The sequence below is a fragment of the Lactuca serriola genome, chromosome 3 (genome assembly GCF_051521515.1).
Source record: "Lactuca serriola cultivar US96UC23 chromosome 3, Lser_US96UC23_V15, whole genome shotgun sequence".
In the NCBI taxonomy this organism is placed as follows: Eukaryota; Viridiplantae; Streptophyta; class Magnoliopsida; order Asterales; family Asteraceae; genus Lactuca; species Lactuca serriola.
The window spans coordinates 271,260,241-272,413,673 of record NC_136410.1 but is presented as its reverse complement, the minus strand read 5'-3'; the positions used below and the strand labels follow the sequence as shown (position 1 = coordinate 272,413,673).

The following is a 1,153,433-nucleotide window of genomic DNA, read 5'->3' as shown; positions in this document are numbered from 1 at the left end:
GTTTATCATAGTTCGATGGAGCGTGTGTGGTTTACCGACACATCGAATAGGTGATCGTTACAATGAAGGCACCATGTGAATTTGCATGGTAATTCACACCCGCTTTGTGATCCTCTGTGTCCCAGTCACAAACAAGAAGGGCATATCGAGATTTAAACATGCCATTGAAAATTTTCAATGAATCTCATTTAAACCTAGGAATTCTCAAATTCATTTAGAACTTAAAGTTAGGTTTTCATGGTGGAGAATTAGTGAATCGTCATTCACTTACCTTCAAATTGTTTGCATGTTAGATTACGGTATCCCTTTTCTAATATGTAAATATTGTTGTTGGATCCTAGTCCTAATTTTCTTATTGGGTGATAATTAGGGATTCATATTCTAATCTATCTTTGTCCTTTCTATTTGTAGATGTCGAACGCAAACAACGTTGCTGCTGGTTCATTCACATTGATGAGCCTTTGTCAAAAGGTCACCTTCGATGGAACGAACTTTAGCGAATGGATAAGATACATTCGCACTATTGCTCACTATGAGGATAAGGAGTATGTCCTCGATGAGAAGCTCGACAAAATCAACCCTGAAATTGCTACTCCGGCTGAAATGACCGCTTTTGAAACTCACGAGCGTGATGCAACGAAGGTTCATTGCGTCATGATAGCCACTATGAACTCCGAATTCCAAAAGTCCTATGAGGACATGTACCCGTATGAGATGCACCAATACTTATTGGAGAGATACCACCAAAACGCGAGACAAGAGTGTTATGAGATTTTCACTAACATGATTTCCGCTAAGATGGGTCATGGAGAGTCTCTTACCGTGCACCTGCAAAAGATGCAAAGGTATGTCGACCGTCTTCGCAAGTTGAATGTTGACTTTGGGGAAGACTTGGCGATCGACATGGTGCTTCAATCTTTGCCTCCAAGATACAATCAATTTAGGATGACCTACCACATGAATAAAGAGGAGGTCACCCTAAGCAAACTCCAAGGTCTCTTGAGGGTTGCTGAGAGCAACTTCAAGGACAAGTCTGTTGCACCAACTCCCAATCCACCCGCTGCTCCTGTTTTGGCTATTGGACAAGGAAAGGGACAGAAGAGGAAGGCTTTGTCTAAGAACTATCGCAAGGTTAAAGCCCGAGATGGTGCCTCTTCTAGTGGGACCAAAGTTGATCATGCTAAGCCCTGCCCTAACCCAAAGGAGGCAGAGTGCCACCACTGCCACAAAATAGGACATTGGAAGTGAAGCTGACCAGAGTACCTGCAAGCCATCAAGGAAGGAAAGATCAAGCCGTCTTTCGCAGGTATATACACAATTAAATCTAACGATTCATCTCATGCTATTTCTTGGGTTCTTGATACCGGTTGTGGTTACTACATTTGTTCTAATGTGTAGGGACTAAGAAGAAATAGGGATGTGGAGGCTGGAAGAATTAATCTAATCATGGGGAACAGAAGATTGTCACCTGTGACCAAGATTGGAGTGTATTCTTTAGTGCTTAGGAATGGTTTAAGTTTAGATTTGAACAATTGTTGCTATTCGCCAGAAATAGCTAGAAACATCATTTCATTTCATGGTTTGTTTAGACAAGGTTTTAGATTTTCTTTTAATAATGAGAATGGTTCTATTTTGGCTTATCTAAATGGTGTCTTTTATTTTGAAGCAATACCGTGTAATGGAATTTATGAAACTGTTATGATTGTTGATAACTTAGGAAATGATGTTTTGAACATAGATTCTTCCAATAGTATGGATAGAGCATCCTTGTGGCATTGTCGTCTTGGACATGTCAACAAGAAACGCATAGCCCAACTCCAAAAGGATGGAGTGTTGGAGTCATTCGACCTTAGGGAAGATGACACATGCGAATCTTGTTTACTTGGAAAGATGACCAAGTCACCCTTCACAAGTACGTGTGAAAGGGGCGAGGGTCTATTGGACCTAATACATAACGATGTATGTGGACCGTTTAGATCAACCACGAAGGATGGGAACCGCTTCTACGTGACTTTTACCGAAGACTATAGTAGATATGGGTATATCTATTTAATCAAGCAAAAGTCAGAAACTTTTGAAAAGTTCAAAGAGTTCAAGAATGAAGTGGAGAATCAATTGGGCAGGAAAATCAAGATGCTTCGATCCGATCGAGAAGGAGAGTACCTAAGTCTTGAATTCCACGATTATCTCAAGGAGTGTGGAATAGTTTCACAATTGACACCACCTAGGACACCACAATTGAATGGTGTGGCAGAAAGGCGTAACCGAACCTTGTTGGACATGGTTCGCTCTATGATGAGTCGTGCTTCACTACCAATCTCTTTTTGGGGGTATGCCTTAGAGACTGCCGCCCATATCCTTAACCGAGTCCCTACTAAGAAGGTTGCCAAAACACCTCACGAGATGTGGACAGGGAAAGCTCCCTCGTTAGCACATATCAAGGTTTGGGGTTGCGAGGCTTTCGTAAGACGAGATACTCACGACAAGCTCGAACCTCGTAGTGAGCGATGTATTTTCATCAGCTACCCACAGAAATCCTTTGGATATCTCTTCTATAGACCGAAGGACAATGTTGTCTTTGTTGCGAGGAGAGGAGTTTTCCGAGAGCGAGAACTCATAGGCCAAGGAGACAGTGGGAGGCAAATCGAGCTTGAAGAGATTCAAGAGTCGATAGATGAAGGAACCTCTATCACTGGCACTCAACCCGAGGAGGAAACTTAGGTTGAACCAATTGATGAGTCCTTACCTCTTAGACGTTCTGAAAGAGTTAGAGTTCAACCCCAGTTTTATGGTTTTCATATCACTACCGAAGGGGACACATATATTCGTGATGGTACACTAATAAACCTTGATGAACCTAATAGCTATAAGGAAGCCATGGCAGGCCCGGAGTCTGCGAAATGGAAAGAGGCAATGGATAGCGAGATCCAATCCATGTATGATAACCAAGTTTGGAATTTGGTTGATAATGTACCCGGACGTAAGACCGTTGGGTGCAAATGGATCTTCAAGAAGAAGATCGGCGTGGATGGAAACGTACACACATATAAAGCGTGATTGGTCGCGAAGGGCTTTACTCAAACTCCCGGAGTTGACTATGACGAGACCTTCTCACCAGTTGCGAAGATAAAATCTATTAGAGTGATGCTAGCGATTGCCGTATTTCATGATTATGAGATTTGGCAAATGGATGTCAAGACCGCTTTCCTTAACGGAAAGTTGGCTGAGGATGTTTACATGGATCAGCCAGAGGGGTTTGTGGATCCAAAGCATCCGAACAGAGTGTGTAAGCTTGAGAAGTCTATTTATGGACTTAAGCAAGCATCTCGTAGATGGAATCTTTGTTTCGATGAGAAAGTCAAAGAGTTTGGATTTGTACGAAGCGAAGATGAATCGTATGTATATGTTAAAGCCAGTGGGAGCATAGTTAGCTTTCTCGTTTTGTATGTCGATGACATACTACTCATAGGAAACGACATCTTGACTCTGCAGGAGGTTAAGTCCTGGCTCGGGAAGTGCTTCGCTATGAAGGACCTCGGAGAGGCTTCTTATATTTTAGGAATAAGGATAGTAAGAGAGAGAAGTAAGAGACTAATAGGACTTAGTCAGAACACTTACTTAGAGAAGGTACTGAAACGTTTTAGTATGGAAAACTCAAAGAAGGGAGAATTACTGATACAAAGTAATGCCAAGTTGAGTAAGACTCAAAGTCCGAGTACCAAAGCTGAAGTAGCAGAAATGAGCCGAGTACCATATGCTTCCGCAGTTGGCTCAATCATGTATGCTATGACTTGTACTCGCCCTGATGTAGCCTTTGCTTTGAGCATGGTTAGCAGATATCAAGGGAATCCTGGCAGAGCTCATTGGGTTGCGGTTACGAATATCCTTAAGTACCTTTGGAGGACGAAGGAATGGTTCTTAGTCCTCGGAGGGAGTGATGACATGAAGGTGCGAGGGTATAGTGACGCCAACTTTCAGACCGACAGGGACAACTACCGTTTGCAGTCGGGCTGGGTCTTTACCCTGAATGGAGGAGCAGTGACTTGGAAAAGTTCCAAGCAGGAAACCGTAGTTGATTCAACGTGCGAATCAGAGTACATTGCAGCGAGCGAAGCGTCGAAGGAGGCAATATGGTTGAAGAACTCCATCGGTGATCTTGGAGTTGTACCTGCCATAAAGGAGCCCATGGAGATTTTCTGTGATAATGAAGGAGCGGTTGCCTTGACCAAGGAACCAAGGGACCATGGTAGATCTCGACATATCGACATAAAATATCACTTTATTAGACATCGTGTAGAAGAAGGACAACTCGTAGTGAAAAGGATATCATCGGAAGATAACCCAGTAGATCCGCTTACGAAGGGACTGAGTAGGGTTAAGCACTTGCAGCATGCTAGGAGTATTGGGCTGAAGGATGATATTAGCATAGATTAGATAGTAGTAGAAACATGTAATAGATAAATGTAATTAACATTTGATGATTAAATAAAAGGAGTATTATTTATGAGTAATGTTACTGTCTTATGTTAATTGTTTAACTATTGTTTCATTTTGCATGTTTTGACTTCCAGAATAATTGAATTTATTAAGAATAATCGAATTATTCAAATTTTCCACAATCATTCATATGTTGGAAGTAGATATGAATGAAGATTGTCGTGAATTGGTGCGTAGATTGTCTAAATGGTATTAGACATAGCAAACGATTGTTGCGACGTTCACGAGTGCTTATGAACTAGTTTTGAGCATTGGAACAAACCCGCGCTTGCTAGAATCACCTTATGGAATATGATATATAAAAGGGTGATCGCAAGACGATAATATCATATAGTCTTAAAACCTAGATATATGGTTTGTTATTTGTTAATTGATTGTACATTGATAATGCGAAAACGCATTGGTAACTCGATGTTATAAAACGCATTGTTGTGTATAGTTGATTAATAAATAAGTAAATGCATATAAGTCGAAGTTTATCTGTTACTTTTATCCTAAGACGGTAAAAGCGATATCTCGGCCGCTTGATGATTTGATTTGACTTATGTGCCGGGCCCAGTCAGAACTGAATTGATGTGTTCGATTAAGTTCTAAGTCGAATAAATCGGAGATCGAGAAACCAAAATGCTAGACTAAATATTCCATAGAATTGTCTGCATGATATCTAACAGAGGACTGTACGATCCCTTATCTAAAGGACAAGATTGATTAGATCAAAGTTTGACAGCGTCTTTGAGAGCTACGATTGCGAATCGAATTGTACTTGTGCATATAGTTACTAGACTTATCCAAGTGGGAGACTGTTGGAATAGTGTCTAAGGCTGCAACTATATTAGGCAAGTATTTGACCCGATTATGCATGGTCCTTTTGGGTTGCCTTCACCATAGCAACTTGACAGGATGATTTATTATGAGAGAATAAATACTATTGATATGTTATGAGAATAATATAATGAATAATAATATTGTTATTTGATTAATATAAGTCATGAATTAATTAGTATTAATTTGGTGACTTAAAGAGATTAATTAAATAAGAGGGTATAAACTGTCAATTGTTTGATAGTTATACTTTGGGCTGTAAATGCTTCTTGGATAGAGGTTGGACGAATTCTAGGGCTTGGGATAGCCTCAAATTCGTCCAAGGCTTATCTTTGGAAAGGATTTGGATTGCTTTAAGGAAAGATTATCCAACTAGGGTTTAAGGGTGAAACCCTAGGAGCCTTACAAGTATAGATAGACCCCTAGGGCAAGGGAAATCAACACCTCTGCTAAAGCAAAGAAACCCTGGCCAATTTCTAATCCCTCTCCTCTCTCTCAAATCATCCTCCTTGCTAGTTGGTGTTTGTAAGCCATTAGAGGAGTGACAATTCTGACTCTAGAGCTCCAAGACAACAAGATCAAAACAAGATATTCAAAGGCAAACTTCTAGATTTGATTTTATATAGTTCTTATACCTAATTAGTCATTAGAAGTCTTGAATTCAAAGCATGTTTAATTAGAGAAACCTAGATCCAAGCATTAGGGTTTGCATGTGCACATAGGAATGTTCATATGGCCAAATCCCATCATATACTATATACATGTTATATTTATATATTAATATACACCATGGTGTTTAAAATAAAAAAAAATAAAAAATCATTTAATATTTGATATAAGAAGGGTTTTGCTAAAGATATTGTCATATTATGAGGTCGATGGAACATGGAGAACCCGAACATGCCCAAGATCATGCTGTTTGGACAAAACGGATGATGATCTCATTATGTCTAGTTTTTTGATGAATTTGTTGTAAGGTAGAACATATTAATTGTATTACCATAAACAAGAATGACTATTTTCTTCAACGGATGAATTTCGCGAAGAGGATTGTGAAGCTAACTTATTCAACTCCCATGTTAGCCACCCTGATACTCAACTTCAACATTGGAATGACACCTTGGCATATAGAGGATCATGAGCGAAGGTTGTTGCGTAAAAGACACAATATACAGAAGTTAGATTGCCGTGGAGCATCCCTAGTGACGGATCTAGGAATTTTGTCGATTAGGGGCATCCTTGTTAAACATTTATATATTTAAAACATTTCAGCCAAACTAACACTAAAAAAAATTCTTCCAAAAATTCATTGGGGAATATGCCCCCATTGCTAAAGCACTAGATCCACCTATGGGCATCCTTTTAATCACAATTAAAATAAGTAATCAAGCAAGTAGTTAAAGAGATATGCGGTTGTAAACCATTGTCTAATGTACCACAAACATGGAGAAAAACGTGTATCAAGGCAAAGAAGTGGCTCTCATGTGGATCATGCATAAACAAACATATATGTTGAAGTGTATATGTCAAATCAAACCAAGTACTAAAGGGCCTTTGGCCTAGCGGTAAGGAGTATAACACCCAGTTTCCAGAACGGATCGATTTAGGGCATCAAGGAGTCAAAGTAATGGCTTTGGGTAAAACTGAGTGTCATGGCGTAAGCATAAGGAGGTCACGACATGACAAGTGAATAAATGAAACACGGATCCAGTTGAGATCACGACGTGACACTTAGGGTGTCACAACGTGAGAGTGATTGCAGCCCAAGCCCCTCCATGAATTTTTAGGGTTATATCCATATTTAAGAACCTTATCTCTTGATATAGGGTATCTTCTTCAGCCTCCACTCCATTCAAATGAAACTCTAGCCCCCTCTATGAGTTTTTGAGATTTTGATGATTGTATTGGTGTCTTGAAGAAGAAGGGGTCATCCTTGGAGCATAGATCTAGCTTGCAAGCTTTATTATCATCTTCTAGCAACCACTATAGACTTTTGTGAGTATTCAAGCTTCATGCTTTTTGGTTTCTTGTTGATAGATCTAGAGTTTTATGCATTATGGTCCATGGTTAGATGAGTTAGATTGTTGGGATTCCATAAAGTTGGCAACTTTATGGGTCCTTGGAGTCTATTGAAGATTATATGTGGTAGATCTCAAGTTTGGATGATGTTTAAGCTCATGCTTGAGGTTTTGACCTCCTTTTGTTCATAAATGACCTAATTTGAGCTCAAGTCTTGCATTGAACATGCAAGACCTTAACGCGTCGATTTTTATGGCTTTTAGAGTGTAAGGAAGCTTTATGGAGGAGTTGGATTAGTGGCTTAATGGATTAAGGGCTTAACTCATCAAGTTGTCATTCAGATAGTTCTCCTAACATGAGACGATGTCTGTCACGTCGTGAGGATTGAAGGACCATGACTATTTTGTATTTTAGCTGGTCACGATGTGACCAAGAGAGTGTCATGTCGTGAGGAGCAGTTGACCTATTGACCGTTGACTTTTTGACCTGTTTGAATTTGAGCCAAACTTGAAGGAATTTGGTCGTTGATTAAAATTCTGCTATGTTTTGGTAATAGAAGTTCAGTTGGAGCAAGTAGTGTAGAAAAAGGATCTTGTCACAGTGTTTTTGGGTTCTTCGATTTAGGTGAGTTTTCCTCATTATACCCGTGGGTCGAAGGCATCAATGTTAGCCCACTAGATTTGGTTATATATATATATATATATATATATATATATATATATATATATATATATATATATCCTTGTGTATATGATGTTGTTATGTTGTAATGATCTGCTAGATGTATGTAAATCCTTGTGTGCTAGGATGTAGAAGCAGTAGTATGTTAGTTAGAGTACCAGTAGGCTGGTTATCGTCTATTGGGATACCTTAGGGGTTGTATGTAGTCACGTAGGATAGACTATGAACTCTTGATCTAGGCTTTCTTTCCTGTTACTTGTTTGGTTGTGGCTCTAGAGTAGGATCATCTGTTCGGGTTTCTATTTCACCTCTGGATACATATGGCTATCATTCCCTGGAGATTTTTCCTGTAGCAAAGCAGTGTGTTGTGAAGGGCCTAGTAGGTGGTAGTGAAATGTTCGACACATGTAGATTGATAGTTGCATGTACTTATGTACCTACTTGATTTTGTGTTTGTTTATATGTCGACATATTGTGGTAGGTGAGGTTGAGGCGGTCCTATTGTGTGTTGTAGGCCAAGAGACCAGGTGCGGGCCGGCTGTAAGCCGTAGGCATAGAGGCTCCGGAAGAGCGGTTAGGTTGAGGCGGTAGGCCAACATATCCCAGGTAATCCAGTCCAATGATATTGGACCCAATATGCATGCTTGTATATGTTCTGTTGTGTACGGTATATTGGGGGAAACTCACTAAGCTTTATGCTTACCTAGTTTTTTATGTTTTTCAGGTTCCATTGGCGATTGTGAAGGCGAAGGCGTGACTGTACACACTCATCAGCAACATTGAGGATTCCACGTTTATTATATTACTCTGATTTTTCAACAAATGTAATTTGCAAAAAATGGTTTTCTTGACATGGATTTTGTAACATGTGGGATTTTACCTTATTAAAAATGAAAATTTTTTGTTGTGAAAACTGGACATTACAAGGAGTGATCCTCTCATTTGGAAGGTCATTGGTTAGAGTCTCATTTGAGTTTTATGTGGTAGTTAGGAGTATATTAGTTTCCCATTTAAAAAAATCAAGCGAAGTAAATGTTAGGTACTTAAAGGTGCCAACCAAACTATGTTAGAGGCTGATATCAACACCTTAGAACTAGTTCCGTCCACATTGCACCAAGTGTACATGGATATATGACAGTCTTTTTGTTAAGCATGTTGACATGCTCCATAATATCTACCATGTATTTTTGTTAGTTAAAAACAATTTGGATTTGTCACCAGAGGCGAAAACGATAATGAAAAAAAAAGATAATTAAGATTTCCTAAGCATGTCTGGAGAACACACCACTAACACATGTAATAATATATTGTGAAACAAATAACCATTTTTCAGTGCGGACGACGTCATCAACATAAAGAATTAGATAGACCATATATGTAACATCCCAAAAATTATAAGGTAAAAAATTCATTTTTTTTAATTCAACCATAAACACAATATATGTTTTTCAATCATTTAAAAACATATCAAAGTAAAAACAGTTATCAGAGTACAATCCCAAAATCACAAAGTGCAGAAACATGGGTGGATGCGGTGTGATCAAGTCGGGCCCTTCTTTCTCGATCTGCAAGTACCTGAAACATAAACTGAAAACTATAAGCACAAAGCTTAGTGAGCTCCCGCAAAATACCCCATACCATACATACATAACAACCAAAAACATATTGGGTCTATTTCACCCCCTTCTGTATCTTTCAAACGATATTGGTTTTATTTCACCCCCTTCAATATTTTTCAACCGGAACTGGGTCTATTTCACCCATTCAGTATCTTTCAACCAGTAATGGGTCTATTTTACCCCCTTCGGTATATTTCAACTGGTACTGGGTCTATTTCACCCCCTTTGGTATTTTTGAACCGATATTGGGTCTATTTCACCCCTACAACTAACATATAATCATAACAATAAGAGTCACAGAGACAACAAGCACAAACAAGCATAACAGGAAATTATCACAAAGACAACTATCAGCCTCTAAACATAATTTGGTGGGCTGACATTAGTGCCTTTGACCTATGAGTATAGTGAAGGAAACTCACCTTAGTCTGCTGACAATCCAACTGATGCTCGAGCTACTGGACCGGAGAATCCCCGCGCTAACCAATCAAATATAATCATGATTCATGGGAATATTATTCTCTAAGATCGATAAATTCAATCAGATATCAATGAACGATAATAAGTAATAAATAATGATAAACACCAAGATGAATCAAACGATTGTCGAATGATTAATATGCTCCACCTCAGAAGAATTCAACGTGAATTGCTACTGTAGAGGTGTGCTAGGGTTACAATACAAGATCTGTCAAATAATAATGAAGAAGCGCAATCCATATAATGCATGCATGCACTATATATATACTAAACCCTAAAATAAAACACGGGTGGACAGGCCCAGACCGAGTATACTAATGGACCGAAATGCTAAGCCCAATGACGCAATCTCTTAGACTCAACAATCTCCCCCTTTGCGTCAATTGGGGCGAGAGATCAAGTTGGTTTAGCAAGAGTGCTTTTCATCACCGTCTTGAATAACATCGGTATGATTGCAAGAATAGTTTGGCGAAACGAAATGTACGATCGAAGCATATAAGTAAAGTTCTTCTTGTCACTTTCACTATTCAGCTTGCACCTGTATATGATATCAATAATATGCTCCAAACATGTAATGAAGAATAGGTGTTTATCGTCGAGAGTAAACACAAATTTTTGACCTTCGGCTCTACTGAACATGATGATGTTATACTTTGAATCAATTTTGCCCATCTGCATTCTATTCGTATCACTAGTCTTCCTAATCGGTTTGACAGTTGGCTTCTTCCTCAAAACACTTGCAATCTCTTGATCCATCTTTGCAACCTCCATGATGTAAGAGGCTAACATTCTCTTGATATGAGTAATAATCGGCTCATACTGTTGTTGCTCAGTCAACAAAATGTTGTTGATAATGATCCAATCAAGTGGATTCAGATTCGGTAGATCAGCTAATGAGATCATATGGACCGAACTGTTTGATCCTCGGGTCACTTTGAATTTGACATTTATAAACGAACCCGCAGGAGTCGGTTTCAACACCTTAACTGAAGTAATCTTTTGAGCGCTCCACGTTAGGAATTGAGGTTGAGAGAATTCAAGATAGTAATTGATTAGTTCTCGATCAACCTTCAGATCAGGAGAAGGAACATTGATAGTTGAATCAAAACAGTGAAATACAAAGGCCCTTCGGGTGATAGGCATGTCAAACTGAGAATCCCTTGTATTCTCACAGTAAAAAGAAACAACTGGTTCAAGCCAATGAGTGCTAGGGGACTCAATCACTTCCTTGATCAATTTCTCCAATGACCATAGTGGAAAGAGAGCTTGTCTACAAACCAAAGTGTCATGAGCATCTTTCTCTATTTTCTCCCTTTCTTCTTCAGTTTCTTCTTCATCATCACTCTGACCCATGATACCCTTCTCTTTGTCCTTCACACTAAGACCCGAAGCTTCATGACCCTTCAGTTTAGTGGTGACATTCAGAATTGTAGAAGTTTGTTTGGGAGGGTTTTTCAAATCTTCTCCCCTTGTTGCGGAGTAACAATTGGCTTTGTAACACCTTTAATTTGGCTCAAAATTTCAAGAGCAGGAAGTAGCTTCTCAATCAAGTGGTTTCGAACCGAGAGAGTTAGAACTGAATCATGGGCATTAACCAGATTGAAGAGAATGGCAAAGACATCAGAAACACAACATTTGATGACAACTCGCTCCTGTTGGGTTTTGAGCATTCTAACACTCCTAAGTGTACATGAAACCCTAAATACCTTGGATCTATGTTTTCTCTATTATATATGCAAATATGAACTTTCCAAGGTATTACCCTATCTAGCATAGAATACTTGATACTTGGGTAATCAAATGGATAGAATACATACCTTTGTTTGATGTAGCTTGTCTTCATGAAGCTTGAGTGCCTAGTGCCCCAAGTGTGACACCTCAAATGGTTCACACAACACCAAATGCACATGGAATGACTTGAGAGAAATGAAACACTCCTTGAAATTGTCTAGCCCTCATAAACACACTAGTGCATGATTTCTTGAGCCATGGGATTCTTTTATATGGTGGCTATTAGGGTTACACTATGTAACTCATAACTTTACCCATTCCTTATGCTCCATGGATTTTAACCTCCATGGAGTATCCATGGGTCACCCCATGGACTTAGTCCAACATAAGGAATCTTGGATCACAAGCCCACATATATAAGAATGAATGATTTACACAATCAACCCATATATTTAATTAGTCTCCTTTTGATCACTTAATTAACTCCAAATTAATTCTTGATCAATACTAATTAAACAACCTTATTAATATATTAGAACTTATAATATATTAATAAACCTTAAGTGTTATTTCTCTCATTATAGTCTATCCATATGCATGATGCCATGTAACCCAAATGGACCATGCCAGGTCGGGTCAAGTCTTACCGATTATAGTTATGGACTTAGACATTAATCCAACAGTCTCCCACTTGGATAAGTCTAAAACTATTATTGCGTATGACTTCAAGAACCAACTGGAAATCGTAGCTCTCAAAAGCTTCTGTCGAACTTTGACCTTGCCGATGATTTCTGACCTTTGTCAATGACTTGTCCATTAGATAAGGGATCATATATTCCTCCATTCTATATATCATATGGATTGAGACATGGATTAAAATTATTCTCTCTGTCCATTTGTTGTTTCCCGATTTCCAATTCATGATGACTGACTGATTGAACAGATCAAATCAGTCCTGGCTTGGCCAAGCACTCACATGTATCATCATTAAATCATCGAGGGGCCCACAAATATCGCTTTTATCCCGAAGGTAAAAGGAATGGATAAACTTTGACTCATATGGCTTGTTCTACTACTTGTTGAATCATACACAACAACACGCTTTATAACATCGAGTTACCGAATGCGTTTTCGTGCAATCAATGTACAACCAACTCATAGTAACAACTCATATCTCTAGGTTTGAAGAATATAAGATATTATCGTCTCATGATCACTCGTGATAAAATCCATGAAGTGATTCCAATGAGCGCGGGTTGAATCCAATACTCAGAACTTTTGAGCACTCATGAGTGTTGTAGCCCTTTGTCCAACATCTTAGACCTCTACAAGCCAATCCATGACAGTCTTAATTCATATCTACTTCCAACATATGATTGACTGTGGATGGTTTGAACAACTTAGTCATTCTGGAAGAATAACCTAGTTTATTTTGGAAGTCAAAACATGCAAAATGAAACACAAGAATAATTGAATCGAATATGGTATCAAAACCTATGAACATAAATAAAACACCTTTTATTTTCACCATATGATTACACATTATTCATTGTATACTGTTTCAGCTATAAACTTTATTCTTGAATTTAAAACAATAGTTAGTTGTCCCATGCTCCAAACATGTACACTATGTTTTCTAAACACTAGTCATGCCATACACCAAGTATACATACTATGTTTGTCTATGATCTTTACTTTGTGAAATAGATCAATTGAACATAACTCCAATGATCCTCTTTTCACAGTCCCAAATCCTTACTGCAAATGCAAGAATTGCAAATTCATGCCATTTACTGAAATCTGTTAGATTCTAAACTTATATGCATAGATCCTCTTGTAACGATTATGCATAAAGTCGCAAAGACTTGACAACAAACATTACAGAGCATTCAAAAGGAGATAAACTCCTTGGAAACATCCTTCTTGCATTAAGTTTCCTAATCTTACACAGATTGAATAATTTCTAACTTTGAAACATTTCCAGATTCCATTTTGACTATCACTTCTGAACAAGAGTTATGTCCATATGGTCCTTCTAGAATTATCACTATAGTTCCAACTGTCCTTGAGCAACCAATCTTTGGTAAACCTTAGATTGTCCTTGACAATTGTTTAATCCTTTTAGTCATATCCAATTCTAGACCTTTTCCCTTCTTAATGCCCCAGGCATTTGGAAAATTTTAGAAAGGATGAATATAGCACATGCAATCGATCCAATATCCGAAGAATATGGGACACGATTCATGATGTCTCACATAAAGACTAAGCCAGTCTTTTGCTATAATATTTCTATTTGCCAAGTTCTCATAATTTCAGATTATGAAAAGGGATGCATGTCACACCCCGAAAACCGAGGGCGGAAACATTTCCGGGGCGGACTCCACGTTGATTATCATAACCAAAGTACATAGTAAGCTCAGTAAACACAAAACATTACATTACATAGAATCATTTACATTTTTTTGAAAGTAAAGTTATAAAAGTGTTATATACATATATCATATAAACAAAAGCAGAGACGAGTCTTCTAACGCTCCGTCTTCTCCAAAAGATGGCGGTGTACCTGTCTAATACTGACCTGAGAATACAAGCAGTTTGAAAATTAGCATAAAGCTGGTGAGTTCATAAGCGGTTTAGTTTTGAAAAGAATGAGTTCCCTTTTTGGTTTTCTGAAAAAGTTGTGAATCAAGAAAAATCCCATATTTTCTTATGTAAAAATAGTTTAGTTGTTGTTTATTACCAATTCGATTACGAGTTGTTATGTTATCCCAGGAAAATCCCATATTTTCCTAATAGTTTAGTTATCTATTCGATACTTAATTCGTTTTACGAGTTGTTATGTTATCCCAGGAAAATACCATATTTTCCTACTATTTTAGTTATTTATTCGATACTTAATTCGTTTACGAGTTGTTATGTTATCCCAGGAAAATCCCATATTTTCCTAAGTGTTGTGGTTAGTTCTTAGTTTAGATTTCGATGTACTAGTAACTACCATACTTATAGTATTAGTTAAGTATTCTGATATCTTAGTTATCCTACATTCGAATGTCGATTATCTGCTATATTTAGTTATATTTTTGATTATTTGGATTCACTAAGAAACGTACATTAACAGTATTTTTGATGTTCTGATGATTTCCAAAAGAGTACATTAGACGTATTTCCGAAACTCTGTCGACATCCAAAGGCGTATGTTTTCGAAACTCAGTTAATGTCCAGAGGCGTACATTCGTATTCGTATTCGTTCTATCCTAACGGTACTTTCGTATTCGTATTCGTTCTATCCTAAAGGTACTTTCATATTCGTATTCGTTCTAGCCTATTCGTTTCGTAATCGTTCTATTCCTAGTTGTACTTTCGTATTTTATTAGTATTAATCTTAGTTTATGATTAGTATGATTTCTTTGCAATATATAATGTGCAACATAGTTTATAACACTTTTTAAAGAAATCTACATTTAGTCTGACAGTTTACTCTGCAATTCGAACGATTTATTAGTACGATATTCGGTATTAAAAACATACATAATATGAAACATTTGAACTGAAAATAATAAGTTTAAGTACAAGATTTCCTTGTACTTTTGCTTGTATTCCCCCTAAAAACATTTGAAAAACACGGAAAAAGGGTAGGGGTATGAACTCACCAGTTGAGGAATGCGTCGGTTTGGATCCTAAACGTCAGTTCTGGGTTTGCAAACGCACATGATTCCTATGTATTATGAAAAGATACACATATGTATCTAATTAGGACTTTAACCACTAATTTGTTGAGGACATACACTTCTAGATGCTAAAACACTTCATTACAAGTGTTTGGAGGGACCCAGGTGGCTTTTAAGGACACATAAGGCTTGGATATGGAGTTTACTCTTCAAGAGTAAACTCTTAGGAGAGTTTTTGGCCCTATAGAACCACTCCCCATGAGTTTACAGTCGTAAACTCATGGTGGGTTGTTCTAGGGTGCAAAATGGCTTTGAATCAATTGAGGGGAAATTCTAGGGTTAGTTTCAATGCATGGGAAAGTGGTTTGGACAATTTAGGGACCATTTGAGGAGTTTATGACCGTAAACTCTTATATACATATTTAAAATGTGTCTTGGTGGTCCTTAATTAATCACATGTGATTTCAAGCCATTTTACAAGCCTTGGGTGGAATTAAAGGTATCATTTGGCCATGCTTTAGGAGTTTACGGCCCAGTAACCCATATTTGGAGGGTTTACGGCCGTGAACTCCTTAAGGAGTTGTTTTCATCAAGTTTTAGGCTCCTAATTCGTTTGTGGTTGCTTCTAGATTTTAGTCCAAGGCTATTGGTGTGTTTAAGTGGCATTTAAACACTTGGAAATGAGTTTACTCTCCATGATAATGAGTTTATGGCCTAAGCATGTTCTTGGGCAGTAAACTCATGTTTACTCCTCTAATGTTGAGTTTAAGGTGTTCTAAGTCCAATCCCATAAGTCTATAAGTCATATCTAAGCCTCAAAGGTGTTTTGGAAGGGTTTTAAGGCACAAAAACCCACTTTATGTGTGTTTACGGCCCAAGCATGTTCTAGGGCCGTAAACACATGAACATGGTCCTAAATCATAGATAAATCACGAATTTGAAGGCTAAGGATGCTAATCTATGAGTTGGGGGAGTTACCTTGATGATTTGGAGCCTTAATTTGGTGTTTTTGGACTTAATACTTTGGTTTGAGGAGAGAGGTTAGAGAGAGAGAGAGAGAGTAGTGAGAGAGAGTAAAAGCTTCAGATGGAAGCTTAATCCACTTTATATAGGTTCCAAGATTGGGACACGGTAGAATTCTACCCAATACCGACGTTAAACGGGGCTTTTGGTCGCACCCGATTAAGTTGTCGTAACCCGGCGGGATCGAAATTAGAAATTTTCAAACTAATAATTTGGGTCAATTTCATGAGTTCCTAAGGGGTTTGGACACTCATTATATTATAATAAACATATAATTTTAAATAACTTAGCCCAAAAACGAAATCGGAACGAATCGTTAAAGACGAGTTTTACGGACGAAATGGGTTTCGGCGATGGACAAATTCGGGTTGTCACATTATCCCTCCGTTAGAGGGAATTTCGTCCCGAACTTCAAAGATTACGATAAAGATCATGAAATGAAAAGAGATGTGGATGAATCTACTGCTTCGGTTCTTCACGCTCCTAAGTGGGATCGGGTCTCCGCTTGACATTCCAGCGAACCCTCACTATCGGGATGCGGCTTTGTTTCGTACGTTTGATCTCTCAATCCATGATCTCAATTGGTTCTTCCATTGGGTTTCAGTCTTTTGTTGATTTCGGTCTCATCAAAGGAAGTACTAGGGTTTCGTTGGGCAGGCGTTTCTAAAGATTCGAGACGAGGAAGACAGGATGGATACTACTAAGTCCTTAAGATAGTCGAAGTTTGTAGTTAACGGTTCCGATTTTGGCGGGGATTTCGAAAAGTCCGATGCATCATAGGTGAAGTTTTCTGCGCTTCCCAAAGCATATCATGCTTTTTCTGGGATAAGACCTTCAACAGGACATAAGCTCCAACAAGAAGGTACATCTTTATGTGGCAGAGTAGCTAAGGGTTTGATGATTCTAAAGGAAATTTCTAGGTGGGTCTGCGATAATAGCCGACGGGACCCAAGAATTGATGGGTTTCTATGGGTATCTTCGGTGCCGACTAAGTCTCTATCGTCTTGATTTTTGGAAGGGTCTACAGGTATGAATGCTTTGCTTACTACATGACCAGGAAAGTGGTTTGACCGAAGGGCACCACTACTAACTCGTAGTGACCATATCGAGTCTTGCCCGCTGTCTTGAACTCATCATCCACACTGAGGTTTGGCTACGAGGTTGTTCCAGGGATTAGGTCGATGCGAGACTTGACTAGATGTTCAGAAGGAGTTCTCAGGAAATCATCAGGAAGGACATCAGGGAAAGAGTTGCAGACTTCCCGTTTCCTGATGATCACATGGACGAGGAATGCATGGCACTACTTTCGGGGAAACTTTTTAAGCCTTGATGCACAAAGTGATGCGAAGGTTGGATTTAGGTTTGATGCCGAAGATCATGAGGATTGGGTTAGTGGAAAGATTTAGACGAATGACCTTTTCGAAACCAAGATTAACAACATGAATGAGACTCTGTCATTCCATGCCAATGATCGCATCAAAGATTTTCATGAAAAGTTTTCCATTTAATCGAATGGAAAAGAATAATTGTCTGGATTAAGGATACAACTTATGGGTATGACGTTAGCGTTCTCTTTCTCACTGGTTAGCCATCTTGGCGGTACATGTTTCGGTTATTAACGAAGGATTAAGTTTAGAAAGGTGTTTGAATGGATAGTTAGCAAATTTCTTTCAGCACTAGAATCGGAAAAGATCACAGGCATAAGATTCATCGAGGAGGAATATACCTGTGGCAACGGTGGGGTCGGTGGCTGTGTCATTTTATCCTATAGCTAGAACTCTGCCGGTGTTGCCAGATGTTGCTACCTTAGGGTAGTTTCGCTTGTAATGTCCGACTTCTCCACAACTGTAGCAGGCCTGACCGATACCCGCTCCGAAAGCTTGACTAGTTGATTGGGTTGGTGCTCTGTAACTTCGCGCGAGGTGGCCTTCCTAACCACAGTTTTTACAAAGTTTTGCATGATAAGGACCAGGGATACGATGGTGGTAACTGCACCTATTGCACCACGGAAGGATACCAGCATATCCGGTGATATGTGCTTGGGCTGAGGAACCAATAACAGAAACAGCAGCAGGGGTAGTGGCAGCGTGGACTGCCAATATCAGCTATTTCTTTGAGGACTCCGGGGAAGACTGACTCTTCTTCTTCTTCTTCCAAAACTTTCTTTTCTCACCACTCTTCTCTGTCGGCTCAAGAGTGGTGGCTGCTTCTTCTGGGTCATCGCTATGGTCAATCAAGGTTTGCGCTAGGCATTTGGCGCTGTCATAGGTATTCGGCTTCGCAGCTAAAACATTCCCTTTGGTTGGCTGGGTCAATCCCCAGATGAACCTCTCAACCTTCTTACTCTCCGGGGTAACCATTCCCGGACAGAGTAATGCCAGGTCATCGAATCTGGATGTGTAGGCGGCGATATCGGAACCCTTCATCTTCACGTTCCAGAGTTCATTTTCCAACTTCTGTATTTCACCCCGAGGGAAGTATTCTGCGAACAGAAGTTCCTTCATAACTTCCCAACCCATAACATTTGGTACAGGTAAAGTTAAGGATTTGACTCGGCCGTTCCACCAAGTCAGAGCTTTATCGGTGAACGTGCAGACGACAAATTTCACCTTATCAGATTCTGAACAGGCACAGATCTCGAAGATAGATTCGATTTTCTCTAACCACCGAGTTAGAGCAATGACACCCCCTGTGCCATCGAAGAATGTGGGTTTTTCATTCATAAAGTCCTTATAGGAACACTCCTTTTGGTGTCCCTGATTACCTTCCTGGTTTTGGGGCTGGGGACCACCTCCTGAACCACCGGGATTTATGTGAGACAGGGCGGCTGCCACTGTGGCAGCAACAACTGCCTGGAACGCGACAGGATCAAATTGAGGAGGAGGTGGTGGTGACGGAGGGTTGTTATAGTTCTTTGAGCTGGGTCTTTTCCTAGGAGGCATCTTTGATATAGAATAGCCAAGAAAGAGAGGATCGTAAGTCCTCTGAATTGAACCAAGAGATATGATACAAGGAATATCTCATTAAAACAGACATAAAATTCTATTAAGCGATAAAGCAGGAAAAAGTTATCAAAGCAGATAAACTATCGCTAAAGGAATGATTGAGGAGCAACACTGGAATGAGGATCTCTATAACGGATTTGGCTCGAGAAATACTCCCATAGTATTTCATGATTCGATCTGGTGACGACTAGTTGTTTGGGTATTGGGTAAGTTTTAGGCATGCTGCATACCACAGTTACTCCCAAGCACATGTTGGCCGTGTCTCGAATGAATATAGTTGGCCAGGCTATATTGATCCTAGACACGACTATATAACTGCCCAGGTTTAACCGCAGCGTACAACACCCATTTACTTATGTTTTGTTATACTTGTAGTTACAGATTTTGACGGTTGGATATACTTGTATACTTTTGAAAATACTTTTATTTTAAGGTATAATTTTAGTTCAAAGCACTTAGGCCCCTTAGTGTTTATTGTCTTATACCATGTAAGCTTTGGTATACTAGTTCACTATAAACAAGGGCTCTGATACCAATCTGTCACACCCCGAAAACCGAGGGCGGAAACATTTCCGGGGCGGACTCCACGTTGATTATCATAACCAAAGTACATAGTAAGCTCAGTAAACACAAAACATTACATTACATAGAATCATTTACATTTTTTTGAAAGTAAAGTTATAAAAGTGTTATATACATATATCATATAAACAAAAGCAGAGACGAGTCTTCTAACGCTCCGTCTTCTCCAAAAGATGGCGGTGTACCTGTCTAATACTGACCTGAGAATACAAGCAGTTTGAAAATTAGCATAAAGCTGGTGAGTTCATAAGCGGTTTAGTTTTGAAAAGAATGAGTTCCCTTTTTGGTTTTCTGAAAAAGTTGTGAATCAAGAAAAATCCCATATTTTCTTATGTAAAAATAGTTTAGTTGTTGTTTATTACCAATTCGATTACGAGTTGTTATGTTATCCCAGGAAAATCCCATATTTTCCTAATAGTTTAGTTATCTATTCGATACTTAATTCGTTTTACGAGTTGTTATGTTATCCCAGGAAAATACCATATTTTCCTACTATTTTAGTTATTTATTCGATACTTAATTCGTTTACGAGTTGTTATGTTATCCCAGGAAAATCCCATATTTTCCTAAGTGTTGTGGTTAGTTCTTAGTTTAGATTTCGATGTACTAGTAACTACCATACTTATAGTATTAGTTAAGTATTCTGATATCTTAGTTATCCTACATTCGAATGTCGATTATCTGCTATATTTAGTTATATTTTTGATTATTTGGATTCACTAAGAAACGTACATTAACAGTATTTTTGATGTTCTGATGATTTCCAAAAGAGTACATTAGACGTATTTCCGAAACTCTGTCGACATCCAAAGGCGTATGTTTTCGAAACTCAGTTAATGTCCAGAGGCGTACATTCGTATTCGTATTCGTTCTATCCTAACGGTACTTTCGTATTCGTATTCGTTCTATCCTAAAGGTACTTTCATATTCGTATTCGTTCTAGCCTATTCGTTTCGTAATCGTTCTATTCCTAGTTGTACTTTCGTATTTTATTAGTATTAATCTTAGTTTATGATTAGTATGATTTCTTTGCAATATATAATGTGCAACATAGTTTATAACACTTTTTAAAGAAATCTACATTTAGTCTGACAGTTTACTCTGCAATTCGAACGATTTATTAGTACGATATTCGGTATTAAAAACATACATAATATGAAACATTTGAACTGAAAATAATAAGTTTAAGTACAAGATTTCCTTGTACTTTTGCTTGTATTCCCCCTAAAAACATTTGAAAAACACGGAAAAAGGGTAGGGGTATGAACTCACCAGTTGAGGAATGCGTCGGTTTGGATCCTAAACGTCAGTTCTGGGTTTGCAAACGCACATGATTCCTATGTATTATGAAAAGATACACATATGTATCTAATTAGGACTTTAACCACTAATTTGTTGAGGACATACACTTCTAGATGCTAAAACACTTCATTACAAGTGTTTGGAGGGACCCAGGTGGCTTTTAAGGACACATAAGGCTTGGATATGGAGTTTACTCTTCAAGAGTAAACTCTTAGGAGAGTTTTTGGCCCTATAGAACCACTCCCCATGAGTTTACAGTCGTAAACTCATGGTGGGTTGTTCTAGGGTGCAAAATGGCTTTGAATCAATTGAGGGGAAATTCTAGGGTTAGTTTCAATGCATGGGAAAGTGGTTTGGACAATTTAGGGACCATTTGAGGAGTTTATGACCGTAAACTCTTATATACATATTTAAAATGTGTCTTGGTGGTCCTTAATTAATCACATGTGATTTCAAGCCATTTTACAAGCCTTGGGTGGAATTAAAGGTATCATTTGGCCATGCTTTAGGAGTTTACGGCCCAGTAACCCATATTTGGAGGGTTTACGGCCGTGAACTCCTTAAGGAGTTGTTTTCATCAAGTTTTAGGCTCCTAATTCGTTTGTGGTTGCTTCTAGATTTTAGTCCAAGGCTATTGGTGTGTTTAAGTGGCATTTAAACACTTGGAAATGAGTTTACTCTCCATGATAATGAGTTTATGGCCTAAGCATGTTCTTGGGCAGTAAACTCATGTTTACTCCTCTAATGTTGAGTTTAAGGTGTTCTAAGTCCAATCCCATAAGTCTATAAGTCATATCTAAGCCTCAAAGGTGTTTTGGAAGGGTTTTAAGGCACAAAAACCCACTTTATGTGTGTTTACGGCCCAAGCATGTTCTAGGGCCGTAAACACATGAACATGGTCCTAAATCATAGATAAATCACGAATTTGAAGGCTAAGGATGCTAATCTATGAGTTGGGGGAGTTACCTTGATGATTTGGAGCCTTAATTTGGTGTTTTTGGACTTAATACTTTGGTTTGAGGAGAGAGGTTAGAGAGAGAGAGAGAGAGTAGTGAGAGAGAGTAAAAGCTTCAGATGGAAGCTTAATCCACTTTATATAGGTTCCAAGATTGGGACACGGTAGAATTCTACCCAATACCGACGTTAAACGGGGCTTTTGGTCGCACCCGATTAAGTTGTCGTAACCCGGCGGGATCGAAATTAGAAATTTTCAAACTAATAATTTGGGTCAATTTCATGAGTTCCTAAGGGGTTTGGACACTCATTATATTATAATAAACATATAATTTTAAATAACTTAGCCCAAAAACGAAATCGGAACGAATCGTTAAAGACGAGTTTTACGGACGAAATGGGTTTCGGCGATGGACAAATTCGGGTTGTCACATTATCCCTCCGTTAGAGGGAATTTCGTCCCGAACTTCAAAGATTACGATAAAGATCATGAAATGAAAAGAGATGTGGATGAATCTACTGCTTCGGTTCTTCACGCTCCTAAGTGGGATCGGGTCTCCGCTTGACATTCCAGCGAACCCTCACTATCGGGATGCGGCTTTGTTTCGTACGTTTGATCTCTCAATCCATGATCTCAATTGGTTCTTCCATTGGGTTTCAGTCTTTTGTTGATTTCGGTCTCATCAAAGGAAGTACTAGGGTTTCGTTGGGCAGGCGTTTCTAAAGATTCGAGACGAGGAAGACAGGATGGATACTACTAAGTCCTTAAGATAGTCGAAGTTTGTAGTTAACGGTTCCGATTTTGGCGGGGATTTCGAAAAGTCCGATGCATCATAGGTGAAGTTTTCTGCGCTTCCCAAAGCATATCATGCTTTTTCTGGGATAAGACCTTCAACAGGACATAAGCTCCAACAAGAAGGTACATCTTTATGTGGCAGAGTAGCTAAGGGTTTGATGATTCTAAAGGAAATTTCTAGGTGGGTCTGCGATAATAGCCGACGGGACCCAAGAATTGATGGGTTTCTATGGGTATCTTCGGTGCCGACTAAGTCTCTATCGTCTTGATTTTTGGAAGGGTCTACAGGTATGAATGCTTTGCTTACTACATGACCAGGAAAGTGGTTTGACCGAAGGGCACCACTACTAACTCGTAGTGACCATATCGAGTCTTGCCCGCTGTCTTGAACTCATCATCCACACTGAGGTTTGGCTACGAGGTTGTTCCAGGGATTAGGTCGATGCGAGACTTGACTAGATGTTCAGAAGGAGTTCTCAGGAAATCATCAGGAAGGACATCAGGGAAAGAGTTGCAGACTTCCCGTTTCCTGATGATCACATGGACGAGGAATGCATGGCACTACTTTCGGGGAAACTTTTTAAGCCTTGATGCACAAAGTGATGCGAAGGTTGGATTTAGGTTTGATGCCGAAGATCATGAGGATTGGGTTAGTGGAAAGATTTAGACGAATGACCTTTTCGAAACCAAGATTAACAACATGAATGAGACTCTGTCATTCCATGCCAATGATCGCATCAAAGATTTTCATGAAAAGTTTTCCATTTAATCGAATGGAAAAGAATAATTGTCTGGATTAAGGATACAACTTATGGGTATGACGTTAGCGTTCTCTTTCTCACTGGTTAGCCATCTTGGCGGTACATGTTTCGGTTATTAACGAAGGATTAAGTTTAGAAAGGTGTTTGAATGGATAGTTAGCAAATTTCTTTCAGCACTAGAATCGGAAAAGATCACAGGCATAAGATTCATCGAGGAGGAATATACCTGTGGCAACGGTGGGGTCGGTGGCTGTGTCATTTTATCCTATAGCTAGAACTCTGCCGGTGTTGCCAGATGTTGCTACCTTAGGGTAGTTTCGCTTGTAATGTCCGACTTCTCCACAACTGTAGCAGGCCTGACCGATACCCGCTCCGAAAGCTTGACTAGTTGATTGGGTTGGTGCTCTGTAACTTCGCGCGAGGTGGCCTTCCTAACCACAGTTTTTACAAAGTTTTGCATGATAAGGACCAGGGATACGATGGTGGTAACTGCACCTATTGCACCACGGAAGGATACCAGCATATCCGGTGATATGTGCTTGGGCTGAGGAACCAATAACAGAAACAGCAGCAGGGGTAGTGGCAGCGTGGACTGCCAATATCAGCTATTTCTTTGAGGACTCCGGGGAAGACTGACTCTTCTTCTTCTTCTTCCAAAACTTTCTTTTCTCACCACTCTTCTCTGTCGGCTCAAGAGTGGTGGCTGCTTCTTCTGGGTCATCGCTATGGTCAATCAAGGTTTGCGCTAGGCATTTGGCGCTGTCATAGGTATTCGGCTTCGCAGCTAAAACATTCCCTTTGGTTGGCTGGGTCAATCCCCAGATGAACCTCTCAACCTTCTTACTCTCCGGGGTAACCATTCCCGGACAGAGTAATGCCAGGTCATCGAATCTGGATGTGTAGGCGGCGATATCGGAACCCTTCATCTTCACGTTCCAGAGTTCATTTTCCAACTTCTGTATTTCACCCCGAGGGAAGTATTCTGCGAACAGAAGTTCCTTCATAACTTCCCAACCCATAACATTTGGTACAGGTAAAGTTAAGGATTTGACTCGGCCGTTCCACCAAGTCAGAGCTTTATCGGTGAACGTGCAGACGACAAATTTCACCTTATCAGATTCTGAACAGGCACAGATCTCGAAGATAGATTCGATTTTCTCTAACCACCGAGTTAGAGCAATGACACCCCCTGTGCCATCGAAGAATGTGGGTTTTTCATTCATAAAGTCCTTATAGGAACACTCCTTTTGGTGTCCCTGATTACCTTCCTGGTTTTGGGGCTGGGGACCACCTCCTGAACCACCGGGATTTATGTGAGACAGGGCGGCTGCCACTGTGGCAGCAACAACTGCCTGGAACGCGACAGGATCAAATTGAGGAGGAGGTGGTGGTGACGGAGGGTTGTTATAGTTCTTTGAGCTGGGTCTTTTCCTAGGAGGCATCTTTGATATAGAATAGCCAAGAAAGAGAGGATCGTAAGTCCTCTGAATTGAACCAAGAGATATGATACAAGGAATATCTCATTAAAACAGACATAAAATTCTATTAAGCGATAAAGCAGGAAAAAGTTATCAAAGCAGATAAACTATCGCTAAAGGAATGATTGAGGAGCAACACTGGAATGAGGATCTCTATAACGGATTTGGCTCGAGAAATACTCCCATAGTATTTCATGATTCGATCTGGTGACGACTAGTTGTTTGGGTATTGGGTAAGTTTTAGGCATGCTGCATACCACAGTTACTCCCAAGCACATGTTGGCCGTGTCTCGAATGAATATAGTTGGCCAGGCTATATTGATCCTAGACACGACTATATAACTGCCCAGGTTTAACCGCAGCGTACAACACCCATTTACTTATGTTTTGTTATACTTGTAGTTACAGATTTTGACGGTTGGATATACTTGTATACTTTTGAAAATACTTTTATTTTAAGGTATAATTTTAGTTCAAAGCACTTAGGCCCCTTAGTGTTTATTGTCTTATACCATGTAAGCTTTGGTATACTAGTTCACTATAAACAAGGGCTCTGATACCAATCTGTCACACCCCGAAAACCGAGGGCGGAAACATTTCCGGGGCGGACTCCACGTTGATTATCATAACCAAAGTACATAGTAAGCTCAGTAAACACAAAACATTACATTACATAGAATCATTTACATTTTTTTGAAAGTAAAGTTATAAAAGTGTTATATACATATATCATATAAACAAAAGCAGAGACGAGTCTTCTAACGCTCCGTCTTCTCCAAAAGATGGCGGTGTACCTGTCTAATACTGACCTGAGAATACAAGCAGTTTGAAAATTAGCATAAAGCTGGTGAGTTCATAAGCGGTTTAGTTTTGAAAAGAATGAGTTCCCTTTTTGGTTTTCTGAAAAAGTTGTGAATCAAGAAAAATCCCATATTTTCTTATGTAAAAATAGTTTAGTTGTTGTTTATTACCAATTCGATTACGAGTTGTTATGTTATCCCAGGAAAATCCCATATTTTCCTAATAGTTTAGTTATCTATTCGATACTTAATTCGTTTTACGAGTTGTTATGTTATCCCAGGAAAATACCATATTTTCCTACTATTTTAGTTATTTATTCGATACTTAATTCGTTTACGAGTTGTTATGTTATCCCAGGAAAATCCCATATTTTCCTAAGTGTTGTGGTTAGTTCTTAGTTTAGATTTCGATGTACTAGTAACTACCATACTTATAGTATTAGTTAAGTATTCTGATATCTTAGTTATCCTACATTCGAATGTCGATTATCTGCTATATTTAGTTATATTTTTGATTATTTGGATTCACTAAGAAACGTACATTAACAGTATTTTTGATGTTCTGATGATTTCCAAAAGAGTACATTAGACGTATTTCCGAAACTCTGTCGACATCCAAAGGCGTATGTTTTCGAAACTCAGTTAATGTCCAGAGGCGTACATTCGTATTCGTATTCGTTCTATCCTAACGGTACTTTCGTATTCGTATTCGTTCTATCCTAAAGGTACTTTCATATTCGTATTCGTTCTAGCCTATTCGTTTCGTAATCGTTCTATTCCTAGTTGTACTTTCGTATTTTATTAGTATTAATCTTAGTTTATGATTAGTATGATTTCTTTGCAATATATAATGTGCAACATAGTTTATAACACTTTTTAAAGAAATCTACATTTAGTCTGACAGTTTACTCTGCAATTCGAACGATTTATTAGTACGATATTCGGTATTAAAAACATACATAATATGAAACATTTGAACTGAAAATAATAAGTTTAAGTACAAGATTTCCTTGTACTTTTGCTTGTATTCCCCCTAAAAACATTTGAAAAACACGGAAAAAGGGTAGGGGTATGAACTCACCAGTTGAGGAATGCGTCGGTTTGGATCCTAAACGTCAGTTCTGGGTTTGCAAACGCACATGATTCCTATGTATTATGAAAAGATACACATATGTATCTAATTAGGACTTTAACCACTAATTTGTTGAGGACATACACTTCTAGATGCTAAAACACTTCATTACAAGTGTTTGGAGGGACCCGGGTGGCTTTTAAGGACACATAAGGCTTGGATATGGAGTTTACTCTTCAAGAGTAAACTCTTAGGAGAGTTTTTGGCCCTATAGAACCACTCCCCATGAGTTTACAGTCGTAAACTCATGGTGGGTTGTTCTAGGGTGCAAAATGGCTTTGAATCAATTGAGGGGAAATTCAAGGGTTAGTTTCAATGCATGGGAAAGTGGTTTGGACAATTTAGGGACCATTTGAGGAGTTTACGACCGTAAACTCTTATATACATATTTAAAATGTGTCTTGGTGGTCCTTAATTAATCACATGTGATTTCAAGCCATTTTACAAGCCTTGGGTGGAATTAAAGGTATCATTTGGCCATGCTTTAGGAGTTTACGGCCCAGTAACCCATATTTGGAGGGTTTACGGCTGTGAACTCCTTAAGGAGTTGTTTTCATCAAGTTTTAGGCTCCTAATTCGTTTGTGGTTGCTTCTAGATTTTAATCCAAGGCTATTGGTGTGTTTAAGTGGCATTTAAACACTTGGAAATGAGTTTACTCTCCATGATAATGAGTTTATGGCCTAAGCATGTTCTTGGGCAGTAAACTCATGTTTACTCCTCTAATGTTGAGTTTAAGGTGTTCTAAGTCCAATCCCATAAGTCTATAAGTCATATCTAAGCCTCAAAGGTGTTTTGGAAGGGTTTTAAGGCACAAAAACCCACTTTATGTGTGTTTACGGCCCAAGCATGTTCTAGGGCCATAAACACATGAACATGGTCCTAAATCATAGATAAATCACGAATTTGAAGGCTAAGGATGCTAATCTATGAGTTGGGGGAGTTACCTTAATGATTTGGAGCCTTAATTTGGTGTTTTTGGACTTAATACTTTGGTTTGAGGAGAGAGGTTAGAGAGAGAGAGAGAGAGAGTAGTGAGAGAGAGTAAAAGCTTCAGATGGAAGCTTAATCCACTTTATATAGGTTCCAAGATTGGGACACGGTAGAATTCTACCCAATACCGACGTTAAACGGGGCTTTTGGTCGCACCCGATTAAGTTGTCGTAACCCGGCGGGATCGAAATTAGAAATTTTCAAACTAATAATTTGGGTCAATTTCACGAGTTCCTAAGGGGTTTGGACACTCATTATATTATAATAAACATATAATTTTAAATAACTTAGCCCAAAAACGAAATCGGAACGAATCGTTAAAGACGGGTTTTACGGACGAAATGGGTTTCGGCGATGGACAACTTCGGGTTGTCACATTATCCCTCCGTTAGAGGGAATTTCGTCCCGAACTTCAAAGATTATGATAAAGATCATGAAATGAAAAGAGATGTGGATGAATCTACTGCTTCGGTTCTTCACGCTCCTAAGTGGGATCGGGTCTCCGCTTGACATTCCAGCGAACCCTCACTATCGGGATGCGGCTTTGTTTCGTACGTTTGATCTCTCAATCCATGATCTCAATTGGTTCTTCCATTGGGTTTCAGTCTTTTGTTGATTTCGGTCTCATCAAAGGAAGTACTAGGGTTTCGTTGGGCAGGCGTTTCTAAAGATTCGAGACGAGGAAGACATGATGGATACTACTAAGTCCTTAAGATAGTCGAAGTTTGTAGTTAACGGTTCCGATTTTGGCGGGGATTTCGAAAAGTCCGATGCATCATAGGTGAAGTTTTCTGCGCTTCCCAAAGCATATCATGCTTTTTCTGGGATAAGACCTTCAACAGGACATAAGCTCCAACAAGAAGGTACATCTTTATGTGGCAGAGTAGCTAAGGGTTTGATGATTCTAAAGGAAATTTCTAGGTGGGTCTGCGATAATAGCCGACGAGACCCAAGAATTGACGGGTTTCTATGGGTATCTTCAGTGTCGACTAAGTCTCTATCGTCTTGATTTTTGGAAGGGTCTACAGGTATGAATGCTTTGCTTACTACATGACCAGGAAAGTGGTTTGACCGAAGGGCACCACTACTAACTCGTAGTGACCATATCGAGTCTTGCCCGCTGTCTTGAACTCATCATCCACACTGAGGTTTGGCTACGAGGTTGTTCCAGGGATTAGGTCGATGCGAGACTTGACTAGATGTTCAGAAGGAGTTCTCAGGAAATCATCAGGAAGGACATCAGGGAAAGAGTTGCAGACTTCCCGTTTCCTGATGATCACATGGACGAGGAATGCATGGCACTACTTTTGGGGAAACTTTTTAAGCCTTGATGCACAAAGTGATGCGAAGGTTGGATTTAGGTTTGATGCCGAAGATCATGAGTATTGGGTCAGTGGAAAGATTTAGACGAATGACCTTTTCGAAACCAAGATTAACAGCGTGAATGAGACTCTGTCATTCCATGCCAATGATCGCATCAAAGATTTTCATGAAAAGTTTTCCATTTAATCGAATGGAAAAGAATAATTGTCCGGATTAAGGATACAACTTATGGGTATGACGTTAGCGTTCTCTTTCTCACTGGTTAGCCATCTTGGCGGTACATGTTTCGGTTATTAACGAAGGATTAAGTTTAGAAAGGTGTTTGAATGGATAGTTAGCAAATTTCTTTCAGCACTAGAATCAGAAAAGATCACAGGCATAAGATTCATCGAGGAGGAATATACCTGTGGCAACGGTGGGGTCGGTGGCTGCGTCATTTTATCCTATAGCTAGAACTCTGCCGGTGTTGCCAGATGTTGCTACCTTAGGGTAGTTTCGCTTGTAATGTCCGACTTCTCCACAACTGTAGCAGGCCTGACCGATACCCGCTCCGAAAGCTTGACTAGTTGATTGGGTTGGTGCTCTGTAACTTCGCGCGAGGTGGCCTTCCTAACCACAGTTTTTACAAAGTTTTGCATGACAAGGACCAGGGATACGATGGTGGTAAGTGCACCTATTGCACCACGGAAGGATACCAGCATATCCGGTGATATGTGCTTGGGCTGAGGAACCAATAACAGAAACAACAGCAGGGGTAGTGGCAGCGTGGACTGCCAATATCAGCTATTTCTTTGAGGACTCCGGGGAAGACTGACTCTTCTTCTTCTTCTTCCAAAACTTTCTTTTCTCACCACTCTTCTCTGTCGGCTCAAGAGTGGTGGCTGCTTCTTCTGGGTCATCGCTATGGTCAATCAAGGTTTGCGCTAGGCATTTGGCGCTGTCATAGGTATCCGGCTTCGCAGCTAAAACATTCCCTTTGGTTGGCTGGGTCAATCCCCAGATGAACCTCTCAACCTTCTTACTCTCCGGGGTAACCATTCCCGGACAGAGTAATGCCAGGTCATCGAATCTGGATGTGTAGGCGGCGATATCGGAACCCTTCATCTTCACGTTCCAGAGTTCATTTTCCAACTTCTGTATTTCACCCCGAGGGCAGTATTCTGCGAACAGAAGTTCCTTCATAACTTCCCAACCCATAACATTTGGTATAGGTAAAGTTAAGGATTTGACTCGGCCGTTCCATCAAGTCAGAGCTTTATCGGTGAACGTGCAGACGACAAATTTCACCTTATCAGATTCTGAACAGGCACAGATCTCGAAGATAGATTCGATTTTCTCTAACCACCGAGTTAGAGCAATGACACCCCCTGTGCCATCGAAGAATGTGGGTTTTTCATTCATAAAGTCCTTATAGGAACACTCCTTTTGGTGTCCCTGATTACCTTCCTGGTTTTGGGGCTGGGGACCACCTCCTGAACCACCGGGATTTATGTGAGACAGGGCGGCTGCCACTGTGGCAGCAACAACTGCCTGGAACGCGACAGGATCAAATTGAGGAGGAGGTGGTGGTGACGGAGGGTTGTTATAGTTCTTTGAGCTGGGTCTTTTCCTAGGAGGCATCTTTGATATAGAATAGCCAAGAAAGAGAGGATCGTAAGTCCTCTGAATTGAACCAAGAGATATGATACAAGGAATATCTCATTAAAACAGACATAAAATTCTATTAAGCGATAAAGCAGGAAAAAGTTATCAAAGCAGATAAACTATCGCTAAAGGAATGATTGAGGAGCAACACTGGAATGAGGATCTCTATAACGGATTTGGCTCGAGAAATACTCCCATAGTATTTCATGATTCGATCTGGTGACGACTAGTTGTTTGGGTATTGGGTAAGTTTTAGGCATGCTGCATACCACAGTTACTCCCAAGCACATGTTGGCCGTGTCTCGAATGAATATAGTTGGCCAGGCTATATTGATCCTAGACACGACTATATAACTGCCCAGGTTTAACCGCAGCGTACAACACCCATTTACTTATGTTTTGTTATACTTGTAGTTACAGATTTTGACGGTTGGATATACTTGTATACTTTTGAAAATACTTTTATTTTAAGGTATAATTTTAGTTCAAAGCACTTAGGCCCCTTAGTGTTTATTGTCTTATACCATGTAAGCTTTGGTATACTAGTTCACTATAAACAAGGGCTCTGATACCAATCTGTCACACCCCGAAAACCGAGGGCGGAAACATTTCCGGGGCGGACTCCACGTTGATTATCATAACCAAAGTACATAGTAAGCTCAGTAAACACAAAACATTACATTACATAGAATCATTTACATTTTTTTGAAAGTAAAGTTATAAAAGTGTTATATACATATATCATATAAACAAAAGCAGAGACGAGTCTTCTAACGCTCCGTCTTCTCCAAAAGATGGCGGTGTACCTGTCTAATACTGACCTGAGAATACAAGCAGTTTGAAAATTAGCATAAAGCTGGTGAGTTCATAAGCGGTTTAGTTTTGAAAAGAATGAGTTCCCTTTTTGGTTTTCTGAAAAAGTTGTGAATCAAGAAAAATCCCATATTTTCTTATGTAAAAATAGTTTAGTTGTTGTTTATTACCAATTCGATTACGAGTTGTTATGTTATCCCAGGAAAATCCCATATTTTCCTAATAGTTTAGTTATCTATTCGATACTTAATTCGTTTTACGAGTTGTTATGTTATCCCAGGAAAATACCATATTTTCCTACTATTTTAGTTATTTATTCGATACTTAATTCGTTTACGAGATGTTATGTTATCCCAGGAAAATCCCATATTTTCCTAAGTGTTGTGGTTAGTTCTTAGTTTAGATTTCGATGTACTAGTAACTACCATACTTATAGTATTAGTTAAGTATTTTGATATCTTAGTTATCCTACATTCGAATGTCGATTATCTGCTATATTTAGTTATATTTTCGATTATTTGGATTCACTAAGAAACGTACATTAATAGTATTTTTGATGTTCTGATGATTTCCAAAAGAGTACATTAGACGTATTTCCGAAACTCTGTCGACATCCAAAGGCGTACGTTTTCGAAACTCAGTTAATGTCCAGAGGCGTACATTCGTATTCGTATTCGTTCTATCCTAACGGTACTTTCGTATTCGTATTCGTTCTATCCTAAAGGTACTTTCGTATTCGTATTCGCTCTAGCCTATTCGTTTCGTAATCGTTCTATTCCTAGTTGTACTTTCGTATTTTATTAGTATTAATCTTAGTTTATGATTAGTATGATTTCTTTGCAATATATAATGTGCAACATAGTTTATAACACTTTTTAAAGAAATCTACATTTAGTCTGACAGTTTACTCTGCAATTCGAACGATTTATTAGTACGATATTCGGTATTAAAAACATACATAATATGAAACATTTGAACTGAAAATAATAAGTTTAAGTACAAGATTTCCTTGTACTTTTGCTTGTATTCCCCCTAAAAACATTTGAAAAACACGGAAAAAGGGTAGGGGTATGAACTCACCAGTTGAGGAATGCGTCGGTTTGGATCCTAAACGTCAGTTCTGGGTTTGCAAACGCACATGATTCCTATGTATTATGAAAAGATACACATATGTATCTAATTAGGACTTTAACCACTAATTTGTTGAGGACATACACTTCTAGATGCTAAAACACTTCATTACAAGTGTTTGGAGGGACCCGGGTGGCTTTTAAGGACACATAAGGCTTGGATATGGAGTTTACTCTTCAAGAGTAAACTCTTAGGAGAGTTTTTGGCCCTATAGAACCACTCCCCATGAGTTTACAGTCGTAAACTCATGGTGGGTTGTTCTAGGGTGCAAAATGGCTTTGAATCAATTGAGGGGAAATTCAAGGGTTAGTTTCAATGCATGGGAAAGTGGTTTGGACAATTTAGGGACCATTTGAGGAGTTTACGACCGTAAACTCTTATATACACATTTAAAATGTGTCTTGGTGGTCCTTAATTAATCACATGTGATTTCAAGCCATTTTACAAGCCTTGGGTGGAATTAAAGGTATCATTTGGCCATGCTTTAGGAGTTTACGGCCCAGTAACCCATATTTGGAGGGTTTACGGCCGTGAACTCCTTAAGGAGTTGTTTTCATCAAGTTTTAGGCTCCTAATTCGTTTGTGGTTGCTTCTAGATTTTAGTCCAAGGCTATTGGTGTGTTTAAGTGGCATTTAAACACTTGGAAATGAGTTTACTCTCCATGATAATGAGTTTATGGCCTAAGCATGTTCTTGGGCAGTAAACTCATGTTTACTCCTCTAATGTTGAGTTTAAGGTGTTCTAAGTCCAATCCCATAAGTCTATAAGTCATATCTAAGCCTCAAAGGTGTTTTGGAAGGGTTTTAAGGCACAAAAACCCACTTTATGTGTGTTTACGGCCCAAGCATGTTCTAGGGCCGTAAACACATGAACATGGTCCTAAATCATAGATAAATCACGAATTTGAAGGCTAAGGATGCTAATCTATGAGTTGGGGGAGTTACCTTGATGATTTGGAGCCTTAATTTGGTGTTTTTGGACTTAATACTTTGGTTTGAGGAGAGAGGTTAGAGAGAGAGAGAGAGAGAGTAGTGAGAGAGAGTAAAAGCTTCAGATGGAAGCTTAATCCACTTTATATAGGTTCCAAGATTGGGACACGGTAGAATTCTACCCAATACCGACGTTAAACGGGGCTTTTGGTCGCACCCGATTAAGTTGTCGTAACCCGGTGGGATCGAAATTAGAAATTTTCAAACTAATAATTTGGGTCAATTTCATGAGTTCCTAAGGGGTTTGGACACTCATTATATTATAATAAACATATAATTTTAAATAACTTAGCCCAAAAACGAAATCGGAACGAATCGTTAAAGACGAGTTTTACGGACGAAATGGGTTTCGGCGATGGACAACTTCGGGTTGTCACATTATCCCTCCGTTAGAGGGAATTTCGTCCCGAACTTCAAAGATTACGATAAAGATCATGAAATGAAAAGAGATGTGGATGAATCTACTGCTTCGGTTCTTCACGCTCCTAAGTGGGATCGGGTCTCCGCTTGACATTCCAGCGAACCCTCACTATCGGGATGCGGCTTTGTTTCGTACGTTTGATCTCTCAATCCATGATCTCAATTGGTTCTTCCATTGGGTTTCAGTCTTTTGTTGATTTCGGTCTCATCAAAGGAAGTACTAGGGTTTCGTTGGGCAGGCGTTTCTAAAGATTCGAGACGAGGAAGACAGGATGGATACTACTAAGTCCTTAAGATAGTCGAAGTTTGTAGTTAACGGTTCCGATTTTGGCGGGGATTTCGAAAAGTCCGATGCATCATAGGTGAAGTTTTCTGCGCTTCCCAAAGCATATCATGCTTTTTCTGGGATAAGACCTTCAACAGGACATAAGCTCCAACAAGAAGGTACATCTTTATGTGGCAGAGTAGCTAAGGGTTTGATGATTCTAAAGGAAATTTCTAGGTGGGTCTGCGATAATAGCCGACGGGACCCAAGAATTGATGGGTTTCTATGGGTATCTTCGGTGCCGACTAAGTCTCTATCGTCTTGATTTTTGGAAGGGTCTACAGGTATGAATGCTTTGCTTACTACATGACCAGGAAAGTGGTTTGACCGAAGGGCACCACTACTAACTCGTAGTGACCATATCGAGTCTTGCCCGCTGTCTTGAACTCATCATCCACACTGAGGTTTGGCTACGAGGTTGTTCCAGGGATTAGGTCGATGCGAGACTTGACTAGATGTTCAGAAGGAGTTCTCAGGAAATCATCAGGAAGGACATCAGGGAAAGAGTTGCAGACTTCCCGTTTCCTGATGATCACATGGACGAGGAATGCATGGCACTACTTTCGGGGAAACTTTTTAAGCCTTGATGCACAAAGTGATGCGAAGGTTGGATTTAGGTTTGATGCCGAAGATCATGAGGATTGGGTTAGTGGAAAGATTTAGACGAATGACCTTTTCGAAACCAAGATTAACAACATGAATGAGACTCTGTCATTCCATGCCAATGATCGCATCAAAGATTTTCATGAAAAGTTTTCCATTTAATCGAATGGAAAAGAATAATTGTCTGGATTAAGGATACAACTTATGGGTATGACGTTAGCGTTCTCTTTCTCACTGGTTAGCCATCTTGGCGGTACATGTTTCGGTTATTAACGAAGGATTAAGTTTAGAAAGGTGTTTGAATGGATAGTTAGCAAATTTCTTTCAGCACTAGAATCGGAAAAGATCACAGGCATAAGATTCATCGAGGAGGAATATACCTGTGGCAACGGTGGGGTCGGTGGCTGCGTCATTTTATCCTATAGCTAGAACTCTGCCGGTGTTGCCAGATGTTGCTACCTTAGGGTAGTTTCGCTTGTAATGTCCGACTTCTCCACAACTGTAGCAGGCCTGACCGATACCCGCTCCGAAAGCTTGACTAGTTGATTGGGTTGGTGCTCTGTAACTTCGCGCGAGGTGGCCTTCCTAACCACAGTTTTTACAAAGTTTTGCATGATAAGGACCAGGGATACGATGGTGGTAACTGCACCTATTGCACCACGGAAGGATACCAGCATATCCGGTGATATGTGCTTGGGCTGAGGAACCAATAACAGAAACAGCAGCAGGGGTAGTGGCAGCGTGGACTGCCAATATCAGCTATTTCTTTGAGGACTCCGGGGAAGACTGACTCTTCTTCTTCTTCTTCCAAAACTTTCTTTTCTCACCACTCTTCTCTGTCGGCTCAAGAGTGGTGGCTGCTTCTTCTGGGTCATCGCTATGGTCAATCAAGGTTTGCGCTAGGCATTTGGCGCTGTCATAGGTATTCGGCTTCGCAGCTAAAACATTCCCTTTGGTTGGCTGGGTCAATCCCCAGATGAACCTCTCAACCTTCTTACTCTCCGGGGTAACCATTCCCGGACAGAGTAATGCCAGGTCATCGAATCTGGATGTGTAGGCGGCGATATCGGAACCCTTCATCTTCACGTTCCAGAGTTCATTTTCCAACTTCTGTATTTCACCCCGAGGGAAGTATTCTGCGAACAGAAGTTCCTTCATAACTTCCCAACCCATAACATTTGGTACAGGTAAAGTTAAGGATTTGACTCGGCCGTTCCACCAAGTCAGAGCTTTATCGGTGAACGTGCAGACGACAAATTTCACCTTATCAGATTCTGAACAGGCACAGATCTCGAAGATAGATTCGATTTTCTCTAACCACCGAGTTAGAGCAATGACACCCCCTGTGCCATCGAAGAATGTGGGTTTTTCATTCATAAAGTCCTTATAGGAACACTCCTTTTGGTGTCCCTGATTACCTTCCTGGTTTTGGGGCTGGGGACCACCTCCTGAACCACCGGGATTTATGTGAGACAGGGCGGCTGCCACTGTGGCAGCAACAACTGCCTGGAACGCGACAGGATCAAATTGAGGAGGAGGTGGTGGTGACGGAGGGTTGTTATAGTTCTTTGAGCTGGGTCTTTTCCTAGGAGGCATCTTTGATATAGAATAGCCAAGAAAGAGAGGATCGTAAGTCCTCTGAATTGAACCAAGAGATATGATACAAGGAATATCTCATTAAAACAGACATAAAATTCTATTAAGCGATAAAGCAGGAAAAAGTTATCAAAGCAGATAAACTATCGCTAAAGGAATGATTGAGGAGCAACACTGGAATGAGGATCTCTATAACGGATTTGGCTCGAGAAATACTCCCATAGTATTTCATGATTCGATCTGGTGACGACTAGTTGTTTGGGTATTGGGTAAGTTTTAGGCATGCTGCATACCACAGTTACTCCCAAGCACATGTTGGCCGTGTCTCGAATGAATATAGTTGGCCAGGCTATATTGATCCTAGACACGACTATATAACTGCCCAGGTTTAACCGCAGCGTACAACACCCATTTACTTATGTTTTGTTATACTTGTAGTTACAGATTTTGACGGTTGGATATACTTGTATACTTTTGAAAATACTTTTATTTTAAGGTATAATTTTAGTTCAAAGCACTTAGGCCCCTTAGTGTTTATTGTCTTATACCATGTAAGCTTTGGTATACTAGTTCACTATAAACAAGGGCTCTGATACCAATCTGTCACACCCCGAAAACCGAGGGCGGAAACATTTCCGGGGCGGACTCCACGTTGATTATCATAACCAAAGTACATAGTAAGCTCAGTAAACACAAAACATTACATTACATAGAATCATTTACATTTTTTTGAAAGTAAAGTTATAAAAGTGTTATATACATATATCATATAAACAAAAGCAGAGACGAGTCTTCTAACGCTCCGTCTTCTCCAAAAGATGGCGGTGTACCTGTCTAATACTGACCTGAGAATACAAGCAGTTTGAAAATTAGCATAAAGCTGGTGAGTTCATAAGCGGTTTAGTTTTGAAAAGAATGAGTTCCCTTTTTGGTTTTCTGAAAAAGTTGTGAATCAAGAAAAATCCCATATTTTCTTATGTAAAAATAGTTTAGTTGTTGTTTATTACCAATTCGATTACGAGTTGTTATGTTATCCCAGGAAAATCCCATATTTTCCTAATAGTTTAGTTATCTATTCGATACTTAATTCGTTTTACGAGTTGTTATGTTATCCCAGGAAAATACCATATTTTCCTACTATTTTAGTTATTTATTCGATACTTAATTCGTTTACGAGTTGTTATGTTATCCCAAGAAAATCCCATATTTTCCTAAGTGTTGTGGTTAGTTCTTAGTTTAGATTTCGATGTACTAGTAATTACCATACTTATAGTATTAGTTAAGTATTCTGATATCTTAGTTATCCTACATTCGAATGTCGATTATCTGCTATATTTAGTTATATTTTCGATTATTTGGATTCACTAAGAAACGTACATTAACAGTATTTTTGATGTTCTGATGATTTCCAAAAGAGTACATTAGACGTATTCCGAAACTCTGTCGACATCCAAAGGCGTATGTTTTCGAAACTCAGTTAATGTCCAGAGGCGTACATTCGTATTCATATTCGTTCTATCCTAACGGTACTTTCGTATTCGTATTCGTTCTATCCTAAAGGTACTTTTGTATTCGTATTCGTTCTAGCCTATTCGTTTCGTAATCGTTCTATTCCTAGTTGTACTTTCGTATTTTATTAGTATTAATATTAGTTTATGATTAGTATGATTTCTTTGCAATATATAATGTGCAACATAGTTTATAACACTTTTTAAAGAAATCTACATTTAGTCTGATAGTTTACTCTGCAATTCGAACGATTTATTAGTACGATATTCGGTATTAAAAACATACATAATATGAAACGTTTGAACTGAAAATAATAAGTTTAAGTACAAGATTTCCTTGTACTTTTGCTTGTATTCCCCCCTAAAAACATTTGAAAAACACAGAAAAAGGGTAGGGGTATGAACTCACCAGTTGAGGAACGCGTCGGTTTGGATCCTAAATGTCAGTTCTGGGTTTGCAAACGCACATGATTCCTATGTATTATGAAAAGATACACATTTGTATCTAAGTAGGACTTTAACCACTAATTTGTTGAGGACACACACTTCTAGATGCTAAAACACTTCATTACAAGTGTTTGGAGGGACCCGGGTGGCTTTTAAGGACACATAAGGCTTGGATATGGAGTTTACTCTTCAAGAGTAAACTCTTAGGAGAATTTTTGGCCCTATAGAACCACTCCCCATGAGTTTACAGTCGTAAACTCATGGTGGGTTGTTCTAGGGTGCAAAATGGCTTTGAATCAATTGAGGGGAAATTCTAGGGTTAGTTTCAATGCATGGGAAAGTGGTTTGGACAATTTAGGGACCATTTGAGGAGTTTACGGCAGTAAACTATGAGTTTACGGCTGTAAACTCTTATATACATATTTAAAATGTGTCTTGGTGGTCCTTAATTAATCATATGTGATTTCAAGCCATTTTACAAGCCTTGGGTGGAATTAAAGGTATCATTTGGCCATGTTTTAGGAGTTTACGGCCCAGGAACCCATATTTGCAGGGTTTACGGCCGTGAACTCCTTAGGGAGTTGTTTTCATCAAGTTTTAGGCTCCTAATTTGTTTTTGGTTGCTTCTAGATTTTAGTCCAAGGCTATTGGTGTGTTTAAGTGGCATTTAAACACTTGGAAATGAGTTTACTCTCCATGATATTGAGTTTACGGCCCAAGCATGTTCTTGGGCAGTAAACTCATGTTTACTCCTCTAATGTTGAGTTTAAGGTGTTCTAAGTCAAATCCCATAAGTCTATAAGTCATATCTAAGCCTCAAAGGTGTTTTAGAAGGGTTTTAAGGCACAAAAACCCACTTTATGTGTGTTTACGGCCCAAGCATGTTCTAGGGACGTAAAAACATGAACATGGTCCTAAATCATAGATAAATCACGAATTTGAAGGCTAAGAATGCTAATCTATGAGTTGGGGGAGTTACCTTGATGATTTGGAGCCTTAATTTGGTGTTTTTGGACCTAATACTTTGGTTTGAGGAGAGAGGTTAGAGAGAGATTAGTGAGAGAGATTAAAAGCTTCAAATGGAATCTTAATCCACTTTATATAGGTTCCAAGATCGGGACACGGTGGAATTCTACCCGATACCGACGTTAAACGGGGCTTTTGGTCGCACCCGATTAATTTGTCGTAACCCGGCGGGATTGAAATTAGAAATTTTCAAATTAATAATTTGGGCCAATTTCATGAGTTCCTAAGGGGTTTGTACACTCATTAGATTATAATAAACATATAAGTTTAAATATCTTAGCCCAAAAACGAAATCGGAACGAATCGTTAAAGACGGGTTTTACGGACGAAATGGGTTTCGGCGATGGACAACTTCGGATTGTCACAATGCCGTAATCATAATCGAATTTGAGAACGCAAATAATGAACCCTTATATAGAATTTCCTAATGTTGAGCCATTCCAACATGATTCCAACATGAAATTCATATATATTCTTGACTAAATTTGATTAAAATCTCAATCTAAGCTTTTAGAATTGAAATGAAGTATAGTTTCCTCTCCCTTAATTATAGCAAAACAACTTTTTCCAATTGAGACCTTTTGTTTTCTGTAATTAACATTGCTAACTTGCAATACTTATCATAATTATCATGCTCCCACTAACATGATGATTATTAGCATAATACTTATGCTCCCACTAGCTTTGACATGTACTCAGAAAATCAGATGGACTTCTAGAAATCAGTACTTTATTGACTTTTTTTTTTACCAAAGTTCAGATTTCTGATACTAGATTGCTTTGATAAAACTTTATCAATATCATACACCTTATCTTAGATATCTCACAGGTGTGTCTAAACAATTTTAAGAACTATGAAAAGGGATGCCGTAATCATAGTCTTGATTGTTTAGACCTTTGCCACTTCACACAAGTCCATGTTAGTGTGCCAGTTAACCACACATGCTCTACTAACGACTTTGAGAATGCAAATATCACAATTTCTATCTAGCTAAAATCTACTTAGTGAAAGTGTTTCCTCACCATCATTTTCATGAATCGAAGAGAAACCTTATGACACTTAGATTTTATGGTGTATGTGTTCCTATCCATGTGAATTTGTCATAACCATAATCACAAGACAAGGTTAGTGGCAAATCCAAACACATATGGACTGAACTTGTTCAATCTTAATTTCTTGCCATCTGGCAGCTCAAGGGCCTGCCATTGCTTCCAAGTTGCTGTGCAACCAATTGAGAACTCTAAGAACTCATATGTAAAGCCAACTATAATTGGCATGGGCACAGAATATGTCAACATGATAGGTTATAAACCTCAAGTTGTGTGCTAGTGAAGAACTTCAGGTTTTACTCTTGATTAGCTCTTGAGACTTTCAAGACCTTTAAGACTCCCACTGTCCTCTTGACATATAAGACTTTCTTGTCAGATATTCAAGAGATAGTGTGGATTCTAATCAAGACAAACACTTCACACAATTGGCCTTAGTTGGTTTTTGTTTTATCCAAAACATCACAACTTACCAATTTTAAATGTACAAGACTAGAAAACTTTTACTCTTACATTTGACAAGTGTTTTAAACCTTCTTTAAGACATGTCACTCAAGTTACATTCTTAGAGTATAACTCTAAGAATTGTTTTTTGGAACGAAGTATGAATCATCTTCTTGATTTAACCACTTCAACAATTCATAAATCCTCTTCTTAACTATTAGAATCCACTTAGAGGATGAATTATGATAAGGTCTCTTAATCATTAAGATGATCACAAAAAACTGATACTAAAGTACTCCCCCATCTTGCCAGATTTGAGAAACTTTTATCCTTTTGCCTAATTTGATTCTTCTTATTTGCTCTGCCATATATTGGATCCTTTCCAATGTTTCAGAACTTATACTTAAGCTTGTAAGAATAACCATATTTACTAATCTATATTAAATTATGACGAATAGTCTTATCGATCTTTGGTGGTGGACTTAACCAGTGCACAAGAATGTGTACTCATTCCCTTAGTCCTTTACTTGACTCACACATCCATGTGAACAAGTAGTTAGTCTTAATTTTCCAATGCTTGAAAGTTCTCATTCATTATGCTATACAACTTGCATGATTCCAAGTTTCTATCCAACTGAAACTTGGGTGATGAGAATCTTTCCTTATTTGGTAAATTTAGACACTACCACAAATGAAAGAATCAAATTCACTTTCCAATATTGCTATCAGTAGAATCTTATAAGCAACAACTTTTCACAAACGCCATTGTAAGGATACATAAAATAAATAAAATCAAAAATTTGCTTTTATTTTAAAACTTTGCGGAAAAACTTATCCTTACAATCCATATGAAAACTTTTTGTTATCTACTCCTAAGAAATATCTCATAACTCCTAAGAAGTAGCTCAAGAATCTGATCTTAAAACTATGCGATAGAAATCCATCTACGCGATCAGATTCAACATATTCTTTCTTTAACCTCCTTCACTTTTCTTTGATTCTTAAAACATCACCATGTGACCCAATCACATCATGTATCAAGAATCTCAGAATAGAAACTTAGCAGAGTTAGATAGTGGACTTTACCTGAAGTATAGTCAAACTTATTAACTTTAACATCCTTAGGTAAATTTGGCAGTTTCGTAATCAATGCCCTTTCCTTTGGCAATAGATACCTATGGACCATTGATAATGGTACATGGGACTATCACAAACTTAGCCTCTTTCTTTACCATTTGGTCAACCGAGTTGACTATGGCCGATACCTTTCCATTGGGAAGAGAGAGCTTTACTGGATATCCAATGTCATCGTTGTCAATGTCCATAAAGTCTTGGAAGTCGATCTTAGCAAATAAATAAGATCATTAAGGGTCTTTTCATAGTCTGTTTCATAGGAGTCCCAAAGGAACTCACTATGTGACTTAGAAAGTGATTGAGCCACCAACTTTCTCAAGACCTTGACACCCAACTCTCCCGTCTTGCCAATATGTGACTACATCTCCAAGATGTGATCACACATAGACCTTTGCTTGCCAATAGGGCTTGAGTAACCTTAAATTTTTCAGGAACTTGTGGGTTAGGGAGAATAATTGGAGGAAGTGAAAGAAGTATGATTTCCATGGGACATCATCTTCATTTAGGAAAGCTTGTTTCAAGAGATTTGGAAATGATCATAAATGTCTAAACTAGACATCTTTTTTGGGAGATATTCAAGATAGTTGATTTAAAGTCCTTAATATAACACCCAATATGAAATATTAAGGCTAGGACCCAACACAATACTTTTATAACTTAGAAGAGGGATGCCGTAATGCAAGCTATAAAATATTTGAAGGTAGGTGAATGACGATTCACCAATTTCCACCATGGAAAACAAAATATATTATTAGGTTTTAATTGGTTTTTGAAACTCCTAGATCTTTGAGATTCATTGAACTGTTCAAAGGCATGTTTCAATCTCGAGTGTGCCCTTCAGGTTTTGTGACTGGGATGCCGAGGATCACAAAACAAGGTGTGAAGTAACCATGCAAATATACTTGGTACCCTTAATATTTACCCCTTAATGGATGTGCCGGTTAACCACACATGCTCCACCGATACTATGATAAATATTAAGTTACCCTTTACCTACCTAGTTAAGTCCAGGTTAGTGTGCCGGTTAACCACACACGCTCCATTAATGATTTAAGCAAAGTGCAAAGTGTAATTTCATGGATTAGCACCTTATTCACATTTTCCTAAGTAACTAAGATTGGGTATTTATAAAAGGTTTAGTTACTTAGTATTTATCATTAATACTTTTAATGAAGGGAGAATTCTAGTCCTTGTCCTACCCGTTCGGTTAACGACCCTCCACCGGTCAAGGAAGCGGTGGGTGAGAGTGGACACCCATTAAACTACTATTTTATAGGCAGTAACCTTATACCCCCTTATAGACTGGCTTCGTAAATGAGGCCTACTAACGGTAAGACTGACTTGCTCTTATACATATATATATATATATATATATATATATATATATATATATATATATATATATATATTAACTTATAATATTATAAAGTATAAGGGTTGAATTTTAACTTTTAAAATTCTAAGGGCTAACTTGGAATTAAAGTATTCATAAGTGAAAACTTTTCAAATTCCAAAACTTGAGGGCAAGTTTTGAAACTATTCAAAACTAATTAATTCCATAACCTATGTGTTTAAAGTAGTTTTAATTAAAAACTCTTCAAGTTCCATAACTTGAGGACAAGTTATGGAAGACTTTAAACTAATAAAAGAATGTAACTTTTCTTTATTTTATAACTTATGGAATTAATTAAGGTTACACGTTTTATTACTTAATGAAGTGACTCTTGAAACTCCATAACTTGAGGACAAGATTCTTCATTTTTGTAACCATTGCCAACTTTTATGAGTTCTATGAAACTTAAATGTGACCTTTCATGTAACTTGAGGACAAGTTACACAAAAACATTTTAGAATCATCTCTTAGATTAAAATGGATTGAAAACACATAATCAATTAACTTATCTATTAATCTAAGCAACTCATATGAACAAAGATAATTCACAACAAACTTTTTCATGTAATTAGCATAACTCTTAAACTAATACAAAACATAAATCTATCGACAATTATCTTTGAAATTGGATTAGCATGAACATTACCACATCAAAAACAAGTTTATAAGTCCAAAAACAGCTTATGGTAATGTTCCTAGTCCAATTCCAACCAAAAAACACGAAGACAAGCTGTCAGGGGCCAAAACTCATCGAGTTCTATAGAGAACTCGTCGATTTCATGCATTAAACAATGAACTTGTCGAGTTTATTGAAGAAACACATCGAGTTTTCTGTCTAGACAACTTCTTGGCTTCGAAAAATGTATTTGCATCAAGTATAAGAGAAAGCACGCCTAGGCTCTGATACCACTGTTGGGTTTTGAGCATTATAACACTCCTAAGTGTACATGCAACCCTAAATACCTTGGATCTATGTTTTCTCTATTATATATGCAAATATGAACTTTCCAAGGTATTACCCTATCTAGCCTACAATACTTGATAGTTGGGTAATCAAATGGATAAAATACATACCTTTGTTTGATGTAGCTTGTCTTCATGAAGCTTGAGTGCCTAGTGCCCCAAGTGTGACACCTCAAATGGTTCACACAACACCAACTGCACATGGAATGACTTGAGAGAAATGAAACACTCCTTGAAATCGTCTAGCCCTCATACACACACTAGTGCACGATTTCTTGAGCCATGGGATTCTTTTATATGGTGGCTATTAGGGTTACACTTTGTAACTCATAACTTTACCCATTCCTTATGCTCCATGGATTTTAACCTCCATGGAGTATCCATGGGTCACCCCATGGACTTAGTCCAACATAAGGAATCTTGGATCACAAGCCCACACATATAAGAATGAATGATTTACACAATCAACCCATATATTTAATTAGTCGCCTTCTGATCACTTAATTAATTCCAAATTAATTCTTGATCAATACTAATTAAATAACCTTATTAATATATTAGAACTTATAATATATTAGTAAACTTTAAGTGTTATTTCTCTCAATATAGTCTATCCAAATGCATGATGGCATGCAACCTAAATGGACCATGCCGGGTCGGGTCAAGTCTTACCAATTATAGTTATGGACTTAGACGTTAATCCAACAGCTCCGTCTTTAGAGAATCAATTTCCTTATTTGCCTGATTGAGCTGAACAGACTGAACTTTAAGAAAAGTGGTTTTGCGAGCAAGTTCATTCATAATTTTGTTCTCCATGGCAAGGTCAGCATGAAGTTTGTCAAGGCGAGAGGAGATAGAGGATAAAAGAGTGGTTTTATCAGCTTGAAGACTGGTTCGCACCGAATCAAATTTATCTTTCTCAGCCTGAACTGAGTTGGACAGTGACTCAATAGCAGTGTTAACTTTGTTGGTGTTAGACTCTGCAGCTTCTTTAAGCGAGTCCAGAAGAAGCTTGACATCAGAAAAGGAAAGTGGCTACGTGTTCAGAAGCTTTCTTACAAGACAAAGATGAGGCATCCACAACCTTGGTTGCCTTCTGTATAGACTCATCATGCTGCTTGAGGGTTGTTTTAGTTAAGGCGCGAACAACAGTGTCTGAGTAAGCAGATGTGGAGGAAGAGGAAGATGAAGTGAGCAGCTTGTCAAGTTTTTCATTGAGATCTCTTAAGTATCGCTTTGTAAGGGGAGCATCATCATCATCCTCACTTTGAACTCGATAGGGGCTATAGTAATAAGATTCGAATTCAAGTTCCTCTCCACAAAGAACTAGGAAAGAGTCCGAGGAAGGAGATATGGAAATAGGTTTGGAAGTGATAGGGGTTTCGGTTTCTGAGGTAGGTGCCCCCGTGTAACATTCGAATTTCCAGGTATTATATTTTATCATTTACTTTTGAGCAAAATAGAGGGACTCGACGAGCTGAGTCATAGAATCGTCGAGTAGGACCGCGATTGCTGACTGGATTAATGAACGGACTCGACGATTCAGGAAGGGTGGACTCGACAAGTCCGCGCTGTGGATTGAAACCCTAATTCTCGGGGTCTTTGCCCTATTTAAAGGCCTTTATGGCCTCCATTTGCGGCTACCGGTTCTGAGAGAGAAACCCTAGAGAGCTTGAGTGAGCTGTGAGAGAGATTGAGCTATTTTGATCATTTTTGGTGTGATTTTGCAAAGGAGAAAGTGTTTCCAGCAAGGGGAGGTCAAGAGGATTGCATTTCAGTGGGTTTTCAGCTTGGATCTTCAATTTTGAGGTAGCTATTCGATCCTATCCTTCTGTTTTGCTTAAGGGCATTGAATTTAGGGTTTTGTATACCCTTTTATGGCTTGTTTAGTTGAGTATAGTGTCCCATTGAGTGCTAATCTTTAGATCTGGACCTTTTAAGGTCCAGAGACCCTAAACCATTCTGCATTTTGTGGTTCTATGGAGGAAATGGACATAGGTTGCCATGTTAGAAGGGATTTCACCAAAATAAGCCTTGGGAGTAATGCATGTGTAGCAAGATTCGACCTTTATGTGGTTATTGGTCATAGGGGAGCTAGATCTAGAGATTAGTGAAGCAGCTTTGACCTCAAGAGGTCAGATGAGTGTTGTCATGGGAGCAACTCGCCGAGTTCATAAGTGGACTCGACGAGTCGAGTCAGGTTGCCCCGCGATTCGCGACCTGTGATAACCCATTGAGTGTAGGGTTGACTCAACGAGTGAGGATCAGGGGCGAAGAGGAAATGCATGTATTCGCTGAGTCACACGAGTGCACTCAATGAGTCTGGTCAAAGTTTGATCGTTGACTTTTGTTGACTTTTAGGGTTTGGTCAATGTTAGGGTCTTTGAGCCATGATAGGGGTAAAATGGTCTTTTACCCTTCTGAGAGTACTAAGAGAGGGATTAGTCTAGCCTTGAGGGTTGTATTGATTAGATTGCTTATTCCATGTGATTAGGCGGGGGCTAGACCAGATTTTACCGAGTTCGAGATTTACCGAGTTACCCGAGGTGAGTCTTGTCACTATACTTTACCTAGAGTTATATGATAAAGTATCTTGTCTGCTATTCATGTGATTGTGATAGACTGCATTATTTCTATGTGATTCATGCCGTGTATGTTCTAGAGTTTACAGAGTTAGAACCGGAAGGTTCACCGCGTTAGGACCAAAGAGTTCACAAAGTTAGGACCGGAGGGTCCATAGAGTTATGGCCTCGAGTGGCTAATATGTGTTATATGTGAAATTTTGGGGAACTCACTAAGCATTTATGCTTACAGTGTTGTGTTATGTGTTTCAGGTACCAGTGAGGATCGCGGGAAGGGGCCGGCATGATCAGTACACACATGAGGAGTTTTTATACATTATGATCTTTGGGTTGTGTTTCTATGGATAAATATGTGATACTATGATATTTTTATAATATTTATGAATGAAAGTATGTTTTTAAAATGTGAAAAATTGTTTGAAAATTTTCGGTGTTACAAGTTGGTATCAGAGCCTTGGTTTGAGGGATTCGGATGCACCGTCGAGCGTATTTGAACTCAAACTGAGGATTTGAGGAATTTTTCTAAATAAAACAAAATTTTTCTAAAAGAGTAAAAGGTTTTGAAAACAGCAGAGCAGAGCAGTGTGTACGATCAACCAGCACCCAAACAGTGATTTCCCAAAATACCCTTATATTATGTGTTATGAGATATGAGATGATATGTTATGCATGCTAGAGTAGGCTAGGTATTCTTATTAGGACTAGAGTGGCTTGATTTGTGATGCCTTAGCCTAGGGGTTTTGCTGCTAGGAGATGCTTGAGAGTGAGTAGATAGCAGCGAGGAGCTTATAAGGGATCTGCTAGAAAGTTGACTATGCATAGTGAGAATAGAGTACTTGGGATTTGGGATCCTAGGATGAGGACTTGAGGTGAATACTGATACGGTGTGGATGGTAGTATTGGGCCCGTACTACCGAAGACACAGGATCAGTACGCAACCCAAGTAAGAATCCTTAGGGTACCAGGGATCGAGTAGGAATGGGATATTAAGTGTGTGTATTTCAGAGAGACATCAAGGTTGGGACACGCCACACACCTGAGAGCAGTCGTGTTAGTGATGAGGAGATCCACAGGCTAATTCATGAGGAGGTGGCTGCTGCCATCTGAGCCGAGATACTAGAGATGTTTGGGTCTATCAAGACCACCCTGATTGAGACTTTTAACAAGCATTATGCTGCTCTTACTGATGCTGCTGTTGCTGCATCCACCGCAGCCATCGCTGCTACGAGGCCGTAGGGGGGTGATTCGTTGCAGTACCGAGAGTTCAGCAACAGGAAGCCACCAGAGTTTGATGGGACGCAGGATCTGATCACTGCGATGAGATGGATTTATGATATTGAGGGATGCTTCTATACGTGTTCTTGCCCGGAGCATCTGAGAGTTCGGTGCGCTCTGAACCAGCTTCGCTTGGGAGCGAAGGACTGGTGGAAGTTTGTGATAACGCACTACTCTTCTGCAGAGCTTGCCGCGGTGACCTGGGAGAGGTTCACTGCTATGTTTCATGATGAGTATGTTCCCCCGAGGGAAAGGGAACGTTTGGCCTAGGAGTTCTTGACCCTTAAGTAGGGTACCGAGTATGTTACAGTGATTACCAGGATGTTCCATGAGAGGGCGATGTTCTGCCCTAAGCACGTGTCTTCCGAGCAGGAACGCATTAGTCGGTATTTGAGCATTTTTAGAAAAGACATCCGCGAGTTCGTGACGAACTCGTCGTACCGGACATTTGCCGAGCTCCAAGAAAATGCCCGAAAGAGGGAGATTGAGCTCGAGACTCAGGCCAAGGAGGAGGCGGAGTCTCAAGGGAGGGATCTACGACCAGCACAGTCCCAGCCAGCAGCCAACCGGGCCAAGCACGCCGATTCGAGATCAGGGAACCAGAAGAGCTGCACTTGTTGCAAGTGCAAAAAGAGTCATGAGGGGGTTTGCAGAGGAGGGTCTTGCTACAAGTGTGGCAAGGAGGGGAACATGGCCAAGGATTGCCCCAAGGGGTTTGCAGTCTATTTTCACTGCAACCAGACCGGACACCGGAAGGCTGAGTGTCCGTAGTTGCGGGGGTCAGCCCAGGGAGCATCATCGGGATCTGCCCCTGCTGCCGTTCGAGCAGTAGAGAGTCGGCTAGTGAAGACCAAGGTGCCAAAGGCTCGCGAGAGAGCCTTCCAGTTGACAATGGAGGAGGTCCGCGCAACGCCATATGTTGTGGCTGGTATGTATTCTTTCATCTATTTATTTTGAGTTGTGGTGTTATGCTTATATTATGATACTACCTAGGTACATTTTTTGTGAGTTTTGTACTTGCTTTGGTGTTATTTGACTCGGGTATGAGTCGGTCTTTTGTATCGTTAGCCTTTAGTCAGCACATCAGTATCTGTCGAGAGACATTGATTCAAACTTTGCGAGTTTCCATAGCTGACGAGAGAGCGGTGTATGCCACTGATGTGATTCGAGGATGTGTACTCGAGATCTTCGGCGTTGAGTTCCCGATTGACTTGGTCCGATTGCGATGGGAGATGTCTGTGTCATCGTGGGCATGGACTGGTTGAGCAGGTTTGGAGTGGTTATCGACTGCTAGCGACAGTTGGTGACCATACAAGACCCTAGTGGGGGAGTTCTTACGGTTTATGGCGAGGGTACCCGTTCTGGGTCAACATTTTGTTCGGCCACTAGAGCGAGGCAGAGCCTACAACAGGGCTGTAGTGAGTTTGTGGTTTATGTGGTGGATACGAGAGTAGATGCAAAGAGACCGAGGTCGGTCGATGAGGTCCCGATAGTGCATGAGTTCCCGGATGTTTTCCCCAAGGAGTTGCCGGGCGTGCCTCCCGAGAGGCAGGTAGAGTTCCGTATCGATTTGGTTCCGGGGGCAGTGCCTATCGCTAAGGCGCCCTATCGCCTTGCGCCACCAGAGATGCAAGAGTTATCCTCACAGTTGCTGGAGCTGTTGGGGAAGGGGTTTATTCGGCCAAGTAGCTCACCGTGGGGAGCGCCGATCCTTTTTGTCAAGAAAAAGGATGCTTCATATCGGACATTGATTACCGGGAGTTGAACAAGCTGACGATCAAGAACTGTTACCCCTTACCGAGGATCGACGATTTGTTCGATTAGTTGCAGGGAATTTGTTGGTTCTCCAAGATAGATCTGAGGTCTGGATATCATCAGATGAGAGTGTGTGATGAGGATATCCAGAAGACAACATTCAGGACTCGTTATGGGCATTATGAGTTCGTGGTGATGCCTTTCGGACTCACCAATGCACCGGCGGCGTTCATGGATCGCATGAAAAGAGTATGCAGGCCGATGATGGATCGTTCAGTGATCGTGTTCATCGATGATATATTGGTGTATTTGAGATCCAGAGAGCAGCATGAGGAGCATTTGAGGGAGATCCTCAGAGTTCTGAGATCGGAGAGGCTTTATGCCAAATTCTCCAAGTGTGATTTCTGGTTACGAGAGGTCCAGTTCTTAGGATACCTCGTCAACCAGAATGGGATATTGGTTGATCCGGCCAAGATTGAGGCGGTGATGAGTTGGGAGGTGCCGAGATCCCCTTCAGAGATCAGGAGTTTTCTGGGGTTGGCTGGCTATTATCATAGATTTATCAGAGATTTCTCCAAGATTGTTGTTCCTCTCACCAGGTTGACCTGAAAGGGCGTGGCATTCAATTGGGGCCCAGAGCAGCAGGCCTCATTAGAGACACTTCACTAGACATTATGCGAAGCCCCAGTATTAGCCCTTCCGGAGGGGATGGAGGATTTTGTGGTGTATTGTGACGCGTCGATATCAGGATTTGCTGCGGTGCTGATGCAGAGAGGCCATGTGATAGCATACGCATCGAGGCAGTTGAAGCCTCATGAGACGAGATATCCCACCCACGATATGGAGTTGGGGGCTGTGGTGTTCGCCCTCAAGATCTGGCGTCACTATTTGTATGGGGTCCGGTGTACCATATACACAGATAACAAGAGCTTGAAGTATCTGATGGATCAGCCCAACCTAAATATGCGCCAGAGGAGATGGTTGGATGTGGTAAAGGATTATGAGTGTGAGATCCTATACCACTTGGGCAAGGCTAATGTTGTAGCCGATGCCCTGAGTCACAGGGCGGAGAGTGCCCCGATACGAGATGTTTGTTTGAGATTGACAGTGATGACTCTGCTGTTGTACACCATTCGGGAGGCCCAGGTAGAGGCCATGAGACCGGAGAGCCGCAAAAGATAGCGGGTGATCAGGCAAATATCTGAGTTCGTTGTCGATAGTCGTGGGCTTATGACCTTTCAGGGTCGGATTTGGGTGCCGTTTGGAGGCGGGGCATGTACCATTCTCATGGAGGAGGCGCATAGATCGAGGTTCTCGATCCATCCAGGGGCCACTAAGATGTATTTGGCCCTGAAGAGGGTGTATTGGTGGCCTTGTATGAAGAGAGATGTCGCGTGGTTTGTAGAAAGGTGCTTGACCTGCCGCAGGGTGATGGCCGAGCACCAGCGTCCGCATGGAAAGTTGCAGCCACTTGTGGTTCCCGAGTGGAAGTGGGAACATATTTCCATGGATTTTATCACCAAATTGCCGAGGACTGTGAGGGGTGTCGATGCAGTTTGGGTGATTGTTGACATGATGATGAAGAGCACTCACTTTCTTGCTATCAGTGAGTGCTCTTCTGCTGAGAGGTTGTCATAGTTGTATGTGAGAGAGGTGGTATCAAGGCATGGAGTATCGGTCTCGATCGTGTCAGATCGAGATGTGCGTTTCACTTCCAGATTCTGGATGGAATTTCATGAGGAGTTGGGTATGAGGCTGCATTTTAGTACTGCATACCACCCACAGACGGACGGATAGAGTGAGCGGACGATTCAGACGCTCAAAGACATGTTGCGAGCATGTGTGTTGGACTTCGGAGGGAGTTGGGACACGTATTTTCCATTGGCTGAGTTTTCTTATAACAACATCCACCATTCAAGTATCGGCATGCCTACCTTTGAGTTGTTGTCCGGGAGGAGGTGTCGAAGTCCCATATGCTGGGGAGAGGTCGGGCAGCGAGTGATGGGCAGCACATAGTTAGTGCTTCAGACGACGGAGCAGATACAGCAGGTCAAACAGAGGTTGTTGACAGCTTAGAGTCACCAGAAGAGTTATGCGGATAGGCGACGATCCGAGCTTGAGTTCCAGGTGGGGGATTTCGTACTCCTTAAGGTATCTCCTTGGAAATGAGTGATCCGATTCAAGAAGAGGGGCAAGTTGGGGCCCCGGTACATCGGTCTGTTTAGGGTGACTGCGAGGGTAGGTAGGGTAGCATATCGTCTGGAGCTACCTGCGGAGCTGAGTCAAATCCATGATACCTTCCACGTGTCTCAGCTGAGGAAGTGTATAGCCGACGAGACGGCGGTGGTACCGTTGGAGGACATTTAGGTGGATCCCTGCCTGAATTATGTTGAGAGGCCAGTTGCGATTGTAGATCGGAAGATCAAGGTTCTAAGGAGCAAGGAGGTACCCCTGGTATAGGTCCAGTGGCAACATCGGAGAGGGTCCGAGCTGACTTGCGAGCCGAAGTTGGAGATGTGTGAGCAGCATCCAGAGTTGTTTGTAGAGTAAGACTTCGAGGGCGAAGTCTGATTCTAGTGGGGGGAGAATTGTAACATCCGGATTTCCAGGTATTATATTTTAATATTTATTTTTTAGTAAAAGAGAGGGACTTGACGAGTTGAGTCGTAGACTTGTCGATTAGGACCGCGATTGCTGACTGGATTAATGAACGGACTCGACGAGTCGGGAAGGGTGGACTCGACGAGTCCGCGCTGTGGATTGAAACCGTAATTCTCGGGGTATGGGCCCTATTTAAAGGCATATATGGCCTCCATTTGCGGCTACCAGTCCTGAGAGAGAAACCCTAGAGAGCTTGACCGAGTTGTGAGAGAGATTGAGCTATTTTGATCATTTTGGTGTGATTTTGCAAAGGAGAAAGTGTTTCCAGCAAGGGGAGGTCAAGAGGATTGCATTTCAGTGGGTTTTCAGCTTGGATCTTCAATTTTAGGGTAGCTATTCGATCCTATCCTTCTGTTTTGCTTAAGGGCATTGAATTTAGGGTTTTCTATACCCTTTTATGGCTTGTTTAGTTGAGTATAGTGTCCCATTGATTGCCAAACTTTAGATCTGGACCTTTTGAGGTCCAGAGACCCTGAACCATTCTGCCTTTTGTGGTTATAGGGAGGAAATGGACATAGGTTGCCATGTTAAAAGGGATTTCACCAAAATAAGCCTTAGGAGCAATGCATGTGTAGCAAGATTCGACCTTTATGTGGTTATTGGTCATGGGGGAGCTAGATCTAGAGATTAGTGAAGCAGATATGACCTCAGGAGGTCAGATAAGTGTTGTCATGGGAGCAACTCGCTGAGTTCATAAGTGGACTCGACGAGTCGAGTCGGGTTGCCCCGCGATTCACGACCTCTGATAACCCGATGAGTGTAGGGTTGACTCAACGAGTAAGGACCAGGGGTGAAGAGGAAATGCATGTACTCGCCGAGTCACACGAGTGCACTCGACGAGTCTGGTCAAAGTTTGATCGTTGACTTTTGTTGACTTTTAGGGTTTGGTCAATGTTAGGCTCTTTGAGCCATGAGAGGGGTAAAATGGTCTTTTACCCTTCTAAGAGTACTAAGAGAGGGATTAGTCTAGCCTTGAGGGTTGTATTGATTAGATTGCTTATTCCATGTGACTAGGCGGGGGCTAGACCATACTTTACCGAGTTCGAGATTTACCGAGTTACCCGATGTGAGTCTTCTCACTATACTCTACCTAGAGTGGTAATTAGAGTTATATGACAGAGTGTCTTGTATGCTATTCATGTGATTGTGATACACTGCATTATTTCTATGTGAGTCATGCCGTGTATGTTCCAGAGTTTACAGAGTTAGAACCGGAAGGTTCACAGAGTTAGAACCGGAAGGTTCACCGAGTTAGGACCAGAGAGTGCACAGAGTTAGGACCGGAGGGTCCACAGAGTTATGGCCTCGAGTGGCTAATATGTGTTATATGTGGTATTTTGGGGAACTCACTAATCATTTATGCTTATAGTGTTGTGTTTTGTGTTTCAGGTACTAGTGAGGATCGCGGGAAGGCGCCGGCATGATCAGTACACACATGAGGAGTTTTTATACATTATGATCTTGGGGTTGTATTTCTATGGATAGATATGTGATACAATGATATTTTTATAATATTCATGAATGAAAGTATGTTTTGAAAATGTGAAAAATTGTTTGAAAAATTTCGGTGTTACACCCCGTATCAGATACGTTGACACGAACCACAGGTTCGTGTATGTTGGTTGTTGTGGAAGTTGTTTGAGTGAAGATTAGTGGAGGGAGAGGTGCAGTAGAGGTTCGTTGAGAAGTAGTAGGTGGTGGAAGTGGTGCAATGGAAATAGGAAATGTAGTATGAGATGGAGAAGCAGGAGCAGTTGGAATTGAGTCATTAAGTTGTACCTTGGGAGAGGGAGAACGTGGAGGCGTGTTTCCTCTTGGTGATCCTTCAAGGTGAACATCTTCACCTTCGTCTGATTTGTCTTGATTGTGATCAGAAGGAATGAAATTTGAATCACTAGGTGTAGCTCCCTTTAGTTTCCTTGCCATCTTCTTCACCTTTCGCTTCTTTGGAGCAGAAGGAGCTACTTGTTCGACCTTACGCTTTTTGGGCGTAGAAGCTTTGGAAGATTGACCTTCTTTATCCAGATTCTTTTGATCAGACCTCTTCCCATGTTTTGCTGGTTTATCAACTGCATCCAGAGCGCTTTTCATCTCAAGAATTAATTGTCTCGGTCCTGAAGAAGGAAGTTTTGTGTATTACCTGATAACCTTGCTTTCGGCAGAAAGACACCGATACAACAATTCGGGAATGGAACCAACAAACGCGAATTTGGTTGGATCTTAGACAATGATCTTGGTAGTGTCGAATAAAAAACCGTAAATTTTTGAATAAATTTTTCATTTTTAAAATCATATAATTCTTATAACACATTTCACAAAAATCTCATTTGTTTAATTTTATAAAACACAACTCCATAATTGTTTGATTAATAATCCGGGATCCTCAAAACATAACTTTTTATCTGTTGTGTACAATCAAGCCGGTGCAGTCCCGTGATCCTAAGAAAAACTGAAACACATAACACATAACATGGTAAACACGAAGCTTACTGAGTTCCCCAAAATACCATGCACAATAATTAGCCACTCGAGGCTATATCTCTGTAAGACCCTCCGGTCAATGTGTCTCAGTGGGACCCTCCAGTCCCATAGCTTGTTGGACCCTCCGGTCCGGTTTAAGTGAGAACCTTTCGGTCTCACTACTCGTTGGACCCTCTGGTCCGGTCTAAGTGAGGATCCTCCGGTCTCGTACTCTGATGGACCCTCCGCTCCTAACTCTTATGGCTCTGAGTAATATACAACATAATCACAAAGAAATAATGTAGGATATCACAATACACAATATAAACACATAAGACATCTTAGTCACACAAAATACCACTCATGGTAAGTATAATGAGAAGACTCACCTCACAAGCAAGCTAGTGACAGTCGCGTACGCGGAAATCTTGAACTAGACTACGCCTAAGACATAGGGTAAACATCTTTAATTAATACTCTATTCATACTTAAATACACAAAAGGCTATTCTCACTCTCTCTGTCTAACTCTTGAAGTGGATAAAATACCATTTTACCCCTCCATGGTCTCCATTACTCATGGTTAACCCAACCCTATAGTCAACCAAAGTCAACTCAAGTCAATAGTCCATGCTTTGACCTGACTCACCGAGTGCACCCTTGTCGCTCCTTGAGTCCACTCATTTCTTCAGAAGTCTCATGAAATCACAACTCAGCTCGGCGATTTGACCCCCAACTCACCGAGTTATCGCATGGTTCATCACTTCGGGACAAACCCTAACCAACTCGTTGAGTCGGCTCATCGACTCGGTGAGTCCATCCAAACTCATTTCTCATTCAAACGATTTCCAGGCAGAAAACCTTCCCAAATTCCAGATCCAGCCTCCCAAGGCTCGAATATCACGTAAAGCTTCGATCTTTACATATATGTATGGCATAATAGCTCCATAACATCAACTACATGCTCTCACAAGGGTTGGACACACAAGATCTCATTTATAACCCAATAAAGTTCTGGTCCTAGGGTTCATAAGACCTCCCACATTCCAGATCTGGGGTTTTAACCTCAAACCATGTTTCATTTAACTCATAGGTACAAAAGAATGGGAGAAAAGCCCTAAAGCTCCCAAAAATAAGATTAAGCACAAGGAATGGACAAGATGAGAATTTTGTACCTCCACACAGCAGCTAATGCACTAAAAACCACCGATCTACAGCCTTTCTTTGATCCAAATAATGTAGCTCTTCATCCTCCTTCATAGAAGCGCACCAAGATTGCCCACAATGATCACACACTCACTTCACAAGGGATAGAACGGTTTTAGGGTTTCTCTCAGGCTCTCCAAGGTGAGTGTATGCGGAAATAAGGGCCTAAAGCCCCTTAAATAGGTCACAAACCTGAAGATTTATGGTTTCTCTGCCCAACACCTACTCTGCGATTCAGCTCTCCGATTCGTCGAGTCCATTCATTAAATCCTCGCGAGCAACTCGACTCGACTCAGCGAGTCGGACTCACGGCTCGTCGAGTCACTCTCTAAATCTCGAGGTTAAGAATTCATTAATATATATCTGAAAATCCAGATGTTACAATTCTCCCTCACTTGAATTTGATTTCTCCCTCGAAATCTCACCTCAAATCAAATAGATCAAACCCAAAACCCGAAGCGCACTATCGAAAAGACCTCACACCACTCATATATTTTTCGTCATGGACACCTGACTCCAAATAGGAACTCCTAAATACAAAAAAGGTCAATCTCCTCTTTCACCATGATACTCTCTCTGACTCCCTGAAATTTGGGTACTCTAGTGGCATGCCTCACTCCTAGACGACCCTCTCAAGATATCACCATGTTATTTGCTCAACAATATCCTCTGACTTCTTACATTCATGAACCTTCGCTCCCTCCCATATATCCCTTTCAACACAGAGCACCCGGTCAACTCTCGACCCCACAGTTGAACCTCCAAAGGTTACCCATAACATGCCCCAAAATGTCTCACCGACTTCCCTCTCTCAACAACTATCTCAGACCATTGTGACACACAAGTCAAGAAGTTCGCTTTACCCAAAGCAAATACTTCAATCCCAACTGAACTCGTCTCACCCTCGACCTCTGTCTTCTACTACTCAATAACTCCATGCGTCTCGAGGTCCTTCCCATACAAACGAACTGACCCACACAGGCAGAAGACATCAGATGACACACAATACCCCTCAGAAAGGAACCCTCTTCTATGTTGGGCCGTGGAACAAGAGTTAGCAAATGTATTATAGTGTCAACTTGCACTCACACCCATCCAAAAATAAGCATCACTACTTCTGACAGCAACCGCCATGAAAAAACTCCTTTCCTTGCTACAATTCACATTCTTAAATAATCTCGCTTGATATCGATTAGCCGACGGGCTCCCACTGGAATCATAGATACTTGCTACACCACATGCCATGTCTTAACTCAAAACTCAAAATAACCCAAAATCTAGGACATCATACTCTGATACCTCAGTACACCATCAGAGAACCCCACGATGTCTTGCCTCTACCACTGATCTCATACTCACGGCATCTTACTCAGATACCACATTGCCTTCTCGGAATCTCGATACCGATCTTCCTCTCGCACCACTTGTAACCTCGGTATACTCCATCTCCCAATTTGAAACACAGGGGCATCGTCAATGGCTCAGAACATGTTGACGAAAACCTCATGCTTCACCCTCTACTGATCACCACCCATACGAAACTACTCATACCAACTGTAAATTTGGTTGACAATTCAACCTATTCCCCCTATTAGACTATCGATCACAATCTATAGCTATACCTGTAAATTCCTACTATTACACCCTTAATTCAGCGACCCAGCCGCACTCGAACTCAACATTCACAGCCCGCAAAAAAATCCCTAGCCACAATAATTTTTGCGACCAACGACCACCTACCGTGGATCCCCATGACCATTTCTCTAACCACACTTGAACGGATCACTGATCCCCTCACTAGAATGCCTAGTTCTCCCCCACTTAGGGTTCGAACCATCACCAATTAGCATACCCACAATCTACTCCGTAGACTACTTCACTAGGCATATTACACTTGACTCTTGAATCGGACTACATAATCACTCAAGGCCCCTCCCGGAGGAACCAAGCAATCTCCAAATATCCTGTCCCTGACCAAAATCCCAGAATTCTCCCCACGTGACTACGTCTAATCATCTCGAAGCCTCAGACCGGCACACCACTGGGTACCCCACGGTTCCGAATTAGTTCCGACTCTCGGTCCGAAAATAATTCACTATCATCCACTTCAACTTTGACTCCTCGACCAGCTTCCCCATTTGGGAATAATCATGAAGGTAATAGACCTCACTCTTGAATCGTACTACATAATCATTCAAGGCCCCTCCCGGAGGAACCAAGCAATCTCCAAATATCCTTTCCCTGACCAAGATCCCATAATTCTCCCTACATGACTGCGTCTAATCATCTCGAAGCCTCAGACCGGCACACCACTGGGTACCCCACGGTTCCGAATTAGTTCCGACTCTGGGTCCTAAAATAATTCACTATCACCCACTTCAACTTTGACTCCTCGACTAGCTTCCCTTGCAACCCCACAAGATCTACCTCCAACTCTGAACCGGAAGCTTAAATATCCCTCTGCTTCTCACAGAAAATAGCACAACTCTGGTCACAGAAAGTGACGTCTGCTATCGGCCGACTGCTCAGCTCAGACCGTAATCCTCCATAAAGCACCACCACTACTCATCCCCGAGTCTTGTGAATCCAAATGACCTCTCATAAAATATTCTCGGAAACCAACTCGATTTCCCCCACAAGGTACGCTCCATTGAAACTCGTCCAACATGGCCCTCTGGCCCCACACTCTATCACATCTGATCCCAGTCCAATCAATCTCAACAGGATAACTGGTAAAACCAGAAGCACCATCCGCCACGAATCATGGTACTCGAACCATGCTATCTCCTCTCAATCTGCTACGAATCATGGTACTCGAACCATGTGATCACCTCCCAATCAGTTACTTAGAACCTCTAGAATTCTCCTTGTATCGAGTATGGGTCCTCTACTTTCAGTAGTACGGGCCCATACTACCTGACACATCTACCCATACTTTCCACACAGATCATCGATATTTCCTAAATAGCTGCTCCACCTCCTTAATCACCAATCTCATCATATCTAGTCGCTCCCTGCGAATACTCTCCTCAATCAACATACTCATCTGACAAAGGTCACTCTCTAGGCTCTTCCTAGGTTCTCACACTTCTCTACCATCAGCTGCTGAAGAACTCCTTATGATGCCAGCCGTCTACCTCCTAAATATCGTCATATTCACTTAGTAGCTGACTCTCATCATCAAGAGTTCCACAAAGCACAAAGCAAACAACATTCGGGCATCGAATAATCTCCACCAGCACGTAAAACCACTCTAAGATACAACTCCACTTGCTCTACTTAGACTCAAAGGTGTCACCAAACTCAAGCAACTCTACGCCACGCGAGTATCTAACTACTCTCTCAGTGGGCTCCTCCAATGATCGTCTAGGCATCTCTCCTAGATTACTCTGCTACTTAGAACTTTCTCTAAAGGATTCCTGCTAGATACTCTTACACCGTGCATACTCAAAGCACATCACAAATAACAACTCCTAGGCTAAGGCCTCACAAATCAGGCAACTCTAGACCTAACATATGAAATACCTTGCTTATCTTCTAGCATGCATCACAAATATCTCAATAATAACTCATAACACAAATAAATAAGGGTATTTTGGGAAATCACCATTCGGACTCTGGCTGATTGTACACATTGGTCTTTCTCGTTTTTCTCTTAGGAACTCTTGCTCGTTTTAGAAAAACATTTCTTTTGAAAAATCTCCTCAAATCCTCAGTTTGAGTCCAGACTTCCCTGAAGTTGCGTCTAAATCCCTCAAACCAAGGATCTGATACCAACTTATAACACCGTAGATTTTCGAATAAATTTTTCATTTTTAAAATCATATAATTCTCATAACACATTTCACAAAAATCTCATTTGTTTAATTTTATAAAACACAACTCCATAATTGTTTGATTAATAATCCAGGATCCTCAAAACATAGCTTTTTCTCTATTGTGTACAATCAAGCCGGTGCCTTCCCCAGATCCTGAGAAAACCTGAAACACATAACACATAACACGGTAAGCACGAAGCTTAGTGAGTTCCCTAAAATAGCATGCACAAATAATTAGCCACTCGAGGCTATAACTCTGTAAGACCCTCCGGTCAATGTGTCTCAGTGGGACCCTACAGTCCCACAGCTCGTTGGACCCTCTGGTCCGGTCTAAGTGAGAACCTTCCGGTCACACTACTCGTTGGACCCTCCGGTCCGGTCTAAGTGAGGACCCTCCAGTCTCGTACTCTGATGGACCCTCCGCTCCTAACTCTTATGGCTCTGAGAAATACACAACATAAACACAAGGAAATAATGCAGGATATCACAATACACAATATAAACACATAAGACATCTCAGTCACACAAAATACCACTCATGGTAAGTATAGTGAGAAGACTCACCTCACAAGCAAGTTAGTGACAGTCGCATATACGGAAATCTTGAACTAGACTCCGCCTAACACATAGGGTAAACATCTTTAATTAATACTCTATTCATACTTAAATACACAAAAGGCTATTCTCTCTCTCTATCTAACTCTTGAAGTAGATAAAATACCATTTTACCCCTCCATGGTCTCCATTACTCATGGTTAACCCAACCCTATAGTCAGCCAAAGTCAACTCAAGTCAACAGTCCATTCTTTGACCCGACTCACCGAGTGCACCCTTGTGACTCGTCGAGTCCACTCATTTCCTCAGAAGTCTCATGAAAGCACAACTTAGCTCGACGATTTGACCTCCAACTCGCCGAGTTATCGCATGGTTCAGCTCTTCGAGACAAATCCTAACCAACTCGTCGAGTCGGATCATCGACTCGGTGAGTCCATCCAAACTCATTTCTCATTCAAACGATTTCCAGGTAGAAAACCTTCCCAAACTACAGATCCAGCCTCCTAAGGCTCGAATGTCACGTAAAGCTTCAATCTTTACGTTTATGTATGGCATAATAGCTCCATAACATCAACTACATTCTCTCAAAAGGGTTGGATACCCAAGATCTCACCTCTAACCCAATAAAGATGAGGTCTTAGGGCTCACAAGACCTTCCACACTCTAGAATAGGAGAAAAGCCCTAAAGCTCCCAAAAATGAGATCAAGCACAAAGAATGGACAAGATGAGAATTTTGTACCTCCACACTGTTGGGTTTTGAGCATTCTAACACTCCTAAGTGTACATGCAACCCTAAATACCTTGGATCTAGGTATTCTCTATTATACATGCAAATAAGAACTTCCAAGGTATTATCCTAATCTAGCATACAAAACAATGAGTGTAACAAGATAGAATACATACCTCTTTGATGTAGAAAGTCTTCATGAAGCTTGAGTGCCTAGCCCTAATAGTGTGGAAGCCTCAAATGGAATCACAATTCACCAAAACACTTAGAATAACTTGAGAGAATTCTACACTTCATGAAATCGGCTAGCCCTTTTACTTCACACACTAGTGGCCGATTTTGGTCAAGAATAAGATGCTTATATAGTTAGGGTTACACCATGTAAACCCTAATTGACATGGCCTTTCATTTCCATGATCCATGGGTACAAATACACCATGGAGCATCCATGGACCATCCTATGGGTTTTAGCCCAACTTAATTATCCATGGAGCATTAGCCCACTATACAAGTATGGATGATTTACACAATCAACCCATATATTTAATTAGTCTTCTTTTGATCACTTAATTAATCCTAGATTAATTCTTGATCAATACTAATTAAATAATCTTATTATTCTTATTATTAATATACTAGAACTTATAATATACTAATAACCATAAGTGTCTTATTTCTCTCATTATAGTCTATCCAAGTGCATGATGCCATGCAACCCAAATGGACCATGCCGGGTCGGGTCAAGTCTTACCAATTATAGTTATGGACTTAGACATTAATCCAACAGTCTCCCACTTGGATAAGTCTAAAACTATTATTGCGTATGACTTCAGGAACCAACTGGCAATCGTAGCTCTCAAAAGCTTCTGTCGAACTCTGACCTTGTAGATGAACTCTGACCTTTGTCAATGACTTGTCCATTAGATAAGGGATCATATATTCCTCCATTCTAGATATCATATGGACTGAGACATGGATTATAATCATTCTCTTTGTCCATTTGTTGTTTCCCGATTTCTAATTTATGACGACTGACTAATTGAACAAATCAAACCAGTCCTGGCCCTACCGAGCACTTCCATTTGTCATCATCAAATCATTGAGGGCCCACATATATCGCTTTTATCCCAAAGGTAAAAGGAATGGATAAACTTTGACTCATATGGCTTGTTCTACTACTTGTTGAATCATACACAAAGGCACGTTTTATAGCACCGAGTTACCAAATGCGTTTTCGTGCAATCAATGTACAACCAACTCATAGTAACAACTCATATCTCTAGGTTTGAAGAATATAAGATATTATCGTCTCATGATCACTCGTGATAAAATCCATGAAGTGATTCCAATGAGCGCGGGTTGAATCCAATACTCAGAACTTATGAGCACTCATGAGTGTTGTAGCCCTTTGTCCAACACCTTAGACCTCTACAAGCCAACCCATGACAGTCTTAATTCATATCTACTTCCAACATATGACCGACTGTGGATGGTTTGAATAACTTAGTCATTCCGAAAGAATAACCTAGTTTATTCGGGAAGTTAAAACATGCAAAGTGAAACACAATAATAATTGAATCCAATATGGTATCAAAACCTATGAACATAAATAAAACACCTTTTATTTATCACCATATGATTACACATTATTCATTGTATATTGTTTCAGCTATCAACTTTATTCTTGAATTTAAAACAATAGTTGTCCCATGCTCCAAGCATGTACACTATGTTTTCTAAACACTAGTCATGCCATACACCAAATATGCATACTATGTTTGTCTATGATCTTTACTCTGTGAACTAGATCCATTGAACATAACTTCAATGATTCTCTTTTCACACTCCCAAATCCTTACTGCAAATACACGAATTCCAAATTCATGTCATTTACTGAAATCTGTTAGATTCTAAACTTATATGCATTGATCCTCTTGTAATGATTATGCACAAAGTCAGAAAGACTTGACAACAATCATTACAGAGTATTCCAAAGGAGATCAGCTCCTTGGAAACATCCTTCTTGCATTAAGTTTCCTAATCTTAAACAGATTGAAAATTCTAACTTTGAAACATTTCCAGATTCCATTTTTGACTATCACTTATGAACAAGAGTTGCCTCCTTACAGATTATGTCAATATGGTCCTTCCAGAATTATCACTATACTTCCAACTGTCCTTAAGAAACCAATCTTTGGAAAACCTTAGATTGTCCTCGACAATTGTTTAATCCTTTTAGTCATATCCAGTTCTAAACCTTTTCCCTTCTTAATGCCCCAGGCATTTGGAAAATTTTAGAAAGGATGAATATAGCACATGTAATCGATCCTATATCCGAAGCATATGGGACACGATTCATGATGTCTCACATATAGACTAAACCAGTCTTTTGCTATAACATTTCCATTTCAATTTGCCAAGTTCTCATAATTCAGATTATGAAAAGGGATGCCGTAATCATAATAGAATTTTAGAACGCAAATAATGGACCCATATACATACTTTCCTTATGTTGAGCCATTCCAACATGAAATTCATATATATATATATATATATATATATATATATATATATATATATATATATATATATATATATATATCCTTGACTAAATGATTAAAACCTCACGATCTAAGCTTATAGATTTGAGATGAAGTATAATTTCCTCTCCCTTAATTATAGCAAAAAACCTCTTTTCCAATTGAAACTTTGTTTTCTATAATTAACATTGCTAGCTTGCAATACTTATCATAATTATCATGCTCCCACTAACATGATGATTATTGGCATAACACTTATGCTCCCACTAGCTTTGACATGTACTCAGAAAACAGCTGACTAAAGTTCAGATTTCTGATACTAGATTGTTTTGATAAGACTTTATCAAAATCATACACCTTCCCTTAGATAGCACACTTGTGTGTCTAAACAATTATGAAGAGGGATGCCCTAATCATAATGGTTAGACCTTTTTGCCACTTCTCACAAGTCCATGTTAGTGTGCCGGTAAACCACACATGCTCCACTAACGACTTTGAGAATGCAAATATCACAATTACTATCTAGATAAAATCTACTTAGTGAAAGAGTTTCCTCACCATCATTTTCATGAATCGGAGAGAAACCTTATGACACTTAGATTTATATGGTGTATGAGTTCCTACCCATATGAATTTGTCAAAACCATAATCACAAGACAAAGATAATGACAAATCCAAAACCATATGGATTGAACTCACTCTTAACTTCTTGCCACCTGGCAGCTCAAGGGCCTGCCATTGCTTCCAAGTTGTTGTGCAACACATTGAGAACTCTAAGAACTCATATGCAAAGCCAACTTTAACTGGAATGGGTACATAATATGTCAAAACGATAGGTTATAAACCTCAAGTCGTGCTAGTGAAGAACTTCAGGTTTTATTCTTGATTAGTTCTTGAGACTTTTAAGACTCCCACTGTCCTCTTGACCTATAAGACTCCCTTGTCAAACATCCAAGAGATAGTGTGGATTCTTATCAAGACAAACACTTCACACAATTGGCCTAAGTTGGTCTTTGTTTTATCCAAAACATCACAACTTACCAATTTCAAATGTACAAGAGTACAAAACTTTTACTCTTACATTTGACAAGTGTTTTAAACCTTCTTTGAGACATGTCACTCAAATTACAATCTTGGAGTATGACTCTAAGACTTGTATTGGAACGAAGTATGACTCATCTTCTTGATTTAACCACTTCTATAATTCAAGTTCCTCTTCTTAGTCATAAGAATGCACTAAGATTTTCCTTAGAGAACTAATTTTGATATGGTTTCTTAATCATTAAGATGATCACAAAACTGATACTAAAGTACTCTCCCATCTTTTCAGATTTGAGAAACTTTTATCCTTCTGCCTAATTTGATTCTTCTTATTCGCTCTGCCATACATTGGAACCTTTTCCAATGTCTCAGAGTTACACTTAAGCTTGTAAGTATAATCATATTTACTGAGCTTTAGTAAACTATGACGAATAGTCTTATCAATCTTTTGTGGTGGACTTAATCAGTGCATAAGGCTATGTACTCGATCCCTTAGTCCATTACTTGACTCACACATCCATGTGAATAAGTAATTAGTCTTAATTTTTCCAATACTTGAAAGTTCTCATTCATCATGCTTTTCATCTTCCATGATTCCAAGTTCCGGTCCACTTGAAACTTGGGTGATGAGAATCTTTCCTTATTTGGTAAATTTAGACATTACCACAAATGAAAGAATCAATTTCATATTTCCACTCTTGCTATTAATGGAATCATATAAGCAACAATTTTTCCTCAAATGACATTGTAAGGATATTTTAAAATAAATAAAATCAAAAATTTTTCTTTTATTTTAAAACTTTGCGGAAAAACTTATCCTTACAATCCATATGAGAACTTGTTGTTATCTATTCCTAATCAATATCTCATAACTCCTAAGAAGTATCTCAAGAATCCGATCTTCAAACTATGCGATAGAAATCCATCTACGCGATCAGATTTAGCATATTCTTTCTTTAAGTTCCTTTACTTTTCTTTGATTCTTAAAACATCACCATGTGACCTAGTCACATCATGTATCAAGAATCTCAGAATAGAAACTTAACAGAGTTAGATAGTGGACTTCACCTGAAGTAGAGTCAAACTTATTGACTTTAACAACCTAAGGTAAATTTGGCAGCTTCGCAACCAATGCCCCTTTCTTTGGCAATATAAACATATGGACCCTTTGATAATGGTACATGGTACTATCACAAACTTAGTTTTTCTCTTTACCATTTGGTCAACCGAGTTGACTATGGCCAATCCCTTTCCATTGGGAAGAGAATGTTTTTCTGGATTTCCTGTGTCATTATTGTCAATGTCCATCAAGTTTTAAGGAAGTTGATCTTAAGAAATAGATAAGATCATTAAGGGTCTTGTCATAGTCTGTTTCATTGGTGTCCCAAAGGAACTCACTATGTGACTTAGAAAGTGATTGAACCACCAACTTTCTCAAGATTTTGACACCCAACTCTCCCGGCTTGTCAATATGTGACTACATCTCCAAGATGTGATCACACCTAGACCTTGCCTTGCCAATAGGGATTGAGTAACCTTAAACTTTTTTCAAGAACTTGTGGGTTAGGGAGAATAATTGGAGGAGGTGAATGAAGTACGATTTCGATAGGACATCATCTTCATTTAGGAAAGCTTGTTTTAAGAGATTTGGGAAGATCATATATGTCTAAACGAGACATCTTTTGGGAGATATTCAAGATAGTTGATTTTAAAGTCCTTAATATGACACCCAATATGAAATATTAAGGCTAGGACCCAACAAACTATTTTATAACTTAGAAGAGGGATGCCGTAATGCAAGCTATAAAATATTTGAAGGTAGGTGAATGACGATTCACCAATTTCCACCATGGAAAACAAAATATATTATTAGGTTTTAATTGGTTTTTGAAACTCCTAGATCTTTGAGATTCATTGAACTGTTCAAAGGCATGTTTCAATCTCGAGTGTGCCCTTCAGGTTTTGTGACTGGGATGCCGAGGATCACAAAACAAGGTGTGAAGTAACCATGCAAATTACTTGGTACCCTTAAGTGTTTACCCCTTAATCGATGTGCTGGTTAACCACACACGCTCCATTGATACTATGATAAACATTAAGTTACCCTTTGCCTACTTTGTTAAACACGCATTAGTGTGCCGGTTAACCACACACGCTCCAGTAACCGACTTAAACAAAGTGCAAAGTGTAATTTCATGGATTAGCACCTTATTCACATTTTTCCTAAGTAACTAAGATTGGGTATTATTAAGAGTTTAGTTACTTAGTATTTATCATTAATACTTTTAATGAAGGGATATATATAGTCCTGTCAAACCCGTTCGGCTAACGACCCTCCACCTGTCAAGCAAGCGGTGGGTGAGAGTGGACACCCATTAAGTTGCCATTTTATAGGCAACAACCTTATACCCACCTTATAGACCGGCTTCGTGAATGAGGCGTACTAGCGGTAAGACTGACTTTACTCTTATATATATTATTAACTTATAATATTATAAAGTATAAGGGTTGAATTTTAACTCTTTAAAATTCTAAGGGCTAACTTGGAATTAAAGTATTCATAAGTGAAAACTTTACAAATTCCAAAACTTGAGGGCAAGTTTTGAAACTATTCAAAACTAATTAATTCCATAACTTATGTGTTTAAAGTAGTTTTAATCCAAAAACTCTTCAAGTTCCATAACTTGAGGACAAGTTATGGAAGACTTTAAACTAATAAAAGAATTAACTTTTCTTTATTTTATAACTTATGAAATTAATTAAGGTTACACTTTATTTATTTATTTATTAATGAAGTGACTCTTGAACCTCCATAACTTAAGGACAAGACTCTTCATCTTTTGTAACCATTGCCAACTTTTATGAGTTTTATGAAACTTAAATGTGACTTTTCATACGACTTGAGGACAAGTTACAAAAACACATTTTAGAATCAACTCTTAGATTAATTTGGATTGAAAACAACAATTTCACATAACTTCTATTAATCTAAGCAACTCATATACACAAGATAATTCAAATCAAACTTTTCCATGTAATTAGAGTAACACTTTAAAATAATACAAAACATGAATCTATTTGGCAATTATCTTTAAAATTGGATTAGCATTAACATTACCACATCAAAAACAAGTTTATAAGTCCAAAACATCTTTGGGTAATGTTCCTAGTCCAATTCCAGCCAAAAAAGTCGAGTTTATGCTGTCTGGGGTTCCAACTCGTCGAGTGCATGAACCAACTTGGTGAGTTGGATCGAATTCATCACTTTTTAGGCATGGACTCGCCGAGTCTGATGATCAGACAGCAAGAAATTCGATTTTTTAAGCAGTTTTGCAAGTATAACAAGAAAACAAGCCTAGGCTCTGATACCATTGTTGGGTTTTGAGCATTCTAACACTCCTAAGTGTACATGCAACACTAAATACCTTGGATCTATGTATTCTCTATTATACATGCAAATAAGAACTTCCAAGGTACTATCCTAATCTAGCATACAAAACAATGAGTGTAACAAGATAGAATACATACCTCTTTGATGTAGAAAGTCTTCATGAAGCTTGAGTGCCTAGCCCCAATAGTGTGGAAGCCTCAAATGGAATCACAATTCACCAAAACACTTAGAATAACTTGAGAGAATTCTACACTTCATGAAATCGGCTAGCCCTTTTACTTCACACACTAGTGGCCAATCTTGGTCAAGAATAAGATGCTTATATAGTTAGGGTTACACCATGTAAACCCTAATTGACATGGCCTTTCATTTCCATGATCCATGGGTACAAATACACCATGGAGCATCCATGGACCATCCTATGGGTTTTAGCCCAACTTAATTATCCATGGAGCATTAGCCCACTATACAAGTATGGATGATTTACACAATCAACCCATATATTTAATTAGTCTTCTTTTGATCACTTAATTAATCCTAGATTAATTCTTGATCAATACTAATTAAATAATCTTATTATTCTTATTATTAATATACTAGAACTTATAATATACTAATAACCATAAGTGTCTTATTTCTCTCATTATAGTCTATCCAAGTGCATGATGCCATGCAACCCAAATGGACCATGCCGGGTCGGGTCAAGTCTTACCAATTATAGTTATGGACTTAGACATTAATCCAACACACACAACAACTAATGCACTCAAAACCACCGATCTACAGCCTTTCTTTGATCCAAATCACATAGCTCTTCATCCTCCTTCATAGAAGCGCACCAAGATTGCCCACAATGATCACACACTTACGTCACAAGGGATAGAAAGGTTTTAGGGTTTCTATAACGACGTAAATTTTCAAAATAATTTTTCATTTTTAAAACATTCATTCATTCATAAAATAATATCAAACACATTGTATCAAATGTTATTGTCACAAAACATCTTCCCAGAATCTCTACAAAGACTCCAATGCGTGTGTGTACGAATCATACCGGCGCCTTCCTGCGCTCATCACTAGTACCTGAAACACATAACACAACAACTGTAAGCATAAATGCTTAGTGAGTTCCCCAAAATACTGATGGGTTTTGGCCATATGAACATTCCTATGTGCACATGCAAACCCTAATGCTTGGATCTAGGTTTCTCTAATGAAACATGCTTTGAATCCAAGACTTCTAATGACTAATTAGGTATAAGAACTATATAAAATCAGATCTAGAAGTTTACCTTTGAATCTCTTGTTTTGATCTTGTTGTCTTGGAGCTCTAGAGTCACAATCGTCACTCCTCTAATGACTTACAAACACCAACTAGCAAGGAGGATGATTTGAGAGAGAGGAGAGGGATTAGAAATCGGCCAGGGTTTCTTTGCTTTAGCAGAGGTGCCGATTTCCCTTGCCCTAGGGGTCTATTTATACTTGTAAGGCTCCTAGGGTTTCACCCTTAAACCCTAGTTGGATAATCTTTCCTTAAAGCAATCCAAATCCTTTCCAAAGATAAGCCTTGGACGAATTTGAGGCTATCCCAAGCCCTAGAATTCGTCCAACCTCTATCCAAGAAGGATTTACAGCCCAAAGTGTAACTATCAAACAATTGACAGTTTATACCCTCTTATTTAATTAATCTCTTTAAGTCACCAAATTAATACTAATTAATTCATGACTTATATTAATCAAATAACAATATTATTATTCATTATATTATTCTCATAATATATCAATAATATTTATTCTCTCATAATAAATCATCATGTCAAGTTGCTATGGTGAAGGCAACCCAAAAGGACCATGATAATCGGGTCAAATACTTGCCTAATATAGTTGCAGCCTTAGACATTATTCCAACAAATACCACATACAACACATACGCCACTCGAGGCTATAATACAACCCTCCGGTCGATGTGTCTCAGCGGGACCCTCCAGTCCCGTCGCTCGTTGGACCCTTTGGTCCGGTCATAGCTTGTTAGACCCTCCGGTCTGGTATATATCATCATACAACATACAAATATCACATAGCACATAATCACATACATAACACATAAGACCCTCTGGTCATCGTATAGTACCACTCTAGGTAACGTATAGTGAGAAGACTCACCTCGATGTCTCGGTAAGTATCTGACTCAAAAGAAATGTGATCTAGCCTCCGCCTAATTACATAAAGTAAATACTCCCATAAATACAACTGTACTCAACCCTAAAAGTCAACAATATCAACGGTCAAACTTTGACCCGACACGGCAAGTGCACTAGGGCGACTCGGCGAGTCTACTCGTGTCCACTGAATCTCTTAGAACCTCTCTTGGCACGTCGAGTACTTCCCTGGACTCAATGAGTTCTACCTGGCATGAATCGCGGGGCCACCCCAAATCAACTCGCCGAGTCTCAAGAACAACTCGGCGAGTTCCAACTTGAACTCAGACCCCAGACTCTCCCTGACTCACCGAGTCATTCCCCCAACTCGGCAAGTCCACTCACTGAGTGATTAACGGGCAACCTTCATACTACTCGCCGAGTCTGTTCTTCGGACTCGGCGAGTTCTTGCCATGCACAAACTCAAAACAACTTCTGAGGTCAGATCTGTTCCATACAATCATAGATCTGGCCTCTCCAAGCATGATAAACACGTAAAGTTCGGACCTTGGCACTCATATAACATCTAAATGGTCCAAAATGGTGATTTAGCCCCAAAAATGACATTCCTAGCCCATGGCTCCCAAAAGGACTCATAAAGCTCCAAGGGTTAAGGCCTCTAGACCTCTTTGGGTCCAGATCCAGAACACAAACTCGAGAAGGGACCAAATGCTCTACTTAATCCACCTCTAAAAGGGTTAGAAAACCCTAACACAAAGGATCAACATCAAAACTGAAGAAGGTCCGAGAATAATACCTCAATACAATCTCTATGAGCTCAAAAACCACCAAAATCGCACCTCCTTCAGCCTCCTCTTGCCTTGAACACTTCCTTCTTGCAAAATCACCCACAAAAGTTCAAGATTGGCCTCACCTTCCTTACGAACGCTCTAAATCTCTTTAGGGTTTCTCTCTGGGGGTTGGTGGCCGCAAATGACGGCCATAAGGCCCTTTAGATAGGTCTCAAACCCTGGAAATTAGGGTTTCATTAAACAGCGTGGACTCGCCGAGTCCACTTGAGAACTCGCCGAGTCCAGCTGTAAACTCGCATACGAATCTGCGACCATCCTCGGTGAGTTTAGACGCCAACTCGTCGAGTCCCCCCACATTATCCAAAAATAAAAGAACAAAATACAATACCTGGGAACCCGGATGTTACAATTCTCCCCCACTAGAATCAGACTTCGCCCTCGAAGTCTCACTCTGAAAACAAATCTGGATGCTGCTCCCGCATCTCACACTCTGGTTCCCAAGTTAACTCTGACCCTTTTCGATGCTGCCACTGGACCTGCACCAGAGGCACTTCCTTGTTCCTCAAAACCTTGATCTTCCGATCCCTGATCTCCACTGGTCTCTCAGCATAATTCAGGCTCGCATCCACCTGAATATCTTCTAATGGTACCACTGCCGACTCGTCGGCTATACACTTTGCGACTGCAACATGTGGAAAGTGTCATGAATCTGACCCAAGTCTGCTGGCAACTCCAAACGATAGGCTGCCCTGCCTACCCTCGCGATCACCCAGAAAGGACCAATATATCGGGGCCCCAACTTGCCCCTCTTCCCGAATCGAATCACTCCTTTCGAAGGAGAGACCTTCAGGAGCACGAAGTCGCCGACCTGAAACTCGAGCTCCGACCGACGTCTGTCCGCATAACTCTTTTGACGACTCTGAGCGGTCAACAACCTCTGTCTGACCTGCTGGATCTGCTCTGTCATCTGAAGCACAATCTCAGTGCTGCCCATCACACGCTGCCCTACTTCTCCCCAGCAAATAGGCGTTCGACAACTCCTCCCATACAACAGCTCAAAGGGCGGCATGCAAATGCTCGAATGATGGCTGTTGTTATATGAAAACCCCGCCAAGGTCAAATACATGTCCCAACTCCCGCCAAAATCCAACACACATGCCCGGAGCATGTCCTCGAGCGTCTGAATCGTCCGCTCACTCTGCCTGTCAGTCTGTGGGTGGTATGCGGTACTAAAATGCAGTTTCGTACCCAATTCCTCATGAAACTTCTTCTAGAATCTGGAAGTGAAACGTATATCTCGATCTGAGACAATCAGGATCGACATTCTATGCCGCGATACTACCTCTCTCACGTACATCTCCACCAACTTCTCCGCGGAAGAACTCTCACTGATGGCCAGGAAGTGAGCACTCTTCGTCAACCTGAACACAATCACCCAAATTGCATCAACACCCCTCACGGTCCTTGGCAATTTGGTGATGAAATCCATGTTAATCTGTTCTCATTTCCATTCGGGAATCTCTAATGGCTGCAGCTTACCATGTGGACGCTGGTGCTCGACCTTCACCCTGCGACAGGTCAAGCACCTCTCTACAAACCATGCGACATCCCTCTTCATACAGGGCCACCAATAATCCTTTTTCAAGTCTAAATACATCTTAGTGGCCCCGGGATGTATCGAGAATTTCGATCGATGGGCCTCCTCCATCAAAATGGTACGCATGCCGCCCACGGGCGGTACCCAAATCCGACCCTGAAATGTCATAAGCCCCCGGCTATCGGTAACTAATTCCGATACCAGTCTGACAACTCGCTCTCTCTTCTGGCTTTTTGGCTTCACAACCTCAGCCTGGGCCCCAAAAATAGCATCCAACACCGGGGTCATCACTGACAATCTCAAACAGACATCTCGTATTGGGGCGCCCTCCGCCCTACGGCTCAAAGCATCGGCTACCACATTAGCCTTGCCCGGGTGGTACATGATCTCATAATCATAACCCTTGACCACGTCCAACCACCTCCTCTGGCGCATATTCAGGTTGGGCTGATCCATCAAATACTTCAAGCTCTTATGGTCCGTGTATATCGTACACCGAACCCCATACAGATAATGTCGCCAGATCTTGAGAGTGAACACTACCGCTCCCAGCTCCAAATCATGAATGAGATATCTCGACTCATGAGGCTTAAGCTACCTCGATGCATATGCAATCACATGCCCCCTCTGCATAAGCACCGCTCCCAATCCGGATATCGATGCATCACAATAAACCACAAAATCTTCCATCCCTTCCGGAAGAGCTAACACTGGTGCTTCGCATAATTTCTGGCGAAGTGTCCCGAACGAGGTCTGCTGCTCCGGACCCCAAGAAAACGCAACACCCTTCCGGGTCAACCTGGTGAGTGGTACGACGATCTTGGAGAAATCCTTCAAAGATCTCCGATAATAGCCGGCCAAACCCAGAAAACTCCTGATCTCGGTGGGTGACCTCGGCACCTCCCACCTCATGACCACCTCAATCTTGGCCGGATCGTCCAATATCCCATTCTGGTTAACAAGGTGTCCCAGAAACTCAACCTCTCGTAGCCAGAACTCACATTTGGAGAACTTGGCATAAAGCCTCTCCGATCTCAGAACTCCGAGGATCTCCCTCAAATGCTTCTCATGCTACTCTCTAGATCTTGAATACACCAATATGTCGTTAATGAACACGATCACTGAGCGATCCAACATCGGTATGCAGACCCTGTTTACGAGATCCATGAATACCGCCGGTGCGTTGGTGAGTCCGAAAGGCATCACCACGAACTCGTAATGGCCATAACGAGTCCGAAATGCTGTCTTCTGGATGTCCCCCTCCCGCAACCTCACCTGATGATACCTATACCTCAAATCGATCTTGGAGAACCAAGATGCTCCCTGAAACTGATCAAACAAATCATCGATCCTCGGTAATGGGTAACGGTTCTTGACCGTTAGCTTATTCAGCTCACGATAATCAATGCACATCTGAAGCGAACCATCCTTCTTCTTGACAAAAAGAATAGGCACTCCCCATGGCGAACTGCTCGGCCTGATAAACCCCTTTCCCAGTAGCTCCTGAAGCTGCGAGAATAACTCCTGCATCTCCGAAGGCACAAGGCGATAAGGCGCCTTAGCGATAGGTGCAGCTCCCAGAACCAACTCAATACCAAACTCTACCTGCCTCTCCGGAGGCACACCCGACAATTCCTCTGGAAACACATCCGGGAACTCGCGCACTATCGGAACCTCCTCAACCGACTTCGGTCTCTCTGAAACAACCCTCGCATCCATCACATATGCCACAAATCCTCTACATCCCCGCTATAGACTCTGTCTCGCTCTGGCGGCCGAACAAAATGTTAACCCCGCACGTGTACCCTCACCGTGCACTGTAAGAACTCCCCCACTAGGGTCTCGAATCGTCACCAACTAATGCTCACAGTCTATCACAACTCCATATCGGCTCAACCAATCCATACCCACTATAACACACACGTCCCCCATCGTGATCAGAACCAGATCTATCGGAAACTCCACACCGAAGATCTCAAGGACACATCCTCGAATCACATCAGAAGCATACACTGCTCGCTCATCAGCTATGGAAACTCGCAAAGGCCGATCCAACGCCTCTCGACGGATACTAATATGCTGACTAAATGCTATGGAAACAAACGACCGACTCGCACCCGAGTCAAATAATACCAACGCAGGCACAAAACTCACAAGAAAAGTACCTACGCATATCATCATATATGTTGGATTAGTGTCTAAGTCCATAACTATTTTGGTATGTACTTGACACGATGGGGCATGTTCCTTTTGGGTTGCCTTCACCAAAGCAACTTGATAGGATGAATTATGGAGAGAAAGGATTAAATATGATTTATTAATATATTATGAGAATAATATATTAAAGGAGAAATCATATTGTTTAATTAATATTAGTCAAGAATTAATAAGAATTAATTTTGTGGCTAAAAGACATTGATTAAACTTAAGGGACTAAAACTGTCAATTGTATGATAGTTGAATATTGAGCTAATGGACTCCATATTAAAGGGGTTGACGAATTCTATGGGGAAACCCATTAGAAATCGTCCTAGGCATTTAAGGAAGGAGCTCATGGGTTGCTTAGGGCCTAAGCATCCAAATTAGGGTTTCCTTGTTAGATAACCATAATAGCCTCTCTATTTAAAGGACCTCAAAAACGTGGGGAACTAATTGATTAGGTTTTGCACACGTTTTTGGGCAGCCTCCTTCTCTTCTCTTCTTCATCCTCTTGCTCTTGGTGTTTGTGAACCATTAGAGGAGCGACATTTGTGACTCTAAGATTTCTAAATTCAATACAAGAAGGATTTGAGATTGTTATTGTTACATAACAATCAAGGTATGATCTAAACCCTAATTTATATGTTATATTGATCATCATATGCTAGATCTAGGGTTTATAGTTATGGATGAATTGCATGTACAATAGAGAAACCTAGACCCAAGCATTAGGGTTTGTATGAGCACATCGGATGTTCTTATGGCTAAAACCCATCAGTGGTATCAGAGCCTTGATTGGTTTCTATTGTATTGATGCCTTGTATGTTTGTTCAGGTTGCAAAATCATTTTGTGGCCCATCTGCCTGATGAACTCGGCGAGTACCACAGTGTACTCGGCGAGTAGGCCTCATCTCGGCGAGTCCAGTGTGGTACTCGGCGAGTTCGAGCGTCAGATGGAGCTATTTTCGGGATTTCTTGCTGTTTTACTCATGGGTACTTGCCTTATCTGTTTTAGATCATTAAAATCCGATTTTATACATATTTATGAGTATATCCTTGATTAAACAAAAGATAATTACCAATTGATTAGATAATAACTTCCTTATATGATTAAAGTTGGATTATTTGTATTAACTGGGTAACTTATTTTGCAAGAAATTGAAATTAGGTCAAATATAGATAATGATGAAATTAATTGTTTAATTTATATTATTTGTTATTTGATCCTTGTGTTATGAAAAGTTTCAATTTCCCCCCTTTAGGTTTTATAGTTTAAATTGGAACTCAAAAGTTTTGTTTTGAAATTTAAATAGTTGAAACCCTAATGTTTTGAAAAGGTTTCAAAACTTGCCCTCAAGTTTTGGAATTTAAATTTTGATTAAAAGTTTAATTTTGATGTACATTTAAATTCTAAACCCTAATGTTTTGAAATGTTTCAAAACTTGCCCTCAAGTTTTGGAATTTAAAAGTTGATTAAAAGTATAATTTAGGAATGCTAAATTCTAAAACCCTAGTATTGTTTTGAAAAGTTCATATCACACCCTTATGGTTTTATTAATTAATTAAGGTGTATAATTAAAAGAGGTTTAAGAAATCCATAAAGTTTTGGTTTACAATTTAATTGAATTAAAAGTATAATTGTTAAATTTGACCACCTAGTATTTTAAAATGTAAAATACACCCTATACTATACATAACATTAAAAGTCTAACATTTTATATATGTATGAGTAAAAGTCAGTCTTACCGTTAGTAGGCCTCATTCACGAAGCTGGTCTATAAAAGGTGTTTAAGGAAATTGCCTATAAAATGGCGATTGAATGGGTATCCACTCTTACCCACCGCACTCTTGACTAGTGGAGGGTCGGTAGCCGAACGGGTAGGATGGGACAGAAACCTTCCATTATAAGTATAATCAAGTACAAAAGTAACTAAATGTTTTACAAATTCCCAATCTTAGTTACTTTAGGCAAAAGTGAATTGATGCAATTCCATGAAATTACACTTTGTACACTTGCGAAGACGTTAGTGGAGCGTGTGTGGTTTACCGGCACACTAAATGGTTCTAAGCAAAGGTAGCAAAGGGTGACTCAATGTTTGTCATAGTTCGGTGGAGCGTGTGTGGTTTACCGGCACATCGAATAGGTGACTGTAACATGTGGGGGCACCATGTAAGTTTGCATGGTTATTCACACCCGCTTTGTGATCCTCGGCATCCTAGTCACAAACTAGAGGGGCATATCAAGATTTAAACATGCCATTGAAATGTTCAATGAATCTCAAAGGATCTAGGAGTTTTCATAGATTTAAAACATAAATTTCTTTTTCGTTCATGGTGGAAATTAGTGAATCGTCATTCACTTACCTTCAAATATATTGCAACTAGATTACGACATCCCTTTTCTAGGTTGTAGCGTATTGTGTTGGGTCCTAGCCTTAATATCTCATTTGGGTGATTTATTAAGGACTCAATCAATCAACTAACTTGAATTTGTTTTCTCCCGTTTTGTAGATGTCAATGTACGACAACTATGGTCTTCCCAAATCCCGTGGAACAAGCATTCCACATGAAGATGATATTCCACGATTCGATCGAGGAACAATAAATCATGCTTCACTTCCTCCACCTCCTCCAATTATTCTCCCTAACCCATAAGATCGAAGAATTGAAAGGTTCAATGTCACTAAAGCCCTATTGGAAATGAAACATGAAGATGGTAAACCCGTGTGTGCCCACGTTCTAGGAATGAAATCACACATCGAGAGGTTGATAATGTTGGGTGCGTGATTCCCTGATAAGTTGGCTGTGAAATGGGTTTTGCAGTCACTCCCTGAATCATATAATGAGTTCAAAAGAAAGTATTATATGATGGATCATGACAATAACCTCATTGACCTAACTTACATGCTCATTGCTGCTGAATCAGAAATGATTTGGCAAAACAATGGAACATATTTGTTGGGAAAGTCAACCAACCATGCTTCCGAGGACGTTCTAGGAGAACCGACCTGCGTTTGCTTCCAAGAGAAAGGGCGTTGGATACAAGTCTGCCCTAAGAGCTTGAAGAGTCCAGAAGATGGGAGAGTCAAAGAGTATGGTTGTGCTTTAGGTAAAATCCACTATCTAACTCCATTAAGTTCCTATTCGTTGATTCTTAATACATAATGTGATGAGATTACATTTGAATGTTTTGCAAGATCAATGAAAAGAGAGGAAGCTTGATGGAAAAGCAAGATGAGTCTAATCACGAAGAAATGGATCTCGATCGCATGGATTTGAAGATTAGATTTTGAGCTTAGAAAGTTATGATATAGTTGTTAGAAAATTTTCCTTTTGACTACATAGTTTTCAGTTGATTCTACATTGTAAGGACAAATGTTTTCCGTTGCTTTTATGAATAAAATAAATTTTGTTTTGACTCATTTATTTATTTCCTTGAAATGAAATCGTTATAAAAAATTGATGTTTGCATATTTCTACAATGAATGGATGCGATTCTTATTTATGTTAATAGTGGAAATGTCAAGAATTTACCAAATAGGGAGAGTTTCTCATCACCCAAGTTTCAGTTGGACAGAAATTTGGAATCACGCAACTTGGTCGCATGACGAATGAGAAATTTCATATTTGGAAATTAGACTAATTCGTTGACAAAATGTCAAGTGAAGGACTAGGAGATCGAGTACACAAAGTTGCGTGTTGATCAAGTGCACCACAAGAGTAACACAGATATTCGTCATGGTTTACTAAAGGTTTAGTAAATATGATTATACTTATAAGAATAAGTGTAATTATGAATTGATTGAAAGATTTTAAATCAATAACAGAACGAATAAAAGAATCAAGTAGGCAGAAAGATAAAAGTTTCTCTATTCTAAGGGAGAGTACCTTTTATGTTTTATGATATGTCTTAATGATTAAGAACCATATCTCAATTGATCCTCTAAGAAAATCTTAGTACAATTGTATGTCTGAGAAGAGGAATTAAGAATTGAAGAAATGGTTAAATCAAGAAGTCAATCATGCTTCGTTCCAAAAACAAGTCTTAGAGTTAAGATTGCGACATTGAGTGACAAGTCTTAAGAAGGTTTATAACATTCATCAAATGTAGAATGTGGAAAAATGTTTTCTTATTCTCACACATTTGAAATTGGTAAGTTGTGATGTCTTGAATAAGACAAAGACCAACTAGGACCAATTTTATGAAGTGTTTTGTCTTGATAAAAGCTGCACTAACTCTTGAATATTTGGAGAATCATATATGTCAAGGAGTCAGTGGGAGTCTTAATGGTCTTGAAATGTAACAACTGGTAAAAATAGGAACGATCGTACAATGCTATGTTTTGATTATTAAGCAATGTGAGTAATTCATCAAGGATGGGTGAAGGAATTTAACCTCTTTTATTTAAATAAGTTACTGTGAAATATAAAACAAGTAGCTATTGATAAATTTCGTTATGATGTATGGCTACGAACCATCACCGGTTTGTGAAATTAGCATATAACATCATTTGAACGCAACAAAATTAATTTTTGTATCAACATGTATCTAGTTGATAATTAAGTTAGGTTCTATGTAAAACGTATGCTTAATAGTTGTGTAGGATCTAAATTCGACAAATATACGAACCAAAGTGACAAAACGTGTTTAGCGATATGGTGAATCGGTTAAATGTCACGAAATTATACATTGGTCAATAAATTTTATATTTAAATAAATTAAAATATAAAATGAATTATTATAAGGTATAATTAGAATATATTTAAGTGGTTTTGAATAAAAAGAATAAAACATAAACATTAAAGTTCAAATACATAAAAACTACATTGTTATTTTATACTAAGTATACATGTATGTATTTGTACATATGTATTATTATCTAGTGAATGACTAGTTATGGGTCATTACCTAAAGTGATTTCATGTAAGGAATATGATTTCTAAATCAATTAAGATAAGAGAATTGGTGGAGATAAGTGCCAACTTAACTAATAAGTGCTTAATCACTTAAGACATTTTACTAAGAATGCTTCTTAATCCCTCTTCTAATTTTCAAGATTAAGACCTTCCCTCTCCTTACCTAGAACTCCTAACTAACTAAATATCTAGTAGTTAGTTAGTTAACTAACTCTATCTCTAAGAAACCACCCAAGCAAGTGGCTAGACAAGATCACATCACTTAAACTCACATCCCATCACAAGCTAGTCTAGGTTTTGTCCCCTTATCCTCTTCCACTCTTTCCTCCTTCATATCCACGAAATTTACTCTTCATTTTACCCTGATTTGACCAGCCAATACTCCATGGAATTACTCTCAACCTTCATCTCATTTTCAAGAACAAGAACTTCCTTCCAAAGCCATCAAAACCATGAACAAAAGGGTTGCTGTCCCTTTTGTGTTTCAGCCACTATTTCACCCATCTACACCTTCCTTTTTGCTTGATATTTTACCTCAAAATACCCCTGGAAGTTACTTGTTATTATACTCAAAATTATTGATTCAAAACAGTGAGTAAACTACCCTTTTTCTTGCTCTTTTGCTGTGAAATTTTCGTGACAGCAACATAGCCAAAAGAGTGGCTGTTTTGGAGCATCAAACCAACAACCAAAAGTTCATCTTCAACCTTCCATTCTTCAAGTATTCATATAAGGTGAGTTCATACCCCTAAATTTTCATGTTTTATTCAAGTTTTAAGGGGGGGGGGGGGGAATACAAGTTAGAACACTAAACATAACTTAAATTTATATGATAGCTTTCTACAGAAAAGTTAAGTCCTGTTCACGGACTGTTTTGACCATCTTAACTTAATATCATTCAAAACTGTATAATATGCAAATAGTTCAAGTTTATACCTTTCTAATGAATACTCGCACACGTTCATACGATTTTTCTACAATTTATGGCGATTTTTATAAAACTGCCTGTCATTTCAGAAGTGATTTCGGACCAGTCTATGAAGATGTTCATTTTCACACTAGTTTGAGACCACTAAAAATCATAATAAAAATTGAGAACAAAGTAGACTCATTTTATAAACTCTCAGTGGTGACGGATTCAGTTTTTGACTTACGATGATTTTTCTATGAGTTTTCTAAAAACAGGGACAGTAAAGGGTAAAACTGTCAAAAGTGGTTTATAGATTTATTAACACCTTCTAACATTTTTAACCAATGTTTATACATTAAGGAAGTTAAAACACAATCATTTAAATATTTTTAATTACCATTTTTACAAAAGTGATAAGTACAAAAAGGTTTTTAGTATCAAACTTAAGGATTATTTCATGCAAAGTTTCTAATAAAAACGTAAGAATATGAACAACAATTACGAAACATACCAAATCATCTTTTAAAACTTATACATATATATAACCATATACATATATATGTTTTGTTTACAAACTTGTCTTCTACATCAAAAATTTCACTTTATTCGTTTTTATCAAATGAATCACTTGTGATTTACTACTACTATGTGAAAACTCTTGTCATACTTTGCATGCACTAGATTTATACAAAGTATTTAGAAATTCCAAAGTATCCTTCGTTGTTAAACCGTTTTAATGCATTTTAAAAACTTATGATTTATGCATTGTCAAAACATTGTGAGAAAGGATGATCTTTGCATACAAAACTATTACTTTAATACAGACTTAGTTGAGAATTCATGAGACATGTACATCTTCAAACACTGCCTTTTTGATAAAAGGTATCGCTACAAGTCCTGTCTATAACCAGAGTCTCCCGTTCGGAGAACGTGTCAAATGTGTATAGATCTATACAGGAAGTCATGATCCCGCGCCCTGACTGTTAGCTACAGTCCGTCTTTTGGGGTGACAGTTGTCATAACGCTACGACGCCTGAAGAACGTCGCTACAGGCATATTATGTTTAGTTTGGTTATAAAACTCATCGGATATACAATTATTATGGTATTATGCTTTTATGAACGAGTAGCTATTAAAACTATTCTTCATCTAACAAGTGCGATCTTCGTATAGCTTTATTATATAAAACTATGCCACAACTTTTAAGCACGTCGGTTGCTTGCGATTTTCGGTCTTAGAGACTGCCAGTTATGTTAGGAAAATAAGGGTTTTTCCTGCATCTAAAACAAACAACTAATAGGAAAATAAGGGATTTTCTTGGTGCAACTATTTACAACTTATAACACGAACATTCATATGCATTTCCTACTTTTATAAGAAAATAAGGGTTTTTCTTGGAAAGCACAACAAATCATATCTCAACTATTAGGGAAAATATGGATTTTCTGGATCTAATACATTCATTTTCAACCCAATGAATCATAACTCTTTTCATTTGAAAATACCGCGTTTTCTGGAAAACATACATGAACTTTCGAATGATGTACATTTTCTCAAAACACTACTTATGAACTCACCAACTTAATTATTGACACTTTTTCTTTGAAATAACTTGTATTCTCAGGGAACCGCTAAGCAGGTTTGGAAATCAACTTTTGAGGATTAACGTGCTGACGTTAATTACTTCTTTTGAAAGATGTTTATGTATTTATCTTTTGAACATGTAACGAATACAATTATGTAAACATTTTGGAAACCTTAATATGTATGGTGGTGTGTACTTTCCTTTCTATGAACTGTTATGATACTGAATATGACGTCCTCCGCCCCCGAACATTTCCGCCGTTCTGGTTTGGGGGTGTGACATGAAAGGTTTCAAGAACAAATCAAGAATAAACCTTATCGATCATCACTAGCACACGAGTAGACGTTTACAACCTATCGTGTTGACATTACCTTGTTTCTGTGCCGTTCCAATTGAGTTAATTATGCCTGTGAGCCTATGAGTTCTCATTTGAATGCATAAAAGGCAAGGACCTTGATCAATTGAAAGTACATTGATAGGAAAGGGTGAGCTGCTTAACTACTTGGAAGACATGGTGGGCAGCCGTGTTACCATAAGGCAAGAAATCAAGATTGAGAAGGTTCGGTCCATATGAGTTTGGATTTGTCGCAAGCTTTGGTTTTGAAAAATTCACATGGATAGGAACACATACACCATTAAAATCTAAGTGTCATAAGATTCCCTCCTTCATGAAAATGACTGTGAGGAAATGCTTTCACTAAGGAAGATTTTAAGAAGATAGTGATTGTGAAAATTGTATTATTGAATTCGATTATGGTTACGGGAACTTTCCATGATTCGAATTATGAGATTTGGCAATTAGTCTAAATTGTTTAAGACACACATATAAACTATCTAAGGCAAAGGTGTATAAGTTTAAGAAGCCTTGATAAAAGATTATCAAAGCATTGGGTATTAGAAATATGAACTTAAAGAAATTCAATAGGCATTGTTTTACTAAAAGTTAAGCTGTTTCTGAATACATGTCAAAGCTAGTGGGAGCATAAGTGTTATGTTTGTAATAATCATCATGATAGTGGGAGCATAAATGTTATGCTTGTATGATTATTAAGGCAAGTATTGCAAGTTAGCAATATTAATTATAGAAAACAAGAGTTATACTTTGCAAAGTCGCAATGGTTGAAAAGTTGTTTTGCTATAATTAAGGGAAAGAATATTATGCTTCGTTTCAAATCTAAAGGCTTAGGTTGTGGAATGTTAATAAACTTAGTCAAGGATACATAGCGTGCTCTTAAATTTCGATTATGATTACGACATTCCTCTTCATAGTTCGAATTATAAGAACGTAGCACATAAAATATTATGGCAGAAGATTGATAAAGTATCAAATCTTTATAGAAGACATTATGCGTCGTGTCCCATACGCTTCGGGTATAGGATCAATTTCAAATGCTATAATATTTGACCATTCTAAAATTTTCCAAATGTCTAGTGCATTTAGAAGGAAACGGACAAGAATCGGCTTTGACTAAGATAATTAAACAACTATCAGAGGACGATTCAAAGCTCGTTGAGGATTGGTTGCTTGTGAGTAGTTGGAAGTATAGGATTGGATGGACCATATCGACATTATTATGAATAGATAAGATTCTATTAAGAATGAGTTGTCATATGGAAATTATGGAAACGTTTCCATATTGGGAATTGGATATTGAGAATCAATGTCTAGATTAGAAACTTTTATGCAAAAGGATGTTCAAAGGAATGTACTTTGAGTGAGAGACATCATATCTAAGGAATTGTCTTGTAAAAATCTCCGATAGAGGAATTTGTAATTTCATTGGCAATAGTCATTGTGACTTTACTACAGTGACATTACGAAAGGATCATTGCATAAAATGTTAGAATCTAACATATTCCATAAGTGGCAAGAATTTGATATTATTTCAGTTATGAAAAACGATTAGGAGTTGTGAAATGAGTATGATTGGAAATGTGTTCATTTGATCTATTTCACAAAGTAAGAACCATAGGTAAACATTTTGTGCATGCTAAGAGCATGGGACAAGTGTAGTAATAATTCAAGTAAGAAGTTGATCACCCGAAACGAAAAATAATGAGTAATCGATATGGTGATAAATAAAAGGTGTTTTATTTATACTCAAAGGTTTGAGGCCATATGGGATTAGTATTATTCATGTGTTTCACTTTGCATGTTTTGACTTCCTGAATAATTTAATTGGTTGAGAACAGTCAAATTATTCAAACGGGCCACAGTCGTTCATATGTTGGAAGTAGATATGAATGAAAACTGTCGTGAATTGGTGTGTGGATTGTCTAAAGAGCATTAGACATAAGCAAATGTTTGCTGCAACGTTCATGAGTTCTTATGAATATGATTTGAGCATTAGATTAAACCCACACTCACTTGGATCACTTCATGGATTTTATCACGAGTGATTGGTGAGATGATAACATCTTATATTTTTGAAACCGAGATGTGTGAGTTGTATCTTGCGAGTCGGTTGCATATTGATAATATGTAAACGCACCAATAACTTGATGTCATAAAACATATTGTTGTGTGTGATTCGGTAAGTGAGTGCAAGCGAGCATTGAGTCAAAGTTTATCCGTTCCTTTTATCCAAAGTAGGATGAAAGCGATATCTTTGGGCCCCTCGATGATTTAGTGATGGCACCTAAGTGCTTGGCCAAGCCAGGACTAAATTGATGTGTTCAATTGTAGTCTGTTGTCAGTCATCATAAATCGGAAGTCGGGAAATAGTATAGAGAGAATGATTAAGTTCATGTCTCATATCTATACGATATCTAGAATGGAGGAATATATGGTCCCTTATCTAAAGGACACGCGTATCTGATAAGATCAGAGTTGACAGCGGCTTTGGAAAGCTACGATTGCAGATCAGGATCTGAAGTCATAAGCAGAATAGTTATTAGACTTATCCAAGTGGGATACTGTTGGATTAGTGTCTAAATCCATAACTATTTTGGTATGTACTTGACCCGATGGTGCATGGTCCTTTTAGGTTGCCTTCACCAAAGCAACTTGATAGGATGAATTATGGAGAGAAAGGATTAAATATGATTTATTAATATATTATGAGAATAATATATTAAAGGAGAAATCATATTGTTTAATTAATATTAGTCAAGAATTAATAAGAATTACGTTTGTGGCTGAAAGACATTGATTAAACTTAAGGGAATAGAACTGTCAATTGTATGATAGTTTGAATATTGAGCTAATGGACTCCATATTAAAGGGGTGGACGAATTCTATGGGGAAACCCATTAGAAATCGTCCTAGGCCTTTAAGGAAGGAGCCCATGGGTTGCTTAGGGCCTAAGAATCCAAATTAGGGTTTCCTTGTTAGATAACCATAATAGCCTCTCTATTTAAAGGACCCTTATGGCTCAAGAACGTGGGGAACTAATTGATTAGGGTTTACACATGTTTTTGGGCAGCCTCCTTCTCTTCTCTTCTTCATCCTCTTGCTCTTGGTGTTTGTGAACCATTAGAGGAGTGACATTTGTGACTGTAAGCTTTCTAAAGTCAATACAAGAAGGATTTGAGATTGTTATTGCTACATAACAATCAAGGTATGATCTAAACCCTAATTTATATGTTATATTGATCATCATATGCTAGATCTAGTGTTTATAGTCTTGGATAAATTGCATGTACAATAGAGAAACCTAGATCCAAGCATTAGGGTTTGTATGAGCACATAGGATGTTCTTATGGCTAAAACCCATCAATATAAGCATAAAAGCTCAACTCAAATAAAAGATGAAAAGAGAGTACATACCTGTCACAACATCTGGCGCCGCGTGGACCTCCTCCGCGGTCAACTGAAATGCTCTGCCACGAGCCTTCGGGGCCTCGACCTTCACCGGCCAAACCTCGGTAGTCCTAGCAGCAGGGGCAGATCCCTGTGCTGATCCCTGAAGAAGCTATGGGCAGTCGGCCTTCCAATGGCTGGTCTGGTTGCAATGAAAGAAAACCGAGAATCCCTTGGGGTAATCCCTCGCGATATGCCCTTCCTTCCCACACTTGTATCATACCCCTGCCATGCACGACCCTTCGTGACTCTTATCGCTTCCCACAAGTGCGGCCCTTCGCGCCTCCAGATCTCGAATCAGCGGGTCTAGCCCGCTTGGCTGCCGGCTGAGACTAATCCGGCCGTCGATCCGCCCTTCGTGACTCGGCCTCCTCCCTGGCCTGAGTCTCCAACTCAATCTCCCTATTCCGGGCATTTGCCTGGAGCTCGGAAAATGTCTGGTAAGTCGAGTTCGCCACGAACTCCCTAATATCTCTCCTCAACACGCTCAGATAACGGCTCATATGAGCCTGCTCAGATGACACCTGCTCAGGGCAAAAGATCTCCCTCTCATGAAACTTCCTGGTGATCACTGCCACGGAATCAGTACCCTGCTTGAGGGTCAAGAGCTCCTAAATCAACTGTTCCCTCTCCACCAGGGGAACATACTCCTCTCTGAACATAGCAGTGAACCTCTCCCAGGTCACCTCGGAGATCTCAACCAAAGTGAAGTTCACCGTCACGAACTTCCACCAATCCTTCGCTCCCAGGCGGAGCTGGTTCAAGGCGAACCGAACCCTCAAGTGCTCTGGACAAGAACACGTATAGAAGCATCCATCAATGTCAGAGATCCACCTCATAGTGGCAATCGGGTCCTGCGTCCCGTCGAACTATGGTGGCTTCATGTTGCTGAACTCCCTGAACAACAATGAGTCACCTCCATGAGGTCTGGCAGTAGCAACAGCAGCAGTAGCTGCAGCTGCAGCAGCCTCAGTCAGCACGGCGTACCGCTCATCAAAGGTCTCAATCAATATGGTCTTGATGTCCCCAAATATCTCGGGAATCTCAGCTCGGATGGCAGCATCAACCTCCTCATGAATCAATCGACGGATCTCCTCGTCGCTGACACCACTGCTCTCAGGTGTGTGTCGAGTCCCAACCATGATGCCTCTGAAATACAACAAAAATTATCAGAGACTCGATCGAGCGTACACATACTCGATGACGCAACCCTACTTGTCCTCCGTTGTCCAAAAGATTCTTACTTGGAATGCCCACTGATCCGGTGCCTTCAATAGTACGGGCCCAATACTACTGACCACACCGCGTCAGTATTCACTCCAAGTCCTCCTCCTTGGATCTTGGATTACAAGTACTCTACTCCCATGAGCTCCTAACTGCTATCTACTTGCTCTCAAAGCATCTCAGCAGCAGAAATCTCCTAGGCTAAGGCATCACAAATCAGGCCACTCTAGTCCTAATATGTATACCTAGCCTACCCTAGCATGAATAACATAACATATCTCATAACACATAATGTAAGGGTACTTTTGGGGATTCACCGTTCGGGCACTGGCTGATCGTACACATGACTCTACTCTATTTGTCTCAAAACTCTTTTTACTCTTTTCAAAAATTTTACTTCATTAGCAAAAAAAATTCTCAAATCCTCAGTTAGAGTTCAGATATGCCCGAAGATGCATCCGAATCCCTCAAACCAAGGCTCTGATACCAACTTGTAACGATGTAAATTTTCAAAATAATTTTTCACTTTTAAAACATTCATTCATTCATAAAATAATATCAAACACATTGTATCAAATGTTATTGTAACAAAACATCTTCCCAGAATCTCTACAAAGACTCCAATGCTTGTGTGTACGAATCATACCGGCGCCTTCCCGCTGTAACTCCGTGAATTTCAAAATATTTTTTCGCAAATTATAAAAACATTTCTCATTCAATTTTCATAAAGCATTAAGTTTAAATTCCAATTCACATCATACAAAATCCCAAGATCACATATATATCAAAAATCCCATGCGTGTGTACAGATCAAGCCGGCGCCTTCCCACGGTCATCGCTAGTACCTGAAACAACAACACTAACAATGTAAGCACAAATCTTAGTGAGTTCCCCAAAATACCACATAAACATATATTAGCCACTCGAGGCTATAACTCTATGGGTCCGTGCACCCAAGCTCTGGGAACCCTCAGGTTCTAACTCTGGGAACCTTCCGGTTCCAACTCTATAAACATGCACAACATAAATCACATAGACATCATGCAATACAACACATAGCATACACATAACATACACATACTCTGACACATAACTCTGATCACCTACTCAAGGTAAAGTATAGTGAGAAGACTCACCTCGTGTATCTCGATAACTCGCGAATCCCGGAAATCACTCGTGCTCGATCCTCCGAGCTATAATCCTCCTATAACATCAGATGTCTCTAATTAACACTTTTACCACTAAGGTTGACTACCCCTATCAAGTCAACACTGGTCAACTCTGGTCAACGGTCAACGGTCAACTTTGACCGGACTCGGCGAGTGCACTAGGGTGACTCGGCGAGTCTATATGTATTCATCAACTCTCTAGGATTCCCTTTTTGACACGTCGAGTACACCCCTGACTCGACGGGTTCCACCTGGCATGAATCGCGGGGCCACCACGACTCAACTCGCCGAGTCTTAAGAACAACTCGGCGAGTCCCAGCTCGACTCAGTCCACCTGTTAACCCTCGCTAACTCTCCCTGACTCACTGAGTCAACTCATAACTCGGTTGGACCACTCACTGGGTGGTCAAGGACAATCTTCATGCTACTCGCCGAGTCTGCTCTTCAGACTCGGCGAGTCCATGCCATGCATCTACTCAAACTAGCTTCTGAGGTCAGATCCGCACCATCCACTCATAGATCTAGTCCTCCTAAGCTTATTTACCACGTAAAGTCTATATCTTGGTGCTCATAACACACCTACAAGGCTCTTTTTGGAGAAATAACCTCTAAAATGGCAACCCTAGCCTCTAACCCAAAAGAGAGGGCATAAAGCATGACATTAGGGACTCTCTAGACCTGCTAAGGTCCAAATCTAAGCACCATATCCCCATGGGACCTCTCACACTTCCAATACAAAGCAAATAAGGCATGAAGAAACCCTAGATTTGACCAGATCAACAAAAATACAGAAATAAGCTCTGAATGATACCTTAAGAAGCCTCCTCTGATGAACTGAAAGAAGATCCAAGCTCCCCAACTCCTCTAGCTTGACTTTCCTCTTCCTTTCTTGCAAAAACACACAAATTTGGTGAACAATAGCCTCTTATCTCACTCACACGAATCCCTCAGCTGCTTTGGTGCTCTCAAGATAAAGGTAGCCACAATGAAGGGCCATAAGGTCCTTTAAATAGGGCTTAGGACCGGGAATTTAGGGTTTCATTAAACAACGAGGACTCGCCGAGTCCATTCCTTGGACTCGTCGAGTCGGGGCGCGAACCCGTGTCCTGAACCGCGATCCTACTCGGCGAGTTTGAGCTCCAACTCGCCGAGTCCCCTAACAAAACTCCAAAAATATAAGCATAAAAGATACCTGGAGATCCGGGCTGTTACACCCGCGCTCATCACTAGTACCTGAAACACATAACACAACAACTGTAAGCATAAATGCTTAATGAGTTCCCCAAAATACCACATACAACACATACGCCACTCATGGCTATAATACGACCCTCCGGTTGATGTGTCTCAGCGGGACCCTCCAGTCCCGTAGCTCATTGGACCCTTTGGTCCTGTCATAGGTCGTTGGACCCTCAGGTCCGATCTATATCATCATACAACATACAAACATCACATAGCACATAATCACATACATAACACATAAGACCCTCTGGTCATCGCATAGTACCACTCTAGGTAACGTATAGTGAGAAGACTCACCTCGATGTCTCGGTAAGTATCTGACTCGGAAGAAATGTGATCTAGCCTCTGCCTAATTACATAAAGTAAATACTCCCATAAATACAACTGTACTCAACCCTAAAAGTCAACAAGGTCAACAATTAAACTTTGACCCGACTCGGCGAGTGCACTAGGGCGACTCGGCGAGTCTACTCGTGTCCGTTGACTCTTTTAGACCCTCTCTTGGCACGTTGAGTACTTCCCTGGACTCGACGAGTTCCACCTGGCATGAATCGCGAGGCCACCCTGACTTAACTCGCCGAGTCTCAAGAACAAGTCGGCAAGTTCCAACTATTAAGATGGACCAAGCAGATAACTCTTAACTCAATGTGAGAAGAGTAAGGTAGCTCATGACTTGAGTTATTTTATCAGCCTAATTGGGAAGAAAGGATTTGTATATATCGAATCAGTAAGGCTTCACTCAAAGTCTTGGAAGCTTCGGTCGACATGCAACAACATGCTTCTAGGGACACTTAACTAGTATATAGATAAGGAGTGTTATTCCTGTCCCAGTCTCCGTCACATAAGTGCATCTGTGATATTGAAGTATAAAAAGAAAATATTTTTGGTTTTTTACGAATTTTTTGAAAAAGAAATAAAAACGGAAAATAAAATATTGTTGAGTTCTATGAATTTTCTGAAAATCAAATAAAAACAGAAAAGAAAATATTTTTGAGTTTTGGAAATTAATTGAAAACATAAAATAGAGTAAGCAAAAGATATACATAGTATACAAATGATATGTAAGTTCCAAACCATAAGATGAAACAATCGCTCGCTTTGAAAAATTATGAGGGGCGAAATAGACCGAGCCTTCGGTTCATTTTGGTTCCTGAAAAATTAGGAGCCGAAATACACCGAGCGTTCGGTTCATTTCGGTTCCCGAAAAATTAGGAGCCGAAATAGACCGATAGTTCGGCTCATTTCGGTTGTTAGAGAATTTCAAGAAAGCGAAAGAGAAAGTTATACTTAATGAAACGAGTGTGGTTTTGGAACTGACTTAGCTTCCATTATTCCTAAGCCTTGTAATATTTTATTAAATGATGATTCAGGCAAGGCCTTAGTAAAGATGTCAGCCCATTGATCAGAGGACCGAACAAAGTGAATTTCAACATTCCCATCTTCTACGTGATCCTTGTGTTGGGTTTTGAGCATTCTAACACTCCTATGTTGTACATGCAACCCTATAAACCTTGGATCTACGTTTTCTCTATTATACATGCAAATATTAAATATTCCAAGGTTCCATCCTAACTAGCATATTATGAAGCACCTATACTACAAAGTTCTAGTTAGACGACATACCTTATGATGTAGCTTGATGTCTTCAAGCTTTAAGAGCTTAGCCCCAATAGTGTGAAAGCCTCAAATGGAATCACAAATCACCAACACACCTTGGAAGAACTTGAGAGAATATGTATGCACACTAAAATCGGCCCACTTTTATGTCCGCACACATTAGTGCCATTTCTTGTGCCAAAGGCCTCTTTATATAGTATGGAGGATTAGGGTTACATTCATGTAAACCCTAATACCCATGACCTTTCATTTCATAGGATCCATGGGTTAAAACTCCATGGACTATCTATGATAGCTTAGCCCAACCTAAATGAACTTGGCCCATTCCATATATATATATATATATATATATATATATATATATATATATATATATATATATATATATATATATATATATATATATATATATATATATATATATAAGAGTCCATATTTAATTAGTTCCTTCTCATCACTTAATTGATTCTATATTAATTCTCGATCAATACTAACTAAATAATATGATTCCATATTAATATATTAGAACTTATAATATATTAATATAAATCATGAATATACCATTCTCAAAAGACTAACCATATAAATTGTGTCGGTGAAGTGCAACCCAAATGGACCATACCGAGTCGGGTCAAGTACATACCAAATATAGTTATGGACTTAGACATTTATCTAGCAGTCTCCCACTTGGATAAGTCTAAAACAGTTATTGAGTATGACTTCAAAACCTAACTGGCAATCGTAGCTCTTAAAGCCGCTATTGAACTATGACCTTTGTCAATGACTTGTCCATTAGATAAGGGATCATATATTCCTCCATTCTAGATATCATATGGACTGAGACATGGGTTATAATCATTCTCTCTGTCCATTTGTTGTTTCTCGATTTCCGATTTATGACGACCTACTAATTGAACAAATCACTTTAGTCCTGGCATGGCCAAGCACTCACATGTATCATCACTAAATCATCGAGGGGCCCACATATATAGCTTTTATCCTGAAGGTAAAAGGAATGGATAAACTTCGACTCATATGGCTTGTTCTATTACTTGTTGAATCATACATAAAGGCACGTTTTATAACATCGAGTTACCGAATGCTTTTTCGTGCAATCAATGTACAACCAACTGATAGTAACAAATCATATCTCTAGGTTTGAAGAATATAAGATATTATCGTCTCATGACCACTCGTGATAAAATCCATGAAGTGATTCAAATGAGCGCGGGTTGAATCTAATACTCAAAACTTATGAGCACTCATGAGTGTTGTAACACAACTTTGTCCACCAACTTAGACCTCTACAAGCCAACCCATGACATTCTTGATTCATATCTACTTCCAACGTATGACCGACAGTGGATGGTTTGAATAACTTAGTCATTTGGGAAGGATGACCTGGTTTATTATGGAAGTCAAAACATGCAAAATGAAACACAACAATAATTGAATCTGATATGGTATCAAAACCTATGAATATAAATAAAACATTTTTTATTTATCACCATACCGATTACTCATTATTCATTGTTTCGGTTTTATCAACTTTATACTTGAATTAAAAACACTAGTTGTCCCATGCTCCAAGCATGTAAACTATGTTTTTCTAAACAATAGCTTTGCCATACACTAAGTATGCACTCTATGTTTGTCTATGATCCTTACTTTGTGAAATAAACCAATTGAACATAATTTTAATGATTCTAATTTCACACTCCCAAATCCTTATCGAAAATGTAAGAATTTCAAATTCCTATCATTTATCGAAATTTGTTAGATTTTAAACTTATATGCATAGATCCTCTTGTAATGACTTTGTACAAAGTCACAAAGACTTGTTAAAAGACATTACAGAGTATTCCAATGAAGATCAATTCCATGGGAAACATCCTTGTTGCATTAAGTTTTCTAATGTTACACAAATTGAATAACTTCTACATATAGAATCATTTCCATATTCCCATTTTGACTATCACTTCTGAACAAGAGTTGCCTCTTTTCAGAATATGTCAATATGCTCCTTCCAAAAATAAAAAATATACTTCCAACTATCCCTGAGCAACCAATCTTTGGTAAACCTTAGATTGTCCTCGACAATTTCTTAATCATTTTAGTCATATCCAATTCTAGACCTATTCCCCTCTTATTGCCCCAGGCATTTGGAAAATTTAGAAATGTTAAATATTATAGTACATGTAATTGATCTTGTACCCAAAGTAAATGGGACACGATTCATGATGTTTCACATAAAGACATGGTTCTAGCCCAGTTTTTTTCCATAATAATTTTTTGTTTGCCATATTCTCAAAATTTGACTATGAAAAAGGATGTCGTAATCATAATCGAATTTTGAGAACCCAATATATAGAATTTTCTTAAGTTGAACCAATGCAACATGAAATTCATATATATATATATATATATATATATATATATATATATATATATATATATATATATATATTCTTGACTAAAGGTGATTAAAACCTCAATATAAGCTCTTTAGAATGATTATAAACTCAATCTAATCTTTTTAGAATTGAAATGAAGTATAATTTCCTCTCCCTTAATTATAGCAAAATAACTTTTCAACCCCTGCAATCTCACGAATTATAACTTTTGTTTTCTATAATTAACATTGCTAACTTGCAATACTTATCATAATTATCATTCTCCCACTAACATGATGATTATTAGCATAACACTTATGCTTCCACTAGCTTTGACATGTATCCAGAAAACAGCTGGACCTCTAGAAGTCAATACTTTATTGACATTCTTACCAAAGTTCATATTTCTGATACTAGATTGCTTTGATAAGACTTTATAAAAATCATACACCTTATTTTAGATATCTCACAGGTGTGTCTAAACAATTCCAGAACTATGAAAAGGATGCCATAATCATAGTCTCAATTGTTTAGACTTTTTTCCATTTCTCATAAGTCAATGTTAGTGTGCCAGTTAACCACGCACGCTCCATTAACAACTTTGAGAACTGCAAATATCACAATTTCTATATACTTAAAATCTACTTAGTGAAAATATTTCCTCACCATCATTTTCATGAATCAGAGAGAAATCTTATGACACTTAGTTTTGTTAGTGTATGTGTTCTTATCTATGTGAATTTGTCAAACCATAATCACAAGATTAGGTTAGTGACAAATCCTAACTCATATGGATTGAACTTGTGCAATCTTCACTTCTTGCCACCTGGCAGCTCAAGGGCCTTCCATTGCTTCCAAGTAGTTATGTAAACAATTGAGAACATGTTGAACTCAAATATATAGAGCCAACTTAACTAGTATAGGCACAGAAATGTCAACACGATAGGTTATAAACCTCTAGTTGTGTGCTAGAAATGAAATACAAGTTTTATTCTTGATTACTTCCTGAACCCCTTTCATGATCTTTTAGACTCCCACTGTCTCCTTGACCAATAAGACTTTCTTGCCAAATATTCAAGAGATAGTGTGGATTCTAATCAAGACAGACACTTAACACAATTGGCCTTAGTTGGTCTTTGTTTTATCCAAAACATCACAAATTACCAATTTCAAATGTACAAGAGTAGAAAACTTTTACTATTATATTTGACAAGTGTTTTAAACCTTCTTTAAGACATGTCACTCAAGTTACAATCTTAGAGTATAACTCTAAGAATTGTTTTTGGAACGGAGTATGAATCATCTTCTTGATTTAACCACTTCAACAATTCATAACTCCTCTTCTTAACTATTAGAATCCACTTAGAGGATGAATTGTGATAAGCTCTCAAAATCATTAAGATGATCTTAAAACATGATACTAAAGTACTCTCCCATCTTTTCAGATTTGAGAAAAATTTATCCTTCTGCCTAATTTAATTCTTCTTATTCGTTCTGTCATGCATTGAAACTTTTCCAATGTCTCAGAATTACACTTAAGCTTGTAAGTATAACCATATTTACTGAACTTTAGTAAATCATGACGAATAGTCTTAACGATCATTTGTGATGGGCTTGATCAGTGCACAAGAGTGTGTACTTGATCCCTTAGTCGTTTACTTGACTCACACATCCATGTGAACAAGTAATTAGTCTTAATTTTCCAATGCTTGAAAGTTCTCATTCATCATACTATACAACTTGCATGATTCCAAGTTTCGGTCCAATTGAAACTTGGGTGATGAGAAACTTTCCTTATTTGGTAAATTTAGACAGTACCACAAATGAAAGAATGAAAACCATTTTCCTATATTATTAGCAATGGAATCATATAAACAACAATTTTTCACAAATGCCATTGTAAGGATACTTAAAATAAATAAAATCAAAAATTTCCTTTTATTTTAAAACTTTGCGGAAATAGTTATCCTTACAATCCATAGGAAAACCTTTTTGTTATCTATTCCTAAGCAATGTGTCATAACTCCTAAGTAACAACTTAAAAATTCTGATGCGATCGAGATCCATCTTCGCGATCAGAAGCAGCATATACTTCCTTTAAGCTTTCTCTCTTTTCTTTGATTCTTATAACATCACCATGTGACTCAGTCACATAATGTAATAAGTATCTCCAAATAGGAGCTTAACAGAGTTAGACAATGGACTTTACCTGAAGCAGAGTCAAACTTATTGACTTTAACATCCTTAGGTAAATTTTGCAGCTTCGCAAACAGTGCCCCTTACTTTGGAAATTTTAACAAATGGGCCCTTTGGTAATGGTATATGGGACTGTCACAGACTTAGTTTTTCTCTTTACCATTTCGTCAACCGAGTTGACTATGGCCGATCCCTTTCCATTGGGAAGAGAATGCTTTTTCTGGATTTCCATTTTTATCATTGTCAATGTCCATAAAGTTTTGGGAAGTCGATCTTCTAATCAAATTTTCTTTACTAGCCATCCAAATCATTGCTAATTCAGCAGTACCAAGAAAATTGAAAAGATCATTTAGGGTCTTGTCAAAGTCTATTTCATAGGAGTCCCAATGGAACTCAGTATGTGACTTAGAAAGTGATTGAACCACCAACTTTCTCAAGACTTTGACACCAACTCTCCCGGCTTGTCAATATGTGACTTCATCTCCAAGATGCGACCACACATTGACCTTTCTTGCCAATAGGGCTTGAGTGACCTTGAACTTGTGGGTAAAGGAGAATAATTGGAGGAGGTGGAGGAGGTGAAGTATCAAGAGACTTAGGAAGATCATAGATGTCTTAACCAGACATATTTTTGGGAGATATTCAAGATAGTTGATTTAAAGTCCTTAATATAACACCCAATATGAAATATTAAGGCTAGGACCCAACACGATATTTTATAACTTGGAAGAGGGATGCCATAATCTAAGCTATAAAATATTTGAAGGTAGGTGAATGACGATTCACCAGTTTCCACCATGAAAAACGAAATAAATTATTTAGGTTTTACATGGATTTGAAACTCCTAGATCTTTTGAGATTCATTGAACTGTTCAATGGCATGTTTCAATCTCGAGTGTGCCCTTCAGGTTTTGTGACTGGGATGCCGAGGATCACAAAACAAGGTGTGAAGTAACCATGCAAATATACTTGGTACCCTTAATATTTACCCCTCAATCGATGTGCTGGTTAACCACACACGCTCCACTAACAGCTTAAACAAAGTGCAAAGTGTAATTTTATGGATTAACACCTTATTCACATTTTCCTAAGTAACTAAGATTGGGAATTTATAAGTGTTTAGCTCCTTATTATATATCATTATACTTATAATGAAGGGAGACCTATAGTCCTTGTCCTACCAGTTCGGCTAACGACCCTCCACCAGTCAAGGAAGCGGTGGGTGAGAGTGGACACCCATTAAACTGCTATTTTATAGGCAGTAACCTTATACCCCCCTTATAGACCGGCTTCATGAATGATGCCTACTAATGGTAAGACGACTTGCTCTTATACACATATATAAATATTATTAACTTATAATATTATAAAGTATAAGGGTTGAATTTTAACTTTTAAAATTCTAAGGGCTAAACTTGAAACTAAAGTATTCATGGGAAAACTTTACAAATTCCAAAACTTGAGGGTAAGTTTTGAAACTATTCAAAACTCTTGGATTTTCATAACTTATGAATTTAATTAAAGCTTTAAAATTTTTAATGAAGAGACTCTTGGACATCCATAACTTGAGGAGAAGTTATAGAGCCATAAAAACTATTTATAAGAAAAGACTCTTCATTTTTTTTGTACCCTAAGGCATTTTACTGAGTTTTACGATTCATAAATGTGACTTTTCATATAACTTGAGGACAAGTTACAAAAACACATTTGATGAACAACTTTTAGATTAATTTGGATTGAAAACAACTAACACATATTTTTCATTAATCTAAAATAACTCATAAGACAAGGTAACGCAAAAAAAACTTTTGGTAATCCGTAACTTGAGGACAAATTATGGACTCCATTAAAATACATTTAGATCAAGAATTAACTAACAAACACTTTTACATAATTCCTATGATCTACCAAAACTCATAAGCATGAACAATCCATATCAACAATTTCAAGAATTACATCAACATTAATAAAACTTGAAATTTTGATTTTAACCTTGAAATTGGTTTACTATAATGATTACCACTTTAAAAACAAGTTTTATAAGTCCAAAACAGCTTAAGGTAATGATTCTAGACCAATTTCTGCTTTAAAACTCGGGGATATGCTGTCAGGGGGTCTAACTCGTCGAGTGCATCAACCAACTCGACGAGTTGGATGAGTTTGCACTTGGACTCGTCGAGTCCCCTACCCAGACAACATAAATATTTGATTTTTCAACAATTTAAGCAAGTATAATAAGAAAACAAGCCTAGGCTTTGAGACCACTATTGGGTTTTGAGCAGACTAACACTTCTATGGTGTACATGCAACCCTATAAACCTTGGATCTATGTTTTCTCTATTATACATGCAAATATTAAATATTCCAAGGTTTCATCCTAACTAGCATATTATGAAGCACCTATACTACAAAGTTCTAGTTAGACGACATACATTATGATGTAGCTTGATGTCTTCAAGCTTTAAGAGCTTAGCCCCAATAGTGTGGAAGCCTCAAATGGAATCACAAATCACCACACACCTTGGAAGAACTTGAGAGAATATGTATGCACACTAAAATTGGCCCACACTTATGTCCTCACACACTAGTGCCATTTCTTGTGCCAAAGGCATCTTTATATAGTATTGAGGATTAGGGTTACATTCATGTAAACCCTAATACCCATGGCCTTTCATTTCATAGGATCCATGGGTTAAAACCCCATGGACTATCCATGATAGCTTAGCCCAACCTAAGCCCATTCCATATATATATATATATATATATATATATATATATATATATATATATATATATATATATATATATATATATATATATATATAAGAGTCCATATTTAATTAGTTCCTTTTGATCACTTAATTGATTCTAAATTAATTCTTGATCAATACTAACTAAATAATATGATTCTATATTAATATATTAGAACTTATAATGTATTAATATAAATCATAAATATACTATTCTCAAAAGACTAACCATATAAATTGTGTCTGTGAAGTGGAACCCAAATGGACCATGCCGAGTCGGGTCAAGTACATACCAAATATAGATATGGAATTAGACATTAATCCAACACCTTGATGAAGTGATATCTCAATCCTATGTGTTTTGTCTTGGAATGCTGCACTGGATTATGACAGATCCTGATGGCGCTTTTAGAGTTGTAATAAAGAGGAATCTTCTTCATATTCAGGCCATAATCTCTTATTTGGCTTTGGATCCAAATGACATGGGAAGTGCAAGACGCTGCAACAATGTATTCAGCTTCATCTATAGAGAGTGAAACACATGTTTGTTTCTTGGACTGCCAGTTGACGAGTTTACCATCTAGGAATTGACATCCTCCTGTAGTGCTCTTTCGGTCCAAACCGCATCCTCCAAGATCAGCATGAGAGAATGCTTGAACGAAAAATCCTGATTTAGCAGGATAGCACAGACCGAGAGAAGAGGTTCACTTCAAATATATAAAGATGTTCTTAATAGCCACCATTTGAGGTTCATGTGGATTAGCTTGGAACCTGGAACAGTAACAAACAGAAAACATAATGTCTGGTCTACTAGCTGTTAGATACACCAGAGATCCTATCATTTCGTTCCAAATGCCATAGGAACCTTCACTTTGGAATGTCCCATCATGCCAAACTTAGATAGTAGGGTCTTCGTGTATGCCTCGTAATTGATAAATATGCCTTTGGGTCCCTTTCTAATATTCAAGCCAAGGAAAAAGTTAATTCGACCCATTAAGCTCATCTCCAACTTAGTCTCCATCAACTTCCTGAATTCAGTTGTTAGGCTGGGATTCGTGGAACCGAAGATGATGTCATCGACATAAATTTTGACTATCATTAAGTGGTCACCCTATTTCTTGAGAAAGCAGGTTGGGTCAACCAAACCTTGTTTAAACTTGGACATTTTTAGAAATCGAGTAAGGGTTTCATACCAAGCTCTAGGAGCTTGCTTTAAACCATAGACAACTTTATCCAGAATATATCAGTGATCAAGATACATTTCGTTCATGAAACCTGGTGGTTGCTCAACATATACAGTCTCCTCTAGTTTTCCATTCAGGAAGGCGCACTTGACATCCATTTGAAACACTTCAAAGTTTTTATGTGTAGCCTATGCCAGAAAGATTCGCACTGATTCTAACCTTGCAACAGGAGAAAAGGTTTCTTCATAGTCTATACCTTCTTCCTAACAATATCCCTTCACAACCAACCTTGCTTTATTACAGATCACATTCCCTTCTTTGTCCATTTTGTTTCTAAGAACCCATTTTAAGCCAACTACATATGCATTCTTTGGTGTGGGGATTAATCTCCAAACTCGATTTCGTTCAAACTCATGAAGTTCGTCTTGCATTGCCTGTACCCAATCTTAGTGATCAAGTGCAATATTAACTGTTTTCGGTTGTATTTTCGAGACGAACGAGTTAAACATACAAAATTCTACTTGAGAGAACAGAGCAGTTTGCTTTGCTTTTATTTGAGACCGAGTAAGAACTCCATTAGATGATTCACTAATTACTTGAGTTTTTGGATGATCTCTTGTCCATTTTATGAGAGGAGGGTAGTTTGGATCATACGCAGGATCCAAATTCGGCATTGATTTCCTCTTCCAATTCTGATTGAAAATCTGAATCATCATTCATATTATGATTCTCCCCCTCAAATGATGAGACAGTTTCAACATCAGGTTCAGAATGCTCCCCCTTGAATAGAACTTCATGGGTATTTACTGGTGAAGGAATTTCTTCCTAGAAAGACGAATCAGGGTTATCTGATGTGGATGAACCCTCACCCTGGAATATAGAACTTTCTTTTGGAGGTTCGCTTAGACCTGGCTGTTCGGTTGGTCGTTGACGTTCGCTTTCCATTTCTTTTGCTGCTTCATCGATAATTTTCTTAAATTTGGCGATCTTGTTGTCAGCTACCTTTGTCTCAGAATTAATTGCTCTCTCTGGTTCATCAAACAACAACATGTATTCTTCAAATAAATTAGAAATTGGGACCGAGACTTGACCTGATGCTAGGAAGATTTCCTCTGTTGGTCCTTTACTTGATTAAAGTTTCTTCACGTAATCATCATCAAAGGTTACATAAAAGGTTTCTTCAATTTTCTTTGAACGCTTATTTAGAACCATATATGATTTTGAAGTTAGCGAGTAACCAATAAAAATCCATTCATCTGCCTTTACATCGAACTTTTTTTGGTTCCCTTTGGAGTTGAAAATAAAGCACCTTGAACCGAACACATGTAAGAACTTGAAATTTGCCTTCATACAAAGAGCGGTTTCGCATTTAAATTATGTCGTTCTGTTGTGGAGCGTAGGGAGCTGAGAAGTTGTGAGACACTCCCTTATCAAAAAGAAATTCTTCGAACTCTTGATTTTTGAATTCCAACCCGTTTTCACTACGGACATTTCTAACCATCTTTCGCAGTTGAAGTTCTACTTGCTTTATAAATGCTTTGATCTTTAGAGTCGCCTCTGATTTCTGTTTGAGAAAGAAAACCCAAGTAAAACGTGAAAAGTCATCAACAATTACTAAAATGTACTTACTACCACCGATGCTTTCGATTGTTGAAGGACCACACAAGTCAATGTGTAGAAGTTCAAGTGGTTCAATGATCTTTGTGTTAACACATGTGGGATGACTCTTTCGGCTTTGCTTTCCTATTTCACATGCAACGCATAAGTGTTCTTTATCAAATTTGAGAATTGGAAGTCCTCGTACATGATCACTGATACCCAAATTATTGATATCCTTAAAGTTGAGATGTGAGAGCCTTCGGTGCCAAAGCCAGCTTTCGTCAGAGTGTGCTTTTGAGAAAGGGCATACAACTGGCTTTCCTCGAATTGGGTTAAGATTTCGAGGATACATCTCTCCTTTTCGCTTGGACTTCAACAGGATAGTCTTCGTCTTCTTTTCAACAATCTCAGAGCCTTCATCATCGAATGAAACTTTCAAGCCAGTTCCCATGACCAGTTGAGAGACGCTGATAAGACTGTGATGTAATCCCTCTACATATGCTACCTTCCAGATTGAGAATTCACCGTTTGTGATCATTCCGTAGCCTTTGATCGTGCCATATGAATTATTCCCGTATTTGACACATCTGCCATCCTTAAGGGAACGAAAATCCCTTAGCTCTTCCCTCCTTCCTATCATGTGACATGAGCAGCCACTATCAATGTATCATTCGTCGTCGAACTGATCGTCACTAATAACCAACAAAAATTAAACAAATGTAGGAACCCAAAGTTTCTTGGGTCCTCGTGAGCCTTTTACAGGACAAGGAATTGCAACAAAAAGATCAACCATGTATGTTCTTTTTATTAATGTGGTTTCATCCTTTCTTTTGATGGTAAAAACCTTGATTTTATTGTTTTCTTGTTTTGGTTTATTTGAAGTTGACTTTTTATTTTTGTTTTGATTCTCATTTGAACTTGTATTTAGATTCCTAGGGTTAGCTAACGTCTTCTTGGTATGAACTTCAGGGTGCGAGACTAGCTTTCCCTTTCCTTTGATATCCTTGACTGGGTTCAGCTTCGGTTGTTGATGGACTTTCGGACCGAAGTTGGTCTTTCGGTTCTTATTACTGCTTGATTCAACACCAAAACTGTTTCTTCGGTTTGTTTGGCTGCAAGACTAACAGTGAGTACATGGACCTTTGTTTGTCTGAGTGCTTACTTTCGCCTGTGGATTCGATACCTTGTGAATATGATTAGCATTTTGAGAATTCCAAAACTGCTTTCTTTCTTTGAGATTCTTCTGGTACCGTCTGTTCCTTTGACATGTTTGCTCAACAAGTTGTTTTTGAGATTTGTGAATTTTTGCCTTTGGTTTCAGTTCATCTTCACGAGCTTGGCTTGGAGATGATTCTCTAGATGCCTTTTCTAGTTCACCTTGAATTTCTTTAGTACCGCTTGTACTTGGCTTATCAAAGCTTGAAGGCTTGTTGAGAGGTTCAGCCACGTATCTACCCTTGACTCTCCATGAGGTTTTCTCCGACAAACCTATTGTTTCGTGTGCATTGTCATTGGGAGTTGACCAGAAAAAATTATCACACCCATCAGCGTTGTCTTCATCTACCAAAGAAGTTAGCTCAACTGTTTGCTTCTTAATAACTCCAGTGGTGGCATATACTTGATTCGATACTATTTGCACCTTTTAATATACCACTCCCTTTTCTTTAAGGACATTGGACTTGTCCTTGCACATATGAGAAAATGCAACTGAGTTTTCAGATATGAGAGGTTTTGCCGATTTAGGTTCGCTTTTGAGGAATTCAGAGCAGTCAACCTCATCGCGTTCATAAATTTCACTCATATCACTATCCTCATCAAATTCAGAAGTATTTTCCACATTCATCTTATTTTCTGAACTTAATTTGATACTCAATGAGTCAAGTTTTTGCATGGTTTCGGTCTTTATTTTCAATTTGTCATTTTCGTCCAATAAATTCCTAAGCATGTCCTTATGGTCTTTGGACTAATAAAGGACTCAAATTTGTCCAAACCAATTCTGTAAGCATCTAAAACCTCATCTGATGATACAATAGATGCACAATTGTAGCAATCTACATCAACTTCATCCTCCTTAAATTCAAGAAAGGGAAAAATCATTTTGTGAACCTTTTTGCCAATGTCACAATTCAAATCTAACTGAGTAATATTAGTGTAAAAACGTTTAGCAATTAAACAAAAAATTCCCTTGTTTCAAAAACTTCAAATTGTCACGTTGTAAATATATCAACTCATCTCTCGTTCTAACTAAATCTAACTCCGTCTTCTCGATCCACATCCTTCGCTCCTCACTCTTGCATGTCACCCTGCTAAGTTGATCGGTTAAGTTAGCATTTGTGAGGCGTGTTTGCATTAGACTTCCACTTAAACTAGAAAATTTGAATTTTAATTCATTTAATTCTTTTTCATAGTTTGTTACAGGTATTTTAAGTGATTCGAGAATGGATTGTACCTTCTTGATCAACCGATCGCAGTCGTTGATGCTTTCACTCACATGTTTGGCAGCAAAACACTTATCTTCCTTCTGATTCGTGTCATCATTCTCTCCTTCGGTTGTATTGCCTCTCATTTGTGACACTCCAGTTTTCACCATCAAGCATCTCCCAGCAAACTCAGTACTCTCTTCTTTTGCCACAAATGCCTTGCCATGCGTGGGTTTACGTACCTATTCATCTTCAGAGTCTGTAGACCAGACCTCCATGCCACCGAACTCATCATCAACAATGTTCTCTTGTACAATCAAAACATTCATAGAATTGTTAGTGGCTTTCTTCTTCTTTATCTCCTCCAGCTTGCGCACATGGTATGCTTCATCATCTTAACCCTCCTTCTTCTCCGATAGCTTTCTTAACATGAAATCTTTGGCAAAGTGGTTTTTGCCATCGCAGAAGTTGCAATCGTATCCGAAGTCTCTTACCAGTTTGCTCTCCTTTTTCTCTTCTTCTTTCTGAGGATTATTTTTGATCTCCTCTTTCACTTTCTCTGAGCTGTAGCTTCCCTGCCAGTTTCGGTTCTTGGCAAGAGGGAACTTTTTGCGAGAAAATTGCTTTGGGATGGAAATCATCATTGCCTACTCTTCGTTTGTCAGATCACATTCTGAAAATTCTAACTATTTTTCATCTTCTGCCATATTCTTCTCCTTAGAAAGAGGGGCCAAGTATCCCATACTAGACACCGCTTTGGATTCCTTTGTCACAAAACTTTCATGAGACTTGAGAATACCCACCATGTTTTCCAATGAATAGGTTTTAAACTGCTCGTGAGCCTTCACAGTTGATGCCATAGCCATACATTCGGGTCTTAAACCATTCAGAAATGTAACCTTCTGTTTGATCACTTCTCTTTCAATACCATGCTTGATCATCTTGCTCAAAAGATGGTTGAAACGATCGAATGCTTAAATGATTTTTTCATATGGCTTTTGTTCAAAAGCACCAAACTCAGAGAGCAATAGAGTTTGGATAGAGTATTCTAGGTCCTCATCAGTGGAATACAACTCTTTGAGTCTATCCCAGATCTCTTTTGCTATGGTGCATGGGCTTACTAGACGAAAAGTATTGGACTGCAAAGCAAATCTAATCATTCTCATGGCTTTAACATTACATAACAACTTTTCTTTTTTGTCTTGAGGAATCTTCTCCACGTCAGTTAAGAGTTTGTTGTACTCCTTTTGAGTCTTAATGGTTCTATTTGTTCCAGAATGAACAAAAGGACCCAATGTTATAGCTTCCCAAATAAGATAATCGTTGTCTTCAGAACCAACAACGTAGTCTTCAAAGTGATGCGTACAAACTTCATAATATTGAGTGTATAGAATCGGGATAATAATTGTGGATCCAATTCTATTGGAGACATTGATCGGATTGGTTTGTGAATCTTCGAGAGACATTATGACCTTTTTCCGATATCTGCTAAGAATCAGACTTGTAAAGATTGAATTAGGGTTTTATCAAAAGCAAGAAACAACGTCAATGAAGAGATGACGACTCCTACAGATTTGATAAAAGCGGAAACCCTAAAATTATTCTTCCAACATAAGAGATGCGCAAATTTTACACAGTCTCCTGCTCTGATACCAATTGATGGGAATATTATTCTCTAGGATCGATAGATTTAATCAGATATGAATGAAATGATAATAAGTAATAAATAATGTTAAACACCAAGATGAATCAAACGAGTGTCGAATGATTACTATGCTTCGCCTCAGAAGAATTCAACGTGAATTGCTACTGTAGAGGTGTGCTAGGGTTAGAATACAAGATCTATCAAATAATAATGAAGAAGTGCAATCCATATAATGCATGCATGCACTATATATATATATATATATATATATATATATATATATATATATATATATATATATACACACACACACTAAACCCTAAAACAAAAAATGGCTGGACAGGCCCAGACCGAGTATACTAATGGACCAAAATGCTTAGCCTAATGACGCATTTCTTAGACTCAATAATGATCAATAATTAGGTCATAACCATAATCAGGACTTAATTCACTAATCTCAGCTCCTAGGGTAAAAGACTATTTTATCCTTCCCTTCAATTGGCCCAAATACCAAGGCCCAAACTCAATGGCACTAAAAGCCCAATAACCGGCCCAAGTCCAAAACACACCCAAGTCCCATTACAGACCCAATTCCATAAAGGCCCAACCAAAAGCCCAAAATTTCAACTATCCATCCTCACATCGTGACCAGTCTTTGGCTACATCGTGATATCTCACTCGATTTGATTCCAACTCATCCCGACTCAACTCAGTCAACTCAGACATAAAAAGTCATCGAAGCTGACCTCATGTTGTGAGAGCCTACTCCCACGTCGTGAGCTCCAAGAAGCTAACCAGAAATGGGGTCATGAAACCCTCACTTCGTGAGCTTTATGTCTCATGTCATGAGATCCGTTTGAAACCAAAAGTCAAACTTTTAAGTCGTTAATCCATTAATCCTTGAACTTTAACTTTCCATAAGGTCTTATAAATCCATAATGCACTAGAAAGTCAATGTTTTTTTGACGTGTGTGTAAAATACTTGTCTAGATCTCATTTGGGTCCAAAGTTGATGAAAAGACATCTAAATTTCATGCAAGACTCTAAAAATCAACCATTCCCTAGATCTAAACTGCATATTACTCTTAATACCCTAATAACACATAAAGTTTCCAACTTTATGGTTTGCATTCATCAAACTTGCATAATCAAGAGGAAAAGTGGGACAAAACATAAATATAGCCTCATAGAATATTAAAAGAGCAATCTTTGATACTTACAATCATCCAGAGACAATGTAAGTTGATGATGATGAAGACTCCTTGCAAGCCTCAACTAAAGATCACCTTCTTCTTCTTCTTTTCTCATTCTTCCAAACCAAGAAAAGCTCCAAAATGACCAAAGATCAAGTAAGGATGAAGACTGGGGTTTTTCTGAGGTGAAAGAGGCTTTGGGGCTAATAAGAAACACTAAGATGAGTTTAGAGATGCTTAAATATGAATAAAACCCAAAAATGATCATGGGATAGGGTTGCACCTGCTCTCATGTCGTGAGCTCCATGTCTCACGTTGTGAGACCAGTCCCGAACAAAAGTTTTCATGCAACCCATCTCATGTCATGAGCCTCCAATCACGTTGTAAGGCTTCTTGTCTTCCATAACCCAACCTTTTGACTCCTTGAAACCCTAATTTTATTCATCTTAGAAAAAGGGTGTTACAACTCTCCCCAACTTAAATTAGATTTTGTCCTCGAAATCACTCCTTACTACCTTCCAAAAATGCTATCCCTCTTGGGAAATACTCCTACAACCTCGATACGGAATGATAAGTCGACTCGAACATACAACTATTTGATTAGGTGTCTAAACCCATAACTATAATTGGTATGTACTTGACTCGAGAGTAGCGTGGTCCATTTGGGTTGCCTTCACCAGAGTAATTTGATAGGATGGACTTTTGAGAAGAGGTTATTTGTGATTTATTAATATACGGGGAATGATTAAATAAATCAATGATTCTTATAGTGTGGGCCAATGATCCATGGTTATTAGGATGGGCTAAACTAATACGATAGTCCATGGAGGTTTAACCCATGGCTCCTAAGTAATATGAAGGGTCATGTGAATTAAGGTTTACATGGATGTAACCCTAGACTTTGCCACACTATAAAAGGAACCCATAGTCACCAAAATCGGCCCCATGCATTCTAAGAAGAGTGATAAACGATTTTGTGTTCTAAGTAGCCTCTCTCTCAATTCCTCCATTTTTCATGGTGTTTGTGAACCATTTGAGGTGCTAAGTTCTTAAAGGCCAAAACTACAAGCTACAACAAAGAGGTAATTATATAAATCGATTTTAATGTTGATTGTATGCTAATTGTAGGCTTAATGATTTGGAAACAATATTGCATCTATAATTAGAGAAATCATAGTTCCAAAGCATTTAGGATTGTATGTGCACCATAGGATGTTGTAGTATACATAAACCCAATAGTGGTATCAGAGCCTAGGATTGTTTTCTATTATATTTGATACTGGCTTATTTTTTGAAAGCTGAAAAACTGTTTTGACAGCACCTAATCGACGAGTACATGATTGGACTCGACGAGTACGTTGTTTTTTTGCCTAGAACTCGATGAGTCCATAGTTGGGCTCAACGAGTTGGATGATCAGCCAGCAGTTTTTTGGGATTTTTGGCATGGATTGGATTGGGATCACTACCAAAAACTTTTTTGCATCATAAAATTTGTTTTTTCTGATATGATAGTGATTATCCTCATCCAATCAAAAGATAATTGTCAAAATTTCAAGATTTGTATTAGTTTGTATGATAAGCTAATTTATTTTAAATTATTAATATGAATTGTCTTGACTTATGAGTTTGCCTAGATCATAGATAAATTATATGATAATTTTTTATTTGTTAAAATATTGATCTAAATGTTCTTTAAAGTCCTCCATAATTTGTCCTCAAGTTATGGAACATGAAAAGGTTTTCCATAAAAACCAAATTAAACTCATTAGTTATGAAAATCAAAGGTTTTTCAAGAGTTACAAAACTTGCCCTCAAGTTTCGGTGTTTGAAAAGTCTCAAATTAAGAAACTATTGTAACTAAAAGGTGTAACTCTTGCGTCCATAAATTAAAAAAATTCATTAAATAGATTTTAATTTTGAATTTTTATATTTAGAACCTTGAAGTATTTGAGTAGTTGAAATTGCACCTTATGGACTTTATTAAATTAATTAAAGTGTTTAACTAAAAGAGAATTAATAATTCCATAATGACATGGTTTAAGTTTAATTAAAACTAAGAGTATAGTTTAATTAATAGATTAAACCATCTAGTATTTTAAAAGTTTAAAATACACCCTTATAATATCATAATATTAAAAGTTTAATTATTATATATATATATATATATATATATATATATATATATATATATATATATATATATATATATATAAGACAAGTCAGTCTTACCGTTAGTAGGCCTCATTCACGAAGCCACACCCACCACTTCCTTGATTGGTGGAGGGTCATTAGCTGAACGGGTAAGATAGGACATTCTCATTAAATGTATAATGAATATTTTAAGTAACTAAATGTCTTACATTCCCAATCTTAGTTACTTTAGGAAAATGTGAATTTGATTTTAATCCATGAAATTGCAGTTTGCACCTTGCCAAGTCATTAGTGGAGTGTGTGTGGTTAACCAACACACTAACTTGGACTAACAAGGGTGGAAAAGGGTATCTTGATGTTTGTCATTGATCAATGGAGCGTGTGTGGTTAACTGGCACATTGATTAGGTGATAAATGACATCGAGAGTACCAAGCTAATTTGCATGGTTATTCACGCCTTGTTAGTGATACTTGGTATCCCAGTCACAAACTTGAAGGGCATAATCGAGATTAAACATGCCATTGAAAAGTTCAATGAATCTCAAAAGATCTAGGAATTTCAACTCATTTAAAACCTAAAATTCATTTTGGTTTTTCATGGTGGAAATTGGTAAATCGTCATTTACCTACCTTCAAATATGCTGCAATGGGATTACGAGATCCCTCTTCCGAATTATAAAGTATTGTGTTGGGTCCTAGCCTTAATATTTTATTTGGGTGTTATACTAAGGACTTAAATCAACTAAAATTGAATTTCTCCCTTGTAGATGTCTAGTTCTAACAACTATGGTCTTTTTGAATCTTATGGAAAAAGCTTTCCTCATGAAGATGATGTCCCACGATTGAATAAGAAATGATTTGGCGTACTGGTAAAGCAAATTTGATTGGAAGATCTACTCCCCAAACTTACATGGACATTGAAAATGGTATCATCGGGAGTCCAGACAAGCTTTCTCTTCCCAATGGAAAGGGGTCAACCATAGTCAAGTCATTTTACCAAATGGTAAAGAGAAAGACTAAGTCTAAGATAATCATGTTTACCATTTCCAAAGAGTCCATATGTTTCTATTGCCAAGAGAAGGGGCACTGGTTGCGAAGCTGCCATATTTACCTGAAAGATCGCAAAGATGGTAAAGTCAAAAATTTTGACTCTACTTCAGGTAAAATCCACTATCTAACTCTATTAAGTTCCTATTTGGAGATTCTTAATACATGATGTAATGTAATTACATTTCGATGATTTGTAGAATCAAAGAAAAGAAAGGAAACTTAAAGGAAGAGTAAGCTGATTCTGATCGTGAAGAGATGGATTTCGATCGCATGGTTCGATGATCAGAATTTTAAGCTGCTGCTTAAGAGTTATGATAGATTGCTTAGGAATAGATAACATCATACTTTTCATATGTATTTGCATTGTAAGGAAAAGTTTTCCACAGTTTTATGAATAAAAGAAAAAATTTGATTTTTATCTTGATCTGAGTTTCCTTACAATGGAATTTGTGAAAATTGTTGCTTATATGTTTCCACTGATAGCAATATTGGAAAATGGATTTGACTTTTTCGTTTGTGGTAGTGTCATAATTTACCAAAGAAGGAAAGATTCTCATCACCCAAGGTTTAGTTGGATAGAAACTGGGAATCATGCAACCTGTATTGTGTGATGAATGAGAACTTCATCTTTGGGAAATTAAGACTAATTCCTTGTTCACATGTATATGTGAGTCAAGTGAAGGACTAGGAGATTAGGTGCACTCGGTTGCACGTTAATCGGGTCCACCACAAAGAACGGTAAGACTATTCGTTATGATTTACTAAAGTTCAGTAAATATGGTTATACTTAAAAGATTAAGTATAATTCTGAACCATTAGAAAAGTTTCAATGTATGGCAGAACAAATAAGAAGAATCAAAATAGGCAGAAAGATAAAGTTTCTCCAATCTGAAAATAAGGGAGAGTACTCAACAGTGATATCGTGTTTTATGATCATCTTAGTGATTATGAAAACCATATCACAATTGATCCTCTAAGTACACTTATATGGCTAAGAAGAGGAATCGGTAATTGTTGAAATGGTTAAATCAAAAGGTGAATCATACTTCATTCCGAAATCAAGTCTTAGAGTCATACTCCAAGATTGTAGCTTGAGTGACATAATCTTAAGAAAGGTTTATAATCCTTATCAATTATAGAGTAAAATGTTTCTTACTCTTGTACATTTGAAATTGGTAAGTTGTGATGTTTTGGATAAAACAAAGACCAACTAAGACCTATTGTGTGAAGTGTTTTTCTTGATAAAAAACCACACTAACTCTTGAATATTTGTTTGTCAAGAATGTTTCTTGACAAAGTGAATCTTATATGTCAAGAGGTCAGTGGGAGTCTTAAAGATCTTGAAAAGGTTCAAGAACTAATCAAGAGTAAACCTATTGTTAATCACTAGCACACGACTTGAGGTTTATAACCTATCATGTTGACATATTCTTGTTTCTGTGGGCATTCCAATTAAAGTTGACTATGCATGTGAGTTCTGTGAGTTCTCAATTGTCCTGCTAGGTGGCAAGATATTAAGTTTGAACAAGTTCACTCCATATGAGTTTGGATTTGTCACTAACCTTGTCTTGTGATTATGGTTATGACAAATTCACATGGATAGGAACACATACACCATAAAAATCTAAGTGTCATAAGGTTTATCTCCAATTCATGAAAATGATTGTGAAGAAACGCTTTCACTAAGTAGATTTTAAGGAGATAGCAATTGTGTTATTTGCATTCTCAAATTCGATTATGATTACGACATCCCTCTTCATAGTTTGAATTGTAAGAAATGGAAAAAGGTCTAAACATTTCAGACTTATGACTATAAGTTCTACAATTATTTAGACATACATGTGAGCGATCTAAGGAATGGTGTATGAGTTTGAGAAGCCTAGATAAATTCTTATTGAAGCATCTCGTATCAGAAATATAAACTTTGGTAAGAAAGTCAATAAGTATTGATTTCTAGAAGTCCAGGTGATTTCTGGGTACATGTCAAAGCTAGTGGGAGCATAAGTGTTATGCTAATAGGAATGTAATTATTATGCTAGCGGGAGCACAATTATTACATTAAGTGTTGCAATTTAGCAATGTTAATTATAGAAAACAAAAGTTTCAATTCACAAAGTTGCAGGATTTGAAAAGTTATTTTGCTATAATTAAGGTAGAGGAATTCATACTTCATTTCAAATCTAAAAGCTTAGATTGAGATTTTAATCAAATTTAGTCAAGGATATATATGAGTGTTATGTTGGAAAGATTTAACATAAGGAAATTCTATATATGGAAATGTTATAGCAAGAGACTAGTATAGTATCATGTCTTTCTGTGAGACATTATGAATAGTATTCCATATGCTTCAAATATAGGATCGATTACATCTGCCATGATATTAATCTGTTCAAATTTTCAAAATACTTAGGGCATTAAGAGGGAAAAGGGACTAGAACGAGATATGACTAAAATGGTTAAGCAATTGCCGAGGACAATATGAGGTTTACCAAAGATTGGTTGCTTATGGACAGTTGGAAGTATATTGTAAATTTTGGAAAGGACCATATTGACATACTCAGAGAAGTGGTAACTCTTGTTCAGGAGTGTTAGTCGAAATGAGAATATGGAAATGTTTCCATAAGTGGAAGCTATTCTTTAAATCTGTGTAAGATTAGGAAACTTAATGCAAGAAGGATGTTCAAAGGAATGTACTTTGAATGTGAAACTTCGTTTCCATGGATTTTCTCTCCATTGGAATATTTTGTAATGTCTTTTGTGAAGTCTTTGTGACCTTTGTGCATTGACATTAGAAAAGGATTATTGCATTTAAGTTTCGAATCTAACAGATTATAGTAAATGGAAAGAACTTGGTATTCTTACACTTACTATAAGGATTTGGATTGAGAAATGAGTATCATTAGAAATGGTTACAATTGATCTATCTCACAAAGAAAGGACCATAGGAAAACATAGTGTGCATGCTTGGTGCATGGCATAACTGTTGTTTTGATTAAGCATTAATCTGATTAATCGAAACATTATACAATGAATAATGTGTAATTAATATGGTGATTAAATAAAAGGTGTTTAATTTATATTCATAAGTTTTGAGACCATATTGGATTCGATTATTCTTGTGTTTCACTTTGCATGTTTTGACTTCCCGAATAACTAGGTTATTCGAACTATCCACAGTCGATCATACTTTGGAAGTAGGTATTGGGGAAAGAATTGATGGGTTTTGAGCATTCTAACACTCCTATGGTGTACATGCAACCCTAGAAACCTTGGATCTGTGTTTGACTAAGATACATGCAAATAATTAATTTTACAAGGTTCTTAGACTATCTAGCATGGCATGGGGAACTTGAATCAAATAAACCTAGTAGAATTACTTACCTTGTTGTTGTAGTTGATTTCTTGGAGTTTTAGAGCCAAGTACCAATAGTGTGGATGCCTCAAATGGAAATCACAAATCACCAAAAACTTTGGAACTTTGAGAGAATAGTAATCACCTTCTTGAAATCGGCCCTCTTATTATACTCACCACAACTAGTGTGATTTCAAGAACCAAAGGCTCCTTTATATAGTGTGGTGGATTAGGGTTACATCCATGTAAACCCTAATACCCATGTCTTTTCATTTCCATGAGATCCATGGGTTAAAGCTCCATGGAGTATCCATGGACTTTCCATGCAAGTCTAGCCCATTCCAAATAAGCATTATCCCACACTATATAAATACAAGAGCCCATATTTAATTAGTCATACTTTTGATCTCTAAATTAATTATAGATCAATACTAATTAAACAATATGATTTTATATTAATATATTAGAACTTATAATATATTAATATATCATAACTTATACTATTCTCAAAGGATTATCCATAATTGTTCGGGTGAAGTGCAACCCAAATGGACCATGCCGGGTCGGGTTAAGTACATACCAAATATAGTTATGGACTTAAACACTATATCCAACAGTCTCCCACTTGGATAAGTCAAATAACTATAGTTGCAAGTATGACTTCAGGAACGGATCAACAATCATAGCACTTTAAACTCTGTTGAACTGTGAAGCGCCATTTTAGATAAGTGATCATATAGTCTTCTATTCTAGATATCAACCGGACAAATACATGGAACATGGTCTTGCTTATTGTCCAACATTTGTTTCCCAATTTCCGATTTTTTGTTTGACATAGAACTTAACTGAACACATCAGTTTAGTTCTGACCGGTCCCGATACATGGATCAAAACAAAATCATCGAGGGGCCCAGATATCGCTTCTAATCCTAGAAGGAACAGATAAACTTCGAATCATATGTTTGCTCTACTAATTGTTGAATCACACACAAAAGCACGGTTTATAACATCAGGTTACCAATGCGTTTTTGTTCAATCGATGCATAACCAAGTCATAGGCAACAAATCATATCTCTAGGTTTGAAGCCTTATATGATATTATCGTCTCACGATCACTCGAGATGAATTCCATGAAGTGATACAAGTGAGCGTGGGTTGAGTCCAATACTCAGAACTTATGAGCACTCATGAGTGTTGTAGCCTCGCATTGTGTAACATATCAGACCTCTACAAGCCAACCCATGACAATCCTGATTCATATCTACTTCCAACATATGACCGACTATGGAGAGTTTGAATAATATGATATAAACCATAACATAATTATTCTGGAAGTCAAAACATGCAAAAAGAAATAATAGTAAACGATTGACAAGAGATAGCAACACTTTACTCATAAATAACAACTTTTATTTATAATCAAATGACAATTAGATTTTACAAATTTCAAGATTATCTAACTACTAAAACTAATATCATCCTTCAGCCCTATGCTCCGAGCATGCTGGAGATTCTTAGCCCGAGTCAGTCCCTTCGTGAGGGGATCTGCTGGGTTCTCATCCGATGATACCCTCTTTGCCACGAGGATTCCTTCTTCTATTCGATGTCTGATGAAGTGATATTTTATGTCAATGTGTCTGGATCTCCCATGATCTCTTGGTTCCTTGGCTAAGGCAACCGCAGTATTGCTGTCACAGAAAATCTCCATTGGCTCCTTTATAGCTGGTACAACTCCAAGGTCTCCGATGAAGTTCTTTAGCCATATAGCCTTCTTTGCTGCCTCGCTTGTTGCTATATACTCTGATTCACACGTGGAATCTGGCACTGTCTCCTGCTTGGAACTTTCCAAGTAATTGCCCCTCCGTTTAGGGTAAAGACCCAGCCCGACTGAGAGCAGAAATTATCCCTGTCAGTCTGAAAGCTAGCATCACTATACCCTACAATTCTCAAGTCATCACTCCCACCAAGGGTATGGACCCAGTCCTAAGTCCTTCGAAGGTACTTGAGAATATTCTTTACCGTAGTCCAGTGTGCCTTGCCAGGGTTCCCCTGATACCTGCTAACCATGCTCAAAGCAAAGGCTGCATCAGGTCGAGTACACGTCATAACATACATGATCGATCCTACAGCTGAAGCATAAGGTATTCGACTCATTTTTGCTATCTCAGCCTCTGTACTTGGACTCTGAGTTTTACTCAGTTTGGCATTACACTGGATAGGTAACTCACCTTTCTTGGAGTTATACATGTTGAACCTTTTCAACACTTTGTCCACATTGGTGCTTTGACTAAGTCCAATTAGTCTTTTACTCCTGTTTCTCAAAATCCTTATCCCAACGATATAGGCAGCTTCTCCAAGGTCCTTCATAGCGAAACAATTCCCAAGCCAGGACTTTACTTCCTGCAGGGTTGGGATGTCATTTCCTATGAGTAGTATGTCATCCACATATACTACCAAAAAGCTCACTATATTCCCACTAGCCTTCATATAGACACAAGATTCATCTTCACTCCTTGGAAAGCCAAATTCTTTGACTTTCTCATCGAAGCAAAGATTCCATCAGCGAGGTGCCTATTTCAATCCATAAATGGATTTCTCGAGTTTACACACTCTGTTGGGGTACTCTGAACTGAAAAAACCCTCTGGCTGAACCATGTAAACATCTTCAGCCAACTTTCCATTAAATAAAGCGGTTTTAACATCCATTTGCCATATTTCATAGTCATGAAATGCAACAATGGCTAACAGAACCCTAATAGACTTAATCTTGACCACTGGTGAAAAGGTCTCATCATAATCAACTCCAGGAGTTTGAGAATAACCCTTTGCAACTAGTCGTGCCTTATAAGTGTGTACATTACCATCCAAGTCGGTCTTCTTCTTGAAGATCTACTTGCACTCAACTATCTTACGATCAGGTACATTGTCAACCAAGTTCCAAACTTGATTGTCATACATGGACTGTATCTCGCTATCCATAGCCTCTTTCCATTTAGCAGCCTCAGGGACTGCCATGGCTTCCGTGTAGCTGTTAGATTCATCCAGATTTACCAGTATGTTATCACTGATAAGTGTTTCACCTTTTATAGTAATATGGAAACCATAATAATGCTCAGGTGCATTCCTAACTGTGGTGGAACGACTCAGAGGTATAGATTCTTCAGTCGGCTCAACAGGAGTTTCCTCAGGGTTTGAGATTCCTTCACCGCTTGACTCTTGAATTTCCTCAAGGTCAATATTCCTCCCACTGTCTCCTTGGCTTATGAAGTCTCTCTCTCTCTCTCTCTCTCATGAATCCTCTTCTTGCTACAAAGACCACATTTTCACTGGTTCTGTAGAAGATGTAACCAAAGGATTTATGTGGGTAGCCGATGAAAATACACCTTTCGCTTCGGGGTTCGAGCTTATCCTGAGTCTCACGTCTCACGAAAGCCTCGCAACCCCAAATCTTGATGTGGTCTAGATTGGGAACCTTTCCAGTCCACACCTCGAGAGGTGTTTTGGCAACCTTCTTTGTAGGGACTAGGTTAAGGATATGGGCAGCAGTCTCTAAGGCATACCCCCAAAATGAGATTGGTAGCGAAACTCGACTCATCATGGAACGAACCATGTCCAACAAGGTCCGATTACGCCTCTCAGCTACATCATTCAACTGTGGTGTCCTAGGAGGTGTCAGTTTTGAGACAATCCTACATTCCGTAAGATAGTCAAGGAACTCATTACTAAGATACTTACCACCACGATCGGATCGAAGCATCTTAATGTTCCTGCCCAACTAATTCTCCACTTCTTGCTTAAACTCTTTGAATTTCTCAAAGGTTTCTGACTTATTCTTGATTAAGTAGACATATCCATATCTACTAAAATCATCAGTAAAAGTCACATAGAAGCGATTAACATCTCTTGTGGCAGTTCTGAAGGGTCCACACACATCCGTGTGTATGAGATCCAACAAACCTTCACCCCTAGCACAAGTGCCAGTAAAAGGTGACTTTATCATTTTACCAAGAAAACAAGATTCACAACTATCATCTGACTTTAGGTCAAATGACTCCAAGACTCCATCCTTTTGGAGTTGGCCTACACGTTTCTTGCTTACGTGTCCAAGACGACAATGCCATAAAGATGCTTTATCTAAGCTGGTGGAAGAGTGAATACACAATACATTATTTCCTAGATTATCTACAATAGATACAGTTTCATACTCACCATCACAAGGTAATGCTTTAAAATAAAGAACATTATTGAAGAAAGCATCAAAACTACCATTATTATTATCAAAATAAAAGGTAAAACCTTGTTTATACAATGCATGAAAGGAAATAACATTTCTTGCCATTTCTGGCGAATAATAACATTTATTATAATCTAATGTAAACCCACTATTTAGCACTAAGGAATAAACTTTTATCTTGGTGATAGGGGACGCTTTCTTGTTTCCCATGATAAAGTTTATCTTTCCCTACTCCACATTCTTACTTCTTCTTAGTCCTTACAAATCACAACATATGTGAGTACGACAACCTGTATCAAGGACCCAAGACTTAGAATGAGGTGAGTTATTAGACAATATAGTGTATATACCTGCATGGTTGGGTTTTACTTTCCCATCCTTCAAATCTTGCTGGTACTTTGGGTAGTTTCGCTTCGAGTGCGACTTTTCATGGAAATAGAAGCATTCAGCCTCATTAGGGTTAGCAAAAGGATTGACAAAACCTTTTTTGTTTTTGCTTGAAGAGGAGCCTTCAAGGGTCGTATCCTTGGAGTAGGAGTAGGAGTAGTAACAACTGACTTACCCTTTAGACCACTTTCGGCGGTCTTCAAGAGTCCTTGAAGTTTGCTGAGGGTGACTTCTTCCTTGGTCATGTGATATGCCATGCGGAATTGATCATAACACGATAGTAAGGACTGCAAAATGATGTCTATTGCTAACTCCTCAGGGAAGTTCACATCCAGCCTCAGTAAACGGTCCATATACCTTTGCATTTTCTGCATGTAGCCCATGATGGGTTCACCATCCTTCATTCGGGTTGTTATCATGGATGAGATTATTTCATATCGGTCTTGACGAGCAGTTTGATGGTAGCGGTCCATCAAGTCCTGGTGCATCTCAAAAGGATAATAGTCCTCATAGGACTTTTGGAGCTCGCCTGTCATGGTGGCCATCATGATGCATGCCACTTTTGTAGCATCTTTTTCATGTACCTCATATTTAGCAAGATCTTCAGGAGTAGCAGTTGGCTCGGGTACCTTCAGCTCCTTGTCGAGAACATATTCTTTGTTCTCATACCGAGTGACCATCATGATGTTTCTGATCCAATCAGTAAAGTTAGATCCATCAAAGATGACTCTCCCATAAAGATTCATGAGAGAGAAAGAGCTAGTAGGGTTTGAGCCAGAAGCATTGTTATTGGAAGACATCTAAAAAGAAGAGGGAATAGATTAGATTAGATTTAGATATATTCCTTAACAAAACACCCAAATGTAGTATTAAGGATAGGACACAACACAATATGTTATAACTTAGAAGAGGGATGTCGTAGTCTAAGATATAAGATATTTGAAGGTAGGTGAATGACGATTCACCAATTTCCACCATGAAAACAAAATATTTAATTAGGTTTTAATTGGTTTAGAAACTCCTAGATTCTTTGAGATTCATTGAAATTTCTTCAATGACATGTTTCAATCTCGAGTGTGCCCTTCAAGTTTTGTGACTGGGATGCCGAGGATCACAAAACAAGGTGTGAAGTAACCATGCAAATTACTTAGTACCCTTAATGTATTACCCCTCAATCGATGTGTCGGTTAACCATACACGCTCCATTGATACTATGATAAACATTAAGTCACCCTTTACCTACCTTGTTAAGTTCAAGTTAGTGTGCCGGTTAACCACACACATTCCACTAACTACTTAAACAAAGTGTAAAGTGTAATTTCATGGATTAGCACCTTATTCACATTTTCCTAAAATAACTAAGATTGGGAATTTAATAAGGTTTAGTTACTTTAGTATTATCATTATACTTTTAATGAGAATTTATAAGTCCTTGTCCTACCCGTTCGGCTAACGACCCTCCACCGATCAAGGAAGCAGTGGGTGAGAGTGGACACCCATTAAGTTGCCATTTTATAGGAAACAACCTTATACCCCCTTATAGACCAGCTTCGTGAATGAGGCGTAGTAGCGGTAAGACGACTTGATGTTATACATACATACATACATACATACATACATACATACATATATATATATATATATATATATATATATATATATATATATATATATATATATATATTATTAACGTATAATATTATAAATTATAAGGGTTGAATTTTAACTTTTAAAATTCTAAGGGTAGGAACTAAAGTTTTAATCATGACTTTATTTGTTCCAAAACTTGAGGGCAAGTTTTGTAAACTTTCAAAACTTCTCATTTTTTATAACTTATGAATTTAATTGAGTATTAAAATGAAGACTCTTCATTTTTTCTAACTCTTGTGTTCTTTTAATGGTTTTATTAAAGTTTGACCTTTGGATTTCCATGACTTGAGGAAAAGTTATGGACTCCATTAAAACACATAATGATCAAGAATTAAACTACCAAGTAGGTTACAAACAGTTCTAATGATCATCTAATCTTCATAAGTTCAAGAACATGAATATGAACATTCCAAGAATCATAAATTACTCATGAAACTTGTAATGTTTGATAATAGCCATTGTAAATGGATTAGCATAAACATTACACCTTCTAAAACAAGTTTTATAACACCAAAACAGTTTAGGGTAATGTTTCTAGTCCATTTCCAGCAGTAAAACATGAGAACTTGCATTCTGCAAACTAAACTGGTCGAGTTCCCTAAGGAACTCGTCGACTTCATGTGTTAACTCGTCAACTCGGCGAGTTTTTGGCCAGAACTCGTCGAGTTTTGCAATCTGTACAGTTTTAGTTTTTGAAAAACCAACTTTTGCATCAGGTATCATACAAACAAGCCTAGGCTCTGATACCACTGATGGGTTTTGAGCATTCTAACACTCCTATGGTGTACTGCAACCTTGGAAACCTTGGATCTGTGTTTGACTAAGATACATGCAAATCATTATTTTTCCATGGTTCTTATCCTATCTAGTATGGCATAGGGAACTTGAATCAAATAAAGCTAGTAGAATTACTTATCTTGTAGTTGTAGTTGATTGCTTAGAGTTTTAGAGCCTAGCACTAATAGCATGGATGCCTAAAATGGAAATCACAAATTACCACAAACTTTGGAACTTTGAGAGAATAGTAATCACCTTCTTGAAATTGGCCCTCTTATTATACTCACCACAACTAGTGTGATTTCAAGAACCAAAGCCTCCTTTATATAGTGTGGTGGATTAGGGTTACATCCATGTAAACCCTAATACATATTTCTTTTCATTTCCATGAGATCCATGGATTAAAGCTCCATGGAGTATCCATGGACTTTCCATGCAAGCCTAGCCCATCCAAATAAGCATTATCCCACACTATATAAATACAAGAGCCCATATTTAATTAGTCATAATTTTGATCTCTAAATTAATTATAGATCAATACTAATTAAACAATATGATTTTATATTAATATATTAGAACTTATAATATATTAATAAATCATAACTTCTACTATTCTCAAAAGACTATCCATAATTGTTCGGGTGAAGTGCAACCCAAATGGACCATGCCGGGTCGGGTTATGTACTTACTAAATATAGTTATGGACTTAGACACTATATCCAACAAGACTATCATGAATCTGACTATAGATTGTCTAGGTGTTTTAGACCTAGCACAAGTTTGCTGCAGTGTTGATGACTTCTCCTGGAATAAGATTCGAATATTGGATTAAACCCAAACTCGTCTGAATCGCTTCATGGATTTTATCACGAGTGATTGTGATACGATAATATCTTATATTCTTAAAACAGAGACATGTGATTTGTAGCTTACAAATTGGTTGCACATTGATGATGCGTAAATGCACTAGCAACTTGGTGTTATAAAACGCATTGTGGTGTGTGATTTGATGAGTAAATATAACAAGCATATGAGTCAAAGTTTATCCATTCCTTATACCCTTAGAGGGATAAAAGCAATATCTATGGGCCCCTCGATGATTTAGTGATGACAAACCTAAGTGCTTGGCTAAGCCTGGACTGATTTGATTTGTTCAATTAGTCGGTCGTCATAAATCAGATATCGGGAAACAACAGATGGATAGAGAGAATGATTATAATCCATGTCTCAGTCCATATGATATCTTGTATAATGGAGGAATATATGATCCCCTATCTAATGGACGCATCACTGACTATTTCAGAGTTCGATAGCGACTTTTAAGAGTTACGATTGCTAGTCGGGATTTTGGTGTCGTACTTGCAATAATAGTTATTAGACTTATCTAAGTGGGAGACTGTTGGATTAGGTGTCTAAGCCCATAACTATAAGCGGTATGTACTTGACCCGAGAGTAGCATGGTCCATTTGGGTTGCCTTCACCAAAGCAATTTGATAGGATGAAATTTTGAGAAGAGATTATTTGTGATTTATCAATATATTATAAGTTCTAATATGTTAATATGAAATCATATTATTTGATTAGTATTGATCAATAATTAATTTGGAATTAATTTAGTGATCAAAAGAGACTAATTAAATATACGGGAACTGATTAATTAAACCAATGGTTCTTATAGTGTGGGCCAATGATCCATGGTTTTTTAGGATGGGCTAAACCAATATGATAGTCCATAGATAGTCCATGGAGGTTTAACCCATGGAGCCTAAGTAATATGAAAGGTCATGTGAATTAGGGTTTGCATGGATGTAACCCTGGACTTTGCCACACTATAAAAGGAACCCATAGTCACCAAAATCGGCCCCATGCATTCTAAGAAGAGTGGTAAATGATTTTGTGTGGTAAGTAGCCTCTCTCTTAAGTCCTCCTTTGTTCATGGTGTTTGTGAACCATTTTAGACATCACATTTGCAGTGCTAAATTCTTAAAGGCCAAAACTACAAGCTTCAACAAAGATGTAATTCTATAACTTGATTTTAATGTTGATTATGTCAATTGTATGCTAGTTGTAGGCTTAATGCTTTGGAAACAATATTCCATGTATAATTAGAGAAAACATAGATCCAAAGCATTTAGGGTTATATGTACACCATAGGATGTTGTAGTATACATAAAACCAACAACAACTACCTTCCAAACTATAACTGAACCCATCCTTAGCGTGGATCTCAAATCCTAACGATGGACAGGTCCTTGCCCCACTTATCTTTGACCATTCAGAATAACCATCACTACTCTGCCCTAAAACCAAAATCTCAAAACCTTGTCTGACTCCTATACATACAATCCAAATTGAACCACTTCCAATTCGACTCCACTTCGTATTCCAAAATGAGAATAAACTCTTCTAACCCCGGATTATCATCTTGACCCATAATTTCATTGCCTCTAAAACCCTTCACTTGATAACAATGCGAATCCTTGCATGAGTCTCTAGCTCTAGTAGTATCTCTGGCTAACCTTGTTGTCCCATGTTTATAATTCAGATGCAACCGAGACCTCCCTTGTCTCGTACTTACCTACCAATTAATCGATGCACCAAAATTCATACTAGTTGTTGAGGCTGATAGCCTCACACAGTCGCACCATGCGACTCTTGAATGAGTGTCTATCTGGCAAGAGCTGCCCTAGCTCGCCTGCCATAATGGCTCTAACAGCCCTCCTAATCCAACCAAAGATAACATAACCAACCATTCATCCTTCAATTGATCTCAAGGGTGACTTCCAACGCAAGTCTCAACCCCCTTGCATCAACCGGTGATATAACTCCCACCCCAAAATCTAAAGAATTACACTTTTGTTCTAGGGTGACCTTTCACTTAATTAAAATATAAAATCCTCCACCTACAGCAGAGGATGATAGACTCACACCTGGTCCCTCCACAAGACTCCAACTAAGAGTCCAACTAATAAGGGCTACTCAAGATTAACCACCACATGGATGCCAACCAATGACCCTAGAGTCATCTCACTCTAAATGCAATCCGATACCTTGATCAAGTCGGTCCTACCAGATCTCACACACATTACACAATTAAACGGGCCCCTTATTGCCTCAGACCCATCAATCTTCATACTACTCAACGAGTGGTCCTCCATCAATACTATCCGCCTCGACCCAGGAATGTGTTAATCTTTCCTTAGTCCAATTGACCACTCAAACCATGGCCTGTCTCATACTGGTGAATGCTACGATCCTGTCACATACTAACAACATTTCCACAACTGCCTATCAATCTGGTGAATGCTACGGTTACCCTCTTGTCTTACAACACTTCCACACTGTCATGGACCCATTCATGGTCTTACTGTCTAGCTACTATACCAACCATATGTTAGGTTTTGAGCAATCTAACACTCATAAGGTGTTCATGCAACCCTAAAACCTTGGATCTATGTTTTACTATGAATACATGCAACTTTGATTTTTCCAAGGTTCATAACCTATCTAGCATGGCATGGGGAACATTAAACATAATTGCTAGATGAATTACATACCTTTCAATTCTGAGTTGTTTCCTTGGAGTTTGAGAGCCTAGCACCAATAATGTGGATGCCTCAAATGGAAATCACAAATCACCACAAACTTGGAAAACCTTATCAGAGTGTATGCTAGCTTATAGAATTCGGCCACCACCTTTTTACACATACAACTAGTGCCAATTCAAGCATCACAAGCTCCTTTATATAGTATGGAGGATTAGGGTTACATCCATGTAAACCCTAATACCCATGACTCTTCCTTTCCAAGGATCCATGGGTTAAAAGCTCCATGGACTCCCATGCATGCCAAGCCCATTCCAAATGAGTATTAGTCCACACTTATATAAATACAAGAGCCCATATTTAATTAAAAACCTTTTTTGATCACCAAATTTATTCTAAATTAATTTATGATCAATACTAATTAAATAATATGATTTCATATTAATATATTATAACTTTGTTGAACTATGAAGTGCCATTTTAGATAAGTGATCATATAATCCTTCGTTCTGGATATCAGCCGGACAAATACATGGAACAATGTCTTACTAATTGTCCAGCAGTTTGTTTCTCAATTTCCCGATTTGTTTGACATAGAACTTAATTGAACACATCAACTTAGTTCTGACCGAGCCCGGTACATGGGTCAACACAAAATCATCGAGGGTCCCAGATATCACTTATAATCCAAGAAGGAACATATAAACTTTGACTCATATGCTTGTTCTACTACTTGTTGAATTATATACAAAGGCACTTTTTATAACATCGAGTTACCAATGCGTTTACGTACAATCAATGTGTAACCAACTCATAGGCAACAAGTCATATCTCTAGGTTTGAAAACGTATATTATATTACCGTCTCACGATCACTCGAGATAAATTCCATGAAGGGATGCCAGTGAGCGTGGGTTTATTCCAATACTCATAACTTATGAGCACTCATGAATGTTGTAGCAACCATTGTTATGGCTAAACACCTTTAGTCATCTACAAGCCCAATTCATGACAGTCTTAATTCATACCTACTTTCAACGTATGATCGACTGTGGAAGTTTGAATAAAGTAATTCCTTCTGGAAGTTAAAACATGCAAAGCTGAAACAATAGTAAATAATTGACAAAGACAGTAACACCTTACTCATAAATAAATACACCTTTTATTCATCATCAACTGTCGATTACATTTTACAAGTTTTAGAAATAGCTATCTAATCCGTAAAGTAATATCATCCTTCAGCCCTATGCGTCTTGCATGCTGTAAGTGCCTGACCCTCGTTAGTCCCTTCGTAAGGGGATCTGCAGGATTCTCTTCTGATGATACCCTCTTTGCCACGAGGAGTCCATCTTCTATCTTGTGTCTTATGAAGTGATGTTTTCTGTCAATGTGTCTGGATCTGCCATGATCTCTCGGTTCCTTGGCTAAGGCAACCGCACTATTGCTGTCACATAAAATATCCATAGGCTCCTTAATAGCTGGTACAACTCGTAGGTCTCCGATGAATCTCTTTAGTCATATCGCCTCATTTTCCGCTTCACTCGCTGCTATGTCCTCTGATTTACAAGTCGAATCAGCTACCGTCTCTTGCTTGTAACTCTTCCAAGTGATTGCCCCTCTATTTAGGATAAAGACCCAGCCCGACTGAGTGCGGAAGTTATCCCTATCAGTCTGGAAACTAGCATCACTATACCCTATGTCACACCCCAAACTAGAACGACGAAAACATTCGAGGGCGGATGACTTCATGTAGTATCGAAACAATTTAATAAATAGTAAAGAAAGCAAACACAACCATCATATATATAATTTAAAAGTTACATTGTTGTAAGATACTTGTTTCAAAAAGAAATTCCAATATGATGAAAAAATGAGTTTAAAACTGACGCCTTAGCATCAATTCTCCAAAAGCTGAAATTTACCTGTATTACTGAATCCCTGAGAAATATAAGTAGATTTGAAAGAGTAGATCATCATTTAAGCTGGTGAGTTCATAAGTATTTTAATGTCCATGTTTGTATAAATTCGAATGAAATTGTTTGTAGATGTTTGAAAACTCCTAGAAAATCCCATATTTCCTACTAGTATAAAATTAGTCTTCTATAAAACCCGACTGTTTTGGATGTTGTTTCTAAAATTCCAATATTTTTCCATAAGTGTATGGTAATTTAAAACTTCCAAATACGATAATGCAATGGTGTTTTTCATGCCTAGAATAGTAGAGTTATGTATGTATAGAATCGCTAAAGCATTTGATAACCCCGTAAATCAACGTGTTTTTAATACTTCATGTGAGTTCTACAACCATGCTATTGACCCAGACTACCTGTAACAACATTCTTCAGGCGTTGGAGTGTTATTACGTTTGTCACCCCAGACCTGCTGGTCTAACTGTAGCTAACAGTTTAGGTGCGGGATTGTCAATCCCGTATAGATCTATAAACAAGTATCATGCTCTCCCTACAAGAGATTACGGTATATAATATAGGACTTTAACTGCATACTCAAAAGTACGTGAAGCTGAACGTGAAGGGTCATACAAATGGTTTGGTCTAGGCTTAGCATGTGATTTGTTTTGGTTTATGTCTGTAATTGCACTTTTTGTTAGTTTGTGTTTTGTGGTGTTTACGACCGTAAACACGTTTATGGCCGTAAACGTGTTTATGGAAGCAAACTATGTTTGCGGTCTTTTCTAGTATAAATAGTCTACGAGTTTGTCTTTTGGGGGGTTTAATGCTCTACAGTTTACGGCTGGTCTTTTAGTTGTATCTGACGATTCAAGTGTTTAATCGTATGCAAGCTCAATTCATTCATCTTAGTTGTGTTATTCTTGTCTTATGATTGTTTGATTATCAGTGATAGATCCAGATTTGGACCTAACAATTAGTATCAAAGCACTTGCTCGAACATGGCTACTCTTGCGGCACTATTGAACAAACTTTATTCATCAAGCATGTGGGTGATGATCAGATACTGGTTCAGATCTATGTTGACGACATCATCTTCGGGTCCACATGCCCAAAGCTTTCCAAAGAATTTGAAGGCGTGATGAAGAAGTGATTTGAGATGAGTTCTCTAGGTGAAATGACCATGTTTCTGGGGCTTCAGGTCAATCAGAATTCAACCGGAATCCTGCTCCACCAAGCAAAGTATGTTGACGATATTCTTGAGAAGTTTGGATTTACAGACGCGAAGCCTGCATCGACTCCCATAGCTGAAGGACCCCTGCTGACTCCAGATACTGATGGTGAAACCGTAGATCAAACTCACTACAGATCGATGATTGGTTCCTTGATCTATCTCACTGCAAGTCGTCCTGACATCATGTTTGCAGTGTGTAAATGTGCTCGCTATCAGGCTAATCCTAAACTTACACATCTTATTGCTGTCAAAAGGATTTTTCGGTATATCAAAGGCAGTCCAAAACTGGGTCTTTGGTATCCGAAAATTTCTTAATTTGATTTATATGCTTTTGCTGACAGTAATTACGGAGGCTGTGAGCTTAACAGGAAATCCACATCAGGAGGGTGTCAGTTCCTTGGTGATAGACTGGTGTTGTGGCAATGCAAGAAACAACATACAATATCTAATTCTACAGCAGAAGCGGAATATGTTGCTACATCGGCGTGATGCTCTCAAGTTATCTGGATCCAACATTAGCTGTTGGATTACAGTTTGAATTATCAAGAAACCCCAATTCATTGTGATAATGAGGCCGCTATACAAATAACTAAAAATCATGTCCAACATTCCAAAACCAAGCACATTGACATCAAAATTCATTTCATCAGAGATTGTTATGAGCGCTTGCTCATCCGGCTAGAACAAGTTCCCACTGCTAATAATGTGGTGGATCTGTTCACTAAGCCGTTTAACAAATCTCGATTCGATGTGCTTGTGGGATTTTTGAAAATGATTCGTTTTGAGGATTAATTTTTGTTTTAGGATAGTTTAAATTTGCGCATTTACTTTCGTTTCTTTCGTATGCACAAATTTAGGCGGAGAAATAAAAGCAAAACAAAAATTAGAAAATCTAGAAAATCCAAAAACATTAGAAAATCAGAAAATCCAAAAATATGTTGGTTATGAAATGTGGTTGAGGGAGATGTTTTGGGAAGTGATATGATCATGTGATAACAGGCAACCTGAGTGTGCGTAACGTACCCGAAGTTGAAGGGTCTATGCTCTGGTTTGATGCGTCTGTAGGCACGAAATTTTTTGAATGGACATGACTAGGCAGAGTTGAACTTAGGAAATTTATAGACTTGACAAATCTTGACCTAGTTAGATCCGTTCATCCTAACAATACGACGCTAGGATAGGTTGAGCAGGGAGATATATATATATATGGGAATCTACTCGTCACATTAATTGAACCCGTACTTGGAACCGTGGTTTAACTTTTCCTCGATGTGCGGATTCTGTCCTTAATTCCGGTTGGATGGGGCGACTGGTAAATTCCGATAAATTAGGTCTGTAGAATATCATTTTCTTTCTTTCCGACTGTTAGTCATATGTTGTCTCCTTTGCGTGACTTCCAATCCGACCTGGTACACAACATATGCAACTCTATTTATCTGCATGTTATATATGTGAAATACTTCTTATCTATTAGCCATATGTTGTCTCCTTTGCGTGACTTCTAATCCGACCTGGTACACAGCATATGCAACCTTCTTCTTCTCAACCCCTCTGAAGTAATAAGTAATAGAATTCTGAATCTATCCTCTCTCTGAATGGTTGTCTGCTCACCCAGTGTAAGGAGTACTCTGGAAGTTCTTGATGGCTGGGGCATATCAGGAAGCGGGAAACACGTTCTAGTACACTTAAAAATTGAACACATACAGATTGTCTATGGATCTCGCTGCTCAATTTAGGTGGACAACAATATCCCTGGTCGTCGTCAGATGAATGGTCCTTAAGATATAGTATCTAAGAAATTAGGATCAAATATAATTTTTAGGAACTTAAGTTCACCTTGTTTTGTAACAAATAGTATGTCCTAAATCTATCACAATTTTTCGTGTTTAAGTGGACCACAATACTGACGATCGACCAGACAAAGATGTGAATATGAAAGGTACCAACAAGTGGATAAAGATTGTCTAACAACTTTGATCCCAGTATAACAAGATGAAGTCAAAAGTTTACTTACGCGTATTATTTAGTTAAAATTTCTTTTATTTTATTCTTGAGGTTATTTTCATTTTTTTTTAATTTTTATTTTTATTAATTGAAGACAATTTTTAAAATTTTTTGAAATTAGGATATTTTTTTGTTAATTTTAATTTTATTTTTTTACTTTTATTTTAATAATCCTCAAAAAGTTTTATTTTTGAAATTCTGTTTGGAAATTGGACTGACAATCTAACAGTGTATGCGGTTTGAAAAGTCAAAGGAGTATAAATGTGGGAGTTTACTGCGGTAAGCTCTCTTTACCGCTTCCTTCATCCAAAAGCCGTAAACTGTCCCACTTTCTCTCTAACCTTCGAAACTCAGGTGCGAGTTTTCTCAAAACCGTTAAGTCCATGTTAAAGGTATGTCAATTCCGATCCTGAACTTGTAATTTCTTGTTCGAATCGACTTAGAATGATAAGAAAAATTTGTGTTTGAAGTCTATCGGATTTTACGGTGTTCGAATGTTCATACGCCGTAAACTTTTATACTGTAAATTCATAGACCGTAAACTGGTTTGGCTTCATAGACCGCAAACCCGTTTTGACCTTTGCGACAGTAAACGGTCCTTTGGTCTTACGACCATAAAGTAGATTTTACCTTTCGACCGTAAAATGTCCCTTGGTCACACGACCGTAAACTCGGTTTGGCCATACGGCCGTAAACCCTGTTTACAGTCCGTTGACCCAGTTTGACCGTAAACCAGTTTTTGACCTTTCGACCGTAAAACCTGTTTACGGTCCGTTGACCTAGTTTGACCGTAAACTATGTTTTCTTACTTGGCTTGTTTAGTGCAGATAATGGCATATCTTAAGACAGCTGAGATGTACAACCTTGCAATTGTGTTGGATGATCCACCAGCAGCTCACAGAGAATTCATGTCTATGATGTACCGTCTTCGATCACAGTGAATCCTGTCATTTATGAAAGTCGTATTCAAGAGTTCTGGAAAACAACCAAGGTGACCGAGAAGAATAAAGAAATGATCATTGAAGCTGTTGTGCAAAACTGCAAAATTAGAGTCTCGGAGCAATATATCAGAGACACATTGATGATCCTTGATGATTCTGATTATCTAACTGAAGTTGATGCTGAGGAAATTCCAAAAATTCTTGAAAAGATGGGATATGAGGGTTTTTATCCTCCTACCGTGAAAAAGCTCTTGCCTCCTTACTGGCGCTTCTTGGCTCACGTGTTCATTAGTTGCGTGTCAGGATGGAGATCAGGAGCAGATGAGATCTCAATCAGAAACACAGGAGCGATTGTATCTTTGGCATCCGACAATAGATTTAACTTTTCAAAGTATATCTTTGATGAGTTTTTAGTAAACATTGGTGCCATGACTCGGGGAAACAGAGACGCTTTTTTGATGTATCCCCGATTCATTCAAGCTTTCATTGATGATCAATTTCCGGACATGGTCAAGTCTGGTGAAAAGATGGATACAAAGTCCTTAGGTCCTCACACCGTTGGTCTTATAAAACAAAACCGAAAGGGCAAAGTGATGTTTCAAGGTCTACATCCCTTGGTAAAGTTCGGACAGTTTGAAGAGATCAATGAGTCTTCCGAATCCCATGGAACTTCAGAGAAGAGTCAATCTGAGCCGACTTCGTCAGAGAGGGTGTCTTCTGAATTTATAATAACTATTTCCGATCATGAAGATGACGAGGATCCTGCTCCAAAGACTCAATTTGATGATGAACTCGAATTGCAATCTGTTTTGGTTCAGAGTGACTACAATGAGGAATGGAGAAAAGATGACAAAGAAGATGAGAATGTTGATTTATCGGGATTTGATCGAGATGATATTTCATAGAACTTTGGTGGAAATGACGACTTTCTGTCTGAGTTGAACCTCGACAACTTGCTTGATGATGTCAATGAAGTGGTTCCAGTGACCACTGAGACAAGGATTGAAGAAGATGTTTTTGTAGTCTCTCCTCCTGCTTCAAATCCAGCGGCAGAAATAGTAATTCCTACGGTGACAGTGTCAGGGATTCCTCCCCTTGACACTGGCCTACCTACATCATTGCCAATGGAAGAAGATCTTACCACCTCTCAAGCCACTCCTCCTCCTAACAAATGTCGTAGACTTGTATTAAGGTTAGCAACTCAGAGTACAACGACACAAAGTGCTACAGCTCCACCAACAATCACACCAGCTATTGTCTCAACCGAACCCATCAGTGAGGGCCCCAGTAATGTAATTGAAGCTAGTGGTCCCTCGTTTCAAGCAGATCCCTCATCTCCTAGACCAAACGAAAATGATGCCTCAGTCAAGCCAGCTCATCTATTAGCTGAAGATCAGTTTTCGACACCACCTTCTCGTCGAAAGGGAATCTTCATCGAAGATGACAATACAAGAATTGACTCTCCCTCTCTCCATGGACTTCAAAGCCAGCTCGACGCCATCAAGCAGAAAAATGTAGAACTTGATCAAAGAAATATTGAGCTAGTTATAAAGGTTGCAGATCTCCAATCTGAGAATACCGAGCTCGATATTCAAATGCCCTAACTAAATGAAGAAAATACTCTAAAAAAAAAGCAAATCGCAGATCTTCAGACACAATATGTGATGGGTTTTGGTATTAAGAACATCCTATGTGCTCATACAAAACCTAATGCTTGGATCTAGGTTTCTCTATTGTACATGCAAGTTATCCAAGACAATAAACCTTAATTCTAGCATTCAAGTAATCATATTAACATAAGAATAGGTTTAAGATGTTACCTTGATTGTTATGTAGTAATAACAATCCCAAATCTCCTTGTATTGACTTTAGAAAGCTTAGAGTCACAAATGTCACTCCTCTAATGGTTCACAAACACCATAAGCAAGAGGATGAAGAGGAGAGAGGATGGAGGCTGCCCAAAACGTGTTCTAACCCTAGAAGAATGATTCCCCACGTTTTTGGGTCATAAGGGTCTTATATACAGTGAGGCTATTAGGGTTATCTAACAAGGAAACCCTAACTTGGATGCTTAAGCCCTAAGCAACCCATGGACTCCTTTAATTAGGGCCTTGGACGATTTCCTTATGGGCTTCCCCATAGAATTCGTCCACTCCTTAATTTAAGACAATCCATAGCCCAAATTGCAATTATCTTATAATTATAATTCTAGTCCCTTAAGTTTAATTAATCTCTTTTAGTCACAAAACTAATTACCAATTAATTATTGACTAATATTAATTAAACAATATGATTTCTCCTTTAATATATTATTCTCATAATATATTAATAAATCATATTTAATCCTTTCTCTCCATAATTCATCCTATCAAGTTGCTTTGGTGAAGGCAACCCAAAAGGACCATGCACCATTGGGTCAAGTACATACCAAAATAGTTATGGACTTAGACACTAATCCAACAGTCTCCCACTTGGATCAGTCTAATAACTATATGCGTTTGACTTCAGATCCTGATCTGCAATCGTAGCTTTCCAAAGCCGCTGTCAACTCTGATCCTATCAGATACGCGTGTCCTTAGATAAGGGATCATATATTCGTCCATTCTAGATATCATATGAGATATGATTTCAAATCATTCTCTTTGTACTATATCTCGATTTCCGATTTATGACGACTGACTAATTGAACAAATCAAATTAGCCCTAACCCGGCCGAGCATTTACGTTTGTCATCACAAAATCATCGAGGGGCCCAAAGATATCGCTTTTATCCTACTTCGAATAAAAGGAACGGATAAACTTTGATACAATGCTTGCTTGCACTTACTCACCGAATCACACACAACAATATGTTTTATAACACCAAGTTACTAGTGCGTTTACATATTATCAATGTGCAACCGATTTGCAAGATACAACTCACACATCTCGGTTTGAAGAATATAAGATGTTTTCGTCTCACCAATCACTCGTGATATAATTCATGGAGTGATCCAAGTGAGCGTGGGTTTGATCCAATGCTCAAATCATATTCATAAGCACTCATGAACATTGCAGCAAACCTTTGCTATGTCTAATACGCTCTAGACAATCTACAAACCAATTCATGACAGTCTTCATTCATACTTACTTCCATAGTATGACTAACTGTGGTCCGTTTTGAATAATTCGATTATTCTTAATAAACTCAATTATTCAGGAAGTCAAAACATGCAAATGTGAAACACAAGAATAATACTAATCCCATATGGCCTCAAACCTTTGAGTATAAATAAAACACCTTTTATTTATCACCATATCGATTACTCATTATTTGTCGTTTCGGGTAATCAACTTCTTACTTGAATAATTATACTTGTCCCATGATCCTAGCATGCACACAATGTTTACCTATGGTTCTTACTTTGTGAAATAGACCAAATTGAGCACATTTCCAATCATTCTCATTTCACAACTCCAAATCCTTTTTCATAAGTGAAAGAATATCAAATTCTTACTACTTATAGAAGATGCTAGATTCTAACATTTTATGCAATTGTCCTTTCGTAAATTCACTGCACCAAAGTCACAAAGACTATTGCCAATGATATTACAAAGTCCTCTATCGGAGATTGTTACAAGACAATTCCTTAGATATGATGTCTCTCACTCAAAGTACATTCCTTTGAACATCCTTTTGCATAAACGTTTCTAATCTAGACATAGATTTTCAATATTCAATTCCCAATATGGACATGTTTCCATATTTTCCGTATGACAACTCATTCTTAATACAATCTCATATACTCATAATAATGTCGATATGATCCATCCAATATGGAAACATTTCCATATTTTCCAATACCATACTTCCAACTACTCACAAGCGACCAATCCTCGGCAAACTTTGGATTGTCCTTTGATAGTTGTTTAATTATTTTAGTCAAAATCAATTCTTGTCCTTTTTCCCTCTAAATGCGCTAGACATTTGGAAAATTTTAGAATGGTCAAATATTATAGCATTTGCAATCGATCCTATACCCGAATCGCATGGGACACGATGCATAATGTCTTACATAAAGATTTGATACTTTATCAATCTTCCGCCATAATATTTCATTTGCTATGTTCTCAAACTACGAATTATGAAGAGGAATGCCGTAATCATAATCGAAATTTTAAGAACACACTATGTACCTTTGACTAAATTTATTAACATTTCTCAACCTAAGCCTTTAGATTTGAAATGAAGCATAATATTCTCTCCTTTAATTATAGCAAAACAACTTTACAACCCTTATGACTTTGCAAGGTATAACTCTTGTTTTCTATGATTAATATTGCCAATTTGCAATACGTGCCTTAATAATTATACAATCATAACATTTATGCTCCCACTATCATGATGATTATTATAAAAACATAACACTTATGCTCCCACTAGCTTTGACATGCATTCAGAAACAACCTAACTTTCAGAAAAACAATATTTATTGAATTTCTTAAGTTCATGTTTCCAATACCTAATGCTTTGATAATCTTTTATCAAGGCTTATTGAACTTATACACCTTTGCCTTAGATAGTTCATATGTGTGTGTAAACAATTGCCAAACCTCACAATTCAAATTATGGAAGGGATACCGTAACCATAATCGAATTCGATAATGCAATTTTACAATCACTATCTTCTTAAAATCTTTCTTAGTGAAAGCATTTCCACACAATCATTTTCATGAAGGAGGAAATCTTATGCAACTTAGATTTAAACGGTGTATTTGTTCCTATCCATGTGAATTTATCAAAACCAAAAGTTTACAACAACTTCAAACTCATATGGATCGAACTTTCTTAATCTCGATTTCTTGTCTTATGGTAGCACAGATGCCCACCATGTCTTCCAAGTAGTTAAGCAGCTCACCTTTTCTTATCAATGTACTTTCCATTGATCAAGGTCCTTGCCTTTTATGCGTTCAAATGAGAACTCATAGGACTCACATGCATAATTAACTCGATTGGATTGGCACAGAAACAAAATAATGTCAACACGATAGGTTGTAAACCTCAACTCGTGTGCTAGTGATGATCAATAAGGTTTATTTGATTTGTTCTTGAAACCTTTCAAGACTATTAAGAATCCCACTTACTCCTTGACATATAAGATTCTCTTGTCAATAACCATTTCTTGACAAACAAATATTCAAGAGTTAGTGTAGCTTTTATCAAAACTATTCATAAATTGGTCCTAATTGGTCTTTGTATTATCCAAGACATCACAACTTTCCACATTTGATGAATGTTATAAACCTTCTTAATACCTTTCCACTCAATGTCACAATCTTAACTCTAAGACTTGTTTTGGAACGAAGCATGATTGACTTCTTGATTTAACCATTTCTTCAATCCTTGATTCCTCTTCTTAAACATACAATTGTACTAAGACTCACTTAGAGGATCAATTGAGATATGGTTCTTAATCATTAAGTCCTATCATAAAGCATAAAAGCTACTCTCCATTCTTCTTAGAATGGAGAAACTTTTATCTTTCTGCCTACTTGATTCTTCTTATTCGTTTTGCTATTGATTTAAACATTTTCAATCAATTCATAATTACACTTAATCTTGTCAGTATAATCATATTTACTAAACCTTTAGTAAATCATGACGAATATCATTGTTACTTTTATGGTGGACTTGATCAACAGGCAACTTTGTGTGCTCGATCTCCTAGTCCTTCACTTGACACTTTGTCAATGAATTAGTCTAATTTCCAAATATGAAATTTCTCATTCATCGTGTAACCAAGTTGCATGATTCCAAGTTTCTGTCCAATTGAAACTTGGGCGATGAGAAACTCTCCCTATTTGGTAAACCCTCGACTTTCCATTAATAACATAATAAGAAGCAAATCTATTATTGCTAATAATAGAAACATTCAAACATCAATTTTTCATATAGGCCATTGCAAGGATAAATAAATAATATAAAAATCAAAATTTATTTTATTGCGGAAAAATTTTGTCCTTACAATGCAATTCATTGAAAAACTATGCTAATACATCTTTCTTAGCAATCTAATTCTAACTCTAAGTAGTAGCTCAAGAATCTAATCTTCGAGAAATGCGATCGAAATCCATTCCTTCACGGTTAGATTCTGCTCACTTCTTCCCTTAAGCTTCCTTTTTTTTCTTCGATCCTACAAAACATCAATTGTAATCTTATCACATTATGTGTTAAGAATCTAGAATAGAAGTTTAAAAGAGTTAGTTAATGGATTTTACCTATATTAGAGCCATACGTTTCAACTCTCCCATCTCTTAGATCTCTTAGGTAAATGGGACAGCTTCGTCTCCAATGCCCTTTCTCTTGGCAATAAAAGCAGATTGACTCTCTTGGAACAGGACATGGAACTACTTCAGACATTGCCTTTCTCTTATGATCAAACCTTTCAATCATAGCATGTCTTTCGTTTCCATTGTCTATATCCATAGAGGTCTTGAAGGCAGATTCACCATTCAACTTTTCTTTTCTATTGCGCCAAACCATTACTGATTCAACATCAATAAGCATATAGGTGAGATCTATAAGGGTCACGTCGCGGTTCATCATATAGTACTCTCTTACGAACTCACTATATGAGTTAGAAAGTGACTGAAGAACCCAATCAATAGCCATTTCCTCACAGACAACGGATCCCAACATTCTTAACCTATCAATGTGTGACTTCATCCCTAGGACGTGTGCACACACCGGCTTTCCTTCTTTATGTTTACTTGCCAAAAGGGCTTGAGTGATCTTGAACTTTTCAAGCCTTTGAACTTATGGGTTAGGGAGAATAATTTGAGGAGGAGGAGTAAGTGAAGTATGATCTCTTGTTCCTCGATCGAATCGTGGAATATCATCTTCATGTGGAATGATTGTTCCACGGGATTTGAGAAGACCATAGTTGTCAAACTTTGACATCTACAAAATGGGAGAAAACGAATTCAAGTTAGTTGATTGATTGATTCGTTAGTAAATCATCCAAATGAGATACTAAGGCTAGGACCCAACACAATATTCTACAACTCGAGAGAGGGATGCCGTAACCCAAATTGCAGAACATTTGAAGGTAAGTGAATGACGATTCACTAATTTCCACCATGAAAAACGAAAAAGAAATTTTATGTTTTAAATCTATGAAAACTCCTAGATCCTTTGAGATTCATTGAACTTTCAATGGCATGTTTAAATCTCGATATGCCCCTCTTGTTTGTGACTGGGATGTCGAGGATCACAAAGCGGGTGTGAATAACCATGCAAACTTACATGGTGCCCTCACATGTTACAGTCACCTATTCGATGTGCCGGTAAACCACACACGCTCCACCGAACTATGACAAACATTGAGTCACCCTTTTCTACCTTTGCTTAGAACCATTTAGTGTGCTGGTAAACCACACACGCTCCACTAACGTCTTTGCAAGGGCACAAAGTGTAATTTCATGGAATTGCATCAATTCATTTTTGCCTAAGTAACTAAGATTGAGAATTTTATGAAAACATTTAGTTACTTTAATAATTCATTATACTTATAACGGAAGGTTTCGTCCTATCCTACCCATTCGGCTAACGACCCTCCACTAGTCAAGAGTGCGGTGGGTAAGAGTGGATACCCATTCAATCGCCATTTTATAGGCAATTTCCTTAAACACCCCTTATAGACCATCTTCGTGAATGAGGCCTACTAACGGTAAGACTGACTTTTACTCATACATATATATAATGTTAGACTTTTAATGTTATATATATAGTATAGGGTATATTTTACACTTTTAAAATACTAGGTGGTTTAATTTAAAGTTATACTTTTAATTCAATTAAATTGTAAACCTAAACTCTTATGGATTTATTAAACCTTTTTTAATTATACACCTTAATTAATTAATAAAACCATAAGGGTGTGATTTGAATCTTTTCAAAACATGACTAGGGTTTTAGAATTTAACATTCCTAAATTAAACTTTTAATCAACTTTTAAATTCCAAAACTTGAGGGAAAGCTTTGAAACATTTCAAAACATTAGGGTTTAGAATTTAAATGTACATCAAAATTAAACTATTAATTCAAAATTTAAATTCCAAAACTTGAGGGCATGTTTTGAAACCTTTTTCAAAACATTAGGGTTTCAACTATTAAAATTTCAAAACAACAAAACTTTTGGGTTCAAATTTAAACTATAAAACCTAAAGGGGAAAATATGAAACTTTTCATAACAACAAGGATCAAATAACAAATTATCTTAATTAACATTTAATCAAATAATTATCCATATTTGATTGATTTAATGATTTCTCGCAAAACAATTTACCAATTTAATCAAAATAATCAATCAATTATCACATAAGGAAACGAATATTTTATTAATTGATAAATATCTTCAATTAGATCAAGAAAATAGTCAAATATATCATAAAATTGGATTTATATTGATCTAATATCATAAGGCAACTATCCTTATGCAAAAACAGCAAGAAATCCCGGTTGTAGATTGTTTTGAAGTGGATCCAGAACAGGCCTCCAGAGCTGCAAAGGCAAAAGGTACTAAAAGAAAGAAAGTCGCTGATAAGTCAACTGACAAGAACAAATGGTTATTTAAAAGAAGTGTGGATCATAAATCTCCTTGGGATAGGCCTCACATAACTTTCATTGACCTGAGCACTCAAACTTTTAGAGACGTATATGGTGATAGGTCAGGAATTATATCGTGGGGATTTCATGATACGTTGGATATGTTTATGGTACGAAGGAAGAGTGGGAATAAAGAATTTTCCAAGGATGCTCATGATTTCCACTCCTTTACCAAGGTTGATCTTATTGAGCTATCTAAATCTCCCTTCTCAAATCCGTCAAAGAATCCCAAGGCTAGCCAATTCAAATATTTCTTGGAAGATCAAGTGGCCAAGGGTTTTCCATCAATTAAAACTGCGGAGTCTTTTGTTGCGGTTCACAAGCACGTTTTGGATCACGAAACCAGGGAGCCTATTCGGGCAGGATGTGGCCTGCCATTGCTCAAGTCAAACACATCCCTGCTCCTCAAAATTGTCCTGATGGATCTCCACACTTTATGCTTTATTGGGTGTATGATGAAACATCAGATGCTGCTGTTGTCAAGCTCAAAGAAGATTGCATTCGCTTGTATGACAAAAAGGATCTACTCCAGTTTGGTGAGCGGAACATTCATCAGCTTGCAAATCATCAGATTATTGCTGCTGATGAGTTATTTGAACCTGCTTCAAAGGAATATACAAGGATGGTGGCTACGATTATCGACAAGAGAATATGGAATGGAGCTATGGGGAGATCCGATGTGCTGGTTGTTGACAAAGACTATATCCAAGCCAGCTCCAAACCAAGGGTGAGATTGAAGGGTCATACAAATGGTTTGGGCTAGGCTTAGCATGTGATTTGTTTTGGTTTATGTATGTAATTCCACTTTTTGTTAGTTTTTGTTTTGTGGTGTTTACGACCGTAAACATCTTTATGGTCGTAAACGTGTTTACGGCAGCAAACTATGTTTGCAGTCTTGTCTAGTATAAATAGTCTACGAGTTTTTCTTTCAGGGGGTTCGATGCTCTAGAGTTTACGGCTGATCTTTGAGTTGTGTTTGACGATTCAAGTGTTTAATCATATGCAAGCTCAATTCATTCATCTTATTTTTGTTATTCTTGTCTTATGATTGTTTGATTATCAGTGATAGATCCAGATTCGGACCTAACAGAACGTCTCACAAAACTTAGTATCAAATAGATTTACATATGAAAAACTCATTTGTTCTTGTATATGAAAGTATTTCTTTGATATAGTACTTATAGTATGTAAAACCTTTTGAATATCTAGTAAACTATACCTATTATAGTTTTTCTCAAATGTATGATTCTTTGTATGATAACTCTAGTGCAGTATCAGCTTGGTATGTAAGTATAACATTTATAATAACCCTATTGAGCATTTATTTACCAAAATATAAATGAAGTGTTTGTTATTCGTATAACAACATGTTTATATTCTTGAAGGGCAAGATGTTATTGAATAGGTGTTGCATGCGAACATTTTCATATGATAGTTAAGAATCACATATGATTTCTTATGTAAAGATAAGTGTAGTAAAAGCTTATTGTTTTCCACACGAGAGCAACCATGTGTTTACTTCTATTTCCCCCCTTTGAAAGCGTATAAAAGCATTTATAAAGTGTTTGAAAACATAATTATAGGGGTATGAACTCACTTGATAGATAGAAGTAGGTGAAACGATAATTGAGCAGAACTTCGACTAGGGAAAGTTGAATTTCTCAGGATTCTCGGGAATCTCGGGTGTCTCGGGAGTGAAAAACCATCCTTCAGAACTTGGGTATGAAGACCGGGGCTTCGGGATGGCTTCGGGAGGTTTAAATGCAAAGCTTCGGCACGAGGGAGAGAATAAATGAACAATGAAAGTCAACACCTTCGACTGCTATTTATAGCCCCAAATTGGGCGCCACGTCATGGTACACCTCACCACATCGTGGTGAGGGATTCTATCCTCTTCCGTTGACGAGACGTTTTCGGACGCACCTGGCACCCATCAGTCACAATAGCACGTCGTGGGCTTTTTCACCACGTCGTGGTAGGCCTGACAACCTCGGATTTCGTGTCTCGAAGTTGTAAAATGCATAATTTCCGCGTACGAGCTCCGATTTCGACGTTCTATATATACATGCGAAGGTGAGAATATACTCTACAACTCTCGTTTATACTTCGTCGGCTAATTTTGAATTTAATTTTTATTATTTATTTTTAATAGGCCGGGACACGAAAAGTCCGTTAAAAATCCATAACTTCTTCATGTGATGTCCGTTGTCGTCAGACTCTATATCGTTGTGCTACTATTGTTGACATCTTCGATTCTCATTTAGGTTATATCGGCTAAAAATCTCTCGATCACTATTTCGAGTATTTTAGCTGTCTGCTGCTATATCCGAAACTTGGAAAAATCATAACTTCCTCATACGAAGTCAGGTTTGGATGTTATTTTTATGTATGTTCACGGTTTAATGATATCTACGACTTTCATTTAGATAATTAAGGTTAAAAAGTATTTTATTAAAACATCGCGTTTTACGTTTAATCGTATTGACGGTTTTGCTGTGAATCTTAGGTTGGTCATAACTTCTTTGTTATAACTCGGATTTTAGTGTTCTTTATATTTCTGAAAACCTTGACATGATAACTATCATTTTAGGCAACCCAATAGAGACTTTTGAACATTTTATTTTTTACGCTAATTCCATTATATCAAAAGAGATTACAATTCTTGACTTTTTAGGTCATTACATTGATTCGAAATATCGGGTTGTCACATCATCCCCCGGTTAGAGGGAATTTCGTCCCGGAATTAAATATAAAGTTAACATTTGTGGATTAGGGAAAAAAAGATATGGGTACTTTTGTTTCATCTGATCTTCGTGTTCCCAAGTATAAAGAGGTCCCCGCTTTGCATTCCAGCGGACCTTCACAATAGGTATGCGACTTTGTTTTGTTCTTTTAATTTCCCTATCCATGATCTCAATTGGTTCCTCTACAAAGTGAAGACTCTCATTAATTTCAATTTAATCTAGAGGGACGACTAGGGTCTCATTGGACAAACATTTCTTCAAGTTTGACACATGAAAGGTAGGATGTACGTTATTGAGTTCCTGCGGCAGTCGAAGTTTGTATGCTATCGGGCTGATCCTTGCAAGGATCTTGAATGGTCCGATATATCTTGGGTTTAGTTTCCCACATTTTCCGAAACGTATTAACCCCTTCCAGGGCGAGACCTTCAATAGCACTTGGTCCCCAACCTGAAATTCTAAGGGCTTTCGTCTTTTGTCTGCATAACTCTTTTGTCTATCTCTTGAAGCCTTTAGTCGTTCCCGAATTTGTACAATCTTCTCAGTCGTTTCTCTTACAATTTCCGGGCCTGTGAGAGCGTTGTCGGGTACTTGTCCCTTAGCTAGTTGCGTGTCACCCACTTCAGCCCAGCATAGTGGTGATCTGCACTTCCGGCCATAGAGGGCTTCAAATGGAGCAACTTTAATGCTGGAGTGATAGCTATTGTTGTATGAAAATTTGACTAGTGGTAAACAGGTATCCCATGCTTTACTAAAATCGATTACACAAGCTCTTAGCATATCTTCCAAAGTCTGTATTGTCCTCTCACTTTGACCATCGGTTTGTGGATGGTAAGCGGTACTCAACTCTAGTTTCGTTCCAAGAGATTTTTCTAGCGACTGCCAGATTCACGAGGTGAGCCTACTATCTCTGTCAGAGATAATGGATATTGCCACACCATGTAGTCATACAATCTCTCGGATGTATGTTCGAGCTAGCTTCTCCATGTTGTCAGTTTCCTTTATGGGTAGGAAGTGTGCGGATTTTGTTAATCTATCTACGATTACCCAGATGGTGTCTAGCCCACCTGCTATTTTGGGTAATCTGGTTATGAAGTCCATGGTTATCCGTTCCCACTTCCACTTGGGTATTTCGGGTTGTTGTAGTAATCCCGATGGCTTTTGGTACTCTACCTTGACTTCGGCGCAAGTCAGACACTTGCCCACATAGGTAGCGATCTCTGCTTTCATGTTTGGCCAACAATACAGTTTGTTGAGGTCCAGATACATCTTGTCCGAACCTGGATGCACGGAGTATCGAGTCTTATGAGCGTCATTCATGACCACGTCTCTGAATCCACCAAACTTTGGTGTCCAGATCTGACCCAAGAAGTAATGAACTTTGTCATCCTTGATTTCAAAATTCTTATCCATTCCCCTCAAGGCTTCACCCGTCACATTCTCTGCTTTCAAAGCTTCCTTCTGAGCTTCCTTGATTTGCGTGGACATGTGTTAAAGGATCGTCATGGTTAAGGATTTCACTCGGCGGCCCGAGTATTCCTTTCGACTAAGAGCATCAGCTACCACATTCGCTTTTCCTAGATGATAACGAATTTCACATTCGTAGTCATTCAACAGCTCAACCCATCGTATTTGCCTCATGTTAAGTTCCTTTTGAGTGAGGATGTGTTGAAGGCTCTTATGATCAGTAGAGATTGTGCATTTCGTGCCATAGAGATAGTGTCTCCAAATCATTAAGGCAAAAATGACTACTCCCAGTTCGAGGTCATGTGTAGTGTAGTTGAATTCGTGCGTCTTGAGTTGTCTCGAGGCGTAGGCGATGACCTTTCCTCGTTGCATCAGAACACATCCAAGACCTTGATTAGATGCATCACAAAAGACCATGAAGTCTTCTGTTCCTTCTGGTAAGGACAATATAGGTGCGCTGCATAGGGCTTGCTTCAGTGTTTGGAATGCAGCGTCTTGTCTTTCTTCACAATTGAAAATTACACCCTTTTGTGTCAGGGTGGTAAGTGGCTTAGCAATCTTCGAGAAGTTCTGTATAAACCTTCGATAGTAGACAGCAAGGCCCAAGAATTGTCAGATTTCCGTTGGGGTTTGGGGAGCTGACCTGTTCTTGATTGCCTTGATTTTGGAGGGGTCTACGTGTATCCCGTCATTGCTAACCACGTGACCTAGGAAATCTACTTTCCGAATCCAAAGTTCTTACTTTGAGAATTTTGCGTATAGCTTTTCTTTTCTTAGAGTTTCCAAGATTTGTCGGAGGTGCTGACCATGTTCCTCTTTACTCTTTGATAGATGAGTATATCGTCTATGAACACGATCACAAATTTGTCCAGGAATGAACGACACACTCGATTCATTAAGTCTATGAGCATTGTCGGTGCATTTGTTAATCCAAAGGGCATCACTACAAACTCGTAGTGACCATAACGAGTTCGAAAGGCTGTTTTGGGGACATCTCCTTCCAAGACTCCTAGCTGATGATACCCAGATCTCAAATCGATCTTCGAGAAATAACTCGCTCTTTGGAGTTGGTCGAACAAATCATCGATGCGTGGTAAGGGATATCGGTTCTTGATAGTGAGCTTGTTTAGTTCCCAGTAATCGATGCACATGCGGAAAGATCCATTCTTTTTCTTTACGAACAGGACTGACGCTCCCCAAGGTGAGAAGCTCAGTCTGATGAATCCTTTGTTGAGTAGTTCGTTTAATTGGCTAGATAATTCCTACATCTCAGCTGGCACTAAACGATACGACGACTTAGCTACCGGGGTAGCTACGTGAATTAAATTGATCCTGAACTCGACTTGTCGTTCTGGTGGGACACCTGGAAGATCATCAAGGAAGACATCAGGAAAATCGCAGACTTCTGGAATGTCTTTGAGGTCTTTCGCTTCTTTTTCCTTATCTACTACGTTGGCCAAGAAGGCATGGTACTCCTTATGCAAGTATTTCTGAGCTTTGATGCAAGAGATGATCTGCAAATTGCTATCGGGCTTGTCACCATAAATGAAAAGAGTTTCGCCGTTTGGCAGATTTAGGAGAACGACCCTTTCGTGACAAAGTATATCGGCATGGTGTAGGCTTAACCAATCCATACCGATGATGATATCAAAGCTCTTTATTGTGATCGTCATTAGATCGATTTGGAATAAATGTTCGTTTAGAGTCGGTGTGCATCCTATGTACATATCGTTCGTGCTTTCTGTTCTATTGTTTGCCATTTCTACTGTAAATATCTTATTGAGTGATTGAGGGTTCTATTTTAGTACATGCTTGAATTTATGACTCACGAAACTCCTCTCCGCACCATAGTCAAAGAGTATGCATGCATAAGCGTTATTGAGGAGAAACGTACCCGTAACCACAGTGGGCTCAGCTATTGCTTCGTTCTGCCCTACTGTCAGCACTCTTCCTATGCCGCCAACATTCCTTGTCTTAGGGCAATCCCTCTTGTATTGTCCATCCTCACCATACCCATAACATGCCTAGCCTACACTGACTCCAGGGACTTGAGTGATTGGTTCTGCCGGTGCCTTACAGAAAATGGGGAGTGTGCCCCTTCTTGTTGCAGTTGTTGCAGTGCATCTCCTGACAATTTCCGTTGTAATGGAAATTGCATTTGCTGCACTTTGGTAGGTTCCCAGCGTGTTGCTTCGCTGGTGCAGAGGTGACCGGAGCAGCAGTGGGGGTAGTAGCGGCATGGACTGCCACTATTTGTAGCTTTTTGGAAGGTTCCTGTGAAGACTAACCCTTCCTCTTGTTCCAAAACTTCTTCTTGCTGTTGTTGTTGATACTGATGTTGCTGTTGTTGTTTCCTATGGTTTTCTCCAGGACAGCAGTTGCAAAGCCTTGACAGATTCCATGGTCAACGAGAGCTTGTGTCAACTGTTTGGAGCTATCGATAGTGACTGGTTTGGAAGCTAGTACACTTCCTCGAATCTAGGCTGATAGTCCCCAGATGTATCTTTTGATCTTCTTGCTCTCTAGAGCAACCATCCATGGGCAAAGGATTGCCAAGTCACTAAACCTATTGGTATAGGTTGTGATGTCCGAGACTACCATAGTAAGGCCCCAAAGCTCCTGCTCTAGCTTTTATACCTCGCCCCTTGGACAATACTCTTGCATTAACATTTTCTTTAGACTCTCCCAGCCCATAGATTTTGCCACTATCAGAGTTAGTGACTTGACGTGTCCATTCCACCATGTCAGGGCTCTCTCGGAGAATGTACAAGCAGCAAATTTTACCTTGCTCACTTCCAGACATGCACAGATCTCGAAAACCGCTTCTGTTTTCTCTATCCATTGTGATAGAGCCATTATCCCTTTGGATCCGTTAAAAGTCATGGGCTTGCTATTAGTGAAGTCCTTGAAGGTGCAATCCCCTGAACGACCTTGACATCAGCCATTCGTAGAGCTGTTTACTCCTCCTCCAGACCCATTATTACTCATCTGTGTAATTGCTGCTGTCACTGCAGCTATTACAGCAGCTATCAGAGCGGCATTTTCCGTCGATGGAGGGGGTGGTGGTGGAGGTGCTGTGTTGTTGAAACGGCGTGTAGATCTACGGGGCAGCATCGTGCAGTTGATAGAGAGAATAACAATAGTTTTTTAATGATTGGAAGTTGTGTGTTAATAAATTTGTTATCAATTTATAAATTCGACTGGTCTACTCAATGTTTAGAGCTCGACTCATAATAAAAGTTTGCATAGTGATAGATAACCTTATGAATCTGAGTGGTAGCCAAAGAATTTACACACAAAGGAAATTCTTCATATATATTAAACATGTGCTGAGTTACATTTGAAGTTAGGAAAATTTTGACCCTTCTAAGGATTTCTGATACAGAAGTTACAGAAAAGTAATACTTTTATCCGAGTTCCTATTCTATAACAAAATTTTGGGATTTGACAAGTACTACTTGCAACGTAGGTTGCACTTGGAGCTCGACACCGTGTCTGATTGCTTCGCTTCCACAAGACACGTATCGAAGGCGGCTTACTGTTCCCTTATCTCAGAGAGGGCTGCAATCAGTTGTGCTTGGAATGTGTCGGTTCAGAGTTGGGCATTTTCATGTGCCCTGTTCAGTCGATGGATGTTAGAAGTGTGAACATGTACTTCCACGTTGACTTCACGAATCCGGTCAACTTGAACCCCAGATTGATAGGACTGGTTGGCTAGTTTGCCCACCATGACTGGGAGTGCTCGGTCGGCTGAACCTCCGTCCCTGATGTCGTAGAAGTCCCGACACATACCGTAGGGAGGACGTAAACCTTGTTGTTGGCTCCAATGGTAAAGGTGACTTCCCCAAACGGGAGTTGGTCCCTGAAAGTTTGTCCTAACAGCAGGCGGTTGAGCGGCTGGAGGGTCGATTACTACTAGTTCTAAGTCTGTCCCAGAGTCATACCCTTCCTCCAACTCGATTGGTTCTTCGTCCTCTTCGGGGTCCTCCTCTACCCATCCCCCATTGCCCTGATTCGGGTAGTAGGGATCCCCTGGTGGGTGGAATCTGGCCATTGTGTCTGTGCGAGAATAGAGGTATGAGAATTGTCTTCTAGTTAATATACGTAAATCTAAACACGTAAGTTAAACTATTGTATTTACCAAATACTCCCATAGTTTTTAAATTTGTATGTTTGATACTAATGTCATTTTTGGTAAGTTTTGACTTGTTTCTCACTACGACCATTCCTCGACATACCTTAGTTCGATCACCGCTAAATATAATTGATCAGGCTATATTTATCCCAAATCCGACTACATATTCCGAGGCTTAGTCGTAGTGTCCAACTTATCTTAATACTTCTTGTATAGTTCTAACTATGAAAATAAATCATTGTATGCATGTATTTGTACTTTCACGACCCAAATATTTTAAGTTAAATGAAAAGCGGCTTAGGTGTAAAAATGTTTTGTCAGAGAGTTTTAGTCCCTTATGCATTTATAGTTTGTATATTTTACGTGGTTCGATATACTTAGTTCACTATAAACAATGCTCTGATACTAATCTGTCACACCCGCAAACTAGAACGGTGGAAACGTTCGAGGACGGATGACTTCATGTAGTATCAAAACAATTGAATACATAGTAAAGAAATCAAACACAACCATCATATATATAATTTAAAAGTTACATTGTTGTAAGATACTTTTTTCAAAAAGAAATTATAATATGATGACAAAATGAGTTTAAAACTGACGGCTTAGCATCACTTCTCCAAAAGCTGATGTTTACCTGTATTACTGAATCCCTGAGAAATACAAGTAGATTTGAAAGAGTAGATCATCATTTACGCTGGTGAGTTCCTAACTATTTAATGTCCATGTTTGTTTAAATTTGAATGAAATTGTTTGTAGATGTTTGAAAACTCCTAGAAAATCCCATATTTCCCACTAGTATAAAAGTAGTCTGCTACAAGACCCGACTGTTTTGGATGTTGTTTATAAAATTCCAATATTTTTCCATAAGTGTATGGTAATTTAAAAGTTCCAAATATGATAATCCAATGGTGTTTTTCATGCCTAGAGTAGTAGACTTACGTATGTATAGAATCGCTAAAGCATTTGATAACCCCGTAAATCAACGTGTTTTTAATACTCCATGTGAGTTCTACAACCATGCTATTGATCCAGACTGCCTGTAAAAACGTTCTTCAGGCGTTGGAGTGTTATGACGTTTGCCACCCCATACCTGTCGGTCTAACTATAGCTAACAGTTTAGGTGCGGGATTGTCAATCCCGTATAGATCTATACACAACTATCACGCTCTCCCTACAAGACATTATTGTATATAATACATGAATTTAACTGCATACTCAAAAGTACGTGAAGCTGAACGTCTCACAAAACTTAGTATCAAATAGATTTACGTATGAAAAGCTCATTTGTTCTTGTATATGAAAGTATTTCTTTGATATAGTACTTATAGTATGTAAAACCTCTTGAATATCTAGTAAACTATACTTATTATAGTTTTTCTCAAATGTATGACTTTTTGTATGATAACTCTAATGCAGTATCAGCTTGGTATGTAAGTATAACATTTATAATAACCCTATTAAGCATTTATTTACCAAAATATAAATGAAGTGTTTGATATTCTTATAACAACATGTTTGTATTCTTGAAGGACAAAATGTTATTGAATAGGTGTTGCATGCGAACATTTTCATATGATAGTTAAGAATCACATATGATTTGTTATGTAAAGATAAGTGTAGTAAAAGCTTATTGTTTTCCACAGGAGATCAACTGTGTGTTTATTTGTATTTCCCCCCTTTGAAAGCGTATAAAAGCATTTACAAAGTGTTTGAAAACGTAATTGTAGGGGTATGAACTCACTTGATAGATAGAAGAAGGTGAAACGATAACTGAGCAGAACTTCGACTAGGGAAAGTTGAATTTATCGGGATTCTCAGGAATCTAGGGTGTCTCGGGAGTGAAAAACCTTCCTTCGGAACTTGGGTATGAAGACCAGGGCTTCAGGATGGCTTCGGGGGTTTTAAGCGCAGAGCTTCGGCACAAGGGAGAGAAGAAATGAGCAATGAAACTCAACACCTTCGGCTGCTATTTATAGCCCCAAATTGGGTGCCAGGTCGTGGTACACCTCACCACGTCGTGTTGAGGGATTCTATCCTCTTCCATTGACGAGACGTTTGATGATGCACCTGGCACCCATCAGTCACAATACCATGTCGTGGGCTTTTTCACCACGTCGTGGTAGGCCTGACAACCTCGGATTTCGGTTCTCGAACTTGTAAAATGTATAACTTTCGCATATGAGCTCCGATTTCGACGTTCTTTATATGCACGCAAAGGTGAGAATACACTCTACAACTCTCGTTTATACTTCGTCGGCTAATTTTGAATTTAATTTTTATTATTTATTTTTAACATGTCGGGACACGATAAGTCCGTTAAAAATCCATAACTTCTTCATGTGATGTCCGTTCTCGTCAGACTTTATACCGTTGTGCTACTATTGTTGACATCTTCGATTCTAATTTAGGTTATATTGGCTAAAAATCTCTCGATCTCTATTTCAAGTATTTTAGTTGTCTGCTGCTATTTCCGAAACTTGGAAAAATCATAACTTCCTCATACGAAGTCAGATTTGGATGTTCTTTTTATGTATGTTTACGGTTTAATGATATCTACGACTTTCATTTAGATAATTTAGGTTAAAAATTATTTTATTAAAACTTCACGTTTTACGTTTAATTGTATTGACGGTTTTGCTGTTAATCTTAGGTTGGTCATAACTTCTTTGTTATAACTCGGATTTTAGTGTTCTTTATATTCCTGAAAGCCTTTACATGATAACTATCATTTTAGGCAACCCAATTGAGACTTTTGAACATTTTATTTTTACCTCTAATTCCATTATATCAAAAGAGATTACAATTCTTGACTTTTTAGGTCATTACATTGATTCGAAATATTGGGTTGTCACACCCTACTACTCTCAAGTCATCACTCCCAACAAGGGTAAGAATCCAATCCTTAGTCCTTCGTAGGTACTTGAGAATATTCTTTACCGCAGTCCAATGAGCCTTTCCAAGGTTCCCCTGATATCTACTGAGCATGCTCAAAGCAAAGGCCACATCAGGGCGGGTACAAGTCATAACATACATGATCGTGCCAACAGCAGAAGCATATGGCAATCGGCTCATCTCAACTATCTCATCCTCTGTACTCAGACTCTGAGTCTTGCTCAGTTTGGCATTGCTTTGGATCGGTATTTCTACTTTCTTGGAATTATGCATGCTGAACCGTTTCAACACCTTATCCAAGTAGGTACTCTAACTAAGTCCAATTAGTCTTTTCCTCATGTCTCTTAGTATCCTTATCCCTAGGATATAGGCAACCTCTCTAAGTTCCTTCATAGCAAAACACTTCCAAAGCCAGGACTTCACTTTCCGTAAAGTTGGGATGTCACTTGCTATGAGCAATATGTCATCCACATACATCACCAAGAAGCTAACTATACTCCCACTAACTCTGACATAAACACAAGACTCATCTTCTCTTCTTGAAAAACCAAACTCTTTGACTTTCTCATCGAAACAAAGATTCCATCTGCAAGTGCTTGTTTCAATCCATAGATGGATTTCTTAAGCTTACACACTCTATTCGGGTGCTATGTACTAACAAAACCCTCTGGCTGACTCATGTAAACATCCTCAACCAACTTCCCGTTATGGAAAGCGGTTTTGACATCCATTTTCCATATTTCGTAGTCATGAAAGGCAACAATGGCTAACATAACCCTAATAGATTTAATCTTTGCTACTGGTGAAAAGGTCTCATCATAATCAACTCCTGGAGTTTGAGAAAAACCCTTTGCAACCAGTCGCGACCCAACTGTCATACAACCTGGTACATTGTCAACTAAGTTCCAAACTTGATAGTTATATATGGACTTTATCTCGTTGTCCATAGCCTCTTTCCATTTAGCAGCCTTAGGGCCTTCTATGACTTCCGTGTAGCTGTTAGGTTCATCCAGATTTACCAATGTACTATCACTGATAAGTGTGTCACCTTCCGTAGTAATATGGAAACCATAATAATGCTCGGGTGTATTCCTGAATCTCATGGAGTGCCTCAGAGGTATAGACTCGTCATTCGGATCAACATGAGTTTCCTCCTCAGGTTGATTGCTAGGATTTGAGGTTCCTTCACCACTTGAATCTTGAAGTTCTTCAAGGTCAATTTGCCTCCCAGTGTTTCCTTGGCTCATGAATTCTCTTTCATGAAAGACTCCTCTCCTTGCAACAAAGAACATATTCTCACTGGGTCTATAGAAGAGGTAACCAAAGGATTTATTTGGGTAGCCGATGAAAATGCACCTCTCACTTCGAGGTTCGAGCTTATCGTGAGTCTTGCGTCTCACAAAAGCCTCGCAACCCCAAATCTTGATGTTGTCCAAGTTGGGAACTTTCCAGTGCACATCTCATGAGGTGTGTTGGCAACCTTCTTTGTAGGGACCAGATTAAGGATATCGGCGACAGTCTCTAAGGCATACCCCCAGAAAGAGATTGGTAGTGAAGCTCGACTCATCATAGAGCGAACCATGTCCAACAAAGTCCGATTACGCCTCTCAGCCCCACCATTCAGCTGTGGTGTCCTAGGAGGCGTTAATGGTGGTACAATCCCACACTATTTAAGGTAGTCAAGGAACTCTGTGCTAAGATACTCACCACCTCGATCGAATCGAAGCATCTTAATGTTCCTGCCCAATTGATTTTCTACTTCCTGTTTAAACTCTTTAAACCTACCAAAAGTTTCTGACTTATGTTTGATTAAGTAAACATAACCATATCTACTATAATCATCAGTAAAAGACATGTAATAGCGAATAGCATCCCTTGTGGCGGTTTTGAAGGGTCCACATACATCGGTATGTATAAGGTCCAACAAACCCTCACCCCTTTCACAAGAACCAGTGAAGGGTGATTTTGTCATTTTTCCAAGAAAACACGATTCACAACTATCATCTGACTTTAGGTCAAATGACTCCAAGACTCCATCCTTTTGAAGTTGGCCTATGCGTTTCTTGTTTACATGTCCAAGACGACAATGCCACAATGATGCTTTATCCAAGCTAGTAGAAGAATCAACACACAACACATTATTTCCTTGGTTATCTACAACCGACACAGTTTCATACACACCATCACAAGGTAATGCTTTAAAATAAAGAACATTATTAAAGAAAGCATTAATACTATCAATTTCATTATCAAAAGAAAAGGTAAACCCTTGTTTGTACAAACTATGAAAGGAAATAATATTCCTCGCCATTTCAGACGAGTAAACACATTTATTCAAATCTAACTTTAACCCACTATCTAGAAACAAATTATAAACTCCAATCTTTGTAACAGGTGTAACCTTCTTGTTCCCCATGAATAAGTTTATCTTTCCTTGCTCCACATCCTCACTTCATCTTAGGCTCTGCAAGTCACAACAAATGTGAATAACCACAACCTGTATCAAGAACCCAAGAATTAGAATATGGTGAGTTATTAGACAATATAGTGTAATACCTGCATTAGATGGTTTCACCTTGCCATCCTTGACATCCTGCAAGTACTTTGGATAGTTTCGCTTCCAGTGCCCCTTATTCTGGCAATAGAAGCATTCAACATCCATAGGGATGTCAGAAGGAGTAGCAGAACCACCTTTGATTCCACTTGATGAGGAGCCATCAAGAGACTTTCCCTTGGTACCTTTCAAACGGGTGTTCCTCTTCTTCCCTTTGCCTTGGTCGATAGCCAAAGCAGGGGTAGCTGTAGGAGTAGGAGTAGTAACAACCGACTTACCTCTAAGACCACTTTCGGCGGTCATCAGAAGTCCTTGAAGCTTGCTGAGTATGACTTCCTCCTTGTTCATGTGGTATGTCATGCGGAATTGATCATAACACAAAGGTAAGGAGTGCAAAATGATGTCAATTTCCAACTCCTCAGGGAAGTTCACATTTAATTTCTGCAAACGGTCTACATACCTTTGCATTTTCTACATGTGGCCCGTGATGGGTCCACCATCCTTCATTTGGGTTGTTATCATGGAGGTGATGATTTCATATCGCTCTTGACGAGCACTTTGATGGTAGCGGTCCATCAAATCCTGGTGCATCTCAAAAGGATAGTAGTCCTCGTAGGACTTTTGGAGCTCGACTGTCGTAGTGGCCAACACAATGCATGCCACTTTTGTAGCATCCCTTTCATGTGCCTCATATGCAGCGACCTCCTCTAGAGTTGCATTCGACTCAAGATCCTTAAGCTCCTTGTCGAGGACATATTCCTTGTCCTCGTAACGAGTGACCATCCTGATGTTCCAAATCCAATCCATAAAGTTGAAACCATCGAAGATGACTCTCCCACGAAGGTTCATGAGAGAGAATGAGCTAGTAGGGTTAGAACCCGAAGCATTGTTGGAAGATATCTGAAAAGAAGAAAGACAAGTTTTATTTGATATATAGAGTCCTTAATAAGACATCCAAATGTAATATTAAGGCTAGAACCCAACACAATATATTATAACTTAGAAGAGGGATGCCGTAATCTAAGCTATAACATATTTGAAGGTAGGTGAATGACAATTCACCAATTTCCACAATGAAAATGAAATGAATTATTAGGTTTTATTCGTTTGAAATTCCTAGATTCTTTTGAGATTCATTGAACTTTTCAATGGCATGTTTCAATCTCTAGTGTGCCCTTCAAGTTTTGTGAATGGGATGCCGAGGAACACAAAATAAGGTGTGAATAACCATACAAGTTCACTTGGTACCCTTAATATTATCACCTAATCGATGTGCCAGTTAACCACACACGCTCCACCGATCTATGATAAACATTAACTCACCCTTTCTTGTCCTTACTAGTCCAAGTTAGTGTGCCGGTTAACTACACACTCTCCACCAACGACTTGGTAAGGTACAAAGTGTGAATTTCATGGGTTAGCACCATTTTCACATTTTTCTAAAGTAACTGAGATTGGGAATTACTAAAACATTTACTTACTTTATAATAATCATTATACTTTTAATGAGAGTTAAAGTCATTGTCCTACCCGTTCGGCTAACGACACTCCACCGATCAAGGAAGCGGTGGGTGAGAGTGGACACCCATTAAGCTGCCAATTTATAGGCAGCAACCTTATACCCCCCTTATAGACCGACTTCGTGAATGAGGCCTACTAACGGTAAAACGACTTGATCTTATACATATATATAAATATTAACCATTAATCTTATAATAGTATAATGGTTGAATTTTAACTTTTAAAATCCTAAGTGTTGGAATTTAAAGTGTGTGTGTCTTTACAAATTCCAAAACTTGAGGGCAAGTTTTGAAACTCTTCAAAACTTTTCATTTCATAACTTATGAGTTAAGGGTTCATAAAAGTGAAGACTCTTCACTTTTTTGTAACTTATGTGTTTAAATATTCATTAAAAGAGGTGACCTTTGGAAATGCATAACTTGAGGACAAATTATGGATTCCATTAAACCACATAAATGATCAAGAATTAATCATTAAACAATTCAACAAGTAATTCCTATGATCTAACAATAACTCATAAGAACATGAATATCCATATCAAAATTTCAAGAACATATGAACACATAAAAACATGGAATTTTGATATTAGCCATTGTAAATGGATTAGAACAACCATTACACCATCTAAAACATGTTTTAAAACATCAAAAAACTTTAGGGTAATGTTTCTAGTCCATTTCCAGCAGCAAAAGTCGAAAAATTGCATTCTGTACTCCCTCCTACTCGTCGTGTGCACGAACCTACTCGACGATTAGGATGAGTTTGTGCTTGGACTCATCGAGTCCCCCATGGACTCGGCGAGTCCACTGCCTAGAGAACTCAATTTTGCGACTTTTCAACAGTTTGCATCAAGTTTTCAAGAAAACAATCATAGGCTCAGATACCACTCTTGGGTTTTGAGCAATCTAACACTCCTAAGGTGTTCATGCAACCCTAAAACCTTGGATCTATGTTTTACTATGAATACATGCAACTTTGATTTTTCCAAGGTTCATAACCTATCTAGCATGGCATGGGGAATATTAAACATAATGGCTAAATGAATTACATACCTTTTAATTGTGAGTTGATTCCTTGGAGTTTGAGAGCCTAGAACCAATAATGTGGATGCCTCAAATGGAAATCACAAATCACCACAAACTTGGAAAAACCTTATGAGAGTGTATGCTAGCTTATAGAAATCGGCCACCACCTTTTTACACACATAACTAGTACCAATTCAAGCATCACAAGCTCCTTTATATAGTATGGAGGATTAGGGTTACATCCATGTAAACCCTAATACCCATGACTCTCCCTTTCCAAGGATCCATGGGTTAAAAGCTCCATGGACTATCCATGGACTCCCATGCATGCCAAGCCCATTCCAAATGAGTATTAGCTCACACTTATATAAATACAAGAGCCCATATTTAATTAATAACCTTTTTTGATCACCAAATTAATTCTAAATTAATTTATGATCAATAATAATTAAATAATATGATTTCATATTAATATATTATAACTTATAATATATTAACAAATCATAAACATACAATTCTCAAAGGTTTAACCACTAATAGTTCGGGTGAAGTGCAACCCAAATGGACTATGTCGGGTCGGGTCAAGTATATACCAAATAAAGTTATGGATATAGACACCTTATCCAACACCATAATCATCATGAGTCGAACACACATCTGAATATAACCCAATCAGGTTTTTGGGTTACGCTTTGAACCCCAAAGCCTAAATTAGACAAGAACATGTATAGAGGCTCTAATACAACCCTTAACCTGGATCCAACCACATATTCAACATGCGTTACTACTGATGCACAATGAAACTTGAGTATCCATTCTTGTGCAACCTTTACACCAAACGATTCTACTTCACTTTTATTCGAGTGCGCTCTACCTATCACTAAAAGTTCATGGATATCCAGTCAATCTCTCAACCTTACGATTAAAACTTTTCAACAATCCGAGCTTGCAATAACTAGCATTCCATTACTATCCGACCATAGCGATCACACACACCCCAAAACTAGATGAATACTTCCCGAAATCTCAACGAGCTCAATAATCCCAAGTACTTCCCATAATAGAACTCCAAATACATAAGCCAATTCATTACGTGGCATAGAACTATAACCCTTGACCGGAACAGACGGATCATCAATTCAACAACTCACCTGCCGAAGGATTGCTGTACTCAAAGTTCGCTAATAGACATCGTTCGATTTCTACTGACAATCCAAATGGCTGAAGTAACCCATGCGAACAACACTTTCCCATTACTTAAGAGTAATACATTACCACTGATTAATCCCTACTGATAGTAGTAGTCGGCAACCTGAACTTTACAATAGCTAGCTTTCCTTGACCAGCTAAGCCTATCGCTTATACATTCCAAGACTGGGTGATCATTCCCAATACATCAACGAATCTAAAAATCCTTAATCGCTTTCCGTTGAATTCACTACAAGTCCATGGAGATTGATTGGTTGATGAGGAACATCATATCAATATCGAAAAATTACTCAACCCGCTTGACCACTTACTTGCACTTAAAGCAATTCTCATGCAAGCTGCAATTGAACTCGCTTCGAAGGTGTGAACTTGAAACTACTGATCTTACACTCATGACTGAACGAATTCCTTACTATCTCGAAACCATGAACACCCTTACACATCCTACATTCAACCCAACTTTTCTACCTTGTGGATTCCTTAAATTCTCGCTGATGCCACTAAAGATCTGACTGGCTGCTAATGCCCTAAGCAGAATACTCAAGCCTCTTCTAAACATGGCCCACGATATGGAAAATGGCACATTAAGATTTTAAAGATCATCGTGAAGAAAACTCAATTTATAGGTGGAGACTTAGATATACCACACATAGCATATCATACATGAACATATAATCATAAACACATTTCATAAGAGCATGAAGGAAGAGATTACAACACATACCTGCGATGGAACTCGGCTCCCCTTGGTCTGGGACTGCAATGCTTGGCTCCTCACCACATGAATGTCCAACTTACCCTCGCGACCACCAGTAATCCTCAGAGGATAATTGGAGCAGGTGCACTCACTGCTCCACTCCACCTCTCAACATCGGACAGTCAACCTTCTTATGGCCCACCTGGTTATGGTGAAAGCACATCAAAACTGATTCTCGAGGGCAATCCCTACTGATTTGACCCATCTGTCTACAATTGAAACATCCCCTCTCTATTTCCCGACAACCTCCCACATGGGTCCTTCCACACTTGGGACAACGGCCCTGGCCCTGCTGGCCTCCCAAGCACGAATCCTGAGTCATGGGCCTCTTTTCTTGGCCCACTGCTGTCTGAATTTGTTATGGCTTCCTCTTCCCGAGGTGCTCCAAATCAATGTCTTTCTCCCAGACTATAGCAATCATATCATTCAGGTTCTCGCACCCTGACAAACTCACAAACTCCCTGATGTCATCCCTCGGCATATGATGATACCTTACCTTCTTCATCTCCTCGTCCGCTTCGTACTATGAAACCAATAAGGTCCTCTCTCGGAACATGGAAATGATCTCTGCCATAGTCTCAGTCATTTTGCAAAGGTCCTGAAACTCCCTCGCCAACTGTTTCACCTCAATAGATGGTGAAAACTCTATCCTAAACCGGTTGACAACTCATCCCTAGTTATCGTTTCCATGGCTGCGCCTCTCAAAGTGAAGTCTACCTTCTCCCACCAATCTCGAGCTCTATCTTCCAAAAGACAAGAAGAAAATATGACATTTGACCCCTCGGGGCAGAAACTCCTTCGGAAAGCATTCGCCCTATCCGTTACCCATCTTCTACTAGAAATGGGTTCCTTCTCCCCAAAGAACTCGGGATCCCCAAAATCACAAAACTCACGGAGGAAAGAGCATGAGCTCCTACAATAGCCATAATCTCATTGCGGAATGTGCCCAGACGCTCATCCAAAATCTCCATAATCCATTCATCAACCTTTTTAAAGATCATAGGAGTCTGCTCCAGCATACCATGGGTGTTCTCCGACACTTGACCCAAATCAGAACCTAAAGATCCTCAATGTGTGCTCGTAACCATTCTGAAAAGCAACCATACACAGGATCCAAACATACCCAAATAACCCTCATCCCACCGGCTTCCTAGATTCTCCATGACTCTACTCGAGTAGAGTATGGATCATGTGTTTTTAGTAGTACGAACCCAATACTACCTTCTACACCTAACCATACTTTCCTCAAGAATTATCCCAGACCCTCCAAGTCACCTTCTCAAACTGATACTCCAAATACCTGTTAAATGGCGCAACCAACTCACTACAGCACATCCTAGGCTCTCCTAGGTTCCCGACCTTACCCTGCCATCAGCTGCTGAAGAACTCCCAATAATGTCAACTAATTGCTTCATGAATACAATTACATGCAACAAAGCTTAGATAATCCTTCAAGTAAAGGACTCATTCCTACAACGGTTAGACTCAGATGAGAGCTACACAGTAGAGTCAAATCCATCACCCCTGAGATTATTTAACATTTGTAACATCTAACTTAACGTATTCAACTAATAGTTAACTCACTTCACTAAGAGTTACACAAACAACAAAGAAAGCAACATTCGACGAATAACACCTCAAACCACAAGCCAACTAGAGGACATGTGAAGCACACTTACTACCAATAAATATTTTGAATCTAATACATAATTAAATTCCTCTTATGCTACAAGGCATCACATATCAGGCCAATCCATACAATCATTTGAAATCCATACTAGCATGAAACTCAAAAGATCAACCAATCATGCATATAAAGGCATATTTCCTAGCATAAAAATCCTAGGCAGATCCCTAGCCATAATCTAGCATTCCATTCTCATATCATATAACATAACAAACGTCAAACATAAAACATATATGGGTATTTTGGGAAATACTTACTTGAGCTCGGTTGATTGCACATATCGCACCCCTTTTTCTTAGAAAATATTTTTTGAAAACCATTTTCTTTTAAAAAGATTTTAGAAATAATCAGCTTGAGTTCATACACACCCAAGAGTATGTCATAATTCCTCAAACCAAGGCTTCGATACCAACTTGTAACCTCCCAAAAATTATAAGGTAAAAATTCATTTTTTTAATTCAACCTTAAAAACCATTTATCTTTTTCAATAAATCAAAAGCTTATCAAAGTAAAAAGAGTTATCAGAGTACAATCCAAAATCACAAAGTGTGGAAACATGGTGGATGCAGTGCGATCAAGACGGGTACTTCCCTTTCAAGTTGGAAGTATCTGAAACATAAACTGAAAACTGTAAGCACAAAGTTTAGTGACCTCCCCAAAAATACCCCATACCATACATACATAATAGCCAAAACCATACTGGGTCTATTTCATCCCCTTCGATATCTTTCAACCGGTACTGGGTCTATTTCACCCCCTTCGATATCTTTCAATCGGTATTGGGTCTATTTCACCCTGTCGGTATCTTTCAACTGGTATTGGGTCTATTTCACCCCCTTTGGAATCTTTCAATCTGTATCGGGTCTATTTCACCCCTACAGCTAGCATATAATCATAACAGTAAGAATCATAGAGACAACAAGAACATACAAGCATAACGGGAAACTGTCACAAAGACAACTATCAACCTCTAAACATAATTCGGTGGCCCAAAGTTAAACTTACCTCAATCTGTTGACAATCCAACAAATACTCTAGCTATTGGACCAAAGAATCAGTGCGCTAACGAATCAAATACAATTATGATCAATAATTAGGTCATAACCATAATCGCGACTTAATTCACTAATCCCGACTCCTTAGGTAAAAGACTGTTTTACCCTTCCCCTCAACTAGCCCAAAGACTATGGCCCAAACTCAATGGCACTAAAAGCCTAATAATCAACTCAAATCTAAAATATACCCAAGGCCTATTATAGACCCAATTCTATATAGGCACAACCAAAATCCTAAAATGTCAACTATCCATCTTCACATCGTGACCAATCCTTCGTCATGTCGTGAGATCTCACTCGATCTGCTTCCAACTCATCCCGACACAACTCAGTCAACTCGGACATGAAAAGTCACTGTAGTTGAACTCAGGTCGTCGGAGCCTCCTCCCACGTCGTGAGATCCAAGAAGCTAACTAGAAACGAGGTCATTCAACCCTTACGTCTTGAGCTCCATGTCTCGCATCGTGAGACCAGTCTGAAACCGAAAGTTAAAATTTTAATTCCTTAATCCATTAAGACTTGAACTCTAACTTCCAAGAAGGTCTTATAACTCCATAATGCACTGGAAAGTCGATGCTTTTATGACATAAACATCCAATACATGTCTAGATCTCATTTGGGTCTAAAGTTGAAGAAAAGACATCCTACTTTCATGAAAGGCTCCAAAACTCAACCTTTTCCCTAGATCTAAACTCCATATTATTCTTAAGACCCTAATAACACATAAAGTTGCCAAATTATGGTTTCCATTGATCAAACTTGCACAATCAAGAGGAAAAGTGGTACAAAATATAGATCTAGCCTCACAGAACAATAAAGGAGGAATCTTTGATACTTATAATGATCCATAAACAATGTAAGTTGATGATGATGAAGATTCCTTGCAAGCCTCAACTAAAGATCACCTTCTTCTTCTTATTTTCTCCTTCTTCCAAACCTAGAAAAGCTCCAAAATGACCAAAGATCAAGCAAGGATGAAGACTAGGGTTTTTCTGAGGTGAAAGAGGGTTTAGGGCTGATAAGAAACCCTAAAATGATCATGGGATTAGGCTGCATCAGTTCTCATCTTCTGGGCTCCATGTCTCACGTTGTGAGACCACTCCCATACAAAAGTTTTCATGGAACCAATCTCACTTTGTGAGCCTCCAATCTCATGTCGTGATGCTTCTTTTCTTCCAAAATCCAACATTTTAACTCCTCGAAACCCTAGTTCGATTCATCCTGGAAAACGGGTGTTACAATATACCGCCTATATCCAACAAAAGTAAGGAATTTGATATACCATGTTGAAAAATGATTCTAGTAATAAATTACAAAAAATGTTGAAACTAAATCCAAGAGGCAAGTTTAAGTTCATAGAGGGATTGATGAACATATCCCATGCGGTTAGGAAAGCATATGTCATGGAAACCGAATGATTGACACATAAATATAGTTTTGAAAGGTGGACATACAAAAATTCATTCCTCATTTAAATTAATGGGTCCGACTAATGTTGGAATTCTGGGATACTAAGGACAACGTGAATGGTGACCACATTGACATCCATGTTAAATGTTTTATCGCAATCAGTTCCTTATCATCGACTCTTTCTGTTGGCAGTTATATGTGCTTTATAACGAGCGAAAGAGTCATCGACAATTATTTTATGTTTAAACAACCACTTTAACCTTAAAATATTCACCCATGGGGTCTAGAGAAAGGGATGAAATATCCATATTGAGAAGTGTATTTAACTCACCATTCATGTATTGAAGCATGTTCATATTTTGTAAATCCTATTAATACAATTGTGACCTGGGAAATGGTGGATGTGTGTAAATTAAGGTGATAGACAAGCTTGAAAATGTTATATTTGGAATGAATCATCATATTGTTGGTGTGGGATAAGCCATAGATCTATTGGAAACATTTAGTAGGTTTGGAGAGCTTATCCCATAAAGTATGGAGCCATATTGTCTTAGGCCAAAGTCAATTAGGTCGTGGGTACTAAGCGTAACAACCCCTAATTTTAATTTCATGATGTTATAATATTGAGTATAAATATTAAAGCATATGAATATGTACTTATATATAAAGGCATATGAGAATAAAGAAATAAGGATAAGATATGATTAATGAAAATTCATGATTTTAAATGTTAAACCAAAATTAAAGTGTAACTTTAACATTACATGTTGAAAGATTGATCATGAGTAAACATGAACCATAATACAAGAAGATGTAACATATTGTAAAGAACATTGAGAAAAATGGAGATATTATGAATTGATAATACAAGAATGAAAATAAGTGATAAAAGTTGTTCATAATTATTATATAAGTGGTGTAAGTATCATAAAATCTTAATGTTTACCCAATGTGAGGTTAAATTAATATTATGCAATGAAGAAGGGCAAGAGATGGAATATTAAGGTATGAGCCTTTATCATATTTCATGGATAAGAAATATGAGAATTATATGTAATATACAAATTATATGTAAAATATATATGTACAAAACTGTAACATCCCAAATTTTTATTTTTAAATAAAGGTAAACATGGAAATCCCATTTTCAAAAGAGTAATAGACAACCATTTTTTTATTTTGAAAAATCGAAATAAAAACCCAAGGTTGTAAGATAGTAAAATAAAAATAAGTGGAAGTCTCCATTGATGCGATGCAACAAGGTCATGCCTTTCCCTTTGTTGCCAAAAGCACCTAAATCATTTAAACTTAAACAAGTAAGCACAAATCTTAGTGAGTTCCCCAAGATATCACATACCCAATTTGAATGTTATGGTCCCCTATAGTCTTACACTCACTTTTATTGCTACAATTTTCGTGTAGTCTTTTCTGCAATGGTCCCCCATAGTCTTTCATATAAATGATATGGTCCCCCATAGTCTTTCATGCAAGTGCTATGGTCCCCCCTTAGTCTTTCATACAAGTGATATGGTCACTCATAGTCTTTCGCACAGAAGGTCACAAAGACAATCTATCGTAACCTAATTTCACACCCCAAAACCAAGAACGGCGGAAACGTTCTGGGGCGGAGGACGTCATGTAAAGTATCACAACACAGTAAGAGTAAACAAGCATACAACATCATCCATTACATTAAATAGATAATTTTAATACAAGCGGGTTCTAAACAGTTATAGACACCAAAAATAATGTAAATCAAAATAATAAGATGAGTCTTGGATGCGCTCTATCTTCTCAAAAGCTGGCCTCAGTACCATTCTACTGTCGACCTGAGAATACAAGTTATTTTGAAAGAGTTTATCAGCATTAAGCTGGTGAGTTCATAAGTATTTTAGTGCCGGTGTTTGTTATCAAAACGTTTGAACAATGTCTCAAGTGTAAGTTTGTAAAATGTATGTAAATGTTTGTAAGTGTTTGTAAAAGTTTGAATCTCTCAGAAAAACCTATATTTTCTATTAAAGTAGCCTTCTACCAAGGCTTAACTGTTTTGTATGTTCGTTTGTTGTAAAAGTGTGTAATTTCCCAAGTGTAACTATCATTAACAAAATATAGTTTGTACATTAATGTTTAAGTGACATAATCACTAAATATATGTAATGGGTAAATTATTGTAGTACTATAGTGTTGTATTATAGGAACTACTGCTGTACTAACTACCTTAAACCGGATTTATATTAAGGTATGATGTGATTTATTGTACCATACTATCGAATGGATAAACAACGACAAATGTAGGTCGTAAAAAGAAATGATGTTTGGTACCCGCAGATCTGCAGGTCCAGCTGTAGCTAGCAGCAAGGTGTAGGATAGTCAATCCAGTATAGATGTATACGCAAACTCACGCTCTCCCTTCAAGAGACTCTGGCTACAACTCGGGCCATGACATTTAAGTCATGCTCTGATTCATATCAAAATAATTAACGTATTCTTGTATATGTAAAGTAATGAACTGTTCTAGTATAGTTGTATATGTTCTTTCTCTAGTATAGTTGTATATGTTCTCCTTCTAGTATAGCTGTATATGTTCTCTATCTAGTATAGTTATATGTGTTCTTTCTCTAGTATAGTTGTATATGTTCTCCTTCTAGTATAGTTGTATACGTTCTCTATCTAGTATAGTTGTATATGTTCTCCTTCTAGTATAGTTGTATATGTTCTCTATCTAGTATAGTTTTATGTGTTCTTTCTCTAGTATAGTTGTGTATGTTCTCCTTCTAGTATAGTTGTATATGTTCTCTATCTAGTATAGTTGTATATGTTCTTTCTCTAGTATAGTTGTATATGTACTCATAGTAATGTAATGTATATGTTCTCATAGTAATAAGTATTGACTCATAAATGAACTGACTCATTGATCTAGCAATAGTATAAGTATGATTCTGTGCTACCCCGATGGTAGCCTATTAATGATGTAACTAGTACGCATGAATATGGAAGCAGTTTTATGTCTATATATGTACACATGATATATAATTAATATTTAAACGACCTTCGGACGAGTACCCGATATCCTATCAGACCAAATCCAAATCGAGGAAAAGGAAACAAGGTGTATAGCCTTCCTAAATCTTATAAACATTACTTATAAAAATATACATATACGGGCATGCAATTTATAATAAGTGTAAAAAAGTTTAAGTAAAAGTATTTGATGCGTAAGAGAGTTTGTAAAACAGTTTGAAGTGAAATAGTTTGAAGTAAAATAGTTTGATAAACAGTGTAAACAATATTAAAATCATTGGTTTTATAGTTATTAATTACATGTGATTGATGTAATAACTATAAATATTCAACTTGTACCCCCCATAAAAGCATTTAAAATATTTAAAAGTATTTCAAAGGTTAATTAAAGGGATATGAACTCACCTGTAGTGAGTGGTTCTGATGACAATGTTGGATTAGATGCTAGGTGTCAAGTGGTGACTTGAGTACACACGCAAATCTTATTCAGCATATATTGTACATATATGATTATAATAAGTATTATGAACGACTAATTAATGTATTAGGACCACCTTAGGGACTAGCAAACACTTATAATGAAATGTTACAATCACATATGATTGTATGAGGGTTTATAAGGCTATACAAGAAAGTGTATGGCTAAAATACACACTATATGTGTGTGTGCGGCCTAGTGTGCTGCCAACACATGTGTGCGGCCATGTGTGTGGCCAGGTGTGCTGCCAGATGGTGTGTGCTGCCAGAAACATGGTGTTCTTGTTATTCTTGGTGTTCTTGGTACCTTTAATGAAGATCTTCAAAGAGAATGAATGATACTTGAGAGGATTTCGAGTTCTATGCTTGAAGAAGTGAAAGAAGTGTTCAAAAATGACTAAGTATGGTATATATAGGTGGAGTGTGCAGTTGGGAAGAGTGTGAGGCCGCAAACACAAGTTTGTGGCCGCACACTCCATGTGTGGGAGTGTTTGGCCCGGTTTTGATTCCTACACTTCGAGTTAACCCTTTTTAACACTCCTACCTTGATTATATCACATTTAGAATTCTTCATTAGGCTCTAAAGGGTACTACCATATAGTAATATAAGTCTAATATTGGAAAGAACTGAAGAGTGTACGCGAGAAATTTTCGGGTTGTCACATTATCCCCCCGTTAGAGAGAATTTCGTCCCGAAATTTGAGTTTAAGCTACTAGGTTATTACAAGTAACTAAGTAAAAAGATGAGGATATTTCAGTTTCATCTGATCCTCTCGCTCCCATGTAAATTCCGGTCCTCGCTTGGTGTTCCAGCGAACTTTCACAATCGGGACGTGGCTTTGTTTCGTCTGTTTGACTTCACGGTCCATGACTTCTACGGGTTCTTCCACGAAGTTGAGGCTCTCGTTGATCTCGATCTCATCGAGGGGAATTACAAAGTTTCGTTGGATAGACACTTTTTCCAGTTGGAAACGTGGAAGGTAGAATGTACGTTACGAAGTTTGTTCAGTAGATTGAGTTTGTAAGCTACTGGGCCAATTCTTGCGAGAATCTCGAAAGGCCCAATGTACCTTGGATTTAGCTTTCCACGCTTTCCGAAGCGTATTAAGCCCTTCCAGGGTGAGACCTTCAATAAAACACGGTCGCCCACCTGGAATTCCAACGGTTTTCTAGGTTTATCGGAATAGCTTTTCTGTCGGTCTCTGGAGGCTTTCTATCGTTCACGGATCTGAACGATCTTCTCCGTCGTTTCCCGAATGATTTCCGGGCCTGTGAGAGCATTGTCAGAAGTTTGCCCCTTAGCCTACTGGGTGTCACCCACTTCAGCCCAACACAGAGGGGATCTGCATTTCCGGCCGTAAAGGGTTTCAAATGGGGCAGCCTTGATGCTCGTTTGATAACTGTTATTGTAGGAAAATTCGACAAGAGGTAAGTGAGTATCCCATGCCTTTCCAAAGTCAATTACACAGGCTCTCAGCATATCTTCCAGTGTTGGAATGGTCCTCTCACTTTGCCCGTCGGTCTGAGGGTGGTAGGCTGTGCTCATGTCTAGCCTTGTTCCCAGGGAATGTTGCAACGAATACACCCCAAAACCAAGAACGGCGGAAACGTTCTGGGGCGGAGGACGTCATGTAAAGTATCACAACACAGTAAGAGTAAACAAGCATACAGCATCATCCATTGCATTAAATATATAATTTTAATACAAGCGGGTTCTAAACAGTTATAGACACCAAAAATAATGTAAATCAAAATAATAAGATGAGTCTTGGATGCGCTCTATCTTCTCAAAAGCTGGCCTCAGTACCTGTCTACTGTCGACCTGAGAATACAAGTTATTTTGAAAGAGTTTATCAGCATTAAGCTGGTGAGTTCATAAGTATTTTAGTGCCGGTGTTTGTTATCAAAACGTTTGAACAATGTCTCAAGTGTAAGTTTGTAAAATGTATGTAAATGTTTGTAAGTGTTTGTAAAAGTTTGAATCTCTCAGAAAAACCTATATTTTCTATTAAAGTAGCCTTCTACCAAGGCTTAACTGTTTTGTATGTTCGTTTGTTGTAAAAGTGTGTAATTTCCCAAGTGTAACTATCATTAACAAAATATAGTTTGTACATTAATGTTTAAGTGACATAATCACTAAATATATGTAATGGGTAAATTATTGTAGTACTATAGTGTTGTATTATAGGAACTACTGCTGTACTAACTACCTTAAACCGGATTTATATTAAGGTATGATGTGATTTATTGTATCATACTATCGAATGGATAAACAACGACAAATGTAGGTCGTAAAAAGAAATGACGTTTGGTACCCGCAGACCTGCAGGTCCAGCTGTAGCTAGCAGTAAGGTGTAGGATAGTCAATCCAGTATAGATCTATACGCAAACTCACGCTCTCCCTTCAAGAGACTCTGGCTACAACTCAGGCCATGACATTTAAGTCATGCTCCGATTCATATCAAAATAATTAACGTATTCTTGTATATGTAAAGTAATGAACTGTTCTAGTATAGTTGTATATGTTCTCCTTCTAGTATAGCTGTATATGTTCTCTATCTAGTATAGTTGTATGTGTTCTTTCTCTAGTATAGTTGTATATGTTATCCTTCTAGTATAGTTGTATATGTTCTCTATCTAGTATAGTTGTATATGTTCTCCTTCTAGTATAGTTGTATATGTTCTTTATCTAGTATAGTTGTATGTGCTCTTTCTCTAGTATAGTTGTATATGTTCTCCTTCTAGTATAGTTGTATATGTTCTCTATCTAGTATAGTTGTATATGTTCTTTCTCTAGTATAGTTGTATATGTACTCAAAGTAATATAATGTATATGTTCTCATAGTAATAAGTATCGACTCATAAATGAACTGACTCATTGATCTAGCAATAATATAAGTATGATTCTGTGCTACCCCGATGGTAGCCTATTAATTATGTAACTAGTACGCATGAATATGGAAGCAGTTTTATGTCTATATATGTACACATGATATATATATAATTAATATTTAAACGACCTTCGGACGAGTACCCGATATCCTATCAGACCAAATCCAAATCGAGGAAAAGGAAACAAGGTGGATAGCCTTCCTAAGTCTTTTAAACATTACTTATATAACTATACATATACAGGCATGCAATTTATAATAAGTGTAACAAAGTTTAAGTAAAAGTATTTGATACGTAAAAGAGTTTGTAAAACAATTTGAAGAAAAATAGTTTGAAGTAAAATAGTTTGATAAACAGTGTGAACAGTATTAAAATCATTGGTTTTATAGTTATTAATCACATGTGATTGATGTAATAACTATAAATATTCAACTTGTACCCCCCCCCCTAAAAAAAGCATTTAAAACATTTAAAAGTATTTCAAAGGTTAATTAAAGGGGTATGAACTCACCTGTAGTGAGTGGTTCTGATGATAATGTTGGATTAGATGCTATGTGTCAAGTGGTGACTTGAGTACACACACGAATCCTATTTAGCATATATTGTACATATATGATTATAATTAGTATTATGAACGACTAATTAATGTATTGGGACCACCTTAGGGACTAGCAAACACATATAATGAAGTGTTATAATCACATATGATTGTATGAGGGTTTATAAGGCTATAAAAGAAAGTGTATGGCAAAAATACACACTATATGTGTGTGTGCGGCCAAGTATGCGGCCTAGTGTGCTGCCAGCACATGTATGCGGCCATGTGTGCGGCCAGGTGTGCTGCCAGATGGTGTGTGCTGCCAGAAACATGGTGTTCTTGGTGTTCTTGGTACCTTTTATGAAGATCTTCAAAGAGAATGGATGATACTTGAGAGGATTTCGAGTTCGATGCTTGAAGAAGTGAAATAAGTGTTCAAAAATGACTTAGTATGGTATATATAGGTGGAGTGTGCGGTTGGGAAGAGTGTGAGGCCGCAAACACAAGTGTGTGGCCGCACACTCCATGTGTTGGAGTGTTTGGCCCGGTTTTGATTCCTACACTTCGAGTTAACCCTTTTTACCACTCCTACCTTGATTATATCACATTTAGAACGCTTCATTAGGCTCTAAAGGGTACTACCATATAGTAATATAAGTCTAATATTGGAAAGAATTGAAGAGTGTACGCGAGAAATTTTCGGGTTGTCACATCATCCCCCCGTTAGAAGGAATTTTGTCCTGAAATTTGAGTTTAAGCTACTAGGTTATTACAAGTAACTAAGTAAAAAGATGAGGATATTTCAGTTTCATCTGATCCTCTCGCTCCCATGTAAATTCCGGTCCTCACTTGGCGTTCCTGCGAACCTTCACAATTGGGATGCGGCTTTGTTTCGTCTGTTTGACTTCATGGTCCATGACTTCTACGGGTTCTTCCACGAAGTTGAGGCTCTCGTTGATCTCGATCTCGTCGAGTGGAATTACAAGAGTTTCATCAGATAGACACTTTTTCAAGTTGGAAACATAGAAGGTAAAATGTACGTTACGAAGTTCGTTCGGTAGATTGAGTTTGTAAGCTACTAGGCCAATTCTTATGAGAATCTCGAAAGGCCCAATGTACCTTGGATTTAGCTTTCCACACTTTCCGAAGCGTATTAAGCCCTTCCAGGGTGAGACCTTCAATAAAACACGGTCGCCCACCTGGAATTCCAACGGTTTTCTAGGTTTATCGGCGTAGCTTTTCTGTCGGTCTCTGGAGGCTTTCAATCGTTCACGGATCTGAACGATCTTCTCCATCGTTTCCCGATTGATTTACGGGCCTATGAGAGCATTGTCAGAAGTTTGCCCCTTAGCTAACTGGGTGTCACCCATTTCAGCCCAGCACAGAGAGGATCTGCATTTCCGGCCGTAGAGGGCTTCAAATGGGGCAGCCTTGATGCTCGTGTGATAACTGTTATTGTAGGAAAATTCGAGAAGAGGTAAGTGAGTATCACATGCCTTTCCAAAGTCAATTACACAGGCTCTCAGCATATATTCCAGTGTTTGAATGGTCCTCTCACTTTGCCCGTCGGTCTGAGGGTGGTAGGCTATGCTCATGTCTAGCCTTGTTCCCAGGGAATGTTGCAACGATTGCCAGAATCTTGAGGTGAACCTACTATCTCTATTGGAGATAATGGATATACGAACACCATGCAGTCGCACGATTTACCTAATGTATGTTCTCGTAAGTTTCTCCATCTTATCAGTTTCCTTGATAGGCAGGAAGTGTGCAGACTTGGTCAATCTATCGACGATGACCCATATGGTATCAAGTCCACCCGTTGTCTTGGGCAACTTGGTTATGAAATCGATAGTGATCCGCTCCCACTTCCATTCTGGGATCTCTAGCTGTTGCAGTAAACTAGAGGGTTTCTGGTACTCGACCTGGACCTTTGTGCAAGTAAGGCATTTACTTACGAAGGTAGCAATCTCTGCTTTCATATTAGGCCACCAGTATAGCTTTTTAAGATCCAAATACATCTTATCCGAACCTGGGTGGACAGAATATCGAATGTTGTGCGCCTCGGTCATGACCAAGTCTCGGAAACCACCGTGTTTTGGGGTCCAGATCCGGTCCATGAAATATAGGGCTCCGTCACCCTTGGCTTCTAAGTTCTTATCCATTCCTCTGAGGGATTCACTCGCCACATGTTCAGGTTTCATAGCTTCAAGTTGGGCCGCCTGAATTTGTTTAGACAAGTGCGAATGGATAGTCATTGTCAATGACTTGACTCTTCGACCAGAATATTCCTTCCGACTTAGCGCGTCTGCTACCACATTGGCTTTACCCGGATGATAACGAATGTCGCACTCGTAGTCATTGAGTAGCTCGACCCACCGTCGTTGACGCATGTTGAGCTCCTTCTGATCGAATATGTGTTGTAAACTATTGTGGTAAGTAAAAATGGTGCTTTTTGTGCCATACAAGTAATGTCTCCAGATCTTCAGGGCAAACACAACTGCCCCTAGCTCAAGATCATGTGTGGTGTAGTTGACTTCGTGTGTCTTCAACTGTCTCGAGGTGTAGGCGATGACCTTACCCCGTTGCATCAGGACACAACCGAGCCCTTGGTTTGATGCATCGCAATAGACCACAAACTCTTCTATCCCTTCGGGTAGGGATAGTATTGGTGCGGTGCACAAGGCTCGCTTGAGAGTTTGGAACGCTCTCTCCTGTTTCTCTTCCCAGTCAAAGGCCACGCCTTTCTGGGTCAGTGTTGTAAGAGGTTTCGCAATACTGGAGAAGTTCTGTATGAATCTGCGGTAGTAGCCAGCAAGGCCTAGAAATTGACGAATTTCTGTAGGCGTCTTTGGTGCTGACCAGTTCTCAATAGCCTTAATTTTGGATGGATCCACGTGGATTCCCTCTTCGCTTACCACATGTCCTAAGAATTCGACTCTTCGGATCCAAAATTCAAACTTCGAGAACTTCGCATAGAGTTTCTCCGTTCGTAAAGTTCTTAAAACTTATCGTAGGTGATTGCCATGCTCTTCCTTACTCCGGGAGTAGATCAGAATGTCGTCGATGAAAACAATTACGATCTGATTCAAGTAAGGTCGGCATACACGATTCATCAGATCCATGAAAACTGCGGGCGCATTGGTCAGTCCGAATGGCATCACCATGAACTCGTAGTGTCCATAACGATTCCGGAAGGCTGTCTTTGGAACATCCTCCTCTAGCACCTGTAACTGGTGATATCCAGATCTCCGATCAATTTTGGAAAAATAATTCACCCCTTGGAGTTGGTCGAATAAATCGTAGATGTGAGGCAGAGGGTAACGATTCTTGACCATTAGTTTGTTTAGTTCTCTGTAGTCGATACACATACGGAATGATCCATCTTTCTTCTTAACGAACAAGACCGGTTCTCCCCATGGTGAGAAACTTGGTCTTATAAAGCCCTTGCTAAGTAGTTCATTAAGTTGACCAGATAGTTCCTGCATCTCTGCTGGTGCTAATCGGTAGGGCGACTTAGCTACTGGGGTAGCTCGTGGGACTAAGTCGATTCTGAACTCGACCTGTCGTTGCGGAGGTAATCCTGGTAGCTCTTCTGGGAAGATGTCGGGAAAGTCGCTCACTACTGGAATGCTCTTTAGTTCCTTCGTTTCGAGGCTCGTATCGACGACGTGAGCAAGGAATGCATGTTATTCTTTACGCAGATACTTCTGTGCTTGAATACTTGATATAATACGAAGACTCGCACCGGGTTTGTTGCCGTAGACGATAAGAGTTTCGTTAGACGGAAGGTTTAGACGGACTGATTTTTCGTAGCACATGATGTCGGCGCGATGAAGACTTAACCAATCCATGCCAATGATAACATTGAAACTTTTTATTGAGACCGGCATAAGGTCGATTGGGAATGAATGGTTATCTAGAGTTAGGATACAACCTAAGTATATGTTATTCGTACTTTCAGTTTTTCCATTTGCCATTTCTACTGTGAATTGTTCCTTAAGTGTGTGTGGTTGTTGCTTAAGCATGCGAGCAAATTTATGGTTCACGAAGCTTCGCTCCGCTCCACTATCGAATAGAATGCATGCATAGGAGTTATCTAGGAGGAACGTACCAGTCACCACTGTCGGGTTAGCAACTGCTTCCCCATGGCCTATTGCTAGTACCCTCCCTGCTCCTCCAGCATTCTTCGCTTTGGGGCAGTCCCTCTTATTGTGGCCTGCTTCGCCACATCCATAGCAGGTCGGGCTCGCGCCAGAGCCGGGGACTTGGGTGATTCGCCTCGCCGGGGATTTACAGAAACGGACGGTGTGTCCTTTTCTGTTGCAGTTAGAGCAGTGCATTTCACGACAAGGGCCGTTGTGGTGGAAGTTGCATTTGTTGCACTTAGGCAAACTTCCATCATACTGCCTCACTGGAGCAGTAGCAGCAGCAGGAGTTATTGCGGCATGCACAACCACAACTTGCTGCTTTTTGGCAGCTCGCTGTTTCTTCTTGTCTTCCCAGAACTTCCGCTTAGTGTTAGCGGGTTTGGAGGGTTCCGGGATGGCTAGGGTGGTTGTTGTTGCAGGGGTTTTGACTCCATGGTCAATGAGTCGCTGTGCCAGTCGCTTGGCACTGTCGAAGGTAGCGGGGTTTGATGATAGGACACTCCCCTGGTACAGAGGCACTAGCCCCCACACGTACCTTTTGATCTTTTTCCCTTCAGTGGGAACCACATTGGGGCAGAGGGCCACCAGTTCGCTGAATCTGGCAGTATAAGCGACTACGTTGGTGCCCTTCATGGTTAGGCTCCAAAGCTCTTGCTCCAATTTTTGGATTTCGCCCCTCGGGAAATATTCCTCAATCATGAGGTCCTTCATGGTTTCCCAGCCCATATCATTCGCCACTACGAGAGTCAGCGCTTTAACGTGGCCGTTCCACCACGTCAAGGCCTTTCCTTCAAAGGTGCATGCGGCATATTTGACTTTGCTCGCAGCAGGGCATGAACAGATTTCGAAGACTGATTCAGTCTTCTCGAACCATTGCGAGAGGGCAATGACTCCGCCAGTGCCATGGAAGGACATCGGCTTACAGTTGGTGAAATCCTTATAGGAGCACCCTCTCGCGCGCACATGGATTTCAGCATGAGTAGATTCAACAGGGGTTCCACCTTGGCTGTTGTTAGTTGAGTGATATTGAGCCATGGCAATTGCCACTGCCGCAACTACTGCAGCATTCAGAGCCGCAGTATCGATGACCGGAGGAGGAGGTGGTGGAGGTGCAGGGTTACGTCTTGTTGACTTACGAGGAGGCATCTTTCAGCTATAAGTTTATAAAGACAGATACAATGGTAAGAATCAATTGTAAGCAAGTTGAGAGTGACACATGGACTAAATAGCCATAGTCCAACAGTTGAATGAGTGTACGAATTGAATTCACAATAGGGACGAATAGTAGGAAAAACGCAAGTGTAAAGATTTTCTCACAGGTTAGTTAGCTGTCAATATTACTGGTATTATTGATGTAATGTGTTCAGGGAAAAATTGACCTAACAGTAGGTCTTACATCATACCATACGGAAATGTTTGACAGTTACTAGATTCCTAGTTAGCGTACTGAAAGTTAGGAATATTTTACAGACAAGCGTTACTAAAAGCCCAAATACTAAAGGCTATTCCTTAAAAGACAAAGATGTACTAGACATCTTCTAACGCCGACGGGAATTCCTAAGGCGAATCCTCATATCTGCCAATTGACGAACCACTTCTCGGAGGTGTCGTTCGTGAGCTCTTTGGCGAACTCGAAGTTCTGCGACTTCGGTGGTCAATTGATGTCGCAGTGCGTCATCGGTTCTCCTCGTCCCTTCGATTTCTTCTTCCAAATGTCGAATGCGGACGGTATTAATGCCTGAGTTGGCATCAATTTCCATGACTCGGTCGATGGCTGCTCGACCTTGTTCGACGTTTCGAGCAATTCTACAGACCATGACGGGCAGAGCTCTATCCGCAGAACCACCTTCACTAATGTTGTAAAAGCTTCGGTCTCCAAAGTAAGGTAAGGGTTGACCCTGTTCGTCGCTCCAGCGATTCAAGTTGTTTACCCATAAGGGTGTGGGACCTGGAAAAGCTGGTTGGGGATTGTTGTTTGGGGCTTGACCTACAAGCGGTAGGTTGTTGACTTTAGGCTCGGAGTCGGATCCATCAAAAAAGCCTTCTGCAAGGTGATCATCCAAAGGGATTGGATGCTCGTCTTCAGGCTCTTTTTCGATCCACCCTGCATTACCTTCATTTAGAAAGTACGGGTCGCCGTGATGGAATCCAGCCATTTAAATCTACGCGAGAAGAGATGTATAAGAATATAGTATATATGTAGCTAGAAGTAGTACAAAATACACCCATAGTATTTTAAGTTTAGGTTCTACTGATCTTCTTGTGGTATTGTTGGTAAGTTTTTAGACTTGTTAACATATCACTGATGGGTTTTAACCATAAGAACTTTCCTATGTGCGCATGCAAAATCCTAATGCTTGGATCTAGGATTTCTAATTAAACATGCTTTGAATCCAAGACTTCTAATGACTAATTAGGTTTAAGAACAATACAAAAACAGATCTAGAATCATACCTTTGAATCTATTGTTTGATCTTGTTGTCTTGGAGCTCTAGAGTCACAATTGTAACTCCTCTAATGGCTTACAAACACCAAATAGCAACGAGGATGATTTGAGAGAGAGGAGAGGGGAGGAAATTCGGCCAAGGATTCTTTATTCTCAATGAAGTGTCGATTTCCCTTTGCCATAGGGTCTATTTATACTTGTAGACTCCTTAAGGGTTACAACTTAAACCCTAGTTGGATAATCTTCTCTTAAATCAATCCATATCCTTTCCTTAGATAACCTTGGACGATTTTAAGCTATCCTTAGCTTCTAGAATTCGTCCATCCTTTATCCAATAAGGATTTACAGTCTAAATTTTAACTATCAAACAATTGACAGTTTATACCCTTTTATTTAATTAATCTCTTTAAGTCACCAAATTAATACCAATTAATTTATGACTTATATTAATCAAATAATAATACTATTATTCCTTATATTATTCTCATAATATATTAATAATATTTATTCTCTCTTAATAAATCATCCTATCAAGTTGCTATGGTGAAGGCAACCCAAAAGGACCATGTACAATCTGGTCAAATACTTGCCTAATATAGTTGCAGCCTTAGACACTATTCCAACAGTCTCCCACTTGGATAAGTCTAGTAACTATATACACAAGTACAATTCGATTTGCAATCATAGCTCTCAACGAAGCTGTCAAACTCTGATCTAATCAATTTTGTCCTTTAGATAAGGGATCGTACAGTCCTGTTAGATATCATGTTGACAATTCTATGGAATGATTAGTCAAGCATTTAGGTTTCTCGATCTCTGATTTTTTTGACATAGAACTTAATCGAACACATCAATTCAGTTCTGACCGGGCCCGACACATAAGTCAAATCAAATCATCGAGCAGCCGAGATATCGCTTTTACCTACTTAGGATAAAAGTTACAGATAAACTTCGACTTATATGCATTTACTTATTCATTAACCAACTATACACAACAATGCGTTTTATAACACCGAGTTACTGATGCGTTTTCGCATTATCAATGTACAATCAATTAAAAAATAACAAACCATATATCTAGGTTTTAAGACTATATGATATTATCGTCTTGCGATCACCCTTTTACATCATATTCCATAAGGTGATTCCAGCAAGCGCGGGTTTGTTCCAATGCTCAAAACCAGTTCATAAGCACTCATGAACGTCGCAACAATCTTTTGCTATCTCTAATACCATTTAGACAATCTATGCACCAATTCACGACAATCTTCATTCATATCTACTTCCAACATATGAACGATTGTGGACAATTTAAATAATTCGATTATACTTAATAAACTCAATTATTCTGGAAGTCAAAACATGCAAAATGAAATAATAGTTAAAAAATCAACATAAGATAGTAACATTACTCATAAATAAAACTCCTTTATTTAATCATCAAATGTTAATTACATTTACCTATTATACATTCCTACTACTATCTAATCTATGCTAATATCATCCTTTAGTTCAATACTCCTAGCATGCTGCAAATGCTTAACCCTGCTCAGTCCCTTCGTAAGTGGATCTGTTGGGTTATCTTCTCATGATATCCTCTTCACTATGAGTTGTCCTTCTTCTACATGATGTCTAATAAAGTGATATTTTCTGACGATATGTCTTGATCTACCATGATCCCTTGGTTCCTTGGTCAAGGCAACCGCTCCTTCATTATCACAAAAAATCTCCATGGGCTCCTTTATGGCAGCTACAACTCCAAGATCACCGATGAAGTTCTTCAGCCATATTGCCTCCTTCGACGCTTTGCTCGCTGCAATGTACTCTAATTCGCACGTTGAATCAGCTACGGTTTCCTGCTTAGAACTTTTCCAAGTCACTGCTCCTCCATTCAGGGTAAAGACCCAGCCCGACTGCGAACGTTAGTTGTCCCTGTCGGTCTGAAAACTGGCGTCACTATACCCTCGCACCTTCAAGTCATTACTCCCTCCGAGGAATAAGAACCATTCCTTCGTCCTCCGAAAGTACTTAAGGATATTCTTCACCGCAATCCAATGGGCTCTATCAGGGTTCCTTTGATATCTACTAACCATGCTCAAAGCAAAGGCTACAACAGGGCGAGTACAAGTCATAGCGTACATGATTGAGCCAACTGCGGAAGCGTATGGTACTCGGCTCATTTCTGCTATTCCAGCTTCGGTACTCGAACTTTGAGTCTTACTCAATTTGGCATACTTTGTATCGGTAATTCTCCCTTCTTAGAGTTTTCCATACTAAAACGTTTTAGTACTTTATCTAAGTAAGTGTTCTGACTAAGTCCTATTAGTCTCTTACTTCTTTCTCTTAGTATCCTTATTCCCAAAATGTAAGAAGCCTTTCCAAGGTCCTTCATAGCGAAGCACTTCCCGAGCCAGGACTTAACCTCCTGCAGAGTCGGGATGTCGTTTCCTATGAGCAATATGACATCAACATATAGAACGAGGAAGCTAACTATACTCCCACTGGATTTGACATATACACAAGATTCATCTTCGCTTCGTACAAATCCAAACTCTTTGACTTTCTCATCGAAGCAAAGATTCCATCTGCGAGACGCTTGCTTAAGTCCATAAATGGACTTCTCAAGCTTACACACTCTATTCAGATGCTTCGGATCCACAAACCCCTCTGGTTGAGCCATCTAAACATCCTCAGCCAACTTTCCGTTAAGGAAAGCGGTCTCGACATCCATTTGCCAAATCTCATAATCATGAAATGCGGCAATCGCTAGCATCACTCTAATAGATTTTATCTTCGCAACTAGTGAGAAGGTCTCATCATAGTCAACTCCGGGAGTTTGAGTAAAGCCCTTCGTGACCAATCGCACTTTATATGTGTGTACGTTTCCATCCATGTCGGTCTTCTTCTTGAAGATCCATTTGCACCCAACGGTCTTACGTCCGGGCACATTATCAACCAAATTCCAAAGTTGGTTATCATACATGGATTGGATCTCGCTATCCATTGCCTCTTTCCACTTTTCAGACTTCGGGCCTGCCATGGCTCCCTTATAGCTATTAGGTTCATCAAGATTTATTAGTGTACCATCACTAATATACGTGTCCCCTTCGGTAGTAATATGAAAACCATAAAACTGGGGTTGAAATCTAACTCTATCGGAACGTCTAAGAGGTAAGGATTCGTCAATCGGTTCAACCAGAGTTTCCTCCTCGGGTTGAGTGCCAGCGGTAGAGGTTCGTTCATCTATCGACTCTTGAATCTCTTCAAGTTCGATTTGCCTCCCACTGTCTCCTTGGCTTATGAGTTCTCGCTCTCGGAAAACTCCTCTCCTCGCAACGAAGACAACATTGTCCTTTGGTCTATAGAAGAGATATCCAAAGGATTTCTGCGGGTAGCCGATGAAAATACATCGCTCACTACGAGGTTCAAGCTTGTCATGAGTATCTCGTCTTACGAAAGCCTCGCAACCCCAAACCTTCATATGTGCTAACGAGGGAGCTTTCCCTGTCCACATCTCGTGAGGTGTTTTGGCAACCTTCTTAGTAGGGACTCGGTTAAGGATATGGGCAGCAGTCTCTAAGGCATACCCCCAAACGGAGATTGATAGTGAAGCACGACTCATCATAGAGCGAACCATATCCAATAAGGTTCGATTACGCCTTTCTGCCATACCATTAAATTGTGGTGTCCTAGGTGGCATCAATTGTGAAACTATTCCCCACTCTTTGAGATAATCGTCGAATTCAAGACTTAGGTACTCTCCTCCTCGATCGGATCGAAGCATCTTGATTTCCCTGCCCAATTGATTCTCCACTTCATTCTTGAATTCTTTGAACTTTTCAAAAGTTTCTGAATTTTGCTTGATTAAATAGATATACCCATATCTACTATAATCATCGGTAAAAGTCACATAGAAGTGGTTCCCATCCTTCGTGGTTGATCTAAACGGTCCACATACATCGGTATGTATTAGGTCCAATAGACCCTCACCCCTTTCGCAAGTACTTGTGAAGGGTGACTTGGTCATCTTTCCAAGTAAATAAGAATCGCACGTGTCATCTTCCCTAAGGTCGAATGACTCCAGCACTCCATCCTTTTGGAGTTGGGCTATGCGTTTCTTGTTGACATGTCCAAGACGACAGTGCCACAAGGATGCTCGATCCATACTTTTGGAAGAATCTATGTTTAAGACATCATTTCCTAAGTTATCAACAATCATAACAGTTTCATATATTCAATTACATGGTATAGCTTCAAAATAAAAGACACCATTTAGATAAGCTAAAATAGAACCATTCTCATTATTAAAGGAAAATCTAAAACCTTGTCTAAACAAACCATGAAATGAAATGATGTTTCTAGCCATTTCTGGTGAATATCAACAATTGTTCAAATCTAAACATAAATTATTCCTAAGCACTAAAGAATACACTCCAATCTTGGTCACAGGCGACAATCTTCTGTTCCCCATGATTAGATTGATCCTTCCTTGCTCCACATCCCTACTTCTTCTTAGTCCCTGCACATTAGAACAAATGTGATAACCACAACCGGTATCAAGAACTCAATAAATAGCATGATTAGAATCGTTAGATTTGATTGTGTATATACCTGCGAAAGATGGCTTGATATTTCCTTCTTTGATAGCTTGCAGGTACTCTGGGCAGCTTCTCTTCCAATGTCCTATCTTATGGCAGTGGTGGCACTCTGCCTCCTTTGGGTTAGGGCATGGCTTAGTAGGATCAACTTTGGTCCCACTAGAAGAGGCACCATCTCGGGCTTTAACCTTGCGATAGTTCTTAGACGAGGCCTTCCTCTTCTTTCCCTTTCCTTGACCAATAGCCAAGACAGGAGCAGCAGGCGGATTAGGAGTTGGTGCAACAGACTTGTCTTTGAAGTTGCTCTCAGCGACCCTCAAGAGACCTTGGAGTTTGCTTAGGGTGACCTCCTCTTTGTTCATGTGGTAGGTCATCCTAAATAGATTGTAGCTCGGAGGCAAAGAGTGAAGCACCATGTCGATCGCCAAATCTTCCCCAAAGTCAACGTTTAACTTGCAAAGGCGGTCGACATACCTTTGCATCTTTTGCAGGTGCACGGTAAGAGATTCTCCATGACCCATCTTAGCGGAAATCATGTTAGTGAAAATCTCATAATGCTCTTGTCTTGCGTTTTGGTGGTATCTCTCCAATAAGTCTTGATGCATCTCGTATGGGTACATGTCCTCATAGGACTTTTGGAATTCGGAGTTCATGGTGGCTATCATGATGCAATGTACCTTCGTTGCATCACGCTCATGAGTTTCAAAAGTGGTCATTTCAGCCGGAGTAGCGATTTCGGGGGTTGATTTTCTCGAGCTTCTCATCGAGGACATACTCCTTATCCTCATAGCGAGCAATGGTACGAATGTGTCTTATCCATTCGCTAAAGTTCGTCCCATCGAAAGTAACCTTTTGACAAAGGCTCATCAATGTGAAAGAACTAGCAACAGCGTTGTTTGCGTTCGACATCTACAAATAGAAAGGACAAAGATAGATTAGATTATGAATCCCTAATTATCACCCAATAAGAAAATTAGGGCTAGGATCCAACAACAATATTTGCATATTAGAAAAGGGATGCCGTAATCTAACATGCAAATAATATGAAGGTAAGTGAATGACGATTCACTAATTCACCACCATAAAAAAAACTAACTATAAGATCTAAATGTATTGAGAATTCCTAGGTTCGGATGAGATTCATTGAAACAATTCAATGGCATGTTTAAATCTTGATATGCCCCTCTTGTTTGTGACTGGGATACCGAGGATCACAAAGCGGGTGTGAATTACCATGCAAATTCACATGGTCCCTTCATCGTAACGATCACCTATTCAATGTGCCGGTAAACCACACACGCTCCATCAAACTATGATAAACAATGAATCACCCTTTTCCACCATTGCTTAGAACCAATTAGTGTGCCGGTAAACCACACACGCTCCACTAACTTCTTAGCAAGGGTGCAAAGTGTAATTTCATGGGATTGCATCAATTCACTTTTCCTAAAGTAACTAAGATTGGGAAATTTTAAAATATGTGTAGTTAGTTTGTATTTCCAATTATACTTTTAATGAGAGGATGAGGTTGCCCTATCCTACCCGTTCGGCTAACAACCCTCCACCGATCAAGCAAGCGGTGGGTGTGAGTGTACACCCATTAAGCGCCATTTTATAGGTCGCAACCTTATACCCACCTTATAGATCGGCTTCGTGAATGAGGCCTACTAACGGTAAGACTAGCATTTTAGTTATACATACATATATATATATATATATATATATATATATATATATATATATATATATATATATATTAATCTTGTAACATTATATTAGTATAGGGTAGTATTTTTAAACTTTTATAAATCTAGGGGTTGAAATTTAAATTGTCTAAATTAAAAATTTTAATCACAAAACATAAATTTCAAAACTTGAGGACAAGTTTTAAACATTTAAAACATGGAGGATCAAATAACAAATAATTCTAATTAACAATTAATTTCCTAATTATCTATATTTGATTTATTCAAGATTTCTTGCAAGATAATTACCAATTTAATCAAAATAATTAATTAATTATCATATAAGGAAATTAAATATTTTATTAGTTGATAAATATCTTTAATTAGATCAAGATTATAGTCATATATATCAAAAAATCGGATTACGGTTGATCTAATATGATTAAGGTAAGTTTCCATAAGATAATCATGAAGAAATCCCGAATCTGGCCATTCCTGACGCTTGGACTCGCCGAGTGCACCAAGGGACTCGCTGAGTCAGGCCAACTCGCCGAGTCCACTATGGAACTCGCCGAGTCCATGACTCAGAAACACAAAAATCGAATTTTGCAGTTAAGTTTCAAACAAACAAGCAACAATTTAATAGAAACCAAGCTAGGCTCTGATACCACTGATGGGTTTTAGCCATAAGAACTTTCCTATGTGCGCATGCAAAAACCTAATGCGTGGATCTAGGATTTCTAATTAAACATGCTTTGAATCCAAGACTTCTAATGACTAATTAGGTTTAAGAACAATACAAAAACAGATCTAGAATCATACCTTTGAATCTCTTGTTTGATCTTGTTGTCTTGGAGCTCTAGAGTCACAATTGTAACTCCTCTAATGGCATACAAACACCAAATAGCAAGGAGGATGATTTGAGAGAGAGGAGAGGGGAGGAAATTCGGCCAGGGATTCTTTATTCTCAATGAAGTGCCGATTTCCCTTTGCCATAGGGTCTATTTATACTTGTAGACTCCTTAAGGGTTACAACTTAAACCCTAGTTGGATAATCTTCTCTTAAAGCAATCCATATCCTTTCCTTAGATAACCTTGGACGATTTTAAGCTATCCTTAGCTTCTAGAATTCATCCATCCTCTATCCAATAAGGATTTACAGTCTAAAGTTTAACTATCAAACAATTGACAGTTTATACCCTCTTATTTAATTAATCTCTTTAAGTCACCAAATTAATACCAATTAATTTATGACTTATATTAATCAAATAATAATATTATTATTCCTTATATTATTCTCATAATATATTAATAATATTTATTCTCTCTTAATAAATCATCCTATCAAGTTGCTATGGTGAAGGCAACCCAAAAGGACCATGCACAATCGGGTCAAATACTTGCCTAATATAGTTGCAGCCTTAGACACTATTCCAACAATCATAACCATTCTAGGGCATATGCTAATCACTCCTCGGACCAGCATAGTTGATCAGGCTATGCCATTCCCAGAACTGACCATACATCCCCAAGCTCACTTGTGATATTTAACAATCGTAATACTTTTGTTCTTGTCATTGTGACACTGATTTTAGTATGAATGCAGACTAGTATACTTAATTAAATATTTTAATATTTAAGGTATAGACTCTTGGTCAGAGTGCTTTAATCCCAAATGGGTTTATAGTTAGTATATCTTTTATGGGTTTATATACTCAATTCACTATAAACAATGTTCTGATACCAATCTGTCACACCTCAAAACCAGGAACGGCGGAAAAGTTTTGGGGCGGAGGACGTCATGTAAAGTATCACAACACAGTAAGAGTAAACAAGCATACAACATCATCCATTGCATTAAATATATAATTTTATTACAAGCGGGTTCTAAACAGTTATAGACACCAAAAATAATGTAAATCAAAATAATAAGATGAGTCTTGGATGTGCTCCATCTTCTCAAAAGCTGGCCTCGGTACCTGTCTACCGTCGACCTAAGAATACAAATTATTTTGAAAGAGTTTATCAGCATTAAGCTGGTGAGTTCATAAGTATTTTAGTGTCGGTGTTTGTTATCAAAACGTTTGAACAATGTCTCAAGTGTAAGTTTGTAAAATGTATGTAAATGTTTGTAAGTGTTTGTAAAAGTTTGAATCTCTCATAAAAACCTATATTTTCTATTAACGTAGCCTTCTACCAAGGCTTAACTGTTTTGTATGTTCGTTTGTTGTAAAAGTGTGTAATTTCCTAAGTGTAACTATCATTAACAAAATATAGTTTGTACATTAATGTTTAAGTGACATAATCATTAAATATATGTAATGGGTAAATTATTGTAGTACTGTAGTGTTGTATTATAGGAACTACTGCTGTACTAACTACCTTAAACCGAATTTATATTAAGGTATCATGTGATTTATTGTACCATACTATCGATTGGATAAACAACGACAAATGTAGGTCGTAAAAAGAAATGACGTTTGGCACCCGCAGACCTGTAGGTCCGGCTGTAGCTAGCAGCAAGGTGTAGGATACTCAATCCAGTATAGATCTATACGCAAACTCATGCTCTCCCTTCAAGAGACTCTGGCTACAACTCGGGCCATGACATTTAAGTCATGCTCCGATTCATATCACAATAATTAACGTATTCTTGTATATGTAATGTAATGAACTGTTCTAGTATAGTAGTATATGTTCTTTCTCTAGTATAGTTGTATATGTTCTCCTTCTAGTATAGTTGTATATGTTCTCTATCTAGTATAGTTGTATGTGTTCTTTCTCTAGTATAGTTGTATATGTTCTCCTTCTAGTATAGTTGTATATGTTCTCTATCTAGTATAGTTGTATATGTTCTCCTTCTAGTATAGTTGTATATGTTCTCTATCTAGTATAGTTTTATGTGTTCTTTCTCTAGTATAGTTGTGTATGTTCTCCTTCTAGTATAGTTGTATATGTTCTCTATCTAGTATAGTTGTATATGTTCTTTCTCTAGTATAGTTGTATATGTACTTATAGTAATGTAATGTATATGTTCTCATAGTAATAAGTATTGACTCATAAATGAACTGACTCATTGATCTAGCAATAGTATAAGTATGATTCTGTGCTACCCCGATGGTAGCCTATTAATGATGTAACTAGTACGCATGAATATGGAAGCAGTTTTATGTCTATATATGTACACATGATATATAATTAATATTTAAACGACCTTCGGACGAGTACCCGATATCCTATCAGACCACATCCAAATCGAGGAAAAGGAAACAAGGTGGATAGCCTTCCTAAGTCTTTTAAACATTACTTATATAACTATACATATACGGGCATGCAATTTATAATAAGTGTAACAAAGTTTAAGTAAAAGTATTTGATACGTAAAAGAGTTTGTAAAACAGTTTGAAGTAAAATAGTTTGATAAACAGTGTGAACAGTATTAAAATCATTGGTTTCATAGTTATTAATCACATGTGATTGATGTAATAACTATAAATATTCAACTTGTACCCCCCCCCCCCCCATAAAAGCATCTAAAACATTTAAAAGTATTTCAAAGGTTAATTAAGGGGGTATTAACTCACATGTAGTGAGTGGTTCTTATGACAATGTTGGATTAGATGCTAGGTGTCAAGTGGTGACTTGAGTACACACGCGACTCCTATTTAGTGTATATTGTACATATATGATTATAATTAGTATTATGAATGACTAATTAATTTAGTGGGACCACCTTAGGGACTAGCAAACACTTATAATGAAGTGTTACAATCACATATGATTATATGAGGGTTTATAAGGCTATACAAGAAAGTGTATGGCCAAAATACACACTATATGTGTTTGTGCGGCCAGGTGTGCGGCCTAGTGTGCTGCCAGCACATGTGTGCGGCCATGTGTGCGGCCAGGTGTGCTGCCAAATGGTGTTGCTGCCAGAAACATGGTGTTCTTGGTGTTCTTGGTACCTTTTATGAAGATCTTCAAAGAGAATGGATGATACTTGAGAGGATTTCGAGTTCTATGCTTGAAGAAGTGAAAGAAGTGTTCAAAAATGACTAATTATGGTATATATAGGTGGAGTGTGCGGTTGGGAAGAGTGTGAGGCCGCAAACACAAGTGTGTGGCTGCACACTCAAGTGTGTGGACGCACACTCCATGTGTTGGAGTGTTTGGCCCGGTTTTGATTCCTACACTTCAAGTTAACCCTTTTTAACACTCCTACCTTGATTATATCACATTTAGAACGCTTCATTAGGCTCTAAAGGGTACTACCATATAGTAATATAAGTCTAATATTGGAAAGAATTGAAGAGTGTACACGAGAAATTTTCGGGTTGTCACACCTAACACCTAGTGTCCTACATAGTATAGTGAGAAAACTCACATAATGTTAACAATTGTAAACCATAACTCTCATAAAAATAATCAACTACATGAACCCATACAATCCAACATAGGTCCAACCTCAGTATAAAGCTCAAACCCAATAAGCTTGACCTAAAAGTCAAAGTGGTTAAAAATTAATGGTCAACAATGAACGCATCATGACCCTCTCCTTGGTCGCGTCGCAAACACTATAAGACAAAACAATCACGATTTTCCATTATAACTCACATCGCAACACCTTAGAGGTCGTGTCACGCTTCTCGATGATTTAGCTAACTTTTTTCCAAGGTCGTAATCCCTTAACACTAAAGCCCTAACTTTCCAGAATACATAAAAATATGATCATAATGGATAAAGTTTGCAACTTTATCCACTTGCATGACTCCAAACAACATTAAAATGAAAGCAAAATGGTACCAAACCCATGAATGATTCAAAAGAAAAGGTAAGGACCACTTTAACTCATCACAATGGGTCTAAAAGACCAAAAAATCCAACCTTTAAACCTAGCGTAGTCCAAAATCCATCAAAATACCATTAAAGGAACCAAAGAATTCCAAATCCTAGATCTACAAACAAAGGAGCATAAACTTTGGAGCTGGAACAATTACAAAGTCTAGAGCAAGGAAAGAAGGTTGATACTTGAGTAGATCTTGAACTCTTGCACATACAACCTACTTCATCTTATTGTTCAAAAAATGAACACCAAAAACTCAAAGGATGCTCAAACGGGGGGTAGGGTTTCGATGCAGAGAGTGCGAAATGAAAAGATGAGAAAACCCTAAACATCTCAATCCTTAAATATGGCTCAACGCTAGAGACCTAGGGTTTTAGGTTATGATCACTTCACGCTGCAACCAACATAAGGTTGTGTCGCTACTTAATGACGTAGCTCATGTTGTGAACATCAAGTAGTCATGTTGTGGCCCACTAAGACCCCCAAATCTGAATTAACTTAAAGATGATTAAGAGATAACCTACATACCAAAAACCAAGTGCTACAACTCTCCACACTTGAATCAGATTTTGTCCTAGAAATCTGCCTCAATAAAAAAATAAAGATATTTCTTGCTCATCTCTAGTTAGGGATCCCAAATCCATTCGGAACCTTTCTGGTGCTGCCACTGCACCTTTATCAACCCTATAACCTTGTTGCGCAAGGTCTTCTTCTCTCTTTCCAATACGACAATTGGTCCTCAATATATTTCTGACGCTCATCAATCTGAATTTCATTCTAAGGTATACCACTGACGTCTCATCCATAATGCACATCCTCGATTGAGAGATATGGAAAGTGTTATGGATCTGAATAAGATCCTCGAGCGGCTCCAATCAGTAAGATACTTTGCCCACCTGAGAAATAATATTGGATGGACCAATAAACATATGGCCCAAATTGCCCCTCTTTTGGAACTGGATGATGCCTTTCCATAGTGAAACCTTCAGAAAAATCGTTTCTCCCACCTAAAACTCTAACTCAGAATGACGTCAATCTGCAGAACTCTTTTTTGTCTATGTCTTGTCTACAAACTCGCACGAACCAGTCGAATATGCTAGGAATTCTTGAACACGATATCAATGCTATGCTCCCCATAACTCTCAGACCAAACTCTCCTAACAAATAAGATTCTGAAACTTCCTCACATAAAGCATATTGAAGGGAGGTATACCAATGATAGAGTGGAAACTATTGTATGAAAATATGTGACATCCCCAAAATCTCGACAAGAAAAGACCGATTTTCATTTATGTTTTTAAAATATTTTCAGAGTAAATCCTTTTGATATGAAAGAGTTGCGGAATTTGTTCCCAAAAACAAAACATGATAAAACAATGTTTACCAAAGCATTTCATAAAAGAAATATATTTTTCATTATATAATCAAAACTCGGGGTGTCATGTTCTGATACATACCAATAAGCATAAACGATAACATTACAAGTCATTCAACAAATATATACATATACAGACTTGTAAACAAAACAACTGATGGTTCATCCATCTTATGCCCTCGCGCCACTTCCTGTAATATATATAAAACTGAGTGGGTCAGGCTTCGGAGCCTGGTGAGCATATAGGGTTTTCAACCCACAATAAATAATCATATTTAATTTTCACCAACCAAAAATAACCCAATTACCCATTCCCGTTATTCTCACTTTATGTCCCTAAGACAACTAACATAAGGGACCTAGTCTAAGAATATTTCATCGGGGCGACAACACATGCTTCGGGGGTACCTCAGCAATATAAGTCAAATAAGGCAACCATGAGGGGGATGGAATACAGCGAATGAACACCCAAGTTCATTAACACCTACAGGTGGCGAACCTGCTAATGTTTCCACAAGACTGTCTAGAATAGCCCGTGGTCGTCATCTAAACTCCGCTAGATGACTAAATCCAACAACAACGAGGCCTCTCATCTGTTTATTACACACCAACTATCTACCCATGTTCTACCCAACATATTAGTACATAAAAATATACATTTTTATACATAGATAAAAACCTGTATAGCATGCTTTGATCAACACATATTTCACATAACACATGAGGCACACACACACATAACACATATTTCATATAGAATAACTCAAATCTATGAGATAGAAGAGAGTGAATATACATTCACACATATAACAACAAAATATATACACATAGCACGTATTTTATATATAATACTTTATAATAATGTGTTGGAAGAAGGTAACTACACACTCACTTGATCAGAAGATGATCAGACAGCACTACAACTTGCAGAAGTAGTAAATCTGAGCAGATCTGGAAGATCTTCACAAAAATCGAACTTCTCGCGGGCAGAGCTTCGGCTCAGGAATCGCACTTCTCAGGATCTTCGGGATCTCGGGACTTGCCTCGGGGCTCGAGAATAATACCGGGGCTCCGGGGTATTTCTGGGATGCAAATCGATGCAAAACGGGAGAGAGAAGAGAGAAAATGAACAAAAGAATCGGCTGCCTTCGGATCCTATTTATAGGAGGCCGGAGCCTCGGAGTACGCGGGGCGTATGCCAGTACGCGGGGCATACTAGTCTGAATTCGTCACTGCATTCGTCATCCGAAGTCCTCGAGTGCGAGTGTCGACATCTTCGGTGTACACGGGGCGTACACGAGTACGCGGGGCGTACTTCGGATGAGTCCGATGACTCGTCCTCGGATAATACCGGATTTTTCAATTAAATTTAAATACAAAATATTTAATAAACTTCGGAAATTCATATCTTCTTCATACAACTCCGTTTTCGACGTTCTTTATATCCACGCGAAGGTGAGACTACGCTCTACAACTTTTGTTTAGACTCCGTCGGCTAATTTTAAATTTATTTTTATTATTTATTTTTAATAGGCCGGGACAGAAAAACTTCGTTATAAATTCATAACTTCTTCGTTTGACGTCCGTTCTCGCCTAACTTTTTATCGCTTCGATACCAACAATGAGATCTTCAATTCTCGTTTAGATTGCTTCGGCTAAAAACCGCTCGATCTCAAATCGAGTATTTCAGGCTGCATACTGCTAAGCCGAAACTTCGATAAATCATAACTTCCTCATACGAAGTCAGATTTGGGCGTTCTATATATATTCGGAAACCTCGTTTCAACTACTACAACATTAACCAAAGATATCAAGTTTATTTTACACTTAAATTTTGACGCTTATTTTTATTCTTAATTAATCAAACCACATAATTAAGCAATTAAGCACAAAACACATAATACTCAAATAATACCATCTTATTATTTTCAAAATGGGTTATAAAGGTTAACCTAGACTATTACATTGCTAAAAATGGCAAGCCCGGAAACACAGGTGTTACAATTCTCTCCAACTTAGAATGATTCCGTCCCCGGAATCACACATCAACAAACAAATGCGGATAGCGACTCAACATGTCACTCTCCGTCTCCCAAGTGAGATTCGGCCCATTCGTGTGTTTCCATCGGACAAGCACTAAACCAACCATTTTGCGTCGCAACTTCTTAGTCTTTCGGTCAACAATTGCCTTTGGTTCTTCAATCAACCTTTTGTTCTCATCCATTCTCAATTCAGAAATTGGAATTATGTCGGGAACTTCTCCCGTGAACTTCCTCAAATAACACACATGAGAAGTGTTGTGAATTCCATTCAGTTCTTCTGGCAATTCGAGCTTGTAAGCTTGGTTCCCAATCCTCTGAAGAACTTTAAACGGTCCAATAAACCTTGGACTCAACTTTCCCCTTTTACCAAATCTTATAAGTCCCTTCCACGGCGAGACTTTAAGCAAAACCGAATCTCCAATTTCAAAAGTCATCGGTCTTCGCTTCTTGTCAGCATAGCTCTTTTGACGATCTTGAGCTGCTAACATTCTTTCCCTAATTATTTTCAACTTTTCAGCAGTTTGATGAACCATCTCCGGTCTCATAAACTGCTTTTCCCCAGCCTCAAGCTAACAAGACGGCGTACGACACTTCTGTCCATACAAAGCTTGATAAGGTCCCATCTTAATGCTCGAGTGGAAACTATTATTGTAGGAAAATTCTACCAAAGGTAAATGGTCATCCCAGTTACCTAGGAATTCCAAGGTACATGCTCTCAGCATATCTTCAAGTGTTTGTATTGTTCTTTCACTTTGACCATCAGTCTGCGGATGGTAAGCTGTACTTAAACATAACTTGGTACCCATTTCCTCTTGTAGACTTTTCCAAAACCTTGAGGTGAAACGACTATCACGATCTGATACAATCGTTAACGGAACACCGTGAAGCCTCACAATTTCCCTCACGTAAGAATTTGCAAGCTTTTCCATAGACCATTTCTCCTTGGCTGCTATGAAATGCGCACTCTTAGTGAATCGATCAACGACCACCCAAATCATGTCGTGACCATTCTTTGTTCTGGGCAGTTTAGTGACAAAATCCATAGCAATGTCTTCCCACTTACCCATAGGCACAGGAAATGGTTCTACACTCCCGTACGGTTTCTGATGTTGTGTCTTGACTCTCGCACAAGTCACACACTCGGCCACATACTTTGCAACATCAAGCTTCGTCGTCAGCCACCAGTAGTAGGGTTTCAGGTCCCTATACATTTTAGTGCTACCAGGATGAATCGAGTACATGGTCTTGTGAGCTTCTTCCATTAGAAGATCTCTGACTCCTCCTGTCTTAGGTATCCAAATCCGATCTTGGAACACCTTCAGTCCATGACTGTTTACACCGAACACCAACGTTTTGCCCAAACGTTCCTCCTTTCGGTTATTCTTTTCAGAAGCTTCGCTTTGAGCTTTCTTTATACTTTCCAAAATAGTCGAGACAACTTCAATTCTCAACGCTCTTGGCCTTTTCCTTTCAAGATTGACTTTCCGACTGAGAGCATCAGCAACAACATTAGCTTTACCGGGATGGTAAAGTATCTCGCAGTCGTAGTCTTTGAGTAATTCTAGCCAGCGTCGTTGCCTCATATTCAATTCCTTCTGATTAAAGAGATATTGGAGACTCTTATGATCAGTAAAAAGTTTGCACTTCGTGCCATAGAGGTAATGCCTCCATATTTTCAGAGCGAAAACTACCGCTGCCAACTCCAAATCATGAGACGGGTAATTCTTTTCATGCTCTTTCAACTGTCGAGACGGATATGCTATCACCTTTTCTCTTTGGGTCAAATCACAACCCAATCCAACCCCAGACGCATCGCTATAAACAGTGAAGTTTTCAACTCCATCGGGTAAAGAAAGTATCGCTGCATCGCATAGCTTCTTCTTTAGCTTCTCGAATGCTTCTTTATGCTTATCACTCCAAGCATAAGTAGCTCCTTTGTGGGTCAAAGCTGTCAATGGAGTAGCGATCGAAGAAAAACCTTTGATAAACCTTCGTTAATATCCGGCTAATCCTAAAAAGCTTCGAACCTCCGTGGGACTTTTCGGTTGTTCCTACTTCATCACAGCTTCAATCTTTGCTGGATCAACCATTATCCCTTCTTGGTTGGCCACGTGACCCAAGAATTGGACTTCACGAATCCAAAAATCACATTTGGAGAAGTTTGCATACAGCTTCTCCTGCTTCAAAACTTCTAACACTTCTCGCAAGTGTCTGCCATGCTCCTCCTGGCTTTTCGAGTAAATCAGAATGTCTTCTATGAACACTATCACGGATTTATCAAGGAACGGATTACAAACCCTATTCATTAAATCCATAAATGCTGCCGGAGCATTGGTTAGTCCAAACGACATAACCAAGAACTCGTAGTGTCCATATCTAGTTCTGAATGCAGTTTTCTCGATATCTTGCTCTCTTGCTTTTAGCTGATGATATCCTGACCTAAGATCGATCTTCGAGAAATAGCTCGAGCCTTGCAATTGATCAAACAGGTCATCAATCCTTGGCAACGGATATCTATTCTTTATTGTTGCCTTGTTCAGCTCTCTATAATCGATGCACATTCTCATACTTCCATCTTTCTTCTTCACGAATAACATCGGAGCTCCCCAGGGCGATGAACTAGGTCTAATGAAACCTTTGTCCAATAACTCCTGAAGTTGCATCATCAGCTCCTTCATCTCCGTCGGTGCTAATCGGTAAGGTGCTTTTGCTATTGGCGTGGTTCCTGGTAACAAGTCTATTATGAACTCTACTTGTCTATCAGGTGGTAATCCATGAAGATCTTCGGGAAACACTTCCGGATAATCACACACCACTGGAATAATCTGCATCACCTTCTTTTCCTTCTTAGCATCGATCATGAATGCTAAATATGATGTACATCCCTTGGTCAAACACTTTCTGGCTTTCATTAGAGAAATGATTCCAGAATTCACTCTGCGTTTGTCCCCATACACCATAAACGAATCTTTCCCAGGCGGGTTTACTTTAACTATCTTCTTCTTGCACAAAATTTCGGCATCATTGGCGCTAAGACAATCCATTCCCAAAATGATGTCGAAACCATTAAGCTCGATAGGCAATAATTCCTCGTGAAACTTATTCCCATTCAGATCAATTATGATGTTTTTCATACGATGGCTAACAGGTACAAACTTGCCACTAGCAACTTCGACTAATAAAGCATTATCTGGTCTATCAACAGGCAAATCTAGCTTTCTACCAAACTCATGCGAAATAAAGGAGTAGTTGGCTCCAGAATCAAACAAAATTTGAGCAGGTAATTCGTTAACGAGAAAGGTACCTAAAGCGACATCAGCTTCATCTTTAGCAGCCTCAAGTGTCATCTGGAAGGCTCTCTCCTTCGGCTTTGGTGGAATGTTGGGCTTAGCTGCCTCCTTTTTCTTTGGACAGTCTTTCAAAATATGCCCCTCTTCATTACAACCAAAACACATCCTTTTGTTGTTCGGACATTCATTGGCAAAATGTCCAACCTTTCCACACTTGTATCAGGTTACATCCTCGCTACATTTCCCAAAGTGCTTCTTCTTACACTTATCACACCACTTCGCTTGGCCTCCTTTTCCTCCACCAAACTTTTTCGAATCAGATTTCGAAAATTTGCCCTTCTTACTGGAACCAGACGTTCCCTCAAACTTTCTCTTCTCACCAACCTCAACCTTGCCAGTGGTTCTTCCCTTTATCATGTTCTCAACAGACTTGGCAGCCCAGATAGCTGCCTCTAGAGTATGTGCCTGACGTACTGGCACCTCATACTCCCATGGGAGTCCCTTCACATACCGGTCCACCTTTGTCAACTCGTCTGGGACGATGCACAAGGCAAACTCCATCTTATCGGTGAAGCTATTGGTGTATTCATCAACTGACATGCTGCCTTTCGTCAATTTCAGGAACTTGTTCTCCAACTCCAACAAATTTTGAGCCGAGCAGAACTTCCGCTTGAACTGCACCAAGAACTCTGCCCATGTCAATTGCAGTGGCTCATTAGGGCTCAACGTCTTCCCTAGAGTGTTCCACCAACGAACGGCTCCTCCTCGGAACTGACGCACTGCATAGATAGTCTGCAACTTGCCTCTGCAGCCACACGTCATCAAGGCTAACTCCATTTCGGAGATCCAATCCATAACTCCAATCGGATCCTCCTTTCCATTGAAGGTCGATGGTTTGCAAGTTAGAAAATCCTTGTACTTGCATCCCATTCCATCATTCCTTCCATCATGGTTGTTTTGCCTAACTATCGGTGGGTTGGCTTGACCAACAGACCCACTGAAGTTTCCACCTTCCGAGTGCCCTTCATTTAATTCAGGCTCCTCCACACGAATTGATAGTTCTTCACGATTATGTTGAAGCAACCGTCTAGTTTCATCCATCTGACGATCCAACATCGTCTGAATCATCATTTGCACACCAGCCATGGTTATTGGCTCAGGTGCTGCTGCTACGACAGGTACTTGTTCAATCACTGGTGGTTGATTCCTGTTTTCGTCAGCATTTCCAACTCCACTTCTTGTTCTCACCATTTTGATCTACACATCGAATAAGGTGTAATTAGATCCTCAATCACGATAGATATTCAAATCATTCTTATCACTCCGAAACGTTTACATGCTAGTTCTAATATCGTAGACGTACGCTTAGAATCCTACACACATAAGGTTTCTAGATCCGGTCGGCAACAGACCATAGATCCGAACAAATAATATCATATATGGCAACATATAACATTTAGCACATAAAAGCATTTTAGGCAACTTTCCTAAAATAAACTAGTGCTCCTGTCTAAAACACAACAGACACACATCTCAAAATTCCACTTAGCATTCTAAGTTTAAGTCTAGAAATCCTACAAATTCCTAGTTCGCTTAAACTAATGCTCTGATACCAACTGTGACATCCCCAAAATCTCGGCCAGAAAAGACCGATTTTCATTTATGCTTTTAAAATATTTTCAGAGTAAATCCTTTTGATTTGAAAGAGTTGCGGAATTTGTTCCCAAAAACAAAACATGATAAAACAATGTTTACCAAAGCATTTCATAAAAGAAATATATTTTTCATTATAGAATCAAAACTCGGGGTGTCATGTTCCGATACAGACCAATAAGCATAAACGATAACATTACAAGTCATTCAACAAATATATACATATACAGACTTGTAAACAAAACAACTGATGGTTCATCCATCTTATGCCCTCACGCCACTTCCTGTAATACAAATAAAACTTAGTGGGTCAGGCTTGGGAGCCTGGTGAGCATATAGGGTTTTCAACCCACAATAAATAATCATATTTAATTTTCACCAACCAACAATAACCCAATTACCCATTCTCGTTATTCTCACTTTATGTCCCTAAGACAACTAACATAAGGGACCTAGTCTAAGAATATTTCATCGGGGCGACAACACATGCTTCGGGGGTACCTCAGCAATATAAGTCAAATAAGGCAACCATGAGGGGGATGGAGTATAGCGAATGAACACCCAAGTTCATTAACACCTACAGGTGGTGAACCTGCTAATGTTTCCACAAGACTGTCTAGAATAGCTCGTGGTCGTCATCTAAACTCCACTAGTTGACTAAATCAAACAACAACGAGGCCTCTCATCTGTTTATTACACACCAACTATCTACCCATGTTCTACCCAACATATTAGTAGATAAAAATATACATTTTTATACATAGATAAAAACTTGTATAGCTTGATTTGATCAACACATATTTCACATAACAGATGAGGCACACACACACATAACACATATTTCATAGAGAATAACTCAGATCTATGAGATACAAGAGAGTGAATATACATTCACACATATAACAACAAAATATATACACATAGCATGTATTTTATATATAATACTTTATAATAATGTGTTGGAAGAAGGTAACTACACACTCACTTGATCAGGAGATGATCAGATAGCACTACGACTTGCAGAAGTAGTAAATCTCAGCAGATCTGGAAGATCTTCACAAAAATCGAACTTCTCGCGGGCAGAGCTTCGGCTCGGGAACCGCACTTCTCGGGATCTTCGGGATCTTGGGACTTGCCTCGGGGCTCGAGAATAATACCGGGGATTCGGGGTATTTCTGGCACGCAAATCGATGCAAAACGGGAGAGAGAAGAGAGAAAATGAACAAAAGAATCGGCTGCCTTCGGATCCTATTTATAGGAGGCTGGAGCCTCGGAGTACGCGGGGCGTACGCCAGTACGCGGGACATACTGTTCCGAATTCGTCACTGCGTTCGTCATCCGAAGTCCTCGAGTGCGAGTGTCGACATCTTCGGTGTACGCAGGGCGTACACGAGTACGCGGGGCATACTTCGGATGAGTCCGATGACTCGTCCTCGGATAATACTGGATTTTTCAATTAAATTTAAATACAAAATATTTAATAAACTTTGGAAATTCATATCTTCTTCATACGAACTCCGTTTTCGACGTTCTTTATATCCACGCGAAAGTGAGACTACGCTCTACAACTTTTGTTTAGACTCCGTCGGCAAATTTTAAATTTATTTTTAATAGGCCGGGACAGAAAAACTTCGTTATAAATTCATAACTTCTTCGTTTGACGTCCGTTCTCGCCTAACTTTTTATCGCTTCGATACCAACAATGAGATCTTCAATTCTCGTTTAGATTGTTTCGGCTAAAAACCGCTCGATCTCAAATCGAGTATTTCAGGCTGCATACCGCTAAGCCGAAACTTCGATAAATCATAACTTCCTCATACGAAGTCAGATTTGGGCGTTCTATATATATTCGGAAACCTCGTTTCAACTACTACAACATTAACCAAAGATATCAAGTTTATTTTACACTTAAATTTTGACGCTTATTTTTATTCTTAAATAATCAAACCACATAATTAAGCAATTAAGCACAAAACACATAATACTCAAATAATACAATCTTATTATTTTCAAAACGGGTTACAAAGGTTAACCTAGACTATTACATTGCTAAAAATGGCAAGCCCAGAAACACAGACGTTACAAAATCCTTCCAAAGGAAGATAAGAATCTCAACTCCTACCGAAGTCGATAAAACATGCCATCAGCATGTCCTCGTGAGTCTAAATCATCCTCTCACTCTGCCCATCATTGTAAGGATAATATTGTTGGATAAGGTGTCTAAGTCCATAACTTATTTGGTATATACTTGACCCGACCCGACATGGTCCATTTGTGTTGCACTTCACCCGAACTATTTATATGGATAATATTTATGAAAATAGTATGTTTATGATTTATTAATATATTATAAGTTATAATATAATAATATGAAATCATATTATTTAATTTGTATTGATCTTAAATTAATTATGAATTAATTTAGTGATAAAAAAGATGGCTAATTTAAACATGGGCTATTATATTTATATAGTGTGGGCTAACACTCGTTATGGAAGTGGGCTAAGCTTAAATGGGAGTCCATGGATGGTCCATGGAGCTTCTAACCCATGGATCCTTGGAAGAGGAAAAGACACGGGTTATTAGGGTTTATCCTAATCATCTACACTATATAAAAAGGCTCACGATGCTTGGAATCAGACTAGGTGTGTGTGCGTAAGAGTGGTCGATTCCTAGAAGCAAATACATACTCTCTCATAAAGTTTTGCAAGTTTGTGGTGATTTGTGATTTCCATTTGAGGCATTCATATTATTGGTGTTTGGCTCTCAAACTCCAAAGGAATCAACTCACAATCAAAGGTATGTAATTCTTCTTGTTCATTTATGGCTAAAGTAACCCATGCCATGCTAGATAGGTTATGAACCTTGGAAAATTATTTTGCATATATTATAGTCAAACATAGATCTAAGGTTTCTAGGGTTGCATGAACACCTTAGGAGTGTTAGTTTGCTCAAAACTCGATAGTGGTATGAGAGCTTAGGTTTGTTTGTTTGATACTTGATGCAAAATAGTAAAAAAAGTTGATTTTCTTGGTGTCTGCATGATGAATTCGCCGAGTCCATGGGGGGACTCGCCGAGTCCATGACTAAATTCATCCTACTCGTCGAGTAGGTTCGTGCACTCGACAAGTAGAAACCTCGGAATGCAGATTTTTGACTTTTGCTGCTGGAAATAGACTAGAAACATTACCCTAAACTGTTTTGGTGATTTACAACTTATTTTAGATGTTGTGATGTTTATGCTAATCCATCTACAATGGCTTAAATAAAAATTCCACGCTTTGTATGTGTTCATATGATTATTGAAATTTTGATATTCATGTTCATGTTCTTATGAGTTTAGAAGATGATAGGAATTACTTGCTAAATTGTTTATTGATAATTCTTGATCATTTATGTGTTTTAATGTAGTCCATAATTTGCCCTCAAGTTATGGATTTCCAAAGGTCACTTTCTTTTATGCACATTTACAACACATAAGTTACGTGAAAATGAAGTGTCTTCATTTTTATGAAGCTTTAATTCATATGTTATGAAATGAAAAGTTTTGAATAGTTTCAAAACTTATCCTCAAGTTTTGGAATTTGTAACGTTGCACACACTTTAATAAACTTTAATTCCAACCCTTAGAGTTTTAAAGGTTAAAATTCAACCCTTGTACTATTATAACATTAATGGTTAATTATTATTATTATTATTATTATTATTATATATATGTATATATATATATATATATATATATATATATATATATATATATATATATGTATAAGATTAAGTCGTTTTACCGTTAGTAAGCCTCATTCACGAAGTCAGTCTATAAGGGGGGTATAAGGTTGCTGCCTACAAAATGGCAGCTTAACGGGTGTCCATTCTCACCCACTGCTTCTTTGATCGGTGGAGGATCGTTAGCCAAACGGGTAGAAGAATGACTTTAAATTCTCATTAAAAGTATGATGAACATTATAAAGTAACTAAACCTTTTATAAATTCCCAATCTTAGTTACTTTAGGAAAATGTGAATATGGTGCTAACCCATGAAATTCACACTTTGTACCTTACCAAATCGTTGGTGGAGCGTGTGTTGGTTACCGGTACACTAATTTGGACTAGTAAGGATAACAAAGGGTAACTTAATGTTTGTCATAGATCAGTGGAGCGTGTGTGGGTAACCGGAACATCGATTAGGTGATAATATTAGGGGTGCCATGTGAGTTTGCATGGTTATTCACACATTGTTTTATGATCCTCGGCATCCCAGTCATAAAACTTGAAGGGCACAATTAAGATTGAAACATGCCATTGAAAAGTTCAATGAATCTCAAAAGAATCTAGGAATTTCTTGAACCAATTAAACCTAATATCTTATTTCGTTTTCATGGTGGAAATTGGTGAATCGTCATTCACCTACCTTCAAATATGTTATAGCTTAGATTACAACATCCCTCTTCTAAGTTATAACATATTGTGTTGGGTCCTAGCCTTAATATTACATTTGGGTGTCTTATTAAGGACTCTATATGTCTAATCTAAACTTGTGCTTCTTCTTTTAAGATGCCTTCTAACAACAATGCTTCGGGCTCTAACTCTACCGGCTCCTTCTCTCTCTCATGAACTTTGTGGGAGAGTCATCTTTGATGGTTCAAACTTTAATGATTAGATAAGAAACATCAGGTTGGTCACACACGATGAGGACAAGGAATATGTCCTCGACAAGGAGCTCAAGGAACTTGATGAGTCCACTGCTACTCCTCAGGAGATCGCAGACTTTAGGGCTCATGAGAGAGATGCCACCAAGGTGGCATGTATCATGATGGCCACTATGACAGTTGAAGTCCAGAAGTCCTATGAGGACTTCTACCCTTTTGAGATGCACCAGGATTTGATGGACCGCTACCATCAAAGTGCTCGTCAAGAGCGGTAGGATATTATCACCTCCATGATAACAACTAGAATGAAGGATGGCGAACCCATCACGGCCCAAATGCAGATGCAAAGATTTATGGACCGTCTGCTGAAACTGAATGTGAACTTCCCCGAGGAGTTGGCAAATGACATCACTTTGTACTCCTTACATCTTTGTTATGACCAATTCAGAATAACCTACCACATGAACAAGGAGGAGGTCACACTCAGCAAGCTTCAGGGAGTCTTGAAGACCGCCGAAAGTGGTCTTAAAGGTAAGTCATTTGTTTCTACTCCTACTCCGGCAACAACCCCTGTTTTGGCTATAGGGAAGGGAAAAGGAAAAAATAGGAAGACCCCTTCGAAGGGTACCAAGGGAAAGTCTCGTGAAGGCTCCTCATCTGGAACCAAAAGTGGTTCTATCACTCCTTCTGCCATCCCTAAGGATGCTGAATGCTACTACTGTCAGAATAAGGGGAACTGGAAGCGAAACTGCCCTAAATACTTTTAGGATCTCAATGATGGGAAAGTGAAACCCAACCATGCAGGTATTTACACAATATTGTCTAAAAAGTCACCATATTCTAACTCTTGGGTGCTTGATACAGGATGTGGTATTCACATATGTTTTTATTTACAGGGCCTAAGACGAAGTGAGGATGTGGAGCAAGGGAAGATAAACCTGATTATGGGAAATAGGAAGGCTTCACTTGTTTCCAAGATTGGAGTTTATACCTTGATGCTAAGTAGTGGGTTAAAGTTAGATTTGAATAAATGTGTGTACTCGTCTGAAATGGCGAGAAATATTATTTCTTTTCATGGTTTGTACAAACAAGGTTTTACATTTTCGTTTGATAATGAATATGGTGGTATTAATGCTTTCTTTAATAATGTTCTTTATTTTAAAGCATTACCTTGTGATGGTGTGTATGAAACTGTGTCGGTTGTAGATAACCTAGGAAATAATGTGTTGTGTACTGATTCGTCTACTAGATTGGATAAGGCATCATTTTGGCATTGTCGTCTTGGACATGTAAACAACAAACGCATAGGCCAACTCCAAAAGGATGGAGTCCTTGAGTCATTTAACCTAAAGTTGGATGATAATTGTGAATCTTGTTTGCTTGGAAAAATGACAAAATCACCCTTCACTGGTACTTGTGCAAGGGGTGAGGGTTTGTTGGACCTTATACATACTGATGTATGTGGACCATTTAAAATTGCCACAAGGGATGCTAACCGCTATTATGCGACTTTTACTGATGATTACAGTAGATATGGTTATCTATACTTAATCAAGCATAAGTCAGAGACCTTTCAAAAGTTTAAAGAGTTTAAACAGGAAGTGGAGACTCAATTGGGCAGGAACATTAAGATGCTACGATCCGATCGAGGTGGTGGGTATCTTAGTACAGAGTTCCTTGACTATCTTAAGGAGTGTTGGATTGTCTCACAATTGACACCTCCCAGGACACCACAACTGAATGGTGTAGCTGAGAGGCGTAATCGGACCTTGTTGGTCATGGTTCATTCCATGATGAGTCGAGTTCTGTTACCAATCTATTTATTGGGGTATGCCTTAGAGATTGTCGCCCATATCCTTAATCTAGTCCCTACAAATAAGTTTACCAAAACACCTTACGAGATGTGGACTGGGAAAGTTCCCAATCTAGATCACATCACGATTTGGGGTTGCGAGGCTTTTGTGAGACGTGAGAATCAGAATAAGCTCGAACCTCGAAGTGAGAGGTGTATTTTCATCGGCTACGCACAAAATTCTTTTGGTTAGCTCTTCTACAGACCCAGTGAGAATGTGGTCTTTATGGCAAGAAGAGGAGTCTTTCGAGAGAGAGAATTTATAAGCCAAGGAAACAGTGGGAGGCAAATTGACCTTGAAGAAATTCAAGAGTCAAGTGGTGAAGGAACCTCAGACACTAGCAATCAACCTGAGGAGGAAACTGATGGGTTTGAGCCATAAGAACATTCCTATGTGCACATACAAACCCTAATGCTTGGATCTAGGTTTCTCTAGTTGATCATGCAATGTATCCAAGACTTTGATCAATAGATATAGTATAATAACACAAGAAAACAGATCTAAAAGATTACCTTAAGTATCTTGCTTGAATCTTCTTTTCCTTGGAGCTTAGAGTCACAATTGTCACTCCTCTAATGGCTTACAAACACCAACTTAGCAATAGGATGACTAGAGAGAGAGAGGAGAGGGGAGGAAGTCGGCCAGGGTTTCTTCAAAAGCAAGAGTGCCAAATTCCTTGACACCATGGGTCTATTTATACTAGTGAGGCTCCTAGGGTTTCACCCTTAAACCCTAATTGGATAACTTAGGCCCTAAGCAATCCAATCTCCCTAATGATAAGCCTTGGACGAATTGTAGGTCTATCCAAAGCCCCAAAACCGTCCACCCCTTATCCATAAGGGATTATAGCCCAAAGTACAACTATCATACAATTGACAGTTTATGCCCTTTTATTTAATTAATCTCTTTAAGTCACCAAATTAATTCCTAATTAATTTATGACTTATATTAATCAAATAAAAATATTATTATTCCTTATATTATTCTCATAATATATATTAATAATATTTCCTCTCTCATTATAAATCATCCTGTCAAGCTGCTATGGTGAAGGCAACCTAAAAGGACCTTGCACAATCGGGTTAAATACTTGCCAAATATAGTTGCAGCCTTAGACACTATTCCAACAGTCTCCCACTTGGATAAGTCTAGTAACTATATACACAAGCATAACCCGATCAGCTATCGTAGCTCTCAAAGACGCTATCAAACTCTGATCTTATCAGTCCTGTCCTTTAGATAAGGGATCATACAGTCTTCTGTAAATATCATGCGGACAATTCTTATGGAATTAATTGTCCAACAGTTGGTTTCTCGATCTCAGATTTATTCGACATAGAACTTAATCGAACACATCAATTTAGTTCTGACCGGGCCTGGCACATAAGTCAAATCAAATCATCGAGTGGCCAAGATATCGCTTTTACCCTCTTAGGATAAAAGTAACATATAAACTTCGACTTATATGCATTTACTTATTCATTAATCAACTATACACAACAATGCGTTTTATAACATCAAGTTACTGATGCGGTTTCGCATTATCAATGTACAACCAATTAACAAATGACAAACCATATATCTAGGTTTTAAGACCATATGATATTATCGTCTTGTGATCACCCTTTTTATCACATTCCATAAGGTGATTCCAGCAAGCGCGGGTTTGTTCCAATGCTCAAAACTAGTTCATAAGCACTAATGAACGTTGTAGCAAACTTTTGCTATGTCTAATACCATTTAGACAATCTACACACCAATTCATGTCAATCTTCATTCATACCTACTTCCAACATGTGAACGATTGTGGATTGTTTGAATAATTCGATTGTTCTTAATAAACTCAATTATTCTGGAAGTCAAAACATGCAAAGTGAAACAATAGCTAAACAATTAACATAAGACAGTAACATTACTTATAAATAATACTTCTTTATTTAATCATCAAATGTTAATTACATTTATCTATTACACGTTTCTAATACAATCTAATCTAAATTAATATCATCCTTCAGCCCAATACTCCTAGCATGCTGCAAGTGCTTAACCCTGCTCAGTCCCTTCGTAAGCGGATCTGCTGGGTTAACTTCTGATGATATCCTCTTAACCACGAGTTGTCCTTCTTTTACTCGATGTCTAATAAAGTGATATTTTCTGTCGATATGTCGAGATCTACCATGATCCCTCGGTTCCTTGGTCAAGGCAACCGCTCCTTCATTATCACAGAAAATTTCCATAGGCTCCTTTATGGCAGGTACAACTCCAAGATCACCGATGAACTTCTTCAACCATATTGCCTCCATCGACGCTTCGCTCGCTGCAATGTACTCTGATTCGCACGTTGAATTAGCTACGGTTTCCTGTTTGGAACTTTTCCAAGTTACTGCTCCTCCATTCAGGGTAAAGACCCCGCCCGACTGCGAACGGTAGTTGTCCCTGTCGGTCTGAAAACTGGCGTCACTATACCCTCGCACCTTCAAGTCATCACTCCCTCCGAGGACTAAAAACCATTCCTACGTCCTCCGAAGGTACTTAAGGATATTCTTGACCGCAATCCAATGGTCTCTGCCAGGGTTCCCTTGATATCTACTAACTATGCTCAAAGCAAAGGCTACATTAGGGCGAGTACAAGTCATAGCATACATGATTGAGCCAACTGCGGAAGCGTATGGTACTCGGCTCATTTCCGCTATTTCAGCTTTGGTACTCGGACTTTAGGTCTTACTCAACTTGGCATTACTTTGTATCGGTAATTCTCCCTTCTTCGAATTTTCCATACTAAAACGTTTTAATACTTTATCTAAGTAAGTGTTCTGACTAAGTCCTATTAGTCTCTTACTTCGTTCACTCACTATCCTTATTCCCAAAATATAGGAAGCCTCTCCGAAGTCCTTCATAGAGAAGCACTTACCGAGCCAGGACTTAACCTCCTGCAGTGTCGGGACGTCGTTTCCTATGAGTAGTATGTCATCGACATACAGAACGAGGAAGCTTACTATACTCCCACTAGCTTTGACATATACACATGATTCATCTTCGCTTCGTAAAAATCCAAACTCTTTGACTTTCTCATCGAAGCAAAGATTCCATCTATGAGAGGCTTGCTTAAGTCCATAAATGGACTTCTCAAGCTTACACACTCTATTTGGATGCTTCAGATCAACAAAACCCTCTGGCTGAGCCATGTAAACATCCTCAACCAACTTCCCATTAAGGAAAGCGGTCTTGACATCCATTTGCCAGATCACATAATCATGAAATGCGGCAATTGATAGCATCACTCTACTAGACTTTATCTTCGCAACTGGTGAGAAGGTCTCATTATAGTCAACTCCGGGAATTTGAGTAAAGCCCTTCACAACTAATCGCGCCTTATATGTGTGTACGTTTCCATCCACGTCGGTCTTCTTCTTGAAGATCCATTTGCACCCAACGGTCTTACGTCCGGGCACATTATCAACCAAATTCCAAACTTGGTTGTCATACATGGATTGGATCTCGCTGTCCATTGCCTCCTTCCATTTTCCAGACTCTGGGCCTGCCATGGCTTCCTTAAAGCTATTAGGTTCATCTAGATTTATTAGTGTACCATCACTAATATACGTTTCCCCTTCGGTAGTAATATGAAAACCATAAAACTGGGGTTGAACTCTAACTCTTTCAGAACGTCTAAGACGTAAGGACTCGTCAATCGGTTCAACCAGAGTTTCCTCCTCGGGTTGAGCGCCAGCGGTAGAGGTTCCTTCATCAATCGATTCTTGAATCTCTTCCAGCTCGATTTGCCTCTCACTGTCTCCTTGGCTTATGAGTTCTCATTTTCTGAAAACTCCTCTCCTTGCAACGAATACAACATTTTCCTTCGGTCTATAGAAGAGATATCCAAAGGATTTCTGCGGGTAGCCGATGAAAATACATCGCTCACTACGAGGTTCAAGCTTGTCGTGAGTATCTCGTCTTACGAAAGCCTCGCAACCCCAAACCTTGATATGTGCTAACGAGGGACCTTTCCCTGTCCACATCTCGTGAGGTGTTTTGGCAACCTTCTTAGTAGGGACTCGGTTAAGGATATGGGTGGCATTCTCTAAGGCATACCCCCAGAATGAGATAGGTAGTGAAGCACGACTCATCATAGAGCGGACCATGTCTAAAAAGGTTTGATTACACCTTTCTGCCACACCATTCAACTGCGGTGTCCTAGGTGGCGTCAATTGTGAAACTATTCCACACTCTTTGAGATAGTCGTGGAATTCAAGACTTAGGTACTCTCCTCCTCGATCGGATCGAAGCATCTTGATTTTCCTGCCCAATTGATTCTCCACTTCATTCTTGAACTCTTTGAACTTTTCAAACGTTTCTGACTTTTGCTTGATTAAGTAGATATACCCATATCTACTATAGTCATTGGTAAAAGTCACATAGAAGCGGTTCCCAACCTTCGTGGTTGATCTAAAGGGTCCACATACATCGGTATGTATGAGGTCAAATAAACCCTCACCCCTTTCACATGTGCTAGTGAACGGTGACTTGGTCATCTTTCCAAGTAAACAAGACTCGCATGTGTCACCTTCCCTAAGGTCGAATGACTCCAAAACTCCATCCTTTTGGAGTTGGGCTACACGCTTCTTATTGACATGTCCAAGACGACAATGCCACAAGGATGCTTTATCCATACTATTGGAAGAATCCATGCACAAAACATCATTTCCTAGGTTATCTACAATCATAACAGTTTCATAAATTCCATTACATGGGATTGCTTCAAAATAGAAGACACCATTTAGATAAGCATAAATTGAACCATTCTCATTATTAAAAGAAAATCTAAATCCTTGTCTAAACAAACCATGAAACGAAATGATGTTTCTTGCCATTTCTGGCGAGTAGCAACAATTATTCAAAACTAAACATAATCCATTACTAAGCACTAAAGAATACACTCCAATATTGGTCACAGGCGACGATCTTCTGTTCCCCATGATTAGATTTATTCTTCTACGCTCCACATCCCTATTTCTTCTTAGTCCCTGCAATTCAGAACAAATGTGGTAACCACACCCGGTATCTAGGACCCAAGAAATAGCATGAGATGAATCATTAGATTTGATTGTGTATATACCTGCGAAAGACGGCTTTATCCTTCCTTCTCTGATGGCTTGCAGGTATTTTGGGCAGCTTCTCTTCCAATGCCCTATTTTGTGGCAATGGTGGCACTCTGCCTCCTCTAGGTTAGGGTTGGGCTTAGCAGGATCAACTTTGGTCCCACTAGAAGAGGAACCATCTCGGGACTTTCCCTTCGGTAGCTCTTAGACAGAGCCTTCCTCTTCTTACCCCTTCCTTGCCCTATTGCCAAAACAGGAGTAGCGGGTGGATTGGGAGTTGATGCAACAGACTTGTCCTTGAGATTGCTCTCAGCAACCCTTAGGAGACCTTGGAGCTTACTTAGGGTGACCTCTTCCTTGTTCATGTGGTAGGTCATCCTAAATTGATTGTAACACCGAGGAAAGGAGTGAAGCACCATGTTGATTGCCAAATCTTCCCCAAAGTCGACATTCAACTTGCGAAGATGATCGACATACCTTTGCATCTTTTGCAGGTGGACGGTTAGAGATTCTCCATGTCCCATTTTAGCGGAGATCATGTTAGTGAAGATCTCGTAACGTTCCTGCCTCGCGTTTTGATGGTATCTCTCCAACAAGTCTTGGTGCATTTCGTACGGATACATGTCCTCATAGAACTTTTGGAATTCGGCGTTCATTGTGGCATCACGTTCATGAGTCTCAAAAGCAGTGAATCTTCTCGAGCTTCTCATCAAGGATATACTCCTTGTCCTCGTAGCGAGGAATCGTGCAAATGTATCTTATCCATTCGCTAAAGTTTGTTCCATCGAAAGTCACCTTTTGGCAAAGGCTCATCAATGTGAATGAACTAGCAGCAACGTTGTTTGCGTTCGACATCTACGCATGACATTTTTATCCATTCAAGATTACATTATTGTGGACAGCTAGAAAGCTTCTAATAATGAAGAAAAAGCATTATTATTTTGAGTGGCGGGGGCCATTTGACACGTGAAGCATCTTTCTTTAAGATGATGACAATTTGTCATCTTCAGAGGGGGTCCCTCATTTGTCTCCGAATCTTTGCTTTCACAAAAGTGACAAAGATGTTCAATCAATGATGCAACTATTGGAGACTCACATAATCTCCCCAATATGCACGAACTCTTGACTCTTCTACGAGAAAAAAACATTTATTCAAGTTTCGACTGCAAATCAGGTTTCTGGCAAGTTCTACTTGATGAAGAATCGCAGCTTCTCACTGCTTGTATCGTCTGATCATGATAGAATCTGTCCAGACAGATATAAACAACAAAAGCTTAAAACAATAAGCAAAGATTGTTGTAGCATTCTCTCTTATTTCAAAAACTTTGATATTGGAAAGAAAAATTATACTAAGAAAAATTTACACTTTACAGACATTGTAAAGTGTTTTATTATATATGGCATTACAAATTTACACTGTAAATTTATTCCCTTCTTTGTTAAACATAAATTCCTCATTCCGTACACACCCACACACCCAAACTGGTATCAGAGGCTATAGAAAGGACAAAGATAGATTAGAATTTGAATCCCTAACTATCACCCAATAAGAAAAATTAGGGCTAGGATCCAACAACAATATTTACATGTTAGAAAAGGGATGTCGTAATCCAACATGCAAACAATTTGAAGGTAAGTGAATGACGATTCACTAATTCTCCACCATGAAAACATAACCTTAAGTTCTAAATGTATTGAGAATTCCTAGGTTTCGATTAGATTCATTGAACATTTCAATGGCATGTTTAAATCTCGATATGCCCCTCTCATTTGTGACTGGGATACCGAGGATCACAAAGTGGGTGTGAATTACCATGAAAATCTACACGGCGCCTTCATTGTAACAATCACCTATTCGATGTGTTGGTAAACCACACACGCTCCACCGAACTATGATAAACAACGAATCACCCTTTGCCACCTTTGCTTAGAATCAATTAGTGTGCCGGTAAACCACACACGCTCCACTAACTTCTTAGCAAGGGTGCAAAGTGTAATTTCATGTGATCGCATCAATTCACTTTTCCTAAAGTAACTAGGATTGGGAATTTTAAAAAAAAAAATTGTAGTTACTTTGTATTTCAATATTATAATTTTAATGAGGATATGAGGTTGCCCTATCCTACCCGTTCGGCTAACGACCCTCCACCGATCAAGCAAGCGGTGGGTATGAGTGTATACCCATTAAGCGCCATTTTATAGGCCGCAACCTTATGCCCACCTTATAGACCGGCTTCGTGAATGAGGCCTACTAACGGTAAGATTAGCATTTTAATTATATATATATATATATATATATATATATATATATATATATATATATATATATATATATATATATATATATATATATTAATCTTGTAATATTATATTAGTATAGGGTTGAATTTTAAACTTATAAAATTCTAGGGTTTGAAATTTAAGTTGTCTAAATTAAACTTTTAATCACACAACTTCAATTTCAAAAGTTGAGGACAAGTTTTAAACTTTTCAAAACATAAGGGATCAAATAACAAATAATTCAAATAAACCATTTAATCTCATAATTATCTTTATTTGATTTATTTAAATGTTTCTTGCAAAACAATTTACCAATTTAATTAAAATAATCAATCAATTATCACATAAGGAAATTATTATTTAATTAATTGATAAATATCTTTAATTAGGTCAAGAATATACTCAAATATATTTTAAAATCGGATTTATATTGACCCATTAAGATAAAGGCAAGTTTCCATAAGATAACAGCAAGAAATCCCGAAACTAGCTCTTTCTGACGCTCGAACTCGCCGAGTACCACAATGGACTCGCCGAGTTGAGGCCTACTCGCCGAGTCCACTATGGAAGTCGCCGAGTTCATCAGGAAGAAGGACAAAATTCGAATTTTGCAATCAACAATCAAGCAACCAATACATCAATTCATTAGAAACAAATCAAGGCTCTGATACCACTGATGGGTTTTAGCCATAAGAACATTCCTATGTGCACATACAAACCCTAATGCTTGGATCTAGGTTTCTCTACTTGAACATGAAATGTATCCAAGACTTTGATCAATAGATCTAGTATAATAACACAAGAAAACAGATCTAAAAGATTACCTTAAGTATCTTGCTTGAATCTTCTTGTCCTTGGAGCTTAGAGTCACAATTGTCACTCCTCTAATGGCTTACAAACACCAACTTAGCAAGAGGATGATTAGAGAGAGAGAGGAGAGGGGAGGAAGTCAGCCAGGGTTTCTTCAAAAGCAAGAGTGCCGATTTCCTTGACCCCATGGGTCTATTTATACTAGTGAGGCTCCTAGCGTTTCACCCTTAAACCCTAATTAGATAACTTAGGCCCTAAGCAATCCACTCTCTCTAATGATAAGCCTTGGACGAATTCTGGGTCTATCCAAAGCCCCAAAACCATCCACCCCTTATCCATAAGGGATTATGGCCCAAAGTACAACTATCATACAATTGACAGTTTATGCCCTTTTATTTAATTAATCTCTTTAAGTCACCAAATTAATTCCTAATTAATTTATGACTTATATTAATCAAATAACAATACTATTATTCCTTATATTATTCTCATAATATATATTAATAATATTTCTTCTCTCATTATAAATCATCCTGTCAAGTTGCTATGGTGAAGGCAACCCAAAGGGACGATGCACAATCGGGTCAAATACTTGCCAAATATAATTGCAGCCTTAGACACTATTCCAACAGAAACTCCTGTTGAGCCAGTTGACGAGTCTGTGCCTCCAAGGCGTTCCACAAGGGCGATGAACACGTCTGATTTCTATTATGGATTCCATATTACTACGGAAGGTGATACATTTATCAGTGATAGTACACTGGTAATTTTGAATGAATCTAACAGTTTTAAAGAAGCCATTGCAGGCCCAGAGTCTGCTAAATGGAAGGAGGCCATGGACAGCAAGATACAGTCCATTTATGACAATCAAGTTTGGAACTTGGTTGACAATGTATCAGGCCGTAAGATAGTCGGGTGCAAATGGATCTGCAAGAAGAAGACCGACATGGATGCAAAGGTGCACACTTACAAAGCATGACTGGTTACAAAAGGTTTTACTCAAACTCAGGGTATTGATTATGATGAAACCTTCTCACCAGTGGCGAAGATTAAGTCCATCAGGATCATGTTGGCCATTGCTGCATTTCATGATTATGAAATATGGCAAATGGATGTCAAAACCACTTTCCTTAATGGGAAGCTGGTTGAGGATGTTTACATGGTTCAGCCATCGGGTTTTTCCAGTCCAGAATATCCTAATAGGGTGTGCAAGCTTGAGAGATCTATTTATGGATTGAAACAAGCATCTCGCAGCTGAAATCTTTGTTTTGATGAAAAGGTCAAAGAGTTTGGCTTCTCGAGAAGTGAAGATGAGCCCTGCGTGTATGTCAGAGCTAGTGGGAGTATAGTCAGCGTTTTGGTAATGTATGTGGATGACATACTACTCATAGGAAATGACGTCCCATCTTTGCAGGAAGTGAAGTCCTGGCTTAGGAAGTGCTTTTCTATGTAGGACCTTGGGGAGGCTGCTTATAGCCTAGGGATAAGGATATTAAGAGAAATGAGTAAAAGACTAATTGGACTTAGTCAGAGTACTTACTTGGACAAAGTGTTGAAAAGGTTCAACATGCAGAATTCCAAGAAAGGAGATTTACCGATCCAAAGCAATGCCAAACTAAGTAAGACTTAGAGTCTGAGTACAGAGGAAGGGATAGCAGAGATGAGTCAAGTACCATATGCTTCCGTTGTTGGCTCAATCATGTATGCTATGACTTGTACTCTCCCTGATGTGGCTTTTGCTTTGAGCATGGTCAGTAGATATCATGGGAATCCTGGAAAGGCTCATTGGATTGCAGTAAAGAATATTCTCAAGTACCTACAAAGGACTAAGGATTGGATCCTTACCCTTGGTGGGAGTGATGACTTGAGGGTAATGGGATATAGTGATGCTAGCTTTCAGACTGACAGGGATAACTTCCACTCTCAGTTAGCCTGGGTCTTTACCCTAAATGGAGGGGCAATCACTTGGAAGAGTTCCAAACAGGAGACGGTAGCTTATTCGACTTGTGAATCAGAGTCCATAGTAGCAAGTGAAGCGGCAAAAGAGGCGATATGGCTGAAGAACTTCATCGGAGATCTTGGAGTTGTACCAGCTATTAGGGAGCCTATGGAGATTTTCTGTGACAGCAATAGTGCGGTTGCCTTAGCCAAGGAACCAAGAGATCATGGAAGATCCCGACACATTGACAAAAACTATCACTTCATAAGACACAAGATAGAAGAAGGACTCCTCGTGGAAAAGAGGGTATTGACAGAGAAGAACCATGTGGATCCCCTTACAAAGGGACTGACGAGGGTTAAACATTTGCAGCATGCGAGGCGCATCGGGCTGAGGGACGATATTAGTTTTACAGATTAAATAATTATTTCTGAAACTTGTAAAATGTAATCGGCGTTTGATGATAAATAAAAGTTGTGATTTATTTATGAGTAAGGTGTTGCTATCATTGTCAATTATTTACTATTGTTTAAGTGTTGCAAGTTTTGACTTCCAGAATAATAAATTTATTCGAACTTTCCACAGTCGGTCATACGTCGGAAGTAGGTATGAGACAAGATTGTCATGAATTGGGATTGTAGATGGCTAAAGGTGTTTGGACATGGCAATGGTTGCTACAACATTCATGAGTGCTCAAAAGTTATGAGTATTGGAATAAACCCATACTCACTTGCATCAGTTCATGGAATTTATCTCGAGTGATCGTGAGACGGTAATATCATGTAAGTCTTCAAACCTAGAGATATGAGTTGTTGCCTATGAGTCAGTTGTGCATTGATTGAATGAAAACGCATCATTAACTTGATGTTATAAAACGTGCCTTTGTGTATGATTCAACAAGTAGTAGAACAAGCATATGAGTCGAAGTTTATCTGTTACTTCTAGAAATAGAAGCGATATCTGGGCCCCTCGATGATTTTGTTTTGACCCACATACTAGGCACGGTCAGAATTGAATTGATGTGTTCGATTATGTTCTTTGTCAAACAAATCGGAAATCGGGAAACAAACCGCTGGATAATAAGTAAGACATTGTTCCATGTATTCATCCGACTGATATCATGAGAGCAGAGGATTACATGATCACTTATCTAAAATAGCGCTTGATAGTTCAACAGATTTTTCGAGAGCTACGATTGCCGGTTCGTTCCTAAAGTAATATAAGCAAATACAGTTATCAGACTTATCCAAGTGGGAGTCTGTTGGATAAGGTGTCTAAGTCCATAACTTATTTGGTATATACTTGACCCGACCCAGCATGGTCCATTTAGGTTGCACTTCACCCGAACTATTTATATGGATAACATTTATGAAAATAGTATATTTATGATTTATTAATATATTATAAGTTATAATATATTAATAGGAAATCATATTATTTAATTAGTATTGATCTTAAATTAATTATGAATTAATTTAGTGATAAAAAAGGTGGCTAATTAAACATGGGCTATTATATTTATATAGTGTGGGCTAACACTCATTATGGAAGTGGGCTAAGCTTAAATAGGAGTCCATGGATAGTCCATGGAGCTTCTAACCCATGGATCCTTGGAAGAGGAAAAGACACGGGTTATTAGGGTTTATCCTAATCATCTACACTATATAAAAAGGCTCACGATGCTTGGAATCGGACTAGGTGTGTGTGCGTAAGAGTGGTCGATTCGTAGAAGCAAATACATACTCTCTCATAAAGTTTTGCAAGTTTGCGGTGTTTTGTGATTTCCATTTGAGGCATTCACATTATTGGTGCTTGGCTCTCAAACTCCAAAGGAATCAACTCACAATCAAAGGTATGTAATTCTTCTTGTTCTTTTATGGTTAAAAGTACCTCATACCATGCTAGATAGGTTATGAACCTTGGAAAATTATTTTGCTTGTATTATAGTCAAACATAGATCCAAGGTTTCTAGGGTTGCATGAACACCTTAGGAGTGTTAGTTTGCTCAAAACCCAACAAATATGTGGTAATGAAATGGAGTCACATGCCTAGATCCTCATGAAACCACTTCCAACACTTGGAAGTAAACCTCACATCTGTGTGTGAAACTACTAAAGCTAGCTTACTATGACAAGTATCTAATTCCCAAACATAGATACCAATCACATTCTCAGTTGAGGAACTCTCTTGTATGGAAATAAAATAAGCACTCTTGGCTAATGCATCCACGATGACCCAATTAACATCCGAACCACAAGAAGTCTTTGGTAGTTTGGTAATATATTCCATGGTGATTTTCTCCCACTCCCATAGTTGGATATCGAAAAGCTATAATTTTCCATGTGCCATCTGATGCTCAACTTTAACATTCTGATATATCAAACATCTATCAATGTATCAGGACTTGTCCTTCTTCATACAATGTCACTAATAATCATGCTTCAAATCCCTATACACCTTTGTCGCCCGTAGGTGAATCAAAAACATGGATTTATGGGCCTTCTCCATCAATGTTTAATAGATACCACATAAGTACAGAACCCACACTCTGCCATGCATAGTCAACAACCCACATATGTGAACGTCGAATGCTGAAACCTGACCAATAATCCTCTTAATCTTCTGTTTTCCTCCTTGATTACCTTAGTATGTGCTCCCTTAATCATTTCAATCAATGGAGTAACAACGATCATCCTCAAACACAAATCGTGAGTTGGTGCAATACCTGTCTTTTTGTTGGATTAGGTGTCTAAGGTCCTAACTAAATTGGTATAATCTTGAAGAATAAAAGTGAAGTCCTTTTTGGGTTGCCCTCATAACCAAGAAATGGCTTCGATTGCTCAAATGAGAGAGATAAAATGACTTGTTAATATATTATGTGATTAATATATTAATTAGAAATTGTTCATAAAATATTTTTCAATTTATTATATGAATAATAAATTAATTAAAATAGATGGAATTAGTTAATTATTACTCAGAATTAGTCTGGAATTAATCCGAGATTAACTGGAATTAGTTATATTTGCAAGGGGTGAATTGTAATTGTTCAATAGTTGAACAAAAGAGGTAATTCTAAAATAGTCCATGGCATGGACGGTTTTAGGAGCCTTCTTAGGGTTTCCAGAAGTCTCCTAGTTACTGATATGGAAAAGATTTGAATTGTGATTAAATCTATTATTGAATTATTCAAATTTGGCTTTGTCTGCAAGCCACCTAGAATATAAATAGGACCATTGGGGCATTTAATTTTGGGGCTCTCTCTGCTAAAAGGGTGGAGAATAAAATTCTTCTCATCTCTCCCATCTCTCCTCTCAATCTTAGGGTTTCTTGTGTTGTGGGTGTGAAATGTTAGAGGTTCGCATACTATTTAAGCTAGTGATAGATGCCATTTTATGGATATTTTAGGGTAGTTTTTATTAGCATTTAACATCATATTTTACACATTTGCATATCATTAGTTTAAATAATGTTCAACTAATGTCATTCATTAGAATTCTCGAACTACTCATATTCTTATGTTTTTTTTTTCAGATAATTCGAGTGTAGCAATATTTTGGGAGAAGCTTTAGATGCGTTTAATGGAGCATTGGAGTTAATTGGAGCTTGGAACTTATGAAGGATTTTGAGGAATGCTTGGTGTTGGGCTTATATTGTTGCGTCATGGGCTCGGTCCTTAGCTTAGTTTTGGTATCCGGTTTGGGCCTGTCAAACCGTGAGTATTTTACTCTAGGGTTTTAGTATTTAAGGTGCATGTATGCATCCTTTGTTAGTAATGCTTTTATTTATTTTCTCATAAAGTGTTGTAAACCCTAGCTCGCCTCTACAGTGGAAGTTCTTCACCGAGCTCTGCTGAGGCGTGACTATATTTCAATCATAAGCTTTGCATTGATTCCATACTGTGTTCATAATCTTATTGTGTTTGAATTGTTTGTTCTTCATCTATTTACCTGTGAAAGATCTAAACTATCTGAGATTTATTCTCATCAATTCTCATCACTTGGAAGTTGTTTAATGGAGCATCGAATTCATCCTACGAAGATAGATTGTAACATTCTAAAGCCTAAAGGATGTTGCTGGCAGCTTTGACCCCTTGTCAGTATTTTGATCATAACTCATGACTCGTAACTCCGATTGATGAGATTCAAAATGTTTCGGAAACTAAACACAATCTGCGATCGAATTTGTTGGTCGAGGTTTTGTAGGGTTGAAAAATGACGAGGGGAAGAAAAATCACAGAAAATGTGATATCATTTCCCCTTTCTGAGATCGCATTACCACTTCGAAGCCTCAAAAATGTCAGAAATAACATCGTACTTCATTAAACGACGATTTGGGAAAATTTAGGCAAAAATGGGATCGTATTTTCCTGTTTCGTGATCGGATTTTTTCTTTTTCTTTCTCCAAAAGTTACATGCTTGCATATAAATATGAGTCTCCTGATCAGATTGGAAGGGCAGTTGATTCCTGAAGCTCCTAACGGAGAAAAAGACGATTTCTGAGACAATTTCTCTTCGGATTCATCAATTTCCGAAGATCTGAAAGCCAAGGATCATCTCCTACATTTAGTTACCAAGATCAATCAGTTAGTTTCTCTTTTTGCTAGTTTTTATCAGATTTTAGTCATGTCTGGCTAAAACCCTAGTTTTTGGTTTTGCAAAAGACTAGTACTTTTCATGTGATCAGTTATCATATTTGGTTTTTATTGTGTTCTTCTATATAGTTGTTTCAGTTTTGAGATTAATGAATGTTTGCAATATGCTAAAATTTAGGTCTAAATCTGTAAACAGCTGTTTCATCGTGAACCTCTTTGTAGCTTGACCTGTTGAGCTTTAAAGCATATATTTTTTATAAATATACAATGTCATTACAATTACAATAAGATATAAAAGGGTATCTTACTTCCCGTTGTGGAAAATCTCAAACGAATCACAAACACAAACTATAACCCTAGTCAATACGTCTGAAAAGCTGAAAATTCGTATTAAGTGTTCTTATGTGAAACAAATACTCTAGCCTCGTACTACATGTTCACCTGAGTCCGAAAATATAAAGAACGTCCAAAACAGAGTTCGTATGCAAAATATTCGACTGTTTTAAGAAACCTGACCGTTATAACATTGATTTTACCTAATTGCCTAAACCATTTCGATATGTTGAGGCACTTGTACACCTTAGATGGAAATTCCTATAGCGTTTTTGGACTTAGGTTATGGTCTAATATTTTATTTCATTCTCGAAATATTTTTAGTAAAAATATTTACAAAAATCGAAAAATCAGACGTTCCAGGTCAATTACATAAAAATCTGTAAACACGATTTTCCGAAATTCTACAGCTCGAAAAATTAATCCGTTCAAGTTTTTGAAAACCTTAAATTTTAAATCTATCATTCGCCGCCTTTGGAAAAATGATTAGAAGTAAGGATTTGAGCTTAAGAAGTTAAAATGCTATATAAAACTATTCACAAGGTAAACATACTTGACTTTGTACATTAAGCTAGCTTGTAGGACCACGTATTGACCATGTTACACGTACAAACGTATTGACCATGTTACACGTATAAGACTTTCAAGCACTCCAACGTTTTTCCTCTTTCTATCACACTCTCACAAAACTCACAAAAGCATCATATGCCCATACTCATTTTGATCTTCTTCATACAAGTCAACCCCTACATATCCATCCAAACCCAAACTATCACTCTATTATGGGAATGAAAGACAAAAAGATCTTTTACCTGGACCAAGAAAATCATGCAAAATTGATGAGAAAAAAGAGAGACCCATCACTCATCGATCATCCTTCCCAACAATTCAAACATCTCATATTTTTACTCTATTTAATGGCTAGTGCGGTTTACAAATCATAAGATCATCAAAGATAAACATTCAAAACACTCCCATTCCCTTTTACTATTCTTTTTTGTTTGTTATCACCAAAAAATACATCCACCGGAGGTGTTGTTCCTCCATTTTTCGGCGAGCAGGAAGAAGCTACACCACCACTCTCCACCTTCGTTTCCTTTTTCCTGTCGAGCAAAGCTGCCACCTTCCCTCGTCATTTTCACTCGTTTCTTACTCCACCACTGAAGAGAACCATCACAACCGACGGTAGCCTCCCCCTCCGTCTTCTCCTGTCATGACTCACCACCACCAAACACCACGACGTCGCTGCTGCCTTCCCCTTATTAATCGTCGAGTGTCACCGAACAGAAAAGAGGATGCATCGGAGCCACCTACTTCCATCGCAGCTACGCCATCACGAACCCGTTGCCACCTGTGTTGCTGTTGATGTGAAGCTTCCGACCAACCACTACCTCCACCTGCTGCGTGTGGGTATTGTTTTTTTTTTTTTTGAACTGCGAACGGTAAAGAGTAGGAAGACGACTTTCCATTCTTTTTCCAAACTTTTATTCCAAATTAATTATTTCAACCCTTACTTGAAAATTGTTTGCAAATTTAATCCAATCTTTACAAACCTTGAATGAAATAAAATCAAAAGTCCCCTCCCTTGGAAATTGTTGATAAACATAGTCCTAATCCTCAAAATTGATTACCATTTAATCAAAATCAATCCTTTTAATATATTTTTACCAAACAACCTCGATTTAGGATTGTTCCTAGTTCGTGTTCTCGTGGTGCTTACCGGCTCAAATCCTACTCTTAGCTAACTCGAAATCACGCTACAAAACCGAGTGCTTACAACCCATTTTTTAATGTTTTTATTATTTTAGGGAAGAATACATATGAAAACGTATATCAAATATGAAAAATGCATGCTAAAGTCATATCTAATTAAAATTGATATTTTGTCAAAATAATACATCATAACTAGTTTTATCATGACATACATATGATATAGTGGGTTAATAGATGTTACAAATAGAAAAGATAACTTATCATTTTACTATATGATATCGTGATTTTATGTAACGAAATAGCATATCATAAATTATGTCATAAAAGTATTATAATTTCATGGGATAATGCATGTATTCTCAGGAGATCACTGAACCAACTTTTAGCAGAAGGATTTTTCATAGATTTTGGATAACCTAGTTTGCTCTAGCTTTTGTTATTTCAGCGTATTTATTAAGGAAACTCACGTACTTACTTAATATTATTATATGTACGAACCATGTGCTCAAAATCTAAGTGGAATATGACTATAGTGTTGTTATTGTTGTACTTGTGATGTATATTCAATTTGTTTGTGATCCATGAACTAAGTCGCATAGTCCGACATGGTCCGTCGTCTTGGGCGGGGTGTGACAAATTGGTATCAGAGCTAAATTGCATATTGAGAACTTGTATCCTCGAAAGAGGAATACAAATATAGTTGCAGGCTCATAATAAAAGTATTATTAATATTTACACTACTTCTCGACTATTAACGAGAGAGGTAACTAGTTTGAAGTATCGCTTGAGTTGCTGGATTTCAGAAAGTCTATATGCCAAAATGGTCCTGCCCTCTGGTGCTTCCTGTCTAGCCCTGATGCTTACCTGATAGTCTTCGAGTACAAAAAAAAACTAATAATACTACAAACCTCACAAACAATATATGTACGAGTTATATATATACTCTGACCCGCGATGAGAACACTTAATAAAATTCTAACATACCTTCAACTAAACCTACCAACTCAACCCTTCAGGTCAAACTCCTTAACTAAGGTTAGTACCGTACATAACCTATACTACAACTAAACCTGGAATGCGTACCTATGCTATTTATAGTTGGGTCGATGCACAACCAACCTTGAGAGTTTTAGAGATTGAAGGATGTTCTCAAGACTCTCTACAGATACCGAGTACCCTCATTAGAATCTTCATATCAACTCCAAAACAACGCATATATTTTAAAAATATGTAAAAATATGAGATAACGTTCAGATTTTCCAAGTTTGACTAAATCCGAAGAACAAAAAACATCAATAGCTACGCTTCCATCGTAGAAGAGAAACCCTTAGTTCCCAATCGATCATTTAGTAGTCTCCGAACTTCCTTCTCTATGATTTGAAATCGGTAGGATTTCAATTCTCTATCATTTGGGAAATTTGCAGGATTTTAGAAATCGGTCGCTCTCTTTATAATTTGGAAATCTATAAGATTAAACAAATTATATTAATATACAACTCAAACATGCTTGTGTATAACAACAAAATAACTTAACATGTCCATTTTGAACATATTAGGATGATGGACCCATGAAAGAGTCTGCGAGTTCGTCCACCGCCAACTCCCCGAGTCACGCCAAGAGTTTCACCAAGAGTAACCCCAACTCCAGAAGGAACTCCAGATGAAACCCCACCAATTGTCAATACCTTAAACCCACCATTTCAAATAGATCCCACTTTAATGTAGACCCTGCTTGCACAAGGGATTGCCATAACCTTAGCTGCAAATGAGGTTGCCCATAACGAAAACTCTGAAAACAGTAGAAATGGTGGCGACACTCTAGGTATTAACCAAAACAATTTTAGACCTTGTTTATATAAGGATTTCATGGGCTACAAACCTCGATTCTTATTCGGCATAGATGCAGTAGTTGCTCTATCCCGATGGATATCAAAGATGGAGGGATTATTTCGCATCAGTGCTTGCACTAAGGACTGCCGACTCAAGTATGCTACCTGCACATTGATGGATTATGCCCTGACTTGGTGGAATAATCATGCCAAGTCCATTGGAATCGATGAAGCTTATAACATGGGCTGGGAACCACTGATTAAAATGATGATCAATGAGTATTTCCCTCGATGGGTAGTACAAGCTCTAGAGCAGGAGCTCCGGAATCTCACCCTGAAAAGATCGGAGGTGGCTTCCTACACCTCTCGATTTAACGACCTTGCAAATCTCTACCCAGGATTGGCGACCCCGGAGGATAAGAAGACCAAAAGGTACATTTGGGGATTGGCTTTGCCATCTCAAGGTCTGGTTACTGCATCTAAGCCCTCCACATTTAATAGTGCTAAACAATTGGCCTATCAATTGACTGACCGGTATATCCGTTAGGGTACCATGACCCCACCAACAAAAAGAACGAGGATAGGAGTACAAAAAGGAAGTTCCATGGGAAGTCAAAGGAGAACTTCAGACATTGCAAACGAAACCCATAAAATGTGGTTGTGTATGCCGCAATCAAAAACACTCCCACCCAATCCAAACACTATTTTCGAACTCTACCCCACTGTACCAAATGCAACTTCCACTATGTTGGAAATTTCTTCTTAACATCCTTACTCCTATATATAATATTTATATACTTTTTTATGAGTTGATTGAGTAACTCGACGAGTTGGATGCCCCAACTCGTCGAGTAGAGACGAATTTGGCCATGTGGGTTTCGTGACCAACTTGACGAGTCGAAGGGACCAACTCGACGAGTTGGCGCTGTGAGACTAAACCCTAATTCATCGGGGTTGGGTTCTATTTAAAGGAAATTAAGCCCTCATTTTTGCCTCACCAGCCACCATACTCCCCTATGTGAAACCCTTATCGTCTATATTGATCTAAGAGAGAAAGAGAGCTAATCTTTGGGCATTTTAGAGCACTATTGGAAGAGAAGAGAAGAGTATCAAAGCAAAGAATGAGAAAGGACTTTCCACGGTCTTTAGGAGTTCTTGAAGTTTGATGAGTGTGACCTCTTCCTTATTCATGTGATATGTCATGCGGAATTGATCATAACACGAGGGTAAGGAGTGCAAAATGATATCTATTGCAAGCTCCTCGGGGAAGTTCACATTAAGTTTCAGCAGACGGTCCACAAATCTTTGCATTTCTGCATGTGGCCCGTGATGGGTTCACCATCCTTCATTCGGGTTGTTATCATGGAGGAGATGTCATCCGGGGCGGAGGATGTCATGTAAATTATCACAACCAATGTACATAGTAAGCGTAGTAAACCCGGCCATTACATTACATAGAAGTATTTACATTTGTTTGAAAGTAAAGTTATACATGATTATAGATATATACATCCAAAATGAACAAATGTAAAGACGCGACTGCTAAAATGCTCTGTCTTCTCCAAAAGATCGCGGGGTACCTGTGTAATGTGAACCTGAGAATACAAGCAGTTTTGAAAATATCAGCATAAAGCTGCTAAGTTCATAAGCGGTTTGTTTCTGGTAAAAGAACAACTTTCCTTTGGTTTTCTGAAAGAGTTGTTATCCAAGAAAATCCCATATTTTCTTATAAGAAAAGTCTAGTTATCCTTTGGTTACACAGCCTGGTTAAGAAAGTCAAGTTATCCCAGGAAAAACCCTTATTTTCCTTAAAAGTTGGTTGGTTATCCATGTACGAATATCGAATATCTACTATACTTAACAAGGATTTTATTTTTGAATCTCTAATTTCGCTCAGAGGAGTATATATTAATAGACATATTTTCGAAACTCTGGTTTTACTCAGAGGAGGATATTAGACGAAATTTTGAAGCTTTGGTGACACTCAAAGACGTACATTAGCTGTATTTTCGAAGTTCTAGTGCCATGCAAAGGTGTATTTGAGACGTATTTTTGAAGCTCTGATGACACTCAAAGACGTACATTAGCTGTATTTTCGAAGTTTTAGTGCCATCCAAAGGCATATTTTAGACTTATTTTTCGAAGCTTTGATGAAACTCAAAGACGTACATTAGCTGTATTTTCAAAGTTCTGGTGCCATCCAAAGTCGTATAGTATTAGTAATAATCCTATTTTATGATTAGCATGAATCCTTCGTAAATTATAAAATATAACATAAATTATCACATTCTATAATGAGATCTACAATTAGTCTGAAAGCTAACTCTGCAAGTTAAACGGTTGGTCAATACGGTTTCAGTGTTAAAAGCATACGTAATATGAAACATTTCAAATGAAATAATAAATTTGAGTACAAGGTTTCCTTGTAGTTTTGCTTGTATTCCCCCTGAAAACATTGAAAAACATGGAAAAAGGTGTAGGGGTATGACTCACCAGTCGAGAAATGTGCCGATTAGGATGCTAAGTGTCAGTTAAGGGCTTGAACACACGCGAGGTTCCTATGTAATATGAAGAGATACATAATTGTATCTAATTAGACATTGAACTACTAATTAAGTAGGAATATACACTCCGAGGCGCGAAAACACTTCAATTCAAGTGTTAGGAGTGGTCCGGGTTGCATCTAAGGAGGTTAAAGGCCTAGATATGGAGTTTGCTCTTCAAGAGTAAACTCCTAAAGGAGATTACAGCCCATAGACCATATCCCCATGAGTTTACAGCCGTAAACTCATGGGTGGATTGTTCTTGGATGCTTAATGGCCTTACAACACTTGTGGAATTAGGCTAGGCTCAGTTCTAAGGCATTGGAAGGGATTTAACCATCAAATGGATCATTATGGGGAGTTTACGGCAGTAAACATAGAGTTTACGGCAGTAAAATCTTACTTACCCTTTTCTTTTGTGTTTTGGTGGTCCTAGGTTAAGCATAAGTGGTTCTAGTCCAAAGTACAAGTCATAGAAGGAAGTTAGGGCACCATTTGACCACTTTAGAGGAGTTTATGGCCCAGGAACCATTCCTTGGGGGGTTTACGACCATAATCTCCTAAGGGGGTGGTTTCTTTCATGTTTAAGGTCCCTAACACAATGGTGGTTGATTCTAGACATTATTCCAAGGCATAGGAGGTGTTTAAGGGGCATTTTAACACCTTAAATGGTGTTTACGGTCCTTGAAGAGGTGTTTACAATCCAAGCATGCTCTTGGGCCGTAAACTCATGTTTACTCCCCAAATGTTAAGATTTTGGGGATCCAAGTCCATTCATGAACGCCCCTAAGTCATAACTAAGCTCCGGAAATGGTTTGGAAGGGTTTTGGGGCTCCAAAACCCCATTTAAGGGTGTTTACGGTTTGGGATTGTTCCTGGACTGTAAACACATGTTCTTGGTCCTTTTGGATGATTTAGACATAGATTTGAAAGCTAAACATGCTAAACTATAAGCTAGGATAGATCACTTACCAAATTGGAGCTTGAAAAGGATGGTTTTGGATCAAAACTTGGATTTGTAGAGAGAGAGTAGTGAGAGGAAGTGAAAAAGCTTCAAATGAGATCCTCTCAACTTTATATATGGTTTGAGTTTGAGACCCGGTGGAAATCTACCCGATACTAACGTTAAACGAGGCTTTTGGTCGTACTCGATTTAGTTGTCGTAACTCGATGTGGTCGAAACTAAAAATTCTCCAATTAAAAATTACGATGTTTTAACGTGTTTTTAAATGGGTTTGGACACTCATGAGATCAAAATAGAGGTCTCAATTTAATTAACTTAACCAAAAAGTTAACGGCAAAATTGGAATACAAACTGTTTTTATTATCGGAAACGGGTTACAGTGACTGAAAAATTATTGGATTGTCACAGGAGATGATTTATGTTGGATTAATGTGTAAGTCCATAACTGTAATTGGTAAGACTTGACCCGACCCGGCATGGTCCATTTGGGTTCCATGGCATCATGCACTTGGATAGAATAAATGAGAGGAATAAGACACTTATGGTTATTAATATATTATAAGTTCTAGTATATTAATAATAAGAATAATGATATTTAATTAGTATTTATCAAGAATTAATTTAGAATTAATTATGTGATCAAAAGAAGACTAATTAAATATATGGGTTGATTGGGCAAATCATCCATAACTTATATAGTAGGCCAAAGGTCCATGGATATTAAGTTGAGTTAAAACCCATAGGATGCTCCATGGAGGTTACATAACCCATGGGTCATGGAAATGCAAGGTCATGACAATTAGGGTTTACATGGTGTAACCCTAATTGTAACACACTATATAAGCATCATATTATTCACCAAAATCGGCCACTAGTGTGTGTAATAGAAGGGCTAGCGGATTTCATGAAGTGTAGATTTCTCTCAAGTTATTCCAAGTGTATTTGGTGTTGTGTGAACCATTTGAGGTATCACACTTGAGGCACTAGGCACTCAAGCTTCATGAAGACATTCTACATCAAAGAGGTATGTATTCTATCTTGTTATATTCATTATTTTGTATGCTAGAATAGGATAATACCTTGGATGTTCATAATTGCATGTATAATAGAGAAAACATAGATCCAAGGTATTTAGGGTTTCATGTACACTTAGGAGTGTTAGAATGCTCAAAACCTAACAGTGGTATCAGAGCCTATGCTTGTTTTCAATTATACTTGATGCAAATTGCTGAAAAACTCGATTTTCTGGCTTTCTGGGCACTGGACTCGCCGAGTCCACTGATGAACTCGCCAAGTCCATGAGTAAAGTCATCCTACACATCGAGTAGGTTCATGCACTCGACGAGTAGGAGCCCCAGACAGCATATTTTCGAGGTTTTTGATTTGGTAATGTTCATGCTAATCCAATTTCAAAGATAATTGTCAATAGATTCATGTTTTGAATTAGTTTAGTGATTAGGCTAATTACATGAAAAAGTTTGATTTGAATTATCTTGTTCTTATGAGTTGCTTAGATTAATAGAAAGTTATGTGAAATTATTGTTTTCAATCCAAATTAATCTAAGAGTTGATTCTGAAATGTGTTTTTGTAACTTGTCCTCAAGTTATATGAAAAATCACATTTAAGTTTCATAAGACTCATAAAAGTTGGCAATGGTTACAAAAATGAAGAGTCTTGTCCTTAAGTTATGGAGGTTCAAGAGTCACTTCATTAAGTAATAAAATATGTAACCTTAATTAATTCCATAAGTTACAAAATAAAGAAAAAGTTACATTCTTTAATAATTTAAAGTCTTCCATAACTTGTCCTCAGTTATGGAACTTGAAGAGTTTTTTTTTAATGAAAACTACTTTAAACTCATAAGTTATGGAATTAATTAGTTTTGAATAGTTTCAAAACTTGCCCTCCAGTTTTTAAATTTGTAAAGTTTTCTCTTATGAATACTTTAATTCCAAGTTAGCCCTTAGAATTTTAAAAGTTAAAATTCAACCCATATACTTTATAATATTATAAGTTAATAATATTTATATATATGTATAAGAGCAAGTCAGTCTTACCGTTAGTAGGCCTCATTCACGAAGCCGGTCTATAAGGGGGGTATAAGATTACTGCCTATAAAATGGTAGTTTAATGGGTGTCCACTCTCACCCACCGCTTCCTTGACTGGTGGAGGGTCGTTAGCCGAACGGGTAGGACAAGGACTATAATTCACCCTTCATTAAAAGTATTAATGATAAATACTAAGTAACTAAACCTTTTATAAATACTCAATCTTAGTTACTTAGGAAAATGTGAATAAGGTGCTAATCCATGAAATTACACTTTGCACTTTGTTTAAGTCGGTTAGTGGAGCGTCTGTGGTTAACCGACACACTAACTCGTATTTAACAAGGTAGGCAAAGGGTAACTTAATGTTTATCATAGTATCGATGGAGCGTGTGTGGTTAACCGACACATCGATTGATGGGTAAACACTTAAGGGTACCCAGTAATTTGCAAGGTTACTTCACACCTTGTTTTGTGATCCTCGGCATCCCAGTCACAAAACCTGAAGGGCACACTCGAGATTGAAACATGCCATTGAACAGTTCAATGAATCTCAAAGATCTAGGAGTTTCAAATCTAATTAAAACCTAATAATACATTTCGTTTATCTTGGTGGAAATTAGTGAATCGTCATTCACCTACCTTCAAATATTTTATAGCTTGGATTACGTCATCCCTCTTCTAAGTTATAAAATAGTTTGTTGGGTCCTAACCTTCATATTTTATATTGGGTGTCATATTAAGGACTTTAGATCAACTATCTTGAATATCTCCCAAAAAGATGTATGGTTTAGACATTTATGATCTTCCCAAATCTCTTGAAACAAGTTTTCCTAAAAAGAAGATGATGTCCCATGGAAATCATACTTCTTTCACCTCCTCTAATTGTTCTCCCTAACCCACAAGTTCAAGGTCACTCAAGCCATATTGGCAAGGCAAGGTCTAGGTGTGATCACATCTTGGAGATGTAGTCACATATTGACAAGCCGGGAGAGTTGGGTGTCAAAGTCTTGAGAAAGTTGGTGGTTCAATCACTTTCTAAGTCACATAGTGAGCTCCTTTGGGACTCCTATGAAACAGACTAAGACAAGACGCTTAATGATCTTGTCCATTTTCTAAGATCAACTTCATAAAACTTTATGGACATTAGCAATGATGACATTGGATATCCAGTAAAGCTCTCTATTCCCAATGGAAAAGGATTGGCCATAGTCAATTTAGTTGACCAAATGGTAAAGAGAAATGCTAAGTCTGTGATAGTCCCATGTACCATTATCAAAGAGTCCATATGTTTATATTGCCAAAGGAAGGGGTATTAGTTGCGAAGCTGCCAATTTTACCTAAGGATGGTAAAGTCAATAAGTTTGACTTTATTTCAGGTAAAATCCACTATCTAACTCTGCTAAGTTTCTATTCTGAGATTCTTGATACATGATGTGACTAGGTCACATGTTGATGTTTTAAGAATCAAAGAAAAAGTAAAGAAACTTAAAGAAAGAATATGTTGAATCTGATCGCGTAGATGGATTTCTATCGCATAGTTTGAAGATTGGATTCTTGAGCTACTTCTTAGGAGTTATGAGATATTGCTTAGGAATAGATAACAAGTTTTCATATGGATTGTAAGGATAGTTTTTCCGCAATGTTTTAAAATAAAAGGAAAAATGATGATTTTATTTATTTTAAAATATCCTTACAATGGCATTTGAGGAAAAATTGTTGCTTATATGATTCCATTAATAGCAAGAGTGGAAATATGAAATTGATTCTTTCATTTGTGGTAATGTCTAAATTTACCAAATAAGGAATGATTCTCATCACCCAAGTTTCAATTGGACCAGAACTTGGAATCATGCAAGTTGTATAGCATGATGAATGAGAACTTTAAAGTATTGGAAAATTAAGACTAATTACTTGTTCACATGGATGTGTGAGTAAAGTAATGGACTAAGGGATCGAGTACACATTCTTGTACACTGATTAAGTCCACCACAAAAGATCGATAAGACTATTCGTCATAGTTTACTAAAGCTCAATAAATATGATTATACTTACAAGCTTAAGTGTAATTTTGAGACATTGGAAAAGGTTCCAATGTAAGGCAGAGCGAATAAGAAGAATCAACTTAGGCAGAAAGATAAAAGTTTCTCAAATCTTAAAAGATGGGAGAGTACTTCAGTATCAGTTTTTGTGATCATCTTAATGATTAAGAAACCATAGCACAATTAGTTCACTAAGGAATTCTTAGTGCATTCTTATGACTAAGAGAGGGATCTTGAATTGCTAAAATGGTTAAATCAAGAAGATGAGTCATACTTCATTCCAATATAGGTCTTAGAGTCATACTCCAAGATTGTAATTTGAGTGACATGTCTTAAAGAAGATTTAAAACACTTGTCAAATGTAAGAATAAAAGTTTTCTACTCTTGTAAATTTGAAATTGGTAAGTTGTGATGTTTTGGGTAAAACAAAGACCAACTTAGGCCAATTGTGTGAAGTGTTTGTCTTGATTAGAATCCACACTATCTCTTGAATATCTGACAAGAAAGTCTTATATGTCAAGAGGACAGTGGGAGTATTAAAGGTCTTGAAAGTCTCAAGAACTAATCAAGAATAAAACCTGAAGTTCTTCACTAGCACACGAATTAAGGTTTATAACCTATCGTGTTGACATATTCTGTGCTCATTCCAATTAAATTTGGCTTTGCATATGAGTTCTTAGAGTTCTCAATTGGTTGCATAACAACTCGGAAACAATGGAAGGCCCTTGAGCTGCCAGATGGCAAGAAATTAGAGTGAGTTCAGTCCATATGAGTTTGGATTTGTCATTATCCTTGTCTTGTGACTATGGTTTTGACAATTCACATGGATAAGAACACATACACCATTAAATCTAAGTGCCATAAGGTTTCTCTCTGATTCATGAAAATGATGGTGAGGAAACACTTTCACTAAGTAGATTTTAGCTAGATAGCAATTGTGATATTTGCATTCTCAAAGTCGTTAGTGGAGCGTGTTTGGTTTACCGGCACACTAACATGGACTTGTGAGAAGTGGCAAAAAGGTCTAACCGTTATGATTACGGCATCCCTCTTCATAATTTTTTAGACACACCTATGAGCTATCTAAGGGAAGGTGTATGATCTTGATAAAGTTTTATCAAAACAATCTAATATCAGAAATCTGAACTTTGGTTAGAAAGTCAGCTGATTTCTGAGTACATGTCAAAGCTAGTGGGAGCATAAGTGCTATGCTAATAATCATCATGTTAGTGGGAGCATGATAATTATGATAAGTATTCCAAGTTAGCAATGTTAATTATAGTAAACAAAAGGTTTCAATTGGGAAAAAGTTGTTTTGCTATAATTAAGGGAGAGGAAATTATACTTCATCTCAAATCTAAACGCTTAGATTGAGGTTTTAATCATTTAGTCAATGATATATATATATATATATATATATATATATATATATATATATATATATATATATATGAATTTCATGTTGGAATGGCTCAACATAAGGAAATTCTATATATGGATCCATTATTTGCGTTCTAAAATTCGATTATGATTACGACATCCCTTTTCATAATCTGAATTACGAGAACTTGGCAAATTGAAATGGAAATAGTATAGCAAAAGGCTGGTTTAGTCTTTATGTGGACATCATGAATCGTGTCCCGTATGCTTTGGATATAGGATCGATTACATGTGCTATATTCATCTGTTCTAAAAATTTTCAAATGCCTGGGGCATTAAGAAGGGAAAAGGACTAGAATTGGATGTTACTAAAAGGATTAAACAATTGTCGAGGAAAATCTAAGGTTTACCAAAGATTGGTTGCTCAAGGACAGTTGGAAGTATAGTGATAATTCTGGAAGGACCATATTGACATAATCTGTAAGGAGGCAACTCTTGTTCAGAAGTGATAGTCAAAATGGAATCTGAAAATGTTTCAAAGTTAGAAATTATTCAATCTGTGTAAGATTAGGAAACTTAATGCAAGAAGGATGTTTCCAAAGAGCTGACCTCCTTTGGAATGCTCTGTAATGGTTGTTGTCAAGTCTTTCTGACTTTGTGCATAATTGTTACAAGAGGATCAATGCATATAAGTTTAGAATCTAACAGATTTCAGTAAATGGCATGAATTTGGAATTCTTGCATTTGTAGTAAGGGATTGGGAATGTGAAATGAGGATCATTGGAGTTATGTTCAATTGATCTAATTCACAAAATAAAGATCATAGACAAACATAGTATGCATACTTGGTGTATGGCATGACTAGTGTTTAGAAAATATAGTGTACATGCTTGGAGCATGTGACAACTATTGTTTTAAATTCAAGAATAAAGTTGATAGCTGAAACAGTATACAATGAATAATGTGTAATCATATGGTGATAAATAAAAGGTGTTTTATTTATGTTCATAAGTTCTGAGACCATATTAGATTCCATTATTATTGTGTTTCATTTTGCATGTTTTGACTTCCAGAATAAACTAGGTCATTGTTCTAGATGACTAAGTTATTCAAACCATCCACAGTCAGTCATATGTTGGAAGTAGATATGAATCAAGACTGTCATGGGTTGGGCTTGTAGAGGTCTAAGATGTCGGACAAAGGGCTACAACACTCATGAGTGCTCATAAGTTATGAGTATTGGATTCAACCCGCGCTCATTGGAATCACTTCATGGATTTTATCACGAGTGATCATGAGATGATAATATCTTATATTCTTCAAACCTACATATATGAGTTGTTACTATGAGTTGATAGTACATTGATTGCACGAAAACGCATTGGTAACTCGGTGTTATAAAACGTTCCTTTGTGTATGATTCAACAAGTAGTAGAACAATCCATATGAGTCGAAGTTTATCCATTCCATTTACCTTCGAGATAAAAGCGATATATGTGGGCCCCTCGATGATTTGATGATGACAAATGGAAGTGCTCGGCCGGGCCAGGACTGAGTTGATTTGTTCAATTAGTCAGTCGTCATAAATCGGAAACCGGGAAACAACAAATGGAGAGAAAGAATGATTTATAATCCATGTCTCAGTCCATATGATATCGAGAATGCAGGAATATATGATCCCTTATCTAATGGACAAGTCATCGACAAAGGTCAGAGTTCATCTACAAGGTCAGAGTTCGACAGAAGCTTTTGAGAGCTATAATTGCCAGTCGGTTCTTGAAGTCATACGCAATAATAGTTTTAGACTTATCCAAGTGGGAGACTGTTGGATTAGTGTCTAAGTCCATAACTGTAATTCTTAAGACTTGACCCGACCCGGCATGGTCCATTTGGGTTGCATGGCATCATGCACTTTGATAGAGTAAATGAAAGGAATAAGACACTTATGGTTATTAATATATTATAAGTTCTAGTATATTAATAATAAGAATAATAATATTTAATTAGTATTGATCAAGAATTAATTTAGAATTAATTATGTGATCAAAAGAAGACTAATTAAATATATGGGTTGATTGGGCAAATCATCCATAACTTATATAGTGGGCCAAAGCTCAATGGATATCAAGTTGGGTTAAAACCCATAGGATGCTCCATGGATGCTCCATGGAGGTTACATAACCCATCGGTCATGGAAATGAAAGGTCATGACAATTAGGGTTTACATGGTGTAACCCTAATTGTAACACAATATATAAGCATCATATTATTCACCAAAATCGGCCACTAGTGTGTGTAATAGAAGGGCTAGCGGATTTCATGAAGTGTAGATTTCTCTCAAGTTATTCCAAGTGTATTTGGTGTTGTGTGAACCATTTGAGGTGTCACACTTGAGGCACTAGGCACTATAGCTTCATGAAGACATTCTACATCAAAGAGGTATATATTCTATCTTGTTATATTCAGTGTTTTGTATGCTAGGATAGGATAATACCTTGGATGTTCATAATTGCATGTATAATAGAGAAAATATAGATCCAAAGTATTTAGGGTTGCATGTACACTTAGGAGTGTTAGAATGCTCAAAACCCAACAATTTCATACCTCTCTTGTCGGGCACTTTCATGGTATCTTTCCATCAAGTCTTGGTGCATTTCAAAAGGGTAGAGGTCATCATAGGAATTTTGGAGTTCTGCTGTCATGGTGGCCATCATGATGCATGCCACTTTGGTGGCATCCCTTTCATGTGCCCGTAAGTCAGCGATCTCCTAGGGAGTTGCAGTGGTCTCATCAATCTTAATAAGCTCCTTATCAAGGACATATTCCTTGTCCTCGTAGCGGGTAATCATCCTGATGTTTCTGATCCATTCATTGTAGTTGGATCCATCAAAAATGACTTTCCCACACAAGTTCATAAGGGTAAAGGTGCCATTAGGATTAGAGCCAGAAGCAACATTGTTTGAAGACATCTAAGCAAGAAGAAAGACAAGATTTGTTTAGATATAAATATAGTCCTCAATAAAACACTCAAATGTGATATTAAGGCTAGGACCCAATCACAATATATTATACTTAGAAGAGGTATGCAGTAATCTAAATAATAACATATTTGAAAGGTAGGTGATTGACGATTTACCAATTTCCACCAAAAACGAAATATTAATATATTAAGTTTTTAATTTGGTTCTTAGAAATTCCTAGATTCTTTTGAGATTTAATGAACTTTTCAAAGGCATGTTTCAATCTCAAGTGTGCCCTCCATGTTTTGTGACTGGGATACCGAGGATCACAAAATGAGGTGTGAAGTAACCATGTAAATCACTTGGTACCCTCAATGTTTATTACTCAATCGATGTGTCGGTTAACCACACGCGCTCCACCGAGCTATAATAAACTTTAAGTCACCCTTTACCTACGTTGTTAAGTCCAAGTTAGTGTGCCAGTTAACAACGCACGCTCCACTAACGACTTAAACAAAGTGTAAAGTGTAATTTCATGGATCATCACCTTATTCACATTTTCCTAAAGTAACTAAGATTGGGAATTTTAATAAAACATTTAGTTACTTTATAATATTCATAATAGTATTAATGAGAATTTATAATTCCTTGTCCTACCCGTTCGGATAACGATCCTCCACCGATCAAGGAAGCGGTGGGTGAGAGTGTACACCCATTAAGTTGCCATTTTATAGGCAACAACCTTATACCCCCCTTATAGACTGGCTTCATGAATGAGGCGTACTAGCGGTAAGACGACTTGATCTTATACATATATATTATTAACTTATACTATTATAAAGTACTAGATTATGACCCGCATAAAACGCGAAAAACATATAAAAATATACATATAAAGGTATAAAAAAAATTGACACTATAAAAGAAATAAAGTAACAAAAACAGACTTAGCATTATTGGTAACATTGAAATGTCTGAAAAAATAAAAAAAACAATGGAACACCTAAATATTTATAATCATTGAATGATCTTTTTGTAGACATAACTTTTTGTTTTATTAGTTGGATGACCTTTCTCGTCATATATGCGTAACTTCAATCATTTTTCACTTGTGAGGCGAGAAGCACAAAACATATAACTGGCAGTGAGTGAAGACGGACATACGCAACTATAATCCAGCATTTGATAATTATTGTCATTGACTTTTGTTAATGGCCATAACAAAATAAACAACTATAGGGAATTGCCTCCGCTAAAAATAGAATGAGATTCTTTTATTAGACGGATTTAACTTCCTACAAGGTTATAAGTAGTCTCATTGAAAATCTAGCATATATGATTCAGGCTTCAATGATGTGTCTTCCAATCCTAACAATATGTAATCTAGTACCATTGCATAATCTTTTGGTTTGGTCGATATTACAAAGTAGCATGACTGGAACACCTATTTTTAGTGTAAGTTTATGGTTAGAAATTCTAGATGCCTTAAAACCATTCAACACAACTGAAGAGTAGATTGATTCCTCAAAAAAATCTGGTAACTCTATCTCAAATAAAAAATTTGAACTAATATATGTTTTCCCTTCATCTTTCATGAATCCTAAAATGCAATCATTGGTAGCATCAAATTCTTCATTTGTAGGTACCAAAATAGCTTTATCCTGAAAATATGATGGATCATTAAGATGGTTTTCAAATGATGGATAAATGGTGGATAAAATTAAATGAATATGGTTGCCTATAGAGCGAACAACAACGTCTTCTGGAAATTCAACTTCACCTTCACCATCATTAGGGCCACCAATATTACCTTCACTAATTTTAAGAATCCACTCATCAAATGCTTTTGTCTCATCCAAATCATTAGTTAGACAACCAAACTAAAGCCTCATGTTTACGGTTAAACGTAAAACTTTACGTTCACGCCATAATTCAATAGGGGACGCTAAACAATTTATGATATACCTAAATAATCAAATGCATATCAACTCGATAACATTAATTGAAAATGTTCAAGGTTTAATGTTAGAAGTTTTATGTAAAATTTAGGAATTGATTTTAGATTTACTACAATTCAAAGTTCATTGCCTGTTTTGGATGATTACTCAAATTACAATGATAATCTCAGTGGGGGTTACTAATATGGTTGATGGTCTGATCTTGGTCGATGTGATGTGTTCGTCTCAATCATGAAATCAATGTGGATAGTCCGCAAACCATGTGTTTAGTAACACCTAAGTGAAGCATTTTAACACATTTAGAACAACATAAATCATTTACCTTGCATGAGATAGTTAGGTAGGGCTAATCAACTATTACAGGAAGACGTTATTATAGTAAATTAAGAACATTAGGTTCTGAATATGCAATGTTGTTTTGTATGTTGATCACATTCTTTCAGGTAAAAAAATCCTTCAAAGGTTTCCTGGTAATGATCATTAGAAAGTACAAAACATGTCAAATAACATTTTAGCATTATTAAATAAGTTATTTCATATACTATTTTGAGAGCATCTAAATGGTGTGTAAACTACTAAAATTAGGTTAGTCAAAACTGAGGTTTTTTTTTTTGTTCAAGTTGTTATATCAGGATTTTATCCTTTTCCAAAAAATTTCTCTACATATGTTTATCAAGGTAGGCATTCAAGAAATCTACCTACAGTTAAAGAATTCTAAAAAAGTTATTTTTTAAAAGTACGGTGCTATTAATGAATTTTTTTGCAAAGTTCAACGCTATTAATGAAATTCGCTTCCAGAACACTGTCCTACAAATGAGCTTCAATGTAGGAAAATTTGAAATGTTTCAATATCATCTAAAAATAATCCAAAATAATATTTTTTTTTAAAGTACAATGTCGTTATTGAACTTTTTTTTTGCAAATTTCGATACTAAAAACAAATTTTCGCTAGAGAGTTGTCATATTAATGATCTACTAATTAACATTTAAATTTATATATTACATAAATGGTTCACTTGTGAACAAAAGTACATAAATGATCCATATTTGAAATGTTTTTTTACATAAATGGTCTATACGCGAAAGAAAATGAAAATACATTTTCCATTAACAAAATGTTTTCAAAAAAATCCTATTAATGAACTCTAATGTGCATAAAAAATAAAGCTTTTCTAGATTAACCAAAAAGAATACGAAAAAGTCCTTTTTTGAAACTACGATGCTATTAATGAAATTTTTTGGAAAGTTTAATGCTATTAATGAATATTTTTTTCCAAAAAATAATCCTATAAATGATCTTTAATATATAAAAAGTCATTTTTTTCTAGATTAGCCAAAAAGAATACGAAAAAGTCATTTTTTTAAGAGTACGATGTATGGAATTTTTTTTTCTTTCAAAGTTCAATACTAAAAGCAATTTTTTTTTCAGAAAATGTCCTAATATAAGGTTAAAAGAGCATATTGTAAAATACTTATCGATCTACATGAGCAAAAATTAAGCATTTCCGTCAATACCCAATAAGGCATATAAATCATGCCTAATTTTGTAATGAATTCCAACGCCCCACAATATGGAATCCTCTCAGTGGCAACATTCTAGAACTCAGACCACATTAGATAATCAATATGAAGAGAAGCTGCAATAAAAAATAATAATTTTCACCATCTTATACAAATATTATAGATTATTGGGGTGTTAGATAGCGTAATAACTTGCCAACAAAAAAATACCAACACCTTGTAGATATCACCTGTACAACATTTAATAAAAATACAAAAAACGTTATAAAAAATAAACTATACTTATGATATCTCTTCTAAGGTACATATGATTATTGAAAATAATTCCAACAAAAAGCTTCAATATTTAAGTGGCTCTAAATACAACTACACTGCAGTTTCAGGGCCCTTGACTTTACCCCACTCCCAAGCAGAAACGATCCTTCAAATAATCTAAAAAACCTGAAAGATTAAAACATACACATAAAAAGATGAAAATGATAAAATGAACTTTCAAATATAACAACAATATTTTATAGACAATACTACAAACAAGTTAGAAACATGCAAATAGAGATGAAAGAACATCATAATTAGATTAACATCATACACTCATTTAGTCTTATCTTTCTTCTTCCCTTATAGGAGTTTATAAAACATTTTCTATTGTATGATGGAAGTCTGAATTACTTTTTTGAGAAATGTGAGGTTGCAAAGAATGGAACAACAAAGAAATTGAAAGGATAGGTGATCGAAAAAGCAAGATAATAGAATAAGTAATTCCATTCCCAAAACATGTTTGTGAGGCATGGAATGGAACATAATGAAAATTTCATACGATTTTTATGTTATATATTGAAATTTAAATTATAAAAATAATCTTTCACATATTTTTTTTTACTTATTATTATGTAATTAAAAATAATTTATATTGCAAGTTTTATACTAATATCTTCTCCTATTGCTGAGAAAACATTGATACTCATAATTTTCCCAACCCTATTTTCAAGAGCGTACGGTGTACCCATTTATCCTTGAGAAATTAAACTCAATAAAAAGATTCAAACCAGTTAAACGAATGAATAAGGTTGTGAAAGGTTCTTACTATGCTCCTCAGCATGCCCAGACAACACAAGTTATAAAAAAAACATGCTAATTAACCAAAATTAATCAATCCCCAACATTTTCCAATAAGATTTATCGATCTAATCTATTTATATGGTATACTAAAACTTTGTCTTTTCTTTGCTATTGAGTCTAAAAGATGTTTTTTTTATAATATTAAAAAAGGATAGGTGAATACCTTATTTCTGAGAGCCCAATTTGTATCTTTAAAAGATGTGTTTTAAATAAATCAAAACACATATCACCATTAGGTTTTGATGAGTTGTGGAATATATGGATCACTCACTGGTATAAGGGTTTAAATTCCATCTCCAAATCCAGGAAGGGATCGAATGGCTAAATGCATATATAAAAATGTAAAAATAAAAAAGAAAATCGACATATACAAATTCACTACCTAGTGGACATATCTTTCAAATCGAAATGATGGATGAGAGGTAGCGATGTTGTCGTGTCCATCCTTTTGCTCTCCAGATATCTATAACTTAAAAAATCAAAATCAACAATACAAATCATAAGAACAAAAATAGAAGCAGATTTAGAAAATGTAACCATTATGGATTTACACTTAAATCGAAAGGTTTTATAGATTGGAACTTCATAGTTGAAACAGAATAAAAGAAACGTAATCTAAAACGTACCCAAAATTAATCTAAACTATGATCAAATTAAAGTAGAATCCAAAGAAATTTATCGCTATATCATTCCTCCTTCTTTCATGATGATCGAACACAAGACTGATCTACACAGATCAAATCCCACATATATTTTATTTCTTCTTTCCCTCATTTTCTTTCCCACTACAAAACTTAGGTTAGATAAATTATGTAAAGAAAAAAAGGAGAGATGGTAGGGGTATTGGTAATGAGGGATGGGGCAAGACATTTTTTCATTTAATTTTTGGTGAGATTTAATTGTAATTAATAAAATTCCTATTTTAATTAATTTTATTTTTGGTGAGATTTAATTGTCATTAAAGGAATTCCTAATTTAATTCATTTTATTTTTGGTGAGATTTAATTGTCATTAATAGACTTCCTAATTTAAAATGTAGTATACGTTTTTTAAAATTTGTAGACAAAAATAAAGAGGTTGACAAAGATGATGTCAGCAAATAATCCAATGGTGGAAAATATAGGATTGAAATGAAATCAGTGGCCCTGATTTCTTCAATTTAGAATTAAAGGTTTTCTTTTAATAATATTTACAGATAAGGGTTGAATTTTTACTTTTAAAATTCTAAGGGTTGGAACTAAAGTTTTAATCATGACTTTGCTTGTTCCAAAACTTGAGGGCAAGTTTTGTAAACTTTCAAAACTTTCAAAACTTTTAAAAATGAAGACTCTTCATTTTTATAACCGTTGTGTTCTTTTAATGGATTTTATTGAAGTCTGACCTTTAGTTTTCCATAACTTGAGGACAAGTTATGGACTCCATTAAAACACCTAATGACCATGAATTAAACTACCAAGTAGGTTACAAACAATTCCTATGATCATCTAATCTTCATAAGTTCAAGAACATGAATATGAACATTTCAAGAATCATAAATTACTCTTAAAACTTGTAGTTTTTGATAATTGCCATTGTAAATGGATTAGCATAAACATTAAACCATCTAAAACAGGTTTTAAACCACCAAAACAGTTTAGGGTAATGTTTCTAGTCCATTTCCAGCAACAAAAGTCGGAAATTTGTTGTCAGGACCTGCTACTCGTCGAGTGCATGAACCTACTCGATGAGTAGGATGTTTTTTCACTTGGACTCGTCGAGCCGCCCCATGGACTCGGCGAGTCCACTGTTCAGACAGCAAGCAGTTTCGATTTTTTAACACATTTTGCACAAAAAACAAACAAACAAGCCTAGGCGAGTCCACTGATGGGTTTTGAGCATTCTAACACTTCCTAAGTGTACATGCAAGCCTAATAAACCTTGGATCTATGTTTGTCTAAGATTCATGCAAAGTTGATTTCCAAGGTTGATGATCCTATCTAGCATACATGGGGAACATTTTAACTTAAATGTAAGAAAGAATAACATACCTTGTTCTTGATTTCGATTCCTTGAAACCTTGTGAGCCTAGCACCCCAACTTTGATGCCTCAAGTGCTTCACAAAACACCAAATACAATGGAGTAAACTTGGAGAGAAAGTATAACACTCAAAAATCGGCCAAGCCCTCAAGTATGCATGTGTAGCCGATTTTGGGAGAAACATGAGCTTTATATAGTGTGTTGCATTAGGGTTACACCATGTAAACCCTAATGTAACATGACTCTTCATTTCATGATCCATGGATTAACTCCATGGAGCATCCATGGAGCATCCTATGGGTGGAACCCAACTTGATAATCAATGGAGCCTCTTAGCCCACTATATAAGTTATGGATGATTTACATAATCAACCCATATATTTAATTAGTTATCTTTTGATCACTTAATTAATTCTGAATTAATTCTTGATCAAACTAATTAAATAATATTATTAATATATTAGAACTTATAATATATTAATAAACCATAAGTGTTATTTCTCTCATTTAGTTTATCCAATGCATGGTGCCATGCAACCCAAATGGACCATGTCGGGTCAGGTCAAGTACATACCAGAAATAGTTATGGACTTAGACACCTTATCCAATGCATACAACCTACTTCATCTTATTGTTCCAAACAAGAACACCAAAAAACGAGTGCTTACAACCCATTTTTTAATGTTTTTATTATTTTAGGGGAGAATACATATGAAAACATATATCAAATATGAAAAATGCATGCTAAAGTCATATCTAGTTAAAATCGATATTTTGTCAAAATAATATATCATAACTAGTTTTATCATGACATACATATGATATAGTGGGTTAATACATGTTACAACTAGAAAAGATAACTTATCATTTTACTATATGATGTCCTGATTTTATGTAACGAAATACCATATCATAAATTATATGTCATAAAAATATTATAATTTCATGGGATGATGCATGTATTCTCAGGAGATCACTGAACCAACTATTAGCAGAAGGATTTTTCATAGATTTTGGATAACCTAGTTTGCTCTAGTTTTTGTTATTTCAGCCTATTTATTAAGGAAACTCATGTACTTAATATTATTATCTGTAAGAACCATATGTTCAAAATCTAAGTGGAATTTAACTATAGTGTTGTTATTGTAGTACTTGTGATGTATATTCAATTTGCTTGTGATCCATAAACTAAGTCGCATAGTCCGACATGGTCCGTCGTCTTGGGCGGGGGGTGACAGATTGGTATCAGAGCTAAATTGCATATAGTGAACATGTATCCTCGAAAGAGGAATACAAATATAGTTGCAGGCTCATAATAAAATTATTATTAATAATTACACTTCTTATCGACTACTAATGAGAGAGGTAACTAGTTTGAAGTATCACTTGAGTTGGTGGATTTCAGAAAGTCTATACGCTAAAATGGTCATGCCCTCTGGTGCTTCCTCTTTGGCCCTGATGCTTACCTGATAGTCTTCGAGTACAAAACAAAAACTAATAATACTACAAAGCTCACCAACAATATATGTACGAGTTATATATATATATATATATATATATATATATATATATATATATATATATATATATATATATATATATACTCTGACCCGCGATGAGAACACTTAATAAAATTCTAACATACCTTCAACTAAACCTACCAACTCAACCCTTAAGGTCAAACTCCTTGACTAAGGTTAGTACCGTACATAACCTATACTACAAATAAACCTAGAAACCGCACCTATGCTATTTATAGTTGGGCTGATGCACAACCAACCTTGAGAGTTTTAGAGATTGAAGGATGTTCTCAAGACTCTCTGCAGAAACCTAGTACCCTCACTAGAATCCTTATATCAACTCCAAAAGAACGCATATATTTTAAAAATATTTAAAAATATGAGATAACGTTTAGATTTTCCAAGTTTGACTAAATCCGAAGAACAAAAAAGCACCAATAGCTGCGCTACCATCGTAGAAGATGAACCCATAGTACCCAATCGATCATTTAGTAGTCTCCGAACTTCCTTCTCTATGATTTGAAATCAGTAGGATTTCAATTCTCTATCATTTGGGATATTTGCAGGATTTTAGAAATCGGTCGCTCTCTTTATAATTTGGAAATCTATAAGATTAAACAAATTATATTAATATACAACTCATACATGCTTGTGTATAACTACAAAATAAATTAACATGTCCATTTTGAATATATTAGGATGATGGACCCATGAAAGAGTCTGCTTGTTCGTCCACCGCCAACCTCCCGAGTCACTCCAAGAATTTCACCAAGAGTAACCCCAACTCCAGATGAAACCCCACCAATTGTTAATACCTCAAACTCACTATTTCAAATAGACCCCACTCTAATGCAGACCCTGCTTGCACAAGGGATTGTCACAACCTTAGATGCAAATGAGGCTGCCCGAAACGAAAACTCTGAAAACAATAGACATGGTGGCGACACTCTAGGTATTAACCAAAACAATTTTAGACCTTGTTTATAGAAGGATTTCATGGGCTAGAAACCTCGATCCTTCTTCGGCATAGATGGAGCAGTTGCTCTATCCCAATGGATACAAAAGATGGAGGCAATATTTCGCATTAGTGCTTGCACTAAGGACTGCCGACTCAAGTATGCTACCTGCACATTGATGGATTCTGCCCTGACGTGGTGGAATAATCATGCCAAGTCCATTGGAATCGATGATGCTTATGACATGGGCTGGGAACCACTAAAAGAAATAATGATCAATGAGTATTGCCCTCAATGGCAAGTACAAGATCTAGAACAGGAGCTCTGGAATCTAACCCTGGAAAAGATCGGAGGTGGCTTCCTACACCTCTCGATTTAACGACCTTGCAAATCTCTGCCCAGGAATGGTGACCCCGGAGGATAAGAAGATGAAAAGGTACATCTGGGGATTGGCTTTTCCAGCTCAAGGTCTGGCTACTGCATCTAAGCCCTCCACATTTGATAGTGCTAAACAACTGGCCTATCAATTGACTGAGCGGTATATCCGTTAGGGTACCATGACCCCACAAACAAAAAGAACTAGGATGGGAATACAAAAAGAAGTTCCATGGGAAGTCAAAGGAGAACTTCAAACATCGCAAACAAAACCCATAAAATGTGGCTGTGTATGCCGCAATAAAAAACACTCCCACCCCATTCAAACACTATTTTCGAACTCTACCCCACTGTACCAAATGCAACTTCCACCATGTTGGAAATTGCTTCGTAACATCCTTACTCCTATGTATAATATACATATATATATATATATATATATATATATATATATATATATATATATATATATATATATATATATATGAGTTGGTTGAGTAACTCGACGAGTTGGATGCCCCAACTCGGCGAGTAGAGACGAATTTGGCCATGTGGGTTTTACGACCAAATTGACAAGTTGGCGCTGTGAGAGGAAACCCTAATTCATCGGGGTTGGGTCCTATTTAAAGGAACCTAATCCCTCATTTCCGCCTCACCAGCCACCTTACGCCCCTGTGTGAAACCCTTATCGTCTATATTGATCTAAGAGAGAGAGAGGGAGAGAGAGAGAGAGAGAGAGAGAGCTAATCTTTGTGCATTTTAGAGCACTATTGGAAGAGAAGAGAAGAGTATCAAAGAAAAGAATGAGAATAGAGTATTGGATCCAGTGTTTATCCACCCTTAGATTCTATAGGAAGGTTAAATTCACCACCTTGCTCATCATATTGATTAGATCTCGTTTCTAGGAAGCTTTTAGGGATTTTTCCATATTTCCTTGAGATTTTGAGTGATTTAAGTTTGCTAAGAGAGTGAGACTACATATATGGACCTTGAGAAGTCCCTTAAGCCTAAGATCCAAGCTTTATCAAGCTAGAGGAAAGCATTTATGCTTAGGACTCATAAATGGAACTTATTTTTGGTATTTCAATCCCTAAGTGCCATGTAATGACGTAAAGCTTGAAGATTTATGTGGTATCTCAGTCTTGGGAGGCTAGATCTAGAGTTTGTGGTTGTAGCTCTGCCTTAAAACGCTTGAATAAGAAAAGTTACTTAAAGGACTTGCCGAGTTGCTGAGGCAACTTGTAGAGTCGGCTAGGGTTTTCCTCGACGAGTCTGGACATGACTAACTCGATGAGTTGATCACACAACTCGGCGAGTTAAATTGGGTTTTCACAACATTTATGAAGGAACAAGAGAACTCGACAAGTCACATAGATGCACTCGACGAGTCGGGTCAACATGGACTGTTGACTCGAGTGTTGACTTCAGTTGACTTTAGGGTTTGGTGAAGACAGGGATTGTAGAGACCATGGAGGGTCAGAATGGTGTTTCACCCATTCCAAGAGATTAGAGAGAGAAAATAACTTGGTTTATTTGGATTTTTGTTAGGCGAAGACATGATCGATGATTCGTGTATAAGGTTTATTTGCTTGCTAACGAGGTAAGTCTTCTCACTATACTTAACTTAAGTGGTAATTTTGTGTGACCGAAGGGCCTTGTGTGCTTATATTGAGTATTGTGATATCCTGTGTTATGTCCTTGTGATTTATGTTGTGTATTATGCTGAGATCTACAGAGTTAGGACCAGAGGGTCCACCCGAATTGTGGGACCGAAGGGTTTCACTAAGACACATCAACTAGAGGGTCTTATTGAGATATAGCTATGAGAGGCTAATGAGTTATGTGTGGTATTTTGGGGAACTGACTAAGCTTCGTGCTTACCATTTTATGTGTTATGTGTTTCAGGTACTTCTCAGCATCACGGGAAGGCGTCGGCTTGATTGTGCTTTTCTAAGTCTTAATAGTTTTCGGTTCATGTTGTGTGTGAGGTTAAGTGTGTTCACGGCCCGAAGCCCCGCAATTCTCGAAAAGCCAACCTCTCTCCAGTCGAAGTACTGCCCGAGTAAAGCCTCGTTTTCGTCAAATCATCACTCTTACCAAGTGTGTTCATACCCCTATTTTACATATCTTTTCTATATTTTTAGTTGGGGAAGGCAAGTAAACATGTGAATAAATCATGTTAAAAATATCAATCTTTTGCTATATTTTATTGTTGTTGGTATAACTTTTATCTGAAAATATTAGCATGCAAAACATCTCATGATACCACTTTACCCTCTGGGGATAAAATAATGTGTATATATATATATATATATATATATATATATATATATATATATATATATATATATATATATATATATATATATATATATATATGTTTATATAAAATTTATTTTATGCCTTTATAAACATCATAAAAAGGGTAACCATTTCGGACATAACTACATTCATTTCCAAAATACGTAATCTTGTTGGGAATTTGTGAGTCATTCGTCTTCCTAGTACATATCAAGCTATACAAGAAAGTCTTGTTTTATAACCTGAGTCTCTGTCAGGAGAACGTGATAAGTGTGTATAGATCTATACAGGACTGATGATCCCGCACCCTGGTTGTTTGCTACAGCCCGACCGACAGGTTAAGGGTGACAAATGTCATAACATTTGTACGCCTGACGAACGTCGCTATAGGCAAGCCCATCTTAGTACAGTTATGAAAACTCACATGATAGACGACTCTTATGGTATTAAGTCTTTCATAAAAAGTAATAATACAATTACTTTTACGTGAAAATGCAAATCTTTAGATAGTTTTATTTACTAATAAAACTATATTTTATTAAGCTAAGTATGGCATATTTACTTACAAATTACGGTCTTGGAGTATTAAGACTACTTCTCAATTTTTAGGAAAATATAGGATTTTCTAGGTTCAATACATCCATTTTATACTACAACAAATCATAACTAGTTTTATAGAAAATATCGGATTTTCTAGAAACAAACATGAACTTACGAATGGCATGCATTTATTCAAATAACTACTTATGAACTCACCAACTTTGTTGTTGACACTTTTTCTTTAAAATAACTTGTATTCTTAGGAAATCGCTAAATCAGGTTGTCAACTACTTTTGAAGATTGATGCTTATAAAATCTTTTGAACATCACATTGTAATTGACTTTTGAAACATGTAATACTTACAATCATGTAAACTTTTCAATTATGTATATGATGGTTGTGTGTACTTTATTTACTATTAAATTATTATGATACTATACATGATGTCCTCCGCCCTGAATATTTCTGCCGTTCAGGTTTGGAAGTGTGACAGATTGGTATCACTACTCGAAAAACAACCTTTTACGATGCACAATGCATGTCGTAAAACGCTCAGACGACGCGCAAATGCGTGTCACGGTAGGCCCTGTCATAACGAAAGACGACACGCTTTTGCGCATCGTAACCTTACTACGCGCATTTACGACACACGTTTAGGACGCGCAATGCATGTCAAGGAAGACCCTGTCATAAAGAAAATGACACACATTCACATGTCATAAAACGATGCACATTTACAACTTGCATTGCGTATCATTAACGCCCATGTCATAAAGAAAGACGACACACATTTTTGCATGTCATAAACTTTAAATGTTTTAATATATATATATATATATATATATATATATATATATATATATATATATATATATATTGTAAATTTACTAATTTTCAAATTACATCACATTTAATGTCTCATAATATAAAATAAAAATTCATACGCAAAAAATAAAATAATTTGCACAAATTATAATATGTCATACAAATAATCATTCAAATGTTAAACAAAAATAATATATTGCTAACATGGATTATACATTCCTATAAAACTAACAGGTGACCTTGATCTAGATCGATGGCGACGATTAGATTTTAGATACACAACATGATTACTAACCTAAGACCTTGTGCAACAAGTGCATCCCATGCCCTATTTCCAACAACGACCACACATTTCAGTGTTTGAAGGGCTAGTATACTTCCTCCTTGCCATCCAATAGCTTTCATTAACAATGGAACCACCTATAATTTATTAAAAAAAATAAGGTCAAAACTGAAAAGTAAGTATGCCCTTGCTAAACATAAAACCTAACATACCTCCATCCCTAAGCGCCAGATGAAGAAAGAAACCCATTGTTTCAACATACAAGAAGCATACCATAAATATAATGATACTCTCTACTAAAAAATAAAGATACGGATGGGAAATTTTTTTACTTGTCTATGCAATGCATACCATAAAAATAACGTCTATTTACCTGCAGCTACTTGTTTTTGTGGAACAGATGATGTGATGTTTGATGTTAAATCCCCAAACGGATTCTCTAAAGTCGATGTTGACGTGTCCCAGAGCTTTCCCAAATCAAAAGGAGATGAACAAAAATGCTTTGTTTGCCAATTCAAGGGAAGTGAATCGTCAGTTTGCTACTGTGTTGGAAAAGAATAATCCACTACGGTCACCAAATCATAATCATCACAAGTTGAAATATCCATATCCTCATAATAAAAGTCTTCAACTTGATGTTGAGTAGATGAAAACTTGGAAACTGGTGTAACAGTTTCATCAGAGTCAACCACAGTAAAACCAACATCAGCATTGCTTGTTTGATGAGATTTAGAAGCCGCACTTTCCGCATCAGTAAATGCTGGCTGTGTAGAATAATGCATAAGAAAATTCAGGAGAAAAATGTTAAATAAAGGAAGGGAAATGCTATTACAACTTCACTTGACATAATCAGAAAAGAAAAGCATATTACTCCTGGTATTGGATGCATGTAAACTCTTTAGATATATCCATCTCAATGTAATGGATTTCAAGTAACATCTCAATGGAATGGATTTCCAGTTACATACATTCTTGATGGTTGGAATGCAAACAGGGTTTCTAAATTTTGGATCAAAAGGTAGATTATGATGAGAAACCTCAATGCATGCTAAACTATCTGTTGAAGAAAAAAAAAAGCTAAAGGGAATGGATTTAATGTTTAAACCAAGTACAAATCCTACATATCATGAGTATGTATAAGTTTTGAAATGCGTGTTTTGGGTCTTTGAGAAGTGACACTTACCTCACAGTAAACAACAACATCATCATGTAGGGAAACCATAGGGTTGTGCTCAAAATCCTCCACTATTCTGTACTCGTCGATGTCTATCATCTCATCTTTTGCACACTCATCAAAGTTGTCATGAGAACGTGTCATTGCAGCTTTGAATTTACTTGATTCTACATTCTCCATTGGTGATTGCTTCTCATTAGATTTATGATCTACTATTGATGAAGTAGAATTACATTCCTGTCTCAAAAATCCATCCAACTTTCTGTTCTTGGAGAGCAGAGTCTCCTCCACCAATGGATTTAGATCCAAGTCCAAATCGATATTCATCGTCTCTGTACTTGTACACGCATCAAAATCCTCATGAGAACGTATCATTGCAGACTTCAACTGGATTGACTGCTGCTTACTGGTTTTATGATCTTTTAATGAAGCAGAATCCATATTCATTGAGAGATTGCCCAACAGTTCTCTAATCCTGGAAAGCAGACTCCTAACTTTATTTGAATCACATCCATCCATTTCATCAAACTTCAGTTGCTTAGGTTTAACAGGAATACAACACTTAGAAGATTGATTTAAGGCTAAACCATCTGATTCCCTAGGGCACATGTGACAGGATCCAACATCTTTTTAGAATTTACTTCAAAGTCTGAAATTTTTGACTTCAAAGCTTGCATCTTCAATAGTTTCTTTGATTGCTTTTACCTGAAAACATGAACATCATTATACTTTTGCTAAAAAATGTCTTTGTTCTCTAAAATATGACAAGAAACACAAAAGAGGTAACCATGGGATCTTACATCAACAAGTTCTGGAACTACACCCTGGCCTTGAAGTGGTGACACATCATTGGGATCCAAAAGTAAAGACTCATTGGATGATGAGCATGATGCATATTCTATTCCACTTATTTTGAATGTAATAGGTTTAATCCCTTAATTGACACTATGGACTGATATACTATCAACTGCAACAGCATCAGAGGGATTCAGAAGTGGTGTCTTCAAATCATCATCCTTCCCATTGACTTCCATTCCTGCAACCAACTCCACAACCCATTACTAGAATATAAATAAATGATCAAGTAGACTTTAAAAACTAACCCAAAATAACTATCAATTGCATCTCCAGAAAGAAGTAAAGAAGCCACAATGCTTTTACAAATGCTTTCTTCATGTGGTCTGATATAATCAGCAAAGCTCTTCAAAAGGTAAGTCAGGAAAGTGATAGTCTGCAAGAACATGATAGGGTATAAATATATAATCTTCAAATATGATTTAAAACTTAAAAGGAAGATAAAAGAATGATCTTGATCAAAATTACCTTCACTTGATCCCCTTTTAGCTTAGAGAAGTGGGTCTTCAAATGAGGTGGAACCTTGTCATGAACCGGGACTGAGATAGCAGCAACCATCAAAGGCAACAACTGAGGCATATTAGTCTGGAAAAGCCGACTATACAATTGAAACAGAAGCATAACCACCAAAGGACCTCCCCATAACTGCTTTAAATGAAGAGACAACATGCTTCTCAGTTTCTCCCAATTATGAATATAGTGTCACATCACATATGTGAAACTAATAATACTAATCATAATTCATTAAGATACACTTTCCAGTCAAAGTAGGGTGCTAAGCTATAAACAAACGAATGGAAGTCTGACATTTGTATTGTAAAAAAATAAAAATAAAAAGGTACCTGGATTCTTGAGGGACTTCTAACTTCAAAGTTTACAGATGCAATGGAGGTGAAAGCAGCAAAATGGGTGGAGAATGTGTTGGAATTATCAATGGTAAGGGTGGTCGTAGAGATTTTTTGACAAATCTAGTCAACCTTCAACAATGGAGTTGTGCCCACTTCCAAAAATGGTAATAGCTCAAAAAATGCAGTGTACCTGTTAATTGTTATGTTACCACACAAACATAAAATGTTTTAGAACACAACAAGGGCAGAATGGGAAAATTAAGAAATTATGACGAGAAGTCTGAGAAGCTCGATAGCAGATCTCGAGTTCTCTTTACCTTATCATCATCTACCGCCATTTTTCTCTTTCTCTCTAGTCCCTCTTAACTCTTAACTCGGTTTCTTCTCCTAAACAATACTCAATTTGATATCTTCTTCGTAGTGTAAAGTGTAAACACTTCTTCAACCTTGGCTGATGACCTGTGCTTCTTGCTAGGTCTCCCACTTGTATCAGCTGTGAGCAAACACATAAATAGTTAGATTAGTAGGATTAGTTATCGCATTCATGAACACAATCTTTTGTGTTTTGATTGCGATCCTTGATTATATGTTGATCGTATATTAGGGTTTTTTCCTAAATTAAATCCAAATATACCGTGCTCCATGACCGGTTCTTAGATTTATCACCCGAAATAGCAATTTGTGTTTGATTTGTAGAAGATGAAGATCTTTTCAGGTAGTATAGGATCGGGCGGTGGGCAACCGGGACACAGCACAGAGCACACGTCTCTAGGTCCCAAAACATACCTTTGGCGAATTAGATCTTATTGACGGACCATGGGAAAGCAAGAAGTTGGAGATGTGGAGAACAACGGTCGGCGAAGCAAGTCTACGACTGTGTTTGAAAAAGCCCTAGATAATGGTCCCTACAATGGTGGGGTTTTCAACTTTTGGAATTCCTTTTCCCGCTGCTACTAAACATGAAGTTGCTAGATGATGATGCGTATTTCATTAAAAAAAATATAAAGTGACATGATTTCACGATAAGCTTTTTAAGATAGGTGCCCTTCGCCTTTTTTTTTACACTAATTTTAGGGCACGCAAAAATGTGTGTCCTAAATCCATCACATTTTGGATGAACTGGCATTATTTTTAGGGCACATACTTTTGCGTATCATAAAACAGCCCGTGTCATGGTTTGCGCGTCATTAAAGGGTATTTTTCTAGTAGTGTATCAGAGCATTGTTTATAGTGAACTAATTGTTGGATAAGGTGTCTAAGTTCATAACTATTTCTGGTATGTACTTGACCTGACCCGACATGGTCCATTTGGGTTGCATAGCACCATGCAATTGGATAAACTAAATGAGAGAAATAACACATATGGTTTATTAATATATTATAAGTTCTAATATATTAATAATATTATTTAATTAGTTTTGATCAAGAATTAATTAGGTGATCAAAAGGATAACTAATTAAATATATGGGTAGATTATGTAAATTTTCCATATCTTATAGTGGGCTAAAAGGATCCATGGATTATCAAGTTGGGTTCCACCCATAGGATGCTCCATGGAGTTAACCCATGGATTGAGAAATGAAGAGTCATGTTACATTAGGGTTTTACCAAATGCAACACACTATATAAAGACCATGTCTCTCCCCAAAATCGGCTACACTAGTGAAACAAGAGGGCTTGGCCAATTTTGAGTGTGTTAGAGTATTCTCTCAAGTTTATACTTTGCATTTGGTGTTGTGTGAAGCATTTGAGGCATCACACTTGAGGTGCTAGGCTCACAAGGTTTCAAGGAACACTTTCATCAACAAGGTATGTTGTTCTATCTTTTATAAAAAGAAAATATGTTCCCCATGTATGCTAGATAGGTTCGTAACCTTGGAAAAACAACTTTGCATGATTATTAGACAAACATAGATCCAAAGTTATTAGGGTTGCATGTACACTTAGGAAGTGTTAGAATGCTCAAAACCCATCAGTGGTATCAGAGCCTAGGCTTGCTTGTTTGACTTTTGTGCAAACTGCTTGAAAAATTGAGTTTTCTGCTTTCTGCCCGTATGAACTCGCCGAGTCCATGGGGGCACTCGACGAGTCCATGACCAAATGCAAGCTACTCGTCGAGTCAGTTCATGCACTCGACGAGTAGAGGCTGCAGTTTCCAGAATTTCGATCTTTGTTGCTGGAAATGGACTAGGAACATTACCCTAAACTGTTTTGTTGTTTTAAAACTTGTTTTAGTTGGTGTAATGTTCATGTTAATCCATTTAAAATGACAAATTATCAAAATTACAAGTTTTAAGTGTAATTTTTGATTCATGAAAGTGTTCATATTCATGTTCTTGATCTTATGATGTTTAGAGGATCATAGGAATTGTTTGTAACCTTCTTGGTAGTTTAATTCTTGATCATAATGTGTTTTAATGGAGTCCATAACTTGTCCTCAAGTTATGGAAAACTAAGAGTCACTTTGTTTAAAAACCATTAAAAGAACACATGGGTTATAAAAATGAAGAGTCTTCATTTTTAATACTCTAATTAACTCATAAGTTACAAGAAATGAAAAGTTTTGAAAGTTTACAAAACTTGCCCTCAAGTTTTGGAACAAGTAAAGTCTTGATTAAAACTTTAATTCCAACCCTTAGAATTTTAAAAGTTAAAATTCAACCCTTATACTTATAATATTATAAGTTAATAATAATATATGTATGTATAAGATCAAAGTCGTCTTACCGCTAGTACGCCTCATTCACGAAGCCGGTCTATAAGGTGGGTATAAGGTTGTTTTCTATAAAATGGCAACTTAATGGATGTCCACTCTCACCCACTGCTTGCTTGACTGGTGGAGGGTCGTTAGCCGAACAGGTAAGACAAGGACTTATAAATTCTCATCAAAAGTATGATGAATATTATAAATTAACTAAATGTTTTATTAAATTCCCAATCTTAGTTACTTTAGGGAAAATGTGAATAAGGTGCTAATCCATGAAATTACACTTTACACTTTGTCTAAGTCGTTAGTGGAGCGTGTGTGGTTAACCGGCACACTAAGTTGGACTTAACAAGGAAGGTAAAGGGTGACTTAATATTTATCATAGTATCGATGGAGCGTGTGTCGTTAACCGGCACATCGATTGGGGGGTAAACTTTAAGAGTACCAAGTGATTTGCATGGTTACTTCACACCTCATTTTGTGATCCTCGACATCCCAGTCACAAAACTTGGAGGGCACACTCGAGATTGAAACATGCCTTTGAAAAGTTCATTGAATCTCAAAAGAATCTAGGAGTTTCTAAAAACCAAATTAAATATTTTTTAATATTTCGACTTTGGTGGAAATTGGTGAATCGTCATTCACCTACCTTTCAAATATGTTATTACTTAGATTACGGCATACCTCTTCTAAGTATAATATATTGTGATTTGGTCCTAGCCTTAATACTACATTTGGGTGTTTTATTAAGGACTATCTCTATATCTAAACTAAATCCCTTCTTTCTTCTCTTTTCAGATGTCTACAAACACCGCTGCTTCTGGCTCTAATCCTAGTGGCTCCTTTTCTCTTATGAACTTGTATGGGAAAGTCACTTTTGATGGATCCAACTTTAATGAATGGATCAGAAACATCAGAATGATTACTCACTACAAGGACAAGGAATATGTCCTAGATAAGGAGCTTAAGGAGATTGATGGGACAGTTGCTACTCCTCTAGAGATCGCTGATTTTAGGGCACATGAAAGAGATGCTACCAAAGTGGCAAGCATCATGATGGCCACCATGACCGCGGATCTCCAAAAATCCTATGAAGATTTCTACCCCTATGAGATGCACCAAGACTTGATGGAATGATACCATCAAAGTGCCCGTCAAGAGAGGTATGAAATGATCTCCTCCATGATAACAACTCGCATGAAGGATGGTGAACCCATCACGGGCCACATGCAGAAAATGCAAAGATTTGTGGACCGTTTGCTGAAGCTTAATGTGAACTTCCCCGAGGAGCTTGCAATAGATATCATTTTGCACTCCTTACCTTCATGTTATGATCAATTCTGCATGACATACCACATGAATAAGGAAGAGGTCACTCTTAGCAAACTTCAAGGACCCTTAAAGAACGCGAAAAGTGGTCTTAAGGGTTTGGCGGTTGTTACTACTCCTACTCCTACCAACTCCGCCCCTGTCTTGGCAATCGGGAAAGGACGAGAGAAGAAGAGAAAGAGTTCTTCGAAGGGTACCAAGGTTAGGACCCTTGATGGCTCTTCTTCAAGTGGAACCAAGAAAGGTTTCATCACTCCTTCTTCTGACCCAAAAGAGGCTGAATGCTTCTATTGCCATGAAAAGGCACATTGGAAGCGAAACTGCCTAAAGTACCAGCAAGATGTGAAGGATGGGAATGTTAAACCCAACCATGCAGGTATTTACACTATCTTATCTAATAACTCACCCCATTCTAACTCATGGGTCCTTGATACCAGTTGTGGTATTCATATTTGTTGTGACTTGCAGGGACTAAGAAGAAGTGAGAATGTGGAGCAAGGAAGAATAAACATAATCATGGGGAGTAGGAAAGTTACACATGTCACCAAGATTGGAGTTTATACTTTATCGCTAAGTAATGGGTTTAATTTAGATTTGAATAAGTGTTGTTACTCGTCAGAAATGGCAAGAAATATTATTTCCTTTCATGCATTGTATAAACAAGGTTTTACCTTTTCATTTAATAATGAATTTGGTTCTATTGATGCTTTCTTTAATAATGTTCTTTATTTTAAAGCATTACCTTATGATGGTGTGTATGAAGGTGTGTCTGTTGTAGATAACTTATGAACTAATGTGATGTGTATTGATTCTATTAATAATAATAACATGGATAAAGCATCATTATGGCATTGTCGTCTTGGACATATAAGCAAGAAACGCATAGGCCAACTCCAAAAGGATGGAGTCTTGGAGTCATTTGACCTAAAGTTAGATGATAGTTGCGAATCATGCTTACTTGGAAAAATGACAAAGTCACCCTTCATAGGTTCTTGTGAGAGGGGTGAAGGTTTGTTGGACCTTGTACACACGGATGTGTGTGGACCATTCAAACATGCCACAAGGGATGCTAATCGTTATTATTTGACTTTTACTGATGATTACAGTAGATATGGATATGTCTACTTAATCAAGCATAAATTAGAGACTTTCTAAAGGTTTAAGGAATTTAAACAGGAAGTCGAGAATCAATTGGGCAGGAACATTAAGATGCTTCGATCCGATTGAGATGGTGAGTATCTTAGTTCAGAGTTCCTCGACTATCTTAGGGAATGTGGGATTGTCTCACAATTGACACCTCCCAAGACACCGTAGTTGAATGGTGTAGCTGAGAGGCATAATCGAACCTTGTTGGATATGGTTTGTTCCATGAAGAGTCGAGTTTCGCTACCAATCTCATTTTGGGGGTATGCCTTAGAGACTGCCGCCCATATCCTTAATCTAGTCCCTACAAAGAAAGTTGCCAAAACTCCTCACGATATGTGGACTGGTAAAGTACCCAAACTAGACCACATCAAGATTTGGGGTTGTGAAGCTTTCGTGAGACGTGAAACTCATGATAAGCTTGAACCCCGAAGCGAGAGGTGTATTTTCATCGGCTACCCACAAAGATCCTTTGGGTACCTCTTCTACAGACCTAGTGATAATGTGGTCTTTGTAGCAAGAAGAGCAGTCTTTCGTGAAAGAGAATTCATAAGCCAAGGAGACAGTGGGAGGCAAATTGACCTTGAAGAACTTCAAGAGTCAAGTGGTGAAGGAACTTCAAACCCTAGCCCTCAACTTGAGGAAGAAACTCCTGTTGAGCCAATCGACGAGTCTGTACCTCTGAAGCGTTCCACGAGAGTTAGGAATGCACCTGAGCATTACTATGGTTTTCATATTACTGCGGAAGCTGAGACACTTATTAGTGATGAGACACTAGTAGGTCTGGATGAACCTAACAGTTACGCGGAAGCCATGGCAGGCCCCTAGTATGCGAAATGGAAAGAGGCTATGGATAGCGAGATACAATCCATGTATGACAATCAAGTTTGGAACTTGGTTGAGAATGTACCAGGTCGTAAGACTGTAGGGTGCAAATGGATCTTCAAGAAGAAGACCGACATGGATGGTAATGTACACACTTATAAGGCTCGACTGGTTTCAAATGGTTTCTCTCAAACTTCTGGAGTGGATTATGATGAGACCTTTTCTCCAGTAGCCAAGATTAAGTCTATTAGGGTTATGTTAGCCATAGCTGCATTTCATGACTATGAAATTTGGCAAATGGATGTCAAAACAGCTTTCCTTAATGGAAAGCTAACTGAAGATGTTTACATGAGTCGGCCAGAAGGTTTTGTCAGCAATGAGTACCCTAATAGAGTGTGTAAGCTTGAGAAATCCATTTATGGATTAAAGCAAGCACCTCGCCGATGGGATCTTTTCTTTGATGAAAAGGTCAAGGAATTTGGCTTTTCTAGGAGTGAAGATGAATCTTGTGTATATGTCAAGGCTAGTGGGAGTATAGTTAGCTTTTTGGTATTGTATGTGGATGACATACTACTCATAGGAAATGACATCCCAACTCTGCAGGAAGTTAAATCCTGGCTTGGGAAGTGTTTCTCTATGAAGGACCTAGGAGAAGCTGCCTATATTCTAGGGATAAGGATTTTGAGAAACCGAAGAAAAAGACTAATTGGACTTAGTCAAAGTACATACTTCGACAAAGTGTTGAAGAGATCCAGCATGCAGAACTCCAAGAAAGGAGAGTTACCTATCCAGAGTAACGCCAGACTGAGTAAGACACAAAGCCCTAGTACTAAGGCTGAGATAGCAGAAATGAGTCGAGTACCTTATGCTTCGGCAGTAGGCTCAAACATGTATGCTATGACTTGTACTCGACCTGACGTAGCCTTTGCCTTGAGCATGGTTAGCTGGTATCAGGGGAACCCTGGCAAGGCTCACTGGACTACGGTAAAGAATATCCTCAAGTACCTACGGAGGACTAAGGACTGGGTCCTTACCCTCGGTGGGAGTGATGACTTGAGAGTTGTAGGGTATTGTGATGTTGGTTTCCAGACTGATAGGGATAATTTCCGCTCTCAGTCGGGCTGGGTCTTTACCCTAAACGGAGGAGCAATCACTTGGAAGAGTTCCAAGCAAGAGACAGTGGCTGATTCCACTTGTGAATCAGAGTATATAGCAGCAAGCGAGGCAGCAAAGGAGGCTATATGGCTGAAGAACTTCATTGGAGACCTTGGAGTTGTACCAGCTATAAAGGATCCCATGGAAATTTTCTGTGATAGTGAAAGTGTTGTTACCTTAGCCAAGGAACCAAGGGATCATAGGAGATCCAGACACATCGACAGAAAATATCATTTTATCAGACATTGCATAGAAGAAGGAATCCTAGTGGCAAAGAGGGTATCATCAGATGAGAACCCAGCAGATCCCCTCACGAAGGGACTGAGTAGGGTTAAGCATCTCCAGCATGCTCGGAGCATAGGGCTGAAGGATGATATTAGTTTTAGTAGTTAGATAATGTCGAAATTTGTAAAGTGTAATTGACATTTGATGATGAATAAAACTTGTGTTTATTTATGAGTAAAGTGTTACTATCTTTTGTCAATCGTTTACTATAATTTATTTTGCATGTTTTGACTTCCAGAATAGTATGTTGTGATTTTACATATTATTCAAATTTTCCACAGTCAGTCATATGTTGGAAGTAGATATGAAGTAAGACTGTCATGATTGGTTGCAGAGGTCTAAGGTGTTGGACATGGCTATAGCAATCATGATTGCTCACAAGTTCTGAGTATTGGAATCAACCCACGCTCACTGGAATCACTTCATGGAATTTTATCTCGAGTGATCGTGAGACGGTAATATCATATAAGTCTTCAAACATAGAGATATGATTTGTTACTTACAAGTTGTTTATACATTGATTGTTCCAAAAACGCATTGGTAACTCGATGTTATAAAACGTGCTTTTGTGTATAATTCAATGAGTGGTAGAACAAACATATGAGTCGAAGTTTATCTGTTCCTTCTTGGATTAGAAGCTGATATCTAGGCCCCTCGATGATTTTGTTTTGACCTATGTACCTGTCCCGGTCAGAACCTAATTGATGTGTTCAATTTAGTTCGTTGTCAAACAAATCGGAAATCGGGAAACAAACTGCTGGACAATAAGTAAGACATTGTTCCATGTAATTGTCCGACTGATATCTAGAATAGAGGATTATATGATCACTTATCTTAAATGGTGTCACACCCCCGAACCAGACGACGGAAACGTCCGGGGGCTGTTGTGACTCAATTGAATACCATCACAATGAATATACATGAAACATAACATCATTCATCACCAAGCATTTGAATATTACAACTGATAGTGTTTACATCCATTACATTGTTCCAAAATATTACATGGCCAAAAATAAATTGTTCGTTGCTAATTAAACTACCGCAAAACATCATAGAGTACAATTCTTCCTTCACTTTATCTGTTACCTGAGAATATAAGTATTTTGAAAAATGTCAACATATGAAATGTTGGTGAGTTCATAAGTAATGTTTGAAATCCAATGTGTTGTATTGTTTTGAAAACCACCAGAAAATCCGATATTTTCTGAAAATAGTATAGTATAAAAGGTGTGAAGATCCGTAAGTATGCTTGTTGGTTTCAATAAATGTATGGGTACGATTTGTAAAACTCGTTATGTAGTTCGTAGGTGTAATAGTTGAAAACCCTAGGAAAACCCGATGTTTTCCTATCACTTTGCTTTAATTAGTTTATGTATTGTTATTTCGTTACGATAGGGTATTCGTTGAGCTCTGGAGACGTTGGATTAATAGTGGATTGTAAATTGTTGTAATGTACATTAATGAAAACGACCAGTTGACAACCGTACAAACGATCCCTTAGGCGTCGCTTGCACTTATTCACATAACCCAACCCCCGGACTCATGTAGCCCCACGACCGAGGAGAAAAGAAGGTGCGAAGCCCCCGGTATTTCCCTACGTCGTTCAAGGCTATAGAGAATGCGAAGGGCCCTTAGCCCAACTCGCAATAGTGAATTCTCGACTTTGCTAGCAGTACCGAAGGACCATTGGGGACCAGTAGCACGTTTGCCATTGAAAGTCCTTTTACACGGAATTAAGTCGTATTAGACCCAACTACATGTAAGTAAATTTCCTTCGGGCCTAAAGATCATGTCATTGGGCTAGCTAGGCCCAACAAGCATGATTTGAAACTTTTGGGCCCAAGGACGGAGTGTCGACATCTAGTGTATTTCTAGGAGTGTATTGAGTTCCCGAGATTTCCATGTGTGTATTGGAGTATCGTCGCGTTAGCAGTTTTGGATTTGTTATTGATTCGAGACCAAATCAATTCGTTTGATAACGATTTTTGGTATTGTAGGTGTATTGTAATTTGCCGATAGTCGAGGTACTAGCATTTCATCATGTCAGGTTCATTGCTTAAGACATTAATCTTTTACATTTTTCAGACCCTTCTTTTTGGATGAATTTACACTTTTGGACCCTTATATAAAATAATTTATATTTTAGTCCCTAAGCCATTTTTCTTGACACTTTAGTATCAAAACTTATAGAAAAAGTATTTTTCAGCTCAAAGCTTTTTGAAAAAAACAGTTTTAGTCCCTCAAAATGAAACTTTTTCGGCTGGAACCTTCATTTTCGCAAATTTTACACTTTTGGCCCAAAATAAAGAATTTTTGCATTTTTGGTCCCTTTTAAATGTGAAAAGCATTTTTAACCTTTGAAATGGACATGGGACATTAGTAGTCCCCTGTTTTACAGGAAAACGCATTTTCAGCCCCTCAACTTTGAAATTTTCGCATATTGGGCCTTATTGGGCCGAAAAGTTCTCTTTTAGCCCATTAAGTTTAGAAATTTACATTTTAAACATTCTAAAGTGTATATTTCTGGAAAATTCCTTTATGAAACTGTTTTGACACACCTTAACCTCCAGAATTTGTAATTTGACATTTTGAGCCCTTAAACTTCATATTTTTAGCATTTTAAGTAAAAAAATGTGATTTTTAGCCCAAAATGTTCATCTAAACCATCTTGGTTATTTTTCTAGTAATGACTTATGTATAATGTTATGTTTTAGCACCTGATTCATGCATCATAATACAAATCTCTATTTTTAGGTCCTTTTGACTAGTTTCAACACCATAGACACACAAAAGTATGTAAATAAACATAGAAATCATACAAGGCATACACATAGTGATAGATATACACATTTGCTTGTATTCTCCCCCCACAAAACTTATAAAAACCGAAAATAAGGGGGTATGAAGCTCACCTTGAGTTGTTTCGGTTTTGAAGAGAGAAAAGAGGAAATTTTCGATCCTAGCAAGTCTCCTTGGTAGATCTCGAGTTTAGTGACTTCTAAGGTGCATGATCACAAGTTGGAATAGATTTAGAAGGGATTTTTTTTTTGATGAAATGAAGTAGCTAGATCATGGATTAGTCATCAACTTACCTTAGATGATGAGTTTGTGGGAAAAACCTCCTTGAGAAGCTCTTGATTCTCGAAATTTTTGAAGAAGGAGGGAGGAGATGTTCTTCAAGGTTTAGAGAGAGTGGAATAGATCTTTGTGAGTGTGTGTGTTGTGTAATCGGCCGAGAGCAAGAAGAGAGAGGAGAGAAGTGAGGCTCTTGAATTGATTTGCATGAAAACATGAGATGGTGCATGGGAATCCTATGGACAATTACGAGGTGGCATAGGAAAGTCAACTCTTCCTCTTGGGCTTGCCTTGGGCCGAGAATGGAGAGAAAAAGATGAGGATTGGGCCTTGTATGCTTAAGCCCATTCCATGGTTATGTTAAGTGATGTTTGGCCCCAATTAATTATAAATGTGATTTTTATGACCTATTAAGGGTAAATTAGGTAAATTATGGCCCAATATAGTTCATTTACATAATTTATTTCTTTCTAGGCCCAATATGGCCCAAAATGTTGAATTAAATGGAATGGGATCCAATTAGAGCCTATTTAAAGGTTCTAATCCCATAATAGACAAATTGGAAGCTTATTGGGCCATTGAGTCCAATAAGGAAGTCCTAGTCCAAAATAGACCTAACAAGAACTTCTAGGGTTTCCAATTGCTTGTTGACTATTTGTAGCACTTGTATGATGTACTTGTTTGAAAATTAGATGTCATAGAGTAAGCATCATACATGCTCTTTGAGCTTTTGATTTTTTTTCATTTATCTTGAGTTTAGAGATTACATGACACAAAATTTCTAGTTGTGACATCATCCCCCCGTTAGAGGGAATTTCGTCCCGAAATTCTGTTTGAAAGCTAGATTTGAGAATGCTAGAATAGGTGAGGGTACTTTTGCTTCATTTGGTCTTCGCGCTCCCATGTGAATTCTGGCCCATGCTTCGCGTTCCACCGTACCTTCACGATCGGGATGCGAATTTGCTTAGTACGCTTCACCTCCCTGTCCATGATTTCAACCGGTTCCTCCACGAACAGGAGATTCTCGTTGATTTCGATTTCGTCACGGGGAATGACGAGTGTTTCATCCGATAGACACTTCTTTAGATTAGAGACATGGAACACAGGGTGAATACTGTTTAGCTTTGCGGGTAGCTGCAGCTTATACGCCACTGGACCTATTCGGGCGACGATCTCGAAAGGTCCAATGTATCGTGGGTTCAGTTTTCCTCGTTTTCTGAAACGTATAACCCCTTTCTAGGGTGAGACTTTCAACAGTACTCGATCACCGACCTGAAACTCTAAGGGCTTTCGTCGTCTATCGGCGTAGCTCTTTTGTCGGTCGCGCGATGCTTGTAATCGAGCCCTGATTTGGACGATCTTTTCCGTGGTTTCGCGAATGATCTCCGGTCCTGTTAGTGCTTTGCTCGACGTATGTGTTCTCGCTAGTTGGGTATCACCCACCTCAGTCCAACATAACGGCGATCTACACTTACGTCCGTACAGTGCTTCGAAAGGAGCCACCTTGATGCTCGAATGATAACTATTGTTGTATGAGAATTCGATTAAAGGTAAGTGGGTATCCCAAGATTTCCCAAAGTCTATCACGCATGCGCGGAGCATGTCTTCGAGCGTTTGGATGGTTCGTTCGCTTTGACCATCTGTTTGCGGATGATAAGCGGTGCTCATGTTGAGATGAGTTCCCATTGCCTTATGGAGCGATTGCAAAAAACGTGAAGTGAACCTACTGTCCGTATCCGAGATAATAGATATTGGCACTCCATGGAGTCTCACGATTTCTCGAACGTATAAACACGTCAATCTCTCCATCTTGTAGGATTCTTTGATTGGCAGGAAATGGGCAGATTTCGTCAGTCGGTCGATTATTACCCATATGGTGTCTAGTCCATCCGACATTTTGGGTAGCTTGGTCACAAAGTCCATAGAAATCCCCTCCCATTTCCACTCAGGAATTATCGGTTGCTGTAATAACCCTGAGGGCTTCTGGTATTCCACCTTTACCTTGGCACATGTAAGGCACTTACTAACATAGGTAGCAATTTCTGCCTTCATGTTAGGCCACCAATAGTGTTGTTTAATATCCAAATACATCTTGTCTGAACCAGGATGAATGGAGTATCGCGTCTTGTGGGCTTCCTTCATAACTACCTCCCTAAATCCTCCGATTTTAGGGACCCAAATACGATTCATGAAGTAGTATACTCCATCCTCCTTTGCCTCTAGGTTCTTCTCCATCCCGCGCAATGCTTCGCTTGCCCTGTTTTCCGCTTTCATGGCCTCCGACTGGGCTACCGCAATTTGAGTTGCTAAGTGAGATTGGATGGTTATAGAGAGAGTTTTATTACAACGATTTGAGTACTCCTTCCGACTTAATGCATCGGCTACCACGTTGGCCTTGCTCGGGTGGTACTTGATTTCACATTCGTAATCGTTTAATAATTCAACCCATCTTCGTTGCCTCATGTTCAACTCTTTCTGGTTCAAGATATGCTGGAGACTTTTGTGGTCCATGAAGATGGTGCACTTTGTGCCGTACAGGTAGTGCCTCCAAATTTTTAGGGCGAAGACCACGGCTCCCAATTCCAGGTCATGGGTCGTATAATTTACTTCGTGCGTCTTTAGTTGGCGAGATGCGTAAGCTATCACCCTTCCACGCTGCATGAGAACGCAACCTAAGACCTGATTTGACGCGTCACAGTAGACCACGAAATCTTCCATTCCCTCCGGTAGCGATAGTACCGGGGCGCTACAGAGAGCTTGTTTCAGGGTTCAGAATGCGGCTTCTTGTTTGTCCGTCCATTTGAATGGTACGCCCTTTTGTGTAAGCGAGGCAAGTGGCTTGGCGATCTTAGAGAAGTTTTGAATGAATCCCTTGTCCAAGAGTTCGCTGAGTTGGCTGGACAATTCCTGCATTTCAGCAGGAGCTAGCCGATAGGGTGATTTAGCAAGAGGAGTTACTCTTGGAACGAGGTCAATTCGAAACTCCACTAGTCTCTCCGGGGGTACTCCTGGAAGATCCTCAAGAAACACGTCTGGAAATTCACATGCTATGGGAATGTCTTGAACGTTAACCTCTTCCTTGGTTTTATCCACTATGTGAGCCAGGAACGCCAAATTGTCCTTTCGTAGATGTTTTTGTGCCTTGATGCACGAGACGAGGCGAAGGTTCATGCTAGGTTTGTCTCCATAAATTACTAGGGTTTCATGATTAGGGAGGCGAAGGCGAATGGCCTTCTCGTGACACATAATTTCAGCATGGTGGGAGCTTAACCAGTCCATGCCAATAATCACATCGAAACTCCTAATTGACACGGGCATTAAGTCTATCCGAAAGACGTGTTGATTTAGGGTTAGGGTACATCCGATGTAGATTTCCCCGGTGGATTCGGTTTTCCCATTGGCCATTTCCACCGTAAAGGTTTCATTGAGCTTCTGGGGTGGTTGTTTTAATAAATGCTTAAACTTATTACTTACGAAGCTTCGTTCCGCTCCGGTGTCAAACAGGATGTAGGTGTGGTTTAGGAGAAACGTACCGGTCACAACTGCGGGGTCCTGAACCGCCTCTCCTTGACCCATGGTCAGCATCCTTCCTGTTCCTCCGTTCCCGGGATTGTTGTTGTTAGGGCAGTCTCGGCGGAAGTGCCCAGTCCTCCCACACCCGAAGCAGGTGTGGCTAGGCCCTGCATTATTGCCGCCGGTATTGATGTTGTTGTTGTTGCGATGGTTGTTGTTGTTGTTGTTTCCTTGTTGTTGGTTCTAGGGAGGGTAAGCCCTACAGTTCCTCGACGTGTGTCCTTTTCGATTACAACTAGTGCACTGTAACTCCCTGCATTCTCCATTGTGATGGAAACCGCACTTGTTGCATTTGGGAAAGTTACCGGAATAAGGTCTGGAAGCATTTGAAGCCGCTGAGGCTGGAGCATGTGGTGTGGCTGGAACCGGTGCAGTGGCAGCATTAACCGCCACTGTTTGCTGCTTTTTAGAGGTCTCGGGGCCCTGACGTCCCTTCCTCTTGTTGTTCTTCCCTTTCTTGCCATCACCTTCCTTCTTGCCCTCAATCTCCGCTGGCTTCTCACCCTTTTTGTTGTTATGGTCATACAACTTCTTCGCCAATCTCTTCGCACCGTCGAATGTTTCCGGGTTTGCAGCTATCACGTTTCCTTGGATTGGTGATGTTAGTCCCCAAATGAATCACTCAATCTTCTTTCCTTCCGAAGTGATCATACCTGGGCACAACAGGGATAGTTCGCTAAATCTCGATATGTAGGCATCGATATTCGCATTCTGCACAGTGAGGTTCCACAGCTCTTGCTCCATTTTCTGAATCTCACCTCGTGGGCAGTATTCAGCCATCAGCATTTCTTTCATCTCCGCCCACGGCATAGAGTTGGCTACAGGAAGTGTCATGGCTTCCACATGTCCGTTCCACCAGGTGAGTGCTTGATCGACAAAAGTGCAGGCCGCGAACTTCACTTTCATCTGCTCAAGACAATCGCATATCTCGAATACCGATTCCACCTTCTCGATCCATCGCTTCAGAGTGATCACTCCTCCAGTGCCGTTAAAAGTTCGTGGTTTGGCGTTCGTGAAGTCCTTGTAGGTACATGTTTTGGTGGGTCCTTGATTCATCCCGTTGTTCGAACTCCCGGACCCTAGCCCGTTGCCTCCTCCATTGTTCCCTCAGCGAAGTTGTGCCATAGTTGCGGTGACCGCAGCAGACACGACCGCCTGGAATGCAGTGGAGTCAACTTCGGGTGGGATTGGTCCAGGGTTTCCGCGAGTAGTTCGGCGAGGCATCTTTCTGTCATGAAACGGAAAGATGTTGAGTGTTTGGGGTTTCTGGAAGGTTGTGACCCTACTGACTAGGTGTAATGTACGTACTAAAACATTCCTACCATTCAACATACAATCATAGATTCTCAACACATAGCAATTTGTACTATCATAACAAAGCACGTAAAAGTTTACTAATATTATCCGCATTTGATATATGAAAAATATTTGCTCGTAAGAGCATACATGAGTGACACTAGTTCGACAGCATAACGGCTCTATGAGTAGTGTAGTCACTTAAACATAGAGTCGGAGGTACATAGCATAGTTCCTAACGACCTACTAAGATAAGTCTATCCCTAACCACGACAATTTGCGTCCTACGTAGTGGCGGGGTCATATGCCGAAGTGTTGTGCCAGTAACTGAGCCATCTCCGTCATGTCTCCAATAACTTCATCCCTCTCATGCTCAGCTCGCACTGCCCGGGCCTCCATGGCGTACAACTGTTGTCGCAGTGCGGCGATCTCAGCTTCGGGAGAACGGTTCTCCCTTGGGGGGTTCATTGGTGGAGCGGGGTGGTCTGGTTGCTCCTCATCCACACACGACGTGATGTGATCCTTGTCCCGGTCTTGCTCTTCCTCGACATCATCGTCGGTATCTCCAAACTCGTAGTCGGTGTCTATGTATTTGTCATGTTCGACGTCGTGTGCTTCCTCCGGATTCCCTTCTGGTTCATCCTCTAACCATCCGTTATTCCCCTGATTAGGGAAATAAGGGTCTCCAGGGTGATAAAACCAGCCATGCTGTCTGCGCGAGTATGTAAATATGCTAACATTATTCCTAGGATGCTACCACTATTGTACAGACTAAGCAAGCGTTCTCTTTTTGGTGATAAAGGGGTATAGTTTTAGGTTCCCTAGCTATCCCGATCTCATCAGAACGTGTGTTAGTCATACCTTGGGGAGAATGTAGTTGATCAGGCTACATCCACTCCTTGGTACCACTAAGAACAGTCTTGATTTAACCGAGATACTAGCATTATTTTGTTTGGTTCGACGATAGGTTCCTTGTTCCTAATGCAAGCAAAGGTGTTTTATCATTGTATTTTACTTGTTTTGTTCAGAGTTATGTTAGTCCCTCTTTTGGTTTATAGTTGCATATCAATGGATGGTTAGATATGCTAGTTCACTATAAACAGAGCTCTGATACCAACCTGTCAAACCTGTCACACCCCCGAACCAGACGGCGGAAACGTCCGGGGGCTGTTGTGACTCAATTGAATACCATCACAATGAATATACATGAAACATAACATCATTCATCACTAAGCATTTGAATATTACAACTGATAGTGTTTACATCCATTACATTGTTCCAAAATATTACATGCCCAAAAATAAATTGTTCGTTGCTAATTAAACTACCGCAAAACATCATAGAGTACAATTCTTCCTTCACTTTATCTGTTACCTGAGAATACAAGTATTTTGAAAACCGTCAACATATGAAATGTTGGTGAGTTCATAAGTAATGTTTGAAATCCAATGTGTTGTATTGTTTTGAAAACCACCAGAAAATCCGATATTTTCTGAAAATAGTATAGTATAAAAGGTGTGAAGATCCGTAAGTATGCTTGTTGGTTTCTATAAATGTATGGGTACGATTTGTAAAACTCGTTATGTAGTTCGTAGGTGTAATAGTTGAAAACCCTAGGAAAACCCGACGTTTTCCTATCACTTTGCTTTAATTAGTTTATGTATTGTTATTTCGTTACGATAGGGTATTCGTTGAGCTCCGGAGACGTTGGATTAATAGTGGATTGTGAATTGTTGTAACGTACATTAATGAAAACGACCAGTTGACAACCGTACAAACGATCCCTTAGGCGTCGCTTGTACTTATTCACATAACCCAACCCCCCGGACTCATGTAGCCCCACGACCGAGGGGAAAAGAAGGTGTGAAGCCCCCGGTATTTCCCTACATCGTTCAAGGCTATAGAGAATGCGAAGGGCCCTTAGCCCAACTCGTAATAGTGAATTCTCGACTTTGCTAGCAGTACCGAAGGACCATTGGGGACCAGCAACACGTTTTCCATTGAAAGTCCTTTTACACGGAATTAAGTCGTATTAGACCCAACTATATGTAAGTAAATTTCCTTCGGTCCTAAAGATCATGTCATTGGGCTAGCTAGGCCCGACAAGCATGATTTGAAACTTTTGGGCCCAAGGACGGAGTGTCGATGTCTAGTGTATTTCCACGAGTGTATTGAATTCCCGAGATTTCCATGTGTGTATTGGAGTATCGTCGCGTTAGTAGTTTCGGATTTGTTATTGATTCGAGACCAAATCAATTCGTTTGATAACGATTTTTGGTATTGTAGGTGTATTGTAATTTGCCGATAGTCGAGGTACTAGCATTCCATCGTGTCGGGTTCATTGCTTAAGACATTAATCTTTTACATTTTTCAGACCCTTGTTTTTGGATGAATTTACACTTTTGGACCCTTATATAAAATAATTTATATTTTAGTCCCTAAGCCATTTTTCTTGACACTTTAGTATCAAAACTTATAGAAAAAGTATTTTTCAGCTCAAAGCTTTTTGAAAAAAACAGTTTTAGTCCCTCAAAATGAAACCTTTTCGGCTGGAACCTTCATTTTCGCAAATTTTACACTTTGGCCCAAAATAGAGAATTTTTGCATTTTTGGTCCCTTTTAAATGTGAAAAGCATTTTTAACCTTTGAAATGGACTTGGGACATTAGTAGTCCCCTGTTTTAATGGAAACACATTTTCAGCCCCTCAACTTTGAAATTTTCGCATATTGGGCCTTATTGGGCCGAAAAGTTCTCTTTTAGCCCATTAAGTTTAGAAATTTACATTTTAAACATTCTAAAGTTTATATTTCTGGAAAATTCCTTTATGAAACTATTTTGACACACCTTAACCTCGAGAATTTGTGTTTTGACATTTTGAGCCCTTAAACTTCATATTTTTAGCATTTTAAGTCAAAAAAATGTGATTTTTAGCCCAAAATGTTCATCTAAACCATCTTGGTTATTTTTCTAGTAATGACTTATGTATAATGTTATGTTTTAGCACCTGATTCATGCATCATAATACAATTCTCGATTTTTAGGTCCTTTTGACTAGTTTCAACACCATAGACACACAAAAGTATGTAAATAAACATAGAAATCATACAAGGCATACACATAATGATAGATCTACACATTTGCTTGTATTCTCCCCCCACAAAACTTATAAAAACCGAAAATAAGGGGGTATGAAGCTCACCTTAAGTTGTTGTTTCGGTTTTGAAGAGAGAAAAGAGGAAATTTTCGATCCTAGCAAGTCTCCTTGGTAGATCTCGAGTTTAGTGACTTCTAAGGTGCATGATCACAAGTTGGAATAGATTTAGAAGGGATTTTTTTTTGATGAAATGAAGTATCTAGATCATGGATTAGTCATCAACTTACCTTAGATGATGAGTTTGTGGGAAAAACCTCCTTGAGAAGCTCTTGATTTTCGAAATTTTTGAAGAAGGAGGGAGGAGATGTTCTTCAAGGTTTAGAGAGAGTGGAATAGATCTTTGTGAGTGTGTGTGTTGTGTAATCGGCCGAGAGCAAGAAGAGAGAGGAGAGAAGTGAGGCTCTTGAATTGATTTGCATGAAAACATGAGATGGTGCATGGGAATCCTATGGACAATTATGAGGTGGCATAGGAAAGTCAACTCTTCCTCTTGGGCTTGCCTTGGGCCGAGAATGGAGAGAAAAAGATGAGGATTGGGCCTTGTATGCTTAAGCCCATTCCATGGTTATGTTAAGTGATGTTTGGCCCCAATTAATTATAAATGTGATTTTTATGACCTATTAAGTCTAAATTAGGTTAATTATGGCCCAATATAGTTCATTTACATAATTTATTTCTTTCTAGGCCCAATATGGCCCAAAATGTTGAATTAAATGGAATTGGATCCAATTAGAGCCCATTTAAAGGTTCTAATCCCATAATAGTCAAAATGGAAGCTTATTGGGCCATTGAGTCCAATAAGGAAGTCCTAGTCCAAAATAGACCTAACAAGAACTTCTAGGGTTTCCAATTGCTTGTTGACTATTTGTAGCACTTGTATGATGTACTTGTTTGAAAATTAGATGTCATAGAGTAAGCATCATACATGCTCTTTGAGCTTTTGATTTTTTTCATTTATCTTGAGTTTAGAGATTACATGACACAAAATTTCTAGTTGTGACAAATGGCGTATCAAAATCCTCTCAGTTCCGAGAGACCTTGAAAGAGCTACGATTGCCAATCGGTTCCTAAAGTACTACAGTTATAGTTATTAGACTTATCCAAGTGGGAGACTGTTGGATAAGGTGTCTACGTCCATAACTATTTCTAGTATGTACTTGACCCGACCCGGCATGGTCAATTTGGGTTGCATGGCACCATGCAATTAGATAAACTAAATGAGAGAAATAACACATATGGTTTATTAATATATTATAAGTTCTAATAAATTAATAATACTATTTAATTAGTTTTGATCAAGAATTAATTTAGAATTAATTAAGTGATCAAAAGGACAACTAATTAAATATATGGGTAGATTATGTAAATCTTCCATATCTTATATAGTGGGCTAAAAGGCACCATGGATTATCAAGTTGGGTTCCACCTATAGGATGCTCCATGGAGTTAACCCATGGATTGAGAAATGAAGAGTCATGTTACATTAGGGTTTTACCTAATGCAACATACTATATAAAGACCATGTCTCTCCCCAAAATCGGCTACATTAGTGAAACAAGAGGGCTTGGCCGATTTTGAGTGTGTTAGAGTATTCTCTCAAGTTTATAATTTGCATTTGGTGTTGTGTGAAGCATTTGAGGCATCACACTTGAGGTGCTAGGCTCAAAAGGTTTCAAGGAACACTTTCTTCAACAAGGTATGTAGTTCTATCTTTTATACAAAGAAAAATTGTTCCCCATGTATGCTAGATAGGTTCATAACCTTAGAATAACAACTTTGCATGATTATTAGACAAACGTAGATCCAAGGTTATTAGGGTTGCATGTACACTTAGGAAGTATTAGAATGCTCAAAACCCATCACTAATTAGATCAAACTATTAATGATATACAACTATAAATACAACTGGGAAAAAACACTCTGATTAATAGTCATACATTTTAAACGAAAATTTTATAAAAGTATACATGCAAACATTTAGTAACAGGAAGAGTGTCGTAATGAAAACAATGTAGAAGTATAATAGATGAGTTGTGCACTGCAAGTATGCCTTGGAATATGAAATCGAGACTGGGATGAATATAGCCTGGTCAACTATATTTATTCAGGAGTCGACTAGCATATGCCAAGAAATAGTTGCAACGGACAACAAGGCTAGAACTTACCAAACTTATAAACTTTAGAATCAAATATAAAAATTTTAAATACTATAGGAGTATTTTATAAATGCAATAGTTCAACTACGATGTTTAATTGTTATATGCTTTAGTTTTTCATGAAATTCTCATATCCCTATTCTCGTATAGACACAATGGCTAGATTTCATTTACCAGGGGACCCTTACTTCCCGAACCAAGGTAATGGGGGATGGATAGAAGATGATCTGGAAGAGGATCCAGAAGAAATTATGGACGAAGAGGAAGATGAAGAGGAACCAATGGAGGAAAAAGAAAATGAAGAGTCAGAGGGTACCGAAACAGATCCTGAAGTATACAGTCCCCCACCAGCCATCCCACCTCCTGCAATCAGGAGAGGTTTTCAAGGATCGATGCTAGTTTTGGCTAATCTCATACATCACTGGAGCCGACAACAAGGTGTGCCCCCTCCATATGGGATGTGCCGAGACTATTACAATGTTAGCAACAAAAGTTCAACCGACAGGGCTCTCCCTGTCATAGTTCATCGCGTTGATCGTCATACAGATCAGGCAAGGGTTTCGATGAACCGGATCCTTGAAGTCAATTCAACGGCACAAATCAACAAGACAGACACTCTTCACTTGGACGAACTACATGATGAAACCTAAACCCACACCAAGGCGCTACAAGGCCAAATGAGTGCATCCCTCACTGAAATGAGAGAGTTGGGAGAGAATCAAACTAACTTGGAAAGGTAGTTGATGGGAACCAAACACCAAGCAGCAGAGTCTAGTACTCGGGGCAGTATGCGTCGCAAGTAGTACTTGCACTACTTCCAAATTTTGTTATAGACTAGGACTTCGGCTAAATATCTTACTTTCATTAACTTTGTGTACTATAGACCTTTAGAAAGGTCCAATTTTCCCAACATCATGATCTATCGAACATATATATATATATATATATATATATATATATATATATATATATATATATATATATATATATATATATATATATATATATATGTAAATATTAAAGTATTTGCTTTGTACTACATTTCATTATGTACCACTCGAAATTCATAAGTTTATCATTTATATAAATTCTTATTATGAATTGAATACCAATCACGTTTTGAAGTCGAATCTTAATACATGAAGAATAGTTAACTTATCAACACTCGACTTTCAATCATTAAAGCCTTGTTGTCTTTCGTTGTTAATTCTTTTGCAGAAAGATGCCTCCTCATAGATCTGGTAGACGCGCCAACAATGCAACACCGACACCACTAGAGATGGAAAAAAAAAACGTACCCGATGGGTACCCGAAACCCTAACCCGAGTTGACTGGGTAAATCCCCGAGTTGACCAGGGATGGGGATGGTTCTACCTGTCGGGTACCTATACCCTTACCCGAAACCGGCCCAGATGGGTACCCGATATATATATATATATATATATATATATATATATATATATATATATATATATATATATATATATATATATATATATATATATATATAGTATTACACTATTACTTATGTTTTTATTTTTAATAATGCATAAGCAAATTTTCAGTAGACAAAGTAAGGTTTTTTAACAATCAAACGTATAGTTTTAGGAAGAATTTTTATATATTTTTTTGCAAAAAATGATTTTATTTGTAACCTTGAATGTTATTGTTCGTGTTTGAAGACATTCAGTGATTATAGTGTTTTATATTAGTTCTGTTAGTTTTTGTTTTGTTGGTTAATATATAATTATGAGTTATTTTTCATAAAAGTTCAAAACTTTGTAATGGGGAAAAATCCCTGATTACCCATTGGGGATCCCCGATACCCATTGGGGATGGGGATGGGGATGGGGATAGATTTTTAATCCCGAATGGGGATGGGTTCGGGTATGGGGATGGGGATGAGGATTCGGGTATGGGGATGGGGAACACGAAACCTAGTATACCCGTACCCATTTCCATCCCTAGACACCACCGCCACCACCTCCACAATATGACCCCATGATGGTACAAGCTGCTATAAATGCAGCAGTAGCAGCTGCTTTGACACATATAAACACTAATGGTGCTGGTGGAGCAGGAAGCAGTACTAACCACTTAAACCAAGGAACTAGTCAGGGTCATCCAAGAGAATGCACATACAAGGACTTTACAAATACAAAACCAAAAAATTTTAACGGGATCGGAGGAGTCATTTCACTTTTGCAGTGGTTCGAGAAGATCGAAATAGTCTTTGAAATCTGCTTATGTCCAAAAATAAATAAAGTCAAGTTCGCGGATTGTACTTTCTCCGATCGAGCCCTCACCTGGTGGAAGGGCCGTGTAAAGGCCTTATCTCTCCCAGTTGCTAATGTCGTGAGTTGGGAGGATCAAAAAATCTTAATGCTGGAGGAGTACTGCCCAAGGGGCGAAATGTAGAAGTTAGAGCAGGAGTTATGGAACCTGAAGATGACTGGATCAGATCTAGCCGCTTACACGGCCAAGTTTAGTAATTTGGCACCATTGTGCCCAGGTATGGTGAACCCGGAACCGAAGAAGGTAGAGAGGTACATATGGGGATTGTCACCCCAGATCCAAGGGCAAGTCCTAGCTTCTAACCCGATCACGTTTGACAGCACGAAGCGCTTGGCTCAACGACTGGTTGACCATGGGGTTCACCAGGGCACAAATACAACAGCTCCTAATCAATCAAAGGAGATTGAGAACCAAAGGAAACCCTGAAACAAAAGGAAGGGGCAAAACACACAAGATAACCCAAAAAGACAACAAATAGTGACAGCCCACGCTGTTACTATCCCAACCACCCCAGCACCAACAAAGTCGTATTTCGGAAACCTACCAAAGTGCAATAAATGCAATTATCATCATCACACACCCTGCCGTGAAATTGATTGCATGAGGTGAAATAACAGGGACGTATTGTCCGTTTTTGCAAGGAACAGATCCAACCGATCGCTCCAGCCACAAATGTCAGAGTGGGCCGCACTTGTTATGAATGTGGTGAAGTGGGGCACTTCAGGAGGGACCGCCCGAAGGCAAACAATAGGAATGTTGGTGGAGGAGGCATAGTTTTCACAATGGGACACGAGGAAGCCATTGTAGATCCCACAGTGGTTACGGGTACGTTTCTCCTCGATAACTCTTATGCATACATTCTATTTGATAGTGGAGCGGAGAGGAGTTTTGTGAGTCACAAGTTTAAAAATCTGCTCAAACAAACACCTCAACCATTAAATGAAACATTCATAGTAGAAATCGCTAACGGAAAAACAGAAGGCGCTAAAGATATATACCTAAACTGTACCCTCGCACTAAAAACAATTCTTTTTCAATCAACCTGATGCCGGTTTCAATAAAAAGTTTCGACGTTATCATAGGCATGGATTGGTTGAGTTCTTATCGTGCGGGCATTTTACGTTACGAAAAGGTCGTTCGCCTTAATCTGCCATATGGCGAAGCCCTCGTTATTTATGGCGATAAACCCAATACAAATCTTCGTATCATTTCTTGCGTCAAAGTTCAAAAATATTTGCGCAAGGAATGCCATGCATTCTTGGCACACGTGGTGGATGTAAAGCGAGAAGTAGAAGACATCAGGAGCGTTCCTGATGTCTATAATTTTCTCGACATATTTCCCGATGATCTTCCAGGAGTACCACCTAAAAGGCAAGTTGAATTCAGAATTCACTTAATTCCTGGAGCCACCCCCGTAGCCAAGGCACTGTATCGTTTAGCCCCTACAGAGATGCAAAAATTATCCAGTCAACTAAATGAACTACTCCGCAAAGGATTTATCAGGCCAAGCTTTTCACCTTAGGGAGCACCAGTCCTGTTCATGAAGAATAAAGATCGATCGTTCAAATTGTGCATCGACTATCGTGAGCTAAACAAACTCACCATAAAGAACCGATACCCTTTGCCACGAATAGACGATCTGTTCGATTAACTCCAAGAAGCAAATTACTTCTCAAAAATCGACCTAAGATCCGGATATCATCAACTAAGATTCCTGGAAAGTGATGTTCCTAAAACGACATTCCTGACTAGATATTGTCACTATGAATTTGTAGTGATGCCTTTCGGACTAACTGATGCACCCACCGTTTTCATGAACTTAATGAACTGGGTATGTCGTTCTTTCCTGCAAAAAATTGTGATCGTGTTCATAGATGATATACTCATCTACTCAAGGAGTAAAGAAGAACATGGTCAGCATCTTAGACAAGTCTTGGAGACACTACGAGCAGAAAAGCTATACGTGAAGTTCTCAAAGTGCGAGTTTTAGATCAGGAAAGTAGATTTCCTAGGTCATGTGGTTAGCGAAGAAGTGATTCACGTGGACCCTTCCAAAATCAAAGTAATCAAAAATTGGTCAGCACCGAAGACGCCAACAAAAATTCGCCAATTTTTAGGCCTTGCTAGCTATTACCGCAGATTCATACAAAAGTTTTCCAGTATCGCCAAACCCTTAATACCCTGAATCAAAAGGGCATAACCTTCAACTGGGGAGAAAAACAAGATGCTGCATTTCAAACTCTAAAGCAAGCCCTGTGCAGCGCACCCATTTTGTCTCTTCCAGAAGGGACAAAAGACTTTGTAGTATATTGTGATGCGTCCAATCAAGGGCTGGGTTGTGTGCTGATGCAACGAGGGAAGGTTATTGCTTACGCTTCACGACAATTAAAAACCGACGAGGAAAACTAAACTGCCCACGACCAGGATCTTGGAACTGTAGTCTTCGCTCTAAAAATTTGGAGGCACTACCTATACGTTACAAAATGCACCATCTTCACAGACCACAAGAGCCTTCAGCATATATTCGATCAGAAGGAGCTAAATATGAGGAATCGTCGATGGGTAGAACTACTCAATGACTACGAATGAGAAATTAATTATCATCCCTTAAAGGCCAATGTAGTGGCAGATACCCTCGGACGAAAGGAGTTTGTTATCTCATGAATCGAATATGGACACCGAAATTTGGTGGATTCAGAGAAGTGGTTATGAATGAAGCACACAAGACTCGATACTCCATACATCCAAGATCAGATAAGATGTATCTGGATCTCAAACAACTCTATTAGTGGCCAAACATGAAAGCAGAAATTGCGACCTACGTGAGCAAATGCCTAACTTGTGGCAAGATCAAAGAAGAATATCAAAAAACCTCAGGTCTATTGCAACAGCCTGAAATACCTGAGTGGAAGTGGGAACAGATTACCATGGATTTCATAACCACACTACCCAAGACACAAGGTGGTCACGATACCATATGGGTGATCGTTGACATACTAACCAAGTCTACCCACTTCTTGCCAATCAAGGAGACTGATAAAATGGAGAAACTGACAAGAACTTACATCTGGGAAATCGTGTGACTTCATGGAGTGTCGATATCTATTATCTCAGACAGGGATAGTTGCTTCACTTCACAGTTCTGGCAATCACTACAGAAATCCTTGGGAACTAGGCTAGACATGAGTACAGCCTACCACCCACAAACTGACGGACAGAGTGAGAGAACTATTCAAACCCTAGAAGACATGTTGCAGGCTTGTGTAATAGACTTTCATAAGGCATGGGACACCTGATGAGATTTGTAATCGAGTTTAAGATCAATTCAAGTATGAACTCAGAAAGAAGAAAAACGATGAACACAAGAGTAATTATAATATTTGTTCAGCTCATATTATGCTTTTGAATTTACAGAGTACAATGAATAATCTGTAAAGACTGAGTGAAAAGTTCTTCTACTCACTTAGTACAGACCCCTATTTATAGGAGAACAAAAGCATAAAAATACTAAGGACTAGACATTAAGACTACTCTTTATAATGCCTTAGTACAAATAGCATTACATCCGAAGACCCTTCTTACGTAGACAAAATAAACTTCTTAACAATCTAGCTGACACTTCGACTATTACAACATTTAAGCCCTAACAATCTCCCCCTTTGGAGTAAAGTTCGAAGTCCTCAAGACGTAAGTGATTGAACAGCATACATCAGCACTCTTCGGATTTCCATGTACCAAGAGATAACTTTCTTTATCTCTTTCTTGTCTCCTTCCGAGTTCTTCTTGCAATGATTCATACGAACAATTAAGTTCATATATTGTGAATTTGTGTATCTCTCCACTTCGGAAGTTTGAAATAAGAACATTTTAGCTCTTCCAGCTTTGTCTTTTCCTGCAAAAACAATCCCCAATGGCTTTAAACATATTTCACCGTCTTCGTACTTTTTCAACTCATTCTGCTTCTTCGAAGGTGCCATTGGTGCAGTTATGTCGAAACCTTTAACAGTAGCAAGTTCGACATCAGTTTGAGCTAAGCACTCAAAATAATTCTCCAAAAATATTTTTATGTGTCTACACCCAAGACTGAAAACATCTGGTTCTGTTTCTTGGAGATAAGAAAATGACTTGTCTTTAAGCATCAAGGCAACGTTGATGAGATCATAAGTGTTCATCAAAGGAAAGTCTGCCACAGTAAATTCTTGTAACTTTCCACTTGCTCTTGCCACAATGTACTTCAGATTTTGAAACTTCCCTTCGAAAATGACATCCCTTTTTATAGATATCACCTTCTTGATCTTCTCCAAGAACCATACTTCTTCTTGAGCCTTTGCTAATACATCATGAAATCTTATCTTCATCTTCTTTCCCTCTTCAATATCCATTGTTTTTGTTTCAGCCTTGAACTGTGGCATAACGAACATCATTTCATTGATTGGAAAATCAAGTTGACCAAAATCTATGTTCGTCACCACAAAGCTCTTCTTCGGAATCTTTTCAAAAGAATACATGTGATCAAACTTCCCCCTGGATTCTATTGTTTCGTAATTGAATACTTTCGAAGGATCACCCTTATCAACATTCGACTCATCCAAAGCTCTTTGTCTCATTATACTTTGAACATGCCTCATTCTCTCAACCTCAGCTGCCACCTCAACTTTCTTCTCTTTATTAGACTTCTCAACCATAACTCCTTTTCCCTTGTCTTTAACATTTGAAGGAGCTATATTCTTTGACGAAGAGACATCGCTCTGTTTCTCAATTACAATACCTATTGACATATGTTTTGAAATTGGAACTGTTGTAGTCACAGTCAAAATGACTGGGGCAGCTGAAACAACAGTTGGCTTTACAACCACTTTCGAAGGATACACTTTTCCTACTACCTTCGTATCCTCAGTTGTCTTCACATGTTCCCCAGCCTTTGTATGACCAACCTTTTCTCCCCCTTGCACCCCTGTGATAGCAGGTGGGGCATCTGATACGTTTGGTAAAAGGCTTGAAATTCGAAGTAATGGAGCAAGGTGTTTGTGTAAGATGGCTTCGAAATGTGTAAAGTTCTGAGAAAGAAATTCTTGAGAAACAATTGGACAGGTAGATTTCGAAGACAGGTCTTGGAGTTCTTTCAACAATTTGACCAACTCTCCAAAATTTTGTTCTACTTTGGCAGAAAGAGAGATCATCTGAGGATTCATCTGCTCAAAAAATTTTAACACACTGAACAACCGCATCACAAATAATGTCGATCTTCTGATGTGCTGATTCATACCCTTGCTGAATATTCAGAACCTCCTTCGTCATGTCTTCACGAAGTTCGCGAATTTGCATGTTAACATCTTCATGTACCTTCTTAACTTCTTGTACAAAGAGCACATGACGCTCCTTCATAACAATGTTCAAATCCTTCACCTCCTTCATAAAATTAGACTTCAGGGAATTGATTCGATTCTCTGTAGAACTATCAATCTGATCAGTCTTCTTAAGAACTCATCTTTCAGAATCACGAATTAATCCAGATGCCTTCGAAATAACACTGCCTTCCATTTCCTTCATTATGGAATCAACTACCATGATGGTAACTCCAGCACTTCCCACATCTGCTTGAGATTGCAAGATAGAATTCAATTTCGAATTCAAAATCTTGAACTGCTTCATGGTCATCAGCATATGATCAGGAAAATCTTCTTCGGCTTTATCAAAAGGAAGCGCTTCGAACGTTCCTCCAAAGCCTTCGTTATCAGTTTCATCATCAATAGCCATGGTATCAGCAATAGGTGAGGATGGATTGGGTGGATCAGTTGATTGAGTTGAGAAGATAGTGGTAAATGGTTGATCCATAATAGATTGAAATGTTGGAGAATCAGTTGTGGATGTAACCTGAGGTAAAGAAGTTGGTTCAATAAGCTTCACATCAGCAGGCTTCGATATATCAATAGTCTGACTGATATCTACTTCTTTAGGAATTTCATCTTCGGGTGTCTCAGGAACTTGATCTACTTCTTCGATTCGTTGGGTTTTCTTCAAAAATTTTGCCATATCTTCAGCCCTTCGTTTCTTAGAAGATGGAGACACCGGAGCTGGAATTTCTCTAACTGTGACCCCTTGATGTGTAACCTGTGTTTTCTTCACCAACTGAGATTTTCTCTTGATTTTGATACGTCGAAAAGCACCCGTCTTCGAAGGAATCGTTTCTTTTGATGGAGACGCTTCGATTACTGGTGTATCAACCACTGAGGTTAAAATTGGAGACACCTCTTCGACAGTACCAGATGTAGCTATTGGCTCTTGATCCTTTGGTTCTGCTTTCACCCCTTTTTCTGAAGACCCACCCTCTGTCTTCTTCGATTTCTTAGACTTCTTCTTCTCTTCGTGTTGTAACATACCAGTAACGACAGTTGTGTCAATAGATTGCAAATATGACACCAAAACACTATTCGTTGGATCCACCTTCTTAACCATTGCATCCGGAATGCAAGCTATTGTTGTAAAGATAGCCAGATCATCATGCACCTCCTTCGGACTACCATACATGTGAAACACCGCTTTTTCTTCGTATTCCGGAACTTCGATTTTCTCCTTCTGATAAACATATTGTACTCTCAGACTCCAATAACGAGCACAAGAAATCCCCTGCTTAGCACTCGTCTTCGAAATGCTAGTTAAGAACTCTGTCCATAATTGTTCAGAGTAATCTACTTGCAGATCGTAATACAATCTAGTTACCATTGCATACACCTCCATCCTTCCTTTATCAAGACCCACAGTTCTTCCAGTAAGACATCGAAGGAAGATGCCAAACAAAAAATTCAATATTGTAGGTAAATCCCGACTTCTTGAAATCACTGATACGCGTCAAAGGAGGTTGATGGCCCATCTCGTTGAACATGAACACCACTTGAGAAGAAGAAAGTTCATCATAAGGACCAGAATTTGGAATTCCCAAAATCTAGCAAAAATAAACGCTTGGAGACCCTAATTCTCGTATCATTCACCATTGTGAATTCCACACAACCTGTCTCCTTGTTGTATGATGCAGTAGAACCCGCCTTTGATAGCCAAGACATCGGAGCAACAAAGGAATCAAACATTGCTTTAGACAGAACTGAATTCTGTAAAGCAACCACAAGCATTTGAAGTTCCTCCGGATACTTTGACAAATCCGATTCTACTTGGTAGTTGGAACCCTGGATCTTTAGAATCGGAACGCTAATTATTTCGCCTGTGGTTGGTGATGAAGTAGTCGCCATTGTTGATGATTAGAGCAAAGAACGTTTGAAGAAGATTAATTGCAAAGAGAATTTTGTGTTACAGAAGGTTTGATCGCATAAAGTGTTATTGAGTTCTGATTTGCCCTTTTATATGTAACCCTAGAATTTTGAACTTGAAGCGGGATACAATAAATGCTTGCTGACATGGCACCTTGAAATACGAAATGTACTCATCAAAAAGTAACAATCGTAACTGTCAACACGCCTTTCACGCTTATCATACACCATGCGTCACCAAGAGACAAGACTGTTTGATATTCCCCATGAGAATTGTAACCGTCGGATGCCTTCGGAATAGAGGTCAGGCTCTTTCACTTTGAGGTTTAGAAAGCGAAGTCATATGCTAGAATTTTAAAATCATCAGTTTAAGTTGGTTTTACTCAAACCTCAAGGATTTCGTGTGTGATGTGTTCCAAAAGAAATTAGTTGAGAAACAAAGAAATTTTTTTTTGGAAAACTTGTGATGTCAAAAATTTATTTTGACACAAAAACAGTTTAATCCCCGGCAAAGATATCTTCGAAAATTATCAAGAGAGATAATTGACAGCTTGCTAGGTTTCCCGTGAATTACAATCGATAACTTGTAGAGAAGTTTCGAAGGGTTTCTTTTATAAGGCAAATGGGTGGCTTCGAAAATTTCGTTACATGTCAACCTTAACATAAGGTGATAAATTGTAAACAAATTTAGTTGTATAACCAATGTAGTCAGTGACAACTTGGTTGCGAATGATATTCAAAGTAACTAGAAGTTTGAAAATATACTCACACAGAAATCATATTCATAAAAAAAATTTATGCCTGATCTTGTTGGGAACAAACATCGTAGTTTTCGAATGTTTGATTAAGATCACTCAAAAGAAATGAATATGCTTTTGAGTATAAAAGGTACTGAAACAAATGCTTCGTAAGATCTGGAACATGGTTCCTCGTCAATTCCTTAAGGTTGATGATATTTTGGGTTTCACTTCCATCACGGACTCATGATGTTAGATCATAAACACAGACTTGTGATTTGTCTAGGTTTTGATTGGTTTGATCAAAGACCTCAAGGACAAATCGCTTCGAAAATTTGGAATGTAAGAATTGTTTGGTATAAAAAGATTGGATAAGAATCGAAGTGTACCTTTATTATAATGGACAAAACAGAAAACTCTTAACTCATTTGAGAAGAGTAAGGTAGCTCTTGTTGATTTATGCAAATACAAGCCTTGTTGGGAAGAAATTTTCATGACATAATTTCATCAAGGCTTTCATTTCCCATACATAGAATCATACGAGGCTTGAGACAACATGCAGCAACATGCTTTTAGGGACATCCTAACTAATCCAAAGTGTATCGAGATCATACCTTTCCATAGAAACCAAACACATGAATCCTTCGTATTTGAAACTTGACAAAACTCACAATACACAAGTTAAAACCAAAGAGAACAAAAAATATTTTTGGTACTTTTGAAATTTTTCAAAAAAAAAAATTATAAGCAAACCGAAACAAAATCTTTTTGGATTTTTAATTTTTCAATAAAAGAAAATATTTTTGATTTTTCAGGTTTTTCAAAAAAAAAAATTAAACAAACTAAAAATCTGACCTTAGTTGAAATATGTACAAATACGAAGCATTCGAACCGTTGACTTGAACAGTAATCTCTGATTATGTATTTCAACAAGGAATAAATCTTCCGAATGCGAAGCGTTCAAAGCGTTGACCATGAACAGTAACCTCTGAACACTGAATCACCCTTTCCGTTCGTACACCAAATGATTCAGACCCATCATTCTTCGCTTTTATCACATAGAAGTGAATTTCCATTAATCATACCCAATCCTTCTAAGATACGAAGAAATGATTTTTCATCCAATGCCTTTGTAAAAATATCTGCCAATTGTTCTGTTGTTTTCACAAAATGAACTTCAATATTTCCATCTTCAACATGATCTTTGATGAAATGATATCGAAGAGCAATGTGCTTAGTCTTCGAATGCTGCACAGGATTATGAAAAATTCTTATTGCACTTTGTGAATCACAATATAAAGGAATCTTTTTCATATTAATTGCATAATCTCTTAATTGACTTTGAATCTAAATTATTTGTGATGTACACGCAACTGCAGTAACATATTCAGCTTCAGCGGTAGATATTGAAACACATGTTTGCTTCTTCGATTGCCAACTGACCAACTTTCCATCTAGTAATTAACACCCACCAGTTGTGCTTTTACGATCAAGACTGCATCCTCCAAGATCCGCATCCGAATAAGCTTGTACAAAGAAACCTGTTTTCGAAGGATACCATAAACCTAACGAAGTAGTTCCTTTCAAATATCGAAAAATATTCTTCACTGCTGTTAGATGTGGTTCACGTGGATTCAATTGATACCTTGCACAATTACAAACAGAAAACATAATATCAGGTCTACTTGTAGTTAAATACAATAAAGACCCAATCATGCTTCGATACAGAGTGATATCAACAACAGATTTATCTAACGAAGGAGTTAGCTTTATGCCCGTTGCCATTGGTATTCGTAACCTTGTGCTATTCGTCATTCCAAACATTTCTAACAAATTCTTCGTATATTTCTCCTGATTAATGAAGATGCCTTCCCTGTTTTGACGAATATTCAAACCCAAAAAGTTATTAATTTTGCCCATCATACTCATTTCAAATTTGCTTTTCATCAGGTCTTCGAATTCTTTAGATAAAGCAGGGTCAGTTGAGCCAAAAATTATATCATCAACATAAATTTGAAGAAGCATCAGATGATTTCCAATTTTCTTTCGAAATAAAGTGGGATCAACTGATCCTTGTTTAAATTTAGATTGTTTCAAAAATGATGTTAGACTAGCATACCATGCTCTTGGTGCTTGTTTTAACCCATATACAGCTTTATCTAAAATATAAACATGATCAGGATGTTCTGTGTTTATAAAACCTGGTGGTTGTTCAACATATACCGTTTCTTCGAGTTCTCCATTTAAGAATGCACATTTTACATCCATTTGATAGACATTGAAATCTTTATGAGCTGCAAAAGCCAGAAAAATACGAACAGCCTCGAGTCTTGCGACAGGGGCAAATGTTTCTTCGTAATCAATTCCTTCTTGTTGAGAATATCCTTTAACAACAAGTCTAGCCTTATTTCGAATAATGTTTCCATCTTTGTCAGTTTTGTTTTTATAAATCCATTTGAGTCCAACAATTGACACATCAACACGTTTTGGAATTAATCTCCAAACCTTGTTTCTTTCGAATTCAGACAATTCAGCTTGCATAGCAACAACCCAATCAGAGTGTTCCATTGCAACCTTAACTGTCTTTGGTTCGATTTTGGAAATAAAAACATTAAACATGCATAACTCTTGATGATTATTCAATACCTCATTTCGTGCATGAAGTTGTGCCCTTGTCATTATACCTGCTTGTGGATCACCAAGAATTTGATTTTTTGGATGATTTCTTGTCCATTTATCCAATGGTGGATAATTAGGATCAAAATCCAAAGGTGCATCTTCGAACATAACATCTGTTTCTGATCCATTTAGGGAAATTGAATCTTCAGCATCATCAAAATGTTCTTCTTCAAGAATTGGATCCTTCTCAATTATGGGCTCCCCCTCGATGATTGACTCCGTTTCGATATTTTGCTCTGGTTCAATGATCGGCTCTTCTTCAATAATTGGCTCCCCCTCAATATTAACATTTGTTGAGATGTTATCACTTTCACTATAACGCTCCCCCTCAACAAAACTATTTGAATCCAAGTGCTCCCCCTCCACTGGATCATCAGATTGTTCATTTGTGTTTAGATTCAAAATCAAAATTGAATCATTGTCATGCTTCGAATTTTCTGATGTTTGATTATCGGTTGCATTTCTTTCTGCATCAATTGCTTGATCTGAAATACCAAAAATCAATTCATAATTAACATCATCCATTTCAATTGAATCATCTATATTTGAAGAATTTTGCAAAATAGGATAATTCGCAAATTGATGATTAGACTTTTTAATGTAATGATCATCAAATGTCAAATTAAAAGTTTCTTCCACTTTGCGAGTTTGCTTATTTAACACTCTATAAGCAACGGAATTGTGTGAATATCCCAAGAAAATTCCTTCATCAGCTTTTGTTTGAAACTTCGAAAGATTATCCATAAGATTCATTATGAAGCACCTTTCATAAGGAGTAACATTAAACCGTCTATGAATGAATGATCGATTTTGAGTAAAACAAGCAGTTGAAACAGCTTCAGCCCAAAGATATTGAGGTAAATTCGAATAAGCCAACATTGTTCTTGCAGTTTCGCATAATGATCGTTTTCTTCTCTCAACTACACCATTTTGTTGTGGTGTATAAGGAGATGAAAAATTATGCGAAATTCCTTTCTCCACCAAAAATGAATCAAAAAGACGATTTTTGAATTCGGTTCCATGATCACTTTTAATTTTTCGAACTGACTTCTTCAATGAAACCTCCATTTTCTTGATAAAATCAATCATCATTTGTGAAACTTCGGATTTTAACCTGAGAAAATAAACCCACGTAAATCTTGAAAAATCATCTACAATTACTAAAATGTACCTTTTCTTGTTAAGAGTAGCAACTGTTGAAGGACCACATAAATCAATATGCAAGAGTTCGAGAGGTTCAACAATCTTTGAATCTGTTGTGATAGGATGACCTTGTTTGTGTTGTTTTCCTACTTCACAAGCTACACACAAACTGTCATTATCATATTTAAGAATGGGTAAACCTCTTACCAAATCTTGTCCGACAAGTTTGTTGATGTTTCGAAAATTGAGATGTGATAACCTCCTGTGCCATAACCAGCTAATATCAGCAGCAGCCTTCGAAAGTAAACACACAGCAGGTTTGCCTACAATAGGAACAATATCCAATGTAAACATATCACCTTTTCGTTTGGACTTAAGTAAAACTTCCTTTGTCTCAACATTCGAAATGACACTGCCTTCTTCATTAAAAAGAACTTGATTTCCAGTGCCCACAACAAGTTGTGAAACACTTATCAAATTGTGTTGTAAACCTTCAACAAATGCAACTCGGTTGACAGTGAAATTTCCATTCGTTATCTTTCCATAACCCTTGAGTTTGCATTTGTGATTATTGTCAAACTTAACCACTCCTCCATTTTCTAGGCTTCGAAAATCACGCAAGTTTTCCTTCTTACCAGTCATGTGACGTGAGCATCCACTATCAATATTCCACTTGTTATCATATTGCTCGTCACAAAGTACCTGCGATTATTGAAAAAATTTAGGTACCCAAGCCATGTTGGGTCCATTCATATTAGGTTTGTTTTTCAATTGTAAACTACAACCATTAACCCAATCACAAACTTTTGTTTTGAAACTGTCAATAAATTTAACATTTTCATTCGAAGGGTCAGATATATGAGTTTTTATTATTTTCAAATTTTCACTAATTATACCCTTCGCATTTTGAGTTTGTGATTCTTCCCTTTTTGCTTTTGTGACCGGCTGCCAAACTTTAACTGAAATATTTGACTCTTTGGATGACGAACTACAATTCGTTGAAGGATTAGCATACTTGTCATACGCCTCATGTATCTGTTCTTTCAAAAACTTACTTGATTGATATATTTTTCCTTTTCCTTCCAACCAATGATCAATATTTCTTTTCGTTGTTATTCCCTTCGCATATGAGACTTTGTCAGCTTGTTTCTTCAAAGGATTATAACATTTTGCTGAACTTGGAACATAATCCACTTTTGGTTTTGAAATATATGATTCATGATAAGATGTATTCATTTGTGATTTTGAAATCTGTGTTCCAACCTTTTTCTGAAAATTTTTCCTTGGTAGTGTTGTTTTTGTTCCATTTGAAACTTTTGTTTTAATATTTGAAAATGAATCATTTTTCTTTTCAAAATTTTGAGACTTTGATTTTTCTCTAAAAACTTTTCTTCCTCTTGAAAAATTTGTTGATATCATATTTAATGATTCAATAGTTTGCCAAAAAATTGTTTTTCTCGCTTGACGTTTCGAAATATTATTTTCCTTTAAAAAATTTTCAACTTGAGCTTTAAATTCTTTTGAATTTAATTTTATTTCTTTGTTGACTGTTTTAACATCTATTTTAACACCTTCGTGCTTTGTAAACACATTTTCAGTTGGGTTAACTTTCTTCTTTTCAACTTTCGACTTTACAACCCACACTCTTTTTGGTTTTTGATGTTGAAATTTATATGAATTCTTTGTAAGATTGTTTTCAACTGTGCTTTGATTCGAAAAGAAACCTTCATTTGAAGTTTGCATATTGTCTTCCTCAACCATCTTTTTGAATTCAGGCTTTATATTTTCAACATTACCTGTTGTTACGAAGACTTGATTTGGGAACACAATATCATCAGTGCATTTGAAGATTGGATAAACAACAGTATTCGATTCAAGATAATGAGCACCTTTTTCACTAATTCTAAAATTCTTGTGTATCCAAATAAACTTGATCAACCACCACTCGAGGAATTTCAATTTGTTTCGACCTTTGAATTGGCTTCGAATTTGTGTTTTCTTCCTCATTATCACTATCATCAGTTTGACTATCATGTATTTCCACAAACTCCATATCACAAACTTTCGAAGTTGAGGGTTCATCAGTGTCAATTTTTAAGAATAAATCTTCACATTTTTCTTTCCGTTTAAAATAATTTGCTACATTTATCACAGACAATTGAGAACAATCTACATCCTCTAAATCACTAATTTCACTAATATTATCAGAATTATCTTCAATATCAGCAAAATTAGTTTCATAATTACATGTAGAATTCTCAGTCTTTTTCAAAATTCAAAGTTGTTCTGATTTAGATAAGGTCTCATTTACAATTTTTACTAAACCATTAGCATCAAGATAGTCTTCGACTTTAGCAATTCCAAATCTAAACCTATCATCTGAATTTTGTTAAAATCAGAAATTTCTTTTTCACAATCATATGAAATACTATCTACCTTGGCTCTATCATAAGCTAAAAATGGTAGTAATTTTCTATGTTGTTCCTTACTTATTTCACTCGAATGATGTAACACAGTTAATTTTCCATTCAATCTTTTTGCAGAATTACAAAAAATATTTCTTTGTGCTAACAACAAGTTTATTTCCTTTGCTAAAATCTCCCTATCCTCCATAATATTCGAAACTTGCAATTCTAAGTAATCAATCCTAGTGACTTTTGAATCCAATTTTTTTCTTGTCTCTAGTAATTGATCACTTAACTTTTTCGCTTCATTGCTAGCAGACACAACAATTGAATCAAAGTAAGTAACAGTTTCATCAAAAGATACTAACTCAGAATTATATGCAGAAACTGGAATGTTAAAAGATTCAAGAATGTTTCATACCTTGGTAGTCATGGGCGACCTGTCAGTAGACTTCGAAACGAAGCATTGCCCACACACTTCGTAAGTCTGTTCTTCATCTGAATCCGCTTCCATCTTTGCATACATAGCTCCATGTGATGGATTTTTCATCTCTTCATCATCTGAACCCGAAGACCATATTTGATATGTGCCATCCGATTCAGTTTCTCCATGAGCCACTAATGACAAATTCTTTGCTTTCGACTTTACTTCCTCCAGTTTCTCAGTGTAATAAGCTTCACCCTTTGTTTTATTTTTCTTTTCCTCCTTCTTCCTCAACAAGCAATCTACTGCCAAGTGATTTGCTCCATAGCAATAATGGCAATTAATCCCTGTATCACCTTTCAACATCATCTTCATTTGCTCCGTTTCACTCTTCGAATCAGTCTTCACTTCTTTCTTCTTCTCATCCACTTTATTTTTGTTCTCAAAACTACCCTTCGAATCTGATGACTTTATCTTTGGATTAAAAGGTTTCTTGAAAAAATTCTTTACTCGATTGTTTGAGTAAAATGCGACAGACTCATCATCAGAATTCATCAGAAAACCTTCTTCTTCATCAGACTTCGATTTTTCATTCTCTCTTTCTGAAACCTTCGAAATAAGTGCCAATGGTCCACCAAGACTTGCTATCGCTTCCTCATCTATTTCATTAACTTCATTTTCATGAGATTTTAATTAATTGTATAAGTCATTCAAAGTCGAAGTATCAAAACTCTGTTGATTTTTCACCATCATACTCACACTTCTCCACTCCTTTCGAAGTCCCATTACAAATATCAAATTGTACTCCATTGATGACCTTATTATACTATAACGGTTACAACGATAGATTAGCTCGTTGAACCGATCATAGTATGCTTCAATAGACTCATTTTCTTTTTGTTTGAAATCTTTGAGTTCCACCAGGCGTTGTTTCACAGATGTGATCTTCGTCTTTTCACTTCCTCGAAATTTGTCTTTGAGATTGTTCCAGATTTCTTTAGTTGTTGTGCATGTTCTGACATAATTGTACACAACAGGAGGCAACGCACCTCTTAATTCCCTCATGCATTTCTTCTCCAATTGTTTTAAACGATTGGTTTGATTATCGACTTCCGAACTGCTTGAAGACATACAGATTGGCTGAACTTGTGCAGGTTGATTGATTTCTCCTGAGATGCATTTCCATAATTCTTCATCCAATCCGTTCAAGTAATCTTCCATCCGATCTGCCCACTGATCATAATATTCTGGAATAAGCATCGGAATTTTTGTGGATGATCCAAGCAAATGAGAAAATGATGTCATCGAATTCAGATTGAATGACGCCATTGTTGTACGGACAAAAGCTTCAAGATGATACAAAAACTTTGAGAATATTGAAATCAAATTGTATATTTCAAATCAGAATCACACAAAGAACACTCGATTTACAAATATTTTTGCAGAATCAAATCCTAGATTGAGATCAAGAAGAATTTTTCACACTCAAAAACAACGGAAACTTTTTGAATCAAACAGTAGATTCAAAAATCTTTTTGAACGTATGAAAATCAGATCACAGAAAGGATTCCTGCTCTGATACCAATTGATGAGATTTGTAATCGAGTTTAAGATCAATTCAAGTATGAATTCAGAAAGAAGAAAAACGATGAACATGAGAGTAAATATAATATTTGTTCAGCTTATATTATGCTTTTGAATTTACAGAGTACAATGAATAATCTGTAAAGACCGAGTGAAAAGTTCTTCTACTCACTTAGTACAGACCCCTATTTATAGGAGAACAAAAGCATAACAATACTAAGGACTAGACATTAAGACTACTCTTTATAATGCCTTAGTACAAATAACATTACATCTGAAGACCCTTATTACGTAGACAAAATAAACTTCGTAACAATCTAACTGACACTTCGACTATTACAACATTTAAGCCCTAACAACACCCACATACCATTAGTTTAATTCCCATATAACAACAACTATCACACTAGCATCAAGACTGCTCCATTTGAAGCCCTCTATGGCTGCAAGTGCAAATCACCTCTGTGCTGGGCGACAGTGGGTGACACACATTTGGCAAGAGGTCTAGTCCCTGATAGCACTCTCACTAGCCCGAAAATTATTAAGGAAACGACCGAGAAGATTGTTCAAATCCATGAATGAATGAAACCCTCAAGAGATAGACAAAAGAGCTACGCCACAAGAGGCAAAAACCCTTGGAATTTCAGATTGATGATCATGTCCTACTAAAGGTCTCACCCGGGAAGGGCATGATATGCTTTGGAAAGCAAGGAAAACTAAATCCAAGGTACATCGGACCCTTTGAAGTTATTTCAAGGATTGGTCCAGGAACTTATAGACTCCAACTACTACTCGAACTTAACAATGTACATCCTGTGTTTCACATGTCTAATCTGAAAAAGTGTCTATCTGATGAAACTCTTGTAATTCCACTCGAGGAGATCGAATTGAACGAAAATCTTAACTTTGTGGAAGAACCCGTCGAAATCATGGATATGGAAGTCAAACGAAAAAAGCAAAGTTGTATACTAACAGTGAAGGTTCGCTGGAATGCCAAGCGGGGACCGAAATTCACTTGGGAGCGAGAAGACCAGATGCAATAGAAGTATCCACATCTCTTCCCTAGTCCATAAATACATATTATAGAAATAATTTCGGGACAAAATTCCCTCTAATGGGGGGATGATGTAACAACCCAATATTTTCAAGTCAATATAATGATCTAAAGTCGAGTATTGTAACCTATTTTTAAGATAATAAGAATAGTGTAAAAAATGAAACGTTAAAAAAATCTCAATTGGAATGTATTAAGTGATAGATATCGTAACAAGGTTTTCAAAAACATAAAGAACACAAAAATCCGAGTTATAACGAAGAAGTTTTGACCAATCAAAGATCCGCAATAAAACCGGTAAAACATTGGTAAGCGTCAAAAGCGAAATTTCAATAAAATACTTTTTAGCCTTAGATATCTAAATGGAAGTCACAGATAACGTTCAAACATAAACAATCATAAAAAGAACATCCAAATCTGACTTCGTATTAGGAAGTTATGATTTTTCTAAGTTTCGAAATAGCAGTAGACAACTAAAAATTCGAAATAAAGATCGAGTGATTTTTAGCCGACAAAAACTAAACTAGAATCGAAGATCTCGACAATAATAGTGCAATGGTAAAAAGACAGATGAAAATGGACGTCGGATGAAGAAGTTATTAAGTTTTAATGGACTTTTCCAATCCACGCCTGTTAAAAATATAATAATAAAAATAAATTCAAAATTAGCCGACGAAGTCTAAACAAAAGTTATAGAGTATATTCTCATATATGCGTTGATAAAAAGAACGTCATAAACGGAGCTCGTATGCGAAAGTTATGGATTTTTAAAGATCTGGGCACAGACTTCGAGGCTAGTCCGAAGGGAACGCCCTGCATTCCTAAGGAACACCTTACGTTTGCAATGCAGGGCCTCAGATTGACCACATCGCCCCCTAGTCACATCACCCGTCGCGTACGAAGCCCGGTATCCGATGGATTATCACGCATGACCGAACACATTGCATACGAGGTGAGCGCCCTACGTTCGAGGTTTAGTCCAACCTTATAAAAAGGATGCGAGGCTTACAGGTTTAGGTTGCAAATTCACAACCTCACTCCTATATTTACATGATTTTAAGCCATCAAGACTACCTCGACGCCCTGGTTACGATCGAGGTGCAGCACCTCGCAAGTGAGTTTTAGGACCTTCGCTAGACTATTGAGACTGTGGTGAAGATCACCGCCATGTTCTGGGAGAGGGCTCTTTTGGTTCTGCAGTATGTTGCAGATGACGAGATGAAGAATACGAGATATCATAACATGTTGAGGGATGAAATCAGGGAGTTTGTAAGCTATTCAGGATGCAAGACCCTAAATGATATGATTGAGGGCTTTAGACGAAGCACAAGCCAGAGCTGGTGCAGACTGTCTTGGGTCAGTGTAAGAGGCCCAAGACTTCCGACTCGCATTCTAGGGGCGAGCAGGGTCGGGGTCATTGCGTTAAGTGCAACAAGTCGCACGGTATGGCATATCATTTAGTGGGTTCAGTTTGTCTTAAATGTGGTCAAAATGGTTCATATGGGTAGGGACTGTCCCCGGGGTGCTCATATTTTCTTTCATTGCAATCAGAACGGCCTTATAAAGGTCGATTGTTCGAGATTTTCTGGAGGGGCAGTGGTGGTGCCTGCACTATCCACCTTGAGGATTAATAATGGACGTCAGGGCAAGGCAGGGACACCTGTGGTTAAGAGAAGGGCATTTTAGCTTACTACTAATGAGGCTCGAGAACCATCGCATGTGGTTACCGGTATGTAATTTTATTATATCTTTATTGTTTTCTTTATTTATGCTTATATTGTATCTGATGAAATATAGGGACTTTCTTAGTCAATGGTATGACTATTCATGTTTTGTTTGATTCTGGTGTTACCTAATCCTTTATATCTCTTGCACTTAGCAAGAAGTTTAGCGATGCTCCTAAGATTTTGGATTATTCTTTAGAGGTCGAGATTGCTGATGATAGTTACATGAATGCTTCGAGGATTCACGGTGGATGTGTTTTGAACCTGTTCACAGAGAGGTACTTTATTGATTTGGTGTTGTTTCCTATGTAAGGGTCGAAGATTATTATCGGGATGTACTCCTTCGGCCCTAATGGGGCCATGATTGACTGTGAGCACCAGCTAGTGAGAGTTCGAACCCTAAGAGGGGGAGAACTAGTAATTCATGATGAGGGAGCTTCGAACAGGACGACTCTCTATTCAGCTGAAAGGTCCAAGATATATCTTCAACAGGTTTGTTCTGGGTTTCTGACTTATGTGGCGGATACTCGGGTTGAGAGCACAACGGTGTTGAGTAGGGTGCCTATTATTTGGGATTTCCCCGTTGTGTTTCCCGAGGATTTTCCAGGAGTGCCTCCAAAGAGGCAGGTTCAGTTTAGGATTGATCAGATTCCTAGTGCAGCCCCAATAGCCAAGGCACCGTAGCACTTGGCACCACCGAAGTCAACGGTGAAGAACCGTTACCCACTTCCGATGATCGATGATTTATTTGACCAGCTTCAGGTTGCATCTTGGTTTTCCAATATTAATTTGCGATCAGGTTACCATTAGATGAGGGTTAAAGACGAGGATGTGCAGAAGATGGAATTTAGATCTAGCTATGGTCATTACGAGTTAACGGTGATGCTGTTTGGGCTCACCAATAAGCCAACAACGTTCATAGATCTCATGAATCAAGTATACAATCCAATGCTGGATTGGTCGGTGATCTTGTTTATTGATGATATTCTGGTCTACTGCAAGACCAAGGAGCAACACGAGGATCATTTTTGAAATGTATTGGAGACCCTGAGGAGGGAGAGGCTATATGCCAAGTTCTCCAAATCCATGTTTTGGTTGTGAGAGGTGTAGTTCCTGGGGCACATCGTCAAAAAGAAGGGTATATTGGTGGATCCAGCCAAGATCGAGGCCGTGATGTGATGAGAGGTTCCGACAACCCCATCTGAAATTCGGAGCTTCCTAGGCCTTGTAAGATATTATCGGAGATTTATTCAAGATTTATCCAAGATTGTTGTATCATTTACCCACTTCACAAAGAAGAATGTTACTTTTCGGTAGGAGCATGGTCAATAGTCGGCTTTTAAGACACTAAGACAGAGATTGTGCGAGGCCCCGATTCTCACGTTTTCCAAGGGTATGGATGATTTTGTGGTTTATTGTGATGCCTCTATACCGGGTTTGGGATTCGTTCTTATGCATAGGAGTCGTGTGATTTCTTATTCTTCGAGGCAGTTGAAGCCTCATGATGTGAATTACCGTACGCATGATTTAGAGTTGGGGGACGTGGTTTTTTCCATCAAAATTCGGAGGCATTATCTGTATGGGGTTAGGTGTACTATCTACACCGACTACAAGAGCTTGAGGTACCTGATGGAGCAGCCGAATTTGAAAGATAGCGGAGATGGTTGGATGTAGTAAAGGATTATGATTGCGAGATCCTATACCACCCTGGGAAGGCCAATGTAGTGGTCGATGCCTTGATTCACAAGGCAGTGAGTACACCTATAGTGTACTAATGCCTAAGGACGGTTATCATTTCCCCTTTGTTGGATTTACTCAAGAAGGCTTGGGTGGAGGGTTTAAAAAAAGGATAATTGGAAGGTAAACTGAATCAAGGGGCTAATTCCTTTATTCTTTAGAGATAGCCAACATTTGTTGACTCGGTGTGGTAGATTTTGGGTTCCGACTACGAGGCAAACAGTTCTAGAAGAGGCTCATAAGTCAAAGTTTTCGATCCATCCGGGGGCCACAAAGATGTGTATGGATTTGAAGTTGATTTATTGGTGGCCTGATATATAGAGGGAAGTAGCATGGTTTGTAGAGCGTTGTCTGACTTGCCGGAAAATCAAGGCCGAACATCAGTGACCCCATGAAAAGATGCAGCAGTTACCCATTCCCATGTGGAAGTGGGAAGATATCACCATAGATTTTATCACAACGCTACCAAGGACGACATGTGGACTTGATACTATTTGGGTCATTGTTGAGAGATTGGACAAGAGCGCACATTTTATTCCTATTGTCAAGAGTATATCTGCGGAGAAGTTGGTTGACATTTACATTCGGGAGAGGGTGGTTCAGAATGGGCTGCCCGTATCGGTGGTTTCAACCAGAGATGTTCGTTTCACCTCCAGGTTTTGGAGGAAGTTTCACGAGGAGTTGGGTACTCAGCTAGATTTTTGTATAACATACCACCCCAGACCGATGGAAAGGGTGAGCGGACGATTTAGACGCTTGAAGATATGCTCCGGGCATGGGTGTTAGATTTTGGAGGGAGTTGGGATACTTACCTTCCTACGGCCGAGTTCTCTTAAAACAAAATTTATCATGCCGATATTGATCCACCACCCTTCGAGATGTTGTATGGGAGGAGGTGCAGGAGTCCAGTTTGTTGGGTCGAGGTTGGGCATCGGGTCATGGTAAGTACTGAAGTGGTGCTCAAGACCACTGAGTTAATTAAGCAGATGTGTGAAAGGTTTCAATTTGCACAAAGTCGGCAGAAGAATTATGCATATCAGCGACGTTTGGATCTCGAATTTCAAGTGGGGGACTTGGTGCTTGTAAAGGTGTCACCATGGAAAGGTGTCATCCGATTTAGGAAGAAGGCCAAAGTAGGCTCCCGATTTATTAGTCCATTCAGGATTTTCGCCCGAGTAAGTAAGGTTGCATATTGGTTGGATTCCCAATGAGCTCAATCAGATCCACAACACTTTCCATGTCTTGCAGTACTGGAAGTGTGTAACTGATGATTCGGTGGCGATTTCTTTGGATGATATTCAGGTCAAAGAGCGTCTGAATTATGTGGAGAGGCCGGTTGCGATTCTCAACATAAAGACCAAGACTCTGTGTAATAACAAAGTGAACCTGGTGAAGGTGAAATGTCAGACTAGAAGTGCTCGAAGTGGACATGGGAGCCTGAGGTTGAGATGAAGTAGAACTACCTAGACTTGTTTGTAGCGGCAGAATTCGAAGGACAAAGTCTGACTCAACTGGTGGAGGTTTGTAACACCAGTGTTCCAAATATTTTTCATTTGTGTTATGTTCTTTAAAGAGTTTTCAAAATGGTCCCTATGTTGGGCGTACAAGATGTGTACGTCGGGCGTAGGCAGTTAAATGATTGAACCAAGATTTGGAGTACGTTTGGTGTACGCATGGATATGATGGGCGTACTCATGCAAAGGGAAAACCCTAATTTTTAGTGTTTGGACCCTATTTAAAGAACATTATGAACTTAGACCCTCCCTTACCCTCAGCCTCCAGCTTCTAAATGACCTTCCTTGCAAACCCTAACCTCCTTTGGTGAGATTTTGAACTTTTTGAATGTTGTGTGTCCATTTTTGAACGAATGAGATTTTCACAGTGCTCTAAGAAGATCCAAAACATTGTAGATATGAGATTATCACATCTTTAGCAACCTCCAGAAGGTATTAAGTTCTAGACTTGATGCATATTTCCTTAGATCTAGCTACATAGTAAAATTTGTTCATTATTGGTCCCATAGGCTTGGATCTTGGGAGTTTGAGCATTGTGGCTCATAAAAATGGGATCTTGATCTTTCCTAATCATGCATGATTGATCAAGTAAGCTTTTTGGTCATGAATAAGACTTATGGTTGAATTTTGGACCCCTTGTAGCCATTTAAAGGCATCAAGGTTATAAATTTATGGTTTTAGATTTTTGTTAAGGTTAGATTTTAAGTTTGGACATTAAGTCTTAAGGTATTAATATCTTATCAGAGAATTTAGACGTTTGAAGGGTATGTTGGGCGTAACCCTGGGTACGCTCGACGTACTAGGTTTTTCCCTCGTAAACCTTCCAAGTAGAGATTATATGATGGGCATAATAAGTAGCATGTGGGGTGTACTACCAAAAAACCCACCTGGGCCATTGTTTGGGCTTTGAGTTGTTAGGGATTTTGGACCATGTATTTTGGGTCATGCTTGGAAAAGGAAAAATGGTCTTTTTTTCCTTGCTAAAATAAATATGGGTTGGACCAGTAATTATGGGTTAAACCCTCATTTTAGTTATAATTATTTGTGGTTTTTCCTTAGTGTGAGGAGACGTGATAGTAGCATCCCGAGTGTATGATTCGGTTATCTTCAGTTCGAGGTGAGTCTTTTGATTGTGCTTGTGGGTCGAAGGAACCAATTTCGACCGACTAAGTTACTATATTCTAGTTATTATGTGACTCTTACATGTTTGTATGATTTTGGTTGAAATAGACCCAAAGGCTGGGCCCATGAGTATATAATGGGTTGAAAGAAACCCTATAATTAGGCCTATATTTGTGTATTGGGCTGGAATATGCCCCAGGGCTAGGCCTAGTTGTTTGTTTGGCATGTCGTACTTTGGAGAAACTCACTAAGCCTTATGCTTACAGTATATTTTTATGGTTTCAGGTACTTCCGGTTCAAAAGGGAAGGGTCCGACATGATGGAACAACATCCTCCCCTCATTATTTCCACACTTTTGATATTTGTACTCTGGTATTTTGATTCTTTGCTTGGTGTTTGTCTTTGAGATATTTGGTGAATGAAACTATTGTTTTTTTTAAATGAAAAATTTTATCATAATTTTGGGATGTTACAAACAACTAGTGTTGTTTGTGATGTCTCACTCAAGATGTGATGTTGTAGCTTAGAATCACTAAGAGCATATGGTGGAATATGTATCTCAAGTTTGTTTATGCCAGAGACATTGGCAGTTCATGCAATGTTTGTAAAAAAAATTGTGTGTGTATGTGGCTAAAATATCAGGTTTTTTTAAGCAAGAGAAGCTTCACCCAGAGTGAAGAGTAGACTCTAAGTTGGGTATGCGGTGTCCAGGAATACAACCTCTGTGTGTTGACAGGATTTCCTATAACTAGCACAATACAAATCTTTTATCTTGTATTTGATAATTAGAATTTTTGATCTCAAAATTATTTTGTAAATACAAGTATTCATATATATATATATATATATATATATATATATATATATATATATATATATATATATATATATATATATATATATATATATACCCTAATTATGGTTACTTGAAAACAAGATATTTGGGTAGAGTAACAACTAAGTACGGTGCATATACCTAAATTTGACCAGCATAACTTCTAGGTACTATGTTATCCTAGGGATTTGGCCATTATAACATCTAGGTATTATCTCTTCCTAGACTATCGAGAATCATATCTCTTAGGTATAATATCATAGCTTATAATTAAGCATAGTATCTATAGCTATATTATCCTAAGGCTTTAAGCTGTATAAGTGATTTATAACCATAAATATATATTTTGTTAAAAACATTTGTTACACCTAAACTTCTCACATTTTCCCAGATGATGAAGTCCATGATTACTACAAAAGGGGAATCTTCACAAATATTCCCTTGGTGAAGTGGGTGATCTCTTCTGAGGCTTCCTTCCCTTTTTTTCCTTCCACAAGGTTCTACTACACTTTCCCTTGACGATTCCTTGCCACTCGTTCTTAAGCTCTTTGGACTTCTTATTACTCCTTCTTTGGTTCTGGGGCACATGATCCTTGATACTTAATGCTAAATATTTAGCTTCCTCATAGGTATTTTGGTTGGTGTGACTGCACTTCGACTCTGATATAGGGAGCTAACCCTTAGATATATTCAATGATCTTCTAGATCTCTGACTTTACCAATTCAGGGAATATTGAATATGGTGACTAGGTACTCAAATCATACCATATAAAAAACCAAGCCTGACTCTTTGGTACTGAGATGATTAAATTCCTTCTCAACTCGTGCCATGTCTCTGCCAGAATGGGATTCCTTAACCATATGCTTCTTCAACTCTTCTAGGAAGTTGTATAGGCTTAGTCTACTCCTAAAGCCTTGACCTAGATACTCCACCGGAGGAGAGATCTTCCCATGAAAATGAAACTTGTGAACTTGACTCTATGTTCACTAGCACACTTGCTCTATATTTCTTTCACCCAATAGATCACACTATCTACTCCCCTGTCTCCATATAATGATCTCGTCTTACTTTTGAGAAACTCCTGATAGAATCTTGCTAGTTGATTACCTTCATTATTGTTTCCCTTATCCTTTTTAACTCTGAGATTTCTTAATGCGTTAGAGACTTGATGCTTAATCATAGTCTGAATGGTGTTAGGTTCAATCAAGGTTAACATAGTGTAGTTGTCGTCCTAAAACAACTGCAAGAGGGTTATTTGTTATTCCTAAGGGGTTAACACTACTTTTCTATTTGTAGGATGCTACAGTTTCTCTCTTAGCAACTTCTATTCTTAACGCTTTCGTATGTAAAGACTTTTTAGGTATCTTTTGTCAATTCTTTTCTTATTATGACGTCGTTTCTCTCTTAAAGACCTACTCCCTCCGTCCCAAATTAATTGTCCAGTTTTGACTATCGCAATCTTTTCTATTCAACTTTGACCTGAAATATTTTTATTTGTTTTATATATTACTTGATGAAACTTATAACAATGAAAAGACATTTAAAATACAATCCATTCATATATTTCCTATCAAGTATTTGTTGGATGTTGAGCACTATAACACTCCTATGGTGCACATGCAACCCTAAATGTTTTGGATCTATGTTTTCTCTAATTATACATGCATATTTTTGATTTTCTAAAGCATTATCCTAACTAGCATACAAATTGTTAAATGAACAATACAACTAGTTAGATGACTTACCTTTTAGAAGGACTTGTAGTTCTTGACCTTTGAAATCTTGAGCACCTCAAGTATGATGCCTCTAATGGTTCACAAAGAACAATATGCAAGAAGAGGCTTGAGAGAATAGGTTACTTAGCACAAAATCAACTTCACTCTCTTAGAATGAATAGGGCAACGATTTTGGCACTATGGGGGTTTATTTGTAGTCTAGCAAATGTTAGGGTTACACTTTGTAAACCCTAATGCTCCATGACCTTCCACATTCTTATGCTCCATAGGTTTAACCTCCATGGACTATCCTTGGATTATCTCACTAGTTTAGCCCATCTAAATAATCATGGATCATTGGCCCACACTATAAGAATCATTGATTTATATAATCAATCCCCATATATTTAATTAGTCTCTTTTGACCATAAAATTAATTCCAAATTAATTCTTGATCAATACTAATTAAATAATATGATTTCATATTAATATATTATACATATAATATATTAATAAATCATAAATTACCTTATTCTCAAGAGTCCATGCTAACAAATTGCACTGGTGAAGGCAACCCAAAAGGACCATGCTACAATTGGGTCAAGTACATCCCATTTATAGTTATGGGCTTAGACACAAAAATCCAACAGTCTCCCACTTGGATAAATCTAATAACTATAACTGTCAATGCAACTTCAGGATCCGTGTTAGCAATCGTAAGCTTTCAAAAGTCGCTTTCGAACTCTGATCTAGTCAGTGACGCGTCCTTCATATAAGGGATTATATATTCCTCTGTTCTCAAGATATCTATGCACAAACACATGGAACATATTCATACTTATTGTCATGCAATTTGTTTCCTGATTTCCGATTCGTCTGACATAAAACATAATTGAACACATTAATTAAGTTCTGACCGGGCCCGACACATAGTCGAAACAGAATCATTGAGGGGCCCAAGATATCTTTTTTAATTCTCTTAGGATAAAAGGAATAGATAAACTTCGACATTATATACATGTACTAACTACCCATTAAGTCATGCACAATGATACATTTTATAACATCAAGTTACTGATGCATTTTCGTATCATCAATGTACAACCAACTCGTAGTCAACTACTCATATATCTTAGTTTAAAGATTATATGATATTATCGTCTCACAATTACTCGTGATAAATTCTATGAAGTAATTCAGTTGAGCGCAGGTTTAATCCAATACTCAAATCTTATTTCAGGAGCACTCATGAATGGTGTAGCAAACTTTTGCTATGTCTAACACCTTAGACAATCTACAAGCCAACTCATGACATTCTTCTTTCATACTTACTTCCAACGTATGATCGACTGTGGATCGTTTGAATAATCTTATTATTCGGGAAGTCAAGACATGCAAAGTGAAACACAAGAATAATACTAATTCTATATGGCCCTAAAACTTTTGAATGTAAATAAAACACCTTTTATTTATCACCATATTGTTTACACATTATTCATTGTATATTGTTTCGATTTATCAACTAATACTTGAATTAAAACAATAGTTATCCCATGCTCCAAGCGTGCACACTATGTTTACCTACGGTCCTTACTTTGTAAAATATATCAATTGTAAACATTTCCAACGATACTCATTTTACAATTCTAAATCCTTATCATAAGTGTAAGAATACCAAATTCTTGCCACTTACTATAATTTTTAGATTCCAAACTTATATGTAGTGATCCTTTTGTAATGACCATGTACACAAGTCACAGAGACTTTGTCAATTACAAAACTTTCCATTGGATATTGTTGCAAGAGAATTCCATGGATCCGAAGTTTCTTATTCAAAACACATTCCTTTGAACACCCTTCTTGCATAAAAGTTTCTACCTTTATTATAGATTCTTGATATCTAACTCCCATTATGGAAACATTTCCATATTCTCCACATGACAACTCATTGTTAATAGAATCCTATCTATTTATAATAATGTCAATATGGTTAATCCATTAGTATACTTCCAACTATCCATAACCAAGCAATCTTTGGCGAACCTTGGATTGTTTGTAGCAGTTGTTTCATAACTTTAGTCATATCCACTTCTAGTCCTTTTTCCCTCTTATTGCCCTAGGCATTTGGAAAATTAGAACACATGAATATCATAGCATATGCAATCGATCCTATACCCAAAGCATATGGGATACAATTAATAATGTCTTACATAAATACATGATACTTGGACAATCTTTTGCTATAGTATTTCCATATTTAGAATTTCCAATGTTGAAGCATTTAAACATGGTATTCATATAAATTCTTGACTAAATTTGACTAAAATCTCAATCTAAACTTTTATAATTGAAATGAAGTTGAAGTTCCTCTCCCTTAATTATAGCAAAACAAGTTTTCAACCTTGCAACTTTGCGAATTGGAAACTTTGTTTTCTACAATTAACATTGCTAACTTGCAACACTTACCACAATAATTATGCTCCCACTAGCATAACAATTATTTTGTTACTTGCATAACATTTATGCTCCCACTAGCTGTGACATAAATCCATAAATCAGTTGGACTTCTAGAAATTAATACTTTATTTACTTCCTTTCCAAATTTTAGATTTCTAACGCGAGATGCTTCGATAAGCCTTTATCTAAGCTCACACACCTCTTATTAGAAAGCTCATATGTGTGTCTAAACAATTTTAGAACTTACAGCAATATGTCTCAAATGTTTAGACCTTTTTCCTTTTCCCACAATTCGAACTATGAAGAGGGATGCCGTAATCATAATCGAATTTGAGAATGCAAATATCACAATTGTTAACTCATTAAAATCTACTTAGTGAAAGAGTTTCATCATACTCATTTTCATGAATTGGATAGAAACCTTAAGACACTTAGATTTTTTATGATGTATGTGTTCGTATCCATGTGAATTTTGTCATAACCACAATCTTAAGACAAGGTTAGTGAAAAAGCCAAACTCATATGGACTGAACCTATCTAATCTTAATTCCTTGCCACTCGGTAGCACCAGGGCCTACCATGTCTTCCAAGTTATTGAGTAGCTCATCCTCATTAATCAATGAACTTTCACTGACCAAGGTATTTTCCATATGCAAACAATTGAGAACTCTTAGAACTCACATGCATTGTCAACTTTAACTAGAACGGGCACAAAAAACAAAGAATATGTCAACATGATAGGTTACAAACCTCAAGTCGTGTGCTAGTGATTAACAACAGGTTTACTCTTGATTAGTCCTTAAAACTTTTAAAGATCTTTAAGACTGCCACTGACCTCTTGACATATAAGTTTCTCTCAGTCAAGAAACATTAATTGACAAACAAATATTCAAGAGTCAGTGCGGTTTCTTATCAAGACAAACAGTATTGACAACCGGTCTTAGTTGACCTTTGTTTTATCCAAAACATTTTAACTTACCAATTTCAAATGTACAAGAGTAAGAAACATTTTACTCCACATTTTTTGATATGTCACTCAATATACAATCTTGGAGGATGACTCTAAGATTTGATTTTGGAGCGAAGTATGATTCATCTTAATTGATTTAACCATTTCAGAAATTCCTGATTCCTCTTCGTAGCCAAACAAATGCACTAAGGAGTCCTTAGAGGATCAAATTGTGATATGGTTTTTATAATCATTAAGATGATCACAAAACACGATACTCAAGTACTCTCCCATCTTTTCAGATTGGAGAAACTTTTGTCTTTCTGCCGACTTTGATTCTTCTTATTTGTTATGCTATACATTGAGACCTTTTAAATGAATTAGAATTATACTTAATCTTGTAAGCATAGCCATATTTACTAACTTTAGTAAACCATAACAGTCTTATCATTCTTTGTGGTGAACCTAACCAATGCACAACCAACTATACCCGATCCCCTAGTCCTTCACTTAACTCACCTATGTATGTGTGACAACCGCCAAAATTCGAGTTAGGTCTAGAATTGATAAACTTAGTTTCATGTATAGGCATGACACATACTATACTTAGTAACTAAAATCTAAGGTATAACCTACTAAAACTTGGAAACAAGTAGAATCGAAGGATAATGTACTTGGATTTGACATTGGTATGTGAATTCTACAACTACTTAACTGTAATGACTATCCATATTTGGGTCATTCCTTGAATTGAACACCTTTTCATGAATCATATACACACATCATGTATTTGACCTAGTAGTAGAAATTAGGTCTGAGTCTCATTGGAACTTAAGTCAAAATTGAAACCTAGGACTAGTATACTTGATTCCTCAATTTCACTTGAATTTCGAAACCACTACATAGAATGCCACTAAACCGATAAAATAAGTTACACACATTATTTATAACTATAAAATCGTTATAATACCATAAGATAAATTGAAGTCTCAAAGATTCTATTGATTTTGATATCCAAAGATTTACAAACTCTCACAAACCCTAAATGCCCTAAAAACCTAAATTTATGAAATTTAACCTTTAAAATTCTATAAAAATAGTTATGAACCTTATAATGTGATCTTATAATAATTAAAATTATGAAAATCCATTCAAGGGAAATAAAATTTAACTCATTAACATTTACCCTTAATTTATAAATCAAAAATCAAGGTTTTATGAATAAAAACTTGATTTTAGTGCACATTTTATATAAAAATTGAGATAATTTTATGAAAGAATTTAAATGTCATAAAAGAAAATGAATGAGAAACGGGACTTACACCTGAAAAATCGGTTGGCCCCTATCTCCTCATTTCACTCTCATTCACCAACACACACACAAATCTCTTCTTTCTCTCTCTAGAAAACTTCTCTCCTTCTTCTGTATATAAAATAGAAAGTTAGATGCAGAATCTATGTGAGAGATTTTTCCAGTTGATAATTCATGAGTATACATGCATCTCTGTATTTTTGTGGCCAATTTTGGTGGAGGGAAGCCCCAAAGAGATGACGAGAAGGATGGGGTCTCCAGACAGATGAAATGTTTCTTTTCTCTCTTTTCTTCTCTTTAAAACCCCCATTCGTTCTCTTCCTTTCACCTACGAAAATTTATAGAAAGAACCACCATTTTGCATAAAGATAACCATCATCCGTAAGGACTCATCAAGGTAAAAACACCTAACTAAATCATGCATGCAAGTTTCTACTATTTTCTTAAAATTTTATGTGCATATTACTTCAAAAAAATGACTTCTACTTCTTCAACTTCTTCAAACTTGTTTTCTTTTGGTTAAAATTGCTTTTATAACATCATGGATTTTTTTTTACATCATGCATGTAGAAAAGCATGGTTGCATGTTCATGATCTTAGCACAAAAATAGCTTTTCAAGTTAAGAACATAAAACTCATTTTTAAGAGTTCTTGAGAAACAAGATTTTCATATTTTAATGCGTGTATGTAAGTTACGATTTTTAAATATAATTGATCTCTGGAAACATGACCATAACATGCATGGCTCATGATTTCATAAAATATTTTAAAAGATTTACTCAAAGAAATGATGAAAACTCACTTTTCTAACCAATCATCATGCATGCAATCTGCCATATTTCTTTAGCTGACTTTAAACTGTCATATCTCACTGATTTCTTAACCAAAATTCGAGATTATTTTTCTGAAATATAATATTGTGAGTTATCTTTCAAACCCATCTGACCTTAGTGGAAAATTCAAATATTTCGATTATTAGCAATTTTTACAAAACTGTTGCTCAAACAACACCTTTTTGTGAATACTAGTTTTGTATTGCATGTTCAAAGGTCTTATTCCTCACTAAAAATCTAGGAAAAATTAATTTCAGAAGTTAACATCATTTATTAAGAGAGACAAAAAGATCTTGGTTCAAAATTGTAACAACGTAAATTTTCAAACAAATTTTTCATTTCAAAATAAGTTATTTTCATTCAAAACAAGGCATAAACATTTCAATTGTCATGTTAACTTTACAAGTCATCTAAATCCCAAGATCACAAAACATCCTTCAGTGTGTACAGATCACGCCGGCGCCTTTCCACGGTCCTCGCTAGTACCTGAAACACATACATAACAACTGTAAGCATAAATGCTTAGTGAGTTCCCCAATATACAACTTACGCACATACGCCTTTCCAGGCCCTGACCTTTCGGTCCATGTGTATCAGGGGACTTCCGTCCCTGCTAGGTAAACCTTCCGGTCCTACCCACGCCGACCTTCCGGTCCATAACACAACGCCTTCCGACCCATAACATATTCGCCTTCCGGCCCATAACATAATGCCTTCCGGCCCATATCAAATATATCATACATAGCACATAAAACACACATAACACATATCATATCCGACCTTTCGGTCACACAGTTAAACCCTTCCGGGTACAGTATAGTGAGAAGACTCACCTCGTGAATGTCGAAAGCTAGCAAATCCCGAAGTCACTCGTACTCGATCCGCCGAGCTATAATCTTCCTATAATATCATACATCTCTTATTAACACTTTTATCTTCTAATTTTGACTATCTCTAAGAGGTCAAACATAGGTCAACTCTGGTCAACGGTCAACGGTCAACCTGACCTGACTCGGCGAGTGCTAGGGCGACTCGGCGAGTCTAGACGTCCTCACCAGTTCTCTAAGATTCCATTTCTACTCGTCGAGTATCCTCCTTGACTCGACGAGTTTCTACTGGAAGAATCGCGGGGCCACCCCGACTCAACTCGCCGAGTCTGAAGAACAGCTCGACGAGTCCCAGTTAATCTTCAAGCTACTCGCCGAGTCTGTTCATCGGACTCGGCGAGTCCATGCCATGCAACCGCTCAAACTGCTTTCTAAGGTCAGAACTGCTCCGACCCTTCCTAGGTATGGCCTTCCTGGACTCATTCATCACGTAAGGTCCCCATTTCGGTGCTCATAATACACCCCATGATTCATAATTTACATTTTGACCTAAGGCATAAGGATTCCAATCCAAAACCTCCATTGATTCCCGAAATGCTCAGGCATGGGACATTCTGGACCTCCAAAGGTCCCAATACAGAGTTCCAATCGTTTGGGGGACTAATGCAATACTCAATCTAGCCACAAAAGGGTTCAATAAACCCTAAATCCATATACACATCAACATAGAGGAATGTAACTCGAAATATTACCTGAATAACGTGCTCTCTGTGTCCCCAATCTACAGAACGTGGCTTCCCTTATTGTTCCCTCAACCAAAGCTTCTTCTTCCTTGCAAAACAACACCTCCAAAATCGACAATGGTCTTCAACCTTGCTCCAGGCACTCACAATCGACTTAGGGTTTCTCTCAGAGGACTAGGGTGGACAATGACGGCCATAAAGTCCCTCATATACGTCCCAAACCTGAATGGTTAGGGTTTTCGCTAAACAGCGCAGACTCGTCGAGTCCATATCCGGACTCGTCGAGTCCAGTCGCGAACCCGCGACCAGATCCGTGATCCGACTCGGCGAGTCTAGGCTCCAACTCGCCGAGTCCCCTCTTAAAACACCCAAAACATAAATATAACAATACCTGAAATTCCGGGCTGTTACAACTCTCCCCCACTAGGACTAGACTTCGCCCTCGAAGTCTCACTCTGAAAATAGTTCTGGATGCTGCTCCCGCATCTCACGCTCCGGCTCCCAAGTCATTTCCGATCCCTTCCAGTGTTGCCACTGAACCAACACCAGAGGCACCTCTTTGTTCCTCAAAACCTTGATCTTCCGATCCCTGATGGCCACTGGTCTCTCGGCATAATTCAGGCTTGCATCCACCTGAATATCCTCTAATGGAACCACTGCCGACTCATCGGCTATGCCCTTCCTCAATTGCAACACATGAAAAGTGTCGTGGATCTGCCCCAACTCAGCTGGCAACTCCAAACGATAGGCTACCCGGCCTATCCTTGCAATTACACGAAATGGCCCAATATACCGGGGTCCCAACTTGCCCCTCTTCCTGAATCGAATCACTCCTTTCCAAGGAGAGACCTTCAGGAGAACGAAGTCGCCGACTTGAAACTCAAGCTCGGATCGGCGTCTGTCTGCATAACTCTTCTGTCGGCTCTGGGCGGTCAATAACCTCTGTCTAACCTGTTGAATCTGCTCTGTATTCTGAAGCACGATCTCAGTACTGCCCATCACTCTCTGTCCTACCTCTCCCCAGCAAATGGGGGTCCGACACCTCCTACCATACAACAGCTCAAAGGGTGGCATACCAATGCTCGAATGATGACTGTTGTTGTAGGAAAACTCTGCCAAGGGTAAATACGCATCCCAGCTACCCCCGAAATCTAACACACACGCTCGAAGCATGTCCTCCAGCGTCTGAATCGTTCGCTCGCTCTGACCGTCCGTCTTGGGATGGTATGCGGTACTAAAATGCAATTTAGTACCCAACTCCTCATGGAATTTCTTCCAGAATCTGGAAGTGAAGCGCACATCACGGTCTGAAACAATCGAGATCGGCACCCCATGCCGAGATACCACTTCTCTCACATATATCTCCGCCAACTTCTCCGCTGAAGAACTCTCATTGATGGCAAGGAAGTGTGCACTCTTCGTCAGCCTATCCACAATCACCCAAATTGCATCGACTCCTCTGACATTCCTCGGCAATTTGGTGATGAAATCCATAGTGATCTGTTCCCACTTCCACTCGGGAACCTCCAATGGCTGCAACTTGCCATGCGGTCTCTGGTGCTCGGCCTTAACTCTACGGCAGGTCAAGCACCTCTCAACGAACCATGCGACGTCCCTCTTCATACAGGGCCACCAATACTCTTTCCTCAAATCCAAATACATCTTCGTAGCCCCGGGATGGATCGAGAATTTCGATCGATGAGCCTCTTCCATCAAGATAGAACGCGTACCACCCACGAACGGTACCCAAATCCGACCCTGAAACGTCATAAGCCCTCGTCCATCCGTAACGAACTCTGAAACCAAACCAACGACCCGCTCTTTCTTCTGCATCTCTGGTCGCACAGCCTCGGCCTGTGCCCCACGAATAGCATCCAATACTGGAGCTATCACAGTCAATCTCGAACATACATCTCGTAGTGGAGTGCTCTCCGCCTTGTGGCTCAATGCATCGGCTACTACATTAGCCTTGCCTGGGTGATACAGGATCTCACAATCATAATCCTTGACCACATCCAACCACCTCCTCTGACGCATATTTAGGTTGGGCTGATCCATCAAATACTTCAAGCTCTTATGGTCCGTGTATATCGTACATCGGACCCCATATAGGTAGTGACGCCAAATCTTGAGAGCGAACACTACTGCCCCCAACTCTAAATCATGCGTGGGATATCTCGCCTCATGAGGCTTCAGCTGCCTCGACGCATAAGCTATCACATGACCCCTCTGCATCAACACTGCACCCAACCCCGAAATCGATGCATCGCAATATACTACAAAATCCTCCATCCCTTCCGGGAGAGCTAATACCGGGGCTTCGCACAACCTTTGGCGAAGTGTCTCAAAGTAGGTCTGCTGCTCGGGTCCCCAAGAGAATGCAACACCCTTCCGGGTCAATCTGGTGAGCGGCACTGCGATCTTGGAGAAATCCTTAATAAATCTCCGATAATACCCTGCCAACCCAAGGAAGCTCCGGATCTTAGAAGGTGACTTCGGCACCTACCAACTAATCACCGCCTCAACTTTGGCCGGATCGACCAATATCCCTTCCTGATTAACAACATGTCCTAGGAATTGGACCTCCCGCAACCAGAAGTCACACTTGGAGAACTTTGCATAAAGCTTCTCCGATCTCAAAACCTCAAGGACCTCCCTCAAATGCTCCTCGTGCAGCTCTCTAGATCTTGAATACACTAGAATATCATCGATAAATACAATCACTGACCGATCCAACATCGGCCTGCATACTCTGTTCATGAGATCCATGAACACAGCCGGGGCATTGGTGAGCCCGAAAGGCATCACCACAAACTCATAATGCCCATATCGCGTCCTAAACGCTGTCTTCTGGACGTCCTCATCCCGCACTCTCACCTGATGGTACCCTAACCTCAGATCGATCTTGGAAAACCAAGATGCTCCCTGCAACTGATCGAATAAATCATCGATCCTCGGTAACGGGTAACGGTTCTTGACCGTCAACTTGTTCAACTCCCGGTAATCAATGCACATCCGGTGTGAACCATCCTTCTTCTTGACGAACAGAATAGGTGCTCCTCACGGCGAACTGCTCGGCCGAATGAATCCCTTCCCCAGCAACTCCTGAAGCTGCGAGGACAACTCTTGCATCTCTGGAGGTGCAAGACGATAAGGCACCTTAGCAATAGGTGCGGCCCCCAGAACCAGATCGATACCAAACTCTACTTGCCTCACAGGAGGTACTCCCGGCAGCTCCTCGGGAAAAACATCTGGAAACTCACGCACCACTGGGACCTCCTCAACTGATCTCGATCTCTCGGAAGCCTCCCGCGTATCCATCACATACACCACAAAACCCTTATAGCCCTGCTGTAGGCACTGCCTCTCCCTAGCGGCCGAACAAAAAGCTGATCCCGAACGGGTACCCTCGCCGTACACCGAAAGAACTCCCCCACTAGGGTCTCGTATAGTCACCAGCTGACGCTCACAGTCGATGACGGCGCCGAATCGGCTCAACCAGTCCATGCCCACAATGACACAGACATCACCCATCGCAATAGGAATCAGGTCAATCAGAAACTCGACCCCGAAAATCTCTAGCACACATCCCCGGAGAACCTCCGTGGCACAAATCACTCTCTCGTCAGCTATAGAAACTCTCAGAGGCCGACTCAACGGCTCACGACTAACGCTGATATGCTGACTAAAAGCTACAGATACAAAGGACCTACTCGCACGCGAGTCAAATAACACTAAAGCAGGCACAGAGTTCACAAGGAAAGTACCTACGCATAACATAACATAAGCACAACATCTCGACATCAAAATAATTACATGAAATAAAGCATACCTGCCACAACATCGGGCGCAGCACGGACCTCCTCCGCAGTCAGCTGAAAGGCCCTCCCACGAGCCCTCGGGGCCTCGGCCTTCACCGGTCGAGTCGCGGTAGCCCCGGCAGTAGGTGCAGATCCCTGAAGAAGGTGAGGGCACTCGGCCTTCCGATGGCCTGTCTGGTTGCAATGAAAGCAAACCGTAAACCCCTTGGGACACTCCCTAGCAATGTGCCCCTCCTTGCCACACTTGTAGCAAGCACCAGATCGACATGCCCCATCATGACCCTTGCCGCACTTTCCGCAAGTGCGGCCCTTCGGACCTCCCGTCCTCGAATCGGCGGACTTAGTCCGCTTGGCTGCCGGCTGAGACTGAGCCGGCCGCCGGTCCACCCGCTGAGACTCGGCCTCCTCCCTGGCCTGGGTCTCCAACTCAATCTCGCGCTTCCTGGCATTCGCCTGAAGCTCAGCAAAGGTATGATAGGTGGAGTTTGACACAAAATCCCGGATATCCCTCCTCAAAACACCCAAGTACCGGCTCATCCGAGCCTGCTCTGTGGACACCAGTTCGGGGCAGAACATCGCCCTCTCATGAAACTTCCGCGTGATCACCGCAACCGAATCAGTACCCTGCTTGAGGGTCAAGAACTCCTGAACCAATCGTTCCCTCTCCACCGGGGGAACGTACTCGTCCCTGAACATAGAGGTAAACCCCTCCCATGTCACTGCTGAAATCTCTGCCAACGTGAAGTTCGCCGTCACGAACTTCCACCAATCCTTCGCTCCCAGACGGAGTTGGTTCAAGGCGAACTGTACCCTCAGATGCTCCGGACATGTACAAATGTAGAAGCACCCCTCAATATCAGCGATCCACCTCATCGCAGCAATCGGATCCTGCGTCCCATCAAACTCAGGTGGCTTCGTGTTGCTGAATTCCCGAAACAACAACGAGTCACCCCCTTGTGGCCTGGCAGCGGCCACGGCTGCGGTAGCTGCAGCGGCTGCAGCCTCGGTCAATGCGGCGTACCGCTCATCGAAAGTCTCCATCAAAGTGGTCTTAATAGACCCAAACATCTCCAGAATCTCAGTCCGGATCGCTGCAGCCACCTCCTCATGAATCATCTGACGAATATCCTCCTCACTCGCACCGCTCGAACTAGCTCCGTGGCGTGGTCTAACCATGATGTCTCTGAAATACGACATAAAACTATCAGAGACTCTATCGAGTATAATCGCACTCGATAACGCAACCCTACTCAGTCTCCGATATCCAGGGATTCTTACTTGGGCCTCCCACTGACCCGGTGTCTTCGGTAGTACGGGCCCAATACTACCGACCACACCGCATCAGCATTCATCCCAAATCTTCCTCCCCAAACACCGGATAGTGAGTACTCTACTTTTGATATGCACTATCTATCTGTACGCTATCAAAGCATCTCATATCAGCAAACTTCCCTAGACTAAGGCATCACAAATCAGGCCACTCTAGTCCTATCATGAATACCTAGTCTTCTAGCATGCATAACAGTTCACATTATATCTTATCTCTTAACATAACATTGTAAGGTATTTTGGGGATCTTTACCGTTCGGGCGCTGGCTGATCGTACACACTGCTTCTTTCTTGCTTACCATAAAATCATTTATAAAAGTTTATGCCTTTATTTTTAAAAGTGTTCCTCAAATCCTCGGTTTGAGTTCAGTTACGCCCGAAGGTGCACCCGAATCCCTCAAACCTGGCTCTGATACCAATTGTAACAACGTAAATTTTCAAACAAATTTTTCATTTCAAAATAAGTTATTTTCATTCAAAACAAGGCATAAACATTTCAATTGTCATGTTAAGTTTACAAGTCATCTAAATCCCAAGATCACAAAACATCCTTCAGTGTGTACAGATCACGCCGGCGCCTTTCCACGGTCCTCGCTAGTACCTGAAACACATACATAACAACTGTAAGCATAAATGCTTAGTGAGTTCCCCAATATACAACTTACGCACATACGCCTTTCCAGGCCCTGACCTTCTGGTCCATGTGTCTCAGGGGACTTTCGTCCCTGCTGGGTAAACCTTCCGGTCCTACCCACGCCGACCTTCCGGTCCATAACACAACGCCTTCCGACCCATAACATATTCGCCTTCCGGCCCATAACATAATGCCTTCCGGCCCATATCAAATATATCATACATAGCACATAAAACACACATAACACATATCATATCCGACCTTCCGGTCACACAGTCAAACCCTTCCGGGTACAGTATAGTGAGAAGACTCACCTCGTGAATGTCGAAAGCTAGCAAATCCCGAAGTCACTCGTACTCGATCCGCCGAGCTATAATCTTCCTATAATATCATACATCTCTTATTAACACTTTTATCTTCTAAGTTTGACTATCTCTAAGAGGTCAAACATAGGTCAACTCTGGTCAACGGTCAACGGTCAACCTGACCTGACTCGGCGAGTGCTAGGGCGACTCGGCGAGTCTAGACGTCCTCACCAGTTCTCTAAGATTCCCTTTCTACTCGTCGAGTATCCTCCTTGACTCGACGAGTTTCTCCTGGAAGAATCGCGGGGCCACCCCGACTCAACTCGCCGAGTCTGAAGAACAGCTCGACGAGTCCCAGTTAATCTTCAAGCTACTCGCCGAGTCTGTTCATCGGACTCGGCGAGTCCATGCCATGCAACCGCTCAAACTGCTTTCTAAGGTCAGAACTGCTCCGACCCTTCCTAGGTCTGGCCTTCCTGGACTCATTCATCACGTAAGGTCCCCATTTCGGTGCTCATAATACACCCCATGATTCATAATTTACATTTTGACCTAAGGCATAAGGATTCCAATCCAAAACCTCCATTGATTCCCGAAATGCTCAGGCATGGGACATTCTGGACCTCCAAAGGTCCCAATACAGAGTTCCAATCGTTTGGGGGGACTAATGCAATACTCAATCTAGCCACAAAAAGGTTCAATAAACCCTAAATCCATATACACATCAACATAGAGGAATGTAACTCGAAATATTACCTGAATAACATGCTCTTTGTGTCCCCAATCTACAGAACGTGGCTTCCCTTATTGTTCCCTCAACCAAAGCTTCTTCTTCCTTGCAAAACAACACCTCCAAAATCAACAATGGTCTTCAACCTTGCTCCAGGCACTCACAATCGACTTAGGATTTCTCTCAGAGGACTAGGGTGGACAATGACGGCCATAAAGTCCCTCATATACGTCCCAAACCTGAACGGTTAGGGTTTTCGCTAAACAGCGCAGACTCGCCGAGTCCATATCCAGACTCGTCGAGTCCAGTCGCGAACCCGCGACCAGATCCGCGATCCGACTCGGCGAGTCTAGGCTCCAACTCGCCGAGTCCCCTCTTAAAACACCCAAAACATAAATATAACAATACCTGAAATTCCGAGCTGTTACAAAAATTCTTTGGAACATGTTGCAAAAATTGTCAAAGTAACATCAATAATCTTTACCAAAATCACAAGAACCAAGTTTTCTCTATAAATTATTGAGCCTTTAGGCATGTTTTTCGACATCAAAAATAAGAAAACGATTTTTCATTGTTATTAAATTGCATGAAGATGCATTCTGGAAATTTTCAGCTCAATATATATTTTCTTTAATTTTACATGAAAATAATAAGAAAATAGAGTGTTAAAGCATATAAAATACTTACACAAGTACATAAATTCTAGAAAACTCATGAGTGACCTATATTGTAAAACAACATCCCCCATCAAGTTTGAGAAATTTGTATTCCAATTTACTGTTAGTTTTTATTTTATTGATATTAAGCACAAATAAATAAACAAGTCGGGTTCCAAATTATAAAAAGATATTTATTATATTTCGAAGCTTCTATATATTATATAAGCATCACAGAAAAATTTGATGAATTTTTCATACCCTTTTACTATTTTTCCAAGATTTAATGTATATTAAAAGAATTAAATACGTGAAAAATAGTTAAACTTATCCAAAATTCACAAAACCTTACACGAAAATATTTTATTACATTATAACCATAAATAAAAAATTTGGAGATTTATCTTAACTATTTACTGTGTATTTCTATTTTCTTGGTACTAAACACACTTAAATTCTAAAAATAGGGATCTGCTGTTCAAAAATGACTTTCAATAGTTTTCTCAGATTATGTTCCCTGTATATGAAGCTTACAAAAAGTTTGGTAATTTTCCTTAATTGTTTACTAAATATTCACGAATTAATTCTTATTTAAGTGAATAAAACAAAGAAAATATCTAAACTATTTGGAAACCAACTTTTATATATGTATTAAAACTAGTACAAAAAGTTTGGGAAACTTTTGAAACTGTTTTATATTTATCTCTATTTTGATAGAATAAATACACAAAAATCAGAAAAATCGAGTGAAACTATTTGAAAATATATTTTATTATATTTTCCTAGATTATGTAATCTGTAAGACAGTTACACAAAAATTATAATAATTTTACATGATAATTTACTATTTTTCCATGATTTCTTGAATATTTAAGGAATTAAAATGGTGAGAAATAGTTAGACAAATCACAAATTCAAGAAAATTTATCTTAACATCTTTGACTTCATTTGTAACTGAAATACAAAGTTTGGGAAAGTTTAGAACTAAACTCAATCAGTTTTTGAATATTTAATCATTAGAACACCTCTTAAAATGTTAAATAATAACATTTCAATAATGGGAATTTTCCACTTAAATTGTTATATAAAAATTGATTCATAGAAATCTAAATTGCACAGAAAAATGTTTGTAGCTTATCAATATTAAATTTTGACACAATATTGGCATAATTCTATTGTAGTACTAAGTATACTAGTGTTAGATTTCGATTAGAGACTCACTAGTGTATACACTTATTGTAACAATCGGTAGTGGTACAAGTGGAATGTAGTTCAAGGCACCATTTGCATCATATCAATGCATTGTGAGTATTCATGCATTCCCCTATTTTCGGTTTTTACGTTTTGGGGTGGAAAAGCATGTCTGAAAAACTATTTATTGTTCGTTGTATTTAAATTGATTTGTATCAAACTTGATTGCTATATTTTGCTAGGTATGTCTATGCAACACGAAACATGAGGCCTTATCGTCTTAAGTCCCTTCCCTTACACTTTACTCCAACCATTAACTCTTTGAGCCAATGGTCATTATGGATAGCGCTATATGACACCATATTAATCTATGGAACGATAAACATAGATCTTCATAGGGCATCAGTCATAGGCTTGGTTGTGAACTCATTGTTTGCTCATATACATATGAAACTAGCTCACTTATTATACCAACAAACTTTTATTATTAGAAACTTATTTACTTGTCTTAGCAACGAACTTGGTTCCTCATTATAGCAATGAAACTTGTCTACTCGTTTTAGTAACGAAGTTGCTTTCCCATGAGAATATGAACGTTGCATCTCATTTGGGAAAGAAACTTTATTACTCGCTTTAGCAAGGAACTTCTATTCATGAAAACTTAAATGCTTATTTTAGCAATGAACATTTGTTTATGGAAACTGTTATCAATATTCTGATTATCATGCTTTCAAACTATATTATGTTATAAACTTGTGAGTACTCACCAACTATTTTTATAGTTGACGCTCATTTTACATGCTTTTTCAGGAATCATCTAGTAAGAGGCACGTAGAGACACTTTACTTTTAGGAGCATTCTCATGTGTTGTATTTCAGTGCACATTGTATTTTTTTTTTAAATTTGTTTAAACACGTTGTAAATTTGTAATGACTTTTAATACTATGGTTGGTGTTGTCTTTTAACTTTTTCTATGAAACCCTTTGTATAGCCATGCCCTGTATTTCCTATTTTGCTCGGTGTGACAGTATGTGAACAAGGAATTAGTCCTAATTTCCCAAAGATGAAGGTTCTCATTCATCATACAATAAAATTTGCATGATTCCAAGTTTCTGTCCAATTGAAACTTGGGTGATGAGAATCTTTCCTTATTTGGTAAATTTAGACACCACAACAAACGAAATAATCACATCCACATTGCTAAAAATACAAACATCAATTTTCACCTATGCCATTGCAAGGAAATATAAAATAAGATAAAAAAAATTCTTTATTTATATAATTATGAAAAAACTTTTCCTTTCAATGCAATTACAAATGAAAACTATGTTATTACAAATTTCTAAGCAATGTATCATAACTCTTAAGCAGCAACTCAAAAAATCCGATCATCGAACCATGCAATCGAAATCCATCTCTTCGCGATCATACTTTGCATGCTTTTCCTTTAAGCTTCCCGCGATCCTACAAGACATCAAAATGTAATCTTATCGCATCATGTATTAAGAATCTACCAATAGGAACTAAAAAGAGTTAAATAGTGGACTTACCTGAAGCAGAGTCAAACTTTTTGACCTCACCATTCTTATGATCCTTCAGGTAGACACGGCAGCTTCTCAACCAATGCCCCTTCTCTTGGCAATAGAAACATATGGACTCTTTGTGAATGGTACACGGGACAATACCAAACTTAGCCTTTTCCTTTCCTTTGGAAAGAGAAATCTTTTCTGTACTTCTAATGTTTCCATTGTCAATATCTATGGAAGTTTGTGAAGGATATCTTCCAATCAAATTTACATTACCAGTGAGCCAAATCATTGCTGATTCAGCAGCAATTAGCAAATATGTAAGATCGATAAGGGACATGTCGCGGTCTGTCATATAGTAGTCTTTAACAAACTGACTATACAACTCGGGAAGTGACCGAACAACCAAGTCAACAACCAACTTCCTTGAGACATCGAATCCTAACATTCCCAACCTGTCATTGTGTGACTTCATCGCCAAAACATGTGCACACACAGATCTTCCATTTTCATGTTTGCTAGCCAAAAGGGCTTGAGTGACCTTGAACTTTTCATGTCTTTGAACTTGTGGGTTAGGGAGAATAATTAGAGGAGGTGGAGGAAGTGAAGTATGATATTATGGAATATCATCTTCATATGGAAAGCCTTTTCCAATAGATTCGGGAAGACCATAGTTTTCTGACCTAGACATCTATAAAGGGAGAAATTCAAGTTAGTTGATTGACGTCCTTAATATAACACCCAAAATGAAATATTAGGGCTAGGACCCAACACAATATTTTACAATTGGGAAGAGGGATGTCGTAATCCAATTGTAAAATATTTGATGGTAGGTAAATGACGATTTACCAATTTCCACCATGAAAAACGAAATAGATTTTTAAGTTTTAATTGGATTAAAATTCCTAGATCCTTTAAGATTCATTGAAATTTTCAATGGCATGTTTAAATTTCGATTGTGCCCTTCAAGTTTGTGACTGGGATGCCGAGGATCACAAACAAGGTGTGAATAACCATGCAATTTAACTTGGTACACCAATGTTACAAATCACCTAATCAATGTGTCGGTTAACCACACATGCTCCATTGATCTATGATTAACATCAAGCTACCCTTTGCCACACATTGTCAGCCCCAGATTAGTGTGTTGGTTAACCACACACGCTCTACTAAAGACTTAACAAGGTGCGAAGTGGAATTTCATGGATTAGCATCATTTTCACATTTTCCTAAACTAACTAAAATTGGGAATTTAATAAAAGTTTAGTTACTTTATTTATTTTTATCATTATACTTTTAATGAGGGAGAATTAATGTCTTATCCTACCCGTTCGACTAACGAACCTCCACCAGTCAAGGAAGCGATTAGTGAGAGTGGACACCCATTAAACCATCATTTTATAGGCAGTAACCTTATATCCCCCCCCCCCTTATAGACCAGCTTCGTGAATGCGGCCTACTAACGATAAGACTTTCTTGTCTTATATATATATATATATATATATATATATATATATATATATATATATATATATATATATACATACATACATACATACATACATATATATACATATATATATATATATATATATATATATATATATATATATATATATATATACATACACACACACACACATATATATATATATATATTATTAAACTTTTAATATAATAATAGTATAAGAGTTGAATTTTAAGTTTTTTAAACTCTAGGGTTTGGAATTAAAGTTTCATTAGTGAGACTTTACAAATTCCAAAACTTGAGGGAATGTTTTGAAACTTTTCAAAAATCTTCAATTCTATAACTTATGAGTTAATGTTGGTTTTATGAAAAGACTCTTGCTTTTTCATAACTTGAGGACAACTTATGGAGTTCATTAAAACATTTATGAAAAGACTTTTCATGTTCCATAACTTGAGGAAACGTTATGGAACCCATTAAAGAACATTTAGATCAATTTTAACAAGAAAAATTATCATATAATATTCTATTGATCTAATCTAACTCATATAGCAAGGCAATTCATATCAAATAATACAAATAATGAACCTATTATCTTAATATTTGAAAATTGTCCTTTCATTTCCATAACTTATGAGTTGAATGTCATTTTCATGTATGAGACTTTTCATTTTACATAACTTGAGGACAAGTTATGGAGTCCACTAAAGACCTTTAGATCATTATTTTAATTAACATGATAATCAAATAATTCATCCATAATCAAGTTAAACTCTTAAGAACAAGATAATTCATATTAACAATCTTCAAGAAATTAGCCTAATCATATAAACTAATATTGTCACACCCCGAAACCGAAGGCGGAGACGTTTTGGGGCGGAGGTGACGTCATGTTAAGTATCACAACCAATGTACATAGTATGCGTGGTAAACACAACCATTACATTACATAGAAGTATTTACATTTGTTTGAAAACCAAGTTATACATGTTTATAGATATATACAACCAAAATGAACACAAGTTAAGACGTGACTTCTAGACGCTCCGTCTTCTCCAAAAAATCGCGAGGTACCTGTCTAATGCGGACCTGAGAATACAAGCAGTTTGAAAATCAACATAAAGCTGGTGAGTTCATAAGCGGTTTGTTTTCTGAAAATTAACAAGTTTCCTTAGGTTTTCTAAAAAAAGTTGTTATCCAAGAAAATCCCATATTTTCTTATAGGAAAAGTCTAGTTATCCAATGTTATTCAGTCTGGTTAAGAATAGTTAAGTTATCCCAGGAAAAACCCTTACTTTCCTAAAAGTTGGTTACCAGTCCGGAATGAAATGTACAAGTATCTACCATACTTGAAGTGTTAAGAGAAGTATTTTGAAAGCCTGGTTATCCTTGTAAAGTGCATTAGTTTTATCACGTATATAAAACTAATAAATAGGAAGTAAGCCAATTACTAGGCTCATTATTACTAACAAGTAAATCTCTGTTATCTAAATTGCAAGTTCCATAACCATACGACAGACTAGATATGGCAATAAGAAGTCCAATATCATTTTATGACTTTTGTCACCCTTGGACCTTTCGGTCCGACTATAGCTAGCAGCCAAGTGCAGGGTAGTCAACCCCGTATAGATCTATTCAATTAAGTCACGTTCTCCCTCCAGGAGATTCTGGTTACATGGGCGATCCTCCAATCGCGTATATCTGTGGAGTGTTTCAGAGGACGTGTCTCCAATTTTTAAGAATAACAAATTTACAAGTAATAATGCGGAAAATCCTGTTACAAAAAGGTGGTCCTCCACTCGTGTATCTCTGTGGAGTGTTACCGAGGACGAATCAAAAGTACTAAGCTAATGATTTTAACAGTAATGACATGGAAAATCATTTGTGAAATATAAAATATGACATTTTATAATGAGTTTCACAAGCAGGTTGAAAACTAACTCTACAAGTTATACAGTTGGTTAATACGGATTTCAGTGTTAAAAGCATACGAAATATGAAACATTTCAAATGAAAATATAAGTTTGAGTACAAGATATTCTTGTACTTTTGCTTGTATTCCCCCCTGAAATCATTGAAAACACGGAAAAATGTGTAGGGGTATGAACTCACCAGACGAGAAATGTGTCGGCTAGGATGCTAAATGTCAGTTCGGGGCTTGATTACACGCGAGGTTCCTATGTAATATGAAGAGATACATAATTGTATCTAATTAGGCTTCGAACTACTAATTAGATAAGAATATACACTCTAAGGCACGAAAACACTTCATTTCAAGTGTTACGAGTGATCCGGGTAGCATCTAAGGGGGTGTATGGCCTAAATATGGAGTTTTTTCTTCAAGAGTAAACTCCTAATGGAGATTACGGCCCATAGACCATATCCCCATGAGTTTACGGTCGTAAACTCATGGGTGGGGAGTTCTTGGGTGCTTAATGGCCTTATAACACTTGAGGGATGATGCTAGGTTTAGTTCAAAGGCAAGGGAAGGGGTTTAACCATCAAAGGGACCACTTTAAGGAGTTTATAGTTGTAAACTAGGATTTTACGGCTGTGAACTCTCACATAATTATTCCTTTTGTGTTTTGATGGTCCTAGGTTAAGCATAAGTGGTTCTAGTCCAAAGTACAAGCCATGGAAGGAAATTAGGGCACCATTTGACCACCTTATAGGAGTTTACGGCCCAAGAATCATTCCTTGGGGGGTGTACGGTCGTAATCTCCTAAGGGGATGGTTTCTTTCAAGTTTAAGGCCCTTTACACATTAGTGGATGGTTCTAGACATTATTCCAAGGCTTAAGAGGTGTTTAAGGGGCATTTTAACACCTTAAAAGGTGTTTACGGCCTAAGAAAGGGTGTTTACGGTCCAAGCATGTTCTTGGGCCGTAAACTCATGGTTACCCCTCAAATGTTAAGGTTTTGGTGTTCTAGGTCCAAACTTATAAGCCCCTAAGTCATATCTAAGCTCCAGAAGTGATCTGGAAGGGTTTTGAGGCTTCAAAACCCCATTTATGTGTGTTTACGGTTTGGGGCTGTTCCAGGGCCGTAAACACATGTTCTTGGTCCTTTTTCATGAATTAAACACGAATTTGAAAATTGAACAAGCTAATCTATAAGCTAGGATGGAATTGTTACCAAATTGGAGCTTAAAAGGGGTGATTTTGGATCAAAGATTGGATTTATAAAGAGAGAGTAGTGAGAGAGAGTGAAAAATCTTCAAATGAAGCCCACTCAACTTTATATATGGTTTGAGTTTGAGGCTCAGTGGAAATCTACCCGATACTGACGTTAAACGAGGCTTACGGTCGTACTCGATTAGTTGTCGTAACTCGACGTGGTCATAACTAAAGTTTTCCCATTTGAGTACTGAAGGCGGTTTTTACGCGTTGTTAATGGGTTTCAACACTCCCGAGGTCATAATGAAAGTCTGAAATTAAATAATCTAATTCAAGATGTAAACGGAACAAATCGATAAAGACGAGTTTTATTGACAATTACGGGTTATAGCGATGGAATAAACGTCGGGTTGTCACAAATACCAATATTTAAATTACGAAAATTATCTTTCAATTGGATAACTATGATCATTACCATATCAAAAACAGATCTCATGGTTCAAAAAACAGTTTGGGGTAATGATCATAATCCAATTCTGGCCAAAAACTCGAAATTCTTCACACATGAGAACCAACTCGACGAGTGCATCAACTGGACTCTTCGAGTTGGTCTATTACTGGGTGGACTCGGTGAGTTCGCCATTCACAAGGCAGAAAATCGATTTTTCCAACTTTGAAAACCAATAAGCATCAAGTATAATAGAAAACAATCCTAGGCTCTGATACCACTGTTGGGTTTTGAGCACTATAACACTCTTATGGTGCACATACAACCCTAAATGATTTGGATCTATGTTTTCTCTAATTATACATGCATATTTTCAATTTTTCCAAAGCATTGTCCAAACTAGCATAAAAATTGTCAAATGAACAATACAGTTAGTTAGATAACATACCTTTTAGAAGGACTTGTAGTTCTTGACCTTTGAAAGCTTGACCACCTCAAGTATGATGTTTTTAATGGTTCACAAACACCAATATGCAAGAGGAGGCTTAAGAGAATAGGTTACTTCGCACAAAATCAACTTCATTCTCTTAGAATGAATAGGGAAATGATTTAGGCACTAGGGGGGTTTATTTATAGTGTAGCAAATGCTAGGGTTACACTTTGTAAACCCTAATGCTCCATGACCTTCCACATTCTTATGCTCCACCGGTTTAACCTCCATGGATTATCTCATTGGTTTAGCCCATCTGAATAATCATGGATCATTGGCCCACACTATAATAATCATTTATTTACATAACCAATCCTTATATATTTAATTAGTCTCTTTTGACCATAAAATTAATTTTGATCAATACTAATTAAATAATATGATTTCATATTAATATATTATACATTTAATATACTAAAAAATCATAAATAACCTTATTCTCAAAATTCAATCCTGTCAAATTGCGATGGTGAAGGCAACCCAAAAGGATCATGCTACAATCGGGTCAAGTACATCCTAGTTATAGTTATGGGCTTAGACACCGAATCCAACAATATTATCCATCAAAAACAAAAATATTTAACATCAAAGTTGAAGAGCAAAGACTTAAAAAGTCAAATGTGGACAATTAATTTGGAATGCAGGTATAATTTATTGATTGTCGCAATGTTATCATTGCTTTCTTAGAAACCTATTTATTGATTATAGCATGCCACTGTTGCTTCCCTAGCAGCCTATTTATTGATTATAACATGCTATTGTTCCTTCCCTAGCAACCTATTTACTGATTATAGCATGCTACTGTCGCTTCCCTAGAAACCTATTTACTAATTATAACATGCTACTAATGCTTCCTTAGCAACCTATTTATTATTGATTATAGTATGCTATTGTTGCTTCCCTGGCAACCAATTTACGAATTAATTTTTCCTACTAATTCAAGGAAAATCCTTCTTCCTTATCCTGAATCTTTTAATTAAGTTAAACTTCCAAAGGATTTTAGTATCGAGGGTATCTAAAGGTTTTTGGAGATGAAAAAGTGTTAATGTTTGAAATCTTGAATATACGTGCCTGGCATACGATATGCACATCGCGCAGTTGCAGATCAGCATTAAAGTCACATTTTGGCTTCATTAGAACTTTTCCCCAAACATTACTTCAGTTCTTTTCTGGTTTGTCACGACTGGGTCCCACACGCACGATGCACACTTCGTGCACCTACCTTCATTCTTCGATTTCTTCATCTCGTTTGATCACTCTACTCCCAAGTAACCTCTATGCCTATTTCTAACTTAAATTTTGGGCTAAATTTAGAGTTTTTAGGGTTTTAGGAGGTTTTTATGAATCGATGAATTTGTTTTAGTTTTTGTGAAATAGAGGATCCCTAAAGTATCATATACTACCGATTTTACTTCTTATATTCTCAATTTTGGGTCTAAATCGTCTATTCATTCTCATTTCGAGTTTTTAGATTTTCAAAATTGTTTTAACTAAATTCGTAATTTGGTTATGTTTAGACGAAATGGGATACCTATTCGTGTTCTATAGAATTATTCGAACAGCCCTATATGGTTTTTAGGTTGAAAATTGGATTATTCAGCAGGTTGCCATGCCTGTTGTTCTTCATGTTCTTGAGGCGCGTCGTACAGATGCATGTGCGCCGCATGCACTCACACGAAGTGCGCATCAGGCACGTCTAGTCCATTTCAACACCTAATGCAGTTTTTATCTCTTTTAACTTATTACTAACTATTTTTTGGCCTATTCTTCTGCAGGTATGGCTAGACGAGGTCGACAAGGTGCAGGTCAGTTACCTCTGAACTGTCCTTTGAATCCTTTCCTAGAGTTCCCTGTGATCTTCTTGATCGGAGCTCTTTCATTTCTCTCCTTACTGCTCTTATGTCCAAGAATATCAATACTCCCCAGGCTCTTTCCTAGAGGGTGGCAGAAGATTATGGGCTAACGGCTACACTAGCGTCATTCCTTACCCATGTATTGTGGGATGATAGCGGTCTTGAGCTTTTGGTTTGCAATGGATGACGGCAGGTAGTCAGGATTCAAGAGGTGGTCTGTAAGGAGCTGTGTTGGGAGTTCTTTCCGACGTGATTGGCGGATCAACCTGTGTTTCCATTTCGCAAGGGAGGCATATCCGGCTCCTATAGCATGATTGAGCTGGGGAGGCGTCTATGGATTTACACTACTGAGGAGACTCTAAGCCCTCATTTTTATGCTTATCTTAACAGTTGTATTAATGCTCCACCACTGGAGTACATCTACGTGCAAGTTTGGGCCCATGCTCTAGGGACTTATGTATTTAGGACGGACAACGAGAGCGCCTTCAATTCTCCTATTTATCGGTTGTTCTACCGATTGATCGCTTCTACCATTTGTCACAGATAGGAGTGTGACAAGGTTCCCTCATGTGATTGTTTCTATATGTTTTGCCTCACTCAGACAGATGTTTCCTTCATCTTCCTTTTGCTATTTCTCTCTACTTATCTAGTATAGCTCTAGGGTCTACACCTTCAAAAAGCTTAGTGGGGGTCATTCGGTTACTAGGTTGGCCATATCTTATGAGGTTGACACTAGTGGGATGGTTCCTATGCCTATGTGGGAGCTTACTACTACCGCTCTTGGGAAGATGCGCGTTTTGGTTCGAGAGGTGGGGCAGCCGTGGACGATTCTGGAGGACGATATCATGGAGCCAGAGGACATCCCTGATCCTGCCTTCATGATGTGTCAAAGGCCTAGGTACACGGATCATGACCAAACGGAGCTAAATTTACATGACGTGATGCAGTATCTGATTGCTGTATAGGAGGAGCGTCGTTGGATTATGGCTTTGATCTTTATGATGATGCAGCATCTGGGGATGGGCCATCCACCTTTTCCTAGGGCGGGTCCTTCTGTTCCACCCCCTTCTCAGCCACAAGGTGTGTGTCATGATGGTTCCGATCCTTCAGGCACGGTTCCAACCAGCAAGGACTAGGTTGAGGTTTTTGGGTTTGATACTTACAATGTATTTATATACACTTTATGTCTGCTAGTTGTATTTTCATATATGATTTTTGTTTTATTGTTTATCTATCCCGATTCAGTCGATATATTGGTTTAGTTAAGTCTAAACATAGTTGATTAGGATACGTTTAGGAGTGACTTAACCTTTACATACTGAGTCATATTGGATATTTGTTTGATGTATGATTTGTATACGCTATTCAATATTTGGTGATTATTATTGTTTTGTACTTCTAGACTATGTATGGTTCAGCCAGTTAGGAAAAGACGGTGGGTAGGACCATTTTTGCATATAGATCTTATGAAATCCAGGTACCCAAGTCGATAGTTTGAGCCTAGACACCTCTCTACTACGTCATCTATCAGCAGGGTAATTAATAATAATACTGTTATTTATAGGTTTGAGGACAAACCTAATCGGAGTATATGTCTAAAGCTATTGTCGTAATTCCTGAACAAATACCAATTTGCTATAGCAACAAGCTATGATACCAATCATTCACACCCTCCCCGACTGATAATCATAATTGTTTATCTAAATGAAAATCTACAAGTCTTCATGCTGATACTCCTTTTATGACTTGATCTCTACTCCTTCCTAGGAACACATGCAATTTTGAAAACGTTAACTTGATGTTGGTGAGTTCATAGGTTTTGACATAAAAGGTATAATAAACTTTGTTGAAAACTTTTTGGAATTTTTTATGATTCTTAGTTTCCTATTTTCCTATATTTTAGTATATCACCTCCTAAATTTCTATCTTTAAGGATATTTTGTTAACCCTAATTTATTATCGTTACAGGATATCTAACGATCCTATCTTAACATCTTTTATGGTATCTATCGATCCTACCTGTTGAATTTCTAGGATATCTAACTATCATATCTTATTATCATTTAGGATATCTAACGATCTTGTCTTTTGAACATCTTGGATATCTAATGATCCTAACTTTTTATCTTTTAGGATATCTATCTAATCCTAAAGTATTTTATCTACCATTCTAAGGCGTCCATAATGGTAGTCTAAAGTCTAAGGTGATCTAATGTATTACCATGAGCCCCCATAATCGAAATTGTTTGACTAATAATTTTTCCCTGCCACAACGCTTCACCGGACGTTGGATATTGAATAACAGAAAAACTATCTTGCCGACATTGTAGCTAGCAATCGCATCTGGGGTTGTCATACGACATATAGATCTATACATATCTTCCTAGCTCTTGCAAGATTAACGATTATAGGATCGGGGAATACCAAATTTAATCAAGGCCTTTGGATGAATATAACAACTCACTAACGCATTTACCTTAGGTATTTATCTTTTATCTTTTATCTTAATCCTTCCTAGCGATTTCCTATGACTATCACAATAAAATCTTTTATCTTATATTTGATAATTATAGCTTTTGATCTCATAATTACTTTGTGTGTGTGTGTGTGTGTGTGTGTATATATATATATATATATATATATATATATATATTTATACCTTAATTATGGTTATATGAAAACATGATATTTTGGAAAAGTAACAACTTAGTACGGTGCATATTCCTAAATTTGACCATCATAACTACTAGATACTATGTTATTCTAGGGATTTGGCCATTATAACATCTAGGTATTATCTCTTCCTAGACTATCAGACATCATATCTCTTAGGTATAATATCTTAGCTTTAAACTAGGCATAGTATCTATAGCTACACTATCATAAGGCTTCAAGCTTTGTAAATGATTTATAACCATAAAAAAAAAAATATATATATATATATATATATATATATATATATATATATATATATATATATATTGATAAAAACCATTTGATAAGCATGTATTTATTGGATTAGGTGTCTAAGTCCATAACTATAATTGCTATGTGCTTGACCCGAGAGTTGCGTGGTCCATTTGGGTTGCCTTAAGCAGGACAATTTGATGGATTTTTTAGAAGAGCTTATTATGATGTGTTAATATATTATAATTGATAATACATTAATAATCATATAATTTAATTATTATTGATCAAGAATTAATTTTGTGATCAAAAGATACTAATTAGATATATGGGGATTGACTTGGTAAATCAATAATTCTTATAGTGTGGGCCAATTGTTATGGGATAAACCAATATGGTGGTCCATGGATAGTTCATTGAGGTTTAACCCATGCATCCTAAGGAAATGAAAGGTCATGGGCATTAGGTTTTTTCATGGATGAAATCCTAGACCTTGTCACACTATAAAAAGGACCCATAGTCACCAAAATCGGCACCTATGCATTCTAAGGAGGAGATAACCGATTTTGTGTGACAAGGAGCTTCTCTCAAAAAGTCATCTTTTGTTCATGGTGTTTGTGAAACATTTGAGGTGCAACACTTGGGGCACTAAGTTCTTAAAGACCAAATTCTTTCAAGCAACACCAAATACATCAAGACTTCAAGCCACATAAAAGGTATGTTACTTTATCTAGTATCTTGTATTGTTTATGACAAATTGCATGCTAGTTATAGGTTTAATGCCTTGGAAACAATTTGCATGTATAATTAGTGAAAACATAGATCCAAGGGATTTAGGGTTGAATGTTCTAGTATACTGAAACCCATCAGTGGTATCAGAGCCAAGGCTTGTTTTCATCTTATACTTGCTGAAATGGCTGAAAAATCGAAGTTTTTTGCTGTCTGGACAGGGGACTCGACAAGTCTATTGAGGGACTCCAAGAGTCCATGTACAAAATCATCCAAGTCATCAAGTTTGTTCTTGCACTCGACGATTTGGACCCCCTGACAACATATTTTCGAGTTTTTTAGCTGGAATTGGACTAGGAACATTACCCTAAGCTGTTTTTTAACTTATAAACCTGTTTTTCATGTGGTAATGTTCACGCTACTCCAATTTCAAAGATAATTGTCATAATTTCAAGATATGTATTAGTTTTATGTTCATGCTAATTTCTTGAAGATTGATTATTTGAATCATCTTATTCTTAAGTGTTAGTTTAGATTAATAAAAAAATTATGTGATAATTTGTTTTCAATCCAAATTGATCTAAAAGTTGTTCATAAAATGTGTTTTTGTAACTTGTCCTCAAGTTGTATGAAAAGTCTCATTTATGATTTTTAAAACTCATAAGATTTCCATAAGTTATAAAAAATGAAGAGTCTCATTTTTTTAATGCTTTAAAGTCTTCCATAATTTGTCCTCAAGTTATGGAACTTGAAAAGTTTTTCATTTAAACTACTTTAAACACATAAGTTATGGAATTAAAAAGTTTTTTGAATTGTTCAAAACATGCCCTCAAATTTTAGAATTTGTAAAGCTTCCCCTCATGAACACTTTAATTCCAAGTTAATCAGTTAGAATTTTAAAAAGTTAAAATTCAACCCTTATACTATTGTAATATTAATAGTTAATAGTTATATATGTATAAAACAAAGACAGTCTTACCGTTAGTAGGCCTCATTCACGAAGTCGGTCTATAAGGGGGGTACAAGGTTACTGCCTATAAAATGGTAGTTTAATGGGTGTCCACTCTCACCCACCGCTTCTTTGACTGGTGGAGGGTCGTTAACCGAATGGTAGGGCAGGACTCTAATTCTCCTTTCACATAGCAGCAAGCGAGACAGCAAAGGAGCCAATATGGCTAAAGAACTTCATTGGAGACCTTGGAGTTGTACCCGCTATTAAGGAGCCTATGTAGATTTTCTGTGACAACGAGGGTGTTGTTGCCTAAGCGAAGGAACCAAGGGATCACGGGAGATCCTGGAACATCGACAGAAAATACCATTTCATTAGACATCGCATAGAAGAAGGAATCCTCTTGGTGAAGAGGGTATCATCAGATGAGAACCCAGCAGATCCCCTCACGAATGGACTATGTAGGGTTAAGCATTTGCAGCATGCGAGGCGCATCAGGCTGAAGGATGATATTAATTTTATGATTAGATAGCTATCTATGAAACTTGTAAAATGTAAATTGACATTTGATGATTGAGTAAAAGTTGTTGTTTATTTATAAGTAAGGTGTTCCTATCCTATGTCAGTTACTTAGTATTGTTTAAATTTTGCATGTTTTGACTTCCAGAATAATTTCTTTATTCAAACTCTCCGCAATCAGTCATATGTTGGAAGTAGATATGAATCAAGACTGTCATAAATTGGTTTTGTAGATGTCTAAGGTGCTAGACATAGAAAATGGTTGCTACAGCATTCATGAGTACTTATACGTTCTGAGTATTGGATTCAACCCACGCTCACTTGTATCACTTATTGGAATTTATCTCGATTGATTGTGAGACGGTAACATCATATAAGTCTTTAAACCTAGAGATATGAGGTGTTGAGTATGAGTTGGTTATACATTGATTATACGAAAACACATTGGTAACTCAATGTTATAAAACGTTCCTTTGTGTATTGTTCAGCAAGTAGTAGAACAAGCATATGAGTCGAAGTTTATCTGTTCCTTCTAGTTCTTGGAGGATTAGAAGCGTATCAGGGCCCCTCGATGATTTTGTTTTAACCTATGTATCGGGCCCGGCCAGAAACAAATTGATGTGTTCGGTTTAGTTCTATGTCAAATAAATCGGAAATCGGGAAACAAACTGCTAGACAATAAGTACAACATTGTTCCATGTATTTGTCCGGATGATATCTATAACATAGGATTATATGATCACTTATCTTAAATGGCGCATCATCATCTCAGTTCCTCGAGACTTTGAAAGAGCAACGATTGTTGATTGGTTCCTAAAGTCATACTTGTAGCGACAATTATTACACTTATCCAAGTGGGAGACTGTTGGATTAGATGTCTAAGCCCATAACTATTTATGGTATGTACTTGACCCAATTGCTATGGTCCATTTGGGTTACATCTTCATCTCAACTGTTGGATAGACAAAATGAGAAAAGGACCCTTCTAATATATTAATATGAAATCATATTATTTAATTAGTATTAACCAAGAATTAATTTGGAATAAATTTTGTGATCAAAAAGAGACTAAGGGGTCGGTTGATAGTTGTTAACTCAGTTAAGCTAACTGAGTTAGAAGTTGACTGAGTTAGATGTTCTGCTTGAGTTAACTTCTGACTGAAATATGTTGTTTGATTTTCCATGTGATTGACTATGCAAAATGACTACATTACCCTCAAACAACATTTTTTATAATAATTATGTTATGATTTACCATTTAATTTACAACATTACATTTTTTACTCGGCACATAAATATATAAAAAAAAACAGTTTAGATAATTAATTGATCTAAAACAGTATTAAATCATTACTATATATATGAAAACCACAAAATTTACAAGTAACATTTTATAATCATGTTTTCAGTTCCTTTATATTGATCCTTCGTGTCATTGTTTTTAGTGATATTTAGGATCCCTATTAAAAAATTCAAGTAATAATAACACCAACTATACCCAAGAAACACAATTTATAACATCAAGTTCTCAAGATTTATATGATTACAACCCACTGAATTGTAAAAGATAATGCTATAAAGATTCTCATTTGTTTGTTTGTATGTATGTAATTACAATTGATAAGCAATAACACATGCTAACAACGATTACTTCCTCCATTAAGAACATTTTAACATCAATTTCAAATACAACTCATGGCACCGACTATCTAATGCTATTTCTTGTATATCTGTCAAAACAAAATATGAATTACAAGATTAAAGATCCTATTGATTCTAACGGGTATGATTCTTTCACAGTTAGAAAAGATGAAGGAAAGCAACTTTGATGTAAAAAAATTCAATTTCAACACCTGTGACTATTTTGATGATGCTCGGGTAGGAAATTGCCATTGAAAACAAATGAATGAAACCAAATCAGAAGTAAAAAATGATTGAAAGTTGTGGAGAAAGAAAAGAACGATTTCAGCATAGTATAGAAAAAGAAAAAACATCTCACCTGAAAGAAGGAAGAAGAAGATGGAGGCAGAGTTGTGTGTCTTCTATTCACTGGTCTTGTGTTGATATGGGTAGGGAAAAACGGGAATCTTGGAATTTGTTCCCAGTCCTTGGAATTTTAGTTCTGGACTGAGTCCTCACTTATTGACCGAGTCCAAGATTTTTAATGTATAACAAACATGCTAAATGACATTTTTGGACTGAGTCAATATTTGGATTCCATCAGAAGCAACATCAAATAGGCCCTAATTAAATATATAGGGATTGATATGTAAATCATTCATTCGTATATAGTGGGCTTATGGTGCATGATTCACTAGATTGGGCTAGGACCCATTAGGTGCTCCTTGGATACTCCATGGAGGTTAAAACCCATGGATCATGGGGGAAATGAAAAGCCATGCACGTTAGCGTTTACATGGAGTAACCCTACATGTGGCACACTATATAAGAAGCTCCATAGCTAGCAAAATCGGCACTAATGCTAGAACAGGAGGGCTAGCCGATTTTTGCGATCACAGTGTTCTTCTCTCAAGTTATTCCAAGAGTTGTGGTGTTGTGTGAAACATTTGAGGCATCACACTTGAGGTTCTAGGTTCACAAAGTGTTAAGGAATCCAAGCAACTACAAAGGTATGTCATTCTAATAGTTTTTATATTACAAGTACCCCACGTCATGCTAGTTAGGATGCAAAACTTGGGAAATTCTTATTTGCGTGAATATTAGAGAAAACATAGATCCAAGGTTTATAGGGTTGCATCTACACTATAAGAGTGTTAGAATGCATAAAACCCTTCAGTGGTATGAGAGCCTAGGTTTGTTTTCTTGATACTTGATGCAAATTGTTGAAGAAACTCAAAAAATTTGCATTCTGTTGAGTGAACTCGCCGAGTCCATGGGGGGACTCGACGAGTCCATGCATCTATTCATCCTACTCCTCGAGTAGGTTCACGCACTCGACGAGTAAGAGGCCCAGAGTGCAGTTTTTCGAGTTTTGCTACTGGAAATGGACTAGAAACATTACCCTGAACTGTTTTGGACTTATAAAACCTGCTTTTTGATGGTGTAATGTCTATGCTAATCCATTGTCAATGGTTATTATCAAATTTTCAAGTTTGATATGTTTTTATATGATTCTTGAAATTGTTGATATGAATGTTCATTCTTATAAGTTTTAAAAGATCATATGAATTATTTGGAAATTGTTTGTTAATGGAATTCTTGATCTAAATGGCATTGATGGAGTCCATAATTTTTCCTCAAGTTATGGATTACCAAAAGTCAATTTCTTTAAAAGTTATTAAAGAACCAAAGGTTACATAAAATGAAGAGTCTTCATTTTAATAAACCGTTAAACTCATAAGTTATGAATATGAAGGGTTTTGAATAGTTACAAAACTTGCCCTCAAGTTTTGGAATTTGTAAAGTCACTTTAGATAACTTTAGTTCCATACCCTAGATTTTTAAAAGTTAAAATTGAATCCTTATACATTATAATATTATAAGTTAATTATACATATATATATATATATATATATATATATATTATATATATATGTGTGTGTGTGTGTGTGTGTGTGTGTAAGAGCAAGTCAGTTTTACCGTTAGTAGCCCTCATTCACGAAGCCGGTCTATAAGGGGGGGGGGGGTATAAGGTTGTTGCCTATAAAATGGTTGCTTAATGGGTGTCCACTCTCACCCACCGCTTCCTTCACCGGTAGAGGGTCGTTAGCCGAACGGGTAGGACAAGGACTATAATCCTCAATAAAAGTATAATGAAAAACATAAAGTAACTAAACCTTTTATAAATTCTCAGTCTAAGTTACTTTAGGAAAATGTGAAATTGGTGCTAACCCATGAAATTACACTTTATACCTTACCAAGTCATTGGTGGAGAATGTGTGGGTAACCATCACACTAACATGGACTAGTAAGAGTGGCAAAGGGTGACTTAATATTTATCATAGATCGGTCGAGTGCGTGTAGGTAACCGGCACATTAATTAGGTGATAAACATTAAGGGCACTAAGTAAATTTGCATGGTTATTCACACCTTGTTTGTGATCCTCGGCATCCCAGTCACAAACCTGGGAGGGCACACTCGAGATTTAAACATGCCATTGAAAATTTCAATGTATCTCAAAAGAATCTAGGAGTTTCAATCCAATTAAAACCTAATAACTCATTTCGTTTTTATGGTGGAAATTGGTGGATCGTCATTCACGTACCTTCAAATATTTTATAGCTTAGATTAAGGCATCCCTCTTCCAAGTTCTAAAGTATTATGTTGTGTCCTAGCCTTAATATTACATTTGGGTGTCTTATTAAGGATTATATATCTAATCTAAACTTTTCCTTCTTCTTTCCAGATGTCTTCCAACAATGTTGCTTCTGGCTCAAACCCTACCGGCTCCTTTCTAATCAACCTTTGTGAGAGAGTCATCTTTGATGGTTCAACCTTTATGATTGGATCAAGAACATCAGGATGGTTACACGTTACGAGGTCAAGGAACATGTCCTCGACAATGAGCTAAAGGAAATTGATGAGTCTACTGCTACTCTAGAGGAGATCGTTGACTTTAGGGAACAAGAGAGAGATGCTACCAAGATGGCATGCATCAATGTCGCCATAATGAAAGTTGATCTCCAGAAGTCCTATGAGTACTTTTACCATTTTGAGATGCACATGGACCAAATGAACCGCTACAATCAGAGTGCTCATCAAGAAAGCTATGAAATCATCTCTTCCATGATAACAACCCGAATGAAGGATGGTGAACCCATCATGGGCCACATGCAGAAAATGCAAAGGTATGTGGACCGTTTACTGAAGCTGAATGTGAACTTCCCTGAGGAGTTGGCTATTGATATAATACTGCACTCCTTACCTTCTTGTTATGATCAATTCTAAATGACCTGTGAGATGAACAAAGAGGAGGTCACACTCAGCAAACTTCAAGGGCTTTAGAAAACTGCTGAAACTGGTCTTAAGGGCAAATCGGTTGTTACTACTCTGATTCCTACCGCCGCCCCTGTTCTGGCAATTGGGAAAAGTAAACGGAAGAAGAGGAAGACCCCTTCGAAGGGTACCAAGGTAAAGTCTCTTGATGGATCCTCTTCAAGTGGAACCAAAGGTGGTTCTATCACTTCTTCTTCCAACCCTAAAGAAGCTCAATACTTCTATTGTCAGGAAAAAGGGCACTGGAAACAAAACTGCCCCAAGTACCTGCAAGATGTTAAAGATGGGAAGGTCAAACCTACCCATGTAGGTATTTATACTATATTGTCTAATAACTCATCACATTCTACTTCTTGGGTTCTTGATACAAGTTGTGGTATTCATATATGTTCTGATTTGTAGGGCCTAAGACGAAGTGAGGATGTGGAGCAAGGAACGATAAACTTGATCATGGGGAATAGGAAAGCTTAACCTATTACCAAGATTGGAGTTTATTCTTTGTTTCTAGATAGTGGGTTAGTGTTAGATTTGAATAAGTGTTGTTACTCGTCTAAAATGGAGAGAAATATTATTTCCTTTCATGGTTTGTACAAACAAGGATTTACCTGTTCATTTGATAATGAAGTTGGTGGTATTAATGCCTTTTATAATAATGTTCTTTATTTTAAAGCATTACCTTGTAATGGTGTATATGAAACTGTGTCGGTTGTAGACAACTTAGGAAATAATGTATTAAATATGAATTCTTCCACTAGTTTGGAGAAAGCATCCATGTGGCATTGTCGTCTTGGACATGTCAATAAGAAGCGCATAGGCCAACTCCAGAAGGTTGGAGTTTTGGAGTCATTTGACTTAAAGTCGGATGATAGTTGCAAGTCTTGTTTACTTGGAAAAATGACAAAGTCACCCTTCACGGGTTCTTGTGCTAGGAGTGAAGGTTTGTTAGACCTCATACACACAGATGTGTGTGGACCCTTTAGAACTTCCACTAGGGATGCTAACCGCTTTTATGTGACTTTTACAGATGATTATAGTAGATATGGTTATGTCTACTTAATCAAGCATATGTCAGAAACTTTTGAAAAGTTCAAAGAGTTCGAATAGGAAGTGGAGAATCAGCTAGGAAGGAACATTAAGATGCTCCGATCTGATCGAGGAGGAGAGTATCTTAATACAAAGTTCCTTGACTATCTTAAGGAATGTGGAATTGTTTCACAATTGATACCTCCCAGAACACTACAGCTTAATGGTGTGGCCAAGAGGCACAGTCGAACCTTATTGGACATGGTTTGTTCCATGATGAGTCGATCTTCGTTACCAGTCTCATTCTGGGGTATTCCTTAGAGACTGGTGCCCATATCCTAAATCTAGTCCCTACCAAGAAGGTTGCCAAAACACCTTAGGAGATGTGGACTAAGAAAGTTCACAATTTGGACCACATCAAAATTTGGGGTTGCGAGGCTTTCATGACATGTGAGACTTAGGACAAGCTCGAACCTCAAAGTGAGCGATGTATTTTCATCGGCTACCCACACAATTCTTTTGGTTACCTCTTGTACAGACCCAGTGAGAATGTGGTTTTTGTGGCAAGAAAAAGGGTCTTTTGTGAGAGAGAATTTATAAGCCAAGGAAACAGTGGGAGGCAAATTGATCTTGAAGAAATTCAAGAGTCAAGCGGTGAAGGAACCTCAAACCCTAGAAATCAACCTGAGGAGGAAACTCCTGTTGATGAGTCCATACCACTAAGGCGTTCTGTAAGAGTTAAGAATCCGCCTGAGCATTACTATGGTTTTCATATTACTGCAGAAGGTGATGAATTTCTCAGTGATAGGAAACTGGTAAATCTGGATGAGCCTAACAACTTTAAGGAAGCCATGGCAGGCCCTGAGTTCACCAAATGGAAATAGGCCATGGACAACGAGATTCAGTCCATGTATGACAATCAAGTTTGGAACTTGGTTGACAATGTACCAGGTCGTAAGATGGTCGGGTGCAAATGGATCTTCAAGAAGAAGACTGAAATTGATGGAAATGTACACATTTATAAAGCGCGACTAGTTGCGAAGGTCATTACTCAAACTCCGGGAGTTGACTATGATGAGACCTTCTCACCAGTAGCAAAGATTAAGTTTATTAGGGTTTTGCTAGCCATAGCTTCATTTCATGATTATGAAATATGGCAAATTGATGTCAAAACTACTTTCCTTAATGGAAAGTTGGCTGAGAATGGTTACATGAATCAGTCAGAGGGTTTTGTCGATGCAAAGCACCCTAATAGAGTGTGTAAGCTTGAGAAATTTGTATATGGATTGAAACAAGCATCTAGCAGATGGAATCTTTGTTTCGATGAGAAAGTCAAAGAGTTTGGTTTTTCGAGGAGCGAAGATGAGTCATGTGTATATGTTATGGCTATTGGGGGTATAGTTAACTTTTTGGTATTGTATGTGGATGACATACTACTCATAGGAAATGACATCCCAACCTTGTAGGAAGTTAAATCCTGGCTTGGGAAGTTTTTTTCTATGAACGACTTTGGAGAAGCTGCCTATATCCTAGGATAAGGATATTGAGAGAAAGGAGTAAAAGACTAATTGGACTTAGTCAAAGTACCTACTTGGATATGGTGCTGAAAAGGTTCAGTATGCAGAATTCCAGGAAAGGTGACTTACCGATCCATACTAACGCCAAACTGAGTAAGACTCAGAGCCCGAGTACAGAGGCTGAGATAGCCAAGATGAGTCAAGTGTCATATGCTTTCGTTTTAGGCTTGATCATGTATGCAATGACTTGTACACGCCCTGATGTGGCCTTTGCTTTCAGCATGGTCTGCAGATATCAAGGGAATCCTGGCAAGGCTCATTGTACTGCGGTGAAAAATATTCTTAAGTACCTACGAAGGACTAGGGATTGGGTCCTTACTCTTGGTGGGAGTGATCACTTGAGAGTAGTGGGGTAAAGTGATGTTGGCTTCCAGACTGATAGGGATAATTTCCGCAATCAGTCGAGTTGGGTCTTTACCCTAAATGGAGGAGCGATTACTTGGAAAAGTTCCAAGCAGGAAATAGTGGTTGATTCAACTTGCAAATCAGAGTACATAGCAGCAAGCAGGACAACAAAGGAGGCTTTATGGCTAAAGAACTTCATTGGAGACCTTGGAGTTGTACCAGCGATTGAGGAGCCTATGGAGATTTTCTCTCACAACGAGGGTGTTGTTGCCTTAGCGAAGGAACCAAGGGATCATGGGAGATCCTGGAACATCGATAGAAAATACCATTTCATTAGACATCGGATAGAAGAAGGAATCCTCGTGGTGAAGAGAGTATCATCAGATGAGAACCCAGCAGATCCCCTCACGAAGGGACTGTGTAGGGTTAAGCATTTGCAGCATGCGACGCGCATCAGGCTAAAGGATGATATTAGTTTTACAGATTAGATAGTTATCTTTGAAACTTGTAAAATGTAAATTGACATTTGATGATTGAATAAAAGTTGTTGTTTATTTATAAGTAAGGTGTTCCTATCTTGTGTCAGTTACTTACTAATGTTTCAATTTTGCATGTCTTGACTTCCAGAATAATTTCTTTATTCAAACTCTCCACAATAAGTCATATGTTGGAAGTAGATATGAATCAAGATTGTCATGAATTGGGTTTGTAGATGTCTAAGGTGCTAGACATAGCAAATGGTTGCTACAACATTTATGACTACGCATAAGTTCTGAGTATTGGATTCAACCCACGCTCACTTGTATCACTTCATGGAATTTATCTCGAGTGATATGAGTTGGTTATACATTGATTGTACGAAAACACATTGATAACTCGATGTTATAAAACGTGCCTTTGTGTATGATTCAACAAGTAGTAGAACAAGAATATGAGTCAAAGTTTATCTGTTCATTCTAGTTCTAGGAGGATTAGAAGCGTATATGGGCCCCTCGATGATTTCGTTTTGACCTATGTATCAGGCCCGGTCAGAACCAAATTGATGTGTTCAGTTTAGTTCTATGTCAAACAAATCGGAAATCGGGAAACAAACTACTAGACAATAAGTACGACATTGTTCCATGTATTTTTCCGGCTGATATCTAGAACATAGGATTATATGATCACTTATCTTAAATGGAGCATCATCATCTCAATTCCTCGAGACTTTGAAAGAGCAACGATTGTTGATTGGTTCCTGAAGTCAAACTTTCAGCTACACTTATTAGACTTATCCAGGTGGGAGACTATTGGATTAGGTGTCTAAGCCCATAAGTATTTCTGGTATGTAATTGACCCATTTGGTATGGTCCATTTGGTATGTAACTGAGTTAGAAGTTGAATGGGTTAGAAGTTCTGATTGAGTTAACTTCTGACTGAAATTTGTTGTTTGATTCTGCATGTGATTGACTATGCAAAATGACTAGATTACCCTCAAACAACAATTTTTATAATAATTATGTTATGATTTACCATTTAATTTACAACATTACATTTTTTACTCGGCACATAAATATATAAAAAAACAATTTAGATGATTAATTGATCTAAAACAGTATTAAATCATTACTACATATATGAAAACCAAAATATTTACAAGTAACATTTTATAATCATGTTTTCAGTTCCTTTATATTGATCCTTCATGTCATTGTTTTTTAGTGATATTTAGGATCACTGTTACAAAATTCAAGTAATAATAACACCAACTATACACAAGAAACACAATTTATAACATCAAGTTCTCAAAATTTATATGATTACAACCCACTGAATTGTAAAAGAGAATGCTATAAAGATTCTCATTTGTTTGTTCATATGTATGCAGTTTCAATTGATAAGCAATAACACATGCTAACAATGATTACTTCCTCCGTTAAGAACATTTTAACATCAATTTCAAATACAACTCATGGTACCGACCATCTAATGCTACTTCTTGTATATCTGTCAAAACAAAATATGAATTACAAGATTAAAGATCCTACTGATTCTAACAGGTATGATTCTTTCACAATTAAAAATGATGAAGGAAAGCAACTCTAATGTAAAAAAATTCAATTTCAACACCTGTGACTATTTTGATGATCCTCGGGTAGCAAATTGACATTGAAAAAAATGATTGAAAGCAAATCAGAAGTAAAAAATGATTGAAAGTTGTGGAGAAAGAAAAGAACGGTTTCAAAATAGTATGGAAAAAAGAAAAAACATCACACCTGAAAGAAGGAAGAAGAAGATGGAGGTGGAGCTGTGTGTCTACTATTCATTGGTCTTGTGTTGAGATGGGTAGGGAAAACGGGAATCTTGGAATTTGTTCCCAGTCCTTGGCATTTTAGTTGTGGACCGAGTTAGGAAAAATCAATGGATCGAGTCCTAACTTTTTGACCGAGTCCAAGATTTTTAATGTATAACAAACATGCTAAATGACATTTTTGGACTGAGTCAATATTTGGATTCGATCAGAAGCTACATAAAATAGGCCTTAATTAAATATATGGGGATTGATATGTAAATCATTCATTCTTATATAGTGGGCTTATGGTTCATGATTCACTAGATTGGGCTAGGACCCATTGGGTGCTCCATGGATTCTCCATGGAGGTTATAACCCATGGATCATGGGGGAAATGAAAAGCCATGCACATTAGGGTTTACATGGAGTAACCCTAGATGTGGCACACTATATAAGAAGCTCCATAGCTAGCAAAATCGGCACTAATGCAAGACAAGGAGGGCTAGACGATTTTAGCGATCAAAGTGTTCTTCTCTCAAGTTATTCCAAGAGTTGTGGTGTTGTGTGAAACATTTGAGGCATCACACTTGAGGTGCTAGGCTCACAAAGTCTTAAGGAATCCAAGCAACTACAAAGGTATGTCATTCTAATAGTTTTTACATTACAAGTACCCCATGCCATTCTAGTTAGGATGCAAACCTTGGAAAATTCTTATTTGCATGAATATTAGAGAAAACATAGATCCAAGGTTTTAAGGGTTCCGTGTACACCATAGGAGTGTTAGAATGTTTAAAACCCTTCAATTATCAACACCCCGTCAAAGCGGAAACATGTAGGGTGACAGGCTAAGGTCTTATAAAACAAGGTAAATAGGATTACTAACCATAATCATTGAACATTTATATGTTTGCATCATATTCGAAACAATATTACATCTTAGATCCATACTTCATAGTCTAGTACATAACAAGAGCAATAAATATAAATCATTATGGCGTCTTAAACTGGCTCACTGACCTTTTCCTGAAAAGCATGCAAAAATGAGGTTCAACTATAAAATAGTTAGTGAGTTAATAGGTTTATAAAGGTACATCATTTCAGTAAGAAAATATAGATTTGTTCAACAAAAGTTCCAAATCAAAATGAGTGTTGAATACCAAAGCACTCCATTAACAACCAAGACTAATGACCGTTCTTTCCCCATTCCATCATGTCCATGGTTCCCATGATGTCTGTTCACGGAAATAAGCACTCACGGTTCTGGGTGAGTGGGGGCTGTCTACCCCAAATAGCGTTATCCATAAGCCCGTCGGCTCGAAATATGAGTTAATAAGTTGTAATTTGGTTCTGGGGACTTAACATACAAAGTTCATAACAAGTTCATATCACAGGGTTCATATCAAAAATTCATAGCATAAAGTTCATAGAACAAGTTCAATAACAACATCGTTCCCAGTTCAATGAGTTCATAAAACGTACCTCAATAAGTTCATAAAACAAGGATCATCAAGTTCACAAAATAGAGTTCAACAAGTTCATCAAACGAAGTTTCACAAGTTCATAAAATAGTACGGATAGATCATAAAACAATAGCATGCTTTCCACCCCAGAACATTAAAACAATAAAAATGGGGGCTTGTGAATACTTACTAAGGAGAGTTTGCGGTTTGAGCTTTGAAGTTCGGTGTTGTGGAGATCGATTTCTACTAGTGCCTTACGGAACAAGTAGTTTCTAGTGAGATACGACTCCAACTAGTGGTGCCGCAAAGTGCCCAAAGTTTGTTCGGTTCAATATTGGTATTGTTGAATTCATAGTGCCTTGTGTTCAAAACTCCATAAAGGCATTAAAATGAACTCCGAAAATTGTAAATATTTATATTTTGGTTCTAACAGAAGTTATGAGTGTCTTTAAATTTTTAAAGGAATTTTTGAAGGTCAGTTGTTATTTATTTGCAATATAAGTCTAAATAAAAAAGAAAATTCATAATAAATAACAAACAGTTGCAAAAATTGCTAAATTAATTTCTATAGATTCTCATAAAGTTCCCAAACCTGACAAAAATATTATTTTATGCTCATGAGTCCTAAGACTCGGCTTTATAAATGCATGCTCTAATTCAATGAAAATTTTGAATAAACTACCAAACTATGGGCAAATTGTATGAATATTTTTGTGGCATCCATACTTCGTACAAAAATATGTTCTATAATTTTTTAGATTTTTATCTCATCTGTAGGTATTTATTTTGAATTTTTGGCCAATAAATCCTTATTTTTGTAGAAAAATAAAGAACTTGTTCTACCACTTGGGGTTTTACATAACATCCCTTGAAACCATGAGCTTACATAAAATAATTTGGCTAAAAAATATTTTGGAGCTAAATGGGGGTATTAAACCCCAACAAGTTTAGAAATGTAGCACTAACTAGTGCATGAGTTCCAAATGTAACTAGAAGTTCAACAATTTTTGTACAAAATTATATAACATTTTTGTTCATAAAATTTTAGGTCTTCTGAGATCAATGTGTCAAGTTCCTAAATAATTTTCTCTAAATTTTTTGTGGGGTTTAAGGCCTTTGATCATGTAATGAAATACTAGTGATCACAGAAAAAGTTCTTTTTACGCAACTGTTTTGTAAAAATCGTCAAAAATCGAATTCGTAATGTTTTATAGTGAGACCACTTGGGTTCGAAATTTAAATCAGAAAAAGAATATCGTCATTTGGTCAAGAAATGAGATAGACATGGCTGTTCAAAGCCTAACAATTGTTTCTGACAGAATGCATGTTATTTTTGATTGATTAAACTGCCCATTTGGGTCATATGTTCAAAAGAACAAGATGCATAACCTTTATGGTCGAAAATGAATAACCATAAACTAGTGTTTACAAAAGAAAAATGACTTTTATGTGCAAGAATCAAATCCATAGATTTAGGTTTATCTAAGACCCCAAAAATGAGTGTTTCGTTCTTGTTCTAAAGAACTCCTTGGAACCGAATCTTGCACTAGGATTTGCACCAAAATTCCAATTTCTATCACATACATGGAGTGAATACACATCCAATATGTCCTAGAAATTTTTTTGTCATATGAAAATACAAAAGTGAAGATGAAGAAGAAGAAGAAGAAGAAGATGTAGAACTCGATTTTGAAGTCATAAGAACATGCATGCTTCTTTTGACTCTTAGCATAGGTTTGATCATGAAGTTTCACCTTTTCTAACACATGCAATGTGCTTTTGGTGAAAATATACAAACACTAAGATGAAGGAAAAGATTCTAGCCATGGAAGGGGCACATAATCCGAAAATGGAGAGAAAATAAGTCGAACCTAGTACCAAAATGTAAATAATGAAGGAGATAGTGAAATCTCTTACCTTGACTTTGATTTTGAACTTCAAAAGCCTCAAAAATGATCATAATATGGCTTAGAATTTCGTGTATGTGGCTGAAGTTGAGGTACTTTTGAGAGAGAAATGATTGTAGGAAGAAGAGAGAAATGGTAGAGTGTTTTTAAAGAGAAGAGGGAAAGAAAGTGAGGTTCTATCTCTCTGGATAGGGTATTTCTATCGTCATCTCTTTGGGGATATACTTCATTAAAATCGGCCACAAAACTTCAGAAATGTTGTTTAACATATGAAAAATGATCTGGAAAAATATCTCCCATAGAAAATGTTTCTAAGATCAGTTTTTCTCTCTCACATTGACATGCAAAATCTAACCTTGGGATTTTGCATAAAGGAGCAATAATGAGTGAGAGAGAGAGGACGAGTGTAGAGGTTGTGTATGGCCGAATTTTTTGGGAGGAGAAAGCGTTACTATGAGGCTTTTCTTGGTAAGGGTACCCTCTTAAAGCCTTCCCTTAAGTTTTATAAAAATTTAGTTGTATCTTCTATAAAAACTCTAAGTATTTTCATGAACTTCCAAGAGTTTATTTCTTGGTTTTTATTGAACTATTTGTTTTTAGAAATAAATTTATAAAACTTGAATCATCTTGAATTAAGTTATAAAAATGATAACTTATGATTTGATTTTTATAAAATCAAATTTTTGTATTTTAAATAATTGAAATAAAGGTACATAACATATGAATGTAGGATTAGACAATCATTGGACTATATTTTTGGCTCATAATTCAAATTATGATATGTGGATTTTATTTCCAACTTGTCATTAAATCAAATCGTGATTTAAATAAATTGAGTTTGATAAGTACTTAAACTAGTTAAGCACGTCATATATTTCCGATTAATAAATTAGGGTATTTAACTTACCCTTGAGTTGTGATCTATTGAACATGGTTTCATGTTTAGTTTTGTGATTGAACTTTGACACTTTACAACCTAGTAGCAGTATTCACAAATCAATTTGACTACTTATGTAAGGTCAAACCTTGAAATATGATGATGTTTGAAATAAATCTTTCAGCATCAGCGCATATCTCAGCATCAGCATCAACATTTCAATAGCTCAGTGTATTTAGATTTATTCAGTGCATTGTAACAGATTTTGTATTTATCTTGTTTCCATAGTTAGCGTAAATTAGTAAGCTGGCATATCCCTGATTTATAGGGATTGTCCAGAATAGTAGTATATAATCTTTTGTATCAGTTTGTAATAGGTCACGCCTTTCACAAACCCTAATAGCCGCTTTGTGCACACGATAATCTCTTTGTGAGATTATATTTCTTAGTGAAAGTTTTTCTTTGTGAATTCTTATTGTTCTTATTTACTGTCATTGTTTGCTAAACTGATTGATCTAAGGTCTTTTCAATTGGTATAAGAGCAGGTTTCTTTTATCAAACAAATGGCTTCATCTTCTTCTTCGTCAAACTCATCAAATCATCCTTCCGCTAAAATTCCTCCTTTTGATGAAACAAATTTTGCTATGTGGAAAATAAAGGCTATATATGCTTTAGAGTCAGTAGATGAAGACATGTTGGACATCGTCGAAAAGGGTCCATACATCCCGATGTATCAGCCTCTGAAAAACAACGTTCCTGATGGTTCTATGAAGAAAACGCCTATAGAAAACTGGACGGCAGATGACAAAAGAAAAAATGGTCTAGATGTGCGTGCTCGTGCTGCAATCAGCTACGCTCTGCCATACAATATTTTTGGGCTGGTTCAAAATTCCATCTCAGCAAAAGAGATGATGGATACTCTGACTGTATCTTTTGAAGGCACTGAAGAAGTCCTACTCAAATAAATGATCTTAACATAAGGTATGAACACTTTTTTGCAAAGAAAGGTGAAACTTTGACTCAAACCTTTAACAGGTTCAATACTCTTGTTAATGATCTGCAGTGATTAGATCAGTTGAAGCATAGAACTGTTCTAGTGCAGAAGTTTTTGGATTCTCTGGGTGCAGGTTGGGAGAACCATGTTGATGTGCTGAAAAATAGTGAGAAGATCAACACTATGGACTTGAAAAGTCTCTATGGAAACCTTCGATACTATGAGGAATCCAAGCTTCAGAGAAAGGAGCTGATGAAGGATTCTCAGCGTGAATCATCTGTAGCTTTGTTCTCAAACAAAAAACTAGTGTCAGATTCAGACACTGAAAGCCATTCAGACACTGATTCCTCTAAAACTGACACTGATGATCTTGAAAAGGTTGTGGCTAGTGCAGCTTTGATTGTAAAGACTTTTGAGAAATCAGGCCGAAACTTCTCAAACTTTCAAAAGAAGATGGGTGGAAAGTTTTCAAAAAGATCAGAAGTTGATAAAAAGCTTGGTACTGATAAGAAAGGGAAAGCTCAGTGCTTTAACTGTGGGAGCACTGATCATTTTGCAAAAGAATGTAAACAAAGAACCCAAGGCTCGGATGAATACTGGAAGCAGAAGTACAACAAGCTGATTGAGAAACTGAAAGCAGAGAACTTGGAACATAAAGTTCTTGTTGCTGAAGAAGAAAAATGGAAGACTGATGAGGAGTCATCAGATGATGAAGTCAAGTGTCTGATGGTAAAGATAGAAGACACTGATGTTTCTGAAAAAGGCACAAGTACATTTGATGATGATATGTCTGATGCAGTTGAAAATTCCAGGAAGCACAACACTGACTCTCCTTCAATGTATCAGGTTAAAAACTTTGTTTCGTATTCAATGAATAAAAAATCAAAATGTTTGAGAAGTTTGTCAGTAACTCTTTTATTAATCAAACAATAAGGGATTTGCAAAATCAACTTGATATTCTTAAAACTGAGATATCCATGAAAAATAACATTATTGATTCCACTCAGGAAAATCTTAGAATCACTAGTTTGTCAAACTCATCTTTGTCTGCTGAAATTGATAATGTTAAAGATCTTTTGATCAAAGAACAAACTGTGCTACAAACTTGGGCAAAATCTCACAAAAATGCTAATTATATTATTTGCTCAAATTCCACATTCATGTGAGAAAATTCTTGGGGGTAATTTTGCAGAAGCTGAAAAGGTTTTTAAATTACAAGAAAAAGAATCTGAATTTTATTCCATGAATGAGATGAAAAACAATTTCAAAAACAAGTTTGTCAGTAACTCTTTTATTAATCAGAGTCTAATTGATGAATACTGTGTTACTAACTCTAGTGGTGTCAGTGAGTGCAATGTTGAAATTACCGGAATTGATCCAACCTCTTACCCTGCACATCTTGTAAAACCAACTCCTCTCACTGAGAATATTATTGCCTTCCCTATCTAAAATGGAGTGTTTCACGCTGTTCATGAACAACTTAAGCATTTTCCTGATTGCAATGCATTTGTGAATAAGTCCAAATCAGACACTGATGATAGCTCATCATCTATCACAGATCATAATCTGTCTGACACTGAATTCAGTTGTGATTCAATGATAAACAAAAGGACACAAAGCTCTCTCGGTGAATCTTACAAGTCGAAATGTGTTAAGTCCAAAAAAATGCTCACCAAGAAGAACTTTGGTACTAGAGTTTGTTACAGATGTGGTGATACCTCTCATAAGATCAGCGGATGTTCATTTGATAAATTATCTTTAAGAGTTGATAATATTAAAGTTAGAAATGAAAAATGGACTCTTAAGTCAAATTCTTTAAACTGTCTTCCTAAGGAGTGTTATAACCTATTATCAAATAACTTTGTGAATGACCCATCCTCGAATGGGTCAGTGTGTTCTAACTAGTTTCTTAGCACTGCAGGGTCAGGAGCATCTTTGGTACTTAGATAGTGGTTGCTCAAGACATATAACAGGATCCAAGTCTCTCCTGGAAGACTATGTCAAGAAAACTGGTCCTGCAGTAACTTACGGAGACAATGGAAAGGGGTTCACTAAAGGATATGGAAATATCAAGTGCAATAACATAGTTTTTCAAAATGTTTCATATGTAAAGGGTCTCAAACACAATCTTATCTCCATCAGCCAATTGTGTGATGCTGACTATGAAGTTCACTTTACAAAGAAGGAAGGAAGAGTTGTCAACACTGACAAGAACATCATACTTTCAGCAAGTAGAAAGATGATATATATGTTCTTGATATGTTCTCAAGTGACAAGGCGCTGATGCAATGCTTCTTTACAAAGTCTCAAACCAATCTCAGCTGGATTTGGCACAAAAGGTTTTCTCATCTGAACTTCAAGAATCTATCCAAAATATCCAATCAAGATCTTGTTAGAGGTCTCCCAAAATTCAGCGTTGTTAAAGACAAGATGTGCTCAGCTTGTGAACAAGGAAAACAAACCAAGTCATCTTTCAAACCCAAGTCATGTTCCAGTATATCTGTTCCTCTTCATTTACTTCACATGGACTTGTTTGGACCTATTCCTGTCCGTTCTCTAGGTGGAAACAAGTATACTCTAGTAGTTGTGGATGATTTCACTCGATTTACATGGGTGGTTTTCCTGAAGAAGAAGAGTCATGTTGCACAAGAAATTATCTCAATGATTCATAAAAATGAGACACTGACAGGTCTCAAAGTTAAGCAGCTAAGAAGTGATCATGGCACTGAGTTCCGGAATTCAAGTCTTGAAGAATTTTGTGATCATAAAGGCATTGGGAAAACTTCTCAGCTCCTCGCACTCCTCAACAAAATGGAGTTGCTGAACGAAGAAATAGAACAATGATTGAGGTAGGAAGGACCTTAATGATTCATGTTGGTCTTCCTATGTCGTTTTGGGCTGAAGCTGTTAATACAGCGTGCTTTACTCAAAATCGATCTTTAATTCACAGGATTCACAAGAAGACACCATATGAAATGCTGAAAGGTCGAAAGCCAGACGTATCCTTTTTTCACGTGTTCGGATGTATCTATTATATTCTTAATCAGCGTGACCCAAGATCAAAATTTGAACCCAATGCTGACAAAGGTATTTTTGTTGGGTACTCATCTATTTCAAAGGCTTTTCGTGTTTTTCATATGAACAAGCAATGCATTGAAGAATCCATTCATGTGAAGTTTGATGAGGAATCATATACTGATGAAAAAGTCACTCATTCTTCCTCTATTTTTCAAGAGCTTCTCTCTTGCCCGTATGATGAAGTTCCTCATGCTGAAGATGAAGCTACTATTTCTAATTCTATCGTTTCAGTTCCAAGTTCCTTGAATCCAGATACTGCAACCAGATCATCAAATAATTCGTCAGGTACTGATGAAACCCTTGAAGCTGAAGATTCTCCTGCAACTGATAACTCGTCAGTGTCAAATTCATTGGAATCAGCATCAGTTTCTGAACATCGATATCACCCTGTTGATCAAATTATTGGGAGTATTCATGATGGTGTCCGAACCAGATCTCGTGTATCTAATAATTTTTGCATGTATGTTAATTTCGTTTCAATGATCTTACCTGACAAGATACACTCAGCTCTTCAAGATGCTGACTGGATTAAAGCCATGCAAGAAGAACTGAATGAGTTTGAAAGGCACAAGGTTTGGACTCTTGTTCCAAGACCATCAAGAAAGACCATCATCGGAACTCGCTGGGTCTATCGCAACAAGGTTGATAAAGATGGAATCATTACTCGCAACAAGGCAAGGCTTGTCGCTCAAGGGTTTACTCAAATTGAATCCATGGACTACGGGGAAACCTTTGCTCCAGTTGCTTGCATTGAAGCAATCAGACTGTTTCTCGCATACGCATCCTACATGAATTTCATTGTTTACCAGATGAATGTGAAAAGAGCATTTCTTCATGGTATGTTAGAAGAAGAAGTATTCCTCAATAAGCCCCCAGGCTTTGTTGACAAAGATCACCCGGATTATGTGTACCGATTAGACAAAGTTGTTTATGGTCTGAAGCAAGCACCCAGGGCTTGGTATGAGACACTGACATCGTATCTTCTTGAAAATGGATACATCAGAGGAGCAATCGACAATACTCTCTTCATCAAAAACAAAGGCGCAGACATGATTCTTATTCAAATCTATGTCGATGACATCATTTTTGGTTCTCCAAATGAGAAACTGAGCAAGGAATTTGCAGAGATCATGTCTCAAAGGTTTGAAATGAGCATGATGGGGAAGATGACATTTTTCTTAGGTCTTGAAGTTCAGCAACAAAGATCAGGTATTTCTATTTGCCAAAGTAAATATATTTCTGACCTGCTTGTTAAGTATTCTTTCAGTGACTGCAAACCAGCCTCTACTCCAGTGTCCAAGACTGATAAGATGCACGCTGATCTAACTGGCACTGATGTCAATCACTCTCTGTATCGAGGAATGATTGGATCTCTTCTGTATCTCACGGCAAGTCATCCTGATATCATGTTTGGAACCATTCTCTGTGCTCGATTTCAAGCTAATCCCAAGGAATCTCATCTCATGGCCGTCAAACGTATTTTTCGATACTTGAAAGTGACTCAGAACTTAGCACTGTGGTATCCTCGCGACTCAACATTTGAACTTTTTGAATACACTGATTCAGACTATGCAGGATGCAACTTAGACAAAAAGAGTACATCAGGTGGATGTCATTTCTTTGGAAATCGTCTCATCAGCTGGTCTACCAAGAAGCAAACATCAGTAGCCATCTCGACTGCAGAAGCTGAGTATGTTGCAGCTGGGAGATGTTGTGCTCAGCTCTTATGGATTCAAAATCAGCTTCTACACTATGGAATCAAGTTCTCAAAGACTCCCATATATTATGATAACACCAGTGCCATTCAAATCACACAAAACCCTGTTCAACACTCAAAGACGAAGCATATCGAAATCAGACATCACTTCATCAGAGATAATGTTGAGAAGGGCAAGGTTGTTCTTGAACATGTCAATACTTCAGAACAACTAGCTGATATCTTCACCAAGGCACTGGATTCTCAAACAACTGCTTACATTATTGGAGAACTTGGAATGATTACTTTGTAATTAATTTTGCTAATGCTTGGTATTGTCTTATAAGCTGATGCACATTTTGCTGATGATGACATGCTGGTGATATTTGCATACTGAGTACTTGGTTTGATCTCCTATCTTTCTCTCTTCTTCAACTCTTCTAAACTAAAGTTAAATCATTCACTGTATTAAACCATATACTGATAACAACTTGAAACACTTTGCCGATGGTTAGATCAAAACACCAAGATCTATCACACGCAACTATCTCTTCTTACCAATCTTACACTGATTCCGTGATTCAGTGTGACAAAACACACGCTGATGAGAATCCAACAATCTTTGCCGATGGTTAGATCAAAACACCAAGATCAATCACACGCAACTATCTCTTCTTACCAATCTTACACTGATTCCGTGATTCAGTGTGACAAAACACACGCAGATGAGAATTTCACAATCTTTGCCGATGGTTAGACCAAAACACCAAGGTTTATCACACGCAACAATCCTCTCTTTACCTTCTTCTCATTCAGTGTCTAATGATTCAGTAAGATAAACCACTCACTGATAAAAACACAACACTCTGTGCCGATGGTTAGATAATACAACTAGTATCTATCACACGCACCAATCTCCTTGCTAGCCTTAATCAAGCAAGTTGTACTTTGAATTGACGGAGAACCATCCTCAGCATGTAATTTTTGTGACACTGATCCCAGCGCTTCCACAGACACTGATTGACGTTTCATCTTCAGTCCAACGGCTCTTTTTACCCAACGGCTATTTTTCTGATTTGACAGGTTGTTACAATACGCAGTTATTTTTGAAGAAGATAATCATTTCCTTTTTAAAATCCCGTTTAGTTCCATATTTAAACCTCTTTCCACCCCTATTTCAAACTTTCCATCCACAATTTAAATTTCCTTCGCTTATATTCAAAACCCTAGAACCCTAAAACTCTTTAATGGCGGCATCTCTATTCACTTTCTCCTCTACTTCACGAAGGGTAATCCCTGCCCCAAACCCTCCTCCTCTTCCATTATAAATCAAAGCCATCAACGTTGTTTTCAACCCTGATATTCCAGATGTTCATCGAGGTCTTGGACTCGATGATTTCGTTGATTTCTTAGCCTCCTGCCGCCTCCGATACGCCATCAGTGACATTCCATCAGAGTTCTTCCCTAAACAAGCTTGTGAGTTCTACTACACCGCAACAGTCAATGATGAAAACAATGTCATCACCGGGACTATTGGCCGTGGAAGACACTCAGTCTTTATTACCGCTGAACTCCTCAGTGCTGCACTCAGGTTACCAATCTTTGAACCCTTCTCTGAACTTCCTCCTATTGAACGTTGTCGACGTCTATTCGATCAACTGGGATATGATCACTCAAAGGCTGGTGCTCGATCAGCTCTTGTTCTGCGCCAATGTATGACCCCAGGACGGAAATTCTTCACCGGTGCTCTGTGCAAATGTGTGGGTCATAAGTCTCGAAGTCGTGATCAACTGAGCACTTATGAGCAACAAGTCGTCTGCTCACTTCTTCTCAATAAAAGGCTTGATTATGGGGCTTTATTCTTTGATCAACTTGTTCAACTTCTTCGTGAAAATGTACGCGTTGATCATGTTCCCTTCCCACGCTGGATTGCTCTTGTGCTCGATAAATTTTTTGTTGCAGATTACTTCTCACACCCTGGAAATCCCATCCAATGCCCTCGTATGTCAATTCGAATGTATCAAGATGATCCGTTGGATACTGACATCGGCATCTCTGATAGGATGAGAGAATGGATTGCAAATCCATACACTGTTCCTTCACTCACCGCTAATACTGATGAAGGAGTTGATGGTAACCATGCAGATCATGCCGGTCAAGAGGCTGAACCGCATGATGGTGGTCATTTCTCCCCTCAACTTTCTCATCATACGGTCTCTGTCACTGAGAAAGTTCACTCAGCTCAAGAGGAACCACTGATTCAGGGGGAGCAACCATTTCAGGGGGAGCACCCATCTCAGGGGGAGCATCCCTCCATGGGGGAGAATCTACCCAAGGGGGACCAACTTTCTTAAGGGATGCAGCCACACTCACAAACAGCTCCAGGTACTTCATTCCTTCAAATTTCGGCCTCATCATTTAATGAACTTCTGACACTGACTCGGGACATGAGTCAACGTCTTCTACGCATTGAGGCTGATGTTCATCAGCTAAAGGAAGTCCTCTTGCATACTCCTTCCTCTAGCCCCCAGAATGATGATGCTCAAAAAGGGGGAGATACTGATACTGATGATATTACTGATACTGATGATCCAAAAGAGAGAGAGACTGAATATGTTGACAACACCTTAGTTCAGACTGAGTCACCAAAGCCGATGCCGATGCACGAGTCTAACTCTGCGGAGCCTAATAGTCCAGCAGATACTGAAAAGCTTGTTGAAGATAGTGAGCATGATGATGAACAAGATGATGAATGTCAAATACTAGATATGAACTTCATTGATCCCTTTATTCCAGTCCAAGAAGAAGATTCAGATGATCTTGATAATGAATCTCAAAGGCCAGACATGAAATTCATTGATCCCATTATTCTGGTCCAAGGAGAAGATTCAGACGTTGCTAGTGAAGATACTCACCCGCTATCTCACAAGCGCAAGGCAGCAGATACTGACTTGGCTCCTTCACACACTGATACTTCTCTATCCTGCAAGAAACCCAAGTCCATAGTCAGTATATCCAATTTGGCGGCTGAATGGAACATGTCTCCTGATCAAGTTAAACGAATTCTTGATGAAGCCAATCAAGCTCAGCTTCTAAAGAATATTGCTCAAGCTAATGAATCTCTCATTCAGCATAAACTTCAGGTCAAAGGATCTTTTGAAGCTCAGATGCAGAAATTCTTAGAATATCAGTCCAAATCTCAATCTTCTCATCCTCCTCCTAGCAGCAGTAAGTCTAAGACTGATAGTGTTCTAGACAGGATTGATCGAAAAAGGTTTGAAGATGTTCTTATACGACGAGTGTGTAGTGATAAAATCATCAAAGTTAAAGCTTCCAAACCACGCAATGAGAAAATTCTTACGTTGCTGATCACTCGTCAAGGTCCACAACATCCATACACTGAAGTTGTCAAGAGGGATGAGCTGATCAAATATGGATATTCTGAATGGATGGAATTACTCGAATTAGCATCCAAGCAAACCTCAGCTCACTCCTCTGAACTAACTGATGGGTTTTGAGCATTCTAACACTTCCTAAGTGTACATGCAACCCTAATAACCTTGGATCTATGTTTGTCTAATTATCATGCTAAGTTGAATTCCAAGGTTATATTCCTATCTAGCATACATGGGGAACAATTTTAACTTGAATAATAGATAGAATAACTTACCTTGTTGTTGCGTGTGTTCCTTGAAACCTTGTGAGCCTAGCACCCCAAATGTGATGCCTCAAATGCTTCACACAACACCAAATGCTCTTGGAAAAACTTATGAGAGAACACACACTTCTTGAAATCGGCCAAGCCCTCTTGTTTTCTTAGTGTATATTGTGTAGCTAATTTTGTGGAGAATGGGACTCTTATATAGTGTTGACACATCTAGGGTTACACCATGTAAACCCTAATGTGTCATGACTCTTCATTTCCATGACCCATGGGTTTGTAACTCCCATGGAGCATCCATGGAGCATCCTATGGGTAGAACCCAACTTGATAATCCATGGAGCCTCTTAGCCCACTATACAAGATATGGATGATTTACATAATCAACCCATATATTTAATTAGTTCTCTTTTGACCACTTAATTAATTCTAAATTAATTATTGATCAAACTAATCAAATAATATTATTAATATATTAGAACCTATAATATATTAATAATCTCCAAGTGTTATTTCTCTCATTTAGTCTATCCAATTGCATGGTGCCATGCAACCCAAATGGACCATGCCGGGTCGGGTCAAGTACATACCAGGAATAGTTATGGACTTAGACACCTTATCCAACAGTCTCCCACTTGGATAAGTCTAATAACTATTACTGCAAGTATGACTTCAAGAACCGATCGGCAATCGTAGCTCTTTTCAAGGTTTCTCGGAACTGAGAAGATGATGGTACGCCATTTAAGATAAGTGATCATATAATCCTCTGTTCTAGATATCAGCCGGACAAATACATGGAACATTGTCTTGCTTATTGTCCAGCATTTGTTTCCCGATTTCCGATTTGTTTGACATAGAACTTAATTGAACACATCAACTTAGTTCTGACCGGGCCCGATACAGGGGTCAAAACAAAATCATCGAGGGGCCCAGATATCAGCTTCTAATCCAAGAAGGAACAGATAAACTTCGACTCATATGTTTGTTCTACCACTCATTGAATTACACACAAGAGTACGATTTATAACATCGAGTTACCAATGCGTTTTCGTACAATCAATGCATAACCAACTTGTAAGTAACAAATCATATCTCTAGGTTTGAAGACTTATACGATATTACCGTCTCACGATCACTCGAGATAGAATTCCATGAAGTGATTCCAGTGAGCGTGGGTTGAGTCCAATGCTCAGAACTTATGAGCACTCATGATTGTTGTAGCCTTGTCCAAGACCTCTACAACCAAACATGACAGTCTTGATTCATACCTACTTCCGACATATGACTGACTGTGGAGGTTTGAATAATATGTTATACCAAACAAAATTATTCTGGAAGTCAAAACATGCAAAAGAAATATAGTAAACGATCGACAAGAGATAGCAACACCTTACTCATAAATAAAACATTTTTATTCATCATCAAATGTCAATTACACTTTACAAATTTCGAGCTTATCTAACTACTAAAACTAATATCATCCTTCAGCCCTATGCTTCGAGCATGCTGAAGATGCTTAACCCGAGTCAGTCCCTTTGTGAGGGGATCTGCCGGATTCTCATCTGATGATACCCTCTTTGCCACGAGGAGTCCTTCTTCGATCCGATGTCTGATGAAATGGTATTTTCTGTCGATGTGTCTGGATCTCCCGTGATCCCTTGGTTCCTTGGCTAAGGCAACAACACTTTCACTATCACAGAAAATTTCCATTGGCTCTTTAATAGCTGGTACAACTCCAAGGTCTCCAATGAAGTTCTTCAGCCATATCGCCTCCTTTGCTGCCTCGCTAGCTGCAATATACTCTAATTCACAAGTAGAATCTGCCACTGTCTCTTGCTTGGAACTCTTCCAAGAAATTGCTCCTCCGTTTAGGGAAAAGACCCAGCCCGACTGAGAGCGAAAATTATCCCTATCAGTTTGGAAGCTAGCATCACTATACCCTACTACTCTCAAGTCATCACTCCCACCGAGGGTAAGGACCCAGTCCTTAGTCCTCCGTAGGTACTTGAGGATATTCTTTACCACAGTCCAGTGTGCCTTGCCAGGGTTCGCCTGATACCTGCTAACCATGCTCAGGGCAAAGGCTACATCGGGTCGAGTACACGTCATAACATACATGATCGATCCTACAGCGAAGCATAAGGTGTTCGACTGATTTCTGCTATCTCAGCCTCAGTGCTAGGGCTTTGTGTCTTACTCAATATGGTGTTACTCTGGATGGGCAACTCTCCTTTCTTGGAGTCCTGCATGCGGAATCTCTTCAGCACCTTATCCAAGTAGGTACTCTGACTAAGTCCAATTAGTCTTTTACTCCGATCTCTCAAGATCCTTATCCCTAAAATATAGGCAGCTTCACCAAGGTCCTTCATAGCGAAACACTTCCCAAGCCAGGACTTTACTTCCTGCAGGGTTGGAATATCGTTTCCTATGAGTAGTATGTCATCCACATACAATACCAAAAAGCAAACTATACTCCCACTAGCCTTGACATACACACAAGACTCATCTTCACTCCTAGTAAAGCCAAATTCCTTGACCTTCTCATCAAAGCAAAGATTCCATCTGCGAGGTGCTTGCTTTAATCCATAGATGGATTTCTCAAGCTTACACACTCTATTAGGGTACTTGCTGCTGACAAAACCTTCTGGCTGACTCATGTAAACATCTTCAGCCAACTTTCCATTAAGGAAAGCGGTTTTGACATCCATCTGCCATATTTCATAGTCATGAAATGCAGCTATGGCTAACAGAACCCGAATAGACTTAATCTTGGCTACCGGAGAAAAGGTCTAATCATAATCCACTCCAGGAATTTGAGAGAAGCCCTTTGCAACCAGTCTAGCCTTATAAGTGTGTACTTTACCATCCATGTCGGTTTTCTTCTTGGAGACCCATTTGCACCCTACTGTCTTACGACCTGGTACATTTTCAACCAAGTTCCAAACTTGATTGTCATACATGGATTGTATCTCGCTATCCATAGCCTCTTTCCATTTAGCAAACTCGGGGCCTGCCATGGCTTCCTCGTAGCTGTTAGGGTCATCTTGACTTACTAGTGTCCCATCACTAATAAGTGTCTCACCTTCTGCAGTAATATGGAATCCATAGTAATGCCCAAGTGCACTCCTAACTCTCGTGGAACGCCTCAGAGGTACAGATTTGTCAATTGGCTCAACAGGAGTTTCCTCCTCAAGTTGAGGGCTAGAGTTTGAAGTACCTTCACCACTTGATTCTTGAATTTCTTCAAGATCAATTTGCCTCCCACTGTCTCCTTGGCTTATAAACTCTCTTTCTCGAAAGACTCCTCTTCTTGCTACAAAGACCACATTGTCACTAGGCCTGCCATGGCTTCCTCGTAGCTGTTAGGGTCATCTTGACTTACTAGTGTCCCATCACTAATAAGTGTCTCACCTTCTGCAGTAATATGGAATCCATAGTAATGCTCAGGTGCACTCCTAACTCTCGTGGAACGCCTCAGAGGTACAGATTTGTCAATTGGCTCAACAGGAGTTTCCTCCTCAAGTTGAGGGCTAGAGTTTGAAGTTCCTTCACCACTTGATTCTTGAATTTCTTCAAGATCAATTTGCCTCCCACTGTCTCCTTGGCTTATAAACTCTCTTTCTCGAAAGACTCCTCTTCTTGCTACAAAGACCACATTGTCACTAGGTCTGTAGAAGAGGTAACCAAAGGATTGCTGTGGGTAACCGATGAAAATACACCTCTCGCTTCGAGGTTCGAGCTTATCATGAGTCTCGCGTCTCACGAAAGCCTCGCAACCCCAAATCTTGATGTGGTCTAGTTTAGGTACTTTACCACTCCACATCTCGTGAGGAGTTTTGGCAACTTTCTTTGTAGGGACTAGATTAAGAATATGGGCGGCAGTCTCTAAGGCATACCCCCAGAATGAGATTGGTAGCGAAGCTCGACTCATCATGGAACGAACCATATCTAACAAGGTTCGATTACGCCTCTCAGCCACACCATTCAACTGTGGTGTCCTGGGAGGTGTCAATTGTGAGACAATCCCACATTCCCTAAGATAGTCGAGGAACTCTGAACTAAGATACTCACCTCCTCGATCGGATCGAAGCATCTTAATGTTCCTGCCCAATTGATTCTCGACTTCCTGTTTAAATTCCTTAAACCTTTCGAAAGTCTCTGACTTATGCTTCATCAAGTAGACATATCCATATCTACTGTAATCATCAGTAAAAGTCAAATAATAACGATTAGCATCCCTTGTGGCATGTTTGAATGGTCCACACACATCCGTGCGTATAAGGTCCAACAAACCTTCACCCCTTTCACACGAGCCTGTGAAGGGTGACTTTGTCATTTGTCCAAGTAAGCATGATTCGCAACTATCATCTGACTTAAGGTCAAATGACTCCAAGACTCCATCCTTTTGGAGTTGGCCTATGTGTTTCTTGCTTATATGTCCAAGGCGACAATGCCATAATGATGCTTTATCCAAGTTATTATTAGTAGTAGAATCAATACACAAAACATTATTTCCTAAGTTATCTACAACAGACACAGCTTCATACACACCATCACAAGGTAATGCTTTAAAATAAAGAACATTATTAAAGAAAGCATCAATAGAACCAACGTCATTATTAAACGAAAAGGTAAACCCTTGTTTGTACAAAGCATGAAAGGAAATAATATTTCTTGCCATTCCTGGCGAGTAACAACATTTATTCAAATCTAAACTAAACCCACTACTTAGCGATAAAGTAAAAACTCCAATCTTGGTGACAGGTGAAGCTTTCCTATTCCCCGTGATCAAGTTTATTCTTCCTTGCTCCACATCCTCACTTCTTCTTAGTCCCTGCAAGTCACAACAAATATGAATACCACAACTGGTATCAAGGACCCAAGAATTAGAATGGGGTGAGTTATTAGAAATGTAAATACCTGCATGGATGGGTTTAACTTTCCCATCCTTCACATCCTGCTGGTACTTTGGGCAGTTCCGCTTCCAATGAGCCTTTTCATGGCAATAGAAGCATTCAACCTCTTTTGGGTCAGAAGAAGGAGTAATGAAACCTTTCTTGGTTCCACTTGAAGAAGAGCCATCAAGGGTCCGAGCCTTGGTACCCTTCGAAGGTCTCTTTCTCTTCCTCCCTCGACTTTTCCCGATTGCCAAAACCGGAGTTGAGTTTGGAGTAGGAGTGATAGCAACCGACTTCCCTTTAAGACCTGTTTCTGCGGTCTTGAGAAGTCCCTGAAGTTTGCTGAGGGTGACTTCTTCCTTGTTCATGTGATATGTCATGCGGAATTGATCATAGCACGATGGTAAGGAGTGCAAAATGATATCTATTGCAAGATCCTCAGGGAAGTTCACATTAAGCTTCAGCAAACGATCCACATACCTTTGCATTTTCTGCATGTGGCTCGTGACGGATTCCCCGTCCTTCATCATGGTTGTTATCATGGAGCAGATGATTTCATACCTTTCTTGTCTTGCACTTTGATGGTATCTTTCCATCAAATCTTGGTGCATTTCAAAAGGGTAGAAATCCTCATAAGACTTTTGGAGTTCCGCTGTCATCGTGGCCATCATGATGCAAGCCACTTTCGTAGCATCCCTTTCATGTGCCCGAAAGTCAGCGATCTCCTGAGGAGTTGCAGTGGTCTCATCAATCTCCTTAAGCTCCTTGTCAAGGACATATTCTTTGTCCTCATAGCGGGTAATCATTCTGATGTTTCTGATCCACTCATTGAAGTTGGATCCATCAAGGGTGACTTTCCCACACAAGTTCATAAGGGTAAAGGAGCCATTAGGATTAGAGCCAGAAGCATTGTTGAAAGACATCTGAAGAGAAGAGAACAAGATTAGTTTAGATATAAGAGAGTCCTTAATAAAACACCCAAATGTAATATTAAGGCTAGGATCCAATCACAATATAATATAACTTAGAAGAGGTATGTCGTAATCTAAGCTATATCATATTTGAAAGGTAGGTGAATGACGATTCACCAATTTCCACCACGAAAACCGCAATATTTAAGTATTAGGTTTTTGAATGGTTCTTAGAAATTCCTAGATTCTTTGAGATTTAATGAACTTTTCAAAGGCATGTTTCACTCTCGAGTGTGCCCTCCAAGTTTTGTGACTGGGATACCGAGGATCACAAAACGAGGTGTGAAGTAACCATGCAAATCACTTGGTACCCTTAAAGTTTATCACTCAATCGATGTGCCGGTAAACCACACACGCTCCATCGATACTATAATAAACCCTAAGTCACCCTTTACCTACCTTGTTATGTCCAAGTTAGTGTGCCGGTTAACCACACACGCTCCACCAACGACTTAATCAAAGTGTAAAGTGTAATTTCATGGAATAGCACCTTATTCACATTTTTCCTAAAGTAACTAAGATTGGGAATTTAATAAAACATTTTGTTACTTTATAATATTCATCATACTTTGAATGAGAATTTGTAAGTCCTTGTCTTACCCGTTCGGCTAACAACCCTCCACTGATCAAGCAAGCGGTGGGTGAGAGTGGACACCCATTAAGTCACCATTTTATAGGCAACAACCTTATACCCACCTTATAGACCGGCTTCGTGAATGAGGCGTACTAGCGGTAAGACGACTTTGTTCTTATACATATATATATAATTATTAAATCATAATAATATAAGTATAAGGGTTGAATTTTAACTTTTAAAATTCTAAGGGTTGGAACTAAAGTTTTAACTTAACTTTACTTGTTCCAAAACTTGAGGGCAAGTTTTGTAAACTTTCAAAACTTTTCATTTCTTGTAAGTTATGAGTTTAATAGAGTAATAAAATGAGGACCTTTCATTTTTCCTAACTCTTGTGTTATTTTAATGGTTTTTAATCCAAGAGACTTTTGGTTTTCCATAACTTGAGGACAAGTTATGGACTCCATTAAAACACATTATGATCAAGAATTAAACTACCACATAGGTTACAAATAATTCCTATGATCATCTAAACATCATAAGAACAAGAATATGAATATGAACATGAACACCTTCAAGAATCAAAATCACATTTAATCTTTGTAATTTTGATAACTAGTTGTTGTAAATGAGTTAGAAAAGACATTACACCTTCTAAAACAAGTTTTCAAGTACCAAAACAATTTAGGGTAATGTTTCTAATCCATTTCCAGCAACTGAAGTCGAAATTCTGCACTCTGTCGACCCTACTCACCGAGTGCATAAACCTACTCGCCGAGTAGGTTGAAGATACAAGTGAACTCGACGAGTCCTCCCCATGGACTCGCCGAGTCCATCAGTCAGACAGCAAGATTTTCGACTTTCTTCAACTTTTAAGCACAAATAACAAACAAACAAGCCTAGGCTCTGATACCACTGATGGGTTTTGAGCATTCTAACACTTCCTAAGTGTACATGCAACCCTAATAACTTTGGATCTATGTTTGTCTAATTATCATGCTAAGTTGAATTCCAAGGTTATATTCCTATCTAGCATACATGGGGAACAATTTTAACTTGAATAATAGATAGAATAACTTACCTTGTTGTTGCTTGTGTTCCTTGAAACCTTGTGAGCCTAGCACCCCAAATGTGATGCCTCAAATGCTTCACACAACACCAAATGCTCTTGGAAAAACTTATGAGAGAACACACACTTCTTGAAATCGGCCAAGCCCTCTTGTTTTCTTAGTGTATATTGTGTAGCCAATTTTGTGGAGAATGGGACTCTTATATAGTGTTGACACATCTAGGGTTACACCATGTAAACCCTAATGTTTCATGACTCTTCATTTCCATGACCCATGGGTTTGTAACTCCCATGAAGCATCCATGGAGCATCCTATCGGTAGAACCCAACTTGATAATCCATGGAGCCTCTTAGCCCACTATACAAGATATGGATGATTTACATAATCAACCCATATATTTAATTAGTTCTCTTTTGACCACTTAATTAATTCTAAATTAATTATTGATCAAACTAATCAAATAATATTATTAATATATTAGAACTTATAATATATTAATAATCTCCAAGTGTTATTTCTCTCATTTAGTCTATCCAATTGCATGGTGCCATGCAACCCAAATGGACCATGCCGGGTCGGGTCAAGTACATACCAGAAATAGTTATGGACTTAGACACCTTATCCAATACCAACATGTGCTCTTCATCTGCTGATCAAGAAAGTTCAGCGTTTGGACCTTGTTCCTAAAGAACGACCACAGCATCAAGGCCAAACTTCATCTGTTCCTAGAATTCGAAGAACCAAATTTCAAGTTGATAGTCAAGATGTGTTGGATCTAAACTTTGGTGCTGGTGGAATAAACAACTCTCTTCCTATCGGTGTTGACCCAGTTCAACATAAATTTATCTCAGTTCCTGAACACGGGATGTTCTATCTCGAAAAAAACAGAAAAATGTGTTTTCAGCGAACTGCTGAGATTCCAAGGGCTCCAACCACTCATCTCGTTGGCTTAAGGCAAATGTGCATGAGTCATCAAGATCTCTCCGGAGAATTTCACATCCTTATTGCTATGGAGCTGCTGAATAGAAGACAGGAGTTGCTGGATAGTCCTTACTGGCCAGTAAAAATAGAAGCTGAAGCTGAGCATGAAGAGTTCTTGTCCAGAGGTGTTCTAATTTAGTTGGTTTTGAACATCATCATATTGGGGGAGATTGTAAGGTCAAACCTTGAAATATGATGATGTTTGAAATAAATCTTTCAGCATCAGCGCATATCTCAGCATCAGCATCAGCATTTTAATAGCTCAGTGTATTTAGATTTATTCAGTGCATTGTAACAGATTTTGTATTTATCTTGTTTCCATAGTTAGCGTAAATTAGTAAGTTGGCATATCCCTGATTTATAGGGATTGTCCAGAATAGTAGTATATAATCTTTTGTATCAGTTTGTAATAGGTCACACCTTTCACAAACCCTAATAGCCGCTTTGTGCACACGATAATCTCTTTGTGAGATTATCTTTCTTAGTGAAAGTTTTTCTTTGTGAATTCTTATTGTTCTTATTTACTATCATTGTTTGATAAATTGATTGATCTAAGGTCTTTTCAACTTAGTAAAATCCATGTTAAACTACTTGTTCAGAGGGATCAAATAATTCGCGATCTAGCTCAACTTGTTATTTCTAAATCCATGTTATGTGCACGCATAGAAATCACAAGGTTCAAGATGAGTCCTAACCAGAGTTTTGAAGGTTGACATAGTTATGGATTTTGACAGGAGTTGGGATACTTATCTTTTGTTGGTCGAGTTCTCATACAACAACAACTATCACGCTAGTATTGACTGACCTCCCTTGAAGATGCTTTATGGGAGTAAATTCCAGACCCCAATTTGTTGAGGTGAGCTCGGACATCAGGTTATGGTGAGTATGGAGGTTGTACTCAAGACCACCAACTTGATTCAGTAGGTGTGTGGTAGGCTTCAGACCTTGAGTTTCAGGTATGGGATTTGGTACTCCTGAAGGTGTCATCTAGTTCAGGAAGCGGGGCAAGTTGGGCCCCAGGTTCATTGGTCCTTTCAGGATTGTCGCCCAGGTGGGCAAGGTCGCATACTGGTTGGATCTACCAACCAAGATTAGTCAAACTAACAGTACGTTCCATGTCTCTCATTTGTGGAAGTGTTTACCTGATGATTCCGCAGTAGTTCTATTGGATGATATTAAGGTTGACGAGCGCATTAACTACATGGAGAGAACAGTTGCTATTCTTGACAAGAAGACGATAACCTTGCACAACAAGGTGGTTGAATTGGTTAAGGTGTGATGGCAGCACCCAAAGGGTTAAAAATGGACATGGGAACCCAAGGAGGAGACGATAGAGCATTACCCCGAGTTATTTGTTGTAGTTGATATCGAGGAAAAAGTCTGATTCAAGTGGGGGAGAGTTGTAACATCCAAAATTTAAGGTATTCATTTTAATTTAAATTAATTAAGTTTTGGGTTGCCATGACGTGTTGCAAGCGCCACCACAACGTTGCATATGGAGAATGTTTGCGGACTTTAATTAGGTCGCCACGCGCGTGGTAGTATTCTGGCACGACTTAGCGACCGTCTGAGTACAAAAGCCCTAATTTATGGGCCTTGATCCCTATTTAAGGAATATGTGAGTTAGGGTTTGCTCACCCTCAGCCTCCAACACTGTATTTTCAAACTCTAATACCTTCTAGCCTCCTTGATCCCATTTTTGAAGAATCTTGTGGTGTTTTTGGCCTTTTGAAGGAGAAGAATGTTGTTTCGGTGTGTTGGTTCACCTTGCAAGCATCACCTTCATCTTCTATCATATCTCATGGACCTTTATAATTGTTCAAGACTCAATTTATATATTGTTAGGTTGATGGATCTCTAGATTTTTCCCATGATGTTCATGTCTTGGTGGGTTAGGGTGGTGAAATCTCATAAAGTTTGCAACTTTATGAATCTCTAGGAGATTTGGAGTGTTTTATGCCTTGGATCTTAAATAAGAATGGGTTTTAGAGTCATGCATGAAGTATTGGCATAAAACCCTTATTTTAACCTAATATGAAGGTAAGACAAGCATTGGACATGCATGCCTATAAAGCACCAACTTGTTATGTTAGTTTTAGTGTTATATGCTCTTCTGGAGGAAATGGACTTAGGACTTCAAGGAATAAGTGCTTAATGGTTGAGTACATGTAATATTTTGCCTTTTGGAACCTAGGGTTTGAGGACTTAATCTCTTGAGTTGTTTTAATGGATAAAGTTGGAAACTTTATCCATATAGACCATTGTATGGACCATATATGAGCTTTGAATATCTTGGTGTCAAAGGAAGAAGCTTAATCAATTAAGTTGTTCGAAACCCAGTTCCCATGGCATGGCATTCAGTCACCATAGCGTGGCAACTGGGATGGATCGGTTGTTTTGTGTTTATTCTACCACAGCATGGCCATAGGAGGCCACGACGTGGAGATTGGTTAAGTCCACTTGGACTTGTCTGATTTGGATGCTAATTAGTTTTAGACCGGTGGGACACAACGTGGCTAAAGGATGGCCATGATGTGGAGGTCGACTGATCTTGACTTTGACTTTGAACATTGACTTCTTGGGTTGACTTTTGACTTGTGGACCTTTTAATCAAATTTTTAGTTCTACGAAGGAAAATCTAAGTGTTTTCCTAGTGTGCTTATTTAGGTGGCGTTTAGCACCTATGCCGAAAGGTGAGAGCTTCTTGACTGTTGAGTTATGTTATGAGGCAACTCTTATCACTATACATGTGGTTTGAAGACACCAATATCGGCCCACTGGATTGTGTTATGTAGGATGCTATCTTTAATTGTGACTCTTGCATGTGTATGTATGTTTTTTATGGCTTCAGCCCGATTATATAGGATGTGCCCTATAATATGGGTTGGGCCCGATTATATGGGTTGGGCCCGATTATTTGAGGGAAACTCACTTAGCTTTGTGCTTACGGTTTGTGTTTGATGTTTAAGGTACTTTCGATTCCAAAGGGAAGAGCTCAGCATGATCGCATTGCACACCCTGGAGTTTTGTTCTACACTATAGTTTGATTTATCATTGATATTGGAGGATACATTATCACACTTTAATTATATTTTATATATAATGAATGAATGTCGGTTTTTCGTTATTTGAAAATGAAATTTTTACCTTGGCCTTTTTGGATGTTACAAGTATTATTCATAATAGAGATGTATAAATTTGAATATTACCCCCTCATGAAATACTAATTATTATATTGTGTCCTCTCAATTAATTTGAATTAATAATAGACAACTAAACTTAAAGAATTTTACATTTACCCCTTATACATATGTTAGAACAATATCTATTATATGTATATGTAAGTCCCTAATCTGCCTGTGTATCAATCAAATTCGTTTGAAGGTGCGGAATCCCAATCAAACGGTTGATGTAAAATAAAATAGAAGAGAAGAAGAAGAAGAATAATATGAATCTTTGTATGTATTGATATGAATGAAGATCCGGATACAAACGATTCACACACACATAAAAGCTCCTGTTTCTCTCTGGCCGTAAACTCTCTAGGGTTCATCTTTCTCTACTCCTCACCCTAACACCTCTATTTATACTTGTAGAACATGGGCCGGAAACAAATGGGCCGTAAATGAGTTTACGGCCGTAAGGTGTTTACGGCCGTAAACTAAACCATAAATTCCACAAATATTACAGAAAAAATACAACTGCCCAGAAAAGTAAAGTATAAACCATATTTTGACCCAACAATCTCCCCCTTGGTTTATAGCTTTCTTTTCTTAATTGACCCAACAAGCTCCCCCTAAAAAGTAGCTGGCTCTTCTTGTCAATCTTCAATGAGATCTTGCCTTCAGCTTTAACCTTCGATTTCTTCACAGCATCAGGATGAACATATGAATCTTCAATGAATGACTTCATCTTGAGCAGTTGGGCTTTTCTTCAGAGTTTGGCTTTGAACGCACGTCGGGTGAGGAGGCTTGACATACTGATTCTTGAAAGATGATACTTTCAGCTTGAGAATCTTCAGTGAGAACTTCAAAGATAAATAATTTTCTGGATCACTTCAGCAGGTACAAAGATGGCAGCAGACTGATTGAGGAGGCTTCAATGCAATCCGTCACATAATCTTCAATTTCAGCTTAACCTTGCTTCTAGGGTTGAAAGGTTGAATGTTGAAAGAATAATCTTCATTTCTTGCTCCTTCGAATGTGAATTCTTCAATGCTCACGGACGAGGCTTTGGCTCAAAATCTTCAACACAAACTCCATGAGTCTTATCTATACTTGAAATCACTATTCAAGACAAAACAAAACTAAAAGAAAACTTAGCACACAAATTAAAATAGAAACAAAAATATTTTTTGGATTTTTTTTTGATTTTTCTGAACAAGAAATAAAACATAAATAACACTATTTTTGGATTTTTAATTTTTCTGATTTTTCTTTGTTTTTGAATTTTTTTTTGAATTTTTTTTCCTTATTTTTAATTTTTTTTAATTCTCCCCTAATATTTAAATTAGAAGAAACTATGACAAATTTAACAAAAATAAAAATGATATCTAACTTTAAGAATGATTTGGGATCAAAGTTTTTAGACAGCCTTAATCCACTTGTCAGTACCTTTCATATTCACATCTTTGTCTGGTCGATCGTCGGTATTGTTATCCACTTAAACACGAAAAATTAGGACAAATTTAGGACATACTATTTGTTACAAGATAGGGTGAACTTAAATTCCTAAAATTTATATCTGATCCTAATTCCTTAGATACTATATCTTAATGACCATTCATCTGACGACGACCAGGGATATTGTTGTCCACCTAAATTAAGTAGCGAGATCTACAGACAATCTGTATGAGTTCAATTTTAAGTGTACTGGAACGTGTTTCCCGCTTCCTGATATGCCCCATCCATCAAGAACTTCCATAGTACTCCTTACACCGGGTGAACAGACAACCATTCAGAGACAGAAGAGATTCAGAATTCTATTGCTAACTACTTCAGAGGGGTTGAGAAGAAGAAGGTTGCATATGCTGTATACCAGGTCGGATTAGAAGTCGCACAAAGGAGACAACATATGGCTAACAGATAAGAAGTATTTCACACATATATATAGCCTGCAAAGAAATAAAGTTGCATATGTTGTCTACCAGGTCGTCTTGGAAGTCACGCAAAGGAGACAACATACAACTAACAGACGGAAAGAAAGAAAATGATATTCTACAGACCTAATTTATCGGAATTTACCAGTCGCCCCATGCAACCGGAATTAAGGACAGAATCCGCACATCGAGCAAAATTTGAACCACAGTTCTAAGTACGGTTTCATTTAATGTGACGAGTAGATTCCCATATATATCTCCCTGCTGTAACGTCCAAAATTTCAAAACAATTAAAACTTTTCAAAACCACTCATTTTAATAACGTTGTTACAAAAGGTTTTCAATACATTATTTAACAGAGTATTTTTCCCAGCTTCATATCATAAAACATCAACGCGAGGAACGGTACGATCATGCCTTTGCCTTGCCACAGACTCTTGAGAACCTGAAACATAAAACCACAACTGTAAGCTCGAAAGCTTAGTGAGATACCCCCAAAATACCAACCACATATACGCCCTTCCAGGCCACGACCTTCCGGTCCATGTGTCTCAGGGGACTTCCGTCCCTGCTGGGTAAACCTTCCGGTCCTACCCACGCCGACCTTCCGGTCCATAACACAACATATTGTCTTCCGGCCCATAACATATTGCCTTCCGGCCCATAGCATAAAATACATACATAACATAACAAATCATAGAACGACCCTACATATCGGGTCACACCCAGATCTAGCAATCATAGCACATAATCATATAGCAGTCCACAGACAACAATCGATCAACAGATCACATATCATGGCATTACTCTAAACAAGATACCGGTCTAGCCGGTCACTAGCATAACATTACCCTACGAATCAGTCAACATACTAAATGCATACATACGCCTTTCCAGGCCATGACCGTCCGGTCCACATAGCAATGCCTTCCGGCCCATATCATGTAATGACAACTACCCGGATTTTCATCCGATAAAAGGGTCGGCCTTGGTGCCATGAACCCTAGCGATATAGTGAGGATAACTCACCTCGAAACTGCCGACTGAACAGATAGCTCAAGCTGCTCCGATCACTGATACGATCTCCACCTCTGGACAGCCACCAATGCACTGAACTCAAACAATAAACAATAATTACCAAAATACCCCTGGAACCACTGGTCAATCCTTGGTCAAAGACAAGGTCAAAGTCAGCCCCTGACTGACCCTACTCGCCGAGTCAGCCCTCTGACTCGCCGAGTCCCCATACTCAGGACTTCACTCAACCCGCGATCTAACTCGCCGAGTCACCCTGAGACTCGCCGAGTCCAACAACTCTGAGTCCACTCGCCCGCAACTCACCGAGTCATCCCTTGACTCACCGATTCCCGACTCAACCAGAGAATATCGGGACTCTTCGACAAGACTCGCCGAGTCTAAGAACAGACTCGTCGAGTCTATGGTTATCTTCAACCTACTCGCCGAGTTGTTCATACAACTCGCCGAGTTCCAAGCCATCTTCATCCGACTCGCCGAGTTGTTCTTCCAACTCGTCGAGTACCACCGATCTGAACCCTTTCAGAAGCATTCCAGACCCTCCAATTGATCCAAAACATAGATTTAGTCTCTTACAATTCGTCCATCACGTAAAGTGGCAATCTTTACGGGAATCCATAGAGATCTAGGCCATATTCACTCATAACTAGGGTTTGGGACTTGCAAGCTTCACTAATCATTCCAATTACATTCATAGAAAAGATCCACAACCCCAAAATGAAGAAATAACATACAATCAGACCAAGAACGAGATATTACCTCCAATGGACGCCTTCAACTGCCATGAAATTGATTCCAAGCAAAGCCCCTTGCCCCAAGCCTTCAATTCCCACAAAATTCCTTCAATGATTGCTTCTCCAGGCTTCAATCCACTCAACAATGGAGCTCCTCTGCGATTTAGGGTTTCTAGAACTCAAGAGGGAAGTAAAGAGGTTGGGGAAGGAACATGATGTTCCTCATATACCACTCAATCCCGAGAGTTAGGGTTTTCTCCACCCAGCGCCTACTCGCCGAGTCTATCTCATCGACTCGCCGAGTCGGCTACTTAACACGCGGTCAAGCCGCGACTCTACTCACCGAGTCCAGCCATGGACTCGCCGAGTCAGTCTTTCCCAATTAACACTTTTGACCCTTCAACTCTACCCTCGCTATTTCGGGATGTTACAATTCTCCCCCACTTATATTAGGCTTCGCCCTCGAAGCCTATAGCAGCTCAACTCCAGGGATACTCCCGCAATGCTCCACCTGGCCTCAACCAGACCAGGTCACACAAGGCATACCCAAACAAACTCGAATACACTTTCCTTCCCTCACGGTGTCCTGACCACTGTCTCAAATAGGGCACCGGATTCACCCTCTAATATCTTCGATTAACCCCTAAGAATTACCCATAATGCAACACTGCTCCAAATCACAACCATCACTCGACTCATAAAGGCTAGAAGACCATGAACCATCGGATCCCCGATCCGAATCTCACTCTACCCATTCCGTGATGACGGAAAAACTCATTCTCTATATCATAGCAACTCTCACGAGTTCTCCTCTTGCAACTGCACACACAAGCTGAACCAGCTCTAACACTTTCAGGTTGGGAAACCTGCTACACTGATACTATCCTCAAACATCTCCCAGGATGAACCACTAATATCCACCCCATACCCTGATCAGAATCACACTGAGAGTTCAAGATTCTCTCTCTCCCTGCATCCCTTCTGAGCCTCTTGGCTCTACACTTGCGGATATCCCTTCGCGACCTCAACAGACGTTCCAAACCGGATGAGTTCCTACTTCGCTCTCACTTTCGTGAATCTTGCACTCCCCTTCGGAGTTACACACCTTTCCCTTTTCCTTTTTCCAAGGAACTCACTTGGCCATGATGCCACCCCAACCCGTGCCACGGTGCTCGCCCAAGCGACACCACCCTTTTTGCGTAACCGCCATTCACATACTCTGGCTCTCATTGCAGGGGCTCTCAATACCATGCACTCTCTCCACTCAATAAAATCACTACCTCAACTAAACAAGATTACTAACCTGGGGCCAGACCTTCCAATGTAATCACACTGCAACATCCGAAACCTCAAACTGATCCAACGATACCATCAGAGTCCCCAGCATGACTGGACCGACTCTCATAACACACACTAGCCACTCGAGGCTATATCTCTGTGGGTCCGCACACCCAACTCTGTGAACCCTCAGGTTCTAACTCTGGGAACCTTCCAGTTCCAACTCTAGAAACATGCACAACGTAAATCCCGTGGGATTAATGCAGTACAACCCATCATGTACATCAAGCATACAAATACTCTGATCGCATAACCCCGGTTACCTACTCAAACTTGATCCCGGCCTACTCCCAGGCCTCCACAATCAAATGCCCTAGGTCTGTATCCCGCCCCGCATACCCGACACTCGCTCTTTTCAGCCTATACTCTGAGCTGACAAAACACTGCTGAGTCCCAACAGCTAAGCACCCTCACATACTCATCGATCTCCCGGAGAATTCTCCAATTCTCCCCCACTTAAAGCACTGACTAACAGCCACCGATCGCCATTAACGACCTTCCAGAATAATCCCGCACAAAGAGAACACTTACACACTGACTGCTTCCCCCAAGCATAAGCAACCCTCAGCAAAACACATCTCCTCCCTGATCAATTCACTCAAAAGAATCCGGTCTTTCAATTATCCACTCCACGACTGCAGATGCTACCCGACATCCAAACCAGTGCCGCATCTCCACTATCAACTCTCACGAATGATAACCAACGGAGTTCCAAACAATAACCCATAACCAAACCCACAACCTGCAAAAGGATGAATACCGCATCGAAAACCGCACAAGGATATCGGCACCAAAACACCAAACTATAACCATACCAAACCATCAGGGAACAATGAATGCCCAAGCGAAACCTGAAACACCAATCCATAACCATTCCAAACCCGCGAAACAACGAATACCGCGTCGAAATCCACGCAAGATACCAGCACAAACAATACACCACAATCAACGCAAGATAATCAAGACATCCAGAAAGCATCACATCCGTAGCTGCCTCCGGCACTGTTCCGTCTCTCTCTGCCGCAAGCTGATAAGCACGACCATGAGCCCTTGGGGCTCCGCTCCATCCTGTCCTCCTCCTGAACTCCTCAAGATGGCCGGTGCTAGAGCATGCACCGATCCTGCAGAAAGCTGTGGACAGTTGACCCTCAAATGTCCAACCTGCCGACAATGATAACAAATCCTCAAATCCCGAACCGGCACTGACTGCCGACAATCCCGCGAATAGTGCCCCTCCTTTCCGCACTTGCGGCATGCACCACCGGACCCGCAACTCCGGTGTGACCCCTCCCACACTTCCCACAAGTGTGGCCGCTCCGATCCCCCACTCTAGCATCAATGGTACTAGACCGTTTCGGCGCTAGCTGCGACTGCATCGGAGCCTGCCTCAGCTCACGCAACTGCAACTCAACCTCTAACTCACGCCGCATGGCGGCCTCCTGCAACACCAACAAGGTCTCGCACCTCTGCGCAGACACGAACTGTCTGATATCCCCCTTGAGCATACTCAGATATCGGGACATCTGAGCCGGCTCCGAAGCGAACTCAGGGCAAACATCTCCCTCTCAATAAACATCCTGGTGATCTCAGTCACCGACTCCGAATCCTGCTTCAGCTCAAGGAACTCCCGAGCCAATCTCTCCCTCTCATCTCGCGGAACATAGCGAGTACTGAACATCTCTCTGAACTGATCCCGTGAAACCGCAGTCCTCTGCGCACCGGAATATGACTCCGTGGTCAATCTCCACCAATCCTTCGCCCCGAGCCCCAATAGGTCCAGAGCCCACCTCACCCTCTGATCAGCAGGGCATAAACTCGTGAAGAAACACCCCTCCACGTCTGATAACCATCTCATGGCGACAATTGGGTCCTGAACTCCATCAAATGTGGGAGGCTTCGTATAATAGAAGTCCCGATACTGAAAACTCCGACTAGCTCCTCCCCTTGCCGCTGCTACAGCCGCTGTAGCCACCGCGGCAGCCGTCTCTGCGAGAGCCGCATATCGCTCATCAAAATACTCAATCATGGCGGTCTTGATCGACCCAAACAATTCCGGCAACTCAGCCCGGAACAATGCAGCAACCCCATCACGCAGGATCTTGCGAATCCTCGCATCCAACTCGCTCGGGCTCGTCTGATCGGTAACCTCAGACGGCACCGATCCGCCCGGAACTCGCTCTCTAGCTCCCGATCCTGATCTGGATCCACTATCATCATGCCTCGAAATCTCCATACTGAAGACACCATACCAATCTCAGACACTTTCCACAATCCTGGGATCCAACTCTCGCAACCCAACCCCTAGAGATCATGGTTTCCCTGATACGCGTATGGGTCCTGTGCTTTCAGTAGTACGGGCCCATACTACCTTCCACACCTACCCATATTTGTATGAAGTACTACCACAATACACTAGAGCACATGCATAACAACTATCAACCCTCACCACTAGAGGAACACTGAGAATATCCCATAAGGGACCCTAGGCTACAGGCATCACAAATCAGGCAACATTATCATGAATTCCTGAAGATCCCTAGCCTAACTCTAGCATGCTGTTCTATCAAGCTCAATAAAACAATTATCATGTATGGTAAATTTGGGGTTACTTACTGGCTCCGGCTGATCGTACCTCCGCGTCCTCCTTTTACTAGATTTGTAAACCATTTTAATTTCTCTTTTTAAAATCCTCCTCGATTTGAGACTGGAGTCACACGAATGTTTCCCCAATTCACTCAAACCAAGGCTCTGATACCAACTTGTAACGTCCAAAATTTCAAAACAATTAAAACTTTTCAAAACCACTCATTTTAATAACGTTGTTACAAAAGGTTTTCAATACATTATTTAACAGAGTATTTTTCCCAGGTTCATATCATAAAACATCAACGCGAGGAACGGTATGATCACGCCTTTGCCTTGCCACAGACTCTTGAGAACCTGAAACATAAAACCACAACTGTAAGCCCGAAAGCTTAGTGAGATACCCCCAAAATAACAACCACATATACGCCCTTCCAGGCCACGACCTTCCGGTCCATGTGTCTCAGGGGACTTCCGTCCCTGCTGGGTAAACCTTCCGGTCCTACCCACGCCGACCTTCCGGTCCATAACACAACATATTGCCTTCCGGCCCATAACATATTGCCTTCCGGCCAATAACATATTGCCTTCCGGCCCATAGCATAAAATACATACATAACATAACAAATCATAGAACGACCCTACATATCGGGTCACACCCAGATCTAGCAATCATAGCACATAATCATATAGCAGTCCACAGACAACAATCGATCAACAGATCACATATCATGGCATTACTCTAAACAAGATACCGGTCTAGCCGGTTACTAGCATAACATTACCCTACGAATCAGTCAACATACTAAATGCATACATACGCCTTTCCAGGCCATGACCTTCCGGTCCACATAGCAATGCCTTCCGGCCCATATCATGTAATGACAACTACCCGGATTTTCATCCGATAAAAGGGTCGGCCTTGGTGCCATGAACCCTAGCGATATAGTGAGGATAACTCACCTCGAAACTGCCGACTGAACAGATAGCTCAAGCTGCTCCGATCACTGATACGACCTCCACCTCTGGACAGCCACCAATGCACTGAACTCAAACAATAAACAATAATTACCAAAATACCCCTGGAACCACTGGTCAATCCTTGGTCAAAGACAAGGTCAAAGTCAACCCCTGACTGACCCTACTCGCCGAGTCAGCCCTCTGACTCGCCGAGTCCCCATACTCAGGACTTCACTCAACCCGCGATCTAACTCGCCGAGTCACCCCGAGACTCGCCGAGTCCAACAACTCTGAGTCCAATCGCCCTCAACTCACCGAGTCATCCCTTGACTCACCGATTCTCGACTCAACCAGAGAATATCGGGACTCTTCGACAAGACTCGCCGAGTCTAAGAACAGACTCGTCGAGTCTATGGTTATCTTCAACCTACTCGCTGAGTTGTTCATACAACTCGCCGAGTTCCAAGCCATCTTCATCCGACTCGCCGAGTTGTTCCTCCAACTCGTCGAGTACCACCGATCTGAACCCTTTCAGAAGCATTCCAGACCCTCCAATTGATCCAAAACATAGATTTAGTCTCCTACAATTCGTCCATCACGTAAAGTGGCAATCTTTACGGGAATCCATAGAGATCTAGGCCATATTCACTCATAACTAGGGTTTGGGACTTGCAAGCTTCACTAATCATTCCAATTACATTCATAGACAAGATCCACAACCCCAAAATGAAGAAATAACATACAATCAGACCAAGAACGAGATATTACCTCCAATGGACGCCTTCAACTGCCATGAAATTGATTCCAAACAAAGCCCCTTGCCCCAAGCCTTCAATTCCCACAAAATTCCTTCAATGATTGCTTCTCCAGGCTTCAATCCACTCAACAATGGAGCTCCTCTGCGATTTAGGGTTTCTAGAACTCAAGAGGGAAGTAAAGAGGCTGGGGAAGGAACATGATGTTCCTCATATACCACTCAATCCCGAGAGTTAGGGTTTTCTCCACCCAGCGCCTACTCGCAGAGTCTATCTCATCGACTCGCCGAGTCGGCTACTTAACACGCGGTCAAGCCGCGACTCTACTCGCCGAGTCCAGCCATGGACTCGCCGATTCACTCTTTCCCAATTAACACTTTTGGCCCTTCAACTCTACCCTCGCTATTTCGGGATGTTACACCTGCTCAACCTATCCGAGCGTCGTATTATCAGGCTGAACGTATCTAACTAGGTCAAGATTTGTCAAGTCTATAAATTTCCTAAGTTCAACTCTGCCTAGTCAAGTCCATTTAAATTTTTTCGTGCCTACCAACGCATCAAACCAGAGCATAGACCCTTCAACTTCGGGTACGTTACGCAGACTCAGGTTGCCTGTTATTACTTGATAATATCACTTCCCAAAACATCTCCCTCAAACACATTTCATAACCAATATATTTTTTTTATTTTCTGATTTTCTGATGTTTTTGGATTTTTTGAAAATTTTCTAATTTTTGTTTTATTTTTATTTCTCCTCCTAAATATGTGCATATGAGAGAAACGAAAGTAAATGCACAAATTTAAACTATCCTAAAACAAAAATCAGTCTTTAAATCGAATCAACTTAAGAAAAAAAAACTCAGGAGTATAGAGAAGAAAACGCAAACCGTAATTCACCGATTGAATCTGCATTCAGAAGGTCTGAGAACAGCAAGCATAATCTCATAACAGATCCGAAAATTCTTCATATCATTAAGCACTAACCCCATTTGTGATCTCTTCCTTTCTTCCTTTCCCGCAACGAACACATACTCTCAAATAATGTTTTGAGTGTTGTACAGTTAAGAGATGTCCCCAATCATATGCCAGGAGCAGCCACTACCAACACACCGAAGTCTGATGATATGCCTCTATAGCTGCTCCAGCACAGAGCGGGATCAGTTGGTCTTTGGAACCCAGTCCATTTGAAAACTAGGTCGACCTTTGTCATCAACACACAATACTTTCTCCCATGACATGTCCTGTTTATCACAAACAGAAGATGAAGAAATATTAGAGTCATTAGTTGATTTGGGAGATTGAACCTCTGGAACCCATTTGTAGTTGGGTTTAACCCATTTCTTTTTCGATCTGATGGGTGGCTCAGTGCTTGCTTTTGATCTTGATGTCGGCCGTTGAGATGACTTTGACCTAACCGGTCGGCTGACATTTCCTTCTTGCCTTTCGGATTCAGATTCTTGGCCTTTGGAGTTTGATTCTTGGCCTTGGGAGATGAATTCTTGGCCTTCATGGCATTCCAGACGGCATTGTCTGACCGTGACCTTGAGGGGTTTCTTTTTAAGTATCTCCCTCTTGGCGCGTTTTTCCATCCTTGTGCGTAGTAAGGAACGTATGCACGATTAGGACAATTTCTGGCAATGTGTCCAGGTGTTCCACAGTGAAAACAAGTCTTTTTCTTCACTGTGAAGTTATTTCTTCCTGCCCCTGGTGGCGTATCCTTGCCTTGTCTCTTGTTGTTCCCATATGCACACTTACAACAGGCACTTTGTTGCGCTGGAATTGGAGGCCTATATTTCTCAACGACAGGTTTGTTAGAAGCAGCCGAGTTCGAAGCAACAGATTTAGAGTTCAAGGAGTCATTGGTTTGTTTAGAAGAACTCTCCTTGTTCTCATCCTCTGCGACTTACCTGCACATGTAACAGAAGCATCAGTATTTTCAACATTAATAACTCCTCCTGACACAAATCCAGCTGGTTTTCCGTATTAAAGATGTGCCTCCCTGTCAATTTCTTCTTGTTTCATAGGGATGGATGTGTAGTTATGATTGTAAGGAGGAGGTACACTATCATACCCTAGACCCTTGTTTTGATTCCTTTTAAACTGCATGCGTTGGTCTATCATATTTGCAACCACCTCACTTGAGAAATCATATTTTCTAACATCAAGTTTGGCGGTTTCAAACTTTCCTTTCAAAGATTCAACTTCAGCCACTAGCTCGGCATTTAGTTTGACTACATGATCATAGTTTTCACATTTGTTACTGTAGTCTTCCTGAAGTTTCCTAAAGTCCTTGGTTTTTGCTTCCAACTCAGCCTTCAGGGGTTTCTGTCCTTTCCTGAGTTGATATCCTTCATATCTCAGGTCCTCAACTTCTCTTTTAAATAAATCAATTTGATCCCGAAGAAATTTAATCGTATCTTCACATGATTGAGAACATGAAACTTCACATGAATGAGGACATGACACTTCATTGACCAGAAGGTTTACAGAACTCTTTAAAGTGTCAAGCTCTACAATTACTTCAGCAATACTAAGACGATTGAGATCTTTTGTCTTCTTGATGACAGCTACATTCATATCCCACGATTTTGGAAGTGAATTCAATAGCCTTCTGTTTATCTCAGATTTGGTCAAAAAGATCCCAGCAATATTCATTTCAGTAGTGAGTGTGGTAAATCGCTGCAACTGAGCTTCGAGGGTTTCTCCAGGGATATAATCGAACATGTTGAAATTTTGTCTTAACATACCTTGATGACTCTTTGTCATGTTTTCAAGTCCCTCGTGAACTTCAAAAACTATTAAAAGCAAAACTAGAACTTAAAGAAAATGCCCTTTGACTGTAAACCTCAAAAGTCAACCTTAAAAGTCAAATTTAAAAAGTCAAACTCAAAAGTCAAACTTAAAAGTCAAACCGAAAAGCTAAATTTGAAATTTTAAAAGTAAAATTAGAAAGTCAAAGTTTAAAGTCAAAGGTCAAACTTTAAAGTCAAAGTCAAAATTTTAAGTAAAAAGTCAAAAATAAAAGTCATAAATTAAAAATTAAAATTTTTGGTTGAAAAAGATATTAAAAAAAAGAAAGAAATTGATTTTTGGGGTTAAAAGTATCAAATTTCGAAACTAGGGTGCGACTGGAAGTGTTTAAGTCTAAAATTTCGGAAGGAAATCACAAGTTCTTGGTTAGCCGAGATGGTAAGGCGCTTTTAACTGTGAACTAGAAGTCCCGGGTTCGATTCCCGGCAACCCCCAAATCCGCTACTATTTTTGATGCGGCGCAAATGCGAGGCGAGGGATCCGATGTGCTGCAAAGACGAGGTCTGAACTCGTGCGAGCCGTAAACCACCGAGGACCGCAAGCCGACGCTGTAAACTCCCAACAGAGCCGCAAACTCCGGGCCGCAAGCTCGAAAACCCTAGCCACAAACACGAACTCCGCCGCCGGCCGTAAACTCCGGTCATGAACTGTTTCCGGCAATAAGCTCCGGCCGAAAACCCTTCAACGATTACGTGAAAAACAACGATTTTTCGACTTTGAAGCTCCAAAACTCGATCAAAAACACTTTTTTTATGAAAAACACGAAGAACAAACCCCCCCTTATTTTTGCGAGATCTATCCAAAAACGCAAAAATATTTCGAAAATAAGATCAAATAATGCTCCAAAATAGAGTTTACGGCCCAAGAACTCGGTGTTTACGGCCGTAAGCTTGGACCGGAAACACCAATTATTCAGATTCCAGACGAAACAATAAATCCTTTTGAATGATACAACCAGGCTCTGATACCAATTGTAAGTCCCTAATTTGCCTGTGTATCAGTCAGATCCATTTGATGGTGCGGAATCCCAATCAAACGGATGATGTCAGATCAAAAAGAAATGGGTTAAACCCAACTACAAATGGGTTCCAAAGGTTCAATCTCCCAAATCAACTAATGACTCTAATATTTCTTCATCTTCTGTTATAATCATGTACCCCCTCCTTTCAATCATTCATATGTGTCCAAGCCTTTGTCCAAAGAAGAGATTGCCAATGAATCATTTATGGTTTATGGCAAGCCTTCCGGTTTTATTTCGGGAGGATTTATTAATGTTGAAAGTACGAACATTTCTACTTCTCCTGCAGATCAATCCTTGAATCAGTCAAAGCACGAAGTTGAAGGATGTGTTTCTGAAAATAAAATCGAGTCTAAACCTGAAGTTTTCATTTTAAATAAAGAAAATTCTTTTTCAAATGTTTTAAGTGACAATATTTCTTGTGGTGTTTTTAATTCTTCTGATACAGTAGCTGTTACTTCTGATACTGTTTTGAGTGCTTCTAATATGTCTGATAAATTTTTGAACAATTTGGTTGACAATTTGAATGTTTGTAATAAAAATGTTGAGACACCACTAGTTTCACAACCCTCCACGAGTATAGCACCCTCACTTACCTCACAACCTAATAATGTTGCATGTTTTTGTGAGACAAGAAAGGGTGTTTGTAGGGAAAACGAATCTGATAAATGCAGCACAAGTTCTAACAATAACAAGCAGATTTGTTTTAATTGTGGTACTAGTGGTCATATTGCTAGAAATTGTCTTAACCGAATGTTTGTGAGTCATAATCTTCCAAGAGGGGAGAACGAGTTCAGAGGAAGGTCTTTAAATAGAAATTCCTCTAGAAGTCGCTCTCGAAATGATGATTGGGCAAATGAATGAAATAGAAAAAGGGATATTTTTCACAGACATAAAAAGGTTTTTAATCACCTTGTCCCGAGCAGTCTGCCAAAAAGGAGCATAGCCATGCCAAGGTCAAGCTCATCCCAAAGCAGTAGTGGATCTTCAACCAACTTTGGTAGAAGTCACACATGCTTTAAGCAGATTGTTAAGCATAAAATGACAAAGTTAACTGAGTTTTTAAGAAAACCTAATTATAAATGGAGGCCCAAACCTGCTCCCAATACATCATCTGTGTCCTCAGAGAAGCTTAACTGCAATAAATCTGAAAAGGCAACGGGATCACCCAGGAAGACCATGACCTGGGTGCCCAAATCTAATTAAACCCGCACATTTTGTAGGGACAGTTGCGGGGAAATGTCGTCAGACCCTGGTTTGTCGACAGTGGTTGTTCCCGGCATATGACGGGAGATATCACCCAACTGCACAGCATTCAATCATTTAATGGGGGGGTATGTCTCCTTTGCGGGTGGAGATGGAGGGAAAATCACTCAAAGGGGAACCGAGTCAAATGGAGTTCTAAGTTTCGAAAACGTGAATTTCGCTCCCGAGTTGAAACACAGTCTGTTAAGCGTTTCTCATATTTGTGACAAGGGCTATTCTACGCATTTCACTGACAAGGAATGCATGGTCTTAAAGCCAGGCTTTGTCATCCCTGACGAATGGATTCTCGTAAGATCAAAAAGGGATGGGAACGCCTATATTATTGATATGAATAGCAATCTCCCCGAACAAGTTACTTGTCTATTCTCCAAGATCTCCGAGCAAACTGCAATATTGTGGCATCGAAGATTAGGTCATGCTAGCGCCAAGAATCTAAATTGTCTTGCGAAAAATGAGATGGTCTGTGGATTACCCGTCAAGGACTTTATTACGTTTGAAAAATGTGTGTCGTGTGCTCAAGGCAAGCACCATCGAAAGCCGCACTTGCAAAAACAGGTTAACTAAATCAGTCAGCTTCTTCAATTACTTCACATGGATTTGTTTGGTCCAGTGAACGTGCTAAGCATCAACAGAAGTTCTTACTATTTAGTTGTGATTGATGAACTAGAAGGAGTTTACGGCCAGAGAGAATAAGGAGTGTATGTGGGTGAATCTTTGTATATGGAGCTTTAATTCACATCAATACATACAAGGTTCATATTTTTCTTCTTCTCATTCTCTTCTATTTGATCTGAAATAATCCGTTTGATTGGGATTCCGCACCATCAAACAGATTTGATTGATACACAGGCAAATTAGGGACTTACAGTATAATAAAGTTACAACATGTGATCTCACATGTTTAATTATTGACATTGTCAGTCTTACCATGACTAGACTCACCAACTCTAATACTAGTTTAAGGAGGTCTCTATTTTGAGAGTGGAATTACCGAAAGGGTTTGATAGGATAACCGTCAAGTAAAAAATATTAACACTAAAACTATAAAACAAAAACATGTTTTATTAATAGAATGTGAATCTTATGTTATCCATGAAAATTACACATTCTACTTATATTCTATTGATGGAGCTCATGTGGATAACCAGCACATCAATCTAGAGTATAGTAGAGAATGATGTGGAACTCACGAATATCAAGGGTAACTTGAGTCAGGGACCATGCGATTTTGCATGGTTAATTCACAATCTGTTTAACTAAAAGTGAATCTTATGTTATCCATAAAAGTTACACATTCTATTTATAAATTGTTGATGGAGCTCGTGTGGTTAACTGACACGTCAATTTAAGAGTATAAGTAGAGAATGATGTGGAAGTCACGAATCTCAAGCGTAACTTGAGTCGGGGATCACACAATTTTGTATGGATGATTCACCATCTGTTAAGTGATCCACGACGACCCTATCATTGAATTTGTGATGAACATAATCCGAGGTTAACATCCTATTGATAGTTAATGAATCTCAAAGATCTAGTAATTACTTAGTGATCGGAATTGGTAAAGGGCTTTACCTACCTAAATAATTTTATGGTGTGTTTATGGCGACCCTTTACACATCATGAAGCCAAATATGGATCCAAACCTTCTTAAATAGTTTTATTTAGGGTGATTATTTTTTAAGGATAAGTAAAACAACTATAATGGAAATTGATATTAAATGATGTCTATAACCTTGTCCACTAAAATCTACTGCTATAAAACCTTTGAAAGGATTTTCTATTATATGATCAATCTTGTCCAAATTCGTAGTTTGGGAATAGTTCTCATAAACGAAAGGAAAGATCATGCCTTTGATAAATATGTTCGTGAGGTTCCTCCAACCAATGCATTCTAATATATTAGAAATAGCAGTTATCAGGTTTACATTGTTAACTGACATATTGAAGCCGAATTGAATTTCATTGAGTTAGGAGTTGAATATGTTTAGTCGACTAGCTAACATGTACATATGATTAATTCACTTTGATTTTTATATGAACAAGTTGGAATGTCCATGAAGGAGTTGTGTAGTAACTTGAGGTTTCCTTTTGGAACTAACGCGATCTAATCAAAGAAACTCAAACTTCGAGTACTACCATATATTTACTATCGTGAATAGAAGTTTCAAGAAGAAGAAAGCCAATTGCCCATAGGTTAAAAGTTTATTAGCGTTGGTATACCTAATCTAGTCCTGAATGCCAAGGATAAATGAAGGCTTATTCTGAGACATGTTATGATAGTCATTCGTTTCCCTAAGAAGAAAGAACTAAGAAAGCATACATGCATAATATATATCAAAAGTGAAAGGACTGAAACATAGAGAAGTTAACTTGATCATGGATTACAAGCCCATGATACTATCCATAGGATCAAAAGAAAACTAGCTCTTCTATGTTTGGTGTTTAGTCAGATATATGAATTACTAATACCATTCTAAATCATTTCGAATCCTTTGAGTATTTTACTAAGCATTAATTACTGAAATTTGCAAGAACGTGTAGTGACTAAAATGAAGTAAGAAGTATGAAACTCATAGAAGATAATTTGATTGTGAACACCAAGCTCTTGATACTATTAATTGGATCAAAATATAACTCTTTTCCCAAATGTTTAGTCTATGGTCTAATAACTCAAAATTTGTATACAATGTTTGATGAGATCGTTCTAACTTATTTAAATGTAGAAAATTCTAACATGTTAAAGGAAATTCATGAAACCTACGAAAACAAATATAGTATCAATAGTTCAAAGTTGATTTGAATATTTAAATAAGATGTTTTATTATGGTGGAAATATCTGTTGAAATAGGTTACCTAATGTATCATTCAGATTAACCACAATACATACTAATTCAAATACATTCAAAAGGTTTGGGTGAAATGTATTAGTGGAATCATAGTATTGGATGCATAAATGAGAAGTGCATTACCAAGTATCCACTTGGATCGGATTTTGGATATCATTTGGTCGCAAGTCTTATGATAAATTTAAGTCTTACTTATCTAGGTAAATGGTGAATACATCACTAGGTGGTGAGAATATATGTTGGAATTGGTTGCACTAACAAACTTTTCAGATTAAACACGATACATAGTAAGACGAACTTTGTATTAACATGAGTCTGGAACCTTTTATGTTTTAGAGCTCTCCTAAAGAGATGTTAAACAGGGCAATATTATGAGACACTCATAATGAGCATCTCAGTCAAAAATTTCATTGATCAAGCAAGGATTTGTGAAAGAGACTCACAGGCTATCTCTACCTATAACACTGCCACAAGGAATGTTAGTTAGATTGAGAAGCAAATCGTTAATTGATTTTGTAATAGATGAGTCACATTTTGTTTACTAACAATTCATGGACTGTACCATGAATAGTGTTATGAGAAGTAATTTGTTCTTGTACCAACTAATGAGGTTGATGAAACACTTTATGATATGTGAAGTGGGATTCACTCCTTACTTCCAGATATGGAAGTCTACTACTATAAGGCTTACTCTTGTCATTAGGCGCTCGACAATCGAGGACTTAGAACAGAGATGTGTTATTTCATTTGACTTCCAACAAGCATTTTGGATATTTATTTAACAAACCTTTTGAGAACAAAGTGTATGTTACTCGAAAGGTAGTCTTCCAAGAGAGAGATTTGGTGTCCAAAAGGGCTAGAGAGAGTCATACTGATCTTGATAAGATACACCAGTCAAACAATGAAGAACCTAAAGTTAGCCCTAGCATTTAATTTGAGATTGAAGGAGCTATTGAGGAAAATGACATGCTGTAAGGTCGAAAATATATTGTAATGTGTCGAAGTCTGTGTAATGCTTATTTTGTTAGTTTCATTATGTATTTACTAAGGCACCTTTTAGTCGAAGCCGAATGCTAGCCTTAGTATTTTGTGTACTTTCAGTCCTCCAATAAATAGGAGTTGAACTCAGATTTTAGATAGTAGATTTTTCCATAATTCACTATCTGTTTTGTACTTTTTGTTCATTGAAAGTAATATGAGCTGAAACCACATTCTATTTAGATCTTGTGTTCTTTACTTGTTTACTCTGATTTTGATTCCTATACTCGATTATTCACTTCTACACATGCCTCCGCCTCTTCCTTATAGATTTGATAGATAACGTCAGACACCTAATTATATAAGAGTTTATATTACTAAGGTATATGATTCACTAGTAGATAACAACCAGAGTGTGCCAGCTATCAGAAGCTCTTGTAGAACCTAAAGGATACAACATGGAAGCAGGACACAGAGAGTGAGATTCAGTCCATGTATTTTGAAACTTGTTAGATCAAGCACTTAGATTTAACCATTTGGTGTAAGTGGATCTTCAAGAAGAGACAAGAATGGATAGGAACAGACATATAATCATAACCAACATAGATTGTGAAGGATGTGTATGCTCTAGAAGTTTATTTATGGGGTGAAACGAGCATCTCTTAATTGGAATCCTTATTTCAATGAGAAAGTTCAAAGATTTTGAATTTCGAGAAATGAAGATGAGCTATACATATGTCAAAGGTAGTTGGAGTAATTGGAATCTTTGTTTCGATGAGAAACTTCAATGAGTTTGAATTTTTAGAAACATACACAGGCTATATATATATATATATATATATATATATATATATATATATATATATATACACACACACACACACACAATTGGGAGCCTTGGTTTTACCCTTGTGTAGTACATAAATGGTTTACGAATCTTAGGAAATTATGTTCTAACTTAGAAAGTGTAAAAGCTTGACTTTGTGTGGGAATTGTGTGCGATGATACACATGGGAGATACAACACAAGTATAGAATATAAGGAACTATGGAGATAGATCTAAGTGATTCACTGGATTAAGTAAAATCACATGGAATCTTAAGGAAACTCGACATGCATAACTCAACAAAGAGTTCGGGCTTAATAAAATATGGCATGACATTGAGCGATAATAATGTCCTAGTTCTACTATTGAGCAAAAGGAAATGAATCGTGTCCCACATGGTTATGGTATGGGATCGATCATATATGACATGACATGTACCAGATCAAATGACTCGTAAGCCTTGTGCATGACAAGTCGGATTAGATCAATTTGGCAAGAATCAACGAATCAATATCAATAACATTCCTAAGTATCCTAGGAGGACAAAGGAAATGATCTTGTTGGTATGGAATAGATCAATGTAAAATTTACACTTATGCAAAATTCCACCCTGATAAAGACAATTTCATTCGCAGTCAGAGTCCATGCCTTTTGTAACATCCCATTTAAAATAGGATAATTAAATAATAAACTCAGAACTCCGAGAAGTAATTTTATTATTATTTTATGTTATTATAGTCCAAAACCAAATAATAATAAGTGGGGTGTTGGTTTCGGGAAGCCAAATCACGATATCTGAATCTTCGGGGGTTAAAATGTAATTTCAGGAGTTATTTTAAAAAGGGATGAAGAAGTTAGGGTGTGTTTGGTAAGTACTGTACTTGAATTGTAATGAATTATGAAAGATGGGGGTTATTTGATAAGTTTTGAGATTCAATTTGAAAGAAGAAGGATAAGGAGGGACTAGAAGTGGCGATAGGGACAATGTTTGAGATGGGACGGGTGCGTATAAATGCCTTACGCATGCACCTCCTAACCCTAACCCTAAGTTAAGTTTCCAACCGCCGCCTCATGCCACCGAATTCTCGAAGCTGAACCACCACCCCTCTTCATAGACATTTTCCGACCAGCGAAGCGACTTGCTGTTGCTATGACTTGCGTCGCTGCCTTCTCTCTCCGTCCTTAGTTGTTGTGTTCAAACCACGATCACCACCACTATGCCGCTACTGGAGATGTCGGGTGCAGCTCGCATGACCGTTGGATATTGTTTCCCGTCTCGTGATGCTGCGTTCCAGCCAACTGCCGCCGCTCACCATCGTTGTTAAGGGTGGGTGTGTGCGCTTCATACATGTATCGCAAGCATAAGGGTGTTTTTGGGTTGCTGATTTCGATATGGACGCTTGATGGATAGAAAGACCCAAAGACAAACCACCATGGCCGCCGGGCATGGTGGTTGCCACCGCTAGCAAAGTTGTTACCGTTGCTGCCACCTCCTTGTGTCACCCTCGCCTCCGTGAGCCACCAGGTGGGTGGTAGGCCCCTTTGAACAAATCTGAGTCGTGTGTGTGTGTGTGTTCTAGAGTGTAGGAGTTCATTGGAGGTGCTGGGTTGGTCAAAAAAGTCACCAACACCACCGTGAGGTGGTGGCTGCCACCGTGAGGTGTGAGCGTGTTATTCGGATTAGACTGTAAATTTTAATCGGCATAATAATAAAAATAGAAAAACTTGTAACCACCACCAACTGCCGTGTTGGGTGGCGGTGTGCCTTGTTGTGTTTTCGACTCGTTTGGGATGCTTGGACAAAATGGGCATAAAGAAACCCTAGTGGGCCCAAAGAAACCCTAATGGGCCCAATGGAGCCGTAATTGACTTAAAAGCCCAACCATGTGACTAATGGGCTAGTATTGAGTTGGGCAACCCTAATTAGGGTTAGGAAAACCGTAATGGCATAAAACCCTAATTTTTGGAATATCGGGACCCGCGCTTGAATTAACTACTAAACTTAAAATGTTAAATAATAATCATTGCAAATTAACCTAAGATGATATTGGACTTTATGGATTAAGTCCTTAATGGGTTAGGAAAACTTAACCCTAATCATCATTTCTTGTGGAAAACCCTAATTTCACTTGGGCCTTGAATTGGACCTTTTTATTGGGCTTTAGAGATTGGGCTACTGATAGACTATCCAAGATCTAGAAAATGAACTAAAATAATTAGATGGGCTTTAAGGTAAGGCCCATGTGAGGGACTTGGGCCCAATTTGGAAATTTAGGCCATAAGTGGGCCATAATTGGGCCCTTACGGTTATGTGATATTGGGCCATGGAAATATCAAGAGTTTGGACTAGAATAAATAGATGGGCCTTAAGGAAAGACCATGTAGAGGTCTGGGCCCAATTTGGAAAATTAGGCCATATGTTGGGCTCTGGCCCATTACTTGACTTTTGGGCTTTTAGAGTGTGAGTTGGACCTTGGGCTTGAAACCAATTATTAATTGGGTATTGTTTGATGTTGACAGTTCGCGAAGCTGTCAACCAGCAGCTAGAGTTCTATCTGCGGGACTACAGCAGTGCTAGATGAGGTATCCTCGTTATATCAATAGGGTATAAAGCACCAATGTCGACCCTTTTTGGATTTGTATCCGGGTTATTGTATGTTATGCTTATTGATTTACATCCTGGTAATTAGGATGGTTGCCATGTTAGGTATCTGTTAGATCCGTATGATTATCTGTACATCCTGGTTATAGGATGGTTGCTATGTGTCCTGCTATCGGATGTTGCCATGTTAGGAATCTGTTAGATTTGTATGTTATCTGTGCTTGCTAGTTATCATCTATGGAGTGCCCTTAGGGACTGTTAGTGGTCACGTACGATAGCTTGAGATATCTTGGTCTAGGGTCTCCTGCCTATTCCTTGTTTGGTTGTGTCTCTAGAGTAGGACCGTCTGTTCTGGTGGCTATCTCACCTCTGCTTACTTATGGTTATGCATTCCATGGGGGTTAGCTGGTAGCGGGATTGTATGTGCTATGATTAGTGATCTGTTAGATCGGTTTGATTGTGATATATGATAGCGTATGATATGTATGTGCACATGTTTGTTGGTTTGGGGAAATGGTTTGAGGCAGGTCCTACTTCGTGCTGTAGGCCAAGATACCCAGGGTGGTCCGGATAGACCACAGGTCCAGAAGGGCATCTTGGTCAGACCGAAGGCCCGCCAAGCAGTCCGGATAGGCTGTAGGCCCTACGAGGCTCTCCAGATGTGTCGAAGGCTCGGAGAGCAGTCCAGATATGTTGAAGGCCTACGAGGCGGTCCAGTCAGGATGAAGGCTCATTATTCATGTTGTTTGTTTGTATGTTATATGATGTGGATATATTGGTATGGCGTTGGTATGTTGGGGGTAACTCACTAAGCCTTCGAGCTTACATTTATCGATTATTGTTTCAGGTATTCTGATGATCGCAGGAAGATGAAGGTGTGATCGTGCACCTCCTTACATTTTCCTGATTGATTATGGGGATACTCTGATGTTTAAATTATTTTGAAAGTAAACTATAATAACTTAATGGTTTTAAAAGTTTAAAAAGTTTAAAATTCGCTTGAATTTTTTGGGTGTTACAAGTTAGTACCAAAGCCTTGGTATGAGTGAATTGGAGGAACACTCGTGTGAAGCCAGTCTCAAATAAAGGAAAGATTTTCAAAACGATTTCTAAATGGTTTTCAAAATAAGTAAAGGAGGATGCAAAGTGTACGATCAGCCTGAGCCAGTAAGTAGACCCCAAAATACCATACGGTTATTTGATATTGTGATATGTTAGAACAGCATTCTAGTACTAGGCTAGGAATCTTCAAGAACTGCATGATATAATTTTCTAATTACATGATGCCTGCTTGCCTAGGGTTTTCCTTATATGAGATTGACATCATTATTGTAGTTGCTTAGTGTATGCATCACGGTTATACATAATTAAGATCTTCTAGCCTAAGAATGTTTGGTTTGACCTTATGTTCTGTTCTTGTCTGATTGGGGGCTTAGGTTAGGATTAGATATTTGAAAGTCTATAGGGTCCAGCGTTATGTATGGCTAGCATACACAAGTGCTTCAGGGTTGGTGGAAGTTTCATGGGTGGGTCGTGAGAAGCTAGGAAGCCAGTTATGAGATAGTTTAGCATTCCTCTAGCAGTGAGGATTGAGAACTCGCTATGTTTTATATATTTTTAGGGAGTTGTCGTGATACTTGAGACTAATATGGGTAGGTGTGGAAGGTAGTATGGGTCTGTACTACTGAAAGCACATGACCCATACGCATAGCAAGGAAGTCACAACCCCTAGGGTTGGGTTGGGAGTTGGCCCCCTATCATTATATGGATTATCAGAGATCTTTCTGGTGTCTTACCAGAATAGTGGATACGTGACGACTTGAGACCAGATCCGGGTCAGGATCGGGCGCTGCCAGCCAGGACAGGCCAGTATTGACAGAGGATCGTGTTCGGGAGATCATCTGGGAGAGGGTGATCGAGATTGTTCAGGGACAAATTCCTGAGATGATTGGGTCTATCAAGATCGCCATGGTTGATTATTTCGACGAGCACTATGCAGCCATTGTTGAGACGGCTGTCGCAGCAGCTATAGCAGCTGTAACGACGGCAGGGAAAGGAGATGGTAAAGCTTTCTAGTATCGGGATTTGTTACGGGACGTATTCTGATGAGCAGAGAGCTGCAGCTACTTTGGATTAGGGAGATGTTTCATACTCGTTACTTTCCGCAAGTTGAGTAGCAGAGGTTGGCTTAAGAGTTTCTGGATTTGAGGCTTCGGGGGTTTGTTCGAGGCCGAGATTCGAGTTGTAGGAACTCCGGAAGAGGTGTGATGATTATGATCAACTGGAACTATAATGTTTAAATGAGGGATTGAGATGTCGTTTTCTAGGGCAAGCATTATGCTCTTTCAGCTTTTCGAGCTCGAAGGAGTGAGCAAGCTTGCGACCCCAAGATTAGGTTGTATTCCAGCTCGGGGTCAGTTAGTTGCAGGGATTGGCGACAGTATCTCAGTGCTGGCAAACGTGGGTGGTCGATGTGGCATAATTATCTTGGGAGTTCCGGTTCTCCATGAATCTCTTACATCGGACAGTAAGGATTGATTATGTGAACTATTGCATTTTTGGTATTTGAGACTATGTCTTGGGAGTAGTTTGTAGCCCGGTATAGGGAATGGGCTGCTTCAGCTACTGCAGTTCAGCTGTGGATGACTGAGCTAGTGAGTGAGTCAGGGTGTGAGACCCTAAATGACACGATTACTAGAGCCCAAGAGCAGGAGATTTGTTTAGATCACCTTTGGAAGAGGGGTATTATGTGGGAGGTCTGCGGACAGGGTCCCACAGGATGGTTACTTGGTATTGTCAGGATTCAGTGGTTTTAGTAACCGTTTTGATTGGCGGATGAGGGCGCCAAGGGAAGAAGCTCGTTGCGGATATTAGTTCGAGCACCTATCTTTAGTTCTTCAAGATTTGAGTGTTGGACCATTCAAGCATTAGAGACTGTCGATATAACTGGGATTCAGGAAGTGTTCAACTAGTTCTTAGAAGTGTGTGATCACTGGGGATTGACTGGTAATGGAGCACTGGTTGGAAATAGTTGGTTTTCATCGGATCGATCATTGGAAAGAGAAGAAGATTGGGAATTCTCCAACTTTCATGTATTTGAAAGCTTAGTTGAATCTAAGTGGCGGAGAATTATCCTGGGATTCAGAAGCAGAAGCGGTTTTGAAAATGGGATAAGTTTCGCATCGCTGTCAGGAAAGAAGACAACCCAAGTGGCTATTTGGTTTGAGGGTTATGTAAGTTGGGAGTTCAGTAAAACTCCCCAGCATGTGAATTGCGTCTTCTCGATGCTTGATAGTAGAATCTGGGGAAATCAGGTTGGGATTCTATTCATGAATTGAGTTTAGTTCGGGTGTATGGTCAATTGTGTGCTCGACTTTGCGGGTCTTTGGATGGACAGGTTGAGGGTAAGGTATTGGGTTGTGGTTTTGATAGGGCGAAAGTGTTGTATGACTGTGGGGGTACCCGTAGCATTCATGGATTCTTGCAGATTATTTGGTCAAGGTGGACTATTTCGCAAGATTGTAGGTAAACCACAACATGATTGGAATCAGGTAACGGTAGATCGTTGGGGACCAGGCATGATGTAAGACTACAGTAATTTTGTAGCGTTCACTTTTTGTATTTGAGTTGATGGTGACAGGTTTCCAGACTATTATGATCGGATGGACTAAAGGTTGATGGAGCCATGAGTGGCGATACAGCTAGGGCAGTTATTGCTGGTCGAAGTATCCTTCAGGAATCGCATGGAGCGACTGTGAGGTTGCTCGTTGGTTCAACAACCGGGCAGGATTTTAGTATCCCGGATATGTTGGACCAGAGAAGTCTTAGTGGATTTTGAAAGCAATCAGAAGGCAACTTACTGTCTCGGAGAGTTATGTGTTTAGGGCACTACTAACGAATTGGGTTTCAAGTGTATAAGAAGTATCTGGATGTTGGAACCACCAATTATCAAAATTTGAATAGTTAGTTGATAGATAAGTGGACTGGGTTCAACAATAATGATTATGTATGAGCGGCCTGTCTGTAACGACCAAAATTTCAAAACAATTAAAACTTTTCAAAACCACCCATTTTAATAACATGGTTACAAAAAGGTTTTCAATACATTATTTAACAGAGTATGTTTCCCAGGTTCAAATCATAAAACGCCAATGCGGGGAACGGTACGATCACGCCTTTGCCTTGCCACAGACTCCTGAGAACCTGAAAACATAAAACCACAACTGTAAGCCCAAAAGCTTAGTGAGATACCCCCAAAAATACCAACCACAAATACGCCCTTCCAGGCCACGACCTTCCGGTCCAAAACATATCGCCTTCCGGCCCATAACATATTGCCTACCGGCCCATAACACATCGCCTTCCAGCCCATAACATAACAGCATACATAACATAACAGAACATAGAACAACCATGCATACCGGTCACATTCCAGACCAAGCAACCATACACATAACATATAACCATATAACAGTTCGCAGTCAACAATTTATCAGCAGATCACATAACATATCATTACCCTAACCAAGATACCGACCTAACCGGTCACTAGCATAACATCACCCTAAGAATCAGTCAACATATTAACTACACACATACGCCTTTCCAGGCCATGACCTTCCGGTCCACATCGCAATGCCTTCCGGTCCACAACATGTAATGCCTTCCGGCCCATAACGTAATATCATAGCAACAAACACTGCTTGGATTTCCATCCGATAAAGGATCGGCCTTGGTGCCGTAAACCCTGTCGATATAGTGAGGATAACTCACCTCGAAACTGCCAACTGAACAGATAACTCAAGCTTCTCCGATCACTGATACGATTTCCACCTCTGGACAGCCACCAATGCACTGAACTCAAACAATAACCAACAATTACCAAAATACCCATGGAAACCACTGGTCAACCCTTGGTCAAAGACAAGGTCAAAGTCAACCCCTGACTGACCCTACTCGCCGAGTCAATCCAATGACTCGCCGAGTTCCCATACTCAGAACTCTACTCAATCCGCGACCTAACTCGACGAGTCACCCCGAGACTCGCCGAGTTCCCATACTCAGAACTCCACTCAATCCGCGACCTAACTCGCCGAGTCACCCCGAGACTCGCCGAGTCCCACAACTTCTGGGTCCTCTCGCACACAACTCACCAAGTCAACCCTTGGCTCACCGATTCTCGACTCAACTGGAGAACATCGAAACTCTTCGACAAGACTCGCCGAGTCCAAGAAGAGACTCGCCGAGTCTATGGCTATCTTCAACCTACTCGCCGAGTTGTTCATACAACTCGCCGAGTTCTAGGCCATCTTCATCCAACTCGTCGAGTTGTTCTTCCAACTCGCCGAGTCCCAGCTCGTCTTCAAGCAACTCGTCGAGTACACCCATGTGCCTCGCCGAGTACTACCGGTTTGAATCCATACAGAAGCACTCCAAGCCATGCAATTGATCCAAAACATAGATCTAGCTTCCTACAACCCCTTCATCACGTAAAGTGGCAAACTTTACGTGAATCCAACTAGATCTAGGCTTTTTGCACTATGGTTTAGGGTTTGGGACATAAAAGCTTCACTAAACACTCCAACACAGGGACTTTCATGCTCTCTAATTCTTCTCTACTCCAGATCTGAGGTAGCAACCTCAGATCTAACCTCTAGACTTCCAATTGCATCCATAGGCAAAATCCCACAAACCCCAAAATGAAGAAACAACATACAATCAGTCCAAGAACGAGATATTACCTCCAATGGACGCCTCAACTATAGTGTAATTCGAATCCAAGCAAAGCCCCTTACTCCAAGCCCTCAATCTCCCAAATTCCTCCAATAATTACTTCCCCAAGCTCCAATCCACTCAACAATGGTGCCTCTCCATGATTTAGGGTTTTCTGGGGCTCAAGGGGTGATAAAGAGGCTGGGAGGAAAACATAATGTTCTTTATATAGGGCTCAACCCCGGGAATTAGGGTTTTCTCCACTCAGCGCCTACTCGCCGAGTCCATCTTACTGACTCGCCGAGTTGGCTACTTAACACGCGACCCAGTCACGACTCTACTCGCCAAGTCCACCCATGGACTCGCCGAGTCACTCTTTCCCAATTTACTCTTTAGCCCTTCTACTCTGCTCTTGATATTTCGGGATGTTACAATTCTCCCCCACTTAAATTAGGCTTCGCCCTCGAAGCCTACAGCAGCTCAACTCCAAGGATACTCCCACAATGCTCCACCGGGCCTTAACCGGACCAGGTCCCTCAAGGCATACTTATCGAAACTCGAACACACTTTCCTCTCCTTCACGGTGTCCTAACCATCGTCTCGAACCAGGCACCGACTGTACCCCTAATTATCATTCTCAATAACCGAGAATTACCCAAGATGCAATTCTGCTCCAATGGGCCCAATTGAGCCCTAATTAACTTAAAAGCCCAACCATGTGACTAATGGGCTAGTATTGGGTTGGGAAACCCTAATTAGGGTTTGGAAAACCCTAATGCCATTAAACCCTAATTTTGGGAATATCGGGACTCGTACTTGAATTAACTACTAAACTTAAAATGTTAATTAAAAATCATTGAAAATTAACCGACGATAATATTGGGCCTTAAGGAAAGACCATTTAGAGTTCTAGGCCTAATTTGGAAAATTAGGCCACATGTTGGGTTTTGGGCTTTTGGAGTGTGAGTTGGACCTTGGGCTTGGAACCAATTATTAATTGGGTATTCTTTGATTTTGACAGTTCGTGAAGCTATCAACCAGCAGCTGGAGTTTTATCTGCAGGACTACAGCAGTTCCAGGTGAGTTATCCTCGTTATATCAACAGGATCTAAGGCACCAATGTCGGCCCTTTTTGGATTTGTATCCGGGTTATAGTATGTTACGCTTATTGATTTACATCCTGGTAATTAGGATGGTTGCCATGTTAGGGATCCGTTAGATCTGTATGATTATTTGTACATCCTGGTTATAGGATGGTTGCTATGTGTCCTGCTATAGGATGTTGCCATGTTAGGGATCTGTTAGATATGTATGTTATCTATGCTTGCTGGTTATCATCTACGGAGTGCCCTTAGGGACTGTCGGTGGTCATGTAGGATAGCCTGAGAACTCTTGGTTTGGGCTCTCTTGTTTGTTCCTTGTTTGGTTGTGGCTCTAGAGTAGGACCATCTGTTCGGGTGGCTATCTCACCTCTTCTTACTTATGGTTATGCATTCCATGGGGGTTATCTAGTAGCGGGATTGTATGTGGTATGATTAGAGATCTGTTAGATCGGTTTGACTGTGAGATATGATAGCTTATGATATGTATGTGCACATGTTTATTGGTTTGGGGAAATGGGTTGAGGCAGGTCATGTTTCGTGTTGTATGCCAAGATACCCAGGGCGGTCTGGATCGACCATAGGTCCAGAAGGGCATGTTGGTATGGCGTTGGTATTTTGAGGGTAAATCACTAAGTCTTCGAGCTTACATTTATCGATTATTGTTCCAGGTATTCTGATGATTGCGGGAAGGCGAAGGTGTGATCTAGCACCACCTTACATTTTCATGATTGATTATGGGGATACTCTGATGTTTAAATTATTTTGAAAGTAAACTATAATAACTTAATGGTTTTAAATGTTTTAATATTTTTTAAATTGGCTTGAATTTTATGGGTGTTATACTTTTAGAGTATATGGTTGAATTGTAAAGAAATGAATGTGACTAAAAGAGATTCATAGTGACATCATTGTTAAAATTCAATTGTTGATGATCCTTCCGAAGGTTCTTGTGACTATAAGGGTGAACTTACCTCGAGTATGGATCCCAAGTCACATAAGCTCACAAGATACATATTCAACAAGTACCAATACATTTGATAGTGAGTCAAATGTAAATACATCATAGTTAATAAGTCATATCGGAAGGTAATCTTGACAATCCAATACCTAAGACAATGTCACTGACCAAGTTTGACAGTCAAGAAAAGTAAAAAGGCATTAGATTTGCAAATGATTTGGCTTGAACACTTGTAGTCTAGTTTGTTTTAAACTTGAGAACTTAAAGCAATATAAGTATTGATTTAATTTGGCGATTATTATGTGGAGATCTTAATATATGATGGAGACCAGTCATTTCAATTATCTTATTAATATGTTATCATTTTGCATGTTTGGAACCCACTTTTCGAGTATTAATTTACTCAAACGTCCACAATTGTTCATACTCTTGGAAGTAAGTAGTAATTTAAGACTATAATGAGTATTAGTGGATTGTCTATATTGATTAGACATAGCATAGATATTGTTCTAACACTCATGAGTACTTAATATAAATTTAAGTATTAGAACAATGCGCGCTTAGATATTACTTCATGGATATAGTCACGAGTAATTCTAAGACGATAATATCATCTATTCTTCAAACCAAGATGCATATGGGGTTTTGATCTATAATTCAATTACGCATTGGTCTACTCCAACGCTATCTGTAACTAGTAGTACTAAAGGGTATGTCCATATGTGACATGACAAAGTAGAAAAAAACTATGTAGTCAAAGTTTATTTGTTCCTTCTGCCTTAACAAGAGAAGCGATATATATGGGTCCCTCCTTGATTTGGTGCTAACATCTATAGAGCTTATTCGGTCTCTGACTCAAATTGATGTGTTCATTTTATTAGTCAGATGCAATCGTCACACATCTATATCGGGAAACATAATATTGAATTCTAAAATTGACCATTATCCATGTCTAGATTTCATATAGATATCTACAACGAATGAATAGTTGATCACTTATCTAAGAGATGAATGTTGATTAGATCAGAGTTTGATAATTGCATTGGATGGCTAACTCTCATTTGATTATTGGAGAAGTATTAGACCTCGTATAGTTGATGACTTGTCTAAATGGGAGACTGTTGGAAAGAGTATCCAAGGTCATTAACTAATGATAATATTCTAATAACAATCGGGTCCTTTTGGGTTGCCCTCAAGACACAAATTTTGTATTATAAATAAAGGAGAAATTGTTTAATTAGTTATATGGTTAATAATTAATTAGAGACTAATTGGAAAATACATTTTCGAAATTAATCAACAATTTAATTAATTAAAGGGTGAATATTGATTAATCAATAGTTGATTAATCATGATTGCTCTAGAACTCTTATGTGATTAGGGTTTGGATGAAATCCCTCTTGGATAAGAGAGAATTTCATTTTTGGCATACCATCCTACATGGGATGGAGTACTAAACCTAGGAAGGGATCCAAGGCTAAATTGGGCCATAGGGATTTCATTGTTTCTTGCACCTTGGTTTGAAGTTTCACCAACCCTTATTCTTCTCCCCTATAAGGATGATTTCTAACCCTCTTAGGGTTTGTGAAATAGAAACTTCTCCCAGTTATTTTTATTCCACTCTTTGGTGTCATTAGGTATGATACCATTAGAGGGATTCTGGTTCGAGTCCCCTCATGCAAGCAACGTCGTGGAGAAAAAGATCTCAAGCATGGAGATCAATGGCTACATAAAAGGTATGTTTTTCTTACTTATGTTTCATATTTCATAGGATAGCTGTAATTAGTATGAAACCTAAATCTTAGGGTGCATGTACACTTTGGTATATCATAGATTTATTATTCTACTACCTAGTTTAAATGTATTTGATGTACAAAAGAGGTTCGATAGGATATAATCACATTAAAAGTCTAATTTAAAAGTACTAGAACCTTCTATAAAATCTCACTCTAGTTACTTTAGGAAAAATATGAAATTGTATGCTAATCCATGAAAATGTACATCATTTATTTGTGAGTCGTTAATGGAGCGTGCGTGGTTAACCGGCCCACTAATGGGGGACAAAAAAGATGTAATGATGTCACAAATAGAGTTGATGGTTGTTGATGGAGTGTGTGTGGTTAACCAGCACGTCAATGTCAGATCATTAATGAGAATGAGGTTGACACACGAGTTTGCATGGTTATTCACATCTTGTTTGTGATCCTCAGCATCCCGGTCACAAAACGAAGAGCATAATTTGATATTAAACATATTGTCACACCCCAAAACCGTAACGGCGGAAACGTTCTGGGGTGGATGACGTCATGTCAAGTATCACAACATATGCAGTATAGTAATCAAAGTACAACAACCATTGCATTAATAGTAATAGTTTTACATAGTTTACATTTCATAGAACGTCGAAGTAATTACAAGTAATAATATTGGTGCAGCTTGGTACAAAACTGTCTTCACCAAAAGCTCCTGGGATGTACCTGTCTATTGCTGACCTGAGAATATAAGTTATTTTGAAAGCGAGTATCAGCACTTTTATAAATGCTGGTGAGTTCATAAGTATTTAGTGTCATTTGCGTAAGTAAGCATTTTATTCAAAATAACTTTATAACAGTAGTAATTTAGAATCAACGGTGTATTAGAGTTCTTTCCAGAAAATCCTATATTTTCTAATCAAAAGTTGTCTTCTACCAAGACTCGACAGAGTTAAGTTGTAAAAAGGTAAATTTTCCCTTAAACACTATCATTACCCAAAATACGGTATTTGATTTTAAAGAAAGTAGGAGAATATTAGGGAAAATAACATATGCCTCAGCAGAGAATACTGTTGACTAAGGCAAAAGAAATCATAGACTCCAGGAGAGTATCGAATGAATGACATGCCTGGCTCAGGCTAACAAAAGGAGTTACAGACCCCAAACGGTATCAAATGAATGATACGTCTAGCAAGGTCTAAAACAGAGAGACATAGACCCCAGACAGTATCAAATGAATGATACGTCTAGCAAGGTCTAAAACAAAGAGTGTTCTTAAGGGTGTTGTTTTAGAAATACAGTGTTAATTCTCGTTACCTTAAGGCCATGAATTATAAGGTAACCCCGAGATACTCGTAACCATACTGATAGACACTAGAGAACCTGACGCCCTGCAAGCATCGGAAAGAATGTGACATTTGTCACCCCTTGGCTTGGTAGGTCGTGGACTGTACCTAGCAGTCAGGGTGTGGGGGTGTCAATCCCGTATAGATCTATACACACAATGCCCGCTCTCCCTACAGGAGACTCTGGTTACCAACTTGACAACGGAGAAGGCCGTGTTCTGAAGATGCATCTCGTATGGTGAATTCTGATGTAAATACTAGACTAACGATAGAGACTCACAAATAAACTGACCGATGTAAACCTTCATGTCTATACATGTATACATGATATATAATTAATGATTAAACGACCTTCGGACGGATATCCGATCCCACCAGACCACATCCAAACGAGCAAAAATGAAATAGGGCGAGCTAGCCTTCCTAAGTCCTTTAAGCATTATTTATATAACTATACAAGTACAGGCATGCATTTAACAACGTTGAAGCATTTAACTAAGTAGAAGCGTTAACAAAGTAGAAGCGTTTCTCGGAGTAGAAGCGTTAATAAAGTATAAGTGTTTACGAAGTAGTAGCATTAACAAAGTAGGAGCGTTTACGAAGTAGTAGTATTAATAAAGTAGGAGCGTTTCTTGAAGTAGAAGCGTTAATAAAGTAGAAGTGTTTACGAAGTAGTAGCATTAACAAAGCAGGAGCGTTTACGAAGTAGTAGTATTAATAAAGTAGGAGCGTTTCTCGAAGTAGAAGCGTTAACAAAGTAGAAGCGTTTACGAAGTAGTAGCATTAACAAAGTAGGAGCATTTATGAAGTAGAAGTGTTAATAAGTGGAAGCGTATCACGAAGTAAAATCGTTAACAAAGTAGTAGTATTTAACTAAGTATGAGCATTTAAAGAAGTAGAGGCATAACAAAGTAGTAGTATCTAACAAAGTAGAAGTATAAAAACATGGAAGAAATCCTTGATGAAAACTTTGGAAGCCTTTATACGTAAGAAAATCATGATTTGGTATTCTTTTGTAAAATAAGTTTGAAAACCTTTAGAAACCCTCGAAAATCATTCATAAATAAGTTTTTATTATAACTTTGATAAAATAATATAAGTAAAGATTTGAACAAGTAAATATGTTTTGGAAAACCATTTACAGTATCATACTTGGCAAAACAGTTAACAGTGTAGTAAATCCTTGTGCATGCGGGTTATCAATCACATGTGATTGATATGATAACTGGCATGTTTTAACTTGTATTCCCCCCCCCCCATAAAAGCATGTAAAAACATTTAAAAGATTAATTCAGGGGTATGAACTCACCTATTGTAAGTGGATCCGACGGAGGTGCCGGTTGGGTGCTCGGTGTCAAGTAAAGACTTGAACACACTTAGTGACCTATTAACATATGATGCCACATATTTACATACAATTAGTAAATATAATACTAATTAAACACGTATACACATCCTAAAATGCGGAAAACACTTTGGTCAAGTACTAGGAGTGTCACGGGTAACATCTAAGGGCGTGCATGGCCTAGATAGGGAGTCTACTCTTCAAGAGTAAACTCTTTATAGAGTTTACGGCCCTAAGACCTTATCCCCATGATTTTACGGCCGTAAACTCATGGATGGTGTGTTATTTGATGCATTAAGGTCTTATAACACTTGTGGAACTAGGCTAGGTTCAATAATAGGGCTTATGAAGGGTTTAAGGCCTCAAAATGGACCATTTGATGAGTTTACGGTCCATGGCCACTCCTTGAGGAGTTTACGGCCATAAACACATGAGTTTACGGTCGTAAACTGATGTTATCCCATTCATTTTGTTGTTTGGTGGTTCTAACTCAAGCATGTAAGGTTCTAGTGACTTTTATGAGCATAGAAAGGTGTTTAGGGCACTTAAACACCTTGGAAAGGTGTTTACGGTCTAAGGAGATGTTCTTGGGGAGTTTACTACCTTATACACATGATTTTACGGTAGTAAAATCATTTTGTCCATGAATCCTATGTATTGGTGCATCAAATGAAGGATTACAAGGCTTTAGGCACTCGTGGAAGCTTTTGGAGGTGTTTGAGGGGTAGTTTAACACCTTAAAAGGTGTTTATGGTCCATGAATATGGGTTTACGGTCTAAGGATGTTCTGAGACCGTAAACTCATGTTTACTCCCCTTTTTTTACGATTTTGGTGTTCTAAGTCCTTTCGTGTAAGCCTCTAAGTCATTGCTAAGCATTAGAAGTGGTTTGGAAGGGTTTTTGAGCACTAAACTCCATTTATGAGTGTTTACGGTCCATGAAGGTGTTCTTGGACCGTAAACTCATATTTTTTAGGGTTTTGGGTGTTTAAGCCACGAATTTGTAAGCTAGAAGAGTTAAACAACAAGCTAGGGAGGTTAACACACCGGGTTGGAGCTCGAAGGGGCAATTTTTGACCAAAACCCGTTTTGTAGAGAGAGAAAGTAGAGAGAGAGAGAGAGAGAGTCTAAGGTGGGAAAAAGGTGGGAATGAAACCCACTCAACCCTTATATAGGGTGGAGTTTATGGCCTGGTTGGGGTTCACCTGACACCAACCGCGAATGGGTTTTTCACGTCTACCGTTAAACACGGCAACATTTTAAAATTATACCACCTTAATTTTGGTTCGCTTGATGAATATTATTTAAAATATTCCAACGGGTTTAAATCCGGTCAAAAATATTTTCGGGATAAATTTGGCTAATTTTTGGACGTAATTAATTTCGACGTTAATTTCGACGTTAAAACTAACGGAAATTTTTGGGTTGTCACATCATCCCCCTGTTAGAGGGAATTTCGTCCTGAAATTCTGGTTTAGGCAAGGATGTAGGTATGAACGATCGAGTAGAGGTATGAGGGCCCTTCCTATTCGATTGGTCCTCGCACTCCCAAGTGAACTCTGACCTTCGCTTGGCGTTCTAACAAACTTCACCTACGGGATGCGGACTTTGATTCGTGCAGTTAGCGATTCCTACAGGTTCGTCTACGAAGTTAGGATTCCCAATCGTTTCTATCAAGATGAGTGGGATATCAAGAGTGACGTCGGGCAAACACTTATCAAGTCTAAGAAGTGGATTGATCTGGGGTGAAACCGGTGGAATATCCGAAAGTAGTAGTGGTCTGATGAGGGTTGGACCAATCTCCGTAAAGGATCGCGGATGGTCCTAAGCTCTCGGAAGGGTAGAGCTTTTCAGTACTTAGAACATAGTGTACTTCTATGGCAAGATCATCACTGGCGTGATCCCCATTCCGAAGTTCTAAACGTTCTCTCATACCGGGAGTGTAGTCCTTCTGGTTGGTTCTTAGAAAGCTCGGGTTGTCCTTGGATTCGTGTTTCTACTATTTGGCTTTCATAGGTTTTCTGGATCATCGGGTGGATTGCGTGCCTACGGGTATCTATTTGCTGTAGAGTGGCTATCTCAATCTTGTGCAAAATGAACCTGCACTAACGATTCTTGATATGTTTCTAATGGAAACTCTCAGGGTAGGGGAGATAGGGTTTCACTAGATGAGTGCTTAGAAAGTTTTTAAACTTTACATCATCGTCTAGTTGGCGCCTTCACGGCATGATTCCTATCAGGAAAGGATCATGCTCTGACTTGCCTTGCTGTTTCACTAATAGCAGGCTCTGCTCAGGGCTAACTCAATCCTTTAGAGAATTTATGAAGTGTTGGACTATCTCGGGAGGTGGTTCTACTATTTCTACGCGAGATAGTGTTCGTGGAAGACCTAGTAGTCCAATGAATCTCTAAGACATGCCCTATTCTCTAAGACGTTGGTTTATTTCAGTTGCAGAAAGCGCGTGCTCTTGTACAACCCACTGACTAACACCTAGACTGGTGTCTAGTCCATAATCTCTTTGGGATCTAGGTTATAAGGCTTAGCACAACCTACTTTCGCACTTAAATCAAGTATTCTTGGCTGCAGAGGTTATCTTGTAGTTCTCGGCATTCTAGTGTTCACTTCGGAGAATGTAGTATATCGTCTACAGGGCGACGGTGACTCCCTCCATGTAAGAAGGCGGAGTGTCCTAGGCACTACTCGTCGGTAATAGGGAGGACGAAGTGCCTGAGTAGTGCGAACATATTCTGTAATTACTCTTCCAAAGGTTCTGAGTTTTCTCGATCTAGGTCGAATCTAGTGAGTATAGGGTATCCGTCACTCGGAACATTCAATCTCTTCATCCACTCTTATCAAGGGTTAACGTATCGCAGCTTCTGGATTTTCGGGATACCCGCTTAGATGCTTAATTCGGGGGATTAAGCGTGAGTGGATGGTCGTAGTCAATGTCTTTGACTCTTATGAGTCAGATTTCTTTACCAACCGAGGGTGTTAGCTACTATGTTGGCTTCACCGGGATGACAACAAATTTCGGATTTGCGGTCATTATAGTAGCTCAACCTGTTGTGGTTCTCTTGATTCTAGCTCCTATTCTATGGAATACGATGAAGGGTTTTACTATGCGGTTCGTGGTAGAGCTCATACTGGGCTTAACTGCTAATGCTCTGTGTATGCAAGCCGTATATAATTGAGGTCGGCGGGATGTTCAGTTGTGCAACTCCACCTCAGACCCACAACCCAACGAGGAACAGGGAATAGGGACGAAGCACACATCTTAAATCTTTTTTATCTCAATTATATACCACCCTTATGCATATACTTAGTTATAGTAGTCAGTCCTATGAGTTCTATTCTCTTGATTCACGAACCTGATTGTGAGGTGCGAAGGGTCTTTCTGGGGATCTACAGTCTATGCTTCGGGTGTTATCGTCTTCTGGAATGCCTGCAGTGTCTTCGCTTCGGTTTCTTTCTGTCTAAGAAGGGTTGGTTAACATCGCGCAGTACCCTTCTCCTGGGTACTTCGGAAGGTTTGAAATATGAGTGACGACTGACAGATTGCATTAGTCTTCATTATTTTATTTTGTTTAGGTTCGGAAGAACCTTCATTTGCCGAAATGGCTATGGAGAAAGTTCTTTTTACACAGCACTAATGATTTACACATGGTTGCACGAAGTCAAACCATAATTGATAGAGACGTCGAAGTTGGCACACTTCGACATGATATAGAATGAGGGTCGATAGAGTCATGTGCCGAACGGGCACACCAGTTCTAGGCGCCTCGGGTTTCGTCCCGTGTATCACTGTCACGGATACTTGGACCGATAGAGTCGACGCGGAACTGTAGATGGTCCTGAGTGTTTCTGAGTAGAGTAACTTTCATGAATGGATTCTCACGAGGCTTTTCGATAATCGCCTAACATATACTAGTCATGTATAATTAAGGTGGGGAGGATTGTTGAGTGAGCGACTCCGCCCAAAATCCACAACCAAACAAGGAACGGGAAATGAGGCGGCATTCACTCACTCTAGGTCTATCCATCTCAATTATACATGGTCGTAATGTATATATCTAGCCATTGTAGTTTTACCTGATGAAATTTTAAATTTTATAACAGTGCTGCAACTTTCGCCTTAACGGGGAAGTAATTACATTTAGAATTAGCCTTTTCATGTTTTCGGTTAGTTATCTGAGATGGAGAGACGTACCAAAAATCTACCGGGTTCCTTGATGTTTCTCCTTAAGCATTAGAGTTAGACTCCTCCTGTGTCTTTGTTGTTTCCTTCGGTTGGGCATTCCCTTTTGAAGTGTCCCATTTCACCACATAGGTGGCAAACTATATTGGTCGCCACATTGGTGGTTGATGTAATAAACTCAACCGGGGTTCTGCAGACGCGAGCAATATGCCCCTTCATGTTGCACCTAGCACAAAAGAGTTCCTGGCATACACCATGATGGTGGTAGCTACACTTGCTGCAGTGAGGAAGGTTTCCTAGGTATGGTCTTCTCGAAGTTGGGATGGAAGAGCTGGCAGGGGTATTTACTGTCTCAGCTCGTTGCCCTTCGGAAGGTCCTTGAGCCGAGGTACTTCCCTCCTCGTTCTTGAATTTTCTCTTCAGTGGAATTGGTTGAGGTTCTTGATTGGCTGTGTATGCAAGTGTTAGTTGCTGTTGTCCATTGCTAGGATCGGGATTCCCGATAGGGCTCTTGATAACATTGGCGTTGGTAGCATTCAGTTGAGCCATGACAGCTGCAACGGCTGCCGAGACTGCAGCCTGGAAAGTAGCTTCATCGAATAGGAGAGTCGGTTTCTTGCCAGTGGATGGGTTACGCTTCTTCGGAGGCATGGTTTTCCTATACGGAAAAGAACACAAGCTGATGAGAGACGATGGTTAACCCTGGACATAACGATCCTTACTGTATTAGGCATAAATTTTTCCCATGCTTCGGATATTGGTTGTCTGAGTGTCGACCTACATCCCTATGATTTAGTCCTGGTATTCAAGGTAGGAGTGTGAGTATCGGAAAAAGTCATAAGATGGGAGTCATTCCTACTAAGTTTCCTTTGTACTGGGAAAGGTTCACTCTCTGGCTTAGAAAGATTTGAGAAAAGTTCGGAACAAAGACCGCGGGAAGAAAAGCTCATGAAGACTTATGGCTAAACATCCTCAATAGAGGTGTGGGGATCCGCTCTAATCGTATTACTTGCAATGGGAAAAAGGCGATTTACCTAACACATAGTGTGAGTAGTGTAATCACTAACTCACTAAATTGTATTATTTTATGGGTGCATTAGCGTGACGAACACGAGGAAAAGACACTTCTCGGGTTCCATGTACTGGCTCCCTCTGTCTACCTCGTATCTTCGACTGGGACCGGCATTGGTTTCCTTCGGGTAGTTACCTAGGGTTCTCTTCTTCTATATACATATTGAATTTCTACTCCGTCTTACTTCCGATTCTGACTCTAGGTGTCATCACTTCATGATGGATGACTGGAAATCTCGGAAGTTTAGGCAAATTTCTCACCGATGTCCCTAAAAAGATATAGGCACTTGGTGGTCTCAATAGTCTCGTCTTGGTTCATTTATTTCCGAACTGGAAATCTTCTCAATGAACCTCTTCGGGGTCTGAATCAACTCTTCTGCCGAGTACTGAAGTGGATAGGGTTTTCTACAGGGTTCGTGCGAGAATGGAAATGTCTAAAGAATCCTAAGAGATTATTAACATTCCACTAGGTGATCCATATCGAGTCCTGCTATGATTACATAGGGTACACAAATTATATGTAACGTAGATCCGATAGGCCTTCGAATATGTGATACTACTCTATATCCATCCAAACAAGGAAAAGGAAATAGAGCGAAACCACACCTTCTTAGCCTGTGGGATCCTTATTATATATAACCTTGGGAGTATACCCTCTGTAATTGTAGGTATATCAATAAGGATCTTTTTAGTTCTTCACACAAGGTTATCTATGGGTCCTAAAATACCCCTATGGTATTTTAATTTCTTGTTTGTTCTAACCTTCTTGAATAAGATTCTGGGATTAATGTGAGTCTTTTAGTATTCCAAAATACTCCCATAGTATTTTTTTAAACTTTATGTTTGGCTCTAGCATTCCTAGTTGGTAAGTTTCAGACCTGTTGCAACACCACTATCACTCCCAAGCACACGTTCATCGCATCTCGAATAAATGTAGTTGATCAGGTTACATTTATTCCAGCTTACGATTACATAACTGCCCAGGTTTGACGGTAATGGTCAACATCCGAAGACTTTTATTCTTGTTCTTCTTGTGATACTTGTGTTCGAGTGTTTAGATTCTGGATGTTCTTATACTTTGGTAAAATATGGTTATATTTTAAAGTATAATTCTTGGTCAGAGTGTTTTATCCCTATGTATTTATAGGCCGTATATCTTTTATGAATTGATATACTTAGCTCACTATAAACAATGCTTTGATACCAATCTGTCACACCCCAAAACCGGAACGGCGGAAACGTTCTGAGGTGGATGACGTCATGTCAACTATCACAACATATGCAGTATAGTAATCAAAGTACAACAACCATTGCGTTAATAGTAATAGTTTTACATAGTTTACATTTCATAGAACGTCGAAGTAATTACAAGTAATTATATTGGTGCAGCTTGGTACAAAACTGTCTTCACCAAAAGCTCCTGGGATGTACCTGTCTATTGCTGACCTGAGAATATAAGTTATTTTGAAAGCAAGTAGCAGCACTTTTATAAATGCTGGTGAGTTCATAAGTATTTAGTGTCATTTGCGTAAGTAAGCATTTTATTCAAAATAACTTTATAACAGTAGTAATTTAGAATCAACGGTGTATTAGAGTTCTTTCCAGAAAATCCTATATTTTCTAATCAAAAGTTGTCTTCTACCAAGACTCGACAGAGTTAAGTTGTAAAAAGGTAACTTTTTCCTTAAACACTATCATTACCCAAAATACGGTATTTGATTTTAAAGAAAGTAGGAGAATATTAGGGAAAATAACATATGCCTCAGCAGAGAAAACTGTTGACTAAGGCAAAAGAAATCATAGACTCCAGGAGAGTATCGAATGAATGACACGCCTGGCTCAGGCTAACAAAAGGAGTTACAGACCCCAGACGGTATCAAATGAATGATACGTCTAGCAAGGTCTAAAACAGAGAGACATAGACCCCAGACAGTATCAAATGAATGATACGTCTAGCAAGGTCTAAAACAAAGAGTGTTCTTAAGGGTGTTGTTTCAGAAATACATTGTTAATTCTCGTTACCTTAAGGCCATGAATTATAAGGTAACCCCGAGATACTCGTAATCATACTGATAGACACTAGAGAACTTGACGCCCTGTAAGCATCGGAAAGAATGTGACATTTGTCACCCCTTGGCTTGGTAGGCCGTGGACTGTACCTAGCAGTCAGGGTGTGGGGGTGTCAATCCAGTATAGATCTATACACACAATGCCCGCTCTCCCTACAGGAGACTCTGGTTACCAACTTGACAACGGAGAAGGCCGTGTTCTGAAGATGCATCTCGTATAGTGAATTCTGATGTAAATACTAGACTAACGATAGAGACTCACAAATAAACTGACCGATGTAAACCTTCATGTCTATACATGTATACATGATATATAATTAATGATTAAACGACCTTCGGACGGATATCCAATCCCACCAGACCACATCCAAACGAGGAAAATGAAATAGGGCGAGCTAGCCTTCCTAAGTCCTTTAAGGATTATTTATATAACTATACAAGTACAGGCATGCATTTAACGACGTAGAAGCATTTAACTAAGTAGAAGCGTTAATAAAGTAGAAGCGTTTCTCGAAGTAGAAGCGTTAATAAAGTATAAGTGTTTACGAAGTAGTAGCATTAACAAAGTAGGAGCGTTTACGAAGTAGTAGTATTAATAAAGTAGGAGCGTTTCTTGAAGTAGAAGCGTTAATAAAGTAGAAGTGTTTACGAAGTAGTAGCATTAACAAAGTAGGAGCGTTTACGAAGTAGTAGTATTAATAAAGTAGGAGCGTTTCTCGAAGTAGAAGCGTTAACAAAGTAGAAGCGCTTACGAAGTAGTAGCATTAACAAAGTAGGAGCGTTTACGAAGTAGAATTGTTAATAACTAGAAGCGTATCACGAAGTAAAAGTGTTAACAAAGTAGTTGTTGGATTAGTGTCTAAGTCCATAACTATTTTGGTATGTACTTGACCCGATGGTGCATGGGCCTTTTGGGTTGCCTTCACCAAGGCAACTTGATAGGATGAATAATGGAGAGAAAGGATTAAATATGATTTATTAATATATTATGAGAATAATATATTAAAGGAGAAATCATATTGTTTAATTAATATTAGTCAAGAATTAATAAGAATTAAGATTGTGACTAAAAGACATTAATTGAACATAAGGGACTAGAACTGTCAATTGTATGATAGTTGAATATTGAGCTAATGGACTCCATATTAAAGGAGTGGACGAATTCTATGGGGAAACCCATTAGAAATCGTCCTAAGGCCTTTAAGGAAGGAGTCCATGGGTTGCTTAGGGCTTAAGCATCCAAATTTGGGTTTCGTTGTTAGATAACCCTAATAGCCTCACTGTTTAAAGAACCCTTATGCCCAAAAACGTGGACAAGACTTCTTATATGGTTTCCACACGTTTTGGGTAGCCTCCTTCTCTTCTCCTCTTCATCCTCTTGCTCTTGGTGTTTGTGAACCATTAGGGGAGTATCATTAGTGACTCTAAGCTTTCTAAAGTCAATACAAGGAGGATTTAAGATTGTTACTGCTATATAACAATCAAGGTATGATCTAAACCCTAATTTATATGTTATATTGTTTATCATATGCTAGATCTAGGGTTTATAGTCTTAGATGAATTGCATGTAAGATAGAGAAACCTAGATCCAAGCATTAGGGTTTGTATGAGCACATAGGATGTTCTTATTGCCAAAACCCATCAGTGGTATCAGAGCCTTGATTGGTTTCTATTGTATTGATGCATATTTGGTCGAAATCAGCACTGAAAATTGATTTTTTAAGCTTCTGAGTGTTTGACTCGCCGAGTCACTTGGTGAACTCGCCGAGTCAGCTGTACTCGACGAGTCCAGGTCCAGACTCGACGAGTCAAAGGGTCTGACAGCTCATATTCGTGATTTTCTTCCTGTTTTAGCTTTGGATAATTACCATAAACATGTTTTTGTTATAAAATTCGAATTTTATCAATATTTGGTGATTATCCTCACCTAAATAGAAGATAATTGTCAAAATTTAGATAATCATTTGTTTTATTAGATAAAATTTGATAATTTGTAATTTAGATTTGAATTATCTTGTATGAAAAGTTTCAATTTTTCCCCTTTAGGTTTTATAGTTTAAATTTGAACTTAAAAGTTTTGTTTTGAAATTTAAATAGTTGAAACCCTAATGTTTTGAAAAAAAAAGGTTTCAAAACTTGCCCTCAAGTTTTGGAATTTAAATTTTAATTAAAAAGTTTAATTTTGATGTATATTAAAATTCTAAACCCTAATGTTTTGAAATGTTTCAAAACTTGCCCTCAAGTTTTGGAATTTAAAAGTTCATTAAAAGTTTAATTTAGGAATGTTAAATTCTAAAACCCTAGTATTGTTTTGAAAAGTTCAAATCACACCCTTATGGTTTTATTAATTAATTAAGGTGTATAATTAAAAGAGGTTTAATAAATCCATAATGTTTTGGTTTACAATTTAATTGAATTAAAAGTATAATTGTTAAACTAGACCACCTAGTATTTTAAAAGTGTAAAATACACTTTATACTGTATATAACATTAAAATTCTAACATTATATATATATATATATATATATATATATATATATATATATATATGAGTAAAAGTCAGTCTTACCGTTAGTAGGCTGGGCGTACCTGGAATTCAGGTATAACCTTTTAGCCCTTCATCTTTTCATAAATGTCATGTTGTCCCTTTTGTGTTGGGGCGAGTACGCTGGGCGTACCTAAGGCTACGCTGGGCATAACCGGTCCAGACCCAAAACCCTAATTTGAGTTGTTGGCTATAAAAGGAATGAGATGGCTTGGTTCCTCAGCCACCATCCTTCAGAAAGAAACCCTAAGAGAGTGTCCCTTCGTTCCTAGCCCTTTCTGTGAGTGTTCTAAGCTTGGTGGTGTCATTTCAAGGTAGCAAAGGAGAAGAAGAGTCCATTGTGAAGGCTAGAAGCTGGTGTTCAAGTGTAGATCCGGGCTTAGCAAAGGTTGGAGCTTCTTTCTAAGGTAAAAAGTTCGGATCTTGACTTGTAGATCTTGTGGTATGCTTTATGGACCATTTTCTAGGGTTTTGGTCCCAAAGGTGGAGACTTTATGAGCAAGTGGTCTCCATTAGCTTAGATCCATCATATTTCTGGTCCATTTGAGTTGTAGATCCATAAAAATGTAATCTTGGACGTGAATGATTAGCCATGCATGAGATCTAGATCCTTGAGTTGAAATGGAAAAGTGTTAAGAAGTATAAGAGCCTTTACAGCCATGTTAAGGCTTAAAGGTTCCGACTTTATGAGTAAGGATGCTTAAATAAGGCCGGATCTAGAAGTTGAAGTAGTGGCTTAACTGATTAAGACCAAAAATGAAGTGTGTCTAGATCTGACTATTACGCTGGGCGTAACTCCTAGTACGCGCAGCGTACTGGGTAGAGACCCCGATTATTGAGTTGGCGATGTACGCCCCGCGTACATCAGTTTGTATGCCCCGCGTACTGAAGATGTTGACTTTTGCTGACTTTTAGGGTTTTGGTCAACATGTGGACTTTGAGTCAAGGGAGGGTAAAATGGTGTTTTACCCCTCTGAGGAATGTTAATAATGGGTAAAGTCTAGTGGTGGAAGTCTATATTAATTAAAATAATATTCGTTATGATTAGGCGAGGTTGAGTCTTCATTTGGGATTCGGAGATAGCGAGCACGTGAGATTCTAGACTTTCCACGAGGTGAGTTTTCTCACTATAGTATACCCGGAAGGGTTTTATTGTGTGACCGGAAGGTCGGATATGTTATGAGTTGTATGCATCGTATATGATAAGTTAATCGTTTATATGTGCTATGTATGCTATGCTGGATATGGGCCGGAAGGCATTAAGTTATGGGCCGGAAGGCATTATGTTATGGGCCGGAAGGCATTATGTTATGGGCCGGAAGGCATTTATGTTATGGGCCGGAAGGCATTGTGGTGTGGACCGGAAGGTCGACGCGGGTAAGACCGGAAAGTTTACCGGGTTGGGACGGAAGTCCCCTAAGACACATGGACCGGAAGGTCATGGCCTGGAAAGGCGTGTGTGCGTAAGAAGTATTTTGGGGAACTCACTAAGCATTTATGCTTACAGTTGTTGTGTTATGTGTTTCAGGTACTAGCGAGGACCGTGGGAAGGCGCCAACATGATCTGTACACACTGATGGGGGATTTATGATCTTGGGATTTATATGATTTGTATTATGATATGATACATTGGATCTTTATGACATGTTTTGGATGAAAACATGTTTTTAAGAAATGAAAATTTTGTTTTGAAAATTTACGTTGTTACACCACTCTTACCCACCGCACTCTTGACTAGTGGAGGGTCGTTAGCCGAACGGGTAGGATAGGACAGAACTTCCCATTATAAGTATAATTAAGTACAAAAGTAACTAAATGTTTTACAAATTCCCAATCTTAGTTACTTTAGGCAAAAGCGAATTGATGCAATTCCATGAAATTACACTTTTTACCCTTGCGAAGACGTTAGTGGAGCGTGTGTGGTTTACCGGCACACTAAATGGTTCTAAGCAAAAGTAGCAAAGGGTGACTCAATGTTTGTCATAGTTCGGTGGAGCGTGTGTGGTTACCGGCACATCGAATAGGTAACTGTAACATGTGAGGGCACCATGTAAGTTTTCATGGTTATTCACACCTGCTTTGTGATCGTCGGTATCCCAGTCACAAACTAGAGGGGCATATCGAGATTTAAACATGTCGTTGAAATGTTCAATGAATCTCAAAGGATCTAGGAGTTTTCATAGATTTAAAACTTAAATTTCTTTTTCATTTTTCATGGTGGAAATTAGTGAATCGTCATTCACTTACCTTCAAATATTCTGCAACTAGATTACGGCATCCCTTTTCTAGGTTGTAGCGTATTGTGTTGGGTCCTAGCCTTAATATCTCATTTGGGTGATTAATTAAGGACTCAATCAATCAACTAACTTGAATTTATTTTTCTCCCGTTTTGTAGATGTCAAAGTTTGACAACTATGGTCTTCCTAAATCCCGTGGAACAAGCATTCCACACGAAGATGATATTCCACGATTCGATCGAGGAAGAAGAGATCATGCTTCACTTCCTCCTCCTCCTCCAATTATTCTCCCTAACCCACAAGATCGAAGAATTGAAAGGTTCAATATCACTAAAGCCCTATTAAAAATGAAACATGAAGATGGTAAACCCGTGTGTGCCCACGTTCTAGGAATGAAATCACACATCGATAGGTTGATTATGTTGGGTGCGTCATTCCCTGATGAGTTGGCTATAGGCTGGGTTCTACAGTCACTCCCTGAATCATATAATGAGTTCAAAAGAAAGTATTATATGATGGATCATGACGCAAACCTCATTGACCTAACTTACATGCTCATTGCTGCTGAATCAGAAATGATTTGGCAAAGCAATAGAGCATATTTGTTGGGAAAGTCAACAAACCATGCTTCCGAGGACGTTCTAGGAGAACCGACCTGCATTTGCTGCCAAGAGAAAGGACGTTGGATACAAGTCTGCCCTAAGAGCCTGAAGAGTCCCGAAGATGGGAGAGTCAAAAAGTATGGTTGTGCTTCAGGTAAAATCTACTATCTAATTCCATTAAGTTCCTATTCGTTGATTCTTAATACATGATGTGATAAGATTGCATTTGAATGTTTTGCAGGATCAGTGAAAAGAGAGGAAGCTTGATGAAAGAACAAGATGAATCTAATCACGAAGAAATGGATCTCGATCGCATGGATTTGAAGATTAGATTTTGAGCTTAGAAAATTATGATAGAGTTGTTAGGAATTTTTCTTTTGACTACATAGTTTTCAGTTGATTTTGCATTGTAAGCACAAATGTTTTCCGCTACTTTTATGAATAAAATAAATTTTTTGATATGACTTATTTATTTATTTATTTATTTCCTTGCAATGAAATCATTATGAAAATTGATGTTTGCATATTTCTACAACGAATGGATAAGATTCTTAATTATGTTAATAGTGGAAATGTCAAGAATTTACCAAATAGGGAGAGTTTCTCATCGCCCAAGTTTCAATTGGACAGAAACTTGGAATCATGCAACTTGGTTGCACGATGAATGAGAAATTTCATATTTGGAAATTAGACTAATTCGTTGACAAAGTGTCAAGTGAAAGACTATTAGATCGAGTACACAAAAGTTGTGTGTTGATCAAGTCCACCACAAGGGTAACAAAGATATTCGTCATGATTTACTAAAGGATTAGTAAATATGATTATGCTTATAAGATTAAGTGTAATTCTGAATTGATTGAAAAAGGTTTAAATCAATAACAGAACGAATAAGAAGAATCAAGTAGGCAGAAAGATAAAAGTTTCTCTATTCTAAGAAGAAGGGAGAGTACCTTTTATGCTTTATGATATGACTTAATGATTAAGAACCATATCTCAATTGATCCTCTAAATAAATCTTAGTACAAGTGTATGTATAAGAAGAGGAATCAAGAATTGAAGAAATGGTTAAATCAAGAAGTCAACCATACTTCATTCCAAAACAAGTCTTAGAGTTAAGATTGTGACATTAAGTGACAAGTCTTAGGAAGGTTTATAACATTCATCAAATGTAGAATTTGGAAAAAGGCTTTCCTATTCTCACACATTTGAAATTGGAAAGTTGTGATGTCTTGGATAAGACAAAGACCAACTAGGACCAATTTTATGAAATGTTTTGTCTTGATAAAGGCTACACTAACTCTTGAATATTTGTTTGTCAAGAAATGTTTATTGACAAGAGAATCTTATATGTCATGGAGTCAGTGGGAGTCTTAATGGTCTTGAAAGGTTTCAAGAACAAATCAAGAATAAACCTTATCGATCATCACTAGCACACGAGTAGAGGTTTACAACCTATCGTGTTGACATTACCTTGTTTCTATGTCGTTCCAATTGAGTTAATTATGCATGTGAGCCCTATGAGTTCTCATTTGAATGCATAAAAGGCAAGGACCTTGATCAATTGAAAGTACATTGACAAAAAAGGGTGAGCTGCTTAACTACTTGGAAGACATGGTGGGCAGCTGTGTTACCATAAGGCAAGAAATCAAGATTAAGAAACTTCGGTCCATATGAGTTTGAATTTGTCGTAAACTTTGGTTTTGAAAAATTCACATGGATAGGAACACATACACCATTAAAATCTAAGTGTCATAAGATTCCCTCCTTCATGAAAATGATTGTGAGGAAATGCTTTCACTAAGAAAGATTTTATGAAGATAGTAATTGTGAAAATTGTATTCTCGAATTCAATTATGGTTACGGTATCCCTTTCCATGATTCGAATTATGAGACTTGGAAATTAGTCTGAAGTGTTTAAGACACACATATGAGCTATCTAAGGCAAAGGTGTATAAGTTTAAGAAGCATTGATAAAATATTATCAAAGCATTGGATATTAGAAATATGAACTTAAAGAAATTCAATAGGCATTGTTTTTCTGAAAGTTAAGTTGTTTCTGAATACATGTCAAAGCTAGTAGGAGCATAAGTGTTATGTTTATAATAATCATCGTGATAATGGGAGCATAAATGTTATGATTGCATGATTATTAAGGCAAGTATTTCAAGTTAGCAATATTAATTATAGAAAAAAAGAGTTATACTTTGCAAAGTCGCAACGATTGTAAAGTTGTTTTGCTATAATTAAGGGAGAGAATATTATGCTTCATTTCAAATCTAAAGGATTAGGTTATGGAATGTTAATAAATTTAGTCAATGAAACATAGTGCGTTCTTAAAATTCGATTATGATTACGGCATTCCTCTTCATATTTTGAATTGAGAGAATGTAGCACATAAAATATTATGGCAGAAGTTTGATAAAGTATCGAATCTTTATGTAAGACATTATGCATCGTGTCGCATACGCTTCGGGTATAGGATCGATGGCAAATGCTATAATATTTGACCATTCTAAAATTTTCCAAACGTCTAGTGCATTTAGAGGGAAAAGGACAAGAATCGGTTTTGACTAAGATAATTAGACAACTATCAAAGGACAATCCAAAGTTTGCCGAGGATTGGTCGCTTGTGAGTAGTTGGAAGCATGATATTGGATGGACCATATCCACATTATTATGAATAGATAAGATTCTATTGAGAATGAGTTGTCATATGGTATGTATGGAAAGGTTTCCATATTGGGAATTGGATATTGAGAATCAATGTCTAAATTAGAAATTTTATACAAAATGATGTTCAAAGGAATGTACTTTGAGTGAGAGACATCACATCTATGGAATTGTCTTGTAACAATCTCTGATAGAGGACTTTGTAATTTCATTGGCAATAGTCATTGTGACTTTGGTGCAGTGACATTACAAAAGGATCATTGCAAAAAAATGTTAGAATTTAACATATTCCATAAGTGGAAAGAATTTGATATTCTTTCACTTATGAAAATGGATTAGGAGTTGTGAAATGAGTTTGATTGGAAATGTATTCATTTCATCTATTTCACAAAGTAAGAACCGTAGGTAAACATTGTGTGCATGCTAAGAGCACGGGACAAGTGTTGTAATTCAAGTAAGAAGTTGATTACCCGAAACAACAAATAATGAGTAGTCGATATGGTGATAAATAAAAGGTGTTTTATTTATACTCAAAGGTTTGAGGCCATATGTGCTTAGTATTATTCTTGTGTTTCACTTTGCATGTTTTGACTTCCTGAATAATTTAATTGGTTTAGAACAGTCAAATTATTCAAACGGGCCACAGTCGATCATATGTTGCAAGTAGATATGAATGAAGACTGTCATGAATTGGTGTGTGGATTGTCTAAAGAGAATTAGACATAAGCAAATGTTTGCTGCAACATTCATGAGTGCTTATGAATATGATTTGAGCATTGGATTAAACCCACGCTCACTTGGATCACTTCATGGATTGTTATCATAAGTGATTAGTGAGACGATAACATCTTATATTCTTGAAACCGAGATGTGTGAGTTGTATCTTGCGAGTCAGTTACAGATTGATAATATGTAAACGCACCAGTAACTTGGTGTTATAAAACATATTGTTGTGTGTGATTTGGTGAGTGAGTGCAAGCGAGCATTGAGTCAAAGTTTATCTGTTCCTTTTATCCAAAGTAGGATAAAAGCGATATCTGCGGGCCCCTCGATGATTTAGTGATGGCACCTAAGTGCTTGGCCAAGCCGGGACTAATTTGATGTGTTTAAATTGTAGTTTGTTGTCAGTCGTCATAAATCTGAATTCGGGAAATAGCACATAGATAGAGAGAATGATTTAGATCCATGTCTCAGTCTATACGATATCTAGAATGGAGGAAGATATGATCCCTTATCTTAAGGACATGCGTATCTGATAAGATCAGAGTTGACAGCGGCTTTGGAAAGCTACGATTGCAGATCAGGATCTGAAGTCATACGCAGAATAGTTATTAGACTTATCCAAGTGGGAGACTGTTGGATTAGTGTTTAAGTCCATAACTATTTTGGTATGTACTTGACCTGATGGTGCATGGTCCTTTTGGGTTGCCTTCACCAAAGCAACTTGATAGGATGAATAATGGAGAGAAGGGATTAAATATGATTTATTACTATATTATGAGAATAATATATTAAAGGAGAAATCATATTGTTTAATTAATATTAGTCTAGAATTAATAAGAATTAAGATTATGACTAAAAGACATTAATTGAACTTAAGGGACTAGAACTGTCAATTGTATGATAGTTGAATATTTAGCTAATGGACTCCATATTAAAGGAGTGGACGGATTCTATGGGGAAACCCATTAGAAATCGTCCTAAGGCCTTTAAGGAAGGAGCCCATGGGTTGCTTAGGGCTTAAGCATCCAAATTAGGGTTTCCTTGTTAGATAACCCTAATAGCCTCACTGTTTAAAGAACCCTTATGCCCAAAAACGTAGACAAGACTTCTTCTAGGGTTTCCACATGTTTTGGGCAGCCTCCTTCTCTTCTCCTCTTCATCCTCTTTCTCTTCGTGTTTGTGAACCATTAGAGGAGTGACATTTGTGACTCTAAGCTTTCTAAAGTCAATACAAGGAGGATTTAAGATTGTTATTGCTATATAACAATCAAGGTATGATCTAAACCCTAATCTATATGTTATATTGTTTATCATATGCTAGATCTAGGGTTTATAGTCTTGGATGAATTGCATGTACAATAGAGAAACCTAGATCCAAGCATTAGGGTTTGTATGAGCACATAGGATGTTCTTATTGCCAAAACCCATCAGTAGTAGTATTTAACTAAGTAGGAGCATTTAAAGAAGTGGAGGCATAACAAAGTAGTAGTATCTAACGAAGTAGAAGTATAAAAACATGGAAGAAATCCTTGATGAAAACTTTGGAAGCCTTTATACGTAAGAAAATCATGACTTGGTATTCTTTTGTAAAATAAGTTTGAAAACCTTTAGAAACCCTCGAAAATCTTTCATAAATAAGTATTGATTATAACTTTGATAAAACAATATAAGTAAAGATTTAAACAAGTAAAGACGTTTTGGAAAACCATTTACAGTATCATACTTGGCAAAACAGTTGACAGTGTAGTAAATCCTTGTGCATGCGGGTTATCAATCACATGTGATTGATATGATAACTGGCATGTTTTAACTTGTATCCCCCCCCCCCCATAAAAGCATGTAAAAACATTTAAAAGGTTAATTCATGGGTATGAACTCACCTGTTGTAAGTGGATCCGACGGAGGTGCCGGTTGGGTGCTCGGTGTCAAGTAAAGACTTGAACACACTTAGTGACCTATTAACATATGATGCCATATGTTTACATACAATTAGTAAATATAATACTAATTAAACACGTATATGCATCCTAAAATGCGGAAAACACTTTGGTCAAGTACTAGGAGTGTCACGGGTAACATCTAAGCGTGTGCATGGCCTAGATAGGGAGTTTACTCTTCAAGAGTAAACTCTTTATAGAGTTTACGGCCCTAAGACCTTATCCCCATGATTTTATGGCTGTAAACTCATGTATGGTGTGTTATTTGATGCATTAAGGTCTTATAACACTTGTGGAACTAGGCTAGGTTCAATACTAGGGCTTATGAAGGGTTTAAGGCCTTAAACTGGACCATTTGAGGAGTTTACGGTCCATGACCACTCCTTGAGGAGTTTACGGCCATAAACACATGATTTTATGGTCGTAAACTGATGTTAGCCCATTCCTTTTGTTGTTTGGTGGTTCTAACTCAAGCATGTAAGGTTCTAGTGACTTTTATGAGCATAGAAAGGTGTTTAGGGCACTTAAACACCTTGGAAAGGTGTTTACGGTCTAAGGAGATGTTCTTGGGGAGTTTACTACCTTAAACACATGAGTTTACGCTAGTAAACTCATTTTGTCCATGAATCCTATGTTTCAGTGCATCAAATGAAGGATTACAAGGCTCTAGGCACTCGTGGAAGCTTTTGGAGGTGTTTGAGGGGTAGTTTAACACCTTAAAAGGTGTTTATGGTCCATGAATATGGGTTTACGGTCTAAGGATTTTCTTAGACCGTAAACTCATGTTTACTCCCCTTTTGTTCTGATTTTGGTGTTCTAAGTCCTTTCGTGTAAGCCTCTAAGTCATTGCTAAGCATTAGAAGTGGTTTGGAAGGGTTTTTGAGCATTAAACTCCATTTATGAGTGTTTACGGTCCATGAAGGTGTTCTTGGACCGTAAACTCAAATTCTTGAGGGTTTTGGGTGTTTAAGACACGAATTTGTAAGCTAGAAGAGTTAAACAGCAAGCTAGGGAGGTTAACTTACCGGTTTGGAGCTCGAAGGGGCGATTTTTGACCAAAACCCGTTTTGTAGAGAGAGAAAGTAGAGAGAGGGAGAGAGAGAGAGTCTAAGGTGGGAAAAAGGTGGAAATGAAACCCACTCAACCCTTATATAGGGTGGAGTTTATGGCCTGGTTGGGGTTCACCTGACACCAACCGCGAACGGGTTTTTCACGTCTACCGTTAAACACGGCAACATTTTAAAATTATACCACCTTAATTTTGGTTCGCTTGACGAATATTATTTAAAATATTCCAACGGGTTTAAATCCGGTCAAAAATATTTTCAAGATAAATTTGGCTAATTTTTGGGCGTAATTAATTTCAACGTTAAAACTAACGGAAATTTTTGGGTTGTCACACATGTCGTCGAAAATTTAGATGAATATTGATAGATCTAGGAATTTCATAATGGATTGAAATTGGTGAAGTGTTTCACCTACCTAAACTTCATTTTGAATTGTATTTATGGGCTATGCGTTTCTTATTAAAATTCCTAAGACGATAATGCCATAAGCATGCCTTGTCTACACTATTAACAGAATTATTATTATAAAAAATTACCAAGTTCATACACATAATAGATAGTCGTTAAACTTGATACTAAGATATTCACCACCTATATCAGATCAAAGTATCTTTATCTTCTTTCCTAACTAATTCCCTACTCTATGCTTAAACTCTTTAAACTTTTCAAAAGTCTCCAATTTATGTTTGATTAAGTAGACATAGCCATATATACTATAATCATCAGTAAACGTCATGTAGTAGCGATTAGCATCCCTTGTGGCGGATATGAAGGACCACATAAATTAGTATGCACGAGGTCTAACAATCCTTCAGATCTTTCACAAGTACCAACGAAAGGTAACTTATTCATCTTGCCCAAGAAACAAGATTTATATTCATCGTATGATTTGGGTTAAAATATTAAGTCATCTTGTCGAATTGTATTTATTGGAATCGTTTGACATCAAATCAGATGATGAATATGAATCTTGTTTATTGGGCAAGCTGAATAAGTCTCCTTTCATTGGTACTTGTGAAAGATCTGAAGGATTGTTAGGCCACGTACATACTAATTTATGTGGTCCTTCATATCCGCCACAAGGGATGTTAATTGCTACTACATGAAGTTTACTGATGATTATAGTATATATGGCTATGTCTACTTAATCAAGCTTAAATTGTAGACTTTTGAAAAGTTCAAAGAGTTTAAGCATAGAGTAGAGAATCAGTTAGGAAAGAAGATCAAGATACTTTGATCTGATATAGGTGGTGAATATCTTAGTATCAAGTTCAACGACTATCTAAAGGAAATGTGGAATTTTTTTCACAAATGTCGCCTCCTAGGACACCACAAATTAATGGGGTAGTTGAGAGACAAAATCAAACTTTGCTTGACATGGTTCATTCCATGATGATTTGAGCTTCACTCCTTATATCGATCTTCGAGTATGACTTAGAGACATCCGCCCATATTCTTAATCTTTATCCTACTAAAAAGGTTGCAAAAACACCTCATTAGATGTGGAAAGGGAAATCACACTCGCACACATATCAAGGTATGGGTTATGAGGCTCTCATTAGGCATAAGACATAATATAAACTAGAACTTAGAACCGAGAGATATATTTTTATTGGCTATCCGTAGAATTCCTTTGGATACCTGTTCTATAGACCTAGTGAGAACATGGTCTTTGTAGCTCGAAGGAGAGTCTTTCACAAGAGAGTGCTTTTATCCAAAGAGGATAGTGGGAGTAAATTTGATATTGAAGAAATTCAAGATTCATCTGATAATGGAACCTTTAATGACACTAGCTCTCAACCTGTGGATGAACATGTTGAGCCCATTGACAAGTTTTTACACCTTCGTTGATCCAATAGGGTTAGCATGCCACCTTTGTTCTATGGTCTCCATATAACAATAGATAGGGACACATTTATCAGTGATAGTACACTCGTAAATATAGATGAGCCGACTAACTACAAGGAAGCGATGGCAGGCCTTCAAGCTGTAAAATAAAAAGAGGCAATGGATAGTAAGATCCAATCTATGTATGATAACCAAGTGTGGACTTTAGTTGATTATAAACCTGGTCAAAAATAGTATGGTATAAATGGATCTTCAAAAAGAAGACCAAAATGGATGGTAAAGTACAGACCTTCAAGGCAAGGTTGGTTTCAAAGAGCTTTACTCAAAACTAAGGGGTTGACTATGATGAGACCTTTTAAGCAGTTGCCAATATTAAGTCAATTAGGGTAATGATTTCCATATCTACTTATCATGACTATAAAGTATTGAAAATGGATATTAAAATTGTTTTCCTTAATGGGAAGCCGACTAAGGATGTTTACATGGCTCAAATAGAAGGTTTTGAACATGTCAAATTCCCTAACAAGGTGTGCACTCTTGAAAAGTCCATTTATGAACTCAAACAAGAATCTCGTAGTTGGAATATTTGTTTCCATGAAAAGATCAAGGAGTTCGGATTTTCTATAAGTGAAGATGAGTCTTGCATATATGTCAAAGCTAATGGAAGTGTAGTAACCTTTCTAGTTTTGTATGTTGATTATATAATCCTTATAAGAAACAATGTTCCAACTTTGCAAGAAGTGAAGTCTTGGCTTAGGAAATCTTTTGCTATGAAGGATCTAATAGAGGTTATATACATAATTTCAATAAGGATTTACAAAGATAGGTAGAGACGTTTGCTTGGCCTTAGCTAGAGTACTTTTTTTGATAAAATATTGAAGCGATTTAATATGGAGAATTCCAAGAAAGGGGATTTACCCATGCATCATATTATTAAGTTGAGCAAGGCTCAATGTCCCAATAGTGATAAGGAGATGGATACAATGAATCGAGTCCCATACGCTTCTCCTATAGGATCGATCATGTATGTTATGATGTGTGCTCGATTTGATGTTGTTTATGCTTTGAGCATGATTAGTACATATCAGGGAAATCCTAACATGGCTCATTGGACAGCAGTGCAAAAAAACTTAAGTATTTTAGAAAAACAAAAGATATGATCTTAGTTTTTGGTGGCATATATGAACTTAAGTTGATTGGTTATAGTGACACTAGTTTTCAAACAAATCGGGATAATAACTATTCACAATCTGGCCGAGTATTCCTATTGAATGGTGGAGCGGTAACTTGAAAAAGTTCCAAGCAGCAAACGGTGGCCGATTCTACTTGTGAATCAGAGTACATCGTAGTGAGCGAGGCAACCAAAAGAAGCAATATGGTTAGAGAATTTTAGTGGAGATCTTGTACTTATTCCATCAATCCATAAGCCAATGGAGATTTTCAACAACAATGAAGGTGTGGTTGATTTGACCAAAGGATCATGGTAGATAAAGTTACATCAAAAGGAAATACCATTATATTGGACATAAAGTTGAAAAAGGTGATCTCGTGGTGAATCATGTATCATCGTAGGATAAGCTTGATGATCCTCTCACAAAGGGATTGGGCAGGATTAATCACTTCAAGCATGCTAGGGGAATTGGGCTAAGAGATTGAGGTTAGATTCTAGATTTTAGTAGTTAGTTGATAGTTTTGAAACAATGTAACAAAAATAAATTGTAATTGAATGGTGATTAAGTAATAGAGATTTATTTATGTTCAAAGTGTGTGATACCATGACTCAATTGGTTTATTTTTGTGTTTCACTTACATGTTTTACATCCTGAATATTAATTTATTCGAATAGCCATGGTCTCTCATGCTTCTAGGGAGTTGGTATTGATTTAAGACTATCATGAATTGTTTATGGATTGTCCATAGGGATTGGACATTGCATAAAGATTATTGCAATATTCATGAGTAGTTAGAAAATGGGTATTTTTGAGTATTGGTTAAACCCATGCTTAGAGATTACTTCATGGATTAAATCACGAGTAATTCTAAGACAATAATACCTTCTATTCTTAAAACATAGATATATAAGTCATAATGTGAGAATCTTTTGTATATTGGTTTGCATCAACACATCCGTAACTAGATGTCATAAAGTGTATTTTCATGTATAATATGATAAGTAAAAGTCATGATTATATATTCAAAGTTTATTTGTTACCTTTTTCTATTAAGGAAAAGCGATATCTATGTAACCCTCGGTGATTCGGGGTTGAAATTATAGTTTTAGGCACAGCTGGGACTAAATTGATGTATTCAATTTGTATTCTGATGATGTCGTCACAAATCAGGAAATTAAGAAACATAATCTTGGACCATGTGATTGATTATAAATCATGTCTCATGTCCATACGATATCTTGATAATGAAGGAATATCTTATCACTTATCTTAGGGTTGACATCTGATTTAATCAGAGTTTGGCAGTGTCTTTAGAATGCACTCTTTACTAGTTATTCTGATATTTATACTTGCAACTGTAGTTAGCGACTTATCCAAGTGGGAGACTGTTGGATTAAGGTATCTAAGGTCTTAACTAAATTCGTATAATTGATTGAATAATAGTGAAGTCACTTTTGGGTTGCTCTCATCACCAGGAAATAGCTTGGATTGTTATTAAGAAAGAGATAAAAGATTTATTAATATATTATATGATTAATATATTAATTAGAAATAGTAAATAATTAACTAAGATTAATAAGAATTAATTTAATTAATGGTTCTGGAATAATAACAATTAATTAAAGGTATAAGAGTTAGAATGCAACTGTTCAATAGTTGAACAAGGGATGCATTCTAGAACCTCCCTATGGGGAAATATTTTGGGAGGCCATTTATAGGGTTTCTGGAAGCCTCCATTTGCTTATATGGTAAGTGATTTAAATTGGATTAAAATATTATTATTTTGAATTCAAATAAGGTTTTCCTACAGCTAAAAATAGGGACCTTTAAAATGCTTGAAAAAACCTATACATTCACAAGGATTTTTGAAATTCTCCTCCCACTTCTTTCTGTCTCTAATTTTATATCCTTGGGTTTCCTAGGGTTTGTGTGTGACACATTAGAGGCTTCCATATTATTAGGGCTAGCATTCCAAAGAAAGGGTTCTTCATAGTTGGTTGCTATTTTCGAATATAGCAAAAGGTATGTGACCTAAACTTTGTGATTTTCGATTTTAGCTAGGGTTATTTAGTTTTCATAGTATGCTGGTATTATGAGAAAATCTATATATTTCTAGGTTGCATGTAATGGGTTTGAGCCATAAGAACATTCATATGTGCACATACAAACCCTAATGCTTGGATCTAGGTTTCTCTAATGAACATGCTTTTCATCCAAGACTTGCAACCCTAGATCTATGATATATAATTCGAAATTAACATTACAAATTAGATCTAGATGATTACCTCTTCTTGAAAGCTTGAATCTTGTTATCCTTGGAGCTTAGAGTCACAATTTCCACTCCTCTAATGGCTTACAAACACCAAGAAGTAAGATGATGATATGGAGAGAGGTTGAGGACACAAAATCGGCTCTAGGAACTCCTTAGGGTATCTAGTAGCCGATTTTTGTAGCCCCTGAGTTCTTTAAATACTTGAGATGCTAGGGTTACAGCCTGAAACCCTAATTGGATTACTTAGGCCTTAAGAAGTCCAAGGATCCTTCTAGATAAAGGCTTGGACGAATTCAAGGAGCCCATACACCTTAATTTCGTCCACCCTATGATCCATAAGGATCCACAGCCCAAAACCAACTATCACACAATTGACAGTTCTAGTCCCCTTTATTTAATTAATCTCTTTTAGCCACAGAATTAATTCTTAATTAATTATTGTCTAATATTAATCAAACTACATGATTTCTCCTTTAATATATTAATCATATAATATATTAATAAATCATAATAACCTCTTTATTTATAAATCATCCAATCATGTTGCTCCGGTGAACGCAACCTAAAAGGACCATGCACAACCGGGTCAAGTACTTACCAAATATAGTTACGGGCTTAGACACTAATCCAACAGTCTCCCACTTGGATAAGTCTAGTAACTATAAATTTAAGCACAATCCGATTAGCAATCGTAGCACTCAAAGACACTGTCAAACTTTGATCTTATCAGTATCTTGTCCTTTAGATAAGGGATCGTATAGTCCTCTGTTCTAGATATCGTGTGGACAATTACACGGAACATAGTCATACTTAATGTCCAGCAGTTTGTTTCTCAATCTCTGATTCATTTGACATAGAACTTAATTGAACACATCAATTTAGTCCTGACCGGGCCGGGCACATAAGTCAAACTAAATCATCGAGGGGCCATGATATCGCTTTTACCCTCTTAGGATAAAAGGAATAGATAAACTTCGAGTTATATGCATTTACTATTCACTAATCAAATCATACACAACAATGCGTTTTATGACATCAAGTTGCTGATGCGTTTTCGCATTATCAATGCACAACCAATCAGAAAGCAATAAACCATATATCTAGGTTTTAAGACCATATGATATTATCGTCTTGCGATCACTCGTGATAAATTCCATGAAGTGATTCCAGCAAGTGTGGGTTTATTCCAATGCTCAAAACTTGTTCATAAGCACTCATGAACATTGTAGCAAACTTTTGCTATGTCTAATACCTTTCAAACAATCTACACACCTATTCATGACAGTCTTCATTCATACCTACTTCCAACATATGAGCGACTGTGGACCATTAGAATAATTCGATTATTCTTAAATAACTCAATTATTCAGGAAGTCAAAAACATGCAAAGTGAAACAATAGTTAAACAATTAACATAAGACAATAACTTTACTTATAGATAATACTCCTTTATTTAATCATCAAATGTCAATTACATTTATCTATTACATGTTTCTAAACCATCTAATCTAAACTAATATCGTCCTTCAGCCCAATGCTCCTAGCATGCTGCAAGTGCTTAACTCTACTCAGTCCCTTTGTAAGCGGATCTACTAGGTTATCCTCTGATGATACCCTCTTCACAAAGAGGGGTCCTTCTTCTACCCGATGTCGAATAAAGTGATATTTTCTGTCGAGATGTCGAGATCTACCATGAACCCTCGGTTGCTTGGTCAAGGCAACCGCTCCTTCACTATCACAGAAAATTTCCATGGGCTCCTTTATGGCAGGCACAACTCCAAGGTATCCAATGAAGTTCTTCAACCATATCGCCTCCTTTGACGCTTCACTCGCTGCAATATACTCTGATTCACACGTTGAATCAGCTACTGTCTCTTGCTTGGAACTTTTCCAAGTCACTGCTCCTCCATTAAGGGTAAATACCCAGCCCGACTGCGAATGGTAGTTGTCTTTGTCGGTCTGAAAACTGGCATCATTATACCCTCTCACTTTTAAGTCATCACTCCCACCGAGGACTAGAAACCATTCCTTGGTCCTCCGAAGGTACTTAAGAATGTTCTTGACTGCAGTCCAATGCACTTCCTAGGGTTCCCTTGCTATCTGTTGACCATGCTCAAAGCGAAGGCCACATCAGGGCGAGTACAAGTCATAGCATACATAATCGAGCCAACTGCGGAAGCGTATGGTACTCAGCTCATTTCTGCTATCTCGACTTCGGTACTCGGGCACTGAGACTTATTCAATTTGGCATTACTTTGGATCGGCAACTCTCCTTTCCTTGAATTCTCCATACTAAAATGTTTTAGTAGTTTATCCAAGTAAGTATTCTGACCAAGTCCTATTAGTCTCTTACTTCTGTCTCTCATTATCCTTATTCCCAAGATATAGGAAGCCTCTATGAGGTCCTTCATAGCGAAGCACTTCCCGAGCCAGGACTTAACCTCCTGCAGTGTCGGGATGTCGTTTCCTATGAGTAGTATGTCAACGACATAAAATACGAGGAAGCTAACTGTATTCCCACTGGCTTTGACATATACACACGATTCATCTTCGCTTCGTATAAACACAAACTCTTTGACTTTTTCATCGAAGCAAAGATTCCATCTGTGAGACGCTTGCTTAAGTCCATAAATGGACTTCTCAAGCTTGCACACTCTATTGGGATGCTTCGCATTGACAAAACCCTCTGGCTGAGCCATGTAAACATCCTCAGCCAACTTCCCATTAAGGAAAGAGGTTTTGACATCTATTTGTCATATTTCATAATCATGAAATGCAGCAATGGCTAGCATCACCCTAATAGACTATATTTTGGCAACTGGCGAGAAGGTTTCATCATAGTCAACTCCGGGAGTTTGAGTGAAACACTTCGCAACCAATCACGCCTTATATGTGTGCACATTCCCATCCACGTCGGTGTTCTTCTTGAAGATCCACTTGCACCCGACCGTCTTACGTCTGGGCACATGGTAAACCAAATTCCAAACTTGGTTGTCGTACATGGACTGAATCTCGCTGTCCATTGCCTCTTTCCATTTCGTAGACTCTGGGCCTGCCATGGCTTCGTTATAACTGTTACGTTCGTCCAAATTTATTAGTTTACTATCCCCTTCTGTAGTAATATGAAAACAATACAACTGGGGTTGAACTCTAACTCTTTCAGAACGTCTAAGAGGTAATGACTCGTCAATTGGTTCAACAGGCGTTTCCTCCTCAGGTTGAGCGCCAGCGTTAGAGGTTCTTTCATCGCTCAGCTCTTGAATCTCTTCAAGATCGATTTGCCTCCCACTGTCTCCTTGGCTTATGAGTTCTCTCTCTCGGAAAACTCCTATCCTCGCAACGAAGACAACATTGTCACTTGATCTATAGAAGAGATATCCAAAGGATTTCTGCGGGTAGCCGATAAAAATACACCGCTCACTACGAGGTTCGAGCTTGTCGTGAGTCTCTCATCTTACGAAAGCCTCGCAACCCCAAACCTTGATATGTGCCGACGAGGTAGCTTTACTTATCCACATCTCGTGAGGTGTTTTGGCAACCTTCTTCGTAGGGACTAAGTTAAGGAAATGGGCAGCAGTCTCTAAGGCGTACCCCCAAAATGAGATAGGTAGTGAAGCACGACTCATCATGGAACAAACCATGTCTAACAAGGTTTAATTATGCCTCTCAGCCACACCGTTCAACTGCGGTGTCCTAGGTTGCTTCAATTGCGAAACGATTATGCATTCCTTAAGATAGCCGTGGAATTCAAGACTTAGGTACTCTCCTCCTCGATCGGATTGAAGCATCTTGATTTTCCTGCCCAACTGATTCTCCACTTCTTGTTTAAACTCTTTGAACTTTTCAAAGGTTTCTGACTTGTGCTTGATTAAGTAGATATACCCATATCTGCTATAATCTTCGATAAAAGTCACGTAGAAGCGGTTCGCATCCCTTGTGGTTGATCTAAAGGGCCCACACACATCGATGTGTATGAGATCCAATAGACCCTCACCTTTTTCACAAGTTTCAGTGAAGGGTGACTTGGTCATCTTTCCAAGTAAACAAGACTCGCACATGTCATCGTCCCTAAGGTCGAATGACTCCAACACTCCATCCTTTTGGAGTTGGGCTATGCATTTCTTGTTGACATGTCCAAGATGACAATGCCACAAGAATGCTTTATCCATACTATTGGAAGAATCCACACAAAACACATCATTTCCTAGGTTATCTACAACCATCACAGTTTCATAAATTCCATTACAAGGTAATGCTTCGAAATATAAAACACCATTTAGATAAGCATAAATAGAACCTTTCTCAATATCGAATGAATATAAATCCTTATCTAAACAAACCATGAAATGAAATGATGTTTCTTGCCATATCTGACGAATAGTAACAATTATTTAAATCTGATCCTAATCCATTACTAAGCGCTAGAGAATACACTCCAATCTTGGTGACAGGCGACGATCTTCTGTTCCCCATGATTAGATTTATCCTTCCACGCTCCACATCCCAATCTCTTTTTAGTCCCTGCAAATCAGAATATGTGAAAACCACATCCTGTATCAAGAACCTAAGAAATAGCATGTGATGAATCATTAGATTTAATTGTGTAAATACCTGCAAAAGTTGGCTTGATCTTCCCATCCTTGATGGCTTGCTGATATTCCGGGCAGCTTCTCTTCCAATGCCCTATCTTGTGGTAGTGGTGACACTCTTCCTTCTTCAGGTTAGAGTTGGGCTTAGCAGAACCAACTTTGGTTCCACTAGAAGAGGTACCATCTTGGTATTTTCCATTGTGGTGGCTCTTTAAAGGAGCCTTCCTCTTCTTGCCCTTCCCTTGCCCAATGGCCAAAACAGGAGCAGTCGTTGGAGTGGGAGTTGATGCAACAGACTTATCCTTGAGATTGCTCTCAGTACTCCTAAGAAATCCTTGAAGCTTGCTCAAGGTGACCTCTTCCTTATTCATATGGTAGGTCATGCAAAACTGGTTGTAGCAGGGAGGCAAGGAGTGAAGAATAATGTCAATTGCCAGCTCTTCATCGAAGTTAACATTTAACTTCATCAGGCGATCAACATATCACTGCATCTTTTGCAGATGAGCGGTAAGGGACTCTCCATTACCCATTTTGGCAGTGATCATCGAAGTGATGATCTCATACCTTTCTTGCCTCGCACTTTGGTGGTATCGGTCCACCAAGTCTTGATGCATCTCATAGGGATAGTAGTCCTCATAGGACTTTTGTAGTTCAGCAGTCATGGTCGCCAGCATGATGCAATGGACTTTCGTGGCATCACGCTCATGGGCCTCAAAGGCAGCAATTTCTTTAGGAGTAGCAGTGTTGATGTTCACCTCCTTCAGCTCCTTATCGAGGACATACTCTTTGTCCTCGTAACGAGTGACCATTCGGGTATTACAGATCCAATCATTGAAATTGGACCCGTCAAAGATCACTCTCCCACACATGTTCATGAGTGAGAACGAGCCAGATGAGGTTGAGCCTGAAGTGTTGCTGTTGTTTGAGTTCGACATCTGAAGAAAAGAACAACGTTTGATTAGAAATGAATCCTTAATTAAACACCCAAAATGAGAAATTAGGGCTAGGATCCAACAACATTATTTACATATTAGAAAAGGGATGTCATAATCTAACATACAAATAATTTAAAGGTAAGTGAATGACGATTTACTAATTCTCCATCATGAAAAACAAAAAAAAAAGATTAAGTTTTAAATGTATTGAAAACTCTTAGATTCCTTTGAGATTCATTGAACTTTTCAATGGCATGTTTCAATCTCGATATGCCCCTCAGGTTTGTGACTGGGATGCCGAGGATCACAAAGCGGGTGTGAATAACCATGCAAATGTACATGGTGCCCTCATTGTTACAGTCACCTATTCGATGTGTCGGTTAACCACACACGCTCCATCAAACTATGACAAACAATGAGTCACCCTCTGCCACCTTTGCTTAGAACCAATTAGTGTGCCGGTTAACCACACACGCTCCACTATCTTCTTAGCAAGGGTACAAAGTGTAATTTCATGGGATTACATCAATTCACTTTTCCTAAACTAACTAAGATTGGGAATTTTGCAAAAACATTTAGTTACTTTATATAGATTCATTATACTTTTAATGAAGAAGGGTTTTTCCTATCCTACCCGTTCGGCTAACAACCCTCCACCAATCAAAGAAGCGGTGGGTGAGAGTGGACACCCATTAAACGGCAATTTTATAGGCCATAACCTTATACCCCCCCCCCCCCATTATAGATCGGCTTCGTGAATGAGGTCTACTAGCGGTAAGACTAGCATTTTAAGTTATATATATATATATATATATATATATATATATATATATATATATATATATATATATATATTAATCTTATAATATTATAAAGTATCAGGTTGAATTTTAAACTTGATAAAATTCTAGGGTTTGAAATTTAAATAGTTCAAATTAAACATTTTAATCATAAGATTTAAATTTCAAAACTAGAGGGCAAGTTTTGAACTTTATCAAAACACTAAGAACAAATCGCAAATAATTTTTTCAATCAAACATTTAATTTAATAATTATCTAAATTTGACCTAGTCAATATTACTTGCAAGATAATTCACAAATTAATTTAAGTAATCAAGTATTATCAAATAAGGAAATTATTATTTAAACAATTGGTAATTATCTTTTGTTTTGATGAGGATATTGATTAAAAAGTAATAAAATTCAGATTTTATTAGATTAAAACAATTTAGGTAATTATCCTTAAGCAAAACAGCAAGAAATCCTGAAATTCCCTCTGTCTGACGCTCCGACTCGCCAAGTCCCTTTATGGACTCGTCGAGTTCATCCAACTCGTCGAGTCCACAATGGGACTCGCTGAGTTCATCAGGTAGAGAGCAAGAAAAACGATTTTTAAGCAAGAATCAAAACACAGAGCATCAAATTCAAGAGAAGCCAATCAAGGCTCTGATACCACTGATGGGTTTGAGCCATAAGAACATTCCTATATGCACATACAAACCCTAATGCTTGGATCTAGGTTTCTCTAATGAACATGCTTTTCATCCAAGACTTGCAACCCTAGATCTATGATATATAATTCGAAATTAACATTACAAATTAGATCTAGATGATTACCTCTTCTTGAAAGCTTGAATCTTGTTATCCTTGGAGCTTAGAGTCACAATTTCCACTCCTCTAATGGCTTACAAACACCAAGAAGTAAGATGATGATATGGAGAGAGGTTGAGGACACAAAATCGGCTCTAGGAACTCCTTAGGGTATCTAGTAGCCGATTTTTGTAGCCCCTGAGTTCTTTAAATACTTGAGATGCTAGGGTTACAGCCTGAAACCCTAATTGGATTACTTAGGCCTTAAGAAGTCCAAGGATCCTTCTAGATAAAGGCTTGGACGAATTCAAGGAGCCCATACACCTTAATTTCGTCCACCCTATGATCCATAAGGATCCACAGCCCAAAACCAACTATCACACAATTGACAGTTCTAGTCCCCTTTATTTAATTAATCTCTTTTAGCCACAGAATTAATTCTTAATTAATTATTGTCTAATATTAATCAAACTACATGATTTCTCCTTTAATATATTAATCATATAATATATTAATAAATCATAATAACCTCTTTATTTATAAATCGTCCAATCATGTTGCTCTGGTGAACACAACCTAAGAGGACCATGCACAACCGGGTCAAGTACTTACCAAATATAGTTACGGGCTTAGACACTAATCCAACAGCATGTGCCCATAATTATTTATGTGAAAGTCCGTTGTGAAAATCATGTTTGATTAATTATATTTTGTAATCTAGAAAACCCATCAATTTAAGGATTGAAACAAAAAAAATTGTATCATTTCCTTTGAATCGATATGGGATGTAAAAATTTACTACATCATACATCAATAATTTTCTATAATTCTCATATATACCATGTTACTACACCATAAATCAATAATTTGTTATAAATATCAGTTATACCAGCTTACTACACCATACACCAATAATCTACTATAATTTTCATCTATAGCTGCTTACTACACAATACATCAATAATCTATAAATTGTGTCTTTCACAAGATTGAGTTGGTAAGGACTAAAATATCTCTTTATTTGATTCCTATGATTAATGATCATAGAAGACCTCTTTACTATTCTGTATAAATAGGCTATTATATTTGTACATATACCAAAGTAACAACCACATATCTAGATCTAATTATCAAGGAGGGAAGCATGTTACTCACCTTAAGTCTTTACTTGAGGATGAGTTCCCAAATCCTATAGTTCTTTATCAGCTTTTCTCCCGGAAGCTATCAAATAACACACCATAATTGAGTATTAGAACTCAATAACATCACAAGTTACATAACACGTATTTATCTTTATAAAATCCCATAAACATCTTCATCCCCCCATTAAACCTTTACATAACTATAATTTGAACTAGATGTTTTACTCCTTTAAACATTCGCCCATCACAACATTTATTTACATAATTAAGGACTATAAATGCTTGTTTTCATCTTCCTAGCAACTTACTCCAGGTTAGGTTTTTTAACCCACCATCCCCAATTTCATCATAACAAAAGTTTTAAGTTTTTACTTGGAATTTCAAGCTAATAACAAGTATTCAACATTCTACTTATTCTAATATATTAATCACATTTTTGTTGAACAAATAAGACATAGGGTTCATAACCCTTTCCTTAATTTAACCATAAAATCAAGAATCATCAAGAGGGGGAACAATCTTACATTGATTCAAGTAGAGATGAATAATTTCTTGTATTCCCCTTGATTTCATTTTCAATTCTCCTCAATTTCGTGTTGATGGACCTCCAAAAACTTTTTTCTGTAGGTAGAAAGAACCTAGAAGATGTTAGGAATGCATATGATGACACAGGAACCGACTTATCCACTTTACACATGATTTTAAGACTTTAAACCCAAAATATGGGTCGTATTTTCCAAAACACAATTTATGTTTTCCAAAACACAATCATGTTTCATCCATATATACTTAATAGCAATTTAATTTGTTAGACACCCTAAACCACACTTTAAACACTTCGAAACCAAAGAACGGATCATTTTTGGGTCGAATTTGTTCATTTTGGGATTTGTAATTCCCATCTTAAGTCTATTTTAACCCCAAACTTCAAATGACAAGAAGTTCCTCATACTGACTCCGTTTTAGGTGATTCTTTCACTTATGCGTACTATATCAACATTGTTGCATTTAAATATCAAATTTTGGTCATTTAGACTTAATTAGGTCTTTCTTTCATAGTATCAAACATCATCTATCTGCTCACACCTTAATTGTACTAAGTCATCAAATTCTCCCAAAACAATACGACCTTTCATAGTATGATTTTACCAACATACACAAGAGTTTTTATTATACAGCCAACTATTTTCAAAGAAAAAATATACCCTGCTATAGTGATACAAATTTCCAAAATGGTATGTACCAAGATCTCATCCCTTTAAAAAGATTCTATCCTTGGAATCATTTTAGAACAAGTGAGGGTATTTTGGACTTAATCTTTTTGTCATGTTATCAAGTTACGACCGCACTTCTACATATTTTGTAACATAACATGTGAGATACATTAAGAATACTTTAAATTTCATTTGATAGCTCTATATGAAACATAATAACTTATACCCTTTCAATATCTAAAAGTGCTTGATTGATCAAGGACTCCATCTACCTATTTTTCAAAGTGGATAACACTTTTCCTTGTGAAAACTTTTAACATCACTATGTCCCCGACCTTAAATTTACAACAAATATTGACGTCTATTAACAGTTCATTTTGACATACTTGAGTTACTCACATGTGTTCACAAATATGTTTAATATTTACTTCTGTTTTTGCTACAATTTTTGAAGTCCACAAGAGGCTTTTCTCCTACCTTAATTCAACACATTGATGTACTACATGATTTACTACCTACCAATGCTATCGGATACTCACAAGTATCTTGAATCCCATCTACTCCTGAAAGTTTCTCCTATGTGAGAATGATTGTATCAGCACTACATATCTACGAATATGAATTTGTCCCTTACACGGTTTTAAACCTTGCAAAATTTCATCAAATAAATTCATGTATCTTACCATTCTTTCTCTTTTCAAAAAAAATCTTGGCTTTACTACTTTAAGATACGTCTCCTAAACCGTATCAGTTAAGTAACTGGAACATATCGTTCATGAAAACACAACTCAACATTTCACTCCTTTCTAGTTCCACACACTAACCATCAGGTTGGCTTTATCGGAATCATATAAATCTCACAGTTATAACTTTTCAATAATTTCCTAATGCATGATGACATATTTGTTTGTATGATGTCACTGGACTAAGGGAGTCTTTAACTGCAAAAGACATTAATTGAGAAGTACAACTCTATGATCACCAAAAAGAAGAAGATGGAAGAGGTGAATAATAAAATATATTTTTAAAAATATATTGATGTGCTCACTTGAAGGCATTTTGATTTTCCAATTCTTAAAATCAGATGCACCAAACATAAGGATCAAAAGATTCTTGTAGTGCATCTGACTATAAGAGACGATTTTCTAGAATACCCTGAGAGAGTAATTGTAATAGATCTTGTTAATTATGGGTACGTCGAGTGGATTAAGTTGGCTAATAGTCAAAAGGGAATAAAGGGATTCATGCTTAGGAGCTTAGGATGATATTAGATTTAATGATCAACAAGGCTCAAAACTTAAACATTTTTATAGCTAATACTTATTCCTTTTCATGCTAGTGCAAGCTCATCATCTACTTTTCCAAGAAAAAATGAGAAGAGTTCAATAAAGACATGCTAAGAACTTGCTTCCATTTGGATCTTTCATGATTAACAACTCTTGTCCAATGTGTGTTGAAGCTGAAGAGTACATGTTAATTCATGATCTTGTACATGGTATGTTCTATAGAGATGTGAATAAAGTCATGTGCTTCATGAGAATAGATGAGATTCCTAATGATCCAACATCACATATGTTTTAACTTTTATCTGAGAGAAGGGTGTCGAGCAGAAGAAGTCGTTGAAGGTTTTCATTACCTTTTGTCCTTTAAATTTGACAAGAGAAAGGAGGAGTTGAAGCCTATTAATTACAAAGTGGATCAAACCTGAAATTATCGACGAAACTAAGAAGTTAGAGCCTGGGAAAGTAATATGGTGGGCTGATAAGTTATTTTTAACGTATGTTTTGCCATCATCAAATTATGGGAAATTGTTAGGTCGAACCTATGAATTTTATGAATGTCAAAGTACTTTCATGACATATTACTTTAGTGTATGCTTATGTTATGAAGTTATTCTTAAAGTGCCAACATGAGCATTTCTTTTGTTGCAATCCCAAATATGAAGTATTAGTGATTAGGGTCAAATTGTATGATTTTTCTTTAGTTTGTGTGGATTTGTTTATATCTTTTAGGTTAGTATATGTGTTATGGTATGGTTTGTTATTTTGGATGTACAAGTTGATTGTAATCAAAAACCTCTTTGTGAAATATATTTCTTAATCATAATAAGTGTTTGATTAAGCTTTGTGATTTTTTCAGTTGTTCTTAGCTGTTATTTGAAATTATGTGTTTGTGCGATCCAACACTTACTTAGCAAAACTATTTCTTTTTTTTTCAAGCTTTTTAAGATGTTGAGATATAAGAGTTCCAGGAAGAAGTAGTCCACCACCACCAAGAATGGAAATTTATGCATCATTTGTAATAAGGCTAGTAGGTATGTGAGGATCCTCATTAAAGGATCTCTATATATGTTTATCCTTTTTAATTTTTTTCCATTAAGTTTTCTAGTGTTCATATTCTTCCACTGTCAGTATAGGAGATCTAGTAGAACATCATACATTTTTAGAGATGTTTATAGAATACATGGCTTGTAAATTATGACTAGACATTTTTTAAAGATTTTAAGCAATAGTGGTATGTAAAAAGAGTTCTTTATTTTCTCCTCCAGAAATACATGAAACCATGGTTTCTTAAAACTATAATTTAGAGTTTGAAAGACAAAACAACCGTTTAGGATCTAATACCAATTAATTAACATAAAATATATTAAAATATTTGTGCATAATATTATTTGACAGAATTGATTGTTGTATTAAGGTGTCTAAACTCATAACTAAATTGGTATAAACTTTTAATTAAAAGCATAGTCATTTTTGGATGGTCGTCATAACTAGAAATTTCTAGAAATGATATTAGGGGATAGAGGAAATGATGTGTTAATATATTATATGATTAATATATTAATCATATTAAAATGGAATTAATTACTAGATTATTAGAATTAATTAAATGTCCTAGAGTTGAATTGTAATTGTTTTTGAGCAAGGAAGGAGAATTTTAGAACCCATATAGGGGTGTATGGTTTTTGAAGGGTTCCGAAAGCTTTTTGGACGCTTTCTTAACTGATAAGGATTACCATATTTGAATATATAAAATAGTATTGCTTTATTATTCAAATCTAGAGTTTCCCTTATGTCATCTACATTATAAATAGGACCCCAAGGAATGGAATTTCCATCCCTGCTCTTCCCAAGAGGCTCATAGCCAGAATTCATCCTTTATCCTCTCTCCTCTTCATTCTACGGTTTCTAAGGCTTTGGTGTGAGCCATTAGAGGCATCACACTTTTTGTGCTTGCATTCTGAATACTAAAAGGAAAGGATTCAAAGAGTATTGTTTGTTATAACAATACAAAGGTATGTAACCCTAACCTTATGATTTTCGAATATAAATAGGGTTCTTGTGTTTCAAAGTATGTCGCTATTAATTGTAAATGTTGGATTAGGTGTCTACGCCCATAACTATAATTGGTATGTACTTGAATTGATAGCAGCACAGTCCTTTTGGGTTACCCTCAAACCTAGCAACCGGACAAGGAAATTATGAAAGGAGAGATATTGATTTATTATAAGATTAATAAATTAATATAAATGAATTTATTAATATGTTAAAAGATTAATAGATTAATTAGAAATCATTATGTTTAATTAATAGCTAGCCAGAAATTAATCAGAAATAATTTTGGGGTTAAAAGTATTAATTATAAAGTGCAGGGACTAGTTTGCAATTATCAGATAGTTGAGTGGAAGGCTCCAGAACCTCCTTGGAAGGAGGTGGACGAAATCTATAGGGGAAACCCTAAGGATTTCGTCCAAGGGGGCTTGGATAAGGCCTGTGGGTTTGCTTAGGCTCTAAGCAAAGGAGCATTAGGGTTTTCCCTAAACCCTAGATCCCTCAGCTATATAAGGAGCCTTCCAGCTCCCAAAATCGGCCACTCCTACCTTGGAAGAAACCCTAGGCCGACTTTTTTGCATACCCTACCCTCTCTCTCCTTCAAGTTTCCTTCTTACTAGTTCCTGGGTGTGATTCCATTAGAGGCATTACATTTGTGGTGCTAAGCTTCCAAGAAGATCAAGAGGATTGTCAATTGTTTGCTATAACAATTAAAAGGTATGTAACTCCTAAACCCTAGTTTGTTATTTTCGAAAATAGCCTCTCTCCTCTAGGGTTCTTATTTTGCAATTCAAAGTTATATGTTCAATAGTTAAAACATAGATCCAAAGTAGGTTGCATGTGAACTTAGGAATTGTTTTCTAGTTTATTTGTTTTACCTAAAACCCATCAGTGGTATCTGAGCCATTGTTTGTTTTAAATTGAATTGCTATAATAGTTGAATTGCAAATTATGGTTTATAGCTATTAAACCCTAAAAAGACAAAATTTTCGATTTTAGGGTTTTGGTTCTAAGGGTTTTCGAAAACCCTAGCCTCCATGAACCCTAATCGAAATTAGGGTTAGGGTTTTGAAAACCCTAGCCTCCTCCCCTTGAAATTTCGAAATATGCTCCCCCTTTTAGGGTTTCTTTGTTTTGGATAATAGTTTCCTTATTCGATAATTGAGAAAAATAAGGAAATTATCCTATCCCCATATTTTCGAAATCTAGAAGGGATATGGATTAGGATTAAATTAATTGTTTAATTTAATTAGATAATCCTTACAAGATTTAATTAATTAATTAAAAGTTAATTAATAGATAAATATTAAATCTAGTTATTTGGTTTATTTAAATTTAAATTAATAATTTAATTTTTCAAAATTTATATAAACCTCAAAGTTTTAAAAAGTTTAAAACACACCTTATATATATATATATATATATATATATATATATATATATATATATATATATATTATAATTAAAAGTTATATATTATATATGTATAAGAACATGGTCAGTCAAATCGCTAGTATGCCTCATTCACGAAGCTAGTCTATAAGGGGGTATAAGGAAACTGCCTATAAAATGGTAGTTGAATGGGTGTCCACTCTCACCCACCGCTTCCTTGATTAGTGGAGGGTCGTTAGCAGAACGGATTTGATAAGACAACTACATCTCATTAAAAGTATAATGTTATTAAAGAAAGTACTAGAACATTATTTTTCAAAAAAATCTCAACTCTAGTTACTTTAGGAAAAATGTGAAAAGTATGCTAATCCATGAAATTGCACATTATGCTTTATTGGTCGTTGGTGGAGCGTGTGTGGATTACCGGCACACTAATAGGCACTAATAAAGAGTAGTAATGGGTATCTTATAATTATCATTTTGATGGAGCGTGTGTGGTTTACTGGCACATCAATAGTTAATGATAAAGACAATAAGGTTACCAAGCACATTTGCATGGTTATTCACATCTAGTTTGTGATCCTCGGTATCCCAGTCACAAATAGTAGAGCATAATCTGAGATTAAAACATGTCATTAAATAGTTTTAATGTATCTCAAAAGAATTAGGAATTTCACTTCGTTTATTTTGTCTAATGGTGGAATTGGTGAATCGTCATTCACCTACCTTTATGAGATTTGAACTTAGATCTTGGCATCCCTTTTCTAAGTTGTAAATCGTCATAGTTGGGTCCTAAGCTTGATATGATATCTTTGGGTTATTATATTGAGGTTTCTTGAAATCTAACTAAAACTATCTTTCTTTTCAAATGTCTACTCCTGGAAACACTTCTGCTTCATCATCATCCAGCCACAACTTCTCTTTACTCAACATCTGCTCCAAAGTCGTTATGGATGGCTCTAACTATAACGATTGGATGCGTAACATCAAGATGGCACTTAGATTTGAGGAAAAAGATTATGTCCTTGAAAAGGAGCTCAAAGAACTTGATGAGTCCAAAGCCACTCCCGAAGAGTATGCTGCCTACAAGAAGCACTATGATGATGCTACCAAAGTGGCATGCATCATGGTCGCAACCATGTCCCCATAACTGCAGAGGTACTATGAGGACTACTGGCCTTTTGAGATGAACAAGGTCCTTATGGAAAAGTACCATAAGCGAGCTCGTCAAGAAAAGTTTGAAGTAGTCAAGTCACTCATGGCTTGCAAGATGAAAAAGGGGGAGTCGGTTGTATCTCATGTGCAAAGAATGCAACGCTGCATAGAGCGTTTGGTCAAGCTCAACATTCATTTTGATGAGGAATTGGCCATTGACATGGTCTTGAACTCGTTGTCTGATTGTTATGGTTAGTTTATCTTAACTTACCATTTGAACAACACTGAGCAGACATTGGCCCAATTGCACAACTTGTTGCAGACTGCTGAAGCAGGGATGAAGGGTAAAAGTATAGCCTCCACTCCTACAAGTGCTCCTGTTCTAGCTATTGGACAGGGAAAGGGGAAAAGGAGGAAAGGTCCTCCAAAGCAAAACTGGAAGGCAAAAGTCCAAGTCGGGTCATCTAGCGGAGGCCCAAAAGCTAAGCCCAATGCTTCCATTCCCCATGTCTCTGATCCAAAGGAAGCTGTTTGCTTTTCTTGCAATCAAAAGGGGCATTGGAAGAGAACCTGCCCATAATATTTGCAGGATATCAAAGATGGCAAAGTGAAGCCGTCTTCAGCAGGTATTTACACTATTTCTTCTAATAACTAATTATCTTCTCGTTCATGGGTCCTTGATACAGGATGTGGTTTTCACATGTGTTCTGATTTGCAGGGGCTCAAGGAAAGTGAGGAGATAGATCAAGGAAGGATAAACTTGATCATGGGAAACAAGAAGTCTTCACCAGTGACCAAGATCTAAGTTTATCAACTTTTGCTTAGTAATGATGTTAGATTAGATTTATTGAATTGTTGCTATTCGTCTGAGATGACGAGAAACATTATTTCATTTCATGCCTTGTTCAGACAAGGTTTTAAATATTCTTTTAATGATTTGAATGGTTCAATTTCTGTTTATAAGAATGGTGTTTTCGTGTTTGAAGCTTTACCTTGTGATGGTGTGTATGAAAAAGTGACTTGTGTTGATAGCTTAGGAAATAGTGTGTTTAATATTGACTTGTCTAATGGTGTAGACAAGGCATGCTTGTGGCATTGTCGTCTTGGACACATTAACAAGAAACGCATAGTCCAACTCCAAAAGGATGGAGTGTTGGAATCATTTGACCTAAAATCAGATGATCTGTGTGAATCTTGTCTTTTGGGAAAGATGACAAAATCACCATTCACAGGGTCTTGTGAAAGAGGTGAAGGTTTGTTGGACCTCATACATTCAGATGTTTGTGGACCCTTCTGATCAACCACAAGAGAAGCTAATCGATTTTATGTGAATTTCACTGATGATTATAGTAGATATGGTTATGTATACTTAATCAAACATAAGTCAGAAACCTTTAAAAAGTTCAAAGAGTTTAAACATGAGGTCGAAAATCAATTAGGCAGGAAAATAAAGATACTTAGATCCAATAGAGGCGAAGAGTATCTTAGCATTGAGTTCAACGACTATCTAAAGGAATGTGGGATAGTCTCACAATTGACTCCTCCTAGGACACCACAGTTAAATAGTGTGGCCGAGAGGCGTAATCGAACCTTGTTAAATATGGTTCGTTCTATAATGATTCGTGCTCCACTTCCAATTCATTTCTGGGGCTATGCCTTAGAAACAGCCGCCCACATCCTAAATGTTGTCCCAACAAAGAAGGTTGCCAAAACACCTCACAAAATGTGGACAGGGAAAGTTCCCTCGTTAGCACATATTAAAGTCTGGGGTTGTGAAGCTTTCGTAAGACAAGAGACTCACGACAAGCTAGCAGCAAGAAGTGAGAAATGTGTTTTCATTGGTTACCCAAAGCAGTCTTTTGGATGTTCTACAGACCTAGTGAGAACGTGGTGTTTGTAGCTCGAAGAGGAGTCTTTCTAGAAAGAGAGCTCATATTCAAAGAGGACAGTGGGAGTACCATTGACCTTGAAGAGATTCAAGAGTCAACTAATGAAGGAACCTTAGATGACACTAGCACTCAACCAAAGGAAACAGTTCCTGTTGAACCAGTTGATAAATCATTGCCTCTTCGAAGATCCACTAGGGTGAGTGTGCCACCTGAGTTGTATGGTTTTCATATTACTTCAGACGGTGACACATTCATCAGTGATAGGACACTGGTGAATTTAGATGAACCAGTCTCTTATAAGGAAGCAATGGCAGGCCTAGAGGCTTCCAAGTGGAAAGAGGCAATGGACAGCGAGATAAAGTCCATGTATGACAACCAAGTTTGGAATTTGGTTGATAATGCACCAGGTCGTAAGACAGTTGGTTGCAAATGGATCTTCAAGAAGAAGACAGACATGGATGGGAATGTACACACATTCAAGGCTAGACTGGTTGCGAAAGGTTTCATACAAACCCCAGGGGTTGACTATGATGAAACTTTCTCACCAGTAGCCAATATTAAATCTATCAGGATATTGCTCGCCATAGCTGCCTTTCATGACTATGAAATCTGGCAGATGGATGTCAAGACTGCTTTCCTTAACAGGAAGTTGGCTGAGGATGTTTACATGAATCATCTAGAGGGTTTTGTAGATGCAAAGTTTCCCAATAGAGTGTGTAAGCTTGAGAAATCCATTTATGGGTTGAAACAAGCATCTCGCAGCTGGAATCTTTGCTTCCATGAGAAAGTCAAAGAGTTTGGTTTCTCTAGAAGTGAAGATGAGTTTTGTGTGTATATCAAGGCTAGTGGGAGTATAGTAACTTTTCTGGTGTTATATGTCGATGACATATTACTCATTGGTAACGACATTCCAACCTTGAACGAAGTTAAGTATTGGCTTGGAAAGTGTTTTGCCATGAAAGACCTAGGAGAAGCCGCTTATATTCTTGGGATCAGGATATTGAGAGATAGAAAGAAGAGACTAATTGGACTTTGTCAGAGCACATACTTGGATAAGGTACTAAAGAGGTTTAGTATGGAAAATTCCAAGAAGGGAGAGCTACCTATCCAGAGCAACACAAAATTAAGTAAGACTCAATGCCCTAGTACAGATGAGGAAATAGCTGACATGCGTCGTGTACCTTATGCTTCCGCTGTCGGATCGATCATGTACGCTATGACATGTACTCGCCCTGATGTGGCCTTTGCTTCGAGCATGGTCAGTCGCTATCAGGGAAACCCAGGTAGAGCTCATTGGATAGCAGTAAAGAATATACTCAAGTATTTGCGAAGAACGAAGACTGGGTCCTTGTACATGGTGGCAATGATACTTTGAGAGCAGACGGTTACAGTGATGCCAGCTTTCAAACAGATAGAGATAACTTCCATTCTCAATCTGGTTGTGTATTTCTACTGAATGGAGGAGCGGTTACTTGGAAGAGTTCCAAGAAAGATATGGTGGTTGATTCTACTTGTGAATCAGAGTACATAGCAGCGAGTGAAGCGTCTAAAGAAGCAGCTTGGTTGAGGAACTTCATCAGGGATCTCGGAGTTGTTCCAACCATCCAGGAGCCTATGGAACTGTTCTGCGATAATGAGGGAGCGGTTTCCTTAACTAAGGAACCCAGATACGATGGTAAGACCAGGCATATCGACAGAAAGTACCATTTCATCAGACATAGAGTAAAAGAATGCCATCTTGTTGTAAAGAGGGTGTCATCTGAAGATAACCCAGCAGACCCCCTCACAAAGGCTCTGAGTAGGGCTAAGCATATTCAACATGCTCGAAGCATAGGGCTGAAAGATGATATTAGTTTTAGTGGTTAGATTAGTCTAGTTCAGAAACTTGTTACAAAGTAAATGTAATTGACTTTTGGTGACTAAATAATAAAGTATTATTTATGAGTTTGTTTACTGCCTTTTGTCAATTGTTTATTATTGTGTTTCATATTTTGCATGTTTTACTTCCCGAATAATATGATTGTTCAAACTCCACAGTCACTCGTACTTTTGGAAGTAAGTAGTGAATTAAGACTGTCATGAATTGGATTGCAGATTGTCTAAGGATAGATATAGCAATAAGAATTGTTGCAATGTTCATGAGTACTCAGAGAGTGAGATTTGAGTATTGGATAAACCCATGCTCAGAGTATTACTTCATGGAATTCATCACGATTAATACTGAGACGATAATATCTATGATCTTGAAACAGAGATATATAAGTTGTAATTTGCAAGTCGGCCATGCATTGGTGATACGAAAACGCATCAGTAACTTGGTGTTATAAAACATATTATCATGTATGGTTTGATGAGTAAAAGATACAAGCATATGAGTCAATGTTTATTCGTTCCTTTTTCCCTAATGGGAAAAGCGATATATGTGGGCCCCTCGATGATTTGGTGTTGTCTTTTGTGTTGGGCCCAGTCAGGACTAAATTGATGTGTTCGATTAGAAGTCATATATCATCACAAATCAGAAATTGGGAAACATAGATTCTGGACAAAGAGATTGATTGTATTCCATGTCTTGTGTCTAGAGATATCTAGTAGAACGAAGGGTCATGTGATCACTTATCTTAGGACACGTAACTGACTGGGTAAAAGTTCGGCAGCAGCTTTTGGAAGCTACAATTTGTTGGTCAAATTTAGAAGTCATACTAGCAATTATAGTTACAGACTTATCCAAGTGGGAGACTGTTGGATTAGGTGTCTAAGCCCATAACTATAATTGGTATGTACTTGAATTGATAGCAGCACAGTCCTTTTGGGTTACCCTCAAACCTAGCAACCGGACAAGGAAATTATGAAAGGAGAGATATTGATTTATTATAAGATTAATAAATTAATATAAATGAATTTATTAATATGTTAAAAGATTAATATATTAATTAGAAATCATTATGTTTAATTAATAGTTAGCCAGAAATTAATCAGAATTAATTTTGGGGTTAAAAGTATTAATTATAAAGTGCAGGGACTAGTTTGCAATTATCAGATAGTTGAGTGGAAGGCTCCAGAACCTCCTTGGAAGGAGGTGGATGAAATCTATAGGGGAAACCCTAAGGATTTCGTCCAAGGGGGCTTGGATAAGGCCTTTGGGTTTGCTTAGGCCCTAAGCAAAGGAGCATTAGGGTTTTCCCTAAACCCTGGACCCCTCAGCTATATAAGGAGCCTTCCAGCTCCCAAAATCGGCCACTCCTACCTTGGAAGAAACCCTAGGCCGACTTTTTTACATACCCTACCCTCTCTCTCCTTCAAGTTTCCTTCTTGCTAGTTCTTGGGTGTGATTCCATTAGAGGCATTACATTTGTGGTGCTAAGCTTCCAAGAAGATCAAGATCAAGAGGATTGTCAATTGTTTGCTATAACAATTGAAAGGTATGTAACTCCTAAACCCTAGTTTATTATTTTCGAAAATAGCCTCTCTCCTCTAGGGTTCTTATTTTGAAATTCAAAGTTATATGTTCAATAGTTAAAACATAGATCCAAAGTAGGTTGCATGTGAACTTAGGAATTGTTTTCTAGTTTATTTGTTTTACCTAAAACCCATCAGTAAATACATAGATCGTTAGGTTGCATATACCCTTAATTGTTAAGAGAATTTTCGCAAGTATAATAATTTTGTAACCTTAAAATTCCATCATCAACAACATATATAAACTAAGAACATATGAAAAATATGAAAAATAAGAACAATATGAAGTAGATCAGTAGTATACAAACTCTTAGAAAATCTCACACATATTACACTATGAGAGTTGATTGTTTATAAGGTAATATTCATGGGATCTAGGGGACATTTAGTATAAAATTAATATCAAATAAGAATTACATAAGATCTCTTCCCTGATACAATGTCACTTATTACAAATGATACAAAAGACTTCTCTTAGGATACATATTAGATCACCACCACTTTGAACATATAATTTGTTGGGGTATGAGGGATCTTTGGCCATAAAAGTGCACAATATAAGCAATAAAAAAAAATTAACCTCATAAATCAAAAGACGAATCCAAGTTCAACCAGATCTAATGCAATAAAATATAAACAAAAAAAACATACCCTTGTAGTCCTTTGAAACCTCTGTAGATTTAGACGGAGAGAGGATTGTTAAGACTCCAAAGTGGAACTCTTCTTTTGGTAGTCGCACCCATGAAACATATTAACGACCATGACATCTCTAGATCCGATGAACACACTAAAGACCAAAACCCGAATATGGAATCGCCGCCGACGCACCGTGTACCATTGGTTATGCGTCGTGTAATGAATTTACCCGTCATGTATGTGTGACTACGCACCGTGTAGCAGACGAAAATCGAGGAGAGGAGAGAAGATAGAGATAACACTGAAATTATGGCTAAAAGATCGGTCTAAATTTGGTTATGTGCTTCTCTATTTATAGGGGAGGATTAGGAACCCTTATGGGATAATTACTTGGTCATTAAATAATTATCCATAAGTTTGGTAATTATCCTAAAAATTTCACTTTCAAATCTTTACACTTAAAACCTTTAAATCTACAAGTTTCTCAATAATTAATTAAACCGTTAATTATTTAACAAACTAAACTTCAATAAAACTATTATGTCATTATTGTAAATATTTGTCATTGCATATAACCCCAAAACGAATATACAATTAATAGTAATATTACAGTAGACAATATTTCCAAAATAACCGTTCGAAGTGTTCATCATCGCAAAAGTCTGAACTTCTGCTGAGTTACTTTTTGGTTCCAACAAAAACTTTCTCGATTCCTTTTGTCTAATTAGATAAGGAACATCTGGAATCCAACATAAATGTGATCAACGTGTGATTTAAACAGGTTGCTATCAATATATTCAACATGATCTCGCACTACCACCTTAAAAATTCTAATAAGAACATTTTAATATAATACATATTTCCATTTTAATATGAAAATAATATAATTAATTTGAATATATTAAGTCAATCTGATACAATAAGTTACAATATATATATATATATATATATATATATATATATATATATATATATATATATATATATATATATATATATATAATGTCATAAAAACCCTCAAGTTTTCAGGGTTTTGTCGGTTTTGCCCAAAGATGAATTTTATGTCCGTTTTTACCCTAACATTTTTCAAAAAAAAATGTTCGGTTTTACCCTTTTACCGGTGATAACAGGTTACCATTATATTAACTTCGCAAAAAACCCTTAAGTTTATAGTTTTTTTACGTTTTTACCCCTTAAGTTTATAATTTTTTTTACACTTTTACCTTATGTATTTTTTTTCATATTATATGTGTTCAAGCATGAAAAATCATATGAATATGTATATTATGAAAAAAATATACTTAGGGTAAAAGTGTAAAAAAAAATTATAAACTTAAGGGTAAAAACGCAAAAAAATGGTAAACTTAAGGGTTTTCTTTGCGAATTCAATATAATTGTAACCTAAAAAACCTATTATCATCGGTAAAAGGGTAAAACCGAACATTTTTTCGAAAATATTTGTGTAAAAACGGACATAAATTTCAACTTTAGGCAAAACCAATAAAACTCTGAAAATTTGATTGTTTTTATGACATTAACCCTCATATATATATATATATATATATATATATATATATATATATATATATATATATATATATATATATATATATATATATATATATATATATATATATATATATATATATATATATAACCCTCATAATTGATATGATTGTATATTGGATACATTTAATTTGTATTCATGGTATAAAAGAATAAAGACTCCGATATGTCTTGGAATGATTAGTTGCTTTCTAACTCATTATTGTTGATGCTATGTGGGGAAGGGTTGCACCCCACATGACTATAACTTGGCCATGTACATTCCATTAAATTTTTGGAATTAAGTTCGCGTAGGTATATGTGCAATAAATATTTTTCTTTTTCTAATATCGTGTGTTTGAAATGGTAAATCTAACTTTTGTATTATATCCATAAAATTAATTTCACAATAACGACAAGTCACTAAAATGTCAAAATAGAAATTGGGAATATCTTCCATCACTCATACCCAACAACACTATCGTTTCTTATACAAGTTGGTAGATATTTTGATTTTGAATTAACCGATAATGATTTAAGTCATTGAAATGAAGTAATGATGAGATGGGAAGGTGCATAAGGAACACAAACATATTTTAATAGTAGGAAGTATGTACATATCAATCATGTTATCCTCAAACTGTGTGGTCCCACATACAAAATGGCATGGGGGAAGACACAATATAGGCATATCATGACTCATGACTAAACTTAGATTCTAAAAGCAAACCATCAAAATCCAAATAAATTAAACCAAAAGAAAAATACCCAACACAAATACAAAACCAATTCCCACATTGTCCCCCTCCCATTCCTACACCAAATCTTCACTTTAATCCAACCAAATCATTCCCTTCCCACCTCCTCCATCTCCTCCCATCAATCTCACATTTCCCTACTTATACCCATGTGAAGGGTAATTTGGTAATTTCACCATCTAGGGTGGTGGGCTTCATGCGGGCGATGGGGTATGATGGTGGCTCTCGGAAGGAAGGGGTTATTTTGCTTTTGGTGGTTGGCGGTCATCGATCCATGATGGAGGGCTTTGGGGAGGCCGGTTGAACCGACTGCAGATGATGTGGCGGCCGCAGATGAGGATGATGATGAGGAGGAGACCGCTACACGCTCGCATTGTGGGCACATTGTCAACGTTGTCGGAGGATTCATGTTCATGTAAAATTGTGGAGACAATTTAAGAGCTCTTAACTCGTTGACTTCCTTTTGCAAACGTCTGTTTTCCTCCGTTAACGTATCACAACAACGCTTTAAATACTCACAATCGACCTCAGTCTGCTTCAACTTCGTTCTATAAAAATATACATATCCGATTATCAGTCGTATATCTAAATATAACATTATTAAAAAAATAATAATAATATATTAATGTACAATTTCCATGAATTTGATGAAAAACTAGTAATAAAAATAAAAACAAAATTTTCCCATTGTGGTCAAATCTACCAATGTAAAAAGGTCAAAGTTGTCATTATTTGGGAAGAGACACTAATTTCTTGAAAAGATAAACTCATCGGTACTAAATGAGTTGACTTTATATCACAATTTATTTGGTCTATGACTAATAAAGACATCATATTAATGACATTTCACACCTTTTATTGGCAACAAACTGTAAATAGCAAAAACCCACCAATATTGTTCAACTAAATGTACAAACTCATGATGCATGTACTACATATCCCCATGATGTGAGGGTACCAATGTACTTGTAGAGTTGTAGTCGATTACTCAATTCTATCCACTTGTATCACATGCATCGATGGATGTACTTAATATCAGATTTTAAGCTTAAATAATAATAACATCATCAAAACACTTTAGAGTCACTAAGGTACAACTCTTAATGCATGAGTAGTACTTGTCAATAATACTACTACAGTCTTAAGAGAAAAAAGTGATTAGTTTAGGAGTAGTACTATATGGATTAATGATGGTACCATATAACGACAACCTAAACATTGTTAATTTCCGAAAATACCCTTAAGGAAAGATTAATTTCCTACCTTGCCCTTCTGTTTTGAAACCATACTTCCACCTGCCTTGGCCTCAGATCCAGCTGTTTTGCTAAGGCTAGTTTTTGCTTCTATTAAAATTTAAAAAAAAAAATTAGAAAAACAGCTCAACAGCACGGACTACATTTAATTAAAATGCCCTTGATGTTGAATTAAATTACAAAACATGCCACTAACCGGATTGAGAGTGTTGTGCTCCTTGAATGTTTCTTCGAGCACGGCCGCCTGATCCTTTGATAGCCGGAGCTTCTTCCTCGCCGCCGACGCTTCTCCACCGTCGTCGTCATCATCACCACTGATCCCGTGCGAGCTTGATTCTCGCTCCGCCTCGTTCTCCTCACGCTCGACTCTCTTCCCACTCACGCTCGACACCGTGCTGTTCGGGGAGGAAACCAATGCTTCGTCGTCGCGCTCCGCCGTTAACGCCACCAGAGTTGACGTCGACGGCAGCCGGTTAACGTCTATTCCTCCTCGTGAGTAAGATCTCGTTTCCGCATTCAGATCTGCAGTTCCGATTAAACAGCAAAAAATTCGTGAGACTTTTGGATTTGGATCAATCTGTACTTTGTACGCGTGCGTGTGTATGTGTGTGTATGTGTATGCGCGCCTTATCTCGGCATGTGTGTGTATCCACACACATTACGTGCATCGACGTGTTGTATTACATGCATCGAAATTTGTGCTTACACAGTTTCAAACCGCTTCACTAGAATCACGCAGTCACAACAAACAGTTTCGTTTTGCACTACATGCATTGAAACTTGTACTTACCAGGCGGAAGAACAGAAGACGATGAAGGTGCAGCATGATTGATGATGAACGAAAGCTTCTGATGATTCGTCGCAACATGATGCCGTTGTTGAGCAAATGACAAAGGAGGAGAAGGCAACAGATTCAACGGAAAACGTGTCGCAGTCGCACCGTTCGAACCGGCAACAACCGTCAGCGGCGGCGGTGGTGGCGGTGGATAATTTTCCGAGCATTTCAAACTCAAACTCAACCCCAAACCATCATCCTTCTCACCCATTTTCTCTCTCTAAAAACTTTTCTCTCTAGAAATCGTTGATGGGATATGGCAGAGGGACAAAGTAGAGTGATTCTAAATGGGTTTTGGTTTTTTCACTGCCTTTTTATTTCCCTTTAGCTGATTCAGAGCTTAATTCACTGTGCACTGCTCAGAGAAACCATCAGCACCACCTATATGTCTACATATGTATATATACATACAAACATATATATCTATAGGATGAGAGAGAAATAAGGTGGTGATATGTGCAATCATGAAATGTGTCAGGGGTGGCTCTATTGGCACAATGATGATGATGGGATTGAGCTTTGGCTTTTGCTTCAGCTTTTGCATGGAAGAGAGAGAAAGAAAAGAGGAGAGAGAGTGAGATTGGTGTGAATCAGTAAAACTTTAAGTTGGTAAATGCTTTATACAAATCAGTAATTTTTGTGTTTAAAAGATAGATGTATCAATGGTTGTACTATATGCATTAAGTATTGTATGGTGATTTGGTAGTGAGAATCTTGGATATTGAATACGGGTGATTTTGTTAACTGTGGTTGAGTTAGGTTGACTGAAGGATTGGTAAAGACTTTCCTTTTAGCTAGTGTAGTCACCATCCCCTTTCTTCCTAAATAAAAAGGATAAAAGAAAATTGAAAATACAAAAACAGACAATTTTCTCTTGTCTAAATTTGGAATTTTTTTTTAATTCGGTTATCTATTTGTTTATTTATTGTTCTGAAATTAAACTATTAACTTTTACCAATAACGGTTTTAATTAGAAATAAATCATATTTTATTTATAAATAAATACTTCATTTTAGAAATGTTTTATCTATCATCAGAATTATCACAATCGTTGATTTTTCCGATCCATTGCTTCAAATTAGTTTTTACATTATTAGGAAGTTTAGTTTTGGTAATTATAAAAATGTTTTAATTCAAATCAGAATCGTTAGACTTTTCCAATCCAACATATTAAAATTGTTCTCATATTTTACATGATAATAGTTATTATTGAACCAAATCTAAAAGTAACATATTGAATAAAAATATTGGAAAATGCAAAATATATTTTAGTTAGATGAATCTTCAAAAATTGTCTCTGGTTTTTCTAAAAAAATTGCGTTCAGTCCTAAACTATTAAGTCATCAACCTTGGTCCATATTGTTTCAAAAAATTTTGATGAGATTAAAACAATCTTTAATCTATGAAGATCGATTAGATCTTGAACAAGTATGTAAATATAAAACTGTAAGAACGCAATAATAAGAACAAGACAAGATAGAATCAAACGTGTCGAATGATTAAACAAAATCCTAAGAAGAGCTCGATTAAGAACATCAACTATAGAGGATTGGTAGGTTACAAGAACGATTAAAGAAACCTGTTATGCTCTAGATGAATCGCTATTTCGTTAATCTCTAAATCGTTAACCTAATATGCATGCAAGCATAAACTTTATATACAAAACATAAAAGGCTCTCGGTTGGACAGGCCCAAACCGGAGTACAAGATAACTATACTATCGAGCCCAAAAGACGCAATCTTCAAAATAATCTTCAGCCCAACAATCTCCCCCTTTGCGTCAATTTGGAGCGAGACCTTCACTTTTTACTTGGGCCAACAGTTGAAGCAGGTACCTTCTTCTTCACGGTGCTAAACAGACATTTGGTGATGGAGAGAATGGTTTGTCTAAACCGGATGTACCAATTAATCATGTCATCAAAATACTTGACATCATCAGCCGAATTCTCTTTACACCGTTTGATGATCGATAACACATGCTCCAAACAAGCTGTGGTGTAAAGGTGTTTGTCAGCTAAAGCGAAGAGACATTTCTGTCCTTCAGCTCTAGTGAACATAACCGAGTTGCGTCTCGGGTCGATCTTGCCCATTTGCATTTGGTTGAGATCACTGGCCGATCCCACAGGAGCTATCTTCGGTTTCTTCTTGAAGACTGTGGCGACCTCCTGATCCATTAGGGTAACCTTCATGATGTAGCAGGCTAACATCCTTTTGACATGGTCTATAATGGGACCATATTCGGCTTCATCAGTCAAAAGGATATTATACAGGACAATCCAATCATGAGGATTTAGGTTCGGTAGATCCGCCTGGGAGATAAGATGAGCAGTTCTTGCAGATCCTTGAATGAGCTTGAACTTAACGTTTGTGAATCTCCCTACGGCATAAGGCTTCAGCACCCGAACGTTCACAATCTTCTGGGCGCTCCATGTAAGGTATTGAGGACGAGCAACCGCCAGATAGAAGTCAATGAGCTCCCTGTCAAGCTCATCGTTCGGATGTGGGACTTCAAAGATGTTAGAGAAGGCGTGGAAGATGAACGCCTTTCGAGTCAGCGGCATGTCGAACTGCGAGTCGACAGTATTGTTGCAGTCGAATGATATAACCGGCTCGAGCCATAATATGCTGGGAGTTTCTATGGCCTCTTTAATCATACGCTCCCTGGTCCAGGCAGGGAAGAGAGTCTTTCGGCTCTCAAGGAGATCGTGGGCTTCCTTTTGCATGCGTTCGGCTTCTTCAGCCTCTCGCGCCACACGACTGGCATCATCGTCAGCATTGCGACTGTTCTTTCGTTTTAACATGTCAGCAATGGTCTCCTTGTCTTCATCTCCATCTTCTTCCTCAGCTATGTTTTTGCTCTTGTTCTTCACACCCGAACCCGAAGCATGACCAGTCTGAGGTGGTTCGGTTGTGTGAGTAGCTTTAGAGGAAGGAGGTGGTTTCGATCCGGTTTGCTCATCTCCCCCTTGTTTCGGAATGGACACGAAACTCGGTAGGCCTTCGATTTTGCTGAGAAGGTCCATGGCCGGAGAGAGCTTTTCAGCGAGGGTACGCCTCACCGAATGGTTAAGAATGGGATCGTGTGCTTCCAGGATGTTGGATAATGCGGCGTGGACATCCGAAACACACGTTTTGATAACCTCCCTTTCGGATCGAAGAGCTTCCAGTTGTTGTTGGGAGTTGGAAAGTTGCGTGCTCTTGACCTTTAGGGCGGTTGTTTTGCTCGCCAGAACGTCCATCAAGGAATTTTCGGCTGCGAGATCCTCTTGTAGCTTAGCCAGGCGGGCATCGATGGAGGCACAAAGTGCCGAGTTGTCGTCGCTTAGGTGTTGGCGTAGGGTAGCGAACGAAGTCAACTCCGTTGAGACAAACTTGGCCAATTGCTGAACAATCGATTCCAAAGTTGTCTTGGTGGCGTCGGCGCTTTCCTGCAAGGACTTCAGCAGGACAGAAGCGTCGGAGAATAGTTTATCGACTTTTTCGGTCGCTGCCTCACAGGCTCTGGTGGAGGCATCAATCGCAGCAGTGGCTGAGGCCACCGAATCATGTTGAGCCCTGGAGAAGGCATCAACGATTTTCTGAAGGGCAGCTTCAGAGAGAGAGGACTGTTGGTTGGAAGAGGAGGCGAGAAGTAGATCAACCTTCTCGTGAAGCTCTTTGAGATGCTTCTTTGTCACTGGAGCATCATCCTCCTCATCACTCTGAACTTGAAACGGACTATAGTAGACCGAATCAAAGTTCATGTGATCACCACCAAGGTAAGGGTTGTCGCCATCGGAGGCATTTTCTGGAGATGGAGGGGGTGGTGAAGCTGGGGGTGTTGTGGTTGGGGTATTTTGAGGTTGATTATGGGGTAGGGTAGTTTCGGGTGGTGGTTGAGTTTGGGTTTCGGTTTGTGGTGGTTCGGTTACGAGAGGGGTTTCGGTAACTGGTGGTGTTTCGGTTGCAGTGGTAAAAATGGGTGGTGGTATAGGGAAAGAGGTTGGGGGAATGGTGGGGTTTATGGTCGGAATGGAATTAGGAAGAGTTGGTGGAGGGGAAGGAACTGGGGAATTATGAAGTTCCATCTCTGGGGTAGGGGGCCGAGGTGGTGTGTTGCCTCGTTGAGGAGATTCGTCTCCTTGAGAGCCTTCAGAACCCGAACTCTCACCCTCAGAGTCACTGGAAGAAGAGGGAATTACAAGCTTTCGCTTTTGTTGAGTCTTCCTCCTCTTTGGCTGTGGGGACTGTGCAGCCTTCGGTTGTTTCCTCTTTTTGGGAGAAGCTCCCTTTGGAGCTTTGGACGCTTGCTTCCCTTTTTCTGCCTTTTTGCCCCTGTTGGTCGGTTTGTCTGCATCATGGATAGACCTGAGCATATCCGGTGTCAGTTCCCTGGGACCAGTTGGCCTAAACTCCTTGATTGTCCGGATCAGTCTGCTGTCGGAGGGCACATCACCATACATTGTCTCCGGGATGGAGCCAATGAAAGAAAATTTCGATGCATCTGAGACGATGATCTTCTTGGTATGGAACGTACCAATAGAAGACATCGATGCACCGTCAGCAGTGGGTACATTGAACTTATCCATGGCCCATCGTGTAATCAGAATCCAGAACCGTGCCAACGACACCTCAGAGTGTCGGGATGATGAAGAAAGGCTCTGGATGAGTTGTTGCCATAGGACCAACCCATAATCCAGGTTAATCCCGTTGTAGACCCCGTACATTATCGACAGGAACAGACGACTTGCACCGTCGGATCCTGAGCTCCTCTCCGACAAGCCCTTGAAAAGGACTGTAAATAGGCCATTCCACTGTGGCGGCAGGCAAGACTTCTTAAACTTGGCGACAGAGGTGAGAACCTCTGTGTACCCCATGTTGTAAAACATGCTAAACAGCATCCCAACCGGAATCGTCTCCGGATGGACTCTTGAAGGATCAACTGCAAACCCCAGCATGGTGCAGAAACGTTGGCGTGAAACGGAGGTTTTGTGTTCTGCAAGCTCGAAAAACACCCGGTCGACGGCCTTGTCGTAGTAAGCAGTCGTGTAGACCTGCGATAGGGCCACCATTGGCACAGATTCGATTCTTGAGAGTGCAGGAGCAAGTTGGGAGTATTTCAAGCATTCTATGACCGGCGACATGTAGGAGTCGTACGCCAGTGGGTTGAGATCAATCACCAGACATTGTTGTGGGCGGATGGGGAGGATCTGTGAAGTAGCATGAACAGAAGAAGATTCAGCCATTTTTGCAGGTATGAAGAAGATGATGAACAGGAAACTGTATGGGAGTATTTGCGCTTCGGAAATTTTGGAGGTAGTAAAGAGGTAAAAGGTGGTGTAGATGGCTTTTTATAGTGGGTGATAGGAGAGAGAAAAATCATTTCAAATTTCTTATGGAAATACGAAACGGGTTCTTGAGTGACAGATGGATGACAGTTGAGGCGTGCGATGATCACGTAGGAGAGAGAGTGTCAGTTTCCTAGGATCATGCCGCCCAACAAGCGTCGTTTCAGACAGAAAATCGTTTCCATTTCCACACGCGCCTTTTGTGCCAGAGTAATGACGCTTGGATTTCGCACACGCGTCCACAAGTTTTAGTAAAAGCGCGGCCGTTTCAAATTCACACGCGCCTCCTTTTTACCGTCGTTTGAATTTCAATCCCTTTAACTCCCGCCGAGTCAGAAACCTTTCGTCTTATCCCTTTTAAACGGCATAATTGAATTAATGACCCACGTGGATTGTTTTTGACCATAACTTCATAATTAACCACCGAGTAATAATCCAGCCTGTAAATAATTAGTAACGGAATTTTGGAAAATCAAGGATTTTCGTGCAAAGAGTGTAAAAGAAAAAGAAATAAAGCAACTCTTTTAAGGATATTCTGTGATGTCAATAATGACACGAAACTGATGATCCCGAGCACGAATCTCTTCCTTCAAGGTCAAGAGAGACCTCAAAGTGTTAATGTGGATTCCCGTTGAATTACGATCAAACACTTATTAATAAATGTTGAAAGACTTCTTTTAATTAGGCTTAATAAGGGTGGTTTCGCTTTGATTCATCAATTTTGTTCTTGATATAAGAAAGAAAGTGAACAAAGTACTTGTGAGACCGGTGTAGCCTGTTGAACAAGTAGGTAGAAATTCATTGGAAATTGGCTTGGAAAAATATAAAATCTCAAAAAAATAAAACCTGGATCCCAAGGGAAGAAATGTTATGGTTTTTAACAATTTCATAGGAATCACACAAAAAGAAAATTTGAGATTTCATGAAGGTACATTCGTCAATGCGTTGGTGAAAACTTGAGCAAATTAACTGTTCACCGTCAATTCCTTAGGTGTTGAATTTGGGGTTTCACTCAGCTCGTAGTGACACGAAACTAAGATCATTAACACAGATGTTGTATAACCATAAACCTCAGTGGTAATTTCTGAGAGTCTCAAGGGTTACATTGATGAAACGAATGTAATGGAGAAGTAAGATGGAGATAGTGTAAGAGAACAAAGTACCTCTGCTGCGAAAATAAGGACCAAGCAGGAAACCCTTAACTCATGTGAGAAAAGGTTGAGGTAGCTCACGATTAGAATAAATGTGTTAGCCTTATTGGGAAGACAAGGTTTGTGTATACCAGGTCATGAAGGCTATTATTCAAAATCTTATGAGGCTTGGGACACATACAACAGCATGCTTCTAGGGACACTAAAGTAATTCATCAAATATATCCCCATAAACGAACGAACACACAAGAAAATAAAATAATAAAAAAATATTTTTGGAGTTTTTGAGATAAAAAAAATAAAAGAAAAGAAAATGAAAAACCGAACCCGAACGTTCGGTTGGTTTCGGTTGGGAAAAAGTTGAAAAACTGAACCCGAGCGTTCGGTTGGTTTCGGTTCAGGAAATTTTAAAAACCGAACCCGAACCTTCGGTTGGTTTCGGTTCAACAAAATTTGGAAAAACCGAACCCGAACCTTTGGTTGGTTTCGGTTCAACAAAATTTAGAAAAACCGAACCCGAACCTTCGGTAGGTTTCGGTTTTGGAAAATTTTGTGAAACCAAGGAATTTAGACATGCAAATAAAAAAACTTTTAACACAAAGAAAAAACAAAATTGTGCAAAAAATATACAACAGAGAAAAACTACCTTTGAGGTGATGAGCGAGTCAGATGGTTGAACCGAAACCGAACGTTCGGTTGGTTTCGCTTCTTACGTTTGAGGTTGAGAGGTAGTGTAAGGTAATGACTCTGATTCCATCATACCTAGCCCTTGCAATATTTTGTTGAATGATGCTTCAGGAAGAGCTTTGGTAAAGACGTCAGCCAGTTGATCAGTGGTTCTTACGAAGTGAACTTCGACGTTTCCATCTTCCACATGATCTTTGATGAAGTGATACCTCAGTGCTATGTGTTTGGTTTTAGAGTGTTGCACTGGATTATGACAGATCCTAATTGCACTTTCAGAGTCACAATATAGTGGGATCTTCTTCATATTGAGTCCATAGTCTCGAAGTTGACTCTGGATCCAAATCACTTGGGATGTGCAGGATGCAACGGCAATGTATTCCGCTTTGGCAGTAGACAACGACACACACGTTTGTTTCTTGGATTGCCAGCTGACCAACTTCCCGTCAAGGAATTGACAGCCACCAGTTGTGCTTTTACGGTCGAGTCCACATCCTCCAAGGTCGGCATCAGAATAGGCTTGAACGAAGAAGCCTGAGTTGGATGGATACCATAGACCTAAGGAGGTGGTTCGCTTAAGATAGCGTAAGATGTTCTTTACTGCCAACATGTGAGGTTCGCGTGGGTTTGCCTGAAATCGAGCAAAATAACACACAGAAAACATGATATCAGGCCTGCTAGCAGTTAGATACATCAGTGAGCCTATCATTTGACGATAGAGCGTGATATCGACTGCCGGTTTGTCTAGAGAAGGGGGTAAGCTTGGTGCCGAATGCCATTGGGACTTTGACTTTTGAGTCTCCTATCATGCCAAACTTTGCTAGGAGAGTCTTTGTGTAAGCTTCCTGATTGATAAAGATGCCTTCGGGTCCCTGTCTTATGTTTAAACCAAGGAAAAAGTTAATAGGACCCATTGAGCTCATTTCAAACTTAGTCTCCATCAGCTTTCTGAATTCAGCTGTTAAGCTGGGATTCGTGGAGCCAAAGATGATGTCATCGACATAAATTTGAACTATCATAAAGTGGTTACCTTCCTTTTTGCGAAAGAAGGTTGGGTCAACCGAACCTTGTTTAAATTTAGACATCTTTAAAAATTTTGTAAGCGTTTCATACCAGGCCCTCGGAGCTTGTTTGAGGCCGTACACAGCTTTATCCAGAATATAGCAATGATTTGGATGCTTTTCGTTCACGAACCCAGGAGGTTGCTCCACATACACAGTTTCTTCAAGTTCTCCATTGAGAAATGCACACTTGACGTCCATTTGGAAAACCTCAAAGTTTTTGTGAGCAGCATAAGCCAAGAATATTCTAACAGATTCTAGCCTAGCTACTGGAGCGAAAGTCTCTTCATAGTCTATACCTTCCTCCTGACAGTATCCCTTTACCACCAGACGAGCCTTGTTCCTTATAACATTACCTTCCTTGTCCATTTTGTTCCTAAAAACCTATTTGAGACCAACAACCGAAGCATCTGGAGGAGTTGGAATGAGGCGCCAGACTTTGTTCCTTTCAAATTCGTTCAGTTCGTCTTGCATTGCTTGAACCCAATCAGAGTGATCTAGGGCAGTGTTAACTGTCTTCGGTTCAACTTTTGATACAAATGAGTTAAACATACAAAACTCAACCTTTGAAAATAAGGATGTCTGTTTTGCCTTCAGTTGAGATCGGGTCAGAACCTTTTCAGATACATCACCAACTACTTGAGAGATAGGAGGATCTCTGGTCCATTTGGTAAGAGGAGGGTAATTCGGATCAAAGGTTGGGTCTAGTTCAGCATCGATCATTTCTTCTGGCTCAGATTGGCTATCGTAATCAATCGTCATATCATCATGCTCCCCCTCAATTGATGAGCTTTGAGAAACATGAGGTTCAGGGGTTTCTTGTGGTGCTGGATTTTCAGGCGTTGAAGCACCTTCGGTTGGAGAGGTATCTTCGGTTGGAGAAGCACCTTCGGTTGGAGTTGTAGAACTTGGCTCCCCCTGGACTTGTGAGCTTGGCTCCCCCTCGACATGAGAACTTGGCTCCCCCTCGACTGAAGCATTGTTGGATGGAGAGTCATCAGTGGGCGATCCTCCTTCATGCATTCTTCTTGCAGCATCTTCGACAATCCGCTTCATATGATCAACTTTGTTGTCTGCTGCACCTGCTTCTGAGAGAGAAGCTTTCTCCGGTTCGTCAAAGAGTTCCAGAAATTTATCATATAAGTTAGCGATCGAGACCGTGACTTGGCCAGTTTGAGGAAAGATTTCCCCAGTGGTGTCTTCTTTGGCCTGTAGCTTCTTGACATAGCTATCGTCAAAGGTCACGTAGTATGTCTCTTCAATCCTTCTCGAACGCTTGTTTAGGACCCTGTACGCCTTGGATGTGAGCGAGTAACCCAGAAAAATTCCCTCGTCGGCTTTGACATCAAACTTGTTGCGGTGTTCTTTAGAGTTAAAGATGAAACACCTTGAGCCGAACACATGGAAAAATTTCACATTGGGCTTTCTGTTGTTTAGAATCTCGTATGGTGTGAGCGTGAATCGCTTGTTGAGATAGGACCTGTTCTGTGTAAAACAAGCAGCAGAAATAGCATCAGCCCAAAAATAAAGAGGTAAGGAAGCGAAACTTAGCATAGTTCGGGCAGCTTCACACAAAGATCGGTTTCGTCTTTCGACAATTCCGTTCTGTTGTGGTGTGTAGGGAGCTGAGAAATTGTGACTAATTCCCTTTTCTGCAAGAAACTCTTCAAACTCCCTGTTCTTGAATTCAAGACCATTGTCGCTTCTGATGTTGCGAACAACCTTCTTGAGCTGTACTTCAATTTGCTTGATAAACACTTTCAACTTTTGAGTCGCTTCAGATTTGAGCTTTAGAAAGAACACCCATGTAAATCGTGAAAAGTCATCAACAATAACAAGAATATACTTGCTACCACCGATGCTTTCGATAGATGAAGGACCACACAAATCGATATGAAGTAATTCGAGTGGTTCAACAACTTTTGTGTTGATTACAGATGGGTGAATTTGATGACTCTGCTTCCCCATTTCACATGCAACACATAGATGCTCTCTGTCGAACTTGAGCAATGGAAGACCCCTAACATGACCTCCAGTGACAAGTCGGTTTATATCTTTAAAGTTGAGATGAGAGAGTCTTCGGTGCCACAACCAGCTTTCGTCGGATTGAGCTTTTGATAACAGGCATATGGCTGGGTTTCCTTTGATGGGTTTCATGTTTAGAGGAAACATTTCACCTTTTCGCTCTGACTTGAGAATCACTTTCTTGGTCTTTTTCTCTATGATTTCAGAACCTTCATCATCGAATGAGACTTTGAGACCTGTACCTCCAACAAGTTGAGATACACTGATGAGGTTGTGTTGAAGTCCTTCCACATAAGCCACCTTCCTTATAGTAAAGTCCCCATTTGTTATCATTCCGTATCCCTTTATGGTGCCGAAAGAGTTATTTCCAAACTTGACGTTGCCACCATTTGCAAGAGATCTGTATTCCCTGAGCTCCTCTTTCCTCCCTGTCATGTGACGCGAGCAGCCACTATCGATGTACCATTCTTCGTCAAACTGATCGTCACTTATAACCTGCAAAAATTAAGCAGATTTAGGAACCCAAAGTTTCTTGGGTCCACGTGAGCTTTTCATGGGAACGGGAACAGTAAGAGAGATGTCAACTAGATATGTTCGTTTTATGAGAGTTGTTTTATCTTTCTTTTTAATGGTAAAAACTTTTATTTTGTTAGGATTGGGTGTTTTCGGTTTGGACTCTGGTTTGGATTCATTGACCTTCTGCTCTCCCTTTTGTTCAGCTGACGAGTGAGATTTTTGAGAACAAACAGAATTAGCTCTAGAGCAAGATGGAGATGAATTGGTGGAAGTAGAAGAGTTAGAAGAACGAGAAGAATTAGAATGAGTGGATTTGGATTGAGAAGACTTTCTGGCTGGAGACTCTAGGTGACCCTTTTGCTTTTGATCATTGGAGGGACTGACCTTAGAGTCTTGTTCTCTTTTGACTTCAGAACCGAACCTTTGCTTTCGGTTGGAATCGTCTTGTGAACCAAACCTTGGCTTTCGGTTGAAGTCTGTCTTGGAACCGAACCTTTGGTTTCGGTTGAAGTCTTTTTCAGAACCGAACCTTTGCCTTCGGTTGGTATTTTCTTGTGAACCGAACCTTGGCTTTCGGTTGTTGTGAGATTCAGGCTTTCCTACAGGATTGTTTTCATACTTCAGATTCTTGTCATGGTGTGAAAAGTATGCATTCTGGGATTGCCAGAATTGTTTCCTTTCAGAAAGGTTCTTCCTGTATCTTTGGTTTCTCTCTATCTTCTTATTCCTCATCTGTTTTGGTTGATGATGAACATTCGCTTTCGTTTTTGGTTTCTCCTTGGCTGGTTCCTTTTGAAATGTAGGAGTTTTACTTTGAGCTGAAGAAGCAGAGGGAATGTCTGAAGAAGTTCCACTTTGAGCTGAGGGAGTAGAGGAAATATCTGAAGGAGTTTCACTTTGAGCTGAGGAATCGTCTTCTTTTGCTGATCTTCCATCCTCCTGAGGAATATCTTTCGTACCACTGGTGCTGGACTCATTGAAATTATCTGGCTTATTCAAGGGTTCAGGTATGTATCTTCCTTTACTCATCCAGGAGGTTCTTTCAGATAAGCCAACGGTTTCGTTTGCATTATCTATTGGAGCTTCCCAGAAGTACTCATCACAGCCATCAGCATTGTCACAATAGCTGTGAGTTCAGCAGTTTGATGTTCGGTTACCCCAGTCACCTTGTATACTTGATTTGGAGTGGTCCTGACCTTTTGATACACAACTGCTTTCTCTGCTAATTTCGGGGACTTTTGTTGGGACAATCGAGCGAACTCTACTGAATTTTCAGAGATAAGATTCTTGTGGTTTTCAGGTTCGCTTTTAACAAATTCTGAGCAGTCAACCGTGTCCTCTAAGCTCATATGCATTTTCAATATCAATTTTGTTTTCTGAGCTTACGTTGGCGTTTAAAGTGTCAAATTTTTGCATGGTTTCGGTTCTCAGTTTAAGTCTATCATTTTCATCCAAAAGATTTTTAAGCATGTCCTTATGATCTTTGGATTTAATGAAGGACTCAATTTTGTCCAGTCCATACATGTAGGTCGGATTGACATCATCAGATGATATCACACTCTCACAATTGTAGGCTTCGGCATCGATTTCATCCTCCTTAAACTCAAGGAAGGGCAAAATCATGCGATGGATCTTTTGGCCTATTTCACAATCCAAGTGAAGCTGAGTAATATTAGAATAAAGGCGTTTTGCAATTAAACAAAAAACATTCCGCTGTTTTAATAATTTCAAATTATCTCTTTGCAAGTAAATGTTTTCGTCTTTAACTTTAACTAATTCCGACTCCTTTAACTCGATCCACATTCTCCGCTCCTCACTCTTCGACGCCACCCTGCTTAATTGATCAGTTAGGTTAGAATTGGTGACACGAGTTTGAGTTAGGCTACTATCTAGATGAGAAATTCTTGTATTAACGTTTTTTAGTTCTTTCTCATATGAGGATGCTGGCACTTTAGATGAAATAAAAACCGATTGTACCTTCTTTATCAGTTCATCGAGCTCATTGAACTGCTGGCTGAGTGGTTTGGCCGTAAAGCACATGTCCTCCTGCACCTTCGGTCCATCGCTTCCACCATCGGTGTTGTATCCCCTCATTTGAGATACGTCAGTCACCATGAAGCATCTTCCTCCACTGCTTTCCTCCTTAGCCACATAAGCCTTTCCATAGGTAGGCTTCCTTACTTCATCGTCTTCTGAGTCGGTAGACCAAACTTCTGTGCTACCGAACTCGTCATCATTAACCGAACCCTGCACAATAAGAACATTAATAGAAGGGTTAGCGGTAGACTTCTTCTTTCTCAACTCATCCAGTCTCTTCTGCAACACAGCTTCCTCATCATTTCCATCATCCTTTTCAGCCATCTTCTTAAGAACACAGTCCTTAGCATAGTGGTTTTTCCCACCACAGTAGTAACAGCTTACTCCGGAATCGCCATCCACCTTCTGTTCCTTCTTGGGCTCCTCAGCCTTCGGTTCATTGTTCACCTTTTCAGAGCTGTAACTCCCCTGCCAGTTTCGGTTTTTGTTGCTGGGGAATCTCTTCTTTATGAACCTCTTGGGATTGGACACCATCATGGCATAATCATCAGACGTGAGGTCATATTCCTCCAAGTTGAGGTCTTCATCCTCCATCACAGCTTTACTTTTAGATAGGAGGGCCAACGAACCAAGACTCGAAACGGCGTTCTTTTCTTGCAGCACAATCTTCTCTTGGGACTTGAGAATACCCACCAGTTTCGCCAAAGAGTATGATTTAAACTGCTCATGGGCTTTGACTGTGGAAACCACTGCTCTCCATTCAGACCTCAGTCCATTCAAGAAAGTAACCTTCTGTTCGATGAGCTTCCTTTCAATATCGTGTTTGATCATCTTGCTGAGAAGATGATTGAAGCGATCAAACGTCTGGGTCACCGTTTCTTCGGCCCCTTGCCTGAATTCTCCAAACTCAGATAAAAGCAAAGTTTGGATAGAATGTTCAAGATCCTCGTCTGTAGAATACAGTTCACGAAGTCTATCCCAAACTTCCTTTGCCGTCGTGCATGAGCTGACCAATCTGAATGTGTCGGATTGAAGGGCGAATCTGATCAACCTTAACGCCTTAATATTGCACTGGAATTTGTCCTTTTCATCTTGTGCAATATCCTTCACGTTCTTTAGCAGATCATTGTACTCCTTTTGTGTCTTAATGATTATGGACGTTGCAGAATGAGAAAATGGTCCATTGATGATAGCTTCCCATATGAGGTACCCATTATCCTCAGATCCAATCACGTAGTCTTCGAAGTGATGCGCCCATACTTCATAGTCATGGGTGTATAAGATTGGAATCTTTGTCGTCGAACCGATGCTGTTGGAAATATTAATGGGGTTTGATTGCGTCTCGTCCATTATGATCGTAAAAACCTGTTCAAAGATCAGACTTGTAATAAAGCAGATTAGGGCAAAACAATAAATATCAAGATACGTCAATAATGAGATGACGGCTCAATAAATATTATTAATTGCGGAAAAACCCTAACTGTAACCTTCTCACAGAAAAGATGTGTATCGATTACACAGTCTCCTGCTCTGATACCAATTGATGAGATTAAAACAATCTTTAATCTATGAAGATCGATTAGATCTTGAACAAGTATGTAAATATAAAACTGTAAGAACGCAATAATAAGAACAAGACAAGATAGAATCAAACGTGTCGAATGATTAAACAAAATCCTCAGAAGAGCTCGATTAAGAACATCAACTGTAGAGGATTGGTAGGTTACAAGAACGATTAAAGAAACCTGTTATGCTCTAGATGAATCACTATTTCGTTAATCTCTAAATCGTTAACCTAATATGCATGCAAGCATAAACTTTATATACAAAACATAAAAGGCTCTCGGTTGGACAGGCCCAAACCGGAGTACAAGATAACTATACTATCGAGCCCAAAAGACGCAATCTTCAAAATAATCTTCAGCCCAACAAATTTAATGTTTGGTCCTCTTGGCTAACCTTGTCAGATTGGAGACGTTAACTTTCCTCACATGCTCTACACATGAGGGTGTTTTCATCAATTCAGTTGAGCTCCCTTCATTATAAGCTTGCAACGACTTTAATTTCTAAACCATCTTCTTCTTCCTCTTCTTGAATTCTTCTTCCCTTGTGCCGAACTTAAGAAAAATGGTGGTTTGCAGATGTGGAGCTCAAGCAATTAAGGTGCAACATCTCAAAAATCAAGGTAAAATTTTCATTTTTGAAACCAATCCAAAAACCATAAGTGTTTAGAAATCATAGTTTCCAAAAGTCATAACATGAATCAGAGTATCCCACAATCATAATCCCATAAAAATCCATGATGATGTGCACAATCAAGCCTTCGCATTGCCCCTGTCCTATGAGATACCTGAAACCATAACAATCAAAGTGTAAGCCATCGCTTAGTGAATTCCCATAAAGTATCACACACAACCAAATAGATAACAACATGCATATATGACCCCCTCAGTCTAAATAGACTGCCTTGTAGGGCCTACAGCCTATCTGGATCGCTCTTCGGGCCTCCGATCTGACTGGACCGCCTGCAGGGCCTACAGCCTATCCGGACCGCCCCGAGTATCTTGGTCTTTAGCACAAAGCAGGATCGCCTCAACCCAACCAAACAATAACATGTCTACATATACAGTAACATTCAATAGCCAGCAAGTACATGTAATCATACAGATCTATCAATATAACAATCATCTACAGCATAGCAACATCCTATATACCAGGATACGTAACACAACCTGGTGGGCCGGCTGGTGCCTTCGACCCACAAGTAAAATGAGGAAAACTCACCTCAATGTCTAAATGATAGTTAATCTGAATGTTGCTCCAAATACCGGTTTTACGGGTCACCTGTACAACTCATAGGTACCAAGACTCAATCTACTACTCAAAATATTCCAAATGACCTAAATTCAAACTATGTCAAAGTCAACGGTCAAAAGTCAACTCTAGCTGATAGCCATGCCATGGCCATCCTTGGCCACGTCGTGGCTGCTAAATGACAAAGTGGACGGATTTCTACCCATTCGTCACACCGCAGGGACTGGTCTGGACATCTTAATCTATTAAGCCATTTTCCTATGACTCTAAGAGCTTCAAAGCTCAAATTTGACCCTTCCCATGATTTTGATGGATAAAGTTTCCAACTTTATCCATCAAGACACCTCTACTATACAAGATCCCAAACCCTAATTCCTTAAGGATAGCTAAATGCATCAAGCCACTCATTAAGCACCCAATCCCTAGAGTTGCACATACAAAGTTTCCAGAACAATTTCTTACTCCTAATAAGCCCTAAAAAATATGGCTTTATGGAAATGCATGTTCCTTCCATTTTAAGTCAAAAATATGGCAATAAAGGCTTAAACTTGAGCATGGAACCAAAAACTACATAGATCCTCAGATCTAAAACATGTGACACTAGAATGATCCCATGGATCCATAAAGTTGTCAACTTCATTAGATTCAACCATCCAAATTCTCACACTAAGAAGATTTAGGGAAAAAGGGCTGGATCTAAAGATAAATAATATGAAGGTTGGATGTTGGGGACTTACAATGGTCCATAAACGTGCTCAAGGTTGTTGAGAAGATTTAATTGTTGGAACCAAGATCAAAGAGGCCTTATTCTTCTTCAAAATAGCACCAAAACACACAAGAACTCAAAGATTAGCAATGGAGGCTAGGGTTTCCTCTTGGACACTGAGGGAGAGTGAATGAGGCTGAGAGTGGGAAACCCTAGCCATCACATTCCCTTAAATAGGTCTCAAACCTTGTATTAATGTTTGTCATTAAACAGCGGTCACGTCGTGGCACTAGCTTAAAGCCCATGAAAAATCTAGTATTGGCCACGTTGTGGGACTCCATCACCACGTCGTGGCCACCAGAGATCCAACAACCAAATTATTAAAATTACTTAAAAAGGAACATACCTAAAACATGGCGTTATACAAAGTTACTTCTTGAATTGATCATAACCCATGTATGAAATTTTAGAATTGTTCTAGGTATGGTGGAGTAACATCTTGATTTCCAGGTATTCCTTTTTTTTTTACCTTTGGTTTGAGTATGGTTTGCAACTTTAGTCCTAATGGGCATTTTCATAATTTTGGGCCATGCTTGCATACGTTGGGCATACGTTGCGTATGTTGGGCGTGTGTGGCCATGGTGCAAACTCTAAATTTTAGGGTTTGGACCCTATTTAAGCATTGTTATAGCCTTATACCCTTCCTTAACTCTAGCCTCCATCTTTATTTCAAAATCCTAAAGTGTGTGAGTGTGTTTTGAAGCTTAGAGTGTCATTTTGGAGCTCTTGGTGGTGAAGAAAGAATCTTGAAGTTGTGTTTCACTCAAGGCCTTGGATCCAACATCTACTCTCATTTTTGCATCTTTTGGATGTTAGGTCCAGTATTGTGTTGCGTCTATTGAGCTCGTTAGCTAGTCCAATGTTTATCTCCGGTATGGGCCTGTCCATCCGTGAGTTTTGTAGGGTTTATTATAAATAGATGTTTGCATGCATCCTATAACGAGATGATTAGAAACGATTAGATAAGTATTTTCAAGCATATTCATCGTTCCTATTTTGTAACCCTAGAATCCTCTACAGCGGAAGTTCTTAGTCGAGCTCTGCTGAGGATTGAGTAATTGAATCATTCGACTCATTGTGATCCATACTTGTGTTTTATTTCACTGTTTTTTGTGTTCTTTATTTACCTGTTACAAAGATCTAATCGATCAAAAGAGTTTTTATAACTCATCAATTGGTATCAGAGCAGGAGGCTGTGTAATCAATACACATCTTTTCTATGAAAGAGTTTACGATTAGGGTTATTCCGCATTAACTGATATTTATTGAGCCGTCATTCCATAATTGACGTAACTCGGCATTTATTTGCTTTGCCCTAATATTATGTATTACAAGTCTGATCTTTCAAACAGGTTAAACGATCAAGCATGGACGAGTCTCAATCTAATCCTATCAACATCTCGAACAGCATTGGTTCAACGACGAAGATTCCTATTCTTTACACCCAAGATTATGAAGTCTGGGCGCATCATTTTGAAGATTATGTCATCGGATCTGAAGATAATGGATATCTTATTTGGGAAGCAATCGTGTCTGGACCATTCGCTCACTCAGGAACATCAAAGATCATCAAAACTCAGAAAGAATATAATGATCTGTTAAAAGATGTAAAAGACGTCGCTCAAGAAGAAAAGGAAAAGTTTCAGTGCAATATCAAAGCATTGAGACTAATCCGATTCGCTCTTCAATCTGATACATTCAGGTTAGTGAGTTCCTGCAGTACCGCTAAAGAAATCTGGGATAGGTTGCGAGAGCTTTATTCCACAGATGAAGATTTGGAACATTCCATTCAGACGTTGCTTTTATCTGAGTTCGGTGAATTTAAGCAGAATACCGATGAAACTGTTACTCAGACGTTCAATCGCTTCAATCATCTTCTTAGCAAGATGATCAAACATGATATAGAAAGGAAGCTGATTGAACAAAAGGTTACCTTTTTGAATGGCCTAAGATCCGAGTGGAGAGCTATCGTGTCCACAGTCAAAGCTCATGAGCAGTTCAAATCTTATTCGCTGGAAAAGCTGGTGGGAATCTTGAAATCTCAAGAAAAGATTGTCATGCAAGAGAAGAATGTTGTTTCAAGTTTGGGGTCCTTGGCCCTCCTGTCTAAAAGCAAAAATGTGGTAGAAGATGAAGATCTGAACCTAGAAGACTATGATCTTACTTCTGAAGATTATGCAATGATGGTGTCTAATCCAAAGAGGCGCATCAAGAAAAGGTTCCCTACCAATAAGAACCGAAATTGGCAGGGAAGTTATAGTTCTGAAAAGGTTAGGGAGGAGCCAAAGACAGAAGAACCAAAGAGAGAGGCGAAGGCTGAAGGAGATTCTGGCGTCAACTGCTACTATTGTGGAGGAAAGAATCATTATGCCAAAGACTGCGTTCTGAAGAAAATGGCAGAAAAGGATGAGGAGAAAGATGAAGAGGCTATGTTGATGAAAAAGCTGGAAGAGATCAAGAGGAAGAAAGCTGCTACTAACCCTTCTATGAATGCTCTTATTGTACAGGGTTCGGCAGAGGATGACGAGTTCGGTGGCGTGCAGGTGTGGTCAACCGACTCAGAGGATGATGAAGTCAGGAAGCCATCTCATGGAAAGGCATATGTTGCGAGAGGTGACGAAAGAAGTAGGAAGTGTCTGATGGTGACTGATGTATCTCACATGAGGGGATACAATACAGACGGTGGGAATGAGGACACCAAGGAGCGAGATGACTTATGCTTCACAGCAAACCTCTCAGTGTGCAGATCAATGAGCTTGATGAATTGATCAAGAAGGTACAATCTCTTTTTATTTCATTTAAAGTCCCACAGAAATCATATGAAAGAGAATTAAATAGCTTAAATTCAAGAATCTCAAATCTGGATAGTTGTTTAACTCAAACACGGGTCACCAATTCTAACCTAACTGACCAAATAAGCAGGGTGTCATCCAAGAGTGAGGAACGAAGGATGTGGATAGAGCTGAAGGAGTCAGAGCTGATTAAATCTAAGGACGAAAACATTTATTTACAAAGAGACAATTTAAAACTTTTGAAACAGAGAAATGTTTTTTGTTTAATTGCTAAACGTCTTTATACTAACATCACTCAACTGCATCTAAACTGTGAAATAGGGCAGAAAATTCATCGTATGATTTTACCCTTCCTTGAGTTTAAGGAGGATGAAATCGATGCTGAAGCATATAACTGCGAAAGTGTTGTATCGTCTGATGATGTGAATCCCACCTATATGTATGGTCTGGACAAAATTGAATCTTTTATAAAGTCCAAGGACCATAAGGACATGCTGAAAAACCTTTTGGATGAAAACGATAAACTGAAACTAAGGACTGAAACCATACAAAAATTTGACTCATTGAATGCCAACTTGAGCTCAGAAAATAAAATTGATGTTGAAAACGCGTCTGAGCTTAATGAGGATGATGATATGAGCGTAATTTCTGTAGAGGATGAAGTCGACTGTTCTGAGTTTGTCAAGAGCGAACCCGAAAACCACAAAAATCTTATTTCTGAAAATTCTGTGGAGTTTGCTCGATTGTCCCAAAATAAGTCCCCGATTCTAGAAGAAAAGGTTGTTGTGTACCAAAAGGTGAGAACAACACTAAATCAGGTATATAAGGTCACAGGAGTAACCAAACGTCAAACAGCCGAACTCACTGCCATAGTGAACGAAGATAATGCAGATGGCTGTGATGAGTTTTTCTGGTCTGCTCCTATAGATAATGCCGACGAAACTGTTGTTCTGTCAGAGCGGACATCCTGGAAAACCAAAGGCAGATATGTGCCAGAGCCACTAAACAAGCCTGACAACTTCGATGTGCCAAGCACTAGTGGTACAAAAGAAGTTCTTGTAGAAGAAGTCACTTCCACAAGCGAAACATCATCAGTGAAAAGTGAACCGGCTGACAAGAAGCAGAAGCAAAAGGCTAACATTCACAAACAGCCAAAACAAGTCAAGGATCAAAAGCAACAAAGGAATCTGAGATACAAAAAGAATCTCTTAGAGCGAAAGCAATTTTGGCGATCTCAAAACACCCATTTCTCTTATCATAACAAAATTTCAAAGTCAGAGAAAAGTGCTATCAGGCCGCAAGAGGGCAACAACAACCGAAAGGACAAGTTCGGTTCAGAGAGCACTAGCAACCGAAAGCATAGGTTCGGTTCCGAAAGCAAAAGCTACCAAAGTTCAAGGTTCGGTCCCTCTAATGATCAAAAGCAAAAGGGTCACTTAGAACCTCACGTCAGGAAACATTCTCAGTCCAAATTCTCTCATTCTAATACTTCTCATTCTAAACCTAATTTTGTTCCTGCTCAAAGTTCAAATTCTTCAAAGGATTTGAAAGGAAAATCGAAGGTTTCCACAGTCAAGAATGACCGAAAGCAGTCCAAGGCCCAAACACCAAAACCTGAAACCAAAACGACTGTAACTAATCCTAACAAAATCAAAGTATACACCATAAAGAAGAAAGATGAAACAACATTAATAAAAAGAACATATCTTGTTGATGTTTCTCTCACTATTCTTGTTCCTGTGAAAGGCTCACGTGGACCCAAAAAACTTTGGGTTCCTAAATCTGCTTAATTTTTGCAGGTTATTAGTGACGAGCATTTTGACGAAGAATGGTATATTGACAGTGGCTGCTCACGTCACATGACAAGAAAGAAGGAAGAGCTAAGGGAATTTCGATCTCTTCAGAATGGTGGGAATGTCAAGTTCAAGAACAACTCATATGGAACGACAAAGGGATATGGGATGATAACCAATGGAGATTTCACTATAATAAAGGTGGCATACGTTGAAGGGCTACAACATAACCTCATCAGTGTATCTCAGCTTGTTGGAGGTACCAGTCTTAAAGTTTCATTTGACGATGAGGGTTCGGAAATCATAGAGAAGAAAACAAAAAGGGTGATTCTCAAATCAGAACGCAAAGGCTAAATGTTTCCTCTCAATCTCAAACCTATCAAAGGAATTCCAGCTATCTGTCTGTTATCCAAAGCTCATTATGATGAAAGCTGGTTGTGGCACCGAAGGCTCTCCCATCTCAACTTCAAGGATATCAACAAGCTTGTCACTGGAGGTCATGTTCGGGGTCTTCCATTGCTCAAGTTTGATCGAGAAGATTTGTGTGATGCATGTGAAATGGGGAAGCAGAGTCGTCAAAGTCACCCATCCATTATAAACACTAAAGTTGTCGAACCACTTGAGTTACTTCACATTGACTTATGTGGTCCATCATCTATCGAAAGCATTGGCGGTAGCAAGTATATTCTTGTTATTGTTGATGACTTTTCACGTTTTACATGGGTGTTCTTTCTGAAGCACAAATCTGAGGCCACTCTCAAGCTAAAGATGTTTATTAAGCAGGTTGAAGTGCAACTGAGAAAAGTCGTTCGCAACATCAGGAGCGACAATGGACTGGAGTTCAAAAACAAAGAATTTGAAGACTTTTTGGCAGAAAAAGGAACCAGTCACAACTTCTCAGCCCCCTACACCCCTCAACAGAACGGTATTGTCGAAAGACGAAACCGGTCCTTGTGTGAGGCGGCTCGAACGATGCTAAGTTTCGCTTCTCTACCCTTATATTTCTGAGCTGATGCTATTGCTGCAGCATGTTTTACGCAGAAAAGGTCCTATCTCAACAAGCATTTTTCTCTTACTCCTTATGAGATCATCAACAACAGGAAGCCGAACGTTAAATTCTTCCATGTATTCGGCTCACGATGTTTCCTCTTCAACTCTAAAGAACATCGTAACAAGTTCGACGTTAAAGCTGATGAAGGAATTTTTCTGGGATACTCACTCACTTCAAAAGCGTACCGGGTTTTAAATAAGCGTTCGAGGAAGATCGAAGAAACATATTATGTGACTTTCGACGATAGCTACGTCAAAAATCTAAAGGCCACTGAAGAAGCAATTGGAGAGATCTTCACTCAAACAGGTCAAGTCACGACCTCGATTGCTAATTTGTTTGAACAGTTTGTGGAACTATTCGATGAACCAGAGAAAGCTACTCTCTCGGAAGCCAAGGCAGCAGACAATAAAGTCGACCATCTGAAGCAAATCATCGAAGATGCCGCCAAACGAATGGGTGAAGGAGAACATGTTCCAAACAAATCTCCAGAGCATGGTGCTTCAATTGAGGGGGAGAATCCACCTTCTTCAAAACAACCGAGCTCACAAATTGAGGGGGAGATTTCCATTCCAGTTCCACCTAAAAGCTCAATACCACCCGAAAGCTCAATACCACCCGAAAGCTCAACACCACCCGAAAGTCCTGTAGCACCAGAAAGTCCAGCTACACATGAAATCTCATCAGTCGAGGGGGAGAATGCCGATGTGTTTTACGACGATGATAGCCAATCTGAATTAGAAGAAATGGTGAATGCTGAATTGGATCCATCCTATGATCCAAATTACCCTCCTCTTGTTAAGTAGACCAGAGATCATCCTGTTTCACAGGTAGTGGGTAATGTCTCTGAAAAGGTCCTGACCCGATCTCAACTGAAGGCAAAGCAAACTTCTCTATTCTCCAAAGTAGAGTTCTGTATGTACAATTCTTTCGTCTCAAAAGTTGAACCAAAGACAGTTAATACTGCTCTTGATCACTCTGACTTGGTTCAAGCTATGCAAGACGAACTCAACGAGTTCGAAAGAAACAAGGTTTGGCGCCTCATTCCAACTCCTAAAGACGCCTCAGTTGTTGGTCTCAAATGGGTATTCAGAAATAAAATGGACAAGGAAGGCAATGTGATTCGAAAGAAAGCTCGTCTCGTGGTGAAAGGATACTGCCAGGAGGAAGGAATTGACTATGAGGAAACTTTTGCTCCGGTAGCGAGGCTGGAATCTGTTCGAATATTTCTGGCCTATGATGCACATAAGAACTTTGAGGTCTACCAAATGGACGTGAAATGCGCATTTCTGAATGGAGAACTTGAAGAAACCGTTTATGTGGAGCAACCTCCTGGGTTTGTCAACGAAAAGTACCCCAATCACTGCTATATTCTGGACAAAGCGGTTTACGGTCTGAAACAAGCACCTAGGGCATGGTATGAAATGCTAACCAAGTTTTTAAAGATGTCAAAATTCAAACAAGGATCGGTTGACCCAACCTTCTTTCGTAAGAAGGAAGGTAACCACCTTATGATTGTTCAAATCTATGTCGATGATATCATCTTTGGCTCAACGAATCCTAGTTTAACAGCTGAATTCAGAAAGCTGATGGAGACTAAATTTGAAATGAGCTCAATGGGTCCGATTAACTTTTTCCTTGGTTTAAATATTAGACAGGGACCCGAAGGCATCTTTATCAACCAGGAAGCTTACACCAAGACTCTTCTTGCTAAATTTGGCATGATGGGAGACTCAAAAGTTAAAGTTCCAATGGCATTCAGCACTAAGCTTACACCATCCTTGGAGAAACCGGCAGTCGATATTACGTTATATCGTCAGATGATTGGTTCTTTAATGTACCTTACTGCTAGCAGGCCTGATATAATGTTTTCTGTTTGTTACTGTGCTAGATTTCAGGCAAATCCTCGTGAACCCCATATGCTTGCAGTAAAGAACATACTCAGGTATCTGAAACGAACCACTTCTCTCAGTTTATGGTATCCATCAAACTCAGGTTTCTTCGTTCAAGCCTACTCAGATGCAGACCTTGGAGGTTGTGGTTTAGACAGGAAAAGCACCACTGGAGGCTGCCAATTCCTAGACGGGAAGTTGGTTAGCTGGCAATCAAAGAAACAGACATGTGTCTCTCTGTCTACAGCCGAAGCAGAGTACATCGCAGCTGCCTCCTGTACATCTCAAGTGATTTGGATCCAAAGCCAGCTCCGAGACTATGGACTCAATATGAAAAAGATCCCACTATATTGTGACTCAGAAAGTGCAATTAGGATCTGTCATAACCCAGTGCAACATTCCAAGACCAAACATATAGCACTGAGGTATCACTTCATAAAGGATCATGTGGAAGATGGGAACGTCGAAATTCACTTTGTTCGAACCACTGATGAATTAGCCGACATCTTCACCAAAGCTCTTCCTGAAGCTTCTTTCAACAAAATTCTACAAGGGCTAGGAATGATGGAATCGGAGTCAGTACCAAAGATTACTTCTCAAGATCAAAAGTTGGAAGCGAAATAGACCGAACGTTCGGGTTTGGGTCTCATGTATGCCGAAATAAACCGAACGCTCGGGTTCAGGTTTTGTTCTGGTGTACCGAAATGAACCGAATGCTCGGGTTCGGTCGTATCATCTGCTCTTCGCTTACCACTCAAAGGTAATTTCTTTGGTTGTAAATCTGTTGTATTATTTTCTCGAATTCATTTATCTTATTATCAAAGTTCTTTTTTTTCAAACTTATTTTTTTTGGCACCCGAAATAGACCGAACGCTCGGGTTCGGTTCCAATTTTTTTTAAAAAAAAAAACCCGAAATAGACCGAACGCTCGGATTCGGTTCCAATTTTTTTAAGTGTTTCCATTTTTTTTATGTTTTTTTTGAAATAAAAAATTCCAAAAATTTTTACTCTTTTTCTTGTTTTCTTTTCGTTACTTCAAAAACTCCAAAAATATTTTATTTATTTATTTATTTATTTTTATTTTATATTTTTATGTCTTATCTTTTTGTATGTCTATTTGTGGGGAGATCATTTCACTAGTTAAGTGTCCCTAGAAGCATGCTGCTGTATGTGTCCAAAGCCTCACCTGATTCTGAATAACAGCCTTACTGAATTGGTACAAACAAACCTTGTCTTCCCAATTAGGCTTTCATATTTATTCTAATCATGAGCTACCTAACTCTCTTCTCACCTGAGATAAGAGTTTTCTGCTTGGTCCCTATTTTAACAGCAGAGGTACTTTGGTTTCTTTACACCATCTACACTACTTTTCTTCGTCTTATTCGCTTCACAAACGTAACCCTTGAGACTCTCAGAAATTACCACTGAGGTTTATGGTTACACAATTTCTGTGTTCATGATCTTAGCCTCGTGTCACTACGTGCTAAGTGAAACCCACAATTAAATTCCTACTATGCATTGACGGTGAACAATAAATTTTCTCTAGCTTTCACTAATGAATTGACGGACTTATCCATGGGGATACAAAGTAAAATCTCTAATTTCCTTTTGAGTGATTTCTATGAAATGGTTAAAACCAATAACATTTCTTCCCTTGGAATCCAGTTTTTTTTTTTTTTTTTTTTGAGATTTTACATACATTATTTTTCCTTTCCACTTAAATTATCTCCAACCTACTTGTTCAACAGACTACACTGGTCTCACAAGTACTTCGTTCAATTTCTGTCTTATAACAAGATCAGGAATTCTAAATTGAAGCGAAAGCCACCCAAATAAGCCCAATTAAAAGAAGCCTTTCAACACTTGTTAATAAGTGTCTGATCGTTGTTCAACGGGAAACCACACACACACACTTTAAGGTCTCTCTTGACTTTGAAGGAAGAGATTCGTGCTCGGGATCCATTGTTTCGTGTCTTTATTGACATCACATAATCCCTCAAATGTGTTGCTTTCTTTCTTTTTCTTTTACACGCTAAGCATGAAAATCTTTTTGATTTTCCAAAATTCTGATTTCATTAGTTACAAGGCATTTTAATGGGATTCGCAGTTTTAAAAGGGTTGTGGTTAATATTAATCCACGTGGGTAATTTTGCTTTCAAGATGCCGTTAACAAGATAAGATGATAAAATGCTGACTCAAGCGGAAGTCAAATCAATTTGATTTCAAACGGCGCTAGAAGGCCATGCGTGCGAATTGGAAACGTTTCATCTAAAAATGGCGCCTGATGGGAAGGCGTGTAAATCGGTATTGACACTCTCTCTCATGCGTAATCATCGGCAATACCAACTGTCACGCGTCAATCGCCTCCGAAAAACTCTTCGTATTTCACTCGAAGATTTGGGAAAGATTCTTCTCTCTCCTCTACCCACACTATAAAAGCTAACGTAAACCTTAGTTTACCTCTTTACTGCACCCATATTTCCAGAGAGCAAGAAAACCCTCAAACACTCTACTGTTCATCATCTCTCCCATCTTCTTCACAATAATGGCGGATTCTTCATCAGTTCACGCTACTTCACACATCTTGCCGATTCGTCCCCAGCAGAGTTTGATTATTGATCTTACTCCTCATGTGTACGACGCTTTCATGTTCCCGATTATCGAGTGTCTCAAGTACTCGCCGATTGCTCCTGCTCTTACCAAGGTTGAAGCAGTTCCTATGGAGTTCTTATCTCAGATCTTCGCCACTGCTCATTACGACAAGGCAGTCGACAGGATTTTCTTCGACATGCTAGATCACAAGGCGTCGATCTCCAAACAACGTTTCTGCTCGATTTTGGGGTTTGAACCTGATTCAACTAGGGTTAACCCTGAATCGATTCCGGTGGGTCACCTGTTTTCAATGTTCTACAACATGGGGTACACCGAGGTGCTGACTACGGTCACGAAATTCAAGAAATCGTGTCTGCCTCCTCAGTGGAATGGGTTATTTACGGTACTGTTCAAGGGGCTGTCTGAACGCAGTGCTGGATCGGACAGGGCAAGTCGTCTTTTTCTCTCGATTCTGTACGGGGTCTACAACGGAATCAATATGGACTACGGATCGGTCGTTTGGCAACAACTTATTCAGAGTCTCTCTTCAACTTCTCGGCAATCTGAGATTTCATACGCCCGTTTCTGGACTCTTGTTACTAAGTGGGTGATGGACAAGCACAACATCCCCATTGTTGCTGGTTCTCCAATGTCTTCGATTGGTACTTTCCATACCACGAAGATCATTGTCTCCGACGCCTCAAAATTTCCCTTCAACGGTTCAATCCCTGAATCGATGTACGGCGATGTTCCTGCTGAGATCCGGATTATAAAAACATACAAGGAGTTTTGACGCTCTGGTCCGAGAGAGCTTACTCCTGAGATGCTCAAGTCAATTCACGATGCTGACAAGACTGCCCCAAGAGAAAAGAAGACTAATAAGGGCAAGCAGGTTGCAAAGGGAGCGAAAGGCCCATCTCCCAAGAAGAGAAAAACCACCAAGGCTGTCCAATCCCCTCCGATGAAGAAGCGAAAAACGCAACCTAGGCGAAAACTGATCATCGCTTCGTCCTCAAGCGAATCTGAGGAAGAGGGTTCTGATTCTGACGGATCTCCTCGTGGTAACACTCCACCACGCTCGCCTACACCAGAGATTCACATTTCCACTTCTCCAATTTCTTCTCCACCAGTTACTATTCCTATTTCTATTCCCCCCATAACCTCCACAACTCAAATACCATCCACCTCCATCCCAGTACCCCCACCCATCTTTACAGAAGCAACAACAACTGCAGAAGTAAGAACCAACGTATCTGATACGGGGGTTCATACTGACGCACCCAAATCCACCTCAGCACCCGAACCCACACCAATAACCGAACATACCACCCAACCTGAACCTACCTTTACTACCGAGCCTCCAGCTTCAACACCACCATCATCTCCTGCTCATGCAGCTAAGAGTGAAGAACCATTCCTCGGAGGAGAGGACATGACCTTTGATTCGGTCTACTATAGTCCGTTTCAAGTTTAGAGTGACGATGATGACGATGCTCCTGTCACAAAGAAGCATCTCAAAGAGCTTCACGATAAAATCGATTCGCTCATCGCCTCATCTTCTACATCCCAGTCCTCCATCTCTGAAGTTGCCATACAGAAAATTGTTGATGCTTTTTTCAAAGCTCATCAAGTTTCTCCTGATTCCGCCACTGCAGCCATTGATGCCTCAACCAAAGCCTGTGAGGCAGCGACCGAAAAAAGTCGATAAACTATTTACTGATGCTTCTTCTTTATTGCAATCATTACAGGAAACTGTTGTAGCCACCAAAACAACGCTGGAACCAATTGTCAACCAGCTCAGAGCTGAAGTCGTTCGCTTCTCTTCGTCAAACTATTTCTGACGACAACTCAGCCTTCAAAACAACCATTGAGGAGTGCCTCTCCAAGCTTCAAGAAGACTTAGCTGCTGAGAACTCCCTCATGGATGCTCTTGCAAGGAAGACTACCGCTCTTAAGGTCAAGAGTATTCAACTCTCCAACTTTCAACAGGAGATTGAGTCTCTTCGATCTGAAAGAGAGATTACTTCTTCGTGTGTTTCGGATGTCCACGCATCAATTTCCAACATCTTGGAAGCACATGACCCGATCCTTAACTACTATGTGAGGCGTGACCTTACGGAAAAACTTGCTCCTGCCCTCTCTCTCCTGAGCAAGATTGAAGGGCTCCTTGATTTCATGTCCATTCTGAAATAAGGGGGAGAAAAAGAGAATGTGTCTCAACCGCCTCCTACTTCAACAACAACTCACACAACCGAACCTCCTCCAGTAGGCCAAGCCTCAGGTTCCGGTGTGAAAGAAAAGGGCAAGAAAATTGTTGAGGAAAGTGATGATGATGATAAGGAGACAATTACCAACCTTTTAAAGAGACAGGGTCGAGATAAAGATGCAGACATCAGTGCTCGTGTAGCTAGAGAGGCTGAAGAAGCCGAAAGAAGACAAAAAGAAGCTCACGACCTTCTCGAGTGCAGGAAAACTCTTTTTCCTCCTTGGACTCTTGAGAAGCTACTGAAAGAAGCCATCGAAACACCCAGCATCTTGTGGCTAGAACCGGTGATCTCTTTAGATCGTTCTAACACTGTCGATTCTCAGTTCGACATGCCACTAACCCGAAAGGCGTTTGTATTCCATGCCTTTGAAAACACCGCTGAGTTCCCTCATCCTCATCCAAAGGTTGATCGGGACTTAGTCGATTTCTATCTGAGGGCCGCTCAACCACAGTACCAAACATGGAGTGCTCAGAAGATTATCAATGTTCGGGTTCTGAAGCCGTATAGGGAAGGAAACTTCACCAACGTTCGGTTTAAGGTGCTAAGGGGATCTGCTAAGACCGAACATGCCCTCTCGCTTGCTGATCTTCCCAACTTGAATCCACACGACTGGATCATCTTGCACAACATCCTTCTTACAAACGAAGCTAAATATGGTCCGATCATCGACCACTTCAAGAGGATGCTTGTCTGCTATATAATGTAAGTCGCAAAGATGGATCAGGAGGTAGCAAGCGTTTTCAAGAAGAAGCCTACCGTATCTCCTGTTGGCTCAGCAAGTGACCTAAACATGATGCAGATGGGAAAGATAGACCCGAAGAGAAACTCTGTTATGTTTACTAGAGGTGAAGGCCAGAAATGTCTTTTCGCTTTGGCAGACAAACATCTCTATACCACTGCATGTCTGGAACATGTCTTAGGGATTATCCATCGATGCAAGCAGAACACAGCGGATGATAAAAAGTACTTTGACGACATGATTCAATGGTACATTCGCTTCAGATAGACTATCCTTGCGCTTATCTCGCGTCTGTTTGATACAACCAAGAAAGTTCCCGTTGCTGGTCCAAGCAAGAAGAAATGATAGTCTCGCTCCAAATTGACGCAAAGGGGGAGATTGTTAGGTCCAGTATTGTGTTGCGTCTATTGGGCTCGTTAGCTAGTCCAATGTTTATCTCCGGTATGGGCCTGTCCATCCGTGAGTTTTGTAGGGTTTATTATAAATAGATGCTTGCATGCATCCTAGAACGAGATGATTAGAAGCGATTAGATAAGTATTTTCAAGCATATTCATCGTTCTTGTTTTGTAACCCTAGAATCCTCTACAGCGGAAGTTCTTAGTCGAGCTCTGCTGAGGATTGAGTAATTGAATCATTCGACTCATTGTGATCCATACTTGTGTTTTATTTCACTGCTTTTTGTGTTCTTTATTTACCTGTTACAAAGATCTAATCGATCAAAAGAGTTTTTATAACTCATCATTGGAGGTATAAAGCTCCAAAATTGATGAGTATTCCTTTAGATATTGTTCTAGCTTAAACTTTATACCTTTTTGTCCCAAATATTGATCCATGTGAGTATGGAATCCTTTAGGACCTTTGAGTTGTCCTTTCAGATATTTTAGGGTGTGTTAAGTCATAAAAATGTGATCGTGGGCATTAGTTTCCTTCCATGCATGATCCAGGTTGTCTTTGTTGGGTTTTGAGCATTCTAACACTCCTAACTGTGCATGCAACCCTAAATACCTTGGATCTATGTTTTCTTTATTATACATTTAAACTTGAACTTTCCAAGGTATTACCCTAACTAGCATACAAAACATTAATACTTGGGTAATAAAACAAGTTAGATAACATACCTTTTCTTGTACTTGGAAGCCTTGGACCTTTAAGAACTTAGTGCCCCAAGTGTTGCACCTCAAATGGAATCACACAACACCACCAACAATTGGAATAACTTGAGAGAAGATTATTTTGCACCAAAATCGGCTAGCCCTCACTTGTATATCTTAAGTGCCGATTTTGCTAGTATGAGGCTTCTTTATATAGTGTGCACATTAGAGTTACACCATGTAACTCATGACTTTCCACATTCCTCATGATTCATGGGTTTCAACCTCCATGGAGTATCCATGGGTAGTTACATGGGTGTAGCCCAACATGAAGAACTATGGATCATAGCCCACTATATAAGAATGAATGACTTTACCAAATCAATCACCATTTATTTAATTAGTCTCTTTTGATCACATAATTAATTCCAAATTAATTCTTGATCAATACTAATTAAATAATATGATTTTATATTAATATATATGAACTTATAATATATTAATAAATCATAAATATCCTTTTCTCACAAAAGTCTATCCAAATTGTTCTGATGTCATGCAACCCAAATGGACCATGCTACTCTCGGTTCAAGTACATACCAATAATAGTTATGGGCTTAGACACCTAATCCAATAGTCTCCCACTTGGATAAGTCTAATAACTATTATTGCAAGTATGACTCCAACCCGACTAGCAATCGTAGCTCTTAAAAGACGTTGTCGAACTCTGATCTAGTCAATGACGTGTCCATTAGATAAGGGATCATATATTCCTCCATTCTAGATATCATATGGACTGATACATGGATTATAATCATTCTCTCTGTCCATCTGTTCTTTCCCGATTTCCAATTTATGACGACCGACTAATTGAACAAATCAAATCAATCCATATCTGATGTCATCACTAAATCATCGAGGGGCCCACAGATATCGCTTTTATCCAAATGGGGTAAAAGGAACGGATAAACTTTGACCCTAATGCTCACTTGTACTTACTCATCAAATTACACACAACGATGTGTTTTATAACATCCAAGTTACTGTTGTGTTTACATATGTCAATGTGCAACCGACTCGCAACTACAACTCACATGTCTCTGTTGTAAGAATATAAGATATTATCATCTCATGATCACTCGTGATAAAATCCATGAAGTGATTTAGATGAGCGTGGGCCGAATCAAATACTCGAATCTTATTCCAGGAGTACTCATGAACACTGCAACCACTTTGTCCTAGACAAACTATAGACCCATTCATGACAGTCTTGCCTCAATACCTACTTCCAAAGTATGATCGACTATGGATAGTTTGAATAAGCTAGTTATTCGGGAAGTCAAAACATGCAAAGTGAAACACAAGAATAATACTAATCCTATATGGCCCCAAAAATTTTGAGCCATGTTGATCACTCATCATTCATTGTATAATGTTTCGAATGATCAACTTAATACTTGAATTAAAACAATAGTTATGCCATGCTCCAAGCATGTATGCTATGTTTGTCGAAACGATAGTTATGCCATGCACCAAGCATGCATACTATGTTTGACTATGGTCCTTAATTTGTGAAATAGATCAATTGAAAAACATTTCAATGATGCTCATTTCAAAATTCCAAATCCTTATTGCAAGTGTAAGAATTCCAAATTCTCGTCATTGCTAGAAAGTGTTAGATTCTAAACTATCATGCAATGATTCTTTTGTAATGTCTAGGTACCAAAAGTCATAAAGACTTGACCAATGATATTACAAAATATTCCTTTGGAGATTGTTAAAGGACAATTCCATGGAAACGAAGTCTCAAATTCGAAGTATATTCCTTTAAACATCCTTCTTGCATAAAAGTTTCTAGATTTCTCATATATTCTTCAACTCCCAATATGGAAACATCCCATATTTTCCATATGAAAACCCATTATTAATAGACGTCTGTCTATTCATAATAATGTCACTATGGTCCTTCCATTAATATACTTCCAACGCTCCTTAAGCGACCAATCCTTGGTGAACCTTAGATTGTCCTTAACAGTTGCTCAACCACTTTAGTCATAACTGGTTCTAGTCCTTTTTCCCTCTTAATGCCCTAGGCATTTGGAAAAATATAGAACACAAGAATATTATAGCATATGCAATCGATCCTATACACGAAGCATATGGGACACGATCCATAATGTCTAACATAAAGAGATGATACTCGATCAGTCTTTTGCTATAATATTTCTATTTTTCGTTTCTCATAATTTTGAATATGAAGACGGATGCCATAATCATAATAAAATTTTGAAAATGCAAATAACATTTTCATATACAAAATATCCTTCTGTTGAACCATTCCAACATAACATTCACACACATACACACACACACACACACACATATATATATATATATATATATATATATATATATATATATATATATATATATATAGAGAGAGAGAGAGAGACTAAATTTTATTAAAATCTCAATCTAAGCTTTTAGAATTGAAATGAAGTATAATTTCCTCTCCCTTAATTATTGAAAAACAACTTTTCAAACTCTACAACTTGCAAATTGAAACTTTTGTTTTCTATAATTAACATTGCTAACTCGAAACATTTACCATAATTGATTATGCTCTCACTAGCATAATAATTATTATCTTACTAGCATAACACTTATGCTCCCACTAGCTTTGACATGTAGTCAGAAATCAGTTGGACTTCTAGAAATCAATACTTATTGACTTTCATTAGCAAAGTTCAGATTTCTGATATGAGATGCTTCGATAAGACTTTATCTAGGCTTCTCAAACTCATAATACACCTTTCCTTAGACAGCTCACATGTATGTGTAAACAATTTAAGAACTTAGCAATAAGTCTCAAATGTTTAGACCTTTTTCATTTCTTACAATTCGAATTATGAAAAGGGATGCCGTAATCATAATCAAATCTAAGAATGCAAATATCACAATTGCTATCTCCTTAAAATCTACTTAGTGAAAGTGTTTCCTCACCATCATTTTCATGAATCGAAGAGAAACCTTATGACACTTAGATTTTATGGTGTATGTGTTCCTATCCATGTGAATTTGTCAAAACCATAATCACAAGACAAGGTTAGTGACAAATCCAATCTCATATGGACTGAACCTATTCAATCTTAATTTATTGCCACCTGGCAGCACAAGGACCTACCATTGCTTCCAAGTTGTTATGCAAACAATTAAGAACTCATAGAACTCATATGCATAGTCAACTATAACTGGAATGGGCACAGAAATAAGATTATGTCAACACGATAGGTTATAAACCTCAAGTCGTGTGCTAGTGATAAACAATAGGTTTATTCTTGATTAGTTCTTGAAACTTGTCAAGATGTTTAAGACTCCTACTGCCATCTTGACATATAAGATTCTCTTGTCATGAATTATTCCTTGACAAATCGAATATTCAAGAGTTAGTGCGGATTCTTATCAAGACAAACACTTCACACAATTGGCCTTAGTTGGTCTTTGTTCTATCCAAAAACATCACAACTTACCAATTTCAAATGTACAAGAGTAGAAAACTTTTACTCTACAATTAAGAAGTATTTTAAACCTTTCTTAAGATTATGTCACTCAAAGTTACAATCTTGGAGTATGACTCATCTTCTTGATTTAAACTATTTCAACAATTCACGATTCCTCTTCTTAGCCATACAAATGCACTAAGATGTCTTTTAGATGATCAATTGTGATATGGTTTTTACATAAACATTAAGATGATCATAAAACATGAAACTAAAGTACTCTTCCGTCTTTTCAGATTAGAGAAACTTTTATCTTTCTGCCTAATTTGATTCTCCTCATTCGTTCTGCCATACATTGAAACTTTTCCAATGTTTCAAAATTATAATTAAGCTTGTAAGCATAACCATGTTTACTAAACTTTAGTAAATCATGACTAATAGTCTTATCAATCCTTGTGGTGGATCTTGACCAGCGCACACCCATTATACCCGAACCCCTAGTTATTCACTTGACTCACATATACATGGAACAAGGAATCAGTCTTAATTTACCAACGATGAGAATTCTCATTCATCAAAAAATATAACTTGCATGATTCCAAGTTTCTGTCCAATTGAAACTTGGGTGATGATAATCTTTCCTTATTTGGCAAATACTCGACATTACCGTAACGAAAGAATCAAATCCATATTGCTAACATAGAAACATACAAACATCATTTTTCACAAATTCCATTGCAAGGAGATATAATGAAATAAAACAAAATTTTATTTATTTATAAAATGCAGAAAAAACTTTTTCCTTACAATGCAGTTACAAATGAAAACTATGTTATTACATATTTCCTAGCAATCTATCGTAACTCCTAAGCAGCAACTTAAAAATCCGATCTTCGAACCATGCTATTGAAATCCATCTTCGTGATCAGATTCAACATACTCTTCCTTTAAACTTCCCTCCCTTTGCATGATCCTACAAAACATCAAAATGCAACCTTGTCACATCATGTATTAAGGATTAACAATTAGGAACTTAATAGAGTTAGACAGTAGACTTACCTGAAGCGAAGTCAAACTTTTCGATTCTACCTTTTCTCAGTTCTTCCACGTAGTCAGGGCATCTTCGCAACCAATGCCCCTTCTCTTGACAACAGAAACATATAGAGTCTTTGGGAATGGTACACGGGACAATCTCAGACTTACCCTTTCTCTTTCGCTTAGAAAGAGAAATCTTTTCTAGACTTCCAATGTTCCCATTTTCAATGTCCATGAAAGTTTGGAGATTAGATCTTCCCATCAAATTTGGTTTTCCAGTACGCCACATCATTGTTGATTCAGCAGCAACAAGCAAATAGCTAAGATCAATAAGGGTCATGTCGTGGTCTGTCACATAGTAGTCCTTAATGAACTCACCATATGACTCGGGAAGTGACTGAAGAACCCAGTCAATAGCCAACTTCCTTGAGATTTTAACACCCAATACTCTCAGCCTGTCAATCTGTGACTTCATCTCCAATACATGTGTACACACAAGCCTTCCATCTTCATGTTTCATTGCAAGTAGGGCTTGAGTGACCTTGAATTTTGCAAGTTTTTGAACTTGTGGGTTAGGGAGAATTATTGGAGGAGGTGGAAGAAGTGAAGTATGACTTCCACAATCCAACCACGGGACATCATCTTCAAGAGGAAAGGTTGTTCCAAAGGATTTGGAAAGACACAGTTGTCTGAACTAGACATCTACAATGGGAGAAATTCAATTTAGTTGATTTATGTCCTTAACATAACACCCAAATGAAATATTAAGGCTAGGACCCAACACAATATTTTACAATTTGGAAGAGGGATGTCGTAATCCAAACTGCAAAATATTTGAAGGTACATAAATGACGATTTACCAATTTCCACCACGAAAAACGAAAAAGAATTTTAGGTTTTCAGTGAATTGAAACTCCTATATCCTTTGAGATTCATTGAAACTTTCAATGGCATGTTTAAATCTCGATTGTGCCCTTCAAGTTTGTGACTGGGATGCCGAGAATCACAAAGAAGGTGTGAATAACCATGCAAGTAAGCTTGGTATACCCAATGTTACAACCACTTAATCAATGTGTCGGTTAACCACACACGCTCTATTGATCTATGATTAACATCAAGCTACCCTTTTCCACGCACTGTGTCACACCCCCAAACCAGAACGGCGGAATCGTTCGAGGGCGGATGACTTCATGTAGTATCATAACAGTTGAGTATTTGTAAAGAAAGTAAAAACAACCATCATAAATATAATTTAAAAGTTACATTTTTGAATGTAATACATGTTTCAAAATAAATTACAATATGACGATTTATTATGTTTTGAAACTGACGCCTTAGCGTGCCTTCCCCAAAAGCTGGTGTTTACCTCTATTAGTGAACCCCTGAGAAACGCAAGTAGTTTTGAAAAAGTTTCAACAATTAAATTGGTGAGTTCATAAGTATTTTTGTATAGGAATAGTATGCCCTTTTAGTATAAAGAAATTCAAGTTTGTTTCTAGAAAATCCAATATTTTCCATAATTGAGTGGTGGTTTTAAAAGTTCCAAAAACCGGAATGCATAAGTATTTTTCATACCTAAAATAGTATAAGTAGATATATATATAATCACTAAGGTGTTTAACCAGACTACCTGTAACAACATTCTTCAGGCGTTGGAATGATATGGCATTTGTCACCCCAGACCTGCCGGTCTAACTGTAGCTAACAATTTAAGGGTTGGATTGTCGATCCCATATAGATCTATACACAATTATCACGCTCTCCCTACAAGAGATTATGGCTTATAAAATAGGACTTAATCTGCGAACTAAAAGGTTCGATGAAGTTAGATATCTCACAAAATTTAGTATCAACAAGTTTACGTATGAAAAGTTCCATTTTTTCTTGTGAATATATGTATTTCCTCTTTTGTTTATAATATGTAAAACTATCATGAATATCTCATAAACTATACCTATTATAGTTTTTCAAAAAGTGTGTTTCATTTGAATGATAAACCTGGGTGTATTACCAACTTTGCGTGTAAAGTAGTCTATAATGTTAGTAGTAATGTTATTTTACGTATTTAACATTTATACATAAGATGTAGGTAAAGCATTAGAACTTATATGTAACGATTTGTATATTAACATAAGTTTTTCTTGCGTTTTGCTTGTATCCCCCCCCCCCTCCAAAACATAGACAAGACGTGAAAATATAGGGGTATGAACTCACCTGGAAAGTGTGATGATTTGAAGAACACGAGACTTTTCTCGGGCACCACTTCGACTAGAAAGTGGTATATTCCTCGAAAATCGCGAAGCTTCGGACCTTCATCGGAGCTTGGATATGAAACCAGGATGTCGGGATAGTCTCGAGAGGGTAGAAGTATGAAATTTGGGAGAGAAGATGGTGAATTAGCAACTTAAATCCGGAAGTCTCGCATCCTATTTATAGGGGATGGCTGAACTTCGGATGCAGGGCGTACCTGCGAGGAAAGCTGGGTGTTCCAGAGCGCAGGGCATTCCTTTCTCGTACGCAACGCGTTCTGCGACCTCCGTGCGTCATTGCTGACCGAAGCGTCGGACGAAGCAAGTGATGTGACCAGGGGCGACGTGGACTAATCGAGACCCAACAAGGAACAAGAAATAAAGTGAGCTATCATTCCTAAGCCCTTTCAACCTTATTTATATGCTATATCTATATAGACATGATTTTGACAATATATGAGTTTAGAAGAGTTTAATAAAGAGTTTAGCATATAAAAGAGTTTTAACCATTTGAATGCCTATTGATGACTTGATGTCAGTTTATAAAATGTTTTGAAATAGTTTGCTTGATAAAACAGTTTGAAGTATAAGAAATACACTTGTTTGATAGTTACTAATCACATGTAATTGATATAATAACTATAATGTTTCTACTTGTATTCCCCCCATAAAAGCATTTAAAATCATTTAAAAGATAAGTTAAGGGGTATGAACTCACTTGATTGTAAGTGATCTGGCAAGAAAGACAGATATAGGATGTTAAGTGTCAAGTGAAGTCTCGAGCACAAACGGATCCTATTAAGCATATAATGACACATATATGAATATAATAGTGTATATAACAATTAATCATGATGGGGAACCACCTTAGGGACTAGGAAACACTTGGATTGAAGTGTTACAATCATAAATGATTGTTATAAAGGTGTTTATAGCCACACAAGTGTGTGTTTACGGCCTAGGTGTATTCACATCCATGGTGTTTACGGCCATGGGTGTTTATGGTCAAGGGAGCTTACGGTCAATGAAGATCTTGAGGAGGGTTTACAACCAAGGGAGATGCTCATGGCCGTAAACTCTTATTGTTCTTAGGAAATGGTTGTTTTCAAGGGTGTATGTTAAGAGCTTCTATAGGATAACTAGTATATGGAATGATGCTTACGTTTTGAAGCTTGAAGGAGGTGTTTACTGCCCAAGAACTAGTATGTGTTTTTGGTGTTCTTGGTGTAAGTGATGAAGATTTGAAGATCTATCCAAAAGAGATGAAATCATGGATGAAATCATAGGGTTTCACTAGATTAAGCAAGGTACCAACAACAAATGGAAGAAACACTTACATAATTGAAGATCAAGATGAAAACTCTTGATGATAGTTGAGAGAGAATCGAGTTTCTTGACTTGGAAGTGTGAGAAGTGAAGAAAAATGAAGGAATATCATGTATATGGGAGGAGTTTAGGGCCAACCAAGAGATTTCAGTCGTAATCTATAGTTTACGGCCGTAAACTCCAAGACTTTGAGTTTTGTTGCTTGAATGTTGCACTATAAACTTTAGCAGATACTTCCTAACATCCAATTTTTGAATGTACTAGGCTTAGAACACTTAAACAGACCCTTAACAATGCTAAAAAGATAGCAGAAACAAGTCTGACTTTTGATTGAATTGAATGGTTTTATAAGATAGAAATTTCAGGTTGTCACATCATCCCCCCTTTAGAGAGAATTTCTTCCCGAAATTAGAGTTTAAGCAATTACAAATAATTAAGTAAAAAAATGAGGATATTTCAGTTTCATTTGATCCTCGCGCTCCCAAGTGAATTCAGGTCCTCGTTTGGCATTCGAAGGAACCTTCACTATCGGGATACGACTTTGCTTCATTTGCTTGACCTCTAGGTCCATGATATCTACTGGTTCTTCCACGAAGTTGAGGCTCTCTTTGATCTCGATCTCGTCGAGTGGGATTACATGAGCCTCGTCGGACGGGCACTTTTTCAAGTTTGAGACGTGGAAAGTAGAATGTATGTTACTGAGTTCGCGAGGTAGTTTGAGTTTGTAAGCTACAGGGTCGATTCTAGCGATAATATCGAAAGGCCCTACGTATCTTGGATTTAGATTTCCACGCTTCCCAAAGCGTATCAAGCCCTTTCAGGGTGAGACATTCAATAGAACACGGTCACCAACCTGGAATTCCAAAGGTTTCCTTCTATTGTCTGCGTAGCTTTTCTGTCGCTCTCTAGAGGCTTTTAATCGTTCATGGATTTGAACGATCTTCTCTGTCGTTTCCCGAATGATTTCAGGACCTGTGAGAGTGCTGTCAGGAACGTGTCCTTTAGCTAACTGTGTGTCACCCACCTCATCCCAGCACAGAGGGGATCTGCACTTCCGACCATAGAGGGATTCAAATGGAGCAGCCTTTATGCTCGTGTGATAACTATTATTGTAGGAGAACTCAACAAGGGGTAGATGAATATCCCATGCGTTTCCAAAGTCAATCACACAGACTCTCAACATATCTTCCAAAGTTTGAATAGTCCTCTCACTTTGTCTGTCGGTTTGCGAATGGTAGGTTGTACTCATGTCTAGCCTAGTTCCTAGGGAATTTTGTAGCAACTGCCAGAACCTTGAAGTGAATCTACTATCTCTATCAGAGATAATGGATATGGGAACACCATGTAGTCGTATGATCTCCCTAATGTAGGTTCTCGTTAGTTTCTGCATCTTGTCGGTTTCTTTGATAGGCATGAAGTGCGTGGACTTGGTTAACCTGTCTACGATCACCCATATGGTGTCAAGACCACCCGTTGTCTTGGGAAAATTGGTTATGAAGTCCATTGTGATCCGCTCCCACCTCCATTCTAGTATCTCTGGTTGATGTAGTAGACCTGAGGGTTTCTGGTATTCGACCTTAACCTGGCACAAGTAAGGCACTTGCTCACGAAGGTAGCAATCTTTGCTTCATGTTAGGCCACCAATATAGCTTTTTAATATCCAGATACATCTTATCTGAACCTGGGTGGACAGAATATCGAGTGTTGTGCGCTTTGGTCATGACCAATTCTCTGAAACCACCGTGCTTCGGTGTCTAGATCTGATCCATGAGATATAAGGCCCCGCCACCCTTGACTTCCAAGTTTTTATCCATCCCTCTCAGGGATTCACCCGCCATATTTTCAGGTTTAAAGTCTTCAAGTTGAGCCTCCTTAATTTGTGTGGACAAGTGTGAATAGATAGTCATAATTAGTGATTTGACGCTACAACCAGAGTATTCTTTCCGACTTAGGGCGTCAACTACTATGTTGTCTTTACCAGAATGATAACGAATTTCGCATTCGTAGTCATTGAGTAGTTTGACCCACCTTCGTTGTCTTATATTGAGATCCTTCTGGTCGAATATATGTTGAAGGCTCTTGTGGTCTGTAAAGATAGTGATTTTTGTACCATACAAGTAGTGTCTCTAGATCTTCAGAGCAAATACCACTGCTCCTAACTCAAGATCGTGTGTGGTGTAGTTGACTTCGTGTGTCTTTAGCTGTCTAGAGGCATAGGCGATGACTTTACCTTATTGCATAAGAACACAACTGGGTCCTTGGTTGGATACATCACAATAAACCACAAAGTCTCCTATCCCTTCTGGTAGGGATAGTATCGGTGCGCTGCATAAGGCTCGTTTCAGCGTTTGGAACGCTTTTTCTTGTTTCTCTTCCCAGTCAAAGGCCACACCTTTCTGGGTCAATGTAGTAAGCGGTTTCGCAATCCTAGAAAAGTTCTGAATGAACCTACGGTAGTAGCTAGTGAGGCCTAGAAATTGCCGAATATCTGTAGGCGTCTTCGGTGCTGACCGGTTCTCAATGGCCTTTATTTTGGAAGGGTCCACATGAATTCCCTCTTCACTAATGTGACACAAGAATTCGACTCTTCGAATCCAAAAATCGCATTTAGAGAACTTCGCGTAGAGCTTCTCTGATCGTAATGTTTCTAAGACTTGACATAGATGTTGACTATGGTCCTCCTTACTTCGAGAGTAGATAAGTATGTCATCGACGAATACAATGATGAACTGATCCAAGTAAGGACGGAACACCCTATTCATAAATTCCATGAATGTTGCGGGCGCATTGGTCAATCTGAATAGCATCACCACAAACTCGTAGTGTCCATAACGTGTTCGGAAGGCTGTCTTGGGAACATCTTCCTCTAGCATTCATAAATGGTGATACTCGGATCTCAGATCAACCTTTGAAAAGTAATTCGCCCCTTGTAGTTAATCAAACAAGTCGTCTATGCGAGGTAGAGGGTAACGATTCTTGACGGTTAATTTGTTTAGTTCTCTGTAGTCAATGCACATACAGAATGATTTGTCTTTCTTCTTTACGAATAAGACCGGTGCTCCCCATGGTGAGAAGCTTGGTCTAATAAAGCCCTTGCTGAGCAGTTCGTTAAGTTGACCGGATAGTTCCTGCATCTTAGCTGGTGCTAGACGATAAGGCGATTTACCTACTGGGGTAGCCCCTGGAACTAAGTCGATTCTGAACTCTACTTGATGTTGTGGAGGTAATCCTAGTAGTTCTTCTGGAAATATATCGGAAAAGTCACGTACTTCTAGGATGTTCTTTATGTCTTTCGTCTCATGGCTCATATCAATCACATGAGCAAGGAATGTGTGACATTCCTTTTGTAGGTACTTCTGGGCTTGTAAACTCGAGATGATACGAAGGTTCGTGTCGGGTTTGTCGTCATAGATCACTAGGGTTTCGTTAGACGGTAGATTAAGGTGAACTGCCTTCTCGTAACACATGATGTCTGCATGATGGAGACTCAACCAATCCATGCCGATTATGACGTCAAAACTTTGAATTGAGACCGACATGAGGTCGATTGGAAATGAATGGTTGTCTAGAGTTAGGGTACATCCTATGTATATACAGCTAGTGCTCTCTATTTTTCCGTTAGCCATTTCTACAGTGAACAATACTTTTAGTGCACGTGCTTTTTGTTTAAGTAAGTGAGCAAATTTCTGGTTCGCGAAACACCTCTCTGCTCCACTATCAAACAGTATGCATGCATATGAGTTATCGAGGTGAAACGTACCAGTGACCACTGTAGGTTCGGCTACCGCTTCCTCGTGGCCTATAGCTAAAACCCTTCCCACTCGACCAGCGTTCCCTGCCTTCGGGCAGTTCCTCTTGTAGTGACCTACCTCGCCACATCCATAGCAAGCCTGACCCACACCAACGTTGGGGACTTGGGTGATTAGCCTAGCCGGAGACTTGCAGAAACGGGCAGCGTGTCCTTTCCTGTTGTAGTTAATGCACTGCATTTCCCGGCAGGGTCCGTTGTGGTGGAAGCTGCACTTGTTGCACTTAGGCAAGCTCCCAACATACTGCTTCATCGGCGCAGTAGTAGTAGGTGTTATCGCAGCATGAACAACCATGACCTGCTGCTTTTTGGCAGAGTTATGTGTCACTTTGTTCTTCTTGGTATCCTAAAACTTCCGCTTGTTGTCAGCGGCCTTGGATGGTTCTAGGATGGCCAGGGTTGTTGTCGTTGTCAGGGTGCGGACTCCATGATCAATGAGTCGTTGTGCCAACCACTTGGCACTGTCGAAGGTAGTGGGGTTTGAGGCTAAGACATTCCCCTGAAATGGAGGCACCAGCCCCTAGATATACCTCTCAATTTTCTTTCCCTCTGTAGGGACCATTCCTGGACATAGTGCCACCAGATCGCTGAATCTGGCAGTGTAGGAAACTATGTCGGAGCGCTTCATGGTTAGGCTCCAGAGTTCCTATTCAAGTTTCTGAACTTCACCCCTCGGGCAGTACTCTTCTATCATGAGCTCCTTCAGAGCTTCCCAGCCCATAACATTAGCCACTATTAGAGTTATTGAATTGACATGGTTATTCCACCATGTCAGGGATCTGTCCGCGAAGGTGCATGCAACAAATTTAACTTTGCTCCCTTCCGGATAGGAATAGATCTCAAAGATCAATTCTGTTTTCTCGAACCATTGCGAGAGGGAAATGATTATGCCAGTCCCGTTGAAGGACCTGGGCTTGCAGTTGGTGAAGTCCTTATACGAGCACTCTCTAGAGCGCATTGGAGCATCACCTTGAGTAGATTGAACTGTTGTTCCACTTCCGCTAGTACCACTAGCCCTGAACTGAGCTAAGGCAATCAAAACAGTCGCAACCACTGTAGCTTGGATAGTTGTCAGATTGTATTGTGGAGGAGGTAGTAGTTGAGTAGGAGTTATCGGATGATTGTGTCTCGGTGTTCGGCGTAGAGGCATCTTTCAACTATAAGTTGACAAAGATGAAGATGATAGTAAGAATCAATTGTGAGTATAATGAGAGTGGTCAATGGACTAAATCGCCATAGCCCAACAAAACAGATGAGAGTATGATTGAAATAGAGATCTAATCAGCAGAAGCATGAAAGCACTTTGATAAAGATTTCCCAAAAGATTAGATGTCTGTCAATAATATTGGCATTAATGATGTAACAAGTTCGGGAAAAATGACCTAGAAGTAGGTCTTACATCAAACTAGAATAAGAAAATTTTGACAGCATAGAGACCTATCAACAGTACTAGAAAGACAAGAATATTTATAGGCAAAAGTGCTACATAGAGAATACATAAGAAGGCTATTCCTTAAACCAAAAGAAAGGACGAGTAGAGCATCTTCTACCGACGACGGGTACCCCTTGGGTGAACCCTCAAACCTACCAGTTGACGCTCCACGTGAAGAAGGTGTCTTTTTTTATATACTTTTTGGCATGCTCGGAGCTCTATGACTTCAGCTCGAGTTTTAGCTAATTCTTGTTGCAAAGCCTCATTGTCTCTCATAGATCTCCCATGAGCATCTTCAAGACGACGAATGCAGACTGTACTAACTCCCGCTTTTGCATCAACTTCCATGATTCGGTTGATGGCTGTCCTACCCTGCTCTTCATTTCGAGGAACCCTGCGGACTAGAATAGGTAAGACTCTGTCTGCTGAGCCACCCTCGCTCAGTTGTAGAAGCTTCTGTCTTCGTTGTATGGTATAGGGTGACCCTGTTCTTGACTCCATCTACCCAATTTTTTCGCCCACAGAGGCGTCGGGCCTTGAAAAGCCAGACGAGGGTTAGGATTTGGGATTTGAGCTACCAGGGGTAGATCATTGACTTCTGACTCGGAGTCAGAATCCTCCGGGAAGTTCTCTGCGAAGTCATCATCCAATGGGATTGCATAATTATCTTATGTATCTGCATCGAGCCATCCACCATTACCTTGGTTGGGAAAATACGGGTCGCCAGGGAGATTGAATCCAACCATATTATCTAAACGAGAAAAGGGATGAAAGAGATAGTTAATAGACGTACTACTTAAGATAATTATAGGATTTTCTTTATCAGTTACTTCAGTACTTGCGTAGTGCATACCGGTCATATGTAACCAAAATAGGATAGACTTTCGAATAAGTGATCCTAACTCCAAATCCACAACCAAACAAGGAACATGAAGTAAAGAAAAGATCACAGATTCTAACTCTATGACACCCTAGTCACATATAACCTTAGCGTATCCACTAAGCAACTATTGACCTACTAATAAAGACCTTTTAGTTCTCAAATAAGTAATTATAGTAACACAAAATACTCCTATAGTATTTTAAGTTTATGTTCTGTTCTAAAGTTTTCATTGTAGTAGTGTTGGTAAGTTTTTATACTTGCTGCATCACCACAACCATTCCTAGGCACATGCTAATCACTTCTTAGAAATATATAGTTGATCAGGCTATATCACTCCCAGATCTGATTATATGTCCCCTAGCCTACTTGTGCTATTCAACAACCACAATACTTTTGTTATGTCCTAGTATGCCACTGGTTTTAGTATAAATGCACGTATGTATACTTTGGTTAATTATTTTATTATTTAAAAGTATAAACTCTTGGTCAAAGTCTTTTAATCTCGATGTGTTTATAGTTGTATATGTTTTATGGATTGATATACTCAATTCACTATAAACAAAGCTCTGATACCAATCTGTCACACCCTCAAACTGGAACGTCGGAAACGTTTGGGGCGGACGACGTCATGTACAGTTTCATATCAATGCATAATAGTAAACAAGCAACAACATCATCCATTGCATTAATAGTATAATTTAATACAAGTGTGTTATGTGTACAGATTATAAGACACCAAAATAAGAATAAAAAGTTAAAGACGAGTCTTGAATGAGCTCTATCACACCCCAAAACCGGAACGGCGGACATGTTCTGGGGCGGAGTATGTCACGTACAGTATCACAACACAGAAATATAGTAAACAACCAAACAACATCATCCATTGCATTAATAGTATATTTTAGTACAAGCGTGTTCTGTATAGTTTATAAGACACCAAAAATATGAATCAAAATAAAAGATGGGTCTTGATGTATGCTCCATCTTCTCAAAAGGTTGTCTCTGTACCTGTCTACTGATGACCTGAGAACAAAAGTTATTTTGAAAGAGTTTATCAACATTAAATCTGGTGAGCTCATAAGTATTTTAGCGTCGTTGTTTGCATGAAAATGATTGTAAGTATTGAGTGTGTAAGTTTGTAAAAAAATGTTTGTAGTAATTGTTTGTAACACTTAGAAAATCCTATATTTTCTATTAAAAGTAGCCTTCTACCAAGGCATCAAGTGCTGCATGTTTGTTCATTGTAAAAGTGAGTATTTCTCCCAAATGTGACTATCATTTAATAAAATATAATACTTTCATTACTACTTATGTGAGAAGATCACAAAGTAGATGTAATGGGAAAATAACGAAGTACTGTTGTATTATGATATAGTAATTACTGTTGTACTTATTACCTTAAGCCAATTAATAATTAAGGTATAATGTGATATAATTATAATCGTACTAGTTGACTAGGGAAATCACGATGTTGTAATACGTCGAACAGTAATGACATTTGTCACTCGAAGATCTGCCACTGTAGCTAGTAGTAAGGTGTAGCATTGTCAATCCAATATAGATCTATACACAAATTCATGCTTTCCCTCCAGTAGATTCTGGATACAAATCGAGTCATGGCAGGTGATGCCATGCCACGAAATAGTGGTTCACATTTATGTTATAGTATATATGTATTGTATGTACTAGTATAGTGTATGTCCTCCCTGATTATCATCATAGTATGTTCTCTAGTATGGTATTTAGTGTGTATGAATAGTATGTAATAGTGTATGTTCTCTCTTTCTAGTGTGTAGTATGTTTTATTGTATAGTGTAGTGTATGTATTGTTTACAGTATGTATAGACTCATGTATGAGCTGAATCTTTGTATTTTTCATAGTTTTAGAAATAGTAAGTAGTATACTTCTAAACTATACCTATTATAGTTTATTAGTAATGTTGTATAAATGACATAGTATTTACACCTTTTCTACCCAAAGTGGTTGAAATGAAGTAAAAGCCTTATATCTACACATATATACATGATATATAACTAAGGATCAAATGACACTCGGACAAACAACAGGGTACTCTAAGTCCACAACCAAACAAGGAACAGGAAATAAAGTGAGTTATCAGTCCTAAGTCCTTCAAACCTTACTTATATAACTATATATGCATTAGACAGGATTTGGTAATATATAAGCTTAAAGAATTGAAAGTAAAGAGTTGGCAATTAAGAACAAGTTTTATAAAACAGCTTAACATGTAACAGAGTTTGATAATAATTTTGAAGTAGTTTTGTTGACATAGCAGTTAAAAGTATAGTAAATCCATTTGTTTGCAAGTTATAAATCACATGTGATTGATATTATAACTAGTTTGTTTCAACTTGTATTGCCCCTCCCCATAAAAGCATTTAAAAACATTTAAAAGGCTGATTTAGGGGTTTGAACTCACCTGTAGTGAGTGGTTTGGATGGAAGTGTTGGACAAGGTGTTAGGTGTCACGTGAAGACTTGAACACACACAATGATCCTATTTAACATATCAAGACATATATATGAATCTGATTAGTGATTATAACACCAATTAAGCAAGTATAAACACCCTAAAACATAGAAAACACCTTGGTCAAAGTGTTAGAGGGTCATAGGGTTAAACCAAAGGAGTGTAAGGCCTTGCCTTAGAGTTTACAGCCCTATTGGGTTTACGGTCGTAAACCCATGGTAACTCCCACCATTTTGTAGTTTAAGGTCTATAGCTCAAGTATGAAGGGCCCTAGTCCAAAATGCAAGCCTTAAGAGGTAATGGTAGCAGATATGCAATACCTAATGGTGTTTACGGCCCAAGGAGATTGCCTTGGTCGTAAACCCATGTGCTCTTGGGCATTCATGGAGTTTTTCAAAGGTTTAGCAAGTAATCTAAGCATATAACTAGATAGGAGGAGTGTACTTACTTATAGGAAGCTTGTAAGAGTGTTTAAGGTCCAAGAACGCTAGTGTGTGTTCTTGGTGTTCTTGGTGTTTTGAAGAACACTTGAAGATCTATGAAAAAGAAAAGATTTCATTGATGAAATCATGTATAGCTACTAGATGAAGTGTTATAACAACAAATCAAGAGAAGAAACACTTACATTTTGGAAGATTTGGAAGAAAATCTTATGATAGTTGAGAGAGAATGTGGGTGTTCTTGAGCTTGGAAGTGAAAATTGAGGAAAATGGGGAGTAAACTCATGCCTTAAGCATGAGTTCACGGCCTAAGTGGAGTTTACCGCCCAAACTCCCAAAGTTTGGTCGTAAACATCATATTATGGTGTTAAGTGCTTAATTGTTCCACATTAATCATACAAGGTACTTCCTTTCATTTGTTCGCTTGATAAATTAATGTTAAAAACACCCAAACAGACTTTAAACCGGCTAAAAATTAGCAGAAATGATTTTTGACTTTTACTTGGAGTTTTTTTACTGTAGGGTTTGTACAAATGGAAATTTCGGGTTGTCACAAGCTCCGTATTCTCAAAACCTGGTCCAGTGTACCTGTCTACTGGTGACCTGAGAATACAAGTTATTTTGAAAAAGTAGATCAGCATTAAAGCTGGTGAGTTCATATGTATTTTAGTGTCATTGTTTTGTATGAAAGTGTTTGTAAATGTTTGATGTAAAGGTTGTATCTCCTAGAAAATCCTATATTATCTACTTTATTATGAAATGTAGTCTTCTACCAAGACTCGACTGTTCTACATGTTTATTGTTTTGTAAAAGTGAGTGTTTTTTTCCCAAATATGACTATCATTACTAAAATATAGTTTACATTACCGTTTATGTGAGAAGATCACAATATGAATGTAATGGGAAAATAAATATGTACTGCAGTATTGTATATAGTAACTACCATTGTACTACCTACCTTAAACGAATTGTTTAATTAAGGTAAAATGTGTTACGATTGTAACCATACTTGATTGACTAGTTAAACACGACGATCAAAGACATCGAAATGGTATGACATTCATCACCCGAGGACCTGCATGTCCCACTGTAGCTAGCAGCAAGGTGTAGGATGGTCAATCTCGTATAGATCTATACACAAATTCATGCTCTCCCTCCAGGAGACTCTGGTTACAAAACGTGACACAACAGTATATTGTCATGCGATGAAGTAGTGGCTCACATTAATGTTATAGTATTCTTGTGTTTGTATAGTATGTTCTAGTGTATTGTATGTTCTCTCTCGTCTAGTTTATAGTATGTTCCTCCCTGTTTCTCGTTATAGTATGTTTGTACTGACTCATGTATGAACTGACTCTTGTATGTTTCATTGTACTAGAAATAATGAGTTGTAATTCTCTAAACTATACCTATTATAGTTTACTAGTAATGTTGTTTGAAGGACTGAGTATGTTTGTACACCTTTGCTACCCAAAGGTTTTGAACTGATGTAAGAACTTTTATATCTATACACATATATATAATATATAACTAAGATTCAAATGACACTCTGACAAACAACCGAATACCCTAAGCCCACAGCCAAACAAGGAACATGAAACAAAGTGAGTTATCAGTCCTAAGCCCTTTCAACCTTATTTATATGCTATATCTATATAGACATGATTTTGACAATATATGAGTTTAAAAGAGTTTAATAAAGAGTTTAGCATATAAAAGAGTTTTAACCATTTGAATGGCTATTGATGACTTGATGTCAGTTTATAAAATGTTTTGAAATAGTTTGCTTGATAAAACAGTTTGAAGTATAAGAAATCCACTTGTTTTATAGTTATTAAGACAGATATAGGATGCTAAAGGTCAAGTGAAGTCTCGAGCACAAACAGATCCTATCAAGCATATAACGACACATATATGAATATAATTAGTGTATATAACAACTAATCATTATAGGGAACCACCTTAAGGACTAAAAAACACTTGGATTGAAGTGTTAATATCACAAATGATTGTTCTAAAGGTTTTTACGGCCAAACAAGTGTGTGTTTATGGCCTAGGTGTGTTCACGGCCATGGTGTTTACGACCATGGGTGTTTACGGTCAAGGGAGCTTACGGTCAATGAAGATCTTGTGGAGGGTTTACGGCGAAGGGAGATGCCCATGGCCGTAAACTCTTATTGTTCTTGGGAAATGGTTTTTTTCAAGGGTGTATGTTTAGAGCTTCTATAGGATAACTAGTATATGGAAGGATACTTATGTTTTGAAGCTTGAAGGAGGTGTTCACGGTCCAAGAACTAGTATGTGTTCTTGGTGTAAGTGATGAAGATTTGAAGATCTACCCAAAAGAGATGAAATCATGGATGAAATCATAGGGTTTCACTAGATTAAGCAAGGTACTAACAACAAATGGAAGAAACACTTACATAATTGAAGATCAAGATGAAAAATCTTGATGATAGTTGAGAGAGAATCAAGTTTCTTGACATGGAAGTGTGAGAAGTGAAGAAAAATGAAGGAATATCATGTATATGGGAGGAGTTTACGGCCAGCTAAGAGATTACGACCGTAATCTCTAGTTTACGGCCGTAATCTCTAGTTTACGGCCGTAAACTCCAAGACTTGTAGTTTTCTGGCTTGAATGTTGCATAATAAATTCTAGCAGATACTTCCTAACATCTAATCCTTGAATGTACTAGGCTTAGAACACTCAAACAGACCCTTAACAGTGCTAAAAAGATAGTAGAAACAAGTCTGACTTTTGATTGAATTGAATGGTTTTATAAGATAGAAATTTCGGGTTGTCACACTTAGGGTTAAAAAAGGAAATACTTCAACATCAAGATGTTACATCATGAGAACAGTGTTTTTGCGAAAAACAATTTTAGTTCGATTGAACTCATGTGCAATCAATTTTTGACAAGCCAAAGCTCTGATACCACTGATGGGTTTTATAGAAAACAATTTTGTACAATACGAAAAACAATTAACAATTAATAGGGTACATTCACCCTAGAAAATATCTATGTCATACACCTTGATGGCAACATACAATGAACACCTAAATCTAGCATAAACCTAGTGTAATTCAAAAATTACAAAGTATTGAATTACATACCTTTTGATTTTTTATTGTAAACAAATCACACCAATCCTTGAATTGTAGAACTTGAAAATCCTAGCACCAAAAAGATGATGCCTCTAATGATTTGTATCTAAACCATAGCAACAATAGCACAAGAGGAGAGAGGAGACCTATATCCTAATTTTTTAATGGCCCACCATTGTTTTGACAAGATTTACTAACCACCCTTTCACATTTGACCAGTATCCTAATTGTGTTACTATATGCAAAATAGAGGGCCCTCATGGATTGGACAACATGTAAACTCATGTAAGTTTTTACATCCTTTTTATTTTGAATACTTTCCTACTCTAAAAGCCTTATTGTGAACCTCCCCATTTGGATAATGTATTTGTTATGCTCAACTCTTTCAACATTTTTTTATTTCATCTTCATAAAACCCTATAAAATCATATCCATCAGTTTCCACAATTTCAAGCTCTTCATCATCATTTTGAACCCCTCCTTTTGTAGTTTTTCTTGAAGTATCCCATGTTAATAATCCTCCACATGAAACTAAAATTTACTCATATCCACATATACATCATAATAGAGGTTTGAATAATCTACATTGAATGAACTATCCTCACCATCCTCATCATCCTCACCACTTATATATATATATATATATATATATATATATATATATATATATATATATATATATATATATATCCCTATCATAAGTATCATCACTATCCTCACCATCCTTACTAGCTGCATATCCAAAGAAACTGTATTTATCATTGTCCCTTTGTCCTTGAACATTATACTTTGCATCAAATTCAGCCAAAACAGAATAATCTTCTAGGAATGACTCATAATCATCTACCATATTACTTTGGATTGCACCACCGTCCTCAAATATTGGAACTTCTATATTTTGGAAATTACATTCTACATGATATCTTGGTTGCTTGTCTTGGACACCTTTGTCCATATCTTTTATCAATGGAGCACCATGGTCCATTTGGCTTTTCAGTTGATAATCTTGATCCATTTATGATATATTTTACATATCTCTAACTTTTGCCTCAATGTCAACATTAAATACCTTACTTTCTTGGTTAGTATTTGACATTCTATATGGTACAATACACTTATCATATGCTATGGGTTCATCAACATCAATTACTTGTGATTGTGTTACTAAAAGTCCCTCACATATAGGTTCATTCAAATCTATTTTCCTACTATACGAACTTGTGTATCTTTTTCTCTTGTTTAATTTTTCTAAACTCTAGTGAAACAGTTTCAGCCTCCAATTCCTCAATGACAACCTTGGATTGGGAATTATAATATGTAAAAACCCTTGTGTCCCCATTTTTAATATACAAACTGATTTGTTTATGTTTAGGGACATATGTGACCATTTTTATAACATCACCGTCATTCCTTAAGGGCATTAAGCCATAATCTAATGGGACATCAAGGATACAATAATCATAGTATAATGTCTTGCAATTTTGGTACCCTAACTCATTAACCATATTATCAAGGCCGTGTACTGAAAAAAGGTTTATATCAATAAAGTCAACATATAAGACAATCCCATTTACAAATTTTATACTTAGGGAATTGTTGAACAATCCACTATAATGTACCTTAAACGTGAAGTAGTTGGGAAATCCTAGTGCAATCATAAATAAGAAAGGATAGACACATTTTGATTCTTTGATCAACATATTATAAGTAAAAAAGCTTCTTTGATGTAAACGTGTATTGTAATCAGCTTCCAAATCAATATTTATTTTACTCTTTTCACGGACATTCCAAGCACAGAGTACCATTATCCTTCGTTTAGTTGAAACCCTAAGATGCTTGAACTGACTCTATTATCGAAAGTTGGGAGGACGAAGGAAGATGTGGGTTTCTTGGAGGAAGGACGGGGTTGATAGGATGTGGAGGAGTACGAGAGTAAGCCGGACGAAATGGTCAGTAGCATTAAATGAGGGATCTCAACTTAATTGATGAAAATACCCTCATTTGCAGAGCATGTGAGGGAAGTTAACGTCTCCAATCTAACGGAGTCACCCAAAATGACCAAACATTAAAAGTTCAAAAACCACAGGGACCAACGTTGACAACCTAAAAACTTAAGGATTAAACTTGACTTTGGAAACCACATGGGCTGTTTTTGAAGATTTTCCTTTAATTATATTGTAACCTAATATTACAATTAAGCTTCATTAATAAAATTTACTAAAATTTGATTATTTTTTTAATTTTTTCTATGTCACTCACTTAGATTTTCGATGTACTTGTAAGTCGGTTAAAATGATTATAATATAGTGTTTTTAATGAGAAAATTACAAATTTAGATATTTTTCTTAATTACTTTGTAAAAATAGCCAAAAAAACCTAAATTATAAAATTAGCCACCAAAATTGCAGATGGATTAGAGTCAACTCCGATTTTGGCATTTGATATGTGAATATACAAGCGTATAAAGCATGGGTGTGCATTGTTGGTTGTACGTTCGCAGATGACATCAGTCAATCTGCGATTTTATTAGTTGATATGCGATTTGGCCATTTTAAGGGTATAAATATATTTAAAAAATTGAATTTTCATTTTGCAAGGTTTTTATTGGGAGAACTCTCTTTGGTGGCGAATATTATTGACGATTTCATGTACAATCCTGAGTTACAACGCAAACAAAATACTCATTCATTTTATTAGAGATGTTTTAAACAAATTTTCCAAAGAAATAACAACTAAAGTGATAATTTTTTTACAAGACTTTATTTATAATATGATTGGTTCGTATCAGTCCCTATCAATTTCAGAATCAAAATCAATATATATATATATATATATATATATATATATATATATATATATATATATATATATATATATATATATATATATATATATCGCAAAATCGCAGATGAACTTTAGATGAAATCATAGATGAACTAAGTTCATTTGTTATTTTAGTATGGTGTGAGAGTATTTATATCGAAAAAACATCTTTGAACGTATTACTCACAATGCACGCCCACAATTTAAACACTTGAACGTTCGTAGTTGAAGTTGTAAAATCACAGATGAGCTTAATCAATTTAAGATTTTGTGGATTATTTTTGTAATGTTGGTTTTTTTTTTGCTATTTTCTGCAAAAGTAATTAAAGAAATTATATATATATATATATATATATATATATATATATATATATATATATATATATATATATATATATATATATTTTGATGAGATTAAAACATTTAGATCGATAAGATTCTTAGTTAGATAAATAAAGAAAACAATTTAAAAAGAACACCAGATTAATCAATGCTTATGTCGAATGATTAATAAGCACAACCTCAGAAGAACTCTATAAAAAATTGCGACTGTAGAGGCGTGCTAGGGTTACAATACGATCAAATAGAATTAATTGTCAAAAGCGTAAATTCTATGGTGCATGCATGCATTATATAAAGTAAACCATAATAAATTAAATACGGCTCGACATGCCCAGTACTGTGAGAAGAAAAGAGTTAGACTAAAGGCCGAATGACGGAAAACTTCTTAACCCAATATATATATATGTGTATATATATATATATATATATATATATATATATATATATATATATATATATATATATATATATATATGTATATAACATTTTTAAACCTTAGAACCAGTGAACCAATATTTTCTCAACTTTTATAGCAAATTTTTCGTGTATATATATATATATATATATATATATATATATATATATATATATATATATATATATATATAACGTTTTATCCTTCATCCATTGATATAAAAATTGATAACACAAAATGATATGTTCATATTCGCACTGTGAAATTTGTGCAGATTCACACTGTGAATTTGTGCACATTCGTATAGTGAATTTATAAAAAAATTATTGACTTATGGTGCAGATTCACATTGTAAATTTTATATATATATATATATATATATATATATATATATATATATATATATATATATATATATATATATCAAATTTTATATCAATGGAAAGAAAATAAAAAGTTATGAATTTCTATATTTTTAGAATTTTTTTTGATAAATAGTAAGATCTAAAACTTGAAAAAATAATAGTTTCTTGGTTCTATGGTTTAAAATGGTTCATTGTTGAACTTTTGTGTGTATATATATAACGGTTGTAAAACTTAAAAATCATAAAATTACATAAATAAATAAGTAGAGATCAGAAAATTTTTTCGACTTTATATTCTTAAAAATCGTGCCTTTTTTTTAATAAATTCATTGAAAAAAAAAATTAAACACCGATTTTTTATTTTTTATTTTATTTTATTTTTTGGGTTTTTTTCAAAAAAAAAAAATTCAGCCAAATTATATAAAAAGTTGCGATTTTTAAGAATATATTAAAAAGAAAAAAAAGATTTGTAGTCTCTAAGTATTTTTTTACGTATTTATATGATTTTTAGAGTTTTTTCGTTTTCTATATATATATATATATATATATATATATATATATATATATATATATATATATATATATATATATATATATATAGCTTTTGTAATCTCTAAGTATTTTTTTATGTATTTATTTCATTTTTAGGGTTTTTTGTTTTCCATATATATATATATATATATATATATATATATATATATATATATATATATATATATATATATATATTAAGTTTGATTGAATTAAAGGACTATCTAGTATTAAAGATTAAGATCGAAATTTTCATTACCAACACTAAATCTAATAAAAAAATGTATTGTAACCATTTCAATATCTAATGGTTTTTTAAAATGATTGAAAAAAAATATTGAACTTATATGAATTTCATTAAATTAACTGAAATATAATGAAAATATGACTAAACTATACTAGCTTTTATGTATTATGGTATAATTTAATTGTATATTCTTTATTAATTTGTGAATGAAAACAAAATTACTAGTATAAAAGTGACGGCTATGAGTTCGGTGTTTGGTATTTTAAAAGAAATGACAAAAAATAAAAGATGCATGAGAAAAAAAATAAACAAAGCATTAAAAAGATACGAATTTTATATACGAAATACTTTCTTTTCGAAGACGACTTGGAGATGGTTTTAACGATGAAGGACAATTTTAAGAAAAAAAAATATTTCAGTAGAATTTGATATTGTAGTTTGTTTTAGTTTTACTTTTTATAGTTTGTGGGTTTTTATTTTTTTCTTTTCAATTATATACTTTTCCTTTTCAAAGTAATATAATATTATGATTTTTATTATTTTATACTATAATAACTATTTATTTAATTAATTATATTTTTTTATTAAAATTTCTATTTTTTTTTAAATTATTGTTATTTTATTTAAGAAAATAAGGTGAAATCTATTTCTTAGATTTTGAAGAATGATAGTAGATGAAATGAAAATAAAATGACATTGAAGTGACATAGAAAAATATAAAGAGTAATGGAGAGATATGAAAAATAAAATAATTCCAATTTAAAATTTATTATTGTTCAAATAAATAAACAAACAAACCAAATATTAGATTATTGTGAAACGAAATTTTAATAAAGTGGTCAAACTTTATGACGTAACTAAAATTGAAAGCGAAGACATTTATTCAAATGTTTGATAAATGTGTCTAAAAATATGTTTCTAACAATAAGGTTCTAAGTTCAATTTCAATCTCTTACATATACTAAATTCTCGTTCTAAAAATAGATACATGCATGCGATCAATATAAAAAATTTATACAAATCATATTGAATTCTAAATTTATGGTTAGTTTGTTGCAAAATAGATGATAATAATAAATGTTTTTTGAGATTGTCTTTGTAGGTTCGGATTTAGATAAAAATAAATATATTTATAAACTAAAAAAATTATTTATAAATAAAACTAAAGTATTATTTTTGTTTTCATTGATGATTTTTCAATTTAGTTCAATAATTGTTATCACATTCTTACGGTACTTATCATTATGATAGATCATTAATCGTTTGTGTTAAAACTTAAAAGTTCAATAATATGTTTGGCAAAACTAGTTTATGGCTAGTAGCTAGAAGTGGAAGCTCACTAGAATAATCTTTGTGACGTTGATTTCAAGTGTTGACATGATCTTCATGTCAGTTTCTGATAACGGCAAGAGCACAATCACTTTGATAAGTTTTCATTTTGCACACATAGATATAGATTGCATCTTATTTCTTGTCAAGAATTAGGTTTGATCGATTCTTCGTCTGCCCATGGTTAAAGAAGGCGGTGAATTATTGCTAGTCAGAATTTGAAGTATGGAGGAGAATGATAATATGAAGGTGTTAAGTGTGAATGGGAATGTAAGTTTTTCAAGCCTATAAATAATTCTAATTATGAACATAAAGTACATGAGAACGATCTTCTGGGTAAAAGGTAAATCAACTAATCTGAAAATTTAAGATTTTGGAAAATTTTCAATATCGTATGATACTACAAACTCCCTAATAACATGAATTATGTAGATTTGTGGTCATATGGTTTGGTGGCAAGCGTACATGTTGCATACAAATTGTCTAAACCAGGGACACGATTTGCTTAACAAGATTCTTATGTATATAATATGAATTGGATTTTATGTTGGATCTATACGCTCAAGAGTAACTATAGAATGATATTTGCTAATAACATATGATCTTATAGGGTCACATCTTAATCAAGTTGACACATATTGAATATTTATTATTAATATTATTATTAATAAGTATAATCAACTCTTGTATTTAAATTTAGAGAAATTATTATTTTGTGGAAATAATATTGGGAAATTATTATTTTATAAAAATAATATTTTAGAGAGTATAACTAATTATTTAATCATATGGTATGATTAAATATGTTGTTTACAAGTTTTTGGAAAGTCGGGATTCCACTAGACTTATACATATACATTAGTTTAATGATGTGTAGAGTGTAATACTCTTCATCTCTCATCCCACTAACATTTAACCATCACTTGACATGAAAGAGATGTGTTGCTTGTTTGACTTGTTCTTACATGCACCATATCTCTTAATCTTCATAATTTCACATTAAATGAAAGCATGAGTCTCATATGTCAAGTGTTAGTATATAAGGAAGACAAAGGCTTGTATTTGAGGCTTGATCCTTTCTTTTTCTCCAACCATTCTCCTCTCTCCATCTTGCTTCCTTTTGGAGCTAGTTGCAAGTGTTGGTACTTGTAAGTGCTTCTCCTTTAGTTCTTAGTTGTGTTAAGAACTTAAAGGCTTAAGAAGTCACTTACACAAGAAGGAAACTTGCATTCATTGTGCTTTACTCTTGGTGGTGGATACTTCTAGAGAAGTTTAGGCCTCTTGACTTTGTTATCTTCATCAACTTCCCAATTTCAAGTGGGATCACAGGCTGCAAAGGTTATCTCGATCACAGGCTGCAAAGGTTATCTCCTTAACATCGTATATTTTGTTATAATCTTTCTAGTTCATGTAATTGGGTCCACTTGGTGGTTTTGTTAAAACGGTCTAAAAATAAACTAGTTATTTTAAATGCTTCCGTTTGCTGTATACTTTTTTTTAATAAAAAAACAGTTTTATCTTTCCAAAACTCATCATCTTGAGAACCATTTATCATGTATTTGGATTGAGATTTTTCTTGTTCTTGCTTCTCGGTAAAGGTTTAGCCATTACGGTAGAAGCCAATTCACATGCAAACAGATGCCAAGGTTTGACAAACTGATCATGGTGGTGCTTAAAATATGGAGAATTCTTTTTCATTGTGATGAACAAAAAGTATTTGCCAATTTGGTGAAAGGAAATGATAATTGGATCAATGGAAAGGACACAAAAAGGGTAACTAAAAGAATTTATTTAGATTAAGCGAACCTTTTGAAGATTTTGGATTCTAATTGTGTGGTTCTTGGAGATGTTAGGGGCGGCGTTAGGGTTATTGAGATCTTTATAAAGGGTGTTCAATAGGGGTTAATCGATATTCTAAGAGGAGGGATTATGTTCAATATATCTAAGTAGTTTATAACCCGTGGAAACCACGAATACAAAATTAATTAAACTTTCAAAGTCAAAACTCAAAATGATTAATCAATTCTTTTAAATAAACTATTAATTAAGAGATATTTTTCTAGCTATATAAAATTATAATAATTGATTTAAATAAATACATGACCCATTAATATATCTTAAATTTATTTTAATTTTTATTCTAATGTTATTTAATTAATGTAGTTAGAGTAAGAAATTTAGAATTAAAAATTTAAAATTTAAAATGGAGAATCAATAGGTTGACATGTGGCATAATATTAATTAGAAGGCCTAATAAGGTAATACATGACAAAACAAAAATAAACCTATTATTTTATTAGAATAGAGATTGTCATGACCCACAAATTGTAAAGTCGGAATGCATGATTATCATGAATGAAGTTTTAAATATGTTCCTAAATATTGAGGCCATTGCTCATAAGTTTAAATGCTCATCAGTTTAAGTAGAATTATACTGCATATAAATAAAGTGTAACATCCCAAAATTTGAGGCCAAAATTTTGTTGTTTTTAATTAAGTGATTTATAATTAGTTTATCAAAACATTGCCAAGATCATGTCAATACATAAAACCATAATATCATGTCTCAAAACCAAATCATCTTGAAGTAAAAAAATATCAGAGTACAATCCCAGAAAACTCTAAGCATACATCATGTGTGTGTGTGTGATACGCTGCTACACTGCCGGCTCCTTCCCTTTGAATGAAGAAGTGCCTGAAACCAAAACTGAAACCGTAAGCACAAAGCTTAGTGAGTTCCCCCATCATACCACATAACATACATATTGCCGAGCAAATTCTGGGGCGCCCGTCCTACCCATGCCAAGCCATTATGGGGTGCTGACATACCCATGTCAAGCCATTATGGGGTGCTGACCTACCCATGTCAAGCCATTATGGGGTGCCGACCTACCCTCTGGTCTATCTCAACCGAACACGGGGACTATTTTACCCCTATTACTAACACATAATATCATATCATAGTCACGCTGTCAGACATATCTGGGGTGTCCGACCTACCCATTGGTCCCAGCGATCGAATCGGGGACTAGTCCCCTTCTACTGATACTATCTCACATAACATAGAAACTAGTAAACTAGCATACTCACATATCTAGCAATCTAGCATACTCACATATCCAACAGTACCAGACCAGATAGTTATCACAAAGATAATCATCCCAACTAACAATTACTAGTGGGTCGGCCTTGGTGCCTTAGACCCACTTCTACTGGAAGGTAACTCACCTCGATGTCGTGTAGTGTCTGAACTGTCCTTGGCGTAATGGTCGGCTCTCCTCGACTCCTCAATCCCTACACGAAAACCATCAAGTAATCAAACAGAACATACAAGCCTAACTTGGGTCAATACAAAAACCAAGCAAAGTCAACATTGGTCAAAGTCAACACCCAGTTGACCTGACTCTCCGAGTTGGTCTACCAACTTGTCAAGTACATACTCCATTAACCCGATCCAACCCCGATTCCACTCGTCGAGTCTAGCAAGAACTCGACAGGATCTCCTTCGTTCAAACCATCGGGACCATCTTCATCTGACTCGCCGAGTTCTTCCTTGAACTCAACAAGTTCATCTCCCTCATAAGAATGTGTCCGGTCTACGACGCGTTGAGTTGTATGAACACTCGTCGAGTCTGTTCATACACTCGTTGAGTCCCATGATTCCCAGGTCCCTTCTCACGTCTAAACATCTACGGGACTTTCCTCCCTAACAACTGGTCCATCCACAGAAAGGATTTGGTGGTCCTTACACCGAGACTCGCCGAGTCCTAAGAACAACTCGTCGATTCCATCCTTAACCAACATTATACAGTCGATTTAAATGGGTCTTAACACACCAAAACCATATATCTGGCCTCCTAATGTCCATTTTACACGTAAAGTTACAAACTTGATACACATGCAAGGGGTCTTTGGCCCAAAAAGCCATAAAATATGGCCTCCAAGGTACATGGGGTATTCATGGCAACAAAATGGGCACCTTTATGCCATACCCCCCCCCCCCCAATAGACCTGGATCTAAAGCATACACTGACTTCCAACACTAAATCCTGAATACAACCTTTCTAGGATTTAGAAAGATGAAGGAAAAGGCCCAAAATCAAGATCCATAGGCAAAGGTTCAGCTTCATACCTCGAATAAGCTGAAAATGAGCTCCAAACTCTGGATCTTCTTGTTTCCCCTTGGTCTCACAAGCTCCTTTCCTCTTCTCAAGCTTCATAACCCACCAATAAGCACCAAAATGGACTTAGAACACACAAAAATGGATATGATTTCGATATGATGTCTTCTGGGAGTATAAGGGACGATGGAGGCTGAGATAAGGCATTTAAATAGGGTGCAAACCCTCAATTTAGGGTTTTACCCAAACAGCACCTACTCGCTGAGTTAGTCTTCCGACTCGTCGAGTAGGTCGCCTAAACTGTCACAACTGGCATTTTGCTAGGAAATTCTATTCCCATGTAAACATCATCCATTGTAAAAGCCTATACTCTAAGTAAAAACTATACTCTATTCTCGATCAAATACATCTCATATGTTCAACTAAGGGTTGGAAACCTTAGAAAGGAATGATTCGCTTTAGGAAACGGGAAAATAGAACCCACGATAAATTGGACCGTTCGAGATTCTTGCCCGGATTGGTCCGATGGATTATAGGCTGCAGCTGCTTGTAGAGCTCAATAACATACACCCCGTGTCCCACGTTTCAAATTTGAAAAAGTGCTTATCTGATGAGACTCTCGTGATACCTTTAAAAGAGATTGAAGTAGACAAGAATCTCTTGTTCGTCGAAGAACCAGTTGAGATAAAGGATAGGGAAGTGAAGTATACGAAGCAAAGCCGCATTCCGATTGTGAAGGTTCGATGGAACGCCAAGCGTAGATCGGAATTCACATGTGAATGCGAAGACCAGATGAAGTAGAAGTACCCTCACCTATTCTCTCATTCATGATCCTATCTTTCGAAAGAATTTCGGGACGAAATTCCCTCTAACGGGGGGATGATGTCACAGCTGGCATTTTGCTAGGAAATTCTATTCCCATGTAAACATCATCGCTGTGGTGTCATACCATCGCTCTAATGGCCAAGTGGTGGTGGAGGCTAAAAACCGAACCCGTGTCCTTGTGGTGTCGTACCATAACTGGAATACATCTTCTTCAAAATAAGCCCGCTGAATATTTGTCGAAAAAGAATATAACCAGAGTATGGAATAACATTGCCACCACCAAGAAAGATATTAACTCCTTTGGTCTCAGCTTTGACAGTGTATGCAGGAAGATCATCAATTCAGGTGATAAAACCCAATTCTGGAACGATGTGTGGCACGACACAGGTACCCTAAAGTCAGAATTCCCGTTACTATATGTTATGGAAAAGAAAAAGAGTTGTACTGTAGCTGAAAGAATTACTAATAATGGACCTTTGTGGCAATGGAAATCTACTCCTATTGATTATGGTACATGTTTAGAGTTGGACCGACTAAACTGGTCTATCTCACAATTCAGAATTAAGTCGGGATCGGATAAATGGACTTGCCCGTTAGATAAAGAAGGTAGATACACAGTTGCTTCATTGAGGATGAAAATTGATAACATAGATATATACAACTCGGTGCAGTTTAAAGTAAGTTGGAGTAGAACCATCCCTTTAAAATTCATCTGCTTCATCTGGAGAGCCGCTCTTGGGCGTATACCATCCGCGATTGCACTTCAACATAGAGGAATCCATATCGAGTCTACCTTATGCGTATCCTGTATTGGCGAACAGGAATGTGTTGATCATTTTCTTGTGAAATGTCCTTATGCTTACAAGGTGCGAGAACAAATCTTCCTCTGGTGTGGTATAGACTTGTGTACAGCTCATAGTGTCGACAATCTCTTAAAGTCAGCAGCAACATGGGGTCGATGTCCCATAAAAAGAGAACATTTTATCGCTATCTGTTACGGGATGATATGGGCGCTTTGGAAACATAGAAACAATCATTTATTTCAAAAGGTGTTCTATGCTCCAAGTATTGTGGTGGAAAATGTGAAAGCAATGGTGTTTACATGGCTAAAATGCAGGGGCAAAAGTAACATTTGTAGTTGGGTTGAGTGGAATCACTCCCCTTTTTTCTTGTGTAATTGACTATGTTGAGTGGAATCACTCCCTTTTTCCCACTTTAGCTTCTTGCTATATGTGGTTATTTTAATATTTTGGCCGTTTCCAAAAAAATGTAAACATCATCCATTGTAAAAGCCTATACTCTAAGTAAATACTATACTCTATTCTCGTTCAAATACATCTCATATGTTTAACTAAGGGTTGGAAACCTTAGAAATCCCGGTTGAAGTTCTTTATGGACTAGGACCCTCTTATTGGACCCAATTCACAAATCTATAACATTTTGAATCATTTGGGCCTAGAATGATTCATTCTAACCCTAATGAGCCTTATTGGGCCATAAGTAATCTTTATATCATATTTAGGCCGTGAACTACCTTAAAGGTCTAACGGGTCGAAAACCTCCTTAATGGGATTTATGTTTTCGAGTAAAACCAAGATTAGGCCCATACTAAATAATTCTTTCATTCCTAAAGCCTAATTTTCGGCCCATGTAACTAAACAAAAAAAAGAGAGAAAAATGAGGAATTATCTACTAGTGACACATCACTTTTGTTTAGAGGATAACCAAGTTAATACATCACATACATCTATACAAGTTCCATATAACCATGCACACTCTCTCCCCTCTCCTCTTGATATCTCGGCCAAGAACGAAAAACACACACACATACACACACACACACACACACACTCTTTCAAACACTTCCTCAATCACTCTCAAGCATCATTCTCCTCCTTCCTCCAAGATCTCGAAAATTTGCTAGAGATTTAAAGATCTTCATCAAGTCATTCCAATTCTTGGTAAGTTATTGTCAAACATAAGTATCTTCTTTCATCTTAACATGAAAAACTCCTTCTTACATAAACCTGAGATCCACAACAAAGGTGTGCTAAGACCAAAAATCTCTTCCACTTCTTCTCCAAAAACCGAAACATCAAGCAAAGGTGATTTCATACCCCTTGTTTTCGGTTTTCATATGATTTTGGCGGACAATACAAGTTGATTTGTGTAGATCTATGTGTATATGCATGACTATGTGTGTTTTCCATGAATTATTTGGTGATTATGTGTTGAATTCTTCATTAATCTAACAATATGTTAAGAACTTGAAGTTTATCACTTGGATCTTCATAATAACCTTGAGAAAAGTATGTTTTATCACATATATTACATATAAACTTGTAGATCTGGGAATTATACACTTAAATTAGCAAAAATGAGTGTTGTGCTCAAAGATCTATAACTTATACTCAAAAATCAGCTTTTGACAGGAAAGTTTTAGCCCAATCTCGAACTGTTTTGACCCTCTTAATGGAAGTATTTTTCAAAACTGTTTTACATGAATAAAGTTCATATTTATACCTTTAAAATAACTACTCTCATGTTTTCATACGATTTTTCTACAATTTTGGGCGAATTTTACAAAACTGCCTGTCATATTTGAAATAATTTCGAACCAACCTGTGAAGGTGAGTAATTTAACACTACTTTGAGGCCATAAAAAATAATGAGAAAAATTGAGAACAAAGTAGACAAAATTCCCAAACTTCCAAAATTTACGAATCCAAATTTCGACTTACGATGATTTTTCTACAAATTTTCCAAAAACTAGGTCGGAAAAGCCCAAAACCAGAAAAATGTGTATTTTCAAAAAAAATAAAGCCAAAAATGATATTTCTGACAAAAATGGGTTGAAAATGTTATTTTTACCACAAACTAGTCATCAACACAAGTTTTGAACAAAATGGAGACTAAAGTGTTATTCTTACAAAATTGGGCCTTAATTGTAAATTTTTGGCTTATTCGGCCAAGAACGTCATTTTTACAAAAGTGGACTTTTATGTTATTTTAGTGAATACTTGAACCAGAACCAACGATAAACTAACAAACGGATTAATTTGATCATTTTCTAGGTTATTGGGCCTTAGTGGCCCATTTTTGTGTATGATAGGTCCTGTATAATATTTATATGTTTATTGTGTCTCATTGACCCATTAACATGTACGACGGACCTTGGATACTATTTGTGTGCTATTTGGGCATGTAAATACCTTACATGTGAAATGGGCCTTAGTTGTCCTTTCATATATATATATATATATATATATATATATATATATATATATATATATATATATATATATATATATATATATATATATATATTTCGGGCCCATGTTATATAATTTCATTCCAATTTGGGCCTTTAAATGATTTACATGTTTAGCGATGCCTTAGTGGTTCACTTACATGGTTCATTGGGCCTGGAATGAGATTATACCTTTCTTCGCGTAAATTCGATTAAGGATCTAGTGAGTTTTGTCGGTTGGCACCTATTAAGTGTACGATCGTAGCCTGTAGTTATAACCAGAGTCTCTTGGAGGGAGAGCGGGGATTTGTGTATAGATCTATATGGGGATGACACCCCACACCTGAGCTGTTCGTTACAGTTAGACTAACTCAGTCTAGGGTGACGAAAACCTTATAATAAAAAATCAAAACCGGCGTCCAACAATGCTAAGAAAGGCGAAAATGTCATTATTTAGTATGGTTATGACGACTCACTTAGAGGAATTAACGTTATGAAGTTTACGGAAGACCATTCTCTTTTCTCTTGGATTACTCGGAAACATTCTTGTACTGGTACTCAACCTCGGGGGTTGGTATGGCAGCTTTCTCTTTTACAGACAACATCGGGTTGTGTGGGAACATGCTCTTTACATTCTCTTTACATTCTCTTTATATTCTCTTTACCCTTTTAGTCAAATAAACAATAACATACATGCATTAATACAAGATTTGACACAAACACACTAAACAGTTTGCAGAAAATATAAGATTTTCTGGTGGTTTTCAAAGTTATACAAATCATTTTCACAAACATGCTTATGAACTCACCAACATTTTTATGTTGACCGTTTTCAAAATAACTTGTATTATCAGGAAACCGTTGAAGCAGGATGAACGAAACAAAGTAATGGATATTGTGTTATATTTTGTTTCATCATACTCTTACTATTTTGGCATGTAATATTCAAATACAATACTTGATGTAAACAATGAATGTTGTATTATTACATGTGTGATGATGAGGATGTTATGTTTCAATTATATTCACTGTAATGATATTTCAAGATGAAGTCACGCACAAGCCCCCGAACGTTTCCACCGTCTAGTTCGGGGGTGTGACATAAACTGTCCACGGATCTCGACTCTACACGACGAGTTGGGCCTCCAACTCGTCGAGTCCTTGACACTTGAGTTAACTGCATACCAGGAATCAGGTGTTACAAATCTCCCCACTTATCTTAGACTTCGTCCTCGAAGTCTACTGCTCGATCCAGAAAATGCTCGGGGTAATGCTCCTCATCTCGTCCTCCGGCTCCCTGGTCGATTCCGAGCCCTTTCGGTGCTGCCACTGCACCTTTACCGGCTCCACTCTCTTGTTCCTCAGATCCTTTGACTTCATGTCAAGGATTTCCACTGGCTGCTTGATGTAGTTCAGGCTGTCATCAACCTGAATATCCTCAAATGACACCACCGCCGAATTGTCTACCAGACATTTCCCCAACTGGGAGACATGAAAATTTCTATGAATCTGACTAAGTTCGGCTGGCAGATCCAGCCTATATGCCACCTTGCCCACCCGGGCCATAACCCTGAAGGGTCCAATATACCTAGGGCCAAACTTGCCCCGCTTCCTGAATCGAATGACGCGCTTCCAAGGCGACACCTTCAGGAGCACCATATCCCCGACCTGAAACTCCATGTACGCTTGTCGGCATAACGTTTCTGCCGACTCTGAGCAGTTTGAAGCCTGCTCCGAACCTGCTGGATCCTCTCCGTAGTCTTGAGTACCACTTCGGTACTCCCCATGACCCTCTGTCCAACCTCTCCCCTGCATATCGGGGTCCTGTACTTCCTCCCATACAACATCTCGAAAGGAGGACGGTCGATACTCGCATGATAGCTATTGTTATAGGAGAACTCAGCCAACGAAAGGTAAGTATCCCAACTACCTACGAAGCCTAAAACGCGCACCCGCATAATATCCACCAGAGTCTGGACGGTCCGCTCGCTCTGACCATCCGTCTGCGGGTGAAAGGCGGTGCTAAAATGCAATCGAGTACCCAGCTCGTCATGAAACTTCTTCCAAAACCTGGAAATGAACCGCACGTCCCTGTCCAAAATCACCAAAACTGGCACCCCATGCTGCGCCACTACCTCCCTAATATAGATATCGGCCAACTTTTCGGCTGAAATACTCTCCTGAATTGGAATAAAATGGGCGCTCTTGGTTAATCGATCCATGATGACTCAAATCGAATCCAATCCTCATGCGGTCTTGGGAAGTTTCGTAATGAAGTCCATAGTAGTATCCTCCCATTTCCACAACGGGATATCCAACAGCTGGACCTTGCCGTGAGCTCTCTGTTGCTCAGCCTTGAACTTCCTGCAGGTCAGGCACCTTTCCACAAACCAAGCTATGTCCCTCTTCATACAGGGCCACCAATAATCGAGCCGGAGATCCCTGTACATCTTCATCGCCCCGGGATGGATAGAGAACCTGGATTTGTGCGCCTCTGCCATCAATACCTGGTGCACACCCCCATGATAAGGGACCCATACCCTACGGTGAAGAGTCAACAATCCTCGGCTATCATAGTCGAAGGAGGAATCCTAACCCACAATTCTCTCACTCTTCTGATGTTCCTCTTTCACGGCCTCCTGCTGGGCCTCCCGAATATGCTCCAACAGCGGAGTCACAACTATCATCCTCAGACAAATGTCCCTGGTCGGCACTGTTATGCGGCTAAGCACATCGCCCACGACATTAGCCTTCCCCGGGTGGTAGAGGATCTCGCAATCATAATCCTTCACCACATCGAGCCACCGATGCTGCCTCATATTCAGATTTGGCTGGTCCATTAGACACCTTACGCTCTTGTGGTCCGTGAAAACGGTACAACGAACCCCATAGAGGTAATGACACCAAATCTTGAGGGCGAAGACAACAACCCCCAGCTCCAAATCATGCGTCAGATAATTTGCCTCGTGAGGCTTCAGCTGCCTAGAAGCGTAAGCTATAATATGCCCCTTCTACATCCATACCGCGCCCAAACCCGAGATGGACGCATTGCAATATACAACAAAATCCTCCATGCCATCCGGCAGGGCTAAGATTGGCGCCTCACATAATCTTTGTCTTAATATCTCAAATGCAGCCTACTGCTCAGGCCCCCAGCGAAAGACCACGACCTTCCTCGTCAACCGGGTCAGGGGTACGACTATCTTGGAGAGGTCATGAATGAATCTCCGATAGTAGCCTGCCAGTCCCAGGAAGCTCCAAATCTCAGATGGAGACCTCGGAACCTCCCACCTCATCATGGCCTCCACCTTGTCTGGATCAACCGAAATCCCATCCTAGTTGACAAGGTGCCCAAGAAACTGCACCTCCCGCAACCAGAACTCACACTTGGAGAACTTAGCACACAAGATCTCCCTCCTCAAAGTATCCAGAAACTCCCGCAAGTGCTCCTCATGCTGCTCTCGCGTCTTGGAATAAACCAAGATGTCATCTATGAAAACTATCACAGACCGATCCAACATCGGTCTGCACATGCGGTTCATGAGATCCATGAACGCGGTAGGAGCATTGGTGAGCCCGAAAGGCATCACCACGAACTCATAGTGGCCATAACGCGTCCAAAACACAGTCTTCTGCACATCCTCCTCTCTGACCCTCATCTGATGATATACTGAACGCAGATCAATCAAGGAGAACCAAGACGCTCCCTGTAGCTGGTCAAAGAGGTCATCAATCCTCGGGAGTGGGTAATGATTCTTCACCATTACCTTATTCAGCTCCCGATAGTCTATACACATTCGATGTGACCCGTCCTTTTTCTTCACAAACAGAATCGGGGCTCCCCAGGGTGAACTGCTCGGTCTAATGAATCCCTTGTCTAACAGCTCCTGCAGTTGTGTAGATAACTCCTGCATCTTAGGAGGAGCCAACCGATACGGTGCCTTGGCTATCGGAGCCACACCTGGGTGTAACAACCCAAAATCCAGGTAAGCTTTATGGCCCTTCTATTTTGAAAGTTGGCAAGATTAGTCCCTTGGGTTGTATGTTGAAATGGTGAGTAGGCTGGGCGTACTGGGGTGTACGCCGTGCATACTCACACGCTTAATTTGGACGCGGACTTGACCAAGTACGCTGGGCGTACTCAAGGGTACGCTGGGCGTAGTGAGCCCAGATGAAAACCCTAATTTCTGGCTTGTGCACTATAAAAGGAACATGTGGCCCTTTGCCCTAACCACCATATTCCTGGAGTGAGTCCCTTGAGAGCTGAGATCCGTGTCTTAGTCTGTGTGTGTGTGTGTGTATGTTTTGAGCTTGGAGCTAACTTTTCAAGGTGAATAAGGGAAGGAGGAGCCATTGTTGGTGCTAGAAGTGGAAAAACAAGTGTAGATCCGTGCTCTACAGTAGTTGGAGATCTCTTTTGAGGTAAAAAGCTCAGAGCTTTCCTTGTTCTTCTTAAGTTTTGATTATTGGGACCATTTTAAGGTTTGGGACCATTTTAAGGTTTTTGGGTCCGGACGTGTTCCCCGAGGACTTGCCGGGTGTGCCTCCCGAGAGGCAGGTGGAGTTTCGTATCGATTTGATTCCCGAGGTTGCGCCTATCGCTAAGGCGCCATATCGGCTAGCACTGCCAGAGATGCAGGAGTTATCCTCACAACTGCAAGAGTTGTTGGGGAAAGGGTTCATACGTCCCAGTATCTCTCCCTGGGGAGCGCCGATCCTTTTTGTCAAGAAAAAGGATGGTTCACACCGGATGTGCATTGATTACCGGGAGTTGAACAAGTTGACGGTCAAGAACCGTTATCCGTTACCGAGGATCCACGATCTATTCGATCAGTTGCAGGGGGCGTCTTGGTTCTCCAAGATAGACTTGAGGTCGGGATATCACCATATGAGAGTTCGGGATGAGGATATCCAGAAGACGACGTTTAGGACTCGTTACGGGCATTACGAGTTCGTGGTGATGCCATTCCGGCTCACCAATGCACCAGCGGCATTCATGGATCTCATGAACAGGGTGTGTAGGCCGATGTTGGATCATTCGGTAATTGTATTCATTGATGACATCCTGGTGTATTCGAGGACCAAAGAGCAGCATGAGGAACATTTGAGGGAGCTCCTCGGAGTTCTGAGATCGGAGAGGCTTTTCGCCAAATTCTCCAAGTGCGATTTTTGGTTACGGGAGGTCCAGTTCTTAGGGCATCTCGTTAACCAGAGTAGGATGTTGGTTGACCCAGCCAAGATCGAGGCTGTGATGAGTTGGGAGGTGCCGAGGTCACCTACGGAGATCAGGAGCTTCTTAGGGCTGGCAGGCTACTATCGGAGATTTATCAGAGATTTCCCCAAGATCGCCGTGCCACTTACCAAGTTGACCCGGAAGGGTGTTACTTTCTCATGGGGTCCAGAGCAGCATACCTCGTTTGAGACCCTTCGCCAGAGATTGTGCGAAGCTCCCGTGCTCGCACTACCTGAAGGGATGGAGGATTTTGTGGTGTACTGTGATGCATCGATATCGGGGTTTGGAGCGGTGTTGATGCAGAGAGGGCATGTGATCGCGTATGCATCGAGACAGTTAAAGCCTCATGAGACGAGATATCCCACCCACGATTTGGAGTTGGGGCAGTGGTGTTCGCCCTCAAGATCTGGCGTTACTATCTGTATGGTGTTCGGTGTACGATATACACGGACCACAAGAGCTTGAAGTATTTGATGGATCAGACCAATCTGAACATGCGGCAGAGGAGATGGCTGGATGTGGTAAAGGATTATGATTGCGAGATCCTGTACCACCCGGGCAAGGCTAATGTGGTAGCCGACGCCCTGAGTCGTAGGGCAGAAGGTGCCCCGATGCGAGATATTTGTATGAGGTTGACAGTGATGACTCCAGTATTGGATACCTTCAGAGGGGCCCAGGCCGAGGCAGTGAGACCGGAGAACCGTAAGAGAGAGCGAGTTATCGGGCAGGTGTCGGGGTTTGTTACCGATAGCCGAGGGCTTATGACCTTTCTGGGTCGGATTTGGGTACCGTTTGTGGGCGGGACGCGTACTATCTTGATGGAGGAGGCGCACAGATCGAAGTTTTCGATCCATCCCGGGGCCACTAAGATGTATCTGGATCTGAAGAGGGAGTATTGGTGGCCATGTATAAAGAGGGATGTGGCGTGGTTTGTTGAGAGATGCCTAACCTATCGTAGGGTTAAGGCCGAGCACCAGAAACCGCATGGTAAGTTGCAGCCACTTGAGATTCTGGAGTGGAAGTGGGAGCAGATATCCATGGATTTCATCACCAAATTGCCGAGAACGGCAAGGGGTGTCGACGCGATTTGGGTGATAGTGGACCGATTGACGAAGAGCGCCCACTTTCTCGCTATTAGCGAGAGTTCTTCTGCGGAAAGATTGGCAGAGCTATACGTGAGGGAGGTGGTATCGCGGCATGGAGTACCCATCTCGATCGTGTCAGACCGAGATGTGCGTTTCACTTCCAGATTCTGGAAGAAATTTCACGAGGAGTTGGGTACGAGGCTGCATTTTAGTACCGCATACCACCCACAGACTGACGGGCAAAGTGAGCAGACGATTCAGACGCTCGAGGACATGCTCTGAGCATGTGTGTTGGATTTTGGCGCGAGCTGGGACACATATTTGCCCTTGGCGGAGTTTTCCTACAACAACAGCCATCATTCGAGCATCGGTATGCCACCCTTTGAGCTGTTGTATGGGAGGAGGTGTCGTACCCATATTAGCTGGGGTGAGGTGGGGCAACGCGTGATGGGTAGTACGGAGATAGTGCTTCAGAAGACAAAGCAGATCCAGAAGGTCAGACAGAGGTTGTTGACCGCTCAGAGTCGTCAGAAGAGTTATGCGGATAGGCGCTGATCTGAGCTCGAGTTCCAGGTCAGTGATTTCGTACTCCTGAAGGTATCTCCTTGGAAAGGAGTGATCCGCTTCAGGAAGAGGGGCAAGCTGGGGCCCCGGTATATTGGGCCATTTAGGGTGATTGCGAGGGTGAGCAAGGTAGCATATCGCCTACAGCTACCTGCGGAATTGGACCAGATTCATGATACCTTCCACGTGTCGCAACTGAGGAAGTGTATTGCCGATGAGTCGGCAGTGGTACCGTTGGAGGACATCCAGGTGGACGCAAGTCTGAATTATGCCGAGAAGCCGATTGTGATTTTGGATCGGAGGATCAAGGTTCTGAGAAACAAGGAAGTGCCCTTGGTTTAGGTCCAGTGGCAACATCGAAAGGGGTCCGAGCTAACCTAGGAGCCGGAGTCGGAGATGCGGGAGCAGCATCCGGAGTTGTTCGCAGCATGAGACTTCGAGGGCGACGTCTGGTTCTAGTGGGGGAGAATTGTAACAGCCTAAAATCCAGGTAAGCTTTATGGCCCTTCTATTTTGAAAGTTGGCAAGATTAGACCCTTGGGTTGTATGTTGAAATGGTGAGTATGCTGGGCGTACTGGGGTGTACGCCGCGCGTACTCACGCGCTTAATTTGGACGCGGACTTGACTAAGTACGTTGGGCGTACTCAAGGGTACGCTGGGCGTAGTGAGCCCAGATGAAAACCCTAATTTCTGGCTTGTGCACTATAAAAGGAACATGTGGCCCTTTGCCCTAACCACCATATTCCTTGAGTGAGTCCCTTGAGAGCTGAGATCCGTGCCTTAGTCTGTGTGGTGTGTGTATGTTTTGAGCTTGGAGCTAACTTTTCAAGGTGAATATGGGAAGGAGGAGCCATTGCTGGTGCTAGAAGTGGAAAAACAAGTGTAGATCCGTGCTCTATAGTAGTTGGAGATCTCTTTTGAGGTAAAAAGCTCAGAGCTTTCCTTGTTCTTCTTAAGTTTTGATTATTGGGACCATTTTAAGGTTTTTGGGTCCAAAGTTTGAGACTTTGTGTGCAAATAGTCTCCATGAGCATGAATCTAGCCTCTTCTAGTGTGTTTGATGTTAAGGATTCATAAAAATCCAGTATTGGTCGTGGATCTAGTGTCATGCATGAGTTATAGTCCCATTATGGAAAGAGAAATGGTGTTTTGAGCACAAAGTGACCTCTACAGCCATGCAAAGGAATAAAGGTCTCGACTTTATGGGTTAAGTCGTATAAAAGGTGTCGGATTTGGAGTTTGGACGAAAGTCTTAACAGATTAAGGTCTGAATGAATGGGATAAGGGAACTGGGTGTTACGCGGGGCGTAATCCCAGTACGCGCGGCGTAGAGTGTCGCGTACCCCGATTCTGTGGAAGCTCCGGGTACGCCCAACGTACATGTTGGTACGCGCAGCGTAACCCGGAGAGGGTTGAATTTTGTTGAGTTTTAGGGTTTGGTCAACTCTAGTGTATTTGAGCCAAGCAAGGGGGTGGGGGTAAATGGTCTTTTACCCTTCTTAAGAGTGTTTAGAGAGTTTGGTCTAGCCTTGGGAAATTATGTTGATGACGAGTGTATATTTCATATGATTAGGCGGAGGCTAGGTCCTATTCACCGAGTTCGAGGTTTTCCGAGTTACCGAGTTATGCGAGGTGAGTCTTCTCACTATACGTTACCTTGAGTGGTATTTTGAGTTGACCAGAGGGTCTTATGTGCTATGTATGAGATTATGTGTTATATTAGAGATTACATGCTATGTGTTATTTGTAAGCTGTATCATTATATAGAACGGACCGGAGGGTCCAACGATTCAGACCGGGCCAGAGGGCCCAATGAGCTATGACTGGACCGGAGGGTCCGACGAGCTGCGGGACTGGAGGGTCCCGCTGAGACATCTTAACCGGAGGGTCGGGTTTAGCCTCGAGTGGCGTATTTGTGTTATGTGGTATTTTGGGAACTCACTAAGCATTTATGCTTACAGTTGTTGTGTTTGATGTCTCAGGAACCAACGAGGACTGTGGGAAGGCGACGACTTGACTCGTACACACCCACACCGATGGAGTTCACATTAGAGAGATCTTGGGATTTATTTTGAAAACACAGTTGTTATGGATTTGAGATTATGATATGATATACATTTTGTGGTTTAAAAATGAAAAATTAAATTGGAAATTTTACGTTATTACACTGGGACTAGGTCGATGCTGAACTCTACCTGCCTCTCTGGAGGTATCCCAGGCAAATCCTTGGGGAATACATCCGCAAATTCTTGTACCATGGGCAAATCGCCCACCGTCGCCTTACCCGCCTCCCGGGTATCCATAACATAGGCGACAAATATTGCGCAACCCTGCTGAAGGTAGCGCCTAGCTCTTGCTCCTGAACATAAAGTTGGTCCTTGCTGTGGCCTCTCACCCTGAAGCACCAGCACTCCCCCACTTGGGGTCCTGATCCGCACCAACTATTGCGCGCAGTCAATCACTGCCCCATTGGGGCTTAGCCAATCCATACCAATAATAACCTTGTTTCCCCGCAAAGGTATGGGAACCGGATATACCAGGTAATGCTCCTCGAACAGCCTCAAAACACAATCTCGGTAGACCTCTGATGCTCGCACTGGCCGGTCGTCCACAATCTCGACCTCTAGAGGGCAATCCAACATGCCCGAAGACTCAGGAAACTTCTTGCTAAGCACAAGAGAGACAAACAATCGGGTATTACCCGAATCAAACAATACCTGAGCTGGGATACCGTTCAAATGGAACGATCCTAAACGGAGCACATACATAACATATCAGAATCACAACGACATAACATAGAAGCATAAGAAAGAAATCGTACCCGTCACCACATCGGGTGCAGCGCGTGCCTCCTCGGCTGTCAATTGTAATGCTCGGCTCCGCACCAATGGAGCCTCTTCCTTAGCCTTCTGGCCATCTGTAACCCTTGCTGAAGCTAGGGTCGGCGCCGCTGCTGGCGCTGCTGCTGTTGTTGTTGTCAATCTAGGGCAGTTAGCATTCTTATGGCCCCTTTGATTGCAATGGAAGCAAATCAGGTCTGACATCTACACTGTAGGGGAGGGGGCAGTACAATCCCTGCCAAAGTGCCCCGTCTTGCCGCACTTGTAGCAGCCCGACGATCCCGTTCTACAAGATCCCTCATGTGGCCTGCTGCATTTCGTGTAACGGCTCTAGCCCGGCTAGCCCTTCGACCTAACATCGGATTCCTTGGGTTTCTTCCCCTAAACCCCTATCACATGCTTAGTCTCTGCTTTCCTCTTCCTGACGTGCTCCAAATCGAGCTCCCTCTCCCGCGCCCTGGAAATCATGGACTCCAGGGTCAGGCAGGCTGAATATCTGGCATGCTCCCGAATATCAGCCCTCAACATATCATGGTAGCGGGTCTTCCGCATCTCCTCATCCCCCGCATACTGGGGTACCAACAGGGCCCTCTCCCTGAAGTTGGCGGTGATCTCCGCCACTGTCTCATTCGTCTGCCTCATATCTAAAAACTCCTTGGCCAACTGCTGAAGCTCCACAGCCGGAGCAAACTCACCCCTGAATCTGGTCATGAAATCCGATCACGTCATAGCCTCGACGGCTGGGGCACCCAACGAGTCACCAACCAACTCCCACCAATCTATAGCTCTATCCCTCAGACATACCACAACAAAGAGGACCTTCGACCCTTTCGGGCAGAAGCTCGTCAACTGTGCATAATTAATGTCTTCAATCCATCTCCTGGCAGCAATGGGGTCCTTCACCCCATGAAAATCTAGCACATTACTCCATCTGAAGTCCTTAAAGGACAGTGTGTGCGTACCCGACTGGCTGGATGCCAAGTCACTCCTGAATGCTTGGAGGCGATCCTCTATCAGCTCAACAATCCCTTCCTTGATCGACCCGGAAATAACCGGGGTCGCCTCAAGGATACCTCTCGTGATCTCGGACGTGATGAACTCGCGTAACCCGTCATCGACCTGCTCGGACCCTACACCCGAGCCTGATCCTGATCCTGAACCTCATGCTCCATGACGTGTGACCACCATACTAAAAATAAACACGTAAATGTAAGGATCATACATACTCCCGAGAGGTCTCACACACTCTCTCGGTTTCCTGGTTCCATCTTGACCCTCCTTGACTCGAGTACGAATCCTCTGCTTTCAGTAGTACGAGCCCATACTACCATCCACATCTATTCGTACTTTCCTCAAGGATTGCATCAACTTCACCAAGTCCCCTTACCAATATCCGTTTCCAACTGATCCCATCCTATACTTTCCTAGGGCACCCTCCGACCTACTCTCCGCCATCAGCTGCACTAGGAGTCCCTACTTCCCTTCCCTAACTAGCTCGTGAATACTGTTACATATCCGTTCACTAGTTAGTTAAAGTTAGTTGGGACCCCTTTATCACAAAGCAAGCAGTATTCGTGCATTGAGTAACCACATCAGGCATAACCTAATCAGGCTATCCTACCGCTGGCTAAATAGCCCTAGCATACAGGTCATACAACAGGAATTCAAGGCATCCTCCTAGATCCTCAGCCCTAATCTAGCATGTAGTTCTCAGAATCATATATCAGGCATACAAGGCATCCTCCTAGATCCTTAGCCCGAATCTAGCATGCAGTTTTCAGAATCATAAATCATACACATAACATAACAAGTATGTGTATCTTGGGGAAAACTTACTTGAGCTCGACCGGTCGCACGCATCACACACCTTGTCCTTTCTCAAAATTCTTTAACTTAAAATTTTAGAAACTGTTTTCTTTGTGAAAAATCTGATAGTCCCTTGGTTTGAGTCCAGACACCCCCGAGGGTGTCTCTGAATCCCTCAAACCAGGGCTCTGATACCAACTTGTAACATCCCAAAATTTGAGGCCAAAAAAATTTCGTTTTAAAGTAAGTGATTTATATATTAGTTTATCAAAACATTGCCAAGATCATGTCAATACATAAAACCATAATATCATGTCTCAAAACCAAATCATCTTGAAGTAACAAAATATCATATTACAATCCTAAAAAACTCTAAGTGAAAATCATGTGTGTGTGATGCGCTGCTACACCACCGACTCCTTCCTCTTGAATGAAGAGGTACCTGAAACTGTAAGCACAAAGCTTTGTGAGTTCCCCTATCATACCACATACCATACAATCACATATCATACATATTATCGGGGAAATTCTAGGGCGCCCGTCCTACCCATGCCAAGCCATTCTGGGGTGCTGACCTACACATGTCAAGCCATTCTGGGGTGCTGACCTACCCATGTCAAGACATTCTGGGGTGCTGACCGACCCATGTCAAGCCATTTTGGGTGCTGACCTATCCATGTCAAGCTGTCACACCCCAAAACCGTGAACGGCGGAAACATTTTGGGGCGGACGACGTCATGTACAGTATCACAACAATGAAAAGTAGTAAACAAGCAACAACATCATCCATTGCATTAATAATATAATTTTAATACAAGTGTTCTGATATGTCTAATAGACACTAAAGTATAAATCAAAATGAAAGATGAGTCTTGAACGAGCTCCATCTTCTCTAAACCTTTCATCGGTACCTGTCTACTGTTGACCTGAGGATACAAGTTATTTTGAAAGAGAGTATCAGCTTTAAAGCTGGTGAGATCATAAGTATTTTAGTGTCTTAATTTGTATGTAAGTATTTGTACGTATATGAAATGTAAATATGAAAACGTTTTGAACCTCCTAGAAAGCCCTATGCTTCCTACTGAAAGTAGCCTTCTACCAAGGCATCTAGTAACTGTGTGTGTCTCTTGTAAGAGTGTGTATTTTCCCAAATCTGACTATCATTAACCAAAAATATAGCTTCTACATTACCGTGCATCGCGTGAATGTTCACGAAGTGAATGTAATGGGAAAATGAAATAGTATTATGGTGTAGTATTAAATAACTACCACCGTACTAACTACCTTAAATCTATTGTAATTTCATAAGTACTATAGTATTTGTAATAAGTGATTACTTTTGTACTATTTTGCCTTATTTGAGGGATAAGGCATAATGTGATGGCTAGATCCCATGCTAGACGCTCCCCTGTCAAAGAGATTTTGGGACCATACACGACCTCTGCATGTTTGCAAGCCGCGAACATGCACATTACTATGATCATGTATACCTAATATAACTATCACAATGCATTGTGATTCATTAGTATAGTTAGATCCTGAAATCGTTCCATGCTATAGCACCTAGTTATGTCTGTCCTATTATCGTATATGTAAATACACTCATTTAAGCATATCTATGTAAACGTACTCATGTAAGCGTATCAATCTAAACGTACTCATGTAAGCATAATCATGTAAACGTATAGTAATGTACTGTAATGTTCTGCGAGTGCTAGCTGTAATGTGTGTTCTCTCTCTATCTAGCATGTATAGACTCATGAATGAACTGACTCATTGTTTGATTTCGCGTTCTAGTAATAGTTCTAGTATCTTCCTGAACTACCCCTATGGTAGCTTACTAGTAATGTAACTGGTACGTATGAACATGGAAGTATACCCTTGCTACCCAAGGGTATTGAACTGACTGGAAGAACCTTTATGACTATATATGTACACATGATATATAACTAATATCTAAACGACATTCGGACGGATACCCGATATCTTACCAGACCACATCCCAACGTGGAAAAGGAAATAAAGCGGGCTAACCTTCCTAAGTCCTTTAAACATTACTTATATAACTATACATATATAAGCATGAAATTGACAATATAAAAGCATAAAAGAAGTTTTGTAAAACCATTGAAAAGTTTAGTATCTAAGAAAGTATGACTTGATGTCAGTTTGTAAAACAGTTTATTTGATAAGAACAGTTTAAAGTATAATAAATCCTTTGTTTTGGAATCACAATTGTAACAGAATTTTGAAAAGAAACATTCAGTATGTAAGACAATTTGATAAAGAGCAGTAGACTAGGAAAAATGTTTTGGAAAGTCATTTGAAGTAATCTGTTTGGTAAAACCGCTAAAAGTGTAGTAAATCTATTTGCATGCTAGTTATTAATCACATGTGATTGATATAATAATTAGCATGATTCAACTTGTATCGCCCCATAAAGTATTTAAAAACATTTAAAAAGGTTAATTAAGGGGTATGAACTCACCTGCAGTGAGCGGATCGGAAGGAAGTGTCGGACAAGTGCTTGGTGTCAAGTGAAGACTTAGACACACACAATGATCCTAATTACATATGAAGACATACGTATATCAACAATTAGTTATTATAACACTAATTAAACATGTATAGACATCCTATTGCGAGGAAAACACTTTGGTCAAGTGCAAGGAGGCTATCGGGCTGCAACAAAGGAGTGTAACACCTCATACGGGAGTTTATGGTCCAAAGACCATGTGTGTTGGAGTTTACAGCCCAGGGGAGTAAACTCATGGCTGTAAACTCTCAATTGGTCACCAAAAGTGGCTTAAAACTCTAAGGGATTAAGTGGTTAAGTGTTCCAAAGCTTTAACCAAGTGTTTGGGTGGGTTTAAGGTCCTAAAATGACCTAGTATGGTGTTCACGGCCCGTGGACCACTCCCCCATGAGTATACGGCTGTAAACTTATGGTAAGGAGTACCATTTCGTGAATCTTGGTCCTTAGGTCCATGGGGTAAGGTTCTATGTCACTAACCAAAGCTTACTAAGGTGTTAGGGGGTCATTTGCACCCTAAAAAGGGGTTTACGGCCCAAGAACATGTCTTAGCCGTAAATTCCTTGAATCGCTTGATTTCTTATGTTTTCTAAGCTCTAAACATGATATACCTAGTGTACAATGAGTTGGATCAAGAGCACTTACAATTTACGAGCTCAAATGGTCGATATTGGCCAAGAACACGAGTGTGTGTTCTTGGTGGATCTTGAAAATCTATAAAATGGAATGATTTCACAGATGAAATCATGTAAGATTACTAGATCATCTAAGATATCAACTAGTTAGGGCAAGAAACTTACGAGTTTTGAAGATCGGGGACGAAGGTCGGGATGGTACTTGAGAGGATTAGGGCCAAGGAAATGAAAGAAATGAACAAATGACCACCATTTCACAATATAGGCAAGAGTTTACGGCCCACATGGAGTTTACGGCCGTAAACTCCCATGTGTTGGTCGTGAACTCCTTGCATGAGTGCTTAAGGTCATTTCTTTGTGCTAAAACTTCAGCCGATTAACCCCGACACTTATTCCTTAAGTGTACAAGGCTCAGAATGCTCAAATAAACTTCTAATTGTTCTAAAAGATAACAACAATGAGTTTGACTTTCAAAGAAGTGTTAGGCTGAACTGGATGGAAAATTTGGGATTGTCACACAAGCCATTCTGGGGTGCCGACCTACCCTCTAGTCTATCTCAACCGAACACGGGGACTATTTCACGCCTACTACTAACACATAATATCATATCATAATCATGTTGTCAGACATATCTGGGGTGTCCAAACTACCCATCGGTCCTAGCGACCGAATCGGGGACTAGTCCCCCTTCTACTGATATTATCTCACATCACATAGCAACTAGCAAACTAGCATACTCATATATCTAGCAATCTAGCATAATCACATATCCAACAGTACCAAACCAGACAATTATCACAAAGATAATCATTCCAACTAACAATTACTAGTGGGTCGGCCTTGGTGCCTTAGACCCACTTCTACTGGAAGGTAACTCACCTCGATGTCGTGTAGTGTCTGAACTGTCCTCGGCGTAATGGTCGGCTCTCCTCGACTCCTCAATCCCTACACGAAAACCATCAAGTAATCAAACAGAACATACAAGCCTAACTCGGGTCAATACAAAAACCAAGCAAAGTCAACATTGGTCAAAGTCAACACCCAGTTGACCTGACTCTCCGAGTTGGTCTACCAACTTGTCAAGTACATACTCCATTAACCCGATCCAACCCCGAATCCACTCGTCGAGTCTAGCAAGAACTCGACAGGATCTCCTTCATTCAAACCATCGGGACCATCTTCATCTGACTCGCCGAGTTCTTCCTTGAACCCAGCGAGTTCTTCTCCTTCATAAGAATGTGTCCGGTCTACGACGCGCCGTGTTGTATGAAGAACTCGTCGATTCCATCTTCAAAGATTGGGAGATTGCCTTGGACTCGCCGAGTCTGTTCATACACTTGTTGAGCCCCATGATTCCCAGGTCCCTTTTGTCACACCCCCAAACCAGAACGGCGGAAAAGTTCAGGGGCGGAGGTCGTCATGTCAAGTATCATAACAAATGAATAGTAAAGAAAGTACACACCACCATAATATAAATATATTTGAAAAGTTTACATGATTGTATGCGTTACATGATTGCAAAAGATATCAAATACAATATGGTGATCCAAAATATGTTACTAACGCCAGCGCGTTAGTCTTCAAAAGTAGTTGCTACCTGGTTTAGCGGTTTCCTGAGAATACAAGTTATTTCAAAGAAAAGGTGTCAACAATAAACTTGGTGAGTTCATAAGTAGTGTTTTGAGAAAATGAATGCCATTCGAAAGTTCGTGTATGTTTTCCAGAAAATCCCTTATTTTCTATTAAATGTATGAGATGAGTATGAAAGATCGTTGTATAAACTGTATGTGTTTGAAACAGGAAAATCCCTTATTTTCCTAAAAGTGAAATGTAGTCTCAAATGACCAAGACCGTAAGTTCTAAGCAACTATGACATGCTTAAAAGAATGATGTATAGTCTTATTATAAAACAAAGCTATAAGAAGATCATATTTGTAAATGAAAAGTGACTATAATAGTCACTTTCCCCATGAAAACCTAATACCATAATAATTGTCTATCGAGTGAGTTTTTATAACCGTACTGTCATAGTTTGCTTGTAGCGACGTTCTTCAGGCGTCGAAATGAGATGACACCTGTCACCCCGGGGACTATAGCTAGCAGTCAGGGCGCGGGATCATTAGTCCCGTATAGATCTATACACACTTGTCACGTTTTCCGGACAGGAGATTCTCGTTATAAACAGGACTTCTAGCAATACCTTACTAGGTATAATGAAGATGAATGTCTCATAGATTCTCAATTAAGTCCCGTATTAAAATAAATAATGTTGTTTCTGAAATGATTATCCTTTTTCACAATGTTAACAAAGGCATAATAAAAGTGGATGTTCTTGTATGTATAAAAGTGGTATACTGAAAATAATTACCCTTAATATGATGCAAACATATAAATAAGCTTGTAGTATTTATAATTATGCTTTATTCCGAGAGGGTAAAGTAAGGTAATATGTTATGCATGTTAACAGATCCACAAGATAGTTATTAAAACAATCTGAAATGTATAACGAAAGATAGATGTTTTGACACAAGATTAACCGTGTGTTTACTTGTATTCTCCCCTGCAAGATGTTAAAAGCATTTAAAAAGTAATTAAAAGCGTAGAAATGGGGGTATGAACTCACTTGGTAGAACAGGCGAGTTGAAGAAGATAAGACAATAATTGAGCAGAACTTCAATAGGAGAAAGCGGATTTTCTCGGGATTCTCGGGAATCTCGGGAGCGTAAAACTTCCTTCCAAACTTGGATATGAAAACCGGGATGTCGGGATGGCTTCGGGGGTTTAAACGCAGAGCATAAGCACGAGAAAGAAAAGAAATGAGCAAATAACCCCGGAACCGTCGCACCCTTTATATAGGGTATGCATCCTAGGATTACGCTGGGCGTACCGAGGAATTACGCTGGGCGTAATCCGGATTAGACCGGTGACTCCTCCTCCTTCGGATAATATCGGGTATTTATAATGAAATTTAATATTTTAATTATTTAATAAACTTCAAAATTTTTTATCTTCCTCATACGAACTCCGTTTTCGACGTTCTTTATATCCACGTGTAGGTGAGACTACGCTCTACAACTTTCGTTTAGTCTCAGTCGGCTAATTTTGAATTTATTTTTATTATTTATTTTTTGTAGGCCGGGACAGGAAAACTTTGTTATAAATTCATAACTTCTTCATCCAATGTCCGTTTTCGTCAGCCTTTTTACCGTTGTAATACCATTGATGAGATATTCGATTCTCGTTTTGGTCATGTTGGCAAAAAGTCGCTCGATTTCGATTTCGAGTTTTTAGCTGTCTACTTCTATGTCTGAAACTTCGAAAAATCATAACTTCCTCATATGAAGTCGGATTTGGGCGTTCTTTTTATGTATGTTCACGGTTTTGGGATATCTACGACTTTCATTTAGACACCTAAGGTTGAAAGGTATTTTCTTGTAATTTCTCGTTTTATGCTTAACGCTGTTTTACCGGTATTGTCGCGTATCTTCGATCAGTCATAACTTCTTCGTTATAACTCGGATTTTAGTGTTCTTTATATTTTTGGAAACCTAGTTACGGTATCTATCACTTTGTATACTCAAATATGGCTACTGAACAAATTTATTTTTAACCTAATTTTGCTGGTGTTACATTATCCCCCCATTAGTGAGAATTTCGTCCCGAAATTCGCATTTTGACTGGGACTTTAATTGTTGAGGAAAGATGTGTGTACTTCTATTCCATTTGATCTTCTTGTTCTCTAGTGAATCCAGATCCTAGCGTGGTTGTTCCAACGGATCTTCATTATTCTGTCTATTGTTTTGATTGGTAGAGGTCGTGTGGATTTGGGTTTATTTTTCTATGTTCATCTAAATGTTAGTATTGATTACTTGTAATACGGGTCGGCTTTGTCTTGAACTTCATAGTTGAATTCATATCTGGTCCGTCTATCATTGCCTTGTGTATACCATTCGTATACACACTTTGTAGTGATAGGTTAACTGTAATCGTTCTTAGCCTTCGTGTTTGAACTTGACTCGTCGTACATGTGCTATTCCTAAATAGTCTATCGGTAATACTTTGGGAAGGTTGCAAAGGATATAGTACTCCTCCCATGAGTGCTACGGGATTTTGGAGCTAGAAACGGTTTGGGAGTTGTGTCGGGTTTGTCGTTATAAATTGATAGGGTTTCATTAGTCGGTGGTTAACGCAAACGATCTTTTCATAGCACATGTTGGGAACTTCTTATCGTAACAATTGTGAAGTCGATCAGGAAAAGTGTTATTACTACTACGAAGGTTTTGCTTAATGATTGGGGTGTTTGTTTGAAAAGATTTTTAAATTTATGACTCACAAAACTCCTCTCCGCTCCACTATAAATTTAAAATGCATGCTAATGTGCTATCGAGGAAAAACATACCCGTAACAACAGTGGGGTCTGCAACGGCTTCCTCCTAATCCATTGCGAATACTTGGCAACTTCCCCCAGTATTCCTGTTGTTTGCCTTCGGGCAGTCCCTTCGGAAGTGCCCCGTTTCTCCACACTCATAAGAAGTACGGTCTACTACAAAATTTGTGGTTGGGGAGGTCGGTTGGGTTGGTTCCTTGCAGTAGCAGACGGTGTGTCCCTTACTGTTGCACTTAGTGCAATGCATTTCACGGCAGGGTCCATGATGATGAAAGTTGCATTCGTTGCACTTAGGCTGGTTGCCGTTGTACGACCTTGTGGGTGTGGGGGTGGTAGGAATAGTAACAGCGTGAGCTGTCACTATCCGTTGTCTTTTGGTAGACCCTTGTTTTGAACTGCCCCCTTTTTCATTCATGAACTTTCGTTTCGTGTTACTGGGTTTGTGGTTTGGAGTATCCTTGTGGGTAGACATTCGTTGATTTCCTTGGTTGTCACAAACATTCAAATTTTTGACATCCTTCCCAGTTTTAATAGTGTTTCTTGCATTGAGATGTGCCATGATGATTGTCACGGTGGCTATGACCGCAGCTTGAAAAGTAGTTGAGTCTATATGCAGGAGTGGTATTTCGTTGGTTGGTTGGTTATTTCCATGTGAAGACATGATTATGTTACATGAAGCGAAGCGAGTTAGTTAGATAACTATAATCGTTGTTAGTTGGATTCGATAAGTATAATTCCCTCATGTGGTTATTCAGTTTCTAATGTTTCGACTTATATTCTTTAGGATGTATTTGTCATTGAGGGTCGAAATAGGTATCGTATTTAAGTTTAGTTTTAACAATTGAGGGTAGGGATGTTGAAATCTTAAGTCGATCTAGTTTCATGGGTTTTGGGAGAGGGTGTCTTTCTTAATATTATGAGTTATGAAGAAGGATGTGATGTATCTATCTCATAGCGTGAGTAATATAATTACCAAATCCTTAGTTAATAATAAATATGACTTATTAGTCTGACGCATCAAATTCTCTACTAACTCGCATGCTTCACGAGTGGTTTGATCTGTTCTCTGTCCTATCCTCGGTGGTACTGATTTGTTATAGCCTGGTATCTATATTTACGACGTCCTTGCTTTTCCTCAGGCATGTTTAATCTCCAACATTGTTTGGATTGCCCTTAGTTGAAGTTGTAAAGGTTTGTTATTCTATGGTAACTGTCTCTTTCTCTAAAGGGTGTAGTTAATAGAAAAATTGGATTTATCGAAGGATTTAGTCTGTTTGAATAGCGAGAAGGCATTTTCCAGCTATAGGGTTACAGACGAAATGGTGACAAGACTTCTCCTATGTTGTTGAGTCCAATATCATCGAACTACAATAGATTAGATTGACAGGGACAATGTAGTGAGTTGTTATAACAGTTTATGACATGAACTGCCTACATAGCCAAAGTATGAATTGATAATGGTGATCTTTAAAAGAAACAAGAAGTCTGTCATAATAGTGGCTATAATCGTTACATAGAGTTTGGAAAACTTGATCTTGTGGTAGGTCTACAATATACCACACAGGGAAAATTTGACAGCATAGAGGTCTAGTGAAACAGGAGTTGCTAGACGGGGAGGTTTACATGAAAAGAGTACTACTAGGAGTACATACTAAGGTTATTTCACAATCCAAAATAAGGAGTGAGTAGAGTATCCTCTACTTGCAACGGGAATTGGTTGGATGAGCCTTGAGTTCTGCTATTTGACGCTCCATATCGAGCATGTGCAATTCATACATTGCCTGGCGTGCTCGAAGTTCCCTGACTTCAGTTTGAGTTTCAGTTAGCTCTCTCTGCCAAGCTTCATTTTGATTTACGATTCTCCCATGAACTAATCCTAACTGTCGGATACGAACTGTATTGACTCCAGTGTTCACATCATTCTCCTCAGTTCGATGGATGGCTGTCGTTCCTTGTTCATCAATGCGAGCAATTCGGCGAACCAATATAGGAAGGACTCTGTCTTCTGAACTTCCCTCACTCAGATTGTAGAAGCTTCGGTCTCCATTGTATGGAAGGGGTTGACCCTGTTTGCGACTCCACCTATTCAGGTTGGTTTCCCATAGAGGTGTCGAGCCATGAAATTCCGGTCGAGGATTAGGATTTTGAATTGGAGCCGCTAAGGGTAAGTTATTGTCCTCGAGATCTGAGTCTGAGTCTTCTTGCATTTCTTCTTCTGGATCCTTCTCTATCTCTTCTCCACTGTCTTGGGTCGGGTAGTAGGGTCTCCTGGTAGGTGGAATCTAGCCATTGTGTCTGTACGAGAATAGGGAGATAAGGATTGTCTAGAACTAAGGCACATAAGGCTGAACATCAAAGTTAAACTATTGCACGCATAAAATACTCCTATAGTATTTAGATGTTAGGTTTGATTCTAAAGTTTATAGGTTTGGTAAGTTTTAGACTTGTTGTCCACTATAGCTATCCCCTGGCATATGTTGATCAGCTCTTGGACAAATATAGTTGATCAGGCTATATCCATCCCAGTCCCGAATACATATCCCAAGGCATACCTGTATTGCACAACTAATCTACAATACTTATATATTGTTTTCAATATGATACTGACCCTGTTATATAATGTATGCATGTATACTTTATAAAAATTTCATTTCAAAAGTATAACTCTCACTCAGAGTGTTTTTGCCCAGTTGTGTTTATAGTTGTATATTAAAAATAGGTTTTGATATACTTAGTTCACTATAAACATTTCTCTGATACCAATCTGTCACACCTCCAAACCAAAATGCCGGAAACGTTCGGGGGCGGAGGACGTCATGTCAAGTATCATAACAAATGAATAGTAAAGAAAGTACACACCACCATAATATAAATAAATTTGAAAAGTTTACATGATTGTATGCGTTACATGATTGCAAAAGATATCAAATACAATATGGTGATCCAAAATATGTTACTAACGCCAGCGTGTTAGTCTTCAAAATTAGTTGCTACCTGGTTTAGCGGTTTCCTGAGAATACAAGTTATTTCAAAGAAAAGGTGTCAACAATAAAGTTGGTGAGTTCATAAGTAGTGTTTTGAGAAAATGATTGCCATTCGAAAGTTCGTGTATGTTTTCCAGAAAATCCCTTATTTTCTATTAAATGTATGAGATGAGTATGAAAGATCGTTGTATAAACTGTATGTGTTTGAAACAGGAAAATCCCTTATTTTCCTAAAAGTGAAATGTAGTCTCAAATGACCAAGACCGTAAGTTCTAAGCAACTATGACATGCTTAAAAGAATGATGTATAGTCTTATTATAAAACAAAGCTATAAGAAGATCATATTTGTAAATGAAAAGTGACTATAATAGTCACTTTCCCCATGAAAACCTAATACCATAATAATTGTCTATCGAGTGAGTTTTTATAACCGTACTGTCATAGTTTGCTTGTAGCGACGTTCTTCAGGCGTCGAAATGAGATGACACCTGTCACCCCGGGGACTATAGCTAGCAGTCAGGGCGCGGGATCATTAGTCCCGTATAGATCTATACACACTTGTCACGTTCTCCGGACAGGAGATTCTGGTTATAAACAGGACTTCTAGCAATACCTTACTAGGTATAATGAAGATGAATGTCTCATAGATTCTCAATTAAGTCCCATATTAAAATGAATAATGTTGTTTCTGAAATGATTATCCTTTTTCACAATGTTAACAAAAGCATAATAAAAGTGGATGTTCTTGTATGTATAAAACTGGTATACTGAAAATAATTACCCTTAATATGATGCAAACGTATAAATAAGCTTGTAGTATTTATAATCATGCTTTATTCCGAGAGGGTAAAGTAAGGTAATATGTTATGCATGTTAACAGATCCACAAGATAGTTATTAAAACAATCTGAAATGTATAACGAAAGATAGATGTTTTGACACAAGATTAACCGTGTGTTTACTTGTATTCTCCCCTGCAAGATGTTAAAAGCATTTAAAAAGTAATTAAAAGCGTAGAAATGGGGGTATGAACTCACTTGGTAGAACAGGCGAGTTGAAGAAGATAAGACAATAATTGAGCAGAACTTCAATAGGAGAAAGCGGATTTTCTCGGGATTCTCGGGAATCTCGAGAGCGTAAAACTTCCTTCCAAACTTGGATATGAAAACCGGGATGTCGGGATGGCTTCGGGGGTTTAAACGCAGAGCATAAGCACGAGAAAGAAAAGAAATGAGCAAATAACCCCGGAACCGTCGCACCCTTTATATAGGGTATGCATCCTAGGATTACGCTGGGCGTACCGAGGAATTACGCTGGGCGTAATCCGGATTAGACCGGTGACTCCTCCTCCTTCGGATAATATCGGGTATTTATAATGAAATTTAATATTTTAATTATTTAATAAACTTCAAAATTTTTTATCTTCCTCATACGAACTCCGTTTTCGACGTTCTTTATATCCACGTGTAGGTGAGACTACGCTCTACAACTTTCGTTTAGTCTCAGTCGGCTAATTTTGAATTTATTTTTATTATTTATTTTTTGTAGGCCGGGACAGGAAAACTTTGTTATAAATTCATAACTTCTTCATCCAATGTCCGTTTTCGTCAGCCTTTTTACCGTTGTAATACCATTGATGAGATATTCGATTCTCGTTTTGGTCATGTTGGCAAAAAGTCGCTCGATTTCGATTTCGAGTTTTTAGCTGTCTACTTCTATGTCTGAAACTTCGAAAAATCATAACTTCCTCATATGAAGTCGGATTTGGGCGTTCTTTTTATGTATGTTCACGGTTTTGGGATATCTACGACTTTCATTTAGACACCTAAGGTTGAAAGGTATTTTCTTGTAATTTCTCGTTTTATGCTTAACGCTGCTTTACCGGTATTGTCGCGTATCTTCGATCAGTCATAACTTCTTCGTTATAACTCGGATTTTAGTGTTCTTTATATTTTTGGAAACCTAGTTACGATATCTATCACTTAGTATACTCAAATATGGCTACTGAACAAATTTATTTTTGACCTAATTTTTCCGGTGTTAAATTTTTCGCGTCTAAACATCTACGGGACTTTCCTCCCTAACAACTGGTCCATACACAAAAAGGATTTAGTGGTCCTTACACTGAGACTCGTCGAGTCCTAAGAACAACTCGTCGAGTCCATCCTTGACCAACACTATACAGTCGATTTAAATGGGTCTTAACACACCAAAACCATAGATCTGGCCTCCTAATGTCCATTTTACACGTAAAGTTCCAAACTTGGTACACATGCAAGGGGTCTTTGGCCCAAAAAGCCAGAAAAGATGGCCCCCCAGGTGCATGGGGTGTTCATGGCAACAAAATGGGCACCTTTGTGCCATAACCCTCCCCCCCCCCCCCAATAGACCTGGATCTAAAGCATACACTAACTTCCAACACTAAATCCCGAATACAACCTCTCTAGGGCTTAGAAAGATGAAGGAAAAGGCCTAAAATCAAGATCCATAGACAAAGGTTCAGCTTCATACCTCCAATAAGCTGAAAATGAGCTCTAAACTCTGGATCTTCTTATTTCCCCTTGGTCTCACAAGCTCCTTTCCTATACTCAAGCTTCACAACCCACCAAAAAGCACCAAAATGGCTTTAGAACACACAAAAATGGATAGGGTTTTGATATGATGTCTTCTGGTAGTATAAGGGACGATGGAGGTTGAGATAAGGCGTTTAAATAGGGTGCAAACCCTCAATTTAGGGTTTTACCCAAACAGCACCTACTCGTCGAGTCAGTCTTCCGACTCGTGGAGTAGGTCACTTAAACTGTCCGCGGATCTCGACTCTACTCGATGAGTTGGGCCTCCAACTCGTCGAGTCCCAGAGTAAAACACAAGAAATGCTTGAATTAACTGTGTACCAGGAATCGGGTGTTACATAAAGAGGTCTATATTAATCAGAAAAACTCTTGTTAATTTAATCAAGAGGAAAATGTCTTTCATTTACCACTAGGAATACAAAAAAGGGCAATAGTGCTCGCATGTGCGGAATTGCCACATATTTTATCACATTTTCATTTTAGTCTTTCATCGTTATTCTAGGTCATCTTTGTTAAATTACTATATCATTTATTGATTAAATTTTGTGGTTGTTCTAGTTAAAATGTATTAGGAAGTCATACCTAAAGTAAAACATTGATTGGGAAAATTAAAAAAACAACAACATACTTTATGTTTTGTTTTCTTTCAAATTGAGGCATCACACTTTGTTTTTTTTACCAATAATAACAATTTACTCATGCAATTTGTCATGACTAACACCAACTTGCTTCCGGGAAAAGTAATTTAAGTATAAGTGTTTTGTTAATGCTATTAACAGCTCACCGTTATTTCTTGCACTTAACCCATGTTTTTGTTTTAAGGCCTATAGTTGGCATAAAAGGTTTAAGAATCATAATGAATATGTATATGATGGTTTCGATACAGTTAAAAAACCTAGTTTAAACCATTTTATCTTTCTCATTTGTTATTTGTAGAGATGGAGATTCATGGGAATTACATCGACACTCTCCCTAAGGTATAACCCATAGTACATGAAGGATACAACTAAACATTCAGTGTGTAAAACACTAGAAAGACGAACTACCTACATTTTTTTAAACAAAATGAAATCATATTTTATTGATTTCCATTGTTGATGACATTAGATTCAAAGCATCAATTGTTATCTTCATGGGTTGGACACTATGTATATGATGGGTTTTGAGCATTCTAACACTTCCTAAGTGTACATGCAACCATAATAACCTTGAATCTATGTTTTCTCTATATACATGCAAATTTCTTTTTCAAGGTTATTTCCTAACTAGCATGGCATGGGGAATATATGAAACATAAAAACTAGTAGAAATACATACCTTGTTGTTGCTTGGATTCCTTCAAGACTTTGTGAGCCTAGCACCCCAAATGTTGTGCCTCAAATGCTTCACACAATACCACAAAACTTGGAATAACTTGAGAGAATACTTCTAGTACTCAAAATCGGTTATGCCCTCTTTTGTAACCCTAGGTCACCATTTTTCTAGCCAAAGGGTTCCTTTTATAGTGGTGTCACAATTAGGGTTTCATTAAGAAGACCCATAATTGTCATGACTCTTCATTTCTCATGACCCATGGGTTTGTAACTCCCATGGACTATCCATGGAGCTCCAAATGGTTACATCCATAACCCATAAACCATGGATCATTAATCCACCATAAAAGAATTGATGATTGTCATAATCAACCCTATCTATTTAATTAGTCTCACTTTGATCACCAAATTAATACTAGATTAATACTTGATCAATACTAATTAAATAACACTATTATTAATATATTAGAACTTATAATATATTAATAATCATAAGTGCCATATTCTCTCATTTAGTCTATCCAAGTATTGCAATGTCATGCAACCCAAATGGACCATGCCGGGTCGGATCAAGTACATACCAAATAAAGTTATGGACTTAGACACTATATCCAACAGTATATACATATGGCCATCTGCATTTTTAATTTCTATTTTATGTTGGTTTAAGTCTTAACAAAAATTATTTGACTAAGGGTTTGATGTAATAATAAATATTTTGTTCATTTTTTCTATAATAATATAATCCTAATGCTATATTGATTGAATTCTGCTAGGATAAATGAAGCAATGTCCCCTTTTACCGTAAATATAATTTTGTAACACTCTAATTCAGATTGTGGTTTCTTTCCGAATTAGTTGTTTAAATCCCATGGAGATATGAAAACAAATAGGAGAATTAAGAGGAAGAATTGGAATTAAGAAAACTAGTGTGGGCGCGGTGCACCTAAGTAGAGACGCAACGCCTCTTAGCTGGCATGCCCAAACCCTAATTTTCAGTCTTAAGGCTCGATTTAAGAGTTCTAACTTATATGGTTTCCCCATTTTCTTACCATCCATCCCCACAAACCCTTCACCAAGAAAACCTAGCCTCTTAGCCTCTTTTGTTATTGTTTTTGTGTAACATCCCAATCTTCAGGTATGAATTTAAAAGCTTATTATTTATATTTTCAGGGTAACTCGACAAGTTGGAAGGCTCCAACTCATCGTGTAGAAGTATATTAAGCCGCATATCTTTCAAGGTCTACTCGACGAGTTGGAAGACCCAACTCAACAAGTTGACGACTATTTATGAAACCCTATTTTTCAGGGTTTTGCACCATATTCAAAGAACTTATGACTCATTTATTGCCTCCCTCATCGTCCCCTCAGTCCATAGAAAACCATAATCGCGCCTCTTTGCCCATTTTGAGTGTTTGTAAGCTTAAAGAGTATTCTTTGGTGCTTTTCTTGAAGGAGCTTGAAGTTGGTGGTGCAAGGTTGAGGGGAGAAGCTTTAGATCCAGAATTTTTAGCGTTGTTACAGCCACTTGGAGGTATAAAGTCGTTATCTTGATCATCCCTTCTTCTAGATCTATTCTTTTAGAAGTTATGGCCATTATTAGCTTATTTTGGGACCATTCTTGGATTTAAGCATTTTATGAAGCCATGGTTTCAGATCTGGACGTTCATGGATCCTTTTGACATAAAGTTGTCATCTTTATCAAGTATTGGCCCTCCTTCATGCCCTAGGTCCCTTGATAAGCCTTTTTTTAGTGTTTTATCCCCTTTGATGCCATGCATGGACGTAAAGTTAGCAACTTTACGTGGTATCTAAGTCTTAGGGACCGTATTTATAGTTTGGAGCATAAAACTCGCTTGGAAGCGTCTGAATGCATTAAGGTTGGGAAAACTTGACGATTTGCTCTACCAACTCGACAAGTTGGTGGGGGGGTTTTCCGCTTTCTGGATGCTGAAGAACTCGACGAGTTGCTATGGTAATTCGACGAGTTGACTCGAGCTTTTTACGACTTTCTTTGACATGAAGAAACTCGACGAGTTGGGGTCAACATGGACTATTGACCTTGACTGTTGACTCTGACTTTGACCAAGGTTGACTAAGTTTGACGTTAAGGGTATTTTTGGTAAATTGGGATTTTAATGAAATAAGTCACATGGTGGTTGTAGGCGGTTAAGTTCGGAGCTGTGATTCGAGATTTGGATCCTGACAGTCAGTGCTACTTGTGAGGTGAGTTTTCCTCACTATTTTCAAGGGTCGAAGGCACCAAGGCTGGACCTTTGGATTGTTATCTTGCTTCATTACTGTTGTGATCTGTTAGATCGGTATCCTAGTAGCTAGGATGTTCTATGTGGTTATAATCTGTTAGATCGGTATCCTGGTAGATAGGATCTTACCATGCTTAGTGATATGTAGATTGGTTTGACTGTCTTTAGACTTGTTATGTGCTTAATTGCTATTTATATGTCGACATGTATGTGTGTGTGTGGTTGGGTTGACGCGGTCCTGCTTTGTGTTTTAGGCCAATAGACCCAGGGGGTTTGGATAGACTGTAGGCCTTGCGAGGCAGTGCAGTCAGGCCGAAGGCCCGACGAGCGGTTCGAATAGGCTGTTGGCCCTACGAGGTGGTCTAGTCATGCCGAAGGCTCGGGAGTGGCCCAGATAGACTGAAGGCCCTACGAGGCGGTCCAGTCAGGCAGAAGGCTCATTATGCGTGTTGTTATTGTTTATGTTTATGTGGTGGTATTTAGGGGAAGACTCAATAAATTTTGGGCTAACAGTTTTTTATTATCTTTTTGGTACTTCAGATGATCGCGGGAAGGCGAAGGCTTGATCGTGCACCTCCTCCTATTTTGTGTTATGATTTTTTGGGATTTTCTCTAACGTTAAATTATTTTGAAAACAATTTGTAAGCAATGGATGGTTTTGGGAATGTTTGAAAAGTTTCAAATTTTTATGAATATTATGGATTTTACATTTTGTGATTTGGAGTGCTTCTTAAAGAAGATGAAGAGAGTATAGGGTGCAAGGATGTAATACCATATCAAGATCCAACCTTCTTAACTCATTTTGGACCTTTATAAGTGATAAAGTTCCTAACTTTATGAGTCTTATACATTGATCTAGGAGTTGATGGGTCTTTGGTTATTTTAGTCATTTATCGCCCCTTTTATGAGTTATCCGTGGAGTTTGGAAGACTCTTGAGTTTTAGACTTGTATTTTGATTAGATCAGGACGTTTGTTGGTAAAATGAGGGGATGTATGAGGTCCCATGGAACCATACATTATGATCTAGCCATTTTTGGGCTCTTTATGAATCTAAATGTAACATCCGAGTTCTAATTATGTTTTTTCCATTATTTATTTGGGTGTTTTATGGTACAAAAGAAATTAGAAGGATAGGGCATAGTAGGATGCCATTAATAGCATTTCCTGAAAAATCTGAGAATCAAGATTTAATCATGGGGGCACGACACATCTTTTAGTAGGCGTAACATGCCTATCCCATTCAGCTGAACATTTTTATTAGGGTTTTAGGGGCATTTAAATGACATTAACCCATAGTTTATTTTATATCTCACCCTCTTATCTCTTTTTTCATCCGTTTTGTGTGCTATTGGCTGTTCGTAGAGTGAAGTATTCTTGCAAGATTGAGTATTGGAGCTTTAAAACAAAAGATTTCAACTTTCATTTACCTTTTCCTTTTAAGTTACAAAGATCCTTGATTTATTGTATTTCATCTTTGGATTTATGAGATAATGGTGTCGTTGTCCATATTTTGGTGTTTTTGTCCCTTTAATGGTTTGATCTTTGGAGTTTGGACAAATCTATGATCTTAGAATCGTATTAACTTAAGATCTGACCATTTGGTTGAGTTTTGAGAGTATGCATGATCTCTCTTTACTCCGTCCATGAAGAAAAAAATGGGATCTTCGACTTTTAGGAAGCTAGGGTTTTAGATCTTGTTAGCTTGGGGTGTTTGAAGATAGGGTTATACATCATTTGGATCAAGATCTGAAAGCTTGAAGATTAGGCTTAATAAATTAAGTTGTTTTAGAGTTGCTGATATAGGGTAGACGCAACACATTTTCTGGTTTTTTGATGTGCGCCTGCCTAGTGAGAAGAACCCGACTATTTTGTATTATAGTGAATGTAGCGCGCCCTAGAGAGGTCGCGACGCACCTGGTCGACCAAGAGTTGACCTTTTTTTACTTTTGACTAAGTTTGACCTTGTTTTAAACTTTTGGGTTCTGTGTCATAGACTGAGGTTGACCATTATTTAATTTCTAGGTTGTTTGTGTTACCGACCTTTACATTATTCGCGTGTGGTTGTGATTATCTGGTTTATCTATAAGAGACAAAGAGAGTGTGAGAGAGAGAAAGAGAGTAAATTACATATTTTGTCACACTATGTTTAGCTATTTTTGGGTCAAGGTACAACTAGTACATTGCAAAAAATTATAAGGGTACACAGTATATGTTTTGGTCAAAATTCCATAAGTATTGATCAACCAAATTGAATGAGAGGCTGTGATGTTCGAATTGTTTAATAGGAAAAGATAAAGAGAATGAAACGGTGGTTTACAAGGAAAGCCCTTGATCCTTCCTAGGATCTCCGGCACAAAACCTTGGGAGGTGATAATGATCACCTGCCTTGATGATTTCATTAATATAACATGATGATTACAGAGAGTATTTTAGTAAAAACAAATGAAAAGGTTCTTAGAGTAAGCTCAGATTTAGCAGTGTATGTCGTGTGCGAGATACAAGTGTCAATTTATAGTCTAAACTAGATAACAAGATGTTCGATATTCTCGGGATCCTCTATGGCTAGCTTTGTGAACGTTGTTGGACTTGGTATCCCTGGTCTTTAGCTTAGTTGAGGCAACTTTCTGTTGAAAATAGGTATTCTCTTGACTATTTCTGGATATGTGTTTGTTAAGAATGAAATATAATCGTTATAAATGTTAATAAATAATAATAACGATAATAGTCGGTTCCTGATATAGTTGAGGATCCTGAATATCTGATGAAGTTTGAGGATCTTGAATGCTTTGAGGATCGTGGCCCAAACAATTTCCCCCAAGTTATTCCTGCAAATGTAGAAGTTAATTTCAAGAATATTAAAGGAATAACTTAAATTAAAGAGATAAATGGAGAGAGAAAAGTAATTTTCAAAATTAACCATTAACAGCTAGGTAAATTTCAAATCCAACGGGTGGATAACTAGTCGTTAATAGTCAAATCAACATCAAATCCTTAGTATAAATAGAGGTGAATTCCACAGTTCTTTACTCATCTCGATTTTCTTGTCTTTACTTATGCTGCCTTTCGATCACTGACAATTTATTAGAAGGTAATTATCTCTTTTTCTTATACGTTTTTACTTCTTCCATCATGGTCAAAAAATTGGTTGTCTTTTGCAAAAACATCTTAGCTCTCCTCGAAGATGACTTTACCAACCAAGGGTTTCTCTCCTACAAGGAGACATGTTCCTTCGGCGATGATGATGTTGAGTCTTTGAGACTCAATGGAGCCTTCCCTCATAAAGCCATTTTTAGGCCCTTCGACCCTCTCATCCAACCTGACTTTGTTTCTCCTACCTGGGTATGTTTCCCCGAATACCCCTTCTCCCTGGGTTTGAAATTCCCTTTCCCTGGGATTGTCTCTGAATTCTTCAGGATGACTGGGATCTCATATATTCAGGCCATGCCGATTGTTTGGAAGATCCTATACTGGATTGACCAAGTAAATCAGTTAAAAGGCCTTGATATAGGTCTTCCCAAATTGGCTTGCGTGTATGATCTCACAACCTTCGGGAATTCTCCCTTTCTCCTTAAAGTCAAAACCCATAGAGCTCCTTTGGTCCTGAAAACCAAACATAATGATGGAGCTTGGAAAGAAAAATACCTTTTTGTGAGATGTGACTCTGTTCCTAGTGGGGATCTCTTGTTGGACTTCTGGGTCAAGAAGGGTAGGATTCTTTTATATTAATATAAGGATCTTGGAATTCACATCTTCTTATTTTGGTTACTTTTTTGCAGCTTTCAAAATCGAAGAGCTCTTCCCTGTTGTTGAGAAATCCGAAGAGAAGATCGAGAAGTTCTTGGCCCAGTCTGATGCTGAGAGATCCTTTCGATTTGATCAAGCCACACTGCAAGAAAGCTCTTCTGCCACTGACCTCATGTCGACAAGTAAGGATCCTTGATTCCTTTTTCTTGTGATGAAGGTTATTAATAGTTTTCCATTATATGTTGTTAGGATTAAAATCCTCAAAGATCATTTAGATTCAGAACAAGTAAAAGCAAGAACACAACGATGATTCAAATAATGCTGAATGATTAAGTGTCACGCCTCAGAAGAAATCGATTAAGAATTGCTACTGTAGAGGCATGATTAGGGTTACAGAATAAGTATCATAATTTTAAAATACGATGCATGCATGCATCTTATATACTCTAACCCTGGAGATAAATACGAGTGGACAGGCCCAACTTGTTTACAAGATAAACTAAATCAAGAAGGCCCAAAGACGCAATACTATAATCCCAACATATATTTATATAGGATCCAAAGCCACTCGCTTTAGTGCTCGCTTCACCCTCGCTGATCTTGACACAACTATGTCGAAGGATCAGCCAACGGCGAAAAAGGAGAAGAGCTCATCTTTTCTTCCTCCCAAAAGATCGACCATTGACTTGACAGGGAAGACCCCGAGATCCCAAAAAAGGAAAACTGTTGAGTTTGCAGGTCTATCTTTGGAGAGCATTGGGGCCAAGGAAGTGCTCCAGAAATTGGTCTTTTTCTCCTAAGTTGTAAGTGTTGGTTTTATTCTTGTTTTGTTTTTTATTCTACCTTTTGCTGACCCAATGTGTCTTTGTTATAGGTCTCTGATCATGTTTCCACTGATTTAGAGATCCGAGCGGAAAAGGGTTAAACAAGCCCTTCAGGGACAAGAGAGGATGTGGAAAGCAACCAATGAAGATCTGTTAAGGAGAATGGAGTTGCTCATCAAGGAGAAGGCAAAGAAAGAGGAGGAGCACCTACTCGAGATGGAGGAAGTGATCTCTGATGTGAAGGTCAGTGCTACGGTGGCTGTTTGGGAGGCCAGGATCCGTCTTGTGGAGGATCTTGAGAATGCAGGTTCCTAGGACATGGATGGTTGGCGCGAGGCATTGGCCAAATTGAATGGCAAGCCTGCTACCGCCAATCAAGATCTTGTATTGTAGCTGGACGAAGGAAGGGAGAAGAAGGGCGCGGCCATGATGACCAGACTAAGGTCTAGGCCTGCGAAAAGTTAGTTTAAATAGTTTTTATTTTTATCAGTAATGTAAAACAATTAATCTTTTGTTTGGGTTGGTGCACAACCCCTTTTAAATGCAATGGTTGTGTCATCCTTTTACATCTCTCTTTTGATTTATATTCATGATCGTTATGATATTAGGATCCTTAAATAATTAGGATCCGGGAAAAATTCGTTCCTACAAACAATCTTGAGACAATATTCTCTTAGTGAATCATTTTAAGTATATTTGAATCCTGATAATCAAATGATTTTTGGTTAGGATCCTAGAAAGTTCAGGATCCTAAAACTCCACTTAGAGTTTTTCGAGAATAAGGACAAATGGAACCTGATCGTCTTCAAGGTTTTCCTTAAGCTTCTTAAGCTTTTCAAACTTAGAATTTGCCGAGGATAAATCTCAACATAGAAAAGAACTTAGGATCGTTGTTGACTTCTGATGATAAGGTTCTTCATTGATGAGGATCCTTAGTGATGAGGATCCTTAATCATTAGATCGTACAAGGGAATTCCCTTCTTAGGATAACCTGTTTAGGTTATAGACTCTGATTATATTATTGGGTAATACCATAAATCCAACTAATAACATGTTAATGTTATATACGGCGGAGGATCCCAATTTGTGATGTATCTCGTGGGAAATATCCCTACTTATGAAAATGCTATGATTCGTGTGTATTTTCTGGGAAAAAATCCGAACAAGTGATAACATGAAGATGTCATAAACCTTATGCAATTTTTGGGGCAAGATCCCAACTTTTGATAACATGAAAATGTCATAAGCCTTAAGTAATCACTGGGGTAGGATCCTAACTTCTGGATAACATGAAAATGTTATAAAACTTAAGAATCTTAACTTATGATCAAATATAAGAGGGTTGCTAAGTCACTGCATCGTGAAATGATCCCCTTATTCGTATCCCATAGTTAGATATTGTGCGTTCAAGCAAGGTGTATAAACCTTAGTTCGTGTGAAAGAGGTAATTAGCTCTTTAAACCTTAGAGGGGATTAAGTACCCTTAAGCGTAGGAGAGATGATCAGTCTCTAGCTTGTGTATATAACAGTTTAAAGATCATATCGTTAATATAATGGAATTGTCCAAGTGTTAAGATGCTGAGATCTTCGTGTGCCAAGATCCTTATGTTTCAGGATCTTCAACCTTGAGGATCCTTATGTTTTAGGATCTTGGGGATCCTTATGTTTCAGGATCTTCTGATGGGTTTGAGCTAAAAGAACATCCTATGTGCTCATGCAAACCCTAATGCTTGGATCTAGGTTTCTCTATTGTACATACATTCATCCAAGACTTTCAAACCTTAGATCTATCATATGATATTCAAAATTAACATAATAAACAGATCTAGATGATTACCTTGTTGCTGATTGAAGATCTTGAAGCCTTGAGAACTTTAACACCTCAAGTGTTGTGCCTCTAATGAATCACAGACACCAATAGTAATTGGAGGAAACAAGAGAGAGAGAGAGAGAGAGAGAGAGAGAGGGGGGGGGGAGATGAGAATTTTGGCTCTAGGACTTCTAGGGTTTAAGTGTAGCCGAATTCTCATGCCCAAGGGGTTCTTATATAGGTGTAGGAATTAGGGTTTCGGTCATTATCCTTATCTGGTTACTTAGCCACCAAGCAGGCCATAAGATAATTCTAGATTCCCCATTATGGACGAATTCTTAAGGCCTTATCCTTAGAATTCGTCCACCCTATCATTTAGGGTTTCCTTGCCCAACCTTGTAACTATCACATAATTACAATTCAGTCCCCCTAGTCCAATTAACTTCTTTTAATCACAAAATTAATTCTTAATTAATTATTGACCAATGTTAATTAAACGAATATGATTTTTCTTTTAATACATTAGTCTTATAATATATTAATAAACCATAATAACCTCTTTTTCTACTATTCCTCCAGTCTAGTTGCTTTGGTGAAGGCAATCCAAAATGACCATGCACAACCGGGTCAAGTACATACAAAATATAGTTATGAACTTAGACACTAATCCAACATATTCAACCTTGAGGATCATCGTGTTCCAAGATCTTCAACCTCAAGGATCCTCATGTTTCAGGATCATTGCTTATAGATATCCTTAACTATATGTTGTTCTACATAACAAACGTTAGCTAGTGGTGGGCGTTAGTCTAGCTAACGCCCTCTGATGCTTAAGTTAGTAATGTATTCGAGGAGAAAATAAGTAATGATGAAAAGTTTAAGGTAAAGAACCCGTGCACCTTGGTTTTGTTGAAGATCAAATCGACCTTATTTACATATAGTATGCTTTGAGATGTATAACATTCCAAGATCTTGGCAAAATGTCTCATTCGAGTGTTGCTAGCCAATATGCTCCTTTTCTTACTTCAACATCTATGAGATATCGTCATTCCCATTTAGGAGCTAATTTACCTACACTAGGATCCTTGGTGTTTTGAAATTTTTTTCCTTAATACCAAGTCTCATATTTGGAATCTTCTGACTTTTATGTTCTTTTTGTAAGCCTTGGTGATCCTTTGTTGATGAGCATCAATGCGTATCTTGGCAAGATCTCTAAGTTCAACAATAGTTTCAAGATCCTGGGCTAAGATCCTGTCATTGTTTTCTTGGTTTTGGAGCAAGTATCTTGTAGTCGGGATTACTACTTCGGTAGAGATCATTGCTTCTACATATGTGTTTGTTAAGAACGAAATATAACTGTTATAAATTTTAATAAATAATAATAATGGTAATAGACGAGATCCTGAGATAGTTGAGGATCCTGAATATCTGATGAAGTTTGAGGATCCTAACTCTAACAGTATACAACATCATTTTTTTTTGTGAAAGTATGACCTTATATAGAAAAAATTATAAAAATAGTCCTAAAATAATACATAATTTTTCCCTATGACAAGAAAACATTACAAGGATGGTCTATGTGTAGAAAAACATTACGTAATTGGTCAATATGCAGAAAAAGATTAAAGAATTATTATTGTCATAGAAAAAGATTACATAATTGGTTTTTATACAAAAACGTTTAAAAAGTTGTTTCATATGGTAGAAAAAGATTATGTAACTAGACTATCTCCATAAAAATGTAATAGTAATGGTCGACGTAGGAAAAATATTCCAATACTATAATTAGGTAGATTTTTCAAATTTTAATGTTGAAAGATTTATAATTGGAAATACATTGTTATATAAACGGGTAGATTAATCAAAATTGAATGTTTTAATAAGAGAAAAAAATTGGAATGCCATAATGAAAAAACATATATAAGCTTGGAAGTACATTCCTATTAACACACCTTATATTATTTGAATGTTGTCTAATGTGAATTTCTATAATTATAAGTTCAAGGTGTTTTATTAAAAATATATAAGTTTGATTTATTTATAATAAAGATTCATAAATAAAGACATATATCAAAATAGAATAAGCAGTTTTATTGTGAGCTTGTTTTGAACGATTATGCAACTCTTGCGACACAATTTCTTATTTTTTCGATAAGAGAAATGATTTTAATTATTTTGTTTACAATCAAAATAATTAAAAGTTTGTTTTCTTTATACAAAAACTTAGATTTTCTTGATTTCTTTTTAGCAACAAGTCATAGCGTATCTCATCCTCGTGGGAAAAGCGGCTTTTGAGTCGTTGACTGAAGACCGAAAGAGTGTGAGGAGGAGAGTATGCTTTTCCTCGTGAATGGAAAACCCTCTTTCAACTGCCACACGCGCTCCACACTGTCACGCGCTCTTCTCCACATGATCATCATCACCATCATCATATATTCATATTCATGTTCTTTCCCTTGGAACCCATGGGCCCCTCTTCGTGCACGTGTGCCCCCCATTTTGTCACTTAACCCCTATATTATATACACATACACATACTAACCCAACAAAACATAATTAGCAATTGATTAAAATCAACTGTAAATGAATAACAATTAAAAAAAGTTAACAGCCAACTTAAGTTATATCGTTTAATACGAGTTCGAAAAGATTCAAGGAGTTTTTTCTTTTATAATTCTAACAATTAACTACATATTGAGAAATTGATTAGCGAATCATATGTTTAGCAATTTTAAAGAAAATTATCCATTTTACTTTTAATTTGGCAAACTAACTGTCTACATCGAAATGAGATATTTCGGAGTAGAAATAAAGAATGTAATGTTAAGATCATCTCCAAAATGCATAAAACATGTTTGAAATTTCATATATCATGTATTTTTTTTTTGGTTAGATTTGTCACTAAACGTATTATTCACATGTTCGTAGCTTAAAATACTCTTAGAAATACATCCTGAAATATCAAGTAATATACATGATTCAAGAATTGATTTCCAAAATGGGAAAGACTAGTCCAGAATGTGAAGAACTGTTCTAGAATGCAACGACCTGAGTGAAATGTTATGTTCCTAAATGCCAAGAAATACCAGGAATAACTCGTATTATTTTGCATATTGTTGTATTTTTTGTTAACTAATATTGATTTTCATAAAACCAATTTTGTCAATTTAATTTGAAGTTTGAAGCAGTCGTTTGAATGCGTATGAAAGTGCCCCGATCAATTTACGTGGGTGTTGCTTAAAAATGGGGTTTTACAGATAACGAGATTATAAACCATCTATAAGAACTTTAAAATAAGATCCAATTAAGGTAGGTCTAAATTTAAACCAATATATTATATTCATATTTTATGATATTAAAATGTAACATCCTGAAAATATCAATAAAAATTTTCATTTAAAACCATTATATTCATACATTCATTTGTTCTAAAACCAATCAGGGTAAATTGTATTTTTCGAACATCAGAGTAAAATAAATATAATTAGTGTCGTGAAGCTATCAATGGATGTTGTGCAGTTAATTCGGGTCATTCCTTTTGAAACTGGAAGTATCCGGAAAATATTAAACCAAAAATCGTAAACACAAAGCTTATTGAGTTCCCCAAAATACCACACACCACATATATAAACTAGAAAGCTTGGAACTTTAATACTCACAAGGGTCCAAAATATGCTTAAGATGGTGATGATGAAGTTTGGTTGTTGGATCAATGCACCAAAACACCTTCTTCTTCTTCTTCAAGGCACCAATAATACCAAAATGAACCAAAACTCTCTAAGGGAGGCTAGGGTTTGAGGTAGAGGGTTGGAGGCTGAAGAGGATACCCTAATCCTCTGGAAATGTTGCTTAAATATGGTAGGAAACCCTAAAATTTCGTGCTTAGGCTAGAACAGCTGCCACGACGTGGCCAACCTACTATCACACCGTGTCACTCATCAAAAACATGTGTTCCATTTAATCTATGCCACGTCGTGGGCATCCTTACACCACGTCATGGCACAAAGTTTTTCCCATAACCCCATATTTGGTCCTTGATAAATAGTAAGTTAACCCAATCTGGAACACAAGTTTTACAACTCTCCCCCACTTAAATTATATTTCATCCTGGAAATCATTCCTTACTACTTGCTCTGCCACACAAGTCAACTGTGCCCGAACTTCCTAAATTTTGATTAGAACTGAGAAGTCATCTCATATAGACGACCACCTTCTAACAATGCCATCAAGTCCAATCTTATCAGAAATCACTTATCCTAATAAAGAAATGAACCTTAACAATCTATCCTCAGCCAACGAAAGAAAACCCAACTGCTTTGCCCGAAAACTAAAACCCTAAACCATGGCTGACTTCACGACAGACCGAACCATTCCAAACCACATCCATAATGACTCCACTCCACAACCAGAAATGAACATACCCCTTCAAACCTAAATTATATCACCAATAACTAGAAAAACAAAATCCATGACCATTCACCGATGTGTAACACCCGAATTCCTAGGTATGATATTTTGTTCCTTTATTTTTTGGTTTTGTGGGGGAACTCGGCGAGTTGGCGTCTAGACTCCCCAAGTATGGTCGCGGATTTGGATGCGAGTTCACAGCTGGACTCGGCGAGTTCATGAGTGGACTCGGCGAGTCCATGCTGTTTAATGAAAACCTAATTTCCAGGGTTTGAGACCTATTTAAAGGACCTTATGGCCGTCATTTGCGGCCACCAACCCCCAGAGAGAAACCCTAAAGAGATCTAGAGCGTTTGTGAGGAAGGAGAGGCCAATCTTGAGCTTTGGTGGGTGTTTTCGCAAGAAGGAAGTGTTCAAGGCAAGAGGAGACTGAAGGAGGTGCGACTTTGGTGGTTTTGAGCTCATAGAGATTGCATTGAGGTATTATTCTCGGACCTTCTTTAGTTTTGGTGTTGATTCTTAGTGTTAGGGTTTTCTAACCCTTTTAGAGGATGATTAAGTGGTGAATTTGGTCCCTTCTCGAGTTTGTGTTCTGGATCTGGACCCAAAGAGGTCCAGAGACCTTAACCCTTGGAGCTTTATGAGTCATTTTGGGAGTCATGAGCTTGGAATGTTATTTTTGGGGCTAAATCACCATTTTGGACCATTTCTATGTTATAAGTATGTCAAGGTCTGAACTTTACGTGGTTATCATGCTTGGGGAGGCCTGATCTATGATTGTATGGAACATATCTGACTCAGAAGTTATTTTGAGTTTGTGCATGGCATGAACTCGCCGAGTCCGAAGAACAGACTTGGCGAGTAGTATGAAGGTTGCCTGTTAATCACTCAGTGAGTGGACTTGTCGAGTTGGGGGAATGACTCGGTGAGTAAGGGAGAGTCAGGGGTCTGAGTTCAAGTTGGAACTCGCTGAGTTGTTCTTGAGACTCAGCGAGTTGAGTCGGGGTGGCCCCGCGATTCATGCCAGGTGGAACTCGTCGAGTCCAGGGAAGTGCTCGACGTGCCAATAGAAGGTCTAAGAGAGTCAGTGGACATGTGTAGACTCGCCGAGTCGCCCTTATGCACTCGCCGAGTCGGGTCAAGTTTGACCGTTGACCTTGTTGACTTTTAGGGTTGAGTACAGTTGTATTTATAGGGGTATTTACTTTATGTGATTAGGCGGAGGCTAGATCACATTTCTTCCGAGTCAGATACTTACCGAGACATCGAGATGAGTCTTCTCACTATCCATTACCTAGAGTGGTACTATGAGATGACCAGAGGGTCTTATGTGTTATGTATGAGATTATGTGCTATGTGATATTTGTATGTTGTATGATGATATAGACCGGGCCGGAGGGTACAACGAGCTATGACCGGACCTAAGGGTCCAACGAGTTACGGGACTGGAGGGTCCCGCTGAGACACATCGACCGAGGGTCGTATTATAGCCTCGAGTGGCGTATGTGTTGTATGTTGTATTTTGGGGAACTCATTAAGCGTTTATGCTTACAGTTGTTGTGTTATGTGTTTCAGGTACTAGTGATGCGCGCGGGAAGGCGCCGACATGATTCGTACACACACGCATTGGAGTTTTTGTAGAGATTCTGGGGAGATGTTTTGTGACAATAATATTTGATACAATGTGTTTGACATTATTTAATGAATGAATGAATGTTTTAAAAATGAAAAATTATTTTGAAAATTTACGTTGTTACAAGTTGGTATCAGAGCCTTGGTTTGAGGGATTCGGATGCATCTTCGGGCGTATCTGAACTCAAACTGAGGATTTAAGAAAGTTTTTCTAATGAAGTAAAATTTTTTAAAAGAGTAAAAAGAGTTTTGAGACAAACAAAGCAGATCCGTTTGTACAATCAGCCAGCGCCCGAACGGTGAATCCCTAAAAGTACCCTTACATTATGTGTTATGAGATATGTTATGTTATGCATGCTAGACTAGGCTAGGTATACATATTAGGACTATAGTGGCCTGATTTGTGATGCCTTAGCCTAGGAGATTTTTGCTGCTGAGATGCTTTGAGAGTAGAGTACTTGTGATCCAAGATCCAAGGAGGAGGACTTGGAATGAATACTGATGCGGTGTGGTCAGTAGTATTGGGCCCGTACTACTGAAGATACCGGATCAGTGGGCATTCCAAGTAAGAATCTTTTGGACAACAAAGGACAAGTAGGGTTGCATCATCGAGTATGTGTGTGCTCGATCGAGTCTCTGATAATTTTTGTTGCATTTCAGAAGCATCATGGTTGGGACTCGACACAGACCAGAGAGCAGTGGTGTCAACGACGAGGAGATCTGTCGACTGATTCATGAGGAGGTTGCTGCTGCCATCCGGGCTGGGATTCCCGAGATGTTTGGAGACATCAAGACCACGTTGATTGAGACTTTTGATGAGCGGTACGCGACATTGACTGAGGCTGCTGCAGTTGCAGCTACTGCTGATGTTGTTGCTGCCAGACCTTAGGGAGGTGACTCGTTGTTGTTCCGGGAGTTTAGCAACACGAAGCCACTAGAGTTCGACGGGACGCAAGACCTAATTGCCGCTATGAGGTGAATCTATGACATCGAAGGATGTTTCTATACGTGCTCTTGTCCAGAGCACTTGAGGGTTCGGTTCGCCTTAAACCAGCTCCGCCTGGGAGCGAAGGATTGGTGGAAGTTCGTGACGGCGAACTTCACTTTGGCTGAGATTTCCGAGGTGAACTGGGAGAGGTTCACCGCTATGTTCAGAGAGGAGTATGTTCCCACAGTAGAGAGGGAACGGTTGATTCAGGAGTTCTTGACCCTCAAGCAGGGTACTGATTCTATGGCAATCATCACCAGGAAGTTTCATGAGCGGGCCATGTTTTGCCCTGAGCAGGTGTCGTCTGAGTAGGCTCGTATGAGCCGTTATCTGAGTGTGCTGAGGAGAGATATTCAGGAGTTCGTGGTGAACTCAACTTATCGGACATTTGCTGAGCTCCAGGAAAATGCCCGGAAGAGGGAGATCGAGTTGGAGACTCATGCCAGGGAGGAGGCCGAGTCTCAGAGGATGGATCGGCGGCCGGCTTAGTCTCAACCGGCAGCCAAGTGGGCCAGACCCACTGATTCGAGATCTGGAGGCGCGAAGGGCCGCACTTGTGGGAAGTGCGGTAAGAGTCACGAGGCGTCGTGCAGGGCTAGGGTATGCTACAAGTGTGGGAAGGAGGGGCATATCGTGAGGGACTGCCCTAAGGGATTCTCGGTTTGCTTTCATTGCAACCAGAACGACCATCGGAAGGCCGAGTGCCCGCAACTTCTTCAGGGATCAGCACAGGGATCTGTGCCTACTGCTAGGACTACCGTGGTTCGGCCGGTGAAGGTCGAGGCCCCGAAGGCTCGTGGGAGGGCATTTCAGTTGACCGCAGAGGAGGTCCGCACGGCGCCCGATGTTGTGGCTGGTATGTATTCTCTTTTCATCTTTTACTTGAGTTGAGTTTTTATGCTTATATGATGATATGCGTAGGTACTTTTCTTGTGAGTTCTGTGCCTGCGTTGGTATTATTTGACTCGGGTGCGAGTCAGTCGTTTGTTTCCATAGCATTTAGTCAGCATATTAGTGTCCGTCGAGAGGCGTTGGATCGGCCTCTACGAGTTTCCATAGCTGATGAGCGAGCAATGTATGCTTCGGATGTGATTCGAGGATGTGTCCTTGAGATCTTCGGTGTAGAGTTCCTGATAGATCTGGTTCCAATCGCGATGGGGGACGTGTGTGTTATAGTGGGTAGGATTGGTTGAGCCGATATGGAGCTGTGATAGACTACGAGCATCAGTTGGTGACGATTCGAGACCCTAGTGGGGGGGTTCTTACAGTGCACGACGAGGGTACCCGTGCAGGGTCAGCATTTTGTTCAGCCGCCAGAGCGAGACAGAGTCTATAGTAGGGATGTAGAGGATTTGTGGCATATGTGATGGATGCAAGGGTTGTTTCAGAGAGACCGAAGTCGGTTGATGAGGTTCCGATAGTGTGCGAGTTTCCGGATGTGTTTCCAGAGGAATTGCCGGGTGTGCCTCCGGAGAGGCAGGTAGAGTTCGGTATTGAGTTGGTTCCAGGAGCTGCGCCTATCGCTAAGGCGCCTTATCGCCTTGCGCCTCCGGAGATGCAGGAGTTATCCTCGCAGCTTCAGGAGCTGCTGGGGAAGGGGTTTATCAGGCCGAGCAGTTCGCCATGGGAGGGCGCCTATCCTTTTTGTCAAGAAGAAGGATGGCTCGCTCCGGATGTGCATTGATTATCGTGAAGTGAATAAGCTAACGGTCAAGAATTGTTACTCATTGCTGAGGACTGATGATTTGTTTCATCAGTTGCAGGGAGCATCTTGGTTCTCCAAGATCGATTTGAGGTCTTGGTATTATCAGGTGAGGGTGCAGGAGGAGGACGTCCAGAAGACAGCATTCCGGACTCGTTATGGGCATTATGAGTTCGTGGTGATGCCTTTCAGACTCACCAACGCACCTGCGGTGTTCATGGATCTAATGAACAGGGTGTGCAAACCGATGTTGGATCACTCAGTGATTGTGTTCATCGACGACATTATGGTGTATTCGAGATCCAGAGAGCAGCATGAGGAGCATTTGAGGGAGATCCTCGGAATTCTGAGATCGGAGAGGCTTTATGCCAAGTTCTCCAAATGTGAGTTCTGGCTATGAGAGGTTCAGTTTCTGGGACAACTCGTTAACCAGGATGGGATATTGGTCGACTCGGCCAAGATTGAGGCAGTCATGAGATGGGAGGTGCCGAGGTCACCCACCGAGATCAGGAGTTTTCTGGGTTTGGCCGGCTATTATCGGAGATTTATTAAGGATTTCTCTAAGATCGTCGTGCCACTCACCATGCTGACCCGGAAGGTTGTTGCGTTTTCCTGGGGTCCGGAGCAGCAGACCTCGTTCGAGACACTTCGCCAGAAATTATACGAAGCACCAGTATTAGCTCTTCCTGAAGGGATGGAAGATTTTGTGGTTTATTGTGATGCATCGATATCCGGATTGGGAGCAGTGCTTATGCATAGGGGGCATGTGATTGCATATGCATCGAGACAGCTTAAGCCTCATGAGTCGAGATATCCCACTCATGATTTGGAGCTGGGAGCGGTAGTGTTCGCTCTCAAGATCTGGCGACATTATTTGTATGGGGTTCGGTGTACGATATACACGGACCATAAGAGCTTGAAGTATTTAATGGATCAGTGCAACCTGAATATGCACCAGAGGAGGTGGTTGGACGTGGTCAAGGATTATGATTGTGAGATCCTGTACCACCCGGGCAAGGCTAATGTGGTAGCCGACGCTTTGAGCCATAGGGCGGAGGGCGCCCCAATTCGAGACGTTTGTTTGAGATTGTCAGTGATGACCCCGGTGTTGGATGCTATTCGTGGGGCCCAGGCTGAGGCTGGTGAAGCCAGAGAGCCAGAAGAGGGAGCGAGTTATCGGGCTGGTATCAAAATTTGTTACCGATAGCCGGGGGCTTATGACATTTCAGGGCCGGATTTGGTTACCGTCTGTGGGCGAAACGCGTACCATTTTGATGGAAGAGGCTCATCGATCGAAATGCACGATCCATCCTAGGGCCACTAAGATGTTTTTGGACCTAAAAAAGGAGTATTGGTGGCCCTATATGAAGAGGGATGTCACATGGTTTGTAGAGAGGTGCTTGACCTGTCGCAGGGTGAAGGCCAAGCACCAGCGTCCACATGGTAAGCTGCAACCATAAGAAATTCCCGAATGGAAATGGGAACAAATTACCATGGATTTCATCACTAAATTGACAAGGACCGTGAGTGGTGTCGATGCAATTTGGGTGATTGTGTACAGGTTGACGAAGAGTGCTCACTTCTTGGCCATCAGTGAGAGCTCTTCCGCGGAGAAGTTGGCGGAGATTTACGTGAGAGAGGTGGTATCGCGGCATGGAGTGCCGATCTCGGTTGTCTCAGATCGAGATGTACATTTCACTTCCAGATTCTGGAAGAAGTTTCATGAGGAATTGGGTAAACGGACGATTCAGACGCTCGAGGACATGCTCCGGGCATGTGTGTTGGATTTCGGCGGGAGTTAGGACACGCATTTGCCCTTGGCGGAGTTTTCTTATAACAACAGCCATCATTCGAGCATTGGCATGCCGCCCTTTGAGCTGTTGTATGGAAGGAGGTGTCGAACCCCTATCTGCTGGGAAGAAGTAGGGCAGCGTGTGATGGGCAGCACCGAGATTGTGCTTCAGAAGACAGAGCAGATCCAGCAGGTCAGACAGAGGTTGTTGATCGCTCAGAGTCGTCAAAATAGTTATGCGGACAGACGCCGGTCCGAGCTCGAGTTTCAGGTCGGCGACTTCGTGCTCCTGAAGGTCTCTCCTTGGAAAGGAGTGATCCGATTCAGGAAGAGGGGCAAGTTGGGGCCCCGATATCTTGGTCCTTTTAGGGTGATCACGAGGGTAGGCAGGGTAGCCTATCGTTTGGAGTTACCAGCCGAGTTGGGTCAGATTCATGACACTTTCTACGTGTCGTAGTTGCGAAAGTGTATAGCCGACGAGTCGACAGTGGTGCCATTAGAAGATATTCAGGTGGATGCGAGCCTGAATTATGCCGAGAGACCGGTGGCGATCAGGGATCGGAAGATCAAGGTTTTGAAGAACAAAGAAGTGCCACTGGTGCAGGTCCAGTGGTAGCATCGGAAAGGGTCAGAGTTGACTTGGGAACCGGAGCGTGAGATGCGGGAGCAGCATCCAGAGTTGTTTGCAGAGTGAGACTTCGAGGGCGAAGTCTGATTCTATTGGGGGAGAATTGTAACACTCGGATTCCCAGGTATGATATTTGTTCCTTTATTTTTGGGTTTTGTTGGGGAACTCGGCGAGTTGGCGTCTAGACTCCCCAAGTATGGTCGCGGATTTGGATGCGAGTTCACAGCTGGTCTCGGCGAGTTCATGAGTGGACTCGGCGAGTCCACGCTGTTTAATGAAAACCTAATTTCCAGGGTTTGACACCTATTTAAAGGACCTTATGGCCGTCATTTGCGGCCACCAACCCCCAGAGAGAAACCCTAAAGGGATCTAGAGCGTTTGTGAGGAAGGAGAGGCCAATCTTGAGCTTTGGTGGGTGTTTTTGCAAGAAGGAAGTGTTCAAGGCAAGAGGAGACTGAAGGAGGTGCGACTTTGGTGGTTTTGAGCTCATAGAGATTGCATTGAGGTATTATTCTTGGACCTTCTTCAGTTTTGGTGTTAATTCTTAGTGTTAGGGTTTTCTAACCCTTTTAGAGGTTGATTAAGTGGTGTATTTGGTCCCTTCTCGAGTTTGTGTTCTGGATCTGGACCCAAAGAGGTCCAGAGACCTTAACCCTTGGAGCTTTATGAGTCATTTTGGGAGTCATGAGCTTGGAATGTCATTTTTGGGGCTAAATCACCATTTTGGACCATTTCTATGTTATAAGTATGTCAAGGTCCGAACTTTACGTGATTATCATGCTTGGGGAGGCCAGATCTATGATTGTATGGAACAGATCTGACCTCAGAAGTTATTTTGAGTTTGTGCATGGCATCCACTCGCCGAGTCCGAAGAACAGATTCGGCGAGTAGTATGAAGGTTGCCCGTGAATCACTCAGTGAGTGGACTTGTCGAGTTGGGGGAATGACTCGGTGAGTCAGGGAGAGTCAGGGGTCTGAGTTCAAGTTGGAACTCGCCGAGTTGTTCTTGAGACTCGGCGAGTTGAGTCGGGGTGGCCCTGCGATTCATGCCAGGTGGAACTCGTCGAGTCCAGGGAAGTGCTCGACGTGCCAATAGAGGGTCTAAGAGAGTCAGTGGACATGTGTAGACTCGCCGAGTCGCCCTTGTGCACTCGCCGAGTCGAGTCAAGTTTGACCGTTGACCTTGTTGACTTTTAGGGTTGAGTACAGTTGTATTTATGGGGGTATTTACTTTATGTGATTAGGAGGAGGCTAGATCACATTTCTTCCGAGTCAGATACTTACCGAGACATCGAGATGAGTCTTCTCACTATCCATTACCTAGAGTGGTACTATGCGATGACCAGAGGGTCTTATGTGTTATGTATGAGATTATGTGCTATGTGATATTTGTATGTTGTATGATGATATAGACCGGGCCGGAGGGTACAACGAGCTATGACCAGACCTAAGGGTCCAACGAGTTACGGGACTGGAGGGTCTCGCTGAGACACATCAACCGGAGGGTCATATTATAGCCTCGAGTGGCGTATGTGTTGTATGTTGTATTTTGGGGAACTCACTAAGCGTTTATGCTTATAGTTGTTGTGTTATGTGTTTCAGGTACTAGTGATGCACATGGGAAGGCGCCGACATGATTCGTACACACACGCATTGGAGTTTTTGTAGAGATTCTGGGGAGATGTTTTGTGACAATAATATTTGATACAATATGTTTGACATTATTTTATGAATGAATGAATGTTTTAAAAATGAAAAATTATTTTGAAAATTTACGTTGTTACACGATGCCCATAACATTGTACCTGAGAACAAGGCGATCTCCGAAGCGAGTTTTAACCATTGGTGCCATACTAATACAAAATTCACATCCTGATAACCAAAAATTTGCATCTTCGATCTATCCGAGATCTCCTGGTTCCATATTGTCCTATAATTAAACCGGGATGAAGAATCACTGACCGATTGCTTAACAGGCAACCTCATACATGGTCGCACAACGTAACCCCTACTAAGAGTCTAGCTGACAAAGTGTAACAGCCCAATTTTCATAAAATTTTTAAACTTTAATTTTCATATCATCAACCATAGTAAATATAAAAATCCCAATACATATCCATGTTATTTTGAAAATTCAAAGTACAAAGGACCAAATGTGAAAACTGAAGGGTTTTGAGCATTCTAACACTCCTACGATGTACATGCAACCCTAGAAACCTTGGATCTATGTTTTATCTATGATACATGTAAAATTTGTTTTTCCAAGGTTTATATCCTATCTAGCTGTAACGCCCAGATTTTCAGGTATGGATTTAAATAAAGAATTTCTTTAGTTTTAAGTCCTACTCGACGAGTTAAGGCTGCCCTACTCGTCGAGTAGCAGCAAGGTGGGACCGCGAATTTAGTGATCTACTCGCCGAGTCCACAAAGGGACTCGACGAGTAGGAGTTGGCAGATGAAACCCTAAATTTCAGGGCATTTCACCCTATTTAAAGGATCATTGGCCACCCCCTGGCCTCCCCTTCACTGCCTCTTGTCCCTCTAATGTTCAAATCGTGTGTGTGAGCTCATATTGTGCATTTTTAAGCTTGAAGGAGAAATTCTTGGAAAGAAAAGAGCTTGGAGACCAAGCATTCAGAAGCAAGGAGATTGAAGGACCTAATATCTACTATGGTTAGCATCTTCTGGAAGGAATAAATCGTTACCCTAACCTCATTCATTCTATTGGGCAACTTCTAGGGTGTTCATAGTATGTTTGGAAGCTACTCTTCTTTGCAACCTCAGATCTGAAGTTGTAACTTCAGAACTGAGCTCCTTTGGGCTTCTTAGAACATAAAGTTTCCAGCTTGTGCAAGAATGAGACTCTCCCAAGGTGTAAAAATCCATGGGCAGCATAGATTGGTCATTTAGAGCCTTTAGAACCTTGCATGTGCGTAAAATTTGCAACTTTACGTGATAATCATCCCTTAGAGGCTTAGATTTGTAATCTAGAGCGTTGCCATGGCTTAAAAAGCATCTGCATGGATGGAGGTCTGCAAGGACTCAGCAAGTTGGAGGAACAACTTGGCGAGCCCAATGAATTTGGCCGTCAACTCGGCGAGTTGGATGAACAACTCGGCGAGCCCAATGAATTTGGTTGTGAACTCGACGAGTTGATGAACAACTCGACGAGTCCGTTGAAGTTTGCCTTGAACGCGACGAGTCGTTAGAAAACTCGGTGAGTCGACTAAAGTTCCCCCGATTCTTGGACATGTATGAGCTCAACGAATTAAAGGAGGACTCGACGAGCCAATCAAGGATTTCACGACTTCTTGAGTTCAGGAAGGACTCGGCGAGTCGGTGAACTGCACTCGACGAGTCGAGTCAACATGGACTGTTGACTTTGACTGTGGGCGTTGACTTTGACCAAGAGTGGACCATATGACTTTTGAGGGTATTCTGATAATTTGGAAACTTATGAAAAAGGGTTGTTTGGAAATTATAGGTAGTGCAGTTCGCGTTGGTGATCCGGGAGTTGAAGCTTTCTAGTTTTCTAACGTCAGTTGCGAGGTGAGTTATCCTCACTATACTAAGGGGTCTAAGGCACCAAGGCCGGCCCATTGAATTTGATATCCTAGTAGTTACTGATATGTTGAGTTTGAGTTAGTGATGCATGCCAGTTGATATTCTAGTTTGGTAGGTCTGTAGGACTACCTGTGATACAGATTGATTACATGTATGTGCATTTATCTATTACATGTCGACATGTTATGTGGGATGGGTTGAGGTTGTACTGCTCCGTGCGGTAGCCAACAAACCGTTGAGTATTCCAGATATGAGCTGAAGGCCCGGTAGGCATTCCAGACTCATACTGAGGATTCGAGAGTATTCCAGATATGAGCTGAAGGCCCGATAGGCATTCCAGACTCCAACTGAGGGCTCGGTGGCATTCCAGATACGAGCTGAGGGCCCGGTAGGCATTCCAGACTCGTACTGAGGGCCCAGGGGATAGTCCAGCTTGTAAAGCTGTGGACCCAGTGCATGTTGTTCTGTTTTGATGGATATGATATGTTAATGTTGATATTGCTATGTGGACTGTATGTTTATCGGTATTCTGGGGGTAACTCACTAAGCTTTCGGGATTACAGTTTCAGTTTATTGTTTCAGGTACATCAGTGGATCGAGGCAAGGCCAAGGCGTGATCATACAACTCCTCCTATTGTGTTTATGTTTCTGGGAAAAACTCTGATAATCAATATTTTGAAAACAAAGTTGTAATGTTTTGATGAACTTGATAGGTTTTAAAAAGTTTAAATTGGTTTGAAAATTTTGGATGTTACAAGTTGGTATCAGAGCCTTGGTTTGAGTGAATTGGAGGAACATTCGTATGCATCCAGTCTCAAATCAAGGAAGGGTTTTCAAAAAATGTTTTAAGAAATTGGTTTTTCAAAATAAAGAAAGGAGGATGCAGGGTGTGCGATCAGCCGGAGCCAATAAGCAAACCCCAAAATACCATATAGTTATTTGATTATGTGTCATGTGAGAACAACATGCTAGTACTAGGCTAGGGATCTTCAGGAATTGCATGATAGAGTTGCCTGATACATGATGCTTGCTAGCCTAGGGTTTTCCTTATATGAAATTGACATCATTACTGTAATTATCTAGTGTAGGCATCACGGTTGTACATAATTAAGATCTTATAGCCTGAGAATGTTTGATTTAGCCTTATGTTCCGTTCTTGTTTGATTGGGAGCTTAGGGTAGGATTGAATATTCGAAAGTCTATAGGGTCAAGCGTTATGTATTGCTAGCGTACACTAGTGTTGCAAGGTTGGTGGAAGTTTCGTGGGTGGATAGGTTGTTTGGGAGGAGTCCGCCGACTTCGAGGCATTTAGTCTTCCTTTAGGAGTGTGTCTTGAGTGCTCGATATGATTATGTGTATTGTTTGAGCCTTATGATGATACTTGGGACAAATATGGGTAGGTGTGGTAGGTAGTATGGGCCCGTACTACTGAAAGCATAGGACCCATACGCGTAACAAGGAAGTCACAACCCCTAGGGTTTTGTCAGGGGTTGGACCCCAATTATTCGTATGAGTTATCTGATACCTTGTGTTGGGTTTCAGAATGGTGATGACCAGGCGCTTTGTGACCGGATCTGGTTCGGGATCAGGGTCAGGGTCAGAGAGGAGGACGTGGAAAAGACCGCGTTCCAAACTCGTTATGGACATTACGAGTTCGTGGTGATGCCGTTTGGGCTCACCAACGCGCCAACAATATTTATAGACTTGATGAATCGGGTCCGCAGACCGATGCTTGACCACTCAGTTATAGTATTTATAGATGATATCTTGGTGTATTCCAAGACCCGAGAGCAGCATGAGGAGCATCTACGAGAGCTGTTGGGTGTCCTGAGGCGGGAACGGCTGAACGCCAAGTTCTCGAAGTGTGAGTTTTGGTTACGAGAGGTCCAGTTTCTCGGACATCTCGTTAACTAGGAGGGGATTTTCGTCGAACCGTCCAAAATCGAGGCGGTTATGCAGTGGGAGGTTCCGAAATCTCACTCAGATATTAGGAGCTTTTTGGGATTGGAGGGATACTACCGGGGATTCATATGAGATTTCTCCAAGATTGCAGTACCGCCTCACTCGTCTGATGAGGAAAAGGGGTGGATTTCCGGTGGGGCCCCGAGCAGCAGAGGGCGTTTGAGACCCTTCGTTAGCGTTTGACACTTCCGGAGGGGGTTGAGGATTTCGTGGTGTTCTGTGATGCATCCATCACAGGTTTAGGGGTGGTCCTCATACAGAGAGGACGAGTGATAGCCTACGCATCGCGGCAGCTGAAGCCGCATGAGACGAGATGCCTTGCGAATGACTTGGAGCTGGGGGCGGTGGTGTTCGCCCTCAAGATATGGAGACGTTACCTTTATGGGGTCCGCTGTCCATTTATACAGATCACAAGAGCTTGAGACATATCATGGGTCAGCCGAACCTGAACATGAGGCAACGCAGGTGGCTGGATGTAGTCAAGGACTACGATTGCGAGATCCTTTACCACTCGGGTAAAGCGAATGTGGTTGCGGATGCATTGAGTCGCAAGTCGGATGGGTCTTCCATCCTCGCGATATGTATGAGAATAGCAGTGGATTCCCCGCTTGTGAGTTTGATCAGAGATGCCCAGAGGGCATGCGACCGGAGAATTTAAAGCTGGAGAGGATCAAGGGTGAGAACACCAGGTTCGTGCAGGATAGTCGAGGATTACTGACTCGATGCGGTCGAGTTTGGGTTCCGATGTCTGGTGGGGTTAGGCAGATGGTTATGGAGGAGGCTCATAAGTCTCACTTCTCCATTCACCCGGGGGCCACCAAAATGTACCGGAATTTGAGTTTGAGCTATTGGTGGCCGTGTATGAAGCGCGAGATTGCTTGGTATGTCGAGATGTGCTTGACCTGTAGGATGGTCAAGGCGGAGCATCAGAGGACGCATGGCAAGCTGCAGCCCCTGGAGATTCCCATGTGGAAATAAGAATAGATCACGATGGATTTTATCACAAAGCTATCAAGGACAACGAAGGGGTTTGATGCCATTTGGGTCATCGTGGATCGATTGACCAAGAGCGCCCATTTCTTGGCCATACGAGAGGGTTCGTCGGCCGAGAAGTTGGCCGAAGTGTATGTTCGCGAGATCGTGTCTCGCCATGGGATTCCCGTTTCCATTGTCTCTGATCGGGATGTCAGGTTTACCTCCCGCTTCTGGAAAAAGTTTCACGAGGAGCTGGGCACGCAACTGCACTTCAGCACAGCATTCCACCCGCAGACAAACGGCCAGAGCGAGCGGACCATTCAGCCCCTCGAGGATATGTTGAGGGAGTGTGTCATCGACTTCAGTGGGAGTTGGGACTCTCACCTACCACTTGCAGAGTTCGCCTACAACAACTATCATTCTAGTCTTGGCGCCCCGCCATCTGAGCTGTTGTACGGGCGGAGGTGTCGCACCCCGGTTTGTTGGGGCGAGGTGGGTCACAGGGTAATGGGTCGGACGGAGGTGGTCTTGCAGACTACTGAGAAGATTCGGCAGATCAGAAAGCGACTGCAGACAGCTCAGAGTCGGCAGAAAAGTTACGCCGACAGATGCCGATCTGAGTTGGAATTCTAGGTAGGTGACATGGTACTTCTGAAGGTCTCGCCCTGGTAGGGTGTGATCCGCTTCAGGAAGAGGGGAAAATTAGGCCCTCGATATATTGGGCCATTCAGGATCATCTCCAGGGTTGGCAAAGTGGCTTATACGCTTGAGCTTCCGGAGGAGCTTAGCCGGATTCACAGCACGTTCCGTGTTTCGCAGTTACGGAAATGCATCACGGACCAGGAGGTGGTAGTATCGTTGGATGATGTTTAGGTCGATGAGCGCCTGAACTACGTGGAGAGGCCTGTGGCCGTCTTGGAAAGGAAGAAGAAAATTTTGGTGAACAAGGAAATACCTTTGGTGAAGGTGTAGTGGGAACATTGGAGGGGATCTGAGTGGACATGGGACCCGAAGGCAGAGATACACGAGCACTACCCATCGTTGTTTATTCTAGAGGACTTTGAGGGCGAAGTCTAGTTCAAGTAGGGGAGAATTGTAACCCCCCGATTCTCAGGTATGGATTTAAATAAAGAATTTCTTTAGTTTTAAGTCCTACTCGACGAGTTAAGGCTGCCCTACTCGTCGGGTAGCAGCAAGGTAGGATCACGAATTTAGTGATCTACTCGTTGAGTCCACAAAGGGACTCGACGAGTAGGAGCTGGCAGATGAAACACTAAATTTCGGGGCATTTCACCGTATTTAAAGGATCATTGGCCACCCTTGGCCTCCCCTTCACTACCTCGAGTCCCTCTAAAGTTCAAATCGTGTGTGTGAGCTTATCTTGTGCATTTTTAAGCTTGAAGGAGAAATTCTTGGAGACCAAGCATTCAGAAGTAAGGAGCTTGAAGGACCTAAGATCTACTATGGTTAGCATCTTCTAGAAGGTATAAATCGTTACCCTAACCTCATTCATTCTATTGGGCAACTTCTAGGGTTTTCATAGTATGTTTGGAAGCTACTCTTCTTTGCAACCTCAAATCTGAAGTTGTAACTTCAGAACTGAGCTCCTTTGGGCTTCTTAGTACATAAAGTTTCCAGCTTGTGCAAGAATGAGACTCTCCCAAGGTGTAAAACTCATTTGGAAGCATAGATTGGTCATTTAGAACCTTTAGAACCTTACATGTGCGTAAACTTTGCAACTTTACGTGATAATCATGCCTTGGAGGCTTGGATCTGTAATTTGGAGTCTTGCATGGCTTAAAAAGCGACTGCATGGATGGAGGTCTGCGAGGACTTGGCGAGTTGGAGGAACAACTCGGCGAGCCCGATGAATTTGGCCATGAACTCGACGAGTTCGTTGAAGTTTGCCTTGAACGCGACGAGTCATTAGAAAACTCGGCGAGTCGACTAAAGTTCCCCCGATTCTTAGACACGTATAAGCTCGGCGAGTTAAAGGAGGATTCGACGAGCCAATCAAGGATTTCACGATTTCTTGAGTTTAGGAAGGAATCGACGAGTCGGTGAACTGCACTCGACGAGTCGAGTCAACATTGACTGTTGACTTTGACTGTGGGCATTGACTTTGACCAAGAGTAGACCAGATGACTTCTGAGGGTATTCCGATAATTTGGAAACTTATGAAAAAGGGTTGTATGGAAATTATGGGTAGTGCAGTTCGTGTTGGTGATCCGGGAGTTGAAGCTTTCTAGTTTTCTGACGTCAGTTGCGAGGCGAGTTATCCTCACTATACTAAGGGGTCTAAGGCACCAAGGCCGGCCCATTGGATTTGATATCCTAGTAGTTACAGATATGTTGATTTTGAGTTAGTGATGCATGCGAGTTGATGTTCTAGCTTGGTAGGTCTGTAGGACTACATGTGATACTGATTGATTACATGTATGTGCATTTATCTATTACATGTCGACATGTTATGTGGGATGGGTTGAGGTTGTACTGCTCCGTACGGTAGCCAACAAACCTTAGAGTATTCCAGATATTAGCTGAGGGCCCAATAGGCATTCCAGACTCATACTAATGACTCGGGAGTATTCCAGATATAAGCTGAGGGCCCGATAGGCATTCCAGACTCGTACTAAGGGCTTGGTGGCATTCTAGATACGAGCTGAGGGCCCGGTAGGCATTCCAGACTCGTACTGAGGGCCCAGGGGATAGTCCAGCTTGTAAAACTATGGACCCAGTGCATGTTGTTCTGTTTTGATTGATATGATATGTTAATGTTGATATTGCTATGTGGACAGTATGTGTATCAGTATTTTGGGGGTAACTCACTACGATTTCAGTGTTACAGTTTCAGTTTATTGTTTCAGGTACATCAGGGGATCGAGGCAAGGCCAAGGCGTGATTGTACAACTCCTCCTATTATGTTTATGTTTCTGGGAAAAACTATGATAATCAATATTTTGAAAACAATGTTATAATGTTTTGATGAACTTGATAGGTTTTAAAAAGTTTAAATTGGTTTTAAAATTTTGGATGTTACAAGTTGGTATCAGAGCCTTGGTTTTAGTGAATTGGAGGAACATTCGTGTGAATCCAGTCTTAAATCAAGGAAGGGTTTTCAAAAAATGTTTTAAGAAATTGGTTTTCAAAATAAATAAAGTAGGATGCAGGGTGTGTGATCAGCCGGAGCCAGTAAGCAAACCCCAAAATACCATACAGTTATTTGATTATGTGACATGTTAGAACAACATGCCAGTACTAGGCTAGGGATCTTCAGGAATTGGATGATGAAATTGCCTGATACATGATGCCTGCTAGCCTATGGTTTTCCTTATATGAAATTGAAATCATTACTGTAGTTATCTAGTGTAGGCATCACGGTTGTACATAAGTAAGATCTTATAGCCTGATAATGTTTGATTTAGCCTGATGTTTTGTTCTTGTTTGATTGGAACTTAGGGTAGGATTGAATATTCAAAAGTCTATAGGGTCCAGCGTTATGTATGGCTAGCGTACACTAGTGCTGCAGGGTTGGTGGATGTTTCATGGGTGGATAGTGTTGGGTTTTGAGCAATCTAACACTTCCTAAGTGTGCATGCAACCCTAATAAACCTTGGATCAATGTTTGTCTAAATACATGCAAAATAATAATTTTCCAAGGTTTATAACCTATCTAACATGGCATGGGGAACATTTCAACATAAAAGAGTTAGAAGAGATTACATACCTTTTTGATGAGTTTGATTCTTGAGGAGTTTGAGGGCCAAGCACCAATAGTGTGAATGCCTCAAATGGAATCACAAATCAACACAAACACTTGGAAAACTTTGAGAGAGTATACACACTAGCAATTTTCGGCCACACACAAGCACACACACACTAGTTCACTAGTTGCCATTTCATGCACCATAAGCATGCTTATATAGTGTACATGGTTAGGGTGAAACCCTAATAACCCATGACCTTTCCTTTTCCAAGGACCCATGGGTTAAAAGCTCCATGGATCATCCATGGACTTCCATCCAAGCCTAGCCCATTAACAAATGAGTGTTAGCCCACACCATATAAAGCCAATAGCCCATAATCTAATTAGTCTTCCTTTTAATCTCTAAATTAATTCATAATTAATTTAAGACTAAGACTAATTAAATAACATAACCTCGTATTAATATATTATAACTTATAATATATTAATAAACATATGTGTATAACTCTCATAAAATTATCCATAAATTGTTCGGGTGAAATGCAACCCAAATGGACCATGCCGGGTCGGGTCAAGTATATACCAAATAAGTTATGGGCTTAGACACCTTATCCAACAGACTCCCACTTGGATAAGTCTAATAACTCTATTTGCCTATATAACTTCAGGAACCAACCAGCAATCATAGCTTTCGAAAACTCCGTCGAACTATGAAGCGCCATTTTAAGAAAAGTGATCATATAATCCTCTGTTCTCATGATATCAGCCGGACAAACACATGGAACTATGTCTTGCTTATTGTCTGGCAGTTGTTTCTCGATTTTCGATTTGTTTGACTAAGAACTTCACTGAACACATCAGTTTAGTTCTGACCGGGCCCGGTACATGGGTCAACACAAAATCATCGAGGGGCCCAGATATCGCTTCTATTTCTAGAAGGAACAGATAAACTTCGACTCATATGCTTGTTCTACTACTTGTTGAATTGTACACAAAGGCACGTTTTACAACATCAAGTTACTGATGCGGTTTCGTGCAATCAATGCACAACCAACTCATAGGTAACAACTCATATCTCTAGGTTTGAAGACTTATATGATATTATCGTCTCACGATCACTCGAGATAAATTCCATGAAGTGATACAAGTGAGCATGGGTTTATACCAATACTCATAACTTATGAGTACTCATGAATGTTGCAGCAACCATTGCCATGTCTAAACACCTTTAGCCATCTACAAACCCAATTCATGACAATCTTGATTCATACCTACTTCCGATGTATGACCGATTGTGGAGGTTTGAATAAATTAATTATTCTGGAAGTCAAAACATGCAAAACTGAAACAATAGTAAATAATTGACAATGATAGTAACACTTTACTCATAAATAAATCACAAATTTTATTCATCATCAAACGTCGATTACATTTTACAAGTTTCATGAAATCTATCTAATCTGTAAAACTAATATCGTCCCTCAGCCCGATGCGCCTCGCATGCTGAAAATGCTTATCCCTCGTCAGTCCCTTCGTAAGGGGATCTGCAGGATTCTCATCCGACGATATCCTCCTTTCCAGGAGGAGTCCTTCTTCAATCTTGTGTCTTATGAAGTGATATTTTCTGTCAATGTGTCGGGATCTGCCATGATCTCTCGGTTCCTTGGCTAAGGCAACCGCACTATTGTTGTCACAGAAAATCTCCATAGGTTCTTTAATAGCTGGTACAACTCCAAGGTCTCCGATGAAGTTCTTTAGCCATATCGCCTCCTTTGCTGCTTCACTCGCTGCTATATACTCTGATTCACAAGTCGAATCAGCCACCGTCTCCTGCTTGGAACTCTTCCAAGAAATTGCCCCTCCATTTAAGGTAAATATCCAGCCCGACTGAGAGCAGAAGTTATCCCTATCAGTCTGAAAACCAGCATCACTATACCCTAATAGTCTCAAGTCATCACTCCCACCAAGGGTAAGGATCCAATCCTTAGTCCTCCACAGATACTTGAGAATGTTCTTTACCGCGGTCCAATGAGCCTTGCCAGGGTTCCCCTGATACCTGCTGACCATGCTCAAAGCAAATGCCACATCAAGGCGGGTACAAGTCATAGCATACATGATCGAGCCAACAGCGGAAGCATACGGTAGTTGGCTCATCTTAGCTATCTCTGCCTCTGTACTCGGACTCTGAGTCTTACTTAGTTTGGCATTGCTTTGGATCGGTAAATCTCCTCTCTTGGAATTCTGCATGTTGAACCTATTCAACACCTTATCCAAGTAAGTACTCTGACTAAGTCCAATTAGTATTTTACTCCTTTCTCTTAATATCCTTATCCCTAAGATATGGGCAGCCTCCCCTAGGTCCTTCATAGCAAAGCACTTCCCAAGCCAGGACTTAACCTCCTGCAAGGTTGGGATGTCATTTCCTATAAGTAGTATGTCATCCACATACAGTACCAAGAAGCTAACTATACTCCCACTAGCTCTGACATACACGCAAGACTCATCTTCACTTCTCGAGAAACCAAACTCTTTGACCTTCTCATCAAAACAAAGATTCCAGCTACGAGATGCTTGTTTTAATCCATAAATGGATTTCTCAAGCTTGCATACTCTATTAGGGTACTCTGAACTGACAAAACCCTCTGGCTAATTCATGTACACATCCTCACCCAACTTTCCATTAAGGAAAGCGGTTTTGACATCCATTTGCCATATTTCATAATCATGAAATGCTGCAATGGCTAGCATAACCCTAATAGACTTAATCTTTGCTACCGGCGAGAAGGTTTCATCATAATCAATACCCTGAGTCTGAGTAAAACCCTTCGCAACCAGTCGAGCCTTATAAGTATGCACTTTTCCTTCCATGTCGGTCTTCTTCTTGAAGATCCATTTGCACCCGACTGTTTTACGGCCTGGTACATGGTTAACCAAGTTCCAAACTTGATTGTCATACATGGACTGTATCTCGCTGTCCATAGCCTCCTTCCATTTAGCAGACTCCGGGCCTGCCATGGCTTCCTTAACACTGCTAGGTTCATCCAAATTTACCAGTGTACTATCGCTGATAAACGTATCACCTTCTGTAGTAATATGAAAGCCATAATAAAACGAAGGTGTGTTCCTAACCCGTGTGGAACCCTTCGGAGGTACAGACATGTTAGCTTGCTCAACAAGAGTTTCCTCCTCAGGTTGATTGCTAGTGTCTGAGGTTCCTTCACCAATTGCTTCTTGAATTTCTTCAAGATCAATTTGCCTCCCACTGTCTCCTTGGCTTGTAAATTCTCTCTCACGAAAGACCCCCCTTCTTGCTACAAAGACCACATCCTCACTGGGTCTGTAGAAGAGGTAACCGAAGGATTTATGTGGGTAGCCGATGAAAATACACCTTTCACTTCGGGGTTCGAGCTTATCATGAGTCTCACGCTTCACGAAAGCCTCACAACCCCAAATCTTGATGTGGTTCAAATTGGGAACCTTCCCAGTCCACATCTCATGAGGTGTTTTGGTAACCTTCTTTGTAGGGACTAGATTAAGGATATGGGCGGCAGTCTCTAAGGCATACCCCCAATAAGAGATTGGTAACGAAACTCGACTCATCATAGAGCGAACCATGTCCAACAAGGTTCGATTACACCTCTCAGCTACACCATTCAGCTGTGGTGTCCTAGGAGGAGTCAATTGTGAGACAATCCCACACTCCTTAAGATAGTCAAGGAACTCGGCACTAAGATACTCACCACCTCGATCGGATCGAAGCATCTTAATGTTCCTACCCAATTGATTTTCTACTTCCTGTTTGAATTCCTTAAACCTTTCAAAGGTTTCTGACTTATGTTTGATTAAGTAGACATACCCATATCTACTAAAATCATCAATAAAAGTCACATAATACCGATTAGCACCCCTTGTGGCGGTTTTGAAAGGCCCACATACATCAGTATGTATTAGGTCCAACAAACCCTCACCCCTTTCACAGGTTCCAGTGAAGGGTGATTTTGTCATCTTTCCCAGTAGGCAAGATTCGCAACTATCATCCGATTTAAGATCGAATGATTCCAAAACTCCACTCTTTTGGAGTTGGCCTATGTGTTTCTTGTTTACATGTCCAAGACGACAATGCCACAATGATGCTTTATCTAGGCTAGTAGAAGAATCAATATACAACACATTATTTCCTAAGTTGTCTACAATCGACACAGTTTCATACACACCATCACAATGTAACGCTTTAAAATAAAACACATTTTTATAGAAAGCATTAATACCACCACATTCATTATCATACGAAAAGGTAAAACCTTGTTTGTACAAAGCATGAAAAGAAATAATATTTCTTGCCATTTCAGACGAGTACACACATTTATTCAAATCTAATTTTAACCCATTATTAAGCAACAAAGTATAAACTCCAATCTTGGAAACAGGTGAAGCCTTCTTATTCCCCATGATCAAGTTTATCTTCCCGTGCTCCACATCCTCACTTCTTCTTAGGCCCTGCATATCAGAACATATGTGAATACCACATCCTGTATCAAGCACCCAAGAGTTAGAATATGATGAATAATTAGACAATATTGTGTAAATACCTGCATGGGTGGGTTTCACTTTCCCATCCTTTAGATCCTGCAAGTACTTAGGGCAGTTTCGCTTCCAGTATGCCTTTTCATGGCAATAGAAACATTCAGCATCCTTGGGAATGGCAGAAGGAGTGACAGAACCGCTCTTGGTCTTCGATGAGGAGCCTTCAAGAGACTTTCCCTTGGTACCCTTCGATGGGAGCTTCCTCTTTTTCCCTTTGCCTTGCCCGATAGCCAAAACAGGGGTAGATGTTGGAGTAGGAGTAGTAGAGGTAACAACCGCCTTGCCCTTAAGGCCGGTTTCCGCGGTCTTCAAGAGTCCTTGAAGCTTGCCGAGGGTTACTTCCTCCTTGTTCATATGATATGTCATACGAAAATGGTCACAACAAGAAGGTAAGGAGTGCAAAATGATGTCAATTGCTAACTCCTCAGGGATGTTCACATTCAGCTTCAGCAAACGGTCCACATACCTTTGCATCTTTTGCATGTGAGCCGTGACGGAATCACCGTCCTTCATGCGGGTAGTTATTATGGAGGAGATTATTTCATACCGCTCCTGACGAGCACTCTGATGGTACCTTTCCATCAGGTCTTGGTGCATCTCAAAAGGGTAGAAATCTCCATATGACTTTTGGAGCTCGGCTTTCATCGTGGCCATCATGATACATGCCACCTTAGTAGCATCTCTCTCATGTGTCCTGAATTCAGCGATCTCCTTAGGAGTAGCAGTAGACTCATCAAGCTCTTTTAACTCCTTATCAAGGACATATTCCTTGTCCTCATAACGAGTAACCATCCTAATGTTCCTAATCCAATCCATGAAGTTGGAACCATCAAAGATGATCCTCCCACAAAGATTCATGAGAGAGAAAGAACCAGTTGGGTTAGAGCCTGAAGCATTAGTGTTGGAAGACGTCTGAAGGAAGAAAGCAAGTTTAGATTAGATATATAGAATCCTTAATAAGACACCCAAATGTAATATTAAGGCTAGGACCCAATCACAATATATTATACTTAGAAGAGGGATGCCGTAATCTAAGTAATAATATGTTTGAAAGGTAGGTGAATGACGATTCACCAATTTCCACCATGAAAAACAAAATGAATTATTATGTTTTAATTGGATTTGAAATTCCTAGATTCTTTTGAGATTCATTGAACTTTTCAATGGCATGTTTCAATCTCGATTCTGCCCTTCAAGTTTTGTGACTGGGATGCCGAGGATCACAAAACAAGGTGTGAATAACCATGCTAATTCACTTGGTACCCTTAATATTATCACCTAATCAATGTGCCGGTAAACCACACACGCTCCATTGATCCATGACAAACATCAAGTCACCCTTCGTGATCCTTACTAGTCCAAGTTAGTGTGCCGGTTAACCACACATGCTCCACCAACGACTTGGTAAGGTACAAAGTGTGAATTCCATGTACTAGCACCATGTTCACATTTTCCTAAAATAACTAAGATTGGGAATTAAAAAGGTTTAGTTACTTAATAATAATCATTATACTTTTAATGAGGATTTAAAGTCATTGTCCTACCCGTTCGGCTAACGACCCTCCACCAGTCAAGCGAGCGGTGGGTGAGAGTGGACACACATTAAGTCACCATTTTATAGGCAACAACCTTATACCCACCTTATAGACCGGCTTCGTGAATGAGGCCTACTAACGGTAGAACGACTTATTCTTATACATATATATAATAATTAACCATTAATGTTATAAATAGTATAAGGGTTGAATTTTAACTATTAAAACTCTAAGGGTTGGAATTAAAGTTTATTAAAGTGTGTGAAACTTTACAAATTCCAAAACTTGAGGAACAGTTTTGTAACTATCCAAAACTTTTCATTTCATAACTTATGAATTAAAGGTTCATAAAAATGAAGACTCTTCACTTTCATGTAACTTATGTGTTTAAATGTGTGTGTTAAAGAAAGTGACCTTTGGATATCCATAACTTGAGGACAAATTATGGACTCCATTAAAACACATAAATGATCAAGAATTAATTCTAAACAATTCAGCAAATAATTCCTATCATCTTCTAAATTCATAAGAACATGAACATGATCATCAAAATTTCAAGAATTATATGAACACATAAAATCATGGAATTTTGATATATGCTATTGTAAATGGATTAGAACAACCATTACACCAACTTAAACAAGTTTTTAAACACCAAAACAGTTTAGGGTAATGTTTCTAGTCCATTTCCAGCAGCAAAAGTCGAAAATCTGCACTCTGTCGCTCCTACTCGTCGAGTGCATGAACCTACTCGGCGAGTAGGTTGAAGATACACATGGACTCGGCGAGTCCCCCCATGGACTCGGCGAATTCATCAGTCAGACAGCAAGTTTTTCGACTTTTTCAACTATTTTCTATCAAGTATCAAACAAGCAAGCCTAGGCTCTGATACCACTGTTGGGTTTTGAGCAATCTAACACTTCCTAAGTGTGCATGCAACCCTAATAAAACTTGGATCTATGTTTGTCTAAATACATGCAAAATAATAATTTTCCAAGGTTTATAACCTATCTAACATGGCATGGGGAACATTTCAACATAAAAAGTTAGAAGAGATTACATACCTTTTGATGAGTTTAGTTCTTGAGGAGTTTGAGGGCCAAGCACCAATAGTGTGAATGCCTCAAATGGAATCACAAAACACCACCAACTCTTGGAAAACTTTGAGAGAGTATACACACTTGTATATTTTCGGCCACACACAAGCACACACACACACTAGTTCACTAGTTCACATTTCATGCACCATAAGCATGCTTATATAGTGTACATGGTTAGGGTGAAACCCTAATAACCCATGACTTTTCCTTTCCAAGGATCCATGGGTTAAAAGCTCCATGGATCATCCATGGACTTCCATCAAAGCCTAGCCCATTAACAAATGAGTGTTAGCCCACACCATATAAAACCAATAGCCCATAATCTAATTAGTTTTCCTTTTAATCTATAAATTAATTCATAATTAATTTAAGACTAATACTAATTAAATAACATAACTTCATATTAATATATTATAACTTATAATATATTAATAAACATATGTGTATAACTCTCATAAAATTATCCATAAATAGTTTGGATGAGATGCAACCCAAATGGACCATGCCGGTCGGGTCAAGTATATACCAAATAAGTTATGGACTTAGACACCTTATCCAACAGATAGGTTGTTTGGGAGGAGTCCGCCGACTTCGAGGCATTTAGCCTTCCTTTAGGAGTGATGCTTTAGTGCGCGATATGATTATGTGTATTGTTTGGGCCTTGTGATGATAGTTGGGACAAATATGGGTAGGTGTGGAAGGTAGTATGGGCCCGTACTACTGAAAGCACAGGACCCATACGCGTAACAAGGAAGTCACAACCCCTAGGGTTTTGTCGGGGGTTGGTCCCCAATTATTCGTATGAGTTATCTGATACCTTGTGTTGGGTTTCAGAATGGTGATAACCAAGCGCTTTCTGACCGGATCCGGTTCGGGATCAGGGTCAGGGTTAGAGAGGAGGACTTGGTAAAGACCGCGTTCCGAACTCGTTATGGACATTACTAGTTCTTGGTGATGCCGTTTGGGCTCACCAAATTGCCAACAATATTTATGGACTGGATGAATCGAGTCCGCAGACCGATGCTTGACCACTCAGTCATAGTATTTATAGATGATATCTTGGTGTATTCCAAGACCCGACAGCAGCATGAGGAGCATCTGTGAGAGCTGTTGGGAGTTCTGAGGCGGGAGCGACTGTACGCCAAGTTCTCGAAGTGTGAGTTTTGGTTACAAGAGGTCCTGTTCCTCGGACATCTCTTTAACTAGGAGGGGATTTTGGTCGACCCGGCCAAAATCGAGGCGGTTATGCAGTGGGAGGTTCCGAAATCTCCCTCAGATATTAGGAGCTTTCTGGGATTGGCGGGATACTACCAGAGATTCATACGGGATTTCTCCAAGATTGCAGTACCCCTCACTCGTCTGACGAGGAAAGTGTGATGCCTCAAATGTCTCACACAACACCAAATGCACTTGGAATAACTTAGAGAGAAATGAAGAACACTTAGAAATCGACTATCCCTCACTTGTCTTACTTATTGATGCTTATATAGTGTGTTACAATTAGGGTTACACCATGTAAACCCTAATTGTCATGACTTTTGATTTCCATGACGCATGGGTTCTATAAACACCATGGAGCATCCTACGGGTTTTAGCCCAACTTGATAATCCACGAAGCATTAGCCCACTGTATAAGTATGGATGATGTACACAATCAACCCATATATTTAATTAGTCTTCTTTTGATCACTTAATTAATTCCAAATTAATTCTTGATCAATACTAATTAAATAATACTATTAATATATTAGAAATTATAATATATTAATAAACCTTAAGTGTTATTTTTCTCATTTTAGTCTATCCAAATGCATGATGCCATGGAACCCAAATGGACCATGCTAATCGGGTCAAGTACATTCCAGAAATAGTTATGAACTTAGACACCTAATCCAATAGTCTCCCACTTGGATAAGTCTAATAACTATAACTGCAAGAATGACTTTAGGAACCGATCATCAATCGTAACTCTTTCAAGGTCTCTCGAGACTGAGATGATGATGATGATACGCCATTTAAGATAAGTGATCATATAATCCTCTGTTCTAAATATCAATTGGACATATAAATGGAACAATGTCTTACTTATTGTCCAAAAATTTGTTTCTCGATTACTGATTTGTTTGACATAGAAATTAATTGAACACATCAACTTAGTTCTGACCGGACCGGGTACATGGGTCAACACAAAATCATCGAGGAGGCCAGAGATTGCTTCTAATCCAAGAAGGAATAGATAAAATTCGACTCATATACTTGTTCTATTACTTGTTGAATCATACACAAAGGCACGTTTTATAACATCGAGTTACCAATGTATTTTCGTATAATCACTATATAACCAACTCATAGGCAACAATTCATATCTCTAGGTTTGAAGACTTATATGATATTACCATCTCATGATCACTCGAGATAAATTCCATGAAGTGATGCCAGTAAGCGTGGGTTGAATCCAATACTAAGAACTTATGAGAACTCATGAGTGTTGTAGCTATGTCCAACATCTTAGACCTCTACAAGCAAACCCATGACAGTCTTGATTCATATCTACTTCCAACATATGACCGACTATGGAGAATTTGAACGATTTAAACCAAACTAACATAATTATTCTGGAAGTCAAAACATGCAAAATGAAATGATAGTAAACGATTGACAAAGGATAGCAACACTTTAATCATAAATAAAAACAACTTTTATTCTTCATCAAATGTCAATTACACTTTAAAAATTTCAAAGCTATCTAACTACTAAAACTAATATCATCCTTCAGCCCTATGCGCCTTGCATGCTGGAGATGCTTAACCCTGCTCAGTCCCTTCATGAGGGGATCTGCCGGGTTCTCATCCGATGATACCCTCTTTTCCATGAGGAGTCCTTCTTCTATTCGATGTCTAATGAAATGGTATTTTTTGTCGATGTGTCTGGATCTCCCGTGATCCCTTGTTTCCTTTGCTAAGGCAACTGCACTTTCACTATCACAAAAAATCTCTATGGGCTCCTTTATAGTTGGTACAACTCCAAGGTCTCCAATGAAGTTCCTTAGCCATATAGCCTCATTTGCTGCCTCGCTTGCCGCTATGTACTCTGATTTGGAAGTTGAATCAGCCACTGTCTCCTGCTTGGAACTTTTCCAAGAAATTGCCCCTCCGTTTAAGGTAATGACCCAGCCTGACTGAGAGTAGAAATTATCCCTATCAGTCTGAAAGCTAGCATCACTATACCCTAATACTCTCAAGTCATCACTCCCACCGAGGGAAAGGACCTAGTCCTTAGTTCTCCGTAGGTACTTGAGAATGTTCTTTACCGCAGTCCATTAAGCCTTTCCTGGGTTCCCCTGATATCTGCTGACTATGCTCAATGCAAAGGCCACATCAGGACGAGTACAAGTCATAGCATACATGATCGAGCCTACAACGGAAGCATACAGTACTCGACTCATTTCTTCTATCTCAGCCTCTGTACTTGGACTCTGAGTTTTTTACTCAGTATGGCGTTACTCTGGATCGGTACCTCTCCTTTCTTGGAATTCTACATGCTAAATCTATTCAACACCTTCTCCAAGTAGGTACTCTGACTAAATCCAATTAGTCTTTTACTCCCGTCTCTCAGAATCCTTATCCCTCGGATATAGGCAGCTTCTCCAAGGTCCTTCATAGCGAAAAACTTCCCAAGCTAGGGCTTAACTTCCTGCAGAGTTGGGATGTCGTTTCCTATGAGTAGTATGTCATCCACATATAGTACCAAAAAAACTGACTATACTCCTACTAGCCTTGACATATATACAAGATTCATCTTCACTCCTTGAAAAGCCAAACTCTTTGACTTTCTCTTCAACATCCCGAATTTCAGGTGTGTCTCTTAAACCCTTTTCCTTTCCAAAGTTGTCAAGTTAACCCCTTAATTGAAATATTAAGGCAAATGAGTATGCTGGCATACTAAGGAGTACGCTGTGCGTACACATGCGCTTTAATTGGATGCGGACTCGCCTAGGTACGCTGGGCGTACCTAGGGTTACGATGGGCGTAGCGGGCCTAAATGCAAACCCTAATTTATGGCTTGTGCTCTATAAAAGGAATGCTAAGGCCTTATCATCAGCCATCATTTCAGAGAGTGAAGCCCTAAGAGAGCATTTCCTTCGTCCTAAAGCTTGTATGTGAGTGTTTTGAGCTAAAAGTGCCTTTGTGTGTTAGTGAAGAAGAAGGAGGGGGTGCTTGTGGAGGCTAAGGTTTGGAGTTCAAGCTTGGGTCTGAGTTCATCAGAGGAAGGAGCTTCACTTTGAGGTAAAAAGCTCACAACTTTCCTCTTTATTTTGGTTTGGTGTTTTATGGTCCATTTCTAGGGTTTAAGTCCCAAAGGTGGAGACTTTATGAGCAAGAGGAGCTCCATGCACCTAGATCTGTCCCATTTCAGTGTGATGAGGGATGTTGATCCATAAAAATCCTAACTTGGTCGTCATTAGGAAGTCATGTTAGAGTTGTGGACTTTAGAGTGTTGAAATTGGAGAGATTTGGGTGTTGGTGACTCTCACATCCATGCAAAGGCTTAAAGTCACCAACTTTATGGATTAAGAGGCTTAGGGTGGTCAGATCTGAAAGTTGGATGTGTGTCTTAACCGTTTAAGACCCCAAAAGCTAAGGAGCATGGAACTGGGACTTACGCGGGTCGTAATCCCAATAAGCGCAGCGTAGGGGTCGCGTTCTCCGTTTCTGTGAGGTTGTCGGGTACGCCCAACGTACAGGTGTGGTATGCGCAGCGTAACCTGTAGAGTTGACTTTTGTTGACTTTTAGGGTTTGGTCAATGTTAGGGTCTTTGAGCCATGAAAGGGGTAAGATGGTCTTTTACCCTTCAGAGAGTGCTAAGATAGGGATTAGTCTAGCCTTGAGAATTGTAGTGATTAGAGTGCCTATTCCATGTGATTAGGCGGGGGCTAGACCAGATTTTACCGATTTTGAGATTACCGAGTTACCCGAGGTGAGTCTTCGCACTATACTTTATCTAGAGTGGTAATTAGAGTTATATGACAGAGTATCTTGTATGTTATTTATGTGATTGTGAGACACTGCATTATTTCTATTTGAATCATGCCGTGTATATTCCATAGTTTATAGAGTTAGAACCGGGAGGTTCATAGAGTTAGGACCAGAGGGTCCACAGAGTTAGGACCGGAGGCTCCACAGAGTTATAGCCTCGAGTGGCTATTATATGTGGTATTTTGGGGAACTCACTAAGCTTTTATGCTTACAGTGTTGTGTTATGTGTTTCAGGTACTAGTAAGGATTGCAGGAAGGCGCCGGCGTGATCAGTACATACATGAGGAGTTTTTATACATTATGATCTTGGGTTGTGTTCTATGGATTGATTTGTGATACAATGACATTTTATAATATTTATGAATGAAAGTATGTTTTGAAAATGTGAAAAATTGTTTGAAAATTTGGGTGTTACAAGTTGGTATCAGAGCCTTGGTTTGAGGGATTCGGGTGCACCTTCGGACGTATCTAAACTCAAACCGAGGATTTGAGAGATTTTCAAAATAAAATCACAATTTTTTTTTCAAGGAGTAAAAAGTTTTTGAAAAGAGAAGAGCAGAGCAGTGTGTACGATCAGCCAGCGCCCGAACGATGATTTCCCAAAATACCCTTATATTATGTGTTATGAGATATGAGATAATATGTTATGCATGCTAGAGTAGGATAGGTATTCTTATTAGGACTAGAGTGGCCTGATTTGTGATGCCTTAGCCTAGGGGTTTTGCTGCTAGGAGCTTATAAGAGATCTGCTAGAGAGTAGACTATGCATAGAGAGAGTAGAGTACTTGGGATTTGAGATCCTAGGAGGAGGACTTGGGGTTAATATTGATGCGGTGTGGATGGTAGTATTGGGCCCGTACTACTGAAGGAACCGGATCAGTGCGCAACCCAAGTAAGAACCCTTGGGGTACCAGGGATCAAGTAGGAATGGGATATCGAGTGTGTGTACACTCGAGCGAGTCTATGATATTTTGTGTTGTATTTCAGAGAGACATCATGGTTGGGACATGCCACACACCTGAGAGCAGTGGTGTTAGTGATGAGGAGATCTGCAGGTTGATTCATGAGGAGGTGGCTGCTACCATCCGAGCCGAGATACCAGAGATGTTTGGGTCTATCAAGACCACCCTGATCGAGACTTTGTACGAGCGTTACGCTGCTCTTACTGATTCTACTGTTGCTGCGGCAACCGCAGCCATCGCTGCTGCGAGGCCACAGGGGGGGTGACTCGTTGCTATACTGAGAGTTCTGCAACATGAAGCCACCAAAGTTTGATGGGAGGCAGGATCCGATCGCTGCGACGAGATGGATTTCTGATATTGAGGGATGCTTTTATACGTGTTCTTGTCCAGAGTATCTGAGAGTTCGGTTCGCGCTGAACCAGCTTCACTTGGGAGCGAAGGACTGGTAGAGGTTTGTGACAACACACTATTCTTCTATAGAGCTTGCCGCGGTGACCTGGGAGAGGTTCACCGCTATGTTTCGTGATGAGTACATTCCCCCGGTGGAAAGGGAACGTTTGGCCCAGGAGTTGACCCTCAAGCAGGGTACCGAGTCTGTTACAGTGATCACCAGGATGTTCCATAAGAGGGCGATGTTCTGCCCTTAGCACGTGTCTTCCGATCAGGCACGCATGAGTCGATATTTGAGCATTTTGAGGTGAGACATCCACGAGTTTGTGGCGAACTCATCGTACCGGACATTTGCCGAGCTTCAGGAAAATGCCTGGAAGAGGGAGATTGAGCTCGAGACATAGGCCAGGGAGGAGGCGGGGTCTCAGGGGAGGGATCGACGACCGGCACAGTCCCAGCCGACAACCAAGTGGGCCAAGCCCGCCGATTGGAGATCGGGGAACCAAAAGGGCCGCACTTGTGGCAAGTGCAGCATGAGTCATGAGGGGGTTTGTAGAGCAGGGTCTTGCTACAAGTGTGGCAAGGAGGGGCACATGGCCAAGGATTGCCCCAAGGGGTTTGCAGTCTGTTTTCACTGCAACCAGACTAGACACTGGAAGGCCGAATGTCCACAGTTGCGGGGGTCAGCATAGGGAGCATCATAGGGATCTGCCCCTGCTTCCGTACGAGCTATAGAGAGTCGGCCAGTGAAGGACAAGGCGCCAAAGGCTGGCGGCAGAGCCTTCCAGTTGACAGCGGAGGAGGTCCGCACAGTGCCCGGTGTTGTGGCTGGTATTTATTCTTTCATCTATTTATTTTGTGTTTGTGGTGTTATGCTTATATTATGATATGCGTAGGTACATTTCTTGTGAGTTCTGAACCTGCTTTGGTGTTATTTGACTCGGGTGTGAGTCGGTCTTTTGTGTTGTTAGCCTTTAGTCAGCACATCAATATCTGTCGAGAGGCGTTGAGTCGACCTTTGCGAGTTTCCATAGCTGACGAGAGAGCGGTGTATGCCACTGATGTGATTCAAGGATGTGTACTCGAGATCTTCGGCGTTGAGTTTCCGATTGATTTGGTCCCGATTGCGATGGGAGATGTATGTATCATCGTGGGCATGGACTGGTTAAGCAGGTTTGGAGCGGTTATCGACTGCGAGCGACAACTGGTGACCATATGAGACCCTAGTGGGGGAGTTCTTACGGTTTATGCGAGGGTACCCATTCTGGGTAAGCATTTTGTTCGGCTGCTAGAGCGAGGCAGAGCCTACAACAGGGTGGTAGTGGCTTTGTGGCTTATGTGGTGGATACGAGAGTAGATGCAGAGAGACCGAGGTCGGTCGATGAGGTCCCGATAATGCGTGAGTTCCCGAATGTTTTTCCCGAGGCGTTGCCGGGAGTGCCTCCTGAGAGGCAGGTAGAGTTCCGTATCGATTTGGTCCCGGGGGCAGCGCCTATCGCCAAGGAGCCCTATCGCCTTGGGCCACCAGAGATGCATGAGTTATCCTCACAGGTGCAGGAGCTACTGGGGAAGGGGTTTTTTCGGCTGAGTAGCTACCCGTGGGGAGCACTGATCCTTTTTGTCAAGAAAAAGGATGGTTCACACCGGATGTGCATTGATTACCGGGAGTTGAACAAGCTAAGGGTCAAGAACCGTTACCCCTTACCGAGGATGGACGATTTGTTCGATCAGTTGCAGGGAGCGTCTTGGCTCTCCAAGATTGATCTGACGTCTAGATATCATCAGATGAGAGTGCGTGATGAGGATATCCAGAAGACGGTGTTCCAGACTCGTTATGGGCATTACGAGTTCGTGGTGATGCCTTTCGGGCTCACCAATGCACCGACGAGATTCATGGATCTCTTGAACAGGGTGTGCAGGCCGATGTTGGATCGTTTGGTGATCGTGCTCATTGATGATATATTGGTGTATTTGAGATCTAGAGAGCAGCATGAGGAGCATTTGAGGGAGATCCTCGGAGTTCTGAGATCGGAGAGGCTTTATGCCAAATTCTCTAAGTGCGATTTCTGGTTACGAGAGGTCCAGTTCCTAGGACACCTCGTCAACCAGAATGGGATATTGGTCGATCCAGCCAAGATTGAGGCTGTGATGAGTTGGGAGGTGCCGAGATCCCCTTCATAGATCAGGAGTTTTCTGAGGTTGGCCGGTTATTATCGGAGATTTATCAAGGATTTCTCTAGGATTGTTGTTCCTCTCACCAGGTTAACCCGGAAGGGCGTGGCTTTTAGTTAGGACCCGGAGCAGCAGGCCTCATTCGAGACACTTCGCCAGAGATTATGTGAAGCCCCAGTGTTAGCCCTTATGGAGGGGATGGAGGATTTTGTGGTATATTATGACGCGTCGATATCGGGATTGGGTGCGGTGCTAATGCAGAGAGGGCATGTGATAGCATACGCATCGAGGCAATTGAAGCCTCATGAGACGAGTTATCCTACTCATGATCTGGAGTTGGGGGCTGTGGTGTTCGCCCTCAAGATCTGGCGTCACTATTTGTATGGGTTCGGTGTACCATATACACGAACCACAAGAGCTTGAAGTATCTGATGGATCAGCCCAACCTAAACATGCGCCATAGGAGATAGTTGGATGTGGTAAAGGATTATGAGTGCGAGATCCTGTACCACCCGGGCAAGGCTAACGTTGTAGCCGATGCCTTGAGTCGTAGGGCGGAGAGTGCCTCGATACGGGATGTTTGTATGAGGTTGACAGTGATGACTTCGGTGTTGGACACCATTCGGGAGGCCCAGGTAGAGGCCATGAGGCTGGAGAACCGCAAGAGAGAACGGTTGATCGGGCAAGTACCTGAGTTCATTGCTAATAGCCGAGGGCTTATGACCTTCTAGGGCCGGATTTGGGTGCCATTTGAGCGCGAGTCACGTACCATTTTGATGGAGGAGGCGCACAGGTCGAGGTTTTCGATCCATCTCGGGGCCACTAAGATGTATTTGGACCTGAAGAGAGACTATTGGTGGCCCTGTATGAAGAGGTATGTGATGTGGATTGTAGAGAGGTGCTTGACCTGTCGCAGGGTTAAGGCCGAGCACCAGCGACCACACGGAATGCTGCAGCCACTTGAGGTTCCCCAGTGGAAGTGGGAACAGATTTCCATGGATTTTATCACCAACTTGCCAAGGACTGTGAGAGGTGTCGATGCAATTTGGGTGATCGTTGGCCCGCTGACAAAGAGCGCTCATTTTCTTGCTATCAGTGAGAGCTCTTCTGCGGAGAGGCTGGCAGAGTTGTATGTAAGAGAGGTGGTATTGCGACATGGAGTACTGATCTCGATCGTGTCAGATCGAGATGTGCGTTTCACTTCTAGGTTATGGAAGAAATTCCACGAATAGTTGGGTATGAGGCTACATTTCAGTACCGCATACCACCCACAGACGGACAGTCAGAGCGAGCGGACGATTCAGACGCTTGAGGACATGCTTAGAGCATGTGTGTTGGACTTCGGAGGATGTTTGGAAACGTATCAGCCATTGCCTGAGTTTTCTTATAACCACAACCACCATTCGAGTATTTGTATGCCTCCCTTTGAGTTGTTGTATGGGAGGAGGTGTCGGACTCCTATCTGCTGGGGAGAGGTCGGGCAGCGAGTGTTGGGTAGCACTGAATTAGTGCTTCAGACGATAGAGCAGATACAACAGGTCAGGCAGAGGTTGTTGACAGCTCAGAGTCGCCAAAAGAGTTACGCGGATAGGCGATGATCCGAGCTCGAGTTTCAGATCGGAGGTTTTGTACTCCGGAAGGTGTCTCCTTGGAAAGGAGTCATCTGATTCAGGAAGAGGGGCAAGCTGGGGCCCCGGTACATCGGTTCATTTAGAGTGTCCGTGAGGGTGGGCAAGGTAGCATATCGTTTGGAGCTACCTGCGAAGTTGAGCCAGATTCATGATACCTTCCATGTGTCTCAGTTGAGGAAGTGTATAGCCGACGAGTCGACAGTGGTGTCATTAGAGGATATCCAGTTGGATGCAAGTCTGAATTATGTTGAGAGACCGATCGCGATCTTAGACAGGAAGATCAAGGTTCTAAGGAGCAAGGAGGTGCCTCTGGTTTAGGTCCAGTGGCAACATCGGAGAGGGTCCGAGCTGACTTGGGAGCCCGAGTCAGAGATGCGGGAGCAGTATCCGGAGTTGTTTGCGACATGAGACTTCAGGGGCGAAGTCTGGTTCTAGTGGGGGAGAATTGTAACATCCCGAATTTCAGGTGTGTCTCTTCAACCCTTTTCCTTTCCAAAGTTGTCAACTTAAGCCCTCAATTGAAATATTAAGGCAAATGAGTATGCTGGGCGTACTGAGGAGTACGCTGCGCGTACTCATGCGCTTTAATTGGACGCGGACTCGCCTAGGTACGCTGGGCGTACCCAGGGTTACGCTGGGCGTAGCGGGCCCATATGTAAACCCTAATTTATGGCTTGTGCTCTATAAAAGGAATGCTAAGGCCTTATCCTCAGCCACCATTTCAGAGAGTGAAACCCTAAGAGAGAATTTCCTTCGTCCTAAAGCTTGTGTGTGAGTGTTTTGAGCTAAAAGTGCCTTTGTGTGTTACTGAAGAAGAAGGAGGGGTGCTTGTGGAGGCTAAGGTTTGGAGTTCAAGCTTGGATTTGAGTTCTTCAGAGGAAGGAGCTTCACATTGAGGTAAAAAACTCAGAACTTTCCTCTTTATTTTGGTTTGGTGTTTTATGGTCCATTTCTAGGGTTTAAGTCCCAAAGGTGGAGACTTTATGAGCAAGAGGGGCTCAATGGACCTAGATCTGTCCCATTTCAGTGTTATGAGGGATGTTGATCCATAAAAATCCCATCTTGGTCATCATTAGGAAGTCATGTTGGAGTTGTGGACTTTAGAGTGTTGAAAGTGGAGATATTTGGGTGTTGGTGACTCTCACAGCCATGCAAAGGCTTAAAGTCACCAACTTTATGGATTAAGAGGCTTAGGGTGGTCAGATCTGAAAGTTGGACGTGTGTCTTAACCGTTTAAGACCCCAAAAGCTAAGGAGCATGGAACTGGGACTTACGCAGGGCATAATCCCAGTACGCGCAGCGTAGGGGGTCGCGTTCTCCGTTTCTGTGAGGTTGCCGGGTACGCCCAGCGTAACCCGGAGAGTTGACATTTGTTGACTTTTAGGGTTTGGTCAATGTTAGGGTCTTTGAGCCATGAGAGGGGTAAAATGGTCTTTTACCATTCTGAGAGTGGTAAGAGAGGGATTAGTCTAGCCTTGAGAATTGTATTTGATTAGAGTGCTTATTCCATGTGATTAGGCGGGGGCTAGACCAGATTTTACCGAGTTTGAGATTACTGAGTTACCCGAGGTGAGTCTTTTCACTGTACTTTACCTAGAGTGGTAATTAGAGTTATATCGCAGAGTATCTTGTATGTTATTGATGTGATTGTGATACACTACATTATTTCTATGTAATTCATGCTTTGTATGTTCCAGAGTTACAGAGTTAGAACCGGGAGGTCCACAGAGATAGGACCGGAGGGTCCACATAGTTATAGCCTCGAGTGGCTATTATGTGTGGTATTTTGGGGAACTCACTAGGCTTTTATGCTTACAGTGTTGTGTTATGTATTTCGGGTACCAGTAAGGATCGCGGGAAGGCGCTGGCATGATCAGTACACACATGAGGAGTTTTTACACATTATGATCGTGGGTTGTGTTCTATGGATTGATATGTGATACCATGACATTTTTATATTATTTATGAATGAAAGTATGTTTTGAAAATGTGAAAAATTGTTTGAAAATTTTGGGTGTTACATTCTCATCGAAGCAAAGATTCCATCTACGAGGTGCTTGCTTTAATCCATAGATGGATTTCTCAAGCTTACACACTCTATTAGGGTACTACGTACTGACAAAACCCTCCAACTTTCCATTAAGGAAAGCGGTTTTGACATCCATTTGCCATATTTCATAATCATGAAATGCAGTAATGGCTAACATAACCCTAATAGACTTAATCTTTGCTACTGGTGAAAAGGTCTCATCATAATCAACTCCTGGAGTTTGAGAAAAGCCCTTTGCAACCAGTCGCGCCTTATAAGTGTGTACATTACCATCCATGTCAGTCTTTTTCTTGAAGATCCATTTGCACCCAACTGTCTTGCGACCTGGTACATTGTCAACCAAGTTCCAAACTTGATTGTCATACATAGATTGTATCTCGCTGTCCATAACATCTTTCCATTTAGCAGCCTTTGGGCCTGCCACGGCTTTCGTGTAGCTGTTAGGTTCATCAAAACTTTCCAGTGTGCTTTCACTGATAAGTGTATCACCTTCCGCAGTAATATGGAAACCATAGTAATGCTCAGGTGCATTCCTAACTCTCGTGGAGCGCCTCATACATATAGACTCTTTTGTCGGATCAACATGAGTTTCCTCCTCTGGTTGATTGCTAGGGTTTGAGGTTCCTTCACCACTTGACTCTTGAATTTCTTCAAGTTCAAGAATTCTCTCTCGCGAAAGACCCATCTCCTTGCTACAAAGGCCACATTATCACTAGGTCTGTAGAAGAGGTAACTAAAGGATCTTTGTGGGTAGCCGATGAAAATACACCTCTCACTTCAAGGTTCGAGTTTATTGTGAGACTCGCGCCTCACAAGAGCCTCGCAACACCAAATCTTGATGTGGTCCAGATTGGAAACTTTTCCGGTCCACATCTCATGAGGTGTTTTGGCAACCTTATTTGTAGGAACTAGATTAAGGATATGGACGGCAGTCTCTAAGGCAAACCCCCAAAATGAGATTGGTAGTGAAGCTCGAATCATCATGGAACAAACCATATCCAACAAGGTTCGATTGCGCCTCTCAGCCACACCATTAAGCTGTGGTGTCCTAGGAGGTGTCAATTGTGAGATAATCCCACATTCCTTAAGATAGTCAAGGAATTCTGTACTAAGATACTCACCACCTCGATCAGATCGAAGCATCTTAATGTTCCTGCCCAACTGATTCTCCACTTATTTCTTGAACTCTTTGAATCTATCAAAGGTCTCTGACTTATGCTTGATTAAGTAGACATATCCATATCTACTAAAATCATCAGTAAAAGTCACATAGAAGCGGTTAGCATCTCTTGTGGCGGTTCGGAAGGGTCCACACACATCAATATGTATGAGGTCCAACAAAACCTCACCCCTAGCACAAGTACCAGTGAAGGGTGACTTTGTCATTTTCCCAAGCAAATAAGATTCACAACTATCATCTGACTTTAGGTAAAACGACTCCAAGACTCCATCCTTTTGGAGTTGGCCTATACGTTTCTTGCTTACATGTCCAAGAAGACAATGCCATAAAGATGCTTTATCCAAGCTAGTGGAAGAATCGATACACAATACATTATTTCCTAGGTTATTAACAACCGACACACTTTCATATACACCATCACAAGGTAACGCTTTAAAATAAAAGACATTATTAAAAAAATCATTAATACAGCCACTATCATTATCAAATGAAAAGGTAAAACCTTGTTTGTACAAACCATGAAAGGAAATAATATTTCTTGCCATTTCAGATGAGTAACAACATTTATTCAAATCTAATACTAATCCACTACCTAGCAATAAAGAATAAACTCCAATCTTGGTGACAGGTGAAGCTTTCCTATTCCCCATGATCAAGTTTATCTTCCCATGCTCCACATTATCACTTCTTCTTAATCCCTGCAAATCAGTACATATGTGAATACCGCATCCTATGTTAAGGACCCAAGAATTAGAATGGGGTGAATTATTAGACAAAATAGTGTATGTACCTGCATGGTTGGGTTTAACTTTCCCATCCTTCACATCTTGCTGGTACTTTGGGTAGTTTCGTTTCCAGTGTGACTTTTCATGGCAATAGAAGCATTCTGCCTCTTTAGGGTTACCAGAAGGAGTGACAAAACCTTTCTTGGTTCCACTTGAAGAGGAGCCATCAAGGGTCTTCCCCTTGGTGCCCTTCGAAGAGCTCTTCCTCTTCTTTCCTTTGCCTTGACCGATTGCCAAGACAGGGGCCGCAGTAGGAGTAGGAGTGATAACAACTGACATACCTTTAAGACCACTTTCCGTGGTCTTCAAAAGTCCTTGATCTTTGTTGAGTGTAACTTCCTCCTTGTTCATGTGGTATGTTATATGGAATTGATCATAACATGAAGGTAAGGAGTGCAAAATGATGTCTATTGCCAACTCCACATACCGTTGCATTTTCTGCATGTGGCCCGTGATGTGTTCACCATCCTTCATCCGAGTTGTTATCATGGAGGAGATGATTTCGTATCGCTCTTGACGAGCACTCTGATGTTAGCGGTCCATCAAATCCTGGTGCATCTCAAAAGGATAGTAGTCCTCATAGGACTTTCGGAGCTTGACTGTCATAGTGGCCAACATGATGCATGCCACTTTGGTAGCATCTCTTTTATGGGCTTGATATTCAGCGATCTCCTTAGGAGTAGCAGTCGGCTTGAGTTCTTTAAGCTCTTTGTCGAGGACATATTCCTTGTCCTCATACCGAGTGACAATCCTGATGTTCATGATCCAATCCATAAAGTTGGATCCATCAAAAATGACTCTCCCACAAAGGTTCATGAGAGAGAAGAAGCCGGTAGGGTTAGAGCCAGAAGCAGCATTGTTGGAAGACATCTGAAAAGAAGTAAGACAAGTTTGGATTAGATATAAAGATAGTCCTTAATAAAACACCCAAATGTAATATTAAGGCTATGACCCAACACAATATTTTATAACTTAGAAGAGGGACGCCGTAATTCAAGCTATAAAATATCTGAAGGTAGGTGAATGACGATTCACCAGTTTCTACTATGAAAAATGAAATAAATTATTAGGTTTTAATTGGTTTTGAAACTCCTATATTGTTTGAGATTCATTGAACTTTTCAATGACATGTTTCAATATCGAGTGTACCCTTTAGGTTTTGTGACTGGGATGCCGAGGATCACAAAACAAGGTGTGAAGTAACCATGAAAATTACTTTGTACCCTTAATATTTACCCCTCAATCGATGGGCCGGTTAACCACATGCGCTCCACCGATACTATGATAAATATTAAGTTACCCTTTGCCTACCTTGTGAAGTCCAGGTTAGTTTTTCGGTTAACCACACACGCTCCATTAACGACTTAATCAAAGTGTGAAGTGTAATTTCATGGGTTAGCACCTTATTCATGTTTTCCTAAAGTAACTAAGATTGAGAATTTATAAAAAAACATTTAGTTACTTTATATTCATCATACTTTTAATGAAGATTTAAAGTCCTTATCTTACCCGTTCGACTAACGACCCTCCACCGATCAAAGAAGCGGTGGGTGAGAGTGGACACCCATTAAGCTGCCATTTTATAGGTAGCAACCTTATACCCACCTTATAGACCGACTTTGTGAATGAGGCCTACTAACGGTAAAACGACTTTTTCTTATACATGTATAATTATTATTAAACTTATAATATTATAAAGTATAAGGGTTGAATTTTAACTTTTAAAATTATAGGGGTTGGAACTAAATTTTTTAGAGTGACTTTACATGTTTGAAAACTTGAGGGCAAGTTTTGTAACTTTACAAAACTTTTAATTTCATAACTTATGAGTTAATGATGTAATAAAATGAGTGACTTTTCATTTTATGTAACCTATGTGTTTACTTAATGGACTTTAAAAGAAAGACTTTGGGTAATCCATAACATGAGGACAAATTATGGATTCCATTAAAACACATAATGATCATGAATCAAACATCAAACAATTTTAATAAGTAATTGCTATGATCTATCAAGAACTCATAAGAACATGAATATTCCTATCAAAATTTCAAGAACATATGAACACATATAAACATGAAAATTTGATATTAGCCATTGTAAATGGATTAGAACAACCATTACACCATCTAAAACAAGTTTTATAGCACCAAAGCAGTTTAGGATACTGTTTCTAGTCCATTTCTAGCAGCAAAACTTGAAAAACTACATTTTGTGGCTCCTACTCATCGAGTGCAAGAACCTACTCGACGAGTAGGATGAGTTTACTCATGGACTCGTCGAGTTCATGCTGTAGAGTGCAGAAAAACTAAGTGTTTTTCCCAATTTTGCATCAAGTATCAAACAAACAAACCTAGTCTCTGATACCACTGAAGGGTTTTGAGCATTCTAACACTCCTATGCTGTACATGTAACCCTAGAAACCTTGGATCTATGTTTTAACTATGATACATGCAAAATTTGTTTTTCCAAGGTTTATATCCAATCTAGCATACATGGGGAACTTTTAACCATAAAAGTAAGCAAGAAAACATACCTTGTAGTAGATTGGATTCCTTGAAAACCTTGTGAGCCTAACACCTCAAGTGTGATGCCTCAAATGTCTCACACAACACCAAATGCACTTAGAATAACTTAGAGAGAAATGAAGAACACTTAGAACTCGGCTAGCCCTCACTTATCTTACTTAGTGATGCTTATATAGTGTGTTACAATTAGGGTTACACCATGTAAACCCTAATTGTCATGACTTTTCATTTCCATGACCCATGAGTTCTATAAGCCCCATGGAGCATCCATGGAGTATCCTATGGGTTTTAGCCCAACTTGATAATCCATGAAGCATTAGCCCATTATATAAGTATGGATGATTTACACAATCAACCCATATATTTAATTAGTCTTTTCTTGATCACTTAATTAATTCCAAATTAATTCTTGATCAATACTAGTTAAATAATACTATTAATATATTAGAACTTATAATATATTAATAAACCTTAATTGTTATTTCTCTAATTTTAGTCTATCAAATGCTTGATGCCATGCAACCCAAATGGACCATGCTAATCGGGTCAAGTACATTCCAGAAATAGTTATGAACTTAGACACCTAATCCAACAAAAACATCGGTGAATGCATGCCTCGTCATCAATTACATAATATCATGCTCCTACATATACATACAAATTGCCATGGACTCCTTCCATGGTCTTGAATAGGATGCCATGGGCTACCCCATAGTCTTATATCCTTTTGCCATGGGCTCTCCCCATGGTCTTGATAAGTGCCATGGGCTCCCCCATGGTCTTCACATAAACCCATGCATTAATCAAATAACATATCATTTCCCATTCAATACAAATATATCATATCAGTTAATGGGCCGGCCTTGGTGCCTTCGACCCACGAGTGTGGTAAGAAGACTCACCTCAAATACTGGCAGTAGCTGAATAGTCCCTGACTCCGAGTATTTACTCAACTCAATCCCTAAACATAAAAAAACTCTTTAGATTCAACACAATACTTCAAACCCTAAGAGTCAACATTAGTCAAAGTCAAAGTCAAGGTCAACATTCCGAGTTGACTAAACTCGTCGAGTTTGGCTACCAACTCGTCGAGTTCGCTTATTGACTGGACGGATCGTGAAAAGTCCCACCAACTCATCGAGTTCACTCATGAACTCGTCGAGCTGGCCAGAAAACCCACTTCTTAATTCATTAAGCTGTTTCCTTTGAAGCCAAAGACTCCAAACCTCAGATCCCTTTCAAAATGATGTCTAGAAGGTAAAGTTGGAAACTTTACCCTCAAGGACCATCCATAAAGCTTCAAACTCAAACCCTAGGTCCTTTTAAGATGGTCTTGACCCATTAAGCCCGTAAACTTTCACTCAAATGTTCCAAAACACAGATCTGATGTCCCAAGGTAGGCAAAACACGTGAACTTTCCAACTTTATGTCCATGCATGTTAGAAATACCCTCTAAGGCTCATTTTTGACTTCATAATGGATATATTGCATGAATGGGACATAATGACCAATAAAGCTTGCAACTTTAAGCTTCAAGAGGTCATGAAGGGGCCAGATCTTGCTTGACAACCCCTGGAACTCACATCTTTTGGACAACTCAACCAGAACCCCCCCAAAATTATGCTTAAACTTCAAATACGGAGATATAGATGAATACATGACAAGGTGGCGACTTTATACCTCAAAAATGTTGCCTTTGAAGAAGAGTTTCTGGATCTAAAGCCTCTCCTTCAAGCTAGATGCTTCCCACCTTCAAGATCCTTTCAAGAATCACCAAAAACCACTTTTTTAAGCTCACCACACTCAAGATGCAAGATGGAATATGAATCTAGGATTTCTCTGGACAGGGAGGCTGGTAGGGAGGCCATCCAAGAGGTTTTAAGTCCTTTATATATGATGCAATACCCTAAAATTAGGGTTTCATCTTTGGCCGTCAACTCGTCGAGTTAGGGCTCCCTAACTTGTCGAGTTAGATCCCTAAACTCCGTGTCTAAATAGATTCCTACATGATGAGTTGGAGCTCCCCAATTCGTCGAGTTCCAACCCAAATCCTTAAAAAGATGTTGAGAAATGAATAATACCTAGACCAAGCGTTATAAATCTCCCACACTTGAACAAGACTTTGTCCTCGAAGTCTGTTGATGCAAAAAGGTCTAGGTAATGCTTCCACATCTCGTCCTTCGGCTCCTGGGTCCATTCAGAGCCTCTTTAGTGCTGCCATTGTACCCTTACTAACTTCACTTCCTTATTCCGGAAGGTTTTCTTTTCTCTATCCAGAATCGTAATGGGCTTTTCCACATAATTCAAGCTCTCATCAATCCGAATATTATCAACCGATTCAACCATCGACATATCAGCCACACACTTCCGCAACCGCGAAACATGAAATGTACTGTGGATTTGCCCAAGCTCCTCAGGCAAGTCCAACTGATACGCAAACTTGCCCACCCAGGAGATAATCCGAAACGGGACAACAAACCTGGGGCCCAACTTGGCCCGCCTCCTGAACCGAATAACACCCTTCCAGGGTGACACTTTCAGGAGTACCATATCACCGACCTGAAATTCTAGGTCCAATCTGCGCCTATCTGCATAGTTCTTTTGCCTGCTCTGCGCTGTCCGAAGTCGGTCGCGACCTGCTGAATCAACTCGGCCGTCTTAAGTACCACTTCAGTACTCCCCATAACTTGATTTCTGACCTCCCGCCAGCAAACTGGAGTCCTACATCTCCGACCATAAAGAGCCTTAAACGGGGGTCATTCAATACTAGCATGATACCTATTGTTGTATGAGAACTCTGCTAGTGGAAGGTAAGTATCCCAACTCTCTCCGAATCCAATACGCATGCCCGAAGCATATCCTCGAGCGTCTGAATCGTCCGCTTACTCTAACCATCATTCTAGGGGTGATAAGCAATGCTAAAATGCAACTGAGTTCCCAACTCCTCATGGAACTTCCTCCAAAACCTGGAGGTGAAACGGACATCACGGTCTGAAACTACAGACACTAGCACCCCATGTCTAACCACCACTTCCCGCACATAAATATTTGCTAACTTCGTGGCGGAGATAGTCTCATAGATCGGAATAAAATGAGCACTCCTGGTCAACTTGTCCACAATAACTCAGATTTAGTCCACACCTTGTACCGTCCTAGGTAACTTCGTGATAAAATCCATAGAAATCTCTTCCTCTTTCCACATGGGGATAGGCAGCGACAACATCTTTTCGTGGGGCCTTTGATGCTACACATTGAGTCTCGACAACATGATTGCTGATATGACTGTGTTAAAAATGATTTGTGATTTTCAACTTGCGAAAGTGAACTTGTTTCTTTTTAACGATAAACAAATATATACTAAAAAGCTAGGGTAAATCTAGAAAAATGAAAAGTTAGAGTAAAACACAACAAAGATAAAAACAAGCAGAATACACAAACAAAACACTAGAACAATGCCACCAAAAAACTACAATATGAGAAAGTGAACTTGGTACTATTCAAAATCCTATTACTACCATCTACAGCCATGGATCGTAGAACGTTAGTTTTGTATAATATATAAATGCTCCCGATTACTATGTCTGAATATATACAAGAATTTGAAGAATCATGTCAGACATGTTTAACACTAGATGAGCTAGTAGAAATGATCGATACTGCCTTTGGCCTAACCAAGGTTGTAAAAATCGTTTGACGGTAGCTCGACGGTCGACTGGTGTTAAGGGATTAATCGGTCTTGGCGGGGATTAATGGAGGATTAATCGGGGACCATAAATTATTAAAAAAATATTAAAATTAAATAAATATTAATATATCTTAAGAAAAACAACTACGTTAAAATTAGAAAAAAGAAAATTTGTAATTTGAAAATTTAGAAATACGAAAATATGAACATTTTGGTATAATATTTGAAAATTTGAAAATTTTGGAGTACAAAAAGAAAGTTGGTTTTTGAATTTTTTTAAAAAAAATTTTAAGTTTTTTTACCTTCTTTTGACTTTTTTTCAATTTTTTGACTTTTTTTTTCGACTTTTTTTTACTTTTGTTGACCGATTAATCCCGCCAAGGCCGATTAATCCCTCCAAACCCGATTTATCCTAAATTTCCGATTAATGCCCTAATCATCGACGGTTGGAGAACGCCAAACGATTAGTCCATGATTAATCGCCGATTAATCCCGATTTCTGCAACCATGGGCCTAACTGAAAGCTCCATGGAATTGTTTAAAGTTCATGTAGACACTCTTTTTTTGCACCATATGCAAGTCCCACATAATCATGAGAATCAAATCTAAATTAAGGAAATGTAATTTCATTTTAAACTTAAATATGTAAATTGTTATGTTTTTCATGAATAGTAGTACTTTTTATTAACATTAATTAAACGAACTATATAGAAATTATTATAAATAATTCTCGATATATACATCTGGAAATTATAAGGGATACACAGATTGTCGCGGTCAATAAGATCTCATCTAAATATAAAAACATTTGTAAGACGATCTCATTCTTTGTGAACCTATCAATCTCCGCATTTGCATCTCAAATCCACCACTCGACCTATTTCAATTTTTTCTTGATGGTTTTTGATACAAAATATAGGAGAGTTTTTCATAAAAACCGCAACAGAAGCATTTAAAATAACAACACTATTTTCTTGTATATTTCAAAAAGAGAACCACCAAAGGATCCTTTTATAGAGGTTAGAATGATATTAAAAACCAACCATAGATTTCTCTAGAATGACAACCTTTGGATCCTTTGAACCCACTTGGTTTTAGGGTGTTAATGAAGATAGAAAGATCAAAGAGGATGATCTTCTCTACAAGTGTCCACCATCAAGAAAAAGGCTCTTGAAATTCTAGTTCCCATATTGTATTTTGAGTTTCTTAAGCCTTTAAGTGATTAAAATAAATAGGACTAAAGGAGAACACTCAAATGCACCAACACTTACAAGAACTTCAAAAGAAAAGCAAGAAGTGAAGCATATAAGGATTTTTATGGTTTGGAGAGGGGAAAGAACGAGAACCAAAAACAAGCCAAAAACAAGATCCATACACTTTCTTATAGACTCCCATGTAAAACAAGCCTTTAGATTATAATAATATAAAGTAATGTTAGTGTTTAGGTGTGCGTGGAGCATAAGAAGAAGGTTGACAAGCAACCCTCTTATTCATTATAAAATTCGGCCTTAGTGTGTCCAAGAATAAAAAATTATGACTTAGTTACTTTAGTTACATAAAGGTAACTAATGGTAAATAACTATCAAGTCTAAGGTTAGCCAAAGTGTCCAAAACATTTTTCATGACTTATTAAATCATACCATATGATATAATAACTAGTTATACTCTCTTTAAATATTATTTTCACAATAATAATAATTATTCCCTAATTAAATACAAGAGTCGATATCATTTATTAATAATCATATTAATAATAAATATACAAAATGTGCCAACTTGATAAAGGTGTGACCCTATAGGATCATATGTTATTAGCAATATCACATAATAATGATTCTTGAGCATATAGATCCAACAATCTTCTACTTGCACATTATTCATTACAGACTAACATAGACAGTAGCTGACATCTAGCAATGGGCTACTGCCCCTAATAACATACGAAGGGTGCCATCTTATCAACAACCAATTCCAAGAGCTCAAAGCTGCAATTATTACTGAAGGTGTGGTATTAGTTATTTCTTTGTCACAAACATCATGTTGAATATGAGATATGGATCGCGATCAATCTCATATGGTGTTTAACTTTTAATAAGGCCTTAGATGTCTAGCTCTCAACAAATTAGAGGAAACAAATTCCATTTTGACTACATATGCCTATCATGACTTCATTTTATTCCCAACGATGGACCTTATAATCCTTTTATGAAACATCGTTAAACCATGTCTAAGCACAACAGTTCCTAGACCCAAGTCTCAAATATGTATCTCAGGTTAAAGAATATAAAGATACTACATTTTATCAAACATCACTTACGATTAGGATCCACAAAGTGATTTTGATGTGGGTCAAAGTCCAATACCAATTCACCAATCAAGTATCTATGATGTTGGTAGAAACTCTTGCTATTTTCATCACCCTGATAATCAACCAATCCATTCATATTAGTCTTTCTTCAAAGATGCCTCCACAAGTTATTCAAGGATTAAACATGCTATTATAGAACACAATAATTATTTAATGTTGCATGTATTGTTCCAATATCCAAAATACTAAATTTCAATCAAATACGTCTACTTAGGACAACAATGTCCTGTAACACCACCTTGACTTTCATTCTTTAGCTAATAAAGGAATTTTGTTAAGTAGATTTGACAAGCTTGATTTAAATAAAATTTACGAATACCAACATTTCCAGTTTTATATATATATATATATATATATATATATATATATAACTCAAATGTAGAGGAAAACCTTGAGAATGTATTATATGCGTAAATATGATTTAGATACCAATACTTGCGTAATGGGATTACTCACAGTCATAAATGAACCAAACATTAAGCATATTCATATGTGGTTCCCCGAACAACAATGTACTCTAACTCCAATGTGTAACTGTAATTAAAATTTACATGGAACCACTATCCATGTAACTTCTCTTCGATCATAATGAGGATGCGCCCGATTGTTATTGAGAATCATCTTAATGTACTGGTATTTAATTCCTCAAGCTCTAGGCATACGATTTTTCTGGCCATCATGCATAATCATGACATATATGAATAAACCAATTGTAGAAGCATATGGAATACAATCATATTATTCAGTTCAAAACATTCTACTATGATTTTAAGGGATAATCAAAATCATGTCATGTGGTATTAACAAGATAAACTCTCTAAGAGTCTTTTATCTTAAGCTCATTAAGATCTTTGACAATTAATATAATTTTACTTAATCTTTTAAGTCGCCATGATATATATATATATATATATATATATATATATATATATATATATATATATATATATATATATATATAAAACTTATTCTATATTATAAAGCATACTAGTAATATCTTGAATTTTAAAAGGTATAAGATACAAAGCTTTTTATACAAATCATTTATGCATAAATAAATCATTAATACTTGCCAAAAGTTTGAAGACTTGAAATAAGGAAGGTTATTAGTAAATTTAATTTGGAGCAAAATTACATTTTTAAAATATTAAATTCATGTATATGAATTAATTTATATTTCTTAAACTAGGCACCGATATTAAGTAATTTACATCAAATGTATAAACAAAAAATGTAAATATAAAATCTAAACATAAATACTATTTAAAATTGGTAATTTTTTAATACATAATAACTAATAATAAAATCTAATAATTATTTTTCCGTAAGAAAATTATTCCCCAAAAGACTTATTTATCGCCGCCGCTTTGCGCGGTCACATATATATATATATATATATATATATATATATATATATATATATATATATATATATATACATGTGTGTGTATGTGTGTGTGTGTGTAGATCTTTATTCCAAGAATTAGTATGTCTATTACGTACCAGACTAGTAATGTTACTGTGCTCCCAATAGCTTTATAGTAAACATAAGAATCATCTTGATTTATAATTAAATTACACTATGTAATTGTCTTATAAGAAAAAAGATTTTTACTTTGAGATGTTAGCTTAAATCTAAAAAGATTTTCGTTCATGTATGTTTCCTCCTTTGAAAAATCACTTACTTTTTATATTCATACTATGTCGAGGAAGATTAATCACACTCATACTTTCGAATCAATCATGAATGCATCTCTAAGTGTTTTACTAGTTTCTAATCAAATATTGAACAAGTTCAACAAATGTTGAAAAACTTGCCAGTTCCAAAGTATGATGCCTTTAGTTTATGATTCTTTTGCTCTTGAAGTTATATATTACTCCTACTTAGAACGAGAAATTTCTAAGAATATGTCTCTTAGAATGAAAATCAGTGGGGTTGTAGGAACTTCATCCTAAACAATCATTCAGGATAGTCTACATAAATGCATAGTAGATGCTAGAGTGGGTTAAGCTTATTGTGTAACATAAGTTCCATAACCCTATACCTTATAGATAAGGATAGAATATACCATCCTTGTTATTATGAAATTATTTAATCTACTTGTTTGGTTGGAGATATATATTTTCAATAAATGTTTTTTGCAGTGAGCATAACTCTGAAAATTTATAAAGTAAATAGTTCTTTTAAAAACATCATATAACAGACTGCAAGGTCCATGTTATCCTATTAAAAAACAAGTACTATCGACATTCAACCAGTGGACAGGTGATCATATCCCATTAGAGAATACAAAGGCCACCTCGAACATCATAAGACAAATCTATGTGACTGGATGATCCTGTACCACAAGAACTATGCAAATGACGGGTGAGTATTATTTTTAGAATGAGTTGTGAATCGATTCCACAACTCTTAAGATGTTCCAAGAAGACTTGGTTTACAAAACTCATTTTCTTTATCAAAACGAAAGGTTAATGATGGTCTCATTAATTTCTATTTCAACTTCACTATGAAACAATTTGGGCAAATCAAAAGTTTCAACAATAACGAATAAAAGTCGTCCGTGAAATTAACTAAGTATCTATCACCAAATCTACTCATGGATTGAAAAGATTACATACATCATGTATGTATAATTCTTTGTCAAGCCTTTTGTTCTTTAACTACTAATAGATAAAGTCTCTTACAAATCATCTTCTCATATAAATTGGATTCACATATATCAAATGTCTCAAGCTCATTTACCTTCAAAAATTTCATCCTTTTGAAGTTGGTATATGTTTTTCTTTTTATATAATAATGATGATAATGCCATATTTAAGTTTAATAAAATATCATTTGCTTTTATAGGTGTTATCTTTAGAACTATTAATTTAATGAAAAATTATAGATTTGCTTCATAAATAACATTACGAGAAAATATTTTTAAGAAATAATACACTGTTTCAGAACATGAATGCAAACATCCATTAAATGATAAGTAAATCTACATTTATTCATAAATTTACAACTTGATGTTACTATAATAATATGTACAAAACATCTAGTGTTCAAAAAAAATATAACACCACTTGCTATATCTTCACTAAGAAATACCATTCATCTGTAATTAGTTGATTATTTCTTCTAAAATATCAACATACAATATCATATATTAGTGTCACCTGAAGTATAACATACTCAAGTGAATGATGGTAAAATAAATAGTTTTATCATATAGGTATCCGAAGTCTTGATCAAGTCAGTCTTCCTCACCTCGATGAGATTAGAAGAGCAATTCCTGTTTTAGTGTCCAATTTCTTCACTATAGAAACAACACTAATCATTTTGGTCCTTTGTTGATTTTTGGGTTGATGTTGTATTTCCCTGAATTGAACTATAGGTTTATTAGAGTTCACAATCTCTTAGATCTTCCTTTTATTCAATGTCTAAATAGGTTTGAAGCACGTTTTAATTTTTAGATTGAATATCTACTTTACTTGATGAGACATCTGATATGTTTCATAATTATCTAAGACTTTTTGATGATCAATGGTAATTATTTCAGCATGATGAGAGGCACATCAACGTCATCATAATAATGATTCCATCAAAGCATCATGACCATACCAACTATTTGCTAGAGGTTGTTCAGGAATGGGATCTTTCAGTATATATAATTTCTATTTATCTTTAAGGAAGAAACTAAAGTTATTATACCAGTTATAAAAATTAAAACCATCAAATCTTAGTATCTCTTAAAACTCAACAATAGAGAGATTTTACATGGCGTAACATGTTGACAGTTACTTACAGAAGTTAACAAAATTTCATTTAGTATTTTCAATATTATATAACACCTCATTTTTGAATTCCATTAGAATTAAATATAAACCATCATTTATAGACGTATATTAATTTTTAGAAAAATTAAACATCATAAATATATAGGAAACATCAATACGATTTCCCTAGATATACAGAACACCTGAATCCGACTTCGTATGAAGAAGTTATGCTTCTTCGAAATCTTGCGATTAAACCGACATAGCTATACGGTTCATAAAATAGGAATCAGAGATAGATCGCTTATTAGCCTAAGCAATGTAAATGAAAGTCATAGCGGTTGTAAAACTGAGACCATACATATAGAGAATGCCCAAATTTGACTTCGTTTGAGGAAGTTATGATTTTTACAATTTTCAGTGCAATAGTCTGCGACATAAAAATCAAAATTAAGATTGGTCGATTGTGTAGAAAAACAATCTAAACAAGAGTTGAAGATCCCATCGATATGATTCTATCAATATAAAGATATTCAAAAATGGAATCCATATGAAGAAGATATGAATTTTACACAAATGCTAGTAACATAATCTTTGTAGACTACTAAAATTAAGATCGGACGAGAATTAACCTATGGAATCTAAATGAAAGTTGTATTACTCATTGATATCTATTGATGGCTATAAAGAACGTTGAAATAGGATCTCGTATAAGAGAGATATGACTTTTAGAAGTTTTGTAATTTTACCTATTGCGGGAGGCTAGGAGCAACCACATGGCAACAAGCAGAACCACCCAACCTGCCTACCCATAGGCACAACACAGAGGGAAGGTAGGTGCAACGTCCCTGCAAACAAAATCTCCTATATAATCCTTTTAGCCCCTCTCTTTCTCCACAAAAATATCTCTCTTACATCTCTCTATAAGAGCGACTTTTCTGGAGTTTTCGAGTTCAGAGGAACCTCGTTACAGCAAGGCTTTGAGGCAGAGAATATTGGGTAGATAGAAGCGCTCGGTATCGAAGTTCTACTTGGGAAATTCCCGGTTTTTGATAAAAACTCTATGTAAGTTAGCCTACACTCACTACGCTTAAATTTTAGCTGATATTTATATTTATAGTCATTGTTATGAATGTATAACTACAATTGATCAGTAATTTCAGTTATGTACTATTTGAGCTACTTACGGGAGAGGTGTCTAGAATGGTCATGTTGGCTTGGTTGTTGGATTTTAGAAAAACTATATGCTGAAATGGCCATGCCTCCCAACTGTTCGGCTTGGTTGATCCTTATTTGATAGAACCCCAGTATTCATTGGGATTAGTGAAAGATCTAGTTTTCCATCATCAGATTATCATACGGATTTAGAAGTTAAAGTATTATAGGTTAATATTCATTCAACGCGTTACGCGTAAACTGGATCACCAGAAGGATCGCCCATAAATATGTTATTCTTCTAAGAACTATCCAGGTGAGTTATCTCACCATACAATGTATTACAATATATATCCATGTATGTTAGGATAGAGAACTAATAAAGTAGAGCTAGTAGTATAAGGTCTATGTGTTTAAGTGTGAACTGGTAGAGTAGAAAGTATAAATGTGCATGTATTAATATAATCTAAGGTACAATCTCTATGTGTGTAATTATTGTGATATAAGTTTTACTTAGGGCTGATGGCAGAACGAACAAAGTAGGGAAGCCTATTGACCCACATAGATTTAGTTAGAGGGTTGATAGTGGAATAACCAAAGTACGTGAGTCTATAGATTAGCATAGATTTAGTTAGAGGGTTGATGGTGGAATGACCAAAGTACGGGATCCTATAGAAACACGTAGATTTAGTTAGGGTTGGTGGCGGAACGACGAAAGTATAGGAGCCTATTGACTCGTATAGATTTAGTTAGAGGGTTAATGGCGGAACAACCTAAATATAGGATCCTATAGATCCACGTAGGTTTAGTTAGGGATGATGATGGAACGACAAGAGTACGAAAGCCATTGTTCGTATGCAAGTATAAGTATTGTGGTATATGGTATTTATGGGAACTCACTAAGCTTCGTAATTACCCAAATCTTTTAAATATTTTTTCAGGGTCTTCATTGCTTAGTGAGATGGGCAAGGTATGATTGTACACACATGCCTTCACAAAATGTCTCCGCACATTTATAATTATACTTTGATATATTTAATAAATAAAATTGAAAACATTTCCTTGATAATTAGGATGTTATAAGTTGGTATTAGAGCCTTGGTTTGAGTGGACTAGATGAACACTTGTGTGATTCTAAACTCAAACTAAAGATCTGTGTAACTAATAATTCTTTTCATAAAATAGATAATAAAAAATGGAAAGAATATGATGCGTACAATCATCCAAATCTCAAAAAAGAAAGTGATTCCAAAAACATTCATATTGTTACGATTACTGATATGTTAAATGTTAGAAATGCATGCTAGTATGTAGGCTAACGATCTTCTCAGGAATTGTAGATTAGAATTTCATGATACTAAAGATGTCTTATTGCTTTGGAGTTTGCTTGTTAATTGCTTATTAGAACCTATATTAATATGTATCAGTTATTTGAAAAATATGTTTGGTTGCATGCTCTCAAAATTAAACAGTTTTAGGTTTCTTGATTTGGCACTATTGCGCAACTCTTGTTTGCGTCTAACCTCCGTAGTGTCAGATTTTTTAGTCGACAGACTGTTTAAATATTATGGCATACAAATTTTATTCGTCCAATAATTAGTTTATATTTGTAGAAGTCCTTCCTCAACTAATCGTAGAGAGAAGTGGAAAGGTATCCTAGAAAGTGAGTTTAGGAAGTTTAATATATGCTTGATAGGGCATATATATTCGTAAGGTAGGGCATCGGTAAAGATGCAATGTCCTAGTGAAGTCTAGGAAAACCTATGGACGAGGATGCATCCTCGCACGTTCCTACCTTCATGGATGAGGGATGCATCCTCGCAGCAAAGGATCAGGAGTTCCACAGGTGGCGTATTTTTCCATGGAGAGCATCAAGTACTCAAGGGATACATCAAAATTAGAAAGCTTGGTTAAGTTCATAGTAAGAATTTAGTTTCCCTATGCCAAAAGATGGAAACCATAAGATCGAAGACAAGGAGAATGTGTTTTCGTAGTACAAATGTTTCAAGTCACCATCTAAATTATGTATAGAGACACATAGAAGAGGGTAGTTCGAGATATACCATGTCGATTAAGAGTGGCGGTAACGTTTTCGTAGGGTTGTAGATGCATCAACAATATACAAATAGGATTGATAGATCAAATTGTTGATCCAGTTCAACCAAGCAGTCTTGATGTTATCAATAGTAGTTAAGATTAACTATGAGTCCTTAACGTAAATTAGCAAGAGTTTGCTTTTTGGAGTGACTCAGTGTTAAAATTATGTAAGCAGTAGTAGTTGTTGGAGATTCAGTTGTAAAGATGTCTCGTCGGATGTCAATAAAAAATGGATCTACAAGGAAAAGATCTAAGGATTTCCCATGAGGTTCATAACTGTAGTAAGAAGGTAGGATATTGTCGAGGGGCCGTTCAAGTTTTTAGGGTGCAAGGTTTCAGTTGGTGATAGAGAACACAAAATGGTCATAAGCAAGTAGTACAAATACCTAGAACCCATTCGTTTAAGTTAAGAGTCACATTAGATAGATCGTCAAGTGCAACTGCTTATCGCCATTCGTCTTCAGAGTGAGCTACATATTTGATTTAATTATTCCTTTAGATAATACATAGAAGAATTAATATAAAATTGGATTAAGGTTAAAAATTCATAGGATAATTTAGGATGACGAATAGACTTTAGTGTTTCGATTGTAAAGATTTAGGACCTCCAATCGATTGTATTCATGAAATTTTAGAAAACAAAGATTGGTGGGTATCAAGGAAGGATAAAGATTGAGTTCCTTTAAGGACACTCAGACAATGGTTGTGAGACTATAAGACCATCAAAGGGTTGATCGGGAGTCTTCAGGATCGATGAGGATGATGGCAAGAGAGATATGGCATCGAAATCCCAACATTAGACAGGGTCACGACATATCGTGATCAAGCATAAGAACAAATTGGTCGAACAATACTTATACTTTGATATAGGAAGAATAGTTAGAGCGTGACTAGAAGGTTATTGGAGACTTAGAGTTCATTATAATCCAGTAGGTTGGAAAATAAGCAAGCCTTATAATGAGCTCGTCACCAATATTAGAGTATTAGTTCTAGTGTTTTCAAGCCAGTACACCCACTATACTAATTTTGGTTAAAACTCAAGATGCTGGAACACCTGAACTAGGTTGAATGTCATTTCTAACCTAGCTTCGTGTATGTTTTAAGGACATTCCATAGGCCTTTTAAAGTCATGTTCTAAAGGAGGATATTCCATAGTTAAATCGCTTCATTACAAGTCGACTGTGTCGATATTTCATGTCTGAAGGCGATCGTCCATCAAAGGACATAAGATTTGGGAAGTCCAAATCGCCGAGTTCCGAGTTTTGGAAAATTTTGCGAGGAGTTTGGAATTATGTATACAGTAGAAAACGATGGTTGATGGCTAAATGAATACAGATAGGCGAATTCAATGAGGCAACGCTGGATAGATCTTAGGTTGATATCGTGAAAACCCAATAGGTTAGTGTGTAGGAATTATCCTAAGGTACATTAGAGTAGGAATTCAAGGACACAATCTTTGTAATTAGGGGAGAGTTGTAACACCCAGGTTTTTACATTCCACTAGAATTCAATATAAACCGTCATTCATAGAGGTATATTACTTTTCAGACAAAGTAAGAATCATAAACATATAGTAAACGTCAATACGATTTATGTAGATATATAGAACACCCTAATCCAACTTCGTATGAAGAAGTTATGCTTCTTTGAAGTTTCATGATTAAACCGACACGACTATACATTTCGTAAAATACGAAGTAGAGAAAGATCGCTTGTTATCCTACGCAATCTAAATGAAAGTCTTAGTGGTTGTAAAAATGAGAGTGTACATATAGAGAACGTCCAAATTTGACTTCATATGAGGATGTTATGATTTTTCCAAGTTTCTACGCAGCAGTGTACGACATAGAAACTAAAATAAAGATCGGTCAATTGTTGTGAAAAACAATCTAAATGAGATTTGAATATCTCTTCGATATGATTCCATCAATATAAAGACAGTCGAAATGGAATTTGTATGAAGAAGATATGAATTATACACAGTCGTTAGCAATATAATCTTTGTAGACTGTTAAAATTAAGATCAGACAAGAATTAGTCGACGGAGTCTAAATGAAAGTTGTATTAATCGTTGATAGCTATAGGTGGATATGAAGAACATTGAAAAAGGATCCTGTAGGAGATAGATGCGACTTTTAGAATATCTACGATTTTACCCGGTGCGAGAGGCCTAAGAGTGACCACGTGGCAGCCGACGACACCACCCAACCCACATACCCATAGGCGCAACACGTGTAACGCCCGTGTTTCTGGCTAGACATTATTATAATGATGTTATAGTTATAGTCAACAATGGTATCCTATTTTGAAGTAATCAAGAAGAATTATTTGAATATTATGTGATTTATGTGAAACATCTGTGCTTATAACGATATAATAAAATAATAAATAAAAATATGCATCAAAAATAGAATGAATATTTGACCCAATATCTTTAAATAAAGTTTAATTAGTCTTAACAAGGATTTCAGGGATATAAGAAGCGCTGGAATTCAACTTATAACCAAGAAGTTATGAACCGTTGAAGTTTTGCGACTAAACCGGCACTACATCATGTATCGCAAAAAGTGAATTTTTGATAAGCTACTTTTTAGCCTTAATAATCTAAACAAAAGTCAAAGTATATGTTAAAACAAGAACATACATAAAAAGAACGTCCAAATCTGAGTTCATTTGAGAAAGTTATGATTTTTCTAAGATTTAGCATAGTAGTGCACAGTCCGAAACTCGAATTTTATATCGATCTGTTTTTTAGCCGACACAACCCAAACGAGGATAGAGGATCTCGTTAATAGGAGCTCAATGATTTAAATACAATCGAAATCGGACGTCAGATGACAAAGTTATGAATTATCTAACGAAGTTTAACTGTCTAAGTCTGTTAAAATAAAACGTTAAAAATAAACTCAAAATTAGCCGAAGGAGTCTAAATGAAAGTTTTAGATCACGTCACTACCTACGTATGGATATAAAGAATGTTAAAAACAGAGCTCATATGCTAAAGTTACATATATTATAAGATAATTAATTTTCTTATTAAACCCCAAAGTGACACGTGGCACAATCTTAGCCGCTAATTCTTTCACACGACTTCGCATGTGATCTCGACATGTGGCATGCGTACGCCCAGCGTACAACAATATTCCCCGCATCCATCAAAATTATGCCCAACGAAACTCGAAATCCCAGCCTATAAATAGAAGGCGTTTTCACTCAGTTTTCTCACACCTTTCTCAACCAATCTCTCCCAAACACCCCCAAACCCTCAAAGTTTTTCCCTAGCACCTCCTAAAACGTCCCTTAAGCCTCCATTTTTGCATCTTTGAGATTTTAAAGAGAAATTTGTGTTGTTTTGGTCCATCTTTGAAGAACTAAGAAAAGAGTGAAGTTCATAGCTTGGTAGGAGACTTGAGATCCAGAACCCTCCATACATTGCAAGCTTCTTAAGCTATAAAAGTCGAACCTTGACTTGTCCATGTCTAGTTCCATTATGGATTGATTTGGCTCTCTTTGTTCCCTTTTTCATGGATTTATGGTTTGGGTCGACTTGATGGGATTATTTCATAAGATCTGACCTTGTTAGAGGTTTCCTTGGCATAAAGGTGCCAACTTTATGGGGTTATAGTATTCATTCATGCATTAAGCCATTCATTAAGTCATTTCTAAGCTTAATAGCTTCATGTAGCCATGCATGAACATAAAGTTAGGAACTTTACGTGTTATTTCAGTTCATGGAATTAAGATCTAAGTTTTAGGGCCTTATCTTAAGGTATTTAGTGGTTAATGGGATTTTTGGCTTAGCAGAGGAGTACACTACGCGTACAAGCCAGTACGCGCATCATAAAAGCCCAAATGTGACTACACTTAGCGTACAGCTGGTATGCCGAGTGTACTCAGTCAGTGGGAATTACGGTTTTGAGATTCGAGTTTGGGCCACCTTTTGGGCGTATATGCTTGGGTCCTCTTTGGGCCATCTGTGTGTTGTTGTTTTGGGCCAAGTGAAGCATTGGGTTTTGGGCCTTGGATGGATAATTAATTGTTGGTCCTTTTGGATCAAGATTTGGGCCTGGGTCTTAGCCTAACTAAGGAAAAACGGTAAAGTAGCCATTTACTCTAATATTGTACTATTAGCTTAGATTGTAATCCAAGTATTAATTGGATGATTTTTATGTTGTGACAGTGTGGGGATTTTAGAGAGCTAGCAGCCGGAGACTTTTAGTGTGATTCAAAAGTGTGAGTGGGTCTTCCTTACTGTATTTGAGGGTCGAAGGAACCAAGGTCATCCCCTTTGGATTGTTATCCTGATTATCGTATGATCAAGTATTGTACCGATCTGTTAGATCTGTATCCTAGTAGATAGGATGATGCGATGTTCTGTTTGCTTGCTATTGGCTAGTTATTTGTATGCTTGTCTGTTATATGTATGTGTCGACATGATGTATGTCTGGGTGGATTGAGGCATTCCTTCTTTGTGCAGAAGGCCAACAGACCCAGGGTGGACTGGATAGACTAAAGGCATGTAGGGCGTACCACTCAGGCTGAAGGCCTGGTGAGGTGGTCCAGTAGTGCTGCAAGTTTTGTGAGTGGTCCAAAAATTTTGTAGGCTAGTGGGGTATTCCAGTCGGGCTGAAGGAACTACATGTATGCTATTTATTGTAATGATTATGGATTTGTGATGTGTCGGTATTTTGTGGGAAACTCACTAAGCTTTAGGCTTACATTTTCGGGTTATCTTTTAGGTACCTCAGATGATCGCGCGAAGGCGAAGGCTTGATCATGCACCTCCTCATGTGTTTCTTTGTGATTTTGGGAAAAATCTAATAATAGACATTTTTTGGAAAACTATTTTTGTAAATAAGTGAGATTGTTTATAAAGTTTAAATTTTTGTGAAATTTTTGTATGTTACAAGTTGGTATCAGAGCCTTGGTTTTAGTTAATCGGATGAATCACTCGTGTGAGTCCAGTCTCAAACTAAGGAAAGGATTTTTTGAAAGCAATTTACAAAAGTTTTCAAAATAATCAAGGAGGTTGCGATGTGTACGATCAGCCGGAGCCAGTAAGTAGACCCTAAATTACCACATTGTTATTTGATATTGTGATATGTTAGAACAACATGCTAGTGATAGGCTAGGGATGTTTTGGAATTTGCATGATAGAATTGCCTGAGTTTATGATGCTTGATAGCCTATGGTTCTTCTTACATGGAATTGACATCATTACTGTAGTTGCTTAGTGTATGCATCATGGCCATGCATAAATATGATTCTATAGCCTAAGAATATTTGATTTAGCCTTATTTCCTATTCTTGTTTGATAAAGGGCTTAGGGTAGGATCAAATATTCAACTGTGTATGGGGTCCAACATTATGTATGACTAGCATACACGATTGTTGTAGGGTTGGCAGAAGTTTCGTGGATATGTTGTGTGGGGTCACCCGGCCAGTTTTGAGATGATTAGCCTTTCCTCTAGGGTGTGAGGATCGACTGTATGTTTATGCTAGTATGTATCGTTAGGGTGTTGTGATGATCATCTGGGACAAATGCGTGTAAGTGTGGAAGGTAGTATGGGCTTGTACTACTGGAAGCATAGGACGCGTACGCATAACAGGGAAGTCACAACCCCTATGGATTTATTGGGTGTTGGTTCACGGTCTTGATATGCATGTTATCTGATATTCCCTGGTTTATTTTCAATATGGTAACGACGAGGTGGGTTGATACTGGGTCGCAATCAGGATCAGGATCAAGAGCTGGCAGTCAGGGTGCGTCAACTACGTTGTATGACAGGATTGGGGAGATTCTCTGTGAGGAGGTTGTGGCTATTTTCAGAAATCAGATACCTAAGTTATTTGGGTCTATTAAGACCGTGGTGTTGGAGTTCTTTGATAACAGATACACAACCGTTGTTGAGACTACTGCTGCTGTAGCCTCCATAGCCGTTGCAACTGCAGGTGTTAGACGAGGTCATGTTTTTTAGTATCTAAACTTCGAGAATACGAATCCCACGAATTTCGATGGCGTTCAGGACCCGATTATATCCATGAGGTGGCTATCTGATGTCGAGGGATGCTTTTTAACCTGTTATTGCCCAGCGGACCCGAAGGTCAATTATGCTCTGAACCTCTTGTGGTTTGGAGCGAAGGATTGGTGGAGACTTGTTACGGGATCATATTATGCTGAGCAGAGGGCTGCAGTATCTTGGGATCAGTTCATGGAGATGTTTCTTACTCAATATGTGCCGCAGGTAGAGCGCGAGAGGTTGGCCCAAGTTTTTTTTGGATCTGAGGCATGGATCGGAGTTGGTGACGGAGATCACCAGGATGTTTACTGAGAAGGCCATGTCTTTCCCTAAGTTTGCTTTGGAGCAGGATGAGATGACCCATTACTTGAGCACGCTTAAGAAGGATATCAAGCATTTTGTTTCCACCCAACTCTCTAATTCTCTGTTGGAGATGCAGGAGGAAACTAGGCGGCGTGAGATTGATATAGAGCTATAGGCGAGAGAGCAAAGATCGGCCCTAGCGCAGTCACAGCTTATGCCAAAGTGGTTCTAGACCGTTGATTCAAGATCTAGAGGTCAGAGAGGTCGCACTTGTAGGAAGTGCGGTAAGGTTCATGATGGGGCGTGTGGATCAGGAGCTGGGTGCCACAATTGTGTGAATGAGGGGCATTTTACGTGTAATTGTCGTCAGCTAGCCCCAATTTTGAGTACCAGGATTTGCTATCATTATGATCAGGTTGGCCTTGTGAAGGTCAACTGTGCATTGCTCGCCGCCAAGCCGGTGTAGGCCCCCGCGCCAGCTACTTTGATTATGTATTGTATTATGCTTATATATGTGTGCCTTTGTTAGGTACATTTGTAGTGAACTCCTTGACTGCTTTAGTGTTGTTTGACTCGGGTATGAGTCGGTCCTTTGTTTCTTGATCGTTTAGTAGGGGGTTTGATATGCCCATTGGGGAGTTGGAGTGTCAATTGTGAGTTTCTATTGCAAACAAACACGGGATTTCTTCATCATCAGTGTACCGGGTTGTATTCCAGAGATCTTCGGGGTATCTTATCCTATCTATTTGTTCCCTATCCCTATGGGGGATCTATGCGTGATTGTGGGTATGGACTAACTGAGCCTTTTTGGTGCTTTGATTTATTGTGAGGGTTAGTGCATGGTAGTTTGAACCCCAAGTAGGGGAGAACTGGTTATCAATGGAAAAGGCACCAGGATGGGTTCAGGGTTTTGTTTTGCAGGCAAAGATCGAGAGTATATTTAGGATGGGTGTGCGGGTTCTTTGGCTTTTGTGGTGGATATGTGTGTTGGGGATCAGGTTTCAGTTTTAGAGGTCCCGATTGTCAGGGACTTTGTCGATGTGTTTCTAGAAGAGTTACATGGTGTGCCTACTGAGAGGAACGTCTACTTCAGGATTGACCTCGTGCCAGTTGCGGCCCCGATTGCCCAGGCGACATACTGCTTGACACCGCCTGAGATGCAGGATTTTTCATCCTAGTTGCAGGAATTGCTAGGAAGGTATTAGACCAAGTAGTTCTCCATGGGGAGCACTGATTTTGTTCGTCAAGAAGAAGGATGGCTCACACCAGATGTGTATTAGTTACTGGGAGTTGAACAAGCTAATGATGAAGAACCGTTATCCCCTTCCGTAGGTTAATGAACTATTTGATGAGTTTCAGGGCACATATTTGTTCTCCAAGATAGATATGAGGTCTGAGTATCATCAGATCATGGTGATAGAGGAGGACGCAGAGAAGACCGCGTTCCAGACACATTATGGGCATTACGAGTTCGTGGTGATGCCATTTGGGCTCACCAACGTGCCATCAATATTTATGGATTTGATGAATAGAGTGTGCAGGACGATGCTCGATCGTTCGGTTATTGTATTCATTGATGATATATTGGTATATTCCAAGACCAGAGAGCAACATGAGGAGCATCTTAGTGAGCTTCTAGGGGTGTTGAGGCGAGAACGACTTTATACTAAGTTCTCGAAGTATGAGTTTTGGTTACGCGAGGTTCAGTTCCTTGGACACCTCGTTAACCAGGATGGAATATTGGTTGATCTGTCCATGATAAAGGCTGTGATGCAGTGGGAGGTACGAAAATCTTTCTCGGGTATCAGGAGTTTCTTGGGTTGGTAGGGTACTATCATAGATGTATTCATGATTTCTCTAAGATTACAATAACCCTCACCCGTCTGATGAGGAAGGGTTAGATATCCGATGGGGCCCTGAGCAGCAGGAAACATTTGAGACACTTCGTCAGAGGGTATGTGAGGCCCCTGTTTTGACCCTTCCTGAGGGAATTGAGGATTTGTGGTTTTCTGTGATGCATGCATCACTGGTTTGGGAGCGGTCCTCTTGTAGAGAGAGCGGGCGATAGCTTATGCTTCACGGCAGCTAAAGCCGCATGAGATGAGATATCCCATGCATGATCTGGAGTTAGGGGTTGTGGTTTTATCCATCAAGATTTGGAGGCTTTATCTTTATGGGTTCCATTGTACTATCTACACGGATCACAAGAGTTTGACACATATTATGGATCAACCAAACCTGGTCATGAGGAAACGCAGGTGACTAGATGTAGTCGAGGATTATGAATGCGAGATCGTTTACCATCTGAGTAAAGCGAATGTGGTGGAAGATGCTTTGAGCTGCAAGTCGGCTGGGTCTTTAGATGGGGGATCTTGTATGAGGATATCGGTGGAGTCTTTATTTTTGGGATTGATTAGGGAGGCTCAAGCTAAGGGTGTTCAAGAAGAGAACTGGAAGATAAATAGGATCAAGGGTGACATCGACAGATTTGTTCTGGATAGTTGTGGATTGTTGACTCATTGTGGTCGGGTATGGGTTCCTATGTTCAGTGGGGTCAGACAGATTGTGTTGGAGGAGGCTCATAAGTCTCGCTTTCAATCCATCCGGGGGCCACCAAGATGTATTGGGATCTGAGATTGAGCTATTGGTGGCCATGTATGAAGAGGGAGATAGTCTGGTATGTGGAGAGGTGCAAGACATACTAGATGGTGAAGGCTGAGCATCAGAGGGCGCATGGGAAGATGCAGCTTCTGGAGGTTCCCATATCGAAATGGGAGTAGATTTCGATGGATTTCATCACCAAGTTGCCGATGACGAAAAAGGGTTTCAATGATTTTTGGGTCATTGTGGATCGATTGACCAAGATTGACCACTTTCTGGCGATTCGTGAGAGGTCTTTGGTCGAGAAGTTGGCCGATGTGTATATTAGCGAGATTGTTGCTCGCCATGGGGTTCTGGTCTCTTTTGTTTCAGACCGTGATGTTTGATTGACCTCCTGGTTTTGGTAGATGTTCCATGAGGAACTGGGCACAAGGTTGCACTTCAGCACAACTTATCATCCGCAAGCCGATGGCCAGAGTGAGCAGATGATACAGAGCCTTGAGGATATGTTGCTGGCCTGTGTCATCGATTTTGGTGGGAGCTTGGATTCCTACTTTCCTCTTGTAGTGTTCTCCTACAACAATAATTATCAATCCAACATTTGTGATCCCCCTTTTGAGATTTTTTATGGCCAGAGATGTCGTAACCCAGTTTTCTGGGACGAGGTTGGTCACAGAGTCATGGGAAGGATAGAAGTGGTCCTCCAGACATGGAGATGATTCAACAGATCAGGTAGAGATTGCAGACTGTTTAGAGTCGGCAGAAAAGCTATACCGACCGGTGCCGATCTGAGTTGGAGCGACATGGAATTACTGAAGGTATCACCTTGGAAAGGTGTCATTCGCTTTAGAAAGAGGGGGAAATTAGGTCCCTAATATATTAGAGCATTTCGGGTCATTGCCAGGGTAGGCAAGGTTACCTACCAATTGGATCTTCCTGAGGAGCTCACTCAGATTCACAACACTTTCCATGTTTCGCAGTTGCGGAAGTGCGTATTGGATGAGGATGCAGTGGTGTCCTTGGATGATATTCAGGTCGATGAGCGCCTGAACTATGTTGAGAGACCAATAGCTATTCTAGAAAGGTTTTGCATAGCAAGGAAGTACCTTTGGTGAAGGTACATTATCAGCATCGGAGGGGCTCCGAGTGGACCTAAGAGCTGGAAGCTCATATGCGGGAGCATTATCTAAATTTGTTTTCTGCAGCAGACTTCAAGGACGAAGTCTAGTTCAAGTGGGGGAGAATTGTAACACCCAATCTTAGTATGTATGCTTTTTCCCCTTCAGTTATCAAACTTTTGCATTTTTTTCCCTTTAAGCTGGTACGCGGGGGTACCACTTGGTACGCTCAACGTACTTGCTAGAATTTAATTGGGACAACAGGTGTGTACGTTGGGCGTATTCTTAGGTATGCTAGGCGTATGTGTGTCTTCCAGAAACCCTAATGTGGGGTTTTTTGACCCTATATATTCATCCTTAACCTTTAGGTTTGTCCTCATCTATTGTCCGTAAACCTCCACAAAACCCTAAACGTCCCCTTAGCCTCCGTTTTTGCATCTTTGGGCTTTTGAAGAGAAATTTGTGTAATTTTGGTCCATCTGTGAAGAACCAAGAAGATGGTGAAGTTCATAGCTTGGTGGGAGACTTGAGATCAAGAACCCTCCATCACACTGCAAGCTTCTTAAGGTATAAAGTTCAAGCTTGACTTGTAAATGTCTAGTTTCCCTTATGGATTAATTTGGCTCTCTTTGGTCCCTTTTTCATGGATTGATGGTTTGGGTCAACTTGATGGGATCATTTCATTTGATCTGACCTTGTTAGAGGTTTCCTTGGCATAAAGGTGCCAAATTTATGGGGTTTTATTCTGCATTCATGAATTAAGCCATTCATTAAGTCATTTATAAGCTAAATAGCTTCATCTAGCCATGCATGAACGTCAATTTAGCAACTTTACGTGTTATTTCAGTTCATGGAAGTCAGATCTACATTTTAGGGCCTTATCTTAATGTATTAAGTGCTTAATGGGATTTTTGGCTTAGCAGAGGAGTACGATGGGCGTACAAGCCAATACGCGCAACGTACAAGCCACAATGCGAGTACACTTAGCGTGCAGCTGGGTACGCCCTGTGTACATAGTCTATAGGCTTTGTGGTCTTGGGCTTCGAGTTTGGGCCACCTTTTGGGCTTAGATGCTTGGGTCCTTTTTGGGCCATCTGAGTGTTAATGTGTTGGGCCAAGTGAAGGATTGGGCTTTAGTGAAAAGCCCATGATGGAGTTGGCCCCAATTTGGAAAATTAGGCCAATAATGGGCCTTGGATGGTTATTTAATGGTTGGGACTTTTGGATCAAGATTTGGGCCTGGGTCAAGGGTAAAGTAGCCATTTACCCTAATATTGGAATATTAGTTTAGATTGTAATCCAAGTATTAATTGGATGATTTTTATGTTGTGACAGTGTGGGGATTTTAGAGAGCTAGCAGCCGGAGACTTTTAGTGTGATTTAACAGTGTGAGGTGAGTCTTCCTCACTGTACTTGTGGGTCGAAGGCACCAAGGACGAATCCTTTGGATTGTTATCCTGGTAGATAATATGATGCTATGCTCTGTATGCTTGTTGTTGGCTAGTTATTTGTATGCTTGTCTTTTATATGTATGTGTCAACATGATTTATGTGTGGGTGGGTTGAGGCGGTCCTGCTTTGTGTTGAAGGCCAACCAACCCAGCGCAGTCCGGATAGACTAAAGGCCAGTGGGGCGTACCAGTCAAGCTGAAGGCCTGAAGAACAGTCCAGTTATGTTGAAGTCCCAGTGAGGCGGTCCAGTCAAGTTGTAGGTTCTCTGAGCGGTCCAGATAGTCTGTAGGCTGGTGGGGCATTCTATTCATGCTGAAGGCTCTGTATGTATGTTGTTTATTGTTGTTATTATGGATTTGTGATGTGTTGGTATTTTGTGGGAAACTCACTAGGCTTTGGGCTTACAGTTTTAGGTTATGTTTTAGGTACCTCAGATTATCGTGGGCAGGCGAAGTCTTGATCGTACACCTCCTCATGTTGTGTTTGTGATTTTGGGAAGATTCTAATAATAGACATTTTTTAGAAAACTATTTTTGTAAACAAGTGATGATTTGGGATTGTTTAAAAACTTTAAATTTTTTTAAAATTTTCGGATGTTACACCAATCATGTTGGTAGGAGTACAAGCGATGATACAAATGATGTTGGATCTCAGATGAAAGAGACAAGGTTTCTACTTCAACATAATAGGGATGAACCTACTGTATCCATTGTACTACCTGAACTGAACATTGAACGGTCAGAGGAAGGAGACTTTAGTTAGACTATCAGTCAAGCTGAGCCACATATGGTTAGCAGAAACCAACACAATGGAGGAAATGACGGGCATGGATGCAAGTACAAGGATTTCATGGCATCCAAGCTACCAAGTCTTTCTAGAAGCCCAACACCGGTGGAAGTCATGGATTGGATCTACGAGATGGAGATGATGTTTGAAATTTATGACTGCAGCAATAAACAGAAGACCGCTTTTGTGGTTACATTGTTGAAGACTGGGCTATTAAGCTGGTGGAAGCTACTAACCGATACCATGCCCAAGGGAGAAGCTAGCAAGATGTCTTGGGAAGAGTTTTTGGTGCAACTAGAAATTCAGTTCGACTATGAGGAGGATCTACTGGAGATCAACAATGAGTTTCAGAATCTAAAGAAGGGAAGAATGAGCATCAATGTGTATTTTTGAAGTTTTTCAGAGAAAATGAAGCTTGTTCCTTATTTAGTTCCAACTAAACTCTTCAAGGTCAACAAGTTTGTCAATGGGTTACCCGCAGACTTTGGTACAATGGTCAAACAAGCAATGTCCTTGAAAGCTACCATCTGGGTAGCTAAGAAGGTTGAGACCCAGATAAGGGAGAAGGGTCTGAAGAGAGCTGGGGTAGGAGAGAAAAGGAAGTTTGATGGGCCTTCAAGGTCCAACAATAAAAGAAAATTTTCAAAGTCTATTTCTAAAAAGTTTGGAGGAGGAGGAGGTGAAGCAAGACGGTGTGATAAGTGCAAAAAGTAACACTTTTGAAAACGTGACGAGGAAGTGACTTGTTTCAAGTGTGAAAAGTTTGGGCATTACACCAATGAGTGCAGATTCAACAAGAAGGTGTGCTACGAGTGTAATGAAGAAGGGAATATTTCTAAGGACTGCCCGAAGAAGAAAGTGGAGGTAAGGCCTAATATTCCGTTAGGGTCAAAGGCAAGAGCATTCCAGATGACCCTAGAAGCAGTAAGGGATAAAGCAGATGTCGCTTCAGGTACCTTTCTTTTAAATGGATTCCCTGCCAATATATTGTTTGATTTTGGAGAAAACTACTCCTTTATATCGCATAAATTTGGTGGACGACTAGCATTGCCTGTAGATAAAATTAATAATGCCATAGTTGTAGAAGTTTCCAGTGGCAATTTCATACCTGTTAGCGATTGCATTAAAAACATCGTCATCAACTTGAACGGGAATAGATTCCACGAGGAGTTGTTGCCCATTGAGTTTAATAGTTTCGACATCGTACTAGGAATGGATTGGCTTAGTGCAAACGATGCCGAGATACTATGCAAGAAGAAGATGGTGAGAGTAAACCCAACTAGAAAAGAGTCGTTTATGGTGTAAAATGACAAACATAAAGTAAATTCTAGAATTATTTCCCTGATGAAAGCCAGAAAATGTTTGTCCAACGGATGCACATTTGTAATGCCCGCAAATCCGGGCTAGTCAAATTAGAGGCAATAGGGGTCGAAAACGACTTTTCGACAAAAGATTATTTAGAATAAATAATCTTAACCAAGTTGTAGAGTATGTTACAAGGTTTTCGTACATATAAAGACCGCCGAAATCCGAGTTATAACGAAGAAGTTATGACCTGTTGAAGTTTCGCGACGGAACCGGCACGATACCGGGAAGCGTAAATAGTGAATTTACGATAGAGCGAGATTTAGCCTTAGCAATCTAAACGAAAGTCGTAGAATATGTTAAACTAAGAACATCGATAAAAAGAACGCTCAAATCTGACTTCGTATGAGGAAGTTATGATTTTTCTAAGATTTAGCATATCAGTGCACAGCCCGAAATCTGAATTTTAGATCGGTCGATTTTTAGCTGACGGGATCTAAATGAAAGTTGTAGTACTCGTAAATACCAATGCGTGGATATAAATAACGTCGATAATAGAGCTCGTATGCGAAAGATATGGACGAAGCTTAGTCCCTACTTTTCGAGCGCGGCGAATTCGATACAGTTTTGTAAATCGGATATAGAATGAGAATTAGCCACCGAGGTCTAAATGAGAGTTGAAGATCTCATTAATAGGAACTCAACGGTAAAAAGACAGACAAAAACGGAACTCGTATGCGAAAGTTATGGACGAAGCTTAGTCTCTACTTTTCGAGCGCGGCGAATTCGATACAGTTTTGTAAATCCGAGATAGAATGAGAATTAGCCAACGAGGTCTGAATGAGAGTTGAAGATCTCATTAATAGGAAATCAATGGTAAAAATACAGACAAAAACGGAACTCGTATGCGAAAGTTATGGACGAAGCTTAGTCTCTACTTTTCAAGCGCGACGAATTCGGTACAGTTTTGTAAATCCGATATAGAATGAGAATTAGCTAACGAGGTCTAAATGAAAGTTGAAGATCTCATTAATAGGAACTCAACAGTAAAAAGACAGACAAAAACGGAGCTCGTATGCAAAAGTTACGGATGAAGCTTGGAGACTACTTTACTATACACTTCCTATAAATACAAGGGTGAACTCCTCATATTTTCTTCACACCATAAGCCTTTCTTTCTCTCTCTAACTTCTCTCTAACCTCCCTAAACCCCTCCCAAGTCTAGGGAACCTCCCTATCACGAGAAGAAAGCCCCAGAGCGCCCGCCGACTCCGAGAAGAAAAGCTTTCGGCTCGGAAACGCTGCTCCAGCGAAGCTGTAAGTGAGCTACGCCTATAGTATATTTAATATAGATTTTATTAATTATAGTAACATTGTTAGGACCTTAAAATAATTATTTAGGCTATTATTATGAGTTATATTGAGTGTTATTTAATGCTTATATAATAGTAATAATAGCTAGACTATTAAATTAGTCTCGTCAAGCGTTAGACTAAACTCTAGTGGTAATGATACTAGGTTTCGTCAAGGGATAATTGTTTTAAGAGTAACGAAGTGCTGTCCGAGTGCCGACTCACCACATTTCAGGTGAGTGCATAGTCCCTTTCATCTTACACATAGATATGAAGTATTTTATATAAACTACGTGCTATGTGTGCACATTATCTGAATACTTGCTGTCTATGCTGGTTGAACGTTTTATACATGTTTTAAAGGACTTAAACTGTATACGTATTTTATATATACGAAAATGTTGGGTATGAGATGGGTAGATGAATGATGAGAGATAGAAGATGACGTGAGTATACATTGGCAGCTATAGACTTAGTGCCTATGGGACAAACACCAGTAGCTATGGACTTAGTACCTTTTAGACGTTGGTAGCTATGGATTTAGTACCTGTTGGGAATTGGTAGTTATGGGCATAGTACCTATTAGTTAGACGCTGGTAGCTAAGGATTTAGTACCTGTAGGAATTGGTAGCTATGGACTTAGTACCTGTTTAACATTGGTAGCTATGGACTTAGTACCTATTAGATAAATACTGGTAGCTATGGATTTAGTACCCGATGAATAGACTATAGCAACTATGGAATTAGTGCTTTATGAACAAACATTGGCAGCTATGGATTTAGTGCCAGTCCCATAACCCTGGAAGTAAGGGACTTCGGAATAAACGAATGCAGGATAGATGACTCTTAGGTTAAATCCTTAAAGAGTAAAGAAGATAATGGGGATGGGTAATTGGGTTGATTGTTTGATTGAACATAATAATTATATTATTGTGGGTTGAAAACCCTATGTACTCACCAGGTTTCCCAACCTGACCCACTCAGTTTATGTATATCACAGGTGACGAAGTGAAGTGACATTACACTGAGAGATTTAAAAGAGATGTAGATCACTAGTGTAAATCATTGTAAGTTCTGTTTATGCTTATGTTTCGGTATTAACGATGACATCCCAAACATTTTAAAATGAAATAAATACGTTTCTTCGAAAATGTTTTAATAACGTATTTACCATGTTTTTCTGGGAACAAATTCTGCAACCTTTTTATAAAATGAAGTACTCTGATTTTTATAACGCATAAACAAAATCGGTCTTTTTTGGCCGTGATTTTGGGGATGTCACAGTTGGTATCAGAGCATTAGTTTAAGCGAACTAGGAATATGGATTATTTCTAGACTTAAACTTAGAATGCTAAGCGATGATTGTGAGGTGTGAGCACTAGCTTATTTTAGGAATTGTGCCTAAAATGCTTTTATGTGCTAAATGCTTTGTGCATGATATGTTGTTAATTGTTCGGATCTATGGTCTGTTGCCGACCGGATCTGGAAACCTTATGTGTTTAGGATTCTAAACGTACGACTACGGTATTAGAACTAGCATGTAAACGTTTCAGAGTGATAAGGATGATTTAAACGTCAAGTAAAGGTCTAAATTCACCTTATTCGGTGTATAGATCGAGATGGTAAGGACCCGTAGAGGAAACGTAAACGCAAATGGGAACAGGAACCAACCCCCAGTGGTTCAGCTAATACCTGTTGTGGAAGAAGTTGCGCCTGAGCCAGTCACCATGGCTGGAGTTCAAGCCGTGATTCGGGCTATGTTGGCTGAACAAAGGGAATAAATGAGACGGATGTTGAATAGGGACAAACCTACTATGCCCATTGAGCAACCCGAACTGATTCCCGAGCAATCTGAGGAAGGGAACTACAGCCGCCAAGTGAGTCAAGTTGGGACTCAAGGTGAGCAAAGGGATGGCCTAGAAGTGAGAAACAACAAGGATGGGCGGATGTACAAGAATTTCTTGGGTGCGAAACCACCAAGCCTCTCAGGAAGCCCAAAGCCGGTTGAGATTATGGATTAGATCTCTGAGATGGAGATGGTGTTTGAGAGCTGCAGCTGTAATGAGAAACAGAAGACTGTCTTTGCAGTAAGACAACTGAAAACTAGAGTCTTGAGCTGGTGGAAGCTATTGGCAGATACGATGCCACGAGGAGAAGCCTTAAGGATGTCGTGGGAAGAGTTTTTGGAATAGTTGAAAATGCAGTACTGCTCGGACGTAGATCTGATAGACCTAAACAACGAGTTTCAGAACCTGAAGAAAGGGAAGATGAGTGTTGATGAGTATGCCACCGCATTTACCGAGAGGATGAAGCTATTTCCCTACTTGGTGCCTACTAAACTCTCCAAGATTGATAGGTTTGCTAACGGACTGCCCACTAACTTTGGTCCAATGGTCAAACTGGCAACTACCTTGAAAGCAGCTGTTAGGGCAGCTAAGAATGTAGAGGCCCAGATAAGAGAAAAGGGTCTAGAAAAAGATAAGGCAGGAGAGAAGTGAAAGTTTGAGGGATCTTCGAGGTCGAACAAGGAAAGAAAATTCTCAAAACTTGGAGGAGCAGATGGAGGTGAAACAAGATGGTGTGATAGTTGCAAGAAGAAGCATGGTGGGAAGTGCAACGAAGAAGTGACTTGTTACAAGTGTGGAAGGACGGGTCACTATTCCAAAGACTGCACACATAATGACAAAGTATGCTACGGATGTGGAGGCAAGGGGCACATGTCCAGAGAATGCCCAAGGAAAAATAAAGCAGCAAGACCAGAAACGCCACCAAGGCCAAGGGCATTTCACATGATCCTCGACGAAGCAGAGAACCATGCGAGGAATCAAGAATGAGGACTTCTTACCCGAAGATCGGATTATGCAGTACCCATAGTTTCGTTGATGTAGCCTAGTAGAGGCATAGTCTAGGGTGAACTTGAACACCTATGTAATCGTTTCAAGAATTAATATAAAACCTTCGTTTTGTTATCTGATGTGTTGAATGATTGTATGATTTGCTGCATGGTGACTTGGGAAACTGCGAGACAATACTTGGGACGAGTATGAGTAGGTGTGAATGGTAGTAGAGGCCTATACTACCGGAAGCACAGGACTCACACTTGGATCAGGGAAAGTCACAAGGTTACCAGGAAGCTAGTAATTGATTTCGTTTTATTCAAGTGTGTTGTTACCATCGTTTCGGTAATTACTAAGAAGATTGTTGATATTTTGACCCTAGAGGTCATATCGAATCGAGTCCGACTACGATGAGTATGTTGTGTGGTTCAGAGAACCAAGTTTGATGTAGCGTCCGACTTAAACCAAACGGTTGAAATCAAAGCGATCAATAGAAGTATCGCACTCGTTGTTAAAGAAGTTGGTGGCTAGAAATTCCTAATGTTAAAGTGTGATTATATCACATTAGAACATGAAGGAAGGCATAGTCTGTTTTAGAATTTAACTCTAAGAGACCTAAGTCTAAGTGTTGCAACATACGATAATAGGTCATTAGAATATGACACATCGATCTATAGTAGTAATAAAAGAACTTATCTCAAGTCCGTATCCAGCAAGGATCGAGATTGTGACTTGAAGGTCATAACTTGGAGTCTAACCTGAGGTAGAGAGCAGGTGCACGATCGAGTACTCTTACAGTCAATGAGTTTAAGAGATAGAATTGAAGGAATGTAGAAGTTATAATTATTACCTAGGATGAAGAGATGATGTATGGAGTCATTATATGACCCTGTTTCATTGATGATTCCGGGACGTAATCATCCTAAGGGGGAGATAATTGTAATGCCCGCAAATCCGGGCTAGTCAAATTAGAGGCAATAGGGGTCGAAAACGACTTTTCGACAAAAGATTATTTAGAATAAATAATCTTAACCAAGTTGTAGAGTATGTTACAAGGTTTTCGTACATATAAAGAACGCCGAAATCCGAGTTATAACGAAGAAGTTATGACCCGTTGAAGTTTCGCGACGGAACCGACACGATACCGGGAAGCGTAAATAGTGAATTTACGATAGAGCGAGATTTAGCCTTAGCGATCTAAACGAAAGTCGTAGAATATGTTAAACTAAGAACATCGATAAAAAGAACGCCCAAATCTGACTTCGTATGAGGAAGTTATGATTTTTCTAAGATTTAGCATATCAATGTACAGCCCGAAATCTGAATTTTAGATCGGTCGATTTTTAGCCGACGGGATCTAAATGAAAGTTGTAGTACTCGTAAATACCAATGCGTGGATATAAAGAACGTTGATAATAGAGCTCGTATGCGAAAGATATGGACGAAGCTTAGTCCCTACTTTTCGAGCGCGACGAATTCGATACAGTTTTGTAAATCCGAGAGAGAATGAGAATTAGCCAACGAGGTATAAATGAGATTTGAAGATCTCATTAATAGGAACTCAACGGTAAAAAGACAGACAAAAACGGAACTCGTATGCGAAAGTTATGGACGAAGTTTAGTCTCTACTTTTCGAGCGCGGCGAATTCGATACAGTTTTGTAAATTCGAGATAGAATGAGAATTAGCCAACAAGGTCTAAATGAGAGTTGAAGATCTCATTAATAGGAACTCAATGGTAAAAAGACAGACAAAAACGGAACTCGTATGCGAAAGTTATGGACGAAGCTTAGTCTTTACTTTTCGAGCGCGGTGAATTCGATACAGTTTTGTAAATCCGATATAGAATGAGAATTAGCTAACGAGGTCTAAATGAAAGTTGAAGATCTCATTAATAGGAACTCAACAGTAAAAAGACAGACAAAAACGGAGCTCGTATGCAAAAGTTACGGATGAAGCTTGGAGACTACTTTACTATACACTTCCTATAAATACAAGGGTGAACTCCTCATATTTTCTTCACACCATAAACCTTTCTTTTTCTCTCTAACTTCTCTCTAACCTCCCTAAACCCCTCCCAAGTCTAGGGAACCTTCCTATCACGAGAAGAAAGCCCCGGAGCGCCCGCCGACTCCGAGAAGACAAGCTTTCGGCTCGGAAACGCTGCTCCAGCAAAGCTGTAAGTGAGCTACGCCTATAGTATATTTAATATAGATTTTATTTAATTATAGTAACATTGTTAGGACCATAAAATAATTATTTAGGCTATTATTATCAGTTATATTGAGTGTTATTTAACGCTTATATAATAGTAATAATAGCTAGACTATTAAATTAGTCTCGTCAAGCGTTAGACTATACTCTAGTGGTAATGATACTAGGTTTCGTCAAGGGATAATTGTTTTAAGAGTAACGAAGTGCTGTCCGAGTGCCGACTCACCACCTTTCAGGTGAGTGCATAGTCCCTTTCATCTTACACATAGATATGAAATATTTTATATAAACTACGTGCTATGTGTGCATATTATCTGAATACTTGCTGTCTATGCTGGTTGAACGTTTTATACATGTTTTAAAGGGCTTAAACTGTATACGTATTTTATATATACGAAAATGTTGGGTATGAGATGGGTAGATGAATGATGAGAGATAGAAGATGACGTGAGTATACATTGGCAGCTATAGACTTAGTGCCTATGGGTGAAACACCGGTAGCTATGGACTTAGTACCTTTTAGACGTTGGTAGCTATGGATTTAGTACCTGTTGGGAATTGGTAGCTATGGACTTAGTACCTATTAGTTAGACGCTGGTAGCTAAGGATTTAGTACCTGTAGGAATTGGTAGCTATGGACTTAGCACCTGTTGAACATTGGTAGCTATGGACTTAGTACCTATTAGATAAAGACTGGTAGCTATGGATTTAGTACCCGATGAATAGACTATAGCAACTATGGAATTAGTACTTTATGAACGAACATTGGCAGCTATGGATTTAGTGCCAGTCCCATAACCCTGGAAGTAAGGGACTTCGGAATAAACGAATGCAGGATAGATGACTCTTAGGTTAAATCCTTAAAGAGTAAAGAAGATAATGGGGATGGGTAATTAGGTTGATTGTTTGATTGAACATAATAATTATATTATTGTGGGTTGAAAACACTATGTACTCACCAGGTTCCCAACCTTACCCACTCAGTTTATGTATATCACAGGTGACGAAGTGAAGTGACATTACACTGAGAGATTTAAAAGAGATGTAGATCACTAGTGTAAATCATTGTAAGTTCTGTCTATGCTTATGTTTCGGTATTAACGATGACATCCCAAACATTTTAAAATGAAATAAATACGTTTCTTCGAAAATGTTTTAATAACGTATTTACCATGTTTTTCTGGGAACAAATTCTGCAACCTTTTTATAAAATGAAGTACTCTGGTTTTTATAAAGCATAAACAAAATCGGTCTTTTCTGGCCGTGATTTTGGGGATGTCACAACATCATACTTGGCATTTGTGATTGATACAAAGAAGGAAAAGAAAGAGATGCAAAGAATACTAGTGGTGTGTGACTATCCGGAAGTCTTTCTCGAAGATCTTCCTAGATTGCCCCATGATAGAAAAGTAGAGTTTCGAATAGACTTATTTCCAGGATCGACTCCAATAGGAACAACACCATACCGATTAGCACCAACAGAGATGAAGGAGCTTATGATGCAACTTCAGGAGTTATTGGATAACGGTTTCATTAGACGTAGTTCATCACCTTGGGGTGCTCTAGTGTTATTCGTAAAGAATAAGGATGAGAGCATGTCACACCCCGCTAAAGCGAAAAATGGGGCGTGGCAATACAAAGGGTCTCATAGCAAAAGTTAAAAGACAACACCAACCATAGTATTAAAAATCATTAAAAATTTACAATGAGTTTGAAGAACATTTTAAAAAAATTACAATGTATTTGAAAATCAACACATGCAAATGATCCTACAAGTTTTGTGTCTCTATGTGCCTCTTACTAAATGATTCCTAAAAAAGCATGCAAAAAGAGTGTCAACTATAAAAAACAGTTGGTGAGTACTCACAAATTAAAAATAAGATTGGTTTCATGAATCGTAATTAAAGTTTTAATAGAAGTTTCCATAAATAAAAGTACATTGCTAAAATGAGTAAATAAGTTTGCATAAACAAAGTTCGTTGTCATCATGAGAAATAAAGCATGTTGCCAAAATGAGATGCAAAGTTCATATTCTCAAGGGAAATAAAGTTCGTTGCTAAACGAGTAATACAAGTTTCCTTGATAAAATTAATATACAAGTGTAATATATCATAAGGTCTTCTGGGAAATTTTGCATGAGTTTTGGATGAGTAGAACTATTTTTCCTATTTTTAATCTATTATAAAGGCAAAAATCAGGGAAAATAGGAATGCATTATGAAAAATTCTGAAAATATTTTTCTAAGTCTTAAACATAGGGTAGGATCTGCGAAAATTATTAGATACCATTTTCAAATTCTATAAAGTGGTTTTATGATTTATTGGGGCTAAACAAAATGAAAATTCAAAACCACAATAAACGGTAACAAAAACTAATGCAACTTAATGATTGGTCTTTATTTACCATAGGGGTCAGCTACGAATTTACCTAGGATTTATGGACCTCAGAAAGTATTTTATATGATTTATTTCCATATTTTATTTCAATAACTATAATAATTCGAGAAAAATGAATTATTTTCTGAAACTTTATAGATCATCTTATTTTATTAGTGGGATTCTTGAAAAAAATGGATTTGATCATAAAAGAGTTTTAGTTATTTATTTGAGAATAAATCCTTTATGAACACATTTGAAAGCTTCTAAAAATAAACTTTGATCATCAAGCATCTAAGGTTGAAGATGATCACATGCATGTTGTTTTGAAGACCATTCATGAGTTTGAAATGTTCAAAAATCGTTTTTATAGAAATATTAGGGTGCATGTGGTGATTGTTACCCAAAACTTGTAGAAAAGTGCATTATGTTGATTTTGACTTAGGTTTTGGTCCTTGGATTTCACCATTTACAACCTGCATGTTGTTTTTGGGTGAAATCCTGCCACCACCATCATCAAAACCATGAGTTTGTGTGTGTGTGTATGTTTATGTGTTCATGATCTTTCATTAGAATGTAGTAGAAGATGGAGAAATTACAAGAAAGCATGTAAAACTTTGAAAGAAGTGAAAGGGAATGAAAGAAAATTCGGGATTACCTTCAAGAATAATTTAAGATAATGAAGAGTTCATGATTATAGGTGTTATTTGATATTATTTTTCCATAAATTTCGTGGGTTTGGGGGACATAAGGCCATCCGTAATGCTCTCCACGAGCAAGGGTCGTGGAGAGCTTCCAAATCAGCAACCACGAACCACCCAAACAATTGGGGTACTCACCACTACCACGAAGAGAGACAAAGAGGAGTCGGAGAAGAAGAAGAAGTCGGAGAGAGGAGAAGAGAATGATTGGGCGTCCTTCTTCGTCCTGCCCACCACAATCGACAACGAAGATGAAGGATAACGGTGTATAAGGGTGGTGTGCACGAAAGATTCTCGTTGCCACGTCAACCACGGAGCCTTTCATGCTCGGTATACTGGAAGGTCTAAAGAGGAGAAATGGAGTGGTGGTGATGAAGAGTGTGAGAGAGAATGAGAGATAGAGTGAATGAGTGAAATTGATTAATGATATGGGAAAATGGTGTATTGGGGGGATGAGTATGAATTTTGGGAGGAGGAGAGAGGCTTTCTCTCTCATAAATCCCATTCAAAGGATTTCCCCTAATTTTTATAAATTTCTAAAGTTTTTATAAAATATGCTTAAGCTTTACATTGTTTTTTAAAATCCTTGATTTTCCACTTATAAAATAAAGATAAATGATGGTACATTAAACTATAATTTCCTTGATTATATTTCCCAACTTGATTATTTTAAGATATTATTATAAGTTTCATAACTATTTTTATAGAATTCTTGATGTTAAACTTTATAAAATTTAGGTTTTAGGGTTTTTAGAGTTTTTGAGAGTTTGTAAATCCTTGGATATCAAAATAAATAGAATCTTTAAGACTTCAAATTATCTTATGGTATTATAACTATTTTATAGTTATAAATAATGTTTGTAACTTATTTTATTGGTTTATTGGCATTCTATGTAGTGGTTTCGAGATTCACGCGAAATTGAGAAATCAAGTATACTAGTCCTAGTTTTCAACTTTGACTTAAGTTCCTATGAGACTCGGGCCTAATTTATACCACTAGGTCAAGTGCATGATGTGTGTATAAGATTCATCAAAAGCTGTTTGAGTCAAAGAGTGACCCGAATATGGATAGTCACTACAGTTAAGTAGTTATATAATTCACATATCAATGTGAAATCTAAGTACACTATCCATTATTTCTATTTGTTTCCAAGTTTCTACTAGGTTATAACTTAGCTTCTAGTTACTAAGTCTATTATGTGTCGTGCCTACACGTGCAACTAATGTTACACCCCAAAACCAAGAATGGCGGAAACGTTCTGGGGTGGAGGACGTTAAGTACAATATCAAAATAATGTAAAGTAGTAAATAAGCAACAATATCATCCATTGCATTAACAGTATAATTTCATACAAGTGTGTGCTTTAATAGTAATAAGACACCAAAAATGAATAATCAAAATAAAAGACGAGTCCTGAAGATGCTTCATCTTCTCAAAACCTGGTCATCGATACCTGTCTACTGGTGACCTGAGAATACAAGTTATTTTGAAAGAGTTGGTCAACATTTAAGCTGGTGAGTTCATAAGTATTTAGTGTCAATGTTTGTATAAGTGTGATGAAAATGTTTGTAATTGATCAATTTAAATTTTTGTATATGTTTGAAAACTCCTAGAAAATCCTATATTTTCTACTAGTATAAAAAGTAGTCTTCTACCAAGACCCGACTGTTTTGTATGTTTGTTTCTTTGTAAAAGTGAATGCTTTTCCGAAGTATGACTATCATTACCAAAATATACTTTTATATTACCCTTTATGTGAGATGATCACAATTTAAATACAATGGGAAAATGTATATGTGTATTGTAGTATTATTTGTATTAATTACCGAAGTAATAACTACCTTAAAACCAATGGTTTAATTAAGGCAAAATGTGATATGATTGTTACCATACTAAACTGACTATAACACGACGATGAAAGACGTTGGAAGAAATGACATTTGGCACCCGTAGACTTGCAAATCCCACTGTAGTGAACATCAAAGGTGTAGGATAGTTAATCCAGTATAGATCTATACGCAAACTCACGCTCTCCCTCCAGGAGATTCTGGTTACAAAATGTGATATAATGAAATGGTCGATGTGTCATGAAGTAGTATCTCACGTTATGTTATCTCGGAATCTTGTTATAGTATACTTGTTATAGTAATAGTATTCTTTGTATAGTATCCTTTGTATATTATTCTCTATTATAGTATTCTTTGTCTAGTATTCTCTGTCTAGTATTCTCTGTTATAGTATTCTCTATTATATTACTTGTTTATGATAGTATTCTCCTAAACTATACCTATTATAGTTTACTAGTAATTTCTATAGTTTGAATAAATGAAGGTATGCCTTTGCTACCCAAAGGCACTGAACGGATTGATAGTACTTTTATATCTACATATGTATACATGATATATATCTAATATTTAGATGACCTTAAGACAAATAACCGATACCGTAATTCCACATCCAAACAAGGAAAAGTAAATAAGGCGAGTTAGCAATCCTAAGTCCTTTGAACACTATTTATATAACAATACATATATAGACATGCTTTTGACAATATATAAGTTTAAAGAGATTTTGTAATACATTTAAAGAGTTTAACAATAAATATTAATGACATGATCTCAGTTTATAAAACGATTTAAAAGCAGTTTGATTGATAATACAGTTTGAAAGTATAAGAAATCCTTTGTTTATAACACAGTTTGTAGTATATGAAATCCTTTGTTTGAAACATAGTTATAAATCACATGTGATTGATTATATAACTATCATGTTTTCTACTTGTATTCCTCCCCCACCCCCCATAAAAGCATTTAAAATCATTTAAATGATAAGTTAAGGGGTATGAACTCACCTGTAGTGAGTGATGTGAATGAAAGATCGGTAAAGGATGCTAAGTGTCAAGTGAAGACTTGAGCACAAACGGATCCTATTTAGCATATAATGACACATATATGTATCTAATTAATGTTTATAATAGCTAATCTTGTAATGGAACAACCTTAGGGACTAGTAAACCCTTGTAATGAAGTGTTAAACCGCATAGGGTTGCATATAAGGGGTGTAGGGCCTCTCATTGGAGTTTACGGCCCAAATGGTTGAACTCCCATGAGTTTACGACCCATTGGTTTATGGCCTAATGAGTTTATGTCCATAAACTCATGGTAACTTGTACCATTTTGTGTGTTAAGGTCCTATGGTCTTCCTTGAAGTGTTTAGACTTAGTTCCAAGGATTAGGAAGAGATTAGGGCTCATTTGCACCCTTAATTTGGGTTTACGGCCCAAGGAGATTGCCTTGGCCATAAACTCTCTTTTGATATGGATTTATTGATGTTTTCAAGGTGTAAACTAAGTGATTCAAGCATATAACAAGCTAATGCAAGAGTACTTACAATGTAGAAGCTTGATAGGGTGTTTAAGGTTCAAGAACACTAGTGTGTGTTCTTGGTGTTCCATAAAAATGAAAGGATTTCATGGATGAAATCATGTACAATCACTAGATAAGGAGATGTAACAACAAAACAATGGAAGAAATTCTTACATTTTTGGAAGATCTGGATGAAGATCTTATGATACTTGAGAGAGAAATGGGGTTTCGTTGACTTGAAATAAAGGAAATGATCAAAATGATGTAAACTCATGCATATAGCATGAGTTCACAGACATGGATGAGTTTACGGCCCAAACTCATGAAGTTTGGCTGTAAACACCTCATAATGGGGTTTAAAGTTAGATTGTTGCACATTGAACCTTAGAAGATACTTCCTAACACTCGATTCTTGCAAATCCCACTGTAGTGAACATCAAAGGTCTAGGATAGTCAATCCAGTATAGATCTATACGTAAACTCACGCTCTCCCTCCAGGAGATTCTGGTTATAAAATGTGACATAACGAAATGGTCGATGTGTCATGAAGTAGTATCTCACATTATGTTATCTCTGAATCTTGTTATAGTATACTTGTTATAGTAATAGTATTCTATGTATAGTATTCTCTGTATAGTATCCTTTGTATAGTATTCTCTGTTGTAGTATTCTCTGTCTAGTATTCTCTGTCTAGTATTCTCTGTTATAATATTCTCTGTTATAGTACTTGTATATGATAGTATGCTGCTAAGCTATACCTATTATAGTTTACTAGTAATTTCTGTAGTTTGAATGAATGAAGGTATGCCTTTGCTACCCAAAGGTACTAAATTGATTGATAGTACTTTTGTATCTACATATGTATACATGATATATATCTAATATTTAGACGACCTTCGGACAAATAACTAATACCCTAAGTCCACATCCAAACAAGGAAAAGGAAATAACACGAGTTAGCAGTCCTAAGTCCTTCAAACACTATTTGTATCACTATACATATATAGACATACTTTTGACAATATATAAGTTTAAAGATGTTTTCTAATGCACTTAAAGAATTTAACAATAAATATTAATGACTTGATGCCAGTTTATAAAACGATTTAAATGCAGTTTGAAAGTATAAGAAATCCTTTGTTCATATCACAGTTTGTAGTATATGAGATACTTTGTTTGAAACATAGTTATAAATCACATGTGATTGATTATATAACTATTATATTTTCTACTAGTATCCCCCCCCCATAAAAGCATTTAAAATCATTTATAACATAAGTTAAGTGGTATGAAATCACCTGTAGTGAGTGGTGAACTCACTTGTAATGAAGTGTTAAACCACATAGGGTTGCATATAAGAGGTGTAGGGCCTCTCATTGGAGTTTAAGGCCCGAATGGTTGAACTCCCATGAGTTTACGGCCCATGGGTTTATGGCTTAATGAGTTTATGGCCGTAAACACATGGTAACTTGTACCATTTTGTGTGTTAAGGTCCTATGGTCTTCCTTGAAGTGTTTTAGACTTAGTTCCACGGCTTAGGAAGAGATTAGGGCTCATTTACACCCTTAATTAGGGTTTACGGCCCAAGGAGATTGCCTTGGCCGTAAACTCTCTTTTGATCTTGATTTCTTGATGTTTTCAAGGTGTAAACTAAGTGATTCAAGCATATAACAAGCTAATGCAAGAGTACTTACAATATAGAAGCTTGATATGGTGTTTAAGGTTCAAGAACACTAGTGTGTGTTCTTGGTGTTCTTGGTGAAATGAAGAACACTTGAAGATCTATCAAAATGAAAGGATTTCATGGATGGAATCTTGTACCATCACCAGATAAGGAGATGTAACAACAAAACAATGGAAGAAATTCTTACATTTTTGGAAGATCGGGATGAAAATCTTATGATACTGGAGAGAGAAATGTGGTTTCTTTGACTTGAAATAAAGGAAATGATCAAAAATGATGTAAACTCATGCATATAGCATGAGTTCACGGCCATGGATGAGTTTACAGCCCAAACTCATGAAGTTTGGCCGTAAACATCTCATAATGGGGTTTAAGGTTAGATTGTTGCACATTGAACCCTAGAAGATACTTCCTAACACTTAATTCTTGAATACATTATGATTAGAACACCCAAACAGACTCTAAACAGTGCTAAAAGTTAGCAGAAATAAGTCTGACTGTGATTGAGTTGAGCAACTGTACAAGATAGAAATTTCGGGTTGTCACATCATCCCCCCATTAGTGAGAATTTCGTCCTGAAATTAGAGTTTAAGAAAATATGTAGTTACAAATAACTAAGTAAAAAGATGAGGATATTTCAATTTCATTTGATCCACGCGCTCCCAAGTGAATCCAGGTCCTCGCTTGGCGCTCCAGAGAACCTTCACTATCGGGATACGACTTTGTTTTGTTTGCTTGACCTCTCGGTCCATGATATCTACAGGTTCTTCCAGAAAGGTGAGGTTCTCATTGACCTCGATCTCGTCGAGTGGGATAACAAGAGTTTCATTGGATAGGAACTTTTTCTAGTTTGAGACGTGGAAAGCAGAATGCACGTTACTGAGTTTGCAAGGTAGATTGAGTTTGTAAGCTACAGGGCCGATTTTAGCGAGAATGTCGAAAGGCCCTACGTATCTTGGATTTAGCTTTCCACGCTTTCCAAAGCGTATCAAGCCCTTCCAGGGTAAGACTTTCAAAAGGACTCGGTCTCCCACCTAGAATTCCAAAGGTTTCCTTCGCTTGTCTGCGTAGCTTTTCTATCGGTGTCTAGAGGCTTTCAGTCGTTCACGAATGTGAACGATCTTCTCTGTCATTTCCCGTATGATTTCCGGACCTGTGATGGTGCTGTCAGGAACTCGTCCTTTAGCTAACTGGGTGTCACCCACCTCAGCCCAACACAGAGGGGATCTGCACTTCTGGCCATAGAGGGCCTCGATTGGAGCAGCCTTTATGCTCGTGTGATAACTATTGTTGTAGGAAAATTCGAAAAGGGGTAAATGAGTATCCCATGCCTTTCAAAAGTCGATCACACAGGCTCTCAACATATCTTCCAAGGTTTGGATGGTTCTCTCACTTTGTCCGTCGGTCTGTGGATGCTAGGTTGTACTCATGTCCAACCTCGTTCCAAGCGAACTTTGTAGTGACTGCCAGAACCTCCAAGTGAATCTACTATCCCTATCAGAGATAATAGATATAGGAGCACCATGCAGTCGTATGATCTCCCTAATGTATGTTCTTGTTAGTTTCTGCATCTTGTCAGTCTCTTTGATAGGCAGGAAGTGCGCGGATTTGGTCAATCTATCGACGATGACCCAAATGGTATCAAGTCCACCTGTTGTCTTGGGCAACTTGGTTATGAAGTCCATCGTGATCCGCTCCCACTTCCATTCAGGTATCTCCGGTTGCTGAAGTAAACCGGATGGTTTCTGGTATTTGACCTTAACCTTTGTGCAAGTAAGGCATATACTCACGAAGGTAGCAATCTCTGCTTTCATGTTAGGCCACCAGTATAACTTTTTAAGATCCAGATACATCTTATCCGAACCTGGGTGAACGAAATATCTAGTGTTGTGTGCTTCGGTCATGACCAAGTCTCTGAAGTCACCGTGTTTTGGTGTCCAGATCCGGTCCATGAGATATAAGGCTCCGCCACCCTTGACTTCCAAGTTCTTATCTATCCCTCTCAGGGATTCACTCACCACATTTTTAGGTTTCAAGGCTTCTAGTTGAGCCTCCTTAATCTGTGTGGACAAGTGTGAATGGATAGTTATAGTCAATGATTTGACTCTAAGACCAAAGTATTCTTTCCGACTTAGGGCGTCAGCTACCACGTTGGCTTTACCTGGATGATAAAGAATTTCTCATTCGTAGACATTGAGTAGCTCGGCCCACAGTCGTTGTCTCATATTGAGCTCCTTCGGATCGAATATATGCTGAAGATTCTTGTGGTTTGTGAATATAGTGCTCTTTGTACCATACAGGTAGTGTCTCCAGATCTTCAGAGCAAATACCACTGCTCCTAACTGAAGATTGTGTGTTGTATAGTTGACTTTGTGTCTTAAGCTGACGGGAGGCATAGGGAATGACCTTTCCCCTTTGCATAAGAACACAACCAAGCCCTTGGTTGGATGCATCACAATATACCAAAAAATCCTCTATCCCTTCTGGGAGGGATAATATCGGTGTGGTGCACAAGGCTTGTTTCAGTGTTTGGAACGCCTTCTCTTGTTTCTCTTCCCAGTCAAAGGTCACGCCTTTCTGGGTCAGTGTAGTAAGCGGCTTAGCGATGCTAGAGAAGTTCTGTATGAACTTGCGATAGTAGCCAACGAGACCTAGAAATTGCCAAATTTCTGTAGGTGTCTTCGGTGCTAACCAGTTCTCAATGGCCTTGATTTTGGAAGGGTCCACATGAATTCCCTTTTAGCTAACCACGTGGCCCAAGAATTTCACTCTTCGAATCTAAAATGCGCACTTAGAGAACTTCGCATATAGCTTCTCCGATCGTAATGTTTCTAAGACTCTTCGTAGGTGTTGACTATGCTCCTCCTTACTTCGAGAGTAGATAAGTATGTCATCGATGAAGACAATGAAGAACTGATCCAAGTAAGGACGACACACCCTATTTATTAGATCCATGAATAAATATGGTGCGTTGGTTAATCCGAACGGCATCAGTACAAACTCATAGTGTCCATAAAGAGTTCAGAAGGCTGTCTTGGGGACATCCTCCTCTAACACTCGTAACTGGTGATACCCGGATCACAGATCTATCTTCGAAAAGTAGTTTTCTCCTTGAAGTTGATCAAATAAGTCGTCAATGCAGGGTAAAGGATAGCGATTTTTGACAGTAAGTTTTTTCAGCTCTCTGTATTCGATGCACATACGAAACTATCCGTTTTTCTTCTTCACGAACAAGACCGGTGCTCACCATGGTGAGAAGCTTGTGTAGTGACAAAGAACATGGTTTGGCATGCGGAATTAAAGCTTGCACAATTGAACATGGTGATTTGGGTGTTTAAGAGATATATTGAATGTATATGGTGTTACACAACAAGGATCTAGATCTACACTACATAATTAACACACACTTACACACTCACTTTTACATCTCTCAAGCACACCTCTACAAGTGGACAAACCCACTATTTATAGAGGTGTTTACATGTCTCTCTCTCACTCTCTATCTCTCATGTGTCTAAAGGCTAATACACCATATGCAAGTGGGTTTTACAAAAGTCAAACATTTACAAAGTCATGAATGAATAACTTTGCAACCCCAACAGCTTGGCCTAATGAATCCCTTTCTGAGAAGTTTATTAAGCTGACTGGATAGTTCCTACATCTCTGCTGGTGCCAGACGATAAGGGGATTTGGCTACTAGAGTATCCCTTGGCACTAATTCAATTCTAAAACTCAACTTGGTGTTGCGGTGGTAATCCCGGTAGTTCTTCTGGAAAGATGTTGGGAAAGTCGCATACTTCTCGAATGTTCTGAATGTCTTTCACTTCTTGACCTGTATCGACGATGTGTGCAAGGAATGCATGATATTCCTTTCGTAAGTACTTTTGAGCTTGAATACACAGAATGATATGAAGGTTCATACTAGCTTTTTCGCCGTAGATAACTAGAGTTTCGTTGTTAGGGAGGTTAAGACGAACTGCTTTCTAAAAGCACATGATGTTGGCACGAAGATGACTTAACCAATCCATGCCGATTATGACGTCGAGACTTTTAATTGAGACTAGCATAAGGTCTATTTGGAAAGAATAACCATCTAGAGTTAGAGTACAACCTATGTATATGCAGTTAGAATAGTGAATGATTACTCTAGTGCACGTGGTTTTTGTTTAAGTAAGGGGGAGAATTTTTGGTTCACAAAACTCCTCTCCGCTCCACTATCGAATAGTATGCATACATATGAATTATCGAGGAGAAAGGTACTAGTAACCACAGTAGGATCATCTACGGCATCCTCCTGCATATCGTTAGAATTCTTCCCACTCTGCCAGCATTTCCTGCCTTCGGGCAGTCTCTCTTGAAATGACCAACCTCGCCACAACCGTAGCAAGCCTGGCCCACAACAATGTCGAGGACTTGGTTAATTGGCCTCGCCGGAGCCTCGAAGAATCGGTCAGTGTGCCCTTTCCTGTTGCAGTTAACGCACAGTAGCAGCAGGTACAATTGCGGCATGAACAACCACAACTTGCCGCTTGTTGGCAGAGTTCTGCGCCAATTTGACTTTCTTGTTATTTCATAACTTTCGCTTGTTGCCAACGACATTGGAGGGTTCTGAGATAGCCAGGGTTGTTGTCATTGTCAGGGTAGGGACTCCGTGATCAATGAGTCACTGTGCCAATCGCTTGGCACTGTTGAAAGTAGTGGGGTTTTAAGCTAAGACATTCCCCTGAAATGGAGGCACTAGCCACCAAATGTACCTCTCAATCTTATTTCCCTCAGTGGGAACCATATTGGGACATAGCACCACCAGATCGCTAAATCTGGTAGTGTAAGCCACTATGTTGAAGCCCTTCATGGTCAGACTCCAGAGTTCTTGTTCCATTTTCTGAACCTCGCCCCTCGGGCACTATTCTTCAACCATTAGTCCTTTAAGAGCTTCCCAACCCATAACATTTTCCACTATTAAAGTTAGTGACTTGACAAGGCTATTCTACCACGTCAGGGCTCTATCACTGAAGGTGCATGCATCAAATTTGACTTTTTGCTTCCTTCAATACAGGAATAGATCTCAAAGATCGATTCCGTCTTCTCGAACCATTATGACAGGGCAATGAATCCACCTATTCCATTGAATATTCGGGGTTTATAGTTGGTGAAGTCTTTATAAGAGCACTCTCGCGAGCGCACGACGATGTCACCTTGTGTGGAATGAACGACTGTTCCACCTCCACTAGTACCCTGGTTGTTGTGGTATTGTGCCATGGCTATAGCAGTAGCCGCAGCTACCGCAACATTAAGAGTTGTCGTATCGAATTGTGGAGGAGGTGGTGTTTGAGTTGGAATAACCAGAGGATTATGCCTTGTCGACTTTCGAGGAGGCATCTTTCAACTATAAGTTTAAAAGACGAGTACAATGATAAGAATTCAATAGTGAAGTTAATGAATGAGTCCCACGAACTAAATCGCCATAGTTCAACAACTAGATAAGAGTATGAGCCCCATAGAGTTCTAGAATTATAAGAATGAAAGTATCTGAACAAAGATTTCTACAAAAATTTAGCTGACTGCCAATATCATTGATATTAAGGATTTAATAAGTTTGGGGAAAAATTGACCTAAGAGTATGTCTTACATCATGTCATAAGTAGCAAAATTTTGACTGCTTAGAAGTCTAGTTAAAGTACTTGAACGACTGTATTATTTTACAGAAAAATGCTTCATAGAGCACCGATACGAAAGGCTATTCCTTAAAACAAAAGAAAAGATGAGTTAGACATCTTCTACTGGCAACGGGTATTCCTCGGGCGAACCCTCGGATCTGCCAGTTGACGTACTACGTCTTGAAGATGTCGCTCATGAGCTCTCTAACGCACTCGAAGCTCTATAACTTCAGCTCGGGATGCAGCTAGCTATTGCTGCAGAGACTCATTGGTTATCCTAGTCCTTTCCATGGCTTCTTCGAGTTGGCCAATGCGGACCGTGTTAACGCTAGAGTTAGCTTCTATTTCCATGACTCGGTCAATAGCTGCTCTACCTTGCTCATTATTCCGAGCAATCCTGCAGACCATAATGGGAAGGACTCGGTCAGCTGAGCCTCCTTCGCTGAGATTATAAAAGCTTCGGTCTCCATTGAAGGGTAATGGTTGACCCTGATCATCACTCCAACGATTCAAGTTTGTCACCCATAAGGGTGTGGGACCCTGATCATCATTCCTAGCAATTCTGCAGACCATAATGGGAAGGACTCGGTCAGCTGAGCCTCCTTCGCTGAGATTGTTGTTAAAGCTTCGGTCTCCATTGAAGGGTAATGGTTGAACCCGATCATCACTTCAACGATTCATGTTTTTCACCCACAAGGGTGTGGGACCTTGAAATGCAGGTCCGGGGTTGAGATTTGGGTTTTGAACTACTTGAGGTAGGTTGTTGACTTCTGGTTCGGAGTCAAAAGCATCCGAAAAGCCTTCTGCGAGGTGATCATCCAAAGGGATTGAATGATCATCTTCTGGCTCTTCTTCAAGCCATCCATCATTGCCTTGATTTGGGAAGTACGGGTCTTCGGGGATATGGCCATGATATCTACGCGAGAAGTAGGGGTAGAAGGAACAATTAATAGACGTACTAACTAAGATAATTATAAGATGATCTTTATTAGTTACTCCAACATTTGCATAGTGCATACCAGTCATATGTAACCAAAACAGGATAGACCTTCGAATAAGTGACCCTAACTCTAAGTCCACAACCAAACAAGGAATAGGAAGTAAAGCAAAGATCACAGATTCTAAGTCTATGCCACAATAGTTACATACAACTGTAGTGTATCCACTCAACAACTATTGACATACTAATAAAGACATGTTTAGTTCTCAAATAAGTAATTATAGTAACACAAAATACTCCTATAGTATTCTAAGTTTATGTTATGTTCTAATGTTCTCATTGTAGAAGTGTTGGTAAGTTTTTAGACTCGTTGATACATCACAACCATTCTCGGCATATGCTAATCACTTTTCGGACCAACATAGTTGATCAGGCTATGTCACTCCCAGAACTGACCATACATCCCTGAGCTTACTTGTGATGTTCAACAATCGTAATACTTTTGTTATGTTCTAGTATGAATCTGTTCTATAGTAAGTATGTAAGTATGTAATTATGTATACTTCTAGTTAAGTATTATAGTACTTAAAAGTGTAAACTCTTGGTTAGAGTATTTTAATCCCGTTGTGTTTATAGTTTGTATATATTTTATGGGTTGATATACTCGATTCACTATAAACAATGCTCTGATACCAATCTGTCACACCCCAAAACCAAGAATGGCGGAAACGTTCTGGGGTGGAGGACGTCATGTACAATATCATAACAATGCAAAGTAGTAAATAAGCAACAAGATCATCCATTGCATTAATAGTATAATTTCATACAAGTGTGTTATTTAATAGTAATAAGACACCAAAAATGAATAATCAAAATAAAAGACAAGTCTTGAAGATGCTTCATCTTCTCAAAACCTGGTCATCGGTACTTCTCTACTGGTGATCAGAGAATACAAGTTATTTTGAAAGAGTTGATCAACATTTAAGCTGGTGAGTTCATAACTATTTAGTGTCAATGTTTGTATAAGTTTGATGAAAATGTTTGTAATTGATCAATGTAAATGTTTGTATATGTTTGAAAACTCCTAGAAAATCCTATATTTTCTACTAGTATAAAAAGTAGTGTTCTACTAAGACCCGACTGTTTTGTATGTTTGTTTCTTTGTAAAAGTGAATGCTTTTCCCAAGTATGACTATCATTACCAAAATATAGTTTTATATTACCTTTTATGTGAGAAGATCACAATTTGAATATAGTGGGAAAATGTATATGTGTACTGCAGTATTATTTGTATTAATTACCGAAGTAATAACTACCTTAAAACGAATGCTTTAATTAAGGCAACATGTGATATGATTTTTACCATACTAAACTGACTATAACACGACGATAAAAGACGTCAGAAGAAATGACATTTGGCACCCGTAGACTTGCAAATCCCACTGTAGTGAACATCAAAGGTCTAGGATAGTCAATCCAGTATAGATCTATACGTAAACTCACGCTCTCCCTCCAGGAGATTCTGGTTATAAAATGTGACATAACGAAATGGTCGATGTGTCATGAAGTAGTATCTCACATTATGTTATCTCTGAATCTTGTTATAGTATACTTGTTATAGTAATAGTATTCTATGTATAGTATTCTCTATATAGTATCCTTTGTATAGTATTCTCTGTTGTAGTATTCTCTGTCTAGTATTCTCTGTCTAGTATTCTCTGTTATAATATTCTCTGTTATAGTACTTGTATATGATAGTATGCTGCTAAGCTATACCTATTATAGTTTACTAGTAATTTCTGTAGTTTGAATGAATGAAGGTATGCCTTTGCTACCCAAAGGTACTAAATTGATTGATAGTACTTTTGTATCTACCTATGTATACATGATATATATCTAATATTTAGACGACCTTCGGACAAATAACTAATACCCTAAGTCCACATCCAAACAAGGAAAAGGAAATAACACGAGTTAGCAGTCTTAAGTCCTTCAAACACTATTTGTATCACTATACATATATAGACATACTTTTGACAATATATAAGTTTAAAGATGTTTTCTAATGCACTTAAAGAATTTAACAATAAATATTAATGACTTGATGCCAGTTTATAAAACGATTTAAATGCAGTTTGAAAGTATAAGAAATCCTTTGTTCATATCACAGTTTGTAGTATATGAGATACTTTGTTTGAAACATAGTTATAAATCACATGTGATTGATTATATAACTATTATATTTTCTACTAGTATCCCCCCCCATAAAAGCATTTAAAATCATTTATAACATAAGTTAAGTGGTATGAAATCACCTGTAGTGAGTGGTGAACTCACTTGTAATGAAGTGTTAAACCACATAGGGTTGCATATAAGAGGTGTAGGGCCTCTCATTGGAGTTTAAGGCCCGAATGGTTGAACTCCCATGAGTTTACGGCCCATGGGTTTATGGCTTAATGAGTTTATGGCCGTAAACACATGGTAACTTGTACCATTTTGTGTGTTAAGGTCCTATGGTCTTCCTTGAAGTGTTTTAGACTTAGTTCCACGGCTTAGGAAGAGATTAGGGCTCATTTACACCCTTAATTAGGGTTTACGGCCCAAGGAGATTGCCTTGGCCGTAAACTCTCTTTTGATCTTGATTTCTTGATGTTTTCAAGGTGTAAACTAAGTGATTCAAGCATATAACAAGCTAATGCAAGAGTACTTACAATATAGAAGCTTGATATGGTGTTTAAGGTTCAAGAACACTAGTGTGTGTTCTTGGTGTTCTTGGTGAAATGAAGAACACTTGAAGATCTATCAAAATGAAAGGATTTCATGGATGGAATCTTGTACCATCACCAGATAAGGAGATGTAACAACAAAACAATGGAAGAAATTCTTACATTTTTGGAAGATCGGGATGAAGATCTTATGATACTGGAGAGAGAAATGTGGTTTCTTTGACTTGAAATAAAGGAAATGATCAAAAATGATGTAAACTCATGCATATAGCATGAGTTCACGGCCATGGATGAGTTTACAGCCCAAACTCATGAAGTTTGGCCGTAAACATCTCATAATGGGGTTTAAGGTTAGATTGTTGCACATTGAACCCTAGAAGATACTTCCTAACACTTAATTCTTGAATACATTATGATTAGAACACCCAAACAGACTTTAAACAGTGCTAAAAGTTAGCAGAAATAAGTATGACTGTGATTGAGTTGAACAACTGTAGAAGATAAAAATTTCGGGTTGTCACAACTAAGCTTATCAAATCTAGAACTGACTCGAATTTTGACGGTTGTCACAGAGCATGAGGATGTGTATAGACTATAGAGAGTTGAATAAGGGAACTGGTAAAGAACAAGTATCTATTGCCAAAGATTGACGACCTATTCGATCAACAACAAGGATCAAGATATTTCTCAAAGATCGATCTTAGGTCAAGATATCATCAACTGAAGGTAAGAGGGCAAGATGTTGAGAAAACCGCATTCAAAACAAGATACAGACACTATGAGTTTTTGGTTATGCCGTTTGGACTAACCAATGCTCGCGCAGGAGCATGCAAAGCACCTGTGAGAAGTATTAGAAGTTTTGAAGAAGGAGAAGTTGTATGCAAAGTTCTCCAAATGTGATTTTTGAATTCGAGAAGTCCAATTCTTGGGCTGTGTGGTTAACCAGGAAGGACTAATGGTTGATCCAGCAAAGATTGAAGCTATGATGTAATGGGAACAACCAAAAAGTCCCACTGAGATTCGAATATTTCTCGAATTAGTTGGATATTACCGAAGATTATCCAAGGCTTTTCTTCATTAGCTGCTCCATTAACAGATTTTACCCATAAAGGAGCTACATATAAATGGAGTGAGAAACATGAAGAAGCATTCGAGAAATTAAAGAAGAAGTTGTGTGAAGCACCGATTCTTTCTTTACCAGACAGAGTTGAAGACTTTACAGTCTATAGAGATGCATTTGGATTTAGGTTAGGGTGTGTTCTGACCCAAAGAGATAAAGTGATAGCATATGCATCCCGACAATCGAAAGAGCACGAAAAGAACTACCCCTCTCAAGATCTAGAGTTGCTCAAGGATTAATATTGTGAGATACTTTACCACCCTGGTAAAGCAAATATCGTAGCTGATGCTCTAATTCAAAAAGTAAACCTGGAAAGAAAAAGGCCAAGAGCGTTAAGAATAGAAGTTGTCTAAAAAATTGTAGAAAGCATTAAGAAAGCTCAGGAAGAAGCTTTGGAGAAAAATGAGCGAAAGGTAGGACGTTTAGGAAAAACGTTGGTATTTGGTACAAATAGTCAAGGATTGAAGGTATTCCGAAATAGGATTTGGGTGCCTAAGATGAGAGGAATAAGGGATCTTCTGATGGGAGAAGGTCACAAGACCATGTACTCGATTCACCCCGGCTGCACTAAGATGTATAAGGATCTGAAACCTTACTACTAGTGGCCGACAATAAAGCTCGATGTTGCAAAGTATGTGGCAGAATGTGTAACATGTGCGAGAGTTAAAGAACAATATCAGAAACCGTATGGGAGTTTAGAACCTTTACCTATACTGATGGGTAAAGGGGAAGACATCACCATGGATTTTGTGACTAAGCTAACAGTCACGACATGATTTGGGTAGTCGTGGATTGGTTCACTAAGAGTACACTCTTCATAGCAATCAATGAGAGATGGTCTATGGCAAAGCTTGAAAATGCTTACGTGAAGGAGATAGAAAGACTTCACGGTGTTCCCTTAACGATTGTATCGGATTGTGACAGTCGTTTCACATCAATATTTTGAAAAATTCTACAAGAGGAAATAGGTACAAAGTTATGTTTAAGTACAACCTACCATCCGCAGACTGATGGTCAGAGCGAAAGAAGAATTCAAACAATGGAAGATATGTTAAGAGCATTAGAATTTCAATGCAACTGGGATGAGCATTTACCCTTGGTAGAGTTTTCCTACAACAATAGTTAACATTCGAGAATTAACATGGCACCTTATCAAGCCTTGTATGGCCAGATGTGTTGTACGCTGTCTTGTTGGCTTGAGGCCAGAGAAAAGTAGTTTATGGATCCCAAAATATTCCATCAGACTGCTAAAAAGTTTAAAGTGATTAGAGAAAGGATGTTGGCAGCTCAGTTTCGCCAAAAGAGCTATGCTGGCAAGAAGTGACGACCAATGACATTCATAATTTCTTATTCTTGACAAAATCGGCCACTAGTGAGAGTAAGAAAGGGCTAGCCGATTTTCATAGAGTGTAGATTTCTCTCAAGTTATTCCAAGTGTATTTGGTGTTGTGTGAACCATTTGAGGTGTCACACTTGCGGCACTAGGCACTCAAGCTTCATGAAGACTTTCTACATCAAAGAGGTATGTATTCTATCTTGTTACATTCATTGTTTTTGTATGCTAGATTAGGATAATACCTTGGATGTTCATATTTGCATGTATAATAGAGAAAACATAGATCCAAGGTATTTAGGGTTGCATGTACACTTAGGAGTGTTAGAATTCTCATAACCCAACAGATAGGGCATCTGTCATAAGCTTGGTCGTGAACTCATTTTTTGCTCATATACATACAAACTTGTTTCTCATTATAACAATGAACTTTGTTTCTCCTTATAGCAATGAAATTTGTTTCTCATTATAGCAATGAACTTTGTTTCTCATTATAGCAATGAACTTTGTTTCTTATTATAACAACGAAATTTTATTACTGGAAACTTATTTACTTGATTGCTCATTATAGCAAGGAAACTTATTTACTCGTTTGAGTAACGGACTTTATTTCCCATGAGAATAAGAACGTTGCATCTCATTTTGGCAACATACCCTAATTCTCATGATGACAACGAACTTTGCTATGTTCGTTTGAGTAACGAACTTTATTTCCCATGAAAATAAGAACGTTGCATCTCATTTGGGAAACATACTCTATTTCTCATGATGACAACGAACTTTGCTATGAAAACTTATTCACTCATTTTATCAATGTACTTTTATTTATGGAAACTTCTATCAAAACTTTGATTACTTTTCATGAAACCAATATAATTTTTAACCTGTGAGTACTCACCAACTATTTCGATATTCGACTGCTCATTTTACATACTTTTTCAAGAACTCGTCTATAAGATGGAACTTAGGGACACAACACTTGTAGGAGCATTTGCATGTGTTGTCTTTCAAGTACATTGTAATTTATTTTAAAAAGTTGTTCGAAGTCATTGTAAATTGTAATTCTTTTTAATATTATGGTTGGCGTTGTCTTTTAACTTTTTCTATGAGATCATTTGTACTACCACGCCTCATGTTTCCGCTTTAGCGGGGTGTGACACAGCGTTACTCGAAACCTCAGCCTATTAATAGAAGGTGTGTTCACTCATTTTTCTCAAATATTTCTCAACCAATCTCTCCCAAACACCCCCAAACCCTCTAAATTTTCCCTAGCACCTCCTATGTGTTAGAAGTGAGTCCCGGAGTGCCAGAAGGCCCCGAGAAGAAGAGCTTTCGGCTCAGGAGTTCTGCACGCGCAGAGCCCAGTTCCTTACTAAACCCATTGTAATTGAGTTATGTTCACCCTACTTTACGTATAACTTACGTTTAAAGTTCATTATCGTTATTATGAGCCTATAAAAAAGATTTATCAGTGATTCAACTGTTGGATAAGGTGTCTAAGTCCTTAACTATATTTGGTATGTACTTGACCCGACCCAACATGGTTCATTTGGGTTGCATGGCATCATGCATTTGGATAGACTTACTGAGAGAAATAACACTTGTGGTTTATTAATATATTATAAGTTCTAATATATTAATAGTATTATTTAATTAGTATTGATCAAGAATTAATATGAAATTAATTAAGTGATCAAAAGATAACTAATTAATATATGCGTTGATTGTGTAAATCACCCATAACTTATATAGTGGGCTAAAAGGCTCCATGGATTATCAAGTTGGGTTAAACCCATAGGATGCTCCATGGGAGTTACAAACCCATGGGTCATGGTAATAAAGAGTCATGGCACATTAGGGTTTACACGGTGTAACCCTAGATGTGACACACTATATAAAGGACATTATACTCACCGAAATCGACTACACATTAAGAAAAAGAGAGGGCAAGCCGATTTATAAAAGTGTTATACATACTCTAAGGTTATTCCAAAGCATTTGGTGTTGTGTGAAGCATTTGAGGCATCACACTTGGGGTGCTAGGCTCTCAAGGTTTTCAAGGAATCAAATCAACTACAAGGTATGTAATTCTAGCCAACTTTTAGAATAAAAGTTCCCCATGTATGCTAGATAGGATTAAGAACCTTGGAAATAATATTTTGCATGTATTTTAGACAAACATAGATCCAAGGTTTTCTAGGGTTGCATGTATACTTAGGAGTGTTAGAATGCTCATAACCTATTAGTGGTATCAGAGCCTAGGCTTGATTGTTAAATACTTGATGCAAACTTGTTTTTCAAAAGCCAAAAACTGTCCAGACAAGAAAACTCGACGAGTTCTGGCCAAAAACTCGCCGAGTTTATGTGTTATTGAATGAACTCGATGAGTTCCTTGATGAACTCGACGAGTTTTTCATCTAGTGAGCAGTTTTTTGGAGCTTTGCTGCTGGAAATGGACTAGAAACATTACCCTAAACTGTTTTGGTGTTATAAAACTTGTTTTAGATGGTGTAATGGTTTTCTAATCCATTTTCAATAACAATTATCAAAATTTCAAGTTTCATATGGTTAATTTTATGATTCTTGAAATTTTTGATATGCATGTTCATGAACTTATGAGTTTAGAAGATCTTATGAATTATTTGTAACTTGCTTGTTAGTTTAATTCTTCATCATTACGTGTTTTAATGGAATCAATAATTTGACCTCAAGTTATGGGTTACCAAAAGTCACACTTTTAAAGTCCATTATTAAACACATAGGTTACATAAAATGAAAAGTCTATCATTTTATTAATCCATTAACTCATAAGTTATGAAAGATGAAAAGTTTTGAAAGTTACAAAAGTTTTTCCTCAAGTTTTGGAAACTGTAAAGTCATTTTAAGAACTTTAAGTTCCAACCCCTAGAATTTTAAAAGTTAAAATTCAACCTTTTTATAATATTATAAGTTTAATAATTATTATATATGTATAATGTGACAACCCGAAATTTATTCCGTCATTTTAACCTCTTTTTCCATTAATAAAACTCGCTTTATTAAATTGTCCGTTAACCTTTTGGACTAGGTTAATTAAATAGGGACTTTATTATGACTTCGTAAGGGTTGGAAAAAAATTAGAAAAACCCTTAATATTCCCTTGAAAACGTTTAGTTACAACCAAGTCAAATTACGACCATTTAATCGGGTGCGATCTAAAGCCCCGTTTAACATCAGTATCGGGTAGATTTCCTCCGAGCCACAAACTCACCCCCTATATAAGGGTGAGTGGAATCCATTTGAAGCCTTTTCACTCTCTCTACTTTCTCTCTCTCTACAAGTTGCTTTCGATCCAAAAACCGCCCCTTTCGAGCCCCAAACTAGTAAGTGATCTACCCTAACTTGTTGTTTAGCTCATTTAACATGCAAATTCGTGTTTAAGACACCCAATAGGGGCCAAATCATGTGTTTACAGCCCAATAATACTCTTGGACCATAAACACCCATAAGTGGGGTTTTGAAGCCCCAAAACCCTTCTAAATTACTCCTAGGGCTTAGATATGACTTGTGGACTTACACATACGAGCTTAGAACACCAAAACCTTACATTTTGAGGAGTAACCATGAGTTTACGGCCGAAGAACACTCTTGGACTGTAAACCCCTCTTCATGGGCCGTGAACACCTTTTAAGGTGTTAAACTTGCCCTTAAACACCTCCTATGGCTTAGGAAAATGTCTAGAATCAACCACAAATGAAGTAGGGGCTTTAAACATCAAAGAAACCAAGGAACTAGCAGTTTATAGCCGTAAACCCCCCCCCCCCCAAGGATTGTTCCATGGGCCGTAAACTCCTATAATGAGGCCAAATGATGCCCTAGCTTCTCCATTTGGCTTGGAAAAATGCATAGAACTTTATACGCTTTCATTTAAGACCTTAATTCGTGACGGGAGTGACCAAGTGAGAGTTTATGACCATAAACTCTAGGTTTACAGCCGTGAACTCCCTAAAATGGTTCATTTGGAGCCTTAACCTTTTCCTATGCCCTAGATTTGAACCTAGCCTAATTCTACTAATTATATAAGACCTTAAAACATCCAAGAGCACACCACCCGTGTGTTTACGGCCGTAAACTCATGGGGATATGGTCTTAGGGCCGAAAACTCTATAAAGATTTTACTCTTGAAGAGTAAACTCCCTAACTAGGCCATACACTCCCTTATTGCAACCAAATAGCCTCCTAGCACTTGACCAAAGGGTTTTTTGCACATTATGATGCTTATACGAGATTAATTAGTATTATAAACACTAATTGTATGTAAACATAAGCCTTCATATGTTACTAGGTCACTAAGTGTGTTCAAGTCTTCACTTGACACCGAGCACCCAACCGGCACCTCCATCCGATCCACTTACAACAGGTGAGTTCATACCCCTGAATTAACCTTTTAAATGATTTTACTGCTTTTATAGGGGGGATACAAGTTGAACTGTACAGTTATTAGATAAATCCCATGTGATTAATAAATGTATAGCAAAATAGATTTTGCAAATTAAACTGTTTATCCAGCTTAAAGATTTCCAAACTATTTTTTAACTCTTGATAAAGTATGAAAGGTTTTTCAAAGGATTCCAAAACTTGTTTTACAAATTGACATCAACTCGTAAATTTCTTATGTGTAAAGGTTTTCCAAAGTTTTTTCATCAGAGTTTTCTTCTATGCTTTTATTTCATTAAAATGCATGCCTGTATTTGTATAGTTATATAAATAATGTTTAAAAGACTTAGGAAGGCTAGTTCACCCTATTTCCTTTTCCTCGTTTGGATGTGGTCTGGTGGGTATCTGTATCTGTCCGAAGGTCGTTTACACATTAGTTGTATAACATGTATACATGTATAGACATAAAGGTTTCCATCAAACAGTTCATTTCCCTTGGGTAGCAAGGGCATCCTTCCATTCATCGTTCATAGACTTTTCGTTAAATGCATGCCTGCATTTGTATAGTTATATAAATAATGTTTAAAAGACTTAGGAAGGCTAATTCACCCTATTTCCTTTTCCTCATTGGGATGTGGTCTGGTGGGTATCGGTTATCCGTCCGAAGGTCGTTTAAACATTTGTTGTATATCAAGTATACATGTATAGACATAAAGGTTTCCATCGACCAGTTCATAGACTAGAAACAATAGTAACTATTATAGGAATAGTTAGGAGACTCTACCTCTATCTCTATCTCTACCTCTATCTCTATCTCTATCTCTATCTCTACCTCTATCTCTATCTCTATCTCTATCTCTATCTATATCTCTATCTCTATCTCTATCTCTATCTATTTGGAATGTGACACACTATTTCCCTCTACGACACCTCAAAGCGCCCATGCCGTGTAACCAGAGTCTCCGGGAAGGAGAGCGAACATCATGTGTCTAGATCTATTCGGGACTGACACTCCCACACCCAGACTACTAGCTACAGTCCTCGCCGGTAAGGCCCATGGGTGACATAATGACACTACTTCTAATGCCACTACCTCTACGCGTGACCTCGAGGGTCATCAGATACTCTATCGTTTATCAGCATGGTTACATACGGGTTCACATTCGTCCCCTGTTTTAGACATTGCTAGCTGTGTTGTTCATTTGACACTGTCTGGAGTCTGTACTTCCTTGTTTTAGACTTTTATAGCTCTGTCGTTCATCCGCCACTGTCTGGAGTCTGCATTTGCTTGTTTTAGACTTTGCTAGCTGTGTCGTTCATCGATACTGTCTGGAGTTTATATTCTCTTGTTTTAGACTTTGCTAGTTGTATCGTTCATTCGATACTGTCTAGAGTCTGTGCCTCCTTTTTTCAGCCTGGGCCAGACGTATCATTCATTCGATATTCTCCTGGAGTCTATGATTTCTTTGGCCTTAGTCAGCAGTATTACTGCTGAGGCATTTGTTATTTTTCCCCTGGTATTTTTACTTGTGATTTTCTCATTATTCCTTTAAAGTAGATACTGTATTCTGATAATGATAGTATTTTTGGGGAAAATTTCTCCTTAAAACATAAGTCTATCGAGTATTGGTAGAAGACTGCTTTATTTAGAAAATATAGGATTTTCTGGAAATGACGCTAATACACCGTAGATTCTAAACTAATATCTTACATAAAGTTATTTTGAATAAAAATGCTTATTTACACAAATAACACTAAATAGTTATGAACTCACCAGCATTTATAAAAATGTTGATACTCGCTTTCAAAATAACTTGTATTCTCAGGTCAACGATAGACAGGTACAGTTAGGAGCTTCTGCGAAGTCAGCCTAGAACTGAGTTACATCTATACTAGTTTCTGTATAACTTTAATGTCTCTATGAAATGTAACTTATGTAAAACTATTACTATTAATGCAATGGTTGTTGTACTTTGATTACTATACTGCATATGTTGTGATACTTGACATGACGTCATCCACCAGTGAACGTTTATGCTGTTCCGGTTTTGGGGTGTGACAGATTGGTATCAGAGAATTGTTTATAGTGAGCTCAGTATATCAATTCATAAAAGATATACAACCTATAAATATATAGGGATAAACACTCTGACCACGAATTATACTTTAAAATATAACCATATTTTACCAAAGTATAAGAACATCCAGAATCTAAACACCCGAACAAAGTATCACAAGAAGAAAAAGAATAAAAGTCTTCGGATGTTGAGCATTGCCGTCAAAACTGGGCAGTTATGTAATCGTAAGTTGGAATAAATGTAACCTGATCAACTACATTTATTCGAGATGCGATGAACGTGTGCTTCGGAGTGATAGTGGTGTTGCAACAGGTCTGAAACTTACCAAATATGAATGCTAGAACCAAACATAAAGTTTAAAATACTATGGGAATATTTTGGAATACTAAAAGACTCACATTAATCCCAGAATCATATTCAGAAGTTAAGAATCAAACAAGAAATTAAAATACCATAGGGGTATTTTAGGATCCGTAGATAACCTTGTGTGAAAAACTAAAAAGATCCTTATTGATATACCTATGATTACAGAGGGTATACTTCCAAGGTTATATATAATAAGGATGCCATAGACTAAGAATGTGTGGTTTCGCTCTACTTCCTTTTCCTCGTTGGGATGTGGATATAGAGTAGTGTCACATATTCGAAGGCCTATCGGATCTAAGCTATATATGATTTTTGTACCCTATGTAATTGTAGTAGGACTCAATATGGATCACCCAGTGAAATGTTAATAATCTCTTAGGATTCTTTAGACATTTCTATTCTCGCATGAACCCGGTAGAAAACCCTATCCACTTCAGTGTTCGATAGAAGAGTTGATTCAGACCCAGAAGAGGTTCATTGAGAAGATTTCCAGTTCGGAAATAAATGAACCAAGACGAGACTACTGAAACCAACAAGTGCCTATACCTTTTAGGGACATCGGTGGGAAATTCGCCTGAACTTCTGAGATTTCCAGTCATCCATCATGAAGTGATGACACCTAGATTCAGAATCGGAAGTAAGGCGGAGTAGAGATTTGGTATGTCTACACGAGAAGAGAACCCTAGGTATCTATCCGAAGAAAACCAACACCGGTCCCAGTCTAGGATTGAGGTAGACAGAGGGAGCCAGTACATGGAACCCGAGAAGTTTCTTTTCCTCGTTATAGTCACGCTAATACACCCATAAAATAATACAATTTAGTGAGTTAGTGGTTACACTACTCACACTATGTGTTAGGTAAATCGCCTTTTCCCATCGCAAGTAATACGACTAGATCGGATTTCAAAACCTCGATTGAGAATGTTTAGCCATAAGTCTTCAGGAGCCTTTTCTTCTGTGATTTTGTTCTGAACTTCCCTCAAATCTTTCCAAAGCCGGAGAGTGAACCTTTCTAGCATAAAGATAACTTAGTAGGAACGATTCCCATCTCATGGATTTCCGATACTCTTACTCCTACCTTGAATACCCGGACTACATCGTAGGGATGTAGGTCGACACTCATATAACCAATATCCGAGGTGCAGGAAAAACTTATGTCTAATATAGTAAGGCTAGATACGTTCAGGGTTAACCATCGTCTCTCATCAGCTTGTGTTCCTTTCCGTGTAGGAAAAACCAGGCCTCCTAAGAGGCGTAGACAATCCGCTGGCAAGAAACCTACTCTCCTATTCGATGAAGCTACGTTCCAAGCTGCAGTCTTGGCAGCCGTAGTAGCTGTCAAGGCTCATTTGAATGCCAACAACGCCAATGTTAGCAAGAGCCCTATCGGGATTCCCAATCCTAGCAATGGACGGCAGCAACCAACTTTTGTGTACCCAGCCATCTAAGAACCACAACCAACTACACTAAAGAGAAAGTTCAAGAGCGAGGAAGGAAGTACCTCGGCTCGAGGACCTTCTGAAGGGCAACGACCTGAGACAGTCAATACCCCTGCCAGCCCTTCCATCCCGACACCTAGAAGACCATACGTAGGAAACCTTCCCCACCGCAGCAAGTGTAGCTACCATCATCATGATATATGCCGAGAACTCTTTTATGCTAGGTGCAACAGGAAGGGGCATACCTCTCGCACCTGCAAAACCCCGGTTGAGTTCATTACATCAACGACCAATGTAGCGACCAATCCAGTTTGCCATCTATGTGGTGAGATTGGGCACCTCAAGCGGGACTGCCCAACTGAAAGGAACGACAAAGGTGCAGGAGGAGTCTAACTCGAAATGCCTAGGGAGAAGCATCATGGAACCCAATAGATTTTGGTACGTCTCTCAATCTCAGATAACTAACCAAAAACATTAAAAGGCTAATTCTAAATGTAATTACTCCGCCGTTAAGGCGAAAGTCACAGCACTGTTGTAAGAATTCAAAGTTTTGATCAGGTAAATCTATAATGGCTCAGTATATACGTTAAATCCATGTATAATTAAGATGGATAGACCTAGAGTGAGTGATGCTGCCTCATTTCCTATTCCTCGTTTGGTTATGGATTTAGGGCGGAGTCGCTTAGTTAACAGTCCTGCCCACCTTAATTATACATGACTAGTGTATACTAGGCAATTATAGAGAGGCCTCGTCAGAATCCATACAGGAAAAGTACCGCATTCCGAAACACTCAGGATCCTCTATAGTTCCGCCTCGACTCTATCGGTCCAAGTATCCGCAACAGTGATAGACGGGACGAAACCCGAGACGCCAAGAACTTGTGTGCCCGTTCAACACATGGCCCTATCGACCCTTATTCTATTTCATGTCGAGGTATGCCAACTTCGACGCCCCTATCAATCATGGTTCGACTTAGTGCAACCATGTGTAAATCCCAAGTGATTTGTAAAAAGAACTTTCACCATAGCCATTTCGGCAAATAAAGGTTCTTCCGAACCTAAAAATAATAAAACCTCATGCGATCCGCCAGTCGTCTCTCTTATCTAAAAACTTTCTGAAATACCCCTGAGTAGGGTATCGCACGCTGTTAACCAACCCCCTTCTTAGACAGATAGGAACCGAAGCACAACACACTGCATGCATTCCAGAAGACGATAACCACCCGAAACCTACTCCGTAGATCCCCCAGAAAGACCCTTCACACCTCACAATCAGGTTCGTGAATCTAGAGGATAGAACTCACGGGATTAACTACTATTAACTGAGTATATGCATAATAGTGGTATATAATTGAGATAAAAAAGATTTAAGATGTGTGCTTCCTCCCTAATCCCTGTTCCTCGTTGGGTTGTGGGTCTGGGGTGGAGTCGCACAACTGAACATCCTGCCGACCTCAATTATTAGTGGTTAAGCCAAGTATGAGCTCTACCACGAACCTCATAGTAAAACCCTTTATCCTATCCCATGGAATGGGAACTAGAGTCAAGAGAACCACGGCAGGTTGAGTTACTATAATGATCACAAATCCAAAATTTGGTGTCATCCCAGTTAAGCCAACATAGTAGCTAACACCCTCGGTTGGTATAGAAGTCTGAGTCATAAGAGTCAAGGACGTTGACTACGACCATCCATTCACGCTTAATCCCACGAATTAAGCATCTCAGCAAATATCATAGAAAACTTGGAAGCTGCGATAAGTAAAATGCTGAGAACAGAGGATGAGGAAATTAGAAGTTCCGAGTGACGGAACCCTATACTTCTAGACTTAATTTAAATCAAGGAAACTCAGAGCCACCGGAAGGGTAGTTACAGAAGTTTCTCGCACTACTCAGGCACCTAGTCCACCCTGTTACTGACGAGTAGTGCCTAGGACACTCCGCTTCCTCATGTGAAAGGAGTCACCGTCGCCCTGTAGACGATAGACAACATTCTCAGAAGTAAATACTAGAATGCCAAGAACCACATGATAACCTCCGCAGCTAAGAATACTTGAATAAAGTCTGAAAGTAAGTTGTGTTAAGCCTCATAACCCAGATCCCGAAGAGACTTTCGACTCAACACCCGTCTAGGTGTTAGTCGATAGGTTATACAAGAAAACACGCTTTTTGGAACTGGAATAAACCGACACCTTAGAAAATACGGCATGTCTTAGAGATTCATTGGACTACTAGGTGTTCCAAGAATACTATCCCACACAGGAATAGTAGAACCACCTCTCGAAATAGTCCAACACTTCAGAAAATCTCTAAGGATTGAGTTAGCCCTGAGCAAAGCTTGTTATTCATGAATCAGCAAAGCAAGTAAGAGCATGATTCTTTCCTGATAAGAATCATATTGTGAAAGCGTCAACTAGACGATGATGAAAAGGTTAAAAACTTTCTAAACAATCGTTTGGTAAAACCCTATCTCACTGACTACGAGAGTTTTCTTTAGAAACATCTCAAGAATCAGAAGTGCAGGCTCATTTTGCACAGGATTGAGATAGTCACCCTGCAGCAAACATATACCCGTAGACATCCAATTTATCCGATGACCCATAAAACCTTTGAAAGCCGATCGACAGGAAACACGAATCCAAGGACAACCTGATCTTTCTAAGAACCAACCAGAAGGACTACACTTCCAGTATGATAGAACGTTTGGAACTTCAGAATGGCGATCACAGCAGTGATGATCTCATCACAGAAGTACAATATGTTCTGAGAACGGAAAAGCTCTACCTTTCCGAGAGCTTAGGACCATCCGAGATTCTTTAAAAAATTGCTCCAACCCTCGTTGGACAACGACTACCTTCGGAAATTCCATAATTTTCACCCCAAATCAATCCACTTCCTAGACCTGAAAAGTGTTTTCCCGGCGTCACTCTTTGTATCCCACTCATCTTGATAGAAACCACTAGGAACCCTAACTTTGTAGACGCACCTATAGGAATCGCTAACTGAACGAAACGAAATCTGCATCTCGTAAGTGAAGGTTTGTTAGAATGCCAAGTAAAGGCCAGAGTTCACTTGGGAGTACGAGGACCAACTGAATAGGAAGTACCCTCATACCTCTACCTGATTGTTCATGCCTACTTCTTTGTCTAAACCCTAATTTCGGGACGAAATTCCCTCTAACGGGGGGATGATGTGACAACCGGAAATTTATTCCGTGATTTTAACCTCTTTTTTAGTTAATAAAACTCTCTTTCTTTAATTGTCCGTTAACCTTTTGGACTAGCTTAATTAAATAGGGACTTTATTATGACTTCGTAAGGGTTGGAACAAATTAGAAACACCCTTAATATTCCCTTGAAAATTTTTAGTTACAACCAAGTCAAATTACGACTATTTAATCAGGTACGACCAAAAGCCCCGTTTAACGTCAGTATTGGGTAGATTTCCTCCGAGCCACAAACTCAACCCCCCTATATAAGGGTGTGTGAACTCCATTTGAAGCCTTTTCACTCTCTCTCTCTCTCTACTCTCTCTCTCTCTACAAGTTGCTTTCGATCCAAAAACCGCCCATTTCGAGCCCCAAACTAGTAAGTGATCTACCCTAACTTGTTGTTTAGTTCATTTAACATGCAAATTCATGTTTAATACATCCAATAGGGGCCAAATCATGTGTTTACAGCCCAAGAACACTCTTGGACCGTAAACACCCATAAGTGGGGTTTTGAAGCCCCAAAAGCCTTCTAAATTACTCATAGGGCTTAGATATGACTTGTGGACTTACACATACAAGCTTAGAACACCAAAACCGTACATTTTGAGGAGTAAACATGAGTTTACGGACCAAGAACACTCTTGGACCGTAAACCCCTCTTCATGGGTCGTGAACACCTTTTAAGGTGTTAAACTTGCCCTTAAACACCTCCTATGGCTTGGGAAAATGTCTAGAATCAACCACATATGAAGTAGGGGCTTTAAACATCAAAGAAACCAATGACCTAGGAGTTTACGACGTAAACCCCCCTAAGGATTGGTCCATGGGCCGAAAAATCCCATAATGAGGCCAAACGAAGCCCTAACTTCTCCATTTGACTTGGAAAAATGCATAGAACGTTATACCCTTTCATTTAAGACCTTAATTCATGAAAGGAATGACCAAGTGAGAGTTTACGGCCGTAAACTCTAGGTTTACAGCCGTGAACTCCCTAAAATGGTCCATTTGGAGCCTTAACCCTTTCCTATGCCCTAGATTTTAACCTAGCCTAATTCTACGAATGATATAAGACCTTAAAACATCCAAGAGCACACCAACCATGAGTTTATGGCCGTAAAATCATGGGGATATGGTCTTAGGGCCAAAAACTTTATAAAGAGTTTACTCTTGAAGAGTAAACTCCCTAACTAGGCCATACACTCCCTTATTGCAACCCAATAGCCTCCTAGCACTTGACCAAAGTGTTTTCCGCACATTAGGATGCTCATACATGATTAATTAGTATTATAAACATTAATTGTATGTAAACATATGCCTTCATATGTTACTAGGTCACTAAGTGTGTTCAAGTCTTCACTTGACACCGAGCACCCAACCGGCACCTCCATCCGATCCACTTACAACAGGTGAGTTCATACCCCTGAATTAACCTTTTAAATGATTTTACTGCTTTTATAGGGGGGATACAAGTTAAACTGTATAGTTATTAGATAAATCCCATGTTATTAATAAATGTATAGCAAAATAGATTTTGCAAATTAAACTGTTTATCCAGCTTAAAGATTTCCAAACTATGTTTTCAACTCTTGATAAAGTATGAAAGATTTTTCAAAGGATTCCAAAGGTTTTAAAAACTTGTTTTACAAATTGACATCAAGTCGTAAATTTCTTATGTGTAAAGATTTTCCAAGGTTTTTCATCAGAGTTTTCTTCTATGCTTTTATTTCGTTAAAATGCATGCCTGTATTTGTATAGTTATATAAATAATGTTTAAAAGACTTAGGAACGCTAGTTCACCCTATTTCCTTTTCCTCATTGGGATGTGGTCTGGTGGGTATCTGTATCCGTCCGAAGTTCGTTTAAACATTAGTTGTATATCATGTATACATGTATAGACATAAAGGTTTCCGTCGAACAGTTCATTTTCCTTGGGTAGCAAGGGCATCCTTCCATTCATCGTTCATAGACTTTTCGTTAAATGCATGCTTGTATTTGGATAGTTATATGAATAATGTTTAAAAGACTTAGGAAGGCTAATTCGCCCTATTTCCTTTTCCTCGTTGGGATGTGGTCTGGTGGGTATCGGTTATCCATCCGAAGGTTGTTTAAACATTTGTTGTATATCATGTATACATGTATAGATATAAAGGTTTCCATCGACCAGTTCATAGACCAAAAACACTAGTGACTATTATACGAATAGTTAGGAGACTCTACCTCTATCTCTATCTCTATCTCTATCTCTATCTCTATCTCTATCTCTATCTCTACCTCTATCTTTATCTCTATCTCTATCTCTATCTCTATCTCTATCTCTATCATTTTGGAATGTGACACACTATTTCCCTCTACGACGCCTCAAAGCGCCATCGCCATGTAACCAGAGTCTCCGGGAAGGAGAGCAAACATCATGTGTATAGATATATACGAGATTGACACTCCCACACCCAGACTACTTGCTACAGTCTGCATCGGTAAGGCCAATGGGTGACATAATGCCACTACCTTTACACATGACCTAGAGGGTCATCGGATACTCTATCATTTATCAGCATGGTTACATACAGGTTCACATTCATCCCTTGTTTCTGTATTTCCTTGTTTTAGACTTTTCTAGCTGTGTCATTCATTCAACACTGTCTGGAGTCTGTATTTTCTTGTTTTAGACTTTGCTAGCTGTGTCGTTCATTCGATACTGTCTGGATTCTGTATTCTCTTGTTTTAGACTTTGCTAGTTGTATCGTTCATTCGATACTGTCTGGATTATGTGCCTTCTTTTGTTAGACTGAGCCAGGCATATCATTTATTCGATATTCTCCTGGAGTCTATGATTTCTTTGGCCTTAGTCAGCAGTATTACTGCTGAGGCATTTGTTATTTTTCCCCTGGTATTTTTACTTGTGATTTTCTCATTATTCCTTTAAAGTAGATATTGTATTCTGATAATGATAGTATTTTTGGGGAAAATTACTCCTTAAAACATAAGTCTATCGAGTCTTGGTATAAGACTGCTTTATTTAGAAAATATAGGAATATCTTGAAAGGACGCTAATACACCGTAGATTCTAAACTACGATCTTACAGAAAGTTATTTTGAATAAAAATGTGTGCTTACACAAATGACACTAAATACTTATGAACTCACCAGCATTTATAAAAATGCTGATACTCACTTTCAAAATAACTTGTATTCTCAGGTCAGCGATAGACAGGTACACCTGGGAGCTTCTGTGAAGTCAGCCTAGAATCGAGCTGCATCTATACTAGTTTATGTATTACTTTAATGTCTCTATGAAATGTAACTTATGTAAAACTATTACTATTAATGCAATGGTTGTTGTACGTTGATTACTATGCTGCATATGTTGTGATACTTGACATGACGTCATCCATCCCAGATTGTTTCCGCCGTTCCGGTTTTGGGGTGTGACATATAAGAACAAAGTCGTTTTACCGTTAGTAGGCCACGTTCACAAAGTCGTTCTATAAGGGGGGTATAAGGTTGTTGCCTACAAAATGGAAACTTAATGGGTGTCCACTCTCACCCACCGCTTCCTTGATCAGTGGAGGGTCGTTAGCCGAATGGGTAGGACAAGGACTTATAAATTCTCATTAAAAGTATGATGAATATTACAAAGTAACTAAATGTTTTATTAAATTCCCAATCTTAGTTACTTTAGGAAAATTTTAATAAGGTGCCAATGCATGAAATTACACTTTACACTTTGTTTAAGTCGTTAGTGGAGAGTGTGTGGTTAACCGGCACACTAACTTGAACTTAACAAGGTAGGTAAAGGGTAACTTAAGGTTTATTATAGGTCGGTGGAGCGCGTGTGGTTAACTGGCACATCGATCGAGTGATAAACTTTAAGGGTACCAAGAAATTTTCATGGTTACTTCACGCCTCGTTTTGTGATCCTCAGTACCCCAGTCACAAAACTTGGAGGGCACAGTCGAGATTGAAACATGCCTTTGAAAAGTTCATTGAATCTCAAAAGAATCTAGGAATTCTAAGAACCAATTAAAACCTAATAATTTATATTTCGGTTTTTGGTGGAAATTGGTGAATCGTCATTCACCTACCTTTCAAATATGTTATAGCTTAGATTACGGCATACCTCTACTAAGTTATGATATATTGTGATTGGATCCTATCCTTAATATTACATTTGGGTGTTTTATTAACGACTATCTTGATATCTAAACTAAACTTGTTCTCTTCTTTTTTAGATGTCTTCCAACAACACTGCTTCTGGCTCAAACCCTACTGGCTACTTCTCCCTCATGAACCTATGTGGGAGGGTCATTTTCGATGGTTAAAACTTTATGGATTGGATCTGGAACATCAAGATGGTCACTCGCCACGAGGACAAGGAATATTTCCCTAACAAGGAGCTAAAGGAGATCGATGAGTCCACTGTTACTCTACAAGAGATCGCTGACTTCCGGACTCATGAAAGGGATGCCACCAAAGTGGCATTTGTTGAGAGAAAAACTTTAAGAAACACTTGAACAAATGTTAGAACAAGTATATTGCGGAATAGTTAATCTCGGAGGATCTAAAAGCTCAAAAATAATATTTATAGTTAGATGGTTAGAGAGTTAGTTGCGGAAAGTAAAGAAATGGAAATGACAACAATTGTTATATCATGTATACACTTAAGCTGATTCATAACGAGGAATGCATTCAAGCTAAGTTAATAAGTGAGATCAAACTTAGTGATTAAGTCTCAAAAGACTTGCTTCGAAGAGAGATTGTAATCGATTATGAGAGGAGGAAGAGTGAGTAAGAGAGATAGAAAAGATAACTTCAGAGATTGCAACTCAGAATTAGATGCGTAAGTTTTTTGATACAAGAGAATGAGCTCTATTTATAGAGACTCATGAAGTACACTAGATTACATCTCTAAGAGTAGCCATGCAAGGCATACTGGACAATAGAGAGTATTACAATAAAAGACAAGTAAAGTAATCTAGTAAAAAGAATGCGGTTGGTAGAGATTGCAGTTGCAGTTGTTGATGAAAGAGCTTGACTGCGGTAGCTGAAATTCAAGTGGGTCACTTTTTATGATTCAACAATTTCCCCTAAGTGACCTCGTTTACTTTTGATCAGCTATCAAGTTTAAGAAACTTGATCAGGATCCACCAAAACTTCCTGATCTTTTCCAACCAGATGATTCAGCTTAAGATCTCGAACTTGACTTCTGCAGTAGTGTGCTTTGATTTTCCAACTGCGTTTTGGCAAATATCAAGTTGCTTCTTGGTGAGGGGATGCATGGCAGTCATAGGAATGAAGTATTTGACACTGTCGATCTTCCTTTTGAAAATGACTCCAAGTTCAGGGAAGTTGGTTGCACCTAAGAATCTATCTTCATAGCCTTCGGTAGGCATTGGTGTGGGGTCAAGTGGTGGCAGATTGAATTTCATGGCAATGGTGGGGTAGATGTCTGCATCAATTTTAGCAAAATCATAGACTGTTTCCTTCAAGAAAGTATTAGCCCTTTCAAGTGCAATCTTCATCTTTGGGTGCTTCTCCGACTTGTGTTGGAACACCTTTGCAATGAGAAAGATTTCTTCCGGATTTATACTGGGGAAGTCAGCCTGGGTGCGGACGTAATCGTGTTCCCTTGTAGTCAGAGTGTACTGGATGAAGTCAGCCTTCATGAATTTCCTGATTTTGTAATTCTTGACTGCGGATGGTCTATCGTTAGACGATATATTCTTAATGGGAGAGGCATACTTAAAATAAAACAGACTAAGTATCTCAAATTCCATTGGCAGTCTTTTGGAGTCTGCAAGGCTGTGGTCGAAGTGCTCAAATAATGAGAAGTATCTGGCATTCAGAGAGATTGGAACATCCCAGTAGCCATCCAAAGGGGGTTCCGCATAGGTGAGGTGAGGAGTGTAATCATCATCAAGCAGTCTGCGGTGAGGATTATGTTGGATAAGGTGTCTAAGTCCATAACTATTTCGGGCGTGTACTTGACCCGACCTGGCATGGTCCATTTGGGTTGCATGGCACCATGCAATTGGATAGACTAAATGAGAGGAGTAACACTTGGAGATTATTAATATATTATAAGTTCTAATATATTAATAATATTATTTGATTAGTTTGATCAAAGAATTAATTTGGAATTAATTAAGTGATCAAAAGATAACTAATTAAATATATGGGTTGATTATGTAAATCATTCATATCTTGTATAGTGGGCTAAGAGGCTCCATGGATTATCAAGATGGGTTCTACCCATAGGATGCTCCATGGGAGTTACAAACCCATGGGTCTTGGAAATGAAGAGTCATGACACATTAGGGTTTACATGGTGTAACCCTAGATGTGTCAACACTATATAAGAGTCCCATTCTCCACCAAAATCTGTTACACATAAGAAACAAGAGGGCTAGGCCGATATCAAGAAGTGTGTGTTCTCTCAAAATCTTTCCAAGAGCATTTGGTGTTGTGTGAAGCATTTGAGGCATCACACTTGGGGTGCTAGGCTCACAAGGTTTCAAGGAACATAAGCAAAAACAAGGTAAGTTATTCTATATTTCATTCAAGTTAGAAATTGTTCCCCATGTATGATAGATAGGAATATAACCTTGGAATTCAACTTTGCATAATAATTAGACAAACATATATCCAAGGTTATTAGGGTTGCATGTACACTTAGGAAGTGTTAGAATGCTCAAAACCCTTCAGTGGTATCAGAGCCTAGGCTTGTTTGTTTGTTATTTGTGCTTAAAAGTTGAAAAAAGTCGAAAAACTTGCTGTCTACCTGATGAACTCGCCGAGTCCATGGGGAGACTCACCGAGTTCACCTGTATCTTCAACCTACTCGCCGAGTAGGTTCATGCACTCGGCGAGTAGGAGCCACAGAGTGCAGATTTTCGACTTTAGTTGCTGGAAATGGACTAGAAACATTACCCTAAACTGTTTTGGTACTTGAAAATTTGTTTTAGATGGTGTAATGTCTTTGCTATTCCATTTACAACAACTAGTTATCAAAATTACAAAGTTTTAAGCGTAGTTTTGATTCATGAAAGTGCTTATGTTCATGTTCTTGATCTTATGATGTTTAGATGATCATAGGAATTATTTGTAACCTATGTGGTAGTTTAATTCTTGATCATAATGTGTTTTAATGGAGTCCATAACTTGTCCTCAAGTTATGGAAAACCAAAAGTCACTTGAGTTAAAACCATTAAAAGAACACAAGAGTTAGAAAAATGAAGAGTCTTCATTTTTATTACTCTAATAAACTCATAAGTTACAAGAAATGAAAAGTTTTGAAAGTTTACAAAAATTTCCCTCTAGTTTTGGAACAAGTAAAGTCATGCTAAAACTTTAGTTCCAGCCCTTAGAATTTTAAAAGTTAAAATTCAACCCTTATACTTATATTATTATGATTTAATAATTATATATATATATATATATATATATATATATATATATATATATATATATGTATAAGAACAAAGTCGTCTTACCGCTAGTACGCCTCATTCACGAAGCCGGTCTATAAGGTGGGTATAAGGTTGTTGCCTATAAAATGGCAACTTAATGGGTGTCCACTCTCACCCACCGCTTGCTTGACCGGTGGAGGGTCGTTAGCCGAACGGGTAAGACAAGGACTTATAAATTGTCATTAAAAGTATGATGAATATTATAAAGTAACTAAATGTTTTATTAAATTCCCAATCTTAGTTACTTTAGGAAAAATGTGAATAAGGTCCTAATCCATGAAATTACACTTTACACTTTGTTTAAGTCGTTGGTGGAGCGTGTGTGGTTAACCGGCACACTAACTTGGACTTAACAAGGTAGGTAAAGGGTGACTTAAAGTTTATTAAAGTATCGGTGGAGCGTGTGTGGTTTACCGGCACATCGATTGAGTGATAAACTTTCAGGGTACCAAGTGATTTGCATGGTTACTTCACACCTCGTTTTGTGATCATCGGTATCCCAGTCACAAAACTTGGAGGGCACAGTCGAGATTGAAAAATGCCTTTGAAAAGTTCATTGAATCTCAAAGAATCTAGGAATTTCTAAGAACCAATCAAAAACCTAATATTTAATATTTCAGTTTTCGTGGTGGTAATTGGTGAATCGTCATTCACCTACCTTTCAAATATGTTATAGCTAGGATTACAGCATACCTCTTCTAAGTTATAATATATTGTGATTGGGTCCTAGCCTTAATATTACATTTGGGTTTTTTATTAAGGACTCTCTAAATATCTAAGCTAATCTTGTCCTTTTCCTTCAGATGTCTTCAAACAATGCTGCTTCTAGCTCTAACCCTAATGGCTCCTTTACCCTTATGAACTTGTGTGGGAAAGTCACCTTTGATGGATCCAACTTCAATGAGTGGATCAGAAACATTAGGATGATTACCCGCTACGAGGACAAAGAATATGTCCTTGACAAGGTGCTTAAGGAGATAGATGAGACCACTGCAACTCCTTAGGAGATCACTGACTTTCAGGCACATGAAAGGGATGCTACGAAAGTGGCATGCATCATGATGGCCACGATGACAGCGGAACTCCAAAAGTCTTATGAGGATTTCTACCCTTATGAAATGCACCAAGATCTGATGGAAAGATACCATCAAAGTGCACGACAAGAGAGGTATGAGATCATCTGCTCCATGATAACAACCATGATGAAGGACGGGGAATCCGTCACGAGCCACATGCAGAAAATGCAAAGGTATGTGGATCGATTGCTGAAGCTTAATGTGAACTTCCCTGAGGAGCTTGCAATAGATATAATTTTGCACTCCTTACCATCGTGCTATGATCAATTCCGCATGACATATCACATGAATAAAGAAGAGGTCACACTCAGCAAACTTCAGGGACTTCTCAAGACCGCAGAAACAGGTCTTAAGGGGAAGTCGGTTGTTAACACTACTACTCCAAACTCTACTCCGGTTTTGGCAATCGGGAAAAGTCGAGGGAAGAAGAGAAAGAGTTCTTTGAAGGGTATCAAGGTTAGGACCCTTGATGGCTCTTCTTCAAGTGGAACCAAGAAAGGTTTCATCACTACTTCTTCTGACCCAAAAGAGGCTGAATGCTTCTATTGCCATGAAAAATCACACTGGAAGCGGAACTGCCCAAAATACCAGCAAGATGTGAAGGATGGGAAAGTTAAACCCAACCATGCAGGTATTTACACTATCATTTCTAATAACTCACCCCATTCTAAATCTTGGGTCCTTGATACCCGTTGTGGTATTCATATTTGTTGTGACTTGCAGGGACTAAGAAGAAGTGAGAATGTGGAGCAAGGAAGAATAAACTTAATCATGGGGAATAGGAAAGCTTTACCTGTTACCAAGATTGGAGTTTATACTTTATCGCTAAGTAGTGGGTTTAGTTTAGATTTGAATAAGTGTTGTTATTCGCCAGAAATGGCAAGAAATATTATTTCCTTTCATGCATTGTATAAACAAGGTTTCACCTTTTCATTTGATAATGAAGTTGGTTCGATTAATGATTTCTTTAATAATGTTCTTTATTTCAAAGCATTACCTTGTGATGGCGTGTATGAAACAGTATCTGTGGTTGATAACTTAGGAAATAATGTATTGTGTATTGATTCTGTTAATAATAATAACTTGGATAAAGCATCATTATGGCATTGTCGTCTTGGACATATAAGCAAGAAACGCATAGGCCAACTCCAAAAGGATGGAGTCTTGGAGTCATTTGACCTAAAGTCAGATGATAGTTGCGAATCATGCTTACTTGGAAAAATAACAAAGTCACCTTCACAGGCTCGTGTGAGAGGGGTGAAGGTTTGTTGGACCTTGTACACACAGATGTGTGTGGACCATTCAAACATGCCACAAGGGATGTTAATCGTTATTATTTGACTTTTACTGTTGATTACAGTAGATATGGATATGTCTACTTGATCAAGCATAAGTCAGAGACTTTCGAAAGGTTTAAGGAATTTAAACAGGAAGTCGAGAATCAATTGGGCAGGAACATTAAGATGCTCCGATCCGATCGTGGTGGTGAGTATCTTAGTTCAGAATTCCTTGACTATCTAAGGGAATGTGGGATAGTCTCACAATTGACACCTCCCAGGACACCACAGTTGAATGGTGTGGCTGAGAGGCGTAATCGAACCTTGTTGGATATGGTTCGTTCCATGACGAGTCGAGCTTCGCTACCAATATCATTTTGGGGGTATGCCTTAGAGACTGCCGCCGATATCCTTAATCTAGTCCCTAGAAAGAAAGTTGCCAAAACTCCTCATGAGATGTGGACTGGTAAAGTGCCTAAACTAGACCACATCAAGATTTGGGGTTGCGAGGCTTTCGTGAGACGCGAGAGTCATGATAAGCTCGAACCCCGAAGCGAGAGGTGTATTTTCATCGGCTACCCACAACAATCCTTTGGTTACCTCTTCTACAGACCTAGTGAAAATGTGGTCTTTGTAGCTAGGAGGGCTTTCTTTAGAGAGAGAGAGAGAGTTCATAAGCCAAGGAAACAGTGGGAGGCAAGTTGATCTTCAAGAAATTCAAGAGTCAAGCGGTGAAGGAACTTCAAACCCTAGCACTCAACTTGAGGAGGAAACTCCTGTTGAGCCAATTGACAAGTCTGTACCTCTGAAGCGGTCCACAAGGGTTAGAAATGCTCCTGAGCATTAATATAGATTCCATATTATTGCAGAAGGGGATACACTTATCAGTGATGAGACACTGATAGGTCTGGATGAACCTAGCAGTTATGCGGAAGCCATGGCAGGCCCTGGGTCAGCCAAGTGGAAAGAGGCAATGGACAGCAAAATACAGTCCATGTATGACAATCAAGTTTGGAACTTGGTTGAGAATGTACCAAGTCGTAAGACTGTTGGGTGCAAATGGGTCTTCAAGAAGAAGACCGACATGGATGGTAAAGTACACACTTATAAGGCTAGACTGGTTGCAAAGGGCTTCTCTCAAATTCCTGGAGTGGACTATGATGAGACCTTTTCTCTAGTAGCCAAGATTAAGTCTATTCGGGTTATGTTGGCCATAACTGCATTTCATGACTATGAAATATGGCAAATGGATGTCAAAACCGCTTTCCTTAATGGAAAGTTGGCTGAAGATGTTTACATGAGTCAGCCAGAGGGTTTTGTCAGCAACAAGTACCCTAATAGAGTGTGTAAGCTTGAGAAATCCATTTATGGATTGAAGCAAGCACCTCGCAGATGGAATCTTTGCTTTGATGAAAAGGTCAAGGAATTTGGCTTTTCTAGGAGTGAAGATGAGTCTTGCGTGTATGTCAAGGCTAGTGGGAGTATAGTTAGCTTTTTGGTGTTGTATGTGGATGACATACTACTCATAGGAAATGACATCCCAACCCTGCAGGAAGTTAAGTCCTGGCTTGGGATGTGTTTCTCTATGAAGGACCTAGGAGAAGCTACCTATATTCTAGGGATAAGGATCTTGAGAGATCGGAGTAAAAGACTAATTGGACTTAGTCAGAGTACCTACTTGGATAAGGTGCTGAAGAGATTCAGCATGCAGGACTCCAAGAAAGGAGAGTTACCCATCCAGAGTAACACCAGATTGAGTAAGACACAAAGCCCTAGCACTGAGGCTGAGATAGCAGAAATGAGTCGAATACCTTATGCTTCGGCAGTAGGATCGATCATGTATCCTATGACGTGTACTCAACCTGATGTAGCCTTTGCCCTGAGCATGGTTAGCAGGTATCAGGCGAACCCTGGCAAGGCACACTGGACTGCGGTAAAGAATATCCTCAAATACCTACGGAGGACTAAGGACTGGGTCCTTACCCTCGATGGGAGTGATGACTTGTGAGTTGTAGGGTATAGTGATGCTAGCTTTCAGACTGATGGGGAGAATTTCCGCTCTCATTCGGGCTGGGTCTTTACCCTAAATGGAGGAGCAATTTCTTGGAAGAGTTCCAAGCAAGAGACAGTGGCTGATTCAACTTGTGAATCAGAGTATATTGCAGCTAGCGAGGCGGCAAAGGAGGCGATATGGCTGAAGAACTTCATTGGAGACCTTGGAGTTGTACCAGCTATAAAAGAGCCAATGGAAATTTTCTGTGATAGTGAAAGTGTTGTTGCCTTAGCCAAGGAACCAATGGATCACGGGAGATCCAGACACATCGACAGAGAATACCATTTTATCAGATATCAGATAGAAGAAGGACTCCTCATGGCAAAGAGGGTATCATCGGATGAGAACCCAGCAGATCCCCTCACGAAGGGACTGACTCGGGTTAAGCATCTCCAACATGCTCGGAGCATAGGGCTGAAGGATGATATTAGATTTAGTAGTTACATAACCCAAAAATTTGTAAAGTGTAATTGACATTAGATGATGAATAAAAGGTGTTTTATTTAAGAGTAAAGTGTTGCTATCTCTTGTCGATCGTTTACTATATTTATTTTGCATGTTTTGACTTCCATAATAATTTTGTTTGGTATAACATATTATTCAAACCTCCACAGTCGGTCATATGTCGGAAGTAGGTATGAATCAAGACTGTCATGATTGGTTGCAGAGGTCTAAGGTGTTGGAAAAGGCTACAACAATCATGAGTGCTCATAAGTTCTGAGCATTGGACTCAACCCACGCTCACTGGAATCACTTCATGGAATTCTATCTCGAGTGATCTTGAGACGGTAATATCATATAAGGCTTCAAACCTAGAGATATGACTTGTTACTTACAAGTTGGTTATGCATTGATTGTACGAAAACGCATTGGTAACTCGATGTTATAAAACGTGCTTTTGTGTATAATTCAATGAGTGGTAGAACAAACATATGAGTCGAAGTTTATATGTTCCTTCTTGGATTAGAAGCTGATATATGGGCCCCTCGATGATTTTGTTTTGACCTATGTACCGGGCCCGGTCAGAACTAAGTTGATGTGTTCAATTAAGTTCTTTGTCAAACAAATCGGAAATCGGGAAACAAACTGGTGGACAATAAGTAAGACATTGATCCATGTATTTGTCCGGCTGATATCTAAACTAGAGGATTATATGATCACTTATCTTAAATGGCGTATCAACATCTTCTCAGTTCCGAGAGACCTTGAAAGAGCTACGATTGCCGGTCGGTTCCTGAAGTACTGGAGTTATAGTTATTAGACTTATCCAAGTGGGAGACTATTGGATAAGGTGTCTAAGTCCATAACTATTTCTGGTTAGTACTTGACCCGACCCGGCATGGTCCATTTGGGTTGCATGGCACCATGCAATTGGATAGACTAAATGAGAGGAATAACACTTGGAGATTATTAATATATTATAAGTTCTAATATATTAATAATATTATTTGATTATTTTGATCAAAGAATTAATTTGGAATTAATTAAGTGATCAAAAGATAACTAATTAAATATATGGGTTGATTATGTATATCATTCATATCTTGTATAGTGGGCTAAGAGGCTCCATGGATTATCAAGTTGGGTTCTACCCATAGGATGCTCCATGGATGCTCCATGGGAGTTACAAACCCATGGGTCATGGAAATGAAGAGTCATGACACATTAGGGTTTACATGGTGTAACCCTAGATGTGTCAACACTATATAAGAGTCCCATTCTCCACCAAAATCTGTTACACATAAGAAACAAGAGGGCTAGGCTGATTTCAAGAAGTGTGTGTTCTCTCAAAAGTCTTTCCAACAGCATTTGGTGTTGTGTGAAGCATTTGAGGCATCACACTTAGGGTGCTAGGCTCACAAGGTTTCAAGGAACATAAGTAACAACAAGGTAAGTTATTCTATCTTTCATTCAAGTTAGAAATTGTTCCCCATGTATGCTAGATAGGAATATAACCTTGGAATTCAACTTTGCATGATAATTAGACAAACATAGATCCAAGGTTATTAGGGTTGCATATACACTTAGGAAGTGTTAGAATGCTCAAAACCCTTCAAAATGATCCAAGAATTTATCAAGGACTCATCCATGATAGTATCAAAACCGCATAGTCTCCATACTTCATCAGCAAGTTTGGCTTCCTTCCAATCTTTTTTCCTTTGGGTGGTGGCAGGAGAGTCATTTGAACTAGGAGAAAACATGTGCTCTGTAAGATTTTTGAAGTGAGGGGGAGTCTCTGCTTTCTTAGGAGTGTTTTCCTCTTACAGTGGAGAGTTATGAGGTGGAGTATGATGAGATGGTTACGGTAAAGGTTGCGGTGTAGGTTGTGGTGTAGGAATTTTTTCTGTAGTGATAGGGGAGTTTGATGTTGTGAGATTGAGTGGTTGGAGTGATGGACTTCTTCTTCTTCACTTCCCCCTCTTGAGGAGTTTAGACCCGGAACCTCCTCAATCCATTGACGAAGGCCATCAACTTTGGCAAAAACTTCTTGGAATTGAGCTTTGAGGGCTTCGGCCAGTTGTGGATTGTTGGGGATGGTGGGGTTGAAGAGAATTTTGTGAATTTCCTTGGTGAGTTGAAGGAATTCGGGACCATGGAAACTTGTGGACAAGGATCGCTACAGGCGGTTGATTGTAGCTTGAAGGATCAAGATTGCAGACTCATAGGCAGTGTGAGTCTCAACAATCAGCTTTTGAGAGTGGGAGGCTTGATCTGCAACGGCTGCTTGGAGATCTTTCTTAACTGCGGTTACCTCAGAGATGAGGCGTTCCGCAGCAGCCATGAAGTCTTTGTGATCTGCTTGTCGATTATTGTCATGGGACCAGATTCCCATTTCATCCTTGAGTGAGATACGCTCAACAGCCAATCTCTCACGAGTTTCCAATCGCTCAATCTGTTCCATCAATGACTGCGGTCCGGGGATATCTTCTGGTTGCGGTTGAGTTGGCTTAACCGCAGCAAGGATTTGACCAACCTTGGCTTGAAGGCTCAAAAATTCTTTCCTAGTGAAATCATTCTTCTTCTTTTTCTTCTTCTCTTTGGGCTTAGAAGTTGAATGATGAGAGCCACTGGATTCTTCTTCTTCATCGAACATCATAAGATCATCATCAAAGGGAGAGGGTTTGTTTACCTATTGAAGATCATCATCAGATGAGAGCTCACTTCTATTTTAGGTCCTCCGTCTTGTGATCCTTGGACAATGGGAGTGGGAGGAACTTTGGATGCATGTTGGTCAGCAGTGGCTTCCTGAGCCTTGTGGAAGGTTTCGACCATTTCAGACATCCAGTCTTGAACTTTCAAAATGGTGGCTACAATATGGGCACTGTTAATTGCATCTGCCCAATACTTAGCCACAGCTTGGATTTCTTGTTCCTTTTGTTGTTGTTGCTTGATTTGTTGATCCTTTCGTGCTTGGAATGCCCTACGGAAAGCAGCATATTTCTGAATCTCGGCTTCTGTTACCGGATTGTAATTCAATCAAGAATCATTGGAGTCTTCACCGTCAAATCCTTTATATCGCACTGAAGTGTCCTTCGGGTCCATGGATCCTTGCACAATTATGCTCACCGTGCCTAAACCACCTGTTACAGATGTAAGCAGAGTAGGATTTCCTGAGCTTCCTTGGTCTCCTTGACCCATGGTCAAGTTTGGCCTTAGCTCAGTTCTGGCATGGGAGAAAGAAGTGTCCTGCGGTTGGGAAGGTGTTTGCAGTGTATGGGTTACATTCAAGAGGATGGAGTTCAACTCCTTAGGAGAAAATAAATGCAGTCGGGAAGCCCTGGAGACTATAAGGCGAGAACCAGTATTATCCTCTTGGGATTGAATTTGGGGGGGGGGGGGGGGCGGAGTCTCCTCGTTGTTGTGAATCAGACTCACTTTCTGAGTTTGAGTGGTAGAAGATGGTTGTTTCGAATGGATGTGCGGCCATACCAAGGACTACCGGAGCCTGTTGAGAGGCTGAGGTATCAGTCCAGTCACGCATATGGCTAGGGATCGGTTTTGCGTTTCTTGAGGAATGAAATGATGGGTTTTGGTCATAAGACATCCTATGTGCTCATACAAACCCTAAAGCTTGGATCTAGTTTTCTCTATTGTACATACTTTGAATCCAAGACTTTGAACCCTAATTCTAGCATATGGAAATCGGAATTCACATGTAATTAGGTTTAAGAACATACCTTGATTGTTATATAGCAATAACAATCCAATTCCTCCTTGAATTGACCTTGGAAAGCTGAGAGTCACAAGTGTCACTCCTCTAATGGCTTACAAACACCATAAGCAAGTGGAGAAGGTATAAAGAGAGAGGAGGGAGGTTAGAATTCGTCCTTAGGACTTCTTGGGAAGGGTTAGCCGAATTCATAAGCCTTAGGGGGTTTATATAGGTGTAAAGATTAGGGTTTTAGTCCTTATCCTTATCTAGTTGCTTGTCCACCAAGCAACCATAAGATAAGTCCTAGAAATCCTTATCCTAGTCGAATTCTAAGGGATTTACACCTCAATTTCGTTCACCATATATATAAGATAATCCTTACCTTATTTTGTAACTATCACATAATTACAATTCAGCCCCTCTAGTTTAATTAATTACACTTGATCACAAAATTAATTCTTAATTAATTATTGACCAATATTAATTAAACAAATATGATTTCTCCTTTAATATATTATTCTTATAACATATTAATAAATCATAATAACCTCTCTCTCTTTATTTATTTCTCCAATCAAGTTGCTTTGGTGAAGGCAACCCAAAAGGACCATGCACCATCGGGTCAAGTACATACCAAAATAGTTATGGACTTAGACACTAATCCAACAGTCTCCCACTTGGATAAGTCTAACAACTATTCTGCGTATGACTTCAGATAAATAAATAAAGTTTAAAATCAAATTTTATATTATTGCGGAAAAATTTGTCCTTACAATGCAATTCATTGAAAAACTTATGCTAATATATCTTTCTTAGCAATCTAACTCTAACTCTAAGTAGTAGCTTAAGAATCTAATCTTTGAGAAATATGATCGAAATCCATTCCTTCATGGTTAGATTCTGCTCACTTCTTCCTTTAAGCTCCCTTTCTTTTCTTCGATTCTACAAAACATCAATTGTAATCTTATCACATTATGTATTAAGAATCTAGAATGAAGCTTAAAAGAGTTAGTCAATGGATTTTACCTATATTAGAGCCATACGTTTCGACTCTCCCATCTCTTATATCTCTTAGGTAAATGGGGCTGCTTCGTCTCCAATGCCCCCACTCTTGGCAATAAAAAACAAATCGACTCTTTTGGAACAGCACATGGAACTACTTCAGACATTGCCTTTCTCATATGATCAAATTTTCCGATCATAGCATGTCTTTCGTTGCCATTGTCTATATCCATAGAGGTCTCGAAGGCAGATTCACCAATCAACATTGCTTTTCTATTGCGCCAAATCATTTCTGATTCAGCAGCAATAAGCATATAGGTGAGATCTATAAGGGTCACGTCGTAGTTCATCATATAGTACTCTCTTACGAACTCACTATATGAGTTAGGAAGTGACTGAAGAACCCAATCAACAGCCATTTCCTCACAAACAACGGATCCCAACATTATTAACCTATCAATGTGTGACTTCATCCCTAGGATGTGTGCACACACCGACTTTCCTTCTTTATGTTTACTTGCCAAAAGGGCTTGAGTGATCTTGAACTTTTCAAGCCTTTGAACTTGTGGGTTAGGGAGAATAATTGGAGGAGGAGGAGGAAGTGAAGCATGATCTCTTGTTCCTCGATCGAATCATGGAATATCATCTTCATGTGGAATGCTTGCTCCACGGGATTTGGGAAGACCATAGTTGTCGAACTTTGACATCTAAAAAACGGGAGAAAAATGAATTCAAGTTAGTTGATAGATTGAGTCCTTAGTAAATCACCCAAATTAGATACTAAGGCTAGGACCCAACACAATATTCTACAACTCGGGAGAGGGATGCCGTAACCCTAATTGCAGAACATTTGAAGGTAAGTGAATGACGATTCACTAATTTCCACCATGAAAAACGAAAAAGAAATTTAAGGTTTAAATCTATGAAAACTCCTAGATCCTTTGAGATTCATTGAACTTTCAATGGCATGTTTAAATCTCAATATACCCCTCTTGTTTGTGACTGGGATGTCGATGATCACAAAGCGGATGTGAATAACCATGCAAACTTACATGGTGCCCTCACATGTTACAGTCACCTATTCGATGTGCCGGTAAACCACACATGCTCCACCGAACTATGACAAACATTGAGTCACCCTTTGCTACCTTTGCTTAGACCCATTTAGTGTGCCGGTAAACCACACACGCTCAACTAACGTCTTCGTAAGGGCACAAAGTGTAATTTAATGGAATTGAATCAATTCACTTTTGCCTAAGTAACTGACATTGGGAATTTTATGAAACATTTAGTTACTTTAATAATTCATTATACTTATAATGGAAGGTTTCGTCCTATCCTACCCGTTCGGCTAACGACCCTCCACTAGTCAAGAGTGCGGTGGGTAAGAGTGGATACCCATTCAATCGCCTTTTTATAGGCAATTTCCTTAAACACCCCTTATAGACCAGCTTCGAGAATGAGGCCTACTAACGGTAAGACTGACTTTTACTCATACATATATAATGTTAGACTTTTAATGTTATATATAGTATAGGGTGTATTTTGTACTTTAAAAATACTAGGTGGTCTAATTTAACAATTATACTTTTAATTCAATTAAATTGTAAACCTAAACTTTTATGGATTTACTAAACCCCTTTTAATTATACACCTTAATTAAAAAACCATAAGGGTGTGATGTGAACTTTTTCTTACAATACTAGAGTTTTAGAACTTAATATTCCTAATTAAACTTTTAATCAACTTTTAAATTCCAAAACTTGAGGGCAAGTTTTGAAACATTTCAACACATTAGGGTTTAGAATTTAAATATGCATCAAAATTAAACTATTTAATCAAAATTTAAATTCCAAAACTTGAGGGCAAGTTTTGAAACCTTTTTCAAAACATTAGGGTTTCAACTATTTAAATTTCAAAACAACAAAACTTTTGGGGTTCAAATTTAAACTATAAAACCTAAAGGGCCAAATATGAAACTTTCCACAACAACAAGGATCAAATAACAAATAATTCAAATTAACATTTAATCACAGAATTATCCATATTTGATGATTTCTTGCAAAATAATTAATCAATTATCTTATAAGGAAACAATTATCTTATTAATTGATAAATATCTTCAATTAGATTAAAAATATAGTCAAATATATCATATAATCAGATTAATATTAATCTAACATGATAAGGTAATTATCCCAATGCAAGAACAGCAAGAAATCCCGAGATAAGCACTATCTGACGCACCGACTCGCCGAGTCACCCTCTGGAACTCGCCGAGTAGGGCTGACTCGCCGAGTCCAAGAGTGAGTCGCCGAGTCAGGTCGAACGGTGAGGCCAAAACACGATTTTCAGTTACATCAAGCATCAATACAATAGAAACCAATCATGGCTCTGATACCACTGATGGGTTTTGGTCATAAGACATCCTATGTGCTCATACAAACCCTAAAGCTTGGATCTAGGTTTCTCTATTGTACATACTTTGAATCCAAGACTTTGAACCCTAATTCTAGCATATGGAAATCGGAATTAACATGTAATTAGGTTTAAGAACATACCTTTATTGTTATATAGCAATAACAATCCAATTCCTCCTTGAAATGACCTTGGAAAGCTGAGAGTCACAAGTGTCACTCCTCTAATGGCTTACAAACACCATAAGCAAGTGGAGAAGGTATAAAGAGAGAGGAGGGAGGTTAGAATTCGTCCTTAGGACTTCTTGGGAAGTGTTAGCCGAATTCATAAGCCTTAGGGGGTTTATATAGGTGTAAAGATTAGGGTTTTAGTCCTTATCCTTATCTAGTTGCTTGTCCACCAAGCAACCATAAGATAAGTCCTAGAAATCCTTATCCTAGTCGAATTCTAAGGGATTTACACCTCAAATTCGTTCACCATATATATAAGATAATCCTTACCTTATTTTGTAACTATCACATAATTACAATTCAGCCCCTCTAGTTTAATTAATTACACTTGATCACAAAATTAATTCTTAATTAATTATTGACCAATATTAATTAAACAAATATGATTTCTCCTTTAATATATTATTCTTATAACATATCAATAAATCATAATAACCTCTCTCTCTTTATTTATTTCTCCAATCAACTTGCTTTGGTGAAGGCAACCCAAAAGGACCATGCACCATCGGGTCAAGTACATACCAAAATAGTTATGGACTTAGACACTAATCCAACATGAAATGGGTTGGTTATCCTCATCAGAATCACTGTTGGAGTCATGTTGACTTGGTTTGACAACTGTTGGTGGTGTTTTTCTTTTCTTGGAAGGGTTGGAAGCATCCTTTTTAGGAGTTCCTTGTTTCTTGGTGTTGCAGGGGCCATGAAGTGCAGAAACTTTATGTTTGCGTCTTTAGGTTTCAGAAATATTGGAGAGAGTTGTGGAAGAAGGGACTGTGGTGCCTTCAGGGTTAACGATTGTGGATGGATTTGGAACAGGTGGGGTAGGAAGGTATGGGTCAATACCTTCCATAGCCTCCATATGGTCTGAGACATCAGCAGTCTCAAGACCGCGGGTAGAAAGAATGTGGGTAGGAAGTCTTCGGATTGGTCCAAAAATTGATTGATCAGAGGAAGGGTTGTACCTTTTGAGATCCTTGGTGACAAAGAAGTTGATGTCACTGCCCATCTCTATCCCTGCGTTCGCATGAAGGTCTGAAATGCAGAGGGACCAGAACCTTGCAAAGGTGAGTTCGGTTTGGTTCTCCCTTGGGCTCTCCTTAGGAATGTATTGAAGAAAGTGATCCCAAAGGATTTGTCCGTAGTTCACATCGTGTCCTGTGAAGATGCTCCACACCAGTTCTAACAGTTTGAGTCCCATATTATCCGTGCGTCCGGTTCTGCCGGATACACTGCAGATGACGAAGTGGCACACGAATTTCCAGACCGCAGGCAATTGGTTCTTCTTGAATTCACCAATTACTTTGATTCTTTTCTTATATCCCATTTGGTAGAGTGCCGAAGTAATGTCCGCCGTTGATGGGGTGAAAATCTTGATGGATGGATGAACAAGAAGGTTAATGGCAGTAAGAAACTTTTCTTTGGACATAATCACCAAAGAATCGTTAATCAGGTTGAGATGAACTTCTTGGGGGTTTTCGAGTGGGCGATAGGCGGAAAAGGCACATTTGAAGAGAGTTGAGATTGGGACAACATCTGTGAAAGCATCGAAGGGACCAAACAGAGAGTGATTTTTTAGGAACTTGATCATTAGTTTCGTGGGAGCATGGTAGAAATGGTATTCTTCAAAGATGGCTCTAAAATTGCTTGAATCAATTGTGGGAGAGTCTGAACTAGTAGGGTTCACTGATCCAGAAGCCTTGGATTGTTTCTTCAATACATTGGATTTCACCATTGTTGAGAGTTCGAGGAAGCTTTTAAGAAGAAAGGTAGAATGCAAGAGAAGGTTTAAGGTTTAGAGAGCGTAAACTTTTCTTTGCGGAGAAGAAAGGGGTTTTATAGTAGCTTAAGGGAGCGGGTAACGTTTTTCACCTAAGTGAATTTGGGTAAAAATGTTTGGGTTTATCTTTTAAATTAGGATCTTTAATCTCAGCCACAAATTGATAAAAGAGGGATTAAATCTGAATTTGGGGTTTACCAAAAGGGTTTGCATTTAATGAAATGTATGGTGAACGTATGGTGAGGGTGGGATCAATCTGTTGGGTAAAGGGGAAATTGTAACGGATGTGGTGTTTTAGGGTAATAGGAAAGGACATATTAAAAGGATTTGATTTGGTAAATCTTTCTTTTTGTCATCATACCTAAAATAGGTCTGACACGAGGTTTGGAGAGAAAAGAATGAGATAGTTTCTCAAAGGAATGTTTTTATTTAATGTTTTATTTAATGAAGGATCATTAAACAGAACACCATGTTTTTTTGTTTTAAAAGAATGAACAGTCTGAAAATCAATTAATGTGACTGCGGATGGACACATCATTGCGGATGGATCCTTTGCCATTGCGGATGACTTCAGTGGAAGAAACTGAGAAGAGCACCTGTACAATAAGTTAGTAATAGCACACAAGAAGGACCAGTGAAAGATAAATATAATATATGGTTGCGGAACATATATTGCGTTACATAGGGTATACCAACACCATTTATTATAAATAAATTTCAGTTAGGACCGCAATGGAGACTAAGGATGGTCTGCGGTACCTATCAATTCAGGAAGAATTAAGGGTCCAGATTCATCATTCCTAACATTTGTAAGAATGCGTTGAGTTTGGTAGAGTCAAGTGCTTTTGTAAATAAATCAGCAATCTCTTCATGAGTAGGGACAAAGATGAGTTCAATGTTACCTTTCAGAATGTGGTCTTTGATGAAGTGATACCGTAGTTCAATATGCTTCGTCTTGGAGTGTTGAATAGGATTATGAGAAATCACTATGGCACTTTCAGAGTCACAGTATATTGGTATCCGCAGCATTCTGTATCCGTAGTCTAACAATTGTGTCTTCATCCATAGAACTTGAGAGCAACAGCTGGCTGCGGCCACATATTCGGCTTCTGCGGTAGACAATGAAACACAACTTTGTTTTCTTGAGGACTAGCTGACGAGTCTTCCTCCCAGAAATTGACATCCGTCGGAGGTGTTTTTTCGATCAAGTTTGCATCCAGCATGATCCGCATCAGTAAATGCTTGAAGACTGAAATCATTGCTTGCGGGGTACCATAGACTAAGAGATTTGCTTCCTTTTAGGTACCAGAAAATTTGTTTGGCCGCGGTCATATGTGACACTTTTTGGTTAGCCTGATACCTTGTACATATACCAGTTGCAAAGACAATGTCTGGTCGTCTTGCGGTGACGTACATTAGAGAGCCAATGATACCTCTATAAGTCTTGTGATCCACAGATTCGCCAGAGGGATCAGCAGAGATCTTATATCTGAAGGCCATAGGGACCTTTGCCGAAGAACAATTATCCATTGAGTACTTCTTCAATAGTTCAGTGGTGTATTTTTCTTGATGAATGAATATCCCTTGCTGAATTTGTTTAACCTGATGACCTAGAAAGAAATTAATCTCTCTATTCATCCTCATTTGGAATTTGTTGGTCATGAGCTGAGCAAATTCATCCACCATTCCTTGATCAGACGATCTGAAGATGATATCATCCACATATATTTGTACAAGCATAAGGTGGTCACCATTTGCTTTTCTACTTAGAGTGGGATCATTCACTCCTCTTTTGTGACCTAAAGAGACTAGAAATTCAGAAAGAGTCTCATACAAAGCTCTTGGGGCTTGCTTCAGACCGTAGACTTCCTTTTCAAGATTGTAGCAGTGGTCAGGGAATTCAATACTTTCAAAGCCGGGAGGTTGCTGAAGATAAACCTCTTCTTTTAATTCCCCATTGAGAAAAGCACTCTTAACGTCCATTTGGTATACCTTGATGTTTTTTTGGGCTGCATATGCTAAGAAGATTCGGATGGTTTCCATTCTTGCCACCAGAGCATACATTTCATCATAGTCAATACCTTCAAGTTGATTGTAGTCCTTTGCAACAAGTCTTGCTTTATTTCTGATGACCGCACCAGATTCATCTAACTTGTTCTTGAACACCCATCTAGTACCAACAATAATGTAGCCTTGTGGTATGGGAACGATTGCCATAACTTGTTCCTTTTGAATTCTTCCAGTTCTTAGTGCATTGCGGATATCCAATCAGGTTGCAATAATGCTTCTTTGATTGATTGGGGCTCAACTGAGGACATAAATGTTGCGTAGTGACAATGATCAGATAAGTCCTTAGAATATCGAGTCTGGATACCTACGGATGGATTGCCAATAATTTGACCTGGTGGGTGGTCCTTTGTCCATACGTGTAGACGAGGCATCAGATGATCATTGGTTGCGGTAGAGGGAATGTCTTCAATATCAGAAGTTTCTTCAGTTGGAGATGGCAGTTCCCCCTGGATTTGAGAACATCCTACGGAATCATCCTGGCTTGTTAGAACGAGAATGGAATTTTTCTTGAGTAGTTTGGAGAGGTTCCCCCTGGATTGCTGATGGGAGTTCCTTTGGAAACTGAGAAGGTTCCCCCTGGACTGCGGATGGGAGAGTGATAATCCTTGAATCGGTTCTAGTATCAATGTTCTATATGAGTTCATCATCCGAATCCGAAGATACGTTTGATGGTAATGATTTTTTGCGGATAGGAACTTGAGCATCATCAAGTACTGGAACCTCGATGGTTGTTGGTTGATCCGGAGTAGAGCTTTCCCCCTCAACCAAAGAGGTGAAAGTATTGAGAGATGCTATTTCAGATAGAGATGGACCAGAAACATCAGCATGTTGTTGCTGAGCGGCTGGTGACACAAGAACTTCGGATAGTTTCGCCGTTTCAACAGGGTCGAAAAGGTCATCATAGTTGACTTCAACTAGATTTAATGGACCTGAAGAAGCAGGAATATTTCTTTCCATGATTGCGGTGGTTTCAGTGGATGGAGGGGCGTTGCGGATGTGAGAATCATCAAATTTCACATCAAAGCTTTCAATGATTAGGCTTGTATGTCTGATGAGAACCCGATAAGCAACCTAGTTCGTGGAGTAGCCAAGAAAGATGCCTTCATCAGACTTCGGTGCAAATTTGTTAAGCTGATCTCTGTTGTTGATCACAAAACATCTACACCCAAAGATATGAAAGAAGCAAACATTTGGTTTTCGGTTGTTAAGGCCCTCATATTGTGTTTTATTGAGACATTTGCACACAATGCTTTGGTTTTGTACAAAGCATGCGGTGGCTACTACTTCAGTCTAGAAATGGAGAGGAAGGTGTGTGAAGTTGAGCATCGATCTGGTTGCTTCTACTAGTGTACGGTTCCTTCTTTCTACTACTCCATTTTGTTGTGGCGTATAAGGAGCTGAAAAGCTGTGAGTGATACCTTTAGACACCAAGAAGCTCGAGAGGATGATTAGTTAACTCGATTCCATTATCACTACGGATGTGTCTTACTGGCAGATTGATCTGAAGTTCTATTTCTTTGATGAAGTTGATGAGAATTTGCGGTGTTTCGGATTTGAGTCTGAGGAAGAAAACCCATGTGAAGCGAGTGAAGTCATCTACTATAACCAGTTTGTACTTTTTGTGATGGAGACTGGCTACGGTTGATGGACCGTAGAGATAAATGTGCAGAAGCTCAAGTGGTTCAGATATTGAAGAGTCAGTCACCATGGGGTGACTTGCTTTGGACTGCTTACCACATTCACATGCAGGATAGAGAGTGTCATTGCTGAACTTGAGAATAGGAAGTCCTCTGACCAGCTCTCCAATGACCAAAGTGTTGTTGTATCTAAAGTTGAGATGAGCGACCTTGCAGTGCCACAGCCAGCTTACTTCGGATACGACTTTGGAAAGGAAACACAACTGCGGTTTGCCAATGATCAGAGAGACATCCAGAGGATACATGGTACCCTCAGATCGTGACTGGATCAAACAGGTTCTCCTATCACTTGTCATTACATAACAAAATTGATCATCAAATTCAACTCGATGGCCTGCCTTACATAGTTGGCCAACACTGATGAGATTGTGTTTAAGGCTTTCTACATAAGCAACATTTTGAATTGAGAAGTTTCCCGTAGTGAGTACACCGTAATCTCGGATGTTTCCTTTTGCATTGTTTCCGAATGTGACATTTCCACCGTTGCAAATTGGCCTGAAATCCCGAAGGTATTCTTACCTTCCGGTCATGTGTAAGGAGCAAGCACTGTTAATTAACCATTCACCTTCTTGTTCCTCCTTGCATAAAGCCTGAGAATTACACAGTTAGTTTAGGCATACAAATAAGTTTAGAGCCTGAAACAACATATGAGTTTCTCAGTGATGCATGGACCGAGGTTGCAGGGACTGGTTTCATGTCAACTTTTCAACCTAGTCCTGGGTGTTTGTAAAGTTTTGGAGTGTTGTGTGTTTTTGCAAAGTTACAAGGTTTCTGATTTTGGCAACTACACTGACATTCACAGGTTGAGATTTTGTTTTTTTTTTCTGACACCATGTTTTGGTCTGCGGTCTAAAGGATGAGTTGTTTGGCTTTCGACTAGTCCGAGGTTGAAAAGATCTGACATGAGTGTTGTTCGTTTTCTGAAAAGTTTGTTTTGCAAAAGGTTTAGCACGTGTAGATCTTTGTGTCCTTTTTATTGGATTTGGTAGAATACCCTTCCTCTAGTTAAAATTTTGATGTGACTTTAAATGTGTTGGAGTGGGTAAAATACCTTTCCATTTTGGATCAACTGAGGATTAGATTTGAAAAACATTGTTTCGAAAAGACTTTACACTCTTTTGAGTTGTGTCAGATGAATTAGGAATGACTGTTGAAACTGTACGTTCCTTTTTGGATGTTTTCTTGATGGTAGAGATTTTAGAAAAATAGTGACAGAAAACAAATTTTTCTGGAGTTTTGGATTTTTGAAATCTGACATGCTTTTTGTTTTTTGAAAACATTTGTCTATTTGTGCCTCAAGAGAGAATTTCATCTTTGAAAGCCTTTTTAGCTAAGGATTTTGGTGAACCGTAATCTCTGTTATTCAACTGTGGTTCCCTAGAACCCTTTGAAATTTTGTGAAAACGCGGGCTTGAGTAATCAGAACTTGAAGAATATAGGACTTGAGAACATTGACCCACTTCAAACTTTTCTATGGGTAATTCATGATGAATCGTTTGAAGAGCGGCAGAACTTTTGTTCGAAGACTGCGGTAGGGATGACTTGACTACCACAGAGTAAGTCTTAGTTGGGACTTCAGTGGGGCTTTTGCGGACTTTTGACTACAGTGAGGGACACTGCGGTCTGAGGATAGGGATGGAAAGTCTTTCGAGACTTCAGTGTCCTCAATGACAATTTCTTCATCAACTACGGATGAGTTTTGAGAATTTTGGAAGGTAGTGCCACGGATAGGAATTTGATCACATGTGTGACCTGAAACCTCAGGCATACTTTCCTCAATGACACAATTGTTGCTTAGATTATGCAGTCTACCGAAGTGAGTTTTGATATCTTCGAGAAAGGTCTTGTCATTGACTATGAAATGGAATTCTCAGTCTGGAGGGACATATAGTCTGTCTTTGTTAAACCGGGGTGAGAAATCCATTGCGGTAGGATATCCATTTGACCAATCCCAATTGTATGTGTTGTCCACGGTTCCATTATTTACCAATTTTTCAATATCTTCACTTTCATTGAACAATTTTTTGATTAAAAGATTTAAGCGTACAATTTCACTATGAGTTAAATCTCTCTGGTTCAAAGCTATCTCTAATTGGCTTTCACTTAACATTCTTGCATCTTTTTCTAACTCTAAATCTCTTTCTGACATAACCATTTTGAGTCTTTTGTTATCCAGTCGTCCTCTCACACGGAACATCTCCTGGGACGCAATGTTCTTCACATCTAAGGCTTTGTTATAGTCTGTAAGGACGGCAACACATGTGTCATTAAGATCATCTATGTAAGGTTGACAATCATGCTTGCTATAATTTAGAGTTTGGATCATGAGTTTTACCTGTTCGACGATGCTTAGAGTTCCATCCTTTGCCATGTAGCAGTAGTTTTTGTCCATCTTTGTAGACCCATCATCATCCGCAGTTGCCAACTTGCAGATCTTCCCTTTTCCTTTGACACTGCTGATGGCTTCATCTTCTTCTCCAGATGACCAAACTTGATGGTCTCTTTTGACATGGGCTACGTATGCCCTTGCTTTCTCCTTTTCTTCCAACTCTTGAGCCATTCTAAGGTAGAATGATCTGTCTTTTACTACATTGGCCTTACAATCTCTTGCAAAGTGATTCTCATTGTTACATTTGTGACAAACTACAACATCAGTCTTGTCTTCTGAAGGAGTACCGGAGTCAGTGGTTTGAGTAGGTTGCAGTGCTTCCTTTGGTTGAGTATTTTAAGATTACGGTGGTGGATGAGAACTTTTAGGATAATGAGAGTGATTGATTTGTGGGTTGAAGTTATGATTGAAGGGCGGTTTGTTGAATTGTTGATTATTGTGAAAAAAGTGAGGTGGTAGTTAGTTGAATTGTTTGCTAACGAGAGCAATTACCTTTTGAAATTCTTCTTCATCATCATACTCTGAATCAGCTTCGTATGACTACGGTGAAGTGTCATACGAGGGAAAATAAGATTGATTATGTGGAGTTTGTGCTATGAGAGCAAGAGGTCCTCCGAAGTCAGCACAGTCTTTGAGTACGGTGGATTCATGTGCTTGTAGTTCTCCATAGAGTTTGTAGAGTGACAAGGAATGAATCTTTCTATTTCCTTGGACTATCATCTTAGCAGTAGTCCAATGTCTTCCCAAACGATAAGAAACTGTAGATTTGTTTCATGGTTACTACGGATGGTGCCCGCATTGGATAATTTGGTGACAATCAAGTTGAACCTTTTGAATGAGTCTTCCAAACTTTTGTCAATATGAGCTTTGAAGTTGTTGAACTCATTGAGTGTAGATGTAAGCTTCTTGTCTTGTGCTTGTTCTGAGCGTTCGTACAGATTCTTGAGAACATCCAATATATCATTTGTTGATTTGCAATTTATGATAATATCGAAGTTGTCAGGGGAAACTCCACAGGAGATTTCATAAAAAGCAACAACATCATTTTCCATTTTATCAATATCATGTTTGGTGGGACGGTTCATATCTGGTTGACCTCTCCTAGTCTGGTTGTAGCTTCGTCAGTTTGGACTAGTGTAAGGACAGGGACATGTGGTCCTTCTTATACGGATCACCACACATCTCTACCAAGTCTCCTTAAGTATCTTTCCATTCTTTGTGACCAGTGATGATATTCATTTGCAACCAGTATTGGGGCTCGATTAGAACCACCAACAATGTTGGAAACATTCAGTGATAGTGATTGTGCCATTTTTTTGTTTTAAAAATGAGCTTTAGTGGTATAGAAGGCTCTTCGAAAAATCAGAGTTCTGATTTTCAAAAAGCAACCACTATGGCTCTGATACCAATTGTTGAGAGAAAAACTTTGAGACACACTTGAACAAACATTAGAACAAGTATATTGCGGAATTGTTAATCTCGAAGGATCTAAAAGCTCAACAATAATATTTAGAGTTAGACAGTTAAATAGTTAGTTGCAGAAAGAAAAGAAATGGAAATGACAACAATTGATATATCAAGTATACACTTAAGCTGATTCATAACGAGGAATGCATTCAAGCATAAGTGAGATCAAACTTAGTGATTAAGTCTCAAAAGACTTGCTTCGAAGAGAGATTGTAATTGATTATGAGAGTAAGAAGAGTAAGCAAGAGAGATAGAATATATATAACTTCAGAGATTGCAATTCAGAATTAGATGCGTAAGTTTTTTGATACAAGAAAATGAGCTCTATTTATAGAGACTCATGAAGTACACTAGATTACATCTTTAAGAGTAGCCAAGCAAGGCATACTGGACAATAAAGAGTATTACAATAAAAGAAAAGTAAAGTAATCTAGTAAAAAGACTGTGGTTGGTAGAGACTGCAGTTGCAGTTGTTGATGAAAGAGCTTGACTGCGGGGGCTTGATGAGTGCGGTAGCTGAAGTTCAAGAGGGTCACTTTTTATGATTCAACAGCATGCATCATGATGGCCACCATGGCAACTGAACTCCAGAAGTCCTATGAGGACTACTACCCTTTTGAGATGCACCAAGATATGATGGAAAGATACCATCAAAGTGCTTGTCAAGAGCGGTATGAAATAATCTTCTCCATGATAACAACCAGGATGAAGGACGGAGAATCCGTCACCAGCCACATGCTGAAAATGAAAAGGTATGTGGATCGTTTCCTAAAACTTAATGTGAACTTCCCCTGGAGCTTGCAATATATATCATTTTGCACTCCTTACCCTCGTGTTATGATCAATTCCGCATGACATACAACATGAATAAGGAAGAAGTCACACTCAGCAAACTTCAAGGACTCCTAAATACCGTAGAAACAGGTCTTAAAGGTAAGTCGATTGTTAACACTCCTACTCCTACTCCAAACTCCACCCCTGTCTTGGGAATCAGGAAAGGTAGAGGGAAGAAGAGGAAAAGCTCTTCAAAGGGTACCAAGGCTAGGACCCTTGATGGCTCTTCTTCAAGTGGAACCAAGAAAGGTTTCGTCGCTCCTTCTTTTGACCCAAAAGTGGCTTAATGCTTCTATTGCCATGAAAAGTCACATTGGAAGCGAAACTGCCCAAAGTACCAACAAGATGTGAAGGATGAGAAAGTTAAACCCAACCATGCAGGTATTTACACTATTCTATCTAATAACTCACCCTATTCTAACTCTTGGGTCCTTGATACCGGTTGTGGTATTCATATATGTTCTGATTTGCAGGGACTAAGAAGAAGTGAGAATGTGGAGCATGGAAAGATAAACTTGATCATGTGGAATAGGAAAGCATCACATGTCACCAAGATTGGAGTTTATTCTTTGTTGATAAATAGTGGGTTTACTTTAGATTTGAATAAATGTTGTTATTTGGAAAAAATGGCAAGATATATTATTTCCTTTCATGCTTTGTACAAACAAGGGTTTAACTTTTCTTTTGATAATGAAAATGGTGGAATAAATGCTTTCTTTAATAATGTTCTTTATTTTAAAGCATTACCTTGTGATGGTGTGTATGGAGTTGTATTTGTTGTAGATATTCTAGGAAATAATGTGTTGTGTATTGATTCTTCGAGTAAGAATAACTTGGATAAAACATCGTTATGGCTTTGTCCTCTTGGACATGTGAGCAAGAAGCGTATAGGCCAACTCCAAAAGGATGGAGTTTTGGAGTCATTTGACCTAAAGTCAGATGATAGTTGTGAATCATCGTTACTTGGAAAAATGACAAAGTCACCCTTCACTAGTTCTTGTGCTACGGTTGAAGATTTGTTGGATCTGGTACACACGGATGTGTGTGGACCCTTCAAATCGGCCACAAGGGATGCTAATCGTTATTATTTGACTTTTACTGATGATTATAGTAGATATGGATATGTCTATTTAGTCAAGCATAAGTCAGAGACTTTTGAAAGGTTTAAAGAGTTTAAACATGAAGTCGAGAATCAATTGGGCAGGAATATTAAGATGCTTGGACATGATCACGGAGGTGAATATTTTAGTACAGAATTCCTCGACTATCTTAAGGAATGTGGGATTATCTCACAATTGACACCTCCCATGACACCACAGCTTAATGGTGTGGCTGAGAGGCGTAATCGAACCTTGTTGGATATGGTCCGTTCAATGATAAGTCGAGCTTGGCTATGAATCTCATTTTGGGGGTTTGCCTTAGAGACTGCCGCCCATATCCTTAATCTGGTCCATACAAAAAATTTGCCAAAACTCCTCATGAGATGTGGACTGGTAAAATTCCCAAACTAGACCACACCAAGATTTGGGGTTGCGAGGCTTTCGTGAGACATGAAACTCATGATAAGCTCGTACCTCTAAGTGAGAGGTGTATTTTCGTTGGCTACCCACATAAATCCTTTGGTTACCTCTTCTACAGACCTAGTGACAATGTGGTCTTTGTAGCAAGGCAGGGTGTCTTTCGAGAAAGAGAGTTCATAAGCCAAGGAAACAGTAGGAGGCAAATTGACCTTGAAGAAATTCAAGAGTCAACTGGTGAAGGAACTTCAAATTCTAGCACTCAACCAGAGGAGGAAACTCCGGTTGAGACAATTGACAAATCTGTAACACTAAGGTGTTCCACATGGGTTAGGAATGCACCTGAGCATTATTATTGTTTCCATATTACTGTAGAAGGTGAGACACTTATCAGTGATCAGACATTGATAGGTCTGGATGAACCTAACAGTTACACGGAAGCCATGACAGGCCTCGAGTCTGCCAAGTGCAAAGAGGAAATGGATAGCGAGATACAGTCCATGTATGACAATCAAGTTTGGAACTTGGTTGACAATGTACCAGGTCATAAGACAGCTGGGTGCAAATGGATCTTCAAGAAGAAGACCAACATGGATGGTAATGTACACACATATAAGGCGCGACTGGTTTCAAAGGGCTTTTCTCAAACTCCGGGAGTTGATTATGATGAGACCTTTTCACCAGTAGAAAAGATTAAGTCCATTAGGGTTCTGTTTGCCAACGCTGCATTTCATGATTATGAAATATGGAAAATGGATGTCAAAACCGCCTTCCTTAATGGAAGTTTAGCTGAAGATGTTTACATGAGTCGGCCAGAGGGTTTTGTCAGTATAGAATACCCTAATAGAGTGTGTAAGCTCAAGAAATCCATTTATGGATTGAAACAGGCACCTCGCAGATGGAATCTTTTCTTTGCTGAGAAAGTCAAAGAATTTTGCTTGTGTCTATGACATACTACTCATAGGAAATGACATCCCAACCCTACTAGAATTGAAGTCCTGGCTGGGGAAGTGTTTCTCAATGAAAGACCTAGGAGAAGCGGCCTATATTCTAGGGATAAGGATTATGAGAGACCGGAGTAAAAGACTAATTGGACTTAGTCAGAGAACCTACTTGGAGAAGGTGATGAAGAGGTTCAGCATGCAGGACTCCATGAAAGGATAGTTACCCATCCAGAGTAACGCCAGACTGAGTAAAACTTAGAGCCCGAGTACTGAGTCCGAGATAGCAGAAATGAGTCGAGTGTCGTATGCTTCTGCAACAGGTTCGATCATGTATGTTATGACCTGCACTCGACATGATGCAGCCTTTGCTTTCAGCATGGTTAGCAGATATCAGGGGAACCCTGGCAAGGCACACTGGACTGAAGTAAAGAATATCCTCAAGTACCTGCAAAGGATTAAGGACTAGATCCTTACCCTCGGTGGGAGTGATGACTTGAGAGTTATAGGGTATAGTGATGCTAGCTTTAAGACTGATAGGGATAATTTCCACTCTCAGTCAGGCTGGGTATTTACCTTAAATGGAGGAACAATTACTTGGAAGAGTTGCAAGCAAGAGACAGTGGTTGATTCAACTTTTGAATCAGAGTATATAGTAGCAAGCAAGGCAGCAAAGGAGGCGATATGGCTGAAGAACTTCATTGGAGAGCTTGGAGTTGTACCAGCTATAAAGGAGCCAATGGAAATTTTTTGTGATAGTTAGAGTGCAGTTGTCTTAGACAAAGAACCAAGGGATCATGGGAGATCCAGACACATCGACAAAAATAACATTTCATTAGACATCGAACAGAAGAAGGACTCCTCATGGCAAAGAGGGTATCACCGGATGAGAACCCAGCAGATCCCCTCACGAAGGGATTGAGTAGGGTTAAGCATCTCCAACATGCTCAGAGCATTGGGCTGAAGGATGATATTAGTTTTAGTAGTTAGATAATTTGAAATTTGCAAAGTGTAGTTGACATTTGATGATGAATAAAAGTTGTGTTTATTTATGAGTAAAGTGTTGCTATCTTTTGTCAATCGTTTACTATATTTTCTTTTTCATGTTTTGACTTCCAGAATAATTATGTTTGGTATATCATATTATTCGAATCTCCACAGTCGGTCATATGTTGGAAGTAGGTATGAATCAAGACTGTCATGAGATGGTTGCAGAGGTCTAAGTTGTTGGACATGGCTACAACACTCATGAGTGCTCATAAGTTCAGAGCATTGGAAACAACCCACGCTCACGGTTATCACTACATGGAATTTATCTCGAATGATCGTGAGACGGTAATATCATATAAGTCCTCAAACATAGAGATATGACTTGCTGCCTATGAGTTGGTTATGCATTGATCATACGAAACCGCATTAGTAACTTGATGTTATAAAACGTACTTTTGTGTGTGATTCAACAATTAGTAGAATAAGCATATGAGTCAAAGTTTATCTATTCCTTCTTGGATTAGAAGCAATATCTGGGCCCCTCGATGATTTTGTTTTAACCTATGTATTGGGCCCGGTTAGAACCGAAATGATGTGTTCAATTTAGTTCTATGTCAAACAAATCGGAAATCGGGAAACAAACTGCTAGACAATAAGTAAGACATTGTTCCATGTATTTGTCCGGCTGATATCTGGAACAGAGGATTATATGATTACGTATCTTAAATGGCGTATCATCATCTTCTCAGTTCAGAGAGACCTTGAAAGAGCTACGATTGCTAATCGGTTCCTGAAGTCATACTTACAGATATAGTTATTAGACTTATCCAAGTCGGAGACTGTTGGATAAGGTGTCTAAGTTCGTAACTATAATTGGTATGTACTTGACCCGACCCGGCATGGTCCATTTGGGTTGCATGGTGTTGTGTGAAGCATTTGAGGCATCACACTTGGGGTACTAGGCTCTCAAGGTTTTCAAGGAATCAAATCAACTACAAGGTATGTAATTCTAGCCAACTTTTAGATTAAAAGCTCCCCATCAGATAAGTATCCCAACTCCTGCCAAAATCTAGCACACAAGCCCTGAGCATATCCTCGAGCGTCTGAATAATCTGCTTGCTCCGTCCGTCGGTCTAAGGCTGGTATGTTCTGTTGAAATGCAGTTGAGTACCCAACTCCTCATGAAATTTCATCTAAAAACCTAAAGGTGAAACGAGCATCCCGATCGGAAATCACTGAAAATGGAACTCCATGACGAACGACTACCTCCTTCATGCAGATGTCGGCCAACTTCTCAGCAGAAAATCTCTTTGATATATGGATGAAATGTGCACCCTTAGTCAATATATCGACAATGAGCTAGATAGAATCAACCTCACGCATCGTCCTTGGAAAATTCGTGATAAAATACATAGTGATATCCTCCTAGTTCCAAATGGGAATGGGTAACAACTGCATTTTGTTGTGGGACTTTGATGTTCGGACTAGGCTTTCTGGCAAGTCAGACACTGTTCAATGTACCATGCTATATCCCTCTTCATGCGGGGCCACCAGTAGCTTAATCTCAAGTCTTTATACATTTTCTTGGCCCCTGTATGGATTGAAAACCACAACATATGTGCTTCTTCCAACAATGTATGCCTAACCTCTCCAGAATCTGGAACCCATACTCTACCAAACTGAGTCAACAATCCTCGACTGTCTTTGATAAATAACAGAATCAGATCCCTATTATTCTCTTCCTTCCAATTCTCCCTCTTCATCCCTCTAACAGGTGTACTTGTCGCCTTGTGAACCAAAGCATCAACCACTACACTGGCCTCCCCTTGATGCTACAAGATCTCATAGTCATAGTCCTTGATGACATCTAATCATCTGTGTTATCTCGTATTTAGGTTTGGCTATACACGTAATGCCGCCAAATATTGTAGGCGAAAACCACAACCCCTAACTCCAAATCACGTGTAGGATAGTTCATCTCATGACGCATTAACTGCCTCGAAATGTAATCAATCAAGTAACCCCTCTATATAAGTACTGCCCTTAATCCTATAATTGATGCATCGAAATAAAGCACAAAACCATCCATTCCCTCGGGAAGGGTCAGTATCAGGGCCTCACACAATCTTTTCCTCAAAGTCTCAAATGTCACCTGCTACTCAGGCCCCCTCCGAAAAGTAACATTCTTTTTTTTTAACCGATTCAAACGAACAACAATCTTGGAGATATCGAGGATGAACATCCAGTAATAACTTGCTAATCCAAGAAAACTATGAATCTTAGATGGTGACCTCAAAACTTCTCACTGCATCATTGCCTCGTTCTTTTCCGGATCAACTAATATACCCTTCTGGTTGACAACGTCCCCCAAGAACTACATCTTGTACAAATAAAAATCACATTTAGAGAACTTTTCATAAACACTCTCCCTCCTCAAAGTCTCTAAGACCTCTCGAAAGTGCTCATCATGTTGCTCCTTGGTCTTGGCATAGACCAAGATATCATCAATGAAAAGAATCATCGATTGGTCCAACATCGGTTTGCAAACCTGGTTCATGAGATCCATGAACACCACTGGTGCATTGGTGATCCTAAATGGCATCACCACAAACTTGTAATGACCATAATGAGTCCCGAAGGTTGTCTTCTGCACATCTTCATCCCTAACCCTCATATGATGATACCTCGATCTAAAATTAATCATGGAAAACGAAGATGCACATCATGTGTGAACCCCCAGTAATCAATGCACATCAACATCCGTCTTTTCACGAACAGTATCGGTGCTCCGTATAGTGAACTACTTGACCTGATGAATCCATTGTCTAACAGTTCATGTAGATGTGTAGAATCCTCTTGTGATCGGTGCCACACTAGGAACCAAATCTATTTGGAACTCAACTTTCCTCTCAGCAGGCACCGCCGGAAAATCCTCATGTAACATATTTAGGAAATCTCGAATGACGTGGGACACCACTATGTGTTTTCTTTTCCACTACTCATGTATCCATAACATACGCTACAAATCCAGAGCATCCCTGTTGAAGATGTCTCCTAGCCCTCGCAGCTGAGCATCAAATCGGTACTAGTTGAATGTTATCACCATGAATAACCAGTTCTCCTCCACTTGGGGTTTGAACTCTCACTAATTGACGCTCACAATCAATCATAGCTCCATTCTAGCTCAACCAATCTGTGTCCATAATAATATTAGTCCCTCACAGAGGAATAAGGACTAGATCAATTGAATACTTCTAATGGAACAAGTACACAACCTCGATGAACAATCAGAGCACTCACAATACAGTCATTAACAATCTCTACCTACAACGAGTGATCCAAAACCCCAGAGCATCACTAAACATCTTGCAAAGTGCAACAGGGACAAAAGATCTAGAAGCACTCGAATCGAAAAGAACATGAACACTCATACCATCGACTAAAAACGTCCCCATAAATGATCAGATAAAACATAAGCATAAATAATGAAAGAAGGAAGAACATGAAGAAGGTACATACTAGTAACCACATCTGGCACTCCTCGAGCCTCCTCGGATGTAAACTGAAATGCCCGACTCCTTACCACAGGAGCCCCCATCTTCCCTTGGCAGCCATCAGTGATCCTCAATGTAGACCGAGCGAGTGATGTCATCGCTCCTCCTGATAACCTCGAACAGTCGGTGTTCTTGTGACCCGTCTAATTTCAATGGAAAAAAATTAGTCCCGGTAACTAAGTACAATCTCTGCTAAAGTGACCAGTCTTCCTGTACTTATAGTATCCTGAACCACTCACTCAGTAGACTCCATAGTGCTCCCGCACTTGCAACAACAACTCCAACCCTGTTGACCTCTATATCATGAGTCAAAAATCTTGACCTTATTTGTTGAGCATTCTACTGTTTGAATCTAAGATATCTTCTGCTCCGTCCAAACCTCCAATTGAATCTCCCATTCTCGGGCTCTGGAAATCGTATCCTCCAAGGTCCTGTAGCTCGACATGCTTACAAACTCTCGATTGTCATCCCTCAACATGTCATGATATCTCGTCTTCTTCATCTCCTCATCCGCAACATACTGTGGAACCAACAAAGCCCCCTCTCGGAATATGGAGGTAATCTCAACCATAATCATTTGTTTTCTGAAAAAGGTTATGAAACTCCCTCTCCAGCTGCTGCACCTCAATAGCAGGTACATACTCTGCCATAAATCTCATAAAGAAGTCATCCCAAGTCATTACCTCAATGGCCTCTGCTCCCAAGGCGTGGCCTACCTCCTCCCACCAATCACGAGCTCTATAGTTCACTAGACATGATTCAAAACTAAACTTCGAAACCTCATGGCAGAAAACTCGTTCGAAAGGCATTCACCATATCTGTAATCCACCTCCTACTAACAATGGGGCCTTTCTTCCTGAAGAACTCTAGAGACCCACATACATGAAACTCTTGAAAAGTAAGAGTGCATGCTACCATAGTAGCCAATATCTTAGGACGGAAAGTGTCTAAACGCTCATCCAAAATCTCAATGATCCCCTCCTTTATGGTACCAAACATCACATTAGTCGAATCCAAAATACCACGAGTGATCTATGATATAATGTAGTCGCACATCCTCTCATCAATCAACTTAGCACCAGATCCTAAAGCAGAACCTCCTCCTCGAGTGCTCACCACCATACTGAAAGGCAAACATACAAATGATCATAACATACCTAAGGGATATCTCACATTACAAAATTCTTAGGATCTCCGCGACTCTCATTGATTCAGGTATGAATCTCGTGCTTCTAGTATGCCCCACTACTACCTTCCACACCTATCTATACTCTCCTCAAGAATTATCCCAAATATTCTAAGGCACTTCACTATGGTGGTTCTCATGAACCCTATGCTAATAAGCATACATATCATACTATAGTTCTCCCTAGGCTATCCTAAGAATCCTCACCTCATTTGTTTTTGCGCTACTAAGAACCTCTACGAACATCATTGGTTGCCTTATGCATGCAAATTATATACAATAATGGATCAAGTAGACTGTTGAATAAATGATTCTATCCTAAGCCCACATCCAAACAAGGAACATGAAATAAGGCTAAATCAATCATTCTAAGGCTATATGTTCCTAATCGTATACAATTTTTAAACATACGCTTAGCAATTAACTTTGTTAATCTAGACTCCAAGTATCACATAACATTCACTTCCTCCTAGGCTATCAGGCATCACGCATATCGAGTAGTTTTATCATTTAATTCTTGAAGGTATCCTTAGTCTTATTCTAGCATGCAATTCTCATAATAGCATACAAATGTATAATACTCATGTATGGGTATTTTTAGAATATGTTACTTAAGCTCAGCTGATTGCACTTATAGCACCCTTTCTTTGTAAAAATCTTTTTTAAAATTTCATTTTTCTTACAAAAAGATTTATTAATTCCTTAGTTTCAGTTCAAACACACTCGAGAGTGTGCCTGAATCCCTCAAACCAATTTTCTGATACCAACTTCTAACGTCCCAAAAATATTAAGTAAAAATTTTGTTTTTAAAACACCCAAATCTCATAAACACTGTTCACAAACCCAAATAGAGTAAAATGTATCTCTTAAACATCAGAGTAAATTAGAATAGATATTATGAAAATAAACTACAAGGGATGCAGTGTGATCAACTTGGGTCCTTCCCTTTGGAACTAGAAGTACCGGAAAAAGATTTCAAACATAAACCTTAAGCACAGAGCTTATTGACTTCACCCAAATAATGTTGGATAAGGTGTCTAAGTCCATAACTATTTCTGGTATGTACTTCACCCGGTTTGGCATTGTCCATTTGGGTTGCATGGCATCATGCGCTTGGGTAGACTAAAATGAGAGAGAGGACACTTATGGTTTCTTAATATATTATAAGTTCTAATATATTAATAATATTATTTAATTAGTATTGATCAAGAATTAATTTGGAATTAATTAAGTGATCAAAAGGAGACTAATTAAATATAGGTGTTGATTGTGTAAACCATCCATTCTTGTATAGTGGGCTAATGATCCATGGTTTATGAAGTTGGTCTAAAACCCATAAGATGCTCCATGGAGGCTCCATGGTGGTTTTGAACCCATGGATCCAAGAAATGAAGAGTCATGTCAATTAGGGTTTACATGGTGTAACCCTAATTGTGACACACTATATAAGGATCATGTTGTAGACCAAAATTGGGACTAAGTAAGAAAAGTGAGGGCTAGCCGATTTCTAGAGTATTTGCATAAGAAAAGTGAGGGCTAGCCGATTTCTAGAGTATTTGCATTTCTCTCTAAGTTATTGCAAGTGCTTTGGTGTTGTGTGAGACATTTGAGGCATCACACTTGAGGTGCTAGGCTCACAAGGTTCTCAAGGAATCCAAGAAACTAAAGGTGTGTCTATCTTACTAACTTTTATGTTTAAAAGTTCCCCATGTATGCTAGATAGGTTATGAACCTTCGAAAAAAAATTGCATGTATCACAGAAAAACATAGATACATGGTTTCTAGGGTTGCATGTACACCTTAGGAGTGTTAGAATACTCAAAACCCTTCAGTGGTATCAGAGCCTAGGCTTGTTTTCTTGATATTTGATGCAAACTTGCTGAAAAACTCAAAAAATTGGTTGTCTGGACAATGGATTCACCGAGTCCATGGGTGGCCTCGATGAGTCCATGCCTATGTTCAACCAACTCGACGAGTCAGTTCATGCACTCGGCGAGTTGGCTTGTCAAAGTGCAGTTTTTCGACTTTTGCTGCTGGAAATGGACTAGAAACATGACCATAAACGATTTTGGTGTTTTAAAACTTGTTTTAGATGGTGTAATGGTTATGCGAATCCATTTACAATGGCTAAAATCAAAATTCCATGTTTTATATGTGTTCATATGATTATTGAAATTTTGAGATGATATTCATGTTCTTATGAGTTATAGTTAGATCATAGGAATTACTTGCTAAATTTTTTAATGATTAATTCTTGATCAATTATGTGTTTTAATGGAATCCATAATTTGTCATCAAGTTATGGATTACCAAAATCACTCTTTTAAAGTCCATTAAAGAAACACATAGGTTACATAAAATGAAAAGTCACTCATTTTATTAAACCATTAACTCATAAGTTATGAGATGAAAAGTTTTGTAACATTACAAAACTTGCCGTCAAGTTTTGGAACATGTAAAGTCACTTTAAAAACTTTAGTTCCAACCCCTAGAATTTTAAAAGTTAAAATTCAACCCTTATACTTGATAATATTATAAGTTTAATAATAATTATATATGTATAAGAAAAAGTTGTTTTACTGTTAGTAGGCCTCATTCATGAAGCTGGTCTATAGGGGGGGGGGGGGTATAAGGTTGCTGCCTATAAAATGGCAGCTTAATGGGTGTCCGCTCTCACCCACCGCTTCCATGATCGGTGGATGGTCGTTAGCCGAACGGTTAAGACAAGGACTTTAAATCTTCATTAAAATTATGATGAATATAAAGTAACTAAATATTTTATAAATTCCCAATCTGAGTTACTTTCGGAAAATGTGAATAAGGTGCTAACCCATTAAATTACACTTTTGCGCTTTGATTAAGTTGTTAGTGGAGCGTGTGTGGTTAACCGGCACACTAACCTGGACTTAACAAGGTAGAAAAAGGGTAACTTAATCTTTATCATAGTATCGGTGGAGTGCGTGTGGTTAAGCGGCACATCGATTGACGGGTAAATATTAAGGGAACCAAGTAATTTGCATGGTTACTTCACACCTTGTTTTGTGATCCTCGGTATCCCAGTCACAAAACCTGAAGGGCACACTCGAGATTGAAACATGCCATTGAAAAGTTCAATGAATCTCAAAGAATCTAGGAGTTTCAAAAACAATTAAATCCTAATAATTTATTTCGTTTTTCATGGTTGAAATTGGTGAATCATCATTCACCTACCTTCAAATATTTTATACATTGGATTACGACATCCCTCTTCTAAGTTATAAAATATTGTGTTGGCTCATAGCCTTAATATTACATTTGGATGATTTATTAAAGACTATCTTTATATCTAATCTAAACTTGTCTTTCTTCTTTTCAGATGTCTTCCAACAATGTTTCTTCTAGCCTAAACCCTACCGTCTCCTCTCTCTCATGAACCTTTCTAGGAGAGTCATCTTTGATGGATCTAACTTTACGGATTGGATCAGGAACATCAGGATGGTCACTCAGTATGAGGACAAAGAGTATGTCCTCGCCAAGGAGCTTAAAGAACTCGAGTTGTCTGCTACTCCTGAGGAGATCGCTGAATATCAGGCACATGAAAGAGATGCTACCAAAGTGGCATGTATCATATTGAACACTATGATAGCCGAGCTCCAAAAGTCCTATGAGATTTGAATAAGTGTTGTTACTAAGTAGTGGATTAGTATTAGATTTGAATAAGTGTTTTTACTCGTCTGAAATGGCGAGAAATATTATTTCCTTTCCTGGTTTGTACAAAAAAGGTTTTTCCTTTTCATTTGATAATGATAGTGGTGGTATTAATGCTTTCTTTAATAATGTTTTTTATTTTAAAGCATTACCTTGTGATGGTGTATATGAAACTATGTCAGTTGTTGATAACCTAGGAAATAATGTATTGTGTATCGATTCTTCCACTAGCTTGGATAAAGCATCTTTATGGCATTATCATCTTGGACATGTAAGCAAGAAACGTATAGGCCAACTCCAAAAGGATATAGTCTTAGAGTCCATTGACCTAAAGTCAGATGATAGTTGTGAATCTTGTTTGCTTGGGAAAATGACAAAGTCACCCTTCACTGGTACTTGTGCTAGGGGTGAGGGTTTGTTGAACCTCATACACACTGATGTGTGCGGACCCTTCAGAACCGCCATAGGAGATGCTAACCGCTTCTATGTGACTTTTACTAATGATTTTAGTAGATATGGATATGTCTACTTAATCAAGCATAAGTCAGAGACCTTTGAAAGATTCAAAGAGTTCAAACAAGAAGTGGAGAATTAGTTGGGCAGGAACATTAAGATGTTTCGATCCGATCGAGGTGGTGAGTATCTTAGTACAAAGTTCCTTGATTATCTTAAGGAATGTGGGATAATCTAACAACTGAAACCTCCCAAGACACCACAACTTAATGGTGTGGCTAAAAGGCGCAATTGAACCTAACCTTGTGAGATATGGTTTGTTCCATGATGAGTCGAGCTTCGCTACCAATATCATTCTGGGGGTATGCCTTAGAGACTGCCGCCCGTATTCTTATTCTAGTCCCTGCGAAGAAGGTTGCCAAAACACTTCATGAGATATGGACCGGAAAAGTTCCCAATCTAGACCACATCAATATTTGGGGTTGCGAGGATTTTGTGAGGCGCGGGTCTTACGATAAGCTCGAACCTTGAAGTTAGAGGTGTATTTTCATCGGCTACCCACATAGATCCTTTGGTTACCTCTTCAACAGACCAAGTGATAATGTGGTCTTTGTAGCAAGGAGATGAGTCTTTCGCGAGAGAGAATTCATGAGCCAAGGAAACAGTGGGAGGAAAATTGACCTTGAAGAAATTCAAGAGTCAAGTGGTGAAGGAACCTCAAACCCTAGCAATCAACCTAATGAGGAAACTCCTGTTGATCCGATAGAAGAGTTTGTACCTCTGAGGCATTCCACGAGAGTTAGGAATGCACCTGAGCATTACTATGGTTTCCATATTACCGCGGAAGGTGATACACTTATCAGTCATAGCATACTGGTGAGTGTGGATGAACCTAACAGCTACTCGGTGAAGAGAATTGTTATCGAGATTATGAATGCAATTATGAATTGAGTAATTGAGAAATATGAACATGATGAGTAAATATTAATCAGATCTTGTATTGAAAAAGACTGATTACACGGAATAAGCAGAAGAATATTTGAGTTTCAAAAGTTATCCTCTACTTCTATCCTTAGTCCCTATTTATAGGGAACCTGAGTGAACAAAAAATATACTAAGTCTAAACATTACACTTCGCACAAAATTGACTTAGTAAAATAACATAAAGATGCGAAACTATACAAACACAATATTCGACTTTTACAATTTTACTTCTACGATCTCCCCCTTTGTAAACAGGCGAAGCTATTCAGTCCATAAGCTTTTGAATAGTAGAGTGAATTGTCTTTCGCACTTCTCCATACCAGGAAATTACCATCTTGAGATCCTTCTTGTCTCCTTCATTGTTCTTCTTGCAATTGTTCATACGAACAGTAAAGTGCGTATATTGTGAAGAAGTATATCTTTCCACCTCTGAGACTTTAAACAAGAATTTCTTGGGCTTCCCCTTCGTATCTCTTCCTGAAAACACCATGCCGAAAGGTTTCAGGCATATTTCCCCAACAACATATTTTGATAATGCTGATTGAGATAAAGTTTCTTCCCAAGGAACATTCACTTCTCTTCCCACCATAGTTGCCAATTCTTCATCAGTCAGAGCCAAACAATTGAAGTAATTGTCGATGTATGTTTTAATATGTGCGAATCCTATCTTGAACACTTCAGTCTCAGAGCCTTTGAGCTTATTCTCTTCCATATGCTTCAAAATTAGGGCCACTTGAATCAAATCTTTGCAGTTCATCAGAGGAAAATCAGCTACAGTGAAGTCATACTGCCTGTTGTCTGCTCGAATAACAAAGTAACGAAAATTTTGAAGCATGTCTTCAAACATCGCATCTTTCTTGAATGTTAGCACCTTTTTGATCTTCATTAAAGACCAAACTTCATCCGGATTCTTCCCCAATACAGCATGAAATCTGATTTTCATGTGTATATAACCATCAGGATTATCAAACTTCTCGCTAATCTTGTGTTGAGCAGTAATGAAGAGCATTTCGTTGATTGGAAAATCTAGATGACAATTGTCTGAATTCGCAATATCATAACTTCTCTTTGGCTTCTTCTCGAACTCATACATTTCCCTCCCCACAACTTTTGATTCAATGGTTTCGTAAGAATACAGCTTTGCAGGATCTCCTTTGTTCATCGTGGGAGGATCACTTGCCCTTTGCCTCATGATGCTTTGTACTTGTCTCATTCTCTCCAACTTTGCCTCAGCCTCAGCTTTCTTCTCCTCCTTTGATTTTTCGTACAATATCCCTTTTCCTTTTTCCATAACATCTGATTGAGGTTTTGAACTTGAACTTCCTTCTTTTTCCCCAATCAAAATTCCTTTAGCAATCGGTCTTGTGGTTATTGTAGTTGAGGAAATTGGATTCGTAAGTATTGGAAGAGTAGATGTAATCTGGGTAGATATAACTTTTCCCACTGTCTTTGCATCCTCCTCTTTAATTGAATTCTTCTCTCCCCCTTGCACCCCTGTGAAAGCAGGTGGGGCACTCTTCGGTAGTAAAGAGGTAAAATTGGCGATTGGTGCAAGAGCTTTCTAAATAGCTTGTTCTGAAGTATTAACTTTTAGAGACAAGAACTTAGGAGTGAGAATTTGTGTAGATGAAGATTGCAAAACCACCGTTTTGAGCTCAGTCACCAATTTGATCAGCTGATCAAACTTCTCATGGGTTTCTTTGTGATTAGCTTCAAGGATAGGAGCATCAACAACCTTTTGCACTTTTGAAGCAACCTCATCAATCTTCATTTGAACTTCTACATTTTGAGAATTAATATCCCTGAGCTCCTTCGCAAGTTCAGTTTTCAACTCTTGAAGCTTGAAGTTGACATCCTCCTGAACTTTCTTCACATCCTGTACAAAGAGAACATGACGTTCTTTTGCAATTGTTTTCAAGTCCTGGACCACTGAAGAAAAATTACTCCCTTGAGCTTTAATGCGAAGCTCATTATTTTTATTAGACTAATCAACCTTCTCCATTATATGCTTCTCAGCACCCTTGAGCATTATATCAACCTCCATTGCTGAGATAGAAGACATCCTGCCAGAATCAGCTTGCGATTGAATAATAGCATTCAGCTTATGATTCAAGATTTTAAATTGCTTTCCTGTCATAAGCATATGATCAGGAATATCCTCCTCCTCTTAATCAAAATGAATGTCTTCAATTACACCTCCAAAGGCTCCTCCTTTAGTTTCATTTTCAGATAAAGATTGCGAAGGTTGAGGAGTTTCTGGTGATTGTGAGGGAAAAAGGGTTGTCAATGGATTTTGAAGTGGATGATCAAAAATTGATGAGGTTGTGGATAGAGTTGTAGATGGAAATGAAACAAGTGGTAAAGAAATTGGTAAGGTGATTGGTAATGTGGTTTCAACACTCGTGATAGGTGCCCCCGTATCAGATACGTTGACAACCGTATCAGAAATAGGTACCTTCTCAGAAACTGATTTGGTAGTGACTATTTCGAGTGGTTCAGTGAGTAGTATTGTGGTAGATATTTGCGAAGTGGGGGTAATGGAAATGATTGGTAAGGAAACATTTACCGTAGACGTCACCGGTGGAGTTTCTGGAACTATCTCTTCATCAGATGATTCATTGCGAACCACCAGCTTCCGTCTTTTTGTTAGAGTATGTTGCATGTTTTTCGCAACGTCTTCAGCTCTTTGTCTTTTCTTTCCTGGAGAGACCAGAGCTGGAATATTGCAAACGGTAACACCTTTACTGCTCACCTCAGTCTTGCGAATATTTTTCAATACCCCAGACTTGGAAGGTATTGTTTCTTTCTTCGATTTAGATGAAGTCTCTTCAATATGAACATCTTCATCCTGAACCTGTTGCGAAGATGGACCTTTCGCATCCTTCTTTGTAGGCTTCTTCTTCTTTGAGGGTACAGTAACATCTAATAACACTCCAGTCGGCACCGATTGATCAATTGTTTTCAAATATCTCAGCAAGACCTGGTGAGTTTAAGAGACCTTGCGAAGCATCGCATCTGGAATGCGAGCAACATGAGTAAAAATTGCCTCATCATCTTCCACTACCTTCGGAAATTGATATAAAGAGAATTCAGCAACTTCAACATCCTCAGGGAAAACAATCCCTTCTCTTTCATACACCTTCTCTAGAATCAAACTCCAATACCTCGCACACGAAATTCCTTTTTCAGAGTTTGTGTTTCAAGATTCTTGACAAATTCCTTCCACAACTGGGTTGCATAATCTACACTGATATCATAGTACAAGCCCTTAACCATAGCATATACTTCCATTCTCCCTCTATCCAGTCCAACTGTTCTTCCTGTTAGGCATCGGAGAAAAATTCCAAATAAGAAATTCCATATGCACGGCACCCAGACTTTCGAAAGTCACTTATCTTCTTAAGCTCTGGTTGATGGCCCATCTCATCTAACATATGAATGATTTGAGAGTTAACAGGTTTGAAAAATGGAGGATTGTTCGGAATCTGCAAGAATTCAACAAACATCTTCTTGGAAAGTTTTACCTGTTTGTTGTTTATCAGGTTGAAGGTTATCACATCAGTAGTATGGTTGTATGATGCTGTTGAAGTTGCCAAGGATAACCATGTCATCGGAACGGAGAATGAACTAAACATGGCAGTGGACAGAGGTGATCGTTTCAGAGCAACGATGAGCATCTTCAATTCTTCGGGATAAGAAGAGACATTTGGATCAACTTGATAATTGGTGCTTTGGATTTTCATCAGGGATTGAGAAAGAACTTCATCAGTGTTGGATTGAGTGGCAGCCATCGTTAGGGTTTGAAAGAGATGAAGTTGAACAAGTTTGAATATTTGGAGGTTTGTGAGAGTTCTGTTCGCATAACCGTATATAGTGTTCTTGATCCCCCATTTATAGTTTAACCAAATTGATTTGAAATTAAAGCGGGATGCATTTAATGTTATCCGATGTGGCACCTTGAAAATCGGATCATGACTGTAAAAGATAACCATGCTTCAAAAAGTAACTATCACATCTCCTTGAAAACCGGATAGAATACCAACCATCTTGAGTACATAGCCTGTCAAGTTTCCCGTTATAGAATCTGAACCGTTAATACCCTTCGCATGGAGGCAAGGCTCTTTCACTTTTGGGATGTAAAGTGAAGTCATATGCCAGATTTGCGAAATCATCGGCCTGAGTTTGTTTTACTCAGAACCTCAAGGATTTCGTGTGTGCATTGTGTCAACAGAATAAGATGAGAAACAAAACAAAAATTTTGGAATTCTGTGTTGTCAAAAATTTAATTTGACATCAATGCAGTTAAACCCCAGGCAAAGGTTGCTTCGTTAATCATCAAGAGAGATAATCAACAGCTTGTGTAGTTTCCCATGAATTACAATCGAATACTTTTAAATAAGTATCGAAGGGCTTCTTTTAAACGATATTTTGGGTTGGTTTCAAACTTCATTACATATCAGCCTTAACATAAGGTGAGAAATTGTAAATGAAATTACTTGTATGACCAGTGTAGTCAGTGACAAGTTGGCTTTTGAAAATATTTATCATGACTAGGATTTGCGAATAAAACACACACAAAAATCATATTAATAAAAAAAATTTGAACTGGATCTTGTTGGGTAACAAACATCGTGGGTTGCGAATGTTTGATCAAGACCACACATGCAAATTTAATATGATTGGGAGTTTCGAAATTTTTGGTACTGAAACAAAAGTTTCGTTAAAATCTGAAACGACGTTCCCCGTCAATTCCTTAAGATTTATGATGTTTGGGTTTCACTTTCATCACGGTCTCATGATGTTAGATCATAAACACAGACTTGTGATTTGTCTAGGTTTTGATTGGTTTGATCAAAGACATCAAGGACAAATCTCTTCGAAAATTCGGATTGAAAGAATTGTTTGGTACAAAAAGATTGGTTAAGAATCGAAGTGTACCTCTGTTATAATGGACAAAACAGAAAACTCTTAACACATTTGAGAAGAGTAAGGTAGCTCTTTTGACTTATGCGAATATAAGCCTTTTGTGAAGAAATTTTCATGTGATAATTTCATTAAGGCTTTCTTTTCTTACACATAGAATCTTGTTGAGGCTTTTGGTCTACATACATCAGCATGCTTCTAGGGACATCCTAACTAGTTTTTTAAAAAAATTGATACCTTCCCATAGAATACACAAGCATGAGCTCTGCGCATTTAACTCTAGACTAATCTCACAACACACAATGTTATAAAAACCAAAAGAACAAAAATATTTTTGTGATTTTTGAATTTTACAAAAATAAAAACAGAACAAAATAAAATCTTTTTGGATTTTTTTTTTAATTTTTCAAAAATGAAAATAAATCAAAAGAAAATATTTTTGTGATTGTTTGGCTTTTTTTTTAAACATTAAAAACATATTAGAAATCTAACCTTAGTTGAAATGTGTATGGATGTGAAGAAAATGAATGCGAAGCCATGCGAAGCCGCTAAATGAACAATAACTTCTGAACACTTTTCATTCAGAGATTCTGAACAAACATTTCATCCTTGACTGATAGATTTCGATACTGAATTCACGTCAATCATCCCCAAACCTGCTAAAATGCTGACAAATGATTTTTCATCAAGAGGTTTAGTAAAAATATCAACAAGTTGTTTAGTGGTTTTAACAAAATGAATTTCAATATTCCCATCTTCCACATGATCTTTGATAAAATGATATCTAAGAGCTATGTGTTTCATCTGTGAGTGTTGTACTAGATTATGACAAATGCGAATTGCACTTTGAGAATCACAATACAAAGGAATCTTTTTCATATTGATTGCATAATCACGAAGTTGACTCTGAATCAAAATGATTTACGAAGTGCAAGCAGCAGCAGCAATGTATTCAGCCTCAGCAGTTGAAATTGCAACACAAGTTTGTTTCTTTGATTGCCAACTTACCAACTTTCCATCCAACAATTGACATCCACCACTTGTACTTTTCCTATCCAAAGTACATCCTCCTAGATCAGAATCTGAAAAAGCTTGAATGAAAAATCCTGATTTCGAAGGATACCAAAGTCCTAACGAAATTGTCCCCTTAAGATAGCGAAAACTATTTTTCACTGCAGTTAAATGAGGTTCTCTGGGATTAGCTTGATATCTAGCACAATTACAAACCGAAAACATAACATCAGGTCTACTTGCAGTTAAGTATAATTAAGACCCTATCATGCTTCGATAAAGTGTTAAATCAACAGTAGGAGCATCTAACGAAGGAGTTGGTCTTGTTCCCACTGCCATTGGTACTCTTAGTTTCGTGCTATTTGTCATTCCAAACTTTTCAAGCAAGTTCTTCGTATATTTTTCTTGATTGATTAAGATTCCATCCATGTTCTGTCTTATATTCAATCCAAGAAAATTATTAATCTTTCCCATCATGCTCATTTCAAATTCACTTTTCATTAGATTTTCAAATTCAATTGACAATGCTGGGTCAGTTGAGCCAAAAATAATATCATCAACATAAATTTGAACAAGCATAAGATGATTCCCAATTTTCTTGCGAAACAAAGTGGGGTCAACTGATCCTTGTTTAAATTTAGATTGTTTCAAGAAATTTGTAAGAGTTGTGTACCAGGCTCTTGGTGCTTGTTTTAACCCATAAACAACTTTTTCAAGAATGTAGACATGATTAGGATGTTCGTCGTTTACAAATCCTGGTGGTTGTTCAACGTATACTGTTTCTTCAAGTTCTCCATTTAAGAAAGCACACTTAACATCCATTTGATAAACATCAAAGTCTTTGTGTGCTGCATATGCTAAAAATATGCGAACTGCTTCGAGTCTTGCAACAGGAGCAAATGTTTCTTCATAGTCTATTCCTTCTTGTTGTGAATAACCTTTAACCACTAGTCTAGCTTTATTTCAAATAATATTACCATCTTTGTCGGTTTTATTTTTAAAAATCCATTTTAATCCGACAATTGAAACATCAGAAGGTTTAGGAATTAATCTCCAAACCTTGTTTCGTTCAAATTCAGCCAGTTCAGATTGCATAACAACAACCCAATCTGAGTGTTCCATAGCATCTTTTACTATCTTTGGCTCTATTTTCGAAATAAAGACATTAAACATACATAGTTCTTGGTTCGCATTCAGTATTTCATTTTTCGCACTTATCTGAGCTCTTGTTAACACACCATCGTGTGGATTTCCAATTACCTGTTCTTTGGGATGATTCTTTGTCCATTTCTCAAGTGGTGGAAAATTAGGATCAAATTCTAATAGTGCATCTTCATACATATCTTCATTTTCAGATCCTGTAATAGAAAAATTATCATTTAGTTCATGAAACTCATCATTTTCATCAAGATTTTGTCTCTGTTTCATCTTGCTCCCCCTCAACATGATATTCATCTTGATGCTCCCCCTCAAAATGATGTTCCTGTTGATTTTGCGAATGCTCCCCCTCAACTTGATGATTCCTATTTTCATTCTCCCCCTCGAAAGTTGGCTGACTGTCTGCATTGTTGATCGTATGCTCCCCCTCCATATGAACATCAGGCACACTTTCGCAAGATGTTGACCTTGTAGTAATTGTTGAATCATCAGTCTGTTTTGAGGATTCTGATGTTTGATTATCAGGATCATTATGTTCTGCATCAATTGCCCTGTCAGGAATTCCGAAAATTAAGTCATAATCAAAATCATTTATTTCAGAATTATGAATTTGAGTATTTGAATCAACAAGTATTGATTTATTTTCAAATTTACTATCTGTTTGTTTAAGATAGTAATCATCAAATGTTAAATTGAAAGTTTCTTCAATTTTTCTTGTTCTTTTGTTGAGCACTTTGTATGCCACTGAATTGTGCGAATATCCTAAGAATATGCCTTCATCAGCTTTAGCTTGAAACTTAGACAAATTGTCATCGAGATTCATTATAAAACACCTGCAACCACAGACATGAAAGAATTTGACATTAGGTTTCCTTTTGTTGATTATTTCATATGGAGTAACATTGAATCTTCAATGAATGAATGATCGATTTTGTGTAAAACATGCAGTGGAAACTGCTTCAGCCCATAGATATTGAGGTAGATTCGCATATGTTAACATGGTTCTGGTTGCTTCGCATAATGATCGATTTCTTCGTTCAACAACACCGTGTTGCTAAGGAGTGTATGGTGATGAAAAATTATGTGAAATACCTTTGCTTGTGAGAAAATAATCAAGAGTTTGATTTTTAAATTATGAACCATTATCACTCTTAATTTTGCGAACACTCTTTTTCAGGCTAATCTCAATCTTTTTGATAAAGTCAATCATTGTCTGAGCAACTTCTGATTTTAACCTGAGAAAATGTAGCCATGTGAATCGAGAAAAATCATCAACAATAAGTAAAATGTACCACTTTTTATTGATTGTAGCAACAGCCGACGGTCCACATAAGTAAATGTGAAGAAGTTCCAATGGTTCCACAATTTTTGAATCTATCATAATCGGATGACCTTTTCTATGTTGTTTTCCTTGTTCACAAGCTGCACACAAATTATCATTGTCAAATTTTAATATTGGTAAACCTCGAACTAAATCTTCAGTGACAAGTTTGTTAATGTTGCGAAAGTTCAAATGTGACAATCTGCGATGCCAAAGCCAACTAATATCATTAGAAGCTTTTGATAGTAAACACACAATCGGTTTGCCCATGATTGGTTTGATGTCTAATGTAAACATATCACCATATCTTTTTGATTTGAGAAGTACTTCATTTGTCTTCGCATTTGAAATGATACTTCCTTCTTCATTGAACATGACTTGATTACCAGTACCCACAACAAGTTGCGAAACACTAATCAAATTATGTTGAAGACCTTCAACATAAGCAACTCTGTTTACAGTGAATTGTCCATTCGTGAGTTTCCCATAACTTTTCACTTGACACTTGTGATTATTTCCAAATTTGACTACTCCCGCATTTTCCAAGCTTCTATAATCTCGCAAGTTTTCCTTTCTTCCAGTCATATGACGAGAGCAACCACTATCAATATACCATTTTGCATCGTATTGCTCGTCACATGTAACCTACATTTATTGAAAGAATTTAGGAAGCCAAGACTTATTGGGTCCATCATTAGTAGAATGAAATAAATTCTTTGAATTTGAAAACCATGTTTTTACTTTGGTTGTGACAGAATCCATCATATCAACATCATCTGATCTAGATATTGAAACATAGTCATTCAATAGTTTTGGATTTCCATTGATTGTAATCTCATCCTTCACAACATCCGTAGCTTTGTTAATGGGTTTCCATTTTTGAACTGGAATTTGCGAATTCTGAGATGGTGAACTAGTAGTGGAAGAGCTATTTGCGAACTTGTCAAATGCAGTTCTTATTTGTTGTTCTGAAAACTTTCCGCTTTGATATTGTCTGCCTTTCCCTTCAAGCCAACGATTGATTGTATTGACATCAGATTTTCCTTTTGAATATGAAACTTTGGTTGGTTGTGAAATTGAAGGATTTGGAAAATTTGGTTGTTTTGGTGAAAACTTCCCTTTAGCTTTGTTGGAATTGTTCAAAGGTGATGAAGTATTCGTGAATTTGCCAACATTTCGAAACTTTTGATTATTCACAAATTTTTGCGAAGTCTCAAATTTTCGATTGTTGTCATATTTGCGAACATATGGAATTTTGTCAACAGAATTTATTGGTCTGTGAAAACTTGTATCTGTTTTTGTATTTTAGCTTTGAAATTTTGATGATTTGGGTTTGGAAATTTGTTCTTTTTCAACTTTTGATTTGTCATTAGACACAACTTGCCAAAAAATTGCTTTTCTTGCTTTTCTTTTTGAAACATTATTTTCTGTTGAATAATTTCCAACTCTCAATTTAAATTCGTGAGAATTTAATTTCACCTCAGCCTTTGGTTTCTCATCTTTTTCAAAAACTTTTTTTGCATTTTCACCTTTAACCACCCATTTGTGTGATGATTTTTTCTCTTGAAAAACATAAGAATTGTTTGTTAAATTGTTTTCTTCGGTATTTTGATTTGAAAAGAACCCTGTGGTTGATGACTTTTGATTATCATTTTCAACCATTTTGATGAATTCAGGTATAATGTTCTCAACGTTTCCAGTTGTGACAAAAACTTGGTTTGGAAAAATGATATCATCTGTACATTTAAAATTTGGATAGACAACAGTGTTGGTTTCCAAATAATGGGCACCTTTTTCATTTAGAATTTGTCAAATTCTTTTGTATTATCAAACACTTGATTCACAACAACTCTTGGAGGTGTCACAGGTGAATCCTTCACACCTTCTTTGTTTTCATCATTTTCATCAGATTTCCAGCTTTCAACCTCCACATTATCAAAATTATTATGTTGCGAAGTAGAAGGTTTATCAGTTTCATCCTTAACTATCGAATCAACTATTATTTCTTTACCTTTGATCTTAGATGTGATATTAATGATTGACAATTTAGAACAATCAACCTCTTCTTCTTCTTCAATTTCACGGATCTCACTCATATTATCTGAATTGTCATTGACATCAACATAATTGAGTGGAGAATCAAGATTTGAATTTTCAGTTTTCTTTAACATTTTCACTTGTTCACTCTTTGTCAAAATTTCATTGACAATGTCAACCAACTCATCAGCATTCAAGAATTCATTAATTTTGACAATACCATATGCATATCTATCATCAGGTATTTTGTCAAATTGAGCAATTGTACTTTCGCAATCATAAGAAAAAACATCAAATTTTTCACGTTCATATTCAAGAAAAGGTAAAAGTTTCCTATGTTGTTCTTTGCTAATATCCGAACAATGATGTAAAGCAGTTAATTTTGCATACAAGCTTTTGGCAGAATTACAATATATGTTCCTTTGTGCAAGTAATAACCTAACATCATTTGTAAGATTATCCCTATCACAATTTACATTTTTGAGCTGTAATTCAAGTTTGTCTACTTTGCTTCTTTTTATTTCTAATTCTCTTCGTGTCTCTCCTAGTTGCATATTTAATTTTTGAGCTTCAATACTAGCAGTCACAATTACATAATCAAAATAAGCCACAGTATCATCAAATGAAGTGAGTTCAGCATCATAAGCAGATAAAGGAATATTAAAAGATTCAAGTATAAGACGTACCTTGGTGGTCATGGGTGATTTGTCTGTGGATTTGGATACGAAGCACCTCCCTAAAATTTCCTCTGTGCAATCTTCAAAACTTGCGAACATGGCTCCATGTGTGGGATGCCTCATTTCCTCGTCATCAGATCCTGAAGACCAGATCTGATACGTACCACTCTCTTCATCATCAGTTTCACCTTTCGCAAACAGAGACACTCCTTTAGTCTTAGCACGTATCTCTTCAATCTTTTCAGAATAGTATGCTTCATCTTTAACTTTTTCCTTCTTCTCTTCTTTCTTTCGCAACATGCAATCGGCTGCAAAGTGATTCGCACCATTGCAGTAGTGACAGTAAATTCTTGAGTCACCTTTCAGCTTCTTCATTTCTTTCGCATCTTTTTGTTTTTCCTCAGCTTTCTCCATTTTCTTCCTCTCCTCTCCTCCAGTTTTTGTGACTCCACTCTTCACATCAGTAGCCTTTCCTTTTGGATTAAAAGGTTTCTTGAAAAATTTCTTAACTCTATTTTTTGAGTAGAATGTCACAACTTCATCATCCGAATTCATCAAAAATCCTTCCTTATCTGAATCATCTTTTTCATTCACATCAACTTCAGATACCTTTGAAACTAGAGCCAAAGGACCTCCAATACTTTGTTTCGACTCTTCATACATTTCAGAAACTTCACACTCATGAGTTTTCAGTTGATTGTATAAATCGTTCAGAGTTGTTGTATTAAAACTCTGTTGGTTCTTAATCATCATGCTCACACTTCGCCATTCCTTGCGAAGGCCCATGATGAAAGTTAAGTTGTACTCCGTGAGTGACCTCGTGATCCCATACATGTTGCAATGATAGACCAGTTCATTCAGACGATCATAGTAAGCTTCAAGAGATTCAGTCTCCTTTTGTCTGAATTCTTTTATTTCAACGAGACATTGTTTCACTGAATTGATCTTCGTTTTCTCGCTTCATTGATATTTCTCCTTCAAAGTGATCCAGACTTCTTTGTTGTTTTACAACTACGGATGTAATTGTAAACAACCGGAGGTAAAGCACCTCTTAATTCCCTCATGCATCGTTTTTCGTTCTTCTTCAAATGATTTTGTCTTTCAAGTACTTCAGGAGTTGTAGTTGATGCTCCGATTGGTTGAACATTAGCAGGAGCTTGAACCGTTCCATCAATATAGTTCCATAGTTCTTCATCTATTCTATTCAGGTAATCCTCCATTCTGTCCACCCATTGATCATAATATTCAGGAATTAACATAGGAATTTTGGTTGATGATCCAAGTAAATGAGAGAAGGAATTCATTGTGTTCATGTTAAAGTTCTCCATTGATGAACACGATAATTTTTTTTTCAGAAAGCTTAAAAAAACTCGATGAATTTGAAAATTGATTAACAGAAATGATCACAAATTGCTAATCGATTACTCGAATTAACAATTCAAAAGTAGAATCAATTCAAATCTGAAGATCAAATGAGATTTTCAAAACCAGAATGCGCGGAAAATTTTGAGTAAAATTACTACTCAAAAAGCAAAACGGTTCTAACACAAAAATCAGATCGAAGCAGTTTGAATCCTGCTCTGATACCAATTGAAGAGAATTGTTATCGAGATTATGAATGCAATTATGAATTGAGTAATTGAGAAATATGAACACGAAGAGTAAATATTAATCAGATCTTGTATTGAAAAAGACTGATTACACGGAATAAGCAGAAGAATATTTGAGTTGCAAAAGTTATCCTCTACTTCTATCCTCAGTCCCTATTTATAGGGAACCTGAGTGAACAAAAAATATACTAAGTCTAAACATTACACTTCGCACAAAATTGACTTAGTAAAATAACATAAAGATGCGAAACTATACAAACACAATATTTGACTTTTACAATTTTACTTCTACACTCGGAAGCCATGACAGGCCCTGAGGCTGCTAAATGGAAAGAGGCTATGGACAACGAGATACAATTCATGTATGACAATCAAGTTTGGAACTTGGTTGACAATGTACCAGGTCGCAAGACAGTCCGGTGCAAATGGATCCTCAAGAAGAAGGTCGACATGGATGGTAATGTACACATTTATAAGGCGCGACTGGTTGCAAAGGGATTTTCTCAAACTCCAGGAGTTGATTATGATGAGACCTTTTCACCAGTAGCGAAGGTTAAGTCTATTAGGGTTACGTTAGCCATTGCTGCATTTCATGATTATGAAATATGGCAAATGGATGTCAAAACTGCTTTCCTTAATGGAAAGTTGGCTGAGGATGTTTACATGAGTCAAGCAGAGGGTTTTGTCAGTACAGAGTACCCTAATAGGGTGTGTAAGCTTGATAAATCTATCTATGGATTAAAGCAAGCACCTCACAGATGGAATCTTTTCTTCGATGAGAAGGTCAAAGAATTTGGCTTTTCGAGGAGTGAAAAGGAATCTTGTGTATATGTCAAGGCTAGTGGGAGTATAGTTAGATTTTTGGTATTGTATGTGGATGACATACTACTTATAGGAAATGACATCCCAACACTGTAGGAAGTGAAGTCCTGGCTTGGGAAGTGTATCGCTATGAAGGACCTTGGAGAAGCTTCCTATATCCTAGGGATAAGGATTTTGAGAGACAGGAGTAAAAGACTAATTGGACTTAGTCAGAGTACCTACTTGGAGAAGGTGCTGAATAGATTCAGCATGCAAAATTCGAAGAAACGAGAGTTACCGATCCAGAGTAACGCCAGACTGAGTAAGACTCAGAGTCCGAGTACAGAGGCTAAGATAGTAGAAATGAGTCAAGTACCTGATGTATGCTTGATCATGTATGCTATGACTTGTACTTGTCCTGATGTGGCCTTTGCAATGAGCATGGTTAACAGTTATCAGGGGAACCCTGGCAAGGCTCCACTGGACTGCGATAAAGAACATTCTCAAGTACCTACGGAGGGCTAAGGATTGGGTCCTTACCCTCAGTGGGAGTGATGACTTGAGAGTATTGGGGTAAAATGATGCTAGCTTTCAGACTGATAGGGATAATTTCCGCTCTCAGTCAGGTTGGGTCTTTACCTTAAACGGAGGAGCAATTTCTTGGAAAAGTTCCAAGCAGGAGACAGTGGCCGATTCAACTTGTGAATCAGAGTATATAGCGGCAAGCGACGCAGCGAAGGAGGCTATATAGCTAAAGAACTTCATTGGAGACCTTGGAGTTGTACCGGCTATAAAGGAGCCTATAGATATTTTCTGTGATAGTGAAAGCGCAGTTGCCTTAGCAAAGGAACCAAGGGATCACGGTAGATCCAGACACATTGAAATAAAATACCATTTCATCAAACATCGAATAGAAGAAGGAGTCTTCATGGCAAAGAGGGTATCATCGGATGAGAACCCGTCAGATCCCCTCAGGAAGGGACTAGGCAAGGTTAAGCATCTCCAGCATGCAAGGTGCATAGGGCCGAAGAATGATATTAGTTGTAGTAGTTAGATAGCTTTGAAATGTGTAAAGTATAATTGACATTTGATGATGAATAAAAGTTGTGTTTATTTATGAGTAAAGTGTCGCTATCCATTGTCAATCGTTTACTATCATTTCAGTTTGCATGTTTTGATTTCTAGAATAATTATGTTATGTTATTTCATATTATTCATATTCTCTACAGTCAGTCATATGTTGGAAGTAGATATGAATTAAGACTATCATGGGTTGGCTTGTAGAGGTCTAAGATGCTGGACATAGCAAAGTGGGGCTACAACACTCATGCGTGCTAATAAGTTCTGAGTATTGGATTCAACCTACGCTCACTAGTATCACTTCATGGAATTTATCTAGAGTGATCCTAAGACGGTAATATCGTATAAGTCTTCAAACCTAGAGATATTTCATGTTGCCTATGAGTTGGTTACACATTGATTGTACGAAAACGCATTGGTAACTCGATGTTATAAAACGTTCCTTTGTGTATGATTGAACAAGTAGTAGAGCAAGCATATGAGTTGAAGTTTATCTGATCCTTCTTGGATTAGAAGCGATATTTGGGCCCCTCGATGATTTTGTGTTGACCTATGTACCGAGCCCGTTCAGAATTAAGCTTATGTGCTCAATTAAGTTCTATGTCAAACAAATCAGAAATCGAGAAACAAACTGTTGGACAATAAGTAAGACAGTGTTCCATGTATTTGTCTGGCTGATATTTAGAACGGAGGATTATATGATCACTTATCTTAAATGACGTATTATCATCATCTCAGTTCCGAGAGACCGTGAAAGAGCTACGATTGTTGATCGGTTCCTGAAGTCATACTTGTAATTATAGTTATTAGACTTATCCAAGTGGGAGACTGTTGGATAAGGTGTCTAAGTCCATAACTATTTCTGGTATGTACTTCACCCGGTTTGGCATGGTCCATTTAGGTTGCATGGCATCATGCGCTTGGGTAGACTAAAATGAGAGAAAGGACACTTATGGTTTATTAATATATTATAAGTTCTAATATATTAATAATATTATTTAATTAGTATTGATCAAGAATTAATTTGGAATTAATTAAGTGATCAAAATGAGACTAATTAAATATAGGGGTTGATTGTGTAAATCATCCATTCTTGTATAGTGGGCTAATTATCCATGGTTTATCAAGTTAGGCTAAAACCCATAAGATGCTCCATGGAGGCTCCATGGTGTTTTTGAACCCATGGATCCAAGAAATGAAGAGTCATGTCAATTAGGGTTTACATAGTGTAACCCTAATTGTGACACACAATATAAGCATCATGTTGTAGACCAAAATCGGGACGAAGTAAGAAAAGTGAAGGGTAGCCGATTTCTAGAGTGTTTGCATTTCTCTCTAAGTTATTCCAAGTGCTTTGGTGTTGTGTGAGACATTTGAGGCATCACACTTGAGGTGCTAGGCTCACAAGGTTCTCAAGGAATCCAAGAAACTAAAGGTATGTCTTTCTTACTAACTTTTATGTTTAAAAGTTCCCCATGTATGCTAGATAGGTTATGAACCTTGGAAAAACAAATTTGCATGTATCATAGAAAAACATAGGTCCAAGGTTTGTAGGGTTGCATGTACACCTTAGGAATGTTAGAATGCTCAAAACCCTTCAAATACCACATACCATACATACATTTACTATAGGCTACCCCCATGGTCTTTCCCCAAAAATGCCATGGGCTACCCCCTTGGTCTCATGTCCAAGTGTCATGGGCTACCGCCATGGTCTTTCCTTACAATGTTGAGGGCCAAATTTCGGTCTTACTTACAAGTTTCATGGGCTACTCCCATGGTCTTTCATACAATTTCCATGGGTTACCCCCATGGTCTTTCATGCAATTTTAATGGGCTACCCCCATGTTCACAAATACAACTAGCATCCTACATAGTATAGTGAGAAGACTCACCTCACGACATAGTTAACAGAAATCCACTCACACGGCCAAGAAATGTGTATTACACACCACCAATTGAATCACACAAGGTAAACCTTTAGCTTACCTTCTAAAACTAGCATTTTACTAAAAGTCAACCGTGTTCAACGTCAACGGTCAAAGCATCAACAACTGACCTCCACATTGTAGTCACGTTCTGGGAACTTCTTGACAAAACAGTCGCGATTTCCAATTTCGCCACGCCCTAACACCCAACTTTTCATGTCGTGGGAACGAGCTGAAAATAACTTATTTGCTCAAGCTCTTAATTAGTTAAGTTAAGATCTAAACTTTCTAGAAGGCTTCTAGGGGCTCAAAGGGTTCATAAAAATCCAGACTTTATGGACATGCATGCTCCATGCATGTCCTTCCCCAAACGAGGTTAAAATATGAGAAAGGTGACCAAAAGTTCATACATTATTATGAAAATTACAACAAATCCTAGATCCATAAGAAATAATCTCCAAGGGACTATGAGGAGCCATAAAGTTGAAAACTATATCTCTTCTAACCATTCAAACTCCACTTATGAGGCACATCACGACACTAACCCTAGATCTAAGAAGAGAACCTCAAAAAGGTGAAAGGTTAAGGACTTACAATGAGTCCAGAAGATACATACAACCACTTCCTTTAAATATGGCCAATCCACGACAAATTAGGATTTTCCTAGGCCTAGATGTCATGTCGTGACCAATATAGTGTCATGTCATGACATCTAAATGAGATCCACATCTCATGCGGGCCATGCCACGTCGTCGCCATCCAAAAACTCAAAAAATACTTTAAAAATTCATACCTCAAAGATCCGGATGTGACACAAACAATTTTAGTACAATGTTAGAATATTCTAAAAATTATATTTAAATATTCAAAAAATAATATTGTAGTAGAATATTAGAAAAATTCTAATAACTCTAACAAATTTCCATAACTTGTAAAAAAACCATAGTTTTTATTATTTATTAGTTTATTATTATTCTATTATTGTATTTAATAAAAAAAGTATCAAATAAATATTTAAAAAAAATAAAAAATTTCCATTTATTTTGTACTTAGAATATATTTTTTATTTTTAAAATAAATGGATAAGATTATTTTTTTCATTTCTTGCAAAAAACTAATGGGCGTGTGCGCGCGCGCGCGCACACACACACACACACACACACACACACACACACACACACACACACACATATATATATATATATATATATATATATATATATATATATATATATATATATATTGAGTCCGGTTCCAGTGAAAACTTTTTTTTCGGTGAGGACTCATGATGATACCTTAGAAAAATTATATATATATATATATATATATATATATATATATATATATATATATATATATATATATATATATATATATTAGGAACAGAGAGAAAGTAAACAAATATTGTAAAATTTTATAATGTTTAAATAAAAAGTAATATTAATAATAACGAAAACTATAAAAAAAATTATGTAATGGTTAAAAAAACTTAAATTTAAAATATAATAACGAACAAAAATCGTCTTTTATAAAATACTAAAGTTTGACTTAAAAATTTTTAAGTCACATGTTGTTTGATAAAAATTTTATTGAAAATTAAAATATAAATATGAAAATATGATATAACTAGTGGCAAAATCTCTATTTACAAAAATAATTATTTTATATTTATTAATAAATATTTGAAAATATATAACACTATTTTGTTTAAGCTATTTTGACTCTTCGAATAATATCACAAACTATATATATATATATATATATATATATATATATATATATATATATATATATATATATATATATATATATATATATATAAAAACATCATAAATGGTCCTTGTGCTTTTTAAAATTCTGAAGTTTAGTCCCAAAATTTTAAAAATTTGACAAATGTTCGTTATGCTTTCAAAAGTTTTGATGTTTGGGTCTTATTGCTTACTACGTTAAGTTTTGTTTGTTAATTGAAGACATTTTCGTCATTTCATTACCACGGGTACCATTTATGAAGTTTTGTCTTATTAAAAAAAAGAAAAAAGAAAAAATATTACTATTTGATATAAATAGGGTCTCTCTCTCTCTTAAAACAAACCCCATACGCACACCCACTTCCCCCACCCCCATCGTCTTCTTTTCATTCCTCACGTGCACCACAGAAACCATCAGACTTATTTATACGGTAACATGCGTAGATCCAAGCTATACAATTAAATTATAATAATAACCTTATAGATATAGTGTTTTTATAGAAGATTATTTGGGATAAATAACCGTAGCAGAAGATATAGTATATGTGACAATGATTCGATACATATAAATAACTTCGAAATCGGATTTCATATGAATAAGTTATGCTTCTTTGAAGTTCCGCAAGGAAACCGACACGACTTTACGTATCTAAAAAGTGGATCTTTGATAGATTACTTATTAACCTATGTAATCTAAATGAAAGTCGTAGTAATATAAAAACCTAGAGTGTGCATATAGAGAATGCTCAAATCTTACTTCATAAGAGTAAGTTATGATTTTTCTAATATTTCAAGGTAACAATGTTAGCACAGAAACCGACATTCAAATCGGTCGATTGTTAGGAAAAACAATCTAAACGAGAGTCGAAGATCTCATTGACATGATCTCGTCGATATGAAGACAGTTGAAAAGGGATGTCATACGAAAGAGTTGTGATTTTTATACTGACTTTAATAGTATAAGCCTGTTAAAAATATAGTTTTATAAATAGTGTCAAAATTAGATGACGGAGTCTAAATGAAAGTTGTAGATCTCGTTGATAGCTACATATGGATATAAAGAACGTCAAAAACGGTGCTCATGCGAAGATGTTTTGAATTTGTAAAGAAATCAGCATTTTTCGCGCATTGTTGCACAGACTGACAAGGTGTGCGACACACTTCTGACCCTCCACAAGTTCATGACCAGTGTCAACACTCAACAACCGCCACATCACCCCTTCCGAATGAGTACGCGACTTGCCCGGACAGAGTGCACGACGCCCACTGCTTTTTAGCCCTATATAATGTTTGATTTTCAACATCATTTGTCAAACCTTTCTTCATATTCTCTCTGGAACCCCTCCACACTCATAGCCTAATTTACTCCTTAGTCCTCAGTTACCTTAGAGGCCCTGCAACATCAGAGAGGAGACGATTAGAAGCTCTCAAGTCAGATTTATGTCCGCGCATTTATCGTTCCTCTACAGAACGCTCTATAAGTTAGGCAACACTTATTTTAACTTAAGTGTAACTTATATTTATAGCCATAGTAATTATTGTGAATATATAATTAAGATTTATCAGTGATTCCAAGTCATTATATTGATTAATCTACTTATGGGAGTGTTATCTACGTTGGATTTAGTAAGGTGTTTAAAGTGAGATTTGCAAACAATATACTTTGTATACCAAATAGACTATATCTTCAACATGATCATACCTGGTTATTCTTTATTTGATAAATCTTGATGTAGAAATTGGTATTAGTGAGGAATCTAGACTATCATTAGTCGCTAGAAATATAAGACTTAGGAATGTGAACCTATGTCACGTCAGAGGAAAATATAAAGTACCTAGGCTTAGTTATGTTCAAATTTCGAGGCATCCACTTTTATCAAGTGAGTGTATAGTCCCTTTCGTGAACATTATTTTAAAACAAGTATTAATTAAAGTATTAAATATATGTTAAAAAGTTTATATGTGAACTATATGCTTATTTCCTGGAATATGTGTTAAAAATATATATGTTTATATATAAGGTGCAAACCATATATAGTTCTATGTGTTTTATAGTATATAAATAATATTATTACATGAAAGTAAATAATAGAAGTATTATTTATGAAAAAGATAAAGAAAATATAAATAATCCATGTTAATATTAGAATAAGGTTGCCTAAAATATAGTTAGTATTTCAAGAAAAGTCCATAAGCTGGGTAGCCTTGCCTATTAGGTGAATAAGACTTATAAGAGGATGCTTAGTTCAAATTAAGTTGAATAGTGGGTAGCATCATGATAAAGGTATATGCATTAGGAAGAGAGAGTATAACTTTTTCCTATGACACAATCAAGTGTCGATGTGTGGTAGCTCTACACTGGAGTACAATATAGTATTCCTTTTGGATGACCAGGGATTTGGGCCCAGATCAATCAACTGTAACGATATGTATGGTCATCTCTCAGAGTAGGTGACAACACTTGACCATTCTAGGCGGTCTTTTGAATTGTGTTGCTAGTGTAGGCTCATAACCTACAAGCGTAGCTGAAAGGTAAATACCATATTCATCAAAAATAATCTGATGGCTGTTATGCCTTTATGACTTGCATCGGCCAAGGAAGCCCCTATCTATGTTGTCAAACATTTTGTCTATACGATTCGTTAGGTAAGATAATTCTTCTTCGTAATCGTGGACTAGGACTTGTGACTATCATTTGGGAAGGGTACATTTTAAATAAAAAGGATTTATAGATATTTAAGTTATGTTATATCTATTTTATTTGGTAACAGTTGGTTTTGCAGGGTTGATAATTAAGGAATATTATCATAACATTATTATGAGATTGAAATCCCTATGTATCTCGCCAGGTTTCCCAACCTAACCCACTCAGTTTATATGAATCACATGTATGTAGACTTAAGCTACTAGAACTTGATTAGGATGATGAGTAATTAAGGGAATGTCTGTCATGGTGTTCAGTACCATTAGGTCTTTATGTTGTGACTTATGTATCTATATTGATTATGATATCCTTAGGGTTTTAATAAATTAAGGAAAGCACATGTACTCAAAACGTTTAAATATACTAGGATCTTCTATAACAATGATAAAATGATTTTAAAATCATAAAGAAAAGTTTTAATTGGTTCTGAAAATTGGTGGATGTCACACATACCTTAATTAAACTACCTTTGAAATTGATGCTTCCTCATAGCTGTCGTAGTCACCGCCATATACATTGCTACCACTGAAGGTATTCGACCACCATGATTGCCATTACCACATTTGAAATACCGACTACCACAAAATGAAGCACTATTTCAATGAAAGCCTCCTTTTATAAGTAGAACTCGACCTCCATTTCACCATTATTGAACCTCTAGAAGCACATCAAATTCATATGCCTATTTTGTGACTTATTTGACAATTGCTTCCGAAATTGATTCTTCCTCGAACGTCCTCCATTATGGATTGAGTATTGATTTTGATCTAGATGAAGATGGATGTTATGCGATTCTCGCATCAGTATTTCTTCATATACCGGTTAAAAACATGTATATATAGGTCATAATCATCAATTTTAACACATAATGAAGCCAACAATTGTGCAATAGTGTTAATTTTATTGCAATAATCAATCGATTTTCCTTATGCTTTGTTTTATCTGATGGATTCAAGTTTGGAGTTGTTATTTCTTGGTTGAGATTTGTTATAAAAACAATAATTTGAGTTTCTTCCATAACTCAAACGCAGTGTGAGTGCCCATAACAACATAAGAAACAATAATGAATTGATTGAAATCTCCCATCTATGATCTGCAACTGTTGATTTTCAGACATCACTTGAGACCTTCAAACGCATCAACACTTCAGATTTAAATTCAGGTCAAGATAACGGTTTATTTTCTTGCATCACTTCAATTCTTCAAGTATACTAAAGCTTCAATCTTCAAATCAATATCTATGTATACATTAGGCTTCTAATACAATGAAATGTTTGGTGGAGAGTGAGAGAGAGAGAGAAAGAGAAACAAAGTGAGACCCTTTTTATATGAAATATATATATATATATATATATATATATATATATATATATATATATATATATATATATATTAAATAAGGCAAAACTTCATAAATAGTCCTTGTGGTAGTGAAATGACAAAAATACCCTTTAGTTAATGGATAAAACTTAAGTGAACACTAAGGACCACGCATCAAAAGTTTTAAAAGCACATGGACCATTTATGATGTTTTTTTTTTGTTTCTCCCTCTCTCCATATATATATATATATATATATATATATATATATATATATATATATATATATATATATATATATATATATATATATATATATATATATATATATATATATAAAGAACCATTATAAATGGTTATCTAAGGAACAAAATGTTTTTTCAAGTTTCAGAGATTATTCTTTATCGAAAAAAAACAAAAAAATATCTAAATTCATAACTCCACATTGTGAATGCTAAAAAATAAATTATATGTTTTTCGGATTCATGGTGTGAATTTAGATTCACATTGTGAAGCTGCACAGATTCACACTTTGAATTTGACGGAAAAAAAGTAACTTTTTTTTTATCAAATTTGATATTGTTGGAAAAATGATAAAAAGCTGTGAACATCTGTATTTTTTGTTTTTTATTGATAAAAATTAAGTTCTAACAGTTGAAAAAAAAGATTGGTTCATTGGATCCATTGTTATGGTTTTCTATTGAACCTCACCTTATATATATATATATATATATATATATATATATATATATATATATATATATTTATATATATATATACACACACACACACACACATAGAGAGAGAGAGAGAGAGTGTGTGTGTGTGTGTGAGAGAGAGAGAGAGAGAGAATCAAGGGCAAATAAGAAGGACAATTTCGGTAGGAAGGTAACATTTTTTTACATACATATTTTTTTAGTAAACAAATGAAATAAATCATTAGATGATTCAAAAGTAAGATAATTCACAAGAAAAAATTACAAAAAAAAACTTATTCATGCTTCATTTTTAAGTAAATCTACGAAAAATTTACTTTTATGACAATTTTAGTAAATATCAATAAAATCATTGTGAAAACGAACCATCAAATTTTTTTTTTGAATCATGTTATTTATGATTCATCTATCAATTCATTTGTTTTGTTCGCCAAAAAAATGTATCGAGAAAAACTTATTACCTTACTATGAGTTTTTTACCGGATCTATATATATATATATATATATATATATATATATATATATATATATATATATATATATGTGTGTATGTGTGTGTGTGTGTGTGACAAATAATGTTGGTTCCATTTTTTGGTTCTTGATGAGGATGATGAACGTCTTGGGGAAGCTAGGGATGTAGCGTTCATGGCTAATATGGACGATGTGATAACTTTTTACATACGTTACGTATTCCTTAATTCGTATCATGCATGGGTATTATTATATGTGTGTTGCTAATGTTGTGTGATTTATAGTTGGTCGAAATAGGTCAATTGATATTGTGTCCCAATGGAGATGCAAATCATATACATTATTTGATTTTGAAGAAAACTTTCGCCAACTACACCATACAACAGGGGCTGCACGAGAGTAGCTTGCCAATATCGGTCAAGCGAAATAGGAAAGACCCTTTTTTCCTTAACATGCATTAGAATTTCATCAACCTTGATATTCTAGAATCCATCTGTATGTGCTCATGTGGCGTCCCAAAAATAAGACCAAAAATTTCAATTTTGATTTAGTAAAAACATCAATCCAAACATTGTCATACAAACCTAAAAGATCAAAGTAAGTTAATACATCAAAACATATCAGAGTAATTCTCAAAGTGCAGAAAAAGGTGGTGTGTGCTCTGCAATCACCCCAGACTCTTCCCTTTCGATCCAGAAGTACCTTAAACATAAACTAGATACTGTAAGCACAATGCTTAATGAGATCCCTAAAATACCGCATGCCATACACACATAATTAAACAAATAATGGGCCCCCACCGTCATCGGACCACACTCGGTATACAGATCTATCTGTCATCAAGCCCCACCTGGCATCAAGCTCCACCCAGTATACATATAAACATCACATGCGATAATCACAAAGATAATAACATACACTACGGTCACAAGACCCTCCCAACATCGAGCCCCACTCGGTAAACATATACACAAAACACATGCAAGGTTACACAGACAACTAGCATACTGACATATCAAACCATGGACCGACATTGGTGCCTTTGACCCACTAAACACAGTGAGAAAACTCACCTCGCACTGTTGAATCTCATTGAAAAATCTCAAGCTGCTACCCGACTAAAATCCCCTTGGTATCACCAAATAACATCCAATTGATAATTGCATCCCGACTCAAACTTAGAGTCCAAACTTGGGTAAAAGACCTTTTTACCCTTTCTCTAAGTTGGCCTAAGGCGAAACCCAAATCCAAATCTCTAAAATGCCCAAATTCCAAAATAATAATCTAAGGCCCAAATGTGGCCCAATTTTCCATATTGCGCCCAAACTCCTTCACGGGCCTTAACCCAAAGGTACAATAAAAATATCCTTAGCCCAAAATAATATTCTGATGGCCCAAAGGCCCTAAACATATAGAGTCCAAACATGGCCCATTACTGTGAGCCCAACATAACGAAGCCCTTCTGCTGAGTATGTTAGGCGTACTCAACTCGTACGCTAAGCGTACTTTCATTGAGGATTGTACGCGCGGTGTACCAGTTTGTACACCCAACGTACTCCAAGCTCAACCAAATTTCTACATTTAGCACTTATTCGGTTAAGACCTAGACCCAAAACATAGATGTGACTTCCCTAAGGTGGTTTATCATCTTCCGGCTCCCAAGTCCGCTTCGAACCCTTGCGATGTTGCCATTGCACCTTAACCAACTCCACAACCTTGTTCCTCAAGGATTTCGTCTTCCGATCAAGAATCGCGACTAGTCTCTCGATATTATTTAGACGATCATCCACATAAATATCCTCCAATGTTACCACTACGTAATCATCCACTAGGCACTTCCGCAGCCGAGAGATATGGAACATGCTATGAATGTGATTGAGCTCATCTGGAAGATCCAAGCAATATGCAATGCGGCCCACCCGAGCCAAAACCCTGAAAGGACCGATATACCTAGGGCCCAACTTGCCCCTCTTCCTGAATCAGATGACACCTTTCCAAGGTGACACTTTCAGGAGAACCATATCCCTACTTGGAACCCTATGTCTGATCGACGTCTATTGGCATAACTCTTCTGCTGACTCTGAGTTGTCTAGAGCCTACTCCAAACCTGCTGAATCAGCTCAGTGGTCTTTTGTACCACCTCACTACTCCCCATAACCCGTTGAACAACCTTGCCTCAACAAATTGGGGTCCTGCATTTCCTTCCATATAACATCTCGAAAGAAGGTCGATCAACGCTGACGTGATAACTGTTCTTATACGAAAGTTCCGCTAACGGAAGATACGTATGATGGGTTTTGAGCATTCTAACACTCCTATGGTGTGCATGCAACCCTATGTGCCTTGGATCTATGTTTTCATTATTATACATGAAAAAATACAAAATTCCAAAGCATCATCCTAACTAGAATATTATGGAGCAACTATACTACAAAAGTCTAGTTAGATGACATACCTTTTGATAGAGCTTGAACTCTTGAACCTTTAAGAGCTTAGCCCCAATAGTGTGGAAGCCTCAAATGGAATCATACAACACCACCAACAAATAGAATAACTGGTGAAGAAGGTTACTTTGGTTCTCCCTATGAAATCGGCCCTTGCCCTCACTATGTGTATCCACTAGTGCCAGTTCATGAACCATGGGATCATTTATATAGTGTAGCTCATTAGGGTTACACCATGTAAACCCAAATGTGCATGACTTTCCATTTCCTTCATGATCCATGGGTTTTAACCTCCATGGAGTATCCATGGGTTACCACATGGGTTAAGCCCATCATTAATGACAATGGATCACAAGCCCACATATATAAGAATGAATGATTTACATAATCAATCCCCATATATTTAATTAGTCTCTTTTGATCAAAAAATTAATTCCAAAATAATTCTTGATCAATACTAATTAAATAATATGATTTCATATTAATATATTAGAACTTATAATATATTAATAAAAATCATAAATAACCTTTTCTTACTTGTCTATCCAATTGTTCCGATGCTATACAACCCAAATGAACCATGCGACTCTCGGGTCGAGTACATACCAATAATAGTTATGGGCTTAGACATCTAATCCGATAACGTATCCCAACTCCCACAAAAGTCCAAAACACACGCCCACAACATATCCTCTAGGGTGTGAATAGTCTGCTCGCTCTGCCCATCGGTCTACGAATGGAATGTTGTGCTGAAATGGAGATAAGTACCCAAATCGGCATGGAACCTCTTCCAAAACATGGAAGTAAAATGAACATCTCTGTTAGAAACCACCGGAACCGGCACCACATGATGTTCCACAACCTCCCTGATACAAATCTCAACCAATTTCTCTACAGAAATGCTCTCTTGAATTGGAATGAAATGCGGACTCTTGGTCAACCGATCCACGATGATGCAAATCGAATCCACTCCAGGAGCAGTCCGGGGTAACTTCTTGATGAAATCCATAGTAATATCCTCTCATTTCCATACGCAACATCTGCATCTTGCCGAGAGGTCGTTGATGCTCAGCCTTGACTTTCCTGCAAGTTAAGCACCGCTCCACATACCAAGCCACATCCCACTTCATTCAGGGCAACCAAAATTAGGACGAAGATCCCTATACATCTTCATCTCCCCAGGATGAATGGAGAACCTAGACTTATGCACCTCCTCCATCAGAACCTGACGCACACCGCCCCAATACAGAACCCAAAACTGCCGATGTAGATTTAACAACCCACGACTATCATAATCAAAGGAAGCCACCTGGCCAATAATACGCACGCTCTTCTGGTGCTCTTCCTTCATAGCCTTGACCTGAGCCTCACGGATCTGCTCTAAAAGTGGATTAATCACGGTCATCCTCAAACATGTGTCTCTGATTCGAGTCGCGACCGTCTTGCGGCTGAGAACATCAACCACCACATTCGCCTTCCCTAGGTGATAAAGGATCTCACAATCATAATCATTCACCACATCTAACTACTGGCGCTGCCTAATATTCAGATTCAGTTGATCCATCAGATACCACAGGCTCTTGTGATCTATGTAAATGGTAAAACGGACCCAATAGAGGTAATGCCGCCTAATCTTGAGGGCGAAAACCACAGCCCCCAGCTCTAACACATGAAAGAGTCACACAGACAACTAGCATACTTACATATCAAACAATGTGCCGATATTAGTGCCTCTGACCCACTAAACACAGTGAGGAAAATCACCTCGCAGAGCTGAATCTCACAGAAAAATCTTTGGCTGTTGCCCCGCTAAAATCGTCGCGCTATCAAAAAATAACATCCAATTAATAATTGGATCCTGACTCACACTAAGAGTCCAAACTAGGGTAAAAGACCTGTTTACCCTTTCCCTAACTTCGCACAATGCCAAACCCCAATCCAAATGTCAAAAAAGCCCAAATTCCAAAATAATCATCCAAGGCCCAAATATGGCCCAATTTTCCAAATTAGGCCCAAACCCCTTCATGGGCCTTCATCAAAAGGTCCAATAAAATATCCTTAGCCCAAAATAATATTCTGATGGCCCAACAAGGCCCTAATCATCTAGAGTCTAAACATGACCCAATATTGTGAGCCCAACATAACGAAGCCCATCTGCTGAGTACACGGGGCATACTCAGCTCGTATGCTAAGCCTACTTGCTTTTGGCCTTATACGCGCCATGTACCAGTTTGTACGCCCAATATACTCCCAACTTAGCCAAATTTCTTCATTCAACACCTATTTGGTTAATACCTTGACCCATAACTTAGATCTGACTTCCCTAAGGTGGTTTATCACGTAAAGTTGCCAACTTTACCTGCATCATAGATTAATGGGGACCTATAGCTCAAAAGAGCTTAATAAATGACTTAACACATGCATGAGACCAAAAACCACCGTAAAGCTTAGACCTTTGTGCTTAAGAAACCCTTAATATGCCCCGATCTATAAGGATAAGCTCCATAAACGACCTTAGCTCACAAAACCAACCAGAAAGGGACCAAAACAGGTAAAAGCAAGCCAATGCATAGATCTATGAAATGAGATGACAAGATTTGAACTTTATACCTCAATAGCAATGAAATGAAGGTGCTAAAGTTGGACCTCTAAGCTCCCCTCCAAAGATTGAGTCTTCAAGCTTCTTCTTATACCACTTCAAAGTGCACAAAACCCTCAAATGATTAAAACTATAGCTCAAAAGCACCACACAAGGGCAAGTGACGAACTAGGGTTTTTAAAGGGTGGGGGTACAAACCCTAAAAATTAGGGTTTGTCCGTGGCTAGCATACGCCCAACATAACCCTCTTACGCCCAACGTACGAGGCCGATATTCGCGATTACGAAACTGCTAGTACGCCAAGCGTAACATATGGTACGCCCTGCGTACTAACCACAAGGACCATAATACAAGTCTTTTGATAATTAGGGTTGATTAAGAGCATACTAGATCAAGTGTTACATCTCGGTTTATGAATGCAACTCACCGATAACAATAGGTTGTATGTGAGTACACTCAACGAATTTTTATACAATAGTACCTTGGGAGGTATAGCACTATATAGATAACAAAATATTATGTAGCTGTAAAATGAAAAAATAAAAATGTTTCTTTTTTCAATAGAACCTTGGGAGGTATAGCACTAGGAAAATAAGTTATTAACCACCATAATAATGACATTTAAGTTGGAGATTATTTAAAATGAATAGTCTTAACCAATTTATAGTATATGTTACAAGGATTCCATACATATAAAGAACGCTGAAATCCGACTTCGTATAAAAAAAATTCATGCTTCTTCAAAGTTTCGTGATTTTACCGGCATGACTCTACGTATCGTAAAAAGTAGACTTTTGATAGATTACTTTTTAACCTAAGTGATCTAAATGAAAGTCGTAGTAGTCGTCAAACCGAGAGTATGCATATAGATGTTAGGTCATAAATTGTGGTTTATACTTTGCTTTTCATAAGATATTAGAGTTCTTGGTCTAGGACCGAAAACACCATGTTTTGGTGTTGTTTGGACCAAAATCACATGTAATTTTGGTTAGGCTTAATATTGTTTTATTTGGGTTTTGGGCTTCGGCTTGGTTGTTGGATCTAGGTTTAAATAGTGTCATTTGAGCCTTGTAAAGAGTATGGGACGTTTTTGGGGGTTGCCATCAGCTTAGAACGTGATTTGGAGAGAAACGAGAGAGAACCAAGTGTAATCAAGAATCTTATGTACCCGACTATTCAATAATAATGTGCATTGAATATTAATCTTCGTGTTCTTATTCTATATTTTGTTTTGTCTAATTCACTTGATTGGGATTCCGCACCATCAAGTTAATACAATTGATACATCGTAGCATTTTGGGTTTTACATTGGGAATCAGAGCTTGGATCGGTATCAATCAAATTGGCAAGATATTAAGAGTTTCTTGGATATCCAGGTGTTTTTGAATTGTTTTGGATGAATTTTTGGTTGTTTGTTCTTCGTGTTCTTCATATTTTTGGAGTTTTGATCGAGTTTAACTTTAAAAATTAAAATTTTCATATTTTTGACAAGTTTTGGGTAATTTTTGGCCAAATTTTGCGAGATCTCGGTGGGAAATTTGGCCTCGGTCAAATCCTAGGAGGATCTCGGTGGCCAACAACAATTTCGGTCAGGTTAGCAGTGTTTTCGGCCGGCGTCGCGAGTTCTCGGTCCACAGGTCTCGGCCTCACAAGCTTTTGGTCCGGGTTCTCGGTCTAGCCTTCTCGGAGCAAAGGATCTCGGTGCGAAGGATTTTAGTCAGACTTCTTGGCGTCGCTTCTCGGTATTCAGGCTTCTCGGTCGAGCTGTTTTCGGTCCTACATCTTCGGATTAAGTGTTTTCGGTACGAGACTTCTCGATTAGGATGAAAAGCCTCACATTTTCAGTCTAAAAATCAATATTTCAGTATTAAAGCCTCGTTTTCGGTATTAAAGCCTCGTTTTCGATATTAAAGCTTTGTATTTGGTCAAAAAGCCATGTATTCGGTCAAATACCTTCATTTTTGGTCAAATACTCTCGTTTGTGGTTTTGAAATTTCGTTTTCGACCTAGAAACTTTTGTTTTCTGTCAAAGTAATTATTTTGGACAAATTTTTTAACTTTCATCTTTGACTTTCAAGTTTGACTTTCGAGGTTTCAAGTCAAAGGGCATTTTTTCTAGGCTTCACAATCAGTTCTATTTTTTTGGTAAATTATTCTTTTTGATGAATAATGAGTTCTTCAATCACCAAGGTTAATGAAGCTTCATGCTCTCAGTCCTGTGAAGCTAAAACTAAACTTTATCGTGATCACATGAATTATTAATTAGGGAAATTGACGACCTTAAATATGAATAATATATTATCAGAAAAGAACAAAAACCCTTAAAAATTCAATTAGAAGCCAAAATCAAAGACTTTAGAAAACTTCAAGCAGAATATAGCGATAAATGTGAGCATTATGATTATGCTCAAGAAAAATTGCCAAATTAACTGCCGAACTTGACGCATTAGAAGCTAAATATAAAGATGTTGAATTTAACTTTAAGAAATTTGACGTGTCAAGTGAGGTAGTTGTGTGCATGATAGAAAAACAATTAAAATTTAAAGATAATCAGAAAGAGTCTAGGGTCTCACAGTGTTCCACCTCCGTTCAATGATAACTATACACCGCCCCTTGAAACCAAAAAGGTAGAGACACCTGCTCAATATGGCCAGCCCCCGATAGCGGATTCAGTTAAGACTAAACAATCTGGCCCAATTGAGAATATTTAGGTGAACGATACTAATGCTTCTACTTCATGTGCAGATAAAGTAGTGGAAGATGAGAACAAGGAAAACAAAAATGATTATAGTTCTGCTGATAGTGATTCAAAATCTTGTGATGTTGATACTCCCACTGTGGAAAAACCCAAGCCACAAAATTCTTTTAAACAGTCTAACAAATGTTCATGTGCTTGTACTTGTGGGAGTCCCTTGAAACAAACTTCTTTTGGACAAGGACCAAGTCACAACCTTATTTATTTCAAAAAGCAGACTTGTTTTAACTGTGGGACTCCCAGTCACATTGCTAGAAATTGCCCACATCGTTCAAATGTACCCTACTATGGACAAGGCTGGTAGAATGTGCCAAGAGGGAAATCTTCCAAAAGAAATTCTTCGAGGTCACGTTCACACAATGGTGACAGGAATGTTAAGAAGGGCAAGAATCAATTTCCCAAGGACAAGAAGGGAATGTCTGAAAAGAAGCCAAATTCAAGAGATGGTTCTATTAGACAAAGATTAGTTAGGTCGAAGTCATCTTGTTGGTTAGTTTCAAGTTCTAAAGCAAGTGATAAGGCATCCATCCGATCAAAAAGGAAATGGGTTAAACCTGACTACATATGGGTACCAAAGGTTCATACTCCCAAATCAACTAATGATTCTAACATTTCTTCATCTTTTGTGTCTGATAAACAAGATATGTTATGGGAGAGAGTACCTTGTGTAGATGATAATGGTCAACCCAACTTCAAAATGTAATAGTACCAAAGAACAATTAATTCGACACTCTGTGCTGGGGAAGCTATGGAGGAATATCATCAGACTTTGCTTTCTTGATAGTGGTTGTTCTAGGCACATGATAGGAGACATCTCTAATCTGTACGACATTCATAATCTTCATTGAGAGTATGTGTCTTTTACGGGAAAGGAAGAAAGAGGAGGATCACAAATGGGGATTGTACTTAACGATGTGAAGAATTTTTGACTCTGTTCCGGAATTGAAACACAACTAAGGTTTAATGTGTTGATGCATATACGTGTCGTTCTCAGATCATCTAGATGCAAGTTCAATTGTTGAATTACGGTTTGAGTTTTGTTCTCGATACTTCTAAGTTTTTCTTTAAATGATTCGATTTGAAGACAAATTTTTTTAAAATTTGTGCATTTATTTAATTTTCTTTCTTGCCATGCACAAATCAAGGGAGAGAAATCAAAAATACAAAATGTTATAAAATCAAAAAATACAAAACTATGTTTTGTTTCGTAAGTATTCTTGGGAAGTGATATGAAGTTTAGTGCTAAAGGGAAATACGAGATGCATGTAATGCACTGGAGCTAAATTTTTTAGACTCTATGTTCAATGTGCTGATAGGCACGAAGGATTCCAAATTAAAGGACTAGACACAACTGACAATGAAAGGACTAGACAATGAAATGATTCCAAATTAACTCATTTGGACTTAGATAGTTTCATTTGGACTGACCATACAACGCTTGGACAGATTGAGCAGTGAGATAAACAATGGAGCCTGCGAGATACATTAAAGCTACTTATCCTCTAGAACTGTGGCTCAACACTTCTTCGATGTACGAGCTTATGTCCTTAACTATGGTGCAAATATGTTGAATGGGGGTTCTGATAAAGTAGGTCGGTGTGAAATTATTTTTCCTTCTTATCCTCTCTGTCGGTCATATGTTGCCCCCTTTGCATCATCGGAAGATCCAACCTGGGACGCAACATATGCACCTTTATTTCTGTACATCTCAATCTATCTATGTTGGTCATATGTTGTCCCCTTTGTGTGATCAGAAGATCCGACCTGGGACACAACATATGCACATTTCTATTTCTTTAACCCTCTATCTGTGTTAGTCATATGTTGTCCCCTCTATGTGATTGGAAGAGATCTGAACAGGGCCATAACATATACATCTCTATATCTATCCTCTCTCAAATAATTGAGCACTCACCTAAAGTAAAGAGCTCTTTGGAATTCCTAGATTTCTAGGGTATGTCGTGAACTGGGGAACACGTTCTTGTGAGCTTAAAAACAAATTAACTAAATGTTGTCTGTAGATATCACTGTTGAATGTAAGTGGACAACAATATCCTTGGGCGTCATCAAGAAAATGGTCTATTTAGGAATATAATCACAATGTCTTGTCAATTATAATATGTCCAACTTATCAATATCCTTTGCGTTTAAGTGGACCATAATATTAGTGATTGACCAGAGCTAAATATGCAGGCGTGTGCTGATAAACGATATTGAATTGCTTGACAACTTTGATCCCAAAAAGTTTTAAATTTAGTTATTATTTTTGTTTTTGTTAAATTTGTTCATATTTTTCCTCTATGCACACATTTAGGGGGATAATGAAAAAATCAAACAAAAATAGAAAAATCATAAAATTTAAAAAATCCAAAATTATGTTTATTTCTATTTTATTTCCTTTTCTAAAATTTAAAAATATTTTATTTTGAGTGTATTTTTAATTTTATTTTTATTTCTTAGTTATTTCTATTGTGTGCTAAGTTTATTTTTACTTTTATTTTTTATCTCAAAGTTTTGTCTTAAAAAGCGAATTCAAAAGGAAGAAGAGACTAAAGAGAATTCAAAAGAAGAAGAGACTCAAGGAGACTGTATCGTAATTTTCTGAGCAAGGAGAAGATACTTGGAAAGGAGTTGATGGTTATTACACTTCACCCTATTTTCACAAGGAATTGAAGGATTGAAATAGTACAAATTTTCAGTTAGGTAGTATCTTTCTAAGAACTATCGTATTTAAGGAACTAAAAGTCTGAAACTGTACATATGCCGTGGCACCACGACGATGCACCTCGGATGGCACGGTTGTCGCTAAATGTCTCGCCAAGGACCAAGTTCACTTGTTTAACTTGAAAAACTGCATTGAGTTCTCTGATCTAGGATATGCAGGGGCTAACATCAAAATAGCCATGAGTAGTTCTCTGATACTCAACAAATTGTAGTGCGTTCCTCCATGTTCACACAAATACTACGATTAGTCTCCTTCTAAGCCAAGGCTAGGTCCTTGAACAACTGTGGTGAGAAGGGTATTTATGATTCTGTGATCCACATGCACTTTTTAGTCATGGTTACTTTTCAAGACGCAACGATGACCATTAAAGAATTCTCATTCGAAGGAACAAGAAGTGAAGATTATTTTTCAACATTCAATCTTTCAACCCCAGAAGTAGGGTGAAGTTGTACTTGAAGTTATGTGACAGATTGCATTGAAGCCTCCATAATCAACTTTTTGTTATTTATGAACCTGTTAAAGTAATCCAGAAGAATCGGTGTCTTTGTTATTTTCTCTGACGTTTCTCAAAGTTGCAAGTGCTGATTCTCAAGAATCCTTACAAGAAATCTCTACACCCAATGTGTGTTTAATGTCAAATTCATAGAGGGAAGTCCAACTACTAAAGATGAAGTTATTCATGAATAAAATTCATATGTTCATCTTGAAGTTGTGAAGAAATCAAAGATAAAAGCTGAAGCAAAGAACAAAGCAAAGATTGAAAAGAAAAGAAAGCTACAAACCAAGGGGGATATTGTTAGGACATTAGAAAAGAAAGCTATAACCAAGGGGGAGATTGTTAGGTCATAAATTTTGGTTTATACTTTGCTTTCCATAACATATTATAGTTCTCAGTCTAGGACCGAAACACCATGTTTTGGTGTTGTTGGGAACAAAATCACATGTGATTTTGGTTAGGCTTAATGTTGTTTTGTTTGGGTTTTGGGCTTGGGTTTGGTTATTAGGTCTAGGTATAAATAATGTCATTTGAGCCTTGTAAAGAGTGTGGGACCTTTTTGGGGGCTGCCATAAGCTTAGAACGTGATTTGAAGAGAAACGAGAGAGAACCAAGTGTAATAATAGTATGCATTGAAGATTAATCTTCGTGTTCTTATTCTATATTTCGTCTTGTCTAATTCACTTGATTGAGATTCCGCACCATCAAGTGAATTCGATTGATATGTCACAACATTTAGGGTTTTACAATAGAGAACGTCTAAATTTGACTTCATTAGAGGAATTTATCGTTTTTCTAAGATTCAACATAACTGTATACATCTTAGAAATTGAATTTTAGATCGATCGATTTTTAGAAAAAACAAACTAAACAAGAATTGAAAGTGTCGTTAATAGGAATTGAACAATATAAAGACCGTAAAAAATGCACGCCGAAAGAGAAAGCTATGCATTTTATATAGGCGTTAACAATGTAAGCGTGTGTAAAATAAATAAAAGTCAAAACCAGCCGATGGAGTCTAAACGAAAATTGTAGATCCTGTCGATAGCTACGCGTGGATATGAAGAACGTAAAAAATGAAGACATTATGAAGATGTTATGCAATTTTGAAAATATGAAAAACGGCTTCCACGTAGTGCGCAACGTGCATACCTTCTAGAAGGGGGTAACGTAGCACCAACCAAAATTGAACACGTGTTGCCTATAGAAGGGGGCTAACCAGGTGAGTGCACAACGCTCATTTGGTCAGGGCACGACACAAATTATGTTTTTCGCCCCTATAAATGCCACTCTGTATAAAAATCATTCCTCACACCCCTACAGTTCATTCTCTCGAATTTGCTCCGCCTTAGCCTCATTCTCCCTTAATTTTAGTATACCGCCAAAGCCCTGCGAGCCGTGAGTGCCCAACAAGTAATAGATTTCGATTAAAATCTATGCAGTTCAATTTCTAGACTTTTTTCTAGGGAATCCCTATAAATTAAATTACACTCTACCTTTATTTTAGTGTAATTTCTATTTAAATTCATAGTCGTTGTTATGAATTTATAAATAAGATTTTTCAGTGATTCCAACGTCATATTACTTATTGATCTACTTACGGGGATGATTTCTACGCTAGATTTAGTGAGGTGCTTAAAGTGGGATTACCAAATAGTATACTCTATATTTCAAACGGACCCTACCTCCGATATGATCCTACGTAGTTATCCCTTATCAGCTATAGATCAATAGACATTGGGATTATTGCCAAATCCAAAATGTAATTATTATAGGTGCCAGGATCAAGATACTAGACTAGTACTTAACATTATGTACATCTAGGTCTTTTGGAAAAGTGTTAAGGCGAAGCCCTACCCTAACCTCGAGTCATCTAATGTTATCAAGTGAGTACATAGTTACTTTTAAACTTACACATATATAGAAGTATTCTAAATTGCTTAAATTCTATGTGCACTCTCTTGATGCGTTTAATATATATATATATATATATATATATATATATATATATATATATATATATATATATATATATATATATATATATATATGGAACATGATATAATTAAACTCTATATATTTTATCATCCTTAATAATCTAAATGGGTAGTAAAGGGCTGAGTAGAACAATAAATGAGAGGCTATGATAGGGTTGTGTGAGATATTAGCCGTTATAGATTAGCAAGAACTATGCAAAATAATAAGTCATGCCTACCGTGTCTATCCCAAGTACTTTTTGTATTGTCGTGCTAAACCAAAGTACTATTGTACTGTCGTGCCTGTCGTGACTATCCAAAGTACTAATGTACTGTCATGTTCGTGTTGACCCAAAGTATTGTCATACTGCCCTCCCTAATCATCTTGGAATTATAGATGGCTGATGATAAAGGTCCTTTAAGAAAGATCCTTCAAGATCATCATATAAGGATTAGTGAGTGAGAAACTCAGGAGGGGGTAATTCGATTATTTGACTGCTAAACAATGTATATTTAAATATTATAATATTGTGGGTTGAAAATCCTATATACTGTAACATCCCAAAATTTAAGACAAAAATTTCATTTCCAAGTTAATATTTTATAAAACATTTTACCAAAACATTGCCTAGATCTTGTCAATACATAAAACCATAATATCATGTATCAAAACCAAATCATCTTGAAGTAAGAAAATATCAGAGTACAATCCCAGAGAACTCTAAGCGGAAATCATGTGTGTGTTTGTGATGCGCTGCTACACTGCCGGCTCCTTCCCCTTAGACGAAGAGGTACCTGAAACCAAAAACTAAAATTGTAAGCACGAAGTTTAGTGAGTTCCCCCATCATACCACATACCATACAATCCCATAGCATACATACTGCTGGGCAATTCTGGGGCGCCCGTCCTACCCTTGTCAAGCTATTTTGGGGTGTTGACCTACCCACGTCAATCCATTTTGGGGTGCTGACCTACCCATGCCAAGCCATTCTGGGGTGCTAACATCCGCATGTCAAGCCATTTTGCGGTGCTGACCTACCCATGTCAAGCCATTCTGTGGTGCTAACCTACCCTCTGGTCTATCTCAACCGAACAAGGGGACTATTTCACCCCTACTACTAACACATAAGATCATATCATAATCATGTTGTCATACATATATGGGGTGTCCTACCTATCCATTGGTCCTAACGACCGAATCAGGGACTAATCCCCTTCTACTGATACTATTCCAAATAACATGGCAACTAGCAAACTAGCATACTCACATATCTAGCAATCTATCATACTCACATAACCAACAATAATAGACCAGGCAATTATCACAAAGATAATCATCCCAACTAACAATTACTAGTGGGCCGGCCTTGGTGCCTTAGACCCACTTCTATTGGAAGGTAACTCACCTCGATGTCGTGTAGTGTCTGAATTGTCCTTGGTATGAAGGTCGGATCTCCTTGACTCCTCAATCCCTACAAAACAACCCTCAATTCATCAAACAGAGCATACAACCCTAAGTAGGGTCAATACCGAAACCAGGCAAAGTCAACTTGGTCAAAGTCAACACCTAGTTGACCTGACTCGCCGAGTTAGTCTACCAACTCGTCTAGTCCATACTCCACTAACCCGATCCAACCCTGACTCCACTCGTCGAGTCTAGCAAGAACTCGATGGGTCCTCCTTCATTCAAACCATCGGTACTGTCTTCATCCGACTCACCGAGTATTCCTTGAACTCGGCGAGTTCATCTCCTTCATAAGAATGTCTTCGGTCTACGACTCGCCGAGTTGTATGAACAACTCGTCGAGTTCAACTTCAAAGATTGGGAGATTGCCTTGGACTCGCTGAGTCTGTTCTAGCACTCGTCGAGTCCCATGCTTCTCAGATCCAAAGCAAACCCCTAGTAGGCTGAGCGTTCCTTTCAGTCAACCAAAACCATTCTAGAAGAAGTTTTTGGGGGAAAAAGCGTCTTGACTCGCCGATTCACCCAAGTGACTCGCCTAGTCCCTCCTTGTCCAAAACTATACAGTCGATTTCAGTGGGACTTAACACACCAAAACCATAGATCTCGCCTCCTAATGACCATTTCATACGTAAAGTTCCAAACTTGGTGCACATGCATGGGGTCTTTGGCTCAAAAAGCCATAAAAGGTGCTCTACAAGATGCATGGGGCTCTCATTGCCATAAAGTTGGCAAATTTTTGCCATGAGACCCCTCCAATGGCCCAGTTCTGAAGTCAAAACCCCAAATGACCCTTCACAATTCCAAAAATGGCTTAGAAAGCCCTAAAGATACTCAAAATCCAAGCCCTATGGATAAATAAACACATGGAATACCAAGACAGGGGCATTTTACCTTGAATGAGCTGGAAATGGAACAAGATCTCTGGATCTCCAAGCCCCAACTCAAACTCTCAAGCTTTCTTCATCTTTTCAACCTTCACAATCCACCAAAATGCACAAAAATGGCCTTAGAACACACAAAGACGGCTAGGGTTTCGATATGATATATTTTTTTGGTAACTTTAGTGCATAAAGTTTAGATCTTGAAAGTTTGTGACCTTGTTATGGATAATGTTGGAAACTTTAGCCATCTAAACAACATTTATATTCAGATCTAAAGGTTGGAGACTTGGACTTAATGGATTAAGTTGAAAAAGATGCACTTTTGGTGCCTTTGAGACTTAAAGACAAGATCTTGGTTGTTTGGACCATTCTAATGGATAAAGTTGAAAACCTTATCCATTATGGAGTAATTAGGAACCATAAAAATGTTATCTTGGACCTTAGTTTCCCTCCATGCATGAGCTAGGATGTCTTAAAGAGTTAAGAAGTTAGGATTTTTGGTATTTTTGTATTGTCATGGTATCTCGTCTTCCTCATCTCCTAATCCGCAACATATTACAGAACAACCAAGGCTCTCTCCCTAGTCTTGGCGATGATCTCCGCCATAGTTTCTGTAGTCTTGAGAAGGTCCTGAAACTCACTTTCCAACTAATGCACCTCTATAGCAGGTGCGAACTCATCAATGATTCTTATGACAAACGCCTCCCAAGATATGGCCACCACGACGTCAGATCCAAAAGTGTGACCAATCTCCTCCTACTAGTCATGAGCTCGGTCCCTCAGTAGGCAAGATGCAAATCCCACCTTCAACCCCTTGGGGAAAAACCTCATCCAATAAGCATTCTCCGTGTCAATGATCCATCGTCGGCTAGCAATAGGGTCCTTTTCTCGAAGATCTCTAGAGACCCACATGCCTTATAGTCCTAAAAATAGAGAGTTCGTGATCCCAACTGATCCGCCACAATCTTGGCATGAAAGGCCCTAAGCGATCATCTAAAAGCTCCATGTTCCCCTCCTTGATGGTACCAAACATCATAGGAGTCGCATATAGTATACCGTGAGTGATCTCCGACAAGATGAACTCGCGAATCCTCTCATCAATCGGTTCGACACTAGAGTTACAAACAGAACTTCCTCTTTGAGTGCACACCACCATACTGAAATAGAAACATATATACAAATCAGAATATACTCAAGGGAACTCCCACACTACAACCTCCATAGGATCTTCGTGATTTTTCTTGATTCGAGTACGGATCATGTGCTTCCAGTAGTACGGGCCTAATACTACCTTCCGCACCCATCCATACTTTCCTTAAGAATCATCCTGAATCCTCTAATTCACTTTACCATCGCAACTCTCTTAATATCTATGCTAACAACATACATATATCACTATAGCACTCCCTAGGCTCTCCTAGGAATCCTCGTCTCACTTGCTTCTTGATAATAGGAACCTCTATAAACATCGTCGTTTGCCTTATGCATGCAAATATATTGTCGAATAAATGATTATCCCATAAGCCCAAAACCAGAAAATGAATAGGAAATAAGGCCAGATCAATCATTCTAAGGATATATGATCCTAATCGTACACAAATTGTAAACATACACTTAACAATTAACTTCAACAACTTAGATTCTAAGTAACACATAACATCCAATTCCTCCTAGGCTACAAGGCATCACAAATCAGGTAATTCTATCATGTGATTCCTGAACGTATCTTTATCCTTATTATAGCACGCATCTCATCCCTTTCTTTGTAAAAATCTTTTAAGAAAAATTATTTTCTTTCAAAAAGACTATCAATTCCTTAGTTTCGGTTTAGACACACCCGTGAGCGTGCCCAAATCCCTCAAACCAAGGCTTTGACACCAACTTGTCACTTCCCAAAAATACTAATAAAAATATTCATTTTTATATTATCGAAGTCACACAATATTTGTTTCAAAATTAGTCATAGTAAAATCTATCAGAATAATCAGAGTAAAACAAAAATCATAAGTGCGGAAAATCATAAGGGGATGTCGTGCAGTAGAGACTGACCCTTCCCTTTGAAACTGGAAGTACTTGAAAATGTTTCAACCAAAAAATCGTAAGCACAAAGCTTAGTGAGTTCCCTAAGATACCACATACCTACATATTAGGGGTCCAGCCCTATGTGAACACTATGATCCAACCATAGTCATAAAATCACTCCCAAATTACAACCCAGACAAACAAGTGTTGTAATCCAACCACAGTCTTTCATACATATGTTGTGATCTAACCATAATCTTTTATACAAGTGATTTGATCCAACCACAATGTTTCATACATGTTTGTTAACCAACAACAATGCTTCATGCAAGAGTCAAAAAGACAATCTAGAAACCTGCATAGTATATAGAAAAGACTCAGAAGTCACACAAACTTAGATAAACCACAACTCAGTGCCACGCAAAAAATGCTACAACACACATATCGAAATAAAAAAGGTAAAACCTTAGTCTATACTCTAGAACTAGCAATTTGACCAAGAGTAAACCTTAGTCAACAAGTCAATAGTCAAGCTCAAAGTCAAGGGTCATTATCACCGTCAACTCACGCTCACGTCGAGACCAACCTAAGCTCACGTTGTAAGAAACACATTTAGCACGATCCCAAACTAGATCATGATCTAACTCAACCAACTCAGTCTCAATCAACGCTACTGTAAAATCATGATGATCAGACCATCATTTCGTGACATAATCAGTCCAAAATAACTGAGAAATCCCGATTTGTGATGTCGTGACGAGGAGACTGTCATGCCGCAAGAAACTGGGTTTTCTATAGCTCTCCAACCATTAAGTCATCCACTCATTCCTTCCAGAAGGCTTGCTAACATCCTATACAACCTAAAGATCAATGTTTTTCAGCCTCTCATGTCCATTGTAAGTCTAAAGCTAAAAATATGTCAAAAAGGAGAAACGCTACCAATAATCTCATGCATTGGTTCAAAACACTATAAAACTTCAGATGTAAAGCACAAAAAACTCATGGGGCCCCAAGGATACATAAAGTTGCCAACTTTATTGAATACCATCATTTCTACTTGCTTAAACTTGAAGGTAAATGGACAAAAACTTAGATCTAGCAACATAGAAATATAAAGTTTGGATCTTGAAGACGTTCAAAGGACAAGACATGCCCAAATAAAGTCCTAAATCTTGCCAAGATGCTCACAATATTACCACATACTTTTTCTTCCTTCACAAACAACCAAAAGCACCAAGATGAGCTAAAAATGGAAGAGAGATTAGGTTTACTTCAACGAGTTTATGAGGTGATTGAGGTTGAGTGTAAAGGAAACCTAGCCCCTCGCATCCTTTAAATAGGGTCCAAGTATGAAAATTAGGGTTTGCCCGTGATAAGGTGTCATGTTATGACCATCATAGTGTCACGTCTTAATACTTAAATGAGACTCACGTTATTTGCACCCATGTCACGACCTGAAGATGTTTCCATCACGTCGTGACCCAATCAAAAATCATGTTTTTCTTCAAATTCCATTCCCCGGGAATCTGGATGTAACATAACCTGTTTACAGTCCATACCCGTTTATGCTTTTTGTAAATGGGTCAGATATGGATCATTCTCGATCCGCTCCACTAACAACCCGTCCCATTTAATATATATATATATATATATATATATATATATATATATATATATATATATATATATATAATGGTGTAGCCTCAAGGCTTGGCATGACACTAGGAGTGGTGTAGCCGTTATGACAACGTCCAAATAGAGTTTCTTAAGAGTGACACCCAAATAACGTGTCAAGGAACACCCTATCGTGTAATGGCACGACTTTTATGTAGGCGTAATTTTTTTTTGTTTTTTTTTTTTTCTGATCGGACCTAAAATAATTGGGTTTTTGTTAGATTTTTTATATTAAATATTAATATAACACTTCTAAAAACTTGATATATTTGATAAAATTCAATAGTTATACGAGTTAAAAATAGTCACGCCTTGAAACACGCCATGGCTCCCAAGGCTCCCCATGGCTTAACTTTGACCTTTACGCCAAGCGTAAACCTCATGTTATTTAGAACCTTGATATATATATATATATATATATATATATATATATATATATATATATATATATATATATATATATATATATATATATATATAGACACACACACACACACACACACAAACATGAAAACAAATATGCAACTCAATGTCAAAGTAAAATATGATTCTTATTGTATTGGATTTTTAGTATTAAGTAATGTACATCTTGTTTAAGTAGACAGTTTATCTTTTTTATGAAATATTAATTTATGGTACACATAGAAATTATGAAAATTTAATATTATAAAATGGTCGGGTATTCGTTGATTCGGTGGATACGGGTAAAGATTCGACTAATCAAGACCCTGAGGGTTACTGGAGAGGGAGGATCAAGGGTGATCTGGTTTAAACTCGCCCAATTGACGGGTCTAGCTTGTAGTTCACCAATGATTGGAAGAGTAGATGTTATTCTTACACTCATGTTTGAAGTTTTTGTTGACTTTAGTTTCATATATATATATATATATATATATATATATATATATATATATATATATATATATATATATATATATATATATATTCATATTTGGTTATGACAACGTCAAAGCGGAGTTTCTTAAGAGTGACACCCAAATAACGTGGCAAGGCACACCCTATCATGTTATGGCACGAGTTATTATCTAGGCCTAGGTTTATTTTGTTATTTTGTTTTTTTTTCTGATCAGGCATAAAATAATTGAGTTTTTGTTAGATTTTTTGTATTAAATATTTGATAAAATTCAATAGTTATATGAGTTAAAAAAAAATAGTCATGTCTTGAAAGACGCCATGGCTCACCAAGGCTCCCCATGGCTTAACTTTGACATTTCCGACAATCCTACGCATCAAGTTATTTAGAACCTTGATATATATATATATATATATATATATATATATATATATATATATATATATACATACATACATACATACATACATACATACATACATACTTGAAAACAAATATGCAACTCGATGTCTAAGTAAAATATGATTCTTATTGTATTGGATTTTTAGTATTAAGTAATGTACATCTTGTTTAGGTAGATAGGTTATATTTTTTTAAGAAATATTAATTTATGGGACACATAGAAATTATGAAAATTTAATATTATAGAAGTGTCGGGTATTTGTTGATTCGGTGGATGTGGGTATGGATTCGACTATTCAAGACCCTAAGGATTATTGGAGAGGGAGGATCATGTTTCTATTTTCTTTAACGGGGTTGGATCAAGGGTGATCCGGTGCTAACTCGCCCCATTGACGGGTTTAGCTTGTAGTTCACCAATGATTGGAAGAGTACATTTTATTCTTACACTCATGGTTCTAGTTTTTGTTGACGTTAGTTTCATATATACATATATCTATATTCATATTTGGTTATGACTCCCAACTAGGTTGGTTATTTGGTTCTTTGTATCTTTTTAAATCCATAAAAGTTTAAATCTTAATTATTCTTTTTAGGAAAATGTAACATAATGCTTTTAGTCAGATTTAATAATATATGGGTAGCCTTAGATCCTAAGTTACATGAACGTGTGTGGAAAATGGTGACATCATTATAATAACAAGAGAATGATTAATAAATCATAAATGACCAATATGTCTGGTAGATAACGAGTCATGCGTAGAGAAGATGGTTTGATAATATATTAAGAGCATATGCTAGTATCCATCGGATCAAATTACAATCGTTCTTACTAACGTTTAAGTCTACCATCATATATATAAATTTGTAATACCATTAGAATATTACTTCAAGTTCTTCGAGTATTTTTCAAAGGATCGAGTATTGATATTTGCAAGAATGTGTAGTGACTAAAAGGAAGTAAGAAGACTAAACATGGAGAAGAAATTTGATCATGAATACTTATCCCTCGCTACTATTCAAAGGATGAAAAGACATATTGTTCTCCCAAATGTTTAGTTAATGGTATTATGATTCAAAAACTGTTTAAAAGTCAGTTACAAAATCTGTGAAACTAGTATAGTAACAATAAGTCAAAAGGTTGATTCAAATATTTTAATGAGATATAGTAATGTGGAATCATTTTGTTGGACCATACGAAATTCATTACCAAGGATCTAGTTGGATAGGATTTTGGAATTCATTTGACCATGAGTCTTGTGATAAATACAAGCCTTATTTGTCAAGATAGATGAATATATATATATATATATATATATATATATATATATATATATATATATATATATATATATATATATATTGGAATTAGTTTTAACTAATGGCCCATTTAGATTATCCACAAAACCTACTTATTCAAATACATCCAAAAGTTTGGATAAAATGTATTTGTGGAGTAATTGTCTCATAAACAAGAAATAGAGTACCAAGTATCCAGTTGGATTAGATTTTGGATATCTTTTGACTACAAGTTTTATGATAAATGAAAATATTATTTATCAAAATAAATGAAGAATATACTACTTGCTAATGTGAATATCTTTTGTAATTAGTTCACACTATTGTACTGTTCAGATAAACCAAAATACATAGTAAGAACAACTTTGAAAGAATAAGCAAGAATCTAGATGTAGCGCCCCAAAAGTTATAAGGTAAAAATTCCATTTTCAATTTAACAATAAACACCATTTATCCTTTTACATCAATTAAAAGTATATCAACGTAAAAATAGTTTTCAGAGTACAACCCCAAAATCAAAAAGTGCGGAAACATGGGTGACTGCTGTGACATCCCCATTTTCTCGGCCAGAAAAGACTGATTGTGTTTATACTTTATAAAAATCAGAGTACTTCTTTTCATAAAAATGTAACGGAATTTGTTCCCAGAAAAATACGATAAATACGTTATGAAAACATTTTCGAAGAAACATATTTTATTCATTTTAAAACTCTTGTGATGTCATCGTCAATACAGGAACATAAGTATAAACGGAACTTACATTTATTTACACTAGTGATCTACATCTCTTTAATCTCTCAGTGTAATGTCACTTCATATCGACACCTGTGATATAAATAAACTGAGTAGGTCAGGTTGGGAAACCTGGTGAGTACATAGGGTTTTCAACCCACAATAATATAACTATTATGTTTAATCATCAAGCAGTTAACCCAATTACCCATCCCCATTATTTTCTTTATTCTTAAGGATCTACCCTAAGGAATAGGTATGAATTCCATCGTTGTAAATGACACATCTGTCAAGCACAACTGCTGGTTCTGTCACTTAGGCGCAGCTGCCAAAATTGTGACATTCTCTATCTGCTGGAATAGTCCTTTAGGCGCATCTGCCAGGGTTATGAGGTTCTCTATTAGGCGCTTCTGCCGGTAGAGTCCTTTATGCGCATCTTCCATAGATTTATTGACAGTATCGTTTTCGAGAGTCCACTCGCAATACATATCAATGGGTTTTTTTAGAGTACACCGGTGAACACATCGTTCACAACACCTACAGGTTGCGAGCTTGCAAGTGTTCCACTGGACTGTCTAGAATAGTCTGTGGTTGTCATCCATACTCTGCTGAATGACGGGGCCATCATTTGGGAAAAATGCTTCTCACATCGTCCACCTCTCACCCTCACCTCATGGTCTATTTCACCTCTCAACTCATCATCCAATTCATATTTCATCTATTACATCTACCCATGTCTTGCCCCAACATTTTCGTAGATATAAAATACATATACAGTTTAAATCATTTAAAACGTGTATATAATCGTTCATCCAGCATAGACAGCAAGTACTTAGGTAATATTCATACATAACACGTAATTTATATAAAATACTTCATATCTATGTGTAAGATGAAAGTAACTATGCACTCACCTGATTAGGTGGTGATTCCGAACTCAGACAACACTTCGTTATCTCAAAACAATTTTCCTCGACAAAACCTAGTATCAATACCACTAGGGTTTAGTTTTTAACATTAACCGCGACTAATTAATAGTCTAGCTATTATTACTATTATATAAGCATTAAATAACACTCAATATAACTCATAATAATAGCCCAAATAATTATTTTAAGGTCCTAATAATGTTACTATAATTAAATAAAATCTATATTAAATATAGTATAGGCGTAGCTCACTTACAACGGGTTTTTATTAAAAACCGGGCTTCGCTGGAGCAGCGTTTCCGAACCAAAAGCTTTTCTTCTCGGAGCCGTCGGGCGCTCCGGGGATTTGTTCTCGTGATAGGGAGGTTCCCTAGACTTAGGAGGGGTTTAAGGAGGCTAGAGAGAAGTTAGAGAGAGAAAGAAAGGTTATGGTGTCAAGAAATTATGAGGGATTCATCCTTTATTTATAGGGATTTTAGCGTAGAGTAGCCCCTAAGCTTCGTCCGTATCTTCCACGTATGAGCTCCGTTTTCTGTGTTCTTTATATCCACATGTTGATATTTACGAGTACTATATATTTCATTTAGACCTCGTTGGCTAATTCTCATTCTATCTCCGATTTGCAAAACTGTATCGAATTTATCGCGCTCGAAGAGTAGGGACTAAGTTTCATCCATATCTTTTGCATATGAGCTCTATTATCGACGTTCTTTATATCCACGCGTTGGTATTTACGAGTACTACAACTTTCATTTAGATCCCGTCGGCTAATTCTCACTCTATCTCAGATTAAAAAAATGTATCGAATTCGCCGTGCTCGAAGAGTAGGGACTAAGCTTCGTCCATATCTTTCGCATACGAGCTCCGTTTTCAACTGTCTTTTTATCGTTTAACTCCTATTAACGATATCTTCATTTCTCGTTTAGATTATTTTTGCTAAAAATCGACCGATCTAAAATTCATATTTCAGGCTGTGCACTGCTATGCTAAATCTTAGAAAAATCATAACTTCCTCATACGAAGTCAGATTTGGACGTTCTTTTTATGCACACTCTCGATTTAACATATACTATGACTTTCGTTTGGATCGCTAATGCTAAAAAGTATTTCATCGTAAATTCACTTTTTACGATTCCCGATGTCGTGCCGGTTTAACCGTAAAACTTCGACGGGTCATAACTTCTTCGTTATAATTCGGATTTCGGCGTTTTTTATATCTACGGAACCCTTGTAACATATAATACCACTTGGAAAAGATTAATCCTTCTAAATAATCTTCCATCAAAAACTCATTTTTGATGCTTATTGTCTCTAAATTTCTAGCCCGGATCTGCGGGCGTTACAATTATCTCCCATTTAGGATGATTACGTCCCGGAATCATCAACAAAAAAGGGCAGTATAATGACTCCATATGTTATCTCTTCATCCTAGGTAATAATCGTAACTTCTTTGTTGCTTTGAATCTCGGACTCCTTGACTATAGGTGGTGCTCGATCTTGCACTCGCTTCCTATCTCACGTTAGACTCCAAATTATGACCTTCAAGTCACAATCTCAATCCTCAATGGATACGAACTTAAGATAAGTTCTTTTATTACTATAATGGACTGATGTGTCATATTCTAATGACCTATCATCATATATTGCAACGCTAAGACTTACGTCTCTTAGAGTCAAATTCCAGAACAGACTACCTCCCTTCATGTTCAAATGGGATATAATCACATCTTAAAAGGTAGCATTTCTAGCTACAAGCAACTATCGCGATACCTCTACTGATCGCTTTGATTATCTTTTATTTCAATCTTTCGGCTTAAGTCAGATGCTACATCGAACTTGGTTCTCTGAACCACGTAACATACTCATCGTAGCCGGACTCAATTTGATATGACCACTAGGGTCAGAATAACAATTATCTTCTTAGTCATTACCGAAACGATGGTAACGACATACTTGAATAAAACAAAATCGATTACTAGTTTCTTGGTAACCTTGTGACTTTCCCCGATCCAAGCGTGACTCCTGTGCTTCCGGTAGTATAGGCCTCTACTACCATTCACACCTACTCATACTCGTCCCAAGTATTGTCTCGCAGTTTTCCAAGTCACCATACAAGAAAATCACATAACAGTTTAACACATCAGATAACAAAATGACGGCTTTATTATTTCTTGAAACTATTACATAGATGTTCAATTTCACCCTAGACTATGCCTCTAATAGGCTACATCATATGGTTCTATCTCTTTGGCTACCTCATAACTCGATCTTCGAGTACGAATTCCTCATCCTTGGTTCCTCATGTTGTTTTCCGCTTCGTCGAGGATCATGTGGAATGCTCTCGCCTTTGGCTTTGGCGGCACATTTGGCTTTGTAGCCCCTACTCTCTTTGGGCAGTCTTGCTTGAAGTGCCCTTCCTCGTTACATCCGTAACACACCCTTTTGCTGAATGTACACTCGTTGGCATAGTGTCCATGCTTCCCACACTTGAAACAAGTCACCTCCTCATCGCATTTTCCAGTGTGTTTCTTTTTGCACTTCTCGCACCATCTTTCTTCACTTCCTCCTCCTCTTTTGAACTTCTTCGAGAATTTTCTCTTCTCGTTGGACTTTGAAGATCCTTCAAATTTCATTTTCTCTCCCACCTCCGCTCTCTCCAGACCCTTCTCTCGTATCTGAGTCTCCACATTTTTAGCAGCGCAGATGGCGACTTTAGAGTGGTATTTTGCTTGACCATTAGACCAAAGTCCGCTGGTAATCTGAGGGCAAACTTCTTAACCTTGGAGAGTTCATTTGGGACGAGGTGAGGAACAAGCTTCATTTTCTTAGTAAAGCTTGCAGTGTATTTAGTAATGCTCATTCTTCCCTTCTTCAGATTCTGGAATTCGTTGTTGATCTCCAGAAGATCCTACTCAGAGCAGTATTGCCTCTTTAATTGCACCAGAAAATCCTCCCACGACATCTTGCTTGCTTCACCTTTGGGCATTGAATCAGCCAGTAGCTTCCACCAGCTTAGTACTCTAGATTTCAACAGAGGAACCGCGAGAGCGGTCTTCTGCCTGTTGCTACACTCGCAACTCTTAAACATCATCTCCATCTTAGAGATCCAGTTCATGACTTCCACCGGCGTCGGGCTTCCAGATAGACTCGGTGGTTTGGACGTCATGAAATCCTTATATTTGCATCCACGTCATCATTTCCTCCATCCTTGTGGTTTTGCCTAACTATCGGTGGGTTGGCTTGACCAACAGTCCCACTGTAGTTTCCCTCCTCAGTTTGCCCTTCGTTCAACTCGGGCTGTTCGACCTGTATGGTCGCTTCCTCTCGATTTTGTTGGAGCAAACGTCTAGTTTCCTCCATTTGACGATCCAATATCGCCTGGATCATCGCTTACACTCCGACCATCGTTATTGGCTCAGCAGCGACCACCACAACCGGTATTTGCTCAATCACTGGGGGCTGATCTCGGTTCCCATTTGCATTCACGTTTCCGCTACAGGTCCTTCCCATCTTGATCTATACACCGAATAAGGTGAATCTAGATCTTTATTTAGGATTGACGTTTATGTCATCCTTATCACCTCGAAATGTTTATATGTTAGTTCTAATATCGTAGTTAAACGCTTAGAATCCTAAACACATATGGTTTCCAGATCCGGTTGGCAATAGACCTTAGATCCGAACAAATAACAGCATATCAGGCATAAGTATTTAGCACATAAAAGCATCTTAGGCACATCCCTAAAATAATCTAGTGCTCACACCTCACAATCATCTCTTAGCATTCTAAGTTTAAGTCTAGAAATAAATTCATATTCCTAGTTCGCTTAAACTAATGCTCTGATACCAACTGTGACATCCCCATTTTCACGGCCAGAAAAGACCGATTGTGTTTATGCTTTATAAAAATCAGAGTACTTATTTTCATAAAATTGTTGCGGAATTTGTTCCCAGAAAAATACGATAAATACGTTATCAAAACATTTTCGAAGAAACGTATTTTATTCATTTTAAAATGCTTGGGATGTCATCATCAATACAGGAATATAAGTATAAACGGAACTTACATTTATTTACAATAGTGATCTACATCTCTTTAATCCCTCAGTGTAATGTCACTTCATATCGACACCTGTGACATAAATAAACTTAGTGGGTCAGGTTGGGAAACCTGGTGAGTACATAGGGTTTTCAACCCACAATAATATAAATCTTATGTTTAATCATCAAACAGTTAACCCAATTACCCATCCCCATTATTTTATTTATTCTTAAGGATCTACCCTAAGAATCAGCTATTTTCTTGTTCATTCATTCCTAAGGAATAGGTACGAATTCCATCGTTGTAAATGACACATCTATCAAGAAGAACTGCTAGTTCTATCACTTAGGCGTAACTGCCAAAATTGTGACATTCTCTATGGGGCGCATCTGCTGGAATAGTCCTTTAGGTGCATCTGCCGAGGTTATGAGGTTCTCTATTAGGCGCTTCTGCCGGTAGAGTCCTTTAGGTGCATCTTCCAGAGTTTTATTGACAGTATCGTTTTCGAGAGTCCACTCGCAATACATATCAATGGTTTTTTTTAAGAGTACACCGGTGAACACATCGTTCACAACACCTACAGGTTGCGAGCCTGCTAGTGTTCCACTGGACTGTCTAGAATAGTCTGTGGTTGTCATCCATACTCTGCTGAATGACGGGGCCATCATTTGGGAAAAAGGCTTCTCACATCGTCCACCTCTCACCCTCACCTCATGGTCTATTTCATCTCTCAACTCATCATCCAACTCATATTTCATCTATTACATCTACCCATGTCTTGCCCCAACATTTTCGTAGATATAAAATACATATACAGTTTAAATCAATTAAAACGTGTATATAATCGTTCATCCAGCATAGACAACAAGTACTCAGGTAATATGCACACATAGCACGTAATTTATATAAAATACATTATATCTATGTGTAAGATGAAAGTAACTATGCACTCACCTGATTAGGTGGTGATTCCGAACTCAGACAGCACTACGTTATCTCAAAACAATTTTCCTTGACAAAACCTAGTATCAATACCACTAGGGTTTAGTTTTTAACGTTAACCGCGACTAATTAATAGTCTAGCTATTATTACTATTATATAAGCATTAAATAACACTCAATATAACTCATAATAATAGCCCAAATAATTATTTTAAGGTCCTAATAATGTTACTATAATTAAATAAAATCTATATTAAATATAGTATAGGCGAGCTCACTTACAGCGGATTTTTATTAAAAACCGGGCTTCGCTGGAGCAGCGTTTCCGAACCAAAAGCTTTTCTTCTCGGAGCCGTCGGCCGATATGTGGCTTTCTTCTCGTGCTAGGAAGGTTCCCTAGACTTGGGAGGGGTTTAAGGAGGCTAGAGAGAAGTTAGAGAGAGAAAGAAAGGTTATGGTGTCAAGAAATTATGAGGGATTCATCCTTTATTTATAGGGATTTTAGCGTAGAGTAGCCCTTAAGCTTCGTCCGTATCTTCCACGTACGAGCTCCGTTTTCTGCGTTCTTTATATCCACACGTTGATATTTACGAGTACTATATCTTTCATTTAGACCTCGTTGGCTAATTCTCATTCTATCTCCGATTTGCAAAACTGTATCGAATTTATCGCGCTCAAAGAGTAGGGACTAAGTTTCATCCATATCTTTTGCATACGAGCTCTATTATCGACGTTCTTTATATCCACGCGTTGGTATTTACGAGTACTACAACTTTCATTTAGATCCCGTCGGCTAATTCTCACTCTATCTCAGATTTACAAAAATGTATCGAATTCGCCGTGCTCGAAGAGTAGGGACTAAGCTTCGTCCATATCTTTCGCATACGAGCTCCGTTTTCAACTGTCTTTTTATCGTTTAACTCCTATTAACGTTATCTTCATTTCTCGTTTCGATTATTTTTGCTAAAAATCGACCGATCTAAAATTCATATTTCAGGCAGTGCACTGCTATGCTAAATCTTAGAAAAATCATAACTTCCTCATACGAAGTCAGATTTGGACGTTCTTTTTATGCACACTCTCGATTTAACATATACTATGACTTTCGTTTGGATCGCTAATGCTAAAAAGTATTTCATCGTAAATTCACTTTTTACGATTCCCGATGTCGTGCCGGTTTAACCGTAAAACTTCGACGGGTCATAACTTCTTCGTTATAATTCGGATTTCGGCATTCTTTATATCTACGGAACCCTTGTAACATATACTACCACTTGGAAAAGATTAATCCTTCTAAATAATCTTCCATCAAAAACTCATTTTTGATGCTTATGGTCTCTAAATTGACTAGCCTGGATCTGCGGGCGTTACAAATGCGCTGTGATCACGCCGAACCCTTCCCTTTCGAACCGGAAGTACCTGAAACCATAAACACAAATTGTAAGTACAAATCTTAGTGAGTTCCCCAAAATACCCCATACCATACATACATAACAGTCAAAACATAACTGGGTCTATTTCACACCCTTCGGTATCGTTCAACCGGTAATGGCTCTATTTCACCCCCTTTGATATCTTTCTACCAGTACTAGGTCTATTTCACCCCATTCGGTATCTTTCAACCGCTACTAGGTTAATTTTACCCTCTTCGGTATCTTTCAACTGGTATTGAGTCTATTTCACCGCTACAGCTAAGCATACAATCATATCAGAAAAAAGTTACAAAGACAACATGCGTAAACAGACATAACATGGAATTGTCACGAATACAACTATCATTCTATTAACATAATCTAGTGGGCCAACATTGGTGACTTCGACCCATGAGTATAGTGGAGAACACTCACTTCTCAATCTGAAAGGTTGTTGAACAGGACACTACTCCGAATCTCAACTCTATCGGTCACCTATTCATTGGAACAGGACCAGACTTAACTCATAATCCATATACCCAAAATACCCCTAGGTCAAAGTCAACCGATTCAGCCAGGTGAAATCGGGGAGTACGATGGGCGTACTCAATAGGTACGCGTGGTGTACTATGCGTTTGACCAGAGTCGATGGGCTGACCACGTACGAGCAACGTACCCTTTAGTACGCCCATCGTATGTGGTTTTCACCCTTTCATCCCATTATGAGCTTAATCCTTAAGCTCTTTCATCCAAAATCCAGATCTCGCCCTTAAATTATGTTCTTAATCATAAAGGTTCCAACTTTATGATCTTGTATGGCTATTAAGTGCTCAATACCAAAAATCCTAACTTCTTAACTCTGTAAGACATCCTAGCTCATGAATGGAGGGAAACTAAGGTCCAAGATAACACTTTTATGGTTCCTAATTGCTCCATAATGGATAAGGTTTTCAACTTTATCCATTAGAATGGTTCAAATAACCAAGATCTTGTCTTTACGTCTCAAAGGCACCAAAAGTGCATCTTTTTCAACTTAATCCATTAAGTCCAAGTCTCCAACCTTTAGATCTGAACAAAAATTATGTTTAGATGGCTAAAGTTTCGAACATTATCCAAAACAAGGTCACAAACTTTCGAGATCTAAATTTTATGCACTAACGTGACCAAAAACTCATAACACCCAAAACTAGCTAGATCTAACAAATACATCATCAAGATTCAAGATTTATACCTCTAGAAGAAAGATCAAGGTGAACAAGTTCTGGATCTACAAGCTCGAATGCAACCAACACTTCTCCAAAGAGCTCCTTATTCTCTAAGATGCACCAATAACACTCCAAAGCACTCAAGAACACCTTCTTTTGCTCAAAAGGCTCAAACTAGGGTTAGGGTTTTCAAGGGAGGGTGTTGGAGAGGTTGAAGTTGAGAATGGAATGGGTTTGGGGAAGTTAAGGAGCTTAAATAGGGCTCAAACCATGAAAATAGGATTTAGGCACTGATCGCATATGCCCAACATACTCCAAGTATGCCCAATATACTCCAGGTATTCCCAACATACATCATGTATGCCCAACGTACTAGACTAAGCCCAAAACCTTCCTAACTTCAAACAGTCATAACTTCTTCGTTCCAAATCCGTTTTCGATGATGTTTATACCCACAAAAAGGTATTAAAGTGCCCCACAATAATTTCAATATATCTTGGACTAAAAACCTCCTAAACAAAAATCCATATTTTATGCAAGATGTCTGAAACATCACTTCTCCTGTTTGACTCTTTGACTCCACCACAAAGCAAACTCTTGGATCCCGTAATCTACATTACCCACATCCAAATGTGTCTAAACCTCTCTTTACCTAAGACCTAAGCCTTATGATACTTGATCTACGGGTCATGGTCTTGAATTATGAAACGACTCGAAATAGGGTGTTACATTGGAACTTTCTAGGTGTTCAAAACTCTCAAAAAATGAAGTTAAGAATCAACTGAGAAAAATGATAAGATACTGAGATCCAATAGAGATATTGAGAATTTTAGTCAAAACCATGTTGATCATCTACAAAATTATTATAAGGTTTCATAAGCCGTCTCCACTTAGAACACTGCTGCAAGGAGTGTAGTTGGAAACATAAAATAAATCACTGTTATTTGATACTTGATGAGTTGTATTATGCTTAATGGAACAGTTCATGGATTTTTCCATGAATAGTGTTACAAGAGTCCTTGGTCTTGCACCAAATAAGAAGGTTTATGTAACATCCGGATTTCCAGGTATCATAATTTAAGTATTTAATTTTGAGTTAAGAAGAGGGTCTCGACGAGTCGACACCTAAACTCGTCGAGTAGGAACGCGGCTAATGACTCGAATTAATGAATGGACTCGACGAGTCGGCAAGACGACACGACGAGTCCGCACTGTGGGCAGAAACCCTAAATCTTTGGGCTTGTGCCCTATTTAAGGGTCCTTATGGCCATCATTGGTGGCCACCTTCACCCTTGAGAGATCCCTACGAACCATATAGCATAGAGAGTGAGAGAAGAGCCATCTTGAGCTTTATTGGTGTGATTTTGCAAAGGAAAAGAAAGGTTTCAACAAGAAGGACCAAAGGAGGTTGTCATTCTAAGATTTTGGAGCAAGGAGCCTCATTGTGAGGTAACAAATCGGCCCTCTCTTTCTAATGGTGTAGATTGCATGAATCGAAGGGTTTCTTGACCCTTGTCTTCAAAGGATTATGGAGTATATGAAGTCCTAATGTGGAATAAGCATTAGATCTGGACCTTAAGAATTCCAGAGAGTCCCAACTTTCCATCTTTATGCAGTCCCTTTGGAGCTGTGGACCTTGATTGCCATTTTAGGAGTTATTTCATCAAATAAGGACATATGAGTGTTGCATGAGCTTAAAGATTGAACCTTTACGTGATTTTTAGGTGTTAGGAGGTCAGATCTATAAGTTAGAGAACATATCTGACCTCAGAAGGTCATTTCAGTGCTGCCATGGAGGGAACTCGTCGAGTTCATAAGGGGACTCGACGAGTCGAGTCGAGTTGCCCTGCGATTCGTGACCAGTGGTAACCCGTCAAGTGAAAGGCTAACTCGACGAGTCGAGTGAGGCCTTAAGAGGATTTTGAGAACACGCATGGACTCGCCGAGTCACCTGAGTGCACTCGATGAGTCTGGTCAATGTTTGACCGTTGAGTAGAGTTGAATTTAGTTGACCTTAGGGTTTTGGTCAAGCTGATTCAAGAGAGGCCAGGGAAGGGTAGAATGGTCTTCTACCCATTCTTTAGAGATGCGGACAAGTGAAAGTATTGATTAGAAGTGTTATCATTTTGATAGGAGAAGGCTAGGGCGTGTTATCGAGCACGAGAGGTTATCTGACATCATACGAGGTGAGTTTTCTCACTATACTTTACCTAGAGTGGTAATTATGTGTGACAGGAAGGTCTTATGTGCTATCATGAGTGTGTGATGTATGCTGTTATATGATATGTATATGCTATGTTATGTTACGAGTATTATGATATGGACCGGATTGTCAACAGTGTATGGGCCGGAAGGTCAAGATGATGCGAACCTGAAGGTCAGAGAAGTGGGACCGGAATGTCTACCAGGACTATGGGACGAAAGTCCCTTGAGACACATTAACCGAAAGGACTTGTTAGAGTTATAGCCTTGAGTGGCGTATGTGTGTATGTAGTATTTTGGGGAACTCACTAAGCATTTATGCTTACCGTGTTGTGTGATATGTGTTTCAGGTACCAGCGAGGATCGTGAGAAGGCGCCGTCATGATCCGTACACACTGATAAAGATTTATGTGTTCGATATTCTGGGACATGTTTTCTGAGATAACATTTGATACAATGAGTTTTGAAATTATTTTATGAAATTTATTATGTTTGGAAATGAAAATTTGTTTTGAAAATTTTCGTTCTTACAAGTTGCTATCAGATCCTTGGTTTGAGGGATTTAGATGCATCTTTAGGTGTAATTGAACTCAAACTGAGGATTTGAGGAAGTTTTTCATAATTTTTTTTTGTAAAATAGTAAAAGATTTTGAGAAAAGCAAGGGGAACATTGTGTACGATTAGTCAGCGCCCGAACGGTGATTTCCCAAAATACGCTTACTTTATGTGTTATGAGATATTATGTGATATGCTATGTATGCTAGAGTAGGCTAGGTATTCATATTAGGACTAGAGTGGCCTGATTTGTGATGCCTTAGCCTAGGAAGAGGACTTGGGGTGAATGCTAATGCGGTATGGACGGTAGTATAGGGCCCGTACTACTAAAAATATCGGATTAGTGAACAGTCCAAGTAAAAATCCTTAGGGTACTAAGGAACAAGTAGGGTTGAGTAATCGAGTGCAAGTATACTCAAGAAAGTCTCTGATATTTTATGTTGTATTTCAGAGACATCATGGTTGGGACACGCCACAGACCAGAGACCAGTGGCGTGAGCGACGGGGAGATTCGTCGGATGATCCACGAGGAGGTGGCTGCGACTATCCGCGCAGACATACCGGAGATGTTTGGGTCTATTAAGACCACTTTGATTGACACGTTCGATGAGAGATACACTGCGATTACTGAGGCTATAGTCGTTGCAGCTACTACAACTGTTGTTGCTTCCAGACCTCAGGGGAGGTGATTTGTTGCTGTTCCAGGAGTTCAGCAACACGAAGCCACCAGAGTTTGATGGGACGCAAGATCCAATTGCTGCAATGAGATGGATTTCTGACATTGAGGGATGCTTCTACACCTGTTCGTGTCCGGAGCATTTAAGCGTATGGTTCACATTGAACCAGCTCCGCTTGGGAGCGAAGGATTGGTGGAAGTTTGTGACGGCAGATCTCACTCTTGCGGAGATTACAGCGGTGACCTGAGAGTGGTCCACCACAATGTTCAGGGACGAGTATGTTCCCCCGGTGGACAGGGAACTATTGGCGTAGGAGTTCTTGTCCCTCAAGTAGGGGACAGAGTCCGTGACTGTCATTACCCGGATGTTTCATAAGAGGGCGTTGTTTTGCCCTAAGCATGTGTCTTCTGAGCAGACACGTGTGAGTCGATACCTGAGCATACTGAGGAGGGACATCCGGGAGTTCGTGGCGAACTTGTCATACCATACATTTGTATAGATCCAGGAAAATGCTTGGAAGAGGGAGATCGAGTTAGAGACTCAGGCCAGGGAGGAGGCCAAGTCTCAGAGGAAGGACAGGCAGCCGGTACAGTCTCAGTCGGCAGCCAAGCGGGCTAAGCCCACTGATACGAGATCTGGAGGCTAGAAGGGCTGCACTTGTGGGAAGTGCGGCAAGGGACATGATGGAGTGTGTCGAGCAGGTGATTCCTACAAGTGTGGCAAGGAGGGGCATATAGCCAAGGACTCCCCCGAGGGATTTATGGTTTGCTTTCATTGTAACCAGACAGGCCATCGGAAGGCCGAGTGCCCACAGCTGTTACAGGGATCAGGCCACCGATCTACCCCTGCTGCTGCACGAGCTACTGAGGGTCGGCCAGTGAAGGGCGAGGCACCAAAGGCTCGTGGGAGAGCCTTTCAGTTGACAGCGGAGGAGGTTCGCGCAGCGCCTAATGTCGTGGCTGGTATGTATTCTTTCATTTATTTATGCTGAGTTTGAGATATTGTGCTTATATTATGGTATGCATAGGTACTTTTCTTGTGAGTTCTGTACCTGCTTTGGTGTTATTTGACTCGGGTGTGAGTCGATCTTTCGTGTCTATAGCGTTAAGTCAGCACAACAGTATCCGACGAGAGGCGTTGAGTCGACCTCTACAAGTTTCCATAGCCGACGAGTGAGCGATGTATGCTACTAATGTGATTCGAGGATGTGTACTCGAGATCTTCGATGTTGGGTTTCCCATAGATCTTGTCCCGATTGCGATGGGGGACGTTTGCGTCATTGTGGGCATGGATTGGCTGAGCCGATTTGGAGTTGTTATAGATTGCAAGCGTCAGATGCTGACGATACGAGACCCTAGTCGGGGAGTGCTGACAGTATATGGCGAGGACACCCGATGTGGGTCAGCATTTTACTCGGCTGCCAGAGCGAGACAGAGTCTACAGCAGGGCTGCAACGGGTTTGTAGCCTATTTGATGGATACACGAGTGGCCGCAAAGAGGCCAAGTTCGGTCGGTGAGGTGCCGATAGTGCGGCAGTTCCCAAATGTTTTCCCCAAGGAGTTGTTGGGTGTGCCTCCCTAGAGGCAGGTGGAGTTTCGCATCGATTTGGTTCTAGGAGCAGTGCCCATTGCCAAGGCACCCTATCGCCTTGCCTCACCAGAGGTGTAGGAGTTGTCCTCGCAGCTTCAGGAGCTGCTGGGGAAGGGGTTTATTCGACCGAGTAGCTCTCCGTAGGGAGTGCCGATCCTTTTTGTTAAGAAAAAGGATGGTTCGTACTGGATGTGAATTGATTACCGGGAGCTGAACAAATTGACGGTCATGAACCGTTATCCATTACTGAGGATCTACGATCTGTTCGATCAGCTGCAGGGAGCGTCTTGGTTCTCCAAGATAGACTTGAGGTTTGGATATCATCAGATGAGAGCACGGGATGAGGATATCTACAAGACGACATTTAGGACTGGTTATGGGCATTACGAGTTCGTTGTGATTCCTTTTGGGCTCTCCAATGCACCAACAGCGTTCATGTATCTCATGAACAGAGTATGCAGTCCGATGTTAGATCGATCGGAGATTGTGTTTATCGACAACACTCTGGTGTATTCGAGATCTAAAGAGCAGCATGAGGAGCATCTAAGGGAGATCCTCGGAGTATTGAGATCGGAGAGGCTTTACGCCACGTTCTCCAAGTGCGATTTTTGGTTACGAGAAGTCCAGTTCTTGGGACACCTCGTTAACCAAAATGGGATAATGGTCGATCCGTCCAAGATTGAGGCTGTTATGAGTTGGGAGGTGCCGAGATTCCCCACCGAGATCAAGAGTTTTCTGGGGTTGGCTGGTTACTACCAAAGATTTATCAAGGATTTCTCCAAGATTATTGTTCCCCTCACCAGATTGACCCGGAAGGGCGTTGCTTTTACTTGGGGTCCCGAGCAGCAAACCTCGTTTGAGACTCTTTTCCAGAGATTATGCGAAGCTCCAGTGTTAGCCCTTCCGGAAGAAATGGAGGATTTTGTAGTGTACTGTGATGCGTCCATATCAAGGTTGGGAGCGGTGCTTATGCAGAGAAGGCATGTGATAGCATATGCATCGAGACAGCTAAAGCCTCATGAGGCGAGGTATCCCACCCAAGATTTGGAGTTGGGGGCATTGGTGTTCACCCTCAAGATATGGCACCAATATTTGTAGGGGGTTTAGTGTACCATATACACGGACAACAAGAGTTTGAAGTATCTATTGATTCGGCCCAAACTGAACATGCGCCAGAGGAGATGGTTGGATGAGGTAAAGGATTATGATTGTGAGATCCTGTACCACCTGGGCAAGGCTAATGTGGTAGCCGATGCTCTGAGTTGCAGGGCGGAGAGTGCCCTGATTCGAGATATATGCATGAGGATGATAGTGATGAATCCGGTATTGGACACCATCCGAGAGGCCGAAGCAGAGGCAGTGAGACCGGAGAACTGCAAGAGAGAGCGGGTGATTGGACAGGTATCTGAGTTTGTTACCGATAGCTGAGGTCTTATTACCTTTCACGATCGGATTTGGGTGCCATTTAATGGCGGGGCACATAGCATATTGATGGAGGAGGGACACAGGTCGAGGTTCTCGATCCATCCCTGGGAGACTAAGATGTATTTGGACCTGAAGAGAGATTATTGGTGGCCTTGTATAAAGAGGGATGTTGCGTGGATTCTATAGAGGTGCTTGACTTGTCGTCGGGTTATGGCCAAGCACCAGCGTCTGCATGGCAAGTTGCAGCCATTAGAACTTCCTCATTAGAAGTGGGAACAAATTTCTATAGATTTCATCACCAAATTGCCAAGGACCGCGAGGGGTGTTGATGCAATTTGGGTGATTGTGGATCGGCTAATGAAGAGTGCTCACTTCCTTGCTATCAGTGAGAGCTCTTCTGCTGAGAGGCTGACAGATTTATATGTGAGGGAGGTGGTGTCGTGACATGGGGTGTCGATCTCGATTGTATCGGACCGAGATGTAAGTTTTACTTCCAGGTTCTGGAAGAAGTTTCATGAGGAGTTGGGTACGAGATTGCACTTCAATACTGCATACCGCCCATATACGGATGGACAGAGCGAGCGGACGATTCAGATGCTCGAGGACATGCTTCGAGCATGTGATTTAGACTTCAGTGGAAGTTGGGATACGTACCTACCTTTGGCTGAGTTTTCCTATAACAACAGCTACCATGCGAGTATTGGTATGCCTCCCTTTGAGCTTTTATATGGGAGGAGGTGTCGGACACCCATCTGCTGGGGAAAGGTAGGAAAGCGAGTGATGGGTAGCACTGAGATAGTGCTTCAGACGACTAAGCAGATACAACGGTCCTGGGAGAGGTTGCTAACAGCCCAGAGTCGCCAGAAGAGTTATGCAAATAGGCGACGATCCGAGCTCGAGTTCCAGGTTGGAGACTTCGTTCTCTTGAAGGTATCTCCTTCAAAAGGAGTGATTCGATTCAGGAAGAGGGGCAAGTTGGGGCCCCAATACATTGGTCCTTTTAGGGTAACTACGAGGGTGAGCAAGGTAGCATATCGTTTGGAGCTACCTACGGAGTTGAGCCAGATAAATGATACCTTCCACGTATCTCAGCTGAGCAAGTGTTTAGCCAATGAGACGGCAGTAGTATCGCTAGAGGATATTTAGCTGGATGCGAGCCTGAATTATGTAGAGAGGCCCCTAGTTCAGGTCCAGTGGCAACACCAAAGAGGGTCCGAGCTGACTTGGGAGCCGAAGCCGGAGATGCGGGAGCAAACAGAGTTGTTTGTAGAGTGAGACTTCGAGGGCGAAGTCTGATCCTAGTGGGGGAGAATTGTAACATTCGGATTTCCAGGTATCATAATCTAAGTATTTATTTTTGAATTAAGAAGATGGACTCGACGAGTCGAGTCGGGTTGCCCCGCGATTCATGACTAGTGGTAAACCGTCGAGTGAACGGCTAACTTGACGAGTCAAGTGAGGCCTTAGGAGGATTCTGAGAACACACATGGACTCACCGAGTCACCCGAGTGCACTCGACGAGTCTAGTCAAAGTTTGACCATTGACTTCAGTTGACTTTAGTTGACCTTAGGGTTTTGGTCAAGCTGATTCATGAGAGGTCAGGGAAAGGTAGAATGGTCTTCTACCCATTCTTTAGAGATGAGGACAAGTGAAAGTATTGATTAGAGGTGTTATCATTTTGATAGGAGAAGGCTAGGTCGGGTTATCGAGCACGAGAGGTTATCCGACATCATACGAGGTGAGTCTTCTCAGTATACTTTACCTAGAGTGGTAATTATGTGTAACCGGAAGGTCTTATGTGCTATGATGAGTATGTGATGTATGTTGTTATATGATATGTATGTGCTATGTTATGTTACGAGTATTATGATATGGACCGGAATGTCAACAGTGTATGGGCCGAAAGGTCAAGATGATGCGAACCGGAAGGTCAGAGAAGTGGGACCGGAAGGTCTACCAGGATTATGGGATGGAAGTCCCCTAAGACACATTGACCGGAAGGTCTTGTAGTGATATAGCCTTGAGTGGCATATGTGTGTATGTAGTATTTTGGGGAACTCACTAAGCATTTACGCTTACCGTGTTGTGTGATATGTGTTTCAGGTACCAGCGAGGATCCCGGGAAGGCGTCATCATGATTCGTACACACTGATAAAGATTTATGTGTTTGATATTCTGGGACATGTTTTCTGAGATAACATTTGATACAATGAGTTTTGATATTGTTTTATGAAATTTATTATGTTTGGAAATGAAATTTTTTTTTGAAAATTTACGTTGTTACAGTTTATGAGATACTCTCTGATGTGGAGTAAAGGTTCATCCCTCACTAGTACATATGGAACTCTATGATTAGAATTTTAGGTTTTATTCAAAAATAGGATATAATAAAGTACAAGTTTAGCAACAGAAACATTGAAATTTGAATAAAATCAAATCCATTTTATACCCACCAAGGATCATTTTTCAAAGCATAGAAAAATTAAAACAACCATAAAGGAAAAGAACAACAACCTTTGAAGACCATGATTCATCTCGGGAGGTTGGAAATTGATGAATATGACAAAGATTCCAAAGTAAAAGCTTTCTATATGTATCCACCAAGAAAGATTAAACCACCAAAATATGATACTCTTCACTTGTATAATATACTTGTCAAGCGTTAAAGAACTCATAACAAATATACCTTAAAAGAGAAGCATATCAAGCACTCAATTTTTCACTACACAATGCAAGAAGGAGGATAGGGGAGGAGCAATAATGCTCTCGACAGCTGAGAGAAAAAAAAGAAGAAATGAAGTGAAAAACTAGTACAATTTCAAGCCACTCTATTCTTTATATGCACATATATATACTAGCACCCAATACTTTCAATAAAATCAAACAATGCCATATAATGACAAGTACGGGTGAAAAGGGAAAGGAAACACACAATCTCCTCCCCTCTAAAGAAATCTATGTCCACATCCCTTTGATGGGATGTTTGGTGTGTGTTTTACTCTGTCTCTATAACTAGCATGTGTAACCTTTTATTATATGAACTAACTTTATATAAATGGACTTTAACGAGACCAATACAATGTACACAACTTATTTTCCTCTCTTAGAAAATATTATTACCATAAATAATAATTTCCAAATTAAATACAAGTGTTGATAATATTTATTAATAATCAAATTACTAGTAAGTAAACAATAAGTAGTAACTTGCTATAAGGTGTGACCCTATACGATCATATGTCATTAGAAAATATCATTCCATATTGACTCTTAGGCACATAGAATTTTCAATCTATCACTTGCACAAGAATCATCAAAGATTGATATAGAGAGAGTGTTGAGTTCTAGAAACATTTCACTGCCCCTAATAGCATACGACGAAGAATGCCATTCATCAACATCTAATTCCTAAAATCTCAAAGCTACAATTTATGTATAAGGTAAGTTTATCGTTTGTCCCTTTGTTACAAGCATCATGTTGAATATGAGACATAGATCTCAATCAAACTCATTGGGTGTTAAACTTTGGGTAAAGGACGTTAGATGTCTAGCTCTCAACACAAAAGAGAAACAAATACCATCTCGAGTACATACGATTCTCATATAGTTCATACCGCACGTGAAAATGGCCTTTATAACTGTTTGGTGAAATAACAACATTTTGTTGGATCTATATGCCCAAGAATCATTATAGAGTGATATTGCTAATAATATATGATCCTATAGAGTCACACCTTTATCAAGTTGGTAGATTTTGTATTAATGTAATTATTCAAAATGTTGTGCATAACTTATTAATTCATACCATATGAAATAATGACTAGTTACACTCTTATAATTATTATTTTCACAAAAACAATAATTATTCCCTAATTAAAATATAAGAATTGATATTATTTATTAATAATCACATTAATACAAAATGTGGCAACTTGATAAAGGTGTGACCGTATATGATCATATGTTATTAGAAATATCACTCCATAATAATTCCTGGGCATATATATCCAACAATCTCCCACTTGCACAAGATTCATTTTAGACTGACATAGACAATAGTTGACGTCTAGCAACGGGCTATTGCCCCTAACAATATATGAAGGGTGCCATCTCATCAATAGCCAATTCTAGGAGCTCTAAGTTGCAACTGTTACTAAAAGTGTGGTATCAATTATTCATTTGTCTCAGACATCATGTCGAACATGAGATATGGATCGCGATCAATTTCATTTACTGTTCAACTTGAACTAAGGACTTAGATGTCATGCTCTCAACTAATAAGAGGGAGAAATCCCATGTTTACTACATACGCCCATCAATGTAATTCATGTCAAACCTAAATATGCCCAAGAATCAGTATGGAGTGATATTGCTAATAATATATAAACCTATAGGGTCACACCTTTATCAAGTTGGCACATTTTGTATTAATGTGATTATTAATAAATAATATCAATTCTTGTGTTTTAATTAAGGAATAATTATTGTTTTTGTGCAAATAATAATTATAAGAGAGTATAAATAGTCATTATTTCCTATGGTATGAATTAATAAGTCATGCACAACATTTTGGACTAGTTGGATTCTTTTGTCTTTTACCTAAACACAAAGTTTATATTATATAAACTTAGAGTTTATAAAAATAAAAGAATCTTTCTTATAAAAAAAGTATGGCCGAAACACGATGATGGTGTGGGAGGTTGCTTGTAAACCTTCCACCTTTTGTCTCCCATGCTTCTAAAGGCTACCATTACTTTAGATTATTTTAATGGTTAGGCCTTACCTTTCGTGGACTATATAAGAGTGTCTTATGAATGAGAAATGTGCAAGTTTTTGGTCTCATTTCTTCTCTTGAAGCATATGGCCGAAACTCTCCCTATTCTTCCTCCTCTCTCTCTTTTGAAATTAATTTGGTGTTTAGAAGACCTCTTGAGTTGTTCCCTTTAGTGCTTAATTTAGTTAAGCACTTAAAGGCTTAATACACTCAAGAATACAATAATGAACTAGCATTCCAAGGGCCTTACTCTTGATGGTGGATACTTGTAGAGAAGATCATACACATTGATCTTTTGTTATCTTCATCAACACCCCAAAACCAAGTGGGTTCAAAGGCTTCAAAGGTTATGTGTAAAACATCATATTGTTGTTTTTATTTCATTCTAACCTCTATAAATGGATCGTTGATGGTCCAGTTTTGTTATGAACTAAAAATAAACTTGTTATTTTTAAAGTCTCTCGTTGCAAGTTTTTGTGGAAAACAAACTTTTATTTTATATCAAATCCCAACAGGGTTATGGTCAAAGTTAAGCGGGTTAGTTATACGGTATCGCCATAATTTAGGAGTTTTTGCATTTGTGCGTGGATTGGCTTTCAAGGGTGTCGAGGGTAGTGGTCTATTGTTGCAGTTTAGATTGGAGCATTCGTCCTTGGGACTTCAACATTTGAGTATCACATCAACTAGTCTTCAAGGGTTTTTTGGTCTTCGGAAGTGTCAGAGGAGCCTTATTTTTGTCTGGGTTGCAGTCAGTCAGAATCCAACAATTCTATGGTATCGGAAGTGAGATAAGATTTGTCAGTTCAAGGCAAGGGTTATAGTTTAGTCACCAGGGTAAGAGATCGGGAAGTTGGTATAGTATCATGGGAGGTGATCTGGACCATCAGGTCGGTGGACACTGTAAAGGTATCCGTCGAGGTTCAGAAATTGGGTGATCAATGAATTTGGCTAGCAATGGAACGCTAGTATTGTTCAGCGTAGTGTATGGGCAGTTCACGCCAGTCGGGAAAGATGGATTGGGAAAATACTTAAGGATTAAAAGGTGGGAAACCTTAGTTGAATCAAAGTGGGGGAGAATCATTCAGATATTCAGGACAGAAGTAGGTATGACACTAGGATGAGTTTCACATCCCCATCAGGAAGGAAGGCAGCCTGAGTGGCTATCTGGATTGAGGATCATGTGAGTTTGGGAGTTCAGGAAACTTCCCAACATTGTCTTGGTGTCTTTCTGTTGCTTGATTGCAAGCTAGGGGGGCTTGGTGAGGGTTCCAGTAATGACTCAGGTTCAACTCGGGTGTCGGGTGGAGTGTGTACTCCACTCTGGATGTGTTCGAATTGATAGGATTAGCGGTAAGGCTTGGGCGGCAGTTGTTGCAAGGTGGAAGTGTTGTAAGATTGCGGTGTGGCCTGTAGCATTCACTAGTGGTCAGTTAGTGTGGAAGCATTGTAAGATTGTTGGGTGGGCTGTAGCATTCAGTCGGTTAGCCTGGGAAGTGTTGTAAGACTGCAGGGTGGCCCGTAACATTCACCGATCCCTGTGCAGCGGTGAAAGTGTGGCAAATATATGACTTGGTCAGGGACTTTTTCAGATAGTTTAGGCCAAGGTGGTTTGTTTGCAAGGTTATGGGAGGGAAACAAAACGTTCGGAATCAGGAATCAAAGATTGGGTATGAGATAAGGCTACAATTGGTCATGCAATGTTCAGTTTAGCGTCAGGTGGGTGTTGTGATGGTGCTGGTAACTATCGTTAGTCGACGTGTTCTTTTGAAAGTCGTGTGAGGCGACTATGTGAGTGTCTATTGACTCAGCAACCATGCAGGAATCCGGTATTAGATAATTGGCAGATAAGTTGGTGCCAAGGAGGTCTCGGACTCGTTTGGAAATCATCTGGGGGGCATCGTGATATTTTGGGCAGTATTAGTGATTTGGGTTTCGTGTGTGTATAGTAGCTTGTTGTTTGGTAAATGGTAAGTCGCTTGCAATGGTTTAAATAATCTCATAATGGTTAGTTTGACACTGTTGCACAAATCTCGCCTGATTCCAACTTTTGCAGGGATGAGTATTCTACCCGAAGGATTATCTGATCCTTCTGTCAAGTGTAAATGATCTGCAGTTGTTTATGATCGGTGATTTTGTTCCTTTAAATCATCAATAGAATCTTGGTTAGAAGTATTTTGTTTAATTTGGGCTTCTTATGGAATTGGTTTGCTAATGATTCACAGTGGGTGGTCTATCAGGAAGTCAAATCAATTTAAGATTATGGGTTTCAGGAGAGGTAGAGGAGGTTTTATGCGAGGGTTAAGGTTCGTTATTCTTCAGGTTGATGATTTTTGCTAGGGTTGGTTTCGGTTGCCTTGATGAGGCGATATTCTTCTCAGGTTGTGGTAGTGCGGCTTAGATTGTTTGCCGTGTTGAGAAAAGTAAGGACGGATTTCGAGGATGAAATCTAACTTAAGTGGGGGAGAGTTGTAACACCCGAAATCTTGAAGAGAAATTGTTGAGAATAAACCTATTTCAGGGTGAACTCGGCGATTCGGAGGAACCAACTCGACGTGTTTAAGATGGAAGGATCACGAGGATTTAATGAATCGACACGACAAGTTGAGGTGCCTAAACTCGGCGAGTTGGTGGCTGGGAAGGAAACCCTAATTTCTAGGATATTGCACCCTTTTAAAGGCCTTAAGTTCCTTTGGTCGGCGTCCTTATCAGCCTCCATTTTTATCAAAGCCCTAAATCGAGTTATAGCCTTCTTTGTCAATGATTTGCGCCTTGGAAGATCTTCAAGTTTCTAAGCTTTAAGAAGAGGCCTTAGTGTTGAATAAGGTGTCTAAGTCCATAACTAAATTTTGTATGTACCTGACCCGATTCGGCATGATCCATTTGGGTTGCATGGCATCATGCATTTGGATAAACTAAAATAAGAGAAATAACACTTGTGGTTTATTAATATATTATAAGCTCTAATATATTAATAATACTATTTAATTAGTATTTATCAACAATTAATTAAGTGATCAAAAGATGATTAATTAAATATATGGGTTGATTATGTAAATCATCCATACTTGTATAGTGGACTAGATGCTCCATGGATTATCAAGTTGGGCTAAGGTCCATAGGATGCTCCATGGATGCTCCATGGATGTTCCATGGGTTATGGAAATGAAGAGTCATGTCACATTAGGGTTTACATGGTGTAACCCTAGATGTGACACACTATATAAAGAACATGTTGTCATCCAAAATCGGCTACACTAAGAAAAGAAGAGGGCTAGGCCGATTTTACAAGTGTTACATATCTCTTAAAGTTATTCCAAACCATTTGGTGTTTTGTAAAACATTTGAGGCATCACACTTGGGGTTCTAGGCTCTCAAGGTTTTCAAGGAATCAAATCAACTACAAGGTATGTAATTATTGCCATCTTTTATGTTTAAAGTTCCCCATGTATGCTAGACAGGATTATGAACCTTGGAAATCATATTTTGCATGTATTTTAGACAAACATAGATCCAAGATTTTCTAGGGTTGCATGTACACTTTGGGGTGTTAGAATGCTCAAAACTCGTCAGTGGTATCAGAGCCTAGGCTTGTTTGTTAATACTTGATGCAAAATTGTGTAAACAATCAAATTTTTGAGTTGTTTGCACTGGGGACTCGACGAGTCCAAGTGAAACTGCATCTAACTCGGCGAGTTAGTCCGTGCACTCGACAAGTTGGCCAGGCAGAGTGCAAAATTTCGATTTTTGGTGCTGGAAATGGACTAGAAACATTACCCTAAATTGTTTTGGTGTTGTAAAACTTGTTTTAGATGGTGTAATGGTTGTTCTAATCCATTTACAATGGCTAATATCAAAATTACATGATTATATGTGTTTATATGTTCTTGAAATTTTGATATGAATATTCATGTTCTTATGAGTACTTGATAGATCATAGGAATTACTTGATTAATGCTTCATTCATGATCTTTATGTGTTTTAATGGAGTCCATAACTTGTCCTCAAGTTATGGATAACCAAAAGTTTCTTTGTTTTAAACCCATTACAAGAACACATAAGTTACAAAAATGAAGATTCTTTATTTTAATAACTCATAAGTTATGAATTGAAGAGTTTTGTTAAGTTACAAAACATTCCCTCAAGTTTTGGAACATGTAAAGTCATCAAATAAAATTTAGTTCCAACGCCCTATATTTTTAAAAGTTAAAAATCAACCCTTATACTTTATAATATTATAAGTTAATTATATATATATATATATATATATATATATATATGTGTGTGTGTGTGTGTATGTATAAGAGCAAGTCATCTTACCATTAGTAGGCCTCATTTACGAAGTCAGTCTATAAGGGGATATAAGGTTGTTGCCTATAAAATGGCAGCTTAATGGGTGTCCACTCTCACCCACCGCTTACTTGATCGGTGGAGGGTCGTTAGCCGAACGGGTAGGACAAGGACTTATAAAATTCTCATTAAAAGTATGATGAATATTATAAAGTAACTAAATGTTTTATTAAATTCCTAATCTTAGTTACTCTAGGAAAATGTGAATAAGGTGCTAATCCATGAAATTACACTTTACACTTTGTTTATGTCGTTAGTGGAGCGTATGTGGTTAACCAGCATGCTAACTTGGACTTAAGAAGGTAGGTAAAGGGTGACTTAAGGTTTATTATAGTTTGGTGGAGTGCGTGTGGTTAACCGGCACATCGATTGAGTGATAAACTTTAAGGGTATCAATTAATTTGCATGGTTACTTCACACCTCGATTGTGATCCTTGGTATCCCAATCAAAAAACTTGGAAGGCACACTCGAGATTGAAACATTCCTTTGAAAAGTTCATTGAATCTCAAAAGAATCTAGGAATTTCTAAGAACCAATTAAAGCCTAATAATTTATATTTCGGTTTTTGGTGGAAATTAGTGAATCCTCATTCACCTACCATTCAAATATGTTATAGCTTAGATTACGGCATACCTCTTCTAAGTTATGATATAGTGTGATTGGATCCTAGCCTTAATATTACATTTGGGTGTTTTATTAAGGACTATCTTTATATCTAAACTAAACTTGTTCCCTTCTTTTTCAGATGTCTTCCAACAACACTGCTTCTGGCTCAAACCATAGTGGCTCCTTTTCCCTCATGAACCTATGTGGGAGGGTCATTTTCGATGGTCCCAACTTAATGGATTGGATCCAGAATATCATGATGGTGACTCGCTACGAGGACAAGTAATATGTCCTTGATAAGGAGCTAAAGGAAATCGATGAGTCCACTGCTACTCCCCAGGAGATCGCTGACTTGCGGACTCATGAAAGAGATGCCACCAAATTGGCATGCATCATGATGGCCACCATGACAGCTGAACTCCAGAAGTCCTATAAGGACTACTACCCTTTTAAGATGCACCAATATATGATGGAAAGATACCATTAGAGTGCTCGTCAAGAGGGGTATGAAATAAACTCCTCCATGATAACAACCATGATGAAGGATGGAGATTCCGTCACGAGCCACATGCAGAAAATGCAAAGGTATGTGGATTGTTTGTTGAAGCTTAATGTGAACTTCCCTGAGGAGCTTGCAATAGATATTATTTTTCACTCCATACCCTCGTGTTATGATCAATTCTGCATGACATACCACGTGAATAAGGAAGAAGTCACACTCAACAAACTTCAAGGACTCCTAAAGACCGCAGAAACAGGTCTTAAAGGTAAGTCGGTTGTTAACACTCCTACTCTTACTCCAAACTCCGCCTCTATCCTAGCAATCGGGAAAGGTATAGGGAAGAAGAGGAAGAGCCCTACGAAGGGTACCAAGGGTAAGAACCTTGATGGCTCTTCTTCAAGTGGAACCAGGAAAGGTGTCGTCACTCCTTCTTCTGACCCAAAGGAAGCTGAATACTTCTATTGCCATGAAAAGTCGCATTAGAAGCGGAACTACCCAAAGTACCAACAATATGTGAAGGATGGGAAAGTCAAACCCAACCATACAGGAACTAAGAAGAAGTGAGAATGTCGAGCATGGAAAGATAAACTTGATCATGGGGAATAGGAAAGCTTCACCTGTCACCAAGATTGGAGTTTATTCTTTCTTGCTGAGTAGTGGGTTTACTTTAGATTTGAATAAATGTTGTTATTCGCCAGAAATGGCAAGAAATATTATTTCCTTTTATGCTTTGTACAAAGAAGGGTTTACCTTTTCTTTTGATAATGAAATTGGTGGAATAAATGCTTTCTTTAATAATGTTCTTTATTTTAAATCATTACATTATGATGGTGTGTATGAAGCTGTATATGTTGTAGATAATCTAGGAAATAATGTGTTGTGTATTGATTCTTCTAGTAATAATAACTTGGATAAAGCATTATTATGGCATTGTCGTCATGGACATGTGAGCAAGAAACGCATAGGCCAAATCCAAAAGGTTGGAGTCTTGGAGTCATTTAACCTAAAGTTAGATGATGGTTGTGAATAATGCTTACTTGGAAAAATGAAAAAGTCACCCTTCACTGGTTCTTGTGCTAGGGGTGAAGGTTTGATGGATCTGGTACACACAGATGTGTGTGGACCCTTTAAATCTACCACAAGGGATGCTAATCATTATTATTTGACTTTTACTGATGATTATAGTAGATATGGATATGTCTATTTAATCAAGCATAAGTCAAAGACTTTTGAAAGGTTTAAAGAGTTTAAACAGGAAGTTGAGAATCAATTGGGAAGGAACATTAAGATGTTTCGATCCGATCGTGGTGGTGAGTATCTTAATACAAAATTCCTCGGCTATCTTAAAGAATGTGGGATTATCTCACAATTGACACCTCCCAGGACACCACAGTTGAATGGTTTGGCTGAGAGGCGTAATCAAACCTTGTTGGATATGGTTCGTTCCATGATGAGTGAAGCTTCGCTACCAATCTCATTTTGGGGGTATGCCTTAAAGGCTGCCGCCCATATCCTTAATTTGGTCCCTATAAAGAAAGTTGCCGAAACTCCTCATGAGATGTGGACTAGTAAAGTTCCTAAACTAGACCACATCAAGATTTGGGGTTACGAGGCTTTTGTGAGATGCGACACTCATGATAAGCTCGAACCTCGAAGTGAGAGGTGTATTTTCATCGGCTACCCACAGAAATCCTTTGGTTACCTCTTCTACAGACCTAGTGAGAATGTGGTCTTTGTAGCAAGTAGGGGTGTCTTTCGAGAGAGAGAGAGTTCATAAGCCAAGGAAACAATGGGAGGCAAATTGACCTTGAAGAAATTCAAGAGTCAAGTGGTAAAGGAACTTCAAACCCTAGCACTCAACCTGAGGAGGAAACTCCTGTTGAGCCAATTGACGAGTCAGTATCTCTGAGGCATTCCACAAGGGTTAGGAATGCACCTGAGCACTACTATGGTTTCCATATTACTACGGAAGGTGAGACACTAATCGGTGATGAGAAATTGGTAAGTATGGATGAACCTAACAGTTACGCAGAAGCCATGGCAGGCCCCGAGTCTGCTAAATGGAAAGAGGCAATAGACAGCGAGATACAGTCCATGTATGACAAACAAGTTTGGAACTTGATTGACAATGTACCAGGTTTTATGACAGTTGGGTGCAAATGGATCTTCAAGAAGAAGTCTGACATGGATGGTAATGTACACACTTATAAGGCACAACTGGTTGCAAAGGGTTTTTCTCAAACTCCGAGAGTTAATTATAATGAGACCTTTTCACCAGTTGCAAAGATTATGTCCATTAGGGTTCTGTTAGCCATCGCTGCATTTGATGTCAAAAATGTCTTCCTTAATGGAAGCTTGGCTGAGGATGTTTACATGAGTCAGCCAGAGGATTTTGTCAGTACGGAATACCATAATAGGGTGTGTAAGCTCGAGAAATCCATTTATGGATCGAAACAGGCACCTCGCAGATGGAATCTTTGCTTCGATGAGAAAGTCATTGAGTTTGGCTTTTCGAGGAGTGAAGATGAATCTTGTGTCTCTGTCAAGGCTAGTAGGAGTATAGTTAGATTTTTGGTACTGTATGTGGACGACATACTACTCATAGGAAATGACATCCCAACCTTGCAGGAAGTGAAGTCCTAGATTGGGAAGTGTTTCTCTATGATAGACCTAGGAGAAGCTGCCTATATTCTAGGGATAAGGATTCGGAGAGATCGGAGTAAAAGACTAATTGGACTTAGTCAGAGTACCTACTTGGATAAGGTGCTGAAGAGGTTCAGCATGCAGGACTCCAAGAAAGGAGAGTTACCCATTCAGAGTAACGCCAGGCTGAGTAAAACTCAGAGCCTGAGTACTGAGGCTGAGATAGCAGAAATGAGTCGAGTACCTTTTGCTTCTACAGTACGCTCGATCATGTATGCTATGACCTGCACTCATCCTGATGTGGCCTTTTCCTTGAGCATGGTCAGTAGATATTAGGGGAACCCTGGCAAGGCTCACTAGACTGCATTAAAGAATATACTCAAGTACCTGCGGAGGACTAAGGACTGGGTCCTTACCCTCGGTGGGAATGATGACTTGAGAGTTGTAGGGTATAGTGATGCTAACTTTCATACTGATAGGGATAATTTCCACTCTCAGTCAGGTTGGGTCTTTACCTTAAACGGAGGAGCAATCACTTGGAAGAGTTCCAAGTAGGAGACAGTGGTTGATTCAACTTGCGAATTAGAGTATATAGCAGCAAGCGAGACAGCAAAGGAGGCGACATGGTTGAAGAACTTCATTGGAGACCTTGGAGTTGTACCATCTATAAAGGAGCCAATGGAAATTTTCTGTGATAGTGAAAGTGCAGTTGCCTTAGCCAAGGAACCAAGGGATCATGAGAGATCCAAACACATCGACAGAAAATACCATTTCATCATACATCGAAAAGAAGAAGGACTCATCATGGCAAAGAGGGTATCATCGGATGAGAACCCAGAAGATCCCCTCACGAAGGGACTGAGTCGGGTTACGCATCTCCTGCATGCTCGAAGCATAGGGTTAAAGGATGATATTAGTTTTAGTAGTTAGATAATTTTGGAATTTGTAAATTGTGATTAACATTCAATGATGAATAAAAGTTTTGTTTATTTATGAGTAAAGTGTTGCTATCTTTTGTCAATCGTTTACTATATTTCTTTTGCATGTTTTGACTTTCAGAATAATTATGTTTGGTATATCATATTATTTGAATTCTCCATAGTCGGTCATATGTTGGAAGTAGGTATGAATCAAGACTGTCATGAATTGGTTGTAGAGGTCTAAGTTGTTGGACATGGCTACAACACTCATGAGTGCTCATAAGTTCTGAGCATTCGATTCAACCCACGCTCACTGGTATCACTTCATGGTATTTATCTCGAGTGATCGTGAGACGGTAATATCAAATAAGTCTTCAAACCTAGAGATATGACTTTTTGATTATGAGTTGGTTATGCATTGATCGTACGAAACCGCATTGGTAACTCGAACTTATAAAACGTGCTTTTGTGTGTGATTCAAAAAGTAGTAGAACATGCATATGAGTCGAAGTTAGGGATGAATCTGGGTCCAAACCCGGACCGGATGGACCCGGACCCGGAAAACCCGGAACCGGTTAACGGGATTTTGTAGAACCGAAACCCAGACCGGTATATAGGAACCGGCTCCGGTTCGGTTCCGGGTATGGTTCCGGGTAAAGTGGGTCTAGAACCGGAAAACCCGGAAATATCAACGTGGGTAGGTTGGAACCGGATAAAGTGGGTTTAGAACCGGAAAACCCGGAAAAACCAGAATTTTTGGTAATTACTTACTACATAGCGGGTTGAACTTTGAAAATTTTCATATTGATATCCCGACTTTAGGGGATTGTAACTAATTGAATATGAAACCAAAATTAACAAAATTATAGTCTAAAGTCATGTACAAACTCTAAAATAAACTCTGGAAATAACCGCATGTCAATCCGACTTTAAACAAATGTGATATGCATGTGTTAACATTTTCACATAATACAAAGTACGAAAACAAATAGTTGAAAAGTTGAAAACTTTCAGTTTTGATATCCCGACTTCAGAGGACTGTAAATCAATGAATGTTAAACCAAAAATGACAAAATTATAGTCTAAAATCATGTACAAACTGTAAAATACAAGTTGGAAAAAACCATATGTCAATCCGACTTCAAACAAATTAGATATGCATGTTTTAAAACTTTCACCGAATACAAAAAAACTAAAAAATTGAAAACTTCCAGCTTTGATATATATTGACTTTGGGGGACTGTAAGTCAATGAATATAAAACTAAAAATGGCAAATTTATAGTCAAAAATAATGTACAAACTCTAAACTACATGTTGGAAAAAAAACCGTATGTCAATCAGAGTTGAAACGAATGAGATATGCATCTTTTAAACATTTCACAAAAAAATGGTTCCGACCCTAAAAGTGGTTCCGGTTCCAAAAACCAATTCCGGTTTTTAGACCCGGTTTACCCGGACCCGATGGACCCAAACCCGGATTACCCAAAACCCGGATAAAGCCAATTTTTAAACCCGGAACCGGAATCGGTTCTATATATTCCGGTTCTAACGGTTCTGGTTCCGGTCCGATTCCGGTTCTGGTTCCGGTTTTCCGATTCTAAATCTCACCCCTAGTCGATGTTTATCTATTCCTTCTTAGATCAGAAGTGATATCTGGGCCTTGATATTTTGTTTTGACCTATGTACCGGTCCCAGTCCGAACCGAATTGATGTGTTGAATTTAGTTCTTTGTCAAACAAATCGGAAATCGGGAAACAAACTGCCAGACCATAAGTAAGACATTGTTCCATGTATTTGACCGACTGATATCTAGAACAGAGGATTATATGATCAATTATCTTAAATGGCGTATCGTCATCTTCTCAGTTCCGAGAGACCTTGAAAGAGATATGATTGTTGATCGGTTCCTAAAGTCATACTTGCAGTTATAGTTATTAGACTTATCCAAGTGGGAGACTGTTGGGTAAGGTGTCTAAGTGCATAACTATATTTGGTATGTACATGACCCGACTCGGCATGGTCCATTTGGGTTGCATGGCATCATGCATTCGGATAAATTAAAATGAGAGAAATAACACTTGTGGTTTATTAATATATTATAAGTTTTAATATACTAATAATATTATTTAATTAGTATTGATCAAGAATTAATTTGGAATTAATTAAGTGATCAAAAGCTGACTAATTAAATATATGGGTTGATTATGTAAATCATCCATACTTGTATAGCAGACTAGATGCTCCATGGATTATCAAGTTAGGCTAAGGTCCATAGGATGCTCCATGGGAGTTACAAACCCATGGGTCATGGAAATGAAGAGTCATGCCACATTAGGGTTTACATGGTGTAACCCTAGATGTCACACACTATATAAAGAACATGTTGTCATCCAAAATCAGATACACAAAGAAAAGAAGAGGGCTAGGTCGATTTTACAAGTGTTACATATTCTCTCAAAGTTATTACAAAGCATTTGGTGTTGTGTGAAACATTTGAGGTATCACACTTGGGGTGATAGGCTCTTAAGGTTTTCAGGGAATCAAATCAACTACAAGGTATGTAATTCTAGCCATCTTTTATGTTTAAATTTCCCCATGTATGCTAGATAGGATTATGAACCTTAGAAATCATATTTTGCATGTATTTTTGACAAACATAGATCCAAGGTTTTCTTGGGTTGCATGTACACTTAGGGATGTTAGAATGCTCAAAACCCGTCACTTAGATCCAGAATCATTATTCATTTTGCAAGGAGTTTGAGGTATCATGTTCTTATCTTGATGGCCAGATGTTTAGATCGTTCTTTTTTGGGTTAATTGTTATGTTTGAGTCATGGGTTGGATGGATTTTGGGATTAGGACATCCCAAAGCCTTGTTCTTTTAGATCTGGGGTCTTCATGGACTCTTTTTGCATAAAGGTGCCAACTTTATGTGTTTGGTATAGATGTTGCATCATTGGGCTTTTAGTTTAGTCTTTTGTATTAACGGATTGGGCCTATCCACTCATATTTATTTCTAGGGTTAGAATATTTAAGATGCATGCATGCATCGTATTTTTGTTAACTCTGATCATTACGTTGTAACCCTAATCACGCCTCTACAGTAGCAATTCTTCATAAAGTTCTTCTGAGTCGTGACACTTAATCATTCGACATTCTTTGAATCATGGTTGTGTTCTTGTTTTACTATTTTGAATCCAAAAGATCTTTAAGGATTTTAATCCTAACAATTGTTATCAGGACAGGAGACTGTGTAATCTATATGCACCTCTTCTATTTATTGAGTTATTAGGGTTTCCGTTAATATAGGATCTTGTTTAGTTGTCTTTATTGTGTTTTTGACAGCATACAGTGATCTTGATATTAACTTATAATCTGTCTTAGTTGACACATCTGATTCATAATAGGTTATATAGATCTTATCATCATGCAGCATGATGATTATCTTATCAACTCCTTAAATATTTCAAGCAGTATCTAATCAACAACAAGGATCCTGATTCTCTTCCCTCATGAATATGAAGTTTGGGCGCTTCATTTCGAAGATTACGTTCTCAGTTCAGATGATAATGGTTATTTGATATGGGAAGCCATTACTCTAGGTCCATTTGTTCACATAGAGACCAAAAGAACCATCAAAAGTCAGAAGGAATACAACTAGCTGCTCCTTGATGTGAAGGATGTTCCTCAGGACAAGAAAGAGAAACTAATCAGCAATGTCAAAGCAATGAGGATCATTAGATTTTCTTTGCAGGACGATACTTTTATTTTAGTTAGTTCATGTGATACTGCGAAATCCATCTGGGATCGGCTCAAGGATCTTTACTCCACTGATGCAGAACTTGAGCATTCTATAAAAACACTCATGCTTTAGGAGTTTGGTGCTTTCGCACAAAATCCAGAAGAAAATATGAGCCAAACATTCAATTGCTATAATCATCTTCTTAGCAGGATGATGAAACATGGTATTGGATGTGAAGTGACAGAGCAAAAAGTTACTCTCGTGAATAGGCTTAGATCAGAGTGGATTGAAGTGGTTTCTACCATCAAAACGCACGAACAGTTCAAAAGTTACACTTTAGCCAAGCGTTTTGGAATTCTTAAGGCACATGAAAGTGAGGTATCGAAAGAAGCGAAAGTTGTTTCTAGTAGGGGGTATCTAGCACTTGTTGCGAAGGGCAAGATAGTTGCAGAGGATGAGTCTGAGTATGATCACTCTGAATGTGATCTTACAAACGAGGAGTACGCTTTGATGTTTTCAAATCCCAAGCGGTTCGCAAGGAAGAAATTTCCATCAAACAAAAACCGAAACTAGAAAGGCAGTTACAACTCGGAAAAAGTGAAGGACGAGAATAAAAGTGCTTTTCAAAAGGAGGAAGAAAAAAAGGAAAAGAAGCTCATTGGTGACTCTGGCTATGACTATAACTATTGTCATGGCAAAAACTATTTGGCCAAGTAGTGCATTCTGAGAAGGTTGAATGAGAGGAAATAAGGAGAAGATGATGAGTCTTACCACATGCGAAAGTTAGAGAAAATTATGAAGAAGAAGACTACTGATAACTCTATGTCTGATTTGATTGTGCAGGAAAATGTAGCAGAAAACGAGTTTGGAGGAGTTGCAATCTGTTCAACTAACTCGGAAGATGATGAGGTTCGTAGGCCCACACACGATAGGGCATTCGTTGTAAAATAGGAGAGTTCGCGGTTTTCTAGAAGATGTTTGATGGTGATAAGTGATTGGTCACAGACGCAGGATAATGATACCGGGAGTGGAAGAAGAGAATATAGTTGTTTCACTACAAGACGAGTTCCTGAACAAATCAACGAATGTGAACAGCTGATTAACAAGGTAAATCTAATTCTTCAATCTCTCAATATATCTGTGTCTAGATACGAAACTGAATTAAATGACCTAAAATTTACTTTTTCAAACATTAGTGATAGTTTAAAAAGAACCCGTTTGACAAACTCTTACCTTACTGATCAAATTAGCAGGCTTTCTTCGAAAAGCGATGAGAGGCGAATATGGATTGAGAAGATCAAATCGGATTTCTCTAAGTCTACGGATCAGTTAATTTACTTGCAACGAGACAATTTGATGCTTTTAAAACAACATAACATTTTTTGCTTGATTGCTAAAAGGCTTTATTTTAACATTACTCAGTTTGCAACTTGATTGTGAGATTGGTGAGAAAATTCACAAGATGATTTTACCATTTCTCAAATTAAAAGAAGAAGAAATTGACGCCGACTGTTATAAGTGTGAATCCATCGTCTCATTAGACGATACTTTTGATGCTTACAAGGTAGGACTAGAATGAATTGAATCATACATTGAGTCCAAAGACCACAAAAACATGTTAAAACAGCTTTTGGATGAAAACTATAAGAAGCAAATTAAATCTGATACTATACAGAAATTCGATTCATTGAATGCCAAATTGAATTCAGAAAATAAGATAAATGTTGAAAGCACATATGAATTCGATGAGGACGGTGATATGAGTGAAATTTATGTAGAGGATGAGGTGGATTGCTCAGAGTTTATTAAAAATGAACATGAACCTGCGAAAGATTTGATTTCTTAAAATTTGGTTGATTTCACACGTATTTCTCAAAATAAACCTGAAATATTAAAAGCTAAAGCAACGATTTTTCCCAAAGTGCAAACTGTCCCTAATCAAGTGTTTGCTACTAAAGGATTATACAAAAATCAAACTGTCGAACTAACTTCCATCGTCAACGAAGATAACAAATATGTTTGCGATGAGTTCTTTTGGTCCGCTCCTATAGATAATGCAGACGAAACGAAGTATCTGCCTGAAAGAACCCCGTGGAGAGTAAAAGGAAGATATGTAGCAGAACCACTGAACAATCGTTCCAGCTATGAGAAAGGAAGTCCAAGTGGAACAAAGGAAGGTTCAAGCAAACCTTAAAAGGACGAATCTCATGCAAGAAAAATGAAACCCAAGGCGAATATTCACAATTCCTCTGAACAACTCGCAAAGCAAGAACGTCAAAGAAATAGGTGATATCAGAGAAATCTCAATGAAAGGAATCAATTTTGGCAATCCCAAAATTCTAACTCTGTTCGCAAAGAAAGATCTTCCAATCAACATGTGAAAGCCCATTCACATGCAAATCTCATTTGATGTTCGCACTATCATACTTGCAATCCATAGAAACCAAAAAGAGACTTTGTTCAAAAACCTTCTCTTTCGAAGAAGCCCATTAAAAAACCAAAATCTCATCATTCTCAACCCACGAAGGCTTCATTCAAAGATGTTAAAGGAAAGGGAAAGTTTGTCTCGGATTCTGAAGCTCAAACCAATAAATCGACTACTAAATCAAAGAAAGTTGAGAAAGATTTCGTCAAGAGTCAAATAAAAAATAAACAAAATCCATCTGATACAAAAGAAACGACAATGAAAAATAATAAAGTATAAGTTTTCACTGTAACTAAGAAAGATGAAACCACATTAGTTAAACGAACTTATATGGGTGATCTTGCAATCTCTATTCCTCTTTCTGTAAAAGGCTCACAAGGACCCAAGAAACTTTGGGTTCCTAAATCTTCTTGATTTTTGCAGGTAATACGTGACGAGCAATTCGACTCTAAATCGTATATCGACAGTGGCTACTCACATCTCATGACAGGGAGGAAGGAGGAACTACGAGAGTTTCGACCTCTCAATGATGGTGGAAATGTGAAGTATGTGATGGGTTTTGAGCATAACATCATTCCTATGGTGTACATGCAACCCTAATTCTTCGGATCTAGGTTTTCCTCAAGTTATACATGCAAACAATCTTCCAAAGCATAAACCCTAATCTAACATGTCTAAGAACAAAATTCATATGTAAATAAGAGTTTGGAATCTTACCTTACTTGTTATGTAGCAATAACAAGAACAATCCACAAAGTCCTTGACTCTTGAAATCTTAGTGCCCCAAGTGTTGCACCTCTAATGGAGTCACAAACACCGCTAGCAACAAGGAATAATATGAGAGAGAGTTGGAGGCTTCAAAACGTCCAAGGGTTCTCTTATAAGGGTTAGTCACATTTTTTGGAGCCTCTGGGGTCCTTTTATAGTTGAGGCTTCTAGGGTTATCAACATGGAAAACCTAAGTCCCTTGCTTTGGCCCTAAGAAACATATCGACTCCTTAATGGACAAGCCTTGGACAAAATCTTTATGGACTCTCATAGAGATTTCGTCCACCTTATACCAATAAGGTCCATGAGCCCAAACTATAAACATTACTGCTTTACATAATCGGTCCCTGGCAATTTAATCAGTCGCTTTTGATCATAAACTAATTCCAAATTAATTTTTGATCAATACTAATTAAATAATATGATTTCTCTTTTAATATATAATTTGCATAATATATTAATAAATCATAATTAATCCTCCTTCTCCATAATTCATCCTATCAGTAGCTATGGTGAAGTCAACCCGAAAGGACCATGCTCAAAATCGGGTCACGTACATACCAAAATAATTATGGGCTTAGACACCTAATCCAACAATCTTCCACTTAGATAAGTCTAATAACTATTGTGCAAGTACGACTTCAGAACCTGATTAGTAATCGTAGCTTTCAAAAGCCGCTGTCAACTCTGATCGTATCAGAAACACATCCTTTAGATAAGGGATCATATATTCCTCAATTGTAGATATCATATAAACATGAGACATGGCTTTTTAATCATTCTCTCTGTCTATGTGTTGTTTCCCGATTTCCGGTTTATGACGACTAACAACAGACTACAATTCAACGCATCAACTTAGTCCAGGCTTGGCCAAGCGCTTTAGGGTGTCATCACTAAATCATCGAAGGGCCCACAAATATCTCTTTTATCCCACTTTGGGTAAAAGGAACATATAAACTTCGACTCATATGCTTGCTCTATTTACTCATCAAATCACACACAACAATACATTTTATAACACCAAGTTACTGGTGCGTTTACATATTATCAATGAGCAACTGACTCGTAAACTGCAACTATATGTCTCCTTTTCAAGAATATAAGATATTATCGTCTCACCAATCACTCATGATAAAATCCATAATGTGATTCAAGTGAGTGTGGGTTTAATCCGATACTCAAATCTTATTTCAGGAGCACTCATGAACACTGCAGCAGACCTTTGCTATGTCTATAACACTTTAGACAATCTACAGTTAGATTCATGACAGTCTTACATCATTACCTACTTGCAATATGGTCTCAAACTATTGAGTATAAATAAAACACCTTTTATATAATCACCATATCGATTACACATTATTCATTGTATAATGTTTTGGATAATCAACTTAATACATGAATTGAAACAATAGTCATCCGATGCTCCAAGCATGCACACTATGTTTTCCTATGGTCCTTACTTTGTGAAGTAGATCAATTGAACACATTTCCAATGATGCTCATTTCACAATTCCCAATCCTTATCAAAAGTGTAAGAATACCAAATTCTTGCCACTATCAGAAATATGTTATATTCTAACATTTTACACAATGATCCTTTTGTAATGACATAACACCAAAGTCACAAAGACTTTGCCAATGAGATTACAAAGCGCTCTATTGGAGATTGTTACAAGACAACTCCATAGACATGAAGTCTCAAATTCAAAGTATATTCCTTTAAACATCCTTCTTGCATAAAAGTTTCTAATCTACATAAATCCTTAATATCCAACTCCGATTATGGAAATATTCCATATTTGCTATATGACAACTCATTCTGAACAGAATCATATCTATTCATAATAATGTCGATATGTTCCATCCAATACTATACTTCCAACTGCCCACAAGTGACCGATCATTGGTGAACCGTAGATTTTCCTTGATAGTTACTTAACTACTTTAGTCATCTCCGATTCTGGTCCTTTTCCCTCTTAATGCCCTAGGTCCGATTCACTAGTAAAGTATCATGTCCTTGATAGTTGCTTAACTACTTTAGTTGTCTCCTGCTATAATGTTTCCGTATATAGAATTTTCTTATGTTGAACCCTTTCAACATAACATTCATATATGTCCTTTGACTAAATTTGATTAAAATTTCTCGATCCAAGCTTTTAGCATTGAAATGAAGTATAAATTTATCTCCCTTAATGATAGAAAAACAACTTTTCAACCTCTGCGACTTTGCAAATTGAAACTCTTGTTTTCTATAATTAATATTGCTAACTTGCAACACATAATAATCATGATCCCACTAACATGATGATTATATCATTATCAGCATAATACTTATGCTCCCACTAGTTTTGACATGTACTCAGAAAACAGCTGGACTTCTAGAAATCTATATTTATTGACTTTCTTACCAAAGTTCATATTTCTGATATGTGATGCTTCGATAAGACTTTATCTAAGCTCATACACCTTTTATTAGAAAGCTCATGTGTGTGTCTAACAATTTCAGAAACTTACAACAATAAATTTTAAATGTTAAACTAATTGCCAAATCTCACAATTCAAACTATTAAGAGGGATGTCATAATCATAATCGAATTCAAGAACGCAATTTACACAATCGCTATCTCCTTAAAATCTTTTTAGTGAAACTGTTTTCTCACAATCATTTTCATGAAGCGGAGAGAAACCTTACCACTTCGATTTTATGGTGTATGTGTTCCTATCCATGTGAATTTTTCATAACCATAATCATAAGTCAATGTTTTTGACAAATCCAAACTCTTATAGACTAAACTTGCTTAATCTTAATTTCTTGCCTCCTGGCAGCACAATGGCTTACCATTTATTCCAATTTGTTATGCAAACAATTGAGCACTCAGAGGACTCACATGCATAGTGAACTTTAACTGGACTGGGCACAGAAACAAGAATATGTTAACACGAAAGGTTAGAAACCTTAAGTCGCGTACTAGTGATAGGAAATAGGTTTAATCTTGATAAGTTCTTGAAATCCTTTTTCAAGATCTTTAAGACTCCCACTGACCTCTTTAAAAGCAAATATTCAAGAGATAGTGTGGGTTCCTATTAAGACAAAACAGTTTACATAATTAGTCTTATTTGGTCTTTGTCTTGTCTAAGACATCACAACTTACCAGTTTTAAATGTACAAGAGTAATAGACTTTTCTACTCCACATTTAATGATTGTTATAAGCCTTCTTAAGATGATGTCACTCAAGTCACAATCTTGGAGTACGACTCTAAGGCTTGATTTTGGAACGAAGTATGATTCACCTTTTGATTTAACCATTCCAACAGTTTTTGATTCCTCTTCTTAGCTATACTAGTGCACTAAGGTGTCCTTAGAGGATCAATTGCCATACGGTTTCATAATCACTAAGTTAATAATAAAATACGATACTTAAGTACTCTCCCTTCTTTTTAGATTGGAGAAAGTTATATCTCTCTGCCTAATTGATTCTTCTTATTCGTCCTGCTTTACATTGAAACCTTTTCAATGATTCAGAATCATACTTAATCTTGTAAGCATAACCATATTTACTAAACTTTTAGCAAATCATGACGAATATTCTTATTGTTATTTGTGGTGGAATTGATCTAACGCACAACAATGTGTATCGGATCTCGTAGTCCTTCACTTGATTCGCATACTTTTGTAAACAAGGATATTGTCTTAATTTCCCAAATACGAAGGTTCGCATTCATAATACAATACAAGTCGCATGATTCCAAGTTTCTGTCCAATTGAAACTTGGGTGATGAGAATCTTCTTTATTTGTAAATTTATGATATTACACAAATAACATAACTAAGAATCACATCCTTTTCAGTATTGCTATCAATAGAAACATACAAACATCAATTTTCACAAAAAGTCATTGCAAGCATGTATAAATAAATATGACAAAATAAAAATTTATTTTATTTATAAATGTGCGGAAAAACTTGTCCTTACAATGCAATTACAAATGAAAACTATATTACTAAATGTTTCTAAGCAATCTATCCTAACTCTTAAATAGTAGCTCAAAAATCCAATCTTCGAGCCATGCGACTGAAATCCATCTCTTCATGATCAAACTCAACATACTTTTCCTTTAAACTTCTTTTCTATTCTTTGGTCCTACAATACATCAAAATGCTATCTTATCACATCATGTATTAAGAATCTCCAAATAGGAACTTAATAGATTTAGATAGTGAAATTACCTGAAGCAGAGTCATACAATTTGACACTCCCATCTTTGCGATCCTTCAGGTAGATACAACAGCTTCGCATCCAATGCCCCTTCTCTTGGTAGTAGAAACAAATGGACTCTTTCAGAATATCACATGGGACAATCTCAGTTTCAGCCTTTATCTTTACCATCCAGTCAAATGGTTTGACCTTGGCAGATCCCTTTCCATTGGGGAGAGAAGACTTTTCTGGACTTCCAATGTTGCCATTTTCAATGTCCATGGAAGTTTAGGAGGTTGACCTGCCAGTCAAGTTTGCTTTACCAGTGCGCCAAATCATTGTTGATTCAACAGCAATTAGCAAATAGGTAATAGATCAATGAGGGTCACATCATGGTCCAACATATAGTAATCTTTAATGAACTCACTATTTGATTCGGGAAGTGATAGAAGAACCAAGTCAACGGCCAGCTTCCTTGAGACATCAACACCCAACATTCCCAACTTGTCAATATGTGACTTCATCTCCAAGACGTGAGCGCGTACAGACTTTCCGTCTTCGTGTTTGCTAGTTAATAGGGCTTGAATGACCTTGAACTTTTCATGTCTTCGAACACGTGGGTCAGGGATAATAATTAGAGGAGGCGGAGGAAGTGAAGCATGATTTTCATTTCCACGATCTAATCGTGGAACATCATCTTCATGTGGAAAGCTTTTTCCAAAAGATTCGGGATGATCATAGTTGTTACAATTTGACATCTATAAAACAAGAGAAATATTCAAGTTAGTTAACAAGAATCCTTGATATAGCACCCAAATGAAATATCAAGGCTACGATCCAACACAATATTCTACAACTCGGAAGAGGGATGTCGTAATCTAGTTGCAGAATCTTTGAAGGTAGGTAAATGATGATTTACTAATTTCCACCATAAATAACGAAAAAGACAATTAGGTTTTAAATGAATTGAAATTCCTAGATCTGTTGAGATTCATTGAACTTTTCAATGGCATGTTTAATCTCGATTATGCCCTTCAAGTTTGTGACTGGGATGCCGAGGATCACAAAAAAGCGTGGATAACCATGCAAATTAGCTTGGTACTCTCGAAGATGTCTATCAACTAATCAATGTGCCGGTTAACCACACACGCTCCATTGATCTGTGATAATCTACGAGCTACCCATTTCCATCCTTCATTAGTCCCATATTAGTGTGTCGGTTAACCACACACGCTCCACTAACGACCGACAAGGTGCAATGTGTCATTTCATGCATTAGCGCCAACTCCACATTTTTCCTAAAGTAACTAAGATTTGGGAATTTATAAAAGCGTTTAGTTACTTCGTATTACATAATACTTTTAATGGAAGGTTGTGTCCTATCCTACCCGTTCAGCTAACGACCCTCTACTAGTCAAGGCTGCGGTGGGTAAGAGTGGACACCCATTAAATCACCGTTTTATAGGCAATTTCCTTAAACACCCCTTATAGACCAGCTTCATGAATGAGGCCTACTAATGGTAAAACTGACTCTTTACTCATACATATATAATATTAGACTTTTAATTTTATATAGTATAAGGATGTATTTTACACTTTTAAAATACTAGGTGGTCTAATTTAATAAATTATACTTTTAATTTAATTAAACTTGAACCATATCATTATGGATTATTAACTCTCTTTTAATTATACATTTAATTAATTTAATAAATCCATAAGAGTGTAATTTGAACTTTTTCAAAATACTAGGGTTTTAGAATTTAATATTTGAAAATTAAACTTTTAATCAAATATTCAAATTCCAAAACTTGAGGGCAAGTTTTGAAACTTTTCAAAACCTTCTAGATCAAATTACAAATAATTAAATTAATCAAATAATTAGTGATTATCTAAATTTGAACTAATTCAATTTCCTTATAAGATAATTCAAATCAAAACTACAAATAATTAATCTTTATCTTATAAAACAAGATTATCTTAATTTTGAAAATTATCCATTAATTTGATTAGGATATCAATTACCATAGTTGAAAAATCTTATTTTAATTTGGAAAAACAATTTATGGTAATTATCCAAATCAAAATAGTGCAAAAATTTCGAGATTTGTTGTCAGACCGAGTTCACGAAGTGACCGCACTATGTTCACGAGGTGAGTCTGGTCAGATTTGAAATTCGCAATTTTTTTAGCTTTGAAAACTTAACTTTTGCATGATATAACAGAAAAACTACCCTAGGGTCTGATACCACTGATGGGTTTTGAGCATAACATCATTCCTATGGTGTACATGCAACCCTAATGCTCTAGATCTAGGTTTTCCTCAAGTTATAAATGAAAACAATCTTCCAAAGCGTAAACCCTAATCTGACATGTCTAAGAATGAAAATCATATGTAAATAAGGGTTTGGAGTCTTACCTTACTTTTTATGTAGCAATAACAAGAACAATCCACAAAGTCCTTGACTCTTGAAAGCTTAGTGCCCCAAGTGTTGCACCTCTAATGGAGTCAAAAATACCACTAGCAACAAGGAAGAATGTGAGAGAGAGGAGGAGGCTTCAAAACGTCCAAGGGTTCCCTTAGAAGCGTTAGTCACGTTATTGGGAGCCTTCGGGGTCCTTTTATAGTTGAGGCTTCTAGTGTTATCAACATGGAAACCTTAATTCCCTTGGTTAGGCCCTAAGCAACATATGGATTCCTTAATGGACAAACCTTGGAAGAAATATTTACGGACTCTCATAGAGATTTCGTCCACCTTATACCAATAAGGTCCATGAGCCCAAACTATAAACATTACTAATTTACATAATTAGTCCCTACCGATTTAATCAGTCTCTTTTGATCACAAACTAATTCCAAATTAATTTATGATCAATACTAATTAAATAATATGATTTCTCTTTTAGTATATTATTCGCATAATATATTAATAAATCATAATTAATCCTCTTTCTCCATAATTCATCATATTAGTTGCTATGGTGAAGGCAACCCAAAAGGCTCATGCTCATAATCGGGTCAAGTACATACCAAAATAGTTATAGGCTTAGACACCTCATCCAACAGTATGGAAACAGCTCGTTTGGAAACATCAAAGGGTATGGGATGATAACGAATGGGGATTTTTTTATTCTCAAGGTGGCATATGTGGAAGCCTTACAACACAACCTAATCAGTGTTTCACAATTAGGGACGGGCTTGAAGGTATCCTTTGACGATGAAGGATTTAAGATAATAGAAAAGAAAACGAACATAGTTCTTTTAAAGTCGTAGCAAAAAGGAGAAATGTATACTTTGAATCTAAACCCAATATGAGGGAGGCCTTCCATATGCTTGCTTACGAAAGCTCAGTATGATGATAGGTGGCTATGGCATAGAAGAGTTTCGCACCTCAACTTCAAAGACATAAACAAGCTTATTCTTGGTGATCATGTGTGAGGGATTTCTCTCTTGAAGTATGATAACGATCATTTGTGTGCAGCCTGTGAGATGGGGAAGCAAAGCAGGAAAAGTCATCCAACCATAGTAAACACGAAAGTCATTGAACCATTGGAACTTCTACATATCGACCTTTGTGGACCTTCTGCAATTGAAAGTGTTGGTGGTAGTAAGTACATTCTTGTAATAGTTGATGATTTTTCTTGTTTCACTTGGGTTTATTTTCTTAAACAGAAATCTGAAGCTACTCCTAAAGTCACAGAATTTATAAAGCAAATTGAGCTTCAACTAAGAAAGCTAGTTCGCAATGTTCGCAACGAAAATAGGCTAGAATTAAAAAACCAAGCGTTTGAAGAATTTCTTGCTGAAAAGGGATTCTCACACAACTTTTCTGCTCCCTACACTCCACAACAGAATAGTGTAGTTGAAAGGTGGAACAACTCTTTGTGTGAAGCTACATGAACTATGCTCACTTTCGCATGTCTACCTCTCTATTTCTGGGTGGATGCTATCGCGACTGCACGTTTCACCCAAAATAGATCTATTTTGAATAAGCGATTGTCCATTACTCCTAAGGAAATCATAAATAATCGTAAACCTAATGTTAAGTTTTTCCATGTATTTGGTTCCAGGTGTTTCATCTTTAATTCCATGGAACAACGAAACAAATTCGATGCGAAATCTGACAAGGGTATATTTTTTGGATATTCGCTGACCTCCAAGGCATATAGGGTTCTCAACAAACGTTCAAGGAAGGTGGAAAAAACCTACTATGTTACATTCGAAGACAACTACTTGAAGAGGATTCAGTCGAAAAAGAGTCAATCGGAGGAAATCTTTCTTAAGCCAAGTCCAGCCACTGTTCTAATCTCCAATCTGTATGACGAATTCATGCTACTCTTTGATGAGCCAGAGAAGGCTATCACATCTGAAGCGAAAGAAGATGACAACAACGTAGATGAATTGAAGAAGATAATTGATGACAATGCGAAAGACATGCACAATCAGCCCTCAACTGCGAAAGTACCTCAAGAAACAAGCACTACATTCCAGGGGGAGAATTCTGATTTTAATGCAAGTCCTAAGGGGGAGCAATCTAAACCATAGGATACGAACATTCCATCATAGGGAGAGGGTTACACTTCGTCTCTTTCTGCTGACCCATCCTCTGATACAAATGACTCACCTCCCACAATGACTCACGAACCTCCATTCATAGGGGATTCTTCAATTCCTGAAAAAGAGGATCTCTCGTCATTCGAGGGGGAGAATAAAGATGTGAATGACGATTCAGATGTGCAATCAGAATTTGAAGAAGTAAATGCTGAATTGGATCCATCTTATGATCCAAACTATCCTATACTAACCAAATGGACCAGAGATCACTCGAAAACCCAAGTTATTGGTGAATCTTCTGCAGCTTTTCTTACGAGATCTCAGATAAAAGCGAAACAAACTGCATTATTCTCTAAAGTGGAATTTTGTATGTTTAACTCATTTGTTTCCAAAGTTGAACCCAAAACAGTTAATGTTGCTCTGGATCATTCTGATTGGGTGCAAGTGATACAAGATGAAGTCAACGAGTTTAAATGAAACAAAGTTTGGAGGCTAATTCCAACTCCACCAGTTGCATCGGTTGTAGGTTTAAAATGGGTGTTTCGGAACAAAATGGATAAAGAATGGAATGTTATAAGAAACAAGGAGAGACTCGTGGTTAAGGGGTATTATCAGGAAGAAGGCATCGACTACGAAGAAACCTTCGCACTTGTTTCAAGGTTGGAATCTGTTTGCATCTTCTTAGCATACGCAGCGCACAAGAGTATCTTCAGATACTTGAAACGAACTTCATCACTTGGCATATGGTACCCTGTGAAATCATGCTTTTTCGTACAAGCATTTTTGGATGTTGGCCTTGGGGGTGTTGATTAGATAGAAAAAGCACAACTGGAGGATGCCAATTTATCGATGGAAAACTTGTCAGTTGGCAATCCAAGAAGAAAATGTGTGTGTCCTTGTCAACAGTTGAAGCTGTATATATAGTTGCTGCTTCATGTACATCTCAAGTCATTTGGATTAAAAGTCAGCTTCGTGACTTTGGATTAAGCATGAAGCAAATCCCACTATATTGTTACTCTGAAAGTGCTATTCGCATTTGTCACAACCTAGTGCAACACTCAGAGACGAAACACATAACATTGAGGTACCATTTCATTAAGGATCACGTCAAAGATGGCAATGTTGAAATTCTTTTCATAAGATCCTCTGATCAGTTAGCTGACATATTCACGAAAGCCTTACCTGAGATAATCTTCAACATAATTCTTCAAGGCCTAGGAATTATGGAAGTTGAATCTGTACCAAAACCACCTTCGCTTTAATATAGTTGTCGATGCGACTCGATGCGAACGTTCGCAGTGACTCGCAGTCCACCATTCATTTGTGGTTCGGTTTTACCAATATCCTTTTGTACTTTATGTATAATGATTTTCTTTTGTTTTGTTTGTTTTTCAAGAAAACTTCAAAAATTCAAAAGTCTTTTGTTTGAAAACTCCAAAAATACGAAAGTATTTGTTCCTTTTTTGCTGTCTCGGTACCACTTTTGTTTTTATTCTTGTTATGTGAATTTGCACGAGCGCTCACTCTAATTCGTTTCCGATTTTTTCCGGACACGAATTCACACGAACATTCGCCCTAATTCGCATCAAATTTTTTTGTATGTTCGTTTTCAATTTTATTTTTGTCACGCGAATTGGTACGAGCGCTCGCTCCAATTCGTTTCCGATTTTTTCGGGACACAAATTGACACGAACGTTCGCCCTATTCGCATCAATTTGTTTTTTTTTGTTTTTGTTTGACATTATTTTGTTTTCCTTTGTATATTATGTCTTTAAATTTTATTTTAGTCAAAATTCAAAAATATTTTTCTTCTCTTTTTATTTCTCTTTCAGAAAATTTCAAGATTGCAAAATTATTTTATTTGTGTTTCTTTTTCTTTCTCTTACTTTCAAAAATCATAAAACACCAAAAATATCTTAGACACATACAAAGATCACGAAGGATCATGTTCGTCATATCTCTTAATTCGTGCGATGGGGTAGGTATAAATTTCTTTATCTATGAATTAGCTAAGTGTCCCTAGAAGCATGTTGTTGTATGTAGTCCAAAGCCTCAATGGACTAAATGTGAAGCCTTAATGAATCGAAACTACCATTCTTTCTTCCCAACTAGGCAGTCAAATTCAGATCAGTCATGAGCTACCTAACTCTTCTCACTTTGAGTTAAGAGTTATCTGCTTAGTCACTTTCGTATAGTAGAGGTAGATTCGATTATCTGGAACCATCTTCATACTTTTCCATTGCCTTCACACTCATAAATGTAACCCTTGAGACTCTCAACAATACCACTGAGGTTTATGGTTACGCAACTTCTGTGTTAATGATCTTAGCTTTGTTCACCACGAGTTGAGTGAAACCCAAAATCCAACACACTTAACTGAATTGACGGTGAACAATTAAATGGTCACGATTTTCACCATGGAATTATCGAAAGCTACTTTCGTGGTCCGTACCAAGGAATCTCTTTTTCTTTTGCGAGATCTTTATGAAGTGTTCTGGTTCCAAGTCACTTCTTCCCACAAGATCCAATTTTTTTTTTGAGATTTCAAAGTTAAATCTTGTCACTAAAATAATTCCAAGCCTACTCGTTTTAACTGACTACACTGGTCACACGAGTACTTCATCCAACATTCGTACTTATATCAAGTTCGTTGTTTTTTTGGAGATTTAGCCACCTATTAAGCCTAATTAAAAGATGCCTTTCAATGTTTCTTATTAAACATTTGATCGTATTTCAACACGAAACCACATAGACACTTCTTAGTCTCTCTTGACTTTGAAGGAAGAGATCTTTGCCCGGGATCCATAGTTTTTTGTTTTTATTGAGACATCACAAAATTGCACATAAAAGTGTTGTTTTATTTCTTTATCTTTGACACTCTTGCACGAAAATCTCTCTGCTTTTCCTAAAGTCTTGTTCAAGGTACTTACTACATTTTCAGTTTCATAGATTTAATGATGTTCGGTTTTATACACACAAGTTACCTTGTGTCTCAAATTCGAAAAGACGTATGAGTATTTACTGAAAAGATTGGAGATTGAAAGGATGAGAATAAGATAATGATGACGTGACTTGTGGTTGATAAAATTTCAAAATTTAGGCGCGTGGAATTTGAAATGCTTCCAATTATCACGCCGCCTGAAACCTTTATCGGGGCTACTCTTGTCAAATCCCACTTTTTCAGGCGTCGTTTTAGAGGAAATCGATCAATCGACGCTTCAAAATATCTCTCTTGCGTAATCATATAAAAGGAATTTTCATCTACAATGTTACTTTTTACCTCTACCAATTCTCTCAAGAACCTTAGCGACGATTTCTCTCTATTGTTCTTCCTCTTCGTCAACCTGCAACAATGGTTGTTTCTTCATCAGTTCATGATCAGACCGCTCACTCGTCACTACTTGCCATCAAACAAAATCAAAACTTGATTCTTGATTTATCTCCCTTAAAATACGATTCTTTCATGATACCAATCATTGAATGCTTGAAGTACTCCTCTCTGGTCATTGTCTTAACTAAGGTTGAGTGCGTCCCAATGTCTCTACTCTCGAAGGCTTATTCCTCAGCATCATACATCAAGGAAGAAGAACACATGACATTTGAAATCTCTGACAAGAAAACTTCTATCACCAAGTCAAGGTTTTATTCTCTGTTAGGACTTACATACGATGACTCTATGGTGAATCCAGACTCAATCTCCATTGCAACTATTATGGAGATGTTCTATGATATGGGGTATAAAGATATCATTCCTTCTATCTCAAAGTTCATAAAACCCAATTTGCCTCCTCAATGGAATGGTCTATTTACTCTTATTTTCAAAGCTTTCTCTAAAAGAGTCACTGGTTGTGACTGTGCCAGTAAGATGTTTATGACTCTTATGTATAGTCTTTACCATGGCATCAATCTTGATTATGGTACCCTTCTATGGGCTCAGCAGGTGCAAAGTACTCATTCCACGACTCGACACAGTAAGATTTCCTATGCTCGATTTTGGACTATTATTGTTCAATGGGAAATTGAAAACCACCAAATCCCCATGATGTGAGATTCACGGATGTCCTAGATTGCCACTTTTCATACAACCAAGATCATCATTGCTGACAACTCGAAGTTTCCCTTTGTTGGCTCTATTTTGGAGACAATGTTTCAATGTGTGCCAACTGCAAGTAAAATTTTGGTGGAGTACAAAAAGCTTCCATCTTCAGGAGCTCACACCATTACTCCTGAGATGCGCACAACAATTGAAGAAGCTGACAAGGTGAAAGAGGGAGGTAAACAAAAGCAAACAAAAAAGGGTTCCTCTGATCTAGCTGTTACTCCAAAGAATTGAAAGGCGAAAACTACTCCTTCTACAGCAAATCCCAAAAGGTGAAAGCAGCCAGCTCGCAAGCGAAAGACCCCCACTCCAAGTGCAAGCGAAGGTTCGGAGTTTGATACTCAGTCAGACATTCGTGTCGAGGAGGATGATAACTTTCGCAACGAGGATGAAAACGTTCACAACAAAAAAGAGATATCATATCCATAGGTAACTCAACATTTTAACGATTCGGTTCCTTCTCCTCCTCCTTCACTTTAAACTACTTCTATCCCGATTACCATTGCACCATGCCCTCCACCTGTCTCTTCTCAACAATAAACTAGCACTCCTCTTTATACCCCAGTGTTTACTGATTCTACAGTTCCACCTACCTCTACCACACCTCTTGTTTCAATCAACATATCTGATACGGGGGCTAAAACTTCAGGTTTCTCAACCCATGTTTCACCTCCTGTTTCCCCTATTAACCGAGATGACCCGAATATGATCTTTGATGATGCTGAAGAAGAAGATCTTGAGGGATTCACTTACAGTCCTTTCCAAATACAGACTGAGAGTGAAGATAATATGCCTGTTTTGAAAGGGCAACTTCAGTCCCTACATGAAATGATTGATCAACTACTTCTCGCTTCCCAGGATTCGTCTTCTGACGCATACTCTAAAGCAGCAGTTGAGTCTCTCTTTGAAAGAATCACGAAGGAGCATTCTGCCAATGCTGAAAAGATGAATAAAGCAGTTCCTGATTCTGCTGAAGTTTTCAAAACTACGACCGAAAAAGTCAATAAACTAATTTATGAAACTTCTGCATTCATGGAAAACTTCCAAACAACCTTCAACTCCAATACCACTGCAGCCAATGATGCTCTAAAGAGTCTGGGTTCTCTCTTCAAATCTGAGAAGATGAAATTGAAAGAGACTCGTACTGGTCTGAAAACTGACCATGAAGCATTTCAACCCTCCATCTCCTCTCAAATTTCCATGCTTCAAGATGAACTAGAAAAGGAGAGTAACCTTATAGACTCTCTTGCTCTCAAGACAAAAGAACTAAAGGTGTTGACTGCGAAACTGGAAGCTTCAGAGAAACAGGTCAATGATTTGTTATCTGAGAGAGTTGTCATGCGAAGTTTCATTACAGATGTTACAAGCATGGTCTCGGATATACTTGAGACCATGGACTCAATTCTCACCATCACAATCCGAAAGCATATGCATGACAAAGTGCGACCCGTTTTTGCCATGCTCCACAGGCTAGAATGTGTTTCAGATCAAAGCTTTAATCAGAAACAAGGGGGAGAAGGTATGTCTAGTGGGTCCAGAAAAGAAAGCAAAGAAGATCCCAAAGCTCTGGTTAAACCTTTTCCAGTAAAACCTGTTGCTCTAGTTAAACATGTTGTCAAGAAAGAACCTAAGGGCAAGGAAACACTGTTCAGTAACGATCCCATCGTCGATAGTAGTGAAGAAGAAGAAGATCTAGATGAAAACCAGCTTAAGAGGAGACAAGCTCATGAAGCTGAAATGGATGAGCACCAGCGAATCATCCGAGAGGCTGAAGAAAAAGAAAGAGTTGAGAAAGAGTCAATTGCATTGTTTGATCTTCAAAACACACAAGATTTGCCATTGGATTTACCAATTACTCCGAAGGATTTCATGTTTCATGATTTTGTGAAGGTTGTGAATGTTCCACTCACCGATAGCGGGTCTGATCAGATGTTCTCTTTTTATCTGAAGAATATGAAGCCACAACATGAGACATGATCCTTGATCAAAATAACTGGTGTGAAAGTCATAGGACCAATTGAGATTGACAGCTTTCCGAACGCGAAGTTCAAAGTGGCAAGAGGTTCAACCATTCAATGCTACGAGTTCACTCTCGCAAACTTACCTTGTTTTAACCCTAATGACTAGCTCATTCTTTACAACATGCTACTGAAAGATAAAGAAAAATACGAACATGTCATGTCTCATCTCTAGTTAATGATAAAGTCTTACATTTAAGAGATTGGGGAAACGGATGTTGAGGTAGCCACAATGTTACGAAAGAAGCCTTCTGCTGTTCGTAAGGAATCTCCAAAAGATTTTGAAAAGCTGAAGTTAGGGAAGATTTACAGTAGGGAATGGTATGTGGTGTATCAAGCTAGGGAAAGAGCTGGTGCAGATTTTCACAGGGGATGTTTCTTCCTTTCTAACAAGCATTTGTACACTACATCCTTCCTTGAGTATATCTTGGACTTAGTGAAGAAATTCAAAGGCAACAGTAAGGATGATCTCAAGTGCTTCACTGATATGATTTTGTGGTACATGCAAATTCGACAGACAATTTTTGGCATTATTCCCAAAGTTTATGAAGTTCAGATGCAAATTTAAGGCTAATGAGTTCGGGCCTCAATTGATGTAAAGGGGGAGATTGTTGGGTATTAGATGTTGCGTCATTGGGCTTTTAGTTTAGTCTTTTGAATTAACGAGTTGGTCCTGTCCACTCATATTTATTTCTAGGGTTAGAGTATTTAAGATGCATGCATGCATCATATTTTTATTAACTCTGATCATTGCGTTGTAACCCTTATCACGCCTCTACAGTAGTAATTCTTCATAGAGTTCTGAGGTGTGACACTTAATCATTCGACATTCTTTGAATCATCGTTGTGTTCTTATTTTACTTGTTTTGAATCTGAAAGATCTTTAAGGATTTTAATCCTAACATTATGGATTTAAGGGCTTCATGGATTCTTTAAGTTCCTTATTAAGCCCTTATTGAGCATTTGAGCCTTTTTTAGTCGTATGTGAGTGTAAATTTGGAAACTTTACGTGTTCTTCAAACTCTAGAGTATCAGATATGCAGTTTGGGGCTTTGTCTTTGAGTATTAAGTGGTTAATTGTTAATCCCTCATTCTTTTAAGTCTAGGGTTTGGGCTTGGACCCATTTCTGTGGTTCCTAGGAGTAAAGTTGGAAACATTACCCTTCTAGATCTCATAATTGGTCGAGATCTGAGTTGTGAATCTCTTGGAGTCAACAGTGTCGGCTTAATGTATTAAGTTGTGGGTTTTTGGCAAACTCGGCAAGTTTATGGATAAACTCGGAGAGTTGGCTTGGTTTTTCCTCGACTTTGCATATTAATAGAGGAACACGGCGAGTTGAAGGACTACTCAGCGAGTTGGGTCAACTCTGGCCGTTGACTTTGACTTTTGAACCTGTCTTTGACCAAGTTGTCCTACAGGGGGGGATATTTGAGGTAATCATAATTTTGATTAAGAAATTATGGGCTTAGGATAAGACCCATATGGGGTTGGAACCAATTTGAAAAATTGGGCCGTTAGCGGCCCTTTGTGGATCTTTTGGATTTGGGCCTCAATTTAGGTTCTTGTTGGGTCAGGGATAAAATGGTCATTTTACCCCAAGTAAGGATTATGGATTATATCTTGGAACCCAATTGCTAATTGGGTGTGTTGTTGGTATTGATAGCTTGGGAAGCCGACAGGGCAGCAGCTAGGGATTTCTTTTAGTGAGCTTCTGCATTCGAGGTGAGTCTCCTCACTTTTCTATCGGGCAAAGGCACCAATGCTGGCCTATTTGGTGTATGTATTATAGGAAGACCCGGGGGTAACCTGTGGCAGTTTTATGGACGACCAGGAGGCGGCTCCTGGCAACCTGTATGCAAGACCAGAGTCTAAACTCTGGCAGTTAATTAGTTAAGTAGTGTATATTTGTATGCTAGTTGTCTTTGTGATGTTTGCATGGAAGACCCAGAGGTGGCTCCTAGCACTTGTCTGTAAGACCCAGGATTTTGGCCCCCGAGCTGGCAAGGAAGACCACGTGGTGGCTCGTGGCATAATGGCAAGTATATGTATGGCACATAGCACTTTTATTGATTGTGATATATGTATGATATGTATGGCTCGATGTTATTAATGTTATTTATGTATCGATTGGTATGTGGTATTTGGGGAACTCACTAAGTTTTGTGCTTACAGTTTGTGGTTTATGGTTTCAGGTACTTTTGGTTCGATAGGGAAGGGCCCGGCTTGATCGCAGCGCATCCACCCATGTTTTCTGCAATATAGGATCTTGGGAATGAACTCTGATAAATGTTTTGTATTGAAATGTTTTGTAGTGTTTGAAAAAAATTACTATAGTGTTTTGAATATAATAAAACAAAAATTTTTACCCTCGATTTTTGGGATGTTACAGAAGCCCAAACCAACAATTCAACATTCGTAATTCGTTCAACCTTCATATTCAACTATTACAGAAGCTTAAGGGGACCGTAATGGTCCATAAAAATGCTTGCTTTATGGACATGCATTCACCATGCATATCCCTACACCAATTTAAGTCAAAAGTAGAAATTTGGCCTCAAGTTCTCATGCAAGCTTCCATACCCTACAAACATCCAGATCTAAATGATATAAGACTCGAAAGACCACTTGAATCCATAAAGTTGCTAACTTTACGGATCTTCTTCGCTCTCACAAGCTATAACATAATGAAATGGGAGCAAAAACCTAGATCTGGCCATGAAATGAAATAAAGCTTGAGTCTTGATACTTACAATGGTCCAAACAAGAGAAGAGCTTATGACAATGATGCTTCCTTGCAACTCCCTTCACAATGGTGCTTATTCTCTTTCTTTCTTCTCCTTCAAATAAGAAAAACACTAAGGATCTAAAATAGGCTCAACTTTAGGGTTTCTAGAGGGCTTAGAGGGTGAAAGAGGTTGAGGATGTGCAACCCTAGTCTCTCATTATGTTAAATACCCGAAATATTAGGGTTCTGATTCAGTAGGTCGTCCTCACGTCGTGAGACTCAAAAATGCGATCAACTTCGTCAACTAATACTCACGACGTGACCATCGTATCTCACATCATGATCCCCTCCAAAAGCTATAATTTAAAGGAATTATGTACCTCAAGGATCTGAATGTTACAAAGGAACACTCAATGCCTTTCCTTTTTCTTGGGTTTCAGTTTCTGTTGATCATCGGGATCAGAATTTGTTTCTGGTGTGGTTTGGGGTCGGGATTAGGTTTGGAATTGGGGTTGGGATTAGGATTAGAATTTGATTTCTCAAACATTCCTAAATGGGTTGAAATCATTTTTGTATTGAAATTTGGTTTTAGATTCGTATTGGGTTAGGGTTGAAATTGTAGTTGGAATTCGGATTATGATTGGCTAGGATATGAATTATAGTATGGATCGGAACGAGGATAATGGAAGGTAGAGGTGAAAAAAGGACAATCCATTTGAGGTTGATAAAGATGGGTGATTAAGGGTTTGAAATTATTGTTTTTTTTTTGGTATTTTTCTTGTTTGTTTGTTTTTGTTTTTGTGTTTTGTTTTCTGTTTTTTGTTTTCTTTTTTGAGTTTGGTTGGTTGGAGAGTAGAAGTCATTTTAAATAAACTAAGAAGAGTGTTTGAAAGAAATGAGAAAAATATTGAATGTTTTGGTGTCGTATAAAATATGATAGGTGTTAGTATCTATATTGGTTGAAAGATGGTAAGAAAAACTGATTTATGGTTAAAAGACAATTTTTGAAAATGGGTAAAATCTTTGAAATGATTTTTATTAAAAGTTTTCTATCTCACCTTATATATATATTACCAAGTTCACTCACCAAGCTCGACATGCTGAGATGAGTTGGACGATGTTTGCCAAGCCACCTCCGTTGTTCCTACAGAGTTAATGACGAGCCAACTAATACTCACGACGTGACCATCGTATCTCACGTCGTGATCCCCTCCAAAAGCTATAATTTAAAGGAATTATGTACCTCAAGGATCTGAATGTTACAAAGGAACACTCAATGCCTTTCCTTTTTCTTGGGTTTCAGTTTCTGTTGATCATCGGGATCACAATTTGTTTCTGGTGTGGTTTGGGGTCGGGATTAGGTTTGGAATTGGGGTTGGGATTAGGATTAGAATTTGATTTCTCAAACATTCTTAAATGGGTTGAAATCATTTTTGTATTGAAATTTGGTTTTAGATTCGTATTGGGTTAGGGTTGAAATTGTAGTTGGAATTCGGATTATGATTGACTAGGATATGAATTATAGTATGGATCGGAACGAGGATAATGGAAGGTAGAGGTGAAAAAAGGACGATCCATTTGAGGTTGATAAAGATGGGTGATTAAGGGTTTGAAATTATTGTTTTTTTTTTGGTATTTTTCTTGTTTGTTTGTTTTTGTTTTTCTGTTTTGTTTTCTGTTCTTTGTTTTCTTTTTTGAGTTTGGTTGGTTGGAGAGTAGAAGTCATTTTCAATAAACTAAGAAGAGTGTTTGAAAGAAATGAGAAAAATATTGAATGTTTTGGTGGCGTATAAAATATGATAGGTGTTAGTATCTATATTGGTTGAAAGATGGTAAAAAAAACTGATTTATGGTTAAAAGACAATTTTTGAAAATTGGTAAAATTTTTGAAATGATTTTTATTAAAAGTTTTCTATCTCACCTTATATATATTAACAAGTTCACTCACCAAGCTCGACATGCTGAGATGAGTTGGACGATGTTTGCCAAGCCACCTCCGTTGTTTCTACAGAGTTAATGACGAGCCTACTCCGTGCAGTCTAAGTGGTTATTTTGTAATACTCGGGTTTCCTTTTTATTATATTTATGAGTATACCATTTTATAACAAACAAATCTTATTCAAAAGATGACTAAATGAGGTCCAGTTCAACTGGACGAAAGCATACTCCAACTTTCCCCTTCTAGGGGTTTGTGGGGGAATGGTGTCGAGTTCTATCTGTGTCCAAAGCAGTGAAACCCTTAATAGAAAACTAGGTTTCTAAGGATGTTGTTGTTATCTCTTTGGAGAGGGATTGAACCCAGATTTGTTGGGTGTTATGGCATATTATCATATCGGGTGTCAGTGTCTGCTGTACCAAATTGTCATTTAAAAAAATGACTAAATGTAAATAATGGTAAATTGGTAATCGATATTATTTATATTCTTAACTTTAATGGTAATAAAGATAAAGAATTAAAGATGATAAATAAACATTAGAAGTCTCATTTAAGATAGTATAAACAACTTTATCTACTTTACGTTCAACAAAGCTCTATAAAGTTCATATATTTTATTATAAAATCTCAAAGTTAAAAATAAAATCGTTGTATTTTGAGGAATTTAACTTCTTTAACAAAAGAAAGTTGTCACGTGGGAAGGTGGACAAGGTGTCACGTGTAGTAGTGGTAAGCACGTGGGATGCACGTGGTCCTACTTATGGCACCCGTGCGCGTCACTATGTCCCTTTATTTCAAGACACGCTCTTCTGTACAATCATTGGATACTCTTCTTTTATTTTGCTGGATTTCCCTTCCTCACACGCACTCATCTCCCACGCACCATACACTTCTTTTGTGTTTTTACTCCTTTTTACCCCCTCGAAAATATTATGAAACCAAAAGTCCAAAACATCATGAGTCTGGTCATGATAAAACTTAGCATTTCTATGTTTCTTTAATATATTTTTTTAGATTTTAATAAAACAAAGTTTTCCTTGGATACATCGGATTTGAAGATCGAATATACACTTATATGATATAGGAAATAATTTTGTATAATAAATTTATATATATATATATATATATATATATATATATATATATATATATATATATATATATATATATATATATATATATATATATAATGATTTATGTTTAAATGATTGTAGAATTTGTATATTGCATAATCTTTTAAATTATAAATTTTTGAGTATGGAAAAAAAGTTGTTGTGTACAAATCGACACTCATATAGGTTAGATTGATACATAAACATAATTATCAATGAACCAAGAAACTAATCGTGAGCATTGAAAATTTAAAATATCTACCGTTAAAGGAAATGTTGTATATTTTTTATTTGGACGTACATGTAACAGATAATAATAAAAAAAATCATTTCATTTTGTTGTTTTAAAAAAAAGCTTTTAGGTCATGCTTTTATCAGGAAAAAATTAAATATATCAAAATTTATAATTTTTCGTGTTCTTTCATTAGAGATCTATATTAATATATAAAAAATGATTTCTTTTTAAAAAAAATATCATTTCGTTTTTTTAATAGTTAGTGTTTATTTTTTCTATAAAAAATAAATATATCAAAATTCATAATTTTTAGTACTCTTTAAACATAGATTCATATCGATATATGAAAATTGATTTTTTTTCAACATATTTGTTCAAAATTACATGTGAATCTTAACTGTATCAAATAACAATGGTTATATTAAATAAAGAAGAGAGTTTTACATAGACATAACATGTAAACGACCAACAAGTTGTGCCGCAACCTCTCTTTGGATGACAAAACTAATTCTTTTAAAAACAACATCTATAGATCTCGGAGTCATAACATTACTATGCACGACCCGTTAGACTTTATTGTGTAGCTCCAAAGCTTCTAAAGCAAGGAAATCAAAAGTATTAAATGCAAATGGTATAAACGTGTGTTGATTTACCATGCACACTTTCTCATGTTTTGCCACTAGGGACATATGTTGGCCAAGACCGTAAATAGGAATAGTCTTAAGAAAATCTTGATTATGTGGGGTCCTTAGACACTCAAAAATTGATTTCTGCCTAATCTTCATGTCGAAGTGAACTTCCATGTCTTTGACAATTTTACTAAAAAGGGCACTCCATAATGAATGTTGGGCTTTTGGAGGGGCAATGTCCTTATTTGTGAAACCGCTGAAGTCAAAGCCTGGAATCGTATCATGAAGATAGGCTAAAGCAAAAACATAATCTGAATCCATACCACGTATGCCGCTATTTCGTAAGATGTGGTCTTCTAACACCCACGATTGAGCTCGTGTGGACACAAAAGCATAGGAGGAAGCCTCTGCTGCTAAGTACAACCCCAAACCACCAAACCTAATTGGTAACGAAGCCAATCGCCATTGAAGGTACCCAAAGAACGGACCCCCACAAACCACAATGTACTCAATCGACCCACTTAACCATTTATCAAAACATAAAGCAGCCTCTTCCATGTGAACGGGTTGGCACGTTCTCAGGACAAAGAAAATTTGGGTGATGCCCATGCAAGATCAAAGCAAAAAGGAGCTCACTTTGGGGGTTATGTAACTGTGGTTGAAGGCGCATCAAATCAACAGCTTCGGCAGCACTCTTCATGGCTAACCTGCTAATAAAACTCGCGTCTCTACTAACAGCTCTGTTGGGTTATTAGGGCTTACAAAGTGTAACCCTAGCATGTGCAACACTCTAATTAGAACCCCCTAGAGCCAAAATCGGCTAGACTATCTCTTAGAGATAGACAACTTATGGGTCGTTTGATAGTTGCTGACTGGGTTAGAGCTGACTGGATTAGAAACTGATTGGGTTAGAAGTTGTGACCGAGTTAACTTCTGGCTGAATCTTTTTGTTTGATTTGGCGTTTGACTGACCGAGCAAAACGACCATATTACCCTCTACAACATTTTTTTTATAATAATACATTTATGCAATAATCTCAAACCACAATATATTATTAATTAACTTCATTTATGCAATACTCTAAAAAGCATGAAGCTAAAAAGAAAAAAATCAACATATCTCTTGATTGTCTTCATCTTCTTCTTACTGATTGAAAACTATAAAAAATAACTTGTGTTTGTATTCATATGTACTTGGTTTGAACCATTATCATAGGTGGTTGCTATTTATCAAGATTGTTACAACAATCACATGAATAAAATATGAAATACAATGATCCAGGTTACAATTTATAAAAACAAATCATAAAACTACAAAAGAAAAAACGTGAATTCAGGTAAAGGGGTTGTCACACTTGTAAGCCATCTAATTATCCAATTCAAATAGCTAGTTATGTGATGTATCCAAATTTCTAACAACATGCACACCAGTAAAATCTTGAAATCACACAAACAATGTGACATAAGTTCTTCAATTGATGGTAAACATTGATCAGTAACCCACCAGTTTATTATTGTTCTTCTCTAAAAATTTGTTTATGATAACAAGATAAACAAACCTTTGGTGTCTATTTAGGATAACAAGATAACAAACCTTATAATAGGGTATAGAAACAATCCAAATACAAAACCATAATCAAGAAATCAAATACATAAGTGATCTACAGATCTAGTATAGGCATCATTAGTATAATTCCAAGTTCAAAGTAGCAGAATACCAATACATATTTGAAGATTTTGATCTAAAATAATCACAACACATCTCAAGGATCACTTTTCAATTCATTAGTTACTTGAATTTTATCCATTACTATATGCCTTTTATACCCTTAGCTTGAAAAAAAAACACTCTTTCTCAGCCTATCTATAAAGAACCTCCAGAGTAATTCAAGCACAAAGCTTAAGCGAACCAGATGCTAGTGTTCAAGAACACATAGTAAATTATTGAGCTTCTGATTTCATCACATCAACTACCTATTTCTGGACCAAAAATAATCATTTTTATATGAAAAGAAATCGATTTTTTGTGAAAAATAAAATATAGCAATCACAATTGAAATTGATAGAATCAGAAGCAATCAACAAGTAATGGATTGCAATTGAAAAGAAATCGACCCAGTTGAGATGGATTAACCTCATCTTCGTTCCAAATCAACATACGTTACATACCCATAATGCCAAATCGTGTTCCATAGCCCAATCGGTACAAATTGAAAAACATCTTCGAGCATGAAAACAAAAAAAACTGAAAAGAAAAAGGAAATACCTTATTGGCAATGGAAGAGGAAGACGATGAAAGAACAATGGGGATGTAAGTTGGTACGACGATGCTTCAGGGGGATGGAGGTTTGACAATGAAAGAGGTAGCCAGTGGTGAAGAGGATGGCGGTGGAGGAGGTTTCCAGCGAGGCTGAAGAGGATAGATAAAAGCAAGAGGACGAGTGATGTCCGTTGAAGGAAAAGATGCTTGGAGCGAAGGAGATGGAGAGCCATGGGCAAGGGAAAAAGGTGTCTATTTTTCAGTCAGTCTTTTTTTCAGCGGACCGAGTCAAAGCAATATGGATCGACTGCGGACCGAGTAAGCTACAAAATAGAGGCTATCAAACATACTGACCGAACCAGGTCAGTAAAAATGTCTGACCGGACCGGGTCAGCAGGAATTCAAATAGCCCCTTATTCTCTTAAGCCTCATCTTGCATTTTGGTGTTTGTCAACCAATTGAGACATCACACTTGATGTGCTCAAGCTTTCAAAGGTCAAGAATTCTACCCTACTCAAGAGGTATGCATCTAAACTAAGTTTTATATTATATAGCTTCAATTGTATGCTAGCAAGGAAGAATGCTTTCGAAAAATTGAAAATGCATGTATTGTAACATCCCAAATTTCGAGTCCAAAAATTTCATTTTAATTAACTGAGTATAAAAACATTCATAAGAAAACTACGTAGAAATATATCATTTCGTAAATCAACATATCATGTCTGAAAACCCAAATCATAAAATAGCAACATGTCAGAGTACAATCCTAGAATATCTCAAGTGCGGAAAATCAATGCGTCTGTGTATGATGTGCTGCTACCGCGCGAGCTCCTTCCCCTTCGCTGAAGAAGTACCTGAAACCAAAATTGTAAACTGTAAGCACGAAGCTTAGTGAGTTCCCCCATCGTACCACATACCATACAATCACATAGCATACATACTTCCGGGAAATTCTGGGGCGCCTAACCTACCCGTTACGGTCATTCTAGGGTGCCGACCTACCTGTGTCAAGCCATTCTGGGTGCTAACCTACCTGTGTCAAGCCATTCTGGGGTGCTGACCTATCCGTAGGTCCTAACAACCGACCCTCGGGGACTATTCCACCCCCTACTACTACTATCACATATAACATATCATGCCAGTATATAAACATATCATCACACACTCTCAGACATATCTGAGGTGCCTGACCTACCCTTCGGTCCTAACAACTGAACTCTACTACTCTCACATATAACATATCATGCCATCATATAACATATCAGGTAGTAGCAAACCTAGATGATATCACAAAGACGATCATCTAACGTACACCTCCTATTGGTGGGCCGACATTGTGATCGTATACCCACCGCTACTGGAAGGTAACTCACCTTGAACAAGTAGCTGCTGATAATCTATGCAGGAAATCTCTGTCTAATGCTGCTCCGGAAATTCTCCAGCTATAATCCCCACAAAAACACTTAGTCAGAATTTGATATCTATTCTTAGGGTAAAATGACCATTTTACCCCTGACCAAGTCAAAGTCAAAGTCAAAGTGAAAGTCAACTTCCAATTGACCCGACTCGTCGAGTTGGGCCGCCAACGCATCGAGTCCCTATCCTTTCATTTGTCCTTCTTCACGCCTCTACTTGTCGAGTTTGGCAACGACTCGATGAGTTCTCCTTCTAAAACAACCCCGAATGAACCTTCATCCGACTCGTCGAGTTGTATGAACAACTCGTCGAGTTCATCTCCATCCTATGAACAAGTCATGCCCTCGACTCGCCGAGTTGTATGAACAACTCGTCAAGTTCATCTTCAAGAGTTGGGAGATTGTCTTGGACTCGCTGAGTCCTATAAACTCCATGACTATGGCTTATCCCAATACGTTGGGTCACTCCCCCGGACCCTCTAAACCCCTTCTAGCACTCCACTGAGTATCTTTGACCCATAACAGAAAAGGGGAGTCTAACCACGGACTCGCCAAGTCCCAAGAACGACTCGCCGAGTCGATACTGTCCAAGTCTATTTATTCGATCTACGGTGTACAACTCTTGTCCAAATGATAGATCTATGTCCCTAAACTCGATCTAGCACGTAAAGTTACGAACTTAACGTGCATGTATGGGACTTTGAGCCTAAAAGGCTCTAAAAGAGACTCTTAAGTTGCATGGGGGCTTCCATGGGTGCAAAAGCATCCCTTTTCTGCCTTGTAACTCCTTCATGGACCTAGGTCCGAAGCCTCCACCCCCAACCATGCTTGCAATCATGGTTGGCTACCAAGAATGGCTTATAAAAGCCCTAAATCTCCCCAAAAAGGGATCTAGCAAATGAACAAGCAAGGTATCGACTTTATACCTTCTGGGAACTGCAAATGATGCACAAACTTGAACTCCCTTGGTCTTCTCTTGATTCCTCTAGGCTATTCCTTCTTCTTTGAGTTCAAAATCACCAAAAAGCACCACAAATGCCTTAGCTCTTTTCACAAATGGTTAGGGTTTGCTATGGGGGGTTTCTAGAAGCAATAGGGACGAAGGGTGGTTGGATGAGATGCTTAAATAGGGTGCAAACCCTTAGATTAGGGTTTTATCTAGTCAGAGTCTACTCGTCGAGTCTGGGAGTCGACTCAACGAGTCCGTCATTTAAATCATGTATCAAATCCGCTTCTACTCGACGAGTTGGGCCTTCAACTCGCCGAGTCCCATGCTAAAAAATGCAAAATACTTAAATAGAATACATACCAGGAACCAGGTGCTACAAATCTCCCGCACTTATTTTAGACTTCGTCCTCGAAGTCTGCTGCTCGTTCCTGGAAAAGCTCTGGGTAATGCTCCATCATCTCATCCACCGGCTCCCAAGTCCATTCTGAGCCCTACCGGTGCTGCCATTACACCTTCACCAGCTCGACCCTCTTGTACCTCAGATCCTTTGATTTCCAGTCAAGGATCGCCACAGGCCGCTCAATGTAATTCAGGTTGTCATCGACCTGAATATCCTCTAAAGGTACCACCGCCAAATGATCCACCAAACATTTCCGTTACTGGGAGACATGAATAGTGCTATGAATCAGACTGAGTTCGGCTGGCAGGTCCAGCCTATACGCCACTTTCCCCACCCGGGCTATAACCCTGAAGGGTCCGATATACTTGTGACCCAAGTTGCCCCGTTTCCTGAATCGGATGACGCCCTTCCATGGCGACACCTTTAGGAGAACCATATCCCTGACCTGGAACTCTATGTCTGATCGACGCTTGTCGGCATAACTTTTTTGTCGACTCTGAGCAGTCTGAATCCTGCTCCAAACCTGCTGAATCCTCTCTGTCGTCTTGAACACCACTTCGGTGCTACCCATGACCCTCTGGCCAACCTCACCTCAACATATCGGGGTCCTGCACTTCCTCCCGTATAACATCTCGAAGGGAGGACGGTCAATACTCGCGTGGTAGCTGTTGTTGTACGAGAACTCAGCCAATGGGAGGTAAGTATCCCAACTACCACTGAAGTCTAACACACACGCCCACAACATATCCTCCAGAGTCTGGATGGTCTGCTTGCTCTGACCATCTGTCTGTAGGTGAAATGTAGTGCTAAAGTGCAGACGAGTACCTAAATCGTCATGGAATTTCTTCCAGAACCTGGAAGTGGACCGTACATCCCTATCATAAATCACGGAGACTGGCACCCCGTGTTGAGCCACCACCTCTCGAATGTAGATGTTGGCCAACTTCTTGGCCGAGATACTCTCCTGGATCAGTATGAAATGGGCACTCTTGGTCAACCGATCCACGATGAACCATATGGAATCCACTCCCCGCACGGTCCTTGGAAGTTTGGTGATGAAGTCCATGGTAATATCTTCCCACTTCCACAGGGGAATATCTAATGGCTGCATCTTGTTGTGTGGCCTCTGGTGCTCGGCCTTGACCTTCCTGCAAGTCAAGCATCGCTCCACATACCAAGCTACATCTCGCTTGATGCAGGGCCACTAATAGTCTAGACAAAGATCCCTATACATCTTCGTCGCCTCGGGATGAATGGAGAATCAGGATTTGTGCGCCTCTTCCATCAGGACTTGGCGCACACCCCCATGTTATTTAACCCACATCATGCAGTGTAGTGTCAATAACCCTCGGCTATCACAGTCGAAGAAGGAAACCTAACCCACTATACGCTCGCTCTTCCGACGTTCCTCCTTTATGGCCTCCTGCTGGGCCTCTCGGATCTGATCCAATAATGGAGTCACTACTATCATCCGCATGCAAATGTCTCGGATCTATGCTGCCTGGCAGCTAAGCGCATCGGCCACCACATTGGCCTTCCCCGGGTGGTAAAGGATTTCACAATCATAATCATTCACCATGTCCAACCACCGACGCTTCCTCATGTTCAGATTCGGCTGATCCATGAGGTACCTCAAACTCTTGTGGTCCGTAAAAATGGTACAACGGACCCCATAAAGGTAAAGACGCTAAATCTTGAGGGCGAACACAACAGCCCCCAACTCCAAATCATGCGTTGGATAGTTCGCCTCGTGAGGCTCCGACTGCCTAGAAGCGTAGGCGATGACGTGTCCTCTCTGCATCAGTACTGCGCCCAAACCTGTAATAGACGCGTCGAAGTACACCACAAAATCCACTACGCCCTCTAGTAGGGCCAAGATTGGCGCCTCGCACAATCTCTGTCTCAGTGTCTCAAACGCTGCCTGCTGCTCAGGCCCCCAACGAAACACTACGACCTTCTTCGTCAACCGCGTCAAGGGTACGACTATCTTGGAGAAATCCTGGATGAATCTCCGATAGTAGCCGGCTAATCTCAGGAAACTCCGAATCTCAGATGGAGACTTCGGAACCTCCCATCTCATCATGGCCTCCACCTTGGCCGGGTCGACCAGAATGCCGCTCTGGTTAACAAGGAGCCCAAGAAACTGCACCTCGCGCAACCAGAACTCACACTTGGAGAACTTGTTGTAGAAGCTCTCCCTCCTCAGGGTATCCAAAACCTCTCGCAGATGCTCCACATGCTGCTCCTACGTCTTGGAATAAACCAAGATGTCATCGATGAAAACTATAACAGACCGATCCAACATCCGTCTGCACACGCGGTTCATGAGATCCATGAACGCGGCAGGAGCATTGGTGAGGTCCTTAGGACCGAAGGGTAGGTCAGTACCCCGGATATGCCTGACTGTATGTTTATATCTTGATGTTGTATGCTAGTGGTAGGGGTGGAATAGTCCCCAGTTACCGGTTGAAAGATACCGATGATGGTTACCGGTTCAAAGATACCGATGGAAGTTATCGATTGGAAGCCACTGTTAGGGAAACTGGTCCCTATTATACACATAACATATCATACAGATAAATCTCATAACCAAGGCACATAACCAGACCAAGATAATTATCACAAAGACAATAATCTCCTAAATATTCCTCTTTGGTGGGCCGGCATTGTGGTCATAGACCCACCGCTAATGGAAGGTAACTCACCTCGTACGAGTAGCTGCTGATAATCGGCACGTGAAACCTCTGTCTGCTGCTGCTCCAGAAATCCTCCGGCTATAATCCCTACAAAACACTCAGTCAGAATCTGATATCTTTTCTTAGGGTCAAATGACTATTTTCCCCTAACCAAGTCCAAGTCAAAGTCAACTTCTAGTTAACCCGACTCACCGAGTTGGGCCGTCAACTCGTCGAGTCCCTACCCTTTACTTGTCCTTATCCATGACTCAACTCGTTGAGTTTGGCAACGACTCGACGTGTTCCCCTTCTTTACGAACATCAATGATCCTTCATCCGACTCACCGAGTTGTATGAACAACTCATCGATTTCACCTTCATCTGATGAACAAGTCCTGACCTTGACTCGCTGATTTGTATGATCAACTCGTCGAGTTCATCTTCAAACATAAGAAGATTGCCTTGGACTCACCGAGTCTGTTCTAGCACTCGTCGAGTCCCATGAAATCCAGGTCTAAAACTAAGTCCAATGCGTTGGGTCACTCGTTCTATCCTGCTAAAACCCTTCTAACACCCAACTGAGCTCTTTTGACCCTCAACAGATATGGGACTTAAAGCCTTGGGCTCGCCGAGTCGATAACGTCCACACCCTAAATCCTCGATTTCTGCTGTACAACACTTGTCCAAATGATAGATCCAAGCCCCTAAGCTCGATCTAGCACGTAAAGTTACGAACTTTACGTGCATGCATGAGACTTTTGAGCCAAAAAGGCTCTAAAATGGCTCTTTTGTTGCATGGGGCCTTCCTTGGGTGGAAAAGCATCCCAAATCTACCTTGTGATTCTCCCCAAGTGCTAGATCCGAAGTCTTGACCCCCAACCATGTTTGTAAATCATGGTTGGTCACCTCATATGGCTTAAAAGCCTTAAATCCTCCCCAAAAAGGGATCTAACAAACAAGCAAGCAAGGTATAGACTTTATACCTTTCAAAGACTGCAAAAGATGAACTAAACTTGAATCCTTCAGTTTCTTCTTGATCCTTCTATGGTCATCCTTCTTCCTTGTGAAAAAAACACCAAAATCACCACAAATGCCTTTAGATCTTCATAAAGTCGGCTAGGGTTTGCTATGGAGGGTCATTGGGAGCAATAGGGATGAGTGGTGGCTGAAAGAGATGATTAAATAGGGTCCAAACCCTCAGATTAGGGTTTTGTCCAGTCAGGGCCTACTCGTCGAGTCTGGCCTCCGACTCGTCGAGTCCATCACTTAAGTCCCGTGTCCAATCCCACTCTTACTAGACGAGTTGGGCCTTCAACTCGACGAGTCCCAGGCCAAAAATGTAAAATACAAAAAAAGAAATTACATACCAGGAACCGAGTGCTACAAATCTACCCCACTTATTTCAGACTTCGTCCTCGAAGTCTACTGCTCGTTCCTGGAAAAGTTCTGGGTAATGCTCCATCATCTCATCCACCGGCTCCCAAGTCCACTCCGAGACCTTCTAGTGCTGCCATTGCACCTTCACTAGCTCCACCTTCTTGTTCCTCAGATCCTTCGACTTCCGGTCGAGAATCGCCACTGGCCGCTCAATATAATTTAGGCTGTCATTGACCTGAATATCCTCTAAGGGTACCACTGCTGAGTCATCCACAAGACACTTCCGTAGCTGGGAGACGTGGAAAGTGTTGTGGATCTGGCTAAGTTCGGCTGGCAAATCCAACCTATACGCCACCTTGCCCACTTTGGCTAAGACCTTGAATGGTCCAATGTACCTGGGGCCCAACTTGCCCCGCTTATTGAATTGGATGACGCCCTTCCATGGGAAAACCTTCAGGAGAACCATATCCCCGACCTGGAACTCCAGGTCTGATCAGCGCTTATCGGCATAAATTTTCTGTCGGCTCTGAGCAGTCTGAAGCCTACTCCGGACCTACTAAATCCTGTATGTCTTCTTGAGCACTACTTCGGTGCTCCCCATTACCCTCTGGTCAACCTCACCCCAACATATCGGGGTCCTGCACTTCCTCCCGTACAACATCTCAAAGGGAGGACGATCGATACTCGTGTGATAACTATTGTTATATGAGAATTCAGTCAACGGAAGGTAAGTATCCCAACTACCTCTGAAGTCTAAGTCACACGCCCGCAACAAGTGCTCCAAAGTATGGATGGTTCGCTCACTCTGACCATCTGTATGTGGGTGGAAGTCGGTGCTAAAATGCAGACGAGTACCCAGCTCGTCATGAAACTTATTCCAAAACCTGGAAGTGAACCGAACATCTCTGTCTGAAATCACCGACACTAGCACCCCGTGCCGTGCCACCTCCTACCTGATATAGATGACGGCCAACTTCTCGGCCGAGATGCTCTCCTGAGTCGGAATAAAATGAGCACTCTTGGTCAATCGATTAACGATGACCCAAATTGAATCCGCTCCCCGCGCGGTCCTGGGAAGCTTTGTGATAAAATCCATCGTAATGTCCTCCCATTTCCACAACGGGATATCCAACGGCTGCATCTTTACGTGCGGTCTCTAATGCTCGGCCTTGACCTTCCTGCAGGTCAAGCACCGCTCCACGTACCATGCTACATCCCGCTTCATGCAGGGCCACCAATATTCCAGACGAATATCGTATACATCTTTGTCACCCCGGGATGAATGGAGAATCGAGATTTGTGTGCCTCCTCCATTAGAACCTGGCGCACACTCCCATGGTACGGCATCCACACCCTACGGTGTAGTGTCAATAATCCTCGGCTGTCATAGTTAAAGGAGGAAACCTGTCCCACAATCATCTCGCTCTTCCGATGTTCCTCCTTCATGGCCTCCTGTTAGGCCTCCCGAATTCGCTCCAAAAGCAGAGTCACCACTCTAATCGTCAGACAAATATCCCTGATCGGCTCTGCCTTGCGGCTAAGCGCGTCAGCCACCACATTGGCCTTTCCCGCGTGGTTGAGGATCTCGCAGTCATAATCCTTTACCACATCAAGGCACCGACGCTGCCTCATATTCAGATTTGGCTGGTCCATGAGATACCTCAGGCTCTTGTGTTTAGTGTAAATCATACAACGAACCCCATAGAGGTAATGGCACCAAATCTTGAGGGTGAACACAACAGCCCCCAACTCCAAATCATGTGTCAGGTAGTTTGCCTTGTGAGGCTTCAGCTGCCTCGAAGCGTAAGCAATGACATGCCCTCTCTGCATCAATAATGCGCCCAAACCCGAGATGGACGCATCACAGTACATGACGAAATCCTCCATGCCCTCTGGCAGGGCTAAGATTGGCGCCTTGCACAATCTCTGTTTCAATGTCTCGAATGCAGCCTGCTGCTCAGGCCCCAACTGAAAGACCACGACCTTCCTCGTTAGCCTGGTTAGGGGTACGGCTATCTTGGAGAAATCCTAGATGAATCTCCGATAGTAGCCAGCTAATCCTAGGAAACTCTGAATCTCAGATGGAGACCTCGGAACCTCCCACCTCATCACGACCTCCACCTTGGCCGGGTCTACCGAAATTCCGTTCTGGTTAACAAGGTGCCCAAGAAATTGCACCTCGCGTAACCAGAACTCACACTTAGAGAACTTAGCATACAAGTTCTCCCTTCTTAAAATCCCCAGAACCTCTCGCAGATGCTCCTCGTGCGTCCTGGAATAGACTAAGATGTCATCGATGAAAACTATCACAGACCGATCCAGCATCAGCCTGAACATACGGTTCATGAGATCCATGAACGCGGCAGGAGCATTGCTAAGCCCGAAAGGCATCACCACAAACTCATAGTGACCTTAACGTGTCTGAAAGGCAGTCTTCTGCACATCCTCCTCTCTGACCCTCATCTGGTGATATCCTGAATGCAAATCAATCTTAGAGAACAAAAATGCTCCCTATAGCTAGTCAAAGAGTTCACCGAATGTAGGGAGTGGGTAAAGGTTCTTCACCGTCACCTTATTCAGCTCCCGATAATTTATACACATCCTATGCGACCCATCCTTCTTCTTCACAAAAAGAATCTGGGCTCCCCAAGGTGAACTGCTCGGTCTAATGAACCCCTTGTCTAACAGCTCCTGTTGCTGTGTAGACAACTTTTGCATCTCAGGAGGAGCCAACCGATACGGTGCCTTGGCTATCGGAGCCGCACCAGGGACTAGGTCGATCCTGAATTCCACCTGTCGCTCCGGAGGTACCTCGGGCAACTCCTCGGGGAATACGTCCTCAAACTCCCGTACTACGGGCACATCGCCCACTGTCACCCTACCCTCCTCCCGGGTATCCATAACATAGGCGACATAACCTGCGCAACCCTGCTGGAGGTAGCGCCTAGCCCGTGCTGTCGAACATAAGGCTGGTCCTCGATGTGGCCTTTCGCCCTGAACCACCAACTCTCCCCTACTAGGGGTCCTAATCTGTACTGACTGCTGTGTGCAGTCAATCACTGCCCCGTTGGGGCTCAGCCAATCCATACCAATAATAACCTTGTTCCCCCGCAAAGGTATGGGAACCAAGTCCACCAGGTAACGTTCCTCGAATAGCCTCAAAACACAATCCTGGTAGACCTCTGACGCTCGTACCGACCGGTCATCTGCAATCTCGATCTATAGAGGGCAATCCAACATGCCCGAAGACTCTGGAAACTTCTTGCTAAGCGCAAGAGAGACAAATGATCGAGTGGCACCCGAATCAAACAGCATCTGAACTAGGATACCGTTCACATGGAACGATCCTAAGCAAGGCACATAATATATCAAAATCACAATGACATAACATAAAAGCATAAATAGGAAATCATACCCGTCACCACTTCGGGTGTAGCGTGTGCCTCCTCGACTGTCAGCTGAAATGCTCAGCTCCGAACCACTGGAGCCTCCAATTTGGCCTTTCGGCCATCCACAACCTGTGTTTTCGCTAGAGTCGGCGCCGCTGCTGCTGTCAATCTAGGGCAATTGGCCTCTTTATGGCCCCTCTGATTGCAATGAAAGCAAATCAGGTCTGATGTCTGTGTCGCAGGAGCAGGGGCAGTACAATCTCTGCCAAAACGCCCAACCTTGCCATACTTATAGCAGCCTGAACCCGGCCCAGTGCGACAAGCTCCTTCATGTGACCGACCGCATTTCCCACAGCGGTCCCGCCCTGACTGGCCTTTCGGCCTACCATCGGATCCCTTGGGCTTCTTCCCCAAAGCCCCCATCGTGAGTCCCTCCTCTACCTTCCTCTTCCGAACATGCTCCAGGTCGATCTCCCTCTCCCTAGCCCTGGCAATCATGGAATCCAGGGTAGGGAAAGCTGAAAAACTAACATAATCCTAAATGTCGGCTCGCAGCATGTCATGATAGAGGGTCCTCCTCGTGTGCTCATCTCCCGCATACTGGGGCACCAGCAACTTCCTCTCCCGGAACTTGGCGGTGATCTCCGCCACAGTATCCGTAGTCTGTCTCATGTCTAAGAATTCCCTGGCCAGCTGCTGAAGCTTCACAGCTAGCGCAAAATTCGCCCTGAATCTGGTCACAAAGTCTGACCAGGTCATAGCCTCAACAGCCGAGGCTCACATAGAGTCACCAATCGACTCCCACCAATCTCTAGCCCTGTCTCTCAAACACCCTACAGCGAAATAGAGCTTCGACCCTTCCGGGCAGAAGCTCAAGTCACACAGAATCAATGTCTGCGATCCATCTCCTAGCAGCAATGGGGTCCTTCACCCACTGGAAATCCGATGCACCACTCCCTCTGAAGTCCTTAAAGGACAGTGTGCGTGATCCTGACTGGCTGGTCACCATGTCACTCCTGAACGCCTTGAGGCGATCCTCCATCAACTCAATGATTCCTTCCTTGATCAACCCGAAGATAACCAGCGTCGCATCAAGGATACGTCTCATGATCTTGGACGTGATGAACTCGCGTAACCCATCATCCACCTGCTCGGATCCTAACCCCGAGCCCGATCCTGACCCAGATCCTGAACCTCCCACTCCATGTCGCGTGACCACCATTCTGAAAATGAACATATAATTGTCAGGGTCACATATACTTTCTAGAGGTCTCACACACTTTCCAAGTTTCCAGGTTCCATCTAGGCCCTCCTTGATTCGAGTATGGATCCTCTGCTTTTAGTAGTATGGGCCCATACTACCTTCCACATCTATCCGTACTTTCCTCAAAGATTGTTTCGACTTCACCAAGTCCCTTTTACTGATACCCTTTCCACTGACCCCATCCTAGGCTTCCATAGGACACTCTCTAACCTACCCTCCGCCATCAGCTGCACTAAGAGTCCCCACCGCCTCCCCTTAACTAGCTCGCATATACTATTACATATCCGTTCCTTAGTTAGTTGAATATGTACAGGACCCCCATAGCACAAAGCAAGCAACATTCGTGATCGTGTAACCAAACCAGGCATAACCTACACAGGCCATCCTACTAGCGACTAAAGAGTCCTAGCATACAGGTCATACAACAAGCATATAAGGCATCCTTCTAGATCCTTAGCCCTAACTAGCATGTAATTCTCAGAATCATATATCAGGCACACAAGGCATCCTCCTAGATCCTTAGTCCTATTCTTGCATGTAGTTTCCTGAATCAAAACCATATAACATAACATAGCTAGTATGGGTATCTTGGGGAAAACTTACTTGAGCCAGGCCGGTTGCATGCATCACACACTCCGTCTTTCTTAAAATCCCTCAATTTAGATTTTAGAAAACCATTTTCCTTGTAAAAAAAATCTTTTTGTCCCTTGGTTTGAGTCCAGACACCCCCGAGGGTGTGTCCGAATCCCTCAAACCAGGGCTCTGATACCAACTTGTAACATCCCAAAATTCAAGCCCAAAAATTTCATTTTTGAATTAATAATTTTTAAAACATTTTACCATAACATTTTCAGTAAAGCAACACATTACAAAATCATAATGTTGTGTACCAAACCATGAAATCAAAAATAATGAAAATTAGAGTACACTCCCAGAAAATCCGATGCGGAATCATGTGTGTGTGTATGTGTGATGCGATGCTATGCCGCCGACTCCTTCCCCTTAGACGAAGAGGTACCTGAAACCAAACCAGAAGCCGTAAACACAAAGCTTAGTGAGTTACCCATCATACCACATACCATACAATATCTTCGGTGTCTTTCAACCGGTAATCATCATTGGTATCTTTCTACCGGTAATCATCATCGGTATCTTTCAACCGGTAATCATCGTCAGTATCTTCCAACCGGTAACTTCCATCGGTATCTTTCAACCGGTAATCATCATCGGTATCTTTCAACTGGTAACCATCATCGGTATCTTTCAACCAGTAACTGCGGACTATTCCACCCCTACCACTAGCATACAACATCAAGATATAAACATACAGTCAGGCATATCCGGGTACTGACCTACCCTTCGGTCCTAACGACCACTGTCAGGGAAACTGGTCCCTACTATACATATAACATATCATACAGATAAATCTCATAACCAAGGTACATAACCAGACCAAGATAATTATCACAAAGACAGTCATCTCCTTAATATTCCTCTTTGGTGCGCCGACATTGTGGCCTTAGAACCACCCCTACTGGAAGGTAACTTACCTCGTACGAGTAGTTGCTGATAATCTACACGGGAAACCTCTGTCTGCTGCTGCTCCGGAAATTCTCCGGCTATAATCCCTACAAAACACTCAGTCAGAATCTGATATCTTTTCTTAGGGTCAAATGACTATTTTTCCCTTAACCAAGTCCAAGTCAAAGTCAACTTCCAGTTAACCCAACTCGCCGAGTTGGGCCGTCAACTCGTCGAGTCCCTACCCTTTACTCGTCCTTATCCATGACTCAACTCGTCGAGTTTGGCAACGACTCGACGCGTTCCCCTTCTTTACGAACATCAATGATCCTTCATCCAACTCGCCGAGTTGTATGCACAACTCATCGAGTTCACCTTCATCTGATGAACAAGTCCTGACCTTGACTCGTCGAGTTGTATGAACAACTCGTCGAGTTCATCTTCAAACATACGAAGATTGCCTTGGACTCGCCGAGTCTGTTTGAGCACTCGTCGAGTCCCATGAAATCCAGGTCTAAAACTAAGTCCAATGTGTTGGGTCACTCCTTCTATCCTGCTAAAACCCTTCTAACACCCAACTGAGCTCTTTTGACCCTCAACAGATATGGGACTCAAAGCCTTGGGCTCGCCGAGTCGATAACGTCCACACCCTAAATCCTCGATTTCTGCTGTACAACACTTGTCCAAATGATAGATCCAAGCCCCTAAGCTCGATCTAGCACGTAAAGTTACGAACTTTACGTGCATGCATGGGACTTTTGAGCCAAAAAGGTTCTAAAATGGCTCTTTTGTTGCATGGGGCCTTCCTTGGGTGCAAAAGCAACCCAAATCTGCCTTGTGACTCTCCCCAAGTGCTAGATCCGAAGTCTTGACCCCCAACCATGTTTGAAAATCATGGTTGGTCACCTTATATGGCTTAAAATCCCCAAATCCTCACCAAAAAGGGATCTAACAAACAAGCAAGAAAGGTACAAACTTTATACCTTTCAAAGACTACAAAAGATGAACTAAACTCGAATCCTTCAGTTTCTTCTTGATCCTTCTATGCTCTTCCTTCTTCCTTGTGAAAAAAACACCAAAATCACCATAGATGCCTTTAGATCTTCATACACTCGGCTAGGGTTTGCTATGGAGGGTCATTGGGAGTAATAGGGACAAGTGGTGGCTGAAAGAGATGATTAAATAGGGTGCAAACCCTTAGATTAGGGTTTTGTCCAGTCAGAGCCTACTCGTCGAGTCTAGCCTCCGACTCGACGAGTCCATCACTTAAGTCCCGTGGCTAATCCCACTCTTACTCGACGACTTGGGCCTTCAATTCGCCGAGTCCCATGAAAAAAATGCAAAATACAACAAAATAAATTACATGTCATCGACCTGAATATCCTCTAACGGTACCACTGCTTAGTCATCCACCAGACACTTCCGCAGCTGGGAGACGTGGAAAGTGTTGTGGATTTGGCTGAGTTCGGCTGGCAGATCCAACCTATACGCCACCTTGCCCACTCTGGCTAAGACCCTGAATGGTCCAATGTACCTGGGGCCCAAATTGCCCCGCTTCCTGAATCGGATGATGCCCTTCCATGGCAACACCTTCAGGAGAACCATATCCCCGACCTGGAACTACAGGTTTGATCGGCGCTTATCGGCATAAATTTTCTGCCGGCTCTGAGTAGTCTGTAGCCTGCAATGGACCTGTTGAATCCTCTCTGTCATCTAGAGCACTACTTCGGTGCTCCCCATTACCCTCTGGCCAACCTCGCCCCAACATATCGGGGTCCTGCACTTCCTCCCATACAACATCTCGAAGGGAGGACGATCGATACTCACGTGATAACTATTGTTGTACGAGAATTCAGCCAACGAAAGGTAAGTATCCCAACTACCTCCAAAGTCTATGACACACGCCCGCAACATGTCCTCCAAAGTCTGGATGGTTCGCTCACTCTGACCATCTGCCTGCGGGTGGAAGGCGGTGCTAAAATGCAGACGAGTACCTAGCTCGTCATGAAACTTCTTCCAAAACCTGGAAGTGAACCGAACATCTCTGTCTGAAATCACTGACACTGGCACCCCGTGCCGCGCCACCACCTCCCTGATATAGATGTTAGCCAGCTTCTCGGCTGAGATGCTCTCCTGAGTCGGAATAAAATGAGCACTCTTTGTCAATCGATCGACGATGACCGAAATCGAATCCGCTCCCCATGCAGTCCTGGGAAGCTTTGTAATAAAAACCATCGTAATGTCCTCCTATTTCCACAACGGGATATCCAACGGCTGCATCTTTTTGCGAGGTTTCTGATGCTCGGTGGTGTCTGGACTCAAATTAAGGATTTGAAAGATTTTTACAAGAAAATAGTTTTTCTAAATTTAAAAATACAAAGTTTTGAGAAAGAACAAGGTGTGTGATGCGTGCAATCTGCCGAGCTCAAGTAAGTTTTCCCCAAGATACCCATATGTGTTTGTTATGATATATGATATGATTATGAGAACTACATGCTAGATTAGGGCTGAGGATCTTGGAAGGATGCCTTATATGCCTGCTATATGTATGAGAAGTGCATGCTAGATTAAGGCTACGGATCTAGGAAGATGCCTTATGTGCTTGCTATATGTGGTTATTAAATTTCATGCTAAAACTGATTAGTCGGTGATATGATGGCTTGAATAGGATTTGCTTGGTTTTGGTACTCAAAGCTCGAATGCTGCTTGCTTTGTGCTTTTAGGTGTTCTAGTTATCTTTAACTAACTAGTAAATGAATACGTTAAGTTACATATTGCGAGGACTAAATAATTTTAGGAGGTTAGGTCTAGCCCTATTTCGCAGCTCTTGTTTGAGTCCAACCATTGTAGGATACGACCTCTCATTCGAAGAATTATTTGGTCTTAGTGATATGTAGTGGTATTGGCGAGCTAGTTAGGGAAAGGTAGCATGGATTTCTTATGCAGCTGATGGCAGAGAGTAGTTCGGAGAGCTACCCTAGGGTAAGCCTAGGATGAGATTAGTGCAACGAGCAGTAGTAGTAGAAGGGACTTGGTGAAGTTAAGGCAATCCTTGAGGAAAGTACAGATAGATGTGGAATGTAGTATGGGCCCATACTATTGAAAGCAGAGGATCCGTACTCGAGTCAAGGAGGGCTGAGATAGAACCAGGCAACTTGTAGAATGTGTGAGACCTCTCTAGGTTATGTATGACCCTGACGGTTATATGTTTTGTTTCAGAATGGCGATGACACGTCATGGAGAAGGAGGTTTAGGGTCTGGGTCAAGATCAGGTTCAGGTTCGGGTGCAGGTTCCGAGCCAGTTGATGAAAGACTATGCGAGTTCATTGCATTTTAGATCATGATACACATCCTTTAGTCGACCCCGATGATTTTCGGGTCGATCAAGGAAGGGATCATCAAGCTGATGGAGGAGCGCCTCAGGGCGTTCAGGAGCAACATGGCATCTGGCCAGTCAGGGACACACACACTCTCCTTCAAGGGTTTCAGGGGATGTGGTGTGCCATACTTCCACGAGGTGAAGGACCCTATCATGGCCATTAGGTGGATTGCAGACATGGAGTCTGCTCAGTTGACTAGCTTCTGCCCTGAGGGGTCGAAGGTTCGGTACGCTGCTAGATGTTTGAGGGACCGAGCTCGAGATTGGTGGGAGGCGGTCAGTGACTCATTGGGAGCCCCATCCATTGAGGCTATGACCTGGTCGGACTTTGTGACTAGGTTTAGGATTGAGTTTTCACCGTCTGTGAAGCTTCAGCAGCTGGCTAGGGAGTTTATGGATATGAGGCAGACGACTGAGTCGGTGGCGGAGATTACCACCAAGTTCAAAGAGAGGGCCTTACTGGTGCCTCAGTATGCAGGGGAAGAAGAGATGAGGAAGACTCGGTATCACGACATGTTGAGGGCTGACATCCGGAAACATGTCGGCTACTTGGCATTCCTGACCTTGGAGGACATGATAACTAGGGCGAGAGAGAAGGAGATGGACATTGAGCACCTACGGAAGAGGAAGGCGGAGGCTGGGCAGGTTAGTGGGGTTTCGAGGAAGAAACCCAAGGGATCCGACACTAGGTCGAAGGGCCACCAGGGCCAGAGTCACTGTGGGAAATGTGGCAGGCCACATGAGGGAGTTTGCAGAGCTGGGGGCTCGGGCTGATACAAGTGCAGTAAGAATGGTAACTCTAGAAAAGATTGTATAACCCCTACCCCTACCATTCAGTCGTCAGACCTGGTTTTCTTTCATTGCAATCAGAGGGGCCATAAAAACGTCAACTGCCCTCGACTGACATCAGGAGCGCCAGTGGCGGCACCAGCTCCAGCGACCCTGCAGATCACGGATGGCTGACACGACAATACAGAGGATCGAGTGGTGAGGAGTCGAGCCTTCTAGTTGGCGGCCGAGTAGGCGCGTGCCGCACCGGATGTAGTGACGGGTATGTTTTCTTCTCCCCAAATCTTATTATATGTCATATATGATATTTATGTGCTATGTTATGTGTTTTGTTTAGGATCGTTCCATGTGAACGACATTCCAATACAGGTGTTATTTGACTCGGGGGCTACGCGATCATTTGTCTCTATTGCTCTTAGCGAGAGGTTTTCTGAGTCTTCAAGCATGTTAGATTGTCCATTAGAGGTCGAGATTGCTGATGACCTATCTGTCCGGGAATCAAAGGTATTCAGAGATTGCGTTTTGAGGTTGTATAGCGAGCGTTACCTTATGGACTTGGTACCCATTCCATTGTGTGGGAACAAGGTTATCATCAGCATGGGTTGGCTAACCCCTAATGGGGCGGTGATCGACTGTGTGTAGCACTTGGTAGATGTCAGGACCCCAAGTGGGGGAGAGGCAGTGATTCAGAGCGAGAGGTCGCAATGTGGACCAACTATGTGTTCGACAATGAGGGCAAGGCGCTACCTTCAGCAGGGTTACGCAGGGTATGCCACCTACGTTATGGATACCAAGGAGCCGAGTAAGGTGACTGTGAGTGATGTACCAGTGGTGCGATAGGCAGGTGGAGTTCAGGATCGACCTAGTCCTCCAGAGAGGCAGGTGGAGTTCAGGATCGACCTAGTCCCTGGTGCGGTTCCGATAGCCAAGACACCATATCGGTTGGCTCCTCCTGAGATGCAGGAGTTGTCTACACAGCTGCAGGAGCTGTTAGACAAGGGATTCATTAGGACGATTAGTTCGCCTTATGGAGCCCCGATCCTGTTTGTGAAGAAAAAGGATGGGTCGCATCGGATGTGTATAGACTAACGTGAGCAGAAAAAGGTAACGGTGAAGAATCGTCACCCATTCCCAAGGATTGATGATCTCTTCTACCAGGTAAAGGGGGCATCTTGGTTTCCCAAGATAGATTTGCGTTCAGGCTACTACCAAAATGAGGGTCAGAGATGAGGATGTACAGAAGACCGAGTTCCGGACTCGCTATGGCAACTACAAGTTCGTGGTGAGGCCCTTTGGGCTCACCAATGCTCTTGCCGCGTTCATGGACCTCAAGAACCGCATATGCAGACTGATGCTGGATCAGTCTGTGATCGTCTTTATTGATGACATCTTGGGTTACTCTAGGACGTAGGAGCAACATGGGGAGCACTTGCGAGAGGTTTTGGATACCATGAGGAGGGATAGCTTGTACGCCAAGTTCTCCAAGTGGGTGTTTTGGTTGAGAGAGATGTCGTTGCTTGGGCACCTTATCAACCATAACCGTCTTTTGGTTGACGAGACCAAAATGATGGTCGTGATGAGATGGGAGGTTCCGAGGTATCTATTTGAGATTTAAAGTTTCCTTGGGTTAGCAGACTATTACTGGAGGCTCATTCATGACTTCTCCAAGACACCAGTACCCTTGACCCGGCTGACGAAGAAGGCCGTTGTGTTTCGTTGGGGGCCTGAGCAGCAGGAAGCGTTCGAGACGTTAAGACGGAGGTTGTGCGAGGTGTCTATTTTAACACTGCCAGGGCGTGGAGGATTTTGTAGTATATTGTGACTCTTCCATCACGGGTTTTAGTGCAATATTGATGCACAGGGGGCACGTCAGTGCTTACGCCTTGAGGCAGTTGAAACCTCACGAGGATAACTACTCGACGCATGATCTGGAGTTGGGGGCAGTTGTTTTTGCCCTCAATATATGGTAGCATTACCTCTATTGGGTTCGTTGTACCATATACACGGACCCCAGGAGCTTGAGGTACCTAATGGATCAACCAAATATGTACATGAGGCAGTATCGGTGGCTACATGTGGTGAAGGGTTACGACTGCGAGATCCTCTACCACCTGGGGAAGGCCAACGTTGTGACGATGCGCTTAGCCATAAGGCGGCCCCGATTAGAGACATTTACTTGAGGATCACGGTGCTGACTCCACTTTTGGAGTGGATCCGAGAGGCGCAGGTTGAGGGTATGCAGGAGGAACGCTGGAAGTGCGATCGGATCATAGGCTAGGTGGCCTCGTTTGACTATGACAGTCGTGGGATGCTGACCCTGCATGGGACGGTCTAGGTTCTGTACTGAGGTGGCATACGACAGGTTCTGATGGATGAGGTTCACAAGTCCAGTTTTTCCATCCACCCCTAGGAGACGAAGATGTACAAAGATCTTTGCCCTGACTACTGGTGGCCCTGCATGAAGCGGGATGTAGCCTGGTATGTTGACAGATGAATGACCTGCAAGAAGGTTAAGACAGAGCACCAGAGGCCTAATGGAAAGACGTAACCGTTGGATATCCCTATGTAGAAGTGGGAGGATATTACTATGGATTTCATCACGAAGCATCCCAGGACCGCACGGGGGGTGGATTCGATTTGGTTCATCGTGGATTGGTTGACCAAAAGTGCCCACTACATACCGATCCAGGAGAGCGTTTCGACCGAGAAGCTGACTGACATCTACTTCAAAGTGGTAATTGCTCGACACAGAGTGCCGGTTTTTCGTGACTTCTAATAGAGACGTGCAATTTACTTCCAGGTTCTGGAAGAAATTTCATGACGAGTTAGGTACTCATCTGCACTTTAGCACGACCTTTCACCCGTAGACGGATGGTCAAAGTGAGCGGACCATCCAGAATATGGAGGATATGTTGTGGGCGTGCATCCTAGACGTTGGTGGTAGCTGGGATACCCACCTTCCCTTGGTAGAGTTTTCCTACAATAATAACTACCACGCGAGTATCAACCATCCTCCCTTCGAGATGTTATACGGGAGGAAGTGCAGAACCCCAATATGTTGGGGTGAGGTTGGACAGAGAGTCATGGGGAGTACTGAAGTGGTACTCAAGATGACAGAGAGGATACAATAGGTTAGGAGCAGGCTTCAGATTGCTTAGGGTTCGCAAAAGAGCTACACTGACAAACACCGATCAGACTTGGAGTTCCAGGGCGGGGATATGGTTCTCCTGACGGTGTCACCTTGGAAAGGTGTCATCCGGTTCAGGAAATGGGGCAAGTTGGGCCCCAGGTATATTGGTCCTTTTAGGGTTACAACCTGGGTGGGCAAGGTGGCGTATAGGCTTGATCTGACAGCTTAGTCAGATCCACAATACCTTTCTTGTCTCCTAGCTACGGAAGTGCCTGGTAGATGACTCTGCAGTGGTACCTCTAGAGGATATTCAAGTGGACGAAAGCCTGAACTACATCGAGCGGCCGGTAGCCATCCTCGACAGGAAGACAAAGGATCTGAGGAACAAGAAGGTCGATTTGTAACGCCCGGTTCCTAGTATGTATTTTAATAAAGAATTATTATTTTTTTCAAAGGGACTCGACAAACTGGAGGCCCAAACTCGTCAAGTAGGAATGGGATTTTTGGACGCGGTACTTGAAGTCTACTCGATGAGTCTAGAAGCCTCGACTCGAAAAGTATGGATGCTAGAGTGAAACCCTAATTTTCAGGGTTTGCACCTTATTTAAAGACCTTAACACCCCCATTGTGGATTACCTCATCGCCTCCCATAGTCCAGCAAACCCTAATTCATGATCTTGAGCTTTGTGAGTGTGTGTGAGTGAAAAGGAATGATTCCTTGGTGTTTTCTTGAAGGAGGGAAAGCTAGAAGTTCTTGGTAGAAGGAAGGAGCTTTTTATCCAAAAGAAGACCTCCATTTCCAGTTCATTTGAGGTATAAAGTCTATACCTTGTCTATTGGTTTACTAGATCTTTCCATGGGGTAGTTTAGGGATTTTTGGAGCTTAATATGGAACCATTCATGGATGCAAGCATGTTTTGGGGTAATAACTTCAGATCCATAGTCTTTGAGGGACTCCATGGCATAAAGGTGCCAACTTTATGGCCATGGGATTCCCATACATCCTATGAACCAATTTTTAGGGCTTTTTGCGCTAAATAGCCCATGCATGAACGTAAAGTTTGTAACTTTACGTGTTATGTCGACCCTAGGAGGCCAGATCTATGTTTAGGATGCACTAAGCCCGACTGAGAACGATTGTATAGATTTGGACATTGGGGGACTCGATGAGTCATTAATATGACTTGGCGAGTTGGGTCATGGTTCCCCAACCTTTTCTGTTACTGAGTAAACTCGTTGAGTCTAGACGATGACTCAATGAGTTGGACGTTTTTATGGAACTGAAGATCAAAGAACTCGACGAGTTCAAGGATGAACTCGTCGAGTTGAGAGCAAATGTCCCGACTGATATGAAGAGGAACTCGACGAGTTCAAGGATGAACTCACCGAGCTGAGACCAAAATGTCCCAACTAATATGAAGAAGAAATCAATGAGCTCAAGGATGAACTCGGCGAGTTGTGAGTGAAATGGCCCGCCTTGTATGAACGGGAACTCGACGAGTCGGATCAAGACTGCAATGTTTTATGGACCCGGGGAACTCAACGAGTTGATGGACCAACTCGACGTGTCGAGTCAACTAGAATGTTGACTTGAACCAGAAGGTTGACTTTGACCAGAATGTTGACCTTTGACTTGACCATTGACCATAGTTGACCCTTAATGGGGTTATGAGTATGAAAGAGTAATTAAAAGAGATGTTATGTGTAGGAGTTTGAGGAGAGTTGATTCTAAAGATGAGGACAGTTCAATTACTACACGACATTGAGGTGAGTTACCTTCAAGTAGAAGTGGGTCTAAGGTTGACTTTGACCATATTGTTGACCTTTGACTTGACCATTGACCAGAGTTGACCCTTAATGGGGTTATGAGTATGAAAGAGTAATTAAAAGAGATGTTATATGTAGGAGTTTGAGGAGAGTTGATTCTAGAGTCGAGGACAGTTCAATTACTGCACGACATTGAGGTGAGTTACCTTCAAGTAGAAGTGGGTCTAAGGAACCAAGGCCGGTCCAGTAGTTGGGTGATTATAGTTGAGATGATTGTCTTTGTGATAACTGTCTGGTATTCCACTATTTTTTATGCTTTATGTGCTAGTATGCTATGTGATTATTGTTGGGTTTTGAGCACTATAACACTCCTATGGTGCACATGCAACCCTAAATGCTTTGGATCTATGTTTTCTCTAATTATACATGCATTTTGTTTTTTCCAAAGCATTCTCCTTATCTAGCATACAATTGAAGCTATATAATATAAAACTTTAGTTTGGATGCTTACCTCTTGAGTAGGGTAGAGTTTGACCTTTGAAAGCTTTAGCACCTCAAGTGTGATGCCTCTATTGGTTCACAAACACCAAAATGCAAAAGGAGGCTTCAGAGAATAAGTTGGTTATCTCCAAGTGATGGTGTAGCCGATTTGTAGTGTTGCACATGCTAGGGTTACACTTTGTAAACCCTAATAACCCATGACATTCCACATTCTCATGCTCCATTGGTTTAACCTCCATGGACTATCCATCGATTAGTTTAGCCCACCTACATGATCATGGATCATTAGCCCACACTACAAAAATGATTGAATTACATAATCAATCCCACTATACTTAATTAGTCTCTTTTGATCACAAAATTAATTCCAAATTAATTCTAACCCAGTCAGTGACACATCCTTTAGATAAGGGATCATATAATCCTCTATCCTCAAGATATCAACTAGACAAATACATGGAACAAAGTCATACTTGTTGTCCAATAGATTGTTTCCTGATTTCCTATTCGTCTGACATAGAACATAACTGAACACATCACATGGTAGTGATCGGGTCCTGTGTCCCATCAAACTCTGGTGGCGTCGTGTTGCTGAATTCACGGAACAACAAGTCACCTCCCTGTGCTCTAGCAGCAGCTATGGTCGTGGTGGCTGCAACAACAACAACCTCCGTGACAGCAACGTATCCCTTATCGAATGTCTCAATCAACGTGATCTTAATAGACCCAAACATCTCGGGTATGGCCTCTCTAATAGCTGCGGCCACCTCCTCATGAATGATCATGCGGATCTCCTCGTCACTGGTACCACTACTCCCAGGGTTGTTGTGGGTAATCACCATAGTGTCTCTGAAACGCAAACACAAAATCATCAGAGACTAGCTCAACACACACACACTCAGTTACACACCCCTACACACTCCTTAGCATCTTAATATTCTTACTTGGGTTGCATATAAATTCGGTGCTTTCAGTACTACGGGCCTAATACTACCTTCAACACCAACCTGTAGTCGTCCCAAGTCCTCCTCCTTGGATCCTAATTTACAAGTACTCTATCCCACACGGATATCAAACTACTCTCTCAGTTGACTCTTCAAATGCTCATCTAGGTATCTTTCCTAGATTACTCCTCGACTCAAGCCTCTCTCTAAAAGATTCCTACTAGGTACTCCAACTTAGCACATAAATAGAGCAAATAGCAGATAATGTCAATCAATAACATCCCCTAGGCTAAGGCATCATAAATCAGGCAATTCTAGCCCTAATTTTTGAAATATGTAAACAAGTAATGGTATTTTGGGAAATCACCGCTTAGGCTCTGGCTGATTATACGCACTAATCTGTGTCGTTTCTCTTTAAAACCGTTACTCCTTTTAGAAAGTCATTTCGTTTTAGAAATTTTTTCACAAATCCGCAATTTGAGTCCATACATACCCAAGAGTACATCTGAATCCCTCAAACCAAGGCTCTGATACCAACTTGTAACACTCTAAATTTTCAAACAAAATTTTCAGTTTTAAACCACATAAAACTCAATATCACATTTCTCAAAAACCACAAATGTATCAGTTGTAAAAACAAAAATCAACAAAATGACTGATAATATCCCAGAATCCTCAAACATAATCTCGAACAAGTGTGTACAATCAAGCTGACACCTTCCCACGATCCTGATAAGTACCTGAAACATATATCACACAACACGGTATGCACGAAGCTTAGTGACTTCCCCAAAATACCACATACACAAATAATAAGCATCTCATAGCTATAGCTTGGAATGGATCCTCTGGTCATGTGTCTCGGTGAGGACCCTCCGGTCTCATGGCTCGATGTGGACCGTCCGGTCATGTGTCTCAAAGAAGACCCTTCGGTGTCACAACTCGGGCTGGACCCTCTGGTCTTGTATCTCAGTGAAGAGCCTCTGGTCTAACAACTTTGTTGGACCTTCGGACCTAACTCAGTAAGGCACAAAATAAGATAACATATATCATGAAGACAAAATGCGTAATATCACATAACTCAGTATAAGTGAAGGGTTTTGAGAATTCTAACACTCCTATGGTGTACATGCAACCCTAGAAAGCTTGGATCTATGTTTTCTCTATTATGCATGCAAACTTTCATTTTTCCAAGGTTTCATCCTAACTAGCATATCATGGGGTATATGTAATATAAAAACTAGTATAGCGACATACCTTTCTTGTAGCTTTGATTCCTTATGATCTTGTGAGCCTAGCACCTCAAATGTGATGCCTCAAATGCTTCACAAAACACCAAGAACAATTTAGAATAACTTGAGAGATGATTCTTATGCACCAAAATCGGCTAGCCCTCACTTGTATCACTAAAGTGTCGATTTTACTAGGATGAGGCTTCCTTATATAGTGTGCACATTAGGGTTACACCATGTAACTCATGCCTTTCCATATTCCTCATGATCCATGGGTTTAAACCTCCATGGAGTATCCACGGGTAACCACATGGGTTTAGCCCATCATGAAGAACTATGGATCATAAGCCCACTATATAAGAATGAATGATTTACAAAATCAATCCCCATTTATTTAATTAATCTCTTTTGATCACAAAATTAATTCCAAACAAATTTTTGATCAATACTAATTAAATAATTCATATTAATATATTAGAACTTATAATATATTAATGAACCATAAATATTCTCTTCTCACAAAAGTCTATCCAAATTGTTTTGATGCCATGCAACCCAAATGGACCATGCCAAATCGGGTCAAGTACATACCAAATATTGTTATGGACTTAGACACCTTATCCAACAATCTCCCACTTGGATAAGTATAATAACTATTGCTGCAAGTAAGACTTCAGGATCCGACCAGTAATCATAGCTCTTTCAAAGTCTCGTGGAACTAAGTTGTGCCATTTTAGATAAGTCATCATATAATCCTCTGTTCAAGATATCAGACGAAAAAATACATGGAACAAAGTCATACTTATTGTCCAGCAGTTTGTTTCCCGATTTTTGATTTGTCTGACATAGAACTTAATCAAACACATCAATTTAGTTCTGACTAGGCCCGACACATAAGTCAAAACAAAATCATCGAGGGGCCTAAGATATCAATTTTAATCCTCCAAGAACTAAAAGGAACATATAAACTTCGACTCATATGCTTGTACTAACTAATCATCAAATTGTACACAACAACACATTTTATAACATCAAGTTACTGATGTGTTTTCGTAGAATCAATGTACTACCAACTCATAGTCAACAACTCATATTTCTTGGTTTAAAGATTTATATGATATTACCTTCTCACGATCACTCGAGATAAAATTCCATGAAGTGATACATGTGAGCGTGGGTTGAATCCAATATTCAGAACTTATGAGCAGTCATGAATGTTGCAACAACAATTGCTATGTCAAATACAATTCAGAAAAATCTACAAACCTAATTCATGACAGTCTTATTTCAGTACCTACTTCCAAAGTATGATCGACTGTGGATAGTTTGAATAATATGATTATTCTAGAAGTCAAAACATGCTAAATGAAACAATAGTAAATGAATAACACAAGACAGTACCATACTAGTAAATAAAAAACACCTTTTATTTAAACATCAAATGTAAATTACATTTAAGCTATTACAAGTTCGAAAGCTATCTAATTACAAAAACTACTATCACCTTCAGCCCAATGCGCCTCACATGTTGTAAATGCTTAACCCCACACAATCCCTTCGAGAGGGGATCTTCTGGGTTCTCATCCGATGATACCCTCTTTGCCACGAGGAGTCCTTCTTCTATTCGATGTCTAATGAAGTAGTATTTTCTGTCGATATTCCTGGATCTGCCATGATCCCTTGGTTCCTTGGCTAAGGCAACTGCACTCTCGTTATCATGGAAAATCTCCATAGGTTCCTTTATAGCTAGTACAACTCCAAGGTCTCCAATGAAGTTCTTCATCCATATTGCCTCCTTCTCCGCCTCGCTTGCTGCTATGTACTCTGATTCGAAAATTAAATGAACTACTGTCTCCTGCTTGGAACTTTTCCAAGTAATTGCTCCTCCATTTAGGGTAAAGACCCAGCCCGACTAGAGAATGTTCTTCACTGCAGTCCAGTGAGCCTTGCCCGGATTCGCTTGATATCAACTGACCATGCTCAAAGCAAAGGTCACATCAGGGCAATTATAAGTCATAGCATACATGATCGTTCCTACAACGGAAGCATATGGTACTTGACTCGTCTTAGCTATCTCAGACTCTGTACTCAGGCTCCAAGTCTTACTCAGTTTGGCGTTACTATAGATCAGTAAGTCAACTTTCTAGGAATCCTACATGTTGAATCTTTTCAGCACCTTATCCACATAGGTACTTTGACTAAGTCCAATTAGTCTCTTATTCTTTTATCTTAATATCCATATCCCTAGGATATAGGCAGCTTCTCCAAGGTCCTTCATAGTGAAACACTTCCCAATCGAGGACTTGACCTCCTGCAAGGTTGGGATGTCATTTCCTATGAGCAGTATGTCATCCATATACAATACCAAAAAGCTAACTACACTCCCACTATCCTTAACATATACACATGACTCATCCTCGCTCCTCGAAAAGCCAAACTCTTTGACTTTCTCATCGAAACAAAGATTCAATCTGCGAGATGCTTGTTTTAATCCATTGATGGATTTCTCAAGCTTACACACTCTATTAAGGTGTTTTGCATCAACAAAACCCTCTGGTTGACTCATGTAAACATCCTCACCCAACTTTCCATTAAGGAAAGCGGTTTTGACATCCATTTGCCATATTTCATAATCATGAAACGTAGCTATGGCTAGCATAACCCTAATAGACTTAATCTTCGCTACTGGTGAGAAGGTCTCATTATAATCAACTCCCGGAGTTTGAATAAAACCCTTCACAACCATTCACGACTTATAAGTGTGTACATTCCCATACATGTCGGTCTTCTTCTTGAAGATCTATTTGCACCTGACTGTCTTACTACCCGGTACATTGTCAACCAAGTTCCAAACTTGATTGTCATACATGGACTGAATCTCGTTGTCCATAGCCTCTTTCCATTTGGCAGACTCACGTCTTGCCATGGCTTCCTTAAAGTTGTTAGGTTCATCCAAATTGATCAGTGTACTATCATTGATAAATGCATCACCTTCTATAGTAATATGGAAACCATAATAAAAATCAGGTGTGCTCCTAACTCTTGTGGAACGCCTCAGAGGTACGGACTCATCAATCGGTTCAATAGGAGTTTCCTCCTCAGGTTGATTGCTAGTGTTTGAGGTTCCTTCACCACTTGACTCTTGAAGTTCTCCAAGGTCAATTTGCCTCCCACTATTTCCTTGGCTTACGAATTCTTTCTCACGAAAGACACTTTTCCTCGCCACGAAGACAACGTTGTCACTCATTCTATAGAAGAGATAACCAAAGGATTTATGTGGGTAGCTGATGAAAATACACCGCTCACTTCAAGGTTCGAGCTGGTCGTGAGTCTCGTGCCTCACGAAAGCTTTGCAACCCCAAATCTTGATATGGTCTAAAGTGGGAACTTTCCCAGTCCACATCTTGTGAGGTGTTTTGGCAACCTTCTTGGTAGGGACTAGATTAAGGAACAAACCATGTCTAACTAGCATATCATGGGGTATATGTAATATAAAAACCTTGGATCTATGTTTTCTCTATTATACATGCAAACTTTCATTTTTCCAAGGTTTCAGCCTAACTAGCATATCATGGGGTATATGTAATATAAAAACTAGTAGAACGACATACCTTTCTTGTAGCTATGATTCCTTAAGAGCTTGTGAGCCTAGAACCCCAAATGTGATGCCTCAAATGCTTCACAAAACACCATGAACAATTTGGAATAACTTGAGAGAAGATTCTTATGCACCAAAATCGACTAGCCCTCACTTGTATCACTTAAATGCCGATTTTACAAGGATGAGGCTTCTTTATATAGTCTGCACATTAGGGTTACACCATGTAACTCATGCCTTTCCATATTCCTCATGATCCATGGGTTTAAACCTCCATGGAGTATCCTTGGGTAACCACATGGGTTTAGCCCATCATGAAGAACTATGGATCATAAGCCCACTATATAAGAATGAATGATTTACAAAATCAATCCCAATTTATTTAATTAATCTCTTTTGATCACAAAATTAATTCCAAACAAAATTTTGATCAATACTAATTAAATAATTCATATTAATATACTAGAACTTATAATATATTAATAAACCATAAATATCCTCTTCTCACAAAAGTCTATCCAAATTGTTCCGATGCCAAGCAACCCAAATGGACCATGCCAAATCGGGTCAAGTACATACCAAAGAGAGTTATGGACTAGATACCTTATCCAAAAATAAGAACATAGGACCATCTGGCCGATAACTCAAATAAGACCCTCCGGTCACACAGTAATACCACTCAGGTTAGTATAGTGAGAAGACTCGCCTCGTAAGTAAGAAAGTAGATCTAGTACCCCTTGAACAGTCTAGACTCCGCCTATATAATATAATCATATCTAATTAGAAACTTTTAATAACCACTCCGAGATATTAAGCTAACTCCTCCACTAGATCTCAAAAAGGGTGAAAAAACCATTTTACCCCTCCATGGTCTCCAAAGTCCACCATTGACCAAACCCTAAAAGTCAACGGAAGTCAACACTCGAGTCAACAGTCCCTGTTGACCCAACTCATCGAGTGCACCTTTGTGGCATGTCAAGTTCCTCCTGTTCTTAGAAGAATCGGGAAAATTCCAACTCAACTCGTCGAGTTGCGTCATCAACTTGCCGAGTTGTAGCGCCTCCAAATTATCAGTGAAAAACCTACCTGGCTCGTTGTGTCCCTCTAGTCCAATTCTCATTAAGATGATTCTAAGCAGAAATAAAGTCCCAAACTCTAGATCTAGCCTCCGAAGGCTGAAATACCATGTAAAGCTGCAAGCTTTACATCCGTGCATGGCACTTAGGGCTTAAAATGCCAAAACAAAGCTCTTTAGAAGGTTTAATGTTTGGAACTTGGCCAAAAGCTTGATAAAGCTTGGATCTTAATGCTCAAGGGACCTCATACAGTCCAGATCTGAAGTTTCAACTTCATGACATGCTCAAATGACTCAAAGACTCAACAAGGAAGATGTAAATGACTACAAACTTCAGAACGAAGAGATCTAACCAAACAATGGTCAAGGTGATAGCTTTTTACCTGCAATTAGTAGCTTGTACAAAAAGAACACTGGATCCAAAGCCTTCTTCTCGTTCCATGCCTTTTGTTCTTCTATTCCCCTTCCAAGAATGCACCAAATCACACACTTTTAGCATCTCTCTCTCTCAGATGGTACCAACTCGTTTAGGGTTTCTCTCAAGGTGTCAAAATGATCAGGGAGGCAGAAATTAAGGCTTAAGGTCCTTTAAATAGGATACAAACCCTGAAAATTATGGTTTTCACACTCATCTCCTACTCGTCGAGTTGGGGTCCACCAACTCATCGAGTAGACTCTAAAAATCACACGGCCATTAATTCCTCAACTTGGCGAGTTGGGGCCTCTAACTCATCGAGTTAATCTGACAACATGAATGTAGATTAATTAAATATTATACATGAGATTCGGGATGTTACACTCCTTTATCCAGAAACCCTAAAATCGAGCCTTATCTTCCATTGTTGAGTGTTAGAGCTTGGGGAGAGCCTTGAGAGTTCATTTTGGTGCTTGTTGAAGGAGATAAGGAATTGGGAGTTACTTGGCTTGAAGAAGAAGTCTTGGATCCAAAATATATGCCTCATTTTCCATGTTTTTGAGGTATCAAGCTCTCACCTTGCTTATTGGTTTCTTGGATCTCTTCTTGGGTTAGATTTTATGCTTTTTAGCCATGGTTGGGTGGATGTTGGGGTTTAGGACGTACCAATTGATTATTATTTCAGATGTAAGGTCTACATGAGCTTTTTTAGCATAAAGGTGCCAACTTTATGGAAACTTTACATGGCCATCTAACTTTTTGGGGTCAGATCTGCATTTTTTGGGTTTTGTCCTTGATGATTAAGTGCTTAATGCTTAAGCCCTCACTCTTTTAAGTCTACAGTTTGTGTTTGAACCCATTTCGGTGGTTCTTAGGGGTTAAGTTGGAAACTTTACCCCTCTAGATCTCATTTTGGTTGAGATCTGAGCTTTGGAGCTCTTGGACTTGATAGAGGCAGCTTAATGCATTAAGCTGTTGGGTCTTGGGCAAACTCGGTGAGTTGGTTTGTCAACTCGGCGAGTTGTTTTGGTTTTCCCCGTTTCTGAGCTAATATGGAACTCAATAGCTTGACTAGATAACCCGATGAGTTGGGTCAATATGGATCATGGATCTTCTCCTTTCGATTTATTTTTTTGATCAAGTTTGTCCTAATGGGTACGTGAGGTAATCTGAATTGTAATTAAGGGGATTATAGGCTTAGGCTAAGGCCCATATGGGGTTGGGCCCAATTTGGAAAATTGGTCTATTAGTGGGCTTTTTTGGATATAGTAGTTTTAGGTATTTTGGGCTTGAGTTATCAATGGGCCATCGGGATACAAAGTGTTTGGTCTAGAAGTAATCGTTCGACCTTAAGTCAAGGCCATTTATGGGATTTGGGCCTAATATGAAAAATTAGGCCTTTGGCTGATTAGTGGGCTTTTGGGCCTTTCAGATTGTGTCTGGGTGATGGTTTTGGGCAAGACTAGGTTAAGGGTAAAATGGTCTTTTTACCCCAGGTATGAAGTTGTGGTAATGGATTGGAACCCAATTATTAATTGGGTGTTGTTTTGATCTGGCAGTTCGGAGGTGTCGTCACGGCAGCAACTAGGGATTTCTTTCAGTGTGCTTTTGCATTCGAGGTGAGTCTCCTCACTGTTCTATGGGTCGAAGGCACCAATGACGACCTGTTTTGGTTTATGTATTATAGGAAGACCCGAGGATAACCCGTGGCAGTTTTCATGAAAGACCAGGAGGCGGCTCCTGGCAAACTATATGCAAGACCAAAGTAAGAACTCTAGCAGTTAATTAGTTAAGTAGTGTAGATTATATGGTAGTTGTCTTTGTGATGCTTGCATGGAAGACCCAGAGGTGGATCCTGGCACTTGTCTTTAAGACCTAGGGTTTTGGGGTCCGACCTGGCAAGGAAGACAACGAGGCGGCTCGTGGCATAATGGCAAGACTATGGATGGCTCATAGCACCTTTTTTTTTATTGCATTATATGTATGATAAGTGTGGATCATTAATATGAATGTTATTTATGGTTCGATTGGTATGTGTGGTATATGGTATTTGGGGAACTCACTAAGATTTGTGCTTATAGTTTGTGGTTTATTGTTTCTGGTTCTTCCATTTTGAAAGGAAAGGGGTCAGCTTGATCGCAGTGCATCCACCGGTGTTTTCTGCAATGTGCTATCTTTGGGATCGAACTGTGATAATTGTCTTATTTGAAATACTTTTAAATGTTTGGATAAAGTTACAATGGTGTTTTGATTATAATAAAAATGAATTTTTTACTCTTGATTGTCGAGATGTTACATAATGTACTTTATCTTTTACCCCTTATAGAAAGGAACATAACTTTACCGTTTACGTATAATAGCAAGGTTCTTAGATCAACTTCGTCTACCTCTACACAGGCTCCATACACCTTGTTGTGAGTGCTGGTGGATAGAAGGAAAAGGAGGTCAGAGTATCACATTTTACTTTCAATGGTGTAACATAAAAGAAAAAGTAAAAAAGATACAATAATGACAATAAAAAGTATATTGCTATTTCTTGTGTTTATCTTATATTAACAACATAAACAGAGATAGAGAGAGAGAAAGAGAGAGAGTGAGAGTGAGAGAGGGACAAAGAGAGAGGGGGGATAGAGAGATAGTATATGTGTTTATGTGTGTTTGAAGCTTAATATTAGGAGGCTTATTAAATAGCGGACTTAATACATGTGGTGTAGAAGCATCCATTGATTCTACATCTTGATGTACATCATCAAAAGTCACTTATATCAAACCCTAAAATCCATTATCGTCATAAAAACCTTATCATTTTGATGCATGCCAAAAATAAAGCTTTAAATCAAAGAAGAAAACATAAAAAATAAACCCCCATTAAAAAACCAATTTCAGTTCTTTTGAGGGATTTGTATAAGGAAAAACACCAAAATAGATTTGACATTAAATAGTAAGACCAAATCCAGATCAAATAAATCAAATAGGAGGCATCATCGATTGTATTATTTTATACTTCTTTGTAAATGAGATGTACTTGATGAGATTACCAAAATAGCAATCAACTATTGGTATAAATGAGATGCCCTTGTAAAAGCAACATTGTTATAATATGAAAAAAAGACTAAAATATATAATGTTATAATCCACAAATATTTGAAAGTACAATGCTATTTCTTCCATTTAACCTTATTGTTAATGCTAAATAAAGTAGATTGTCCAAAATGTCATGCTGTGAAAGCATCGGTATTTCTCTACCCATTACCAATATTAGTCCATTTAGAAGATTCTTTGTTGCTGAAGAACAAAAGTTTATATATCATTTCTACTAAACACTTACTACAAAATTTGGTTAATTGGCCTAAATCTGACCGAGTCAGACCTTGCTTCTTATTCAACACAGTCAGAAGCAAATCAAACAACCTCTTTAACTTTTAGATGTTAACTTCTTTTAAGAGGTAAATTTGGCAACTTCTATTTTGTGTTATTGGTATTTTTCAAACTTATGTATGATTATATATTTTAGATAAAATATAAGAAAATTATATTATACACATACATAAATGTAAGAAAAAATTATGTATGGCATCTAATAAAGAGGTAAAGAATATTTTTTACCATGGCAACTAGTACTAAGAAGGTAAGACTAACTTGATGTGCTTCATGTTGGAAATGCTCACCATCTGACCCACCAAACCACCTGCCTTACCACCCTTTTTCCACTACCTCTACCGTCACCTACCTCCTCCTTCTTTATTTCCTTTTCCCATTTCTCTAATTCTATTTTCTTGCCACCAAGTACACTTTTTAGTGCTTTTATGGCCTCATCCTGCAACAAATGATGTACACAAGTAAAATGTGAATTGACAAGAACTGAAGATGGACAAATGAGTCATTTGGCACATGTCGTATGTGTATATCATTATCTAAAATATGAATATCTCTATCACCTTACACATTACTTCGTGAATTTGATTGAACCTTTAAAGTTCATCCACTTGACTAAAAATCCAATCATTACTTTCCAAGACTAAATCAAGCGTCAACAACATCACTTCAACCCTATACTAGATGGGTTATCAGAAGAAACTGAAAGGAATTGGGGATTTCAAGAAAAATCAACTCCCTGCGGTATGGAAATACGTCTGTCACTATGTCATCCGGAGTCTCTCTGGCAGAACCAGAGGCACATACAACATGGGACTCACACTATTTGAACTTGTATGGAGCATCTTAACAGGCAATGCAGTCAACTACAGCTAAATTCTCTGGGATGACTTCCTACAACATGTTCCCAAGTAGAATCCTCGAGAAGACCCAATTGAACTAACTTTTTCATGCTTCTGGACTCTCTGCATCTTGGATCTTCACAAAGATGTGAAACCTGACGTGGGTGTTGACGCCAATCTCTTTGCTACCCACGATTTAAAAAGGTACACACTCTCCAAAGATCAATCAATTATTAGACCACTTAGGAAACTGCCTAGATACATCCTTGATTCTGTTGGAATCAATTCTTTTGAAGTCACTAATCATATTGAGGTTACGGATGATATTGACCCATACCATTCCTCCCCACCTCATCCTAGTCAAGCTATTGTTGTTCCTACCAAATCCCAAGGTTCATCTGGTACCGTAATTCCTACTACAACCTCAGTCCCTCCTACTGAAGGACCCTGTAGTCATCCAAAACCCAAGCACCTCAAGCAAATATTCTTCTCTAAGGCTCCCCGCCACATAGTTAAGAAGGGTGAAAATTCTTCGAAGAAAAGCAAACACATGGTTGTTGAATCCTCAACTCACACGCCTCCTTCTCCATCTGAAACTCCTGACGAACCAGTAAATGTTGACGAATCCACAAGTGATGAATCTGATGATCTCTTCAGAAGCAAGAAGCTTAAGCTTACCCCTAGTCATAGCCAAATGCGTGACCGGACCAATACCGCAGTCTCTCAAAAGACTTCGGTAGTCCTTGGAGCCCCCGCAGGCTTATTCACATCTACCATCTACAATTACTCAGATGCATAAGGTGCATCTGTTTCACTTGAACATGGAGACAACACCCCAGTTGGATCCCAAGAGGATCCCATTGGTTCAAATCGCCCTAAAGTCTCCAGGGCAGGTCATCGTTACTACTTTGAGCTAGAGGAGTTGCGCTTCATACTTCTTTCAGTCAACCATACACTTCAAACACATAACCAACTGCAAGGCAATTCTTTCTCCCTTTCTAGAACCAAACGAAGGCCACACTTGACTATGGGTCAAGGAGACCGAGGAAGTTCGGGAAATCCTACTCTGCCACCATTACACTCGAGTAGTTTAGGTGTGGAGAGCATAACTGTGCTAGGATCCATGAACCCAAGGCACACCCTGGTGCATACATAAGGATTTGACGGTTATTGTTCGGATGATTCCTGGACTCGGTTTCAACCAAGCACTGAGTCCGAAATCAAGAAATATGAAGCTTTCCGCAGTGCGTTCCTAGCACGCAAGGCTCAACATACAAAGCAAAAACAGTACAAGGAACAAGAGATTCAGACCGTAGCCAAATACTAGGAAGATGCTATCAACAATGCTAAGACTGCTCATGACCTTCTCAAGATTCAAGATTGGATGTCCAGAATGGATGCTACAGTGCAACAAGCTCAAACTCTTCAAGGTGGTGTTGCTCCATCTCAGCCACCTAGTGTTGAAAACCATCACTCCAATGGTGATGGCACTGCAATCGAGATTAGCTCAAGTCCAATGTTTGGACTTGATGTTCTAGATGTTGATGAAATCGATCAACCTGCTCACTCATATGACTTTGTGATGATCTTTGATGAAGAAGAAGAGTCAATTGGCTCCCAACATTCCACCTCATAGCCCAAGGAGAAGAAGAAAAAGAAGAAGAAGCTGGTTGTATCCCAAAAAGAGGTTTTCTTCCTGTAATCTATGGTCGACCAGATTCTGGCCGCAGTTACAACTCAACCTCAACAGTTCGAAATTTTTGGACCGCAGTCCCTAGCAGAGCGTGTGGAAAGGTTAGAAGCCAGAGAACATCTGGTTGCTGAGAGAATCTCATTGAAGGTTGAGATGAGTATTCGAGCCCTTGACAATGACCGTACTGCAGATCACAAACAACTCCTTTCAACTACTGAAACTCTTATCCAAGAAGTGACAACAATCAAAGAATAGATCAAGTCCACTCTTGACTATCAAACTGCCAACACTCAGAACCTTGTCCACGAAACGCACGATGCGAATGAATCTGTCGTGGTTGTGCTTCAATCAACCATCAATAGCCTGAGACGTTCTCTCACGGCTAACTCTAGTGTAGACGAGATCTTGCGGTTAACCAAATAAATCTACAACTTGTTGTTCAACGCTGACGTTCCTTCCAATGCTCAAATTTCCGACTTGATCAAGTCTCAGTTTGACCAAACTTTTTCTAAGATTGATGGCATCAGACAGTGGTTTGAGTAGCAAAAAATTGTTACTTCCTCAAAAGGGGGAAGTAAACACTCGGATCCTCAGCAACATCAATCTATAGCATCAATTACTATTCCAAACTTTGGTCCATCCCACTTTGGTACATCTCAGCAAAGGATCAAAACTCAGCAACCAACACCGCAACCTTCTCCACAACAGACAACTATGGTTCATTCTCCACTTAACTGAAAAACTCCACCAAATATGGTTACAAAAAAGCCTCCAACTCCAGTACAATCTCATCACTCTCCACTGCAACAACAACACTCGCCGGATCAAGAAGTTCAATATCCATCTCCTCGTCAAGAAACTCCACCACAGTTCAAGTCTTTGGAACCGACTATGTCTTCCGAACACTCCAATGACTCTCTTGTCACTCTTCAACAGAAACAAGACTGGAGAGCTACAAAGTTTTTTGAACAGATCTGGAGAGATCATGGCTTTGACACGACTATGGATGAAACCCTAATTAAATCCTGGGTTAATCCTACAAGAAGATTGCTCAATGAAGACAATAGGCCAATCGTAACATATGCAGAACCACCTTCGGATGGATATTGGGATATCCCGATTTCTCCTAATGCTAAATTCTTCACTATCTTTGAAGCCTTCGACCGTAGTCTTCCTGATAACCAAAGGCTGCCCCTTTAGTTTGAACGATTAAACAGATTCCATCCCAAGCATAGATCTGCCTTTGAAAGCATATGGTCTAACGATAGACCCTTTGCAGTCAAGAGTTACAAGATAAGGAGATTTATGAAGACAGAATTCATCCAGTACACACTGACAAGAAGAGGCGATGATTACATCAGGACACAAGCAGATTTTCCCTACATGAACCCTGAGGAAGTCTTTCTGATCGCTAGGGTGTTTCAGATCAAGTCGGAGAAACATCCGAATATGAAAATTACATATGAAAAGGATTGTGAATACCTTAAGTCCGTAGTGTGTGACTTCTCTAAGATTGATGTGGATATTCATCCTGTTCTTGCTCAAAAATTCAATCTCCCATGACTTGAACCAGCACCTATCTTCACTGATGGATATCAAGATCGATCCTTAGGAGCAACCAACTTCCCAAAACTAGCAGTTGTGTTCAAGAGAGCCAACAGCTATGTCAAATACTTCATCCCCATCACAGATATGCACCGCTTAACCGGGACACAACTTGAGGTCACCTTGACTTCAGTTCAGAGAACCAAGCATACAATAGATGAAGTAAAGTTCGAGATCACAAAGATGATCACTTGGCTAGGTGAAGTAAGAATGTTTTGGTGGTTCTTGATCAATTTTCTAAAGCTCAACAAGTAATGAAGGTGAAGTTGAAGAGATCAATTAGGGGAAAATGTTGAAACAAGAAAGTGGCCCTCTTAAACTTATCTGAAGTCTACTCCTATACTGCAACCTCTTTTGAAGACATCATCCGCAACGTTCTCATCCGCAATGAAGAATTAGTTACATTTTCTAACTTGTTATTTTACAATGTATTATCCAGTGAACTTTTCATAGTTACTATAAGTCAGAAGTATAGTAGTTGTTTATTCGCAATATAACTTTTTTTGAGACTCTATAAATAGAGTTCTCAACTTCATGAATTAAAACATCTCTACATCTGAATTTCTCTATCTCTGAATTATTATCTCTTTCTATCCAAGTTCTTTCTGAACTTTCAACTCTTATATCTCCTTCGAAGCAACTCTTTGTGACTTCTTTCACTTTAAGCTGATCATGTGAACTTACTTGGTTTGAATGCAAACCTTGTTAAGAACCAGCTTAGTGTTTACTTGATATATAACTTATTTTCATTTACATTTCCTTGATTTTCTGCACTTACATTTCCGCATTTGACTACCTAACACCTCTAACTTCTTATTATTGTTGAACTTTATGATCCTTTGACATAAACTTATTTCCGCAATATATAACTTGTACTAACATTTGTTCAAGTGTTTCTCAAAAGTTTTTTGACTTTTTAATCATAACAAAGATTCCATCTGCGAGATGCATGTTTCAATCCATAAATGGATTTCTCAATCTTACACACTCTATTAGGGTACTTTGCATTGACAAAACCCTCTAGCTGACACATGCAAAGATCTTCAGCCAACTTTCTGTTGGATTAGTGTCTAAGTCCATAACTATTTTGGTATGTACTTGACCTGATGTTGCATGGTCCTTTTGGGTTGCCTTCACCAAAGCAACTTGATAGGATGAATTATGAAGAGAAAGGATTAATTAAGATTTATTAATATATTATGATAATAATATATTAAAGGAGAAATCATATTGTTTAATTAATATTAGTCAAGAATTAATTGATAATTAATTTTGTGGCTAAAAGAGATTAATTAAACTTAAGGGACTGGAACTGTAATTATAAGATAATTGCATTTGGGCTATGGATCACCTTGGAATAATAGGTTGGATGAATTCTATGGGGAAACCCATTAGAAATCGTCTAAGGGATATTCTAAAAGGGTCCATGGGTTGCTTATGGCTTAAGCAGTTAGATTAGGGTTTCCTAGTTGAAAACCCTAATAGCCTACATGTATATTTAATACCCTTAAGCCCCAAAAACGTGGTGAAGAGTTCCACTAGGGTTTCTGGACGTTTTTGGGCAGCCTCCTCTCTCCTTATTCTTCATCCTCTTGCTCTTGGTGTTTGTGAGCCATTAGAGGAGTGACACTTGTGACTATAAGCTTTCTAAAGCCATTACAAGGAGGATTTGAGATTGTTATTGCTACATAACAATCAAGGTAAGATCTAAAACCCATTCTTATGTTAATATGATTAATAGTATGCTAGATCTAGGGTTTAAAGTCTTGGACGAATTGCATGTACAATAGAGAAACCTAGATCCAAGCATTAGGGTTTACATGAGCACATAGGATGTTCTTATGGCCAAAATCCATCAGTTTCCATTAAGGAAAGCAGTTTTGACATCCATTTGACATATTTCATAGTCATGAAATGTAGCTATGGCAAGCATAACCCTTATAGATTTAATCTTTGCTACTGGCGAGAAGGTCTCATCATAGTCAACTCCCCGAGTTTGAGTAAAGCCCTTCGCAACCAGTCACGCCTTATATGTGTGTACTTTCCCATCCATGTTAGTCTTCTTCATGAAGATCCATTTACACCCGACAGTCTTACGACCCGGTAGATTGTCAACCAAGTTCCAAACTTGATTGTCATACATGGACTGGATCTCGCTGTCCATTGCCTCTTTCTATTTGGCAGACTCGGGGCCTGCCATGGCTTCCTTGTAGTTGTTAGGTTCATCCAGATTTATCAATGTACTATCACTAATAAATGTATCACCTTCAGCTATTATATGAAAATCATATAACAAATGTGGAACACTAACTCTACAGGAACGTCTTAGACGTATGAACTGATCAATCAGTTCAACAAGAGTTTCCTCCTCGAGTTGAGAACCAGTGTTTGAGGTTCCTTCATCACTAATCTCTTAAAGCTCTTCAAGGCCAAATTTCCTCCCACTGTCCTCTTGGCCTATGAGTTCTCTCCCTCAAAAGACTCATCTCCTCGCAATGAAGATAACATTGTCACTCAGTCTATAGAAGAGATACCCAAAGGACTTCTGCAGGTAGCCGATGAAAATACATCGCTCACTGCGAGTTTCTCTCGTCTTACAAAAGCCTCTCAACCCCAAACCTTGTGGGGATCCAACGAGGGAACCTTCCGTGCCAACATTGATGGGTTTTGGCCATATGAACATTCGTATGTGCACATGCAAACCCTAATGCTTGGATCTAGGTTTCTCTAATTAAACATGCTTTGAATCCAAGACTTCTAATGACTAATTAGGTATAAGAACTATACAAAATCAGATCTAGAAGTTTACCTTTGAATCTCTTGTTTGATCTTGTTGTCTTGGAGCTCTAGAGTCACAATTGTCACTCCTCTAATGGCTTACAAACACCAACTAGCAAGGAGGATGATTTGAGAGAGAGGAGAGGGATTAGAAATCGGCCAGGGTTTCTTTGCTTTAGCAGAGGTGCCGATTTCCCTTGCCCTAGGGGTCTATTTATACTTGTAAAGCTCCTAGGGTTTCACCCTTAAACCCTAGTTGGATAATCTTTCCTTAAAGCAATCCAAATCCTTTCCAAAGATAAGCCTTGGACGAATTTGAGGCTATCCCAAGCCCTAGAATCGTCCAACCCTTATCCCTTAAGGATTTACAGCCCAAAGTGCAACTATCAAATAATTGACAGTTTATACCCTCTTATTTAATTAATCTCTTTAAGTCACCAAATTAATACTAATTAATCTATGACTTATATTAATCAAATAAAAATATTATCACTCCTTATATTATTCTCATAATATATTAATAATATGTATTCTCTCATAATAAATCATCCTATCAAGTTGCTATGGTGAAGGCAACCCAAAAGGACCATGCACAATCGGGTCAAATACTTGCCTAATATAGTTGTAGCCTTAGACACTATTCCAACAAACATATCGTGAGGTGTTTTGGCAACCTTCATATTTAGGACTAGATTAAGGATACAAACGACAATTTCTAAGACATACCCCCAGAATTAGATAGGTATCAAAGCTCGACTCATCATGGAACGAACCATGTCCAACAAGTTCCGTTTGCGCCTCTCAGCCCCACCATTAAGTTGTGGTGTCCTAGGTGGCATCAACTATGAAGCAATTCCACATTCCTTAAGATAGTCTAGGAACTTGATACTAAGATACTCACCACCTCGATCCGATTGAAACATCTTTATCTTCCTGCCCAATTGATTCTCCACTTCTTGCTTAAACTCTTAAAACTTTTCAAAGGTTTTTGACTTATGCTTGATTAAGTAGATATAGTCATATCTTTTGTAATCACTCGTAAAAGTCACATAGAAGCAGTTAGCATCCCTTGTGGCGGTTCTGAAGGGTCCACGCACATCAGTGTGTATGAGATCCAACAAACCTTCACCCCTTTCACAAGTACCAGTTAAGGGTGACTTGGTCATCTTTCCAAGCAAACAAGATTTGCAATTGACATCCGACTTCAAGTCGAATGACTCCAAAACTCCATCCTTTTGGAGTTGCGCTATACGCTTCTTGTTGACATGTCCAAGACGACAATGCCACAAGCATGCCTTGTCCAAAACATTGGACGAATCAATATTCAACACATTATTTCCTATGTTATCTACAACCATCACAGTTTCATATATACCATTATAAGGTAATGCTTCAAAATAAAATGTACCATTATAATAAGCATTAATACTACCAATTTCATTATTAAAAAAAAGGTAAAACCTTGTTTATACAAACTTTGAAAGGAAATAATATTTCTCACCATTTCTGAAGAGTAACAACAATTATTCAATTCTAAATTTATCCCACCACTAAGCAATAAAGAATAAATTCCAATCTTGGTGACAGGCAACATTTTCCTATTTTCCATGATTAAGTTTATCTTCCCGCGCTCCACATCCCTACTTCCTTTTAGTCCCTACGAATCGGAACAAATATGAAATCCACAACCTGTATCAAGGACCCAAGAATTAGCATGTGATGAATTATTAGAAATAATAGTGTAAGTGTAAATACCTACAAAGGTGGGATTTATCTTCCCATCCTTAATGTCCTGCAAGTATTTGGGCCGGTTTCGTTCCCAATGCCCTTTTTCATGACAATGGAAGCACTCTGCTTCCTTTGGATTGGTAGAGGGATTAGCAGAACCAGCTTTGGCCCCACTGGAAGTGAATCCATCAAGAGACTTTCCCTTGCATCTCTTAGAAGGAGCCTTCCACTTCTTCCCTTTCCCATGTCCAATTTCCAGAACAAGGGCAACAACAGTAGAGTAGAAACAACCAACTTTCCTTTAAAGTTGATTTTTGCAGTTCTTAGAAGGCCTTGAAGCTTGCTAAGAGTGACCTCCTCCTTGTTCATATGAGAGGTCATACAAAACTGATCATAACAAGAAGGCAACGAATGTAGGATGATGTCAATGGGCAACTCTTCATCGAAGTTCACATTTAACTTCAGCAAGCGGTCCACATATCTCTGCATGTTTTGCAAGTGGGCCGTGATGGACACTCCATCCTTTATTTTGGTTTTGATCATGGAGGCAATGATCTCATACCTTTCTTGTCAAGCACTTTGATGGTACCTTTCCATCAAATCTTGTTGCATTTCGAAGGGCCAGAAGTCTTCATTGGACTTTTAAAAATCAGCAGTCATGGTAGCAATAATAATACATGACACCTTTGTTGCGTCCCTCTCATGAATTTTGTATTCCTTGATTTTTTCGAGAGTAGCAATTTGTTCATCAATCTGCTTCAACTCTTTATCGAGAACATATTCTTTGTCCTCGTAGTGAAGGGTCAGACGAATGTTTCTAATGCAATTGTTAAAGTTTGACCCATCAAAGATAGTTCTCCCAAAGAAATTCATGAGGGAGAATGAGCAAGAAGTGTTGGAGCCTGAAGCATTGTTTGGGATAGACATCGGAAAAGAAGAAGAACAAAGTTTAGATTAGATGAGAAACCTTAATATCACACCCAAATGAAATATTAAGGCTAGGACCCAACACAATAGTTTACGATTCGGAAGAGGGATGCCGTAATCCAATTGCAAAATATTTGAAGGTAGGTAAATGATGATTTACCAATTTCCACCATGAAAAACGATATTGATTATTAAGTTTTAATTGGATTGAAATTCCAAGATTATTTTGAGATTCATTGAACTTTTCAATGGCATGTTTGAATCTCGATTGTGCCCTTCAAGGTTGTGATTGTGATGCCAACGATCACAAACAATGTGTGAATAACCATGCAAATGTGTTTACTACTCTTAATGTTAAAAATCAGCTAATCAATGTGCGACAACTGTCACTTTCTGGTCAAGTCAAATCAAATAAAGTCAACCAGTCAAACCGGTCAACTCAATTAACCCTTATATATTAGGGTTTACATTATGTTTACTATTGTACAACACACTATCTTAAAACAAAAGTATCACTTAGAGTTTTCACATGATCAAAAAATCTAAACCCTAATCAGGGTAAGTGATGGAACTACTCGATAAAACATTTTTACATACCCTCCAGGGGCGTATAACACTCATAACAAGGCAAAACGGGGTTTAAAAACCTTGCATCATGAGGCTAAACACTAACAAAAGTCGTAAATAAAGTCTCTCTCAATCTCTCTCGCTTTACTCTCTCTCTCTCTCTCTCCCAGATCTCTCTCTCAACTTTTTATAATCACCCGGGGCATCCCGACCCTTAACTTAGTCAAAAACCACTTGAAACGACAAGATTATTTGAAAAACAGCCTTATAGGGTCGAACCCTCTTATAGGGTCGAACCCTCTTATAGGGCCGAACCCTCTTATAGGGCCGAACCCTCTTATAGGACTGAAGCCTCTGTAGAACCGAAAACAGCCCCTAAGGAATCGCACCCTAAGGAACCAAAACCCTAAAGACCGAAATAGCTCTTAAGAACCGAACTCACCCTTCGTTTCGGATCAAGCCTCTTCGAACCTGATGCTCCACCTGCTTTCAGTTCATTTCACCTTCGCTTCCCACATAATACCTTCGCCTGCGAGACTTCTCGGATCAACCTACTTTCAGTTCTCAACCTCCTTGGATCGAACCTTCGGTTCTGACCCTCAAAACTTCGCAGGTTCGTCTCTTGGTCCCGGTTTTCAAGTAGTTTTGCGTTTTAGGCCCGTTTTCATGATTTTAACGTGGTAGTTTCACCCAAATCCATATTTTATCAATTGCAACCCTCTAACATCAAGTTTTATCCATATCTTGGAGCTTTCTAAGATAGATTCCATCATATAGATTAGAATAAAGTGCAAGTACAAGAAGGTACTTTTGACCTTCCCCGTAAAGCTAGGACAACAAGTCATTCCCCATACCCACTCAAGGATAACCTCCAGTCACAATTCACACCTTACCATATCAAATCAATGTCCTTTTTGCACCCTCCAACACTCCATATGATCTCTTAACCAAATCTTAAACAAACTTCTACCCTTCCCCTCTAAGATTTCATTCTTTCATCAAAAAGCACACCTCTCTCTCTCTCTCACACATTTCCTCTCTTAAAACTCGATATTTCAAGGGCTGATCTCAATATTTTCATCCACTTTTGGTAAGCGTCTTCATCCTACACTTGAACATTCCACATACCTTCACTCGAATCATGGATTACTTACACAAATATCAACATATTTGTCCTTAGGATCTTCAAATCCTCAAGTTTTCTCCAAGTGTTCTTGACTTGGAAACCTCTTCTCTTCAACACCCATCTTAAGGAGTCACTCAAGGTGAGTTCATACCCCTACATTTTCATGTTTTCTTCAAGTTTTATTGGGGGAATACAAGTTAAAACACCATAACATAACTCAAACTCATATTTCAACTTTTCACAGAAACGTTGAGCTCTATTCATAGACTTTTTTGACAACCTTAGACTTAATATTCTTCAAATTTAATATGAAATTAGTTCAGGTTTATACCTTTCTATTGACTACTTACAAATCTCCATACGATTTTTCTACAATTTATGGTGATTTTTACAAAACTGCCTATTATTTCAGAAACGAATTCGGATCAGTATGTAAATATCAACATTTTCACACAAGTTAGAGATCACTAAAAATAGTAGTAAAAATTATAAACAAACTAGACACATTTTCTAAACTCTCAGAATTTACGAATTTAGTTTTTGCCTTCGTATGATTTTTCTGTGAATTTTCTAAAACAGTGCAGAAAAGTTAAAAATAAGTTACATAGCTCACAATGTTAACAACACTTTGTAACATGTAGAGCAAAGTGTTTAACAATAAATTTCTAAATATTGAATGTAATTCTTGTCATGTAACATCAGAAACAGAATTTATTCATTCATGATGAGTTTTTCCAATTACTACAAACATATGAAATAAACTATAATAGGTATAGTTTATGGTACATACACACCACAAATTTCCTAGGAAAAAGTACTCTATTTACTCCACAAAAAGGGTTTTCAATTACTACAACCATGTATAAAAACTATAATACGTATAGTTTATGTTTCCTTAAACTACAAATACACTAGAAAAAGTGGGTCAGTTACACTGTAGAAAAGGTTTTTCATTCATTTTACACGTAAACTTGTTAACGTAAATTGTGAGACATGTCTTCGTTGTACTCTTAGAGTACGAGTTAAAATTCCTCTAATTTATAGCCAAAGTCTCTTGTAGGGATAACGTGATAATTATTTATATAGATCTATATTGGGACTTACAACCCACACCCAATGTTGCTTGCAACAGCCCGACCGGCCGGTCGGGGGTGACAAATGTCATAACAGTTCTGATGCCTGAAGAACGTCGCAGCAGGTCTACTCTGTCATAGTATGGTTATAGCGACTCACATAGGGAGATAATGATACATGTAGTTTACAAGAATTCTACTTCAAAAAGGGTTTTATCTATTTAAAACCGCATCCATCGTTACAAAGTACGAAACACATACATACATTCGGTCATGGGATTTAAGACTACATAACATTTCATAAGGAAAATATTGGATTTTTCTTGAGTATACATTACATTGGCTAACAAAGGCTTTCAAACTCTACATCCAAAAGCTTATGAACTCACCAACTTAATTGTTGACACTCTTTCAAACTTTACTTGTATTCTTAGGTAATCCATAGAAATCGGTGACTACCAGCTTTTGAGGATGCAACGCTTCGGCGTTAATCAAAATATTTTGTCATTATTTTGTAATCGATTTTGAAACATGTAAATTGTGAAATCATGTAACCTTCTCGATTATATTTATAATGGTTGTATTTACTTTGAGCACTATTATACTCGTTGTTGTGATACTATACATGAAGTCCTCCACCCCCGGACGTTTCCACCATCCTTGGTTTGGGGGTGTGACACAATGTGCCGGTTAACCACACACACTCCATTGATCTATTATTAACATCAAGCTATCATTTGCCACCCTTGTTAGTCCAATATTAGTGTGTCGGTTAACCACACACGCTCCATTAATGACTTAGCAAGGAGTAAAGTGCAATTTCATGGAATAACACCATTTTCACATGTTTCCTAAAGTAACTAAGATTGGGATTTTAATAAAATGTTAGTTACTTTATAATTATCATTATACTTATAATGATAATTAATGTCCTATCCTACCCGTTCAGCGAACGACTCTCCACCAGTCAAGGAAGTGGTGGGTGAGAGTGGACACCCATTAAACCACCATTTTGTAGGTAGTAACCTTATACCCCCTTATAGACCGACTTCATGAATAAGGCCTACTAACGGTAAGATTGACTTGTCTTATTCATATATATATTATGAAAATTATAATATTATAATAGTATAAGGGTTGAATTTTAAACTTTTAAAATTGTAAGGTTTGGAATTAAATGTTTCATTAGTTAGACTTTAGAAATTCGAAAACTTGAGGGCAAGTTTTGTAACTCTTCAAAACTTTTGGTGTTCATAACTTATGAAAACTTATGAGTTTTAATGTTAAAGAATGAGACTCTTCATATAACTTGAGGACAAGTTACAAAACTCACTTCAAGAACAACTTAAATAACAAAATTATCATATAATATACCGTTGATCTAATCTAACTCTTAAAGCAAGGCAATTCACATCAAATAATACAAATAATTATCTTATTATATTAAAATTTGACAATTGTCCTTTAATTGGATGAGGATCATCATTACCAAATTAGAAAATACGATATTTATGATTACAAAACAGTTTATGGTAATGATCCTAATCCAATTTTGGCCAAAAACTCGAAATTCTGGAACCATAATCCTCTACTCGACGGGTACATCAATTGGACTCGTTGAGTTGGCCTTTTAGTGAGTGAACTTGTCGAGTCAGGCATTGGACTCAGGGAGTTCATTAGTCTGAGGCCAGAAAATCGATATTTTTAGCTTTGAAAAATAACCAAGCAACAAATAAAAGAAAACAATCCTAGGCTCTCATACCACTGTTGGGTTTTAAGCACTATATGTAACACCGGAAATTTCAAAACAATTTTTCATTTAAAAATTGTCGTATAATTCTTTAAAAACACTTTGCTTAAAATCTCATTCATAATCGAATTACAAAACATAATTCCATTTTCACTTGCATAATAAACCAGGATCCTCAAAACATGACTCTTTCTCTGGTGTGTACAATCGAGCCGGTGCCGTCCCATGATCCTGAGAGAAACCTGAAACACATAACAGAAAACACTGTAAGCACGAAGCTTAGTGAGTTCCCAAAAATACCACACATAACACATATTAGCCACTCGAGGCTATAACTCTGTGGATCCGTGGACCCTACTCTGTGAACCTTCTGGTTCTAACTCTGTGAACCTTCCGGTTCTAACTCTGTAAACATGCACAACATAAATCACATAGAAATAATGCAGTACGACACGTAACATACATAGCATACAAATACTCTGTCACATAACTCTGGTTACCTACTCAAAGTAAAGTATAGTGAGAAGACTCACCTGGAAATCAGAAAGCAATTATCTGCACATGCGAACCTCGGGCTCGCCACCGCCTAACACATAAGGCAAATAACTCTAATTAATACTCGAAGTCCCAACTCTAATTAACCGGTGATTACTCTTTCCCTCTATAGTTAGGTAAAGGGTAAAAGACCATTTTACCCCTCCCTGACCTCTATTACCTCTGTTGACCAAACTTCCCAAAGTCAACATAAGACAACTCAAGTCAACGGTCAACACTGACCAGACTCAGCGAGTACACAAGAGTGACTCGGCGAGTCCATGCGGGTTCTCTAAATTCTTTTTAACCTCTTATACACGACGAGTTCCCTCTCTACTCGTCGAGTTACGCGGGGCAACCCCGACTCGACTCGTCGAGTCTGCTTATGGACTCGGTGAGTTGCTCCCATGACAACCCTCATCTGACCTTCTGAGGTCAGATCTGCTTCACCAAACCATAGATCTAACTCCCACAAAGCCACTAACCACGAAAAGGTCGAACCTTAGGCACTCATGCAAGGTTCTACAAGCTCATTTGGGTGAAACCCTTCATTACATAACAACCTTAGCTCAAAACTCTAAATAGAATGCATAAAGCAGGATGGAAGGGACTCTCTGGACCTCTTTGGGTCTAGATCTCTGGCTTCACACTCAATGGGACACTATACTCCACAAATCAAGCCATAAAAGAAGCTAGAAAACCCTAAAATCACCAATCTTACCCAAAACAGAAAAGGGAGAACGATTTGATACCTCTATGGTGAAGATGCAAGCTCAGGAGCTCTAAATCGACACCCCCTTGACCTCCCTTTGCTGGAAATGACTACTCTATTGCACAACCACCTCAAGAATGCTCCAAAATGGCTCTTCTTTGCTCTCTCAGCTCTCTGGTTCGATAGGAGTCTCTCAAGGGTGTAGGTGGCCGCCACTGAAGGCCATAAGGGCCTTTAAATAAGTCCCAAACCCGGACAATTAGGGTTTTCGTTGACAGTGCCGACTCGGCGAGTCCAAATACCCGACTCGTTGAGTCCCTTCATTAAACTAGTCCCCAAAACGTGATCCTACTCGACGAGTTGGGGCGTCAACTCGCCGAGTCTCCTCATTTCCCTAATATAAAAATACTAAAATTCCCATACCTGGATATCCGGATGTTACAATTATACCCCACTAGAATCAGTCTTCGCCCTCGAACTCTCACTCTGGAAACAATTCCGGATGCTGCTCACGCATCTCGCGCTCCACCTCCCAAGTACGCTCTGACCCCTATCGGTGCTGCCACTGGACCTGCACCCGAGGCACCTCTTTGTTCCTCAGAACCTTGATCTTTCGATCCCGAATAGCCACCGGTCTCTCAACATAGTTCAGGCCCACATCCACCTGAATATCCTCTAATGGCACTATTGCCGACTACTCGGCTATACACTTTCGCAGCTGCGACACATGGAAAGTGTCATGGATCTGACCTAGCTCTGTAGGTAGCTCCAACCGGTAGGCTACCATGCCTACCCTCGCGATCACCCGAAAAGGACCGATATATCGGGGCCCCAACTTGCCCCTCTTCCTGAATCGGATCACTCCTTTCCAAGGAGAGACCTTCAGGAGTACAAAGTCACCGACCAAAAATTCGAGCTCGGACCGGCGCCTATCCGCATAACTCGTCTGGCGACTCTGAGCGGTCAACAACCTCTGCCTGACCTGCTGTATCTGCTCTAACGTCAGAAGCACAATCTTTGTACTTCCCATCACACGTTGCTCTACCTCTCCCCAGTAAATGGGGTCCAATACCCCCTTCCCTACAACAACTCAAAGGGCGGCATACTGATGCACTAATGATGGTTGTTGTTGTAGGAAAACTCTGCCAAGGGCAATTACAGGCCACAATTTCCCCCGAAAACTAATACACATGCCCGAAACATATCCTCGAGCGTCTGAGTCGCTCGCTCTCTCTGAAGTGTCTCCAGACATCACCATGGTAAACTCTAGCTCGTTTCTCATATTCATCTTCGATACCGAGCACCATGACAGCTTTTGGCCCCACAGCTGAACCCCCAAAGGTCACACATAACATGATCCAAAACATTTCACTAACTTCCTCCCTATGACCACTATCACGGCCCAGTGACACACAAGTCACGAAATTCCCTTTTCCTCATCAAAAAAAATACAATCCAATCGAAGATCGACTCAGCTCTAACCTCTGGCGTCTACTGCGCATATTCTCCCGCGCGCCTCGCTGACCCTCCTGACAGAGACAGAGACCCCAGTCTCGCCCCGGTTTAACCACTAGGCTCCAAAAACTCAACACTAGGGATACTCAAGCCTAAAACTCTTCTGCATCATGCACTTATCGGAGAACACTCCATCATCACACTCTCTTGCCATCTAGTGGGTACTATGGCTTCCCACAACATTACGACAGCCTCTGACTAGTGAGTACTACGGCTCCCCGTAGTATCACAACGCCAACTAACTACTGAGTACTACGGCTCCCCATAGTACCACGACTCCTTCCCTCTGACTTGTGAGTACTTCGGCTCCCCGTAGCATCACAACACCCTCTGACTGGCAAATACTACAGCTCCCCGTAGCATCACGACTCTCTCTCTCTCTCTGACTTGCGAGTACTACGGCCCCCCGTAGCATCACAACACCCTCTGACTGGCGAATACTACGGCTCCCCATAGCATCACGACTCTCTCTCTGACTTGTGAGTACTACGGCTCCCCGTAGCATCACAACACCCTCTGACTGGCGAATACTACGGCTCCCCGTAGCATCATGACTCTCTCTCTCTCTCTGACTTGTGAGTACTACGGCTCCCCGTAGCATCACAACACCCTCTGACTGGCGAATACTACGGCTCCCCATAGCTTCACCCTATACTCTCATTCTCATTATAACACCACATTATGTTCACTAACTCATGCACCGAAGACTATCATAGATACTTACACACACTTGCCCCGATATGCATTACAGACTCTGGCGGCAACCGCCATAACACATAACCTACCTCTGCGGAGATCCACTTCCTTAAATAATCCCTCTTGTTGACAATACACAAAGGGCTCCCACTGGAACCGTGGATACATGATACATCACTAGTCATCCTAAACCCAAGACTCTAAATAACTCTAAAATCGGGACACTATACGCGGAAACCACAAAACACCCTAACAGAGCATCACAATGTCCTGCCTCTACCACTGATTCCCTTACTCCCAGCACCAAACACATACAACAATACATTTTCTCTGAATCCCATAATAATTTCCTATTTCACTCAATGCACAACTTCAGTGCATCCAAACACTCAACTGGAATACAAGGAAGGCGCTAACCCTTCAGAACACACTGATGATCCTCCGAAACCCTTTCCACTACTGCTCAAAATCCAAGCAAGAATACACATCCCAGCCCGGGAATTGGCTACTCGACAGTCTTTTACCCATATTTCAACCCAGGAGTTCTCAACTGCCCATACCATCATTACGAGTCTTCCACTTGAAACGACTCTGACCACCACTAGATTCCTGACCATTGACCACCCGCCGTGGAGACACCCATCCTTCTCTCAGACATATACCACATGCATTATCTCGCCCTGCACCTTTCCTTGATCACCAATGACCATGATCTCATGAATTCAAGCCGCAGGTTTCTGCATCCAACCCCTAACCGCTCTTGCACAAATCTCTGGTTCTCTCAATATACCACCCGGTTCTCCCCCACTTAGAGTTTGAACCATCACTACCTGACACATCAACAACCTCACGAACTATTTTCACCAGCAATAACGCACCTGCCCCTAGAAAGTGCTACGCAACGCCCGACAATCCCCTTTAAGGAAATCAATCGGTCTCATAACTCTGAACCTCAGATGAAATCCTCAAGAACTTCTCGTCACGACTCCCTCTAGTCGTTCCAAGTCTCGTACCAATCCAATACCAAACAACTCAACTGTCCAATAACATCACTGACTCATAGACTGGACCACGAAATCATCATATTCCCCCACCTCGACTCATCAACCGACGTTCCATCACATGGATCATCCGAAGAACAGGGACCCACTCCCATATTAAATACCTAACATAGATAGAAAAACCACTGCACTGATTAACTCGACTGGACTCCCCACTGATACCTCTACAATACGCCCTACTATACTCAAATAGGTGTAACGTGGTCCTCGACTATCTCAGTCCCAACTGACTATCTGCTCATGGTGAATCACTGTCTCGCAGCACACATGCTACCTGATACTCTGATGGAAAATCATCATCAATGACAACCTGCAGGGTTTTACCCCCAAACCCGAAACTTAAACACCAAGCCTCTCATGTTCCGCACACGAACATAAATAGCACCACTCAGGTCATAGAAGGTGACATCTCCTCTATCGACTGATTGCTCAGCACAGACCGAAATTATCCCTTCCCTCTAACTCCTTACCAAAATACTCTGATAGGCTCTCGACCTCCCTCTCAAGGGACGCCTCTTCGAACTCAATCATGGCCCACAGGCCTAAAACCCATAGCGTCCAATCTCTACCTCATCAATCGTGACCGGATAACCGGAGAACCACAAGCATCATTCACTACGAACCATGGTACTCATCCCATGACATCTCTTCTCAATATGCTCCGGTGTATGGTACCCGAACCATAGCATCACTCCTCCATCTGCTCCGATGTATGGTACTCGAACCATAACATCATTCCTTCATCCGCTCTGATTTATGGTACTCGAACCATAACTTCACTCCTTGATCCGCTCCGATGTATGGTACTCGAACCATAACATCACTTCTCAATCCGCTCCGATGTATGGTACTCTAACCATAACATCACTCCTCAATCTGCTCCGATGTATGGTACTCGAACCATAACATCACTCCTCAATCTGCTCCGATGTATGGTACTCAAACCATAACATCACTCCTCAATCTGCTCCGATGTATGGTACTCGAACCATAACATCACTCCTCAATCTGCTCTGATATATGGTACTCGAACCATAACATCACTCCTCAATCTACTCCGATGTATGGTACTCGAACCATAACATCACTCCTCAATCTGCTCCGATGTATGGTACTCGAACCATAACATCACTCCTCAATCTGCTCCGATGTATGGTACTCGAACCATAACATCACTCCTCAATACACTCATTAGAACCTTCAGAATACTCCCTGTATCAAGTATGGGTCCTCTTCTTTCAGTAGTATGGGCCCATACTACCTGCCACATCTACCCATACTTTCCACACGGACTATCCTGGAGCTCCTAAGTAGCTGCTCGACCTTCTCATTCACTAATTTCGTCACGCACTCGCTCCCTAACGAAATTCTCTACTCTGCCAGCGCACTCATCTGGCTAAGGTCACTCCCTAGGCTCTTCCTAGATTCCCACACTTCTCTGCCATCAGCTGCTGAAGAGCTCCTAATGATGCCAGCCATCTACCTCCTGAATATCGTCATATTCGCTTGGTAGCTGACTCCCATCATCAAGAGTTCCACAAAGCATGGAGCAAGCAGCATTCGAGCATCGAAGAATATATATGACTCACTCTGGGTGATAACTCCGCTTGCTCTGCTCATCCTCGAAAGTACCACCGAACTCTGCAACTCCTCCCCTCGCGGGTTCTAACTATTCTTTCTCTAAGTACCACAGTACTTATCTAGGTATCTCCCCTAGATTACTCCTCTACTCAAATCCCCTAAAGGATTCCAACTAAATATTCTCACTCATCACATACTCAAAAGCACATTGCATATAACAGCAATTCCTAGGCTAAGGCATCACAAATCAGGCCACTCTAGTCCTAAGATATGGAATACCTAGTCTGTCTCTAGCATGCAATAATATCTCATAAAGTGCATCATAAATATCTCATAACACAAAAGTAAGGGTATTTTGGGAAATCACCGTTCGGGCTCTGGCTGATTGTACACACTGCTCTTTCTCACTTTCTCCTTGAACTCTTATTAGCTTTAGAAAATTATTTCTTTGAGAATGTTTCTTACTTCCTCAGTTAGAGTCTAGATTTACCCGAAGGCGCATCCGAATCCCTCAAACCAAGGCTCTGATACCAACTTCTAACACCGAAAATTTCAAAACAAGTTTTCATTTAAAAATTGTCGTTTAATTCTTTAAAAACACTTTGCTTAAAATCTCATTCATAATCTAATTACAAAACATAATTCCATTTTCACTTGCATAATAAACCAGGATCCTCAAAACATGACTCTTTCTCTGGTGTGTACAATCGAGTCGGTGTCGTCCCGTGATCCTGAGAGAAACCTGAAACACATAACACAAAACACTGTAAGCACGAAGCTTAGTGAGTTCCCCAAAATACCACACATAACACATATTAGCCACTCGAGGCTATAACTCTGTGGGTCCGTGGACCCTACTCTGTGAACCTTCCGGTTCTAACTCTGGGAACCTTCCGGTTCTAAGTCTGTAAACATGGAAAACATAAATCACATAGAAATAATGCAGTACGACACGTAACATACACATCATACAAATACTTTGTCACATAACTCTGGTTACCTACTCAAGGTAAAGTATAGTGAGAAGACTCACCTGGAAATCAGAAAGCAATTATCTGCACATGCGAACCTCGGGCTCGCCACTACCTAACACATAAGGCAAATAACTCTAATTAATACTCGAAGTCCCAACTCTAATTAACCGGCGATTACTCTTTCCCTCTCTAGTCAGGTAATGGGTAAAAGACCATTTTACCCTTCCCTGACCTCTATTACCTCTGTTGACCAAAACTCCCAAAGTCAACATAAGACAACTCAAGTCAACGGTCAACACTGACCAGACTCAGCGAGTACACAAGAGTGACTCGGCGAGTCCATGCGGGTTCTCTAAATTCTTTTTAACCTCTTAGACACGATGAGTTCCCTCAATACTCATCGAGTTACTCGGCAACAAAACGCGGGGCAACCCCGACTCGACTCGTCGAGTTGCTCCCATGACAACCCTCATCTGACCTTCTGAGGTCAGATCTGCTTCACCAAACGATAGATCTAACTCCCTCAAAGCCAATAACCACGAAAAGGTCGAACCTTGGGCACTCATGCAAGGTTCTACAAGCTCATTTGGGTGAAACCTTCATTAAATAAAAACCTTAGCTCAAAACTCTAAATAGAATGCATAAAGCAGGATGTAAGGGACTCTCTGGACCTCTTTGGGTCCAGATCTATGGCTTCACACTCAATGGGACACTATACTCCACAAATCAAGCCATAAAAGAAGCTAGAAAACCCTAAAATCACCAATCTTACCCAAAACAGAAAAGGGAGAACGATTTGATACCTCTATGGTGAAGATGCAAGCTCAGAAGCTCTAAATCGACACCCCCTTGACCTCCCTTTGCTGGAAATGACTACTCCATTGCACAACCACCTCAAGAATGCTCCAAAATGGCTCTTCTTTGCTCTCTCAGCTCTCTGGTTCGATAGGAGTCTCTCAAGGGTGTAGGTGGCCGCCACTGAAGGCCATAAGGGCCTTTAAATAGGTCCCAAACCCGGACAATTAGGGTTTTCCTTGACAGCGCCGACTCGGCAAGTCCAAATACCCAACTCGTCGAGTCCCTTCATTAAATTGGTCCCCAGAACGCGATCCTACTCGACGAGTTGAGGCGTCAACTCGCCGAGTCTCCTCATTTCCCTAATATAAAAATACTCAAATTCCCATACCTGGATATCCGGATGTTACACTATAACACTCCTATGGTGCACATGCAACCTTAGATGCTTTAGATCTATGTTTTCTATAACTATACATGAAATTGCAATTTTCCAAAGCATAAATCCTAACTAGCATAGAATAGAGGATATACAACATAAAAACCAAGGCAGATGAATACCTCTTGATGTAGTTTGTAGTTCTTGGCCTTAGAAAGCTTTAGCACCTCAAGTGGGATGCCTCTAATGTGTCACAAACACCGAATGCAAGAGTAGGCTTAAGAGAATAGGCTAGTTAGCTCAGAATCAATTATTACTCTCTTAGAATGAATAGGCAACCCATTTTAGCTCTAAGGATCTGCTTTTATAGTGTTACAAAGGCTAGGGTTTCATCCATGCAAACCCTAATACATCAGGACCCTTCATATTTCTTAAGCTCCATGGGTTAAACCTCCATGGATAATCATATAGGTTTATCTCTTCCTAATCAACCATGGATCATTGGCCCACACTATAAGAATCACTGATTTACTTAATCGGTCCCCGTATCTTTAATCAGTCTCTTTTGATCACTAAATTAATTCCAAATTAATTTTTGATGCCTTGATTGACCATGAAGTGACACTTCTCAAAATTTAACACCAACTTCTTCTCAATGCACGTTTTTGAAATCTTCTTAGGGTTATCCAAACATGCATTAACCAAATTGCCATATACGGTGAAGTAATCCATAAACACCTAAATTATATTCTCAACATACTCGGAAAAGATGTTCACCATGCATCGTTTGAATGTGGCGGGAGCATTGCATAATCCAAATGGCATTCGCTTGTAGGCAAACGTGCCAAAAGGGCATGTAAAAGTCATATTGTCTTGATCTTTGGGGGCAACGGGTATTTGATGAAAACCCGAGTATCCATCAAGGCAACAGTAATGCAATTTTCCCGCTAATCTCTCGTGCATTTGGTTAATGAAAGGAAGGGGAAAATGATCTTTTCGTGTGCTTAAATTCAACTTTCTATAATCAATACACACCCTCCATCCATTTTGAACTCGAGTGGGTACCATTATTCCCTTGTTATTTTCAATAACCGTGATTCCCATTTTCTTGGGAACCACTTGAACCAGACTAACCCATTTGGAGTCGGAAATGGGGTAAATCATGTCCGCATCAAGGGTCTTGATTATCTCTTTCTTGACAACTTCCATCATTGGAGGATTTAATCTTCTTTGAGCTTCCCTCTTAGGCTTGCAATTATCCTCCATAAGGACCAGGTGAGTGCATATATTAGGACTTATCCCCTTCATTTCCGCTATTGTCCACCCCATGGCCTTTTTGTGATCTTTTAAAACTTCAAGAAATTGCTCTTCTTAAAAAATATTTCAATTGTCAGGAAATGATCACCGAAAGAGTTTTGTCGTTACCTAGATAAGCATACTTCAAGTGTCTAGGTAAGACTTCTAATTCAAGTGTGGGTGGGTAGATTATGGAAGGGGCATCTTGTTTGGAGAATGAGATAAGGCAACTTGACAGACATCCTTCTTTGTTGAGTTGTTAACTTCTAAAGTCTTCACAATCTCTTCAACTTCGGAGTCCAATGTATATATTTTCAATGTTTTCTTCAAACTCTCACAATCAAGACTCATGTTGAGTACCATCTTCAAAACATTCCAATGTGATAAATCAAATAATTCTTGGGTTATTGGCTCAATCACATCAACCCGATACAATGGAGAAATATTGCTAGGGTACCTCGTTGCTTTAAAGACGTTGAAGTGAATGGTCTCTCCATCAAACTCTGTAGTGATCTTCCCATTATGGATATTCCACAATCGTGTGAGCGTTATTCATGAAAGATCTTCCAAGAAGGATCGTAGATGACTTGGAAGGAGTCTTCTCTTCAAGGTTGTCACACCCCGCTAAAGGCCAAACACAATGCGTGGCAGTATAAAGGCTTTCATAGCAAAAGTTAAAAGACAACACCAACCATAGTATTAAATATCATTACAAATTTACAATGGGTTTGAACAACATTTAAAAGAAATTACAATGTAAATGAAATACAACACATGTGAATGTTCCTAAAGGTGATGTGTCCCTAAGTGCCACTTACTCGATGATTCCTGAAAAAGCATGTAAAACGAGCATCAACCATAAAAATAGTTGGTGAGTACTCACAGAATATATATATATATATATATATATATATATATATATATATATATATATATATTATTGGTTTCATGAATCGAAATCATAGTTTTGATAAAAGTTTCCATAAATAAAAGTATATTGCTAAAATGAGTAAATAATTTTATATAAACAAAGTTAGTTGTCATCATGAGAGATAAAGTATGTTGCCCAAATGAGATGCAACATTCATAATCTCATGGGAAATAAAGTTTGTTACTCAAACGAGTAAACAAGTTTCATTGCTAAAATGAGCAATCAAGTTCGTTGCTACAAGGAGCAAACAATTTCATTGCTAAAACAAGTATGTAAGTTTCCAGTAATAAAAGATCGTTGTTGTAATGAGAAATAAAGTACATTGCTATAATTAATAAACAAGTGTGTTGCTATAATAAGTAACAAGTTTGTATGTGTATGAGCAAACAATGAGTTCACAACCAAGCCTATGATTGATGCCCTATCAAGATCTATGCTTATCGTTCCATAGATTAAATGGTATCAGAGCCGAAGGTTATAGAGAATACCAGTTTTCCTTTGGAGAATCACAACTATAGCCAAAAAATTTCAAAACGGTTTTAAAATACTAAATATACTACTAGTATAACTAATTCGAGTACACATTATTGGACTTTAATTAAGTATAGCTTGACCAACTATGCTTAATTAAGGAAATTTAATGTGAGTCTGGAAACGGTTATAGTAGAGTTATGTTCAAAATGATTTTCAACTTGACTTTTGAAAAACAATTTTTTTCAGTGTGCGTATGGGCATTGCATATTATAGGCATTCATCTAGGTACACTTAGAAACTAAATGCGCTTTTACCACAATGTCTTATTTAGAAATATTGTTATCGTTTATCAAGTGTTAGGTTAACCACTTAGGTTATATCACTAGCCACTCTAGGAGCAATGCACTTAATACTGAGAATGGGTATTCGTCGGTAGTTGTTGACTTTAGATGTAAGTTTAGTAGCTAGATATACACTAGTAATAATCTTAAGTTGAAACCTATACCAATTATTCCTCAATACCTCTTCATCGCCTTCGTACTAGAGTTACAACTAGGAAAAAGCGTTTCGATACCGACACAAATGATAATTGGAGCATCGTGTAAGGAGGTAAATGACTCACTACTAAGTAATCACTTCGATACCATTGGCAGACATTCCATATTCTACTCACGAGGAGGAACAAAGGTTTAACTCATACGTGAGACCTTATTACTACGCTACGACTTAGCTCTAGGTGTTTCCCCCTTGAGCTTAAAACTTAACATAGGATGTCCGTTGGACCTCTATAAAAGGTTGTAAACTACATTGAGACCATAAAACGTTTTTCAAACAATTTTTCTTATCCTTTATCTTAAGGAAAAGACATCAGTACTCGCCTTATGCTCGCCTTAGTATTTAGGTACGATCAACTACACTAACACACTTATTTCTTACTTCTTAGTCTTCCATCGACAAGTTATTTCGCTTCATTGGTTTTACTTATCATCGATAAAATATTTTATAACCACCTCATACTACTTATTAGACCTTTCCTAACAATGTAACCCATATTCTCGCAAAAATCTTTTGACAAATTACTTTAACTTAACACTTTTCTTCAAAACTCATTTTAACCAATATTGGTTTTAACCTTGTTGTTTCAATTTTATTTCAAATCCATTTCAATGGATAGATGTGCTTTTAAGGGCATATAAACCATTTTAAACCTTGCTTACCATTTTGACACGTTTTCAAAAAACTTAGAAACATTTTCTTTTATAGAAGTGTTGTAACACGCAAATTTTTCAAATAATTTTTCACAATTTAAAAACACACTTTCAATCACAAATATTATAAAAATGTCATTGTATCACACCTCAATCCAAAAAAACACAACCCAAGATCATGATGTGTAAAAACTCCTCATGTGTGTACTGATCATGCCGCCGACTTCCCGCGATCCTCACTGGTACCTGAAACACAAAACACAACACTGTAAGCATAAATGCTTAGTGAGTTCCCCAAAATACCACATACAACACATATTAGCAACTCGAGGCTATAACTCTGTATGACCCTCCGGTTAATGTGTCTCAGTGGAGCCCTCCAGTCCCATATCTCTGTGGACCCTCTGGTCCTAACTCTGTGGACCTTCTGGTCCTAACTCTATGGACCCTTCGGTCCTAACTCTGTAAACTCTTAATCATACACATCACAAATCACATAGAAATCACATCATACAAAAGCATACAAGATACTCTGTCACATAACTCTAATTACCACTCTTTGGTAAAGTATAGTGAGAAGACTCACCTCGGGTAACTCGGTAAAAATCTGGTCTAGCCTCCGCCTAATCATATGAAATAAAAACTCTTAATCAATACAAATCTCAAGGCTAGACTATTCCCCCTCTTAGTACTCTCAGAAGGGTAAAAGACCATTTTACCCCTCCCATGGCTCAAGGACCCTAGAGTTGACCAAACCCTAAAAGTCAACAATAGTCAACTCTTCGGGTTACGCTGTGCGTACCTGGCGACCTCATAGAAACAGGGAACGCGACCCCCTACGTCGCGCGTACTGGGATTACGCCCCGTATAACTCCCAGTTTCAGACTCCTTAGCTCTCGGGGTCTTAAACAGTTATGAAACACCTCCAACTTCTAGATGTGACCATTTCTAAGCCTCTTAATCCATCAACTTGGTGACTTTAAGCCTTTGCATGGCTGGACAAGTCACTAACACCCATAACATTCAATTTTGAACCCTAAAAAAGTTCATAACTCAAGCATGACCCCATAACAACGCCCAAGTTGGGATTTTTATGGATCTATAACACAAATATCACCAAAATGGGATAGATCTAGGTCCATGGAGTCCCTTACACTCATAAAGTCTCCACCTTTGGGACTTTTAACCCTAGAAATGGTCCATGCAACACCAAACCAAAATAAAGAGGAACGTTTTGAACTTTATACCTCTAGATGAAGCTCCTTCCTCTAAAGATCTCAGATCCAAACTTGCACTTCAATCCCTAGCTTTCACAAGCTCCTCTTCTTCTCCTTCACTAACACACTAAGGCACTTTTAGCTCAAAACACTTACACACAAGCTTAAGGACGAAGGAAGGCTCTCTTAGGGTTTCACTCTCTGATTTGGTGGCTGAGGAATGAGCCTTAGCATCCCTTATATAGTGCACAAGCCAAAATATTAGGGTTTGCATCTGGGCCCTCTACGCCCAGCGTAACCCTGGGTACGCCCAGCGTACCTAGGCGAGTCCGCGTCCAAATTAAGTGCATGAGTACGCGCAACGTACTCCCCAGTACGCCCCGCATACTCATTTGCCACAAAATTCTCTCAAGGGCCAAACTTGACAACTTGACAAAAGAGAAGGGTTAAATAGCTTTACCTGAATTTCGGGATGTTACAATTCTCCCCCACTAGAACCAGACTTCGCCCTCAAAGTCACATGCCGAAAACAACTCCAGATGCTGTTCCCACATCTCTGACTCCGACTCCCAAGTCGGCTCGGACCCCCTCCGATGCTGCCACTGGACCTGAAAACAACGGCACCACTGCCGACTCGTCGACTATACACTTCCTAAGCTAAGACATGTGGAAGGTATCATGAGTCTGGCTCAACTCTGCAGGTAGCTCCAAACAATATGCTACCCTACCCACCCTTGCGATCACTCTAAACGGTCCAATGTACCGGGGCCCCAACTTGCCCTTTTTCCTGAATCGAATCACTCCTTTTCAAGGAGACACCATCAGGAGTAAAAAATCCCCAATCTGAAACTCGAGCTCGGATCGTCGCCTATCCGTGTAACTCTTCTGGTGACTCTGGTCCGTCAGCAACCTCTGTCTAACCTGTTGTATCTGCTCTGTCGTCTGAAGCACTGTCTCAGTGCTGCCCATCACTCGCTGCCCTACCTCTCCCCAACAGATGGGAGTCCGGCGCGTCCTCCCATACAACAACTCGAAGGGAGGCATACCAATGCTCGATTGGTGGCTGTTGTTATAAGAAAACTCAGCCAATGGCAGATACGTGTCCCAACTGCCTCTGAAATCCAACACACATGCCCGAAGCATGTCCTCGAGCGTCTGAATTGTCCGCTCACTCTGTCGGTCCGTCTGTGGGTGGTAAGCAGTACTGAAATGTAGCCTAGTACCCAACTCCTCATGGAACTTCTTCCAGAACCTGGAAGTGAAACACACATCTCGATCTGACACAATAGAGGTCGGTACAGCATGTCGCGATACCACCTCTCTCACTTACACCTCCACCAGCCTCTCTGCGGAAGAGCTCTCACAGATAGCAAGAAAATGAGCGGTCTTTGTCAGCCAGTCGACGATCACCCAAATTGCATCAACGCCTCTCACAGTCCTTGGCAATTTGGTGATAAAATCCATGGAAATCTGTTCCCACTTCCACTGGGGAACCTCAAGTGGCTGCAACTTTCCATGTGGACACTAGTGCTCGGCCTTAACTCTGTGACAGGTCAAGCACCTCTCTACAAACCACGCCACATCCCTCTTCATACAGGGCCACCAATAGGCTCTTTTAAGGTCCAAATACATCTTAGTGGCCCCGAGATGGATCGAAAACCTCACCCTTTGCGCCTCCTCCATCAAAATGGTACGTGCCTCGCCCTCAAATGGCACCCTAATCCGGACCTAGAAGATTATAAGCCCCCGGCTATGGGCAATGAACTCGTATATTTGTCCGATCACCCGCTCTCGCTTGCGGTTCTCCGGTCTCATGGTCTCTACCTGGGCCTCTGGAATGGTGTCCAGCACCGGAGTCATCACTATCAACCTCAAACAAACAGCTCGCAATGGGGCACTCTCTTTCCTATGAATCAAGGCATTGGCTACCACATTAGTCTTGCCCGGGTGGTACAGGATCTCACACTCATAATCCTTTACCACATCCAACCATCTCCTCTGGCGCATGTTCAGGTTGGGCTGATCCATTAGATACTTCAAGCACTTGTGGTCCGTGTATATGGTACACCAAAACCCATACAAATAGTGACATCAGATCTTGAGGGTGAACACTACAGCCCCCAACTCTAGATCGTGGGTTGGATACCTCGTCTCATGAGGCTTCAGCTGCCTTGATGCGTATGCTATCACATGCCCTCTCTGCATCAGCACCGCACCCAATCCCGATATCGACGCGTCACAATATACCATAAAGTCCTCCATTCCCTCCGAAAAGGCTAACACTAGGGCTTTGCATAATATCTGGAGAAGTGTCTCGAATGAGGCTTGCTGCTCCGGGCCCCAACTGAAAGCTACACCCTTCCGGGTCAGTCTGGTATGAGGAACAACAATCCTGGAGAAATCCTTGATAAATCTCCGATAATAACAGCCCAACCCTAGAAAACTCCTGATCTCTGAAGGGGATGCCGGCACCTCCCAACTCATCACCGCCTCAATCTTGTCCGAATCGAACAATATCCCATTCTGGTTGACGAGGTGTCCTAGGAACTGGACCTCTCATAACCAGAAATCGCACTTGGAGAATTTGGCATACAGCCTCTCCGATCTCAGAACTCTGAGGATCTCCCTCAAATGCTCCTTATGCTGCTCTCTGGATCTCGAATACATCAATATATCATCAATGAACACGATCACCGAACGATCCAACATCGGCTTGCACACCCTATTCATGAGATCCATGAACGCGGCCGGTGCATTGGTGAGCCCGAAAGGCGTCACCACGAACTCGTAATGCCCATAACGAGTCCTGAACATTGTCTTCTGGATATCCTCATCACGCACCCTCATCTGATGATATCCACACCTCAAATAAATCTTGGAAAACCAAGATGCTCCCTGCAACTGATCGAACAAATCGTCGATCCTCTGTAAGGGGTAACGGTTCTTGACCGTTAGCTTGTTCAACTCCCGGTAATCAATGCACATCCGGTGTGAACCATCCTTTTTCTTGACAAAAAGGATTGGCGCTCCCCATGCCGAGCTACTTGGCCGTATAAACCCCTTTCCTAGCAGCTCCTGAAGCTGCGAGGATAACTCCTGAATCTCTGGAGGCGCAAGGCGATAGGACGCCTTGGTGATAGGCGCTGCCCGCGTAACCAAATCGATAAAAAACTCCACCTGACTCTCGGGAGGCACACCCGGCAACTCCTCGGGGAAAACATCTGGGAACTCACGCACTATCGGGACCTCATCGACCGACCTTGGTCTCTCTGCACCTACTCTCATATCCACTACATAAGCCACAAATCCACTACAGCCCTGCTGTAGACTCTGCCTCGCTCTAGCGGCTGAACAAAATGCTGACCCAAAATGGGTACCCTCGCCATAAACCGTAAGAACTCCCCCACTAGGGTCTCATATGGTCACCAGCTGAAGCTCGCAGTCCATAACCGCTCCAAATCTGCTCAACCAGTCTATGCCCACAATGACACAGACATCTCCCATAACAATCAGGACCAATCAATTGGAAACTCAACGCCGAAGATCTCGAGTACACATCCTAAAATCACATCAGTGGCATACACCAATCTCACGTCAGCTATGGAAACCCGCAAAGGTCGATTCAACACCTCCCGACAGATACTGATGTGCTGACTAAAGGCCAACGACACAAAAGACCGACTCGCACCCGAGTCAAATAACACCAAAGCAGGTATAGAACTCACAAGAAATGTACCTACGCGTATCATAATATAAGCATAACACCACTACTCAAAATAAATAGATGAAAGAATACATACCAGCCACAACATCGGGCGCTGCATGGACCTCCTCCGATGTCAACTGGAAGGCTCTCCCGCGAGCCTTTGGTGCCTCGGCCTTCACCGGCCGATTCTCTGTAGCTCGTATGGCAGCAGGGTCAGATCCCTGCGAAGGTCCCTGAGCTGACCCTCGCAACTGCGGACACTCGGCCTTCCGGTGTCCGGTCTAGTTACAGTGAAAACAAACTGCAACCCCTTGGGGCAATCCTTGGCCATGTGCCCCTCCTTGCCACACTTGTAGCAAGACCCTGCCCTACACACCCCCTCATGACTCTTGTCGCACTTGCCACAAGTGCGGCCCTTCTGGTTCCCTGACCTCGAATCGGTGTGCTTTGCCCGCTGGGCAACCGGCTAGGACTGTTCCGGTCACCGATCCCTCCCCTGAGACTCCGCCTCCTCCCTGTCCTGAGTCTCTAGCTCAATCTCCCTCTTCCGGGCATTTTCCTGAAGCTCGACAAATGTCCAGTATGTTGAGTTCACCACGAACTCGCGGATGTCTCTCCTTAAAATGCTCAAATATCTGCTCATGCATGCCTGTTCAGAAGACACGTGCTCAGGGTAGAACATCACCCTCTCGTGGAACTTCCAGGTGATCACTATAACAGACTCGGTACCCTGCTTGAGGGTCAAGAACTCCTGGGCCAAACGTTCCCTTTCCACCGGGGGAACATACTCATCACGAAACATAGCGATGAACCTCTCCCAGGTCACCGTGGCAAGCTCTGCAGAAAAATAGTGCGATGTCACAAACATCCACCAGTCCTTCGCCCCCAAGCGAAGCTGGTTCAGCGCGAACCGAACTCTCATATGCTCCGAACAAGAACACGTATAGAAGCATCCCTCATTACTAGAAATCCATCTCATCGCAGCGATCGGATCCTGCGTCCCATCAAACTCCGGTGGCTTCGTTTTGCTGAACTCTCTGTACTACAACGAGTCACCCCCATGTGGCCTTGCAGCAGCAATGGCTGCAGTGGCCGCAACAACAACAGCATCAGTAAGAGCAGCGTAACGCTCGTCAAAAGTCTCGATCAGGGTGGTCTTGATAGCCCCAAACATCTCTGGTATCTCAGCTCGGATGGCCGCAGCCACTTCCTCGTGAATCAATCTGAGGATCTTGTCATCGCTAACACCACTGCTCTCAGGTGTGTGGCTTGTCCCATCTATGATGTCTCTCTGAAATACAACACAAGATATCATAGACTCGCTCGAGTGTACACACACTCGATATCCCATTCCTACACGATCCCTGGTACCCTAAGGATTACTTGGGTTGCACACTGATCTGGTGCCTTCGGTAGTACGGGCCCAATACTACCGTCCACACCGCATCAATATTCACCCCAAGTACTCCTCCTAGGATCCCAAGTCCCAAGTACTCTAGTCTCTCTATGCATAGTCTACTCTTTAGCAGATCTCTCATAAGCTCCTCGCTGCTATCTATTCACTCTCAAGCATATCCTAGCAGCAAAACCCCGGCTAAGGCATCACAAATTAGGTCACTCTAGTCCTAATAAGAATACCTAGCCTACTCTAGCATGCATATCATATCATAACATATCTCATAACTCATAATGTAAGGATAGATGTGCTTTTAAGTGTATATAAACCATTTTAAACCTTGCTTACCATTTTGACACATTTTCGAAAAACTTAGAAACATTTTCTTTTATAAATGTGTTGTTACACCCAAAATTTTCAAATATTTATTCACAATTTAAAAACACACTTTCATTCACAAATATTATAAAAATGTCATTATATCACATCTCAATCCATAAAAACACAACCCAAGATCATAGTATTTAAAAACTCCTCATGTGTGTACTGATCATGTCTTCCCGCGATCCTCACTGTTACCTGAAACACATAACACAACACTGTAAGCATAAATGCTTAGTGAGTTCCCTAAAATACCACACACAACACATATTAGCCACTCGAGGCTATAATTTTGTATGACCCTCTGGTCAATGTGTCTCAATGAGACCCTCCAGTCCCATATCTCTGTGGACCCTCTGGTCCTAACTCTGTGGACCTTCTAGTCCTAACTCTGTGGAGCCTTCGGTCCTAACTCTGTAAACTCTGAATCATACATAGCACAAATCACATATAAATCACATCATACAAAAGCATACAAGATACTCTGTGACATAACTTTAATTACCACTCTTTGGTAAAGTATAGTGAGAAGACTCACCTGGGGTAACTCGGTAATCTCGAACTCGGTAAAAATCTGGTCTAGCCTCCGCCTAATCATATGAAATAAACACTCTTAATGAATACAACTCTCAAGGCTAGACTATTCCCCCTCTTAGTACTCTCAGAAGGGTAAAAGACCATTTTACCCCTCCCATGGCTCAAGGACCCTAGAGTTGACCAAACCCTAAAAGTCAACAATAGTCAACTCTCCGGGTTACGCTGCGGGTACCAACCCTGTACGTTGGCGACCTCATAGAAACGGGGAACGCGACCCCTTACGCCGCGCGTACTAGGATTACGCCCCGCGTAACTCCCAGTTTCAGACTCCTTAGCTCTTAGGGTCTTAAACAGTTAAGACACACGTCCAACTTCTAGATGTGACCATTTCTAAGCCTCTTAAGCTATCAAGTTGGTGACTTTAAGCCATTGCATGGCTGGACAAGTCACTAACACCCATAACATTCGATTTTCAACCCTAGAAAAGTTCATAACTCAATCATGACCCCATAACAACGACCAAGTTGGGATTTTTATGGATCTATAACACAAATATCACTAAAATGGGATAGATCTAGGTCCATGGAGTCCCTTACACTCATAAAGTCTCCACCTTTGGGACTTTTAACCCTAGAAATGGTCCATGCAACACCAAACCAAAATAAAGAGGAAAGTTTTGAACTTTATACCTCTAGATGAAGCTCCTTCCTCTAAAGATCTCAGATCCAAACTTACACTTCAATCCCTAGCTTCCACAAGCTCCTCTTCTTCTCCTTCACTAACACACCAAGGCACTTTTAGCTCAAAACACTCACACACAAGCTTAAGGACGAAGGAAGGCTCTCTTAGGGTTTCACTCTCTGATGTGGTGGCTGAGGAATGAGCCTTAGCATCCCTTATATAGTGCACAAGCCAAAATATTAGGGTTTGCATCTGGGCCCTCTACGCCCAGCGTACCTAGGCGAGTCCGCGTCCAAATTAAGTGCATAAGTACGCGCAACGTACTCCCCAGTACGCCCCGCATACTCATTTGCCACAAAATTCACTCAAGGGCCAAACTTGACAACTTGACAAAAGAGAAGGGTTAAATAGCTTTACCTGAATTTCGGGATGTTACAATTCTCCCCCACTAGAACCAAACTTCGCCCTCAAAGTCACATGCCGAAAACAACTCCAGATGCTGCTCCCACATCTCTGACTCCGACTCCCATGTCGGCTCGAACCCCCTCCGATGTTGCCATTGGACCTGAAAACAACGGCACCACTGTCGACTCGTCGACTATACACTTCCTAAGCTGAGACACGTGGAAGGTATCATGAGTCTGGCTCAACTCTGCAGGTAGCTCCAAACGATATGCTACCCTGCCCACCCTTGCGATCACTCTAAACGGTCCAATGTACAGGGGCCCCAACTTGCCCCTTTTCCTGAATCGGATCACTCCTTTTCAAGGAGACACCTTCAGGAGTAAAAAATCCCCAATCTGAAACTCGAGCTCGGATCGTCGCCTATCCGTGTAACTCTTCTGGTGACTCTGGGCCGTCAGCAACCTCTGTCTAACCTGTTGTATCTGCCCTGTCGTCTGAAGCACTGTCTCAGTGCTGCCCATCACTCGCTGCCCTACCTCACACCAACAGATGGGAGTCTGGCACGTCCTCCCATACAACAACTCGAAGGGAGGCATACCAATGATCGAATGGTGGTTGTTGTTACAAGAAAACTCAGCCAATGGCAGATACGTGTCCCAACGGCCTCTGAAATCCAACACACAGGCCCGAAGCATGTCCTCGAGCGTCTGAATCGTCCGCTCACTCTGTTCGTCCGTCTGTTGGTGGTAAGCAATACTGAAATGTAGCCTAGTACCCAACTCCTCATGGAACATCTTCCAGAACCTGGAAGTAAAACGTACATCTCGAACTGACACAATAGAGATCGTTACACCATGCCGCGATACCACTTCTCTCACTTACACCTCCGCTAGCCTCTTTGCGGAAGAGCTCTCACTGATAGAAAGAAAATGAGCTGTCTTTGTCAGCCAGTCGACGATCACCCAAATTGCATCGACGCCTCTCGCATTCCTCGACAATTTGGTGATAAAATCCATGGAAATTTGTTCCCACTTCCACTGAGGAACCTCAAGTGGCTGCAACTTGCCATGTGGACACTGGTGCTTGGCCTTAACCCTACGACAGGTCAATCTCCTCTCTACAAACCATGTCACATCCCTCTTCATATAGGGCCACCAATAGTCTCTTTTCAGGTCTAAATACATCTTAGTGGCCCCGGGATGGATCGAAAGCCTCGACCTGTTCGCCTCCTCCATCAAAATGGTACGTGCTCCGCCCTCAAAACATATCATAAGTTTTAACTTTTACAATTATCTATTCTCTAAATGATTGTTTTTGTAGAAACACTAAACTAAGAATGCATTGTTTTCAATGATCGGTATTTTTACTAATTTCTTAAAAATAGCATTCTACTTTTCAATCTCCAGCGATTTCCTACACTCTCAAACTTGTTTTCATAAATGCCCTGACTCCTCTTAAAATTGTAATTATCTTGACATAGACAAATAGACAGTTTTTTTTAAAAGAGGAATCTATATATATATATATATATATATATATATATATATATATATATATATATATATATATATATAAATTCCCTTATTGATGACTTAAACCTTTAACCTTAATTAATCTCTTTATTATTTTACTATTTCGTTTTATCACCACAAATGTATCTTCATTTTCTTGGAATTACTACATATTTTGATAACAATGAGATTAAATATCATTTCTAAACACTCAAAATGTTATCTATACAATGTGATTTAATTTATCATAAACTTTCATCATCTCTATTTGCAACATTGACTCTCTAAATATATATCTATTCTTCGAATACGATTTTATTGTAAAGAGAGTACGAGTATTAGTAAATATAGCTTCAAAAATCTTTGGCCATTTCAGAATTTCTTTGGTACACTACACCTAAATAGTCTTTACATTTGAGATGTACCAAAACTACGTTGCCTACCCTTAGTACGTTTATTTAGGAACTTACCTTCGATCGCTTCCCTTTCATTCGTGTTACCCCTTCTTTTTTCGGAATATATCTTTTCCAGATGTAATAGCCAACCCGGAAGTGAACAAATTGTTCCTAATCACTTCTTTATTAGGTGGCGAATTTACACTTAGTGCTAATTTAGAATGCAACTTAAGGATCAATGTGGATTTAATGCTCAATGAAGTTGATGTGTGACAACCTGAACCTTTTTCCGTTATCGTTAACCAAATTTTGTTAATAAAATTTGAATTTTATTGAGCTTCCGTCAAACTTCTTGGTTTAGAAAAATCATTTAGTTTTATATAATTAAATTTTATATACAAGCCGGAACCAAAATCACGCAAAAACCCGAAGTCCTTGAAAAACAAACCAGTTTTCGGCCTAGATGAGTATACGGCTGTAAACCCATGTACGACCGTACACTCGTATACGACCAATGTCGGGTGGACCCCACCATAGACCAACGACAACCGCTATAAATACGAGACCTTACCCCATTCATTTACAGTTTTTTGGCCGAACACCCTCTCTTTCTCTCTCTAGACTCTTGACCGTACACCCCAAAAACACTCTCATTCTTCCGAAATTCATCAAAAATTGTTGTTGGGAGATGATTTGGAGCATCTAGAACACGTTTTACATCGAATCCAGCATCCTCATTCTTGAAGTGTACGGTCGTACACCCTTCAAACCTGCAAATGTTGTACACCCTCCGAGAGGCAGTCTACGGCTGTACACTCCCTTTTACGGCCGAACACACTCCCTAAGTGGTACATTAGACTGAAAACCCGCTTTCCTCGATTCAATCAAGTCCCAGTAACATTCCTTAACCGAAAGCAAGTTTTTTTCCAACACTTTATCTAACTAAATCGCTAATTTAGATACATATATGTATTTAATTGTTATTAGGATTACGTTAAGTGTCACGTACAACAAATCGAGGGTCTTCGTTTCCAGTTCATTGATTCGACGCTTGCACACAACTAACTATGAGTTCATACACCTACGCTTTTATGATTTTTAACGTTTTCAGAGGGAATACAAGTAAAAGCATGAGTAATCTTGAGTTTCAAAATATAATTAGGTTTATTATATTTTCCTATATCTAACTAGATGATCTTTTTCGACTAGGTCGCCATGGTTGGATCATGATTCCGTGAACCAAATTCTCCATAATCTAGACAAAAGAACTCAAATTAAGGAAACATTACTTTTATTATAGCTAAAGAATTGGGCACTTCCCTTGAAGAACAAGTATTACAATAAGATCAATAAGAACAAAGCAAACAAAAGTATTTAGATGTTGGACACTACCGTCAAACCTAAGCAGTTATGTAATCATATCTTGAATAAATATAACATAATCAACTATATTTATTTGAGATACGACCAACATGCGTTTGGGAGCGATGGTGGTGTTGCAACAAGTCTAAAACTTACCTAATTCTATATATAAACGATCACTAGAACGAACATAAAAATAAAATAATATAGGAGTATTTTAGGCACTATAACAAACATATATGAAAGCTAAAAGACCATTACTAGCTGGTCTATAGTTACGAAGTGCATGCTTCCAGGGTTATATATAATTAGGATCTTATAGACTTAGAACTGGTGATCTTCGCTCTATTACCTGTTTCTTGTTTGGTTGTGGTTTTGGAGTTGGATCACCTATTCGAAGGTCTATTTGATCTTGATTATATACAGCTTGCATGCACTACTTGACTATAGGAGGACCCAGTTTGGATCATCAATAACAACAGAAGAAATGATTCAATTAATCTCATAAGATTCTTTAGACATCCCCATTATCGCAAGGATAACCTAGACATAGATAGCCGCTCCATTACGACCACCAAAAGAGAAGCCAACAAGGAATCATACGAGAAGGCAAATCTTCCATAAGGAAGTGATGAAGATCTATGGTAAAACCCGAAGCATGATATAGAGAGAATAGGAAAACCATAAGAGAGTCCAGAGACAACATATTCCAACAGATGAATTCAGGACCATCATAACTAGAACAAGAAACCTCTCCCGAGGCATGAAAGGTGGTAGAGCACCATATACGTCATACTAATAAATAACTAACTAATATGATCTAGTGAGTTAGTGATTAAACTGCTCACACTATGTGTCAGTCTTATCGCCTTTATCATATCAGATAGTATCAGTAAACTAGATCACAGAACTTCATTAAAAGGGTAGTCACTATCAAATTCATAAGTCTATGTTGCATAGACCTCTGTTATGAATTACTTCAAAAAGTCAAAACATGAAACACTAAAAAAAAAGATAACTTTGATTCAGATAACACTCGACTTGTAACCACTAAGGACTCACCCTTATTTCATCATTTATACCATATGGCAGAAAGATGCCGCCGAAGAAGTCAAACACAAACAAGAACAACGCACCACCACCACCTCCTCAGTATGACGCGGTTGTCTTTCAGGCGGCAGTATCAACTGAAGTGATAGTTGTCATGAATCAAATCCATGCAAGTGGTACCGGTGGATCGGATAGTGGTACCAACAGCTCTAACCATGGATACATAAGGGAGTGCTCGTACAAGACTTCATGACTTGTGGACCCAAAAAGTTCGATGGAAGTGGAGGAGTCATCGCTTAAATGCATTGGTTCGAGAAGACAGAATCGATTTTTGAGTTATGCATGTGCCCAGAAGGGAGCAAAGTGAAGTTTGCTGCCTGCACCTTCTCTGACAGAGCCCTTACATGGTGGAATAGCCATGTCAAGTCATTGACTCTTCCAAAAGCGAATGCAATGGGCAAGGAAAATCTAAAGGAGATGATGTTGTAAGAGTACTGCCCAAGGGGCGATGTACAGAAACTAGAGCATGAACAGTGGAATCTTACCATGGCAGGCTCAGACATTGTAACATATACAGATAGATTCAACGATTTGGCTGCACTATGTCCGTGGATGGTTACCCCGGAGAGTAATAAGGTAGAGAGATACATATGGGGAATACCTTCTCCAATCCAAGGAAACGTATTAGCAGTGAAACCTTTTACGTCTGACAGTGCCAAACGCCTGGCTCAAACATAATAGACCCCGTTCGGGAGTCAACCAAAGGAGGTGATGATAAACGAAGGTCCGAGAGCGGGAAGAAGAGACAATCAACATAAGAACCCTCCGAGGGACAACAGATGGGTACAGCTTATGCCGCCACGACCCCAACCACCTCAGCACCTGGTAGTCGTTATGCTGGAACCCTCCCTGAATGTAATAAGTTCAACTTTCATCATACCGGAAGGTGTCAAAAGCCGTATTGCAAGAACCGCCTTAGAAGGGGACACACCATCCGTTTCTGTAGGGCGCCGACACGACCAATCTCTTAGGTCCCATTTGAGGAAGTAATTCAGACCTGCTACGAGTGTGGTGAAACGGGACACTACAGGAGAGATTAACTATTGGCCAGAAACCCTGGTGAAGAAGGAAGAGTGCTGATGATCACTGTAGGAGAGTCTACCTTGGAACCACCTGAGAACAGTGGTACATTTCCCAACTAAATCCTAACTATAATAATTTCTTCCTCATCTAAACAAAGCACATAGTCTATATAAAAAATAAATACCCTTTTCTGGTAAGCTATAATGACTTGCTATAAACATTAGAGCCATATATAATTAAGAACTTATAGTCTTAGAGTGCATGATTCTGCCTTATTTCTTGTTCCTTGTCTGATTGTGTATTTAGGGCAGAGTCACCCAGTCGACCGTCTTATCAATCTTAATTATATATGACTTGTAGACACCAAGCGATTATAGAGGAACCAGATATGGATTATAATATCAAGTAACATTCACTAGAATGATCTTTCAGTTAGTACACACTTAATACAGTACAAAACATTCGCGATAGTAATGGCAAGGTCAAAATGCTCCTTCAGAACTAACTTAACACGTGATCCAAAAATGTCATCCTGCCTATCCTAATTGAGTCCACGCTATACCAAATCCATGTGTCATCGATGAGGCCCATCTCCTTAAATTGGCTGAATAAAAAAACTCTCGTCACTCTTAACGACAAACTAGATGCGAACCTCGAAATTTCATCTCACTTCAAACCTCTGAAGTACTCATGCGAGGAGTATGATATCCTCTCGTAACCTTCCCTAAGTATTTCCGACAGACCTCTTGGAAATGCCACACGCGCAGCATGTCAAGTTCAAGCACAGAGGCTAGGGACGGATACAGTTAACTTATCAATGTTTAGTGTATACATGATGGTGGTATAAGATTAAGATTCTACGGACTTAGGAGGTGTGTTTCTGCCCTATCTCCTGTTCCTTGTCTGGTGGTATAAGATACGACTTATATACACAAGGCGATGATAGATGAACCAGGTATGAGTCCCATCATGAACTTCAGGAAAAAAGTTGCTCAGGACAACGAATGAACATCCTACCAAGTTGGATGGACATAGACAAGCAAGTCGAACCCACACTCTCCATAGATCAGAACAACAGATCCAATAATGATGATCCTCTGAAACAACCAACGAGGATCCAAATTCATTGAAAGAACGCAAGTACTGAATAGGACCTAAGTACCCGTCTCTTTTCCATATCCTTAACCATCCACTCGGAATCTGAATTACTGGACGAAATTCCCTCTATCGGGGGGACGATGTGACAACCAGTACCTTTTTCCGTTACCGTTAGCCAATTTTCGTTAATAAAATTTGAATTTTATTGAGCTTCCGTAAAACTTCTTGGTTTAGAAAAATCATTTAATTTTATATAATTAAATTTTATATACAAGTCAGAACCAAAATCACGCAAAACCCGAAGTACTTGAAAACCAAACCAGTTTTCGGCCTAGATAAGCCTACGGCCTTAAACCTGTGTACGACCGTACACTTGTTTACGGACAATATCGGGTGGACCCCACCACCGACCAACGACAACCCCTATAAATACGAGACCCTACCCCCGTCATTTACACTTTTCTGGTCGTACACCCTCTGTTTCTCTCTCTAGACTCTTGAGCGTAAACCCCAAAAACACTCTCATTCTTCCAAAATTCATCAAGAATCGTTGTTGGGAAATGATTTGGAGCATCTAGAACATGTTTTACATCGAATCCAGCATCCTCATTCTTGAAGTGCACGGCCATACAACCTTCAAACCTACAAAGGTCGTACACCCTCCGAGAGGCAGTCTACGGCCGTACACAGTTCTCGGCCGTACACTCACTTTTACGGCTGAACACACTCCCTAAGTGGTACATTAGACTGAAAATCCACTTTCCTCGATTTAATCAAGTCCCGATAACATTCCTTAACCGAACGCAAGTGTTTTTCCAACATTTTATCTAACGAAATCGTTAATTTAGATACATATATGTATTTAATTGTTATTAGGATTCTGTTAAGTGCAACGTACAACAAATTGAGGGTATTCGTTTCCAGTTCATTGAGTTGATGCTTGCACACAACTAACTGTGAGTTCATACCCCTACGCTTTTATGATTTTTAACGTTTTCAGGGGGAATACAAGTAAAAGCACGAGTAATCTTGAGTTAAAAATATAATTTGGTTTACTATATTTTCCTATCATTAGCACACATTGAACGTAGAACCTACTAAGCATGATAAAGATAGTCACTACTAGCTTTGCGGACAGTTTTACAAACATGTTAAGATACAAAATTTGCAAACACAGTTTTTCAAATAGGGAAAAAACTTATGAATTATGAAATAAAAGGTACTATTTTATAAGAATTCATGATGATAACAAAAAGGGGTTTTCATAGTATTATTCTTGGATTCGTTGAGAGAACTACAATGTGAGAGACGTCTTCTGGGAAGTCTACCCCTCATAAAAAAAGTCTACCCCTCGTAACCAGAGTCTCCTGGAGGGAGAGCGTGAGTTTGTCTATAGATCTATACGCGAGTGACAATCCCGCACCCTGACTATTAGATACAGTCAACATAGGGTGACAAACGTTGTTCAGTTCACGACGTCTGAAGTACGTCGTAATGTTTATTATCCATAATATGGTTATAAGAACTCACTGGGGAAAACGACTCGTTCACGTAATAATGTACTTAACAATCAGTCAACAGGGTTAATAACTAGGGGTTACTGAGTATATACATCAGGGTGATACGAAATTAACCTACGATATGCAGTAGGGTGTGTAACTTTCGCCTCATTCCCTGTTCCTTGTTTGGTTGTGGGTTTAGGGTAGAATCACCCAATTGATTGTCTATTCGATCTTGATTTCTATAACTCGTATGTACTAAGTGATCACCGGAGGGTATTAACAACACTTTCAAAATACAGGACAATACGTTTTCAACTAGTTTTAATTATGAAATAAAACTACTATACATTACTGGTGGTAGCTAGGGTTTTCGAACAGAACAATGCTTAAACAACATAAGTATGGTAGATACTCGTACTCTTCGATTTGGATCAGATAATTCAATAACTTACACTTAGGGAAAATATAGGATTTTCCAGGATAAACATCAATACTTTAAAAACAATGGGGGTATTATTCGATTAACGAATATTCATTATTAATTCTATAAATCGTTAGTCTATACAGTCGAGTTACGTATTAAGAATATCTGATAGGGTATGGAATGTATGATTTCCGCCTCATTCTCTGTTCCTTGTTTGGTTGTGGGTTTAGGGAAGTTCCACTCAATTAACTGTCTATTCGATATTGGTTTATACATAACTAGTATGAACTAGGTAGTTATAGAAGGAATGGGATTAATCAAGCTTTTCATAAGAAAATATTGGATTTTCTTGAGGAACAATATCAACAGATATCAAAGGACCAATACAGTTAAATCTGTAAGTATCTAGTGAATACTTCAGGGTTATATACTTGAAGATCCGACTTGCAATGGGATGTATGACTCCGCCTCATTTCATGTTCCTTGTTTGGTTGTGGGCTTGAGGCAGAAGCGCACAATCGATTGTTTGTCCGATCCAGATTGTATATGATTTGTATACACTAAATACTCGCAGAAGGAACTAGTATGAATCATTTATTTTTACTTAGAATTAATTACATAAGAAAACTCTTTCTAATACAAAGCTCTTATGAACTCACCAGCTTAATGCTAATACTCTTTCAAAACCTACTTGTATTCTCAGGACATTAGTAGACAGGTACACGCTCAGGGTTCAAGAAGACGGAGCATAGTAGCTTCGAGTCTTTACTTGTTATTTACTTTCAGAGTTAGTTGTTTATGATTCAAAAACAATCTTATACTATCAATACAATGGTTGTTTTTGTTGGATTACTATTATTCAATTGTTATGATACTATACATGACACCGTCCGCCCCCGAACGTTTACGCCGTTCCGGTTTGGGGGTGTGACATGATGCTTCAGTAAAACTTATACTGCTCTCTTCGTTCAGATAATATCTAACTAGATGATCTTTTTCGACTAGGTCGCCATTGTTGGATCATGATCCCATGAACCAAATTTTCCATAATCTAGACGAAAGAACTCAAATTAAGGAAACATGAATTTGACTATAGCTAAAGAATTCGGCTCTTCCATTGAGGAATTCACCCAAAATAATCAAAGATCTTTTCAAGTCACCACCACTCCAACTATACAATTGTATTCGGCTGAGTTGTAACAGAATACGTCACGAATTGAATTTCGGGACGAAATTCTTTCAACCGGGGGAGACTGTGACAACCGTCAAAATTCGAGTCGGTTCTAGATTTGAATAAACTTAGTTGCACATATAGGCACAACACATACTAGACTTTGTAACTAGATGCTAAGTTATAACCTACTAAAAACTAGGAAACAAGTAGAATCGATGGATAGTGTACTAAGATTTCACATTGTTATGTGAGTTATACAACTACTTAACTGTAGAGACTTTCCATATTCGGGTCACTCTTTGACTCGAACACCTTTTGATGAATCATAAACACACATCATGCAGTTGACCTAGTGGTATAATTTAGGTCCGAGTCTCATAGGAACTTAAGTTAAAGTTGAAGACTAGGACTAGTATACTTGATTCCTCAATTTCGCTTGAATCTCGAAATCACTACATAGAATGTCAGTAAACCGGTAAAAATAAATTACAAATATTATTTCTAACTTGAATAAGAGTTATGAAACTCTAAAATAGTTTGAAGTCTCAAAATTTAATTAATTTTGATATCCAAAGACTTACAAACTCCTGAAAACCCTAAAAAGCCCTAAAAACACATATTTATAAACTTTAACCTTAAAAATTCTATAAAAATAATTATGAAACTTATAATATTATTTTATCATAATTAAAATTATGAAAATGCATTCGAGGAAAATAAAATTTAAAGTATCAACATTTATTCCTAATTATCAAGTTAAATCAATAATTTTATAAAACAAATCATGGCTTAATGCATTATTTATATAATAAAAAATGGGAAAATTTATAAAAATTGAGGGAAATTTATATAAAATAAATGGAAGAGATGGGGGGTCTCTCTCTTCATACAAAATTCGGATCTCTCTCCCCGTATTTCTCCTCTTCCCAACACAAAATCATTTTTCTTCTCTCTCAAACTCCATCTTCCCTCATTCTCTCTCATTTCTCTCTCACACTCTCACACACATTTTCTCTCTTCCTCCCTCTAAGAACCACGAAATGTTCCAGCAAACAAACCCAAGAACATTCCTCAAACTCGAAATCTTCATCATATCGTGGTGTTCTAGAAGGTAAAATCAATTTCTACTTCACTATTCCTTCAAGTTTTACTATTTCTTCTTCTCCATAAACACTTTTCTTTAAGATTATTCACATGCATGTTCATAACCATGATTTTTATGATTATGGTGATATTATTTCACCCAAAAACCAACATGCATGTGATGATCTTCAAGCTTAGAGGCTTGATCATCAAAGTTTGTTGTTAAAAAGCATTCAAATAGGTTCATAAAAGATTTATTCCCAAATAAATATCTAAAACTTCTTTTCTAATCAAATCTGATTTCTTCCAGAATTCCATCAACAAAATGAGATGTTCTACAAATTTTCAGAAAATAATTCATTTTTTTCGAATTATTATAATCATTGCAGGAAAATGGGGCAGTAATTCATATAAAATATTTTCTGAGGTTTATAAATCCTAGGTAAATTCGTGGATGACCCTAAAGTGAATGATGACATTTCAGTGAGTTTCATCGGTTTTTGTTAGTGTTTCCTACGGTTTTGAATTTTCTTTTTGTTTAATTCAAATAAATCATAAAACCACTTTAAGTAATGTGAAAAGGCTATATATAATTTTTCGCAGATCCTACATAATGTGGAGTACTCAGAAAAATATTTTCAGAATTTTTCATAATGCATTCCTATTTTTCCCTGGTTTTTGTATTTATAATGGACTAATAATGGGAAAAATATTTTTACTCATCCAAAATTAATGAAATTTCCTAGAAGACCGTAAACTATATTAGAAGTCTAAATAAAAATTTTGATGATTCTCCTATTCAGTATGCTATTTTTCGTCTATTTTCTAAAATTAAATACACTTAAATCCACTAAATCATATTCCAGTAGATAAAAACCACCTTTGGTATTTTTCCCAGATTATATACACTGTAAATGAAGTTTAAAAAAAATTGGTAATTTACTTTAACTTTTTAATAATTATTCTCCAATTAATGATTATTTAATAGGATAAAATAGAGAAAAATAGCAAGACTAATTGCAAAATATCTTTTATATTTTTCACAGCTTCTATATATATAACAACAGTGTTACAAAAACTTTGGGCTATTTTGGAAACTTTTTTCTATTTATTTCAACTTTTATTAAAATAAATGCACAAAAATCATAAAATTTGGTTAAACAGTTTAGAAATCCATTTTTATATTTTTCCAGCTTAAGAATGCTTAATAACAAAAATACAAAAAATTTTGGGAAATTTTCGGAAAGTTTTTTCTATTTATTTCAATTTTTATTAGAATAAATGCACAAAAATCATAAAATTGGGTTAAACAGTTTAGAAATACATTTTTATATTTTTCTCAGCTTAAGTATGTCTAATGGCATTATTATAAAAAGGTTGGGAATTTTTATCATTTGGATGCTATTTTTCACGAATTTATATTTTTATGAAGGCTTAAAATTTTGAAAAATAGTTAATCACATCAAAAATTCAAGAAAAAATTTCTGGAAGACCTCTATTATATTTAAATGAAAATGCAAAGTTTGACAATTTTTGGAAACCGTTTGATAATATTTTGGATTTTTAGGAGCTTAAAACACCTTTAAATGTGTTGAAATACCCTTAATTAATATTACAAAAATCTAGAAAATTAATATCCAAAATTTTCTTAATCATATGAGTTATAAAATTTCACCATTTCAAAAAAAAATTTGTAACTTATCAATATTAAATTTTGACACAATATTGGCATAATTTTATTGTTGTTGTAAGTATACTAGTGTTAGATTCGATTAGAGACTCACTATCGAATACTATTATTGTAGGAATCGATAGTGGCACAAGTGGAATGTAGTTCAAGTCATCATATGCATCATCTCAAAGCATTATGAGTATTCACGACTCCCCCTATTTTCGGTTTTTATGTTTTGGGATGTAAAAGCATGTCCGAAAAACTATTATTTGTTCGTTGTATTTATATTGATTTGTATCAAACTTGATTGCTATTTTATTGCTATATTTCTCTATGTATGTCTATGCAACACGAAACATGAGGCCTTATCATCTTAAGTCCTTTCCCTTACACTTTACCCCAACCATTAACTCTTTGAGCCAATGGTCATTATGGATAGCGCTATTAGGAATTGACAACTCCTCACTCGCCCCGATTGCTTGAGTGCATGATACCATATAATCTATGGAACGATAAGCATAGATCTTGATAGGGCATCAGTCATAAGCTTGGTTGTGAACTCATTGTTTGCTCATACACATACAAACTTGTTCTTATTATAGCAACACACTTTTTTATTAATTATAGTAATGAACTTTGTTTCTCATTATAGCAATGAACTTTGTTTCTCATTACAACAACAAACTTTTATTACTGGAAACTTATATACTTGTTTTAGCAATGAAATTGTTTGCTCCTTGTAGCAACGAACTTGATTGCTCAATTTAGCAATGAAACTTGTTTACTCATTTGAGTAACGAACTTTATTTCCCAGAAGAATATGAACGTTGCATCTTATTTGGGTAACATACTTTATCTCTCTTGATGACAACGAACTTTGTTTATATAAAATTATTTACTCATTTTAGCAATATACTTTTATTTATGGAAACTTTTATCAAAACTATGATTTCGATTCATGAAACCAATAATATATATATATATATATATATATATATATATATATATATATATATATATATATATATATTTTGTGAGTACTCACCAACTATCTTTATAGTTGACGCTCATTTTACATGTTTTTTCAGGAATCATCGACTAAGTGGCACTTAGGGACACATCACCTTTAGGAGCATTCGCATGTGTTATATTTCATTTACATTGTAATTTCTTTTAAATGTTGTTCAAACCCATTGTAAATTAGTAATGAGTTTTAATACTATGGTTGGTGTTGTCTTTTAACTTTTGCTATGAAACACTTTATACTGCCACACCTCGTGTTTCCGCTTTAGCGGGGTGTGACAAAGCTCAATGACATTTGACTTGTCCGCTAATTGAATGATGACTCTGGTTACCTCCAAAGGTCCAACATTTAGATATTGAAAAACTTAATATGGAATGACATTGATTGAGGCTCCAAGATCTAACATGGCACTTTCAACATGCAAATCACCAATAGTACAAGGTATAGCAAACATTCCGGGGTCCTTGCATTTGGGTGGTAACTTCTTTTGGATAACTGCGGACATATTCATTGACTTGAATCTTTTCATTGGCCTTGAATTTCATCGTGTTGGTGCACAAACCCTTGAGAAATTTGGCATAGCTTGGAATTTGCTTATGGCATCCAATAGTGGAATCTTGATTTGGACCTTAAGAAAATTCTCATCTTGTTCTTCTCTTGAAACTCTTTTGGAGTTGCTTTCTCCAAGTGTTTTCCCACTTTTCAAGGTGGTTGCATTCACATTAGGATTCTTCTCAGTTTGAGATGGAATTTTACCCCTTTGCTCTATATTGTTGAGAGAAGTGGCCAAGTCTCCACTTTATGCTTGAATGTTAGAGAAGGTGTTATTGGTCTCTTGTTGAAATCGGGTTTGGCTTTGAGCAAGAGAAGTAAAGAGTTCTTGAAGACTCGTTTGATGGTTACCACTTAATTGGCCTAGTTGATGAGGTGGTTGGTAATGTGGATAGGGGATAATATGTTTGTGGATATGGAGATTTTTAGGAAAGATATTGTGGATATCGGGGTCTCATCATAACATTTAGAGGGTTTTGTTTTGGTGGGTATGGGCTGTTTGGGTTGTTCCTCCAATTTGAATTGTATGTGTTTTGAAATCTCATGGGTCTTGGTTGACCTTGATATCCTCCCATGGCATTAACATCCTACGGTTCACTTCCAAGTGTGGGACACTTATCCGTATAATGTCCCGTCATTGCACAAATACCACACATCATCAATTGTTGACCACTTCCCACCACCAATTGACTTAACACATTAGTCAAATCCAAGAGCTTTGATTACAAGTGTTGGGTGTTGCTAACTTCACCAACAACTTGTGGGGAATTTCTCTTCATTTCATTTCGAGGCCCAAATTCTCTTTGATTTTGAGAAATGGTACCAAAAACTAATCTTATCTCTTGAGGTGTCTTATTGACAATCTGAGCACCACTTGAAGCATCAATAATCCTCTGATATTTTTCATTCATACCTTCATAAAATTGTTGAAGAAGTAGTTGTTCAGGGTATGTTATGTTGAGGACAACTTGTACACAAGTTGTTGAATCGCTCCCAAAAATCATGAAAAAGACTCATTCTCCACTTGGCGAATCCCCAAAATGTCACTCCTTTGACTTGATATTCGGGAAGTGGGATAGAACTTGCTATTGAAGGCTTTGAGTAACTCTTCCCATGTGTGAATAGATCTCGGTGGTAAGTTGAATAACCACTCTCTAGCTTTATCTTCCAAGGTGAGAGGGAAGGCAATTAGCTTGAATTCATCCAATGTCACATGTTCGGGCAACATGCTAACACATATCATATTAAAGGACTTCAAATGCCTTTAAGGATCTTCTCTGTCCAAACCATGGAACTTTGTGAGTTGATGTATGAAAATTGACTCTAATTGAATCCCTCGGTGGGTTGTGGGATAAACAATACCAAGAGGTATGTGAGTAACATCCATCTCCATCATTTGTCGAAGTGTCAAATCTTGAGGGGGATTGGGTGGATTGGGGTTATTGGGATTTTGTTGCATGTAATTAGGATGTTGTTGGTAAGGTGGGTATGGGTATTGTTGGTGATTGAACATTTGTGGTGGATAAGGTTGGTAGTTAGGATATTGGTTGTAGGGGTTGTTGTTTTGGTTACATTCGGAGTTGTTGGTAATTGGGTTGATTTGGGTGATGTGCTTATTGTTGTTGAACTTGAAAAGCATTATTTTAAGGTTGATTGTTTTGGTGGAAGTTTTACTTTTGTGGTTGAGGGTTTTGATAAATGGGTTGATTTGGTTGATGAAGGGGTTGATTCCAAGGTTGCACATCTATGAGAGGTTCTTGGTGTTGTTGTTGTTGTCTTGGTTGTTGGGCTGGTGCATTGGCATCTTTATTGTTTTTGTTTGGGTTGGGATTGTGAGGTGGAGTGTGATGATGGGTTTTGAGCATTCTAACACTTCCTAAGTGTACATGCAACCCTAATAACCTTGGATCTATGTTTGTCTAATTATCATGCAAAGTTGAATTTCCAAGGTTATATTCCTATCTAGCATACATGGGGAACAATTTTAACTTCAATGAAAGATAGAATAACTTACCTTGTTGTTGCTTATGTTCCTTGAAACCTTGTGAGCCTAGCAACCCAAGTGTGATGCCTCAAATGCTTCACACAACACCAAATGCTCTTGGAAAGATCTTTGAGATAATACATACTTCTTAAAATCGGCCAAGCCCTCTAGTTTCTTATGTCTAGCCGATTTTGGTGGAGAATGGGATCCTTATATAGTGTTGACACATCTAGGGTTACACCATGTAAACCCTAATGTGTCATGACTCTTCATTTCCATGACGCATGGGTTTGTAACTATCATGGAGCATCCATGGAGCATCCTATGGGTAGAACCCAACTTGATAATCCATGGAGCCTCTTAGCCCACTATACAAGATATGAATGATTTACATAATCAACCCATATATTTAATTAGTTATCCTTTGATCACTTAATTAATTCCAAATTAATTCTTTGATCAAACTAATCAAATAATAATATTATTAATATATTAGAACTTATAATATATTAATAATCTCCAAGTGTTATTTCTCTCATTTAGTCTATCCAATTGCATGGTGCCATGCAACCCAAATGGACCATGTCGGGTCGGGTCAAGTACACACCCGAAATAGTTATGGACTTAGACACCTTATCCAACATGTGATTCATGGCTATGTAGTTTTCAAACGGAATGTCTTAAAAGGAATGACCAACAATTGGAGAACTCGGTTCGGTGTCGGTATTACTTAAAGTATGAACTTGGTCTTCTATGCTTCTTAGTGGAGAAGAGGAAGATGCTTGAACGATTTGTTGTTGCTTTGATTGTTTGGCTAACTTTTTCAACATTTTTGCTTCTTTTTCAATCTCCAGATTCTAGAGTAGTTCACCAGTTCTTGTAGACCTAGGCATAAACAATCAAATAACAATAACCAATTTCCTTGGCAATGGCGCTAAAAGTTTGTGGGATGTCAAGTCCACCAAGCAAATTACACATTTTTTTAATAAAACGTAATATAATGGTAAAAAGGGGCATTGATCCTCGAGGAAATGGTTTTATTCAATCACCAATGCAATCCACTAGAACTAGTGTAATAAAACTAACTAACTACAATTAAATTAAAGGGGGGGGGGATTGATTGCTTGAAAACTAAAAGACTTGAATAACTAAAAAGCTTGCAATTAACCAAGATGGTGAGATGCTTAAATATTTGGGAGAATTGGTTAACCAAGGCAATTTAACACAATGAACATTTGTGTGTTTATCATTAGGATTCAATATGAAGCTTATCATTCATCACAAATTGGTTATAGCAATCATAAAGCATGATATGCCAAGATTCCTTATAGATAGTATGGAGATTAGGGAGGCCCACAACACACCTTCTTAATCAAAATCAAGGATTCAATTGAAGCAATTGAACCCAAAAAAGATGATTAGCCTTAAGAATGAAGGAATCCCCAATTCCTAGAGGATGTAAATGCTTACACATCCATAAAGGAGTCATGATTCATAAGCTAGAGATGATTTCTACCATCATAAATCCTTTGTTCTAAGTAAATTCAATGATTCAATGCTAAACCAATGAAATAAAACAACAATGGATCATTCAAGTACCAAGCTCATGATCAAATTATTAAACAAGCATAAGAAATATGAACTAGAATCATAAACATAAGATAAATCACAATTAAGCATGAATCCTTCAAAACCCACAAATATCCAAGGGTTTTAGCAAATGTTAACCAAAATAAAGAAACTAGCCACTCATGGAAACAAAATAACAACCATAAAAGTATTTTTGCATCAAGAAAGTAACAATTACTTAGAAAGGTGAGAATAACAAGCTCCCAAAAATCGCCTCTAGTGCTCTCTAATGGTGGAAAATCGAAGTGCGTGCTGAAAGATCTAACCCCCGAGGTAAATGGCGAGCAAAATGACCAAAATGCCCAAAAGTGTGCAGTTACGTGAGTACCCTCGCAAGTGTTGCACGACTGAGACTCCACCCTCGCAAGTGTTGCTGGAATGCTATTGGCTCTATTTTCTCCACTACTCAAGATTACATTAGTCCCCCCTCCACACCTCACATGATTCAAATCTGGCCAATCATCTTCAAGCTTCAAATGTGGATAGTCTAAGCCCAAAATAAGAATCCTAGGCCCATCTTCATAAGCCCACTTCATCCAAGTCTTCAACTTTTTTAGCCCAATTCTCCTTGATGAACCCGTAAATCCCAATGACACCTTGAAAGACCACAAAGCCCGTCTCCAAGCTAATCCACAACCGCAACAAGCTCCAAAACCCCACAAATTACCTCATGCAAAATAGAAAGAACCCGACACGATCCATGATAAAGAAAATAAAGAATATAAAATGTAATACTAATAAAAAGAGAGAAAAATACTCAAATAAACTATAAAAAGGAAGGAAATAAAATAAACTATCATAATGTTAGTGAGTTCATAGGTTTTTATGGTTTTCTACTTTTAGAATAGTTTTATCGTCTCCTTTTAAAAGGTTTATGTTCTTTATTTCTTATTTTTTGCTAGCATAAATTAATCCCTATCCTATAGCTTTTCTCTTATAGAATTTTATCGTTTTTCTTATCTTTTTCATACATTGACTAATTTCAAGACTTTCCCCTCTAGGTAGTTTAATTAATTAAGGTTGGTGAACAATGTTACAATGAGTTCCTATAATCGAGCTATATGACTTCAAATTTCCCCGCCACGATGCTTCATCAGAAACTGCAAGAATACAAAGTTATGCCTACTGGAGTTGTAGCTAACGACTACATGTAGGAGTGTCAATGTCGTATAGATCTATACATACATTTAACGCTCACTTAAGACTAACGATTATAGGTCTGATATTAGCATAATATATGTCATTTACCAACTTGCTTTGATAAATCTCTAAATTATGATTATTTATCCTTGTTATTCTTTTTTTAGTTTATCCTTTAATATGATTATCTTTCATATATATATATATATATATATATATATATATATATATATATATATATATATGTATATATATATGTATATATATATATATATAATTATCTTTGTATTGATATTCTTTGATAGGATATTAAGGCAGAGTACAATTAAGTACATTACATATCCTAAAGTTTTCCTTTATTATAGTGTTATTACATAGGATATTAGGTCAAACGAACAACTAGATACAATGCTTATCCTTAAATTTGGCCAGCTTAACAACTAGATACTAGGTTATTCTATGAAATTGGCCATCATAACAACTAGGTATAATCATCTAATGTAATTTTAGGCGTTATAACGACTAAGCATAATATCATTCTTAAACCTTAGGCCCCGTAACTACCGGGCATAATATTAATCTAATATTGCATGCATTTTAAAAACTATTGATATATTACAACTAATAATATTTTGTAAAATCATTGAAATAGTTTTATAGCATGTATCCTACCTCCCTATAAAACATTGGAAAACAGTAAAAGTGGGGTCATGAACTCACCCTACTAGTTTGATTTGTTGATATAGGGTAGATTCGGGGATCGGAACTTCGTAGATCACCTCGGGGTGGAATAGCTCGATTAGAGAGAGAGAGGGACTGCTTTGAAGGTGTGAAGAATGGTTCTGTGTACACTTCTATTCATAGTAGAGGTTTTAGGTGTGCATGGCACAAATATCTTTGAGCATCACGATTGTGCATCGTGGCTCCATCTGGGAGTCGCCACGTGTCACTCTCTCGATGGGTCACATCACCCATAATCCTCTAGAATCCAGGGTCAGAATGCACGCCGCTCATGTCTCACACGATGTAATCATAGAAATGAATTTGGAAAAATTATATCTTTTGTGCACGAGCTCTGATATTTACACTCTTTTTATATTTATTGATATTCTTTGATAGGATATTAAGGCGGAGTACAATTATCTTTGTATTGATATTCTTTGATAGGATATTAAGGCGGAGTACAATTAAGTACATTGCATATCCTAAAGTTTTCCATTATTATAGTGTTATTACATAGGATATTAGGTCAAACGAACAACTAGATTCGATGCTTATCCTTAAATTTGGCCAACTTAACAACTAGATACTACGTTATTCTATGAAATTGGCCATCATAACAACTAGGTATAATCATCTAATGTAATTTTAAGAATTATAACGACTAAGCATAATATCATTCTTAAACCTTAGGCCCCGTAACTACCGGGCATAATATTATCCTAACATTGCATGCATTTTAAAAACTACTGATATATTACAACTAATAATATTTTGTAAAATCATTGAAATAGTTTTATAGCATGTATCCTCCCTCCCTATGAAATATTGGAAAACAGTAAAAGTGGGGTCATGAACTCACCCTACTAGTTTGATTTGTTGATGTAGGGTAGATTCGGGGATCGGAACTTCGTAGATTGCCTCGGGGTGGAATAGCTCGATTAGAGAGAGAGAGGGACTGCTTTGAAGGTGTGCAGAATGGTTCTGTGTTCACTTCTATTCATAGCAGAGTTTTTAGGTGCGCATGGCACAAATATCTTTGAGCGTCACGATTGTCCATCGTGGCTCCATCTAGGAGTCGCCACATGTCACTCTCTCGATGGGTAATATCACCCGCAATCCTCTAGAATCCGGGGTCAGAATGCACGATGCGCATGTCTGACACGATGCAATCACAAAAATGAATTTTGAAAAATTATATCTTCTATGCACGAGCTCTGATATTTACACTCTTTTTATATTTATGTAATGGTCTCAAAAAGTACTACAACTTTCCTTTAGATTGTTTTGGCAAATTTTGACTTTCACCTTTTGGCCTAATGGGGGGATAACTACATGATTTTATAAAAATCATATCTTCTTCATACGGACTCTGTTTCTGGCATTCTTTGTCTTAATGTTCTCACCTCGAGAAGTACTACGACTTTCCTTGTGGTGATACTAGCCAAAACTCGACCGATTTCTTAATCTTATTTTGACGTTAATAATTTTGATTACGTGGTTGATTTTACTTTTTACAAAAAAAACCATAACTCCTGCAATAGAAGTTATATTTTTACAAAGCTTATATCTCTGGAATCATATCATTTTGTACTTTCCGAATATATTAACCAACTTAGAATATGGTACTACTTTTTAGAAACTTATTTTCGACCATGAGTGGATTTATCCTTATATGTAAGAGTGTACTCAATCACATTTATTTATAAAAATGAAGTATTACATTGATACTCTATTACAATTATTAATCTATGCTAATTTTAAACAGTGGTCAGTGACGACGTTTTTCTTGGTTGTCACAAACACCACCTCTAGTGTCAATCTATTATGTACCTTACATTTAAAAAAAATGTACTTTTAACTCCTCAAATTATTAAGAATCTTGTATTTGTGTGTCAATTTACTTGTCATAATAAGTGTTCTATTGAATTTGACGAATTTGTTTTCTATGTGAAGGATTACTATATTCGTCAAATCCTCATTCGATGTGACAACTCGAGTGACTTATATCCCCTTACCAGCCCTGATCCTCAAGCGTTAGTCAATATCGTCTGATTCACATGGGTATACCGGTCGAGATAAAAATATGAAGTGTTGTCCAAATTTTTACTCATTCGTTCTTTCATCAAAAATCAATTTCAAACTGAAATCTAAACCTTACAATGTGATAATAGCAAAGAATTTAATAAATGTCAAATCCTTTACAATGTGATAATAGCAAAGAATTTAATAAATGTCAAATCCATCAAATATGTGAAAATAATGGTATTCGTTTGTGATTTCTTGTCCTTACACATCCCAACAAAACAGTAAATCTAAATTCATGATTAGTATTAGTAGCAATACTATTTATACCATTCTATTTCAAGCTCATTTTCCTCTTACTTATTAGGTGGAAGCTCTTTATATGGCCTCTCACGTCTTAAACATTTTTTCTGTCCACCATACTTAAAAATTACAATCTAGACCTCAAATTATTTCACAAGAAACCTTCTTACTCTAATTTACATGTTTTTTGGTTGTCTTTGTTATCTGCATCTCAACATCACTCACAAACTTCACACCCGTTCGGTCCCCTGCATCTTCCTTGGTTATCCTTGAAGTCATAAAGGATATTGATGCCTTAACCTACACACCAAAAAAATCATCATCTCACGACATGTTTTATTTGATGAATCCATTTTGTTTATTGGCTCTATTTCACCTAATACCTCACCCGATTACACTTTACTCAATCTTGATGAAACTAGAAACATGTTTAACAACCTATTATATGCATCTCATCCCCTTTCGCCAACCAGTCCCTCTTCTAGCACTGGTTATCCATGCAAACCTCCCCCTCTTGGTCTCCATCATATGCTTTCGAAAACACCTCTACCACCCACCCTGCACCACCATATCTTTGACAATCCATTCTAGTGACCCTAGCGAGCCCTCAACTCCTTCCTCCAATAATATTCCTCCTGCCTATCAGTTAAATAGGCATCGTATATCTACCCATTCCAAACACAATATCTCCAAACCAATACAAAAACTCAACCTCCATACTGATACTTCATCCTCTCCTATTCCTTGCAACTATTCCCAAGCCATCCATGATCTAAATTGACTTTATGATACAACATAAGAACATAGTGGACTTATTTCTAACGAAACTTTGGTACTTGTGCCTTAGCCTCGCAATACTAATGTGGTTAATTGTATTTAGCTGTTCAAAAAGAAACATAATGTAGATGGATCCTTAGCTTGGTACAAGGCCCCTGTAGTTGCAAATGGTTATAATTAGAGACTTGGTATCGACTACGATGAGACGTTCAATGTGATTGTTAAACAAGATATTATTTGGAATGTTCTTAGCTTAGTGATTTCACATCATTGGCATGTTCATCAGTTATATTTGAACAATGTCCTAATTCACAACCATATTTAGTAGATTGTTTACATTCATCAGCCACTGGGTTTCTGCAACCTTTCATCTTAAGATCATGTCCGCTTATTCCAACAATCTTTATATGGCCTTAAGAAGGCTCCTCAAGCTTGGTACCACTATTTCGTAGTTTATTACACAATTTGGGTTGACCAATAGTATATCACACTCCTCTCTGTTTATCTATCACCAGGTTCATCAACTTGTATACTTGTATCTTTATATTGATGAGAATTTTTTGACTATTTCATCTATAGTCCTTCTTCAGTAAGTTTTCAACACCCTTCGTTTAGAGTGTGTCATGACTGATTTTCACCCTCTAAACCATTTTCTTGGTATTTCCATTACAATCTATCATCATGACATGTATTTAACTACAAACCTACTCACACCACAACTGACACCTCGCCTAAGTTTGATGGGATTGTCCCCTAGTCCCCGATCCAACTCTTTATCTAAGCCTTTTAGGTGTTTTTTTTACAGTATCTAACCTGCACAACACCCAACATCAATTGTGCCATTCAACATGGTTGTTTATTTATTCACGATCCCAAAGAGCCTTACTTTATGGCTCTCAAGAGCATTCTCGTATATATTTGAGGCATCCTAGATCGTGGTTTATAGTTATATTCCTCCCCTTATGTTTATTAGTCACTTACTTGAATGTTGATTGGGTTGGATGTCCATCTACATGACAATTCCCTTAGGGTTACTACGTGTTTCTTTTGGATTAGGTGTCTAAGCCCATAACTATAATTGGTATGTACTTGACCCGAGAGTAGCATGGTCCATTTGGGTTGCCTTCACCAGAGTAATTTAATAGGATGGACTTTTGAGAAGAGGTTATTTATGATTTATTAATATATTACAAGTATAATATATTAACATGAAATCATGTAATTTAATTAGTATTGATCAAGATTTAATTTGAAATTAATTTAGTGATCAAAAGAGACTGATTAAATTAATGGGGACTAATTGTGTAAATTAGTTATATATATGGTTTGGGCTTATGGACTAAGTTTATGTAAGGATCCATAAAGAGTTAGTCCACATGGATCATGGATCATGGATCATAAGCCCAAGTGTATGGATTAGGGTTTAGACCCTTGGATTCCTACACTATATATATCACACCCCTTTGGCCTAAAATTGGTTGAACATGTATTCTTGGAGAAGCATAACTGAATTTTAGTGCTTCATATTCTCTCTTAAAATTGCTCCATTTGTTCATGGTGTTTGTGAACCATTTGAGGCATCACATTTGAGGTGTTAAGTTCTTAAATGCCAAAACTACAAGCTACAACAAAGAGGTAATTCTATAACTCACTTTTATGTTGTTTATGTCAATTGTATGCTAGGTGTAGGCTTTATGCTTTGGAAACAATATTGCATGTATAATTAGAGAAAACATAGATCCAAAGCATTTAGGGTTGTATCTGCACCATAGGATGTTGTGGTATGCAAAACCTAGTAGTGGTATCAGAGCCTAGGATAGTTTTATGTTATATTTGATGCATGGCTTATTTTTCAAAACTATTTTTTTTTCTATCAGCATGTACTCGATGAGTCCACGCTTGGACTCGACGAGTAGGTTGCCTTTTATCTTGAACTCGACGAGTCCATAGTTGGGCTCGACGAGTTGGATCATCATATGGCAGTTTTTCAGGGTTTTTGGCCAGAATTAGATTAGGGTCATTACCATAAACTGTTTTATATCATAAAATCTGTTTTTTTATATGGTAGTGATCATCCTCATCGAATTAAAAGACAATTATCAAAATTTCAAGATTTGTATTAGTCTATATGATAGGCTAATTTCTTTTAAATTGTTAATATGAATTGTCTTGCTTTATGAGTTAATTTAGATCATGAAAAATTGTATGCTAATTTTGCTTGGTAAAAATTGATCTTAAATGTTTTTAAAGTCTTCCATAACTTGTCCTCAAGTTATAGAACATGAAAAGTTTTTCCATAAAAACCACATTAACTCATAAGTTATGAAAATGAAAAGTTTTCAGGAGTTACAAAACTTGCCCTCAAGTTTTGGTATTTGAAAAGTCTCAAATTATGAAAACATTAACTTTTGTAATTGAAAGGTTTCAAAAGCTGCAACTCTTGGGTTCATAACTTAAAAATTAATTAAATAGTTTTAATTTTGATTTTTTAATATCCTAGTTGCTTTGAATAGTTCAATTACATATTATGGACGTTATTAAATTAACTAAAGTGTTTAATTAAAAGAGAAGTTTAATAAATCCATAATAACATGGTTTAAGTTTAATTAAATTAAGAGTATAATTTATTAATAGATTAAACCATCAAGTATTTTAAAAGTTTAAAATACACTCTTACACTAAATAAAATTAAAAGTCTAATATATTATATATGTATAAGTTAAAAGTCAGTCTTACCGTTAGTAGGACTCATTCACGAAGCCGGTCTATAAGGGGGTATAAGGTTACTACCTATAGAATGGCAGTTTAATGGGTGTCCACTCTCACCCACCGCTTCCTTGACTGGTGGAGGGTCGTTAGTCGAACGGATAGGATAATACATTCTCATCAAAAGTATAATGAATAAGTAACTAAATGACTTATAAATTCCAAATCTTGGTTACTTAGGAAAAATGTGAATTTGGTGCTAACCCATGAAATTACACTTTGCACCTTGTTAAGTTGTTAGTGGAGTGCGTGTGGTTAACCGACACACTAATCTGGGACTGACAGTGTGTGGTAAAGGGTAGCTTGATGTTAATCATAGATCAATGGAGTGTGTGTGGTTAACCGGCACATTAATTAGGTGATCTGTAACATTAAGAGTACCAAGCACATTTGCATGGTTATTCATATCTTGTTTGTGATCCTCAACATCCCAGTCACAAACCTGAAGGTCACAATCGAGATTAAACATGCCATTGAAAAGTTCAATGAATCTCAAAAGATTTAGGAATTTCAATTCATTTAAAACCTAAAGTTCATTTTTGTTTTTATGGTGGAAATTGGTAAATCGTCATTTACCTACCTTCAAATAATTTGAAATTGGATTACGGCAACCTTCTTCCGAATTGTAAAATATTGTGTTGGGTCCTAGCCTTAATATCTCATTTGGGTGTGATATTAAGAACTAAACTCAACAAAACTTGAATTTCTCCCTTATAGATGTCTAGTTCTGACAACTATGGTCTACCTTATCCTTTTGGAAAAAGCTTTCCTCATAAAGATGATATTCCATAAGACGATCAAAGGTGAAAGATTAATCCCTTCTTCATGCTATAGTGGAACTTCACTTCCTCCACCTCCTCCAATAATTCTCCCTAACCCACATGTTCGAAGACTTGAAAATTTCAAGGTCACTCAAGACCTATTGGCCAGCAAACACAAAGATGGAAATTTTGTATGTTCTCACGTCTTGGAGTTGAAGTTACATATTGACATGCTGGGAGAGTTGGGTGTCGAAGTGTAACATCGTGAAATTCAGGTGCATCTCTTAAACCCTTCTTCTGTTCCAAGTTGTCAAGTTTAGCTCTTAAAAGAAAGTTATGGAAAATGAGTATGATGGGCGTACTGAAGAGTATGATGCGTGTACTCATGCGCTTAACTTGGATGCGGACTCGCCTAGGTACGTTGGGCGTAGCCGGCCCAGATGCAAAACCCTAATGTGACTTCAGGAATATAAAAGGAATGATATGGTCTTAACCTCAGCCACCATTTCATAGAGAAAGAAACCCTAAGAGAGCAATACCATCGTTCAAAGCTTATGTGTGTGTTTTTGAGTTAAAAAGTGTCTTGGTGTGGTAGTGGAGAAGAAGAGGAAGTTCTTGTAGAGGCTAGAAGTTGGAGTATAAGCTTGGATCTGAGTTCTACAGAGGGTGGAGCTTCACTTGGAGGTAAAAATCTCAAAGCTTTCTTTATCATTTTTGTTTTGTGCTGGATGGACCAACTTTTAGGGTTTTTGGTCCAAAATGGAGACTTTATGAGCAAATGGCCTCCATAAGCTTAGATCTGCCTTATTTCAGTGTAATATGTGTTGTGGAATCAAAAAAATTCAATCTTGGACGTTAAAATTAAGTCATGCATGAGAATAGGGCTTAATGGGGAAAGATGTTATATGTTTGAAGTGGTTGGTGACCTCTATAGCCATGCAAGGCTTAAAGGTTTCGACTTTATGACTTAGGAGGCAGTAGAGAGCCTAGATCTGTGATATGAGCCCATGACTTAACCGATTTAGACCAAAAATGAAGAAAGGATAAATCAGGGACTTACGTTGGGCGTAATCCCAATACGTGCCACGTAGAGGGCCGAGTTCCCCGACTCTGGATAATCGCGGAGTACATCCCGCTTATAGATCTGGTACGCGCCGCGTACCACCCTTCACTTGACTTTCATTAACTTTTAGGGTTTGGTCAACATTTGGACTTTTAGGACCATTGAGGGGTAAAATGGTCTTTTAGCCTTCTAAGAGGACATATGAAGGGATTAGTCTAGCCTTGAGAGCCGTTAATGATTTGAAACAATTACATTATGTGATTAGGCAGGGCTAGGTTGTTGTTTTGAGATTCAGGGACTTTAGCACGTGAGTTACTAGACATCAGACGAGGTGAGTCTTCTCGGTATACTTTACCTAGAGTGGTAATTACGTGTGACCGGAAGGTCTTATGTGTTATGCGTAGAATGCGATATATGTTGCTATATGATATGAATGTGCTATGTTATGTTATGAGTAGTGTAGTATGCACCGGAAGGTCATTATGATATGGACCGGAAGGTCAACAATGTATGGACCGGAAGGTCAAGATGATGAGGACCGGAAGGTAATTACGGGTAGAGCCGGAAGGTCTACCAGAGTTAGGACGGAAGTCCCCTAAGATGCATGGACCGGAAGGTGCCATAGAGTTATGGCCTGGACTGGCGTATGTGTTTTATGTGGTATTTTTGGGGAACTCACTAAGCATTTATACTTACAGTGTTACGTGTTATGTATTTCAGGTACTAGCGAGGACCGTGGGAAGGCGCCGACATGATCCGTACACACTGGCAGAGGATTTTATCTTATGATCTTGTGATATGTTTTATTATGATGACATTTGTTGAATATGAGATTTGGGAATATTGAATGAGTTTTATGTTGTTTGAAAAATGAAAAATTGTTTTAAATTTTTACGTCGTTACACGAAGTGTCGAGGAAGCTGGTTGTTGACTTGGTTTTTCAGTCACTCCCTAAGTCGTATAGTGAGTTCATTAAGGACTACTATATAACAGACCACGACATGACCCTTATCGATCTTACCTATATGCTTGTTACTACTGAATCAAAGATGATTTGGCGCACTAGTAAAGCAAATTTGATTGGAAGATCTACTCCCCAAACTTTCATGGACATTGACAATGGTAACATTGGAAGTCCAGAAAAGCTTTCTCTTCCTAATGGAAAGGGTTTGGCCAATGTCACAAAATGGTAAAGAGAAAGGATAAGTTTGAGATAGTCCCGTGTACCATTCGCAACGAGTCCATATGTTTCTATTGCCAAGAGAAGGGCCATTGGTTGCGAAGCTGCAATATTTACCTGAAAGGTCGCAAGGATGGTAAATTCAAAATGTTTGACTCTTCTTCAGGTAAACTCCATTATCTAACTCTATTAAGTTCCTAATTGGAGATTCTTAATACATGATGTAATGTAATTACATTTTGAAGTTTTGTAGAATCGAAGAAATGAAAGGAAACTTAAAGGAAGAGTAAGCTGATTATGATCGTGAAGAGATGGATTTCGATCGCATGGTTTGACATGTCCAAGACAACAATGCCATAACGATGCTCTATCCATACTATTGGAAGAATCCATACACAACACCTCATTTCCTAGGTTATCTACAACCATAACAGTTTCATAAATTCCATTACAAGGCATTGTGTAACAGCCCGGATTCCCAGGTATTTCTTATTCTTATAATTTTGGTGATTTGTGAGGAGACTCGGCGAGTTGGATCTCAAACTCGCCGAGTATGATCGCGGCTATGGGCACGGGTTCGCGTCTGGACTCGATGAGTCCAAAAGTGGACTCGGCGAGTCCACGCTGTTTAATGAAACCCGAATTCCCCGGGTTTGGAGCCTATTTAAGGGCACTTATAGCCTCCCATTGCGGCTACCATTCCCTTGAGAGAACCCTAAGAGAGCTAAATCGTTTTAGGAGAGAGGAAGTCACTTTTGGGCCTTTGTGTTCCTTGTTTAGCAAGAAGAAGGTGGCAAGAGCAAGGAGGAGGTGAGATTCCAGCAGATCCAGAGTCCAGAGGCTTCATTTTGAGGTAATAGTTCGAACCTCCTTCAGTTTTAGGGTTGATCTTTAGAGTTAGGGTTTTCTAACCCCTTTGGAGAGTGATTATGTGAAGAAAATGGTCCCTCTTCGAGTTTGTGCCTTGGATCTGGACTCAAAGAGGTCCAGAGACCCTAACCCTTGGACCTTTTGGGTTATTATGGAGTTATTGGACCTAGGTTGTCATTTTTGGGACCAAATCTCCTTTTTATGCCTTGTGGGGGTTATACAAGCATCAAGTTTCGAACTTTACATGACATTCATGCTTGGGAAGGCCAGATCTATGGTTTGGGGAAGCAGATCTGACCTTAGAAGGTCAATAGAGTTTGTGCATGGCATGAACTCGCCGAGTTGTTCTTGAGACTCGACGAGTAGGGTTAGGGTTTCACATAAATTGTTCAGCGAGTAGACTCGCCGAGTTGGGGGATGACCCAATGAGTCAGGGAGAGTCAATAGGGGGTTGGGTCAAGCCGAAACTCGCCTAGTTGTTCTTGAGACTCGGCGAGTTGAGTCGTGGTGGCCCTACGATTCATGCCATGTGGAACTCGTCGAGTTAGGGAAGTACTCGACGTGTCAAGAAAGGATCCGAGGGAGTCAGTGAACCGATATAGACTCGCCGAGTCGCTTTAGTGCACTCGCCGAGTCCGGTCAAAGTTGACCGTTGACCGTTGACAAGAGTTGACAAGTGTTGACTTGATAGGGTTAGTCAACCTTAGTTGTGAAAGTGTTAATTAGAGATATATTGTGTTATAGGAGGATTATAGCTCGGGGGGTCGAGCACGAGTGATTTCCGGGATTTGCGAGTTATCGAGATACGCGAGGTGAGCCTTCTCACTATACTTTACCTTGAGTAGGTAATCAGAGTTATGTGACAGAGTATTTGTATGCTATATGTATGTTATGTGTTGTACTGCATTATTTCTATGTGATTTATGTTGTGCATGTTTATAGAGTTGGAACCGGAAGGTTCACAGAGATAGAACCAAAGGGTTCACAGAGTAGGGTCCACGGACCCACAGAGTTATAGCCTCGAGTGGCTAATGTGTGTTATGTGTGGTATTTTGGGGAACTCACTAAGCTTTGTTCTTACAGTTTTTGGTGTTATTTTTTTCAGGTACTAGTGATGACCGTGGGAAGGCGTCGGCTTGATCAGTACACACACGAGATTTTTATGTTATGAGATCTAGGGATATTTATATGGCATGGATTGAGTTTCAAACATTGATGTTTTTATGAATATTAAATGAATTATGTTTTTATAAAATGCGAAAAATTATTTTGAAATTTACGGTGTTACACATTGCTTCAAAATATAAAACACCATTTAGATAAGCATAAATCGAACCATTCTCATTATTAAACGAATATCTAAATCCTTGTCTAAATAAACCATGAAAAGAAATGATGTTTCTTGCCATATCTGGCAAGTAGCAACAATTAGTTAAATCTAAATTCAATCCATTTCTAAGAACTAAAGAATACACTCCAATCTTGGTAACAGGCGACGATCTTCTGTTCCCCATGATTAGATTTATTCTTCCAAGCTCCACATCCCTATTTCTTCCTAGTCCCTACAAATCAGAACAAATGTGGTAACCACACCCTGTATCAAGAACCCAAGAAATGGCATGAGATGAATCATTAGATTTAATTGTGTAAATACCTGCGAAAGATGGCTTGATCTTCCCATCCTTGATGGCTTGCAGATATTCCGGGCAGCTTCTCTTCCAATGCCCAATTTTGTGGCAATGATGGCACTCTGCCTCCTTTGAGTTTTGGTTGGGCTTAGCATGATCAACCTTGGTCCCACTAGAAGAGGAACCATCTTGGGACTTTCCCTTGCAGTGGTTCTTCGAAGAAGCCTTCCTCTTCTTGCCCCTTCCCTGCCCAATAGTCAAAACAGGAGCAGCGGTTGGATTGGGAGTTGGTGCAACAGACTTGTCCTTTAGGTTACTCTCAGCAGTCCTTAGGAGCCGTTGGAGTTTACTTAGGGTGACCTCTTCCTTGTTCATGTTGTAGATCATCCTAAATTTGTTGTAGCATGAGGTTAAGGAGTGAAGAACAATGACGATACCCAAATCTTCCCCAAAGTTGACATTCAACTTGCGAAGACGATCAACATACCTTTGCATCTTTTGCAAGTGCACGGTTAAAGACTCTCCACTTCCCATTTTAGCAGTGATCATATTCGTTATGATCTCATAGCGCTCTTGCCTCGCGCTTTGGTGATATCTCTCCATCAAGTCTAGATGCATCTCATAAGGATACATGTCCTCATAGGAGTTTTGGAATTCGGAGTTCATTGTGGCTATCATGATGCAATGGACTTTCATTGCATCACGTTCATGTGTCTCAAAGACTGCGATTTCTTCGGGAGTAGCAGTTTCTGGATTGGTCTTCTCGAGCTTCTCATGGAGAACATACTCCTTGTCCTCATATCGCGCGATCGTGCGAATGTATCTTATCCATTCGCTAAAGTTCGAACCATCGAAAGTCACTTTTTGACAAAGGCTCATTAGCGTGAATGAGCTAGCAATAGTGTTGTTTGCGTTAGACATCTACAAATAGAAAGGAATAAAGTTGATTAGAATTAAGTCCCTAATTAACACCCAAAATGAAAATTTAGGGCTAGGACCCAACAAAATTATTTACACATTAGAAAAGGGATGTCGTGATCCAACATGCAAATAATTTGGAGGTAAGTGAATGACGATTCACTAATTCTTCACCATGAAAAACATAACCTTAGGTTTTAAATGTATTGAGAATTCCTAGTTTTCTTTGAGATTCATTGAACCTTTCAATGTCATGTTTAAATCTCGATATGCCCCTCTAGTTTGTGACTGGGATGTCGAGGATCACAAAGCGGGTGTGAATAACCATGCAACTCTACATGGTGCCTTCATTGTTACAATCACCTATTCGATGTGCCGGTAAACCACACACGCGCCATCGAACTATGACAAACAATGAATCACCCTTTGCCACCTTTGCTTAGAACCAATTAGTATACCGGTTAACCACACACGCTCCACTAACTTCTTAGCAAGAGTGCAAAGTGTAATTTCATGGGATTGCATCAATTCACTTTTCCTAAAGTAACTAAGATTGGGAATTTTTTTATGAAACACGTTTAGTTACTTTATATAGATTCATTATACTTATTAATGAGAGAAGGTTTTCCCTATCCTACCCGTTCGGCTAACGACCATCCACCAGTCAAGCAAGCGGTGGGTGTGAGTGTACACCCATTAAGCGCCATTTTATAGGCAGCAACCTTATACCCACCTTATAGACTGACTTCATGAATGTGACCTACTAACGTAAGAGTAGCATTTTTAATCATACATATATACATATTAAGCTTTTAATAATATATTAGTATAGTGTTGAATTTTAAACTTGTAAAATTCTAGGGTTTGAAATTTAAATTATTCAAATTATACTTTTAATCACAAAACATAAATTTCAAAACTTGAGGACAAGTTTTAAACTTTTCAAAACATAAGGATCAAATAGCAAATAATATAAATCAACTAATTAGATTATCTCAATTTGATCTTTTTCAATACTACTTGCAAGACAATCCACCAATTCAATTCAAATAATCAATTATTATCATATAAGGAAATTATTATTTAACTAATGGGTAATTATCTTTTGTTTGGTCAAGAATATACTCATATATTTGATTAAAATCGGATTTTAATGACCCAAAACAGTTAAGGAAAGTATCCTCAAGTAAAACAGCAAGAAATCCCGAAACTACCTCCTTCTTACGCTCGAACTCGCCGAGTTCCCACTATGGACTCGTCGAGTTGGAGCTACTCGCCAATTCCACAGTGGAACTCGCCGAGTTAATCAGGCAGAATCACAAAAATCAAATTTTTAAAGCAACAAGCAATCAACCAATGCATCAATTCAATAGAAATCAATCAAATCTCTGATACCACTGATGGGTTTGAGCCATAAGAACTTTCCTATGTGCACATGCAAACCCTAATTGCTTGGATCTAGGTTCCTCTAATTGAACATGCATTGTATCCAAGACTTACAATACTAGATCTAATGTAAACAATTGAATCTAATCATATGAATTTGATCTAGAATAATACCTTGGATTACTTGCTTGATACTTCTTCTTCTTGGAGCTTAGAGTCACAATTGTCACTCCTCTAATGGCTTACAAACACCAACTAGCAAGAGAATGATCTTGAGAGAGAGAGGAGGGTGAGAAATTGGCTCTAGGGTTTCTTGCCTTGCATGAGTGCCGATTCCCCTCACCCTAGGGATCTATTTATACTATGAGCTACTAGGGTTTCACCTTTAACCCTAATTGAATAACTTAGGCCCTAAGCAATCCAAGATCCTCCTAGATACTGGGCTTGGACGATTTTATGGTCCTCCAACCCTAAAATCCGTCCACCCTTATATCCATAAGGATACATAGCCCAAAACACAACTATCACACATTTGACAGTTTATGCCCCTTTATTCAACTAACCTCTTTAAGTCACCAAATTAATTCTCAATTAATATATGACTTATATTAATCAAAAAACATTATTATTCTTTTAATATATTATTCTCATAATATATTAACAATAATATCTCTTCTCTCTTAACAAATCATCCTGTCAAGTTGCTATGGTGAAGGCAACCCAAAAGGACCATGCATAACCGGGTCAAGTACTTACCAAATATAGTTACAGCCTTAGACACTAATCCAACAGCTGATGGGTGAGCCATAAGAACTTTCCTATGTGCACATGCAAACCCTAATTTCTTGGATCGAAGTTTCTTTAATTGAACATGCATTGTATCCAAGACTTACAATACTAGATCTAATGTAAACAATTGAATCTAATCATATGAATTTGGATCTAGAATAATACCTTGGATTACTTGCTTGATACTTCTTCTTCTTGGAGCTTAGAGTCACAATTTTCACTCCTCTAATGGCTTACAAACACCAACTAGCAAGAGAATGATTTTGAGAGAGAGAGAGAGGAGGGTGAGAAATAGGCTCTAGGGTTTCTTGCCTTGCATGAGTGCCAATTTCCCTCACCCTAGGGAACTATTTATACTATGAGCTACTAGGGTTTCACCTTTAACCCTAATTGAATAACTTAGGCCCTAAGCAATCCAAGATCCTCCTAGATACTAGGCTTAGACGATTTTATGGTCCTCCAACCCTAAAATCCATCCACCCTTATATCCATAAGGATACATAGCCCAAAACACAACTATCACACATTTGAAAGTTTATGCCCCTTTATTCAATTAACCTCTTTAAGTCACCAAATTTATTCTCAATTAATATATGACTTATATTAATCAAATAACATTATTATTCTTTTAATATATTATTCTCATAATATATTAACAATAATATCTCTTCTCTCTTAAAAAATCATCCTATCAAGTTGCTATGGTGAAGGCAACCCAAAAGGACCATGCATAACCGGGTCAAGTACTTACCAAATATAGTTACAGCCTTAGACACTAATCCAATAGTCTACCACTTGGATATGTCTAGTAACTGTATATGCAAACATAATCCGATTAGCAATCGTAGCTCTCAAAGACGTTGTCAAACTCTGATCTTATTAGTATCATGTCCTTTAGATAAGGGATCGTATAGTCCTCTATTCAGATATTATACAGACAATCTTATGGAACTTATTGTCTAGCAGTTGGTTTCTTGATTTCAGATTCATTTGACATAGAACTTAATGGAGCACATCAATTCAGTCTTGACCGGGTCCGACACATAAGTCAAATCAAATCATCGAGGGGCCCTAATATCGCTTTTAGCCTCTTAGGATGAAAGTAACAAATAAACTTTGACTTATATGCATTTACTATTTACTAATCAACCATACACAACAATGCGTTTTATGACATCAATTTACTGATGTGGTTTCGCATTATCAACGCACAACCAATTAATAAAAAATAAACCATATATCTTGGTTTTAAGACCATATGATATTATCGTCTTGCGATCACTTGTGTCTCATTCCATAAAGTGACTCCAGCAAGCGTGGGTTTATTCCAATGCTCAAAACTTAAGCACTCATGAACGTTGTAGCAAACTTTTACTATGTCTAATACCTTTTTAGACAATCTACACACCAATTCATGATAATCTTCATTCATACCTACTTCCAACATATGAACGATTGTGGACCATTCAAATAATTCGATTATTCTTAATAACTCAATTATTCAGGAAGTCAAAACATGCAAAATGAAACAATAGTTAAACAATTAACATAAGACAGTAGCTTTACTTATAAATAATACTCCTTTATTTAATCATCAAATGTCAATTACATTTATCTATTACAATGCTACTAGCATGCTGCAAATGCTTAACCCTGCTCAGTCCCTTCGTAAGCGGATCTGCTGGGTTATCCTTCGACGATACCCTCTTTACTACGAGGTGTCCTTCTTCTACTCGATGTCTAATAAAGTGATATTTTATATCGATATGCCGAGATCTACCATGATCCCTCGGTTCCTTGGTCTAGGCAATCGCTCCTTCATTATCACAGAAAATTTCCATAGGCTCCTTTATGGTAGGCACAACTCTAAGATCACCAATGAAGTTCTTCAACCACATCGCCTCCTTTGATGCTTAGCTCGCTGCAATGTCCTCTGATTCACACGTTAAATCAGCTACGGTTTCGTGTTTGGAACTTTTCCAAGTCACTGCTCCTCCATTAAGGGTAAAGACCCAGCCCGACTGCGAACGGTAGTTGTCCCTGTCAGTCTGGAAGCTTGCGTCACTATACCCTCGCACCTTTAAGTCATCACTCCCTCCGAGGACTAAGAACCATTCCTTGGTCCTCTGAAGGTACTTAAGTATATTCTTGACCGCAATCCAATGAGCTCTGCCAGGGTTCCCTTGATATCTACTGACCATGCTCAAAGCAAAGGCCACATCAGGGAGAGTACAAGTCATAGCGTACATGACTGAGCCAACTGCGGAAGCGTAGGGTACTCGGCTCATCTCAGCTATCTCGGCTTCTGTACTCGGACTTTGAGTCTTACTCAATTTGGAATTATTTTGTATCGGTAGTTCTCCCTTCTTTAAGTTTTCCATACTAAAACGTTTTAGTACTTTATCCAAGTAAGTATTTTGACTAAGTGCTATTAGTCTCTTACTTCGTTCTCTCACTATCCTTATTCCCAAAATATAGGAAGCCTCTCCGAGGTCCTTCATAGCGAAGCACTTCCCGAGCCAGGACTTAACCTCCTGCAAAGTCAGGACGTCATTTCCTATGAGCAGTATGTCATCAACATACAAAACAAGCAAGCTAACTATACTCCCACTGGCCTTAACATATACACATGATTCATCTTCACTTCGTATAAATCCAAACTCTTTGACTTTCTCATCGAGGCAAAGATTCCATCTGCGATATGCTTTTTTAAGTCCATAAATGGACTTATCAAGCTTGCACACTCTATTGGGATGCTTCGGATCTACAAAACCCTTTGGCCGAGCCATGTAAACATCCTCAGCCAACTTCCCATTAAGGAAAGCGGTCTTGACATCCATCTGCCATATCTCATAATCATGAAATGCAGCAATGGATAGCATCACCCTAATAGATTTTATCTTAGCAACTGGTGAGAAGGTCTCATCATAGTCAACTCTGGGAGTTTGAGTAAAGCCCTTCACCACCAATCGTGCCTTATACGTGTGCACATTCCCATCCACGTCGGTCTTCTTCTTGAAGATCCATTTGCACCCAACCATCTTACGTCCGAGCACATTGTCAACCAAATTCCAAACTTGGTTGTCATACATGGACTGAATCTCGCTGTCCATCGCCTCTTTCCATTTTACAGACTCTGGGCCTGCCATGGCTTCCTTATAGCTATTAGGTCCATCTAGATTTATTAGTGTACCATCACTAATATACGTATCCCCTTTGGTAGTAATATGAAAACCATAAAACTGGGGTTGAACTCTAACTCTTTCGGAACGTCTAAGAGGTAAGGACTCGTCAATTGGTTCAACCGGAGTTTCCTCCTCGGGTTGAGCACCAACATTAGAGGTTCCTTCATCGCTCGATTCTTGAATCTTGAAGATCGATTTGCCTCCCACTGTCTCATTGGCTTATGAGTTCTCGCTCTCGGAAAACCCCTCTCCTCGCAATGAAAACAACATTGTCACTCGGTCTATAGAAGAGATATCCAAAGGATTTCTGCGGGTAGCCGATGAAAATACATCACTCACTACGACATTCGAGTTTGTCGTGAGTTTATCGTCTTACGAAAACTTCACAACCCCAAACCTTGATATGTGCCAACGAGGGAGCTTTCCCTGTCCACATCTCGTGAGGTGTTTTGGCAACCTTCTTTGTAGGGGCTCGGTTAAGAATATGGGCGGCAGTCTCTAAGGCATACCCCCATAATGAGATAGGTAGTGAAGCACGACTCATCATAGAACGGACCATCTCTAACAAGGTTCGATTACGCCTTTCTGTCACACCATTCAACTGCGGTGTCCTTGGTGGCGTCAATTGCGAAACTATTCCGCATTCCTTGAGATAGTCGTGGAATTCAAGACTTAGGTACTCTCCTCCTCGATCGGATCGAAGAATCTTGATTTTCCTGCCCAATTGATTCTCCACTTCATTTTTGAACTCTTTGAACTTTTCAAACGTTTCCGACTTATGCTTGATTAAGTAAATATACCCATATATACTATAATCATCGGTGAAAGTCATGTAGAAGCGGTTCCCATCCTTTCTGGTGGATCTAAAGGGCCCACACACGTCAATATGTATGAGATCCAATAAACCCTCACCCCTCTCACAAGTTCCAGTAAAGGGTGACTTGGTCATCTTTCCAAGTAAACAAGAGAAGGGGCATTGGTTGCGAAGCTGCAATATTTGCCTGAAAGGTCGCAAGGATGGTAAATTCAAAATGTTTGACTCTTCTTCAGGTAAACTCCATTATCTAACTCTATTAAGTTCCTAATTGGAGATTCTTAATACATGATGTAATGTAATTACATTTTGAAGTTTTGTAGAATCGAAGAAATGAAAGGAAACTTAAAGGAAGAGTAAGCTGATTCTGATCGTGAAGAGATGGATTTCGATCGCATGGTTTGACATGTCCAAGACGACAATGCCATAAGGATGCTCTATCCATACTATTGGAAGAATCCATACACAACACATCATTTCCTAGGTTATCTACAACCATAACAGTTTCATAAATTCCATTACAAGGCATTGCTTCAAAATATAAAACACCATTTAGATAAGCATAAATCGAACCATTCTCATTATTAAACGAATATCTAAATCCTTGTCTAAATAAACCATGAAAAGAAATGATGTTTCTTGCCATATCTGGCGAGTAGCAACAATTAGTTAAATCTAAATTCAATCCATTTCTAAGCACTAAAGAATACACTCCAATCTTGGTAACAGGCAACGATCTTTTGTTCCCCATGATTAGATTTATTCTTCCAAGCTCCACATCCCTATTTCTTCCTAGTCCCTGCAAATCAGAACAAATGTGGTAACCACACCCTGTATCAAGAACCCAAGAAATAGCATGAGATGAATCATTAGATTTAATTATGTAAATACATGCGAAAGATGGATTGATCTTCCCATCCTTGATGGCTTGCAGATATTCCAAGCAGCTTCTCTTCCAATGCCCTATTTTGTGGCAATGATGGCACTCTGCCTCCTTTGGGTTTGGGTTGGACTTAGCAGAATCAACTTTGGTCCCACTAGAAGAGGAACCATCTTGGGACTTTCCCTTGCGGTGGTTCTTCGAAGAAGCCTTCCTCTTCTTGCCCCTTCCCTGCCCAATAGCCGAAAGAGGAGCAGCGGTTGGATTGGGAGTTGATGCAACAGACTTGTCCTTTAGGTTTCTCTCAGCAGTCCTTAGGAGCCCTTGGAGTTTACTTAGGGTGACCTCTTCTGTAACGCCCCAAAAATCACGACTAAAAATTTCTTTTAAAACATTACTAAAACCATATTTACAAAACTGTATCATAAGTCATAACATAATTTTTAGAGTATTAATTCAAAACATAATCTCATTATCAGAGTCAAACATTCCCAGGCTAACTGACTATGGTGTGTGCACTGCAATCTTCCCGAGCTCCTCTTTTGAAAAATGAGTACCTGAAACCAAAACTGAAAACCGTAAGCACGAAGCTTAGTGAGCTCCCCCAATCTACCACATACCATGCAATAACATATAAAGCACATATTGGGCCTTGCCCACTGCATCGGACCGAGGTCCAGACTAACTGGGGCCTTGCCCCCTGCATCGGACCGAATTCCGGAAACTGTTTGGGACCTTGTCCCCTGCATCGGACCGAAGTCTGGACTAACTGGGGCCTTGCCCCCTGCATCGGACCGAAGTCCGGAAACTGACTGGGACCTTGTCCCCTGCATCGGACGGAAGTCCGGACTAACTGACTGGGACCTTGTCCCCTGCATCGGACCGAAGTCCGGAACTAACTGAACATCACATAACGTAAACATATCAACTAGCATGAACACACATATACTGCATATTGCATCGGGCCGTAGCCCGGAACACATAACACATAAATCCTGTCTGAGCCACGAAGGCATCAAACATACCGACTACTGCATCAGATCAAAATCCAGAAACTACTGCTAGCTAAACGGGCCGGCATTGTGGCCTTAGACCCGTTCCTACTGGAAGGAAACTCACCTGAATTGCTGAGCTCTGCCGATAATCCTATGGCTACTGATCGACAATCCCCTAAGCCGCTGCTCCTCCAGCTCTCCGAGCTACCAATATCAATATGACACTTAGTCTGACAGTCCTCTAAAAGTCAACTCTGGTCAAAGTCAAAGTCCTGGTCAAAGTCAACCTTCCAGGTCAACCCTACTCGCCGAGTACACCTAATGACTCGCCGAGTTCATATGCTTAGGGTCTTTCTATTCGCGACTCGACTCGCCGAGTCAGTCCATGACTCGCCGAGTCCAACTATTTCCGAGTCCTGACCTGTCCAACTCGCTGAGTCTCCACCCGACTCACTGATTCGAATCTCAACTCGAAGGGATTGGGGTTTCGCGACCTGACTCGCCGAGTCCAAGGCAATCTTCAACCAACTCGTCGAGTTGTTCTTCCAACTCGCCGAGTTCATGCTTAACTTCATCCGACTCGACGAGTTGTTCATCCCACTCGTCGAGTTCCTCCTCATCTTCATGCTACTCGCCGAGTCCACTCGAAGGACTCGCCGAGTCCATTCAGATCTACATACATGCAGAGGACTTTTGAGTCATGCATGGACTCCAAACTGTAGATCCACTCTTCTAAAGCCTATTTCTTATGTAAAGTGGCAAACTTTACGTGTAGCTAACGATATCTAGGCTCAAAACACTATAAAATAGGGTTTGAGACAAAGGGGCTCAACAATCAACCCATAGACTGATGCTTTATGATTCTCTAGGCCAAGATACACATAGATCTGAAGTAGGAACTTCAGATCTGGGCTTCTAACTCAAAATGGTTCATAAACTTGTCCTAAAAGCCCCAAATCCCATGATAAAGGTTGATCTATATGCAAAAGAGGGAAGGTAGCGACTCATTACCTTGAAAAGCTCTGGAAGACGTCACAAACTCTGGATCTACTGCCAATTCTTGAATTCCCAAAGTGTGCCTTCCTCCTTCTTCCTTCAAATCACCCAAATTGGCAAGAAAGCTTGATTGAGCAACAATGGAGGCTTAGGGTTTCTGGTTTTGGACTATAGGGCCGCAAATGAGCCCTAGGGAAGATATTAAGATGCTTAAATAGGGTACCAACTCCCGAAATTAGGATTTCCCAACCCCGACCTGACTCGCCGAGTCCACTTGCCGACTCGCCGAGTCGGTCACTTGCTTTACACCCGGATCCCGCTCCGACTCGCCGAGTTCCTCCCTGGACTCGACGAGTCAACCCTCTTTAACTTAGGGTTTTTCCTTTCCTTTCTTGACCTTTCTGATTTCGGGTGTTACATCTTCCTTTTTCATGTGGTAGGTCATCCTAAATTGGTTGTAGCATGAGGGCAAGGAGTGAAGAACAATGTCGATAGCCAAATCTTCCCCAAAGTTGACATTCAACTTGTGAAGACGATCAACATACCTTTGCATCTTTTGCAAGTGCACGGTTAAAGACTCTCCACTTCACATTTTAGCAGTGATCATATTCGTTATGATCTCAAAGCGCTCTTGCCTCGCGCTTTGGTGATATCTCTCCATCAAGTCTAGATGCATCTCATAAGGATACATGTCCTCATAGGACTTGTGGAATTCAGAGCTCATTGTGGCTATCATGATGCAATGGACTTTCGTTGCATCACGTTCATGTGTCTCAAAGACAGCGATTTCTTCGGGAGTAGCAGTTTCTGGATTGATCTTCTCGAGCTTTTCATGGAGAACATACTCCTTGTCCTCGTATCGCGCGATCGTGCGAATGTATCTTATCCATTCGCTAAAGTTTGATCCATCGAAAGTCACTTTTTGACAAAGGCTCATTAGCATGAATGAGCTAGGAACAACATTGTTTGCGTTAGACATCTACAAATAGAAATGAACAAAGTTGATTAGAATTAAGTCCCTAATTAACACCCAAAATGAAAATTTAGGGCTTGGACCCAACAAAATTATTTACACATTAGAAAAGGGATGTCGTGATCCAACATGCAAATAATTTGGAGGTAAGTGAATGACGATTCACTAATTCTTCACCATGAAAAACATAACCTTAAGTTTTAAATGTATTGAGAATTCCTAGTTTTCTTTGAGATTCATTGAACCTTTCAATGTCATGTTTAAATCTCGATATGCCCCTCTAGTTTGTGACTGGGATGCCGAGGATCACAAAGCGGGTGTGAATAACCATGCAAATCTACATGGTGCCTTCATTGTTACAATCACCTATTCGATGTGCCGGTAAACCACACACGCTCCACCGAACTATGACAAACAATGAATCACCCTTTTCCACCTTTGCTTAGAACCAATTAGTATACCAGTTAACCACACACGCTCCACTAACTTCTTAGCAAGGGTGCAAAGTGTAATTTCATGGGATTGCATCAATTCACTTTTCCTAAAGTAACTAAGATTGGGAATTTTTTTATGAAACACGTTGAGTTACTTTATATAGATTCATTATACTTATTAATGAGAGAAGGTTTTCCCTATCCTACCCGTTCGGCTAACGACCCTCCACCAGTCAAGCAAGCGGTGGGTGTGAGTGTACACCCATTAAGCGCCATTTTATAGGCAGCAACCTTATACCCACCTTATAGACTGGCTTCGTGAATGAGGCCTACTAACGGTAAGACTAGCATTTTTAATCATAAATATATACATATTAAGCTTGTAATAATATATTAGTATAGTGTTGAATTTTAAACTTGTAAAATTCTAGGGTTTGAAATTTAAATTATTCAAATTATACTTTTAATCACAAAACTTAAATTTCAAAACTTGAGGACAAGTTTTAAACTTTTCAAAACATGAGGATCAAATAGCAAATAATATAAATCAACTAATTAGATTATCTAAATTTGATCTTTTTCAATATTACTTGCAAGACAATCCACAAATTCAATTCAAATAATCAATTATTATCATATACGGAAATTATTATTTAACTAATTGATAATTATCTTTTGTTTGGTCAAGAATATACTCATATATTTGATTAAAATCGGATTTTAATGACCCAAAACAGTTAAGGCAAGTATCCTCAAGTAAAACAGCAAGAAATTCTGAAACTACCTCCTTCTGACGCTCGAACTCGCCGAGTTCCCACTATGGACTCGCCGAGTCCACAGTGGAACTCGCCGAGTTGATCAGGCAGAATCACAAAAATCGAATTTTTTAAGCAACAAGCAATCAACCAATGCATCAATTCAATAGAAATCAATCAAAGCTCTGATACCACTGATGGGTTTGAGCCATAAGAACTTTCCTATGTGCACATGCAAACCTTAATTGCTTGGATCTAGGTTTCTCTAATTGAACATGCATTGTATCCAAGACTTACAATACTAGAATCTAATGTAAACAATTGAATCTAATCATATGAATTTGGATCCAGAATAATACCTTGGATTACTTGCTTGATACTTCTTCTTCTTGGATCTTAGAGTCACAATTGTCACTCCTCTAATGGCTTACAAACACCAACTAGCAAGAGAATGATCTTGAGAGAGAGAGAGAGAGAGGAGGGTGAGAAATCGGCTCTAGGGTTTCTTGCCTTGCATGAGTGCCGATTTCCCTCACCCTAGGGATCTATTTATACTATGAGCTACTAGGGTTTCACCTTTAACCCTAATTGGATAACTTAGGCCCTAAGCAATCCAAGATCCTCCTAGATACTAGGCTTGGACGATTTTATGGTCCTCCAACCCTAAAATCCGTCCACCCTTATATCCATAAGGATACATAGCCCAAAACACAACTATCACACATTTGACAGTTTGTTCCCCTTTATTCAATTAACCTCTTTAAGTCACCAAATTAATTCTCAGTTAATATATGACTTATATTAATCAAATAACATTATTATTCTTTTAATATATTATTTTCATAATATATTAACAATAATATCTCTTCTCTCTTAACAAATCATCTTGTCAAGTTGCTATGGTGAAGGCAACCCAAAAGGACCATGCAATACCGGGTCAAGTACTTACCAAATATAGTTACAGCCTTAGAAACTAATCCAACAGTTTTCATATGTATTTGCATTGTAGGGACAAGTTTTCGCACATTTATAAATAATGAAAAGTTTTATATTTTTATCTTATTTTATATTTCCTTACAATGGCATTTTTGAAAATTGTTCCTTATATGTTTGCATTGACAGCAATATTGGAAAATGAATTTTATTCTTTCGTTTATGGTAATGTCATAATTTACCAAATAAGGAAAGATTCTCATCACCCAAGTTTCAATTGGATAGAAACTTGGAATCATGCAACTTGTATTGTGTGATGAATGAGAACTTCATCTTTGGGAAATTAAGACTAATTCCTTGTTCACATGTATATGTGAGTCAAGTGAAGGACTAGGAGATCAGGTGCACTCGGTTGTGCACTGATTAGGTCCACCACAAAGAACGGTAAGACTATTCGTTATGATTTACTAAAGTTTAGTAAGTATGGTTATACTTACAAGATTAAGTATAACTCTGAATCATTGGAAAAGTTTCAACGTATGTCATAATGAATAAAAAGAATCAAATTAGGCAAAAAGATGAAGTTTCTCTAATCTGAAAAGAAGGGAGAGTACTTGAGTATCGTGTTTTATGATTATCTTAGTGATTATGAAACCATATCACAATTGATTCTCTAAGGATACCTTAGTGCACTTGTATGGCAAAGAAGAGGAATCATGAATTGTTGAAATGGTTAAATCAATTAAGATGAATCATACTTCGTTCCAAAATCAAGTCTTAGAGTTATACTCCTAGATTGTAACTTGAGTGACATAATCTTAAGAAGGTTTATAACACACTCATCAAATGTGGAATAAAAAGATGTTTTTCTTACTCCTGCACATTTGAAATCGGTAAGTTGTGATGTTTTGGATAAAACAAATACCAACTAAGACTAATAGTGTGAAGTGTTTGTCTTGATAACAAACCACACTAACTTTTGAATATTTGTTTGTCAAGTAATGTTCCTTGATAAAGTGAATCTTATATGTCAAGAGGTCAATGGGAGTCTTAAAGATCTTGAAGAGTTTCAAGAACTAATCAAGAGTAAACCAATTGTTTATCACTAGCACACAACTTGAGGTTTATAACCTATCATGTTGATGTATTCTTGTTTCTGTGCCCATTCAAGTTAAAGTTGACTATGTATGTGAGTTCTATGAGTTCTCAGTTGTTTGCATAACAACTTGGAAGAAATGGTATACCCTTGTGTTGCCCAGTGGCAAGAAATTAAGATTAAACAAGTTCAGTCCATATGAGTTTGGATTTGTCACTAACCATGTCTTGTGATTATGGTTTTGACAAATTCACATGGATAGGAACATATACACCATAAAAATCTAAGTGTCATAATGTTTCTCTCCAATTCATGAAAATGATTGTGAGGGAACGCTTTCACTAAGTAGATTTTAAAGAGTTAGCAATTGTGATATTTACATTCTCAAATTCGATTATGAGTACAACATCCCTCTTCATAGTTCGAATTGTGAGAAATGGCAAAGGTCTAAACAATTGGGAATTATTGTTGTAAGTTCTAAAATTGTTTAGGCACACATTTAAGATATCTAAGTAAAGGTGTATGAGTTTGAGAAGCCTAGATAAATTGTTTAGACACACATGTAAGTTCTAGAATTGTTTAGAAATCTAAACTTTGGTAAGAAAGTCAATAAGTATTGATTTCTAGAAGTCCAGCTGATTTCTGGGTACGTGTCAAAGCTAGTGGGAGCATAAGTGTTATGTTAATAAGAATGTAATTATTATGCTAGTGGGAGCACAATTATTACGTTAATAGTTGTGAGTTAGCAATGTTAATTATAGAAAACAAAAGTTTCAATTCGCAAAGTTGCAGGATTTGAAAACTTGTTTTGCTATAATTAAGGGAGAGGAATTCATACTTCATTTCAAATCTAAAAGCTTAGATTGACATTTTCATCAAATTTAGTCAAGAACATATATGGATGTTATGTTGAAATGATTCAACATAAGGAAATTCTAAGTGCGGAAATATTATAGCAAGACACTAGTAAAGTATCATGTCTTTATTTAAGACATTATATATCGTATCCCATATGCTTCGAGTATAGGATCGATTGCATATGCTTAATATTTATGTGTTTTGAATTTTCCAAATGTCTAGGGCATTAAGAGGGAAAAAGAACCAAAACTGGATATGACTAAAATAGTTAAGCAATTGTCGAGGACAATCTGAGGTTTACCAAAGATTGGTTGCTCATGGACAGTTGGAAGTATAGTGTAGATTTTGGAAGGACCATATTGACATATTCTGAAAAGATGCAACTCTTGTTCAGAAGTGATAGTCAAAATTACAATATGAAAATGTTTCTATAAGTGGAAGTTACTCTTTAAATCTGTGTAAGATTAGAAAACTTAATGCAAGAAGGATGTTCAAAGGATGTTCAGTTATTTATTTATTATCATATTCAATATTTTCATTCTATGTAAATTCTTATTACTTTATAATTTTTTTAGATCATTAGATAACTCTATTTCAATTATCTATAAAATACGTAAAATGTATGACCAAATAAAATATTCTTATATGTATTTTATTTAACTATTTATTTTTTAATTAAACTTTATTTTTATGAAATATTTATTTTATTTATTAATTTTATACTAACAAAACGACTTCTAGCTCAATGGTATCAGGTGATGCCCTTTTTCATTGAGGTCTAGGTTCAAATCCTATTGTGGACATATATGTAATTAAGTGTTATTTTAGGAGTAGATTTATATATTTGTATTTATTGGTTCAAAAATTAAATAAATACATTTTACACTATATAGCTTTGTATTGATTGATAAAAAAAACATGTTTGATTTACTTGTTTTATTTTTCCTAGCATATCAAACATAACAATAGAATATAATGACTCATTTAATTATATTGCACAATGTAATAATTTCATTACTTGATTACTACATTCTATGATATCAAAAATACCTTTATTTTATGATCGATATTAGAAGTAGAAAAATGAGTCCAGAAGGATTGGATAAAGTAAATCCAAACTAGCAATTTATAAGACAATGTTATTGATCATTCAATAATTTTATTACTATATTTGAAGTAATCTTACAAAGGAAATAACAAAAATAAATTAATTATTATATAGTAAAAGCCTTTTAATAAGATCACATTAATTTTAATACAACATCAACCGATCTCATTGATATCTTATAACCCTATAATTAATTGCTAATGACATAAGATATGATATTATGTATTTTACATATTTTAATTATCTAATAAGCTTCAGTTAATACACAAATATATAAATGTCTCAAATAATTATAATAATAAATAAATAAATAAATAATCTAATGAATCACATCCAAACTTATTGCTTCCAATAAGTGCACTTATTGATCTACATGTATATATTTTTTTTAAAGAAAATTGTAATCGTACACATAGAATGTGTTATTGCAAATAATAACAAATATTCTGAAGTGGGGTTGTGGTGGCATCACGTGAGGTTTGATTTAGGGCATTGAAACCAGGAGAATGTTCACGTGCAATGAGGAGTTCGTCCGTGCCACGCACATGCATGGAGAGATCACAATAATTCCAGTGTAAAATGTCATCGATATCCTTCTTCCCCCAATCTTCTCTAATCATTGGTTTCGACATTGGATACCCTCCTCCATCCTCCCAATATTCCTTCTTTATTGTAAAATTACATTGCTACCCTTCCCCTCGACTATCTAATGATAAACTATATAAAAGATGTTTAGATTCAAGCATTGATATCATCCTGCTTGTTATTTATTTAAAATATATATAAAATGGATTTCCGACTGTTCACAGTAGCTCTCTGCTTCCGCAATGATAAGGAGGAGTATTCGGTTTTTGCATGATATTTTAAGAAACCGAGATGTATCACATATCATTTTTTTTTGACAAACTCCTTATTGAAACCTACTAGACTTGAACATTTGGCATCCCATGTGAAAATGTTAGTGTCTTAGGCTCTTAGCAACTAGGTAGATGGTTTTAGTTAAAATATTTATAAACAAAAAATCAAATATTCTCGTATCTTCATCTTCTTATTAATTAAATCATTAGTGGTTTTTACATGTTATTGATTTATATGAATAAGAAAATAGGTATGAACAAAGAATAGAAAGATATTTAATCTCTCTTTATAAATATATGGTTTTTTGAATAACTATCTTATTGTTTTTAATTATAAAATAATAAATTTTATATTCAGTTGATATAAAACATTGTAATTTTGTGAATCATTTGATAAAAAAAACATTTATTGGAATCATAACATTTAAAAAAATAGTAAATAATACTGTAACTAAAGAGTTGTTGGCCTAGCGATAAGGAATGACTCTTTCAAATGAAAGGTCATATGTTATAGGTTCTTATGAGATTTAGATGGTATTTAAGAGTATATTAGCTACTTTGCCGTTTCAAAAAATAATATAATGAAAATAAAATAAAATAACACTGTGAACACCTAACGTAAACTCATCTCAAGAGTATATATATGATGCCAATTATAAAAATCTTAGTGAGGTTTTATCATAGTTTAAACCTTGACGTAATATGTGAGTTTCTAAACATCAACCAATAAATTATATTATTTTCATCCCAAATTAATCGTCTATATTTGAATTTTCAAGTTTTTATTTTTTATTTTTGACCTTAAATATATATATTTTTTGATAGATAATAGTTGATACAAAACATATGAATAAATTATATTTTAAATGTTTTTTATTGTTATAAATTTATATAATGCAATTAGGTTAAAGTTAAAAAAAAAAAAATTAAAGTCAAATATGTGAGGATGAAATTGTTATCACTCTATTTAGCTTCTCTTCAAATTTCTTGAAAACATAACCAAGAAGATATCCATCATTATCAAAAGGCATAGAAAAAAATAAGACAGAATGTATAGTAGTTCCATCAATCATTCTATTAATTATTATTTGACTAAACTATTATATTTTTAATTTCATTTTTAAAAAGCGCAAAGTAATGAAAAAATTATAATATGTTTTTATTTTTGAATTGATTTAGATAAAAAAAATCATTATGTTTTTGCAATTATTATTAGAAGAATGTAGTGTCTTAATTTAATTTAATGATAAATAATAATTAAGAACTTAATCGATAAATTTATAAAAAACATGTTATACATTTTGTATTTTTATCTTATATTAAACTTAGGTAATTTAAATATAGTTTTTTTGAACAATAAAAAACATGTTAGTTTAACTGTCTAATCAAATCGTTAAGTAACTAGAATTTAATATTTACAAATAATAAAAATATAATTGTTTTTTGTTTTCTCTTTTGTCTTTACTAAAAAAGGGCATTTGAAGATCATAACTGTTTTCTTTAGCCATGGTCATACAAAACATGGCTTTAAACTTTGAATACTCAATGATCATCCACATGTATTCTTAGAATTGCTTATGAAGTTTGATTTTTGTAATGGAATTGATGATGATTTTGTGATGTAATGATCATTTTAAAGTAACGTACTATTTATAAATTGTTGTTGGTGATGACGTTCGGACACATAGAGTCTTACGTCTTTTATGGAATGATTGCAATTTTCTTTCTCTTTTCAACACACATTTATAAAGTTGTTTCTTTTCTTTTTGTCACCTTTTTTATCCACCCAAAACCTTCCCGATGTTTCATGATATCAAAGTGCAAAAACATGCCATGTTGGGATTGAAAGTTGCTTGCTTCTTTTCTTTCTATCCAAAACCCTTTTCTCTTTTTGCATTGATGATGTCAAATTAAAGACAAATGAAAAGAAAAGAGACACAATGTCAAAGCATATAACTATATAAGCCTTGTCATCTACACTTCGTTGAGAAGTTCTTCTATGGTGTCTACTTGACTACATAACTTTAAATATCTTATGTCAAGGCCCCACTTAGACCCACATTAATGATGAAAAAGAATACATCTCAAAAAATAAATAAATAAATAAAATCAATATAATATTCATCATCAAATAAAATTTACATATAAAAACGGCAAAATCTAGAAAAGATTCTAAAATGGAAATTAAGATTGATTAATTCTGAATAAAATACTTCTAGTAACCAAGAATTAAGCTAACAATCAAGAATACGTGTTCAAAACAAATACCATAGAACAATGTTAACGACTTTAAGTCTAAATTAATCGACCTTATTACAGGGTTATTCTTGATCTTACTAATTTCAATCAACTAACAATATGATAATATCAATAGTATACAAAAACAACTATCTCCCAGGTACTAGAGATGTGCCAAATATATGACCATCCAAAAGATTTGAAAGATCGTGACCTCTATGGCACCTACTATCTGCCCTTACCTCACATTCATTGATTCCTTGAATACATGTCACACAAAACGTAAGCATAAGGCCTACATAGTTCATGAGTTCACGATTTTAAAATAGAACTCTCATAATGTCAACCCAATACATCATCATAACCATGTGGGAGAGACTATAGATGAATACACAAAGTAAGTCGTCATATTCACCCTTTTATTCATGTATAATTTGCATTGTAGTCGAGTTTATATTTACAATATAGAAAGCCATTAAGAACATAAAAGTGTTGCTAAATCTACATCCCCTCAAGGTTTTTCATGCATATTGGTTTACAAGCTAAATATGTCATTTGGATAAAGAAATATATATAAAACGGGACTTATACCACCTTTTAACTTCTAAAAGACAATTATTTAACTTTACTTTAATTAGTTCTAAAATACTAGTGTAACATCCCACTTTCCAATGTCCAAGCAAGCCATAAAGATTCGCCATTTGTCGAAGGTCAAATTCGGAAAATTACTACAACCAAACAAACACATCAACAACCGGTCTAAAAACAAATGAAGGTAGCTCCTACACACATTACTATTCTACTCGTACGTCTAATTTCTGAGTTTTAGCAAAAAGAAAAGAAAGGAATAAAAAGTAAGGAGAGAAAAAGAAGAGAAAGGAAAACAAAAAAAAAAGTAAGAAGAGAAGTAAAAGGAAAATTAAACATTTTGTTCGTTTATTTCCAAATCCTTCAAAATTAGAATGAAAGTTAGGAGAGAACATGAGCATTTAATTTCCTTCTACTTCTTTCCTTTAATAAAACTCACGAACACCAAATTATTTTACTTTTTTCTCACTTCCATTCATTCATTTCTTTTCCATCGTTAAGTTGAACTTGGGAACATGGTGGTAGTGTTCCGGCTCTAGACATGGTCATTCCCTTTGCTATTACCGACAATGATGAGGCTTCATAGGGTTGTTTAATGAGTTATAGTATAATAGTTGTTAGAGCATATTAATTATAGTTATAAAAAATAATGACAAGTCATCTGTTTCAAAAATAGAGTGAGGGTCACCATAAGGTCTAGTGAGTTATGGTTTTATGAACAACGTTTTAAAATAATAAAAAATCCACAAATCATTTCACTAGAAAAAGTAAGTCAATCAATATGCTCAAATAGTTTTTAACGGTCTAGTTAACAGGAAGAGAAAGTACATCCTCTGTTGCATCTTAATACTTAGTGATCTTAATACTTAGTGGTTGTGAAAATTAAGACAAGCAAACATTCAACCTTTATAACAAGACTTTAATAGGTTTTATAATGTATGTATACTTATTCAACTAAGTTGCAATAGTGTATATCAATACATTTCAGACCCTTTATAGCAAAAAAAAAAAAAAAAAAAAAAAAATCATATTCCAATACAACCCACCCACTAAATCATCCACTGTATACAAGATACAACAAATATTGTTTATGCAATTTAAACGTTCACATCAAACGATCTAAATCAGCATGACACAGCTAATCAACATATATCAAATATAACAAAATACCACAAAAACCTCATTTGAAAAATCACACGGACTCACCTTAGTAAGAAGGCTCAAGCATGTAGATTTTTACTACTTGAAACTCCTACAAGTTCCAACGAATATTCTAAGGCATTATGTTGGGTCAAAAATATGGTTTATACTTTGCTTTTCTAGGAAAATATATTTTTATGTAATGTTATATGTGTTTGCGGTTTGTGTGTACGGCCGTACACAGGGTGTGCGGCTGTACACATGTATATGGTTGGAGGTCCATATAAATAGAGGAGTGCATGTGGGAGTGTACGGTTAAGAAAAAGGAGGGAAAGCTAGAGGTTAGAGAAGATAAAAGGCTAGAAGAGAGAGAAAGTTAGAGAGAAGAAGTGTGTGAGAGAGAGAATCTATTGTAAGGAGCATCATTCATATTGAATACATCATTAGATTCATCTTCTTCTTCTTCTCATTCTCTTCTATTTTGATCTGACATCATCCAATTGATTTGGATTCCGCACCATCAATTGGATTTGATTGATACACAAACAATTTTGGGGACTTACAATTGGTATCAGAGCTTGGTTGTATCAATCAATTTTTTCAGATATAGAGCTTATATGATCTTAATTTGAAAAGCGAATAGCGTTTTTGGATAGATCTCGCAAAAATAAGGGGGGTTACTTCTTTGCATTTTTCATAAAAACGAGTTTTTGATCGAGTTTTAGAGCAAAAAAGTGTGAAAAACGTCGTTTTTTCGCGAATCTGTTGAAGGTGTGCGGCCCGGTTGAAGGTGTGCTGCTGGTTGAAGGAGTGCAGCTCGGTGTGTGCGGCTCAGCAGCCTCGGTGTGCGGCTCTGTGTGTGCGGTCTCGTGTACGGTCTAGTCCTCGCACAGCAGCCTTGTATTAAAAAAAATAGAATCGGAAATTGAAGCTGCCAGGATTCGAACCCAGGTCTTACACCTACACAACCGGCACATTACCATCTCGACCAACTTGGTTGAAGTTATTCTCCTCCGAAATTTAAAAGATAACTTCTCCTTCTCGGTTATTATTTTCGAAAATTGGCAGTTTTAACCCTAAAAATCAATTTGTTTTTATTTCTAAATTCTATTTTCAACCCAAATTTTTTTGTTTTTAATTTTTGATTTTATTTTTATCTTTGACCTTAAAATTTTGACTTTGACTTTTAAAAGTTGACTTTCAAATTTGGCTTTTCGGTTTGACTTTTGAGTTTGACTTTTTAAATTTGACTTTTAAGGTTGACTTTCTCGGTTTTTCAGTCAAAGGGCAATTAAAAAAATATATAAAAAAAATTAAAAAAAATTATTAAAAAAATATAAAAAAATAAAAAATAAAAAAATGAGTTCCACATCAATTCCGGTAAATGAAGTTTCATGTACTCCATCTTGTAAAGCTACGATTAAATTTCTTCGCGAACAAATTGATTTATTAAAAAGACAAAATGAGGACCTCAAATACGAAGGCTATACTCTAAGGAAAGGTCAGAAACCTTTAAAAGCTCAATTAGAGGCCAAGACTAAGGACTTTAGGATATTACAAGAAGAGTATAGCAACAAGTGTGAAAATTATGATCACATTAAACGCAAACTTGCTGCTGTAACTGAAGAACTTGATGCTTTGAAAATAAAGTGTGGAAAAACAGATGTTAGTTTCAAAAATTACACTGCGTCAAGTAAGACAGTCGAGTCCTTATATGAAACCCAATTAAAATTCAAAGAAAATCAAAACAAGGGTCTAGGGTATGATAGTGTTCCTCCACCTTTCAATCATAACTACACATCCATCCCTATGACACAGGACGAAATTGAAAGGGAGGCACATCTTCGATATGACAAACCATCTGGATTTGTGTCAGGAGGTATTCAAGTTGAAGATACTAATGCTTCTACTTTATGTGCAGGTAAAGTAGCAAAGGATGAGAAAAAGGAGAACACCATTGAACAAACCAACATCTCTTTGAACTCTGAATCTGTTGCTTCGAACTCAACTGCTTCTGATCAACCCGCCGTTCAAAAATACAGGCCACCAATTCCAACGCAATAGAGTTCTTGTTACAAGTGTGCATGTGGGAACAACAAGAGACAAGGCAAGGATATGACACCAGGGGCAGGAAGAAACAACTCCACAGTGAAGAAAAAGACATGTTTTCACTGTGGAACACATAGACATATTGCCAGAAATTGTCCTAATCGCGCATACGTTCCCTACTATGCACAAGGATGGAAAAATGCGCTAAGAGGGAGATACTTCAAAAGAAACCCTTCCAGGTCATGTTCAGACAATGGTGACTGGAACGTGCAGAAGGCCAAGAATCAAACCCACAAGGCCAAGAATCCAACTCCCAAGGTCAAGAAGGGAATGTCGGTCAAGAAGCCAAATCTAAGAGATGCTCCCATGAAGCCAAAATCAAAGTCATCTCAACTGCCGACATCATGTCCCAAAGCAAGTACTGAGCCACCCATCAGATCGAAAAAGAAATGGGTTAAACCCAACTACAAATGGGTTCCAAAGGCTCACTCTCCCAAATCTTCTAACGCTTCTAATATTTTTACATCTTCTGTTTGTGATAAGCAGGACATGTCATGGGAGAGAGTACCATGCAATGATGACAAAGGTCGACCCAATTTCAAAATGGACTGGGTTCCAAAGACCAACTGATCCCGCTATGTGTTGGAGCAGCTATGGAGGCATATCATCAGACTTCGGTTTGTTGATAGTGGTTGTTCCAGACACTTGATATGAGGCATCTCTCAACTGTACAACACTCGAAATTTAGTTTGAGAGTATGTGCCCTTTGCGGGAAGGGAAGAAAGGAAGGGATCACATGGGGTTTGTGCTTAATGACATGAAGAATTTTCGGATCCGTTCTGAGATTACGCGTGCTATTCTTAGACCTTCTGGATGCAAATTCAATCGGTGACTTACGGTTTGAGTTTTCTTCTCTATACTCCTGAGTTTATCTTAAGCTGATTCGCTTTAAAGACTAATTTCTATTTTAGGATAGTTTAAATTTGCGCATTTATTTTCGTTTCTCTCCTATGCACAAATTTAGGGGGAGAAATAAAATCAAAACAAAAATTAGAAAATTAAAAAAAATCCAAAAACATTAGAAAATCAGAAAAACAAAAAGAAATTATGTTAGCTATGGAATGTGCTTGAGGGAGATGTTTTGGGAAGTGATATGATTATGTGATAACAGGCAATCTGAGTCTGTGTAATGTACCCAAAGTCGAAGGGTCTATGCTCTGGTTTGATGCGTCGGTAGGCACGAAAGATTCTAAATAGACATGACTAGGAATAGTTGAACTTAAGAAATCAAATGACTTGACAAATCTTGACCTAGTTAGATCCGTTTAGCCTGACAATACGACGCTTGGATAGGTTGAGCAAGGAGATATATATGGGAATCTACTCGTCACATTAAATGAACCTGTATCTGGAACCGTGGTTTAACTTTTCTGTGACAACCCGATATTTCGAGTCAATGTAATGTAAAACCAATCAAACTAGGTCAAAATGTAACTTTCCTAAAATCTTATTTGGGTTAAATAAAGTAGTAGGAATTGTATCAAGGTTTCCAAGCATATAAAGAACCCTAAAATCCGAGTTATAACGAAGAAGTTATGACCAACCGAAGATTCTCGGCAAAACCGGCATCTGCGATTAAACGTAAAACGCGAAATTTCGATGCAATAGTTTTTAGCATTAAGTATCTAAATGGAAGTTATAGACAACCTCAATCTATGATCGTACATAAAAAGAACATCCAAATCTGACTTCGGATGTGAAAGTTATGAATTTTTGAAGTTTAATTAAAATAAATATAAATTTAATTATAAACTCCCGGTATTATCCGAAGGGGAGTCATCGGATAGGACCGAAGTACGCCCTGCGTACCTTCGTACGCCCCGCGTACTGAGATCAAGGGCTTCGGATCGTCCACGTCGCCATATCCGAGGAATCCGACCCGTCCGAAGCTCCGACCCGTCCGACCCGCTGTCCCGTCCGACCCGCCGTCCCATCCGACCCGCGTACCCAGCAACCCGTCCCATCCGAAGCCGAGGCAGTCGAGGCTTCGGTCATGCATAACGTACGCGTACGCGCTGCGTACAAGCGTACGCCCCGCGTACCGAGGCGGTTCAGCCTTCCTATAAATAGGATGCGAGGCTTTCCGAATTATTTGCTCAATTCTCCTCTTTTCTCTTGCGTCTTGCCTTGTTTTCCGTGCCCGTTCAAACCCGAAGCTCTGGCCTTTTTGCTCAAGTCCCGAGGGTCGATTTTACTCCCGAGAATCCCGAGAAAAATCCGTTTCCCGAGACGAAACTCTGCCCGGTTTTCATCTCGCTATCTTCAAGTTTTCATGTGAGTTCATACCCCTTAAATAATGTTTTAAACTACTTTTAAATGCTTTATGGGGGGGAATACAAGTAGAATCATGCTACTTATTATGTCAATCGCATGTGATTAGTAAGTAGGAGTATATTACTTATTACATCAATCACATGTGATTAATATACAACATTCAAAAGATTTGGCTACTCATTAGCCGTTTTACCAAACAGTTTCCTTCAAATGATTTTTATAAACATTTTATATGTTTTAAACTCCTTATTACACTGTACCTCTTACTCTGTTTATCATATTTCAAACTTATTTACACTGTATTTCAAACAAATGTTCCTTATACTTATATTGTTTTATCAAACTTATGCCTTCAAATTGTTTTATAGATTGACATCAAGTCGATCTTTCCTTAAACTAATATTTATGTTTCAAATGTTTTACCAAACTTATTTATGCTTTTATATTATAAATTGCATGCCTCTATATGTATAGTTATATAAGAAATGTTTAAAAGACTTAGGAAGGCTATCCACCCTATTTCCTTTTCGCGCCTTGAGATGTGGTCTGGTGGGATATTGGATACTCGTCCGAAGGTCGTTTAAATATTAGTTATATATCATGTGTACATATAAAGTCATAAAAGGTCCTTCCAGTTCATCCTATGCCCTTGGGTAACAAGGGTACACATCCACGTCCATACATACCACTTAGATTACTAGTAAGCTACCATATGGGTAGTTCAGGAAGATACCAGAACCATTACTAGAATGCGATATCATACAATGAGTCAGTTCATTCATGAGTCAATACTTTCTAAAACATTACTATACATTGCATGTACAAACTATACTAGGACGAGAACATATACATCTATACTAGAACGTTTATATTACTATACTTGCTAGATAGAAAGAACACACATTACAGCTAGCACACGTAGAACCTTACCGTACTCTACTATAATATTTACATTACTATACTTATAGGAGTACTTGTGCATAGATACATCAGTAGGAGTCCTATTACATTTTATATGTATCGACTCCGTTTTTAAATCCGTGTTCTTACCTTTTCCTTGTGATAAGATCACATAATCGACGAGATAGAATAGATTATTATCCTTGTAATAGAGGATGCTAGTTGGGGGATTGACCATTCCTAGAATCTTTGTTAGCTACAGAGGTAAAAGTACATCTACGGATGTCAAAAGGTTGGTACCTTTTCAGGTGCACGAGGAGGGATTGACTATTCCTATACCCGGTTGTTAGCAACAGAGGTAAAGAGTACGTCTACGGATGGCTTAAAGTTAACGTTTACAATTACCCTAGTACCAAAGGGTATGATTTCAAGTTAGTTATATTATTACCTATATTTGTGACTCATTCACATAACCAATGAGGTAAAATTATATTTAGGTATCCTAGTACCAAGGGATAAAATTTCTTATAATGATAATAATAGTAACACAATTAGGCCTTGGTAGAAAACTACAAATAGCACAGTTAAGTCTTGGTAGAAGACTCCTTTCGTTACTAATAGGAATCATAGGGATTCTAGGGTTTTTCAAACATTTACAACTGATCTACAAACATTTTCATACTTTTAATGAGCTTTCTTTCAAAACAATGTCAAGTCTTAAAAATTATAAGTTTTACAAATTAAGACACATTAATACTTATGATCTCACCAGCTTCATAGCTGATACTCGCTTTCAAAATTACTTGTATCCTCAGGTCATCATAGACAGGTACCGATGCAAGGAGAAAGGAAGATGGAGCTTATTCAAGACTTATCTTTCATTTTGATTTATGCTTTAGTGTTTATCAAAATTTGATAGAATACAATTGTATAATAATTATTTTATTAATGCAACGGATGATGTTGTTGCTCGTTTACTACTTTACATTGTTGTTGATATTATACATGACGTCCTCCGCCCCAGAATGTTTCCGCCGTTCTCGGTTTTGGGGTGTGACATTTTCCTTCATGTGCGGATTATGTCCTTAATTCCGGTATTGATGGGGAAACTGGTAAATTCCGATAAATTAGGTCTGTAGAAAATTATTTTCTTTCTTTCTGTCTGTTAGTCATATGTTACCTCCTCTGCGTGATTGGAAGAGATCCGACCTGGACTGTAACATATGCAACTCTGTTTCTCTGCATATTATACATATATATATATATATATATATATATATATATATATATATATGAAATTCCTCTTATCTGTTAGCCATATGTTGTCTCCATTGCGTGACTAACAATCCGACCTGGTACACGGCATATGCACTATAAGTGATAATACTCTGAATCTGTCTTGTCCCCTAATGATGGTCTGCTTATCCGATGTAAGGAGTACTCTGAAAGTCCTTGATTACCGGGGCATATCTGGAAGCGGGAAACATGTTCCAGTACAATTAAAATTGAACACTCAAAGATTTTCTATAGATCTCGCTGCTCAATTTAGGTGGACAACAATATCCCTAGTCGTCGTCAGCTGAATGGTCCTTAAGATATAGTATCTAGAAACTTAGGATCAGATATAATATCTAGGAACTTAGGATCACATTGTCTTGTCACTTATAGTATGTCCTAATTTTTGTCACAATTTTTCGTGTTTAAGTGGACAATAATACCGGAGATCGACCAGACAAAGATGTGAATATGAAAGGTACCGACAAGCGGATAAAGGCTGTCTAAAAACTTTGATCCCAAATCATTCTTAAAGTTAGATATCATTTTATTTTTTTAAATTTGTTCATAGTTTTCCTTTATGAACAAATTTTAGGAGGAAAATTAAAAATAAATCAAAAATCAAACAAAAATCAGAAAATTAAAAAAAAAAATCCAAAAATAGTGTTATTTCTTGTTCAGAAAAATCAGAAAATCCAAAAAAAAAATATTTTGTTTCTGCTTTATTTTTTCAGAAAATATGACAAATCCAAAAATATTTTTTTGTGTGCTAATTTTTCTTTTAGTTTTGTTTTGTCTTGAAAAGTGATTTCAGGCGTAGATGAGACTTGTGGAGACTGTATTGAAGATCTTCTGAGCCAAGACTTCATCCGTGAGCATCGAAGAATTCGCATTCGAAGGAGCAAGAAATGAAGATTATTCTTTCGACATTCAAACTGTCAACCCCAGAAGCATGGTGAAGCTGTACTTGAAGATTATGTGACAGATTGCATTGAAGCCTCCTCAATCAGTCTGCTGCTATCTTGTACCTGATGAAGAGATCCAGAAGATTTGTTCTCTTTGTAGATTCTCAAGCTAAAGCGCTATCTTTCAAGAATCTGTACATCAAGCCTCCTCACCCAATGTGCGTTCAGAGTCAAATCTTGAAGAAAAGCCCAACCGCTTGAGATGAAGTCATTCATGAAGATTCATCAAGTTCATCTTGAAGCTGTGAAGAAATCAAAGATTAATGTTGAATCCAAGCTCCCAATGAAGATTAACAAGAAAAAGCCAGCTACTTTTTAGGGGGAGCTTGTTGGGTCAATTAGAAAAGAAAGTTATAAACCAAGGGGGAGATTTTTGGGTCAAAAATATGGTTTATACTTTGCTTTTCTAGGAAAATATATTTTTATGTAATGTTGTATGTGTTTGCGGTTTGTGTGTACGGCCGTACACCGGGTGTGCGGCTGTACACATGTGTATGGCTAGAGGTCCATATAAATAAAGGAGTGCATGTGGGAGTGTACGGTTAAGAAAAAGGAGGGAAGGCTAGAGGTTAGAGAAGATAAAAGGCTAGAAGAGAGAGAAAGTTAAAGAGAAGAAGTGTGTGTAAGAGAGAATCTATTGTAAGGAGCATCATTCATACTGAATACATCATTAGATTCATCTTCTTCTTCTTCTCATTCTCTTCTATTTTGATCTGACATCATCCAATTGATTGGGATTCCGCACCATCAATTGGATCTGATTGATATGCAAACAATTTTGGGGACTTACACATTAGTACTACTTAGAATTCTTAATTCTAAATTAAACATGTCATATCACATACTAGGTTAAGTCCTCATATATTTAGTCCAGTCAGGTATTTAACTCAACCCTCGACTTAGCCACCAAGACAATGTCACTAAAAAACATACATCAAGGCACCTCCCCTAGATCCTACTAGACATCTCATCCAAGATCAATGCGAAAATGTAGGGGATAGGAGTTGGACCCTGGTGTAGGCTGATTTCTACTGAGAAAGTCAAGTATAGAAAACAAGAATTGCAAACAATCTTAATCAAACTTCTCATTGATTAATTGGAAAATAACTCAAAACCAAATTGTAATTATACAATTTCATATCTCCCTATCGGCTTAACAAGATATATATATATATATATATATATATATATATATATATATATATATATATATATTCTAATTTACCAACTTGTGAAAGTCCCAAATTTAAATGGTCTCCAAGTCCTACTCGGCTTAGGATTCCAAAAATCACCCCCGAATCTCTAAGTCCTTCTATAGACTCCTTCGATCCAAATTAAGCTCCACATTTCCTTGAACTTGGTTCGAGCTAGTGGTTTTTTAAGAATGTCCACCTTTTGGTTTTCACTGGGAATGTACTCCACCTCCACTTGATCATTATCAACAGAATTACAAATGAAGGGAAACCTCGTGTGACAACCTGAAATTTCCATTCTATACAAACCATATCAAGTCAGTAGAAGATTAGAACAGTTACAAAGAATTTCCAGACTTTTGGGTATAAGTTTGAGTATTTCAGGATTTACACTTAAGGAGATATCAGGAGAGTGGATGCACTAGGGTTTTGTGCAACACTGTTATTTCCAAACCCTATGATATTAGAGTTCATTTCGTGAATAAAATATTTTCTGCCAAAAATCACAGGACTATATATAGGATTCTGAACCATATTTATTCATTAGTTACATTTCCAACTAGAGAAAAGCCGAATTCTCTCTCAAGGATCTTCAGACTTTCATTCCGGAAAGTGAGTACTTCTATCTAGTGTTGTTTTAAAGCTTCTTATATGCTTAATACACTAGAAATCATAGGAAAACACTAAGATCTGAGAGTTTACCGCCCAAGAACACCTTGGGGAGTAAACTCTTTTATAAGGGCCAAAGTGTGCCTAATGTCCCTCCAAGCCTTGGAACTCAACCTAGAAACTACCATGACATGTTTAGACCACAAAATCATTAAGAAACAAAGGCTAGAAGTGAGTTCACGGCCAAGGATGTTCTTGGGCCGTGAACTCCATTTTTAGGTGCCAAAACACCCTAAAAGCCTTCCTTAAGCCAAGAGACTAGTTTAGACATGTACCTAATGAGTTTAGGACTAGCAAACACCATTAGAACACCAAGAGTAAGGTGTTCACGGCCCAAGAAGTTCCATGGTCGTGAACTCCAAACAATAGGGCCAATTGATGCTATAACCTCTTCTAAAGCCTTGTACAATAGCCTAGTTTAGTTCCTAGTTAAATTAGGGACTTGAAAACACCAAAAACACCCTCCCAAGGGAGATTATGCCCGTAATCTCCAAGGGGTTTGGTCCCAAGGCCGTGAACATTAAGCAAGGCCATTTTAGGGCCTTAAACCCACCCAAACACTTGTTTAAGCATTGAAGCACTTCACCACTTAAGTTGTAATAGCTTTAAGCTTCATTTAGTGCCCCAATAGAGAGTTTATGGCCAGGAGTTTACTCCCCTGGGCCGTAAACTCCAACACACATGGTCTTTGGACCATAAACTCCCGTATGAGGTCTTGCACTCCTTTGTTGCAACCCATTAGCCTCCTATCACTTGACCAAAGTGTTTTCCTCGCATTAGGATGTTTATACATGTTCAATTAGTGTTATAATCACTAATTGTTTATAATCACTAATTGTTTATATGTCTTCATATGTAATTAGGCCAATTGTGTGTGTCTAAAGTCTTCACTTGACACCTAGCATCCTACCTCTTCAGTTCATCCGTACCACTCACAACAGGTGAGTTCATACCCCTTAATCAATGTTTTAAATGTTTTTAAATGCTTTATGGGGGGTACAAGTAGAATTATGCTAATTATTATATCAATCATATGTGATTAATAAGCAGCATTCAAATGATTTACTACTCATTATCCGTTTTACCAAACAGTTTCCTTCAAATGATTTTTTATAAACATTTCATATGTTTAAAACTCCTTGTTTAAAACTCCTTATTTAAAATTGTTCATTTTACACTGTATGTTTCATTTCAAACTCATTTACAATTGTGTTTCCACCAAATGTTTATTTATACTCAAACTGTTTTATCAAACCCATGCTTTCAACCCATTTTATAGATTGACAACAAGTCAATCTTTTCTTAGATAATAATTATGTTCAAAGGTTTTACAAAACTTACTTTATGCTTTTATATTATAAATTGCATGCCTATATATGTATAGTTATATGAGGAATGTTCAAAAGACTTAGGAAGGCTATCCACCCTATTTCCTTTTCGCGCTTGAGATGTGGTCTGGCGGGATATCGGGTATCCGTCTGAAGGTCCTTTAAATATTAATTATATATCATGTGTACATATATAGTTATAAAGGTTCTTCCAGTTCGTTCAGTACCCTTGGGTAGCAAGGGTATACATTCCCATGTTCATAGGTACCAGTTACATTACTAGTAAGCTACCATATGGGTAGTTTAGGAAGATACTATAACTATTACTAGAACGCGATATCATACAATGAGTCAGTTCATTCATGAGTCAATACTTGCTAGATAGAGAGAGAACACACATTACAGCTAGTACACACAGTAGGGGTGAGCATTTGGACCGGTGGACCGGACCGGACCGGTGAACCGGACCGGACCGGACCGGACCATTTTTTTGGACCCCCGGGCCGGTTCTCGGTTCTAAGATTTCTCGCCGGTCCGGTCCGGTTTTTTTCCCGGTCCGGTCCGGTTTTTACCGGGTTTAGAACCGGTTGGACATAATTAAGATTTTTGTGACGTTTTTTAAACGCACATAACTCATTCGTTTTAAGTCGGATTGACCTGCGGTTTTTTCCAACATTTAGTTTACAGTTTGTAGATGAATTTAGACTATAATTTTGTTTATTTTGGTATTATATTCACCGTGTTACAATCCTTCAAAGTAGAGCTATCAAAGCTGAAAAAATTCAGCTTTTCAGCGACATTTTGTAAGCTGTGACGTTTTTTAAACACCCATAACTCATTCGTTTTAAGTCGGATTGACCTCCGATTTTTTCCAATATTTAGTTTACAGTTTGTAGATGAGTTTAGACTATAATTTTGTTTATTTTGGTATTATATTCACTGAGCTACAATCCTTTAAAGTAGAGCTATCAAAGTTGAAAAAATTCAGCTTTTTAGCAAGATTTTATAATCTGTGACGTTTTTTAAACACCCATAACTCATTCATTTTAAGTCGGATTGATCTACGGTTTTTTCCAACATTTAGTTTACAATTTGTAGATGAAATTAGACTATAATTTTGTTTATTTTGGTATTATATTCATTGAGTTACAATCCTTCAAAGTAGAGCTATCAAAGCTGAAATAGTTCAGCTTTTTAGTATTATTTTATACTATAATTCCGAGTCCGCGTTTAGCACTTATGGTAGAGTTGTAAGTGAGTATCAAACTAGTTTATCGACATTGATAGTTGAAGCTTTGTTATGCACCCAAGATTGGGTGATAAAGTTCACAAATCCGATAGTTGACAACGTTGGTGACATCTTGAACGATGATGATATAGCTTTAGGTAAAAAAATTATAATCTTTATTCTTTTTTTATACAATTATTACTTTTTATTAAATACTAACAAAATTTTCATTTGTGTTTATGTAGAGATTGCACAAGCTTTAAATATGTTACATATGGATGACAATGATATGGGGAAGAGGCCAATGGAAGATTAGATTATGAGTTTATGAAATTTGTTAGTTTGATTGATTTTAAAGTTTAAACTATGATTTTTGTTGTTACGGTAATACTTTTGTATGTTTGTCTTAAAATTGTTTAACTTTTGTTGGTGAACTTGATTTATATGTTAGTTGCTTTTATTTGGAAAATAAATTTTTGCAAATTGCAAGTTATAATATTATACATCAATGTAGATTAGTTAGGCATGAAACGGAAACATATTAATTTTGCAAGTTATAATATTATACATCAATGTAGATTACTTATTATACTCTATGCAATTAAAGTTGTACCGGTCCAAACGGGTCCAAAAACCGGAAAACTCGGACCTGGACCCGGACACGGACACGGACACGGACACGACTCATCCGGTCCGGTCCATGGTCCACAAAATTCTCCATAACCGGTCCGGTCCAAGAGCCGGTCCGGTCCGGTTCGGTCCGGGCTGGTCCAAATGCTCACCCCTAACACACAGTACATTACTATACATGCTAGATAGAGAGAGAACACACATTACAGCTAGCACACGTAGAACATTACAGCACATTACTATACATGCTAGATAGAGCGAGAACACACATTACAGCTAGCACACGTAGAACAGTACAGTACATTACTATAATATTACATAGATATGTTTACATGATTACACTTACATGAGTACGTTTAAATATACGATGATAGGACAGGCATCACTAGGTGCTATAGCACAGAACGAGTTCAGGATCTAACTATACCGATGAATCGCAACGCATTGTGATAGTTATATCGGGTATACATGATCATAGTAATGTGGATGTTCACGGCGTGCATATATGCATGGGCGTGTAAAGGTCTCAAAATCCCTTTGACATGGGAGCGTCTAGCCTGGGATCTAGCCATCACATTATACCTTATCTCAAATAAGGCAATAGGAGTACAGAAGTAGTTATTTATTACAAATACTACAATACTTAAAAGAATTACCCTAGACTTAAGGTAATTGGTACGGGTGTAGTTCGAAACTACACCATAGTACTATTTCATTTTTCCATTACATTCACTTCGTGAACATTCACACGACGCACGGTAATGTAGAAACTATATTTTTAGTTAATGATAGCCAGAGTTGGGAAACTACACACTCTTACAAGAGCCACACACACAGACACTAGATGCCTTGGTAGAAGGATACGATTAGTAGGAAACATAGGGCTTCCTAGGATCATACAAAACATTTTCATACTTACAATTCACATACATTTTCATACTTACAGTTCATATACATTTTCAATACTTACAGTTCATATACATACAAATACTTACATACAAATTAAGACACTAAAATACTTATGATCTCACCAGCTTTAAAGCTGATACTCTCTTTCAAAATAACTTGTATCCTCAGGTCAACCATAGACAGGTACCGATGCAAGGTTTAGAGAAGATGGAGCTCGTTCAAGACTCATCTTTCATTTTGTTTATACTTTAGTGTCTATTATAATTTGACAGAATACTTGTATTAAAATTATATTATTAATGCAATGGATGATGTTGTTGCTTGTTTACTACTTTTCATTGTTGTGATATTGTACATGACGTGCTCCAACCCAGAACGTTTCCGCCGTTCTTGGCTTTGGGGTGTGACACCTCGCGTGGATGTGTGTAACACCCCGATTTCCTGGATGTGGAACTTGAGAATTTTATTCACATTATTGGACCTACTTGATGATTTGGTTGGTCCCAACTCGTTGTGTAGGAGTTGATCAGGACGCACAGAATATGAAGCCTACTCGTCAAGTTAGAACACTGAACTCGACGAGTTGAGTCTGTTGATGAAACCTTAATTATTCGGACTTGCACCCTATTTAAAGGACTTTAACTCCTTTACCCCGCCTCCATCATCACTTTATCACCCTGAGATAAACCCTAATCGAGTACCTTCCATTTGAGAGTGTTTAGATCTAATAGTGGGTGTGTTTTGGTGCATTCCTTGAAGAGTAGAAGGCTTGGAACAAGAAGGAGTCTTTGGATCCGACCTCATCTCAGTGGTAGCAGTCATTTGAAGGTAAAAAGTCATTATCTTGATATCTTGTTTATTGGATCTCTTCTTTAGATAGTTTAAGGCCCTTTCTAGTTTCTCCTTGAGTCATTAATGGTTGTGAGCATGCTATGGAGCTGAGACTTCAGATCTGGACACTACTAGGTCCTTTAGGCCTAAAGCCTCAAGATTTATGAAGCTTTGACCCATCTTCATGTTCTAAACCCCTTCTTGAGCTTAGTTTTGGGTGTTTTTGTTGGATTAGTGTCTAAGTCCATAACTATTTTGGTATGTACTTGACCTGATGGTGCATGGTCCTTTTGGGTTGCCTTCACCAAAGCAACTTGATAGGATGAATTATGGAGAGAAAGGATTAAATATGATTTATTAATATATTATGGGGATAATATATTAAAGGAGAAATCATATTGTTTAATTAATATTAGTCAATAATTAATTGGTAATTAGTTTTGTGGCTAAAAGAGATTAGTTAAACTTAAGGGACTGGAATTGTAATTATAAGATAATTGCAATTTGGGCCATGGATTGCCTTGTATTAAGGAGTGGACGAATTCTATGGGGAAACCCAAGAAGAAATCATCCAAGGCCTTAAGGAAAGGGATCCATGGGTTGCTTAGGGCTTAAGCATCCAAATTAGGGTTTCCTGGTTAGATAACCCTAATAGCCTCACTATATATAGATCCCTTATGCCTCAAAAACGTGGACATGACTCCTTCTAGGGTTTCACACGTTTTTTAGTAGCCTCCATCCTCTCTCCTCATCATCCTCTTGCTTAGGGTGTTTGTGAACCATTAGAGGAGTGACATTTGTGACTCTATGCTTTCTAAAGTCAATACAAGGAGATTTGGGATTGTTATTGCTACATAACAATCAAGGTAACATCTTAAACCTATTCTCATGTTAATATGATTACTTGAATGCTAGAATTAGGGTTTATAGTCTTGGATAACTTGCATGTACAATAGAGAAACCTAGATCCAAGCATTAGGGTTTGTATGAGCACATAGGATGTCTTATGAGCAAAACCTATCAGTGGTATCAGAGCCTTGATTGGTTTCTATTGTATTGATGCCTTGTTAATTTGTTCATGCTTGAAAAAATTGTTTTTTGCCTCCTGCCTGATGTACTCGGTGAGTCCCATTGTGGACTCGGTGAGTAGGCCCCTACTCGGCGAGTCCATAAGGGGACTCAGCGAGTTTAGCTGTCAGACAGACGGATTTTTGGGATTTTTACCTATTTTGACTTAGGATAATTACCATAATTGTTTAAACTTAATAAAATTCGAATTTTGTTAATCCCTTATGATTATCCTTGTCAAAATAAAAGATTTTGGTCATCTAATTAGATAATTGTTACCTTATTTGATATATGTTAAGTTATGGAAATTATTTGATCATTATCTTGCAAGAATTTGAACTAGATCTAATTAGATAACCACCAATTATAGTTAATTGCCTTATTTGAATTATGTGATCTAGAATATTCTTGACAAAGTTTGGAATAGTTTCAAATTAATCCCTTTAGGTTTTATAGTTTAAATTTAAACCCAAAAGTTTTGTTGTTTTGAAATTTAAATAGTTGAAACCCTAATGTTTTGAAAAAAGGTTTCAAAACTTGCCCTCAAGTTTTGGAATTTAAATTTTGAATTAATAGTTTAATTTTGATGTATATTTAAATTCTAAACCCTAATGTTTTGAAATGTTTCAAAACTTGCCCTCAAGTTTTGGAATTTAAAAGTTGATTAAAAGTTTAATTAGGAATGTTAAATTCTAAAACCCTAGAAATGTTTTGAATAGTTCAAATCACTCCCTTATGGTTTTATTAATTAATTAAGGTGTATAATTAAAAGAGGTTTAATAAATCCATAAAAGTTTAGGTTAACAATTTAATTGAATTAAAAGTATAATTGTTAAATTAAACCACCTAGTATTTTAAAAGTGTAAAATACACCCTATACTATATATATAACATTAAAAGTCTAACATTATATATGTATGAGTAAAAGTCAGTCTTACCATTAGTAGGCCTCATTCACGAAGCTGGTCTATAAGGGGTGTTTAAGGAAATTTCCTATAAAATGGCGATTGAATGGGTATCCACTCTTACCTACCGCACTCTTGACTAGTGGAGGGTCATTAGCCGAACGGGTAGGATAGGACAGAAACCTTCCATTATAAGTATAATGAATTATTAAAGTAACTAAATGTTTTCATAAAATTCCCAATCTTAGTTACTTAGGAAAAAGTGAATTGATGCAATTCCATGAAATTACACTTTGTGCCCTTGCAAAGACGTTAGTGGAGCATGTGTGGTTTACCGGCACACTAAATGGTTCTCAGCAAAGGTAGCAAAGGGTGACTCAATGTTTGTCATAGTTTAGTGGAGCGTGTGTGGTTTACCGGCACATTGAATAGGTGACTGTAAGATGTGAGGGCACCATGTAAGTTTGCATGGTTATTCACACCCGCTTTGTGATCCTCGGCATCCCAGTCACAAACAAGAGGGGCATATCGAGATTTAAACATGCCATTGAAATGTTCAATGAATCTCAAAGGATCTAGGAGTTTTCATAGATTTAAAACTTAAATTTATTTTTCGTTTTTCATGGTGGAAATTAGTGAATCATCATTCACTTACCTTCAAATGTTCTGCAATTTGGGTTACGGCATCCCTCTCCCGAGTTGTAGAATATTGTGTTGGGTCCTAGCCTTAGTATCTCATTTGGGTGATTTACTAAGGACTCAATCAATCAACTAACTTGAATTCGTTTTCTCCCGGTTTGTAGATGTCAAAGTTTGACAACTATGGTCTTCTCAAATCCCGTGGAACAAGCATTCCACATGAAGATGATATTCCACGATTCGATCGAGGAACAAGAGATCATACTTCACTTCCTCCTCCTCCTCCAATTATTCTCCTTAACCCACAAGTTCGAAGGCTTGAAAAGTTCAAGATCACTCAAGCCCTTTTGCAAGTAAACATAAAGAAGGAAAGTCGGTGTGTGCACACGTCCTAGGGATGAAGTCACACATTGATAGATTAAGAATGTTGGGATCCGTCGTCTGTGAGGAAATGGTTGTTGATTGGGTTCTTCAGTCACTTCCCAACTCATATAGTGAGTTCGTAAGAGAGTACTATATGATGAACCGCGACGTGACCCTTATAGATCTCACCTATATGCTTATTGCTGCTGAATCAGCAATGGTTTGGCACAATAGAAAAGCAAAGTTGATTGGTGAATCTGCCTTCAAGACCTCTACGATATAGACAATGTCAACGAAAGACATGCTATGATCGAAAAGTTTGATCATAAGAGAAAGGCAATGTCTGAAGTAGTTCCATGTCATGTTCCAAAAGAGTCAATTTGCTTTTATTGCTAAGAGAAAGGGCATTGGAGACGAAGCTGCCCCATTTACCTAAGAGATCTAAGAGATGGGAGAGTCGAAACGTATGGCTCATATATAGGTAAAATCCACTAACTAACTCTTTTAAGCTTCTATTCTAGATTCTTAATACATAATGTGATAAGATTACAATTGATGTTTTGTAGAATCGAAGAAAAGAAAGGAAGCTTAAGGGAAGAAGTGAGCAGAATCTAACCGTGAAGGAATGGATTTCGATCGCATTTCTCGAAGATTAGATTCTTGAGCTACTACTTAGAGTTAGAATTAGATTGCTAAGAAAGATGTATTAGCATAGTTTTTCAATGAATTGCATTGTAAGGACAAATTTTTCCGCAATAAATAAATGTTGATTTTATATTATTTATCCTTGCAATGGCGTATATGAAAAATTAATGTTTGAATATTAGCAATAATGGATTTGGTTCTTATTATGTTATTTATGGAAAGTCGAGAATTTACCAAATAGGGAGAGTTTCTCATCGCCCAAGTTTCAATTGGACAGAAACTTGGAATCATGCAACTTGGTTGCACGATGAATGAGAAATTTCATATTTGGAAATTAGACTAATTCATTGACAAAGTGTCAAGTGAAGGACTAGGAGATCGAATACACAAAGTTGCATGTTGATCAAGTCCACCATAAGAGTAACAAAATATTTGTCATGATTTACTAAAGTTTTAGTAAATATGATTATACTTACAAGATTAAGTTTAATTTTGAATTGATTAAAAAAGGTTTAAATCAATAGCAGAACAAATAAGAAGAATCAAGTAGGCAGAAAGATAAAAGTTTCTCCATTCTAAGAAGAAGGGAGAGTAGCTTTTATGCTAGGTCTTAATGATTAAGAACCATATCTCAATTGATCCTCTAAGTGAGTCTTAGCACAATTGTATGTTTAAGAAGAGGAATCAAGGATTGAAGAAATGGTTAAATCAAGAAGTCTATCATACTTCGTTCCAATGACAAGTCTTAAATTTAAGAATGTGACAATGAGTGAAAAGTATTAAAGGTTTATAACATTCATCAAATGAGGAAAGTTGTGATGTCTTGGATAAGACAAAGACCAACTAGGATCAATTTATGAAGTGTTTGATAAAAGCTACACTAACTCTTGAATATTTGTTTGTCAAGAAATGTTTGTTGACAAGAGAATCTTATATGTCAAGGAGTCAGTGGGAGTCTTAATGGTCTTGAAAGGTTTCAAGAACAAATCAAATAAACCTTATAGATCATCACTAGTACACGAGTTGAGGTTTACAACCTATCGTGTTGACATTATTTTGTTTCTGTGCCAATCCAATCGAGTTAATTATGCATGTGAGTCCTATGAGTTCTCATTTGAATGCATAAAAGGCAAGGACCTTGATCAATGGAAAGTACATTGATAAGAAAAGGTGAGCTGCTTAACTACTTGGAAGACATGGTGGGCAACTGTGCTACCATAAAGGCAAGAAATCGAGATCAAGAAAGTTCAATCCATATGAGCTTGAATTTGTCGTAAACTTTGATTTTAATAAATTCACATGGATAGGAACAAATACACCATTTAAATCTAAGTGTCATAAGATTTCCTCCTTCATGAAAATGATTGTGAGGAAATGCTTTCACTAAGAAAGATTTTAAGAAGATAGTAATTGTAAAATTGCATTCTCGAATTCAATCATGGTTACGGTATCCCTTTCCATAATTTGAATTGTGAGGTTTGGCAATTAGTCTTAATTGTTTAGACACACATATGAACTATCTAAGGCAAAGGTGTATAAGTTCAGGAAGCATTGATAAAAGATTATCAAAGCACTAAGTATTAGAAACATGAACTTAAGAAATTCAATAAGTATTGTTTTTCTGAAAGTTAAGATGTTTATGAATACATGTCGAAGCTAGTGGGAGCATAAGTGTTATGTTTTATAATAATCGTCATGATAGTGGGAGCATAAAAGTTATGATTGTATGATTATTAAGGCACGTATTGGAAGTTGGCAATATTAATTATAGAAAACAAGAGTTATACCATGCAAAGTCGTAAGGGTTGTAAAGTTGTTTTGCTATAATTAAGGGAGAGAATATTATGCTTCATTTCGAATCTAAAGGATTAGGTTGAGAAATGTTAATAAATTTAGTCAAGGGTACATAGTGTGTTCTTAAAATTTTGATTATGATTATGGCATTCCTCTTCACAATTCGAATTTTGAGAACATAGCAAATAAAACATTATGCGTCGTGTCCCATACGCTTCGGGTATAGGATCGATTGCAAATGCTTTAATGTTTGGCCATTCTAAAATTTTCCAAATGTCGAGCGCATTTAGAGGGAAGAGGGACTAGAATTGGTTTTGACTAAAATAATTAAACAACTATCAAAGGACAATCCAAAGTTTGAAGAGGATTAGTCGCTTGTGAGTAGTTGGAAGCATGGTATTGGATGGACCATATTGACATTATTATGAATAGAAAAGACTCTATTAAGAATGAGTTGTCATATGGAAATTGTGGAATTGTTTCATATTGGATGGACCATATCGACATCATTACGAATAGATAAGATTCTATTAAGAATGAGTTGTCATATGGAAAATATGGAAACGAGTCAATATTGGGAATTGAATATTGAAAATCTATGTCTAGATTAGAAACTTTTATGCAAAAGGATGTTCAAAGGAATGTACTTTGAGTGAGAGACATCATATCTAAGGAATTGTCTTGTAACAATGTCCGATAGAGGACTTTGTAATATCATTGGCAATAGTCTTTGTGACTTTGGTGCAGTGACATTACGAAAGGATCATTGCATAGAATGTTAGAATCTAGCATATTCTATAAGTAGCAAGAATTTGATATTCTTTCACTTATGAAAAAGGATTTGGAGTTGTGAAATGAGAATGATTGGAAATGTGCTCAATTTGGTCTATTTCACAAAGTAAGAACCATAGGTAAACATTGTGTGCATGCTAGGAGCATGGGACAAGTGTAATAATTCAAGTAAGAAGTTGATTACCCGAAACGACAAATAATGAGTAATCGATATGGTGATAAATAAAAGGAGTTTTATTTATACTCAAAGGTTTAATGCCATATGGGATTAGTATTATTCCTGTGTTTCACATTTGCATGTTTTGACTTCCAGAATAATTGAGTTTATTAAGAATAATTGAATTATTCGAACAGGCCACAGTCGTTCATATGTTGGAAGTAGATATGAATGAAGACTGTCGTGAATTGGTGTGTGGATTGTCTAAAGAGCATTAGACATAAGCAAATGTTTGTTGCAACGTTCATGAGTGCTTATGAATATGAATTTGAGCATTGGATTAAACCCACGCTCATTTGGATCACTCCATGAATTGTATCACGAGTGATTGGTGAGACGATAACATCTTATATTCTTGAAACCGAGATGTGTGAGTTGTATCTTACAAATCGGTTGCACATTGATAATATGTAAACGCACTAGTAACTGTTGGGTAAGGTGTCTAAGTCCATAACTATTTCAGGTTAGTACTTGACCCGACCCGGCATGGTCCATTTGGGTTGCATGGCACCATGCAATTGGATAGACTAAATGAGAGGAATAACACTTGGAGATTATTAATATATTATAAGTTCTAATATATTAATAATATTATTTGATTAGTTTGATCAAAGAATTAATTTGGAATTAATTAAGTGATCAAAAGATAACTAATTAAATATATGGGTTGATTATGTAAATCATTCATATCTTATATAGTGGGCTAAGAGGCTCCATGGATTATCAAGTTGGGTTCTACCCATAGGATGATTCATGGATGCTCCATGGGAGTTACAAACCCATGGGTCATGGAAATGAAAAGTCATGACACATTAGGGTTTACATGGTGTAATCCTAGATGTGTCAACACTATATAAGAGTCCCATTCTCCACCAAAATCGGCTACACATAAGAAACAAGAGGGCTAGGCCAATTTCAAGAAGTGTGTATTCTCTCAAAGTCTTTCCAAGAGCATTTGGTGTTGTTTGAAGCATTTGAGGCATCACACTTGGGGTGCTAGGCTCACAAGGTTTCAAGGAACATAAGCAACAACAAGGTAAGTTATTCTATCTTTCATTCAAGTTAGAAATTGTTCCCCATGTATGCTAGATAGGAATATAACCTTGGAATTCAACTTTGCATGATAATTAGACAAACATAGATCCAAGGTTATTAGGGTTGCATGTACACTTAGGAAGTGTTAGAATGCTCAAAACCCATCAGTGGTATCAGAGCCTAGGCTTGTTTGTTTGTTATTTGTGCTTAAAAGTTGAAAAAAGTCGAAAAACTTATTGTCTGCCTGATGAACTCGCCGAGTCCATGGGGAGACTCGCCGAGTTCACTTGTATCTTCAACCTACTCGCCGAGTAAGTTCATGCACTCGGCGAGTAGGAGCCACAGAGTGCAGATTTTCGACTTTAGTTGCTGGAAATGGACTAGAAACATTACCCTAAACTGTTTTGGTACTTGAAAACTTGTTTTAGATGGTGTAATGTCTTTGTTATTCCATTTACAACAACTAGTTATCAAAATTACAAAGTTTTAAGTGTAGTTTTGATTCATGAAAGTGTTCATGTTCATGTTCTTGATCTTATGATGTTTAGATGATTATAGGAATTATTTGTAACCTATGTGGTAGTTTAATTCTTGATCATAATGTGTTTTAATGGAGTCCATAACTTGTCCTCAAGTTATGGAAAACCAAAAGTCACTTGAGTTAAAACCATTAAAAGAACACAAGAGTTAGAAAAATGAAGAGTCTTCATTTTTATTACTCTAATAAACTCATAAGTTACAAGAAATGAAAAGTTTTGAAAGTTTTCAAAACTTGCCCTCAAGTTTTGGAACAAGTAAAGTCATGTTAAAAACTTTAGTTCTAACCCTTAGAATTTTAAAAGTTAAAATTCAACCCTTATACTTATATTATTATGATTTAATAATTATATATATATATATATATATATATATATATATATATATATATATATATATATATGTGTATGTATAAGAACAAAGTCGTCTTACCGCTAGTACGCCTCATTCACGAAGCCGGTCTATAAGGTGGGTATAAGGTTGTTGCCTATAAAATGGCAACTTAATGGGTGTCCACTCTCACCCACCGCTTGCTTGACCAGTGGAGGGTCGTTAGCCGAACGGGTAAGACAAGGACTTATAAATTCTCATTAAAAGTATGATGAATATTATAAAGTAACTAAATGTTTTATTAAATTCCCAATCTTAGTTACTTTAGGAAAAATGTGAATAAGGTGCTAATCCATGAAATTACACTTTACACTTTGTTTAAGTCGTTGGTGGAGCGTGTGTGGTTAACCAGCACACTAACTTGGACTCAAAAAGGTAGGTAAAGGGTGACTTAAAGTTTATTATAGTATCGGTGGAGCGTGTGTGGTTTACCGGCACATTGATTGAGTGATAAACTTTAAGGGTACCAAGTGATTTGCATGGTTACTTCACACCTCGTTTTGTGATCCTCGGTATCCCAGTCACAAAACTTGGAGGGCACACTCGAGATTGGAACATGTCTTTGAAAAGTTCATTGAATCTCAAAGAATCTAGGAATTTCTAAGAACCAATCAAAAACCTAATATTTAATATTTCGGTTTTCGTGGTGGAAATTGGTGAATCGTCATTCACCTACCTTTCAAATATGTTATAGCTTGGATTACGGCATACCTCTTCTAAGTTATAATATATTGTGATTGGATCCTAGCCTTAATATTACATTTGGGTGTTTTATTAAGGAATCTCTTAATATCTAAACTAATCTTGTCCTCTTCCTTCAGATGTCTTCAAACAATGCTGCTTCTGGCTCTAACCCTAATGGCTCCTTTACCCTTATGAACTTGTGTGGGAAAGTCACATTTGATGGATCTAACTTCAATGAGTGGATCAGAAACATCAGGATGATTACCCGCTACGAGGACAAAGAATATGTCCTTGACAAGGAGCTTAAGGAGATTGATGAGACCACTGCAACTCCTCAGGAGATCGTGACTTTCAGGCACATGAAAGGGATGCTACGAAAGTGGCATGCATCATGATGGCCACAATGACAGTGGAACTCCAAAAGTCTTATGAGGATTTCTACCCTTATGAAATGCACCAAGATCTGATGGAAAGATACCATCAAAGTGCACGACAAGAGAGGTATGAAATCATCTGCTCCATGATAACAACCATGATGAAGGACGGGGAGTCCGTCACGAGCCACATGCAGAAAATGCAAAGGTATGTGGATCGATTGCTGAAGCTTAATGTGAACTTCCCTGAGGAGCTTGCAATAGATATCATTTTTCACTCCTTACCATCGTGTTATGATTAATTTCGCATGACATATCACATGAATAAGGAAGAGGTCACACTCAGCAAACTTCAGGGACTTCTCAAGACCGCAGAAACAGGTCTTAAGGGGAAGTCGGTTGTTAACACTCCTACTCCAAACTCTACTCCGGTTTTGGCAATCGGGAAAAGTCGAGGGAAGAAGAGAAAGAGCTCTTCTAAGGGTACCAAGGCTCGGACCCTTGATGGCTCTTCTTCAAGTGGAACCAAGAAAGGTTTCATCATTCCTTCTTCTGACCCAAAAGAGGCTGAATGCTTCTATTGCCATGAAAAATCACATTGGAAGCAGAACTGCCCAAAATATTAGCAAGATGTGAAGGATGGGAAAGTTAAACCCAACCATGCAGGTATTTACACTATCATTTCTAATAACTCACCCCATTCAAAATCTTGGGTCCTTAATAGCGGTTGTGGTATTCATATCTGTTGTGACTTGCAGGGACTAAGAAGAAGTGAGAATGTGGAGCAAGGAAGAATAAACTTAATCATGGGGAATAGGAAAGCTTTACCTGTCACCAAGATTGGAGTTTATACTTTATCGCTAAGTAGTGGGTTTAGTTTAGATTTGAATAAGTGTTGTTATTCGCCAGAAATGGAAAGAAATATTATTTCCTTTCATGCATTGTATAAACAAGGTTTCACCTTTTCATTTGATAATGAAGTTGGTTCGATTAATGCTTTCTTTAATAATGTTCTTTATTTCAAAGCATTACCTTGTGATAGCGTGTATGAAACAGTATATGTGGTTGATAACTTAGGAAATAATGTATTGTGTATTGATTCTGTTAATAATAATAACTTGGATAAAGCATCATTATGGCATTGTCGTCTTGGACATATAAGCAAGAAACGCATAGGCCAACTCCAAAAGGATGGAGTCTTGGAGTCATTTGACCTAAAGTCAGATGATAGTTGTGAATCATGCTTACTTGGAAAAATGACAAAGTCACCCTTCACAGGCTCGTGTGAGAGGGGTGAAGGTTTGTTGGACCTTGTACACACGGATGTGTGTGAACCATTCAAACATGCCACAAGGGATGCTAATCGTTATTATTTGACTTTTACTGATGATTACAGTAGATATGGATATGTCTACTTGATCAAGCATAAGTCAGAGACTTTCGAAAGGTTTAAGGAATTTAAACAAGAAGTCGAGAATCAATTGGGCAGGAACATTAAGATGCTCCGATCCGATCGTGGTGGTGAGTATCTTAGTTCAGAATTCCTTGACTATCTAAGGGAATGTGGGATAGTCTCACAATTGACACCTCCCAGGACACCACAGTTGAATGGTGTGGCTGAGAGGCATAATCGAACCTTGTTGGATATGGTTCGTTCCATGACGAGTCGAGCTTCGCTACCAATATCATTTTGGGGGTATGCCTTAGAGACTGCCGCCGATATCCTTAATCTAGTCCCTAGAAAGAAAGTTGCCAAAACTCCTCATGAGATGTGGACTGGTAAAGTGCCTAAACTAGACCACATCAAGATTTGGGGTTGCGAGGCTTTCGTGAGATGCGAGACTCATGATAAGCTCGAACCCCGAAGCGAGAGGTGTATTTTCATCGGCTACCCACAACAATTCTTTGGTTACCTCTTCTACAGACCTAGTGAAAATGTGGTCTTTGTAGCTAGGAGGGCTTTCTTTAGAGAGAGAGTTCATAAGCCAAGGAAACAGTGGGAGGCAAGTTGATCTTGAAGAAATTCAAGAGTCAAGCGGTGAAGGAACTTCAAACCCTAGCACTCAACTTGAGGTGGAAACTCCTGTTGAGCCAATTGATAAGTCTGTACCTCTGAGGCGGTCCACAAGGGTTAGGAATGCTCCTGAGCATTACTATGGATTCCATATTACTGCAGAATGGGATACACTTATCAGTGATGAGACACTGATAGGTCTGGATGAACCTAGCAGTTACGCGGAAGCCATGGCAGGCCCTGAGTCAGCCAAGTGGAAAGAGGCAATGGACAGCGAAATACAGTCTATGTATGACAATCAAGTTTGGAACTTGGTTGAGAATGTACCAGGTCGTAAGACAGTAGGGTGCAAATGGGTCTTCAAGAAGAAGACCGACATGGATGGTAAAGTACACACTTATAAGGCTAGACTGGTTGCAAAGGGCTTCTCTCAAATTCCTGGAGTGGACTATGATGAGACCTTTTCTCCAGTAGCCAAGATTAAGTCTATTCGGGTTCTGTTGGCCATAGCTGCATTTCATGACTATGAAATATGGCAAATGGATGTCAAAACCGCTTTCCTTAATGGAAAGTTGGCTGAAGATGTTTACATGAGTCAGCCAGAGGGTTTTGTCAGCAACGAGTACCCTAATAGAGTGTGTAAGCTTGAGAAATCCATTTATGGATTGAAGCAAGCACCTCGCAGATGGAATCTTTGCTTTGATGAAAAGGTCAAGGAATTTGGCTTTTCTAGGAGTGAAGATGAGTCTTGCGTGTATGTCAAGGATAGTGGGAGTATAGTTAGCTTTTTGGTATTGTATGTGGATGACATACTACTCATAGGAAATGACATCCCAACTCTGCAGGAAGTTAAGTCCTGGCTTGGGAAGTGTTTCTCTATGAAGGACCTAGGAGAAGCTGCCTATATTCTAGGGATAAGGATTTTGAGAAACCGGAGTAAAAGACTAATTGGACTTAGTCAAAGTACCTACTTAGACAAGGTGTTGAAGAGATTCAGAATGCTTAACTCCAAGAAAGGAGTTACCCATCCAGAATAACGCCAGATTGAGTAAGACACAAAGCCCTAGCACTGAGGCTGAGATTGCAGAAATGAGTCGAATACCTTATGCTTCGGCTGTAGGATCGATCATGTATGCAATGACGTGTACTCGACCTGATGTAGCCTTTGCCCTGAGCATGGTTAGCAGGTATCAGGCGAACCCTGGCAAGGCACACTGGACTGCGGTAAAGAATATCCTCAAGTACCTACGGAGGACTAAGGACTGGGTCCTTACCCTCGGTGGGAGTGATGACTTGAGAGTTGTAGGGTATAGTGATGCTAGCTTCCAGACTGATAGGGATAATTTCCGTTCTCAGTCGGGCTGGGTCTTTACCCTAAATGGAGGAGCAATTTCTTGGAAGAGTTCCAAGCAAGAGACAGTGGCTGATTCAACTTGTGAATCAGAGTATATTGCAGCTAGCGAGGCGGCAAAGGAGGCGATATGGCTGAAGAACTTCATTCGAGACCTTGGAGTTGTACCAGCTATAAAAGAGCCAATGGAAATTTTCTGTGATAGTGAAAGTGTTGTTGCCTTAGCCAAGGAACCAAGGGATCACGGGAGATCCAGACACATCGACAGAAAATAACATTTTATCAGACATCGGATAGAAGAAGGACTCCTCGTGGCAAAGAGGGTATCATCGGATGAGAACCCAGCAGATCCCCTCACGAAGGGACTGACTCGGGTTAAGCATCTCCAGCATGCTCGGAGCATAGGGCTGAAGGATGATATTATATTTAGTAGTTAGATAACCTAGAAATTTGTAAAGTGTAATTGACATTAGATGATGAATAAAAGGTGTTTTATTTATGAGTAAAGTGTTGCTATCTCTTGTCGATCGTTTACTATATTTCTTTTTCATGTTTTGACTTCCAGAATAATTTTGTTTGGTATAACATATTATTCAAACCTCCACAGTCGGTCATATGTCGGAAGTAGGTATGAATCAAGACTGTCATGATTGGTTGCAGAGGTCTAAGGTGTTGGACAAGGCTACAACAATCATGAGTGCTCATAAGTTCCAAGCATTGGACTCAACCCACGCTCACTGGAATCACTTCATGGAATTCTATCTCGAGTGATCGTGAGACGGTAATATCATATAAGTCTTCAAACCTAGAGATATGATTTGTTACTTACAAGTTGGTTATGCATTGATTGTACGAAAACGCATTGGTAACTCGATGTTATAAAACATGCTTTTGTGTATAATTCAATGAGTGGTAGAACAAACATATGAGTCGAAGTTTATTTGTTCCTTCTTGGATTAGAAGCTGATATCTGGGCCCCTCGATGATTTTGTTTTGACCTATGTACCGAGCCCGGTCAGAACTAAGTTGATGTGTTCAATTAAGTTCTTTGTCAAACAAATCGGAAATCGGGAAACAAACTGCTGGACAATAAGTAAGACATTGTTCCATGTATTTGTCTGGCTGATATCTAGAACAGAGGATTATATGATCACTTATCTTAAATGGCGTATCAACATCTTCTCAGTTCCGAGAGACCTTGAAAGAGCTACGATTGTCGGTCAGTTCCTGAAGTACTAGAGTTATAGTTATTAGACTTATCCAAGTGGGAGACTGTTGGATAAGGTGTCTAAGTCCATAACTATTTCGGGTTAGTACTTGACCAGACCCGGCATGGTCCATTTGGGTTGCATGGCACCATGCAATTGGATAGACTAAATGAGAGGAATAACACTTGGAGATTATTAATATATTATAAGTTCTAATATATTAATAATATTATTTGATTAGTTTGATCAAAGAATTAATTTGGAATTAATTAAGTGATCAAAAGCTAACTAATTAAATATATGGGTTGATTATGTAAATCATTCATATCTTGTATAGTGGGCTAAGAGGCTCCATGGATTATCAAGTTGGGTTCTACCCATAGGATGCTCCATGGGAGTTACAAACCCATGGGTCATGGAAATGAAAAGTCATGACACATTAGGGTTTACATGGTGTAACCCTAGATGTGTCAACACTATATAAGAGTCCCATTCTCCACCAAAATCGGCTACACATAAGAAACAAGAGGTCTAGGCCGATTTCAAGAAGTGTGTATTCTCTCAAAGTCTTTCCAAGAGCATTTGGTGTTGTGTGAAGCATTTGAGGCATCACACTTGGGGTGCTAGGCTCACAAGGTTTCAAGGAACATAAGCAACAACAAGGTAAGTTATTCTATCTTTCATTCAAGTTAGAAATTGTTCCCCATGTATGCTAGATAGGAATATAACCTTGGAATTCAACTTTTCATGATAATTAGACAAACATAGATCCAAGGTTATTAGGGTTGCATGTACACTTAGGAAGTGTTAGAATGCTCAAAACCCATCAGTAACTTGGTGTTATAAAACATATTATTGTGTGTAATTTGGTGAGTGAGTGCAAGCAAGCATTGTATCAAAGTTTATCCGTTCCTTTTATCCAAAGTAGGAAGAAAGCGATATCTTTGGGCCCCTCGATGATTTAGTGATGACAAACGTAAATGCTCGGCCAGGCTAGGGCTAATTTGATTTGTTCAATTAGTCAGTCGTCATAAATCAGAAATCGAGATATAATACAAAGAGAATGATTTGAAATCATATCGCATACGATATCTAGAATGGAGGAATATATGATCCCTTATCTAAGGACACGCATATCTGATAGGATCAGAGTTGACAGCGGCTTTGGAAAGCTACGATTACAGATCAGGATCTGAAGTCATACGCAGAATAGTTGTTAGACTTATCCAAGTGGGAGACTGTTGGATTAGTGTCTAAGTCCATAACTATTTTGGTATGTACTTGACCTGATGGTGCATGGTCCTTTTGGGTTGCCTTCACCAAAGCAACTTGATAGGATGAATTATGGAGAGAAAGGATTAAATATGATTTATTAATATATTATGGGAATAATATATTAAAGGAGAAATCATATTGTTTAATTAATATTAGTCAATAATTAATTGGTAATTAGTTTTGTGGCTAAAAGAGATTAGTTAAACTTAAGGGACTGGAATTGTAATTATAAGATAATTGCAATTTGGGCCATGGATTGCCTTGTATTAAGGAGTGGACGAATTCTATGGGGAAACCCAAGAAGAAATCATCCAAGGCCTTAAGGATAGGGATCCATGGGTTGCTTAGGGCTTAAGCATCCAAATTAGGGTTTCCTGGTTAGATAACCCTAATAGCCTCACTATATATAGATCCCTTATGCCTCAAAAACGTGGACATGACTCCTTCTAGGGTTTCACACGTTTTTTAGTAGCCTCCATCCTCTCTCCTCCTCATCCTCTTGCTTATGGTGTTTGTGAACCATTAGAGGAGTGACATTTGTGACTCTATGCTTTCTAAAGTCAATACAAGGAGATTTGGGATTGTTATTGCTACATAACAATCAAGGTAAGATCTTAAACCTATTCTCATGTTAATATGATTACTTGAATGCTAGAATTAGGGTTTATAGTCTTGGATAACTTGCATGTACAATAGAGAAACCTAGATCCAAGCATTAGGGTTTGTATGAGCACATAGGATGCCTTATGAGCAAAACCCATCAGTTTTAGCCTTATGAGGCCTTGCATGATTGTAAAGTTAGCAACTTTACGTGGTAACTTCATCCTAGGAGGTTGGATCTGGATTTTAGAGCATTGGAATCAACTGGAATGAGTTTAATGTTCAAAGGAATGTACTTTGAGTGAGAGACATCACATCTATGGAATTGTATTGTAGCAATCTTCGATAAAGGACTTTGTAATATCATTGGCAATAGTCATTGTGACTTTTGTGCTATGACATTATGAAACGATCATTGCATAAAATGTTAGAATCTAGCATATTCTATAAGTGGCAAGAATTTGATATTCTTTCACTTGTGATAAGGATTGGGAGTTGTGAAATGAGTATGATTGGAAAGGTTTTCATTTGATCTATTTCACAAAGTAAGGAATGTAGGTTAGCATTGTGTGCATGCTAAGAGCATGGGACAAGTGTGGTAAGTAATTCAAGTAAGAAGTTGATTACCCGAAACGACAAATAATGAGTAATCGATATGGTGATAAATAAAAGGTGTTTTATTTATACTCAAAGGTTGAGGCCATATGGGATTAGTATTATTCTTGTGTTTCACTTTGCATGTTTTGACTTCCTGAATAATTTAATTGGTTAAGAACAGTCAAATTATTCCAACGGGCCACAGTCGTTCATATGTTGGAAGTAGGTATGAATGAAGACTGTCGTGAATTGGTGTGTGGATTGTCTAAAGAGTATTAGACATAAGCAAATGTTTGCTGCAATGTTCATGAGTGCTTATGAATATGATTTGAGCATTGGATTAAACCCACGCTCACTTGGATCACTTCATGGATTCTTTATCACGAGTGATTAGTGAGACGATAACATCTTATATTCTTGAAATCGAGATGTGTGAGTTGTATCTTGCGAGTCGGTTGCACATTGATAATATGTAAACGCACCAGTTACTTGGTGTTATAAAACATATTGTTGTGTGTGATTTGGTGAGTGAGTGCAAGCGAGCATTGAGTCAAAGTTTATCCATTCCTTTTATCCAAAGTAGGATAAAAGCGATATATGTGGGCCCCTCGATGATTTAGTGATGGCACCTAAGCGCTTGGCCAAGCCGGGACTAAATTGATGTGTTCAATTGTAGTCTGTTGTCAGTCGTCATAAATCTGAATTCGGGAAACATCACATAGACAGAGAGAATGATTTAGATCCATGTCTTAGTCTATACGATATCTAGAATAGAGGAATATATGATACCTTATCTAAAGGACACGCGTATCTGATAAGATCAGAGTTGACAACGGCTTTAGAAAGCTATGATTGCAGATCAGGATTTGAATTCATACGTAGAATAGTTATTAGACTTATCCAAGTGGGAGACTGTTGGATTAGTGTCTAAGTCCATAACTATTTTGGTATGTACTTGACCCGATGGTGCATGGTACTTTTGGGTTGCCTTCACCAAAGCAACTTGATAGGATGAATTATAGAGAGAACGGATTAAATATGATTTATTAATATATTATGAGAATAATATATTAAAGGAGAAATCATATTGTTTAATTAATATTAGTCAAGAATTAATAAGAATTAAGTTTGTGACTAAAAGAGATTAATTAAACTTAAGGGACTTGAACTGTCAATTGTATGATAGTTGAATATTGAGCTAATGGACTCCATAATTAAAGGGGTGGACGAATTCTATGGGGAAACCCATTAGAAATCGTCCTAGGGCCTTTAAGGAAGGAGTCCATGGGTTGCTTAGGGCTTAAGCATCCAAATTAGGGTTTCCTTGTTTGATAACCCTAATAGCTTCACTATTTAAAGATCCCTAGAGCACCAAAAACGTGGGCAAGTAACTCCTTAGGGTTTTAAACCGCTTTTGGGTGTCTCCTTCTCTTCTCCTCTTCATCCTCTTGCTCTTTGTGTTTGTGAACCATTAGAGGAGTGACATTTGTGACTCTAAGCTTTCTAAAGTCATCACAAGAAGGATTTGAGATTGTTATTGCTACATAACAATCAAGGTATGATTTAAACCCTAATTTATATGTTATATTGATTATCATATACTAGATCTAGGGTTTATAGTCTTGGATGAATTGCATGTACAATAGAGAAACCTAGATCCAAGCATTAGGGTTTGTATGAGCACATAGGATGTTCTTATAGTTAAAACCCATCAGTATTTTGAACAACTTATACATTTGGGTTTTGAGAAATATGAGATTGTGTTTTTATGTGGTTTTAAAAATGAAAAATTTATTTGAAAATTTAGAGCGTTACAAATTAGTATCAAAGCCTTGGTTTAAGCGATTCGGGTGTACCCTCGGGTATGTCTGGACTCAAATTGAGGATTTGAGAATTTTTTCTAAAGAGAAATGATTTCTAAAATGAGTAATAGCTTTTAATAGAAAACGAGATGAAATAGTGTGTACAACCAGCCAAAGCCCGAATAGTGATTTTCCCAAAATACCCTTAGTTGTTTATATTATGAGATACTTATGAGATATTAGAATTTGCATGCTAGATGATAGGCTAGGTACTTTAGGAATTTAGAGCTAGAGTTGCCTGATTCATGATGCCTTAGCCTAGGGGGATGCTATTGATTGATATTATTTGCTACTTGCTCTGTGTGTGCTGAGTAGGGATACATGGCAGGAATCTATAGAGAGAGTTTTGAGTCAAGGAGTAATCTAGGAGAGATACCTAGATGTGCATTTGATGAATCTATTGAGAGAGTAGTTAGATACCTATGAGAGGTAGGATTGCCTGAGTTCGGTGATGCCTTTTGAGTTGTGGATAGAGCAAGTGGAGTTGTATGCTAGAGTGGTTTTATGTGCTGGTGAAGGTTACTCGATGCCCGAATGCTGCTTGCTTTGTGCTTTGTGGGATCCATGAGTGATGTGAGTTAGCTAGAGTGGCTAATTGACATTGCGAGAAGTCCTTCAGCAGCTAATGGTAGAGAAGTGTGAGAACCTAGGAGATCCTAGGGAGTAATTTTAGTCCAATGAGTGTGTTGTTTAGAGATGAGTATGTTGGATTAATGTCTAAGTCCATAACTATATTTGGTATGTACTTGACCCGACCCGGCATGGTCCATTTGGGTTGCACTTCAACGACACAATTTATATGAATAGTCTTTTGAGAATAGTGTATTTATGATTTATATTAATATATTATAAGTTCTAATATATTAATATATAATCATATTATTTAATTAGTATTGATCAAGAATTAATTTATAATTAATTAAGTGATCAAAATGAACTAATTAAATATGGACTCTTATATATATGGAATGGGCCAAGTTCATTTAGGTTAGGCTAAGCTTTCATGGATAGTCCATGGAATGTTTAACCCGTGGATAATATGAAATGAAAGGTCATGGGTTTAACCCTAGTCTCCATACTATATAAAGATGTCATTAGGTTAGTGAAATTGGCACTAGTGTGGATACACTAAGAGGGCTAGCCGATTTCACTAGAGAGAGCCAAGTATCAATATTCTCAAAAGTTTTCCAAGGTGTTTTGGTGATTTGTGATTCCAATTGAGGCTTCCACACTATTGGGGCTAAGCTCTTAAAGCTTGAAGACATCAAGCTACATCAAAAGGTATGTCATCTAACTAGTACTTTGTAGTATAAGAGCTTCATAATATGCTAGTTAGGATTAAAGCCTTGGAAAGTTCTTATTTGCATGTATAATAGAGAAAACATAGATCCAAGGTTTATAGGGTTGCATGTACACCATATGAGTTTTAGAATACTCAAAACCCAACAGTGGTATCAGAGCCTAGGCTTGTTTTCTTGTTATCCTTGCAAAAGTGCTTAAAAATCGAAGTTTTTTGCTGTCTGGGCATCAAAATCGGCGAGTCCATCAGGAGACTCGGCGAGTCCATGCCTAGAAAGTGATCAAAACGATCCAACTCGCCAAGTTGGTTCATGCACTCGACGAGTTGGACCCCCAGATAGCATAAATTCGACTGTTTTGGCTGGAATTGGACTAGGAACATTACCCTAAGATGTTTTTGGACTTATAAACCTGTTTTTGATGTGGTCATGTTCATGCTAATCCAATTTCAAAGATAATTTTCAATAGATTCATGTTTTGTATTAGTTTAAGTGTTATGCTAATTACATGAAAAAGTTTGATTCCAATTATCTTGTTCATATGAGTTGCTTAGATTAATAGAAAGGTTGATTGATTATGTGTCTTTGATCCATTTTAATCTAAGAATTGATTCTAAAATGTGTTTGTGTAACTTGTCCAAAAGTTACATGAAAAGTCACATTAAAGATTCTTAAAACTCATGAAGGATGGCAAAGGTTACAAAAATGAAGAGTCTTGTCTCATTGAATGGTTTTATGACTCCATAACTTGTCCTCAAGTTATGGAAGTTCAAGAGTCACTTCATTAAGTAATAAAATGTGTAACTTTAATTAATTCTATAAGTTATAAAACAAAGAAAAGTTAATTCTTTTATTAGTTTAAAGTCTTCCGTAACTTGTCCTCAAGTTATGGAACTTGAAGAATTTTTTTTAATTAAAACTACTTTAAACACATAAGTTATGGAATTAATTGGTTTTGAATAGTTTTAAAACTTGCCCTCAAGTTTTGGAATTTGAAAAGTTTTCTCTTATGAATACTTTAATTCCAAGTTAGCCCTTAGAATTTTAAAAGTTAAAATTCAGCCCTTATACTTTATAATATTATAAGTTAATAATATTTATATATATGTATGAGAGTAAAGTCAGTCTTAGAATTTTAAAAGTTAAAATTCAGCCCTTATACTTTATAATATTATAAGTTAATAATATTTATATATATGTATGAGAGTAAAGTCAGTCTTACCGTTAGTAGGCCTCATTCATGAAGTCGGTCTATAAGGGGGGGTATAAGGTTACTGCCTATAAAATGGCTGTTTAATGGGTTTCCACTCTCACCCACCGCTTCCTTGACCGGTGGAGGGTCGTTAGCCAAACGGGTAGGACAAGGATTATAATTCTCCATTCATTAAAAGTATTAATGATAAATACTAAGTAACTAAACCTTTTATAAATACCCAATATTAGTTACTTAGGAAAATGTGAATAAGATGCTAATCCATGAAATTACACTTTGCACTTTGTTTAAGTCGGTTAGTGGAGCGTGTGTGGTTAACCGACACACTAACTCGTATTTAACAAGGTATGCAAAAGGTAACTTAATGTTTATCATAGTATCGATGGAGCGTGTGTGGTTAACCGGCACATCGATTGAGGGGTAAACACTTAAGGGGACCAAGTAATTTGCATGGTTACTTCACACCTTGTTTTGTGATCCTCGGCATCCCAATCACAAAACCTGAAGGGCACACTCGAGATTGAAACATGCCATTGAAAAAGTTCAATGAATCTCAAAATAACTAGGAGTTTCAAATCCAATTTAAAAAACCTAATAATTTATTTCGTTTTTCATGGTGGAAATTAGTGAATTGTCATTCACCTACCTTCAAATATTCTATAGCTTGGATTACAACATCCTTCTTCCAAGTTATAAAATATTGTGTTGGCTCCTAGCCTTAATATTTCATATTGGGTGTTATATTAAGGACTTTAAATCAACTATCTTGAATATCTCCCAAAAAGATGTCTGGTTCAGACATCTATGATCTTCCAAAATCTCTTGGAACTTCTCTTCCTCCACCTCCTCCAATTATTCTCCCTAACTCACAAGTTCAAGGTCACTCAAGCCCTATTGGCAAGGCAAGGTCTAGGTGTGATCACATCTTCGAGATGAAGTCACATATGGACAAGCCGGGAGAGTTGGGTGTCAAAGTCTTGAGAAAGTTAGTGGTTCAATCACTTTGTAAGTCACATAGTGAGTTCCTTTGGGACTCCTATGAAATAGACTATGACAAGACCCTTAATGATCTTAACTATTTGCTTGGTGCTGCTAAATCAGAAATGATTTAGTGTACTAGTAAAGCAAATTTGATTAGGAGATCAACTTCCAAAAACTTTATGGACAAGGACAATAGTGACACAGGAAATCTAGAAACGCATTCTCTTCCCAATGCAAAGGGATCGGCCATAGTCAACTTGGTTGACCAAATGGTAAAGAGAAAGGCTAAGTCTGAGATAGTCCCATGTACTATTACCTAAGGGTCCATATGTTTCTATTGCCAAAGGAAGGGGCTTTGGTTACGAAGCTGCCAAACTTACCTAAGGATGGTAAAGTCAATAAGTTTGACTTTATTTCAGGTAAAGTCTATTCTCCAACTCTATTAAGTTCCTACTTGGAGATTCTTATTACATGATGTGGCTGGGTCACATGTTGATGTTTTAAGAATCAAAGAAAAGTAAAGAAACTTAAAGGAAGTATATGCTGATTCTGATCGCGAAGATGGATTTCAATCACATGGTTCGGTGATTAGAATTTTGAGCAAGTGCTTAAGAGTTATGATAGATTGCTTAGGAATAGATGACAAAACGTTTTCATATTCAGTTGCATTGTAAGGATTAGTTTTTCTGCAAAGTTTTAAAATAAAAGAAAAGTTTTTAATTTTATTTATTTTAAAATATCCTTACAATGGCATTTGGGAAAAAAAGATGTTGCTTATATGATTACATTGATAGCAATATTGGAAATATGAATTTGATTCTTTCATTTGTGGTAGTGTCTAAATTTACCAAATAAGGAAAGATTCTCATCACCCAAGTTTCAGTTGGATAGAAACTTGGAATCATGCAAGTTGTATACTATGATGAATGAGAACTTTCGAGCATTGGAAAATTAAGACTAACTGCTTGTTCACATGGATGTGTGAGTCAAGAGAAGGACTAAGGGATCAAGTACACTTTCTTGTGCACTTGTCAAAGTCCACCACAAAAGATGGATAAGACTATTCGTCATGATTTACTAAGGTTTAGTAAATATGATTATACTTACAAGCTTAAGTATAATTCTAAAGCGTTGGAAAATTTTCGATGTATGACAGAACGAATAAGAAGAATCAAATTAGGCAGAAGGATAAAATTTTCTCAAATCTAAAAAGATGGGAGAGTACTTTAGTATCATGTTTTAAGATCATCTTAATGATTTTGATACCTTATCACAATTCATCCTCTAAGTACATTATGATATTTAAGAAGAGGAGTTATGAATTGTTGAAGACGTTAAATCAAGAATATGATTCATACTTCATTCCAAAACAATTCATAGAGTTATACTCTAAGATTGTAACTTGAGTGACATGTCTTAAAGAAGGTTTAAAACACTTGTCAAATGTAAGAGTAAAAGTTTTCTAATCTTTTACATTTGAAATCGGTAAGTTGTGATGTTTTGGATAAAACAAAGACCAACTAAGGCTAATTGTGTTAAGTGTCTGTCTTGATTAGAATCCACACTATCTCTTGAATATTTGGCAAGAAAGTCTTATAGGTCAAGGAGACAGTGGGAGTCTAAAAGATCCTGAAAGGGTTTCAATAAGTAATCAAGAATAAAACCTGTATTTCATCGCTAGCACACAACTAGAGGTTTATAACCTATCGTGTTGACATTTCTATGCCCATTCCAGTTAAATTGGCTATACATTTGAGTTCTACCTATTCTCAATTGTTTGGATAGCTACTTGGAAGCGATGGCAGGCCCTTGAGCTGCTAGGTGGCAAGAAGTTAAGATTGCACAAGTTCAATCCATATGAGTTAGGATTTGTCACTAACCTAGTCTTATGATTATGGTTTTGACAAATTCACATGGATAGGAACACTTACACCATAAAATCTAAGTGTCATAAGGTTTCTCTTCGATTCATGAAAATGATGGTAAGGAAACTCTTTCACTAAGTAGATTTTGAGTATATAGCAATTGTGGAAATTGCAAAAAGTCTAAACAATTGAGACTATGATTACGACATCCCTTTTCACTCTCACCATAGAAATGAGTTCTGCCAGAATTTCCGTGCCACATTCAGAAATCAACAAGAAACTGTAGAATTCTCTTCCTAAATCATGGGACATGAACGTCTCAGTTATCAATCTTTAAATTTTTCGGATTTGGTTCATGCTACCTTGGCTCCACTTCTAAAGCTTCTAGGAACTCAGAGATGGACTCTTCTTTAGTATCGATCATCATAACATGGGATTGAGCATTCTTTTCGGGAATTTTTTAGGATAATTTGTTGTTTACCAAAGTTGTTAATTGACCAAGTTGAACTTCGAGATTGTAGATTGATGCTTGATGATTTCTTAAGGAGGCTTGCCGATCAATCATCATTGAATGTTGTTCTTTCATCATCTTCATGTGCTCCTTCTATAGAAGTGAATAATCGAGAATATGAATTAAAATCAGAGTAATCAAGTAAAGAACATAAGATCTAAATAGAATCTGGTTTCAGCTCATATTAATTTCAATGAACAAAGAGTACAAAATAGATAGTGAATAAGGGAAGACTCTACTATCTAAACTCTGAGTTCAACTCCTATTTATAGGAGGACTGAAAGTACAAAAAATACTAAGGTTATGCATTCGGCTTTGACTAAAAGGTGCCTTAGTAAATACATAATGAAACTAACGAAAGAATCTATTACACAGACTTCGACATATTACAATAATTTGACTCTACAATCTCCCCCTTTGTAATAATGTCGAACTTCCCAATTGTTGAGAATCTGTGCAGCAAAATGCATCATTCTACGAATCTCCGAATACCAGCTCATAACCTTCTTTAATTCTGCTTTATCACTATCATTATTCTTTTTGCAGTTATTCATACGAACCATGAAGTTCGTATATTGAGCTGTAGTATATCTCTCAACTTCATTTACTTGAAACAAAAATCTTTTAGCTTTCCCATTCTTATCTTTTCTTGTAAATACCAATCCCAAAGGCTTTAAACATATCTCACCATCAGAATATTTCTTTAGTTCAGCTTAAGACTTCGTCACTTCCATAGCCACTTTCACTTCCTTCCCAAGTGTAGTTGATAATTCAACATCAGTCAACGCTAGACAATCATAGTAATTGTCTATGAAAATTTAGATATGACCAAGACCTAGTCTCAAAATTTCCTTATTAGTTCCTTGAAGTTGCGAAGCATCCATGTCTTTCAAAATTAGAGCAACTTGAATAAGATCATTCAAGTTCATGAGAGGGAAATCTGCAACTAAGAAATCACAAGTAACATTGTTTTCTCTAACAACATGATAACGAAAGTTCTGTATCATGTTCTCAAACATTACGTCTTTTGTAATACTTAAAACCCTTGTGATCTTGATGAGTGACCAAACTTCATCTGGTTCCTTTCCAACAACAGCATGAAACCTAAGTTTCATATGAAGAAAGTCATCTTCCTTCTTGAACTTCTCTATCACCTTATATTGAGTTGTTATGAACATCATTTTGTTAACTAGAAAATCAATTTGATTCATATCGGAATTTTTGATAGAATAACTCTTTCATGGTTTCTTCTCGAATGCATACATATGATTGTATGACGCTTTGGCTTCGATGTTTTTGTAATTGTGCAACTTCTTAGGATCTCCCTTATCCATGTGTGGTGGATCATTCTCACGAAGCTTCATTATGCCTTGAATTTGTCTCTGTTTATCCATTTCAGCTTCTATCTCAGCCTTTTTCTCTTCCTTTGATTTTTCAATCAAAATTTATTTCCCTTTATCTTTTTCAGCTTCAAAAATCTTTGGCTTTGAAGAACTTGAACTCCCTCCTTCAGTTGTTGAACCAATCACAATTCCTTTCATTATAGGTCTTGTTGTGGTTTTGATGGCTTGTGTTGTACTGACTTTCGAAACTATTGGAGTTAAAATTTGAGTTGACACTACCTTTATTAAAACTTGATTGGGTATCACCTTTTCGACAGTTGTAGGCTTATCTTCTCCTTCTTTCAAAACTTTTGAAGTTTTACTCACTTGAAGTCTTTCAAAACTTCTGTTTTCCATATTTTTTATTTTATGAAACTATTTTTGAACTAAAATCCAACAATGTATAGATCTATATGAGGTCTAACAACCCCACATGCGATTGCTAGCTACAATCCCAGCAGGATAACTTTCTTATTATTCACTATTCACCGTCCGATGAAGCATCATGTCTGGGCACAATTTGTAGGTAAATAAATCGATTATGGGGGCTCATGGTAATACATTAGATCGCCTTAGAGTTCATACTATCATTAGGGATGCCTTAGAATGGTAGATAAAATACGTTAGGATCGTTAGTTATCGTACAAAGATAGTAAATTAGGATTAATAAAATATACCCTAAACGGTAATAAAATATGATCGTTAGATATCCTAAGAGATAGTAAGCTAGGGTTGATGAAATATTTTAGGAAAATTTTTTCTGAAAGAAAAAGGAGTCTTGAACTAATACAACCCAATAAAAGCTGAAAACTATAAAAACATGTGCACTTACCAACATTTTGTTGACATTTTCAAAAATCGCATGTGTTCCTAGGAAAGAGTAAGAGATCAAGTTAGGAAAGGATTATTGGCATGAAGACTTGTAGGTTTCTTTTAGTATAGTAAAGGTAAATGATTGGCGCTCTATGATTAGGGAATCTTTATACTGTCACCACTCAGCATTTTCTGCCATCGGTCGGGGAGGGTGTGACACCGACCCTTCCGATCCAGAACCAGACCCGCTTGCTCTCTTGATCATTACCATGTTGAAGATGGAAATGGGAATGGTTTAATATGAATTTATTTGGGTTAAATAGAGATAAAACTCAACCCTTCCCAGTTCCTTAGTAACTTTTCAACTCTTCCTGACTCTTATATGGATCTCGTGCTTCCGGTAGTACGGGCCCATACTACCTTCCACACCTACCCATATTAGATCCAAGAATTGTCCTAGTGTTTCTAAGTCACTACACTCCCTTATTAATCTCATTTTTCACACCCTCGGTGTTCAAAGGCCTAACTACTCACCTTCCTAGATATATGTCTCCTAGGATCTCCTTTACTACCTCTTGTCTATCAGCCGAGGAAGAACCTCTACTAATACTAACTAATCATCAGACGAAATATGATTACATGCCATAGGATTTGAATAGTGTGTTGACTGGAAGGTTTGAAACTACAACAGTTGGAATCAAATGAGAGCTACGCAATAGAGACAAATCAGACAGTCTAAAACTATTTAATTCTAGGCCATGCAACCTAACGTATTTTGTCAAACAGCTAATTAGCATTACTATAGGTTCTAAGTAACATTTAACAAGCAAGTCCCTAAGCTACAAGTCATCTTAGGTATCGGGCAATTCAAGTCTATAATTCTTGAAAAGATCCCTAGCCTACATACTAGCATGAATTTCTAACGAATCATATATCAACAGATATAACAATATGGTTATTTGGGAATTACTTTCCTTTCTGATCTTTGTCTAACTGTACTCATCGCATCTTTTTCCTATTTATATCAATTTTGTTATAAAATTTTTTTTTTAAAATATTTAGACCCTTAGTCTGAGTTTGGAATCACACGAGTGTTCATCCAGTTCGCTCAAACCAGGGCTCTGATACCAACTTGTTATGTCCCAATTTTCTAAGCAATTTTTTCATTTTTATTTATATTAAAATATATGTCTTACAAAACATTACAATTCATTATTATTTAAAAGAGTATCTTAGCGGAAGTCTATAAAACTTTATTGATGCTTCAATGCAGATATAGTCATGTGTGAGCTTTTCCACGATCAGATGAACAACAAGCATAGCAGTTATTCAATAACTGTAAGCCAAAGCTTAGTGAATTCCCTCAAAATATTACATACCACAACACATATACAATGCATACACATAATGGCCTTCAGCTTATAGCTGGTCCGCACCTTGGCCTTCAATATATAATTGGTCTGCCCTATATAACCTTCAACACATGGTTGGTATGCTTTTTCTTGGCCTTTAGCATAGAGCTAGTTCGCCAAAGTCTAAGCACAAGGATGGGCCGCCCTCAACTACACACACACACAGATATATATATATATATATATATATATATATATATATATATATATATATATATATATATATATATATATATAACAACATACCTATAGGAACAATCCACATAATATGCAACTAAATATCCTAGTCTAATTGCCTAAGCACGTACTGCAGGGTAACTATATCCTAACATACAGAGGATACATACTAGAGTATACAATATAGTGAGAAGCACTCACCTTGACAGATTATCAGAGGATTAACAGCTAACTGGATAATTCAGCTGACGAACAACACTCCAACGAGGATTAACCTAATTACTATAACTTATTAGTTCTTATGGTGATCTAGTAATGTAGGCTAGACCTATCACTAATCTTAATGAATACCGATCCTTCTATCAAATAAGGATCAGTCAGGCAGGACAGTTGGGAGGCAGGACCATTTCGTCGTATAACATTTATGAAATCCAACAACCAAGCCAAAATGACCATTCTAGTCACCTCTCTAGTAAATAGATCAATTAGTATTATGATCGGGATTACTGATAAATCTTATTTACACATTCATAATAATGATTATGAATAGAAATATAAGTTACACTTAAGAGCCTAGTAAGCATACCTTAACTTATAGAGAGTTTTGTAGCATAAAGTGGGATTTGCGATGGTAGAACTTTGATATTGGGGGCTTCTATTGGCCGAGACTAAATGCCCAAAACCTCGCTAATTCTAAAATACTTGGAAATCTCGAAGGAAATACTTACAAATCGAACTTACAAGCTGAGAGAGGGAGTAGGAGAAGTGTGTCAGAGAAATGAGGGCTTAAAGCTATTTATAGGAGAGAATATGGGGTTGTGTGTCACGCATGGCAATGTGCGCGCTGTGCAAATGGGCTTTTTTGGCTCCTAAGATTTGCTGACACGTGGCATGAGTTGGGTGGCGTTGCGTGGGTGACTTCGGGCGCAAGCTATGCGCGATGTGCGTGCACGCGTAGCGTTTTTCAAATTTTCAAAATTACACAACTTCTTCATACATGCTCCGTGTTTGACGTTCTTTATGTCCACGAAGCTCTCGACAAGATCTACAACTTTTATTTAGACTCAGTCGGTTACTTATACTTTATTTTTTTCACACAGGCTTAGACTGTTAAAGCCCATATAAAATGCATAACTTTTTTTTATCCGGAGTCCGTTTTCTAATGTCCCTATAACGTTGGGTTCCTATTAACCAGATCTTCAATTCTCATTTATATTGTCTCGGCTAAAAATCGACTGATCGAAAATTCTATTTCTAAGTTCTACACTGCTATGTTGAATCTTAGAAGAATTATAACTTCCTCTAATGAAGTCAAATTTAGACGTTTTGTATATGCACGCTCTCAGTTTAACAACTACTACGACTTTCGTTTAGATCACTTAGGCTAAAAAGTAATTTATAAAAAATTACTTTTTACGATATGCAGAGTCATGCCGTTATAATCGTGAAACGTCGAAGAAGTATAACTTCTTCATATAAAGTCAGATTTATGTTTTCTATATGTCTACGAAAATCATATCAACGTTTCTATGTGTCTATGATGATTATTTTGGCTTAAGAATAATATATCTTTATTTCGTATTTTATTATAATCTACAACTATAGTAAATAAATAGGGTGTTACAATACACAAGATTTGAAAACAATTAACACTAAAACACTATACGTGAGCATAAACCCAACAACTACGAATTCCTAGTGAATCAAAACAGCAAGACGAGTCTTAGATGGATTTCTTAACTCTTGGAACTTTAGATGACTCTAATAAGTAGATGACGAGACAAGAGGCCAACCACAACACCACTAAAATCCTTTAAAAATGCTTCACAACTTCTCTTGAATCACACTTGATTGATATGAAAAGAAAACTTCAACTAGAACTCATTGATCTAGGTGTTGTTGGCTGCAAATAGGGTAACAAACCCGACTATTAGGGTTAGGATCCCTCATACGTTACATTTTTGGCCCTCAAAGTATGTCAAAATGCCCCTGCACCCATGTATATATTCAAGGTTCATTTTATTACACCTTTCGCACTTGAACAACAACTTATAACCTAGTAATGCTCAATTTAATAAAGAAACATAATGGAACACTAACATCGTTAACGGTAGGAAATTTGAGTCGTTACAGGCGTAAAATCAGAATATGAAATTATGTAAAGAACTCGTGCAGTTGGACGTGTCCTCTGGAAAATGGTTGTATGTGGAGTCCTTTCTAGGAGGGATAACTCTGGCCTAACGGTAAGGAGTGACTCTCTCAAATAAGAGGTCATGAATTCAAGTCTCATTAGGAGACGTATTTAGTGTTTAGGATTAGATTAGGAGTGAGATAGTTTGTTGTTTCAAAATAACAATAATAACAAGCCTTTATGTTATCGACATAGTTGTCTGCCGGATGTTATCACATTTATTAACAAGCATTTATGTTATCGACATGCTCACTTATGTTGATCAAAATATCAAAGAACGAAGAGTGTTTATTGAATGCTTGAAGGATTGATCCACGATGTTGTTGGGATGGTTTTTAGTTTTTGTTTTGTTTTGTTATATCTGATTGTTTACATGTATATATGTTATATATTTTTTGTTCAGTATGATAAGAACTATGAATGATCAATTAGTTACATATTTCATTTTAATTGTATGATTGTTATAACTATTGTATCTGAATTAATCTAATTGGTTGTTTTATGTAAATGTAGGTTGTGGAGGTAAAATTCATTATGCTTAGGTTGCTTAATACCATTTAGAAAGTTAATAAACCCAAAGAACCACCGCAAACCAACCAAACATATTTTCTTGATTTTACTCACATTATGTGTACTTATGTGGTAGAACCATGATTGTCAAATCGCGATCCTGATCGTAGGATCGTACGATCCTACGATCCTAGGTATGAAAAACGATCCGGATCGTAAAAGGATCGTATTTGGAGTAGGATCGCAGGTAGGATCGTAGGATTGAGATCCAATCCGATCCTACCTTCCCTTGATTTTTTTTTGCAAATGAATTTTTTTACCACTTTATGTTTTTTTACCCTTTACCAATCTACAATTTATCATTTTTTATTGTGACTTATGACTGATATTTTGAAGTTTTATAACTTTTGAACGAAAAATTAAATGTTTGAAATATTTTTCATAATTAAATATTATAAATTAAAATTATATTTTATTTTGTGGAGTCTTAGGATCTCGATCCCGATCTTACGATTCCGATCTTGCAAACCCAAAAACGATCTTAGGTAGGATCCCGATCTTGACAACCTTAGGTATAACTATTTCAAAGTTCAACATCCACGAATCCGTGCTCACCAGGGCCTATCTTCCAGTAACCTTTATAAATTACAATTGTATATTATCATATTAAGTTTTTTTTTTTGGAAATTAAAATAATATTAAAAAAAATATCTAGCAAATTAAATTGAACATAAAATTTTAATAATTTTATTTAGTTCATATTATTTCTAAAATTAAAAAAATTATAAATATTTTTAAAATTAAATTGAAAACAAAATAAAATTCTATAATTACAATCATAAAAAAAAAAGATATATATACAAAATACGTTAATGTAGGTCCATTTGTATATAAAGTTTTGCTACAAATTTTAATATATTTTTTGTTTATTTTTATAAAAAATAGAACCCAATTTTTACCTAATTAAACTTTATTATAAAATAAAAACGACACTCCAATAGTTAGATGATATCTAGAAGTGAAAGATCGTTATTTTCGAAGAGACATGAGTGAAAACGTAAAGTTTGGAGGCGAAATTGCTAATATTATGAAATTAAAGTGGCCAAAGTGAGATATTTGACAATTTGAAGATAAGCCAAACAAAAGCCTATCGCGTTCGCCATAGACGCCAGCACAAGCTGCTCTCCATAGCTCTCAAGCTCTGCAGTATGCTGACGCTCTCATCTCCACCTCTTCAACTAAAGCCTTCATTTCCTTTTCCACGTAAGTCTCTCCCACCTCTCAGACGCAGATATTGATGGATTGAAATTATAATTTTGAAAAGCATACCATATGACTGATGAAATGTCTCAAAGAACGTGTAAGATTTAACCCTTTTGTAAGCAATGCGGTGTACAGATTAAGTAATATAGTTATGTAGGATCATATTTGATATTTCTTTCATCATTCTTGAAGAATCAACCTCACTGTATTTGGGAATTGGGAACTTTGGTAAATTAAAAGCTTCGATTTTGATTTAAAATAACTTTAATTTGAATTGTGTAATGATGTTATCTTTGTGATGCGATTACTAAAAACTGAGCATGAACATAATGCCGTTAATTTACTAGAAATAAAATAATTCAAATTCATTTTAAAGTGAAGAATGCACTTCTCAGTTCTCTCCCAAACCTAATGAAGAACAATTCCTTTTTTACCCCTGCTGCTACTACTTATGGCTTAAAACATGTAACATGCAGATAGATCCCTCACATCTTTTCCTACTTTAGGAAACATTTCAAATCAAAAAAAGTATTCTCTCCATTGTTGCACAATTTGCAACTTGAAAGACGAAAGGTAAAAACTTCAAATAACTTTTTACACATTTTTCTACTTCCTTTACCAAATTATTTAGTTTCTTAGTAAAAATATGTCATGATGAATGGCTAGAGAACAGAATGGAACAATGGAGAATATGAAGGGTAGACGACTCCTTGTGTTTCTTATCTCTTCAAGCTTATTTCCAACTTTACCCTCAATTGGAAAAACAAAGATGAAGAACCCATATGATGAAAAACGCCTACTCGAACAAAATAAAAGGGTTCAGAGAGAAAACAATGCACCAGATGAGTTCCCAAGTTTTGTTCGAGAAGGTCTACCCTATTTTTTTTTTTTCTTGTGTTTTATTTATTATGAGGGATAAATGGAAGAAAAATACTTTCATTTCATTTCTTCGAATATTAGTTTCAAAGATGTTGACATTTAGCTTATTGAATATGATTTAGGGTTTGAGGTTAAAGTGGTTGCATCAGAAAACTATGTAAAGCGTGATTCCGGACTTATATACCGTGACTTTGTAGTTGGAACCGGTGATGTCCCAAAGTCTGGTCAGCAGGTTTTTCCATTTCTCCGTATTATTTTTCTTTCGACTTTATCTACATTCAAGAAATAGCAATGTACTTTTATTTATTTATTTATTTATTTATTTGTAGGTGACTTTTCATTATATTGGTTACAATGAATCCGGGCGTCGTATCGATAGTAGTTATCAACAAGGCACTCCTGCAAAAATACGAATGGGCACCAATGCATTGGTCCCAGGTCAATTTTTTTTTTTTTTTAAAAAAATATTTTCGTACCAAAATGAGCAATGTACTTTACTTTTTCCAATAATAGCAACATACTTACATGTCTTTACATATGAATATATGATAGTGATATACTTTATTTTTTCTTCCCTATAATAGCAACCTACTTACATTTTGCTATAAATATGCGCATTGTAGTTTATTGAGTAAATTACACGAATGGTCCCTATGGTTTAGGGTAATTTACGTGTTTGGTTCCTAACTTATTTTTTTAACTCGGAAGGTCCATACTGATGGTTTTTGTTACGCGCTTGGTCCTTATCTCACCTAAAAATACTATTTTGCCATTGATTTTTTTAACTTATTTAAATAAACACACCCCCAACCCCAACCCCTTCACATTATCTTACCTACCATACAATTTTTCCCTATTTAAATAATAGTCTTTTTAGGTAGGATAGGGACCAAGCGTGAAACAAAAACAAAAAGTAGGGACCAAGCGCGTAACAAAAACAAACATTAGGGACCTTCCGAGTTAAAAAAATAAGTTAGGGACCAAATGCGCAAATTATCCCAAACCATAGGGATCATTCGTGTAATTTACTCTTGTGTATTGCTATTATCAGTAAAGAAATGAAAGTATGTTGCTATAATTGTTAAAGAATTATAAGTACATTGCTATTATGTGTAAAGAAAATGTAAGAAGAATGGATAGCATGTTGCTAATTTTTACAAATTATAAGTTAGAATTCATGTTTATAAGTTAAAAATAAAGTACATTGCTTATATTGGTATAGGATTTGAAGAAGGTATAAAAGACATGAAACCTGGTGGGAAGAGGAGAATTATCATTCCACCCGAACTTGGACCTCCAGTGAGTTAATTTTTATATTCCTTAGCCATTTTGTATTTTTTTTTATAAAAAAAAATCATGAGCTTTTTTAAAATGTAATCTTGTTTTCTAAAAACCACTAGAATCTATATATTTTCATTATATTCTTATTTTAGATTTATTTTGATGAGTTTTTATTATGTTTATTTTCTGTTTTAATTAATAATAAATTTAACAATTTTTATCAAAAAACGTATAGTGTGTAGTTGTAAACTATATATTGTATTTCCATATAATATATAAAATTCATAAAATATGACCATCTAACGTGCATTACCTTTATTACTCATGAGCGACTTAATATTAACAAATGTATCCACATGGTGCTGACTTGGCATCCATGTGGACCTTTTATTTAATGTCTAGGTATAGGTAACAAACTATTTGCTTTCATTACAAAACACCATTGTTTTTTAAAAGTACTATCAAAAGGTAAGCAATTGAAACGTGACATAATACCCTTATTTTAATGGTATTTTGTGAACAATATTTAAAAAAAAAAAAAAAAAAAAACAATGGTTTTTGTAAAATAAGAAATAGTTAAAATCTATGAATTCTCAACACGTATTAAGACTTATTGAGTATAATGGAAGAATTTAAATTTGAAATTTATGAGGCAATTACAACATTTAATCAATAAGTACACTAGTGGAAAAAGTTTGAATTTGAAATTTGTTAGGTTTGACTCTTGAAAGTTATTTTTTAAAAATTTGTAGGTTGGGCCTTCTACATTCTTTAGCGCAAAACAGTTTGAAGTTTTTGATGTGGAACTACTTGGTGTTAAGGATTGTACAAGGAGAACCATCGCATTTTACTCTGATGTTGTATGTGATTAAATTCACAAAGAGTTTTAGTAGCAATTTTGTACATCCATTTCAATTTGATCTTGTTAAAAATGTGTAATGTATTCATTAAATATAGTGTTAGATCATATTATGATTTTGGTTTGTAGTTTATTTTGGTTAAATTGTGTCTTTATAGTTTCTCTAAAAGGGTTGTTCTTCCGATAGCAACATATAAGGCGCCTCATACAATCTCATCCAAAATGCATCATGTGAGATGTTAAAACTTTAAGCTTTAAAAACCTCAAATAATTAAATTTAAAACACACACACACACACACTTTGTTTTGTAAAAACTCCTTCAACTTCAACTAGTTATTTTTAGGAGATTTTAGCTTTTAAGATCTCTTAGCTTTTTAGTTTTTATATAAATTTACACCTTTCAAAATCTTATAGCTACTTTTTCAAAACACTTCCATACAAATAAAAGTTTCATCTTTGCGCTTGTTTTGCCGAATATACCCTTAGGTTTGAGGGTGATCTTTGTATTTAGTTTGCATGTGTAATTGTTACACAACAAAAGATGGAACTCAACAAGGTCATTCATGTCTTTTCCAAAAATGAGAGATGAAAAGGGAGTCTTTGTCTAGTCTTTTTGGTTGAGACAGAAATTTGCAATTTTTGTCTCATTAACATCAGTCTCAGTCCAATGCACATCAAATACAGCAGTCTATCGTGACTTACTATTCTAACAAACCGTGGATACACATGACTAGCAAAACTCACATAATTCATACTAATGGTTATTTGGTTTAAACGTATATACAATAATACAAAAATTATAGAGCTTCTTCATCAGGGGCTTTTTGGTAAATGACAGTTTCGCGATCGGTTACAGGATTAGCATGATATTGCCCGTAAAAAGCATATACACCAACCGCCACAATGCTCAGGACAATAAATCTCATCCAGGCTTCATAGTGAAGCTGAAGATTTGAAAGTTAAAATCAATTAATATATCACAATAAATATTTATAATAGTTTAATGTAAAAAAAAATCTGTATTTTTTATGACATTGCTATAACTAGGTGGATTTCTCAAAGTACAATTTTGTATTATGAACATGTTAATGAAAATACGTTGCTATTCCTTCATTTATATTTTTCTTTTGATTTGTCCAAATGTGTTGTGATTTTCTCAAATGTTTTTTTTTTTTTAAAAGATCAATTATCAATACAATAATTTTTAATATGGTTTTATTATAGGGTTAATCTCATAAAAGACCTTATATTTTGTGTTTTTTCCGGATTAAAACTCAACTTTTTTTTTTTTTATGAAAAAGACCTTGTATTTTTTCATTTTTTCTGATCTGGACCTTTTAGATATTTTTCTCTAAAAAAAGTTGTAAAATGTGAGGAGGTTTTCTGAAAAAACTAAAAAAGTTGAGGATTTATTTGGAAACATTTAGAAGGTTGAGGGTTTTTTCATAAAAAAAAAAAAAAGACAAAGTTGAGGGTTTTTTCGGAAAAAATGAAATAAGGTCTTTTTCATGAAAAAAATAAAGATGAGGTTTAATCCAGAAAAAAAAAAAAAACATAAGGTCTTTTATGAGATTAACCCTTTATTATATAATATTTTGTAAGGTTTTTAAAAAGCAAACCTGAGCAAATAAAAATATGTTCACAAAGATGCAAAGAGAAGGCACAATAGGAACCCATGGGCAAGAGAAACCTGAAGCTTTTGTTTGTTCCTACAACAATTTTATAAAAAAAAAAGTATATATATATATATATATATATATATATATATATATATATATATATATATATATATGCATTAGAAAAAAAAAATAATAATAGTAGTGTAAATTTTTTAAAGCCATGAAAGTGTGTTGGTATTTGCTGACCTGGCGAAATCGAAGAGCTGCAGTAGCAAGTAAAGCAATGGCGATTGGAATAATAAGAAATATAAACGAAAGGGCAGAAACGACATAACGAAAAACAATTCCAGCAGCAAAACCACAAGAAGCAATCACAACAATGCATATGATGCCTTCTTGCCTATGTGTCACTGACACCAACATGGATGATGAAATTTGATTTCCAATATTGTCCTTCCATCGAAGAGTTATTACACACGCTGCCACTACTGAATATCCTGCCTACACTCATTAAAAAAAGTTTCACTTCATCATCTCTGGTCATCACATGACATGACAAGACAAGACAGTTTGGTCCTGTGTACTGTGTATTGTGTACTGTGTAATGTAATTCGATAGAATACAAAGCAATTTTCAATGCCATAATTTGGTAGATTTTTCAAAGTAAACGTTTTAATAAAAGTAGAATTTCTTAATAAAGAAAATAATGAAAGTACAATGTAGTAATTTATTGCATTTAGACCAATGAAATACATGATTTATTGAGTGAAAAACTATTTATAATTAAAAAAGAATGAAAATGCTTCTTCCTGTTTTTTGCATAAATCCAAGAAATATCAACATGCTTTGATTTATTTCTTTATTACAGAACCTTGCTTCCATTTTCTTTTTGTATTTCTTATTAACGCATTGCACTTTGACAAATCTACCAAATTATAGCATTTTGATGTAAAATTATATAAAAATTATTATTATTATTATTATTACCAAAGAGCCAACTGAGAGAACATGTGAGAGCAAATGCACATTAAGAAGTCCAGCTAAAAGACATGCAATAAATCCAACCCAAATTTGAGAGTGAATTGGAGTGTGGCGTGTTGGATGAACACGAGCAAATATTGCGGGTAATAAACCGTCTCTTCCAAGCCCAAGATATAATCGTGACTGTTCATGTCGTGAGAAAAAAAAATATTATTATTTTAAAAAAAAAAAAAGTAAGGAATGGAATGAGTGATTACATTCCATGATCATGTTTCGTTCGCTTATAGGAATGGAATGAACTCTCTCTCTCTGTCTCTCTCATATGAATTATTTTATGTTATAGAATTTATTTATTTACAAAAATGAATATTAGACGATAATAGAAGCTCATAAAAACCGAAATAAGGCTTTAATAATAAAAAAGATATATATTCTATTTGTTTTAAGAAAACAAAAACGCAAAAAAAAACATTATTTTTCGGCAGTTTTCCAATTAAACAGTACACTTTTTTTCAATTTAATCATTTTGACCTCTTATATCAGGTCAAAATAATTGAATTGAAAAAAACATATATATCTGAAACTTTTATGTTTTTATTGGAAAAAAATAAAGTATAAGTAATTAAACCGCAAACTTTGCCAAAAATATGATGGTTTTTCTGCCAAAATAAGATTACAATTTAAATTAAAACCATGAAATCCTTTTAAAAAAATTGTATCATTAAAAATTTTACTATGAAAAACAGGTCCATTCCATCATGCCAAAAGAAACAACTTATTTTCATTCCAATGGAATAACCGATTCCGATTCCGATTCTATGATTTACCAAAAACACTAATTTAAGTTATTGGGCTTACTTACCTGAACATAAAGCCCAACTAAAAGGGTAGTTGTAAGCCCAGCAACAGCCCCAATGCTGATTAAAGTGGACACAAAATTTAATCCTTTTGCTTTAAAAGCTTCAGCCAAAGGAGCATCTTCTCCAAGAAATTTGTAAGGTATCATTCCAGTGATTACAAGAGAAACACCAATGTATAATGCCACACAAACAACAAGGCTTCCTATGATGCCTATTGGTAAATCCCTCTGACATAATTTCCAAAAAAAAAAAAAATAAGAATCTTTATTTGTTATATAGAGTTAATCACAAACAAGAAATAAACAAAAGAGGTAAAGGGTATAAGTATAAAACCAAGTAACCACCTTTTTAATATTTATTAAAAAATGACCACCGGTTTTTGGGAAAAAAAAAAAGTTTGAGATATTACTTTTTTGGGTTAATCGACGTTATATTTTGTGTTTTTTTTCCAGATTAAACCTTAAGTTTTTTTTTTTTTTTTGCTTGAAAAAGACCTTGTATTTTTTCATTTTTTCCAATCCGACCCTTTTAGTCGTTTTTTCCAAAAAAGAAATTGTAAAATGTGAGGGTTTTTTCGAGAAAAACTAAAAAAGTTGAGGTTTATTTGGAAGCATTTAGAAGGTTGAGGGTTTTTTCGAAAAAAAAATGACAAATTTGAGGGTTTCTTTTGGAAAAAATGAAAAATACAAGGTCTTTTTCGGGCAAAAAATAAACTCGAGGTTTAATCCAGAAAAAGCACAAAATATAACATCTTTTATGAGATTAACCCTGCCTTTCTTTAAATCAAATTTCTTGAAAAATGATGTAATTTCACAAAATAAATAAAAAAATCCCAAAGTTTTTTAAAAGAAACATGGAAGATGGTTTTTTTTTAAGTGATTATGTATATGTCATCATTGGGAAAGAGTCACTCATGTATTACCAATGTAGTAAATTTTAGATTCCCCATGCAATAATAATAATAAAAAAAATGTTGTAGCCAATTTTTTTTTAAATTCCCCATATAACAAATATGTTCCCCATGTAACCACTAGATTGAGTTTTACTATTTTTAAATCTCCCATGTAATAATGTAACCATTATTCTTTTTTCTAAAAAAGAAAAAAATCACATTTTCTTATTTTGTGATTTGACGTCGTTTTCACAAAAAAATAAATTTTTGCGAAATATGATGACCTTTTTTTTTTAAGAAATAGATAAGTGATTTTGTGATAAATGTTGAAAAGGTGGACACTTTTCATTTTTGTGATTTAAGTTTATAATATAAGATATAATAAGCTTAAATAATAGTAATAAATATAATATAAGATACCTGTGGTCTCTTAGATTCTTCAGCTGAATTAGCAACTGCATCAAATCCAACATATGCAAAAAAAGCAACAGTTGCTCCTGTTAACACAGATTTAAAACCATTTGGAGCAAAAGGCGACCAATTTGAATCATCAACTTCAAAAGCACCAACAATAATTACCACAACAACGATAATTATCTGTCATTAGCCACAAAAAGATGATAAATGTTATGAGTCAATGTAAGTGTTAAGGGTCTGTTTGGTTGGATGGAATGGAATAAACAAGGGAATGGAATGAGTCATTACATTCCATTCCATGATCATGTTTGGTTGGCATGTAGGAATGGAATGAATTTTTTTTTTATATCATATGTTGATTCAATGTATATATAGTTTTAACTCTACTTTATATATTATATTTGGGCGATTTTGAAGCTTAACCACTTATAGTTTATTTTTCCAATCAAACCATAAAAGTTTCATACAATTTAATTTCCAAATTAACCATTTTTTACGTGAAATAGTGTATGTTAGAATGGTTATTTTGGGAAATTACCATTTTTGTTCATATAACATAATTACCGATGTAGGTCAAAATGGTTAATTTGGAAAAATATCTGAAACTATTATGGTTTGATTGGAAAAAATAAAGTAATAGTAGTTAAACCTCAAATATAATGGTTTTTTTAGAAGTGTGAAATTTAAAAATAAAAAGATATGTGTCATTAAAAATCACGTAAATAAAAATATAGGTTATATTGAAATTTTTTATTCCATTCCATGATGGAATAAGATTAACAACCACTCATTAGCTAAGGAATGAAAATTAACAAAATGGAAAAAAAGAATCACATTCCTAAAAGAATGGTTCATTCCATTCCATCATGTAAAAGTTAAAACAAACAGCATTTTATTCTAATGGAATAAAAAAGATTATATTGGAATTTCTCATTCCATTCCATGATGTAATAAATCAAAATAAACAAAAGGAAAAAGAATCACATTCCTTCAAGAACAATTCATTCCACTCCATCCAACAAAACAAACAACATTTTTATTGTAATGACACGATCGATTCCATTCCATCCATTCTTTAATTCCACCATTGAATACCCAATTGACAAAAGATAATCTCAAAAAGACAATAATTGTAATACATTACCTTGGTTATAGTCATAATGGTATTCACCAATGAAGATTCTCCAACCCCACAACATAGGATCAAAGTCAAGACTACAAGTAGAACAGGAGCCAATAGATTAATAGATATAAACCCAAAAATCTCTTTTCCACCATGTCCAATCCAATTTGGAATATTGTTTTTAAAAAAGGGTACAAGTTCTAATATGTTAATGATGTAACTTGCTAAACTCCTTGCTATGCTAGCTGCACCAATATGATAATCAAGCATCATTTGTGTAAAAACAAGAAAAGCAGTGAGTTCATTGAAAGCTGTGTAGGTATATAAGTATGCTCCTCCAACAACTGCAGGAAAACGAGATGCCAGCTCAGCATAACAAAGAGCATTCAACACACATGATGCTCCTGCTAGTATAAAGCTAATTGTCACTCCTGCAATCATAAAAAAATTTAGTAATTAATTCTCAAGACAATCTGTTAAATCATCATTATCTTTGTTTATGACCTATCTTCCTAAGATTACTCATTATTCAGTGTTCTTGAGGCGTTATTAGTCTGAGATTATCATTAAATGAGATGATGGTATCAAGATTTCAGAGTTAAAGCACTTTCTACAGTCTAATTTCAGGTCATGGATCTATGATGTTTCAATAAGGGATCATCTTCCAAACATGGAAACACTATGAAGGATCCAGATCGATGTAAGAGTATCATTATGAAGAACAGAAATGATATTGATTGATTTGATTCCTTTTTATCCGACTTGATTCATGCAAAATGCTAATCAGGAGATGGATTTGAAGTTCATCGTACAAATTTCTTAAACCAAGTTAAACAATGCTTCGGAGTAGAGTCTACTTGTTCGAATTGAGAGTAATGCATGGGAATTTGGACCGGGTAGGAGAACAAGAAAAGAAAACCCTAAATCATTCATATGCAGAACATAACTAACATAAAACAAACTATCACTTCGTCTCCGACATGTAATTACATGTTATAGATTGGGTAAAACACTTGATTGGAACTTATTTTTTTACTGAGACTAACCAGGACCAGCATCGCGCGCGACGGTGCCGGTGACGACGAAGATGCCGGCTCCAATTGAAGCGCCAATGCCGAGGAGAATGAGGTCAAAAGGCCCGAGGCGGCGAACTAGACCTTCGCCGGAGTTTATACGAACGACGTCCGATGAATTGCTAAGTGGTTTAGCTCTGAGAGCTGATGACCAGAATCGAGAGAAAAATGAAGGAGAAGAATCTATCATCTTTAATTCTTTTTTTTTTCACAGAATTTTTTTAATTCACCGGAAACTTGCCGGAATTGTTCTTTGCAAACAATACCGGAAAGAAGTTCGCCGGCGAAGAGATGACGTCCGACAAAGATCGGTTTTTTGTTCATTTATTGCTGTATTTCTGTAATTAATTATTCGCACGATAAAAAAGAAACCAATTAAACCTTGAGTTGTGGAATTGTTGCAATTTGGTCCTTGTGTGTTATTGATTTGTTGCAACTCAAGAGTACTACATTGGTGTTTATGCTCTATTTCAAGTCATGTGAATTCGAAAATGTCCACAAAATTATATAGAGCTTGAAAATCGATCGTAGACGATAATTGTTATACATTACATGTGATCTTTTAAGAGAAAAAATTAATCTTAATCAACTTTGTTAATCTTTAGTTAAATTTCGGTTTGTGTAATACCTTGCAAATCATATTGATTTGCATGCATCATCTACAATAATATCATTTTCACGGAGAATGGTGGCAAGGCAATTTAAAGAAAAAGACTAGGGTTGAGTTCGGTTTTGAAACCGAACTGAACTCAACTGAAATATAGAAAACGAGAACCAAATTTATGGATATGGAGGAACCGAACTAAATTACACGGTTCTCAATCAGTTTTAACTGAGTTCTGGTTTTGGTTCGATTTGGTTACAACGAATTACATATTCGGTTCCCAATCATTCCGATTATGTTTCCAATAGATTTTGATTTAGTTAAGTTCTAACAAATATATCGCTCGCCCCTAAAAAGACAACAATTTTTTAAAAAATTCAAAAACCTCACAATCCTTTCCAATGACTCTTTTACTTATCATAACACAATGTTGGTGTGAAAGTTTAACACATTTTTTTTTTCATATCGAAATCCACTTTATGAATGTGTTTTGTATTGTCTTTTTATTTGAAGCCCATTTTATTTGTATAGTTAAATATTTTACAAAATTTTAGCAATTATCATGAAAAGTTTGATAAGTAACATATCTAAATTTCTTGTTAACAAAAGTTTGTCCCAATACACCATGTATAGAGTCTATATGATGCATTTTAAGATCACCATCAAGAAGACATAGTGATGATCATTCGGCAAGAAACATTCTAAAATGGAGTTGGCGAGTTGAATCTCATAGAGTTCAACTTTAAGATGGTAAACAATTAAAAATATAGATGTCTTTTATGGTGTCGGGTAGATGGTAACAATGATTTTTCAAGTCTAGAGTACTATGTCGGAAGAGATTTCAACTATTCAGGTGCACTAATTGACTTTGGGCATGAACAACAATAGAGAAGGTAGTGGTTGCACTCATTAGAAATCATAGGTATTTGATTGCAAATTACTCGATATTAGGGTTTATTTTGTAATTCAACATAAAAGATTAGGTAAAATGCAATTTTAAGCTTTTGAATGTCGACCATTTGTGCCCATTGTGGAATGTCGACCGTTGGTATGCACAAGCCTTCGACAAATTTCTTTCTTTCTATATTTTGTTTTTGTTTTTGTTTTTTGTTTTTTGTTTTGTTTTTTCTTTATTTTATTTTTTTTATTTTTTTTTCTATAATTGAGATATAAATTTGCATATAAGTTATGAAGTAGTCGTGTTTGATATACTTTAAGGAAAATGAAATATAAAAAAAAAAATCATTTGTTGGAAACTTGGAACGAAAACATATAATATAAATGGAAGCTATACAGTGGATAGCAACACAAAAATCAAAGTTAGATATTTAATCCATACATTTCAATTCTTTTTAGCCTTAGCGAAAACAAATTAAAAGAAAGCAACAATGTTATAAAAAAAATAAATGTTTCCTATACTTATTCTGGCGAAAGAATAACATGTACCGATAAGTCCAAATAACAATCATGAAAATCGAGTCCAAAATACCCGCTCCAGTCAAGTGTTGGAACACCCATCAATCCATTAAACCATATCCAAGGCAGAGACAACCTCAAGAAGAACAATATCCACCCATCTAGCCACCTGTCTCCACAACTCTTTAGCTAACGAGCACTTGAAAAAGAAGTGACTAACATCTTCCATATATTTTCTAAAAACTGAATACAACACAAAATCAAGATCAATACCCCTCTCATCGAGGTTACACCTCGTAGGAATACAATCCAACAAAACATGTCATATAAAGACATTAATCTTTAAGGGAATAAGGGGGTGTTTGACTTAGCTTTTGTGGGGCAAAAGTCCTTTTTGTAAAAGGACTTTTTATAAAAGAACTTTTTACAAAAGTTATTTTTTAAAATGTGTTTGGATTAGCTTTTGAAGGGAAAAAGTCAAAATTAAAGTGTTTAGTTTAACTTTTACATGTAAAATGACAAAAAAAAAAAAGACATGTTTAAGGTAGATGAGGGGTATATTGGTAATTTAATATTTTTAGCTGGTGAAAAGTTGAGAAAAGTCAGGTAATCGTGACTTTTCAAAAAGACTCAAATTACTCTATGGGAAAAGTCATTTACAAAAGTCATTTTCCCTTTACCAAACATCTTTTGGGACTTTTTCTAAAAGATAAAGTCAAAAGTCATTTAAAAAGATAAGTCAAACACCCTCTAAATCTATTTCATCGAGTAGCAATACCACATATAGGAATTCGAGTATCAATAATATGACATTGAATAGACTGCACCAGAAATCCTATGGACGAATCCAGCTCCTCCCCAACAATTAGTAGAGGTGGAAAATCTTGATACCATTAGAAATAGTGTTCATAGTCATAACAGTTTGTAATATTATTATTAATGTAAGTGTCCTTTTGAGTTACACGTAAGGACAATATTGACAAATTATGGACACAAGAGAAATATAGGGACCTAATTTGTTAATTAAGTATGTGTATAATTAATTAATATAAACCTATATAATTAAAGGGATCAAAGTGTAAAGATTTGAAAGTCCAATCTTTCGGATATACACTTGCATTATAGATAATTACTTAATTACCGGAAAGAAGTTCGCCAACGAAGAGATGATGTCCGAAAAAGATCAGTTTTTTGTTTATTTGTTGTTGATTTCTATTATTAATTATTTTCAAAGTAAAAAGAAACCAAATGAACCTAGATTTGTGGAATTGTTGCAATTTAGTCTTTGTTTGTTATTGATTTGTTTGAACTCAATGTTGCCACATTGGTGTTTATGCTCTCGTTCTAGTCATGTGTATTCGAAAATGTCCACAAAACTTTATGTAGCTTGGAAATTAATCATAAACAACTATTATGGTACATTACATGTTATTTTATAAGGTCTTGTTTGGCAAGAAGTCCATGAATGAGAAAAAAAAATCTTTTTCCCTAAACGTTGTCTTCCCACACCATCACTCTCGTTGTCCAAAAAGTAAGATCAAAACCTTCCTTCTCAACCTTCGTCTCCTCCATTGCCACCCTCCCCCCTCTATATCATCTCCCTCTACATTGTTTTCCTCCTTCAACGTTGATAGTTTTTTCTTTATTCTGAACAATTCCTTTTTCTTCAATGCTTGTTAACAATTTGAAAAACTAGAAGGGTTTTTTCTATTTTTTGAATGGCTATTGATAAGTTCTTGGGGAATAGTTTGTAACATGAGCTTGTCTATGAAAACAAGTTCTTAAAGTGAAATCTGATTTTTAAAAACTTGAATTGAATAACTTAAATTTTGGAATCCTTAAAAAGTTCTTAAATGTTAAACTGAAGACTAATATGAAATTATGAACTTCGCTATGAAACCAAGTTCTTGAAGTGACATCTATAAACAAGTTTTTAAATGTTGGATACTTGAAGTGAATAGCTTGAAATTCAGAATTCTTAAATTCTAAACTTGTCTTTGAAACCAAGTTCTTGAAGTAAAATCTCTTAATAAGTTTTGGAATTTATATGTTATGAAGTGAAATCTCTTAATAAGTTTTGCAATTTATATGTTATGAATTTATATGTTGGATTTTTTTTGTTGGAAGATGGTGCCCATGGCCACAACAAGTCGGTAATATTACTATTAATAGCAGTGTCCATTTGGGTTACATGCAAGAACAAATATGAGCAAAAACTGGAAAGTGATTAAAATATTGTAACGACCCAATTTTCATGACCAAAAATTTCGTTTTAAACATTACTTTAGAAAATATTAAAAGCTAAAAACATTGTCTGATCAAATCATAACACAAGTGAACCATGTCTAAAAGCCAATTCATACATTCAATCAAAATATCAGAGTACAAATCCCAGTGAAGCTCGTAAATGCGGAAACCGGAGAGTGTGTGTGTGTGTGACATGCTGCTACCGTGCCGACTCCTTTCCCCTAGCTGAGGAGGTACCTGAAACCAAAACTGAAGACTGTAAGCACAAAGCTTAGTGAGTTCCCCCGTCGTACCACATACCATACAAACACGTAACATCCATACTGCCAGGCTATTCTGGGGTGCCTGACTACCCGGTACGGCCGTTCTGGGGTGCCGTCCTACCCGTGTCAAGCCATTCTGGGGTGCTGACTACCCATGTCAAGCCATTCTGGGGTGCTGACTACCCGTCGGTCCTAACAACCGACCACAGGGACTGGTCCCCTCATACTACCTCTATCGCATATAACATAACAAGCCAACATGCAAACATATCATCATATACTGTCAGACGTATCTGGGGTGTCTGACTACCCTTCGGTCCTAACAACCGAACTCGACTACTATCACATACAACATATCATGCTAGCATATAACATATCAGGTAGTAGTAAACCTAGATGATATCACAAAGACAATCATCTACCATACGACTCCTACTGGTGGGTCGGCATTGTGGCCTTAGACCCACCGCTACTGGAAGGTAACTCACCTCGAAGTAGTTGCTGATCTGATCGGGAACTGACTGCCTACTGCTGCTGTTGCTGCTGCTCCGGAAATCCTCCGGCTGCAATTCCCACAATATACCCAATCAAACACTGCGCAATGACCTTTGGGTAAAAGACCATTTTACCCCTGACCATGCCCTAAGTCAAAGTCAGAGTCAACTTTCAGTTGACCCGACTCGCCGAGTCCCTATCCAAACGACTGCCCTGAATCCCGATCCTACCCGTCGAGTTAGGCGACGACTCGATGGGTTTACCTTCTTAACCAATATTCAAGTCCTTCATCCTACTCGCCGAGTTGTATGAACAACTCGTCGAGTTCATCTTCATCCGATGAACACTGATGCTAAGACTCGCCGAGTTGTATGAACAACTTGTCGAGTCCATCTTCATCCGAAGAACACTTATGCTGAGACTCGTCGAGTTGTATGAACAACTCGCCGAGTCTGTTCTTGATCTAAGGAGATTGCCTTAAACTCGCCGAGTCAGGGCATTGACTCGCCGAGTACCTCCATAAATGAGTTAAGCTTCCGACTCACTGAGTCACACCCCGTGACTCACTTCTCACTCGACACTACGAAAAGGGGACAAACTCGGAGACTCGCGAACAGACTCGCCGAGTCATATGAACGACTCGCCGAGTCGTTTCCATGCATCCACTAAATACACAGATTTGCTCGATTCCAGTCCATGCCATTCACAGATCTGGACTTCTAGGACACGAATCACACGTAAAGTTTCCAACTTTACGTGTGGATATTCACCAATATGGTTTTTAGGGCTCAAAATGTCTCAAAAGGGTAGATCTAGGGCTAACAAGCAACATGGGGCCATAAAGCTAACAGATCTGAGCTCCTGGAGCTCAATCTTGCCTAGATCCAGAGGCCAAACATCTTATTACGACATACAATGCACATACAAGCTTGGGGATTTGACCAAGAAGGACCCAAATCAAGTTTTAAGCATAGAATCAAGGGGAAAACGGGTTATACCTCAAAGGAACTGCTGGAAGAACACAAATAATGCTTGGATGGCTTCCCTTCTTCTGGATCTACTTCCTTCCTTCTTCTGGATCTACTTCCTCCCTTCTTCCAAACCTTCAAAAACACACACTAACCTCAAACTCTCAAAGAATAGCTTAGAACGGGAGATACAGGGCTTTAAGGGTCAATGGGGGCCGACTTGGGGCTGATAAGTCCTTTAAATAGGGTGCAAAACCCTGAAACTTAGGGTTTCATCCAACAGCTATGACTCGCCGAGTCCAGGATATGGACTCGCCGAGTCGCCAACTTAAACGTGTCCCGGGTCCCGCATCCACTCGGCGAGTCGGACCTATGACTCGCCGAGTCCAAGGCTAAAAGAAAGGAAATACTCAAATAACATTTACGTACCAGGAACCGGGTGCTACAAATCTCCCCCACTTATTTTAGACTTCGTCCTCGAAGTCTGCTGCTCGATCCTGAAACAGCTCGGGATAATGCTCCATCATCTCGTCCACCGGCTCCCAAGTCCATTCCGAACCCTTGCGGTGCTGCCATTGCACCTTCACTAGCTCCACCTTCTTGTTCCTCAAATCCTTCGACTTCCTGTCGAGGATTGCGACTGGGCGCTTAATGTAATTCAGGCTTTCATCAACCTGAATATCCTCCAAAGGTACTACTGCAGAATCGTCCACTAGGCACTTTCGCAACTGAGAAACATGGAAAGTGTTGTGGATCTAGCTAAGCTCGGATGGCAGATCCAGCCTATACGCTACCTTGCCCACCCGGGCTACGACCCTGAACGGTCCGATGAATCGCGGGCCCAACTTGCCCCCCTTCCTTAATCGAATGACGCCTTTCCACGGCGACACCTTCAGGAGAACCATATCCCTGACCTGGAACTCCAAATCGGATCGACGCTTGTCCGCATAACTTTTCTGCTGACTCTGAGCAGTCTGAAGCCTGCTCCAGACCTGCTGGATCCTCTCGGTCGTCTTGAGCACCACTTCGGTGCTCCCCATGACCCTCTGGCCAACTTCACCCCAGCATATCGGGGTCCTACACCTCCGCCCGTACAACATCTCGAAGGGAGGGTGGTCGATACTCGCGTGATAGCTGTTGTTGTAGGAGAACTCGGCCAGGGGAAGATACGTATCCCAGCTACCACCGAAATCTAGCACGCACGCCCGCAGCATATCCTCCAGAGTCTGGATGGTCCGCTCGCTCTGCCCATCCGTCTGCGGGTGAAAGGCAGTGCTAAAATGCAGACGAGTGCCCAACTCGTCATGGAATCTCTTCCAAAACCTGGAAGTAAAACGCACATCCCAGTCCGAGATCACCGATACTGGCACCCCATGCCGTGCCACAATCTCTCTGATATAGATGTCGGCCAATTTCTCGGCCGATATGCTCTCCTGAATCGCAATAAAGTGAGCACTCTTGGTCAATCTATCCACGATGACCCAAATCGAATCCACTCCATGTGCGGTCTTGGGAAGCTTCGTGATAAAATCCATCGTGATATCTTCCCATTTCCACAGTGTAATATCCAACGGCTGCATCTTGCCATGCGGTCTCTGATGTTCGGCCTTGACCTTCCTGTAGGTCAAACATCGCTCGACATACCATGCCACATCCTGCTTCATGCAGGGCCACCAATAGTCTAGACGAAGATCCCTATACATCTTCGTCGCCCTGGGATGAATAGAGAATCGGGACTTGTGCGCCTCCTCCATCAAAATCTGGCGCACGCCTCCGTGATACGGCACCCACACCCTACAGTGTAGTGTCAAAAGTCCTCGGCTATCATAATCAAAGGAGGAAACCTGACCCACCACACGCTCGCTCTTCCGATGCTCCTCCTTGATAGCCTCCTGTTGAGCCTCCCGAATCTGCTCCAACAGGGGAGTCACCACGGTCATCCTCATGCAAACGTCCCTGATCGGCGCCGCCTTGCGGCTAAGTACATCGGCCACCACATTGGCCTTCCTCGGGTGGTAAAGGATCTCACAATCATAATCCTTCACCACGTCCAACCATCGACGTTGCCTCATGTTCAGATTCGGCTGATCCATGAGGTACCTCAAACTCTTTTGGTCTGTGTAGATGGTACATCGAACCCCGTAGAGGTAATGCCGCCAAATCTTGAGGGCAAAGACCACCGCCCCCAACTCCAAATCGTGCGTCGGATAGTTCGCCTCGTGAGGCTTGAGCTGCCTCGAAGCGTAGGCAATGACATGCCCCCTCTGCATCAGTACCGCGCCCATCCCAGAAATGGACGCATCACAATAAACCACAAAATCCTCTACGCCCTCTGGCAGGGCTAAGATCGGCGCCTCACACAATCTCTGTCTCAGCGTCTCAAATGCAGCCTGCTGCTCGGGTCCCCACCGAAAGACCACGGCTTTCTTCGTCAGCCGCGTCAGGGGTACGACTATCTTGGAAAATCCTGGATAAATCTCCGATAGTAGCCTGCCAATCCCAGGAATCTCCGAATCTCAGATGGAGACTTCGGAACCTCCCATCTCATCACGGCCTCGACCTTGGCCGGATCGACCAGAATCCCGTTCTGGTTGACGAGGTGTCCTAGAAATTGCACCTCGCGCAACCAAAACTCACACTTGGAGAACTTGGCATACAAGCTCTCCCTCCTCAGGGTCTCTAACACCTCTCTCAGATGCTCCTCATGTTCCTCCCGAGTCTTGGAATAAACCAAGATGTCATCGATGAAGACTATCACAGACTGATCCAGCATCGGTCTGCATACGCGGTTCATGAGGTCCATGAATGCGGCAGGAGCATTGGTGAGCCCAAACGGCATCACCACAAACTCATAATGGCCATAGCGTGTCCGAAACACGGTCTTCTGCATATCCTCCTCCCTGACCCTCATCTGATGATAACCCGAACGCAAATCAATCTTGGAGAACCAAGATGCTCCCTGAAGCTGGTCAAAGAGGTCATCAATCCTCGGAAGCGGGTAACGGTTCTTCACTGTTACCTTGTTCAGCTCCCGATAATCTATACACATCCGATGCGACCCGTCCTTCTTCTTCACAAACAGAATCGGGGCTCCCCAGGGCGAACTGCTCGGACGAATAAATCCCTTGTCTAGCAGCTCCTGCAGCTGCGTAGATAACTCCTGCATCTCGGGAGGAGCCAACCGATACGGTGCTTTGGCTATCGGAGCCGCACCAGGAACAAGGTCAATCCTGAACTCCACCTGTCGCTCCGGAGGTATCCCAGGAAGCTCCTCTGGGAAAACATCTGCAAAGTCTCGGACCACCGGAACCTCGCTCACTGTCGACTTACCCGCCTCCCGGGTATCCATCACATACGCGACATAACCTGCGCATCTCTGCTGAAGGTAGCGCCTAGCCCTCGCTGCTGAACATACAGCGGGTCCACACTGGGGCCTCTCTCCATGAATCACTAACTCTCCCCCACTTGGGGTCCTGACCCGCACTAGCTGCTGCGCGCAATCTATCACAGCCCCATTAGGGCTCAGCCAATCCATGCCTATAATCACCTTGTTCCCACGCAACGGTATGGGAACCAAATCTACCAAATAGCGCTCCTCGAACAAACGCAGCACACAATCTCGAAATACCATCGATGCTCGCACCGATCGATCATCAGCAATCTCCACCTCCAAAGGGCAATCTAACTCGCCTGATGGCTCATGAAACTTCTTGCTAAGTGCAAGGGAAACGAATGATCGGGACGCACCCGAATCAAATAACACCTGAACTGGGAGGCCGTTCACATGGAACGATCCTAATGCATACGTATACATACAGAGCACATATAAATAACATAACATTATAAAAAAAGATAGAGGGAAAGAATCATACCCGTCACCACATCGGGTGCGGCGCGTGCCTCCTCGGTAGTCAGCTGAAATGCTCGACTCCTCACCACTGGAGCCTCTGACTTGCCCTGTCGGCCATTCGTGATCCACAGGGTCGCTGGAGCTCGCGCCCTCACCGGCGCTGAAACTATCAACTGGGGGCAATTGGCCTTCTTGTGGCCCCTCTGGTTGCAGTGAAAACACAACAACTCTGATGTCTGAATAACTGCTGCCGGAGCAGTGCAATCCCTGCTGATGTGCCCGGACTTGCTGCACTTGTAGCAGCCTGATGATCCCATCCTGCACGCCCCCTCGTGCGGCCTGCCGCATTTCCTGCAGTGGCTCGGTCCTGACTGGCCTTTCGGCCTACCATCTGATCCCTTGGGCTTCTTCCCCGAAGCCCCTCCTGCCTGTCCCTCCTCCAATTTCCGTTTCCGGATGTGCTCCAAATCTATCTCCCTCTCCCTCGCCCTGGCAATCATAGAGTCCAAGGTAGGGCAAGCCGAAAAGCTAACATGCTCCCGGATGTCAGCTCGTAGCATATCATGGTAACAAGTCCTCCTCATGTCCTCGTCACCGGCATACTGGGGCACCAACAAAGCCCTCTCCCGGAACTTGGCGGTGATCTCCGCCACAGTCTCCGTCGTCTGTCTCATGTCAAGAAACTCCCTGGCCAGCTGCTGAAGCTCGACCGCCGGCGCAAACTCTGCCCTGAACCTGGTCACAAAGTCCGACCAGGTCATGGCCTCGATAGCTGAGGCTCCCAACGAGTCACCCACTGACTCCCACCAATCCCGGGCTCGGTCCCGTAAACATCCTGCTGCATACCTCATCTTCGACCCCTCAGGGCAGAAGCTAGTCAACTGGGCAGACTCGATGTCTGCAATCCATCGCCTGGCAGCAATGGGGTCTTTCACCCCATGGAAATCCGGCACACCACTGCCCCTGAAGTCCTTAAAGGACAATGTGCGAGACCCCGACTGGCCAGATGCCATGTCGCTCCTGAACGCCCTGAGGCGATCCTCCATCAACTCGATGATCCCTTCCTTGATCGACCCGAAGATAATGGGAGTCGACTCAAGGATACCCCTGGTAATCTCTGACGCGATGAACTCGCGTAGTCCCTCATCAACCGGCTCGGAACCTGATCCCGAACCTGACCCCTCTCCTGAACCGCCATCTACCGGCCTCGATCGAAGTACCACCATTCTGCAATACATAACACAATCATTAGTGATACTGATACTCCCTGAGGGATCACATCTACTTACAAGTTCCCTGGTATTATCTTGGTCATCCTTGGTTCGGCTACGGATCCTCTGCTTTCAGTAGTACGGGCCCATACTACCTTCCACATCTATCCGTACCTTCTTCAAGGAATGCCTCGACTCCACTAGATCCTTTTCACTACTGCTGATTACTGCTATACTCATCCTAGGCTTGCCCTAGGGAAATCTCTAGTTCCACTCTAACCAGTCCTCAGCTGCTGCAGGCCTTCTTGTAATGCCAATTAGCCATTACCCGAATACCATCACATGTGACGAGGCTCAGATAATCCTTCGAGTATCGGACTCGTCCCTACAACGGTTGGACTCAAACAAGAGCTGCGCAGTATGATCAAATCCGACACTCTAAGATTATTCAACCCTGATCACATGTGACGTGACGCATTCGCCTAATGGCTAACTCCCATTATTCAGAGTCCCACAAAGCACGAAGCAAGCAACATTCAGATAAGGGTGACAATCTCAATTAACTCTATCCACTTTCAGGAACTGAGCTAGCATAAAGTGCTAAGCTCATACTACCAGGCATAACCTAATCAGGCTATCCTACTTACTATCTACTCATTAACTAGCATGCAAGTTCTCATACAACTGAAACACATTAAGCAGGCACATAAGGCATCACTCCTAGATCCTTAGTCCTATTCTAGCATGCTGTTCTACAAAAGCTGATAAACATAACATAAACTTTTATAGGTACTTTGGGGATACTTACTTGAGCTCGGCCGGTCGCGCACATCACACACTTCGTTCTTTCTCAAAACTCTTTTCTCAATTTTAGAAAACATTTTCTTTTAGAAAATCTTTTAATCCCTCGATTTGAGTTCAAACACTCCCGAAGGTGTGTCCGAATCCCTCAAACCAGGGCTCTGATACCAACTTGTAACGACCCAATTTTCATGACCAAAAATTTCGTTTTAAACATTACTTTAGAAAATATTAAAAGCTAAAAACATTGTATGATCAAATCATAACACAAGTGAACCATGTCTAAAAGCCAATTCATACATTCAATCAAAATATCATAGTACAAATCCCAGTGAAGCTCGTAAATGCGGAAACCGGAGAGTGTGTGTGTGTGACATGCTGCTACCGCGCCGACTCCTTTCCCCTAGCTGAGGAGGTACCTGAAACCAAAACTGAAGACTGTAAGCACAAAGCTTAGTGAGTTCCCCCGTCGTACCACATACCATACAAACACGTAACATCCATACTGCCAGGCTATTCTGGGGTGCCTGACTACCCGGTACGGCCGTTCTGGGGTGCCGTCCTACCCGTGTCAAGCCATTCTGGGGTGCTAACTACCCATGTCAAGCCATTCTGGGGTGCTGACTACCCGTCGGTCCTAACAACCGACCACAGGGACTGGTCCCCTCATACTACCTCTATCGCATATAACATAACAAGCCAGCATGCAAACATATCATCATATACTGTCAGACGTATCTGGGGTGTCTGACTACCCTTCGGTCCTAACAACCGAACTCGACTACTATCACATACAACGTATCATGCTAGCATATAACATATCAGGTAGTAGTAAACCTAGATGATATCACAAAGACAATCATCTACCATACGACTCCTACTGGTGGGTCGGCGTTGTGGCCTTAGACCCACTGCTACTAGAAGGTAACTCACCTCGAAGCAGCTGCTGATCTGATCGGGAACTGACTGCCTACTGCTGCTGTTGCTACTGCTCCGGAAATCCTCTGGCTGCAATTCCCACAATATACCCAATCAAACACTACGCAATGACCTTTGGGTAAAAGACCATTTTACCCCTGACCATGCCCTAAGTCAAAGTCAGAGTCAACTTTCAGTTGACCCGACTCGCCGAGTCCCTATCCAAACGACTGCCCTGAATCCCGATCCTACCCATCGAGTTAGGCGACGACTCGACGGGTTTACCTTCTTAACCAATATTCAAGTCCTTCATCCTACTCGCCGAGTTGTATGAACAACTCGTCGAGATCATCTTCATCCGATGAACACTGATGCTAAGACTCGCCGAGTTGTATGAACAACTCGTCGAGTCCATCTTCATCCGATGAACACTTATGCTGAGACTCGCCGAGTTGTATGAACAACTCGCCGAGTCTGTTCTTGATCTAAGGAGATTGCCTTGAACTCGCCGAGTCAGGGCATTGACTCGCCGAGTACCTCCATAGATGAGTTAAGCTTCCGACTCACTGAGTCACACCTCGTGACTCACTGCTCACTCGACACTACGAAAAGGGGACAAACTCGGAGACTCACGAACAGACTCGCCGAGTCATATGAACGACTCGCCGAGTCGTTGCCATGCATCCACTAAATACACAGATTTTCTCGATTCCAGTCCATGCCATTCACAGATCTGGACGTCTAGGACACGCATCCACTCGGCGAGTCGGACCTATGACTCACCGAGTCCAAGGCTAAAAGAAAGGAAATACTCAAATAACATTTACGTACCAGGAACCGGGTGCTACAAATATAAGGACTAATTTGTTAATTAATTAAATGAAACATGGAGAATCTGGAATGTTCTAGATAAAACGATTGGAATATCAGATAATTATTAAAGATGAGGATAATTATTTTGAGCCATGATATTTATCTGTTAGGGTTTGAATCCTTTCCCTATAAATAGAAAGGCCTATATTCGGGTTTAAAAGTTAGAGAAATCAATCTAAACCCTAAGAAATCTGGTGGTACTCTCAAGATCCAGAAAAACCCTAAAACATGACCCCAAACGTCATGTAGAAGGTCTCGATCTGTAGATTTTTTTGATTTCAAAGCTGCTTACTGTTTCAGTGTTTTCCAAACTATTTTTTTCTTATTAGGTGCGATTAAAAAGATGGATTCTTCGTTGGATCCTCCAAAGTCCAATCAATTGGCGAAGTCTAAGAAATCGAAGATCACAAAGTTATGTTTCCTTCCTTCTTGCTTTGCTCAATTAGGTTTCCTAGACATGGTTGAATATGGTTCCTCTCTTGGGTTCATGTGTTATGAGTTTTGCTTATCTATATGATTTTCTTGTGTACCTTTGTGGTCTCACAACCCAACAGTGGTATCAAAGTTTAGATGTTCACATCTATGACACATAGGGTTTTTGTTATTTTGTGTTTATTGAGTTTATATGAACAGATCTAATTTGATTTCTAAAATTTTAAATTAGTTTCAAGTTCTTTTAGAATTACCTGAAAAATTCGTTAGGGTTAAAACTGTTTTTCGTCTATGTGGTGCGTAGGTCACTCTACGCGGGGCGTAGGGGCTAATATAGCAAACCATAGTTTTTACCTGTTGAAATCTTGACTGATTACGAAAGGTTATACTCAGACTCAAGGAATTGATTATGAGAAAACTTTCTTGACGGTAGCAATGATCAAATCTATTAGGATACTATTTGTCATAGTTGCTTTTCATGACTATGAAATTTAGAAAATGGATGTAAACATTGTTTTCCTTAATGGAAAACTGATTAAGGATGTGTATCTAACACAACCCGAGGGTTTTTTAGAGTCCAAGTATCCAAATTTAATGTGCAAGTTTGATAGGTCCATATATGGACTCAAACAAGCATCTCGTAGATGGAACATCTGTTGTAATGAGAAGATCAAAGAGTTTGGTTTCTTAAGAAATTAAGATGAGAAATGTATAGAACTAGTGGGAGCAGTGTAGTCTTCCTTATTTTATATGTTGATGACATATTACTCATAGGAAACGACATCTCAACATTGCAAGATGTAAAAGTTTGTCTTGGGAAATGTTTCGCTATGAATGACATAGGAGAAGTTGCGTACATACTGATGAGTTTTATAGGTTATAAATACATGTATAATGCGGAAAAACACTTAACAATCAGGAGGGCACATGTAACCTATAAGGATCTATGCCATAACATGTAACGACGTAAATTTTCAAAACAATTTTTCATTTTTAAAACGTAATTTCATTCGAGACAAAACCATAAAATCCAATGTAATATGGTCATTATACAAAACATATCAAATCCCAAGATCAAAACATATCCAAATCCGTCTGTGTGCGTACGAGTCACGCCGACGCCTTCCCACGGTCCTCACTAGTACCTGAAACACATTACACATAAACACTGTAAGCAAGAAGCTTAGTGAGTTCCCCATATACCACATACACATATACGCCTTTCCAGGCCATACTCTTCATGACCTTCCGGTCCATGTGTCTTAGGGGACTTCCGTCCCAGTCTCAGTAGACCTTCCGGTCCTACCCATATCGACCTTCCGGTCCATGACTCCCTGACCTTCCGGTCCATGTCATAATGCCTTCCGACCCATATCATACATAGCATACATATCACATACATAACGCAAACAACACATGCAACACATAACATATAGTACATGCATCTCATAGCATACAAGACCTTCTAGTCACACATAAGTACCCTTCCGGGTACAGTATAGTGAGAAGACTCACCTCGAGTAAATCTCGGAAATCTCGGACTCTGTGAGATAAGATCTAGCCTCCGCCTAATCATAACAAACACTTCTCATTAATACATTTCCCCAAGGCTAGACTCTTTTCTTTCCTATCATTCTCATAAGGGTAAAAGACCATTTTACCCCTCTCATGGCTCAAATACCCTAAAGTTGACCAAACCCTAAAAGTCAACAAAAGTCAACCTTCTGAGGTACGTGGTGCGTACCAGATCTGTACGCTGAGCGTACCCGAAGGATTCACAAAATCGGGGTACACGGCCCCTTACGTCGCGCGTACTGGGATTACGCCCAGCGTAACTCCCAGCTTTCTCCTCCTTTTTATTCAGGTCTTAATCGGTTAAGACTTGCGTCGAAAATCCAGATCTGACTTCTCTAATACGACTTAATCCATAAAGTTGGTGACTTTAAGCCTTTGAATGGCTGTGGAAGTCACCAACACCCAAACACATTCCATTTCCAACCTTAAAAGGTCCATATCTCATGCATGAACAAACTTTAACAACCAAGACTAGATTTTTATCACATAACAACACTAAATGAGCTAGTATGGGACAAATCTCGGCTTCTATGAGATCAACTACTCAAAAAGCTATGAACTAGGGGACCAAAAACCCTAAAACTTCTCTCAAAGCATGAGCAGAAAAGATGCAAATCTTGAAGCTTTTTACCTCAAAATGAAGCTTCTTTCACTGCTAAACTCGGATCCAAAAGCTTGAGCTCCAACCCTTCCTGTTCCAAGGCTATCACTTTGCTCCAAATGGCCAAGAACACAATACAAAGCCCTCCTAGACACTCCCTTTCTATATGAACGAGATTTAGGGTTTTGAAATGGTAAAGCTCTGGGAAAAGGTGGCCAACAAAAGGGCCTTAAGGTTGCTTAAATAGGGAGGCTCAACATATTAGGGTTTCTCTTCTGGGTCGGGTACGCCCTGCGTACCTGGCGACCCTTCTCGCTCAAGACGCGGACGAGTACGCTAAGCGTACACCCCAGTACGCCCCGCGTACTCGCCAAGCATGCATTTCCTTAACAAGGGCCAAATGTGCTAATTGCTCAAAGATGAAGGTTCATAAGGTATACCTGATTTTTGGGATGTTATAATTCTCCCCCACTAGAACCAGACTTCGCCATCGAAGTCTCATGCTGTGAACAACTCCGGATGCTGCTCCCTTATCTCCGACTCCGGCTCCCAGGTCAGCTCAGACCCTTTCCGATGTTGCCACTGGACCTGCACCAGGGGCACTTCCTTGTTTCTCAGAACCTTGATCTTCCGATCCAAGATTGCGATCGGCTTCTCAGCATAATTCAGATTCGCGTCCACCTGGATATCCTCTAATGGTACCACTGCCGACCCATCAACTATACACTTCCTTAGCTGCGACACGTGGAAGGTATCATGAATATGGTCCAACTCCACAGGTAGCTCCAAACGATATGCTACTCTGCCCACCCTCGCGATCACCTTAAACGACCCAATATACCGGGGCCCCAGCTTGCCCCTCTTCCTGAATCAAATCACTCCTCTCCAAGGAGACACTTTTAGGAGAACAAAATCCCTGACCTGGAACTTGAGCTCGGATCGTCGCCTATCTGCATAACTCTTCTGGCGACTCTGAGCGGTCAACAACCTTTGTCTGACCTGCTGTATCTAATCTGTCGTCTGAAGCACTATATCCGTACTCCCCATCACACGCTGCCCTACCTCGCCCCAGCAAATGGGAGTCTGGCACCTCCTCCCATACAACAGCTCAAAAGGTGGCATACCAATGCTTGTGTGATGGCTGTTGTTATAGGAAAACTCAGCCAAGGGCAAATACGTGTCCCAGCTCCCTCTGAAGTCCAATACACATGCCCGAAGCATATCCTCGAGTGTCTGAATCGTCCGCTCACTTTGTTCGTCCGTCTGTGGGTGGTATGCGGTACTAAAATGCAGCCTCGTACCCAACTCCTCGTGAAACTTCTTCCAGAATCTGGAAGTAAAACGCACATCTCGGTCTGAAACAATCGAGATCGGTACTCCATGCCGCGATACCACATCCCTCACAAACAACTCTGCCAACCTCTCAGCAGAAGAACTCTCACTGATAGCAAGAAAGTGAGCGCTCTTCGTCAACCTGTCCATAATCACCCAAATCGCATCGACACCTCTCGCAGTCCTTGGCAATTTGGTGATAAAATCCATGGTAATCTGTTCCCACTTCCACTCGGGAATCTCCAATGGCTACAACTTACCATGGGGACACTGGTGTTCGGCCTTAACCTTGCGACAGGTCAAGCACCTCTCCACGAACCATGCGACATCTCTCTTCATATAGGGCCACCAATATTCCCTTTTCAGGTCCAAAAACATCTTAGTGGCCCTGGGATGGATCGAGAACCTCGGTCTATGTGCCTCCTCCATTAAGATGGTACGTGTTCCGCCCACAAACGGTACCCAAATCCGACCCTGAAAGGTCATAAGTCCTCGACTATCGGTAACGCACTCCGATACTTGCCCGATCACCCGCTCCCTTTTGCGGTTCTCCGGTCTCACGGCCTCCGCCTGGGCCCCTCGGATGGTGTCCAACACTGGAGTCATCACTGTCAATCTCATGCAAACGTCTCGTATCGGGGCGCTCTCCGCCTTACGGCTCAAGGCATCGGCTACAACATTAGTCTTGCCCGGGTGGTACAAGATCTCACAATCATAATCCTTTACCACATTCAACCATCTCCTCTGGCGCATATTCAGGTTGGGCTGATCCATCAAGTACTTCAAACTCTTGTGGTCCGTTTATATGGTACACCGAACCCCATACAGATAATGACACCAGATCTTGAGGGCGAACACCACAGCCCCTAGCTCCAGGTCGTGGGTGGGATACCTCGTCTCATGAGGCTTTAGCTGCCTCGATGCATATGCTATCACATGCCCCCTCTGCATAAGCATTGCTCCCAACCTGGATATCGATGAATCACAGTACACCACAAAATCCTCTATCCCTTCCGGGAGTGTGAGCACCGGAGCTTCGCACAATTTCTGGCGAATTGTCTCAAATGAGGTCTGCTGCTCCGGATCCCAGGAAAAAGCGACACCTTTCCGGGTCAACTTGGTGAGTGGCACGACAATCTTGGAGAAATCCCTGATAAATCTCCAGTAATAGCAAGCCCATCCTAGAAAGCTCCTGATCTTGGTGGGCGATCTCGGCACCTCCCACCTCATGACCGCCTCAATCTTGTCCGGATCGACCAAAATCTCACTCTGATTGACGAGATGCCCCAAGAACTGGACATCTCGTAACCAGAACTTGCACTTGGAGAATTTGGCATAAAGCCTCTCCGATCTCAGAACCTAAGGATCTCCCTCAAATGCTCCTCATGCTGCTCTCTAGATCTCGAATACACCAAAATATCATTGATAAACACAATCACTGACCGATCCAGCATCGGTCTGCACACCCTGTTCATGAGATCCATGAACGCTGTTGGCGCATTGGTGAGCCCAAAAGGCATCACCACGAACTCGTAATGCCATAACGAGTTATGAACATCGTCTTCTAGATATCTTCATCCCGAACCCTCATCTGGTGATAACCCGACCTCAAGTCTATCTTGGAGAACCAAGACGCCCCATGCAACTGATCGAACATATCATCGATCCTCGGTAACGGATAACGGTTCTTGACCGTCAACTTGCTCAACTCCCGGTAATCAATGCACATCCGGTGTGAACCATCCTTTTTCTTGACAATAAGGATCGGTGCTCCCCAAGGCGAGCTACTCGGTCGAATAAACCCCTTCCCCAGCAGCTCCTGAAGCTGCGAGGATAACTCCTGCATCTCTGGCAGCGTGAGGCGATAAGGCGCCTTGGCGATAGGTGGTGCTCCCGGAACCAAATCGATACGGAACTCCACTTGCCTCTCGGGAGGCACACCCGACAATTCCTCGGGAAAAACATCTGGGAACTCCCACACTATCGGAACCTCATCAATCGAACATGGCCTCCCAGCGGCCACTTGCATGTCCATCACATAGGCTACGAATCCGCTGCAGCCCTGCTGCAGACTCTGTCTCGCCCTGGCAGTCGAACAAAACGCTGACCCACATCGGGTTCCCTCGCCGTACACCATAAGTACTCCCCCACTAGGGTCTCGTATCGTCACCAACTGACGCTCGTAGTCTATAACAGCTCCAAATCGGCTCAACCAATCCATGCCCACTATAACACACGACCCCCATCGCAATCGGGACCAGATCTATCGGGAACTCCACACCGAAGATCTCAAGGATACATCCTCGAATCACATCCGTAGCATACACCACTCGCTCGTCAGCTATAGAAACTCGCAGAGGTCGACTCAACGGCTCTCGACGGATACTAATGTGCTGACTAAATGCCAAGGAAACAAATGACCGACTCGCACCCAAGTCAAATAACACCAAAGCAGGTACATAACTCAAAAGAAAAGTACCTACGCGTATCATCATATAAGCACAATATCTCAACTCAAAAAAAAGATAAATATAGAATACATACCAGCCACAACATCGGGCACTGCACGGACCTCCTCCGCAGTCAACTAGAAAGCTATCCCACGAGCCTTCGGAGCCTCAGCCTTCACTGGCCGAACCTCGGTAACCCTAGCAGCAGGCGCAAATCCTTGTGCTGACCCCTGATGCAACTCCGGACACTCGGCCTTCTGATGGCCAGTTTGGTTGCAATGAAAGCAAACCATAAATCCCTTGGGGCAATCCTTGGCGATATGCCCCTCCTTGCCACATTTGTAGCAAACACCCGATCGACAGACCCCCTTATGTCCCTTGACGCACTTCCCGCAAGTGCGGCCCTTCTGGCCTCCAGTCCTCGAATCAGCGGACTTGGTCCGCTTGGCTGCCGGCTGAGACTGATCCGGCCGCCAATCCATCCTCTGAGACTCGGCCTCCTCCCTGGCCTGAGTCTCCAACTCAATCTCCCTCTTCCGGGTATTTTCCTGGAGCTCAGCAATGTCCGGTACGTTTAGTTCGACACGAACTCCTTAATGTCTCTCCTCAGAACGCCCAAATACCGACTCATACGTGCATGCTCAGTAGACACCTGCTCAGGGCAGAACATCGCCCTCTCATGAAACTTCCTCGTAATCACAGTGACCAAATCAGTACCCTTCTTGAGGCTCAAGAACTCCTGAACCAACCATTCCCTCTCCACTAGGGGAACATACTCATCTCTGAACATGGTGGTGAACCTCTCCCAGGTCACCTCTGAGATCTCTGCAACTGTAAAGCTTGCCGTCACGAACTTCCACCAGTCCTTCGCTCCCAAGCGAAGCTGGTTCAATGTGAACCGAACCCTCAGATGCTCCGGACATGAACACGTATAGAAGCATCGCTCAATATTAGCAATCCATCTCATCAAAACGATCGGATCCTGTGTCCCATCAAACTCAGGTGGCTTCGTGTTGTTGAACTCCCGAAACAACAACGAGTCACCTCCCTGAGGCCTGGCAGCAGCCACAACTGCGGTAGCTGCAGCGGCTGCAGCCTCAGTCAACGCGACATACCGCTCATCGAAAGTGTCAATTAGAGTGGTCTTGATAGACCCAAACATCTCTGGAATATCGGCCCTGATCGCCACCGCCAACTCATCGTGGATCATCTGACGAAGCTCCTCGTCACTCACACTGCTCGCCTCAGGTCTGTGGCGTGTCCCAACCATGATGTCTCTGAAATATAACATAATAATATCAAAGACTCGTTCGAGCATGCTCTCACTCGATAACTCAACCCTACTTGTTCCTTAGTACCCAAAGGATTCTTACTTAGAGTGCGCACTGCTCCGGTGTCTTCCGTAGTACGGGCCCTTATACTACTGCCTACATCGCATGAGTATTCACCCTAAGTCCTCCTCCTTGGATCCTAGATCACAAGTACTCTATATCTCGCTGGCATAGGCTACCCTTCGGTATACCTCTTATCAGCCCCTCACTGCTACCTACTCGCTCTCAAGCATCACACAACAGCACAGTCCTTCCTAGGCTAAGGCATCACAAAATCAGGCCACTCTAGTCCTAATACGAATACCTAGCCAGTTCTAGCATGCATAACATAACATATCATATCTCATAACACACAATGTAAGGGCAGTTTGGGGATTCACCGTTCGGGCGTTGGCTGACCGTACACACTGCTCCGCTCTAGTTGTCTCAAAATTTCTTGCTTTTTAGAAAAATTAGTTTTATCGTTTGAAAATTTTCTCAAATCCTCAGTTTGAGTTTAGATACGCCCGAGGGTGCATCCGAGTCCCTCAAACCAAGGCTCTAATACCAACATGTAACGATGTAAATTTTCAAAACAATTTTTCATTTTTAAAACGTAATTTCATTCGAGACAAAACCATAAAATCCAATGTAATATGGTCATTATACAAAACATATCAAATCCCAAGATCAAAACATATCCAAATCCATTTGTGTGTGTACGAGTCACGCCGACGCCTTCCCACGGTCCTCACTAGTACCTGAAACACATTACACATAAACACTGTAAGCAAGAAGCTTAGTGAGTTCCCCATATACCACATACACATATACGCCTTTCCAGGCCATACTCTTCATGACCTTCTGGTCCATGTGTCTCAGGGGACTTCCGTCCCAGTCTCAGTAGACCTTCCGGTCCTACCCATACTGACCTTCCGGTCCATGACTCCCTGACCTTCCGGTCCATGTTATAATGCCTTCCGGCCCATATCATACATAGCATACATATCACATACATAACGCAAACAACACATGCAACGCATAACATACAGTACATGCATCTCATAGCATACAATACCTTCTGGTCACACATAAGTACCCTTCCGGGTACAGTATAGTGAGAAGACTCACCTCGGGTAAATCTCGGAAATCTCGGACTCTGTGAGATAAGATCTAGCCTCCGCCTAATCATAACAAACACTTCTCATTAATACATTTCCCCAAGGCTAGACTCTTTTCTTTCCTATCATTCTCATAAGGGTGAAAGACCATTTTACCCCTCTCATGGCTCAAATACCCTAAAGTTGACCAAACCCTAAAAGTCAACAAAAGTCAACCTTCTGAGGTACGCGGCGCGTATCAGATCTGTACGCTGAGCGTACCCGAAGGCTTCACAGAATCGGGGTACGCGGCCCCTTACGCCACGCGTACTGGGATTACGCCCAGCGTAACTCCCAGCTTTCTCCTCCTTTTCAATCAGGTCTTGATCGGTTAAGATTTGCATCCAAAATCTAGATCTGACTTCTCTAATACGACTTAATCCATAAAGTTGGTGACTTTAAGCCTTTGCATGGCCGTGGAAGTCACCAATACCCAAAACATTCCATTTCCAACCTTAAAAGGTCCATATTTCATGCATGAACAAACTTTAACAACCAAGACTGGATTTTTATCACATAACAACACTAAATGAGCTAGTATGGGATAGATCTCGGCTTCTATGAGCTCAACTACTCAAAAAGCTATGAACTTGGGGGACCAAAAATGTAACACCCGGAATTTCAGGTATTATATTTATTCATTTTATTTTGAGTTTAGTGGAAGAACTCGACGAGTTGGTGCGAAGACTCGCCGAGTAGAGACGCGATTTCTCACTCGGATTAATGACCGGACTCGGCGAGTCACATTGGTGGACTCGGCGAGTCTTCGCTGATTAATGAAACCCTAATTTCTCGGGTTTCGGGCCTATTTAAAGGGCCTTATGGCCGTCATTTGTGCTCACCAGTCCCCAGAGTGAAACCCTAGTGAGCTTGAGTGTTTGGAGTGAGATAAGGAGCCATTGTTGACCTTGGAGGTGTTATCTAGCAAGGGAAAGGAAGAAATAGCCAAGGGGAAACAAGAGGATCAACTTCCTGAAGATCTGAGGTCCAGAACATCACGTTTGAGGTACTATTTTCGAACCATTCTCTGTTATGGTGATGTTCATGTTGATTTAGGGCTTATTGAGCCCTTTTGTGGCTAGATCTAGTGCTTCCTTGGTCCCTTAAGCGAGTTAGGTTCTGGATCTGGACCCCTGGAGGTCCAGAGTGTCCCTTTGTCCAAGCTTTTTATGAATCCATGGAGGTTTTGGATTGGGGTCTTTGTGCTTGAGGTCAAAACACCATTTATGAGTCATTAGGTGTGTTATGAGCGCCAAGACATGAACTTTACGTGACGAATAAGCTTGAAAGTACTGGATCTATGAGTTAGTGAAGCAGATCTGACCTCAGAAGGTCGTTTGGGGTTGTGCATGGAATGCACTCGTCGAGTCCATTTCCAGACTCGACGAGTTGGTGCCGATTGTATAGTGATTTCGAACCAGTGTTTGAGTAACCGAGTCGGGTGAGTGACTCGGTGAGTCGGAAGGGACTCAGAGGAATTAGGTCCCCGTAGAGACTCGACGAGTCCACGCCAGACTCAACGAGTTGAGTTGACCGTTGACCATTGACCAGAGTTGACCAATGTTGACTTGATAGGGTTAGTCAACCTTAGTTGGAAAAGTGTTAATTAGAGATGTATTGTGTTATAGGAGGACTATAGCTCGGGAGATCGAGCACTAGTGATTTCAGGGATTTGCGAGTTATCGAGATACACGAGGTGAGTCTTCTCACTATACTTTACCTTGAGTAGGTAATCAGAGTTAGGTGACAGAGTATTTGTATGCTATATGTATGTTATGTGTTGTACTGCATTATTTCTATGTGATTTATGTTGTGCATGTTTATAGAGTTGGAACCGGAAGGTTCACAGAGTTAGAACCAGAGGGTTCACAGAGTAGGGTCCATGGACCCACAGAGTTATAGCCTCGAGTGGCTAATATGTGCTATGTGTGGTATTTTGGGGAACTCACTAAGCTTTGTGCTTACAGTGTTTGGTGTTATTTGTTTCAGGTACTAGTGATGACCGCAGGAAGGCGCCGGCCTGATCAGTACACACACGGGATTTTTGTTATGAGTTCTTGGGATTTTTATATGTTATGGATTTGAGTTTCAAACACTGATGTTTTTATGAATACTAAATGAATTATGCTTTTTATAAAATGCGAAAAATTGTTTTGAAATTTACGGTGTTACATGTTGGTATCAGAGCCTTGGTTTGAGGGATTCAAGTACACCTTCGGGCGTATTTGAACTCAAACTGAGGATTTGAAAAATATTTTCAAAAGGAGTAAAAGATTTTGGAAAACGCAGAGCAGAGTCATGTGTACGATCAGTCCGCGCCCGAATGGTGATTTCCCAAGATACCCTCATATTATGTGTTATGATATTGATATGATGTATTCTCATGCTAGAGTAGGCTAGGTACTCCTATTAGGACTAGAATGGACTGATTTGTGATGCCTTAGCCTAGGGAGAGGTGAGCTGCTATGAGATGCTTGAGAGTGAGTAGGTAGCAGCGAGGAGCTTATGAGAGATCTGTTAGAGAGTGGATTATGCATAATAGAGTACTTGGAACTTGGGATCCGAAGAGGAGGACTTGGGGTGTATTCTGATACGGTGCGGACAGTAGTATTGGGCCCGTACTACTGAAGGCACCGGGGCGGTGTACAGCCCAAGTAAGAATCTTTGGAATGCCAAGGATCACGGAGGGATGAGTTGTCGAGTGTGAGTATGCTCAAATGGATTCTAATTTATCGTATGTTGTATTTCAGAGGTAGATCATGGTGAGGACACGTCTTATGCCTGAGAGCAGTGGGGCCAGTGACGAGGAGATCCGCCAGATCATCCATGAGGAGGTGGCTGCTGCCATCAGGGCAGAGATACCAGAGATGTTCGGATCTATTAAGACCACGTTGATTGAGACTTTCGACGAGCGTTATGCTGCTCTTTCTGAGGCTGCTGTTGCAGCGGCCACCGCAGTTATTGCTGCCGCGAGGCCGCAGGGTGGTGATGCGTTGCTGTTCCGAGAGTTCAGCAACACAAAACCGCCGGAGTTTAACGGGACCCAGGACCCGGTGGCGGCGAGGAGATGGATTTCAGACATAGAGGGTTGTTTCTTCACTTGCTCATCTCCTGAGCATTTGAGAGTCCGGTTCGCACTGAACTAGCTTCGCTTGGGAGCGAAGGACTGGTGGAAATTTGTGACGGCGCACTATACACCTGCTGAGCTTGCATCAGTGACCTGGGAGAGGTTCACTGCTATGTTCCGAGATGAGTACAATCCCCAGGTGGAGAGGGAGCGTTCAGCCCAGGAGTTTCTGACCCTCAAGCAGGGTACTGAGTCTGTTACGGTGATTACTAGGATGTTCCACGAGAGGGAGATGTTCTGCCCTGAGCACGTGTCTACTGAGCAGGCACGTATGAGCCGATATTTGAGTATCTTGAGGAGAGACATTCGGGAGTTCGTGATGAACTCCTCATACCGGACATTTACCGAGCTTCAGGCAAATGCCCGGAAGAGGGAGATTAAGCTAGAGACTCAGGCTAGGGTGGAGGCGGAGTCTCAGGGGAGGGATCGACGACCGACACAGTCCCAGCCGGCAGCCAAGCGGGCCAAGCCCGCTGATCCCAAATTAGGGAGCCATAAGGGCCGCACTTTTGGAAAGTGTGGCAAGGGTCATGATGGAGTTTGTAGGGTTGGATCTTGCTACAAGTGTGGCAAGGAGGGGCATATGGCCAAGGACTGCACCAAGGGGTTTGCAGTGTGTTTTCACTGCAACCAAACCGGACACCGGAAGGCAGCGTGTCCGCAGTTGCGGGGATCAGCTCAGGGAGCACCTCAGGGATCTGCCCCTGCCGCCATCAGAGCTACCGAGAGTCGGCCAGTGAAGGCCGAGACGCCGAGGGAACGAGGGAGAGCCTTTTAGTTGACCGCGGAGGAGGTCCGCGCAGCGCCCGATGTCGTGGCTGGTATGTATTCTTTCGTGTATTTATTTTGATGTTGAGATATTATGCTTATATTATGTTATGCGTAGGTACTTTTCTTGTGAATTATGTACCTGCCTTGGTGTTATTTGACTCGGGTGCGAGTCGGTGTTTTGTATCTTTGGCTTTTAGTCAGTATATCAGTATTAGTCGTGAGGCGTTGAGTCGGCCTCTGAGAGTTTCCATAGCTGACGAGAGAGTGATATATGCCACGGAGGTGATCCGTGGGTGCGTATTCGAGATTTTCGGTGTTGAGTTCCCGATTGATTTGGTTCCTATTGCGATGGGTGATGTCTGTGTCATTGTGGGCATGGACTGGTTGAGCAGATTCGGTGCGGTTATCGACTGCGAGCGACAGCTGGTGACCATACGAGACCCAATGGGGGATTTCTTACGGTGTACGGAGAGGGTACACATTCCGGGTCAGCGTTTTGTTCGGCCGCTAAGGTGAGGCAGTGTCTACAGCAGGGCTGTAAGGGCTTTGTGGCATATGTGATGGATACGCGGGTTGATTCAGAGAGGCCGAGGTCAGTTGAGGAGGTTCTGATAGTGCGTGAGTTCCCAGATGTATTTCCAGAGGAGTTGTCGGGTGTACCTCCCGTGAGGCAGGTGGAGTTCAGTATCGATTTAGTTCCGGGGGTCGCGCCTATTGCCAAGGTGCCTTATCACCTTGCACCTCCAGAGATGCAAGAGTTATCCTCGCAGCTTCAGGAGTTGCTGGGAAAGGGATTTATTCGGCCGAGCAGCTCGCCATGGGGAGTGCCTATCCTTTTTGTCAAGAAGAAGGATGGTTCACACCAGATGTGTATTGATTACCGGGAGTTGAACAAGCTGACGATCAAGAACCGTTACCCGTTGCCGAGGATCGACAATTTGTTCGACCAGTTGCAGGGAGCATCTTGGTTCTCCAAGATCGATTTGAGGTCTGGATATCATCAGGTGAAGGTGCAAGACGAGGACATCCAGAAGACAGCGTTCAGGACGCGTTATGGGCATTACGAGTTTGTGGTGATGCCTTTCGGACTCACCAATGCCCCGACAGTGTTCATGGATCTCATGAACCGAGTGTGCAGGCCGATGTTGGATCGGTCGGTGATTGTATTCATCGACGACATTTTAGTATATTCGAGGTCTAGAGAGCAGCATGAGGAGCATTTGAGGAAGATCCTCAGAGTTCTGAGATCGGAGAGGCTTTATGCCAAATTCTCCAAGTGTGATTTCTGGTTGCGAGAGGTCCAGTTCCTAGGACATCTCGTTAACCAGAAAGGGATATTGGTCGACCCGGCCAAAGTTGAGGCAGTGATGAGTTGGGAGGTGCCGAGGTCACACTCCGAGATCAGGAGTTTCTTAGGGTTGGCAGGTTATTATCGGAGATTTATCAGGGATTTCTCTAATATCGCAGTGCCACTCACCAGGTTGCCCCGGATGGGTGTCGCTTTTCATGGGGCCCCGAGCAGCAGGCCTCCTTTGAGACGCTTCGCCAAAGGTTATGCGAAACCCCGATGTTAGCCCTCCCCGGAGGGGATGGAGGACTTTGTGGTATACTGTGATGCGTCGATCTTGGGGTTGGGAGCGGTGCTGATGCAGAGAGGGCATGTGATAGCATACACATCGAGGCAGCTGAAGCCTCATGAGACGAGGTATCCCACCCATGATCTAGAGTTGGGGGCAGTGGTGTTCACCCTCAAAATTTGGCGTCACTATCTGTATGGGGTTCGGTGTACGATATACACAGACCATAAGAGCCTGAAGTATTTGATGGATCAGCCTAACCTAAATATGCAGTAGAGGAGGTGGTTGGATGTGGTCAAGGATTATGATTGTGAGATCTTGTACCATCCGGGCAAGGCTAATGTGGTAGCCGACGCCCTGAGTCGCAGGGCGGAGAGCGCCCCATTGCGGGATGTATGTTTGCGGTTGACCGTGATGGCTCCGGTGTTGGACGCCATTCGTGGAGCACAGGCTGAGGCCGTGAGATCGGAGAACCAGAAGAGAGAGCGAGTTGTTGGATTGGTATCGGAGTTTGTTACCGATGGTCGGGGGCTTATGACATTTCAGGGGCGTATATGGGTACCGTTTGTGGGAGGGACGCGTACCATTTTGATGGAAGAGGCTCATCGGTCGAAATTCTCGATCCATCCTGGGGCCACTAAGATGTATTTAGACCCGAGGAGAGAGTATTGGTGGACCTATATGAAGAGGGATGTTGCATGGTTTGTGGAGAGGTGCTTAACTTGCCGTAGGGTTAAGGCCGAGGACCAGAGACCGCATGGTAAGTTGCAGCCATTGGAGGTTCCCGAATGGAAGTGGGAATAGATTACTACGGATTTTATCACCAAATTGCCAAGGACTGCTAGGGGAGTCGATGCAATTTGGGTGATTGTGGACAGGTTGACAAAGAGCGCCCACTTCCTTGCTATCAGTGAGAGTTCTTCCGCAGAGAAATTAGCAGAGATGTACGTGAGGGAAGTGGTATCTCGACATGGAGTGCCGATCTCGATTGTTTCAGATTGGGATGTGCATTTTACTTCCAGATTCTGGAAGAAGTTTCACGAGGATTTGGGTACTAGGCTGCATTTTAGTACCGCATATCACCCCAGACTGACAGACAGAGTGAGCGGACGATTCAGACGCTCGAGGACATGCTCCGGGCATGTGTGTTGGACTTCGGGGGGAGTTGGGACACGTATTTGCCCTTGGCAGAGTTTTCCTACAACAACAGCCATCATTCGAGCATTGGTATGCCGCCCTTTGAGCTGTTGTGTCACACCCCCGAACCAGACGGCGGAAACGTCCGGGGGCTGTTGTGACTCAATTGAATACCATAACATTGAATATATATGAAACATAACAACATTCGTCACCATGCATTAATATAGTACAACCAGTAGCGTTTACATGAAATACATTGTTTAAACATTACATTCCCAAAAATGAGATGTTCGGTTCGTACATCAATAAACTGCAAGCCACCACTGAATATTATTTCCTTTGTATCACTGGTTCCCTGAGAATACAAGTATTTTGAAAAACGTCAACATATGAAATGTTGGTGAGTTCATAAGTAGTGTTTTAAAATCCAATGTTTTGTATTGTTTGAAAACCACCAGAAAATCCGATATTTTCTGAAAATAGTATAGTCAAAAAGGTGTGAAGATCCATAGGTATGCTTGTTTGTTTCTATACTTGTAAAAATTGTTCATTAAAGTTGTATGCATTTCGAGTCCGATATGTATTGAAAACCTAGGAAAACCCGATGTTTTCCTAATTCTTCGAATTCCATGAAGTTACGTTGAAACCATTGCAAAAAAGAGTAGTCTCATTCCCAGGCGACGTTGGATTATTTTTGAGCATGATTAATTGCTACAAACACGCATTACACAAACGACCAGTTTATAGCTATACTAACGATCCCGAAGGCGTCGTCCGTACTAATCACGTTATCCAACCGCCCTGACTACGTGTCGTCCCACATCCGAAGAGAAAGAGGACACGAAGACCTCGATGACTCTATTAACCGGTTGGGGATAAAAAAATGTGTACGAGGGGTCCCCGACCCGCCTCGCAAAAAAATGTAGACTTTACTAGCAATACCAAAGGACCCTTGGGGACCAGTAGTATACAAGCCATTGAAAGTCCCTCTACGTTGTGCCAAGTCGGTGAAACCCAACACTTCGTAGAAAAAAAGGTCTTCGGGCCTTAAGATCAGGTCATTGGGCTAGCTAGGCCCAACAAACAAGATTTTACACTTTTGGGGCCCAAAGATGGTGCGTAGACGTCCGTGCACACTCGCATGTAAATTGAGTTCCCAAACGTTATTTGTATGTATCGTAGTGTCGCCATGTTAGTAGTTTCGGATTTTCATTGGTTCGAGACCGAACCAATTCGTTTCACAACGATTTTGGTATTGTAGTGTATTGTATTTCGTCGATAGTCGCAGTACCATTGTTTGATCAAATTGCATGTATTGAATTAGCCTTGAAAGTTTTCTGTTTTCAGCCCCTCATTGTTTGTAAAATTTACTTTTTCAACCCCTTTAATTAAATACTTTCCGGTTTGGTCCTTAAATCAATTTTCTTGACATTTTATCACCAAAAATTATTGAAATTGATATTTTTCAGCATATTTTTCAATGAAAACAGTTTAAGTCCCTGAAATTTCAGTTTTCTCGGTTATAACCCTTCTTTTTCGCAACTTTGACAATTTTGGCCCAAATTGTAAAATTTTTGCAACTTTGGTCCTTTTTAAATTTAAAAAGCATTTTAAACCTTTGAAAAGGACTTGGAACACTTACAGTCCACTGTTTTACAGAAAAATACAGTTTTGGCCCTCCAAAACAGAAAATCTCGCATAATGGGCCTCATTGGGCCGAAAATGTCATTTTTAGCCCATTAAGCTTGAAATTTATGTTTTTAATCCTCTAAATGAGTATATTTCCAGAAATTGTTTTATTGAAACTGTTTTGACACACCTCATCCATCAGAATTCGTGATATGTCAATTTGGGCCCTTAATTTTGTGTTTTTCACATTTTAGGCCCAAAATTTGTGTTTTTAGCCCAAAGAAAATTGTTACTAAACCACCTAGCTATTTTTCTTGAAACACTTTGTATGTAGAAATATATTTGGTGCTAAAATCATTTAACATAAGATATATCTCGGTTTTGAGGGGTTTTATGGCTAGATCCAACATTATAGCACACAAAAGCATACATGTAAGCATGGAAATCATACAAGGCATACAAAACACATATAGATCTACACTTTCACTTGTATTCCCCCCCCCCACAAAACTCATAAAAACAGAAAATAGGGGGTATGAAGCTCACCTTAAGGGGGTAGTTTCGGTTTTGGAGAGAAGATGGAAGAGAAGTCAAGTGATTTTCGGCCTTAGCACCCTTCCTTGGTAGATCTCGAGTTTGGTGACTTCTAAGGTGTATGATCACAAGTTGGAATAGATTTAGAAGAGGTTTTTGATGGAATGAAATAGCTAGATCATATATATAAGTAAATACTTACCTAAGATGGTGATTAGCTTGAAAGATCCTCTTGAAAGCTTCTTAAAATCTCGAAATTATGGGGAGGAAAGGAGAGAGTTTTCTTGAATGTTCTTTGAGAGAATTTGTGAAATATGTGTGTGTGTTTGAGATGTGGCCGAGAGTGAGAGAGAGGAGAGGATAGAAGTGATTTTGAAGTGATGCTTGCTTGGAAACATGAGTTGTGTGCATGGAAACCCAACAAATAAAAGTGAGGTGGCAACCCAAAGTCAACTCTCCCTTTTTCCTTGGGCTTGGGCCGAGAATGGGGAGAGAAGAAAGGATTTTTGGGCTTTTTGCCCCTAAGCCCAATATTAGAGTTAGTTTGGGTGTTTATTGGCCTTATAAAATAAAATTGTGATTTTTATACTTTAATAAGCTAGATTAGGTTAATCATGGATCAAAGCTTTCAATTCATTTCATTCTAGGCCCAACATGGCCCATAATATTGAAATAAATGAATGTGGGTCCAATTAGAGCCCAATTAGGGTTCTAAGCCCATGATAGTCTAATTGGAAGCTTATTGGTCCATTTGGATCCAATAAGGGAGTCCTAGTCCAAAATGGACTTAAACAAGGACTTCTAGGGTTTCCAATTGTTTGATGACTATTTGTAGTACTTGTATAATGTATTTGATTGAAGTTTTTGAAGTCATAATCATAGGTGTTACACATGTTCTTAAGTTTTTGATTCACATTAGCTTGAATGTATAGATTACATGACACAAAATTTCCAGTTGTGACATCATCCCCCCGTTAGAGGGAATTTCGTCCCGAAATTCTGTTTGAAAGCTAGATTTGAGAATGCTAGAATAGGTGAGGGTACTTTTGCTTCATTTGATCTTCGCGTTCCCACGTGAATTCTGGCCCACGCTTTGCGTTCCACCGTACTTTCACGATCGGGATGCGACTTTGCTTAGTACGCTTCACCTCCCTGTCCATGATTTCGATTGGTTCTTCGACGAACAGGAGATTCTCATTGATTTCGATTTCGTCAAGAGGAATGACAAGGGTTTCATCTGATAGGCACTTCTTCAGATTAGAGACATGAAACACGGGGTGTACACCGTTTAGCTCCGCGGGTAGTTGTAGTCTGTATGCTACTGGGCCTATTCAGGCGACGATTTCGAAAGGTCCAATGTATCGCGGGTTCAACTTTCCCCGTTTTCCGAAACGTATGACCCCTTTCCAGGGTGAGACTTTCAACAGTACTCGATCACCGACCTGGAATTCTAAGGGCTTTCGCCGTTTATCGGCGTAGCTCTTTTGTCGGTCACGCGATGCTTGTAATCGAGCTCTGATCTGAACGATCTTTTCTGTGGTTTCGCGAATGATCTCTGGTCCTGTTAGTGCCCTGTCCGACGTATGCGTTCTTGCTAGCTGGGTGTCACCTACTTCAGCCCAACATAACGGTGATCTACATTTACGCACGTACAGTGCTTCGAAAGGAGCCACCTTGATGCTCGAATGGTAACTATTGTTATATGAGAACTCGATCAACGGTAGGTGGGTATCCCAAGACTTTCCAAAGTCTATCACACATGCACGAAGCATGTCTTCAAGCGTTTGAATGGTTCGTTCACTTTGACCGTCCGTTTGTGGGTGATATGCGGTGCTCATATCGAGATGAGTTCCCATTGCCTTGTGGAGTGATTGCCAAAAGCGCGATGTGAACCTACTGTCCCTATCCGAGATGATAGATTTTGGCACTCCATGGAGTCTTACGATTTCTCGTAGGTACAACCGCGTCAGTCTTTCCATCTTGTAGGATTCTTTGATTGGCAGGAAATGGGCAGATTTCGTCAGTCGGTCGATTATTACCCATATGGTGTCCAGTCCGTCCGACGTCTTGGGCAGCTTGGTCACGAAATCCATAAAAATCCCCTCCCATTTCCACTCAGGGATTGTCGGTTGCTGTAACAATCCGGAAGGTTTCTGGTATTCCACCTTTACTTTGGCGCACGTAAGGCACTTACTAGCATAGGTTGCGATTCCCGCCTTCATGTTAGGCCACCAATAGTGTTGTTTAATGTCCAAATACATCTTGTCCGAACCGGGATGAATGGAGTATCATGTCTTGTGGGCTTCCTTCATAATGGTCTCCCTAAATCCTCCGATTTTTGGGACCCAAATACGGTTCATGAAGTAGTATACCCCATTCTCTTTTGCTTCTAGGTTCTTCTCCATCCCGCGCAATGCCTCGCTAGTTCTATTTTCCGCTTTCATAGCCTCTGACTGGGCTGATGCAATTTGAGTGGCTAGATGAGATTGAATGGTTATCGAGTGTGTTTTCGTACGGTGATTAGAGTACTCCTTCCGACTTAATGCATCAGCTACCACGTTGGCCTTGCCTGGATGGTACTTGATCTCGCATTCATAGTCGTTTAGCAATTCCACCCATCTTCGTTGTCTCATGTTCAACTCTTTCTGATTCAAGATATGCTGGAGGCTCTTGTGGTCCGTGAAGATGGTGCACTTTGTACCGTACAGGTAGTGCCTCCAAATTTTCAGAGCGAAGACCACGGCTCCCAGTTCTAGGTCATGGGTCGTGTAATTTACTTCGTGCATCTTTAGTTGGCGGGACGCATATGCTATCACCCTTCCACGTTGCATGAGAACGCAACCTAAACCCTGATTCGACGCGTCACAGTAGACTATAAAATCTTCCGTTCCTTCAAGTAGAGATAGTACAGGAGCACTACAGAGAGCTTGCTTCAAGGTTCGAAACGCAATCTCTTGTCGGTCTGTCCACTTGAATGGCACGCCCTTTTGCGTAAGCAAGGTAAGCGGCTTGGCGATCTTAGAGAAGTTTTGGATGAATCTCCTATAGTAGCCTGCTAGGCCTAAGAACTGCCGAATTTCTGTGGGCGTAGTCGGAGTTGCCCATCCTTCCACAGCTTTGACCTTAGAGGGATCCACATGAATTCCATCTTGGCTAACTACGTGGCCTAGAAAATTCACGCTCCGTAGCCAGAACTCACACTTAGAGAGTTTGGCGTAAAGCTTTTCCGATCGCAGAGTCTCTAGGACTTATCGGAGATGTTGGCCATGCTCCTCTTTGCTTCGAGAATAGACGAGGATGTCATCGATAAACACAATGACGAAGTTGTCAAGGAACGGTCGACAGATTCGATTCATTAGGTCCATGAATGCGGCAGGTGCATTTGTTAGACCGAAGGGCATTACGACGAATTCATAATGTCCGTAGCGGGTTCGGAAAGCGGTTTTAGGAATATCCTCTTCTCGGACTTTGAGTTGGTGGTATCCGGACCGTAAATCTATTTTAGAAAAATAACTAGCTCCTTGGAGCTGGTCGAATAGATCATCGATTCGTGGGAGTGGGTAGCGGTTTTTAACAGTGAGTTTATTTAACTTTCTGTAATCGATGCACATTCTGAAAGATCCGTCCTTCTTTTTGACAAAGAGCACCGGAGCTCCCCATGGCGAGTAGCTAGGTCGGATAAATCCCTTGTCCAGAAGCTCACTGAGTTGGCTGGACAATTCCTGCATCTCAGCAGGAGCCAACCGATATGGTGATTTAGCGAGAGGGGTTGCTCCTGGAACGAGGTCGATTCGGAACTCAACCTGTCTCTCTGGGGGTACTCCTGGAAGATCTTCAGGAAACACGTCCGGGAATTCACACGCTACCGGAATATCTTGGATGTTAGTTTCTTCTTTGGTCTTGTCCACTATGTGAGCCATGAACGCCAAATTGTTCTTTCGCAGATGTTTTTGTGCTTTGATGCACGAGATAAGACGAAGATTCGTGCTAGGTTTGTCTCCGTAAATTACTAGGGTTTCGTGATTTGGGAGACGAAGGCGAATGGCCTTCTCGTGGCACATAATCTCAGCATGGTGGGGGCTTAACCAATCCATGCCGATAATCACATCGAAACTCCTAATTAATACTGGCATTAGGTCTATTCGAAAAACGTGTTGGTTGAGGGTTAGGGTACATCCGATGTAGATCTCCCCAGTGGATTCGGTTTTCCCATTGGCCATTTCCACTGTATAGGTTTCATTTAGCTTCTGGGGTTGTTGTTTTAATAAATGTTTAAACTTCTCGCTTACGAAACTTCGCTCCGCTCCGGTATCAAATAAGATGCATGCATAAGTGTGGTTTAGGAGAAACGTACCGGTCACAACTGCGGGGTCCTGAACTGCATCACTCTGACCCATAGTCAGCATTCTTCCTGCTCCTCTGTTTCCTGAGCTGTTGTTAGGGCAATCTCGGCGGAAATGCCCCGTCCTTCCACACCGAAACAGGTGTGGCTAGGCCCTGCATTGTTGCCGCCGGCATTGGTGTTGTTGGTATTGCGGTGGTCGTTGTTGTTGTTGTTCTGATTGTTTCCCTGACTCTGATTCTGGGGAGGATAAGTCCTGCAGAACCTTGCAGTGTGTCCCCTTCGGTTGCAACTGGTGCAATGGAACTCCTTACATTCTCCATGGTGATGGAAACCGCACTTGCTGCACTTGGGAAAATTACCGGAATAGGGTCTTGAAGCATTTGAAGCAGCTGAGGCTGGAGCATGTGGTGTGGCTGGAACCGGTGCGGTGACAACGTTAACTGCCACCGTTTGCTGCTTTTTAGAGGTCTCGGGGCCCTGACGCCCCTTTCTCTTGTTGTTCCGCCCTTTCTTGCCATCACCCTCCTTTTTCTTCTCAGTCTCCACTGGCTTCTCGCCCTTCTTGTTGTTATGATCATATAGCCTCTTTGCCAATCTCTTCGCACTGTCAAACGTTTCAGGGTTCGCAGCTATCACATTCCCCTGAATGGGAGGTGTCAGTCCCCAGATGAATCGTTCGATCTTCTTTCCTTCTGATGTGATCATACCCGGGCACAACAGAGATAGTTCGCTAAATCTCGATATGTAGGCATCGATGTTCGCATTCTGCACAGTGAGGTTCCATAGTTCCTGCTCCATCTTTTGTATTTCGCCTCGGGGGCAGTACTCAGCCATTAACATTTCTTTCATTTCTGCCCATGGGATAGAGTTGGCGACAGGGAGCGTCATAGCCTCCACGTGTCCGTCCCACCAAGTGAGTCCTTGGTCCACAAAAGTACAAGCCGCGAACTTCACCTTCATCTGCTCGGGGCAATCGCATATCTCGAATACCGACTCTACCTTCTCGATCCATCGCTTCAAAGTGATCACTCCTCCAGTGCCGTTGAAAGTTCGTGGTTTAGCGTTTGTGAAGTCCTTGTAGGTGCACGTTTTAGTGGGTCCTTGATTCGTCCCGTTGTTCGAGCTTCCGGATCCTTGCCCGTTACCTCCTCCGTTGTTCCCTCGGTGAAGTTGTGCCATAGCTGCTGTGACCGCAGCAGACACGGCTGCCTGGAAAGCAGTGGTGTCAACTTCGGGCGGGGTTGGTTCGGGATTTCCGCGAGTAGCTCGGCGAGGCATCTTCTTGTCACAAAACGGAAAGATGTTGAGTGTACGTGGTTTCCGTGAGGTCGTGGTCCTACTGACTAGGTGTATGGCACGAACTTAAGTACTTCTATCATTTAGCATACAATCATAGATTCGCAACACATAGCAAAACACGTAAGAGTTCACTAATATCATCCTATGCCTCTTCCACTATGGCAGACTAAACAGACGTTCTCTTTTTGGTGCTAGAAGGGTATAGTTTTAGGTTCCCTAGCTATCCCGATCTCATCAAGACGTGTGTTAGTTTTACTTTGGAGGGAATGTAGTTGATCAGGCTACATTCACTCCTTGGTATTACTAAGAACAGTCCCGAATTAACCGAGATACCAGCATTGTTGTGTTTGGTTCGGCGTTAGGTTTTTATTCCTAATGCAAGCAGGTGTGTTTTAGTTACTTGTTTTGTTCAGAGTTATGTTAGTCCCTCTTTTGGTTTATAGTTGCATATCAATGTGTGGCTCGACATGCTAGTTCACTATAAACAAAGCTCTGATACCAACCTGTCACACCCCCGAACCAGACGGCGGAAACGTCCGGGGGCTGTTGTGACTCAATTGAATACCATAACATTGAATATATATGAAACATAACAACATTCGTCACCATGCATTAGTATAGTACAACCAGTAGCGTTTACATGAAATACATTGTTTAAACATTACATTCCCAAAAATGAGATGTTCGGTTCGTACATCAATAAACTGCAAGCCACCACTGAATATTATTTCCTTTGTATCACTGGTTCCCTGAGAATACAAGTATTTTGAAAAACGTCAACATATGAAATGTTGGTGAGTTCATAAGTAGTGTTTTAAAATCCAATGTTTTGTATTGTTTGAAAACCACCAGAAAATCCGATATTTTCTGAAAATAGTATAGTCAAAAAGGTGTGAAGATCCATAGGTATGCTTGTTTGTTTCTATACTTGTAAAAATTGTTCATTAAAGTTGTATGCATTTCGAGTCCGATATGTATTGAAAACCTAGGAAAACCCGATGTTTTCCTAATTCTTCGAATTCCATGAAGTTACGTTGAAACCATTGCAAAAAAGAGTAGTCTCATTCCCAGGCGACGTTGGATTATTTTTTAGCATGATTAATTGCTACAAACACGCATTACACAAACGACCAGTTTATAGCTATACTAACGATCCCGAAGGCGTCGTCCGTACTAATCACGTTATCCAACCGCCCTGACTACGTGTCGTCCCACATCCGAAGAGAAAGAGGACACGAAGACCTCGATGACTCTATTAACCGGTTGGGGATAAAAAAATGTGTACGAGGGATCCCCGACCCGCCTCGCAAAAAAATGTAGACTTTACTAGCAATACCAAAGGACCCTTGGGGACCAGTAGTATACAAGCCATTGAAAGTCCCTCTACGTTGTGCCAAGTCGGTGAAACCCAACACTTCGTAGAAAAAAAGGTCTTCGGGCCTTAAGATCAGGTCATTGGGCTAGCTAGGCCCAACAAACAAGATTTTACACTTTTGGGGCCCAAAGATGGTGCGTAGTCGTCCGTGCACACTCGCATGTAAATTGAGTTCCCAAACGTTATTTGTATGTATCGTAGTGTCGCCATGTTAGTAGTTTCGGATTTTCATGGTTCGAGACCGAACCAATTCGTTTCACAACGATTTTGGTATTGTAGTGTATTGTATTTCGTCGATAGTCGCAGTACCATTGTTTGATCAAATTGCATGTATTGAATTAGCCTTGAAAGTTTTCTGTTTTCAGCCCCTCATTGTTTGTAAAATTTACTTTTTCAACCCCTTTAATTAAATACTTTCCGGTTTGGTCCTTAAATCAATTTTCTTGACATTTTATCACCAAAAATTATTGAAATTGATATTTTTCAGCATATTTTTCAATGAAAACAGTTTAAGTCCCTGAAATTTCAGTTTTCTCGGTTATAACCCTTCTTTTTCGCAACTTTGACAATTTTGGCCCAAATTGTAAAATTTTTGCAACTTTGGTCCTTTTTAAATTTAAAAAGCATTTTAAACCTTTGAAAAGAACTTGGAACACTTATAGTCCACTGTTTTACAGAAAAATACAGTTTTGGCCCTCCAAAACAGAAAATCTCGCATAATGGGCCTCATTGGGCCGAAAATGTCATTTTTAGCCCATTAAGCTTGAAATTTATGTTTTTAATCCTCTAAATGAGTATATTTCCAGAAATTGTTTTATTGAAACTGTTTTGACACACCTCATCCATCAGAATTCGTGATATGTCAATTTGGGCCCTTAATTTTGTGTTTTTCACATTTTAGGCCCAAAATTTGTGTTTTTAGCCCAAAGAAAATTGTTACTAAACCACCTAGCTATTTTTCTTGAAACACTTTGTATGTAGAAATATATTTGGTGCTAAAATCATTTAACATAAGATATATCTCGGTTTTAAGGGGTTTTATGGCTAGATCCAACATTATAGCACACAAAAGCATACATGTAAGCATGGAAATCATACAAGGCATACAAAACACATATAGATCTACACTTTCACTTGTATTCCCCCCCACAAAACTCATAAAAACAGAAAATAGGGGGTATGAAGCTCACCTTAAGGGGGTAGTTTCGGTTTTGGAGAGAAGATGGAAGAGAAGTCAAGTGATTTTCGGCCTTAGCACCCTTCCTTGGTAGATCTCGAGTTTGGTGACTTCTAAGGTGTATGATCACAAGTTGGAATAGATTTAGAAGAGGTTTTTGATGGAATGAAATAGCTAGATCATATATATAAGTAAATACTTACCTAAGATGGTGATTAGCTTGAAAGATCCTCTTGAAAGCTTCTTAAAATCTCGAAATTATGGGGAGGAAAGGAGAGAGTTTTCTTGAATGTTCTTTGAGAGAATTTGTGAAATATGTGTGTGTGTTTGAGATGTGGCCGAGAGTGAGAGAGAGGAGAGGATAGAAGTGATTTTGAAGTGATGCTTGCTTGGAAACATGAGTTGTGTGCATGGAAACCCAACAAATAAAAGTGAGGTGGCAACCCAAAGTCAACTCTCCCTTTTTCCTTGGGCTTGGGCTGAGAATAGGGAGAGAAGAAAGGATTTTTGGGCTTTTTGCCCCTAAGCCCAATATTAGAGTTAGTTTGGGTGTTTATTGGCCTTATAAAATAAAATTGTGATTTTTATACTTTAATAAGCTAGATTAGGTTAATCATGGATCAAAGCTTTCAATTCATTTCATTCTAGGCCCAACATGGCCCATAATATTGAAATAAATGAATGTGGGTCCAATTAGAGCCCAATTAGGGTTCTAAGCCCATGATAGTCTAATTGGAAGCTTATTGGTCCATTTGGATCCAATAAGGGAGTCCTAGTCCAAAATGGACTTAAACAAGGACTTCTAGGGTTTCCAATTGTTTGATGACTATTTGTAGTACTTGTATAATGTATTTGATTGAAGTTTTTGAAGTCATAATCATAGGTGTTACACATGTTCTTAAGTTTTTGATTCACATTAGCTTGAATGTATAGATTACATGACACAAAATTTCCAGTTGTGACATGTTGTATGGGAGAAGGTGTCGGACCCCCATTTGCTGGGGAGAGGTCGAGCAGCGTGTTATGGGTAGCACAGAGATTGTGCTTTAGACGACAGAGCAGATACAACAGGTCAGGAAGAGCATGTTGACCGCTCAGAGCCGCCAGAAGAGTTATGCGGACAGACGTCAATCCGAGCTCGAGTTCCAGGTTGGTGATTACGTTCTCCTAAAGGTATCTCCATGGAAAGGAGTGATCCGATTCAGGAAGAGGGGCAAGCTAGGGCCCCGATATATTGGGCCGTTCAAAGTGATCGTGAGGGTGGGCAGGGTAGCGTATCGTTTGGAGCTACCTGCTGAATTGGAGCGGATTCATAATACCTTCCATGTGTCTCAGTTGAGGAAGTGTATAGCCGACGAGTCGGCGGTAGTGCCGTTAGAGGACATTCAGGTGGATGCAAGCCTGAACTACGCAGAGAGACCAGTTGCGATTGTGGATCGAAAGATCAAGGTTTTGAGGAACAAGGAGGTGCCTCTGGTACAGGTTCAGTGGCAACATCAGAAGGGATCCGAGATGACCTGGGAGCCAGAGCGTGAGATGCGGGAGCAGCATCCGGAGCTATTTCAAGAATGAGACTTCGAGGGCGAAGTCAGATTCAAGTGGGGGAGAATTGTAACATCCAAAATTTCAGGTATTATATTTGTTCATTTTATTTTGAGTTTTGTGGAAGAACTCGGCGAGTTGGTGCGAAGACTCGCCGAGTAGAGACGCGATTTCTCACCCGGATTAATGACCGGACTCGGCGAGTCACATTGGTTGACTCGGCGAGTCTGCGCTGTTTAATGAAACCCTAATTTCTCCGGTTTGGGGCCTATTTAAAGGGCCTTATGGCCGTCATTTGTGCTAACTAGTCCCCAAAGTGAAACCCTAGTGAGCTTGAGCGTTTGGAGTGAGATAAGGAGCCATTGTTGACCTTGGAGGTGTTATCTAGCAAGGGAAAGGAAGAAATAGCCAAGGGGAAACAAGAGGATCAACTTCTTGAAGATCTGAGGTCCAGAACATCACGTTTGAGGTACTATTTTCGAACCATTCTCTGTTATGGTGATGTTCATGTTGATTTAGGGCTTATTGAGCCCTTTTGTGGCTAGATCTAGTGCTTCCTTGGTCCCTTAAGCGAGTTAGGTTCTGGATCTGGACCCCTGGAGGTCCAGAGTGTCCCTTTGTCCAAGCTTTTTATGAATCCATGGAGGTTTTGGACTGGGGTCTTTGTGCTTGAGGTCAAAACACCATTTATGAGTCATTAGGTGTGTTATGAGCGCCAAGACATGAACTTTACGTGACGAATAAGCTTGAAAGTACTGGATCCATGAGTTAGTGAAGCAGATCTGACCTCAGAAGGTCGTTTGGGGTTGTGCATGGAATGCACTCGTCGAGTCCATTTCCAGACTCGACGAGTTGGTGTCGGTTGTATAGTGATTTCGAACCAGGGTTTGAGTAACCGAGTCGGGTGAGTGACTCGGTGAGTCGGAAGGGACTCAGAGGAATCGGGTCCCCGTAGAGACTCGACGAGTCCACGCCAGACTCAGCGAGTTGAGTTGACCGTTGACCATTGACCAGAGTTGACCAATGTTGACTTGATAGGGTTAGTCAACCTTAGTTGGAAAAGTGTTAATTAGAGATGTATTGTGTTATAGGAGGACTATAGCTCGGGAGATCGAGCACTAGTGATTTCAGGGATTTGCGAGTTATCGAGATACGCGAGGTGAGTCTTCTCACTATACTTTACCTTGAGTAGGTAATCAGAGTTAGGTGACAGAGTATTTGTATGCTATATGTATGTTATGTGTTGTACTGCATTATTTCTATGTGATTTATGTTGTGCATGTTTATAGAGTTGGAACCGGAAGGTTCACAGAGTTAGAACCAGAGGGTTCACAGAGTAGGGTCCATGGACCCACAGAGTTATAGCCTTGAGTGGCTAATATGTGCTATGTGTGGTATTTTGGGGAACTCACTAAGCTTTGTGCTTACAGTGTTTGGTGTTATTTGTTTCAGGTACTAGTGATGACCGCGGGCAGGCACCGGCCTGATCAGTACACACACGGGATTTTTATGTTATGAGATCTTGGGATTTTTATATGTTATGGATTTGAGTTTCAAACACTGATGTTTTTATGAATACTAAATGAATTATGCTTTTTATAAAATGCGAAAAATTGTTTTGAAATTTACGGTGTTAAAAAAAAACCCTAAAACTTCTCTCTAAAAAGCATGAGCAGAAAAGATGCAAAGCTTGAAGCTTTTTACCTCAAAATGAAGCTTCTTTCACTGCTAAACTCGGATCCAAAAGCTTGAGCTCCAACCCTTCCTGTTCCACGGCTATCACTTTGCTCCAAATGGCCAAGAACACAATACAAAGCCATCCTAGACACTCCCTTGCTATATGAACGAGATTTAGGGTTTTGAAATGGTAAAGCTCTGGGAAAAGGTGGCCAACAAAAGGGCCTTAAGGTTGCTTATATAGGGAGGCTCAACATATTAGGGTTTCTTGATATGTGCATATTTAGCTCATATTAAGTGTAGATTTTTATTCATTTATTAGCTAAATTATTGTATTTCATGGACAAAAGGTACTTAAAAGTGTTTGAATTATGTTTTCAGTCCAAAAATGAAGCTCGGAAGCAAAAGGAAGCAGGAGAAGCGGTTGAGAGCTCGAGAATGGAATGAAGAAGAAAAACACCAAAAATAACACATACTCGGCGAGTAAGGTCGACTACTCGGCGAGTCCACACAAAGATTCGAGAAGATAATGACTCGGAAACCTAGAGACTTATCACAATACGGGGATTGAGAGATGGACTCGACGAGTCGGTTCGTATATATAAAGATAACCTCTCAGAACGATGGGAGAATTCTGGAACGATTCTGGAGAGTTCAGCTGCGATTAAAAAGTCAGAAACACCCTAGAAGACGAAGTTAGAAGCTAGAATTCAATTCCGAAGGAGATTTGAGGCAAATTTCATCATTCTACTTAATCTTTTGTTTTGTCATTATGGTTAAACAATTAGAATCTGTTTCTTTGCTGTTATTTACTTCAATTATGAGCTAAAATTCTTAGACTTCTGTTTGGGGATACGAAATTGATACTATGGTTTGATTCTTGGTAGGATTAATTTAAAGTTGGTGATTTTTGTTATTTTAGCTTGCTAAAGAACCTTATGTGTGAATGATAATTAATTTTCTGTTAATAGGAAGGTAATTAAATAACATGAACATCTTTTAATTATTAACCTCATATGCTATGTGATCACTTTGTCATATGTCTAGGATTAATGAACATGAAACTAGAGTTAATAAGAAAATTGAGTAAATTCATGTGTGAGCTTGTGTGATGACCATCAACAAGAAGTTAACTAAAAGACTAAATTAGTTAACTATTGCAAGTCTAAATTAACCCAAATAATTAATCTAGTGAATTTAATTAAATTATACAACTGGACACTGTTTAAGTTAGTTTATTTACTAAGGATTAGTGTAGTGAATGCGAATCTAATCACTTGAATCGGTAACCAACAAAAGAATTAATCCATTGCACCATTACCTTGAAATCAACCATAAGATCAATTGAGTTGAACTAAACAGAAGTTCCTTCCCATTATTGAATCTAGTTAATTCTTTGTTTTTCTAAGTTTTAGATTAAGTAATAGTTAGTAAGTTTTCTAGTCTTGTAAAACTAGAGAAAACCCCCTACTTATTAATTAATTTAGATAGAATTAGTTTTTAGTTTTAATTTGTCGTTCCTTGTGTTCGATACCCTACTTATTTAACTATACCACAATTGATAGGTCCACTGCCTTTGTGTGTTATTTTATAATTAAAACTAGGTTTAAAACTAAGTGAGTTTGCACACATCAAGTTTTTGGCGCCATTGTCGAGGAGCAAAGGCAAAACCGTTGGAGAAACCGCTTCTTCAAGGAACTCACCACTCAAAAACGTCAAATCCGTTTTCAGCAAGAAAAGGAGCAGCAAGATAGGAGCATCCAGTGCCTCTATGACAATCGAAGACCCAATTCAAGAAGATATTGAGTACGAGACCGAGGAAGAAGAAGAACCCACATACGATCACGAATCCGAGTTTGAAGACGATTTAGCTATCACTATGGCTAATATCGATGAAGTCCCCATGGGGGAATGGAAGAAGAGGATGCGCGATGACACCGGCCCAGGACTTGTGCAGCCCGCAATTCCTGCAACCGCTACTTTCGAACTAAAAGGCCATATTCTCGCTCAACTCAAGGAGATTCCTTTTTATGGGAAGGATCACGAAGACGCCTACAAGCACTTGGACGAAGTGAATGATGTGGCTCACTACTTCAATGTACCGAATGTTCCACGCGAGACCCAGCTTCTTCGCATGCTTCCAGTCACGTTCAAAGGTGCTGCAAAGGATTGGCTAAAGTCACTTCCTCCCGGATCGGTCACCACATGGGCCAAGATGAAGGAAGAATTCATTGATCACTTTTGCCCACTCTCCAAAATAGCCAAACTAAAGAAAACCATTGCCAACTTCGAGCAACAACCCAGAGAATCTCTTTATGAAGCTTGGGAAAGATACAAGGGCTTGCTTAGAAATTTCCCACACCATGACCTCAATAGCCAACAAGAGGTCTCCATCTTCTATGATGGAGTCAATGTCACCACAAGGCAATTGCTCGACTCACAAGGCCCGCTCACGAAGAAGGCGCCCCCGGTAATCAAGGAGCTAATTGAAGAATTCTCTAAGCATTCTAGAGCATACCACAATCCAAGAAATGAAGTAAGTCGGGGGGTAGTGAACTCAGCAAATGATAGCATGGCGGCGGTGGTAGCCAAACTTGATAGTCTAGATAGAAGAATGACAAAAATGGATCAAACAATCCATGTTATTCGGGTTGGATGTGAGAATTGTAGAGGGCCCCATCTCACAAAGGATTGTGATTTGGATGAGAATGGAAACAAGAAGGCTCAAGTATTCTATTCAAGTGGCGATCGATACAACGAGAATTTGCGGAAACCGAAGAAGGAATGGCTCCCATACGAAGAATACAAGAAAGCTAAGGAGGAGAAATACAAGCAGAAAGAGATGGGATTTTATCAAAAGGAAGAACCGGTAATGGAAAAGAAATCAGATTTAGAAGAATTGTTTACTAGATTCATAGCCGCGTCCGAAAAGAGACACAATGATTACGATGCTGCAATACACGAGACCAGAAATACGCTAAGGAATTAGCAGTCATCCATTCTCAACATTGAGAAGCAGCTGGGACTACTGGCACATCAAGTGAACGAAAGAAGACCGGGGCAACTTCTAAGTAACACTGAAACAAATCCGAGAATGGAGAATGTGAGTGCAGTGACTTCCAGCAATGAAGAAATTTTCACACATGCACAGAGGATCTCCAATAGGAAGACATAAAAGGCAGAAGAGTCAGCTCCAGCTAAGCCCGACCAGACTCGCTGAGTCCCTCTAATGGACTCGACGAGTCCATGCGTAAGTGACAAAACTGTCATTCCCTTAAAGCCATATAATCCCCCTTTGCCATTCCCAATCAGAGCCATGCCTGTGGAAAAAAGTTGAAGCTTATAGAGCCTTTATGGAGCATGTTAAAGCTTTACAAGTCAATGTGCCGTTTGTGGAAACGATGCTCAAAACACCCAAGTACTTCAACTCACTAAAAGGTCTCTTTGCTGCTAGGAAAGACTTGGCTGAAGTCGCGGAGATAATATTGAGTGAGTTACCCAAAAAGAAGGGCGATCCGGGGAGTATCATAATTCCGTGCCAATTTGGAAACACATTTGTCACTAAAGTGTTGACCGACTCGAGTGCAAGCATCAATCTGATGCCTTTCTCTTTCTTTAAGAAGCTAAATTTACCGGAGCCAAGGCCGGTAAACATGAAGATCCATTTGGCAGACAAGACGACTATTCATCCACGAGAAGTTTGTAAGGATCTTCTTATTAAAGTCGACAAGTTCATATTTCCAGTAGACTTTGTGGTGCTTGATATGGAAGAAGACCCCGACATTCCGATCATTTTAGGGAGGTCATTTTTAAACACCGCTTGTGCTTTAATTGATGTATGTGAGTCTACGCTAACGTTAAGGGTAGGTGACGAGTCCCCAATATTTAGAGCCTTACCAAAAGTCAAGCAAGAAGAGGAAGGAAAAGAAGAGATCTCATTTATCGATATAGATGATGAGATACTACAAAAAGAGCTTGCACTTTTGCAAGAAGAAGATCCAAGCAAGATTTTACTACTTTCTGGAGAAGATGGAGATGTTAACAAGGACTTGAAGGAGATAGAAAAGCTACTTGAAGGAGCTGACTTGGAAAACACTGAGGAATTGGTGAAATACGATCTGACTCGTCGAGTCACTTTCTTGGACTCGACGAGTCCAGTCGAATCTGCCAACAACTTGGTTGACTTAGATATGCTTGTTTCTAGTTCTCTGCATATGCTGGACTTGGATATTTTTCCTCATTCTTTAGAAGAACAAACAGCAGAAGGAGAAATAGACACGGAAGTTCAACATGTCCATATAGCATATCTTGATGCAATTCCGATTGAAGATGAGGTAAGCACAGAAAAAGAGGAGAAGGCAAATGATAGGAAAGTTGATGCTGATAAACCTTACATTACCAAACCTAGAGCATGAACTTTCACAAACTTTGAAGTAATTAAGTTTAAGGAAAAAGAGGTGCAAGAGAAGGTGAAAAAGAGTGGGGTGAAGAAGAAAAAGAGGAGAAGGGAAGCCCAAGCAGCTGAGGATGATGCTGTAAAAAAGAAAAGAGAGGAATTAAAACGGGCTTACAAAAAGAAGATTCATGCTTACAAGACAAAGTACAAACCGCAAAAGATTAGGCGTGCATTCCCGATGCTGGAAGATGACGAGACGTAGATGGGAAGGGGTCCAACTAATGACTCCTTAAAAAGAAGCACTTGGCGGGAGGCAACCCGTTATCTAGAGTTTGCTTTCTTTTATCTTTTTAGTTTTGTTTGAATTTTTTTCGTTTTTAGAATTCTAATCTTCCAATTCGTCGGACATGTCTGCTTGAGAGTGCGTATGGACTAAGTGTGGGGTGGAGTAAATTTTCTTTTTTAAATAAATGGCAAAATTTTATAATTTCTAAATTGTTTGTAAGAGACTCGCCGAGTCTGACCATGACTCGACGAGTCCATTTAGATTTTAGAAGAATGAAAAAAATCGCGAACAGACTCGCCGAGTCTGACCCAGACTCGACGAGTCATTTTTATTTACAGAAAAAAATTTGAAATTACTTTTACAACCGGTAACTAGGGTTTTAACCCTAATGAAATCAGTTTTTCACACTACACTCGCCGTGCGCCTCCCTCCCAACTTTTTCTCTCAAGCATTTATCATCTTCTTCAATTGTTCTTCAAGTTTTTCAATTTCCATCACAAAAGGTACTGAATTTCTTCCTAATTTCTGTTAAAAGCATGGCTTTTAGATGATCTAGGGTAGCAATTTCATATAATACCCGATTTTGTAGAATAATGAATTTCTAGGGTTTTGATTTTACATCAATTATGTTGTTTTGGATGATCATTCTTGCCCTAATACATGTTAGACACATCCCTGGACAAAACCCTTGAGTTAATTTTGAGTTTTAATGGTCGGATTTTGACAGACTCGCCGACTGACTCGCGCAGTTCTTGCGACTCGCCTAGTCGTTCATGGACTCGACGAGTCCAGTCGGGAACCCAGATGCGACTTATTTTAATGATTTTCTGTGTTTGTCTGTGTTTGGTGTTCTTTGTGTTGCAGGAAAATGTTTCACAGAAGTCAAGGGTCCAGTGGACGCCAAGGAGACTTTCCTTGGTTGAATTTCCCTCAAATCGAATCCGCTTCAACCATGACGAGGTGGAAGAAGAAATTAGCTGAAGTCAGAAAGAAAGAGATTTACGTGCCCAACAGAATTGATTAGGGTTGGTTGCAAAGTGTGCGTTATGAAGAGGAGTTGGCTCCCTATCTGTTAAAGGAGTTTGCTTACGAGGGAGAGACGATGGTTTGCGATGGGTGGAGCCGGGTCTTTCGTATTCAAGAGCCGGTGTACCAGGAGCTTTGCCAGGAATTTCTCTCCACATTATCTTTTCGTGGAGGAGATGACTGTTATCACCCGACGAGTGTCAGTTTCTGTCTTGGGGGCGAGTTTCATCAGTGCTCCGTTGTTGATCTGGCTTGTCGGATGGGTATTTATGACCGGTCATTGGTCTCGACCGCTATTTTCCGCGCTTTTATGGAACGCTCTCACAAAGTGTTCCCCGATGGTGTGACAAGTACGGGTTGGTGGAATACGATTGCTAACAAAGTGTACATTCCGAAGTCAGCCCAGGAGGGAAGCATTCGGTCGCCTACACACCGCCTTATTCATTGCCTTATTTCCACCACCATTAACCAACGAAAGGATGATGACAAGGTTTCTAACCTTGATGTCTTTTACTTATGGAACATTATCACACCAGACACTTTTTGCAATATTCCTTGGTGTTTAGCTTCATATTTGGCGGAGGGTGCGGTCAAGGACCGCAAGACTGTGGCAACCCGATATTTCAACTCCTTGTAAGGACCAGAATGGGTCAAGTATTGTAACCGCTTCTAAGTAATAAAATTTACTTTCATAATAAAACGTACAAATAGTTCTATTTAATTTCCTTCTATGATTAAATGTCTTTGAACCATGATCGTATGTGAAAAGAACGCCCAAATCCGACTTCATATAGCGAAGATGTGATTTTTCCAAGTTCGGCTTAGCAACAGACCGCTAAAAACTCGAATCGGAGATCGAGCGACTTTTGGCCGGAATGACCTAAACGAGAATCGAAGGTCTCGACAATGGTATTCCAGCGGTAAAAAGTCTGGCAAAAACCGACATCAGATAAAGAAGTTATGAATTTTCTAAGAAATTCCTTAAACACGATGGATTTTTAATAAATAATAAAAATATAATTTTGGAATTTGCCGACGGAGTCTAAACGAAAGTTGTAGAGCGTAGTCTCACCTACGCGAGGATATAAAGACCATCGAAAACGGAGTTCGTATGAAGAAGATATGGATTTTTGAAGTTTATTAAATAAATTAATTATTTATTTAATTCAAAATTCGGATATTATCCGAAGGGGAGTCAGCATCCTCCTCCGAAGTACGCGCTGCGTACTCCTGTACGCCCCGCGTAACCGAGAGGATTGGCCTCGGATCGTCCACGTCGCCATATCCGAGGAATCCGATCCATCCGACCCGTCCGACCCGTCCGACCCGACGTCCCATCCGACCCGGCGTCCCATCCGACCCACCTCCCCAGCAACCCGTCCCATCCGAACCGAGGCAGTCGAGGCTTCGGTCATGCATGACGTACGCGTACGCAGCGCGTACGAGCGTACACCCCGCGTACCGAGGCAGACCAGCCTTCCTATAAATAGAATGCGAGGGTTTCCAAAGAAAGGGTTCATTTCTCTTCTCTCTCTCTCAACTTTGCCTCATTTTCCGTGTCCGTTCAAACCCGAAGCTCTGGTCTTTTTGGCTCAAGTCCCGAAGGTCGATTTTACTTCCGAGATTCCCGAGAATCCCGAGGAAAATCCGTTTCCCGAGACGAAACTCTGCCCGGTTTTCCATCTCGCTATCTTCAAACTTTCAAGTGAGTTTCATACCCCTAAATCAACCTTTTTAATTAGTCTAAATACTTTTATATGCTTTCAAAGGGGGGGATTACAAGTAAAACACACGAGTATTATCGTGCGTTACATAAAGAAATTCTTTTATATATTGTTATATATTCAAATCACATGCGATTTATAAACATTTAAAGGAACTTATATATATATATATATATATATATATATATGTATATATGTATATATATAACATATGTCCCAATAGCATTTTCCCTTTTAAAAATATAATGTTGTTGTAATGCATGTATAAACTAATCTGTTCTGAGATTTTTCTTGTCTATCCTAGACTCTACACCCAAAAATCTATACTTTCATAAACAAGCGATTCCTTTTCTCAATGTTTCTAAACAAACAAGACACGCTTTTTGGAAACTATAATAGGTATGGTTTTACGAAACAAATTTCTAACTCTTACGTAGTAGAATCACATATTTCAAGAAGTTCACTTTCGTGTACAAGAACAAACGTAACATTTTAACAAGTAGATCTGTTTTTATACCACGGATTTGTGAGACACTAACTTCATGTACGTTCGAGTACACATTTCAAGTCCTGTATTATATACCAGAATCCCTTGGAGGGGGAGCATGGTGTTTGTGTATAGATCTATACGGGCTTGACAAACCCGCGCCCTGACTGTTAGCTGCAGTCCACCGTTTGGGGTGACAAACGTCATAACATTTCAACGCCTGAAGAACGTTGTGTATAGGCATTCAGAGTCAATAGTATGGTTATAAAACTCACAAGGGGTATTAAAATGCATTGATTTACAAGGTTTTCAAATTCATTGGTTCTTTTACATTTACATACATTTTAGAAACAAACATTGGTCTTGAGTGAAGGCTACTTTTATACTAGCAGAAAATATTGGATTTTCTAACCACAAACAAACGAAGATAAAACATTTCAGTTCATTCAAACATTGTCACTTAAATACTTATGAAATTCACCAGCTTAAATGCTGATCTACTCTTTCAAAATTACTTGTATGTCCCAGGAAATCAGTAATTTCAGGTATTCATTTCGCTTTTGATGAAGGGATGCTGCGGCGCCAGTTTAATCTCGTATTTTGACATCATATTGTAATTGAGTTTTGAACATGTAACTTTTGACAAATGTAAACTTTCAATTATATATATGATGGTTGTATTGCTTTCTTTACTATGTATTCATTTGTTACGTTACCACATGAAGTCATCCGCCCCCGAACGTTTCCGCCGTTCAGGTTTGGGGGTGTGACAGATTGGTATCAGAGCAATGTTTATAGTGAACTAAGTATATCGAACCACATAAGATATACAAACTATAAATGCTTAGGGGACTAATACTCTCTGACAAAACAAATTTTCTTTTTACACTTAAGCAGCATTTCGTTCAACTTAAATTGGTAGTTCATTTAAGTACAAATACATGCCTACCACGAACTATTTTCATGTTATACAACTATACAAGTATTTAGACAAGTTGACACTACGATTGGGACTCGATATATGTAATCAGATTTTGGACAAATATAGCGTGATCAACTATATTTGCCCAAGATTGGACCAACGTATATCGAGGAATGATCGTAGTAAGCAACAAGTCAAAACTTACCAAACCATTACAAGAATCAAACACAAGCACTTAAATACTATAGGAGTATTTGCTATCTAAACTAGTTTAACTTACATGTTTTACATGTTCCGGCTTTACTCAATTCTTATAACCCCTTTTTCTCGTACAGTCAAATGGCTGGATTTCACCACCCTGGCGACCCCTACTTTCCCAACCAAGGCAACGGAGGATGGATCGAAGATGATCCCGAAGAGGACGAGGAACCCATAGAAGTGGGTGATGACTCCGGTACCGACTCAGAGCCGGAAGTTATCGATCCACCACCCATTCAACCTCCCGTCTTCATAAGGAACTTTCAAGGACCGACTCCCGTCTGGGGAAGTCACCTCCACCATTGGAGCCAACAGCAAAACCTACGCCCTCCCTACGGCATGTGCCGGGAATTCTATGATGTCCGCAGCGGAGGTTCGGCTGATCGAGCACTCCCGGTAATGGTGGGTAAGTTAGCCAATCAGTCCTATCAGTCTGGAGTACAAGCTAGTCGACTCCGGGATATCAACGTGGAAGTGCAGGTTCACACTTCTGACATCCGTAGGCTGGACAAGATGCAAGACAACGCCCAATTCCAAGCTGAATCGTTTCAAGCGCAAATGATTGCAGCCCTCGCCGAACTAAGGGAACAACAAGCCGCTTTCGATAGGCGTCTAATGGAGTCAAAGCAATCAGATACGGAGTCAAGCTCCAAGCGCAACCTTCGACGCAAGTAGTGCTTGTCTAGGACTCAAATTTTGTTATAGCTTAGGACCTCGGCTAAAAGTCTTTAAATTTCTCGAACTTTGTAATCGGAGACCCTTATGGGGGTCAAATTTTCATGATCGTTGTAACAACTTTTATATTAATATAAGTGGCACTATTACTACTATGTTGAGTATTTCGTTCGAACATTGAATGGTCTTTGTGAACCCAAACACTCGTTTCATACCTTCAGTCTTACAAATAACTTTCATTTTTCTATTTTAAGACTTATACTTTCATCTGTTGTTGAACTATAGCGATTTAGTTCATGAGACACATACATTTTTCCATTCTATGAAATTCTTATCCTTGTCTTTTCAATCTATAGTTGAAGGATGCCTCCGCGTAGGAATCCAAGGCGAAACAACGGTGAGGAAGCACCTATACCACCACCACCTCCACCACCTCAATTTGATGCTGTTATGTTTCAAGCAGCAGTCACCGCGGCAGTGGCAGCTGCCATGTCACAGATCAATAACTCGAGTACTAATGGCTCGGGATCTGGCACACACCTATCCAACCATGGCGAGAGTCATGGACCACCTCGAGAATGCACCTATAAGGACTTCACTAATGCCAAGCCCCGAATGTTTTATGGTACTGGTGGTGTGATGGCCCTGAGGCAGTGGATCGAAAGGACGGAGGCAGTCTTTGAAATATGCTCCTGCCCCGAGCACAGCAAGGTCAAATTTGCAACTTTCACCCTTCTCGATAAAGCTTTAACTTGGTGGAATGGCCACGTTAAAGTACTCACCCTAATCGTGGCAAACTCCATAAGCTGGGAGAACTTGAAGGCCATGATGATGAGAGAATACTGCCCACGGGGAGAGATTCAAAAGCTTGAACACAAGCTATGGACTCTCGGAATGGTTGGTACCGACATCGCTACTTATACCAACAGATTCTGCGAGCTGGCAATCCTTTGTCCAGATATGATTGCTCCCGAGAGCAAGAAGATAGAAAGGTACATCTGGGGACTGACGCCCCAAATGCGATCAAGCGTGTTAGCTTCTAAACCTGACACCTTTGAAAGTGCTAAGGAACTGGCACAATCTCTGATCGACTACGGAGGTCATCAGAACTCAACCACTTCTGCACCAGCCCCACAGAAAGCAAACAACAACTACAACAACTACAACAACAACAATGGCAGGAAGAGGGCATGGATTAAAGGGAAGGGTGGATCTTCCCAAGAATCCGCAAAGAAACAGCTGGTGTCAGTAAATGCGGCCACTGTACCTGCTACAGCCCCTACAAATACCTACCCAACAAAGCCTTATATAGGCAACCTCCCAAAATGCACCAAATGCAATTACCACCACCATGGACTTTGTCGAGCTATGCAGTGCGCCAACTGCAGCCAGAAAGGGCACACAGCCCGTTTCTGCAAGGAACCCGCAAAGCCGATCACTCAAATTCCCGGTGCGGGTGTAGGGCAGGCTTGCTACGGTTGTGGCGAGGTGGGCCACTACCAGAGAAACTGTCCTAAGGCAGCAGGCACCGGAGGTGTGAGACGAGTTTTGGCAATAGGCCACAACGAAGCTGTAGCTGACCCAACTATTGTTGCTGGTACGTTCCTTCTCGATAATTCATACGCATGCATATTATTCGATAGTGGAGCGGAGAGAAGTTTCGTGAGTCAAAACTTTATTCATTTACTTAAACCTAAACCTAGCAAGTTAGAAAAATCATTCACTATAGAGATGGCCAATGGAAAAACCGAAAACACAAATTGCATATACATGGGCTGTACGTTAACATTAGACGGCCATTCTTTCCCAATCGATCTCATGCCGGTTTAAATTAAAAGTTTCGACGTCATAGTCGGCATGGATTGGTTGAGCCTCCTTCGCGCCGACATCATGTGCTTTGAGAAAGCAGTCCGTCTTAACCTCCCAAACAACGAAACATTAGTTATCTACGGCGACAAATCTAGTGCAAACCTTCGCATCATTTCGTGCATCCAAGCTCGAAAGTGCTTGCGGAAGGATTGTCGAGCATTCCTAGCGCACATCGTCGATACAAGTCAAGAACTGAAGGACATCAAGAGCATCTCGGTAGTACGCGACTTTCCCGATATCTTTCCAGAAGAACTGCCAGGATTACCACCGCAACGCCAAGTCGAGTTTAGAATCGACTTAATTCCAGGAGCTACCCCAGTAGCGAAGTCGCCTTATCGTCTTGCACCAGCAGAGATGCAGGAACTTTCCAGTCAACTTAATGAACTCCTTCACAAAGGATTCATAAGACCAAGTTTCTCACCTTGGGGAGCACCGGTCTTGTTTGTAAAGAAGAAAGACGGATCGTTCCGTATGTGCATCGACTACAGAGAGCTGAACAAACTTACTGTCAAGAACCGCTATCCTCTACCCCGTATCGACGACCTATTCGATCAACTTCAAGGGGCGAACTACTTCTCCAAAATAGACCTGCGATCCGGATATCACCAATTACGAGTTCTAGAGAGGGACATTCCAAAGACAGCCTTCCGAACTCGTTATGGACACTACGAATTCGTGGTGATGCCGTTCGGATTAACCAATGCACCAGCAGTATTTATGGACCTAATGAATAGGGTATGCCGCCCTTACTTGGATCAGTTCGTCATCGTCTTTATCGATGATATACTTATCTACTCTCGAAGTGAGGAAGAGCATAGTCAACACCTACGAAAAGTCCTAGAAACACTGCGAACGGAGAAACTCTATGCGAAGTTCTCTAAATGCGAATTTTGGATTCGAAGAGTCGAATTTTTAGGTCACGTTGTTAGCGAGAAAGGTATACACGTGGACCCTTTCAAAATTAAGGCTATTGAGAACTGGTCGGCACCAAAGACACCTACAGAAATTCGTCAATTTCTAGGTCTAGCTGGCTACTATCGCAGATTCATAAAGAACTTTTCGAGCATTGCGAAACCTCTTACTTCATTAACCCAGAAAGGAGTGGCCTTTGACTGGGAAGCGAAACAAGAGAAGGCATTCCAGACACTAAAACAGGCCTTGTGCACCGCACCGATACTATCCCTCCCCGAAGGGATAGAAGACTTCGTAGTGTATTGCGATGCTTCAAATCAAGGACTTGGTTGTGTTCTTATGCAAAGAGGGAAGGTTATCGCTTATGCCTCCCGACAGCTTAAGACACACGAAGTGAACTATACGACACACGACCTCGAGTTAGGAGCAGTGGTATTTGCTCTGAAGATCTGGAGGCACTACTTATACGGAACAAAGAGTACTATATTCACCGATCACAAGAGCCTTCAACACATTTTCGATCAGAAGGAACTCAACATGCGACAACGACGATGGGTTGAGTTACTGAATGACTACGAATGCGAAATTCGTTATCATCCTGGCAAGGCCAACGTAGTAGCCGACGCCCTCAGTCGAAAGGAATACACTGGTCGGAGGGTCAAATCTCTGACCATGACTATCCATTCCCACCTATCCACACAAATTAAAGAAGCACAAATGGAAGCTTTGCAACCTGAAAATGTGGCGGGTGAATCCCTGCGAGGAATGGAGAAGAATTTAGAAGTCAAGGGTGGCGGAGCCTACTATCTCATGGACCGAATCTGGACCCCAAATCATGGTGGTTTCAGAAACGTAGTCATGACCGAGGCTCACAATTCAAGATATTCCGTTCACCCGGGTTCAGATAAAATGTATCTGGATCTTAAGAAACTGTACTGGTGGCCTAACATGAAAGCAGAAATTGCTACCTTCGTGAGTAAATGTCTTACTTGCGCTAAGGTTAAGGTCGAGTATCAGAAACCGTCAGGACTACTACAACAACCAGAGATACCGGAATGGAAATGGGAGCGGATTACTATGGACTTCATAACCAAGTTACCCAAGACGACAAGTGGACTCGATACCATATGGGTCATTGTCGACAGATTGACCAAATCCGCACATTTCCTACCCATCAAGGAGACTGACAAAATGGAGAAGCTGACAAGAACTTACTTAAGGGAAGTAGTGCGACTGCATGGTGTTCCGATATCCATTATCTCCGATCGAGATAGTAGATTCACTTCAAGGTTCTGGCAATCACTACAAAGTTCCCTGGGAACTAGGCTAGACATGAGTACAGCCTACCACCCACAGACAGACGGACAAAGTGAGAGAACAATACAAACTTTAGAAGACATGCTGAGAGCCTGCGTGATTGACTTTGGAAAGGCATGGGATATTCATTTACCCCTTGTCGAATTTTCATACAACAATAGTTATCATACAAGCATAAAGGCTGCTCCGTTTGAAGCCCTCTATGGTCGAAAGTGCAGATCCCCTCTGTGCTGGACTGAAGTTGGCGATACCCAGTTAGCTAGAGGAAGAGTTCCTGAAAGCACTCTCACAGGTCCGGAGATCATACGTGAAACAACAGAGAAGATCGTTCAGATTCGTGAACGATTGAAGGCCTCAAGAGACCGACAGAAAAGCTACGCTGACCAAAGGAGGAAACCTTTAGAATTCCAGGTAGGAGACCACGTCTTATTAAAGGTCTCACCGTGGAAGGGTTTAATACGATTTGGAAAGCGTGGGAAACTAAATCCAAGATACATAGGGCCTTTCGAGATTCTTGCCAGGATCGGCCCTGTGGCTTACAAGCTTAACCTACCACGCGAACTTAGTAACATCCATCCAACCTTCCACGTCTCAAACTTGAAAAAGTGTCTGTCCGACGAGACTCTTGTTATTCCACTCGACGAGATCGAGATCAACGAGAGCCTCAACTTTGTGGAAGAGCCAGTAGAAATCATGGATCGAGAGGTCAAACAAACAAAACAAAGTCGCATACCCATCGTGAAGGTTCGCTGGAACGCCAAGCGGGGACCCGAATTCACATGGGAACGCGAAGATCAGATGAAACAAAAGTACCCTCATCTCTTTCATGTTCACTAGTATCTTTGCTACTTTAAATTTCGGGACGAAATTCTCTCTAACGGGGGGATGATGTGGCAACCCGATATTTCAACTCCTTGTAAGGACCAGAATGGGTCAAGTATTGTAACCGCTTCTAAGTAATAAAATTTACTTTCATAATAAAACGTACAAATAGTTCTATTTAATTTCCTTCTATGATTAAATGTCTTTGAACCATGATCGTATGTGAAAAGAACGCCCAAATCCGATTTCATATAGCGAAGATGTGATTTTTCCAAGTTCGGCTTAGCAACAGACCGCTAAAAACTCGAATCGGAGATCGAGCGACTTTTGGCCGGAATGACCTAAACGAGAATCGAAGGTCTCGACAATGGTATTCCAGCGGTAAAAAGTCTGGCAAAACCCGACATCAGATAAAGAAGTTATGAATTTTCTAAGAAATTCCTTAAACACGATGGATTTTTAATAAATAATAAAAATATAATTTTGGAATTTGCCAACGGAGTCTAAACGAAAGTTGTAGAGCGTAGTCTCACCTACGCGAGGATATAAAGACCATCGAAAACGGAGTTCGTATGAAGAAGATATGGATTTTTGAAGTTTATTAAATAAATTAATTATTTATTTAATTCAAAATTCGGATATTATCCGAAGGGGAGTCAGCATCCTCCTCCGAAGTACGCGCTGCGTACTCCTGTACGCCCCGCGTAACCGAGAGGATTGGCCTCGGATCGTCCACGTCGCCATATCCGAGGAATCCGATCCATCCGACCCGTCCGACCCGTCCGACCCGACGTCCCATCCGACCCGGCGTCCCATCCGACCCACCTCCCCAGCAACCCGTCCCATCCGAACCGAGGCAGTCGAGGCTTCGGTCATGCATGACGTACGCGTACGCAGCGCGTACGAGCGTACGCCCCGCGTACCGAGGCAGACCAGCCTTCCTATAAATAGAATGCGAGGGTTTCCAAAGAAAGGGTTCATTTCTCTTCTCTCTCTCAACTTTGCCTCGTTTTCCGTGTCCGTTCAAACCCGAAGCTCTGGTCTTTTTGGCTCAAGTCCCGAAGGTCGATTTTACTTCCGAGATTCCCGAGAATCCCGAGGAAAATCCGTTTCCCGAGACGAAACTCTGCCCGGTTTTCCATCTCGCTATCTTCAAACTTTCAAGTGAGTTTCATACCCCTAAATCAACCTTTTTAATTAGTCTAAATACTTTTATATGCTTTCAAAGGGGGGGATTACAAGTAAAACACACGAGTATTATCGTGCGTTACATAAAGAAATTCTTTTATATACTGTTATATATTCAAATCACATGCGATTTATAAACATTTAAAGGAACTTATATATATATATGTATATATGTATATATATAACATATGTCCCAATAGCATTTTCCCTTTTAAAAATATAATGTTGTTGTAATGCATGTATAAACTAATCTGTTCTGAGATTTTTCTTGTCTATCCTAGACTCTACACCCAAAAATCTATACTTTCATAAACAAGCGATTCCTTTTCTCAATGTTTCTAAACAAACAAGACACGCTTTTTGGAAACTATAATAGGTATGGTTTTACGAAACAAATTTCTAACTCTTACGTAGTAGAATCACATATTTCAAGAAGTTCACTTTCGTGTACAAGAACAAACGTAACATTTTAACAAGTAGATCTGTTTTTATACCACGGATTTGTGAGACACTAACTTCATGTACGTTCGAGTACACATTTCAAGTCTTGTATTATATACCAGAATCCCTTGGAGGGGGAGCATGGTGTTTGTGTATAGATCTATACGGGCTTGACAAACCCGCGCCCTGACTGTTAGCTGCAGTCCACCGTTTGGGGTGACAAACGTCATAACATTTCAACGCCTGAAGAACGTTGTGTATAGGCATTCAGAGTCAATAGTATGGTTATAAAACTCACAAGGGGTATTAAAATGCATTGATTTACAAGGTTTTCAAATTCATTGGTTCTTTTACATTTACATACATTTTAGAAACAAACATTGGTCTTGAGTGAAGGCTACTTTTATACTAGCAGAAAATATTGGATTTTCTAACCACAAACAAACGAAGATAAAACATTTCAGTTCATTCAAACATTGTCACTTAAATACTTATGAAATTCACCAGCTTAAATGCTGATCTACTCTTTCAAAATTACTTGTATGTCCCAGGAAATCAGTAATTTCAGGTATTCATTTCGCTTTTGATGAAGGGATGCTGCGGCGCCAGTTTAATCTCGTATTTTGACATCATATTGTAATTGAGTTTTGAACATGTAACTTTTGACAAATGTAAACTTTCAATTATATATATGATGGTTGTATTGCTTTCTTTACTATGTATTCATTTGTTACGTTACCACATGAAGTCATCCGCCCCCGAACGTTTCCGCCGTTCAGGTTTGGGGGTGTGACAAAGACGTCGAAAATTAATGGTGGAATGTTTGTCACACGGCTCGCCAATTCGTTTGGGTTAATGACCCACGGCGCGTGGAATTTGATGACGATAATTCCTACCCCTCCATTCAATCCTATTATGTTTAGGAGGGCTAGGATTATTGAGGACTATGGTGGAAGTCATTATGCAATCCCGCATGATGATCCTGTTGTTGGTCCCGAGGTATCGGGAAGGAGGGTCCGATCGAGGCGTGAACGCGATGTAGAGGAGGAACCGCCGGTGATTCCGGTGGACAACGATGAAGTACCAATGGATTGGTACAATTTTGAGATGAGGCGGTTACAAGATCAAATGGCGTGGGGTATCAACTTTAGCAATCAATCCCACATTCGACTTTTTGACCACTTCAACATTCCGCATATTGATGGTGGTAACTTCCCATATATTCCGTCTTGGGAAGAGGTGATCAACACAAAAAGGAGTGGCGCTAGTGGGAGTGAAGCGGCGCAGGGTCATGACGATGAGGATGAGGATTAGTTCTTTGTGTTTTTATTAAACAATTTTTATTTTGTTTTTTTTTCTTATTTGGTGTGTTTTGGAATTTGTTAAGACTTTTACTATTATGCTTGATGTTTGATTGCCTTGATAATTTTCAGATTTGGATTAGGAGAGATTGCATAGAAGGGTTTAGAGTTGTAGAGTCAAGAGAATTTTAAAGAGTGAACGAGAGAGTCAAGAAAGGGAAGCGTTAGAGTCAAAGTATCGAGTCCGGTCCTAAGGGACATGAGCAATTGAGTCTAGAAATTATGAGATATTTTGAAGATTTATTACAAGCTGGAACTAAGGCAGAATACCAAATTTTTTTTTTCGTCCAGCGGTCTACTCGTCGAGTGCACTAAACTAACTCGACGAGTCGCCTTGAATTCTCATATATTCGAACCTGTCCGCGCTTTTACTCGACGAGTCGAATGTATGACTCAACGAGTCGTTCATTTTTATACCAAAAGGACTGCTGATTTGATGCTGCTGAGTGTGCTACTTGACCATTTAGTCTTCCATATCGATTCTTGAAGATCTTACACTGTTTTCCCTGCCTATTTGGAGCTTCCACATGAGATTTTGACACCCAAGTCATGGATGAGCTATTCCCATGGCTAAAGTCAAGTGAAGATGGAGCTGAAAAAAAGTATCAACCTATCGACTGCTACCCCAGGGGAGTTTGTTCCAATCCTCTCTATATGTGCATTTTTATTTTATTTTATGCATAATATGCAATGAGGGAATTGCATAAAATAAGTGTGGGGTAGGGGGTTGGTCACATATTAGAAAATTTAGAATCTTAATTTAGGCTAATTTTAAAAAATTGTTGCATGCCAAAAATATTACTTAGGAATTAATTTAGAAAATTTTGGTAAAAGCAAATTAGGATTCCATGTTAGAATTGTGTTGATGATTGCATGAAAACCCAAATGTTTAGTTGAGCCTATATACGTTATAATGCATTTGTGGCCCCCTTTATTCTAGTGAAATCATGGGACAAAAACAGAACCTCGCTTAGTTTGAGGGACCCAATATGTTTAGCATCGTGTACCAGAAATGTATCTAGGAAAGCTTAAGTAGTCATTGCACACTAGACTAATGCCTTTAACCAATAAAGGATGAAGTTAAATTCCCTTGCTTAAGCATATGTTTTTCTAGGTTTTTAGTTTTGAATGGAAAATGTGTGTTGAAAAAAAAGAAACAAAAAAGAGAAAAAAAATAAACAAAAAAAAAAGTTGAAAAAAAGAGTGATGAAATGTTTGAATAAATAATCTACAAAGCTATGAAGACGAAGAAGAATATCATGAATAAAAGCTACAAAGTATAAAAGATTCAATCAAAAGTTGTATTTGTAATTTTCTTTTCTAGGTTATTTTATCGTATGTACGCTTGGGGATTTAACCAAAAATGACTTGAGGTTAAGAAAGTTTTCTGGGGATGGATTCGGAGGGATGCATAAAATGAGCGTCGTTCAAAACAAGTGGGCTAGTGTTTATGAGGATTGTAAGTATTTAGAATTTAGGGGGGTCCTTAGGAAAAATTTTAGACACAAATGCATGCGTTGCGGTCTTGGAATAATGGCTGGGTTCGATTGGGATTGTCTTATATGATATTAGTGTATTAAAATTCAGTTTTGCTTGGGGGCAAGCAAAAGTCAAGTGTGGGGTATTTTGATATGTGCATATTTAGTTCATATTAAGTGTAGATTTTTATTCATTTATTAGCTAAATTATTGCATTTCATGGACAAAAGGTACTTAAAAGTGTTTGAATTATGTTTTCAGTCCAAAAATGAAGCTCGGAAGCAAAAGGAAGCAGGAGAAGCGGTTGAGAGCTCGAGAATGGAACGAAGAAGAAAAACACTAAAAATAACACATACTCGGCGAGTAGGGTCGACTACTCGGCGAGTCCACACGAAGATTTGAGAAGATAATGACTCGGAAACCCAGAGACTTATCACAATACGGGGACTGAGAGATGGATTCGACGAGTCGGTTCGTATATATAAAGATAACCTCTCAGAACGATGGGAGAATTCTGGAACGATTCTGGAGAGTTCAGCTGCGATTAAAGAGTCAGAAACACCCTAGAATACGAAGTTAGAAGCTAGAATTCAATTCCGAAGGAGATTTGAGGCAAATTTCATCATTCTACTTAATCTTTTGTTTTGTCATTATGGTTAAACAATTAGAATCTGTTTGTTTGCTGTTATTTACTTCAATTATGAGCTAAAATTCTTAGACTTCTGTTTGGGGTTACGAAATTGATACTATGGTTTGATTCTTGGTAGGATTAATTTAAAGTTGGTGATTTTTGTTATTTTAGCTTGCTAAAGAACCTTATGTGTGAATGATAATTAATTTTCTGTTAATAGGAAGGTAATTAAATAACATGAACATCTTTTAATTATTAACCTCATATGCTATGTGATAACTTTGTCATATGTCTAGGATTAATGAACATGAAACTAGAGTTAATAAGAAAATTGAGTAAATTCATGTGTGAGCTTGTGTGATGACTATCAACAAGAAGTTAACTAAAAGACAAAATTAGTTAACTATTGCAAGTCTAAATTAACCCAAATAATTAATCTAGTGAATTTAATTAAATTAGACAACTGGCCACTGTTTAAGTTAGTTTATTTACTAAGGATTAGTGTAGTGAATGCGAATCTAATCACTTGAATCGGTAACCAACAAAAGAATTAATCCATTGCACCATTACCTTGAAATCAACCATAAGATCAATTGAGTTGAACTAAACAGAAGTTCCTTCCCATTATTGAATCTAGTTAATTCTTTGTTTTTCTAAGTTTTAGATTAAGTAATAGTTAGTAAGTTTTCTAGTCTTGTAAAACTAGAGAAAACCCCCTACTTATTAATTAATTTAGATAGAATTAGTTTTTAGTTTTAATTTGTCGTTCCCTGTGTTCGATACCCTACTTATTTAACTATACCACAATTGATAGGTCCACTGCCTTTGTGTGTTATTTTATAATTAAAAGTAGGTTTGAAACTAAGTGAATTTGCACACATCATTTCTCTTCTGGGCCGGGTACGCCCCGCGTACACATTGGTACGCCCCCGCGTACCTGGCGACCCTTCCCGCTCAAGACGCGGACGAGTACGCTGAGCGTACACCCCAGTACGCCCCGCGTACTCGCCAAGCATGCATTTTCTTAACAAGGTATACTTGATTTTTGGGATGTTACATAACACTTTGAAGGCAACATACTATGAACAACAAAACTAATATGAACCCTAATGTAATCAAAACACCAACTTAGTTTTACTTATCTTTAATTTTTTGTAGAAAACAAATCACTTCAATCCCTTGTAGTTGTTGGTCTTGGAAAGCTTAACACCAAAAGGGTGATGCCTCTAATGGCTCACACCCAGACCCTAGAACTAGAAGACAATAGGAGAGAGACGTGGAGTGAAAATTTTGTTCAAAACTTTTAAGAAGTGAGAACCATGAAATTTGATTGCTAAGGGAATGTATTTATAGATAGGGGATCTTCAGGATAAACCCTGATTTGAATAATAAAATATTCAGATTTTATCTATTCAAGGCTTTTATCCTTATCAACTCCAGGAGACTTCCAGAAAGCACCATAAAAACCATCCACCCTATGGAACCATCTAGAATTGTCTTTCCTTGCTCAATTATGAACACTTATAATTCAACCCTTGCACCTTTAGTTAATTCTAATTAATCTCGAACTAATTCCAAATTAATTCTGATTAATAATTAGTCAATTCCTATTGATTTCACATTCATTTATTAATCATATAAATTAACATATCAATTATTTAACAATTGATATCATATTAATTGATTAATCACATAATAAATTAACAAACCAGTTATTTATTTCTAATTAGTATATTAATCATATAATATATTAACAAATCATTTATTACAATTTATTAATTATATAAAAAAGTAATAAATTTATCCTCTCTTTCAAATGTCATTCTAACCAAGTTCTAGTTATGAGAGCAACCCAAAAAGGACTTTGCTTCTATTACAAGTATATACCAATTTAGTTATAAGCTTAGACACCTTAATCCAACCGTCTTCCACTTGGATAAGTCTATAACTACAATTGCAAGTATAACCTTGAACTAAATAGAAAAGTTTTCTTTCCAAAGTCACTCCTGAACTCTTATTCATATCAAGTGTTGGCCCTGAGATAAGTGATCAACTATTTCTTCGTTCTATAAGATATCGTATAGACATGAGACATGGATTAGAATCAATCTCATAGGCCAAGGCTTTGTTTCCCAATTTCCATATTTATGACGACTAAATTCGGACTACTAATTGAACACATCAATTTAGTCCTGGCTTGGCCACGCACTTCAAACGTCGGCAACAAATCGAGGGTCCCAATTATATCGTTTTTCCTATTAAGGCAAAAGGAACAAATACACTTTGGCTACATAAATGTAACATTTACTTATCAAATCATACATGATATAATGTTTTATAACATCATGTTACTAGTTCATTCACGCAACATCAATGCACAACCGACTTGCAAATTACAACTTATGTATCTCTGCTTGAATAATAGAAGATATTATCGTCTTATAATTACTCGTGATAAAATCCATGAAGTAATCTCTAAGAGTGGGTTTGTCCAATACTCAAAATCTACATTTCTAATTACTCATGAATGTTGTAGCAATCTCATGTAATGGACAATCTCTATGGACAATCTACAATCAAGTCATGATAGTCTTTATTCACTACTTACTCCCAAATGTACGAGCAACTATTGAATTTTGAATAATATTTAAATTACTCAGGAAGTAAGACATGCAAAGTGAGACACAATAATAAACTAATTGACTATGGTATCATAACTATTGAATATAAATAAATCTCTATTATTTAATCACCATAACAATTACAAATTTATTCATTTTATAATATTTCGAGTAATCAGCTAACAACTTGAATTAAACAACATCAATCATGCCATGTTATAAACATGCATACTATGCCTCTCGATGGTCCTTCCTTTGTAAACATATCTACTGGACATTACTCCAATGATGCTCATGTCATAATTACAAATTCTTATCACTATCCAAGATGTAGTGGAATTCTAACTTTACATACGTTGATCTCCTGTGATTTCGAGGTTCTAAAGTCATAGAATGAGCCTTCGATATTATAGAGTGTTCCACCGAGAGTTGTTACTAAAAACAATTCCATGGTTATGAAGTTTCAAATTCAAGGTACACTCCATGAACACTTCGCTTGCATTAAATCTTCCAAAAATCATATGTAGATTCTACAAGCATCTCCCATTATGGAAACATTTCCATATTTTTTTTATATGACCATCAATTCCAATAAAAAATCAACTCAATCCATAACGTGTCACTGTAGTCCTTCCCAAATAATTTCATACTTCTAACTGTCCTCAAGCAACCAGTCTTCGGTAAAACCTTAGAATGTTCTTGAAAGTTACTTAAAAACTTTAGTCACATGAAATCCAAATCCTTTTCACACAATGCTGAAGGCATTTGAAAAATTAGAATAAGTTATATTATAGCATATGTGGTCGATCCTATACCGGAAGCATATGGGACTCGACTCATTATGTCCTACACAACGATTTGATATATGTTTAATCTCTTGCTATAATATTTATATATATCGAATTTCTTATGTTGAAACATTTCAACATGTTATTCATATATGTCTTTGACTAAGTTCCATTAAACCATTTGATCTAAACCTTTAGATTCGAAATGAAGTATGAGTTTCATTTCCCTTAAGTCCACCATAGCGAAACATTTTCCGAACTTTGCAATTTGCAAAACTAGAACGATTGTTTCCTGCGAACGGTATTGTCAACATATAATACTTGAATAAAAATTATGCTCCCACTAGCTTTGACATGTACTCAGGAATCAACTGGACTTCTAGAAATTAATACCCTTTGACTTTCTTACAGAAATGCAAATTTCTATTACATGATGCTTTGATAAGTCTCCAACTAGACTTCTTAAGCTTATACACCTTAGTTGGATAATATATGTGTGTGTGTTTACACCCTTTTCAAGATTGATAAATATATCCCTTTAAATTTCAAATAATTCCTTGCCATTCCTCATAATTCAAAATATGAAGAGGGATGTCGTAATCATATAGTGAATTTGAGAATGCAACTAACACAACCAATATCCATGTGATCTTTAAAATCTATTAGCGAAAGTATTTCCTCATAATAATTTTTATGAATTAGAACGAAACTTTTGCCACTTAGAATTCAAGGTGCATACGTTCCCATCCATGTGAATCTATCATTTCCAACATACACTCACAAGACTAGCGTTAGGACAAACAAAATCCAGAATTAGTTTCCTTCATGGGGAGAACTTAGCTATTATAATTTTCTTACCTTCTGGCAGCTCGAGGCCTACCAATGCCTCCGTGTCATTAGCAGCTCGCTCATATTGATCAGTGTACTTTCAATGACCAACACGCTTTGCTTTTGCATTTAAATGAAAACTATAGAAATCAAAAGCATTGCTAACTTAACTGAAGATGAATAGAAACAAGAATATGTCAACTGAAAAACACAATAGGTTATCAACCTCAAGTCGTGTTAGAATTAGTCTCAGTTTATCTTTTGTTTCTCGATTAACGAAAACATCACAACTCCGATTTTAAATGTTCTAGAGTAAGAAAACATTATTACTCCATATATTATGAGGTGTTCTCAACCTTCTTATTTTGAAATGAGTTTCAAGATAGGATTCATAATTACTAGAGCATGACTCTAAAACTTGACTGGAATAAAGTATGACTCATCTTTGATCAAACCATTTCCAATAATTTTCGATTCCTATCCTTAGTCATACAATTGCACTAAGATGTTCTTTCATGACTTGTTGTGATACAATTACACAATCACCAAGATAATCATAAATCATGATACTAAAGTACTTTCCTTTCTTTTCAGATTAGAGAATCTTTTATCTTTCTGCCTAATAGATTCTTCTATTCGTTCTGCTACTCTTTGAACCCTTTCAAAAGTATTAGAATTCTGCTTAATGTTATAAACATAATCATATTTACTAAAGCATCAGTAAATCTTGATGAATAGTGTCATCGTCCCTTATGGTGGATCTGAAGAGTCCATATCAACATGTAGTAGATCCATTAGTCCATCACTTGTCTCACATAAACATGTGAACAATGGATCAATCTTAATTTACCAATGAAGAAGATTCTCATGCATCATGCAATTCAAATACTATGACTCCAAGTTTCTGCCCAATTGAAACTTTGTGATGAGATTTTTTTTCACTTGTTCAAATCTGACAACACCACAAACTGTAACACCCTGTTTCAAGTCATTCCATAGTTTTGGGTCATGACCCTAAGATTAGTTATCACAAGGCTTCGGGTTGTGGGTAACATATATTATGTGATCCAAGAGTTGGTTTGTGCTTTGGAGCCCAAGGGTACAATGGGAAAAGTAGAGTTTCAAACTTCTTTTATAAATTAAGAATTTTAGCTCTATGTGTTTTAAGCTAAAAGTAATTAGATAGGGTTGTAGAGTTTGTCAATACCTTTCCGTGGATATATAGATTGTCGAAATCGGAGTTGAAACAAAGAAGTTATGACCGTTTGAAGTTAGGGTGGTTTTGGGTTAAACCGCATACGTTGGGCTTACAGGGGAAGTACGTTGGGCGTACTATGGTATCCTTAAGTACTTTGCGCATACGCGATCAGTTCCCAAACCCTGTTTTCGTGGTTTCATCCCTATTTAAGCTCCTTAACTTCCTCAAACCCATTCCATTATCAGCCTCCACCTCTCCAACACCCTCCCTTGAAACCCTTTGAGCCTTGTGAGCAAAAAAGGTGTTTTTAAGTGCTTTAGAGTGTTCATATTACATCTTGGAGAAGAAGGAGCTCATTGGAAAAGTGTTGGTTGCATTGGAGCTTGCAAATCCAGACTTTGTTCACCTTGATCTTTCTTTTGGAGGTATAAAGCTTGAATCTTGATGATGCATTTGTTAGATCTAGCTAGTTTTGGGTGTTATGAGCTTTTAGTCACTTTAGTGCATAAATTTTAGATCTTGAAAGTTTGTGACCTGGTAGTGGATAAAGTTGGAAACTTTATCCATCTAAACATCATATTGATTCAGATTTGAATATTGGAGACTTGGACTTAATGGAATAAGTTGAAAAATATGCATTTTTGGTCCTTTAGAGACTTAAAGACTAGATCTTGGTTGTTTGGTCCATTCTAATGAATAAATTTGGAAACTTTATCCATTATGGAGTTATTAGGAACCATAAAAATGTAATCTTGGACCTTAGTTTACTTCCAAGCATTAGCTAGGATGTCTTAAAGAGTTAAGAAGTTAGGGTTTTTCGTATTGAGCACTTAATAGCCATGCAAGACCATAAAGTTGGAAACTTTATGGTTAAGGAATAGAATTGGAATTTGGACGGAAGAGCATAAGAGATTAAGCTCTTAATATAAGGAAATGGTGGTTGAACGTACGTTGGGCGTATGCTATGTTACATAAGGCGTACGAGGTCAACACCTCGTTTCTAGTCAAGGCTTGAGTACACTAAGCGTACAAGCTGAGTACGCTGGACATACATAGCTGAGTTGACTCGGTTGACTTTTTGGACTTTTCGACATTGACCTATTTTTAACCAAATCTTATCTAGGGGTATTTTGGGTATTTTGATTATAATTTAAGTTTTTATGATTAGGTGACCGATAGAGCTGATATTTGGAGCAGTATCCTGTTCAGCGATCTTTCAGACTGAGATGTGAGTTTCCTTCACTATACTCGTCGGTTGAAGGCACCAATGTCGGCCTACTAGATTGTGTTGGTAGGATAATAATTTTCTTTGTGACAAATTCTTGTATTGCCTATATATGTTTGTTGTCTCTATGACTCTTACTGTATGATTATATGTTAGCTGTTGGGGGTGAAATAGACCCGATACCGATTGAAAGAGACCGAAGGGGTTGAAATATACCCATTGTCAGTTGAAAGAGGCCGAAGGAGTTGAAATATACCCAGTCCTGGTTGAAAGAGACCGAAGGGGATGAAATAGACCCAGTACCGGTTGAAAGAGACAGAAGGGGTTGAAATATACCCAATACTAGTTGAAAGAGATCGAAATGGGTGATATAGACCCAGTTATGTTTTGACTTTTATGTATGTATGGTATGGTTTACTTTGAGGGAGCTCACTAAGCTTTGTGCTTACCGTTTTAAGTGTATGTTTCAGGTACTTCTAGCTCGAAAGGGAAGGGCCCGATTTGATCGCACCATATCCACCCATGTTTTTCCACATTATGTGATTTTGGGATTTTGTACTCTGATGTTATTTCACTATGATATACTTTGGATGGTTTGATATGAATACTTAATGGTTTTTGGTTGACCTAAACTTGAAACTTTTACTTATAATTTTTGGGATGTTACAAGTTGGTATCAGAGCCTTGGTTTGAGGGATTCAGACACACTCTCGGATGTATCTGAACTCAAACTGAGGAAATGGTAATTTTTTGAAAGAAAATAAGTTTTCTAAAAGGATTTTTATAAAAAAAAAGGATGTGATGTGTGCAATCATTCGAGCTCAAGTAAGTGATTCCTAAAATACCCATACATGTTTGTTATGATCTATATTATTAGAATTGCATGCTATAATAGGGCTAAGGATCTGCTTAGTATTTCATGATTAGCAGAGATGCCTTTATATGCCTGTTGTTTGAGATTTTAGAATTACATGCTAGTATGGATTTTAGATGATTAGGATAGAATGGTCTGATTAGGTGATGTGTAGGTTAGTTTTTCCGATACTTTAATCTTGCATGCTTTGTGCTTTGTGGGACTTATACTAGTGTGAGCTAATTATTTCATGAATATGTTAAGTTGCATGCTGCAAAGGTTAAATAATCTTAGAGTGATGGATCTGACCCCATTATGCATCTCTTGTCTAAGTCCAATCGTTGTAGGGTTTAGTATTTTACTTGAAGGTTTATCTAAGCTTTGTTGCATGTGATTTTATTCATGAAGCAGTTAGCCGGAATTAGTGGGAATCTTTAGCAGTTGATGGAAGGGTGAGGATGAGGAACCTAGGAGAGCCTAGGAAGTGTTTTAGTGGGTACGGATGCGCTCTTCAGCAGGTATTTAGAGTGCTAGTTTGAGAGGGCGACTTAGAGGATTCATGATAATTCTTGAGGAAAGTATGGATATGTGTCGAAGGTAGTATTGGGCCTGTACTCCTGAAATCACATTATCTATAATCGAATCAAGGATGGTCATGAAGAATCTAGGAAGCCTGTGGGATGAGGAATCTTTAAGTATGTTCTTATTATTGTTTGGTTGCTTTTGAGAATGATGATGAGCACTTGTGGATGAGGTTTGGGTTAAGGTTCAGGCTCAGGTGTTGGTATTGAACCGATTGATGAGTGGATACGGGGAGTTCATCTCGTTGGAGATCACCCGCGGTATTTTGTAATAGACTCCTGTGATCACTGGTACGATCAAGGAGGGGATCATGGAGATTATACAGCAGCATCTGGTTTTGTATCATACTGGGGTTATGGAGTTGCTAGATGAGCAACTCGGGGATTTTTAGGCCGAGTTCGCGGCAGGACAATTGGGAGCGCAGACTCCCTCATTTCGAGAGTTCAAGTCTTGTGGAACTCCAAAGTTCCTTAGGGAGAAGGACCTCATTGCTAGCCGCCGATGGATTGCTGACATGGAGAATGTTCAGCATGAGAGTTTCTGTCTCGAGGTGGAAAATGTGGAATTTACATATTGTCTTTTGAGGGATCGATCCCGTGATTGGTGGGAGGAGGTCGGTAGGGAATTGGGATCTACGGTCATGGTGGCCATGTCTTGGGAAAAGTTTGTCATGTGTAACATCCCGGAATATCAGAAGTAGAGTTGAAGGGCTAACAGTGTAAGTGTGAAAGGGCAACTCGGCGAGTCCACGAGTGGACTCGGTGAGTAGGGTCGCGACTCTGGTCGCGTGTTAACTGACCAACTCGGCGAGTAGCATGGGTAGACTCGGCGAGTTGGTGCTGAGTGGAGAAAACCCTAATTCCGAGGGTTGAGCCCTATATAAGGAACATAACACTTCTTCCCCTGCCTCTTTTCCTTCCCTTTGAGTTCCAGAACCCTAAATTCGTGTGAGCTTTCCTTAGTGAGGGATTAGAGCCTTGGAGGAGGTAATCTTGGAAGGAGATTGAAGAGCAAGAAGATTGGGGAAAGGGGCTTTGTAGAGAATTGGTTCATTCATCAGTTGGAGCCTTCATTTGAGGTAATAATCTCCTGTTTGAGCTTTTGAGCATCTAGATCTATCATTTGTGGGGTTTTTGGGGCATAAATGAGGTCCATCTCAAGTTTGGTGTAAGATCTGAGGTTGCTACCTCAGATCTAGGTTGTTAATGATCCTTAAAGCCATAAAGTCTATGCTCAAGAGTTGTTGGTGAAGTTCTCTTGTCCCAAAACCCTAGCCTAGATTGAATATGGCTTAGATCTCTTTGGATTCACGTAAAGTTTGCCACTTTACGTGATGAGTGGCTTGTAGGAGAGTAGATCTATGGTTTGGAGCCCCTGCATGGCTTGGGAAGCCTCTGTATGGTTTCAGATCTGAGAGTACTCGGTGAGTTGTTTGAAGATAGACTGGAACTTGACGAGTTGGAAGAACAACTCGGCGAGTTGGATGAAGATAAGCAGGTACTCGACGAGTTGGATGAACAACTCGGCGAGTCTGTTGAATATAGCCTTGGACTCGGCGAGTCTGTTCTTGGACTCGGCAAGTCTGGTCGTGATGTTCTAACCTTTCTTCTGGTTGAGCCGTGAATTGGTGAGTCAAGGAATGACTCGGTGAGTTGAATGTGAAAGGACTTAGAGTTGTGGGACTCGGCGAGTCTCGGGGTGACTCGACGAGTTGAGTTGCGAATTGGGAAAGTTCTAAGCATGGGGACTCGGCGAGTCATCGGGTTGACTCGGCGAGTAGAGTCAGTCAGGGGATGACTTTGACTTTGAATTTGACCAAGGGTTGACCAGTTGACTTCCAGGGGGATTTTGGTAATTGTTGGCATTGTTTTGAATTCAGTGTTTTGGTGTTGGCTAGTGGTGGAGATTGCATCAGCGGTCGGAGCAGCGTGGTCTAGTTATCCAGTCGGCAATTTCAGGTGAGTTATCCTCACTATATCGATGGGGTCTAAGGCACCAAGGCCGGCCCCTTTACTGGATGGAAAGCCAGATAATTGTTGATTACTTCATTGCAGAGTTATGTTATGATTTGAGCATGAGATATACGTATGACCGGAAGGTCTTATGTGTTATGGATAAGTAACTATATGATATGTGATCCGTATGAGTAAGGATGCTAGATGAGTATGAATTGTATGTGTGACCGGAAGGTATTAGTTACCATGAGGAGTATTAGCTAAGTTGATAGATGCTATGTGATTCATATGAGCAGGATTGCAATATGAGTATGAGATATTTGTGTGACCGGAAGGTCTTGTATGCTATGAGTTGCATGTATTGTTTGCATTATGTGTGTGATATGTATGTTATGTATGATATGGGCTGGAAGGCATTATGACGTGGGCCGGAAGGCATTATGACGTGGACCGGAAGGTCAGGGAGTCATGGACCAGAAGGTCGATACGAGTAGGACCGGAAGGTCTACTGGGATTGGGATGGAAGTCCCCTGATACACATGGACCGGAAGGTCATGTAGAGTATGGCCTGGAAAGGCATATGTGTGGTTGGTATTTTGGGGGTATCTCACTAAGCTTTCGGGCTTACAGTTGTGGTTTAATGTTTTTCAGGTTCTTCAAGAGACCGTGGCAAGGAAAAGGCGTGATCGTACCGCTCCTCATGATTATGTTTTATGAAGTGGTTCTGGGAAGACTCTGATAATAATTGTATTGAAAACCTTTTTGTAATCACTTTATGAAACCGGGTTGTTTTTGAAAAGTTTAAAATTGGTTGAATTTTTATGGTCGTTACATCATGAGATTTCAGGAGGAGTTTGCACTGGCGATTGGGGAAGAATAGCTAGCGAGGGAGTTTCAAGACCTTTTCTAGACTATTGAGATTATGGCAGAGATCATTGCCAAGTTTTAGGAGAGAGCTTTGTTGGTTCCACAATATGCAGCGAACGAGGAGATGAAGAAGGTGAGGTATCATGATATGCAAAGGGATGACATCAGGGAGTTTGTGAGTTTTTCAGGTTGCAAGACCTTGAATGATGTGATTGCTAGAGCCCAAGAGCGAGAGGTTGACTTAGAGCACCTCGAGAAGAGGAAGCCAGAGCAGATTTAGATTGCAGTGGGTCAGGCGAAAAGGCTCAAGACTCAGGATCCGCGTTTGGATGTGTTGGAACCTAAAAGTGAACCTATAGTAATACTTGATTGACCGTGATCGCTCCGATACTGGATGCCATTCGTGGGGCACAGGCCGAGGCTGTGCAACCTGAGTTACAGAAGAAGGAACGGGTCGTGGGGTTGGTTTCGGAGTTTGTCACGGATGGTCGAGGGCTTATGACTTTTCAGGGTCGGATTTGGGTACCGTTTGTGGGCGGTACGCGTACTAATTTGATGGAGGAAGCGCATCGATCGAAATTCTTGATTCATCCCGGGGCTACGAAGATGTATTTGGATTTGAGAAAGGAGTATTGGTGGCCCTGTATGAAGAAAGACGTCGCATGGTTTGTTGAGAGGTGCTTGACCTGCCGTAGGGTTAAGGCCGAGCACCAGAGGCCGCATGGCAAGTTGCAGCCATTGGAGGTTCCCGAGTGGAAGTGGGAACAAATCACTATGGATTTCATCACCAAATTGCCGAGGACTGCCAGAGGAGCTGATGCAATTTGGGTGATTGTGGACAGGTTGACGAAGAGCGCTCACTTCCTTGCCATCAATGAGAGTTCTTCAGCGGAGAAATTAGCGGAGGTGTATGTGAGAGAAGTAGTATCTCGGCATGGGGTGCCGATCTCGATTGTTTCGGACCGTGATGCGCGTTTCACTTCCAGATTCTGGAAGAAATTTCATGAGGAGTTGGGTACTAAACTGCATTTTAGTACCGCATATCATCCCCAGACAGACGGTCAGAGTGAGCGGACGATTCAGACGCTTGAGGATATGCTCCGCGCATGTGTGTTGGACTTCGAGGGTAGTTGGGATGCGTATTTACCCTTGGCAGAGTTCTCTTACAACAACAACCATCATTCGAGCATTGGTATGCCAACCTTTGAGCTGTTGTATGGGAGGAGGTGTCGGACCCCCATTCGCTGGGGTGAGGTTGGGCAGAGAGTGATGGGTAGTACAAAGATCGTGCTTCAGACGGCAAAGCAGATTCAGCAGGTCAGACAGAGGTTGTTGACCGCCCAGAGCCGACAGAAGAGTTATGCCGACAGACGTCGATCCGAGCTTGAGTTTCAGGTCGGTGATCTCGTTCTCCTGAAGGTCTCTCCTTGGAAAGGAGTGATTCGATTCAGGAAGAGGGGCAAATTGGGGCCCCGATATATTGGTCTATTCCGTGTGGTTGCGAGGGTAGGCCGGGTAGCCTATCGTTTGGATTTGCCAGCAGAGTTGGGGTAGATTCACGACACTTTTCATGTGTCGCAGCTGAGAAAGTGTATAGCCGATGAGTCGGCAGTGGTTCCATTAGAGGATATTCAGGTGGATGCGAGCCTGAATTATGCCGAGAGGCCGGTGGCCATCAGAGATCGGAAGATCAAGGTTCTAAGGAACAAGGAGGTACCCTTAATGTTGGTTCGGTGGCAACATCGGAAGGGATCAAAGATGACCTGGGAGCCAGAGCGAGAGATGCGTGAGCAGCATCCAGAGCTATTTTCAGAGCGAGACTTCGAGGGCGAAGTCTAGTTCTAGTGGGGGAGAGTTGTAACAGCCCGGATTTCCAGGTATCTTTTATGTTTTCATTTTTTTTGATGTTTGTGAGGGGACTCGGCGAGTTGGAGCTCAGACTCGCCGAGTAGGATCGCGATTTTGGACGCGGGTTCGCGCCTGGACTCGGCGAGTCCGCGCTGTTTAATGAAACCCTAATTTCTCGGGTTTGGGACCTATTTAAAGGGCCTTTAGGCCGTCATTTGTGCTCACCAGTCCCTTGAGTGAAACCCTAGCAAGTGTGAGCGTTTGGAGCAAAGTAGAAGGCCATTATTGATCTTGGAGGTGTCATCTTGCAAGGGAAAGGGAGGATCAGCTAAGGGAAGGCAAGGGGAGCCACTTTCTGAGAGTTTGGAGTCCAGAACATCGCTATTATGGTAATATCTTCGAGCTACCCTCTTCTATGTTGATGTTTGCATTGATTTAGGGCTTATTGAGCCCTTTTGTGGCTAGATCTAGTGCTCCCTTGGTCCCTTAAGCGATTTAGACCATAGATCTGGACCCTTGGAGGTCCAAAGCGTCCCTTTGCCCAAGCTTTTTGTGAATCAATGGAGGTTTTGGATTGGAATCTTTATGCCTTAGGTCAAAATGCCATTTATGAGCCATGGGGTGTGTTATGAACACCAAGATAAGGACTTTACGTGTTGAATCAGTCTAGGAAGGCCAGATCTATGAATTGTTGGAACTGATCTGACCTTAGAAACAAGTTTGAGTGATTGCATGGCATGGACTCACCGAGTCCGATGATCAGACTCGGCAAGTAGCTTGAAGATTGCCTTCAGATCGCCCAGCGAGTGGTCCAGTCGAGTCATAGGTTGACTCAGTGAGTCAGGGCGAGTCATAGAGGGTTGACAGGTGGATGGAGTTGAGCTGGGACTCGCCGAGTTGTTCTTGAGACTCGGCGAGTTGAGTCGGGGTGGCCCCGCGATTCTTCCAGATGGAACTCGTCGAGTCAGGGGGAGAACTCGACGTGTCAAAAGGGAATCCTAGAGAGATTGGTGAAAACGTCTAGACTCGCCAAGTCGCCCTAGTGCACTCGCCGAGTCCGGTCAAAGTTGACCGTTGACCGTTGATCGTTGACCAAGAGTTGACTAGTGTTGACTTATAAAGGGTAGTCAACCTTAGTGGTATTAATGTTAATAAGAGACGTATGATGATATATGGAGATTGTAGCTCGGAGGATCGAGCACGTGTGATTCCAGGATTTGCTAGCTATCGATATTCACGAGGTGAGTCTTCTCACTATACTGTACCCGGAAGGGTTTTGACTGTGTGACCGGAAGGTCGGATATGGTATGAGACGTATGTGATATATGTGAAAAGTTAATTGTTATATGCGCTAAGTATAATATGCTTGATATGGGCCGGAAGGCATTATGTTATGGGCCGGAAGGCGAATATGTTATGGGCCGGAAGGCATTATGTTATGGGCCGGAAGGCGAATATGTTATGGGCCGGAAGGCATTATGTTATGGGCCGAAAGGCATTATGTTATGGGTCGGAAGGCGAATATGTTATGGGCCGGAAGGCGAATATGTTATGGGCCGGAAGGCGTTGTAATGTGGACCGGAAGGTCAGGGCCTGGAAAGGCGTATGTGCGTAAGTTGTATTTTGGGGAACTCACTAAGCATTTATGCTTACAGTTGTTGTGTATGTGTTTCAGGTACTAGTGAGGACCGTGGGAAGGCGCCGACGTGATCTGTGCACACTGATGGATGATTTATGATATTGAGATTTATATGATTGTATTATGACATGATACGTTGGTAATTTATGCCTAGTTTTGGATGAAAATACATTTTTAGAAATGAAAATTTTGTTTTAAAATTTCCGTTGTTACAATTTGGTATCAGAGCCTTGGTTTGAGGGATTCGGGTACACCTTCGGGCGTAACTGAACTCAAACCGAGGATTTGAGGAAAACTTTTAAAAACAAAGGCATAAAATTTTTACAAAGGATTTTGTGGTAAACAAAGAATGAAGCAGTGTGTACGATCAGCCAGTGCCCGAACGGTAAAGATCCCCAAAATACCCTTACAATGATGTGTTAAGAGATATGATATGATATGAATTGTTATGCATGCTAGAAGACTAGGTATTCATGATAGGACTAGAGTGGCCTGATTTGTGATGCCTTAGTCTAAGGAAGTCTATTGCTATGAGATGCTTTGTGAGCGAGCGGGTGGTTAGTGCATAACAAGAGTAGAGTACTCAGGATCCGGGGTTTGGGGAGGAGGACTTGGGATGAATGCTGATGCGGTGTGGTCGGTAGTATTGGGCCCGTACTACCGAAGACACCGGGTCAGTGGGCGACCCAAGTAAGAATCCCTGGGTATCGGAGACTGAGTAGGGTTGCGTTATCAAGTGCGATTATGCTCGACAGAGTCTCTGATAGTTCTATGTTGTATTTCAGAGGCATCATGGTTGGATCACGCCACAGACCGAGTACGAGCAGTGTGAGTGACGAGGAGATTCGTCAGATGATTCATGAGGAGGTGGCTGCAGCGATCCGGGCTGAGATTCCGGAGATGTTTTGGTCTATTAAGACCACTTTGATGGAGACCTTTGATGAGCGGTACGCCGCGTTGACTGAGGTTGCAGCCGCTGCCAGACCACAGGGAGGTGACTCGTTGCTGTTTCGGGAGTTCAGCAACACGAAACCACCTGAGTGTGACGGGACGCAGGATCCGATCGCTGCGATGAGATGGATTGCTGATATCGAGGGATGCTTCTACACTTGTTCATGTCCGGAGCATCTGAGAGTACGGTTCGCCTTGAACCAGCTCCGTCTGGAAGCGAAGGATTGGTGGAAGTTCGTGACGGCGAACTTCACTTTGGCAGAGATTTCAGCTGTGACGTGGGAGAGGTTTACCTCTATGTTTAGAGACGAGTACGTTCCCCCGGTGGAGAGGGAACGGTTGGTTCAGGAGTTCTTGACCCTCAAGCAGGGTAATGATTCAGTTACGGTAATCACGCGGAAGTTTCATGAGAGGGTAATGTTCTGCCTCGAGCAGGTGTCCACAGAGCAGGCTCGGATGAGCCGGTATTTGGGTGTGTTGAGGAGGGATATCTGGGAGTTCGTGTCGAACTCAACATATCATACCTTTGCTGAGCTTCAGGCGAATGCCAGGAAGCGCGAGATCGAGTTGGAGACCCAATGCAAGGGAGGAGGCCGAGTCTCAACGGGTGGATCGGCGGCCGGCTCAGTCTCAGCCGGCAGCCAAGCGGACTAAGTCCGCCGATTCGAGGACGGGAGGTCTGAAGGGCCGCACTTGCGGAAAGTGCGGCAAGGGTCACGAGCGGACATGTCGATCAGGTGCTTGCTACAAGTGTAGCAAGGAGGGGCACGTCGCTAGGGATTGCCCCAAGGGGTTTATGGTTTGCTTTCATTGCAACCAGACCGGCCATCGGAAGGCCGAGTGCCCTCAGCTTCATCAGGGATCTGCACCTGCTGCCAGGGCTACTGAGATTCGACCAGTGAAGGCCGAGGCCCCGAGGGCTCGTGGGAGAGCTTTCCAGTTGACTGCGGAGGAGGTCCGCGCTGCGCCTGATGTTGTGGCAGGTATGCTTTATTTCATGTAATTATTTTGATGATTGAGATATTATTGCTGCTACCAACTGTACTTCTCAAGTTCTCTGGATGAAATCTCAACTTTTGGATCATGGTTACCGATTTCAATGCATTCCGATCTATTGTGATTTTCAAAGTGCCATTGCAATCTCTCACAACCCAATTCAGCACTCCATGACGAAGCACATTGACATCCGATACCATTTTATTAAAGATCATGTTCTAAATGGCAATATTGAACTTATTTTTGTTCCATCTGACGATGAAATTGCTGATGTCTTTACTAAGGCATTAGACGAAACCAAATTTAATGGTTTTCTGAACAAAATGGGTATGATGATGCCTGGTCCATAATTCTTTCAGGAAACTTGTTCTCTTTGATAGAAGTATTCAGAAGAAAAATATGCTTCGAACTCAATTTTTTTGCTTGGGAACAATTTTCCCTCTGACTACACAGGATCATTTTACTTATCTTTGTTACTAATTATTCCTTGAGTTTTTAAGATGTACAGTTCATTCCCTTTATCGCGACCATGAAGATCGACCATCATCCAGATCACCATCTCTGAACTCATCCAATAAAGGAATTCCGGAAAACTCTCTCCGGAACGGAATTTTCAAAATGTGCTCCGGAATTTTCAAAATGTGCTTCGGAATTTCGAATTGCTCCGGAATTTTCAAAATGTGCTCCAGAATTTCAAATTGCTCATGAATTTTCAAAATGTCCTCCGAAATTTGAAATTGCTCCGAATTTTCAAAGTTTCCTCTGGAATTTCAAATCCTCTCCAGAACATTTCTCATTCCGGAACTGCCTCAAACGAATAAATTCAGAACTTGCCATTGTACCCATCGGATCTTAGTCATCCTTGATTCACTCATCCGGAATACCAAAAGGTTTTATGATGAACCCTCAGCAACGGTTACTTTTCGGAATCCTTATCCCTTTCTCCTTGATCCTCGAGCCATGTCTGTTTTATTCCTAAAAGCAAACAACGTATCACCGGTTGCTATTCCCATTTTCAACTTCGAACCACTCAACCTTTTACGTTCCTGTCACCTCAATCCCCAAAAAGGTATAAACTCATTTAATGCGACCTGTTTAACCTCGAATCCTCATCATTACCTTTTCAACCCGACCCATATTCCCTTACCTATAAATACCCTCTCAAATCCTCAAGCACTCACCACTCTTCAACAATGGAGTCCTCACAAAACCCAACCAAAACGGTTTCCACTCCCAGGAAATCGATCGCAAGGAAGAACTCATCCAAAGGATCTAAAGTTTCATCCTCTTCTACAGATCAAGAACCCTTCCTAAGAGATACAACCCAACTGTTCTCTCTAAATCCATTAGACTATGATGAATCGATCAAAGTAATGATCGAGTTCATTGCTAATCACCCCATCTCCATCCACTTACCAAAATCCCTGATCCTTCACTACCACTTTATCATCTCCATCGTGCATTCACAAGTATCAAATATGAAGTTCTGGAAACCACCATCATTGGAGATCTCTCCATTCCTATCTACAAATTGACTTTTCTCAAGGAGATTGGTGTCAAACCTAATCCTAAAGGTTTCAAAACTGTTGAACCAACGACTGAAGAGTTCCAGACATTTCTGAGATACATTGGCTACACACAAGACTATCGGTTAAAAGACTCCAAGAAAAGTGTTGTCTCTGGGCTATGGACTGCTTTAATGCATCTCTTCATCCGTGGTCTGTCTGGCAAGCACGGAGGAACATACACCTTGATCAAGGACTGGCTGAATGTTGTCTTCAGCATCTACTCCGGACGTGATAACGCAATTGATCTTCCTGAAGTGTTATGGCAAGACTTCTGCAAGTTTGCCATTAAGAGAAAACCAAATGAAATTTCGAGCCCTAGATTTTGGGCTCTGACGATCAAACAAATCTTCAAGGAACTCAATGTCCCCATTCCGGTGAGCACCATTCCTCCAGAGGTATGTATTTCTTTTAAACTCGTTAAGGCTTATAGAATTCCAGGACCAATCTTTCTTTGGTCCGGTTAGACGACTTCCGGACCACATGTTGGCCATCATCCCTTCCGAATCTCCTTACTTGAAACAACACTTAGAGACTTCGGTTGTGTTCGACCCAATACAAGCTGCCCCAGTCTCTGTTGAACCCACTTCGAAAGAGGCCAACCTTGACATGTCCGGACCCAAACCCAAAAAATCAGCCAAGAGAAAGTCATCTCCCAAAAAGCCTAAATCCAAAAAGAAAACCAAAGTCAGTGCCTCCTCTCCACAGGAGGGAACCCATGACATTCCGGCAGATTCTGGCCGTCCGCACACCCCCCCTGCCCACTCATCCGAGGTACCCCTTGATGTTTCAACATAAGATGCACACACTCACGGGGCGTCTCCACATAATCCACCCTCACCCTCCCAAAAGGGTGATGTAGGTGTTGAACAATGCTCCTTTTCGCCCCCTGGAACACACTCACATGTCAAGTTTGATATTCCCATCATTACTTCTACATGCACACACTCTGGAACCATTGTTCTGGACCCCAAGCATCTGGAAGGAGGAGTAGTCCCTCCCCTTTCTGATGCCTCAACTGGTCTGATACCCGGAAGGAGTAAAGGACGACTGGGGGTAAATGATCCTGATTGGGTAGATTATGTTAATAGGGCAGCATCAAGGCGTCCGGATATCACCCGAGCTCAAGTGGAATCCACTCTTATTTCCATGAGAAATAGGGCCATTCAGAACAGCTTTCCCTATACTCCTCATACTGACACTGAAGCAGATGATGAACTTACTTCCACGCAACCTCGTATCACCACACATCAAAGTGCTTTCCACGTTGATCCGGAAGAATAAATCTCCGAAGAAGTATTGCCGGACGACAAAGCCAGGCACATTCTAGAATTCACCTTCAAAGCCTCAATTCACTTCCAATCCAAGCCATCCGGTTCTAAGCCTGCATATGACTTTGGATCCTCATCCTCCACCTCTCCGGATGAAAACTCTCCCTCAAAACATCAGGAAGACGACGCAACCACCAAAACAGTTCCTTCAACTTCATCATGACTCTCACAAGTCTTCTCTACAACACTCCGACTCTGATTCAGAATCATCTGCTGGTGATTATGTTAATCCTTTTGCTTTCCTAGAGATCGGAACTACTGTCTCTGACACTATGGCAAAAGTGTCATCATTTGAAAACTCTGTCACTCAACTGAACAACAAACTGGATCACCAAGTTTCCGGTCTTGATGCATGTCACAACTAGGAAATTCGATGCCTTGTAAACATTGAACAATGATAACAAATGTGAACCAACAATGTGAAAGCATGTAGGATGCTTATTCAGTAACAACAAAACTTCAATCAAACACTTCATACAAACGTTCAAATAGTCATCAAAGAATTGGAAAACCCTAGAAATCCTTGTTTAAATCCATTTTGGACTAGGATTTCCTTATTGGGCCCAATGGACCAATAAGCTTCCAATTGGACTATCTTGGGCTTAGAACTCTTGAATGGGCTCTAATTGGACCCACTTCCATTTATTTTAATATTTTGGGCCATATTGGGCCTAGAATGAAATAAAATACCTTAATGGACCTCATTGGGCCATAACTAACCTAATTAGCCCTAATAGGCCATAAAAATCATTTCTTGATTTACTTTGGGCCAAAATCTATCAAATTAAACCATAATGTGGGCTTAAGCACACAAGGCCCAATCTTTTTCTTCCCTCTCCTTTTCTCGGCCCAACTACTCAAATGGAGGAGAGTTGACTTTTGCATGCCACCTCATTTTTACATATGGGTCTTCCATGCATTCATCCCATGTTTTCATGCAACTATCCCATCAAAGATCTCTTCTCTTCCTCTCTCTCTCTCTCTTTTGCTCTCGGCCGAACACAAACCAACACACACACACACACACACTTCACTCAAAGTTCTCTCAAGAATTTCCCTCCATTTCTCTCCAAATTTTCGAGATCTAAGAGGCTTTCAAAGAGATTTTTCCACAAAAACAATCATCCAAGGTAAGTTGATGTTTGATCCATGATTTAACTCACTTCTTTTCATCAAAAACCATCTCTTAATCCATTCAAATTCATGATCTTGCATCCAAGAAACTTGCTAGGACTGGAAATAGCACCAAACTTCTCCCAATCTTCTTCAAACCGAAACCACAACTCAAGGTGAGCTTCATACCCCTCTTTTTTTCGGTTTTTATGAGTTTTATGGGGGAGAATACAAGAAAATGTGTAGATCTATGTGCATGTGTATGCTATGTGTGATTTTATGCATGTATGTGTGTGATTTCTTGTTTTTTTTTGTGATGAATATGTTACCAAAAAGGGGGGTAAACCCGAGATCTATGATATGAGAAAGGGAACAAACATAATCCAAGCTATTTTACACTAAAAAAAAGTCAAGAATAATAGCTTATAAGGTTATGATGAACATATTCTAACATAAAACCCATTTTTGGGCTTAAATTGTCAAAAATACAAAACTTGGGGTACAAATTTACAAGTCATGGTTTCTTGAAGGTCAAAAGGGTCAAAACATTTCCTATGATCATTTTTCTGAATATTAGAATTTTCAAGGGACTTAAAATGTAAGTTTTTAGCTTAATGGGCTAATTATGGGCTTTTCGGCCCAATAAGCCTTAAAATGCAAAAAATGATAAAATTAAAGGGCTGAAATGTAACTTTCTGAAAAACAGGGGGTAATTAGCATAACAAAATTATTTTAAGAGTCAAAAATGCTTTTCACTATCAAAAAGGACCAAAAATGTAAACTTTTTAGATTTTCGGCCAAAACTGTAAAAGTTGTGAAAAATGGGGTTCTAACCGAGAAACACCATTCTGGAAGGGCTGGAGCTGTCAAAAAAATAAATTTTGAGTTAAAAATGTGATTTCATCAAATAAATGATACAAAAATGTGAAGAGAATGTTTTAAGGACAAAAAATTAAATTCTTTTATATAAAAGGACCAAAAGCGTTATTTTTATAAAAGAAAGGTGGTGAAAATGTCAAGTACTACTTTTAAACAAATTAATTCATTAAAACAAAATACGTGACCCACGACTACCGTCAAGACGGAAAAACTAGCACACATACAATAACAAATATCGTTATAAAACGAATTGATTCGGTCTCGAATCAATAACAAAACAAAATCGTTAAACCAAAGCATTTCAATAAACACGTGATAACTATGATGAGCTAACTTACAAACTTTGGGCTTGAAAGTTTCAAATCATGCTTGTTGGGCCTTGCTAGCCCATCAACATGATCTTTGGGCCCAAAGGGAATATGATTACGTGTTATTGGGCCTCCTATGACCTGATTTCATGTAAAAGGACTTTCAATAGCTCTAATGTGCTATTGGGCCCTAGTGGCCCATTAGTACTGCTAGTGAGGTCGAGAAGTCAAATGCCAGTTGGGCCAACGTGTCTTTCGCATTCTCGATAGCCTTAAATAACTCACGAAAATAACGGGACTTCGTACTCCCCTTTCTCCTCAGTTGTTGGGCTTATGAGAAATCAAGTAAACAGATTCAGGGCGTTAATCAAGAGTAATCATGGTGGTTGGATTAAGTGAGTAGTAACGGGCAACGCCCTTTAAGGATAATTCGTGATCTGTAGTTATAAACTAGTCATCTTTATGCGTGATTATAACAACTCACAAACCCTAATTAATCCAACGCCACCCGAGAAATCAAAATCATTCGTCGTAACTGTATAACAATAGAGAAATCACTGTATTTTATGTATTGGGAAAACATCGGGTTTTCCTGGGAAGTTCAACATTTTCACTTGCGTGATTTACACAAAAGTTCAACAATTATACATTTTTTGAGAAATCAACAAGCATATATTTACGGATCTTCACACCCATTTTTTTTATATAAACAATGATATTTTAAGAAAATATCGGATTTTCTGGGTTTTACAACTACAATAAATCATTTTTTTTACAACATTGCTTATGAACTTACCAACATTTCATATGTTGACGTTTCTCAAAATAAATTGTATTCTCAGGTAACAGGTAAACCGAAGAATAAGTACCAAGTAATGTCATGGTGTTTTGCTTAGATTATCTATCAGACAGTTTATGTTATGAAATTGTAACGTTTAAAACAATGTACTGGATGTAAACAATATTAGTTGTAATATTTCAGTGCATGGTGATGATTTATGTTATGATTCATGTATATTCATTGTTATGGTATTCAATTTAAGTCACAAGCGCCCTCGGACGTTTCCACCGTTTGGTTTGGGGGGGTGACAGGTTGGTATCAGAGCTCTGTTTATAGTGCTTTGTTTATAGTGAACTAGCATATCTAACCACACATTGGTATGCAACTATAAACCAAAAAGAGGGACTAACACAACTCTAAACAAAACAAGTAAAACACAACGATAAAACATCTTTGCTTGTGTGAATTAGGAAACAGAACATAATACCGAACCAAACAAGATAATGCTAGCATCTCGGTTAAGCCAGGACTGTTCATAGTTGTATCAAGGAGTGGATGTAGCCTGATCAACTCCATTTTCTCCAAGGTACAACTATCACATGTCCCAAGGAAATCATGATGACTAGGGAACCTAAAAACATACCCCTTTATCACTAAGAAGAGAACCTCCGCTCAATCTATACAATAATCGTAGAGTCATAGGAGTAATGATAGTTTATTCGTATACCTCCTCTCAGTCGCTATGGAAGGGGGGCAGCAGGGCATTCAGTTTCATTAGGTCTTAGTGGCTCATGGGATGATTGAAGATGAGCCTAAAGAAGATCAAGGGGGAGCACACGATGTTGGGCCTGACGAGTACATGGACACTGACTACGAGTTCGATAAGGTCGATGATGACATGGAGGAAGGACAAAACTCAGGTGAGGACTCCGCCACATCACCTGTCAGCGAGGCGCAATAGGACCACCCCGCCCCACCAGTGAATCCCGCGAGGGAGAATCGCTCCCCCGAAGCTGAGATCGCGCGCCCTGCGACAACAGCTGTTCGCCATGGAAGCACGTGCAGTGCGAGCTGAGCATGAGAGGGATGAGGTCATTGGAGAAATGACTGAGATGACTCGGTTGTTGGCTCAACATTTCGGCATATGATCTCGCTACCATCATAGGGCGCTCCATAGAGTGTTAGGGATATACTTATCTTACTATGTCACTAGGATCAATGCTATGTACCATCGACTCTATGTTTAAGTGATTACACTACTCATAGAGCCGTTATGCTGCCGAACTTGTACCGCTTATGTATGCTCCTTTGAGCAAAATTTTCATGTATCAAAGTGCGGATAATATTAATGAAAAATTTCATATGTTTTACTGTGATGTTATAATCTGCTATGTGTTACATATCCACGATTGTGTGCTAATTTGTGAAACTACTTAAGTTCGTGCCACGCACCTAGCTTATAGGATCACAATCTCACAAAAAGCACAGTCACTCAACATCTTTCCGTTCCATGACAGAAAGATGCCTCAACGACCAACCCGCGGAAACCCTGATCCAAACCCGCCCGAGATCCACTCTGTTGCATTTCAGGCAGCGGTATCTGTTGCAGTCACCACAACAATGGCACAAATTCACCAAGGGAACAATGGAGGAGTCAACGAACAAGGGGCTGGAAGTTCGAACAACGGAATGAATCAAGGACCTACCAAGACATGCTCCTACAAAGACTTCACCAACGCCAAACCACGGACCATTAATGGCACTGGAGGAATGATCACCCTGAAACGATGGATCGAGAAGGTGGAATCGGTGTTCGAAATATGTGAATGCCCTGAGGAGATGAAAGTGAAGTTTTCCGCATGCACTTTCGTTGACCAAGCGCTCACTTGGTGGAACGGACATGTGGAAGCTATGACACTCCCCGTAGCCAATTCCATGCCATGGGAAGAGATGAAAGAAATGCTGATGGCTGAGTACTACCCTCGTGGCGAAATTCAGAAAATGGAACAAGAGCTGTGGAATCTCACCGTCCGGAACGCTAATATAGATGGATACATATCAAGGTTTAGCGAACCGTCTCTGCTATGCCCTGGCATGATCATCTCAGAAGGAAAGAAGATCGAACGATTCATCTAGGGACTAACCTCGCCGATCCAAGGAAACGTGATAGCTGCAAATCCCGAAACTTTCGACAGTGCCAGGAGATTGGCCAAGAAGTTGTATGACCACAACAACAAGAAGGGTGAGAAGCCAGTGGAGACTGAAGGTAAGAAGGAAAATGACAACAAAAAGGGAAAGAAAAACAATAGGAAGGGATGTCAAGGCTCCGAATCATCCAAGAAGCAGCAAATTGTGGAAGTTAATGCTGCAACCGCTCAAGTTCCACCCACACCACATGCTCCAGCCTCAGCTGCTCCAAGTGCTCCTAGGCCTTATTCCGGTAATCTTCCTAAGTGCAATAAGTGTGGTCTCCATCATAATGGAGAATGCAGGGAGATACAGTGCACCAGTTGCAATCGAAAGGGGCACACGACAAAGTATTGTAGGACCTACCCTCCTCAGAACCAACAACAGGGAAACAACAACAACAATAACCGCAACAACAACAACACCGACAATGGCAGCAACAATGCAGGACCTAGCCACACCTGCTATGGATGTGGAAGGACTGGGAATTTCCGTCGAAACTGCCCCAACAACAACAATCCCGGAAATGGAGGAACAGGAAGGGTGTCGACCATGGGTCAGGGAGAAGTGGTTCAGGATCCCGCTATCGTTACCAGTACGTTCCTCCTAAACCACTCTTATGAATACATCCTATTTGATACCGGAGCAGAATGAAGTTTTGTGAGCAATAAGTTTAAGCATTTGTTAAAACAACAACCCCAGAAGCTCAATGAAACCTTTACGGTGGAAATGGCCAATGGGAAAACAGAATCCACTGGGGAGATCTATATCGAATGTACCCTAACCCTAAATCAACACATCTTTCAAATAAACTTAATGTCTGTTTCCATTAGGAGTTTTGATGTGATTATTGGCATGGACTAGTTAAGCCCCCACCATGCTGAAATTATGTGTCGCGAGAAGGCCGTTCGCCTTCACCTTCCAAATCATGAAACCCTAGTTATTTACGGAGACAAACCCAACATGAACCCTCGTCTCATCTCGCGCGTCCATGCACAAAAGCATTTGCGAAAGAAAGATTTGACATTCCTGGCGCATATAGTGGATAAACCCAAGGAAGAAATTAACGATCAAGACATTCCTGTAGCTTGTGAATTCCCAGACATCTTTCCTGAAGATCTTCCTGGAGTACCCCCAGAGAGACAAATTGAATTTCGAATTGATCTTGTGCCAGGAGCTACTCCCATCACTAAATCGCCTTACCGATTGGCTCCTGCTGAGATGCAGGAATTGTCCAGCCAACTTAGTGAACTCCTAGATAAGGGATTCATCCGACCCAGCTTCTCGCCATAGGGAGCTCCAGTCCTCTTAGTCAAGAAGAAGGACGGATCTTTTAGGATGTGCATTGATTACAGAGAACTGAAAGCTCACTGTCAAAAATCGCTATCCGCTCCCAGGAATCAACGATCTATTTGACCAGCTCCAAGGAGCTAGTTACTTCTCTAAGATAGATCTACGATCCGGGTACCATCAAATCAAGGTCCGAGAAGACGATATTCCTAAAACCGCTTTCCAAACTCGTTACGGACATTATGAATTTTTCGTAATGCCCTTCGGTCTAACGAATGCCCCTGCCACATTCATGGACCTAATGAATCGAATTTGCCGGCCATTCCTCGACAACTTTGTTATTGTTTTCATTGATGACATTCTAGTTTATTCTCGAAGCGAAGAAGAGCATGGCCAACATCTCCGACAAATCCTGGAAACCCTGCGAACTGAGAAGCTATACGCAAAAATCTCCAAGTGTGAGTTCTGGCTCCGTAGCGTGAACTTTTTGGGTCGTGTTGTTAGTCAGGAAGGAATACATGTGGATCCTTCTAAGGTCAAAGCCACCGAAGGATGGGCAGTCCCGACAACACCCAAATAAATTCTCCAATTCTTAGGTCTAGCAGGTTACTATAGGAGGTTCATTCAAAACTTCTCTAAGATCGCCAAGCCACTTACCTCGCTTACACAAAAGGGCGTACCATTCAAATGGACGGACAAACAAGAAGCTGTATTCCAAACTCTGAAGCAAGCACTCTGCAGTGCCCCGGTACTATCACTACCAGAGGGAACGGAAGATTTCGTAGTCTACTATGACGCGTCAAATCAGGGTTTAGGTTGCATTCTCATGCAGCGTGGAAAGTTGATAGCTTACGCGTCCCGACAACTAAAGACACACGAAGTGAATTATACAACCCACGATCTGGAATTGGGAGCAGTGGTTTTCGCCCTGAAGATTTGGAGGCACTACCTTTATGGTACGAAGTGCACCATCTTCACGTACCACAAGAGTCTCCAGCACATCTTGAATCAAAAAGAGCTGAATATGAGGCAACGAAGATGGGTTGAACTATTAAACGATTATGAGTGTGAAATCAAGTACCACCCAGGCAAGGCTAACATGGTAGTTGATGCCTTGTGTCGAAAAGAGTACTCTAATCGTCGTGTGAAAACTCTCTCAATAACCATCCAATCTCACCTAACCACTTAGATCAGGACAACCCAGTCAGATGCCATGAAGGCGGAAAACAAAACAAGCGAAGCATTATGTGGAATGGAGAAGAATCTCGAGGTGAAAGAGGGCGGAGTATATTATTTCATGAACCGTATTTGGGTCCTTAAACTTGGAGGATTTAGGGAGGTAGTCATGAATGAAGCTCACAAGATGCGATACTCCATCCATCCGGGTTCGGAAAAAATGTACTTGGATATTAAACAACATTATTGGTGGCCTAACATGAAGGCAGAGATTGCCACCTATGTTAGCAAATGCCTTACTTGAGCCAAAGTAAAGGTGGAATACCAGAAGCCCTTAGTGTTATTACAGCAACCAGTAATTCCCAAGTGGAAATGGGAAAGGATTACTATGGATTTTGTGACCAAGCTACCCAAGTCGTTCGATGGATTGGACACTATATGGGTAATAGTCGACAAACTGACGAAATCCGTTCATTTCCTGCCAATAAAAGAATCCCACAAGATGGAGAGATTGACAAGAATATACATTTGAGAAATCATGAGACTTCACGGAGTGCCAGTGTCTATCGTCTCAGATAGAGATAGTAGATTCACTTCACGTTTTTAGCAATCACTTCAGAAACCACTGGGAACCCATCTAGACATGAGCACTGCTTATCACCCACAAACGAATGGTCAAATCGAATGAACCATTCAGACGCTTGAAGACATGCTTCGCGCATGTGTGATAGACTTTGGGAAGTCTTGGGATACCCACTTACCCTTAGTTGAATTCTCATACAATAACAACTACCATTCGAGCATCAAAGTTGCTCCTTTCGAGGCACTGTATGGACGTAAGTGTAGATCACCGTTGTGTTGGGCTGAGGTAGGCGACACCCAGCTAGCGAGGGAACTAGCATCAGATAAGACGTTAACGGGACCGGAGATCTTACGTGAAACCACGGAAAAGATAGTTCAAATCAGAGCTCGACTACAAGCATCACGCGACCGACAGAAGAGCTACGTTGATAAACGGTGAAAGCCCTTGGAGTTTCAGGTCGGGGATCAGTGCTGTTCAAAGTTTCTCCCTAGAAAGGGGTTATTCGTTTTGGAAAACGGGGAAAATTGAATCCACGATACATTGGACCTTTCGAGATTCTTGCTCGAATTGGTCCAGTAGCATACAGACTGCAGCTACCCGCTGAGCTCAGCAGCGTACACCCTGTGTTCCATGTTTCCAACCTAAAGAAGTGTTTATCCGATGAAACTCTCTTCATTACCCATGATGAAATTGAAATCAATGAGAATCTCCTATTCGTGGAAGAACCAGTCGAAATCATGGACAGGGAGGTGAAGCGTTCCAAGCAAAGTCGCATTCCGATTGTGAAGGTACGGTGGAACGCGAAGCATGGGCCAGAATTCACGTGGGAACGCGAAGATCAAATGAAGCAGAAGTACCCTCATCTATTCTCGCATTCTCAAATCTAGCTTTCAAAAGAATTTCGGGACGAAATTCCCTCTAATGGGGGGATGATGTCACAACTAGGAAATTCGATGCCTTGTAAACATTGAACAATGATAACAAATGTGAACCAACAATGTGAAAGCATGTAGGATGCTTATTCAATAACAACAAAACTTTAATCAAACACTTCATACAAACGTTCAAATAGTCATCAAAGAATTGGAAAACCCTAGAAATCCTTGTTTAAGTCCATTTTGGACTAGGATTTCCTTATTGGGCCCAATGGACCAATAAGCTTCCAATTGGACTATCTTGGGCTTAGAACTCTTGAATGGGCTCTAATTGGACCCACTTCCATTTATTTTAATATTTTGGGCCATATTGGGCCTAGAATGAAATAAAATACCTTAACGGACCTCATTGGGCCATAACTAACCTAATTAGCCCTAATAGGCCATACAAATCATTTTTGGATTTACTTTGGGCCAAAATCTATCAAATTGAACCATAATGTGGGCTTAAGCACACAAGGCCCAATCTTTTTCTTCCCTCTCCTTTTCTCGGCCCAACTACTCAAATGGAGGAGAGTTGACTTTTGCATGCCACCTCATTTTTACATATGGGTCTTCCATGCGTTCATCCCATGTTTTCATTCAACTATCCCATCAAAGATCTCTTCTATTCCTCTCTCTCTCTCTTTTTCTCTTGGCCGAACACAAACCAACACACACACACTTCACTCAAAATTCTCTCAAGAAACTCTCTCCATTTCTCTCCAAATTTTCGAGATCTAAGAGGATTTCAAAGAAATTCTTCCACAAAAACCATCATCCAAGGTAAGTTGATGTTTGATCCATGATTTAACTCACTTCTTTTCATCAAAAACCATCTCTTAATCCATTCAAATTCATGATCTTGCATCTTAGAGCACACTAAGTTCGAGATCCATCAAAGAAACTTCTAGGACCGAAAATAGCACCAAACTTCTCCCAATCTTCTTTAAACCGAAACCACAACTCAAGGTGAGCTTCATACCCCTCTTTTTTTTTTCGGTTTTTAAGAGTTTTATGGGGGAGAATACAAGAAAATGTGTAGATCTATGTGTATGTGTATGCTATGTGTGATTGTATGCATGTTTGTGTGTGATTTCATGTGTTTTTGTGATGAATATGTTACCAAAAAGGGGGTAAACCCGAGATCTATGACATGAGAAAGGGAAAAAACATAATCCAAGCTATTTTACACTAAAAAAGTCAAGAATAATAGCTTATAAGGTTATGATGAACATATTCTAACATAAAACCCATTTTTGGGTTTAAATTGTCAAAAATACAAAACTTGGGGTACAAATTTACAAGTCATGGTTTCTTGAAGGTCAAAAGGGCCAAAACAGTTCCTATGATCATTTTTCTGAATATTAGAATTGTCAAGGGACTTAAAATGTAAATTTTTAGCTTAATGGGCTAATTATGGGCTTTTCGGCCCAATAAGCCTCAAAATGCGAAAAATGATAAATTTAAGGGGCTGAAATGTAACTTTATGAAAAAAGCGGGTAATTAGCATAACAAAATTATTTTAAGAGTCAAAAATGCTTTTCACTATAAAAAAGGACCAAAAATGTAAACTTTTTAGATTTTGGGCCAAAACTGTAAAACTTGTGAAAAATGGGGTTCTAACCGAGAAACACCATTCTGGAAGGGCTGAAGCTGTCAACAAAATAAATTTTGGGTTAAAAATGTGATTTCATCAAATAAATGATACAAAAATGTGAAGAGAATGTTTTAAGGACAAAAAATTAAATTCTTTTATATAAAAGGACCAAAAGCGTTATTTTTATAAAAGAAAGGTGGTGAAAAGGTCAAGTTCTACTTTTAAACAAATTAATTCATTAAAACAAAATATGTGACCCACGACTACCGTCAAGACGGAAAAACTAACACACATACAATAACAAATATCGTTATAAAACGAATTGATTCGGTCTCGAATCAATAACAAAACAAAATCGTTAAACCAAAGCATTTCAATAAACACGCGATAACTATGATGAGCTAACTTACAAACTTTGGGCTTGAAAGTTTCAAATCATGCTTGTTGGGCCTTGCTAGCCCATTAACATGATCTTTGGGCCCAAAGGGAATATGCTTACGTGTTATTGGGCCTCCTATGACCCGATTTCATGTAAAAGGACTTTCAATAGCTCTAATGTGCTATTGGGCCCTAGTGGCCCATTAGTACTGCTAGTGAGGTCGAGAAGTCAAATGCCAGTTGGGCCAACGTGTCTTTCGCATTCCCGATAGCCTTAAATAACTCACGAAAATAACGGGACTTCGTACTCCCTTTTCTCCTCAGTTGTTGGGCTTATGAGAAATCAAGTAAACAGATTCAGGGCGTTAATCAAGAGTAATCATGGTGGTTGGATTAAGTGAGTAGTAACGGGCGACGCCCTTTAAGGATAATTCGTGATCTGTAGTTATAAACTAGTCATCTTTATGCGTGATTATAACAACTCACAAACCCTAATTAATCCAACGCCACCCGAGAAATCAAAATTATTCGTCGTAACGGTATAACAATAGAGAAATCACTGTATTTTATGTATTAGGAAAACATCGGGTTTTCCTGGGAAGTTCAACATTTTCACTTGCGTGATTTATACAAAATTTCAACAATTATACATTTTTTGAGAAATCAACAAGTATATAGTTACGGATCTTCACACCCATTTTTTTTATATAAACAATGATCTTTTCATAAAATATCGGATTTTCTGGGTTTTACAACTAGAATAAATCATTTTTTTTACAACATTGCTTATGAACTCACCAACATTTCATATGTTGGCGTTTTTCAAAATAACTTGTATTCTCAGGTAACGGGTAAACCGAAGAATAAGTACCATGTAATGTCATGGTGTTTTGCTTAGATTATCTATCAGACAGTTTATGTTATGAAATTGTAACGTTTAAAACAATGTATTAGATGTAAACAATATCAGTTGTAATATTTCAATGCATGGTGATGATTTATGTTATGATTCATGTATATTCATTGTGATGGTATTCAATTTAAGTCACAAGAGCCCTCGGACGTTTCCGCTGTCAGGTTCGGGGGTGTGACAATGCAAAACTTGATGCTATTCTCCACTCTCTCTCCAAATCGTCCGGACCATCCGTTGCAGAAAGAGAAGCCCAGTTGGACCAATTAATCTCTCTCCGCTTAAAGCACACTGTTGAGCAAATTGATTCCAAATATGATGCTTTTGTTGATAACTACCTAAACACCATCACCTCCATGCTCAAAGTCCATGATGACTTGGTGACTGCTACCAACGAACTAATCAAACATACTCACATTCACCATGAAAAGCAAATTCAAAGAATGGAGAAAGAGATTAAGCAAAAGGATGAAATGAACATGGTTATTCAACAAGTCCTCATCAAACTTCTTCGTTCAACTTGGAACATCGTTGGTGTTCCGAACCAGAAGTTTGATGAGATGATTTCTATCCTCAGCACCACCTTCAAACACCTTTCCGAGCAAGCTCCCACTGCTGAAGCCTATCATACTCTATCTCTTCAACTTACTATAGGTCTTCAGAAGGTCTTCTCAAAGTTTGACGATCTCAAGGACTCTCTATTGCTTGCACCGGTCCGTAGGTTTACCGATGTAAGAGGGGGAGAAGGACCCAGTTAACCATGGAAACATCCTACTCAGTTCTCTCTCCGAGATGAAGAAGAGTCAGACGATGAAAAACTTCAGATTCTCTCTGGATCTCCTTCCAAAAGTGCCAAAGAGGAAGCAAATGAAGATGAAAAGCGAATATGTCCCTGATGACGCTCCTAAGAGCATCCTCGCTCTTCAAGGTCCCAAGTTTTCTATTCCGAAGGTTATTTTTGAAGATCAAAAGAGGATATGGTTCGTAGTCTCTTGGCCATCTTCTCTTCGAGAAGTTTTTGACCAAGCTGTCAAAATGGCTAAGGCCAAATCCCTTCTAACCGTCCAAGCTTTCTGGGCTACTCCTTCAGTACAACCTCCTATTCCAGAACCCAAAATTGCTCCAGTTGATCAGGGCTCTTCACTCCGGACCCTTGATGATATTCCGGAAGAACCAATCCCAAATCTTAGTCCGGAATTTACAATTGATGAGAATATGAAGATGGTTATCTCTGCTATTCACAAAGACAAAGGTAAGAAACCAATGACAACTGAACAACCAGCCTTGAACTCCGCACCTCCTCTCAAAGAAAAATAGGGATGGTCTCAGGAGGAAATAAATCAAGCCCTTGAAGAAAGCATCCGGATCCAGGCTCTGAAAGATAATCTTGAACCATTGTGTGGGATATCTCCTCTTTGCCATGAAGGCATCCTCCAAGATCACCAAATCATTCCAGTCATGTCCTATGACATTCCTACAAGTGACCTTGAGCAACTGGTTCTTCCTCTTTCTCCATACAACAAATATTATACCAAGTTCGCTTTGATCCATCCCACAGATCCTCCTGAAGTGATCATCTGAACAGAAAGAGAAAGCCTTGATACGTTCTACTCTAAGAATGCGTTGCCATTCAAGGACGTATGGTTAAAGAAGAGGATCATTCAGGTCTCGGGCTTCGGAAGAAAAATCCTGGTAAAGTTTGAACTGAATTGTCCATTGTTCCGGTTTCACATTTTCCGGAACAAACCTATTCCCCGGACACTTACCGATGCGGATTTCCCCTCCATGAATCCGAATGATATTCTTACCCTGGCTGCATACTTCAGAGAAAATCAAAGGGATGACCTCAGTATGGGAGCCTATCATGCTGCTCTAAGCTTCTTGAAAGACTATGTTGCAGAGTTCAGCCGAAGAGACTATGAACTTGCTCACCTCTATGGAACAGAACAATTTGTTATGAAAATTGATTTCATCCTTCCGGAAGCTGAACTCCTTGCTGATGTTCCCATTGAAGAGTCTGTTCTAGGGATTTTCTACACTACAAGAAAAACAAACAAGAAGGACTGCTTCCGAGTCCTAGACAAACACCTGATCCCTACCAAAGCTCTGAAAAAGTTTATTTCACGTGCATCAAGGTCTGATGCTCCGGAACACATTAAGGCAAAGTTTGTGAGACAACTGGCATGGTACGTTGACGTCCGAGAATGGCTGTTTCGAGCATACACCTTCATCAAGGAAGAAATGAACTAAACTTGATGGATTGCTAAGTTCACTTAGGGGGAGATTGTTGGAACCTGAAAGTGAACCTCTAGCAATCCTTGATACTAATTCCGAAGTGTGTTTGGTTTCGAAGGGATAGGTGCTCCGGAAGCTGTCCGGAGCTGAAGAAAATAAGTAATGAAGAAAGAAGAAAAGGAACACATTCCGGAATGTCTCTCACGTCCGGAATGCTTGCTGATCCGAAGAATGCTATTTTGTCTTTTGTCATTTATTATATTTGTATTGATGTAACGTCTCATAGGACTTAGCTTTTTGTACTCATAGACAATCAGAATGTCAGAAATAGTTCTTTTGTCCAGTCCTATGTAAGTTACTTGGTTAATTCACTATAATACTCTCTCTTATATATAGGAGCATTCAATACAAGAATACTACGGATGTTTTCTCTCACTTTTGGCATTTATCTTTATCACATCAAAAACATTCTTCTTGTTCATTTATTGATTTTTCCTTGATCACTATCTACTTATTCATACTTAATGTCTTGATCATTTGTTGAACTAATTATCTAAGACTTGACTGGTCTTTCCAACCTTGACTTGAACATCTATTAGGAAGAAGACATTGATCTCAAGCATTAACTCAAGGTTTGGGTTTTCAAACCTTGTCCCTGCACAAAGATCTTGTTCTCTCAGGAAGGCCATTAGGGTCGTGGCCGCTGTGCTAAGTTGGAGGGGGGGACCCATGAGGGGGGTTGTCGGGAGATAGGAAGGGTATGTTTTAGTTATGTTCAGATGGGTCATTTCAATAGGGATTTCCCTTGAGGATCGGTTTCAATGTGCTTTCACTGCAATCATGTGGGGCACAAGAAGGCCAATTGTCTAATGTTAATGAGTGGAGCAATGAGGGTACCTGCTCTAGCTACTTTGAGGATCACTGACGGTCATGAGGGCAGGGTGGAAGCCCCGAAAATCAGGATTCGAGCATTGCAGCTTTAGTCGGGAGAGGCTAGAGTTTCATCAGGTTCTATCGCGAGTATTTATCTTTTGTTTTCCTCGTGCCTTATTATTCGTATATATATGCTTTTGAATCATGTGATTGTATGTGTAAGGCGTTGCCTTCGGTTTAGTTTCCATGTAATTGCCTGGTTAACATTATAAAGGGTCATTATATGCCATTCTACATGTCGAGAGTTATAAGTGAGGTACGTCTTGTTGAGTTGGATTTAGATTGTCAGGCACTTTGTTGTTGGCCATCGGTGGAAGCGATTTAGGGGTACTACTTGGAAGATCAGTAGTCGGATCAGTGTGTTAGTTCAACATCAGGGAAAAGGAAGTTGTAGTGCAAGTCCATTAACTTTTGGAAATTCAAGATAGATGTGGGGAGTAGAGGATTGATTGGGATTTAAGTACAAGTGGGTTGCCGCCGGATCAATGTTCTCAGGACGTTAGGGTGGTCCTTGTATCAGAAGCTTGAGGAAAAGTTCTCTTAGAAGTTGGTTGTCCGCTCTTGGGACAACAAAGTCAAAGTTCAGAAGTGCTTGCGTCTCTCAGTATGGATGGTAGTGGTTTATTGATGGACTTTCGGGTCTGATTGCTAGCATTACAAGGGAAGGAGCGGTGGCGAGTGGATGATGGTCGCGTGGGCTAGAATTGGTGAGGAAATTTCAAATTGTATTGTTTGAAGATGTTTAGAATATATAAATCCTTCAGTAATTGGGATGTTATGATGGTGATCCGTCAGTTCCGGTAAAGGGGTTCGTATTCGGTGTCTTTAGTAAGGTTGGCAGGGTGTAGTTAAATCCAAGTGGGGGAGAACCGTTTGGATTCCGGGGATAGAATTAGGTGCGGAACCGGGAGGAGTTCCACATCTTAGTCGAGAGGGAAGCCAATTCAAGTAGCAATCTGGATAAAGGTTGCACAAGGTTGGGGGTTCAGAAACTCTCAATGATAGGGTAGCACATTCGTAGTGATGCATAACATATATGTAAATGGATCCAAGTTGAGGGTTGTGATAGAGCCTCTCTGCCTGTTCTTGTCTGATGAGGGCTTTGGGGTTCGAAGCAAGAATTGAACACCTGATTGGGATGCATTCAATGTGGTTTGACCTATGTTTGATTATGGGTTAGTATGATAGATGGAAAGCAAGACCATGATTCGACCTCATGGATGATAACAGAGTATTGTAAGACTATGGGGTAGCCGTAGCATACACAATGATGATAGGCTAATGGGGAAATGTTGTAAGTTTGCGATTTAGTCGCAACATTCTTCAGAATGAGGTAGGCCATTGTAGGAGTGGTCATTGGACTGATAGAGGATCAACGCATGCCTGGGTTGAGACGGACATTATTGTTAGACGATTTCACTTGTTTTGGTATGAGAATCGTTGGATCCAAGGCAAGGTTAGGCATGTGCAACACTCGTTTGGGTGAGACCAATGGGCGACGCCCGGTTGATTGTGCAAGCTTGGTGAGACCCGTGGGCAAGGCCTGTAGGGTTATGATAGAGTGGGTGAGACCCAGTGGAAATTGGCTTGAGCAAGGTACTAGATCATGTTCAGAGTGAGATGAATCTGTGGTAAGTGGTTGGTATCAGTGTGATGGTTAGGCTAAGGTAGCCCTTATCAGCTCGACTCTTATTCGAAGCCTTGTGGTAGGATCACGTGTGAGACTGTCAGTCTTCGCGATTGATTGGGGAGTTTATATCTCAGTTTAGTGGGAGGTCACCATGGAATCAGAAGATTTTGGATAGATGCAAGTGCGAGTCTTTGGATTTTAGAATGTGAGTCATGTTCTCAGTTGGCACGAAGGGTTGGAACTCATGTTAGGAGTCGCCTTTTTTTTTTTTATGAACGATCTTTTCAACAACAAGGTATGATCAAGGATTCTGCCTGCTAAGGGTATTGGTTGGACAATTTAGGATTAGAAGGATGTATTTTAGTTCAGATTGCAGAGAGAGGATCTATTGTTTGTGTTTCAAAATGGTTCTACCAGTGAAGAGGTCAGGAAAAGTTTTGGGGGTTTCTAACTTATAGCATTGAAGTGCTGGTTTATCTGTATTGAGTAAGTTAGTGGATCTATAATTTGTTCTCCCTCAGGGAATATGTGTATTGCTATGATTAGGCTTCGATGGTAGCATTAGAAGGTCGCTATGAGTATGAGTCAACTTTTCATCGAAGCCGGATTCAAAATGAATTGGACAGATCTTTTGATTTCCTGGAAGGTAGTAAGGAGTGATTTCGTGGATGAAATCTAATTTATGTGGGGGAGAGTTGTAACACCTTTTTTTGAGTCGTTCCATAGTTCGAGGCCATAACCCGAAGATCAATTATCATGAGGCTTCGAGACTTGGAGAAGGAGAGGTTTAGACCCATTTGGATGTGGGTAATGTATATTATGTGATCCAAGATTTGGTTTGTGCTTTGGAGACCAAGGGTATATGAGAAAAGTGGTGTTTCAGATTTCTTTTATGAATTAAGGATTTTAGTTCAATGTGTTTTAAGCTAAAAGTAGTTAGATATGGTTCTAAAGCTCCTCAACACCTTTCCGTGGCCATAAATATCGTCAAATTCGGAGTTGAAATGAAGAAGTTATGACTGTTTGAAGTTAGGACGGTTTTGGTTTAAATCGCATACGCTGGGCTTACGAGGGGAAGTACTCTGGATGTACTAGGATATCCCTGAGTACGTTGGGCATACTCCAGGTATGTCGGGCGTACACGATCAGTGCCCAAACCCTATTTTCGAGGTTTAAGCCCTATTTAAGCTCCTTAACTTCCCCAAACCCATTCAATTCTCAGCCTCCACCTCTCCAACGCCCTCCCTTGAAACCCTAACCCTAGTATAAGCCTTGTGAGGAAAAAGAAGGTGTTTTAAGTGCTTTGTAGTGTTCTTGTTGCATCTTGGAGAAGAAGGCGCTCATTAGAAAAGTGTTGGTTGCATGGGAGCTTGTAGATCCAAACTTTGTTCAACTTGATCTTTCTTCTAGAGGTATAAAGCTCGGATCTTGATGATGCATTTGTTAGATTAGCTATTTTTGGGTGCTATGAGCTTTTGGTCACTTTAGTGCATGAAGTTTAGATCTAGAAAGTTTGTGACCTTGTAATGGATAAAGTTGGAAACTTTATCCATCTAAACATCATATTGATTCAAATTTGAAGGTTGGAGACTATGACTTAATGGATTAAGTTGAAAAAGATGCATTTTTGGTCCCTTGGAGACTTAAAGACTAGATCTTGGTTGTTTGGACCATTCTAATGGATAAAGTTGGAAAATTTATCCATTATGGAGTTATTAGGAACCATACAAATGTAATCTTGGACCTTAGTTTCCTTCCATGTATGAGCTAGGATGTCTTAAAGAGTTAAGAAGCTAGGGTTTTTGGTATTGAGCACATAATAGCCATGCATGACCATAAAGTTGAAAGGACATCATTTGAGGTCTAGATCTGGAATTTGGATGGAAGAGCTTAAGGGATTAAGCTTTTAATAGAAGGAAATGATGGTTGAACGTATGTGGGACGTACGATATGGTACATATGGCGTACGAGGTCAATCCCGTTTCTGGTCAAGGCTTGAGTACGCTAAGCGTACAAGTTGAGTACACTGGGTGTACTCAACTGAGTTCACTCGGTTAACTTTTTGGACTTTTTGACATTTACCTATTTTTGAAAAAGTCTAATCTAGGGCTATTTTGGGTATTTTGATTATAAGTTAAGTTTGGTCATGTTCCAATGAATAAGTGACTGGTAGAGCTGATATTCGAAGCAGTGTCATGTTCAGTGATCTTTCAGACGGAGAGGTGAGTTTCCTTCACTATACTCTTGGGTCGAAGGCACCAATTGTAATATCTGTTTTCTTGGATGAATCGAATTAAGGTCTCTCAGGGTCAAAAGGTTAGATTTATTTTCGGCCACGGCGTGGCGATGCCTCCCGTCGATGTGTAGATAAGCTTTTAGGTTGCGGGGGTTTAATGGACCACCATGACGTGGTGAGTTTACCAAGACATGGTGGTAGATGTTAGAGAAAACCCTAAAGTTTAAAGGACCGAGCCTTATTTAAACCCCTTAACCTCTCATAGCCTCTATATCGCCAAATCGTCCCTTGCAAACCCTAGATCCCTTGTGTGTGCCTTAAATTGTGAGTGTTTGGTGCTTGTGAAGGAAAAAGTTGGTGGAAGATCATATTGGGAGTCCAAAGCTATGTGGGTTCAGGAGTTTATCTTCCTTAAGCATCTCAAGGAGGTATAAAGTCTTCATCTTGATGAGTTAGTTGATAGAACTATGGATTTTGTCCACTTTTCTCTATGCCTTGTTGTTTGGAAGGTTAAATCTCATAAAGCTTGCAACTTTATGAATCTCCAAGCCATTTGGAGCATTTGGCTCTTTGGATCTGATTTAGATTTGAGTATCGAGGCCATGCATGGACTTTTGGCTCTTTTGACCTAATTTGACCTAATAAGAGTTCATGACATGCATTGGACATGTATGTCTGAAAAACATAGATTTTTATGATGTTTTTGGTGTTAGAAACTCTTATGGAGCCCTTGGACATGTAATATTAAGGATGGAATGGATATTGCTTAAGTCATGTGTTGTTTTGGACATCAAATTTGAGATCTAGGCACTTTGGAAGGTTCTATTGGATAAAGTTGAAACTTTATCCATCTAGACCCTATTATGGACCAGATCTGAGTTGGAGACCCTTTTGGATCAAAGGAAATGGTTGGATACATTGAGCAACTGAAAATCTAGTTACCACGACGTGGTAGCGGGGCTGGTCGCCACTATTTTGTCGTGTTCGACTCCACGACATGGTAAAGGGCTACCACGGCGTGGCGGTCAGCTGAGTTAAATCTTCTTGAATTTTGACCGATTGACCCAATTTGACCCAAGGGGGGATATTTAGGGTATTTTGGATTATGTTTGAGAATTGGTCTTTTGTTGGTTAGGTGTCGGTTGAGCTGAGATTCAGAGTTGGGGCCTCATCAACTATTGTTTATATTCAGAGGTGAGTCCTTCCTCACTATACTTGCGGGTCGAAGGCACCAAAGCCGGCCCATTGCATTAGATATCCTGTTATGTAATAGTATGTTAAAATGTTGTAGGAATCTGTTAGATCAGTATCCTAATATATAGGCTAATTCCATGCTTAGTGATATGTAAGATACGTCTGATTGTGTGTTGACTGCTTATATGCTTATTTATTGTACATGCACATATTGGGGTGGGTTGAGACTGTACTGCTTTGTGCGCCAATCAAAAGACCAGGGAATTCCAACCTCGATAGGTTGTGGGCCGGGGGTAATCAAACCTCGATAGGTTGTAGACCCAGTATGTAAGGGTATTCCAACCTCGATAGGTTATGGGTCGGGGGTGATCCAACCTTGATAAGTTGTGGACCCAGTATGTATGGGCATTCCAACCTCGATAGGTTGTGGGTCGGGGGTAATCCAACCTCGATAGGTTGTGGACCCATTGCATCTTGACATTTTTCCTGGGGTATTCCATCTCGAGGATGATCGGACCCGACATGTTGTTGTATATGTTATTTGTTTATGTGGTGACATTTTGGGGGAACTCACTAAGCTTCATGCTTACAGTTTTGGTTTATGGTTTCAGGTACTTCGGAGGACCGTGGCAAGGCAAAGGCGTGACCATACACATCCTTCGCTTTACAATTGAATGGATCTTGGGAGACTCTGATTTAAAATAATGATTTGGAAACAATGATTTTGTAAACACTTTTATTAGTAAATGGGTTGTTTTGCAAGGCTTAAATTTATTGAATATTTTGGGATGTTACACCAATGCCGACCCACTAGATTATGTTGGTAGGATAATAATTGTCTTTATGACAATTTCTTGTATTGCCTGTATATGTTTGTTGTCTATGTGACTCTTACTATATGATTATATGCTAGATATAGGGGGCGTAATAGACCAGATACCGGTTGAAAGAGACTGAAGGGGTTAAAATATGTAGCACCTCAATTTTAGACCAAAATTTTCATTTTTAATTTACCAAAAATAAAGTTACACAAACCAAGTTATCAACACATAATTATCCAAAACAACAAATATCACAAAATATCAGAGTTCACAAACGATCCCAATAAAAAATCTCACAACAAGTGTGTATAATCGGACCTTCGCTTTCCCGCAGTCCTCAGAAGTACCTGAAACACAAAAATCAACAACTTTAAGCACAAATCTTAGTGAGTTCCCCAAAATACCACATACAACACAACATAAATAAGCAGCTATGGGTTATTAGCAACCCTAGGGACTATCAGCAGTCCCAGGGAGCAACAGCACGCCCTAGGGGTTATTAGCAACCCTATAGACTATCTGAAGTCTCACTCACACATATAAAATGTAATACAGAATAATAGTTAGACCCAGTTGGTCATCACAAATACAACTATTCTACCACATTGGTAATAATAAGTGAGGAGACTCACTTGATACTGTCAACAAGTAAATCTCACACCCGAACTCCCATAACTAAACTTTGCCTAATCAACGAAATAATTAACCCTAATTAATAATTAAGGTCTAAAAGTCACTCGCGAGTCCAAGTCCCCCAACTAAGTCCTCTAAGGGAAAAAAGACTATTTTCCCTTCTCATGGTCCAAAACCCTAAATCTTGACTACAAGTCAAAAGTCAACGAAACTCAACTTCCCAGTGCGTATGATGGGTGTACACTTCCTTACACGAGGCGTACAATGAAATCAGTGACCCATCGGGGGTGGGACCGGCTACGTGGGGTGTTGCCAGAAGTATACCCGGTGTACTCCATCTGCTTCCACGTTTACCAGCTTTTTGTCTTAATCCTTTAAGAGAACCAACCGAACTTCAGGTCTGACCATCCTAAGGTGTCCTAATCTATAAAGTCGTCGAATTTACGCCTTTGCATGGCTTGGAAGGACCCAAAGCAACAAAGTCCAACTTCCAACACACTCTAAGCTACTTTACTCATGCATGAACCATAATAAATGATCAAGCAACCATTTTTTTATGAATCTACAAGTCCTAAAATGCATGAAAGGACAACTAAAATTCCCCGAAGTGCTCTAAACTCATAAAGGTTCAATCTTGGGGTCAAAAAGCTCATAAAACTTTAATTATGAAGATCAAATAGAAAAGTCATCAAGGTATAAACTTTATACCTGAAAAACATGCACAAGAAGGAAAAGTTCCTTGATCTAGAAGCTTGCAAGAAACCCCTTCTTCTTCTCTAGACTCCTTCTTCAACAAAATGCACCAAAAACACTCAATAAGCTCCCAAAGCTTACAAAAATAGCTTAGACTCTAAACTAGGGTTTGAGGAGGGAATGATAGCTGATAAGGATCGTCCAAAGGGGTTATAAGATGGTTTAAATAGGGAGCAACCCTTAAAATTAGGGTTTTGAGTCTGGGATAGTACGCCTAACGTACTAGCTGATCACCCGCAATTCCATATTGCATGGGTACGTTGCACGTACCCTCAAGTACACCCAACATACGACCAAAATGCAAGCCATTTTTTCAGTGGGAACAATTGTGCAACTTATGATTAAATTAAGAGTAATAATAATAATACCTTATATTGGGATGTTACAATTCTCCCCGACTAGAATCGAACTTCTCCCTCAAAGTCATCCTCAGGAAACAACTCAGGATAGTACTCACGCATCTCAGACTTCAGTTCCTATGTCCAATCCGAGCCCTTCCGGTGTTGCCATTGAACTTTGAACAAGTTCAGTACCTTGTTACTTAAGGTCTTCACTTTTTGATCCATTCTTTCCACAAGCTTCTCAATGTAGTTTAGGTGATCCTCGATCATAATGTCCACCAAAGGGACCATAACTGTCTCATCAGCTATACACTTCCTCATCTGGGAAACATGGAATGTGTAGGGTTTCAAAGTACTCCATGGATTATGGAAATGGGCCCCATTGATGAAGTGTAGATTAAAAGCCCAAGGCTTGTATTTTCCCTACAAATAGTCATGCATTATTCATAATTAGGGTTAAGAGTGAGGCAAAATGTAGCTGTCAAACATTGTAAGGTTTCTTATGTAGAGTTAGATTCTTTAGTCTATTCCGAAAGTGTAATCTATTCCTCATGTTTTGAATAAATCGAGTGATCATTCGACATATCTTCTTTATTGTGTTTGCTCTTATTTTCTGCATCTTGTTCATCAAATCACAATTAGGGTTTTAATCCCAACAAGTGGTATCAGAGCAGGTCTTTGAAAAGATCTATTGATTTTTGAAGTATCGGTTCTTGATTTGATGATTTTCTGCACATGTTATTGAAGATTATTGATGTTTTGGCGTCTTGGAATCAAAATTTTGTTCAAGTTTTTGTTCGTGGAGATGTATGGTGTTCTTCAACTATTCATCTGTTTTTGTGAATGACGACATGAGTTTGTACGATGAAGAACATATGAAGTATTGTCATGAATTGATGGAGTTAGTACTGATCTTTGATTGAATGTTATGTTTTATCTGGGAATCGACCTGCTTGATCTGGAAATCGTGCTGAGAAAATTGATTTTACTGCTTGGCATTAATTGATGTCAGTGTTCAATGCAAGAAGTCGAGTTCGCAATCGCTAAATGGGTCGTGCAATTGGTGCTTCACGTTTTTCAGGTGCGTTATGTAATGGGTCTTGGAATTGGGGGTTAAGTCAAAATCAGAAGTATGATGCGGATGAATGAAATCGCGTTAGGAATTTAACTGGAATTGTTTAAGGGTGTTCGTCTTTTGTAGGTCAAACCTCAAAGTCAAAATTAAGTTACCTGCGAACGTTCGGAATTGAAATCGGGCTTGCACTTGTTCTTCTCCCACAAATGATCGATTGCGAACCTGTGCTTGGATTTGGTTTTACTAGAGATTCACATTGGATCTGTGGATGATTGATTCGTAGTGAGAGGTCAAAGATTTGGGGTGCCTTGATTCGCAGCGGACCTATTACAGGTTTCGTAGCGAGACTGTTATTGTTCGTAATCGTGAAATGGCTTGCATCGACTACGAATAGCTCGGATTCGCACTCAAGGCTCAGTATGAAGGTTTGCTCAAAGTTAATTAGTTTCGATATGGTGTTATGGGTTGTTCCACTCGCTATGTTCATTCATCTGAATATAAATGGGGAAGATGACTTCATGGTTTCATATTTGGTCCCTGCAACTTCAACGAATTGACACTTTTGGTCCCTGTTTTTTTCACAACTTGGCAGTTTTGGACCCTCTCCAGAAAATACAAATGAAAGGGAATGTGATGCATATTTATTATTTTAATCCCTTAACTTTCAACAATGTGACAGTTTCAACCCATTTTTCGAAAAGCTTGCAAATTTAAGGACTGGTGAACAGTTTTGGATTATTTTAATGCACATATTTTTTCGTGAACAGAAAATTAAGGATTCCATCAAGTCTTGTCAGTTTGGAAAGTCGTTTTTCGTGATAACTTCAAATTTTTTCGACTATTTCGGATTTTATACTTCATTGTTTATATCATTTTGTCGCGGGGGAGCATAGTAATTATTTATCCATTCAAGATCATTCTCATGACCATTTGAAGGCTTTATAATCATGTTTATTATTATAAATTGGGGGACAATTAGATATGGCCATTCGAAATTGGATTTGTGACTTTTCAAATTTAAAGATTTTTGATAAAGCTTGTGGTAGAATTATGAAGGTAGCTTTTACAATAGCAGTTCTTCATCGAGCTCTTCTAAAACTTTTACAGAGAACTATCCTTTATAGTAGTAGTTCTTCATAGAGATCTTCTAAGGACTTGTTATATCTCCGACTTATTGTATTTTCTCGATCAAGTGGCGTTACGAATCTTAAAATTTGGGTTGTTACATGATAATTTTTGGTGGCTTATATCATTAGCTTAATTGAAGATCATTGTGACTTGGAGGGGGAGTTCTTCAAAGACAAGAAGTGATTCAGTTTCTTAATTCTGAAATGGGTTTTATTTGAAGAACATATGACGCGCCTTTATGACACACAATGCATATCAAGGAAGTCCCTTTCATAAAGAAAGACGACACACCCTTGCGTGTCGTAACCTTACAACGCGTGTCTACGAGACGTAATGCGTATCATTAAATCAACTGTCATAAATGAAGATGACACACATTTGTGTGTCATAAACTTCAGCTGTGAGTGACGATACACATCTCCGACGTGCGTTTATGATACACATTTACAACGTGACTACAAATAAAAAACAAATATATACCAAAACATTCAATTTCATTTAATTGTCAAACAAGTTACGTAACATTACATGTCAAGTTACCTAACATTAAACATCAAACAATACTACATGTCAAATGAGGATGCTAAGTAACATTTCATAAAGTTAACAAAAAACATGTACACTACATGTCAAAAGACCATTTCACTGTTAACAAACATATTGTTTTGCAGATACAAAATATCACCGGTAAATGAAGCCTATAACAAACTCCGATCATTCTTCATGTATTTCATCAATATCATCATCGTTGTACTTAACTTTGCCACCCCCGACCTGAGAAAAAATTTGCATATTATTTCTATTATAAAAAATTTCATATTAACATATTCTTTAAAAGTGAGTTGCTATATTTAACAAATAAACATAAAATGTAAATTCTTCTTTCTTAATACAACATTGTACTTTCAAATGAATGAAAGCACATTGTTATTTTTGCATGTAACCTAATATTTCAATTATAATTGTGAGAATAGGATGCCATAAAAGGATCCGTTTTCAATTCCTTTCCTATTAATTTATTATAATAGTGAAAGTAGAATGTTATATCCTTATATTCTCTTTGACCAACACTTCAATTCCTTCCTCAACTATCTCTTTCATGAACCAGAACATGTAGTAGCCACATTCGGTAGATCCGGGCTGAACTGGACACTACACAATTACATATAAATGATCATTGCAATTGATCCAACAAAATAAAGTTAAAGCTACAATTTCAATAAGGAATTAAGTGTTGACCATAACATTGACCCAGTTTAGTTTAAGCCTCTTGTTGGATGCACTTTGTGTAGCATACACAACCATTGCCCTATAAAAAAACATTAACACATAGGTATTTATTGTATTCGCGTCAAATGTTTTGATAATTTATATTACTTACGAATCAACAATTTGCTTCAACTACATATTGAAATTTCCAGAACTCAAGGAATCAAGTTAATAGCAAGTATCCGATTTGATGTCTAGTATACCCAACACCCAGTGTCTTCTACAAAAACCACAAATGAAATTAAGTCAAATAACACAATTGCAGTCATTTTCAAAATAAAATGGAAAAATCAAATCTGGAATTGTAGGGCACTAGGATGATGTCATTGCCCTTACCAGTAGACAACCGATCTACTACACCACGACTTGCATCATCAATATTCTTAGATTTCCCTTTACGCGTACTGGGTGAGATTACAGTCAGGTTCACAAAGCAAATTCCATGATCTTTTTCTGGCGGGTCATACTTGATTTTGTTAAACAACACCCTGTTATCATACAAACATTAAATTGATTAAACAAATTTTGGATCCAGAACAATTATTTAAATTAAATTTCTTGCACATACATCATATAAGACACAATGACAGCACCGGTCAGCTCATCCATTGTAAGAACTGCTTCAAAATCACCCCAATTTAAGTACGTGTAACTATCGAACCCACAAAGATCGTTCTCACTATGCACTTTTATAGAATCAACCTTTGTAACTTGTCCATCAGCCATCATTGTAGTCATTTTCAAAATACTACTCTTATCAATTCTAATCATTGTTTTCATCTGTGCTCTGGCCCACCTTCTTTGCATGGTCACATCCCCTTCTTCCTTCTTTTTACTCTTCATTTATGTTCCATTCCCTTCTTCCTTATCAACCATTTTTCCTGCATGCATTTTCTTTCTTATTACTTCTTATTTCTTCTTTTAAAGGTGTTGCGTCTTTTTTCACTGGTGTTCCATGTTTTTTCACAGGTTTCCCCACCATTTTTCCCTACAAAGGTTATAAAAAAAATAGAATGAAATAGGAAGTAGGAAACATAAGCATGTTTGTTGCATGTGGTGTGAAGTGAAAAAGAAAACAGGAGCATGTATGGTGAATCATTTTAGAACCTGAAAATGAACACTTAAATATCAGAAAAATTAAGAAAACCAGTATTTTTGGTATATAATTTCAGTTGACTATGTTAAGAGTGCAAATAGCATTAAATCTGTGTAAACTTCGTCAATCTTAAAGGTGGATTTGTAGTATCAGATGATGATGATATAAGAGGTAAGGTAACTAAACAAGTGTCATCTTCTATTAATACCCAAAATGGCCGTATGAAAATTATACGGGTTCCACACACAAAATGAAGCCATATCATCGTTCAACTTTCAATTTAATACCAAAAGCATGTTGACTAAGGATGTCAACTTAGGATTAATAGAAAAGAAACAAATCAAAAAAACAGAAACATAAGCTGAAAAAGGAAATAGAAAACAAGAAACCAAGTTTTTCACAGGTTTGTTGCATGTCATGTGAAGTGAAACAGGAAACAGGTCTGGTGAATCATTTACTAAAGCTGAAACAGGAATGGAATCCAAAACTGGAATCCAAAACGGACTCCGAAACATGATTAAGTTGTTTGACTAAGATAAACACCTTTAACAAATATCAATCAAGTTTAACTTTAACTAAATGGTCAAGGTGTATTACCAGGTCAGAGCATCGAATAACTAAGTGTCTTGGCCAACTTAGTATGTGTCCAAATGCATTTTTGACCTTCACAATGAACTCCTCTTCAAGTGGAATTGGTAGTAGTAGAATTGTTTCCATCATAACTTGAATGTTTTCATCTATTACATAAACATAAAAAATAATCAAGATCCATTTTTCTAAAAAAATGAAAATATATACATAGTAATAATGCAAATATTTTTCATAATACCCGAGGCACTTTGCAACTTCCCTAGCTTACTAAAATCAACAAATTTACTACACAACTCATTGAAAAAACGACACAAACTTAGGATTGTTCTCTACGCCTTCACGTCTAACACCCCTTTGATTGCAAAAGGGAGAAGTTGTTGCATTAGTACATGACAATCATTAGACTTCAAACCATTCTTCTTTGAAACATCATCCGACACAAGATTCTTGAAACTAGATCAATACGCATGAGGCACTTTGATGTTAGACAGTGAATCATAAAATACATGTTTCTCTACGGAATTCAATGTGTAGCATGAAAGCAGAAGTCAATGTCGATCCCCTTTTGGCTGAGACTTTAATTCAGGCTTAATGCCTAACGCTTCAAGATCTTGTCATGCTTTTAATCTATCCTTCTTATTGTGAGGCAAATTCTACATTGTCACATAAAAATTCTCGGTCACATTTTTTTCTATGTGAATGAGATCAAACTGATGAAGAACAGGCAACTTCTTCCAATATTCAAGTTAAAAAAATCAACTTTTTATGCCAAAATTTAGATCTCTCATCGATACTTTCTTTTTTCTTCTTTGACTTTTCCTTCTTTGGCGTTTCTTTCTTTGACGTTCCTGAAGGATTTTGAGCATTCTAACACTCCTATAGTGTACATTCAACCCTAGAAACCTTGGATCTATGTTTTCTCTAAAATACATGCAAATAATAATTTTCCAAGGTTTACATCCTAACTATCATGTAATGGGGTACTTGAATCATAAAACACTAGTAGAATTACATACCTTTTGGTAGTGCTTGATTGCTTGGAGTTTGAGAGTCTAGCACTAATAATGTGGATGCCTCAAATGGAAGTCACAAATCACCACAAACTTTAGAAACTTAAGAGAGTAGTAGAACACTTCAAGAAATCGGCTACCCTTAGTTCTCACACACACTAGTACCATTTCAAGTGCCAAGGACCCCTTTATATAGTGTGGTGGATTAGGGTTACATTCATGTAAACCCTAATACCCATGACCTTTCATTTCCATAAGATCCATGGGTTAAAGCTCCATGGACTTTCCATGTAAGCCTAGCCCATTCTAAATAAGCATTAGCCCAAACTATATAAATACAAGAGCCCATATTTAATTAGTCACCCTTTTGATCACCAAATTAATTCTAAATTAATTTTAGATCAATACTAATTAAATAATATGATTTCATATTAATATATTAGAACTTATAATATATTAATAAATCATAACTTATACTATTGTCAAAAGATTATCCATATAAATTGTTCGGGTGAAGTGGAACCCAAATGGACCATGCTGGGACGGGTCAAGTACATCTCAATTATAGTTATGGACTTAGACACCTTATCCAACCGTCTCCCACTTAGATATGTCTAATAACTATACTTGCAAGCATGACTTCAGGAACCGACCGACAATCGTAGCTCTTAAAACTCTGTTGAACTATGAAGCGCCATTATAGATAAGGGATAATATAATCCTCTGTTCTAGATATTAGCCGGAAAAATACATGGAACAATGTCGTACTTATTGTCCAACAGTTTGTTTCCCGATTTCCGATTTGTCTGACATAGAACTTAATCAAACATATCAATTTAGTTTTGACCGGTTCCGGTACATAGGTCAAAACAAAATCATCGAGGGGGCCATATATCGCTTCTAATCCTAGAAGGAATAGATAAACTTTGACTCATATGCTTGTTCTACTATTTGTTGAATTATACACAAAGGTATGTTTTATGACATCAAGTTATTGATGCGTTTTCGTACAATCAATGCATAACCAAGTCATAGGCAACAACTCATATCTCTAGGTTTGAAGACTTATATGATATTACCGTCTCATGATCACTCGAGATAAATTCCATGAAGTGATACAAGTGAGCGTGAGTTTAATCTAATACTCAGAACTTATGAGCACTCATGAATGTTGTAGCAGCTCTTGCTATGTCCAACACCTTAGACATCTACAAACCAACTTCATGATAGTCTTGATTTATAACTACTTCCAACATATGACCGACTGTGGAGAATTTGAATAAAGAAATTATTCTAGAAGTCAAAAGATGCAAAATTAAAACAATAGTAAATAATTGACATACGATAGCAACACTTTACTTATAAATAAACAACAACTTTTATTCAATCATCAAATGTCAATTACATTTTACAAGTTTTAGAGCTATCTAATCTGTAAAACTAATATCGTCCTTCATCCTGATGTGCCTCGCATGCTGCAAATGCCTATCCCTAGTCAGTCCCTTCGTGAGGGGATCTACTGGGTTCTCTTCTAAAAATATCCTCTTTGCTACGAGGAGTCCTTCTTATATCTTATGTCTTATGAAGTGATATTTTTTGTCAATGTGTCTGGATCTGCCATGATCTCTCGGTTCCTTGGCTAAGGCAACCGCACTATTGCAGTCATAGAAAATCTCCATAGGCTCCTTTATAGCTGGTACAACTCCAAGGTCTCCGATGAGGTTCCTCAGCCATATTGCCTCCTTTGCGCTTCACTCGTTGCTATATACTCTGATTCACATGTCGAATCAGCTAGCGTCTCCTTCTTGGAACTTTTCCATGTAACTGCTCCTCCATTCATGGTAAAGACCCAGCCCGACTGAGAGCGGAAATTGTCCCTATCAGTCTGAAATCTAGCGTCACTATACCCCACAACTCTCAAGTCATCGCTCCCACCAAGGGTAAGGATCCAATCCTTAGTCCTTCGCAGGTACTTGAGAATGTTCTTTACCGCAGACTAGTGAGCCTTGCCAGGATTCCCCTGATATCTGTTGACCATGCTTAAAGCAGAGGCCACATCAGGGCGAGTACAAGTCATAGCATACATGATTGAGCCAACATCGGAAGCGTATGGTGATCGACTCATCTCAGCTATCACATCCTTTGTACTCGGGCTTTAAGCCTTTCTTAGTTTGGCATTATGCTGGATTGGCAAGTCACCTTTCTTGGAATTCTGCATGTTGAACCTTTTCAACACTTTGTCCACATAGGTGCTTTGACTAAGTCCAATTAGTCTTTTACTCCTTTCTCTCAATATCCTTATGCCTAAGATATAGGCAGCTTCTCCAAGGTCCTTCATAGCGAAACACTTCCCAAGCCAGGACTTAACCTCCTGCAAGGTTGGGATTTCATTTCCCATGAGTAGTATGTCATCCACATACAGTACCAAAAAGCTAACTATACTCCCACTAGCTCTAACATACACATAGGACTCATCTTCGCTTCTCAAAAAGCCAAACTCTTTGACTTTCTCATCAAAACAATGGTTCCAGCTGTGAGATGCTTGTTTCAATCCATAAATGGATTTTTTCAAGCTTGTACACTCTATCAGGGTACACTACACTGACAAAACCCTCTGGCTGACTCATGTAAACATCCTCTGCCAACTTTCCATTAAGGAAAGCGGTTTTGACATCCATTTTCCATATTTCATAATCATGAAATGCAGCAATGGCTAGCATAATCCTAATAAACTTAATCTTTGCCACTGGTGAGAAGGTTTCATCATAATTAACTCCTTGAGTTTGAGTGATGGCCTTTGCAACCAGTCGTGCCTTATAAGTGTGCACTTTTCCATCCATGTCGGTCTTCTTCTTGAAGATCCATTTGCAGCCGACCATCTTACGACCCGGTACATTGTTAACCAAGTTCCACACTTGATTGTCATACATGGACTGAATCTCGCTGTCCATAGCCTCTTTCCATTTAGCAGACTCAGGGCCTGCCATGGCTTCCCTATAGATGTTAGGTTCATCCAAATTTACCAGTGTGATATCACTAATAATTGTATCACCTTCCATAGTAATATGGAAACCATAGTAATGCTCAGGTGGATTCCTAACTCTAGTGGAACGCCTCAGAGGTACAGACTCATTAGTTGGTTCAATGGGAGTTTCCTCCTCAGGTTGATTGCTAGGGTGTGAGGTTCCTTCACCACTTGACTCTTGAATTTCTTCAAGGTCAATTTTCCTCCCACTGTTTCCTTGGCTTATGAAATCTCTCTTGCGAAAGACGCCTCTTCTTGCCATAAATACCACATTATCACTGGGTCTATAGAAGAGGTATCCAAAGGATTTCTGTGGGTAGCCGATGAAAATACACCGCTCACTTCGAGGTTCAAGCTTGTCATGAGTCTCGCGCATCACGAAAGCCTCGCAAATCCAAATCTTGATGTGATCCAAACTGGGAGCTTTCCCAGTCCACATCTCATGAGGTGTTTCGGCAACCTTCTTTGTTAGGACTAGATTAAGGATATGGGCGGCAGTCTCTAAGGCATACCCCCAAAATGAGATTGGTAGCGAAGCTCGACTCATCATGGAATGAGCCATGTCCAACAAGGTTCGATTACGCTTCTCAACCACACCATTAAGCTGTGGTGTTCTGGGAGGTGTCAATTGTGAGACAATCCCACATTCCTTAAGATAGTCAAGGAACTCTATACTAAGATACTCTCCTCCTTGATCAGATCGGAGCATCTTAATGTTCCTGCCCAACTGATTCTCCACTTCCTGTTTAAACTCTTTGAACTTTTCAAAGGTTTCTAACTTATGCTTGATTAAGTAGACATAACCATATCTACTATAATCATCAGTAAAAGTCACATAGAAGTGGTTAACATCTCTTGTGGCGGTTCTGAAGGGTCCACACACATCAGTATGTATGAGATCCAACAAACCCTCACCCCTAGCACAAGTACCCGTGAAGGGTGACTTTGTCATTTTCCCAAGCAAACAAGATTCACAACTATCATCCGACTTTAGGTCAAATGACTCCAAGACTCCATCCTTTTGGAGTTGGCCTATACTTTTCTTGCTTACATGTCCAAGACGACAATGCCATAATGATGCTTTATCCAAGCTATTGGAAGAATCAATACACAACAAATTATTTCCTAGGTTATCTACAATCGACACGGTTTCATACACACCATCACAAGGTAATGCTTTAAAATAAAAAACATTATTATAAAAAGCATTAATACCACCACATTCATTATCAAACGAAAAGGTAAACCCTTGTTTGTACAAACCATGAAAGGAAATAATATTCCTCGCCATTTCAGACGAGTAACAACACTTATTCAAATCTAACACTAACCCACTACTTAGCAACAAAGAATAAACTCGAATCTTGGTGACAGTTGAAGCTTTCTTATTCCCCATGATCAAGTTTATCTTCCCATGCTCCACATTCTCACTTCTTCTTAGTCCGTGCAAGTCAGAATATATGTGAATACCACAACCTGTATCAAGGACCCATGAATTAGAATATGGTGAGTTATTAGACAATATAGTGTAAATACCTGCATGGTTGGGTTTCACTTTCCCATCCTTAACATCTTGCAAGTACTTTAGGCAGTTTCGCTTCCAGAGCCCCTTATCATGACAATAGTAGCATTTAGCTTCCTTTGGGTTGGAAGAAGGAGTGATTGAACCACTTTTGGTTCCACACGAAGAGGAGCCATCAAGAGACTTTCCCTTGGTACCCTTCGAAGGGGGTTTTCCTCTTCTTCCCTCTACTTTTCCCGATTGCCAAGACAGGGGCGGAGTTAGGAGTAGGAGTAGTAACAACTAATTTACCTTTAAGACCACTTTTGGCGGTCTTCAAAAGTCCTTGAATTTTGCTGAGTGTGACCTCCTCCTTGTTCATGTGATATGTCATTCGGAATTGATCATAACAAGAAGGTAAGGAGTGCAATATGATGTCTATTTCCAATTCCTCCGAGAAGTTCACACTTAATTTCAGCAAACGGTCCACGAATCTTTGTATTTTCTGCATGTGTCCCGTGATGGGTTCACCATCCTTCATCCGGGTTGTTATCATGGAGGAGATGATTTCATACCGCTCTTGACGAGCACTCTAATGTTATCTGTCCATCAAGTCCTGGTGCATATCAAAAGGGTAATAGTCCTCATAGGACTTTTGGAGCTCGGATGTCATCGTGGCTAACATGATACATGCCACCTTAGTGCCATCTCTCTCACGTGCTCGAAATTCAACGATCTCCTCTAGAGTAGCAGACAACTCATCAAGTTCCTTAAGCTCCTTGTCGAGGACATATTCCTTGTCCTCATAGCGTGTGACCATCCTAATGTTCCTAATCCAATCATTGAAGTTAGAACCATCGAAGATGACTCTCCCACAAAGGTTCATGAGAGAAAAGGAGTTGATAGGGTTTGAGCCAGAAGCATTGTTGGAAGACATCTGAAAAGGAAGACGGACAAGTTTAGATTAGATATGGAATCCTTAATAAAACACCCAAATGAAATATTAAGGCTAGGACTCAACACAATACTTTATAACTTGGAAGAGGGATGTCGTGATCCAAGCTATAAATATTTGAAGGTAGGTGAATGACGATTCACCAATTTCCACCATGAAAAACGAAATAAATTATTAGTTTTTAATTCGTTTTGAAACTCCTAGATTCTTTTGAGATTCATTGAACTTTTCATTGGCATGTTTCAATCTCGATTGTGCCCCTCAGGTTTTGTGACTGGGATGTCGAGGATCACAAAAGAAGGTGTGAATAACCATGCAAATTAACTTAGTACCCTTAATATTATCACCTAATCGACGTGCTGGTTATCCACACGCGCTCCACCGATCTATAATAAACATTAAGTTACCATTTTCCTTCCTTACTAGTCCAAGTTAGTGTGCCCGTTAACCACACACGCTCCACCAACGACTTGGTAAGGTACAAAGTGTTAATTTCATGGTTTAGCACCAATTTCACATTTTCTTAAAGTAACTAATATTGGGAATTTATAAAAACATTTAGTTACTTTGTAATAGTCATTATACTTGTAATGAGAATTAAAGTCATTGTCCTACTTGTTCGGCTGACGACCCTCCACCAGTGAAGGAAGCGGTGGGTGAGAGTGGACACCCATTAAGCTGCCATTTTATAGGCAGCAACCTTATACCCCCTTATAGACCGGCTACGTGAATGAGGCCTATTAATGGTAAAACGAATTGATTATATATATATATATATATATATATATATATATATATATTAACTTATAATACTATAAAGTATAAGGGTTGAATTTTAACTTGTAAAACTCTAAGGGTTGGAATTAAAGTTTTCCAAGGTGTGTGAGACTTTACAAATTCCAAAACTTGTGGGCAAGTTTTAAAATTTTCAAAACTTTTCATTTAATAACTTATGAGTTATTAGTTTATTAAAATGAAGACTCTTCATTTTATATAACATATGTGTTCATTAATGGACTTTAAAAGGAGTGACTTTTGGTAATCCATAACTTGACGACAAATTATGGATTCCTTTAAAATACATCAAGATCAAGAATTAAACTAACAAACAATTTGCAAATAATTCCTATGATCTACTAAAACTCATAAATTCATGAACATTCATATCAACAATTTCAAGAATCATATAAACACATACAAAACTTGAAATTTTGATAATAGCCTTTGAAATTGGATTAGCATAATCATTACAACATCAAAAATAGGCTTTACAGGTCCAAAACAGTTTAGTGTAATGATTCTAATCCAATTCCAGCTTAAAAACTCGAAAAACTGCATTTTGGGCCTCCTACTTGTCGAGTGCAAGAACCTACTCGAAGAGTAGGATGAAATAACACATGGACTCGTCCAGTCCCCCCCCCCCCCATGGACTTGGCGAGTTCACTGAGTAGATAGCAGTTTTATCAATTTTTTTTAACAAGTTTGCATCAAGTATCAAGAAAAAAAGCCTAGGCTCTGATACCACTGAAGGGTTTTGAGCATTCTAACACTCCTATGGTGTACATGCAACCCTAGAAACCATGGATCTATGTTTTCTCTAAAATACATGCAAAAAGTAATTTTCCAAGGTTTACATCCTAATTAGCATGTTATAGGGTACTTGAATTGTAAAAAACTAGTAGAATTACATACCTTTTGGTAGTGGTTGATTGATTGGAGTTTGAGAGCCTAGCACCAATAATGTGGATGCCTCAAATGGAAGTTACAAAGCACCACGAACTTTGGAAACTTGAGAGAGTAGTAGAACACTTCAAGAAATCGGCCACCCTTAGTTCTCACACACACTAGTACCATTTCAAGTGCCAAGGACACCTTTATATAGTGTGGTGGATTAGGTTTACATTCATGTAAACCCTAATACCCATGACCTTTCATTTCCATAAGATCCATGGGTTAAAGCTCCATGGACTATCCATGGACTTTCCATGCAAGCCTAGCCCATTCTAAATAAGCATTAGCCCACACTATATAAATACAAGAGCCCATATTTAATTAGTCACCCTTTTAATCACCAAATTAATTCTAAATTAATTTAGATCAATACTAATTAAATAATATGATTTCATATTAATATATTAGAAATTATAATATATTAATAAATCATAACTTATATTATTCTCAAAAGATTATCCATATAAATTGTTCGGGTGAAGTGCAACCCAAATGGACCATGTCGGGTCAGGTCAAGTGCATCTCAATTATAGTTATGGACTTAGACACCTTATCCAACAGTTCCCTTCTTTGAGTTTATCTTCTTTGATCCTATCTTCTTTGACTTTATCTTCTTACCCCCATGTACTCTCAAATCCCGCCAGATAATCATAAATATCTTCACCTGATGATGGTTGTGGCATAAAATTGTGCTCCTGTTGATTGTTGAAATGTTTTATTCTTTTACGAAAAGCATGTTCAAGTGAGAGGAATCTTCTATGCCCAAGGAAGCATACTTTTTTGGACTTTGTCAACCATTATGAACAAGTATTCTTTGAATATATTGGACAAGCATAATAACCTTTGGTAACACACCCCATAAGATTACCATATGCGGGAAAGTCACTTATAGTCTAAAGTAATATTGCTATTAGATTGAAGTATTCTTTCTTATAAGAATCAAAATTCTCAACGCCAGTTTCCCACAAGAGTTTTAGATATTCTATCAATGGTGCCAAGTAGACATCAATATTGTTACCAGTTTGGTTTGGCCCTGATATCAACAGAATCAACATCATGAATTTTCTTGACATACACAAATAAAGGGGTAGATTATATGTTATTAGGATAACCGACCAACAACTATGCTTAGAACGTAATAACTTGTGAGGATTGATATCATCAGCCGACAAGGCTAATCTAAGATTTCATTTTTCTTGTCCAAATTATTTCCACGTGTTATCAACAAGCTTCCAAGAAGGGGTATCGCGAGGATGATTAAGCTTCCTATTATTGACCTGACCTTGTGCATGCCAAGTTAAGTCATGTGCAATTTGCGGTATTGAAAACATTCTTCTAAATCTAGGGATGATAGGAAAATACCATAAAACTTTTGAAGTTACGTTTTTGGTATTCTTCTTCCAACAAGATGTGCCACACGTTGGACATTGAGAAGCATCCTTATGTTCTTTCCAGAATAGAACACAATTATTTTCCCATGCATGAATCTTCTCATATTGTAGACCTACTCCTTTGTCACACCCCCGAACCAGACGGCGGAAACGTCCGGGGGCTCGTGTGACAAACAATTGAATTATCATCACAATGAATATACATGAAACATAACACTTTCATCACCAACATTACATATAACAACCAACATTGTTCACATCAAGTACATTGTTATAAATTACATAAATTCAAAGTATTAATTGTACGATGAGTGATGTTACACAAAATAAATCCATACATACTTGAAAATCTTCCTGCTTAACGATTACCTGAAAATACAAGTTATTTTGAAAACGGTCAACATATATAATGTTGGTGAATTCATAAGTAGATTTGAATAAAAGTCTTTGTATCTTTCATAAAAACCGAGAAAATCCGATATTTTCTGTAAAATGTCTTAAAATGATGTGAAAATCAAGTATAAATGCATGCGTGAATTTCATAGTTGTAACATATATGAATGTAATTTAGATTTCTTTGTATTGTAAGTAAGTGATAATTGTATATTAATATTTCCCCAGAAAATCCGATATATTCTGATTTATTACAATGTCGAGGTTTTTGTGTCGTTAAATAAGTTGTTTTGTATTGACACAATCAAAGAGTTAATCTCCGAAATGTTAAATTGGTATTGAATCTCTACATGAGCCATTATAACCATACATGATAATGACTAAGTTGCATGCCTTGGCATTTTCCAAATGCCAGTATTCGCTCAAGATTTTGTCGCCCTAGACTGACCTAGTCTAGCTGTAGCGAACAACTAAGGCGTGGGGGTCACCCTGTATAGATCTATACACAAACTCTCGTTTTCCCTCTAGGAGACTCTGATTATAACTACAAGCTACGAGTGTACACTCAAAGGTGCCAACCGACACGTCTCATTAGATTCTCAACCTTTCGTACTATGTTTAATGTTTACATGTATGTTGTATGTTATCAAATCCAAAGGTACATATATGAGTATACGAAGTTCAATAGTTATGTAAAGGAATAGTTACAATCTACTAAACATGTGAATTTCAGTCCAAGCCCAATTAGCATGTAAATGGATCACAAAGGCCTAATAACATGTAAGTGATTAATTTGGGCCCAATAGGCATGTAAATGAACCACAAAGGCCCAACAAACATGTGACCCATAACTCAGGACCAAATTAACATGTAATGGGTCGCAAGGACAAATAAACATGTCATGGAAAATATTGGGCTCAATATACACTTGAATGGGCCCTTAAGGCCCATTGGTCACGTAATGTGACTATTAGGCCCAATAAAATTGTTATCGATGTATTTCGTCCATTCGTTATTGTTGTATTGCTGTTTTAACTAGATGTTTACTGCATTGAATATAAAATGTCCCCTTTTTGTAAAAACGACATTCTTGGCCAATAAGCCTCAAATTTTCAATTAACGCCCAAAGTTTTGTAAAAATAACACTTTAGTCCATAATTTATAAAAATTTGTAACTTCGCCCCAAATGTTTATAAATTTACGGATTTAATCCAAAAAATTATATTTTAACATTTATGGCCCAGTTTTGCTAAAAATTACATTTTCAGCCCCTTGTTTGTAAAATTGACACTTTCGGCCCAATTTTTATGAAAGTTACATTTTTGGTCCAATTTAGAAATAAATGTTATTTTCACCCCCTAAATTTGGTTTATTTACATTTATGACTCAAACTTTGGTCAAATAACATTTTTAATCCCAAAACTTCTGTTCTTTCGCAAATTTGGGCCCAAAACCGTGAGGCCTAAATATTTGGCCCAATAAGCTAAAATTTACATTTTAGGCCCTTTGGAAAGCATGTTTATCATAAAAATCCCTTTTTATACAATTAGGACCTGTTTGATCCTTTAAAAACCGTAAATGTCGCTTTTTTCCCTTATCTTTTGTTTTCTTGACAATTTTGACCCTTAACAAGGTTTTTGCTTTAAGTTTTTATACCTTAAACATATAAACACTTTTAACTTGATAATATGATGTATAAGGTGTATTAGTTCATGAATTTTTACTCAATGTTTCTTAAGATGTCGAGATATGTTAAGATCTAACACATTTTTACAAAATAAACTAAGAAATCACACAAGGCATGCATATAACACATAGATCTACACATTTTACTTGTATTTTCCTCAAAAATCATATGAAAACCGAAAACAAGGGGGTATGAACTCACCTTTGCTTTGATGTTTCGGTTTTGAAGAAGATATGAAGAGATTTTTGGTCCTAGCAAGCTTTCTTGGGTGGATCTCGAATTTAGGAGGTTTCTAGGAGTATGATCACCAAAAACTTTCTTAGAAGGAGTGATCTAACATGAGAATGAAGTTATATTACTTGGATATGTAAGGACCTACCAAGACAATAATGACTTTTGGTGGTGAAAACCTTCTTGAAGATGCTCAAAATCTCGAAAATTAGTGAGGAAAGGAAGGAGGGTTCTGGGGTGGTTGAGGGATTATTTGAGAGAAATTTGTATGTGAAGTGTGTGTGTGTGTGTGTGTGTATCCTCGGCCGAGAGTGAAAGAAGAGGGGATAGAGACTAGTATTAAAGCATGTAGGATCATACAAGCTTGCATGGAAGTATGAGATGTAATTGACTTGTTACATGGTGAATAATATGGAGGTGGCACCACCAAAGTCAACCCCCATTTCATTTCTCTTTTTTTTTTAAATGGGCCGAGAATTGGATTAGCAAGGAGGAGGTGAATTAATTTGGGCCCAATCTTAGTCTTCACTCGAAATTATAAAGCCCATAGGAAGGTTTTTGGCCCATTGGGCCTTTAGGGTAGTTCACGGCCCAAAATGGCATAAAAGAATGGGTTTTATGGCTTACTAGGGTTAACTGGATTAGTTATGGCCCAATAAGGCCCATTAGGGTTAGAATGAATTATTTTAGGCCCAAATGGTATAAAATGTTATAGATTTATGAATTGGGTCCATTTAGAATCCAAATAGGGTTTCTAATCCCAACATAGTTGAATTGGATGCTTATTGGTCCATTAGGCCCAATAAGGAAATCTAGTCTAATATGGAATCAAATCGGGATTCTTAGGGTTTTCAGACTCTTTGTTGAACATGAAAGGTGAATTTAAATGAGCACTGAGTGATATTTACTTAGATTATATGTTTTACAATAGTTGAATGGTTACACGAGTATAGAATTTCCTAACTAAAATGCTAGTTGTGACATCCTTTTAGCAACTTGTTGGATTCATATATCGAGCTAGGGATGGTATTGTTTGATGGTAAGATATCTTTTAGGACACACAACAAAGTATCAAAACTAGCATTAGACCATCCTAACTGACCCTTCAAATGTTGTAATTTCAATAATCCACTAAGTGCATTATACTTTGACCCTACATAAAGTGGATTATCACATTCTTCAAGAAGCGATTTCAATGAATCAGCTTCTTTGTCTACATGTTTGAAGGCATCATGTAGCATATCCTTTGTATAAATATCATCAGGAGGAATGGAATTGTTAGAGCATCTAGAATCAATCTTGGGTTGTTTTTCTCCATGGAAAGACCAACTCTTATAATTTTCATCAAAGTCGTGGGCAAACAAATGATAACGGACATTGTCAGTTGAGTAGTGACACAAATTGATACAATATACACAAGGGCATGGAATAACATCTAACATTGGATTATTACTTCATGCAAACTCTAGAAAAGAATTCACACCTTCATTATATGCATTTGATAATCTACTAGATGAAATCCATGATTTATCCATTAAACATTTGTTTCCAACCTACATAATTATTTATCATTTAAAGCAATAATGATTATACACGTATAGGAACAAAAACTGTGCAAAAACAAAATTGTATAGGGGCCAAAACTGTACAGGGACAAAAATGATGGGTTTTAAGTACTATAACACTCCTATGGTGCACATAAAACTCTAATGTTTTGGAGCTAAGTTTTCTCTAGTTATACATGCAACAAAAGATTATCCAAAGCATGAAACCTATCTAGCATACAAATTGGTACATGAATCATAAAACTAGTTAGATACCTCTTATTTGTAGCTTGTGGTTGTTGGCCTTTCAAGAGCTTGCCAACTTAAGTGTGATGCCTCAAATAAGTCACAAACACCATGAACAAATGGAGGACTTTGAGAGAGAGGCTAGAACCACCAAAATCGACTAGGGTTCTCTTAGAACCCTTGGGGTTTGGATTTGGAGCTAATGGGTTACTTTTATAGTGTGAAATTCCTAGGGTTTCAACTTGTAAACCCTAATTCATTCCTTGGGCCTTTAATCTAATAACCCATATGATAAGCCTTATGAACTAACACTTCATGGACTCTCACATAAACTTAGTCCATCACCAATTAATCATCGATCATTGGCCCAAACTATATGTATTACTAATTTACTTAATCAGTCCCCTTAATTTTGTTAATCTCTTTTGATCACTAAATTAATTTTTCACTAATATTAATTAAATAATATGATTTCTCAATTAATATATTATACTTATAATATATTTATAAATCACAAATAACCTCTTTCTCAAATATCCATCCTGTTAAATTATTCTGGTGAAGGCAACCCGAAATGGACCATGCTACTCTCGGGTCAAGTACATACCAATTATAGTTATGGGCTTAGATACCTAATCCAACAGTCTCCGACTTGGATAAGTCTAATAACTATAACTGCAAGTACGACTTCAAAACCCGACTAGCAATTGTAGCTCTCAAAAGCCGATGTCGAACTCTGAGCTAGTCAATGACGCATCCATTAGATAAGGGATCATATATTCCTCCATTCTAGATATGTGTACATGAGACATGGATTAAAATCATTCTATATGTCCATGTGTTGTTTCCCGATTTCTTATTCATGATGACCGACTAATTGAACAAATCAAATCAGTCCAGGCTTGGCCAAGCGCTTAGGGTTGTCATCACTAAATCATCGAGGGTCCCACATATATCGCTTTTATCCCTCTCAGGGTAAAAGGAAGGATAAACTTCGATTCATATGCTTGATCTATTTACTCATCAAATCACACACAACAATACGTTTTATAACACCAAGTTACTGGTGCGTTTACCCATCATCAATGTGCAACCGACTTGAAAACTACAACTCATATGTATTTGTTTCAAGAATATAAGATATTATCGTCTCACAATCACTCGTGATAAAATCCATGAAGTGATTCAGATGAGTGTGGGTTTAATCCAATACTCAAATCTTATTACATGAGTACTCATGAGTACTGTAACAAACTAGTGCTATGTCTAACACTTAGACAATCTACAGACGGATTCATGGCATTCTTGCCTCAATACCTACTTCCAAAGTATGATCAGCTGTGGATGGTTTGAATAATCTTATTATTCGGGAAGTCAAAACATGTGAAATGAAACACAAGAATAATCAAATCCAATATGGTCTCGAAACTTTTGAATATAAATAGAACACCTTTTATTTAATCAGCATATCGATTACACATTATTCATTGTATAATGTTTCGACTGATCAACTTAATACTTGAATTAAAACTATAGTCATCCCGTGCAACAAGCATGCACACAATGTTTACCTATGGTCCTTACTTTGCGAAATATATCAATTGTAAACATTTCCATTGACACTCATTTCACAATTCCAAATCCTCACCGCAAGTGTAAGAATACCAAGTCCTTGCCACTTACTGTAATCTGTTAGATTCTTAGCTTATATGCGGTGATCCTTTTGTAACGACTATGTACACCAGTCACAGAGACTTTGCAAATTACAATACTTTCCATTGGAAATTGTTATAAGACAATTCCATAGATACGAAGTCTCATATTCAAAGCACATTCCTTTGAACATCCTTCTTGCATAAAAGTTTCTAACTTACTCATAGATTCTTGATATCCAAATACCATTATGGAAACATTTCCATGTATTCCATATGACAATTCATTATAAAAAGAATATTTTCTATTCATAATAATGTCAACATGGTCCATCCATTACTATACTTTCAACTGCCTACAAGTGACCAATCCTTAGTGAACCATGGATTGTCCTTAACAGTTCTTTAATAACTTTCAGTCACAACTAGTTCTGGTCCCTTTTCCCTCTTAATGCCCTAGGCATTTGAAAAATTAGAACATGTGAATATTATAGCATATGCAATCGATCCTATACCCGAAGCATATGGAACATGATTCATAATGTCTTACATAATGACATGATACCTGCCCAGTCTTTTGCTATAATATTTCCATATATAGAATTTCCAATTTTGAAATATTTCAACATGGTATTCATATATCCATGACTAAGTTTTATTAATACTTTAATCTAAACTTTTAGATTCAAAAAAAAAAGTATAAGTATCCTCTCCCTTACTATAGCGAAACAACTTTTGAAATTTTTTCAACTTTGGAAATTCTTAACCTTTGTTTCCTATAACCAATATTTCTAACTTGCAACAATTCACATAATAATCATGCTCCCACTATCATGATAATTGTATTCTTACTAGCATAACACTTATGCTCCCACTAGCTTTGACATTTATCCAAAATTAGTTGGACTTCTAGAAATCAATACTTTATTGACTTTCTTACAAAAGTTTAGATTTCTGATACGAGATGCTTCGATAAGCCTTTATCTAAGCTCATACATTTATTAGAAAGCCCATATGTGTGTCTAAACTATTTCAGAACTTACAACAATAAGTTTCAAATGTTTAAACTGTTTTCCATTTCTCACAATTTGAGCTATGAAGAGGGATGTTGTAATCATAATCGAATTTGAGAACGCAATTAACACAACTGCTATCTCCTTAAAATCTACTTAGTGAAAGCGTTTCCTCGCAATCATTTTCATGAATTGGAGAGATACCTTATGTCACTTATATTTTATGGTGTATGTGTTCCTATCCATGTGAATTTGTTATTTCCAACCATTATCATAGGATAAAGTCTCTGACAGATTCAAACTCATATGGACTGAACTTGTTGAATCTTAACTTCTTGCCACTTGGCAATACAAGGGCCTACCATATCTTCCAAGTTGTTAAGCAACTCACCCATACTGATTAATGAACTTTCACTAATCAAGGTTCTTTGCCTTATGCAATCAAATGAGAACTCATAGTACTCACATGCATAGTCAACTTTAACTGGAATGGCACAAAAACAAGAATATGTCAACACGATAGGTTACAAACCTCAAGTCGTGTGCTAGTGATTAACAGTAGGTTTACTCTTGATTAGTTATTGAAGCTTTTCAAGGCCTTTAAGACTCCGACTGACCTCTTCACATATAATATTCTATTGTCAAGAAACATTCCTTGACAAACAAATATTCAAGAGTTAGTTCGAGTTCTTATCAAGATTAACACTTCACTCAATTGGTCTTAGTTGGTCTCTGTCTTATCTAAACATCACAACTACCAATATCAAATGTGCAAGAGCAAGAAAACTTTTCTACTCCACTTTTCATGATGTGTTTCAAACCTACTTAAGACATGTTACTCAAGACACAATCTTGGAGAATGACTCTAGGACTCGATTTTGGAACAAATTATGACTCACCTTAATTGATTTAACCATTTCAACAATTCCTAATTCCTCTTCTTAGCCATACAAGTGCACTAAGGTGCCCTTAGAGGATTAATTGTGACATGGTTCCATAATCAATAAGATGATCATAAAACATGATACTAAAGTTCTTTCCTTTCCTTTCAGAGTGGAGAAACTTTTATCTTTCTGCCTAATTGATTCTTCTTATTCATTCTGCTATACATTGAAACTTTTCAAGGTATTAGAATTACACTTAAACTTGTAAGCATAACCCTATTTACTGAACTTTCAGTAAATCATGACAAATATACTTTATCGTCCTTTGTGGTGGACCTGACCAGTACACATCAATGTGTACTAGATCTTTTCATCTTTCACTTGACTTACATACATATGTAAACAAGGAATTAGTCTTAATTTCCCAAAGATGAAGGTTCTCATTCATCATATAATACAAGTTGCATGATTTCAAGTTTCTGTCTAATTGAAACTTAGGTGATGAGAATCTTTCCTTATTTGGTAAATTTAGACACTACCACAAACGAAAGAATCAAATCCACATTGCTAAAAACAGAAACATACAAACATCAATTTTCACAAATGTAATTGCAAGGAAATATAAAATCAGATAAAATCAAAATGTCTCTTTATTTATAAAATGCGGAAAACTTGTCCTTACAATGCAAATACATATGAAAACTATGTTGCTATATATTTCTAAGCAATCTATTATAACTCTTAAGTATCAGCTTACAATTTTGATCATCGAATCATGTGATCCATCTCATCGCGATCAGACTCAATATGCTCTTTCTCTAAGCTTCCTTTCTCTTCTTCGATCCTTCAAAACATCAAAATGCAATCTTATCACATCATGTACTAAGAATCTCCAAATAGGAACTTAATAGAGTTAGATAGTGGACTTACCTGAAGCAGAGTCATACACTCTGACTTTACCATCCTTATGATCCTTCAGGGAGATACGACAACACCGCATCCAATGCCCCTTCTCTTGGAAGTAGAAACAAACAGACTCCTTCAGAATGGCACATGGAACAATCTCAGACTTAGCCTTTCTCTTTTCCATTTGGTCAAACGGCTTGACCATGGCCAATCCCTTTCCATTGGTAAGATAAGACTATTCTGGACTTCCAATATTTCCATTATCAATGTCCATGGAAGTTTGGGAAGTAGATCTTCCAATCAAATTTGCTTAACATGTACGCCAAATCATTTCTGATTTAGCAGCAATTAGCAAATAGGTAAGATTGATAAGGGTCACGTCGCTATCTGTCATATAGTAATCTTTAATGAACTCACTATATGACTTAGGAAGTGATTGAAGAACCAAGTCAATAGCCAACTTCCTTGACATAATGACTCCTAACATTCCCATCATGTCAATGTGTGACTTTATATCCAAGACATGTGCACATATAGACCTTCCATCTTCATGTTTGCTTGCAAATAGGGCTTGAGTGACCTTGAACTTTTCAAGTCGACGAACATGAGGGTTAGGGAGAACTATTAGAGGAGGTGGAGGAAATGAAGTATGATTTCCATTTCCACGATCCAATCATGGAACATCATCTTAATGAGGAAAGCTTTTTCCAAAAGATTCAGGAAGACCAGAGTTGTCTGAACTAGACATATCCAAGGGAGAAATTCAAGTTTAGTTGATTTAAGTCCTTAATATAACACCCTAATGAAATATTAAAGCTAGGACCCAACACAATAATTTACAATTCGGAAGAGGGATGCTGTAATCCAATTGTAAAATATTTTAAGGTAGGTAAATGATGATTTACCAATTCTGTAACAACCCATTATTTCAGGTCAATGTAATGTCTAAAAGTCAAATATTGTAATCTATTTATGATGTAATAAAAAAATAGCGTAAAAAATGATATGTTCAAAAAGCTCAGTTTGATTATACTAAGTGGTAGATATCATAACAAGGTTTCCAAAAATATAAAGAACACTAAAATCCGAGTTGTAACGAAGAAGTTATGACCAATCGAAGATCCGCGACAATACCAGTGAAACACTGTTAAGCAGAGAACGTGAAATCCCAATAAAATGCTTTTTAACCTTAGTTATCTAAATGAAAGTCGTAGATATCCCAAAACCGTAAACATACATAAAAAGAACGCCCAAATAGAGATCGAGCGACTTTTAGCCAACGCGACCTAAACGAGAATCGTAGATCTCATCAATGGTAATACAACAGTAAAAAGACTGACGAAAACAGGCATCAGATGAAGAAGTTATGGATTTTTAACGAACTTTTCCAGTCCCGACCTGTTAAAAATATATTATTAAAAATAACTTCGGAATTAGCCGACGAAGTCTAAACGAGAGTTTTAGAACATTTTCTCACCTACGCGTGGATATAAAAAACGTCAAAATCAAAGCTCGTATGCGAAAGTTACGGATTTTACAAGTTCGGGGCACAAAATCTGAGGCTGGTCAGAGAAGGAACGCCCTGCGTTCTTCGACCAGAGCCATCCCATCATCTATCAGAGGAAGATACTTAAGGGCTGACCTCACAGGGGGAACGTGTTGCGATCCTTAAAGGAACGCACTGCGTTCGTGGTGCCTCCCAACACTATAAAAAGGAGGCTAGGGCTCCGAGTTTTGTTGCTTCTCTCTCAAGTCCTTCACCCTTAAACGCCTCTCTAGCCCCACTAAGTTATCTTAAAGCCACAATATTACCACTAGCTCATGACGCAAGTCACGACGCCCCGATATTCCCGAGAAATCGACTTTCTCCAGTCGGAGTGCTGATCGAGTTCAGTCTCGCCTTCTTCAAGCTACCACTTCCACCAAGTGAGTTCATACACCTACAAACACACTTTAAATACGTTTTTAACTTCTTTTAAAAACTTTTAGGGGGGGGGGGATACAAGTAAACACACGGTCATAATCGTGTGAAAAACATCAATCTTTTGCTATACTTTTCATTATATAATCAATCATATGTGATTTATAACTATCATACGAAAACATTAGCATGCAAAATATCTCACGATACCATTTTGTCCTTGTGGAATAAAACATTTATATATATATATATATATATATATATATATATATATATATATATATATATAACAAACTATGTTTCATTTATGTGTTCATATAACATATCATAAACACGGGCAACCATTTCATCATAACATTGTTCGTTTCAAAATACGTGACTTAGTTGAGAATATGTGAGTCATTCGTCTTCATCGTACCTATTAAGGTATACAACAGGCCTTGTTTTATATCCAGAATCTCCTCCCAGAGAACATGATAAACGTGTATAGATCTATACGCGACTGATGATCCCGCACCTTGATTGTTAGCTACAGTCCAAGAGGTAACAATTATCATAACATTCCTACGCCTGAAGAACGTCGTTACAGGCAAATTTATCTCAATATGGTTATGAAAACTCACAGGATAGATAATTATTATGGTATTCATCTTTGCGGGAAAAGTAATACTACAGTTGCTTTTACGTATCATTTCAAGCTTCTTATAGTTTTACTAAAAGAAAAACTATACACATTCATTATAAGTATGGCATATTTACATACATTCATGATCTTGGTTCATATAAGACTACACCTCACTTTTAGGAAAATATAGGATTTTCCTGGTTCAAATACATTCATTTTGTACAATAACGATTTACAACATCATTCTTAAGAAAATATCGGATTTTCTTAAAACAAATTCAGACTTTTCAAATGACCTTCATTTACACAAATAACAGCTTATGAACTCACCAACTTAAATGTTGACACTTTTTTTTAAATAACTTGTATTCTCAGGGAATCGCTAAACCAGGTTAGCAACTATTTTTGAAGACTTACGCTCTGGCGTTAGTTTAATCTTTTGGACATCATATTGTAATTGACTTTTGCAAACATGTAATACTACAATCATGTAAACTTTTCAATTATGTATATGATGGTTGTGTGTACTTTCTTTACTATTCATTTGTTATGATACTTTACATGACGTTCTCCGCCCCCGAATGTTTCCACTGTTCCGGTTTGGGGGTTTGATAGATTGGTATCAGAGCTATTTTTTATAGTGAACTAAGTAGGGGTGTTCACGGGGCGGTTCGGCTCGGATAGTTATAAAATTGTGAACTGTGAACACGGGGCGGGTACCTTACATGCACTAACCGAAACCGAACCGAATTGCTAAAAAACCCGAACCAAACCAAACCGTATAAACACGGGTAACCACGGTTCGGTTCACGGATAACCGCTAAATGTAAACATTCATTAAAACTATAAACTAAATATAAACCAATTATATATTCAAAAATAATTGTTCAACCAACGAGTAAATTAAATGACTTGAGATTTGCCGATGTTGAACTGTTGTGGATCGATCATTTCTAGTTTAGAACAGATTCTTCACAAACTCATTAAGATACTTTGGGTTACAATTACCTGATACAAAGAAAAATAAGAACATATATGGGGCTAGTTTTCTTTTATTATAATCTAAAAAAAATGCATTGCAGGAACTAAAATAATAAGCTAGAGTTCTTTGTTTTCCTATTCACTTTATATATATATATATATATATATATATATATATATATATATATATATATATATATATATATATATATATATATATATATATATATATAACGGTTCGGTTCGGGTATCCACGGATATCTAAATATCAAAACCGAAACCGACCCGTAGATACCCGGTTTTTTCGGTTTCGGTTTTTTTTTCGGTTTCGGTTTGTTTCCGTTTCGGTTTTTCCGGTTTCGGATTGGCCGGATCGGCTCGGTTTTTCGGTTTTGCGGTTTTTTTGCACACCCCTAGAACTAAGTATGTCAAACCATTTATGACATACAACTATAAATACAACTGGGCAAAAACACTCTGATTTAAAATTATACTTTTTAAATAAATCTTTTACAAAAGTATACGTGCATTCATATCATAACAAGATCATTATCATAATGAGGACAATATAGAAGTATTATAGATGAGTTGTGCAGTGCAGGTATGCCTTGAAACATGTAATCGGTACTGGGATGAATATAGCCCGATCAACTATATTGGTCTGAGAGCCAACAAACCTATGTCAAGGGAATAGCTGCAGTGGACAACAAGTCTAAAACTTACCAAACACATAACCTTTTGAGTCAAATGTGGCATTTAGAATACTATAGGAGTATTTAGTAGCAGCAGTAGTTTAAACTTGATACTAAATTTATGTGCTTTAGTTATAGACAATTCTTATAACCCTATTCTTGTATAGACAGAATGGCTGGATTCCATCTACCAGGGGACCCCTACTACCCAAATCAAGGCAACGGAGGATGGGTGGAGGATGACCCAGAAGAGGATGAAGAACCCATGGAAGAGGAGGAAGAGGAAGGCTCAGATGGGACAGACTCAGAGCCATAGGTAATCAACCCACCAGCCGTCCGACCTCCTGCTGTTAGGAGAGGTTTTTAGGGACCAACTCCCGTTTGGGGAAGTCACACTCACCACTGGAGTCAACAACAAGGATTACATCCTCCATATGGTATGTGTTAGGACTTCTACAACATTAGCAATGGAAGTTAAGCTGACCGGGAACTCCCAATCATTGTGGGCAAGCTAGCTAACCAATCTGGAGACTCAGCGAACCGGGTTCGTGAAATCAACGTAGAGGTACAAGGTAACGCTGCCAACATTCTTCGTTTGGATGGATTGCAGGAAAATGCCCAACTCCACACCGATGTACTCCAAGGCTGAATGGATGCAGCCCTCTCCAAGATAGGGGAAATGAGGGAGCAGCAAGCCATCTTTGAGATGCGTCTAATGGGAGCCAAGCAATCAGACAAGGAGTCTAGCTCCAAACGCAACCCGCATCGCAAGTAGTACTTGCCCGACTCCAATAATTTTGTTATAGAATAGGATCTCGACTAAAAGTATTACTTTTCTTTAACTTCTGTATCAGAGACCTTTAGAAAGGTCAAAATTTTCCTAACGCTAGGATGTAACCCAACTTATATATATATATATATATATATATATATATATATATATATATAATGAAGTATTTCTTTTGCGTGTAAAATTTCTTGGTTATCACTCAAATCCATAAGTTTATCTATTAATATATAAACTCTCATTATGAATCAAACTCAAAACCTTGTTTAGGTCAAATCCAATTCATGAAATGTTTAAAATAGCTAACTCATTAACATGCAACTTTCAACCATTAAAGACTTATTGTCTTCATTGTTATTTCTTTGGCAGCTCGATGCCACCTCGTAGATCTGCTCACAGGGTAAACAACACAACACCAACACCACCACCACCACCTCCCTAATATGACCTCAAGATGGTACAGGCTGCTATCACCGTAGCAATAGCAGCTACATTGTCACAAATAAACTCTAACGACAATGGAGGGGCCGGAAGTAGTACCAATCATCTTAACCATGGCACTGGCCATGGTCATGTCAGGGAATGCACTTACAAAGAGTTCTCAAACGCAAAACCAAAGATGTTCAACGGCACTGGAGGAGTCATTGCGCTTATGCAATGCTTCGAAAAGACCGAGACGGTCTTTGAAATCTGTTCATGCCAAGAAACATGCAAGGTAAAATTTGATGCTTGTACTTTCACAGACCGAGCCCTCACATGGTGGAAGGGCCATGTGAAATCCGTATCTCTTTCGGTCGCCAACGCCATGAGTCGGGAGGACTTAAAAGTCCTGCTATTAGAAGAATACTGCCCAATAGGCGAAATTCAAAAATTGGACCAGGAGTTATGGAACCTAAGGATGACAGGGTCTGACCTAGCCTCCTACACGGCCAGGTTCAGTGACTTGTCAGCCCTGTGCCCGAGTATGGTCAACCCGGAACCAAATAAAGTGGAAAGATACATATGGGGGCTATCACCCCAGATTCAAGGACATGTTTTGGCTTCCAACCCAGTCACATTCAATAGTGGGAAGCGCCTGGCACAACGATTAATCGATCACGGGGTTAAACAGCGTACCATCACAGTTGTTGCTGACCCACAGAAAGAGGAAGAGGACCAAAGGAAACCCTGGAACAAGAGAAAGGGGAAAGCCCTGTAAGAGAACCCCAAGAGGCAACAGTTAGTGACAACTCACGTTGTTACTGTCCCTACCACCCCACACCAACAAAGTCGTACATCGACAACCTGCAGAAGTGCAATAGGTGCAACTTTCATCACCACGGACCCTGACGTGAGATGCATTGCACCAAGTGCAACCAGAAAGGACACAATGTTCGCTTCTACAAGGAACCAACCCAACCAGCTACTCCAGCTGCAAATGTGGGAGTAGGTCGTACTTGTTACGAGTGTGGAGCAACGAGACACTTCGGAAGGGACTGTACGAAATTAAACAATGGGAATACGGGTGGACAAGGTCGAGTATTCGCAATAGGCCAAGAGGAAGCCGTTGCCGGTCCCACGGTAGTTACAGGTACGTTTCTCCTCGATAACTCTTATGCATGCATTCTATTTGATAGTGGAGCGGAGAGGAGTTTCATGAGCCATAGTTTTAAAAATCTACTCAAACAAACCCCTCAATCATTAAGTGAAAATTTTATAGTAGAAATGGCTAACGGGAAAACCGAATGTGCTAAGGAAATATACCTAAATTGTAGCCTCTCACTAAGCAATAAATCCTTTCTAATCAACCTCATGCCAGTCTCAATAAAAAGTTTCGACGTCATCATAGGCATGGATTGGCTAAGTTCTCATCGTGCGGACATTTTATGTTACGATAAGGTCGTTCGCCTTAATCTGCCAAATGACGAAGCCCTCGTTATCTATGACGACAAACCTAGCACCCCTCTTCGTATCATCTCTGGCATCAAGGCTCAAAAATATATGCGCAAGGAATGCCATGCGTTCTTGGCACATGTTGTGGATGTGAAACGATGAGTAGAAGACATCAAGAGCGTGCCTGACGTCTGTGACTTTCCTGATGTCTTTCCTGAGGATCTTCCAGGAGTTCCGCCTGCAAGACAAGTTGAATTCAGAATCGACTTAATTCCTGGAGCCACCCCTATGGCCAAAGTGCCGTATCACTTAGCCCCAATAGGGATGCAAGAACTATCTAGTCAACCGAATGAACTACTCAACAAAGGATTCATCCGACCAAGCTTCTCAACTTGGGGAGCACCAGTGCTTTTCGTGAAAAAGAAAGACGGATCGTTCAGAATGTGCATTGACTACCTAGAACTCACCAAACTTACCATTAAGAACCGGTACCCCTTACCACGAATAGGCGATTTGTTCGATCAACTCCAAGGAGCAAACTACTTTTCCAAGATCGATCTGAGATCTGGATATCACCAGATGAGAGTCCTAGAGAGCAATGTTCCTAAGACGGCCTTCCGAACCAGATATGGTCACTATAAATTCATAGTGATGCCGTTCGGACTAACCAATGCACCCGCTGTGTTCATGGACTTAATGAATTGGGTATGTCGTTTGTTCTTGGAAAAAATTGTGATAATATTCATAAATGACATACTCATCTATTCAAAAGTAAAGAAGAACATGGTCAGCACCTGAGACAAGTCTTAGAGACACTAAGAACTGAGAAGCTTTATGCAAAATTCTCAAAATACGAGTTTTGGATTAGGAAGGTGGACTTCCTAGGTCACGTGGTTAGCGAAGATGGAATCCATGTGGACCCTTCTAAGATCAAGGCTATCCGGAATTGGTCTGCGCCAACAACGCCAACCGAAATCCACCAATTTCTAGGCCTTGCTGGCTATTACCGCAGGTTCATACAAAACTTCTCCAGCATTGCAAAACCTCTTACCTCCCTGACTCAGAAGGGTGTACCTACAACTAGGGGGAAAAGCAAGATACTACATTCCAAACTTTGAAGCAAGCCCTGTGCAGTGGGCCCATTTTGTCTCTTCCAGAGGGGACATAAGACTTTGTAGTATATTGCGATGCATCCAAACAAGGGCTGGGTTGTGTAGTAATGCAGCGAGGAAAGGTTATTACGTACGCCTCACGACAACTAAAAACGCATGAGGTCAACTACACTACTCACAACTTAGAACTTGGAGCAGTGGTGTTCCCCCTAAAAATCTAGAGGCACTACCTATACGGTACAAAGTGCACCATCTTCACAGACCATAAGAGCCTTCAACACATGTTTCATCAGAAGGATCTCAATTTGAGGCAATGACGTTGGGTTGAGCTACTCAACGACCACGAATGTGAGATTCGTTATCATCCGGGAAAAGCCAATGTGGTGGCAGATGCCCTTAGTCGTAAGGAGTACTCTAGTCGAAGAGTGAAGTCATTAACCATGACGATCCATTCACACCTGTCAACGAAAATCAAGGAAGCTCAACTGGAAGCCTTGAATCCCGAAAACCTGACAGGTGAAGCACTTAGAGGGATAGACAAGAATTTTGAGATCAAGAGTGACGGAGTTCGTTACCTCATGAACCGAATCTGGACATTGAAGTTTGGTGGGTTCAGTGAGATTGTTATGAACAAAGCACACAAGACCCGATACTCCATGCACCCAGGGTCAGATAAGATGTATCTGGATCGCAAACAACTCTACTGGTGGCCAAACATGAAAGCAGAAATTGCTACCTATGTGAGCAAGTGCTTGACTTGTGCCAAGGTCAAGATAGAAAATCAGAAGCCCTCAGGTCTACTTCATCAACCTAAAATACCTGAGTGGAAGTGGGAGCAGATTTCCATGGATTTCATAACCAAACTACCCAAGACGAAGGGTGGTCACAATACCATTTGGGTGATCGTCGGCAGGTTGACCAAATCTGCCCATTTCTTGCCAATCAAAGAGACTGATAAGATGGAGAAACTAACAAGAACCTACAGCCGAGAGATCGTGCGACTTCATGGAGTGCCGATATCTATCATCTTGGACAGAGACAGTAGATTCACTTCAAGGTTCTGGCAAATGCTACATAAGACCTTAGGTACTAAGCTAGATATAAGTACAGCCTATCACCCATAAATTGACGGGCAGAGTGAGAGAGCGATCTAAACCCTAGAAGACATGTTGCAAGCATGTGTAATCGACTTTAGTAAAGCATGGGACATCCACTTACCATTGGTTGAGTTCTCTTATAACAACAGTTATTACACTAGCATCAAGACTGCTCCATTCGAAGCTCTTTACTGTCGCAAGTGCATATCACCTCTGGCTGGGCAGAATTGGGTGACATGCATTTGGCAAGAGGTCTAGTCCCTGATAGCATTCTCACTGGTCCGGAAATCATTAGGGGAACGACTGAAAAGATCTTTCAAATTCGATAGCGACTGAAAGCCTCAAGAGATAGACAAAAGAGCTATGCCGACAAAAGACGAAAACCCTTGGAATTTCAGGTTGGTGACCGCGTTCTACTGAAGGTCTCACCCTGGAAGGGAATGATATGCTTCGGGAAGCGTGGAAAACTAAACCCAAGGTACGTTGGACCCTTCGAAATTACTGCAAGGATTGGTCCAGTAGCTTATAGACTTCGGCTTCCAATCGAACTTAGCAAAGTACATCCGGTATTTCATGTATCTATCCTAAAGAAGTGTCTATCCGACGAAACTCTTACGATTCTACTCGAGGAGATCGAATTGAATGAAAATCTTAACTTCGTGGAAGAACCCGTTGAGATCATGGATAGGGAAATCAATCTAATAAAGCAGAGTCGCATACCAATGGTAAAGGTTCGTTGGAATGCTAAGCGGGGACCTAAATTCACTTGGGAGCGAGAAGATCAAATGCAAAAGAAGTACCCGCACCTTTTCCCTAGTCCATAGACATTTACTTTGTAATTAATTTCAGGAAGAAATTCCCTCTAACGGGGGGATGATGTAACAACCCATTATTTCAGGTGAATGTAATGTCTAAAAGTCAAATATTGTAATCTCTTTGTGAAGTAATAAAAAATAGTGTCAAAAAGGATATGTTCAAAAAGCTCAGTTTAAGTATACTAAGTGGTAGATATCGTAACAAGGTTTTCAAAAATATAAAGAACACGAAAATCCGAGTTGTAACGAAGAAGTTATGACCAATCAAAGATCCGCGACAATACCGGTGAAACACTGTTAAGCAGAGAATGCGAAATCCCAATAAAATGCTTTTTAACCTTAGGTATCTAAATGAAAGTTGTAGATATCCCAAAACCGTAAACATACATAAAAAGAACGCCCAAATCTGACTTCATATGAGGAAGTTATGATTTTTCGAAGTTTCGGACATAGCGGTAGATAGCTAAAAACTCGAAATAGAGATCGAGCGACTTTTAGCCAACGCGAACTAAACGAGAATAGAAGATCTCGTCACTGGTAATACAACGGTAAAAAGACTGACGAAAACAGGCATCGGATGAAGAAGTTATGGACTTTTAACGAACTTTTCTAGTCCCAACTTGTTAAAAATATATTAAGAAAAATAAATTCGAAATTAGCCGACGAAGTGAACATTTTCTCACCTATGCGTGGATATAAAGAATGTTGAAATTGGAGCTCGTACGCAAAAGTTATGGATTTTACAAGTTTGGGGCACAAAATCCGAGACTGGTTCAAGAAGGAACGCCCTGCGTTCTTCGACCAGAGCCATCCCATCGTCCATCAATGGAAAATACGTAAGTGCTGACCTCACAGGGGAACACACTGCATTCCCTAAAGGAACGCATTGCGTTCGTGGTGCCTCCCAACACTGTAAAAAGGAGGCTAGGGCTCCGGGTTTTGTTGATTCTCTCTCAACTCCTTCACTCTTAAACGCCTCTCTAGCCCCTTTAAGCTACCTTAAAGCCCCGATATTACCACTAGCTCACGACACAAGTCCCGATGCCCCCGAGATTCCCTAGAAATTGACTTTCTCCAGTCGAAGTGCTGCTAGAGTTCAGTCTCGCCTTCTTCAAGCTACCACTTCTACCAAGTGAGTTCATACCCCTACAAACACACATTAAATACGTTTTTAACTGCTTTTAAAAACTTTTAGGGGGGGGGGGAATACAAGTAAACACACGGTCATAATCGTGTGAAAAACATCAATATTTTGCTATACTTTTCATTATATAATCAATCATATGTGATTTATAACTATCATACGAAAACATTAGCATGCAAAACATCTCACGATACCATTTTGTCCTTGTGGAATAAAACATGTTTATATATATATATATATATATATATATATATATATATATATATGCACACACACACACACACACACACACACACACATATATATATATATATATATATATATATATATATATATATATATATATAACAAACTATGTTTCATTTATGTGTTCATATAACATATCATAAACACGGGTAACCATTTCATCATAACATTGTTCGTTTCAAAATACGTGACTTAGTTGAGAATATGTGAGTCATTCGTCTTCATCGTACCTATTAAGGTATACAACAAGCCCTGTTTTATAACCAGAATATCCTCCTAGAGAACGTGATAAACATGTATAGATCTATACGCGACTGATGATCCCGCACCTTGATTGTTAGCTACAGTCCAAGAGCTAACAATTATCATAACATTCCTACGCCTGAAGAACTTCGTTACAGGCAAATTTATCTCAATATGGTTATGAAAACTCACATGATAGACAATTATTTTGGTATTCATCTTTGCGGGAAAAGTAATATTACATTTGCTTTTACGTATCATTTCAAGCTTCTTATAGTTTTACTAAAAGAAAAACTATACACATTCATTATAAGTATGGCATATTTACTTACATTCATGATCTTGGTTCATATAAGACTACACCTCACTTTTAGGAAAATATAGGATTTTCCTGGTTCAAGTACATTCATTTTGTACAATAACGATTTACAACATCATTCTTAAGAAAATATCGGATTTTCTTAAAACAAACGCGGACTTTTCAAATGACCTTCATTTACACAAATAACAGCTTATGAACTCACCAACTTAAATGCTGACACTTTTTCTATGAAATAACTTGTATTCCCAGGGAATCGCTAAACCAGGTTAGCAACTACTTTTGAAGACTTACGCTCTGGCGTTATTTAATCTTTTGGACATCATATTGTAATTGACTTTTGCAAACATGTAATACTACAATCATGTAAACTTTTCAATTATGTATATGATGGTTGTGTGTACTTTCTTTACTATTCATTTGTTCTGATACTGTACATGACATGCTCCGCCCCTGAATGTTTCCGTCGTTCCGGTTTGGGGGTGTGACAAATTCCACCATGAAAATGAAATTTTTATAAACGAATTAAGTTTTAAATGAAACTCCTAGATCTTTTGAGATTCATTGAACTTTTCAGTGGCATGTTTAATCTCCATTATGATGCCCTTCAAGTTTGTGACTGGGATACTAAGGATCACAAACAAGGTTTGAATAACCATGCAAATTAGCTTGGTACTCTCGAAGTCATTTATCACCTAATCAATGTTCCGGTTAACCACACACACTCCACTGATCTATGACAAACTATGAGCTACCCATTGTCATCCTCCATTAGTCCCATATTATTGTGTCGGTTAACCACACATGCTCCACTAACGACTAATAAGGTGTAATTTGCAATTTCATGGGTTAGCATCAAATTCAAATTTTTCCTAAGTAACTAAGATTGGGAATTTATAAAAGGTTTAGTTACTTTATATTTCATTATACTTTTAATGAGGATTTACATGTCCTACCAAACCCGTTCGGCTAACGACCCTCCACTAGTCAAGAGTGCAGTGGGTAAGAGTGGATACCCAATGACGGTCATTTTACAGGCCGCTTCCTTAAACACACCTTATAGACCAGCTTCATGAATGAGGCCTACTAACGGTAAGACTAACTTGTTTGCTTATACATATATAATATATTAAACTTTTAATTTTATATAGTATAAGGGTGTATTTTAAACATTTTAAATACTAGGTGGTTTAATCTATTAATTAAACTAGACTTTTAATTTAATTAAACTCAAACCATATAATTATGGATTTATTAATACTCTTTTAATTAATCTTTTAATTAATTATCAACAAAACCATAATTAAAAAAACTTTTAATTCTAAAACTAAGTTATGAAGTCAAAAGGTTTAGTATTTAACATTTCACAATTAAAACCTTTTTAAATCAAATATTAAATTCCAAAACCTGACGGCAAGTTATGTAACTCTTCAAAACCTTTTGGATTCCAATACTTGATGACAAGTTTTGTAACCTTTCAATACTATTGAATTCCATAATTTAAAAAGTTAATTTGTTTCATGAATGAGACTTTTCAAGTTCCATAACTTGAGAACAAGTTATAAAACTCTTCTAGAAACATTTAGATCAAATTTTAACTAATGCAATTATCATATAATTTATCATTTACCAATTTGACCTAATACTTGTGTAGTAAGATAATTTCAAATTTTACAAATAGTAAGTTTTTCATATAAACGATCAATTATCTTAATTTTTTTGACAATTATCTTTTAATTAAGATGATAATTATTTTCATAACATAAAATCGAATTTTTTTATCAACAAAACAATTTATAGTAATTATCCACATCCAAATTAAGCCATGAAATCCAAAATCTGCCATCAGATGCATCACCACGTAGTGGCAAGCATTGCCACGTCGTGGTGATCATGCAAAATCGAAATTGACAGATTTTCCACCTTTGAAAATAATGCCAATGCATCAATATAACAGAAAACTACCCTAGGCTCTGTTACCACTGTTGGGTTTTAAGTACTATAACACTCCTGTGGTGCACATACAACCCTAATGCTTTGGATCTAAGTTATCTCTAGTTATACATGCAACAAAAAATTATCCAAAGCATGAAACCTATCTAGCATACAAATTTGGTACATAAATCATAAAACTAGTTAGAAGAATACCTATTATTTGTAGCTTGTAGTTGTTGGCCTTTCAAGAGCTTAGCACCTCAAGTGTGATACCTCAAACAAATCACAAACACTATGAACAAATGGAGGACTTTGAGAGAGAGGCTAGAGCCACCAAAATCTGCTAGGGTTCTCTTAGAACCCTTGGGGTTTGGATTTGGAGCTAAGGTGTTACTTTTATAGTGTGGAATTCCTAGGGTTTCAACTTGTAAACCCTAATTCATTCCTTGGTTTTAATCCAATAATCCATATGATAAGCCTCATGGACTAACACTTCATCGACTCTCACATAAACTTAGTCCATCACTAATCAATCATGGATCATTGGCCCAAACTATATGTATTACTGATTTACTTAATCAGTCCCCTTAATTTAATTAATCTCTTTTGATCACTAAATTAATTTCAAATTAATTCTTGACCAATATTAATTAAATAATATGATTTCACAATTAATATTTTATACTTATAATATATTAATAAATCACAAATAACCTCTTTATCAAATATCCATCCTGTCAAATTGTTCTAGTGAACGCAACCCGAAATGGACCGTGCTACTCTCGGGTCAAGTAGATACTAATTATAGTTATGGGCTTAGACACCTAATCCAACAAAAAAAACTGTACACGGCCAAAACTGATGTAGGGACCAAAACTGTACAGGGACAAAACTCATGCAGGGAAAAAACTATACAAAAACAAAACCTTCTAGGGGCTAAAACTATACATGGATAAAAAAACTATAGATGGGCCAAAACTATACAGGGACAAAACTGATGCAGGGACCAAAACTATGCAAAAACAAAAGTATACAACAGCCAAAATATGCAAACAGATTGAGTGGGTAGGTAAGTGGCATTATGGTCATTTTGGTATTGATACTTGTGTTCTTGCATTAATTAATATATGTGATGTAGGGGCCAAAATATGCAAACAAAACTCATGCATGGGCCAAAACTTGGTACTTACTCTTTATAATTTATATATGTGATGTAGGTTTTACATGAGACAACTAAAGATGAACAAACTTAGCAATCTACATACACTTCGTGTAGACGATAACAAATATTCCAAATTTACCCCTCATGAATCCATTACTACTTCCTCCAGTGATCTTTCGGCTTCTGAGAAACAAGATCTTCAAAACAAGGCCATGAGATTGTTTTCTTTCTTAAACAAGGTAACTATTTTAAATCTTTCAAGAATACCTTTTTTATGGTTTTACCCTTGAAATGTTTGAAGAGGGTTGCCACAAAATGGTTTCTTTTATTCACTTTCTCTTCCATACTTTCTTATATTTAGGGTTGAGATCCAGGGATAACCCATTTTTTCTATTCTAATTTGAATATATTTAATAAATCAGAGACATAATACAAGAATAGTTAAAGGCAAATGGAAACAGGAGGGGACTCGCATATAGAACGTGTTTGTGTGAAAATAAAAAAGAAGAAGATGAAGATGAATATTATGTTTATAGCACCGATGAAGAAGAGTTATCCAGTGGGTCAGAATGAATCAACATCTGAGTGGTGTGGACATTATAGAATGTGTTTGTGTGATATAAATGGCGTGTTTTAGTCTGTGTATCATAAATTTGCAATTTGGCTTTTCAGTTGGTTTTATAAATGTACCAAACTTAAGGGTTTATGGTATTTTCATATCATCATAATATTATTCTCTTTAAACCTTTGGATTTTTGGTATTTATTTACGGGTTCATAATAAAGTTTGGCCTGAAAGTTTGATATATAATACCCTTTTCTTTTACAATACTTTTTCAAAGATCTTTGATGTTGAGTGGTTTATATCACATCTATCAAGAGATGTGAAAGTGATAAAAGAACTTCCAAAGAATGGAGGCAAGATTTGGACTCCATATAATATGCATGTTCCTAGAAAGTGTAATGAGAGATGCTATCAGATTTGTGTACTCCCTGTGCTTTTCAAGAAATATGTAAGTTATATCATCTCCAATTCTGCATTGTGTATTTTATAAGCATATAATGTCTTGCATTAGTTATGATGACAATGTAACTTCTCTTTTGGGGTTGTTTTATATTTTATATTTTCAATATTAATATGTGAGAATTGGGAAATGTGCTATTCATATTTGCTATGATGCCATCATTAGTGTTCTTCACCACTTTGTGTGCAAAAGACATGAATGCCCTCAGTTACTGAAAATAGCTCTAGAAAGCTTGGGCTGACTGTTCATGATTTTTATAGTTTTGTATTGTAGTGTGTTGTATAAACAGATTAGAACCGTGGTTCGGGAGTCGAGGGAGAGAATGGGAAAATAGGAGGAGCCCATTTTATTATAATAACTGATGCAGATCATAACATGGTAATTAAAAGGGCAAATGAACCAAAGCTGCTACAGGCCTAATCTAGAAGAAGTAAAAGGTTAAGTCAGGAATATGGCTAAAATTTGTTAGAGAGAGAGAGAGAGAGGGAGAGAGAGAGAGGGGGGAGAAAGAGAGAGAGAGAGAGAGAGAGAGAGTAATAAATAGGGAAGATGATTTCATTTGTTAGTTGTCTAGAATTTTGATACTTTGATATAGTTTGTATTGGCTCTAAGCCTTGTGACTGTGAGAGAGGGATTACCCCTGGAACAATCAATTGATTGTGTTTATCTTCTAAGTATTATATCATCTTCTACCTTATCATTCTTCTGTGTTCAGTTACTTCCATTACAATCATAATTTATGTTCTTCATTAATAATAATGGTCATCTTGACAAGATTGCAAGCCAACAAGGTTGTGGTTATATTCAGCAAGAGCTCTTGTTGTATATGCCATAGCATCAGGAAACTGATATGCATAGTTGTTTATTTTGACCAAATAAGTAGAGTAACTTATTTGGTTGAGTTCATAGTTGTTTATTTTGATCATGATTTTCATGTTAGTTGTAATGATTAATTGATCTTTTATAGGACATTTTGGATAACAGACTCTGGATATTGGTGGATTTTTTTGTAACACCAGAAAATCAAATTGTACATCATTTCTAGCCATGTGGACAAGAATTGCATCTATTTTAAACTCAATTTTTTTACTTAAAAAGTCCTCAAATTTAGTATCTGATCTATGACGGCCATTGTTACTTCATTATATGCTTTTTTGTTGTTCTTGGGTCCCAATGGATTGATTCTTGATCTCTTACTTAATGATGCTTCTCTTTTATGAGCTTTTATAAAAAAAATTCCCAATTAAGCAAGACTTAATCACAACTTCTTTTTCTCTCTGGACATTCTAGCCTAAGACAAATAAAAAAGCAGGAGGAAACAAGGGCGTCTATGAAAAGCAAATCCATTTAAAGATCTTTTCACCTAATGTTCTTCACATCACCCTAATGGATGGACATGTAGATAAGGTAGAAATGATGAAGAAAAAGCAGACCAAATGTTCGCAAGCTGAAAAAAAGGGATAAAAACATTACATACAAGTTGAGAAGCTTGAGATTTTACCTTGTGTTCAACTTGAGAAGCTTTAGTATGTGAGAAACCCATGAATGTGTTCAATTTAGCATCAGATTCATGGCTACGAGGCGCTTCTTCCCCTTGTGTCGACTTTCTTTTTCTCTTTCTCTTCTGTTACTTGGTTCTCTGGCCAACCGGGGAAGTTCATTTTTCCTGAATTGTTCTAACACATATGAGGAATTAATACTCCGAGCCAACATAAAGCCACTCGCATGGCATGAACCTGGAAAAACATGTCATTCCTTGTCATTGGCAAGTACAATCTATGATAAGTCCATCCTGGTAGTTTCCTATGAGTGACACATTTTCCTCCCATGATCTCTAACATGTATGATACATCTGCCTGTCACGGGCTCTAATCATTTGTGACACATTTTCCTGTCACGGGCTCCAATGTTTGTGACACATATGTCTGTCACAAGGATATAACCATTTGTGACACATTTTCCTATCATGGGCTACAAATAATATTCATCATCAATTACCTGGTACTCATCTTCAGAGTACATAATAACCTCAATCACATACAAGGGATTCAGTGCCTTTTCACACATAGCTTTTATCAAGCTTCCAATACATACATATGTATATACAAATCATTGTGCTGATTATTTCCTGAAAACTTGTATTAACTTTAGAGCTTAAATATATTATGGGTACTTACCCTTAGAGTACAATGTATTATCATCCATATAGAAAACACCCGTAGGTTTCAACACAAATACATAGATAGAATTTTTTCTCCAAACAACTCTCTACAGAATTCACAATACAATTCACATATAGGATTTTGCCAAACTTACCAATAACTATTTACATGGTTGTTAAGCTCATCTAGAGCTCCAATTGTCCAACTATATAATCTGACAATTTTATCAAGTAGTCAGCAATGTCTTTTTTTCCTTCACCAAGGAAGACAAGGATATATATATATATATATATATATATATATATATATATATATATATATATATGTAGGTAGGTTCCGTTGAGATTAAACATAAAATAGAGATCTCAGCCACGTATTTCACATCTGCCGCAATAACCTTCCGACGTATCGGTGCGGCAGGTCTGGTATAATCATAAATGATTACACATCGCCACCCATTCCTTTTTCCTCCGCCACCACCCCCACCACCATAGCCGCCACCGCCACCATCCCTACCACCACCTCTGACACCATCCGACCCCACCACTGTCACATACGTTACTTATACCACCGCTATCTCTGTCACCACCACATTTTCTGCCACCAACTGTCATAATCATATATGATTACTCAGTTTGTGAACAGACATATATGTATAATCATTTATGATTAGGCATATATGTATAAACATGCATAGTCATATATGATTATACCTCTCTGCCATATAATCATTTATGATTAGGCAAAGTCCGTTGCTGCCAGTACGCTGGAGCGTTACAACGACATGTAAGAAATACATGGCTGAGGTTGAATCTCAAGATCTCTAATTTTTTTTTAATCTCAAGGGAACCGTCCCCTATATATATATATATATATATATATATATATATATATATATATATATATATATATATATATATATATATATATATAACGATGAAATACTTTTCATATAATCAATTTGTCACACCTAGTGACATATTCACATTTTTCACATACAATAAGTTATTTCCACATAACCCCTTTCAAATAAACAGGCTTAATCACACTTAGGGGTGTTTGGATAGGAAAAAAAATAGGTGCTTATTGCTTATTCCCACAATAAGCTAACTTTGAGTGTTTGGATAAAATCCAGCTTATTAAGCTAAATAAGCTAATTTTTATAAGCATCTCTCCACATGCTTATTGCTTATTCCCACTATAAATTAGCTAATAAGCTAATCCAAACACCCCCTTAGTGACCATTCACACTTTTCACGTAAACTATTTACTTTGTTATGTACCCAAGAAAATCCACATATACTCACCTTACTAGTTAGTGAAGACTAAATATTAGCTCGGTCTCACGTCCTACGTTGGTTTCTAGCCTACCTCTTGTATAAAGCTTGTTATGGTATTGATTCATGTTTATTAGCGTTAGTATGTGCTTCTGTAGACTACACATTGTCACTTAACTATCCAGAGCTCTTGTCGTAGAAACGTACAACGAATGACAGACGAAAGCTATTGATAGTGCTGGTATGTAGGCAACGCGTCGCGTCCAATGTCGAGTGTCACTCTCAAGCTACCACATGTCCTACCCTGTTAACACTAATCACTTCCACATGCTGCATATGTTGTCCACACGACACGTAGCGACAATTTTTTTGATTTTTCCAAGAATAGCAATGTACTTTTCAAATGGCGTATCTTTCTCATACGGACTCCAATTTTGACGAGCTTTATACCAATGAAACCGTCTCCAGAAGTACTACAACTTTCCTTTTAATGTGTTAGAATGCAATGACGAACTTCTCTCATCCAAAATCCAAGAATATGTTGTTTAATACTCACAACCCAATTGTAACTGCCGCTTTCATTCAATCATGGATTTATAAGGATAGTAATTGCCATCCTCATTAACGTACGAATTGGGATTCATTTGTTTTATTGTAATAAATACTATTAATTAAATTTAATATAAGAAATTTCTATTATCGTGAAAGCATCAATGAATTAATTCTTATTCAATACTCTAATGGATAAAGTAGGGGTATACATATGTACATTTCTTAAAACAGCTAAAAACCATAAATTGTAACTGCAATGATAACCGTATGTATGTAATCCTCAACCGTTTTTTAACAAGTATAACGTCAAAAAGTCAAGAAAATTGATTTTTCCATTAAGAATTCTAGCAAGATTAAGTTTTGATAATCATTACATACGAAGTATTTATGAAAATGTCGATATTAAAGGTGAAATTCTGAATTATTTAAACTAGTGATAGCTGATGGTTACTTACTATATAACCGTATTCTTCATAAGGACAATCTCGAATTAGAAAGAATAAGTTAGAGAAGAAACTTACAAATTATCCAAATCACAGGGACCATTCATGTGATTTACCTGCTAATCAATAAGGTAACATGTGTCACTTTCTCATTGGTTCTTAACTTGATGCCCTAATGATTTATTTTCCATAGAACCTATCCCTATATATATATATATATATATATATATATATATATATATATATATATATATATATATATATATATATATATATATATTACAAAATTTTCTGTCTTAAGAAACATTATGGCCTTGTCATGGATCATAAGGTTTGAAAATCTACATTGCTGTTAGGTTACATCTCACGCCATTTATAATCTTAATAACACTTATGGTTGGTACCATTTATAATCTTAACTAGGCGAATGCCCGCGCGTTGCGCAAACACACATGTATAGTTGAAGTCTTTACAAATATATGTTTTTTTAAATATAACAATAATATTTTTATTAAATTTGATATAATAATATACTAAATTGATATAATTTATTGAATATTTTGAATTATATGATAATATATACATCTATTATAAATGCATAATCTCAATCGTTTGAATGACTTCTACCCACGAGTTACACATAAATGAAATTAAATATAATATTTGGTTTAATGTTATTTATAGTTGTTGTTGATGTTATTGTTAATTAAATTTATAAAATTTATTTACTTAATGTTTTAATTTCTATCATTATAATTATTTAAAACATCAAAATTGTTTTTTTTTTTTTAATTTTAAAGGTAACAATATAATCATCTATATAGAGTTATTTTTAACTATAGGAATTTTAAGTTATTTTAAGCTACTTATTTGAAAACTTTTAACGATTATAAAAATATTTTGAGGAAATATTTTAGTTAAATTGAGATTCCAATTTAGTTTTGCTTTTATCACTATAATTTATCACTTTTAATTATTTATAAAATATTCTTTGGTTTTTGAAGTGGAACTAAAATTTATATTTAACTTGACACTGTAATGTTATATTTAAATTAACAATTTGTGTATTTTTTCCAAATTGTTCAAAAGTTGTAGCTTTAAACTTATAACGGTTTACATTCAACAACATTTTAAATTTAATAAACTAAATATAATATGTTAAAAGTTAAAGACATAGGTTTATAAGTAGAAGTAAATATATTATTTTAAAATTGAAATTTAATTTATTTATGATTACACTTTTGGTTTGATATCTATTTAATTTTATTAACCAACTTATAATCATTATTTGAAATACACTACAATTTATCACTTTTAACTATTTACAAAATATTTTTGGGTTGTTTAATTTAAATTAAAATTTATATTTAAGTTGACCCTGTAATGTTATATTTAAATTAGTAATTTAAGTATTTTATATAAATTGCTCCAAATTTATATCTTTAAAATGATAATGGTTTACATCTAATAATATATTAAAACTAATAAATTAAGTATAATATGTTAAAAGTTAAAAAAACATAACTTTATAAGTAGAAGTAAATATATTATTTTAATATTGAAATTTATTTTATACATGATTACACTTTAGGTTGTATATTTATTTAACCTTATTAGCCAACTTATAATTATTATTAGAAAGCAATTGAAACGACATGAGAATTTCAAATGAATGTGGTGAAAGGAAAAATGTTTCCTTTATAAGTATATTAGACGAATTCTCGTGCGTTGCGCAGCAAAGATTAAAAATATATTGTTAAAATATTGAAAAATATATGTTTAAAATGGTTATGTTATTGACATTAACTTTGAGATAGTATTTTTACACTAATATATATATATATATATATATATATATATATATATATATATATATATATATAATCTCTATTATTTTGAACAATAATATTCATTGACATCAACCCACATTCCTCATTAATAGAATTAAATATAATTATATATTTAATATTATTTTTAACAATAATTATTATTTATTAAATATATTTTTATTTATGCGATCATTTTCTAATTTCAATAATGATGTTCATTTTAAATACAATTTATTTATAGCTAAATGTAATTTATAATTTGATATTATTATCATTTAAAATTGTTATTCATTAATTTTAAACCATTTATTATTAATAATAAGTTAAAGAAGACTTTTAAGAAACACTTAATATTATTATTAAAATGTAAAACATACACTAAATAATAAAGTGATAAGATAGACAATTTGCATTTCAAAAGAGACTTGCATGGATAATATGACATATCCATGTAATTTGATTTTATTATTTATAATTATTGCTTATTAATTTTAAAACCACTTGTTATTATTAATAAGTGAAAGAAACTTAAAAAAAAATACTTATTATTATAGTTAAAATGTTAAACATATACTAAAATATAAAGTGATAAGATAGACAATTTGCATTTTAAAAAATGTTTACATGGATAATATGGATAATAAGACATATCCATGATTGTTAATTAATTATTGTTTTGAAGCAACATGAACATACAAACATGTATACAATAGTTAATTAAATATTATATATATGACCTTCCATAACATATGATCGATAACATGAATGTAATCTAATCTACATTAAAATTTCAACCACAACATACAATGATATTCTTAAAAGAATACTTAAATCAAGAAATACAAAAAAGAATTAGTATATAACAAACTTACAAATTAAAAACTTCAATATAATAACATAGCTCGAAAAATTGTTCAAATCCCTCAAACCAATACAAAAAACTTTAAACTTGTTTTCTTTGTGAATTTTGTATGTGATTTGTATTTGTGTGTCTACTAAAAAAGATTGACCTTTTTATAGTAGAGTATCAATTAATTGTTTATTAAATATATTATATAAATTATAAAACATTTGAATTCTTAACCATTATTAAGAGACTTTTGAGTGATATTCATTAAAATAGGAGGCTTCAAATGCATGTGTTTGTAAATTTTTATGGAAGTTTCAAAATGCTTGGGGTTCAAAGAAAAATGCAAACTTTATAAGTATGTATGATATAGATAACACTTATGGCTGGTAGAGATACATGTATTTTCCAAGTGTATTTGAAGACACTTTAGTTAGTTTCCGTTGTGTTTCGAACCTATTGGCTTATAAGAAATCTTTTGTGGTTTTCTTAAATAATTTCCAAATTTATTTTAAATCTTTGGGATTTTCATTTCGATAAAGTGTACATTTAATTTTGATGTATAATACTATTTTAAAATTGATCCAAATTCCTACGATGTCACATACTGCATAAATTCAACAATTTGAAGTTTCATAGCCCAAGCATAATGAGCTCCTAGATATAAACTCAAAAATAAATGTTTTAATGGGAAGAGGATGAAAATATATACATCCTCAAATATTGAATTACTTTGTAAAAATAAAATTTACTAATTTGGTTCGGATAAACTTCATTTAAGAATGCCACCGCCCCTAGAATCGGTCACAAAACAAGTGCTCTTTGTAAAAATATATGTTTTCTAATTATAGAAGGTTACTATTTTTGGAAACTTGGTTATAAAATTTCGTGCTCATTAAAATCGAGAACTGAATTAGGTATCATTCTTATTTTGGTTTGAAAGTTCTTTTTTTAGTAAAAAAACAAAGATGATGATGAAACATACATTGTTATCAAATTGACTTATTTTATTCTAAATTAAAAAAAAAAAGGTTTTGTAGTTCTATATTCTATAAAATGAGTTATATAGATTTTACAATTGAATTAACAAACACGACCTTTTGGTAATATAAAAGCAACGTTTACATATTATAGGTTTTTAAAGCGAAATAATGGATTTTGTTAGTCTAGATTAACTTGGATGAAAGATTATATGCTAACTTATAGACCATTTTTGTTTAAAACAAGAAAATAATGAATGAGAAGAAGCACAAAGTGATTCACCTATACACACATTAAGTATATATTTTCTTAAGTTTATCATACAGTTTTGCAGAAGCCACCGAGTCTTTATTTGAAATATATAAAATATAAAACATTATTATATTATAATTATAAAGTTAAAAAAATATTAAAAATATTATATAGTTATTATAAATTTTGTACTTCATAAATAGAATATTATTAAGTATTTAATAAAGTCTATTCTAATAAATAAAAATTATTTTTGTAAATTGTCAACTTCTCATTAAATTTGACACATGTCTTAGGATTTTTTTTTCCACTTGTTATTTTGTACTTTTTTCATTTTTTATTCAAACTAGATGTAAGATCCATATATTATATGAGTTCATTTAAAAATTAAATATGAAATTTTTAATATCTGAGAAATTTGAATTTATAAGAAAAAATAGAAAAATATTGAATTATTAAAATTAAAGTGTTATTTTCTTTTTAAAATTTAAACTAACAATTTAGATAAATAAACATAGGAAACTAATGAGATTTTAATTTAGAAAATTTGAAATTATAAGAAATATCAATTAATGATATTGATATGCATTTATTATTATATTTATTACAATTAATACATTTAAATATTATATAGAATTTAATAAAATGGAAAAAACCACAAAATACCATTTGAAAAAAATTTAATTGAAAATAACCACAAAATGACATGTGACGAAATCAATGAGAGTGTGACATATGACAAGAAGATTTTAATTTATTAAAGTAGATTTCACCTATTAAATGTCATCTAACATTAATTAATTTTATTAATATGTTAATTAATAACCTTCTATTTGTGAATTCCTATATCTATTAATATATTAATTAATATATATTAATGTAGATAGTAACTTTTTATTTGTGAATTCATATTAACAAATTTTATTAGTATATAGATTAAATAAGACAAAGTTACATAAATGGTCATTGTGGTTTATCAAATGTCACAAACTCAATTTTTGTTATTTATTTATTTATTTATTTATTTTTTTGCAGAACATAGTCCTTTTGGTTTTCAAAACTTACGTGAATGGTTATTTTTTCTCACACCGTTACTTTTGGTCTTTTAGATAGGAGATATTGAATTTGTGACGGTGGGTAAACTATACAAATCATTTATATAATTTTGTCTATATTTTATGTTTATGAGTTTGTTATTTTGACCCCCATCGACTTGGAACTTTCTAAAATATTACTTTCACCCTTTATTTTCTAAATTTTTGTGTTTATTGTCCGTGGTATATATAATTTGATTATCTTTAATAAGTTTCATCCATTAACAAAAAAAACTATTTTTACGTACTTATTTTTTTTATATGTGTCGGTATATAGTCAAGGTGACCAACGTTTCAATGTGAATTTATAACTTTCGTTCGTTAATTTTAAAAAATAAGTTTCTTGATTTTTCTTTATGCACGTGTTGGTTTAAATTCGAGTTTGTCTACGTTTCGATGTATTTTTTTTTTACAATTTCGTGCTTAACTTTATATAAGTTTTCTACTATGAGTCATGTCACATATAATAATTTTCGTTCGTTAACTTAAAAAAAACTACTTTTATTTATTTATTTTTATGTAAGCGCCGGTATAAATTCAAGGTGGTTAACATTCGACGTAAATTTAGAACTTTCGTACCTTAATATTACAAAAAAAAAAAACTTAGTTGCTTTTTTATGTACGTGTCGATATAAATTTGAGTTCGTATACGTTTCGACGTAATTTCCGGAAGTAATATAGGAAATTGTACGTTTATTCCAATAACGTCTTTGACGCCTTCGAATGAAATGATTCTTTTTCACATTTTAAAGAAGACAATATTCACTAGCTATATGTTTTGCAATGACAATAAACAATAGTCAATGATAATCGCTATCAAATGTAGGGGTTGTTTTTAGACAACCAATATTCACTCATAAGCAGTTGTATGTTGCATTATTCATAGTTAAAAGCAAAGATTGATTAAAAATATTAATTTTCGACAATGACAATAAATTTACCAATATGATATTTAATGTTGTATTCAAAAAAGTTTTTAAAAATTTATGATGCATAACAATTATTTACAATATGTCAGTGGTTTTTTATTAGTATAAATTTAGTTACCCACTTATTTATGATTTTATTGTATTTATTTTAAAAGTTTACTTTAAAAAATGTTTAATTTTTACACCTCGATATCCAACACAGTTACTTAAAACATGTAAATATTGTTTTTATTAGTATAGATTGAATTATTTAATTATTCATCATTTCGTTTGTATTTATTTCAAAATTTTACTTTAAAAATTATTTAATGTTACATATTGTATTTATTATTTTTAATCAACCCGTATAGTAAACATGTCTTGCACCTAAATTAATAAGTAAAAGATAACAAATATTTAAAACTTAAGAAAATTAACATGGTAAAATTAAATATTATTAAATGAAAAAAGGGTTAGATATACAAAATTTGTAAGTAATTACACATTAAATATATGTATCGAATGGTAATGAAAATAATTCCATGATTAAGTGGTCAATCAAAGTAAATAGTTAGAAAAAGCTCTCATTGAAGATAACAAATATTTACAAATTAAATAAATTAACATGATAAAATTAAATATTATTTAATGAAACAAAATATGAAAGTAATTAAGCACTAAGTACATGTATGTATCTGAGTGGTAGTGAAAAAAAAAAACTCCAAATATTGTTAAGTAGTTAACCAAATAGTAATTAGTTAGGAAAAATATTATAGAATTGTTATAATTATAATTAGTAGTAAAAACGGCACATGGCTCTCTTGTGAAGGTGTTGTGAAGGAGCCCATAATTTGTTTTACGTACCAGAAACATAGGAATCATCAACATAAATTTTCATTGGAAATTGGTCGCTAAAGACAAACAATGACATAATTAGCAACATAACATATTAATTTCTCGCAAAACACTTTGAAATCTGGTGGTTTCTTATGCACTACTGTCGCTAATTACCTATAAAATGAACAAATTTTTTATTTTTAATCTTGACCACTAATATAATTGGTGACAACCTATTATGTGTTGGATCTTATGGTAATATTGATAAATTTTGCTTATATATAATAAAATATATTTAGAATGTCATTTTACTTTTCGTACAAGGCTTTCAAAATCAATGAGCCAATCATGATTGAAAATTTATACTTAATATGACATTTGTATAAATATGATTAGATATGTATGTTATTTGGTTGGTAAGTAATTATGTGCCAATATACGACTCCTTTTGTTATACATGACAAATAATGAAATGAAAAGACATGCATTATTGTATTTGACATGTATTGGACTACGTCCGATGTTAATGAAAATAAATAATATTTCGTCATACACAAAAAGATGGAAGAAAATGCGACATGCTTTGCAATCTCTTGTTTATGAGGAAGACATTAATGACTAGTTTTTTTTTTTTTTTTTCCTTTTTATAACATCCGGATTCCCAGGTATATTATTTTATTCATTTATTTGAGGAGTTTGAGAAGGAACTCGGCGAGTTGATGCCAAGACTCGCCGAGTAGGGTCGTGGATGTTCATCCGGGTTCGCGTTGGACTCGGCGAGTCTACGCTGTTTAATGAAGCCCTAATTTCCAGGGTTTGGGACCTATTTAAAGGCCATTATGGCCGTCTATTGCGGCTACCACACCCCAGAGAGAGTCCTAGATTGCTTGTGAGGAGAAGAGAGGCCATTGTTGATCATTTGTTGGTGAAATTTGAAGGAGAAGGCGACCAAGGCAAGAGAAGGCTGAAGGAAGTGCAAATCTAGTGTCTTCAGAGTTCAAAGGCTTCATATTAAGGTATTCCTTCGGACCTTCTCCAGTTTTGGGTGTTGATTCATAGAGTTTGGGTTTTTAAACCCTTTGGAAGATGAATATGTAGAGTATTTAGTCCCCTCTCGAGTTTGTGCTTTGGATCTGGACTCAAAGAGGTCCAGAGGCCTTAACCCATGGAGCTTTATGAGTCATTTTGGGGTTATTGGACTTAGGTTTCTATTTTTGGGACTAAATAACCATTTGATGCCATCATGTTGATATATAGCATCAAGTTTCGAGCTTTACGTGACTTTCATGCCTGGGAAGGCCAGATCTATGGATTAGGGGCACAGATCTGACCTCAGGAGGTCAATAGAGCTGGTGCATGGCATGAACTCGCCGAGTAGGGTTAGGGTTTCACGTAAATTGCTTTGTGAGTAGACTTTCCGAGTTGGGGGATAACTCAGTGAGTCAGAAGGGATTAGAGGACTGGGGTTTAAGGCTGTACTCACCGAGTTGTTCTTGAGACTCGGCGAGTTGAGTCGGGGTGGATCCGCGATTCATGCCAGGTGTGGCTCGTCGAGTAAAGAGAAGAACTCAACGTGCCAAGGGAGGGACTAAGAGAGTCAGTGGTCACGTGTAGACTCGCCGAGTCGCCCAAGTGCACTCGATGAGTCGGGTCAAAGTTTGACTGTTGACTTTGTTGACTTTTAGGGTTGAGTATAATTGTATTTATGAGAGTATTTACTTTATGTGATTAGGCGGAGGCTAGATCACATTTCTACCGAGTCAGAGACTTACCGAGACACTAAGGTGAGTCTTCTCACTATACGTTGCCTAGAGTGGTATTATGTGTGGACTAGAGGGTCTTATGTGTTATGTATGAGATTATGTGCTATATGATTATATGTATGTTGTATGATGTTATAGATCGGACCAAAGGGTCCAACGATACAGACCGGGCCGGAGGGCCCAACGAGCTATGACCGGACCAGAGGGTCCAGCGAGCTACGGGACTAGAGGGTCCCGCTGAGACACATCGACTAGAGGGTCGTATTATAGCCTCGAGTTGCGTATGTGTTGTATGCGATATTTTGGGGAACTCACTAAGCATTTATGCTTACAGTTGTTGTGTGATGTGTTTCACGTACCAGTGATGAACGCGGGAAGGCGCCGGCATGATTCGTACACACGCATAGTGGAGTTTATATATTTTGATCTTGGGATTTTGTACTGTTACAATGTTGATACAATGTTTTTAAAATGAATGTGATTGGTATTTTATGGGTTTTCAAAAGTGAAAAATTGTTCAAATTTTATGGTGTTACACTTGTTCTTCATGTCACACATGCATCCTTATAGTTATCTTGTTTATATCAATATAGTCCAGTTGATTTTAGTGTCATTTAACAAACACAATTTTATGACACAAATGTGATAATAATGACAAGGTTGTTACAAATGATCTTGTGTGTAGCACCCTTGTTCAAGTAATTTTGTTATTGAACCTAATTTTTTGGATTTTTTGCAAAATTGGTCCCATGGCTTGTTTTAGAGGGACATGCCCTTTTATGGGTACGTTGGGTGTACGCTTATGTACGTAGGGTGTACGTGGATGATGCACAAACCCTAATTTTTAGAGTTTGAGCCATATTTAAGCATCGTTATCACATTGAGATCCCTTCTTTCATTAGCCTCCATCTCACAACTCGTCCCTAACAAACCTTAATCCTTTGTGTGAGCCTTTTTGAGCTTAAGAGTGCATTTTTGGTGTTCTTAAAGGAAGGAGAAGGAAATGAAATCATCTTGCAAGCTCAAGGCATTTTGAATCCAAAATTGTTTCACCCTCCAGCATCCTTTGGGGGTATAAATGTTGGAATAGTGTCTAAGCCCGTAACTATATTTGATATGTACTTGACCCGGTTGTGCATGGTCCTTTTGGGTTGCCTTCTCCAAAGCAACTTGACAAGGTAATTTAAGGAGAAAGAGAGAGTATTATGGTTTATTAATATATTATAAGAATAATATATTAAAGGAGAAATCATATTTATTTGATTAGTATTAGTCATAAATTAATTTGTAAGTAATTTGGTGACTAAAAGAGACTAATTAAATAAAGGGGTATAAACTGTCAAGTGCATGATAGTTGAGTTTTGGGCTGGAGAACCTAATGGACTAAGGGGGAACGAAATTATGATGGGGATCCATCATATTTTCATCCAAGGGCCCTAATCTAGAAGGTTCTATGGGCTGCTTGGTGATTAAGCTGTCCATTAGGGTTTATGCTGAAACCCTAGCAGCTAGCAGTATAAATAAGACCCCTAGGCTATGAAAATCGGCTACCACTTAATTCTAAGAGAATCCTAGGTCGATTTCTAGCATCTCTCACCCTCTCTCATATTTCCTTCTTGCTTGTGGGGTTTGTGAACCATTAGAGGAGTTACATTTGTGACTCTAAGCTCAAGATGAAGAAGACTACAAGGATTCAAGCTACTTGGAAGAGGTAAACCACTTAGATCTGTTTTCTTTATGATAATTTTGAATTATATATGATAGATCTAGGTTTGTAAATCTTGGAATCAAAGTATGTACAATCCTAGATCCAAGCATTAGGTTTTGTATGAGCACATACGAATGTTTCTTATGCATAAAACCCATCAGTGGTATCAAAGCCTTGATTTGTTTCAATTGTATGTGATGCTTAACTGTTTTACTTGCTGAAAATCGAGTTTTTTTGGCTCTTCCCGACTCAACTCGGCGAGGCAATATCTGGACTCGGCGAGTTGGCCCCTACTCGGCGAGTTTGTGCGTAAGACAGAGGGTATTTCGGGATTTAGCTGCTGTTTTGACTTGGATTTGATGCCTAAATCGTTTTTTGAAGTTAAAATCCCAATTTTATCTTAATTAAATGATTATCCTTTCCAAAACAATAGATAATTTCAAATCTTTTTGAATATTGGTTGTTTATATGATAAATATGGATTATTTAACATTATTTGGTAATTATCTAATGACTAAAATAAGATTAGGTCAAATATAGATAATTATGAAATTAATTGTTTAATTTGAATTATTTGTTATTTGATCCCTTGTGCTTTGAAAAAGTTCAAAACTTGCCCTCAAGTTTTGAAATTTGAATTTTGTGATTAAAAGTTTAATTTTGAATAATTTAAATTTCAAACCCTTAGAATTTTACAAGTTTAAAATTCAACCCTACACTATTATATATTATTACAAGCTTAATATATATATATATATATATATATATATATATATATATATATATATATATATATATGTATGTATGTATAATTTAAACTGCTAGTCTTACCGTTAGTAGGCCTCATTGACGAAGTCAGTCTATAAGGTGGGTATAAGGTTGCTGCCTATAAAATGACGCTTAATGGGTGTACACTCACACCCACCGCTTGCTTGACTGGTGGAGGGTCGTTAGCCGAACGGGTAGGATAGGGCAACCCTCTCCTGATTAAAAGTATAATGTAAGATACAAAGTAACTACATGTTTTTCAAATTACCAATCTTAGTTACTTTAGGGTAAAATGTGAAAATGATGCTAATCCATGAAATTACACTTTGTACCCTTGTCAAACGTTGATGGAGCGCATGTGGTTAACCGGCACATCAATTTGGGGATGACATTGGTAGCGAAGGGTGACTCGATGTTTGTCATAGATCAATGGAGCATGTGTGGTTTACCGACACATTGATTAGGTGATAGAGACATTGAGTGCACCATGTTGATTCGGATGGTTATTCACAATTTGTTTGCGATCCTCGGTATCCTAGTCGCAAATTTGAAATGCATATCGAGATTTAAACATGACATTGAAAAGTTCAATGAATCTCAAACATCTAGGAGTTTTCAATACATTTAAAACCTAAATTGCTTTTTTGTTTTTTCATGGAGAGAATTAGTGAATCGTCATTCACTTACCTTCAAATTATTTACTTTTAAAGTGCGGCATCCCTTTCTAAGTTGTAAATAATGTTGTTGGATCCTAGCCATAATTTCTCATTTGGGTGTTTAATTAGGGATTCATTTCTAATCAAACTTTGTTCCTTTCTTTTTCAGATGTCTGCAAACAACAACAACAACAACAACAACGCTTCTGGGTCATTCTCGTTGATGAACCTGTGTTAGAAAGTGACATTTGATGGGTCAAATTTCAACGAGTAGATGAGGTATATTCGCATGATCACACACTACGAGGACAAATAATATGTCCTTGATGAAAAGCTTGAAAAGATCATCCCAGATGTTGCTACTCTTGAAGAGCTGGCCGCATTTGAGGACCACGAGCGTGACGCTACGAAAGTTCACTGCATCATGCTGGCCACCATGAACCTCGAACTCCAAAAGTCCTATGAGGACATGTATCCATATGAAATGCATCAGGATTTGATGGACAGGTATCACCAGAGCGCGAGGCAAGAGTGCTATGAGATCATCACTAACATGATCACCGCTAAGATGGGGAGTAGAGAATCCTTAACCTCTCATTTGCAGAAAATGTAGAGGTATATTGATCGTCTTCTCAAACTTAATGTTAAGTTTGATGAGGATTTGGCCATCGACATAATCCTCCACTCCTTGCCCTCCTGCTACAACCAGTTTAGGATGACCTACCACATGAACAAGGAGGAGGTCTCCTTGAGCAAGCTCCAAGGGCTCTTGAAGACTGCTGAGAGCAACCTCAAAGACAAATCCGTTGCACCATCCCCTGCTGTGGCCGCTCTTGTGATGGAAATAGGTCAAGGAAAGGGTAAAAAGAGGAAGGCTCCATGTAAGAGCCACCAAAAAAGGAAGCCCCGAGATGGTTCGTCCTCAAGTGAGACCAAAGCCGGCCCTGATAAACTGTGACATCCCCAAAATCTCGGCCAGAAAAGACCGGTTTCATTTATGCTTTTTAAAATAATTTCAGAGTAAATCCTTTTGATTTAAAAGAGTTGCATAATTTGTTCCCAAAACAAAATATGATAAAATAATATTTATCAAAGCATTTCATCAAGAGATGCATTTTCATTATATAATCAAAACTCGGGATGTCATGTTCCGATACAGACCATAAAGCATAACGATAACATTACAAGTCATTCAACAAATATATACATATGTAGACTTGTAAACAAAACAACTCGATGATTCATCCATCTTACGCCCTTGCGCCACTTCCTGTAATACGAATAAAACTGAGTGGGTCAGGCTTGGGAGCCTGGTGAGCATATAGGGTTTTCAACCCACAATAAATAATTATATTTAATTTCACCAACCAACAATAACCCGATCACCCATTCCCGTTATCCTCACTTTATGTCCCTAAAACAACATCTATCTCAAGCGACCTAATCTACGATTTTCATCGGGACGGACATTACTGCTAAGGGGTTTCCTCAACAGTAGATATCCTAAAGGCAACCATGAGGGGGATAGAGTACACCGGTGAACACATCGTTCACAACACCTACAGGTTATAAACCTGCTAGCGTTCCACAGGACTGTCTAGAAAGAGTCTATGGTCGTTATCCATACTCCGCTGAATAACTAGATCAACAACAACAACATCGAGGCCTCTCATCTGTTTATCACACATCAACTATCTACCCATGTTCTACCCAACATATTAGTAGATAAAAATATATATTTTTATACATAGTTTAAAACCTGTATAGCATTCTCATTCAATACATATTCCACATAACAGATGAGGCACACCCACATAACACGTATTTCATAGAGAATAAATCAGATCTATGAGATAGAAGAAAGTGAATATACTTTCACACATATAACAACAAGATATACACATAACACGTATTTTATATAAAATACTTCATAATTATGCGTTAGAAGAAAGTAACTACACACTCACTTGATCAGAAGATGATCGGACAGCACTACGACTTGCAAAAGTAGTATTCTTCGGTAGATCTGGAAGATCTTCACAAAAAACCGGGCTCCTCGCGGGCAAAGCTTCAGCTCGAGAATCGCACTTCTCGGGATCTTCGGGGCTTCAGGACTTGCTTCGGGGCTCGGGAATAATACTGGGGCTTCGGGGTATAAATGACACACAAATCGAGGCAAAAGCTAGAGAGAAAGGAAGAAATTTGCAAAAGATATCGGCTACCCTCGCAAGCCTTTTTTAGGAGGTTGAGGCCTCGCACGTACGCTGGGCGTACGTGACAAAAACGTCATTGTTTATGTATGCGAGGCATTTAAGTCCGAGGCGGTGCACGCATCGGGGTACGCTGTGCGTACTCAACTACGCTGGGCGTAGTTCGGATCAGACTAATGACTCCTTCATATATTATCCGAATTAAAGATTAAATAAATAAATATTAATTATTTAAAAACTTCAGAAATTCATATCTTCTTCATACGAACTCCGTTTTCGACGTTCTTTATATCCACGCATAGGTGACACTATGCTCTACAACTTTCGTTTAGACTTCGTCGGCTAATTTTGACTTTATTTTTATTATTTATTTTTAGTAGGCCGGGACAGGAAAACTTCGTTATAAATTCATAACTTCTTTATCCGATGTCCGTTCTCGCCTATCTTTTTATCGCTTCGCTACTACTAACGAGATCTTCGATTCTCGTTTAGATTGTTTCGGCTAAAGACCGCTCGATCTCAAATCGAGTATTCGGGCTGCATACAGCTAAGTCGAAACTTCAGAAAATCATAACTTCCTCATACGAAGTCAGATTTGGGGGTTATATATATATATATATATATATATATATATATATATATATATATATATATATATATATTCGGAAACCTCGTTTCGGCCACTACAACTTTATGTAAAGATTTCGAGTTTATTTTACACTTAAATTTTGACACGTATTTTTATTCTTAACTAATCAAATCACATAATTAACCAATTAAGCACAAAACACATAATACTCAAATAATAAACTTCTATTATTTCAAAACGGGTTACAAAGGTTAACCTAGACTATTATATTGCTATTAATGACAAGCCCAAAAACACAGGCGTTACAATTCTCCCCACCTTAGAATGATTCCGTCCCCGGAATCACACATCAACAAACAACTGTGGGTAGCGATTAACCATGTCACTTTCCGTTTCCCTGGTGAGATTCGGCCCATTCGTGTGTTTCCATCGGACAAGCACTAACTCAACCATCTTACGTCGCAATTTCTTAGTCTTTCGGTCAACGATTGCCTCTGGTTCTTCAATCAACCTTTTGTTCTCATCGATTCTCAACTCTGAAAGTGGAATCATGTCAGGAACTTCTCCCGTGAACTTCCTCAAATAACAAACATGAAAAGTGTTATGAATTCCATTCAGTTCTTCTGGTAGTTCGAGCTTGTAAGCTTGGTTCCCAATCCTCTGAAGAACTTTAAACGGTCTAATAAACCTTGGACTTAATTATCCCCTTTTACCAAATCTTATAAGTCCCTTCCACGGTGAGACTTTAAGCAAAACCGAATCTCCAACTTCAAAAGTCATCGGTCTTCGCTTGTTGTCAGCATAGCTCTTTTGACGATCCTGAGCTGCTAACATTCTTTCCCTAATTATTTTCAACTTTTCAGCAGTTTGATGAACCATCTCTAGTCCCATAAACTGCTTTTCCCCAGCCTCAAGCCAACAAGACGGCATACGCCACTTTTGTCCACTTTTGTCCATACAATTATTGTAGGAAAATTATACCAAAGGTAAATGTTCATCCCAGTTACCTTGGAATTCCAAGGTACATGCTCTCAGCATATCTTCAAGTGTTTGTATCGTTCTATCACTCTGACCATCAGTCTACGGATGGTAAGCTGTACTTAAACACAACTTGGTACCCATTTCCTCTTGTAGACTTTTCCAAAACCTTGAGGTGAAACGGCTATCACGATCCGATACAATTGTTAACGGAACACCGTGAAGCTTCACAATTTCCTTCACGTAAGAATTCACAAGCTTTTCCATAGACCATTTCTCCTTGGCTGCTATGAAATGCGCACTCTTAGTGAATTGATCAACGACCACCCAAATCATGTCGTGACCACTTTTCGTTCTGGGCAGTTTAGTGACAAAATTCATAGCAATGTCTTCCCACTTACCCATAGGCACAGACAATGGTTCTAAACTCCCGTATGGTTTCTGATGTTGTGTCTTTACTCTAGCACAAGTCACACACTCGGTCACATACTTTGCAACATCAAGCTTCATTCTCAAGATTCCGGCCGCAAACCTCCCATATACTCTCTCTCTCTCTCTCATCAAAACAAATTTCGTCAAATCTTGCAATTCTAATCCGTTAGTCTTGAAGGTAATGAGTTCTAGATCAGAAATATGCAGTTTATTGTGTGATTCACCGTGTCATTTGAGCAGAAATCGAGAAAAAGGGGTGCGACGGAGTTTATGGCCGCAAGCTTGGGCCGCAAACCAGTTCTTGAGCCGTAAACGTCTATATGACCGTGAATTGCTTGCAGCCGAAAACTACGATTGATTATTGTGTTGTTTTGCAACCGTACACTCTTAATTAAATGCATTTTTCATGGTTTGATCAAATTTTGTGTTCATCGACCGTAAACACAGTTCTACGGCCCCAAACCCTGTTCTTGGGCCGTGAACTGCTGTTGACCGTGAACTCTTGTTGACTGCCAAATTTGGATTTAATTTAAACGAATAATTTTTTTTTTTTAATTTTTGACCCAAATTTTTAAATAAAAATAATTGATATTATTTTTTTTGGGATCAAAATTAAAATTAAATATTTTGGTTGTTCGTTTGCCATGTTTTCGTGTCTTACTTAGTATGGTTGAGTGCATGAAAATGGTGAACCTAAAATTTGCGGATATGCACAATCTTGCTATTGTCCTTGCGGATCCTCCAGTTGTTCATTCGGATCTTCGATCAATGATTCACAGAATTCTAGAGTGTTGTTTGGCGTCTGCTATTACAGCAAATCCTGTTGTTTATCAGAACTTAATCAGAGAATTCTGGGCAACTGCAAGCATGGATATGAGTGATGCCGGTCACTTTACTGTTAAAGCTTCAGTTCAAGGTCATGCAATTGTGATTACTGAAAGCTTTATCAGAGAGACGCTGCTGATTGATGATCAACCTAATTACCCCACGGAGATTGGAATTGAAGACACTCAAAGAATTCTAAGGATAATGAGTTATGAAGGAACTTCACCTCCAACTTTGAAGAAACTTTTACATCTGTATTGGAGATTGTTAGCACACGTATTCGTTAGTTGCATTTCAGGGAGGAGATCGGGAGTAGATGAGATTTCTCAAAGGAATACCAGTGCCACTGTCTCTCTCGCCGTAGGAATAAAGTTCAATTTTTTGAGAATCATTTTGGATGAGTTTGTTGTCAACATTCGAGCTTCAACTCGGGATACTTTCTTGTTGTATCCTAGATTCATTCAGCTGTTCATCGAGGCTCAATTTCCGGATGTGCGAAAGGAAGGTGATGTTCTGGATATGAAATCATTGGGTCCTCACACTGTAGGACTCATCAAACAGAATCGAAAAGGAAAGTTTATTTTTCAAGGAAAATATCCGCTAGAAAAGTTTGGAAAGTTCACTGAACTAGATGAGCCTACAGAATCTTATGGTTCATTTGACCAGGCCTCCTCTGAGCCTGCATTTTCTGAGAAGTCAACTCCAAACAACATTGTTATTGATGTATCTGAGGATGAAAGTACTGAGAAGGAAGATACTCCTACCCCTGACGCTCATGTGGCTAAGGAACATGGCGAAATGTCTAATCTTTCTCAAGGCGATGATTCAGGAATGCACGTGGAGTTTGCAGAAAATGTTGATGGCAACAACAATGATTCCTTTGATGATCTTGATCTCTCTGGTTTTGATCATGATGGCATTACTGCTTCTCTAGCTAGCAGTTCTAACTTGGTTTCAAATGAGAATCTTGACACTATCTTTAACAATGTCGATGATGTTGTTCTTCCAACAACTGAGACAAGGGAGTCAAATGAAGTTTTTGAAACTGCAACCCCTACTTCAGGTCAAATGGCTAGTGTTTCCATTCCAATGGAGACAGTTATGGGATGTTCCCCTCCTGTTTCTGTTCCTCCTACCTCAGAGCTATTTGTGAGTGATTTTGCAACGACACAATCTGATCAACCCCCACTGAAAAGACAAAGAAGGGATCCAAGGCAGAGTGACATAATTGCAAGTCTCGTTAGCGGCCTCCCAGTACCACCTACTATTGCTACTACTCCCAGTCTTACCACAACCAAACTCTTTTCTGTGGGTCCAGACACTACTTTTGAGGTTGGTGGTTCCTCTATTCCACCAGGTTTTACTCCTCCTCGATCTGATCGTGATGAAGCTTCTGTGAGATTGGCTATGCATATGGCTGAGGAGCAACTTCTAATGTCATCTCCTCATGGTAAAGGTATTGCTATAGGGAATGGTGGTTATGGAGGAGACAACTTAACTGTCTCAGGGCTATAGAAGGAGATATCGATGCTGAGTCAGAAAAACATTGAGCTTGATATTCAAGTGTCAGAACTTCGAGCTGAAAATTCAAAGCTTAGTGTTCAAGTGTCTGAGCTTCAGTCTGATAATTCAAACCTTGGTGTGCAAGTAGCTGATCTTACTAAGGATAAAGAGCTAAAGTCAAAACAGATTTCCGATCTCCAAGATCACTTCAATCTATTGACTTAAAGCTACTTTGAGCTGAAGAAGAAACTTGAGGAAGACCTCAGTGATAAATACCAGACGTCTATTGATGAATACAAGATTAATCTACATGTCCAAGCTTTTCCAGTTTCTTTGCCAACTGGTCAAACATCAGGAGCTGTTAATCGTGTTGAAGATGAGCCTCCTCAAGCTCCCCATGTTTCAGCAACCGTTCGCGAAGCACAAGAGGAAGCAGCTAAGAAAGGGCAACTACCGTTCAAAAGAAACCCTAATCAGAATGCTTCTTGGGACGAACCTACGATTACAATGACTGATCTTGAAGTCGTTCGATTCAGAGATACTTTCGGTGATAGGTCGGGAATTTCTTCGTGGGGATTTCATGATCCTCTCAACATGTGGATAGTGTTAAGGAAAAGTGGCAACTCTGAGCTCTACAGAGATAGTCATGATTTCAGTTCAGGGACTAGAGTCGATCTGACTGAATTGTCTCGAGCTCCTTTCTCTAATTTAACAAACAATCCTCAAGCGACTCAGTTTAAGCACTTCCTCGAAGATCAAGTCAAGAAAGGGTTTCCCGCCATGAATATTGTTGAGTCTGTTATAGAAGAGCATTCTGATATCCTTGATCCTAAAACTGATAAGCCTTTGCAAGTCATGATGTGGCCCGCAACCAAGCATGTCAAACAGTTCCCTATTCTTCAACATTATCAAGATCGATCTCTAAGTTCTATGGAGTGTTGGGTCTTTGATGAAGTTACTTCCGCTGCGGTCATCAAGCTCAAGAATGGGTGCATTCAATTCTACGATCGAAGAGATTTGTTGCAATTTCGAAAATGGGATATTCATCACCTAAGCAAATTTCAGATTTTGGTTGCAGAGGATACTTTTGAAGATGCTGCGAAGGTGTATACAACTATGGTTGTTGAGATTCTTAACAAACGGATGTGGAATGGTGCAATGGGGCAAGCGGACGTCATGGTAGTTACTAAAGGTTAACTTCGAGCTAGTCCAAACCAAGGGGGAGATTGAAGGGCTCAGTTTAGTGGTTTGGTCTAGGCTTTACAATGTAATAGTAGGGAGTATGTTAGTAATGAGTTTTTGGTTGGTTTACAGTTGTAATGAGTTTACGACCGTAAACTCTTCTCGGTCGTGGTCCCTATAAATAGTGGGTTAGTCAGACGCTTTGTGGTTGTTGATGCCTTTAGTGTTCACGGCTTTCCATAGAGTTGTACCAGACGTTTATTGATATAAAATGTGTGCAAGCTTGGTTTATTATCTTTTCTCTTTTATTATTGCTATGTGTGATTGTGTTTGCTATTGATCTCTGGTAAGATCCGTTATTTGGACTTTACAGCCCATTACTACCTCATGAGTCCAAGTCCAAAGCTAAGCCCACTAAGGGAAAAAGGACCATATTGTCCCTCCCTAGGTCCAACCCTAAATTTTGACCTAAAGTCAAAATCAGCAAGGGTCAACAAAATTCAACTGAAGTTAACACCCAACGAGAACACTGGGCGTACAACTCCCTACGTTGGGCGTACTTCTGGCTAAGCATGCGACGGGGAATTTCAGCTCTACACTGCACGTAGTTGGGAGTACGCACAACGTACTCCTCGGACTCCCTTTTCTTACTCCTTTGGTATTAATCAGTTAAGACAAACACTCCAACTATAGATCTGAGCTGATCAAGGTCTCTTAATCCATAAAGGCATGGGCTTTAAGCCTTTACATGGCTATAGGAAGTTAGAACATCATTTCACCCTTTTCAAACTACTTTACTCATGCATGGGACACAAAGGAAGATCAAGCAACGATTTTTATCCAGCTAGATGCCCTAAAATGCATGAAAGGATAGCCTAAACTCTTTGGAGAGTCATAAAATCGACAAGCTATAAACTTGAGGACTTAAACTCATAAATTTTGCACCAAAAGAGATCTAAGAGAATACTAGCAAAGGTACAAGCTTTATACCTGGAAATGATGTACAAAGATCGATGGTTTCTGTATCTCTAAGCTGGATGGCACATTCTTCTTCTTCTTCTTCTTCTTTTTCTTCTTCTTCTAAATTCACTCTTTCACTACAAGGGTCAAGAATCTATTTAAGCTTTCAAAATCACACCCACAAGCACACACTCAAGATTTAGGGTTTAGGAAAGGTTAGAGGCTGATAAAGGTGGCTAGAAGTGAGGCCATCATATTCCTTAAATAGGGACACAAGAAATATTATGGATTTCATATTGATCCTAGTACGCCTAATGTACTAGGTGGCCTCCACGATCTTGCTTAGTGCATGAGTACATTGTGCGTACTCATTTGTTCTCCCCGTGTACTCACTTGTCACCTTTTACAAAACAAGGACTAATTTTGACATATTAACGAAAGATTAGGGAAATATAATTATACCTTGATTCGGGATGTTACAATTCTCCCTCACTAGGATCAGACTACGCCCTCGAAGTCGTCCTCGCGAAACAGCTCAGGATACTGCTCACGCATCTCGGACTCTGGTTCCCATGTCCATTCTGAACCTCTACGATGTTGCCACTGAACTTTGACCAAGTTCACAACCTTGTTCCTCAAGGGTTTTATCTTACGATCCAAGATATCTACAAGCTTCTCCATATAGTTTAGGCAATCATCAACCTGAATATTGTAACGACCGAAAAATTCCAACCAATTTAAACTTTTCAAAAACAACCCGATTTCATTAAATTATTACAAAAAGGTTTTCATACAATTAAATTAAAGTATTCCCAGAATCACAACATAAACATGAGGAGCGGTACGATCACGCCTTCGCCTTGCCACGGTCTCCTGAAGAACCTGAAAAACATTAAACCACAACTGTAAGCCTGAAAGCTTAGTGAGATATCCCCAAAATACTAACCATATATACCATACATGCATAACATGCCATATCATATCCGATCACAGAACACCCATGAACTTCGGGTCTACTGTGTGACTGGTCCGCCACACCGGCCAACAGTCCACCTGGTCCACCCTCCGAGTCTAGCCATATACATCGAGTCTGCAGTGTGATTAGTCCGCCCGCACCGGGCCTTCAGTCGGCCTGGTCCACTCTCCGAGCCTCGGCACGTCTGGTCCTCCCTCTTGGGGCCTACAGCCTATCCGGACCGCTCGCTGGGGCTTCGGGACAACCGGTCCGCCCTGGGTATCTTGGCCTACAACACAAAGCAGGACCCGCCTCAACCCAAATCCAGTCCAAACAACCATGTGCACATAAACATACAATCATATAACAATTCACAGTCAACAAACTGATCAAACAGATCACATAACATATCGTCATCCTAACCAGGATACCGACCTAACCGGTCACTAGCATATCATCACCCTACATCTCAGGATACCGACCTCAACCAGGTCTCTAACATATACCATCCTAGCTACCAGGATGCAACATATCAAAGCAATATCATAACAACAAATACTCGGATCTCAATCCGATAAAGGGCCGGCCTTGGTGCCTTAGACCCTATTGATATAGTGAGGATAAATCACCTTGAAATTGCCGACTGAACAGATAAACCCAAGCTACTCCAACCACTTATACGATCTCCAACACTGGCCAATACCAAGACACTGAACTCAAAACAATATTCAACAATTACCAAAATGCCCCTGGAAAATAACTGGTCAACCCTTGGCCAAAGCCAACCTCTGACTGACTCTACTCGCCGAGTCATCCCAATGACTCGCCGAGTCCACACACACAGAATCTCCCCCATCCGCGACTTAACTCGTCGAGTCACCCCAAGACTCGCCGAGTCCAGCAACTCTGAGTCCTTTCTCACTCGACTCACCGAGTCATAGCTCAACCAGAAGAAACTTGCACCTCACGACCAGACTCGCTGAGTCCAAGAACAGACTCGCCGAGTCTAAGGCTATCTTCAACCTACTCGCCGATTTGTTCTTCCAACTCGCCGAGTTCCAGACCATCTTCAAGCAACTCGTCGAGTACACCTTTGTGACTCGCCGAGTACCTCTAGATCTCATCCAAACAGAACCTTCCAGACCATGCAATTGATCCAAAACGTAGATCTAGCCTCTTACCACCCATCCATCACGTAAAGTGGCAAACTTTCCGTGAATCCAAAGAGATCTAGGCATTTTACACTTTAGGGCTAGGGTTTGGGACATGATGGCTTCACTAATCACTCAAGAACAGGGACTTTAATGCACTTAAGACCTCCTCCACTCCAGATCTGAGGTAGCAACCTCAGATCTACTCTTCAAACTCAAGATACCACAAGCTAAACCTCCCATACATTCCAAGAATAAGGAATCTAGAAGAATAACAACCCAAGAACGAGATTATACCTTAAAAGGAAGCCCCAACAACAATGAAATCTGAATCTAAGCAAAGCACCTTGCTCCAAGCCTCCTAACTCTCCAAGATCTTCCTCCAAATCTCTTTTCCGAGGTTTAATTGCACTCCAATCCTTCACAATCGCGTTTCTAGGGTTTTCTGGGCTTAAGGGAAGGTAAGGAGGCTGGGGAGAGGGTATAATGTCCTTTATATAGGGATCATCCTCCGAAATTAGGGTTTTCTCCACTCAGCACCAACTCGCCGAGTCCAGCTGCCGACTCGCCGAGTCGGCCACTTAACACGCGACCAAAATCGCGACCCTACTCGTCGAGTCCACTCGTGGACTCGCCGAGTTGCCCTTTCCAATTTACTCTTTTAGCCCTTCAACTTTACTCTTGATATTTCGGGATGTTACAATTCTCCCCCACTTAAATTAGGCTTCGTCCTCGAAGCCTGCGGCAACTCAACTCCAGAAATACTCCCGCAACGCACCACCTGGCATTAACCAAACCAGGTTCCTCAAAGCACAACCATAGAAACCCGAAACTCACTTTCTCTTTTCTGGCGGTGTCCTGACCACCGTCTCAAGCCGGCCACCAGCATTACCCTCTGATAACCACACCCATCAGGCTCCACACTTAACAACCGAGTACCAATCCATGGCACTTTTCTCGATCCTGATCACCACAATCACTTGACTCTTACGAGTTAGATATAACCCTGAACCACCGGATTCCTGATCCGAGTCCAACTTTATCCACACCCTGCTGACAGAATGACACATTCTTTAGCCTTAGAGCAACTCCCATGAGTTCTCCTCTTGCAAGCGCATGCACATGCTGAACTAGCCCTAGCACTCTCGGGTTTGGAAAACCCGTCACACTGACGACATCTCCAAACATCCCCCAGGATGAACCACCACTACATACATAATGCCCTGATCAGAATCACACTGGGAGCCCAAGACTCCCTCCCTGCATCCCTTCCGAGCTTCTTGGCTCTACACCCGTGGAATTCCTTCCGCGACCTCAGCCAACATCCCAAACCGGATGTGATCCCATACCACGGCCGCAATCACGCTGCTCAATGACCGCAATTGGACCACTCCAATCATAACTCTGCGCTTCTGCTTTCACCTCCATGAATTTACACTCCCTCTCGAAGTTACATTCCTCTCTCTTTCCCTTTCCAAGGAAATCCACTTGGCCGCCTTGTCACTACTCCTTTATAGCATAACCGTTATCCATGCAACACACATGCTCTGAATCTGCTCGCAAGGACCCTTGAGTCCATGCACTATCTCCGCTAATCGAGATCAACACCCGGGGCCAGACCTTCTAATGCTAACACATCGCAACATACTCAATCCATTTCCTTGAACCGATCTAACAATACCTGCAGAGTCTTCAGCATGACTGGACCGCCTTACCAGGCCTTTAGTCAATCTGGACCACTCTCAGAACCTTCAGCCAATCTGGACCGCCCTCCAGTGCCTTCAGTCTGGCTGGACCGTTCTCCGAGCCTTCGGTGTGACTGGTACGCCTACCGGCCTTCAGTCTATCCGGACCGCTCAACTAACATTCATCATTCCGAGTTATCTCCCTTGGAAATCCTCCCATCCATACTGTTCTATCCCTCTAGGGGTTCCGAACTCTATCTCCATCATACATACTCAATCCCGGCCTGATCCCAGGCCCTCCATAATCAAATGCCCTAGGTCTGTATCCCGCCCCGCATGCCTGCCACTTACTCATACCAGCCTACGCTCTGGGCTGACAGAACCCTGCTGAATCCCAAACAGCTAAACAACCTCACATGCTCATCGATCTTCTGGAGAATTTTCCAATTCTCCCCCACTTATAGCACTGATCCTCAATCACCGGTCGCCATCA

At 38.6% G+C, this 1,153,433-nt stretch overlaps 4 protein-coding genes across 5 annotated transcripts; 2 read left to right on the top strand and 2 right to left on the bottom strand.

Moving 5' to 3' along the window:
* The first annotated feature begins 272,504 nt into the window (after nt 1–272,504).
* On the top strand, nt 272,505–272,942 carry LOC145096249 (uncharacterized). The gene has a single exon (XM_079034005.1). It carries the CDS (start codon nt 272,505–272,507, stop codon nt 272,940–272,942), a length of 438 nt encoding a protein of 145 aa, XP_078890131.1.
* A 171,584-nt stretch (nt 272,943–444,526) lies between these two features.
* On the bottom strand, nt 444,527–447,063 carry LOC145094006 (homeobox-leucine zipper protein HAT4-like). Its single transcript, XM_079032262.1, has 4 exons — nt 446,638–447,063; nt 446,044–446,369; nt 445,858–445,937; nt 444,527–445,142 (listed from the first exon to the last, which is right to left on the bottom strand). The coding sequence occupies exons 1-4, from the start codon at nt 446,891–446,893 to the stop codon at nt 444,767–444,769; spliced, it is 1,038 nt and encodes a 345-aa protein (XP_078888388.1). The 5' UTR covers nt 446,894–447,063; the 3' UTR covers nt 444,527–444,766.
* A 523,243-nt stretch (nt 447,064–970,306) lies between these two features.
* Nucleotides 970,307–973,634, top strand: LOC145094004 (FKBP-like peptidyl-prolyl cis-trans isomerase family protein). 2 transcript variants are annotated; one of them, XM_079032261.1, is made up of 7 exons: nt 970,307–970,471; nt 970,948–971,044; nt 971,138–971,340; nt 971,473–971,582; nt 971,680–971,788; nt 972,573–972,649; nt 973,384–973,634. In XM_079032261.1, exons 1-7 carry the CDS (start codon nt 970,417–970,419, stop codon nt 973,501–973,503), a joined length of 771 nt encoding a protein of 256 aa, XP_078888387.1. In that variant the 5' UTR covers nt 970,307–970,416; the 3' UTR covers nt 973,504–973,634. The 2 variants fall into 2 exon arrangements, with proteins under 2 accessions (XP_078888387.1, XP_078888386.1); XM_079032260.1 differs by having other exon boundaries at nt 970,351–970,471; nt 970,978–971,044.
* A 588-nt stretch (nt 973,635–974,222) lies between these two features.
* Nucleotides 974,223–980,777, bottom strand: LOC145094003 (cationic amino acid transporter 9, chloroplastic-like). Its single transcript, XM_079032259.1, has 8 exons — nt 980,430–980,777; nt 979,405–979,814; nt 978,264–978,440; nt 976,954–977,178; nt 976,098–976,274; nt 975,357–975,611; nt 975,111–975,200; nt 974,223–974,435 (listed from the first exon to the last, which is right to left on the bottom strand). Exons 1-8 carry the CDS (start codon nt 980,644–980,646, stop codon nt 974,289–974,291), a joined length of 1,698 nt encoding a protein of 565 aa, XP_078888385.1. The 5' UTR covers nt 980,647–980,777; the 3' UTR covers nt 974,223–974,288.
* Between the last annotated feature and the right edge of the window lie 172,656 nt (nt 980,778–1,153,433).

Excerpts from the sequence above, each read along its gene's own strand:
- LOC145096249 (XM_079034005.1), top strand. The coding sequence starts at position 272,505 with ATGGATTGGTTGAGTTCTTATCGTGCGGGCATTTTACGTTACGAAAAG.
- LOC145094006 (XM_079032262.1), bottom strand. The coding sequence starts at position 446,893 with ATGGGTGAGAAGGATGATGGTTTGGGGTTGAGTTTGAGTTTGAAATGC. Across the intron at positions 446,370-446,637 it reads GTCTTCTGTTCTTCCGCCTG|ATCTGAATGCGGAAACGAGA; the intron begins GTAAGTACAAGT and ends TCGGAACTGCAG. Across the intron at positions 445,143-445,857 it reads TTTCAAAACAGAAGGGCAAG|AACGAAGTTGAAGCAGACTG; the intron begins GTAGGAAATTAA and ends ATATTTTTATAG.
- LOC145094004 (XM_079032261.1), top strand. The coding sequence starts at position 970,417 with ATGCTGACGCTCTCATCTCCACCTCTTCAACTAAAGCCTTCATTTCCT. Across the intron at positions 970,472-970,947 it reads GCCTTCATTTCCTTTTCCAC|ATAGATCCCTCACATCTTTT; the intron begins GTAAGTCTCTCC and ends TGTAACATGCAG. Across the intron at positions 972,650-973,383 it reads CACCCGAACTTGGACCTCCA|GTTGGGCCTTCTACATTCTT; the intron begins GTGAGTTAATTT and ends AAAAATTTGTAG.
- LOC145094003 (XM_079032259.1), bottom strand. The coding sequence starts at position 980,646 with ATGATAGATTCTTCTCCTTCATTTTTCTCTCGATTCTGGTCATCAGCT. Across the intron at positions 975,612-976,097 it reads TTCTCTCAGTTGGCTCTTTG|GCAGGATATTCAGTAGTGGC; the intron begins GTAATAATAATA and ends TAATGAGTGTAG. Across the intron at positions 974,436-975,110 it reads ACATATTTTTATTTGCTCAG|CTTCACTATGAAGCCTGGAT; the intron begins GTTTGCTTTTTA and ends TCAAATCTTCAG.